The following is a 1,114,350-nucleotide window of genomic DNA, read 5'->3' as shown; positions in this document are numbered from 1 at the left end:
GTGCAGGACTGTGTGTGCTCTCCATTTATGAGCGTGCTGTGTCTGTGCAGGGCCGTGTGCGGTCCATTGGTGAGTGTGCTGTGTCTGTGCAGGGCTGTGTGCGGTCCATTGGTGAGTGTGCTGTGTCTGTGCAGGGCTGTGTGCTCTCCATCTGTGAGCGTTCTGTGCCTGTGCAGGGCTGTGTGCTTTCCATTTATGAGCGTGCTGTGTCTGTGCAGGACTGTGTGCTCTCCATCTATGAGCGTGCTGTGTCTGTGCAGGACTGTGTGCTCTTCATGTGTGAGCGTGCTGTGTCTGTGCAGGACTGTGTGTCCTGTCCATCTGTGAGTGTGCTGCATCTGTGCAGGACTGGGTGCTTTCCATCTGTGAGCATGCAGTGTCTGTGCAGCACTGTGTGTTTTCCATATGTGAGTGTGCTGGTCTGTGCAGGGCTGTGTGTGCTGTCCATCGGTGAGTGTGCTGTGTCTGTGCAGGGCTGTGTGCTCTCCATCTGTGAGTGTACTGTGTCTATGCAGGACTGTGTGCTCTCCATATGTGAGCGTGCTGTGTCTTTGAAGGACTGTGTGTGCTCTGTCAATCTGTGAGTGTGCTGTGTCTATGCAGGACTGTGTGTGCTCTCCATCTGTGAGCGTGCTGTGTCTATGCAGGACTGTGTGTGCTGTCCACCGGTGAGCGTGCTTTGTCTATGCAGGACTGTGTGCTCTCCATGTGTGAGCGTGCTGTGTCTGTGCAGGACTGTGTGTGTGCACTCCATCTGTGAGCATGCTGTGTCTATGCAGGACTGTGTGTGCTCTGTCAATCTGTGAGTGTGCTGTGTCTTTGCAGGACTGTGTGTGCTCTGTCAATCTGTGAGTGTGCTGTGTCTATGCAGGACTGTGTGTGCTCTCCATCTGTGAGCGTGCTGTGTCTATGCAGGACTGAGTGTGCTGTCCACCGGTGAGCGTGCTGTGTCTATGCAGGACTGTGTGCTCTCCATGTGTGAGCGTGCTGTGTCTTTGCAGGACTGTGTGTGCACTCCATCTGTAAGCATGCTGTGTCTATGCAGGACTGTGTGTGCTGTCCACCAGTGAGCATGCTGTGTCTATGCAGGACTGTGTGCTCTCCATGTGTGAGCGTACTGTGTCTTTGCAGGACTGTGTGTGCTTTGTCAATCTGTGAGTGTGCTGTCTGTGCAGGGCTGTGTGCTCTCCATCTGTGAGTGTGCAGTGTCTGTGCAGTGCTGTGTGTTTCCCATATGTGAGTGTGCTGGTCTGTGCAGGGCTGTGTGTGCTGTCCATTAGTGAGCGTGCTGTATCTGTGCAGGACTGTGTGTGCTGTCCATCGGTGAGCGTGCTGTGTCTATGCAGGACTGTGTGCTCTCAATCTATGAGTGCGCTGTGTCTGTGCAGGGCTGTTTGTGCTCTGTCAATCTGTGAGCGTGCTGTCTGTGCAGGGCTGTGTGCTCTCCAACTGTGAGTGTGCTGTGTCTGTGCAGGACTGTGTGCTGCCCATCAGAGAGCGTGCTGTGTCTGTGCAGGGCTGTGTGCTCTCCAACTGTGAGTGTGCTGGGTCTGTGCAGGACTGTGTGCTGTCCATCAGAGAGCGTACTGTGTCTGTGCAGGACTGTGTGTGCTGTCCATCTGCGAGGATGCTGTGTCTGTGCAGGACTGTGTGTGCTCTCCATTTATGAGTGTGCTGTGTCTGTGCAGGGCTGTGTGTGCTCTCCATCTATGAGTGTGCTGTGTCTGTGCAGGGCTGTGTGCGGTCCATTGGTGAGTGTGCTGTGTCTGTGCAGGGCTGTGTGCTCTCCATCTGTGAGCGTTCTGTGCCTGTGCAGGGCTGTGTGCTTTCCATTTATGAGCGTGCTGTGTCTGTGCAGGACTGTGTGCTCTCCATCTATGAGCGTGCTGTGTCTGTGCAGGACTGTGTGCTCTTCATGTGTGAGCGTGCTGTGTCTGTGCAGGACTGTGTGTCCTGTCCATCTGTGAGTGTGCTGCATCTGTGCAGGACTGGGTGCTTTCCATCTGTGAGCATGCAGTGTCTGTGCAGCACTGTGTGTTTTCCATATGTGAGTGTGCTGGTCTGTGCAGGGCTGTGTGTGCTGTCCATCGGTGAGTGTGCTGTGTCTATGCAGGACTGTGTGCTCTCCATCTATGAGTGCACTGTGTCTTTGCAGGACTGTGTGTGCTCTGTCAATCTGTGAGTGTGCTGTCTGTGCAGGGCTGTGTGCTCTCCATCTGTGAGTGTGCAGTGTCTGTGCAGCGCTGTGTGTTTCCCATATGTGAGTGTGCTGGTCTGTGCAGGGCTGTGTGTGCTGTCCATTAGTGAGCGTGCTGTATCTGTGCAGGACTGTGTGTGCTGTCCATCGGTGAGCGTGCTGTGTCTATGCAGGACTGTGTGCTCTCAATCTATGATTGCGCTGTGTCTGTGCAGGGCTGTTTGTGCTCTGTCAATCTGTGAGTGTGCTGTCTGTGCAGGGCTGTGTGCTCTCCAACTGTGAGTGTGCTGTGTCTGTGCAGGACTGTGTGCTGTCCATCAGAGAGCGTGCTGTGTCTGTGCAGGGCTGTGTGCTCTCCAATCTGTGAGTGTGCTGGGTCTGTGCAGGACTGTGTGCTGTCCATCAGAGAGCGTACTGTGTCTGTGCAGGACTGTGTGTGCTGTCCATCTGCGAGGGTGCTGTGTCTGTGCAGGACTGTGTGTGCTCTCCATTTATGAGCGTGCTATGTCTGTGCAGGGCTGTGTGTGCTCTCCATCTATGAGTGTGCTGTGTCTGTGCAGGGCTGTGTGCGGTCCATTGGTGAGTGTGCTGTGTCTGTGCAGGGCTGTGTGCTCTCCATCTGTGAGCGTTCTGTGCCTGTGCAGGGCTGTGTGCTTTCCATTTATGAGCGTGCTATGTCTGTGCAGGACTGTGTGCTCTCCATCTATGAGCGTGCTGTGTCTGTGCAGGACTGTGTGCTCTTCATGTGTGAGCGTGCTGTGTCTGTGCAGGACTGTGTGTCCTGTCCATCTGTGAGTGTGCTGCGTCTGTGCAGGACTGGGTGCTTTCCATCTGTGAGCATGCAGTGTCTGTGCAGCACTGTGTGTTTTCCATCGGTGAGTGTGCTGTGTCTATGCAGGACTGTGTGCTCTCCATCTATGAGTGCACTGTGTCTTTGCAGGACTGTGTGTGTTCTGTCAATCTGTGAGTGTGCTGTCTGTGCAGGGCTGTGTGCTCTCCATCTGTGAGCGTTCTGTGCCTGTGCAGGGCTGTGTGCTTTCCATTTATGAGCGTGCTATGTCTGTGCAGGACTGTGTGCTCTCCATCTATGAGCGTGCTGTGTCTGTGCAGGACTGTGTGCTCTTCATGTGTGAGCGTGCTGTGTCTGTGCAGGGCTGTGTGTGCGGTCCATTGGTGAGTGTGCTGTGTCTGTGCAGGGCTGTGTGCTCTCCATCTGTGAGTGTGCTGTGTCTGTGTGCTCTCCATCTATGGGTGTGCTGTGTCTGTGCAGGACTGTGTGTGCTCTGTCCATCTGTGAGTGTGCTGGTCTGTGCAGGGCTGTGTGTGCTGTCCATCTATGAGTGCACTGTGTCTTTGCAGGACTGTGTGTGCTCTGTCCATCTGTGAGTGTGCTGGTCTGTGCAGGACTGTATGTGTTTTCCATTTATGAGCGGGCTGTGTCTGTGCAGGACTGTGTGCTCTCCATCTATCAGCGTGCTGTGTCTGTGCAGGACTGTGTGCTCTTCATGTGTGAGCGTGCTGTGTCTGTGCAGGACTGTGTGTCCTGTCCATCTGTGAGTGTGCTGCGTCTGTGCAGGACTGGGTGCTTTCCATCTGTGAGCATGCAGTGTCTGTGCAGCACTGTGTGCTCTCCATCTGTGAGTGTGCTGTGTCTGTGCAGGACTGCGTGCTGTCCATCAGAGAGCGTGCTGTGTCTTGATTTGATTACAGTAGAGTTACTAGTAATGCAATGCTTTTGATACACTGTACATATACTTTGTATTGACTTTTTAGTAGAATGTCAAGAAGATTACTTTACAGATTACTTTTCTAACACTGTGCATTTCCTGTAAACAGGTAAGTAAAAGTGTTTTGGTTATTTTAGTTACAGTTTAAAGGGTTTCTTAGGTTTTCCAACTCCACACTTACAAACTTTTCATAGAAAAACAGTCAATGGTATCCTACGGAGGAAAAGAGTGTTATTGGTTTTGAGGTAAGTACTTTGTTATTGGAGTTGGTATTCTGGGTTAGTCTCAGGGATCACCAGAGTCAGTGATGCACTCTTGTTACACCCTCAGCGGCACTAGGGCGGCCGGGTGCAGAGTGCTGAGGCCCAATGTAATCCAATGGGGAATAGGTGGCCTCCGGTTGGTGGCTGCTGATGAATAATCTACTGGGTTGTGGGAGCAAAGCTCCTGGACTTAAGCTCAGTGTTGGACCCGGCCTCATGGCGTGGCCCTCGCTGATCCCCACAACCCCAGAACGACGGACGGAACTGATTCCCGTCCACCCACAGTCTTAGAGGGCCAGTAGGCACGCCACGCACCCTGCGCACAGTTCTCAATCCTCGAACTGGGGGGTACGGGGGCTGGCGATGGTACTTGCTGTCCTACTCACTTCTGTTCAAGATGATCGTGAGGGTAGCGTCGATGGTCCAGCCGGACCAGAGGGTTCTTCAAGCCGCGACGAGGTCAGCAGGGCTTGGTCAGGAGTACTCCGTAGTACTCGTAGGCAGGTAGAGCCGCGACAGCGTCCGCAGGGCTCAGGATGGTAGCAAGAGTCTCTCGTTCTCAAGAGGGGGGCCGCGACGAGGTCAGCAGGGCTCCGATGGTTCAGGTCTTACTCTTCGAGAGGGAGCCGCAACAGCGTCAGCAGGGCTCGGTGGTTCAGTTCCGTAGCTTCGAGGATGAGCCGCGACGACGTCACCAGGGCTCAGTGGGTCAGAGTCTGTTCTCCTCAAGGTCAGCCGTGATCAGATCAGCAGGGCTTTCTTGTCCAAGATACAACTGCCGGCTAGATGGGAGGCAGGCTGTCTTATAGTCCAGGAGCCCTTTGATGTCCGGACTCTCAGAGGCAGGAGGCCGGAGGTCAGAGGGCCAGGCGTCCGATTGTCTGGGCGGCTGGGTCTTTGATGCTTTTGGACCATGCGTCCAGGAGATCCCAGACGCTAATCAAGGTCTGGAGCCAGCTCGCTAGGAGGCAAGGGGTGCGATCGAAACCAGCCCCCAGGGATGGTTCAGAGGTGTGAAGGAGGCCAGTTCCTCGGAAGGGGGCCGGAGGCGTGATGGAAGCCTTGGTTTCGGGTACTTGGTGAGTCGTTCAGCCCCGGGCGGGTCTGGGCGCGCCGGACGCGCACGCCTCGCTGCAGCCAGGAGCGGCCAGAGGCTGCGGAAAGGGAAGAAGGCGGCCAGCTGGCAGGAGTGGCCAAACATGGAGTCTGATGGTCACATGCACGGGTGCAAGCACGCGGTCTTGAGGTAGTCTCAGGTCCGGTGTAGGAGTCTCATGTATAGTTCTGGGTGGACGGGAATCAGTTCCGTCTGTCGTTCTGGGGTTGTGGGGATCAGCGAGGGCCACGCCACGAGGCCGGGTCCAACACTCAGGGCAAATGGGGGTTTAAGAACAGCACAAAAGATGCTCCCTCAGTGGCACTGGGGCGGCCGGGTGCAGAGTGCTGTTTTGGCGTAGGGTGCCCTGTAACTTTCAATGGGCAGTCACAGGATTGCAGACACACTGCAGGCTTGGAGATGAAGGTCTTCTGCGTGCGACCACCACTTGGAGACGTAAGTTGGGATGTTGAGGTTTGTTAGGCACCGTTCGTTGGGCCACCCAAGGCCGTGGGGTGACGGGGGTAGGGGTGCCTTTTAGGGTCGCATGTTCTTACCAGCTCCTGGTCGCAGTTGGGGGGGACCTTCAGGTTTGAGGCTGCAGGCGTCGGCTGGAGTCTTGAGGCAGGTCAGGGGTCACCAGATCTCGGGTCAGGATCGCCGGGAGACCTCCTCTTGTGGTTAGGCCACTTGAACTCGGGCAGTGGGCGTCGGGTGCAGAGTGGTTTAAACCTGCGGATCCTTGCGGGGCTGGAGTCTGTTGCTGAACAAATCTGGTGTTCACAGGAGACAGAGTGTTTGGGATGCAAGGCAGGCAGGTCCTCTGGGTTTCTCGAGGTTGCTGGCTGCAGGACACACCGGGATTTCGCTGGAGCAGGTTTGAGGTGGGGACAGGCTGGTAGGGCTGGGGCCAAGCCAGTGGTCATCCTCCCCTTGTTAGCTTTGGCACGGCTGTTCGGTCTTTCTTCTTCTTTTCTTTTTCTAGTTTCTTGTCTAAGGAAGCAAGGTTCAGGTGTGCCCCTAAATACTAGATTTAGGGGTTTTACAGTAAGGTAAAAGGTTGGGACCAATGGGTCCCTTCCATGGTGTGGGTACACCCCCTATTATGCCACCCTCCAATGGGACGGGGGCTTATACCTCTCCCCCGTTGGCTAGGTCCCCCCATTTGCAAGATGGCGGTGATTGAGAGTTGTGCTTCACCTCGCCTCCCCCACCTGAGGGGTGAAATTGGCAGAGGTGGGTACACCTCTCTTCCTCACTTGTTTTTCCTGACAGTTCTCCTGCCCTAAGTGGGGGTCAGAACCAGTGGGGACCAGTTACTGAAAGCAGCAAGTGGCCTGGGGAAGCTCACAAAGGCAACAGGCCTTTGAAGCTTCCCCTTCGTGGACCCTACCCATTCTGGGGGGGAGGCTTAGCACCTCATCCCAGGATGTGCATCGTCTCAGGCCCCCGAGAGTAGCAGGCTCTTCATCCAGGGGTCCAGAAACATGTCTGGTGGTGGCAGCTGAAAGCAGCCACTCAGCCTGGACACTACTGTTAGGTCATTGTTCAGGGGGCATCTCTAAGATACCCTCTGTGTGCATTTTTCATTAAATCCCACACTGGCATCAGTGTGGGTTTAATGTGCTGAGTAGTTTGATACCAAACTTCTCAGTTTTCAGTGTAGCCATTATGGTGCTGTGGAGTTCGTAATGACAAACTCCCAGCACAATATACTCTTAATTGCAGCAATGCACTTACAATGTCTAAGAATGGACTTAAACACTGTAGGGGTAAAGGGCTCATGCACCTGTACCCTCATCACTGGTATAGTGCACCAAGCTAGAGGGGTGAATTATCTATGCCAGGGCAGTTGGTTGTAAGCATAGCACACAGGAATGTGTGCCATGCCGACTTTTCACTTTGTTCTCGACCAAGACACGCAACAACACAGAGGGTGAGGGTGATGAAGAAAGCACCACAGAGTGAGAGGATGGGGGAGAAAGCACCACAGAGGGTGAGGGTGGGGAATAAACCAACACAGAAGGCGAGGGTGATGAAGAAAGCAACACCCGAGGGAAGTGGTGGGATAGAGGAAGAAAGCAATACAGAGGGAATAGGGTGGAAAGGAGGCAACACAGAGGATAAGGGCGAGGAACAAAGCAACACAGAGGGAGTGGGTGGGGAAGAAATCAACAGAGAGGGAGAGGGTGGGAAGGATGGCAATACAGAGGGTGGGGGTGGGGAAAAAAGCAACACAAAGGGTGGTGGTGGGGAAGAAAGCAATACAGAGGGTGAGGGTGGAGTAGAAACCTACAGAAAGGGTGATGGTGGGGAAGAAAGAAACACTGAGAGAAAGGGTGGGGAAGAAAGCAACACAGAGGATGAGGGTGGGGAAGAAAGCACCACAGAGGGAGAGGGTGGGGAAGAAAGCAACACAAAGGGTGATGGCGGGGAAGAAAGCAACACTGAGAGAAAGGGTGGGGAAGAAAGCAACATAGAGGATAAGGGTGAGAAAGGAAGCACCACAGAGTTAGAGGATGGGGAAGAAAGCACCACAGAGGGTATGTGTGGGGAAGAAACCAAAACAGAAGGCGAGGGTGATGAAGAAAGCAACACGGAGGGAAGGGGTGGGACAGAGGAAGAAAGCAATACAGAGGGAGGGGGTGTGGAAGAAAGCATAACAGAAGATGAGGGTGAGGAACAAAGCAACACAGAGGGAGAGGGTGGGGAAGAAAGCAATACAGAGGGTGGTGGTGGGGAAGAAAGCAACACAAAGGGTGATGGTGGGGAAATAAGCAACACAGAGGGAGAGGGTGGGGAAGAAAGCAACACAGAGGATGAGGGTGGGGAAGAAAGCAACACAAAGGGTGATGGTGGGAAGAAAGCAATACAGAGGGTGAGGGTGGGGTAGAAAGCAACACAAAGGGTAATGGTGGGGAAAAAAGCAAAACTGATGATGAGGGTGGGGAAGAATGCACCACAGAATGAGCGGGTGGGGAAGAAAGCAACACTGACAGAAAGGGTGGGGAAGACAGCAACACCTAGGATTAGGGTGGGGAAGAAAGCAATACAGAGGGAGAGGGTGGGGAAGAAAGCACCACAGAGGATGAGGGTGGGGAAGAAAGCACCACAGAAGGCGAGGGTGAGGAAAAAAGCAACACCAAGGGAAGGGGTGGGAAAGAGGAAGAAAGAAATATAGAGAGAGGGGGTGGGGAAGAAAGCAGCACAGAGGATGAGGGTGAGGAATAAAGCCAAACAAAGGGAGAGGGTGGGGAAGAAAGCAACACAGAGGGTGAGGGTGGGAAAGAAAGCAACAATGAGGGAGAGGGTGGGAAAGAAAGCAAGACAGAGGGTGGGGATCTGGAAGAAAGCAATACAGAGGGTGAGTGTGGGGTAGAAAGCAACACAAAGGGTGATGGTGGGGAAGAAGCAACACAGAGGATGAGGGTGGAGAAGAAAGCACCACAGAGTGAGAGGGTGGGGAAGAAAGCAATACAGAGGGAGAGGGTGGGGAAGAAAGCACCACAGAGGATGATGGTGGGGAAGAAAGCACCACAGAGTGAGAGGGTAGGGAAGAAAGCAATACAGAGGAGGAGGGTGGGGAAGAAAGCAATACAGAGGGAGAGGGTGGGGAAGAAAGCAATACTGAGAGAAGGTGTGGGGAAGAAAGCAACACAGAGGATTAGGGTGAGGAAGAAAGCACCACAGAGGATGAGGGTGGGGAAGAAAGCACCACAGAGTGAGAGGGTGTGGAAGAAAGCAATACAGAGGATGAGGGTGGGGAAGAAAGCAACACAAAGGGTGATGTGGGGAAGAAAGCAACACTGAGAGAAAGGTTGGGGAAGAAAGCAACACAGATCATGAGGGTGGGAAAGAAAGTACCACAGAATGAGAGGGTGGGATAGAAAGCAATACAGAGGGAGAGGGTGTGGAAGAAAGCAACACAGAGGATGAGGAAGAAAGCACCACAGAGTGAGAGGGTGGGGAAGAAAGCAACACAGAGGGAGAGGGTGGGGAAGACAGCAACACAGAGGATGAGGGTGGGGAAGAAAGCAACACAGAGGGAGAGGGTGGGGAAGAAAGCAATACAGGGGATGAGGGTGGGGAAGAAAGCAGCACAGAGGGAGAGGTTGGGGAAGAAAGCAACACAGAGGGAGAGGGTAGGAAAGAAAGTGTTGGACCTGGCCTCGTGGCGTGGTTCCCCCCTGTTCCTCAGTGTCCCGCTAGCCCCGCTCTGCGCCCCGAAACCCCTGGTCGTCCCGTTCCCTGTCCGCCCCGCTCCCTACACAACCCTACCAACGGACGACCATCCCTGCATGCTCCTCCCGCTAGCGTGCACCCTGAACCTGCATCATCCCACAGGGCCACCGGCCGCCATTACCCTTCCCGAGGTCCCTGACCCCATAGCTTTGCCCGACACTGGTCCCAGCGAAACTTAGGCTGCAGACGCACCATGCCCGGCTGGGGGTAGAGGGCTTCCTGAGTGAGATAGGACCAAAGAGTTTCCATTGCACCTCCGGCCTCCCCTGGGGGGCTGGTTTCGCTCACACCTCTGGCCTCCCCCCGTGGGCTGGTTTCGATCGCACCTCTGGCCTCCCCGAGAGCTGGCTCCAGACCCTGCTGGGCGTCTGGGAATCCCCGGACGCATGTTCAAGAGGATCAAAGGGCCAGCCGACGGAACTCCCCGACGACCAGCCCCGGGGCATGAGATCTCCGCCTGCAAGGGTCCGGACCTCAAAGGGCTACTGCACTATATCAAGGGGCGCCCAAGAACTAGTGGGCAGTTGTATCCTGGACAAGAGAGCCCCGCTGATCTGATCACGGCTCAACCCCTTGAGGAGAAGACTGAACTTGAGAACTCATCGAGCCCTGCTGACGCTGTCGCGGCTCATTCTCGTGAAGACGGAACTGGAACCTTGGAGCCCTGCTGACCTTGTCGCTGCTCATCCTTGAAACTTGAAGGACATCCGCTGAACACCCTGAGCCCTGCTGACGTTGTCGCGGCTCATCAAGAAGTGACAGACACTCTGTTCACTCCGGATCGAGCCCTGCTGACCTCGTTGTGGCTCGAGGAGAACCTTGGTCCGGGTGGACCATCGATGCTACCAACACGACCTGAAGCGAGAGGAGTGAGTACAGTAGCTGGTACGACCACCATTGCCTGTATCCCCCGGCTCGAGGATTGAGAGCTGTGCGCAGGGTACGCTTCGTACTGGCCTGATACTGAGACTGTCCCGCTTTCTTGCTCCCCATAACCGAGACTTTACGATTCCCTCGATCGCTTGTAAATACGTGTTCATTTTGCATAAAGCTCTACTGTTGATAAAGAACTTGCTTACTGAAATCCACGGTGTGGTGTCTGTTCATAAGGGTGGTGTGAGCTCAGTGTGTACGATCTTATACCCGGCGTCCTCCCCGGCGAGGACTTCACGTTAAGATTCAGCAGTATTCCTGGGAGAGGTGGATCACGGGAAGGTCAGGAGAATACATTCTGACCCCCCCGGGATCGCCCTTCTAATAGAAAGCAACACAGAGGATGATGGTTGTTAGATTTGGGGGTCACTGGTTGGCGCAGGTAAGGACTTGTGACAAGCAGGGACCCTCTCCTCTAGTCAGGATAAGGGGATTAACCTCTTAAAATAACCCCTGCTCACCCTCTGGTAGCTTGGCGCGAGCAGACAAGACTTATTCTGAGAGGCGTTATGAGTTAAACATTTGTAACCACACACAGTAATCAAGTGACAACACTACAAAGGGACACTACACAGGTTTTTATATAAAAAATAGTAGCTTTTTATCTAAGACTTAGCACAAGTCCAAGATAACGACAAAAATAATCCACAATACTGTTAGCAATGCAGTTCTTGTTTAAAATGCGTAGTTGAAAGTTCTGTGCACTTCACACTGTCTGTGCGACTCTTCTGGTGAGGAAACGTGCTTAGAAAGAGTCAAACAGGTGCAGCGGACGCTCTGGCCCGGTGCGCACACAAATGCAGTGCGAGTCTAACAGTACCTTAGATAGGCGTGTCCGACACTGACGATGCGCTGTAGAATTGAAGGCGCAGCGGACGCTCCGGCCCGGTGTGCACACAAATGCAGTGCGAGTCTCACAGTACCTTAGATAGTTGTGTCCGACACTGACGATGCGCTGTAGAATTGAAGGCGAACCAGAAGCGTTGTTGGCCCCTCTTTGGTGCGAGCCCCGGCTCGTTGCAGGCGTCTGTGCGAGGCGTAGAGCGGGGGCCATGGGGAGCGAGGCGGACGGTCCTGGCTTTAAGGCGTTCACGTTACAATGCGGCGTGCAAGCGGTGCCTTTAAGAGCGGGGTGCCTTTCAATCCCGGACAGCGCGGTGCGAGGCGGACGGTATGCTGCAGGCGTGCGAGCCGTACTCAGCCCTGCCGTGCGCTCGTAACTTCAATGCCAGCGGCAGGGGCCACGGTGAGCAGTGCAGCTCGAAGGGGGTGGGTGAAGCGATATGCGGTGCGGGGCCCTTCTCGTACGGTGCAAGCTACGGCTCGTGGGGGAGCAGGCTCGCTTTGTTTGGGGCGGACACCTGGCACTGGGTTTCACAGCAGTCAAGTCTTCGAGGCGCACACGGATCGCGGTTCCAGCGTTACGGGGAAATCAGCATTTTCCAGCATTTATTTTTAAGGCAGTGGAAGTCCACTAATCCTGGGAATTCGTTCAGGGGGCAAGCTCACATACAAGCCCTTGGAGATCTTAAAAGCACAAGTTGAGCAAAAGTATTTTCAAGTCTTTTTCCTCTCCTTCAGTAGCAAGGCAACCACTGCAGGCCAATCCCCCAGGTCAGGGACAGTACTCCTCCTTACAGCTTTCCCAGTTCCTTCTCATCGGGCAGAGGTTCTTCTTGTTTCAGCAGGATCTGATTTCTTGGACTCAGGGTCCCAATACTTTTACCACAATTCTTTTGTTCTTTCAGACCAGGGGGCCTTTGCTTAGTTGAGTCCAGTTCTTGAGTACTTTGTTTATATGACTCTGGCCTCTCTTTTCAGTGTGCAGGGCAGAGAAATCAGACGCTCCACAGGAGGTGGAGGCAGCATTGTGGTGGCAGAGCACAGCCCTATTCAGAGTCCAGGTGCCCCACCCATCTGGATGTAATCTTCCTGTTCACCACCTGACTGCCCTAGCCTGTCTACTGGAATTCCCCAGCCCTGTCACTCACAGAAACCAGACAGCAGATACACATCCTAGCAAAGGCGGGCTGAAAAGGTTAGGCAAGTAAATACCTACTTTCTAAAAGTGGTATTTGCAAACATAGAATATTAAAATAAACTTTACTAAAAGATGCACTTTATTATTCTGAGTTCAGGCATACTAAGCTCGAATTTCTCCCATGTTCTCTGAGTCTGCTAGGATTATAAACATGTAATAATCTAGCAGCCCATTCTGGTCTATGGAGAACAGGTAACCTTGCAATAGTGAAAAACGAAAATGGCTGTAATGCACTATTAGGACATGCCACACACATCAGGGTTTGTCCTACCATATGCTTACAATGCACCTTGCCCTTGGGCCTACCATAGGGGTGACTAACATGAAGTTAAGGGAAGGTTTAGGGACTGGCAAGTGGGTGCACTTGCCCAGTCAGCATGACAGTACCAAACTGCAAGCAGGTTCTGCAATGGCAGACCTTAGACACATTTTACCAGGCTGCTTCTGTGGGTGGCACAACCAGCGCTGCAAGCCCACCAGCAGCATTTGGATTTACAAGCCCTGGCACTCCTGTGCACTTTACTGGGGTCTGATAGTAAACCAAATAAGCCAATCATGGAATCCAATCAACATATACATTTTACCCCATTGTAGTCATGGGGGGCATTAATACTTCTAAGTGAATGTTTAAGAACTATTAGTTAATTGGAATATTGGGAGCTGCATTGAAAACAATTGAGTGCTCCGGGCTTATAATGGCTGGTATAAGCCCGGAGCTCCAAAATTCTAATGCTTCTGTGTTCACAGCTCTGGCTGTGAACAAAGGCTTCAGGGAGCCTGAGGGAATGTCAATCCACTAACGCTCCTTAAAGCCTTTGTTTAATTTGTTAGAACATTCTGACCTTTAGTGGCAGAATGTTCTAATAACCTTATAGCCATTCATAGCTGGGCTATACTGGCTATTAAAGTTCCGCTGCCTTGTTAAAGTCCCTCGCCTTCGGCTCGGGCCTTTAACGCTGCAGCGGGTCTTTAATATCCGGTATAGCCCGCTACGGCGGGCTATAAGGCTAAATTACTTTTAATAAATGCCTCTCAATGGTGTGATATATTCCAATGTGCTTCTGCATCTTAAAGAAATATACTTTTCTTAAATTCAGAAAGTCTGAATAATACTTTTATATTATGTTTGTTGCATGGTTTATATGCTAATTACTTTCAGGACTCAGCTCATGTAAGGCTCTAAGGGCCCGATGTAGGTAAAAGCGATTTTCCGATTTCAAAATACCGAGGCGGTCCGAATCGGTATTCTGAAATCGGAAAACGAGATGTAGGGAAAAATAAGCGAATGAATACCGATTCGGTCGGCATCGGTAATGAGAATCGGTACGTACCGAATCGGCACGGACCGAATCGGGAAGTACCGAATCGGCTAACAACGAATCGGAAATTACCGAATCGGCTAACACCGATTCGGATAGTCCTGATTCGGCTAACACCGAATCGGTAAAAGCCGATTCGGTAAAATCCGATTCGGCAATCATAGAATCGTAGCCATGAAAACACACCCATGGCGAAAAAGCCCATAGGAATGCATTGAAGAAACCGAATCGGTAAAATACGAATCGGATAATACCGAATCGGATTTTACCGATTCGGTAATATCCGAATCGGTAAAAGCCGATTCGGCAAAAGCCGATTCAGCCAATGAGGTGGCTCCCCCTCCCCCACCCAAACAGGGAGTGGCAACCCTGGCAGGTGCAGCTAATTAAGAAGTTTCTGGAGAGCCAGCCTGAGCTCAACACTCACAGTTAGCAGCAGTGGGAGTAGGAGGTTGTGAACTGTAGTGAAGAACATGGCAGACCAGAGCGAGAGCCAGAAGTCCTCCCAGAAGAGGAAGCCGAAGTTCACCACCACCGAGCTTCAGGTGTTGGTCGAGGAGGTGGTGAGGGTGCACCGCCAGCTGTTTGGAAAGCTGTCCCTCAATGTGCCAGACAGCACCAAGAGGAGGATCTGGGCCGAAATCGCCCAAAAGGTGAATGCTGCGGGTGTCACCCCCAGGTCCGTGGAAGAACTCAAGAAGAGATTCTACGACATCCGCAGCCTCACAAAGAGGAAGATGGCTGAGATACAGAGGCAGGCTGGAGGCACTGGAGGAGGCAGGAACCCGGCGCCACCCCTCACCGAGCTGGAGGAACTGGTCTCCAGCACCATTGAGAGGGAGAGTGTCAGTGGAATTGGGACCCTGGACAGCTCTGCGAGAGCTACAGCTACAGGTAAGAAGCATACGCATCATGACACACCCTACCAGACACCTCCCCATTAGACACAATGCATAGGCAAACCCCAGCACAGTACTGTCACCAACATACAAGAGACAATCATCATGGTACATGTAGTCAGCAGAAGTTAGCAAAATATGGCAGTACAGAATCACAAGACAGGAAACAGTGTGACACAGTGTAAGGAGATGCAAGGACATGTGGAATGCTTTAATTGTACTGACTGTAATACATCGGCACTCAGTTTACAAATGCTTCTTTGTACCTAGGGGCACCATCAGGCGGACCAACATTGTCATCAGAGGGAGCAGCACCGTCTGACACTGCACTCGCAGGGCCGAGCACCAGCCAGGCTGCCCAGGAGGAGGAGGAGGACGGAAACACCCTAGGGCTAGGTATGGAGGGAGACCTGGTGATAGACTTCGACGCACTGCACTCCCCACAAATGGCCAGCACACCCTCCTTGCAGTTCTCCCCAGAGAACTCCCCTACAAGGGACACCATTCCACCTACACCAGCTCCTGCCACAACCATGGCTTTGCCACCTGTACAACCTGTCCTGGGAGCAGGGGCTCAGGGACCGGCCAGCACCACACCCCCACCAGTGGCACCCCAGCCCACTCAGCAGGCCGGCAGCAGCAGTGCCCGGCGCCGTGCCATCACCACCACTGCTGCACCAGCACGGGAGGGCAGTGTATTCCTGGGCCTCGAGGGAAAGATGGTGAAGATACAGAGGCAGCAGGCAAAATCCACGATGGCCTGCCAACGCCAGCTCCTGCAGCACAACCTGCAGATGGGAGAAATGGTAAAGGGATTTCAGGCCTTCGTGGAATCGAACAAGGAGGTGGCAGCAGGGTTAGGCAGGCTAACCACTGCCATAACCCAGTTGTGTAGCAGAATGGAGGAGCAGGAGCTGGTGCGCAGGCGGGATGCCCGTGTACAGAACCGCTGCATGAGCCGCCTTGCTGCGGCGACGGCACAACTGTGCCAGCGCAGCGCAAACATGGAATCTAGCCTGAGTCAGAATACGGCAGAGCTCACAAGGGGGATGGCCCGGATCACCACTGCTATGGAGGCCATGATTATTTCGAACACAGCCTCCAATCCTGCCCTGGACCTGGGTGATGCTGGGGACAGCAGCAGCCGCAGCAGCCCGGCCAGCGCTGCGTCTGAGCCACGTAGGAGCACCAGGCGCTCCGCAGATGCTGCTGGTCATTCAGAGGGGGCTGAGGGACACCCCAGTGGGTCTAGCAAGCGGGCAAAGAAATAGCCTTGCAAGGGCGGGTGAGGCAACCTGAACCTTGGACTTTAGTTTTTTTTCCTATACACCATTTTTTGTTGCACATCAGTGCTGTAACTGTGTTGCAACAGTATTAAAATTTGTTTTTTCCCAACCACCATTTAGCTGTCTTTGCATCTGTACTCACTCAGAAATAGTTCTCAGTAATCTCCTCACGTCTGTATCTGCCATCACTTGGCGTACACACCCCAGCTGGCTGTGTCAGTGGCACAGCTTCGTCGTCGTCATGGTCCTCGTAGTCAGACAACTCCACCTCAGTGCCCTTCTTCACCGCAAGGTTGTGTAACATTGCACATACAGCTATGATCTTGCAGCAGGTGATGGGGGTATACTGCCTTGCACCTCCACTCTTGTGCAGGCATCTGAATCTACTTTTCCAGATGCCAAAGGTCCGTTCGACAACATTCCTTGTGCGTATGTGGGCCCGGTTATACCTCCTTTGGCTGGGTGTGGAGGGGTTGAGGTAGGGGGTGAGTATGAATGAGCGGAGGGCATATGCACTGTCGCCTGGAAGAGAAAGGGGTTCCATTACACACATGCATACATGTATTACACCTAGCTACTATGTGTTATGGGTGTCTGATGATGTGTCTCACCTAGGAGGTATCCTTCACCAAATTCGCCAGCCATCAGCCGTGCATAGATGCCGCTCTGTTGGAAAATATAGGAGTCATGGGTACTCCCTGGAAATTTTGCTACCAGGTCTGTGATGGTGCACTTCGCATTGCAGATCACCTGCACGTTGATGGTGTGTGTAGACTTCCGATTGCGGTATATGTATTCGGTGTCCGCTGGTGGGCAAATCGGAATGTGCGTGCCATCTATGCAACCAATGATTTGGGGAAATTGTGCCATCTGGTAGAAGTCAGCTTTAGTTTGTAGCAGTTCTGCGTGGGTTGCAGGGAAAGAGATGTATTGGTCCATCTTGTGTATCATGGCGTCAAGGAATGTGTGGAAGAACCTTGACAGGCTGCTCTGGCTCACCCCTCCTGCTGCTGCAACTCCACTTTGATAGCTGCCAGACGCTAGCAGGTGTAGGCTGCATAGCACCTGGATGTGCGCAGGGATGGTGTGTGCCCTTGGGGTGTGGTGGTCCAAGAATGGTTTGAGATCTGAGGTTCCGTGACGATTTGAACCCGTGTTTTCAATATTGTCGGAAATACATAATATTGGTATCAGGGAACCGCAAATGATCCATTTAGCATATCCTGGTGTTTTCGCTACGCTACGAGCAAGAGTACTCCTGTAACCAACACATTTCTGATCTACCCATGGCATCCATCTTAGATCATGGCAGCCATTTTGTGTTTCTTGCCCTCACATACGCAATAACCTCTGATCACTTCATTTCGATTAAGGACACGTAGCCTTAGCCGGAGATTCACCTCTCTAGTGACACGTGCACCTTAGACCAGAACACGCTGTAGCTGCATGACTCGACAAAGGCTGCCTCCTCTGCCCGAGGCCAGCCCTGCTGAACTGGTTCTCGTGTCCGTTGGCCTGATCACGATTAGGCGGCCGAAGCTGGTAGCCTTGCCCATTTACAACCCACAAACATCTCTTATCCTGCTTTTCTATCTTCTGCACCTGGCTCTGCTCCTTTCCTTCTGGGCCTTTATTGGGGGGAGGTAACGAAATTTACGATGAGGCGGTCCGGGTCCTGAATGAAAAGTTGACATGAGATTATGATGGAAAAGTGGGAACCTCTCATTCGTAATGTTGTATCATCAGATATTGTCGACGATTCCTGTGCAACGCCAAATATTTATTGTTTAGGACACAAAGGTTTGGGAATGTAGTAACATGTGAAGAATTTGCCCGAAGCCCAATTTTCAGTATATAAGGAGCAACCCTCTTTGTACAAATCGAACAGGCTCCTAGATACTGCCCATGCGTAGTTTCTGTGACTTCTGTGTCCCTGCAGTAATAAACCTTTGGTCTTTGACGCCACCATCGAGAAGCCCGTGTTTCTGTTTATTTGTGCACCAAGACAGGTGGAACTCCGGGGTCTTCGGGTGTTGTTCCCTTACACCTCTGGACGGAACCAAAAAGTCCAGAACTCCAATTGGCGCCCAACGTAGGGCGACGTCATTCGGTACCGGTCCAAAAGCCTGAAGAGTTCGAGAAGCTTCGTGTGAAGATTCCTGAGGGAGGCGCCCCACTTCATCGATCCCGGCATATCGCAAAAGTGGCCCGAAGTTCTCTTCCACGAGGGTTCCCGTTCAGGACGGCTCCAGTGGTCCGTTGCCTTGACCGTCGCCCTGTCTTGGACCCGAGGTGCAGTCCTTAGTACGGCGAAACGTGACGGGTTTCTCATTTGTGACGTCTTCAGTGCCTCAGTTAAGTATTTAGTGGTTGCTAGCTGGTTACTTCGTGAGGGTTGTTAAAATCCTTTTTGGTTCTTGGTTTGGTTTGGTTTCGTAAGATTATCACTGGTTGTTCTGGTTACGATAATCTATTTGGTTTAGTTTGGGTATCGATACATCAGTTCGTTTTTGGTAGGCCTAAGTTCTTGGTTCAGGTGCACATATCTGTTTTTTGTTTGTACTGTGTTCCGGATTGCAAAATGGTAAGTCGGAGAAACTGTATGTTGTCTTGTTTTGGTTGCAACAGTGATTCACGATTGGAGGACTCATGTCTGGTTCCTCCGATTGGGACTCCTCTATATGATCTTTACTGTAAGCATGGTGTGGGTCCTATATCGTATAATGAGGTTTGGGTCCGCTACACTGAAAAGGATGGTGTCCTTAGTTGGCCACTACATGGTAGTTTTGAACCCGAAATCCTTGATAATTTAGAAGCGAAATTGTTTAGGAAGAAAGCCCGGCCGGCAATGTTTGATTCTTTCCGTTACTGGCGAAAAGAATCTAAACAGAGAGAAATTAAAAGGTTGAAGAAAGAACAGAAAGAGCAAGAAGAGTTGACTTTAGAACAAGCGGCTAAACAGCTGCAAGTTAACGAGTCTGAGAAGGCCATAGAGGTGGCCATTAGAGAGCATAACTTAGCGATTGACAAGTGCTATCCTGCCTTGCCATCGAAAACAACTAAGATACTGGAGGACCCCGAAAACGATCCTCTGTTGTCTTACTTGTTACGGTCACCTCCACCGTATGCACAAGGTGCTACGGCTCCACCTGTACCAAATGTTCAATTGCCGGTTGCTGGACAACCTGGTATTCCTGCTCCTGCCCCTCAGAATCAAGCTCCTGTACCTCCTGTGGTCAATGTGAATGTTCCTACGGCACCTCCTCTTCCTGGGTTGCCGACTTCTTTACCTATACCTGTGTCGCTTACACCTACTGTTCCACAAACTATCTTCCTCGATACTCCTACTGTTCCGCTATCTATTCCAACTGCTACTGTGTTCTCTGCATCTGCCAGTATGTTGACTCCGCTCTCTGTTCGTCGAAGAATCACTGATTCTGTCTCTAACATTCTGTCTCCTCTCTATAAAACTTTAATTAAGACTCCTACTTCTGACTCTGTACAAAGACGTAGTCAGCTTCCAAGTACTGAGGAACGGGGAATATTAGATTCCACGGCTCTCAGATGGGTTTCGAAAAGTAGGAGATATAGCACGAGAGATGTACTAGATACATTTATGCAGTGGAATGAACCAACGCAACAATATGCTTTTGACGAGATGTGCTCTCTTTTACGTGAGGAACTAGAAGAAGATGACTCTGAATCAAATTTAGAAGACTTAATTAGGGTTCAGAAAGAGTTTGCTGCAGGAATGATAGTAGGTCAAAATATAAAAGAAGCGATGCAACTGATTTTAAGTTATAGAAATGATCCATCACTTCGTTCACCAAGAGACTTAGAGAAAAGTAAGACGAAGCTGAATCGCCAATATCCAATGAGGGAGGTTCCTCCAATTTGGCGTGATGCTGTGCAAGCTGATTTGGCGAATGGTATTGCAGCCGCTCCGGCCCAATTCCAAAGAGTGTGGATACACATTCCGTGGAAGCGAGCTGAAGTATTAGCAGTGAAGCAGGCCTTGCCAGATCCGCGTAAGAATCCTGCTGGGTATTATAAGGAATTAGCACAAACAGTTGAGGCCTGTGTAATGAATCTGGCGGACATCGACATGTTATTTGGGAATGTAGTTCCACAACCAATTTGGGCTAAAATACGTAAAGAGAATCATCCAGTTGCCCTAGGTGGTGATTGGGCAGCTATCATTGCAGCGGATGGTCAGCAAATAGGTGGTTCCAAACCCGAACCTCTAATTGCTAATCTTCCAGGTAGGATAATTGACTTAATGAAGACTCTGATGCCCGCATTGCGTGTTAATTGGGACAAGTTGTCCGCATGCAGGCAGAAGAAAGACGAAAGTGTCTCCGACTTTTTCACGAGGTTCGAAGAGACTTTTGTAGATCATAGTGGTCAGGATATGAGCACAGAAGGAGGACAGAGACTGTTTGTCGATAAATTCGTACATAATTTGTCACCTGAGTTATGCAATAAATTAAAGGATTCCGAGAGTGCGTGGGCTGTCTCTACAACTGCGCAAATACTTGCAACTGCACAGTATTATGAAAATAGGGATAAAGAGGAGAAAGAGAAATCAGATAAGAAAACGAAAGATTTAAAGACTAAAGTTCTCTTGCAACAGGCGTATCCGCCTCGCATGAATCAGACTAATACGCAGCAAGGATCATATCAAAGGACAGATTATAGTTCACCGAGACCTCAATATCAGTGGAACCAGTGTGCGTACTGTAAGAAAGAGGGTCATTACAAGAATGAGTGTCCAGTTTTAGCGCAAAATAATGCAGCAGCAGCTCAGAGAGGTCGTGGTGGTTTTGTGCAAAATTCTAGAGGTCGAGGACGAGGTGCTATGCCTCCACAGACGAACGACCGCCCTTCCAATCACTTTGATCAACGAAATGGACAGTCTGCTCAGCAAAATAGATCTCAACAGTATCATGTTGAAGACTATTGTGAAGTGGATGAGGGATTTCAGCAAAATGGGTACTAGGACAGCCATGGACAGAGAGAGGGAGTAGTATCAGTTCCAGTGGATCAGAGTGGGCCTTATGTCGCAGTAGCAACATCAGGTGTAGTCGAACCGTTTCTGTTGGATACTGGTGCAGCAAAAAGTTCTATCATTCATGCGAAACTCCCTGGCGCACCTTTGTCCGGCTCAACAAATGTTTCTGTAGGTTTTTCAGGCGCCCCTGTTTACGACCCCATATCTGGTCCTTTGTCTATTTCTGTTGGACCGTGTCAATTGAAAGCACCTCTGATTTTGACGACAGGTTGTAATGAAAATCTGCTTGGTTTAGACTTGTTAAAACGACTATATTTATTTATTTATTTATTTATTTATTTAGCATACTTATAGAGCGCAAACCTGTCACCCAGAGGGCATCCTGGCGCTATATGCGACACTGTACTGTTCTCCGGAAGGAGTACAGCTTACATTGGGTAAAAGAATCACCTCTCCGAAGTATTTGTCAATGGATGCACTCCCGCCAGAGCTGCGTTCACTCCCTGATACTCTTTGGGCGACTGGTCCTAACGATGTAGGCCTTTTAGAAATACCACCATATGTAGTCACTTTGAAAGCAAATGTAAAATTTCCACGAATTCCTCAATACAAAATATCTAGTGAAGGTGAACGTGCACTTTTATTGATTGTACAAGATTTGATTAAGAAGGGTGTGGTTGAAGAAACTAGAGGAAATGTCTGTAACAGTCCTGTATTACCGATTTTGAAACGAACTGATCCTACAAAGCCTCCAGTGTATAGGTTTGTCATTGACCTCAGAGAAGTTAATAAGATTGTGGTCCCGCAGTTTCCTGTAGTTCCAGATATTACTGCCTTGTTAACATTGATTCCTGCTACAGCCACATGGTTTTCAGTCATCGACTTGAAGAATGCCTTTTTCAGCATTCCGATAGCTGAAGAAAGCAGAGATATTTTCGGTTTCTGTCTAGGAGGTCGAAGCTTCAGGTTCAAACGCGCTCCACAAGGCTATTGTGAGAGTCCATCCATATACAGTCAGGCATTAAAAAGTCAGTTAGATTCTTTTGTACTTCCTCAAGGTTCTGCTCTAGTGCAGTATGTAGACGATCTTCTAGTGGCTGCCGATGACAAGGAAACTTGCAAAGCAGCTACGATTTTGTTATTGCATCATTTGTCTAATTTGAATCATAAGGTATCACCTTCGAAAATGCAATACTGCTGCCAAGAAGTGACCTACCTAGGTCATCTCTTGTCAAAGGAGGGAAGGAAGTTGACCCCAGAGAGAATAAAAGCAATTACGCAGATGAGTGTTCCTCGCACACAGAGAGAAGTGCGTGCCTTTTTAGGTATTACCTCTTACTGTAGGCAGTGGATCCTAAATTTTTCTCTTTTAGCAAAACCGTTGGTAGCTTTGACTGGGAAAAATGTTCCGAGTCCGGTGCCATGGTCTGATGAATGTCAGGAGAGTTTTTCTGAGTTACGAAAAGCATTGTGGGCACACCTGATTACAGCAAGCCATTCACGCTCTATGTTCACGAGAGAGAAGGTTGTGCGTTGAGTGTTCTGACACAGAAATTTGGTGATAAACAACGCCCTTGCGCGTATTTTTCATCAACATTAGATCCGGTAGCCAGAGCGTTACCTAGTTGTTTGAGAGCTACAGCAGCAGCTGCGGCTTCCATTCGACAATCTGCTGGTTTGGTGATGAACAACATGCTAGTGGTCATGGTTCCTCATGCTGTGGATACACTCATGAACAGAACTAAGACACAATACCTTACCAGTGCGAGATTATCTGGCTACGAGCTGACACTGCTAGCAAGTCATATTCAGATCAAAAGATGCAATGTATTGAATCCAGCAACATTGTTGCCGACTAATCAAGAGTCGAGTGATTCCGAGCCCCATGATTGCTGTTTTAGAACCGAGGAAGAGACAAAAGGACGAATTGATTTAAAAGACACCCCATTGTCAGATCCAGATGGCACGTTGTATGTTGATGGGTCATGCTTGAAATTGGAGAATGGTGATGTGACTACTGCCTATGCGGTAACGACTTTGAGAACGATTGTGGAGACTGCAAGAGTGAGTCAGAATTCTGCCCAAGCTGCAGAATTAATAGCTCTAACAAGAGCGTGTGTCTTAGCTAAGGGAAAGAGAGTGAATGTGTTTACAGATAGTCAGTACGCATTTGGCGTGGCCCATAGTTTTGGCCGTTTGTGGAGAGAAAGAGGTTTCATTACGTCCCATGGGACTAAGATTCAACATGGTCAGCTAGTTAACGACTTGTTGGAATCTCTAACCTTGCCGACTGAAGTTGCGATCGTGAAGTGCAGTGCTCATAGAGCAATCACGGATGATGTTGGTCGTGGGAATGCTTTTGCTGATGAGACCGCTAAACAGACAGCTAGAGACATGATGAGTAGAATGTATGTTGCTACGTCTGCAAGATGGATTTCCGAGTCTGGAATGTGTGAGGATACAGTGGAAAGTGTGAAAGAGATTCAGAAAGAGGCAACTGAGGAGGAAAAACGTGTATGGAGAGAAAGTACGGGCAAGTTGGATTCGAGTGGGTGTTGGATTGATTTGTCAGAACAACAGCGTTGGATGTTGCCTGATGCGTATGTGCTTGCAGTGGTGACAATGGCGCATGGAGTAGCGCATATAAGTTCTAAAGGAATCTGTAAGATGTTGGCTCCGGTCTGGAAGAATGATGGGATCAGTAAATGTGCAGAGAGAGTAGTGAAAAATTGTATGGTATGCCTGATGCATAATCCTGGCAAGGGAACTCCAACTCCTGCTGGTCACTTCGCTCCACCTTCCTGCCCCTTTGAAGTGATTCAGTTAGATTTCATACACATGGATCGCTGTAATAATTTAAAATACGTTCTGGTGGTAGTCTGTGCTTTTTCCAGATGGATCGAAGCATATCCACTAAAGGACAATACTGCCCTATCAACTGCCAAAATTCTTCTCAAAGAATATTTCCCTAGGTATGGAATGCCACGGATTGTATGGTCAGATAACGGAAGTGAGTTTATAGGGAAAGTTATGCAGAGTGTGTGTGCCGGTTTGGGCATCAAACAGAAGTTTCATAGTGCAAACCATCCCCAGTCTGCTGGTTTAGTTGAGGGTTACAATGGCACCCTCAAACTAAAACTAGCTAAAATACAGGCATCCACGGGTTTATCCTGGCCAGACGCACTACCCTTGGCTTTGTTATCAACGAGAGCAACTGTACATTCTAGAGTAGGGCTTAGTCCCTACGAAATTGTTTTTGGCCGCCCGGCAAATGTTTGGGGTGTGCCTAGGCCAAAGGAGTTCTGTTCTCTGGAATATCCTATGTTGATCGATTACCTTTACGACTTGACTGCTAAATTGAGTCTTATTCACCAACAGGTTTTCGATGCATTGCCAAAGTCACCGGAGAGTCCAGGGCATCAGCTGAAACCCGGCGACCACGTTGTGGTCAGAAATTTCGCGAGGACGAAGAACCTTCAACCAAGATTCGTTGGCCCCTTCCAAGTGTTGCTTGCGACAAGAACCGCTGTTCGTGTAGCTGGTCGCAAGCACTGGGTACATGCGTCCCATGTCAAACGTGTGCCTCTACCACTTCCTTACGACGACTGGGTGAAGAAGGGAATTGGTGCCTCCGAATTTGAACAAACGCCAAAGTTCATCCCTTTCAGTGATGCCGAATTGATTACCGACACTCCGAACTCTGACTCTCCTCCTGAAAAGACTCCTTTGAACTCTGAACATTTGTCCTCTGCATCAGAAAAAACTCTGTCATCTGCGAACCTGAACACTGCAACAGCTACTAGTGATACGTTATTTGCCGATCAAACAGTTCCTGCAAAGCAAAGATACAACCTACGACCTCGTAATATGGACAAATAAAGCAGGCAACTGCCTTTTGTGATATTTTGAAATTTTGAACTTTTGCCTTCAGCCAGGAAGTTTGCTATTGTTTTATTGTTTTTAAAATTGCCTTGCCGTCTGGGTAGCCGTAGGGTCGTGGCTGTGTGCCTAGTTGAATCTGCGGGGGTCTGACATAAGGTCGATCTTTCTGTTGGTTCTGGGAACTCCCAGGGCTAATAGAGGCATTTTCATCTACGTACACATCATCAGTGGTCGCGAGCGGATTGTAGAAGATGGAGCTTCCTGCGCTGCAACGAGAAAATTTAATTTATGTTCGCAGAAACAGACTTTACAGAATTCTTCACAGCAAATGCTTTTTGATACAATGTGCCATTACATTTTTGATTGTTTTGATAACGTTGGTGGGTGGGATCGTCTTTGGTATGAGTTTGATTTTTGTACTAGTAACTACAGTACCTCCCCTTGATCCTGCTACTTCTACTGTTTCTTCCATACACTCTTTTCACTCGTTTCCTGAACATGAGCAAGCTCGACGCTCTGAATTCATCAATAACACTTTTGTACAGCTCTTGCACCAACACCAACTAGTAGTTAACACTACAGACTGCTGGGTGTGTGGCTTGATACCCCACACTATGGATAAAGGCATTCCCTATCTGGTTTTGCCTTTCAGCTATAATGGATCATTTCAGGCCTTTCAAACCATCTTTGCTTATGCCCTTGAAACCTATCCTCCGCGTCCACCACGTTCCACTAAATATAACTCTGCCAACAAAGCTTTAGTCCAGGGAATTATTGACATGATCAAGGACGTCAATAATACTCCATCCTACCCTAGAGACGAATTGCGAGTATATTTGAGTTGGAATTCTTCAGAGTATCGCCTTAGTTTGGGAGAAAGCAAGCGTAAAAGCTCAACTCCAATCTGGGTCGTACCTCACCGGGGTCAGGTCTGTTTGCAAGGAAATGGGAGAAATCCGAGAGCTCAGCTAGGGAGGAGTGAGTGCGTAGAGACTTACGTGTTTCCGTCTAACTCTTCCCCTGCTTTTCTTACTGCTAGGGGTACCTACTTCATCTGTCGAGACAGGGCATATACATGGTTGCCTGCTGACTTTTCAGGATCATGTTATATTGCTCGATTATTGCCTCCAACATACACTGCTTCATCTGACTACCACAAGACCAGAGTAGCAAGAGGTGTCTTCAGCAAGGAAGATACCGCTGGTCAGGAAGCTGGAGACTTCTTCAAAGGTTTCCTTCCATTCTGGGGGCCTATGGCCAATAGTAGAAGCATACGTCAGCTAAAACGGGTAGTTGAATCTACTATTACCGAAACTGTTGGTGCCCTTAGCAATTTGACAGCTGAGCTTCAGGCGGATAGACTCATGACGTTGCAGAACCGTATGGTTCTAGACGTAATACTTGCAGATCGAGGTGGGGTATGCAGAATGATCCAATCGAGCTGCTGTGTCTTTATTCCCAATAACGCTCCAACAGTCTATGAGGCGATCTCTAAGCTACACAAGATTTCCGACTCTATACACGTAGACAAGGGAAACTGGTCCTTCAAGGAGTGGTTTTGGACTCTGATCTCAGCGTGGGGATGGAAGGTTCTGATGGTCATTGGTGTCATCTTAGTATTCCTATTCTCATGCTGCCTGATTATCCAGTGTGGTCCAGCTCTGTGTAGTCTTTGTGCTGCAACCTGTTTCAGAAAACCACCTGCGTTTGGAGAAAAGGCGCGAGAAAGGATGATGATACAACAGCATGTCACTGACCTGATGAGCATAGAATTAGACTCTGACATAGACTGAGTAATTGCCTATGTAAGGGCAAAAGGAGGGTCTGAGGTTCCGTGACGATTTGAACCCGTGTTTTCAATATTGTCGGAAATACATAATATTGGTATCAGGGAACCGCAAATTATCCATTTAGCATATCCTGGTGTTTTCGCTACGCTACGAGCAAGAGTACTCCTGTAACCAACACATTTCTGATCTACCCATGGCATCCATCTTAGATCATGGCAGCCATTTTGTGTTTCTTGCCCTCACATACGCAATAACCTCTGATCACTTCATTTCGATTAAGGACACGTAGCCTTAGCCGGAGATTCACCTCTCTAGTGACACGTGCACCTTAGACCAGAACACGCTGTAGCTGCATGACTCGACAAAGGCTGCCTCCTCTGCCCGAGGCCAGCCCTGCTGAACTGGTTCTCGTGTCCGTTGGCCTGATCACGATTAGGCGGCCGAAGCTGGTAGCCTTGCCCATTTACAACCCACAAACATCTCTTATCCTGCTTTTCTATCTTCTGCACCTGGCTCTGCTCCTTTCCTTCTGGGCCTTTATTGGGGGGAGGTAACGAAATTTACGATGAGGCGGTCCGGGTCCTGAATGAAAAGTTGACATGAGATTATGATGGAAAAGTGGGAACCTCTCATTCGTAATGTTGTATCATCAGATATTGTCGACGATTCCTGTGCAACGCCAAATATTTATTGTTTAGGACACAAAGGTTTGGGAATGTAGTAACATGTGAAGAATTTGCCCGAAGCCCAATTTTCAGTATATAAGGAGCAACCCTCTTTGTACAAATCGAACAGGCTCCTAGATACTGCCCATGCGTAGTTTCTGTGACTTCTGTGTCCCTGCAGTAATAAACCTTTGGTCTTTGACGCCACCATCGAGAAGCCCGTGTTTCTGTTTATTTGTGCACCAAGACAGGTGGAACTCCGGGGTCTTCGGGTGTTGTTCCCTGACACCTCTGGACGGAACCAAAAAGTCCAGAACTCCAGATCCCTGATGAGCTCAAGTATGGTGTCAGAGTCCAGCCTGTATCTCTGTAGTATCTCTGCCTCTGTGAGCATGAACAGGGTTATCCTCTGTCTGTAGACCTGTTCATTTCTTAGCCATTCCCTCTGTCCTTCCTGCTGTAGCCGTAGCCGCCTCGCAATGACATAAAAAGCTGCCATCCTGCAAGTTGCAATGCATTTTGGGACTGTGTTGGACAGGCCACATGAAGGGCCGCTCTCCCCCGGCCCAACCAGGCCTGAGCCCAGTCCCGCAAGTACCACACACCACCATTGCACGTCCTCCGTCCCCTCAGGGACCCCTGCCCTCGAGCCTGCCGACCTCGTGGGTCCGATCCACTGCCGGCCCACGCGCCCAGCCTGGGGCGCCATCTTGGACACTCCACCACGAGGCCGCCTGGCCCCCGATCGACCTCAACCCTGGGCCTGGCCCGGCCTCAGACATTCCGGCACCACCCTCCACCCAGGAGGTGAGCTGGCTACTTGGCAAGTCAATGGGAGAAAGAGGTGCCGATGGCTCTCCCCCACCAAGTGCCGCTCGCCCATCGCCTCCCCGGGCGCTGGCTCCACCCCCCTGCTGGGTGTCTGGACTCCCCCATCCCGGACCTCCCGACCTCCAAGTGCGAGGGTCCGGACATCAAAGCACGCCAGCCCTATAACTGGGGCAGCTCCAGAGCAGGAGGGCAGTTGTATCTTGGAGTCGAGAGACGTAAAGAGGAACTCATCCTGGACGGACTACTGGCGCTGCCATAGCTCTGTCCTGTGCACCATCGTCCTGCCTGTTGGCGCTGCCACAGCCGTCGTAACCTTCATCCTTCATCGTCGTCGGGATCTGCTGGCGTGGCCGCGGACCGTTGTAACCGTCATCTTCTACCGGGACCTGCAGGCTCCGCCGCGGACCGTCGTCCTTCCTTCATCCATCTCGGGACCTGCTTGGCTCCTCCACGGCCCGATCATCTAGAACGCCGAGCTCGAGGATTGAGAGCTATTTTGTACTCATTGGTAACTAAGACTGTCCCGCTACCCCTTTCCTAAACCAGAGACTAGAACCGAGGGGACCCCTGAGTCCAGACCTCCTTGTATCCATCATCGTAACCTAAGAATTGCATATAAAGTCTCGTTAACCTTCAACCTTGTGTGGTGTCCGTCTGTGGGGGGGAAGTTACTTATCTGTACAGTCGTTGGAGACGGCTCTCCCTGGAGACCTCTCCCCGTAACCTCGGCCGACCCTCCCGGTCCGTCTAACATTGGTGGCCAGCGGCGCGATCCGAATCACCGCATAAACGTACAGAGAGTAGCTCACCCCACGACGAAGTCACAATGACCACGAAAGAGAGCGGATCAACCGAGAAATTCCAAATGGAGAAATTGGAGGAGTACAACCATCGTGAACTTAAACAATTCTGCATCGAACTGGGTATCGCTACCACCGGACTGAGTACCAAGGACGATTTTAAGCATGCCCTAGAATCTTGGGCAGAAACCGGGGCTGCCGGAACCCCTGATCAAAGCACCGTAGAAAAAACGACCACGGCCCCGGAAGGGCAAAGAACGGGTCTCTCGCAAGACGAGATCCAGGAAAGAGAAAGGACCCGACTACACGAACTAGAAATGGCCCGACTTAAAATGGACGTTGAACTTAAGTTGGCCGAACAAAAAATCAACTTAGAGCACCTGCGTCTCCGAGAAGAAAGAGAGGAGAAACAGAGACAAAGGGAGCTCGAGGAAAAGAAACTAGCGTACGAACACGAACGAAACCTAGCCGAGATCAACCTACGCAAGCAGGATAAAGAAGCAGGGGTGCCCGAGCGACCCCCCACCTCAGGGGCCACAGACAAAAAGGTACACATCCCCAAGGATGTTGTCCGAGAATACTTCAGAGAGGACGACATCCAGCAATGGTTTAAAGCCTATGAAATCGCTATGACTGCACACCGGATCGATAGAAGCGACTGGGGAGCCGGTCTCTGGGGAAGATTCCTCAATGAGGGCCGCGACACCCTACTACAGCTCCCGGACCACCAGATGACCTCCTACGACCATATGAAAGCGGCCCTCCTCACCCGCTATGGTCTCACACCCGAGATGTACCGTCAGAGGTTCCGAGACTGCACCCGCATCCCGGGTACAACTTGGGTGGACTATGTAACATACTTTAGCCGAGCCTTCGAGGGCTGGATCCGAGGAAGCAACGTCACGACCTACGAGCAACTATTTAACCTGATGGTATGGGAGCATCTGTCGAACAATTGCTTCATTGAACTCCGCCAACACCTCCTCGACAGCAAGTTAACGGATCCCCGGCAGCTCGCAGCCGAAGCTGACCGGTGGGAGATCACCAGAGTGGGCCGGAATGGGTCCTACGAACAGAACCGGAACAACAATGGTCAGCACCGACCCAGAGGAGGAGGAGGGGGCCAAGGGCGAGGAAGAGACAACGCCCCGGTCGCCCCCGCTACCAACACCACCCCCCCGGCCAACCGGGGCAGCACCCCAGCGCGACCGGGGTACAGAGCCAATGTCACGTGTCACCGATGTCAACGAGTCGGCCACTATGCGAACGACCCAAACTGCCCGCAGTACCAGAGCCCAAGACCCCGCCAAGTGGCCGCTGCAGCCCTAGGGGAAGAACAGATCTCCGAGGAACAGGAAGAGTACGAACAAGAGCATCAAGAGTGGGAGCCAGCCGCCATGACTCTAGCCTGCTTAGGGGGGAAAGACATGGTCCCGCGGGTCCCCCTACCCGCTAACACCCAGAAGTACAGCCAATGGGTGAGCCTCAATGGACACCAGGCCGAAGCCCTTCGTGACACCGGGGCCAGTGTAACAGCCGTCCGCTGTCACCTGGTGGCCCCAGAACAGTATCTACCGAACATTCTCTGCCCTGTACGATCAGCCGATAACTCGGAGAGCCTGTGTCGGATGGCCTGCGTCCCCTTCGAATGGGGGGGGGTCTCCGGCATGTTGAAAGTGACGGTCCGAGACGATGCCCCCGTAGACTGCCTCCTGGGCAATGACCTGGAAAGCTCTCCGTGGGCCGCCGTGGAGCGAAAGGAACACCTGGGGATGTTGGGCGTCCCAGACTGGGCGTGCGTCACCACCCGTTCCATGGCCGCCCGTGCCAACCACCAGCCAGAAGAACCCGAATGGCCGGCGCCACCGCCTCCGGTCGCCCCGGCCGAAAACACCGACCGTAACATTCCCGCCGAACCAGCTCAACCTACCGACCTCGCTAACCTCGACCAGTGGCCTCAAGAAGGGGGGCCCACGCAAGAACAATTTCGCAAAGAACAGAAGACCTGTCCCTCCCTCGAGGGACTCCGCCAGCAAGCGCTCGCCCAAAGCGCAGGGGATACCCCCGGAACTCATTGGGTCTACTGGGACAATGATCTGCTGTACAGCGAGCAAAGAATCGCCGAGCTGGGGAGCAACCGAGTACTAGTGGTACCCCTCCGTTTCAGAGACTTCCTGTTAAACCTGGCCCACGATGTCCCCCTGGCAGGACATCTGGGACAAGATAAAACCTACAGTCGCCTAGTGACCCACTTCTTCTGGCCCAAAATGAGAAACGATGTGCACCAGCATTGCCGATCTTGCCCCACGTGCCAAGCCAGTGGGAAGAGCGGCCGCAAACTAAAGGCTCCCCTGCAACCTTTTCCCGTGGTCACTACCCCGTTTGAGAGAGTCGGAATAGACATTGTGGGGCCCTTGGACCCACGCACAAAACAAGGCCATCGATTCATCCTGGTGCTAGTGGACCACGCCACCCGCTACCCTGAGGCTGTTCCTCTGCGAACTGTGACAGCCCCGGTGGTCGGCCGGGCCCTGATGGGGATCTTCTCCCGTGTGGGCTTCCCCCGAGAAGTCGTCAGCGACAGAGGCACGAACTTTATTTCCAAATACATGAAGTCCCTCTGGCAACAGTGCGGGGTCACCTACAGATTCACAACCCCCTATCACCCTCAAGGGAACGGACTCGTTGAGCGGTTCAACCGCACGCTAAAGGGAATGATCGGGGGGTTGGAAGAGCCCCTCCGTCGCCAGTGGGATGTGCTGCTGCCGTGCCTCCTCTTCGCGTATCGAGAAGTCCCCCAGAAATCCCTGGGCTTCAGCCCATTTGAACTGCTATATGGACACCCAGTGCGAGGGCCGCTCAGTCTCGTCAAAGAAGGCTGGGAGATGCCTCCGCTAAAGAACCCTCCAGATGTCTTCCGGTACCTCCTCACCCTCCGCAACCAGACCCGGCGGTTCAGAGAACTAGCGAAGGCCAACCTAGAGGCCAGTCAAGAGGACATGAAAAAATGGTATGACCAGAATGCCTCATCCATTGAATTCGAACCTGGCCAACAGGTATGGGTGATGTCCCCCACTGAGCCATGCGCCCTGCAAGACAAATGGACGGGGCCCTTCAAAGTAATAGAGCGCAAGGGTCCTGCCACTTATCTCATCGACATGGAATCCTCCCGGAACCCTCTCCGGGTCCTCCACGCTAACAGACTAAAGCCCCACTTTGTGCGAACAGAGCTCAGCCTCCTGATGGCCACAGACACTGGGGTTGAAGAAGACTCCGAGCCTCTCCCTGACCTCCTACGGACTCAAGAGCAAGACGGCTCCGTGGATGGGGTCCGGCTCTCAGAGGCCCTCACCAGAGAACAACGCCAGGAGTGTCAAGCCCTCCTATCACAGTTCGCCAGCCTGTTCTCCCTCACCCCGGGTGTCACTTCCTGGTGTGTGCACGATGTGGATACCGGGGACAGCCCCCCTATCCGCCACCGGGCCTACCGCGTGCCAGACCGAGTACGGGCCTGCATCCAGGAAGAAATAGCCAAGATGCTCACGATCGGGGTCATCGAGCCCTCAGACAGTCCCTGGGCCAGCCCTGTCGTACTGGTCCCCAAGGCAGCGGCCCCCGGCACCACCCCAGAACTCCGGTTCTGCGTCGACTACCGGGGCTTGAATGCGGTCACCAGAACAGACGCGCATCCCATCCCCCGGGCAGATGAACTAGTCGACCGAATGGGAGCTGCCCGCTACCTCAGCATCTTCGACCTGACAGCCGGCTATTGGCAGATCGGCCTCACACCCCGGGCGCAAGAACGTTCTGCCTTCTCCACCCCCGATGGCCATTACCATTTCACGGTCATGCCCTTCGGCATGAAGAATGCCCCAGCAACATTCCAACGGCTCGTCAATCAGGTCCTGGCGGGGCTCGAAGGATTCAGCGCCGCCTACCTAGACGACATCGCTGTATACAGCCACCATTGGACCGAGCACCTCCACCACCTCCGAGCAGTGCTGCAAGCCCTTCAGCGAGCTGGCCTCACGATCAAGGCCAGCAAGTGTCAAATTGGGCAAGGGTCTGTAACCTACCTCGGACACCAGGTGGGAAGCGGCCTAGTGGCCCCGCTACAGCTGAAAATTGCCGCCATCCAGGCCTGGCAGCCCCCCATCACCCAAACCGAGGTACGAGCCTTCCTGGGCCTCACGGGCTACTACCGAAGGTTCGTAAAAGACTATGGTACCATAGTGGGGCCCCTCACAGAACTCACGTCAAAGAACCAGCCCAAGAAAGTCACCTGGACCCCAGAGTGTCAAACTGCATTTGAACAATTAAAGGCCGCCATGTGTTCCGCCCCTGTGCTCCAGGCCCCAGACTACAGCCGGGAGTTCGTCGTCCAGACGGACGCCTCCGACCAGGGCATTGGGGCAGTCCTGTCTCAAGTGAACACCGAAGGCCTTGATCAACCGGTGGCCTTCATCAGCCGGAGACTCCTACCACGGGAGCAACGCTGGAGCACCATAGAGAGGGAAGCCTTCGCTGTGGTATGGGCCCTCAAGAAGCTCCGGCCCTACCTTTTCGGCACCCACTTTCGGGTGCAGACCGACCACCGACCCCTGCAATGGCTGATGCATATGCGGGGGGAGAACCCAAAGTTGCTACGCTGGTCCATCTCCTTGCAAGGTATGGACTTCACAGTCGAACACCGGCCTGGGCCAGATCACGCCAACGCGGATGGCCTGTCCCGGTTTTTCCGCCTCGACGAGGAGAGTCCCCAAGAGGATGGGTAACTCTCCCCGCCTTCAGCTGGGGGGGACGCATGTTGGACAGGCCACATGAAGGGCCGCTCTCCCCCGGCCCAACCAGGCCTGAGCCCAGTCCCGCAAGTACCACACACCACCATTGCACGTCCTCCGTCCCCTCAGGGACCCCTGCCCTCGAGCCTGCCGACCTCGTGGGTCCGATCCACTGCCGGCCCACGCGCCCAGCCTGGGGCGCCATCTTGGACACTCCACCACGAGGCCGCCTGGCCCCCGATCGACCTCAACCCTGGGCCTGGCCCGGCCTCAGACATTCCGGCACCACCCTCCACCCAGGAGGTGAGCGGGCTACTTGGCAAGTCAATGGGAGAAAGAGGTGCCGATGGCTCTCCCCCACCAAGTGCCGCTCGCCCATCGCCTCCCCGGGCGCTGGCTCCACCCCCCTGCTGGGTGTCTGGACTCCCCCATCCCGGACCTCCCGACCTCCAAGTGCGAGGGTCCGGACATCAAAGCACGCCAGCCCTATAACTGGGGCAGCTCCAGAGCAGGAGGGCAGTTGTATCTTGGAGTCGAGAGACGTAAAGAGGAACTCATCCTGGACGGACTACTGGCGCTGCCATAGCTCTGTCCTGTGCACCATCGTCCTGCCTGTTGGCGCTGCCACAGCCGTCGTAACCTTCATCCTTCATCGTCGTCGGGATCTGCTGGCGTGGCCGCGGACCGTTGTAACCGTCATCTTCTACCGGGACCTGCAGGCTCCGCCGCGGACCGTCGTCCTTCCTTCATCCATCTCGGGACCTGCTTGGCTCCTCCACGGCCCGATCATCTAGAACGCCGAGCTCGAGGATTGAGAGCTATTTTGTACTCATTGGTAACTAAGACTGTCCCGCTACCCCTTTCCTAAACCAGAGACTAGAACCGAGGGGACCCCTGAGTCCAGACCTCCTTGTATCCATCATCGTAACCTAAGAATTGCATATAAAGTCTCGTTAACCTTCAACCTTGTGTGGTGTCCGTCTGTGGGGGGGAAGTTACTTATCTGTACAGTCGTTGGAGACGGCTCTCCCTGGAGACCTCTCCCCGTAACCTCGGCCGACCCTCCCGGTCCGTCTAACAGACTGTTTATATGGGTTGGAGTTGGTTACCACCTGATTGGAATCCATGGTAAATACCGAGTGAATTCTACCGATTTTGAGCCGATTTCGGTGTTTCTGTGCCTCCCTACATCTCCCCATCTGTCGGAATCGGGGAATTTCCCGATCGGCGATGCATACGAATCGGTATGTTTTCCGATTCGGCTCATGTCCGAATCGGTCTATCTACCGATTCGGTACATGGACCGAATCGGTCCATGTACCGATTCGGTGTCACTACCGATTCGGTACATGGACCGAATCGGTAATTTTCTGATTCGGTGTCACTACCGATTCGGTACATGGACCGAATCGGTAATTTTCCGATTCGGTGTCACTACCGATTCGGTACATGGACCGAATCGGTAATTTTCCGATTCGGTGTCACTACCGATTCGGTACATGGACCGATTCGGTGTTTGCATCCGATTCGGTGTTTTACCGATTCGTTACATATCCGATTTTCGGTATGTACGTATCGGATTCTTTCCCATTCGGTACTCATTCCGAATCGGAATTCACTCCGATTATGTATGTTTTTTGTTCCCTACATCTCGATGGCTGTTTACCGATCGGTAAGGGCCAAAAATCGGTATTTTCGGCCGTTACCGATCGGTAACGGCCTACCTACAGTGGGCCCTTAGAGCCAAGCTTGGCCATTTGCTTGGCTGTCACTGTTAATGTGTCGGCTCGCCCACCTCTAGGCTGTGCTGACACAAATGAGCTATTCATTAAAGGCCTCATTAGCTGGAATCAAGTGAAGCAGCTAGAGAGCGGTGAGGGTCTCCCTTTCTTTTATTTCCCTAATCAGGAGTCTCTTTTGTAGCAAGAGGCTTTTCTGAAGGCCCCAGGACTGATTCAAATCTTGGCAAAAAGCTCAAAATCGGGCAGTGTAGATACAGACAGTGTGTAATCCGTCTGGGTGGCAACTCTAAAGTGAAGAGCATAAAGGAACAGCCTGCTCTTCCTGGTCGGCAGAAGCCACCTAGCTTAATTATTTGTACTAATGCACCTTAAATATAGGATTATCCCTCTGCCAGTGGCTAGAACAGGTGTTAAACACTGGAAGTTAGGAGTAGGTCTGTACCGTCCTTTATCGCCCCTTGATCGTTCAATTGTCTTCAAAAGAGTGCTCATCATTCCAATGTTCTAATATAACATTACATCCCTCTGCAAGTGGCTATACCAGGTGTTAAACATTGGAAGGTAAGCGCATGTCTGTACCAACCTTTATAGGCCCTCGACCGCTCTATTGTCTTCAATGGAGCTCTCAATATTCCAGTGTTCAAATCTATTATATTAGGTATTTATACACTCGACCTGAAGGTATGGGGCGCTTTTCATGAGCACCAGCTACATTACATGATTTCACATTCAATTTTTAGGCACTGGCAGATAAAGTAATTTGCCCAGAATCACAGGATGTTGAGTTGACGCCAAGACTTGAACCAAGTTCCAAAGTCGGCAGCTCTGGCCGTGAGGCTGCATCCCCTAATATAATGTAGGAGCAGGGTTGATTTGGCCTATAAAGACCACCTGCCTCGTCACTGTTTTCAATGGAGCTCTCAACATTCTAGTGTTCTAATACAGCACTACAGCTCTCTGACATGAGCTCTCAACATTCCAGTGTTCTAAAAAAGCATTACAGCCCTCTCCACGGAGCTCTCAACATTCCAGTGTTCTAATATAGCATTATGGACCTCTGCCAGGAGCTCTCAACATTCCAGTGTTCTAATATAGCATTATGGCCCTCTGCCAGAAGGTCTCAACATTCCAGTGTTCTAATATAGCATTACAGCCCTCTGCCTGGAGCTCTCAACATTCCAGTGTTCTTATATAGCATTATGGCCCTCTGTCAGGAGCTCTCAACATTCCAGTGTTCTAATATAGCATAATGGACCTAGCTGTCATCATTCCAGTGTTGTAATGTAGCATTACAGCCCTCTGCCAGGAGCTTTGTACATTCCAGTGTTTTAATATAGCGTTACAGACCTCTGCTAGGAGCTCTCATCATTCCAGTGTTCTAATATAGCATTATGGCCCGAGCTCTCATCATTCCTGTGTCCTAACATAGCATTACAGCCCTCTGCAGGAGCTCTCAACATTCCAGTGTTCTAATGTAGCATTACCCCCTGCTAGTGGCTATACCAGGCATTAAACATCAGAATTTAGGAGCAAGTCTGTACCAGTCTCTGACTTGAATCGAGCTCTCAGCAGCTCAAACTGCTTTTATATACATCTCTGTGAGTCCACTCTGTGTCCTGGTGTATGATACATCTGTGTGCGTACAATATGTGTCACATGTGTATGATGCATCTGTGAGCGACCACTATGTGTCCCATGTATATGATGCATCTGTGTGTGTCCACTGTGTGCCCTGTGTGTGATGCATCTGTGTGTGTCCACTGTGTGCCCCATTGTTAGTCCTGACATCATTGGCTTGAGTCTCTCCTCCATTTTTTCTGTTTGCCTCCCCTGTTTTACGATGTTTTGCTGGTATATGCTTTGGACGCGGTGCCACTGCTGATCAGTGCCACAGCGCAAGTGCTCCCTATGTTAAATTGATGTATCTTAAAGACCCTCCTTTTCCCGCAGATATAATTTTATCAGACAGCTGAAACCCTTGGAGAAGCAGGTTAGCGCTGGGATGCTCTTTGAGTTACTACGCGCTTTATAAAACCATTAAATAAAATAATAAATAAATAAATAAATCTATTGTATCCATGTTTGGCTTATTTGGTTTACTGTCAGTCCCTAGTCTAGTGCACCAGGAGTGCCGGGGCTTGTAAATACAAATGCCGCTCGTGGGCTTGCAGCACGTGTTGTGCCACCCACAGGAGCGGCCTCGTAAAAGAATGTCTACGGGTCGGTCATTGCGAGACCCACATGCAGCCTAGTGCTGTCACGCAGGCTGCGCAAGTATACCTACTTGCCAGCCCCTCAAACCTTCCCTTGACTTCATGTTAGTCACCCCTACGGTAGGCCCACTGATGTAAATAATTAATTTACTCTCTTAATTTCTATGCAGGTAAGTACTTAATCAATAATAACTCAATCGGAAAGAAGGAAAACAGAGTCCGTGGTGTAAGAGTTTCTAAGGGTTTTATTCCTCATAAAGGAATCAGGATATCATGTTCTGACCACCACACAGGATGTCAGAAGGGATAGATGAGCGCGCCGTCGTTTATTGACAATACATAGCTTATATACTTGATTTACATCATAATGTTCAATGTAAGAGGCGTAACAGCTGAGAGAAGACAAGATAACAGTATACACGTGGTGCTAGTACATCATCAAGAGGCGTAAACTAGGCGTGAACTAGGGTGTGTGCTAGAAAACGTCACTGATAGGTGACGCAAGTGGGTGGCACCAAGGGGTGGTGCTAACAGAATGTTGCAATGTCAGCAGAAATCGGAAGCTTGGATGCGCGCGCAGCTGCATGACGTGTGATAGACGGGGTGCAGGGGACTTGACATTTACACTGACGGAAAGAGACAGAAGTCTGGCATGTCAGATCAACTTGTGCTTCTATCATATCCGATATCTGATGTTTAGGAACTAAGCTATCTGGGCAGAAAGGTCTCTAGAGCAGAAGCTATTCTATACTTGCTGTGAGTGCGTGTATAAGCGCCTGAGTGTCTGTATGAGGAGCGTGGGGGCATGGGGCCTTCCATGGAAGCATGGCAACAGAGGCTATGAATTACTTGCATAAAGACAGGTCGGCCCTTTAGCCCTGTAGCTGAGGAAGGATGTTTACTGAAGCTAGCAGGCTGGAATGTATCTTCGGGGAGGAAAACAGATAACTCGAAGGTTATAGTCAATCTTGGCAGGCAGCAGGCTGAGCTGAGCACGGAGGGCCGCGCTAGAAGTAAGTCAGAGTTCACGGGTACGGGGGCTGCTTGGGCAGAGGCCCTCGCAGTCAGAAGCCAGAAAAGAGGCTCGGTGGCAGAGATTCAGGGCCTACTTTCAGCCAGGCTGAAAAACGTAGGAGTACACTTCAAAAAGACGTTGGCATAGCATACTTAGGAACGGACCATCAAACCCATTCATGGTAGGTCTGAAAGAGGACAAGTTAACGTTGGACGCAAATGTATTTGCGTCTTCATAGCTGGTACAGGAGGGAAGTTACATGCACTTTTAACTCGTACATGGAGTCGGTGGGGTACTCGCTAGGGAACACAACATGACCATAAAATTTATATTACCTCATTCCCTCCTTGTTCCCTACGGACCCTTCATGATATGTCGATCCTCATAAATCGATCGGTTTGTTCTTGTAACATTATATGTTCGTCTTTCTTTCTTTGACTGTTTGAAAGACAACTGGAATGCTCAATGCAGGATGTGGCACACAGTCCACATATCGCTGGCCCACACTGCAGGCACAGGCAACAACTGAATACTATAACAAGACCAATGCCTAGGAACGATAAGATCTTCCATCCCCAAGCTGTCAACGTAGTCCAGAACCAACCGGACCAAGTCCAGGTGCCTGGATTCTGATGTATCTGATTTGCAATTTTATGTAAACGGGTGATAGCTTGATAGACAGATGGTGCGTTTTGTGGAATGAAAACACAGCAACTTGACCCGATGACCTTACAAGCTCCACCTCTATCTGCCAAGATGACGTCAATCACAAGACGATTTTGAAGGACAACAGTCCGTATAGCAGACTGCTCCTCTGTTAAGTTACCTAGAGCGGAGGCAGTTTCGTTCACTACTGCTTCGAGTGTTCTCGTTAATCTGCGTATTAATTTACTGTTTTGGACAGGTCCTAGGAAGAAAAAGAATCCTTTATTGAAATCAGTGTACTGTTCCCATGCCGTTTCTGTGTAGTCGACAAGGGGAATATCTCTTTTGGGTCTATTCGGTGCTAGATTCGTATTTCTATGGTAATCAGGAGGAGCTAGGAAAACAGGTGGCAGAAGGAAGGCAATGTAACAGGTACCATCCCAATCTGGAGGCAAACGTATGTATGCGGTATGACCACAAACAAAATAGGAATGACTGGTAGCTTTAAAAGACGATTTACCATGGTCACTGAACTCGACCACAGTAGTGCATTTACTATGACCTACGTGTACTGAACCTTTCTTGCTAACACATAATTCACCTGTGACTGGTAGTACTAACATATGGGGCAGAACTGGAGCAGTTTCAGATTCAACAGTGAGGATCATAAGGCTAATTGTGTAATTACCTAATCCATATACTTCATTTTCTAGATCAGTTCCTATTCGAGTGGGAAGTCCCTCTTTATCCGGATAACAGACGTTGAGCAGGACTAAGTTCAAATTTCCCCAAACCCAGCCCCCATCGAAAACAGCAATATCAGGATCTAAAGAATTAATTATTTTAAACCATGCTCCACAGGAGCCATTGTGAGTGAATGGGTACGGAAAGAGAGGCAGAGCTCCCTTGTAATTCTGGTAGGGAGGGAGTCGGCCACATATCCAACAGTCTGTAGCATTATTTGTCTGATGGGAATGGTGTAACATACTAATAAATGTATTGTTGCGCAGCGCAAGTCTGTAAGATAGTTCATGTGCGGGAAGTTCACTAAAAGTGTGTTCAGCAGAGACATTGTAAGCAGATTGTTCACGCCTGAAAATAGGCCAGTACATAGGAAGCAGAATGCTGGCAATAATAATTAGAATACTCAGAATAAACATTATTATTAGTGTCACTATGCAGTGACTACGAAGTGATTTGCAATATGTTCTTCTCTTTTCCTCTCTCTCTCTAACTCGATCTAGGGGATACATGTCAGAAACTATTTAACCGATTCACCTAAGGGAGGACTTAAACAATTAAACTGTCTGACTTGCTAGATCGAAGCTTCATTCGGTAAAGTTCTTGAGGAGTCTTTTCTCTTTTAGGCACAGTAACGTCTTGTGCTTCAACACAGTCTTTGGTGGGGGTGGACGAGTCAGAGTCCTGTTTCAGTCCGTTTTTTAGTTCATTGCATAGTTTGATGTGACTCGTGTGGACCCACCCCTTTCTCCCCTCGATTTTCACGGCGGTCCTAGTGGTAAGCAGAACGGTCTTTGGAGACTTCCAGCGGGGCTCCAGCGGACTTTTCCGGTCGAAATTCCGGACGACTACCAGGTCACCTGGGCGGACCTCATGCGCCTTTACATCGGTGTTGTCAGGGAAGGCTGCGGCAACCTGTGAACGACATGATTGGAGTGCAGACATCAAGGAGGCAAGGTAATCTGTCAACATGTTACAATCAATATCAGTGATCTTTTTCGGAACGGGCGTCCCCCACATATTCGGCGGTCTGCCAAAGACCACTTCGTACGGGGATAGCCCTGATCTCGAGTGGGCAACCATCCTCATGTAGAATAGTGCCACGGGCAGGGCGACTATCCAGTCGACCCCTTTTTCCTGACAGATCTTGGCAAGACGGATTTTTAGTGTCTGATTATGCCTTTCTACAAGGCCAGCTGCTTCGGGATGTCGGACACAGTGGAACCTCCACTGATATCCTAGCAAGAGGGAAACTTGTTTCATCAACTCGGACGAGAACGGCTGTCCGTTATCTGAGTACACGACACGGGGCAAACCGTACCGTGGGAAGAATTCACGAACCAACTGTCTGGCAGTGGTCGGAGCAGTGTAGTCTGGGACTGGGTATGCTTCGGTCCAGCGGGACAGAGCACAAACAATTACAAGGACATACTTAAATCCTCTACAGCTATTCATCTGGATATAATCCATCTGGAGGACTTCAAAAGGGTGATCGGGAGGATGAAATCCACCTTGCTCAACAGGGACGCTTTTACCTGGATTGAACTGACAACAGATCATGCAAGTACGCACTTTCTGTTTTGCTGCTGCTCGTAAGTGTTTGTTGTACCAGAGATTCTGTAAACTGTCTAACATGGCTTTCTCTCCAAGATGGGCAGGACTATGTGCTGTATTTATCATGACTTGAACCATTGAGTCGGGGAGAAACCATATAGATTTTCCCTTCGTCACCCAACCTTGATCTGTCTGAATCCCTCCTAGTTCAGTCCATTTCTTTATCTCCTCTGGAGTAGCATGTGTCTGGATATCAATTACATCTAGGGTGGGATCTCTAACTGCCATACACTGGGTCTGGACTATTGTCTTTGTCACATCAGTAGTCTGGGTGTGAGTCAGTGCTGTATGTTTTGCTGTCTGGTCTGCCAGGTCGTTACCCTGGGAAACGGAATCTGTGACTTTGGTATGTGCCTTACATTTCATGACTGATATGCCCGAGGGCAAATGTATTGCTTCTAACAGTGCTTGAATAAGGGGGCCATGTTGTATCTTGGCCCCATGGGAAGTCAGAAAACCTCGTTCTTGCCAGAGGACTCCGAAGTCGTGTACAACTCCGAAGGCATAGCGGGAATCTGTGTATATGTTAACATTTCTGTTCTTGGCTAGAATACAGGCTCGAGTCAGAGCGATGAGCTCTGCTGCTTGAGCAGACAGGGTGTCAATACGATGTGTTTCTTTAATTTCAGTTTCAGTGGTCACGGCGTACGCGGCCACTAATTCTCCTGTACTTGTTCTCATGCATGAACCGTCCACATAAAGTGTCAGGTCTGGATTTGTCAATGGGACATCTGTTAAGTCTCGTCTAGGCTTAGTTACTGCATTAATTATTTCTATACAATCATGCGGAGCTGGATCTGTCATAACTGTAGGTAACAGTGTTGCGGGGTTCAGGATGCTGCAACGTCTGATTTCTATGTGTGGCTGGAATAGTGTTAATTCATAACCTGTCAGTCGTGCTATAGTTAAGTGTTGAGTCTGGGTTCTGTTTAACAAAACCTCTACAGAATGTGGTACTTGAACTGTTAACTGATGACCTAAAACAATTGAATCACTTTGTCTTATTGCTAACGCTGTTGCTGCTACTGACTTTAAGCACGCAGGGAGTGCTTGAGCTACTGAATCCAATGTACTAGAAAAATAAGCACAAGGCTTATGTGAACCTGCTTGGTCTTGAGTGAGGACAGACAACGCTGTGCCATCACGTTCTGTAACAAAAAGTGTAAACGGTTTGCTGTAACATGGTGTCGCTAAAACTGGTGCTTGGCATAAAACTTTCTTTAATTCTTCAAAAGCTTGTGTGTGTTCCTGAGTCCAAGGGAGGACAGTCGAAGTCGCTGCCTCCTGTGTCGTTAACTGGATGAGTGGTTTAGCTAGAAATGCATACTGGGGAATCCATTGTCTGCAGTACGAGGTGAGGCCTATGAAGGCCCGCACTTCCTTTTGTGTCTTGGGTTGCGGCATGTTCACAATTAACTGAATGCGATCGGGAGTGAGCTGTCTCCCCACTTTGGACAGCAAGTGACCCAAGTACACAACTTGCTGAACACAGAATTGTAGCTTCGAAGGAGACACCTTGTGTCCCTTGTCGGCCAGGAAATGTAAAACTGTCAGTGATGCTTTTTCACATTCGGGCTCACTTCGTGCGGTGATCAGCAGATCATCGACGTATTGTAGTAAAGCGGTGTTAACTGGCATTTCAATACAATCTAGTTGTCTTTTCAGTGCTTGACTATAGATGCTGGGGCTTTCTGTGAATCCTTGAGGTGCGCGCGAAAATTTGAAACTGCGTCCATTTAAACAGAATCCGAAGAGATATTGGCTCTCTGGATCAATAGGCACGCTGAAGAAGGCGTTCTTGAGATCAATTACAGTAAAGAACGTTGCTTCTGAATCAATAGCAGTCAAGAGAGATGATATATCGGGGACCACAGGATACTGTGGGATAATGCATTTATTCAATTCTCGGAGATCAATCACCAGCCGATATACTGGCGGTGCATTGGGATCAGTACGTTTAAGAATCGGAATGATGGGTGAGTTACAGATATTGGAGTCGGTCTCGACGACCACTCCTTGGGCAATGAGCTCTTCAATGATTTTCAGTAAAGCCGCTACAGCATCGGGTGGTAACTTGTATTGTCTGATTCTGGGTAATACAACACCTGCCTTGAGGGTAACGCGGTATGGTGTAATGTGCATACATCCTACATCAGTTGGGCCTTTTGCCCACAAGTAATCAGGTACATTTTTCAATCTGACGTCAAACTCACGAAGGACGTAATGACCCTTGAAATCCCGCAGAAAGAGTCTAACCCCCTCCGGGGAGCAGCATATTATAGCCCCTAGAGCCTTCAGTGTTTTAATTCCTAACAGATTTTCCGGACATGATTTTGTTAGTAACAGGTCTGTAACACGTGATAATGGACCCACAGCCAGGGGAACTGGTTCTGAGACTTCATTTACAATAGGTTGTCCTGAAAAACCAAGGGAAACATTTTGTGAGCCTGAGAGGGGTGCCCCTGGAACTTCGTCATGACTTATTGTAGTGCGACTTGCCCCTGTGTCAATTAAAAACTTTCTATCTTTCCCCAATACTTGACTGTGTACATAAGGACCTTCTTGATCTACAGGAATCTCGATAAGAGGCAAGCCACCTTCCCTCTCTAGGCTGTTTCATGTATATCGGGAATATTCGGGGTAAGCAGACTGGGCATACTGGTACATCTGTTGTGAGACTTGCTGAGTTGCAGCAATGGGCTGTGGCTGTGGTACTGCTACGGTCTGTGCTGTCTGTGCGGATGCATGCATGGGCTGTGTATTCTGTGTAGACTGATGCTGGTTATGGTCTTGTCTAGGCGGATGCGGTCTCTCTTTAGTTTTACCTGTCGCTATGTTATGTTTCAGAACTGCACATTCGTGTACGTAGTGACCTGGCTGCTTGCAATAATTGCATGTCCCTTTAACAGGAGCTGCGGCGTGACTTGTCTGGGTCGTACCTTTCCTGTGACTGTCGGATGGAACCGTCTGGGCTACTAACATTTTCATTTTCGTGTCTTTCATACGTTTCTGTTCCTGATCTTGTTCTTCCCTAATTCTATTCTGGTGATATTGTAACATTTGTAACATCTGGGATGGCGTATTTGCTTGCCATGTACTCTCGACTTTATACACTCTATTTTTAACTAACGGTAGGGAATTCTCGACTAACTTTGATACGAAAAGATGTGGGTACGACTCGCTACTTGGCTGGAGGCCACTATTGATAATAAAACATTTCTCGAATCTTGAATAAAAGTCGCTAGTATCTTCATCATGTTTCTGTTTACAGGACGAGATTGCATCCCAATCCTCCTTTCTAGTTGTCAATAATCTGGGCAGGACCTGTACTATTAAACCTGGTAATGCTTTAGTTTTGTCCCCAAGGCCTAACCCTGGAACCCGTTTCTTTTCTTCGTCTTCTATTTCTGCCCAGGCAATCTTTGCGTCTCCCACCTCCCAGTCCTTTTCCTTTAATTTCTCGAATATACCCGTAGGCAATAATACTTTCAACATTTTCATGATATCATCATATGTGTAGTCCCCCATCAGTAACATGTCTTTGAGCTCTCTATGAAAACCTGCAGGGTCTTTATCATGGCACGGTACTAATTTCTTCATTTCTAACAGTTCTAACTTAGTCAGAGGCGTGTGTACATACACGCGTTTCAAAATTTTATCCTCACCCATAACAGGGTGCACTTCTCGCAAGGGGTTCTGACTTTCAATACCACCCCCGCACTGCATATGGTACATTTTCCTTTCTGGAGGTGGCGCGGGAACATATTCAGGACTTACAAAAGTATCATATCTGCGTCGTTGTTCTAGAATTATTTGAACTAATTTAGTGCTTAGGCCCCTCCATCTATCCATCAGTAGTGCTTCTAGTGTCTCATGTAAGGGACCTGGATCGGAATAATGTTTTCTGTATTTGATGAGAAGGTGCTGAATCATATATATACCTGCTAATTTCTGTTCGTCGGGGGAGAGGTTCAGAAATGTCTGTGCTACCGTGTCATCATTATATATGTTTGCATTTTCGGCCCATGATACCGCTGATCGGGCTAGTTCTTGTTCATCCATAGAATTGAGTACATGGTACCCAACTCGATCTCGAAGCCGTTTATCAGTTTCCTGGAACTGATGTTCAGCAGAATTCGGATTCGTTAAGGCAGAGAAGAAAACTCTCTTGCTTTCTGGACGGATACCCTTCCTAAGATAAGTTCCCTTACCTACATATGCTATAGTGCTTGTAGTCGGTTCTGGTTCTTCAGATTCTTCTTCCTCCTCGGAGGGAGTCTTTTCTTTCTCTTTCTCGTGTACTGCTATCACTGCTTTCTTAATCTTTTTATACATGGCCTCTATGCAATTTTGTCTGTCATGTTTTCCATCGGCTATATTTTGACCCCACTTGTTCAATGCATCTAATTCACTCTGCTCTGTTCCGGGCCTGTCTCGTTCTCTTATTAGACAATTTATGAAAAATCGTAGTATCAGTGCTTGCATGGTAACTTTCTGTTTCTCCAGGGCATCCTTAATACTGTCGGGGTCCTTTCCCGTTTGAACGAACTCATATATTCTATCTAGGTGCTCCTTCATTCCTGCATAACATAACAAACTATCAGTAGCAGATCTTAACCGTAAAGACGCTAATACCATTAAGTCGTCCTGTCCAGGTTCTGGATCGTATCTACAAACTGACATATTTTCTTTTAGTGCATCAAGACGGGACGAATTAGAAGAACGGGGGGATCTGTGCGTAAAAGGACTCTGCAGACCTCTGAGATTTAATCTGTGAGTCGGTGGCGGGGTCTGCAGACCCGCGGTCGCACCTTCTGAAGCGGAAGCTTGGGCATTATCTCTGTGTGTAGTCAGTATCTGAATTTGTCTTTTAGTAGGATCTGATTGAAGTGGTTTCGGCAGATCAGTTTTAGGTGAGGGAAGTGGCGGGGCTGGCGGAACGGAACTAGTCTTTTTCGGTGTCGGCTGAGAGTGATCTTGGGGGGCAGTACCACCCCCGGCCCTGTCAGTAGGCAGGGCACGAACAGGCAGATTGGTGTAAGCTGGCGCTACATCTTCGAGATATGAATTTAGGAATATGTCTTTAGTAGTCTTATGCATTACTTTAGTTGGAACTAATGGTGACGGCAAATTTTTCGGTATTTCTGAAATGGCGTCAGGGGTACCATCGGCCAAAAGATACATGTTGTTCACTTTGCCATTTAGGATACGATCTATTTGTTCTACTTTTACTCGAATTCCCTCAGTAACTAATTCGTTTTCTTGGGCCTTTTCTGATTCTTTAAGCCTGTCTTCTCTACGGAGTGCTCTATCAGCACGCTTACGTGATTCCTTACGCCAAAATTCTATGGCGTCTTTCTGAGATTGTCTAGCTTTCTTTTTCCGTAATATTTCTTCTACCTTTATGATGCACTCGGCATCCCATGTTCCGTTAACTGGCCATCGGTATCTTTCCTCTAGGTGCTTGGTATAATCTGTCCATAACTCTAGATACAAGATGGCGTCTATGCCATGCTTATTATACATGAAATTACCTGGAGTGTCCCTAGGGGGGATTGGAATCTCTTCCTCTAACATCCCTTTCCTAGTTCCTATCTGCTTTAATTTGTTAAAAAACGGCATTGTGCCTACTTGATACTGAAATGCTTGATCCTTAATACTTAATTTCGCCTGTAACTATTTAAACAAAAAAACACAATAATACACAAGAACAATCACATTCATACCACGACATTAATCACATGAAACATTTAAAGACATAGCTAACTTCCCCCCTACTCTGAATGTACCGCTCAACGATACAGATACACTGCTGTAACAGTGCAGAAATTCGGAATACTTTATATACTGCTAAACAGTACAGATACACTGCCTAAAAACAGTGCAGACCGGACTTGCGTACCCAAACCCGTCTAGATACGACCCAGCAATGGTACTCACCGGGAAGCACGGAAAACAGAAGGCCTCGGAAACTCGACTGGACTCGACTCGGAACTTCGGAAAACTTCGGAAAACTTCGGAAAACTTCGGAAAACTTCGGAAAACTGGTGGGCCTCTTCACACCTCGGACCTTGCTTCCTTCGGCTGGGCTCTGGTCGGGATCCTCCGCACTCCTCACCGCCTCGTCTGGGCACTGATCGCAGTCTTCGTCACCTCCGTGTGTCAGAGGGGGATGCAGGAAATCCTGCCAGTACACGTGTTGTCCGTCTAACTGATGGCAGGGGACACGGATTGCAACGCACCTTCCGGCGCGTGAGGTGGGGGAGGGGTCCCTATTCGGGCGCCAAAATGATGTAAATAATTAATTTACTCTCTTAATTTCTATGCAGGTAAGTACTTAATCAATAATAACTCAATCGGAAAGAAGGAAAACAGAGTCCGTGGTGTAAGAGTTTCTAAGGGTTTTATTCCTCATAAAGGAATCAGGATATCATGTTCTGACCACCACACAGGATGTCAGAAGGGATAGATGAGCGCGCCGTCGTTTATTGACAATACATAGCTTATATACTTGATTTACATCATAATGTTCAATGTAAGAGGCGTAACAGCTGAGAGAAGACAAGATAACAGTATACACGTGGTGCTAGTACATCATCAAGAGGCGTAAACTAGGCGTGAACTAGGGTGTGTGCTAGAAAACGTCACTGATAGGTGACGCAAGTGGGTGGCACCAAGGGGTGGTGCTAACAGAATGTTGCAATGTCAGCAGAAATCGGAAGCTTGGATGCGCGCGCAGCTGCATGACGTGTGATAGACGGGGTGCAGGGGACTTGACATTTACACTGACGGAAAGAGACAGAAGTCTGGCATGTCAGATCAACTTGTGCTTCTATCATATCCGATATCTGATGTTTAGGAACTAAGCTATCTGGGCAGAAAGGTCTCTAGAGCAGAAGCTATTCTATACTTGCTGTGAGTGCGTGTATAAGCGCCTGAGTGTCTGTATGAGGAGCGTGGGGGCATGGGGCCTTCCATGGAAGCATGGCAACAGAGGCTATGAATTACTTGCATAAAGACAGGTCGGCCCTTTAGCCCTGTAGCTGAGGAAGGATGTTTACTGAAGCTAGCAGGCTGGAATGTATCTTCGGGGAGGAAAACAGATAACTCGAAGGTTATAGTCAATCTTGGCAGGCAGCAGGCTGAGCTGAGCACGGAGGGCCGCGCTAGAAGTAAGTCAGAGTTCACGGGTACGGGGGCTGCTTGGGCAGAGGCCCTCGCAGTCAGAAGCCAGAAAAGAGGCTCGGTGGCAGAGATTCAGGGCCTACTTTCAGCCAGGCTGAAAAACGTAGGAGTACACTTCAAAAAGACGTTGGCATAGCATACTTAGGAACGGACCATCAAACCCATTCATGGTAGGTCTGAAAGAGGACAAGTTAACGTTGGACGCAAATGTATTTGCGTCTTCATAGCTGGTACAGGAGGGAAGTTACATGCACTTTTAACTCGTACATGGAGTCGGTGGGGTACTCGCTAGGGAACACAACATGACCATAAAATTTATATTACCTCACCACGGGCAGGGTGCATTGTAAGTATAAGGTAGGACACGCCTGACCAAGTTGGCATGTCCTAATAGTGAATTACAGCCATCTTCGTTCTTCACTATTGCGAGGTAGCCTGCTCTCCAGTAGTTAGAATGGGCCGCCGGGATTATTAATACTATGATCCTAGTTGGCTCGGGGAGCATGGTGCAATGTCGAGTTTGGTATCCCTGAACTCGGGGTTTAATTACGCATCCGTTGGTGTGGATGGTTTTTGGACTCTGGGTACGAAAATAGCACTTTTAGAAAGTGTCTATTTTCTTGTCCAACCATATCTGGTTTCTGCTGGTCTTGCGTGTGTGTGACAGGAGCTGGGTGGCTCCAAGAGGTCTGGATGAGTCAGTGTGGGATGAGTGGGACATTTGCGTTGAGAGTAGGGGGAAAGTAGTTGCTGATAGCCTGTCCTGCCTGATACAATGCTGGCTCCACCTCCTGCCAAGCGGCTGATGGCTCTGTGCCTGCCATGGACGATCCTAGCCCCACCTCCTGCCAGGAGGCCGATAGCTCTGCTCCTGCCAGTGTCAATGCTGGCTCCACCTCCTGCTGGGCGTCTGAGGACCCAGCCCTGCTCAGTGAATAGGCCAGGTGCTTCTGCCTGGCTCCACCCACAACAGACCCAGGATGTTGGGAAATTCCCCTGCATGGACAAAGGGATCAAAGCCGAAAAGGGGTATAAGAGAAGGACCCCTGAACCAAGAATTCAGATCACTTCTGACAAGGAACCCTGTAACCAAGGACAAGAGGCCTGCTGATCTGAGGACTTGCCTACCCCTTCTGCCAGTGTGCTGTTTGCTGGGGGGAATCCTGCAGTGCTTCTTTATTTTTGCCAAGGAACCAGGAGAAAGGAACTGTGTGTGTACTCTCACGCTTACTAAGAAAATCTCCAAGGACTGGAAGAGTGCCAGTCTCCTGCTGAAGTCACAGGGCTAAAGGACTTCATCTGCTAAAAGTGCTATTTGCTGGAACCTGTGAATCCAGCACCTCTGAAAGAGCCGGCAACCTCGACGCCGACGGACGTCACCGAATCCAGCTCGACATAGTGGGTAACGGCCCCAGTGTCCCGCTTCCTCGACGACCGGCCGCCGGGCCCGACCGACGCCAGCAGCAACGCCAGTGAGTGGGAGTACGGCTCCAGCTCCAAGGGACCTCGTGTCCGCACCGCTGCTGATCGCATCAACTGTGTGCCCTCTCGACGCCGTGAGCGCTGCTCACTCTGTGCAACCGCATCATCGACGACGACGCCTGCTGAGGCCTGATCGACACCGAAGACGCGACGCCGGATTGCTCGACGCCGCTGATCATCGTGTGCTTCATTTTCCTAAAGGTACTGTGTTGTTGGGGGTCCGTGTGACTCCGGGCTCGACGTAGCGCTCCTCGCGGTCGACGCCGATCCTTTGGATTAACTTTGCCTCGACATCGTGTAGCCCCCGTGTGGGTTACCCTGTTGCCAAGAACTGTGTTTCCAAGAAGAAGATTTGCTTTGATACTAAAGACTTTTGTGCTAAAGAAGAAACTACCTTTGAACTATCCTTTTTCCTTCCCAGAGTATTTATTAAGATTGTGTACATTTTTGTCGTTATTTGGTCTTGTGCTAAGCCTTATACAAAAATACTTATTTTTATAATACTACTGTGTCGTGTTCATTTGTAGTGTATTCACTTTATTACTGTATGTGGTCATAAATGCTTAACACACAGCCTCTGAGATAAGCCTGTCTGCTCTGCCAAGCTACCAAGGGGGTGAGCAGGGGTTATCAAAGGGTGTGATCCCCTTGCCCTGACTAGAAAAGGTGTGTCCCTATTTGTCAGAATTGTATACCTCTGCCAACTAGAGACAGCCGGTTCTAACATTGGATACAGCGGTGAGGATTTGGACCTTGCACTTATGACTCATGTGCAGTGATTAGTGTGCGCTACATAGTGAAAGCAGACCATAGCGCAGTCACAATCTAATTGGGAAGGATCCTATTTTTGGTTCTCCGCTTTTCTGAAACTTGATTTCTTGAACACTGCCAGTTTTGACCATGAGTGACACCGGAGTCACTACCCCTGTTGTTGAAGTGGAGGAATTCGACAGAGCAAAGATAAACGACTACGGCTTGAAGAAACTAAAATCCTTCTGCAAGCAGTTTAAAGTTCCCACCAAGGGCCTCTCGTTGAAGGAGGAATATCTCAAAGCTCTGGAGGCTTGGTTGGAGTCCAGAGATCCCACTGATCCGGTGGTGGTACCGCCAGTGGAAGGGGATGAGGAGGCGCCAGCGAATGGGCCTGAGTCCTCTCCCGGGAGCAGTGTTTCCTCCAAAGGTCTTTCCCCTGAAGAACGAGAAGAAAGGGCGAAGGAGCGAGCATACAACATGGAAATGGCAAGGCTAAAGATAAATGGGCAGTTGGAGTTAGAAAATGCAAGAGGGAGAAGAGAAGCTGATTTGGAGATCAAAAAGATAGAGTTTGAAAGAGAGAAGTTAGCTTTGGAGCGTGAAACCAAGTTGAGGGAGTTGGACATCCAAGCTAAGCAGTTAGAATTGAGTCCCTCTGGTGGCAGCATTCCATCTGGGCCTGCAGAAAGTAAGTTTTACTTTCCCAAAGATGTGATAAAAGATTATCATAGGAACGAAGATATTGGTCAGTGGTTTAAAGCATATTGTTGGACAGGCCACGTGAAGGGCTTGCTTCCTCCCCGCATGACAGGGCCCGAGCCCGGCCCTCCAGGTGTTACCCACAGAACCAACCCGCACCCCGTCTCATACGGGACTCCTGCCCCCGGACATCTCTGCATCATGGGGCCGAATCACTACCGGCCCCCTCGCCCGGCCCGGCCGCCATCTTGGACACTGCACCACGAGGCCGCGTGGCCTCAGATCGACCCTAACCCTGGGCCTGGCCAGGGCCCGACATCCCGGCACCACCATCCACCCAGGAGGTGAGCGGCCCACTTGGCAGGTCAATGGGAGAAAGAAGTGTCGATGGCTCTCCCCCACCAGGTGCCGATCGCCCCCAGCTCCCCCGGACGCTGGCTCCACCCCCCTGCTGGGTGTCTGGACTCCCTCATCCCGGACCTCCCGACCTCCAAGTGCGAGGGTCCGGACATCAAAGGACGCCAGACCTATAACTGGGGCAGCTCCAGAGCAGGAAGGCAGTTGTATCCTGGAGTCGAGAGACACCGTGACGAACTCATCCTTGACGGACTGCTGGCGCTGCCGTAGCCCTGCCTTGTGAACTGCTGTCCTACCTGCTGGCGCTGCCGCAAACCTTCTGAACCCTTCATCTCCACCGGGACCTGCTGGCGCCGCCGCGGACCGTCGCTACCTACGATCATCTCGGGACCTGCTGGCTCCGCCGCGGCCCGTCCATCTAAGAACGCCGAGCTCGAGGATTGTGAGCTATCCATCTGATCATCGCATCTACCAGATTGGTAACAAGACTGTCCCGCTACCCATTTCCGCCCAAGAGACTAGAATCGAGGGGACCCCTGAGTCCAGACCTCCTTGTACCATTCTACCATACTTAAAGATTGCTTATAAAGAACGTTAAACCTTATCCTTGTGTGGTGTACGTCTGTGGGGGGAAAGTTATTCGTCTGTACGATCGCTGGAGACGGCTCTCCCCGGAGACCTCTCCTCCTGTCCTCGGCCGACCCTCCCGGTCCGTCTAACATTGGTGGCCAGCGGCACGATCCGAATCAACGCGTAATCGTACAGAGAGTAGCTCACCCCACGACTCAACCACAATGACAACCAAAGAGAGCGGATCCACCGAGAAATTCCAGATGGAGAAATTGGGAGAATACAGCCATCGTGAGTTGAAACAATTCTGCATTGAACTAGGCATTGCTACCACCGAGTACGAAAGACGATTTCAAACACGCCATTGAGTCATGGGCAGAAACCGGGGCCGCCAGACCCCCGGACCAAAATGTTGCAACATCGGAGAGGAGCACCACGGCTCCCGAGGAGCAAAGAACGGGTCTCTCGCAGGAAGAGATCCAAGAGAGAGAAAAAAACAGACTACATGAGTTAGAAATGGCCCGGCTCAAAATGGACGGTGAACTCAAATTAGCAGAACAAAAACTGAACCTAGAACATCTGCGGCTCCGAGAAGAACGAGAAGAAAAACAGAGACAAAGAGAACTCGAAGAAAAGAGACTAGCGTATGAACATGAGCGCAAGCTAGCGGAAATAGACTTACGAAAGCAGAACAAAGAACTGGGGGTGCACGAGCAACCGCGCACTCCCCGAGCGACAGAAAAGAAAGTACACATCCCCAAGGATGTCGTTCGAGAGTATTTCCGAGATGACGACATACAACAGTGGTTCAAGGCCTACGAGATCGCCATGACCTCCCACAGGATCGATCGAAGTGACTGGGGAGCCGGTCTATGGGGGAGGTTCGTCAATGAGGGCCGCGATGCCCTGTTACAGCTCCCAGACCATCTGATGACCTCTTACGACCACATGAAGGCTGCTCTCCTCACCCGATATGGGCTCACACCCGAAATGTACCGCCAGAGGTTCCGAGACTGCACCCGGATCCCGGGTACAACTTGGGTGGAGTATGTAAACTATTTCAGCCGAGCCTTCGAGGGGTAGATCAAGGGGAGCCAAGTAACAACCTACGAACAACTTTTTAATCTCATGGTATGGGAGCACCTCTCCAACAACTGCTTCATCGAGCTCAGGCAGCACCTCCTCGACAGCAAATTGACAGATCCACGGCAGCTCGCCGCCGAGGCTGACCGGTGGGAGATTACTCGAGTAAGCCGGAATGGGCCGCACGAACAGAGCCGGAACTACCAAGGTCAGCACCGTCCCCGAGGAGGAGGAGGAGGCCAGGGACGAGGAAAAGACACCGCCCCGGCCGCTTCCGCTGCCAGCACCCCGCCCCCGGCCAACCGGGGCAACCCCCCGGTGCGCCCGGGTTACAGAGCCAATGTCACGTGTCACCGATGCCAGCGAGTCGGCCACTACGCAAATGACCCGAACTGTCCTCAGAATCAGACTCCGAGACCCCGCCAGATGGCTGCCGCCGCCCTGGGGGAAGAGCAAATTTCCGAAGAGCAAGAGGAAGGCGAGCAAGAACAACAGGAGTGGGAGCCGGCCGCCATGGTTCTAGCGTGCCTAGGGGGAAGAGACATGGTCCCGCGGGCTCCCCTACCCGCCAACACCAGAAAATATAGTCAGTGGGTGAACATTAATGGGCGCAGGGCCGAAGCCCTACGTGACACAGGGGCCAGTGTGACAGCCGTCCGCTGTCACCTGGTGACCCCAGAACAGATCCTGCCGAACATTCTCTGCCCTGTCCGTTCAGCCGACAATTCCGAGAGTCTGTGTCGGATGGCCTGCGTCCCCTTCGAATGGGGAGGAGTCTCCGGCATGTTGAAGGTGACGGTCCGAGATGATGCCCCCGTGGACTGTCTCCTGGGGAACGATCTTGAGAGTTCCCCGTGGGCCGCCGTAGAGAGAAGAGAGCACCTGGGGATGTTGGGCCTCCCGGACTGGGCGTGCGTAACCACCCGGTCTATGGCTGCCCGTACCATCCCCCGACCCGAAGAACCTGAATGGCCAGCACCTCCTCCCCCGGTCGCTCCAGTAGAAGACACCGACCGTGCCAACCCCCCAGGGCAAACCCCCGCAGGGCTCGCTCAGATCCAGGACCTTCCCGACCTGGCTCAGTGGCGTCAGGAGGGGGGGCCCACCCAGGAACAGTTCCGACAAGAGCAGAAGACCTGTCCCTCCCTCGAGGGACTCCGCCAGCAAGCCCTCGCCCAGAGCGCAGGGGACACCACCGGAAACCATTGGATCTATTGGGACAACGACCTGCTGTACAGCGAACAGAGAATCGCGGAGTTAGGGGCCAGTCGAGTGCTAGTGGTGCCCCTCCGCTTTAGAGACTTCTTGCTAAACTTGGCCCACGATGTCCCCCTGGCTGGTCACCTGGGTCAAGACAAAACCTACAGTCGCCTGGTGACCCACTTCTTCTGGCCCAAGATGAGAAACGACGTCCTCAACCACTGCCGGTCCTGCCCCACGTGCCAGGCCAGCGGGAAGAGCGGCCGCAAACTTAAAGCACCTCTGCAACCCTTCCCAGTTGTCACCACCCCGTTCGAGAGGGTGGGAATAGACATTGTGGGGCCCCTGGACCCCCGTACAGCACAAGGACATCGGTTCATCCTGGTACTGGTGGACCACGCCACCCGCTACCCCGAGGCTGTTCCCCTGCGAACTGTGACAGCCCCGGTGGTCGGCCGAGCCTTGATGGGGATCTTCTCCCGGGTGGGCTTCCCCCGAGAAGTCGTCAGCGACCGAGGCACAAACTTTATTTCAAAATATATGAAATCCCTCTGGCAACAGTGTGGGGTCACCTACCGATTCACGACCCCTTATCACCCTCAAGGAAACGGACTAGTCGAGCGGTTTAACCGCACGCTAAAAGGGATGATTGGGGGGTTGGAAGAGCCCCTCCGTCGCCAGTGGGATGTGCTACTGCCGTGCCTCCTCTTTGCATATCGAGAAGTCCCCCAAAAGTCCCTTGGCTTCAGCCCGTTCGAACTCTTATACGGACACCCTGTGCGAGGGCCCCTCAGCCTAGTCAAAGAAGGTTGGGAGATGCCCCCTCTGAAGACCCCTCCAGATGTCTTCAAGTACCTCCTGGCCCTACGCAATCAGACCAGACGATTCAGAGAAATGGCGAAAACGAATCTGGAGGCCAGTCAGGAGGACATGAAGAAGTGGTACGATCAAAATGCCTTCTCCATCGAGTTCGAACCTGGCCAACAAGTGTGGGTGATGTCCCCCACCGAACCGTGCGCCTTACAGGACAAGTGGACGGGGCCCTTCAAAGTGGTCGAGCGCAAGAGCCCCGTCGCCTATCTCATCGATATGGAATCTTCTCGGAACCCCCTCCGGGTCCTCCACGCCAATAGACTAAAACCCCACTTTGTGCGCTCAGAGCTCAGCCTCCTGATGGCTACCGACAGCGGAGCCGAAGAAGACTCCGAGCCCCTCCCTGATCTCCTAAGGACCCGGGAGAAAGACGGTTCCGTGGACGGGGTCCGACTCTCGGAGGCCCTCACCCCGGAACAGCGCCAAGGCTGCCGGGACCTCCTGCTGCAGTTTGCAACTCTGTTTTCCCTCACTCCAGGGGTCACCCCCTGGTGCTTGCACGACGTGGACACTGGGGACAGTCCCCCTATCTGACATCGGGCCTACCGCGTACCAGATCGGGTACGGGCCTGCATCCAAGAGGAGGTGTCCAAGATGCTCACGCTCGGGGTCATCGAGCCCTCAGACAGCCCCTGGGCCAGCCCAGTGGTACTGGTCCCCAAAGCTGCCGCCCCCGGCACCACTCCAGAGCTCCGATTCTGCGTCGACTACCGGGGCTTGAACGCTGTCACCAGAACCGACGCTCATCCCATCCCCCGAGCAGATGAACTAATCGACCGCATGGGAGCTGCCCGCTACCTCAGTATCTTCGACCTGACAGCGGGCTACTGGCAGATCGGTCTCACACCCAGGGCCCAAGAACGATCCGCCTTTTCCACCCCTGATGGCCACTGCCACTTCAAGGTCATGCCATTCGGCATGAAGAATGCCCCTGCTACTTTTCAGCGACTAGTGAACCAGGTCTTGGCGGGACTCGAGGAATTCAGCGCCGCCTACCTGGACGATATCGCTGTGTACAGCCGCCACTGGTCCGACCACCTCCACCACCTCAGAGGTCCTGCAGGCCCTCCAACGGGCCGGCCTCACGATCAAGGCCAGCAAATGCCAAATAGGTCAGGGGTCCGTGACCTATCTCGGACACCAAGTGGGAAGCGGTCTGGTGGCCCCTCTTCAAATCAAGATCGCTGCCATCCAGTCCTGGCAGCCCCGCATCACACAGACCGAGGTCCGCGCCTTCTTGGGCCTCACCGGCTACTACCGGCGGTTCGTGAGGGACTATGGCAGCATTGTGGGGCCCCTCACGGAACTCACATCCAAAAATCACCCAAAGAAGGTCAACTGGACCCCAGACTGCCAAATGGCCTTCGAGAAGCTGAAGGCCACCATGTGCTCTGCCCCTGTGCTCCAGGCCCCCGACTACAGTCGGGAATTCATCGTCCAAACGGATGCCTCCGACCATGGCATTGGGGCAGTACTTTCCCAGTTGAACCCCGAAGGACTTGACCAACCAGTGGCCTTCATCAGCAGACGCCTTCTGGCCCGAGAACAACGCTGGAGCACCATCGAGAGGGAGGCCTTCGCAGTGGTGTGGGCCCTCAAAAAGCTCCGGCCTTATCTCTTTGGTACCCACTTCCGGGTACAGACAGATCATCGGCCCCTGCAGTGGCTAATGCAGATGGGGGGGGGGGAAACCCAAAACTATTGCGTTGGTCCATCTTCCTGCAGGGAATGGACTTCACTGTGGAACATCGACCTGGGCAAGACCACGCCAACGCAGATGGCCTGTCACGCTTTTTCCGCCTCGACGAGGAGAGTCCCCAAGAGGATGGGTGACTCTCCCCGCCTTCAGCTGGGGGGGACGCATGTTGGACAGGCCACGTGAAGGGCTTGCTTCCTCCCCGCATGACAGGGCCCGAGCCCGGCCCTCCAGGTGTTACCCACAGAACCAACCCGCACCCCGTCTCATACGGGACTCCTGCCCCCGGACATCTCTGCATCATGGAGCCGAATCACTACCGGCCCCCTCGCCCGGCCCGGCCGCCATCTTGGACACTGCACCACGAGGCCGCGTGGCCTCAGATCGACCCTAACCCTGGGCCTGGCCAGGGCCCGACATCCCGGCACCACCATCCACCCAGGAGGTGAGCGGCCCACTTGGCAGGTCAATGGGAGAAAGAAGTGTCGATGGCTCTCCCCCACCAGGTGCCGATCGCCCCCAGCTCCCCCGGACGCTGGCTCCACCCCCCTGCTGGGTGTCTGGACTCCCTCATCCCGGACCTCCCGACCTCCAAGTGCGAGGGTCCGGACATCAAAGGACGCCAGACCTATAACTGGGGCAGCTCCAGAGCAGGAAGGCAGTTGTATCCTGGAGTCGAGAGACACCGTGACGAACTCATCCTTGACGGACTGCTGGCGCTGCCGTAGCCCTGCCTTGTGAACTGCTGTCCTACCTGCTGGCGCTGCCGCAAACCTTCTGAACCCTTCATCTTCACCGGGACCTGCTGGCGCCGCCGCGGACCGTCGCTACCTACGATCATCTCGGGACCTGCTGGCTCCGCCGCGGCCCGTCCATCTAAGAACGTCGAGCTCGAGGATTGTGAGCTATCCATCTTATCATCGCATCTACCAGATTGGTAACAAGACTGTCCCGCTACCCCCTTTCCGCCCAAGAGACTAGAATCGAGGGGACCCCTGAGTCCAGACCTCCTTGTACCATTCTACCGTACTTAAAGATTGCTTATAAAGAACGTTAAACCTTATCCTTGTGTGGTGTACGTCTGTGGGGGGGAAGTTATTCGTCTGTACGATCGCTGGAGACGGCTCTCCCCGGAGACCTCTCCTCCTGTCCTCGGCCGACCCTCCCGGTCCGTCTAACACATATGAGTTAGCATTGTTGGCCCACCAGGTCCCTGAGAAGAATTGGGGAGCGGGGTTGTGGGGTCGCTTTGTGAATGAGGGGAGAGATACCCTGTTAGACATGCCTGTTGCGGATAGGATGTCGTATGCTCATATGAAAGATGCTTTAATGTTGCGGTATGGCCTAACCCCCGAGAAGTACAGACAAGCTTTTAGAGAATGTAAGAAGTTGCCTGGTACGACGTGGGTTGAATATGTGTCTTATTTTTGCAGAGCCATGGATGGTTGGGTGAAGGGCAGCAAAGTGGAAAGTTATGAAGCTCTTTATGATTTGTTTGCTTGGGAGCATTTGTCTAATAACTGTTTTCCAGAGCTGCGCCAGCACCTGATTGATAGCAAGATATCTAACCCTAGAAAACTTGCTGAGGAGGCGGACCGCAGGGTCAGTACCAGGGTCCACAAGGGTCCAGTGGGATACTCAGCCAAAGGTGGGCAGGGTCCCCAGCAGAAGAGTGGGGGGGACAAGGGTAAACAGAAGGAGTCTCAGAAAGGGCCCCAAAGTAATCCCCAAGGGAACCAAGGGAAAGGTTCCCAGCCTCCCCCTGGGAAGAAGCCAGGGGCCCGACGGGTAAACCTGTTCATAGGGGCCCCCTAACCTGCTACGGTTGTGGGCAGGTGGGACACCGGTTTTATGACCCCCAGTGTCCCAAAAAGGATTTGAATGCACCGCCGCGTGCACCCCCCCCGTCAGTTGGCGAGTATAGCCTTGGGAGGGGAGGAGATGGTTGTCCATGGTGGGAGGGGTCCCGCAGAAATGTCCCTGGTCTCGCTAGGAGACATGCAAATGGTCCCTCCACCCCCTCTGCCTAGTAACACTAGTAAATATAGGCAGTGGGTGACCATTAATGGCCATAGAGTGGAAGCTCTCAGAGACACCGGAGCGAGTGTGACAGCTGTCAAGTGTCACTTGGTGTCCAGAGAGCAGGTGGTTCCCCACGCATTCTACCCCGTGATAGCTGCCGACAACTCCCAGAAAGAGTACGAGGTAGCTCAGGTTTCCTTTGAATGGGGGGGGAGTTTCAGGTACTCTTCAGGTTGCTGTGAGGCCCGCCATGCCTGTCGATTGTCTCCTGGGCAATGATTTAGAAGACTCCCCTTGGGCTAAGGTGGAGAGAGAGGCGCACTTGAAAATGTTGGGCGTGCCAGAGTGGGTGTGTGCAACCACTCGATCGATGACAGCGAGTAAGGGTGTTGATGGGGTCCCGGAGCCTGAAAGTACGGCCCAGGACCCAGCTGTGAAGAGAAGAGGCAGGAGGCGCGGGAAACCGGCCCCCGTAGTTCCCGTGGTCCAGGAGGAGGTAGACCCCGAGGGGGATGCCCTGGAGCCCACAGGGGAACAAATTGCCGAACTGGGAGACCTGCCCGAGCTGACCCATTGGCAGCAGGATGGTGGTCCCTCCAGGGAGGAATTCTGTGCCGAACAGAAGGTGTGCCCTTCTCTTGTGGGCATGAGGCAGCAGGCCTCAGCCCAATCCTCAGGTGATCAGTCAGGGTCACATTTTGTGTACTGGGAGAACGACCTCCTGTATAGCGAGCCTAAGGCTGCTGAGCCTGGGTCAGCCCGTGTGCTGGTGGTACCCCAGCGCTTCAGAGCCTTCCTACTGGGTTTGGCTCATGACGTTCCGTTAGCTGGACATCTGGGGCAGGACAAGACCTATGACAGGCTTGTCACCCATTTTTATTGGCCTCAGATGCGAAGGGATGTAGACATCCATTGCAAGACTTGTCGCACTTGCCAGGCAAGTGGGAAAAGCGGAAGGAAGCAGAAGGCTCCCCTCCAACCTTTTCCAGTGGTCAGTACCCCCTTTGACCGGGTGGGTATTGACATTGTTGGGCCCCTGGACCCCAAGACAGCCCTGGGCAACAGGTTCATCCTGGTCTTGGTGGACCATGCCACACGGTACCCGGAAGCCATCCCTCTCCGAACAGTGACGGCCACCGTGGTGGGACGGGCACTGATGGGTGTTTTCTCCCGGATGGGGTTCCCCAGAGAGGTGGTGTCAGACCGAGGCACCAACTTCATTTCGAACTATATGAAGTCTCTGTGGAAGGAGTGTGGGGTAACCTACAAGTTCACCACTCCTTACCACCCTCAAGGAAATGGGCTGGTTGAGAGATTCAACCGAACCCTGAAAGGCATGATCATGGGTCTTGAAGAACCAATGAGGCGGAAATGGGACGTCCTCTTGCCATGCCTATTGTTTGCTTACCGAGAGGTGCCACAGAAGTCTCTAGGGTTCAGCCCCTTTGAGCTCTTATACGGTCACCCGGTAAGAGGGCCTTTGAGTCTGGTCAAGGAAGGCTGGGAGCAATCTCCCAGGAAACCTCCCCAGGATGTATACAGCTACATGCTGGCCTTTCGGAACCAGACTCGGCGCTTCAGAGAACTTGCTCAGGCAAATCTGGAGGCCAGCCAGGAGGAGATGAAGCGTTGGTACGACCGGAATGCCACTCTGGTAGAGCTTCAGCCTGGTCAGGAAGTGTGGGTCATGTCCCCTGTGGAACCTTGTGCGCTCAAGGACAGGTGGACTGGACCGTTTAAGGTTGTGGAGAAGAAGAGCGATGTCACCTACTTGGTGGACTTGAAATCTCCCAGGAACCCCTTGCGGGTCCTGCATGTCAACCGTTTGAAGCCCCACTTAGAGAGGTCCGAAGTGGGCATGCTCCTAGCTACAGATGCTGGAATGGAGGAGGAGAGTGAGCCTCTTCCTGACCTCCTGTGTGCTAAAGAGCAAGACGGGTCAGTGGATGGTGTGGTCCTCTCTGACACACTGACCCTTGAGCAGAAACAGGATTGTCGCCACCTGTTGGGACAATTCCCGGATCTGTTTTCCTTGGTTCCGGGTGTCACTCATTGGTGTGTCCATGACGTTGACACCGGAGACAGCCCTCCTGTGAAGCACAAGGCTTACAGGGTGACTGACAAGGTCCGAGCATACATTAAGGAGGAGGTCTCCAAAATGTTTGCGTTAGGGGTGGTTGGGTCCTCTAGCAGTCCTTGGGCCAGCCCAGTGGTCTTGGTCCCGAAGGCTGCAGCGCCTGGTGCTTCACCAGAACTCCGGCTCTGCGTGGATTACCGAGGACTCAATTCGGTCACGAAGACTGACGCGCACCCCATCCCCAGAGCTGATGAGCTCATCGATCGGTTGGGGGCTGCCCGGTACCTCAGTACGTTTGATCTAACGTCTGGGTACTGGCAGATCGCCTTGACTGATGAGGCAAAGGAGAGGTCTGCATTCTCCACACCAGATGGGCTATACCAGTTCCGGGTAATGCCCTTTGGGATGAAGAATGCCCCTGCCACCTTCCAGAGGTTGGTCAACCAGGTCTTGGCTGGACTGGAGGATTTCAGTGCCGCCTACCTGGACGACATCGCAGTGTTCAGCGCCAGCTGGGAGGAACACTTGCGCCACCTCCAGGAAGTGTTGTTGGCCCTGCGCGGAGCAGGCCTCACAATCAAAGCCAGTAAGTGCCAGATTGGGCAGGGCTCGGTGGTGTACTTGGGGCACCAAGTAGGGAGCGGCAAGGTTGCCCCCCTGCAACCCAAGATTGATACCATCCTGGCTTGGGCGCCGCCCAAAACCCAAACACAGGTGAGAGCCTTCTTAGGACTCACGGGTTACTACAGGAGGTTTGTCAAGGATTACGGTAACATTGTGCACCCCTTGACTTCGCTGACTTCCAGGAAGCAGCCACGAAACGTGATCTGGACTGATGCCTGTCAAACGGCCTTCGAAACCCTGTAAACTGCAATGTGCACAGCACCTATACTCCAGGCACCCGACTTCTCGAAAGAATTTATTGTCCAGACGGACGCTTCAGAGCATGGCGTGGGGGCTGTTCTAGCTCAGGTGAATGAAGAGGGCCGAGACTTGCCTGTAGCCTTCATCAGTAGGAGGTTACTTCCCAGGGAAAGGAGGTGGAGTGCGATAGAGAGAGAAGCATTTGCTGTGGTCTGGGCGCTGAAGAAGCTAAGACCCTACCTGTTTGGGACTCACTTCCGGGTTCAGACAGACCACAGGCCCCTCAGATGGTTGATGCAGATGAGGGGTGAGAATCCAAAACTGTTGAGGTGGTCCATTTCCCTACAGGGGATGGACTTTACGGTGGAACACCGCCCTGGTACAGATCACGCCAATGCTGATGGTCTGTCCAGATTTTTCCGCCTTAGTGATGAGGACTCCCTAGGTGTTAGACTGGGACCTGGAGGGTCGGCCGAGGACAAGGGGAGAGGCCTCCGGGGAGGGCCGTCTCCAGCGATCGTACAGACAAGTAACTCCCCCCCCCCCACAGATGGACACCACACAAGGATAAGGTTAACGCTATTTATATGCAGTTCTTGAAGCAAAGTATCACGGTACAGTGAGATCGGGACACAAGGGTCCTCTCAATTCTAGTCTCTGGAAGGGAAAGGGGGTAGAGGGACAGTCTTGGTACCGATCTGGTACTGAGGTGGTATGATGGATAGCTCACAATCCTCGAGCTCGGAGTTCTGGAAGGTCGGGCCGCGGCAGCGCCAGCAGGCTCGGATGACAAGTCTCACTTGAGGAGGGCCGCGGCAGCGCCAGCAGGTCCCGGCGATGATGTAGGTTGCAGAGGGCCGCCGCAGCGCCAGCAGGTCCCGAGGACGATGTCGGTTGCAGAGGGCCGCGGCAGCGCCAGCAGGTCCCGAGGACGATGTAGGTTGCAGAGGGCCACGGCAGCGCCAGCAGGTCCCGAGGACGATGTAGGTTGCAGAGGGCCGCGGCAGCGCCAGCATGTCCCGACGAGGAGGAAGGTTACAGAGGGCCGCGGCAGCGCCAGCAGGTCCCGACGAGGAGGAAGGTTGCAGAGTGCCGCGGCAGCGCCAGCAGGCAGGACGATGGTTCACAAGACAGGGCTGCGGCAGCGCCAGCAGTCCGTCAAGGATGAGTTCTTCTAGGTGTCTCTCGACTCCAGGATACAACTGCCTTCCTGCTCTGGAGTTGCCCCAGTTATAGGTCTGGCCTCCTTTGATGTCCGGACCCTCGCTCTTGGAGGTCAGGAGGTCCGGGATGAGGGAGTCCAGACACCCAGCAGGGGGGTGGAGCCAGCGCTCGGGAAGGCTGGGGGCGATCGGCACCTGGCGGGGGAGAGCCATCGACACTCCTCTCTCCCATTGACCTGCGAAGTGGTCCGTTCACCTCCTGGGTGGATGGTGATGCCGGGATGTTGGGCCTGGCCAGGCCCAGGGTTGGGGTCGAGCTGAGGCCACGCGGCCTCGTGGTGCAGTGTCCAAGATGGCGGCTGGGCCGGGCAATGGTGCTGACGGTGGCCCGGGCCAGTGATACAGAGATGTCCGGGAGCAGGCATCCCGTAGGGGACGGGTTGCGGGTTGCTTCTGTGGGTCGTCAGGGTTGTTCTTCTGGTGGCACCGGGAGAGCCAGTGTCCGGGCTCTGTCATGCGGGGAGGGAGCGAGCCCTTCACAAGGCCTGTCCAACATGCGTACCCCCCAGCTGAAGGTGGGGAGAGTCACCCATCCTCTTGGGGACTCTCCTCGTCGAGGCGGAAAAAGCGTGACAGGCCGTCCGCGTTGGCGTGGTCCTGGCCTGGACGAGGCTCCACAGTGAAATCCATCCCCTGCAGGGAGATGGACCATCGCAACAGTTTGGGATTCTCCCCCCGCATCTGCATCAGCCACTGCAGGGGTCGGTGGTCTGTCTGTACCCTGAAATGGGTACCGAAGAGGTAGGGCCGGAGCTTCTTGAGGGCCCACACTACTGCAAAGGCCTCTCGTTCGATGGTGCTCCAGCGCTGCTCTCGGGCCAGCAGGCGTCGGCTGATGAAGGCCACTGGCTGGTCGACTCCCTCGGGGTTTAGTTGGGAGAGGACTGCCCCAATGCCATGGTCTGAGGCGTCCGTCTGGACGATGAACTCACGGCTGTAGTCGGGGGCCTGGAGCACAGGGGCGGTGCACATGGCGGCCTTCAGCTTCTCGAAGGCCGCTTGACAGTCCGGGGTCCAGTTGACTGTTTTGGGGTGTTTCTTGGATGTGAGTTCCGTGAGGGGCCCCACAATGCTGCCATAGTCCTTCACAAACCGCCTGTAGTATCCGGTGAGCCCCAAGAAGGCTCGGACCTCGGTTTGGGTGACGGGTGGCTGCCAGGACTGGATGGCAGCGATCTTGAGCTGGAGCGGGGCCACCAGACTGCTCCCCACTTGGTGCCCGAGGTAGATCACGGACCCCTGGCCAATTTGGCACTTGCTGGCCTTGATGGTAAGGCCGGCCTGTTGGAGGGCGTGCAGGACTTCTCGGAGGTGGTGAAGGTGGTCTGTCCAGTGGCGGCTGTACACATCGATATCGTCCAGGTAGGCGGCGCTGAATTCTTCGAGGCCCGCCAATACCTGGTTCACAAGTCGTTGGAAAGTGGCGGGAGCGTTTTTCATGCCGAATGGCATCACTTTGAAATGGTAGTGACCATCTGGGGTAGAGAAGGCGGATCATTCTTGGGCTCTGGGGGTGAGGCCGATCTGCCAGTAGCCCGCTGTCAGATCAAAGATGCTCAGGTAGCGGGCAGCCCCCATGCGGTCAACCAGTTCATCTGCTCGGGGAATGGGGTGAGCGTCGGTTCGGGTGACAGCGTTCAGGCCCCGATAGTCGACGCAGAATCGGAGCTCGGGGGTGGTGCCCGGGGCAGCAGCTTTGGGGACCAGTACGACTGGGCTGGCCCAGGGGCTGTCGGATGGCTCGATGACTCCGAGTGTGAGCATTTTGGAGACTTCGTCTTGGATGCAGGCGCGCACCCGATCTGGCACTCGGTACGCCCGGTGTCGGATAGGGGGACTGTCCCCAGTGTCCACGTCGTGAAGGCACCAGGGGGTGACCCCAGGGTGAGGGAGAACAGGTTTGCAAATTGCAGCAGGAGAGCCCGACAGTCTTGGTGTTGCTCCGGGGTCAGGGCATCGGAGAGCCGGACCCCGTCCACCGAGCCATCTTTCTCACGGGTCCTCAGTAGGTCAGGGAGAGGCTCGGAGTCTTCCTCTGCCCCACTATCTGTGGCCATCAGTAGGCTGAGCTCCGAGCGTACGAAGTGTGGTTTGAGTCTGTTGGCGTGAAGGACCCGGAGGGGGTTCCGGGGGGACTCCATGTCGATTAGATAGGTGACAGGGCCCTTGCGCTCGACCACCTTGAAGGGTCCTGTCCATTTGTCCTGCAAGGCACAAGGCTCGATGGGAGACATCACCCATACTTGTTGACCAGGCTCGAACTCGATGGAGGAGGCATGTTGATCGTACCATTTCTTCATGTCCTCCTGACTGGCCTCGAGATTGGCTTTAGCGAGTTCCCTGAATCGCCGTGTCTGGTTGCGGAGGGTCAGGAGGTACTTATACATGTCTGGAGGGGTCTTCTGGGGGGCCATTTCCCATTCTTCTTTAACCAGGCTGAGGGGCCCCCGGACAGGGTGTCCGTACAGGAGCTCGAAGGGGCTGAAACCGAGGGATATCTGGGGGACTTCTCGGTAGGCGAAGAGGATGCACGGGAGCAGCACGTCCGAATGGCGACGTAGGGGTTCCTCCAGCCCCATGATCATCCCCTTGAGAGTGCGGTTAAACCGTTCGACCAGTCCGTTTCCTTGCGGGTGATAGGGGGTTGTGAACCGGTACGTAACCCCGCACTGCTGCCAGAGAGATTTCATATATTTGGAGATAAAGTTCGTGCCTCTGTCGCTGACGACTTCCCGGGGGAATCCTACTCGAGAGAAGATCCCCATTAGGGCTCGGCCTACCACTGGTGCTGTTACGGTCCGAAGAGGAATGGCCTCGGGATAGCGGGCGGCGTGGTCCACCAGGACCAGGATGAATCGATGCCCTTGTGCTGTTCGGGGGTCCAGGGGCCCCACAATGTCTATTCCCACCCGTTCGAACGGGGTGGTGACGACGGGGAATGGTTGCAAGGGTGCTTTGATTTTTCGGCAGCTCTTCCCGCTGGCCTGGCAGGTGGGGCAGGCCCGGCAGTGGTTGGAGACGTCATTTCGCATTTTGGGCCAGTAAAAGTGGGTTACCAGGCGGTTATATGTTTTGTCTTGCCCCAAGTGCCCAGCAAGGGGGACATCGTGTGCCAAGTTCAAAAGGGAGTCTCTGAAGCGGAGGGGCACCACCAGCACCCGACTGGCCCCCAACTCTGCAATTCTTTGCTCGCTGTATAGTAGGTCATTGTCCCAATAGATCCAGTGGGCCCCTGCGGTGTCTCCCGCGCTCTGGACGAGTGCTTGCTGTCGGAGTCCCTCAAGGGAGGGACAGGTCTTCTGCTCCTGCCGGAATTGTTCCTGGGTGGGTCCACCCTCTTGACGCCACTGAGCCAGTTCTGGAAGATCTTGGAGTTGAGTGGGCCCTTCTTGGGTTTGCTCTGGGGGATCAGTACTGAGGGTGTCTTCCTCTGGGGTGATCGGGGGAGGAGGTGCTGGCCATTCGGGTTCATCGGGTCTGGGGATGGCGCGGGCGGCCATGGACCGGGTTGTTACGCATGCCCAGTCCGGGAGGCCCAACATCCCCAGGTGCTCTCTTCTCTCAACGGCCGCCCACGGGGAACTCTCGAGGTCGTTTCCTGGGAGGCAGTCCACTGGGGCATCATCGCGGACAGTCACTTTTAGCATACCGGACACTCCTCCCCATTCGAAGGGGACACAGGCCATCCGACACAGGCTCTCTGAATTGTCGGCTGTTCGGACGGGGCAAAGAACGTTTGGCAGGATTTGTTCCGGGGTCACCAGGTGACAGCGGACTGCGTCACACTGGCCCCGGTGTCGCGCAGGGCTTCGGCCTTGCGCCCATTTATGTTCACCCACTGGCTGTATTTTCTGGTGTTGGCGGGTAGGGGGGCCCGCGGGATCATGTCTCTTTCCCCCAGGCAAGCCAGGATCATTGCAGCAGGTTCCCACTCGGGCTGTTCCTGCTCGTACTCTTCATACTCTTGCTCCTCTCCTAGGGCGGCGGCAGCAACCTGGCGGGGCACGGGAGTCTGGTTCTTCGGGCAGCTCGGGTCGCTGGCATAGTGGCCGATTCGCTGGCACCGGTGGCAAGTAACATTGGCTCAGAACCCTGGGCGCATCGGGGGGTTGCCCCGACCGGCCAGGGGCGGGGTGTTGCTGGCGGGAGCAGCCGGGACGGCATCTCTGCCCCGGCCCTGGCCTCCTCCTCCTCCTCCTCCTCCTCGGGGGCGATGGGGACCTTGGTTGGTTCTGTTTTGTTCACTCGGCCCACTCCGGGCCACTTGCGTGCTTTCCCATCGGTCAGCTTCAGCGGCGAGCTGCCGAGGTTCAGTCAATTTACTGTCGAGGAGGTGCTGCCTGAGCTCGACAAAGCAATTGTTGGAGAGGTGCTCCCACACAATGAGGTTAAAGAGTTGCTCGTAGGTGGTTACGTGGCTGCCCTTAATCCACCCCTCGAAGGCTCGGCTGAAATAGTTCACATACTCCACCCAAGTTGTACCCGGCATCCGTTTGCAGTCGCGGAACTTCTGGCGGTACATCTCGGGCGTGAGTCCGTATCGAGTGAGGAGGGCGGCCTTCATGTGGTCATAGGAGGTCATCTGATGGTCCGGGAGCTGTAACAGGGCATCGCGGCCTTCATTGATGAACCTCCCCATAGCCCGGCTCCCCAGTCACTTCGATCAATCCGGTGGGAGGTCATGGCGATCTCGTAGGCCTTGAACCACTGCTGTATGTCGTCGTTCCGATAATATTCTCTGACGACATCCTTGGGGATGTGGACCTTTGGTTCGGTAGCGCCCGGGGTGTGCGGGCGTTCGGGCACCCCTAGATCTTTGTTCTGTTTCCGCATTTCTATTTCTGCTAGCTTGCACTCGTGTTCGTATGCCAGTTTTTTCTCTTCGAGTTCTCTCTGCCTTTGTTTCTCTTCCCGCTCCTCTCGGAGCCGTAAGTGTTCTAAGTTTATCTTTTGTTCCGCCAGTTTCAGCTCTCCGTCCAACCGGAGCCGTGCCAACTCTGATTCATGGAGTCTGCTTTTCTCTTGTTCTTGGATCTCTTCCAGGGAGAGACCCGCTCTCCTTTCTTCCGTCGGAGTGGTGTTTGTTTCTGGTGCCTCGAGGTTTTGGTTCCGGGGTACGGCTGCACCCGTTTCTGCCCAAGATTCTAGGGCGTGTTTGAAGTCCTCTTTCGTGCTCAGCCTGGTGGTAGCAATGCCTAGTTCCATGCAAAATTGCTTTAGCTCTCGATGGTTGTACTCTTCTAGTTTCTCCATCTGGAATTTCTCTGTGGATCCGCTCTCTTTTGTTGTCATTGTGGTTGAGTCGTGGGGTGAGTTACTCTCTGTACGATTACGCGTCGGTTCGGATCCCGCCGCTGGCCACCAATGTTAGACTGGGACCTGGAGGGTCGGCCGAGGACAAGGGGAGAGGCCTCCAGGGAGGGCCGTCTCCAGCGATCGTAGAGACAAGTAACTTCCCCCCCACAGATGGACACCACACAAGGATAAGGTTAACGCTTTTTATATGCAGTTCTTGAAGCAAAGTATCACGGTACAGTGAGATCGGGACACGAGGGTCCTCTCAATTCTAGTCTCTGGAAGGGAAAGGGGGTAGCGGGACAGTCTTGGTACCGATCTGGTACTGAGGTGGTATGATGGATAGCTCACAATCCTTGAGCTCGGAGTTCTGGAAGGTCGGGCCGCGGCAGCGCCAGCAGGCTCGGATGACAAGTCTCACTTGAGGAGGGCCGCGGCAGCGCCAGCAGGTCCCGGCGATGATGTAGGTTGCAGAGGGCCGCGGCAGCGCCAGCAGGTCCTGAGGACGATGTCGGTTGCAGAGGGCCGCGGCAGCGCCAGCAGGTCCCGAGGACGATGTAGGTTGCAGAGGGCCGCGGCAGCGCCAGCAGGTCCTGAGGACGATGTAGGTTGCAGAGGGCCGCGGCAGCGCCAGCAGGTCCCGACGAGGAGGAAGGTTACAGAGGGCCGCGGCAGCGCCAGCAGGTCCCGACGAGGAGGAAGGTTGCAGAGTGCCGCGGCAGCGCCAGCAGGCAGGACGATGGTTCACAAGGCAGGGCTGCGGCAGCGCCAGCAGTCCGTCAAGGATGAGTTCTTCTAGGTGTCTCTCGACTCCAGGATACAACTGCCTTCCTGCTCTGGAGCTGCCCCAGTTATAGGTCTGGCCTCCTTTGATGTCCGGACCCTCGCTCTTGGAGGTCGGGAGGTCCGGGATGAGGGAGTCCAGACACCCAGCAGGGGGGTGGAGCCAGCGCCCGGGGAGGCTGGGGGCGATCGGCACCTGGCGGGGGAGAGCCATCGACACTCCTCTCTCCCATTGACCTGCGAAGTGGTCCGTTCACCTCCTGGGTGGATGGTGGTGCCGGGATGTCGGGGCCTGGCCAGGCCCAGGGTTGGGGTCGAGCTGAGGCCACGCGGCCTCGTGGTGCAGTGTCCAAGATGGCGGCTGGGCCGGGCAATGGTGCTGACGGTGGCCCGGGCCAGTGATACAGAGATGTCCGGGAGCAGGCGTCCCGTAGGGGACGGGTTGCGGGTTGCTTCTGTGGGTCGTCGGGGTTGTTCTTCTGGTGGCACCGGGAGAGCCGGTGTCCGGGCTCTGTCATGCGGGGAGGGAGCGAGCCCTTCACAAGGCCTGTCCAACACTAGGTCAAGGGTAGTTCTCCCCACATTTCAGCTGGAGGGGACACGTGTTAGACCTGACATCATTGGCTTGAGTCTCTCCTCCATTTTTTCTGTTTGCCTCCCCTGTTTTACGATGTTTTGCTGGTATATGCTTTGGGTGCGGTGCCACTGCTGATCAGTGCCACAGCGCAAGTGCTCCCTATGTTAAATTGATGTATCTATTGTATCCATGTTTGGCTTATTTGGTTTACTGTCAGTCCCTAGTCTAGTACACCAGGAGTGCCGGGGCTTGTAAATACAAATGCCGCTCGTGGGCTTGCAGCACGTGTTGTGCCACCCACAGGAGCGGCCTCGTAAAAGAATGTCTATGGGTCGGTCATTGCGAGACCCACGTGCAGCCTAGTGCTGTCACGCAGGCTGCGCAAGTATACCTACTTGCCAGCCCCTCAAACCTTCCCTTGACTTCATGTTAGTCACCCCTACGGTAGGCCCACGGGCAGGGTGCATTGTAAGTATAAGGTAGGACACGCCTGACCAAGTTGGCATGTCCTAATAGTGAATTACAGCCATCTTCGTTCTTCACTATTGCGAGGTAGCCTGCTTTCCAGTAGTTAGAATGGGCCGCCGGGATTATTAATACTATGATCCTAGTTGGCTCGGGGAGCATGGTGCAATGTCGAGTTTGGTATCCCTGAACTCGGGGTTTAATTACGCATCCGTTGGTGTGGATGGTTTTTGGACTCTGGGTTTCGAAAATAGCACTTTTAGAAAGTGTCTATTTTCTTGTCCAACCATATCTGGTTTCTGCTGGTCTTGCGTGTGTGTGACAGGAGCTGGGTGGCTCCAAGAGGTCTGGATGAGTCAGTGTGGGATGAGTGGGACATTTGCGTTGAGAGTAGGGGGAAAGTAGTTGCTGATAGCCTGTCCTGCCTGATACAATGCTGGCTCCACCTCCTGCCAAGCGGCTGATGGCTCTGTGCCTGCCATGGACGATCCTAGCCCCACCTCTTGCCAGGAGGCCGATAGCTCTGCTCCTGCCAGTGTCAATGCTGGCTCCACCTCCTGCTAAGCGTCTGAGGACCCAGCCCTGCTCAGTGAATAGGCCAGGTGCTTCTGCCTGGCTCCACCCACAACAGACCCAGGATGTTGGGAAATTCCCCTGCATGGACAAAGGGATCAAAGCCGAAAAGGGGTATAAGAGAAGGACCCCTGAACCAAGAATTCAGATCACTTCTGACAAGGAACCCTGTAACCAAGGACAAGAGGCCTGCTGATCTGAGGACTTGCCTACCCCTTCTGCCAGTGTGCTGTTTGCTGGGGGGAATCCTGCAGTGCTTCTTTATTTTTGCCAAGGAACCAGGAGAGAGGAACTGTGTGTGTACTCTCACGCTTTCTAAGAAAATCTCCAAGGACTGGAAGAGTGCCAGTCTCCTGCTGAAGTCACAGGGCTAAAGGACTTCATCTGCTAAAAGTGCTATTTGCTGGAACCTGTGAATCCAGCACCTCTGAAAGAGCCGGCAACCTCGACGCCGACGGACGTCGCCGAATCCAGCTCGACATAGTGGGTAACGGCCCCAGTGTCCCGCTTCCTCGACGACCGGCCGCCGGGCCCGACCGACGCCAGCAGCAACGCCAGTGAGTGGGAGTACGGCTCCAGCTCCAAGGGACCTCGTGTCCGCACCGCTGCTGATCGCATCAACTGTGTGCCCTCTCGACGCCGTGAGCGCTGCTCACTCTGTGCAACCGCATCATCGACGACGACGCCTGCTGAGGCCTGATCGACACCGAAGACGCGACGCCGGATTGCTTGACGCCGCTGATCATCGTGTGCTTCATTTTCCTAAAGGTACTGTGTTGTTGGGTGTCCGTGTGACTCCGGGCTCGACGTAGCGCTCCTCGCGGTCGACGCCGATCCTTTGGATTAACTTTGCCTCGACGTTGTGTAGCCCCCGTGTGGGTTACCCTGTTGCCAAGAACTGTGTTTCCAAGAAGAAGATTTGCTTTGATACTAAAGACTTTTGTGCTAAAGAAGAAACTACCTTTGAACTATCCTTTTTCCCTTCCCAGAGTATTTATTAAGATTGTGTACATTTTTGTCGTTATTTGGTCTTGTGCTAAGCCTTATATAAAAATACTTATTTTTATAATACTACTGTGTCAAGTCCATTTGTAGTGTATTCCATTTGTAGTGTATTCACTTTATTACTGTATGTGGTCATAAATGCTTAACACACAGCCTCTGAGATAAGCCTGTCTGCTCTGCCAAGCTACCAAGGGGGTGAGCAGGGGTTATCAAAGGGTGTGATCCCCTTGCCCTGACTAGAAAAGGTGTGTCCCTATTTGTCAGAAGTGTATACCTCTGCCAACTAGAGACAGCCGGTTCTAACACCCATGTATATGATGCATCTGTGCGCATCAACTATGTGCCCCGTGTGTACGATGCATCTGTGTGCGTCCACTGTGTGTCAAGTGTGTATGATGCATCTGTGTGCGTCCATTATGTTTCCTGTGTGTACGATGCATCTGTGTGCGTCCACTTTGTACCCTGTGTGTATGATGCATATGTGCGTGTCCACTATGTGCCCAATGTGTATGATGCATCTGTGAACGTCCACTATGTGTCCCGTGTCTACAATGCATCTCTGTGTGTTCACTATGTGCCCCGTGTTTACGCGGCATCTGTGTGTGTCCACTATGTGTCTTGTGTGTACGATACATCTGTGTGCGTCCACTATGTGCCCGTGTGTATGATGCATATGTGTGCTTCCAATATGGTCGCCATGTTTATGATGCATCTGTGTGTGTCCACTATGTGTCTTGTGTGTACGATACATCTGTGCACGTTCACAATGTGCCCCATGTGTGTGATACATCTGTGTGGGTCCACTTTGTGTCCCATGTGTATGATGCTTCCTTGTGCGTCCACTATGTGCCCCGTGTGTGTGATGCATCTGTGTGTGTCCACTATGTGCCCAACATGTGTGATGCATCTGTGGGCGTCCTCTATGTTCCCCATGTGTATGATGCATCTGTGTGCATCCACTCTGTGCTCCCATGTGTATGATGCATCTGTGTGTGTCCACTATGTGCCCCATGTGTGTGATGCATCTGTGCGCGTCCACTATGTGCCCCGTGTGTGTGATGCATCTGTTTCTTGTTGGGTTATCAGGTGTTGCTACATCCCTCGGCATTTTGCCTTTCTGTGACAGCCTCATTTCAGCTGTTGTTTTCCTGTCCATTTAATATCCCAACCAACTCACAAGATATTTGTTTTGGGACGTTTTCTCCGCTATGATGTACTATAGGTAATCGTGTAGACCGACATTATTCATGCTCTTCTTTAATCAGGTGGAGTTGCTTACCCTACCTATAGGCCTTCACGCGTAACTTAGAGATTATCAATTGCAAGACTTGGATGTGAGCCCCATTGCAACTCCTCAATGCGGTGTTTGACATCCTCATGTTTGGGATCTTCCCATTAGCCATCATCCGTTCGTGGTCTAGATACAGACGGCTCGCATCTTAGTTATAATAAAATTCCTGTGATTCATTAGCCTTTGGATGCGTTTGACCTACCCAATATTCAGTGCCCTGAAGAAGTCCTGTACTAGGACGAAACGGGTCGGCTGTACTGTGTGGAGAGTCATACAAATGTTTTTTAATCCACTGGAAATGGATGTGTGGTGCACCTGTGCACCTGAGCTACGATCGACCAGCCACGCACTCGCCACCGTACCACGCATCCGCAGAGCCACCGCCGGAGGAAGATCCTTCTCCTACCTGGCAGCCAAGACTTGGAACTCCCTCCCCACCCACCTTCGGCGAACCCAAGACCATCTCTCCTTCAGGAAGCAGCTCAAGACCTGGCTGTTCGAGCAGTAACATACCCCTCTCCCCCAGCGCCTTGAGACCCTCCCGGGTGAGTAGCGCGCTTTACAAATGCAGTGATTGATTGATTGATTGATTGATTGAACTATTAGGTTCCCAAGGGAACTAGCAATGTGACGGTGGGTGCAAATCAGTGTGCACACAGACCCAGTAAGTACAGAGAGAACAAGACGGGCATAGGGATAGCAGGTTAGGTGCTGGTAGCAAGAAGGTTCCACTGTCAGGTTCTCCTGTTTATGCATCTGGGCGGGTTCTATATGTGCCCCATGTGTATGATGCATCTGTGTGCATTCACTATGTGCCCCATGGGTATGATGCATCTGTGTGCGTCCTCTTTGTGCCCGTGTGTATGATGCATCTGTGCATGTCCACTATGTGCCCCGTGTGTGCGATGCCTCTGTGCATGTCCACTATGTGCCCCATGTGTGTGATGCATCTGTGCGCGTCCACTATGTGTCCGTTTGTGTGATGCATCTGTGTGCGTCCACTGTGTGCCCTGTGTGTATGATGCATCTGTGTGTCCACTGTGTGCCCTGTGTGTGTGATGCATCTGTGTGTCCACTGTGTGCCCTGTGTGTATGATGGATCTGTGTGAGTCCACTGTGTGCCCTGTGTGTGTGATGCATCTGTGTGCGTCCACTATGTGCCTTGTGTGTGTGATGCATCTGTGTGTGTCCACTATGTGCCCTGTGTGTGTGATGCATCTGTGTGGGTCCACTGTGTGCCCCGTGTGTGTGATGCATCTGTGTGCTTCTACTATGTGCCCCATGTGTGATGCATCTGTGTGCGTCCTTTATGTGCCCTGTGTGTGTGATGCATCTGTGTGCATCCACTATGTGTGCTGTGTGTGTGATGCATCTGTGCGCGTCCACTATGTGTCCGTTTGTGTGATGCATCTGTGTGCGTCCACTGTGTGCCCTGTGTGTATGATGCATCTGTGTGTCCACTGTGTGCCCTGTGTTTGTGATGCATCTGTGTGTGTCCACTGTGTGCCCTGTGTGTGTGATGCATCTGTGTGAGTCCACTGTGTGCCCCGTGTGTGTGATGCATCTGTGTGAGTCCACTGTGTGCCCCATGTGTGTGATGCATCTGTGTGAGTCCACTGTGTGCCCTGTGTGTGTGATGCATCTGTGTTTCCACTGTGTGCCCCATGTGTGTGATACATCTGTGTGGGTCCACTTTGTGTCCCATGTGTATGATGCATCTGTGTGCATCCACTCTGTGCTCCCATGTGTATGATGCATCTGTGTGTGTCCACTATGTGCCCCATGTGTGTGATGCATCTGTGCGCGTCCACTATGTGCCCCGTGTGTGTGATGCATCTGTTTCTTGTCGGGTTATCAGGTGTTGCTACATCCCTCGGCATTTTGCCTGCCTGTGACAGCCTCATTTCAGCTGTTGTTTTTCTGTCCATTTAATATCCCAACCAACTCACAAGATATTTGTTTTGGGACGTTTTCTGCGCTATGATGTACTATAGGTAATCGTGTAGACCGACATTTTTCATGCTCATCTTTAATCAGGTGGAGTTGCTTACCCTACCTATAGGCCTTCACGCGTAACTTAGAGATTATCAATTGCAAGACTTGGATGTGAGCCCCATTGCAACTCCTCAATGCGGTGTTTGACATCCTCATGTTTGGGATCTTCCCATTAGCCATCATCCGTTCGTGGTCTAGATACAGACGGCTCGCATCTTAGTTATAATAAAATTCCTGTGATTCATTAGCCTTTGGATGCGTTTGACCTACCCAATATTCAGTGCCCTGAAGAAGTCCTGTACTAGGACGAAACGGGTCGGCTTTACTGTGTGGAGAGTCATACAAATGTTTTTTAATCCACTGGAAATGGAATAAAAAAGAAAGAAATTGAAGAATGTCTCTATTTGATATGGACTTTATAACTATTCTTCTTTTTGATTGAATGTTGATGTGTGGTGCACCTGTGCACCTGAGCTACGATCGACCAGCCACGCACTCGCCACCGTACCACGCATCATCAGAGCCACCGCCGGAGGAAGATCCTTCTCGTACCTGGCAGCCAAGACTTGGAACTCCCTCCCCACCCACCTTCGGCGAACCCAAGACCATCTCTCCTTCAGGAAGCAGCTCAAGACCTGGCTGTTCGAGCAGTAACATACCCCTCTCCCCCAGCGCCTTGAGACCCTCCCGGGTGAGTAGCGCGCTTTACAAATGCAGTGATTGATTGATTGATTGATTGATTGAACTATTAGGTTCCCAAGGGAACTAGCAATGTGACGGTGGGTGCAAATCAGTGTGCACACAGACCCAGTAAGTACAGAGAGAACAAGACGGGCATAGGGATAGCAGGTTAGGTGCTGGTAGCAAGAAGGTTCCACTGTCAGGTTCTCCTGTTTATGCATCTGGGCGGGTTCTATATGTGCCCCATGTGTATGATGCATCTGTGTGCATTCACTATGTGCCCCATGGGTATGATGCATCTGTGTGCGTCCTTTGTGTGCCCGTGTGTATGATGCATATGTGTGCTTCCAATATGGTCGCCATGTTTATGATGCATCTGTGTGTGTCCACTATGTGTCTTGTGTGTACGATACATCTGTGCACGTTCACAATGTGCCCCATGTGTGTGATACATCTGTGTGGGTCCACTTTGTGTCCCATGTGTATGATGCTTCCTTGTGCGTCCACTATGTGCCCCGTGTGTGTGATGCATCTGTGTGTGTCCACTATGTGCCCAACATGTGTGATGCATCTGTGGGCGTCCTCTATGTTCCCCATGTGTATGATGCATCTGTGTGCATCCACTCTGTGCTCCCATGTGTATGATGCATCTGTGTGTGTCCACTATGTGCCCCATGTGTGTGATGCATCTGTGCGCGTCCACTATGTGCCCCGTGTGTGTGATGCATCTGTTTCTTGTTGGGTTATCAGGTGTTGCTACATCCCTCGGCATTTTGCCTTTCTGTGACAGCCTCATTTCAGCTGTTGTTTTCCTGTCCATTTAATATCCCAACCAACTCACAAGATATTTGTTTTGGGACGTTTTCTCCGCTATGATGTACTATAGGTAATCGTGTAGACCGACATTATTCATGCTCTTCTTTAATCAGGTGGAGTTGCTTACCCTACCTATAGGCCTTCACGCGTAACTTAGAGATTATCAATTGCAAGACTTGGATGTGAGCCCCATTGCAACTCCTCAATGCGGTGTTTGACATCCTCATGTTTGGGATCTTCCCATTAGCCATCATCCGTTCGTGGTCTAGATACAGACGGCTCGCATCTTAGTTATAATAAAATTCCTGTGATTCATTAGCCTTTGGATGCGTTTGACCTACCCAATATTCAGTGCCCTGAAGAAGTCCTGTACTAGGACGAAACGGGTCGGCTGTACTGTGTGGAGAGTCATACAAATGTTTTTTAATCCACTGGAAATGGAATAAAAAAGAAAGAAATTGAAGAATGTCTCTATTTGATATGGACTTTATAACTATTCTTCTTTTTGATTGAATGTTGATGTGTGGTGCACCTGTGCACCTGAGCTTCGATCGACCAGCCACGCACTCGCCACCGTACCACGCATCCGCAGAGCCACCGCCGGAGGAAGATCCTTCTCCTACCTGGCAGCCAAGACTTGGAACTCCCTCCCCACCCACCTTCGGCGAACCCAAGACCATCTCTCCTTCAGGAAGCAGCTCAAGACCTGGCTGTTCGAGCAGTAACATACCCCTCTCCCCCAGCGCCTTGAGACCCTCCCGGGTGAGTAGCGCGCTTTACAAATGCAGTGATTGATTGATTGATTGATTGATTGAACTATTAGGTTCCCAAGGGAACTAGCAATGTGACGGTGGGTGCAAATCAGTGTGCACACAGACCCAGTAAGTACAGAGAGAACAAGACGGGCATAGGGATAGCAGGTTAGGTGCTGGTAGCAAGAAGGTTCCACTGTCAGGTTCTCCTGTTTATGCATCTGGGCGGGTTCTATATGTGCCCCATGTGTATGATGCATCTGTGTTCATTCACTATGTGCCCCATGGGTATGATGCATCTGTGTGCGTCCTCTTTGTGCCCGTGTGTATGATGCATCTGTGCATGTCCACTATGTGCCCCGTGTGTGCGATGCCTCTGTGCATGTCCACTATGTGCCCCATGTGTGTGATGCATCTGTGCGCGTCCACTATGTGTCTGTTTGTGTGATGCATCTGTGTGCGTCCACTGTGTGCCCTGTGTGTATGATGCATCTGTGTGTCCACTGTGTGCCCTGTGTGTGTGATGCATCTGTGTTTCCACTGTGTGCCCCATGTGTGTGATACATCTGTGTGGGTCCACTTTGTGTCCCATGTGTATGATGCATCTGTGTGTTAACTATGTGCCCAACATGTGTGATGCATCTGTGGGCGTCCTCTATGTTCCCCATGTGTATGATGCATCTGTGTGCATCCACTCTGTGCTCCCATGTGTATGATGCATCTGTGTGTGTCCACTATGTGCCCCATGTGTGTGATGCATCTGTGCGCGTCCACTATGTGCCCCGTGTGTGTGATGCATCTGTTTCTTGTTGGGTTATCAGGTGTTGCTACATCCCTCGGCATTTTGCCTTTCTGTGACAGCCTCATTTCAGCTGTTGTTTTCCTGTCCATTTAATATCCCAACCAACTCACAAGATATTTGTTTTGGGACGTTTTCTCCGCTATGATGTACTATAGGTAATCGTGTAGACCGACATTATTCATGCTCTTCTTTAATCAGGTGGAGTTGCTTACCCTACCTATAGGCCTTCACGCGTAACTTAGAGATTATCAATTGCAAGACTTGGATGTGAGCCCCATTGCAACTCCTCAATGCGGTGTTTGACATCCTCATGTTTGGGATCTTCCCATTAGCCATCATCCGTTCGTGGTCTAGATACAGACGGCTCGCATCTTAGTTATAATAAAATTCCTGTGATTCATTAGCCTTTGGATGCGTTTGACCTACCCAATATTCAGTGCCCTGAAGAAGTCCTGTACTAGGACGAAACGGGTCGGCTGTACTGTGTGGAGAGTCATACAAATGTTTTTTAATCCACTGGAAATGGATGTGTGGTGCACCTGTGCACCTGAGCTACGATCGACCAGCCACGCACTCGCCACCGTACCACGCATCCGCAGAGCCACCGCCGGAGGAAGATCCTTCTCCTACCTGGCAGCCAAGACTTGGAACTCCCTCCCCACCCACCTTCGGCGAACCCAAGACCATCTCTCCTTCAGGAAGCAGCTCAAGACCTGGCTGTTCGAGCAGTAACATACCCCTCTCCCCCAGCGCCTTGAGACCCTCCCGGGTGAGTAGCGCGCTTTACAAATGCAGTGATTGATTGATTGATTGATTGATTGAACTATTAGGTTCCCAAGGGAACTAGCAATGTGACGGTGGGTGCAAATCAGTGTGCACACAGACCCAGTAAGTACAGAGAGAACAAGACGGGCATAGGGATAGCAGGTTAGGTGCTGGTAGCAAGAAGGTTCCACTGTCAGGTTCTCCTGTTTATGCATCTGGGCGGGTTCTATATGTGCCCCATGTGTATGATGCATCTGTGTGCATTCACTATGTGCCCCATGGGTATGATGCATCTGTGTGCGTCCTCTTTGTTCCCGTGTGTATGATGCATCTGTGCATGTCCACTATGTGCCCCGTGTGTGCGATGCCTCTGTGCATGTCCACTATGTGCCCCATGTGTGTGATGCATCTGTGCGCGTCCACTATGTGTCCGTTTGTGTGATGCATCTGTGTGCGTCCACTGTGTGCCCTGTGTGTATGATGCATCTGTGTGTCCACTGTGTGCCCTGTGTGTGTGATGCATCTGTGTGTCCACTGTGTGCCCTGTGTGTATGATGGATCTGTGTGAGTCCACTGTGTGCCCTGTGTGTGTGATGCATCTGTGTGCGTCCACTATGTGCCTTGTGTGTGTGATGCATCTGTGTGTGTCCACTATGTGCCCTGTGTGTGTGATGCATCTGTGTGGGTCCACTGTGTGCCCCGTGTGTGTGATGCATCTGTGTGCTTCTACTATGTGCCCCATGTGTGATGCATCTGTGTGCGTCCTTTATGTGCCCTGTGTGTGTGATGCATCTGTGTGCATCCACTATGTGTGCTGTGTGTGTGATGCATCTGTGCGCGTCCACTATGTGTCCGTTTGTGTGATGCATCTGTGTGCGTCCACTGTGTGCCCTGTGTGTATGATGCATCTGTGTGTCCACTGTGTGCCCTGTGTTTGTGATGCATCTGTGTGTGTCCACTGTGTGCCCTGTGTGTGTGATGCATCTGTGTGAGTCCACTGTGTGCCCCGTGTGTGTGATGCATCTGTGTGAGTCCACTGTGTGCCCCATGTGTGTGATGCATCTGTGTGAGTCCACTGTGTGCCCTGTGTGTGTGATGCATCTGTGTTTCCACTGTGTGCCCCATGTGTGTGATACATCTGTGTGGGTCCACTTTGTGTCCCATGTGTATGATGCATCTGTGTGTTAACTATGTGCCCAACATGTGTGATGCATCTGTGGGCGTCCTCTATGTTCCCCATGTGTATGATGCATCTGTGTGCATCCACTCTGTGCTCCCATGTGTATGATGCATCTGTGTGTGTCCACTATGTGCCCCATGTGTGTGATGCATCTGTGCGCGTCCACTATGTGCCCCGTGTGTGTGATGCATCTGTTTCTTGTCGGGTTATCAGGTGTTGCTACATCCCTCGGCATTTTGCCTGCCTGTGACAGCCTCATTTCAGCTGTTGTTTTTCTGTCCATTTAATATCCCAACCAACTCACAAGATATTTGTTTTGGGACGTTTTCTCCGCTATGATGTACTATAGGTAATCGTGTAGACCGACATTTTTCATGCTCATCTTTAATCAGGTGGAGTTGCTTACCCTACCTATAGGCCTTCACGCGTAACTTAGAGATTATCAATTGCAAGACTTGGATGTGAGCCCCATTGCAACTCCTCAATGCGGTGTTTGACATCCTCATGTTTGGGATCTTCCCATTAGCCATCATCCGTTCGTGGTCTAGATACAGACGGCTCGCATCTTAGTTATAATAAAATTCCTGTGATTCATTAGCCTTTGGATGCGTTTGACCTACCCAATATTCAGTGCCCTGAAGAAGTCCTGTACTAGGACGAAACGGGTCGGCTTTACTGTGTGGAGAGTCATACAAATGTTTTTTAATCCACTGGAAATGGAATAAAAAAGAAAGAAATTGAAGAATGTCTCTATTTGATATGGACTTTATAACTATTCTTCTTTTTGATTGAATGTTGATGTGTGGTGCACCTGTGCACCTGAGCTACGATCGACCAGCCACGCACTCGCCACCGTACCACGCATCATCAGAGCCACCGCCGGAGGAAGATCCTTCTCGTACCTGGCAGCCAAGACTTGGAACTCCCTCCCCACCCACCTTCGGCGAACCCAAGACCATCTCTCCTTCAGGAAGCAGCTCAAGACCTGGCTGTTCGAGCAGTAACATACCCCTCTCCCCCAGCGCCTTGAGACCCTCCCGGGTGAGTAGCGCGCTTTACAAATGCAGTGATTGATTGATTGATTGATTGATTGAACTATTAGGTTCCCAAGGGAACTAGCAATGTGACGGTGGGTGCAAATCAGTGTGCACACAGACCCAGTAAGTACAGAGAGAACAAGACGGGCATAGGGATAGCAGGTTAGGTGCTGGTAGCAAGAAGGTTCCACTGTCAGGTTCTCCTGTTTATGCATCTGGGCGGGTTCTATATGTGCCCCATGTGTATGATGCATCTGTGTGCATTCACTATGTGCCCCATGGGTATGATGCATCTGTGTGCGTCCTTTGTGTGCCCGTGTGTATGATGCATATGTGTGCTTCCAATATGGTCGCTGTTGGACTTGGCCCGCAGGGCAGGTTCACCCCTAGACTTTTTGCCTTATTTGTGACCCTGTGTCAGTGATTTTTGGGTCTCTGCGCACTTTTCCCTGGGCCCCAGAGTGAAAGTGCGCGCATGTAGTATGGCTGGCCTGCCCTCCCATAGGAATGCATGGGGAATGTGTGTGTCCCTGGTAGTTCCTGATGCGTGGGGAGTACAGGCTCGAGTTTGGTATGCCTGAACTCGTGAGAGTGAATGCTGCAAGATGGTGTCTGCGGCATGTGTGTGTCTAGTTGGGAAGTGCTACTTCTGGACATTGAGATATGTGTACAGTGAGGGTGCTGGAGCGTGATTGGCTGGAGCTGGCTGGCATGCCAGGCTCCAGGAAGTCTGGATGGGTCTGCCCGGTGGTGAGTGGGAGATTAGCATGAGTGATGTGTGGGAGGAGTGTACCTGTGTCCTGGATGGGCTGGGTTTTCCCCACACAATGCTGGCTCCGCCCCCCTGTGGTGTGTCTAATGACCCTAGCCTCCCCAGTGAAAGGAATGGGTGGTTGGGCCATCAAGAGTGCTCCAGAACCAGCTGCGACTGGTTTTCCCCCCACCCTGCACATTGTAACAAAGGATTTGTTGGTATAAGAAGGGGCTGTGTCCCCACTGAAAATGTTCTTTCCTGATCCTACTTGAGGGGGCTGCTGCTGCTGGGGCCAGGAGGAACCGCCACTTGGACTGCCTCCCTGCCTGGAGGGCCAGTGAGCTGGCCCCTGGCCCAGCCTTGCCCCCCTGCCTGCCAAGGAGGACTTTTGCACCTAAGAGCGCTTTATTTCTTCCTTAAAGCGCTGGGAGCGTTGTATTTCCCCCTAAGCGCTTGGAAGCGCTTTATTTTGTCTGGAAGCGCTGGGATTGTTGCTAGCGCTAGGAGCGCTGTGGATTCCCCTTCTAGCGCTTAAGAGCGCTTTATTTTGCCTGTTGGCGCTGAGGAACGCTTTACTTTTGGAAGCCGGTGCCCACCCGGCATTTGCCCGTGTTTTTACCGCTGCTGCCCGGAGTTTGCCTCGAGGGCCCGCCTCCCGACCGAGGGCCGCGCTGCCATTGGCGGCCCCCAGTCACAGGAAGTCAGGCAGGCTGTAGCGGGACAACCGGAAGTCCCGCCCTCGCCGCAGTAGCGTGAGACGAGGGAAGGAAACTGCCTGCCGGGAGAGCCCCGGAGGTGTTGCTGATCTCCAGGGAGGTCGGGAGACCCAGCGAGGGGCAGCGCGAGAAGAAGAAGCCGGCACCTGTCCCCCCCGAGGCTCCAAGAAAGTGAGCAGAGCCCCGGGGAGAGGGGAAGCGCCGGCGGAGGAGAGCCCGCCGAAGAAGCCTGCAAGCTGGTGAGTGGGGGGGGGCCGGTGACCCTTACTGAAGAGGAGGGCGTCGGGGCACATTTCCGGTGCCCGCCCCTCCCCTCCAGCACAAGGGCATTCCTGACCGAGCCCTGAGAGGCTCGTGGGCCGTTTTACTTCACTCAGAGCGGCCCCGGGTGACAGCGGGCCGCAGCGAGAGAGAGCCTGTTTGTTCCTCAAGAGCCCCGAGAGGCTCAGGGTGCACCATTGCCTTGGGAGTCCCCAGGAGGGGGACTCCCGCTTACAGCGCCCCCACTGTTCCAGAGCCCAGAGAGGCTCCTGGGGGCCATTTGTTCTTTGAGCCCAGAGAGGCTCCTGGGGGCCATTTGTTCTTTGAGCCCAGAGAGGCTCCTGGGGGCCATTTGTTCTTTGAGCCAGAGAGGCTCTGAGGGTGCCATTCCCCCGTGAGGGTCCCCAACAGCCCAGTGAGGCTGCACCTTTTTGATTTTGAGCCCTGAGAGGCTCGAGGTGGCAGATTGCTTTGTGAGCCCAGAGAGGCTCATTGCCCATTTGTTCTGAGAGTCCAGTTAGGCTCCGCAGTGCCACAGTGGTGGTTCTTGAGCCCAGAGAGGCTCCAACGTTGCCCTAACTTTCCCTGAACCAGTTGCCCAGCACTTTGTGGGCAACTGCCACGTTTAGGCCCCCTGACTTTGGGACACAGGGCGTCCTAGCCCTAGAGAGGCCAGTTGGCCTAGGGACTGTCACAGGTGGTGACTTATCTGAGTTTTGCGCAACTGTGTGTTTTTGCTTACACCTCTGAATGGGTAGATTATTCATCATGTGTTCTCTTGTGCTTTGTCCTTTTACACCGCTGAATGTATTGTGATGCATCATGTGTTTCCTTCCTTAGACCCCTACAGGTATAGCAATACTTAGGTGGTTTTCTTCTTGCTAGTACAGGTGGTGCTAGCAGAGCCCAGGTTCCCTAGTGTAATCTCCTAAGATAGTGAGGGTTGCATAGGTGGTGCTCACCTGGTACCAGTAGTGACTGGTTGTATGTTATTTTTGTGCTACAGTGATAATTCTATGATCTAAAAAGTGCTATTTCTAAAAGTGTCATTTCTAAAAGTGCATACCCTTGACAGTGGTCCAGGTGGCCCTGTCCTGTACATTATCCCCTGTAAATTCTGCCCGTGCCTCTGGCAAAATGTAAAGTGTGTGTTTTATCTAATGTATGTTTATTGGAATACAAAGGCTATTTTTATATAACCTTGTGTGGAGTGTTTCTTTGTGGTGGGCCTTGGGTGTTGTTGCTGGGGTGCATGCGCAAATACTTAACTTACATCGCCTCCAAGTTTAGCCTTGACTGCTCGCGCCACGTTACCTAGAGGGCGAGTAGGGGTTGCCTTGGTGTGTGACTCCCTTGCCCTGACACTTAGAACTGGCGATCCCTGACTGACCTCGACGCGAGTCTTGGCCGGCCAGGGTCCCGGGTCTAACATTGGCGGCAAGCGGTGAGGATAAGGATTTGTGTTTGCGTTGTACCACAGTAGCAACTGGCCACTACAAAGCTCTGCATTTTAGATGACCACATTGTTGGGGATTATTGTGTTTTGGTGAAGTTCCATTATTGCTTCTCCTGAAGAGTGTCATTTGATAATTGTGTTCAGTACATTTGTCCCCCGCCCTGCTTCCAGAGTTTGGTACCTGTGTCACATGTGGTCAGGTTGAGAAGTCAGGGGTAGTAGAAACTGCCTTACCGATCCGAGGGGAGGGTGTGTGTGGATGAATGGTGTGTTTCCCTGGACGCATGAGTGAGTTCTTTTTTTTTAGGAGAGTGGAAGTTTTGGAATTGTGTACTTCTACTTCAGATTGCTAGTTCCCTTGTGTTGCACGTGTCTGTGAGCATCCTGTCAAGATGGAATCTCCTTTTAACCTGTGTAGCCTGTTTAAGTACAGTATGCATGAGTTGGTACGGTTATGTAAGGAGAGAGACATCCCAGTGAGTGAGTCAGACACCCAGTCCAAGCTTAGGGATAACATGATCCTGTGGCAGAAGAGTGACTGGGAGCGTGAGCACAGTGAGAGGGAGAGGGCCCGGACCGCACACCATGAGGGTGGTGGGTCTGAGGAGAGCCCTGAAGAGTCTGATGTGGAGAGTGAGGTTGACAGTGGCTGGGCGCCAGCAGAGAGCGAGGACCCCATAGATAGGGAGTCCCTTGCTGGGTCCAGTGTCAGATGTAGCACCCCATCCCTTTCCCTGTCCCCAGAGGAGTGGGTGGATAGGAGAGAAGAGAGGGAGCACCAGCTGGCCATGGAGAAGCTCAGGTTAGAGCATGCCAGAGAGATGGCGCAGCTGGGTGTGAATGAGCGGACTGCAGAGGCTGAGAGGGCCTTGGCCAGGGAGAAGATAGCCCTAGAGTGTAGGTTATCCCCTGACCGCAGTCTTAATTTTCTGGATCCCCCAGGGAGGGTTGAGTCCAGTGGTGGCAGCTATTTGAATCTCAGTGCAGGAAATCCCACTCCCAGTTCCCAGAGTCTGGTACCTGTTTCCCCAGAGGAGGAGTATAGGTTGAGATTCAGGGGCAGTAGGAAACTGTCTCACCAGTCTTGGGGGGAGTTTGTGGATGAATGTCAAGGTGCACTGGCTGAATGGTTAGAGGTTCACATGGAATCTGAGTTTGACAAACTATTTGATCTGGTTCTAAGAGAGCAGGTGCTTAGTAGTTGTTTGCCAGAGTTGCGCCTACACCTGTTGGAATGTGGGTTGACTGATCCGGACACCCTTGCAGAAGAAGCAGAGCGCTGGGAGAGTGCCAGAGGTTCTGTAGAGTCATTGGAGAGTGAGTCCAACAATAGTGGTACAGGTAGCTTCCAGCCCAGCGTGGTGGAAGAGGCTCAGTGTAGCCCAGCTAGGTCCCAGTATAGTGAGAGGGGTGGAGGGGCTGACTACCTGGCTCAGTGGAGCAGGAGTCAGTGGGAGGCTGAGAGTCCCCAGAGGCCCGAAGCCCTATCTCAGAACCTGGGTGGTTTCTTGAGGGAACACCAGGTTGGCGACCTAGGCTGTCCTGTTAGTACACTTGAGGAGGATCTCCTAGTGTCTAGGGAACCTGGAGTGTCTGTAACCAGAACTCCAGGGGTTCCAGTAGCCGGCAGTGTCGCTCCAGTTGGGAGGGCACAGAAGTCCGAAGCGAGGAGTGATGGGGGGACGAGTTTCCCAGTGGATGCACCAGTGGACCAGAGACTAGCCAGTTGGGCTAGATCTTCTTGGGGGGACCCGGGTGGCGCCACTTCTGTGCTGGGGGATCTTTGCGCACTGTCAGGTGGACAGGAGGCGGGAGATCTGCGCCAGGCAGACAGTCACACGACACATGGGTCATGTGTCAGCCTCAGGGGGATTGTGTGTGAATCCCCAGAAGTCCCGGAGTGCCAGGCAATTGTTCCACCAAAGGTTTTAGACCGGCGGGTGGATGGCCAGGTTCAGGATCAGCCTGACCTGAAGGGTAGGACGACTGTAACCAGTGTCCTGACCGGTTCTTCTTCCAGAGGAACTTCTCCAGTTGGGAGAGGGCAGACCTCTGGAAGGGGGTGCAGAGGGTGGGAGAGCCCACCTCTGACCCCGGTGCAACCTGAGGGGTTAAACCCTGGGTTGGAATGGCGTGCTAGGTGTACCCCTCGCCGGAGGAGGAGGAACCCTGGAAGAAGAGGTAAGGGGAGGAGAGCCTTCCCTGAGACTCCTGGTCCGCCTGAGGTTGTAGACCAAAGGCTGGTGAACCAGTGGCAGTCCAGTCCTGTCTTGCAGACAGGGAGAGTGGAGAATGGGTACTATGTGCCAGGGGTTACTACCCCCCGCTCTGCGAATTGGCAAGGACCGGTGGCACCTGGGTGGCCCAGGGCCTGGTCCGGGCCGCGGACAGCTGAGGAGTACCAGTGGGGTAGCCCAGTTGGTCCTTACAGTAGTTTTAGAAGGAACCCTAGGGGTTCACCGTGGCATAGAACAGGAGGGTGTCCCGGCAGTGGCGGGCCTGCGTCCGTGTTCTATCGCCCCAAGCAGGGAAGTCCATCACGGTGGTGATTGTTCTCCCCTGCGTTTTGGCTGGAAGGGGGTTGTGTTGGACTTGGCCCGCAGGGCAGGTTCACCCCTAGACTTTTTGCCTTATTTGTGACCCTGTGTCAGTGATTTTTGGGTCTCTGCGCACTTTTCCCTGGGCCCCAGAGTGAAAGTGCGCGCATGTAGTATGGCTGGCCTGCCCTCCCATAGGAATGCATGGGGAATGTGTGTGTCCCTGGTAGTTCCTGATGCGTGGGGAGTACAGGCTCGAGTTTGGTATGCCTGAACTCGTGAGAGTGAATGCTGCAAGATGGTGTCTGCGGCATGTGTGTGTCTAGTTGGGAAGTGCTACTTCTGGACATTGAGATATGTGTACAGTGAGGGTGCTGGAGCGTGATTGGCTGGAGCTGGCTGGCATGCCAGGCTCCAGGAAGTCTGGATGGGTCTGCCCGGTGGTGAGTGGGAGATTAGCATGAGTGATGTGTGGGAGGAGTGTACCTGTGTCCTGGATGGGCTGGGTTTTCCCCACACAATGCTGGCTCCGCCCCCCTGTGGTGTGTCTAATGACCCTAGCCTCCCCAGTGAAAGGAATGGGTGGTTGGGCCATCAAGAGTGCTCCAGAACCAGCTGCGACTGGTTTTCCCCCCACCCTGCACATTGTAACAAAGGATTTGTTGGTATAAGAAGGGGCTGTGTCCCCACTGAAAATGTTCTTTCCTGATCCTACTTGAGGGGGCTGCTGCTGCTGGGGCCAGGAGGAACCGCCACTTGGACTGCCTCCCTGCCTGGAGGGCCAGTGAGCTGGCCCCTGGCCCAGCCTTGCCCCCCTGCCTGCCAAGGAGGACTTTTGCACCTAAGAGCGCTTTATTTCTTCCTTAAAGCGCTGGGAGCGTTGTATTTCCCCCTAAGCGCTTGGAAGCGCTTTATTTTGTCTGGAAGCGCTGGGATTGTTGCTAGCGCTAGGAGCGCTGTGGATTCCCCTTCTAGCGCTTAAGAGCGCTTTATTTTGCCTGTTGGCGCTGAGGAACGCTTTACTTTTGGAAGCCGGTGCCCACCCGGCATTTGCCCGTGTTTTTACCGCTGCTGCCCGGAGTTTGCCTCGAGGGCCCGCCTCCCGACCGAGGGCCGCGCTGCCATTGGCGGCCCCCAGTCACAGGAAGTCAGGCAGGCTGTAGCGGGACAACCGGAAGTCCCGCCCTCGCCGCAGTAGCGTGAGACGAGGGAAGGAAACTGCCTGCCGGGAGAGCCCCGGAGGTGTTGCTGATCTCCAGGGAGGTCGGGAGACCCAGCGAGGGGCAGCGCGAGAAGAAGAAGCCGGCACCTGTCCCCCCCGAGGCTCCAAGAAAGTGAGCAGAGCCCCGGGGAGAGGGGAAGCGCCGGCGGAGGAGAGCCCGCCGAAGAAGCCTGCAAGCTGGTGAGTGGGGGGGGGCCGGTGACCCTTACTGAAGAGGAGGGCGTCGGGGCACATTTCCGGTGCCCGCCCCTCCCCTCCAGCACAAGGGCATTCCTGACCGAGCCCTGAGAGGCTCGTGGGCCGTTTTACTTCACTCAGAGCGGCCCCGGGTGACAGCGGGCCGCAGCGAGAGAGAGCCTGTTTGTTCCTCAAGAGCCCCGAGAGGCTCAGGGTGCACCATTGCCTTGGGAGTCCCCAGGAGGGGGACTCCCGCTTACAGCGCCCCCACTGTTCCAGAGCCCAGAGAGGCTCCTGGGGGCCATTTGTTCTTTGAGCCCAGAGAGGCTCCTGGGGGCCATTTGTTCTTTGAGCCCAGAGAGGCTCCTGGGGGCCATTTGTTCTTTGAGCCAGAGAGGCTCTGAGGGTGCCATTCCCCCGTGAGGGTCCCCAACAGCCCAGTGAGGCTGCACCTTTTTGATTTTGAGCCCTGAGAGGCTCGAGGTGGCAGATTGCTTTGTGAGCCCAGAGAGGCTCATTGCCCATTTGTTCTGAGAGTCCAGTTAGGCTCCGCAGTGCCACAGTGGTGGTTCTTGAGCCCAGAGAGGCTCCAACGTTGCCCTAACTTTCCCTGAACCAGTTGCCCAGCACTTTGTGGGCAACTGCCACGTTTAGGCCCCCTGACTTTGGGACACAGGGCGTCCTAGCCCTAGAGAGGCCAGTTGGCCTAGGGACTGTCACAGGTGGTGACTTATCTGAGTTTTGCGCAACTGTGTGTTTTTGCTTACACCTCTGAATGGGTAGATTATTCATCATGTGTTCTCTTGTGCTTTGTCCTTTTACACCGCTGAATGTATTGTGATGCATCATGTGTTTCCTTCCTTAGACCCCTACAGGTATAGCAATACTTAGGTGGTTTTCTTCTTGCTAGTACAGGTGGTGCTAGCAGAGCCCAGGTTCCCTAGTGTAATCTCCTAAGATAGTGAGGGTTGCATAGGTGGTGCTCACCTGGTACCAGTAGTGACTGGTTGTATGTTATTTTTGTGCTACAGTGATAATTCTATGATCTAAAAAGTGCTATTTCTAAAAGTGTCATTTCTAAAAGTGCATACCCTTGACAGTGGTCCAGGTGGCCCTGTCCTGTACATTATCCCCTGTAAATTCTGCCCGTGCCTCTGGCAAAATGTAAAGTGTGTGTTTTATCTAATGTATGTTTATTGGAATACAAAGGCTATTTTTATATAACCTTGTGTGGAGTGTTTCTTTGTGGTGGGCCTTGGGTGTTGTTGCTGGGGTGCATGCGCAAATACTTAACTTACATCGCCTCCAAGTTTAGCCTTGACTGCTCGCGCCACGTTACCTAGAGGGCGAGTAGGGGTTGCCTTGGTGTGTGACTCCCTTGCCCTGACACTTAGAACTGGCGATCCCTGACTGACCTCGACGCGAGTCTTGGCCGGCCAGGGTCCCGGGTCTAACAGTCGCCATGTTTATGATGCATCTGTGTGTGTCCACTATGTGTCTTGTGTGTACGATACATCTGTGCACGTTCACAATGTGCCCCATGTGTGTGATACATCTGTGTGGGTCCACTTTGTGTCCCATGTGTATGATGCTTCCTTGTGCGTCCACTATGTGCCCCGTGTGTGTGATGCATCTGTGTGTGTCCACTATGTGCCCAACATGTGTGATGCATCTGTGGGCGTCCTCTATGTTCCCCATGTGTATGATGCATCTGTGTGCATCCACTCTGTGCTCCCATGTGTATGATGCATCTGTGTGTGTCCACTATGTGCCCCATGTGTGTGATGCATCTGTGCGCGTCCACTATGTGCCCCGTGTGTGTGATGCATCTGTTTCTTGTTGGGTTATCAGGTGTTGCTACATCCCTCGGCATTTTGCCTTTCTGTGACAGCCTCATTTCAGCTGTTGTTTTCCTGTCCATTTAATATCCCAACCAACTCACAAGATATTTGTTTTGGGACGTTTTCTCCGCTATGATGTACTATAGGTAATCGTGTAGACCGACATTATTCATGCTCTTCTTTAATCAGGTGGAGTTGCTTACCCTACCTATAGGCCTTCACGCGTAACTTAGAGATTATCAATTGCAAGACTTGGATGTGAGCCCCATTGCAACTCCTCAATGCGGTGTTTGACATCCTCATGTTTGGGATCTTCCCATTAGCCATCATCCGTTCGTGGTCTAGATACAGACGGCTCGCATCTTAGTTATAATAAAATTCCTGTGATTCATTAGCCTTTGGATGCGTTTGACCTACCCAATATTCAGTGCCCTGAAGAAGTCCTGTACTAGGACGAAACGGGTCGGCTGTACTGTGTGGAGAGTCATACAAATGTTTTTTAATCCACTGGAAATGGAATAAAAAAGAAAGAAATTGAAGAATGTCTCTATTTGATATGGACTTTATAACTATTCTTCTTTTTGATTGAATGTTGATGTGTGGTGCACCTGTGCACCTGAGCTTCGATCGACCAGCCACGCACTCGCCACCGTACCACGCATCCGCAGAGCCACCGCCGGAGGAAGATCCTTCTCCTACCTGGCAGCCAAGACTTGGAACTCCCTCCCCACCCACCTTCGGCGAACCCAAGACCATCTCTCCTTCAGGAAGCAGCTCAAGACCTGGCTGTTCGAGCAGTAACATACCCCTCTCCCCCAGCGCCTTGAGACCCTCCCGGGTGAGTAGCGCGCTTTACAAATGCAGTGATTGATTGATTGATTGATTGATTGAACTATTAGGTTCCCAAGGGAACTAGCAATGTGACGGTGGGTGCAAATCAGTGTGCACACAGACCCAGTAAGTACAGAGAGAACAAGACGGGCATAGGGATAGCAGGTTAGGTGCTGGTAGCAAGAAGGTTCCACTGTCAGGTTCTCCTGTTTATGCATCTGGGCGGGTTCTATATGTGCCCCATGTGTATGATGCATCTGTGTTCATTCACTATGTGCCCCATGGGTATGATGCATCTGTGTGCGTCCTCTTTGTGCCCGTGTGTATGATGCATCTGTGCATGTCCACTATGTGCCCCGTGTGTGCGATGCCTCTGTGCATGTCCACTATGTGCCCCATGTGTGTGATGCATCTGTGCGCGTCCACTATGTGTCCGTTTGTGTGATGCATCTGTGTGCGTCCACTGTGTGCCCTGTGTGTATGATGCATCTGTGTGTCCACTGTGTGCCCTGTGTGTGTGATGCATCTGTGTGTCCACTGTGTGCCCTGTGTGTATGATGGATCTGTGTGAGTCCACTGTGTGCCCTGTGTGTGTGATGCATCTGTGTGCGTCCACTATGTGCCTTGTGTGTGTGATGCATCTGTGTGTGTCCACTATGTGCCCTGTGTGTGTGATGCATCTGTGTGGGTCCACTGTGTGCCCCGTGTGTGTGATGCATCTGTGTGCTTCTACTATGTGCCCCATGTGTGATGCATCTGTGTGCGTCCTTTATGTGCCCTGTGTGTGTGATGCATCTGTGTGCATCCACTATGTGTGCTGTGTGTGTGATGCATCTGTGCGCGTCCACTATGTGTCCGTTTGTGTGATGCATCTGTGTGCGTCCACTGTGTGCCCTGTGTGTATGATGCATCTGTGTGTCCACTGTGTGCCCTGTGTTTGTGATGCATCTGTGTGTGTCCACTGTGTGCCCTGTGTGTGTGATGCATCTGTGTGAGTCCACTGTGTGCCCCGTGTGTGTGATGCATCTGTGTGAGTCCACTGTGTGCCCCATGTGTGTGATGCATCTGTGTGAGTCCACTGTGTGCCCCGTGTGTGTGATGCATCTGTGTGAGTCCACTGTGTGCCCCATGTGTGTGATACATCTGTGTGGGTCCACTTTGTGTCCCATGTGTATGATGCATCTGTGTGTTAACTATGTGCCCAACATGTGTGATGCATCTGTGGGCGTCCTCTATGTTCCCCATGTGTATGATGCATCTGTGTGCATCCACTCTGTGCTCCCATGTGTATGATGCATCTGTGTGTGTCCACTATGTGCCCCATGTGTGTGATGCATCTGTGCGCGTCCACTATGTGCCCCGTGTGTGTGATGCATCTGTTTCTTGTCGGGTTATCAGGTGTTGCTACATCCCTCGGCATTTTGCCTGCCTGTGACAGCCTCATTTCAGCTGTTGTTTTTCTGTCCATTTAATATCCCAACCAACTCACAAGATATTTGTTTTGGGACGTTTTCTCCGCTATGATGTACTATAGGTAATCGTGTAGACCGACATTTTTCATGCTCATCTTTAATCAGGTGGAGTTGCTTACCCTACCTATAGGCCTTCACGCGTAACTTAGAGATTATCAATTGCAAGACTTGGATGTGAGCCCCATTGCAACTCCTCAATGCGGTGTTTGACATCCTCATGTTTGGGATCTTCCCATTAGCCATCATCCGTTCGTGGTCTAGATACAGACGGCTCGCATCTTATTTATAATAAAATTCCTGTGATTCATTAGCCTTTGGATGCGTTTGACCTACCCAATATTCAGTGCCCTGAAGAAGTCCTGTACTAGGACGAAACGGGTCGGCTTTACTGTGTGGAGAGTCATACAAATGTTTTTTAATCCACTGGAAATGGAATAAAAAAGAAAGAAATTGAAGAATGTCTCTATTTGATATGGACTTTATAACTATTCTTCTTTTTGATTGAATGTTGATGTGTGGTGCACCTGTGCACCTGAGCTACGATCGACCAGCCACGCACTCGCCACCGTACCACGCATCATCAGAGCCACCGCCGGAGGAAGATCCTTCTCGTACCTGGCAGCCAAGACTTGGAACTCCCTCCCCACCCACCTTCGGCGAACCCAAGACCATCTCTCCTTCAGGAAGCAGCTCAAGACCTGGCTGTTCGAGCAGTAACATACCCCTCTCCCCCAGCGCCTTGAGACCCTCCCGGGTGAGTAGCGCGCTTTACAAATGCAGTGATTGATTGATTGATTGATTGATTGAACTATTAGGTTCCCAAGGGAACTAGCAATGTGACGGTGGGTGCAAATCAGTGTGCACACAGACCCAGTAAGTACAGAGAGAACAAGACGGGCATAGGGATAGCAGGTTAGGTGCTGGTAGCAAGAAGGTTCCACTGTCAGGTTCTCCTGTTTATGCATCTGGGCGGGTTCTATATGTGCCCCATGTGTATGATGCATCTGTGTGCATTCACTATGTGCCCCATGGGTATGATGCATCTGTGTGCGTCCTTTGTGTGCCCGTGTGTATGATGCATATGTGTGCTTCCAATATGGTCGCCATGTTTATGATGCATCTGTGTGTGTCCACTATGTGTCTTGTGTGTACGATACATCTGTGCACGTTCACAATGTGCCCCATGTGTGTGATACATCTGTGTGGGTCCACTTTGTGTCCCATGTGTATGATGCTTCCTTGTGCGTCCACTATGTGCCCCGTGTGTGTGATGCATCTGTGTGTGTCCACTATGTGCCCAACATGTGTGATGCATCTGTGGGCGTCCTCTATGTTCCCCATGTGTATGATGCATCTGTGTGCATCCACTCTGTGCTCCCATGTGTATGATGCATCTGTGTGTGTCCACTATGTGCCCCATGTGTGTGATGCATCTGTGCGCGTCCACTATGTGCCCCGTGTGTGTGATGCATCTGTTTCTTGTTGGGTTATCAGGTGTTGCTACATCCCTCGGCATTTTGCCTTTCTGTGACAGCCTCATTTCAGCTGTTGTTTTCCTGTCCATTTAATATCCCAACCAACTCACAAGATATTTGTTTTGGGACGTTTTCTCCGCTATGATGTACTATAGGTAATCGTGTAGACCGACATTATTCATGCTCTTCTTTAATCAGGTGGAGTTGCTTACCCTACCTATAGGCCTTCACGCGTAACTTAGAGATTATCAATTGCAAGACTTGGATGTGAGCCCCATTGCAACTCCTCAATGCGGTGTTTGACATCCTCATGTTTGGGATCTTCCCATTAGCCATCATCCGTTCGTGGTCTAGATACAGACGGCTCGCATCTTAGTTATAATAAAATTCCTGTGATTCATTAGCCTTTGGATGCGTTTGACCTACCCAATATTCAGTGCCCTGAAGAAGTCCTGTACTAGGACGAAACGGGTCGGCTGTACTGTGTGGAGAGTCATACAAATGTTTTTTAATCCACTGGAAATGGAATAAAAAAGAAAGAAATTGAAGAATGTCTCTATTTGATATGGACTTTATAACTATTCTTCTTTTTGATTGAATGTTGATGTGTGGTGCACCTGTGCACCTGAGCTTCGATCGACCAGCCACGCACTCGCCACCGTACCACGCATCCGCAGAGCCACCGCCGGAGGAAGATCCTTCTCCTACCTGGCAGCCAAGACTTGGAACTCCCTCCCCACCCACCTTCGGCGAACCCAAGACCATCTCTCCTTCAGGAAGCAGCTCAAGACCTGGCTGTTCGAGCAGTAACATACCCCTCTCCCCCAGCGCCTTGAGACCCTCCCGGGTGAGTAGCGCGCTTTACAAATGCAGTGATTGATTGATTGATTGATTGATTGAACTATTAGGTTCCCAAGGGAACTAGCAATGTGACGGTGGGTGCAAATCAGTGTGCACACAGACCCAGTAAGTACAGAGAGAACAAGACGGGCATAGGGATAGCAGGTTAGGTGCTGGTAGCAAGAAGGTTCCACTGTCAGGTTCTCCTGTTTATGCATCTGGGCGGGTTCTATATGTGCCCCATGTGTATGATGCATCTGTGTTCATTCACTATGTGCCCCATGGGTATGATGCATCTGTGTGCGTCCTCTTTGTGCCCGTGTGTATGATGCATCTGTGCATGTCCACTATGTGCCCCGTGTGTGCGATGCCTCTGTGCATGTCCACTATGTGCCCCATGTGTGTGATGCATCTGTGCGCGTCCACTATGTGTCCGTTTGTGTGATGCATCTGTGTGCGTCCACTGTGTGCCCTGTGTGTATGATGCATCTGTGTGTCCACTGTGTGCCCTGTGTGTGTGATGCATCTGTGTGTCCACTGTGTGCCCTGTGTGTATGATGGATCTGTGTGAGTCCACTGTGTGCCCTGTGTGTGTGATGCATCTGTGTGCGTCCACTATGTGCCTTGTGTGTGTGATGCATCTGTGTGTGTCCACTATGTGCCCTGTGTGTGTGATGCATCTGTGTGGGTCCACTGTGTGCCCCGTGTGTGTGATGCATCTGTGTGCTTCTACTATGTGCCCCATGTGTGATGCATCTGTGTGCGTCCTTTATGTGCCCTGTGTGTGTGATGCATCTGTGTGCATCCACTATGTGTGCTGTGTGTGTGATGCATCTGTGCGCGTCCACTATGTGTCCGTTTGTGTGATGCATCTGTGTGCGTCCACTGTGTGCCCTGTGTGTATGATGCATCTGTGTGTCCACTGTGTGCCCTGTGTTTGTGATGCATCTGTGTGTGTCCACTGTGTGCCCTGTGTGTGTGATGCATCTGTGTGAGTCCACTGTGTGCCCCATGTGTGTGATGCATCTGTGTGAGTCCACTGTGTGCCCCGTGTGTGTGATGCATCTGTGTGAGTCCACTGTGTGCCCCATGTGTGTGATGCATCTGTGTGAGTCCACTGTGTGCCCCGTGTGTGTGATGCATCTGTGTGAGTCCACTGTGTGCCCCGTGTGTGTGATGTATCTGTGAGTGCACTGTGTGCCCCTTGTGTGTGATGCATCTGTGTGAGTCCACTGTGTGCCCCGTGTGTGTGATGCATCTGTGTGTCAACTGTGTGCCCTTGGTGTACATGATGCATCTGTGCGTTCACTGTGTGCCTTGTGTGTGATGCATCTGTGTGCGTCCACTGTATGCCCATGTGTGTGATGCATCTGTGTGTCCACTGTGTGCCCTGTGTTTATGATGCATCTGTGTGTGTCCACTGTGTGACCTGTGTGTGTGATGCATCTGTGTGAGTCCACTGTGTGCCCCGTGTGTGTGATGCATCTGTGTGAGTCCACTGTGTGCCCCATGTGTGTGATGCATCTGTGTGAGTCCACTGTGTGCCCCATGTGTGTGATGCATCTGTGTGAGTCCACTGTGTGCCCCGTGTGTGTGATGTATCTGTGAGTCCACTGTGTGCCCCTTGTGTGTGATGCATCTGTGTGAGTCTAGTGTGTGCCCCGTGTGTGTGATGCATCTGTGTGTCCACTGTGTGCCTGTGTGTGTGATGCATCTGTGTGTCCACTGTGTGCCCGTGTGTGTGATGCATCTGTGTGTCCACTGTGTGCCCTGTGTGTATGAAGCATCTGTGTGCGTCCACTGTGTGCCTGTGTGTGTGATGCATCTGTGTGTCCACTGTGTGCCCTGTGTGTGTGATGCATCTGTGTGTCCACTGTGTGCCCCATGTGTGTGATACATCTGTGTGGGTCCACTTTGTGTCCCATGTGTATGATGCATCTCTGTGTGTCCACTATGTGCCCAACATGTGTGATGCATCTGTGGGTGTCCTCTATGTTCCCCATGTGTATGATGCATCTGTGTGCATCCACTCTGTGCTCCCATGTGTATGATGCATCTGTGTGTGTCCACTATGTGCCCCATGTGTGTGATGCATCTGTGCGCATCCACTATGTGCCCCGTGTGTGTGATGCATCTGTTTCTTGTCGGGTTATCAGGTGTTGCTACATCCCTCGGCATTTTGCCTGCCTGTGACAGCCTCATTTCAGCTGTTGTTTTTCTGTCCATTTAATATCCCAACCAACTCACAAGATATTTGTTTTGGGACGTTTTCTCCGCTATGATGTACTATAGGTAATCGTGTAGACCGACATTATTCATGCTCATCTTTAATCAGGTAGAGTTGCTTACCCTACCTATAGGCCTTCACGCGTAACTTAGAGATTATCAATTGCAAGACTTGGATGTGAGCCCCATTGCAACTCCTCAATGCGGTGTTTGACATCCTCATGTTTGGGATCTTCCCATTAGCCATCATCCGTTCGTGGTCTAGATACAGACGGCTCGCATCTTAGTTATAATAAAATTCCTGTGATTCATTAGCCTTTGGATGCGTTTGACCTACCCAATATTCAGTGCCCTGAAGAAGTCCTGTACTAGGACGAAACGGGTCGGCTTTACTGTGTGGAGAGTCATACAAATGTTTTTTAATCCACTGGAAATGGAATAAAAAAGAAAGAAATTGAAGAATGTCTCTATTTGATATGGACTTTATAACTATTCTTCTTTTTGATTGAATGTTGATGTGTGGTGCACCTGTGCACCTGAGCTACGATCGACCAGCCACGCACTCGCCACCGTACCACGCATCATCAGAGCCACCGCCGGAGGAAGATCCTTCTCGTACCTGGCAGCCAAGACTTGGAACTCCCTCCCCACCCACCTTCGGCGAACCCAAGACCATCTCTCCTTCAGGAAGCAGCTCAAGACCTGGCTGTTCGAGCAGTAACATACCCCTCTCCCCCAGCGCCTTGAGACCCTCCCGGGTGAGTAGCGCGCTTTACAAATGCAGTGATTGATTGATTGATTGATTGATTGAACTATTAGGTTCCCAAGGGAACTAGCAATGTGACGGTGGGTGCAAATCAGTGTGCACACAGACCCAGTAAGTACAGAGAGAACAAGACGGGCATAGGGATAGCAGGTTAGGTGCTGGTAGCAAGAAGGTTCCTGTTGGACAGGCCACATGAAGGGCCGCTCTCCCCCGGCCCAAACCGGCCCGAGCCCGGTCACCCAGGTACCACACACCACCATTGCACGTCCTCCGTCCCCTCAGGGACCCCTGCCTTCGAACATATCGACCTCGTGGACCCGATCCACTGCTGGCCCGCGCGCCCATCCTGGGCGCCATCTTGGACACTCCACCACGAGGCCGCCTGGCCCCCGATCGACCTCAACCCTGGGCCTGGCCAGGCCTCAGACATCCCGGCACCACCATCCACCCAGGAGGTGAGCGGGCTACTTGGCAAGTCAATGGGAGAAAGAGGTGTCGATGGCTCTCCCCGCCAAGTGCCGCTCGCCCATCGCCTCCCCGGGCGCTGGCCCCACCCCCTGCTGGGTGTCTGGACTCCCCCATCCCGGACCTCCCGACCTCCAAGTGCGAGGGTCCGGACATCAAAGAACACCAGCCCTATAACTGGGGCAGCTCCAGAGCAGGAAGGCAGTTGTATCTTGGAGTCGAGAGACGTAAAGAAGAACTCATCCTTGACGGACTACTGGCGCTGCCATAGCTCTGCCTTGTGCACCTTCACCCTGCCTGCTGGTGCTGGCGCAACCTTCGTAACCTTCGTATCCTTCATCGTCGTCGGGACCTGCTGGCGTGGCCGCGGACCGTTTGCAACCATCATCTTCATCGGGACCTGCTGGCTCCGCCGCGGACCGTCGCTTCCTTCGTCCATCTCGGGACCTGCTGGCTCCGCCGCGGCCCGATCATCTAGAACGCCGAGCTCGAGGATTGAGAGCTATTTCCATCTTTTGGTAACCAAGACTGTCCCGCTACCCTTTCCCCAAACCAGAGACCAGAATCGAGGGGACCCCTGAGTCCAGACCTCCTTGTACCATCTTATCGTACTTTAAGAATCACCTATAAAGTCTCGTTGAACCTTACCCTTGTGTGGTGTCCGTCTGTGGGGGGGAAGTTACTTGTCTGTACGGTCACTGGAGTCGGCTCTCCCTGGAGACCGCTCCCCTTATCCTCGGCCGACCCTCCCGGTCCGTCTAACATTGGTGGCCAGCGGCGCGATCCGAATCACCGCATAATCGTACAGACAGTAGCTCACCCCACGACGAAATCAAGATGACAACTAAAGAAAGCGGATCCACCGAGAAATTCCAGATGGAGAAATTGGACGAGTACAACCATCGTGAACTAAAACAATTCTGCATCGAACTAGGTATCGCTACCACCGGACTAAGTACCAAAGACGATTTCAAGCATGCCCTAGAGTCTTGGGCAGAGACCGGGGTCGCCGGAACCCCCGATCGAAGCATCGCAGCAAAAACCACCATGGCTCCTGAAGAGCAAAGAACGGGTCTCTCGCAAGACGAGATCCAGGAACGAGAAAGAACCCGACTACACGAGCTAGAAATGGCTCGGCTCAAAATGGACGTTGAACTTAAGTTGGCCGAACAGAAAATAAACTTAGAGCACCTGCGTCTCCGAGAAGAAAGAGAGGAGAAACAGAGACAAAGGGAGCTCGAGGAAAAGAAACTGGCATATGAACACGAGCGACGACTAGCTGAGATTGATTTACGCAAGCAGAATAAAGAAATAGGGGTGTTCGAGCAACCCCACACCCCCGGGACAACGGAGAAAAAGGTACACATCCCCAAGGATGTCGTTCGAGAGTACTTCCGAGAGGACGACATCCAGCAATGGTTTAAAGCCTACGAAATCGCTATGACTGCACACCGGATCGATAGAAACGACTGGGGAGCCGGCCTATGGGGGAGATTCCTCAATGAGGGCCGCGACACCCTGCTACAGCTCCCGGACCACCAGATGACCTCCTATGACCATATGAAAGCTGCCCTCCTCACCCGCTATGGCCTCACACCCGAAATGTACCGTCAGAGGTTCTGAGACTGCACCCGCATCCCGGGTACAACTTGGGTGGACTATGTAACCTACTTTAGCCGAGCCTTCGAGGGCTGGATCAAAGGAAGCAAGGTTACAACCTACGAACAACTGTTCAATCTCATGGTATGGGAGCACCTATCGAACAATTGCTTTATTGAACTCCGCCAGCACCTCCTCAACAGCAAGTTAACCGATCCCCGGCAGCTCGCAGCCGAAGCTGACCGATGGGAAATCACCAGAGTGGGCCGGAATGGGTCCTACGAACAGAACCGGAACAACAATGGTCAGCACCGTCCCCGAGGAGGAGGAGGAGGCCAAGGACGCGGAAGAGACAACGCTCCGGTCGCCCCCGCGGTCAGCACCACCCCCCCGGCCAACCGGGGCAGCACCCCGGCGCGACCGGGATACCGAGCCAATGTTACCTGCCATCGATGCCAACGAGTCGGCCACTATGCCAACGATCCAAATTGCCCACAGTATCAGAGCCCAAGACCCCGCCAGGTGGCTGCTGCTGCCCTGGGGGAAGAACAGATCTCCGAGGAGCAAGAAGAATATGAGCAAGAGCATCAGGAATGGGAGCCAGCCGCCATGGCTCTAGCCTGCTTAGGGGGGAAAGACATGGTCCCGCGGGTCCCCCTACCCGCTAACACCCAGAAGTACAGCCAATGGGTGAGCATCAATGGACGCCGGGCTGAAGCCCTTCGTGACACTGGGGCCAGTGTAACAGCCGTCCGCTGTCACCTGGTGACCCCGGAACAGTATCTACCGAACATTCTCTGCCCTGTACGTTCAGCCGATAACTCAGAAAGTCTGTGTCGGATGGCCTGCGTCCCTTTCGAATGGGGGGGGGTCTCCGGCATGTTGAAAGTCACGGTCCGAGACGATGCCCCCGTAGACTGCCTCCTGGGGAATGACCTTGAAAGCTCCCCGTGGGCCGCCGTAGAACGAAGAGAACACCTGGGGATGTTAGGCGTCCCGGACTGGGCGTGCGTCACCACCCGGTCCATGGCCGCCCGTGCCAGCCCCCGCCCAGAGGAACCCGAATGGCCGGCGCCACCGCCTCCGGTCGCCCCAGCCGAAACCACCGACCGTGACGTCCCCCCAGAACAAGCTCAACCTCCAGACCTCACTAACCTCGACCAGTGGCCTCAAGAGGGGGGGCCCACGCAAGAACAATTTCGCCAAGAACAGAAGACCTGTCCCTCCCTCGAGGGACTCCGCCAGCAAGCGCTCGCCCAAGGCGCAGGGGATACCTCCGGCACTCACTGGGTCTACTGGGACAATGACCTGCTGTACAGTGAGCAAAGAATCGCGGAGCTGGGGGCCGGCCGAGTACTGGTGGTGCCCCTCCGTTTTAGAGACTTTCTGCTAAACCTGGCCCACGATGTCCCCCTGGCGGGACACCTGGGTCAAGATAAAACCTACAGTCGTCTGGTGACCCACTTCTTCTGGCCAAAAATGAGGAACGATGTACACCAGCATTGCCGATCTTGCCCCACGTGCCAAGCCAGTGGAAAGAGCGGCCGCAAACTAAAAGCCCCCCTGCAACCTTTTCCCGTGGTCACCACCCCGTTCGAGAGGGTCGGGATAGACATCGTGGGGCCCCTGGACCCGCGCACAAAACAAGGTCATCGGTTCATCCTGGTGCTAGTGGACCACGCCACCCGCTACCCCGAGGCTGTTCCCCTGCGAACTGTGACAGCCCCGGTAGTCGGCCGGGCTCTAATGGGGATCTTCTCCCGTGTGGGCTTCCCCCGAGAAGTCGTCAGCGACAGAGGCACGAACGTTATCTCTAAATATATGAAGTCCCTCTGGCAACAGTGCGGGGTTACCTACCGATTTACGACCCCCTATCACCCTCAAGGAAACGGACTCGTTGAGCGGTTCAACCGCACGCTCAAAGGGATGATCGGGGGGTTGGAAGAACCCCTCCGTCGCCAGTGGGATGTACTGCTGCCGTGCCTCCTCTTCGCATATCGAGAGGTTCCCCAGAAGTCCCTGGGCTTCAGCCCGTTTGAACTGCTATATGGACATCCAGTGCGGGGGCCGCTCAGCCTAGTCAAAGAGGGCTGGGAGATGCCCCCTCTAAAGAACCCACCAGATGTCTTCCGGTACCTCCTAACACTCCGCAACCAGACCCGGCGGTTCAGAGAGCTGGCAAAAGCCAACCTAGAGGCCAGTCAAGAGGACATGAAAAAGTGGTATGACCGGAATGCCTCCTCCATCGAATTTGAACCTGGGCAACAGGTATGGGTGATGTCCCCCACCGAACCCTGCGCCCTGCAAGACAAGTGGACGGGGCCCTTCAAAGTAGTCGAGCGCAAGGGTCCTGCCACCTATCTCATCGACATGGAATCTTCCCGGAACCCCCTCCGGGTCCTCCACGCTAACAGACTGAAACCCCACTTTGTGCGCTCCGAACTCGGCCTCCTGATGGCCACCGACAATGGGGTTGAAGAAGACTCCGAGCCCCTCCCTGACCTCCTACGGACTCAGGAGAAAGACGGCTCCGTGGATGGGGTCCGACTCTCGGAGGCCCTCACCCGAGAGCAACACCAGGAGTGTCGAGTCCTCCTGTCACAGTTCGCCAACCTGTTCTCCCTCACCCCAGGGGTCACTTCCTGGTGTGTGCACGATGTGGACACGGGGGACAGCCCCCCTATCCGCCACCGGGCCTACCGCGTGCCAGATCGGGTACGGGCCTGCATCCAGGAAGAGGTAGCCAAAATGCTCACACTCGGGGTCATCGAGCCCTCAGACAGCCCCTGGGCCAGTCCTGTAGTACTGGTCCCCAAAGCGGCCGCCCCTGGCACCCCACCGGAACTCCGGTTCTGCGTCGACTACCGGGGCTTGAATGCGGTCACCAGAACAGACGCACATCCCATCCCCCGGGCGGATGAACTAATCGACCGCATGGGAGCTGCCCGCTACCTCAGCATCTTCGACCTGACGGCGGGCTACTGGCAAATCGGCCTCACACCCCGGGCCCAAGAACGTTCTGCCTTTTCCACCCCCGATGGGCATTACCATTTCAAGGTCATGCCCTTCGGCATGAAAAATGCCCCAGCAACATTTCAGCGACTCGTCAATCAGGTCCTGGCGGGGCTCGAAGGGTTCAGTGCCGCCTACCTAGACGACATCGCTGTATACAGCCACCATTGGTCCGAGCACCTCCACCACCTCCGAGCAGTGCTACAAGCCCTTCAGCGAGCTGGCCTCATGATCAAGGCCAGCAAATGTCAAATTGGGCAAGGATCTGTGACCTACCTCGGGCACCAGGTGGGAAGCGGCCTGGTGGCCCCTCTGCAGCTCAAAATTGCCGCCATCCAGTCCTGGCAGCCACCCATCACCCAGACCGAGGTACGAGCCTTCCTGGGCCTCACGGGCTATTACCGAAGGTTCGTGAAAGACTATGGTACTATCGTGGGGCCCCTCACAGAACTCACGTCAAAAAACCAACCCAAAAAAGTCAACTGGAACCCGGAGTGCCAAACAGCATTCGAACAATTGAAAGCCGCCATGTGTTCCGCCCCGGTGCTCCAGGCCCCCGACTACAACCGGGAGTTCGTCGTCCAAACGGATGCCTCCGACCATGGCATTGGGGCAGTCCTGTCTCAAGTGAACACCGAAGGCCTTGATCAGCCAGTGGCCTTCATCAGCAGGCGCCTCCTACCACGGGAACAACGCTGGAGCACCATAGAGAGGGAGGCCTTTGCTGTGGTATGGGCCCTCAAGAAGCTCCGGCCCTACCTCTTTGGCACACACTTTCGGGTGCAGACCGATCACCGACCCCTGCAGTGGCTGATGCAGATGCGGGGGGAAAACCCGAAGTTACTACGTTGGTCCATCTCCCTACAAGGGATGGACTTCACAGTTGAACACCGGCCTGGGCCGGATCACGCCAACGCAGATGGCCTGTCCCGGTTCTTCCGCCTCGACGAGGAGAGTCCCCAAGAGGATGGGTAACTCTCCCCGCCTTCAGCTGGGGGGGACGCATGTTGGACAGGCCACATGAAGGGCCGCTCTCCCCCGGCCCAAACCGGCCCGAGCCCGGTCACCCAGGTACCACACACCACCATTGCACGTCCTCCGTCCCCTCAGGGACCCCTGCCTTCGAACATATCGACCTCGTGGACCCGATCCACTGCTGGCCCGCGCGCCCATCCTGGGCGCCATCTTGGACACTCCACCACGAGGCCGCCTGGCCCCCGATCGACCTCAACCCTGGGCCTGGCCAGGCCTCAGACATCCCGGCACCACCATCCACCCAGGAGGTGAGCGGGCTACTTGGCAAGTCAATGGGAGAAAGAGGTGTCGATGGCTCTCCCCGCCAAGTGCCGCTCGCCCATCGCCTCCCCGGGCGCTGGCCCCACCCCCTGCTGGGTGTCTGGACTCCCCCATCCCGGACCTCCCGACCTCCAAGTGCGAGGGTCCGGACATCAAAGAACACCAGCCCTATAACTGGGGCAGCTCCAGAGCAGGAAGGCAGTTGTATCTTGGAGTCGAGAGACGTAAAGAAGAACTCATCCTTGACGGACTACTGGCGCTGCCATAGCTCTGCCTTGTGCACCTTCACCCTGCCTGCTGGTGCTGCCGCAACCTTCGTAACCTTCGTATCCTTCATCGTCGTCGGGACCTGCTGGCGTGGCCGCGGACCGTTTGCAACCATCATCTTCATCGGGACCTGCTGGCTCCGCCGCGGACCGTCGCTTCCTTCGTCCATCTCGGGACCTGCTGGCTCCGCCGCGGCCCGATCATCTAGAACGCCGAGCTCGAGGATTGAGAGCTATTTCCATCTTTTGGTAACCAAGACTGTCCCGCTACCCTTTCCCCAAACCAGAGACCAGAATCGAGGGGACCCCTGAGTCCAGACCTCCTTGTACCATCTTATCGTACTTTAAGAATCGCCTATAAAGTCTCGTTGAACCTTACCCTTGTGTGGTGTCCGTCTGTGGGGGGGAAGTTACTTGTCTGTACGGTCACTGGAGTCGGCTCTCCCTGGAGACCGCTCCCCTTATCCTCGGCCGACCCTCCCGGTCCGTCTAACAGTTCCACTGTCAGGTTCTCCTGTTTATGCATCTGGGCGGGTTCTATATGTGCCCCATGTGTATGATGCATCTGTGTGCATTCACTATGTGCCCCATGGGTATGATGCATCTGTGTGCGTCCTTTGTGTGCCCGTGTGTATGATGCATCTGTGCATGTCCACTATGTGCCCCGTGTGTGCGATGCCTCTGTGCATGTCCACTATGTGCCCCATGTGTGTGATGCATCTGTGCGCGTCCACTATGTGTCCATTTGTGTGATGCATCTGTGTGAGTCTACTGTGTGCCCCGTGTGTGTGATGCATCTGTGTGTCCACTGTGTGCCCGTGTGTGTGATGCATCTGTGTGTCCACTGTGTGCCCGTGTGTGTGATGCATCTGTGTGTCCACTGTGTGCCCTGTGTGTATGAAGCATCTGTGTGCGTCCACTGTGTGCCTGTGTGTGTGATGCATCTGTGTGTCCACTGTGTGCCCTGTGTGTGTGATGCATCTGTGTTTCCACTGTGTGCCCCATGTGTGTGATACATCTGTGTGGGTCCACTTTGTGTCCCATGTGTATGATGCATCTGTGTGTTAACTATGTGCCCAACATGTGTGATGCATCTGTGGGCGTCCTCTATGTTCCCCATGTGTATGATGCATCTGTGTGCATCCACTCTGTGCTCCCATGTGTATGATGCATCTGTGTGTGTCCACTATGTGCCCCATGTGTGTGATGCATCTGTGCGCGTCCACTATGTGCCCCGTGTGTGTGATGCATCTGTTTCTTGTCGGGTTATCAGGTGTTGCTACATCCCTCGGCATTTTGCCTGCCTGTGACAGCCTCATTTCAGCTGTTGTTTTTCTGTCCATTTAATATCCCAACCAACTCACAAGATATTTGTTTTGGGACGTTTTCTCCGCTATGATGTACTATAGGTAATCGTGTAGACCGACATTATTCATGCTCATCTTTAATCAGGTGGAGTTGCTTACCCTACCTATAGGCCTTCACGCGTAACTTAGAGATTATCAATTGCAAGACTTGGATGTGAGCCCCATTGCAACTCCTCAATGCGGTGTTTGACATCCTCATGTTTGGGATCTTCCCATTAGCCATCTTCCGTTCGTGGTCTAGATACAGACGGCTCGCATCTTAGTTAAAATAAAATTCCTGTGATTCATTAGCCTTTGGATGCGTTTGACCTACCCAATATTCAGTGCCCTGAAGAAGTCCTGTACTAGGACGAAACGGGTCGGCTTTACTGTGTGGAGAGTCATACAAATGTTTTTTAATCCACTGGAAATGGAATAAAAAAGAAAGAAATTGAAGAATGTCTCTATTTGATATGGACTTTATAACTATTCTTCTTTTTGATTGAATGTTGATGTGTGGTGCACCTGTGCACCTGAGCTACGATCGACCAGCCACGCACTCGCCACCGTACCACGCATCCGCAGAGCCACCGCCGGAGGAAGATCCTTCTCGTACCTGGCAGCCAAGACTTGGAACTCCTTCCCCACCCACCTTCGGCGAACCCAAGACCATCTCTCCTTCAGGAAGCAGCTCAAGACCTGGCTGTTCGAGCAGTAACATACCCCTCTCCCCCAGCGCCTTGAGACCCTCCCGGGTGAGTAGCGCGCTTTACAAATGCAGTGATTGATTGAAGTCACAGGGCTAAAGGACTTCATCTGCTAAAAGTGCTATTTGCTGGAACCTGTGAATCCAGCACCTCTGAAAGAGCCGGCAACCTCGACGCAGACGGACGTCGCCGAATCCAGCTCGACATAGTGGGTAACGGCCCCAGTGTCCCGCTTCCTCGACGACCGGCCTCCGGGCACGACCGACGCCAGCAGCAACGCCAGTGAGTGGGAGTACGGCTCCAGCTCCAAGGGACCTCGTGTCCGCACCGCTGCTGATCGCATCAACTGTGTGCCCTCTCGGCGCCGTGAGCGCTGCTCACTCTGTGCAACCGCATCATCGACGACGACGCCTGCTGAGGCCTGATCGACACCGAAGACGCGACGCCGGATTGCTCGACGCCGCTGATCATCGTGTGCTTCATTTTCCTAAAGGTACTGTGTTGTTGGGGGTCCGTGTGACTCCGGGCTCGACGTAGCGCTCCTCGCGGTCGACGCCGATCCTTTGGATTAACTTTGCCTCGACGTTGTGTAGCCCCCGTGTGGGTTACCCTGTTGCCAAGAACTGTGTTTCCAAGAAGAAGATTTGCTTTGATACTAAAGACTTTTGTGCTAAAGAAGAAACTACCTTTGAACTATCCTTTTTCCCTTCCCAGAGTATTTATTAAGATTGTGTACATTTTTGTCGTTATTTGGTCTTGTGCTAAGCCTTATATAAAAATACTTATTTTTATAATACTACTGTGTCAAGTCCATTTGTAGTGTATTCCATTTGTAGTGTATTCACTTTATTACTGTATGTGGTCATAAATGCTTAACACACAGCCTCTGAGATAAGCCTGTCTGCTCTGCCAAGCTACCAAGGGGGTGAGCAGGGGTTATCAAAGGGTGTGATCCCCTTGCCCTGACTAGAAAAGGTGTGTCCCTATTTGTCAGAAGTGTATACCTCTGCCAACTAGAGACAGCCGGTTCTAACACCCATGTATATGATGCATCTGTGCGCATCAACTATGTGCCCCGTGTGTACGATGCATCTGTGTGCGTCCACTGTGTGTCAAGTGTGTATGATGCATCTGTGTGAGTCCATTATGTTTCCTGTGTGTACGATGCATCTGTGTGCGTCCACTTTGTACCCTGTGTGTATGATGCATATGTGCGTGTCCACTATGTGCCCAATGTGTATGATGCATCTGTGAACGTCCACTATGTGTCCCGTGTCTACAATGCATCTCTGTGTGTTCACTATGTGCCCCGTGTTTACGCGGCATCTGTGTGTGTCCACTATGTGTCTTGTGTGTACGATACATCTGTGTGCGTCCACTATGTGCCCGTGTGTATGATGCATATGTGTGCTTCCAATATGGTCGCCATGTTTATGATGCATCTGTGTGTGTCCACTATGTGTCTTGTGTGTACGATACATCTGTGCACGTTCACAATGTGCCCCATGTGTGTGATACATCTGTGTGGGTCCACTTTGTGTCCCATGTGTATGATGCTTCTGTGTGCGTCCACTGTGTGCCCCGTGTGTGTGATGCATCTGTGTGTCCACTGTGTGCCCTGTGTGTGTGGTGCATCTGTGTGCGTGCACTGTGTGCCCGTGTGTGTGTGATGCATCTGTGTGAGTCCACTGTGTGCCCCCTGTGTCTGATGCATATGCGTGTCCACTGTGTGCCCTGTGTGTATGATGCATCTGTGTGTCCACTGTGTGCCTTGTGTGTGATGCATCTGTGTGCTTCCACTGTGTGCCTGTGTGTGTGATGCATCTGTGTGTCCACTGTATGCCTTGTGTTTGATGCATATGTGTGTCCACTGTGTGCCCTGTGTGTGTGATGCATCTGTGTGTCCACCGTGTGCCCTGTGTGTGTGATGCATCTGTGTGTCCACTGTGTGCCCATGTGTATGATGCATCTGTGTGTCCACTGTGTGCCCGTGTGTGTGATGCATCTGTGTGTCCACTGTGTGCCCGTGTGTGTGATGCATCTGTGTGTCCACTGTGTGCCCTGTGTGTGTGATGCATCTGTGTGTCCACTGTGTGCCCTGTGTGTGTGATGCATCTGTGTGTCCACTGTGTGCCCGTGTGTATGATGCACCTGTGTGTCCACCGTGTGCCTTGTGTGTGATGCATCTGTGTGTGTCCACTGTGTGCCCGTGTGTGTTATGCATCTGTGTGTCCACTGTATGCCTTGTGTGTGTGATCCATCTGTGTGTCCACTGTGTGCCCTGTGTGTGTGATGCATCTGTGTGTCCACCGTGTGCCCTGTGTGTGTGATGCATCTGTGTGTCCACTGTGTGCCCGTGTGTATGATGCATCTGTGTGTCCACTGTGTGCCTTGTGTGTGATGCATCTGTGTGCGTCCACTGGGTGCCCCTGTGTGTGAAGCATCTGTGTGTCCACTGTGTGCCTTGTGTGTGATGCATCTGTGTGTCCACTGTGTGCCCTGTGTGTGTGTGTGTGATGCATCTGTGTGTCCACTGTGTGCCCTGTGTGTGTGATGCATCTGTGTGTCCACTGTGTGCCCCGTGTGTGTGATGCATCTGTGTGTCCACTGTGTGCCCTGTGTGTGTGTGATGCATCTGTGCGTCCACTGTGTGCCCGTGTGTGTGATGCATCTGTGTGTCCACTGTGTGCCCTGTGTGTGAGATGCATATGTGTGTCCACTGTGTGCCCTGTGTGTTAGACGGGACCTGGAGGGTCGGCCGAGGACAAGGGGAGAGGTCTCCGGGGAGAGCCGTCTCCAGCGATCGTACAGACAAGTAACTTCTCCCCCACAGAATAGGCACCACACAAGGATAAGATTTAACGTTCTTTATAAGTAATCTCGAAGTATGGTAGAATGGTACAAGGAGGTCTGGACTCAGGGGTCCCCTCGATTCTAGTCTCTTGGATGGGAAAGGGGTAGCGGGACAGTCTTACTACCAATCGGGTAGTCACGATGAGATGATGGGTAGCTCACAATCCTCGAGCTCGGCGTTCTTGGAGGACGGGTTGCGGCAGCGCCAGCAGATCCCGGGGTGGTCGGAGGTGGCAACGGTCCGCGGCAGCGCCAGCAGGTCCCGACGAAGATGGTAGTCACAACGGGTCGCGGCAGCGCCAGCAGGTCCCCACGAAGATGGTAGTTACAACGGGTCGCGGCAGCGCCAGCAGGTCCCAACGAAGATGGTAGATTGCAGAAGGCTGCGGCAGCGCCAGTGGCAGGACGACAGTTTCACAAGGCAGGGCTGCGGCAGCGCCAGCAGTCCGTCAAGGATGAGTTCTTCTCGGGTCTCTCGACTCCAGGATACAACTGCCTTCCTGCTCTGGAGCTGCCCCAGTTATAGGTCTGGCGCCCTTTGATGTCCGGACCCTCGCACTTGGAGGTCGGGAGGTCCGGGATGAGGGAGTCCAGACACCCAGCAGGGGGGTGGAGCCAGCGCCCGGGGGAGCTGGGGCGATCGGCACCTTGCGGGGGAGAGCCATCGACACTTCTTTCTCCCATTGACCTGCCAAGTGGTCCGTTCACCTCCTGGGTGGATGGTGGTGCCGGGCTGTCGGACCTGGCCAGGCCCAGGGTTGGGGTCGAGCTGAGGCCATGCGGCCTCGTGGTGCAGTGTCTAAGATGGCGGCCGGGCCGGGCAATGGAGATGTCCGGGAGCAGGGGTCCCGTAGGGGAAGGGTTGCTTGTCGCATCGGTGGGTAGCACCTGGAGAGCCGGTGCCCGGGCCCTGTCGTGCGGGGAGGGAGCGAGCCCTTCATGTGGCCTGTCCAACATGCGTCCCCCCCAGCTGAAGGCGGGGAGAGTCACCCATCTTCTTGGGGACTTTCCTCGTCGAGGCGGAAAAAGCGTGACAGGCCATCCGCGTTGGCGTGATCCTGGCCAGGGCGGTGCTCCACAGTGAAGTCCATCCCCTGCAGGGAGATGGACCATCGCAACAGCTTGGGATTCTCCCCCCGCATCTGCATTAACCAATGCAGGGGGCGATGATCTGTTTGCACCCGAAAGTGGGTACCGAAGAGGTAGGGCCGGAGCTTCTTGAGGGCCCACACTACTGCGAAGGCCTCCCTCTCGATGGTGCTCCAGCGCTGTTCCCGGTCCAGTAGGCGTCTGCTGATGAAGGCTACTGGTTGGTCGACTCCCTCGGGATTCAGTTGGGAGAGGACGGCCCCAATGCCATGGTCGGAGGCATCAGTCTGGACAATGAACTCTCGGCTGTAGTCGGGAGCTTGGAGCACAGGGGCGGTGCACATGGCGGCCTTCAGCTTCTCGAAGGCCGCTTGACAGTCAGGAGTCCAGTTGACTCTTTTTGGTTGGTTCTTGGATGTAAGTGTCGTGAGGGGCCCCACAATGCTGCCATAGTCCTTCACAAACCGCCGGTAGTAGCCGGTGAGCCCCAAGAAGGCTCGGACCTCGGTTTGGGTGATGGGTGGTTGCCAGGACTGTATGGCAGCGATCTTGAGCTGGAGGGGGGCCACCAGACCGCTCCCCACTTGGTGTCCGAGGTAGGTCACGGACCCCTGGCCAATCTGGCATTTGCTGGCCTTGATTGTGAGGCCGGGCTGTTGGAGGGCCTGCAGGACCTCTCGGAGGTGGTTGAGGTGGTCTGACCAGTGGCGGCTGTATACTGCGATATCGTCCAGGTAGGCGGCGCTGAAGTCTTCGAGGCCCGCCAATACCTGGTTCACCAGTCGCTGGAAAGTGGCGGGAGCATTTTTCATGCCGAATGGCATCACTTTGAATTGGTAGTGGCCATCCGGGGTGGAGAAAGCGGATCGTTCTTGGGCCCTGGGGGTGAGGCCGATCTGCCAGTACCCCGCTGTCAGGTCGAAGATGCTGAGGTAGCGGGCAGCCCCCATGCGGTCGATCAGCTCATCTGCTCGGGGAATGGGGTGAGCGTCGGTTCGGGTGACAGCGTTCAGACCCCGGTAGTCAACACAGAATCGGAGCTCAGGGGTGGTGCCGGGGGTAGCAGCTTTGGGGACCAGTACGACTGGGCTGGCCCAAGGGCTGTCCGAGGGTTCGATGACTCCGAGGGTGAGCATCTTGGAGACTTCGGCTTGGATGCAGGCACGTACCCGATCTGGCACGCGGTACGCCTGATGTCTGATGGGGGGACTGTCCTCCGTGTCCATGTCGTGTAGGCACCAGGGAGTGACCCCTTGGGTGAGGAAAAAGAGAGCTGCAAACTGCAGCAGGAGCGCCCGGCAGTCTTGGCGCTGCTCTGAGGTCAGGGCATCTGACAGCCGGACCCCGTCTACCGAACCATCCTTTTCACGTGTCTTCAGTAGGTCAGGGAGGGGCTCAGAGTCTTCTTCTGTCCCACTGTCAGTAGCCATCAACAGGCTGAGCTCCGAGCGCACAAAGTGAGGCTTGAGTCTGTTAGCGTGGAGGACCCGGAGGGGGTTCCGGGAAGATTCCATGTCGATGAGATAGGTGACGGGGCTCTTGCGCTCGACCACCTTGAATGGCCCATCCACTTATCTTGCAGGGCACAAGGTTCGGTGGGGGACATCACCCACACTTGCTGGCCAGGTACGAACTCTATGGAGGAGGCGTTCTGATCGTACCATTTCTTCATGTCCTCCTGACTGGCTTCAAGATTGGCTTTGGCGATTTCTCGGAACCGCCTGGTCTGATTGCGGAGGGTCAGGAGGTACTTGTAGACGTCTGGAGGGGTCTTCAGGGGGGCCATCTCCCAACCTTCCTTGACTAGGCTGAGGGGCCCTCGGACAGGGTGCCCGTACAAGAGTTCGAAGGGGCTGAAGCCGAGGGACTTCTGAGGGACTTCTCGGTAGGCGAAGAGGAGGCACGGGAGAAGCACATCCCACTGGCGGCGGAGGGGCTCTTCTAACCCCATAATCAGTCCCTTGAGTGTACGGTTGAACCGCTCAACCAGTCCGTTCCCCTGGGGGTGATAGGGGGTTGTGAATCGGTAGGTGACCCCGCACTGCTGCCAGAGGGATTTCATGTATTTCGAAATGAAGTTCGTGCCTCTGTCACTGACGACTTCCCGGGGGAAGCCCACTCGGGAGAAAATCCCCATTAAGGCTCGGCCGACCACCGGTGCGGTTACAGTTCGAAGGGGGATGGCCTCGGGATAGCGGGTGGCATGGTCCACCAGTACCAGGATAAAACGATGTCCTTGTGCTGTTCGGGGGTCCAGGGGCCCCACAATGTCTATTCCCACTTTTTCGAACGGGGTGGTAACCACGGGAAAGGGCTGCAGGGGTGCTTTGAGTTTGCGGCCACTCTTCCCGCTGGCCTGACAAGTGGGACAAGACCGGCAGTGGTTGAGCACGTCGTTTCTCATTTTGGGCCAGTAAAAGTGGGTCACCAGGCGGTGGTAGGTTTTGTCCTGACCCAAGTGTCCGGCCAGGGGGACATCGTGGGCCAAGTTCAGCAGGAAGTCTCTAAAACGGAGGGGCACCACTAACACTCGACTGGCCCCCAACTCGGCGATTCTCTGTTCACTGTACAATAGATCATTGTCCCAATAGATCCAGTGGGCCCCGGCGGTATCTCCCGCGCTCTGGGCGAGGGCTTGCTGTTGTAGTCCCTCGAGGGAGGGACATGTCTTCTGTTCCTGACGGAATTGCTCCTGTGTGGGTCCCCCTTCCTGACGCCACTGGGCCAGATCTGGGAGATCCTGGGGCTGAACAAGTTCTTCTGGGGTTGGTTCTGGGGGGTCGACGGTGTCGGCGTCCCCCACGGGAGCGATCGGGGGAGGAGGTGCTGGCCATTCTGGTTCTTCTGGTCGGGGGATGCTGCGGGCCGCCATGGATCGGGTGGTTACGCACGCCCAGTCCGGAAGGCCCAACATCCCCAGGTGTTCATTTCTTTCTACGGCGGCCCAAGGGGAACTCTCAAGATCGTTCCCCATGAGACAGTCCACGGGGGCATCATCGTGGACCGTCACTTTCAGCATGCCGGATACTCCTCCCCACTCGAAGGGGATGCAGGCCATCCGACACATGCTCTCTGAATTGTCGGCTGACCGGACGGGGCAGAGAATGTTCGGTATTATTTGTTCGGGGGTCACCAGGTGACAGCGGACGGCCGTCACACTGGCCCCGGTGTCACGTAGGGCTTCGGCCTTGCGCCCATTGATGCTCACCCACGGACTATACTTTCTGGTGTTGGCGGGTAGGGGAGCCCGCGGGACTATGTCTCTCCCCCCCAGGCACGCCAGGACCATGGCGGCCGGCTTCCACTCTTGTTGCTCGTGTTCGTACTCTTCCTGGTCCTCGGAGATCTGCTCTTCTCCGAGGGCGGCGGCTGCTACCTGGCGGGGCCTCGGAGTCTGGTTCTGTGGACAGTTCGGGTCATTGGCGTAGTGACCGACTCGCTGGCATCGGTGACACGTGACATTGGCTCTGAACCCCGGGCGCATCGGGGGGTTGGCCCTGTTGGCCGGGGGCGGGGTGCTGGTGGCAGGAGTGGCCGGGACGGTGTCTTTTCCCTGGCCTCCTCCTCCTCCTCGGGGGCGGTGATGGCCTTGGTTGTTCCGGTTCTGCTCGTTCGGGCCACCCCGGCCCACTCGGGTGCTCTCCCATCGGTCAGCCTCGGCGGCGAGCTGCCGTGGATCAGTCATTTTACTGTCGATGAGGTGCTGCCTGAGCTCGACAAAGCAGTTATTGGAGAGGTGCTCCCACACAACAAGGTTAAAAAGCTGCTCGTAGGTCGTTACGTTGCTCCCCTTGATCCACCCCTCGAGGGCTCGGCTGAAATAGTTCACATATTCCACCCAAGTGGTACCCGGGATTCGGGTGCATTCGCGGAACCTCTGGCGGTACATTTCGGTGTCAGCCCATATCGAGTGAGGAGGGCGGCCTTCATGTGATCATAGGACGTCATTTGGTGATCCGGGAGCTGTAACAGGGCATCACGGCCTTCGTTGACGAACCTCCCCCATAGACCGGCTCCCCAGTCACTTCGATCGATCCGGTGGGAGGACATGGCGATCTCATAGGCCTTGAACCACTGCTGTATGTCGTCGTTTCGGTAGAACTCTCGGACGACGTCTTTGGGAATGTGGACCTTTGCCTCTGAAGTCCCTGGGGTGCGCGGTCGCTCGGGCACCCCCAGGTCCTTGCCCTGCTTACGTAGTTCTATTTTGGCTAGTTTGCGCTCGTGTTGATATGCCAGTCTTTTTTCTTCAAGCTCTCTTTGTCTTTGTTTTTCCTCTCGCTCTTCTCGGAGCCGTAAGTGTTCTAGGTTCAGTTTTTGTTCCGCTAGTTTTAGTTCTCCATCCATTTTGAGCCGTGCCAACTCTAACTCATGTAGTCTGGTTTTCTCTCGCTCTTTGATCTCTTCCCGGGAGAGACCTGCCCTTCTTTCCTCGGGAGGAGCGGGGTCAGTTTCCGGGGCTTCGCTGTGTTGGTCCCGGGGACCAGCGGGGTTTACCTCCGCCCATGCTTCTAGGGCGTGTTTAAAGTCATCTTTGGTGCTCAGACCGGTGGTAGCAATGCCCAGTTCTATACAAAATTGTTTTAATTCTCGATGGTTGTACTCCTCCAGCTTGTCCATTTGGAATTTCTCTGTAGACCCGCTCTCTTGGGCCGGCATTGTGGTTTAGTCGTGGGGTGAGTTGCTTTCTGTACGATTACGCGTTGGTTCGGATCGCGCCGCTGGCCACCAATGTTAGACGGGACCTGGAGGGTCGGCCGAGGACAAGGGGAGAGGTCTCCGGGGAGAGCCGTCTCCAGCGATCGTACAGACAAGTAACTTCCCCCCCACAGAATAGGCACCACACAAGGATAAGATTTAACGTTCTTTATAAGTAATCTCGAAGTACGGTAGAATGGTACAAGGAGGTCTGGACTCAGGGGTCCCCTCGATTCTAGTCTCTTGGATGGGAAAGGGGTAGCGGGACAGTCTTACTACCAATCGGGTAGTCACGATGAGAGGATGGGTAGCTCACAATCCTCGAGCTCGGCGTTCTTGGAGGACGGGTTGCGGCAGCGCCAGCAGATCCCGGGGTGGTCGGAGGTGGCAACAGTCCGCGGCAGCGCCAGCAGGTCCCGACGAAGATGGTAGTCACAACGGGTCGCGGCAGCGCCAGCAGGTCCCCACGAAGATGGTAGTTACAACGGGTCGCGGCAGCGCCAGCAGGTCCCAACGAAGATGGTAGATTGCAGAAGGCCGCAGCAGCGCCAGTGGCAGGACGACAGTTTCACAAGGCAGGGCTGCGGCAGCGCCAGCAGTCCGTCAAGGATGAGTTCTTCTCGGGTCCTCGACTCCAGGATACAACTGCCTTCCTGCTCTGGAGCTGCCCCAGTTATAGGTCTGGCGCCCTTTGATGTCCGGACCCTCACACTTGGAGGTCGGTAGGTCCGGGATGAGGGAGTCCAGACACCCAGCAGGGGGGTGGAGCCAGCGCCCGGGGGAGCTGGGGCGATCGGCACCTGGCGGGTGTTGGACAGGCCACATGACGGGCCGCTCTCCCCCGGCTCGACCAAGCCCGAGCCAGTCATACAAGCACCACACACCACCATTGCACGTCCTACGTCCCCTCAGGGACACCTGCCCTCAAGCATGATAACCTCGTGGGTCCGATCCACGGCCGACCCACGCGCCCAGCCCGGGCCGCCATCTTGGACACTTCGCCACGAGGCCGCCTGGCCCCCGATCGACCTCAACCCTGGGCCTAGCCCGGCCTCAGACATTCCGGCACCACCCTCCACCCAGGAGGCGAGCGAGCTACTTGGCCAGTCAATGGGAGAAAGAGGTGTCGATGGTTCTCCCCCGGCCAGTGCCGCTCGCCCATCGCCTCCCCGGGCGCTGGCTCCACCCCCCTGCTGGGTGTCTGGACTCCCTCATCCCGGACCTCCCGACCTCCAAGTGCGAGGGTCCGGACATCAAAGCACGCCAGCCCTATAACTGGGGCAGCTCCAGAACAGGAAGGCAGTTGTATCTTGGAGTCGAGAGACGAAAGAAGAACTCATCCTGGACGGACTACTGGCGCTGCCGTAGCTCTGTCCTGTGCACCATCATCCTGCCTGTTGGCGCTGCCACAGCCGTCGTAACCTTCATCCTTCACCGTCGTCCGGATCTGCTGGCGAGGCCGCGGACCGTTGTAACTGTCATCTGCATCGGGACCTGCTTGGCTTCTCCACGGCCCGTCGACCATCCTTCATCCATATCGGGATCTGCTTGGCTTCTCCACGGCCCGCCGACCAACCTTCATCCATCTCGGGACCTGCTTGGCTCCTCCACGGCCCGATCAGCAACCACGCCGAGCTCGAGGATTGAGAGCTATTGAACTCATTGGTAACTAAGACTGTCCCGCTACCCTTTTCCTCAACCAGAGATCAGAACCGAGGGGACCCCTGAGTCCAGACCTCCTTGTATTATATCAACGTAACCTAAGAAGTGCATATAAAGTCTCGTTAACCTTCAATCTTGTGTGGTGTCCGTCTGTGGGGGGGAAGTTACTTATCTGTACAGTCGTTGGAGACGGCTCTCCCTGGAGACCTCTCCCCGTAATCTCGGCCGACCCTCCCGGTCCGTCTAACATTGGTGGCCAGCGGCGCGATCCGAATCACCGCATAACGTACAGAGAGTAGCTCACCCCACAACGAACAACAATGTCGACTAAAGAGAGCGGATCAACTGAGAAGTTCCAAATGGAAAAGCTAGAGGAATACAGCCATCGTGAACTAAAGCAGTTCTGCATCGAACTAGGTATCGCTACCACCGGACTAAGTACCAAGGACGATTTTAAGCATGCCCTAGAATCTTGGGCAGAGACCGGGGATGTCGAAGCCCCGGAGCAAAGCACCGCGAAAAAGACCAACACGGCCCCTGAAGAGCAAAGAACGGGTCTCTCGCAAGACGAGATCCAAGAAAGAGAAAAAGCCCGACTACACGAACTTGAAATGGCCCGACTCAAGATGGACATAGAACTCAAATTGGCCGAGCAAAAAATAAACTTAGAGCACCTTCGCCTCCGAGAAGAAAGAGAGGAGAAACAGAGGCAAAGGGAGCTCGAGGAAAAAAGACTAACGTACGAGCACGAGCGGAACCTAGCCGAGATCAACCTGCGCAAACAGAATAAAGAATTAGGGGTGCCCGACAGACCGTCCACCCCCGGGACCACGGACAAAAAAGTGCACATCCCCAAGGATGTGGTCCGAGAATATTTTCGAGAAGACGACATCCAGCAATGGTTTAAGGCATATGAAATCGCGATGACTGCGCACCGGATCGATAGAGCCGACTGGGGAGCCGGCCTATGGGGCAAATTCCTCAATGAGGGCCGCGATACTCTGTTACAGCTCCCAGACCACCAGATGACCTCCTACGACCATATGAAAGCGGCCCTCCTCACTCGCTATGGCCTCACGCCCGAGATGTACCGTCAGAGGTTCCGAGACTGCACACGCATTCCAGGTACAACTTGGGTGGACTATGTAACGTACTTCAGCCGAGCCTTCGAAGGCTGGATCAGAGGGAACAACGTCACGACCTACGAGCAGTTGTTCAATCTGATGGTATGGGAGCATCTGTCCAACAACTGCTTCATTGAACTACGCCAACACCTCCTCGACAGCAAGTTAACCGATCCCCGGCAGCTCGCAGCCGAAGCTGACCGGTGGGAGATCACCCGAGTGGGCCGGAATGGGTCCTACGAGCAGAACAGGAACAACAATGGTCACCACCGATCCAGAGGAGGAGGAGGGGGCCAAGGACGAGGAAGAGACAACACTCCGGCCGCCCCCACTACCAGCACCACCCCCCCGGCCAACCGGGGCAGCACCCCGGCGCGACCGGGATACAGAGCCAATGTTACATGTCACCGATGCCAACGAGTAGGCCACTATGCAAATGACCCAAGCTGCCCGCAGTATCCGAGCCCAAGACCCCGCCAGGTGGCCGCCGCGGCACTAGGGGAAGAACAGATCTCCGAGGAACCAGAAACAGACGAGCAAGAGTATCAAGGGTGGGAGCCAGCCGCCATGACTCTCGCGTGCTTAGGGGGAAGAGACATGGTCCCGCGGGTCCCCCTACCCGCTAACACCCAGAAGTACAGCCAATGGGTGAGCATCAATGGACAACGGGCCGAAGCCCTTCGAGACACCGGGGCCAGTGTGACAGCCGTCCGCTGTCATCTGGTGACCCCAGAACAATATCTACCGAACATTCTCTGCCCTGTACGATCAGCCGACAACTCGGAGAGTCTGTGTCGGATGGCCTGCGTCCCCTTTGAGTGGGGAGGGGTCTCCGGCATGTTGAAAGTAACGGTCCGAGACGACGCCCCCGTGGACTGCCTCCTCGGAAATGACCTGGAAAGCTCCCCGTGGGCAGCCGTGGAGCGAAAAGAACACTTGGGGATGTTGGGCGTCCCAGACTGGGCGTGCGTCACCACCCGGTCTATGGCCGCCCGTGCCAACCATCACCCGGAAGAACCAGAATGGCCGGCGCCTCCGCCTCCGGTCGCCCCCGCCGAGACCCCCGACCAGGGCATCCCCCTCGAACCTGCTCAACCTTCCGACCTTGCTAATCTCGACCAGTGGGCTCAAGAAGGGGGGCCCACACAAGAACAATTTCGTCAGGAGCAGAAGACCTGTCCCTCCCTTGAGGGACTCCGACAACAAGCGCTCGCCCAAAGCGCAGGGGATACCTCCGGAACTCATTGGGTCTACTGGGACAATGACCTACTGTACAGCGAGCAACGAATCGCCGAGCTGGGGGCCAACCGAGTACTAGTGGTGCCACTCCGCTTTAGAGACTTCCTGCTAAATCTGGCCCACGATGTCCCCCTGGCAGGGCACCTGGGACAAGATAAAACCTACAGCCGCCTAGTGACCCACTTCTTCTGGCCAAAAATGAGAAACGATGTGCACCAGCATTGCCGATCTTGCCCCACGTGCCAAGCCAGTGGGAAGAGCGGCCGCAAATTAAAGGCCCCCCTGCACCCCTTTCCCGTAGTCACGACCCCATTTGAGAGGGTCGGAATAGACATTGTGGGACCCCTAGACCCACGTACAAGACAAGGCCATCGCTTCATCCTAGTACTAGTGGACCACGCCACCCGCTACCCTGAGGCTATTCCTCTCCGGACCGTCACAGCCCCAGTGGTCGGCAGGGCCCTGATGGGGATCTTCTCCCGTGTGGGGTTCCCCCGAGAAGTCGTCAGTGACAGAGGCACGAACTTTATTTCCAAATACATGAAGTCCCTCTGGCAACAGTGTGGGGTCACCTACCGCTTCACGACCCCCTATCACCCCCAAGGAAACGGACTTGTTGAGCGGTTCAATCGCACTCTAAAAGGGATGATCGGGGGATTGGAAGAACCCCTCCGTCGCCAGTGGGACGTGCTGCTGCCGTGCCTCCTCTTCGCCTACCGGGAGGTCCCACAGAAGTCCCTAGGCTTCAGCCCATTCGAGCTGCTCTATGGGCACCCAGTACGGGGGCCACTCAGCCTGATCAAAGAAGGCTGGGAGTTGCCTCCGGCCAAGAGTCCTCCAGATGTCTTCCGGTACCTCCTCACCCTCCGCAACCAGTCCCAGCGGTTCAGAGACCTAGCGAAAGCCAACCTAGAGGCCAGTCAAGAGGACATGAAGAGATGGTATGACCAGAACGCCTCATCTATTGAATTCGAGCCGGGGCAACAGGTCTGGGTAATGTCCCCCACAGAACCGTGCGCTCTCCAAGACAAATGGACGGGACCCTTCAAAGTAATCGAGCGCAAGGGACCCGCCACCTATCTGATCGATATGGAGTCCGCCCGGAATCCGCTCCGAGTCCTCCACACCAACAGACTGAAACCCCACTTTGCACGAACAGAACTCAGCCTCTTGATGGCCACAGACAACGGGGTTGAGGACGACTCCGAGCCTCTCCCTGACCTCTTGCGGACCCAGGAGCAAGACGGCTCCGTGGATGGGGTCCGACTCTCGGAGACCCTCTCCCAGGAACAACGCCAAGAGTGCCAAGCCCTCCTATCACGGTTTGCCAGCCTGTTCTCCCTCACCCCAGGTGTCACTTCCTGGTGTGTGCACGATGTGGACACCGGAGACAGCCCTCCTATCCGCCACCGGGCCTACCGCGTACCTGATCGGGTACGGGCCTGCATCCAGGCGGAAGTAACTAAGATGCTCACGCTCGGGGTCATCGAGCCCTCCGACAGTCCATGGGCCAGCCCGGTCGTACTGGTCCCCAAAGCAGCCGCCCCCGGAACCACACCCGAACTCCGGTTCTGTGTCGACTACCGGGGCCTGAATGAAGTCACCAGAACGGACGCACACCCCATCCCCCGGGCAGATGAACTGGTCGACCGAATGGGCGCTGCCCGCTACCTCAGCATCTTCGATCTAACGGCAGGATATTGGCAGATCGGCCTCACACCCCGAGCACAAGAACGTTCTGCCTTCTCCACCCCCGATGGCCACTATCACTTCACGGTCATGCCCTTCGGCCTGAAAAATGCCCCAGCGACGTTCCAACGGCTCGTCAATCAGGTCCTGGCGGGGCTCGAAGAGTTCAGCGCCGCCTACCTGGACGACATCGCTGTGTACAGCCACCACTGGACCGAGCACCTCCACCACCTCCAAGCAGTGTTGCAAGCCCTTCAGCGAGCTGGCCTCACGATCAAGGCCAGCAAATGTCAAATTGGACAAGGGTCAGTGACCTACCTCGGACACCAAGTGGGAAGCGGTCTAGTGGCCCCTCTTCAACTGAAAATTGCCGCCATCCAGAACTGGCAACCCCCTAACACTCAAACTGAGGTGCGAGCCTTCCTGGGCCTCACGGGCTACTACCGAAGGTTCGTGAAAGACTATGGTACCATCGTGGGGCCGCTCACCGAACTCACGTCGAAAAATCAGCCCAAGAAGGTGAACTGGACCCCAGAGTGTCAAGCGGCCTTCGAACAGCTAAAGGCCGCCATGTGTTCCGCTCCTGTACTCCAGGCCCCAGACTACAGCCGGGAGTTCGTCGTCCAGACGGATGCCTCCGACCAGGGCATTGGGGCGGTCCTGTCCCAGGTGAACACCGAAGGCCTTGATCAACCGGTGGCCTTCATCAGCCGGAGACTCCTACCACGGGAGCAACGCTGGAGCACCATAGAGAGGGAAGCCTTCGCTGTGGTATGGGCCCTCAAGAAGCTCCGACCCTACCTTTTTGGCACCCACTTCCGGGTGCAGACTGACCACCGACCCCTGCAGTGGTTGATGCATATGCGGGGGGAAAACCCAAAACTGCTACGCTGGTCCATCTCCTTGCAAGGTATGGACTTTACCGTTGAACACCGGCCTGGGTCTGACCACGCCAACGCGGATGGCCTGTCCCGGTTTTTCCGCCTCGACGAAGAGAGTCCCCAAGAGGATGGGTAACTCTCCCCGCCTTCAGCTGGGGGGGACGCATGTTGGACAGGCCACATGACGGGCCGCTCTCCCCCGGCTCGACCAAGCCCGAGCCAGTCATACAAGCACCACACACCACCATTGCACGTCCTACGTCCCCTCAGGGACACCTGCCCTCAAGCATGATAACCTCGTGGGTCCGATCCACGGCCGACCCACGCGCCCAGCCCGGGCCGCCATCTTGGACACTTCGCCACGAGGCCGCCTGGCCCCCGATCGACCTCAACCCTGGGCCTAGCCCGGCCTCAGACATTCCGGCACCACCCTCCACCCAGGAGGCGAGCGAGCTACTTGGCCAGTCAATGGGAGAAAGAGGTGTCGATGGTTCTCCCCCGGCCAGTGCCGCTCGCCCATCGCCTCCCCGGGCGCTGGCTCCACCCCCCTGCTGGGTGTCTGGACTCCCTCATCCCGGACCTCCCGACCTCCAAGTGCGAGGGTCCGGACATCAAAGCACGCCAGCCCTATAACTGGGGCAGCTCCAGAACAGGAAGGCAGTTGTATCTTGGAGTCGAGAGACGAAAGAAGAACTCATCCTGGACGGACTACTGGCGCTGCCGTAGCTCTGTCCTGTGCACCATCATCCTGCCTGTTGGCGCTGCCACAGCCGTCGTAACCTTCATCCTTCACCGTCGTCCGGATCTGCTGGCGAGGCCGCGGACCGTTGTAACTGTCATCTGCATCGGGACCTGCTTGGCTTCTCCACGGCCCGTCGACCATCCTTCATCCATATCGGGATCTGCTTGGCTTCTCCACGGCCCGCCGACCAACCTTCATCCATCTCGGGACCTGCTTGGCTCCTCCACGGCCCGATCAGCAACCACGCCGAGCTCGAGGATTGAGAGCTATTGAACTCATTGGTAACTAAGACTGTCCCGCTACCCTTTTCCTCAACCAGAGATCAGAACCGAGGGGACCCCTGAGTCCAGACCTCCTTGTATTATATCAACGTAACCTAAGAAGTGCATATAAAGTCTCGTTAACCTTCAATCTTGTGTGGTGTCCGTCTGTGGGGGGGAAGTTACTTATCTGTACAGTCGTTGGAGACGGCTCTCCCTGGAGACCTCTCCCCGTAATCTCGGCCGACCCTCCCGGTCCGTCTAACATCGGGGGAGAGCCATCGACACTTCTTTCTCCCATTGACCTGCCAAGTGGTCCGTTCACCTCCTGGGTGGATGGTGGTGCCGGGCTGTCGGGGCCTGGCCAGGCCCAGGGTTGGGGTCGAGCTGAGGCCATGCGGCCTCGTGGTGCAGTGTCTAAGATGGCGGCCGGGCCGGGCAATGGAGATGTCCGGGAGCAGGGGTCCCGTAGGGGACGGGTTGCGAGTTGCATCGGTGGGTAGCACCTGGAGAGCCGGTGCCCGGGCCCTGTCGTGCGGGGAGGGAGCAAGCCCTTCATGTGGCCTGTCCAACACTGTGTGTGTGAGGCATCTGTGTGTCCACTGTGTGCCCGTGTGTGTGATGCATCTGTGCGTCCACTGTGTGCCCTGTGTGTGTGATGCATCTGTGTGTCCACTGTGTGCCCTGTGTGTGTGATGCATCTGTGTGTCCACTGTGTGCCCGTGTGTGTGATGCATCTGTGTGGGTCCACTGTGTTCCCAGTGTGTGTGATGCATCTGTGTGCTTCTACTATGTGCCCCATGTGTGATGCATCTGTGTGCGTCCTCTATGTGCCCTGTGTGTGTGATGCATCTGCGTGCATCCACTATGTGTCCTGTGTGTGTGATGCATCTGTGTGCATCCACTATGTGTCCTGTGTGTGTGATGCCTCTGTGTGAGTCCACTGTGTGCCCATTGTGTGTGATTCACCTGTGTGCGTCCACTGTACCCCTTGTGTGTGATGCATCTGTGTGCGGCCTCTATGTGCCCTGTGTGTATGATGCATCTGTGTGTGTTCGCTATGTGCCCTGTGTGTGATGCATCTGTGTGCATCCACTATGAGTCCTGTGTGTGATGCATCTGTGTGTGTCCACTGTGTGCCCCTTGTGTGTGATGCATCTGTGAGTCCACTGTGTGCCCTGTGTGTATGATGCATCTGTGAGTCCACTGTGTGCCGTGTGTGTGATGCATCTGTGTGTGTCCACTGTGTGCCCTGTGTGTGTGATGCATCTGTGTGTGTCCACTGTGTGCCCTGTGTGTGATGCATCTGTGAGTCCACTGTGCGCCCTATGTGTATGATGCATCTGTGAGTCCACTGTGTGCTGTGTGTGTGCTGCATCTGTGTTTGTCCAATGTGTGCCCCGTGTGTGTGATGCATCTGTGTGCGTCCACTGTGTGCCCTGTGTGTGTGATGCATCTGTGTGTGTTCATTGTGTTCCCGTGTGTGTGATGCATCTGTGTGTCCACTGTGTGCCCCGTGTGTGTGATGCATCTGTGTGAGCCCACTGTGTTCCCCGTGTGTGTAATGCATCTGTGTGCGTCCACTGTGTGCCCGTGTGTGTGATGCATCTGTGTGAGTCCACTATGTTTCCCGTGTGTGTGATGCATCTGTGTGAGTCCACTATGTGCCCCGTGTGTGTGATGTATCTGTGAGTGCACTGTGTGCCCCTTGTAAGTGATGCATCTGTGTGAGTCCACTGTGTGCCCCGTGTGTGTGATGCATCTGTGTGTCCACTGTGTGCCTTGTGTGTGATGCATCTGTGTGCGTCCACTGTGTGCCCCTGTGTGTGATGCATCTGTGTGTCCACCGTGTGCCCGTGTGTGTGATGCATCTGTGCGTTTACTGTGTGCCTTGTGTGTGATGCATCTGTGTGCGTCCACTGTGTGCCCATGTGTGTGATGCATCTGTGTGTCCACTGTGTGCCCTGTGTTTGTGATGCATCTGTGTGTGTCCACTGTGTGCCCTGTGTGTGTGATGCATCTGTGTGAATCCACTGTGTGCCCCGTGTGTGTGATGCATCTGTGTGAGTCCACTGTGTGCCCCATGTGTGTGATGCATCTGTGTGAGTCCACTGTGTGCCCCGTGTGTGTGATGCATCTGTGTGAGTCCACTGTGTGCCCCGTGTGTGTGATGTATCTGTGAGTGCACTGTGTGCCCCTTGTGTGTGATGCATCTGTGTGTCCACTGTGTGCCTTGTGTGTGATGCATCTGTGTGCGTCCACTGTGTGCCCGTGTGTGTGATGCATCTGTGTGTCCACCGTGTGCCCGTGTGTGTGATGCATCTGTGTGTCCACTGTGTGCCCTGTGTGTATGATGCATCTGTGCGCTCACTGTGTGCCCTGTGTGTGATGCATCTGTGTGCGTCCACTGTGTGCCCATGTGTGTGATGCATCTGTGTGTCCACTGTGTGCCCTGTGTTTGTGATGCATCTGTGTGTGTCCACTGTGTGTCCTGTGTGTGTGATGCATCTGTGTGAGTCCACTGTGTGCCCCGTGTGTGTGATGCATCTGTGTGAGTCCACTGTGTGCCCCATGTGTGTGATGCATCTGTGTGAGTCCACTGTGTGCCCCGTGTGTGTGATGCATCTGTGTGAGTCCACTGTGTGCCCCGTGTGTGTGATGTATCTGGGAGTCCACTGTGTGCCCCTTGTGTGTGATGCATCTGTGTGAGTCTACTGTGTGCTCCGTGTGTGTGATGCATCTGTGTGTCCACTGTGTGCCCGTGTGTGTGATGCATCTGTGTGTCCACTGTGTGCCCGTGTGTGTGATGCATCTGTGTGTCCACTGTGTGCCCTGTGTGTATGATGCATCTGTGTGCGTCCACTGTGTGCCTGTGTGTGTGATGCATCTGTGTGTCCACTGTGCGCCCTGTGTGTGTGATGCATCTGTGTGTCCACTGTGTGCCCTGTGTGTGTGATGCATTTGTGTGTCCACTGTGTGCCCTGTGTGTGTGATGCATCTGTGTGCGTCCACTGTGTGCCCCGTGTGTGTGATGCATCTGTGTGAGTCCACTGTGTGCCCTGTGTGTGTGATGCATCTGTGTGCGTCCACTGTGTGCCTGTGTGTGGGATGTATCTGTGAGTCCCCTGTGTGCCCTGTGTGTGCGATGCATCTGTGTGTCCACTGTGTGCCCGTGTGTGTGATGCATCTGTGTGTCCACCGTGTGCCCTGTGTGTGTGATGCATCTGTGTGCGTCCACTGTGTGCCCTGTGTGTGTGGTGCTTCTGTATGCGTGCACTGTGTGCCCGTGTGTGTGTGATGCATCTGTGTGAGTCCACTGTGTGCCCCGTGTGTCTGATGCATATGTGTGTCCATGTGTGCCCTGTGTGTAAGATGCATCTGTGTGTCCACTGTGTGCCTTCTGTGTGATGCATCTGTGTGCGTCCACTGTGTGCCCGTGTGTGTGATGCATCTGTGTGTCCACTGTATGCCTTGTGTTTGATGCATCTGTGTGTCCACTGTGTGCCCTGTGTGTGTGATGCATCTGTGTGTCCACCGTGTGCCCTGTGTGTGTGATGCATCTGTGTGTCCACCGTGTGCCCATGTGTATGATGCATCTGTGTGTCCACTGTCTGCCCGTGTGTGTGATGCATCTGTGTGTCCACTGTGTGCCCGTGTGTGTGCTGCATCTGTGTGTCCACTGTGTGCCCTGTGTGTGTGATGCATCTGTGTGTCCACTGTGTGCCCTGTGTGTGTGGTGCATCTGTGTGCGTGCACTGTGTGCCCATGTGTGTGTGATGCATCTGTGTGAGTCCACTGTGTGCCCCGTGTGTCTGATGCACATGTGTGTCCACTGTGTGCCCTGTGTGTATGATGCATCTGTGTGTCCACTGTGTGCCTTGTGTGTGATGCATCTGTGTGCGTCCACTGTGTGCCCGTGTGTGTGATGCATCTGTGTGTCCACTGTATGCCTTGTGTTTGATGCATCTGTGTGTCCACTGTGTGCCCTGTGTGTGTGATGCATCTGTGTGTCCACCGTGTGCCCTGTGTGTGTGATGCATCTGTGTGTCCACTGTGTGCCCATGTGTATGATGCATCTGTGTGTCCACTGTGTGCCCGTGTGTGTGATGCATCTGTGTGTCCACTGTGTGCCCGTGTGTGTGATGCATCTGTGTGTCCACTGTGTGCCCTGTGTGTGTGTGATGCATCTGTGTGTCCACTGTGTGCCCTGTGTGTGTGATGCATCTGTGTGTCCACTGTGTGCCCGTGTGTATGATGCATCTGTGTGTCCACTGTGTGCCTTGTGTGTGATGCATCTGTGTGTGTCCACTGTGTGCCCGTGTGTGTGATGCATCTGTGTGTGTGTCCACTGTATGCCTTGTGTGTGTGATGCATCTGTGTGTACACTGTGTGCCCTGTATGTGTGATGCATCTGTGTGTCCACCGTGTGCCCTGTGTGTGTGATGCATCTGTGTGTCCACTGTGTGCCCGTGTGTATGATGCATCTGTGTGTCCACTGTGTGCCTTGTGTGTGATGCATCTGTGTGCGTCCACTGGGTGCCCCTGTGTGTGATGCATCTGTGTGTCCACTGTGTGCCTTGTGTGTGATGCATCTGTGTGTCCACTGTGTGCCCTGTGTGTGTGTGTGATGCATATGTGTGTCCACTGTGTGCCCTGTGTGTGTGATGCATCTGTGTGTCCACTGTGTGCCCCGTGTGTGTGATGCATCTGTGTGTCCACTGTGTGCCCTGTGTGTGTGTGATGCATCTGTGCCTCCACTGTGTGCCCGTGTGTGTGATGCATCTGTGTGTCCACTGTGTGCCCTGTGTGTGAGATGCATCTGTGTGTCCACTGTGTGCCCTGTGTGTGTGAGGCATCTGTGTGTCCACTGTGTGCCCGTGTGTGTGATGCATCTGTACGTCCACTGTGTGCCCTGTGTGTGTGAGGCATCTGTGTGTCCACTGTGTGCCCGTGTGTGTGATGCATCTGTGCGTCCACTGTGTGCCCTGTGTGTGTGATGCATCTGTGTATCCACTGTGTACCCTGTGTGTGTGATGCATCTGTGTGTCCACTGTGTGCCCGTGTGTGTGATGCATCTGTGTGTCCACTGTGTGCCCTGTGTGTGTGATGCATCTGTGTGCGTCCACTGTGTGCCCTGTGTGTGTGATGCATCTGTGCGTCCACTGTGTGCCCCATGTGTGTGAGGCATCTGTGTGGGTCCACTGTGTTCCCCGTGTGTGTGATGCATCTGTGTGCTTCTACTATGTGCCCCATGTGTGATGCATCTGTGTGCGTCCTCTATGTGCCCTGTGTGTGTGATGCATCTGCGTGCATCCACTATGTGTCCTGTGTGTGTGATGCATCTGTGTGCATCCACTATGTGTCCTGTGTGTGTGATGCCTCTGTGTGAGTCCACTGTGTGCCCATTGTGTGTGATTCACCTGTGTGCGTCCACTGTACCCCTTGTGTGTGATGCATCTGTGTGCGGCCTCTATGTGCCCTGTGTGTATGATGCATCTGTGTGTGTTCGCTATGTGCCCTGTGTGTGATGCATCTGTGTGCATCCACTATGAGTCCTGTGTGTGATGCATCTGTGTGTGTCCACTGTGTGCCCGTGTGTGTGATGCATCTGTGAGTCCACTGTGTGCCCTGTGTGTATGATGCATCTGTGAGTCCACCGTGTGCCGTGTGTGTGATGCATCTGTGTGTGTCCACTGTGTGCCCTGTGTGTGTGATGCATCTGTGTGTGTCCACTGTGTGCCCTGTGTGTGATGCATCTGTGAGTCCACTGTGCGCCCTATGTGTATGATGCATCTGTGAGTCCACTGTGTGCTGTGTGTGTGCTGCATCTGTGTTTGTCCAATGTGTGCCCCGTGTGTGTGATGCATCTGTGTGCGTCCACTGTGTGCCCTGTGTGTGTGATGCATCTGTGTGTGTTCATTGTGTTCCCGTGTGTGTGATGCATCTGTGTGTCCACTGTGTGCCCCGTGTGTGTGATGCATCTGTGTGAGCCCACTGTGTTCCCCGTGTGTTTAATGCATCTGTGTGCGTCCACTGTGTGCCCGTGTGTGTGATGCATCTGTGTGAGTCCACTATGTTTCCCGTGTGTGTGATGCATCTGTGTGAGTCCACTATGTGCCCCGTGTGTGTGATGTATCTGTGAGTGCACTGTGTGCCCCTTGTAAGTGATGCATCTGTGTGAGTCCACTGTGTGCCCCGTGTGTGTGATGCATCTGTGTGTCCACTGTGTGCCTTGTGTGTGATGCATCTGTGTGCGTCCACTGTGTGCCCGTGTGTGTGATGCATCTGTGTGTCCACCGTGTGCCCGTGTGTGTGATGCATCTGTGCGTTTACTGTGTGCCTTGTGTGTGATGCATCTGTGTGCGTCCACTGTGTGCCCATGTGTGTGATGCATCTGTGTGTCCACTGTGTGCCCTGTGTTTGTGATGCATCTGTGTGTGTCCACTGTGTGCCCTGTGTGTGTGATGCATCTGTGTGAATCCACTGTGTGCCCCGTGTGTGTGATGCATCTGTGTGAGTCCACTGTGTGCCCCATGTGTGTGATGCATCTGTGTGAGTCCACTGTGTGCCCCGTGTGTGTGATGCATCTGTGTGAGTCCACTGTGTGCCCCGTGTGTGTGATGTATCTGTGAGTGCACTGTGTGCCCCTTGTGTGTGATGCATCTGTGTGTCCACTGTGTGCCTTGTGTGTGATGCATCTGTGTGCGTCCACTGTGTGCCCGTGTGTGTGATGCATCTGTGTGTCCACCGTGTGCCCGTGTGTGTGATGCATCTGTGTGTCCACTGTGTGCCCTGTGTGTATGATGCATCTGTGCGCTCACTGTGTGCCTTGTGTGTGATGCATCTGTGTGCGTCCACTGTGTGCCCATGTGTGTGATGCATCTGTGTGTCCACTGTGTGCCCTGTGTGTATGATGCATCTGTGTGTTCACTGTGTGCCTTGTGTGTGATGCATCTGTGTGCGTCCACTGTGTGCCCATGTGTGTGATGCATCTGTGTGTCCACTGTGTGCCCTGTGTGTGTGATGCATCTGTGTGAGTCCACTGTGTGCCCCGTGTGTGTGATGCATCTGTGTGAGTCCACTGTGTGCCCCGTGTGTGTGATGCATCTGTGTGAGTCCACTGTGTGCCCCGTGTGTGTGATGCATCTGTGTGAGTCCACTGTGTGCCCCGTGTGTGTGATGTATCAGTGAGTCCACTGTGTGCCCCTTGTGTGTGATGCATCTGTGTGAGTCTACTGTGTGCCCCGTGTGTGTGATGCATCTGTGTGTCCACTGTGTGCCCGTGTGTGTGATGCATCTGTGTGTCCACTGTGTGCCCTGTGTGTATGATGCATCTGTGTGCGTCCACTGTGTGCCCGTGTGTGTGATGCATCTGTGTGTCCACTGTGTGCCCTGTGTGTGTGATGCATCTGTGTGTCCACTGTGTGCCCTGTGTGTGTGATGCATTTGTGTGTCCACTGTGTGCCCTGTGTGTGTGATGCATCTGTGTGCATCCACTGTGTGCCCCGTGTGTGTAATGCATCTGTGTGAGTCCACTGTGTGCCCTGTGTGTGTGTGATGCATCTGTGTGCGTCCACTGTGTGCCTGTGTGTGTGATGTATCTGTGAGTCCCCTGTGTGCCCTGTGTGTGTGATGCATCTGTGTGTCCACTGTGTGCCCGTGTGTGTGATGCATCTGTGTGTCCACCGTGTGCCCTGTGTGTGTGGTGCATCTGTATGCGTGCACTGTGTGCCCGTGTGTGTGTGATGCATCTGTGTGAGTCCACTGTGTGCCCCGTGTGTCTGATGCATATGTGTGTCCATGTGTGCCCTGTGTGTAAGATGCATCTGTGTGTCCACTGTGTGCCTTCTGTGTGATGCATCTGTGTGCGTCCACTGTGTGCCCGTGTGTGTGATGCATCTGTGTGTCCACTGTATGCCTTGTGTTTGATGCATCTGTGTGTCCACTGTGTGCCCTGTGTGTGTGATGCATCTGTGTGTCCACCGTGTGCCCTGTGTGTGTGATGCATCTGTGTGTCCACCGTGTGCCCATGTGTATGATGCATCTGTGTGTCCACTGTCTGCCCGTGTGTGTGATGCATCTGTGTGTCCACTGTGTGCCTGTGTGTGTGATGCATCTGTGTGTCCACTGTGTGCCCTGTGTGTGTGATGCATCTGTGTGTCCACTGTGTGCCCTGTGTGTGTGGTGCATCTGTGTGCCTGCACTGTGTGCCCGTGTGTGTGTGATGCATCTGTGTGAGTCCACTGTGTGCCCCGTGTGTCTGATGCACATGTGTGTCCACTGTGTGCCCTGTGTGTATGATGCATCTGTGTGTCCACTGTGTGCCTTGTGTGTGATGCATCTGTGTGCGTCCACTGTGTGCCCGTGTGTGTGATGCATCTGTGTGTCCACTGTATGCCTTGTGTTTGATGCATCTGTGTGTCCACTGTGTGCCCTGTGTGTGTGATGCATCTGTGTGTCCACTGTGTGCCCATGTGTGTGATGCATCTGTGTGTCCACTGTGTGCCCGTGTGTGTGATGCATCTGTGTGTCCACTGTGTGCCCTGTGTGTGTGTGATGCATCTGTGTGTCCACTGTGTGCCCTGTGTGTGTGATGCATCTGTGTGTCCACTGTGTGCCCGTGTGTATGATGCATCTGTGTGTCCACTGTGTGCCTTGTGTGTGATGCATCTGTGTGTGTCCACTGTGTGCCCGTGTGTGTGATGCATCTGTGTGTGTGTCCACTGTATGCCTTGTGTGTGTGATGCATCTGTGTGTACACTGTGTGCCCCGTGTGTGTGATGCATCTGTGTGTCCACTGTGTGCCCTGTGTGTGTGTGATGCATCTGTGCCTCCACTGTGTGCCCGTGTGTGTGATGCATCTGTGTGTCCACTGTGTGCCCTGTGTGTGAGATGCATCTGTGTGTCCACTGTGTGCCCGTGTGTATGATGCATCTGTGTGTCCACTGTGTGCCTTGTGTGTGATGCATCTGTGTGCGTCCACTGGGTGCCCCTGTGTGTGATGCATCTGTGTGTCCACTGTGTGCCTTGTGTGTGATGCATCTGTGTGTCCACTGTGTGCCCTGTGTGTGTGTGTGATGCATATGTGTGTCCACTGTGTGCCCTGTGTTTGTGATGCATCTGTGTGTCCACTGTGTGCCCCGTGTGTGTGATGCATCTGTGTGTCCACTGTGTGCCCTGTGTGTGTGTGATGCATCTGTGCCTCCACTGTGTGCCCGTGTGTGTGATGCATCTGTGTGTCCACTGTGTGCCCTGTGTGTGAGATGCATCTGTGTGTCCACTGTGTGCCCTGTGTGTGTGAGGCATCTGTGTGTCCACTGTGTGCCCGTGTGTGTGATGCATCTGTGTGTCCACTGTGTGCCCTGTGTGTGTGATGCATCTGTGTGTCCACTGTGTGCCTTGTGTGTGTGATTCATCTGTGTGTCCACTGTGTGCCCTGTGTGTGAGATGCATCTGTGTGTCCACTGTGTGCCCTGTGTGTGTGAGGCATCTGTGTGTCCACTGTGTGCCCGTGTGTGTGATGCATCTGTGCGTCCACTGTGTGCCCTGTGTGTGTGATGCATCTGTGTATCCACTGTGTACCCTGTGTGTGTGATGCATCTGTGTGTCCACTGTGTGCCCATGTGTGTGATGCATCTGTGTGTCCACTGTGTGCCCTGTGTGTGTGATGCATCTGTGTGCGTCCACTGTGTGCCCTGTGTGTGTGATGCATCTGTGCGTCCACTGTGTGCCCCGTGTGTGTGAGGCATCTGTGTGTCCACTGTGTGCCCGTGTGTGTGATGCATCTGTGCGTCCACTGTGTGCCCTGTGTGTGTGATGCATCTGTGTGTCCACTGTGTGCCCTGTGTGTGTGATGCATTTGTGTGTCCACTGTGTGCCCTGTGTGTGAGATGCATCTGTGTGTCCACTGTGTGCCCTGTGTGTGTGAGGCATCTGTGTGTCCACTGTGTGCCCGTGTGTGTGATGCATCTGTGCGTCCACTGTGTGCCCTGTGTGTGTGATGCATCTGTGTGTCCACTCTATGCCCTCTGTGTGTGATGCATCTGTGTGTCCACTGTGTGCCCGTGTGTGTGATGCATCTGTGTGTCCACTGTGTGCCCTGTGTGTGTGATGCATCTGTGTGCGTCCACTGTGTGCCCTGTGTGTGTGATGAATCTGTGCGTCCACTGTGTGCCCCGTGTGTGATGCATCTGTGTGTCCACTGTGTGCCCCGTGTGTGTGATGCATCTGTGTGCGTCCACTGTGTGCCCATGTGTGCGATGCATCTGTGTGTGTCCACTATGTGCCCATGTGTGTGATGCATCTGTGTGTCCACTATGTGCCCATGTGTTATGCATCTGTGAGTCCACTGTGTGCCCATGTGTGTGATGCATCTGTGTGCGTCCACTGTGTGCCCATGTGTGTGATGCATCTGTGCGTCCACTGTGTGCCCCGTGTGTGTGATGCATCTGTGTGTCCACTGTGTGCCCCGTGTGTGTGATGCATCTGTGTGCATCCACCGTGTGCCCGTGTGTGTGATGCATCTGTGTGTCCACTGTGTGCCTGTGTGTGTGATGCATCTGTGTGTCCACTGTGTGCCCTGTGTGTGTGATGCATCTGTGTGTCCACTGTGTGCCCTGTGTGTGTGGTGCATCTGTGTGCCTGCACTGTGTGCCCGTGTGTGTGTGATGCATCTGTGTGAGTCCACTGTGTGCCCCGTGTGTCTGATGCACATGTGTGTCCACTGTGTGCCCTGTGTGTATGATGCATCTGTGTGTCCACTGTGTGCCTTGTGTGTGATGCATCTGTGTGCGTCCACTGTGTGCCCGTGTGTGTGATGCATCTGTGTGTCCACTGTATGCCTTGTGTTTGATGCATCTGTGTGTCCACTGTGTGCCCTGTGTGTGTGATGCATCTGTGTGTCCACCGTGTGCCCTGTGTGTGTGATGCATCTGTGTGTCCACTGTGTGCCCATGTGTATGATGCATCTGTGTGTCCACTGTGTGCCCATGTGTGTGATGCATCTGTGTGTCCACTGTGTGCCCGTGTGTGTGATGCATCTGTGTGTCCACTGTGTGCCCTGTGTGTGTGTGATGCATCTGTGTGTCCACTGTGTGCCCTGTGTGTGTGATGCATCTGTGTGTCCACTGTGTGCCCGTGTGTATGATGCATCTGTGTGTCCACTGTGTGCCTTGTGTGTGATGCATCTGTGTGTGTCCACTGTGTGCCCGTGTGTGTGATGCATCTGTGTGTGTGTCCACTGTATGCCTTGTGTGTGTGATGCATCTGTGTGTACACTGTGTGCCCCGTGTGTGTGATGCATCTGTGTGTCCACTGTGTGCCCTGTGTGTGTGTGATGCATCTGTGCCTCCACTGTGTGCCCGTGTGTGTGATGCATCTGTGTGTCCACTGTGTGCCCTGTGTGTGAGATGCATCTGTGTGTCCACTGTGTGCCCGTGTGTATGATGCATCTGTGTGTCCACTGTGTGCCTTGTGTGTGATGCATCTGTGTGCGTCCACTGGGTGCCCCTGTGTGTGATGCATCTGTGTGTCCACTGTGTGCCTTGTGTGTGATGCATCTGTGTGTCCACTGTGTGCCCTGTGTGTGTGTGTGATGCATATGTGTGTCCACTGTGTGCCCTGTGTGTGTGATGCATCTGTGTGTCCACTGTGTGCCCCGTGTGTGTGATGCATCTGTGTGTCCACTGTGTGCCCTGTGTGTGTGTGATGCATCTGTGCCTCCACTGTGTGCCCGTGTGTGTGATGCATCTGTGTGTCCACTGTGTGCCCTGTGTGTGAGATGCATCTGTGTGTCCACTGTGTGCCCTGTGTGTGTGAGGCATCTGTGTGTCCACTGTGTGCCCGTGTGTGTGATGCATCTGTGTGTCCACTGTGTGCCCTGTGTGTGTGATGCATCTGTGTGTCCACTGTGTGCCTTGTGTGTGTGATTCATCTGTGTGTCCACTGTGTGCCCTGTGAGTGAGATGCATCTGTGTGTCCACTGTGTGCCCTGTGTGTGTGAGGCATCTGTGTGTCCACTGTGTGCCCGTGTGTGTGATGCATCTGTGCGTCCACTGTGTGCCCTGTGTGTGTGATGCATCTGTGTATCCACTGTGTACCCTGTGTGTGTGATGCATCTGTGTGTCCACTGTGTGCCCGTGTGTGTGATGCATCTGTGTGTCCACTGTGTGCCCTGTGTGTGTGATGCATCTGTGTGCGTCCACTGTGTGCCCTGTGTGTGTGATGCATCTGTGCGTCCACTGTGTGCCCCGTGTGTGTGAGGCATCTGTGTGTCCACTGTGTGCCCGTGTGTGTGATGCATCTGTGCGTCCACTGTGTGCCCTGTGTGTGTGATGCATCTGTGTGTCCACTGTGTGCCCTGTGTGTGTGATGCATTTGTGTGTCCACTGTGTGCCCTGTGTGTGAGATGCATCTGTGTGTCCACTGTGTGCCCTGTGTGTGTGAGGCATCTGTGTGTCCACTGTGTGCCCGTGTGTGTGATGCATCTGTGCGTCCACTGTGTGCCCTGTGTGTGTGATGCATCTGTGTGTCCACTCTGTGCCCTCTGTGTGTGATGCATCTGTGTGTCCACTGTGTGCCCGTGTGTGTGATGCATCTGTGTGTCCACTGTGTGCCCTGTGTGTGTGATGCATCTGTGTGCGTCCACTGTGTGCCCTGTGTGTGTGATGAATCTGTGCGTCCACTGTGTGCCCCGTGTGTGATGCATCTGTGTGTCCACTGTGTGCCCCGTGTGTGTGATGCATCTGTGTGCGTCCACTGTGTGCCCATGTGTGCGATGCATCTGTGTGTGTCCACTATGTGCCCATGTGTGTGATGCATCTGTGTGTCCACTATGTGCCCATGTGTTATGCATCTGTGAGTCCACTGTGTGCCCATGTGTGTGATGCATCTGTGTGCGTCCACTGTGTGCCCATGTGTGTGATGCATCTGTGCGTCCACTGTGTGCCCCGTGTGTGTGATGCATCTGTGTGTCCACTGTGTGCCCCGTGTGTGTGATGCATCTGTGTGCGTCCACCGTGTGCCCGTGTGTGTGATGCATCTGTGTGTCCACTGTGTGCCCTGTGTGTATGATGCATCTGTGCGTTCACTGTGTGCCTTGTGTGTGAAGCATCTGTGTGCGTCCACTGTGTGCCCATGTGTGTGATGCATCTGTGTGTCCACTGTGTGCCCTGTGTTTGTGATGCATCTGTGTGTGTCCACTGTGTGTCCTGTGTGTGTGATGCATCTGTGTGAGTCCACTGTGTGCCCCGTGTGTGTGATGCATCTGTGTGAGTCCACTGTGTGCCCCATGTGTTTGATGCATCTGTGTGAGTCTACTGTGTGCCCCGTGTGTGTGATGCATCTGTGTGAGTCCACTGTGTGCCCCGTGTGTGTGATGTATCTGGGAGTCCACTGTGTGCCCCTTGTGTGTGATGCATCTGTGTGAGTCTACTGTGTGCCCCGTGTGTGTGATGCATCTGTGTGTCCACTGTGTGCCCGTGTGTGTGATGCATCTGTGTGTCCACTGTGTGCCCGTGTGTGTGATGCATCTGTGTGTACACTGTGTGCCCTGTGTGTATGATGCATCTGTGTGCGTCCACTGTGTGCCCTGTGTGTGATGCATCTGTGTGTCCACTGTGCGCCCTGTGTGTGTGATGCATCTGTGTGTCCACTGTGTGCCCTGTGTGTGTGATGCATTTGTGCGTCCACTGTGTGCCTGTGTGTGTGATGTATCTGTGAGTCCCCTGTGTGCCCTGTGTGTGTGATGCATCTGTGTGTCCACTGTGTGCCCGTGTGTGTGATGCATCTGTGTGTCTACCGTGTGCCCTGTGTGTGTGGTGCATCTGTATGCGTGCACTGTGTGCCTGTGTGTGTGTGATGCATCTGTGTGAGTCCACTGTGTGCCCCGTGTGTCTGATGCATATGTGTGTCCACTGTGTGCCTTGTGTGTGATGCATCTGTGTGCGTCCACTGTGTGCCCGTGTGTGTGATGCATCTGTGTGTCCACTGTATGCCTTGTGTTTGATGCATCTGTGTGTCCACTGTGTGCCCTGTGTGTGCGATGCATCTGTGTGTCCACCGTGTGCCCTGTGTGTGTGATGCATCTGTGTGTCCACTGTGTGCCCATGTGTAGGATGCATCTGTGTGTCCACTGTGTGCCCGTGTGTGTGATGCATCTGTGTGTCCACTGTGTGCCCGTGTGTGTGATGCATCTGTGTGTCCACTGTGTGCCCTGTGTGTGTGGTGCATCTGTGTGCGTGCACTGTGTGCCCGTGTGTGTGTGATGCATCTGTGTAAGTCCACTGTGTGCCCCGTGTGTGTGATGTATCTGGGAGTCCACTGTGTGCCCCTTGTGTGTGATGCATCTGTGTGAGTCTACTGTTTGCCCCGTGTGTGTGATGCATCTGTGTGTCCACTGTGTGCCCGTGTGTGTGATGCATCTGTGTGTCCACTGTGTGCCTGTGTGTGTGATGCATCTGTGTGTCCACTGTGTGCCCTGTGTGTATGATGCATCTGTGTGCGTCCACTGTGTGCCCTTGTGTGTGATGCATCTGTGTGTCCACTGTGCGCCCTGTGTGTGTGATGCATCTGTGTGTCCACTGTGTGCCCTGTGTGTGTGATGCATTTGTGCGTCCACTGTGTGCCTGTGTGTGTGATTGTTAGACGGACCGGGAGGGTCGGCCGAGTATAAGGGGAGAGGTCTCCAGGGAGAGCCGTCTCCAGCGATCGTACAGACAAGTAACTTCCCCCCCCACAGAAGGACACCACACAAGGATAAGGTTAAACGATACTTTATCAGCAATTCTTCGAGTACGGTCAAATGATACAAGGAGGTCTGGACTCAGGGGTCCCCTCGGTTCGGGTCTCTGGTGGGGAAAAGGGGTAGCGGGACAGTCTTGTTACCAATTGGGTGGATGGATAGCTCTCAATCCTCGAGCTCGGCGTTCTAGATGATCGGGCCGCGGCGGAGCCAGCAGGTCCCGAGATGGTTGAAGGTAGCGACGGTCCGCGGCGGAGCCAGCAGGTCCCGATGAAGATGGTGGTACAAACGGTCCGCGGCCACGCCAGCAGGTCCCGACGACAATGAATGTTTACGAAGGTTGCGGCAGCGCCAACAGGCAGGACGATAGTTCCCAAGGTAGGGCTACGGCAGCGCCAGTAGTCCGTCAAGGATGAGTTCTTCTCTGCGTCTCTCGACTCCAGGATACAACTGCCTTCCTGCTCTGGAGCTGCCTCAGTTATAGGGCTGTTGCCCTTTGATGTCCGGACCCTCGCACTTGGAGGTCGGGGGGTCCAGGATGAGGGAGTCCAGACACCCAGCAGGGGGGTGGAGCCAGCGCCCGGGGAGGCTGGGGGCGAGCGGTACCTGGCGGGGGAGAGCCATCGACACCTCTTTCTCCCATTGACCTGCCAAGTAGTCCGCTCACCTCCTGGGTGGATGGTGGTGCCGGGATGTCTGAGGCCTGGCCAGGCCCAGGGTTAGGGTCGATCAGAGGCCACGCGGCCTCGTGGTGCAGGGTTCAAGATGGCGCCCAGGTCGGGCGCGCGGGCCAGTAGGGGATCGGGCCCAAGAGGTCGAGATGTTCAGAGGCAGGGGTCCCGGAGGGGACGGAAAACGTGGAGTGGTGGTGTGTAACACTTGAGGGACCGGGCTCGGGCTCGGCCGGCAGAGGGGGAGCGGGCCCTTCATGTGGCCTGTCCAACATGCGTCCCCCCCAGCTGAAGGCGGGGAGAGTCACCCACCCTCTTGGGGACTCTCCTCGTCGAGGCGGAAAAAGCGTGACAGGCCATCCGCGTTGGCGTGGTCTTGTCCAGGTCGATGTTCCACAGTGAAGTCCATCCCTTGTAGGGAGATGGACCAACGTAGTAGTTTTGGGTTCTCCCCCCGCATCTGCATCAGCCACTGCAGGGGTCGATGATCGGTCTGTACCCGAAAGTGTGTGCCAAAGAGATAGGGCCGGAGCTTTTTGAGGGCCCATACCACGGCGAAGGCCTCCCTCTCGATGGTGCTCCAGCGTTGTTCTCGAGGCAGGAGTCGCCTGCTGATGAAGGCCACTGGCTGATCAAGGCCTTCGGGGTTCAATTGAGACAGGACCGCCCCAATGCCGTGGTCGGAGGCATCCGTCTGGACGACGAATTCCCGGCTGTAGTCGGGGGCCTGGAGCACAGGGGCGGAGCACATGGCGGCCTTCAGTTGTTCGAAGGCTGTTTGACAATCTGGGGTCCAGTTGACCTTCTTTGGTTGATTTCTGGACGTGAGTTCTGTGAGGGGCCCCACTATGCTACCATAGTCCTTCACGAACCGTCGGTAATAGCCCGTGAGTCCCAGAAAGGCGTGTACCTCGGTCTGGGTGATGGGGGGCTGCCAGGACTGGATGGCGGCGATCTTGAGCTGCAGAGGGGCCACCAGGCCGCTTCCCACCTGGTGTCCGAGGTAGGTCACGGACCCCTGACCAATCTGGCATTTGCTGGCCTTGATCGTGAGGCCAGCTCGCTGAAGGGCCTGTAGCACCTCTCGGAGGTGGTGGAGGTGGTCGGACCAGTGGTGGCTGTATACAGCGATGTCGTCTAGGTAGGCGGCACTGAATCCTTCGAGTCCGGCCAAGACCTGATTAACGAGTCGCTGAAACGTTGCTGGGGCATTCTTCATGCCGAAGGGCATGACCTTGAAATGATAATGGCCGTCAGGAGTGGAAAACGCAGATCGTTCTTGGGCCCGGGGTGTGAGGCCGATCTGCCAGTAGCCCGCCGTCAGGTCGAAAATGCTGAGGTAGCGGGCAGCTCCCATGCGGTCGATTAGTTCATCTGCCCGGGGGATGGGATGTGCGTCTGTTCTGGTGACCGCATTCAAGCCCCGGTAGTCGACGCAGAACCGGAGTTCCGGGGTGGTGCCGGGGGTGGCTGCTTTGGGGACCAGTACTACTGGGCTGGCCCAGGGGCTGTCTGAGGGCTCAATGACCCCGAGCGTGAGCATCTTGGTTACTTCTTCTTGGATGCAGGCCCGTACCCGATCTGGTACGCGGTAGGCCCGGTGGCGGATAGGGGGGCTGTCCCCCGTGTCCACGTCGTGCACACACCAGGAGGTGACACCTGGGGTGAGGGAGAACAGGCTGGCGAACTGCAGCAGAAGGTCTCGACATTCTTGGCGTTGTTCCAGGGTGAGGGCCTCCGAGAGCCGGACCCCGTCCACGGAGCCGTCTTTCTCCCGAGTCCGTAGGAGGTCAGGGAGGGGCTCGGAGTCTTCTTCGGCTCCATTGTCTGTGGCCATCAGGAGGCTGAGTTCTGAACGCACGAAATGGGGTTTCAGTCTATTAGCGTGGAGGACCCGGAGGGGGTTCCGTGAAGATTCCATGTCGATGAGATAGGTGACAGGGCCCTTGCGCTCGACTACTTTGAAGGGCCCCGTCCACTTGTCTTGCAGGGCGCATGGTTCGGTGGGGGACATTACCCATACTTGTTGGCCGGGTTCAAATTCGATGGAGGAGGCATTTTGGTCATACCACTTTTTCATGTCCTCTTGACTGGCCTCCAAGTTTGCTTTCGCTATCTCCCTGAACCGTCGGGTCTGGTTGCGGAGGGTTAGGAGGTATTTGAAGACATCTGGAGGGTTCTTTAGAGGGGGCATTTCCCAGCCTTCCTTGACTAGGCTGAGCGGCCCCCGCACGGGGTGTCCATACAACAGTTCAAACGGGCTGAAGCCGAGGGACTTCTGGGGGACTTCTCGATATGCGAAGAGGAGGCACGGCAGTAGCACATCCCACTGGCGACGGAGGGGCTCTTCCAACCCCCCAATCATCCCTTTGAGCGTGCGGTTGAACCGCTCAACGAGTCCGTTTCCTTGAGGGTGATAGGGGGTCGTGAATCGGTAGGTGACCCCACACTGTTGCCAGAGGGACTTCATATATTTTGAAATAAAGTTCGTGCCTCTGTCGCTGACGACTTCTCGGGGGAAGCCCACACGGGAGAAGATCCCCATCAGGGCCCGGCCGACTACCGGGGCTGTCACAGTTCGCAGGGGAACAGCCTCGGGGTAGCGGGTGGCGTGGTCCACCAGTACCAGGATGAACCGATGTCCTTGTGCTGTACGGGGGTCCAGGGGCCCCACAATGTCTATCCCGACCCTCTCGAACGGGGTGGTGACCACTGGAAATGGTTGCAGGGGGGCTTTTAGTTTGCGGCCGCTCTTTCCACTGGCTTGGCACGTGGGGCAAGATCGGCAATGCTGGAGTATGTCATTCCTCATTTTAGGCCAGAAGAAGTGGGTCACTAGGCGGCTGTAAGTTTTATCCTGACCCAGGTGCCCAGCCAGGGGGACATCGTGGGCCAGATTTAGCAAGAAGTCTCTAAAACGGAGGGGCACCACTAGCACTCGACTGGTCCCTAACTCCGCGATCCTTTGTTCACTGTATAGCAGATCATTGTCCCAATAGACCCAATGTGTTCCGGAGGTATCCCCTGCGCTCTGGGCGAGGGCTTGTTGGCGGAGTCCCTCGAGGGAGGGACAGGTCTTCTGCTCTTGGCGAAACTGCTCCTGTGTGGGCCCCCCCTCTTGATGCCACTGGTCGAGGCCAGAGAGGTCCGGAGGTTGAGCTGGTTCTGGGGGGACGGCACGGTTGGCGTCTTCTCCTGGAGCGACCGGGGGAGGAGGCGCCGGCCATTCAGGTTCCTCGGGTCGGAGATTGGCACGGGCGGCCATGGACCGGGTGGTGACGCACGCCCAGTCCGGGATGCCTAACATCCCCAGGTGTTCTCTTCGTTCTACGGCTGCCCACGGAGAGCTTTCAAGGTCATTCCCCAGGAGGCAGTCTACGGGAGCATCATCTCGGACCGTCACCTTCAACATGCCGGAGACTCCTCCCCATTCGAAAGGGACGCAGGCCATCCGACACAGACTCTCCGAGTTATCGGCTGAACGGACAGGGCAGAGAATATTCGGTAGGAACTGTTCTGGGGTCACCAGGTGACAGCGGACGGCTGTTACACTGGCCCCGGTGTCACGGAGGGCTTCGGCCCGGCGTCCATTGATGCTCACCCATTGACTGTACTTCCGGGTGTTAGCGGGTAGGGGGACCCGCGGGACCATGTCTTTCCCCCCTAAACAGGCTAGAGCCATGGCGGCTGGCTCCCATTCTTGATGTTCTTGCTCATATTCTTCTTGTTCCTCGGAGATCTGTTCTTCCCCCAGGGCAGCAGCAGCCACCTGGCGGGGTCTCGGGCTCTGGTTCTGTGGGCAATTTGGGTCGTTTGCGTAGTGGCCGACTCGCTGGCATCGGTGACACGTGACATTGGCCCTATATCCCGGTCGTGCCGGGGTGCTGCCCCGGTTGGCCGGAGGAGTGGTGCTGGCAGCGGGGGCGGCCGGAGTGCTGTCTCTTCCTCTTCCTTGGCCCCCTCCTCCTCCTCCTCGGGGACGGTGCTGACCGTGGTGGTTTCGGTTCTGTTCATAGGACCCATTTCGGCCCACTCTGGTGATTTCCCACCGGTCAGCTTCGGCTGCGAGCTGCCGTGGATCAGTCAATTTGCTGTCGAGGAGGTGCTGCCGGAGCTCGATGAAGCAATTGTTTGACAGATGCTCCCACACCATGAGATTGAAGAGCTGTTCGTAAGTTGTGACATTGCTTCCTTTGATCCAACCCTCGAAGGCTCTGCTGAAATAGTTAAAGTACTCCACCCAAGTTGTACCCGGGATGCGGGTGCAGTCTCTGAACCTCTGGCGGTACATCTCGGGTGTGAGCCCATAGCGGGTGAGGAGGGCCGCTTTCATGTGGTCATAGGAGGTCATCAGATGGTCCGGGAGCTGTAGCAGGGCATCGCGGCCCTCATTGAGGAATCTCCCCCATAGACCGGCTCCCCAGTCGCTTCGATCGATCCGGTGGGAGGTCATAGCTATTTCGTAGGCCTTGAACCATTGTTGGATGTCGTCCTCTCGGAAGTATTCTCGAACGACATCCTTGGGGATGTGTACCTTCTTATCTGTTGCTCCCGGGGTGCGGGGTTGCTCGGTCGCCCCTGTTTCCTTGTTCTGCTTGCGTAAGTCTATCTCAGCTAATTTGCGCTCATGTTCATATGCCAGTCTTTTTTCCTCGAGCTCTCTTTGTCTCTGTTTTTCCTCTCTTTCTTCTCGGAGCCTCAGATGTTCTAAGTTCAGTTTCTGTTCGGCCAACTTGAGTTCACCATCCATTTTGAGCCGGGCCATTTCTAGTTCATGTAGTCTTGTTCTTTCTCGTTCCTGGATCTCGTCTTGCGAGAGGCCCGTTCTTCGCTCCTCGGGAGCCGCGGTGTCTTTTTCTACTGCTGCGATATTTTGGTCCGGGGGTCTGACGGCCCCGGTTTCTGCCCAGGACTCCAGGGCCTGCTTGAAATCATCTTTGGTACTTAGACCGGTGGTAGCGATACCTAATTCGATGCAGAATTGTTTTAATTCACGATGGCTGTATTCTTCCAATTTCTCCATCTGAAATTTCTCGGTGGATCCGCTTTCTTTGGTTGTCATCGTGATTTCGTCGTGGGGTGAGCTACTCTCTGTACGATTATGCGGTGATTCGGATCGCGCCGCTGGCCACCAATGTTAGACGGACCGGGAGGGTCGGCCGAGTATAAGGGGAGAGGTCTCCAGGGAGAGCCGTCTCCAGCGATCGTACAGACAAGTAACTTCCCCCCCCACAGACGGACACCACACAAGGATAAGGTTAAACGATACTTTATCAGCAATTCTTCGAGTACGGTCAAATGATACAAGGAGGTCTGGACTCAGGGGTCCCCTCGGTTCGGGTCTCTGGTGGGGAAAAGGGGTAGCGGGACAGTCTTGTTACCAATTGGGTGGATGGATAGCTCTCAATCCTCGAGCTCGGCGTTCTAGATGATCGGGCCGCGGCGGAGCCAGCAGGTCCCGAGATGGTTGAAGGTAGCGACGGTCCGCGGCGGAGCCAGCAGGTCCCGATGAAGATGGTGGTACAAACGGTCCGCGGCCACGCCAGCAGGTCCCGACGACGATGAAGGTTTACGAAGGTTGCGGCAGCGCCAACAGGCAGGACGATAGTTCCCAAGGTAGGGCTACGGCAGCGCCAGTAGTCCGTCAAGGATGAGTTCTTCTCTGCGTCTCTCGACTCCAGGATACAACTGCCTTCCTGCTCTGGAGCTGCCTCAGTTATAGGGCTGTTGCCCTTTGATGTCCGGACCCTCGCACTTGGAGGTCGGGGGGTCCAGGATGAGGGAGTCCAGACACCCAGCAGGGGGGTGGAGCCAGCGCCCGGGGAGGCTGGGGGCGAGCGGTACCTGGCGGGGGAGAGCCATCGACACCTCTTTCTCCCATTGACCTGCCAAGTAGTCCGCTCACCTCCTGGGTGGATGGTGGTGCCGGGATGTCTGAGGCCTGGCCAGGCCCAGGGTTAGGGTCGATCAGAGGCCACGCGGCCTCGTGGTGCAGGGTTCAAGATGGCGCCCAGGTCGGGCGCGCGGGCCAGTAGGGGATCGGGCCCAAGAGGTCGAGATGTTCAGAGGCAGGGGTCCCGGAGGGGACGGAAAACGTGGAGTGGTGGTGTGTAACACTTGAGGGACCGGGCTCGGGCTCGGCCGGCAGAGGGGGAGCGGGCCCTTCATGTGGCCTGTCCAACAGTGATGTATCTGTGAGTCCCCTGTGTGCCCTGTGTGTGTGATGCATCTGTGTGTCCACTGTGTGCCCGTGTGTGTGATGCATCTGTGTGTCCACCGTGTGCCCTGTGTGTGTGGTGCATCTGTATGCGTGCACTGTGTGCCTGTGTGTGTGTGATGCATCTGTGTGAGTCCACTGTGTGCCCCGTGTGTCTGATGCATATGTGTGTCCATGTGTGCCCTGTGTGTAAGACGCATCTGTGTGTCCACTGTGTGCCTTCTGTGTGATGCATCTGTGTGCGTCCACTGTGTGCCCGTGTGTGTGATGCATCTGTGTGTCCACTGTATGCCTTGTGTTTGATGCATCTGTGTGTCCACTGTGTGCCCTGTGTGTGTGATGCATCTGTGTGTCCACCGTGTGCCCTGTGTGTGTGATGCATCTGTGTGTCCACTGTGTGCCCATGTGTATGATGCATCTGTGTGTCCACTGTGTGCCCGTGTGTGTGATGCATCTGTGTGTCCACTGTGTGCCCGTGTGTGTGATGCATCTGTGTGTCCACTGTGTGCCCTGGGTGTGTGGTGCATCTGTGTGCGTGCACTGTGTGCCCGTGTGTGTGTGATGCATCTGTGTAAGTCCACTGTGTGCCCCGTGTGTCTGATGCACATGTGTGTCCACTGTGTGCCCTGTGTGTATGATGCATCTGTGTGTCCACTGTTTGCCTTGTGTGTGGTGCATCTGTGTGCGTCCACTGTGTGCCCGTGTGTGTGATGCATCTGTGTGTCCACTGTATGCCTTGTGTTTGATGCATCTGTGTGTCCACTGTGTGCCCTGTGTGTGTGATGCATCTGTGTGTCCACTGTGTGCCCTGTGTGTGTGATGCATCTGTGTGTCCACTGTGTGCCCATGTGTATGATGCATCTGTGTGTCCACTGTGTGCCCGTGTGTGTGATGCATCTGTGTGTCCACTGTGTGCCCGTGTGTGTGATGCATCTGTGTGTCCACTGTGTGCCCTGTGTGTGTGTGATGCATCTGTGTGTCCACTGTGTGCCCTGTGTGTGTGATGCATCTGTGTGTCCACTGTGTGCCCATGTGTATGATGCATCTGTGTGTCCACTGTGTGCCTTGTGTGTGATGCATCTGTGTGTGTCCACTGTGTGCCCGTGTGTGTGATGCATCTGTGTGTGTGTCCACTGTATGCCTTGTGTGTGTGATGCATCTGTGTGTACACTGTGTGCCCTGTATGTGTGATGCATCTGTGTGTCCACCGTGTGCCCTGTGTGTGTGATGCATCTGTGTGTCCACTGTGTGCCCGTGTGTATGATGCATCTGTGTGTCCACTGTGTGCCTTGTGTGTGATGCATCTGTGTGCGTCCACTGGGTGCCCCTGTGTGTGATGCATCTGTGTGTCCACTGTGTGCCTTGTGTGTGATGCATCTGTGTGTCCACTTTGTGCCCTGTGTGTGTGTGTGATGCATATGTGTGTCCACTGTGTGCCCTGTGTGTGTGATGCATCTGTGTGTCCACTGTGTGCCCCGTGTGTGTGATGCATCTGTGTGTCCACTGTGTGCCCTGTGTGTGTGTGATGCATCTGTGCGTCCACTGTGTGCCCGTGTGTGTGATGCATCTGTGTGTCCACTGTGTGCCCTGTGTGTGAGATGCATCTGTGTGTCCCCTGTGTGCCCTGTGTGTGTGAGGCATCTGTGTGTCCACTGTGTGATGCATCTGTGTGTCCACTGTGTGCCTTGTGTTTGTGATGCATCTGTGTGTCCACTGTGTGCCCTGTGTGTGAGATGCATCTGTGTGTCCACTGTGTGCCCTGTGTGTGTGAGGCATCTGTGTGTCTACTGTGTGCCCGGGTGTGTGATGCATCTGTGCGTCCACTGTGTGCCCTGTGTGTGTGATGCATCTTGTTGGACAGGCCACATGGAAGGCCGCTCTCCCCCAGCCCGACCCGGCTTCAGCCCGGTCCCGCAGGAACCACACACCACTCTTGCACGGCCTCCGTCCCCTCAGGGACCCCTGCCCTCGAGTATGTCAACCTCGTGGGCCCGATCCACTGCCAGTCTACGCGCCCATCCCGGGGCGCCATCTTGGACACTCCACCACGTGGCCGCCTGGCCTCCGGCCGACCTCAACCCTGGGCCTGGCCAGGCCTCAGACATCCCGGCACCACCCTCCACCCAGGAGGTGAGCGGGCTACTTGGCAAGTCAATGGGAGAAAGAGGTGTCGATGGCTCTCCCCCGCCCAGTGCCGCTCACCCATCGCCTCCCCGGGCACTGGCTCCACCTCCCTGCTGTGTGTCTGGACTCCCTCATCCCGGACCTCCCGACCTCCAAGTGCGAGGGTCCGGACATCAAAGCACACCAGCCCTATAACTGGGGCCGCTCCAGAGCAGGAAGGCAGTTGTATCTTGGAGTCGAGAGACGTAAAGAGGAACTCATCCTGGACGGACTACTGGCGTTGCCGTAACCCTGTCTTGTGCACCATCGTCCTGCCTGTTGGCGCTGCCACAGCCTTCGTAATCTTCATCACCTTCATCGTCGTCGGGACCTGCTGGCGTGGCCGCGGACCGTTGTAATCACCACCTTCACCGGGACCTGCAGGCTCCGCCGCGGACCGTCGTTTTCCTTCGTCCATCTCGGGACCTGCCTGGCTCCGCCGCGGCCCGATCATCTAGAACGCCGAGCTCGAGGATTGAGAGCTATTTTCCACTCATTGGTAACAAAGACTGTCCCGCTACCCCTTTCCTAAACCAGAGACTAGAACCGAGGGGACCCCTGAGTCCAGACCTCCTTGTATCCATCATCGTAACCTAAGAATTGCATATAAAGTCTCGTTAACCTTCAAACTTGTGTGGTGTCCGTCTGTGGGGGGGAAGTTACTTGTCTGTACAGTCGTTGGAGACGGCTCTCCCTGGAGACCTCTCCCCGTAACCTCGGCCGACCCTCCCGGTCCGTCTAACACATCTGTGTATCCACTGTGTGCCCTGTGTGTGTGATGCATCTGTGTGTCCACTGTGTGCCCGTGTGTGTGATGCATCTCTGTGTCCACTGTGTGCCCTGTGTGTGTGATGCATCTGTGTGCGTTCACTGTGTGCCTTGTGTGTGTGATGCATCTGTGCGTCCACTGTGTGCCCCGTGTGTGTGAGGCATCTGTGTGTCCACTGTGTGCCCGTGTGTGTGATGCATCTGTGCGTCCACTGTGTGCCCTGTGTGTGTGATTGTTGGACAGGCCACATGAAGGGCTCGCTCCCTCCCCGCACGACCAGGCCCGAGCCCGGTTCCCCAAGTGTTACCCGCCACCACTACCCGTTTTCCGTCCCCTCTGGGACCCCTGCCTCCGAACATCTCGACCTCGCGGGCCCGATCTCCTACCGGCCTGCTCGCCCGACCTGGGCGCCATCTTGGACACAGCACCACGAGGCCGCGTGGCCTCCGATCGACCCTAACCCTGGGCCTGGCCAGGCCCCGACATCCCGGCACCACCATCCACCCAGGAGGTGAGCGGACTACTTGGCAGGTCAATGGGAGAAAGAGGTGTCGATGGCTATCCCCCGCCAAGGGCCGATCAACCCCAGCTCCCCCAGGCGCTGGCTCCACCCCCCTGCTGGGTGTCTGGACTCCCACATCCCGGACCTTCCGACCCCCAAGTGCGAGGGTCCGGACATCAGAGGGCGCCAGACCTATAACTGGGGCAGCTCCAGAGCAGGAGGGCAGTTGTATCCTGGAGTCGAGAGACGCAGTGAAGAACTCATCCTTGACGGACTACTGGCGCTGCCGTAGCCCTGCCTTGCGAACTACCGTCCTGCCTGCTGGCGCTGCCGCAACTTTCTGAAACCTTCATCGTCGTCGGGACCTGCTGGCGTGGCCGCGGACCGTTTGTAACCACTACCTTCATCGGGACCAGCTGGCTCCGCCGCGGACCGTCGCCTTCAACCATCTCGGGACCTGCTGGCTCGGCCGCGGCCCGAACATCTAGAACGCCGAGCTCGAGGATTGAGAGCTATTTCATCTAACCAATTGGTAACAAGACTGTCCCGCTACCCCCTTACCCAACCAAGAGACTAGAATAGAGGGGACCCTTGAGTCCAGACCTCCTTGTACCATTCCACCGTACTTAAAGAATCGCTTATAAAGTAACGTTGAACCTTATCCTTGTGTGGTGTACGTCTGTGGGGGGAAAGTTACTTGTCTGTACGATCGCTGGAGACGGCTCTCCCCGGAGACCTCTCCCTCTATCCTCGGCCGACCCTCCAGGTCCGTCTAACATTGGTGGCCAGCGGCGCGATCCGAATCACCGCATAATCGTACAGAGAGTAGCTCACCCCACGACGAAATCACCATGACAACCAAAGAAAGCGGATCCACCGAGAAATTCCAGATGGAGAAACTGGAAGAATATAGCCATCGTGAGTTGAAACAATTCTGCATTGAACTAGGTATCGCTACCACCGGTCTAAGTACTAAAGACGATTTCAAGCACGCCCTTGAGTCCTGGGCAGAAACCGGGGCCGTCAGACCCCCGGACCAAAATGTCGCAGCAGCAGAGAAAAACTCCACGGCTCCCGAGGAACAAAGAACGGGTCTCTCGCAAGATGAGATCCAAGAACGAGAAAAAACCCGACTACATGAACTAGAAATGGCCCGGCTCAAAATGGATGGTGAACTCAAGTTAGCCGAACAGAAACTAAACCTAGAACATCTGCGGCTCCGAGAAGAACGGGAAGAGAAGCAGAGACAAAGAGAGCTCGAGGAAAAGAGACTGGCGTATGAACATGAGCGCAAATTAGCTGAGATAGACTTACGCAAGCAGAACCAAGAATTAGGGGTGCCCGAGCAACCTCGCACCCCAGGGGCAACAGAGAAAAAGGTACACATCCCCAAGGATGTCGTTCGAGAATATTTTCGAGAGGACGACATCCAGCAATGGTTCAAGGCCTACGAGATCGCGATGACCTCCCACCGGATCGATCGAAGCGACTGGGGAGCCGGACTATGGGGGAGGTTCCTCAATGAGGGCCGCGATGCCCTGCTACAGCTCCCAGACCATCTGATGACATCCTATGACCACATGAAAGCTGCCCTCCTCACCCGCTATGGGCTCACACCCGAAATGTACCGCCAGAGGTTCCGAGACTGCACCCGGATCCCGGGTACAACGTGGGTGGAATACGTGAACTATTTCAGCCGAGCCTTCGAGGGTTGGATCAAGGGAAGCAACGTAACGACCTACGAACAACTCTTCAATCTCATGGTATGGGAGCATCTGTCAAACAACTGCTTCATCGAGCTCAGGCAGCACCTCCTCGACAGCAAATTGACTGATCCACGGCAGCTCGCCGCCGAGGCTGACCGGTGGGAAATCACCCGAGTGGGCCGGAATGGGTCCTATGAGCAGAACCGGAACCACCACGGTCAGCACCGTCCCCGAGGAGGAGGAGGGGGCCAAGGACGAGGAAAGGACAACACTCCGGCTGCCCCCGCTCCCAGCACCCCACCCCCGGCCAACCGGGGCAACACCCCGGCGCGGCCGGGATACAGAGCCAATGTCACGTGTCACCGATGCCAGCGAGTCGGCCACTACGCAAACGACCCAAATTGTCCACAGAGCCAGACTCCGAGGCCCCGCCAGATGGCTGCCGCTGCCCTGGGGGAAGAACAAATCTCTGAGGAACATGAAGAATATGAGCAAGAACACCAAGAATGGGAGCCAGCCGCCATGGCTCTAGCATGCTTAGGGGGAAGAGACATGGTCCCGCGGGTCCCCCTGCCCGCCAACACCCGGAAGTACAGTCAATGGGTGAGCATTAATGGAAGCCGGGCCGAAGCCCTACGTGACACCGTGGCCAGTGTAACAGCCGTCCGCTGTCACCTGGTAACCCCAGAACAGATCCTGCCGAACATTCTCTGCCCTGTCCGTTCAGCCGACAATTCGGAGAGTCTATGTCGGATGGCTTGCGTCCCCTTCGAGTGGGGAGGAGTCTCCGGCATGTTGAAAGTAACGGTCCGAGATGACGCCCCCGTAGACTGTCTCCTGGGGAATGACCTTGAAAGCTCCCCGTGGGCCGCCGTAGAAAGGAGAGAGCACCTGGGGATGTTGGGCATCCCGGACTGGGCGTGCGTCACCACCCGGTCCATGGCCGCCCGTGCCATCCTCCGACCCGAAGAACCTGAGTGGCCGGCACCTCCTCCCCCGGTTGCTCCAGTAGAAGACGCCGACCGTGCCGTCCCCCCAGAACAAACTCCCGAGGGGCCCGTTCAGCCTCAGGACCTTTCCGGCCTGGATCAGTGGCATCAGGAGGGGGGGCCCACCCAGGAACAGTTTCGCCAAGAACAGAAGACCTGTCCCTCCCTCGAGGGACTCCGCCAACAAGCCCTCGCTCAGAGCGCAGGGGATACTTCCGGGACACATTGGGTCTATTGGGACAATGACCTGTTGTACAGCGAACAGAGAATCGCGGAGTTAGGGGCCAGTCGAGTGCTAGTGGTGCCCCTCCGCTTTAGAGACTTCTTGCTGAACCTGGCCCACGATGTCCCCCTGGCTGGCCACCTGGGTCAAGATAAAACCTACAGTCGCCTGGTGACCCACTTTTTCTGGCCTAAAATGAGGAACGATGTACTCCAGCACTGCCGGTCTTGCCCCACGTGCCAAGCCAGTGGGAAGAGCGGCCGCAAGCTGAAAGCCCCCCTGCAACCATTTCCAGTGATCACCACCCCGTTCGAGAGGGTGGGGATAGACATTGTGGGGCCCCTCGACCCCCGTACAGCACAAGGACATCGGTTCATCCTGGTACTGGTGGACCACGCCACCCGCTACCCTGAGGCTGTTCCCCTGCGAACTGTGACAGCTCCGGTAGTCGGCCGGGCCCTGATGGGGATCTTCTCCCGTGTGGGCTTCCCCCGAGAAGTCGTCAGTGACCGGGGCACAAACTTTATTTCAAAATACATGAAGTCCCTCTGGCAACAGTGTGGGGTCACCTACCGATTCACGACCCCCTATCACCCTCAAGGAAACGGACTCGTTGAGCGGTTCAACCGCACGCTCAAAGGGATGATTGGGGGGTTGGAAGAGCCCCTCCGTCGCCAATGGGATGTGCTACTACCGTGCCTTCTCTTTGCCTACCGAGAAGTCCCCCAGAAGTCCCTCGGCTTCAGCCCGTTTGAACTCTTGTATGGACACCCGGTACGAGGGCCGCTCAGCCTAGTCAAAGAAGGCTGGGAAATGCCCCCTCTGAAGAACCCTCCCGATGTTTTCAAGTACCTCCTAACTCTCCGCAACCAGACCCGACGATTCAGAGAGATGGCAAAGGCAAACTTGGAGGCCAGTCAGGAGGACATGAAAAGGTGGTACGACCAAAATGCCTCCTCCATCGAATTTGAACCCGGCCAACAAGTATGGGTAATGTCCCCCACCGAACCATGCGCCCTGCAAGACAAATGGACGGGGCCCTTCAAAGTGATCGAGCGCAAGGGCCCTGTCACCTATCTCATCGATATGGAATCTTCACGGAACCCTCTCCGGGTTCTCCACGCTAATAGACTGAAACCCCATTTTGTGCGCTCAGAACTCAGCCTCCTGATGGCAACAGACAATGGAGCTGAGGAGGACTCCGAACCCCTCCCTGACCTCCTACGGACTCGGGAGAAGGACGGCTCCGTGGATGGGGTCCGACTCTCGGAGGCCCTCACCCTGGAACAACGCCAGGGATGCCAAGACCTCCTGCTACAGTTCGCCAGCCTGTTCTCCCTCACCCCAGGGGTCACCCCCTGGTGCGTACACGACGTGGACACTGGGGACAGTCCCCCTATCCGCCACCGGGCCTACCGCGTACCAGATCGGGTACGGGCCTGTATCCAAGAGGAGGTGGCCCGGATGCTCACGCTCGGGGTCATCGAGCCCTCCGACAGCCCCTGGGCCAGCCCAGTAGTACTGGTCCCCAAAGCGGCCGCCCCCGGCGCCACCCCAGAACTCCGGTTCTGCGTCGACTACCGGGGCTTGAATGCGGTCACCAGAACAGACGCACATCCCATTCCCCGGGCAGATGAACTAATCGACCGCATGGGAGCTGCCCGCTACCTCAGTATCTTCGACCTGACGGCGGGCTACTGGCAGATCGGCCTCACACCCCGGGCCCAAGAACGATCTGCCTTTTCCACTCCTGATGGACACTATCACTTCAAGGTCATGCCATTCTGCATGAAGAATGCCCCAGCAACGTTTCAGCGGCTAGTTAATCAGGTCCTGACGGGGCTTGAAGAATTCAGCGCTGCCTACCTGGACGATATCGCTGTATACAGCCACCACTGGTCCGACCACCTCCACCACCTCCGGGAGGTGCTACAGGCCCTTCAACGAGCCGGCCTCACGATCAAGGCCAGCAAATGCCAAATTGGCCAGGGGTCCGTGACCTATCTCGGACACCAGGTGGGAAGCGGTCTGGTGGCCCCTCTGCAACTCAAGATCGCTGCCATCCAATCTTGGCAGCCCCCCATCACCCAGACCGAGGTACGCGCCTTTTTGGGACTCACAGGCTACTACCGGCGGTTCGTGAGAGACTATGGCAGTATTGTGGGGCCCCTCACGGAACTCACATCCAAAAACCACCCAAAGAAGGTCAACTGGACCCCAGACTGTCAAGCGGCCTTCGAGAAGCTGAAGGCCGCCATGTGCTCCGCCCCGGTACTCCAGGCCCCCGACTACAGTCGGGAATTTATCGTCCAGACGGATGCCTCCGACCATGGCATTGGGGCAGTCCTTTCCCAGTTGAACACCGAAGGACTTGACCAGCCAGTGGCTTTTATCAGCCGGCGACTCCTGGCCCGAGAACAACGCTGGAGCACCATCGAGAGGGAGGCCTTCGCCGTGGTATGGGCCCTCAAAAAGCTCCGGCCCTACCTCTTCGGCACCCACTTCCGGGTACAGACCGATCATCGGCCCCTGCAGTGGCTAATGCAGATGTGGGGGGAAAACCCGAAACTACTACGTTGGTCCATCTCCCTGCAGGGGATGGACTTCACTGTGGAACATCGACCTGGGCAAGACCACGCCAACGCAGATGGCCTGTCACGCTTTTTCCGCCTCGACGAGGAGAGTCCCCAAGAGGATGGATGACTCTCCCCGCCTTCAGCTGGGGGGGACGCATGTTGGATAGGCCACATGAAGGGCTCGCTCCCTCCCCGCACGACCAGGCCCGAGCCCGGTTCCCCAAGTGTTACCCGCCACCACTACCCGTTTTCCGTCCCCTCTGGGACCCCTGCCTCCGAACATCTCGACCTCGCGGGCCCGATCTCCTACCGGCCTGCTCGCCCGACCTGGGCGCCATCTTGGACACAGCACCACGAGGCCGCGTGGCCTCCGATCGACCCTAACCCTGGGCCTGGCCAGGCCCCGACATCCCGGCACCACCATCCACCCAGGAGGTGAGCGGACTACTTGGCAGGTCAATGGGAGAAAGAGGTGTCGATGGCTATCCCCCGCCAAGGGCCGATCAACCCCAGCTCCCCCAGGCGCTGGCTCCACCCCCCTGCTGGGTGTCTGGACTCCCACATCCCGGACCTTCCGACCCCCAAGTGCGAGGGTCCGGACATCAGAGGGCGCCAGACCTATAACTGGGGCAGCTCCAGAGCAGGAGGGCAGTTGTATCCTAGAGTCGAGAGACGCAGTGAAGAACTCATCCTTGACGGACTACTGGCGCTGCCGTAGCCCTGCCTTGCGAACTACCGTCCTGCCTGCTGGCGCTGCCGCAACTTTCTGAAACCTTCATCGTCGTCGGGACCTGCTGGCGTGGCCGCGGACCGTTTGTAACCACTACCTTCATCGGGACCAGCTGGCTCCGCCGCGGACCGTCGCCTTCAACCATCTCGGGACCTGCTGGCTCGGCCGCGGCTCGAACATCTAGAACGCCGAGCTCGAGGATTGAGAGCTATTTCATCTAACCAATTGGTAACAAGACTGTCCCGCTACCCCCTTACCCAACCAAGAGACTAGAATAGAGGGGCGCAAATGACGCATATAAGACACCGCAAACACACCCGTGCGTTAGACATCCTGCGAGTACGAGGAAAATACGTCTTTGGACCGGACAATAGGAAAACTTAGGTAAGCACTGCAGAGCATAGATTTTAACTCATAGCGCCGTTTAGACGGCACCTTATGACCCTCCAGAGCTCGAGACATCAGTCTTGATGAGGATGCTATTTTCCATTTCCTTTCCAGAGCAACTAAAGTAACGGCACTCTAATTTGTGCAAAGACGAGCTCTGCTTCACGTCGTTTGAACGCTCTGCAGCCAACAATCTGGATTTTATAAAAAGAAAAGCGCTAGACTTCCAAACAAGGTAAAATCCGTCACACCTTCTAGATTTCTTTTAAAAATTCGACAACGTAAAAGCGCATATGACTAAATCCATGCCTTTGTTAACTTCTCTGCAGCTAATTAACGGTCTGAAGTGCAGCAACTTAGCAGCGTTTGACGTCCATTAACACAAAGAGTGGATTTCCATGACTCAAGTCCCAGTCATAGTGACATTTAGGTTAGTAATATAGGGACCGCACTAATAATCAATATATTTCTAACCACACTAAACACGAGAGAGTAAGGGTTTGTTCTTCCTTTTTTTTTTGTGGTCCTTGCAGTTTTAATACCCAACCCACAATAAACAAGCCTTGGCACTAACAATTAGAAGACAACTATATCGGATAAAATAGGTAAGTTTTTGCCTATCATTCACCATAGAAATTTTCCCCTTTTTCTTGAGATCACAAAATAATGATAAGCTTCTGTTCCTAATTTTATACAGGAAGTACTACTTAAATAAATCCAGAAGTCAAAACTTTCAACTTGACAGGAATCCTTTTTTCCCAGAATAAGAGGTACATAGTCTGAAATCTGTCATGTTAAAAAATGTCTCAAATGTGAACAAGTTTCAAAACAGTTAAATTATACCTATTTATTGATATCATCCCAGATTTAGTATATATAAAAAAAAATTTTTTCTTTATTTGAACATAAACTGTGGATAGGATAATGAATCTTTTTCTCAAAAACCTTCTCTAATATTAATACTAGAGTTCTCAGGCCAATTTAACCCGAGGGAAACTCACTAGGTATGGGCTTTGTGTCACACATGAGAGTCGTGGATAGTTGTTCCTACTGCTCGGTTCAGGTCCAACCACAAGAGAATCTAATGAATTATAATATGCAAATGAATTATGTCTTTTTTGATTATACATAGGGCAATATAAACTGAGAAGAATGTAAAACGTATTAGGATAAATAAAACAATGTATGTCATTTATCGTTACAGATTTTCAACCATGCAGGGGCCATAAAACTTTTGTTTGTGTTTGAGTATTCTGCAAGACAGGTCCTGAGGAAGGCGGTCCACACTGCCGAAACGCGTCGACCTTGCGTACTAATTTGCATTTCCATCTGCGATCCCTCAGACGCAGAATCTAGAATGAATGTAGTATGTATGTTAAATAAGGGATGTATGTACATGTGAGAGTGTTGATTGTCTTGTATATCGTTTTCCCCTGCAGTAAATAGTTTTTTTACTGATGAGATTAGAAAATGTTGTGTTTTATACTATGTGTTCTTTTGATAAAGTATATTAACTGATGTGACAAAACGACAAATGAGAAATAATTTTTGTACTAAGAAATATAACTAAAAAAGAAAAAAATAATAAAATGAGAAAGTTATAAAAAATCCTTTTTTGTTGTCTGCCCTTATGTATGAAAATAATAGAATCAAAGTATTGGATATATACCACTAAAGCTTTAGAGGTCAAGGGGGAACATATTCTGTTAGTGTTTTGCTTTTCCCCTCTTTCCCTGACCTTAAAGTAACAAATAGAGGGGGTCCCAATCTCATGTTAATAGAATAGAGGGGACCCCTGAGTCCAGACCTCCTTGTACCATTCCACCGTACTTAAAGAATCGCTTATAAAGTAACGTTGAACCTTATCCTTGTGTGGTGTACGTCTGTGGGGGGGAAGTTACTTGTCTGTACGATCGCTGGAGACGGCTCTCCCCGGAGACCTCTCCCTCTATCCTCGGCCGACCCTCCAGGTCCGTCTAACAGTGATGCATCTGTGTGTCCACTGTGTGCCCTGTGTGTGTGATGCATCTGTGTGTCCACTGTGTGCGCTGTGTGTGAGATGCATCTGTGTGTCCACTGTGTGCCCTGTGTGTGTGAGGCATCTGTGTGTCCACTGTGTGCCCGTGTGTGTGATGCATCTGTGCGTCCACTGTGTGCCCTGTGTGTGTGATGCATCTGTGTGTCCACTGTGTGCCCTGTGTGTGTGATGCATCTGTGTGTCCACTGTGTGCCCGTGTGTGTGATGCATCTGTGTGTCCACTGTGTGCCCTGTGTGTGTGATGCATCTGTGTGCGTCCACTGTGTGCCCTGTGTGTGTGATGCATCTGTGCGTCCACTGTGTGCCCCGTGTGTGTGATGCATCTGTGTGTCCACTGTGTGCCCCGTGTGTGTGATGCATCTGTGTGCGTCCACTGTGTGCCCATGTGTGTGATGCATCTGTGTGTGTCCACTATGTGCCCATGTGTGTGATGCATCTGTGTGTCCACTATGTGCCCATGTGTGATGCATCTGTGAGTCCACTGTGTGCCCATGTGTGTGATGCATCTGTGTGCGTCCACTGTGTGCCCATGTGTGTGATGCATCTGTGCGTCCACTGTGTGCCCCGTGTGTGTGATGCATCTGTGTGTCCACTGTGTGCCCCGTGTGTGTGATGCATCTGTGTGCGTCCACTGTGTGCCCATGTGTGTGATGCATCTGTGTGTGTCCACTATGTGCCCATGTGTGATGCATCTGTGAGTCCACTGTGTGCCCATGTGTGTGATGCATCTGTGTGCGTCCACTGTGTGCCCTGTGTGTCATGCAGCGCCCGTGCCCTGGCAGCACAGGGTCAGGGGCGCCTGCACACAGAGCAGTGCCAGGCTGGCTGGCTGCCCGCTCCGCGCCCTCCTCCGCCCTGCCAGTCTGCGCAGCATATGCAGGGGGACGGCACGTTAAATGGAGGCACCGGCTGGAGATGCGCGTTGCTAGGCAACACCAGCCAGCCATTTCACGGGTTACTGTGGTTCGGGGGGGTGGGGGGGGGGGGGGTTCTCTGGGTGGTGACTGCCCCCTCCCTTTCCTCAGCACAGACACGGTGGGGGTCTGGGGGGGGGGGATGCAAGGGGTCTGGGTCCCATGCATGCAGGGGGTGTGTGAGCCGGAGACACCGGGCACATCTGACATGATGCCCTGGACGTGAGCCTGTATCAGTAGAGGGGCTGTCTCGTGTCTCCCCATATCCAAGGAGCACGTGTCACCAGCATCCGCTGCTTTACTGTGAGTGGGAGGGGGGGGCTTGCAGCTGCCAAAGGATCTCACCATTGGAGGGCGCCCGAGCACAACCCAGCCTCAAAGGGGCCTTGTTGGCAGGGAGACTGGAACAAGTAAACAGGAGCTGAGAAAACCCAGTGAGCAGCAGGAGATGGAGGGGGCGAGCAAGAACACCTGATGGCACCACTCACTTTCGAATTACAGAAGATTATAGGGGGGAAAAATCCCCTGTTCAGCTCTGAAGTTGGGCCACACATGGGGTGCCAAGAGGTGTGTTGGCAAGAATGTAATGCCCTAGGCATATGCACTGAAAAGGTGACCAATCAGAGCCTCTCACAGGTCTGTGAAGATATGCAATGGGACAGTGCTTGCGGACTCACCAATAAAATTCTATCACAGGTGTGCGAAGGCTGCAATGGGACAGTGCTGGGTGGGCCGACCAATCAGAGCCTCTCACAGGTCTATAAAGATATGCTAGGTGGACTGAGCAATCTGAGCCTCTCACGTCTGTGAGAGCTGCTAGTGGTCAGCGTTAGGCGGACTGGCCTTTCAGAGCCACTAGTTGGGCTGTAAGTACTGCAATGGATCAGAGCTTGGTGGACTGACCAATCAGAGCCTCTCACTGGTCTATAAGGACTGCAATTGACCAGGGCTGGGTGAACTGACTAATTAAGACGTCTCACTGGTCTGTAAGGAATGCAATGGGCCACAGCTGGGTGGACTGACCAATCAAAGCCACTCACTTGTCTATACGGACCGCAGTGGGCTAGGGCTGGGTGGACTGACCAATTAACATGCCTCACTGGTGTGTAAGGACTGCAATAGGCCACCGCTGGGTGGACTGACCAATCATATCCTCTCACTGGTCCATAAGTACTGCAATGGGCCAGGGCTGGGTGGACTGACCGATCAAAGCCACTCACTGGTCTATAAGGACCGCAATGGGCCAGGGCTGGGTGGACTGACCAATCAGAGCCTCTCACAGGTCTGTAAGGGCTGCTAGTGGTCAGCGTTAGGCGGACTGGCCAATCAGAGCCCCTAATTGGGCTGTAAGTACTGTAATGGATCAGGGCTTGGTGGACTGACCAATCAGAGCCTCTCACTGGTCTATAAGGACTTCAATGGGCCAAGGCTGGGTGGACTGACCAATTAGCGTGTCTCACTGGTCTGTAAGGACTGCAATGGGCCGCCACGGCTGGTTGAACTGACCAATCAAAGCCTCTCACTGGTCTATAAGGACTGCAATAGACCAGGGCTGGGTGGAATGACCAATCAAATCCTCTCACTGGTGTAGAAGTACTGCAATGGGCCACAGCTGGGTGGACTGACCAATCAAAGCCACTCACTGGTCTATAAGGACTGTAATGGGGCAGGGCTGGGTGGACTGACCAATCAAAGCCACTCACTGGTCTATACGGACTGCAGTGGGCTAGGGCTGGGTGGAATGACTAATTAACATGCCTCACTGGTCTGTAAGGACTGCCATAGGCCACTGCTGGGTGGACTGACCAATCATAGCCTCTCACTGGTCTATAAGTACTGCAATGGGCCAGGGCTGGGTGGACTGACCGATCAAAGCCACTCACTGGTCTATAAGCACCGCAATGGGCCAGGGCTGGGTGGACTGACCATTTAACGCGTCGCACTGGTCTGTAAGGACTGAAATGGACCACGGCTGCTTGGACTGACGAATCAAATCCTCTCACTGGTCTAGAAGTACTGCAATGGGCCAGGGATGGGTGGACTGACCAATCAAAGCCACTCACTGGTCTATAAGGACTGCAATGGGTCAGGGCTGGGTGGACTGACCAATCAAAGCCACTCACTTATCTATAAGGACTTCAATGGGCCAAGGCTGGGTGGACTGACCAATTAGCGTGTCTCACTGGTCTGTAAGGACTGCAATGGGCCGCCACGGCTGGTTGAACTGACCAATCAAAGCCTCTCACTTATCTATAAGGACTTCAATGGGCCAAGGCTGGGTGGACTGACCAATTAGCGTGTCTCACTGGTCTTTAAGGACTGCAATGGACCAGGGCTGGGTGGAATGACCAATCAAAGCCTCTAGGTGGTCAGTAAGGACCGCAATGGGCCAGGGCTGGGAGGGCTGACCAATCAAAGCCTCTCACTGGTCTGTAAGGACTGCAATGGACCAGGGCTGGGTGGAATGACCAATCAAAGCCTCTAGGTGGTCAGTAAGGACCGCAATGGGCCAGGGCTGGGAGGGCTGACCAATCAAAGCCACTCACTGGTCTATAAGGACTGCAATGGGCCACGGCTGGGAGGGCTGACCAATCAATGCCACTCACTGGTCTATAAGGACTGCAATGGACCACGGCTGGGAGGGCTGACCAATCAAAACCACTCACTGGTCTATAAGGACTGCAATGGGCCACGGCTGGGAGGGCTGACCAATCAAAGCCTCTCAATTGTTTGGAATGATATCAATGGGCCACAGCTGGGTGGACTGGCCAATCAAAGCCACTCACTGGTCTATAAGGACTGCAATGGGCCAGGGCTGGGTGGAATGACCAATCAAAGCCTCTAGGTGGTCAGTAAGAACCGCAATGGGCCAGGGCTGGAAGGGCTGACCAATCAAAGCCTCTCACTTGTTTGGAATGACTGCAATGGGCCACAGCTTGGTGGACTGACCAATCAAAGCCACTCACTGGTCTATATGGACCGCAGTGGGCTAGGGCTTTGCTGGATTGACCAATTAACATGCCTTACTGGTCTGTAAGGACTGCAATAGGCCACGGCTGGGTGGACTGACCAATCATAGCCTCTCACTGGTCCATAAGTACTGCAATGGGCCTGGGCTGGGTGGACTGGCCAATCAAAGCCATTCACTGGTCTATAAGGACCTCAATGGCCAGGGCCGCATGGACTGACCGACCAAAGCCACTCACTGGTCTATAAGGACCGCAATGGGCCAGGGCTGGGTGGACTGACCAATCAAAGCCATTCACTGTTCTATAAGGACCGCAATGGCCAGGGCTGCATGGACTGACCGACCAAAGCCACTCACTGGTCTATAAGGACCGCAATGGGCCAGGGCTGGGTGGACTGACCATTTAACACGTCTCACTGGTCTGTAAGGACTGAAATGGGCCACGGCTGGTTGGACTGACCAATCAAAGCCTCTCACTGACCTGGAAGGACTGCAATGGGCCAGGGCTGGTTGAACTGACCAATCAAATCCTCTCACTGGTGTAGAAGTACTGCAATGGGCCAGGGATGGGTGGACTGACCAATCAAAGCCACTCACTGGTCTATAAGGACTGCAATGGGTCAGGGCTGGGTGGACTGACCAATCAAAGCCACTCACTGGTCTATAAGGACCACAATGGGCCAAGGCTGGGTGGACTGACCAATTAACGTGTCTCACTGGTCTGTAAGGAATGCAATGGGCCACGGCTGGTTGGACTGACCAATCAAAGCCTCTCACTGGTCTATGAGGACTGCAATGGGCCAGGGATGGGGCTGGGGGGAGTGGCTTTGATAACCAATCAAAGCCACTCACTGGTCTGTATGGACTAAATAGACCAGGAATGGGTCGATTGACCAATCAAAGCCTCTCACTGGTCTGAATAGACTGCGATAGACCACGGCTTGTTGGATTGACCAATTAACGCCTCTCACTGATCTGTAAGGACTACAATGGTCCAGGGCTGGGTGGACTGACCAATTAAAGCCTGTCGCTGGTCTAGAAGTACTGCAATGGTCCAGGGCTGGGTGGACTGACCAATCAAAGCCTCTCACTGGTCTGGAAGGAATGAAATGGGCACGGGCTGGTTGGAGTAACCAATTAACATCTCTAACTAGCCCGGCCCACTGAAATGGGCCGGGCTGGTTGGACTGACCAATCAAAGCCTCTCACTGGTCTTTAAGTACTGCAATGGGCCAGGGCTTTGTGGACTGACCAATCAAACCCTCTCACCGGTCTATAAGTACTGCAATGGGCCAGGGCTGGGTGGACTGACCAATCAAAGCCACTCACTGGTCTAAACAAACCGCAATGGCCAGGGCTGGGTGGACTGACCAATCAAAGCCACTCACTGGTCTATAAGGACCGCAATGGGCCAGGGCTGGGTGGACTGACCAATCAAAGCCTCTCACTGGTCTATAAGGACTGCAATGAATGAAAGACATTTCTAGGCCGCATGGCTACCCGGGGGCATCCCAGCACTAACAATCAGGGTGACTTCAAGTTTGAGTGGATTTAAGGAAACAGAAAGGTCATTAGCTGCTTGTGAAAGGTCAGAAAATTCGGTTCAAGGCAAATCCAGAAGGGTAGGCGATTACATAATTTAGCAGCATTATACGCGAAGCGGCGCCCTCCGCTTCGTGATTTCCTTATCTTAGGTACTACTGCCAGCTGTTTGTTTTCTGATCTTAAAGACCTAAGGGTGAGTAGTCGCGCTTTAACAAACTCCTGATTGATTGATTGATTGAAGGGAGCGATAAGGCTGAAAGATAGATCTAATGATCGGTGGGCCTTTGCCTGAGATGGCTTTGTGTATAATACACATAGCCTTGAATTGGATTCTTTCCTGAATCGGTAGTCAATTGAGCGATGTGAGCGCAGGTTTAGCTGAAAAACATTTGGAAGTATTTGTAAGCAGACGTGCTGTGCAGTTTTGCACGATCTGCAACTTTTTGATGGTGGTAAGTGGAGCTTCCAGGTATAGAGCATTTTCATAGTCCCGGCGTGACAAAATCAATGCCTGGACCAGCACTTTTCTAGCAGAAAAAGGAAGCAAGGGGAGAATCTTTCCTAGCATTCCTAGGATCCCATAACAGCAAGCTGCCACCCTGCATGCTTGCTCCTTAAAATCAAGATTGTGATCCAACCAAACCCCAAGACTATTAATTTGATCTTTTGCGGAAGGAGGTGGGCCCATACAGCTAGTCCTAAAAGAGTCTATTCTCAGTGTTGTATGATTACCAAGGAGCATCAGCTCTGTCTTAGCTCCATTAAGTTTTAAACATGAGCTAGCTATCCAGCTAGATTACCTGGATTTTACCTCTTTGTTAGATCTAGCATCTTTGGCGTAGGTCTCCATACCTCCACTCCCCTAGACATCCCACGTGCATGACCCACTCTCAGGTTGAATGCCGCCATGTCCCCACCAGTAGCCCCGTGCAAAACCCTCCCTAAGGTAACCCAGGCCTCGGCCCTCACTGATCCCCCAGCACCCCGGGGAAATAACAGAGACCTCAGCCTAGATCCCCGGATCCCTGAAGCCTAGGCCTAGAGCAGAACGAGAATGCCCAGTTCAGTAACCCCCTTTCCCTAGGGCCCCTGACTCCATATCCCCCCACGGAGGACCCCAAACCAAGGGACACTTGGGCACCAAACACACCATGCCAGGCTGTTTCCCCCGTCTGAGGGTAGCGAGCCTCTCCCAAGTGAGAGGGGTGGAGGAGTTTCGATCACACCTCCTGCCTCCCCCCAGAAATGGCCCCACTCCCCGCCGGCCATCTGGGAACCCTGCGGCAAGACTTCAAAGGATGGAGGTGCCAGCCGTCAGGAAACCCCTGGGGAGACCTCCGGACTTCAAAGAGAAAAAGTACTATATCTGGCGGTTTCTCCGGCTGGAGAGGGTTGTCGTTTCCCTGGACCCGGAGAGCCATGCTGACGCTGTCGCGGCTCGTCCGACTTGGACTTGAAGTACGCTTCGCCCCTCTGGAACCGGAGCGCCCTGCTGACACTGTCGCGGCTCGTCCGACTTGGACTCGAAGTACGCTTCGCCCCTCTGGACCCGGAAAGCACTGCTGATGTTGTCGCGGCTCGTTCGACTTGGACTCGAAGTATGCTTCGCCCCCGGGACCCGGAGAGCCCTGCTGACGCTGTCGCAGCTAGACTCAACGCCTGGTACGCAATGCACCGGCAGCCCAAGAGAGTCATCGCAGTTCAAGGAGTGCGAGCCGTACACCTGGTACGCCCCGCACTCGTAGCAGCACCGTACCCCGGGGCTCAAGGATTGAGAGCCGTACGCTCGGTACGCACCACACCTACAGCCCAAGAGAGTCATCCCAGCTCAAGGAGTGCGAGCAGTACACCTGGTACGCTCCGCACTCGTAGCAGCACCGTACCCCGCAGCTCGAGTATTGAGACCCGTACGCCCCCGCTGACCAGCAGTCCCCCCTGCAACTCGAGGATTGAGAGTCAACAGCTAGGTACGCTATGTACCCACCTCCGTAAACTCACCACAGCCCGAACGCTGGGCACCTCGAGCCAGTGAACCGGGGACTGCCTACCTATTGGAACTGTGAAAGCCAGGTACACCCCTAGGAACTATTCCCCGATTGAACTGTCCCTTGGTCCCCACGCCCCTGAGTATGCCCATACCCCCCAATTGAGCATATGGTGTATTCCTGGACTTTGCGAATCTGATGATACTCAATATATAAAGAACCTTTTATTCATCTAACCAGCTGGTGTGCTGTTCCTTTGTAGTGTGACGAAACCTTACTATGCACGACCATAGATGCATGAGCTTCCCACCTGAGGGTCAGACTAAGCGCTCGGCAACGTTCCTGGAGGAGGAGGGTCCCTGTGCGATTAGAAATACTTACTGTAGGAGAGTAGGGTCTGCAATCCTATGGTCACCCCAGATTTTTGCTTTTTGCTTCACTGGTTTACGACTTTCCCTGGCTTTGGGCCTGCTAATCAAACCCACAGCCTAGCTGCTCTCTCTCTAAATTGACATCCATGTACTTTAGGTGCATTTACCAATTGGTATTGGGTCACTCTTGTAAGTCCTTGTACAGTGTACCATAGGTACCCAGGGCATAAGTGAACCCAAGGCCTACCAGGTGCTGCAGCATGTATTATGCCTCCCCTGGCTGGCCTTCCAAATCTGACACAACTGGCTGATCAATCAGCTGGGGCAAGGTGGTGTAATCACCCTTTGCTTTAGATATAGTATACCTATATCTAAACCTAAAATGGACACATATACTCCTATAAGTCACTCCTATGGCAGGCCTTAACAATCCTGGTGGCAGAGTGCTTGGAATTATGTGAGATAGTGCTCTGGCATGAGCTGAGCCTGTCTGCAGCTTTCGGAACCAAGTCCTTTAGCTGTTTCCATGATAACGCTATACCATATACTCTTAAGTGCATTATAACTTCGCGGTTATTGCTAACTTTGGCATAGCATTATAAAAACATGTTGAGTAAGGTGTCATACGAATTGGAAAACTACCCCCTCGCCAGTTCTGGTGACGGGGGTAGCATTCCACCCTTTTAAAGGGACACAACATGTATGTAACTGTGAACCCCGGTTAAAGTTAACTCGAGCCTCAGCATCACAAAATGGAGGCTGCCACCACAGACACAAGTCTGACCTCCTGCTGCTGGGAGTCCTTCCAGCGAGGGAGGCTTGGACAAAGGGTTTCCTGCCTTGGGAGGTGCTAGCACCACCCCAGACAGGATTTTGTTTATTAGGTAGGACAGGGCTGAAAGGAATGAGACATGCCTGGGGCACACCAGGTGTCCCTGTGCATACTCCGGTCTAAACCAGTTCCTGGGGCACTCCAGCCCCAGAGCTGGTGCAAGACTGGACAAAGGATAGGGGGTGTAACCACCCCCCTTCCTGGTCCCACCCATAGGAGGGACCTAGTCATAGTGCAGCCCCCTTTAGGAGAATAAAGGTAGGAGCTGATCCCATTCCAAATCAGATTATCCTGATTTGAAACTCTACAAGAAGAAACTCTGGACTTCGACGTTCTGCTCCACAGAAGACTAAAGAAATCTCCCTTGTGGCCAAGGAGTGACCACCCTGCACAAGCAGGCACCATCAAGCGTTCCAGCGGTTCACTTTGTCGTCTTCCCGAGTGGATCCAGACTTCAGAGCCCGACAAGACCCGGACTTCCAGACCTCTCCGACCTCTACCTACATCTGCAGCACAGCTGAGATCCGTGGGTGCGACGAGACACGTGGGACCGACCATCTTGGAGAAACTGCACTTCGCTTCCAGCACGACTTCAGAGGCATCCTCGACGATGTCCTTTGGGGATTGAGAAGCCCCAGCCCCAAGCAGCTCCTGCACAGAAGATCAGCCCTCCAGCATCCACAAGATCTGCATGGGGCCCTTTTGCTTGATTGCTGCTCGACGCGTTGTCTGGTCACTTGCCGGCTGGCTAGTGGCCTCCTAGACTACGATCCTTGAAATCCACACCGCTGGTCTGGTTGCTCCAGACTGGCCCCTGCTTCCCTGCAAAAGAGAAGCACCCTGGACCCTCCTGGTCCGCACCAGATGCCTTTTCCACTCACCGCGTGGGTTGCCTTTGCCAAGGCCTGTTGACACCGAATTCAGATCCAACATGCCGACAGCGAGAGCCTGCATGGGACAGCTCGTGCCTCCATCCTGGTTGTCAAAGACATCACCTGGTCCACGTGGCTGCAGAGTCAAGCGTCCACTCTTCACCTGATCGCGACAACAGCATCTGGTTCCTTCCTGGTTCCACTACAGTCACTGGCTAGTGACTGTGAACATTGTCCCCTCCGCTTTCAGGTCTTCATCTTCCTTGATCCACCTTTGGATCACTCCGGACATCTTCCATCTGGCCGCCTGCAGTATCTTTTCTTCCAGGCTCCATAGACTTCAACGCGGAAACCCAACACACTTTGACACCTATGCACCCGCAGCCCGTGGGTGAGGTAACAAGAGAATTTCGGTGCTCAAGGGTAGATTAACTCTCCAAGTGTCCAGATTTCCAGTCGTTTTAGTCCTAGCTTGTCGGAACTGTCTAATACTTACCTTTTCGTAATTTGTACTGTCCATTGACTTTGTTACGCATCTCGCGTGTGAGTTCACACTCTGCACACGCGTCCCGTGGGCCTCCTATTACTTAACTCAGGTCAGGATAGTGTAGTCCCAGCGATCCTACAGCCTCTGGACAGCTCCATTCCTTCTATCGATTTCCTTAACACCATTTACTTAGTATATGGTTTGTCGTGCCCCTAGGGCACCATTGTAATTTGTGCAACTTAACGTATTTTTCTTAAGAGTCTTGTCATGTGCTTAGCCCTCTGACCTCATAAAGAGTTCAGAGGTGTATGTTAGTTAATAAATATCTTGTTTATTTTCATAACTACCTGTGTGGTGTCCTTTCATTTGGTATTCAAGGGGTTATATGTGGTAAAACAGCTGGCTTCACATGCCAAAAGAGTTTAGCCTAGGACTGCTTTGTCCATGCTACCATTAGGATAGCTGGTCTATAAGGCTGACTAACAACCATCACCATAAGGGTTGTTTGGACTGATACAAGGTGATCACTAGAATTAGTGAGCATCATATATCAGGCCAACTTCTCACACTTACCTCTGCCGCCCAGAGACCTCCAATTCCTACACTCTTTCTCTGAGATACACTGAAGAGGGTTCCCAAAAGAGACACCTGTAAGGAGGAAGAAAATGCACACAGGCAAACGTAGACAAGCCTCACATCAGGCGGTCAGGCGCCACCCGAGAGGGACACAGGATGCACACCAGGCGCCCTCAATTAACACTCGTTATTCACTTAATTGATCACTTAACTAGAGTACTTAAACCCTCCGGTTTACCACCATTCTCCATCGACGGGGAGAACGAGAGGACGCCTTTGGGAAGCGCTGAAGTCAGACAGTAAGAGTGTGTTTGGCAAGGTGTGAATGTGAGAATGGAAGGGTGGAACACCCTCTGGGAATTAGAATGTATGGATACCAAACAACCATTAACTTCATTTTCAGTAGATAGTATGTATTGGCATTTCTCTGACCACTACCTTTGACCCACTGTACCTCTCATTTCCAGAAAGTCAAAGTAGGTCCTTCCACCCTCTGCCTCCCATGGAGCAAGTAGGATAGTATTTAGGGTAAGAGTTGGTATATTACCATTTCTTTTATTTGGCTGAAAGATGACACGTTCACATGTCACGTGTCTCATAAAGACCACACTACACGCGCAATAGCTGTGACACCATATGAATGGTACACCGTACCAGTTGTATACATACTTACACGTTTTGGTCGGTATGTCTCTTTTTGTTTCCTTTTCATTCCCTATTAACTATTGTACGGGCACCCTGTCCGGGGTCCCTTAAGCTTGGTCAAAGAAGGATGGGAGGTGACTGCCCAAAATGCTCCCCCCGATGTGTACCGGTACCTCCTGACCCTCCGAAACCAGACTCGGCGGTTCCGGGAATTTGCCAAAAACAACCTCGAGGCCAGCCAAGAAGAAATGAAACACTGGTATGATCAAAACGCCTCTTCCATTGAGTTCGAGCCGGGCCAACAGGTCTGGGTCATGTCCCCGGTCGAACCATGTGCCCTCCAGGACAAATGGACCGGGCCCTTCAAAGTGGTGGAACGCAAGGGCCCCGTCACCTACCTAGTGGACATGGAGTCCCCTAAGAACCCCCTCCGGGTCCTCCACGCCAACAGACTCAAGCCTCACTTTATCCGATCAGAACTTAGCCGCCTAATGGCTACCGACAGCGGGGCAGAAGATGTCTCAGAGCCCCTACCAGACCTCCTGAATGCCCTCGAAAAAGACGGCTCCATAGAGAGGGTCAACCTCTCTTCCACCTTAACCCCAGAACAACGCCGAGATTGCCAAAAGCTATTGGGACAATTTGCCGATCTATTCTCTCTTACCCCCGGGGTCACCCCATGGTGCCTCCACGATGTCGACACCGGGGATAGCCCGCCGGTGCGACACCGGGCCTACAGAGTTCCTGATCGAGTGCGAGCCTGCATCCAGTCAGAAGTGTCCAATATGCTGGCTCTGGGGGTGGGCGAGCCCTCAGACAGTCCATGGGCCAGTACGGTTGACCTGGTCCCCAAGGCCGCCGCCCCGGGCTTCGCCCCCGAACTCAGGTTTTGTGTGGACTACCGGGGCCTGAACGCCGTCACCCGAACAGACGCTCACCCCATCCCCCGGGCTGATGAACTGATCGACCACCTGGGGGCGGCCCGTTACCTGAGCACCTTCCACCTGAACGCGGGCTACTGGCAGATAGGCCTCACTCCAGGCACCCAGGAGCGATCCGCTTTCTCCACCCCCGATGGCCACTACCACTTCAGGGTAGTGCCCTTCGGAATGAAAAATGCCCCCGCCACGTTCCAGAGACTGGTGAATAAGGTGCTGACGGGGCTTGAGGAGTTCAGCGCCGCCTACCTGGACGATATCGCGGTGTACAGCCTCCACTGGGCTGAGCACCTCCAACACCTCTGGGAGGTCTTGGCCGCCCTCCGCCTGGCCGGATTAACCATAAAGGCCAGCAAATGTCAGATCGGCCAAGGTTCCATGACCTACCTGGGGCACCAAGTGGGAAGCGGCCAGGTGGCCCCCCTCCAACCCAAGATCGACGCCATCATGGCCTGGGAGCCCCCGATCACCCAGACAGAGGTCCGCGCCTTCCTGGGGCTCACTGGGTATTATCGGCGCTTCATAAAAGACTATGGCAGTATTGTGGGCCCCCTCACGGAACTCACTTCCAAAAGACAACCACAGAAGGTGCACTGGACACCCGAGTGTCAGGCCGCCTTTGAGACTCTCAAGACAGCGATGTGCACCGCCCCGTGCTCAGTGCCCCCGATTACAGCCGGGAATTCATAGTGTAAACGGATGCCTCCGATCACGGCGTCGGGGCGGTTCTCTCACAAGTCAACACCGAGGGAATCGATCAGCCAGTGGCCTTCATTAGCGGACGCCTGCTGGCCCGAGAGCAGCGCTGGAGCACCATTGAGCGGGAGGCGTTCGCCGTGGTGTGGGCCCTCAAGAAGCTCCGGCCCTATCTCTTTGGCACCCACTTCCGGGTACAAACTGACCACCGACCTCTGCGGTGGCTGATGCAGATGCGAGGAGAGAATCCGAAGTTGCTGCGTTGGTCCATCTCCCTACAAGGGATGGACTTCACTGTGGAACATCGCCCAGGCAACGACCACGCCAACTCAGACGGCCTGTCCCGCTTCTTCTGCCTCGGCGAGGAGAATACCCAAGAAGATGGGTGTTGGACCCGGCCTCGTGTCGTGGTCCCACTCCACCCGCATGGTGGGTCCCGGACTACCTCGAACCCTGTTCCCCGGCCGAGAGCAGCACCATCCACGCTCCACGAGAGCCGCCCCTCCGGGCAGCCCCCAGCTCTCCCCCGTTGGAACTCGACAACCTCTCCTCAACACCCTCGGCTGGTCCGAACCCTATCCCGGACCACCATCTGTTGGACAGGCCTTGTGAAGGGCTCGCTTCCTCCCCGCATGACAGAGCCCGGACACCGGCTCTCCCGGTGCCACCAGAAGAACAACCCCGACGACCCACAGAAGCAACCCGCAACCCGTCCCCTACGGGACGCCTGCTCCCGGACATCTCTGTATCACTGGCCCGGGCCACCGTCAGCACCATTGCCCGGCCCAGCCGCCATCTTGGACACTGCACCACGAGGCCGCGTGGCCTCAGCTCGACCCCAACCCTGGGCCTGGCCAGGCCCCGACATCCCGGCACCACCATCCACCCAGGAGGTGAACGGACCACTTCGCAGGTCAATGGGAGAGAGGAGTGTCGATGGCTCTCCCCCGCCAGGTGCCGATCACCCCCAGCCTCCCCGGGCGCTGGCTCCACCCCACTGCTGGGTGTCTGGACTCCCTCATCCCGGACCTCCCGACCTCCAAGAGCGAGGGTCCGGACATCAAAGGAGGCCAGACCTATAACTGGGGCAGCTCCAGAGCAGGAAGGCAGTTGTATCCTGGAGTCGAGAGACACCTAGAAGAACTCATCCTTGACGGACTGCTGGCGCAGCCGCAGCCCTGCCTTGTGAACCATCGTCCTGCCTGCTGGCGCTGCCGCGGCACTCTGCAACCTTCCTCCTCGTCGGGACCTGCTGGCCCTGCCGCGGCCCTCTGTAACCTTCCTCCTCGTCGGGACCTGCTGGCGCTGCCGCGGCCCTCTGCAACCTACATCGTCCTCGGGACCTGCTGGCGCTGCCACGGCCCTCTGCAACCTACATCGTCCTCGGGACCTGCTGGCGCTGCCGCGGCCCTCTGCAACCGACATCGTCCTCGGGACCTGCTGGCGCTGCCGCGGCCCTCTGCAACCTACATCATCGCCGGGACCTGCTGGCGCTGCCGCGGCCCTCCTCAAGTGAGACTTGTCATCCGAGCCTGCTGGCGCTGCCGCGGCCCGACCTTCCAGAACTCCGAGCTCGAGGATTGTGAGCTATCCATCATACCACCTCAGTACCAGATCGGTACCAAGACTGTCCCGCTACCCCCTTTCCCTTCCAGAGACTAGAATTGAGCGGACCCTCGTGTCCCGATCTCACTGTACCGTGATACTTTGCTTCAAGAACTGCATATAAAAAGCTTTAACCTTATCCTTGTGTGGTGTCCATCTGTGGGGGGGAAGTTACTTGTCTGTACGATCGCTGGAGACGGCCCTCCCCGGAGGCCTCTCCCCTTGTCCTCGGCCGACCCTCCAGGTCCCAGTCTAACATTGGTGGCCAGCGGCGCGATCCGAACCGACGCGTAATCGTACAGAGAGTAACTCACCCCACGACTCAACCACAATGACAACAAAAGAGAGCGGATCCACAGAGAAATTCCAGATGGAGAAACTAGAAGAGTACAACCATCGAGAGCTAAAGCAATTTTGCATGGAACTAGGCATTGCTACCACCGGGCTGAGCACGAAAGAGGACTTCAAACACGCCCTAGAAACTTGGGCAGAAACGGGTGCAGCCGTACCCCGGAACCAAAACCTCGAGGCACCAGAAACAAACACCACTCCGACGGAAGAAAGGAGAGCGGGTCTCTCCCTGGAAGAGATCCAAGAACGAGAGAAAAGCAGACTCCATGAATCAGAGTTGGCACGGCTCCAGTTGGACGGAGAGCTGAAACTGGCGGAACAAAAGATAAACTTAGAACACTTACGGCTCCGAGAGGAGCGGGAAGAGAAACAAAGGCAGAGAGAGCTCGAAGAGAAAAAACTGGCATACGAACACGAGAGCAAGCTAGCAGAAATAGAAATGCGGAAACAGAACAAAGATCTAGGGGTGCCCGAACGCCCGCACACCCCGGGCGCTACCGAACCAAAGGTCCACATCCCCAAGGATGTTGTCAGAGAATATTATCGGAACGACGACATACAGCAGTGGTTTAAGGCCTACGAGATCGCCATGACCTCCCACCGGATTGATCGAAGTGACTGGGGAGCCGGGCTATGGGGGAGGTTCGTCAATGAAGGCCGCGATGCCCTGCTACAGCTCCCGGACCATCAGATGACCTCCTATGACCACATGAAGGCCGCCCTCCTCACTCGATACGGACTCACGCCCGAGATGTACCGCCAGAGGTTCCGCGACTGCAAACGGATCCCGGGTACAACTTGGGTAGAGTATGTGAACTATTTCAGCCGAGCCTTCGAGGGGTGGATTAAGGGCAACCACGTAACCACCTACAAGCAACTCTTTAACCTCATTGTGTGGGAGCACGTCTCCAACAATTGCTTCGTCGAGCTCAGGCAGCACCTCCTCGACAGTAAATTGACTGAACCTCGGCAGCTCGCCGCTGAAGCTGACCGATGGGAAAGCACGCGAGTGGCCCGGAGTGGGCCGAGTGAACAAAACAGAACCAACCAAGGTCCCCATCGCCCCCGAGGAGGAGGAGGAGGCCAGGGCCGGGGCAGAGATGCCGTCCCGGCAGCTCCCGCCAGCAACACCCCGCCCCCGGCCGGTCGGGGCAACCCCCCGATGCGCCCAGGGTTTCGAGCCAACGTTACTTGCCACCGGTGCCAGCGAATCGGCCACTATGCCAGCGACCCGAGCTGCCCGAAGAACCAGACTCCCGTGCCCCGCCAGGTCGCTGCCGCTGCCCTAGGAGAGGAGCAAACCTCCGAAGAGTATGAAGAGTACGAGCAGGAACAGCCCGAGTGGGAACCTGCCGCAATGATCCTGGCTTGCCTGGGGGAAAGAGACATGATCCCGCGGGCCCCCCTACCCGCCAACACCAGAAAATACAGCCAGTGGGTGAACATAAATGGGCGCAAGGCCGAAGCCCTGCGCGACACCGGGGCCAGTGTGACGGCAGTCCGCTGTCACCTGGTGACCCCGGAACAAATCCTGCCAAACGTTCTTTGCCCCGTCCGAACAGCCGACAATTCAGAGAGCCTGTGTCGGATGGCCTGCGTCCCCTTCGAATGGGGAGGAGTGTCCGGTATGCTAAAATTGACTGTCCGCGATGATGCCCCAGTGGACTGCCTCCTGGGAAACGACCTCGAGAGTTCCCCGTGGGCGGCCGTTGAGAGAAGAGAGCACCTGGGGATGTTGGGCCTCCCGGACTGGGCATGCGTAACAACCCGGTCCATGGCCGCCCGCGCCATCCCCAGACCCGAAGAACCCGAATGGCCAGCACCTCCTCCCTCGATCACCCCAGAGGAAGACACCCTCAGTACTGATCCCCTGAATCAGAACTGGCTCAGTGGCGTCAAGAGGGTGGACCCACCCAGGAACAATTCCGGCAGGAGCAGAAGACCTGTCCCTCCCTTGAGGGACTCCGACAGCAAGCACTCGCCCAGAGCGCGGGAGACACCGCAAGGGCCCACTGGATCTATTGGGACAATGACCTACTATACAGCGAGCAAAGAATTGCAGAGTTGGGGGCCAGTCGGGTGCTGGTGGTGCCCCTCCGCTTCAGAGACTTCCTTTTGAACTTGGCACACGATGTCCCCCTTGCTGGGCACTTGGGGCAAGACAAAACGTATAACCGTCTGGTAACCCACTTTTACTGGCCCAAAATGCGAAATGACGTCTCCAACCACTGCCGGGCCTGCCCCACCTGCCAGGCCAGCGGGAAGAGCGGCCGAAAAATCAAAGCACCCTTGCAACCATTCCCCGTCGTCACCACCCCGTTCAAACGGGTGGGAATAGACATTGTGGGGCCCCTGGACCCCCGAACAGCACAAGGGCATCGATTCATCCTGGTCCTGGTGGACCACGCCACCCGCTATCCCGAGGCCATTCCTCTTCGGACCGTAACAGCAGCAGTGGTAGGCCGAGCCCTAATGGGGATCTTCTCTCGAGTAGGATTCCCCCGGGAAGTCGTCAGCGACAGAGGCACAAACTTTATCTCCAAATATATGAAATCTCTCTGGCAGCAGTGCGGGGTTACGTACCGGTTCACAACCCCCTATCACCCGCAAGGAAACGGACTGGTCGAACGGTTTAACCGCACTCTCAAGGGGATGATCATGGGGCTGGAGGAACCCCTACGTCGCCAGTGGGACGTGCTGCTCCCGTGCCTCCTCTTCGCCTACCGAGAAGTCCCCCAGAAATCCCTCGGTTTCAGCCCCTTCGAGCTCCTGTACGGACACCCTGTCCGGGGGCCCCTCAGCTTGGTTAAAGAAGAATGGGAAATGGCCCCCCAGAAGACCCCTCCGGACGTGTATAAGTACCTCCTGACCCTCCGCAACCAGACACGGCGATTCAGGGAACTCGCTAAAGCCAATCTCGAGGCCAGTCAGGAGGACATGAAGAAATGGTACGATCAACATGCCTCCTCCATCGAGTTCGAGCCTGGTCAACAAGTATGGGTGATGTCTCCCATCGAGCCTTGTGCCTTGCAGGACAAATGGACAGGACCCTTCAAGGTGGTCGAGCGCAAGGGCCCTGTCACCTATCTAATCGACATGGAGTCCCCCCGGAACCCCCTCCGGGTCCTTCACGCCAACAGACTCAAACCACACTTCGTACGCTCGGAGCTCAGCCTACTGATGCCCACAGATAGTGGGGCAGAGGAAGACTCCGAGCCCCTCCCTGACCTACTGAGGACCCGTGAGAAAGATGGCTCGGTGGACGGGGTCCGGCTCTCCGATGCCCTGACCCCGGAGCAGCGCCAAGACTGTCGGGCTCTCCTGCTGCAATTTGCAAACCTGTTCTCCCTCACCCCCGGGGTCACCCCCTGGTGCCTTCACGACGTGGACACTGGGGACAGTCCCCCTATCCGACACCGGGCGTACCGAGTGCCAGATCGGGTGCGCGCCTGCATCCAAGACGAAGTCTCCAAAATGCTCACACTCTGAGTCATCGAGCCATCCGACAGCCCCTGGGCCAGCCCAGTCGTACTGGTCCCCAAGGCTGCTGCCCCGGGCACCACCCCCGAGCTCCGATTCTGCGTCGACTATCGGGGCCTGAACGCTGTCACCCGAACCGATGCTCACCCCATTCCTTGAGCAGATGAACTGGTTGACCGCATGGGGGCTGCCCGCTACCTGAGCATCTTTGATCTGACAGCGGGCTACTGGCAGATCGGCCTCACCCCCAGAGCCCAAGAACGATCCGCCTTCTCTACCCCGGATGGTCACTACCATTTCAAAGTGATGCCATTCGGCATGAAAAATGCTCCCGCCACTTTCCAACGACTTGTGAACCAGGTATTGGCGGGCCTCGAAGAATTCAGCGCCGCCTACCTGGACGATATCGCTGTGTACAGCCGCCACTGGACAGACCACCTTCACCACCTCCGAGAAGTCCTGCACGCCCTCCAACAGGCCGGCCTTACCATCAAGGCCAGCAAGTGCCAAATTGGCCAGGGGTCCGTGACCTACCTCGGGCACCAAGTGGGGAGCGGTCTGGTGGCCCCTCTCCAGCTCAAGATCGCTGCCATCCAGTCCTGGCAGCCACCCGTCACCCAAACCGAGGTCCGAGCCTTCTTGGGGCTCACCGGATACTACAGGCGGTTTGTGAAGGACTATGGCAGCTTTGTGGGGCCCCTCACGGTACTCACATCCAAGAAACACCCCAAAACAGTCAACTGGACCCCGGACTGTCAAGCGGCCTTCGAGAAGCTGAAGGCCGCCATGTGCACCGCCCCTGTGCTCCAGGCCCCCGACTACAGCCGTGAGTTCATCGTCCAGACGGACGCCTCAGACCATGGCATTGGGGCAGTCCTCTCCCAACTAAACCCCGAGGGAGTCGACCAGCCAGTGGCCTTCATCAGCCGACGCCTGCTGGCCCGAGAGCAGCGCTGGAGCACCATAGAACGAGAGGCCTTTGCAGTAGTGTGGGCCCTCAAGAAGCTCCGGCCCTACCTCTTCGGTACCCATTTCAGGTTACAGACAGACCCCTGCAGTGGCTGATGCAGATGCGGGGGGAGAATCCCAAACTGTTGCGATGGTCCATCTCCCTGCAGGGGATGGATTTCACTGTGGAGCATCGTCCAGGCCAGGACCACGCCAACGCGGACGGCCTGTCACGCTTTTTCCGCCTCGACGAGGAGAGTTCCCAAGAGGATGGGTGACTCTCCCCGCCTTCAGCTGGGGGGGACGCATGTTGGACAGGCCTTGTGAAGGGCTCGCTCCCTCCCTGCATGACAGAGCCCGGACACCGGCTCTCCCGGTGCCACCAGAAGAACAACCCCGACGACCCACAGAAGCAACCCGCAACCCGTCCCCCTACGGGACGGGACGCCTGCTCCCGGACATCTCTGTATCACTGGCCCGGGCCACCGTCAGCACCATTGCCCGGCCCAGCCGCCATCTTGGACACTGCACCACGAGGCCGCGTGGCCTCAGCTCGACCCCAACCCTGGGCCTGGCCAGGCCCCGACATCCCAGGAGGTGAACGGACCACTTCGCAGGTCAATGGGAGAGAGGAGTGTCGATGGCTCTCCCCCGCCAGGTGCCGATCGCCCCCAGCCTCCCCGGGCGCTGGCTCCACCCCCCTGCTGGGTGTCTGGACTCCCTCATCCCGGACCTCCCGACCTCCAAGAGCGAGGGTCCGGACATCAAAGGAGGCCAGACCTATAACTGGGGCAGCTCCAGAGCAGGAAGGCAGTTGTATCCTGGAGTCGAGAGACACCTAGAAGAACTCATCCTTGACGGACTGCTGGCGCTGCCGCAGCCCTGCCTTGTGAACCATCGTCCTGCCTGCTGGCGCTGCCGCGGCACTCTGCAACCTTCCTCCTCGTCGGGACCTGCTGGCGCTGCCGCGGCCCTCTGTAACCTTCCTCCTCGTCGGGACCTGCTGGCGCTGCCGCGGCCCTCTGCAACCTACATCGTCCTCGGGACCTGCTGGCGCTGCCGCGGCCCTCTGCAACCTACATCGTCCTCGGGACCTGCTGGCGCTGCCGCGGCCCTCTGCAACCGACATCGTCCTCGGGACCTGCTGGCGCTGCCGCGGCCCTCCGCAACCTACATCATCGCCGGGACCTGCTGGCGCTGCCGCGGCCCTCCTCAAGTGAGACTTGTCATCCGAGCCTGCTGGTGCTGCCGCGGCCCGACCTTCCAGAACTCCGAGCTCGAGGATTGTGAGCTATCCATCATACCACCTCAGTACCAGATCGGTACCAAGACTGTCCCGCTACCCCCTTTCCCTTCCAGAGACTAGAATTGAGAGGACCCTCGTGTCCCGATCTCACTGTACCGTGATACTTTGCTTCAAGAAATGTGGCGCAGAATATGGGCAACAGATGAATGCCACCTGACAAGAGCAATCATCGAGGACTGTATGAAACTAGACTGCATGAACAAGATAAAGTGGCTAAGTTACGTAAAATCCTTCCTTGCGGATATCGGTCTCTCGAGGTTCTTTGAAGAACCTCAGTCAGTAACAGACATACCAAAGAAAGATTTAAAAAAGCTATGCCTGTCCCATCTAACTCAACTGCGATTGATGTCCGAAATAGGAAAGCCATCAGTCCAACACTGCCTTATGATACAACTGATTCCATCTATTCAACCGTATCTGCAGTATGACCTGACGCAATTTGAAAAGTTTCTTCTCACCCGCTTCAGGTTTAATCTCTTTCACATTATGGTTTCATTTCCGTCACAGAACATATGGACACCCAATACGACACCGTGCCCTGTGACTCTATTTCATCTCAGTCCACGATACATGTTCTCTTCTTTTGCAGATTTTACACGCCACTTCGCAAAAGGTGGATTATTCCAATTTTAAAAGTCATGAAGATCCGCAGATGCCGCCCAGCGTACCTGGTGCTGCAGTTTCTGGAAAACACCTTAGCAACGAAATCTGTCGTACACTACTTAAAACTGTGCCTCAGGCATCGCACGAACTTATGAAAACCATATAGCTGCATTAAATACAGACTTTAGAGACAGTATAGTGCTCTCTGTGAGAGACTAATTTTTATATTTCTTGAACCTAATGTTATTAATAACTTTCCTTCTTTTTTATTGTGTATATTTGTACTTTTATGGCTTTCACCACGAAAACCGAATAAAGTTCTTTTGAATTTGAATTTGAACTGCATATAAAAAGCGTTAACCTTATCCTTGTGTGGTGTCCATCTGTGGGGGGGAAGTTACTTGTCTGTACGATTGCTGGAGACGGCCCTCCCCGGAGGCCTCTCCCCTTGTCCTCGGCCGACCCTCCAGGTCCCAGTCTAACACCATCTCAGGCCCAGACTCCATCTTGGGCCCTCCACGACCAGGCCTCGTGGCCTCGGCCCGACCCCAGCCGCAGACCCAGCGAAGCCCCGACATCGAGGCACCACGATCCGACCAGGGGGTAAAGAGACGACTTGACAGATCAATGGGGGAAAGAGTTTCGATGGTCCTCCAACCGTCCCCCGACGCCTGGTTTCGATCGCCCCCAGCCTCCCTGGGCGCTGGCTCCACCCCCCTGCTGGGTGTCTGGACACGCACATCCCGGCCCCTCTGACCTCCAAGTGCGAGGGTCCGGACATCAAACGACGCCAGACCTATAACTGGGGCAGCTCCGGAGCAGGTCGGCAGTTGTATCCTGGAGTCGAGAGACACCGAGACGAACTCATCCGCGTGGAACCTGTAACCATCTCTGGAGCCCTGCTGGCGCTGCCGCGGCCCATCTTCGTGAAACCATCTCTGGAGCCCTGCTGGCGCTGCCGCGGCCCATCTTCGTGAAACCATCCTTGGAGCCCTGCTGGCGCTGCCGCGGCCCACCTTCGTGAAATCATCTCTGGAGCCCTGCTGGCGCTGCCGCGGCCCATACCGAAGAACCCCCCGGCTCAAGGAGTGAGAGCTGAGCGCAGGGTATTCCTGTACCAGGCTGGTACCAAGACTGTCCCGCTACCCCCTTCCTTCAGAGACTAAGTTTGAGAGGATCCCTGGATCCCGTTATCCCTGTATCGTACGATAACCTGCCTAAAAAGTACTGATAAAAACATTAAGAACCTATCTTTGTGTAGTGTCCATCTGTAGGGGGGTGATTGCTCATCTGTACTTCCCAGTATAAGAATTGGCTTGGTAGTTTGGTTTGCCCTGTTCCCATCATGCACTGGGACAGGAACAGACTAATTTGCATGTAGCCAGGTTCTGAGCTGGGATGGTGCAGTGAGCTAAAAAACGGTGATGGATCAAGCCCTGATCTCTTGACTGGGTAGGAGTATTCTGCATCATTCAGAAACTCTGTCCATCACCACCCCCTTTTCCAAAATCGATTTTGTCCACACTAAGTGTGGGAGGGTATACTCAGACGTGAGTCCTTGCTCATTTCACCATCAGGATTCAAGCAAGCCGGGCCGACGACGGCTGAAATGCCAGAAACCGGTCCCCGGAAGCTTGTTTCCTTCCCAGTATAAGAATTGGCTTGGTAGTTTGGTTTGCCCTGTTCCCATCATGCACTGGGACAGGAACAGACTAATTTGCATGTAGCCAGGTTCTGAGCAGGGATGGTGCAGTGAGCTAAAAAACGGTGATGGATCCAGCCCTGATCTCTTGACTGGCTAGGAGTATTCTGCATCATTCAGAAACTCTGTCCATCACCACCCCCTTTTCCAAAATCGATTTTGTCCACACTAAGTGTGGGAGGGTATACTCAGACGTGAGTCCCTTGCTCATTGCACCATCAGGATTCAAGCAAGCCGGGCCGACGACGGCTGAAATGCCAGAAACCGGTCCCCGGAAGCTTGTTTCCTTCCCAGTATAAGAATTGGCTTGGTAGTTTGGTTTGCCCTGTTCCCATCATGCACTGGGACAGGAACAGACTAATTTGCATGTAGCCAGGTTCTGAGCTGGGATGGTGCAGTGAGCTAAAAAACGGTGATGGATCAAGCCCTGATCTCTTGACTGGGTAGGAGTATTCTGCATCATTCAGAAACTCTGTCCATCACCACCCCCTTTTCCAAAATCGATTTTGTCCACACTAAGTGTGGGAGGGTATACTCAGACGTGAGTCCCTTGCTCATTGCACCATCAGATTTCAAGCAAGCCGGGCCGACGACGGCTGAAATGCCAGAAACCGGTCCCCGGAAGCTTGTTTCCTTCCCAGTATAAGAATTGGCTTGGTAGTTTGGTTTGCCCTGTTCCCATCATGCACTGGGACAGGAACAGACTAATTTGCATGTAGCCAGGTTCCTAGCTGGGATGGTGCAGTGAGCTAAAAAACGGTGATGGATCAAGCCCTGATCTCTTGACTGGGTAGGAGTATTCTGCATCATTCAGAAACTCTGACCATCACCACCCCCTTTTCCAAAATCGATTTTGTCCACACTAAGTGTGGGAGGGTATACTCAGACGTGAGTCCCTTGCTCATTGCACCATCAGGATTCAAGCAAGCCGGGCCGACGACGGCTAAAATGCCAGAAACCGGTCCCAGGAAGCTTGTTTCCTTCCCAGTATAAGAATTGGCTTGGTAGTTTGGTTTGCCCTGTTCCCATCATGCACTGGGACAGGAACAGACTAATTTGCATGTTGCCAGGTTCTGAGCTGGGATGGTGCAGTGAGCTAAACAACGGTGATGGATCATGCCCTGATCTCTTGACTGGCTAGGAGTATTCTGCATCATTCAGAAACTCTGTCCATCACCACCCCCTTTTCCAAAATCGATTTTGTCCACACTAAGTGTGGGAGGGTATACTCAGACGTGAGTCCCTTGCTCATTGGACCATCAGGATTCAAGCAAGCCGGCCGACGACGGCTGAAATGCCAGAAACCGGTCCCCGGAAGCTTGTTTCCTTCCCAGTATAAGAATTGGCTTGGTAGTTTGGTTTGCCCTGTTCCCATCATGCACTGGGACAGGAACAGACTAATTTGCATGTAGCCAGGTTCTGAGCTGGGATGGTGCAGTGAGCTAAAAAACGGTGATGGATCAAGCCCTGATCTCTTGACTGGGTAGGAGTATTCTGCATCATTCAGAAACTCTGTCCATCACCACCTCCTTTTCCAAAATCGATTCTAGGAGAGGAACCTCGCCAGGAGGCCTCTCACCCTTGCTCGGCCAGCCCTAAGATCCCCTTTCCAACATTAGTGGCAGGCGGCGGGATCCGAGCCGACGCAGATCGTACAGAGAGTAACTCGCCCCACTACGAACAGAAGCACACGGCAACCAGGACGACTAAAGAAACCGGACCAACCGCAGAGTTCCAGATGGAACGACTAGAAGATTATAGCCACAAAGAATTGAAGCAATTCTGCAAAGACTTGGGTATCGCTACCACAGGACTAAGCACCAAAGACGATCTCAAGCAGGCTCTGCAGACCTGGGTGGAGACAGGAGCGTCGCCACCCCAAAACGAAGACATCGCAGTCACGATCTGCACCCCGAGAACACCGCAACCCCAGCGGAGGAGAGAAACACGGACGTCTCCCACGAGAATGCCCGAGAACGAGAAAGGATCCGGCTCCACGAATTAGACCTGGCTAGACTCCGCTTAGATGGGGAACTGCAACTGGCTGAAAAAAAGATAGCCCTTGAGCAACTACGACTACAGGGAGACCTGGAAGAGAAAAGAAGACAGAGAGAGTTGGAGGAGAAGAAGCTCGCGTACGAGCACGAGCGTGGTTTAAAAGAACTGGAGATTAAGGCGAAAAACGGGGACACTGGCGTCTCCGGTGCCGGAGCCCCCCTCCCTCTACCGACACCAAGGTCCACATCCCCAAAGACGTCGTCCGAGAGTACTATAAAAACGACGACATCCAGCAATGGTTTACGGCCTACGAGGTAGCCATGACCTCACACCGAGTACCACAAAAAGACTGGGGTGCCGGGTTGTGGGGGAGGTTCGTCAATGAGGGGAGAGATGCCCTGCTACAGCTCCCCGATGCCGAGATGACCTCCTACGAACACATGAAAGCCGCCCTCCTCACTCGCTATGGGCTCACCCCCGAGATGTACCAGCAGCGATTCCGAGACTGCAAGAGGATCCCCGGTACCACCTGGGTGGAATATGTGAACTTCTATAGTAGAGCCTTAGAGGGGTGGATCAAGGGCAGCCAAATCACCACCTACGAACAGTTGTTCAACCTCATTGCATGGGAACACCTCTCCAACAACTGTTTCATCAAACTCAGGCAGCATCTCCTCGACAGTAAACTGACCGAGCCACGTAAACTCGCCATCGAAGCTGATCGATGGGAGAGCACCCGGGTCCCCCGGAACTGGATGGGAGACCAAGGCCGAGCTCACCAGCGATCCCACCATCAGCGAGGCGGAGGAGGAGGAGGCCAGGGCCGGGGCAGGGACACCACCACGGTGCCCCCCACCAACACTTCCCCTCCCCTGGCCGGAAGAGGAGCCCCCCCTGCACGGCCGGGGCCCCGCTCGAACATTATCTGCCACAAATGCCAGCGACCCGGTCATTACGCCAATGACCCCAACTGTCCCAGAAACCAACCATCCAACCCCACAGGTCCGCAAAACCGCCAGATCGCAGGGGGAAGAAGAAGCAGAAGACTATGAACAAAACCAGACCGAGTGGGAGCCCGCAGCCATGTCCCTGGTTTGTCTGGGCGAAAGAGACATGGTCCCCCGGGCCCCGATCCCGGCCAACACCCAGAAGTACAGCCAGTGGGTCACCATTAATGGACAACGGGCCGAAGCCCTCCGCGACACGGGAGCCAGCGTGAAGGCCATCCGTTGCCACCTGGTGACCCCGGATCAAATTTTGCCCCATGTACTGTGCCCAGTACGGTCCGCGGATAATTCCGAGAGCCTGTGCCAGATGGCACGCGTCCCCTTTGAGTGGGGAGTTGTGTCAGGCATGCTGAGAGTGACTGTCCGAGACGATGCCCCCGTAGACTGCCTCCTCAGGAACGACCTCGAGAGCTCCCCCTGGGCTGACGTCGAGCGGAGGGAGCACCTGGGGATGCTTGGTCTCCCTGAATGGGTCTGTGCGACAACCCGATCCATGGCCGCCCGAGCCATCACCTCCACTGAAGAACCAGAGTGGCCCGAGCCTCCACCGCCGGTCGTCGCCGAAAACACTGACCCTGAACCCGGTCCACTGGGGCCCAACGGTGAAGAAGTTGCCCCGCTCAGCGACCTCCCGGAACTGGCCCAGTGGCATCAAGAGGATGGCCCCACTCGACAACATTTCCGTCAAGAACAAAAAACGTGTCCCTCCCTCGAGGGGCTCCGACAGCAAGCCGCAGCCCAGAGCACAGGGGATGCCTCGGGGGCCCACTGGGTCTATTGGGACAATGAGCTCCTTTACAGCGAGCAGAAGATTGCCGAGCTGGGGGCCAGCCGGGTGCTGGTAGTCCCCCTCCGATTCAGAGACTTCCTCTTGAACCTGGCACATGATGTGCCCCTCGCCGGGCACCTGGGGCAGGACAAAACTTACAGCCGCTTGGTGACCCACTTCTACTGGCCCAAGATGAGGAACGATGTGATCAACCACTGCCGAACTTGCCCCACCTGCCAAGCCAGCGGGAAGAGCGGCGGAAAACTAAAAGTCCCCCTGCAACCTTTTCCAGTCGTCAACACTCCCTTCGAGCGGGTGAGAATCGACATTGTGGGGCCCCTGGAGCCCCAGACATCACAAGGCCACCGGTTCATCCTCGTCCTGGTGGACCATGCCACCCGCTATCCCGAAGCCATACCTCTCCGGACCGTGACAGCTCCCGTGGTGGACCGGGCCCTGATGGGGATCTTCTCCCGGGTGGGCTTCCCCCGAGAAGTCGCCAGTGATCGGGGCACGAACTTCATCTCCCGATACATGAAGTCCCTATGGCAGCAATGCGGGGTCACGTACAAATTTACGACCCCCTACCACCCCCAAGGGAACGGACTGGTGGAACGCTTCAATCGCACCCTCAAGGGGATGATCATGGGCCTAGAAGGGCCCTTACAACGCCAATGGAACGTGTTGCTGCCCTGCCTCCTCTTCGCCTATCGGGAGGTCCCCCAGAAGTCCCTGGGATTCAGCCCCTTCGAACTATTGTACAGGCACCCTGTCCGGGGTCCCTTAAGCTTGGTCAAAGAAGGATGGGAGGTGACCGCCCAAAATGCTCCCCCCGATGTGTACCGGTACCTCCTGACCCTCCGGAACCAGACTCGGCGGTTCCGGGAACTTGCCAAGGCCAACCTCGAAGCCAGTCAAGAAGACATGAAACGTTGGTATGATCAAAACGCCTCGTCCATTGAGTTCGAGCCGGGACAACAGGTCTGGGTCATGTCCCCGGTTGAACCATGTGCCCTCCAGGACAAATGGACCGGGCCCTTCAAGGTGGTGGAGCGCAAGAGCCCCATCACCTACCTGGTGGACATGGAGTCTCCCAGGAACCCCCTCCGGGTCCTCCATGCCAACTGACTCAAGCCTCACTTTGTCCGCTCAGAACTTAGCCTCCTGATGGCTACCGACAGCGGGGCTGAAGAGGACTCCGAGCCCCTACCAGATCTCCTGAATACCCTAAAAAAAGACGGCTCCGTGGAAGGAGTCAACCTCTCTTCCACCCTGACCCCATAACAACGCCGAGATTGCCAAGAACTATTGAGACAATTTGCCGATCTATTCTCTCTGACCCCCGGGGTCACCCCATGGTGCCTCCACGATGTCGACACAGGAGATAGCCGCCTGTGCGACACCGGGCCTACTGAGTTCCCGATCAAGTGCGAGCCTGCATCCAGTCAGAAGTGCCCAATATGCTGGCTCTTGGGGTGGTCGAGCCCTCCGACAGTCCATGGGCCAGTCCTGTTGTCCTGGTCCCCAAGGCTGCCGCCCCTGGAGTCGCCCCCGAACTCAGGTTTTGTGTGGACTTCCGGGGTCTGAACGCCGTCACCCGAACAGACGCTCACCCCATCCCCCGGGCTGATGAACTGATCGACCGCCTGGGGGCGGCCCGGTACCTAAGCACCTTCGACCTAACCGCGGGCTACTGGCAAATCGGGCTCACCCCGGGCGCCCAGGAGAGATCCGCTTTCTCCATCCCGATGGCCATTACCACTTCAGGGTAATGCCCTTCGGAATGAAAAATGCCCCCGCCACGTTCCAGAGGCTGGTGAATAAGGTGCTGGCGGGGCTCGAGGAGTTCAGCGCCGCCTACCTGGATGATATCGCGGTATACAGCCTTAACTGGGCTGAACACCTCCAACACCTCCGGGAGGTCTTAGCCCGCCTCCGACTAGCCGGACTAACAATAAAAGCCAGCAAGTGCCAGATCGGCCAAAGTTCCGTGACCTACCTGGGGCATCAAGTGGGAAGTGGCCAGGTGGCCCCCCTCCAACCCAAGATCGACGCCATCATGGCCTGGGAGCCCCCGATCACCCAGACAGAGGTCCGAGCCTTCCTGGGGCTCACTGGGTATTACTGGCACTTCATATAAGACTATGGCAGTATTGTGGGGCCCCTCACGGAACTCACCTCCAAGAGACAACCCCCGAAGGTACACTGGACACCCGAGTGTCAGACCGCCTTTGAGACCGTCAAGACAGCGATGTGCACCGCCCCGTGCTCCAAGCCCCCGATTACAGCGGGGAATTCATAGTGCAAACAGATGCCTCCGATCACGGCGTCGGGGCAGTTCTCTCACAAATCAACACCGAAGGAATTGATCAGCCGGTGGCCTTCATTAGCCGACGCCTGCTGGCCCGAGAACAGCGCTGGAGCACCATTGAGCGGGAGGCCTTCGCCGTGGTGTGGGCCCTCAAGAAACTCCGGCCCTATCTCTTCGGCACCCACTTCCGGGTACAAACTGACCACCGACCTCTGCGGTGGCTGATGCAGATGCGAGGGGAGAATCCGAAGCTGTTGCGTTGGTCCATCTCCCTGCAAGGGATGGACTTCACTGTGGAGCATCGCCCAGGCAACGACCACGCCAACGCAGACGGCCTGTACCGCTTCTTCCGCCTCGGCGAGGAGAATACCCAAGAGGATGGGTGACTCTCCCTGCCTTCAGCTGGGGTGGACGTGTGTTGGACCCGGCCTCGTGGCGTGGTCCCACTCCACCCGCATGGCGGGTCCCAGACTACCTCGACCCCTGTTCCCCGGCCGAGAGCAGCACCATCCACCCTCCACGAGAGCCGCCCCTCCGGGCAGCCCCCAGCTCTCCCCCGTTGGAACTCGACAACCTCTCCTCAACACCCTCGGCTGGTCCGAACCCTATCCCGGACCACCATCTCAGGCCCAGACTCCATCTTGGGCCCTCCACGACCAGGGTACAAACTGACCACCGACCTCTGCAGTGGCTGATGCAGATGCGAGGGGAGAATCCGAAGCTGTTGCGTTGGTCCATCTCCCTGCAAGGGATGGACTTCACTGTGGAGCATCGCCCAGGCAATGACCAGGGCAACGCAGACGGCCTGTACCGCTTCTTCTGCCTCGGCGAGGAGAATACCCAAGAGGATGGGTGACTCTCCCTGCCTTCAGCTGGGGGGGACGTGTGTTGGACCCGGCCTCGTGGCGTGGTCCCACTCCACCCGCATGGCGGGTCCCAGACTACCTCGACCCCTGTTCCCCGGCCGAGAGCAGCACCATCCACCCTCCACGAGTGCCGCCCCTCCGGGCAGCCCCCAGCTCTCCCCCGTTGGAACTCGACAACCTCTCCTCAACACCCTCGGCTGGTCCGAACCCTATCCCGGACCACCATCTCAGGCCCAGACTCCATCTTGGGCCCTCCACGACCAGGCCTTGTGGCCTCGGCCCGACCCCAGCCGCAGACCCAGAGAAGCCCCGACATCGAGGCACCACGATCCGATCCGACCAGGGGGTAAAGAGACCACTTGACGGATCAATGGGGGAAAGAGTTTCGATGGTCCTCCAACCGTCCCCCGACGCCTGGTTTCGATCGCCCCCAGCCTCCCTGGGCGCTGGCTCCACCCCCCTGCTGGGTGTCTGGACACGCACAACCCGGCCCCTCCGACCTCCAAGTGCAAGGGTCCGGACATCAAAGGACGCCAGACCTATAACTGGGGCAGCTCCGGAGCAGGTCGGCAGTTGTATCCTGGAGTCGAGAGACACCGAGACGAACTCATCCGTGTGGAACCTGTAACCACCTTGGAGCCCTGCTGGCGCTGCAGCGGCCCATCTTTGTGAAACCATCTCTGGAGCCCTGCTGGCGCTGCCGCGGCCCATCTTCGTGAAACCATCTCTGGAGCCCTGCTGGCGCTGCTGCGGCCCATCTTCGTGAAACCATCTCTGGAGCCCTGCTGGCACTGCCGCGGCCCATCTTCGTAAAACCATCTCTGGAGCCCTGCTGGCGCTGCCGCGGCCCATCTTCGTGAACCCATCTCCGGAGCCCTGCTGGCGCTGCCTCGGCCCATCTTACACGAGAGCCGCCCCTCCGGGCCGCCACCAGCTCTCCCCCGTTGGAACTCGGCAAACCCTCCTCAACACCCTCGGCTGGTCCGAACCCTATCCCGGACCACCATCTCAAACCCAGAGTCCATCTTGGACCCTCCACGACCAGGCCTTGTGGCCTCAGCCTGACCCCAGCCGCAGACCCAGCGAAGCCCCGACATCGAGGCACCACGATCCGACCAGGGGGTAACGAGGCCACTTGACGGATCAATGGGGGAAAGAGTTTCGATGGTCCTCCAACCGTCCCCCGACGCCTGGTTTCGATCACCCCCAGCCTACCTGGGCGCTGGCTCCACCCCCCTGCTGGGTGTCTGGACACGCACATCCCGGCCCCTCCGACATCAAAGGACGCCAGACCTATAACTGGGGCAGCTCCGGAGCAGGTCGGCAGTTGTATCCTGGAGTCGAGAGACACCGAGACGAACTCATCCGTGTGGAACCTGTAACCACCTTGGAGCCCTGCTGGCGCTGCAGCGGCCCATCTTTGTGAAACCATCTTTGGAGCCCTGCTGGCGCTGCCGCGGCCCATCTTCGTGAACCCATCTCTGGAGCCCTGCTGGCGCTGCCGCGGCCCATACCGAAGAACCCCCCAGCTCGAGGATTGAGAGCTGAGCGCAGGGTATCCCTGTACCAGGCTGGTACCTAGACTGTCCCGCTACCCCCTTCCCTCAGAACCTAATCTTGAACGGATCCCTGGCTCCAGTTATCCCTGTATCATCACGATAACCTGCCTTGATTATTGATAAAAACATTGAGAACCTATCTTTGTGTGGTGTCCATCTGTAGAGGGGTGATTGCTCGTCTGTACGATCCTAGGGGAGGAACCTCGCCAGAAGGCCTCTCGACCTCGCTCGGCCAGCCCTAAGATCCCCTTTCCAACACTGCCCTTTGATGCTCACTTTCCCTCCGTGTCCCTTCGAGTCAAACCGACATTCTCTGTGCCTCTTGAATGACTTTGTGTTTGTGCTGCACTAAATAGGCCCTGCTGGAATGTGTCACTGTTACCGGGCAGTGGTTGCCTGTCAGATGTCAATATGCTTAGCTTTTCCCACCCTGGACTCAGAGGTCACGCGATTGAAACTGAGCTCCGGTGGACGCTTCTGTTGGGAGGCCGGGAGCTGAGCGTAGTGACTTGGGTTGTGGCGCGGGGGCCAGCACTGAACCAGTATTGCATCGGGCTGGTCTGCAACGTCCCTGCGCCATGCAGTGGGAATAGATACTGTCATCACGCCCCGCCACTTTCAAATGTCACCAGCCGCGACTGGTAGCAAATGTTAATAGAATAACAATTTCATTCTCAAGCATAGATGTTATTTTCTACCATACTTGTTAGACGGACATGGAGGGTCGGCCGAGGATAGAGGGAGAGGTCTCCGGGGAGAGCCGTCTCCAGCGATCGTACAGACAAGTAACTTCCCCCCCACAGACGTACACCACACAAGGATAAGGTTCAACGTTACTTTATAAGCGATTCTTTAAGTACGGTGGAATGGTACAAGGAGGTCTGGACTCAGGGGTCCCCTCTATTCTAGTCTCTTGGTTGGGTAAGGGGGTAGCGGGACAGTCTTGTTACCAATTGGTTAGATGAAATAGCTCTCAATCCTCGAGCTCGGCGTTCTAGATGTTCGGGCCGCGGCCGAGCCAGCAGGTCCCGAGATGTTTGAAGGCGACGGTCCGCGGCCACGCCAGCAGGTCCCGACGACGATGAAGGTTTCAGAAAGTTGCGGCAGCGCCAGCAGGCAGGACGGTAGTTCGCAAGGCAGGGCTACGGCAGCGCCAGTAGTCCGTCAAGGATGAGTTCTTCACTGCGTCTCTCGACTCCAGGATACAACTGCCCTCCTGCTCTGGAGCTGCCCCAGTTATAGGTCTGGCGCCCTCTGATGTCCGGACCCTCGCACTTGGGGGTCGGAAGGTCCGGGATGTGGGAGTCCAGACACCCAGCAGGGGGGTGGAGCCAGCGCCTGGGGGAGCTGGGGTTGATCGGCCCTTGGCGGGGGATAGCCATCGACACCTCTTTCTCCCATTGACCTGCCAAGTAGTCCGCTCACCTCCTGGGTGGATGGTGGTGCCGGGATGTCGGGGCCTGGCCAGGCCCAGGGTTAGGGTCGATCGGAGGCCACGCGGCCTCGTGGTGCTGTGTCCAAGATGGCGCCCAGGTCGGGCGAGCAGGCCGGTAGGAGATCGGGCCCACGAGGTCGAGATGTTCGGAGGCAGGGGTCCCAGAGGGGACGGAAAACGGGTAGTGGTGGCGGGTAACACTTGGGGAACCGGGCTCGGGCCTGGTCGTGCGGGGAGGGAGCGAGCCCTTCATGTGGCCTGTCCAACATGCGTCCCCCCCAGCTGAAGGCGGGGAGAGTCATCCATCCTCTTGGGGACTCTCCTCGTCGAGGCGGAAAAAGCGTGACAGGCCATCTGCGTTGGCGTGGTCTTGCCCAGGTCGATGTTCCACAGTGAAGTCCATCCCCTGCAGGGAGATGGACCAACGTAGTAGTTTCGGGTTTTCCCCCCGCATCTGCATTAGCCACTGCAGGGGCCGATGATCGGTCTGTACCCGGAAGTGGGTGCCGAAGAGGTAGGGCCGGAGCTTTTTGAGGGCCCATACCACGGCGAAGGCCTCCCTCTCGATGGTGCTCCAGCGTTGTTCTCGGGCCAGGAGTCGCCGGCTGATAAAAGCCACTGGCTGGTCAAGTCCTTCGGTGTTCAACTGGGAAAGGACTGCCCCAATGCCATGGTCGGAGGCATCCGTCTGGACGATAAATTCCCGACTGTAGTCGGGGGCCTGGAGTACCGGGGCGGAGCACATGGCGGCCTTCAGCTTCTCGAAAGCCGCTTGACAGTCTGGGGTCCAGTTGACCTACTTTGGGTGGTTTTTGGATGTGAGTTCCGTGAGGGGCCCCACAATACTGCCATAGTCTCTCACGAACCGCCGGTAGTAGCCTGTGAGTCCCAAAAGGGCGCGTACCTCGGTCTGGGTGATGGGGGGCTGCCAAGATTGGATGGCAGCGATCTTGAGTTGCAGAGGGGCCACCAGACCGCTTCCCACCTGGTGTCCGAGATAGGTCACGGACCCCTGGCCAATTTGGCATTTGCTGGCCTTGATCGTGAGGCCGGCTCGTTGAAGGGCCTGTAGCACCTCCCGGAGGTGGTGGAGGTGGTCGGACCAGTGGTGGCTGTATACAGCGATATCGTCCAGGTAGGCGGCGCTGAATTCTTCAAGCCCCGTCAGGACCTGATTAACTAGCCGCTGAAACGTTGCTGGGGCATTCTTCATGCCGAATGGCATGACCTTGAAGTGATAGTGTCCATCAGGAGTGGAAAAGGCAGATCGTTCTTGGGCCCGGGGTGTGAGGCCGATCTGCCAGTAGCCCGCCGTCAGGTCGAAGATACTGAGGTAGCGGGCAGCTCCCATGCGGTCGATTAGTTCATCTGCCCGGGGAATGGGATGTGCGTCTGTTCTGGTGACCGCATTCAAGCCCCGGTAGTTGACGCAGAACCGGAGTTCTGGGGTGGCGCCGGGGGCGGCCGCTTTGGGGACCAGTACTACTGGGCTGGCCCAGGGGCTGTCGGAGGGCTCGATGACCCCGAGCGTGAGCATCCGGGCCACCTCCTCTTGGATACAGGCCCGTACCCGATCTGGTACGCGGTAGGCCCGGTGGCGGATAGGGGGACTGTCCCCAGTGTCCACGTCGTGTACGCACCAGGGGGTGACCCATGGGGTGAGGGAGAACAGGCTGGCGAACTGTAGCAGGAGGTCTTGGCATCCCTGGCGTTGTTCCAGGGTGAGGGCCTCCGAGAGTCGGACCCCATCCACGGAGCCGTCCTTCTCCCGAGTCCGTAGGAGGTCAGGGAGGGGTTCGGAGTCCTCCTCGGCTCCATTGTCTGTTGCCATCAGGAGGCTGAGTTCTGAGCGCACAAAATTGGGTTTCAGTCTATTAGCGTGGAGAACCCGGAGAGGGTTCCGTGAAGATTCCATATCGATGAGATAGGTGACAGGGCCCTTGCGCTCGATCACTTTGAAGGGCCCCGTCCATTTGTCTTGCAGGGCGCATGGTTCGGTGGGGGACATTACCCATACTTGTTGGCCGGGTTCAAATTCGATGGAGGAGGCATTTTGGTCGTACCACCTTTTCATGTCCTCCTGACTGGCCTCCAAGTTTGCCTTTGCCATCTCTCTGAATCGTCGGGTCTGGTTGCGGAGAGTTAGGAGGTACTTGAAAACATCGGGAGGGTTCTTCAGAGGGGGCATTTCCCAGCCTTCTTTGACTAGGCTGAGCGGCCCTCGTACCGGGTGTCCATACAAGAGTTCAAACGGGCTGAAGCCGAGGGACTTCTGGGGGACTTCTCGGTAGGCAAAGAGAAGGCACGGTAGTAGCACATCCCATTGGCGACGGAGGGGCTCTTCCAACCCCCCAATCATCCCTTTGAGCGTGCGGTTGAACCGCTCAACGAGTCTGTTTCCTTGAGGGTGATAGGGGGTCGTGAATCGGTAGGTGACCCCACACTGTTGCCAGAGGGACTTCATGTATTTTGAAATAAAGTTTGTGCCCCGGTCACTGACGACTTCTCGGGGGAAGCCCACACGGGAGAAGATCCCCATCAGGGCCCGGCCGACTACCGGAGCTGTCACAGTTCGCAGGGGAACAGCCTCAGGGTAGCGGGTGGCGTGGTCCACCAGTACCAGGATGAACCGATGTCCTTGTGCTGTACGGGGGTCGAGGGGCCCCACAATGTCTATCCCCACCCTCTCGAACGGGGTGGTGATCACTGGAAATGGTTGCAGGGGGGCTTTCAGCTTGCGGCCGCTCTTCCCACTGGCTTGGCACGTGGGGCAAGACCGGCAGTGCTGGAGTACATCGATCCTCATTTTAGGCCAGAAAAAGTGGGTCACCAGGCGACTGTAGGTTTTATCTTGACCCAGGTGGCCAGCCAGGGGGACATCGTGGGCCAGGTTCAGCAAGAAGTCTCTAAAGCGGAGGGGCACCACTAGCACTCGACTGGCCCCTAACTCCGCGATTCTCTGTTCGCTGTACAACAGGTCATTGTCCCAATAGACCCAATGTGTCCCGGAAGTATCCCCTGCGCTCTGAGCGAGGGCTTGTTGGCGGAGTCCCTCGAGGGAGGGACAGGTCTTCTGTTCTTGGCGAAACTGTTCCTGGGTGGGCCCCCCCTCCTGATGCCACTGATCCAGGCCGGAAAGGTCCTGAGGCTGAACGGGCCCCTCGGGAGTTTGTTCTGGGGGGACGGCACGGTCGGCGTCTTCAACTGGAGCAACCGGGGGAGGAGGTGCCGGCCACTCAGGTTCTTCGGGTCGGAGGATGGCACGAGCGGCCATGGACCGGGTGGTGACGCACGCCCAGTCCGGGATGCCCAACATCCCCAGGTGCTCTCTCCTTTCTACGGCGGCCCACGGGGAGCTTTCAAGGTCATTCCCCAGGAGACAGTCTACGGGGGCTTCATCTCGGACCGTTACTTTCAACATGCCGGAGACTCCTCCCCACTCGAAGGGGACGCAAGCCATCCGACATAGACTCTCCGAATTGTCGGCTGAACGGACAGGGCAGAGAATGTTCGGCAGGATCTGTTCTGGGGTTACCAGGTGACAGCGGACGGCTGTTACACTGGCCCCGGTGTCACGTAGGGCTTCGGCCGGGCGTCCATTAATGCTCACCCATTGACTGTACTTCCGGGTGTTGGCGGGCAGGGGGACCCGCGGGACCATGTCTCTTCCCCCTAAGCATGCTAGAGCCATGGCGGCTGGCTCCCATTCTTGGTGTTCTTGCTCATATTCTTCATGTTCCTCGGAGATTTGTTCTTCCCCCAGGGCGGCGGCAGCCATCTGGCGGGGCCTCGGAGTCTGGCTCTGTGGACAATTTGGGTCGTTTGCGTAGTGGCCGACTCGCTGGCATCGGTGACACGTGACATTGGCTCTGTATCCCGGCCGCGCCGGGGTGTTGCCCCGGTTGGCCGGGGGTGGGGTGCTGGTAGCGGGGGCGGCCGGAGTGTTGTCCTTTCCTCGTCCTTGGCCCCCTCCTCCTCCTCGGGGACGGTGCTGACCGTGGTGGTTCCGGTTCTGCTCATAGGACCCATTCCGGCCCACTCGGGTGATTTCCCACCGGTCAGCCTCGGCGGCGAGCTGCCGTGGATCAGTCAATTTGCTGTCGAGGAGGTGCTGCCTGAGCTCGATGAAGCAGTTGTTTGACAGATGCTCCCATACCATGAGATTGAAGAGTTGTTCGTAGGTCGTTACGTTGCTTCCCTTGATCCAACCCTCGAAGGCTCGGCTGAAATAGTTCACGTATTCCACCCACGTTGTACCCGGGATCCGGGTGCAGTCTCGGAACCTCTGGCGGTACATTTCGGGTGTGAGCCCATAGCGGGTGAGGAGGGCAGCTTTCATGTGGTCATAGGATGTCATCAGATGGTCTGGGAGCTGTAGCAGGGCATCGCGGCCCTCATTGAGGAACCTCCCCCATAGTCCGGCTCCCCAGTCGCTTCGATCGATCCGGTGGGAGGTCATCGCGATCTCGTAGGCCTTGAACCATTGCTGGATGTCGTCCTCTCGAAAATATTCTCGAACGACATCCTTGGGGATGTGTACCTTTTTCTCTGTTGCCCCTGGGGTGCGAGGTTGCTCGGGCACCCCTAATTCTTGGTTCTGCTTGCGTAAGTCTATCTCAGCTAGTTTGCGCTCATGTTCATACGCCAGTCTCTTTTCCTCGAGCTCTCTTTGTCTCTGCTTCTCTTCCCGTTCTTCTCGGAGCCGCAGATGTTCTAGGTTTAGTTTCTGTTCGGCTAACTTGAGTTCACCATCCATTTTGAGCCGGGCCATTTCTAGTTCATGTAGTCGGGTTTTTTCTCGTTCTTGGATCTCATCTTGCGAGAGACCCGTTCTTTGTTCCTCAGAAGCCGTGGAGTTTTTCTCTGCTGCTGCGACATTTTGGTCCGGGGGTCTGACGGCCCCGGTTTCTGCCCAGGACTCAAGGGCGCGCTTGAAATCGTCTTTAGTACTTAGACCGGTGGTAGCGATACCTAGTTCAATGCAGAATTGTTTCAACTCACGATGGCTATATTCTTCCAGTTTCTCCATCTGGAATTTCTCGGTGGATCCGCTTTCTTTGGTTGTCATGGTGATTTCGTCGTGGGGTGAGCTACTCTCTGTACGATTATGCGGTGATTCGGATCGCGCCGCTGGCCACCAATGTTAGACGGACCTGGAGGGTCGGCCGAGGATAGAGGGAGAGGTCTCCGGGGAGAGCCGTCTCCAGCGATCGTACAGACAAGTAACTTCCCCCCCACAGACGTACACCACACAAGGATAAGGTTCAACGTTACTTTATAAGCGATTCTTTAAGTACGGTGGAATGGTACAAGGAGGTCTGTACTCAGGGGTCCCCTCTATTCTAGTCTCTTGGTTGGGTAAGGGGGTAGCGGGACAGTCTTGTTACCAATTGGTTAGATGAAATAGCTCTCAATCCTCGAGCTCGGCGTTCTAGATGTTCGGGCCGCGGCCGAGCCAGCAGGTCCCGAGATGTTTGAAGGCGACGGTCCGCGGCGGAGCCAGCTGGTCCCGATGAAGGTAGTGGTTACAAACGGTCCGCGGCCATGCCAGCAGGTCCCGACGACGATGAAGGTTTCAGAAAGTTGCGGCAGCGCCAGCAGGCAGGACGGTAGTTCGCAAGGCAGGGCTACGGCAGCGCCAGCAGTCCGTCAAGGATGAGTTCTTCACTGCGTCTCTCGACTCCAGGATACAACTGCCCTCCTGCTCTGGAGCTGCCCCAGTTATAGGTCTGGCGCCCTCTGATATCCGGACCCTCGCACTTGGGGGTCGGAAGGTCCGGGATGTGGGAGTCCAGACACCCAGCAGGGGGGTGGAGCCAGCGCCTGGGGGAGCTGGGGTTGATCGGCCCTTGGCGGGGGATAGCCATCGACACCTCTTTCTCCCATTGACCTGCCAAGTAGTCCGCTCACCTCCTGGGTGGATGGTGGTGCCGGGATGTCGGGGCCTGGCCAGGCCCAGGGTTAGGGTCGATCGGAGGCCACGCGGCCTCGTGGTGCTGTGTCCAAGATGGCGCCCAGGTCGGGCGAGCAGGCCGGTAGGAGATCGGGCCCACGAGGTCGAGATGTTCGGAGGCAGGGGTCCCAGAGGGGACGGAAAACGGGTAGTGGTGGCGGGTAACACTTGGGGAACCGGGCTCGGGCCTGGTCGTGCGGGGAGGGAGCGAGCCCTTCATGTGGCCTGTCCAACAATACTTAACTTGCTAAACCTACTTACCTTACCTAAAGTATCATCCATGCCCATCCACCATACCAACAATACATAACCCAATCATAAGTACCTTACTACACCTTCCATACCTAGCCACCAAACCTAAACTGTGATACCTAACCTAGTCTAAGTATTTAAAGTACCTTAGGAAACTTAACATACCTATCTGTAGGAAAGTGGATTATTTTGTGGTGTGGTAATAATGTCAGAATCTCTATAAGGTCTAGTTAGGTTCTTTAACAAAAAAAAGCCATAGAAAACTGTGGCACAGAGCAGTCAGGCTGAGTCAATGGAACATGTGTAAAGCATTTAGGAGCACCAAAGCAACACACAAGTAAAAAAACACGCCACAAGATAAATCAAACTTCGATTTATTAAACATAGAGTGAATTGTTATCTTAAATTAAACACTAAAATGACAAAAGTCTACTGAAGGGATCTGGAAATATGATTTTTAAAGGGTAAGTACATTTTATCTTCCATTAAATCTTTGTAATCGGGGTCATGGTTCCTGAGCCGATGGTCTAGTACGACTACCAATCCTCTCCTGGACTGGCCACCAGGGGTCAGGAGCCAGTCACAGAGACCCCTAAGGTCCAGAGAGACAGTTACCTGTTGGGTCCAGCAGCCTCAGGGTCTCGCAGACGTTTCTCCTGGATCGCGGTTCCAACAAAGAAGGGGTTCTGATGCTGAGGAGGCCGAGGATGCTGAGAAGATGCAGAGGATGCTGGACCTGTGAAAGAGATGTTCATTGGGCCGCCCTGGGCTCCACAAACTTCAAAGGGTAATTGCCTGCCTCAGGACTCTATCTCCCAGAATGCCGCAGTGGAGTCCAGTGCCGGACCAGTTGCCACTGTCACCTGGTCTATGGTTACAGGGGTTTTCAACGGCTGCTCACAGGTGAGTGTCTCTTCCTTGCATATTGGGAAGGGCAGGACCCGGTCTCCCACCAGGCAATGTGGCGTCCAGTTGATAGGTTAGGGTAGGATAGGATATATGTTTATAGAGCGCTCGATTTCCGTGGCGTCTTGGCGCTAGTGTATTGTTAGGACTAGAAGCATGTGCAGCCTCACCTCACTACAAGTACCAGAATGCATTGTCATAGAGAGGGATTGTGTGCTGTCCCATACTGCTTAGGGGCTAACCATGTGACATGAGGGGAGGTTCATAAGCCTCTCCATGAAAGATGGCGTGCTTGGTTTTCCAAGCTGAACCCTCGATTGCTAGCCGTCATCCTCTCCTTGTCTGGAAATCCTGAAATACCTGTATACTGAAGCAGAGAATCCCGTATTTCCCGTGTCTGTGCCTCCGCCTTTGGAACGGCGCTATCTGCAATATCGGAGTTTCTCCCACGCTACCCAAACAAACAACCCAAGACATTTTTTTCTTCAATAAAACTTTATTGTACTCTGCAGCGCTGTTGCTGCCACATTGCCCCCAGTGATAATACAACCGCATGGATTACGAGAGTATTGGAGCCTCCCTATTTTGAAGCCATAACTCCTTGTTTCCTGAAAACGCGAAGACGCGTTTATTTCTTTCTCACAAAAGCGCTCCTGCCTCTTTCAGTGAAACGCGAGGACACGTTTATTTTGTTGCTTCCCTGAGGCGCTCATGTCTCTGTCTTGTTAGACGCAGGACGCGTCTTTTTTCTTTGCTCCTCATTTCATGAACATTAAGCGTTTCCCCCTTCTTTCTTGTTGAAACTATTGGGAAATAAAGACAGCATTTCAGTTCCTGACTTCTCAGCCTTCACTTGAGGAATCAAGGATTGAGTACATTATTCTTTGCACCCCTCACGCAGGGATTGAACTATTATACTGTCTTCCTCCTTGTTCTTTTATTTTGGAGACCACAAATCTACTGAGGAACACCTTCTGAAACCTTCTGAGTCACCAGGTCAGGTGAGTGTAGGATAGCACACAACCAGGGGCATGAAGTAAGTTTAAACTGTACACTGTTGCACATTATCTTACTATTGCTATATTGTGTTTGTTTATCTTTCCTTACTGAAGTGAGAGTAGCTGATATGGAACCTTCCTTGAGTTACTACACTAATCCTTTGGCGGACCTTTGATTTTGGTCTCTTCCTTTTCGTGAGATATTTACCTTCTCTATGGTATTCCTTTGAGACACTGAGAGGGTGATATCTTTAGGAAAGGAAGTGATAATATCTTTGCTCCTGAGGAGATTGGATTTCTGCCTGGAGATACTTCCACGCCTGACAGAAAACCAAGCCCACATTTCTTAAACACTCCTCCCGAGCGAAAGTCAGTCATGGACGAAAACACCCTGATGGGAGAGTCCGTAGAGAGCACGCTAAGAGAGTTAGCGACAGCAGTAGTGAATTTACAGACCAAATTAAAATTGGTCAAGAGTGAAAACCAACGACTCATGTCAGAGAACACTGTGTTAAGAACAGAGAGTAAAATGTCAGATGCACACCCTAAATACAAGCGTAGCTATATACACCCTGCTCACTTCCAGGTTCCTACTGTTAGTGCATCTCCTGAATCCTCCCAGATTCCTTCTTCCCCTGGTCCCTCCCAAACTCCTTCTACCCCTGTCAACGTTACAGTCATTACACCACCACAGACACCTCTTGCCATGCCGGAAAGGTTCAATGGAGATAGTCATAAATACAGTGTATTTATGAATCAATGTCATTTAATCTTTCTCCGTAAAGCCACCTCATTTCCTGACGATTCGGCCAAAATAGCTTTCATTATATTGTATTTGAGCGGTAACGCAGCCTCATGGGCTGTGCCCTTAGTAGAAAATGATGACCCTGTATTGTTCAACTTGGGTTTATTCAAAGAACGGATGCGAAGTTTATTTGCGAGACACTCATACATGCAGGCAAGTGACAACGAGTTGTTAAACTTAAAACAAGGATCTAAAGACTTGTTGACGTACATCACTAAGTTCAACAGGCTGGTTACTGAAACCCAATGGCCTGAGGAAAAACGAACCTCGCTGTTTTACAGGGGACTCAAAGACGACCTCAAAGACATTCTATCACAAATCGTAGATCCCCGGAAGAATGCTCAGCGTTTATGGATTTAGTAGTTAAATTGGATCATCGCTTAACAGAGCGTAAAGGAGAAAAGTCTAAAGGGGAGTACCCTAAACTCTTTTTCACCCGAGGTGAGAAAAGAGAACCCCGAGACACCAGTGAACCTATGCAAATAGGTGGAATATGTGGCCCTTTATAAACTGAAGAGAAGGAGAGACGTAGAAAGCTCAACCTTTGTCTCTACTGCGGAAAAGGAGGCCATTTTGCAAAGGAATGTCCTGTTAAACCAAAAGTTCCAGTAAAAGACACACAGGGTAGGAATGTGCGAACCATGCCGTCGGGAAACTGAGTGACTTGGGGAGTAGCGAGGTCGCTCTTCCAAGTCCCTCCGTCTTACAGACCTCACATTATCTGGGGAATACATGGGCCCCTATACCAAAACCCTTCTCAATCAATATAGTGTTCTTGTTACCTTCTCAACTGAGACATACCATGGCTATCCTTTTAGATTCTGGTGCCACAGGAAATTTTCTGGATATAACCTTGGCTAAAGCATTGGGTCTTGATTTATACCTAAGAAACATCCTGAAAAAGTCAGAGCGGTGGATGGGTCCGAGCTCTCTTCGGGCATGATATTGTACCACACCCCTGATATCATTCTGATGTGTGATAACGGCCATTCTGAAACCGTGTTCTTCGACCTCATAGACATGCCCACTTTCGGGGCCATTTTGGGGGTTCCCTAGCTCCAAAAACACAATCCCTTAATCGACTGGGTGGCTAGAACCATCACCTTACGTTCCCCTCACTGTTTGACCCATTGTTACAGGGACATAACACATTGGCATACGCCAGTATATTGTGCCTTAACCACGATTGATGGCGCCTCCTTACCGGAGGAGTACCAAAGGTTCTCTGCTGTATTTGACGAGGTAAAGGCAGTCGCCTTACCTCCCCACAGGACCTATGACTGTAGGATTGATTTGGTTCCTTTTGCTGATTTACCAGTGAGTCGCATATATGCGCTCACCGAGACCGAAACCAAGTATCTACATGACTATCTACAGGACATGCTAAAAAAGGGGTTTATCAGACATTCCACCTCACCTGTCTCTTCCCCTATCTTCTTTATTCCTAAACGGGAAGGAGGGCTTAGAGCCTGTTTGGACTACCGCGCCCTTAACAAGGTGACGGTAAAAAACAAGAACCCTCTTCCACTCATCTCTACCCTATTGGATCAGGTGAGGAAGGCCACCATATTTACCAAACTGGACTTAAGAGGGGCCTACCACCTGATCCGTATCAGGGATGGGGATGAGTGGAAGACGGCTTTTAGGACAAAATTCGGCCTGTATGAGTACTGCATAATGCCTTTTGGCTTATACAACGCTCCCGCAGCGTTTCAATTTTTTATTAATGAAATACTGAGGGAGTACTTGGATATGTTCGTCATCGTCTACATGTTATGTTATGTTATGTTATTAACTTTTATTCGGCGCACAGCTGCCCCAGCGAAGGGGCGTCCTGGCGCCAGATCAAGTACCACAACACAACAGGTCAGAGCTGAAAAGAAAGGAATCAATTAGCAGAGGCAAACAGGTGGGTTTTAATAGCGCGTCTAAAAAGAGTCAGGCTATTTAGGGAACGAATATGTACAGGAAGAGAATTCCATAGTCCAACCGCCAGAACACGAAAAGAGCGTCCTCCCATCCTACTCAGTCTGAACCTAGGCTTAATCGCCAGATGGTGAGATTCAGACCTGAGAGACCGCGTGGGGACATAAGGAGAGATAAGGCCCGCGAGGGCAGGAGGAGAGGAAAGCTTCAAGATCTTAAATGTCAGACAGAGAGCCTTAAATTTGATTCTCTGTCTGACCGGAAGCCAGTGAAGGGAGGTCAGGACAGTAGAGACAGAACACCGTCTCGGAAGGCCAACAATGGCCCGAGCAGCAGCGTTCTGCACCCTCTGAAGCCTAGTAGCCTCAGCCTGATTAACTCCTAGCAGCAAAGCACTCCCGTAGTCGAGCCGGGAAAGGATAGAGGCCTGAACCACCAGTTGCCGAGTGGGAGGGTCGAAGAATTTGAGGACAGGTCTCAGTCCTCGCAGAATACCAAAGCAGGTAGCTGCTGTCTTCTTTGTGTGGCTGGTATAAGAGAGGTTAGGATCCAGCCAAACCCCCAGATTTTTAACTTCGGCCGCTGGGATGGGGGACACCCCCAATTCGGGAGGCCACCACTGATCTCCCCATAGTTCCGCCTGCTTCCCTAAAATCAGGACTTTGGTTTTCTTAGCATTAAGCTGTAAGCAGTTACTGCGCATCCAGTTTGCCACAGCTATAAGTCTTGCGCGGAATCTGGGCGCAGTCACCTCAGGGTCCCCACTGAGTGTCACCGCCAGCTGCGTGTCGTCGGCGTACGATGTCATGGTAAGGCCACACTGCCTGACGACAGCAGCCAGCGGTTTCACATACAGGTTGAACAGTGTGGGGCTCAAAGCAGAGCCCTGAGGGACTCCCAGAGACTCCAGAGAGTGGAAAGAGGACTGGCCAGGTGGAATGGCTACTTTGAAAAACCGGTCCGAAAGGAAAGAGCGGAACCATTGAAGAGCCTTCCCCTCAAAACCCACTTCCTCCAAGCGCCGCAACAAAATGTCATGAGACACCGTGTCGAACGCGGCGCTCAGGTCTAACAATAGGAGCGCCGCTGTCTGCCCCGCGTCCAGCACAGAACGCAAATGCTCGGTCATAAAGAGCAAAGCTGTTTCAGTGCTGTGTTGTGCGCGAAACCCATTTTGACTCTCGTCAAGGATATTATTACGAGAGAGGTGGGCAGACAAGATGGAGTTCACGTGTGCCTCAGTGACCTTGACGGTCCAAGGCAGGAGGGAGATGGGCCGGTAGTTCTCGGGGAGCAAGGGGTCTAAGTTGGGTTTCTTCAAAATAGGGCTGACTACAGCTTGCTTCCAGGAGGAAGGAACCACGCCCTCACTGAGAAAGAGATTGATCAAGTCCAGTATGGGCTCACGACAGAGGAGCGGGAGAAGAGTAAAGAACTCCGGCTTCAGCGGGTCTAAGGGAGAGCCAGATTTAATTTTGCGGCTCAGAGTGTCAAATGCCTCATTAGACATGGCAGGCAAGTAAGGCAGAGTTTCGGAAACTGAAGCCTTCACATCACTAGGAGCATCCCCGGGAGTAGATGGTATAAATCCTCGGTAGATTGCCTGCACCTTCTCCACGAAAAAGGATGCCAAACTTTCGCAGTGAGAGTCCGTGCAGATTTCTAGCGAGGTGGCCCGTTTCCGCATCAGGTCTTTGAGTACCTTGAAGATTAATTTGGAAGGGTTAGGGATGTTGGAAAATTCAGCTGCATAATAAGCAGACCGGGTTTGGCAGATAGCTCTGTGGTAGATCTTAAGCTGGGCAAAGTACAGCGATTTTAACGTGGGGTCAAAGGATTTCCTCCAGGCCCTCTCAGCTTGCCGGCAGGTTCTCTTGAGCTCGACATAGACGACATACTGATCTACTCGCAGAATGAAGCTGACCACGTGGAACATGTAAGAACTATACTAAGTAAACTGCAAGAACATCATCTTTTTGCTAAGTTAGATAAATGTATCTTCCATACACGTAGTGTAGCGTTCTTAGGATTTATCATCTCGCCCGCTGGTATTCACATGGATCCAGCCAAGGTATCTGCCATTGTAGAGTGGACCAGTCCTACCACTGTCAAAGAAGTCCAGTCATTTCTGGGGTTCGCAAATTTTTATAGGAGATTTATCAGCCATTTCTCAGACCTCATTTCTCCTATAACACAACTATTAAAGAAGGGCGTCGAATTCAGGTGGGATACCACAGCTGAGAAAGCCTTTCATGCCCTAAAAAACAGTTTCCCTTCTGCTCCTGTAGTCATAGTATTTCTTTCTTCCAAAAGCGCTCATGTCTCTTTCAATAAAATGCGACGACGCGTTTATTTCTTTCTCACAAAAGCGCTCAATCCTCTTTCAGTGAAACGCGAGGACACGTTTATTTTGTTGCTTCCCTGAGGCGCTCATGTCTCTGTCTTGTTAGACGCAGGACGCGTCTTTTTTCTTTGCTCCTCATTTCATGAACATTAAACGCTAGGTCGCGTTGCTCCTTTGGTCTAGCCGTCTCAAAACGCGAGGAAGCGTTTCCCCCTTTCTTATTTGTTGAAACTATTGGGAATTAAAGAGAGCATTTCAGTTCCTGACTACTCAGCCTTCACTTGAGGAATCAAGGATTGAGTACATTATTCTTTGCACCCCTCACGCAGGGATTGAACTATTATACTGTCTTCCTCCTTGTTCTTTTATTTTGGAGACCACAAATATACTGAGGGACACCTTCTGAAACCTTCTGAGTTACCAGGTCAGGTGAGTGTAGGATAGCACACAACCAGGGGCATGAAGTAAGTTTAAACTGTACACTGTTGCACATTATCTTACTATTGCTGTATTGTTTGTTTATCTTTCCTTACTGAAGTGAGAGTAGCTGATCTGGAATCTTCCCTGAGTTACTACACTATTCCTTTGGCGGACCTTTGATTTTGGTCTCTTCCTTTTCGTGAGATATTTACCTTCTCTATGGTATTCCTTTGAGACACTGTAAGGGTGATATCTTTAGGAAAGGGAGTGATAATGTCTTCGCTCCTGAGAAGATTGTATTTTTGTCCGGAGATACTTCCACGCCCGACATGTATGTAGAAAGGAAATACGGCCGGTGTTTCCGGAGGACTATGTGGAAGTGAAGAGCCATGTTTTCAAGTCCTTCCTAAAGAGCTGCCGATTAGACATAAATTTCATAGCCATAGGCATTTTGTTCCATATCTTTGCCGCACAGTTCGTTATAGTTCTGCCACCCCATCTTGCCCGTCTTATCTTAGTAGTCTTAATAAGGCTCAAATTAGCAGATCTGAGGGCAAGTGAGGGGGCATAAGGTCAGAACATTCTTAGGCACCACCACCACAAAGTGCTTTGTGCACCAGGCATAAGGGCTTGAATTCCATCCGCTGCTGGATAGGAAGCCACTGTAGTGACTTGAATCCTGCCGAGGTTGGTTGTCCTTTGGGTATGTTTAGGAGTAACCTTGCTGCAGCATTCTGTAAGTACTGCAGTTTTCTCATATGGAACTTATCAATGCCCAAAAAAGGGCATTGCAATAGTCCAGTTTAGACAAGGAAGAGTACCACCACCACTGTCTTTTGCAATTCTTGTGAGATAAAAGGGAAGATTTTTCTCAAGGTTTTTAGTAAGAAGATGCAGTAGGACGTGGGACTGTTTACCTGGGCTGAAAAATTCAGTTGGACATCGAAGAAGACCCCGAGGTTCCGGACCTTGAGGATAGGACACGGGCATTCCCTGGCCTCCACCGGCCACCAGGAGTCATTCCACAGGTGCCGGCCAGGGCCAAACTCTATCACCTCCGTTTTGTCAGTGTTAATTTTCAGGAAGCTATGGTTTATCCAGGTCATGATCTCAGTGAGACAAGCATGAAACTTGGCAGATGTGGACTCAGGCTGGTGGTTAATAGAGATAACAAGCTGGGAGTCATCCGCATATGAGACCAGGGCAAATCCATGCCTCCTGATCAGTCTGGCCAACGGAGTGACGTAGATGTTAAACATTGTCGGGGATAAGGCCGATCCCTGTGGGACCCCACATAGAAGATGGAAACTATCCGATTGCAGACCATCCCAGTGCAGCCTCTGCTCCCTAGCCCCCAAAAAGAAAGAGAGGAGGGCCAGGGCAGTACCATCGACCCCCACATCCTTCAGCCGCTGCACTAACATCGTATGATTCACGGTGTCAAATGCAGCCAACACATCTAGGAGTACGAGGACCGCCCTGCTCCCCGTCCTCTATTCTGCGGATCGCTTCGGTTGCAGTGATCAGGGCTGATTCGGTAGAGTGACAAGACCGATAACCATGCTGTGTGGAGTCCAGTAGATTATTAGCATCTAGATAGTCTGTCAATACCTTATTTACTGATTTCTCCACTATTTTTGCTACTATCGGAGGGCCAGCAATTGGGCGATAGTTCTTTGGTTCGGTAGGGTCCAGGGTAGGCTTTTTAAAAATTGGCCTGATAGATACTTTTTTTCAGATTGCTGGGTGGTTACCCGATTCCAGAACTTAGTTTACAAGAGGGGTGAGCTTTCCACAGATCTTCCCAGCGGCCAAGTGCATAATGGCAGGAGGGCAAGGGTCTATGGGTGAGCCGGATTTTATAAAGAGGAGGAGTTTTAGTACCTCATCATTAGTGATTGTCTGAAAGCAGGATAGTCTGCAGTGGGTTAATCGAACCTCACCAGGCAGTTGACAATGCTTATCCTGAGTCTCCTGGGTGCTCAAAAGATCATTATAGATTACTTGCACCTTATTCTGAAAGTATGTGGCCAGTTTATTACACATGGCTTGGTTGGGTTTAAAAACTTTGTCCTGCTGCGGTTTAGTCAAAAGTTTGACAGATTTAAAAAGTTCCTTTGTGGAATTACCAGATTCTTCTAACTTAGTTGTAAAAATTACTTTTTTTGCGGCAGGAATTGCTTCCTTATACTGCTGGATAGCTAGATTATGGGTTATTTTCTTTTCAGTGCTATAGTCTTGTTTCCAAAGACGCTCAGCTCTCCTACAGTAGCCAGCCATTAAACTGGGAGGCTGCTTCGTTATTATCCTTCGCTAGCGCAGTGGGGAGGCGACCAAGGGCCAGCTCTAGGTCGTTGCCTAGAATTTTATTCCAACGTCGCATTTTTACCTTAGATGGCTTAATTTGAGTGCAGTGGTTAGGCTGCATGACCTTAATGTTAAAATGGACAGCTTTATGGTCTGTCCATGGGAGGGTTAATATTTTAGTCAGGTTAATATCAGAATTATTAGTAAAAATGCCATCCAGAGTATGGCCCACCAGATTGGTGGGTTCAGTTATTAGATTGGTTTAAGCTTAATGCTGCTAGGTTATCAAGCAGTCTGACAGTGTCCGAATTGTTTGATAATTCTAGATGATAGTTAAAATCACCCAGAATTCTGAGGGAGTGGGAGTCTGTATAGGACTCCAAAAGCGTCAAAAGTGCTTGGGAGAAACCGCTCTGGGCCCTGGTGGACGGTATATGAGTAACCTCTGAAAGGTCGAGAGATTATTTAATTTTATACAGAAGTGCAGCGCCTCCGCTGGTAGAACTGAGATTGCTTCCATCTGCACCTTTAGGTGATCTCGGTAAATAATGGCTTCATCCCCCTTCCCTTTGAGCTCTCACAAGTACAGGCTTCCTTCACATTTTGTGTCCCTGGTGCTGAATAGGGGGCTAGCCACCTAGCCCTTGAAGTCATTTCTTCTGTCCTGACACAAGAGGATCCTTTTCCACAAGGGGTATCTGCATTGAGAGCTCTCTTTGCGAGTCCCTCTGGTGCAGACCAGTTGGCGCTGCCTCTCCTTGCTGTGACAATGGAGCAGCCGGGCAGTCTTCTTTCAATTCTGGGCACTAGTGGAGTTCTTTTCCACGAGCGGGCACACAAGCTCAGTCTGCTTTGCCAGTTCCTTGAGTTCAGTAAGTGCAATCCTTCCTTGGTGCAGCCCCTCTTTGTTGGGTCCACAGAACAGCAGGGCCACCCTTCTGTCTTTTCAGCAGTGATCTCAGGACTGTGGGTCAGCGATGCCACTTTTATGCCATCTTCTTGTTTGTGGGAGGGGATGACTCATTAGCCATTGAGGCAATAGTTCTCACAAGGCTACCTTTCCCACTCTAATCACTTCATGAGGGTTTGGCACCTAATAATTCCTGGATACCCCTCTGAGGTACCGTGTTTTTAGGAACCCAGTGGTGCCAGGGGAAAACACCCGAAGACCTCTTGAGTTCTTCCTGTTCTGGACCACAGAAACACAGAGTCTTCTAGGTGATGTCAAGGATCTAGTTTTATTGGATGCAACCAAGTAACAAGCGTCCTAGAAGTACAACAGCACGGGTCGTAAATTCTCAGGAGACTGTTCGTTTTTACAGAACCAGCCTTGTCCTTTTATACAAAAATATTAGCTGCGGGCAAGAATTCTTTACTTTACAGTATGGTCATATACATATTTCCAAAACAATGAAAATAGCGAAGTCATGATGGCAAACCCACATTTCGTATGTCCAGTTCGTGATGGATTACCCAGCCAGGCCCAGAACTCCCATCAGATATCCATGAAACCCCAATAAAATCGGGCACCTCCTCATTGTAAAACTAGCCATAAAGAAGAAACAGGGACAGGTGTGTGTATGATAAGCGTGGTTTGTATGCAGTGAATGGTTTATGACATGTTGTGCCTTGATGTTAATCTGGCTCGGCCAGTGGGTTGGGGACTGCCCGAACAGGTTTTGGCTGGAGGCAGTGGAGGCAGCTCGCCCAGGTCAGAGAGGAGTCAGCAAAGGTGGACGTGTCCTTTCAGCTCGAATTCGGCCTGGGTCAATTGACTATGTAAGGGCAATCCACAAGATGGATGCCGCTCACAAAATGGAACCCGGGGGTTCAACACAGGAAGTGCGATTTAGGGGTGTTCGCGTCACTCAATCGTGACGCAAATGCACAGGCATAATGTCCAAGTCATTACCGGTCTGCCGATACCAAATTCGTCATGGTTGGATGATATTTTGTGACACGAGTGTCGGACCTCGATACCATATCATAGCAGGGTCCATAATTTTCAGAACCACAGACCCTCCTTTTGCCATTATATAGGCAATAACTCATGCTAATCTGAGTCCAAATCTGTATTCATGAAATCACGGAGATGCTGCTGTAGCATCATCCTGTTTCTCAGTTCGTCCCTGGACACAGGCTTCCTTACACATGATGTAGCACAGAGGCCACATATTGCAGGAGCGCACTGTACACACAGGCAGAACAAGAACAGAATGGCTAAGATCACTCCAATGAATATCAGAATTTTCCATCCCCAGGCAGATATCAGTTCCCAGAACCACCTCAGCAAGGACCAGTTCCCTTTTTCCACGTGAATCGAATCAGAGATCTTGTGCAGTTTGGAGATGGCCTGGTACACTGTCGGAGCATTATCAGGGATGAAAATACAGCAACTGGATTGGATCACTCTACATACCCCACTACGGTCTGCAAGTATGACATCTAGGGCAACCCTATTTTGAAGAGTCATAAGGCGGTCCGACTGGAGCTCTGCAGTCAGGTTGCTAAGGGCACCAGCCGTTTCAATCACGGCGGATTCAACTACCCTCGTCAGTTGGCGAATGTTCCTGCTGTTCACCATAGGCCCCCAAAACGGCAGAAAACCTTTTGTGAAATCTCCAAACTCCTGTTCCGCAGTGTCGTCTTTACTCACGACACCCCTAACTGTCCTTGTCCGGTGGTAATCTGCCTCGGCCGTGTAGGTGGGTGGCAGCAGAAACGAGATGAAACATGTGCCCGAGAAGTCAGGGGGCAACCATGTATACGCTCTATCGTGGCAGACGAAGTAGGTGCCTTTAGCTGCTAGGAATGAGGGGGGGGTCTGAGACGAGAAAACGTAAGTCTCAGTGCAGACACTCTTCCCCAACTGAGCTCCAGGGTTTTTGACATTTCCCTGCAGACATAGGTGACCTTGGTGGGGTACTATCCAGATTGGGGAGGATTTCTTTGATTTCTGACTCTCAGCCAAGGAAATTCCATATTGGGTTATATTCCATCTGCTGTAAGGCGTCAATTCATCTCTGGGAATCGTTTTATACGTGTTGACATCCCTACTCATGTTTCTAATTCCTGCCACTAGTGCCTTGTTGCTTGAGTTTTTCCTTGGGACATATGGTTCGAGGGCAAACAGGAACTTTGCTCGAAATGCCCACAGAGAACCATGGTAGCCAAATGGCAGGACAAAATATGGGATACCCTTATCTGTTGTGTGTGGCATAAGTCCACATACCCAACAATTCGTGGTGTTCACTACAGACTGGTGCTGGTGTAGGAGCTGAACAAATGAGTTATTTGCAAATTCTAATCTTCTGGCAGACTCATGTTTGGGTAGAGGGTGAAAGGAGTGTGGGGAAACAGTAGGAGGAGGTGTGGGCTGAGTGTTGTGTACGAATGGAACTCGAAAAATAAATAGAGCATAGCCAATCAAAAACATCATTATGCTACACAACATTAAAATGCATACTATTAAAAATTGTTTTCTTGCCATCACAGTTCATATTTTCCTTTCAAAGTTCGTAGATCTGGCAGGTCTCTCCATCCTTGGAAACTCCATCCTCTAAGTTGCTGCCCGCGGTGGGAGATTGATTCTGCCAAGGAGTGCTTCTGTTCAGTCCAGGGTAATTCCCTTAGACCAACCAGAACTGTCGACCTAACCGTCTCCAGCTGCACTCCCTGGACTGTGGCAACCGCGACCCTAGCAGCAGAACCGGATGGCGGTTCGAAAATCAAAAATGAGCAAGTTTCCTGGATGAGAGAGCTGCACAATCAAAAATAGTTCTTGGGGGGGAAAGGAAAACTTTATTAGTTCGTTTTTCTTGGCCTCAGATTATACTGTTGTTTTCCTGGTGTGGTGTGGTCTTCAAACAGGATTTCAGGTTCTGTAGTGTCCAACTGCATTGACGGTGGCACAAATCCTTGCAGAATATTGTCACTCTCCTTCTCTGTAGCAATTCCTTTCAAACGTGCATCACTGAAAGGTAAGAAGCGAGGGACAGTCTCGGTCTCTGAGTCAGCAATTCCCTCCTGGGCCCACCGGTCATAAGGGAGGGGTAACGGGACCCTTTTACAATGGGTGCCGTGCACCCAGTTCTTCTTGCCGTGGACACGTACTGCAGAGCGGGTAGCCAGCAACACCTGAAAGGGTCCGGACCAGCGAGGCTGCTCGTTCTTTGTTCGTTGAAAGTTTCACACCAGGACCCAGGCGTCAGGTTCAATTGCGTGGCCTGGATCATCAGACGCTGGCGCAGAGGAACTGTGGACCTGTTGGTGTAAAACACGCAATTTAGTTGTCAATTCGTGCAAATAGTCAAGCAGTACAGGGTGCTCTATCTCGCTGAGCTTCTTGGGCCTTGGTACTCCGCATATGTTGGCCGGGCGGCCAAACACGATTTCATGGGGGCTAAGTCCCAGTCTAGAATGGACAGTCATCCTGGTAGATAGGAGTGCCAAAGGCAGGGCGTCAGGCCATTTAAGACCTGTGCTGGCTTGAATCTTGTCTAATTTCAGTTTTAGAGTGCCATTGTAGCATTCTACTAATCCAGCTGATTTGGGGTGATTTGCGGCGCGAAACTTTTGGTGTATGCCTAGACTCTCACACACTCTCTTCATCACTCATCCCACGAATTCACTCCCATTATCACTCCAGACCATTCTAGGCATACCAAACCTGGGGAAGAATTCCTTGACAAGGGCTTTAGCTGTGGACAAGGCAGTATTGTCCTTAAGGGGGTACGCTTCCACCCACCTGGAGAAGGAACAAACAACAACAAGTACGTATTTCAGATTGTTGCACCTCTCCATGTGGATGAAGTCTAGCTGCAAAACCTCGAACGGATACGTTGGAGGCGCGAAATGACCAGCTGGAGTTGGGGTTCCCCTACCGGGATTGTACTTCAGACACACCATACAGTTCTTGACTACATTCTCTGCACATTTTGAGATGCCACTATTCTGCCATACTGGAGGCAACAACTTACAGATCCCTTTTACACTGATGTGAGCCATTCCATGAGCCATTGTCACCACTGCAAGCACATATGCATCGGGTAACAACCATCTCTGATGCTCTGACAATTCGACCCAACAACCATTCGCATCCAATCTTCCCTTGCTTTCTCTCCATTCATTCACCTCTTTCTCAGTGGCCTCGGATTGTATAGACTTCGCACTCTCAATTGTGTCTTCACACATACCCACATCACAAATCCATCTCGCGGGACCTGCAACATACATTCGACTCATCACGTTCCTTGCAGTCTCTTTCGCAACTTCGTCTGCAAATGCATTCCCACGACCAACATCATCTTGAATCTTTTTGTGTGCACTGCACTTTACAATCGCAACTTGTAGTGGCAATGTCAGTGACTCGAGAAGCTCATTTACTAGCTGACCATGTTGGATATTTGCGCCATGCGATGTCAAGAACCCACGTTCACGCCACAATCGCCCAAAACTGTGAGCCACGCCAAAGGCGTATTGGCTGTCTGTGTACACGTTCACTCGTTTTCCTTTTGCCAACACACATGCTCTTGTAAGTGCAATTAACTCAGCTGCTTGTGCAGAATTGTGTGGGATACGTGCAGTTTCTACAATCGTGTGCAACGTTGTCACAGCATATGCTGCAGTTGTATCACCATTTGGCAACTTGAAACATGAACCATCAACCCATAAAGCATCATTACATTCAGGAAGGGGAGTGTCCTGTAAGTCTATTCTCCCTTTTGTCTCTTCTTCTGTCCTAAAATAGCAATCATGTATTTCGACCTCATCTGTCTCTGCTGGAATGGGCAATAACGTGGCTGGGTTGAGTGTATCACACCTCTTTATGTGTATGTGACTAGCTAACAGTGTCAGCTCATGACTTGACAGTCGAGCACTAGTTAAGTGCTGTGTCCTTGTTCTGTTTAGCAAAATGTCTACTGCATGTGGGACCATAACGACTAGTGTGTTATTCATTACTAACCCAGCAGACTGTCGAATACAGACAGCTGCTGCAGCAGTGGCCCTCAAGCAACTTGGTAATGCCTTAGCTACGGGATCTAGAGTTGCTGAGAAGTAGGCGCATGGACGCTGTTTGTCCCCAAAACATTGTGTCAGGACTGATAATGCGCAACCTTCCTTCTCATGCACATATAATGTAAAAGGCTTACTGTAGTCGGGGGTACCCAACACAGGAGCCGAACACAACCCACCACGCAACTCGTGAAAGCTTCTCTGACAATCTTCAGACCATGGAATGGGTTTTGATGTATCCTTGCAAGTTAATGCCACCAAAGGTTTTGCCAACAATGAGAAATTTGGTATCCATTGCCTGCAATATGATGTAATGCCCAAGAACTCACGCACTTCTCTCTGTGTCCTTGGGACACCCAATTTTACAATTGCCTGTATTCTCTCTGGGGTCAGTCTCCTTTCCTCCTTCGATAAGATGTGACCTAAGTAGGTCACTTCTTGTCGACAAAATTGCAATTTTGAAAGAGAGACTTTGTGCTTCATGTCACATAAATGACGCAACAATGACAATGTGGCTTGCTTGCAAATCTCTTCAGTATCCGCAGCGACTAGCAAATCGTCTACATACTGAATAAGAGTCGCACCATTGGGCAGGACAATCGTGCCAAGTTGTGATTTCAGAGCTTGACTGAATATAGATGGACTTTCACAGTAGCCCTGAGGAGCGCTTTTGAAGCGGAAGCTTCGGCCTCCTAAATTGAAGCCAAAAATATCTCTGCTCTCCTCGGCAATCGGGATACTGAAGAAAGCATTCTTCAGGTCAATCACCGAGAACCAAGTGGCTGAAGCTGGAACCATTGTTAATAGCACAGTGATATCGGGAACAACTGGAAACTGTGGCACAACAATCTTGTTCACTTCTCTAAGATCAATCACGAATCTATAGACAGGTGGCTGTGAAGGATCAGTACGCTTTAAAACGGGCAAAACAGGACTGTTACAAACGTTGCCTGTTGTCTCTTCAATGACATCTTTCTCAATCAGGTCGTAAATGATAGCTAACAACTCTTTTTCACCTTCGCTAGAGATCTTGTATTGGGGAATACGTGGCAACCTAACATTGGCTTTCAATGTTATGACATATGGCGCTATTTCCAGAAGACCCACATCATTAGAACCAGTAGCCCAAAGTACATCCGGAAGACAAGACAATTCTGTTGGAATATTCTCTCTTGACAAACACATTGATGAAACCACTTTCTTACCTAGGGTAAGTTGTACTCCCGAAGAAGAACAGTACAGAGTCGCATATAATCTCTTTAACAGATCCAATCCCAACAAGTTTTCACCACAACCTGTTGTAAGAATGAGGGGTGCTTCTAATTCACATGGCCCAACAGAAAGTGACATAGGACTAGAAATCGGGTTCCTAACCGGGGCGCCAGAAAAACCTACTGAAACATTCATTTCGCCAGACAAAGGTGCGCCAGGAAGTTTTGAGTGCATAATAGAACTTTTTGTAGCACCAGTATCCAGCAGAAAGGGTTCTGACACGCCTGATGTAATCACCTCAACATAAGGTCCATTCTGATCTACTGGAACTGAAACAACTCCCTCTCTTTGTCCATGGCTGTCCTAGCAATTATTACCCTCATTATCGTTTTCTGCATAGTAGTCAATAGCATAGTACTGAGCTGTCCTAGAAGACGCATTATTCTGTTGATCAAAGCTGTTCATGGAATTTTGAGGCGGAAAAGAAGTAGCATTCTGGGGGAAATTTCCACGACCCCTACCCCTAGGAGCCTGTTGAACACCTCGCCCTCTTGCTCCAGAAACACCATTCAAACGTCGCGATAAAGCTGGACAACTATTCTTGAAATGACCCTCTTCCTTACAATACGCACACTGATTCGGACCATAGTGTAAACGCTGCTGAGAAGACTCATTTCTTTGCGAGTTTCTCGAATACTGCTGTGGTTGCTGATAATCTTGCTGATTATTATTACGAGGTGGATAAGCTTGCTGGAGAAGGACTTTAGTTTTCAAATCTTTAGTCTTTTTATCTGCCTTATCTAGCTGATCTTTGCGTTTATTTTCATAGTACTGGGCTGTGGCTAAAATCTGCGCGGACGTGGAAACAGCCCAAGCACTCTCTGAATCTTTCAATTTATTACACAGTATTGGAAGCAGATTATGTACAAACTTGTCAACAAACAATCTTTGGCCACCCTCAGTAGCCATATCCTGACCACTATGATCGACGAAAGTCTCTTCAAATCTCGTGAAAAAGTCAGACACATTCTCATCTTTCTTCTGCTTGCACGCAGACAACTTGTCCCAATTCACACGCAATTCAGGCATTAGAGTCTTCATATACGCGATAATCCTACCAGGAAGTTCAGCTACTAAAGGCTCAGGCTTAGAGCCACCAACTTGTCTAGCATCAGCAGTAGCAATATTTGCCCAAGTATCACCTAATTCCTGGTCATGATCTGCATGACGAATCTTTCCCCATAAAGGCTGTGGAACAACATTTCCAAACAACATGTCTATATCTGCTAGATTCATGATACATGAACTGGCAGTCTGTGATAACTCCTTATAATACCCTGCAGGATTCTTGCGAGGATCAGGCAATGTCTGTTCTAGAGCTAGAACTTCGGATCTTTTCCATGGAACGTGTACCAATACACGCTGGAAATGCGGCGGAATGGCTGGATTCGCATTTGCATCACATTCCCTCCAAACTGGAGGAACCTCTCTCATGGGATACTGTCAAGCCTTTTTCCTACCTGGATACAATGACCTAGAATTGTTCCCCTTACTCCTGTAAGATAACAACAGATCTATTGCTCGTTCAACATTGGCACCTACAATCATGCCTTCATAGAACTAGAAACGCATACGGAATAATTCCTTAATGTTGCGTTCTGGATCATTTGTCTTCAAATCTTCGCAGAGATACACACACATCTCTTCGAATACATATCTCTGTGTGGGTGCTTCCCACTGACGGAAAACTTCCATAACAGACTCAACATCATACTTTACAGTATCAGTAACCCATTTACGTGCTAACTCGTTCAGCACTTCTCTTTCCTGATAATCAGGCAGTCGACTTCGTAACTGTCTACGTCCTGTATTAGGGGTCGTCTTAGGCGACCCAAAGAAAGGTGAGAAAAGACCAGTGACAGTGTTTGTCACTCTGTTGAACAGAAGGAGAAGCAGATGGAAAGGCAGAAACGTCAGAAAAGCCAGGCTGATGGAAAGCAGAAGTCGAGGCAATAGCAGAAGAAGTATCAGGAGACATTGTTGGAGCAGTAGGCAAAGTCGTAGGAAAAGCAGATGGAGTATGTAGCAAAGGCGGCGGCCCTTGAGAGGGCTACGCCGGAGGAGTAGAAACCAGCTGAAGAGGAGCTGGTGCTTGTGTAAGAACTGGAGTTCGTGCACCGGGGCGTGGTATAACAAAGCGTCGCGGGGGCGCAGTAGCATCCTGTGCATAGGGGGGTGGTGAACTCAATAAGTGGGACATTAGAGGATCGCTATCAATTTTCTCCGTTGATCCGTGTCCTCTACGTGGCAACACTGGGTAGCATTTATCTACTGCTAACTTCTTGCTTCTAAGCATTTGTTCATTCTCTTGCTCTTCCTCATTATCCCTGTATGAAACGGCAGCTTGTACCATTGACATACCTCTTTTATTTTTCTTTGCTAATTTCATTTCTTTCTGTTTGGCTTCTTTGCGCCATAAGCGAAAATAGTCAAACATCGCCGGCCGGGCTTTCTTCTTGAACAGTTTGACCTCGAGATTATATAAGATTTCTGTGTCAAAGCTACCATATTGGGGCCATTTTAAAACACCATCTTTTCTGGTGAATTTTATCCACACGTCATTATATGTGATGGGGCCTACTCCGTGCTTTATATAAAACTCATATATTGGAGTTCCAATCGGAGGAACCGGACACGAATCCTCTAATCGGGAGTCCTTACTACAACCAAGACAAAACAAGTTTCCAAGTCTGCTAAGACCAGGCATCTTCGCTCACTAGTCTAGCTTCAAACTTCAAAGGATTATGGAATACGATATTCTCGTGAATACACGAGTCCCTCGGCTTTGGTGCTTGCAAGTTCCAAATCAAAGCGTATCACAAGGATACCAAAACTAAGAACAAAACTAAGGACTGGGAGACGCTCCACTTATACTTAACTGAAGTATCGATGATCGATGACGTCACTAGAAGACTCGTCTATCGTTTCGCTCTACCAAGTATCGATGGGTCCAAAACAGGGCGATAGTCAGGGCAGCAGTCGTTCGTAGCCGTCGGGACGCGGGAAACCTCGCAGCAAAGACCTTCGGAACCACGTCGACATACAAGGGTCGCTGAAGTGGCTGGCCGTCCTCTGGAATTTTCACACAAAGCTCCTCACGAACATCTGGCTTGGACCGACACCGCTTGATACCGCCCCGAGTTGGGCGCCAAACTGAGGTACCGGGTTTTTAGGAACCCGGTGGTGCCAGGGGAAAACACCCGAAGACCTCTTGAGTTCTTCCTGTTCTGGACCACAGAAACACAGAGTCTTCTAGGTGATGTCAAGGATCGAGTTTTTTTGGCTGCAACCAAGTAACAAGCGTCCTAGAAGTACAACAGCACGGGTCGTATATTCTCCGGAGACTGTTCGTTTTTACAGAACCAGCCTTGTCCTTTTATACAAAAATATTAGCTGCGGGCAAGAATTCTTTACTTTACAGTATGGTCATATACATATTTCCAAAACAATGAAAAAAGCGAAGTCATGATGGCAAACCCACATTTCGTATGTCCAGTTCGTGATGGATTACCCAGCCAGGCCCAGAACTCCCATCAGATATCGATGAAACCCCAAGAAAATCGGGCACCTCCTCATTGTAAAACTAGCCATAAAGAAGAAACAGGGACAGGTGTGTGTATGATAAGCGTGGTTTGTATGCAGTGAATGGTTTATGACATGATGTGCCTTGATGTTAATCTCGCTCGGCCAGTGGGTTGGGGACTGCCAGAACAGGTTTTGGCTGGAGGCAGTGGAGGCAGCTCGCCCAGGTCAGAGAGGAGTCAGCAAAGGTGGACGTGTCCTTTCAGCTCGAATTCGGCCTGGGTCAATTGACTATGTAAGGGCAATCCACAAGATGGATGCCGCTCACAAAATGGAACCCGAGGGTTCAACACAGGAAGTGCGATTTAGGGGTGTTCGCGTCACTCAATCGTGACGCAAATGCACAGGCATAATGTCCAAGTCATTACCGGTCTGCCAATACCAAATTCGTCATGGTTGGATGATATTTTGTGACACGAGTGTCGGACCTCGATACCATATCATAGCAGGGTCCATAATTTTCAGAACCACACCTCTCTATCCTCAACCGAGATGACGTGAGCTTTCTTCCTCTGTGAAGGGTCCTGGGCACAGCCCTTTAGTGTACCCAGCATAATGAGCCACTACTCCTGAAAAAATAGGTCTGTATTCTCGATGCCAGCCAATCTGCCTACACGAAGGAGCAAGCAGCTCCATCCCCTTGTTATGTCAGAGTGGCCCATCTTGTCCTCCCTTTGTCTTTCAACAGGTCATTCTGGGATTTGTACTCCCGATTCACTTCACTTGAGCTATCTGGGCTAAAGGTCTAGATAATATTGGTTTGTACAAGAAAAATCAGGGCTTATCAAGGTGTCCTGGTGCGGTACTGTGTGACCTGGAGGCTCTAAGGAAGACTAGGAATACCAAGGAAGCCTGGGGATAGAGTTACGGTCTGTGGGGAAAGTGATGGACTAGGGCTATGCAACCAAGTGCATGGGATGTGGTCAAGGCTACTGAAATTATGTGGCAGGAGATGACCAAATTGTCTAAAATGGAGGACTGAATTATGCAGGTAGAAAGGGAAAACTGTATGGGGTATTGTAGCATATTTTGAAACAGCATTAGTTTATTATTTTGTACAGTGCTTAATTTGTAAAAAGAAGTGCAGGTGCTGAAAATTTTGCCAAGGAGGCCACCGCAAACGTCTTCCTCCGGTGAGCCACACTTTCAACACTCTCACTGCCTCAGCCCCTTTCTTCTAACCTTGATCTGTTGTCTGTCCCCAAAGTCTTTTCTCGAACAGTCTATCCTCTCACCTCTCCAATTGTTTTCTATCACCTTTGTCATACCCTGTATTTCTGATTTGCCCCCTATTCATTTTAGCCCTGCCCTTTTTTCTCTTCACTTTTATCCATGCTCTGCTCTCTCGCCCCTTGTACTTGGCTCTTTACTATCACTCTCTAGCAGTGATTAGCTGTGTCTCCATTTTATCATATTTCTGCTTTTTTTCCTCTGTCCGGGCCTCCAGATCCTTTCATTCCATCTTCTCTTCTAAATGCTCTCTTCTTCACATCACGGATGCTTTCTCTTTGTATCTGATTTGCTCTCCTCCTTTTCTTCTACTTTGCTCCGTTTTATCTCTATCCTCTCTTGTTTCTTCTCCTCTTTACACTTGCTGTCTCTCATCTCTAACACTGCTGCTGCCTGTGACCCGTCGTCGGCCTGTACATGTCCCTGCTATTTTGAACTCATTGTTTTCCTGTTGTCATTCGTAAAGAAGCGGAAGATGTTTTACTTTCTTACCTACAATGAGTGCAAAAACAAAATGTACACCAAATGAAAATGCCTTTTTTGCAAATATTAATCAGTGTTGTATGACTGGGTTTATTGCGGAACAGGCGGCTGCTTGAGCACAGCAGGTCATGTCACTGCTAGTGCTGCCTGAAATTAGTAGGTCCAGGGATGGCGACGGCATTGGCATCCACTGCTCAGCTTGCTGCGATCCTGCCTGCTACAGCACAGGCATTATCCCCAGCAATAATGCTACCAATGCCGGTAAGTATGGCTGTGGTGCCTACTGGACTCACTCACGCTCAGCAATTACCATGTTGTAGTGCAGCGCACAGATTCTACGGGTGACGCCATGGCGCACAAAAGTTGAGTTGGGCCACAGCCTCATCGAGCACATGGAGGATAGCAGCAATACAGGGCTGCCTGGCTACGCAACAAGTGAAAATTCCACAGTTAATTTCATTTATTCTTTGTCAAGAGCCCTCACTCCCAAGTTCCAAATGCGCTCTCGCAGCTTCCTTGCCTGTCATGAGCCAGCCCCCACCTTCATTAATTCAATGGGAGGTTTAGGCTCAGGGAGCGGGAGGGTGCAGCAGACTCGGGGAATAGAATGCAAGCCAGTTTGTCGATGACTTCTTGGATTTGCGATCGGCGTGATGACATCATTATCGTGGTTATACACAATCATGCCTGCCTGGTCAGGCGTATGCCGGCCTGCCTATGAGCATTTACCAGCCAGTCACCATGCAATGTACGTTATTCTTTTTATTTTTAATTGAACAATTAATAATGAGATCACCACCTGCAGGGTCAGAAATTGTAGCACCTGCTCAAATTAAGCACAGATTATTTTTTTCTGCATTCTAACACTGTCTGAACAAAGGTTTTCCCTCAGTAGTACCAGTAAGCACCAATCACAACAGTGGGGTCTTCCACTTCGCAGCAGGCATGTTGGAAGTAACTTTTGATCCATTTGACGTTGAAACAATGTGCTTGAATCTGCAGATTACGCAGGAGATGATGGAATATGTGGTAAAGAAATCCATCACGACGCTGCGGCCATAATTCCAGGAAGACTGAAAATGCCACCCGTCGAGTCTAATATATATCAGAGTGCTGCAGCACGTGACGTACGTCCTGTAGACGGAGGTAAGTTGATGGTGAAGGAGTGGAGGTACCCCGGCGGTGGGCCCGGCCGCCCGGACCCGAGCCGGAGCCGGGAGCGGACACCGCCGCACCGTCCGGAGTCAGAACCGCCTCTGCCTCCCTCACGCGCGGTTGAGCTCCTTCGGGGGCTGGACGGTGTGAACCGGCGCACGGCCTGACCAATCAGGATCAGCGGGGAGTAACGCTCGCCCAATGGGAAGCTCGCGTGGGCGGGGTCGGCTGAAGTTTTTCACCTTGCCTCGGGACGTTGGAGGGAGCGCTGCTCTCTGTCTGTCTCGAGCCGCCGCAGGTGTGGGACGTCCCGTGCGCGCGCCGGAGCCAACGGTCGCCGCTCGCGCCCTGACGCCAGCATGAGCTCGCCGTGCCCGCGCTGCCAGGCCACCGTCTACTTCGGTGAGTGGAGGGGGCGGGTGCCCCACGAGCCTAGTGGGGGCCGTCACCTGAGGTGAGGGCGCGGGGCACCGGGGCCCCCAGGAGCGGGGACCGGGGGGTCGCCGGTTCAATTGCCGCTAGTTTTACGCTGAGGGGGGGCGTCACCTGAGGTGCCCCGCCCTGGGCCCTCCCACCCGAGGGCCGCAGGAGTGGAGGGGGCGCTGTGGAGGGTGGCTGATAGGCGCGTGGCGCTTCGGTCACACCTGCCTTGTATAGCGCTTGAATCACACCTGCCCTGTATAGCGCTTGAATCACACCTGCCCTGTATAGCGCTTGAATCACACCTGCTCTGTATAGCGCTTGAATCACACCTGCCCTGTATAGCGCTTTGATCCTGCCTGCCCTGTATAGCGCTTTGATCCTGCCTGCCCTGTATAGCACTTCATTCATACCCTCTCTGTATAGCGCCTCGTTCACACCTGCCCTGTATAGCGCTTCAATCATACCCTCTCTGTATAGCGCTTCTTTCCTGCCTGCCCTGTATAGCGCCTCCCGCAGTCTCGCGCGATGAGACGTCCGTGGGCGCTGCTTTGATCTTTTGGGCACTAGTTTTGACTAAACACGTTCAATGTCTTATCCGATAAGATTTTTTTGTTTGTTTGGGGTCAAATAATGTGTTCCATTTAACTCTACGTTTCTAAATTGGTGTCTGATGTTTCTTGTGGTGTTCCTGTTTGTGTGCTTGATGGGTATTTACGACCAGCCTGGCTGATCTGTGCCAGGCACAGAGGGTTAATGAAGCACGTGTCCGTGTAGTGACTCTTTGTAGCTCCCCATGCCAGCTACCGCGGTGCCAGCCTGCTAGAGATCCATGTGTGGCCCGACCCAAGATGTAATGAGGCCTGACCCCCCCCCCCCCCCCCCCCCCACCTCAAGACTCCGACTTGAGCAAGAAGGGGCTGGGGCCGGCGGAGCCTTCCATGGCAGGAGAGGCTGCGGAACCATGCAAGGCAAACGCATGCACTGACAGCAGCTTACACCAACACTCCAGAACCAGAACAAGCCATGTTGAAGAGTCCGAAGCTTACACCCGCACAACACTCCAGAAGAGTCCGAAGGAAAGGCTGTCAGGAGCCTGCTCCGGGCACTGCACACACACAAGGAGAGAAGCAGGAACCCGAGCAGACTGCGCCGACCAGTGCTGAGCCTCGGGCTGACTCCAAGTACTGGCACAGATGGGGTTCTGCATCCCTATATCTCGATGAGCGCCCATCACTACCACCCACCTGCAAAGTCAGTGTCTTTTGCCTATATTTTCTCCTAAGTCATAAATGCCATGCCTGCGCTCCCTCGTCAGTCAGTCTGTCCCACGAGTGTCACTCCCTTCTCTAGTACAATGTTTCTACAGCTTCCACTCCACAACCCCCATAGGGTGGACTATGAAGATACCTGACTGTCTCCACCCCAGCCACACGATGAGCACACGCCTGACCTCCCATCCACCACGCATTCCGTTCTACCACCTAACATGACAACGGAAGAGTGGAACAGTCATACTCCAGCTACTTACCGTCCTCGTCCATGCTGGCTGTGAGTCTGAGGCAGTGTACAGTGGCAGCCGGTGCACTGTGTAAGAGCAGCATAGGATAACGGCAGAGCGAGAGCTCTAAGCGCCTTAATGTAAGCAAGAAGTATGGGCCGTCCATGACTGCTTAGAAAGACGGGCATCATTTGGGTGCATGGCAAATGTTGGTCCTGGCCCTCACTGCAGGGTTACCCTGCATTTCTGCCTTCCTTTGCTGGACCCATTTTAGTTGGCTTTTAGGACTCTCTGCACTTGTTCATACTAACCAATAGTACAGTAGGTACAGTGCTTGTGCTATTGCCCTAAAAAATTAGGACATTGCTCCATCAGCTGCCTTTTTTTTTTTCTTCCTCATTCTGCCAACTCTTGCTGATGTTACTCTTATCGTATTTGCAGAGGCGAGGAGAAGACCTTTTCCACGCAAGAATACGGCTGTTTCCATCCCTTCTCAGATAGACCTGAAACAGAGGGAGCCAGGCCTGACAGCAGGTTTGGCTTAATCATTGACCTACTGTAGCGCTGACTCCACTCCTCCATCATCTATCAAGGGGCCTTACACAAAAAATAAAAAACAAGTTCTTAAATATGCGCTTAGGCAACATACCCATAGCACATCACCTAGAACCATGGAAAAGGCCTGATCCGTCTAACGCATGTCGCCTTTGTCAATCTGCAAAGGAGGACCTTATACATATTATATGCATCTGTAAAGCTCTTGTGGATGTAAGGCGGTCAATGCTCAGGCCCTTATGGAACCAGAAGGGTGTAAGATCATGTAGGCAAGCAGTAATGCTTTGCTTCAACCCCAACGAGACCCAGTTAAACTGTAGAACAGTTAAATATTTTGAAATAGTGGCTAAAAATGTAAATGAAATAGTACAAGGATGCGAAAAACCAACCGTACTGGGAGAAAGGTAGCCTTTCCAAACAACCCTAAAAAAAAAAAAAAAAATTTTTAAAGGCTGCTAAGCGAAAATTAATCATATCCTATTTAATTAATCAAACAATAAACTTATACAATACAATAATCATATCAGGGGAACAGAGATCCTGCAAAAGCCCTATAACTACAAGAACTACAACCTATAATAGCAGTGATCAATAGGAAGACACACTAACTGATTATAGACTCTTTGAGATTTTATTAATGTCCACTATCTTTTTGTCTGGAAAAGTTTTACATAGTCAAAAGACTTTTTAATTTCTATTTTAATTTTTGTGTGAAAAATTGTGAGTTTTTATTAACTGTGCAATATTCAAATTCACTCCTCCATCATTATCCACACTCTCCCGACTTTTAGGGTCAGGCCATACTTGTGAGACCGTCGGAGAAGCAAGGGGGACTTCCGGATTTCCAAAGTTTACAAATCTCCCGTCTCGCAAGGAGTATAGTATAGTAAACCAATTTAGAACTATCAATATTTATTTGAGCTGGACCATCTTAATAGAGCCCAAAGAATATAAGTTTAGGGCTTACCTTGATTTGTTTACCTGTTACCTCAGCAAGGAAATTACACGTCTCCGTCCAATAACATGCTATCCTCAGACACGTCATAAACATGTGGACGTAATCTGCCAATGAGAGCATACATCTTGGGCATACATACTGATTTCCCGTAGCTTTTGACAGCTTGGCTGGAAACCGATAAACTCTATAGGTAGTGAAAAGATGGTTATGCGTCTGAGCAGCAGGTTTCACCACAGCTCGTAAGATCGAGAGTGAGTAGAGCCAAATTTGCTTAGGATTTCCACCCTCCAGTTCTTCTGCCCAAAGCTTGTTGCTATCCCAGATACAGTCCTCATCTGCCTCTACCAAGACCCAATACCACATGGAGACTTCCTTTTTCAGGGAAACTACTCTCAACGTCTGGTCAAGCCAGGAGTCCTCTTTCTCCTCTACCCAGGACTGTGTAGCCCACCAGGAACTGACTTGGTAATATATAAACTTAATTACCCTGTAGTGCAATTACTCAACACTTCCCAGCATGCTGGATTAGATGCTGTTTTGAGATCTCCCTAGGTAAGTAACCCGCAGATTTTAGTGGCACACTAAGCTGGTCTCGGGGGTTCTTGGTGAATCCCGGATCTGGGCCCAGGACGAATAGTAAGGTACTCCTAGGTTTTTCCCGAAGTACATCCTGGTTCTTAAGGCCCCCTTCAAGATCTTTAGTACCCCTTCGCTGCTAGGCCTTTTCCCCTCCTGTGCTAAGCCCTTTTTTGGCGATTTGGGGTAGTGCGCGCTTAGGCCCTTGTAACTTTTTCACCACATAAGGTATCCACGCCAAATTTGCGTCTTTTTCTTCCAACATCATGTGTATTCTAAAGGCGCCCAGGGTTTGTGGATTCCCTTGGAGGGGTCCCAGAAATTAACCAAAATATAGTGAAATTTTTGTTTTTTTTAGAAAAAAGGGAAAAACGGGCTGCAAATGAAAACCTCTGGGGTTTTCCCTGAAATTGTTTTCAAAAAAGGGTTTCTGGGGCTGAAATCTCCATTTTCTCAGCTTTTAGGGAATTACAGTCTTTTGTCAGAGAACCGACATTTTTCACACAGTTTTGGCATTTTTCTGGGACATAGCCTATTTTTGCTATTTTTAGAGCTTTCCACCTCCTTCCAGTTAATGGTAGAAATGAGTTTGAAAGCAATAATGGATCATAGAAAGCTGTACAGTTTCGAAAAGTAGACAAAATTCTGAATTCAGAAAGGGGTCATTTGTCTAAATCCATGAAGGTTTCTTTATAGAAACTAACAGTTAAATATTGGAATAATTGAAAATTTGTTGAAAAAAACAGCATTTTGTCTCAACGTTTTCACCTATAACTTTTTCTAATTTGACAGCTCTTGGAAAGCAATATACCGTTACATCCGTTAGACCTTCCTGGTTGTGGGGATATATAGGACTTGTAGTTTCACCAAGAACCAGACGAACCCAGATCCAAAAACTGAGCAGCAACTTGCAATGGTATTTTTTCATTTACTGGGTATAGAGCATTTTGTCTTGGAAAGTGTATACATGGAAAAATCTGTATGAAGGACACCTATGTATTTTTGAATTGGGTACACATTATAGAGTTCAGAAACAGTATATAATTGCACATTTTCAAAATTGGGAATACTCATACTAGCATGAGATTTATTGGTCATTTTTCAAAATTTTTTTTTTTTACACAATGTCTTTCATTGAAAGGGAGAAATGCATGAAAGCTCAATTGGTAATAGTTGATTTACAAATCTGAATTACCCCAAGTCTCCCGATAAAAACGGTACCTCACTTGTGTGGGTCGGCCTTGTGCCTGCGACAGGAAACTGCGCAAAATGCAACTTGGTCACACCTAAATTTTGCAGTTACAAATTGACCCTTTTTTGGCAAAGTGCCTACCTGTAGTTTTTGCACCCTAGCTCTGCCGGCACCTAGGGAAACCTAGCAAACCTATACATTTTTGAAAAGTAGGCACCCAGGGAAATTCAGGATGGGGTGACTCGTCTGCCTACCCCCAGGTTTTGTTACCCAGAATCCCTTGCAAAGCTAAGATTTTGACAAAAAAACACATTTCTGTGGTGGAAAGTTCTGGAATCTGCGTGGATCAACAAATTTCCACCCACCCAGCGTTCCCCCAGGTCTCCCGAAAAAAAGGGTACCTCACTTGCGTGGGTAGGCATAGTGGCTGCAACATGAAACAGCGCAAAACGCAACATGGTCGCACCTCAATTTCCCAGTGAAATTTTGCGCTTTTTGGACAAAGAGACTACCTTTTTGTTTTTGCGCCCTAGCTCTGCCAGCACCTAGGGAAACCTAGCAAACCTATACATTCTTGAAAACTAGACACCCAGGGGAATTCAGGATGGGGTGACTCGTCTGCCTACCCCCAGGTTTTGTTACCCAGAATCCCTTGCAAAGCTAAGATTTTGACCAAAAAAAACACATTTTCCTGACATTTCTGTGGTGGAAAGTTCTGGAATCTGCGTGGATCAACAAATTTCCACCCACCCAGCGTTCCCCCAGGTCTCCCGAAAAAAATGGTACCTCACTTACCACCAGCTTTTGCAAGAGGGGTTACCTGGGTTTTTGGCCCCGTGCGAGACGGCCATCTAGGGAAACCTACCAAACCCACACATTTCTGAAAAGTAGACACCCGGGGGCTTCCAAGGAGGTATGTCTTGCATGCATCCTCTAACGTTCCTTTACTCAGAATCCCTTGCAAACCTCAATTTTTGCTGAAAAAATCAGTGTTTTCACACTTTTTTTGTGTGGGAAAGCGTGGCGTCGCTGGGCTCGCACAAATTTCCTCCGACCCAGCGTTCCCCCAGGTCTCCCAATAAAAATGGTACCTCACTTGCGTGGGTAGGCATAGTGGCTGCCACAGGAAACGGTCCGAATCGTACGGTGGAGAATTAAGTTTTCAATTTGAGAGCGTGTGCTTCAAGGAAATTGTGACAGACAATTTCAAGTTTGCAGGAGATTGTGGATAAAAATCAACAATAGAATTCACCAGAAAGACATGACCATATACTTCCATGGTTTAACAATAATATCTAAATTTAGTAAGTTATTTATAGCTATAATGTACACCGTAACAGTTACTCAAAAGTCAAACATTCAAGCACGGCTAACTATTCCTCAAAGACACACGCATACAGGTTGGATTTGGCACGAGGGCGAGTGATGGTTCAGTACATAAAATATTATTAACAAGATATTTCAAAAAATGAAATGCTCTGTCAATAAATAAATGCATAAAAACCGAACCAGTGACTCGCAACTCGTGAGCTGTAAAGCCACGACAAGGCACCAACCGTTTTACAGGCCATTCACGCACCTTTCATACCTGATACAAACCAGACCATTGACACCATCCCGAAGGAACAGCAACACATTACAACAATCACAATAAGGGACAAGGTACACCCTACTTCAGAATGAGATAAAAGACAAACATTACTGCACAGCCATCTAATCCGCAAGCACACACACATTCTGGTTGGATTTGGCATGAGGGTGAGTGATGATTCAGTACATACAATTGTATTCACAAGTAATTTCAAAAAAATGAAATACACTGCGTATAATTGAAAGTATGATAAACTTAACCACTGACTCACAGCTCGTGAGCTGTGAAGCCACGTCAAGGCACCAACCTCTTTACAGGCCATTCATATACCTTTCGTACGTGTGACACATACAAAACATTCACACCGCCAGCCGCGGACCCATCACATTTCAACACTCAAACCAGCAGACCGCGCCATTCAAGGACCCATCACTTTCACACGCCCACATTTCTGACACTGCAACTACACAAAATGATGGACTGCGTGGAGTGTCACTCAACTAGCAGTGTGTGTAGTGACCAAAAGAAAGTAACTACTCACACACCGCCAGTCGAGCGCCAGTCCACCGACACCACCATCCAAGCACCAGACCATGCACACCGCCAGCCAAGCACTACTCAGCGCACACCGACAGCCAAGCACCACTCCACGCACACCGCAAGCCAAGCACCACTCCACACACACCACCAGCCAAGCGCCACCCCACACACACCACCAGCCAAGCGCCACTCCACGCACACAATCCAGCCAAGCGCCAATCCACACACACCTCCAGCCAAGCACCACTCCGTGCACGGACAGCCAAGAACCACTCCACGCACACCATCCAGAAAAGCGCCACTCCACGCACACCGCAAGCCAAGCACCACTCCACATACACCGCCAGCCAAGCACCACTCCATGCACATACAGCCAAGCGCCACTCCACACACACCACCAGCCAAGCGCCACTCCACACACACCACCAGCCAAGCGCCACTCCACACACACCGCCAGCCAAGGTCCACTCCGTGCACAGACAGCCAAGTACCTCTCCACACACACCATCCAGCCAAGCCCCACTCCACACACACCGCCAGCCAAGCTCCAGCCCAGGCATACCACCAGCCAAGCACCAATCCCAACAACCCACCAGGCAAGCACAAGACCAGGCACACCGCCAACCAAACAGACCACGCACACCGCCAGCCAAGCACCAAGTCCACAGACACCGCCAGCCAAGCACCAGTCCACAGACACCGCCAGCCAAGCGCCAAACCATGCACACCGTCAGACAATGGACACTACACGCAAACCAACATCATACTTTAGTTTTTTTAAAACACAAATAAAAAAGCGAAACAAATTGCAAATTGATACAAATCTACTAACACAACAACTAAATCTAAATACACTACACAAATGCCAACTTTGAAACGGAACAATCAGTTTTAAAGAATAGAGACCAGCCTGTTCACTTTACCACTCATGGATGCTCCCAAAACTTCTTTTGTGTGTGATACATTCTAAAACAAGCAGGCACACACAGCCCAGGGTTAGGACAGTTGGGGCAGTACATACGAACCTCCTTCCGCAAACCTCTTCGCCAACAGACTCTACATCTCCGACTGGGAAAGTCTTTTGAGGTTGTAGGAGGAATTTGATCAGGAATGTGGCAATCTTTCAATCTGGCAACATCCTCCAGCACTCCAACTCTAGGAACACTTGCCTGTTCCACTAAAACAAGGCTGCCTACTACAGACTCCTGAAACTTCACAAAAGTCATCTTTGACTGAGGACAAGATTGCTGGAACACAACAAAAGCATTAAAGGTTGCCAAGTGGAAAAGATGGATAGCCAACTTCTTGTACCAAATGTAAGACTTACGAAGAGCAGCATACGGTTCCAACCTCTGATCTACTCTGTCAACACCACCCATGTCCATAATGCACACAGGTTTGTGCACTTCTGCAACCTGACCCCAAATAGTCAACGCTTCAGTGCTTTCATCATGTATGGAAGTCAACATGTAGACATCTCTCCTGTCTGAAAACTTCACAGCTAAAAGCTCCTCACAACGCAATGCACTGCACTGTCCTCGAGCAGGCTTTTTACAAACAAGTTCTTTTGGAAAACCTTTACGGTTACAGCGGATTGTACCACAAGCAACAGTGTCCACTTTGGCCAATTCCCGGAACAACCGCACACCAGTGTAGAAGTTATCTACATATAAATGATGGCCTTTGTTAAAAAATCCTCTACCAAGTTCCCACACAATTTTCTCCGTCACTCCAAAAGTGGACGGACAACCAGGGGGGGTTAATCCTGGATTCCTTACCGGTGTACACCCTGAAATTAGAGACATATCCAGTCTCACTGTCACACAGCATATAAAGCTTAATTCCATAGCGTGCCCTCTTACTAGGAATGTATTGCCTAAATACCAAGCGGCCCTTGAACAACCCCAAGACTCATCCACTGCAATTTCTCTCCCAGGATAAAAGATCTCAGAAAATTGATCAACAAAATGATCAAGGACAGGCCGAATCTTGAAAAGACGGTCATAATCAGGGTGATCTCGTGGCAAAGCATCACCATTGTCAACAAAATGCATCATCCGAAGCAGAAGCAAATACCTATCGCGACTCATGACTGCCGGAAATATAGCTGTTGCCACCAAGGGACTAGTAGACCAATATGAAGCAAATGATGGTTTCCTAAGCAAGCCCATCAAAAAAGTTAAACCTAAAAACTTTTTCATCTCTTCCAAATTTGTGAGAGTCCACCGGTTAGCTCGAGCAGGGGGCTTAAGGAATTTGAATTTAAAATTTCTTATAGAGCGCACGTATACCTGCGGTTTCTTGGCGCTATTACTAACAGGATCCTAAGTTAAAGAGCTGGGGGAACAGGAAGGTTATTATTCGAAAGATTTCGTGAATAGATAGGTCTTGAGTTGTTTACGGAATTGTGGGTAGAGGGTGATGGTGCGGAGTTCAAGGGGAAGGGAGTTCCAGAGGGTAGGGGCGAGGGTGGCAAATTTGGAGCCTCCCCACTTCTTTCTCCGGTAGCGTGGGATGGTGAGGAGGGACTGGGAAGACGAACGAAGTTCCCTGGTGGGAACATAGGAGACGATCTCAGAAGAGATGAACGCAGGTGCCAGTCCGTGTCGGCCCGGAAAGTAATGGATGCAAGCTTGAATTGAATTCTGGCTCGCACAGGGAGCCAGTGTAGCGATTTCAGAAGTGGGGTAGAGTGGTGGAATTTGGGGAGTTTGAAGGCCAGGCGGGCCGCCTGGTTTTGAATCTGTTGTAGGCGACGCAAACTGTATGCGGGGATGCCGGCATACAGGGCGTTGCCATAGTCCAGGCGGGATACCACCATGGCCAAGATGATGAGCTTTAGAGCAGAAAAAGTGAAGAAACGAGACACCCTGCGAATAGTGCGCAGTGAAAGAAAAGAAGATACCACAGAGCTAACCTGGGAGTGAAGGGTGAGTTGAGAGTTAAGTTTTATGCCAAGTGTTTTAACTGAGGAAGAGGGAACAGGAGAGGGGCCAAAAGAAGGGGGCCAGAAGAGAGGGGACCAGGGGCTGGATGAACCACCCGTCAATACCAGCTCGGTCTTGTCGGGGTTGAGTTTAAGGTGATTGTGGTTCATCCAGTCCCTGATGTGAAGCATAACAGATTGAAAGTTAAGAACAGAGGAAGGAGAAGATAGATTGAAGACAAGCTGGAGGTCGTCCGCATAATTAAATACGCCGACCTCCATCTGTTGAAGAGAGAAGATTAGAGGGGCGATATACAGATTGATCAAGAGGGGAGAGAGAGAAGAACCTTGGGGAACCCCGCACTGAACTTTCCGGACGTCCGCTGTGAAGTCGCCCAGGCGAACAGCCTGGGTGCGGTCGCTCAGGAAGGAGGACAACCAGACCAGGGCAGTCCCCCCGATCCCCGCCGCCCTGATACGGGAAAGTAAGATGGTGTGATCCACCGTATCGAAGGCGGCTGAGAGATCGAGGAGCACAAGGGCCTGGTACTGATTAGTGTCCATGCCCTCCCTGAGGGTGTCCAAGACCGACAGAACAACGGACTCCGTAGAGTGTGCGGGCGGAAACCGGCTTGACGGGGGGCAAGAGCACCATAATTCTCCACAAAGAAGCTCAGAGCGCAGGTGACGTGGCACTCGAGCACCTTGGCCAAGAATGGTAGGAGGGAGATAGGACGGAAATTGGCAGGGACAGAAGGATCTGCCCCGGGTTTTTTTAGGATGGGCACAATTACCGCAGATTTCAAGGGTTTAGGAACAAGGCCTTGGGCAAGAGAGCTGTTAAGAAGGTGAAGGGGAGGGTCAGGGCAGGAAACAAAGATATGGCGGAGAAGGATGGCACTGTTCTCCCTCAAAAACTGTTCTGCATACAAATTAGTCTGCTCTACGATCTCTGCCAAAAACACATCATCCATAAACAACTTGACAAAATCAATTGGCAAAAAGTTTTCAGTGTTCACCCTACACCCTGGAACGCCAGTAAATACAGGCAATGCCGGCTGCACCATGCCTGGGGCAACCCAGAGGTCAGAACTTTCATCGACAAGTCTCCCAGCCTCAGGCTGCCGCCCAGCTGCCTCTTGTCCCACTACACCAACTGGAAGTCTAGGAGCCCCAGGCTGCCGCCCAGCTGCCTCCCGCCGCACTACACCAACGTGAAGTCTAGCAGCCCCACGCTGCACCACAGATGCCTCTTGCCGCACTATCGGCACATCAATGTCCTCCTCTACCACAGGCGCTTCATCCACACCAAAAATAGCTTCATCAGCACTCAGGCTATCTTCATCATCAGACGATGCCATGCGCAGAGAAAACTCACTACCAGAATCTTCACCTCCCATCTCTGCCTCAGAATCAGAGTCACTCTCAGCACCATGGTCAGAGGAATAATCAAAAAGCATTCCAATAACTTGCTGAGCGGTAATCCGGCGGCTAGCCATTATCCTTACAAATAAAGGAGTCTGCACAAACAACTCAACAACACCAACACTGTGCAAAGTAAGTTAAAAAAATGGAAGCCTTTATCACAAATATCTATATTTAGAAAAAATATACAATTCACTTACAAGAGACCACTATACTCACCAGCACCTACTCTGCAAAGAGGCAACGATATCCCACTAGAAAGAAGAAAAAAAAACTTACATCTACAGAAGGACACCTCCAAAAACAAATGCAAAACATGTTTTACAATCACAACAAACAGAAACCAAACATACTCGTATTACTACACACTTTGCAAAAAAAAAAAACAATTACATTACAATTGAACAAAAAAGAGGTCTCTTACCAAACACATGCAACTACAGAAACAGCAGAACCACCAGTAACGGAACCGCACACTGCAACACTCTAAAGAGAAAAAAAACAATACACATTAGAAGAAACAAAAACACACATTACAAGTGTAGTTCCTATTTTCACAATAGGCCCTGCGCATTGGAATAACATAAACAGTAGTATGGACGTAGAAGTGCGGATCTTCCAGGTCTCCACTGACTATGCTAAACTTAATTGGGTTTGTTACCAACTAGCTCAGAGGTCACTGGAAACTTTCTTGACTGAATAGGAAGTGATCAGCTTCCCTGGTACAGACCAGAAGGGATTCAGTTTTCCAACAACCGCATAAACATGACAACTTTGCTCCTTAGAATAAGAGTCAATCTCTAGAGTCGTGTGAAACAATAGACCGTTATTTTACTCAGCCAGTTGTGCAGATTACTTTCACCAAGATGCAGAGAAATAGAGAGACGGGCGTTTTCAATAAAAAGGTATTATTTATTGAACAGTCTTTCTTCTCGTGCAAGAGAAATGAATTGCCACAATTGCAAGACTAGTTATAAAAAGTGCGTACAGTAAAATGAGGATTGCGAAATAATACTGTAAAAGCATTGATATGGTTTCTTAGCCATACAATGGTTTAAAATGAATAAAATATATACATTCATATATACATTTGACTAACGTACTCAACTGGTGCTTCTAACTACACCTACCCCAGTGTACCTGACCTAAGCCTAATACTTGGGAGGGAGTAAGTAAGTAGCAGTTTTAGTTAAGTTGGTTTTGCCAAGGTTTGCTTCAAGAATTCTCTCTAAGGGTTTAGTCAACACCATACCTCTGGAATAGAATGTTGGAGGTCTTGTATCTCCTTCCAGGACTCGATATCCCAGTCACTCGCAAGAGTAGGCTGGAAACGCCGGAGCTGGATTTTCTTGGCAGCGTCTCTCTCAGCGCGTCGAGGAGGAGGAGGGGCAGCGTCCGTGGGCAGCTTGTATCTGCTCGGCTCTGCAAGGGACAGCTGTTCTGCTCCTATGTTCACCACACCATCGCTATCATCGATGTCATTGAGGCAGCGTTTGCTTAAGGCAACGTTGGTAATATTTATACCTGAAAGGTGCCTTGTTTGATGTAATGTTTTGGACATAAGACGTCAATAAAGATGTCACTAGGAAGTGATCGTCTCTCAGTGCTCATTAGAGTTCTATTACTAATCAAAACATAGCAAGCGGGGCTTTCCCAGGTTGCTGAGTTTTTATCTTGTTGAAGAACTCGGAGTGTAATCTAGGAATCTTAGATAGTGGCTTCTGCTGTGTCATTTGCTCTAATGAGCTGCAGAGGAAGAGATTCTGAAATGTGGCTCTGATCGTGTTAGGCCAGAGACGAGTTTCTGAAATATCACTCTTGATCGTTTATGCCATTATAAGGGAATAAATGGATTATAGCCGTATAGGGGCATAAGGTCACAGTATTGATCGGGGTCCTAGATTAGAACGCGACACCCACTCCACGAATTTATGTCCATCACTTTACTAAAAACTATAGCAAAAGATGCATGTGTAACATTACCTACCCCAAAATACATATTTGCATTTGAAATGGCATATTTGAAATACATGGATGTACTGTACGTCTTTAAGCATAGAAATCATTCAAAATTATAGCATATGCAATCGGTGAACAATTTTGCAAAAAATTACACATGAAATATCTCTTAATACAGAAAAGAAAGGCGAGATAATTTCATCACATATAAATGCAATTGCTGTAACATGTGCTAGAGGCTGATGTAAAGTTATTATGTCTCTAGAATTACCTAAAAATAGAAGCTTCTGTTCTTTATGAATAGGTCTACTTTAAGCAAAGAATTTTTGTGCCAGAAAAAGGTAAATATTTTTTTAAAGTGTTCAATTCAAAAAAATTCTTGTTGAACGGGGGAATAGAGTTCCAACGCTTTTCAGCAGTTTTTGTTGATCAAAACTGAAGGCCGTATTCAGAGTTCATGGGAACGCTGTGTGTCGGAATGCTTTTCAAAAATTATTGTTTCTGTTCGGGGGAGAACATCATATCAGACAGGCTCTCAAAAAATTGGTCTACAAAATCAGGTGACAGTTCGACCAAGTTCGATAGTGCTGTAACTTGGCAGGTGTGAGAGTGATTGCTATCATCGGTGTCTGGATCAGCAATGCTCACAGAAGGTCGTACCTGGGTGATGTTGCTTTTTATTTCTCACTCCACTGTCACCACCTAGTCGTAGCACAGGAGTCTCAACGAATGCCGTCATCAGGATTGGTAGCTGCTGGGGACAACACAATACGTGAGCCGTTATAGGACTTAGCAAAGTATCGATATCCATTGGTACTGCTGATGGAAGTGCTAGACAGATGTCCAACACGCACTCATCTCCGCATAGCATACATCGAAGCACAGGTAAGATGCAGGTCTGCCATATCGGTCTGAATGAAAGAAACCAGGTCATGTTCAGATCTCTCAGCCTGGCCAATCCAAGGACTCTAGTTATTCGGTCCCGGTAGCGTATTGCTAGGATCGTTTCTTCCATCCTTGTCGGAGTCATGTCTGAGTTTTGGCTTGCCATATCGGAGCAGGAGGGTCAAAAATAAAATGCCTGCTACAAGTCCCAAAATCAGGGGTATGCCGCCAAAGACTGAATGGACAAAATTAGGAATGATTCCTAGAATTGCTTTGAATGGTGTTAACAGTCCCGTAAAAATCGTCTTAAATATGCCTGGGATGCCTGTGGCACTAGACATGTTAAGGAGTTGGCTAAGCATTTCTGTGAAATGCACGGGGTAATTTGTTGATAAAAGGTCATGAATCCCTGATGTTGTCCTTGCAACTAGGAGATCATATTTCTCTTTTGATGACGTGATGGGCACTGTTGTCTGCAAAAGCACAGACTTCATTCTGCTTAAAGTATCAATTCGTATAGAAAAGAAATTCAAACTAGGCCATATGGGAGTCTGTGTCTCCAGGGCCGTTTGGAAACAATGCTTGCATACAGCATTTGACCATGGAAGTTACGGTTACGAGATATGCTTTCCCTGGCTAAAGGCCAGCACAGCTGTGATCCGTTCTTAGAATGTAACTCCCATTCGAGAGCTGCTTAAAGAAAGGCTCCATCTGCGTTGCAGGTGTGACATGTTGGTGGCATGAAAGGTTGTTAGAATTTCCTTCACAGGCTCCGTGTAAATTAATACCCTGGCAAAAAAAGTATACTGCTTAGTGAATGTTTACAGTTTTCACCACTTAGAAATACATTTTTGTTGCTGTCACTATAGCATGTGTGTGTGTATGGTAATTTACATGTTGACTTAATGTATCCTTTACCCAATCGTTCATACTGGCCAGTTTTTAAATCGGAAAGTTGTTATCGGAATTGTGATAATCCCGTGTATTATCCATTCAATGACAGGACTTTCTGACATTGTCAAAGGTAATCTCTCAAATTTTTCGATGCTCAGGATTGTATAGTCTGCTCCTTTCTGTGCCAAGCTGATTTGTTTATCAGTAAGGTTAAAGATGGAAAACAATGACGTTGTGTTGATTAAACGCCAAGGCACATAGCCTGACCGAAGATTTTGCAGGGTCCAGCCTAACTGTACAATAGAACGCAATTGTGACTGGCCATGCTGTAACATTAGCAAGTCTTTGTCTATTATATCTATGGCAGATGATACAATACTGTCCAGTGAATATATTCTGGAAGACAGTCATTAACCCATTGTCCACAACAGAAAGTGATTTTTCCAAATGAATACGATCAATTTCTCGTATTTTTTCAGCTGTTTCAATTTGTGTGACTTTCCAAGCCTCGTTGTATGCCGCATAGATACTGGCCGCTATGAAGCGTTTTCGACGCTGTTTGCGTGGTCCCAGAATGAAATCGCGCAAATCAGCACCATCTTTAAGTAAAGATAAGTGTTGCTTAATTTCAGCCAGTGTGGATGATTCTAGCCATTCAAGGCACAGCTTCCCTACACTGTATGTTGTTACTATCCCTGGATGTCGCCTCTGGGAGTATCTAGGGTCTGGTCTGGACATTTTTAACCCCTGTGTTTTAATCAGGAATCTATCTTGACAGTTGTTTGTGTCAGTAGGCCAGATTAACCACTTTTTCCAATCGGGATGTGTTCTGTTTAGATGTAAAAATTTTAATACGTCTATTTCAATATCTGTTGTTGCATTATCAGGTATTGGCTTTGGAATAGACGGTTTGTTAAGGTCTTTGATCTTAGCTAGGCCAAGACAGGTTGTTTGGTGAATTGTTTCATTTAAAAACATTATTTGTTCTGGGATCATGCAGGTTCGAAATAGTGCTTCTATGCCTTGTACCTGCCAATCTTTTGTACCGCAGATTGTTTTTGTTTCAATGTTATTTTTCCAATAATCAAAACCAAATGTCGTCATTTTTTCATAAAATGCTTCTGAATATATCAATTTAGTATTTGTCAGCATAGTTTTCAACCCTGTTTTATCTAACAGTTTATAATAAAACGTTTCTGCATCACTGGTGTTAAACCTGAGAAGTACTGACATTTCTCATAGAATGTTTTAGAACTTCTTTTAGGTGGAGTAGCACAATGTTCCTATTGGTTATACTAAAACATTTCTAGGTTGTGCAGATTTATGCAAGTAATGATCACCATAATGCGTGTAGCAGAACATCTGTTCATAACTAGACGAACCTTGCAAATAATCATGTTCTGTGAATCTTGCTGACATTACTAAATCAGACATCATATTATTAATACTTTCAAAGTCCCAATCATCAGAGAATGTACTAGGTTTTACAAAGTCACTTAAGGAAACCTTGAATTGATGAGGATATTTCAGGATTTCGACCAGACCATAGATCTCATAGTCAGTTTTGTCCCATACTACCCCGCTGGGTATTGGAATGGCTGTGACATTTACTGTTGACAGTTCTCTTTTCTTTACGTGGGTTGATCTGTGTGGTTTGAGGACTAAGTTGATGTTCTGACTTGCTGTGTCCATTGAATTGTAATAAACTTTCATAAAATTAAAACTAAAATTAGGCATAGTAGGAGTATAAATACCCCTGAAATAATCCAATGCTCAATTAATGGTGCATCCAGATATACTTCTTTGATTTGATGAAAGAGTTCTGTTGCTTTTTCTTTAAAAGTCTTTTTTATTTCTGGCATCACTTCGGGGTTGCTTTGATCCTCAGAAAAGTTATCGAAGTTGATGAAGTAGCCAGAGGCAGTTCTGTCAATTGTTGGGATTGTTCTTTCAATTTGTCTTTCGGTAGCACATTCTGATGCCACATCATTGTAGACTGGTGTTTCTTGACTAACTGTTTCAATCTGTGTTTCAAGAGGCACGAGTTCCATGGCATTATTGCGTAGCCCCTCTCTGTGCACTGCAGGCTGATCGAATGTGATTAGTCTTTCAGTTTGAACCTCTTGAATTGTTGCAAGTTTGGGTATTCTGTTGTTTCTCGGGAGTCCACTGGGCCTACTGTTGATTATAGGCCACATGCTTGTGGTTTTACCAGGTCGATTGATACAACTCTGTTCTCCTTTTTACCAGCAAGGGGCGGTAGTACTACTGATCTTGTTCCGTTGATTGCTAAGACAGGTACTGCTTTTCTGTAAGAAGGCCCAAATTCCTTCTTCACCGCTATTTTTTCTCTGACTAGATCCCCAATCTTTGGAATCCAGATAGGCCTTGCTGGGGCTGGTGGTGCCTCGTCAGTGGTAGTTGGCTGTTGCTTTAACTTTATGTTGCTTAAGGATTTTCTTGTTTCATTCAAGTCCTGTAAAACAGCCAAACGGTCTTTGATGTCAAAGTCTGTTTTCTTATCTTTTACCACTGATACCAGACTATCTAAGTCCTGAATGTGCATTCTATTTCCGAACAATAGTTCATATGGGCTGAAACCTTTTAGAGAATTTCTTGGCAAGTTGTTTAGGCTTAACTGGACACTTATTAAATGTTAGACCCACCCATCACCCGAACCTAATACCTTCGCTGTTATAGATTGCTTTATGTCCCGGTTTTTTCTTTCCACCACACTGTTCCCTTCGTGGTATGACGGACAAGAATACCGCAAGCCAACGCCCATGCTGGCCAAGGCCTGCTTATAAGCTCGAGAGCTAAAAGCAGGACCCTGGTCAGAATGGAACATGACAATTGCGTATGTGCCGATAAAGACTCGCAGATCTTTTATAACCGCTCTGGCGTCAGCCGAGCGCTGGGGCCACATTGTGTTTAGCCTTAATGATATACTATGGGACGCGTTTCTCTTGTTTGATTGCGCGGATAGATCGCCTTATGCTTTCTATTAGGGTTTCTGACACTACACTGGCCGGTTCTCCACTGCAATCTCTGTTGCAGTCTTCAGTTTTTTGCAAATTCATGAATACCTACACTCCTTTCCGGCCACCAGTACTCTGATTGCAATTCTCTCACAGTCCCTGATTGTTTGGTGTCTGAGACCCAACCCCATATGTGCCTCCTGTAATAGGAAACCTCGCCTGTTCATGTTTGGAATTACCCTATCCCCCACTCCAGGGATTCGAGCAAAAGGAACGGAGTTTGCATCGATTACGTATGCATAATTGAGTGGATAGTTCACGGGTAGTGCTGCACAGTCGCCTTTTACGGACGTTTTTACTGCCAGCATGGTTTCCCCGTCTATGTATTTTTCTGAACGCTTTTGTGGCTACGGAAGCCGGTTTAGTGGCCTCCGCTGTGGCTGTATTAGCCAATGAATTCCCTGCAACGTGAACGCCATCACGTTGATGACTGTGCGTGAATCACGTGAGTCTTTTGTAGTTCTTTCTGTAAAAGAGCTACCTGTTTCCAAAGCATTTTATGCTTTATTGTGGCACCTGTGTCATCTTTGTAATCATTTTCAATCCAGCTCTGTAACTTGTTATTGTAAGAGTTGACGCAAAAATGCGAATCACACACGATTAGTGTCGGGAATTCACGTTCTGCATTTTCAAGCGCCATCTTTAAACCTCTGATTTCAGCTCTCTGAGCCGAACAGTTTCTAACTGATTCAGTTTTTGTTATTTTCGGTATGAATTTACTGCACAGCCAGCGACCTTTAACAATCGCGCAGGCTGCATCGTAGGATTTGCTCTCTACGTTGAAATGCTGTACAAATCTATCTGTATAGATTATACAGGAGTATTGTTGGAGAGGCAGAAGTTCGATTGGCAGAGGATATTCTTCTTCATAAGTCAATTCATTCAGTTTTTCGAATTGCGGGGCGAAATAGTATTTCACATCTTCCGCTCCAAGAGAATCTATACACTGTATCCATTTCGGATCCAGTGACACTGTAAGCAGGTTTACTGGGCTGAATAGCGCCTCGAAGGCGGATTCCGCTGTGAGGATGTTGATCCTTCTACCATGTGCTAGTTCTCGTTCATTTGCTAATGCAGTTTCTACTGCTTTCACAGTATTTTCTGTTGGACTGAATGTTTTTTCCGCTTGTGTGTACAAGTGAGATTTAATTGAAATTGGTACCTTTTCTCCCTCTTAGAGGTCAGGTACGTGAATCTGCATCTTCCTGGTATGATTCGGATTACAATATCGCGTGTGTTGTCACGTGTATCTAATTTTGTTTTTGCTAACATGTCTGTTTGCAGTGATCTCAACATTTCTGTGTGTTTTTGAGTCCAAGTGATTGGTTTAAAATCAGCTTTAATTAGTTCGTAGAGAGGTTTAACCCTCTCCGCATAATTTAGAATGTAAGTTCTTCCTAAATTCAGGAAGCCTAGAATCGATTGTAAGTTCTTCAGCGTTTTCGGAGCTTGGAGCACAGCGCACTTCTCTAAGAAGTTGTCTGCTAGGCTTTTCCCTTCACTTGATAATTCGTATCCTAAAAATAATAATGTCAGGTGGGCAATTCGAGACTTTTTAAAGTTGAATTTGTAACCCTCTGCTGCGAACCCAAGTATAATGGTGTTCACTCCTTTTCAAGTGAGTCTCCAAGTCGTCGTCTGAGATAGATATCATCTACATAAGATAATGCCTCATCATCAAATATTTGTAGTAACTCTTTTACTCTGGCTGAAAATAGTCCTGGGCTATTCTTGAATCCCTGTGGGAGCCTCCAGAAATTTTTCTGTGACCCCATTACTGAGAAAGCGGTCAAGTATCTGCTTTCTGGTGCAATGTTTTTTTTTTTTTTTGGTTTTTTTTTTTAATTTGTTTTTATTGTTGCACCAAAATAGAGTATTTGACAATAGTATATCTCGTTGGTGTGGCGTCAACATTCGGCCATACCCGACCATTATCGCAACCTTTTTCCTTTTTTATATTGTAACACAACTTCTAACTTTAAGGTTCACAGATTGGAAATTTAGAAGCATTCATGAAGAAAAATTACTGTATCAATATTTGTAGTATAGCGGTCAAGGCTTTGAGTCCCACAATTCGCATATCTATCGTCCATGCCAGGAGGGCACGGGACTCTCTGATCTTCCCTTCCGCTATGTATCCCCATCCCGTTCGCCACCTCTACTCCGAGTCCTCATCCTCCTCTGAACTATCGACATCCTCCTCCTCAGGTAGCGGTTCACAAAGCTCCCCCCTATAAGTGTTCCAAGGCAACCATATTTTATTCCATTTACGTGGGTTGGCTCTTTGCTGATATACCGCCCGCTCCACCACCATGAGCATGTCCATGTTTCTGCACCATTGCGCCAGAGTTGGTGCCATTGACGCCCTCAATCTCTGCGCTATGTCCCGCTTCGCTAACATCATTCCAATAGTTACCCACTGCCGCCCATGTGGAGTCAGATTATTCGGGCCCCATATATTCAGCAGACACAGTCTAGGGTCAGGCGTGATGGGGAGCTGCAGGGCTTGGGCAATAGTGCGTGTTACGCGCCTCCAGTACTCCACCATGCTGGGACAGGACCATAAGGTATGAAACAGTGTGCCTTCCTCCTCGCAGTTCCTCAAGCAATAGGGGTGGTCTGCCCTCTGGATTTTATGTAGGGTGGTGCGTGTGTAATGTACCCGGTGTAGTATTTTGAATTGTACCAGTCGGAACCTCGCCGAGACTCCAGCCTCTCTAGGCGATGCCATGGCAGCATTCCAGTTTGCCTCATCCATCTCCCCTATTTCGTCTTTCCATTTGCCCTTCAGTTTTTGTAATGGGTCAGGCAGGTTATTCACCAACTTACGATATGTTAGGGAAGTAGCGCTGGCTTCCATGTAATCTGTAAGTAGCCGGTCTTCTAAAGGAGCCGACTTTGGGACCCTAGTGCCCGGTTCAATTGCAGCCATTAATGCATGTCTAATTTGTATGTATCGGTACGTCTCAGTAACACCCAGGTCTTACTGCTCTCTCAAGGTCTCGAATGGAATCACCCCTTCTCTTGTCCACATATCACCCACCGTGGAGATCCCAATGTTGTCCCACTGCGTGAAGCCCTTGCTGCGTCTCAGATTGCCCAGGGATTTGGAGTCCCATAAGGGTGTAAGCTGTGTGATCACACCTCCCCACTTCAATCGTGCCTGAGCTTTGTGCCATAGTGTTACTGTGTGCTTAGTTGGGCCGACCAGTTTCGCCGCCAGACCTTTGTTGTAAAGCGGGGCCAGAAGGGTGTTAGTGCCTAGTTGTCGCCTATCGGCTAGATACGCCGGGTCGTTCTGTGGTGCATGTACCCATTGGTTAATCACCTTGAGGTGTGCCGCCCAATAGTATAGTTCTAAGTTTGGGAACGCAATCCCACCACTGTACCAGTCTCTAACCATTTTCACCTGTGCGATCCTGGCCGGCCTGCTTCCCCACAATAGGCCTGACAGCTGTTCTGATATCCGTCTAAAGAAGGACAGTGGGACCATTGCCGGTGTATTTTCCAAGACATAGAGGAAACGGGGCAGCGCCATCATCTTGAAAAGTGCCGCCCTGCCCAATAACGTTAATGGGAGGGTCTTCCAGTGTCGGACATCCGCCTTCAATCTATCGAGCAGTGGTTTTAGATTCAACTCTTGAAATGTCTCGTGGTCTCGCGTGATTTGGATCCCTAGGTATCTGAAGGAGACGGCTTCTAGTATTAGAGGGCGGTCCCCGCTCAGGTGTGGCGGTGTCCCATGTAGCATGTAGAGCACCGATTTCGCCCAATTGATTCTATAGCCTGAGGCTACACCGTGTCGCTCGCACAGCGCTAACAAGACTGGAATTCCCTCCGCCGGGTCTGTGAGATATATTAACATATCGTCAGCGTATAGGGATATTTTGTCTTCCCAGTCGCCCCCCCAGTTAATGCCCCGCAGTAGTTGGGTGGTCCTAATGACAGTGGCCAGAGGCTCCAACGTTAGGGCGAACAGTAACGGTGAGAGCAGGCAGCCCTGTCTCGTGCCCCTCGCTAACAAAATTTCTCTCGAGATGTGGCCATTTGCCGTCACTCGTGCCACAGGGTCCTTGTATAGCAGCCTGATCCAGACTATGAATTTCGGGCCGAAGCCCATATGCGGAAGGACTGCAAAAAGATATTGCCATTCTACAAAATCAAACGCCATTTTGGCCTCTAGCGAGAGGATTGCTGCCGATTCTGTCAACAAAGGGGCTTGTGCCATCACACCATGCAGTCGTCTGAGATTCATTGCCGTGCTCCTATGTGGCATGAACCCCGATTGGCCTGGATGTATTTGGTGTGTGAGGTGGGGCATCAACCTGTTGGCCAGTAGTTTCGCTAGTATTTTACTTTCGGCATTAAGGAGGGAAATTGGCCGGTAGGAGCCGCATTCCTCAGGTGATTTGCGAGGTTTCGGGATCGCTACACTGGTAGCCATACGTTGGTCAGGCGGCAGACGTCCCTTTTCCAGACTGTCCATGAACATGCTGAGTAGGGGCGCAGCAAGCGTCTCTGACAGGGTTTTGTACCACTCAATAGGTATCCCATTGGGCCCCAAGGCTTTCCCTGAGTGCAACGCTGCGATGGCCAACTGTAGCTCTTCAGCTGTTATATCTGCCTCCAGTTCTTCCACCTGGTCCTGCGATAGGGTGGGGGTGGGTGCACCCATAAGAGCTGTCTCCGCCATGCCCCGCGTAACGTCTATTTCAGGGGCATACACTGCCTGATAGTGATCAGCCAGCAACTCAACTATCCGTGAAGGGCGGGATTGCAACTCCCCCGCAGAGTCTTTCAGCTGTAGGATAGACCTCTGCCCCTCTCGTTTCTTCTCCAGCCAGGCTAGGAGTTTGCTGGCCTTGTCCCCCACATCATACACCCTATGCGCCGTGGCCGTTATATTGTCAGTCACTCTTCGGCAAACAAGATCGGTATGACTCTGCTGACACAGCTGGAGCGTGTGCAGCGTGTCCATCGTTGGATTGGCCATATGATCCTCGTTGGCCTTAGCAAGATTGTCCTCAAGGGCCTTCAGCTCCTGTTTCTGGGTGTGCTTATATCTCGATATACTGGAGATGGCTTGTCCTCGGAGGACCGTTTTGTAGGCCTCCCACAGGACAGAAGGGGATGACGCTGAACCTTCGTTCTCCGTGAGGTAGCACTGAGTTGCTTTTTTAAGTGCTTTAGCCACTTGGGGTACCTTAAGGTATCCCGGGTACATCGGGTAGACGCGTCTTCGCGAACGTTCTGGGTTGGAGAGAGTCAGTGTCAGTGGGGAATGATCCGAGACACCCCTCGGTCTAATCTGCACGTCATCGACAGTAAGGTGCCCGCTTCCTAACGCTAGGAAATAGTCGATTCTCGAGAGACTGTCATGGACCGCTGAGTGGTATGTGTACTGTTGGGCTGTCGGATGGAGGCTTCTCCAAAGGTCTATCAAACCCTGCGCTTCTAGGAAGTCATGCAGTCTAGAGGGCCCTGGAGTTTGAGCTCGTACCGGGAATCTGTCTAGGGTAGTGTGTAGTACCGCGTTAAAATCCCCCTCCTACTATGAGATCCCCCTCCGGGAGTTCCAACAGAAATTTCCCCAGTTCTGGGAGAGCAACCGAATGCAGCGCCGGCGGAATATACACCGAAACCACATTCAGCGGTCTCCCTTCCCACTGTCCAAGAGCCGCTGCGAAGCGTCCCTGTGTATCCAATTTTGTGGATTGCAGTATGTATCTGGAGGATCTATGCATTAGGATCCCCGTGCCACGGGACCCCCTGGTAAATTCTGAGTGAGCAATCATATGGTAGCCTTTCCTGTCTAGGGCATGTATAGCAGTGCCTGTTAGGTGTGTTTCCTGTAGCATGACCAGAGCCGGATTGAGTCTTTTTATACTTTGTAGTACTAAGCCTCGTTTGACTTTGTCCCCCAGGCCCCTCACATTCCAGGACAGAAGTTGCAGAGGTGTACCTGTTCCCATCCCAGGTTCCCCCCTCCCTATGTCATCTCGTGTGTCGTGTGTCATCGTGTCTGTGGGTAAAAGTACCTATGCGCCACCGTAAAGGCGGTCTAACAACTTGCCTGTAGCTCGCTATGATTTGTACGTGTGCCTCGCGAATCCAATCTTGACCTGTGGAACATCCTGAAAAATGCAAACCCCCCCAACCCCCAACTCCCCCCCTCCCTGCCCCCCTGCTAAATGGACTCAGAACTGCCCGCCCCCCCAACTCAGCAGAGTGCCTGACCCAAACCCAAAAACACAGAACTTGCTCGCTGGGGTGAAGGACTCTCCGGAGTCGGCGGCCTCTCGTTACTTCCACGGAGGACCTCCGCCCGGTGTCCTTGGCAGCACGCCCGTACAGAGTTGCATTTGGTCCGCTATTTTAAGCATGGGAAGTCATTGTTCCTCATTATCGTCATGTTCCTGAGCCTCGCTCAGGAACGCCTCGCTCAGGAACGAATGCAGATTAGCTTCTCCTCCGGAACCCTGGGAGCTTGGACGCAGGCCAGTAGCGCGGTGTTTGTTCTGTCTGTTGGAGCGGCGAGGGAGGCGCTGGTGCAATGTTTTGACAAAAGAAACCATTTGATATGTCTAATGTCGTTTTATATTTTTTCCTAACTATGTTATTCATTAGTGCAGCACTATGCGAATTTTGTACTGCAAATGTTTTGCAACATGCATTAAGGTGTCTGTAATCCAAAACTAGACGATATGAATTGTCTGGCTTGGAGACAGGAAACAAAGGATTGTTCATTTGCAGGGCTCGACAAATCCACTCGACCGCTCGCATTTGCGAGGTAAATTTTGTGAGGTCGAGCTATTTTTAGGTCCTACTCGCCCTTTCTGGCGAGTAGGAAAACATACTAACTTTTGTCCTCCGTCTTTGAAAACGGAGCAAATGTGACAAGATAACAAGATTTAAAGGCCTTTTTATTGCTCACAAAGCAAATGAGCAATAAAGATGCCTTTAAATCTTGTTAGTTGGTCACATTTGCTCCGCTTTCAGAGACGGAGGTCAAGTAGGTTACTGTTGGGTCGAGGAGATTTTTCAAGGGACTAGACCTGCAGGACTAGTACCATTTTTACGATTTGTCGAGCCCTGATTTGAGAGGTGCATGTTTCAATCACCCCCTGGTATTCAAGTTGATCTAAAATCTCCCTGACTTGTTTTTTAGCTTCTTGCATAATGGGATACTGCCTTTGTGCAGTTGGTTGTTTTTTTTTTTAACTGGATTTTGTGAGGAGGAGAATCCTCATCCCATCCTACATGATTTTTATATAATGCTGGTGCCTGGGCTACTGCCCATTTCCTTGCATAAGTATATTTTTTGTGAATCGGAATGTGATTCGAGAAGACAGGCATAATCATTTCTTCGCCACGAGGGCACTCCCTGACAAAATCTGGGGGCCAATCTTTTTCAGCTAACAGAATGTCATAGCCTTTTGAGAGTTTATCCCAAAATAGACCCCTTATTTTCCTAGTCTTATCACCCTCTATACGCAGTGTTATTTCGTATATCTTATGGGGCTCGCTAACTCTGGTGTCGGCAGTTTCTACTTGAATGTATTTATTTGTGTCCACTGTCTCCAGATGACTCATCAGGATCTTGCGAGCTATGGTGATTTCTGCTGCACTGTCTAGCATAGTCTGTGCCCACTCCCCGTTTTTCAACTGTGTCCTCAGTATTCTCTGCATGTTCGATTACTCTAATACTGGCTACCTTCTTTCTTGGAAATTGAGATTTTTTACTCTGAGCAGGTTCCTTGTCTTTGGACTTGGTGTGCTCCCCTGGGTCTGACCGTCCTCTTCTTTCCGATTTCTGCGAAAAAGATCGAGAGGGACGTGTATCAATACTTTGATATCTATCAGGCTCCTTCAAATTATCCCTATTTCTAAGGTTATATCTTTTCTCAGAGGGCTCCCTCTGGGGAGACTGGTGTTCTCGAGTCGGAGTTCTTTCCCTCCGTCGAGGAGACCTTCCTCTGGACTGGAAAACTTTTTCTTTGGGAGTGGATTGTTTATTTCCATCCCAGCTCTTTATAGGAGTGTTTGAATTATTTTTAATAAATAGTTTTTCAGTATTTTCGAGCAGTTGGGGCTTTACTGGTTTTCCACCCAAGCTGTCTCTACCTAGTTCTTCATAGCATTTTTCTATGATTCTGGCAAGCTCAATTGGTTGATCTGTTATATCTGTTTCTTTCAATTTCTGGCGTATCGCCACATATGCTGCTTCTCCTTTTATATTGGCTAGTAATATAGCCGAGACCTGCTTGAAGTCTTTCAGTAATTTCATACCAAGAGTTAAAGCCGGTTCTGGACCGTATTCATTCGGAATCTGTTATGTTACGTGAATTTGTACTGCGCACAGCTGCCCCAGCTAAGGGGCGTCCTGGCGCATGGCAAGGTAACACGCAAGAGCCACAGGAAACACAACAGCTAAAGAAAAGGAACCAAGTTAAAATAAGAAGGTTTTAATAGCCTTACGGAAGGAGGAAAGATCCTCCAACAGCCGAATCTCCACCGGGAGGGTTTTCCACAGTTCGGCTGCTTTGACCCGGAAGGAACGACCACCAACACGGCACAACTTACATCGAGGGGTGATAGTAAGAGCTTGGCCCAAAGATCTCAAAGGCCGAGTGGGGACGTACCAGGACAGGAGGTCCGTAAGAATTTGAGGAGCCGTACCCTTTAGAATCTTAAAGGCCAGGCACAGTACCTTGAATTGAATTCTGGCCCTGACTGGCAGCCAGTGCAATGCTTTCAAAGTACTGGAAACTGGGCAGGATCTAGGAAGACCAACGATTGCTCTAGCGGCAGCATTCTGCACGCGTTGGAGGCAGTTGACTTCAGCCAAGTTAGCCCCCACCAGGAGAGAGCTGGCATAATCCAGGCGCGATATAACAGTCGCCTGTATTACCAACTGCCGGGTGCGGGGTTCGAAGAACTTCAGGACTGGTCGCAGAGCCCGGAGGATTCCAAAACAGAAAGACGTTTTCTTTGTGTGCCCCACAAAACTGAGAGTGGGATCCATCCACACTCCCAGGTTTTTTAATTCCGTCACCGGAAGAGGGGCCGACCCAAGCTCCGAAGGCCACCACCTGTCCCCCCAGAGATCCGCCCTTCTACCGACAATCATGATCTCGGTCTTCTTCGCGTTGAGCTGGAGACAGTTGGCCTTCATCCAGCTTGCCACTGCCCTAAGTCCACTCTGAAACCTGGGGGCATCCTGGTCCGCATCCCCGCTGATCGTAACCGCTAGCTGGGTGTCATCGGCATATGACACCATGGTCATGCCCCACTGCCTGACCATCTCAGCCAGCGGTCTCACGTATAGATTGAACAACGTGGGACTCAGCGAGGATCCCTGCGGCACTCCCTGTTTCAGAGGATGGAACTTGGACTGGAACGGTGGCACCGCAACGCTGAAGAAGCGACCATCGAAAAAGGACCGGAACCACTGGAGGGCGGGCCCACCCACCCCAATCTCCTCCAGGCGATGCAACAGGATGGGATGAGAGACAGTATCAAAGGCGGCGCTTAGATCTAGTAATACAAGCGCCGCCGTCGGTCCTGCATCCATCACTGTGCGAAGGTGTTCAGCCATGGTGAGAAGGGCGGTCTCCGTGCTGTGACCAGCACGGAACCCGTTCTGGGTGGGGTCTAAGATGTTAGCTCGAGTGAGATGGTCGGAAAGAACCTTGTTCACATGGGCCTCCACGACTTTAGTCGGCCAGGGGAGCAGGGAAATAGGCCGATAATTTTCCGGTTCCAGGGAGGGTTTCTTCAAAATAGGAGAAACCACAGCCCGCTTCCAACTGGCTGGAACCGTACCCGAAACCAGCGAGATGTTAATCAGGGAGAGTACCGAGGTACGACCCACAAACAGCTGGTCTCTAAAAAGGGCTAGCTTAAGCGGATCAGCGGGCGACCCGGATTTCACCTGCTGAGCCAAGATGTCAAATCCCTCAGATGTCAACGGGGGCAACACATGAAGCAGAGAATCTCCATAGATGTTACATAGAGTACCTGCCGGTGGCCTAGTGACAGGGAATGTTAAGTAGATGTTCTGAACTTTTTCTAAGAAGTACAGGGCAAGAGCCTCACAATGCGCCGTGGAGCTCGTTGTTATAGCCGAGGCCCGCTTTGCCACAAGGTCCTTCACCACTTTGAAGATGGTTTTTGATGGATTTGGGCTATTGCCGAACTCCGCAGCGTAAAAAGCTGCCCGGGCCCGGCATATAGCACGATGGTAAATTTTTAACGGCAGCGGGGTAAACAACCTTCTTCCCGCTGTCGTACATCTTCCGCCACTCCCTCTCTGCTCGCCTACAACTGCCCTTGAGTGCGCGTAAAGCACTGTCATACCAAGGGCTTGACTCCCTGGAGCTGATTTTCCTAGCCAAGATGGGAATCAGGGAATCAAGTGCCTTAGTAACCCAAGAGCAGAATCGATCGTAACCTGCATCTACGTCCTCCAAAGGTCCCAGCGGCTCTGCCGCGAGGACTCGATGAAGGTCCTCAAGTCTCAATTTACTCCAGTGCCGTGTGGAGACCATCCTTACGGGAGCAGAAGAAGAAATTCCCAGCAAGGGGACATAGATGGCCACCGAAGAATGGTCCGTCCAGCCTAGCGGAGTAACGGCCGTAACTGTGGCCTCTGTCAAGTTCGTAAAAAACGGATCTAACGTATGGCCGCCTACGTGTGTGGGGTGCAGCACTATTTGTTGGAGTTGAAGAGCCTCCAGATCGGCTAGAAAACTGCACACCGTAGGGATATTCTGATTCTCAAAGTGCAAATTGAGGTCCCCTAAGATAGAAAAGTTAGCACACCCCAACGCCAGAGAACTTATAGCGTCAGGAAAGGCAGCCCTAAATGCCACATCGCTTCCCGGAGGGCGATAGACTACCATCCCTGAAAGGGAGAACTGAGGGTTAACCAAGATTTTAAAGACCGCACTCTCGCAGCCTGCGATGTTAAGGGCAGACCAACAGCAAGAGAGACTAGATCTCACTGCGAGAGCGATGCCCCCTCCAAGTCAATCGATTCAGGGTGAAAACCGAAAAATCAGAGGGGAATGCCAGATTAAGAATGGCCGTGTCGTCATCCTTCAGCCAAGTTTCCGTAATAGCCACAATGTCAGGGGCCTCATCTCGTATCAGGTCCCTAACGGCTTGGTGGTGTTGAACTAGAGACCTCGCGTAAAGGCTGAGGATGCGCAGAGCATGAGCCTGACGGCTGCTGCACGGAGCGACCGGTGGAGCCTCCTGACAGATCTTAACCGGAGAGTCCACCGCCCACTGGCCACAGGCGCACTGATAAGGGCCACTAAGCGGGTGTATAGGTGCATGTATACATCTCGGGACAGAGCATCCTAAGACCCGCAGCGTGGCGGCAGAATATACAATCATAGCGCAATCCCGTGTAGCCGAACCTGAGGATGTAGAAATACCTAAAGGCCGCCGCGCCCAGCGCGTACTTGTCGCGGACGGGCAGGACTCAGGCACGACTCCGGCTAAGCGACGGCGTCCCACTGCGCGATCCCGCTTGCTCGGGAGAGGACGACTTTAAGTAGGCGAGGCGATTAGCATACCGAGCGTAGAGACGCTCCAAGATGGCACCCGTGGAAGATCTGGACAGCCCAAGGCAAGATGGCGCCCACTGAACCAACCCCCGGGACCCGCCAAACGGCGGTGCGTTTTCACTTTTATATGCAGGTGAGAGAGCAGGAGGATATTCCCAAGCAAAGCGCCTAAAAACAGGGGAAAACGAAAATCAAAATAACACAGATGTAAAACGGGCAGTTAAAATAGACAGCGCAGCAGTAGCGCGACCTGCAACAAAGCCAGTACCTTGACCAGGCTACTGGTGTCGAGTCCGCCTTAAGTAGGCGAGGCGATTAGCATACTGAGCGTAGAGACGCTCAAAGATGGCGCCCGTAGAAGATCTGGACAGCCCAAGGCAAGATGGCGCCCACTGAACCAACCCCGGGACCTGGACCCGCCAAACGGCGGTGCGTTTTTCACTTTTATATGCAGGTGAGAGGGCAGGAGGATATTCCCAAGCAAAGCGCCTAAAAACAGGGGAATCTGTTTTAGCACTTCTGGTATTACCGCCATTGACGGAACACCATGTGTTTTTGTGTAAATGGAAGCACACAGTCCTCCACGTGTGGTGCGACCCCCCATTGTAAGGCAGATGGTCAAGATTCTGTGTTTCTCAATAGGGGTAGTATTCGGAAATACTGCCTCTATTTGAGTAATTTTCTGCGCTAACCAGAAAGGAATTTGTTCCCGTTTTATGGGTGTTTTACCAAGACATGACTGTATGTTCTGTGGTGTAATTTTATTTGTGTTCCCCTGATGAGGGGTCAGCTGTGGTATGTTAACAGCTGTTTGGACTGTAGGAGTCCGCATTACATATTGGACTAATTGCCTATGTATTTTAATTAATGTTTGTAGCTGTGCTAAAAGTTTTTCTCTAGACATTTTTGCAATGTCCGGATGCGGTGTGTAGCTGGCTAGAACCGGCCACGTTGCTCCTGGTCTACCTAGTGGACCGAGCCTGGTAATATGATCATTGTGTTTTAGGGCGCCTTTAAACCAGAGCAGGTGCTCTTGGTATTTTAATGGTATTTCAATCTCCTCGAAAGGAGCGTACTCTTCCGGTGGATCCCCTACTATATAGTAGTGGAACTCGTGTTTGCCGCTGCAAATTTGATCCAAGAATAGAATACCTCTGTCTGCCGATATTCGTGTGCCTCTATCACGAAGACGACTGTGCCACCTTGTGTGGTTAGTCCATTTTCTATAAGTTTTGACGTTCTAGATTTTCTTAAATGTGCCGGGATGATTATTGCACCCGGTTCAGTAGTCCCTGTACCATCGGGACCCTGCTGAGTCGCATTTACTGCGGCATCATCGTCTTACATTTTATTGTCAGGCAGGTTTTGCAGAGCAGGTCTCCAAGGAGACAATGATTCCGTGCACAATATTTTGGAACACTGTATCCTTCAACGTTGAATAAACCAGAGCTTTACATAGGCATCTCTTCCTACTAAGTTCGGGCGGATTTTAACCTTTCACCCACTCCAGACGTCTATTGGAGTATTTACGGTAGAAAGGGGTCTGTGTGAAAAATGCATGACTGAGTTACTCTAACGTCTTGCGTTAGTTTTATCGCCTTACCAAACGTTGGGCGCCATGTGGTGTAGTTCCTATTTTCCCAATAGGCCCTGCGCATTGGAATAACATAAACAGTAGTATGGACGTAGAAGTGCGGATCTTCCAGGTCTCCACTGACTATGCTAAACTTAATTGGGTTTGTTACCAACTAGCTCAGAGGTCACTGGAAACTTTCTTGACTGAATAGGAAGTGATCAGCTTCCCTGGTACAGACAAGAAAGGATTCAGTTTTCCAACAACCGCATAAACATGACAACTTTGCTCCTTAGAATAAGAGTCAATCTCTAGAGTCGTGTGAAACAATAGACAGTTATTTTACTCAGCCAGTTGTGCAGATTACTTTCACCAAGATGCAGAGAAATAGAGAGACAGGCGTTTTCAATAAAAAGGTATTATTTATTGAACAGTCTTTCTTCTCGTGCAAGAGAAATGAATTGCCACAATTGCAAGACTAGTTATAAAAAGTGCGTACAGTAAAATGAGGATTGCGAAATAATACTGTAAAAGCATTGATATGGTTTCTTAGCCATACAATGGTTTAAAATGAATAAAATATATACATTTGACTAACGTACTCAACTGGTGCTTCTAACTACGCCTACCCCAGTGTACCTGACCTAAGCCTAATACTTGGGAGGGAGTAAGTAAGTAGCAGTTTTAGTTAAGTTGGTTTTGCCAAGGTTTGCTTCAAGAATTCTCTCTAAGGGTTTAGTCAACACCATACCTCTGGAATAGAATGTTGGAGGTCTTGTATCTCCTTCCAGGACTCGATATCCCAGTCACTCGCAAGAGTAGGCTGGGAACGCCGGAGCTGGATTTTCTCGGCAGGAAGTCTCTCTCAGCGCGTCGAGGAGGAGGAGGGGCAGCGTCCGTGGGCAGCTTGTATCTGCTGGGCTCTGCAGGGGACAGCTGTTCTGCTCCTATGTTCACCACACCATCGCTATCATCGATGTCATTGAGGCAGCGTTTACTTAAGGCAACGTTGGTAATATTTATACCTGAAAGGTGCCTTGTGTGACGTAAGTTTTTGGACATAACACGTCAATAAAGATGTCACTAGGAAGTGATCGTCTCTCAGTGCTCATTAGAGTTCTATTACTAATCAAAACAAAGCAAGCGGGGCTTTCCCAGGTTGCTGAGTTTTTATCTTGTTGAAGAACTCGGAGTGTAATCTAGGAATCTTAATTGGTGGCTTCTGCTGTGTCATTTGCTCTAATGAGCTGCAGAGGAAGCTGCAGCGGAAGAGATTCTGAAATGTGGCTCTGATCGTGTTAGGCCAGAGACGAGTTTCTGAAATATCACTCTTGATCGTTTATGCCATTATAGGGGCATAAATGGATTATAGCCGTATAGGGGCATAAGGTCACAGTATTGATCGAGGTCCTGGATTAGAACGCGACACAACAGGCTATGTCACAGGGTATGTCACAAATGGGGTGTCTGTCCCCAAGGGGGGAAGATTATAAATCATTTCCGTCATCAGCACAGCCCAACCAATGCTGATGACGGAACCGCTCCGTCATCAGCATCGAAGGGGTTAAAAAAAACTTTGGGTCTTCATATTTAAATAGAAAATGGCTCTGCCCTTGACTCGCATCTTTTAACATTGCCCCAAAAAGTAATCCCAGGGGCGACCGATCGACTTTGTTGATAAGCATACGAACGTTCTTAAAATGAAATGCATGGCAGTATGCCAGGAGATCTGGAAGAGTCAACCCAGCCTCCAGCCTCCTCAACTTTTTCCAGGATATCCCGGACTCCTTCAGGGACCAGATGAAACTGCCTATCTTTCCCTGGAGCTTAGCTAAATCTTTATAAAAGGCTAAAAGAATGGAGTTATAGAGAAAAGTGATCTTCGGAAAGACTATCATCTTAATAAGATTGACACAGCTATAAATATTTAAGGGTAAATTAGCCCACCTGGCCAATAGGCTCCCCACGTCTTGACTGACTTTTTCCAGTTAGTCTGGGCACATCTCCTAGCTTCTGTGTTATTTGGATACCCAAATACCTCATTTGGACTTTTGCCCCCAAACTCTGCTTGGCCTGTTTCCATTCCATGATTTCAGTTTTTCCACTATTCACCTTACAGCCCGAAATCTTACCAAAGCTTTGCGCCTTGGCCATTAAGTTGGAAATTGCCGCCTCTGGGTTAATAGTATGAAGACTGAGATTGTCACCACCAAGCCTGCAGATTTAAAGGGGGAGATGGTGGAATCCGCTCTAATCAGGGATGCAAACTGCTCTATATATAGAGATTAAACAAAAGCGGAGACACCCCTGTCTTGTGCCTCTAGTGATGTCGAGCCACTCAGCTTCCCATTCACCAGCACCCTTGCTCTGGGCAGATAATACAGATTTTGAACCACCCTCAATGTGTTCTGCGGAGATCTAAAGCACTTTAAGGCATCCCAAAGATAGGCCCAGTGTACTTGGTCAAAAGCCTTTGCAGCATCTACAGCTACTACTGATCCAGGTAAATTCTGGGCTTCCGCCTAATCTATAACCCCTAACCTCCGAAAAGTATGCTCTTTAAGCTTCCTCCCAGGGATAAAACCTCTCTGGTCTTGATGAATAACTCCCTTGATGACCTGGGAAACCCTAGAGGCTACTATCCCTGAAAAGATTTTGTAGTCGGAATTCAAAAGTGAAATTGGCCTATGAGTCTACTTCCAATGGTTCTTTATTTGTTTTCAAAATTGGCGTACGTGGCCTCAGCCCATGACGGTCGAACTAATTCGCCTTCTATTTATATTAACCCCTTCGATGCTTATGACGGAACGGTTCCGTCATCAGCGTCGGTTGGGCTGTGCTGATGACGGAAACGTTCCGTCACGACCACGCCCGTTTTTAGAACTTTCAGCACAGCGCAAAAATTCGCGCCGCGCTGAAGGTGTTAAATCAAATAGGACTTTCAAGTCTGGAGCTATATTATCCAGTAGTTGAGAGTAAATCTCGCCAGGAAGGCCTCGCTGCCTTCTCCCCTGCCATCTTCCAAATTTGTATCGTGATCTCTTCTTCCGTAATCTCGGCCTCTAATAGCCTCTTTTGCTAGTTAGTTAATCACAGGAGCTCTGTCTTATCTAACCAGGCCTCTATGCTCTCTTTCCTGGGAGAGATATCTTCTCTATACAAAGTACTCATATCTCCGAGCCTCGGCACATCTTTCCAAATTATTGTTCAACAATGCTCCTGATTCTGCATCTCTCAAATTTTAAATTAAGTTCCTCTATTTTTGCTTTCCAAGCAAGATGCAAGCTACACTTCCCTCCATATGAGAAATGTTGTAACTTTCTTACGTTCCACCTGTCTAATAGTCTTTTATCCAATTGCCTTTGATATTCTGCTTGTAAGAATTCTAATTCTTTAATGAGGGCAGGAACTCTACCAGTGCCCTCCAGTGATGCCTTCTGAAGATCACATTCCTTACGCTTGATCTGTGATTCGGTCCTCATCTTCCTGTTTCAGGGTATGCCTCTTACCCACCATAATCGAACTAAGTATTCCCCTTAAATATGCTTTAAATACATCCCACACAGTTAGAATTTTCGCTCAACATCTATTAGCTTGATAAAAAGAACAAAGCTGTATCCACAATATTTGATACCACCCCCTCATCTAATAGGATGGTCCTATCCAAGGTCCACCTTTTCACACCAGATTTTCGATGGTGATTTTGGAACAGAAAAACTGCTGAATGATCTGAGAGAATGGCAGGAACATGTTTAACCTCTTCCACATCGACTAATAATTCCTGGTCTACCAAAAAATATTCAATGCGGGAATGGTGCCCATACTTTTTACTATAAAAAGTGAACCCCCCACCCCCCCTTACTACGCTAAACATCAACCAAGTTGAGCTCCAGCATCATATTTTTCAAGATTTCAGATCTTCTAGGGGGACTAACGTATTTAGCTTTTGAGGTTCTGTCTAGATCCTTATTTTGAACAATATTAAAGTCTCCGCCTAATATTAATGGGGCAGTGGCTTCCAGAAGGCACAATTCCAGTTTCATGAAGGCTTCTGGAGAGTCAATATTTGGACAGATGGCACATACTACTGAAATCCCCTGTATCATCAGGTTAGCCACCAACCATCTCCCTGAGAGGTCCCATTCGTATTTTGCCAGCCTTATACAGGAATTATTTCTAATAATTAAGGCGTCGCCTCTGGTGCAGCCTCTCTGGTCCAAACAGACAATTTCCTGGGCCCACCCCAATTTATTAAAGGATGACCTACACTGCTTCCGTCCCAAGTTAGTCTCTTGAAGCAAGATAATAATCGCCTCACTATTCTTAAGATATTCAATCACCCAAGCCCACTTCTTCCTAGACCTCAAACCATTAACATTCCAAGATAACAGCTGGACAGAATTCGATTTACTCCTCTTCAAAATTCCACCCTACACTCCCATGAACCTTTTTCGATGTCTTATCATAATGGAGACTCCTTGCCTGATGCCATCATAAAGTAACTGATCTATGGTCATGTTAACATATGGCAAAACTAGGACATATATTTCTTTTTTTCCCCATGTGCTCCAACCACCCTGTGCTCCCCCACCCACCTCGGGGAAGCCCCTTTCCTATCCCTGGGTGATAGAATCCGCCCTTCACGACCCCCCAGGTGGAGATAGGAAATCCAAATTATAAACGCAAAGAAAAAAAAGAAAGAGAAACCCAACTATGTATTTAAGATTATATTGCTGCATTTTAAGTGACTTCAACTCAACATAGCACAGACAGAACCCTCCAGGCTTCTGCTGTTCTGATCCCTCCATTTGGGCCAAAAAAGTGTCCACCTCTTCCGGGTTACTAATATTGTGCATTTTATTGCCCCACATTATCTTCGGCGTCGCAGGGAACTTCAACCAGACCTGGGTGTCCTTACTCCGGAAGTCACTCATCCTAGAGCCCAGCTCCCATTACCTCTGTGCGGTTCTCTTGCCAATATCTTATCAAACTTGATAACTAAAGTTATGTTATGTTAAGGGGAGTTTTATAAAAGCGCTCAGCTACTCGGGCAGAGTGTCCCGGCGCTAACAGACCAAAGAGGCAGAAACCACGAGACAGTTGAGGTTATTGTCTAAACAGCCATGTTTTAAGTTCCTTCCTAAAGGAGAGAAGGCTATCAGACTCCCGAAGAGACAAAGGCAGTTTGTTCCAGAGTTGGGGTGCCAACAGTTTAAACGAGCGTCCCCCAATACGGGCTTGCTTGATTGCAGGCACAGTAGCCAGTGCTAACAAAGCAGATCGAAGAGATCTGGAAGGAAAGTAGAAGCCAATTATTTTCCGTAGATAGAGCGCGACAGTGCCATGGAGGGCTTTAAACGCCATGGTAAGGGTCTTAAAAAAGATGCGTTTGCGTACAGGCAGCCAGTGAAATGTTATAAGAAGAGCAGAAGATTTGGACCTGCGACTGAGGCCTAAGATCGCTCGTGCGGCCGAATTTTGAACAGTTTGAAGACGTGAAAGAAGATACTCTGGAAGGCCCAGGTATAACACGTTGGCATAGTCAAGCCGTGAGCCAATCAAGGCCTGAACCGTAATCCTCCTATGGGCAAAAGATAGGAAGGGGAGACATTTCCTCAGAGTTTTTAAAAGACCAAAACACTGCCCCACTAGACCCAGGATCTGAGATTTAAGAGTCAGCCCATTGTCTACTTTTACTCCCAGATTTTTTGCCACAGACGTGTCAGCGGAGGAATGGAACATATCCGCTGGCCACCATGACTTCCAGTGGGAGTCCGGGAGACAGCCAAAAAAAGAGAACCTCTGATTTATCAGAGTTGCATTTTAAATGATTCAATTGGAACCAAGAAAAGAAGGCCCCTAGACGGCCCTTGATGTTCTCGCCATTGAAGACCGCATTCTCTTCACACGTGAAAAGAAGCTGCATGTCGTCGGCATACAATACAATCTGGGCTCCAAAAATCCCAAAATTTCAGTGAACATTCCTTCAAGGCGCGCCCCGGGACTAACTCCTTGCCAGCATACATGAGAACATTTATCAAAATTTTCCTGGGTGTTTTCCTATAGGGATTTAACCTGTATGGATCTCTACAGCCTCTTTGAATCTGTTTATCAAAGTCAATATCCGGCCTGTCCTGGAATAAACCTTCGCTCAAAAGTTTGCATATGAAGCTTTTTGTCATTCTTTTCAGAGCCTTCTGGGAAGTCTCAAATTATTATGCCTGGTCTGTATTTCCAGCCTCTCCATATCCTCCTGTAGCTGCTTATTTTGTGCTTGAGGTTCAGCAATATCTGTTGCATTCACAGATAAAGCTACTGACAGGGATTTTACCTTACCTTTCAGGACTGTAGTACGTAGAGCAATTCCATCTAATTTTTCTTCAAGTATCCCACACTTTCCCTGAATGCCTCTCGTTGCCCTCAGAAATCTCCAACTTCGTTAGAAGGTCTTGCCTCAAATTGAGAAAAAATTTCTCAAACTGATTCCCCAGGAAAGACTCCGCTTGGCGCAAATGACCAATCTCAAAAGTGCAATTTTTGTCTTGTCTGCCTCGAACTTTGATCCAGCTCCCCCCCCCCCCCGCCCCTCCCCTCCATCATGTGCATTTAAACCCTCTTGGTGGTTTCAGGCTTCACCTACCACGTCTACCAGTAGGGAAAAACGATTTTCAAGCAACAATGGCTCCGCCGGAGGGGCGGGGGCGAGGGGGGGAGGGGGGGTGCTGGGTTACATTATTCCCCCTCCCCTGTGCAGCAGCAGTAACATGCTCCATGATTTTAAAGTATGCCCTGAGGGAAGGGGATGGTTTTGGGGGTAAACAAACTTCTTTAGGCCTGCGTCTCTTAGGTTTCCCTGCCCCCTTTAGTAATGTAATGTAAGGGTATATTTATATAGCGCTACTATCACTCCAAGGAGCATTTTGACGCAAATACAGAAACCAGAGATGGAGCACACCTCTGTTACAGGAGATAACGCTATGGTCCCTCGCAACGTCTGGTCTTTTACTTTCCCGCTTACTCCTTTCTTCTTTGGCGCTGGACGCAGAGAGTACCTATTCCTTGAATGTGGGGTTTGTAACTCTATCAGAGGGGGTATTATTAATTTTTAGCCCTCTCCCTAGTGGCCTGCCTAGCGTCTCCTCCAACACACTCGGCCCCAAGCTTTTCATTCACTGAACTCATAGGGAGAAGTGATACCTGTATGGGGGAGATTGTTTTCTATCAACCCCTGCTGTACCTTGTACCCACTCCTCCTTGCCTCTTAGACCGCTGGGCAGCTTTACGCTCCATGACGCCTCGAATGCAAGACGTCGGAGCCTCCAGCCCACTGATGTTCCCCTTGGAGCAGCCGTCCTGTGCTGACTCTGCCATATCCAGTCCAGAACCCGGCAAATGCCTCCGCCACAAGGCAGCAGCCCAACACCAGACCCCCGCTGGACGTCTACGTCAAAGTCCGCTGCCATACGTGTTCCTCGGGGGCCCACCGGGTAGGATCGTTATTTTCACAGCAATGCAATGCAGTGCCTATTGCGGATTTGCAGCTTTTCCGCCTCAATCGTTTTCAATTAGCTATTTTCTCATTCTTCCACCTGGGAGAACCCTTCGATCGGCGTCAGCCTGCCGCCATGTTCCCTCTTGGAATACACTTTCCCACACAACTCTGACAGCACATCAGATGTCCATCTCAGGCAGCTTTACAAACACTGCCTTTATATGAAGCAATGGTGTTCGATATTTTTATTGCCATTAAACACTTTGGAAAACAAAATGATTACTCTGCCCATCTCTGAGCAATACCAGGGATGTCATTCAGCAGTCACAGTGCTCTGAAGCATCGGGAATCAATGCATGCAACAAGACCCCACTATGAGTGCAGAAAAAGCCCTGACCAAGTCTCAGATGGAATAAACTGGGGAAGATTCAATATGTCTCATCCCAAGAATAAAATGAATAATCTAGGAGTATCCAAAAATATAATCGAAGAGTTGTCTCACCATCCGAAAGGACATAAGGGCACAAGACTGATCCTTTCCTAGTCACTGCGGAGTCATGTCATGGATGTTGCATATGAAGCACCTCCTAGAGTGGTTGCCATAAAAGGGCTCCCAAGGCAGCTGGTGTTTTTTGCATCTCGATCGTGTTGAAGAGTCTACACAATTCCTTGAAGACATTGGTGCAAAGACTGCTCCAGAAATGCTGCAGTTGCCCAATATCTCAAATATCAAAAGTTGGAATGCTGAATGTTAGAACTGGCTATTTCAGGTAGGCTAAGGCTGACGTCAAAGCCAGGCAGAAACCACCATTCTAGTCAGGGCAAGGAAGTCACACGCCAAGATAACCCCTGCTCACCCCCTTGGTAGCTTGGCACAAGCAGTAAGGCGAAACGCGGAGGCAATGTGTAAAGCATTTTCGCCAGCGCACAACAGCAACAACATACTAGGCACACCACAAAAGAGACTCCACACAAGGTTATTATAAAAATAACTTTTGTATTATAAAACCACATCAGATAAAATCACACAATATACATGGTGCCAACTGGCACGGGCAATATTCACATGGGATTATTCACAAGACAGGGCCACATGGGCCACTGTCATAATCAGATATAGCACTTTTAGAATAAGGAATAATAAATATAAAAATGGTAATCAAAAAGATCACAACCAGTATCCACTGGTAACAGGAACCAGGACCTTACTAGGACCTCCTGTACTAAAAAGGAAAGAAGAACACCTAAGTATCACACAGCATTTAGGGGTCTAAGAAAGAATACATTACTCATGATGCAATAAACCTACATTCAGAGGAGTAATAAAGAGAACACATGATGCCTAAAGCATTCAGAGGTGTTAAGAATAAGGCACATGATGCAATAAAATACATTCAGGGGTGCAGCGCAAGAAGACACATGATGACTAAGCATTCAGAGGTGCAGCGCATGGAAAGAAAGACACATAATGCATAAACCTACACATTCAGAGGTGCCAGAACAGAAGTAAATAGCGCAAACAAAACACACAGTAAGCAATTACTATTAAAACCATAGAAATCACATTGCGCATGACTTACATAAGCCACCACCTGTGGCAGTCCCTAGGCCAACTGGCCTTGTGGGGCAAAGATGCCCTGAGTCCAAAGTCAGGGTGCGCTGCCATGCAGCGCCAGTTTCAAAATACAAAAAGCCTAAACGTGGCAGCTGCCCACTAAGTGCTGGGCAGCTGGGATCAAAAAGCTGTGGCAGGGCTCTCAGTAGCCCCTAGAACAAATCAAAGCCACACAGGCTCTACAGCAAAACATGCCCCCAAAGCGTTGGAGCTCTCAGGCTCTGGCCCTCACACTCGGTGGCAGGAGGGGGCCGGCACCGACAATGTGCCCGACGCCCCCTCTATCTAATGTGACCCTCCCTGGAGCCAAACCGGCTCTTAAACAAATTAGGGCCCCTCTGAGCCTTTCTGGGCTCACACATGTTGGGGCGACCCACTGCCAGCTGGGGCCGCCCTAGAAGCCTTCGTGGCTTCCCACGAACAAGGAGCGCGAGCTCGCGCTTCGGGAGCGGCGGACACCGACAACGTGTCCCGGCGCCCCTCCTCTCTTCTGCCCCACTCACCGGTTGCCGGCGAGCGGGGGCTCACCGCACTCGAGGCTCTCCCTCCATTCGGGGAGCCTCGCGCTGGCCTTCCTCTCCCTCGCCGGGGCTCCCTCGACACCCGGGAGCCCCCAGCAACGGCCACGCGACCTCTCCTCTTTCCGGGCCCGGCGGTGATCACGGCAATCCTCAAAACACGCCCGGGAGCCAGTCAATAACAGCGCGGCTCCCGGGACCAGCTCCTGGAAGATGCTGAGCGGTCAGCCAATCAGGGCGCGGCCTCGGCGATGACGCGGCGGTGCTGGGCCAATCCCAGCGCGGCGTTACTGGAGGGGCTCGTCTCGCTGGGCCAATAGGAGCGCGGCGGCTTCGATCTTCGCTACCGCAGCTCCTGGTCACGAACAGCAACCTGAGAGGGTGTTCCTGGCCCCGGGCCACGGCAATCACGGCGTGGGCAGCCGAAGAGTAAATAAAGTCAAACTACACGAGGTGGGCACTCGCAATTTAATTAAACATGCGGGCCACATACAGAAGCGCCTCCAGGCGCCAGGGGGCCAGGTGGAAGCGCTCTTAAGCGCTATAATCCAAATACAGCGCGTTCCAAGCGCTACTGCAATATGAAGCGCTCTTAAGCGCTAGAGACAACATCCAGCACTCCCCCAGCGCAACAAGGACCAAGAAGGTTTTAAAAATAAAGCGCTCTCAGCAGCAAAGTCCTCCAGGCACTTCCAGGCTATAATAAGCCTTGGCAAAAGCAAGCAAAAGTCCGCAGCAGTCTGCAGTAGGGGACCACAGGCAAAGGGTCCCCCAGGGAAAGTCCATCAGGTGTCCAGGAGCTGGGCAAGGCCCAGGGATTCCCCTGGGCCTAAGCAGCAGCATGCCCCTGGCAGATTCAAGTTAGAAACAAGAACATTTTGGAAGGGGACACAGCCCCTTCTTATACTCAGGAAAGTCTTTGAAGTCCTTTGAAGCAGGCAGTGTGAGAACCAGCCAGAACTGGTTACAGGGAAGTCCCTTCAGTATCAGGGACAGAGGTGACAGTGGCCCAGCGGGAGGTGGAGCCAGCTTTGTAGTTAGGCAGGCACAGCCCTTCACTATCAGGTGCCATCTCCTCCCACTTCCCTGGCAGCAGATGCTGCCTTTTATCCATGGGCTGACTTCAGACAACCTCCTGGGCTCTCTAGCCCCTGTCATCCTCAAACCAGACAGTCAATCCACAAGCAGGCCCAGGCACTCTGGGCCAGGCTCACCAGCCAATCACACGCCAGCACCAACTTACACAAATATGCCAACTTCCAAAAGTAGCACTTCTGGACTAGACACAGTCATGCCGCATATATCATTTTGCAGCATTCATTCTCACGAGTTCATACATACCAAACTCGCCCCTGCACTCCCCACACATCAGGAACTACCATGGGCATACATATTCCCCATTCATTCCTATGGGAGGGCAGGTCACTCGCCACTCATTCACAGAGAGCTCAAGCACTTTACACTGTACCACAGTGAAAAAGTGCGCAGAGGCCTAAAATCCCCAACACCAGGTTCCATAAACAGGCTAGGAAAAAGCAAAAAGTATAGGGGTGAACCTGCCCAACGGGCCGGGTCCAACACTGAACAATAAACATCCCAATTAATCTGAAACATTGGATAAAATTTGATAAATAAAATCACACCAAAATGACTAAAAGCCAATAAGGAGAGTTGCCGATATTTTCAAGTAGAAATAGCGCCAAGAAGCACAAAGGACCAATAGTCCATGGTCACAGAACAGGACCAAGGCACAATTTTAACGCTAATTGCGATGGGGAGCGTGTGGAATTCACCAGCTAGGTTTGTCCTGGGCAATGGGCAAAAGATGTTACCTTCCGTCTTAGTCTTTTATTCCTAGTCCACCACAGTAGCACATGTATAAAGCCCCCAGGATCTCATGGGAGGCAGACACCAACAGCATAGCCCAGTCTAGTTGCCACTGGTCAGCTAGGTAGTTCCAGGAAAGGCCTCTTATAGCTTGTTGTATCCGTGTAGTTTGAACATAGGCTCCAAGGGCCAGAAGCCTGTTCTTATTTCTTTGTCCTGTGTATAATAGAGGGCTAGTCCAGTCTTTAAAGCCTCTTTTCAGGTTCTTACAGCAGGATCAGTTCTCTTCTGATTGGCCACAGGTCCAGTGTTCTGATGTGGGTGTGCAAACTAGTTTGTGGGAGCAAACAAGCAAGATGACCACACTTGTGAGGCTCCTGCTGTCCGGGATAATAATCTTGCATAATCCTGTACTAGCGGAGGCTGCTCCTGCCTAAAATGCCTCGTTGAGACAGTCTGCTATATGCTGAAGTTGTGAGGGGAGAGCGAAACTGTGCTCCCACGGTGTAGACAGGAGACCTGTCTGGGCCTGGTGTGGCCTACCTATGGGGAGTAGCAGGCTTGACAACATGGCAGTCTGATCGTGGCGGTGCAGCAAGAAAGAAGGAAGGAAGGCACCCGAACGAGCTGATTCAGATTATGGCACAGTCCTGAGGCCCTGCAGACTACTCGCTCACCTTTTGCCTGCCAAGGCACTGCAGAATTCTGAGACCAGGCCGCCGCACTGCCTGTAACTGTGAAACCAGAACTGCCCAGGACTGGGGTGCCCGCATGCTAGATCGGGCTGCTGTAGAGTGAGATCCGAGCGTCTTTCCAGCGGGACTTAAGAACCCCCCCGGCTGAGTGATACCACTGCCGTGCCCTGTTGCGGGGGCCGGCGCTGAGCCCTAACAAAACCGACCCTTTCCAGAGATATGGGGTAGGGGGGAGGAGCCGAAGGCAGGGATACTACTACTTGCACCCATGATCCTGCATGCGAGCATAGTATCATCATGGCAACAGGACCCCCACCCCACAACATAAGCATGCATCCCGCAAATAACACACTAGACACCAGAGTTAGAAACTGCTGCAGGTTTATTACATACAACGTTATGTAATCATAGTGGGTTATTTTACGGGCGATCCAAGGGCAGGCCGCATTCTTGCCACCTGCCCGCCTGATGAGCCAGGCAGCACCGTGGCAAACCACCATGTGCTGCCCCTTATGGTAAAGATTATACTCACGCCCCTTGCGGGGCGTAGCTAGGCAAACCCCCGGTTGCACAGGCCCACAACCGCCCGAAGGACTAAAGTGACGCCGACATGTGTTCCCGGAACCTCCCATGAGGCCCCAGGTCTTGGGCTCTGGCACCCCTATGTGCCCGCTGAGGTACAGTGCTGCACCTCTCTGCTTCCGGATCGCCCTGTAAATCCGCCTGCAACGAAAATTAAAACGTTCAAACTGTCCCCCTCAAGCTGACACACGGGGTGAGAGGTCGGAAGGGAAAATGCGTGTCCCCGCTGGCGAGGTCACCACGATGCGTCCGGTGTGGCAAAGAGGCAGAGAAGATGGCGAGGGGGGCTTAAGTACCCCTCGCCCTGCCTGCCTGCTGCACCAGACGTGACCACACAGCTCCTCCGCGCCCCCCTCGGGACTCCTCCTGCCCGGGGGAGGAGAGGGTGCTAGAGAGAGGCGGTGGGAAGCCCTCTGTGTCTAAGGGACCGCCCTCCTGATGGCCACTGCCTGGCCTCGGGCAGCCGCAATCCCCACCAAAGCTGACGACTCCCAAAACGGACCCTCAGAGATCCTCTGTGATTAGTGCCACCTGGCCGTAAGGACAAAGGAATGGACCTTTAGCTACTTTGGCTTGTGACAGGCTAGGCCTATTTGAAGTTAATCAGCACAAAGGCCACCCTACAAATTGCACACCTCCACACACCAAAGCCCTTTGTCTCAAATCACGCCTCATTAAAGGGGATGTCCAGTTGCTAATTACTGCCTTGTAGCATTGGGAAAGCAAAATGCAGATTATACCCTAGGAACTTCAGACGGGGGATTAAGTACATTTCTAGAAGTCAGCCTTCACTATAAAATTGAGGAAATATTAAAAATGTGTTTAATTATTATACTAGCTAGTACAATTGCAGAGAAACAGTATAAGTATTTCATGTTGCATCCTAGTCTTTTTCTATGCAACAGCCAGCCTTGCTCAGGTGAAAATTTATGGACATTTGTAGTGTAACGTCATGTGTAACCTTAAGATTTTATATGTTCTACTTTTAAATATCATTCACTCTGCACAATAACTTGCAATAAGGGGTGACTTAAATATTTTTTTAAGGAAGGTGTAGGGCTGCCAAAAGGAGATTATTCTGACAGTCAGGCTAAAAATGACAGGCCTGCAGTCCTGTTACTGTACAGATGGTACAATAGGGGCTGCAGTCCACTAGTGACCTTTAACTTACATGCTTGGCTACACTTTGTACCGTATAATCGTGACTTCTAGGGAAGTTAAATATGCCAATCAGAAGTATCACAATTTTACCTGAAAGGAGGAGCAGAAGCGCTGTGTCCCTGGTTAGCAGAGTTAAAACGCATAGGGTCCAATAAAAGGCCAAACATCCAGGCTAACTAGGGAGAAAGCGGACTTCCTACCCTGCCAGTCAGCCTTACCTGTAGTGTTGCATATCCGTTGACTTAATGGAGGTAAATGCCCTAAACACGTAATTGAGTTATTGGGTCTCTGTTCAAAATGGGTCGAGGTTTAAGCGGTTTCATAAACTATTGTCCATTTCATAGATGAAGTGCTGTTGCATGAAGGGAGTTTTCAAGTTTTCCATGGGTGGCAGTAAACCACAATTCATGTCTGGAAGAGGTTCCTGGCCCACAATCGGATTTCCCTTCGAGGATGGTGCTGAGATGGTTTACATGGCCGTTGGTGAAGTGGTGGTGTAAGAAGTAGTTCAGGGAAGTGGTCTGGAGGTACTGCTGTGCCTTCCCATGCGGAGTTCAGTCCCGGTGAGAGCCTTTGACCTTGGCCAATGTGGCATGGATGGCAATGGAGCCTGAGGAGAATTGATCTCCTGCAGTGAGAGAGGCTATCGGGAGATCACAAGCGATCTACAAACCATCTGTAACTTTAGAAGCTGATGAACTCCGTCAGGAGAAGGAAGGGACGTAGCAGGTTCTCTGAATGTAGGATGATGCAAGTATTTTATGTCCGTTCTATGAAGTGATGGTTGAGTGGCGCTGCAGTAAATGGTTCAACGGTAAAAAGGTCCATCTGCAGGAATCAAGGCAGGGATGGCGCACAGCTCCTGTCTCGGGAAGGCAGTGAGTGGAAGGGGCTGCTGTGGAGTAGCTGCAGGAGGGTACAGCCTGTGGATGACCTGAGCGAGCAGGATGCGTGCAGGAGAGAGGCGAAGGCAGGGATGGCGCACGGCTCCTGCCACAGACACGCAGTGAGTGGAAGGGGCTGCAGGAGGGTAGAGACTGCGGATGACCTAAGCGAGCAGGGTCCGTGCAGGAGAGTGGTGAAGGCCTGGGTGGAGCACAGCTCCTGCCACAGAAGGGCAGAGAGTGAAAGTGGCAGGAGGCTAGAGCCTGTGGCTGACCTAAGCGAGCAGGGTGCGTGCAGGATATTGGTGAAGGCAGGGATAACGCACGGCTCCTGCCACAGACACGCAGTGAGTGGAAGGGGCTGCAGGTGGGTAGAGCATGTGGCTGATCTAAGTGAGCAGGGAGTGCACAGGAGAGTAGTGAAGCCATGGGCTGAGTACAGCTCCTGCCACAGGAAGGCAGTGAGTGGAAGAGGCTGCTGTGGAGTAGCTGCAGGAGGGTACAGCCCGTGCTTGACCTAAGTGAGCAGGGAGTGCACAGGAGAGTAATGAAGGCAGCGATGGTGCACGGCTCCTGCCACAGGAGGACAGCGAGTGGAGGAGGCTGCTGTGGAGTAGCTGCAGGAGGGTAAAGCCTGTGAATGACCTGAGCGAGCAGGAGTGTGGTGAAGGCAGGGATGGCGCACGGCTCCTGTCATAGGATGGCAGGGAGTGGAAGAGGCTGCAGGAGGGTAGAGCATGTGGCTGATCTAATTCATTTGTTTTACACTCTCCCCTGAGGCGGAAAGCCGGGTGCTTATTGCAAACCTTTGTGCTGTGATTGCGCGCTACTGAATACAAATAGCGTTCTTCTTTTAACAACTGTATATATTTTAAACAGCTTTTAAGATTACAGCCCTCACCTCGGCGTGAGATTAGCGTCGCCCCGAGGTTGTACACAGGTTCTTCTGGTCCACAGCGCTTATTTCTCACGCGCTGACACAGCACTCCACCCACCTCAGCAGCCATCTTGAGCGAGGTAAGGGTGGCGGTGTAGTGGTTGGACCCCTCCTGCTCTTCTCCCCCTTTACCATGTATAAAGGTACCAAACCAACCCGTCCGTGCAGCGGGCGGGCGCGCCGAAGGCGCGCCAAAGGCGAGCCCGTCTGCGCCCGTCCACGCCGGGACCGGGCCCAGGGCCATGACCCCTGGCTTACCGTTAATCACTCATAACCTCGCTTATCCGCGCACAACCCTACTAGAACTCAGACCTTCGTTGGACCGAAGCTGCCCAAGAATAGATTTTTTCCACGACTCCGCATGATCCTAGTTCGCCCTGTCCACACTGTAAAAGTTTTATTCCTTTACTTACCCCTCTCGCCCACCTCGGAGTACTATCAAAGATGAATCTTTTTCAATGGCACTTATCAATGCCCGCTCACTATGTAAACATAGCCAGGAAGTAGCTGACCTCATTACAGACAATAAACTCAATATTCTCTTTGTTACTGAAACTTGGACAGACGAGTCGTCTGAACCAGATATGGTTACCGCTGTACCTACTGGCTATAAAGCCTATCGGCAGGATAGAGTAAGGAAAAAAGGAGGTGGCTTAGCCATTATAGCCAGGGACTGCCTCACTGTTAGAACCTCCCCCATCCCATCTACCTCCTGTGAAGCACTGCAGTTCGGAATAAAACTCAGCCCCCTTTTCAATTTTAAGGGAATACTGATTTATCGCCCCCCTGGGACTAAGACTAGTTTCCTTGCTAACATCAGAACAATGTTGGAAACTCTAGGCACAGATAATACGCTCACAGTTCTAGGTGATTTAAACTTTCACCTAGATCATGCTGACAACGTTGAAACATCCTCTCTTATATCGGAGATGGAAATACTGGGGTTAAAACAATTAGTCGCCTCTGCCACGCACTTAGCAGGCCACACTTTAGACAGCATATTTTCAAATGTAGACGGTCTTCACATAACGGACATTTTACCAATGCCGTGGACCGACCACTATGCCATATTCGGAGAAATCACAATCAAGACTCTTCAAATTAAGACACATACCACATCCAACCTAAGTTCTTTCAAAGATTGGAAGAACTTAAACCAGATAGAGCTGAAAACACAGCTGGACAATACCTGTCTGTTGGACAGGCCACGTGAAGGGCTTGCTTCCTCCCCGCATGACAGGGCCCCGAGCCCGGCCCTCCAGGTGTTACCCACAGAACCAACCCGCACCCCGTCTCATACGGGACTCCTGCCCCCGGACATCTCTGCATCATGGGGCCAAATCACTACCGGCCCCCTCGCCGGCCCGGCCGCCATCTTGGACACTGCACCACGAGGCCGCGTGGCCTCAGATCGACCCTAACCCTGGGCCTGGCCAGGGCCCGACATCCCGGCACCACCATCCACCCAGGAGGTGAGCGGCCCACTTGGCAGGTCAATGGGAGAAAGAAGTGTCGATGGCTCTCCCCCGCCAGGTGCCGATCGCCCCCAGCTCCCCCGGGCGCTGGCTCCACCCCCCTGCTGGGTGTCTGGACTCCCTCATCCCGGACCTCCCGACCTCCAAGTGCGAGGTCCGGACATCAAAGGACGCCAGACCTATAACTGGGGCAGCTCCAGAGCAGGAAGGCAGTTGTATCCTGGAGTCGAGAGACACCGTGACGAACTCATCCTTGACGGACTACTGGCGCTGCCGTAGCCCTGCCTTGTGAACTGCTGTCCTACCTGCTGGCGCTGCCGCAAACCTTCTGAACCCTTCATCTTCACCGGGACCTGCTGGCGCCGCCGCGGACCGTCGCTACCTACGATCAACTCGGGACCTGCTGGCTCCGCCGCGGCCCGTCCATCTAAGAACGCCGAGCTCGAGGATTGTGAGCTAACCATCTTATCATCGCATCTACCAGATTGGTAACAAGACTGTCCCGCTACCCCCCTTTCCGCCCAAGAGACTAGAATCGAGGGGACCCCTGAGTCCAGACCTCCTTGTACCATTCTACCGTACTTAAAGATTGCCTATAAAGAATGTTAAACCTTATCCTTGTGTGGTGTACGTCTGTGGGGGGGCGGGGGGGGAGTTATTTGTCTGTACGATCGCTGGAGACGGCTCTCCCCGGAGACCTCTCCTCTTGTCCTCGGCCGACCCTCCCGGTCCGTCTAACACTGTCCCACGGTGTCCACTGATCCCAATGAGGCAACACTACAATTTCAGAGCTGGCTTGCGAATGCAACTGCACATGCAGTACCCATTAAATTTATGTCCAGGAACAGATCTAAACCGACTGCTCCATGGTACTCTGAGGATCTAAGACGGCAAAAACAAAGTTGCAGGAACCTGGAAAGGCGTTGGAGAAAAACTTACAACCTTGCTAGCAAGAAAGTTTATAAAGAATCTTTGGCACTTTACAAATCTATGATCATAAACGCAAAAAAATTATTCTACACAAATCAAATTGATCAAGCCAAAAACTCTAGCAAGCGTCTATTCGAAATCACCAAAACGCTGGCAGGGAACGTCCCTGACCTTACTCCCCCCTCCGTCACAAGCTTTATGTGACAACTTGGCAAAAAAATTTTTCACCAAGGTGGACGATATTTATCAAGCCTTTGCCTCCAAACCCCCCACGTTTAACACAGCCCCACATCCCCCTTATCAAACCACTGTCTTGACCAGTTTCCATACACTTACAGGCGAGCAAATAAAGACCATCGTCTCAACTATCAAAACAGGCTCCGCTCTTGACCCTTGCCCTTTCTCAGTCCTAACTCCAGTCATGGAGTCCATTATACCAGTATTGACACAAGTCTGTAACTCTATTCTGTCTTCAGGGAACTACCCGAATTCTTTAAAAAACACCTTACTGAAACCCCTATTAAAAAAACCCGGACTAGACAAAAATGAACTGAAAAATTATAGGCCAATTGCGAGCCTACCTTTCTTAGCCAAAGTGGCTGAAAAGGCCATGAACACTCAACTTTCTGACTATATTGAGAAACACCGATTGCAGGATGACTCACAATTCGGCTTTCGGAGATATCATTGGACCGAAACTGCCCTAATTAAGGCAGCTGATGATGTCCGGGCTATCCGGGATCAAGGTGGGACTGCAATTTTAGTACTGCTGGATTTATCAGCCGCTTTCGACACGGTCGACCATAACATCTTGGTCGATCGTGTCGGAAAGCTAGGCATATGTCATTCTGCCAGACATTTGCTTGCTTCCTTTCTTGCTAACCAAACTCAAGCGGTCACTCTTGGACCGTTCCAATCTGCTCAACTCTCCCTGCCATGCGGGGTCCCCCAAGGCTCATCCCTCAGTCCGACACTATTTAATATCTATGTGTCGGACCTTGCCAATGTCATCAGAGCATACGGGATGAGCTTAACATCTTATGCGGACGATACGAAGTTGGTATTGGCCATCAAGGGTGATGGAGGACAAGTTATTATTATTATTATTAAGGGGCATTTATAGAGCGCCTGGTTACGCTAAAAGCGTGTCCCCGCGCTGACTGAAGCACTCTGGAGGAGTAGTAGGGGAGGGAGCCCAATTATTTTGTAAAGAGGTGAGTTTTTAGTTTCCTCCGGAAACTAGATTCGGAGGGGTCCAGACGGAGATTAAGAGGTAAAGCATTCCAGCTTTTAGCCGCCAGGTATCGGAAGGATCTTCCTCCCATACGGGCCTTTTTCACCCTAGGGACCTTAAGTAAACCTCCCTGCGAGGAGCGCAGAGCGCGAGATGGTACATACCGGGTGACTAGGTTCTGGAGTGGTGCTGGCGACTTCTTAGCGAGGATACGATGGCAGGTACAGAGGGATTTAAATTCAACTCTGCTCCTCACTGGCAGCCAGTGGAGTGACTGGAGGGCAGCTTTGGAGTCCGATCTTTTTGGGAGTTTTAAAATGAGGCGAGCTGCAGCGTTCTGTAGCACCTGAAGTCGATTTATTGCTTTACAGGTAGCTCCCATATAGGGTAGGTTACCAAAGTCCATGCGTGAAGTGACTAGGGCGTGCACCAGCGTTCTGCGGGCGGCCGTGGGGAGGAGAGCTAGGACCTTCCGCAGAATCTTTAAAATGCTGAAGCAGATGCCCGTCACCCTGTTTATCTGTGGTCCGAAAGACAGGTCAGCATCGAGCCAGACCCCGAGATTTCTGACTTCCTGCCGTGGTGTGGGGGCCTCACCTAGACATGGTGGCCACCATGCCGACGTCCAGACAGATGGGTTCCCTCCCACCACGAGCACCTTGGTCTTGTTATTTAATTTCAGGCAATTTGTGGACATCCAGGTTGCTAGATCTTGCATGCAAGCCCTGAAACTGTCCATGGCAAGGCCGGGTGCACGCGAGAGGGAGACAACCAGCTGTGTGTCGTCGGCATAGGATACAATTTGTAATCCGTGCCCCACAGCGATCGGAGCCACTGGGGAGACATAAAGATTGAAAAGGGTTGGGCTCAGGGACGATCCCTGCGGAACGCCCTGACCCAGTCCTATGTCTCGGGAGTAGTGGTCACCTTGACGGACCTGGAAACTTCTCCCAGTTAGGAAGGATTGGATCCATTGGAGTGCTGCTCCAGATATACCTCCATTATTCAGACACTGTAGCAAGGTGGAATGAGCTACAGTGTCGAATGCCGCACTCGGGTCCAATAGGATAAGGGCCATAGTATGACCCTCATCCACCCCCTGCCGTAGGGATTCCACAGCCATCAGTAGTGCCGATTCCGTAGAATGGCGGGGGCGGAAGCCGAATTGGGTGTCGTGCAGTAAGGCAGCTTTGTCTACGAAATCCATAAGTTGGAGATTGACCGTTTTTTCGGCCACCTTGGCCAGATAAGGTAAGAGAGAGATGGGCCGCAGATTGTCTAATTTATCAAAGCTGATAGTGGGTTTTTTCCTGAGAGGAAGGACCACCGCTTTTTTCCATTCTTTAGGCACTGTCTTTGTATTAATAGACACGTCTAGTAGATGCCTAATGTAGGGCTCCAAGACCCCCAGGCTATCCCTTAGACGTTTAGGTGTGGTAGGGTCCCGTGGAGAACCTGACTTCACAGATCTGCAGATTTTTAGGAGAGCTTCTGGGGGTGGGGTGACAAAATTGGTCAGACTAGGTGAGTTTCCCCGTTCCCTTGGGCTTTCCACAAACTCTATCCCATTCGTGGGTTGAGTTGCACATAACTTCAAAAATGGTCTGCTCGAAATAGGAGAATGGATGGCCACAAATTGCCTCAAGCTTAACTCAGAATAAACGGGGTAGTTATTTTTGGACCTCTTCTCCCAGTATGGCCTTCATGCTGGTGGCCAGCAGCTTTTGGTATACCTCCCATTCCTACATCCAAAGTTAGGAATTTGGGAATCATTTTCGACGAAGGTCTCAGCTTTATGGACCATGCAAATGAAGTGGCAACAACGGCTCATTACAAACTGAAAATGATTAGAAAGATCCGCCCTTTTCTTCCGGAGGAATTAATCAAAACACTGGTCAGCTCTCTAGTTCTGTCTTCACTAGACTACTGTAACGGTCTATTTCTCAATGCTCAGGTCAGGGTCCTAAAAAAGTTAGTCAATACAGAATGCGGCTGCACGCCTGCTTTCTGGAACGTCAAAGTTCGAATCCATATCAGACACGATAAGGCAGTATCATTGGCTCACGATCCAAAATAGAATAAAGTTTAAGTCCTTGTGCATAGTTTACAAGGCACTTAACAACCAAGGAATGCACTCTTTTAAGGACCAATTGAAACCTTATATACCCTGCAGACAGCTTCGCTCCTCTACTCTGCATCAATTAGTAATCCCACGAGCAAAGACAGTGTCTTGGGGTGACCGTCGCTTTTTAGTGGCTGCTCCCAAACTTTGGAACACGTTACCCCAAAACATTAGAATGAGCACTTCACTTTACCAATTCCGAAAACTTTTAAACTTTGTTCAATCAATGAGATCTATGGGAGGAGTTGGAAACAGATGAACTGTCCGCGCCGAGACGCCTAAGGGTATTCGCCGCGCTCTACAAGTGTCAAATAATAAATAAATAAAATAAATGAGCAGGGAGTGGAAGAGGCTGCAGGAGGGTAGAGCATATGGCTGATCTAAGTGAGCAGGGAGTGCACAGGAGAGTATTGAAGGCATGGGTGGAGTACAGCTCCTGCCACAGGAAGGCAGTGAGTGGAAGAGGCTGCTGTGGAGCAGCTGCAGGAGGGTATAGCCTGTGAATGACCTGAGCGAGCAGGGGGTGCGCAGGAGAGTAATGAAGGCAGCGATGGCGCACGGCTCCTGCCACAGGAGGCTGCTGTGGAGTAGCTGCAGGAGGGTAGAGCCTGTGGAAGACCTGAGCGAGCAGGGTGCGTGCAGGAGAGTGTTGAAGGCAGCGATGGTGCACGGCTCCTGTCACAGGAAGGCAGTGAGTGGAAGGGGCTGCTGTGGAGTAGCTGCAGGAGGGTAGAACCTGTGGATGACCTGAGCGAGCAGGGTGCGTGCAGGAGAGTGGTGAAGGCCTGGATGGAGCACAGCTCCTGTCTCAGGAAGGCAGTGAGTGGAAGGGGCTGCTGTGGAGTAGCTGCAGGAGGGTAGAGCCTGTGGATGACCTAAGCGAGCAGTGTGCGTGCACGAGAGTGGTGAAGGCCTGGATGGAGCATGGCTCCAGCTGCAGTAGGGCACTGATGCTCTAACTCCATGTCAGACTTAGCCCACAGTCCAGATCCGTGGTGGTCGGAGGGCGCCTTCCCAGGAGACGAGGCTCACAGCAGACCTTTTACCTGGCAGCGTCCGCCACGGACTCTGGAAACACATGTGCCATGTGAGTGCACTTGTGTACTGTGATCGCTCTTAACCAGCATTGATCTGTGATGCTAGATGATGTGGCTCATTCGGAACTCCAAGAACCCTCAGCCCACTTCTGCCGGCACCGGACGGGTGCCACCCAACCTGCGGTCCCTCTTTCTATGCCCACCGTCCAAGGTGTAGGTGCAGACTGTAGGAGGGTGGATATCTGACTATGGTTACCCCCAACTTTTTGCCTGGTGTTTTGCTGGTTTTTCGACTTAGTTGACCTGGGACCCTGCTATTCAGTGCCCCAGGCCTACTGCTCTCTCTGTAAAATGGATTCCATGTACCTTAGGTACATATCGAATTGGATACTGAGTCACCTTATCAGTTCCTGTACAGTGTACCTTAGGTACCCAGGGCATAGGTGTACCCAGGGCCTACCAGGGGCTGCAGTATGTATTATGCCACCCCTGGCTGGCCATCCAAATCTGACACAACTGGCTGCACGACAGCTGGGGCAAGGTGGTGTAATCACCCTTTGCTTTAGATATAGTATTCCTATATCTAACCCTAAAATGGACACATGTATTCCTATCAGTCACTCCTATGGCAGGCCTTATCAATCCTGGAGGCAGAGTGCTTGGAATTATGTGAGATGGTGCTCTGGCATGAGCTGAGCCCGTTTGCAGCTTGCGGAACCAAGTCCTAATAGCTGTTCCATGATAACGCGTACCATATACTCTTAAGTGCATTATAATCCTCGCGGTTATTTGCCAACTTTGGTATCGCTTTATCAAAACATGTCGAGTAAGGTGTCATACGAATTGGAATACTAACCCCTCGCCAATTCTGGCGACGGGTTAGCATTCCACCCTTCTAGAGGGATACGACATGTATGTAACTGTGAACCCCGGTTAAAGTTAACTCAAGCCTCAGCATCACAAAATGGATGCTGCCACCACAGACACGAGTCTGACCTCCTGCTGCTGGGAGTCCTTCCAGCGAGGAGAGCTTGGACAAAGGGTTTCCTGTCCGGGGCGGTGCTAGCACCATCCCAGACAGGGTTTTGTGTATCCCAGGTAGGCAGGGCTGAGAGGAAGGTGACTGCAAGTGGCACCCCGGTGCTCACTGTGCATATGCCGGCTCAAACCAGTTCCAGGGGCACACCAGCCCCTGAGCTGGGGAGAGACCGGACAAAGGAGAGGGGTGTAACCACCCCCCTCCTGGTCCCACCCGTGGGCAGGACCTAGTCGCGTTCCAGCCCCTTTTCTTAGGATAAAGGTAGGAGCAGGCCCCCTTCCCAAATTAGATAATTCTGAATCTTGACTACTTTCCACGAAAGAACTCTTGAACCTTTCTGAAGACTCTCCCTTGTGGCTAAGGAGTAGCCACCCTGCACCAGCGGGCACCATCTAAGCGCATGCGGTTTGCTGCAAGTCCATCCTCCGGATCAAGACTGCCCAGCTCCACGAGACCCGGATTCCCTGGCACCTCTGACCTCTACCTACATCATCAGCCCAGCTGAGATCGTGGGTGTGACGAGACCTGAAGGGACCGGCCATCTTCAAAACTGCACAACGCTTATCCAGCCCGACTGCAGAGGGATCCTCGAGTGAGTGCTTTGAGGTTTGAGAAGCCCTAACCCTGAGCAGCTCCAGCACCGAAGTCCAGCCCCCCAGCATCCACGAGATCTGCGTGGGGCCCTTTTGCTCTTTGCTGCTCACCGCGTTGTCTGGCCACTTGCCAGCTGGCTTGTAGCCCTCCTGACGACGAACCACGACGGTTGCATCGCTGGTCTGGTTGCTCCAGACTGGCCCTAGCTCCCCTCCAACAGAGAAGCACCCCGGACCCTCCTAGTCCACTCCAGACGCCATCTTGAGTCCACCGCGTGGGCTTGCCTTTGCCAAGGTTTGTTGCCCCAATCCTGGGTCCAGCATCGCCGACAGCAGACTTCGTGGGACAGCTCGCACCTCCATCCTGGTCGCCGACAACGCCTCCTAGTCCGAGAGACTGCAGAGCCCAGCGTCGCCCACTCACCTGGTCGAGGTGACTTCATCCGGTGCCATCCTGGTGCCCACCTAATCACTGGCTAGTGATTAAGAACTGAGTCCCCTCTGCTTTCAGGTCGTCTCCATCACCGATCCAGGCTTGGATCACATAGAACTTCCTCACTGGTCGCCTGCCAGCAACTTCTTCTTTCAGGCTCCATAGACTGTAACGAGGATTCCCGACGTCTTTTGAACCCTATGCAGCCGGCGCCCCTGGGCTAGGTAACCTGAGCATTTCGGTGCTCCAACGCAGGTTCACCATCTAAGTGTCCAGATCCTTTTTCGTTTTCAGCCTAACTAGTCGGATTCGTCCGATAACTGTAACTTTACGAGATACTAGTATCCATAGACTTTGTCCCGCATCCCGGGTGAGAGTGCACACTCTGTACCCGATCTCCCTAGGCCTCCTGCTCCTAACCTGAAGGTTCAGTAGTGTAGTCCTAGCGATCCTGAAGCCTCTGGATCTTGTTACTTACCTGCTAGTATTTCGCATTCCACTTTTAGTGTATATGGTTTTTCGTGCCCCTCGGGCATTTTTGTAAATTTTGCGACTTAAAGTATTTTCTTAAGAGTTTTGTATTGTGCTTAGCTCCCTGACTCATAAAGAGTTCAGGGTAGACTTGTTATAAATAAATATCCTTTTATTTTCATAACAACATGTGTGGTGTCCTTTCACTTGGTGTTCAAGGGGTATATGTGATGGTATAACAGCTGGCTTAACACGCCCTCTAGAGTTTAGCCTAAAGACTGCTCTTGTCCATGCTACTAGGATAGCTGGTCTATAAGGTTGACTTACAACCAATCATCAATAAGGGTCGTTTGGAATGATACACAGTGATCACTAGAATAGTGAGCACTGCATATCAGGCCAACTTCTCACAGAGACCGCATGGACACGGCTAGAACAAGGAGACCCAGGGTATTCAGGGGTGAAGGCTGCTGTGTGCAGTGACTGACATCACCCTATATTCTGTGGCGGCTTGTGGAAATGGCACAACCCGGAGTCACAACAGGTCACTTCACTATCATGCACATAGATTGGTGCGTGGGATGTGCATACGCTGCTGCAGTCTATCCAGCTGTTACCTGCACAATACCTCTGCACCTATTGTGTATGTGCACCTTACTTGGAGTGGGCTTTGTGTCCGATCTTGGTTTACCATGGCCTGGCCGTCTAGGCATTTCTTGTGCTTCATCTTATTTGATGCCTTCCTTCTTCCTGTGATCGTCAGTATGCTGCAAACTCCACTCTTTTCATTGGATGGTTTGTTTCCTTCCACTATTTACATTCCGTAACTTAGGAACGCACGGTGTGTTCTCTCTGTCTCCAGTCTGCTTCGCCCCCCCTCAGACCCCTGCTCTCCTCCAGCTTCTCTGCCTTTATTCTTAACCCTTTGTACACCGCGTCACGAACACATGACCCATCACCTACAAGACCTCCACTGGCTCCCTGTAGAGAAGAGCGTCACCTCCAAACGCCTCACGCACACATCCCTCAAGAACATCGGATCCTAATACCTCAACGAGAGAGTATCCTTCCACTTACCCAAGAGGAACCTCCCCTACGCCGACCTCGCCCTGGCAGAGGTCCCCCCGCATCTGTAGAAACCGAACAGGAGGGAGAGCCTTCTCCCACATCGCAGCCAAGACCTGGAAGGAGCTCCCTGTGAACATCAGGTGCTCACCAACCCCTGCACACCTTCAGGAAGGACCTCAAGACCTGGCACTCGCCCTGGCAGAGGTCCCCCGCATACGCAGAAACAGAACAGGCGGGAAAGCCTTCTCCCACATCGCAGCCAAGACCTGGAAGGAGCTCCCTGTGAACATCAGCCTGCACTCCCGAACATACCCGGGGTGTTGACTGCTTCTCTAACTCAATGTCTCGATTTGATCCTACCCCCATAATGTATCCGGATATTACAATTGTTTGTTCTTCCATATGCTGTATCCACCTGTCCCTATCCCTTTGACTCCCCCACCCCCCTATATCCTTGTATCCCACCTGTTATTCTGTAAAGCGCTCTTATACCCTTGACTGACCCCCCCTTTCCTCCGTACCTCCTGCCCTTGCCTTGCTGCCACGTCCTTGCCATTTGCACCATCTGTATTTTTAGAATTTTTCTACCTCATGATCTGACCTGGATCTGTACTCCTTGAAGTGCTCCATTATTTCCCCGGGACATGCCGGGCTGATCTTCCATGCAAGCGAGCTGAATGTCCCTTGCAGCATTGTTGGTGCCGTGTTATGGTGTGCTGGAGCTGTGCCCGGCCTCCTCTTGCTTTCTTTGGTTCGTCTAAGAGGTGAGCTCGGAGGCTCCGCATGTCTGCAGTGTCTGCCTGTCATCACCTCACACGTGACAAGGTCACAGCCTCCCTGGACCGCAGCCATGCAGCCTAAAAATACTATAAGTGCTTCACTACTCTCCATATTGTCCACAAGAAAGGCTTGTGAATTTCCACGGTTTATGGATGAAATCTGTTCTCAAACAGAACTGGGTTCATTAAACACGCATAGTAAAATCGGTTTTTACAATTTTAGTTTTGAATGAGTTCTTGCAATTGTGGAAAAATGCAGCTTCCCTTCAGTTGAAGGAGAATGGTCTTTGTAGTAAAGTTTTTTTCCTTAAGGCGGAAGTGACAGAACACATTTTACATCTATTTATTTATCAACATGCGCAGCACATTTTGTTTTGCATTGGCTCAGAATTACTTGCACTCTAAATACAGTACCAAAATGCTGTTTTTTCAGATGAAAAGCACGTGCCTGCTCAGACGATGCGCCTCGAGTGAAAACCAATCCAGGAAGCCCTGGCTGCTGGTTAGTAACAGCCTACAACCAATCGAATGGTCTGAGAGCAGCACTCGTTGTGATTAGTTGAACAAGTTGTATCTACACCAACACCTTTGTGCTCTGATGTTCTCCGTGCAGATCTCTGCTGCAAGTACTGTCCAAGCACCTGTCCTTTCAGTGCCATAGGCTATGTGTCTGCACTGGTTATGCACGGTGTAGATTTCTAAGGAATAAGTAACGGCTGCAAAATGGTTCCCAGGAAAACCTAATTTATTTTAGGTGAAATATTCAGTCTTCTATCGCTTTGTGTTCGAAAAGCCATTGGAATACTTGAGGGAAACTATATTTTATATCTTTATATAATGACATCCAACTCTATTTTTAACTCGAGTATCTGATGCGTGCAGAGATGTTGTGTGCCAGCGTCTATGATCCTACACGATGGTGGACTGCGGAATCTGATGAATGCAGAGATGTTGTGTGCCAGCGTCTATGATCCTACACAATGGTGGACTGCGGAATCTGATCGGTGCAGAGATGTTGTGTGCCAGCGTCTATGATCCTACACGATGGTGGACTGCGGAATCTGATCGGTGCAGAGATGTTGGGTGCCAGCGTCTATGATCCTCCACAATGGTGGACTGCGGAATCTGATGAGTGCAGAGATGTTGTGTGCCAGCGTCTATGATCCTCCACAATGGTGGACTGCGGAATATGTTCGGTGCAGAGATGTTGTGTGCCAGCGTCTATGATCCTACACGATGGTGGACTGCGGAATCTGATCGGTGCAGAGATGTTGGGTGCCAGCGTCTATGATCCTCCACAATGGTGGACTGCGGAATCTGATGAGTGCAGAGATGTTGTGTGCCAGCGTCTATGATCCTACACGATGGTGGACTGCGGAATCTGATCGGTGCAGAGATGTTGGGTGCCAGCGTCTATGATCCTACACGATGGTGGACTGCGGAATCTGATGAATGCAGAGATATTGTGTGCCAGCGTCTATCATCCTACACAATGGTGGACTGCGGAATGCGTGTTGATCAGCATAAGTTTGGGAGTGCGAACTGTTGGCGCCGGTGAAGCTGGCCTATGAGCTCCTAGGTGTTTGCTGTGCGGTTAAGATTTGTGATGTGGACCTAAATGTGGGCATGAGGGAGTGACTTGTGTGGCCCAGGGTCTGAATGACTTTCCTGAGCCACGGGAAGCCCATCCAAGTGGGCCAGCCTTGATATGGCGCGTTCAGGGAAAACTGTTTGTTCTCGCTTAGTGAGAGCACTTTCAAATCCCGCTCCAAGCGAGAGCGAACAAAGTCTGCTCCCAGCTGACAGGAGCTTTAAAAATGCTCCCGGTCAACTGGGAGTTGACTTCAAACATGTTTTGAAACACATCTGAATATTGCTCCCACTCACAGGCAGCAGTGTGGACTCCTTATGGATGTCAGGAACTGCCGGGGGCCTAGAAGCTCCCCCTGTTGTCTTCCACTGAGGATATAGAGGTTGGGTATCAGTGCACTTACCCTTAGTTACCCGGACCCTGAGGGCAGGGCCGGCGCTAGGCATGGGCAGCGTGGGCGGCTGCACAGGGCCTCGCACTCGGCCCACCAGCATGGGACCACGCACTGGTGATGTGTCCTGTTGTTTCCCTGGCGATCTATTACAAAGAAAGGTGTCTCCTGCAATTAAGGTCCATTGGAGGGGGCCCCCTCCCTGGGCCTCTCATGGATGGTGTCCGGAGGCATAGGGGAGGGAGAGGGAGACGCTCCCTCAATTGCAAGGAGACCATTCACAGACACTGTGGGGGGGCCCATTGTCCAGCATTTTGGCTCCCCCACAGTTTTAACTTTTAGACCACAATCAATTCTCACACCTATCGGACTGAAGGTGTGAGAAATGCTTGTGGAGTAAAAGTTAAAACTGTGGGGGCGCCAAAATGCTGGACAATGGGGCCCCCACAGCGTCTGTGAATGGTATCCTTGCAAGGGGCCACTTATCTAAATTAGAGGGGGCCTCGCACAGTCCCTTTTAGCCCAGGGCCTCGCAAATCCTAGAACCGTCCCTGCCTGAGGGAATGGATCCCTGGAGCTAATATCAGTTCAGGGAGGGGGGGCTGAATGGCCCCTACTAATTTACAAAAGTTACTGAGCCTCTGGGGACAGTGTTCCCTGGGCCAAAGGTGCTGGGCCCAAGGTGACGGGTCAGAAACATATTCCCTCATGACCTAATTAATTCCACAAATTACAGACTATATACTTTCAACAAAAGCCTGCTACACACGGTGACATGTATTTTTTCACATTTATGATTTTTATTTCTTTTTTTTAAAAAAATCTTATTTTTTTGCAATATTTCTTTAGGTTCATAACGATCACTTTACAAAAGAGACATATAATCGAAATTTGCCTAGCTTACGTAACGGTAAGTTTCAATTCTATTAAGGACACGGAGGCGAGGATTATGCTATATCTTCCTTCGCTTTATTAACATAAAGACTCCACAGCAGCTTAGGAAAAGATATATAATAGTAACCACATGCTTTAAAACATAAAGCATTGACGGAACGTTCAACAAATCAAAACAACAACTCCCAAGAGTCTCTTTGTATAATAATAGTCCATAGTCCTTCCACTCTGTCCATCACCGCTATAAATCCGGCCTTCTCATCCTCTTCCTCCTCTTTCTTCGCGCAGATCACGCCTGAGCCTCATTGATCCTGTTTAGCACCCTCGTTGCCTGTCGAAAAAGAAACAGCATCAGCGAGAGGGTCCAGGAATGCGACAATAAGGCGAGGAGCATTCAGTGACTAATACAGTACCGACAATGTAAAGGAAAACGCTTTACTTACTGCCATACGGGTGGGTAGAGACACCACTGTAGCCTGGGTGGGATAATCCTCGCCTCCGTGTCCTTAATAGAATTGAAACTTACCGTTACGTAAGCTAGGCAAATTTCGATTCTATGTCAGGACCGGAGGCTTCAGATTATGCTAGTTCAAAGCTTACTTACCACCAACTGGGCCAAATCCACCACCGGCTTGAAATAAAACCTCTTAAAGGTGGAATCCGAGGACCAATCCGCCGCTCGCATTAGGTCCTCCAAGCGCGCACCCACTGAGAATGCCTTGGAGGCCATGGCCCCCCTGGCGGAGTGTGCTCCAAAAAGAGAAGTATTGATGCCCGCTTCTTGCATGACCCATCACACCCACCGAGCAATAGTGGGAGAGGAGACAGCTTGGTGTGGCTTTCGCAGGGCATTCAACAACTGGCGCTCGCCCGGAGGGCGCAAATCCAAGGTCAGATCCTCATATGCCTTGAGGCATTGCACGACACACAACTTAGGAGTGTCAAGAAAAGCTGGATACGAAATGGACCGCGACGACGTTTTAGTGCGTCGGCCCACGGTAAAAGTAACCCCATCCGGGGAAAAATGCGTGCAGAGACATCCAGCGCGCGCACATCAGAGACGCGTCTACAAGAAACCAAACATAACAACATGGCCAACTTCGCCGACAGTTCTTTGAGAGACAGATCGGAATTAGCCGGCCAGGACAAGAACAAGTTCAGAACCAAATTGACGTCCCAAAGGACAGAGTACCTGGGTTCAGGAGGCAACGCGAGGAGAATAGCCCGCAGAAGCCGGCAAACAAAAGGATGTTCCCCTACTGGGTGGCCATCGATGTTATTATGGCCCGCCGAAATCGCCGATCGAATAGCATTGATCGTTCTATAGGCCAAGCCCTTGTCGGCTAGGTGAGCCAGGAAATTCAGCACGGGAACGAGGCCTGCGACCAAGGGATCCAAATCCCTTCGTAGACACCTACGCATCCACTTAAGCCAAGCGGATCTGTAGCGCTTCGTCGTACTATCGGCCCATGCTTTGGAGAGCAAGTGCTCAGCAGACCCCAAAAGGCCTGGGAGCGACCAGCGTCTCCTGAGAGCCTCCACGCCACGAGGCGAAGAGAGCTCTGCGTGATGAGAGGATGCGGTTCCCGATCCGGATTTGTCAGGAGCAGAGGAAACAGGGGGAGTAGGATTGGAAAATCCCAAGAGAGTTCCAGAAGAACCGGAAACCACACTTGAGACCTCCAGAGCGGTGTAACCAACACCAACTCCGCTCCCTGGCGGCCTATTTGGGCCGCCGCCCCCATGATCATGGAGAACGGGGGAAACGGAAAGGGATGTTACCCGACTCCAATCCTGCAGAAAGGCGTCCGTGGCCTCCGCCAGAGGGTCCGGCCTCCAGCTGAAAAAACGCGGCAGCTGGTGGTCGAGACGGGACGCAAACAGGTCCACTGAAAAAGGACCCCAGAGAGTTTGTAGCCACCGGAAGACCTCCGGATCCAGTTTCCACTGGCTGGCGTCCCTGAGGTGTCTGGAGTGCCAATCCGCTACTTGGTTGGACTGACCCGGTAGATATTCCGCCGTCACCGCAATGTGGCGTGACAGGCAATAGTCCCAGAAGTCCTTCGCCAGATCCGCCAAGGCGCGGGAACGAGGACCCCCTAGATGGTTCACATAACGAACCGCCGAAATATTGTCCATCCGCAACAGGACACAGGCCTTGACCGAATCCTTGGTCCAACAACGAACTGCGAAGGAGCCCGCCAGGAGCTCCAAACAATTGATATGCAACCGTTGTTCTTCTGAAGACCAGGCGCCGCCGGTGGAAAAATCCCCGCACCGGGCGCCCCAGCCCGACCTGCTGGCGTCTGACTCTATGATCAGGTCCGGGGCCGAACCGAAGATCGCCCGACCATTCCATGCCTCCATGTGGACAGCCACCAGGACATCTCCTCCTTCACTTCGTCCGTGAGGGGGACCCACTGATCGTAACTCATCCCACGACGCAGGTGCTGCGCCTTCAAGCGTTGGAGAGCCCTGTAATGCAGTGGGCCCGGGAAAATCGCCTGGATGGAGGACGAGAGAAGTCCTACCACCTTGGTGATATGGCGCAGGGACGTGCGATCCCTCGCGATCGTCTGCCGAAGCAGGTGTCGTATTTTTGCGACCTTCCGACCCGGCAGGCTCAAGACCGCCTGCACCGAGTCCACCACGAAACCTAAGAAGACGATCTTCTGAGTGGGAACCAAAACCGACTTGGAGCCGTTGATCACGAACCCCAGTCTCTGGAGCAGACGGACAGCTTGTCGCAGCTGGCCCGCCAACACCTCCGGGCACTGCCCCATGAGGAGGATGTCGTCTAAGTACACTAACATACGGACCCCCTGACTTCTGAGAAACTCCACTACCGGGCAGAGAACCTTTGTGAAGCACCATGGGGCCGACGACAGACCGAACGGCAGTGCGGTGAACTCGAACACCCTGCCGTCCCATAGGAATTGAAGGAAACGACGATGAGGGGGATGGATGGGGACGACCAAGTAGGCATCCTTGAGATCCAGTCTCACCATCCAATCCCGAGGGAGGAGTACGTCTCGAAGGAGGTGGATACCCTCCATTTTGAAATGTCGATAGACCAACCACCCATTGAAATCCTTGAGATTGATCACAGGTCTCTTGCCCCCATCTGTCTTGTCCACCAAAAACACGTTGCTGAGGAACCCGTGTGGGTGGCGCGTTGATAGACGGATGGCCCCTTTGCGTAGCAAGTCCGAGACCTCCCCGTCTATCAACCGCGCGTCGGACTCCGAAAAGACCATTGGGCGCGGGGGCACCGCTTGCGTGGGCTGGTCGTAAAATTCTATGTGGAACGCACGTACAGTTTGCAAGACCCAAGCGTCAGCAGTGAGCAATCCCACTCCTCGTAACAGGTTGCCAGCCGCCCCCCAATCGGAACTTGATCCAAACAAAGGACACTTACCGGGGGCATTTCCTTGTCCGGAGTTCTTCCTGAACCCTCTGCCGCCGAAGCGCTGCCCTCTGGTGGGGTAGAAGTTGTTAAAGTTCGCAGAGGTCTGGTATTGGCCTCTTCCGGAGCCTTGTCCTTTATTGTTGGTCTGCTGGCCACGGCCAATCGCGCGGCCCCTACCGCGACCGGCCCCTCCGGAGAAACGTTGGTGAAACACCCTCTTAATGCTGGACTGGGCCTTATCCAGCGACGTGAACGTGTTCACGAACTTGCCCAGCTCCCTGATGAAGGGTTCGCCAAAGAGGCCTCCCTGGGCCACAGCACCCGCCTCCGACGAGGCCAGGTCTCCCAACTTCGGGTCCAATTTAATCAGGAGCGAACGCCGCCTCTCCGTAGATAGGGCGCAGTTGGCGTTGCCCAAGAACACTATCACCCTCTGGGCCCAATTCGAAAGCACCTCCGGAGAAATGACGGTGCCATTCGCCTTAGCCTCCTCCGCCATATCGAGGATCTTCGTGGCGGGCCCAACCGCATCCAGCAATTTATCCTGGCAGGCCCGCCAGGACCGATCGATGCCTTTCCTGGGGTCCTTCATAAATTTCGCCAGGAAGGTGGCCATCTTGGCATCCAACTCCGGGGTCATGGCCACCTTGCCTTCCAAAGTCGGCCTAGGGCACTCCCCACGCAGGCAACCTCTCGCCTCCTTTTCCAGGGGCTTGCGCAGCCTGCCCGCTACAAATTTTGCCACAGTCTCTCCCGGTGTCCAAGCCGCGGAGCGGGGATGGACGATCTCGTCCGGGTCCAGCATGCCCGACTCATCTCGTGGCATCTCCTTGGCAGAGGACGCCGGAAGCCAAGATCGGGTCGACTCCCCGTCGTCATCGGTATCCGGCGAGTCGTACACCGGAGAAGCGGGGGCCGTCGACGCGTCCCCCGAAGCACCAGGGTCCACCAAGGGAGCAGGGGGCACCGCCGTTGCCTTCGCCAGGAAGGCGTCCCGAAGACGCTCAAACGCGCCCTTGTCCACTCCTTGGGCCTCCGATGACGGCCCCTCCTTACAAGGCCTCTTCGTGGCGGGTGGCAACCCGCCGGACGTCCCCGGGAGATCGGGGGACGGAGGCACATGCGCTGATGCCAGCTTCGCGCACTCTTCCACGATGCGGGCGGAAAGGCGGTCCTCCATGGGGCCTACCACCTCCGTCACGCAGCGGTAAATCGAATTGTCCACCGCCTGGTAAAATTCGTCGTCCTGCAGATAGGAGTAGGGTTCCTCCTCGTATTCCCCTTCCATCCTGGATCACAAGGGCAAATCCGGGGCACCCTGTAGGGCGGCAGTCGAGATAGATCTCAGATATGGGCAGGCCAACTGGCTGCGATGACGTTTTTGGCCAACCGACGTGGCAGGTGGGCTGCACCAACCCCCAAGCGCGCAGACCCTCCTCGCCGGGACAGGGTCTCCGCACCCCTCAAGCGCGCTAAGCCACACTTCAATCAAAGAGGTGCACAAAGTTCACCCGAAGGTGTTTCACGCGGTCAGAGCCGCAATACAGACCCCCACGGGGCGTCAGGAGCAGGGAGGTACAGACCCGGAGCACCAGGTGTCAGAGGGGTACGCGAGGGTTGGCTCCCGCGCAGGCAGACTCCACGGCGCGGCTCCTGGCACTGCGGAGGCGCGCCGAAGGGTCGGCGAGACGTCGGGGCGCCCCCTGGCGGCTTACTTACGCACCGCACACAAGTGGGAAAGAAAGATCGCGTAGGAACGAAAGAGCGTTCCCGCGACCGGGGACTCTGTAAGGGAATAAACCATGTAGTGAGTCCCCCAACGATCGTACACACAATACAATCAGCAAACACCGAAAGGAAAAAACATGAAAAGCACTTATCTGGCTGCGGGAGCAGCGAAGAAAGAGGAGGAAGAGGATGAGAAGGCCGGATTTATAGCGGTGATGGACAGAGTGGAAGGACTATGGACTATTATTATACAAAGAGACTCTTGGGAGTTGTTGTTTTGATTTGTTGAACGTTCCGTCAATGCTTTATGTTTTAAAGCATGTGGTTACTATTATATATCTTTTCCTAAGCTGCTGTGGAGTTTTTATGTTAATAAAGCGAAGGAAGATATAGCATAATCTGAAGCCTCCGGTCCTGACATAGAATTCATCATGTGAACAATAAAAGTACAAATACCATACAGAGAACAAAAACCTAATGCACTCACGCCATTATCTCATGCATACTCTCTCATACATTCTACATTCATTCTTTATTCTGTGTCTGAGGGGTCACAAGTTGTTATGTGATCTACTACGCAAGGTCTACGCGTTTCGGTGGGATGAGACCACCTTCCTCAGGACCTTTTGCAGAACAGACTATCTTTCCCAAGAAAATTATAAGCTCTGTATAGGTATCCTGGTAGCAAATATTAGAACAGGTCGTGACTTCGATACTGACTGCGTTTAGTCAGCCGGTATCAGCATATATCCGCTTATATACGGGGCAACATTCCACAATAGCTTATAATCCGTTGATTATTTTTTCCGTTATGTAGGAGTTGCGGTGAGCTGCCAACCTTCACTATTAAATGCGATACGTATGAGTTTCTTATACGTTACAGCAACAGCTCATCAAAAAAGATCCTTTCATATGCTTTGAATGACTTCTTTATTTTCTTGTTTTATCGGAAGCATCTCCCTGATTTTTCTTTTTATAGCTCCGTTATCGAGAGACGTAGACGCCAACGGACCTCGGCTCGTAATCCCGTACGCAAGCCTGTAACGTATAAGAAACTCACAGCTGATATATGCTGATACCAGCTGACTAAACGCAGTCAGTATCGAAGTCACGACCTGTTCTAATATTGGCTACCAGGATACCTATACAGAGCTTATAATTTTCTTGGCAAAGATCGTCTGTTCTGCAAAAGGTCCTGAGGAAGGTGGTCTCATCCCACCGAAACGCATCGACCTTGCGTAGTAGATCACATAACAACTTGTGACCCCCTCAGACACAGAACAAAGAATGAATGTAGAATTTATGAGAGAGTATGCATGAGATAATGGCGTGAGTGCATTAGGTTTTTGTTCTCTGTATGGTATTTGTACTTTTATTGTTCACATGATGAATTATGTCTCTTTTGTAAAGTGATCGTTATGAACTTAAAGAAATATTGCAAAAAAATAAGAATTTAAAAAAAAAGAAATAAAAATCATAAATGTGAAAAACTACATGTTGTCACCTTGTGTAGCAGGCTTTTGTTGAAAGTATATAGTCTAATTTGTGGAATTAATTATGTCATGAGGGAATATCTTTCTGGTATGTAATTGTGTTCCTCTCTTTCCCTGACCTTGAAAGTACATTTAGAGGGGGTCCCATATCTATGTACACCCAAGGTGATGGGTCACCAGGGCCAGAAACAGCCCAGAGATGGGGTTGTTTGCCTCCCTTCCGAGTTGGCTGCCTTTGGTGGGTTGGACACAGGGTCTTGGCACAGGCCAGGCCCTGTGGATATCCCCACTCTGCACACGTTTGAAAGCTCTGGGCGGGATTGAGCTGCATTCACAGGTGTCTGGGCGCAGGGCCTGGCCACAGACTAGGCCCTGCGGCCAACCATGTGAAGCGCCCATTGGATTCTATGTCCGGACCGGAGGCTTCGGATTATCTTTTCCTTTCTTCGCTCTTTTATTTTACAAAATTCACAGCAGCCCAGAAAAGCTCAACAAATGCTTACATATATCGAAAACAAGGTAAAAAGCGTTTAAACCGTAAAAAAACACAGATTTGCAATGTCCAACAAACTACGTTCATTCCATATGAATAGAGTACAATCCTAGTCCTTCAACAGTGTCCATAACATGTAGATAGGTCCTCCAATTTGAGTCCTGCTCCTCTTTTTTCGCTTCTTTGCAGCCAGTTAAGTGCTCTTTTTTCCTGATCTCTGGTTGTGTATTATTTCAATGTTAATTTGCCTTGCTAGCAAGTATTGTGCTAAGGTAGGGCTCTGCAGGGTGTTATTTGCTGTTTTGATGTGTATTTTGCCCCCTCGGAGTCCCTTTTAATCGCGGGAACGCTCAGTCGTTCCTCACGCGATTGTCCTATGTATTGTGGACCGTGGGGCCACTAGGGGGTGCTGCGGAGTCTCGTTGGCCCTCAGCGCGGATTTCCTCACATAGAGGAGCCGCGCTGAGGAGCAAGTGGCGTCGGAGCCTTGAACCCCCGCCGCCTCACCTGAACTCCCAGTTTTCTGCTGGGGAAATTTTGGTCTACATGAGCCCCCTCGCAGACATCGCACGCCAGCACAACCTCCACATCATCTCCTACGCCGACGACACCCAGCTGATCCTCTCCCTTACCAACGACCCCGCCACCGCCAGAGCCAACCTTCACGAAGGGATGAAAGAGGTAGCCAAATGGATGAAGAACAGCCGCCTGAAACTGAACTCGGACAAGACGGAAGTCCTCATCCTGGGATCCTCACCCTCTGCCTGGGACGACTCCTGGTGGCCCCCCGCCCTAGGCAGCGCATCCAAACCAACAGACCACGCACACAACCTGGGCTTCATCCTGGACTCCTCCCTCTCCAAGACCAGACAAGTCAACGCCGTCTCCTCGTCGTGCTTCAATATCCTGCGCATGCTACGTAAGATCTTCCGGTGGATCCCCACCGAGACCAGGAAGGCGGTCACCCAGGCCCTCGTCACCAGCCGTCTGGACTACGACAACACCCTCTACGCCGGAACCACCGCCAAACTCCAGAAGAGACTCCAGCGGATCCAGAACGCCTCAGCACGATTCATCCTGGACATCCCCCGTCGCAGCCACATCTCCGGACACCTGAGAGATCTGCATTGGCTCCCGGTCAACAAGAGAATCACCTTCCGTCTCCTCACCCACGCACACAAAGCCCTACACAGCCAAGGCCCAGGATACCTCAACAGCCGCCTCAACTTCTACGCTCCCAAACGCCAGCTTCGTTCGACCAGCCACGCCCTCGCCGCCGTCCCCCGCATCCGCAGAGCCACCACAGGGGGACGGTCCTTCTCCTACCTCGCCGCCAAGACATGGAACTCCCTCCCCACCCACCTCCGCCTGACCCAGGACCACCTCGCCTTCAGGAAGCAACTCAAGACCTGGTTGTTTGAGCAGTAGCGGATCCCCCCCCACCAGCGCCTTGAGACCCTCTGGGTAAGTAGTGCGCTATATAAATACGATGATTGATTGATTGATTGATTGGTCAGCACATTGCGGTTTACTGTGTTGGGCCTAGCAAGGGTTAGGGCCGGAGTTCAGGAGCCCTTGGCGGGTCATATAGTCCGCACGCTGGGAGGCGACTAAGGCCCGGCCCTTTGGAGGGTCTGCGCGCTGGGAAGGGGGTGCTGCCTTCATTCCGGTTTCCAACCGGACCTCATTGTTGTAGGGCCTCCGGCCCTCACCCATCTTGTCTGGTTTAGCCAGTCTACCTCAGCCCTTGGTGGAGTTTGCGTTATTTACATTGCTGTGGTCAGGCCTGTAGTTTGCACGCTGAAACACATGGAGCACGAAGGGTTTTATGAGGAGGAGGAGGAGGAGTACCAGTACCTCAGTGACGAAGAATTCTACAATGCGCTGGACAGCGCAGTCTACCAGTGTCACTAAGATCGTGGGCCCTATGGAGGACCGCCTGTACGCCCACATTGTAGAGGAATGCGCGAAGCTGGCGCAAGGTCACTCAGTGTCGTCGGATACCGACCCAACTCCTGTGGGGGAGGAGCCCCCTGCCCGAAGAAGGCCTGCAGGGAGGGGGGTCTCTGCGGGGGTGCAGGGTGTGGACAGGGACGCCTTTGAACGCCTACGTAATGCGTTTTTGGCCAAGGCGACGTCTATGACCCCTGCGCCACATTCAGGCCCGGAATCCTAAGTGTTGGCTCCCTCTTCACCTGGAGGGGTGTCACAAGTGGACACTGACGCCGACGAGGACTCGGTGCGTTCGTGGAGACCGTCCACCTCGGCCGCCGCTTTGCCTCAGGATACTTCGGGGATGCTGGACCCAGATGAGATCATCCATCCTCGGCCTAGACTCCCGGAGACAAGGTGGCGAGTTTTGTGGCAGGGCGTCTCCGCAAGCCTCTTTAAAAGGAAGCGAGGAGTTGTCTGCGGGGGGAATGTCCCTGACCTACATTGGAGGGCAAGGTGGCTATGACACCGGAGCTAGATTCTAAGCTTGCCACGTTCCTGGCGAAGTTTTAAAAGATCCCCGCAAGGGCATTGATCGTTCCTGTCAGGATAAGCTGCTAGACGCTATAGGGTCCATCACTAAGATTTTAGACATGACAGAAGAGGCGAAGGTGTCTGGAGCCACAATTTCGCCAGACGTCCTATCGAATTGGGCGCAGAAGGTGGTCATCTTCCTGGGGAACGCCAACTGCGCCCTCTCGACCGAACGACAAAGGTCACTCCTGATTAAACTGGACCCGACGTTGGGAGACTTGGCCTCCTCTGAGGCCGGAGCGGTAGCCCAAGGGGGACTCTTTGGAGACCCCTTTATTAAAGAATTAGGCAAGTTGGTGTCAACATTTACCCCCTTGGATAAGGCACGGTCCAGTATTAAGAGGGTCTTCCAGCAACGTTTCTCTTGTGGGGCCGGTCGCGGTAGGGGCCTCGCGACCGGCCGAGGCGGTCAGAACTTTAACAAGGGTCAAGGCTCCGGGCGAGGACAGTACAACACCTCAGCCAACTATAACAACTTCTACCCCACCAGGGGTCAGCGCTTCAGAGGCCAGTAAGGCTTCAAGAACAATTCCGGCAACACCAATTCCGGCGGTAAGTGTTATTCCTGCAGAACATGTGCGCATCGGCCGACTAGCGGCCTTTGTAGGGGCTTGGGCAGCGGTTACGGCAGACGCGTGGGTCTTGCAAACGATCCACCGCTTCCACATCGAGTTTTACGATATCCCTTTTCAATCCAAGCCCCCACGGCCTATCGTGTTTTCAGAGGCGGATGCACTACTGATCGACGGAGAGATCTCGGAGCTGATTCGCAAAAGGGCCATCTGTCGATCAGTTCAGCATCCTGCAGGTTTCCTCAGCAATATTTTCCTAGTGGAAAAAACGGACGGTGGCAAACGACCGGTGATCAACCTCAAGGAATTCAATGGGTGGTTGGTTTACCAGCACTTCAAGATGGAGGGTATTCATCTTCTTCGGGACGTCCTTCTCCCGAACGATTAGATGGTGCGCCTAGATCTCAAAGACGCATACTTGGTAGTGCCCATCCGTCCTCCTCACCGTAGTTTCCTCCAATTCATTTGGAGGGGTCAGGTCTTCGAGTTCACGGCCCTTCCGTTCGGACTTTCCTCTGCCCCTTGGTGCTTCACCAAGCTGCTCGATCCGGCGGTGGAATTCCTACGGAGTCTGGGTGTTCAGATGATTGTCTACCTGGACGACATCCTTTTGATGGCCCAGTGTCCAGAGCAGCTGGGCCTTCAGCTTCATCAGACGGTTTCCCTGCTCCAAGGGCTGGGCTTCGTCATCAACGGAGACAAGTCTGTCCTCTCTCCCTCCCAGAGGGTAGTTTTTCTGGGATTCAAAGTAGACTCACTCCAAGCCTCCTTGAGCCTTCTGTCCCGGAAGATGTCCAGGATCAAACATATTCTACGTCAGACGATTGTCAAATCCCACACTTCCCTCCGTCAGATTGCCAGGTTGGTAGGACTTCTCTCCTCGTCCATCCAGGCAATCTTTCCGGGACCCCTCCACTATCGAGCTCTCCAGTTTCTCAAGGCGCATCACCTCAGAAGAGGTATGGCTTACGATCAGTTGGTTCCCCTATCTGCGGAAGTCAAGGACGAGATGTCTTGGTGGCTCACTCACATGGAAGCCTGGAACGAGTATGCGATCTTTGGGTCCGTCTCGGATCTGGTAATAGAATCCGACGCCAGCAGGTCTGGTTGGGGTGCCTGCTGCGTGGAGTTCTCCACAGGCGGCGCCTGGTCATCAGAGGAGCAAATTTTACACATCAACTGTTTGGAGTTACTGGCGGGGTCTTTCGCAGTGCACTGCTGGACCAGGGACTCCGTACACTCGTGCGTTCTCCTGCGGATGGACGATGTCTTGGCGGTTCGATACGTCAACCACCTGGCCGGTCCTCCATCCCGAGCTCTAGCGAATTTGGCGAAGGAGTTTTGGGACTACTGTCTGGCTCATCCTGTCTCTGTGACAGCAGAGTACCTACCGGGCAGAGCCAACCAAGTGGCAGATTGGCACTCCAGACATCTACGAGATTCCAGCCAGTGGAAGCTGGACGTTGGAGTGTTCTAGTGGTTGAACAGCCTCTGGCGTCCTTTTTCAGTGGACCTGTTTGCATACCGCTTGGATCATCAGCTTCCTCCGGTTCTTCAGCTGGAGGCCGGACCCTCTAGCGGAGGCCACAGACCTTCCTACTGGATTGGAGTCGGGAAAGAGCATATGCCTTCCCTCCTTTTGCGATGGTGGTAAGGACGGCGGCCCAACTGCTCTGTCAGAAGGCAGAGCTGGCGGTGGTCACGCCGGTTTGGAGGTCTCAAGTTTGGTTTCCGGTTCTTCTGGAACTTTCTTGGGATTTTCCAAACCTACCCCCCCGATTTAGTCGCCTTCTTCTCAATCCGGACGAGGAGTCGCATCCCCTCATAATTCAGGGGTCTCTTCAACGCATGGCGACTTTCCGGCGACGCTGGTCGCTCCTGGGCCTTTAGGGATCAGCTGAAGACTTTATGTCCAAGGCCTGGGCCGTCAGTACCGTGAAGCGCTACCGTTCCGGCTGGACTAGGTGGGTGCGTTGGTTTCTTCGACTGGACTTGGATCCCATGTTCGTGGGTGTCGTTCCCGACTTTCTAGCCGAGTTGGCTTTGGAAGGGCTAGCCTATCGCACCATTAACGCGGTACGCTTGGTAATTTCGGCTGCTCGTTACCCAGTTGAGGGGTCTCCGGTTGGTGAACACCCCTTTGTCTGTAGACTCCTACGGGGTATACGTCTTTCATTGCCCCCGGAACCACGTTACTCGGTCCTGTGGGACGTTAATGTCGTTTTGAATTTGTTTCTGTGTTTGCAGCCTAATAAATATCTGTCCTTGAAGGAGTTGTCGGCTAAGCTGGCCATGCTTTTGTGTTTGGTGTCTTGCCGCAGGGTGTCTGATGTTCGGGCCCTGGATGTCTCTGCAAGAGTTTTCTCCCCGGACGGGGTCACATTTAGTATAGGACATCGCACAAAATCTGCGTCGATCGATTTCTTACCCAGCATTTGCAGACACTCCCAAGCTCTGTGTTGTTCAGTGCCTAAAGGCGTACGAAGATATGATCTTGGAAATTCGCCCTATGGGCGAACGTCAATTACTCATTGCTTTACGAAAGCCACATAAGGCTGTTTCTTCACCCACCATTGCTAGATGGGTGAGATGGGTCATGCAAGAAGCAGGTATTGACACTAGTCTGTTTGAAGCACACTCAGCCAGGGGAGGTATGGCGTCCAAGGCGTTCGCTCTAGGAGTGTGCTTGAAGAACTTTATGCGTGCTGCCGATTGGTCTTCGGATTCCACTTTTGAAAGGTTTTATTTCAAACCAGTGAGGACATTGCACATTTGGTGGTAAATAAGCTTTGAACTAGCATAATCCGAAGCCTCCGGTCCTGACATAGAATCGAAATTTGCCTAGATTAGTAACGGTCCGTTTCAATCCTATTAAGGATGCGGAGGCGAGGATTATCCTGCCTGAATTCCTTCGGAAGTTTTTCCCACCCGTACTGCAGTAAGTAACTGATTATTGATGTCTCTTATTGTTGACCTTAATTAACGGTGATGCAGAATTTCGTGCTCTCAGCTGGTGGTGGTGGTTTACATTTTATCAATATATGTAAGCTTTTACTAAGCTAGACAAATTTTGATTCATATAGGGTAATTAAATATTACTTTATGTAAAAACCCTAGAGTTTCACTGAAGAAACTAAGTTACAGGGACGTTCTAGTTGGAAAATAGAATTAAAAAAAAACACACGAAAAAGGGCAATTTAAAAAAATAGCTCATTAATTTCAATTCAGAGCCAAATTTGACTTTTGTCTACTCGCCTTCCTGGTCTGGATGGCAGTTTCTACTTTAAATTTTCAGAGACCATCTGTTTGAGGGCTACAGTTTTCCCATCTGACTTATAAAACTGATATCCACAAGCCAGTCTGGCAACCTCTTTCTCAAACTTTGAGGTCAGTTTAAATGTTATGCAAAATCCATACTCCTTCAGCCCCTATATGGGCCCACTTGCCTTCTCCTTCACACACTGGACCGAATATCATATGCCACGTTTACACAAATGACCGTATCTGACACTTTCCCTACTTGGGCATGGTATTCGCTGCTAACGGTCTGTGGACCGCTCATGTCTCATGTAGTAGAGGTAAATTTCCTAAAGCCATTAATTGCGTTCTCTCCTTACCCCAACCAAAAAGGGCAGAGGTAGAATTACCTATCATTAAAATCTTTAAATTACAGTGTTTCCCGGTGGCAACCTATGGGGCTGAGGTTTGGGGCTACTCAGGTTGCATGGGCATCCAAACCGAGGAGAACCGATTTTGTAGGAAACTGTTAGGTGCCCCAATTACTGCATCTAAATATATTTGTCACGGGGAGCTGAATTTAACACATATAGAGGATTTTATAAGAGCCCGGCCGGCCATCTTTTGGCTCAAAGTATGGCAGAATCCTGTGGCAACTTTAACACAAAGTATAATCTGTGACTGCCTTAGTTGTGATAAGGGGCTGGAAATGTAGGAAGGTGGATATCTGACTATGGTTGCCCCCAACTTTTTTTGCCTGGTGTTTTGCTGGTTTTTCGACTTAGTTGACCTGGGACCCTGCTATTCAGGACCCCAGGCCCACTGCTCTCTCTGTAAAATGGATTCCATGTACCTTAGGTACATATCTAATTGGATACTGGGTCACCTTATCGGCCCCTGTACAGCATACCTTAGGTATCCAGGGCATAGGTGTACCCAGGGGCTGCAGTATGTATTATGCCACGCCTGGCTGGCCATCCAAATCTGACACAACTGGCTGCACGACAGCTGGGGCAAGGTGGTGTAATCACCCTTTGCTTTAGATATAGTATTCCTATGTTATGTTAACAAAAGTTTGTATAGCGCACTGACACCGGTTGGTTTCCTGGCGCTGTGAAGACAGAGTGTGGTCAGAGATGGGAGCTTATGGGTTAGTGGTATGCTTGTAGAAAGAGCCATGTCTTTAGGAGTTTCCTGAATGACAAGAGGTCAGGACATAGCCTGATCTCGAGGGGAAGGGAGTTCCATAGGTGGGGTGCCAGGGTGCCAAATCTGCAACCACCAGACCGTTTGCGTTTGAAAGAGGGCGTTTGTAGAAGACAGTGGTGAGCAGAGTGAAGACTTCGAGGCGGAGAGTACTTTATGATCAGTTTAGAAATGAATTTGGGGCTTTTGCCGTAGAGTGCTTTAAACATCATGCAGCTGACTTTGAAAATGCATCGCTGGGTAACAGGGAGCCAGTGGAGTGATTTCAAAAGGGGGGTTGCTGGGTGCCATCTAGGCTGGCTTAAGATCAGTCTAGCTGCCTGGTTCTGCACCATCTGCAGACGTTTTAGGAGAAACTGAGGAAGACCCAGGTAGATTGAGTTGGCATAGTCTAAGTGGGAGATCACAGTGGCGATCACCACCTGTATCAAGGCTTTGTGGGTCAGAAGGCGACAAACCTTCCGAATTTTCCTTAGTTGAAAGAGGCATTTGGAAACTACCTGGCCAGCTTGCGTTTTAAGCGAGAGGTCACTGTTTAAGGTGATGCCGAGCGTTTTTGCCGATGGTGAGGGGGACGGGGCGGGGCCCATGTCTGGTGGCCAATAGTGTGGGCCCCAGTATTTAACACTGTCCCCGGTCAGGACCAGCTCTGTTTTTTCCCAGGGTTCAGTTTTAGATGATTCTGGTTCATCCAAGCTTGGATGAACCTCATTGTAGACTGGAAAAAAGCAATGGACGTGTCTGAATTGTCGATTGTGAATAGGAGCTGTAGGTCGTCCGCATAGTTTAGTACCGTGACCTGTTTCTTCCTAAGGGCCTTGATTAAAGGGGAGATGTAAAGGTTGAACAGGTGTGGTGATAGGGACGAGCCCTGAGGTACGCCGCAGGTGATAGCTTGTTTAGTGCCCACTAAGTTACCCAGTCGGACCGCTTGAGAGCGGTTCGACAAGAAGGACTTTAGCCAAGCCGCTGCCGAGCCCTGGATGCCAGCCTGTGTGACACGGTCGATCAGGATGGTATGGTCGACCGTGTCAAAGGTGGCTGACAAGTCCAGGAGCACTAAGGCCTGCGGGGTGCGGTTATCTGCACAGTCCCTGAGGGTGTCCATAACTGCCACTACCACAGCCTCAGTTGAATGCGCAGGGCGGAAGCCCGCTTGATGGATGTCTAGGCAGTTAGATGTTTTGATGAAGTTAGACAGGCAGTTGGCAACATGCGCCTCTAAAACCTTCGCCAGGAAGGGGAGGAGGGAGATGGGTCGGTAGTTAAGGTTACAGGTGGGGTCTGCGCCCGGCTTTTTCAGAAGAGGTATTACTGTTGCCTCTTTGAAGGCACGTGGGACTAGTCCAGTGGTCAATGAGCTATTCAAGAGAGAGCAGGGAGGTGCCGGAATCTAACCCTAAACTGGACACATATATTCCTATCAGTCACTCCTATGGCAGGCCTTCTCAATCCTGAAGGCAGAGTGCTTGGAATTGTGTGAGATGGTGCTCTGGCATGAGCTGAGCCCGTTTGCAGCTTGCGGAACCAAGTCCTAATAGCTGTTCCATGATAACGCGTACCATATACTCTTAAGTGCCTTATAATCCTTGCGGTTATTTGCCAACTTTGGTATCGCTTTATCAAAACATGTCGAGTAAGGTGTCATACGAATTGGAATACTAACCCCTCGCCAATTCTGGCGACGGGGTTAGCATTCCACCCTTCTAGAGGGACACGACATGTATGTAACTATGAACCCTGGTTAAAGTTAACTCGAGCCTCAGCATCACAAAATGGATGCTGCCACCACAGACACAAGTCTGACCTCCTGCTACTGGGACTCCTTCCAGCGAGGAGAGCTCGGACAAAGGGTTTCCTGTCAGGGGCGGTGCTAGCACCATCCCAGACAGGGTTCCCAAATTAGATAATTCTGAATCTTGACTAATTTCCACGAAAGGAACTCTTGATACCTTCTGGAGACTCTCCCTTGTGGCTAAGGAGTAGCCACCCTGCACCCGCAGGCACCATCTAAGCATCGCGGTTTGCTGTAAGTCCATTCTCCGGATCAAGACTGCCCAGCTCGACGAGACCCGGATTCCCTGGCATCTCTGACCTCTACCTGCATCATCAGCCCAGCTGAGATTCGTGGGTGTGACAAGACCTGAGGGACCGGCCATCTTCAAAACTGCACGACGCTTAACCAGCACGACCGCCGAGGGATCCTCGAGTGAGTGCTTTGGGGTTTGAGAAGCCCTAACCCTGAGCAGCTCCAGCACCCAAGTCCAGCCCCCCAGCATCCACGAGATCTGCGTGGGGCTCTTCTGCTCTTTGCTGCTCACCGCGTTGTCCGGCCACTTGCCTGCTGGCTAGTGGCCCTCCTGACGACGTACCACGACGATTACACCGCTTGTCTGGTTGCTCCAGACTGGCCCTTGCTCCCCTCCAAAAGAGGAGCACCCCGGATGCTCCTGGTCCACTCCAGACGCCATCTTGACTCCACCGCGTGGGCTTGCCTTTGCCAAGTCTTGTTGCTCCAATCCTGGTTTCAGCATCGCTGACAGCAGACGCCTTCGTGGGACAGCTCGCACCTCCAGCCTGGTCGCCGACAACGCCTTCTGGTCCGAGGGACAGCAGAGTCCAGCGTCGCCTACTCACCTGGTCGAGGTGACTTCATCCGGTGCCATCCTGGTGCCCACACAATCACTGGTTAGTGATTAAGAACTGAGTCCCCTCTGCTTTCAGGTCATCTCCATCACCGATCCAGGCTTGGATCACACTGAACATCTTCACTGGTCGCCTGCCAGCAACTTCTTCTTTCAGGCTCCATAGACTACAACGAGGATTCCCGACGTCTTTTGAACCCTATGCAGCCACGGCCCCTGTGCTAGGTAACCTGAGCATTTCGGTGCTCCAACGTAGGTTCACTATCTAAGTGTCCAGATCCTTTTTCCTTTTCAGTCTACCTAGTCGGATTCGTCCGGAAACAGTAACTTTACAAATACTAGCCTCCATAGACTTTGTCCCGCGTGAGAGTGCAAACTCTGCACCCGATCTCCCTAGGCCTCCTGCTCCTAACCTTAGGGTTCAGTAGTGTAGTCCTAGCGATCCTGAAGCCTCTGGATCTTGTTACTTACCTGCTAGTATTTCGCATTCCACTTTTAGTGTATATGGTTTTTCGTGCCCCTCGGGCATTTTTGTAAATTTTGCGACTCAAAGTATTTTCTTAAGAGTTTTGTATTGTGCTTAGCTCCCTGACTCCTAAAGAGTTCAGGGTAGACTTGTTATAAATAAATATCCTTTATTTTCATAACAACTTGTGTGGTGTTCTTTCACTTGGTGTTCAAGGGGTATATGTGATGGTAAAACAGCTGGCTTAACACGCCCTCTAGAGTTTAGCCTAAAGACTGCTCTTGTCCATGCTACTAGGATAGCTGGTCTATAAGGTTGACTTACATCCAATCATCAATAAGGGTCGTTTGGTATGATACACAGTGATCACTAGAATAGTGAGCACTATATATCAGGCCAACTTCTCACAGGAAATACCATGGCTTTCGGGTGTGCGAGAAAGCCTATTGAGTGTAAATCTTGAACATCTCTTCTTAAAGTAACCTGGCCGGTATGAAAAAAAAATTCACTACAGTGGATGTTGTATAAAAAGTATAACACGCTAAGGAATGCAGAAGAAATGCCCAAACAGTCAGTGGGAAGGTATAGGTCGACGGAAAATATTTCCTCTATCTCACCCCAAGGATACATTTTGAAGAACATCAGCTGCTGGGAGAGACGTTTATTGTTTAGGTTAAGAGCAGATACTATGACATATATGCTTTGTTTTCCATTGGGGTACACTATCAAACTTGAGCAAACGATGTACCCATGTGACATGCATAGTAAACAAACTATGGTACCTTTCTTATTCTTTTGTAATTTTTAACAAATGTACACTAAATTGTTTTTAATCCCGTTTAAAAAAAAAAAAAAAAAATCTTTTTATTCAGAATATAGGCTCTCATAAAAATGACATCATACATATCAGTTAATGGCAGGCAGACATACATGCGGCACATAAATACATACATATCAATATGAACATCTTGAATCCACAGAAACGGACCGAGATCCAAGTTGAGCCTCAGGGCTGCAATAAGACAACCAGAGTATCCCACACTTCCCCTCTATACCTCCTCCACGCCCCCCCATATCTTTTCCCATTTCCTAGGGCATCCCCTGTTCTTGTAAATCACTCTTTCCGCCCTTTGACACCAGTCCAGGTCATGTTCCCACTCTTCCACATTCGGCAGTAGGTCACTACCCCATAATCGGGCTATATTCCTCTTGGCGACCATGCTCGCCAGCGCCAGCCAGATCTTGTCCCATTTCGGCCAGGTGACGTCATTCGTCACTCCTAGGATATGCCATCTGGCCTCCATCAGAACCTCCGCCTCAATCACTTCGGACATTATGACCACTAGGTTAGACCAGTATGCCCGGATTCTGGCACAATCCCATAAAACGTGGAAAAAGGAGCCTTCCTCTCCACACCTTCGCAGACAAAACCTAGAGTCAGCATACCAAATACGAAATTGTGTAGTGCGGGGAGTGTAGGAGCGGTGTAGGATGCGCAACTGGACCAATCTAAACCTTGCTCGGATTGCTACTTCCCTAGGGCTCTGCAATGCCTCTTGCCAGTTATCCTCCTCTAACAACCCCACATCAGACTCCCACTTTTCTCGGGTCGGTTCCATGGGATCAGGGATGTTATTAATGAGCTTCTTGTATGTGAGGGAGATGGCCTTATCTATCATCGGGTCCAGCAGCAATCTGTCTTATAGCGGGGCATATTCTGGCAGCTGATTCCCCCCCCCCCCTAGAGATGTCGCAGGATGGCATGTCGGACTTGTTGGTAATGTAGAAACCCCCCCCCACCCCCCTTCTGAAATTCCTCCTGCAAGGCAGAGAACTCTAGCACGTCTCCTGTTTTCCAGAGGTCTCCTAGCACATGAATTCCAATCAGGCTCCATCTGCCCAGGCCCTTCAGTTTCAACACCTCTGGAAGGTAGTCCCCCACCCACAGCGAGCGGAGTGTGTGCCGAGAGTTTCGTCTCCCTGCCCAGCAATTTGGATGCCTTTTTCCAAGCTCCTACCACGGCAGCCGTCTGGGGCTGTGGGGGCAATCTACGCCTACCCTTACGATAGAGTGCGTCCAAGTATGTACCACTCCCCAGAACCATGCGGTCCACTCTGTATGCTGGCTCTTCCATCGGGGTGAACACCCACCCATTAACATTCGCCAGCTGAGCCGCCCTATAGTAGAGTCAGATATCCGGGACAGCCAGCCCCCCCCGAACACCCCTCTCTGAAGCTTCCTCAGTGCGATTCTAGGGCATCCACCTCCCCAAAGCAATGCACGGATCTCCGAATCTATTACCCGGAAAATCCTCTCTGGGACTGCGAAGGGGGCACTCTGCAATACATAAAGGAGACTGGGAGGGCCATCATCTTAAGGAGGACAGCTCTTCCCATCAGGGAGAGCGGGAGAGTCCTCCGGTGCGCCACGTCAGCATGCAGGCATTCTATCGGAGTCTGTATATTCAAACGTGTGAACTCTGTCTCCGATGTTGTAATCCAGATACCCAGATTTCTGATAGATACATCTGCCAGTGGATTCTTCACCTTGTGAATATCCCCCTGTGTCAGCACGCCAGCATGGACTACGTCATAGGAGCACGGCATAGCGCGCGACTCCGACTGACGTCACCGACCCCTTATTAGGCCTACGTCGGCGTGATGATATCCGTTCCCTTTTTTATGCGTCGTCTACACTAACGGTTTCTTGGGATCTTCTATTGTGTGGATAGTAACTTTGTTACTATTGTGAACTTTAATTCTGTATCTGTTGGAGTGCTGTCTTCCGTCGAAGAATCCGTCGAAAAAGACTGGGTTTAAGCCATGCGACTCGTGTGCCAGGATGATGTCCAATACCGATCCACAAGGTGACTGTTTGTGGTGTCAGGGCTCTGATCACGATCTCAAGGGTTGTCGTTCCTGTACGAAGATGAATCCAAAGGCTCTTCGATAACCGGAGGCGAAACTCCTTCTTGCCAAAATTAAGGGTAAGGAGGCCAAGAGGACTTCGAGGTCAAGATCAAGACGTTTGAAGTTCAAGTCAAAGACGAGGTCGAGGTCTCGATCGGAGTCTGCTTCGAAGTCGGCTTCGGGTTCCTCAAAGAAGAAACATAAGAGGAAGAAGGACAGTTCGAGACCCCATTCTGGGAGAGAGTCGGACTCTAAAAAAAAAAAAGTCATCATCTCAAAGACATCATAAGGACATGATATCTCCTCTCCAGCTTGTAAGCCTGAAGGTGAGGCCTCGCCTTTACAGTCTCGGGAGCTGACTCCGAATCCGGAATCGAATCAGTCTCCGGATCTGTACCAGTCTTCGGGGCATGAAGAAGAGGAAGTTGAAGCTCCTCAGGTTTCACCAACCCGAGGAACAAGAGGAGTCTAATCCGGTACAGCCTCCTCAGGAGCAACCGCTGGGCTAGTACCCTCAGTTTCCTGGTCCAGGTCAGGACCCTTCCCACTTTCTAAACACCATGTATGGCGTATATGCGAGGGCAATGTACCCCTCTGGTGCACCGGCTAGTCCCATGGGTCCATTGTCTTTTAATCTGGGCGTGCCTCAAGCATATGCTTCGGCGCCTTTCTTGCCGTTTATGCCGGCGCCGATTCCACCGTGGCATTGCTCGGCTCCACCGAGGTCATCGACTCAGTACACGGCGTCGCCGGCGCCGGAGCGACCTCTGGATCAAGATTGAGGTTCGACGCCGGTTCCAGCTTCTCATTCTAAGGCGGCTCCAGCTACTCGTTCGACGCTGGCCCCGACTCAGTCGTAGTAGTTACCGGATCCGACGACATCGGTTCGGATGGAGTGGTCGAGGCGTAGAGCGCAGCGCCTTATGGAGGAGCGAAATTATGAGGAACCTGAGGAAGAAGGCGAACTTCAGGATCAGGAGGATTACTTCGAAGAGTTGCAGGATGCAAGTGGTTTGGACCTATCTCCCGAATGGGAGTTACCTGCTATGTCTGATGCACCTTCAAAGGATGTGGCTCCTTACCATGTGGTAATTAAGAAAGCTGCTGAACTCTTAAATTTGACTTTACCATCTTTGGAGTTCAAGTCTAACATCCTTACAGAGGTTCTCTATTCTCCGTCCTCTGTGGTTGAGCCAACCCTACCGTTTACTGAGGCCCTTACTGAACCTATTTTGGAAGTCTGGAAGAGGCCTTTTACTGCTCCTGCTGTGTTGCTAGGCGCTATAGGGTGGCACCTGGAGATTCTGAATTCTTGTCTATTCATCCTCTGCAAGAGAGTTTGGTGTTTCAAGCGGCTTGTTCAAAGCAATCGGCTGGTGCTTTTTTCCAGGTTCCTGGAGATAAAGACTCTAAAAAGCAAGATCAAAATGCGAAAAAGGTGTTTTCGTCAAGTAGTATGACCCTTAAAATCCACAAATGCTACTTGTCTGCTAGGCAGATATGTTCATGCTTTGATGGACACAGTGAAGCAGCTATCCTCTACGCTTCCTGAGGAGGATAGGAAAAACTTTAGTGAAGTGATATCTGACACGCAGGCTGCAGCTCGGCAGGTCATACAAAGTGGTATGGACACAGTGGTTTCAGTGGCTAGGATCATGGGGTCTTCAATTGCCACTAGAAGAGCTGCTTGGTTAAAGACTTCCGAGTTTTCAACTGATGTCCAGGCTGCTCTGATGGATTTGCCTTTTGATGGCACAGGCATTTTCGGAAAGAAAGCTGATGCTGCCTTGGAAAGGTTTAAAGATAGCAGAGCGACAGCAATATCTCTAGGTCTGCAGACTAGAGGCTCTTTCACCAAGAAGTACAAGGGTTTTGGAAAGTCTACTTTTCGTTCCTATAAGCAGAACCAGCAGCAGCAACGACATCCTTTGTACAAGTCCTACAAGGGTAGACAAAGGGGTCGTCCTCGTGGACTTCAAGCCTCCTCCTCCTCCTCCACTTCCTCCTCTAATACCCACCCCCCCACCTACAACAGCAAAGCAGCCCTAGATCCGCCATTCCGGATCATGTGGGTCCTGTAGGGGGGGCGGCTTACTTATTTTCTAGGGGATTGGGAATCTGTTACATCAGATCTTTGGGTTCTCAATCTCGTAGAGAATGGGTATGGTCTTCCCTTTCGGGAATTCACTCCCAATTACCCTCCTTGCCAGGGTTTTTGCTCTGAGGACCACCTGTTGCTTCTCCAGGGAGAAGTACAGGTACTGTTCAGAAAGGGTGCGATAGACGTGGTTCCAGAGCAGGAAAGGGGTCAGGGGTGCTACTCCTGGTATTTCCTGATTCCCAAGAAGGATAGTAGACTTCGTCCAATCCTGGATCTCAGGATATTGAACCTTTACCTGAAGCAGGAGACGTTCAAGATGCTCACCCTTGCACAGGTTCTTCAGGCGCTGCTGGTTGAGGACTGGATGGTGTCAATCAACTTGCAGGATGCGTATTTTCACATCCCAATCCTGAAGTCGCACAGGAAGTATCTCCGTTTTACGGTGGGCTCGCAACACTACCAGTTTGCAGTCCTTCCGTTTGGTCTTACTACTGCGCCTTGAGTCTTCACCAAGGTGATGGCTGTGGTGGCTGCACATCTCAGAAGGTCAGGGATTCCGGTATTCCCTTATCTGGACGACTGGCTGATCAAAGCAGAGTCTCCAGAGATAGTGCTCCATAATTTGCAAGAGACAACTCAGTTGTTACACAGGTTGGGTTTTTCGATAAATGTACCCAAATCTAACCTGGTGCCCTCCCAGCGCAACCTGTTCATAGGTGTGGTACTGGATAAAACTGTGTTGTGCATTTCCTCCTCCTCAAAGGATTCACGACATACAGGAGTTGATTCCTTTATTATTCAATGGCGCGGTCGTTCCAGTCCTGAAGGTCCTTCGCCTGCTCGGTCTGATGGCTTCCTGCATTCTGTTGGTTAACAATGCACGTTGGCACATGAGGGCACTCCAGTGGTGCCTACGCAGGCAGTGGTATCAATACTACTACATTATCAGGATATTGCTGACCTTACCGGAAATGATTCTCCTGACATTTTTTGTCTGACAGAGACCTGGCTTCAAGAAACAGATACAGCTTTTCTCAATCTGGCCTTTCCACCGGAGTACTCGTTCCATACGCTCAATCGCTCCTCTAGAGGTGGTGGTATAGCCCTCGCTGTTAAATCATGCTACCCTTGCGATTGGAGAGTTCAAAAAATTGCGGGTTGCGAAAGTGCCTTGTTTAAGGTCTCTATCACACCCCATTTTACCTTTACAGGTTTGCTAATTTATCGTCCCCCGGGCAGCGACGTGGCAGTTAGGGAGGCCTTCCCTGATGCCATTAGTTCGCTGGCAGTAGGCTGTGCCAATTTTTCTATCCTAGGAGACTTGAATCTCCACTTTGACACCTTGGCTCTGCCTGCAGTGAGCGGCATCGTGGCTGATCTTGAGGCTCTTCAACTGCTTCAATTGGTCTCGGATCCCACCCATGTAGGTGGACACATTTTGGACCCCTTCTTTTCAAACCTAGCAGAGGTAAGTGTTGTCTCCCCTCTCCCCATGTCCTGGACGGACCACTCCTTGGTGACAATTCAGTGTCCATTGCCTGAGTCTCCTTTTAAGTCCACGACACGCGTTTTTCTCAGACGTCGCTGGAATAAATTAAAATTGGAAGACTTCCATCGTCTTCTTTCTGAGGACCCTTGGGGCCCGGTGGAGAATGTGGAATCTGGTTATGACCGTTTTTGCGAATGGGTTACCAGAGCCCTTGACTCTCTTATTCCAATGACCTCGAGAGTGCGGATCGCGGGACCCCAGTCCTTGGTACGATGGTTCTCTGCGTGCGTTGAAAAGCTCTTGTAGACGCGCAGAGAGAGATTGGCGGAAAACCTATGACATCAGTAAAAAAGCCATGTATTTGGCCACCGTCAAATCTTATCGCGCTGTTTGCAGAGCTCGGGCAGCATTTTATGCCCTCGAATTTCCTAACGGCACGAACCCAACAAAAACCATCTTTAAAGCTCTCAAGGACCTAGTGGCTAAAAAGGCCTCTGCGGACGCCATTGGTTCCAACGCACATTGCGAAACGCTGGCGGCCTTTTTTCTGGAGAAGGTTCATACCATCTATAGAGCCTTTCCTATGGCTACGCCCACTGGCGAAAGACTGCATAGCCTTCCTAGGCAGGTTGTTTTAGGCTCTCTCCCCCGCCTCACACCGGAAACTTTTAAGACACTGGCCCATCAAGTTAAGTCGGGGTCTCCGGTAGATCTGTTAAAGCCAGCAGTGTTTAGAGATCTGGCACCCTCTAATCTTCTGCCAGTTTACGATCTGATTAACATCTCGCTAACTTCTGGTCAGGTGCCACTGAAGTGGAAACAGGCAGTAGTAATGCCCATACTAATGAAGCCATCTCTCGATACCAGCAAACTGGAGAATTATCGGCCGATATCGCTCCTCCCGTGGCCGGCTAAAGTCGCGGAGGCGCATGTTAACATCGCCCTCACAGACCATCTTTCGCGCAATAACATCCTGGATGATACGCAGAATGGATTCCGAGCTGGCCACAGCACGGAGACAGCCCTCCTATTTATGGTGGAGCATCTTCGGGCAGTGCTTGATGCGGGTCAAACGGCGGCGCTTGTTTTATTAGATCTGAGCGCGCCGCCTTTGACACCGTCTCGCACGGGATCCTTCAGCAGCGCCTTGAGGAAGCGGGCGTGGGTGGCGTCGCTCTTCAGTGGTTCCGCTCGTTCCTGGCTGACCGTTCTTTCTGCGTGGCTGTTCCGCCCCATCAGTCCAAATCACATCCCCTGACTCTTGGGGTCCCGCAGGGATCCTCGTTGAGTCCCACGTTGTTCAATCTATACGTTAGGCCGCTGGCTAAGGTCGTAAAGAAGTGGGGTATGACCATGGCGTCATACGCTGACGACACTCAGCTAGCGGTCACGATCAGCGGGGATTCTGGGGTGGAGGCCCCAAGATTCCGGGATGGACTACGGGCGGTGGCCAGTTGGATGACGTCCAACTGTCTCCAACTCAACGCTAAAAAGACAGAAATGATGGTCTTCGGCAAACGAGCGGAACTTTGGGGCGATGCATGGTGGCCCTCAGAGCTGGGTCCCACCCCCACCCCTACTCCGGTTTCGGAGATAAAAAAACTTAGGGGTGTGGCTGGACCCCACCCATAGCTTTGTATGCCACACCAAACGTATTGCGGCCTGCTGCTTTGGCATCCTGCGCAACTTGAGACCTGCACTTAAATTCTTTGATGCCTCAACCAGACAGCTCGTGGTACAGGCGACGGTGTTGTCTCGGCTCGACTATGCCAGCTCCCTTTTTATAGGGATAAATCAGGCCGAACTCACCCGTCTCCAACGTGTGCAAAATGCTGCTGCCAGAGCAGTTGTAGGTTTACCCAGGTTTTTTTCTGTCTCTAACACCTTGCGCTCCCTTCATTGGTTACCAATTAGGCAGAGGATCCATTTCAAAGTGCTTTGTATGTCCTACAAGATTCTTAAAGGTTCCCCTGCCCAGATTCTTCAGAACCGTCTGTCTCCTTACATTCCAGGTCGCTCTCTACGTTCATCAGACCGCGAATTGGCAGTAGTTCCACGTTTTAAACGTAGTCGGGCTGGAGGACGCTCTTTTCGTGTACATGCAGCCGCCCTGTGGAATGCTCTACCATTTGAAATTCGGACCCTTGCTGATCTGCTCTCATTTCGCAAGGCTGTTAAGACCTTTCTGTTCCCTTAGTCTCTTCCCTTTTATCTAGTTGTGTTATGTGGCCTCCTTGTCAGGCGCCGGGACGCTCCTTTGCTGGAGCAGCTGTGCGCGTAATAAATGCTCGTAACATAACATAACATAACGGAGATCTCAGGGAGTCTGTGAGGATCTCCAGAGAAATTGCAGCGGATCTTACTTGGTGGGGAGTGGAAGGCAACCTATCTCGAGGGAAGCCCTTTCATCTGCGTCCAGCTGTGGCCACAGTGATAACAGATGCATCCACTCTAGGGTGGAGTGCTCATCTGGGGGATCTGGTGGTCAAGGGTCTTTGGTCTCCAGAGAAAAGGTTGCTTCACATCAACCTTCTGGAATTGCGGGCGATACGTTTGGCTCTCAAGGCCTTCCTTCCTTCCCTTCGCTGTTGGTCAGTTCAAGTCCTGACTGACAACACCACTGCGATGTGGTATGTCAACAAACCGGGAGGAGTAAGGTCACAGTGTCTCTGTAGAGAGGCTCTGCGTCTCTGGTCCTGGGTTCAGGACCATCAGATTTGTCTGATGGCAAATCATCTGGCCGGAGTTCTGAACGTTCGTGCAGACAGTCTCAGTCTGCAGTTCTCAGCCGACCACGAGTGGAGGCTCCATCCGGAGGTAGTTCGTCTCGTCTTTCGGAAGTGGGGAACTCCTCAGGTGGACCTGTTCGCCACTCTCGCGAATGCTCACTGCCGGTCATTCTGCAGTCTCCAGTATCCGATGCAGGGAGCTTTGGGGGATGCGTTTCAGTTGAGTTGGGACTCGCGTTTCCTCCCATACCCTTGATTCCTCGGATTCTGAGGAAGATTCGCCAAGACCGGGCACAAGTTATTTTGATTGCCCCGGATTGGCCAAGAAGGGGTTGGTCCACAGATGTTCTCCACCTCTCCTCGTGCCCTCTGCTCAGTCTCCCTCACAGGGCAGATCTCTTCTCCCAGATGGAGGGGCAGGTTATACACCCCCACCTCCAGACCTTACACCTTCATGCCTGGAGATTGAACGGGGCAACCTGAATTCCTTTTCTCTCCCACCTGATGTGGTGGATGTCATTTTGTCTGCTAGGCGTGACTCCACCAAGTCCATCTATTCATATAGGCGGTCTAAATTTGTATACTGGTGAGGAGAGAATTCTGTTGATCCTTTGAGCGCCCTGTTGTCAGAAATACTTCAATTTGCTCTTTCATTGGCGCAGCAGGGCTTTGCTGTAGCTACAGTAAAAGGTTATTTATCAGTTTTATCAGCTTTTATCTGTTTACCGGATCAACCATCTTTGTTTAAATCTCCCATTTATTTATTTATTTATTTATTTATTTATTTAGAGATTTATAGAGCGCCTGGTGACCCGGAGGCATCCCCGCGCTATAAAGTCAAAAGTCAGAAACGAGCAGAAGGAAGCAAAAAGGACCTATTTAGGAAAAAGAAAGGTTTTAAGCTGCTTGCGAAAGCGCAAATGGCAAGATTCCAGCCGCAGGCCACGGGGAAGCGAATTCCAGCGTGCGGCTGCCCTCACAGAAAAGCGACGGCCTCCCGTGCGTGCCTTCCTAAACTTGGGGACGGTTGCCAGTCGCTCACTATCCGAGCGCAGAGATCTCGAGGCTTTGTACGGGGTGACCAGACCCGCTAAAATCGGAGGGCCTTGCCCATTCAGAAGCTTATGGGAGATACACATAGCCTTAAAATTGATCCTCTCTCGCACAGGAAGCCAGTGGAGGGTTTTAAGCGCTGGTCTAGCAGAGGCTCGAGAAGAAAGTCCCATCAACATCCTGGCTGCCGCGTTTTGTGTTCGTTGAAGTTTGCCAAGAGTGTCTTCAGGGGCCCCTAAGTAAATCACATTGCTGTAGTCCAGTCGTGAAAGTACCAATCCTTGGACTAGGAGCTTCCTGGACAGAGGGGGAAGCAGAGGGAGAATCTTACGGACAGAGCGTAAAAGTCCAAAACAAGTTCCTGCTGTTTTTTTTGCCTGGATTTTCATGGATAAGTCCTGTTCGAGCCAGACCCCCAGGTTCTTGATTTCTGTTTTGGGAGCGGGAACCTCACCCATAGTATCGGGCCAGACAGATGGTGGAATCGCTGTCCATTTTTTCCCCAGCAGCATAATTTCTGTCTTAGACCCGTTAAGTTTGAGTGAGGAATCGCACATCCAAGGATGAATTTCCTGAAGGCAGTGTAGCAGATTATCTGAGCATTGGTCAAGATGTGAGAGAGAGACGACCAGTTGCGTGTCGTCCGCATAACTCACAATCTTGATACCAAAGGGGGCAACCACATCTTCCAGAGGGGCCATGTATGCATTAAAAAGGGTGGGACTAAGTGAGGAGCCTTGGGGCACCCCACTTAGAAGGGGAAGATGGTCAGAACGAGAGTTGCCATCCCAGACCTGGAACGTGCGGCCCGACAAGAATGACTCTATCCAGGCTAAGGCAGTGCCCCCGAGCCCCGCCCTGGCCAGCCGATGGATCCGTACACGGTGATTCACCGTGTCGCAGGCTGCACTTAGGTCCAGGAGGATCACTGCCACTGATCCCCCTGAATCCAAAATGCACCTAGCCTCCTCGACCTAGATTCCTGGTAGTGAGCACGGGGCGTCGATCGCCATGCCGTGTGCTCGTTGTCTTAATCTCACTCGGATTCAATCAGTGGCGGGGGTGCGTATTCCTCGCCGTTGTTCATTTTTTTTCTTTACTGGTGGAATTAACTGTGAATTAATTTCTGATTTCTGTCGCATCATTTCTTTTCAACCTTTTGGGTCTAGTAGCAGTTTTTTGATCACTTCACAAAGATTAACTATTTGTGAACACGGAATTGCTATATATTTCTCATACGAGAAGTTTGTTGATAACTGTTTGATTCAATGTGTTATTTGTATAGTTGTTGTAAATATGTATAAATGTTTTGTATTTGTATATAGGTGTATATAAAGTGTTCTTCTTGCCTATGAAAAAGATAAATCTTACTAAAAATAATGAACAAAAGGGTTAAATAAAATTACCCATACAAACAAAGAAACGTCGATTTTTGTTTGTTGTCTCATAAACTTAAGGCGAGACTAAATAAGTAGGAGGGCTAGCATTTCTGTTCTGTTCACTGTCAAAGGCCATGTGGGCATCTAGTGACACGAGAGCCGCCAACACCCCTGGACGAGTGGACATCGACTGGAGTACCCCAAACAGCTGCTGCAGATTGAGCCTGGTATTCCTGTGGGGCATGAAGCCCGACTGATCTGGATGGATCAGGGATTGGATTACCGCTCCCAGTCGAGTGGCCAGAACCTTGCCAAGGACCTTGGTTTCAAATTTAAGGAGGGAGATGGGTCTATAGGAGCTACATAGGTCCTGTGGTTTGCCTGATTTATGTATTACGACTATCGTTGCTGACCTCAGGTCACTCTTGTAGGAGGGTGGATACCTGACTATGGTTGCCCTCAACTTTTTGCCTGGTGTTTTGCTGGTTTTCCGACTTAGTTGACCTGGGACCCTGCTATTCAGGGCCCCAGGCCCACTGCTCTCTCTGTAAAATGGATTCCATGTACCTTAGGTACATATCTAATTGGATACTGAGTCACCTTATCAGTCCCTGTACAGTGTACCTTAGGTACCCAGGGCATAGGTGTACCCAGGGCCTACCAGGGGCTGCAGCATGTATTATGCCACCCCTGGCTGGCCATCCAAATCTGAAACAACTGGCTGCACGACAGCTGGGGCAAGGTGGTGTAATCACCCTTTGCTTTAGGTATAGTATTCCTATATCTAACCCTAAAATGGACACATGTATTCCTATCAGTCACTCCTATGGCAGGCCTTATCAATCCTGAAGGCAGAGTGCTTGGAATTATGTGAGATGGTGCTCTGGCATGAGCTGAGCCCGTTTGCAGTTTGCGGAACCAAGTCCTAATAGCTGTTCCATGATAACGCGTACCATATACTCTTAAGTGCATTATAATCCTCGCGGTTATTTGCCATCTTTGGTATCGCTTTATCAAAACATGTCGAGTAAGGTGTCATACGAATTGGAATACTAACCCCTCGCCAATTCTGGCGATGGGGTTAGCATTCCACCCTTCTAGAGGGACACGACATGTACGTAACTGTGAACCCCGGTTAAAGTTAACTCAAGCCTAAGCATCACAAAATGGATGCTGCCACCACAGACCCAAGTCTGACCTCCTGCTGCTGGGAGTCCTTCCAGCGAGGAGAGGTTGGACAAAGGGTTTCCTGTCCGGGGCGGTGCTAGCACCATCCCAGACAGGGTTTTGTGTATCCCAGGTAGGCAGGGCTGAGAGGAAGGTGACTGCAAGTGGCACCCCGGTGCTCACTGTGCATATGCCGGCTTGAACCAGTTCCAGGGGCACACCAGCCCCTGAGCTGGGGAAAGTCCGGAGAAGGGAGAGGGGTGTAACCACCCCCCTCCTGGTCCCACCCATGGGCAGGACCTAGTCACGTGCCAGCCCCTTTTTTTAGAAAAAAGGTAGGAGCGGGCCCCCTTCCCAAATTAGATAATTCTGAATCTTGATGACTTTCCACGAAAGAACTCTTGAACCTTTCTGAAGACTCTCCCTTGTGGCTAAGGAGTAGCCACCCTGCACCAGCGGGCACCATCTAAGCGCATGCGGTTTGCTGTAAGTCCATCCTCCGGATCAAGACTGCCCAGCTCGACGAGACCCGGATTCCCTGGCACCTCTGACCTCTACCTTCATCATCAGCCCAGCTGAGATTCGTGAGTGTGACGAGACCTCGAGGGACCGGCTATCTTCAAGACTGCACGACGCTTATCCAGCACGACCGCCGAGGGATCCTCGAGTGAGTGCTTTGGGGTTTGAGAAGCCCTAACCCTGAGCAGCTCCAGCACCCAAGTCCAGCCCCCCAGCATCCACGAGATCTGCGTGGGGCCCTTCTGCTCTTTGCTGCTCACCGTGTTGTCCGGCCACTTGCCTGCTGGCTTGTAGCCCTCCTGACGATGAACCACAACACTTCCATCGCTGGTCTGGTTGCTCCAGACTGGCCCTAGCTCCCCTCCAACAGAGGAGCACCCCGGACCCTCCTGGTCCACTCCAGACGCCATTTTGAGTCTACCGCGTGGGCTTGACTTTGCCAAGGTTTGTTTCCCCAATCCTGGGTCCAGCATCGCCGACAGCAGACTTCGTGGGACAGCTCGCACCTCCATCCTGGTCGCCGACAACGCCTCCTGGTCCGAGAGACTGCAGAGCCCAGCGTCGCCTGGTCGAGGTGACTTCATCCGGTGCCATCCTGGTGCCCACCTAATCACTGGCTAGTGATTAAGAACTGAGTCCCCTCTGCTTTCAGGTCGTCTCCATCTTCGATCTAGGCTTGGATCACTCCGGACTTCATCACTGGTCACCTGCCAGCAACAACTTCTTTCAGGCTCCATAGACTGTAACGAGGATTCCCGACTTCTTTTGAACCCTATGCAGCCGCAGCCCCTGGGCTAGGTAACCTGAGCATTTCGGTGCTCCAACGTAGGTTCACTATCTAACCGTCCAGATCCTTTTTCGTTTTTAGCCTAACTAGTCGGATTCGTTTGAGAACTGTAACTTTACGAAATCTAGCATCCATAGACTTTGTCCCGCATCCCGCGTGAGAGTGCACACTCTGCACCCGATCTCCCTAGGCCTCCTGCTCCTAACCTGAAGTTCAGTAGTGTAGTCCTAGCGATCCTAAAGCCTCTGGATCTTGTTACTTACCTGCTAGTATTTCGCATTCCACTTTTGTAGTATATGTTTTTTTGTGCCCCTCGGGCATTTGTGTAAATTGTGCAACTTAAAGTATTTTCTTGAGAGTTTTGTTGTGTGCTTAGCTCCCTGACTCATAAAGAGTTCAGGGTAGACTTGTTATAAATAAATATCCTTTTATTTTGATAACAACTTGTGTGGTGTCCTTTCACCTGGTGTTCAAGGGGTATATGTGATGGTATAACAGCTGGCTTAACATGCCCTCTAGAGTTTAGCCTAAAGACTGCTCTTGTCCATGCTACTAGGATAGCTGGTCTATAAGGTTGACTTACAACCAATCATCAATAAGGGTCGTTTGGAATGATACACAGTGATCACTAGAATAGTGAGCCCTACATATCAGGCCAACTTCTCACATTTATGAGCAGCGGTTGGGATTTGAGCTTGCTGCTGTTTTACCACACGTATCCTAAGAATATCATTTCAAAGATCACATAAGTACCAAGGTACATATAACTTAGCTTAGAAAACTCTGAGTTCTACTGAACCAGCTGTTGTAGTGTAACGGGGCCTAGCACACCCTGACTACAACTCTAGCAAGGGATTAGTAGGCAAACAAATAGTGTAGGTAAGTGCACCACTTACACCTCACTAGAAAAGCATGTCAGACAAAGGAGGAAACTCTGAGGCCCCCCGTGTGTCAGTTGACCCTCCACAGGTCATATCAAGATGTGCAGCTCTTAGCTTCCAGGAGATGAGACAAGTGTGTACCTGCAGGAAGCTAAAACAGGGTTCTAACCCTACCATCCCATTCCTGATTGGTCTCTTAGAGACTTATGATGCCTGGAGGGCTTCTAATACAGTCCCTCCTAATCCAGATGGGAGCATGCCCCCCTTAGAGGGAACCCTTGGGGACCCTGACCTCAACCTCAATGGAACAGTTAGTGAAGGAGAGGAAGAGGATCAGGAGTTGTCAGGGGATGAGGCAGACAAGGGTCAGTAGAAGTCAGTAGACTCACCAGGACCAACTTAAGCTGGCATGAAAATGGACTTGGGGACCCCCAGGCCCACTCTCAGGCAGGCTTAACATTGGGAATGGACGAGTTAGGTCTCTATCCAGAGGCACTAACAGATCCATTCGAACCAATGGCTCTCAGACCTCTTCTCACAGAGGGATGACATCCCCTCAGAGGAGAGAGCATGAGGCCAAGATGAGGGAAGTAAATCTGAGGATTGAAAGGGAAGAACTTGCCCTGGCCAAAGAGACTTGCCTTTGCTAGAGAGCAGAAATTGAGTGGGGCAGACCCCACTGGTGGCAGCATTTTACCTAGAGAAAAGGACAGGAGTTTAGACACTAGACACCTGAGTAAGATAGTGCCCCCCTTTAAACAAGGGGATGACATCCACAAATGGATGACTGCTTTGGAGAGGGCCTGCACTGTCCAGTGCGTCCCCCAGAGTCAGTGGGCAGCTATCTTGTGGCTCTCCTTTGAAGGCAAAGGTAGAGATAAGTTCCTCACTACTAGAGCTGAGGATGCTACCAATGACCAAATCCTGAAGAATACACTGATTGATGGGTTTGGCTTAACAACTGAGCAGTACAGGTTGCTGTTCAGGGACACCCAGAAAACTCAGTCTCAGGATTGGTCTGACTTTGTGGATTGTGCCACTAAGGCTTTGGAAGGCTGGCTACTGGGAAGTAAGGTTACTGATTTCAAAGGATTGTACAATCTAATTATGAGAGAGCAAGTCTTAAATAATTGTCAGAACCAGTTATTACACCAGCACCTGGTAGACTCTGATCTGACCTCTCCACAAGAATTGGGTAAGAGGGCAGACAAATGGGTCAGAACAAGGGTTAGGCCTAAGAACCAGGGTGGCTGACTAAAAGAAAGAATCAACCAAGCCTCAAGAGCAGGGTGGGAATAAATCTTCTGATCAAACCCCAGGGCCCCAAAAATCTCCTGAAAAAGGGTGGGTCCCAAAATCCTTCCAATTCCCAAAAGAAACCTTATTGTCATACCTGCAAACAGGTAGGCCATTACAAAACTGACAGCAGTTGCCCAAAGGCCAACAACAATAAGGAGAACATACCCCCAAATAAAACTTCCCAGCCTCCTGTTACTACTAGTAGTAATCCCCCAGGTTGTGGGAGTGCCCCCAAGAATCTGGGTGCATTTTCTTTGGGAGTTCCTGGGGACTCTGGCCTAACCAGGTCCCCTGACTTAGATACTCTTGTCTGTGAGACTGGCATGGGGTTTGCAAACTTGACATCTTGTCCCAACACTTTGGGCAAGTACAGACAGGAGCCCCTCATCAATGGTTCAAAAGTTGAGGCCTACAGAGACACAGGGGCTAGCATCACCATGGTGACTGAGAGCCTAGTCCCCTCAAGGCAACTTATAACCGGAGCCACATACCAGGTGATGAACATTGATAGAGTGCAGAGAGATCATCCCATAGCAGTGGTAAATCTCAGCTGGGGAGGTGTCACTGGCCATAAGAGAGTGGCAGTGTCACCAAACTTGCCTGTAGATTGCCTACTGGGGAATGATTTAGAGATCTCAGCCTGGGCTGAGGTAGAGCAAGAAACCCATTTTAAAATGGTAAACCTCCATGGTAAGGTTAGTGGGGCAGTGATAGCCACAGCCCCAGTCCAAGATGTCCTCCCTGAACAGGTCAGGAGGGCTGTGCCAGTCACAGCCCAATCTCAGACAGATTCCTTCCCTGAACAGGTTGGCAAGGCTGTGATGGTCACAGCCCATACCCAAACTGAGTCCCTTCCTGAAAAGGTTGGTGGAGTTGTGATGGCCACAGCTCAAACTCAGACAGATAATAGTGTTGTGAAGCCTGAAACTATGGATCACTCCACTCAGACAGAGAGCATTGAGGAGGAAGAGAAATCTCACTCTCACCAGACTTTAGGAAAGGATCAGCCTCCTCAGGGAACTGATCTGACCCCTTGTGAATAAACTGCCCCAGAGGTAGTCAGGCCTAGCCTGGCAGAGCCTCTGATGTCAGTGGACCCTTCCAAGGTGGGACCCAGTCTGGAGCAGGTAACCTGCCCCTCTCTACCCTGCCTCAATCAGCCCAGGGCTGTAAAGGCCAGGGAGGCCAGTGGTGGACCCCAAAGGGCCCCCTGTCCAAAAGAACTCCCCAATCAGCAGATTAAGGGCACTGAAGCTAGTAATCCTAGCCCAGTGAAAATAAAACAAACGTGTAGGAAATGGGACCCCCGGCCGGCCAGGGCTTGCGCCACAGCCAGTCAGAGACCGCCACTCCTATGTCAAGACAACCCCTGCTCACCCTCTAGGTAACGCGGCGCGAGCAGTCAGGCCTATCTCGGAGGTCATGTGTAAAGCATTTGCGCACGCACCCACCAACAACATCCAGGGCCTCCCACAAAAGGAACTCCACACAAAGTATATATGAAAATAGTCTTTGTATTAAGAAGGACACATAGGAACACCCACTTTACAAGGTGCCAGAGGCACGGGCAGGGTTTACAAGGGAAAAGGTACAGGGCAGGGCCAAGGGACCCCTGCCAGGGGTATGCACATGATGGAACTGGCATTAGAACACATATCAACTGGGAGCTTCCTAGAACTAGTACTAGAACACATAACAACCAGGAGCTTCATGGAACTAGCAGTAGAACTCACTCTAACCAGGGACAACATACATGGGACCTCGGATGTTCAGGGGGGGGGGAGGAAGGACAAGGTACATAACACAACAGAGGCCCCATCAGCAGGGCAACACGTAGTAACTCTCCGAATCACATTAATGTTAGCTAATAGCGTTCCACAGGCCAGCTGGCCTTTCTGGGGCTAGGACACCCAATGTCACGATGTTCGGGGTAGGCTGCAGGTAGCCAGGGACAAACCTACACGTGGCAGCTGCCCACAAAGTGCTGGGCAGCTGAGGGGCATCGTGGGAGCCTCGCAGGCTCGGGGGAATAATGGTGCTATGAAGGAGCCTCTGGGACTCCAGAACAAAGATGCTGGGCGGAGCCTCGCCGGCTCGAGAGGACATGGGGCAATGCTGGAGCCTCTCGGGCTCGGGAAGCACGATGTGGGCTGGGGCCGAGCCTCGCAGGCTCGGCGGGACAAGGACCACGGGTGGAGCCTCTTCGGTCTCAGGATCAAGTGTTGGGCAGGCGGGATCCCCCCTCGGGGGACCCGGCATCACCGGGGCCCCCACGGGCCTCTGAGCTCCCGGACACTCGCGCTGGAGGGAAGGGGCGGGCACCGGCAATGTTCCCCGACGCCCCGCTTCTCCTTCCTGCAGCACTCACCGGTCGGGGGACGCGCCGGTCTCTCCTCGCTCTCCTGGGCTCCCTCTCGCTCCTGGGGGCCCCGGGGGGGGGGAAGCGGCAGTTCTCCTGGGAGGAAGCAGGGGCGCGGAGTAGGCTCCCGCCGCTCCCTGCCTTCTCTGGCTCTCTCTCGTCGCCTCGCCAGCTCCTCGGGCCGCCGACCAATCTCAGCGCGGCCCGGGGAGTCGTCAGCAGCACATCCCGGGTCAGCAGCCAATCCCAGCGCGGCCCGGGGATGACATCACACGGGGTCCCGGGCTGGCGGCGGTGACTCGGGGGAAATGACGAGGGCCAGGCTCCCTCGAAGAGTATGGCAATCACGGGGATAAGCGAGGTGATCACTCGCTGGGGCTCGGGAATCTCCGCAGCACAGGGTAGGCACCGGCTTGGGGAGTATAGCGTTCCCAGCGCTCGTAACATGGATAAAGCGCTCCAAGCACTAGAGGGCAGGAACCAGCGCTCCCAGGCGCTAGGTAGGTCGAACAGCGCTCCCAAGCGCTGTGGGTCAGAAGAAAGCGCTCCCAAGCGCTCCCAAGCGCTCCCAAGCGCTAGATGAAAAAAATAGCAAAGTCCATAAGGAGTCCAGGACCTTTGGTGGAGCACAGCAGCTCCTAGAAGGAAAAGGCCATCAGAAGTCCAGGAGTAGGGCAGGGCCCAGGGAGGCAAGCCAACCCTGAGCCCAAGCAGCAGCAGCCCCTGGTAGATTCAAGTTGGGAACAAGAACCTTTTCAGAGTGACACAGCACCCTTTTTATACACAACATCCTTTGTCTAAAAGGGCAGGCAGGGAGAGAACCAGCTGGATCTGGTTATGGGGGATTCTTTTCACTGGCAAGGCTAGGGACATCAGACGCACCCCAGGGGGTGGAGCCAGCATTGTGTGGGGAAAACCCAGCCTCATTAAGGACACTCAAACCAGACAGTCAATCCACAAGCAGACCCAGGCTCACTCCTCCCCTCACATCAGCATGCTAAACCCTCCATTCACCACCGGGGCAGACCCTCCCAGATTCTGGGAGCCAGGCTCACCAGCCAGGCTCAGCCAATCACACGCCAGGCACACATTCCACTAATATGCCAACTTCTAAAAGTGGGACTTCTACACTAGACACACTCATGCCGCATATACCATTGCGCAGCATTCAATCTCACGAGTTCATACATACCAGACTTGACCCTGCACACCCTACGCATCGGGAACTACCAGGGACACATACATTACCCATGCATTCCTATGGAAGGGCAGGTCTCTCTCTCTTCACACGCACTCAGAGGGGGAATCACCATCCTGTGGTAAATAAAAAACTAGTTATTTACGCCGTTCGGACTTTCTATAATTACCCAAGAAAATGGTAATGCATAAAAATGAGGAGCAGAGTCCGTGGTCTTCGAGTTGAAAGGGTTTTATTCCAGAACTCGGGAGAGCTCCTTCACCAAGCGGGTTCAGGAGTAGTCTACTTTGCTTGAAACATATCAGCACTTTTATACAATACGAGTACAATCAGAAAGAAGGAGTTTCCCTTAGACTTGATTCAATCATTTCATGATGTAATCATACAGAAGACATAGCATACTTGTTCTCGTTTAAAGAATAACCTGAATAGCATTTACACATAGACAAACATATTGCATCGGGGTGATTGAGGTAACAAGTTACAGGGTTGCTAGTATCTGAGGACAGAGAATCGAGGCATTGTCACAGGGTCATTTCTCTCGGAAAGGTAGAGAGGACGAGGCATTGTGCGTTCTTTGCTTCGTACACAAGGGCGGGGATGTCTCTCAATGGTATGTGTGTGCAGCGGGGAAGAGGGAGAATGGGCTGTAGTAAACCATTCTTCTTCGTGGCTGTCTCGTGTGCTTGATTAGGTCTCCCCTTGGTTGTTAACCCAACTCGTGGCTGTCCTCATAAACTAGGAAATCATTGACGAGCGAGAGCTGCTCGTTCGGTGACAGGGTTAGGGAGGGGGTTTTCCGAGTCAACCATCCGACTGACTCTGTTCTGGTCTAAAGGAAAATATCGAACGGAACGGAAACCCATAGGATACATGATGGCTGGTCATTATTCTTTGCATGTGCCAGTACTATGAGAAAGAGAGCAGGCAAGAGTGGGTATAACGGGATTTGTGCTTGAAGTAGGAGAACCGGCTTGCCTGATCGATGTTGGGGTGGATAGGGTGCATGATGGGACACCAGGCGGAAAAGAGTTTTTTTTAGTCAAATTCCACATTCCCTCCTTGTCCCATAGAAACCCTATTACAGAACTTATTAATCAATTTCTATATTCATCAGGTCATATACTTGCTCCTGTAACATGATCATTTCATTTTTCTTTCCTCTGTTTCGTGGACGAGGAGTACAGGAAGTGGCAAACAGTCCACAAAGGGCGGGGCCACACTGGACACAGAGGCAACAGGTGAAGATAGTGGCGAAAATGAGGCCCAGGACTGTTAGTGCCTTCCACCCCCAGGTAGACAGGAGATCCCACAACCAGCCGGTCAGGGACCATGTGCCGGTGTCCATATCCAAATTGTCGGATAGAACATGAAGGCGGGAGATGGCAGAATAAACTGATGGGGCGTTGTCTGGAATAAATACACAACAACTGGACCCTATTACCTTACACACACCACCACGGTCGGCTAACGACATCTAAAACTATACGGTGCTGCAGTGTCATGAGCCTGTCTGCAGCTACCTCAGCTGTAATGTTATTTAAGGCGCCAGTTGTTTCATCTATGGCGGCCTGAACTACACGGGTTAGTTGCCGGATGTGGCGACTATTTGCCATAGGTCCCCAGAAAGGGAGAAAACCTTTAAAGAAGTCTCCAGCTTCTTGTCCTGTAGTATCTTCTGCATCTATGACCCCCCTTCGTTGTCTTCTAACTTGGGTCAGAGGGTCAATCAGGTGGTAATTGGCAGGGGCTGTGTAAGTTGGTGGTAAAAGGAATGCGATGTAGCACTTTCCAGACCAGCCTTGGGGCAACCAGGTGCGTGCATGGGGTCCACAAATGAAATGGGTGTTTGGGGCAGTTACTATGGTTGGAAAATCGGGAGCAGGCAGTCTGTATGTCCTGTCACACTCGCTGTTCCCCATTACTTCCCCTTTTCCTTTCCCCCTTATGCAAAACCGGCCGTTTTGCGGTACTACCCAACCTCCTTGATCTGTCCGTCTTTGATCGACGGAAAACATTTCCCTGAAGGAAGCAATGTCACGGAACTGAGAGTAACTGATATTTTCGTGATCTTCGGCCCTCCCCCAGGTGACAGTGAGATCCACCATTTTAGAAACAGCCTTTACTATTTTGGTCTTTACTTCGTTCCAATTACTCTCGTTTTTCAATTTGGTCGGGGGAATGTTTCTGACTGAGGCAGAGAATATCATGGCTAAGGCATAGGGGGATCCTGAATAACCAAACGGGAGGGAGAAAAAGGGCATTCCCTTATGTACGGAATGTGGCATCAAGCCACAAACCCAACAGTTTGTCTTGTTGACTATGAGCTGGTGTTTATGGAAGGTGGAAATGAATGTATTATTTATAAATTCCTTTCTTCTGTCCTCGAGGTGTGGGGGAAGATCAACATGGGAATGCATAGTGGTATTCTTTACAAACGTGGAAGGATGTGGAGGGAAAACTGTACATAAGATCCATCCTAGACAGGCTGCTACACAGCAAACAAGCAACATTGTAAATAGAAAGATCGAGAACCTGCTATGCAGTAATTTTACATAATTAGTCTTTTTCCATTGACGCACTGCGTCATTTCTCCTCATAATGTCCATGAATTTAATATCAAGATGTCTCTGGACACGAGATCAAAACGTCTCCCAGCAGCCGCTTCACCAAGAGCTTGTTCCTGGGCTTAATTAGCCACCGGTGCGTTATGATCAGGTGAAGTGTCTTTAGTCTGTTTTTGGTGAGATCGCGGCCGCGATCGGTATTCCTGTCGAGGAGTGAGTTCTGGAATTGGTGAAATTATATCCGGGGCGTTTGTAGCTGTTGAACAAGGCACAGTGTCTGTGGGTGTAGGTCCAAAAAATTTCTGACAGTGGCTAGCGTGGAGCCATCCTTTGCGTCCTTCTACTTTGACGGCTGTCCTCGTGATCAGGAGGACCAGCTTAGGAGCTGTCCATCTCTTCTCCAGGGGGCTGGTACGATCGAAATTCCGCACCAATATCCAGTCGCCGGGCCTGATTGTGTGTTCTCCAGGTGTGGTGTGGTCTGGAAATGTTGCCGTAACCTGTGAACGACAAGATTGGAGTGCAGACATCAAGGATGCCAGGTAATCTGTCAACATATTAGAATCAGTCAGTCAGTTTTCTAGGCGAAGGGACACCCCAGATTTAGGAGGTCTCCCAAATGTTACTTCGAAAGGGGACAGTCCCGTCCGGGAATGTGCCACCATTCGCATATAAAAGAGAGCGACCGGGAGGGCAGTGACCCAGTCTATCCCTTTTTCTGCACATACTTTGGCTAGTTTTGTTTTCAAGGTCTGGTTGTGCCTTTCTACCAGGCCAGCTGCTTGAGGGTGTTGGACACAATGGAATCTCCAGGAATATCCCAATAAAAGAGAAACAGCCTCCATTAATTTGGAGGAGAAAGGCTGTCCATTGTCTGAGTAGACGACCCTTGGTAACCCATACCTGGGGAAGAATTCTCTCACTAATTGCTTAGCGGTTGTCTGGGCACCATAGTCTGAGACGGGGTATGCTTCAGTCCATTGTGTCAGTGTACACACTACCACTAGCACATATTTGTACCCTCTGCATCTGTCCATCTGGATATAATCCATTTGGAGGACTTTGAAAGGGTGATCAGGAGGCTGGAATCCACCTTGTTCTACTGGTACACCTTTACCAGGATTGAATTGGCAACATATCATGCAAGTTTTTTCTTTTTGTTTGGCTGCAGCTCTCAGATGTTTGTTAAACCAGATATTCCGTAAACTGTCCAGCATACCTTTTTCGCATAGGTGGGCGGGGCTATGGACCGTGTCAATTATGACTTGTACCATGGAATCAGGGAGAAACCACACGGTTCTGTCTTTGGTCATCCAACCCTGATCGGTCTGGACCCCTCCTTGTTCAGTCCATTTCTTTATTTCCTCTGCGGTGGCATGTGTCTGAATGTCTAGCACATCTTTCAAGGGGTCCCTCACTACCATAGTGACAGTCTGTGTGAGTAACTGAGTGTCTGATGTGTTCACTGGATTCTGGGCTGTCTGTTTAGCAGTCTGGTCTGCTAAGTCATTTCCTTTAGATATGGTGTCTGTAGCTTTGGTATGTGCTTTACATTTCAGAATAGCTATGGCTGTAGGTAGGTGTATGGCATCTAGTAGGGCTTGAATCAGGGGACCATGTTGTATTTTGGCCCCATGTGAGGTAAGGAAACCTCTTTCTCGCCATAACACTCCAAAATTATGAACTACACCGAATGCATATTGGGAATCTGTATAGATGTTCACTCTCAATCGTTTTGCCCATATGCAGGCCTGTGTCAGAGCGATGAGCTCTGCTGCTTGGGCTGACAGGATGTCAATTCTTTGTGTCTCTATAACTTTACAGTCTGTTGTTACTGCATAGGCTGCTACTAACTCTCCAGCGCTTGTCCTCATGCACGATCCATCCACATAAAGTGTTACATCAGGATCTAGAAGTGCAACATCTGTTAGGTCTTGTCTTGGTTTTGTCACTACGTCTATCATCTCTTCACAGTCATGTTGTGTCATGTCATCTGAGCTTGAGGGCAAAAGGGTAGCAGGATTCAATACATTGCATCGTCTGATCTCTGTGTGGCTGGAAGAGCGTTAGTTCGTATCCTGTCAGTCTTGCTACAGTCAGGTGTTGGGTCTGTGTTCTTTTCAGAAGGACTTTCACAGCATGTGGCACTTGTACTATCAGGGGATGTCCTAACACTATTGAATCACTTTGTCTTATGGCCAGGGCTGTAGCCGCAACAGATTTCAGGCATGCAGGCAAAGCTTGCGCTACGGGGTCCAATGTGCTAGAGAAATAAGCACAGGGTCTGTTTCTTCCTGCTTGGTCTTGTGTGAGGACGGATAGTGTTGTTCCGTCACGTTCTGTCACAAACAGGGTAAAAGGCTTGCTATAGTTCGGGGTTGCCAGAACTGGTGCTTGACACAGGGCTAGTTTCAGAGCTTCAAATGCTTGGGAGTGTTCTGATGTCCAAGGGAGAGTTGTATGAGTGGCTGCTTCCACTGTGGTTAACTGTATGAGTGGCTTGACTATGTGGGCATACTGAGGGATCCATTGTCTGCAATATGAAGTGAGACCAATGAATGCGCAAACTTCTTTCTGTGACTTTGGCTGTGGAATTGTCGAAATCAGTTGGATTCGTTCTTGTGTTAGTTGCCTACCCTCTTTCGACAGCAAATGTCCTAAGTAAGCCACTTGCTGTGCGCAGAACTGTAATTTTGAGGGAGACACCTTGTGACCTTTGTCTGTCAGGAAATGTAGGACTGTGAGAGATGCTTTTTCACATTCTGGTTCTGTCCTAGCTGTGACGAGGATGTCATCTACGTACTGTATCAATGCTGTGTTGGCAGGCATATTGATACTGTCAAGTTGTCTTTTTAGTGCTTGGCTGTAGATGCTTGGACTTTCTGTAAAGCCTTGGGGAGCTCTAGTGAACCTGAAGCTTCGTCCTTTTAAACTGAATCCGAATAGATATTGACTGTCGGGATGTATAGGAATGCTAAAAAACGCATTCTTCAAGTCGATGACTGTGAAAAATGCAGCTTCGGGATCTGTGGCAGTCAATAATGAAGAAATATCTGGGACCACCGGATATTGTGGGATTACACATTTGTTCAGTTCTCGGAGATCAACCACCAGTCGGTAGACCGGGGGTGCCCGAGGGCCAGTCCTTTTGAGGACTGGAAGAACTGGAGAATTACAAACATTTGAATCGGTCTCTATCACCACACCATGCTCTATGAGTTCTTGGATTATTTTTAGTAAGGCTTGATCAGCCTCGGTTGGAATCTTATATTGTTGTATACGGGGTAGGACTACACCCTCCTTGAGCGTGACTTGATGTGGGGTGATGTCCATGTATCCGACATCAGTCGAGCTTTTTGCCCACAAATGTTGTGGGATGTCTTTCAGTCTGGGGTCGAATTCTTTGACTGTGAAATGTCCTTTGAAATCTCGTAGGAACAATTTTACTCCTTCCGGTGAACAGCATATCACTGCCCCTAGTTCTTTAAGTGTTTTAATTCCTAGTAAATTCTCTGGGCACGTTTCCGTAAGGACTAGATCAGTAGTACGTGTCAGAGGACCCACTCCTAAAGAGACTTGTTCAGATACTTTGTTTATGATCGGTTTTCCTGAAAAGCCCAGAGATATATTATGTGAGCCAGAGAGAGGAAACTCTGGGACTTCCTTATGACTTATGGTAGTCCTACTTGCCCCCGTGTCGATGAGGAATTTTCTGTCTTGTCCCAGTAAGTGAGCTTGTACATATGGACCTTTCTGATCTACTGGAACTGGGATAAGGGGCAAGTCACTTTCTCTCTCAAGGCTGTCTCATACATATGGCTCAAAATCGGGGTAATCTGACTGTACGCTCTGGTACATGTGCGTGGCAGCAACAGGAGTCTGAACCTGTGGCGGTGTAAGGGTTTGGGCCTGCTGAGTGTTACCTGTTCTAGGAGTGTGAGGGCGTTCTTTCGTCTTTCCTGTCGCTATGTTATGTTTCAGAACTGGACATTCCTTCACAAAATGGTCCTGCTGCTTGCAGTAGTTGCAAGTACCTTTATTGGTCCCCACATTACCTTTGGGGCCCGTATTTACTGGTGCCGTCTGTGCAACCAGTACCTTCATTTTTGTGTCTCTCACTCTTTTCTTTTCCTGTTCCTCCCTTATTCTGTTGTGGTGGTACTGTAACATCTGTAACATTTGTGAAGGGCTATTTGCTTGCCAGGTACTTTCAATTTTCAACACTCTATTTCTGATGCGGGGTAAGGCGTTGTCCACCAATTTGGACACAAAAAGATGAGGATATGCCTCGCTGCTATGTGCGAGTCCACTATTTATAGAGAAACATTTCTCTAATCTGGTGTAGTAATCACCCGTGTCCTCATCTGGCTTTTGTTTACAGGCAGAAATGGCATCCCAATCTTCCTTTTTTGTTGTCAGTAACAGAGACTAGACCTGTATGAGGAGACTTGGCAGTTCTCTTACGCGTTCACTTAGACCTTCACCTGGTTTTCTGTCGGTCTCTTCTTGTTCTAGGGCAGTCCACATGATCTTTTTACCGCCCACCTCCCAATCCTTTTCCTTCAATTTGTCAAATATCCCTGTAGGTAGAATTACTTTAAGGAGTATTATTATATCTGGATACGTAAAACTACCCATTTGGAGGATATCTTTCAGCTCTCTATGAAATCCTCCGGGATCCTTTTCGTGAGAGGGCACCATCTTTTTCATTTCCAATATCTCTAGTTTGGTGAGGGGAGTATACACATGTATTCGTTGCAGTGTACCATCTGGCTTGGGTATGGGGTGGACTTCTCGTAAGGGATATTGGCCTATACTGTAAGGTTCATGATCCGATGAAGCTAAAGTAAGTTGCAGGAAACGGAGGCGCAGGTCCAGAATGGTGTTAATCAAGTCAAGAAATACTTTATTCGGTTCGAATTTTCAAAACCATAAAAGTACAAACATATATAAAAAGTGGTCCAGGAATCAAGGTACATCATTTTAAAAAAGAAGTTACAATTAGTAATGCAGCAAAATTTAAAAACGTTACAGAATAGAAAACCAGATTCAGTTTTGCAATACACAAAATGGTTGGTACATGTTCTACGCCCAATTGATCTTTTTGCCCAGTCTCATCGCAATAGTTAAAAACTTGGCCACATTATAAATTTCCCAGATATTAGTTAGCATCTGGAGATATAATACCGCTGGTTTAACCTGCCTGAAACCTTTCCCCTTCAGCAGGGGGATAATGAATTTTTTCCTAATAGTTTTAAAGTGGGTACAAAAAAACAGGAAATGGGCAGTGTCCATAATTGAATAACCGTCACAATTACATATACTCAGTTCCGAGTCCCTGGTCCAGCCAGGGCGACCACAGATTAACAAGTGAACCTTGTTCAAGCGGAACTTGGTAAGAAGGTACCTGTGACTTGGGTTATTTACAGCTTTCAAGTAAAGTTCCGGTTCGTGATCTGAGGAAACAATCAGTGGATGCGACCTAACAGAAGGTTTTTTCAACTCCTTGCTTTCTCTGTCCATTCCACTATGTAGCAAAAAGGTATTCTTTGCCCACTTCAGATCAGCCTTTACGAGGGCAGAGGGGTTGTGGAACAGCTCTGGCCTGCCCAGCTTAACACAGGATTGTTCAACATATTTTAGCCAGGGAATCTTGTTCCAATGGTCTAATTTAAGGCAATCCTTCAAGATTTCGTGATTGACATCAAGCTCTGGGTTGAGCCACACAGATATCCATTTCAGGAGGGGAGCCATAGCAATTTGATCCTCCAGGAAATCCACCCCGCATTCCTGATGTACAATGAAGTTTGCTGTGGATTTTGGTAGAGAGAGAATGGACTTCAAAAAGTTGTCTTCAATCACTTGGAGAGATTTAGCGGGCATGAAACCCCACAGGTCCGCGCCATACATGGCAATAGCTATGCATTTAGCGGCGTACACTTTTAGGACAGCCTCTATGGGCTTCACCCCAATTTTGCGTGAGAAACCAAGGACTGCAGATACGGAGCGTGCCAAGACCTTTTTTTTCTCCAAAATTTGGGGAAGCCAAGTGGAGCGATCATCAAACACTACACCCAGATAGGGGAATCTAGAAACTCTGGATAATTTGTGGCCATTACAGTGTAGAGACAAGGCATATTTTTTGGCCTTAACATGGGATCCAACCACCATTACATGGGATTTCAAGGTAACCAGGCCACCTCTAGCCCGCCCTCTCAATGAATTGACAGCTGGGAGGAAGAAGGTGGTGTATCCATCCAATGTAAGCAGATTTTCAGTCACCCACGTTTCCTGCATAGCGATAATGTCCATAGTGCCTATGAGGTCTCTCCAATGGGGGTCATCGATTTTGTTCTTGAGGCCCGCTATGTTCCATGTGGCCATTGCGATCACCTGCCTGCCTCCTTTGTTCCCGTCAATTGCAGACAAATCTGTCCCCCCCCTCCATGACCTGTTCTATGGTGAACGTTCGCTCAGCACTTGGATCAGGATTTGAGTCTTGTGGGGGGTGACTACTCTGTGGGGTGGTGTGTAGGGCGGATTGTGTAGCAAAGTAACCCAATGTTTGTCAATCTACCCAGTCCATAAAGGACGGGTGATCGTAATGATTGAACGTTGGGACATTAAAATAATTTTCCTGCCCGATTACGTGATGATAATCCTGATATGGATGTTTATTTTGGGGGCCAGCGAAAAAACCACCCTGAAAAGGTCCAGCTCTTCTTCTCCTGACCACGGTCCACCCATCCTCACCCCCCTCCTCCCAGCCACGTGATTGAGCCTCCCAGGGGGGATTATGCCTCTGTCTATGGATGGAATCCTGAGGGCCCTTTAACCAACTCCATCTTTTGTCGGGTTGGTTCCCTTGAACATAAAAATAGGAGAGAGGCCTGGCCGTGACCGTGCTCGCCTGATGGCGCGGTATACCAGTACAGATGTAATTTACTACCTGTGGGTGCTCAAAGGTGACTACCACGCAGTCACCTTGTAGGTTTTTCCTATTTCCTCCCACCCAGGGAGTTCTCTCTACCATTAGGATGTTACTAGGCATGCCAGGCGGTAATGGAAAGTTTTTAGACAGCCAGTGGCACGCCTTATTTTTTAGGGTTTGGTAGGACTCCGTTTCAGTTGGCCCAAGTTCAGTGACCCCCGTCAGGATTACTACGTAGGGGCATGCATCCGGGGGAAGGTGGATGTTTCTCCGTGATTCTCTCTTTTCCTTTGGGGTTTGATCCAATTTAGGGGTCGGAGGTGTGGGTTCTTTAAACTTAACCTGAGAGGTAACCTTGGGTTTAGCAGGGTTAGAAACTAGTTTTATGTCAGGGGTTTTTGAAGAAGTGCCCCCAGTGATGATGGAATTGGTGGGATTAGTGGGCGTATTTTTTTTAAGAGAAGGGGTATTTTTATTAGCCGAGGGAGGCTTATTCATGGCCTTTTTTACGGGGAGTATCTTGTTATCCAGGCTGAAACTAGGAGCGCTTATATCTTTATGAATGTTTTTTAAGATGGTTTCTAAGCAACGCAACCTGGCTTCAATTGGTTCAAGCAGGATTTTCAACATTTGAAAGATGTTATTATTTACCATGTTTAAGCTGTTCCTATCCTCCTCACTTCTAACATGATTATCTACTTCACCACCTAGATCCAAGATTTCCTCTAGACTACTATCTATGACTGTGTCATCTGGTAAACTTAGCGGTAGACCCACATTAGTTTGTTTGGCTCCATCGATGTCAGCGGTATTAGCCACCAGAACACTATCAGAGTTTGGGGGCACCAAATCTGAGGTAGTCTGATTTAAGTTCTGAGTGTTCAATGCTTTCTGTCGCTTACGTGTGACAGGTTTAGACTTTTTTTTAGGAATTGCTCCCTCTTTCAAGCCCCTTTCCAATGCATTTTCTACGGAAACATCCACAGACTCGTTTAATGAACCACTCTCTGCTAACAAAGCAAGATTAGGTGTAGCCTCCAAACCTTCTTGCGAACTAATAACATCATGAGCCCCCTCGTTGTGTACAATAGCTGAGGTGTTTAAGTTTGTGACTGCATGTGGCGTACAGGCTTGTGCTATGAGGCCTAAAGAGGATCTCCTGGCCAATGCCAAATCTTGAGACACCCTTCTGTCCATTAATATAATCCCCTCATCTATTAAGGCATGGGTCCGAACGATAAAATCATCGAGGGTACCTGTCAGTTTTTTGGCTCCAGCAGCTGCCATGCTTCTAGTCTCTCGACAGTTCATTACAGGCCAAAAATAATACAATTACAGTGCAAGGCAGCCGGGGTTACGTGTAAGCAGTAGAAGATTAGTCTCTAATGTTGGTCCCAGTGATAATAACAAAATTAACAGTGAGCAAACTTACAAATATGTAGAGGATCCGTTGGTCCGACGAATGGCAAACAAATGACAAAGGGGATGGCCCAGGCCAGGCTCCTCAGGCCTCTGAGGGCCACAGAGGGCCCGCCCTTTGCCCGGGCTTAGCCCCGGGCGTCCCGCACGCGTCCCGCGTAGCGGATGTCAGCAGTTGCTAATGAGGAGAAGAGGCGGTTAGGGGCGGGGCTACCCGGGAGAGCGTCCAGGTGCAGGGGATGGCTGTGCAGGGGATGGCTACACAGGGACTCCTGGGAAATGGAGTCCCTGTCCCTCACCTGGTGCTCGCAGCCCGGGCTGAGTGTTCTCTCCTTCCTTTCTCCCAGTGAGGCACACGGTGCGCCGCCGAAGCTCTTCGCCTCAGCGAGGCAGTCCTGTCCAGCAATGCGGGCGAAGCGGGACCCGCGCAGCGGGTTCCGCGAGGTGTGAGGCAAAGGGTCAGCCCAGCAGCAGGAACGTTGTAGGCAAAAAGGTCAGCCCAGCAGCAGGTACGTTGCAGGGATAGTCCACAAGGGTCCCTGGTCAGCAGCAGTTTAATTGGCGTTAATTGGTGTTAATCAATTCCGGTCCCCGAGACCTCCATCTATCTGTCACTATTTCCTGTAACAATTTGTATAGCTTGTCTGGTCGGTGGGAGTTATTCTCGTATAAGGTAGCCAGGTGTTGGGGGCGTGGCCAAGCAGCATGGCCGACAGGACGTGAGCTCTGCCAGCTCCCGTCCTGCGGACCCGAAAATCCTGTGGATAATCCTGCCCAGGCTCCGGTGTGCCATCCTGAGCGACCGGACACACTACGGAAGGTGCGGGGACCAGTCTGGCCGAATCTCGGCTGGCAGACATAACGGAGTGGCCGCGGAGCAGCCCCGGTGATTGGGGAGCGGCCGCCTCACCAACGCGAGCCCGTGGTCTGGGCCTGGTCGGCCGGGAGTGGCCATAGCCTGAAGTGCTTCGGTGGGCCGGCGGGGGACTTGAAGTGATTGTCCCGGGCCTGGACGCTGACCCGGGGGGCGGAGCCGTGAGCGGAGGAGCAGCGGACGGTGCCGGCCCGAGAGACGTCCCTGGAGAAAGCTTAGCCCGGGTGCAGATGACCGCGAGCACCAGCTGGCGGACAAGGGGGTCGGAACCCGTGGGGACGCCTCGGCGTGCGCTTGCCTGACTGTGCGGCTGCCGGCCTGGACGAGGGTCTACCACCCTACGGAGCGGGGGACCGCCTAGAGAGCTGAGGACCGGAGCGTGCCCCTCCCCCACCGGGGCCGCCATCTTGGGGTCGGTCGTCGGACCGTGGACACCGGAGTGACCGGCGGCGCCCGCAGGCCCAGGTCCCAGAAGTCGCAGCTGCGTGGCCGTGAGGTGAGAGCGGGCTGGGGGCTCAGAGGAGCACAGACAGGCGGAGTGACCGGCGCAGTCACGAACGCTGAGCCCCTGCCGGACTACACGAGGTCGGCACAGTTCCCCCGGGCCTTTCTGCATCCTGGAGCACAGGGGGGGAGGGGCACTAGACCCCCCCACTGATCACCGGCGGGGGCCCTGAGCCGCTGAGGACCCCATTGGTCGAGGGGCGCAGATTGGACTCCAGATTGCGGAGCCGGGATGGGGCACCTGGGGGACCCCCCCCCCTTCCTAACTGCTAGCGGGGAGATCAGGGCGCACAAACTGCTCAGCCCATTCTAGCCGGAGGTGGAGAGTGGAGTGACCTCCTCCCTGTGGAGCCCGGCTGGACGAGGGGACACAGCGCCGCACTCACTGGGGGCCACAGGGTACCTTGACGAGACCGCGCCACCCAGCTGGCGTGGTGTGGTTCCCGGATTTCTCCTTGCTGGGGCACAACGCTTCCCGACGGTGCCTGCACTCTCTGGGCCTTGCCTGTAACAGGAGTATTGGGGGAGTGTGGAAGCCGGACTGACCGTGCAAGGCTGGGTGCTTGAGCGCGACTCCGCACGGAACTCTTCACGGACTGGGTGGAGGCGAGATTGGGCTTGCTGCTGCTTTGAAGCCCCCCTGCGCTGAGATCAACCCGAAGATGCGTAAGGACAGGGCGTCCTGATCGTCACAGGCTAACACGATCACCCAGTATACCACGCAGAGACTGCAGCCCCAACGGATTACACGCCAATCTGGCCAGGATGAGGATCCTGGGGGCTCCGGTGAGCCCACCCGTGCGGAACTCCTAAAGGCTATCCAGGGCTCCCACACGGCGCTGGAGAGGCAAATAGAAACAGTCTCCATCGACGTCAATCTCCTGCGGACGGACCTCCGCAAGGTGGCGGACAAAGTCACGGAGGCGGAGGCCAATATCGGGCAGCTGCAGGGGGAGGTAGCCTCTCTCCGGAAGACGGTCACACACCTTACGGCGACGACTGGTGCCTTAGAACGGAGAGCTGAGGACGCGGAAGGGAGGGCGCGTCGCAGCAACATTAGAGTCTTAGGGGTGCCGGAGAGGATGGAGGCGGGAGATCCTGAACGTTTCCTGGAAACATGGATTAGAGCGGAACTGTGCCCGCAGGGTCTCTCGGCAGTGTTTGTCATCGAAAGGGCTCACCGGGCTCTGGTTCCCCCGCCGCAGCCGGGGGCCCCGCCGCGAGCTCTGATCGCCAAGATATTGAATTATCGGGATCGGGACTGCATCCTGCGAGCGGCGAGGGAAAAACCGGACCTAACCATTGAAAATAGCCGGATTTCAATATACCCAGACTATACCCACCAGGTTCAGGAGATGAGGAAATCCTTTTTGGGGGTTAAACAGAAGCTCCGGGCGATGCAGTTGCAATATATGCTGCTGTACCCCGCCAAACTCAAGGTGCTGGCACAGGGCAAGGCACACTTCTTTGAATCCCCGGAGGAGGTGTGGGAATGGTTGGAGGTCAGGGGAGACGGGGTTCCACCGGGAGCCCGTGGTGGATCCAAGGAGACATGGGGGAGCCGACCCCAGCGACAGCGGAGGCCCCGAGGCGGACGGAGACGACGCTCTACATCGGAACACGCTGAGGAACCTCGAATCACGGTTGGGGCTGATGGAGGAATGCTCCTGGAACCCTTGCTACAGGGGGCCGGGGCGGAGTCTCAAAACCCGCCGGAACCTACGGAAATCCTGGTCCCAGACACGATACCAGCTGCGGTGCCGGACATGACACCATCGGACCTGGTGATTCAGGAAACTGGGGGAGCTGGGGCCCTGGAGGTGAATGGCCCGCCCTGAGGTGATGTAGGAGCCGTATATACTTTATCTCTGGATGGCTGCTGTGGCTCCCGGGGTGGAGAGGAGTATGGGTGGACACTGGTTTGACATTGTTCCAGGAGCCACCAGACATTGCATTTAGGGGGGGGAGAGGGGGGCCGGTGGACTTACGGTGTGGGAATTGATTAATGTTCGAGAGTCGGGGGTACAACTGTTGGAATTGGTCCTGTATGGTCGACTACAGTTGGTCCGGAGCCGGGAGAATTCAATACATGCATCGGGTCATGCGGGGAGCTGGGGGGGGGGGGTGTATGCAGTTCATAGTTGTGTGAGTGTGTGATGGGTTGTGAGGGGTGTGTGGGGAGGCTGTGCACGTCCTGGCACCAGCGGGGGAAGGGCGGGTTGACAGGTTGGGTTGTTGTCGTTATCCTGCTCGTGGGCGGGGGAGGGGGGAGATGTTCTGCTGATGTTGCAATGTTGGGGGGGTGGGAGGAGGGGGGGGAACTGTTTAAAAATGTTGGTATAGGCATCATGTGTATCACTGTTCAGGCCCCTAGGAGGCGGTATTTTGGCAGCAGACTGCATGGCCCGGCTGGGCACTTACAGGACACATGGGGTACAAATTTTTAACGTGGAATGTGCGTGGGTTGGGCACTTGTACCAAACGATATAGGGTCCTATCCTTCCTTCGGCGGCATGGCATATCGATTGCATGTTTGCAAGAGACGCATCTGGATGAGGAGGGGGCGCAAAAGCTTGCTAAAAAATGGAGGGGTCAGGTCTTCCATTCTTCCTTCTCGACGTATGCGCGTGGGGTCTTGATCTGGGTAGCGCCCGGAGTCCCTCTCGCGGTACGGTATGCGGAGGCGGACACTGAGGGTCGGTACCTGCTGCTGAGGGTGCTGTTGAATGGCAGGGACCTTACGCTACTTAATACATATGCGCCTAACGTAGATGACGCGACCTTCTACCCACGAATGCAAGACGTCTTAGTGTCGGACGTGGACAGCCCTCTCCTGTGGTTCGGGGACTTCAACTGCGTCTTGGACCCGGTCCTGGATAGGCATCCTCCCCGAGCGGGGACGAAGCCTCGCATGACGGCGAGACTGCGCGAGGTCATGGCAAACTTGGGAGCGGTAGATGTGTGGCGCCAGAGTCACCCGTCACAGAAATTGTACACTTGTTACACCCCTACACACGACACCCATAGCAGGCTAGATAGGGTCCTCGCCGCAAATATGGATGCGTCGTACGCCCTACAGGTCACCCACCTGGCCCGCTTCCTGTCTGACCACTCCCCGGTGTTGTGCGCTATGCAGGACGTGGACCAGCCTTGCCACCCCCGTACATGGCGGATGCCCGCGGACCTCCTACAGGACCCGTTGGGCAGAGATCATGTGCAGACTGCACTCACTACTTACGTAGACCTGAATTGGGAGGGAGAAGGCGTGTCCCTGTCGATGAAATGGGAGGCTCTGAAGGCAGTGGTACGGGGAGAGTGCATGGCTCTCACCTACGGAGTCCGCCGACAGCTGACCCGCGAATTGCGAGAGGCCGAAGACTCCCTGCGGACTCGGCAGGCATCACCGAACCCTGGGGACCCAGAACTAGCCCTGGAGCGGGAAGCCCAGGCGCAAGTGCATGATATACTTACGCGCCTCGACAGATACACGCTGGGTCAATTTAGACAGCGCCTCCACAGGGAGGGGGACAAATCCGGCCGGTTATTGGCCTGGATTCTGAAGAAGGAAGCGACCCCGGTTCAGATAGCGGCCCTGAGGGGCCCTGATGGAGTCATGGTCCATTCGGAGTCAAGTATATTGCGGGTCCTCAAAACACACCTGCAGCAGGTGTATACGGCTGATCCGCTGGTCACGGAGGCATCCTATCAGTCTTACATCCGAGGAGTGACTCTCCCGGCCCTTCCGAGAGAGGCCGCGGAGGAATTAGATGGGGCCTTGACACTCCACGAGGTGCGGGTGGCGATGACAGGCTTACCGACGGCGAAATCCCCGGGGGGAGACGGGTTTCCCTCAGAGTTTTACCACGCATTCGGGGATGTCCTTGGCCCCCTCCTCCTCCAGGTCTTTCATGCGGCGCTGGAGGAGGGCGCTCTTCCACCCACAATGTACCAGGGTGAGATCTGCATGCTTCTAAAGCCGGGAGGTGATGGATATGACCCTGCGGCGTACCGCCCTATCACAATGATTAACACGGATGTCAAGATCCTGACCAAACTCTTAGCCACTCGGTTGGCGCCGTACATGGTCCAATTGGTTCACCAGGACCAGTGTGGGTTCATCCCCGGACGCAACACCGCGATGAATCTACGGCGATTGACCCATATTATGCATGAGGTGCGCGGTAGGGAGGACCCCCAGGTCCTGGTTTCAATAGACTTGGCCAAGGCATTTGACACGGTTAGCTGGGGGTACCTATCGGAGGTGCTTCAACGGGTGGGACTGGGGCCCGTGTTTCGCAAGTGGATCCAGATACTGTATCGGGCGCCTCGAGCCAGAGTCAAACTTGGGGCCGCACGCTCGGAGGACTGGGCGTTGGGGAGAGGCACCCGCCAGGGATGCCCCCTCTCGCCACTCCTGTTCGCCCTGGCAATTGAGCCATTGGCGGTGGAAGTCCGCACCACGATGGCCCAATGGGGAATCAAGGTGGGGAGTAATGTCCATACCGTGTCCTTGTATGCGGACGATGCTCTATTTTATTTAACATCTCCGCAGGAAGCGCTACCGGTTTTGCTTCAGATACTGGACCGTTTTGGCGCGGCATCGGGCCTGCGTATCAATGCAGGGAAGTCCCTGGTCTTCCCCCTAGCGGGATGTGATGTGGACGCACGCGGGGACTTGCCACGCCTGGGGCTGCGATGGGAACTGGAGGCCTTCCGCTATCTGGGGATACAGGTGGCGTCGTCGGACGAACAATTGCTGGCCCGCAATGCGGACAGGGTGGTGCGGTCCCTACAACAGTCGGTGGCATTCTGGAACACGTTGCCTCTCTCCCTGATGGGACGACTGGCAGTGGCGAAAATGGTGATGCTGCCGCGAGTGCTATATGTGTTGCAGAATTCACTGTGCCCACTTCCCCCGCGGTTGTTCCGCACTCTCAATACGCTCCTTACGTCCTTACTCTGGGCGGGCAGGCGTAGTAGGGTTGCTTTACACACGGTTGTCCGGAGCTGGGAGGAGGGGGGGTTGGAGGCGCCGAGATTCGACCTCTATTACTATGCGGCTCAGCTGTTGCCAGCGGCCAGGTGGTTCGCGGATGCGGACACCTGGGAACTACGGCTCCTCGCGGGGAGCGCGGATGAAAGAACAGTACAGATGGCCCTGATGCGAGGCAGGGGAGCGGACGCGACACTGCCGTATATAGTGCGCCACACCGCAGCCATTTGGCAACGTGTGGTGGAAAAAGTCCTACAGAGGGCCCCCTTCCACAGGGAATTGCCGATATGGATTATGGCCCCAGTGGTGGACATGGAGGTACACATGCCATTCCATGAATGGAGAGCGGGTGGGTGTGAGCTGCTGGCGGATCTCTACCCGGACGACACGTTTCTATCTATCGAACGGGCGACTGAGACGTTCGGTCTTGGTGAGGGCCAATTTCTACAGTACAGGGGCCTCCATGCGCTGGCTCGAGACACTTGGCCGCAGTTCCCGGATGCGCCCGCTGTGTCCCATACCCTCAATGTCATCCTTTCCTGTGGTAGGGGCAGGAAGCTGATAACCCTATTGTACTCGGCCATGCGGCTGGACTCCACCCCGCCGGTGCCCCCGGCGTGGGCGGCTTGGGAGGCTGACCTGGGAACTGTGCTGGACCCGGCACAGCGCAAGCGCATCGGTACCCTCACCCGAAAGGTGTCGTGCAATGCACGGTTCAAACTGACACACTTTAACTTTTTACACCGAACTTATGTGACTCCGGTTACCTTGAAGCGTATTGCCCCGGACAAGCGCGATGACTGCCCTAGGTGTGGCGCGTCAGGTGCGTCATTCCTTCATCTGGCGTGGGAGTGCCCGCGGGTTCGCACCTTCTGGCAATCAGTAGTGGCACACATTCATAAGGTTACTGACCTCCGGATGGAGCTGACCCCCCTTCACTGCTTGTTAGCCTTAGTCCCCAAGCCCAGGAAGTGTAATCTGTCCTACAAGATGTTGCAACTGCTTTTAGTACTGGCAAGGAGGAGGGTGGCCATCACATGGATGGGACAGAGGGCCCCGGAGATGTCACGGTGGCTTAGAGATGTGGGGGAATGGACCCTGGCGGAGGAAACCTTTATGCAAACAGTGCGTAGAGATGAGAAGCTGCAGGACGACCTGCTTGCGTGGAGAATGATGCGGGAGGTGGGAGAGGCAGCAGAGGACTCGGATGGAACAAGTGCGGAGTTGTTCACCCCCGGGGACACAGGGTCTGAGGATGAGGGTGGTGGGGAGGGTGAGGATGGGCAGTGAGTCAGGGGAGTGTCTGACCGCACACGCACATGTAGGATACACCTGAGAGGAATTGTGTCTTGGTATCTGCAAGTTTCATGCCTAATGTACGTAATGATCGCTGCTTTTTCTGCCGATAGGAGTGCCATAATGAGGTGAACGACCTGTGTACGCATGTTTTCGTCATGAATGCCGAAGTTTTGGGGGGGGGGCTCCATTGGGGAGTTGGGGGGTAATCTGTATAAAAGAAAAAAAATAACAGCGGATTAGAATATCCTGCCGCGCAGTTACATGGCTAGGTCCAAGACCTGGCTTCCTTGTTACCACCTATCGCCGCCCGGCCTTCGGGTTGTGGGCTGAAGGGCCGTGTACACAGCAGTATGTTATTGGCCATAATGTCGTTGATTTTTTGTAACTGTCGGCGCAACTGTTATATACTATCATTGTCTGCGACAAAAATAAAGTTTAAAAAAAAAAAAAAAAAAAAAAAAGGTAGCCAGGTGTTGGACCATATAAATACCTGCTAGTCGTTGTTCTGCTCGGGGGAGAGCCAAAAACATTTGCTCTACTATATCTGGGCCGTATACCCGGTGCTGTGATATCCAATGGGTGGCAGACCAGGCCAATTCTTTTTCTTGTTGGGTAAGGGGAGGCTCATTGTCCATCCATTCATCTAGGGCTCTTTCCGTGGACTGGAAAAGATCTTCCGAAGAAGGATCTAATCTTTTAATTTTCTGCGACACTCGTGGGGTTCGCCACTTGGGGCCAGGACAATGTCGCGCTACACCCAGGAAATTCATTCTATCTAGTGTCGGACCCTCATCTTCCTCTGAGTCGTCCTCTTGTGTGATTTTCTCAGAGTGAATAGTGACAATTTTCTTAACCAGTTTTTTAGTTATTTTGTCGATCTGATGTCCCAGATCGTGTGCTCCTCTGTGCACCTGGTCACTAAGGTCTATTAACTCAGAGTCTACGCTTCCATTACCCGGGTCTAGTTCCCGGATCAGGCAATTTATGATGAACCGCAGGAGCAGTCCTCTGATGGGAACTTTTCTGTTTTTCATGACCTGGACCAGAGTATCCGGACCTTCACCTGTCCGTATGAATTCATAAACTCTATCCAAATGCTTCGTTATATCAGGGACCTTTTGGAGTTGATCCACGGCTAGTCTTAATCAATTCAATTCAAATCTTTTATTCGTTTAACCATTTTGTTAAACATAAAAAGTACATCACATATAGACATTGCATCATAAAATCACAGTTACTATTAATACACCTAAAAATATAAAAGTTAGAGAGATACATTGTCCAAGAAAGTACAAATTTAAAATATTTACAACGATAATACAGATGTCCATGTATTCAAAAGAAATTCGGTTACAACGTTTTACGAATGGTTATACATGATTTCAGGAAGAGAGCTAGGCTCTTTGCCACATACTGTGAATCAAGATGTTGCAGAGCTAAAAAGGCCGGGCGACAGGTCCTCAACCCCATTTGACGCAGCAATGGTAAAACCCAGCGCTTGCGTGTTTCTGCGTAGTAATGACAAAACAGTACTACATGCATAGTTGATTGGGAGGAGACCTTGTCGCAAGGACATTTATCAAGGTCACAGGACCAATTTAGGATTCTAGGAAAGGTAACTAATCTAAAAAAGAGGTTAAAGCGTAACCTAGTTAATAGATATTTTTCATAGTTGGAAACATGGTACGATAAATATGGCTGAGTTCCTAGAGACACCTAAACCATCAAAATATTTACATTTGATTGCTTGGATATTTCATTACACAAACGAAGTTCCCTTAGGTGGGTAAGACAATGATGCTTCAAGGTTTTTCTACTCATCTCAGTGATGGATGAAGGCTCGATGGTGTACTGTAAGAGGTCAAGATCCTTCAGGAATTTGACTACGTAGTTCAACCATGGGATGTTTTTCCAGGCCGACATCTCAAGACATTCTAAGATAAGTGCACGGGTAAGATGACATTGTGGCTTTGTCCATATGCGATGCCATAGGAGCACTGGTTGGCATTTTATGTAGTCTGTTAAGTAATCGATTCCAAGTTCTATGTGGCAGCCATATGTGGGGGCGCTCCGTGGAAGGGCCAAAAGGTACCTTAAAAAGCCATTCTGAATTTTTTGCAGTTCGTCAGTGTTTGCATATCCCCATACCCCGGCTCCGTATGTAGCAATGCTCAAGCATTTAGCTTGATGGATTTTAAGCAGTACTGAGGGAGATGGCTTACCCATTTTTCTGGAAAAAGACACGAGGGCAGAAGTTGCTCGTTGATAGAGCAATCTCCTGGTGACCATCGCCCTTTTCCAGGTCAGCTTGTCATCTACTAGGATGCCCAGGTAGGGGTATTCCCTAACTCGTTCCAGTTTTGATTGCTCGATACAAAGATGTTTAGAGCTTTTTATCTTGGGCCCAGATTGCATGACAAAGGTCTTGGTCTTATTGACCTTTAGCCCAAGTGAGAGCATGAAATTGCAATATTTATCAAGCTGCTTCTGGAGTTGTACTAAGGACCTAGCGAGGAGTACGGAGTCATCAGCGTAAAGAAGTGCTGGAATTGGGCGACTGTTGATAGTGGGTAGATCCTGGCACCCCTCTAGCATGGCTACTTCCAGGCCATTAGTGTATAAGTTAAATAGGAGGGGGGCAAGGACACAACCCTGCCTTACTCCGCGGTTTACTGGAAAAGAGGGCGTTAACTCCCCAGCCGTACCAAATCTTACGCGGGCCGAGGCGTTAGTATAAAGCTCGCGCAAGAATCTGATAAGGGGTGGGTCAACGCTCAACTTGTCCAAGATGGACCACAGCATGGCATGGCTTACACAATCGAACGCCGCACTAAGGTCGACGTAGACCATAAATAAATTGCCCCCTTTTACTCCAACATACTTCCCAATTAGAAGTGAAAGGTTTAGAGCCTGTTCAACAGTGCCCAACCCCTCCCGGAATCCGTACTGCAGGTCTGTTATGATGTTCTTTTCTGCCGCCCAGTCCTGTAGGCGATCCAGGATTAGGCGACCCGCAACCTTACCCAACGAGTCCAGGAGGGAGATAGGCCTGTAGCAGGTAGGGTTATTTCTCTCGCCTTTTTTAAAAATTGGGAGCAGTATGGAGGAGGACCAAGAGTCCAGTAGACCGTCTTTTAACGCTGCAGCAATTAGTTGGGTTATTAGTGGGGACCATAAATCTATATTTAGAAGAAAAATATCTAATGGTGCACCATCGGGACCAGGGGCCTTTCCACATTTAGAAGTTGATAGTGCTCTTTTAACCTCTCCAAGGGAGAAGTTCAAGTCAATTGGGTACACCCCTTTATCGAGGGTCCCAAGCACTGGGTTGGAAGTTACAGCACGATCCGTTGGGGTGTCGCTAAAGATTTTGGAAAAGTGTGCCACCCACTCGTCTGAGGATACGGCGACATCCAGGTGCTGATGCGAATTACCCTCACTTAGGAAGGGAGATTTTACTATTTTCCAAAATAGGGAGGTGTCGTTACTGGTACAACTCTCGTGTAGTTGAGCCCAGAGGTCATTTTTATGGTCTCTCTTACAGCTTAGTTGGGCCTGCTTGTAATTAGATCTTAACAGGGCTATTTTTGTTTGGTCTCTTATTGGATTGTGAAGCTCCTTTTTTAGGGCATTTAAAGCTTTTCGACAAGCCGTATTAAACCAGCCAGGTTCAGTGTGACAGCCTGATTTTCGGGTGCGTGAAAGAACCTTCTGTATAACTTTCAGAATTTCTCCAAAACTAGAAATGATATCCGATGGGGAGGATGACTCGTTCAAACATATGTTTATCCAGGGTAAAGCTTTAGAGATCACTGAACCAGATGTTTCTAGTGGGTCTATCCTTGACCATTTCACTGAATAGCCGTTAGTTTTTGCCATGGACAGTGATTTTTGAGTTAGTAAGCTATTTTTTATAAGGTTAGACGCCCTCGTAGGCAGCTTTAGCTCTATTGTAGTGGGAAAATGATCACCTGAAATTTCTGTTCCTGTATTAAACTTAATAACAGTACCCTTTAAAGAACTTGAACAAAGTATAAAATCTATGGTACTAAAACAACCCCTGCCGTGAAAAGTAGACCTGAATTCCACAGGAGGGTCGGTGAGTTCATTGGCATATATCAATTCCAGTGACATTAAAGTAACATTAAGAGAGTCACCCACTAAGGAGTGCGTAAAATGTGACAAAGGGCATTCATTTTCATCTAGGAGGCCACAATCAGAATTCTTATAACGAGAACACAACTGTACATTGAAATCCCCTCCCCAGATTACATTCCAAGTGGCTGATGCATACTTTGCGCTTTGTTCGTCTATACAGTGTGAAATTTCAGAGACTATTCTTATGCACTCTGTCGGTGGGAGATTATTATAAAAATTAATCAAACTATATGTTGTACCATTTTTAAAAATGATCAATAAAATTTGGTAACAGGGAGTGTTGCACAGAAGGGAAATATTCCTTACTTCTAACTTGTTGGATATATATACAACAAGACCCCCCCTTGGGTCTGCCATGTGTAGAAGGACTAGCGGAAGAGTGGAACGTTAAATACCCTTGAATGTGGAGTGGATCGGTGGTCCAAGTCTCTTGAAAACACATTATTTCATGGGAGGTGACAAAAGCCAACCATGATGCCGATAGCATTCTGGGTCGCAGACCAGCCACGTTCCAGAATAACATGGGCAGGGTGGGAATCAGTGTTTGGCCAATCATAGATGATGGACCAGTCATAGATGATGACCCTCCATTTTGAGACAGGTTTCGTCGTATTGCTGGGAGGTCAAGATTAGGAGATGGCAACAAACTTTCTTGATTATTATCACTCAGGTTGATAGGGTGGAGCTGACAACCGGCGTGATTAGAAATGTGAATATCCAGTGGATCAATCGACGTGTCCATTATTACAGAGGGCATTATTGTAATTGGCAAATGAATCGGTGCGAATGTCGGTACAGAAGAGTCAATTTGTGTGGGAGGGGAAGGGCCCGGGGTGGTGGAGTGCCCACCAGGCAGATCAGTTACTATTGGTGGTCAGTCCACCATTTCCAGGCAGTCATACCTATTGTACGTGGGGACGCCACTCCAATCCGACAGGGGCATGGGGTTTCTACCTCCTTGACCCTGCCAGTTTGACCGATCCGAATTTCTAAGCCTAGTCCCCACCTGAGTCCAATTCCACTCCAAGGATGGAGCAGGATAGTGGGCTGGAGGGTAGAAGAAAGCTAGCCTTTTAGTTCCTATGCCATCGGAAGATGTTTGCTCATCCCTTGGACAAATGTGCTCTGCAGTTTGGGGATCTTCGAAAGTTATTATAATGCAGTCGCCTTGGATGGTTTTTTGCTCCTTCCCTATCCAGGGGACTCTATGAACTGAAATAATGTTGTTATTAGAGAATGGAGGAAATGGTCGATTTATCGTTAACCAATGGAGTACCTTATTTTTTAATGACCATCCGGGTTCCTCAGAGTTGATATGCAACGCTGGAACCCCGGTCATGATAACTACATATGGTGTTGCTTCTGGAGGGAGGTGAACAGGACGGAAAGAATTGTGTCTTATATTATAAGCCGCGTTCTTAATGGCTGGTGGATTAGTTGGGTAGCGTGTCTTTGGTACGGTGGATTTGTTAGTCGGTTGGGCTGGCGGCCCGGGCAGAGAGGGAATAATAGCTTTTTTATTTACAGCATGATTAACTGGTGTTTGCTGTGATGTACTTGCAATTGTATGGGCAGGAGTGTGAGTAGAAGAGTGATGAGCTACCGCTGTGGTAGTTACCACTTTGGGAATTTGTCGAGTTTGTTGAGGTAGAGGGGCTCCTGAGTTCGTCAAGTTTGGTTTAGGCTGTTGGGATACAAGGACAGCAGGGGTAGAAGACGTAGATTTCTTAGATTTTATATCAGATGATAAAGTTGCTAGTAGCTTTTCAATCTTAGATAACGCCAGTTTAACAGGTTTAAGATGACTTTTAATTATTGCCTCGAATGAAGCTAGGATATGGGGGTCTAGCTCCGGGAGAACCCGCCCATTACCTATATTACCGTTTGAAACAGTAATAAGATGGTCGGAAGGAGGATTAATTATTTCCGACGTTATTAAGGTGGTAGACTGTTGGCGGATTTCAGATTGGATTAGGGGTTGAGCTAATGTAGGAGAATCATCGTTCAATTGAAACGGGGAGGGCTGTTGTGAATCATTATTGATTAGTATAGGGTTATTGGGATCTTTCTTACCCTGTCTCTTTTTCGGTATAGCACCTTCTCGCTGTCCCCTAACCGTGGGGGATTGAGGGATCTCCTCCGTGTTGGAAAAAAGGATGGGAGTTCTCTCAATCGAACGAGAGGGATGGGGTGAAGGGAGTTGGGATACTTGCGTGATAGACAGATCTATGGATACTGATAGATCCACTATTCCTGGAACTGACGGGGTCTCATGATGTAAATCAGGGAGTGGGAGACGTTGCGGGGTTACAGCAGCAGCCAGTAGGCCTAATGACGAACGCCTTGCTGCTGCTAAATCTTGAGAGACCCTTCTCTCTAACAAAAGAACACCCTGGTTAATGGCGTCATTGGCCTTTGCAATGAATTGGTCTATTGGACCTACAATCTGCGCAGCATGCGCGGCTTTGCTGTTTCTTGTTACTCTGGGGGACATGTTGGTGAAATACACAGTAAAGAATTACAGAGCAGAAATAATGAAAGCAGTCCAACAGAAAGACGTAAAAATACTAATGAAGTAAGTTGCGAAATTTTCTTTTTTTGGGCACTCTACGACGTTGTTAATAGGGTGGCCCAGTCCAGTCTTACCAGGCTGTAACGGGCTAGAACGGGCCCGCCCTTGGCCCGGGCTTCGCCCGGCGTCCCGCTCGCGTCCCGCGAGACGGGGGTGACGCGCTATTTCTGCGCCTCCTGGCGCGCAGATGGCGCGGCCTGCGCCGCTTTTACTGCTGGGGATTGTAGTTGTAGAGATCCCCCCTCGCACCGCACTCCACTCGGCTGCGTGACTCAGAGTATCAGGAGAGTCGGGCAGCGGGAGGCGGGAGGACAGGCAGCCAAGGGTTGATGGGCTCTGGAAGTTACAACAGCTCAAGGCAGGTAGGCGGCGAGATTTTCCACTTCTGGACAGCTTCCCCTAGTCTTAATCTCTCTGATATCGTGGTCATTGGGCCACTACCGGGTTCGGGGTCGTAAGGACACTCAAGAGGCGGGACATCGTCTTTATCCTCAGCCCCGTTCCTGGATACTCATAAATCAGAGGTGGAACCATCGGCTACTAGTTCAGGAGCACGTGTGGACGGGCGTGTACTAGGCATGTTAACATAAGCGGGAGGTGGTTCGGACAGATAGGCAGGGAGGAAATTTTCGGGAGCAGTGGGAATTACTTTCACTGGGGACTGTCATGCACGCACCTGTTATGTCTCGGAAGTGCCCTGGATCCACGCTGCTATTCACCCTGCTTTCCCCTCGTCACCCTCCGGGTGCCAGGAAGTAACACTAACACCCAAAAAGAAACTATGATAAACACAGGGGAACAAAACAAGGGTAGGAGGGGGAGGAAAAGACAGACACTCCACAGTCTTCGTCCACGCTGGGGTATATGGTGTCTTCTGTATGACACTGCAAGAATATATAAGAAACAATCATGAGAAGAAACCCCTCCCTGTGTCTTCCCTGTAATGATATGTACTGTGTGTCTTAATGTACCTTAGGGACAGTGTAATGCCCCAACGAATCCAAAGGAATACAAATGAAACGACAGGAACTCTAGAGGAAGCTGGAACGGACTGTGTACGAAATGTCTGTACCTTTAAATCACAACAACACTTATTACATGTCTGTTTTCCCCACATTAACCAAATCAAACTACTTAGCGGAAAGTGCACAAACACTCACCCTGCACACCTTCAAGGTGCGCCTCAATATATACGAATTACCCTCCACAGAGGGGTCTGACAACACACGTTGCTATGAGCATGAAACATAAAAGTAAACCTCCAAATCCTTGAGGCAACAACCCGGAATCCACGTAAAGATACCACCGCACACCGCGGTAAACAGAATTCAAAGGGATAAGGCAAAACAAAGAAACTCTTCCAGAAGCAAGCCGCTACACGGAAGAACGAAGGCACCTACGAGTACTTGCACGCCAACCTTCTCCTAGCTCCTCGGACGCCGAAGTGAACCCGGAACGGGAATGACACACTCTAACTGAACGCGAAGCACTTCCTGTAGGTCGGGGCGGGCTTATCACTCGAATACTACTCAGTAGCGCATGCGTGGTGCTAACGCATGCGCACATGTGTCTCTGACGCTTCTTGCCAATCATGCCAACCAATAATAACCTGTCTGAACAGCGGAACGTACTCTAACCTGCCTTGCCGATCGTACTGCAGGCATGACAGAACACCCCTCCCACAACGCCCCCCACTGGTTTGGGCTTGTGGGGGTACCGCCTATGAAAAGCACGTTGCAATCGGGGCGCATGGACGTGAGACGCTGGTTCCCAAGATCTTTCCTCCACACCAAACCCCTTCCAGTGTATCAAATACTGAAGACGGCTCCTCACTCTCCTGGAGTCCAGAACAGCACCCACTTCATATTCCACATCAGAATCTACCGTCACTGAAAGAGGTGTAAGAGGAAGGCGGGTACCAGGCAATACCTGTTTCAATAATGAGACGTGGAAGACAGGATGTATTTTCATCGAAGGGGGCAGATTCAATTTGATGGCTACTGGATTCACAATTTTGAGTACAGAAAAGGGGCCAATATACTTGGGCTTTAATTTGCAGGTTCCCTTCAATGCCAAGTATTTGGTGGACAACCACACCTTGTCGTTTTGATGGTACACGGGTCCTGTATGTCTATGTGCATCAGCAGACTTCTTATACTCTGTCTTGGCCTTGTCAAGGTTGGTATGTATGTTAGCATGAACCACCTGTAAATGCGCTACTAACTCTTGAACGGCCGGAATGGCACAAGGCCTCAATGGGGGGAAAGGCAGCACCTTAGGATGAAACCCATATGAAGCATAAAGGGGTGTATATAAGGTGGAAAAGTGATGGCTGTTATAGGACAGTTCTGCCAACCAGATCAGTTCATCCCACTCTTTTTGTTCTTGTAACAGTTGACATCGCAAGAATTGCTCAAGACATTGATTGACACGTTCGGTTTGTCCATCAGTCTGTGGATGGTGACTAGACGATAGACGCACTTCGATTTGTAATGTCTTACATAGCTGTTTCCAGAAGTTGGAGATAAACTGGGACCCCCTGTCAGTAACCAAGACAGATGGAAGACCATGGAGACGTGCAATTTGTTGCAGAAACACCCCCGCCAACCCTGCAGAGGTAGGTAAACCTGGAAGCGGGATGAAGTGAGCTGCCTTGGTGAACATGTCCACTACTACTAATAAAGTAGTATTGCCCCTGTGTGTTCTAGGCAATTCCACAATGAAGTCCATGGATACCGATTGCCAGGGTGCTGTGGGTGTAGGAAGGGGCAATAACAAACCCACCGCCCCTTCATGGGAGGACTTGCTCTGTGCACAGACATGACAAGTTTGCACGAACTGTTGTACGTCTTTAGCCATATGGGACCACCAACAATGTCTTTTGATTAATTCTAAGGTCCGTTTATATCCGGGATGTCCCTCCACCCCATGATTATGACACCATTCCATGACCTGTTGCTGTAATGATGCTGTGGGGATAAACAACCCTCCCTGTATGTACAGGAGATCGTCTGTGACAATGGCCTGGTGTTGCTGTGCTAGGGCTCTAGCAGTAGATTCACTCTGTGCATGCTTAACCTGCGCTAAGAAGTCTTCTTCATTATGCAACACTCCAATTAATCTATTGGGAGCAATAATACAGGGAGGCGTCTCCACTGGCGAGACCGGATCGAACCCCAGACGGGATAAGGCGTCCGCCTTCCCATTCTGCCTCCCTGCTCTGAAATGGATCTTAAAATCGTACTCATTAAAGAACTGAGTCCATCTCAACTGACGCATGGATAGAGCTCTGGCAGATTTAAGGTACTGGAGATTACGATGGTCAGACAGGACAGTGACTGTGTGATTCGTTCCAAGGAGATATTGTCTCCATTCTTCCAATACCTTTTTTATGGCCAAGAGTTCCCTCTCACCAACAGCATAGTTCACCTCCGCAGGTGTCAATTTGTGGGAATAATAGGCCACCGGATGTAATTCACCAGAGGAAGCATCGACCTGAGAAAGTATCCCTCCCACAGCCACTTGGGACGCATCAACCTCAACGATATAGGGACTGGAAGGATCGGGGTGTTTCAGAATAGGAGCCTGTGTAAAGGAAGTCTTAAGGAGGTGAAAGGCCTTATCTGCAGTCTCCGACCATTGAAACGGTACCCCTTTCCTCAACAATCTCGTGATAGGAGCCACTAAATCTGAAAACTGGTGAATAAAACGTCTGTAAAAATTAGCAAACCCAATGAATTGCTGGATTTCCTTCACGGTTTTGGGAGGGGGCCAATCCAGAACAGCTCTGACTTTATTCGGGTCCATACGCAAACCTGTAGAGGACACTATGAATCCTAAGAAGGCCACTTGATGGCGATGAAAGAAACACTTGTCCAATTTACAAAACAGATCGTTCTCTTGTAATAGCTGAAGAACCGACTTCACATGCTCCACGTGTTCCTCTAGCGACTTTGAATAGATCAGTAGATCGTCAATATAAGCTATGACGTGCTTGTCAAGATACTCCTTCAGCACCTCATTGATGAAGTATTGAAATGCTGAAGGAGCATTGCACAAGCCAAAGGGCATCACTAAATATTCATACAGCCCGTATTTAGTACAGAAGGCTGTCTTCCACTCATCGCCCTCTCTTACCCGGACCAGGTGATAGGCTCCCCGCAGGTCTAATTTCGTAAACCATACAGCATCCCTCACCTGGTCGAGCAGAGAGGAGATGAGCGGTAAAGGATATTTGTTTTTTATGGTGATGTCATTCAATGAGCGGTAGTCAATACAACAACGTAAACCCCCCTCCCGTTTAGGAATAAAAAATAAAGCAGAAGAGGCAGGGGATCTGGAGGGTCGTATAAACCCAAGTTCTAACATGTTGTCAAGATACTCTCTCAAGTACAGATTTTCTTTCTCCGTAAGGGAGTACACCCTGCTGGTGGGTATGCGTGCGCCAGGTTGGAGGTCAATTCGGCAATCATACGCCCTGTGAGGTGGTAAGCAGGTTGCCTGTTTCTGATCAAAAACGGTATGAAACCTTTGATACTCCGGGGGTAGTGTGACATCTGGTTGTTCTTCCTGAGTTGCGATCATAAGGGACTCTGACACCACGGGTACAGTTTTTTGTACGGGCGTGGCACAGAGTTTTTCAGACGACGAATGTTTATGAACAATATCAAAAGGAGGTGATTGTTCGTCTTGTATCGGGAATGTAATACTAGTGGTCTTCCAATTTATGTGAGGGTTGTGAAGACGCAACCATGGAAGGCCTAGGACCACAGGGAACTGGGGGGATTCTATCAAATCAAACGTTAAACGTTCTTTATGTGTGGAATTGATACACATTTCTAAGGGGATGCTGGCATGTGTGATGGGCCCAGATCTTAAAGGACTCCCATCTATGGTATACACTTCCTCGGGGGTCTCTTTGAGTTCAGTAGGAATGTTATTGGCAATGGTCCAACTATAGTCCATGAAATTGCCTGAGGCCCCAGAATCAATCATTATCGACTGTGTTATTGACTGTGTCAACCAGGTTAGGATGGCTGTGACAAAAAAATGTCTTTTATTGTTCACCAATGAGGAGACCATTTGAACCAATGGACCCTGCGGTACGGTCTCTATTACCTTAGGGTCTTCTAGTTTTCCGATTTGCGGTAGGATTTAGGTTTGACAGGACATTCACGTACGAAATGTCCTGCTTTTCCGCAATATAAACATAGTCGATTTACTCTCCGCCTTTGTCTTTCTGCCTCACTTAAGGGACCTTTTAGACTCCCTATCTGCATGGGTTCTGGTTCTTCTACCTTAGTATCAGTTTCTGTTTTCTTTTCTTTATGACTGTATCTAGTGTATTTGTATCTTCCTCTATCTCTCCTTCTTTCGCCCAATCTGTGATCTAATTTAACCACAAGATCTATTAACTCAGGACATGTTGAGGGAGGATCAACTACATGAGCCAATTCATCTTTGAGGTCCTCTCGTAACCCTTTATAGAAAAGAGCACTTCTCTTATTCTCAGGCCAATCTGCCTCTACCACTAATCTGTTGAAGGTGGTAATGTAGGTGACCAAATCTTTAGACCCTTGTTTCAGATGTAGAAGCTCTGTATCTGCAGCATGAGTAAAGGTGTGTTTGTCGAACATTTTTCGCAGTGCTTGTCTGAACGCTTCATAATCCAATAACATAGGGTCATCCTTTTCTATTAAAGGGATGGTCCAATTAGCTGCTGACCCTCCAAGATATGACAGTACAAAAGCCACCTTAGCTTGGTCAGTGGGAAAACAGGCAGCTTTACATAAAAAGTGTAACTGACATTGTGTCAGAAAAGCAGCGCATTTGGAAGGTTCCCCGTAAAACCTTTCAGGTGGAGCTAAAGGAATAGACTGGGGGGTGACAACCTGCACTACTGGGGTTGCATTGCTGGTCCCGGCTCTATCTCCGTCGTGAGTGCTCAAGGCAGCCAACCTATCTGAGATGTTTTGGGTTTCCCTCTGGAGATTACCCACCATGCTAGCAACGTCCTGCAGCGTAAGTTCCATGACACCTAGGAGACACTGTACATAAAGGCTTCGCGTTCTGTCATGCACGCACCTGTTATGTCTCGGAAGTGCCCTGGATCCACGCTGCTATTCACCCTGCTTTCCCCTCGTCACCCTCCGGGTGCCAGGAAGTAACACTAACACCCAAAAAGTAACTAAGAGGAACACAGGGGAACAAAACAAGGGTAGGAGGGGGAGGAAAAGACAGACACTCCACAGTCTTCGTCCACGCTGGGGTATATGGTGTCTTCTGTATGACACTGCAAGAATATATAAGAAACAATCATGAGAAGAAACCCCTCCCTGTGTCTTCCCTGTAATGATATGTACTGTGTGTCTTAATGTACCTTAGGGACAGTGTAATGCCCCAACGAATCCAAAGGAATACAAATGAAACGACAGGAACTCTAGAGGAAGCTGGAACGGACTGTGTACGAAATGTCTGTACCTTTAAATCACAACAACACTTATTACATGTCTGTTTTCCCCACATTAACCAAATCAAACTACTTAGCGGAAAGTGCACAAACACTCACCCTGCACACCTTCAAGGTGCGCCTCAATATATACGAATTACCCTCCACAGAGGGGTCTGACAACACACGTTGCTATGAGCATGAAACATAAAAGTAAACCTCCAAATCCTTGAGGCAACAACCCGGAATCAACGTAAAGATACCACCGCACACCGCGGTAAACAGAATTCAAGGGATAAGGCAAAACAAAGAAACTCTTCCAGAAGCAAGCCGCTACACGGAAGAACGAAGGCACCTACGAGTACTTGCATGCCAACCTTCTCCTAGCTCCTCGGACGCCGAAGTGAACCCGGAACGGGAATGACACACTCTAACTGAACGCGAAGCACTTCCTGTAGGTCGGGGCGGGCTTATCACTCGAATACTACTCAGTAGCGCATGCGTGGTGCTAACGCATGCGCACATGTGTCTCTGACGCTTCTTGCCAATCATGCCAACCAATAATAACCTGTCTGAACAGCGGAACGTACTCTAACCTGCCTTGCCGATCGTACTGCAGGCATGACAGGGACTTGGGGTGTTCTTCTACAATTTCTTCAGACAAAACGGGATAAATACCAGTAACAAGAGCATTTCTCTCTCTCTCTCTACCTGTTCAGCTAGTACTTTCTCACCTTCTTCCTGTAATTGCTTTTCTTTAGCCTGTTCTGACTTTCTCTTACTTTTCTCGACTTTCCCTAGTTCTTTCTCGGCCCTCCTATGAGCTTCCTTACGCCATAACTCAATGGCCTCTGTCTGTGAGGGCCTCGCCTTTCTTTTCCATAACTCTTCCTCCACTCTCATAATGCATTCTATAGCCCATGTACCTGTGGCAGGCCACCTATACGCCATCTCTAATTTCTCGGTATAGTCTACCCAAAGGTCTAAAAATAATATGGCACTCAATCCATGTTTGTTGTACATGAAATATCCAGGTGTATCTCTAGGCGGAACTTTAACAGATTCTTTTTGGTGCCTATAGTACGTAATTTGGAAAACAGAGGCATCCTTAAACTCAACAAATTACGTTTTAAAAGACTTGGAATACACAAAAACAAAACGAACACTTTATACACTAGAATATAGTGCAACCGTACCGGTTTCACGAATGAAACACGTCTTTACCGTTTTCCAAAAATGGAACCCGTCTTTATACTATCTCAGTGGTATTCACTAAGAAGCAAAACTTGAAGACCTGGTCATCGGACTCTTGACGCTTGCGCAGGAATTCGGGGCTCCAAAGACCTCAGACTCGGCGTTCTCACTGGTCAGGCTCTGGATTTGGACGCTCCGCAATCTTCTTCACCGCCTCGTGTGGATGATCAGTCGTAGTCTGCCTCCTCCTCGTCTCGAGGGAGTTAGCGGGAACACCCCGCTGTTGTGCACTTGAAGTCTGTCGAAAGTATGGAAGGGACAAGGACCCGACTTACATCTCCGGCGCGTAGGGAAGAGGGAGCGTTCCTGTTCAGCCGCCAATTAATGTGGTAAATAAAAAACTAGTTATTTACGCCGTTCGGAATTTCTATAATTACCCAAGAAAATGGTAATGCATAAAAATGAGGAGCAGAGTCCGTGGTCTTCGAGTTGAAAGGGTTTTATTCCAGAACTCGAGTTAAGGGAGAGCTCCTTCACCAAGCGGGTTCAGGAGTAGTCTACTTTGCTTGAAACATATCAGCACTTTTATACAATAAGAGTACAATCAGAAAGAAGGAGTTTCCCTTAGACTTGATTACATCATTTCATGATGTAATCATACAGAAGACATAGCATTCTTGTTCTTGTTTAAAGAATAACCTGAATAGCATTTACACATAGAGAAACCTATTGCATCGGGGTGATTGAGGTAACCAGTTACAGGGTTGCTAGTATCTGAGGACAGAGAATCGAGGCATTGTCACAGGGTCATTTCTTTCGGAAAGGTAGAGAGGACGAGGCATTGTGCGTTCTTTGCTTCGTACACAAGGGCAGGGATGTCTCTCAATGGTATGTGTGTGCAGCGGGGAAGAGGGAGAATGGGCTGTAGTAAACCATTCTTCTTCGTGGCTGTCTCGTGTGCTTGATTAGGTCTCCCCATGGTTGTTAACCCAACCCGTGGCTGTCCTCGCAAACTAGGAAATCATTGACGAGCAAGAGCTGCTCGTTCGGTGACAGGGTTAGGGAGGGGGTTTTCTGAGTCAACCATCCGACTGACTCTGTTCTGGTATAAAGGAAAATATCGAATGGAACGGAAACCCATAGGATACATGATGGCTGGTCATTATTCTTTGCATGTGCCAGTACTATGAGAAAGAAAGCAGGCAAGAGGGGGTATAAAGGGATTTGTTCTTGAAGTAGGAGAACCGGCTTGCCTGATCGATGTCAGGGTGGATAGGGTGCGTGATGGGACACCAGGCGGAAAAGGGAGTTTTTTTTGTCAAATTCCACAATCCCCAGGTTACATATAACAACAAAAACTTCAGGGGTAAACGTGCCAGAAGGGCCAAGTCCAACAAAACTCCTGAGGGATCCTCCTTAAAATTAGCTAGGGACCTCCCACAGATGGACACTGTTGGGCACAGCCAAACCTGGGGCCTAAAAACCCCAAACCTGACCTGTCCCTCCAGTAAGCCAAACAGAGGGACTCAGCCTCCAGCTTTAGGTAGCCAGAGGTTGACCCTGAGAGCTCACAGCAACTCAGTCCTGGAAAGAGAGGCACATATGGTGGATAGTGATTGGAGGAAGTTGAGCCCAACATTAGTGGAGTCTGACTTCAGTACTCCATTCCCACACCAGCCTCTTACTTTGCCAAAACACACCACAGGTAGAGATTCCCTATGGTGGAGACCCTCAGATACCCTTAGGGTGAGGGATTGCTTAGTGGACCATGAGATAGGGGGTAACCATGCCAGTGCATATACCACCTCATATGGCCTCTCAGGCAATATAGGCTTACCTGGTCAAGGATAGCCTTATCTCCTTTCGTTTGGGGGGGGGGGGGGTTTATATAGGAGGGTGGATACCTGACTATGGTTGCCCCCAACTTTTTTCCTGGTGTTTTGCTGGTTTTTCGACTTAGTTGACCTGGGACCCTGCTATTCAGGGCCCCAGGCCCACTGCTCTCTCTGTAAAATGGATTCCATGTACCTTAGGTACATATCTAATTGGATACTGAGTCACCTTATCAGTCCCTGTACAGTGTACCTTAGGTATCCAGGGCATAGGTGTACCCAGGGCCTACCAGGGGCTGCAGCATGTATTATGCCACCCCTGGCTGGCCATCCAAATCTGACACAACTGGCTGCATGACCGTTGGGGCAAGGTGGTGTAATCACCCTTTGCTTTAGGTATAGTATTCCTATATCTAACCCTAAAATGGACACATGTATTCCTATCAGTCACTCCTATGGCAGGCCTTATCAATCCTTAAGGCAGAGTGCTTGGAATTATGTGAGATGGTGCTCTGGCATGAGCTGAGCCCGTTTGCAGCTTGCGGAACCAAGTCCTAATAGCTGTTCCATGATAACGCGTACCATATACTCTTAAGTGCATTATAATCCTCGCGGTTATTTGCCATCTTTGGTATCGCTTTATCAAAACATGTCGAGTAAGGTGTCATACGAATTGGAATACTAACCCCTCGCCAATTCTGGCGACGGGGTTGGCATTCCAACCTTCTAGAGGGATACGACATGTATGTAACTGTGAACCCCGGTTAAAGTTAACTCGAGCCTCAGCATCACAAAATGGATGCTGCCACCACAGACCCAAGTCTGACCTCCTGCTGCTGGGAGTCCTTCCAGCGAGGAGAGCTTGGACAAAGGGTTTCCTGTCAGGGGCGGTGCTAGCACCATCCCAGACAGGGTTTTGTGTATCCCAGGTAGGCAGGGCTGAGAGGAAGGTGACTGCAAGTGGCACCCCAGTGCTCACTGTGCATATGCCGGCTTGAACCAGTTCCAGGGGCACACCAGCCCCTGAGCTGGGGAAAGTGTGGTAAATATTTGATTTACCGTCCTAATTTCTATGCAGGTAAGTACTTAATCAATAATAACTCAATCGGAAAGAAAGAGGCAGAGTCCGTGGTGTTAGAGTTCTTAGGGGTTTTATTCCTTAAAAAGGAATGGTCAAGACTGGATATCGGGTTCCTGACACCACTGGGGTGCAGGAAGGGATAGAGCAATATTTTATTGACAATACATAGCTTATATACTTAAGTTACATTATAGAAACCAATACAGTAGGCGTAACAGCTGAGAGAAACAAGATAACAGCATCCACGTGGTAGTGATACGTAATTAGAAGGCGTGAACTAGGCGTGAACATAGAGGTGTGTGCTAGAAACGTCACTGGTAGGTGTCACAAGTGGGTGGCAACAAAGCAGAATCTTGTAATGTCAGCAGAAATCTGAGGCCCGGATGCGTGCGCAGCTGCATGACGTGTGATTTACGTGAAACTGGAGGGTGCAGGGGACTTGACATTTACACTGACGGAAAGAGACAGAAGTCTGGCATGTCAGATCAACTCGTACTTCTATCATATCTGATATCTGATGTTTGGGAACCATATTATCTAAACGGAAAAGGTCTCTGGGGCAGAAGCTATTCTATACTGACTGTGAGTGCGTGTATAAGCGCCTAAGTGTCTACATGAGAATGCGAGGGGCATGGGCCTACCATGGTAACAGAGGCTATGAATTACTTGCACGGAGACAGTGAGGCCGGGCCCTTTGCTCTGCAGCTGGGGGGATGTTTACTTAAACTAGTAGGCAGGAATGCATTTTCGAGGAGCGGAACAGATAATTCGAAGGTTGAATACAGTCTTGGCAGGCAGCAGGCTGAGCTAAGCGCCGTGAGCCGCACAGGGAGTAAGGCAGAGGTCACGGGTACAGAGACAGCCTGGGCTGAGGCTTTCGGAGTCGGACAGCAGGAAAAAAGGCTCGATGGCAGAATTCAGGGCCTACTTCGCCAGAGCTGAAAAACGTGTAAAGTACACCACAAAAAGACGTTGGCATAGCATACTTAGAAACGGAATATTCAACCCATTCAGGGTGGGTCTGAAAGAGGACATGTTAACGTTGGACGCAAATGTATTTGCGTCTTCATAGCTGGCACAGGAGGGAAGTTACATGCACTTTAAGCTGGTACATGGAGACGGTGGGGTACCCGTTAGGGAACATTACTTGACCATAAAATGTATATTTCCTCAAAAGTCCGGACAAGGGTGTAACCACCCCCCTCCTGGTCCCACCCATGGGCAGGACCTAGTCGCGTGCCAGACCCTTTTTTTAGAATAAAGGTAGGAGCGGGCCCCCTTCCCAAATTAGATAATTCTGAATCTTGATGACTTTCCACGAAAGAACTCTTGAACCTTTCTGAAGACTCTCCCTTGTGGCTAAGGAGTAGCCACCCTGCACCAGCGGTCACCATCTAGGCGCATGCGGTTTGCTGTAAGTCCATCCTCCGGATCAAGACTGCCCAGCTCGACGAGACCCGGATTCCCTTGCACCTCTGACCTCTACCTAAATCAGCCCAGCTGAGATTCGTGGGTGTGACGAGACCTCGAGGGCCTGGAGATCTTCAAAACTGCACGACGCTTATCCAGCACGACCGCCGAGGGATCCTCGAGTGAGTGCTTTGGGGTTTGAGAAGCCCCAACCCTGAGCAGCTCCAGCACTGAAGTCCAGCCCCCCAGCATCCACGAGATCTGCGTGGGGCCCTTCTGCTCTTTGCTGCTCACCGCGTTGTCCGGCCACTTGCCTGCTGGCTTGTAGTCCTCCTGACGACGAACCACGACACTTCCATCGCTGGTCTGGTTGCTCCAGACTGGCCCTAGCTCCCCTCCAACAGAAGAGCACGCCGGACCCTCCTGGTCCACTCCAGACGCCTTTTTGAGTCCACCGCGTGGGCTTGACTTTGCCAAGGTTTGTTGCCCCAATCCTGGGTCCAGCATCGCTGACAGCAGACACCTTCGTGGGACAGCTCGCACCTCCATCCTGGTCGCCGACAACGCCTCCTGGTCCGAGAGACTGCAGAGCCCAGCGTCGCCCACTCACCTGGTCGAGGTGACTTCATCCGGTGCCATCCTGGTGCCCACCTAATTACTGGCTAGTGATTAAGAACGGAGTCCCCTCTGCTTTCAGGTCGTCTCTATCTTCGATCCAGGCTTGGATCACTTCGGACTTCATCACTGGTCGCCTGCCAGCAACTTCTTCTTTCAGGCTCCATAGACTGTAACGAGGATTCCCGACGTCTTTTGAACCCTATGCAGCCGCAGCCCCTGGGCTAGGTAACCTGAGCATTTCGGTGCTCCAACGTAGGTTCACTAAGTGTCCAGATCCTTTTTCGTTTTCAGCCTAACTAGTCTGATTCGCCCGATAACTGTAACTTTACGAAATCTAGCATCCATAGACTTTGTCCCGTATCCCGCGTGAGAGTGCACACTCTGCACCCGATCTCCCTAGGCCTCCTGCTCCTAACCTGAAGGTTCAGTAGTGTAGTCCTAGCGATCCCAACGCCTCTGGATCTTGTTACTTACCTGCTAGTATTTCGCATTCCACTTTTGTAGTATATGGTTTTTCGTGCCCCTCGGGCATTTGTGTAAATTGTGCGACTTAAAGTATTTTCTTAAGAGTTTTGTTGTGTGCTTAGCTCCCTGACTCATAAAGAGATCAGGGTAGACTTGTTATAAATAAATATCCTTTTATTTTGATAACAACTTGTGTGGTGTCCTTTCACTTGGTGTTCAAGGGGTATATGTGATGGTTTAACAGCTGGCTTAACACGCCTTCTAGAGTTTAGCCTAAAGACTGCTCTTGTCCATGCTACTAGGATAGCTGGTCTATAAGGTTGACTTACAACCAATCATCAATAAGGGTCGTTTGGAATGATACACAGTGATCACTAGAATAGTGAGCACTACATATCAGGCCAACTTCTCACACCTCGGGAGCAACCCGTCCTCCCCGGCGGCGTTAAACATGTGTAGCATGTGAGGGGCAATCCGTCCCAATACACACCGAAACGCCTCCGCGGGGAACCGGTTAGGGCCCGGAGCCTCCCTGCTTGTAAATTACTCATGGCCGCCTCTACCTCTCCCACTGTAATATCAGAATCTAAGAGGTCCTTATCCTCTGGCGTTAATATTGAGAGGGGGATATCCCTTAAGAAGGCGGTGCACTCCCACTTCTCGGTATGTGGACGGTAGACGGACTGCTAGTATTGTGCAAACATCTCGGCTATTCCCGTCCCGGTTACTCTTGTGGCCCCGTCGACCTGCCTAATGCCTGGGACCCAACTACGCTCCCTGTCTCTTCTCGAGCCAGGCTATCGTCCTATTCGCTTTGTCCCCCAGATCATAGATCCGGCGCTGCGTTGCAAGAGCGTGCGATCGAGCCTGGTCAGTCACATCCCTCAATTCTTTTTCTTTAAGGCGTAGCATGCGTCTAATGTTAATCTCCTGATCCTGGGTCCCCCCACCCCCTATCACTCTCCAGGGCCTGAATCTCCGTTTCCAAATCAACGACCTGGGCCTGCTTCTCCTTCCTTCTCTTCCCAGTCTCAGCCTGTACAAAATCCCTCGCCACGGTTTTGAATGCCTCCCAAATGATACCAGGGGACCTAACCGAGCCCACATTCTCATCAAAGTAGAGATCCACCCGGTCTCGGAACCGTTCCTGGAATTCCTCGCCTTTAAACAGAAAAGCATCTAAACGAGGAGGCGTGGACCAATCTCGCTTGGGACCTCTCATCTGCCCTTCCATCGGGGAGTGGTCCGATATCCCTCTGGCTTTATGACAACTATTATGAAAGAGCCCCATATGTCCCACCTGCGTGAGGAGGTAATCAATTCTGGACCCTGATCCATGTGCTGCTATGTGCGTGTATTGTCGAAGGTGGGGGTTGTGCGCCCTCCAGAGGTCTGCTAAACCCAGTGCATGGACCAACTCCCCAAGCTGGCGTCCCACCCCCCGATCAGGCGGGGCCCCCGACCTGTCCACCTCCCGCACCATCACATCGTTCATATCACCTCCCAATACCAGGATTCCATCTGGCAGCTCCAGGAGCAATTTCCCTAGGTCCGGAAATGTGGTGCCGTGCAACCTGGGCGGGATGTATACTGAACAGAGATTGACAGTGGAACCCTCCCACCGTCCGGGGAGTGCTACATAACGCCCCAGGGGGTCAAGCCACCTGCGGTTGATCTCTAGGGCCAGTGAGTTCTTCGCCAGGATCCCAACCCCTCTGGAGCCTGTGGTAAAGCCCGCGTGTGCCTGCAGTGTATATCCAAACCTATTGAGCGCCTGATAATGATTACCCAGCAGATGCGTCTCTTGGAGGAAGACTATATCCGGGGCATGCCTACGGAGGTACTGAGGGACCATGGTGCGTTTTTTATTTTGTTCTGTAGACCATTGACATTCCAAGATAAAATGTTACCCTTCTGTGTCGCCGATGTACGTGTCATAATGTATGAATAAAAAACAGGAGGAACACATTCGCCCTACCCTACTACTGCCAACGCCCTTATGACTGTCAGCCTGACTTCTAGAGCCCTACACACAGGTCTGCAAAAAGCAAAGCACAAAGATTACACAACCAAGTGCTCCTCCCAAACTCTCCAGTCCCCCCCCCCCCACCCTGCTTATCGGGTCAATGTGACCCAATGAACCCCAACCAGCAGAGCGCCTGTCGCCCCTACAACGAAAATTCTGGGGATGTGAGCGAAGACCAGACCGGCCGCCCGGGGACAGCAACCAGCCCCACAGTCACTGTATCAGCCCCTGCAGCACCCTAATCTAGGAGAGTGCAAACAATCTTTAGGAGCACACCAAACCATAGGCATGTACGCAGCCGACCGCCCCCCCACCCTCTTTCCATCCAGTGCCCAAGCCCACCCTAGGAGTCCGTATAGGAGCAAATGTCATGCCCATCAGCCAGTCTGAATAGGTATGTCCCTGTGGAGCAAGTACACAACAGCGGAGCGTCCTACATTATGTGATTTCCCACTCGAATCTCCATTCTGTGGCTCTCCTGCCCACCTCAGCCCAGTTCATGCAAGGCAGACAGGCTGCGAGCCCTTGCGCCCCCAGTCCCTCGAGTCTCATCCTGGTTCCTTCTTCCCCTCTCCGCCGATCCCGTGGAGGAGGCCGGGGACCGCTCCGCCACTGCTCTCCAGCTATCTCCCTGCCGCGGACTGTCTCGATGTTGTGCCTGCTCCTCCAGCCGGGTGAAGACTTCCTCCGGCAATGTGAAGAAGTATGATTTCCCACTCAGAAGAATCTTGAGGCACGCAGGGAAGAACATCATGTACTTGATGCCATGGGTTTGAAGCTCCCTTTTTAACTGCATCAAACGACCTGCGCTCCCGTTGGACCTTGATAGTGAAGTCAGGGAAGAACCAGATGGTAGCATTTTCGATCCGTAGGTCCCCATGCTGTCTAGCGGCCTGCAAGATGGCGTCCCAGTCCCTAAAGTTCAGGATCCTTGCAATGATCGTCCTAGGAGGGGCACCGGGGCGAGGAAGGGGGATCGGGGCTCTGTGCGCTCGTTCAACAACGAAGAACTTGGAGAGTCTCTTGGGCTTTAGGGGATTCAGGATGAGATCCTCCAGGAATAGATCTACACTTGGCCCCTCCATTTTCTCCGGGACCTCCACCACGCACACGTTTTTTCTCCGCGCCCTTCCTCCTTGGTCCTCCAGGCGTGCCTCTGTTGCTGAGTAAGTCGCTGGACCTGGCCCTGTAGCTCTTTAGTGGTCTGCTGTAGATCCGCAATCGCCAGCGCGTTCTGGGTGGCCTTCTCGGATGTTTTGTTAAGGTCAGCTCGTTGGAGGGCCATTTCTATCAATACAGCGTCTATTTTGGCTTCCAACGTTGCCCCCAGTGACTGAATCGCCTGCATGATGGCGGCCAGGGACGGCTCCGTAGCCCCGGAGGCTCCAGGGTGACACGCCTCTGCTGCGCCCTATAGTTGGCCATAGTATTCGTCTGCGTGTTGGTAGATTTCTTGGGGCGCATTGTGATCCCTGTGGTGGTCCTCGTCACAGGCTCTCTCCGCAGCTCCTATGCCTCCCCGGGCGGCCAAAACAATGCCCGGTGGTGTACTAGGTTCCCGCCACGGGGGCCAGGTCAGGTCACGCACCGCCGCTGCAATTTCACCAAGAACGCCAGGCCCCAGACTCTCCCGCACACTCCTTTACTGCTGCACGTGGCACTTCACCTCATATGCATTTGCCCACCATCACCGGCCCTCTTCCTCTCTTTCTCACCGGGGTCAGCAGGGAGTCAAAGCGATGATCTTCCGGCCGATCTTCAGGCAGTGACCGGGCAGCCCAGTTCTGTGATCTGTAAATATGGGCCCACTGTAATGGTCTCCGCCCGGGAGCGCTGCCGCCACCAATCCCAGTCATGAACCTGGGTGCCCAGAGCAGCACCTATGTCAGCTCCGAGGATCAGGGCCTGGCCCCTCCGTGGGGCAGATAGCAGCCGGGCGGGCCCCTGTGTCCTCTGGCGTCTGAATTCCACTTAACCAGGAGGGTGGGCGCCGGCGCGCTCCTCTCCCAGTCGGCCCGCGCGGCAACTGGAGGCCACTGCTTTCGGCCGCAGTTAGGCCCCACAGGCCTCTAATCCGCCGGTTGACGCCACTCAGCCGCCCGGCAAGCGACGGAGAAGCTGAGCGTACCACCCGACTACGGAGCTTCATGTGAGTCGGGGGACGCTAACGGGTGAGTGCTGCCGCAGGATGTATGGTCGGATTTTCGGGGCATTCAGTGCGTCCCCGGACGCGCTCCGGCGTTTCACGGCCATCCCGATCGCCGCCAGGCCACGCCCCCCAATCCCGTTTTTTAAGGAAGCTTTGATTATTGACCATAAAACGGCTTATTCCAAAATTCTTACACTAGAATATGATGTTCTGGTCATCAGAGTATGCTTTTTCTTGAAAGCAGAAAGAAAAACCATTCCCAACAGGTATCAGTTAAAGGTAGTTAAGTGATGTATGCATTCAGCTGCTTGCATTCACCGCCAGCCGCCCTAATCGCTTGAGCCCTCATTGCCGCCGGCCACCGTAATTTATTCAGGTGCTGCCACGCTATTAATGCCCACAGCAACAGCATACCAGTGCAGACGCTGCTACCTCTGCCAGGGTATCCAGAATCCACGCAATTGGTCTTGCGTGTACAACACTGCTCGTAACTCGACAACCCTGTCCTGATGACGATCCCTAATCAAGGGGATCGAAACGCCGTCGACATCGCAGCGCAATTTCATGGCGCATTTTAACGTTTTTGGCTCCTTTAAAATTGTTTTTTCCATGTTTTAAGTGACTGATACTTAATCCTGCGGAGCCTTCACTGTATTTTTTTCATTGTCATTTTGCGCCGTTCACGCTGTACACGTTCAGCACTTGCCACTTCACCTTTCACAAATTGTATATATCACCATTCACCAAGTGCCCTCGGGTTGTCACATGATTCCTTCTGTACAGTGCTGTTTTAACTGTATTTCCATGTGAAACATCCTTCTTAGAAATTGGTGATTAACAAGCTTTTAAAACCATATGAGCCTCCTTGTTTCTTGTTAATGTAATGCTGAATGCATACATCACTTAACTGCCTTTAACTGATACCTGTTGGGAATTGTTTTTCTTTCCACTCCACACCCATCCCAACGTGGTCTATGGGTTTACACCTGTTATTCTTATACACACATTTTCTTGAAAGCAGCACTCGGGGCACGCTCTACCATGTACAATGAATGAAGGTTGAATCATAGTATTTACTGCTTTAAAATATGGTCCCCAGTGAACGATAATTATTTTGTGTGCAATGCACATGCCATCCTTTCTCATCTCAAATTGTATTTTTATGTATTCTAAAGATTTTAAAAAGTATTGTCAATTGCTGAATTGGACTTGTGCTTTTATGGATTCGACAAATGGATCCGAATAAAGATTTATTGAACTGAATGAAGTATCTGAAAAATAAATCAACCACATATATTAAAACAGTTGCGCAAGTTCTAGCTTTATACATTCCTAGATGTTAAGTGCTACATCAAACTCTCAGATAGAGCTCCTTCGGATCTCTCCTACAAACAGTAATGTTCACATCCAAGCCTCGTTTAGAGCGCGCTCTATAGTAAATTCCCACTGCTGCACGCTGCAAACCCCTGGAATCTGTTTTACACAAAACCCTAAATATTCAAGCACACCAACTTCAAAGCAAACAAACCTGATACCAGCTTAGGCTCAAACGAGGCCTAGAAATCTTTAAAACAGATAGCTATTTTAGATAAGTGGTTCATGCTTTTGTACTATAAAATTAATCTATGGAAACTGACTATTGTGAGGATTTTTCAAAAACACACTGAGCTTCTCTGAAACAGTGTTGTGCTCCATATCAAGAAAGTATGATCTCTCTATTCCAGGGAATGCCAAACTGGCTCTCCCGAGCCAAGATGCATCTAGAAGCTGAGTTGCATTGTTCACAGAGCACGTCCATTCAGCGCATTCTTGCTACCTGAAATCAAAATGTCCAGAAAGTCAGTGATGCAATGCTTGTCTCGGAGTGCTCCTAGGGTGTGAAGCTCAATCTATCCACACATCAGGTCTGTGTACGTTTACAGTTAGTTCAAGAAAGAACTCTAACATCTGCTGTTCCAACAGCTCCTTTCTCAAGGATTGAACACTTGTATAAGAATTAAACATTCAAATAGTTGTGGTTGTACGATTTTAACTCATGGATATTGAGTTGTATTGGGTCCTGCATATATTTAGATTTCGCTTATTAACTGTTAACTACCCTCGATTACCAATAATTTGTCTACCTTCCGTTTTCTCCTATTCCAATTTAAGACTAAATGTCATCTTGAGAGCCAAGATGGCAGCTGACAGAGAAGTTGTTTCTACAGCTAGATAGCAGCCTAGCTGGTGAGCTAGGGAGTATGATACTCGTAATCTATTAATGCCTCCCAAGTCTTCCTGTAGGTAATTGTGAGAAGTTTGCCTGATACAAAGTGCTCACTAGAATAGTGAACATTATATATCAGTCGAAACAACCCTTATGGTGATTGGTTGTAAGTCAACCTTATAGACCAGCTATCCTAGTAGCGTGGATACGAGCAGTCTAAGGCTAAAGACTCAAGAGGGCGTGTTAAGCCAGCTGTTATACCACATATACCCCTTGAACACCAAGTGAAAGGACACCACACAAGTGTTATGAAAATAAACAGTGTATTTATTTAGATCACAACAGCCCTGTACTCTTTATGAGGACAGGGTACTAAGCACACAACAAAACTCTTATGAAAATACTTTAAGTTGCACTATTTACACAAATGCCCGAGGGGCACGGAAAACCATATACTCTAAAAGTGGAATGCGAAATTACTAGCAGGTAAGTACTGTACTAATAGGCTTTGGAATCGCTAGGACTTGACTACTGAACCTTCAGATTACTAATAGGAGGCCTAGGGGACTCGGGTGCAGAGTGTGCACTCTCACGCGTGATGCGGGACAAAGTCTATGGGAGCTAGTAAAAGCAAAGTTAGTGTTCTCGGGCGAACCCGACCTGGTAGGAAGAAAACGACAGTGGATCCTGACCCTTGGATAGTGAGGCTATGCTCGGGCACCGAAATGCCGAAGTTACCTAGCCCAGGGGCTGCAGCTGCATAGGTCTCAAAAGACGTCGGTAATCCTCGTTGGCGAACCAGGAGCCTGAAGAAAAGAAGTTGCTGGCAGGCGACCAGTGAAGATAGTTCGAGTGATCCAAGCCTGGATCGAAGATGGATGACACCTGAAAGCAGAGGGGACCAAGTTCGTGACTACTAGCCAGTAGTCAGGTGGCACCAGGAGGGCACCGGATGGTAGTCACCTCGACTAGGTGAGTGGGCGACGCTGTGCTCTGCAGATCTCACGGACCAGGAGGCGTTGTCGGCGACCAGGATGGAGGAGCGAGCTGTCCCACGATGGATGATGCTGTCGACGTCGCTGGACCCAGGATTGGGGCAACAAGTCTTGGCAAATTCAAGCCCACGCGGTGGACTCAAAATGGCATCTGGAGTGGACCAGGAGGGTCCGGGGTGCTCCTCTTTTGGAAGGGAGCAAGGACCAGTCTGGAGCAACCAGACCAGCAGCAGTGATGTCGTCGGGCGTCGTTAAGAAGGCCACAAGCCAGCGGGCTAGTAGCCAAACAACTCGGTGAGCAGCAAAAAGCAGAAGGGCCCCACGCAGATCGTGGAGATGCTGGGAGGCTGAACTTCGGTGCTGGAGCTGCTCAGGGTCGGGGCTTCTCGGACCCCAAAGCACTCACCAGAGGATTCCTCAGCGGTCGTGCTGGAAAGAAGTCGTGCAGTCTTGAAGATGGCCGGTCCCTCGAGGTCTCGTCGTACCCACGGTTCTCAGCTTAGCTGTAGAGGTGGGTAGAGGTCAGAGGTGCCAGGGAAGCCGGTTCTCGTCGAGCTGGGCAGTCGGATTCCGGAGGAAGGACTTGCAGCAGACCGCAGAGTTCTTGAGATGGTGCCTGCGGATGCAGGGTGACTACTCCTTAGTCACAAGGGAGAATCTTGAAGAAGAAATCTTGAAGTCCTTTCGTAGAAAGTCGTGTCTTGATTCCAAAGATGATCTAATTTGGAAGGGTCCCCGCTCCTGCCTTTATCCTAAAGAAAGGGGTGGGTACGCGACTAGGTCCTGCCCTAGGGGTGGGACCAGGAAGGGGGGTGGTTACACCCATCTCCCATGCCGGACTTTCCCCAGGCCAGGGGCTGGTGTGCCCCTGGAACTGGTTCTAGCCGGCAGATGCGTAGTGAGCACCGGGGTGCCACTCAGCAGTCACCTTCCTGTAAAGCCCTGCCTACCCAGGATACACAAAACCCTGTCTGGGATGGTGCTAGCACCGCCCCTGACAGGAAACCCTTTGTCCAGGCTCCCCTCGCTGGAAGGACTCCCAGCTGCAGGGGGTCAGACTCGTGTCTGTGGTGGCAGCATCCATTTTGTGGAGCTGAGGCTTCGTTTAACTTTAACCGGGGTTCACAGTTACATACATGTCGTGTCCCTCTAGAAGGGTGGAATGCTAACCCCGTCGCCAGAATTGGCGAGGGGTTAGTATTCCAATTCGTATGACACCTTACTCGACATGTTTTGATAAAGCAATACCAGAGATAGCATATAACCGCGAGGATTATAATGCACTTAAGAGTATATGGTATGCGTTATCAGGGAACAGCTATTAGGACTTGGTTCCGCAAGCTGCAAACGGGCTCGGCTCATGCCAGAGCACCGTTTCACACGATTCCATGCACTCTGCCTTCAGGATTGTTAAGGCCTGCCATAGGAGTGACTGATAGGAATCTGTCTGTCCATTTTTAGGGTTAGATATAGGTATACTATATCTAAAGCAAAGGGTGATTACACCACCTTGCCCCAGCTGTCGTGCAGCCAGTTGTGTCAGATTTAGATGGCCATCCAGGGGTGGCATAATACATGCTTCAGCCCCTGGGTACACCTATGCCCTGAGTTACAGGGTCTGATAAGGTGGCCCAGTTCCAATTGGAAATGTACCTAAGGTACATGGAATCCATTTTAGAGAGAGAGCAGTGGGCCTGGGGTCCTGAATAGCAGGGCCCCAGGTCAACTAAGTCAGAAAACCAGCAAAACACCAGGAAAAAAGTTGGGGGTAACTATAGTCAGGTATCTACCTTCCTACAGTAATAGCAAGCTAAATATCCTGTTTAAAGGCAGTGGTAATTTTTGCACCTCTGAGGCCCAAGCTCTTTTGAACCAGAGCACTAACTGACCATGACTAAATTAGAAGGAGAAAAAAAGAGAAAAGCCAAGCTAGAGATATTTGCCCTTTTATGGTGGGTGATTGGGGGGGCCCTACAGGGGCGCATGAGAAGTGACTGGGATAGAGGTCCCTGTAAACGTTGTAAGTGTAATGCCTCTGCGGAAACTAATGGCAGATGGACAACTCTCAAGGGGCAGCTATTTTGTTTAATATAGTTTAACATAAAATGAGCTACAGAAAGCTGGGACGAAGAGGGCATATCACCCAAACTGGCCTAAAGGAGGAGGTGTTGGGGCAGGGAATGGAGGCAGGGGAGTTAGAGACCAGGGAGGGAATGGGCCAGGCTATGGGGCGAAACAAGATAAAGACTGAGCGGGCACAAGAGACTTTCTTAATGAAATTATGTATATTACATATATAAAGGAGTAATCAAACAGGTACAGACTTTAAAAAAATCTACGTGCCCACTTGCTATAACAAGCCAGATTCCATGGCGAGAGCGGAGGGTATCGTGCTGCACAGGGAGGAGACGGCGGGACTGAGGAAATTCCCCATTGCACAGCTTTGGGACAAAACCCTGAAATCCTTCCAGCAGGCGAGCCTAGATCAGGGGATCACCTGAGTGGCACCCATCTCTAAGCCAGACCTAGGCAACGGCAGAGACAGAACACTCCATGCCCCCACAGACGCCCCACCGGCCCAACCTGGTGGAAGACACAACTCGCACCTGTAAGACGAGGCGCTGTTGCAGAGACCTGACATGACAGCTGCCCAGAACCCCCACCGCCATGACACCGACCGGTGCCCATCGGACCCCTCCAAACCGCTCCTTCCCCTTCCCCCCCCCCCCCCCACCCCCCCCACCATGGAGGAGACCCACCGCACAAGTGACCTTGACCACCACGCGTCCTTGCCCCGGAATTGGAAGTTTACCTCTACGGACGCACATTGAAACTCTTCCTGACACACCAACCATTTACCCTCACCTTTCCTTTTTAAGGCATCTTCCTTTCCTTGTTCTCTCTCTTTTGGTTGAGTTTGGGTGTCAAAATAGTTCCCCCTTTGACAAGTTCGTTATGAAAGTGTGAATATAATATTAGTTATAAATAACTGTCTAATCAGGATCATTTCACACTGCAACTTCACGTTGGGGGAGACACCACAAGCTAACTAATAGATGAGATCAGGGGAAAGCGCACAAATGAGAGAACACGTCGCTCACATCACATCTCACCCCCATATCTCAAACCACAGTGCACAAGACACCATACGACATCACGTTTGCAGGTACAGAAAGTCACCATCTCTTTCTATATCCTCCATTGATCCTGTCAAAGCAATGCGATGTGTGTTCAACAACCTACCATGTATTACCACTGTATTGCATAGTCGTTCTGATGATGTGCAGATTAGGTCTATCATTTCCTCTTGTTCAATAACTAAGTGTGTAGTGGACTTAAATGCTGGAGAACTAATAAAATATATTCAAACAAAAAAACAATCCAGATTCCACCAAGGTGAGCTTTTTTTCAGCCATTCAGACACAGGGGCCGAGCTAGCAAAGAACAGGTGTTCTGCTCATTCAGAAATTGAGTGAGCAATAAAGATGCATGTAAATCTTGTTACACTTGCTGTACATTCAAAGATAGAGGTCAGATTTCAGTCGGTCGTCTTACTTTATTCTTGAGATTGGGGTTTACTTGTGTCTGACTGCAAAGTGAGAAGGTTTGTTAAAGTGAACAGTCTAAGAATCTTTGTGAATGAAAGGCTGTAGAAGGTTTGTTTTTGCTTACACCATTTAAATAGCTTGAAAATGAACAGTATACATATTTCAAAACGTAGCAATTCAGAGAGTACATTGTTTCCATCACACATGTGGATTACAAAAAAACAATTTAATAGGATCAAAACAAACCAAACACTTCACTAGGTGATGTCTATATGATAAATATTTGCAGAAAGATATAGGCAAGTCCAAACACGCTTTTTCAAAGGAAACATGGTCCTAACTAGAACTACCTACTGCCGACCGCTGGTAGGTGATATCTACTTATCACAGAGCGAAGGAACTATAGTTATATAAATATAATGTACAAAAAGCTAGCATTGGCCAGACTAAAAGGTCTGGCACTGACTTTCGTGCTTGGCAATTCTAATTTTGTTCTCTCATGGTTTTTGCAAAACTGTATTGTTGGGAAAGCTGCCAGACACTAGTCAATCTAAAAAAAGAAAGAAAAAAAATGACTAAGGGCAAAAATATTTTCTGGCCTCAAAAAACCCTTGCATTAGCATGATGATCCCTGGCACTGAAGGGAACTACTTTGTGTGGATTTGCTCTTTGTGAAAAGGAAGAGCGCAGTAACTCGCAGTGAAATCAGCCATTGGATGACGTGGGCTGGCCCATTCCCCTATCGTGCAGTTGTGGGTGGACGAAAAATGTTAAAGACCTAGGAGACTAATGGATGAGGTCCGGCTGAGCACCTTATAACATACTTCATTATAAACCTCTTTTTAGTAAAAGGTCTTGGCTAACACACAACCTAGAAAAGCCAATTGGTCTGACACTCGCTGCCAGCCTGTTTCCTTTGCTAATCGTTTCATTGTAAATCTTTGTTGGAAAAATAGAGGCTTGCAAAACCAGATAGTTGTACAGAGTGTTGCATAGACTCAGGCCACAGGCAGCAAATGTTAGAGAAGTGAACACAGTCACAGATGTCCTGGCCTTGAGCTATTGTATTATGGCCTAAAAAGCAAATGCTTAATCTGTCTAGAGCATCTAGTCTTCCAGACTACTTCTGAAGTTTCCCAGACTATTTGTGAATTAAAAAAAATAAAAGCCCCAAGCAATCTGCACAGTCCCTGGTGGGAAATCAAAGATTTGGACTTGGGTTGCCACAGCTTGAGCCATGTGCTAACACATGCTCTTCCGCTTGTGAGACTCTATTGTTTACAAAAAAGGGTATGGAGCTCGCCCTATAATTACCATTCGTCAGCAGCATTACCACTCTTCTTTACTGCCTTCATATTTGGTAGCATGTTCCATGCGTCACTTCCTGCATCACTTCCGTTCTCTCTTTGGTGCATGGACGAATTGCAAATTGATTTGTTAGTGTCCGTCCACTGCTTGCGCTATGTATGAGGTGCTGTTTCTTCCCGTTATAAAACGCAAACTTGACCCGTCCATGTGGTATTAGAACGCTTTACATGAGCACATGTTAAGTTACACATGGCCACATTTTTGTGTGTATGTGTGTGTGTGTGTGTGTCTGTATAGCTTACATGACCCGAGGGGTATCGGACAGCTTTACAGCTGCATACATGTATAGAAACGTAAACATTAGAATACAGTGACTAGCATCTAGAGTACTGGAGGTCACATAGATCGCTGTTTTTGACCAGATGCATAGAGATGACGCTTGAGGAGGAATTCTTTTAGTTGTATCTGGAAGTACGTGAAGGAGGGATTAGTCTTGATGTGGGTAAAAGAGTTCCAGATTTTTTTGAGCATTCCCTGAGAGACCAGGAAAGGGCTTTTTGTTTGTCTTTTTGGAGGGATTAAGAGAAGTGAATTGGAGCTTCTTAGGTTTCTTGATTGTCCCGCTTTTGTGAGTTTGGCTGCGAGGTGGTCCGGTTTCCCTGTGTGTAAGGCTTTATGGGTGAGACAGGCAGTTTTGAAAGCACAGCGTGCTTCGATGGATAGCCATTTTAGTTCCTGTAATGCAGGGGTGATGTGGTTGTATTTCTTGGTGCCTGTTGCCATTCTTGCTTCTGCGTTTTCGGTGATTCTCATGGGGGCTATGTGTGTTTTAGCAGTCCCAGTTAGTGTGGCGTTTTCATTGTCCAGTCTGAGGAGAACTAAAGATTGGTTGTGATTTTTAGGTCATTGGGGGGTATGAAAGGTTTGATTTTGTTGAGGAGTTTTAGGTTGTAGAGGGCCCCTTTTGCTGTGGAGTTTATCTGGGTGCTCATGTTGAGACTTGAATGTAGAGAGATCACTAGAGATTTACCTGAGATTGCTGGAGTAAGTTTGCAGTTTAGAGAGTCAAGGTAGTTTATTCATTGATTTGAGAGGGTTGTTCGTGATTGGAGAAAACAAGGATTTCGTTTTTTTCTTGGTTGAGTTCTAGACAATTTTCTACTTTTGATACTGTGGAGTTGAGTCGGAGGATGTCATTGAGGGGAGATATCTCGAGGTACAGCTGGGTGTCGTCAGCATAGAGGTGGTAGGCGAGGTTTGCTTGTTTTAGAATGGTGGTGAGCGGTTCCATGTAAATGTTGTAGAGTGTGGGGGAGAGGATTGAGCCTTGGGGGACAACTCAAGTTGAGGGGGAGGTGTCGGACATCTAGAGTTTGATTTTTATGACTTGGGAGCGGTTATGTAGAAATGAGGAAAACCATTTTAGGACATTGCCATCTGCTCTGATACGCTTTTGTAGGGCATCTAAGAGCAACTTGTGGTCTGTGTCAAAAGCAGCTGATAGGTCATGCAGGACAAGTAGGCAGCATCTGTTAGTCAAGGGAGTTGTGAATGACATTATGCTCAGAATAGAGGTTTCTGTGCTGCATCCCATTCTGAACCTGGATTGGTGTGAGTCAAGTAGGTTGTTAGGTGCCAGGTGTTAGTTCAGTTGGGCAAGAACACATTTCTCCAGGATTTTAGCTAGGAAAGGAAGGTTGGTGATGGGCCTGACGTTTTTGAGGTCATTCGGGTAAGCATCTGTTTTTTTTAGAAGGGGGGTGACTTGGGCTTGTTTGAGGCAGTCTGGTATCAGTCCGTTGTTTAGGGAGCTGTTGATGATCTTTGTCCACAGTGGGGTTAGGGTGAGGTTGGGGTTCTTAGCCAGGGAGGCGGGTAGAGGGTCTGCACAGTGATTGGAGGGTTTGGAGTTGGCAATCACATTGGAAATGTCCTCTTCGGATAGAGATTTGAAATCCTTCCAACAGTTGGGGGAAGATGGGCGTCTAGGGTGTAGGCTTATTTTGTTGTTTGACAGAAGAGGTGTCTCATCTTAGGTGAGCATGTCGTGACCTGGGGTTGGGTTGGGTATAGTTATGGGTGAGGATTTGTTGTGTTGGGGTTGATACAAAAGGGGGTGGTGATGGACTGAGCATCTGAACCAATCAAACACTCACACCCAGTCAACAGATCTGGGATTAATCCAACACCGTCTTTTAGCCCACTCTGCCACCCCAGTTCAGACATGGCCATATGCAAATCAGTCTGACCCTGTGCCTCATGGGAACAGTCCAGCCCGAACTGCCAAGCCATGCCTTCCCTGGACCGGAAACAAGCTTCCGAAGACCGGTTCCTGGCATTTCAGCAGTCTTCAGCCAGGCTTGCTTGAATCCAGTGGCAAAGTGAGCAAGGGACTCACGTCTGAGCATACCCTGCCAACTTATGGCGAACAAAGTGGTACAAAAGGGGGTGGTGATGGACGGAGCATCTGAATCAATCAAACGCTCACCCCCAGTCAACAGATCTGGGTTTAATCCATCACCGTTCTTTAGCCCACTCTGCCACCCTAGTTCAGACATGGCCATATGTTGGGGCTGAGGGTGCTGGTCTAGAGAGAGCCCAATGTTGGTGATTTTGTCGTTGAAGAATTTGGTCAGGTTGTTAGACCGAATTTTGGGGGCGGGCGGGGGGGGGTTTGCTTTGGTGGGCTTGGAGGTCTGTTTCTGGATGATAATGTGCACTACTTTGGAGTGGGTTTTGGCTTTCTGTTGTGCTCCGGAAGAAGCAGGCTTTTTCTTTGATTGTGTTTTTTGAAATTGCTGTGTTCTTTTCTGAGCTGGAGGAGGTTGGTTGTGGATGGGTTTCCTCTCCAGAGTGGTCAGCAGCTCTAACTTTTCTTCTTTCGGAGTTGAGGTCTTTGTTGAACCAGGCTCTAGAGGGGATGTCTCTGACTCTTTTCAGTTTCAGGGGGGGCTAGTTGGTCAAGAGCAGTTGTACAGTGTAGTGAGCTTGACTGTGTGGAGGTTGTCTGTGGAGGGTGGGAGAAGTGAAGTTCTAGTTTCTTTGAGGACAGGGATGGCATGCCCCGCGAGTGCCCCTACCTGTTTTTTAAGAAGTTGTGCAACAATACGGATTTCACTCCCCGTTTTTGCCTTTTGTGTTTTGGGGGTAGAATTCCGGTAGCTTGTACTTCATAGATATTGTACACGGGAGACTCCTTGCTTTGTCCTCTTCACTCTGATGCACACCACTCCATGCTGCTCTAATCGAATCCGCTCTACTACACTCTACTAAACTCCGCTCTAGTCGACTCGCAATTGCATTTGATCTTATTTTGTGATCATTTTGCCTATTTAAGAAATAAATGAGTGCAATGAAATGCCATGTTCAAAATCTACTGACCAAAAGAAATAAGTATGTTTCTCCAGTATTAGGGGTGTCTTTCATAGATTCACATGCTTGAATATTCCCCGTCGTCGAAGTGGGAGTCCCACGGTAAATAAAATAGCAATAATGCTAATATATATATATATGTAATATCATAATACATAATAAAACAGATAAAATATGTCCTGAAAAACCTCAACAAAGGTTCCTATATAGGAATGCATTAGAGAGAAAAAACTCATTTGCAACATATCAGTATCATTATGTTAGTCCAAACTGCAGCCAATCAGGCTCAAGCACCCTCTAGAACCTTCTCCTCAGAAGCTCAAGCCCTCAGATTTTCTACCGCACGTCGTGTGAAGGGAGTCTCCCTGAGCTCTGCTCAGTTTTCTTCATATCTACTCTTCTACTCAGTGTTTTCTCAAGATGTCAAGTAAGAAGTCTTTATTTAGACCTTGCTCTTCCTGTGGGAAACTGCGTTTATTTGAGAAGGACCCCCACCAAAAGTGTATCTACTGCTTATATCCAGAACACAAGGTGGCTGACTGTAAGTTCTGTAGAACTTTCCCTCCTAAAACCCTCCGAGACAGGGAGGGTCGTCTTCTGTTATGGCTGAAGCGCCTTCAAGATAAGGACGCAGTTTTATCAGACGCAGAAAGTTTCCAGTCAGGTCCTTCTTCTGTGGCTTCCAAGCGTGGCAGTGTTCAGGAGTTACCATCTCCTTTTCTAAAGAAGAAAAAGCTGGCCTTGACTGTAGCTCCAGTAAAACCTACTGCTACTATGACTGCTGTGTCTACGCCCACGAGACCTGGCTCTCAGGCGTCTTTTCCAGCCTCTATAAGTGTTGTCACACTTATGACAGCACGGTCGTCGACGGGCTCGTCGACGACCGTTCCATCGACGAGATTGGCTACTGTGGCTTCGTCGACGACTACTGTCACAACGACGTCGGCGGCGAGGTTATCGTCGACGGCTTTCACGACTACGAAAGCCTCTACCTCTTCAGTCTCGTCGACGATCCCTATTATATCGTCGACGAAGAAGCCAACGTCGACGAAGAAGTCATCGTCGACGATTCCGTCGACGTCGAAGCTCCCGTCGACGGCTGAGCTCCCGTCGACGGCGAAGACTCCGTCGACGAAGACCCCGTCGACGGCGAAGACCCCGTCGACGATCCCGTCGACGTCTAAGACACCGTCGACGTCGAGGACCACGTCGACCAGCTCGTCGACGGCCGCTTCATCGACGACCGCTTCATCGATGGCGAAGTTTTCATCCAAGGATTCGACGACGATCCCGTTGACGATAACCACGTCGACGGTAGTATCAAAGCCTTCAATGTCGACTAATACATCAACGTCTCCGACGACTGTTTCAAAATCATCGTCGTCAACGTTACCATTACCGTCAGGATCACAGCCACAGGACGCTAGATCCACTTCAGGTTCACTGTCCTTCGCCAACATGCCCTTAGTGCCCTTGGACACTTCAGTCCCTGCAGTTGTTACGGAGTCTTCTGTCAGCAATGTGGAGGATTCTGCTCTCCACCTGCCAACTCCTACTCTACAGCCACCTTCTCCTTTATTCGTATCGGACCATGAAACGGAATCCGTTCCGGACGAAACTGTTTATGGAGATGCTCAGAGTCCATCGGATTTGATAATCAAATGTCAGGACACTAGTTCTGAAGAGAAAGAGGATGAGGCTGTAGACCAGCACGAGGAACAATATGTGCAGGTTCCTATGGCGACTTTTCCAATATCGCTCTTTTCCAACCTCCAACATATGTTGGATGATTACAGTAGACGATTTCCGCCTACCCCCCAGGGTACTCCGGGACATGTTACCTCTGACGCCGCAATATCTTTTCAGCCTCAGCAAACTCCTCCTAGGCAGGCTGCTCCATCAGAAGATCCGCGTACAGCTATCCCCACTAATTCACAACAAGATGTGAATGATGAGTCGGAGCCGGAAAGAGAGGAAGGGGAGGTTAATCAGGATACAGATGATGAACAAGATCCATATATGGCGGAATTCGATGACTATCGAATACAGACACCCTCGCCACAACAGGGCGATTCCAGTGATTCACCTCCGGTTGACATCGCTAGCTTCCATAAATTGATGGATAAAGCTGCAGACCGCTTCAAATTGCCTAGAGTACAACGAGAGGAAGACTGTTTCCTTTATGATTTTAAGAACCAGCCTTATAAGCAAGTCCATACCATACCAATCATCGAGTTTGTTTGGAAGGAGGGATTGAAAATCATGCAGGCTCCAAACTCCTTGCCTGCTCAAATACCTCGATTGGAAAAGAAATATAAGGCCCCAACGGGCTCGCCTGCATGTTTACTCTCTCATCCTAAGCCAGACTCCATAGTGATTCAGGCAGCGCAACGCCGTGCGCGCAACCCGGCAACTCCTATCACTTCCCCTCCTGATAGAGAGGGTCGACGTTTGGATGCAATTGGGAAAAAGTTTTTGTCCATGGCGTCTACTTCAGCCCGTGCCGCTAACGCTCTGGCCATTTTAGGTCGTTTCGACCGTCAAATGTGGTCCGACATTTCCGCGCTGATTGCGCAGCTTCCGGAAACATCCAGGGCGGAAGCGCACCAGATCCTTCAGGATGGGCAAAGAGCTTCGGAAGAAATGATTGACTGTGCTGTGGACGTCACGGGTACGGCCTTCCGTATTCTAGCCAGTGCTGCGGCGCTCCGACGCCAGGGTTGGCAGAAATCCACGTCTTTCCGGCAAGAGGTCCAGTCAAAAATACTTGACATGCCGTATGACGGAGAATCTTTGTTTGGTTCTCACATCGATGAATCCTTAGAGGCCATAAAGAAAGGTACCGACACGGCAAAGTCGCTTGGGTCCTTACAGTTTAAGAAGCAGCCTTTTCGTGGGGCGCGTGGACGGGGCACCTCGTCCAATTTTTCACGAGGAGGACAATCGCAGTACCGCCAGTGCAATCAGGGAAACAAGCGTTACTCAAATCAGCAACCTTCTCGTCAGCAACACTCCAAGTCCTATAGAGGAAAGTCTAATTATAGAGGATCCAACAACAACAACAAACGTCAATGATTTTCGAGTTCAGCAGAATGTTGGAGGGCGAATCTCGCAGTTTTACTCCCAGTGGTCTCAAATAACATCAGACCAATGGGTTTTGGACATTGTGCGCAAGGGTCACGCCTTGGAGTTCAGAGATTCCTCCACATTCTCCGCCTTCGGGCCCGCCACCTCCCCATCTAGAGGAACTGCAACATCAAGTTCTTCTTTTGTTAACAAAGGGTGCAGTCGAAGTGGTTCCTGTATCTCAGCGAGGGAAAGGTTTCTATTCAAGGTTTTTCCTCATTCTAAAGAAGACTGGGGAGTGGCGTCCCATTATGGACTTAAGAGCTCTCAATCTATTCCTCAAACAACAATCTTTCCGCATGTTGACGTTATCGGAAGTCTTGCGACTTCTCTGCAGCGGAGATTTCTTAACGACAATAGACCTGCAAGACGCCTATTTTCATGTGCCAATCATCCTTCGACATCGGCAATACTTGAGGTTCAAGGTGGGTCACGTTCACTATCAGTTCAAAGTCCTACCTTTTGGCCTCAGATCAGCTCCTCGTGTTTTCACGAAGGTTCTGGCTCCAGTCATGGCTCATCTGCGTCTTCAGGGAGTTCAGATATTTCCTTACCTGGACGATTGTCTTCTAAAATCCCAATCCTCGCTACAGTTGGCTCACGACACACGTTTGTGCCAAAACCTCTTCAAGTCTCTAGGGTTGACCATCAATGTGGAAAAGTCACACTTCACACCTCTGCGGAAAAGGAACTTCCTCTGAGCAATCCTAGACACAGACGTGTCAAAAGCGTTCGTCTCCATCGAACGGCGACAGAAGATAGTTCGTCTGGTCTCAATCATCAGGTCAAAGCAGTCAGTTTCTGTGCGAATGTTAAAGTCGTTTCTGGGGATGGCATCATCTTGTATCGCACTGACCCCAAATTGCAGGTTACGTACCCGTCCTGTACAGGAGGAATTGGACCTGCAATGGCGACAAGTGTCAGGGTCGTTCAACGACCAGGTGACAAGTCACACCCCGCATGAAGACCAGTCTGCTCTGGTGGGAACAACAAGCCAATCTGAACGAAGGGGTTTCTTTCCTTGCCCAGCCTCCGGATCTGACATTGACCACGGATGCGTCCATAGAAGGATGGGGTGCTCATCTCCTGGACCTTTCCATCAAGGGAAAATGGACGACGATTCAGGGAACCTGGCATATCAACCGACTGGAGTTGATGGCAATCTTCCTGGCGCTCAAAGCATTCTTGCCCGTGGTGCAGGGGGAATCAGTGCTGGTTCAAACAGACAACACCACCAGCATGCACTACATGAACAAAAAGGGCGGCACAAGATCTCAGCCTCTGTCTCGTCTAGCTCAAAGAATTTGGGAATGGGCACTTCGTCACAACATTTCTTTGACGGCAGTCCATCTGCCGGGGGCATCCAACATACTGGCAGATTCCCTGAGCAGGTCTGCGTCGTCCACTCACGAATGGGAGTTGCATCAACCAACTCTAGACCTGGTGTTCCACCGATGAGGTCATCCCAGGATAGACCTCTTTGCAACCCCAGTGAATCGGAAGTGCCAGACTTTCGCAAGTTGGCATCCTCATCCAGAATCCAGCAGCAATGCCCTACTCATGGATTGGAGCGGACTGTTTGCTTATGCGTTTCCACCGATCCCGTTGGTGCCAAGAACATTGTGGAAGATGCGCAGGCAACCCTGCCGCTTGATTCTAATCGCCCCACGTTGGCCTAGGCAGGCTTGGTTTTCGGAACTCCTTCTAATGTCACAATGCAAGCCCATTCATCTGCATCCACGTTCGGACCTCCTGACGATGGACGACGGTCAAATTTGTCATCCAGACCCATCGACGCTTCAATTGTCGGTATGGAACCTGAGTACGTTGAATTTGCCTCCTTAAGTATGCCCCAAGAATGTAGAGACATTCTAGCGTCTGCTAGAGCTCCATCAACCATCAAAACATAGAAGTTCAAGTGGAAGCGTTTCTGTCATTGGTGCGCTGCATCCAATGTTCATCCAATTGATTCCACTCCGGAGCAACTTTTGCCTTTCTTTCTGAGCCTCGCTCAGTCTGGTCTCTCGCATGCCACCTTGAGAGTTTTTCTGGCAGCTATTTCACGCTACCGCCATGATGGCTCGACGTCTCTCTGTTCATCCAGAATCATCCGACAGTTCTTTAAAGGTCTTTTCAGGAAGTTTCCTCCGTTAAGGCGCCCTCCTCCGGCATGGCACCTCAACGTAGTATTGTCACAACTTATGAAGCCTCCATTTGAGCCGATTCACCGAGCACACATCAAGTTTCTTACCTGGAAGGTTGCTTTACTTTTGGCTTTAACATCGTCTCGTCGTGTAAGTGACCTTCACGCTTTTACCATCAAGCCTCTGTATTTACAGTTTAAGCCCGATGGAGTGTCACTTCGTACCAATCCTACGTTTCTGCCGAAAGTACCTACTGACTTCCATTTGAACGAACCTGTCTTCTTAAAGACTTTTTTCCCGGATCCTAAATCTCCAGCAGAACAACGACTACATTCTTTAGACATCAAGCGTTGTCTAAAATTCTACATTTCAAGAACAACCCCTTTCCGTAAATCCGATCAGCTATTTATAGCATATGGACAGCTGCGGAAGGGGCATTCAGTGACTAAACAAACAGTTGCAAGATGGCTCTCTTCAGCCATATCCTTTTGTCACCAGCAAGCTGGCAGGCCTTTACCGAGTCCAGTGAAGGCACATTCAACAAGAGCGATGGCATCATCCACCGCGTTGTTTGCGGGAGTGCCTCTACACCAGATTTGTCGGGCAGCAACATGGTCCAGCAGGCACACCTTTACCAGACATTATTGTTTGGAGGCCATCAACGAAGCGGATACCGCAGTGGGGCCAGCAATGCTTCGTCATCTTTTCAAATAAGGTGAGCCTCTGTTCCCTCCTCCATTTCTTTGAGATTGCCTATGCTTTTAAGCTATATGTTGTTCTTTTCAAGTGTTAAGAATTATTGCAATCTCAGCTTCTGAGGAGGTTACTGCTATCTATTCTATTCAAGCATGTGAATCTATGAAAGACACCCCTAATACTGGAGAAGAACAATTGTTATTTACCTGTAAACAGGTGGTTCTCCAGTATTGGTGTCTTTCATAGATTCACATGCGACCCTCCCTCCTCCCCTCAGAGGCTCTTTTCTCCTCATACGCTCTTATTACTTGTGCTACGAAAATCTGAGGGCTTGAGCTTCTGAGGAGAAGGTTCTAGAGGGTGCTTGAGCTTGATTGGCTGCAGTTTGGACTAACATACTGATACTGATATGTTGCAAATGAGTTTTTTCTCTCTAATGCATTCCTATGTAGGAACCTTTGTTGAGGTTTTTCAGGACATATTTTATCTGTTTTATTATGTATTATGATATTACATATATATATATTAGCATTATTGCTATTTTATTTACCGTGGGACTCCCACCTCGACGACGGGGAATATTCGAGCATGTGAATCTTTGAAAGACACCAATACTGGAGAACCACCTGTTTACAGGTAAGTAACAATTGTTCTTCACGACGACGACTAACAACTGCTTATTATTTTTTTTACATTCATTAAAAAACGATTGTTGTATTTTTTTAATACATTAGTGTGTAGAGACCCATTTTTTGCTTATATATTTTCATGCTCATAAAGCACTCCGCAAGATCGGAGAGGAAGCTTTTCTGTGGATTCCAGGAATCGAATGTGGGACGAGAAGAGATCTGCAGCCTCCTTTGAAAGGTTCACCCCCTCCAGAGGAGCAGTCGTGGTTATCACTGCTCTGATACCCGCTTCTGAGACCCCAGTAAACACTGGGATGGCGGGGTAAAGTGGCTCCTGGAGGATCCTGGTAAAGGCCCCCTCCCGAGTTACATGTGCGAGGGACACCGCACCTTCCCCAGCTCTGGAGCTAAGGTTTTGATGCATGTAAAGTGAACATTTAACCACCAGCAACGTTGTCCCGCTGCAGTGAATTGAATGCACCACTAAATGTGGAGATGGTCTCATGGCCACAGACCATGTTGTCGCTCACTGAGCAGTGCCAGTGACTGAATGAGGCTGCCCCACGCTGCATCCTGTGGCGGGCTGAGGAAAGGCACCAACGGAGGAAGGGGGCTGGCTGAAAGACCCCTCTGTCGGTTAGGATTGTTAAAGGTATGCCATATGAATCGAGAAGAGGGAGGGTCTTGGGAAGTTCTACCTACAATCATGTACTTGAGATGAGGTGTATAACTGAAGTCTGGTGATTCCCTCGAAAAATAAACACATGGTACAATTAGAAATGCATGCCCTGACGCACACACGCAATATGAAGTTTTAAATATTCGAACGTGGCAGCAGATATTTGTGTGTGCTGTATTTATACATTTAACGTCTGTAGAGTGATAAAATAACTAATACAAAAGACATTAGAAAGATTAATGATGGTCGAAAATTACAAAACGATCTTAAAATCAAAATAATAAATTACATGCTTAGAAAACCTGCATTTTGTAAAAGTAAGTTTTGCATAAAATGTCTTTGAAACACGTAATTCGATGGATGGAAGCCCTCTATATGTGTGCACATGGTGCGGCACGCACCGCCCACGCTGTGAGAGCATCCCTTAGCGGCTGGAGTGGTCGTGAGGGGGGAGTAAAGTCGCCCTTCTGGACCGACCCTTAAGGGGCACTCCATTTCATGCTTTTTGGGGGGTGGGATTCCAATTATTGAGCTGTTTGGGTTCCATCTGAATTATTCCCACCGTCACGGCTTCCTGATATTTCCCCCACTCTCGTTTTTAGGTCTCGCCTATGCAACGTGCATACGCTGCAAAGGCAAAAAGACCTTTTGAGATCGCCATGGCTTTTCAGCCAAACACGTGCACGCGTTCCATTGCCTTCAATGGCAACACTTGCAGGTGTGGCTATTCACTTGCGGGAGCGTGCGGCACCATCTGGTCGCAATTATCGCTCCCGCAAGTGAATCCCTCCCACTGCCGCATGAGCGCTTGTTTATTAAAACTTTGCTCTAGTGCTGTGTCATTGTACATTGGAGTCTGCGCTGCGTAGCTGCCTAAAACTAATTCTTGGCGAGTCCAAAGTACTAATAAGTTCATTCTTCCATTCATTACCCCGAAACTGCCTCAGTCTTAATTGAAAACATGATTTTTCGCACATTTTTCTTAAAGGTGGCCTGGGCCAAAAGGCAAAAGTACCTCGTCTGTCTAATCCGTCGAGTCCAAGGCGAGCAGCCTGTCTTCCTTTAGTCAAGAGGTGTGTGGTCGTGGGACCCTACCTGCTCTGTGGATGAGGCGAGTGTGTGCTCCGAACACTGGAGGTCTGTGGTCACAGCTTCATTGAAGCCTTCCCTCCACCTGCCACCCAGGACTAGTCTGCCACCCTTCCCTGCAGTCAGCTGTATGCCATGCACCCATTGGGCTATCAGTGGTTCATCCGGCCGCAGTGCTGCTCTGGTGACCCGATGCATGGATTGGTTCACCTTAAATCCCCGCTCTCCATACACATTGTTAATGTCCCCTTTCAGGGTCTCACGTGGCCTTGGTAGTAAAGGCACTACAGCGCCTTAGCGCTGTTTTTACTATCACGCCCCACAACGTAGAGCTTTTTGGTTGCTTTATTAACCCCTTCGCTGCTAGGCCTTTTCCCCTCCTGTGCTGAGCCCTTTTTTGGCTATTTGGGGTAGTGCGCGCTTAGGCCCCTATAACTTTTTGACCACATAAGGTATCCACGCCAAATTTGCGTCCTTTTCTTCCAACATCATGTGGATTCCAAAGGCGCCCAGGGTTTGTGGATTCCCTTGGAGGGGTCCCAGAAATTAACCAAAATATAGTGATTTTTTTTGTTTTTTTTTCAGAAAAATGGGAAAAACGGGCTGCAAATGAAAGCCTCTGGGTTTTTCCCTGAAAATGGTATCAAAAAAGGGTTTGTGGGGCTAAAATCTCCGTTTTCTCAGCTTTCAGTGAATGACAGTCTTTTGTCAGGGAACCAACATTTTTCACAGTTTTGGCATTTTTCTGGGACATAGCCTATTTTTGCTATTTTTAGAGCTTTCCACCTCCTTCCAGTTAATGGTGGAAAAGAGTTTGAAAGCAATAATGGATCCTAGAATGCTGTACATTTTCGAAAAGTAAACAAAATTCTGAATTCAGAAAGGGGTCATTTGTCTAAATCCATGAAGGATTCTTTATCGAAACTAACAGTTAAATCTTGGAATAATAGAAAATTTGTTGAAAAAAACAGCCTTTTGTCTCAACGTTTTCACCTATAACTTTTTCTAAACTTGACAGCTCTTGGAAAGCAATATACTGTTACATCCGTTAGACCATCCTGGTTGTGGGGACATATAGGACTTGTAGTTTCACCAAGAACCCGACGAACCCAGATCCAAAAACTGAGCAGCAACTTGCAATGGTTTTTTTTCTTTTACTGGGTATAGAGCACTTTGTCTTTGAAAATGTATACATGGAAAAATCTGTATGAAAGACACCTATGTATTTCTGAATTGGGTACAAAATATAGAGTTCAGAAACAGTATATAATTGCACATTTTCAAAATTGGGAATACCCATACTAGCTTGAGAATTATTGGTCATTTTTCAAAAACATTTTTTTTTTACACAATGTCTGTCATTGAAAGGGAGAAATGCTAGAAAGCTCAATTGGTAATAACAGTTGATTTACAAATCTGAATTACCCGAAGTCTCCCGATAAAAACGGTACCTCACTTGTGTGGGTCGGCCTTGTGCCTGCGATAGGAAACGGCGCAAAATGCAACGTGGTCACACCTCAATTTTGCAGTTACAAATTGACCCTTTTATGGCAAAGTGCCTACCTGTAGTTTTTGCACCCTAGCTCTGCCGGCACCTAGGGAAACCTAGCAAACCTATACATTTTTGGAAAGTAGACACCCAGGGGAATTCAGGATGGGGTGACTCGACTGCCTACCACCAGGCTTTGTTACCCAGAATCCCTTGCAAAGTTTAGAATTTGACAAAGAAAACACATTTTCCTCACATTTCTGTAGTGTAAAGTTCTGGAATCTGCGTGGATCAACAAATTTCCACCCACCCAGCGTTCCCCCAGGTCTCCCGAGAAAAATGGTACCTCACTTGCGTGGGTAGGCATAGTGGCTGCGACACGAAACAGCTCAAAATGCAACGTGGTTGCACTTCAATTTCCCAGTGAAATCTTGTGCTTTTTGGACAAAGAGACTACATTTTGTTTTTGAACCCTAGCTCTGCTGACACCTAGGGAAACCTAGCAAACCTGTATATTTTTGAAAAGTAGACACCCAGGGGAATTCAGGATGGGGTGACTCGTCTGCCTACCCCCAGGTTTTGTTACCCAGAATCCCTTGCAAAGCTAAAAATTTGACCAAAAAAACACATTTTCCTCACATTTCTGTGGTGGAAAGGTCTGGAATCTGCGTGGATCAACAAATTTCCACCCACCCAGCGTTCCCCCAGGTCCCCCGAAAAAAATGGTACCTCACTTGCGTTGTTAGGCATAGTGGCAGCGACATGAAACAGCGCAAAAGGCAACGTGGTCACAACTCAATTTTTCAGTGAAATTGTGCCCTTTTTGGGCAAAGAGACTACCTTTTGTTTTTGAACCCTAGCTCTGCTGACACCTAGGGAAACCTAGCAAACCTGTATATTTTTGAAAAGTAGACACCCAGGGGAATTCAGGATGGGGTGACTCGTCTGCCTACCCCCAGGTTTTGTTACCCAGAATCCCTTGCAAAGCTTAGAAATTGGAAAAAAACGCATTTTCCTCACATTTCTGTGGTGGAAAGTTCCGGAATCTGCGTGGATCAACAAATTTCCACCCACCCAGCATTCCCCCGGGTCTCCCGAAAAAAATGCTACCTCACTTGCCTGGTTCTGAATAGTGCCTGCGACAGGAACAGCACAAAACGCAACATGGTCACAACTCAATTTTGCAGTGAAATTGTGCCCTTTTTGGGCAAAGAGACTACCTTTTGTTTTTGAACCCTAGCTCTGCCGGCACCTAGGGAACCTAGCAAACCTATATATTTTTGAAAAGTAGACACCCAGGGGAATTCAGGATGGGGTGACTCGACTGCTTACCCCCAGGTTCTCTTACCCAGAATCCCCTGCAAAGCTAAGAAATTGGAAAAATAAACGCATTTTCCTCACATTTCTGTGGTGGAAAGTTCCGGAATCTGCGTGGATCAACAAATTTCCACCCACCCAGCGTTCCCCCGGGTCTCCCGATAAAAATGGTACCTCACTTGCGTGGTTAGGCATAGTGGCTGCAACAGGAAAAGGTCCAAATCGTACGGTGGAGACATTACAATAACCAATAGCAAGATTACCTTCGTTTTTGGGGGGGGGGGGGGCTGAGTTTTTGGACCGGGGCTCGGCGGGCATCTTTGGAAACTACCAAACCAAAACAGTTCTGAAAACTAGACACCCGGGGGAGCCCAGGGAGGTATGGCATGCGTGGGTCCCCGAACGTTTTCCTACCCAGAACACCTTGCAAACCTTAAAATTACACATTTCCTCCCACCCAGCGTTCCCCCAGGTCACCCGATAAAAATGGTACCTCACTAGCGTGGGCAGGCATAGTGGGTACAACAGGAAACAGTCCAAATTGTACAGTGGCGAATTAAGTTTTCAATTTGAGAGCGTGTGATTCAAGGAAATTGTGACAGACAATTTCAAGTTTGCAGGAGATTGTGGAAAAAAATCAACAATAAAATTCACCAGAAAGACATGACCATATACTTCCATGGTTTAACAATAAAATCTAAATTTAGTAAGTTATTTATAGCTATAATGTACACCGTAACAGTTACTCAAAAGTCAAACATTCAAGCACGGCTAACTATTCCTCAAAGACACACACATACAGGTTGGATTTGGCACAAGGGCGAGTGATGGTTCAGTACATAAAATTTTATTAACAAGATATTTCAAAAAATGAAATGCTCTGTCAATAAATAAATGCATAAAAACCGAACCAGTGACTCCCAACTCATGAGCTGTAAAGCCACGACAATGCACCAACCGTTTTACAGGCCCTTCACGCACCTTTCATACCTGTTACACACCAGACCATTGACACCATCCGGAAGGAAAAGCAACACATTACAACATTCACAAAAAGGGACAAGGTAAACCCTACTTCTAAAAGGGAAAACAAAAACAAATATTACTGGACAGCCATCTAAACCGCAAACACACACACATACTGGTTGGATTTGGCACGAGGATGAGTGATGATTCAGTACATACAATTTTATTTGCAAGTAATTTCACAAAAATGAAATACACTGCGTATAATTGAAAGTATGATAAACTGAACCACTGACTCACAGCTCGTGAGCTGTAAAGCCACGTCAAGGCACCAACCTCTTTACAGGCCATTCATACACCTTTCGTACGTGTGACACATACAAAACATTCACACCGCCAGCCGCGGACCCATCACATTACAACACTTACACCAGCAGACCGCGCCATTCAAGGGCCCATCACTTTCACACGCCCATATATCTGCCACAGCAACTACACAAAATGATGGACTGCGTAGAGTGTCACTCAACTAGCAGTGTATGTAGTGACCAACAGAAAGTTTGTACTCACACACCGCCAGACGAGCGCAGACCACCCACATCACCATCCAAGCACCAGACCATGCACACCGCCAGCCAAATATCACTCCAAGCACACCGCAAGCCAAGCGCCACTCCACGCACACCGCCAGCCAAGCACCACTCCGTGCACAGACAGCCAAGTATCGCTCCACGCACACCATCCAGCCATGCACCACTCCACACACACCGCCAGCCAAGCAGCACTCCGTGCACAGACAGCCATGCACCACTCCACACACACCACCAGCCAAGCACCACTGCACACACACCACCAGCCAAGCACCACTGCACACACACCACGAGCCAAGCACCACTCCACACACACCACCAGCCAAGCACCACTGCACACACACCACCAGCCAAGCACCAGTCCATGCACACCGCCAGCCAAGCGCCACTCCGTGCACAGACAGCCAAGTACCACTCCACGCTCACCATCCAGCCAAGCGCCACTCCACACACACCACCAGCCAAGCACCACTGCACACACACCACCAGCCAAGCACCACTGCACACACACCACCAGCCAACCACCAGTGCACACACACCACCAGCCAAACACCAATCCTTGCACTCCACCAGCCAAGCACCATCCACTCACACTGCCAGCCAAGCACCTAACCATGCACACCGCCTGCCAAACAAAAATCCACACACACACCACCCGCAAAACACCAAACCATGCACTCTGCCAGGGAGGCACCAATCCACACACACCTCCAGCCAAGCGCCAGTCCACGCACACCGCCATCCAAGTCCCAGCCTGCACACACCACAATGACATTTAGAATTGTTCTTTTAAAAAAAACACTAAACAAATGGAAATACCTACAAATCAGCTTACACAAATTCTAAAACTAAACACATTGCACTAAAGACAAACCTTGAAACAAACCAAATTTTTAAACAGAATACAGACCAGGCAACTCACTTTACAGCTCATTAAAACTCCCAAAACTTCTTTTTCGTGTGGTATGATTTAAAACAAGCAGACAGACACAATCCAGGCTTAGAAGGACAGTCAGGGCAGTACATACGAGACTCCTTCCGCACGCCTCTGCGCCAACAGACTCTGCATCTTCTAGTCGGAAAGTCTTTTGCGCTAGTGGGAGGAATGAATTCAGCAAAGTGGCGATCTTTCAATCTCGCCACATCCTCCACCACTCCAAATCTAGGAACACTTGCCTGCTCCACTAGTACAAGGCTGCCTATTACAGACTCCTGAAACTTAACAAAAGGCATCTTCGACTCAGGATAAGACTTCTTGAACACAACAAAAGCATTGAAGGATGCCAAATGGAAAAGATGAATAGCCAACTTCTTGTACCAAACGTAAGCCTTTTGAACAGCATCATAAGGTTCCAACCTCTGATCTACTCTGTCAACACCACCCATGTACTTATTGTAATCTACAATGCACACAGGTTTGCGCACTTCAGCAACCTGACCCCAAACAGGCTGAGGTACAGTACTTTCGTCATGGATAGTAGTCAGCATGTACACATCTCTCTTGTCTGAAAACTTCACAGCCAGAAGCTCCCCACATCGCAATGCAGTAGACTGTCCCCGCACAAGCTTTTTGCAAACAAGTTCCTTTGGAAAACCTTTCCGGTTACTGCGCATTGTGCCACAAGCAACTGTGCCCACTTTGGCCAACTCCTTGAACAACCGCACACCAGTGTAGAAGTTATCTACATACAAATGGTGGCCTTTGTTAAATAATCCTCTACCTAGTTCCCACACAATTTTCTCAGTCACTCCAAAAGTGGAAGGACAACCAGGAGGGTTAATGCTGGACTCCTTACCAGTGTACACCCTGAAATTGTAGACATATCCAGTCTCACTGTCACACAACATATACAGTTTGATTCCATAGCGTGCCCTCTTACTAGGAATATACTGCCTAAAAACCAAGCGGCCCTTGAACAATAGCAAAGACTTATCCACTGCAATTTCTTTTCCAGGAGCAAAGATCTCAGAAAAACGATCAACAAAGTGATCAAGGACAGGCCGAATTTTAAACAGACGGTCACAATCAGGGTGATCGCGTGCCAAGGCTAAACCATTATCAACAAAATGCAACATCCGAAGAAGAAGCAAAAACCGATCACGAGTCATAACTGCTGGAAATATAGCTGTTGTCATCAAGGGACTAGTGGACCAATATGAAGACATTGATGGCTTCCTTAGCAAGCCCATCAAAAAAGTTAATCCCAAAAACTTCTTCATCTCTTCAACATTTGTGGGAGTCCACAGGGTAGATCTAGAATGGGGCTTAAGACTGGCACTGTTGTCCCTCAAAAACTGTTCTGCATACAAATTGGTTTGCTCCACAATGTCTTGCAAAACACATCGTCCATAAACAACTGAAAAAAATTTATTGGCTGAAAATTCTCAGTATTCACTCTACACCCAGGAACACCAGTGAACTCTGGCAATGCCGGCTGCACCATGCCAGGGGGAACCCAGAGGCCATCAACATCAACGGGGGGAGCAGCCAACCCAGCCTGCAGACCAGAAGCCACTTGTTGCTATACACGTACTGGAAGCCTAACAGCCACAGATACTTCTGGCTGCACATCATCAACAGAAAACATAGCATCCCCAGAAGGCTCTTGCTGCACTACACCACCGGGAAACAGAGCAGGTCCAGATGCATCTTTCCGCTCTACAACAATGGGAAGCCTAACAGCTCCAGATGCCTCTTTGCGCACCACAGCTATGTGAAGCCTTTTGGGCGCAGGCTGCAGCCCACCTGCCTCAAGCCGAGGTAAAAAGAAAGGAATCCTTGCAGCCCTAGGAAGCAGCACAGATGCCTCTTGGCCCACTACCGGCGCACCAATGTCCTCCGCTACCATAGGCACTTCATCAGCACTAGAAGAAGATTCATCATCCGATGATGAAGAATTCAGGCAAAGAGAAAACTCACTGCCTGAATCTTCTCCACCAACCTCCAGCTCCAAATCGGAGTCAGTCTCTGAACCATGGTCAGAGGCAGACTCAAAAAGCAAACTAAGAACCTGCTGAGCAGTAATCCTGCGACTAGCCATTATCCTTACAAAGCAAGAAGACAGCACACACAAGTGAACAACAACCTACACTGTGCAAAGTAAGAAGTAAACAAGGTAAGGCTTTCACACAAAGATCAATACAATCCAAAACAATTTCACTCTTACCAAATACAGCTACACTCACCAGCACCTACTCTGCTGAGACACAGCAAAAAGAAATGATATCCCACTAGAAAGAAAAGAAAAAAAAACAGATTAGAAATCAAAGTGCACATCAAACACTAATGCTGAAGAAAAAAAAAACACAGAGCCACACAAACTGCTATAAGTACAACCTTTTTCAAAAAGACAAACATCAAGGGAAAGTAGTACAAAATACATTCACTTACCAAGCACAAGCAACTACACAAGCTGCAAAACCAGCAGTAACAGACCCGCAAAATACAACAATCCAAACAGCAAAAGCCTGGAACAAGACAAAAATAGAGAAGATAAAAAAAATGACAACCACATTTCACAAACAATATAACAATTGAAAGAAACACACAAATTTGCACCCCAAATTTACATTCTCACAGAGGGGCCATCAAATAGGGCAAAGACCAATTGGGATTAGATGAGGTTTAACATCAAGACACTGGTTAATTTTTTGAATTTATTTTACTGCCTAACCCCTTTGGTGCCAGTCGGTCTTTTGCTCCTACCAGTACCCCCATCACACGGGGGGAGTAAGGACATTCACACACCTTTCGTACGTGTGACACATACAAAACATTCACACCACCAGCCGCGGACCCATCACATTACAACACTCACACCAGCAGACAGCGCCATTCAAGGGCCCATCACTTTCACACGCCCATATATCTTCCACAGCAACTACACAAAATGATGGACTGAGTAGAGTGTCACTCAACTAGCAGTGTGTGTAGTGACCAACAGAAAGTAGGTACTCACACACCTCCAGCCAAGCGCCAGTCCACCCACACCACCATCCAAGCGACAGACCAAGCACACCGCCAGCCAAACACCACTCAGCGCACACCGACAGCCAAGAACCACTCCACACACACCGCCAGCCAAGTACGACTCCGTGCACAGACAGCCAAGTACCACTCCACGCACACCATCCAGCCAAGTACCACTCCACACACACCATCCAGCCATGCGCCACTCCACACACACCGCCAGCCAAGCACCACACCGCAAGCCAAGCACCACTCCACGCACACCGCAAGCCAAGCACCACTCCACGCACACCATCCAGCCAAGTGCCACTCCACGCACACCGCCAGCCAAGCACCACTCCGTGCACAGACAGCCAAGTACTACTCCACGCACACCATCCAGCCATGCGCCACTCCACACACACCGCCAGCCATGCGCCACTCTACACACACCGCCAGCCAAGCAGTACTCCACGCACACCGCCAGCCAAGCGCCACTCCACGCACATCATAAGCCAAGCGCCACTCCACGCACACCGCAAGCCAAGCACCACTCCACGCACACCGCAAACCAAGCACCACTCCACGCACACCGCCAGCCAAGCACCACTCCGTGCACAGACAGCCAAGTACTACTCCACGCACACCATCCAGCCATGCGCCACTCCACACACACACCATCCAACCATGCGCCACTCCACACACACCGCCAGCCAAGCCGTACTCCACGCACACCGCAAGCCAAGCGCCACTCCACGCACACCGCAAGCCAAGCGCCACTCCACGCACACCACAAGCCAAGTGCCACTCCACGCACACCACAAGCCAAGCGCCACTCCACGCACACCGCAAGCCAAGCACCACTCCACGCACACCACCAACCAAGCACCACTCCGTGCACAGACAGCCAAGTACTACTCCACGCACACCATCCAGCCATGCGCCACTCCACACACACCGCCAGCCAAGCAGTACTCCACGCACACCGCAAGCCAAGCGCCACTCCACGCACACCGCAAGCCAAGCACCACTCCACACACACCGCCAGACAAGCAGCACTCCGTGCACAGACAGCCAGCCAAGCAGCACTCCGTGCACAGACAGCCAAGAACCACTCCACGCACACCATCCAGCCAAACACCACTCCACACACACCGCCAGCCAAGCACCACTCCGTGCACAGACAGCCAAGTACCACTCCACGCACACCACCAGCCAAGCGCCACTCCACGCACACCGCAAGCGCCACTCCACGCACACCGCAAGCCAAGCGCCACTCCACGCACACCGCAAGCAAAGCACCACTCCGTGCACAGACAGCCAAGTTCCACTCCACGCACACCATCCAGCCATGCGCAACTCCACACACACCGCCAGCTAAGCAGCACTCCGTGCACAGACAGCCAAGTTCCACTCCACGCACACCATCCAGCCAAGCGCCACTCCACACACACCGCCAGCCAAACACCACTCCACACACACCACCAGCCAAGCACCACTCCATGCACAGACAGCCAAGTACCACTCCACGCACACCATCCAGCCAAGCGCCACTCCACACACACGGCCAGCCAAGCACCACTCCACGCACACCGCAAGCCAAGCGCCACTCCACACACACCGCAAGCCAAGCGCCACTCCACACACACCGCAAGCCAAGCACCACTCCACACACACTGCAAGCCAAGCACCACTCCACGCACACCGCAAGCCAAGCACCACTCCACGCACACCATCCAGCCAAGCGCCACTCCACACACACCGCCAGCCAAGCACCACTCCATGCACAGACAGCCAGCCATGCTCCACTCCACACACACCGCCAGCAAAGCAGTACTCTACGCACACCGCAAGCCAAGAGCCACTCCACGCACACCGCAAGCCAAGCGCCACTCCACGCACACCGCAAGCCAAGCGCCACTCCACGCACACCGCAAGCCAAGCGCCACTCCACGCACACCGCAAGCCAAGCGCCACTCCACGCACACCACAAGCCAAGCCACTCCACGCACACCACAAGCCAAGCGCCACTCCACGCACACCGCAAGCCAAGCACCACTCCACGCACACCGCAAACGAAGCACCACTCCACGCACACCGCCAGCCAAGCACCACTCCGTGCACAGACAGCCAAGTTCCACTCCACGCACACCATCCAGCCAAGCGCCACTCCACACACACCGCCAGCCAAACACCACTCCACGCACACCGCCAGCCAAGCACCACTCCGTGCACAGACAGCCAAGTACTACTCCACGCACACCATCCAGCCATGCGCCACTCCACACACACCGGCAGCCAAGCAGTACTCCATGCACAGACAGCCAAGTACCACTCCATGCACACCATCCAGCCATGCGCCACTCCACACACACCGCCAGCCAAGCACCACACCGCAAGCCAAGCACCACTCCACGCACACCGCCAGCCAAGCACCACTCCACACACACCGCCAGCCAAGCACCACACCACAAGCCAAGCGCCACTCCACGCACACCGCAAGCCAAGCACCACTCCACGCACACCGCAAACGAAGCACCACTCCACGCACACCGCCAGCCAAGCACCACTCCGTGCACAGACAGCCAAGTACCACTCCGCACACACCATCCAGCCATGCGCAACTCCACACACACCGCCAGCTAAGCAGCACTCCGTGCACAGACAGCCAAGTTCCACTCCACGCACACCATCCAGCCAAGCGCCACTCCACACACACCGCCAGCCAAACACCACTCCACGCACACCGCCAGCCAAGCACCACTCCGTGCACAGACAGCCAAGTACTACTCCACGCACACCATCCAGCCATGCGCCACTCCACACACACCGGCAGCCAAGCAGTACTCCATGCACAGACAGCCAAGTACCACTCCATGCACACCATCCAGCCATGCGCCACTCCACACACACCGCCAGCCAAGCACCACACCGCAAGCCAAGCACCACTCCACGCACACCGCAAGCCAAGCACCACTCCACGCACACCATCCAGCCATGCGCCACTCCACACACACCGCCAGCCATGCGCCACTCTACACACACCGCCAGCCAAGCAGTACTCCACGCACACCGCCAGCCAAGCGCCACTCCACGCACATCATAAGCCAAGCGCCACTCCACACACACCGCAAGCCAAGCACCACTCCACGCACACCGCAAACCAAGCACCACTCCACGCACACCGCCAGCCAAGCACCACTCCGTGCACAGACAGCCAAGTACTACTCCACGCACACCATCCAGCCATGCGCCACTCCACACACACACCATCCAACCATGCGCCACTCCACACACACCGCCAGCCAAGCCGTACTCCACGCACACCGCAAGCCAAGCGCCACTCCACGCACACCGCAAGCCAAGCGCCACTCCACGCACACCACAAGCCAAGTGCCACTCCACGCACACCACAAGCCAAGCGCCACTCCACGCACACCGCAAGCCAAGCACCACTCCACGCACACCACCAACCAAGCACCACTCCGTGCACAGACAGCCAAGTACTACTCCACGCACACCATCCAGCCATGCGCCACTCCACACACACCGCCAGCCAAGCAGTACTCCACGCACACCGCAAGCCAAGCGCCACTCCACGCACACCGCAAGCCAAGCACCACTCCACACACACCGCCAGACAAGCAGCACTCCGTGCACAGACAGCCAGCCAAGCAGCACTCCGTGCACAGACAGCCAAGAACCACTCCACGCACACCATCCAGCCAAACACCACTCCACACACACCGCCAGCCAAGCACCACTCCGTGCACAGACAGCCAAGTACCACTCCACGCACACCACCAGCCAAGCGCCACTCCACGCACACCGCAAGCGCCACTCCACGCACACCGCAAGCCAAGCGCCACTCCACGCACACCGCAAGCAAAGCACCACTCCGTGCACAGACAGCCAAGTTCCACTCCACGCACACCATCCAGCCATGCGCAACTCCACACACACCGCCAGCTAAGCAGCACTCCGTGCACAGACAGCCAAGTTCCACTCCACGCACACCATCCAGCCAAGCGCCACTCCACACACACCGCCAGCCAAACACCACTCCACACACACCACCAGCCAAGCACCACTCCATGCACAGACAGCCAAGTACCACTCCACGCACACCATCCAGCCAAGCGCCACTCCACACACACGGCCAGCCAAGCACCACTCCACGCACACCGCAAGCCAAGCGCCACTCCACACACACCGCAAGCCAAGCGCCACTCCACACACACCGCAAGCCAAGCACCACTCCACACACACCGCAAGCCAAGCACCACTCCACGCACACCGCAAGCCAAGCACCACTCCACGCACACCATCCAGCCAAGCGCCACTCCACACACACCGCCAGCCAAGCACCACTCCATGCACAGACAGCCAGCCATGCTCCACTCCACACACACCGCCAGCAAAGCAGTACTCTACGCACACCGCAAGCCAAGAGCCACTCCACGCACACCGCAAGCCAAGCGCCACTCCACGCACACCGCAAGCCAAGCGCCACTCCACGCACACCGCAAGCCAAGCGCCACTCCACGCACACCGCAAGCCAAGCGCCACTCCACGCACACCGCAAGCCAAGCGCCACTCCACGCACACCACAAGCCAAGCCACTCCACGCACACCACAAGCCAAGCGCCACTCCACGCACACCGCAAACGAAGCACCACTCCACGCACACCGCCAGCCAAGCACCACTCCGTGCACAGACAGCCAAGTTCCACTCCACGCACACCATCCAGCCAAGCGCCACTCCACACACACCGCCAGCCAAACACCACTCCACGCACACCGCCAGCCAAGCACCACTCCGTGCACAGACAGCCAAGTACTACTCCACGCACACCATCCAGCCATGCGCCACTCCACACACACCGGCAGCCAAGCAGTACTCCATGCACAGACAGCCAAGTACCACTCCATGCACACCATCCAGCCATGCGCCACTCCACACACACCGCCAGCCAAGCACCACACCGCAAGCCAAGCACCACTCCACGCACACCGCCAGCCAAGCACCACTCCACACACACCGCCAGCCAAGCACCACACCACAAGCCAAGCGCCACTCCACGCACACCGCAAGCCAAGCACCACTCCACGCACACCGCAAACGAAGCACCACTCCACGCACACCGCCAGCCAAGCACCACTCCGTGCACAGACAGCCAAGTACCACTCCGCACACACCATCCAGCCATGCGCAACTCCACACACACCGCCAGCTAAGCAGCACTCCGTGCACAGACAGCCAAGTTCCACTCCACGCACACCATCCAGCCAAGCGCCACTCCACACACACCGCCAGCCAAACACCACTCCACGCACACCGCCAGCCAAGCACCACTCCGTGCACAGACAGCCAAGTACTACTCCACGCACACCATCCAGCCATGCGCCACTCCACACACACCGGCAGCCAAGCAGTACTCCATGCACAGACAGCCAAGTACCACTCCATGCACACCATCCAGCCATGCGCCACTCCACACACACCGCCAGCCAAGCACCACACCGCAAGCCAAACACCACTCCACGCACACCGCCAGCCAAGCACCACTCCGTGCACAGACAGCCAAGTACTACTCCACGCACACCATCCAGCCATGCGCCACTCCACACACACCGGCAGCCAAGCAGTACTCCATGCACAGACAGCCAAGTACCACTCCACGCACACCATCCAGCCAAGCGCCACTCCACACACACCGCCAGCCAAGCACCACACCGCAAGCCAAGCACCACTCCACGCACACCGCCAGCCAAGCACCACTCCACACACACCGCCAGAGAGCAGCACTCCGTGCACAGACAGACAGCCAGCCAAGCAGCACTCCGTGCACAGACAGCCAAGAACCACTCCACGCACACCATCCAGCCAAACACCACTCCACGCACACCACCAGCCAAGCGCCACTCCACGCACACCGCAAGCCAAGCGCCACTCCACGCACACCGCAAGCCAAGCACCACTCCACGCACACCGCCAGCCAAGCGCCACTACACACACACCGCCAGGCAAACACCACTCCGATTTGCCCCAAGGGGGGGCAGAAATTCAAAAACATAATTACTTGCCACCAGGAAGAGACCCTTGCCCAAGGGGTCACTTCCAAAACATATCCATTGCCCCAAAACAGATCCCTGGTGCCAGTGGGGAATTTCTGCCCCCACTTGGGGGCAAAACAACTAAAAAAACGGGTCGCTTCTAAAAACAAACATTGCCAAAACAAATAATCCCTGGTGCCAGTGGTTTATTTCTGCCCCCCCCTGGGGGCAAAACGGCCGAAATAACGGGCCGATTTGCCCCCAGGGGGGGCAGAAAATCGTCAAGAAAATGGCTGCCCACCTGGAAGCGACCCTTGCCCAAGGGGTCGCTTCCGAAAAGCTACATTTTCAATCCCTGGTGCTAGTGGGGGCATTTCCGCCGCACGATCGCGACGCTGTGCGCGATCGTGAGGCAGAAATGCCCTGCAAAGAGACTTCAGGGGAAAGGAAAATCTCTTTCCTCTCCCCTGATGCCTCTTTGCGGCCCCAAACCCCCGCCGGAGTCCAGAAATCCTACCTTCTTCCACGGCGCTCAGGAAGCAAATGGCTTCCCGAGCGCAGGGAATCCCTGATGATGTCAGCGCGCGCTGTGCGCGCTGACGTCATCAGGGATTCCCATGGGGGGGGGCAGGGGCGGCAGCGGAAGCTCTTCTGCTGCCGCCCCCAGCAAAACAACGAAGATCAGAGAACCTCGGGGGGAGCGCCAGCGCTTCCCCCGAGGGTGGGGCTCATGACGAGCTGGGCTCGTCATCAGCACACGACCACTGTGCACCATGACGAGCCCAGCTCGTCATCAGCATCGAAAGGGTTAATTGGTTTTTGAAGATTTCTCCGGCCGAGAAACACCCGTCTCAGGTTGTGGCATCAACCGCATCGTCGTCATGCGTCCGTATTAGTGTGACATCAAAGCCGCCATCAAAAATCACACAATGTTTTTATTTTCACAATGACCTGCCTGGCCTTTAAATCGGCCTTTCTTCCATACTTGAAGTCCTTTGTTTTTGCTCCTAAATGTCACTGCACATCCGATTAAAATAAATTGTGTGGACCGAAAGGCTTGAGACTTTAAAGGGACATTTATTCCGGGTTCTCTTTGTTCAGCTAACTAGGAAGTTATCATTGCTTACCTGTCCCCCCAAAAAATCACAGCTCGGTCTGCAATTGCCTCTATCATGCCCTTGAAAATTAAAGTGGCCCTCACGCACGAGTGCCAGTCCCGTGGCAATGGTTTAAATCAACGAGTTCTGAAACTGGGCATATGCAATTCAGTTTTTGGGAATATGTGCCTTTGGCATAATATAATACATTTTTATACTGCTTCATGCCAGAATACTGTTTCTAAGCACTACAAATTGAAATTGTTATTGGTCGATGTAGGAAGGTGGATACCTGATTGGGGTTACCCAAGATTTTTTGCCTAGTGTTTAGCTGGTTTTCGACTTAGCCTGGGGTCCTTATTAGCAGGATCCTAGGCCAACTATCTGCTCTCTCTGTAAAATGGACTCCATGTACCTTAGGTACATCTCCAATTGGATACTGGATCACCTTATGAGCCCCTGTACAGTGTACTATAGGTACCCAGGGCTTGGGTGCATCCAAGGCCTACCAGGGGCTGCAGCATATCTTTTGCCACCCCATGGCTGGCCATTCAAATTGACACAACTGGCTGATCACTCAGCTGGGGCAAGGTGGTGTACTCACCCCTTACTTAGATATAGTATACCTATATCTAACCTTATATCTAGACACATATACACCTATAAGACACTCCTATGGCAGGCTTTAACAATCCTGGAGGCAGAGTGCTTGGTTTTATGTGAGATGGTGCTCTAGCATGAGCTAAGCCTGTCTGCAGCTTTCGGAACCATGCCCTTTAGCTGTTCTGGGATATTGCCATACCATATACTCTTAAGTGCATTATAATCCTCGCGGTTACATGCTAACTATGGTTGGGCTTTATCAAAACATGTTGAGTAAGGTGTAATACGATTTGGAGTACTACCCCCTCGCCAGTCCTGGCGACGGGGGTAGCATTCCACCCTTCTAGAGGGAGAAGACATGTTGTTCCTACCATTCCCGGTTAAAGTTAACCGGAGCCCAGCTTCACAAAATGGACGCTGCTGCCACAGTCACAAGTCTGACCTCCTGCTGCTGGGAGTCCTTCCAGCGAGGGAGGCTTGGACAATAGGTTTCCTGCTTTTGGAGGTGCTAGCACCACCTCAGACAGGACTTAGTGTATTGGGACAGGGAGGGTTGAAAGGATTGAGACACTGCCTGGGGCACACAAGGTGTCCCATGGATAGGCCAGTTCAAACCGGTGCTGGGGCACTCCAGCCCAAGCGCAAAACTGGACAAAGGGAAAGGGGTGTAACCACCCCCTTCCCTGGTCCCACCCATAGGAGGGACCTAGCAGGTAATCCAGCCCCTAAGATTGGTATATAGGTAGGAGCTGAGTCACCGGACTTTAGATTATCCTGACTGAAACTCTGAAACAAAACTCTGGACCTTCATCACTCTACTTTGGAAGAAGATGACTGAAAATCCTCCCTTGTGGTCAAGGAGTGACCACCCTGCACAAGTAGGCACCATCCAGCGATCGACGACTGGCTTTGCCGCCGCCTCCCGCTGGAGCCCGAGCCCAGAGCCTGACAAGAACTGCATTCCCAGACATCCAACAGCCCGATCCAAAGTCCCTGCAAAGCTGAGACCCTTGGAGGCGACGAGAGACGTGGGACCGGCCATCTTGAGAAGTCTGCGACCTGCTAACTGTGCAGCCCCGAGGCCTCCTCGAAGCTGTGCATTGGGGATTGAGAAGCCCCAGCCCCGAGCAGCATTTGCACCGAAGATCAGCCCTGCACACTTCACGAGTTCAGCGTGGGGCCCTTTTGCATTTTCCTGCTTGACGCGTCTGCCCGGTCACTTGCCCGTTGGCTAGAGGCTATCTTGGCGACGATACTTTGATTTTCCACCGCTGGTCTGGTTGGTCCAGACTGGCCCCTGCTTCCCTCAAAAGAAGCAGCCCCTCAGACCTTTCTGGTCTGAGTAAGAAGCCTACATCGTATCATGTGTGGGTTGCCTTTGCCAAGGCTTGTTGCCTCCAATCTTGAAGCCGACACCGCCAACAGCGAGAGCCTTCATGGGACAGTCCGTGCCTGACTCCTGGTCGTCGTCGATGACTCCTGGTCCACGTGGCTGCAGAGACCAGCTTCCCATCAGCACCTGATCGCATCCCGATATCGCCTGGTTCCATCCTGGTCACTGGCTAGTGACCCAGACTCTGTCCCCCCCTGCTTTCAGGTCTTCTACATCTTCGATCCACCCTTGGATCCACCCGGACTCTTCTCGCCTGGTCGCCTGCAGTATCTTTTCTCCAAGGCTCCATATATCTCCAAGACGAAACCCGACACACTTTTGGACCTATGCACCCGCTTCCTGTGGGTTAGGTAACGCTAGTACTACGGTACTCCTGAAGAGGTTTACACCCTTAGTGTCCTATTTTCAAGTGTTTAAGTTCTAGTCCAGTCGGAAGACTCCCAAACCTTTAACTTATTAACTTTTACGCATCCATTGACTTCTATGTGTAAACGTGTGTGCCTTTAGACACTGCACACGCATCCTGTTAGCCTCCTGCTCTCTGACCATTGTTAGAACCGTGTAGCCCCAGCGATTCCCAAGGCCCTAGGCCTTACCATTGTTTGTGACGTGGTACTTATACCACTTTCTTAGTATATGGTTTAGCGGGCCACCCGGCCTATCCATAGTTGTGCAACTTTTGTATATTCTAATAAGTTACTTGTTTTGCGCATGTGCTTATAAAGAGTTATGGGGATTTGTTTAGAAATAAATACATATATATTTTGAATATATATCCTGTGTGGTGTCCTTTCATTTGGTATTAAAGGGATTGCATATGGTAAAACAGCTGGCTTCACATGCCCTCTTGAGTTTAGCCTAAGACTGCTTTGTCCATGCTACCTCTAGGATAGCTGGTCTATAAGGTTGACTTTACAACCATCACCATAAGGGTTGTTTGGACTGGTGCAAGGTGCTCACTAGAATAGTGAACATCATATACCAGGCCAACTTCTCACATTGGTGGCAGCGGTGGGATTTGATCTTGCTGTTGTTTTACCGATTGTAATATTTGCAATATCATTTGAAAGATCATACAGGTACCTATAGGTACATATAAAACAAGTTTAGAATACTTAAGTTCTACTGAACGTACTTGTTGTAGAGCAAAGGGCCTAGCATACCCTGACTACAACTCCTAGAGATGTTGAGTAGGAAAACACTCAGTGTAGGTAAGTGCATCACTTTCACCTCACTAGAGCAATGTCTAGCACAGGAGAGCCCAGTGGACTCCAACCTGTGGAGAGTAACCCTCCCAAGGTACCATCCAGATTTGCTATCCTCAATTTCAATGAATTGAGGCACTTGTGTAGAACAAGAAAGCTGAAACCAGGGTCTAACCGTACACTTCAGCACCTCCTCGAGCTCTTAGATGAGTCTGAAGCTCTAAAGTCCTCTGGTGCAAACCCTACTGGGAATGCAGGTGAGGGCCTACCCTCTTCAGAAGATGCCACTGATCCCCTTGTTGTCGAGGAAGAAGATGATGAGGATGAGGTTGGGGAAGATTCAGATGAGGAGGATGGTAGCCAGGTCCAGGTCAGGAGACTTAGCCAGGCTAACTTAAGCCAACTTGGGGCTGAGAATGTAATAACTCCAGTCAGGCCCATAAGCAGGCTTAACTAGAGGTATAGGAGGGAGAGGTCTCACTCAGGTGACTCCCATCACTCCAATGCTTCTAGGGGTTCTCAGAGGGGAATGACATCTTCTCAGAGGAGAGAACACCAGGCTAGAATGAGGGAAGTCAATCTCAGAATTGAGAGAGAAGAACTTGCCCTAGCCAAGGAGAAACTTGCTTTTGACAGAGAAAGGAAGTTAGGTGGGCAAGAGTCCACTGGTAGAAGCAATATCCCTAAGGATAAAGACAGGTCCTATTCCAATAGACACCTGAGTAAGATTGTGCCCCCCTACAAAGATGGGGATGACCTCCACAAGTGGATAACTGCTTTGGAGACGGCCTGCAATGTACAGCAGGTACCCCAAAGTCAGTGGGCAGCAATCTAGAAATTAAATTATTTATAAAGCGCACATTCACCGAGCGGTTTCTTGGCGCTAAATCTAATCTTGTGGCTCTCCTTTTCAGAAAAAGGTAGAGATAAGCTCCTCACAGTTAGTGATGGGGATGCTGATAACTACACAGTCCTGAAGAGTGCTCTGATTTGATGGGTTTGGCTTAACCACTGAACAGTACAGGTTGATGTTCAGTGATACCCAGAAGACAGACTCAGGACTGGACTGATTTTGTAGATTGTGCTACTAAGACTCTGGAGGGCTGGTTATTGGGCAGAAAAGTACAGGACTATACAGGATTGTATAATATGATTAGGAGGGAGCAGATCCTTAGTAATTGTCAAAACCAGCTTCTACACCAGCACCTGGTGGACTCAGATCTGACCTCTCCACAAGAATTGGGTAAGAGGACAGAAAAATGGGTCAGAACCAGGATTAGGCCTAAAAATCAGGGTGGTGACCAGAAGAAAGATTCTACCAAGCCTCAAGAGAAAGGTGGGGATTAATCTACAGAGAAGACTTCCCCAGGGCCCCAAAACTCCAATGGTGGGGGTGGGTCCCAAAACACTTCCTCTAACCCTAAGAAACCTTATTGCCATGCCTGTAAACAGCCTGGCCACTGGAAGACTGACAGCAGTTGCCCAAGGGCCAACAATAAGGAAAACATTCCCCGAAGTAATACTCCCACACCTCCTGTTACTATTAGTAGTAATCCTCCAGGTGGTGGTGGTGGCCCCAAGAATTTGGCTGGGTATACTTTGGGAGTTCAGATGGACTCTGGCCTAACCAGGTCCCCTAACTTAGCTACTCTTGTCTGTGAAAATGGCATGGGGTTTGCCAACTTCACTGCTTGTCCCAACACTTTGAGCAAGTACAGACAGGAGCCCCACATCAATGGCCAGAAAGTTGAAGCCTACAGAGATACAGGGGCTAGCATCACTATGGTGACTGACAGTCTAGTTCCCGCAGGACAACTTTTACCTGGGTTCACCTGTCAGGTGATCAACATTGATGGAGTGCAGAAAGATCATCCCATGGCAGTAGTAAATCTCAGCTGTGGAGATGTCACTGGCCCCAAGAGAGTGGCAGTGTCTACAAACTTGCCTGTTTGTCTACTGGGGAATGATCTAGAGATCTCAGCCTGGGCTGAGGTAGAACAAGAAACCCATTCCAAAATGGTAGGCCTTCCAAAAGAGGTTATTGGGGCTGTGATAGCCCCAGCCCAAGCAGAATTCTTTCCTAAAGAGGTTGGCAGGGCTGTGATGGCCACAGCCCACACCCAAACTGAGTTCCTTCCTGAAAAGTTGGTAGGGCTGTGATGGTCACAGTCCAAACTCAAACAGATTTTAGTGTTGTGAAGCCTGAAACTATGGATCACTCCACTCAGAGAGCATTGAGGAGGAAGGAAAGTCTCCCTCCCACCAGACATTAGGTGAGAGTCAGCCTCCTCAGGGAACCGACCCTACCCCTTGTGGATGAACTGCCCCAGAGGTAGTCAGGCCTAGCCTAGCAGAGCCTCTGATATCAGTGGACCCTTCCAAGGTGGGACCCAGTCTGGAGCAGGTAACATGCCCCTCTCTACCCTGCCTCAGCCAGCCGAGGGCTGTAGAGGTCAGGGAGGCCAGTGGTGGACCCCAAAGGGCCCCCTGTCCACAGAAACCAACCCTTTAGCAGATTAGGGGCACCAAAGCTAGCAGCCCTAGCAAGGTGAAAATTTCAAAAACTCCTGATGGATCTCCCTTACACTTAGTTAGGAACCTCCCCCAGATGGATTCTGTTGGGCACAGCCAAACCTATGACCCAAAGGCCCCAAACCTGACCTTTCCCTCTAGTAAACCAACAAAAGGGACCCAGCCTCCAGCTTTAGGTAGCCAGAGGTTGACCCTGAGAGCATAGTGTAACTCAGTCAAGGAAAGAAAGGCTTATATGGTGGAAAGTGAGTGGAGGAAGCTGAGCCTTACATTAGAGGAGCCTCACTTCAGTACTCCATCTCCATACCAGCCTTTTACTTTGCCAACACACACCACAGGTAGAGATTCCCTATGGTGGAGACCCTATGATACCCTTAGGCTAAGGGATTGCTTAGTGGACCATGAGATAGGGGGTAACCATGCTAGTGCAGGTACTTCCTTATATGGCCACGTAGGCATTATAGGCTTACCTGGTCAAGGATAGCCTTATCTCCTTTCGTTTGGGGGTGGGGGGTTTGTGTAGGAAGGTGGATACCGGACTATGGTTACCCTAGATTTTTTGCCTAGTGTTTAGCTGGTTTTCGACTTAGCCTGGGGTCCTGATTAGCAGGATCCTAGGCCAACTATCTGCTCTCTGTAAAATAGACTCCATGTACCTTAGGTGCATCTCCAATTGGATACTGGATCACCTTATGAGCCCCTGTACAGTGTACTATAGGTACCCTGGGCATAGGTGCATCCAAGGCCTACCAGGGGCTGCAGCATATCTTTTGCCACCCCTGGCTGGTCATTCAAATTGACACAACTGGCTGATCACTCAGCTGGGGCAAGGTGGTGTACTCACCCCTTGCTTAGATATAGTATACCTATATTTAACCTTATATCTGAAAGAGACACGTTAGTGATAGATTCCTTACCTTAGAATATCCCCAGGCGTCAGACTGGATCTGGAAATTTTTGCGTAGCAATACCCCTGCGTGTCGGTAGGCGTCGTCTGCGGCTCCGCGTCCGTCGTCGGCGTCGTTAGCGCCGGAATGACGTCGTCGGAGTACTTAGACGCCGCCGATGCGCGCTGACGTCAGTTCTTCTTTTTTCCGCGCCAGCTAGCGCAGATCTGGAGAAGCTCTACCCCTAGTCATTTTTTGACTAAACTCTTGATCTTTTTGATCATTCTTTTTCTTTGAGTCTTCGACTCTATCGGTGCCGGTAGGGATGCCTGGGTTCAAACCCTACTCGAAGTGCGACCGACTGATGTCCGTCATGGACCCCCATGGCTGGTGCCTGAAGGCCTCGATCGCGACGACCGCACCTGCTCCGACTGCCGGGCCCTGACGTCGAAGGCTAGGCGGGAGCGGTCCCGCAAGCGGCTCGAGCTCCTGTGTCGCGTTCTAATCTAGGACCCTGATCGATACTGTGACCTTATGCCCATATTCGGCTATAAATCCATTTATTCCCTATATTGGCATAACCGTTCAAGTGCAATATTCAGAAACTCGTCTCTGGCCTCACACGAACAGACCCACATTTCAGAATAGCTTTCTCTGCCACTTCCTTTGCAACCAATTAGTGCAATGACATAGCAGAAGTTACTATCTGAGATTCCTAGATTAACACTCCGAGTTCTTCAACAAGATAAAAACTCAGCAACCTGGAAATCCCCACTTGCTGTGTTTTGATTAGTAATAGAACTCTAATGAGCACTGATAGACGATCACTTCCTAGTGACATCTTTATTGACGTCTTATGTCCAAAAACGTACGTCAAACAAGGCACCTTTCAGGTATAAATATTACCAACGTTGCCTTAAGCAAACGCTGCTGTCTCGTTGCTGTTTCGCTGATGCTGATAGCTGACTCGCTGCTGCTGAAGTAGCTGTCATGCTGATGATACCATAGCTGCTATCGCTACTGCTATCGCTGCTAACTAGCGAACGATGGTGTGGTGAACTTAGGAGCTGAACAGACGTCCCCCTGCAAGAGCCCAGCAGATGCAAGCTGCCCGCGGACGCTGCCCCTCCTCCTCCTCGACGCGCTGAGAAGAGATGCTGTCTTTCTCCTGCAGAGAAATCCAGCTCCGGCGTTTCTAGTCTACCCTTGCGGGTGACTGGGATATCGACCCCCTGAAGGAGATACCAGACCTCCATCATTCTATTCCAGAGGTATGGTGTTGACTAAACCCTTAGAGAGAATTCTTGAAGCAAACCTTGGCAAAACCAACTTAAACTAAAGCTACTTACTTACTCCCCTCCCAAGTATTAGGCTTAGGTCAGGTACACTGGGGTAGGCGTAGTTAGAAGCACCAGTTGAGTATTTTAGCCTAATGTATATATGAATGTATATATAGTTTATTCATTTTAACCATTGTGTGGCTAAGAAACCATATCAATGCTTTTACAGTATTATTTCGCAATACTCATCTTACTGTACGTACTTTTTATAATAACAAGTCTTGCAATTGTGGCAATTCATTTCTCTTGTACGAGAAGAAAGACTGTTCAATAAATGTTACCCTTTATTGACAAACGCCCGTCTCTCAATTCTCTACATATTGTGAAAGTAAACTGCACAACCACTGACTGAGTGAAATACATGTCTATTGTTTCACACGACCCTAGAGATTGACTCTTGATCTGAGGAGCAAAGTTGTCATGTTGCACGGTTGTTGGAAAACTGAATCCCTTCTTGGCTGTGCCAGGGAAGCTGATCACTTCCTATTTCAGTCAAAGGTTCCAGTGACCTCTGAGCTAGTTGGTAACAACCCCAATTAAGTTTAACATAGTCAGTGGAGGCCTGGAAGATCCGCACTTCTACGTCGATACTACTGTTTATGTTATTCCAATGCGCAGAGCCTATTGGGAAAATAGGAACTACACTACATGGCGCCCAAACGTTTGGTAAGGCGATAAACTAACGCAAGACGTTAGAGTAACTCAGTCGTGCATATTTCACACAGACCCCTTTCTCCCGTAAATACTCCAATAGACGTCTGGAGTGGGTGAAAGGTTAAAATCCGCCCGAACTCAGTAGGAAGAGATTCCTATGTAAAGCTCTGGTTTATTCAACGTTGAAGGATACAGTGTTTTCAAAATATTGTGCACCTAATCTTTGTCTCCTTGGAGACCTACTCTGCAAAGCCTGCATTTATAAAATGTCAGTAGAAAACAACGGAACTGATGCTGCAGTAGATGCGACTCAGCAGGGTCCCGATGGGACTACTGAACCGGATGCAATAATCATCCCGGTACATTTAAGAAAGTCTATAACTTTAAAACTTATAGAAAACGGACTGACACCACAAGGTGGTACAGTGATTTTCGTGATAGAGGCACACGAATATCGGCAAAGAGAGGTATTCTATTCATGGATAAACTTTCCAGCGGCAAACGCTAGAACAAAAGAGTTTCACTATTACAAAATAGAGAAACCTCCGGATGAGTACGCTCCTTTTGAGGAGACGGAAATCCCACTAAAATTCCAAGAGCACCTGCTCTGGTTTAATGGCGCCCTAAAACATAATGATCATATTACCAGGCTCGGTCCACTAGGTAGACCAGGAGCAACGTGGCCGGTTCTAGCCAGCTACACACCACATCCGGACATTGCAAAAATGTCAAAGGAAGAGCTGTTAGTACAGCTAAAAACATTAATAAAAATACATAGGCAATTAGTCCAATATGTAATGCGGACTGCAACAGTCCAACCAGCTGTTAATGTACCACAGCTGCCCCCTCATCAGGGGAACACTAATAAAATCACACCACAGAACATACAGTCATGTCTTGGTGAAACACCCAAAACGGGAACAAATTCCTTTCTGGTTAGCACAGAAAATCACTCAAATAGAGGCAGTATTTCCGGATACTACCCCTATCGAGAAACACAGAATCTTAACCATCTGCCTTCCTATGGGAATCGCACCACACGTGGAGGACTGTGACACTTGGGGTACAGTCTTTGCTTCCATTTACACAAAAACACATGGTGTTCCGTCTATGGCGGTAATACCAGATGTACTACGACCGATTCAAAATGAATACGGTCCAGAACCTGCTTTAACTCTTGGTATGAAATTACTGAAAGACTTCAAGTAGGTCTCGGCTATATTATTAGCCAATATAAAGGGAGAAGCAGCATCTGTGGCAATCCGCCAGAAGTTGAAGGAAACAGATCTAACAGATCAGCCAATAGAGCTTGCCAAAATCATAGAAAAGTGCTATGAAGAATTAGGTAGAGACAGCTTGGGTGGGAAACCAGTAAAGCCCCAACTGCCTGAAAATCCTGAAAAATAATTTATTAAAAATAATTTAAACACTCCTAAAAAGAGCTGGGATGGAAATAAACAATCCACTCCCAAGGAAAAAGTTTTCCAGTCCAGAGGAAGGTCTCCTCGACGGAGGGAAAGAACTCCGACTCGAGAACACCAGTCTCCCCAGAGGGAGCCCTCTGAGAAAAGATACAACCTTAGAAATAGGGATAATTTGAAAAAACCTGATAGATATCAAAGTATTGATACACGTCCCTCTCTATCTTTTTCGCTGAAATCAGAAAGAAGAGGACGGTCAGACCCAGGAGAGCACACCAAGTCCAAAGACAAGGAACCTGCTCAGAGTAAAAAAATCTCAAGTTCCAAAAAAGAAGGTAGCCAGTATAAGAGTAATCAACCATGCCGAGAATACTGAGGACACAGTTGAAAAACGGGGAGTGGGCACAGACAATGTTAGACAGTGCAGCAGAAATCAGTATAGCCCGCAAGATCTTGATGAGTCATCTGGAGACAGTGGACACGAATGAATACATTCAGGTTGCAACTGCCGACACCAGACTTAGCGAGCCCCATAAGATATACGAAATAACATTGCGTATAGAGGGTGATAAGACTAGGAAAATAAAGGGTCTATTTTGGGATAAACTCTCAAAAGGCTATGATATTCTGTTAGCTGAAAAAGATTGGCCCCCAGAGTTTGTCAGGGAGTGCCCTCGTGGCGAAGAAATGATTATGCCTGCCTTCTCGAATCACATTCCGATTCACAAAAAATATACTTATGCAAGGAAATGGGCAGTAGCCCAGGCACCGGCATTATATAAAAATCATGTAGGATGGGATGAGGACTCGCCTCCTCACAAAATCCAATTAAAAAGTGAACCAACTGCCCAACTGCAGTATCCCATTAAGCAAGAAGCTAAAAAACAAGTCAGGGAGATCTTAGATCAACTTGAATACCAGGGGGTAATTGAAACATGCACCTCTCAAATGAACAATCCTTTGTTTCCTGTCTCCAAGCCAGACAATTCATATCGTCTAGTTTTGGACTACAGACACCTTAATGCATGTTGCAAAACATTTGCAGTACAAAACTCGCATAGTGCTGCACTAATGAACAACATAGTTAGGAAAAAATATAAAACGACATTAGACATATCTAATGGTTTCTTTTGTCAAAACATTGCACCAGAAAGCAGATACTTGACCGCTTTCTCAGCATTTGGGTCGCAGAAAAATTTCTGTTGACTCCCACAGGGGTTCAAGAACAGCCCAGGACTATTCTCAGCTAGGGTAACAGAGTTACTACAAATATATGATGATGAGGCATTATCTTACGTAGATGATATCTATCTCACAGACGACGACTTGGATACTCACTTGAAAAGAGTGAACACCATTATACTTGGGTTCGCAGCAGAGGGTTACAAATTCAACTTTAAAAAGTCTCGAATTGCCCATCTGACAGTACTATTCTTAGGGTACGAATTATCAAGTGAAGGAAAAAGCCTAGCGGACAACTTCTTAGAGAAGTGTGCTGTACTCCAAGCTCCAAAAACACTGAAGAATTTACAATCCATACTAGGTTTTCTGAATTTCGGAAGAACATACATTCTAAATTACGCAGAGAGGGTTAAACCTCTCTACGAACTAATTAAACCTGATTTTAAACAAATCAATTGGACTCAAAAACACACAGAAATTTTGAGATCACTGCAAACAGACATGTTAGCAAAAACAAAATTAGATACACGTGACAACACACGCGATCTTGTAATCCGAGTCATCCCAGGAAGATGCGGATTCACGTACCTGACCTCTAATGAGGGTGAAAAGGTACCAATTTCAATTAAATCTCACTTGTACACACAAGTAGAAAAAACATTCAGTCACACAGAAAGAACTGTGAAAGCAGTGCAAATTGCATTAGCGAATGAATGAGAACTAGCACATGGCAAAAGGATTAATATCCTCACAGCGGAATCCGCCTTCGAGGCGCTTTTCAGCCCAGTAAACCTGCCTACAGTGTCACTGGATCCGAAATGGATACAGTGTGTAGATTCTCTAGGAGCGGAAGACGTGAAATACTATTTCGCCCCGCAATTCGAAGAACTGAATGATTTAGAATATGAAGAAGAATATCCTCTGCCAATCGAACTTCTGCCTCTCCCACATTACGCCTGTATAATCTATACAGATAGATTTGTATAGCATTTCAACGTAGAGAGCAAATCCTACGATGCAGCGTGTGCGATTATTAAAGGTCGTTGGCTGTGCAGTAAATTCAGACCGAAAGTAACAAAAACTGAATCAGTAAAGTACTGTTCGGCTCAGAGAGCTGAAATCAGATGTTTAAAGATGGCGCTTGAAAATGCAGAACGTGAATTCCCGACACTAATCGTGTGCGATTCTCATTTTTGTGTCAACTCTAAAAATAATAAACTGCAGAGTTGGATTGAAAACGATTACAAAGATGACACAGGTGCCACAATAAAGCATAAATTGCTCTGGAAACAGGTAGTTCTTTTACAGAAAGAACTACAAAAGACTCACGTGATACACGCACAGAGTCTTCAACGTGATGGCGTTCACGTTGGAGGGAATTCATTGGCTAATACAGCCACAGCGGAAGCAACTAAACCGGCTTCCATAGCCACAAAAAAGCGTGCAGAAAAATACATAGACGGGGAAACCATGCTGGCAGCAAAAACGACCGTAAAAGGCGACTGTGCAGCACTACCCGTGAACTATCCACTCAATTATGCATACGTAATTGATGCAAACTCCGTTCCTTTTGCTCGAATCCCTGGAGTGGGGGATAGGGTAATTCCAAACAGGGACCGGAGGGGCTTCCTATTACAGGAAGCACATAGGTGGTTGGGTCTGAGACACCAAACAATCAGGGACTCTCTGAGAGAATTGGAATCAGAGTACTGGTGGCTGGAAATGAGTGAAGGCATTCATGAGTTTGCAAAAACTGTGAAGACTGCAACAGAGATCGCAGTGGAGAACCGGCCAGTGTAGTGTCAGAAGCCCTAATAGAAAGCATTAGGCAATCTAGCCGCGCTATCAAAAAAGAGAAACTCGTCCCATTGTACATCGTTAAGGCTAAACACACTTAAAAAATGTGGCCTCCAGAGCTCGGCTGACCCCAGAACGGTTATAAGAAAGATCTGCGAGTCTTTATCGGCACATACGCAATTACCACGTTCCATTCTGACCAGGGTCCTGCTTTCAGCTCTCGAGCTTATAAGGAGGCCATGGCCAGCATGGGAATTGGGTTGCGGTATTCTTGTCCGTCGCACCCCGAAGGGAATAGTGTGGTAGAAAGAAAAAACCGAGACATAAAGCGATCTATAACAGCGAAGGTATTAGGTTCAGGCGCTGGGTGGGTCAAACATCTAATAAGTGTCCAAACCAGTCTTAACAATTTGTCAAGAATTTCTCTAAAAGGTTTCAGCCCATACGAACTATTGTTCGGAATTAGAATGAGAATTCAGGACTTAGATAGTCAGGTATCAGTGGTACAAGATAATAAAACAGACTTTGACATCAAAGATCGTTTGGCTGTTTTACAGGAACTGAATGAAACAAGAAAATCCTTAAGCAACATAAAGTTAAAGCAACAGCCATCTACCACTGACTAGGCACCACAAGCAACAGCCCCAGCAAGGCCTGTCTGGATTCCAAAGATTGGGGATCTAGTCAGAGAAAAAATCGCGGTGAAGAAGGAATTTGGGCCTTCTTACAGAAAAGCAGTACCTGTCTTGGCAGTCACCGGAACAAGATCAGTAGTACTACTGCCCCTTGCTGGTAAAAAGGAGAACAGAGTTGTATCTATCGACCTGGTAAAACCACAAGCATGTGGCCTATAATCAACAGTAGGCCCAGTGGACTCCCAAGAAACAACAGAATACCCAAACTTGCAACAATCCAAGAGGTTCAAACTGAAAGACTAATCACATTCGATAAGCCTGCAGTGCACAGAGAGGGGCTACGCAATAATGCCATGGAACTCGTGCCTCTTGAATCACAGATTGAAACAGTTCGTCAAGAAACACCAGTCTACAATTAAGTGGCATCAGAATGTGCTACCGAAAGACAGATTGAAAGAACAATCCCAACAATTGACAGAACTGCCTCTGGTTATTTCATCGACTTCGACAACTTTTCCGAGGATTAAAGTAACCCCGAAGTGATGCCAGAAATAAAAAAGACTTTTAAAGAAAAAGCAACAGAACTCTTTCAACAAATCAAAGAAGTATATCTGGATGCCCCATTGATTGAGCATTGGATTATCTCAGGGGTATTTATACTCCTACTATGCCTAATTTTAGTTTTAATTTTAGGAAGGTTTATTACAATTGAATGGACACAGCAAGTCAGAACATCAACTTAGTCCTCAAACCACACAGATCATCCCACGTGAAGAAAAGAGAACTGTCAACAGTAAATGTCACAGCCATTCCAATACCCGGTGGGGTAGTATGGGAGAAAACTGACTATCAGATCTATGGTCCGGTCGAAATCCTGAAGTATCCTCATCAACTGAAGGTTTCCTTAAGTGACTTTGTAAAACCTAGTACATTCTCTGATGATTGGGACTTTAACAGTATTAATGACATGATGTCTGATTTAGTAATGTCAGCTAGATTCACAGAACATTATTATTTACAAGGTTCGTCTAGTTATGAACAGTTGTTCTGTTATACACATTATGGCGATCATTATTTGCATAAATCTGCACAGCCTAGAAATGTTTTTAAGTATAATCAATGGGAACATTGTGCTACACCACCTAAAAGCAGTTCTAAAACATTCTTTGAGAAATTCAAATACTTCTCAGGGTTTAACACCAGTGATGCAGAAACGTTTTATTACAAACTGTTAGATAAAACAGGAATGAAAACAATGCTGACAAACACTAAATTAATATATTCAGAAGCATTTTATGAAAAAATGATGACATTTGGTTTTGATTATTGGAAAAATAACATTGAAACAAAAACCATTTGGGGTACAAAAGATTGGCAGGTACAAGGCCTAGAAGCATTATTCAGAACCTGCATGATACCAGAACAAATGATGTTTTTAAATGACACAATTCACCAAACATCTTGTCTTGGCCTAGCTAAGATCAAAGACCTTAACAAACCGTCTATTCCAAAGCCAATACCTGATAATGCAACAACAGATATTGAGATAGACGTAACTAAAATTTTACATTTTAACAGAACACATCCTGATTGGAAAAAGTGGTTAATCTGGCCTACTGACACAAACAACTGTCAAGATAGATTCCTGAATAAAACACAGGGGTTAAAAATGACCAGACAAGACCCTAGATACTCCCAGAGACAACATCCAGGGATAGTAACAACATACAGTGTAGGGAAACTCTGCCTCGAATGGCTAGGATCATCCACACTGGCTGAAATTAAGCAACACTTGTCTTTACTTAAAGATGGTGCTGATTTGCGCGATTTTATTATGGGACCACGCAAACAGCGTCAAAAGCGTTTCATAGCGACCAGTATCTATGCTGCGCACAACGAGGCTTGGAAAGTCACACAAATTGAAACAGCAGAAAAAATACGAGAAATTGATCGTATTAATTTGGAAAAATCACTTTCTGTAGTGGACAATGGGTTAATGACTCTGTCCTCCAGAATATATTCGTTGGACAATATTGGATCTTCTGCCTTTGACATAATAGACAGAGACTTGCTAATGTTACAGCATGGCCAATCTCAATTACGTTCTATTGTACAATTAGGCTGGACGCTGCAAAATCTTCGTTCAGGCTATGTGCCTTGGCGTTTAATCAACACAACGTCATTGTTTTCCATTTTTAACCTTACTGATCAACAAATCAGCTTGGCACAGAAAGGAGCAGACTATACAATCCTGAGCATCGAAAAACTTGGAAGATTACCATTGACAATGTCAAAGTCCTGTCATTGAATGGATAATACACGGAATTATCACTGTTCCGATAACTTTCCGATTTAAAAAGTGCCTTGAATACATACCTACTGGCCAGTATGAACGATTGGGTAAAGGATATGTTAAATCAGCATGGAAATTACCATACACACATTCATGCTATAGTGACAGCGACAAAAATGTATTTCTTAGTGGTGAAAACTGTTAACGGTCACTAAGCGGTATACTTTTGTGTCAGGGTATTAATTTACACGGAGCCTGTGAAGGTAATTCTAACAACCTTTCATGCCACCAGCTTGTCAAACCTGCAACTCAGATAGAGCCCTTCTTTATGCAACTCGCAAATGGGAGTTACATTCTAAGAACGGATCACAGATGTTGTGGCCTTGTTCCAGGGAAAAGTTATCTCGTAAGCGTAACTTCCATGGTCAAATGCTGTATGCAAGCATTGTTCCCGAGCGGGCCTGGAGACATAGAGACTCCCATCTGGCCTCGTCTGAATCTCTATTTTATACGAATTGATACTTTAAGCAAAATGAAGTCTGTGCTTTTGCAGACAACAGTGCCTATAACGTCATCAAAAGAGACGTATGATCTCCTAGTTGCAAGGACAGCTACGGAGGTTCATGACCTTTTATCAACATATTGCCCCGTGCATTTCGTAGAAATGTTGAGCCAACTCCTTAACATGTCTAGTGCCACAGGCATCCCAGGGATATTTAAGACTATTTTTACGGGGCTGCTAACACCATTTCATTTCACAATTTGCGATTTTGCTCTCCCCTGAGGCGGAAGCCGGGGGAATCTTTCTTTACCTTGCAGAACTACCTTTATTACACACCCTCGCTAATTTTTCAGGAAATATTTTAAAAATTGTAACATATTTTAAAAAGGCGCTATCTTAACTTTACAATACCTCGTGGGTGTGAGTAATTCACCAGAGGTCGCCGTTCAGCTGCCAGGCAGAGCGCGCTGCTAGAAGGCGCCCTGACCTCACCTGACCCTCCCGAGGCGCCATCTTGGTGAGGGAAGGTCAGCGCTGTAGTCGATAGAACCCTCCCGCCCTCCCAGGATACTTAAGGAAGGACCGGGTTGGGAAGGTAATTTGCGATTTTGCTCTTCCCTGAGGCGGAAGCCGGGGGAATCTTTCTTTACCTTGCAGAACTACCTTTATTACACACCCTCGCTAATTTTTCAGGAAATATTTTAAAAATTGTAACATATTTTAAAAAGGCGCTATCTTAACTTTACAATACCTCGTGGGTGTGAGTAATTCACCAGAGGTCGCCGTTCAGCTGCCAGGCAGAGCGCGCTGCTAGAAGGCGCCCTGACCTCACCTGACCCTCCCGAGGCGCCATCTTGGTGAGGGAAGGTCAGCGCTGTAGTCGATAGAACCCTCCCGCCCTCCCAGGATACTTAAGGAAGGACCGGGTTGGGAAGGTAATTTGCGATTTTGCTCTCCCCTGAGGCGGAAGCCGGGGGAATCTTTCTTTACCTTGCAGAACTACCTTTATTACACACCCTCGCTAATTTTTCAGGAAATATTTTAAAAATTGTAACATATTTTAAAAAGGCGCTATCTTAACTTTACAATACCTCGTGGGTGTGAGTAATTCACCAGAGGTCGCCGTTCAGCTGCCAGGCAGAGCGCGCTGCTAGAAGGCGCCCTGACCTCACCTGACCCTCCCGAGGCACCATCTTGGTGAGGGAAGGTCAGCGCTGTAGTCGATAGAACCCTCCCGCCCTCCCAGGATACTTAAGGAAGGACCGGGTTGGGAAGGTAATTTGCGATTTTGCTCTCCCCTGAGGCGGAAGCCGGGGAAATCTTTCTTTACCTTGCAGAACTACCTTTATTACACACCCTCGCTAATTTTTCAGGAAATATTTTAAAAATTGTAACATATTTTAAAAAGGCGCTATCTTAACTTTACAATACCTCGTGGGTGTGAGTAATTCACCAGAGGTCGCCGTTCAGCTGCCAGGCAGAGCGCGCTGCTAGAAGGCGCCCTGACCTCACCTGACCCTCCCGAGGCGCCATCTTGGTGAGGGAAGGTCAGCGCTGTAGTCGATAGAACCCTCCCACCCTCCTCCGCCCAATAATGAATAAAAACATAGCACCATCCCGGCCGCGCAGCGGGCGGGCGCAGCGGGCGCGCCGACGGCGCGCCGAAGGCGCGCCTAAGGCAAGCCCGTCTGCGCCGGTCCGCGCCGGGACCGGGCCGAGGGCCACGACCCCTGGCCCGATTCTGACAGGTGCAAGCTTGGTCTATTCCAAGGACGTTCTCCTTAACCTTAGAACACTAAGGAACTATGACTGTGCCATATTTAACCTTGGCAAAATGCAGACAGAAACCCAACTGTGTTGCCCTCACTGCCTTTTTACAACCCTGCCGCAAGGGATAAAGAATCCCTCAAAGCGAATAGCAACATCTTCCTTAGCCCTTATTAACGCACGGTCTCTATGCAAACATAGCCAAGAAATTGCTGACTTAATCACAGACTCTAAGCTAGATATACTCTTCATCACGGAGACATGGACAGATGAATCTTCTGGCCCGGACCTGGTCGCTGCTACTCCTATAGGCTATAAAGCACATAGACAAGACAGATCACAACAGAACGACAAACCTAGACAGAGAGGCGGAGGGATCGCCATTATAGCTAGAGAAAACATGGAGGTAACAGTGACTCAAATACAAGATACCTCGTGCGAGACCATGATGTTTTCTATTAAACTTAGCCAACAATTTAACTTTAAAGGGCTTCTCATATACAGGCCCCCAGGAGCTAGAACGGACTTTTTAACAAGTATCAGTACACAGTTGGAATCTCTAGCTTTAGAAGAATCGATCACAGTACTAGGTGATCTGAATTTTCACCTAGACGATAACAACAACAAAGACACTCAAGCTCTCATTGCTGATATGGAAGTCTTGGGGTTACATCAACTGGTTACCTCCCCCACACACCAAGCGGGACATATTTTGGACGCCATCTTCTCAAGTGCCCAAGGGCTTCAAGTGAATGACATTCGCCCACTACCTTGGACAGACCACTATGCAGTTTTTTTGCACATTGGCTATGAACAAAACACCGATCACTGACATCCCCCCTCGCCAGCCTACAACCTTTAAAGCCTGGCACAACGTTAATCAACAGGATCTAAAAACCTATCTGGATGATTCTCGCCCATCAATCTCCACCAATCCCAACCTGGCTATACAACAACTCAATGACTGGTTGGGGCATGCCATGAACTCATTAGCCCCCACTAAGAAAATATCCACAAATAGGATTACCCCCACCGCACCATGGTACTCGGACGAACTAAAAACACAAAAATTACAGAACAGATATTGGGAAAGACAATGGAGAAAATCCTATGATCCTACAAGCAAAATTAAATATAAGGAGGCTCTGGCAACATACAAAGCCATGATCACAAAGGCTAAAAAAGAGTACTATATGCTTCAAATTGAGCAGGCGAAGAACTCGAGCAAAAAATTGTATGATATAACTAAAGTGCTCTCGGGTAATACTCCAGACTTGACCCCACCCCAAACCCAAGACATGTGTGACGCCATAGCCGACTTCTTTTTTAAGAAGGTGGATGATATTTATCAACCATTTCTGGCAAATATCCCACACTCGAACGAAACCGATATTACTCAGGAAAACTTAACACCAATAGAGACTCCATCTCTTTCAGAGTTTCAACCACTGACAGAAGACCAAGTACTACAAATTGTATCGACAATCAAAGCAGGATCTAAGCTAGATCCTTGCCCACTATCGGCTCTTTTACCGGTGATGGAGTCAATCATACCAGTCCTGACACAAGTTTGTAACTCCATCCTGCTTTCTGGGACATATCCCCTTAGTCTAAAAACCACACTGCTCAAACCTCTGCTGAAAAAACCAGGAGCTGACAAGTCAGAACTAAAAAATTACCGACCCATTGCAAGTCTTCCATTCATAACCAAAGTGGTGGAAAAGGCCATGAACCAACAATTAACTGAGTATATAGAAACCCACAAGAAGCTAGATGATACTCAGTATGGATTTAGGAAATACCATGGGACTGAAACTGCCCTTATTAAAGCAACCGAAGACATACGAACAATAAGAGACCAAGGCGGAACAGCGGTGTTGGTACTGCTGGATCTCTCAGCAGCATTCGACACGGTCGACCATGGTACTCTGGTCAGCCGTGTTGGAAAAATAGGCATCTCCTCCACGGCAAGATCTCTCCTCGCCTCCTTTCTCTCGGAGAGAACGCAGGCTGTCTCTTTGGGCCCCTATCAATCTTCCAAATCGTCACAACCGTGTGGGGTACCTCAAGGCTCATCCCTGAGTCCGACACTCTTTAACATATATGTGTCGGACCTGGCCAATGTCATCAAGGCACACGGGATGAGCCTTACCTCCTACGCGGACGACACACAATTAGTGTTGGCTATAAGGGGTGATGGCGAGGAAGTAGCTAAAACATTCCAGAGGGGACTGACAGAACTGGGAGACTGGATGGCAGCAAATTGCCTAAAACTAAACTCGGATAAAACCGAAGTTATGATCTTTGGGCAACTCTCACCAGAATGGCCTACCTCGTGGTGGCCCCAAACCTTTGGCGCCCCCCCTAATCCAGTGACCAAAGTAAGGAACTTAGGAATAATTTTTGACAATCATCTGAATTTTATGGACCATGCCAGCAGAGTGGCATCAGTTGCCCACCATAAACTGCGCATGATCCGAAAGATAAGTCCCTATCTTCCTACTACTGCCATCAAAACTCTGGTGAGCTCATTAGTTCTGACATCCTTAGACTATTGCAATGGGCTCTTTATTAACGCCCAAGCAAGAGTCTTAAAAAAACTGCAGACTATACAGAACGCAGCAGCACGTCTCATTCTGGGAATTCCAAAATTTGCTCCTTTATCCAATGCCATTCCCAAACTACACTGGTTGACGATTCAGAACAGAGCCAGATTCAAATCCCAATGCATTGTATACAAAGTCCTAAACAAACAGGGTCCACAGTTCCTCAAAGACCACCTACGACCGTACCAACCCACACGCCAACTGCGCTCTACCAACAGTAACCAACTTATGGTACCTCGAACCAAAACTGTGATGTGGGGAGACCGACGGTTTGTAGTGGCGGCTTCTAAACTTTGGAATACCTTACCCCAGGACATTAGGGCATGTCCTACGCTACTCCAATTTCGCAAGAAATTAAAAACTTGGCTGTTCAATAAATAAACTCTACATGACTCTAGGTATAGAATAATCATCAGAGCAAGGCAGTTTCAACCAGCCGGCAAATTATTTAGCGCCAAGACACCCCAGGGTATATGCTGCGCTTTACAAATGCCAATAAATAAATAAATAAATAAATAAAATAAATAAATTTCAAGCAATTCTGGGAATCGTTCCAAATTTTGTCCACTCTGTTTTTGGCGGCATACCCCTATTTTTGGGACTTGTAGCAGGGATTTTATTTTTGACCCTCCTGCTTCGTTATGGCAAGCCACAGCTCAGACATGACTCCTATGGGAATGGAAGAGACAATCCTAGCAATCCGCTACCGGGACAGAATAACTAGAGTCCTTGGATTGGCCAGGCTGAGAGATCTAAACATGACCTGGTTCCTTTCATTCAGACCGATATGGCAAAATTGCATCTTACCTGTACTACGATGTATGCTATGCGGAGATGAGTGCGTGTTGGACATCTGTCTTTCACTTCCATCAGCAGTACCAATGGATGTCGATACTTTCCTAAGTCCGATAACGGCTCACGCATTGTGTTGTCCCCAGCGGCTACCAATCCTGATGACGGCATTCGTTGAGACTCCTGTGCTACGACTAGGTGGTAACAGTGGAGCGAGTGACAAAAGCAACATCACCCAGGTACGACCTTCTGTGAGCATTGCTGATCCCGACTTTGATGACGGCAATCATTCTCACACCTGCCAAGTTACAGCACTATCGAATTTGGTCGAACTGTCACCTGATTTTGTAGACCAATTCTTTGAGAGCCTGTCTGATATGATGTTCTCACCCGAACAGAAACAATAACTTTAGAGAAGCATTCCGACACACAGCGTTCCCATGAACTCTGAATTCGGCCTTCCGTTTTGAACAACAAAAACGGCTAAAAGCGTTGGAACTCTAATTTCCCCGTTCAAGTAATAATTCTTTTGAATTGAACACTTTTTAATATTCACCCTTTTTGGCACGAAAAAATTCTTTCCTTAAAGTAAAACTATTCATAGAGAATAGAAGCTTCAACTTCTATTTCTAAACACATCTAGAGACATAATAACTTTACACCAGCCTCTAGCACATTTTATTGCAATGCATTTATATGTGATGAAATTATCTCGCCCTTCTTCTGTTTAAGAGATATTTCATGTGTAATTCTTTTTGCATAATCTTTCATTGATTTCATATGCTATAATTTTTGAATGATTTCTATGCTTCTAAATCGTACAGTACCTAAATTTTCATGTATTACAAATACGCCTATTTCAAATGCATATATGTATTTTGGGGTGGGCAATGTTACACATGCATCTTATTGCTCTAGTTTTAGTAATTTGATGGACATGAATTTGTGGAGTGGGTGTCGCGTTCTAATCTAGGACCCTGATCGATACTGTGACCTTACGCCCCTATTCGGCTATAAATCCATTTATTCCCTATATTGGCATAACCGTTCAAGTGCAATATTCAGAAACTCGTCTCTGGCCTCACACGAACAGAGCCACATTCAGAATAGCTTTCTCTGCCACTTCCTTTGCAACCAATTAGTGCAATGACATAGCAGAAGTTACTATCTGAGATTCCTAGATTAACACTCCGAGTTCTTCAACAAGATAAAAACTCAGCAACCTGGAAATCCCCGCTTGCTGTGTTTTGATTAGTAATAGAACTCTAATGAGCACTGATAGACGATCACTTCCTAGTGACATCTTTATTGACGTCTTATGTCCAAAAACTTACGTCACACAAGGCACCTTTCAGGTATAAATATTACCAACGTTGCCTTAAGCAAACGCTGCTGTCTCGTTGCTGTTTCGCTGATGCTGATAGCTGACTCGCTGCTGCTGAAGTAGCTGTCATACTGATGATACCATAGCTGCTATCGCTACTGCTATCGCTGCTAACTAGCGAATGATGGTGTGGTGAACTTAGGAGCTGAACAGACGTCCCCCTGCAAGAGCCCAGCAGATGCAAGCTGCCCGCGGACGCTGCCCCTCCTCCTCCTCGACGCGCTGAGAAGAGACGCTGTCTTTCTCCTGCAGAGAAATCATGCTCCGTCGTTTCTAGTCTACCCTTGCGGGTGACTGGGATATCGACCCCCTGAAGGAGATACCAAACCTCCATCATTCTATTCCAGAGGTATGGTGTTGACTAAACCCTTAGAGAGAATTCTTAAAGCAAACCTTGGCAAAACCAACTTAAACTAAAGCTACTTACTTACTCCCCTCCCAAGTATTAGGCTTAGGTCAGGTACACTGGAGTAGGCGTAGTTAGAAGCACCAGTTGAGTATTTTAGCCTAATGTATATATGAATGTATATATATTTTATTCATTTTAACCATTGTGTGGCTAAAACTAGATCAATGCTTTTACAGTATTATTTCGCAATACTCATCTTACTGTACGTACTTTTTATAATAACAAGTCTTGCAATTGTGGCAATTCATTTCTCTTGTACGAGAAGAAAGACTGTTCAATAAATGTTACCCTTTATTGACAAATGCCCGTCTCTCTATTCTCTACATATTGTGAAAGTAAACTGCACAACCACTGACTGAGTAAAATAACTGTCTATTGTTTCACACGACCCTAGAGATTGACTCTTGATCTGAGGAGCAAAGTTGTCATATTGCACGGTTGTTGGAAAACTGAATCCCTTCTTGGCTGTGCCAGGGAAGCTGATCACTTCCTATTTCAGTCAAGAAAGTTTCCAGTGACCTCTGAGCTAGTTGGTAACAACCCCAATTAAGTTTAACATAGTCAGTGGAGGCCTGGAAGATCCGCACTTCTACGTCGATACTACTGTTTGTTATTCCAATGCGCAGGGCCTATTGGGAAAATAGGAACTACACTACACCGGCAGTCGGCCCCGCGCCACTCCAGGTCCCGGTCCCACGGGAGGTCGAGGGACAGGTCGCGAGGTCGGAGTCATCGCAGCTCCTGGAGTGGACACCGGTCGTCGGGCTCCAAGTCCTCAGGTAAGAGGCTTGAGAGGTCGGAGAGACGTCATCGTTCCTCCGACCCACCCCGACGCTCGCACAATGCGGCCGGGGGCTCGGGCGACACCGCCCACGCGGCTCCGCGGGAGTCGCAAGCATCGGCGCCTGCCCCACACCTTCGGGTCCCTGGGCACGGCACGTCGCGACGCCGCAGGAGATCGAGCGGTACCTCATGGCCATGAGGTCCCTCCCTCCTCAGTCTGGTTCTGTGGCGCCTTCGGGCCCAATGGTCCCGACTGGAGGCCCTAGCGGGTCGGGTGCTTCGGCCCCGACGCCGCCGGGTGCTTCGGCCCGACGCCGCCGGCGACTTTGGTCCCAGCGCCGCAGGACCTCACTGGATCCGCTTCCGGATCCGGGTCGTCGCCGGTCGACCTCACCGGCGCCGGCCCCGGCCCCATGGGTGTCGCCCCCGGCGCCCGCTGTGGATGCCATCCCCAATGTTTCCTACGGTCTGACTCTGGCGCCGGAATGGCGCGCCTGGGCGCCGCTTCCGACTGCCTATGGAGATTTTTATTTCCACGAGGAGGCCCCGTCTACTAATCCTGTTTTACAGGTAACGGGTGACGAGGAGGATTGGGAGGGGTCTGAGGACCCTCTGGCACTCGAGTGCCAGTCTCAACAGGACTGGACATATGAGCTTGGGGAGGCCAGTGGTCTTGACACATCGCCAGACACTGGATTTACCTCCTCTCTGACTGTGGCTTCGGAGGAGGGGGTCTACATATAGTGTAGTGTTGACGAAGGCAGCCAAGGCCTTACACCTTGAGCTCCCCGTCGCGGCCGCGAGGACTAACCTCCTCACTGAGGTCCTCAAACCGCAGTCAAGCTCCAGCGAGCCTCTGCTGCCGTTCAATGAGGCCGACGCTGTCATCACACCCCACCTGCGGGACATCATCAACACCTCCTTCGACACCGCTACCTTCCCGGAGAGCTGGAAGCACGCCGAACTCAGCGCCCTACTCAAGAAGCCATCGGCCGACCCCCACCGACCTCAAGAACTACCGCCCCATCTCGCTGCTCCCGTTTCCTGCAAAAGTCATCGAGAAGACAGTCCACAAGCAGCTGTCCGCCTTCCTCGAGATGAACGGATCCCTCGCAGTCTGGCTTCCGGGCCAACCACAGCACCGAGACCGCCCTGATCGCAGCCACCGATGACATCCGAGCGCTGCTCGACAACGGATAAACAGCGGCCCTCATCCTCCTCGACCTCTCCGCGGCCTTCGACACTGTCTGCCACCATACCCTAGTACAACGCCTCAGCAACGTCGGAGTCCAGGAGAAGGCACTGGAGTGGATCATCTCCTTCCTCGCCGGAAGGACACAGAGTCCGCCTCCCGCCGTTCAGATCTGAAGCCACCGAAGTCATCTGCGGCGTTCCTCAAGGCTCCTCGCTCAGTCCAACCCTCTTCAACGTCTACATGAGCCCCCTCGCAGACATCGCACGCCAGCACAACCTCAACATCATCTCCTACGCCGACGACACCCAGCTGATCCTCTCCCTCACCAACGACCCCGCCACCGCCAGAGCCAATCTTCACGAAGGGATGAAAGAGGTAGCCGAATGGATGAAGAACAGCCGCCTGAAACTGAACTCGGACAAGACGGAAGTCCTCATCCTGGGATCCTCACCCGCCGCTTGGGACGACTCCTGGTGGCCCCCCGCCCTAGGCAGCGCACCCAAACCAACAGACCACGCACGCAACCTAGGCTTCATCCTGGACTCCTCCCTCTCCATGACCAGACAAGTCAACGCCGTCTCCTCGTCGTGCTTCAACATCCTGCGCATGCTACGTAAGATCTTCCGGTGGATCCCCACCGAGACCAGGAAGACGGTCACCCAGGCCCTCGTCACCAGCCGTCTGGACTACGGCAACTCCCTCTACGCCGGAACCACCGCCAAACTCCAGAAGAGACTCCAGCGGATCCAGAACGCCTCAGCACGACTCATCCTGGACATCCCCCGTCGCAGCCACATTTCCGGACACCTGAGAGACCTGCACTGGCTCCCGGTCAACAAGAGAATCACCTTACGTCTCCTCACCCACGCACACAAAGCCCTACACAACCATGGCCCCGGATACCTCAACAGCCGCCTCAACTTCTACGCTCCCAAAAGCCAGCTTCGATCGACCAGCCACGCCCTCGCCGCCGTCCCCCGCATCCGAAGAGCCACCACAGGGGGATGGTCCTTCTCCTACCTCGCCGCCAAGACATGGAACTCCCTCCCCACCCACCTCCGCCTGAACCAGGACCACCTCGCCTTCAGGAAGCAACTCAAGACCTGGCTGTTCGAGCAGTAGTGGAACCCCCTCCCCAGCGCCTTGAGACCCTCTGGGTGAGTAGTGCGCTATATAAATGCTATGATTGATTGATTGATTGATTGATTGAATGAGACCTTATGTGACGTTCTTGTGGGCACTTGGTCCAAGCCCGCCACAGGCCCGCCTGTGGATAGGAACGTGGCCAGACGCTACCGGCCCCGGGCAACCCATGCCTTTTGTCCACCCATCCCACCCCCGAGAGCCTGGTCATCCAGGCCTCCAATTGCCAGACCGCATTCCCGTCGGCCCCGCCCAACCGGGAATCCAAGAGTACGAACAGTTTGGGAAGAAGGTGTTCTCGTCTGTGGGTGTACTTGTATAGCGCACTGTGACTCCAAGGAGTATCCTGGCGCTGAAGACCGCTGGGGAACCCGTCCTGGTTTTCCCTGTGAGATGGTCCCTTTCCAGGTATCTCCAAGGTGAAACCAGGCATCCCCGGCGTCTGTGGGGGGCCGTTGTAGAGATGAGGCAAGCTTCATGCCCAGAGTTGCCGAGTGTCTTCCTTGGTTAGAGTAGGCACCGAGGCGAGAATTATCGAGTCCGTTTGACCCTGGTCCATGACCCTGCCGTGTCGGGGATTGAACCCTGGTCCCGGGCCGTTCTCTGCTTACGGGTCTGCCGCCTCTAACCAGTGAGCCACACCACTCTGTAAGCTTAGGGCTGCGGTCTGTAAATACCGCCTGTCTCTTGGGCCGCTACACCCACACTCTGTGGGACACTGTTGCGGATGTCCTGCCACAATGCCCGGAGGAGGTCCGGGCTAAACTCGCCTAAACCCTTGCGGAGGGCCGAGATGCAGCACGTTATTCCATCCGTGTGGGCTGAATACAACGGACTTACTGGGCAGGGCAATGGCAACGACGGTGGCGGTTCGACGCCACGCTTGGTTGAGGTCCGCCAACTTCTCGGCCGATGTCCAGGCCACCCTTCTGGACATGCAGTTCGATGGCCGTCGCATCTTCGGCGAGAAGGCAGACCATGCGCTGGAACGTTTTAAGGACTCCAGGGCTACGGCCAAGTCCTTGGGCCTCACGGCCCCACGCCAGCACACGGGTGCCTTTCGCTCCTTTCTTGGCCACAGAAGGGGCGCCCCCACACGTGCTGCCAGCCATGTGCCGCAAAATTTTCAACAGCGCGGTGGCGGCCGTGGAAACCGCCGTGGCGGCGGCCGGGGACAACGGCGAGGCCAGTCCACACCTCCCTCCACAGCACCCGCCTCAAAACCTTCCTAGTCCGAGTTTTCAGGCCCATGTGACACCTGTGGGATGCAGGGTTTGCCATCACCTCTCCCACTGGCGCACTATCACGTTGGACAGGTGGGTGCTGCAGATCGTCCGAAGGGGCTACTCCCTCACCTTCGAGGCTACCCCTCCATCCATGCCACCGCAATGCCACCGCGTGTCGGGGGATCACTTGCAACTTCTGCAAGAGGAAGTCACGGCCCTCTTGGCCTAGGGGCCATCGAGCGTGTTCCTGGGCCAGAAGTAGGGTGTGGATGTTACTCCCACTACTTTCTGGTACCCAAGAAGGGCAAAGGGGGCCTACGCCCTTCTTGGACCTGCGGAACTTCAACGGCTTCCTCCGGAAGGAGAAGTTCAAGATGCTGACTTTGGCTCAGGTCCTAGCTGCCCTGGACCCGGAAGACTGGCTGGTAGTGTTGGACTTGCAGGGCGCTTATTTCCACATCCCCGTCCTGCCGGCCCACCGGCGTTATCTGCGGTTCACGGTAGGCCAAGAGCACTTTCAGTTTACCGTGCTCCCCTTCGGCCTTACCAGTGCCCCACGGGTGTTCACGAAGGTGATGGCGGTGGTCACAGCTCATCTGCGCAGGTTAGGGGTGTCAGTCGTCCCCTACCTAGACTGGTTCTTGAAGGCGGGCTCGCCCCAGACAGTCGTCGGTCACTTCCGGACTACGACCGACCTCCTGCATTTGCTGGGGTTCTCCATCAATGTGCCGAAGTCGCACCTGTGTCCCTCTCAGAAGCTCCTCTTCATCGGAGCGGTTCTCGACTCGGCGCAGTTTCGGGTTTAGCCTCCCGAACAGCGGGTTCGGGATATACAGGCTCTGATTTTCATCTTTCAGCCGTTATCCCGAGTCTCGGTCAGGTTGACGCTGCGGCTTCTGGGGCTGATGGCCTCCTGCATCCTTCTGGTGCATCACCCCAGGTGGCGGAAGCGGGTTCTGCAGTGGGACCTGAAGTTTCAGTGGGCCCAGCATCAGGGCAACCTGTCCGATCATGTCTTGATCTTGAGGGCACTGCGAGACAACTGCAGTGGTGGCTCATGGACCGCGACTGGGTCAGTGGCAGATCCCTCTCCCTACCCCCCCCCCCACCCCCCCGGAGCACGTGGTTGTGACGGACGCGTCCCTCCAGGGCTGGGGAGGCCACATGGGAGAGGCAGAGATCAGAGGCCTCTGGTCTCCGGCGGAGTCCCGGCTCCATATCAACCTTTTGGAGCTGCGGGCGATTCGACTAGCACTGAAGGCATTCCTCCCCTCTGTCCGGCAGAGTGTAGTGCAGGTGTTCACGGACAACATCACCGCCATGTGGTACTGCAACAAACAAGGCGTGGTGGGGTCGTGGACCCTATGCCAGGAGGCTCAGCGCCTCTGGCAGTGGCTGGAACATCAGGGCGTGACCCTGGTGGTTCAACACCTGGCAGGCTCTGTGAATGCCAGGGCGGACAAACTCAGCCGTCGGTGCATGATGGATCACGAATGGCGTCTGAACCCGGACGTGGCGCAAGGCCTCTTTCAGCAATTGGGAGAGCCTTGGTTAGATCTATTCGCCACAGAAGAGAACGCGCAATGTCATCAGTTCTGCGCGTTGGAATTTCCAAGGCGGCACTCGCTCAGCGACGCTTTTCGTCGCGAGTGGAGTTGCGGTCTGTTGGACGTCTTTCCACCTATACCACTTCTGCCCAGAGTGCTGAAGATCAGGCGCGACCGGGCCCAGGTTATCCTGGTGGCTCCGGACTGGGCACGAAGATACTGGTATCCCGAGCTACTCAGCATGTCAGTCGATCCCCCGATTCGTCTGCCTCTTCGGGAGGACCTTCTGTCGCAGCAGCAGGGGACGGTCCTGCACCCGAGCCTGTCCAGTCTCCACCTACAAGCTTGGAGAGTGAGCGGCGGCAGTTGAGGCCATTTGACTTGCCTCCCGAAGTCTGTGATATCATTCTGGCAGCCAGGCGTCCCTCCACAAAGTCTGTATACGCCTGCTGGTGGAACAGATTTGTGGCATGGTGCACAGCAAAGGCTGTGGACCCTCTCTCTGCACCCCTTTCTGAAGTTCTACTCTTCCTTCTTTCCCTTGCCCAGCAGGGCTCTGCTCTGGGCACTCTTAAGGGGTACCTTTCTGCTCTTTCCGCCTTCTTACGGCTACCTGATCAGCCTTCCTTATTCAAGTCCCCCATTGTAAATAGATTTCTGAAGGGCATCACAGACATGTTCCCTTCGTGATGCCCTAGTGGGACTTGTGTGTGTGTGTGTGTGTGTGTGTGTGTGTAGGCATTTATATAGCGCACTGCTACCCGTAGGCGTCCTGGCGCTTCGACCGCCGCGAAACCCTTCCTGGCTTCCCTGAGAGATGGTCCCTTAATGGGTATCTCCAGGGTGAGACCAGGCATCCCCGGCGGTCTGGGGGGCCGTTAGTGAAGATGAGGCAAGCTAATGCCCAGAGTTGCCGAGTGTAATCGCTGATCAGAGTGGGCACCGAGGCGAGAGAATTATCGAGTCCGCTGACCCTGGTCCAGAAACCTGCCGCGCCAGGAATCGAACCCTGGTCCCGGGCCGTCCTCTGCTCTCGGGTCTGCCGCCTCTAACCAGTGAGCCACACTACTTGACTTGAATCTTGTACTCACTTATCTAATGTGTGCTCCCTTTGAGCCGCTCCATAACTGTCCTCTCCGTCTTCTTACCCTGAAGACTGCTTTCCTGGTTGCCATCACCTCTGCCAGGAGAGTGAGTGAGCTCCGGGCTTTTTCTTCTACTCCACCTTTCCTCTCTGTTCATCCGGACAAGGTTGTGTTACGGACAAGACCTTCCTTTCTGCCCAAGGTTGTCACGGCCTTCCACATCGGGCAGTCCATTACCTTGCCCACCTTCTTTCCACCTCCGCATCCCTCGAAAGAGGAAGAGAGGCTCCACCGTCTGGACCCAAAACGTGCGCTCTCTTATTACCTAGATCGCACACGCCAGTTCCGGGTGGATGACCAACTCTTTGTTGGTACGTGGGCGCGAAGAAGGGAAAGGCGGTACACAAGAGGACCATTTCGCGGTGGATCATCTTGTGTATCCAGGCATGTTACTCCATGGCCAAAAAGGAGCCCCCTGCTGGATTGCGGGCTCATTCCACTCGAGCCACGGCAACAACAACTGCCTTGGGCCGAGGAGTCCCCTTACAGGACATTTGCCAGGCAGCTACGTGGGCCTCGCTGCACACGTTCGCAAGACACTACTGCCTGGACAGTCAAGTCCGGAGGGATGGCTTCTTTGGTCGTTCCGTCCTCCAGGACTTTCTGGTGTGATTATTGGTTCGCAGACCCACCACCGGGGTTGGTATTGCTGGGGTATCTATTCTAAGGTAAGGAATCTATCACGAACGTGTCTCTTTCAGATGCACAAGTTACTACTTGTGTAACAATATATCTGTAAGAGACATTAGTTAGTGATAGATTCCTTACCGACCCACCCATCCTCCCCGTTCTGCGAACCGATATCTAGGGTTAAGGTCATCCCCTTCCAGGGCCCTAGTTTCATGGCACCAGTGTTGGTTCTATCATGGCTCTGCGTATGTGGCGCGGAAAAGCTGTGTATCAGAACTGACGTCAGCGCGCATGGGCGGCGTCTAAGTACTCCGACGTCATTCCGGCGCTAACGACGCCGACGGACGCGGAGCCGCAGACAACGCCTACCGACGCGCAGGGGTATTGCTATGCAAAAATTTCCGGATCCAGTCTGACGCCTGGGGATATTCTAAGGTAAGGAATCTATCACTAACTAATGTCTCTTAGAGATATATCGTTTACACAAGTAGTAACTTGTGCATCTAGACACATATACACCTATAAATCACTCCTATGGCAGGCCTTAACAATCCTGGAGGCAGAGTGCTTGGTTTTATGTGAGATGGTGCTCTAGCATGAGCTGAGCCTGTCTGCAGCTTTCAGAACCATGTCCTTTAGCTGTTCTGGGATATTGCCATACCATATACTCTTAAGTGCATTATAATCCTCGCGGTTACATGCTAACTATGGTTTGGCTTTATCAAAACATGTCGAGTAAGGTGTCATACGATTTGGAATAATACCCCCTCGCCAGTCCTGGCGACCGGGGTAGCATTCCACTCTTCTAGAGGGAGAAGACCTGTTCTATGTAGTGTTACTCGATTGACCCATCTTAGAAAGACGTAACGCTGATTCAGCCTTGGCAGGGTTCCACTGCATGACTGGCAGTGCACCGCATGTTTCAGCTGCAAGCGTTTAACTCACTGAGCAATCTTTCCAGCATTGTTAATAGCACACGACAAAAGTGTGGGCCTTCCATAACTTAAGTAAAGAAGTCTTGTGCTTTTCACATTTTAATCCTGGTGCTGCCAGAGATGTAAGAACATTTGCGAGACCCACTGGCTTTTAAATTTGGTAACCCAGTGATGATAGTGGTGGTGGTGGTGGATGCCACTTATCTATCCTCAGTGAGCTGCAGGTGGTTCTGTGAACAAATCTTTCAGGATTAGTATAGCACGGCTGCATCACCAGTGAGGGTCTCGAGGCGCTGTGGGGTCATGCTGCGGGATCACGTTGTCTGTTCTTATTGGTTGAACATTCATGTCTTAAGGTCCTTCCTGGACTGTTGTAGCGATGCTGAGGCTCTGAGGTGCAGGGGGAGGGTGTTCCAGGTCTTTGCTGCCAGGTGGGAGAAGGAGCGGCCTCGGCGGTTAACCCGGCGGATGTGCAGAGCATTGCTTAGGGGTTCATAATATCCAACCTGATCTAGTGACATCGAGCCAATGAGAAGTTGTGAAATCAACTTATTTACTGGCTTATTTAATTGATTTGCTCCTGTTCTGAGTTTTGCAATAGGATTTAATGCCCAGAGGAGGTCCCTTTATGGCCTGCTTCTGATGTGAAACAGACGCTTGGTATCATGGGAAATAGTGCAGAGTACTGAAACCCTCTTGTGTTGTGGGTACATCACTTTAATAGAGCAAGAAATCGAGTGGAGGCGGTGAAATCCGACTGACTGGATTCCAACTTGTGGAGACAGTCACCTTGTAAGATGGAGTTCTACTGATGGAACAAGTGACTTCAGGAGAACAAAATATCAGATCTATCCAGACAAGAATCTCTTGGATAGCATTCAGCACTACAGTGTCTGCGACTCAGAGGTTCCTCTTATCATTCGGGTTTGAAAGTCACTCTTCACATGGACACAACTGGAGGGATGGAGTAAACTGCAAAATATGTCGGTGTCTGTGGTTCTATAACCTCTTCACTATTGAAGGGTGCGAGAAGTGGAGAAGACTAGTGTTGTCTGGGTACCCTGACATCAATTTTAGTACATTTCCTATAAGTTTGCTTATTGTTTTTACCGATTTGCCTCAGGAGGCGTGTACGTTGGAAGCTAGTTCAGTATGGCTGACTGATAAAATTCTCATTCTCCTGAAGTGCTTCCGACCTCTTCAAATGTTTTAGGTATGTGGTCACAAAGAAAATGGCTGGTTGTGACTGTGACTTCGGGCCACTCCCACAAAGGTCTGCATTCGCAGTTTAAGATGGCTCATTTTCTGAGCTTCTGCAAAACCAAGTTTGGACAAGTGGTGAGGCCTCCGATGCACCACGGCTACTGACTGGTGTTGACTGATTCCATAGAGAGGTGAACCCCTGCCACGTGCATCCCCTACCTGTCACCGTGGAGGTAGCACACACTAGGTCCTGGCTTGAAGTGCCTTTGGAGGACGTGTGGATGAGCTGATTACATTTTGGGTTGGTCTCCCATAACTTTTTTTGTAGTTTTAATTCTTTGTATCACGATGTTCTATTGTCAGTTGCAATTTTCTTATGTCTATTTTAGTTGCTCTATCAAAGGGCAACATGTGTGCAGTAGATACAGTGGTGTCAGGAGGTTGGAATGTTTTCGGGTCACTGTCCTAGTTCTGTGTGTAGGTGTTCCCTGCAATTCAGTTGGGGGGGGTAACAGACGGTTAGGACAACACGTGTGTTGGCAGCCACAAAAAGTGTTTGCCTCATCACTGCTGTGGTCTTCACCACGCACCGCTGACATCTCTTGCCTTCTTTGAAGCTGGCAATTTCAGGTCTTTAACACTATCAATGCTACAGCAATTCATCCTCCACGCTGATGATCTATAAATCCCATTGTTCATGACGAGCTGAGCTCGTCATGAGCATGGAAGGGGTTAAACCATCCTTTTAGTCCAGAGCTTAGCATCTTTGGATTCCTGTAGATAAGGCTCTCAGACTTTCGGACATGTTTCAAGGTCACTCATAAATGTTCTGGGGGAGTTTTCCTGGTCATTATTGGGTCGAACTGCGTCTAATCCTTTCTTCTAATACAGGAGCTCTAGCAGCCAAACGTATTCAAAGGAAGGGCTGTTAGTGATGCGAAATGTATGACGTTTCACAGAGTAAATGCAATCTACAGAGTCCAGTCTAGGCCCGATCCCTGGATGTTCCTTGCAAGCGAAGCCCACCAGCTTATGTCACCCACACTACATGGATTCACATCTTGGTATGAAGTGTCCGTGGGATTCAGCAAAGCGCAAACAATCGGATCCCCAAAAAGAAAAGCTGGCTTCTGTGGGAAACCCTCGCCTCATCATTGGTAGCCTGATTTAAGCAGCAATGCTTTCTACTGAAGAATGCACACAGTACTTGTGCAACAGGAAACAAATACAGCATGACCACAAATAAAACAAGCATTGGCATAGCCAACAGGTTTCACTTTTGGGACCTTTATAAGGGTTTAGCCATGCAAAGGTTGATGTTATTGCACCAAGGATATTGTACTGGATAAACAAACACTTATAAGGTCCCAAAGATGAGACCTATTGGCTATGCCAATGCTTGTTGTGCACGGTGTGTGGAGTTTCACTAACTGGGCTCTAAACTTTGTGCTGTGTGGCCTGGACAATGGCTTCTTGTCAGTGTGGCTGGCCTTGATTGAATCGGACAGCGCCAAGATGCTTTCACAGCCTGTGAAGAGCACAACCTCTTGCCTCGCTGCTCTGAACTCATTCATTCAAGGGAACGCTTGGCGTATGTTTCCTCATGCAATGGTTAATGAGGTGGAAATATAAATTGGAGGCTTTTGTGTTCGTTTTGAAACCAGCCTCCAATTCTGCTTGCGTCTCAGTCTGAGCTGTTTTGCTTCTGTTTACCTAAAGGGTACTTTATAAATACTTTGCTTACCTTTAAAAATGTGAATACTAGGCTTGTCATGTGGGCTCATTCATGTCTAATTTGTTTACATTTTTCTTATTTAGGTCCGGGCTAGAGAGCGCATGCGTGGTCTTTTCGACACGTTCTCTCACAGCGGGCTTCCAGCCCACCCCTAGCTTACGCTTAGATGGCTCCAGCGTCTCTCATTTCCTTTGTTCTGGTTTGTCGAGGCATGCGTGTCATGTCCTCATTTGTGTTTGGCCCTCCCCTAGAGCATGGACCGAGTACTTGTGCCATTCCACTGCTCCTGTTCTTGGAGCTACTTTTTTTGGTTTCAGCATCTCCTTCGGAGTGCTTGTGTGTTCACCTCTGTCCCAGAGGTGAACACACACCTCTGGGACAGAGGTGTGTCCCTTCCGCCCTAGATTGTGATGTATCTGTAAACATTTCAGTTTTTATTAACTTTTTTATAAATATATATAGTGCATGCTTGCCGCGATGACTGAAATCATAAATGGACTTGTCACCCCCGTGCCCCTCTACACCAGCTCTTCCCCGCCATGAAATCTTCCAATCATGTCTATTTTTAGCCTCACTCTTTCATCCCATCACTTTTACTACGTTTTTTGTATGCACAGTAACCAGCCCAGTGAAGTTGCTCCAATGTTCACACAAGTTGTAGAATTCAGCAAAAGTCTGCGATCGTTTCAAAGGTTTGTATGTGTACCGCTCAAACTAACTTTGAAGTTCAAAACACACTGAGGCTTGAAGAATGCTGCATGCGCTGCTCTCTGCTTTTCATGAGTGACACCAGCTGTTCTGGTGGGACTCCGTGGGATGTGGGACCCTTATGATGTGTGCAAAGCAACCCTTCGTTCCACATCTGTGCCAAGGCACTATCGTGGAAGCATCTCGAGCCTTGGCGAGGAGGCTTCCCATCTTTCTTCGACCTGTAAGATAACGCACTGCTAGGGATCCCGTTAAAGAGAACCGCCATGAACAGGCCGCTGGGAACCAACCGGCTGCACTGCTGGTTCAATCCCCAGGAAATGGCTGCAGGTGGTAACATGTCTTCCAAACCAAATGCAAGGAACGCCGCTCCACGAGAGGGGAAAGGGCAAGATGGACGTACACCAAACATGTATCTGAGGACCGTGTTAAATATACTGATTAACCTATGAAGAAATAAATAATTAATTATACAAATACATGCATAAAATAATAATTTGAAGGGCACATTTTTCTTTCTTCTGAGGCCATTGCTGCCACAGCAGATTCCTGGAGTTCCAGATACCAGGAATGCCTGCTCCTTAAAACAGTGTATGTCGTCATCTGCGGCCTCCTAATGAATAAACTGCACGAATACCGTAGAGGCTGGCCGGCCTCAGTGGATGCTGCCGGGCAGCCTTCGGCTGCCCAGGCAGGAAATCGGCCATCAGCCGATGAGGCCTGTGGTTGAGGCCGCCCCAGTCTGCACCGCAAGGGCACAATATCAGACTGTTGTTGAAGCCTTTGCATATATCTAATCCGCTTGACGCGAGGCACATCGACTCTCCTTGTCAGGCAGAATGGCAAGGGCTGCTCTAGCTGCTGCTGACACATAAATAGTGTACTGTTTTTATTTTGATTCTGGAGCATTTCTCTCTTAGTGTGTACAACCCACCTATCGGTGGCGGTGCGCCCAATAGGGCGCTGGGGTGTTGACCCACAAGCCGCGTTTGCTGACTATTGAGGCATTTAGCAGACCGGCTGAGGCTCCGCTCCCTCAGCGGCTGTGTCTGAAGGGGGTGGGCGGGGCAGCCAGCAGGTTAACTTCCGGCGTCATGCTGAGTGAGTCTGACATGTCATTGTCAGATTCGGGGGTGGCGTGGAGCGCACAGCAGGCAGCAGTGCGCTTGTTGGGTTTGGGTAGGAGAGTTTTTCCGACCAGCCCAGTCATGCGCACTAGTGTTTGCTGTGGCTGGCGACTGTGCATTAGGAGAGCGAGGGTTGATCAATGCCGCAGCCCTCTGTCTCCGAATGAGCGGCGAGTATCCCTGCTAAGCCAATCCTTGGCACTGCTGGAGCAACGTCTGTATTGGCTGAGAGGGGTTGCCACACTCACGCCAGTGGCCTCTCGCAGTCCCCCAACGAGGGATGGGACCCTGGGCTGCCATTGGCTGAGGGAGGCTGGTACTGATTGAGCCCGCGCGCAGTGAAGAAAGTAGCGGTGCGCGGGCTGTGCTGCTGCTGCTGGAGCAAGCCGCTGCTCCGCTTGCAATGTTCCGCTTCTCCCGGGCTCTGGAGCCGTCCGGGCTGGGGCAGTTCCAGCAGGTGAGGCTGCACTGGAGCTAGGGTGACCAACCGTACGTAAATTTCACGGACAGTCCGTAATTTCGGCCGCCTGTCCGTTGTCCGTGAAGGAATCTTTAACGGACGCCATTTGTCCGTAATTTTAACCCCAGGCACCGGTTGCCCCACCCTAAAGCCGGCACAGCTTGCACCCACCTCCCTTCTTCACTCCAATGCTGCACCAAAGCTCCTCTGATACTCAGCAGCATTGGAGAGGCACAGCGGGATGGCAACCCTCACACCTCCAGCCCTTGATGACCTGTTAAGAGGTGCTTCGAAGGTGACTAAGAGGGAGGGGCTGCAGGTTCAGGAGCAGCGACATCTATTCACATGCAAACAGCCCTGAATGCATCATGTCTCTGCTATTTAAAGGGGGGCTCACACATTCCATTTCTACCCAGGGCCCCAAGCATCCAGACCCGGCCAGATTACACCCCTGATTACACCGAGGCAGCACGTGGTTCTCTTTACAGAGCGTAATTACTGTCACTTAATTGTAAGCAAACCTCGGTTCTTCAAACATGCAGTCTATAGTGTAAGAAAATAAAGAAATGGCACAATCGCACCCACACTCATTAACAAAGTATGGAGGACAATCAGTTCTCTTAGAGTATCTCCTGTAAGTACTGTACATCACAGTGGGGGGTGGCATTTTGGACAGAGAGCCTGTCTTCTCGTTGTCTTGTGCAGGAGGGGGCGAGGATCCCAAGATGATACTTGAATACTGCATGCCCACCCCTGTTCCCACCCTGGTGGATCCTGTTCCCCCTCCTATGATGGCTCCTGCCCCCCCCCCCCCCCGTGATGGCTCCAGTCCCCCCATGTGGTGGCTCCTGCCCCCCCGCCACTGATGGTTCCTGACCCCCCCCCCGTGATGACTCCTGCCCCCCCTCCCCCCGCCTGTGAAGGCTCCTGTCCCCCTCCTGTGGTGGATCCTGCCTCTGCCCTGAGTGGCTTCTGTCCCAGTCCTGGAACGGCCCCTGTAGCGAGGGTGAAGTTCTTGATGGGCCTCTTCTCAAAAGGGCTCAGCTCAAAATTAATATGGAAAGGTCGGCGAGTAAGTAAGTGAAGGGATGGGTGAATGGCTGGATGAATTAATGAAAGGGTGAATGGATGGATGAATGAAAGATTGAATAAATGGATAATGAGAGAGGATGGATGGATTGATGAGTGAGGGGAAGGATGGAGAGAAAATGTAAATAGCTGGATGTATGGGTGGTAGGGTAGCTAGTTGATGGATGAGGGGAAAGATGGATGAGGGGAAGGATGATGGATGAGGAGAAGGATGATGGATGAAGAGAAGGATGGATGAATGGATGGGTGAGGGGAAGGATGGATGATGGATGAAAGGAAGGATAGATGAGGGGAAGGATGGATGGATGAGAAGGATGGATGGATGGATGGATGGATGGATGGGAAGGATAAATGGATGGGATGGATGGGTGAGGGGAAGGGTGGATGCTGGATGAAAGGAAGGATAGATAAGGGGAAGGATGGATGGATGAGGGGGGAAGGATGGATGGATGAGGGGATGGATGGATGGATGAATGAGGGGGAAAGATAAATGGATGGATGGATGGGTGAGGGGAAGGATGGATGCTGGATGAAAGGAAGGAAAGATGAGGGGAAGGATGGATGGATGAGGGGAAGGAAGGAAGGATGGATGGATGAGGGGAAGGATGGATGGATGAGGGGAAGGAAGGATGGATGAGGGGACGGAAGGAAGGAAGGATGGATGGATGGGTGAGGGGATGGATGGATGGGTGAGGGGATGGATGGATGGGTGAGGGGATGGAAGGATGGATGGATGGATGGGTTGGTGGATGCATGGATGGATGATGAGGGGGTGGGTGAAAGGATGGATGATGAGGGGAAGGGTGGATGGATGGATGGATGATGAGAGGGTGGGTGAAAGGATGGATGGATGATGAGGGGGAAGGATGGATGGATGATGAGGGGAAGGCTGGATGGATGATGAGTGGGTGGGTAGAAGGATGGATGGATGGATGGATGGATGATGAGGGAAAAGGATGGATGAATGATAAGGGAAAAGGATGGATGGATGATGAGGGGAAGGATGGATGGATGGATGATGAGGGGAAAGATGGATGGGTGAAAGGATGGGTGGATGGAGAGTCGGTGGGTGAAAGGCTGGATGATGAGTGGGTGGGTGAAAGGATGGATGGATGGATAATGAATGGGTGGGTGAAAGGATGGATCAGTGGATTGGATGGTGGGTGGGTGAAAGGGTGGGTGGGTGGGTGGGTGGATGGATGATGGGTGGGTGGATGGATGATGGGTGGGTAGGTTGATGAGTGAAATGATGGATGGATTGATAAGTGCAAGGGTGAATGAATGGACGTATGAGTGAAAGGGTGGATGTAAGGATGGATGAGTGAGTGAAAGGGAGGGTAGATGGACAAAAGGATGAATAGATGTGTGAAGGGGTGAAATGATAGATGGATGAGTGATAGGGTCAATGGATGGATTCATGAGTGGATGTGTAGATTGAGGGATGGGTGGGTGGATGGATGGAAGGAAGGAAGGCTAAGTGAAAGGGTCGATGGAGAGAGAAAGGGAGGATGGATGGATGACTAAAATAGTGGATGGGTGGAAGGATAGGTAAGTGAAAGGATGGCTGGATTGGTGAAAGGGTAAATGGCTGAATGGATGAGTGGGATGAAGAGTGGATGGATAAGTGTACAGATGGATAGGGTGAAAGGATGGATGGATTGATAATGGAGGATGAGTGAAAGGATGGATGAGGGGGATGGATGAAGGGATGGATGAGTGAAATGATAGATGGAAGGATACATGATGAATAGGTTTGCAAACGGTTGAATATGTTTGGAAATGGCTGGGCTTACTTATATACTATTGCGCGACCTCCGATGTGTCTGTAAAACGTACCTATTGTCCTGAAGTTTTGTCCTGAAGTTTTGTCCTGAATTTTGACCTCCTGTCCTGAATTTGTGTCCTGAATTTTGACCCTTTGTCCTGAATTTTTACACTCACCGTCCTGAATTTGCACCAATGCCAGTTGGTCACCCTAACTGGAGCACCTGAGAAGTAGCCCAGTCGGTCATTATTTGAAGAAGGTTAGACCCAGGCTAGTCGCCAATGACCAGTCCAGCACACAAGTCACAACTCCTTTGACGAGGTTTGATGTGCAGCTTTAGGAGCTCTACAATCCCAGCCTTAGTATTGCAGCTGTTCAAAATCTTGAAGGCTGCCAATGAGCACGTAAGTAGTGCTAATTATTGACTAATCGAATCTTGTTTGAAATGATTGCCATGGGGTGAGTATGTGTCTTCTGTTCCACAGCACAGGATACCCACTTACATTTCGCATGAGCGCTACTATCTGACAGTTCAAGCCCTGCGGACACCCTTTTCCTAGTGCATTCTTCGTCGTCCTTGTGTGTTCGTTCCTTCGACTCCTTTAAGCGGGATAGGAACATATAGGGGGCGAGCGGAGTCCGGGGAAACTTTATGTGCAGAGGCGGAACAGAGCTGGTGTGGGCAGGTGAAGGTGGTGCACACGTGTGCCGATGTCGGGGTCTATGAGAAACTCTGTCCCTCTTTACTCTCATGCTCCCTCAGAAGGAGGGCCTAGGTAACCTAAGTGAGGGGGTCATCAAAGATAAGAAGAGGAAGGAGGCCCTGTAGTGGCGATGGGACAGTGAAGCAGTGGCGGCAGGGTGCCTAGACGACATACAGGGCCCTGCAGTATGGCTATTATTTTATGCCTCCCCATTTTTGAATGTCGCCAGCCGCCACTGCCACCTATGTATCCGCGATCATTCAGTGTTGTATGTACATAGATTGTATAGCACCAGCAGACTTTACATTCACTTATTTTTACTTGCACAGCGTTGTGCCGTCTGGGTTCTCCATCTCGCTTTTAAATTGATCTGTGTGTGACTGCAATTTCTTTACCCTATTTTATCAAATTAAAATTAAATTGTCAAATTTAGAAATGGAACCAATAGTTTGATAGTCAAAATTACTCGCTTCAAGGAAGTAGAGGTTCACACTTCTCCATTTAGGGGCCTCTGTTTTGCTTTATTACTAGACTGCCCAGGTGCCAGGGTTCCTTGGTTGCCCACTTGTCTTCTACATGCCCGCTGTTCTGGCATGAGCTGTGCCTGCCCTTTGGCTCTATCCAGGTGCGACAGAGGCCTCAGGGAGCTACAGATTGGAAGCCAACGACACTTGCTTTGCAGGAGACAGTGGAGAGGACTGGAGTGGGTGGGGTGAGGGTGTTAATTATTGAGGGCCATCAAGGGGGCTCGTCGGTTATTTTGGGATCTCCTCTGCATGGAACAGGCAGAGATGAATCAATTCCTGCAGTCTAGAGGGAGAGGTTGTGGCTTTAACCCACTTTGAAACTGGGAAACCAGGCTTGAGTCCTAGCGTCAGCTCAACATCCTGTGATCCTGGGCAAATTACTTCATCTACACGGGCCCAAAAAATGTATCTGACTGATTGTCATTTTATCTGTTGCTAAAATAAAGCGCTCCAATGATTGGGCCACTTCGTGCTATGTAAAACAACGTATGTGAGGAAAATGACACCATTTTGCAAGTGTTGTAAAAAATTAAGTGAATATCTAAAAATCCTAGGCTGAGTGTAAAAGGCAGTCTAGGTCTGTGCCATTGCTGCAAATGTTTGACAATATTCAGCTCCATGATCCTAACCGAGCAGTGTGTTGCGGAATGTGGCCCACTTTTGTTTGCCCTCCAGGACCTAATTGTGGCTCCACTCCAACCCTGCTGCCAGGCGTGCTTCGTTTCAGAGGCCACCGCACTTTAGCCCTGGCTGGCTCTCTTTATAGTGGACCTGTTCCAGGATGCTCGGCTGCGGAGGTTGGAGAAGGGGGAAGTGCAGTTTGTAGACCCTGGACAATCTTTGTGGTTCCTGCTGACACCATCCTGACTGTTAACAGCAGAGAGTCTTTACCCTAAAGCCGTATGTATGGCCAGTCCCAGGCCTTTCAGATCACCGCTGTCTTCCTTGGCTTGGGCCCGGAGCTTGCTGTTTAGCTGCATTCGGAAATAAATCAGCCATTCAGGCTTGTGCTTGCTCTGCTGCCTGGCAAACCGGCAGCAGATCTCACCAGCAAACCTCGAGCTTACCCAAGCATGGGCATCTTATTATCCCTTCGCAGGACGGTTTGTGCACCCCCTCACCGCCATTCCCCCCTCCCTGTAGATCTATTAGTCGTTTACTTTGGGAGTGTGGAACAAGAGTATCTGACTCAAGTTTTGGGGGTTTCCATAAAACCCTCTTCTAAATCTGGTAGCAAGGAATAAAGAAAAAACACTTGACACGACCCCCAACAACGAAGGACCTTCACAGGGATGAGCACACAGCACCACCCCACTATGTAATGGATCGATGACATCTTATTGCAGCTTTACCTATCATTAGCCATATACTTCTGGTAAAATGGTAACTATGAAGCTCTCAACAAATTAACATTTCCCAGGCACTCAAGTCTGGGCGTTGCGGTCATGTGAGAAGTTGGCCCGATATGCAACGTTCGCTATTCTAGCGACCGCTATGTATCGTTCCAACGACCCTTATGGTGTTTGGTTGTAAGTCAACCTATAGACCAGCTATCCTAGTAGCGTGGATACGAGCAGTCTAAGGCTAAAGACTCGAGAGGGCGCGTTAAGCCAGCTGTTTACCACACATGTACCCCTTGAACACCCAGTGAAAGGACACCACACAAGTGTTATGAAAATAAACAGTATATTTATTAAGAATCACAACAGCCCTGCACTCTTTATGAGGACAGGGTACTAAGCACACACCAAATCTCTTTAGCAAATACTTCAAGTGCACAGTTTAAAACAAGTGTCCGGGGACACGGAAAGGTTAAGGCAAGTCGGAAGCGAGGGACTCGGGACCCTAGAGTAAGGAGGCTATGCAGGCACCGAAGTGCCGAGTTACCTAGCCACGAGGGCTGCGGCTGCAAGTCTTACAGGCGTCGGGGTCTTCGCTGACGAGCCAGGAGCCGGAAGAAAAGGAGTTGCTGGCCGGCGACCAGTGATGAATAGTTCGTAGAGATCCAAGCCTGGATCGGAGATTGATGAAACCTGAAAGCAGAGGGGACCAAGTTCGTACTACTAGCCAGTAGTCAGAGGGTACCAGGAAGGCACCGGTTGGCCGTCTTGAGTGGACCAGGAGGGTCCGGGGTGCTTCTCGACAAGATGGAAGCAAGGGCCAGTCTGGAGCAACCAGATCGGCAGTGTTGATTTTCGGATGTCGTCACAGAAGGACACAAGCCAGCGGCTAGTGACCAGACAACGTGCTGAGCAGCGAGCAGAAGGGCCCCACGCAGATCGTGGAGATGCTGGGAGACTGCACTTCGGTGCTGGAGCGGCTCAGGGTCGGGGCTTCTCGGACCCCTGAGCACTCACCAGAGAGTTACCTCGATGGTCGTGCTGGTTTTTAAGAGCGTGCAGGTTCTGATGATGGCCGGTCCCTCGAGGTCTCGTCGCACCCACAGATCACAGCTGAGCTGATGACGTGGGTAGAGGTCAGAGGTGCCAGGGAAGCCGGTTCTCGTCGAGCTGGGCCGTCGGATTCCTTGAGGAAGGACTTACAGCAACCCGCAGAGTTCTTAGATGGTGCCCGCTGATGCAGGGTGACTACTCCTTAGCCACAAGGGAGAAATCTTGAGAAGAGTCTCGAATGTCCTTTCGTAGAAAGTAGTTCTTGATTCAAAGATGATCTAATTTGGAAGGGTCCCCGCTCCGGCCTTTATCCTAAAGAAAGGGGTGGGTACATGACTAGGTCCTGCCCTAAGGGTGGGACCAGGAAGGGGGGTAGTTACACCCCTCTCCCCTGCCGGACTTTCCCCAGGCCAGGGCTGTCGCCCCTGGAACTGGTTCTAACCGGCAGATGCGTAGTGAGCACCGGGGTGCCACTCCGCAGTCACCTTCTCGCAAAAGCCCTACCTACCCAGAATACACAAACCCTGTCTGGGACGGTGCGAACACCGCCCTCGACAGGAAACCCTTTGTCCAAGCGCTCCTCGCTGGAAGGACTCCCAGCAGCAGGAGGTCAGACTCGTGTCTGTGGTGGCAGCATCCATTTTGTGGAGCTGAGGCTTTAGTTAACTTTAACCGGGGTTCACAGTTACGTACATGTCGTGTCCCTCTAGAAGGGCGGAATGCTAACCTCGTCGCCAGAGTTGGTGAGAGGGCAGCATCCCGATTCGTATGACACCTTACTCGACATGTCTTGATAACGCGACACCGAAGTTACCGATATGGTACGCGTTATCATGGAACAGCCATTGGGTCTTGATTCCGCAAGCTGCAACCGGGCTCGGCTCGGGCCAGAGCTTAGTTCACACGAGCCCATGCACTCTGCCTTTAGGATTGTCAAGGCCTGCCATAGGAGTGACTGATAGGAACTCGGGTGTCCATTGGAGGGTTAGATATAGGGCTACTATATCTAAAGCAAAGGGTGATTACACGACTTCGCCCCAGCTGTCATGCAGCCAGTTGTGTCAAATTTAGGAGGCCAGCCAGGGGTGGCATAATACATGCTGCAGCCCCTGGCGGCCCTGGGTACACCTATGCCCTGAGTTACAGGGTCTGATAAGGTGGCCCAATACCAATTGGTAAATGCACCTAGGGTACATCTCGTAATTTAGAAAGAGAACAGCCAGGCTGTGGGTCTGATTGGCAGGCCCACAGCCAGAGAAAGTCGTAAACCAGTGAGACAAAAGCAAAAAATCTGGGTGATCATAGGATTGCAGACCCTACTCTCCTACATGACCCCCCCCCAAACGTCGGAACAACTAGCTAACCTTGACCAGGTGAGTCTTCTTGTTCTAAGTGGAAATATCTGGAGAGCCCATCGGCATTGCCATGATCAGTACCAGGTCTATGTTCCACTGTGAAGTCCATCCCCTGTAGGGAAATGGACCACCTAAGCAGTTTGGGGTTTTCACCCTTCATCTGATTTAGCCACAAGAGGGGCTTATGGTCGGTCTGAATCTTGAAGTGAGTGCCAAACAAGTATGGCCTCCGCTTCTTCAGGGCCCAAACCACAGCAAAGGCCTCCCTCTCAATAGCTGACCAATTCTTCTCTCTAGGGGTCAGCCGTCTGCTTATAAAAGCAATGGGCTGGTCTTGACCATCAAAATTCAGTTGAGAAAGAACAGCTCCCACACCCAACTCAGAAGCATCTGTTTGGACAATGAATGGTTTGGAGTAGTCCGGACTCTTGAGGATAGGCGCCGTGCACATGGCCTGCTTTAGGTCATCGAATGCTTTTTGACAGCTCGCTGTCCACTGAACCTTTTTTGGCATTTTCTTACTTGTCAGTTCATTTAATGGTGTCACGATGGAACCATAGTTCCTGACAAACTTCCTGTAGTAACCAGTCAGGCCCAAGAAAGCTCGAACCTGAGTCTGGGTGGTTGGAGGAGCCCAGTCCCTGATTGACTGTATCTTGCTCTCCAGTGGCTGAACCTGACCTCCACCTACAAGGTGGCCCAGGTATACAACCTGTGTCTGCCCTATCTGGCACTTGGTGGCCTTGATAGTGAGACCTGCTGCTTGCAGTGCCTCTAACGTCTTCCGCAGGTGGACCAGGTGATCCTCCCAGGTGGAGCTAAAGACAGCAATATCGTCAAGATACGCCGCACAGAAGTCATCCAGCCCAGTAAGGACGTGATTCACCAACCGTTGGAAGGTGGCAGGTGCATTTTTCAGACCAAAGGGCATCACCACGAACTGATAATGCCCACCAGGGGTTGAAAACGCGGTTTTAGGCTTGGCGTCCTCAGCTAACGTGATTTGCCAATACCCAGCTGTCAGGTCAAACGTACTTAAGTAGTTGGCCGAAGCCAATCTATCGATAAGCTCGTCTGCCCTTGGTATTGGGTGGGCGTCAGTCTTAGTGACTGCATTGAGACCCCTGTAGTCTACGCAAAACCTCATCTCTCTCTTACCACCCTGGGTGTGAGGTTTCGGCACTAGAACTACGGGACTAGCCCAAGGGCTATCCGAGGGTTCAATGACTCCCAGCTCCAACATTTTCTGCACTTCACTTTTGATGCAGTCTCTAACGTGATCAGGCTGCCTGTAGATTTTACTCTTTACGGGCAAGCTGTCACCAGTGTCGACCTCATGGGTGCACCAATCGGTCTGACTGGGTGTCAGAGAGAACAGATGTCGGAACGACTGAAGAACCTGTTTACAGTCGCTCTGTTGATGTTCGGAGAGGCTGCCACAAAAGACAACACCATCTACCGAGCCATCGTCAGGATTCTGAGAGAGCAGGTCGGGGAGAGGGTCACTCTCCTCTTCCTGTCCCTCATCTAGGGCCATGAGCAAACTCATGTCCTTCCTGTCGACATATGCTTTTAGCCTGTTGACATGAAGCACCCTGTGGGGGCTCCAGGGAGTTCCCAGGTCGACCAGGTAGGTGACCTCTCCCTTTTTCTCCAGGATGGTGTGGGGCCCGGACCATTTGTCCTTGAGTGCTGCTGGGGCCACTGGCTCCAACACCCACACCTTCTGTCCGGGCTGGTAAACAGTCAGGACAGCCTTTTGGTCATGCCAAGCTTTTTGGAGTTCTTGGCTGGCCTTAAGGTTTTCGGATGCCTTCTCCATGTATTCAGCCATCCGCGAGCGGAGGCCGAGCACATAGTCCACTATGTTGGTTGCAGGCTTTTTGAGAGGTCTCTCCCATCCTTCCTTCACCAAACACAGGGGTCCTCTTACAGGATGCCCGTACAAAAGTTCAAAAGGGCTGTAGCCAACCCTCTTCTGTGGGACTTCTCTGTAGGCGAACAAGAGGCAGGGGATCAGGACGTCCCATCTACGCCGAAGCTTTTCCGGTAGTCCATGAATCATCCCTTTTAGGGTCCTGTTGAATCTCTCAACAAGCCCATTGCATTGTGGATGATAGGGTGTAGTGAACTTGTAGTTGACACCACATTCCTTCCACATAGCAGTTAAGTAGCTCGACATGAAGTTTGCACCTCTGTCGGAGACGACCTCCTTAGGGAAGCCCACTCTGGAGAATACTCCAACTAGGGCTCCTGCCACAACAGGTGCTGTAGTGGTCCTAAGGGGAATAGCTTCAGGATACCTGGTGGCATGATCCACTACCACCAGTATAAACTTGTGCCCTGATGCTGTCGGTGGTTCCATGGGACCGACGATGTCGATCCCCACCCGTTCAAAGGGCACCCCCACCACAGGCATTGGTATAAGGGGGGCCTTTGTCGTGCCACCTGACTTACCACTGGCTTGGCAAGTGACACAGGAGCGGCAAAACTCCTTGGTATCTTCGTTCATGTGAGGCCAGTGAAAGTGCGAGACAAGCCTGTCCCACGTTTTCGTCTGGCCTAAGTGACCTGCTAAGGGAATCTCGTGGGCCAAGGTAAGTAGGAAACCACGCTGAGACAAGGGGACGACCAGCCTCCTGGTCATGCCAGGCTTGGGGTCTCTTGACTCAGTGTACAGGAGTCCATCTTCCCAGTATACCTTGTGGGTACCTGTGGCGTTCCCAGCAGCCTCAGCAGCAGCCTGCTGTCTGAGGGGTTCAAGAGAAGGGCAGTCTAACTGGTCCTTCCCCAGATCTTCCCTTGAGGGTCCCCCTGAGCCCAAGAATTCAACTTGATCAAGTTCGAACTCCCTCGGCTCAGTTTCCCTCAATTCCTGTAGGTCAGCCTCCTCTGAGACTTGATCCTCGACCTGGGGCAAGGGGGAAGGCGCAGCCTTAACCCTACTGCTCTTTTTCTTGGGAGGTGTCTGGTCCGTTGTTCCAGGATCCAGCACCTGTTCAGTGGGGCATTTCCTGACCTGTGACCTAGTCACAGCGAACACATGTGCTGGCAAACCTAACATTTCCATGTGAGTCCGGTGCTCCACTTCTGACCATTGTGACGACTCCAAATCATTGCCCAACAAACAATCCACTGGGAGGTCTGGACTAACTACAACCTTCTTTTGGCCAGTTACCCCTCCCCAGGAGAAAGCTACAATTGCCATACTGTGATTGGTAGTGACATTGCTTGCATTGGTCACCAGGAATTCTGTACCTGGCATGATCTGTCCAGGGTCCACAAAGTTAGGCGTCACCATGGTGACGCTGGCACAAGTGTCCCTATAGGCCTGAGCCATCTTTCCATTTATGAAAGGCGTCTGTCTGTATTTGCCCAAAGTATTGGGGCTTACGTCAGGGGACACGTCCACGTCCCCTGTACTGACAAGGACAGCCTGAGTGAGTGTGCCAACTAAGTTGTCACGCCCCTCAGAACCCAGGGTTAACCCTACTAAACCCTTGGGAGGCGCACTACCACTGCTGACTGTACTAGGGGGCACAGGTGCCTTAGGGGCTGCAGTGGCAGGAGTCTGCCCTCCTCCTTTCTTGGTGCACTCACTAAACCAGTGAGATTTACTTTTACAGTACTGGCACCATCGTTTGGATTGGCCTTCTTTCTTCTTTTGGGGAGCCTGACCCCCACCCTCTTTGGGTTGTTGGGGACCTGTCGAAGACTTCTGGTCATTTTGTTCCCCCTTAGAATCTTTACCCTTCTGGTCTGCTTTCTTCTGACCACCTTGATTCTGGCCCTGGTTCTGTTTAACTCTCGTACGAACCCATTTGTCTGCCTTCTGCCCCAATTCTTGGGGAGAGGTCAGATCCGAGTCGACAAGATGCTGATGCAACAACTGGTTCTGACAATTGTTTAAAATTTGTTCTCTCATCATCAAATTGTACAATCCTTTGTAATCAGTAACCTTACTGCCCAGCAACCAGCCCTCAAAAGCCTTAGTGGCACAATCGACAAAATCAGACCAGTCTTGAGTCTGCGTTTTCTGGGTATCCCTGAACAGCACCCTGTACTGCTCAGTGGTTAGGCCGAACCCTTCAACGAGTGTATTCTTCAAGACTTGGTAATTGTTAGCGTCCTCTACCCTTGTGGTGAGAAGCTTGTCTCTTCCTTTACCTTCAAAGGAGAGCCACAAGATAGCTGCCCACTGACTCTGGGGAACACCTTGCACAGTGCAGGCCCTCTCCAAAGCAGTAATCCATTTGTGGATGTCGTCCCCTTGTTTAAAGGGGGGCACTATCTTCCTAAGGTGTTTCGTATCGAAACTCTTTTCCCTATTACTAGGTACATTGCTGCCACCAGTGGGGACTGCCCCACTTAACTGTTGCTCTCTAGCAAAAGCAAGCTTTTCTTTGGCCAGGGCAAGTTCTTCCCTTTCGATCCTCAGATTAGCTGCCCTTTCCTTAGCTTCGTACACTCTCCTCTGAGGGGACGTCATCCCTCTTTGAGAAGAGTTGCGAGAGCCATTGGTTCGAACGGATCTGTTAGAGCCTCTTGATAGAGACCTAACTCGTCCATTCCCAATGTTAAGCGCACCTGACAGTAGCGCCGGGGGTCCCCCAGTACCACTATCATGTCTGCTTAAGTTGGACCGTGTCAGTCTGACGACTTCTACCTGTCCCTTATCTGCCTCGTCCCCAGAGAGATCCTCATCCTCATCCTCCTCGCCATCTTCGTTCTCAGTTGCGAGGTGAATGAGGTCAGGATCGTCCCGGGTTCCCTCGAGGGGAGGCATGCCTCCTTCTGGATTAGAAGGGCTAAGAAGCTTCTCAGCCTTTCTGGCATCATAAGTCTCTAGGAGACCAATCAGAAAGGAGGTGGTGGGGTTAGCCCCTTGCTTAATCTTCCTAGAGGTACATACTTGTCGTAACTCATGGAAGTTAAGCGCAGTATATCTTGACGGGATGACCTGTGGAGGGTCAACTGACACAAGGGGAGACTCAGAGTTTCCTCCTTTGTCCGACATACTGTTTCTAGTGTGGTGTAAGTGATGCACCTACCTACACTATGTGTTTACCTACTTTTCCCTTGCTAAGAGCTGTAGCCAAGGTGTGCTAAGCCTTGAGGAGCTACAACAGCTGGTTCAGTAGAACTCAGAGTATTCTAAGCTTTAGTTATATGTACTAACAGTACTTGTGTGATCTTTCAACAAGATATTCTTAGGATACGTGTGGTAAAACAACAGCAAGCTCAAATCCCAACCGCTGCTCACCAATGTGAGAAGTTGGCCCGATATGCAACGTTCGCTATTCTAGCGACCGCTATGTATCGTTCCAACGACCCTTATGGTGTTTGGTTGTAAGTCAACCTATAGACCAGCTATCCTAGTAGCGTGGATACGAGCAGTCTAAGGCTAAAGACTCGAGAGGGCGCGTTAAGCCAGCTGTTTACCACACATGTACCCCTTGAACACCCAGTGAAAGGACACCACACAAGTGTTATGAAAATAAACAGTATATTTATTAAGAATCACAACAGCCCTGCACTCTTTATGAGGACAGGGTACTAAGCACACACCAAATCTCTTTAGCAAATACTTCAAGTGCACAGTTTAAAACAAGTGTCCGGGGACACGGAAAGGTTAAGGCAAGTCGGAAGCGAGGGACTCGGGACCCTAGAGTAAGGAGGCTATGCAGGCACCGAAGTGCCGAGTTACCTAGCCACGAGGGCTGCGGCTGCAAGTCTTACAGGCGTCGGGGTCTTCGCTGACGAGCCAGGAGCCGGAAGAAAAGGAGTTGCTGGCCGGCGACCAGTGATGAATAGTTCGTAGAGATCCAAGCCTGGATCGGAGATTGATGAAACCTGAAAGCAGAGGGGACCAAGTTCGTACTACTAGCCAGTAGTCAGAGGGTACCAGGAAGGCACCGGTTGGCCGTCTTGAGTGGACCAGGAGGGTCCGGGGTGCTTCTCGACAAGATGGAAGCAAGGGCCAGTCTGGAGCAACCAGATCGGCAGTGTTGATTTTCGGATGTCGTCACAGAAGGACACAAGCCAGCGGCTAGTGACCAGACAACGTGCTGAGCAGCGAGCAGAAGGGCCCCACGCAGATCGTGGAGATGCTGGGAGACTGCACTTCGGTGCTGGAGCGGCTCCGGGTCGGGGCTTCTCGGACCCCAGAGCACTCACCAGAGAGTTACCTCGATGGTCGTGCTGGTTTTTAAGAGCGTGCAGGTTCTGATGATGGCCGGTCCCTCGAGGTCTCGTCGCACCCACAGATCACAGCTGAGCTGATGACGTGGGTAGAGGTCAGAGGTGCCAGGGAAGCCGGTTCTCGTCGAGCTGGGCCGTCGGATTCCTTGAGGAAGGACTTACAGCAACCCGCAGAGTTCTTAGATGGTGCCCGCTGATGCAGGGTGACTACTCCTTAGCCACAAGGGAGAAATCTTGAGAAGAGTCTCGAATGTCCTTTCGTAGAAAGTAGTTCTTGATTCAAAGATGATCTAATTTGGAAGGGTCCCCGCTCCGGCCTTTATCCTAAAGAAAGGGGTGGGTACATGACTAGGTCCTGCCCTAAGGGTGGGACCAGGAAGGGGGGTAGTTACACCCCTCTCCCCTGCCGGACTTTCCCCAGGCCAGGGCTGTCGCCCCTGGAACTGGTTCTAACCGGCAGATGCGTAGTGAGCACCGGGGTGCCACTCCGCAGTCACCTTCTCGCAAAAGCCCTACCTACCCAGAATACACAAACCCTGTCTGGGACGGTGCGAACACCGCCCTCGACAGGAAACCCTTTGTCCAAGCGCTCCTCGCTGGAAGGACTCCCAGCAGCAGGAGGTCAGACTCGTGTCTGTGGTGGCAGCATCCATTTTGTGGAGCTGAGGCTTTAGTTAACTTTAACCGGGGTTCACAGTTACGTACATGTCGTGTCCCTCTAGAAGGGCGGAATGCTAACCTCGTCGCCAGAGTTGGTGAGAGGGCAGCATCCCGATTCGTATGACACCTTACTCGACATGTCTTGATAACGCGACACCGAAGTTACCGATATGGTACGCGTTATCATGGAACAGCCATTGGGTCTTGATTCCGCAAGCTGCAACCGGGCTCGGCTCGGACCAGAGCTTAGTTCACACGAGCCCATGCACTCTGCCTTTAGGATTGTCAAGGCCTGCCATAGGAGTGACTGATAGGAACTCGGGTGTCCATTGGAGGGTTAGATATAGGGCTACTATATCTAAAGCAAAGGGTGATTACACGACTTCGCCCCAGCTGTCATGCAGCCAGTTGTGTCAAATTTAGGAGGCCAGCCAGGGGTGGCATAATACATGCTGCAGCCCCTGGCGGCCCTGGGTACACCTATGCCCTGAGTTACAGGGTCTGATAAGGTGGCCCAATACCAATTGGTAAATGCACCTAGGGTACATCTCGTAATTTAGAAAGAGAACAGCCAGGCTGTGGGTCTGATTGGCAGGCCCACAGCCAGAGAAAGTCGTAAACCAGTGAGACAAAAGCAAAAAATCTGGGTGATCATAGGATTGCAGACCCTACTCTCCTACAGGTCAGTCTTGCATTATTGTTCTTATTAGCAACCTGTAATGCGCACAGCTACCCCAAAGGGTTTCCTGGCGCTGAGCAGTCCTAGATTTGCTATTTCACAAAGAAGGTTCAGAATAGCCAAGTTTTCAGCATCCTACAGAAGGTGAAAAATGATTTACAGTTCCATAAGTTCTCTGGTAGAGAGTTCCAGACCTTAGGACCCAGATAGGTGGAGGAATGGCCCTTCATCAGGGTTAAGCAAAACCTGAGGACACCAAACAGTGCCTGGATCAAGGATCTTAGTGGCCGAGTGGGCAGATCAGGAGATACTAGTTCCTGTATGTAGCATGGTCCAAGGCCAAATTTAGTCTTGAGCATATAGGGCAGTGCTTTGAATTCAGTGCGTTTAGCCACCTTAGGCAATTAAGTTCTTATCTAGGTAAGTGATAAAGCAGTCTAGCAGCGGCATTCTGAACAATTTGTAGGCGCTCTATAGATGACTTATAAGCGCCTAGGTACAGCACTTTTCCATAGTCCAGGCGAGAAATAACCAATGCCTGAATAACGGTCTGCAGAGCCGAGAAGGATATAAGCCATAGAATCTTTTTCAACCATTATGCAAGTGGCCATTACCTTTATCTGCGGCTTCATAAAGTTCTTATCAAGAAAGCCCAGGTTGTTTACTTTAGATACAGGGTGGGAGGGGTCCCTCGCAATTCAGGCCAGTGTTTGGTTCCCTAAACGGAGCAGTCATTACCTAGAACAAGGAGCTCTGTCTTATCACTATTAAGCTTGTGAAACCAAGCCGCAATTTTCGTCATCCCCAGATGCAGTAAAGATGGGTCATGTCTTTGTGCCGAAGACCGGGAGAAGATGGTCGGAGTATCATCAGAGTATCATCGGCAAATGCAAACCGGGTGAGTCCACTACTCTCCAAGTCTGCCAAAGGACGAACATAGATGTTGAACTGCAAGGGGCTTAGAATGGATCCCGGCGGGACACCTGAAGTCCAGGTTTGTGTTTGGGACCTCACGTTGGATGAAATAACTTGAAACATGCGATCCTGTAAAAGGAGCTAATCCACCGAAGGACTGAATCTGTCATGACTAATGACTCAAGCCTATAAACCAGGATGGAGTGGGGCACTATAAAAAGCTGCGCTCAGGGCAATAAAATGAGTGTGGCAGTGCCTCCTGCATCCAGTTATTGTCTCAGGTCTTCAGGCAAAAGGGCAGACTCGACTTGGAAGGATGGAGAGGATGAGCATCCACAGATGACATTTGTGCGTTGACATGTTTTTCCAGCACTTTGAATCCTGATTGTCCATCGAACATCCGCCCCGTTTCCTTGCTATCTTACTTTCTCAAAATAGCCTTTTTTTTAAAAAAAAAAAAAGAGGAAGGACTAGAGCATGCTTTCATCTCAGAGGTACCACCCTCTCTTTCAGAGATGCATTTAGAACCTCCATGATGGTCATCAGGTCAGACGGGTCCAGCAAACCAAGCTTGTCTAGGGGAAGAGGGTCCAGTGCGTAGCCTGATTTAATTGAATGCAAGGTATCTACAAAGGCTGACGGTCCAGAGGAGGCCATTCACTTAAGTTAGCAGAGCATTCTATTTTGGATGCCAGGTGATTGGGCATTACTTTCGCCAATAGACTCAACCTGCATTTTTTCAGGCGCTGTGCAAAGGAGGGCGAAGAAAGTCACAAGCAGTGTTTAGTAGAATAATGCTTTTTTGTTCTAACAAAGCAAGCAGCTAACCAGATGGTGCTAATGTTTGCTATTTGAACTAATTATGGTTTTGGAGTTGTCTGACCGCTGGGGTTATATGCATTGCTCAGCAATTTGAGACAACAAAGTGCTGACTCCTGCATCGCTTGGTCTGTGACACTGACATTATTGCAATAGCTTCTGTGTTGTTTTTAATTGAAAGTCTAGTTTGAGCTATGATGGGATACAAATACGAAGGTTCCTTTTTTAATTTTTTTCGGGCAAACTGGTTTAATGTTGTGGAAACGTGTAATATTTTGTATTGGCATAAGCAAGTCATTTTGGCTGTGGCTTCCATTTTGTTTCCTTCGTCCTCTGCTGTTTGTCTTATCACCCTGCTTGTGCCCTCCATTTTAGTTGACCTCTTTTGACATGGCTCAGCAATGTATGTGCTGGGGGGTTTGTAGCTGCCGGTGCACCTGGTCTTGATCGTTTACTGCTGCCTTGGGGAGGGACGCCGAAGCAGCTGCCACTGTCCTGTCAAACACCTTTGCAAGCGCCGTGGATATCCTTGCGCCGGCCAAACAATACTATTCTACCAGGAAACGGCCCTCTGCCCCCTGGTTCTCAGACTCCCTTAGATTGCTCAGACAGGGGTGCAGGAAACAAGAAAGACTCTGGAGATCACATTCTGACCCTATTGAGAGAAAGATAAACATAAATCTTTGCTTAAGGGATGTAAATCTGCGGTGTTGGCAGAAAAGAAAGCTTACTTTGCTAAGCTGACTGCCTCACTTAGCTCCCCTAGGGAATTGTTTAAAATTGTGGACTCCCTGTCCCTCCTCCAGTCACCCGATCCCATAGTAGCTACTGATCAGATTTCTACCTTTTTTCACACCAAGATCATGGACATCTACACAGCTCTGGAAGCCCTCAATCTTGACCAAGAGGCCCCCCCCCCCTTGCCGGTCACTCACCTCCAGGAAGTACAGGCCCATACATCCGGTAATATCCTCTCCAAGTTCCCCCTTCTCACTCTGGATCAACTCAATGTGCTCCTTGACAAGCTTAAATCCAGATCCCCTCTGGATCCCTGCCCTTTGAGAATAGTCAAGGAATGTAGGGACGTAATGCTGCCCCCTTTGTTGGAGGTTATGAATCTGGCTATTTCCGAAGGTGTTTACCCCTCATCCTGGAAAATGGCCATAGTCAAGCCCCTTCTAAATAAGGCGACCTTAGATCCGGGGATTTTTAAGAACTTCCGCCCCATTTCCCTTCTACCTGCCCCCGCTAAGATGCTTGAGGCCCACCTCAACTGCCATCTGAGTATCTTCCTGGATAGTTCCAGTTTTTTGGATCCCTCCCAGCAGGGTTTTCGGAGGGCGCATAGTACCGAGTCGGCCCTCACAGTGGTCGTCAATAACATCCGCACTAAGGTCGACAGTGGCCAGACCACCTTGCTGGTACTGCTCGACCTAACTGACGCATTTGACACCCTGTCCCCCTCCATTCTGGCTACCCGCCTCAGTAAGCTGGGAGTCGATGGACCTGCGCTCAGCCTTTTGATATCTTTCCTCGATCAGCAGGTGCAAAGGGTCAAACTTGGCGACTTCCTCTCCCCCGTCAAGCCTGTGCAATGTGGGGTCCCCCAGGGCTCATCCTTGAGCCCCACGCTCTTGAACATCTACGTGACCCCACTCGCCAGGCTTGTGAGGTCATTTGGGCTGGAACTTCTTTCCTATGCCGACAATACTCAGATCATGGTCTCCCTTTCAGTCAGTTGATGCTACGGCAGGAACTGTATGGAGGCTGTCACAGGCTGGATGGTTAGGAATTTCCTCAAGCTGAATGGGGAGAAATCTGAGGTACTTATCTTCGGAAGCAGGCAGGATATCTGGTCATTGGACTGGTGGCCCTCTGCTCTCGGTGCCTGCCCCATGCCCTCATCATCGGCCCGCCCTCTGAGTGTTATCCTGGACACGACCCTTTCTTTTGACAAACAAGGCAACAGGACGGTGTCAACCTGCTGCGGAGCCTTAAGGATCTTGAGAAAGATCACCCACTACCTTTCTTTCGAAGCCCGGAAACAAGTGCCGGTGGCTCTTATATCATCCAGGCTGGACTACTGCAATGCGCTGTATCTAGGCTCTAATAAAGGTTTGATCCAGCGCTTGCAGGTAGTGCAGAACGCAGCCGCCCGGTTTGTTGCAGATGCCCCTAAGTTTTCCTCGGGCTCCTCCATTAGGAAGGATCTGCATTGGCTCCCCATGCAGGCCAGGATCAACTTCAAAGTCCTTTGTCTCAAGCACTGTGCCTTGCATGGAACGGGACCTGAAGACATCCAGTCCCTTGTGTCTTACTATGCTCCTGGGAGGACTCTCCGCTCTACCAATAAAAAACTGCTTGCTGTCCCCCGAGTCTCTAAGGCCAGATGGGGAGGAATAGCTTTCTGCTCCCTTGCACCCAAATTGTGGAATTCGCTTCCAGATGACCTCAAGGGACTTGCCTCTCTTGCGCTCTTTCGCAAAGCACTTAAGACCTGGCTCTTCCTGAAAGCCTACGTATGGCCTATCCACTCTTCCCCCAGCACAAACTTCTGCACCATCTTCTAGCGCCTTGATGCCTTTGGGCTTAGTTGCGCTATATAAATACCCCAATTCACTCATTCATTCAGCATTCTTGCTCCCCCCCCTCCCTATTTGCTGACCAAGTGGTCATCCATCTGCCCTTGTTTGCTGAGAGCTGTGTTTAAACTTGCTCTTTCCATTTCTGTCCCAATGCTTACATTGCAATAAAACTGTATATAAGGACAATGGTTTGTGAGTTCAGTGTACCTCCTCCCACAATACTTGAGTGTTCTGTGGACGTGGTCCCACTCATGAGTGATTAATAAACTTGTTTTACTTCAGCTCCAGTGTCGATCTCTTTTGTTAGTCTTTGGACCCGTGAACAAGAGGGTGACCCTGCACCAGTGTGCTTACTTTTGGGTACATTTCTTTTATTGAAGGTGTGTGCATTATTATATGTGCAGTTACCTGAATGTGAAAAACCAACACAATATTTAGCTATTTTCATTCAGGTTTTTGACCCTGCCCTCTCTGCAGTCAGGAACAGTTTTCATACTTTTTAGTCAGTATGACCTGTGATACTACCTATGATGGTGTGACGGTGAAACATGGTCTAGAATGCTCAGTAGCGTGACTAAAGCTTGTATACGAAACAACATGATTTCCTTAGAGATTTCTGTGCAGAGTACCTCACGTGTCTTTTTAATCCATTGCTGAAGCGGGGCCTGACGCGCTGCTTTAAAAAAAACATGAATGTTGAAAAAAAAGTTCAGCGAGCCGTGCAGAAGAGAAGGCAGGTGTGCGACCGCATGCAAACATGCACAGATAGTGTACATGCCGGACGAGGAACAGGGAGGGGCGGTGACCTACTGTAACACCTAGTACAAGGCAGTATTTGATTAAAATACATTTCTAGCTTCCTCCTTGCGGGTGGGGGGAGTAGGGAGAAGGAGGCAGGCCATGAGGGGGAACGAAGAGTAGCTGTTCAGAATACAAACCAGCTGTCGGGGGTGGGAGATGTTCTGGGAATGGCACAGGAGATTAAATGAACTAGGAGCAGCAGCTAGGTCAGAGTGAAAGACTAAGTAGTACACTGAAGGAAAATATATGGCCCATGGTGAAAGGATTCATGTAGCAGGGGTAGTCTCCAGGGTGGAACAAAAGGAAGGACTACTAAGTGTATTCACCAATAAAAAGCCAGTATTTCTAAAGATTCAGAATCGGTATTTTTAAAGGGCAGTATGAGGAACCAATGAAAAAGATGGGCTTTTTTTAAATTCCATATCAAAGATACAACATGTCTCTTTGAGACAACAAATGTGCTGCCAAGGCGAGACCTAAATAGCAGTGTAGAGTGGAACTACAAAGGAAGTGCTCAGAACTGCCCATGCTTGTTGTTTTAAAGTTGCTGCTTTGATGCATTAGAAAATGCAAATAGACCAACGACCTTCCTCTTTAAGAGGAGAGTAGTGTAGGGCCAGACTGACCCCTATGATTTTATTTTTTTTAGACCGCTTGCTAGTGAATTGTGCCCTTTGCAAACATTTTCAATTAGAAGAAAAACAAAATCCAAAATTGGCTGCTTTTTTGTTCAGTGTAATATGGACAGGCCGGCTCTTGACGACGAAGGAGGTACTGTGCAAACGGAATGATGCTGGATTCAACCGTTTGTGTTCTTTCTTTATCAACAGCTGAAAAGGTGAGCTCCCTTGGAAAGAACTGGCACCGCTTCTGTCTGAAATGTGAGAGATGTAACAAGACTTTGTCTGCTGGGAGCCACGCTGAGGTAAGAGGCCTGGACATCCCTGCCTAGGTCATCTGTTTGCAGTTTATAGGTTTGCTATTAGTTTTTGAATTTAGGATGTCTCTCTATTTATTAATTTAATGTGAAAGTCTAGCAATGCGATTCATTTATTCAAGGAAGAACAATTCTATTTCAAGTTGTCCTCTTATCCAAATCAACCTTCAATCTTTTTTTCCAGGTCAACACACTTAGAAGCATAATAGCAAATGTTGAAAAACAAAAATGAAAGTTTCCAGTTCTTTCAATGTGTGATGGAGAAGTGCACAGTCATCAAAATAACTTTATAATTTTATTTGCCCCAGTATTGGAACTTTTATAGATTCCCATGCTTTGTATCATTCCCCCGTCGTCAGAATGGGAGCCCCGGTAAATAAAAAATACCATAGCAGTAAGTACAAAAGAGAACTAGGCCTATGCCTCATCTCATTTTGTAGCTTATCCACCTCTTTTTGTAAAAGAGACCAAAAATTCTGCAACAACCAATCAGAATAGCCTCACCCCATAGAACCTTACTGAGAGAGCCTCAGATTTTCTACCGCACGTTGTGCAAGGGAGTCTCCACTGAGCTCTAAGATTTCTTTTCAGATTGGATTCTTTTCCATTTCTTCAACTTTAATATGTCTGACAAGGAGGAGAAGGTGTTATTCAGAGCTTGTGCTACTTGCTCTAAGAAGAGGCTGTTTGTGGAGGACAAGCATGAGGACTGTATCTACTGCTTGTACCCGGACCACTAGGTCACAGATTGTAAAATCTGCAGAACATTCTCTACAAAGACCTTGAGAGACAGGGAAGGCTGCTTGTTGACTTGGCTCCGGAAAATGAAGTCGCGTAAGGAGGTTTTGTCATCTGACAGTGAGTATTCTTCCTCAGCTGTGTCCTCCAGAAGATTCAAGAAGAGGGGTAGGTCATCCCCTTCAACATCTACTGAGCCCCCTGTGAAAGCCTTACAAAAGACGTCTGAAAGGGCTAGTCCCATAAAATCTCCTCACTGACTGACTGACTGACTGACTGAAGTACTTATAAAGCGCTCGAATGCCGTGGCGTCTTGGCGCTAAAATGACTAAGAGAGCGGTGAGAGCAGATCTTAAAGCGAAGAAAAGAGCCAGGTTTTCAGTGCCTTTCTAAAACCTAATTTAGACTTTTGTGAGCCCAATGCAGGGGGCAGAGAGTTCCGAGGTGTAAAGGAGAGGCTGGGACAGACTGAGGAGACACAGACAGCTAAGAAGGTGAAGAAAAGTTTATCTGTTACTTCTCCATCATATAAAAAGGAGAATGGAGGTAAAAAAACCTTCTACTGTCCCTCAGGACGGAAGATCTGACAAGAAACCACGTCCGTCGATCACGAAAACAGCTGGTACGTCGACGACTACTTTCAGAAAGGACAGCTTTGTCGACGGGCCCGTCGAAGGCGGCGGCATTGATATCTTCGTCGACGTTTAAGGTACCTGTTTCCTGCTCGTCGACGATGGTGTTTACATCTTCGACGATAATGACGACGAAGATAGTGTTGACGACTAGGACAACGTCGACGACAGCAGCCATGATGATTCTGACGACTAGCTCGTCGACGATCAACCTGCCGTTGACAAAATCCATCTCTCTGTCGACGGTCCCGTAAACTATTCCATCTACGACAATTTTACCGGCGTTTCCGTCGACGACAACGTCGTCGACAATTCAAAGGGTCCCCATATCTATAAGAAGGCAACAAATTACCCCAGAGATGACATCTCCTTGGCGTGTAACACCTTTGCCTGTCACTTTGCTTCTTGATGAGGAGTCTTATGACGATGAGGATGGTCCTTATGGAGATGCTTATAGCCCATCTGAACTACAAGTAAAATTTCAGGATTCTGATTCTGATGAGTGCTATACTGAAGTGCGCCAGTTTGTTCAGCAAGAAAGGCCTCCACAAAAATCACGTCAGGATATGGTGGCAATGCCGTCCTCTCTTATAACGGACTTACAATTGATGTTACAAGACTACAAAAAGAGGTATCCGTCGCAATCTGCGGAACAGCAAGAGCGTCCTCCTTCTCCATCCATTCCTACTACTCCTGCAGTGGCAGTGACGCCTCTGCTTTCTCGAGTTCCAGAACCAGAACCCAGAGAGCTATCAGGAGGTTGTGACTGTTCAGGACGATGATGTCTCATCTGATGGAGATCTTCAGGTTTATCCTTCTCATGACCCAGATAGAGGTTAGGACGCTGATGTCAACCAGGATCCTGATTCACCAGTGCCGGATACCGCAACTCCCCTCCAGCTTACATTGGAGGTTTCCATAATCTTATGGAAATAAAGAGATTTGGCCTTACTATTACGACGGTGCAATCATACTGTTTCCTTTACGACTTCAAGGAACCTTACAGAAAGTCCATTCGTTCAATACCAATAATTGAACATGTATGGTCGGAAGGTACTAAAGTGATGCAGAATCCGGAAACAGTCATCCCTGTTCTTCTCCGGCTGGAGAAGAAATATAAAGCACCAGAAGGCAGTCTCACTTGCCTGACTGGTCAGCCGAAGCCGGACCGTCATTTCCTAGGTGGGGCAAAGCAAGTCCAAGAATCCTTCGATACCATTTACAACACCGCCAGACAAGGAAGGAAGATGTCTGGACAATGTGGGAAAAAGGTTTTCTACTATGGCCAGCCTTCTAATGCTCTTGCTATCTTGTGGTGGGATTTATCCCAGTTTGTAGACCAACTTCCGGATGGAACGAAGGAGGAAGCCAGGAAGATACTGGTGGAAGGGGAGCGTTCCTCTTCAGAGGTGATAGATTGTGCTATGGACATAGCAACAACAGCTTTCCGTGCATTGGCGGGTTCGGCAGTTTTAAGGCGTCAGGGCTGGCTACGGGCAACCTGGATTCGCCAGGAAGTTCAAAATAAGATCTTGGACTTACCTTTACGACGGAGAGATGCTTTTTGGAAAGCATGTAGATGATGCCCTTCAAGGCATCAAGAAGGACACAGACACGGCAAGGTCCTTGGGGACATTGAATTACCGCAAAGTTCCTTTCAGAGGTGCGAGAGGAAGAGGTTTTTCCTCGTACAGAGGTGGCAATCAACAGCGCTACTCTTCGTACTCACAGTCCTCTCAATCTTACTAGCCACAATACTCACAGCGCCAAGGTCAGTCGGCGTCTTTCTCTTGTCAGCCACCAAGAGGGCGTCAAGGGCGAGACCATTCTAAGCGACAATAGCGGCTTCATGGCTCTGTCTACTGTTCCTACCCCCAATAACATCAGTGGGGGGCAGGATTTCCCATTGTCTACGTAGCTGGAAGGTCATTACATCAGACCGGTGGGTTCTGAATATCATTCCGGGTGGTCACACTTTTGAGTTTCAACAGCTTCCTCCTATTAGACCTCCAGGCACCAACGAGTCGAAACATCTAGGACTTCTATGTCTCGAAGCCCACCAACTTTTCAAGGGGCCAATAGAACCTGTACCTCACTCCCAGAGGGGGAAGGGTTTTTATTCCAGGTTCTTCCTGGTTCGCAAGACAAAGGAAAAGTGGTGTCCAATATTAGATCTAAGGGAGCTCAACACCTATCTCATAAAGCTATCTTTCAGGATGGTCACCCTTCAGGATATTCTACGTCTACTGAATCCAGGGGACTACATGGCGACTCTAGATTTAGAGGATGCATACTTCCATGTGCCGATCCACCCAGCTCACAGGCAATACCTTCGCTTCACAGTAGGCAAGAGACACTTTCAGTTCAGAGTGCTTCCTTTTGGTCTCCGGTCCGCACCAAGGATATTTACAAAAGTACTGGCTCCGGTGGCGGCGTTTCTCAGAAAACAATCTCTAGAGGTCTTTCCCTACCTAGACGATTGGCTGATAAAAGCTTCATCTTTCCAGGCGGCTTCCAGGGCGGTCACAAGCTGCATTCAACTTTTCAACCGACTGGGCCTTCAACTCAACAAGGAGAAATCGATCCTTCTTCCATCCAGGTCAGCAAGGTTTCTAGGCTCTATCCTGGACACAAATCGCTGCAAGGCCTTTCCATCGGAGGAACGTCGGAACAAACTTATTCTGTCAGCTCGTCTCTTGCAAAAGAGGAAGTCGCTGTCGGTCCGTCTCTATAAGTCCCTGCTTGGATCAATATCATCCTGCATACCATTGATTCCGCACTGCAGGCTTCAAATGCGTCCGCTACAAGAGCAACGGGACAAGCAATGGTACCAGGCGGGAGGCTCGTTCGACAAGATCACGGTGACATCAGCAATGAAAAAAGCAAGCAGCTGGTGGTTGGTAAAAGACAACATCTGTAAAGGTTTAACCTTCACGCTTCCCCCATCCCCCATGGTTCTAACCATGGACGCCTCACTAGAAGGCTGGGGAGCCGTACTACAAGAGTTGGTGAGCGGTCGTTGGGAACTCGGGCCTATTTGCTTGGCCCTACAGGCTTTTCTTCCGAGTATTCAGAATCGCACAGTGCTGGTTCGCACGGACAACACACCGGCCATGCACTATATAAACAAACTGGGCGGGACAAGGTCCCGGGCTCTTTCAAAGGAAGCTCAGGAAACTTGGAGCTGGGCGATTCTCCACAACATTGCTCCTACGGCATAGCACCTCGCAGGTTCGCACAATTCAACAGCGGATGCGTTGAGTCGTCAAAGATCGATCAGTCGCCAAAGATCGATCAGTCACGAGTGGGAATTAGACCAGACCATTCTCGAGGAGGTCTTTTCAGTTTGGGGAACCCCGACCATAGACCTGTTTGCAACTCCAGAAAACTCCAAATGCTGGTTCTGCGCAAGCAGGGATCACCAACGGGGGTCCTTGGGGAATGCACTTTTGATAGCTTGGTACGGCGCATTTGTCTACGCCTTTCCTCCAATTCCATTAATTCTGAGGCTGATCAGGAAACTCATGTTATGTTATGTTATGTTATGTTATTTATACTTTTGTATAGCGCAACGGTTACTCAAGAAGAGTGTCCCGGCGCTTTGGGTAAGGAGAACTAATTCACAATAACATAACACATTAAAAACAACAGAAAGCACATAAGACAGAAGAGGGGACTGCTAACAGGACTATTGAGAGAACAACCAGGTCTTAAGACCTCTCCTGAACTCAAACAGACTTGAAGCCCCCCTAAGAGGGAGCGGAAGCGAATTCCACATCTGTGGAGCCAGCAGGCTGAAGGCGATTTTAATTGCACCAGCATGGCCCCGACAGTTCTGGTACACGGAACTCCTCCTGCTTTCTCAAGACCAACCGATTCACCTGCAGCCTATTCCGTCTGTTGACAATGTCTCAGGGTCAAGTACTCCATCCAGATCTGAGGTCACTCCAATTGACAGCATGGCTCCTGAGTACAGAGAATTCCAGAATTTGAACCTCACAGAAGAGTGTAAAGATATTCTGTCTCCGGCCCGAGCTCCGAGTACAAATAAGACTTATCGGGCGAAATGGAAGAGCTTCTGTCTCTGGTGTCAGAGGCAGAATGTTCATCCATACACTTCAGCTCCGCATCAGCTTTTTTCTTATATTCTTTCTCTGGCTAAGTCAGGTTTGGCTCATTCTTCTGTCAAGGTACATCTAGCAGCCATCTCTAGATTCAGGCGGACGTCTTCAGGTCCTTCACTTTGGTCCGCTAGGATTATTAAACAATTCCTGAAGGGCCTGTTCAGAGTTTTTCCACCAGTCTGGCAGCTTAATTTGGTTTTGGCTCATCTGATGAAAGCTCCGTTTGAGCCCATTCACAGAGCTGATCTGAAATTTGTATCATGGAAACTGGCTCTCCTGTTAGCCTTAACATCGGCCAGGAGGATTAGTGAGCTCCAAGCGCTCACGATTGTGGAACCTTTTCTTCAGTTCAAAAAGGATGTTCTGATTCTGAGGACAAATTCAAAATTCTTCCCGAAGGTCCCATCCGAATTCCATTTGAATGAGCCTGTGATTTTGAAATCTTTTTTACCACGACCTACTACACCAGCGGAGAGGTCTTTTCATTCTTTGGATGTTCAGAGGTGTATGAAATTTTATCTGGAATGAACAAGACCATTCAGGAATTCTACTCAACTTTTTGTCTCGTATAGTGCCCCGCGGAAGGGATTTCCGCTTTCAAAGCACAGTATTTCACGTTGGATCTTGAATACAATTCAGTATTGCCATCAGGAAGCGGGCAAACCGCTTGAAAGACGAGTTTGTGCTCATTCAACGAGATCTGTTGCGTCATCAGTGGCTCTATTCTCAGGAGTTCCTATCAAGGACATCTGTAGAGCAGCTACGTAGAGCAGTATCCACACCTTCCCGAAGCACTACTGCTTGGATTCTTCCATGAAGGAGGATGCAGCGGTGGGTCAAGCAGTCCTGAAATTTTTTTCAATGAGAGTTGAGCTTTCCCTACAATCCCTCCTTCCTGTATTGCACATTTTGTGTCTTTTTTTTTTTTGTATTCTTCTCTGTGGTAACATTTTTATGAGTTGTTTTCTATGAGGATATCTATGTTGACATGTAAGGATAAACAAGGGGAATCCTACTGATAGTGACTTGGAGGGGTGTTGCCCAACAGGGTGTGGGAACACTCAGTGTTTTTTAAAATACCCCTCACACACCAAAAGGCCCCTTGGTGTCATGATTCATCATAGGGGTCCAGAAAAGGGGGTGGTGATGAACACCCCCTTTTCTGAATCCTCATAGGGGTCTTCGCACCCCTCTAACGGGATAACGCATCTAAGTTTGTGGAGTAAGAATCCTACCTCTGTACTCTACCTCCCCACTTTGTTAATTTCTTGACATGTAAGGATATTCATGTAACAGAATGTGCTTTTATGACTTACTGCTAGCTACTCTGGTTCGAGGCATGTGGGTTGCTGAATTCATATCTGTGCATAGATCGCCGCCTAGTGTTGGGTCCGGATGATCGCACATTGTTGTCCTGGAAGAGTCTTCGAAGTATCACGAGATAGGTGGCTCCTCCCCTGGACTACAGTGCGCATGGGCATCGACTCCATCCCCAGATTGTTTTTTTACGCCATTGGGTTCGGATGCATATTGGTTCACTCAAGTTCGGAATCGATATAAAACTTTCTTTTGGCCAAAAGGCCTTTAGTTTACCATCGGTATTGTCTTGCGATCGATGCCCAGTTCTGTTCCAGCTCAGTTCCCGAGCCGGACATCCAGAGGAGCCGCATGCTTTTCGGCGCTGAAGGCCCGGTCGACGCCAGAGGCCTTATCGACGATTCATCATGGAACGAAGCCCGTTCAAAAGATGTCCCGTGTGCAACTCGAAATATCCTCACATCGATGTCCACCCGGTGTGCAACAAGTGCCTGTCGCCGGATCACGATGAAGCCAGCTGTATGACTTGTTCCCGCTTCCGATCCAAGAAGACGATTCGACTATGCCACGCTGCGCGCAAGGAAGCCCAGCAGACGGCACCTGAACCAGTGAACATCTTCGATGCCGAAGATGATGATGGAGCAGAGCGGGAGGTTCGAGAGAACCTGTTGGTTCCCGCATCGGAGGTTGACCCCAGCTACGACGCTGATATTGAGATGCTCGATGCGGAAGACGTCGTCGACTCGGTAGGAGACGACGATGGGGCCTTTGGGGCCATGGAAGATAGCTCAAGCGAGGAGCTAGGCCCACAAACTGATACTGGGGCCAAGACACTTCATAAGGCTCAGGTCGAGGGATCGCCACATGGCCTTACCCAAGATCTTCCACTGAGTTCTACAGCCCCGCCTTTGGGCTCGGCTTCGGACATTTCTAAGGAGCCGCAAGTTGCAAAATCGAAACCGAAAGAGAAAGCTACGGTGTCTACGCAACCCAAAGCACTTGAGGCAAAATCGAAACCAAAAGTGCGTATTGCTTTGGTCGGCTCTAAGTCCTCGGAACTGTCGGCACCGACTAAGCATAGAAGTGTTATCGACCCAAAGAGGCCGCTAAAGGGCGTCGAGCCAAAGTCTGGCACAAAGGTCAAAGACGTCGACCTGAAAAAATCTGCGCCAAAGACAGTTGAAACTGACAAAGGACTCTGTGCTCAGAAGGTTCTCGAACCTACGCGTCGACCGGACAAGGCTAAAGGTGGTACAACCCTCGAGTCCACGCCTGGCGGTGCCTCGAAGGATTTCGTCGAGTCAACGCAGCCGTCCGCCTCCTTTTCGAAGCAGGTGGCGGAATCACTGAAGCGCATTCAGGACAAGGCTTCGGCTGTCGGACCAAAGGATCCTTCACCATCAAAGCCTGCCGAGAAGCCTCAAAAGAAGTCGGTGCCCATCCACTTCACGCTGCCGCCAAAAGTGGTACCGAAGGCCTTCGTCCCTAAGATGGTTTTCGAGGCACCCAAGAAGGTGTCCACGGGGCCGAAGCCCACAACTGTGGTCCCGGCCACAAAGCATCGACAACCCTCGCTTGAAGAGCAGCAGGAACAGTTTATCGATGCCGATACAGGCAGACTTTCTATTTATAAACGAAAGATCGTCCCGGAACAGCCAATGGAGTCGTATAGAATCCCAATAAAAAAGAAGGATTCTACTACAACACCTGTTCTTGTAGAACCTTTATCTCCACGTGGCCAAAATGTCTCGCCCACTTATTCGGATGTAGAAACAGAGGAAGGTGACAATGAGGAATACAACTATCCTGTGGACACTGATCCAGAAGATAATAATGAACCCTGGGCAGATGCTGCTGACCCAGGGGATCCACACACTGCCCCAGACACTCATGTGTATACTGTAAAAACATCGCCTACTGAGGATTTGGCGGCGTTTAATGCACTTATTGAAAGGGCAGCCAAGAATCATGACGTCCAGCTCCCTGCTGACCCTATTGAAGTGGACTTTCTGTTCGACACCTTTTCCACCTCAGAGAGGACTGTCAAGACTCTGCCTATGCTGAAGGGTGTATTGAAACATGCTGGGGAGATATTTAAGGAGCCTACAAGGATCAGGGTGATAAACCCCAGGATTAAGAAAAAGTACAAACCGGCGCCTGGGGACCCTACCTACATTAAGGGACAGTTGCCGTTGGACTCTCTGGTTGTTTCTAATGCCCGGAAGAGGGCTAATTCACAAACAACGGGTGATGCTCCTCCCCCTGATAAAGAATCTAAGGTGCTAGAGGCATCAGGGAAAAGGGTGGCAGCTCAAGCGGCCAATATCTGGCGCATTTCAAACACTCAGGCACTCTTAGCCAGGTATGACGGGGCCCATTACGACACACTGGAGACCCTGTTACAGCACCTGCCAGATGAATATAAGGAGGCATCTGAGCTGCTCATACAGGAAGGGAAGCTCATATCCAATGCTTCTATCAAATGTGCACTGGACGCAGCAGACACCGCGGCCAGAGCATTTAACACTAGTGTCATGTTGAGGCGACATGCCTGGCTCAGAATCTCCGGGTTCAAGCCAGAGATACAGACCACCATTCTAAATCAGCCGGTAAACCCTGATCATCTGTTTGGCCCAGAGGTGGACACCACCTTGGAGAAAATCAAGAAAGACACTGAGACTGCAAAGTCTATGGGGCTCTCCAGTCGCAGCAGTTCAGGGGTGGTTCTTTTCGTCGCTCAGGCAATAGAGGGGTTTCCAGAGGCCAGCTGTCCCAGCAAACGCAATACAATAAAGGTGGCGCGCAAACCACATACACCAAACAAAGTAGAGGTGGCTATCGTGGAAACAGCGCCAAGGGCAGAGGTCGTGGAAACAGCTCCAGGTCCTCCGCCACTAACAAACAGTGATGCCTTGTCACTGCCCCCGGACCATACAACACAGGTCGGGGGGGAGACTCCAACATTTCCTGCCAGTCTGGAAGTCCTTCACCACAGACAGGTTGGTCACAAAGCTTATCCAGTACGGTAATTGTCTGGAGTTAACATCCACTTCACCCAACATACCCCCAAGACACCGTCCTATGTCCACAGAGTATTTGCACTTATTGCAGCAGGAGGTACTCGTCATGCTGCAAAAAGGAGCAATCGAGCTCGTGCCTGTGGAAGAAAGAGGCACAGGAGTTTACTCACTGTACTTCTTGATCCCATAAAAGGACGGGTCCCTCAGACCCATACTGGACCTCAGACCCCTCAATCAGTACATTCTTTCAGAACACTTTCACATGCTAACACTGCAGCAGGTTCTACCGCTGCTCAGTCAGGGAGATTTCCTCGCAACGTTAGATCTGAAGGATGCATACTTTCATATTCCGCTACACCCGTCACACAGAGAATACCTCAGATTCACCATTCAAAATCAGCATTACCAATTCAGGGTCCTCCCTTTCGGAGTAACAACGGCACCCAGGGTTTTTACAAAGTGCCTGGCAACAGTGGCGGCACACCTACGGAGACCAAACATTCACGTCTACCCTTATCTGGACGACTGGCTTATCCAGGCAAAGTCGGCCCAGCAGTGTGCCGCCCACATGTCCCACACCATTCGCCTTCTTCACGATCTGGGATTCTCACTGAATTACATGAAGTCCCACCTGCAACCCGCCCACATACGACAGTATCTGGGTGCGACGATAGACACTCTGGCAGCCAAAGCACAGCCAAATTCAGTGAGGATCAGCAGCATTCAATCGGTGATACAGAAATTCAGACCTCAACACTTGCTTCAGGCACGAGTGTTCATGCAGTTGATAGGCATGATGGCCTCCTGCATCTTCATAGTCCCGCACGCGAGACTACATATGCGTCTGCTTCAGGAGTGCTTAGCACGTCAGTGGAATCAGGCTCAGGGACAGTTGAAAGACCTAGTTTTGGTAACCGGTCGTGCATACAACTCTCTGCATTGGTGGAATCCACAAAACCCTTGCAAGGGACGACCGTTCCAGGAGCCTGTGCCACAGATCATTCTGATGACGGACGCATCTCTCCAGGGTTGGGGAGCTCATGTACTCCACTACACTGTGCAGGGACTATGGACAACGCAGCAAAAGAAGATGCACATCAACCTTCTAGAGCTGATGGCTATCTTCATGGCGATGAAAGCATTCAAGGTACATCTGTGCAACAAGGTTGTGTTGATCCGGACGGACAACATGACGGCCATGTACTACATACAAAAGCAGGGAGGAACACACTCTCCGCATTTATCTCATCTGGCTCGGAGCATGTGGAAGTGGGCCATTCAGAGGAACATCTTCCTCATGGAGGAACACTCCCAGGCAAGGACAATCAGATGGCGGACCTGCTCAGTAGGTACAGCCACCAAATGCACGAGTGGGAGATACATCCATCAGTACTCCACCCGTACTTCCAGCGGTGGGGTCATCCAGAGATAGACCTGTTCGCCACAAAGGAAAACGCCAAATGCCGAAGCTTTGCCGCCAGGTTCCCACACCCACAGTCGCAGGGCAATGCGATATGGATGAACTGGTCAGGCATCTTTGCGTACGCTTTTCTCCCAGCACCTCTAATACCGCTGGTGGCACGCAAGCTGAAGCAACACTCGATGACTTTTATCCAGGTTGCTCCGACGTGGGCACGCCAACCATGGTACACCACGTTTCTGGAATTATCCGTGGTACCGCATCAAAGGCTGCACCTCACACCCAGGCTTTTGACGCAGAGCCATGGCGACATTCAGCACCCAGATCCGCAACAGCTCAACCTGGCGATCTGGCTCCTGAGGTCTTAGAATTTGGCTACCTCAATTTGCCTCCAGACTGTATGGATATCATTCGGGAGGCAAGGAAGCCCACCACTAGAGCATGCTATGCGGCGAAATGGAAGCGGTTTGTCATTTACTGTGCAGAGCACAACATCAACCCGCTGGACGCCTCCACTCACAACATCATTTGTTATCTGTTACAACTATACAAATGCAATCTGGCCTATGCTTCCATTCGCATACATTTGTCCGCAATAGCAGCTTACTTGCAGAACAGGCAGCATCTCTCGGTTTTCAGAGTGCCAGCCATTAAAGCCTTTTTGGAAGGACTCAAACGAGTCATTCCTCCACGGACCCCGCCAGCTCCTGAATGGAACCTGAATGTGGTCCTCACCAGACTGATGGGTCCACCTTTTGAGCCTCTACATTCCTGCGAGATTCAGTTCTTGACGTGGAAAGTAGCTTTCCTGATAGCAATCACTTCACTGCAACACGTTAGTGAACTCCAGGCAATAACTATCCAGGAGCCATTCATACAAATTCACTCCAACAGGGTAGTGCTTCGCACCAACCCAAAATTTCTTCCTAAGGTGGTTTCGCAGTTCCATATCAATCAGACTATTGAACTGCCCATGTTCTTCCAGAATCCTGAGTCAGTGGCGGAGAGGATGCTCCACACACTAGACGTCAAAAGAGCCTTAATGTACTACATTGATAGGACCAAGGACTTTCGAAAAACGAAACAACTGTTTGTTGCCTTTTCGCCACAACACAAAGGCAACACCATTTCCAAAGCAGGTATAGCCAGGTGGATCGTTAAGTGCATTCATATTTGCTATGAAAAAGCCATGCGCACTTTAACGGTCCCCCCATGAGCCCACTCCACCCGCAAGTTGGGGGCCTCCATGGCTTTCCTTGGAAATATTCCTTTAGAAGACATATGTAGAGCAGCCACATGGTCTACCACACACACATTTACCAAACACTACTGTGTAGATGTGCACTCCAAACAGCAAGCAGCTGTAGGGCAGGCTGTTCTAAAAACACTTTTTCAAACTGCTGCAGCTGACACAGGCGGCCGCCGCTAATGGAGGGGCTGCTATGTATTCTATGCACAGATATGAATTCAGCAGCCCACATGCCTCCAACCGAATATGCTACTTACCAGTATGCATCTGTTCTTGGCATGTAGGGCTGCTGACATTCATATCGCCCGCCCTCCTCCCCGGCGCCTGTAGCACTCGGAATCATTCTCAGGCATGGTCATCACTTACTGTATTACACTCCATCTCTGCCACAATGGCGAAAAACAATCTGAAGATGGAGAGGATGCCCATGCGCACTGTAGTCCAGGGGAGGAGCCACCTAGCTCGTGATACTTCGAAGACTCCTCCAGGACAACAATGTGCAACCATCCGGACCCAACACTAGGTGGCGATCTATGCACAGATATGAATGTCAGCAGCCCTACATGCCAAGAACAGATGCATACTGGTAAGTAGCATATTCCTACTTACCTGTAACTTTGGTTCCCCAGTATTGGTAACTTTCATAGATTCCCATGCGCCCACCCACCTCCCCGAGGAAAGCTCAACCTACAACAGATATGGCGACTGACACACAATGGCTACGAAAATCTGAGGCTCTGAGGTTCCTTCCGGAGGGTTCTAAGGAGTGAGGCACTTCTGATTGGCTGATGCCTAGGTTTGGTCTCTTTTACAAAAAGAGGGTGATATGCTACAAAAGGGAATGAGGCCTAGGCCTTTTTCTTTCTCTTTTGTACCTACTGCTATGGTATTTTTGTTAATGAGACTCCCATTCCGACGACGGGGAATGATACAAAAGCATGGGAATCTATGAAAGTTACTAATACTGGGGAACCAAAGTTACAGGTAAGTAAATTGTTTTCATCCTGATGATGATGATGATGTCCATCAAGACAGAGAAGATGGAGAAGTTCGGGATGATGATGATGATGGTCATACGGCAGAGTGGGACGGCTATCAAATTCAGACCCCCTTCTTGCCTCCTGTAGTACCAGGGCAGGGGTGTGGAATTTATTAAAATATCTACTTGTCTATGGGGCAAGGTGCTTCATAAATCTACTTGTCCTCTAACAAAATCCACTTGTCCCTTTGGTGCCATGTGGTTCGGCGACAAATTATGGCAGCAATCTCATTATGTAAGAGCTTATATAGCCTCTTTGATTATGCCTTGAATGCTGGCAATCCCTTTATGTTGCCATGTTTCTGCAGGTCTACATACTGGGGCTGAAGGTAGTGGTAAGCCATGGTTCCAGGGTTGGAATGCCCTTTAAGTCTGTGCAAATCTACTAACTTGCATTTTTTAAGGGTTTTCAACAACTCTACTCTAATCTTTTCCAATACTAAGAAATTTTGGAAATTTACTCCTGACAATTGCAGACGTAAACCTTCTTCCAGAGTTAGGAAAAAAGTGGTTGTTGGGAAAATGACCTTGCAAACACTCTGGTTTTCTCAAGAGCAAACCTACACATGCATATTTGCTCATGATAAACTGCAATTCACAAATATTTTCCAGGAGTACATGTAGGAGAGTAGGGTCTGCAATCCTATGGTCACCCCCGATTTTTGCTTCTTGCTTCACTGGTTTACGACTTTCCCTGGCTGTGGGCCTGCTAATCAGACCCACAGCCTAGCTGTTCTCTCTCTAAATTAACAACCATGTACCTTAGGTGCATTTACCAATTGGTACTGGGCCACCTTATCAGTCCCTGTACAGTATACCTTAGGTATCCAGGGCATAGGTGTACCCAGGGCCTACCAGGGGCTGAAGCATGTATTGTGCCACCACTGGCTGGCCATCTAAACAGACACAACTGGCTGCATGACAGCTGGGGCAAGGTGGTGTAATCACCCTTTGCTTTAGATATAGTATCCCTATATCTAACCCTAAAATGGACACGTGTATTCCTATCAATCAATCCTGAAGGCAGAGTGCTTGGAATTATGTGAGATGGTGCTCTGGCATGAGCTGAGCCCGTTTGCAGCTTGAGGAACCAAGTCCTAATAGCTGTTCCATGATAACGCTATACCATATACTCTTAAGTGCATTATGAACCTCGCGGTCAAATGGTAACTTTGGTATAGCATTATCAAAACATGTCGAGTAAGGTGTCATACGAATTGGAATACTACCCCCTCGCCAATTCTGGCGACGGGGGTAGCATTCCACCCTTCTAGAGGGACACGACATGTATGTAACTGTGAACCCTGGTTAAAGTTAACTCAAGCCTCAGCGTCACAAAATGGATGCTGCCACCACATACACAAGTCTGACCTCCTGCTGCTGGGAGTCCTTCCAGCGAGGGAGGCTCTGACAAAGGGTTTCCTGCCTTGGGAGGTGCTAGCACCACCCCAGACAGGATTTTGTGTATTAGGTAGGCCAGGGCTGAAAGGAATGAGACATGCCTGGGGCACACAAGGTGTCCCTGTTCATATGCCGGTCTAAACCAGTTCCTGGGGCACTCCAGCCCCAGAGCTGGCGCAAGAGCGGACAAAGGAAAGGGGGTGTAACCACCCCCCTTCCTGGTCCCACCCAGAGGAGGGACCTAGTCGTAGTGCAGCCCCCTTTAGGAGAATAAAGGTAGGAGCGGGTCCCATTCCAAATTAGATTATCCTGAACAACTTTACAAGAAGAAACTCTAGACTTCGACGTTCTGCTCCCCAGAAGACTGAAGAATCTCCCTTGTGGGCAAGGACTGTCCACCCTGCAACTGCAGGCACCATCAAGCGTCCAGCGGCTTCACTTTGTCGTCTTCCCTCGAGGATCCAGACTTCAGAGCCCAACGAGACCCGGATTCCCAGACCTCTCCGACCTCTACCTACATCTGCAGCTCAGCTGAGATCCGTGGGTGCGACGAGACACGTGGGACCGGCCATCTTGAAAGAAGCAGGACTTCGCTCCAGCACGACTCCTGAGGTATCCTCATCCAAGTGCTTTGGGGACTGAGAAGCCCCGACCCCGAGCAGCTCCTGCACCGAAGACCAGCCCTCCAGCATCCACGAGATCTGCGTGGGGCCCTTCTGCTTGCCTGCTGCTCGACGCGTTGTCTGGTCACTTGCCGGCTGGCTTGTGGCCTCCTAGACGACGAACTCCGACAACTTTGCTGCTGGTCTGGTTGCTCCAGACTGGCCCTTGCTCCCTTCCAAAATAGGAGCACCCCGGACCCTCCTGGTCCACTCCAGACGCCGTTTCCACTCACTGCGTGGGTTGCCTTTGCCAAGGCCTGTTGAACCCGAATCCGGAGACGACACCGCCGACAGCGAGAGCCTGCGTGGGACAGCTCGTGCCTCCATCCTGGTCGTCGAAGACACCGCCTGGTCCACGTGGCTGCAGAGACAAGCGTCCACCTTCACCTGATCGCGACAACGACATCTGGTTCCACTCAAGTCACTGGCTAGTGACTTTGAACATTGTCCCCTCTGCTTTCAGGTTCCTCTCTTCACCAATCCACCCTTGGATTGCACTGGACACCTTCCTCATGATCGCCTGCAGCATCTTTCCTCAAGGCTCCATAGACTTCGACGCGGAAACCCGACACGACTTCGCACCTATGCACCCGCAGCCTGTGGGTGAGGTAACACGAGCATTTCGGTGCTCAAGGGTAGCTTGACTCTCCTAGTGTCCAGTTCCATTGTCGTTTTAGTCCTATCTAGTCAGGAACGTCCGTACTCACCTTTTCTTTAAACTGTACTGTCCATAGACGTTTGTACGCATCTCGCGTGTGAGTTCACACTCTGCACACGCGCTCCGTGGGCCTCCTATTACCTACCTCAAGTTAGTGTAGCGTGGTCCCAGCGATCCTACAGCCTCTGGACAGCTCCATTCCTTTACTTGACTTTCACATTCCACTTACTTAGTATATGGTATGTCGTGCCCCTAGGGCACCATTGTAAATCGTGCAACTTAAACGTATTTTTCCTAAGAGTTTGTCATGTGCTTAGCCCTCTGACCTCATAAAGAGTTCAGAGGTGTATGTTAGTTAATAAATAACTGTTTATTTTCATAACAACCTGTGTGGTGTCCTTTTCATTTGGTATTCAAAGGTTATATGTGGTAAAACAGCTGGCTTCACATGCCATTCAGAGTTTAGCCTAAAGACTGCTTTTGTCCACGCTACTAGGATAGCTGGTCTATAAGGTTGACTTTACAACCAATCACCATAAGGGTTGTTTGGACTGATGCAAGGTGATCACTAGAACTAGTGAGCATCATATATCAGGCCAACTTCTTACAGTACGATTCTTGCCCTACCTATAAATTCTTGTAAATTCACGGAAACCATATAACTGGACTTATACCAACCTATACCAAGGGTGCACTTTGAGACGTTCTTTAATAATAGGGCCCCTAATTTGGTCTGGCGTTAACCACAACCTTTTGTTTTTTTATTAAAATTCTCTCTCCCTCTCTCTGTATCGGCTGGCTTCACTGTTAGTGATTGCATTAAGCTCTTTCACACAGAGTATATTGGCACACAAAGTAGTTTTGTTTAGTGGCAGTAACTAATGTGGCAGTGTGTGCTTTTTTTAGATCAATTTTTTTGTGCTTTTGCCAATGTTTGTTTTAATGGTGAGGGCTCGGTAGCTCTCACATCAAGAAGGATTTACAAAACCCATGCCAAAACAAGTCCCGTATTGGCAAAATTAAAAAGCTGACACTACTTTCAGACTTACTGGCTTTGCCAATGTTTGTTTATTTTTATGTTTCTCATAATCTTATTGAAAATGGTTACACTGATTTTCCAATATGAATATTTTTGCGAAATACTAGCATGCATCAACACATTTTACTAAATGATACTGCAAAGAAACGGTACCTGAAATTTTACAGTAGTTTAGCAAAATGTATTTTTTTCCTACTTTCATTTTTTTAGGAACATTTTATTTTCAAAGCAAAGAATCCTTATTCTTGCTTTGAAGCTTCTGCAAATATTTGCATCTAATCAGAGAGCATTCTGGAGTATTCTGCATAGCCTCATATTGCTAAACTTTGAAACCGTGAGTACACATTTTTATACTGTAACCACTGTCAGACGTGCAGTCAGAACTTACATTTACTTAGAGCGCTCAGCCTAATACAAGTTTGAACAGCATTAGCATGGGCACACAAATAATAACTTGACTTCAGGCTGTGCCCTTCCCTGGCCCTTAATGTACTACTGCAAACTGGCAGCCAAAGAGTTTGTGCTGCAGGGGGTTGGCCCTACTTGTCCCAAGGACAAAATGCACATTAAAACTTGTTGCCCTTGACCCCAAACAATATGTCCTGGGCGTCGGGCTATAGGAATTCCACATCCCTGCAGGGGATTCACCTCCCGTGGACATTGCGAGCTTCCATCAGCTCATGGATGGGGCGGCTTAACGCTTCAAGTTACTTAGAGTCCAAAGAGAGGCGGACTGTTTTCTTACGACTTCAAACATCAGCCTCTTAAGCAGATCCATACTGTCCCCATCATTGATTTCATCCGGAGTGAGGGGGTCAAGTTGATGGCGACGCCAAATTCTATCCCGGCGCAACTACCTCGCTTAGAGAAAAAGTACAATGCACCACAGGGCTCTCCAGCTTGCCTGATTGCACAGCCCAAGCCTGATTCTGTGGTTACTCAGGTGGCTCAATGTCGCTCCAAGAACCCAGCTTCTACCATCACAGCTCCTCCTGATCGGGATCGTCTCCGTTAGACGCCATTGGGCGCAAGTTCTCTACAATGGCCTCTACTACGATGAGAGCAGCAAATTCTTTGGCCATATTAGGGTGCTACGACAGTCAGATGTGGTCTGACATGTCTGCTTTTGTGGCCCTCATCCCGGAATCCTCCAAGGCGGAGGCTTTAAAGATCCTTCAAGAGGGAGAGAGAAAGTCGGAGGAAATCATTGACTGTGCAGTAGACATCGCTTGCACGGGTTTCAGTCAGCTCGCAGGAGCAGCTGTTTTGCGACGCCAGGGATGGCTTTGTTCGACCTCGTTTCGCCAAGAAGTTCAGGCGAAGATCCTGAATATCCCTTACGACGGCGAATCCCTTTTTGAAGCACATTTTGATGAGGCACTCCAAACAATAAAAAAGGACACTGACACTGCTTGTTCTTTGGGCAATTTACAATTCAGGAAGCAGCCCTTTCGGGGAGCGAGCGGACGTGGCACCTCCTCCACTTTTCGCTGTGGTTCCTCTCAATACCGCTCCTACAAGCAAGGCTCTCAGCGTTAATCCTCCCAACAACAACAATCTTCCCGTCAGCAATCTTCGAAATCCTATCGAGGGAAGTCCTCATATAGAGGCTCTCCCTCCCAAAAACAATGACTTGCTTTCACCAAAAAAGGTTGGATGTCGAATCTCCATGTTCTCCTCTCAATGGTCCTTAATCACCTCAGACCGTTGGATGCTGGACATTGTAGCGAAGGGCCATGCTCTAAAGTTCGTCAAATTACCTCCTCCCACACCTCCATCCGGGCCATTTCCAACCCACCTCAAAGAACTTTTCAAACAAATTCGAATAATGATCCAAAAAGGTGCCATCGAGGTGGTTCCCAAGTCTCAAAGAGGGATGGGATCTATTCCCGTTTTTTCCTAATCCTCAAGAAACTGGAGACTGGCTTCCGATACTGGATTTTACGTGCACTAAACAAGTATATCAAGTGCCAATCCTTCCACATGCTGACGTTCTTGGAGATCTTGCGTCTTCTCTTCAAAGACTACTACATGACCACAATCGACCTTCAGGACGCCTATTTTCACGTGCTGATGTTTCCAAGACATCTGAAGTATCTGCGATTCCGAGTGGGACACAGAGATTTTCAGTTCCGGATGTTGCCTTTCGGCCTCCACTCCGCCCCTTGGGCCTTCACAAAAGTTTTGTCTCCAGTAGTGACTTGTCTGCGCCTGTAGGGCGTCCAAATTTTTCCATACCTAGACGATTGCCTCATAAAGTCACAATCTTGCAGCCAGCTGTCTCTGGATACACAACTCTTGTCAGGAGGTCTTTCGCTCCCTCTGTTTCTCCATCAATACCGAGAAGTCGCAGGTCGACCCAGCTCTCTGTAGAGAATTTCTAGGCGCCACTCTATATCTCTAGCCAAAGCTTTCGTGTCTCAGGAGCGCCAATTGAAGATTCTTCGCCTGGTGGCTCTTATCTGTTCAAAACAGTCCGTTTCAGTCTGCATCTTAAAGTCCTTTCTGGGGATGGCGTCATCATGCATCCCTCTGATCCCAAACTGCAGGCTAAAGACTCGCCCTGTCCAAGAGGAGTTCGACAGTCAATGGCGTCAGGTCACCGGCTCTTTCAACGACCTGATCTGGGTAACCACTCGCATGAAGGCAGCTCTCGAGTGGTGGGCGCAAAAGTCCAACATTGCACAAGGGACTTCATTCCTCTCCACCGCTCCAGAATTCGTTCTGACCACGGACGCCTCGTTGGACGACTGGGGCGCGCACCTTGTAGGTCTATCGGTAAAGGGCAAGTGGACCCCGCCTCAGCGCTCTTGGCATATCAACAGGCTGGAGTTAATGGCCATTTTTCTGGTTCTCAAATCCTTCCATCGTATGATTCCAGGAGAATCGGTACTGATTCAAACGGACAACATAACCAGCATGCACTATGTCAACAAACCGGGTGGAACCAAATCTCCTCTCCTGCCTCTGCTGCCTCAGATGATCTGGAATTGGGCTCTCAATCACCAGATTTCCCTGACCGCTGTACACCTACCAGGCATCTCCAACATACTAGCGGATTCCCTCAGCAGATCAACATCTTCGACCCACAAGTGGGAGTTACATCAGCCAACGCTCTAATCAGTTTTTCAACGGTGGGGTCGACCGCCATTTGATCTCTTTGCGACTCCGGAGAACCGGAAAAGCCAGTTGGCATCCCCACCTCGGATCGTGCGGGAATGTCCTTTTGATGAACTGGTGTGGTCTATTCGCCTACGCTTTTCCTCCGTTTCCGTTAGTGCCTTGTGTGTTGTTGAAAATGCGGATTCAACCTTGCCACATTCTCCTGATCGCTCCCAGATGGCCTCGGCAAGCGTGGTTCTCGGAGCTGCTCCTCCTCTCGCAGTGCAAGCCCATCCTGCTGCATCCTCGAACAGACCATTCTAACAATGCACAAGGGTCGGATTTGTCATCCGGACCCCTCCTCTCTGAAATTATCGGCATGGAACCTGAACACCTTGAATTTGCCCATTTGAGTATTTCACTAGAATGCAGAGACATTCTTGCTCAAGCTCGAGCTCCCTCTACAATTAAAACTTACAAGCTCAAGTGGAAAAGATTCTGTCATTGGTGCGCTGTTAACAATATCCATCCCCTCCATTCCACACCGGCTCAGCTGCTGCCGTTCTTCCTTCAACTGGTCAGTCTGGTCTTTTTCTTGGTGGCACTTTCTTGTTTCCGTCACAACGGCTCCAACTCGCTCTGCTCTTCCAGAGTTATCTGCCAATTCTTCAAAGGATTGTTCAGAAAATTCCCGCCTATTAGGCGTCCTCCTCCTACTTGGCCCCTCAATGTTGTTTTGGCACAATTAATGAAGGCACCATTCGAACTGATCCACAAAGTGGATTTAAAGTTTCCCACCTGAAAGGTAGCCCTTCTACTGTCTTTAACCTCCTCATGTAGAGTCAGTGATATCCATGCCTTCACCATCAAGCCTCCTTTCCTCCAATTCAAATCAGACTGTGTAATGCTTCGCATCAACCCAGCATTTCTGCCTAAAGTGGCCACTGATTTTCACATTAATGAACCTATTTTCTTAAAAACCTTCTTTCCTAATCCTCAATCCCCGGCAGAACAGCGTCTACATTCCTTGGACATTAAGAGATGCCTTAAATTTTATATCTCCAGGACAGCACCTTTTCGTAGGTCCGATCAACTGTTCATTGCCTACGGCTGCATGTGCAAGGGACGTCTTGTTACCAAGCCGACAATAGCTCGTTGGATTTCTTCAGCAATCGCCTTCTGCCATCAGAAAGCAGACAGGCCTCTTCAATCCACAGCGAGGGCTCATTCCACCAGGGCGATGTCCTCTTCTGCTGCCCTCTTCGCTGGTGTACCGCTCCATCAGATTTGCCGAGCAGCCCCGTGGTCCAGCAGGCACACTTTCCCAAAACACTACTGCCTGAAGGCCATCAATGAAGCTGATACAGCAGTGGGACAGGCAGTGCTTCACAATCTTTTTAACTAAAGTGAACCTCTGTCTTCCCTCTACTTTTCTTTATGGTTTTCATGTAGCCGTTGTGATTACTTCTATTGCTTGCTATGTCTCATGAGCATTGCATGCCTATGCATGCATGGCGTCAGCTGCACTCCGGCTACTACTGCTCACTATTCTATTCAAGTATGTGAATCTATGAAAGACACCCCAATACTGGAGAAGAACAATTGTTACTTACCTGTAAACCGGTGGTTCTCCAGTATTGGTGTCTTTCATAGATTCACATGCGACCCACCCACCTCCCCTCAGAGGCGCGTTTCTCCTCAGACTCTGTGGTCACTCCTGGCTACGAAAATCTGAGGCACTGAGCTCTGAGGAGAGGGTTCTGGAGGGGTGCGTGTGCCTGATTGGCCGTAGTTTGGACTAACATAATGACAAGGATATGCTACATGTAGTTCTCTTCCAGGGGATCCTCATCAAAGTCATAAGCACTGAATATTCCCGCCCATGTGCGGGACCCTGGAAACAATATAAAAATATATATGTAAAAACACATATATCCAACACTACATATATGTACGTGCATGTATTATTTTTCTCACACCAATGCAGCCCCAAAGAAGAGGCTAAACCAATGTAAAACCTTGTACATGTACTGCAATTATGAAGGAAACAAAGAACACATTAAATCAAATAACCTTTGAATTTTGTGTTTTAATGAGTAAAACCACTCATCATTCCTGAAAATTGCTCATAAAAGACATTGTTTGCCTCAAGCTGCATTGAAAAGCAATAACATAGAAAATGAAAGCATTTTCAACCAAAAGACTGGCACTGTGCCATTAAGGCAGACCTGAGCTCCAGGCTTCCCATCATGCCTCAGGGGTGACAGGTTGTGAGAAGTTGGCCTGATATGTAGTGCTCACTATTCTAGTGATCACGGTGTATCATTCCAAACGACCCTTATTGATGATTGGTTGTAAGTCAACCTTATAGACCAGCTATCCTAGTAGCATGGACAAGAGCAGTCTTTAGGCTAAACTCTAGAGGGCGTGTTAAGCCAGCTGTTATACCATCACATATACCCCTTGAACACCAAGTGAAAGGACAGCACACAATTTATGAAAATAAAAGGATATTTATTTATAACAAGTCTACCCTGATCTCTTTATGAGTCAGGGAGCTAAGCACACAACAAAACTCTTAAGAAAATACTTTAAGTTGCACAATTTACACAAATGCCCGAGGGGCACGAAAAACCATATGCTATAAAAGTGGAATGCGAAATACTAGCAGGTAAGGAACAAGATCCAGAGGCTTTAGGATCGCTAGGACTACGCTACTGAACCTTCAGGTTAGGAGCAGGAGGCCTAGGGGGATCGGGTGCGGAGTGTGCACTCTCACGCGGGATGCGGGACAAAGGTTATGGATGCTAGATTTCATAAAGTTAGTGTTATTGGACGAATCGGACTAGATAGGCTGAAAACGAAAAAGGATTTGGACACTTCGATAGTGAACCTACGTTGGGGCACCGAAATGCTCAAGTTACCTAGCCCAGGAGCTGCGGCTGCATAGGGTTCAAAAGACGTCGGGAATCCTCGTTACAGTCTATGGAGCCTGAAAGAAGAAGTTGCTGGCAGGCGACCAGTGATGATGTCTGGAGTGATCCAAGCCTGGATCTAAGATGGAGACGACCTGAAAGCAGAGGGGACTCGGTTCTTAATCATTAGCCAGTGATTAGGTGGGCACCAGGATGGCACCGGATGAAGTCACCTCGACCAGGTGAGTGGGCGACGCTGGGCTCTGCAGTCTCTCGGACCAGGAGGCGTTGTCGGCGACCAGGATGGAGGTGCGAGCTGTCCCACGAAGGTGTCTGCTGTCGGCGATGCTGGACGCAGGATTTGGGCAACAAACCTTGGCAAAGTCAAGCCCACGCGGTGGACTCAAGATGGCGTCTGGAGTGGACCAGGAGGGTCCGGGGTGCTCCTCTCTTGGAAGTGGAAGGGAGCAAGGGCCAGTCTGGAGCAACCAGACCAGCGATGTAATTGTTGTGGTTCGTCGTCAGGAGGGCCACAAGCCAGCAGGCAAGTAGCCGGACAACGCGGTGAGCAGCAAAGAGCAGAAGGGCCCCACGCAGATCTCGTGGATGCTGGGGGGCTGGACTTCGGTGCTGGAGTTGCTCAGGGTTAGGGCTTCTCAAACCCCAAAGCACTCACTCGAGGATCCCTCGGCGGCCGTGCTGGATAAGCGTCGTGCAGTTTTGAAGATGGCTGGTCCCTTCAGGTCTCGTCACACCCACGAATCTCAGCTGGGCTGATGATGTAGGTAGAGGTCAGAGTTGCCAGGGAATCCGGGTCTCGTCGAGCTGGGTAGTCTTGATCCGGAGGATGGACTTGCAGCAAACCGCATGCGCTTAGATGGTGCCCGCTGGTGCAGGGTGGCTACTCCTTAGCCACAAGGGAGAGTCTTCAGAAAGGTTCATGAGTTCTTTCGTGGAAAGTCATCAAGATTCAGAATTATCTAATTTGGGAAGGGGGCCCGCTCCTACCATTATAGTAAAGAAAGGGGCAGGCACGTGACTAGGTCCTGCCCATGGGTGGGACCAGGAGGGGGATGGTTACACCCCTCTCCCTTGTCCGGACTTTCCCCAGCTCAGGGGCTGGTGTGCCCCTGGAACTGGTTCAAACCGGCAGATGCATAGTGAGCACCGGGGTGCCACTTGCAGTCACCTTCCATTCAGCCCTGCCTACCTGGGATACACAAAACCCTGTCTGGGATAGTGCTAGCACCGCCCCTGACAGGAAACCCTTTGTCCAAGCTCTCCTCGCTGGAAGGACTCCCAGCAGCAGGAGGTCAGACTTGTGTCTGTGGTGGCAGCATCCATTTTGTGGAGCTGAGGCTTCAGTTAACTTTAACCGGGGTTCACAGTTACATACATGTCGTGTCCCTCTAGAAGGGTGGAATGCTAACCCCGTCGCCAGAATTGGCGAGGGGTTAGTATTCCAATTCGTATGACACCTTACTCGACATGTTTTGATAAAGCGATACCAAAGATAGCAAATAACCGCGAGGATTATAATGCACTTAGGAGTATATGGTATGCGTTATCATGGAATACCTATTAGGACTTGGTTCCGCAAGCTGCAGACGGGCTCAGCTCATGCCAGAGCACCATCTCACATAATTCCAAGCACTCTGCCTTCGGGATTGTTAAGGCCTGCCATAGGAGTGACTGATAGGAATACATGTGTCCATTTTAGGGTTCGATATAGGAATACTATATCTAAAGCAAAGGGTGATTACACCACCTTGCCCCAGCTGTCGTGCAGCCCGTTGTGTCAGATTTGGATGGCCAGCCAGGGGTGGCATAATACATGCTGCAGCCCCTGGTAGGCCCTGGGTACACCTATGCCCTGGATACCTAAGGTATACTGTACAGGGACTGATCAGGTGGCCCAGTACCAATTGGTAAATGCACCTAAGGTACATGTGAGTCAATTTAGAGAGAGAACAGCTAGGCTGTGGGTCTGATTAGCAGGCCCACAGCCAGGGAAAGTCGTAAACCAGTGAAGCAAAAAGCAAAAATCTGGGGTGATCATAGGATTGCAGACCCTACTCTCCTACACAGGTCAGTTGTTCATTTCGGCTCCTTCTGTCGGGACCCTGGTTAACAGCTCCCACTTTTTTTTTTTTTTTACTTTCTGTCAGAAATATTTGGTGTTTTCTTCAATTTTTGGATTTCACTCGACTGGTTTTTACCCTAGAGAGATGGTTCTACCTATTTTGGGCTCAAAAAAGGATAGTTTTTTGTCAAAATGCCTAAGGCTCTCTTTGACACCTGCCCTGCCTGTGGGCATAAGATGGCTTAGTCGGATACACATCCAGTGTGTATTCGCTGTCTACCTGACTCTCATGAGGTAGCTACTTGTGTCCACTGCCAGTCCTTGTCATCCAGAACTATCAAGGACAGAGAAAGAAGCCGGATTTATGGACTTTCTGAGAGAGGTAGGTCTCCAAAGAGACTTAAGAAGCGGTCGACGTCGAAAAAAGTCCCGACCTGCTCTCCTTCGGCGTCTGGATCGGCGCGAGGTCTCCAACGACGAAGAAGGTGAGGTCTTCAGCGTCGAAAGACAAGAATTCTCCACTGCCGTCAACCGGGCGATGTGCAGCGTCGAGAGAGAGGTCACCGTTGAAGCCGGGCGGCTCAACGTCGAGACCTCCGTCGTCTAAGACTCAGGGAGAGTCTTCGACGTCGAAGCCTCCATCGCCGCCTAGTCCTCGGCGATCGGCGTCGAGGGAGCCTCCGTCCATGTCTGGTCATAGACGCTCGACGTCGAGGCATGCTCAGTCGTCGCCAGGTCATCGGTGATCGACGTCGAAGCAGCATTCGTCAACGCCAGGTCATCGGAGATCGTCGTCGAAGCATCCTCCGTCGTCGCCAGGTCATGGGCGATCGACGTCGAGAAAATCTCCGTCGAAGATCCATTCGACGTCGAGGCACTCATCGTCCTCAAAGGACCCTCCGTCGGCGTCACACCGCTCGATGTCGTAGGACACTCGCCGTCGAGAGGAGCAAAATTTGACGGTGGAAAAACCTTCATGGACTTCACCTCTTCCGAAGTAGACGTCGAGGCACAGAACTCCAGTGGTTCAGCATCAACCAGTGGCGCAGCGGTCTCGGAGGTCTTCTGGATCCACTTCAGCTGCAGAGGATGCCCAGGGCTCGCAAGTGAGTGTCAGTCACCCTGCCAAGCGGAAGCGGTCTCCAGAGCAGAGAGATCCTCGCAGTTGCTCCAGATCTGCGGCTGTCTCTGGTTCAGACTCTGGCCCGGATTTGATTATTTATAAGTCGGCCAGCGAGGAATCCAGGCATTCGCAAAGGGATGCAACGCCGCCTTCTCACTCCCCAGTGCAAGATTCAGTACCAAAGTCGCCTACTATCAGGCTTTCACCGAGATGGAATAGGCCACTTCATCACTGGGCTAAAGACAAAGAAACAGCTTATCGGATGCAGCAACCGCTCTCTAGGCCTAGAGAACGGTCACGCTCTCCGGTGACACAAAGAGGAAGATCACGCTCTCCAGTTCGCCAGAGAGAAAGATCACGCTCTCCAGTTCGCCAGAGAGAAAGATCACGCTCTCCAGTTCGCCAAAGAGAAAGATCACGCTCTCCAGTTCAACAGGGAGGAAGATCACGATCCCCAGTTCGGCAGAGGGAAAGGTCACGCTCCAGGGTGTGAACCAGCAGGCGTAGGTCAAGATCAAGGAGCACAAGGAGAGAGCGAAGAACTCCTTCTACTTCTTCTTCCTCTACCCGCTCTCACAGAAACTACCCTCCTACCCTAACAGACTCTCCTTCAACGAGGGTATCACCGATTGATGATATCTTCACGTTTCAGGACATTCTTGGTAGGGGTGCTCTTAAACTGGGAGTTACCTTAAAAGCTCCGCAGGTCAAGACCTCAATTTTTGAAACGCTGCAACATAGGTCTGCGCCCAAACCTCTTCTGCCTTTGGTTCCGGGGATTATAGAGCCTGTTATGGACATCTTCTTAACCCTAGCGACGGCCAAGGCAGCTCCGGCGAGGATCCTGAAAAAGTTCAAATTTCCAGAGGACGATCCGCTATTCCTCAGAGCTGATCCTCCACCGTACTCAGTGATTATTGCAGCGGCGAAGAAGTCCAGTGCAGTCGCCTCATCCTCCACTGTTCCTCCGGATAAGGACAGTAAGATACAAGACCCGTGGGGAAGACGGGTCTGCAATACATCAGCGCCTTTTCTCAAAGTCTCCAATGCGGAAGCCCTTTTGGGGCTGTATGACCGATCCCTGTGGGATTCTCTGCAGCGTTTTGTGGAAAAACTGCCGGCAGAGGATCGTAAGGATTTTGAGGAAATCCTCCTGGAAGGTAGTCAAGTCTACAACCAGGTGATAAGCGCTGCAGCGGATGGGGCTACCCTAGCAGCTCATGGATATGCTCATGGGGTAACGGCGAGGAGGTCCTCATGGTTGCGACTTACGGCTTTGAAACCAGAAGCCCAAGCACGTATATTGAACGTACCTTTTTCAGGCGCATCGTTGTTCGGCACAAGTGCGGATGAAGAGATGCAGCGCATGAAGGCAGAGCTGGAGACCCTCAAGGCGGTGGGTCTTGAGAAGAAGGAGTTCAAGAGAAAATTTTGCTCCTTTAACAAGGGCTCAGCAAAGCAGCGGGTTCAAGCCCCGAACTGGCAAAAGAGCCATGATCATTAGGGACAGCAAAAGTCCCAGTACAAAGGGAAGCATAATTACAAGGGAGGAAATAATCAATGCCAAGGTAACAACACCGCCAAGACTCAATCCAAACAATGAGTTGTTTCTTCCCCCAGCACCGTGGACCACTCCAGTGGGGGGAAGCCTGGCAAATCATTTGAAAGAGTGGCAAAGCATCACAAAAGACAGATGGGTGTTGTCTACGCTTCAGAATGGGTACTGTCTTCGTTTCAATCATCTGCCTCCACCGGTTCCCCCGATGTCAACATCGAATCATCAGCTGCACCTGCTGCAAAGGGAAGTCGCCACTCTACTCAAAGTCAGCTATCGAGAGAGTACCAGTTGCTCAGAGGGGAAAAGGGGTGTACTCCCGTTATTTTCTAGTCAAGAAAAAAGGGCAAAAGGCAGAATACAGACCCATTCTGGACTTGCGAACGCTGAATCTGCACGTCAAAGGAGAGATTTCGCATGTTGGCGCTTCACCAAATATATCCATATCTCAGGAAGGGGGATTGGATGCGTTCGCTGGATCTTCAAGATGCTTATTTTCATGTTCCAATACACCCCAGTCACAGAAGATTTCTTCGGTTCAGGGTGCGGACCTCCCACTATCAGTTCAAAGTCCTACAGTTTGGGTTGAAGTCGTCTCCTCTGGTGTTCACGGAGTGTGTGGCAGTGGTGGCAGCTGCTCTTCGACGCAGAGGGGTCTTCGTTTACCCATACTTGGAGAAAGGTCCTTCCCCAGTCAGCGTAAGGAAGCAATTCCAGACTTGTATACAGCTCTGCCAGAGTCTAGGGCTCCATGTCAACTTCGGAAAGTCAGTCATTCAGCCCACTCAGAGGATCCATTTTCTTGGAGCTATGCTAGACTCCGAAGCAGGAAAAGTGTTTCCTTCGGAGGAGAGACAATCATCAATCGCCCAGAAGTGTCAGCTGATTCTTCGTGACAGGGTTCAGAAAGTCCGCAGGATTGCCTCCCTGCTAGGGTCGATGGCCTCTTGCATCTTTCTGGTCCCGAATGCCCCGAATGCCAGACTTCGAATGCGTCCTCTTCAGCAGGATCTGGAGGACAAATGGGACCAACAATCGGCTCGCTGGGACGATCACATCATCTCAGAAGCAGCTCGAGCTTCTAGTCCATGGTGGACTAAAGCTCTGTGTATGCTGGTGGGAGTCCTGTTCCATCAATCTCCTCCTGTGCAAACGCTGATCACGGACGCCTCCCTTCTGGGCTGGGGAGCGCACATGGGACCACTGCAGGTGCAAGGTCAGTGGTCACACAAGGAAAGTACTTACCATATTAACATGCTGGAGCTGAGAGCAGTGCATCTAGCTCTCAAAGCATTCCTCCCCTCAATCCAAGAGGCATCTGTGTTAGTACAGACAGACAACACCACCACAATGTACTACTTAAACAAGCAGGGGGAAACGCGCTCCCGGACGTTGTCATTGGAAGCGCAGAGGATTTGGCATTGGCTTCTGGTTCGCAGGTTGTCTGTCACGGCGGTTCACCTTCCAGGAGAACAAAGCGTGAGGGCAGACGCTCTAAGCCGTCATTTCGACGACAAAGAAGATTGGGTTCTTCACAACGAGGTGGTAGAGGAGCTTTTTCAATCCCGGGGTCGTCCCAACATAGACCTGTTCGCGGACGATCAAAACGCCAAATGCCGAAGCTTCGCCTCCAGGTTCCACCCGCCAGGCTCGAGAGGGAATGCTCTTTTGATCGACTGGTCAAACTAATTTGTGTAAGCCTTTCCACCTCTCCCGTTGATTCCCAAGGTGGTGAGCAAACTAACACACTTGTGCACGACAATGATTCTGATTGCTCCAGATTGGCCGAGGCAGTGGTGGTACACGGACCTGCTTCACCTATCAGTGACTCCTCACAAGAGGCTACCATGCAGGCCGGACCTGTTGTCCAAGATTAACGGGAGGATATACCATCCCAACCTTCCGTCACTGAGCTTGACAGCATGGCCCCTGAGGTCCTCCAATACGACCATTTAGGTTTGCCAGAGGACTGCATGTTCATTCTGAAAGAGGCAAGGCGTCCTTCCACCAGACATTCGTATGCATGCAAGTGGAAGAGATTCTATATGTGGTGTATTCAGAATAATCATGATCCAATCAAATGTCAAGAAGAAGCAGTTCTTCCTTATTTGTTGTATCTGGCGAAAGCAGGTTTAAAATGTAATTCCATCAAGGTGCACCTAGCGGCCATAACGGCTTATAGGCGGTCACCTTCTCAAACCTCTTTCTTCCAGTTAACATCTGTCAAGGACTTCCTGCAGGGGTTGAAAAAAGTATACCCTCCAGTGCGTCCTCCTTCTCCACCCTGGGAGTTGAACCTGGTGCTATCAAAGTTAATGGGTCCTCCTTTTGACCCCATTCACAAAGCTGCTTTACAACATCTTTCATGGAAAGCGGCTTTTTTGGTGGCTATCGCGTCAGCTCGCAGAGTGAGCAAGATTCAAGCCGTCTGTGCATCAGAGCCCTATACGGTGTTCCATTTGAATAGGGTGGTGCTGCGGACGCATCCATCTTTTCTGCCTAAAGTGGTGTCAGATTTTCATGTAAATCAAACCATCTCTCTGCCCACTTTTTGTCCTAATCCCTCTACTCCAGCTGAGAGGGCTCTGCATTATTTAGACCTGAGAAGGGTGTTAAAATTCTGTATTGACAGGTCTAAAGTGATACGTCTTTCTGATCATCTTTTCGTAAATTATGGATCGATCAGGTCAGGCCATGCTGCCTCCAAACGTTCCATTTCTAGGTGGATCATTTCTTGTATCAAGCTTACTTATCAGCTAGCACAAAAACCCCTGGGGTTTTCTCCCAAAGCGCATTCCACCAGGGGAAGGGCTGCGACTGCGGCTTTTCTCAATTATGTGCCCATGTCTGAGATTTATAAGGCGGCGACCTGGCGGTCCGTCCATACATTTACCAGACATTATTGTCTTGATTCTGACACGAGAGCAGATACCCAAGTAGGCCAAGTCTTTTGCTTTCATTTTTCTGTTATTGCTTTTCAATGCAGCTTGAGGCTAACAATGTCTTTTTATGAGCAATGTTCAGGAGTTATGAGTGGTTTTACTCATTAAAACACAAAATTCAAAGGATATTTGATTTAATGTGTTCTTCGTTTCCTTTATAATTGCAGGACATGTACATGGTTTTACATTGTGTTAGCCTCTTTTTGGAGCTGCAATGGTGTGAGAAACATAATATATGTACGTACATATATGTGGAGTTGGATATGTGTTTTTACATATATATATTTTTATATTGTTTCCGGGGTCCCGGACATGGGCGGGAATATTCAGTGCTTATGACTTTGATGAGGATCCCCTGGAAGAGAACTAGGACTACAGGTAAGTAACTTATCCTTTTTTTCTATTGGCATGTATTCCTATGTAGGAATTAGGATTTGGTATTGGCAACTACTTTTAGTGTCTCATTTATGTATTATGTTTTACAAGCATATAATTTTTTTGTATTTATTGCTATTTTATGTACCGTGGGACTCCCACTCAGACGACTGGGAATATTCAAGCATGTGAATCTATGAAAGACACCAATACTGGAGAACCACAGATTACAGGTAAGTAACACTTGTTCTTTCTTTCTATCTGGTTGAGATGCTCAAATTGATCAGCTTCAGATTCAAGGCTTTTGGGCTCCTGGTTCTGAAGGTACAGGCAAACCACATCCGCTGCCTAGATTTGAGAACGCTGCATATAGCTCTCAAGGCCTTTCTTCTGTCCTTCAAGACCGTCTCACTCGTTGTTCAGACAGACAATACAACAAGCATGCATTATCCGAACCAGCCCAAACCCTGTGTGCTGCCAACTCCTGCTATGCTTGGACCCACCCAGCCCACATTGCTTTTTCCCTTTTCTTTAGTTTTTTGTTCCGATACCTCGGTATCCTTCCTGCAAGCTTCCACTTCATGGTACTGCAGTACCGTGCAAGATTCCTCTTTGAAGCTTGTACGCTTTGTGCTCCCAATGGAGTTCGAGTTGTGGCTCCTACAGGAGTACTGTGGTACCTCATAGGCCTCATAGGATGGCTGCGCTGAGTCCCGTGAGTGTAGTGCAGCCCCCGCAACCTGTAAAAACAATCCTCCTCTGCAGCTACCTGGGCGGGCAGGGTGATCCTTCCCTGCCCCCTTCTTTTTAAAACAAATCTTGAAACACACAAAACGTAATGCGAGGAATGCTTGCAATTTGTCTTACCACTGGCAATTGCTGGGTAGCATCCCAGCCCCTCGTTCTTTTGTTCACCATGCCAGCCCATGTCCCAGAATGTTTGCTATAACATTTTCTTGAGCTGTTGCTACTGGACATGGTCTATCCCAGGTACTACTTACCAAAAGACTGGCAAAAGACTCGCTCAGCCAATGGGATTCAGATATTTTTAAACCGGTTTTATTTGCGGTACATAACAGTTGAGAGATTACCAATTTTTCCAAGAGATTAACACTTAAGACTTTCCTAGCACCTTTGTAAATGCTATTTTCTTAAAATACTGATTGGATTCACATCCAGTACCGAAAAGCACGCTTTCTGAGTAAAGTTATAACTTTGTCCCAGATTTGGTGTAATTCCATTCAGCCATTTTCAACTGTATCAGAGCACAGATCAATCAATCGCAGATTTATGGAGACACCGCTGCTCTGAGAGCTTCTCTTGACCGGGGGTGAATGTCCATTTCTTTGTGTAGCACTTTCCACATTGGACAATCCATCACTTTTTGCTCCTTCATCCTCCGAAAGAGGAGACTTTTTGGTTTGAGTTTACCTCACACACCCTCCCCTGGGAGGTACTGCTGGGACATCTGTCCCAAGGCTCGGGATCTGCAGTTTGAGTAATCCATCGGAGTCACAAGTCACTTCCTTTGGTAATGCTCGTTCTGGTGAACGCTTCACTGCCTCCAGCGCCCTGTTCTGTGGGGTGACCACTTTTTAGCATCTAAAAAATAAGTCCAAGTTAGAATTTAGAACTTTGGTGCCAAAAATCGTTCATTTTCTGCGTTTGAGGGCGTGGAAAGGAAAAGACAAACTGACGTCTGCATGCCAGGGAGCACTTAAGCGATTGCACTTGGTCTCTTCTGGGGTGGTGTGGAGTCTGCGTGGAGCCACAGCGCCGCCTGCTGGCATGCGGGAGCACTGCGTGGAAAAAAGATTTCCAGATTCAGATTATTCTAAAATGAGCAAAGTGCTATTCGATGTTTACCAGAAGGAGTGTTACAGAAAGTAATTCCCTTGTTCTTAAAGGGTTCGAGCTTCAGGCCCTGGCCTTCCTGTGGAACTTATGTTTCAGCAATATCTCTAAGCAAACTTGCTCTAAAGCGTGGATTTGACCACACGCAATCGGTCTCCAGACTTCTCCCGTTCATGTTTACCCGATTAGTCTATTATCCTGTCCTCTCCTACCCGGGCTACCACTTTTTTCCACCTTTAAATATATTTGAGACCCAAAAACAAGATAATTCATGCCGTGGAAGCAAATCCGTCAACGCGTTCACGCTGCCCTGCTGCATCGCCACCTCCACCCTGGCCTGTGAGCTCCACCCCTGGCCTGTGAGCTCCACCCCTGGCCTGTGCTCTCTTCCCTCTGATACCCGAGATCATCGTGTAGAGTCTGGTCCAGGGCTCTCCTGCTAACAAAGACCATTCCTGATTCCACTTAAACACAACACCCAGGGTAGCGCATAGTAGTTTAACACGCATTAAATAGAAATGAACTAGCACGCATTCGAAAATGAAGCAAGGCAATTGCTGTTTTAATGGACCAGATATTGGTTCTTCATCGGGTGGAGAATGTATGGCTGAAATCCGGCAATTACAGTTGTACAATGTTTCTCAATACAATTGAACAAACCTGGCAGAACTGAAACCAGACACCAAAACATTTTTTACAAGGCTTTGAGGTGTAAAAGAGGGTTGGAACCCCAATTGTTTTCCTTCTGGTACCACACACCGGTAATCCAAGCGTATTGGAGCTTCTTGTGAGATGTTTTCATCAGCTAGCCAGGCTCTACACGCTTTTACTGCTGTGCCTTCTAGCATTGTGGACATGGGCCGTGAGATCATACTCCCTCGCTTCATACTTCCACAACAAGATCACGGACATACACAGCAGCTTCGACAACCAACCAACGCACACCATGACCGAACAACCACCCCCCACCACCACCCTCCACGCCTGGACCCCGATCAGCACCGAAGACACCATCCGCACGATGAACTCCATCCACTCCGGATCACCGACCGACCCCTGCCCTCACCACGTCTTCAACAAGGCCGACGCTGTCATCGCACCCCACCTGCGAGACATCATCAACACATCCTTCGACACCACCATCTTCCCTGAGAGCTGGAAACACGCCGAACTCAGCGCTCTACTCAAGAAACCAACAGCGGACCCCACCGACCTCAAGAATTACCGCCCCATCTCGCTCCTCCCGTTTCCAGCCAAAGTCATCGAGAAGACCGTCAACAAGCAGATGGCCGCCTTCCTCGAGACGAACGGATCCCTCGACCCCTCACAGTCCGGATTCCGAGCCAACCACAGCACCGAGACCGCCCTCATCGCCGCCACCGATGACATCCGAGCCCTGATGGACAAGGGAGAAACAGCGGCCCTCATCCTCCTAGACCTCTCCGCGGCATTCGACACGGTCTGCCACCGCACCCTAGTACGGCGCCTCAGCAACATCGGAATCCAGGACAAGGCGCTGGAATGGATCATCTCCTTCCTCGACGGAAGAACACAGAGAGTCCGCCTACCACCGTACAAGTCAGAGGCCTCCGAAGTCATCTGCGGCGTCCCCCAAGGATCATCTCTGAGCCCCACCCTCTTCAACGTCTACATGAGCCCCCTCGCGGCCATCGTACGCAAACACAACCTCAGCATAATCTCCTACGCCGACGACACCCAGCTGATCCTCTCCCTGACCAACGACCCCGCCGCCGCCAGAGCCAACCTGCACGAAGGGATGAAAGAGGTAGCCGAGTGGATGACGACCAGCCGCCTGAAACTGAACTCGGACAAGACGGAGGTCCTCATCCTGGGCTCCTCACCCTCCGCCTGGGACGACTCCTGGTGGCCTCCCGCCCTGGGCACCGCACCCAAACCGACAGACCATGCACGCAACCTGGGCTTCATCCTGGACTCCTCCCTCTCCATGACCAGGCAAGTCAACAACGTCTCCTCGGCGTGCTTCAACATCCTACGCATGCTACGGAAGATCTTCTGGTGGATCCCCACCGAGACCAGGAAGACCGTCACCCAGGCCCTCGTCACCAGCCGACTGGACTACGGCAACGCCCTCTACGCCGGTACCACCGCCAAGCTCCAGAAGAGACTCCAGCGGATCCAGAACGCCTCAGCCAGACTCATCCTCGACATCCCACGAACCAGCCACATCTCCGGACATCTGAGAGACCTTCACTGGCTCCCCGTCAACAAAAGAATCACCTTCCGCCTCCTCACCCACGCACACAAAGCCCTACACGACCAAGGCCCGAGCTACCTCAACAGCCGAGTCAACTTCTACGCTCCCAAACGCCACCTCCGATCAGCCAACCACGCCCTCGCCGCCGTCCCCCGCATCCGAAGAGCGACTACAGGAGGAAGGTCCTTCTCCTACTTTGCCGCCAAGACCTGGAACTCCCTCCCAACCGACCTGCGCCTGACCCAAGACCACCTCTCCTTCAGGAAGAAGCTGAAGACCTGGCTGTTCGAGCAGTAGCGGCACCCCCCCCCCCCCCCCCAGCGCCTTGAGACCCTATGGGTATGTAGCGCGCTTTATAAGTGTCACTGATTGATTGATCATGCTGGCCCTCCCAGACGATTCATGATGGACAGAATGCAGCGAAATATTGATTCAAGCTGGCCTTGGAATCCCTGATTGCATGGGCCATGGTATTTGCACCAGTGTAGTGCTTAGATGGCACACTTACATGTGAGCAACTGAATTTCCTGGAGGTATCCGGCGTCCGTCATAAACATGCCCTTTGTCATGGACATGACGCTAGGCTGTTCTAGGAGAATGGTAATAGTTGTCGTCACCTGCTCGGTGTTGGAACTATTCACAGAGTGTTGTACCGCAGCACGATCCCTGTAAATGGTGCCTGTCTGCCAGTTCCTGCAGCAATGTCCACTCCAATCTTAACCCCCAATGTGAACGACCGCAGAGACTGGCAGTTTACACCATTCACACCAGCAGGGGCAGCAGCCTCCCCTGCTGCAGCCCCCACCAAGCTGCTTGGAGTTGCCCCTTCCTGCCCACAGCCAGCTGGTAAGAAGCAGAATCTGGTTTGTTCAAAGGGGCAATGCTTTGCCTTTTATACTGTTGTGGTAAATTTAAATTACCTATACTTAATTTATGTGGTAAAGTTCAATAAGAATAACTCAGTCAAAAATAAGAGGCAGAATCCGTGATATTTGAGGTTTTAAAAGGGGTTTTATTCCTTAAAAAGGAATTGGTTCGAACCAGGGATTATATTCCATCACCACGAAGGTTCAGGAAGGGAATCCCAATACTTTATTGACAGGATATCATATATATAGTCAATGCATTACATTAATGACAGATGCAGAAGGCGTAACAGCTGAGAGAAACGAGATAAGAAACATGTGCGTAACAGAAGGCGTGCATGAGGGCGTACACTGAGGTGTGTGCTAGACAACGTCACATAAAACTTATCACAGGTGGGTGGATCCTTAGAGGAATCCTGCAGTGTCAGCAGAAATATGTGGCAGGGATGCGCGCGCAGCAGTATGACGTGTAATTGACGTGGAACTGGAGGGTGAAGGGGACTTGACATTTAGCCCTACATGAGGAGACAGAAGTCTGGGATGTCAGAACAACCTAATCCCAAATCGTATCTAATATCTTGTGTTTAAGGAACTGTATTATCTGGAAGGAAAGGTCTCTCGGGCACAGGCTATTCTATACTGACTGCTAGTGCGTGTATAAGCGTCTACGTGTCTACATGAGATGCGAGGGGGCATGGGCCTACCATGGTAACAGGAGCTATGAATTACTTGCACGGAGACAGAAAGGCCGGGCCCTTTGCTCTGCAGCTGGGAAGGATGTTTTCCTAAACTACTAGACAGGAATGTATTTTCGAGGAGCGGAGCAGATCACTTGAAGGTTGAATACAGTCTTGGCAGGCAAGCAGGTCGAGCCAGGCACTGCTCGCCGCGCAGGGAGTAAGTCAAGGGTCAGGAAGCGGCAGACTGCAGCTTTCAGAGACAGAAGGCAGAAAGAGCTCGATGGCAAAAATCAGGGCCTAACTCGCCAGAGCTAGAAATACATGAAAGTGCACCATGTAAAGACGTTGGCAAGGCACACTTAGGAACGGAATATCTGACCCATTCATGGTGGATCTGAAAGAGGACATGTTAACGTTGGACGCAAATGTATTTGCGTCTTCATAGCTGGAAGTGGAGGGAACATACATGTACTTGAAGCACGTACATGGAGCCGGTGGGGTCTAAGATAGGGGACACAACTGACCAAGAAAATTCATATTACCTCATTCCCTCCTTGTCCCCTACGGACCCTTCATGATATATCGATCCTCATAAATCTATCAATCTGTTCACGTAACATAATTTGCTCTTCTTTCTTCTTATGGCGTTTTGAATGAGAACTCGAATGGGGAATACATGATGTGGCGCACAAGCCGCAAATCGCTGGCCCACATTGCAGACATAGGCAGCAACTGAATACTATGAGAAGGGCAATACCTAGGAAGGATAAGACCTTCCATCCCCAGGCTGTCAACGTGGTCCAGAACCAACCGGACCAAGTTCAGGTGCCTGGATTCTGGTGTATCAAACTTGCAATCTTGTGAAGACGAGTTATGGCTCTATATACTGATGGCGCGTTTTCTGGAATGAAAACACAGCAGCTCGATCCGATGACTCTACAGGCTCCGCCCCTATCGGCCAGTATGACGTCAAGGACGAGACGATTTTGAAGAACAACAATCCGCATCGCAGACTGCTCCTCCGTTAAGTTGCCTAGGGCAGAAGTAGTTTCATTCACTACAGCTTCGAGGGTTCTGGTTAACTTGCGTATCAGTTTACTATTAAAGACAGCACCTAAGTAGGGAAAGAAACCTTTATTGAAGTCTGTGTATTGCTCCCATGCCGTTTCAGTGTAGTCGACAATCGGGAGATCTCTCTGGGGCCTATTGTGTACTAGATGGGTATTCCTATGATAATCAGGAGGGGCTAGGAAAACAGGTGGCAGAAGGAATGCAATGTAGCAGGTGCCGTCCCAATCTAGAGGTAAGCGTATATATGCGGTATGACCACAAATGAAGTAGGAATGACGTGATGCTTTAAACGCAGACTTGCCCTTATCACTGAATTCGATCACAGTAGTACATTTACTATGACCCAGGTGTATTGAACCATTCTTTCTGATACATAATTCACCTTTGACTGGTAATACTGACATAGCAGGCTGGTTCGGATTCGGACTCAACATTCAGAATCATGAGGTGAAGTGTAAAGTTACCTAATCCATATACTTCATTTTCTAGATCAGTCCCTGTCCTTTTTGGCAGACCCTCCTTGTCAGGGTAACATACTTTATGCAGAACTGTGTTCAGGTTTCCCCATACCCAGTTGCCCTGGTAAACTACGGAATTGGAATCCAGAGAGTTCATTAATCTAAACCATGCACCACAGGAACCATTGTGTGTGAACGGGTACGGAAAGAGGGGCAGAACTCCCTTGTATTTCTGGTAGGGAGGGAGTCGGCCACATATCCAACAATTTGTAGCGTTGCTGGTCTGATGGGAGTGATGTAACATACTAATGAATGTATTGTTGCGCAGCGCAAGTCTGTAGGACAACTCATGCGGGGGTAATTCACTAAAAGAGTGTTCGGCAGTAATATTGAAAGTAGAATGTGCACGCTTGAAAATAGGGTAGTATATGTGCAACAGTATACTTGCAGCAATAATCAAAAGACTTAGAAAAAACATAATCAGTAATGTCACTATGCAGTGACTACTAAATGATTTACAATATTCACGTTTCTTGAGCTGTTTCTGTCTTATCTCTCTCTCTATTTCGGTCTAGGGGATACATGTCAGAAACTAATTTAACCGATTCACCTAGGGGAGGACTTAAACAATTAAACTGTCTGACTTGCTAGACCTCAATTTCAGTTTGTATTCCTGGGAAGAAGTTTTCTCGACCAGGGGGAGTTTTGAGTCAGTCTGTGGAGGAGGGCAGGGCTGAGAGTTCAAATCTGAAGACAGTCCATGAAATTTTTTGATATGACTCGAGTGAAGCCAGCCCTTGCGGCCCTCGACTTTCACTGCAGTCCTTGTTGTTAAAAGTACTAATTTCGGCATCTGCCAACGGGGCTCCAGCGGACTCCTCCTGTCGAAATTTCTGATGAACACGTAATCGCCTGGAACCACTTCATGGGGCTTCACCTCGGTGTTGTCGGGAAAGGCTGCAGCTACCTGTGAACGACAAGATTGTAGTGCAGACATCAAGGAGGCAAGGTAATCTGTCAGCATATTACAATCAACATCGGTAATTTTTCGAGGCAAAGGCGTCCCCCACATATTTGGTGGCCTACCAAAGACCACCTCGTACGGGGATAGCCCTGTTCGAGAATGTGCTATCATTCTCATGTAAAAGAGCGCAACTGGTAAAGCTACTATCCAGTCGACGCCTTTCTCTCTGCAGATTTTAGCAAGTCGAATTTTCAGAGTCTGATTATGACGCTCCACGAGACCTGCTGCCTCGGGATGTCGGACACAGTGGAATTTCCACTGATAGCCTAACAGGAGTGTAACTTGTTTCACAAGCTCGGATGAGAATGGCTGACCGTTATCTGAGTATACGATACGGGGCAAACCATACCGTGGGAAAAATTCACGAACCAGCTGCTTGGCAGTGGTCGGAGCAGTGTAATCTGGGACTGGATATGCTTCTGTCCATCGGGAAAGTGCACATACGACTACGAGGACATATTTGAATCCTCGACAACGTTCCATCTGGATATAATCCATCTGGAGGACTTCAAAAGGGTGATCGGGAGGATGAAATCCACCTTGCTCTACGGGAATGCCTTTACCTGGGTTGAACTGACAACAAATCATGCAAGTACGCACTTTCTGTTTGGCTGCTGCTCGTAAGTGTTTATTGAACCAGATGTTTTGATTACTGTCTAACATGGCTTTTTCTCCTAGATGCGCTGGACTATGTACTGTGTTAATGATAACTTGAACCTTAGAGTCGGGGAGAAACCATGTGGCTTTTCCCTTCGTCATCCATCCCTGATCTGTTTGGATCCCTCCTAGTTCAGTCCATTTCTTAATTTCGTCTGGTGTAGCATGTGTCTGTATGTCAATTACATCTAGGGCGGGATCCCTAACTGTCATGCAATGTGTCTGTGTCTGGACTATTGTCTTTGTCAAGTCAGTTGCGTGAGTGTGATTCTGAGCTGTATGCTTAGCTGTTCGGTCTGCCAGGTCGTTACCCTGGGAAATGATATCGGTGACTTTTGTATGTGCCTTGCACTTCATGATAGATATAGCAGTAGGCAGATGTATTGCATCTAACAGAGCTTGAATGAGGGGGCCGTGTTGAATGTTGGCACCGTGAGAAGTCAAATAACCTCTCTCTCGCCAGAGGACTCCGAAGTCGTGTACAACTCCGAATGCATAACGTGAATCTGTATATATGTTAACTCTCTTATTTTTGGCTTGAATACAGGCTTGTGTCAGAGCGATGAGCTCTGCTGCTTGAGCTGACAGGGTGTCAATACAATTTGTTTCTATAACTTCGGTGTCTGTCGTGACTGCGTAGGCGGCCACTAACTCTCCTGTACTTGTTCTCATGCATGAACCATCCACATAAAGTGTCAGGTCTGGGTCTGATAATGGAGTGTCTGTCAAGTCTTGTCTGGGTTTCGTCGTAATAGTAATGACTTCAATACAATCATGTGCCAATGGGTCTGTTCCACTTAATGGCAAAAGTGTAGCAGGATTCAATGTGTTACAGCGTCTGATTTCTATGTGTGGCTGAAACAATGTCAATTCATAACCTGTCAGTCGTGCTATAGTCAAGTGCTGGGTCTGTGTTCGGTTTAAAAGAACTTCCACGGAGTGTGGAACTTGCACTGTCAATTGATGTCCTAACACTATGGAATCGCTTTGTCTGATTGCTAGAGCTGTCGCTGCTACTGATTTCAAGCATGCAGGCAGAGCCTGGGCTACTGGATCTAATGTGCTAGAAAAGTAAGCACACGGTTTGTGTGAACCTGCTTGTTCCTGAGTGAGTACTGACAAGGCAGTACCTTCACGTTCTGTGACAAAAAGTGTAAAAGGCTTACTGTAACATGGTGTTGCTAAAACAGGTGCTTGACATAAGGCTTTCTTTAAGTCTTCAAAAGCTTGTGTATGTTCCTGAGTCCAAGGGAGGACAGTCGATGTCGCTGCCTCCTGGGTTGTCAACTGTATGAGTGGCTTTGCTAGAAATGCGTACTGGGGAATCCATTGTCTACAGTATGAAGTGAGGCCTATGAAGGCCTGCACCTCCTTTTGTGTCTTGGGTCGTGACATATTTACAATTAACTGGATGCGGTCAGGTGTGAGCTGTCTCCCCCCTTTGGACAGCAGGTGCCCAAGGTACACAACTTGCTGAACACAGAATTGCAGCTTCGAAGGGGACACCTTGTGCCCCTTGTCGGCCAGAAAATGCAAAACCGTCAGTGATGCTCGTTCACATTCAGGTTCGCTTCGGGCGGTGATCAGCAGATCATCGACATACTGAAGCAGGGCAGTGTTATCAGGCATGTGAATACTGTCAAGTTGTCTTTTCAGTGCTTGGCTATAGATGCTGGGGCTTTCTGTGAATCCTTGAGGTGCGCGTGCAAATTTGAAGCTTCATCCATTTAAACAGAATCCGAAAAGGTATTGGCTTTCCGGGTCAATTGGGACACTAAAGAAGGCGTTCTTGAGGTCAATTACAGTAAAGAACGTTGCTTCTGAATCAATAGCTGTCAATAATGAAGAGATATCTGGAACCACGGGATACTGTGGTACAATGCATTTATTCAATTCGCGCAAATCAATAACTAATCGATAAACTGGAGGTGCATTGGGATCGGTGCGTTTAAGAATTGGAATGATAGGGGAATTACATACATTGGAGTCGGTTTCCACGACCACTCCTTGTGCAATGAGCTCGTCAATGATTTGCAGTAAAGCCACTACACCATCTGGGGGTAACTTGTATTGTCGAATTCGTGGTAAGACCACTCCTGGCTTGAGTGTGACTCGATATGGTGTAATGTGCATACAACCTACATCAGTGGGGCCTTGTGCCCATAAATGTGCAGAGACATTCTGTAACCGGTGATCCATATCTCTCAATACATAGTGACCCTTAAAGTCACGTAAAAATAGTCGTACTCCTTCCGGAGAACAGCATATTACAGCTCCTAGAGCTTTCAGTGTCTTTATACCTAACAAGTTTTCTGGGCATGATTTCGTGAGCAATAAGTCTGTAGTACGTGTCAATGGACCAACTGCAAGAGGAAGTGGTTGCGACACTTCGTTAACAATAGGCTTTCCTGAAAATCCAAGGGAAACATTCTGTGAGCCTGAGAGGGGTGCCCCTGGAACCTCGTCGTGACTTATAGTTGTTCTGCTTGCCCCTGTATCAATTAGAAACTTTCTGTCTTTCCCTAATACTTGACTATGTACATAAGGACCCTCTTGATCTACAGGAACCTCAATAAGAGGCAAGCCAACCTCCCTCTCTAGGCGGTTTCATGTGTAACGTTGATAATCGGGGTAGTCATTTTGTGCATACTGGTACATCTGTTGTCGTGTTTTGTGTTGCGGCAATGGGCTGTGGCTGTGGCACTGCTACGGTCTGTACTGTGTTGTGAAGCCTGCATAGGCTGTACATTCTGGGGTGCTTGTTGTTGGATTTGATCTTGTCTAGGTGGACGCGGTCTCTCTTTGGTTTTACCCGTAGAGATATTGTGTTTCAAAACTGCACAATCGTTTATGTAATGACCTGGCTGTTTACAATAGTTGCATGTCCCTTTAACTGGAGCTGCTGAATTATTGGACTGTGTCATACCGTTTTTCTGACCGTCAGCTGGAACTGACTGAGCGACTAACATTTTCATTTTCGTGTCTTTCATACGTCTTTGTTCGTGCTCTTGTTCTTCTCTAATTCTGTTCTGGTGGTACTGTAACATTTGTAACATTTGCGAAGGGGTATTAGCTTGCCATGTGCTCTCGACTTTCAGAACACGATTCTTAACTTGGGGCAGAGAATTCTCGACTAATTTTGTTACAAAAAGATGTGGATATGAGTCGCTACTTGCTTTCAGGCCACTATTAATACCAAAACATTTCTCAAATCGGGAATAAAAATCACTAGTGTCTTCATCGGGTTTCTGTTTACAGGCTGAGATTGCACCCCAGTCTTCCTTTTTCGTCGCTAATAATCGTGGCAATACTTGTACTAACAATCCTGGTAATGCTTTAGTTTTGTCCCCGAGCCCTAGGCCTGGAGTTCGAGTGTTTTCTTCGTTCTCTAATTCAGCCCAAACAATCTTTTGCTCTCCCACCTCCCATTCTTTTTCTTTCAGTTTCTCGTAAATACCGGCAGGCAATAATACTTTCAATATTTTCATGATATCGGGATAGGTGTAATCACCCATGAGTAACATGTCTTTTATTTCACGGTGAAAACCCGCTGGATCTTTGTCATGGCTGGGCACTAATTTCTTCATTTCCAATAGTTCTATTTTAGTTATGGGCGTGTACACAAACACGCGTCTAAAAGTATTATCATCATTCCTAACTGGGTGCACTTCTCGCAAGGGATTCTGTCTGTCCATGTAGTACGTTTTTCTTTCAACGGATGGAGCCAGATCAAACTGTGAACACAGGAAGGCACTATATCTGTGCCGATGTTCTAGAATTATTTTAATTAAGTCGGTACCTAGGCCTCTCCATTTATTCATGAGTAGTTCTATTAATATATCTGGTAGGGGACCTGGATCAGAGTGTTGGCTTTTATATAATATAAGGAGGTGTTGTATCATGTACATACCAGCTAGACGCTGTTCATCTGGAGAAAGATTTAAAAACGTTTGCGCTAACGCGTCATCACTATATTTATCAGAACTGTCAGCCCATTGTACTGCTGACCTGGCTAATTCTTGTTCATCCATGGAATCGAGTACATGGTACCCCATTCGTTCTTGAAGTATTTTATCAGTAGCCTGAAATAGGTGTTCTGGCGTTTTCGGATTGGACATAGCAGCTTGAAAAAGTCTCTTACTTTCTGGACGTACCGGACGTGTTGAATTATTAAAGGGTCTTCCCTTACCTACATATGCTATCATTTCTCTAGCTGGTAATTGCAATGTTCCTGTTGTCGTTTCTGGTCGTTCCTCCTCCTCTGAGGATTCATTTTTGTCTGTATCTATTTCTCTTTCAGGCTGTCTTCTTTCATGAATTTGTTCTACTGCTTTTCGGATCCTTCGGTACATATTTTCTATACAACTCTGTTTATCATGTTTTCCGTCTGCTATATTCTGACCCCATTTGTTAAGTGCTTTCATTTCTTCCTGGTCTACACCAGGCCTATCTTGGTTTCTTATTAGGCAGTTTATGAAGAAACGTAATATCATTCTTTGAGTGTCAACTTTCTGGTATGCCATGGCCTCGCCAATACTTTCAGGACCTTGCCCTGTTTGGACAAAATGATATATTCTGTCTAGATGTTCAATCATTCCTGGCAGTAACATTAAATAGTTTGCAACTCGTCGTAGACGTACTGATGATAGCATCATTCTGTCGTCTTTACCGGGTACTGGATCATATCTACAGTCTGTGAGAGGCTCTTTAAGTATGTCATAACTCGCTGTTTGAGGTGTACGTTGTTGTGCTAAATCCCTATAAGTCAATCGATGTGCTGGTGGTGGCGTTTGAAAACCTCCTGTCGCACCTCCTGAGGTGCCAGGTCCAAAAGGATTTGTTGGGTGTATAGTAGGGAGAATAGGTGCAGGAAGGAGTGGAGGAACAGGCGGAAGGTGTGGGACGGGAGGAGGAGTAGGTTGTTGCAGAGGTGGGGGTAGATTATCTCGGGGAGTGCCGTCAGCAGGTGGTGTGCGTGGCGGCGGAATATTAACATATTCGGGGGCTACATCGTCTAAATAGGAAGAAAGGAAAATGTCCTTTGCGGTCTTGTGGTGCAATTTAGTCGGAAGCAATGGAGGTGGCAGCTCTTTTGGTACTTCCGGGGTGGCCTTAGGTAAACCCTCGGCCAGAAGAGGATACATACCATTCATAAGAGTGTTTCGTTGTCGGTCTACTTGTTCTGCTTTTACTCGTATACCTTCCGCAACTAATACGTTTTCTCGGGCTTTGTCTGAATCCTCCCTACTTTTCTCTTCTTTTCTGAGCGCTTTCTCTGTGCGTCTATGCGATTCTTTACGCCATAATTCAATGGCATCTTTCTGTGACTGTCTGGCTTTCTTTTTCCATAATGCTTCTTCTACTCTCATGATGCAATCTGCATCCCATGTCCCAGCAGCGGGCCATCTCTGATTCTCTGCTAAATCTTTGGTGTAATCCACCCACAAATCGAGATATAATACGGCATCTAGGCCATGTTTATGGTACATAAAGTACCCTGGAGTGTCCCTAGGTGGAATAGGAACAGCTTCCTCGAGTATCCCTTTTCTAGTTTTTATCTGTCTTAGTTTGGAGAACAACGGCATGTTTCAGCCGTACTGCTTGATACTTGATACTTACTTGGACTTGGACACAATTAATACAATATACACATTAATGTAGATCGAACAATCACTCATACCACGACATTTAAAACCACATTAAAACAATTTAAAACGAACAATAACAATTAGAATAAAACGAACTACCTGCATACTCGATATACTGCTAAACAGTACAGATACACCGCTAAAACAGTGCAGACCGGATATACTGCTAAACAGTACAGATACACCGCTAAAACAGTGCAGACCGGATATACTGCTAAACAGTACAGATACACCGCTAAAACAGTGCGGACCGGGTCTGTGTACCCAAACCCGTCTTGACCGGCACAAATTAATGCGCTCGTCTAGATGCGTCCCCAGCAACGGTACTCACTGGGAAGCACGAAACAGAAGGCCTCGGAAACTCTGGACTGGACCGGACTGGACTCGACTCGTGACGTAGATACTTCGGGACTTCTGAACCTGGTGGGCCTCTGAATACCTCAGACTTTGCTCTCTCAGCTAGGCTCTGGTCGGGATCCTCCGCACTCCTCACCGCCTCGTCTGGGTGTCGATCGCAGCCTCAGTCACCTCCGTTGGCCTGAGGGAGGTACAGGAAATCCTGCGGGTACGCGTTGGTGTCCGTCACGGCTGTGGCAGGGGACCGGGCCTGCAACGCACCGCCGGCGCGTAAGGTGGGGGAGGGGTCCCTGTTCGGGCGCCAATTATGTGGTAAATTTAAATTACCTATACTTAATTTATGCGGTAAAGTTCAATAAGAATAACTCAGTCAAAAATAAGAGGCAGAATCTGTGATATTTGAGGTTTTAAAAGGGGTTTTATTCCTTAAAAAGGAATTGGTTCGAACCAGGGATTATATTCCATCACCACGAAGGTTCAGGAAGGGAATCACAATACTTTATTGACAGGATATCATATATATATAGTCAATGCATTACATTAATTACAGATGCAGAAGGCGTAACAGCTGAGAGAAACGATATAAGAAACATGTGCGTAACAGAAGGCGTGCATGAGGGCGTACACGGAGGTGTGTGCTAGACAACGTCACATAAAACGTATCACAGGTGGGTGGATCCTTGGAGGAATCCTGCAGTGTCAGAAATATGTGGCAGGGATGCGCGCGCAGCAGTATTACGTGTAATTGACGTGGAACTGGAGGGTGAAGGGGACTTGACATTTAGCCCTACATGAGGAGACAGAAGTCTGGGATGTCAGAACAACCTAATCCCAAATCGTATCTAATATCTTGTGTTTAAGGAACTGTATTATCTGGAAGGAAAGGTCTCTCGGGCAGAGGCTATTCTATACTGACTGCTAGTGCGTGTATAAGCGTCTACGTGTCTACATGAGATGCGAGGGGGCATGGGCCTACCATGGTAACAGGAGCTATGAATTACTTGCACGGAGACAGAAAGGCCGGGCCCTTTGCTCTGCAGCTGGGAAGGATGTTTTCCTAAACTACTAGACAGGAATGTATTTTCGAGGAGCGGAGCAGATAACTTGAAGGTTGAATACAGTCTTGGCAGGCAAGCAGGTCAAGCCAGGCACCGCTCGCCGCGCAGGGAGTAAGTCAAGGGTCAGGAAGCGGCAGACTGCAGCTTTCAGAGACAGAAGGCAGAAAGAGCTCGATGGCAAAAATCAGGGCCTAACTCGCCAGAGCTAGAAATACATGAAAGTGCACCATGTAAAGACGTTGGCAAGGCACACTTAGGAACGGAATATCTGACCCATTCATGGTGGATCTGAAAGAGGACATGTTAACGTTGGACGCAAATGTATTTGCGTCTTCATAGCTGGAAGTGGAGGGAACATACATGTACTTGAAGCACGTACATGGAGCCGGTGGGGTCTAAGATAGGGGACACAACTGACCAAGAAAATTCATATTACCTCACTGTCCCGCCACATATTACCACCACACTAGAACAGAATATGGTAGACCATTCCTCCATTTCAATGCAGGAAGCCTGGTTCCTTAAGGTGAAACCTGATCTCGAATGAGTTCCAGACTCAGATGTTAGAATTGTGAGTTTCTAGTTGGCACAGGTAGGTACTCTTAATAGGGGCCATCTCCTCTAGTCGGGGTAATGGGGTACATTCCTAAAATAACCCCTGCTCACCCCCTTGGTAACTTGACACAAGAAGACAGCTTACCTCAGAGGCAGTGTGTAAAGCATTTGTGAACCATACAGTAATCAAGTGTCAACACTACAAATGGACACCACACAGGTTGCACATTTATAAAAGTAAGTATTTTTTATATAGAGTAACCAAAAGACCATAAATGACAAAAATAATCCACAAAACTGTTAGAAATCTAGGGTCCTTGTTAAAAAGGCTTAAATCAAAGTTCTATGCGAGTCGGTAGCCCTGTTCGGCTACAGCGTTGCTGAAATAAGAGTCCAACAAATCCAGCGGACCGCGTCGGTCCGGGCTCACTCAAGTGTCGACAGACTCGGTCAGAGTACCTTTACTTGATGCGGCAGGCACAGGCGTGAGAGCCGGTTCCGGCAATGGTCGCGGTACAGAAAAAAAAGCATTGCAGGACGCGGTGTCCCTTGATGCAGTGCAGGCAACGGCCCATGGGCGGAGTCAGTGGGTCTGAGGTGTAAGTTGCAGGGCGAGACGGTGCTTTAATGCGGTGCTTGCAGTGCGGCGACAGAACCGGATTGTGGGAGCTGGTGTCTTATCAGTCCCGACAGCGGTACGAGTCGGGCGGTGTGTTGCGTAGTGTGCGAGTGGTGCCCAACTCCGATGCCTTCACAGTACTCTAAGTCAGCAACAGTGATCGTGTCAGTTCGATTTGCTGTAGTGAGGCGTTGCACGTCACGGTGTCCAAAAGTCGCGGTGCAGGCAACGGCTCGGTAACGGCGTCAGGACGGAGTCTGTGAGCTCAGAGCTTGCGTTGTTCGATGCAGACGTTGCTCGATGCGGTGCCTACACGACACCGGGCCGGTCGTGAGAGTCGGTCACAGCTCCCTGCCTCTGTAGCCACTGAAACAGCTTTCCCAGCAGTAATCCACAAAGGTTGGTGAAATCTACTGGTCCTGAGACTTCGGTCAGGGGGGCAAGCTTTTTTCAAAGCCCTTGGAGATCCTTCACAAGTTGAAATAAAGCACACAAGGTTCCTTTCTCCTTCCTTTGGCAGTCAGGCAACTACTGCAGGCCAATCTCCCAAGCAGCACTTCAGCTGAGGGACAGTCTCTCCTCAGTTTCTTCAGGTTCCTCTCCTCAGCAGAGGTTTCTTTTTGTTGTCCAAAAGTGTCTAATTTCTTGGGATCAGGGTCCCAATATTTATACCCCAAAATCCTTTGTCCTCTGTGGGCAGTGGGGTCTTTGGCTAGTCCAAGCCAGTTCTGGAGCACTCTGTTTACAGGACTCCTTCTTTCCTTTCACAGTGCAGGGCAGAAACATCAGACGCCCCACAGGAGATGGAGCCAGCATTATGGAGGGAAAGCACAGCCCTGGAGCACTTTGTTGACATGATGTGCAGGGCAGAGACATCAGACGCACCACAGCGGGTTAAGCCAGCACTGGGGGGGGGGGGGGGGGGGGGGCAAGCCCTGTCCTACTCAGGTCCAAGGTGCAACTCCTCCCTCCCATGTAAATGCAGGTCTCTCTATTCACCACGGTTGTATGACTTAATCACTACTGCTTGAACTACGACTGCCTGAACCACGACCTCCTAAATCACAAAAGCTTATACATCGATCTTTTCATTACAACTACTTTTTTTAGTGCGACTTTCTTTACAACGAAAATCCTTAATTTATTCTTTATTTGTGGGGGGTAAACCCCCCACACCCCACAAAGCTCCCTTAATAACGTTTTTATCGAAGTCTAAGTGTTTATACGTTATTTTAAATACCAATTTTTAATTAACTCATTTTTTAAATAATACTCCAAATAATATTTATATGTTTTTAAAATTACATTCATTTTAAGTTTGGACCTACCTTTGTCATGTTCTATGCTCGTACAACCTATTACGCCAACCAGGGTGCATTCTAAACAATGCCAATTTCATTTTTTTTTCTTAAACTATTGCGCTAGACAAATGTTTATGATTGGGCAGACATGAGTGACGTTTTACTCCAACAGCCCAATCGTAGTTAGCGTAAAGGGATGGTAGGCGGAAGACATCGTTGACAAGTGACGTGGGCGTCAAGTCGTGGTTTCGGCCGTCGTGGTTCCGTCCGTCGATGTTGTGCAGTCTTCGTTGTTCGGGTGAGTCGTTACTCGAACATCGTGGTTTAGGATGTTTCCCATTTACCACTGGGCTGACTCATTCTGTCTCCTGGAATCCCCCAGCCCTGTCACTCAAAAACTCCAGTCAAGGAATACACAACCTACCAGAGGCAGGCCGAGATAGCTACACAAGAAAATAACCTACTTTCTAAAAGTGGTATTTTATCATTCTGTGTTCAGGCATACTAACCTCGAATTTCTACCATGTTCCATGAGACAGTTAAGTTTGTAAGATGTATTAGACTAACTGCCCATTCTAGCTTATGGAGAACAGATAGCCTTCCAATAGTGAAAAAACGAAAATGGATGTAATTCATTATTAGGACATGCCACACACACCAGGGCATATCCTACCTTATACTTACAATGCACCCTGCCCTTGGACCTGCCATAGGGGTGTCTGATATGAAGAAAAGGGAAGGTTTAGGGACTGGCAAGCGGGTGCACTTGCCCAGTCAGCATGGCAGTACCAGACTGCACACAGGCTCTGCAATGGCAGGCCTTAGACACATTTTACAAGGCTGCTTCTGTGGATGGCACAACCGGTGCTGCAAGCCCACCAGCAGCATTTGGATTTACAAGCCCTCGGCACATCAGTGCACTATATTAGAGTCTGACAAGTAAACGAAACAAGCCAATCATGGCATCACTAATCCATTCATCAATTTACAATAGGGAGAGCATATGCACTTTAGCCCCTATCAGCAGTGGTAAATTGCCCAGAGTCATAAAACAGCCAACAGGTCATAAAAAAATAGCGGAGGAAGGCAAAAAGTTCAGGGATGACCCTGCAAAAAGGTTCAAGTCCAACATGAGGGATGGCAGGGAGGATGGGGGCCTTAGGCCTATTCTGGACCTCTGATAGTTAAACACTTCTTGGTGTTAACAAAAGTGGTGGTGGTGATCACAGCTCATCTTCAAAGCTGAATGATACATGTATTTCCAAATGCCAATGACGAGCTGCTCAAAGTGGGCTTGCTGCAGTCAGTCTGAGACCAACTCGACGAGAATGCAGCCACCGCCTTAAATTGCTTGAGATTTTCATCAGCTAGCCGAAGTCTATTGTGAGTTCCATACAGAGTATTTCCTTCATAGATATCCTGGAAACAGTAGCATTTGTGGCCTTTCAACCATTGCAACGAGTCAAGGGTCATTCAAGTATTTGACCCCTAGGTTTTGCGCTCAATCCTGCATCTTAGTGAAGGTGGTTCTGAGGCATCTAGGCCTCTTTACCTTGTGCTTCCTCCTCATTCTCTGCACCAAAAAGCTCATGCAGGCCTTAAAGTGGAACCTCCGGTTTTAGTGGACTCCACATCAGGGCGACTATTCCAATGTAATGAAAATCTCACAGGAGAGAGCTCGGGATCTGCAGTGGTGGCAGTTGGATGTCTGCCTGATGTGTGGCATGTCGCTCTCCTCTTCAGCCAGACTTCACTCTTGCGACAGATGCATCAATGTTGGGTGAGAGTGGGTATCTGGGAGAGGTAGCGATCGGATGCCTCTGGTTGAGTGATTGCCCCATATGTCTGATGGAACTTTGTGCAATCCGGCTGCCCGTACAATCCTTTCTACCAACTTTAAGAGAAGACTAGTGCAGGTGTTCATGGACAAAATGACTGCCATGTGGTACTGTAACAATCCGGGCAGGGTGTGGTCCTCGATCCTTTTCCAGGCGTTGCACCTTTGGAGGTGGTGGATCAGCAACAGATCTCCCTGGTTACTGATCACCTGGGGTGATCCCCGAACGCCATGGCTGAAGAGCTGACCAGGCATCAGCTGGCAGACCAGGAATCATATCTCTATGTGGTAGCACATAGCATCTTCCTTTGAACAATGGGGTAATACACTGGTTAGATCTGTTGGTCAGGGAAATGTGCAGGGTCTTAAGTTGCATATTGCAGTCCCTCCAGGATACTCACTGAGGAAATTCATTCGGACTACAATGGTACACTTGTCTCCTGGATTTGTCATCGCCATTACCTAGTCTTCCTTGAGTTCTGAGGAAATTCATGTCAATAGTCCTGGCCTGGACCAGGAAAAGCGTGTCCAGAGAGAGCCTGTGCATTAGCCCTCTTATCCAGTCAACTCTTCAGGAAAACCTCCACTTTCAGTAACAGGAGTGGGTTCTTCACCCAAATCTCCACTCCCTACACTGTTCTGTGTAGAGACTGAGCGACGACATTTGAGCTCTTTCAAATAGCCACCGAGGTAGAGGATGTCCTCTTTGTAGCTAGATGTCCATCAACAAAATCCATTTATGCTGAATCTTTAGGGATTCGTGAGGGATCTGTCCTCTTGATCATTTGAAGCCCAGGCTTTCTGATGCAGCGTTTGTTTGGTCATGAAGTCCTTTGAGTGGACACAATCGAATGTTAATGTCAGCCCTCTGCGCTGGTTGTATTTGCCTTCTCTTTTCTGATCTGTTGTGGTGTTTTTAAAAAAAATGTTATGCCTAACTGGAATGTTTACTCTGAAATCCTTTTTCATGCCACAATCAGACCGCAGTTTGGTACTCACATTCCGTATTTGTGGTACACAATTAGAGTCTATGCATAGTTGCTTACAGCTTTTAAGAATTCAAGCAATCCCTCATCAGTCGCTTCTGTGCACCTGATGAGAAGTAAAGGAATAATTGAGCTTCTCCAGTATTGGGCTGTATTTCATAGATTCACATGCCTGAATCATTCCCAGTCGTCAGCGTGGGAGTCCCACGGTAAATGAAGCAATAATTATGCAGATAATAACCAAAAACCCTTGGTAGCATAAAACCAGGAAGTAAAGTAGCCCAAAGCTACAAGAAAAAAACTTGCACACCTATGACTATCCTAGTCATTATATACAGTCCAAACTGCAGCCAATCAGGCGACAGCACCCACCAGAATGTTCTCCCCAGAGGCTCAGGCTGTCTGATTTTCTACTGCACGTTGTGTGAAGGGAGTCTCCCTGAGCTCTGCTAAGTACATCACTTTCTTTCTGGATTTCACCTTCTTTTCGGGATGTCATCTGCTAAAAAAATCTCTTTAGACTTTGTGAATCTTGTCAGAAGCTTTGGCTTTTTTCAGAAGATCCCCACAAAAAGTGCATCTACTGCCTTTATCCAGATCATGAGGTGAGAGATTGTAAGATTTGCAGAAGACCCTCAGAGATAGAGAAGGACGCCTACTTCTGTGGCTACAGAAGATTAAAGATCAGGATAACCTTTTATCTGAGGTAGCAATGTTGGCCTCAGGTTCATCTGTGTCCTCCAGGAAGAGGATGGCTGAGGAAGATTTATCTTCTCCTGGGGATAAAGTGTTAAGAAAAGTTCAACCTTCTAAGGGTTCTAGCTTGTCTTCTTCAAAAAAGGCTTCTCCAACTTTAAAATCAGCTCCTACTTCATCCCCCAAAATGACTTGAAAGTCTCTGGCGTCAAAACGGCTTCCGGAAAGAGATTTTCCTCAGACGAAAACCCCGTTGTTGACTGCTCCGTTGACGATTATCATAGTCGACGCTACTTCAACTTCGACAGTTTCCTTCTCGTCGCCGAGACCCAAGATGATCATGTCGTCCGCTTAATCTCCGTCGACGCTGGTCTCTGTTGCAGTTAGACCCATCTCGTCGACAAAGGAAATGACATCTATCGTCGACGCTACGACGACGAAGGTCAAGACGATCCTGTCGACGGTTGCATCGTCGACTAACACTGCCTCGTCAGCAGCCACATCATCGACAAAAACTGCCTCGTCGATGGCTACCTCGTCGACGGTGACTGACTTGTCGTCGATGGCCACACCGTTGACTAAGATACCAAATCGTCGAAGACATCGTCAACGAAGATTGCCTCTTCGTGGAAGACCTTGTCGACGAAGATTGCCCGTCGACTAAGACAACTGCCTCGTCAGCGGTCACCTTCCTAACACCATCTCCATCGACGACTTCACCATCGACTGCAAAATCGCCGACGCCTCTTCTGTCAACTTGCACAGATTTGCAAGTTTGGTCCGCCACACCATCTACTGCCTCCTTTGCCCCGCCGGCTACAACAGCTTCTTTAATGGAAAGACGTGACTCTTCATTGGAAGCTCTCTACCCACCGAAGTTCCCTGAACAATTGCTGGATTCTAGGAACAATCAGATGTAGACGACAGATTCCGCACTGCTAGGAGTCCGTCAGAATTACTTATTAAATATCAAGATGAAGATCAGGTGTAAAAACCATTCCCTAAGCCTATAGATCAAGCTCCTGCCACAGTGCCCACAGCACAGATGCCTTTTAGCCCTGCTCAATAACTTGCAATACATGTTGGACGACTACTACCGCCGTTTCCCTCCATCTGAATCGGCAGAGTCTCTCCCATTGACACCCATTCCTCAGGCCTCTATAATCTTCTTTAAGATCTCCAAGACCACGTTCTTCAGAACCATCTCACCATTCCCATGATGCTAACACCACGGATGAGGACAGAGGAGGGAGAGGTGGGTGACCAATCTGTTGGGTCGGAGTGGGATGAATACCAAATTCAAACTCCATCACCATCTGCTCCAGCTACTGCTGACTTTCCTCCAGTAGACATCAGAGGTTTCCATCTCCTGATGGAGAGGGCTACAAAGAGATTTCTAATACCAATGGAGACAAAGAAGGACGATTGCTTTCTTTATGATTTTAAAGATCCACTGCGAAGCCAAGTAAAGACCATCCCCATCATAGATTTCATCTGGAAGGAAGGGTTAAAGATCAAGGCAACACCTAATTCTCTCCCTGCAGTCTTGCATCGGTTGGACAAAAAGTATAAGGCACCGGGCAACTCACCTGCATGCCTCATAGGACAGCCTAAAGCTGATTCGGTCGTCGCCCAAGCAGCACAGACGGGCCAAGAACTCCTCTTCACCTATAACTGCTCCACCAGACCGAGATGGCAGACGGCTGGATTCCATTGGGAAGAAAGTCTCCACTATGGCAGCAACAACTGTCCGTGCCGCAAACTCTCGCACTATAAGGGAGATATAACCGGCAGATGTGGTCCGACATCTCCCCCTACGTTGAAATGCTACCAGAACCTGCAAAATCCGAGGCAAGGGAAATCTTACAGGAAGGAGAGTGTACTTCTGCGGAAATGATCGATGCAGCAGTGGATGTGGCGTCTACAGGATTCATGCAGCTAGCGGGTGCAGCTGTGCTAAGAAGGCAGGGTTGGCTTAAATCTACATCCTTTCGCCAGGAAGTCCAGGCAAAAATAATCGACATGCCATTTGATGGCGAGCTTCTCTTTGGCCAACATGTTGACGAGCCCTTCAGGCTATCAAGAAGGACACGGAAACCGCAAGATTTCTGGGTAGCCTTCAGTTTCGTAAGTCGTTCTTGTTAGAAATGGGATTTCTGGTTTGCTAAGGCTTGCACCAAAGCCAGGCAGAAACCACCACTCTAGTCAGGGCAAGGAAGTCACCTGCCAAAGATAACCCCTTGGTAGCTTGACACGAGCAGTCCGGCTTATCCCGGAGTGAGGTGTTGCTGGGTGCGCACGCAAACGCTTTACAACACCCAAAGCCCACCACAAAGGAAACTCCACACAAGGTTATATATAAAAATAGCCTTTGTATTATACCAAACACATTAAATAATAAACACACAATTTACACTGTGCTAACTGGCATGGGCAGGATTTACAGGGGATTATATACACGGGACAGGGCTACCTGGACCACTGTCCGGAATAAGTACTTGGTAGAACTAGGACTTTGTAGAAATAGGACATAGAATAATTGTTGCACAAAATAGCAAATGTAGCACACAACCAGTAACCACTGGCAAAAGGTGCGTACACCATACGCAATCCTAACCACCTTAGGCATATATCACGCAGGGCCCCATGAACTCACTAGCATAACTATACTAGGTAACACAACCTCCTAAGCATAAAAATACATTTAGAGGTATAGGCAAAAGGCATTGCACGTGATGCGGAAATTAGGTAGGTCATCACATTTGCGCAGAAAATCACAGAACTGACCCCAGGCCAACCTGGCCTCTCAGGGGCCCCCAGGCCCAATGTCCAGAATGTCTGGGCTGGCTGCGCAGGCATCCAAAGAAGAATGTGCAAGGCCTAAACGTAGCAGCTGCCCACTAAGTGCTGGGCAGCTGTGGGAGTCCCGTTGGAGTCCCGCTCAGGGGACCCTTGATGCAAAAGGTCTCTGGAGCCTCGTGGGCTCTGGAACTAAAATGCGGCCCCCAACGTTGGACTGAGATTGAAGAGGGAGCGGCCCGCTGCCTTCCGGGGCCGCTTCACTAGCAGAAGAAATGCCCCCGACGCTGGAGCCTTTCTGGCTCGAAATGACAAAATGCGCCTGTCGTTGGTGGGGCCCCGTGGGCTCTAAATAAATGCCCCCTTTAGCAGAGAAGCGACACGCCGAGACGCCCGCCCTCACCGGCTGTTGGGAAGCGGCGTCTCCGCTGGGCTTCACCGCTCCTTTCCTGCGGCGGTTCTGTGGTGCGGCGGGGCTTGGTAGAGCCTCCCGGACTCCGTGGGGCTCTCTGTCTCTTGGTTTCCGCCGCGGGTCCCAGGCGGCGCAGCCTCACCTCGGGGGAAGCTCCCCCCGGCTCGAGGTGCAGGCTGGTGAGGCAGCCAATCCTAGCGCGGCCCTCCAGGCGAGCCTCCAGGCTCAGGGTCGCCTAATCAATGGCAGCGCGGCTCCCCGGGTGACGTCAGTGGCCCGGGCCGATGGCGGTGAATTTCTCTGGCAAAATACGGGGTAGGCACCCGTTACAATACCAAGTCCCTGGCGGGGTGGGCACCCGCTAGGGCTATTAAACAGTGGCATGCGGTCCCTGGTGGGGTGGGCACCCGCTAAGGATGTGGAAAAACGGCAAATAAGCGGGGTGGGCACCCGCGCCGTAAATCAACGAAAGGGGGGATCCCCACGCCAGGGAATCCCTCGAGATGGGGATCTCCGCACCAGTGGTGCAACTCGCTATTTTGGAGGGGGAGGGCAGCACTCGCCAGGCGCTGGCAGGCCACAGAAGTCCCAAAAGTCCAGGGACAAAGTCTAAAAAGTAATGAAGGCAGGCGGGGGGCAAAGGCTGGGCCCAGGGGCCAGCTCCTAGGGCCCTCCAGGCAGGGAGACAGCACCCAGTGGCGGTCCTCCTGGCGCCCAGCAGCAGCAGCACGCCCCCCTCAAGTTAGGATAAGGAAGAGAGAACATTTTTATGGGGTCACAGCCCCTCTTTTATACACATTAGTCCTTTGTCTGGCAGCACATGGTTAGGGAAAAACCAGATGCAACTGGTTTTGGAGCACTCCGTTGTGCTCAGCCCCTCTCCCCATTCACAGGACATGCTAGGGACATCAGACGCACCACAGGGAGCGGAGACAGCATTGTATAGGGAAAGCCCAGCCCTATTCAGGTCCCAGGTGCAGCTCTCCCTCACATCAACATGCAGATCTCTCCATTCACCACTGGGGCAGACCCATCCTGACTCCTGGAGCCAGGCACACCAGCCAGCTCTAGCCAAGCACAAGCCAGTCATTTCACATTTATTACACAGACATGCCAACTTCTAGAAGTGGCACTTCCACACTAGACAAATGAACGCCGCACACATCATCGCGCAGCATTCACTCTCACGAGTTCGCACATACCAAACTCGACCCTGCACTCCCCTTGCATCAGGAACTACCATGGACACATACATTCCCCATGCATTCCTACGGGAGGGCGGGCCAACCTCCCCACACGCACACACTTTACACTGGGAGACAGTGGTAAAGTGCGCAGAAGCCAAAAATCACTAACACCAGGTCACATCTAAAAGCAAAATGTTTAGGGGCGAACCTGCCAGAGTGCCAAGTCCAACAGTCCTTTTGAGGTGCTAAAGGACGTGGATCCTTCTCCAATAGAGGGGGCTTCAATCAGCATAAATCATACCAAACCTCTCAAAGTAATCAGAGATACCAACCCTACAAGCAACAGTCATACGAATAGTGAGGTAACTCCTACTCGCAATCAAGAAGGAAGCCCTCCTACCGTAGACGAGATTCCACCAAGAAACGAGACACGCCACCTGCCACCATCTCTGCCCTCCCCCCTGTCAAGGGTTGGAGGAAAAATATCCCAATTCTACTCGAACTGGTCCGGAATTACTACAGGCAAGTGGGTCCTGGATATAGTAGCTAGGGCCACAATTTGGAATTTATCAAGATCCCTCCAAACTCTCCTGCCAAGGGCCCACCTCCTGCTCATCTCAAAGAGCAGTTTACCCAAATAAATTTGATGATTCGGAATGGAGCGATCGAAAAGGTCCCTCATTTGCCAATAGGAACGGGATTTTACTAGAGGTTTTTCCTCATACGGAAAAAGTCGGGGGGAATGGCACCCCATTTTTGACCTGCGCGCCCTCTACAAATACCTGAAGAGGCTGTCCTTCCGGATGTTAACACTTCAAGAAATCCTCCAGCTTCTTTCGGTAGGATATCAAATGGCCACCCTCAACCTTCAAGACGCTTATTTTCATGTGCTGATCTTCCCCAGACACAGAAAATTCTTACGGTTCAGAGTGGCTGGTAGGGACTTTCAGTTCAGAGTCCTTCCCTTTGGACTTCGGTCAGCACCCCGTGTTTTCACAAAAGTTCTATTTCCAGTGGGCGCACACCTTCGCTTAGAGGGCATTCAAATCTTCCCATACTTGGACGACTGCCTTATCAAGGCGAATTCTCTTGCAAGGGCAAGCACACACGTTCAAAGATGTCTATCGCTGTTCCAATCTCTGGGTCTCTCCATCAACTTCGACAAATCTCATCTGATTCCGTTGCAAAGAAAGACCTTCTTGGGAGCCACGCTGGACACCCAACTCACTCAGGCTTTCGTCTCAAGAGAGAACACAAGATCTGCAAGCTAGCTCGCCTATTGCAAGAAAGAGTACGTTTCAGTGCGACTATTCAAATCTTTCTTGGGGATGATTTTATCCTGCATCCCTCTGATAACCAACTGCTGTCTCAGAATAAGGCCTTTACAAGAAGAACTCAACCTCCAATGGTTGCAGGTTTCATGGTCGTTCGACGTCATTCTCATAACTCCTCGGATGCGAGAAGCTTTTCTCTGGTGGACTCGGATGGAAAATTTTCAAGAAGGATGTGCATTCCTGGCGAAAGTACAAAATTGCACCATCACCACGGACGCTTCCCTCGAAGGATGGGGTGGGGGCACACCTTCAGGGAATGACGGTCAACGGAAAGTGAAATGTACAACAAAGGAAGTGGCACATCAACCTCCTGGAGTTGCGAGCCATTTCCTTGGCCTTGAAGTCCTTTCGAATGGCCATTCAAGGAGCTTCAGTACTAATTCGGACAGACAACACTAAGAGTATGCATTACCTAAACAAACAGGGTGGTACGAAGTCAGCCCTGCTCTCTCAACAAGCCCAGGAGATCTGGGACTCGGCATTGCGTCACAAGATCAACATTTCAGCTGTCCATGTTCCAGGGGTCTCCAATGCCCTAGCGGATTCCCTCAGCAGTTTTACAGTATACAATCACGAATGGGAGATGCATCAACCAACATTTGAATGAGTCTTCCAGGAGTGGGGCCATCCCGATCTGGACCTGTTTGCGACCAGCCAGAACAGCAAATGCCCACACTTTGCAAGCTGACTTCCCCACACAGACTCATGCGGGAATGCGCTTTCAATGAACTGGTCACAGATGTATGCCTACACCTTTCCTCCAGTTCTGTTGGTTCCCAGAGTCATCCGCAAGATGAAGAAACAGCCTTGTCGCCTCATTCTCATTGCTCCCAGATGGCCTCGCCAATACTGGTTCACCTAACTTCTCCTTCTTTCGGAGTGCGATCCCACTCAATTTTCACCAATACCGAACCTTCTGTCCATCCAGAAGGGTCTGATCTGTCACCCGGACCCAGCATCCTTGAGATTCGCAGCCTGGCTCCTCAACACCTTGAATTCGCACACCTAGATATTCCTGCGGACTGTCAAGAAGTTTTAGCTAATGTTCGAGCACCTGCCACGCTCAAGACATACAAACTCAAATGGAAAAGATTTTGCACTTAGTGTCAATCTGCCAATTTGCATCCAATTCATGCGAAACCAGAACATATCTTACCGTTCTTTCTTCAATTGGCAAAATCTGATTTATCTCATTCCACGTTGAAAGTGTTCTTGGCAGCTATTTCAAGGTTCCGACAGGATGGTTCCAACTCTCTCTACTCTACTAGTTATTCAGCAATTCTTCAAAGAATTATTTAGAATGTTTCCCCCTATTCGGCATCCACCTCCATCCTGGCACATCTAAATGTGGTGCTTGAGCAACTCATGAGGCACCCCTTTGAACCTATCCATAAAATGGATTTAAAGTTCCTTTCTTGGAAGTATCTTTGCTTTTGGCGCTGACATCAGCAAGGAGGGCCAGCGACATTCAAGCATTCACGACTAAGCCACCTTTTCTACAGTTAACCTCAAATTCAGTGGTACTTCGTACCAATTCCAGCTTCATGCCTAAGGTACCTAGGGATTTTCACCTTAATGCCGATAATTTTGAAAACTTTCTTTCCAAATCCTCAAACATCGGCTGAAGGAGCCTTGCATTCCCTTGACATCAGGAGATGTCTCAAGTTCTATCTTCAGTGAAGTGCAACAATTCGGAAATCAGATCAACTGTTTGTAGCATATGGAAGATTACGTCATGGTTACTCTGTATCCAAACAGACCGTAGCTCGTTGGATATAGGAGACGATTCGTCTGTGTAATCTGCAGGCGGGAAGACCTTTATACACAATGCACATTCTACAAGAGCGATTTCCTCATCTCCCGCGCTCTTTGCTGGTGTGCCTCTTCTTCAGATCTGCAGAGCGGCAACTTGGTCCAGCAGACACACTTTTACCAAACATTACTGTTTGGAGGCTTCAAGTGATGGAGATAAGTCAGGGGGACGAGCTGTTCGCCGCAATCTTTTTAAATATGGTGATCCTCTGTTTTCCTTCCTCCACTATGCTCTTTCTTAGACACTTATATATGTACTTTTTCTTTCAATATCTTAAATTGTTCTGTATATGTTAAGCACAATGATATTTATGCAGAAGTATGGCAGTGTTGATGTTTCATTGCATAAGTATGTTTTAGGTATTTTTATGTATATGTATAAATATATGCATCTCACGAGCACTATGTTACTGTACTGCTATCTTCTCTGATTCAGGCATGTGAGTCTATGAAAGACACCCCAATAGTGGAGAAGAACAATAGTTACTTGCCTGTAATCTGTGGTTCTCCAGTATTGGTGTCTTTCATAGATTCACATGCAACCCGCCCACCTCCCCTCAGAGGCTGATTATGCTCTTATACCTTTAGTTCACTCCTGTGCGAGAAAATCTGAGAGCCTGAGCCTCAGGGGAGAACATTCTGGTGGGTTATGTCGCCTGATTGGCTGCAGTTTGAACTGTATATAATGACTAGGATAGTCATAGGTGTGGAAGTTTTTTCCTTGTAGCTTTGGGCTTCTTTACTTCCTGGTTTTATGCTACCAAGGTTTTGTGGTTATTATGTGCTTAATTATTGCTTTTTTATGTACTGTGGGACTCACCCTCCAATGAAGGGGAATGATTCAGGCATGTAAATCTATGAAAGACACCAATACTGGAGAACCACAGATTACAGGAAAGTAACTATTGTTCTTGGTGCACTTGTGACACCTGTGTGGATTCCACCCCATCACTTCTGTACGGCGGTGTTGACTCCGCTCCATCTCTTCTGTACGGCATCACTTCTGTATGGCGGTGTTGACTCCGCTCCATCACTTCTGTACGGCGGTGTTGACTCCGCTCCATCACTTCTGTACGGCGGTGTTGACTCCGCTCCACCACTTCTGTACGGCAGTCTGGACTCCGCTCCATCACTTCTGTACGGCGGTGTTGACTCCGCTCCATCACTTCTGTATGGCAGTCTGGACTCCGCTCCATCACTTCTGTACGGCATCACTTCTGTATGGCGGTGTTGACTCCGCTCCATCACTTCTGTACGGCGGTGTTGACTCCGCTCCATCACTTCTGTACGGCGGTGTTGACTCCGCTCCATCACTTCTGTACGGCGGTGTTGACTCCGCTTCATCACTTCTGTACGGCGGTGTTGACTCCGCTCCATCACTTCTGTACGGCGGTGTTGACTCCGCTCCATCACTTCTGTACGGCAGTCTGGACTCCGCTCCATCACTTCTGTACGGGAGTCTGGACTCCGCTCCATCACTTCTGTACGGCAGTCTGGACTCCGCTCCATCACTTCTGTACGGCAGTCTGGACTCCGCTCCTCCATCACTTCTGTACGGCAGTCTGGACTCCGCTCCATCACTTCTGTACGGCAGTCTGGACTCTGCTCCATCACTTCTGTACGGCAGTCTGGACTCTGCTCCATCACTTCTGTACGGCGGTGTTGACTCCGCTCCATCACTTCTGTATGGCGGTGTTGACTCTGCTCCATCACTTCTGTACGGCGGTGTTGACTCCGCTCCATCACTTCTGTACGGCGGTGGTGACTCCGCTCCATCACTTCTGTACGGCGGTGGTGACTCCGCTCCATCACTTCTGTACGGCAGTCTGGACTCCGCTCCTCCATCACTTCTGTACGGCGGTGTTGACTCCGCTCCATCACTTCTGTACGGCGGTGTTGACTCCGCTCCATCACTTCTGTACGGCGGTGTTGACTCCGCTCCATCACTTCTGTTCGGCGATGTTGACTCTGCTCCATCACTTCTGTACGGCAGTCTGGACTCCGCTCCATCACTTCTGTACGGCAATCTGGACTCCGCTCCTCCATCACTTCTGTACGGCAGTCTGGACTCCGCTCCTCCATCACTTCTGTACGGCAGTCTGGACTCCGCTCCTCCATCACTTCTGTACGGCAGTCTGGACTCCGCTCCTCCATCACTTCTGTACGGCAGTCTGGACTCCGCTCCATCACTTCTGTATGGCGGTGTTGACTCCGCTCCATCACTTTTGTACGGCGGTGTTGACTCCGCTCCATCACTTCTGTTCGGCGATGTTGACTCTGCTCCATCACTTCTGTACGGCAGTCTGGACTCCGCTCCTCCATCACTTCTGTACGGCAGTCTGGACTCCGCTCCATCACTTCTGTATGGCGGTGTTGACTCCGCTCCATCACTTTTGTACGGCGGTGTTGACTCCGCTCCATCACTTCTGTTCGGCGATGTTGACTCCGCTCCATCACTTCTGTACGGCGGTGTTGACTCCGCTCCATCACTTCTGTACGGCGGTGTTGACTCCGCTCCATCACTTCTGTACGGCGGTGTTGACTCCGCTCCATCACTTCTGTACGGCGGTGTTGACTCCGCTCCATCACTTCTGTTCGGCGATGTTGACTCTGCTCCATCACTTCTGTACGGCAGTCTGGACTCCGCTCCATCACTTCTGTACGGCAATCTGGACTCCGCTCCTCCATCACTTCTGTACGGCAGTCTGGACTCCGCTCCTCCATCACTTCTGTACGGCAGTCTGGACTCCGCTCCTCCATCACTTCTGTACGGCAGTCTGGACTCCGCTCCTCCATCACTTCTGTACGGCAGTCTGGACTCCGCTCCATCACTTCTGTATGGCGGTGTTGACTCCGCTCCATCACTTTTGTACGGCGGTGTTGACTCCGCTCCATCACTTCTGTTCGGCGATGTTGACTCTGCTCCATCACTTCTGTACGGCAGTCTGGACTCCGCTCCATCACTTCTGTATGGCGGTGTTGACTCCGCTCCATCACTTTTGTACGGCGGTGTTGACTCCGCTCCATCACTTCTGTTCGGCGATGTTGACTCCGCTCCATCACTTCTGTATGGCGGTGTTGACTCCGCTCCATCACTTTTGTACGGCGGTGTTGACTCCGCTCCATCACTTTTGTACGGCGGTGTTGACTCCGCTCCATCACTTTTGTACGGCGGTGTTGACTCCGCTCCATCACTTCTGTACGGCGGTGTTGACTCCGCTCCATCACTTCTGTACGGCAGTCTGGACTCCGCTCCTCCATCACTTCTGTACGGCAGTCTGGACTCCGCTCCTCCATCACTTGTGTACGGCAGTCTGGACTCTGCTCCATCACTTCTGTACGGCGGTGTTGACTCCGCTCCATCACTTCTGTACGGCGGTGTTGACTCCGCTCCATCACTTCTGTACGGCGGTGTTGACTCCGCTCCATCACTTCTGTACGGCAGTCTGGACTCCGCTCCATCACTTCTGTACGGGAGTCTGGACTCCGCTCCATCACTTCTGTACGGCAGTCTGGACTCCGCTCCTCCATCACTTCTGTACGGCAGTCTGGACTCCGCTCCATCACTTCTGTACGGCAGTCTGGACTCCGCTCCTCCATCACTTCTGTACGGCAGTCTGGACTCCGCTCCTCCATCACTTCTGTACGGCAGTCTGGACTCTGCTCCATCACTTCTGTACGGCGGTGTTAACTCCGCTCCATCACTTCTGTACGGCGGTGTTGACTCCGCTCCATCACTTCTGTACGACGGTGTTGACTCCGCTCCATCACTTCTGTACGGCAGTCTGGACTCCGCTCTGTAGGAGAGTAGGGTCTGCAATCCTATGATCACCCAGATTTTTTGCTTTTGTTTCACTGGTTTACGACTTTCTCTGGCTGTGGGCCTGCCAATCAGACCCACAGCCTGGCTGTTCTCTTTCTAAATTACGATATGTACCCTAGGTGCATTTACCAATTGGTACTGGGCCACCTTATCAGACCCTGTAACTCAGGGCATAGGTGTACCCAGGGCCGCCAGGGGCTGCTGCATGTATTATGCCACCCCTGGCTGGCCTCCTAAATTTGACACAACTGGCTGCATGACAGCTGGGGCGAAGTCGTGTAATCACCCTTTGCTTTAGGTATAGTAGCTCTATATCTAACCATACAATGGACACCCGAGTTCCTATCAGTCACTCCTATGGCAGGCCTTGACAATCCTGAAGGCAGAGTGCGTGGGCTCGTGTGAGCTGGGTTCTGGCCCGAGCCGAGCCCGGTTGCAGCTTGCGGAATCAAGACCCAATGGCTGTTCCATGATAACGCGTACCACATCGGTAACTTCGGTGTCGCGTTATCAAGGCATGTCGAGTAAGGTGTCATACGAATCGGGATGCTGCCCTCTCACCAATTCTGGCGACGAGGTTAGCATTCCGCCCTTCTAGAGGGACACGACATGTACGTAACTGTGAACCCCGGTTAAAGTTAACTAAAGCCTCAGCTCCACAAAATGGATGCTGCCACCACAGACACGAGTCTGACCTCCTGCTGCTGGGAGTCCTTCCAGCAAGGAGCGCTTGGACAAAGGGTTTCCTGTCGAGGGCGGGGTTCGCACCGTCCCAGACGGGGTTTGTGTATTCTGGGTAGGTAGGGCTTTTGCGAGAAGGTGACTGCGGAGTGGCACCCCGGTGCTCACTACGCATCTGCCGGTCAGAAACAGTTCCAGGGGCGCCAGCCCTGGCCTGGGGAAAGTCCGGCAGGGGAGAGGGGTGTAACTACCCCCCTTCCTGGTCCCACCCTTAGGGCAGGACCTAGTCATGTACCCACCCCTTTCTTTAGAATAAAGGCCGGAGCGGGGACCCTTCCAAATTAGATCATCTTTGAATCAAGAACTACTTTCTACGAAAGGACATTCGAGACTCTTCTCAAGATTTCTCCCTTGTGACTAAGGAGTAGTCACCCTGCATCAGCGGGCACCATCTAAGAACTCTGCGGTTTGCTGCAAGTCCTTCCTCAAGGATCCGACGGCCCAGCTCGACGAGAACCGGTTTCCCTGGCACCTCCGACCTCTACCCACGTCATCAGCTCAGCTGTGATCTGTGGGTGCGACGAGACCTCGAGGGACCAGCCATCATCAAAACCTGCACGCTTTCTTAACCAGCACGACCATCGAAGCAATTCTCTGGTGAGTGCTCTGGGGTCCGAGAAGCCCCGACCCTGAGCAGCTCCAGCACCGAAATGCAGTCTCCCAGCATCTCCACGATCTGCGTGGGGCCCTTCTGCTCGCTGCTCAGCACGTTGTCTGGTCATTAGCCGCTGGCTTGTGCCCTTCCTTGACGACATCCGACAACCAACACTGCTGGTCTGGTTGCTCCAGACCGGCCCTTGCTCCCTTTTTCGAGAGGAGCACCCCGGACCCTCCTGGTCCATCCAAGACGCCATCTTAGGCCCACCACGTGGCCCGAGATCTGCCAAGGCTTGTTGCCCCAATCCTGGGCCCAGCGACGCCGACAGCATCGTTCTTCGTGGGACAGCTCGCACCTCCATCCTGGTCGCCGATAACGCCTCCTGGTCCGTGAGACTGCAGAGCCTAGCGTCGCCCACTCACCTGGTCGAGGTGACGGCCAACCGGTGCCCTCCTGGCACCCTCTGACTACTGGCTAGTAGTACGAACTTGGTCCCCTCTGCTTTCAGGTATCATCGATCTCTGATCCAGGCTTGGATCTCTACGAACTATTCATCACTGGTCGCCGGCCAGCAACTCCTTTTTCTTCCGGCTCCTGGCTCGTCAGCGAAGACCCCCGACGCCTCTAAGACTTGTGCAGCCGCAGCCCTCGTGGCTAGGTAACTTCGGCATTTCGGTGCCTGCATAGCCTCTTTACTCTAGGGTCCCGAGTCCCTCGCTTCCGACTTGCCTTATCGGGTCCGCCCAAGACCACTAAACTTTCCGTGTCCTCGGACACTTGTTTTAATTGTGCACTTGAAGTATTTTCCTAAGAGATTTGGTTTGTGCTTAGTACCCTGTCCTCATAAAGAGTACAGGGCTGTTGTGATTCTTAATAAATAAACTGTTTATTTTCATAACACTTGTGTGGTGTCCTTTCACTTGGTGTTCAAGGGGTATGTGATGGTATAACAGCTGGCTTAACACGCCCTCTCGAGTCTTTAGCCTTAGACTGCTCGTATCCACGCTACTAGGATAGCTGGTCTATAGGTTGACTTACAACCAATCACCATAAGGGTCGTTTGGAACGATACATAGCGGTCGCTAGAATAGCGAACGCTGCATATCGGGCCAACTTCTCACATTGGTGAGCAGCGGTTGGGATTTGAGCTTGCTGTTGTTTTACCACACGTATCCTAAGAATATCTTGTTGAAAGATCACATAAGTACTGTTAGTACATATAACTAAGCTTAGAATACTCTGAGTTCTACTGAACCAGCTGTTGTAGCTCCTCAAGGCTTAGCACACCTTGGCTGCAACTCTTAGCAAGGGATCAGTAGGTAAACACATAGTGTAGGTAGGTGCATCACTTACATCACACTAGAAACAGTATGTCGGACAAAGGAGGAAACTCTGAGTCTCCCCTTGTGTCAGTTGACCCTCCACAGGTCATCCCTTCAAGATATACTGTGCTGAGCTTCAAGGAGTTAAGACAGGTGTGTCACTCCAGGAAGATCAAGCAGGGGTCTAACCCCACAACGTCCTTTCTGATTGGTCTCTTGGAGACTTATGATGCCAGAAAAGCTGAGACCCGTCTTAGCTCTTCTAATCCAGAAGGAGACATGCCTCCCCTCGAGGGAACCAGAGACGATCCTGACCTCATCCACCTCTCAACTGAGACTGAAGATGTAGAGGATGATGAGAATGAGGATCCCTCTGGGGATGAGGCAGATAACGGACAGGTAGAAGTCGTCAGACTAAGCAGGTCCAACTTAAGCAAACATGACAGTGGTACTGGGGGACCCCCGGGGCCGCTATCCGGTCAGCTTAATATTGGGAATGGACGAGCCAGAGCTCTGTCAAGAGACTCTGGCAGATCCCTTCAAACCAATGGCTCTCACAACTCTTCTCAAAGAGGGATGACGTCCCCTCAGAGGAGAGTGTATGAAGCTAAAGAAAGGTCAGCTAATCTGAGGATTGAAAGGGAAGAACTTGCCCTGGCCAAAGAGAGGCTTGCCTTTGCTAGAGAGCAACAGTTAAGTGGGGCAGTCCCCACTGGTGGCAGCATTGTACCTAGCAATAGGGAAAGGAGTTTTGATACGAAACACCTTGGTAAGATAGTGCCCCCCTTTAAACAAGGGGACGACATCCACAAATGGATTACTGCTTTGGAGAGAGCCTGCACTGTGCAGGGTGTTCCCCAGAGTCAGTGGGCAGCTATCTTGTGGCTCTCCTTTGAAGGTAAAGGTAGAGACAAGCTCCTCACCACAAGGGTAGAGGATGCTAATAATTACCACGTCTTGAAGAGTACACTGGTTGAAGGGTTTGGCCTAACCACGGAGCAGTACAGGGTGCTGTTCCGGGATACCCAGAAAACGCAGTCTCAAGATTGGTCTGACTTTGTCGATTGTGCCACTAAGGCTTTTGAAGGCTGGTTGCTGGGCAGTAAGGTTACTGATTACGAAGGATTGTATAATTTGATGATGAGAGAACAAATTTTAAACAATTGTCAGAACCAGTTGTTGCATCAGCATCTTGTCGACTCGGATCTGACCTCTCCCCAAGAATTGGGAAAGAAGGCAGACAGATGGGTTCGAACGAGAGTTAAACAGAACCAGGGCCAGAATCAAGGTGGTCAGAAGAAAGCAGACCAGAAGGGTAAAGATTCTAAGGGGGAACAAAATGACCAGAAGTCTTCGACAGGTCCCCAACAACCCAAAGAGGGTGGGGGTCAGGCTCCCCAAAAGAAGAAAGAAGGCCAATCTAAAAGATGGTGCCAATACTGCAAAAGTAAATCTCACTGGTTTAGTGAGTGCACCAAGAAAGGAGGGCAGACTCCTGCCACTGCAGCCCCTAAGGCACCTGTGCCCCCTAGTACAGCCAGCAGTGGTAGTGCACCTCCCAAGGGTTTAGTAGGGTTAACCCTGGGTTCTGAGGGGCGTGACAACTTAGTTGGCACACTCACTCAGGCTGTCCTTGTCAGTACAGGGGATGTGGATATGTCCCCTGACGTAAGCCCCAATACTTTGGGCAAATACAGACAGACACCTTTCATAAACGGAAAAATGGCTCAGGCCTATAGGGACACTTGTGCCAGTGTCACCATGGTGACACCTAACTTTGTGGACCCTGGACAGATCATGCCAGGTACAGAATTCCTGGTGACCAATGCAAGCAATGTCACTACCAATCACAGTATGGCAATTGTAGCTTTCTCCTGGGGAGGGGTAACTGGCCAAAAGAAGGTTGTAGTTAGTTCAGACCTCCCAGTGGATTGTTTGTTGGGCAATGATTTGGAGTCATCACAATGGTCAGAAGTGGAGCACCGGACTCACATGGAAATGTTAGGCTTGCCAGCACATGTGTTCGCTGTGACCAGGTCATAGGTCAGGAAATGCCCCACTGAACAGGTGCTGGATCCTGGAACAACGGACCAGACACCTCCCAAGAAAAAGAGCGGTAGGGTTAAGGCTGCGCCTTCCCCCTTGCCCCAGGTCGTGGATCAAGTCTCAGAGGAGGCTGACCTACAGGAATTGAGGGAAACTGAGCCTAGAGAGTTCGAACTTGATCAAGTTGAATTCCTGGGTTCAGGGGGACCCTCAAGGGAAGACCTGGGGAAGGACCAGTTAGACTGCCCTTCTCTTGAACCCCTCAGACAGCAGGCTGCTACTGAGGCTGCTGGGAACGCCACAGGTACCCACAAGGTATACTGGGAAGATGGACTCCTGTACACTGAGTCAAGAGACCCCAAGCCTGGCATGACCAGGAGGCTGGTTGTACCCTTGTCTCAGCGAGGTTTCCTACTTACCTTGGCCCACGAGATTCCCTTAGCAGGTCACTTAGGCCAGACAAAGACGTGGGACAGGCTTGTCTCACACTTTCACTGGCCTCATATGAACGAAGATACCAAGGAGTTTTGCCGCTCCTGTGTCACTTGCCAAGCCAGTGGTAAGTCAGGTGGCACGACAAAGGCCCCCCTTATACCAATGCCAGTGGTGGGGGTGCCCTTTGAACGGGTGGGGATCGACATCGTCGGTCCCATGGAACCACCAACAGCATCAGGGCACAAATTTATACTGGTGGTAGTGGATCATGCCACCAGGTATCCTGAAGCTATTCCCCTTAGGACCACTACAGCGCCTGTTGTGGCAAGAGCCCTAGTTGGAGTGTTCTCCAGAGTGGGCTTCCCTAAGGAGGTCGTCTCCGACAGGGGTGCAAACTTTATGTCGAGCTACTTAACTGCTATGTGGAAGGAATGTGGTGTCAACTACAAGTTCACTACACCCTATCATCCACAATGCAATGGGCTTGTTGAGAGATTCAACAGGACCCTAAAAGGGATGATTCATGGACTACCTGAAAAGCTTCGGCGTAGATGGGACGTCCTGATCCCCTGCCTTTTATTCGCTTACAGAGAAGTCCCACAGAAGGGGGTTGGCTACAGCCCTTTTGAACTTTTGTACGGGCATCCTGTGAGAGGACCCCTGTGTTTGGTGAAGGAAGGATGGGAGAGACCTCTCAAAAAGCCTGCAGCCAACATAGTGGACTATGTGCTTGGCCTCCGCTCGCGGATGGCTGAATACATGGAGAAGGCATCTGAAAACCTTAAGGCCAGCCAAGAACTCCAAAAAGCTTGGCATGACCAAAAGGCTGTCTTGACTGTTTACCAGCCCGGACAGAAGGTGTGGGTGTTGGAGCCAGTGGCCCCAGCAGCACTCAAGGACAAATGGTCCGGGCCCTACACCATCCTGGAGAAAAAGGGAGAGGTCACCTACCTGGTCGACCTGGGAACTCCCCGGAGCCCCCATAGGGTGCTTCATGTCAACAGGCTCAAGGCATATGTCGACAGGAAGGACATGAGTTTGCTCATGGCCCTAGATGAGGGACAGGAAGAGGAGAGTGACCCTCTCCCCGACCTGCTCACTCAGAATCCTGACGATGGATCGGTCGATGGTGTTGTCTTTTGTGGCAGCCTCTCCGAACATCAACAGAAAGACTGTAAACAGGTTCTTCAGTCTTTCAGACATATGTTCTCTCTAACACCCAGTCAGACCGATTGGTGCACCCATGAGGTTGACACTGGTGACAGCTTGCCCGTCAAGAGTAAAATCTACCGGCAGCCTGATCACGTTAGAGACTGCATCAAGAGTGAAGTGCAGAAAATGTTGGAGCTGGGAGTCATTGAACCCTTGGATAGCCCTTGGGCTAGTCCCGTAGTTCTAGTGCCGAAACCTCACACCCAGGGCGGTAAGAAAGAGATGAGGTTCTGCGTAGACTACAGGGGTCTCAATGCAGTCACTAAGACTGACGCCCACCCAATACCAAGGGCAGACGAGCTTATCGATAGATTGGCTTCGGCCAACTACCTAAGTACGTTTGACCTGACAGCTGGGTATTGGCAAATCAGGTTAGCTGAGGACGCCAAGCCTAAGACCGCATTTTCTACCCCTGGTGGGCATTATCAGTTCGTGGTGATGCCCTTTGGTCTGAAAAATGCACCTGCCACCTTCCAAAGGTTGGTGAATCAAGTCCTTACTGGGCTGGATGACTTCTGTGCGGCGTATCTAGACGATATTGCTGTCTTTAGCTCCACCTGGGAGGATCACCTGGTCCACCTGCGGAAAGCGTTAGAGGCTCTGCAAGCAGCAGGCCTCACTATCAAGGCCACCAAGTGCCAGATAGGGCAGACACAGGTTGTATACCTGGGCCACCTTGTAGGTGGAGGCCAGGTTCAGCCACTGGAGAGCAAAATACAGTCAATCAGGGACTGGGCTCCTCCAACCACCCAGACTCAGGTTCGAGCTTTCTTGGGCCTGACTGGATACTACCGGAAGTTTGTCAGGAACTATGGTTCCATCGTGACACCATTAAACGAACTGACAAGCAAGAAAATGCCAAAAAAGGTTCAGTGGACAGCGAGCTGTCAAAAAGCATTCAATGACCTAAAGCAGGCCATGTGCACGGCGCCTATCCTTAAGAGTCCGGACTACTCCAAACCATTCATTGTCCAAACAGATGCTTCTGAGTTGGGTGTGGGAGCTGTTCTTTCTCAACTGAATTTTGATGATCAAGACCAGCCCATTGCTTTTATAAGCAGAAGGCTGACCCCTAGAGAGAAGAATTGGTCAGCTATTGAGAGGGAGGCCTTTGCTGTGGTTTGGGCCCTGAAGAAGCTGAGGCCATACTTGTTTGGCACTCACTTCAAGATTCAGACCGACCATAAGCCCCTCTTATGGCTAAATCAGATGAAGGGTGAAAACCCCAAACTGCTTAGGTGGTCCATTTCCCTACAGGGGATGGACTTTACAGTGGAACATAGACCTGGTACTGATCATGGCAATGCCGATGGGCTCTCCAGATATTTCCACTTAGAACAAGAAGACTCACCTGGTCAAGGTTAGCTTATTGTTCCGACGTTTGGGGGGGGGTCATGTAGGAGAGTAGGGTCTGCAATCCTATGATCACCCAGATTTTTTGCTTTTGTTTCACTGGCTTACGACTTTCTCTGGCTGTGGGCCTGCCAATCAGACCCACAGCCTGGCTGTTCTCTTTCTAAATTACGATATGTACCCTAGGTGCATTTACCAATTGGTACTGGGCCACCTTATCAGACCCTGTAACTCAGGGCATAGGTGTACCCAGGGCCGCCAGGGGCTGCAGCATGTATTATGCCACCCCTGGCTGGCCTCCTAAATTTGACACAACTGGCTGCATGACAGCTGGGGCGAAGTCGTGTAATCACCCTTTGCTTTAGGTATAGTAGCTCTATATCTAACCATACAATGGACACCCGAGTTCCTATCAGTCACTCCTATGGCAGGCCTTGACAATCCTGAAGGCAGAGTGCGTGGGCTCGTGTGAGCTGGGTTCTGGCCCGAGCCGAGCCCGGTTGCAGCTTGCGGAATCAAGACCCAATGGCTGTTCCATGATAACGCGTACCACATCGGTAACTTCGGTGTCGCGTTATCAAGGCATGTCGAGTAAGGTGTCATACGAATCGGGATGCTGCCCTCTCACCAATTCTGGCGACGAGGTTAGCATTCCGCCCTTCTAGAGGGACACGACATGTACGTAACTGTGAACCCCGGTTAAAGTTAACTAAAACCTCAGCTCCACAAAATGGATGCTGCCACCACAGACACGAGTCTGACCTCCTGCTGCTGGGAGTCCTTCCAGCAAGGAGCGCTTGGACAAAGGGTTTCCTGTCGAGGGCGGTGTTCGCACCGTCCCAGACAGGGTTTGTGTATTCTGGGTAGGTAGGGCTTTTGCGAGAAGGTGACTGCGGAGTGGCACCCCGGTGCTCACTACGCATCTGCCGGTCAGAACCAGTTCCAGGGGCGCCAGCCCTGGCCTGGGGAAAGTCCGGCAGGGGAGAGGGGTGTAACTACCCCCCTTCCTGGTCCCACCCTTAGGGCAGGACCTAGTCATGTACCCACCCCTTTCTTTAGAATAAAGGCCGGAGCGGGGACCCTTCCAAATTAGATCATCTTTGAATCAAGAACTATTTTCTACGAAAGGACATTCGAGACTCTTCTCAAGATTTCTCCCTTGTGACTAAGGAGTAGTCACCCTGCATCAGCGGGCACCATCTAAGAACTCTGCGGTTTGCTGCAAGTCCTTCCTCAACGATCCGACGGCCCAGCTCGACGAGAACCGGCTTCCCTGGCACCTCCGACCTCTACCCACGTCATCAGCTCAGCTGTGATCTGTGGGTGCGACGAGACCTCGGGGGACCGGCCATCATCAAAACCTGCACGCTTTCTTAACCAGCACGACCATCGAAGCAATTCTCTGGTGAGTGCTCTGGGGTCCGAGAAGCCCCGACCCTGAGCAGCTCCAGCACCGAAGTGCAGTCTCCCAGCATCTCCACGATCTGCGTGGGGCCCTTCTGCTCGCTGCTCAGCACGTTGTCTGGTCACTAGCCGCTGGCTTGTGCCCTTCCTTGACGACATCCGACAACCAACACTGCTGGTCTGGTTGCTGCAGACCGGCCCTTGCTCCCTTTTTCGAGAGGAGCACCCCGGACCCTCCTGGTCCATCCAAGACGCCATCTTAGGCCCACCACGTGGCCCGAGATCTGCCAAGGCTTGTTGCCCCAATCCTGGGCCCAGCGACGCCGACAGCATCGTTCTTCGTGGGACAGCTCGCACCTCCATCCTGGTCGCCGATAACGCCTCCTGGTCCGTGAGACTGCAGAGCCTAGCGTCGCCCACTCACCTGGTCGAGGTGACGGCCAACCGGTGCCCTCCTGGCACCCTCTGACTACTGGCTAGTAGTACGAACTTGGTCCCCTCTGCTTTCAGGTATCATCGATCTCTGATCCTGGCTTGGATCTCTACGAACTATTCATCACTGGTCGCTGGCCAGCAACTCCTTTTCTTCCGGCTCCTGGCTCGTCCCCGACGCCTGTAAGACTTGTGCAGCCGCAGCCCTCGTGGCTAGGTAACTTCGGCATTTCGGTGCCTGCATAGTCTCTTTACTCTAGGGTCCCGAGTCCCTCGCTTCCGACTTGCCTTATCGGGTCTGCCCGAGACCACTAAACTTTCCGTGTCCTCGGACACTTGTTTTAATTGTGCACTTGAAGTATTTTCCTAAGAGATTTGGTTTGTGCTTAGTACCCTGTCCTCATAAAGAGTACAGGGCTGTTGTGATTCTTAATAAATATACTGTTTATTTTCATAACACTTGTGTGGTGTCCTTTCACTTGGTGTTCAAGGGGTATGTGATGGTATAACAGCTGGCTTAACACGCCCTCTCGAGTCTTTAGCCTTAGACTGCTCGTATCCACGCTACTAGGATAGCTGGTCTATAGGTTGACTTACAACCAATCACCATAAGGGTCGTTTGGAACGATACATAGCGGTCGCTAGAATAGCGAACGCTGCATATCGGGCCAACTTCTCACACGCTCCATCACTTCTGTACGGGAGTCTGGACTCCGCTCCATCACTTCTGTATGGCAGTCTGGACTCCGCTCCTCCATCACTTCTGTACGGCAGTCTGGACTCCGCTCCTCCATCACTTCTGTACGGCAGTCTGGACTCCGCTCCATCACTTCTGTATGGCGGTGTTGACTCCGCTCCATCACTTCTGTACGGCGGTGTTGACTCCGCTCCATCACTTCTGTACGGCGGTGTTGACTCCGCTCCATCACTTCTGTATGGCGGTGTTGACTCCGCTCCATCACTTCTGTACGGCGGTGTTGACTCCGCTTCATCACTTCTGTACGGCGGTGTTGACTCCGCTCCATCACTTCTGTACAGCGGTGTTGACTCCACTCCATCTTTTCTGTACGGCGGTGTTGACTCCGCTCCATCACTTCTGTACGGCGGTGTTGACTCCGCTCCATCACTTCTGTACGGCGGTGTTGACTCCGCTCCATCACTTCTGTACGGCGGTGTTGACTCCGCTCCATCACTTCTGTACGGCAGTCTGGACTCCGCTCCTCCATCACTTCTGTACGGCAGTCTGGACTCCGCTCCTCCATCACTTCTGTACGGCAGTCTGGACTCCGCTCCTCCATCACTTCTGTACGGCAGTCTGGACTCCGCTCCTCCATCACTTCTGTACGGCAGTCTGGACTCCGCTCCTCCATCACTTCTGTACGGCAGTCTGGACTGTGCTCCATCACTTCTGTACGGCGGTGTTGACTCCGCTCCATCACTTCTGTACGGCGGTGTTGACTCCGCTCCATCACTTCTGTACGGCGGTGTTGACTCGGCTCCATCACTTCTGTACGGCGGTGTTGACTCCGCTCCATCACTTCTGTACGGCGGTGGTGACTCCGCTCCATCACTTCTGTACGGCGGTGGTGACTCCGCTCCATCACTTCTGTACGGCTGTCTGGACTCCGCTCCTCCATCACTTCTGTACAGCGGTGTTGACTCCGCTCCATCACTTGTGTACGGCGGTGTTGACTCCGCTCCATCACTTCTGTACGGCAGTCTGGACTCCGCTCCTCCATCACTTCTGTACGGCAGTCTGGACTCTGCTCCATCACTTCTGTACGGCGGTGTTGACTCCGCTCCATCACTTCTGTACGGCGGTGTTGACTCCGCTCCATCACTTCTGTATGGCAGTCTGGACTCCGCTCCATCACTTCTGTACGGCAGTCTGGACTCCGCTCCATCACTTCTGTACGGGAGTCTGGACTCCGCTCCATCACTTCTGTACGGCAGTCTGGACTCCGCTCCTCCATCACTTCTGTACGGCAGTCTGGACTCCGCTCCATCACTTCTGTATGGCGGTGTTGACTCGCTCCATCACTTCTGTACGGCGGTGTTGACTCCGCTCCATCACTTCTGTACGGCGGTGTTGACTCCGCTCTATCACTTCTGTACGGGAGTCTGGACTCCGCTCCATCACTTCTGTACGGCAGTCTGGACTCCGCTCCTCCATCACTTCTGTACGGCAGTCTGGACTCCGCTCCATCACTTCTGTACGGCGGTGTTGACTCCGCTCCATCACTTCTGTACGGCGGTGTTGACTCCGCTCCATCACTTCTGTATGGCGGTGTTGACTCCGCTCCATCACTTCTGTACGGCAGTCTGGACTCTGCTCCATCACTTCTGTACGGCGGTGTTGACTCCGCTCCATCACTTCTGTACGGCAGTCTGGACTCCGCTCCATCACTTCTGTATGGCAGTCTGGACTCCGCTCCATCACTTCTGTACGGCGGTGTTGACTCCGCTCCATCTTTTCTGTACGGCGGTGTTGACTCCGCTCCATCACTTCTGTACGGCAGTCTGGACTCCGCTCCATCACTTCTGTACGGCAGTCTGGACTCCGCTCCATCACTTCTGTACGGCAGTCTTGACTCCGCTCCATCACTTCTGTACGGCATCACTTCTGTACGGCGGTGTTGACTCCGCTCCATCACTTCTGTACGGCGGTGTTGACTCCGCTCCATCACTTCTGTACGGCAGTCTGGACTCCGCTCCATCACTTCTGTATGGCAGTCTGGACTCCGCTCCATCACTTCTGTATGGCAGTCTGGACTCCGCTCCATCACTTCTGTACGGCAGTGTTGACTCCGCTCCATCACTTCTGTACGGCAGTCTGGACTCCGCTCCATCACTTCTGTACGGCAGTCTGGACTCCGCTCCATCACTTCTGTACGGCAGTCTGGACTCCGCTCATTCACTTCTGTACGGCGGTGTTGACTCCGCTCCATCACTTCTGTACGGCGGTGTTGACTCCGCTCCATCACTTCTGTACGGCAGTCTGGACTCCGCTCCATCACTTCTGTACGGCAGTCTGGACTCCGCTCCATCACTTCTGTACGGCAGTCTGGACTCCGCTCCATCACTTCTGTATGGCAGTCTGGACTCCGCTCCATCACTTCTGTACGGCAGTCTGGACTCCGCTCCATCACTTCTGTACGGGAGTCTGGACTCCGCTCCATCACTTCTGTACGGCAGTCTGGACTCCGCTCCTCCATCACTTCTGTACGGCAGTCTGGACTCCGCTCCTCCATCACTTCTGTACGGCAGTCTGGACTCCGCTCCATCACTTCTGTACGGCAGTCTGGACTCCGCTCCTCCATCACTTCTGTACGGCAGTCTGGACTCCGCTCCTCCATCACTTCTGTACGGCAGTCTGGACTCTGCTCCATCACTTCTGTACGGCGGTGTTGACTCCGCTCCATCACTTCTGTACGACGGTGTTGACTCCGCTCCATCACTTCTGTACGGCAGTCTGGACTCCGCTCCATCACTTCTGTACGGGAGTCTGGACTCCGCTCCATCACTTCTGTACGGCAGTCTGGACTCCGCTCCTCCATCACTTCTGTACGGCAGTCTGGACTCCGCTCCATCACTTCTGTATGGCGGTGTTGACTCGCTCCATCACTTCTGTACGGCGGTGTTGACTCCGCTCCATCACTTCTGTACGGCGGTGTTGACTCCGCTCTATCACTTCTGTACGGGAGTCTGGACTCCGCTCCATCACTTCTGTACGGCAGTCTGGACTCCGCTCCTCCATCACTTCTGTACGGCAGTCTGGACTCCGCTCCATCACTTCTGTACGGCGGTGTTGACTCCGCTCCATCACTTCTGTACGGCGGTGTTGACTCCGCTCCATCACTTCTGTATGGCGGTGTTGACTCCGCTCCATCACTTCTGTACGGCAGTCTGGACTCTGCTCCATCACTTCTGTACGGCGGTGTTGACTCCGCTCCATCACTTCTGTACGGCAGTCTGGACTCCGCTCCATCACTTCTGTACGGCAGTCTGGACTCCGCTCCATCACTTCTGTACGGCAGTCTGGACTCCGCTCATTCACTTCTGTACGGCGGTGTTGACTCCGCTCCATCACTTCTGTACGGCGGTGTTGACTCCGCTCCATCACTTCTGTATGGCGGTGTTGACTCCGCTCCATCACTTCTGTACGGCGGTGTTGACTCCGCTCCATCACTTCTGTACGGCGGTGTTGACTCCGCTTCATCACTTCTGTACGGCGGTGTTGACTCCGCTCCATCTTTTCTGTACGGCGGTGTTGACTCCGCTCCATCACTTCTGTACGGCAGTCTGGACTCCGCTCCATCACTTCTGTACGGCAGTCTGGACTCCGCTCCATCACTTCTGTACGGCAGTCTTGACTCCGCTCCATCACTTCTGTACGGCATCACTTCTGTACGGCGGTGTTGACTCCGCTCCATCACTTCTGTACGGCGGTGTTGACTCCGCTCCATCACTTCTGTACGGCAGTCTGGACTCCGCTCCATCACTTCTGTATGGCAGTCTGGACTCCGCTCCATCACTTCTGTATGGCAGTCTGGACTCCGCTCCATCACTTCTGTACGGCAGTGTTGACTCCGCTCCATCACTTCTGTACGGCAGTCTGGACTCCGCTCCATCACTTCTGTACGGCAGTCTGGACTCCGCTCCATCACTTCTGTACGGCAGTCTGGACTCCGCTCATTCACTTCTGTACGGCGGTGTTGACTCCGCTCCATCACTTCTGTACGGCGGTGTTGACTCCGCTCCATCACTTCTGTATGGCGGTGTTGACTCCGCTCCATCACTTCTGTACGGCGGTGTTGACTCCGCTGCATCACTTCTGTACGGCGGTGTTGACTCCGCTCCATCTTTTCTGTACGGCGGTGTTGACTCCGCTCCATCACTTCTGTACGGCGGTGTTGACTCCGCTCCATCACTTCTGTACGGCGGTGTTGACTCCGCTCCATCACTTCTGTACGGCAGTCTGGACTCCGCTCCATCACTTCTGTACGGCAGTCTGGACTCCGCTCCATCACTTCTGTACGGCAGTCTGGACTCCGCTCCATCACTTCTGTATGGCAGTCTGGACTCCGCTCCATCACTTCTGTACGGCAGTCTGGGCTCCGCTCCATCACTTCTGTACGGCGGTGTTGACTCCGCTCCATCACTTCTGTACGGCGGTGTTGACTCCGCTCCATCACTTCTGTACGGCAGTCTGGACTCCGCTCCATCACTTCTGTATGGCAGTCTGGACTCCGCTCCATCACTTCTGTATGGCAGTCTGGACTCCGCTCCATCACTTCTGTACGGCAGTGTTGACTCCGCTCCATCACTTCTGTACGGCAGTCTGGACTCCGCTCCATCACTTCTGTACGACGGTGTTGACTCCGCTCCATCACTTCTGTACGGCAGTCTGGACTCCGCTCCATCACTTCTGTACGGGAGTCTGGACTCCGCTCCATCACTTCTGTACGGCAGTCTGGACTCCGCTCCTCCATCACTTCTGTACGGCAGTCTGGACTCCGCTCCATCACTTCTGTATGGCGGTGTTGAATCGCTCCATCACTTCTGTACGGCGGTGTTGACTCCGCTCCATCACTTCTGTACGGCGGTGTTGACTCCGCTCCATCACTTCTGTACAGCGGTGTTGACTCCGCTCCATCTTTTCTGTACGGCGGTGTTGACTCCGCTCTATCACTTCTGTACGGGAGTCTGGACTCCGCTCCATCACTTCTGTATGGCAGTCTGGACTCCGCTCCTCCATCACTTCTGTACGGCAGTCTGGACTCCGCTCCATCACTTCTGTATGGCGGTGTTGACTCCGCTCCATCACTTCTGTACGGCGGTGTTGACTCCGCTCCATCACTTCTGTACGGCGGTGTTGACTCCGCTCCATCACTTCTGTATGGTGGTGTTGACTCCGCTCCATCACTTCTGTATGGCGGTGTTGACTCCGCTCCATCACTTCTGTACGGCGGTGTTGACTCCGCTTCATCACTTCTGTACGGCGGTGTTGACTCCGCTCCATCACTTCTGTACGGCAGTCTGGACTCCGCTCCATCACTTCTGTACGGCAGTCTGGACTCCGCTCCTCCATCACTTCTGTACGGCAGTCTGGACTCCGCTCCTCCATCACTTCTGTACGCCAGTCTGGACTCTGCTCCATCACTTCTGTACGGCGGTGTTGACTCCGCTCCATCACTTCTGTACGGCAGTCTGGACTCCGCTCCATCACTTCTGTACGGCAGTCTGGACTCCGCTCCATCACTTCTGTACGGCAGTCTGGACTCCGCTCCATCACTTCTGTACGGCAGTCTGGACTCCGCTCATTCACTTCTGTACGGCGGTGTTGACTCCGCTCCATCACTTCTGTACGGCGGTGTTGACTCCGCTCCATCACTTCTGTATGGCGGTGTTGACTCCGCTCCATCACTTCTGTATGGCGGTGTTGACTCCGCTCCATCACTTCTGTACGGCGGTGTTGACTCCGCTTCATCACTTCTGTACGGCGGTGTTGACTCCGCTCCATCTTTTCTGTACGGCGGTGTTGACTCCGCTCCATCACTTCTGTACGGCGGTGTTGACTCCGCTCCATCACTTCTGTACGGCGGTGTTGACTCCGCTCCATCACTTCTGTACGGCAGTCTGGACTCCGCTCCATCACTTCTGTACGGCAGTCTGGACTCCGCTCCATCACTTCTGTACGGCAGTCTTGACTCCGCTCCATCACTTCTGTACGGCATCACTTCTGTACGGCGGTGTTGACTCCGCTCCATCACTTCTGTACGGCGGTGTTGACTCCGCTCCATCACTTCTGTACGGCAGTCTGGACTCCGCTCCATCACTTCTGTATGGCAGTCTGGACTCCGCTCCATCACTTCTGTATGGCAGTCTGGACTCCGCTCCATCACTTCTGTACGGCAGTGTTGACTCCGCTCCATCACTTCTGTACGGCAGTCTGGACTCCGCTCCATCACTTCTGTACGGCGGTGTTGACTCCGCTCCATCACTTCTGTACGGCGGTGTTGACTCCGCTCCATCACTTCTGTATGGCGGTGTTGACTCCGCTCCATCACTTCTGTACGGCGGTGTTGACTCCGCTCCATCACTTCTGTACGGCGGTGTTGACTCCGCTTCATCACTTCTGTACGGCGGTGTTGACTCCGCTCCATCACTTCTGTACGGCGGTGTTGACTCCGCTCCATCACTTCTGTACGGCGGTGTTGACTCCACTCCATCACTTCTGTACGGCAGTCTGGACTCCGCTCCATCACTTCTGTACGGCAGTCTGGACTCCGCTCCTCCATCACTTCTGTACGGCAGTCTGGACTCCGCTCCTCCATCACTTCTGTACGGCATTCTGGACTCTGCTCCATCACTTCTGTACGGCGGTGTTGACTCCGCTCCATCACTTCTGTACGGCGGTGTTGACTCTGCTCCATCACTTCTGTACGGCAGTCTGGACTCCGCTCCATCACTTCTGTACGGGAGTCTGGACTCCGCTCCATCACTTCTGTACGGCAGTCTGGACTCTGCTCCATCACTTCTGTACGGCGGTGTTGACTCCGCTCCATCACTTCTGTACGGCAGTCTGGACTCCGCTCCATCACTTCTGTACAGCAGTCTGGACTCTGCTCCATCACTTCTGTACGGCAGTCTGGACTCCGCTCCATCACTTCTGTACGGCACTCTGGACTCCGCTCATTCACTTCTGTACGGCGGTGTTGACTCCGCTCCATCACTTCTGTACGGCGGTGTTGACTCCGCTCCATCACTTCTGTATGGCGGTGTTGACTCCGCTCCATCACTTCTGTATGGCGGTGTTGACTCCGCTCCATCACTTCTGTACGGCGGTGTTGACTCCGCTCCATCACTTCTGTATGGCAGTCTGGACTCCGCTCCATCACTTCTGTATGGCAGTCTGGACTCCGCTCCATCACTTCTGTACGGCAGTCTGGACTCCGCTCATTCACTTCTGTACGGCGGTGTTGACTCCGCTCCATCACTTCTGTACGGCAGTCTGGACTCCGCTCCATCACTTCTGTACGGCAGTCTGGACTCCGCTCCATCACTTCTGTACGGCATCACTTCTGTACGGCGGTGTTGACTCCGCTCCATCACTTCTGTACGGCGGTGTTGACTCCGCTCCATCACTTCTGTACGGCAGTCTGGACTCCGCTCCATCACTTCTGTATGGCAGTCTGGACTCCGCTCCATCACTTCTGTATGGCAGTCTGGACTCCGCTCCATCACTTCTGTACGGCAGTGTTGACTCCGCTCCATCACTTCAGTACGGCAGTCTGGACTCCGCTCCATCACTTCTGTACGGCGGTGTTGACTCCGCTTCATCACTTCTGTACGGCGGTGTTGACTCCGCTCCATCACTTCTGTACACCGGTGTTGACTCCGCTCCATCTTTTCTGTACGGCGGTGTTGACTCCGCTCCATCACTTCTGTACGGCGGTGTTGACTCCGCTCCATCACTTCTGTACGGCGGTGTTGACTCCGCTCCATCACTTCTGTACGGCGGTGTTGACTCCGCTCCATCACTTCTGTACGGCAGTCTGGACTCCGCTCCATCACTTCAGTACGGCAGTCTGGACTCCGCTCCTCCATCACTTCTGTACGGCAGTCTGGACTCTGCTCCATCACTTCTGTACGGCGGTGTTGACTCCGCTCCATCACTTCTGTACGGCGGTGTTGACTCCGCTCCATCACTTCTGTACGGCAGTCTGGACTCCGCTCCATCACTTCTGTACGGCAGTCTGGACTCCGCTCCATCACTTCTGTACGGCAGTCTGGACTCCGCTCATTCACTTCTGTACGGCGGTGTTGACTCCGCTCCATCACTTCTGTACGGCGGTGTTGACTCCGCTCCATCACTTCTGTATGGCGGTGTTGACTCTGCTCCATCACTTCTGTACGGCGGTGTTGACTCCGCTTCATCACTTCTGTACGGCGGTGTTGACTCCGCTCCATCTTTTCTGTACGGCGGTGTTGACTCCGCTCCATCACTTCTGTACGGCGGTGTTGACTCCGCTCCATCACTTCTGTACGGCGGTGTTGACTCCGCTCCATCACTTCTGTACGGCAGTCTGGACTCCGCTCCATCACTTCTGTACGGCAGTCTGGACTCCGCTCCATCACTTCTGTACGGCATCACTTCTGTACGGCGGTGTTGACTCCGCTCCATCACTTCTATACGGCGGTGTTGACTCCGCTCCATCACTTCTGTATGGCAGTCTGGACTCCGCTCCATCACTTCTGTATGGCAGTCTGGACTCCGCTCCATCACTTCTGTATGGCAGTCTGGACTCCGCTCCATCACTTCTGTACGGCAGTGTTGACTCCGCTCCATCACTTCTGTACGGCAGTCTGGACTCCGCTCCATCTCTTCTGTACGGCGGTGTTGACTCTGCTCCATCACTTCTGTACGGCGGTGTTGACTCTGCTCCATCACTTCTGTACGGCGGTGTTGACTCCGCTCCATCACTTCTGTACGGCGGTGTTGACTCCGCTCCATCACTTCTGTACGGCGGTGTTGCCCTAGAGCCGAACACAGTCAGCTTGCAGTGCAAGGGAGAGAGTCCTGGGAAAGCTTTCCGGATTCAGCCAGGCTCCGGGGTTATTCTGGAAATGAGGTATCTGTGGTTCTAGTATCCACCAGAAAGAGCCTTAATGAAGGAAAGTACCTGTCAGTTATATTTTCAGATCGATACAGACCATATCCAATCAGAGGCGGCAGTAGAGGCAGGATTGTTACTGAAATACTTTGTATAGTGCCGAAGGGATTGAATGAAAGGCTAGACTTCACTCTCTATAAAAAGGGAAAACCGCAGACGCTGGTCATGGACAGGCCATATCATATGATGAGTGAAGGGTTATGGCACAAAAGGGAGTAAAGTTATCTCGTAAGTAACCGGATGCATAATATTAAAGTTGAGAATCATTTATATTATAAGAGATTTGCGTTCTGAATTGATTCTGACTATTCTTAGAGTCCTCCCTCGCAAGATTTGATTTTTGTGGACGCATGAAATCGGAGTCCGCTTTTTTCCTTACCCCTGTATGTTCTATTTTTGTCGTTTGTTTTGTATGCAGTTAAGGTGTGCGTTTGTTTCTCACCTGTTATGGAAAGTAGGTTTTAAATATCAGTCAATAACGTTTGTGGTGGAGCTCAATTAATGAGTAATAAAAGGTCAATTAATGGTTTGTAAAGCCAGCAGAGAGGCTGGGTGCTATCCTGTATGGTGAATCTGCTTTTTTGTCTTTACAGCATGATGGAAAGCCTTATTGCCACAAACCCTGCTATGCTGCGCTCTTCGGTCCTAAAGGTAAGACAGACTAATTCAACTAAGATAATTCCTGTCCAACTTGTACTTCCTTTTTCAAGAGATCCGGGTTGCCATGTCCAAATATACGGTGCAAAAATAATATCCAATTTCACCATTGTAGAAGGATGAGCACTGAACAAAAGCTTGGTGCAAGAGAAAGGTGCCTTTACTTTTTGTGTTTGAAATTAGTTGAAACCGTGGGCGGTTTTCCTTAGAAATGTTCTAGATTCACTTTAATAATTCATGCATCTGAGGATCGAGGAACAGTGCAGGATTAGTTACACAATTACTTAACTTATGTCCTTGCCTCTTCCCATCTACTTAGTGGGTGGGTGTCCTATAGCTTCTTTTCATAATTTGCCCTGTCTCATTCAGGCCCTACTTGAGCTCAACATACACCGTCGTCTCCTAAGATTCCAGTCCCTGGTACTGGGAGTTTTTGTATGGACTGTACTTGCACGTCCGCCATCTACTAGTTCTTCAGCGCTGGTACTTCTGTTTCAATGGCCAGCCATACAAAATATAAATCGATGTATATCCTAGCACTCTTGTCTCTGCCATACTGTTGGGAATCTCACTTGGAATTGGTGGATGTGGTAGCTAATAAATAACACATTTTCTTTTAAGTGTACAATGTTTGGACTGAATGAGTAACTATAAATCCAGGCAACTAGTTTTTTTCTAGTATGTTTCCTTAGTATGTTGGTATTCCATGGGCAAAATAAATGAAATCGGAACAAGGTTTCTAGTTGCAAATATTTTATTTATTTGAAGGTAATAAAGCGTGCAGCTACCCCCAATGGGGGTGTCCCGGCGCTACGGACAAGGTGCAGTAAGAGTATCTGAATAAGGTTTCTAGTTGCAAATATTTTATTTATTTGAAGCCTATAAAGCGGCAGCTATCCCCAATGGGGGTGTCCCGGCGCTACAGACAAGGTGCAGTAAGAGTATCTGAATAAGGTTTCTAGTTGCAAATATTTTATTTATTTGAAGCTTATAAAGCGGCAGCTATCCCCAATGGGGGTGTCCCGGCGCTACGGACAAGGTGCAGTAAGAGTATCTAGCGAAGCTACAAGTTGGAGAATAACCAGGTTTTTAAGTTGCACTTGAACAAGCATTCAGATTCAGTCCTACGAAGGGAGAGTGGCAGGCTGTTCCAAGATTTAGCAGAAATAACAGCAAAAGCTGTACCCCCCCATTCTGGAGCGGCGAAAACTGGGAGGGCGAAGCAGAAAGAAGATTAAATCTAAGTGCTCGATTTGACTGGGCAAGCTTGAGCCTGGATCTGAGATATGCAGGCCCTTGACCTTTTAGCACCCTGAAAGCCAGGACCAAGGATTTGAACTGGATGCGGCTCCTCACAGGCAGCCAGTGTAGCTTCTGCAGATGAGGGGCTATTGAGTGAAGGTAAGGGATGTTACATATCCGCCTTGCTGCAGCATTCCTTACCTTACATCAGAATACAGCCCAGGCAACAGATTTGATCCAGAATTTTTTTGTGAATAGGTACCTTGCATGCCAGTAGGTGGTATTGTTTGGCTACATGGGGCGCCGTCCACGCTGGAAATGAGTTTCACAGTACCTATGTAGGCTCCACCCCTGCTTGTTCACATCAGTGCTATTGCCGCACCATGCACACAAAGGCCTTCAATGAGCGTTACCTCACGGCTTGACAAATGACGCAGCAATGTTCTTGATCTTGCTCGAGAGTAAGGTTTAGAGATGGATTGCTGTTAGATATGGGATTTCTGGCTAGCTGAGACTTGCGCCACAGCGAGGCAGAAACCAGCACTCTAGTCAGAATAAGGGAGTTACACTTCTAAAATAAGCCCTGCTCAACCCCTTGGTAGCTTGGCACGAGCAACTAGGCTTATCTTCGAGGCAGTGTGTGAAGCATTTGCACATAACCTACACTAAAACAGTTTCTCTTCCAGGGGATCCTCATCAATAGTCATAAGCATTAGAATATTCCCACCCATGCGCGGGACCCCGGAAACATTATATTATGTGATATATATATATATATATATATATATATATATATATATATATATATATATATAATTGCAGCCTACTAAACACCAAAGCTGAATCATGCTGTAATGAATTTCCACCATACATGAATAGTATGCATTAGAGACATGAGAAAACAACACTTAAGTTTGTTTTGGAACTGTTTTAATGCTCCGAAAGCAGTAGAAATTCCTATAAAACACTGAAAGCATAGGAAGGTCCCAGGCTGCATTGCAAATACACAGTCTAAAAAGACTGAAAAGCTAACCTGTAGCTACATGCAATAAAACTGCCACCGTGCCTTTAAGGCACTCTTAACCCCAGCTTCCCATCATGCCTCAGGGGTGACAGTTAGGTCAGTTGTTCTTTCAGGCTTCTTCAGGAAGAAAACGTTTTCAAGGAGGTATGCTAGAAATTGGAGAGTGGATGGCCTCTAATTGTCTAAAGTTAAACTCCGAGAAAACGGAGGTGGTCATCTTTGGACCTCTCTCGCCAGGATGGTCCCCGGCCTGGTGGCCTGCATCTTTTGGAGTTCCGCCTAAGCCAGTTTCCAAGGTGAGGAATTTGGGAGTGACATTTGATGATGGCCTTAATTTTATGGCCCATGCCAAGAAAACAGAAGCTACAGCTTGTCATAAACTAAAATTGATAAGGAAAATTATTCCTTTTCTACCTGACACAGCGGGGAAAACCTTGGTGGTTGCCTTAGTTCTATCTTCCCTGGATTACTGTAAAGGCCTATTTGCAAATGTACAGATTTGGGTGACTAATAAAATGCAGACCATTCAGAACGCGGTGGCCAGACTTCTCTCTGGAACGCCCAGATTCAAATCAGTCTCAGATACGATAAGGAACTACCACTGGCTGCCGATTCGTAACCGAATCAAGTTCAATACTTTGTCTAGTTTATAAAGCACTACATAATCAAGGCCCGCAGTTTCTCAGGGACCAGCTAATTCCATATACTCCCTCTAGACAACTTTGTTTCTTCACCTTGAAGCAACTAGTGGTGCCACGGACAAAATCTGTTACTTGGCGTGATCGTCGATCTTTGGTTTCGGCCCCCTGTGAGAAGTTGGCCCGATATGCAACGTTCGCTATTCTAGCGACCGCTATGTATCGTTCCAACGACCCTTATGGTGTTTGGTTGTAAGTCAACCTATAGACCAGCTATCCTAGTAGCGTGGATACGAGCAGTCTAAGGCTAAAGACTCGAGAGGGCGCGTTAAGCCAGCTGTTTACCACACCTGTACCCCTTGAACACCCAATGAAAGGACACCACACAAGTGTTATGAAAATAAACAGTATATTTATTAAGAATCACAACAGCCCTGTACTCTTTATGAGGACAGGGTACTAAGCACAAACCAAATCTCTTTAGCAAATACTTCAAGTGCACAGTTTAAAACCAGTGTCCGGGGACACGGAAAGGTTTAAGGCAAGTCGGAAGCGAGGGACTCGGGACCCTAGAGTAAGGAGGCTATGCAGGCACCGAAGTGCCGAGTTACCTAGCCACGAGGGCTGCGGCTGCAAGTCTTACAGGCGTCGGGGTCTTCGCTGACGAGCCAGGAGCCGGAAGAAAAGGAGTTGCTGGCCGGCGACCAGTGATGAATAGTTCGTAGAGATCCAAGCCTGGATCGGAGATTGATGAAACCTGAAAGCAGAGGGGACCAAGTTCGTACTACTAGCCAGTAGTCAGAGGGTACCAGGAAGGCACCGGTTGGCCGTCACCTCGACCAGGTGAGTGGGCGACGCTAGGCTCTGCAGTCTCACGGACCAGGAGGCGTTGTCGGCGACCACGGTGGAGGTGCGAGCTGTCCCACGACGGATGTCGCTGTCGGCGTCTTGAGTGGACCAGGAGGGTCCGGGGTGCTTCTCGAAAAGATGGAAGCAAGGGCCAGTCTGGAGCAACCAGACCGGCAGTGTTGATTTTCGGATGTCGTCACAGAAGGACACAAGCCAGCGGCTAGTGACCAGACAACGTGCTGAGCAGCGAGCAGAAGGGCCCCACGCAGATCGTGGAGATGCTGGGAGACTGCACTTCGGTGCTGGAGCGGCTCAGGGTCGGGGCTTCTCGGACCCCAGAGCACTCACCAGAGAGTTACCTCGATGGTCGTGCTGGTTTTTAAGAGCGTGCAGGTTCTGATGATGGCCGGTCCCTCGAGGTCTCGTCGCACCCACAGATCACAGCTGAGCTGATGACGTGGGTAGAGGTCAGAGGTGCCAGGGAAGCCGGTTCTCGTCGAGCTGGGCCGTCGGATTCCTTGAGGAAGGACTTACAGCAAACCGCAGAGTTCTTAGATGGTGCCCGCTGATGCAGGGTGACTACTCCTTAGCCACAAGGGAGAAATCTTGAGAAGAGTCTTGAAGTCCTTTCGTAGAAAGTATTCTTGATTCAAAGATGATCTAATTTGGAAGGGTCCCCGCTCCGACCTTTATCCTAAAGAAAGGGGTGGGTACATGACTAGGTCCTGCCCTAAGGGTGGGACCAGGAAGGGGGGTAGTTACACCCCTCTCCCCTGCCGGACTTTCCCCAGGCCAGGGCTGTCGCCCCTGGAACTGGTTCTAACCGGCAGATGCGTAGTGAGCACCGGGGTGCCACTCCGCAGTCACCTTCTCGCAAAAGCCCTACCTACCCAGAATACACAAACCCTGTCTGGGACGGTGCGAACACCGCCCTTGACAGGAAACCCTTTGTCCAAGTGCTCCTCGCTGGAAGGACTCCCAGCAGCAGGAGGTCAGACTCGTGTCTGTGGTGGCAGCATCCATTTTGTGGAGCTGAGGCTTTAGTTAACTTTAACCGGGGTTCACAGTTACGTACATGTCGTGTCCCTCTAGAAGGGCGGAATGCTAACCTCGTCGCCAGAGTTGGTGAGAGGGCAGCATCCCGATTCGTATGACACCTTACTCGACATGTCTTGATAACGCGACACCGAAGTTACCGATACGGTACGCGTTATCATGGAACAGCCATTGGGTCTTGATTCCGCAAGCTGCAACCGGGCTCGGCTCGGGCCAGAGCTTAGTTCACACGAGCCCATGCACTCTGCCTTCAGGATTGTCAAGGCCTGCCATAGGAGTGACTGATAGGAACTCGGGTGTCCATTGGAGGGTTAGATATAGGGCTACTATATCTAAAGCAAAGGGTGATTACACGACTTCGCCCCAGCTGTCATGCAGCCAGTTGTGTCAAATTTAGGAGGCCAGCCAGGGGTGGCATAATACATGCTGCAGCCCCTGGCGGCCCTGGGTACACCTATGCCCTGAGTTACAGGGTCTGATAAGGTGGCCCAGTACCAATTGGTAAATGCACCTAGGGTACATCTCGTAATTTAGAAAGAGAACAGCCAGGCTGTGGGTCTGATTGGCAGGCCCACAGCCAGAGAAAGTCGTAAACCAGTGAAACAAAAGCAAAAAATCTGGGTGATCATAGGATTGCAGACCCTACTCTCCTACATGACCCCCCCCCCCAAACGTCGGAACAACTAGCTAACCTTGACCAGGTGAGTCTTCTTGTTCTAAGTGGAAATATCTGGAGAGCCCATCGGCATTGCCATGATCAGTACCAGGTCTATGTTCCACTGTGAAGTCCATCCCCTGTAGGGAAATGGACCACCTAAGCAGTTTGGGGTTTTCACCCTTCATCTGATTTAGCCACAAGAGGGGCTTATGGTCGGTCTGAATCTTGAAGTGAGTGCCAAACAAGTATGGCCTCAGCTTCTTCAGGGCCCAAACCACAGCAAAGGCCTCCCTCTCAATAGCTGACCAATTCTTCTCTCTAGGGGTCAGCCGTCTGCTTATAAAAGCAATGGGCTGGTCTTGACCATCTAAATTCAGTTGAGAAAGAACAGCTCCCACACCCAACTCAGAAGCATCTGTTTGGACAATGAATGGTTTGGAGTAGTCCGGACTCTTGAGGATAGGCGCCGTGCACATGGCCTGCTTTAGGTCATCGAATGCTTTTTGACAGCTCGCTGTCCACTGAACCTTTTTTGGCATTTTCTTACTTGTCAGTTCATTTAATGGTGTCACGATGGAACCATAGTTCCTGACAAACTTCCTGTAGTAACCAGTCAGGCCCAAGAAAGCTCGAACCTGAGTCTGGGTGGTTGGAGGAGCCCAGTCCCTGATTGACTGTATCTTGCTCTCCAGTGGCTGAACCTGACCTCCACCTACAAGGTGGCCCAGGTATACAACCTGTGTCTGCCCTATCTGGCACTTGGTGGCCTTGATAGTGAGGCCTGCTGCTTGCAGAGCCTCTAACGCTTTCCGCAGGTGGACCAGGTGATCCTCCCAGGTGGAGCTAAAGACAGCAATATCGTCTAGATACGCCGCACAGAAGTCATCCAGCCCAGTAAGGACTTGATTCACCAACCTTTGGAAGGTGGCAGGTGCATTTTTCAGACCAAAGGGCATCACCACGAACTGATAATGCCCACCAGGGGTTGAAAACGCGGTTTTAGGCTTGGCGTCCTCAGCTAACCTGATTTGCCAATACCCAGCTGTCAGGTCAAACGTACTTAAGTAGTTGGCCGAAGCCAATCTATCGATAAGCTCGTCTGCCCTTGGTATTGGGTGGGCGTCAGTCTTAGTGACTGCATTGAGACCCCTGTAGTCTACGCAAAACCTCATCTCTCTCTTACCACCCTGGGTGTGAGGTTTCGGCACTAGAACTACGGGACTAGCCCAAGGGCTATCCGAGGGTTCAATGACTCCCAGCTCCAACATTTTCTGCACTTCACTTTTGATGCAGTCTCTAACGTGATCAGGCTGCCTGTAGATTTTACTCTTTACGGGCAAGCTGTCACCAGTGTCGACCTCATGGGTGCACCAATCGGTCTGACTGGGTGTCAGAGAAAACAGATGTCGGAACGACTGAAGAACCTGTTTACAGTCGCTCTGTTGATGTTCGGAGAGGCTGCCACAAAAGACAACACCATCTACCGAGCCATCGTCAGGATTCTGAGAGAGCAGGTCGGGGAGAGGGTCACTCTCCTCTTCCTGTCCCTCATCTAGGGCCATGAGCAAACTCATGTCCTTCCTGTCGACATATGCTTTTAGCCTGTTGACATGAAGCACCCTGTGGGGGCTCCGGGGAGTTCCCAGGTCGACCAGGTAGGTGACCTCTCCCTTTTTCTCCAGGATGGTGTGGGGCCCGGACCATTTGTCCTTGAGTGCTGCTGGGGCCACTGGCTCCAACACCCACACCTTCTGTCCGGGCTGGTAAACAGTCAAGACAGCCTTTTGGTCATGCCAAGCTTTTTGGAGTTCTTGGCTGGCCTTAAGGTTTTCGGATGCCTTCTCCATGTATTCAGCCATCCGCGAGCGGAGGCCGAGCACATAGTCCACTATGTTGGTTGCAGGCTTTTTGAGAGGTCTCTCCCATCCTTCCTTCACCAAACACAGGGGTCCTCTTACAGGATGCCCGTACAAAAGTTCAAAAGGGCTGTAGCCAACCCCCTTCTGTGGGACTTCTCTGTAGGCGAACAAGAGGCAGGGGATCAGGACGTCCCATCTACGCCGAAGCTTTTCCGGTAGTCCATGAATCATCCCTTTTAGGGTCCTGTTGAATCTCTCAACAAGCCCATTGCATTGTGGATGATAGGGTGTAGTGAACTTGTAGTTGACACCACATTCCTTCCACATAGCAGTTAAGTAGCTCGACATAAAGTTTGCACCTCTGTCGGAGACGACCTCCTTAGGGAAGCCCACTCTGGAGAATACTCCAACTAGGGCTCTTGCCACAACAGGTGCTGTAGTGGTCCTAAGGGGAATAGCTTCAGGATACCTGGTGGCATGATCCACTACCACCAGTATAAACTTGTGCCCTGATGCTGTCGGTGGTTCCATGGGACCGACAATGTCGATCCCCACCCGTTCAAAGGGCACCCCCACCACAGGCATTGGTATAAGGGGGGCCTTTGTCGTGCCACCTGACTTACCACTGGCTTGGCAAGTGACACAGGAGCGGCAAAACTCCTTGGTATCTTCGTTTATGTGAGGCCAGTGAAAGTGCGAGACAAGCCTGTCCCACGTTTTCGTCTGGCCTAAGTGACCTGCTAAGGGAATCTCGTGGGCCAAGGTAAGTAGGAAACCACGCTGAGACAAGGGGACGACCAGCCTCCTGGTCATGCCAGGCTTGGGGTCTCTTGACTCAGTGTATAGGAGTCCATCTTCCCAGTATACCTTGTGGGTACCTGTGGCGTTCCCAGCAGCCTCAGCAGCAGCCTGCTGTCTGAGGGGTTCAAGAGAAGGGCAGTCTAACTGGTCCTTCCCCAGATCTTCCCTTGAGGGTCCCCCTGAGCCCAAGAATTCAACTTGATCAAGTTCGAACTCTCTCGGCTCAGTTTCCCTCAATTCCTGTAGGTCAGCCTCCTCTGAGACTTGATCCTCGACCTGGGGCAAGGGGGAAGGCGCAGCCTTAACCCTACTGCTCTTTTTCTTGGGAGGTGTCTGGTCCGTTGTTCCAGGATCCAGCACCTGTTCAGTGGGGCATTTCCTGACCTGTGACCTAGTCACAGCGAACACATGTGCTGGCAAACCTAACATTTCCATGTGAGTCCGGTGCTCCACTTCTGACCATTGTGACGACTCCAAATCATTGCCCAACAAACAATCCACTGGGAGGTCTGGACTAACTACAACCTTCTTTTGGCCAGTTACCCCTCCCCAGGAGAAAGCTACAATTGCCATACTGTGATTGGTAGTGACATTGCTTGCATTGGTCACCAGGAATTCTGTACCTGGCATGATCTGTCCAGGGTCCACAAAGTTAGGCGTCACCATGGTGACGCTGGCACAAGTGTCCCTATAGGCCTGAGCCATCTTTCCATTTATGAAAGGCGTCTGTCTGTATTTGCCCAAAGTATTGGGGCTTACGTCAGGGGACACGTCCACGTCCCCTGTACTGACAAGGACAGCCTGAGTGAGTGTGCCAACTAAGTTGTCACGCCCCTCAGAACCCAGGGTTAACCCTACTAAACCCTTGGGAGGCGCACTACCACTGCTGACTGTACTAGGGGGCACAGGTGCCTTAGGGGCTGCAGTGGCAGGAGTCTGCCCTCCTCCTTTCTTGGTGCACTCACTAAACCAGTGAGATTTACTTTTACAGTACTGGCACCATCGTTTGGATTGGCCTTCTTTCTTCTTTTGGGGAGCCTGACCCCCACCCTCTTTGGGTTGTTGGGGACCTGTCGAAGACTTCTGGTCATTTTGTTCCCCCTTTGAATCTTTACCCTTCTGGTCTGCTTTCTTCTGACCACCTTGATTCTGGCCCTGGTTCTGTTTAACTCTCGTACGAACCCATTTGTCTGCCTTCTGCCCCAATTCTTGGGGAGAGGTCAGATCCGAGTCGACAAGATGCTGATGCAACAACTGGTTCTGACAATTGTTTAAAATTTGTTCTCTCATCATCAAATTGTACAATCCTTTGTAATCAGTAACCTTACTGCCCAGCAACCAGCCCTCAAAAGCCTTAGTGGCACAATCGACAAAATCAGACCAGTCTTGAGTCTGCGTTTTCTGGGTATCCCTGAACAGCACCCTGTACTGCTCAGTGGTTAGGCCGAACCCTTCAACGAGTGTATTCTTCAAGACTTGGTAATTGTTAGCGTCCTCTACCCTTGTGGTGAGAAGCTTGTCTCTTCCTTTACCTTCAAAGGAGAGCCACAAGATAGCTGCCCACTGACTCTGGGGAACACCTTGCACAGTGCAGGCCCTCTCCAAAGCAGTAATCCATTTGTGGATGTCGTCCCCTTGTTTAAAGGGGGGCACTATCTTCCCAAGGTGTTTCGTATCGAAACTCTTTTCCCTATTACTAGGTACATTGCTGCCACCAGTGGGGACTGCCCCACTTAACTGTTGCTCCCTAGCAAAAGCAAGCTTTTCTTTGGCCAGGGCAAGTTCTTCCCTTTCGATCCTCAGATTAGCTGCCCTTTCCTTAGCTTCGTACACTCTCCTCTGAGGGGACGTCATCCCTCTTTGAGAAGAGTTGCGAGAGCCATTGGTTCGAACGGATCTGTTAGAGCCTCTTGATAGAGACCTAACTCGTCCATTCCCAATGTTAAGCGCACCTGACAGTAGCGCCGGGGGTCCCCCAGTACCACTATCATGTCTGCTTAAGTTGGACCGTGTCAGTCTGACGACTTCTACCTGTCCCTTATCTGCCTCGTCCCCAGAGAGATCCTCATCCTCATCCTCCTCGCCATCTTCGTTCTCAGTTGCGAGGTGAATGAGGTCAGGATCGTCCCGGGTTCCCTCGAGGGGAGGCATGCCTCCTTCTGGATTAGAAGGGCTAAGAAGCTTCTCAGCCTTTCTGGCATCATAAGTCTCTAGGAGACCAATCAGAAAGGAGGTGGTGGGGTTAGCCCCTTGCTTAATCTTCCTAGAGGTACATACTTGTCGTAACTCATGGAAGTTAAGCGCAGTATATCTTGACGGGATGACCTGTGGAGGGTCAACTGACACAAGGGGAGACTCAGAGTTTCCTCCTTTGTCCGACATACTGTTTCTAGTGTGGTGTAAGTGATGCACCTACCTACACTATGTGTTTACCTACTTTTCCCTTGCTAAGAGCTGTAGCCAAGGTGTGCTAAGCCTTGAGGAGCTACAACAGCTGGTTCAGTAGAACTCCGAGTATTCTAAGCTTTAGTTATATGTACTAACAGTACTTGTGTGATCTTTCAACAAGATATTCTTAGGATACGTGTGGTAAAACAACAGCAAGCTCAAATCCCAACCGCTGCTCACCAATGTGAGAAGTTGGCCCGATATGCAACGTTCGCTATTCTAGCGACCGCTATGTATCGTTCCAACGACCCTTATGGTGTTTGGTTGTAAGTCAACCTATAGACCAGCTATCCTAGTAGCGTGGATACGAGCAGTCTAAGGCTAAAGACTCGAGAGGGCGCGTTAAGCCAGCTGTTTACCACACCTGTACCCCTTGAACACCCAGTGAAAGGACACCACACAAGTGTTATGAAAATAAACAGTATATTTATTAAGAATCACAACAGCCCTGTACTCTTTATGAGGACAGGGTACTAAGCACAAACCAAATCTCTTTAGCAAATACTTCAAGTGCACAGTTTAAAACCAGTGTCCGGGGACACGGAAAGGTTTAAGGCAAGTCGGAAGCGAGGGACTCGGGACCCTAGAGTAAGGAGGCTATGCAGGCACCGAAGTGCCGAGTTACCTAGCCACGAGGGCTGCGGCTGCAAGTCTTACAGGCGTCGGGGTCTTCGCTGACGAGCCAGGAGCCGGAAGAAAAGGAGTTGCTGGCCGGCGACCAGTGATGAATAGTTCGTAGAGATCCAAGCCTGGATCGGAGATTGATGAAACCTGAAAGCAGAGGGGACCAAGTTCGTACTACTAGCCAGTAGTCAGAGGGTACCAGGAAGGCACCGGTTGGCCGTCACCTCGACCAGGTGAGTGGGCGACGCTAGGCTCTGCAGTCTCACGGACCAGGAGGCGTTGTCGGCGACCACGGTGGAGGTGCGAGCTGTCCCACGACGGATGTCGCTGTCGGCGTCTTGAGTGGACCAGGAGGGTCCGGGGTGCTTCTCGAAAAGATGGAAGCAAGGGCCAGTCTGGAGCAACCAGACCGGCAGTGTTGATTTTCGGATGTCGTCACAGAAGGACACAAGCCAGTGGCTAGTGACCAGACAACGTGCTGAGCAGCGAGCAGAAGGGCCCCACGCAGATCGTGGAGATGCTGGGAGACTGCACTTCGGTGCTGGAGCGGCTCAGGGTTGGGGCTTCTCGGACCCCAGAGCACTCACCAGAGAGTTACCTCGATGGTCGTGCTGGTTTTTAAGAGCGTGCAGGTTCTGATGATGGCCGGTCCCTCGAGGTCTCGTCGCACCCACAGATCACAGCTGAGCTGATGACGTGGGTAGAGGTCAGAGGTGCCAGGGAAGCCGGTTCTCGTCGAGCTGGGCCGTCGGATTCCTTGAGGAAGGACTTACAGCAAACCGCAGAGTTCTTAGATGGTGCCCGCTGATGCAGGGTGACTACTCCTTAGCCACAAGGGAGAAATCTTGAGAAGAGTCTTGAAGTCCTTTCGTAGAAAGTATTCTTGATTCAAAGATGATCTAATTTGGAAGGGTCCCCGCTCCGACCTTTATCCTAAAGAAAGGGGTGGGTACATGACTAGGTCCTGCCCTAAGGGTGGGACCAGGAAGGGGGGTAGTTACACCCCTCTCCCCTGCCGGACTTTCCCCAGGCCAGGGCTGTCGCCCCTGGAACTGGTTCTAACCGGCAGATGCGTAGTGAGCACCGGGGTGCCACTCCGCAGTCACCTTCTCGCAAAAGCCCTACCTACCCAGAATACACAAACCCTGTCTGGGACGGTGCGAACACCGCCCTTGACAGGAAACCCTTGGTCCAAGTGCTCCTCGCTGGAAGGACTCCCAGCAGCAGGAGGTCAGACTCGTGTCTGTGGTGGCAGCATCCATTTTGTGGAGCTGAGGCTTTAGTTAACTTTAACCGGGGTTCACAGTTACGTACATGTCGTGTCCCTCTAGAAGGGCGGAATGCTAACCTCGTCGCCAGAGTTGGTGAGAGGGCAGCATCCCGATTCGTATGACACCTTACTCGACATGTCTTGATAACGCGACACTGAAGTTACCGATACGGTACGCGTTATCATGGAACAGCCATTGGGTCTTGATTCCGCAAGCTGCAACCGGGCTCGGCTCGGGCCAGAGCTTAGTTCACACGAGCCCATGCACTCTGCCTTCAGGATTGTCAAGGCCTGCCATAGGAGTGACTGATAGGAACTCGGGTGTCCATTGGAGGGTTAGATATAGGGCTACTATATCTAAAGCAAAGGGTGATTACACGACTTCGCCCCAGCTGTCATGCAGCCAGTTGTGTCAAATTTAGGAGGCCAGCCAGGGGTGGCATAATACATGCTGCAGCCCCTGGCGGCCCTGGGTACACCTATGCCCTGAGTTACAGGGTCTGATAAGGTGGCCCAGTACCAATTGGTAAATGCACCTAGGGTACATCTCGTAATTTAGAAAGAGAACAGCCAGGCTGTGGGTCTGATTGGCAGGCCCACAGCCAGAGAAAGTCGTAAACCAGTGAAACAAAAGCAAAAAATCTGGGTGATCATAGGATTGCAGACCCTACTCTCCTACACCCCCAAGTTGTGGAATACTCTTCCACAACCTATCAGGACCAGCCCCTCACTCCTGCTCTTCCGGAAGCGGTTAAAGACCTGGCTTTTTAACCAATAAATTTACAGTGTTACTCTTCGAAGATGGCAGTTAATCTAGCGCCGAGACGCCTACGGGTATTTGTTTGCGCTTAATAAATAGCAATAATAAATAAATAAATAAATAAATAAATCCTGGTGACACAGCTCCACTCATTTCTGATTTCTGTCCGAAATCCACTTCATTTTCTCAACTTTCTTGGCTTACTTTGACGTTTTACATCTTGTCAAGTTAGAATCTGTCTTTTATTGACAGTTTTTTTGGCATTTGGCAAAAACGACCTTTGACGGCGGGCTCGCCGTCAAAGAGATTCAGGTACGTTGTCGACGTCGAGAATTCAAGACTCAAGGGTGCCAAATACCCCTCCGCTGTCGTCGCGTAGACCCTCGACGTCGAGATTGGCTGCTCCGCCGTCGTCCCAGAGACGTTCGGCGTCGAGAGGGATGCATGTTCCGTCGTCGTCTGCACATCGCCGTTCAACGTCGAGGCACCCCCGATCTTCACCAGCCTCTCGCCGGCATTGCTCTCCGTCGAGGCATTCGCCGTCAAAAGACCACTCGACGTCGAGACGACAAGAGTCGCGGAAGCATGCAGGATCGACGTCGAGACCTGCTTTAGAGAGATCCAGAGAAGGATCAGTGATTCTGGTGACGGAGTCAGCGTCCCGCCACTCCTCCTCGCATTTATCCAGGCGAGCTTTCTCAAGGTCAGCCTCTCCAGAGACCAGAAACTCTGCACGCAAGTTGCCTTTGCGACGGATGGAGCCTTCTCCTACTGAGGTGCGGTTGTCCCCGAGCTGGAATCTGCCATTGCATCACTGGCGAGATTCAGGGGCTACAAGGCAGATGCTGGAGTACGCCAGTACTATGCACAGGTCTCTTCAAAGACTGGTTGAAGAAGCGGATAGACTCAGCCCCCCCGGGCACAGGGTCCAAGCTGAGAGATCACCTGTGAGGAGGCCTTCTAGATCTCGTTCCCCCAGAACGGAACATCGCTCGAGATCAAGGGATAGGAGACGCAGTGCTCATCGCAGGAGTAGAAGAACACCTTCTACTTCTTTTTCCTCCTCAACCCACTCTTCAAAGAGGGACTACTCCCCCACGCTTTCGGATAGCCCTATCTCTAGGGTCTCGCCGATTGATGACATTAACACTTACCATGATGTCCTGCAGAGGGGAGCTCAGAAGCTCAACATTGAAATGTCTGTCCCCCAGGTCACCACGACGTTGATTTTTGAGACTTCACCAGACGCCTGGGTCTCGTCCCTTGCTTCCATTGGCTCCAGGAATTGTACCTCTGACCTGGTCTTCGTTAAGACTGATCCTCCTGCAGACTCGGTGATAGGAGCAGCAGCACGTAAGGCACATGCAGTCACTACTACCTCTTCAGTTCCTCCAGATAAGGACAGCAGATCCCAGGACTCGTGGGGTTGAAAGGTCTGCAACTCTGCCGCATCTACTCTGAAGGTCTCCAGTGCAGCAGCACTTTAAGGCAGATATGATAGAGCCTTATGGGATTCCATGGAGTGCTTAAAGTCCAAACTGCCAAAAGATCCGAAAGACTTTGAAGAGACACTGATGGAAGGCTGTCTGGTGGCTAACCAGATGATTAGCACGGCGGCGGACGGCTCAGTGCTTTCGGCGCATTCGTATGCGCCAGAAGGTCGGCTTGGTTGCGCTTGACAGGCCTCAAACCTAATGCACAACAACGCATCTAGAACCTTCCATTCTCTGGTTCCTCTCTCTTCGGCTACCACACTGACGATGAGATGAGTAGAATGAAAACCGAGCTGGACACTCTCAAAGCGGTCGGCTTGGAAAAGAAAAAAGAGTTCAAGCACAGATACAAATCCAACCAGCGCAAGGGGGCTCAACAGAGGGTTCAACACCCTCAGTGGTCCCAAAACAAGAATCAGGGCAAGTCCCAGTTTCGAGGAGGAACATTTAAGAGGTAGAAGTGGCCACCAGCAGCAGTCCTCTACCACGATGAGAGGAGGAAAGTCATGAAAGTGGCTTCCTCTGCTACCGTTGCCCACTCCAGTGGGAGGAATTGCATCTCAACATTTATCAGAGTGGGCCAGCATCACAGAAGATCGCTGGGTGCTGAATATACTACGCAATGGATATGCGCTACGTTTCTGTGTACTTCCAAAGGACATTCCACCAAAGAAGTCTCGTCCTCATCAGTTACAACTGCTTCGAAAAGAGGTGAGAGCTCTTCTTCAAAAGCAGGCTATAGAAGAGGTTCCGCCCTATCAAAGAGGAAAAGGAGTTTACTCCAGATATTTTCTTGTCCCCAAAAAAGATCAGGAGGGCAAGTTTCGACCAATCCTTGACCTTCGACTTCTGAACAAAGTCCTAATCAGGGAGAGGTTTCGCATGTTGGCCCTTCACCAAATATGTCCACATCTGCAAGTAGGGGATTCGATGTGTTCGGTGGACCTCCAAGATGCTTACTTCCACATTTCCGTCGCAAAACGTCATCGGAAGTACCTGCAGTTTGTGGTCAGCCACAAGCATTATCAGTTCAAGGTCCTGCCCTTTGGACTGAAGTCCGCTCTGCGAGGCTTCACCAAATGCATGGCAGTGGTGGCGGCCTTTCTTCACAGAAAAGGTCTCTTTGTCTAGCCATGCTTGGACGACTGGCTGCTGAAAGGTCCATCCCCACTGCAAGTGAGGCACGACTTCCAGTTTTGTCTGCAACAGCTGCACGACCTTGGTCTGCATGTCAACATGGAAAAGTCAGTGCAACAGCCCACCCAGTCCATCCACTACCTCGGCTCTGTTCTGGACACATGCGTGGGAAGAGCGTATCCTTCGGAGGAGAGACTGTCTTCAATGAGACAGAGGTGCAGGCTTATGCTCCAGGTGCAGAATCGGACAGTCCGGCAGGTGGCATCCCTGCTAGGATCGATGGCGTCCTGCATCTTTCTTATTCCCAACGCCAGGCTGAGGCTGCGTCCTTTGCAACAGACTCTGGAGGACCAGTGGGATCAGTCGACAGGTCGCTGGGAGGATCAGATCTCTCTCTCCCAGGCGGCGAGATCCTCCCTTTCATGGTGTACTCAGCAGCAGAATCTGAAGGTGGGAGTCCTTTTTCACCAGCCACTAACAAAGCAATCGGTGGTGACAGACACGTCTCTGCAAGGCCGGAGGGTACACATGGGGTGCCTTTAGATTCAGGGACGGTGGTTGGCAAAAGAACAGTCCTACCACATCAACATGCTGGAGCTACGAGCAGTCCATCTGGCTCTAAAAGCTTTCCTGATGGCAATAGAGTCCGATTCAGTCCTGGTCCAGACCGACAACATGACGACCATGTTCTACCTGAACAAGCAGGGTGGAACTCGGTCGCATCCTCTCTCACTGGAGTCGCAGGCGATCTGGCACTGGCTGCTCGCCGGAAACTTCCGGTCGTGGCGTTGCATCTTCCAGGAGAGCTAAATGTCAAGGCAGACTCACTCAGCAGGCACTTCGACGATCAGCCAGACTGGGTGCTGCACGACGAGGTGGTGGCGGACCTTTTCCATCGTTGGGGTCGTCCGAAAATAGATCTATTCGCGGACGATGAAAACACAAAATGCCACGCCTTCGCGTCCAGATTCCACCGTCCAGGGACAAGAGGGAATGCTCTTTTGATGGACTGGTCAGAGACATTTGCCTACGCCTTTCCTCCTCTGCCCTGATCACGAAGGTGGTGTCCAAGCTACTCAGATCCAGCATGACCATGATTCTGATAGCTCCCGACTGGCCACGGCAGTGGTGGTACCCGGACCTTCTACATCTGTCGGTACTTCCACACAGGAGACTACCTTGCAGGCCGGACCTGCTGACCAAGATGGGAGGGAGGGTTCTTCATCCCAACCTTCCCTCACTGAACTTGACATCATGGCTCCCGAGTGTAGGAGAGTAGGGTCTGCAATCCTATGATCACCCAGATTTTTTGCTTTTGTTTCACTGGTTTACGACTTTCTCTGGCTGTGGGCCTGCCAATCAGACCCACAGCCTGGCTGTTCTCTTTCTAAATTACGATATGTACCCTAGGTGCATTTACCAATTGGTACTGGGCCACCTTATCAGACCCTGTAACTCAGGGCATAGGTGTACCCAGGGCCGCCAGGGGCTGCAGCATGTATTATGCCACCCCTGGCTGGCCTCCTAAATTTGACACAACTGGCTGCATGACAGCTGGGGCGAAGTCGTGTAATCACCCTTTGCTTTAGATATAGTAGCTCTATATCTAACCATACAATGGACACCCGAGTCCCTATCAGTCACTCCTATGGCAGGCCTTGACAATCCTGAAGGCAGAGTGCATGGGCTCGCGTGAACTGTGTTCTGGCCCGAGCCGAGCCGGTTGCAGCTTGCGGAGAAAAGACCCAATGGCTGTTCCATGATAACGCGTGCCACATCGGTAACTTCGGTGTCGCGTTATCAAGACATGTCGAGTAAGGTGTCATACGAATCGGGATGCTGCCCTCTCACCAACTCTGGCGACGAGGTTAGCATTCCGCCCTTCTAGAGGGACACGACATGTACGTAACTGTGAACCCCGGTTAAAGTTAACGAAAGCCTCAGCTCCACAAAATGGATGCTGCCACCACAGACACGAGTCTGACCTCCTGCTGCTGGGAGTCCTTCCAGCGAGGAGCGCTTGGACAAAGGGTTTCCTGTCGAGGGCGGTGTTCGCACCGTCCCAGACAGGGTTTGTGTATTCTGGGTAGGTAGGGCTTTTGCGAGAAGGTGACTGCGGAGTGGCACCCCGGTGCTCACTACGCATCTGCCGGTTAGAACCAGTTCCAGGGGCGACAGCCCTGGCCTGGGGAAAGTCCGGCAGGGGAGAGGGGTGTAACTACCCCCCTTCCTGGTCCCACCCTTAGGGCAGGACCTAGTCATGTACCCACCCCTTTCTTTAGGATAAAGGCCGGAGCGGGGACCCTTCCAAATTAGATCATCTTTGAATCAAGAATACTTTCTACGAAAGGACTTCAAGACTCTTCTCAAGATTTCTCCCTTGTGGCTAAGGAGTAGTCACCCTGCATCAGCGGGCACCATCTAAGAACTCTGCGGTTTGCTGTAAGTCCTTCCTCCAGGAATCCGACGGCCCAGCTCGACGAGAACCGGCTTCCCTGGCACCTCTGACCTCTACCCCTGTCATCAGCTCAGCTGTGATCTGTGGGTGCGACGAGACCTCGAGGGACCGGCCATCATCAGAACCTGCACGCTCTTAAAAACCAGCACGACCATCGAGGTAACTCTCTGGTGAGTGCTCTGGGGTCCGAGAAGCCCCGACCCTGAGCCGCTCCAGCTCCGAAGTGCAGTGCCCCAGCATCTCCACGATCTGCGTGGGGCCCTTCTGCTCGCTGCTCAGCACGTTGTCTGGTCACTAGCCGCTGGCTTGTGTCCTTCTGTGACGACATCCGAGAATCATCACTGCCGGTCTGGTTGCTCCAGACTGGCCCTTGCTTCCATCTTTTCGAGAAGCACCCCGGACCCTCCTGGTCCACTCAAGACGCCGACAGCGTCATCCGTCGTGGGACAGCTCGCACCTCCACCGTGGTCGCCGACAACGCCTCCTGGTCCGTGAGACTGCAGAGCCTAGCGTCGCCCACTCACCTGGTCGAGGTGACGGCCAACTGGTGCCTTCCTGGTACCCTCTGACTACTGGCTAGTAGTACGAACTTGGTCCCCTCTGCTTTCAGGTTTCATCAATCTCCGATCCAGGCTTGGATCTCTACGAACTATTCATCACTGGTCGCCGGCCAGCAACTCCTTTTCTTCCGGCTCCTGGCTCGTCAGCGAAGACCCCGACGCCTGTAAGACTTGTGCAGCCGCAGCCCTCGTGGCTAGGTAACTCGGCATTTCAGTGCCTGCATAGCCTCCTTACTCTAGGGTCCCGAGTCCCTCGCTTCCGACTTGCCTTAACCTTTCCGTGTCCTCGGACACTTGTTTTAATTGTGCACTTAAAGTATTTGCTAAAGAGATTTGGTTTGTGCTTAGTACCCTGTCCTCATAAAGAGTACAGGGCTGTTGTGATTCTTAATAAATATACTGTTTATTTTCATAACACTTGTGTGGTGTCCTTTCACTGGGTGTTCAAGGGGTACATGTGTGGTAAACAGCTGGCTTAACGCGCCCTCTCGAGTCTTTAGCCTTAGACTGCTCGTATCCACGCTACTAGGATAGCTGGTCTATAGGTTGACTTACAACCAAACACCATAAGGGTCGTTGGAACGATACATAGCGGTCGCTAGAATAGCGAAAGTTGCATATCGGGCCAACTTCTCACATTGGTGAGCAGCGGTTGGGATTTGAGCTTGCTGTTGTTTTACCACACGTATCCTAAGAATATCTTGTTGAAAGATCGCACAAGTACTGTTAGTACATATAACTAAAAGCTTAGAATACTCTGAGTTCTACTGAACCAGCTGTTGTAGCTCCTCAAGGCTTAGCACACCTTGGCTACAACTCTTAGCAAGGGATCAGTAGGAAAACACATAGTGTAGGTAGGTGCATCACTTACACCACACTAGAAACAGTATGTCGGGCCAAGGAGGAAACTCTGAGTCTCCCCTTGTGTCAGTTGACCCTCCACAGGTCATCCCTTCAGGATATACTGTGCTGAGCTTCAAGGAGTTAAGACGACTGTGTCACTCCCGGAAGATTCAGCAGGGGTCTAACCCCACAACGTCCTTTCTGATTGGTCTCTTGGAGACTTATGATGCCAGGAGAGCTGAGAAACTTCGTAGCTCTTCTAATCCAGAAGGAGACATGCCTCCCCTCGAGGGAACCCGAGATGATCCTGACCTCATCCACCTCGTAACTGAGAACGAAGAGGGAGAGGAGGACGAGGATGAGGATCTCTCTGGGGACGAGGCAGATAAGGGACAGGTAGAAGTCGTCAGACTAACCCGGTCCAACTTAAGCAGACACGATAGTGGTACTGGGGGAACCCCGGCGCTACTGTCGGTTCCGCTTAACCTGGGGAATGGACGAGCCCGATCTCTGTCAAGAGACTCTGGCAGATCCCTTCATACCAACGGCTCTCACAACTCTTCTCAAAGAGGGATGACGTCCCCTCAGAGGAGAGTGTACGAAGCGAAAGAAAGGGCAGCTAATCTAAGGATCGAAAGGGAAGAACTTGCCCTGGCCAAGGAAAAGCTTGCTTTCGCTAGAGAGCAACAGTTAAGTGGGGCAATCCCCACTGGTGGCAGCAATGTACCTAGTAATAGGGAAAAGAGTTTCGATACGAAACACCTTGGGAAGATAGTGCCCCCCTTTAAACAAGGGGACGACATCCACAAATGGATTACTGCTTTGGAGAGGGCCTGCACTGTGCAAGGCGTTCCCCAGAGTCAGTGGGCAGCTATCTTGTGGCTCTCCTTTGAAGGAAAAGGAAGAGACAAGCTCCTCACCACAAGGGTAGAGGACGCTAATAATTACCAAGTCTTGAAGAATACACTCGTTGAAGGGTTCGGCCTAACCACTGAGCAGTACAGGGTGCTGTTCAGGGATACCCAGAAAACGCAGGCTCAAGACTGGTCTGATTTTGTCGATTGTGCCACTAAGGCTTTTGAGGGCTGGTTGCTGGGCAGTAAGGTTACTGATTACGCAGGATTGTATAATTTGATGATGAGAGAACAAATTTTAAACAATTGTCAGAACCAGTTGTTGCATCAGCATCTTGTCGACTCGGATCTGACCTCTCCCCAAGAATTGGGAAAGAAGGCAGACAGATGGGTTCGTACGAGAGTTAAACAGAACCAGGGCCAGAATCAAGGTGGTCAGAAGAAAGCAGACCAAAAGGGTAAAGATTCTAAGGGGGAACAAAATGACCAGAAGTCTTCGACAGGTCCCCAACAACCCAAAGAGGGTGGGGGTCAGGCTCCCCAAAAGAAGAAAGAAGGCCAATCCAAAAGATGGTGCCAGTACTGTAAAAGTAAATCTCACTGGTTTAGTGAGTGCACCAAGAAAGGAGGAGGGCAGACTCCTGCCACTGCAGCCCCTAAGGCACCTGTGCCCCCTAGTACAGTCAGCAGTGGTAGTGCACCTCCCAAGGGTTTAGTAGGGTTAACCCTGGGTTCTGAGGGGCGTGACAACTTAGTTGGCACACTCACTCAGGCTGTCCTTGTCAGTACAGGGGACGCGGACGTGTCCCCTGACATAAGTCCCAATACGCTGGGCAAATACCGACAGACGCCTTTCATAAATGGAAAGATGGCTCAGGCCTATAGGGACACTTGTGCCAGCGTCACCATGGTGACGCCTAACTTTGTGGACCCTGGACAGATCATGCCAGGTACAGAATTCCTGGTGACCAATGCAAGCAATGTCACTACCAATCACAGTATGGCAATTGTAGCTTTCTCCTGGGGAGGGGTAACTGGCCAAAAGAAGGTTGTAGTTAGTCCAGACCTCCCAGTGGATTGTTTGTTGGGCAATGATTTGGAGTCGTCACAATGGTCAGAAGTGGAGCACCGGACTCACATGGAAATGTTAGGTTTGCCAGCACATGTGTTCGCTGTGACTAGGTCACAGGTCAGGAAATGCCCCACTGAACAGGTGCTGGATCCTGGAACAATGGACCAGACACCTCCCAAGAAAAAGAGCAGTAGGGTTAAGGCTGCGCCTTCCCCCTTGCCCCAGGTCGAGGATCAAGTCTCGGAGGAGGCTGACCTACAGGAATTGAGGGAAACTGAGCCTAGGGAGTTCGAACTTGATCAAGTTGAATTCTTGGGCTCAGGGGGCCCCTCAAGGGAAGACCTGGGGAAGGACCAGTTAGACTGCCCTTCTCTTGAACCCCTCAGACAGCAGGCTGCTGCTGAGGCTGCTGGGAACGCCACAGGTACCCACAAGGTATACTGGGAAGATGGACTCCTGTACACTGAGTCAAGAGACCCCAAGCCTGGCATGACCAGGAGGCTGGTCGTCCCCTTGTCTCAGCGTGGTTTCCTACTTACCTTGGCCCACGAGATTCCCTTAGCAGGTCACTTAGGCCAGACGAAAACGTGGGACAGGCTTGTCTCGCACTTTCACTGGCCTCACATGAACGAAGATACCAAGGAGTTTTGCCGCTCCTGTGTCACTTGCCAAGCCAGTGGTAAGTCAGGTGGCACGACAAAGGCCCCCCTTATACCAATGCCTGTGGTGGGGGTGCCCTTTGAACGGGTGGGGATCGACATCGTCGGTCCCATGGAACCACCAACAGCATCAGGGCACAAGTTTATACTGGTGGTAGTGGATCATGCCACCAGGTACCCTGAAGCTATTCCCCTTAGGACCACTACAGCACCTGTTGTGGCAAGAGCCCTGGTTGGAGTATTCTCCAGAGTGGGCTTCCCTAAGGAGGTCGTCTCCGACAGAGGTGCAAACTTTATGTCGAGCTACTTAACTGCTATGTGGAAGGAATGTGGTGTCAACTACAAGTTCACTACACCCTATCATCCACAATGCAATGGGCTTGTTGAGAGATTCAACAGGACCCTAAAAGGGATGATTCATGGACTACCGGAAAAGCTTCGGCGTAGATGGGACGTCCTGATCCCCTGCCTCTTGTTCGCCTACAGAGAAGTCCCACAGAAGGGGGTTGGCTACAGCCCTTTTGAACTTTTGTACGGGCATCCTGTAAGAGGACCCCTGTGTTTGGTGAAGGAAGGATGGGAGAGACCTCTCAAAAAGCCGGCAACCAACATAGTGGACTATGTGCTCGGCCTCCGCTCGCGGATGGCTGAATACATGGAGAAGGCATCCGAAAACCTTAAGGCCAGCCAAGAACTCCAAAAAGCTTGGCATGACCAAAAGGCTGTCTTGACTGTTTACCAGCCCGGACAGAAGGTGTGGGTGTTGGAGCCAGTGGCCCCAGCAGCACTCAAGGACAAATGGTCCGGGCCCCACACCATCCTGGAGAAGAAGGGAGAGGTCACCTACCTGGTCGACCTGGGAACTCCCCGGAGCCCCCACAGGGTGCTTCATGTCAACAGGCTAAAAGCATATGTCGACAGGAAGGACATGAGTTTGCTCATGGCCCTAGATGAGGGACAGGAAGAGGAGAGTGACCCTCTCCCCGACCTGCTCACTCAGAATCCTGACGATGGCTCGGTAGATGGTGTTGTCTTTTGTGGCAGCCTCTCCGAACATCAACAGAGCGACTGTAAACAGGTTCTTCAGTCGTTCCGACATCTGTTTTCCCTGACACCCAGTCAGACCGATTGGTGCACCCATGAGGTCGACACTGGCGACAGCTTGCCCGTAAAGAGTAAAATCTACAGGCAGCCTGATCACGTTAGAGACTGCATCAAAAGTGAAGTGCAGAAAATGTTGGAGCTGGGAGTCATTGAACCCTCGGATAGCCCTTGGGCTAGTCCCGTAGTTCTAGTGCCGAAACCTCACACCCAGGGTGGTAAGAGAGAGATGAGGTTCTGCGTAGACTACAGGGGTCTCAATGCAGTCACTAAGACTGACGCCCACCCAATACCAAGGGCAGACGAGCTTATTGATAGGCTGGCTTCGGCTAACTACTTAAGTACGTTTGACCTGACAGCTGGGTATTGGCAAATCAGGTTAGCTGAGGACGCCAAGCCTAAAACAGCATTTTCAACCCCTGGTGGGCATTATCAGTTCGTGGTGATGCCCTTTGGTCTGAAAAATGCACCTGCCACCTTCCAACGGTTGGTGAATCACGTCCTTACTGGGCTGGATGACTTCTGTGCGGCGTATCTTGACGATATTGCTGTCTTTAGCTCCACCTGGGAGGATCACCTGGTCCACCTGCGGAAGACATTGGAGGCGCTGCAAGCAGCAGGCCTCACTATCAAGGCCACCAAGTGCCAGATAGGGCAGACACAGGTTGTATACCTGGGCCACCTTGTAGGTGGAGGTCAGGTTCAGCCACTGGAGAGCAAGATACAGTCAATCAGGGACTGGGCTCCTCCAACCACCCCGACTCAGGTTCGAGCTTTCTTGGGCCTGACTGGTTACTATAGGAAGTTTGTCAGGAACTATGGTTCCATCGTGACACCATTAAATGAACTGACAAGTAAGAAAATGCCAAAAAAGGTTCAGTGGACAGCGAGCTGTCAAAAAGCATTCGATGACCTAAAGCAGGCCATGTGCACGGCGCCTATCCTCAAGAGTCCGGACTACTCCAAACCATTCATTGTCCAAACAGATGCTTCTGAGTTGGGTGTGGGAGCTGTTCTTTCTCAACTGAATTTTGATGGTCAAGACCAGCCCATTGCTTTTATAAGCAGAAGGCTGACCCCTAGAGAGAAGAATTGGTCAGCTATCGAGAGGGAGGCCTTTGCTGTGGTTTGGGCCCTGAAGAAGCTGAGGCCATACTTGTTTGGCACTCACTTCAAGATTCAGACCGACCATAAGCCCCTCTTGTGGCTAAATCAGATGAAGGGTGAAAACCCCAAACTGCTTAGGTGGTCCATTTCCCTACAGGGGATGGACTTTACAGTGGAACATAGACCTGGTACTGATCATGGCAATGCCGATGGGCTCTCCAGATATTTCCACTTAGAACAAGAAGACTCACCTGGTCAAGGTTAGCTAGTTGTTCCGACGTTTGGGGGGGGGTCATGTAGGAGAGTAGGGTCTGCAATCCTATGATCACCCAGATTTTTTGCTTTTGTTTCACTGGTTTACGACTTTCTCTGGCTGTGGGCCTGCCAATCAGACCCACAGCCTGGCTGTTCTCTTTCTAAATTACGATATGTACCCTAGGTGCATTTACCAATTGGTACTGGGCCACCTTATCAGACCCTGTAACTCAGGGCATAGGTGTACCCAGGGCCGCCAGGGGCTGCAGCATGTATTATGCCACCCCTGGCTGGCCTCCTAAATTTGACACAACTGGCTGCATGACAGCTGGGGCGAAGTCGTGTAATCACCCTTTGCTTTAGATATAGTAGCTCTATATCTAACCATACAATGGACACCCGAGTCCCTATCAGTCACTCCTATGGCAGGCCTTGACAATCCTGAAGGCAGAGTGCATGGGCTCGCGTGAACTGTGTTCTGGCCCGAGCCGAGCCGGTTGCAGCTTGCGGAGAAAAGACCCAATGGCTGTTCCATGATAACGCGTGCCACATCGGTAACTTCGGTGTCGCGTTATCAAGACATGTCGAGTAAGGTGTCATACGAATCGGGATGCTGCCCTCTCACCAACTCTGGCGACGAGGTTAGCATTCCGCCCTTCTAGAGGGACACGACATGTACGTAACTGTGAACCCTGGTTAAAGTTAACGAAAGCCTCAGCTCCACAAAATGGATGCTGCCACCACAGACACGAGTCTGACCTCCTGCTGCTGGGAGTCCTTCCAGCGAGGAGCGCTTGGACAAAGGGTTTCCTGTCGAGGGCGGTGTTCGCACCGTCCCAGACAGGGTTTGTGTATTCTGGGTAGGTAGGGCTTTTGCGAGAAGGTGACTGCGGAGTGGCACCCCGGTGCTCACTACGCATCTGCCGGTTAGAACCAGTTCCAGGGGCGACAGCCCTGGCCTGGGGAAAGTCCGGCAGGGGAGAGGGGTGTAACTACCCCCCTTCCTGGTCCCACCCTTAGGGCAGGACCTAGTCATGTACCCACCCCTTTCTTTAGGATAAAGGCCGGAGCGGGGACCCTTCCAAATTAGATCATCTTTGAATCAAGAATACTTTCTACGAAAGGACTTCAAGACTCTTCTCAAGATTTCTCCCTTGTGGCTAAGGAGTAGTCACCCTGCATCAGCGGGCACCATCTAAGAACTCTGCGGTTTGCTGTAAGTCCTTCCTCCAGGAATCCGACGGCCCAGCTCGACGAGAACCGGCTTCCCTGGCACCTCTGACCTCTACCCCTGTCATCAGCTCAGCTGTGATCTGTGGGTGCGACGAGACCTCGAGGGACCGGCCATCATCAGAACCTGCACGCTCTTAAAAACCAGCACGACCATCGAGGTAACTCTCTGGTGAGTGCTCTGGGGTCCGAGAAGCCCCGACCCTGAGCCGCTCCAGCTCCGAAGTGCAGTCCCCCAGCATCTCCACGATCTGCGTGGGGCCCTTCTGCTCGCTGCTCAGCACGTTGTCTGGTCACTAGCCGCTGGCTTGTGTCCTTCTGTGACGACATCCGAGAATCATCACTGCCGGTCTGGTTGCTCCAGACTGGCCCTTGCTTCCATCTTTTCGAGAAGCACCCCGGACCCTCCTGGTCCACTCAAGACGCCGACAGCGTCATCCGTCGTGGGACAGCTCGCACCTCCACCGTGGTCGCCGACAACGCCTCCTGGTCCGTGAGACTGCAGAGCCTAGCGTCGCCCACTCACCTGGTCGAGGTGACGGCCAACTGGTGCCTTCCTGGTACCCTCTGACTACTGGCTAGTAGTACGAACTTGGTCCCCTCTGCTTTCAGGTTTCATCAATCTCCGATCCAGGCTTGGATCTCTACGAACTATTCATCACTGGTCGCCGGCCAGCAACTCCTTTTCTTCCGGCTCCTGGCTCGTCAGCGAAGACCCCGACGCCTGTAAGACTTGTGCAGCCGCAGCCCTCGTGGCTAGGTAACTCGGCATTTCAGTGCCTGCATAGCCTCCTTACTCTAGGGTCCCGAGTCCCTCGCTTCCGACTTGCCTTAACCTTTCTGTGTCCTCGGACACTTGTTTTAATTGTGCACTTAAAGTATTTGCTAAAGAGATTTGGTTTGTGCTTAGTACCCTGTCCTCATAAAGAGTACAGGGCTGTTGTGATTCTTAATAAATATACTGTTTATTTTCATAACACTTGTGTGGTGTCCTTTCACTGGGTGTTCAAGGGGTACATGTGTGGTAAACAGCTGGCTTAACGCGCCCTCTCGAGTCTTTAGCCTTAGACTGCTCGTATCCACGCTACTAGGATAGCTGGTCTATAGGTTGACTTACAACCAAACACCATAAGGGTCGTTGGAACGATACATAGCGGTCGCTAGAATAGCGAACGTTGCATATCGGGCCAACTTCTCACACCGAGGTCCTGCAATACGGACATTTAAATCTGCCTCCTGATTGTATGCATATTCTTAAAAGAAGCGAAAAGACCCTCCACAAGAGCGTCATATACGTTTAAGTGGAAGAGGTTTTTTCTTTGGTGTAGGGAACTTCACTTTGATCCTACGAAGGGGCAGGAGGATGTTATCCTCCCTTACCTTCTGTATCTAGCAAGATATGGTCTTAAGTATGCTTCTATCAGGGTGCATTTATCTGCCATTACGTCATACAGGAAGTCGCCTAGTCAGCCCTCCTTTTTCCAAATGGAGGTGGTCAAGGACTTCTTACAGGGGTTAAAGAAAGTGTATCCCCCTGTTCGAAACACTTCTCCGTGGGAGTTGAGCTTTGTGTTATCAAAGTTGATGGGCTATCCTTTTGAGCCAATCCACAGAGCTTCCTTGCAGCATTTATCTTGGAAGGCCGCTTTTCTAGTAGCGATTACATCCGCGCGCAGAGTAAGCGAGATCCAAGCACTGTGTACCAATGAGCCTTACACTGTTTTCCACCATAACAGACTAGTCTTAAGGGCACATCCTTCTTTTCTCCCTAAGGTGGTGTCTGATTTTCACATTAATCAGTCCATTTCCCTGCCATCTTTCTTCCGTGATCCGGCGACCCCAGCTGAGCGGTCGCTTCATTCCTTGGACCTCAAGAGGGTACTTAAGTTCTACTTGCAAAGTACAGAAGAAATAAGGAAGACAGATCAATTGTTTGTAAATTATGGTGCTATGAGAACAGGCTTCCCAGCCGCTAAGAGATCCATTTCGAGATGGATTGTTTCATGCATTACCTTAGCTTACCAGCTGGCGAAGAGGCCCTTACCTTTACCTCACAAGGCTCATTCCACCAGGGGGAAAGCGGCCACTGTTGCATTCTTGCATGACGCCCCTATGTCAGAAATTTGCAAGGCCACAACCTGGAAATCAGTTCATACTTTTACGAGGCACTACTGCCTAGAGTCTGATTCCAGGGCTGATGCTCAAGTAGGCCAGGCCTCCTTGAGGAATCTGTTCGGATAGTGTTTCCTCTAATCTAATTTGGTTTTTACTAAGCTTACTGATTGTTTTCTGTGTGTTCCTTTGCCCGCAGGGATGAGGAGAGGCTCGCTATTCTATTCTAATGCTTATGACTATTGATGAGGATCCCCTGGAAGAGAAGGATTAGTTACTTACCTGTAATCCTCGTTCTCTTTCAGGGGTATCCTCATCAAAGTCATAAGCAACCCTCCTGCCTCCCCGGTCAAAGGACTTTTTTAAGTTGGAGATATTGTTAACCTGATTGTTTCATGTTTTTTTCAGTCTCCGCAAAGAACTGACGTAACTGTCACCCCTGAGGCATGATGGGAAGCTGGTGGTCAGGAGTGCCTTAAAGGCACGGTGGCCTCATGGTTCTTGTAGTCCCTTACCCTTAATAACGAAACGTGTTGGGATGGACCTTGACTTAAAGTGGACTGCTTCACGGTTTTGCTGCTGTTTCTTTGAATAAACCAAGTGGGCAGATACTTACCAGTGGTGTCGTTATCTTCTACAGCAGGCAACTGTGACTTTGTGTGTGTGTGTGTGTATGTATATATATATATATATATATATATATATATATATATCGGACGGGCTCAGCAACATGCATAAATAAAGCCCTTTGTTGTTTGGCACCAAACCTGGGTTCAACTCTTCGTTCTTTTGAAAACCGATTGAAATACTAATTGGCGGGCTCCTCATCAATAGTCATAAGCATTATAATATTACCGCCCATGCACGGGACCCCGGAAACACTACATTATATGTGCCCAACATATATATATATGCAATAGCAGCCAAATAACATCAAAGCTGAAATATGCTGTGCAGTATTTCCACCATACATGAATAATATGCATTAGAAACATGAGAAACAACACCATAGATTGTTTAGAAACTGTTTTAATGCTTAGAAATCAGTAGAAATTCCTAAAACTCACTGAAAGCATAGAAAGCTCCCAGGCTGCATTGCAAATACACAGTCTAAAAAGACTGAAAAGTTAACCTGTAGCTGTATGCAATACAAAAAACTGACACCGTGCCTATAAGGCACTCATGACCCCCAGTATCCCATCATGCCTCAGGGGTGACAGTTAGGTCAGTTCTTTCCGGCTCCTTCAGGAAGGATCCTGGTTACACAGCTCCACTAATTTCTGTTTTCTGACAGAAAATTACTTCATTTATAAAACTTTTTTTTTTTTTAAAACCTTTATTGACATTTAAACCAAATAAAAGTATGGGCCTACTACCCCCGGGGCCGGCCGCTAAGCAGTTAGATTAACAGAGAGCAATTTTAAACACATGCAGCACCTCGGGGAGCAGAATCTCAATGCTAGCGTACTCTTGGCCACTGAACGGCACAATTAGAAAAACAGGATATAAAAGGTTTTCATTTTATAATATAAGATGGAAGGATCAGGTGCCGAACAATTTCCCAGCAGCGAAAATGGCAGGCAGAATAGTAAACGTGTCAACAGTAAACAGTAATCGATCAAATCAATTGCGCTGAAACAGGAGGTTCAGGATGTGAAGGGATATTACGGTCAATTCGCGCCTGCAGTCACCTGCCCTAACCCTAAGACCCAGAAAACACCACGAAAATTGAGGCACAGATGAAAAAGCAGGGATTGATACCAAAGGAAACCCACTGCACTGACCCAGAAAAAGAAAAAGACAAAGAAAGATAAAAGAAGAGAAAAAAAGGCCTTAGAAACAAAATAAAAACGAAAAATCCCCTCCCCCAACCCTGCACCCCTGCAGATGACTACGGCCGTCCCCCCCCCCAGCAGTGTGCCTGTCGCCCGAGAACCAAACCCGAAATATAGAAGAGAAAATAGAGAAAGAAAGGAAACCCCACCCAACGGGGAAGTGGAGGAGGGCGATAGTCTATGTGCTCCCGGTCTCTCCCCCCCGCCCAATCAAAGGGGCCCCCCCTAAGGCAACACAAATAAAGTTGTCCACCATACAAAAATACCCCGGGGGAACCACAAACCCCCCGCCCCGGAATCCGTCCATTAATGAAGCAGTCCCGTTACCAATAGATCCATCGTAAACGATTCAACCCACAATCTCAGCCTTGGCCCCGTCTAACAAAGTTGCCGGGTCCCTCGGATAAGAAAAGCCACATCCCCGGAAAGTCAAATTTCACACAGGAGCAGCCGGAGCTTGAGTCAGCAATTGGGAGAGGAATAGCAGGTCCCAACGCACACAGCTTGCACCAACGATGTCCCTCCCCGACCCCAAGCATCGTTCCATCCGCCATGTTGGGAGACCGATTGGGGAGGGGGTGCGACTCGTTCCGACACAGATCAAAGTGTGGGCCAACAGTGTCTAGGATGGGGGAAGCAGTGAAATGCTCCGATAACTGTAGGACCGATGTTTCCGAGAACGTAAGAGAGTCACCAATCTCAGCACACACGATGAATTCCGTTTCTTCGGGGGCAGGCACAGCTTCCTGCACCGGGTCCAAACACACCAGCAGGGCTTCCAACAGGGGGCAAGTCGGCTGCCGGGTCTCAAAGATCAAGTCACGGCTCGTTCCCGGTCCTATGATCCCATCTGTTGCCGACAGCCAATGATTGACCTGGGCCCTCACCATCGCGTGAAGCGCCGCAACTTCCGCCATTACCATCCGCAAGAAAGGGCCACATTGAGTCCGTTCTGCCAGGTTCCATACGGCCGCAGGCATAACGATCCCCACGGAGAGGCCCCTTCTCCGGGGCAGGATACGCCGGAGCAGAAACAGGCCGTGAGGGACGGGCCAGCAACATACAGCAACACGCGGCGGGACCCTCACCCCGGGGCACCAGCGTTGCTCGTGCCGGGCCTCCGGGCCGGGGCCCCCCGCGACGCAGCACAGCGCACCACCCGTGGCCTCACCTCAGGTACAGCACTAGGCAGCAGATGGTTGCAAAGTAGTTCAGAGAAATTTTCGAAAGTTCCAAGGACCGGACCCAACCACCCTCGGCAGTCAGTTGTTCACTTTGGACCCGGGTAGACCAGCAATCGAGACCCCGGCTTCCAGTCTGGGTTAGGCCTCAAAACATTTTCGATGTTACTTCACATCAGAACATCAGAAAAATTCCGTGATCACACCATCGGGATGCAGACTAGTTCACCCACACAAATCCGGGGCGGGAGATCAGGATATTCGACAGGATAAGCGAGCGTAGGACGGGGGTCAGCGGAGCCGGGAGACTATGCGGCCATCTTGGTTGGTGTCGTAGCTCCCCCCCCTATAACACCTGTAGGAAGGTGGATACCTGACTATGGTTGCCCCCAACTTTTTTTCCTGTTTTTTTGCTGGTTTTCCGACTTAGTTGACCTGGGGCCCTGCCAATCAGGACCCCAGGCCTACTGCTCTCTCTAAAATGGATTCCATGTACCTTAGGTACATTTCCAATTGGTACTGGGCCACCTTATCAGACCCTGTAACTCAGGGCATAGGTGTACCCAGGGCCTACCGGGGGCTGAAGCATGTATTATGCCACCCCTGGATGGCCATCTAAATCTGACACAACTGGCTGCACGACAGCTGGGGCAAGGTGGTGTAATCACCCTTTGCTATAGATATAGTATACCTATATCTAACCCTAAAAATGGACACACTGATTCCTATCAGTCACTCCTATGGCAGGCCTTGACAATCCTGAAGGCAGAGTGCTTGGAATCGTGTGAGATGGTGCTCTGGCATGAGCTGAGCCCGTCTGCAGCTTGCGGAACCAAGTCCTAATAGCTGTTCCATGATAACGCATACCATATACTCTTAAGTGCACTATAATCCTCGCGGTTAAATGCTATCTTTGGTATTGCTTTATCAAAACATGTCGAGTAAGGTGTCATACGAATTGGAATACTAACCCCTCGCCAATTCTGGCGACGGGGTTAGCATTCCACCCTTCTAGAGGGACACGACATGTATGTAACTGTGAACCCCGGTTAAAGTTAACTCAAGCCTCAAGCCTCAGCTCCACAAAATGGATGATCCCACCACAGACACGAGTCTGACCTCCTGCTGCTGGGAGTCCTTCCAGCGAGGAGAGCTTGGACAAAGGGTTTCCTGTCGGGGGCGGTGCTAGCACCATCCCAGACAGGGTTTTGTGTATCCTGGGTAGGCAGGGCTTTACAGGAAGGTGACTGCAAGTGGCACCCCGGTGCTCACTACGCATCTGCCGGCTAGAACCAGTTCCAGGGGCACACCAGCCCCTGGCCTGGGGAAAGTCCGGCATGGGAGAGGGGTGTAACCACCCCCCTTCCTGGTCCCACCCCTAGGGCAGGACCTAGTCGCGTACCCACCCCTTTCTTTAGGATGAAGGCAGGAACGGGGACCCTTCCAAATTAGATCATCTTTGAATCAAGAAACTACTTTCTACGAAAGGAACTCTCGACTCTTCTCAAGATTTCTCCCGTGTGGCTAAGGAGTAGTCACCCTGCATCCGCAGGCACCATCTAAGAACTCTGCGGTTTGCTGCACGTCCTTCCTCAGGAATCCGACCGACCAGCACGACGAGACCCGGCTTCCCTGGCACCTCTGACCTCTACCTACCTCTACAGCTAAGCTGAGAACCGTAGGTGCGACGAGACCTCGAGGGACCGGCCATCATCCGAACTGCACGACTTCTATCCAGCACGACCACCGAGGGATCCTCTGGTGAGTGCTTTGGGGTCCGAGAAGCCCCGACCCTGAGCAGCAACACCCCGGACCCTCCTGGTCCACCCCACACGCCATTTTAGGTCCACCGCGTGGGCTTGAATTTGCCAAGACTTGTTGCCCCAATCCTGGGTCCAGCGACGTCGACAGCATCAACCATCGTGGGACAGCTCGCACCTCCATCCTGGTCGCCGACAACGCCTCCTGGTCCGTGAGACTGCAGAGCCCAGCGTCGGCCACTCACCTGGTCGAGGTGACTTCGCCCGGTGCCATCCTGGTGCCCACACAATCACTGGCTAGTGATTAAGAACTTGGTCCCCTCTGCTTTCAGGTGTCATCCATCTTCGATCCAGGCTTGGATCCCTCGAACAGCCTTCACTGGTCGCCTGCCAGCAACTTCTCTCTTCAGGCTCCTGGTTCGTCAACGAGGATTCCCGACGTCTTTTCAGACCTATGCAGCTGCAGCCCCTGGGCTAGGTAACTTCGGCATTTCGGTGCCCCAGCATAGCCTCACTATCCAAGGGTCCAGATCCACTTTCGTTTTCGATCTACCTAGTCGGGTTCGCCCGAGAACACTAACTTTGCCTTTACTAGCTCCCATAGACTTTGTCCCGCATCCCGCGTGAGAATGCACACTCTGCACCCGAGTCCCCTAGGCCTCCTACTAGTAATCTGAAGGTTCAGTAACGTAGTCCTAGCGATTCCAAAGCCTATTAGTACAGTACTTACCTTCTAGTAATTTCGCATTCCACTTCCAGAGTATATGGTATTTCGTGCCCCTCGGGCATTTGTGTAAATTGTGCAACTTAAAGTATTTTCGTAAGAGTTTTGTTGTGTGCTTAGTACCCTGTCCTCATAAAGAGTACAGGGCTGTAGTGATCTAAATAAATACACTGTTTATTTTCATAACACTTGTGTGGTGTCCTTTCACTTGGTGTTCAAGGGGTATATGTGATGGTATAACAGCTGGCTTAACACGCCCTCTAGAGTTTAGCCCGAAGACTGCTCGTATCCATGCTACTAGGATAGCTGGTCTATAAGGTTGACTTACAACCAATCACCATAAGGGTTGTTTGGACTGATACAAAGTGCTCACTAGAATAGTGAACATTATATATCAGGCCAACTTCTCACAACACCTTTTTAACTTACTTTGACATTTAACATCTAGTCAAGTAAGAAACTGTCTTTTTAAGTCAGTTTAGTGAACATTTTCAGCTGAAAATGCCTTCACTTTTTGACAAATGTCCTTGTGGCAACAAGAAGGCAAAATCAGATGACCACGACGTTTGTATCCTGTGTCTGCCTGAGGAACATGATCCAGGCACCTGTCCTCATTGCGAGCACCTGTCAGGAAGAACTCTCGGACAGGGAGAGGATTCGCATTTATGGCCTGGCTCATAGGTCATCCAGAGGAAGGTCTCCGGTGAAGAAGGGCTCCAAGAAGACTAGAACATCTTCAAAAGAGAAGTCTTCACACCCTTCAGCTTCAGCGTCGGGCTCGGCGCTGAGGAAAGAACCACCGGTGGGTCATTTATCTTCAAAACAGTCGACGGCGGGCTCGCCGTCGAAAAGAAGACCAGGTACGTCGACGACGTCGAAGAATCCGGCACCGTCAACCGGGCGACGATCGGCGTAGAGAAATGTGACTCCGCCGCCGTCAACCAGGCGACGGTCGGCTTCAAGATCCAAGGCCCCTCCTCCGTCGTCAACCCGCCTACGATCGGCGTCGAGGGTGGTCACTCCTCCGCCGTCGTCATCCAGGCGACGACCGGCATCTAAGTGTGACCCCCTCCGCCGTCATCTAAGAAACGACGTTCGGCGTCGAGGACCAAGACCCCTCCGCCGTCGCCGACCAAACATCGATCGGCGTCGAGGAGGCAGTCTCCGTCGACGTCTCATCGACGCTCGGAGTCTAGGGTGGCCAATACCCCTCCGCTGTCGTCGCACAGACATTCGACGTCGCGAGAGAGGGCTCCGTCAACGGCTAGTCATAGTCGTTCGTCATAGAGGGAGAGGGCTCAGTCGACGGCTGGTCATCGCCGTTCGACGTCGAGGGAGGCTCCGCTGTCAACGGCTCATCGCCGTTCGGCGTCAAGAGACCGTAGATCCTCGCATCGCTTACCGTCGAACCATTCGACGTCGAGATTGATGGCCCCACCGACTCCACAGAGGCATTTGAGGTCGAGAGGAAGACACTCTACGCCAGAACGCTCGACGTCGAGACATTCAGGCAGAGCTCGATCGTCGTCGAGGAACTCTGTGATCATGGTTATGGAGTCAGCTTCTCGTCATTCCACTTCTCGTCGTCTGGCACTTCAACGGCATCCTCGAGATCCAGAAGTCCTGTCCGCAGATCTCCTGTGCATCAGCCAGATCTGTCAGCGGCAGAGGTCAGACTATCACCGAGATGGTGCAAGTCATTGGATCATTGGCGAGACTCAGGGGCAGCCAAACGCATGCGCGAATATGTCAGTCCGCAACACAGATCTCCTCTCCAGAGGCTAGTAGAGGAAGTGGACAGGCGCAATCCTCCCAGGCGCCAAGCAGACAAATCGCCTGTGAGAAGGCCAACCAGATCCCACTCTCCCAGAGCTCGATCTCCCAGAAGAGAAGATCCGGTCAGATCTCGTTCACTCAGAAGAGAAGATCAGATCTCGTTCTCCTAGAAGAGAAGAGCACCCAAGAAGATCATGTGAGAGGAGACGCAGTGCTCACCGTAGACGACGAAGAACTCGTCTACTTCATCTACCTCTTCTACCGCATCCTCCAAGAGGGGTTACTCTCCCACGCTTGTGGATAGTCCTATTTCTAGATCCTCTCCAGTGGATGACATTGGCACTTATCTAGATGTCCTACAAAGAGGAGCTCAGAAGCTGAACATTGAAATGTCTGTCCCCCAGGTGTCTACGACAGTAATTTTCGAAACTTTACATCAAAAATCTGCCTCTCGTCCACTGCTGCCTTTAGTCCCGGGGATTATGGATCCTGTCAAGGATGTTTTCCTAACTCCAGCAACCATCAAAGCGGTGCCGGCCTGCATACAAAAAAAATACAAACCAGCTTTCTCCGACCCAGTTTTTGTAATATCTGACCCTCCAGCAGACTCTGTAATAGTGGTAGCGGCAAGGAAGACTCATGCTGTTGCTGCTTCCTCTTCAGTGCCACCAGATAAGGACAGCAAATCACAGGACTCGTGGGGTCGCAAGGTTTGCAATTCAGCTGCCTCCACGCTGAAGGTCTCCAAGATAGCTGAGCTGAGCTATCACCCACCACTATGTACAATATTGGTACATATAGGCAGCAAGAGAGGTAATTACTCGACTTGCCTTGGAATGGTTTTATCACTCTAAGCCATCTGGCACTCAGCCACCAAAACGCCATCCTCACAATGTCACCTAAAAATGACTTTGATAACTTGTAAAAGGGACCTGACATGGTGGTTTCAACCAAAAAACTACCCCTCCCATAATGCATCCTAATTGCCAAATGGGCAGGAGGGTATAAATAGTAAAAAGAAAAAATGGACTTGTAACTACCGTGAGCAAGAACAGTAATCTGTTTGAAACGCGTAGGTGAGGAAGTTTTTTCCTTGATGGATTAAAAAGCTTAACCAAATCCTAGAAGAGTGCGGTGACTTATTTCAAATTGCTTTGTAAAAGTCTAAACGAGTCTTGTCCTTGACTCGGCACCGGCACCAGCTGAATGGTCGCTCCTTCTCCAGCAAGGGACATTTGCTTCTACATATATATATATATATATATATATATATATATATATATATATATATATATATATAATATATATTTATGTGTGGGGCACATATAATATAGTGTTTCCGGGGTCCCGCGCATGGGCGGGAATATTCTAATGCGTATGACTTTGATGAGGATACCCCTGGAAGAGACCTAGGATTACAGGTAAGTAACTAATCCGTACTTACTAATCCGTACTTACTAGAGAAGGATACTAAACCAGTTTTAGAAAAATATCCAATATTTATATACTTAAGACAAGACCAAATACGATAAAAATCCACAATACTATACTTTAAAATCTTCATTTATCAAAATTAAATAGTTCCTTGATGTTGATCGCTCCCCAGGGCTATCATGGCGTTGTGAACAACAAATCCTAAAACAGTTCTGACTGACTGCTGGGTCGCAGGCCAACTACGGTGTCGGGAAGACCCACAAGCGCATTACCACTGATCAGCAGTGCGAAAAGCGTACAGAAACGTTATACTAGCAAAAACAGAGTCCAAACCGAAAGGGAGAAAGCAAAAACGCGGGGGAAACACGCCAAAAGATGCCAAGTCTAACAATCGCATTGCTACTCCAAGTGCCAATGTCGCAGTTGAGGTAATTGGAAAATCGGTAAGTCCCATCAATGCAAGAAGCCGAAGAGATCTTCAACTTCACCACGTACGTCTAAGTCATCTGATGAAACGAGGGAGCATTGGCACTAGAGACCTCGCTCTGTGGTGGAGCCTGCACGTGGGCCGTCTCTGCGCCATCCAGAGCCTCCAGGAGCTGGAGCGACCTCGCCCAATTACTCATTTCATGAGACCATGCACCTCATATGAGTGTTGCTTCCTAGCTGGATTGTCTTTGTGGCCTGCAGATTTGGGAGGGGCCCCTACTGGTCTTCTGCCAATGAGTTTGCCCTTTGCACCAGTAGGGCCTCTTGGATCCGTTGATGGATCGAGAGTGATGCCGGTCGAGCCACTCAAATTTCCCCGGCGCCTGCTCCATTGCAGATGCCATCCCCATTGTCCTCTTATATTCCGACACTGATCCAGACTGGTGGTGTCCGGCGCTGACTGTAGGGAGGGAGAAAAACACACCTCATGATGGAGACCGTGCGTTATTCACATGAAAAGCCTGAATTGAGGGATGTATGGGTGGGCCTGCGGACCCTTATAGATACCAGTTAGAAGAGACGGAGGACAACTGGTACGAGTATCTGACGGATGCCATTGCACTGGACACCTCCTTAGACAATGGCCTGGTCTCTTTCCCCTAATGTGCCTCTGGAGGAAGGTGCCTCTTTTGCAGTGGTGGTGCAAAGGCAGCTGAGGTCCTGGACCTTACGCTGCCCTCTGTGGCAGTCAAGAATCTCTCGAAGTTCTTCCACCAGGAGTTGCCTCCATAGAACTATTACTCCCCTTTAATGAAGCCTTTACGGATATCCTATTCTGGGCCTGATCGAACTTTTGCACAGGGGCTCTATCGCATGAGGCAATGGCCATCACCATGGCCCTCCCAGAGGATACCAGATTCCTCACTCAGAACCCTACCGCGGAGTGCTTTTTGGTCCAGGCACCTACCTCCACAGTTCACCCCGGTGCATTCCCTTCCACTCCACTGGACAGGGAATCCAAAAGGCTGGGTATCTTTGGGTAGAGTATGTTCTCTTCTGCCAGCCTGCTACTGCAGTCTGTGAACCCAATGTTCCTCTTGGTCTGATATTACACCGTCTGGGAATCTGTTGCGCGAGTGCTGTACATGTTGAACACCTGCAGTGTTTTGTGCAAGGTCTGACTGAAGGCCACAAGGCCTTCAGCCAGGCCCTGTGGCCTTTCCACTGCCTGTGGCGGTGGGCCATGCACGGTTGGTGTCTGCCACTTCAGGAGGGTTGGGTAAAGCCATCAATCCCTCGCTGTGAACAGCTCAATTAGTTTAGGACATTAGGAGCACAATATACATGGAAGGGGATCTAGGTTTAATCCCCAATACAGTTAAAAACAAAGTGTGGATACAGAAGGCAAGACTAAAGCATTTGAAGTAAGAATGACAGGCCAGGATCTCAGTGTAAAGATTTACTCAAATATTTAAGTATAGAAATGCATGAGCTTGTAAAAACACACAAGTCAATGAAGAATCCAGCAGAGAACTCAGTAAATTTCTAATGTAAATCTGGCATCGATCCGCCTTCTAGGAATGGGGAAAGGTCTTCTAACTTGGAGAACCCACGCTCTTATATAGTGTTTTACAAAGCTTCACACATTTACTGCATCGGCACATGGCTCACGTGTTCTTAACCGATGGGAGACAAGCTGGTGAAAAAGAGTTGGGCCAGGGTTCGTTAAAGGGTTCTCTCACTATTCTCCTACATGGACTGCGCATCGGTTCTCTGCAGGTGGAATGTTCCATGGAATGTTATTCAGTCTGGGGCAGTCTCTGTCCTAGGGTAAGTGCACTCTGGCCACCTCCTGAAGATCAGTCTCTCGTCTAGGAAAGTCTACCAATCCTTTATTATGAGTGAATATAAAGCAGCGGCTTGGGTCGCATTAGACTGCAGCCTCACTGTGAAAGTGGACAAGGCCTAAGTTCTTACTTTAGCTAGTGCCAAAATAATTGACACTTTACCTATCTGCTCTCACAAAGAGGATTGAAAGGGGTGCAGGTCGGTGTAGGAGAGTAGGGTCTGCTTCCTATGGTCAACCCCACTTTTTGCTTTGCTTTACTGGTTTTCGACTTAGATATGGCTGTGGGCCTGCTAATCAGACCCACAGCACAGATGCACTCTCTCAAAATTTACACCATGTACTCTAGGTACATCCACAATGTGGAATTGGTTCACCTTGTCAGCCCCTGTAGCAGTGTACCCTAGGTAATCCGGGCATAGGTGTAACCAAGGCCTACAAGGGCTGCAGCATGTATTATGCCACCCCTGGCTGGCCACTCAAATAGACACAACTAGCTGATCACTCAGCTGGGGCAAGGTCGTGTAATCACCCCTTGCTTAGGTATAGTATTCCTATACCGACTTATATATAGACACAGTCACCTGTAAGTCACTCCTATGGCAGGCCTTAACAATCCTGGAGGCAGAGTGCTTGGTTATGTGTGAGATGGTGCTCTAGCATGAGCCGAGCCTGTCTGCAGATTTCGGAACCATGTCCTGATAGCTGTTCTATGATATCGCCATACCATATAATCTTAATCCTTGCGGTTAATGCGAACTTTAGTTTGGCTTTATCCAAACATGTTGTGTAAGGTGTCATACGCTTTGGAATACTACCCCCTCGCCAATTCTGGCGACGGGGGTAGCATTCCACCCTTTTAGCGGGAGAACTGTTGTTGCTGCCTATCCCGGTTAAATTAAACCAGAGCCCCAGCATCACAAAATGGACGCTGCTGCCACCGACACAAGTCTGACCTCCTGCTGCTGGGAGGCCGTCCGGTCACTGAGGTTTGGACAATAGGTTTCCTGCAGGGGGAGGTGCGAGCACCACCCCAGACAGGACTTTGGGTATTGGGACAGGGAGTGCTGAATAGAATGAGACGCTGCCTGTGGCACACTAGGTGCTCCTTGCATACCCCAGTTCAAACCGGTTGCTGGGGCACTCCAGCCCCAGCTCTGGTGCAAAACTGGACAAAGGAGAGTGGGTGTAACCACCTCCCTTCCTGGTCCCACCCACAGGAGGGACCTGGTCAGTAATCCAGCCCCTTTTAGTTGTATAAAGGTAGGAGCTGAGTCCTGAGACTTTAGATTTTGATCCTGACTGAAAACTTGAAACGAAACTCTGGACCTTCGACATTCTGCTGAAGCTGAAGACTGAATAATCTCCCTTGTGGCCAAGGAGTGACCACCCTGAGCAACCAGGCACCATCCAGCAAATCCACGGCTTGCTTTGTCGACGTTCCCGCCGGAACCCGAGCACAACAAGACCCAGACTTCCAGACCTCTCTGACCCTCTCCACGACTGCAGCATAGCGAGATCCGTGGAGGCGACGAGACACGTGGGACCGGCCCCCACACTCCACGAGTTCTGCGTGTGGCCCTTCTGCTTTTGTTCTGCTCGACGCGTTGTCCGGTTGTTGGCCCGTTGGCTAGTAGCTTCTGTGACGACAATCCTTTTGAACCACGTCGCTGGTCTGGTTGCTACAGACTGGCCCTTGCTTCCCTGCAAAGGTGAGGCACCCCAGCCCTTGCTGCGTGGGTTGCCTTTGCCAAGGCTTGTTGACTCCAATCCGAAAGTCGACTCCTCCATCTGCGAGAACCTTCGTGGGACAGCTCGTCTCCAGCAGCGGGTCGTCGTCGTCGTCGACGCCTCCTGGTCCACGTGGCTGCCAAGACCAGCTTCAAGACAGCACCTGATTGCTCCTCTGCGTCGTCTGGTTCCTTCCTGGTTCCACCCGGTCACTGGCTAGTGACCCAGACTCTGTCCCCCCTGCTTTAAAGTCCTCGATCCACCCTTGGATCCACCCGGACATCTTCCTCCTGGTCGCCTGCAGTATCTTTCTTCAGGTCTCCATAGGATCCAAGGACGAAACCAGACACATCTTCACACCTATGCACCCGCCGTCCGTGGGTGAGGCAACGCGAGTACTTCGGTGCTCCCAAGAGTATTGACTATCCAAGTGTCTAGGTCCTTAGTTGTTTCCTCCTAGCTAAACCGGAAGTGTCCTAAATCCTCCTAAATCTAACTTCTAAGTTCCCATTGACTTTGCTTTGACTCACTCGTGTGTGTGTGTGTAAAGACACTGCACGCGCCGCCTGTGGGCCTACTACTCCTAAACGATTGTTAAGACAGTGTAGCCCCAGCGATGCCCTAGGCCTTTCCTTTTCCCATGACTTGGTACTTATACCACTTTCTTAATATATGGTTTGCTTCGCCCCTAGGGCCTAACCGTAAATTTTGCAACTTAACGTATAATAACGGAGTGTCTTGTTATGTGCTTTGGCCTCTGACCTCATAAAGAGTTCAGAGGTGTGTTAGAAATAAATACATATATATTTTATATATATCCTGTGTGGTGTCCTTTCATTTGATATTCAAGGGGTTACATATGGTAAAACAGCTGGCTTTACACGCCCTCGAGTCTTTTAGCTTAAGCTAAACTAGGATAGCTCGTCTATAAGGTCTATAAGGTTGACTTACAACCATCACCATAAGGGTTGTTTGGACTGGTGCAAGCTGAACACTAGAATAGCGAACACCATATACCAGGCCAACTTCTCACAGTCGGTATAACTCGCTTTAAAAGAAATTAGTAATTGTAAATGTGTCATTTGTTTTAAAGATACATGTTTAAAACACAAGTTTAAAAAAATTTACAGAGTAAAACATAGTTTACATATAGATATTATTAGATGGCTATAAAGGTGAATACATAATATATACAAATACATTACGTACATGTTTAAGCTTAGCAGGATGGAAAAGTACTCCTGATTTGGTGACTCTATGTACTCACCGGTGATGCAATGAACCACAACATACTTGTATCGGGCTCCAGCCTCAGTTTGTGGGACTGTAGGGAAACGCCAGGAAGTGATGTCACTTACGCCCTTGAGCCTATACTTTTAAAGGTCTGAAGCAGGATAGCGCTGTGAGAAAGTGTCATCTTTCCTGCATTGGTATGCATTGATATTGGTATGCCCCCACTTTTTTCTGAACTGCTGATGTGCTGTGACTGTGTGCCCTGGGCTCCTGCTAACCAGGTACCAAGTGCCTGTCTCCCTTCCATAAAACTGTATTGAACCTAAAACCCAATTGGCATCTCTGGCCACCTATCAGCCCCTAGTAAATGGTACCCAGGGCCTGGTGACCAGACAAGACCCCTAAGGGCCGCAGCACGTATTGTGCCACCTTTAGGGGCCCTGTACCCTGAAACCCACACACTGCTTTTGCAGGCTGAGTATCTAAGTGCAGAACTAAACAGAGTCAACATGGCACACATCCGTGTGTGCCATGCTCACAGAACGCACTACCCTGGCATACTTCAGTCACCCCTCTAGCTGGGTGCCCTATGCCCCTACAGTACCCAGAGCCATTCCTGGGCACTGTAAGTGAAGTGATGCCATTAAGAGTATATGGGGCTGGGAGGTTGTCATTACGAACTCCGCAGCACCCTAATGGCTACAATGAAGACTGACAAGTCTGGAACCAAACTTCTCAGCACATTAAACCTGCACTGATGCCAGTGTGGGATTCAATGTAAAATGCACCAGAGGACCTCTTTGAGATGCCGCCTGAAAACCTAACCTACAATCCATGTCTGGTCTGAGTGGCTGCAGAGGCTGCCACACAGCAGACATGTTGCAGGACCCCTGGGTGGAGAGCCCCCTGCTCTCCTGGACCTGCAACAATGCACTTGCCCCAGAATTGGAACTTTCATAGATTGCCATGCTTTTTATAATTCCCCGTTGTCAGCCTGGGAGCCTCAGTAAACCATAAATACCATAGCAGTATGTACAAAAGAGAAAGTAAGGCCTAGGCCTCATCTCATTTTGTAGCCTGTCTACCTCTTTGTGTAAAAGACACCAAAGTTTGCAACAACCAATCAGATCGGCCTCACCCCATAGACCCCTTAGGAGCGAGCCTCAGAGCCTCAGATTTTCTTTTTTTATTTTAATTCAAATCTTTTTTATTAAGAGAAGCAGAGTTTTACAAAAGCAAAAACAGAAACCAAATAAACAAGGAGATACGCGGAGTTACAATGATGAGAAAATGCAACCTGAGTTACACAGCTTGAGGGAAGAGCATCAAGACCATTTAAACAAGGGATTCTCTATTGGTAAAACAATGAGCATTATACGTAATTACATGCAAATCTTAATCAAAAAGGATGGTTGCAATAGGAGATGACTTGAGAAAAGGAGGAAAGAAAGAAAAGCGAGAGATAAGAAGAGATATGGAAAAAGAGGAGAGAAAGAAAGACGGGACTGAACTGAGAACGGAAACAGAAGCTAACATAGACTCATATTAGGTAATCTGAATCGTAACAGTGGAGTAACAGAGCTTATGTTGTGCCCATATGGTTGACAGCAACGAGTTATTCATCAGGGGATATGACTACTGTTCAAGTCTAAGGCGGTTCATAGCAAAGTTCCAGAGAGTTAAATGAACTCCAGAGTTTGGTGTGCGACTTTCGCCACGGTGAGGAGTGGAGTGCATCATTATCCGCGCTCCTTAAAGAGGTCAACCACTCTTGCCATTTCTTAAAAGAAACATTCATTTGCTTAAGATGACTTTACACGCAACCGTAAGCATGAGATCCATTAGGTGTCAGTCATGTTCACTTACTAACCTTGTGTCTATTGCCCGCAGCATGACATCTACGAATTCCCTCCTAGGTTGGTAAAGGAAGGTTCTTTGAATGTAGTTATTAATCTTGTCCCAAATGGTTTGGAGCAACGGACAATGAAAGAACATGTGAGCCAAGTCCCCCACATGAGATTTGCAATTCCAGCATAAGGAGCGGTCAAGGAGTTTAAGCTTAGAGTTATTCCAGTGACCAATATGTTGTATTTATCAACATGAATTTAGTTTGAGAGAGTATTGGTGATATTTTATTGGAAAAAGGTGTAAGGTGTATCTTATCCCAATCGAATGATATGTTAGAGGAGTTATACTCATTTTCCCAAGCGAGTTCGCACTTCCTATGTGTTTTCTGAGGGTTAGGGGAGAGGATTTTATAAATCTTAGACACCATGTGACCCATTCACATGAGATGAGATAATTTGTTACAAATTGTAGGATCGTCCAGAGAGATGACTCTCGTAGAGATAAAGGATTTAAGACGTAAGAACTTATAAAAGTCAAGAGGTTGGAGATCGAATCGGGAGTGTAAGGTGGCGAAAGGCAAAGGCGAAGACCCCTCGTAAAGATCTTTAACTAAGTTCAACCCCTTCTTAGACCAGTGTTCCCAATAGAGGTGTTAGCCCTCTTCCTTTATGGCCGGGTTGAACAAAGAGGTTAAATTGGATCTGCTTATTTTGATTTTAACTTTAAAATGTCTCTCTAGGTTTAGGAGGGCCCTTTTAGTGTTAAGAAATATGTATTTGGAGTGAGGAAATGCTGCCATATCCATTGTCATTAAAGTTGGTAGTGGTAAGTTGTGAATGATAGCATTTTTGACATGAACCCGATCAGGAGTGTACTCTAATTGAGGCTGGAACCAATTTACACCTTGCTTACAAAAATTTGCCGTCTGGTAGCACCTGAAGTAGTTTGATAGACCTATGCCTCCCTTATCTTTCGGTAGTTGGAGCTTCTTCAGGGTGATTCTTGATTTCTTGCCCTGCCACAAAAAAGTATTGAAGAGCTTATATATTTTGGTGAGGAAGTCATCAGATTGTAGCATAGGCTACATACTTACAAGATAATTGACCAGTGGTGTGATCATCATTTTCAGAGTTTCCGCTCTGCCCCACCACGACAAATTTCGGTGACCAACTGTCCAAAAGGGAAGATATCTTTTTATGAAGGGTATGTTCATTAATTTTGAGGGTGCTAATTAGATCTTTTTAAATTCTATCCCTAAATATTTAAAGCTTGTGGTTTGCCAGAATAAGCCAGAGTTACCTATAATGCTTCTGTCACTTATATTATTGAGGAGCTTCACCTCCGTTTTATCCTCGTTACGCTTATAGCCTGACACTACGGCAAAGTCTGCAATAGAGGACGACAGGGCCGGAATCACGAACTCTGCATCCTTGGATACTACTAAGACGTCGTCAGCATAGGCCGAAATTTTGACTGTATATTCATCAAAGCAAATACCTTTAATGTGGTCATTATTTCGAAGATGACAGAGGAAGGGCTCAATGGCAAGTAGAAAGATGCAATCCAGCATACTCAGTCTTGCATCTCCCTGTTTAGGGACTTGGGCCTTTCCATCAATTGCCAGAAGTCACACTTTCGCCCGTCTCAGCGGCGAGATTTTCTAGGAGCCTCACTAGATTCTCAGCTGGCAATGGTTTTTGTCTCCCAGGAAAGACAAGACCGCATGCTCCAGATGGTACGATCCCTGCAATCAAAACTGTACGTTTCAGTCCGGATGTTGGAATCATTCCTCGGCATGGCTTCCTCCGCCATACAGTTGATTCCCCACTGCAGGCTACATATGAGGGTCGTCCAAGAGGAGTTAGACAAGCAGTGGAAACAGATTTCAGGATAATTCAACAACAGGATCCTTCTCACGTCCCGCATTCAGGAGGCTCTGGAGTGGTGGGCTCACCCTCCGAACATTTTCAAAGGTCGGTCTTTTCAAGACGCTGCTCTGACTCTGACACTTACAACCGATGCGTCCCTGGAGGGCTGGGGAGCGCATCTTGAAGGACTGTCAGTACAAGGGAAGTGGACTGTGATCCAACGCACTTGGCATATAACCCGCCTAGAGCTTCTGGCGATCTTCCTTGCCCTAAAGTCTTTTCCATGGATTGTTCAAGGCCAATCTCTGCTGGTGAGGACAGACAACAACACCAGCATGTATTACCTGAACAAGCAGGGCGGCACAAGGTCCCTTTTGCTTTCCCAACAAGCACAGGAGATATGGAAATGGGCGATTCGTCATCAAATTCATCTCACAGCCATCCATGTGCCGGGTGTTTCCAATGTTCTGGCGGATTCGCTCAGCAGGTCTCTCTCGGACAACCACGAGTGGGTACTCAATCAACCAACTCTCGAGTTCATTTTCCGCCAGTGGGGCCAGCCGCAGATGGATCTCTTTGCGACTATCACCAACAGAAAATGCCAACGCTTTGCAAGTCTTCATTCCCACTGAGTGTCGAGCGGAAATGCATTTTCGATGCTCACCCGAAGGGATTCCAGGACTGACTTCCCCTCCTGAATTGCTGCCAAAGTCCTATTCCTGGAGCACCTGAGGAGCAGAGTCCGCGCCCACCCGCCTCCCGCCGCCGGCCCCTTGTGTCATCTGTGGGCTTGATAGCAGAGCGGAGCGCGGTGCTGGGGACGCCTAAAAAACTACAGTTCCCATCATTCCCGGCGACGCTGGTCGCGTCATTCGAGCGCCAGGAGGCGCTTAAATTGGGTGTCACCCCGGTCGAGTGGGGTTCCTGTCAGTAAGCTGAATTGCTGCCAAAGTCCTATTCCTGGAGCACCTGAGGAGCAGAGTCCGCGCCCACCCGCCTCCCGCCGCCGGCCCCTTGTGTCATCTGTGGGCTTGATAGCAGAGCGGAGCGCGGTGCTGGGGACGCCTAAAAAACTACAGTTCCCATCATTCCCGGCGACGCTGGTCGCGTCATTCGAGCGCCAGGAGGCGCTTAAATTGGGTGTCACCCCGGTCGAGTGGGGTTCCTGTCAGTAAGCTGAATTGCTGCCAAAGTCCTATTCCTGGAGCACCTGAGGAGCAGAGTCCGCGCCCACCCGCCTCCCGCCGCCGGCCCCTTGTGTCATCTGTGGGCTTGATAGCAGAGCGGAGCGCGGTGCTGGGGACGCCTAAAAAACTACAGTTCCCATCATTCCCGGCGACGCTGGTCGCGTCATTCGAGCGCCAGGAGGCGCTTAAATTGGGTGTCACCCCGGTCGAGTGGGGTTCCTGTCAGTAAGCTGAATTTCTGCCAAAGTCCTATTCCTGGAGCACCTGAGGAGCAGAGTCCGCGCCCACCCGCCTCCCGCCGCCGGCCCCTTGTGTCATCTGTGGGCTTGATAGCAGAGCGGAGCGCGGTGCTGGGGACGCCTAAAAAATTACAGTTCCCATCATTCCCGGCGACGCTGGTCGCGTCATTCGAGCGCCAGGAGGCGCTTAAATTGGGTGTCACCCCCGTCTCGCGGGACGCGAGCGGGACGCCGGGCGAAGCCCGGGCCAAGGGCGGGCCCGTTTTAGCCCGTTCTAGACTGTGAGAGACTGGACTGGGCCACCCCTCTTACCCCTATCCTCTAAATCTAACTGTGGTAAGGCAAAACACTCCTATATTTACAGTATAATCGGACTACTACTGTTATATATATCTCCAGGGCTTCACTGTTAATAATTGTGTGATCACTATGTCAAAGCAAAAAACGCCTGTCACCCCGGCTAATACAATGGACAATTATCTGGTCCAAGTAGTGACAAAAATCAATAATAATCGGAGGTCCTCTCTGGGTATTGTGGATTCGCCACCTTGTGCTCAAATTAATCAATCAGGGGTATTTCAGTCTGTCACTGATGATTTTATTGTCACCGACCCTATTGAGGACCCTAATGAGCGCTCTACAATTAATGTATCCATGGCCTCTACTGACCAACAACCTGACCCCTTTGCAGATTTAATTAATTTAGAAGAACAAGACAAATCTGTTACAATTGAGGAGTTAGTCATAGAGACCAATACCCCTCCCACACCGGTCCCTGCTCCAAGAGCCAAAAAAGGGATTACTAAGGCACCACCTAGAAGAGGTGGCCTACGCTCTTGTAAGAACAAACCTGCAACCCCACCCAGACGAACAAAGAAAAGGGCGGAAGACAGGATAAGGGAGGAAGAGTATGAAAATGTAGAAGGGGAGGACACCCTCCTAAATAAGCTTATGGGTATAATAGAGTCCAAACTATTAGGATTAATGAAACCCCTCATATCAAAAGTAGACCAACTAGCTAATAAGGTCAACAAGCTAGAGACCCTCCTAAGGAAAACTAATGAGGGGGTGGGGGAAATTTCAAGTCTAGTAGTAACTAAATTCGAACAAATGGAGACTGCAGGGAAATCAGTCGGGGTGAACATGAATGCCGGCTTACAAGTTCCATCTGAGCAAATCCAACAAGCCGGCTCTATGCACGATAATACCCCTGACATGGCCCTAATTTCAGATGCAGCACAACCAGTTGGCAATACTACCTCCGAGATCCTAAACCCAGAAACTGCCCCAGTTGAACTAATTGTTGAAGCATCGCCCCTGATTTTAGTACTCGCAAACACACCTTTGCTGAAAACTGGACAGATCGAGTCTCCAGATTCCTTAAGAAACAAGGCTCTCCAGTGGCTTAGTAGCAATATGCACATAACTCCCTGGGGCAAGGAAAAACTATCTGACGATCTGCTTACAGCAAGAAGGGTTAGGTGGATAGGCACTAAGGCGAAGAAATTCCAAGGGGATTGTGTGGTCTTGAATTTCAAGGGCCCTGAAGTATTGCCTGACGTCCTACGGAACATCCTCCCTCCACAACGTAGGACAGCTGAAATAGTTCCACTGACACTGGATTTCTTCTATAGCAGAAGAGGTCTAGTAGCTAAACCTAGCATACTGAGAACAAAGTGGACAGTTGTGGGTAATAGAAGGGCCAGGTCCAATCCAGTATGCGAGTGGGGGCTAAATTTGGACAACCAATACTCCGTGTTAACTGACCTAAACGAGTGTGATTGACTCGCATGTGCCTCTCCCGTCCCTCTAGATATGCAGTTGGACCAAGGATATGTTAAGACTTCCATGTTAGATGAACCTCCATTAGATAATTCCTTTCTGGTCTCTAATGTATTCTGTACTTCCGTCCCAGAGGAAGTAAATAGAGTTCAGATGGTTCAGGGAAGAACATTAGAGGTAATTGAGAAGTCACCAACATTGAGTGGTAATGTAACACTAGGAATAGATCCTGTAGAAACATTAAATATCCCCGATATTGATCAGACATACCTCCAAAAGGCCAAACCGCAATTATCTATTATTTCTTGGAATATAGCTGGAATTATAAATAAGCTAAATATTACAGACTGGGTCGACTTTATCAACCATTACGACATTGTCATGTTCCAAGAAACTTGGTCGCTCATACCAATTTTCAGGCTAGGGTATTTGAACTTTAACGTCCCGGCTATAAGAAATCGAGTGGGACGTCCCTCTGGGGGCCTGCTAATTTGGGTACGCCAAACTTTGAATTGTTCGGTTAAACAAAGGTCTATACCCTCTAACGACATTTTGGCACTTGACATTAGCTGGCAAAATGGTCAGCAACTAGCCCTGTTTAATCTTTATTCCAGGGGAGTTGCCAGGGGCAAACCATCAGAGACCCTAACGTCCCTTGAGAATCATATTGAATTGCTATCAGTGCCAACCCATATAATAATAGGCGGGGATTTTAATACTACCTTTGAACCTTTGGGTGAGGAGGATAAGATCCTGGCCGAAGATGAGGATACCAAGTGGAGAATTCCCCAACTAGATATCCCAGCAATTAGGAAATGGAGCACAGTAGCAATCCAACTGAAAAGTTTTTGTCTTTCTAGAGGACTTAGAGCAGCCAATGGTCGGGCACTGTCAGATTCTATGGGGAAAAATACTTTTGATAATGGCCGATCGGCCAGTAGGATAGATTATATACTCCTGGATGTAAGGGCTTGGGATAAATTGGTAGATATGGAAGTGAAGGATAAAATTGAAAGTGATCACAATCCCTTGTGCCTGACACTACATCCCTACCATGAAAAACCCGAGCATCCTAGTGGGGATCACATGGTTACGCAGGACCTTGTAAGTTCAAATAACTCCCGACACTTGAAGTGGAGTATGCTCCTAGAAGACATTGCCAAAATAGAGACTTTAAAGGAAGTAGTGGTGGGCGAAGTCGCTAAGATTAAGTCCCATTATGGAATGACTGATTTTACCGACTATATGATGGTTGCCCATGAGATACTTTTTTCCAAAATCCAAAGTTTTTTTCTTAAAAGAATAGACCCAAATAAAAAGAAGAAAGCCCAAGAAACTAGAGGGTGGTATGACAAGAGCTGTAGGGCAGCACGAGATAATCTTAGCAGGGAACTAAGATCAGGAAGGGCAGAAACAGTAAGGCTGGCGAGAAACCAGTACAGACAGGTTCAAAAATTAGCTAAGAAGCGTTGGGATGAGGATTGTTGGCGAGAACTTAAGGAGGCGTGTGCCTCCAAGGACTCTAACCGCTTCTGGGCTTCAGTAAAATGGGCAAAGGGTGGCATAGCACTCCAGCCTACGAATAATGTCGCAAAAAGCAGCTGGATAGAATACTTCCAACCACAGTATGCTCGTAACCCCATGTTTAATAATGTTAGTCCTCCTCCGCAAGTTTACTACAAATCACCTATATTTGTTGAAAGGGATGTGAGTATTGTACTGGACTGTGTAGCAGGGGGCAAAGCCCCAGGCATGGATGGAATTCCGGCTGATATTTTCTTATCGGACCGGAAGTCCTGGTGTAGCTACTTCACAATGCTGGCTAATGCGGTGGCTATGGGAGGGAAAGTGCCTGCTTCTTGGAAGGGAGCTGAAATAATTCCCATATATAAGAAAGGTGACCGATCCCTGGCTAAAAACTACAGACCCATTAGTTTGATCGATACAGCACAAAAGCTAATGGGCCGATTAGTTCAAAATAAATTGCAGCAATGGATCGACGAAAATAACATCTTGTCATCTTACCAAGCTCGGTTTCGGCCCCTAACTAGTAGCGTCGATCAAGTCCTCCATTTTTTAACCATCTATTGGAGAAACGTCACTTTAAAAAAGGGGACATTGTATGCAGTTTTTGTAGATCTAAAAGCCGCTTTTGACTTGGTCCCCAGGGAAAAACTCTGGCAGACCTTGGCGGACGCAGGCCTAAGCCAGGAATTGCTCACACTCCTTGTTCACTTACACGAAAACAATTTTGCAAGGATACGATGGGGCAAACAAGGAGATGTAACTGATCCCTTTTCGGTAGAACGTGGGGTGAGACAAGGGTGTGTCCTAGCGCCAACCCTCTTCTCTATCTATATAAATGGTATCGTTGAACATCTAGAGAAGATTGCTAGTGACGCCCCAGTAATAGCTGGCTCTCGTGTACCAGTCCTCATGTTTGCGGATGATACACTTTTACTTTCCCGCACCCCCAGTGGGCTACAAAAAGTGGTTGATGCCTTTGGTGTATATTGTGATGAGAGGGGCCTGGAATTGAACACTACTAAAACAAAATTCATGTGCCTCAATCAGCAGTCCACTTTTAAGGGTGTAATAAAATACAAAAGTACACCCCTAGAAAGAGTGAACTCTTTTTCATACCTAGGTATCACTCTGCAAGAAAACATGAGCTGGAAACAACACATAACCACAACCCTACTAAAGTTTAGACAGCTAGCAGGCGCTATTTCCTTAAAACACCGCACCTCACTGACAAAGCCTGTAAACTGTGTGATGGAAATTTATTCCATGAAAGTCCTGGGGGCTTGTTTATATGGTTCTGAACTATGGGGGTTCTCAAACTTGAGAGAATTGGGCCGAGCTGAAAACAGGTTTTTACGAGGGATCGTAATGGTCCCCCAAAGCACACCAACAATCCCGTTAAAATTGGACCTGGGAAGAAAATCTGTTGAGGACATAGCGAGGCTTCGGCCCCTCCTATATTGGAGACGAGTTATGGTGACCCCAGAATTAGGCCACTATGCAGCAGCATTGATGGATATCATCAAATTCGACCGTTTCCATAGTATTCCATGGTTAAGGGAGTTGCGGGGACTCCTTACAAAATTGAAATTGGACTATCTATGGGACAACAAAGATGTGGCCTGCTTCCCTACGAAGGAAAAGTTAAAAGATCTATATTGGGAAATGGTATATTTTACAATGTTTAGTGACAGTACAAGCTCAAATTTAACATCTCGCTTCCTAAATACAAAAATGTACCCTTCTTGCGAACCTTTTTGGGACTTAATTGAAAAACCATACGATAGAAAACTTTATTTTCAATTTCGCATTGGTACACTTCCATTGAATGCGTTTAAGAAACATTGGTCCCCGGCATGGGATGAACATTGTCACCATTGTAATGAAGAAACTGAACACATCTCTCATTTCCTGTTTTGTTGTCCACTGTACTTGTCCCCCAGACGTAAATGGTTAAAACCGGTGTGCTCAAAGTTGGGAACCCGAAGCCAATCTGAAGCCCTTAGGTTACTTGAAACAGACTGTTCAACATTGCTTGTGGTTGGTGTAGCAAAATTTCTGGCTTGGTCGTGGCTAATTCGTACCCGATCATTAACGGCTATTGCAACATAATGAAATTACGTATATCTTCAATTTTGCATTTTGCGACATGGATTATTGTCTTTTAACCTATAGAAACTTTACTTTTTAAAGTGTAATAATGTGTTGTAATATCGATGTATTTTTTACTATGTATTATTCGACATTTAATGTTTAATATGTATTTTTAGAAGTATTTTTACATGTAGTATTTATTGTATTAGGGTTAGGTGAATGCTTTTATGACAAATGTTGAATAAAGCTTTATAAATTGAAATTGAAATTGCATTTTCGATCAGCTGGTTGAACGCATTCAGCTTCGCTTTCCTTCCGCTTCCTCTAATTCCGCGCTTATTGCACAGGATGAGGCTTCAACCCTGCCATATCATCCTGATCGCGTCAAGTGGCCGTGGCGCCCACCTGCTCTTGTTCTCCCAGAACGAGCCAATTCCGCTTCATCCTCTGCCTCACCTCCTCACGATGCTGCAGGGGCAGATTTGCCATCCGGATCCAGCATACCTCCAGCTCCATGCCTGGAACCTGAACACCATGAATTGGCGCGTCTGACCAACGCTGACTGTAGAGGTGTTAGCGCACGCCCGTGCTCCTTCCACCATTAAAACCTATCAGTTGAAGTGGAAGCGTTTCTGTGTCTGGTGCCACACCGAAGCCTTGGATCCGATGACCGCCAAACCAGAACAGATCCTGCCTTTCTTCCTATCCCTTGCAAAGTCAGGACTTTCCCACTCCACTCTGAAGGTATTTCTGGCAGCTCTCTCCCGCTTCCGTCATGATGGTTCCACCTCACTGTATTCATCTAGAATCATTCAACAGTTTTTCAAAGGCCTCTTCCGTATGTTTCCACCCATCCGTCGTCCTCCGCCTGCTTGGCGCTTAAACCTGGTTTTGTCTCAGCTCCTCCTACCTCGTTTGAACCCATCCATTCAGCAAGCTTAAAATTCCACACGTGGAAAATTGCCCTATTGCTCGCCTTGACGTCATCTAGGCGTGTCAGTGACATTCAGGCATTCACAATTCAGCCTCCTTTTCTCTAGTTCTCAAAAGAGGCTGTTACTCTACGTACTAATCATAAATTTATTCCGAAAGTCCCCAGTGATTTTCATCTCAATGAACCAGTCATTTTAAAAACTTTCTTTCCTGATCCACAAACTCCTGCGGAACGTTCATTACATTCCCTGGATTTGAAACGTTGTCTCAAGTTTTACATTCAGCGCACTGCATCCTTCAGGAAATCTGATCAACTGTTAGTGGCCTATGGCCTGATCTGCAAAGGACAACCTGTTACCAAACAAACTATTACTAGGTGGATTTCTTCTGCCATTACCTTTTGTCATCAACGGGCTGGCAAGTTTCTTCCAGCTCCAGTACGTGCTCATTCAACTAGAACTGTGTCAGCTTCTACTGCCCTCTTTGCGGGGGTACCTCTGCGACACATTTGCAGAGCTGCTACGTGGTCGAGTAGCCATACTTTTACGAAGCACTACTGTCTTCAGTCAACAGACGCCGCAGATGCAGCAGTAGGACAAGCGGTGCTGCGGAATCTTTTCCATTAAAGGTGAGCCTCTGTTGCTACCCGCCTCCAATCATTAAGGTTTTTTTCTTTAATATGTTATGTTTCTTATATACTTGAACTTACTGTTACCTTTATGACTTGTATGATGATTACTGCTTTCTACTCTTATTAAAGCATGTGAATGTATGAAAGACACCCCTAATACTGGAGAAGAACATAAGTTACTTACCTGTAAACTGTGGTTCTCCAGTATTGGTGTCTTTCATAGATTCACATGTGACCCTCCCATCCTCCCCTCAGAGGCTCTCTTCTCCTCAGGCACTTTTAGTTACTCTGTGCTACGAAAATCTGAGGTGTTGGGCTTCTGAGGAGAAGGTTCTAGAGGGAGCTACAGCCTGATTGGCTGGAATTTGGACAAAAACATAATGACACTGATATGTTACTAAGTTGAGTTTCTCCCTTTGGCTTTCTATGGGCCTATTCTGTTCTATGGTACTTTTGAGTTTTCTGGATATTTTACTGTATTTTATATATGTATATGTATTTATATAATTATGATAATTTTACTTATATATGCATATATTACTGCTATTTTATGTACCGTGGGACTCCCACTTCGACGACTGGGAATATTCAAGCATGTGAATCTATGAAAGACACCATTACAGTAGAACCACAGTTTACAGGTAAGTAACTTATGTTCTTCTATCCCTCCTTCCTATAATTGCACATTTTGTATCGCATAAGCTTACTACGTCTATTGTTACAAGATATATATGCTTACATAATGATTTCTATGTGAAAATTTTGTAATATGCTGTGATCAAAATGTGCATGGTTATTTTTTACTGCTAGCTGCTAGATACAAAGCATGGGAATCTATGAAAGTTCCAATACTGGGGCAAGAAAACAAGTTACTTACCTGTAACTTTGGTTCCCCAGTATTGGTAACTTTCATAGATTCCCATGCCTCCTCCCGTGGGAAAGCTTAGCCTTCAGCAAAAGTGGTTACTGTTACACAACGGCTGCGAGATTCTGAGGCTCTGAGGCTCTGTCCTGATGGTCCTATGGGGTGAGGCTGATCTGATTGGTTGTTGCAAACTTTGGTCTCTTTTACACAGAGGTAGATAGGCTACAAAATGAGATGAGGCCTAGGCCTTACTTTCTTTTTTGTACATACTGTTATGGTATTTATTGATTACCTAGGCTCCCAGGCTGATGACGGGGAATGATATAAAGCATGGGAATCTATGAAAGTTACCAATACTGGGGAACCAAAGTTACAGGTAATTAACTTGTTTTCATCCTAGGCAAGGTGCTAGGTCTCCTCCCCCAGGATGGGCAGGTGAAAGCTTCAAAGGCATGCCAAGTCTGTAAACTTTTCCAGACCATTTGCTGTACTCGGCAACTGGCCCCCACCAGTTCTAACCCTCACTCTGGCGGGAAACCCTACGTCAGGAAGGGGGGTGTGCCAGCCTGTGCCAACCCCACCCCTCAGGTGGGAGAGGAGAGTTGAAGCACAACCCCGGGCTCCGGCCATCTTGAAGATGGGGAGCCCTGCCAAATCACAGCTAGGCTACTGCCCCCCTCCCACAGGAGAGGAGCAGGTTAGGGGGTGTACCTGCCCTTGCCCTACCTGTAACACCCCTAAATGTAGTATTTAGGGGCACCCTGAACCTTCCTTCCTAAGATCCCAAAAAGAAGAAAAAAGATCAAGAAGAAGACCACCCTGACGTGGCCCCAGCCCCACCGGCCTGTCGATCCTGGAACCTGCTCCTGCCTATTCCCGGCGACTCCTGCGGACAGCAACCTTGGGACACCCGGAGGACCTGCCTGCCTTGACCCTCTTAAACACTGGGACTCCCATAAGCAGAGGCTCTGCTTCAACAACCCTACTCCTGGTGCCAGCCAGGAAGCACAAGACCAACCCACTCAGGATAGTGCCACCTAGCCCTGGAGCGGGATAGCGCCACCTAGCCCTGGAGCGGGATAGCGCCACCTAGCCCTGGAGCGGGATAGCGCCACCTAGCCCTGGAGCGGGATAGCGCCACCTAGCCCTGGAGCGGGATAGCGCCACCTAGCCCTGGAGCGGGATAGCGCCACCTAGCCCTGGAGCGGGATAGCGCCACCTAGCCCTGGAGCGAGATAGCGCCACCTAGCCCTGGAGCGGGATAGCGCCACCTAGCCCTGGAGCGGGATAGCGCCACCTAGCCCTGGAGCGGGATAGCGCCACCTAGCCCTGGAGCGGGATAGCGCCACCTAGCCCTAGAGCGGGATAGCGCCACCTAGAGCGGGATAGCTCCACCTAGCCCTGGAGCGCCACCAAGCTCTGGAGCTTCCACAGCGCTGGATGAATTGGAGTCCAGTCTCTTGCCTGGGAGAGGTTCATGGGAGGAATCAGTGGGTCCCAAGAGATAGAGCATTAAAATAAGTAAGCGAGGAGAGAACTGTTCAGGTATCCTGCACATGGGCAGAGACTACATTTCTATGGATTATTTGGACACCTGTCATGGAGGCGTCTCTCTCCTCCTTTGTACCTTCGATTCAAAGTGACTTTCAGGGTGATGAGTGAAGAGGGTGATGTATACAAAGCATTGCTGGCCCAATAGGCGTCTGAACACGAACCAAGGATGCCAGCAACCGCTGAGGCTTTCTGGAAGATTCTGCACTTTAAACTCTGTACATTTACTCATATGACTGATACCAGGGCTGATTTCGAGCTTCGACAGAGCGGTCCATTAACGAACAGGATACTACTTCCGCCTCTAGACTTGAATGGGGAGTCTATCTGGGCGTGCAGGGGTGCATAGCTTCATACAGAATATAAGCTTGAAAGTAGAAGTGTAATCCTTGGTGTAATTTTTAGTCAAATGATCCTTTTAGTGACTGATTTAGTTTAATATGCTTTGTTAATGAATGTGTTTTGCAAGAAATAATTATCAGAAACAGAAATGTATGCAATTAAAACGTCTTCCAAGATCCAGTAATTTCATTGAGATATTCTTTTTTTGAATAAGAAAATCTCGACTATGGTGACTTAAGGGTTCAGGTAACTTTACTCCTTTTAGAATGGGACTTCAAGGAGTGTCTTGGGTAGATGAGTGTTTTCATGAACTCCAAGCACGCCCGCTCTTGGGTTCAGGGACTAATCCGTGGACCTGGCTGATACCATGGCCTCCATGCTCCTGTGTAACTGCACTTAGATGTTTTGTCAAGTGTAGACTTGCATATTTAGTATGAACCAAAATGGATCACATTAACAAGTAACGTCAATACTATCCGTTCTGTTTAGGAGTGAATATTGGTGGAGTTGGTTCTTACATCTATGACACGCCACCCTCAACTCCACAAAGCCCATCATCTTTGAGCCCCGTCTTTGCACCATGTTCGTTCTCAAGATCTGAAAATACTTCATTAAAGCAAGCTTCTAAAGGTGAGAACGATATGCAATGTGAGAAAATATGTGCCATCATGGATAACGTGTTGTAAAGTTCTGTATGTACATAGTATTTCTATAGTGCAAGCGTAGCCCAAAGGCAGCGGAGAGTTGTACATGAGTTACTGTTGGACACAAGCGATCTTCTTCTAAATTTCCGTGGGACAGGGAAGTATAGTTCTCCAGTAATTAACTTTTTAAATATTCATTTCGAATAGGTAATACTGACCATATCTGAAAGAGACTGTTAGTTATAGATTCCTTACCTTAGAATTTCCCCCAGGCGTCAGACTGGATCCGGAGAATTTTTCTCCAAGCAGTATCCCTGCATGTCGGTAGGTGGCGTCTGTCGACTCCATGGTCCCCGGGATTATGTTGCATTGTCTACTTAGATGCCGCCCCTGCGTGCTGACATCAGTTCTTTTTTTCCACGCCAGCAGAGCGCAGATCTGAAGAGATCTTACCCCTTGTTAGACCTGGCACCATTGGCGTGGGTCTCACTTCCATTTTTGCTGTTGCCTCATGTATTTTTGCTGGTGTTAGATGCTTTGGGCACTGTGCTAGTGCCACAGTGCAAGTGCTCCCTATTGTAAATTGATGTATGAATCAGTGGTTCCATGTTTGGCTATTTGGTTTACTTGTCAGACCCTAGTCTAGTGCACGGAGTGTGCCCAGGGCGTGTAAATCCAAATGCTGCTGGTGGGCTTGCAGCACTGGTTGTGCCACCCACAGAAGCAGCCTTGTAAAATGTGTTTAAGGTCTGCCATTGCAGAGCCTGTGTGCAGTATGGTACTGTCATGCTGACCGGACACGTTGACCCACTTACCAGTCCCTAAACCTTCCCTTTTCTTCATATCAGTCACCCCTATGGTAGGCCCAAGGGCAGTGTGCATTGTAAGCATAAGGTAGGACAAGCCCTGATGTGTGTGGCATGTCCTAATAGTAAATTACAGCCGTTTTAGTGTTTCACTATTGCAAGTCTACCTGTTCTCCATAAGCCAGAATGGGCTGTTAGAATTGTTACATTTTATAATCCTAACGGGTTCAGAGAACGTGGTAGAAATTTGAGTTTAGTATGCCTGAACTCAGAATAATAAAATACATCTTTTAGTGAAGTTTGTTTTAATATTCTGTGTTTGCAAATACCACTTTTAGAAAGTAGGTATTTGATTGTCTAACCATTCAAACCTGCCTCTGCTAGGTTGTGTATTCTTAGGTCTGGTTTTGTGAGTGACAGGGCTGGGGATTTCCAAGAGACAGGCTGAGTCACCCAGTGGTGAATAGAGAGATCTGCATCTAGATGGGAGGGAGGAGTGCACCTGAACTCTGAATAGGGCTGTGCCTGCCTTCCACAATGCTGGCTCCACCCCCAGGGGAGAGGCTGATGTCTCTGCCCTGCACACTGAAAGAAGAGAAGGAGTCCTGTAAACAAAGTGCTCCAGGACTGTACTTGCCTTCCACAATGCTGGCTCCACCTCCTGTGGGGCGTCTGATGTACCTGCCCTGCGAAAGGAAAGGAGAAGTCTGGTAAACAGTGTCGAACCCTGCCAACTGACTCATTTTTTACAGCATGGCCATGTCAACACTTGTACATAGTTGCTTATCTTATCCCAGGTCCTACACATCCGACTTCAGTCTTTCCCAGTCTTCTGGCGATGAACCAACAGCAGAGCCTACACGCGGAGCCCAGGCTGCTCCACTTATCAACAAGGCTCCTGAGTACAGTGAGTTCCTACGTTTGACCATTTCCAGGGAATGTAGAGAAATCTTAGCCATGGCCAGGTCGGACAGTACTAACAAAACTTACCGCCTCAAGTAGGAACGTTTCTGCATCTGGTGCCATCAAGCAGGAATACATCTGCTTTCCTCCTCTCCAGAGCAAGTCTTACCATACCTTTAACATCTGGTGCAATCAGGTTTGGGGCATAGATCAATCAAGGTTCACTTAGCAGCCATTTCCCGTTATAGTAGATCACTGCCCTCTCTGCCATTATGGTCTTCTAGAATAATCCGAGTTCCTTAAAGAACATTTTCGTGTTTTTCCTCCTATAAGGCCTCCGCCTCCATTGTGACAGTTGAAAACTGTTCTTTTGTATTTGACACCTCCCTTCGAACCAATTCAAAAAGCGGAGATCAAGTTCGTGTCATGGAAGTTGGCTTTACTTCTTGCCTTAACCTCACTCAGAAGGGTCAGCGAAATTCAGGCTTTTGTTATACAGGAACAGTTTTTGCAATTGAAAGCTGACAGTTCTCTGCACGAATCCAAAATTCATTTCCGAGGTTTTATCTGATTTCCATCTTAATGAGACTGTGGTGCTAAATACCTTCTTCTCAAATCTCTTGACAGCTGCAGATGGGGCTCTTCACTTGCTAGATGTCAGGTGTTGCCTTAAACTTTATCTGCAAAAGATGCAAGCTTTTCACAAGACTTCTCAACTGTTTGTCGCATACTGTGCTCTAAGGAAAGGTTTCCTGCTCTACAAAGTATTTCTAGGTCGATTTCAAGTGCCATACAATACTGCTATCACAAAGCAGGCAGCCCGTTGTATTAAAGAGTTTGAGCCAATTCCATGTAGGCTGTAGCTGCGTCTACAGCTTTATTTGCGGGAGTGTCACTTCTGGAAATTTGTTGTGCAGCAACGTGGAAGAATAGACACATTTACAAGACACTGCTGCTTGAATTCAGCAGTTCTAAACTACACTGCAGTGGGCCAAGCAGTACTCTCACATCTTTTTCATTAAGGTGAGCCACCCATGTCTACCCTCCTTCCACCATTGCTGTATGACCTTTCCATAGTGAGATGCTTTTTTTCTGTTTAATGCTTAAAGGAATCCATTTATTAATTATTGTTCCTATTATTACTGTTTCATACTTGCTATGTATGGATTGCGTGTTTTATTGATAAACATAGGTATATGTATTAAGACGTTCAAAACTAATGAAAATATGCTGCCAAACTGCTGGCTAATCTGATTCAGTAGGAAAAGAAAACAGATGAGAAGCCGGGACAGATAAATATTTTTAGTTCTAATTATTACATTAATTAATCCTTGACACAGCTCGAATATTTCGAGATCTTTCTTTTATTGGATCTCTCAGATATTCAGATTTCATCCAGAATAAAATAATTATCGTGATGCATTAAACATAGAACATACAATTTTGCTACATACAAAGATTCAACAAAGTAGGACAAGACATTACAAACTCACAGTAAAACCAAATCTCATCCTTCTAGAGAACTCCTGTCTTCCACTAATCTATTTGTGGGAGGTTGTGCATAAAATGCCTGTACAATCGCTCTGAATTATATCGTCTCTGGGGTCAGTGTGTTTTTACATGCAAAATCTATAGATCTTAACAAGAGACGGTGTGTACATTAAACAATCCAGGCCTTCCGGAGACTTCAGAGGTAGGCTGTCCACGCGTTTCGGCCTTTAGATTCTAGACTTCTTCAGGACATAATGAAAGAAGAAACACACCAGAATCCCAAACTTGCAACGGGTCTCGCGCAATAATCCAAATCCACAGCTATAGTGAGGTCGTAAAGAATTCCAAAGCCGATCTGATACAAAACAATCATAGTATTGCAGCATGTCCGATATATCTAATTCCACCCTAAGTTGTGGAGAAGCCTTGCAATGCCCGTGGTGTACCGACTCAGCCGTGGTCCAAAACAGTGGATGTGGGTGGGGCTCTGACGTGCACAAAGTGCAAGCCCCTAAGGGTATAAAGCTCCCCTCCTTCTACAGCCATCCCTGATTCACTGGCGGTCTGCGCTCTCGACAAGAGAGTCCGGTAATAATAAATGGGGTGCAACAAGGCACCTCCGGTTTCTTGGGGTCCTACACACTTGTGTGCGTCCAGACTGGAGCTAAAGTATCGTGCATGAGTAAGACATCCCAGCTCTACTATACAATGCCATTGCGTTCCACAGCGCTAGCCCGAAAAAGTTGAACATTAGTGTCCATAGTTAATAATCTGTATCTGTTATTCTCCAGTGATGCTTACATAAAACTTAAAGGAGGGAATATTGTGATCTGTTTCAAACGCCTTACCAGACTATTTGCCTCGGTGCATTAGCAATTCCATTTTCAAGAAAGTGTTCAGATTTCCTTTTGCTGATATACATCAAAATCTTAGGATTTTTTCAGGAATTATTTTCAGCTTAATTACTTTTTTGTTCTTTACCACGACTAATTGTACCTTATTTTGCTTTAATACAGCAACATCATACATGAAAACCTTTTCAGGAGAAACGTCCCTCTGCCCTGGCTGTGGGAAAGCAGTCTTCTTTGGTAGGTAGTGCTTTAACAGTCATAGCAAAATGTTTAGCAAAATGTTTCTACTGAAATATTTTAAGTACTTTTTAATTTCTGGTCCGACCCTGCAGCTGTCTGTTAAACTTGAGGAAACCAATTATGTAAAAATATATACTGGGCTTTTGCCTGAACCCAGAGGACTATTGCTATTGGCTGTTTAGTGTAATATTCTGCATTTACCTAAGTGTTTGCATTGAAGTGTAAGAGCGGCTATGTTACATCTGAAAAATACCTGTGCTACTTTAATTTAGTCATCTCATGCATATGCATTATTTACCCAACCTTATACTCCTTATGGTAATACACCCATTCTTTGAACTTGCAGGCTGGTGACTTATAAGAAATAACTTCTGTTGCCAAACAATGACTGACTCACTGAAAAAAAAAATCTTGGTACTGGCATGTCATGTGGGAAAGCAGTTTTTGTGGATGATCCACGCAGTGACTTGTGTGTACTGCTTTCACCAACAGTATAGACCCAAGGAATGAGATATATGCTTTTTAAATTTTTTTAAATTTTTTTGTTTATTGGACATTTTGTAAAATCAAAAGAAAACCACGTGCCATACAAGACAAATCCATACGTACAGCCTTTAAGCTCCCTTTAAAATGTGTGGACTTGTATCTGCAAAAGGAAGAGGGGAAAAAAGGGAAGAAAGAAAAGGGAGAGGTATAGGAGGGGAGGGGGAGTTTGAGAAAAGGGAGAGGCAAAAAGGGACAGCAACCCTATCAATGGGAAGAACCTAGTACAGCAGCAAACGTTTGCGTATTTGCCAGCTAAGCATTACGTCAGTTATGATTTTAGCAGAGAAAATTGACATTAGGTGTAACAGCCAATTGGTGGATCAAGTGGATTGCTACACAGAAGTGAGGGCAATAATACCAGTAGGTTGCATCATGACAGCGTGGTCATCAGGTGCAACATGAGCAAGCTCCTAGTGGAACCCTATGATTCGCTTGTATCAACATCTAATGAATTTTGAGATCTAATCCAGTCTTGAAAGGGACCCCAAATATCCTGGGGTCTATAGTCAACCGGCATCAGCTCCCAGAATGTATTAAGATATTCTTGGCAGTATGTCACATCAGTAACTCAAGATTTGGTCTTTGGAACGCCTGCCCTTCCCCAGGTCATGGCCTACTCGTCTCTTCGCCAGCAACAGTAATATCGCAAGCAGGCGTCTAGACTCAGCAGTGGTGTCTTTCGTGTACTCCAAAATACCCAGGAGTGGTGATGGCTCCATCCTCGACTCTAATATCCCGTTAATTGAGGCAAAACATTTTACCCAGTATTGTGCTATCTTAGGAAAATGCCAAGCCATGTGGAGAAAGGAGGCCTGGGGTGAGCCACATCTTCAGCACCTATCATCTTCGCTTAGCCCCATCCAAAAAAGCTGTGCTGGCGTTCGGTAATACCTATGTAAGAATTTGAAGTGAATTAATCGAAGTTTGTAGTTCGGAGACAGCATCTCCAGCTGACTACAGCAGAACTTCCACTGTTCCTCAGTAAAGGGCGTGGGTTACTCTTCGTTCCACCCTCCAAAAGACTTGGGACAAATGATTGGGAAGGGGAGTTGCATAGTTATATAATATTGTAATTGGCTAACTCTGGGGTTTATATTTTCTCCAGTATTAGGGGTGTCTTTCATAGATTCACATGCTTGAATATTCACCGTCGTCAAAGTGGGAGTCCCACGGTACATCAAATAGCAGTAATATATGCATATATAAGTAAAATTATCATAATTATATAAATACATATACATATATATAACATACAGTAAAATATCCAGAAAACTCAAAAGTACCATAGAACAGAATAGGCCCATAGAAAGCCAAAGGGAGAAACTCAACTTAGTAACATATCAATGTCATTATGTTTTGGTCCAAATTCCAGCCAATCAGGCTGTAGCTCCCTCTAGAACCTTCTCCTCAGAAGCCCAAGACCTAAGATTTTCCACCGCACATCGTGTGAAGGGAGTCTGCCTGAGCTCTGCTCAGTTTTTCAACTTATTTAGCTGTATTTTCATCTCTCAATGTCTTCTTCAAGGAAATCTTTGTTCAGATCTTGTCCATCCTGTGGAAAACTGCGTCTCTTTCATGAAGATCCACACAGTAAATGTATTTACTGTCTCTACCCAGACCATGAAGTGAAGACCTGTAAGTACTGTCGTACTTTTCCACCTAAAACTTTAAGGGACAGAGAGGCCCGTCTCCTTCTGTGGCTTCAGAAGTTGAAGACTACGGACGCTGTGGTCTCGGAGGATGAGAGTGTCTCTTCTTTTCACTCAAAGACCTCTCAAAAACGTGGGTCGGAGACTGAATTACCTTCTCCTTTTCTGAAGAAAAAGAGACTTGTTGATGTTTCTAAGGTTGTCTCCCTACAGGATTTACCTCCACATGCGCCTACGAGACCTGGATTTCTGGTGTCTTTGTCCAAAGCCATGCCTTCATCCTCTAAAATGGGCACTGGCTCGTCGACGACGAAATCCGTGGATGCTGTCTCCACGTCGACGACGACATGCTCTGTCCTCGAACTACGTCGACGACGTCCACCTCGTCGACGACATCACATGAGGTGAGGCCCATTACCTCTGTTTTGAAGATCTCGTCGACGGCTGCTAAATCCACCTCGTCGACTAAGAAACATCAGTCGACGCGCCTTTCGTCGGCGCACTACTCGTCGTCGACCAAGACTACAACATCGTCGACGGGTCGTTGCCCGTCGACGGGACCTGCTTCGTCGACGGCTGCCACTTTGTTGACGGTCCACCCTTGGTCGACGGGACCATCTTCGTCGACTAGCAAGTCCATTGCCTCGACGACTGCGACGGCGAAGAAATCTTCGTCGACGAAGCCTAAGTCACATCCGTCGACGGAATCCTTGCCTGTGGACACAGTGCAGATGCCTCTACCGGCTGTTGACTCTTCCATCGCCACGTCGATGGACTCGTTGACGCTGCACCATTCTTTAGCCACAGCTACCACCTTCACAGTGGTTACTGCTTCTACGCTCAGACGTGTACCTCTAATTCAACTGAGTCCAATTAAGAGTGGTTCTGCTCTTCCTGACAAATTGTTTCAGTCAGCGGAGGAGGACTCCAATGATGATTCAGAGCACGATAATGCCTTCGGTCAAGCGACTAGTCCATCCGAGCTGCACATCAAGTGCCAGGATTATGATGAGGAGGAGGAAGAGTACGTCGAAGATGGGACAGAACTTTTTCCAGTAGATAGGTCCGAAGCACTTATGTCAGACCAAACGACACAGATACCACTGTCTTTGGTAAGGAATCTGCAACAATTGCTGGATGATTATAACCGCAGATTTCCTCCATCTTTGCCTGTTTCTCAAGTCCCGCAACCTCCTCCGCATACACAAGCCTCTGCACCAGTTCCGTCACAGTCACCGGTGCATGCTCTGCCTGATATGGACAATGACGATCCTAACCCTCAAAATACGGATCCAAATGATGATGATGACCATGCCCTTCAAGAGTGGGATGATTACAGGGCTCACACGCCTTCCACTCCACCAACGTCGCCATTGGCTTCGCCTCCTGTGGACATTGCCAGCTTCCACAATTTGATGGTCCGCGCTGCTAAGAGGTTTCATCTCACTTTGGACGTCCAACAGACTGACCGTAGAGAAAACAATTTTAAAGACCTACCTCAAAGGCAAGCTCACACTATCCCTATAATTGACCACATTTGGGATGAAGGTCTCAAATTAATGGAGCGACCGAATTAGATTCCAGCTGTCCTGCCAAGACTCGATAAATATAAAGCACCAGCAGATTCTCCAACATGTTTGGTGTCTCAACCTAAAGCGGACTCCGTCATTACTCAGGCGGCTCAAAAGAGGTCTCGCAATCCTTCCACGCCTCTTACTTCTCCTCCAGATCATAAAGGCCGAAAGCTGGATTCCATAGGGAAAAAATTTACTACCATGGCAGCCACCACTGTAAGGGCAGCTAATTCCTTGGCTATTCTTGGAGGGTATGACCGCCACATGTGGTCCAAGATTGCAGCATTGCTTCCACAACTTGCAAATGCTATTCGCGCAGAGGCACAAACCATCATTCAGGAGGGTGAAAAAAATCTCCTCAGAGATCATTGACTGCGCCATTGATATCTCCTCTACGAGGTTTAGACAGTTGGCGGGAGCTGCTGTGTTAAGGCGTCAAGGCTGGTTAAAATCTACAGCATTTCGCCCTGAAGTCCAAGCTAAAGTCCTCGATCTACCTTACGATGGGGAATCGCTTTTCAGAAAGCATGTCGACGAGGTCCTCGAATCAATCAAAAAAGACACGGATACTGCCAAGGCGTTGGGGTCTCTCCAATATAAGAAACGCCCTTTTCGAGGAGCACGTGGTAGAGGCGGCAACTATTCCACTTTTCGTGGATCAAACCAATATCGCTCCTACAATGACAACCGGCAAAGACAAACTTACCAGTCCCAGAGTCGTCAGACCTCCTCCAGACCATACCAAAGAAAAACTACCTCTAGAGGTGGTTCAAATGCAAAGAAACAGTGACGGTCCCAGCGTTATTTTTCAACCGACTGTAAAAATTATAGGTCGAATCTAAAATTACATCTTGAATTGGTCCAACATTACTTCCGATCAGTGGGTCCTAGATCTGATTTCAAAGGGACACACCTTGGAATTCACAAAATTTCCTCCACCTCGCCCTCCTACTGGCCCGCCTCCTCCCCATTTCAAAGACCTTTTGACTCAAGTCAAATTAATGATCAGGAAGGGTGCTATCTAGGTAGTACCACAAGGCCAGCAGGGCAAAGGATTTTACTCCCGCTTTTTTTTCTAGTCAAGAAAAAATCGGGGGAATGGCGCCCAATTTTGGATCTACGAGCTTTAAACAAATTCATCACATCCAAAACTTTTCAAATGTTGACACTGCTCCAGACACATTACCTCAATCTCGGAGAGTTCTTCTCCACGATCGACCTCCAGGACACATATTTTCATGTCCCGATCCACCCCAGGCACAGAAAATATCTTCGTTTTACAGTCGGACACCTACACTTCCAATTCAGAGTCCTGCCGTTCGGCCTCCGTTCAGCACCGAGGGTCTTTACCAAGATCATGGCCCCGGTAGCTGCTTTTCTGCGCCTACAAGGTATCCAGTTTTATCCATACCTGGAGGATTGTCTCATAAAGGCTCCGAACCTCTAACTGGCAATCCAGCATACTCAGTCTTGCATCTCCCTGTTTCGGGACTTGGGCCTTTCCATCAATTGCCAGAAGTCACACTTTCGCCCGTCTCAGCGGCGAGATTTTCTAGGAGCCTCACTCGATTCTCAGCTGGCAATGGTTTTTGTCTCCCAGGAAAGACGAGACCGCATGCTCCAGATGGTACGATCCCTTCAGTGAAAACTGTACGTTTCAGTCCGGATGTTGAAATCATTCCTCGGCATGGCTTCCTCTGCCATACAGTTGATTCCCCACTGCAGGCTACATATGAGGGTCGTCCAAGAGGAGTTAGACAAGCAGTGGAAACAGATTTCAGGATCATTCAACGACAGGATCCTTCTCACGTCCCGCATTCAGGAGGCTCTGGAGTGGTGGGCTCACCCTCCGAACATTTCCACAGGTCGGTCTTTTCAAGACGCTGCTCCGACTCTGACACTTACAACCGATGCGTCCCTGGAGGGCTGGGGAGCGCATCTCGAAGGACTGTCAGTACAAGGGAAGTGGACTGCGATCCAACGCACTTGGCATATAAACCGCCTAGAGCTTCTGGCGATCTTCCTTGCCCTGAAGTCTTTTCAACGGATTGTTCAAGGCCAATCTCTGCTGGTGAGGACAAACAACACCACCAGCATGCATTACCTGAACAAGCAGAGCAGCACAAGGTCCCTTTCGCTTTCCCAACAAGCACAGGAGATATGGAAATGGGCGATTCGTCATCAAATTCATCTCACAGCCATCCATGTGCCGGGTGTTTCCAATGTTCTGGCGGATTCGCTCCGCAGGTCTCTCTCGGACAACCACGAGTGGGAACTCAATCAACCAACTCTCGAGTTCATTTTCCGCCAGTGGGGCCAGCCGCAGATGGATCTCTTTGCGACTATCACCAACAGAAAATGCCAACGCTTTGCAAGTCTTCGTTCCCACAGAGAGTCGAGCGGAAATGCATTTTCGATCAGCTGGTTGAACGCATTCAGCTACGCCTTCCCTCCGCTTCCTCTAATTCCGCGCTTATTGCACAGGCTGAGGCTTCAACCCTGCCATATCATCCTGATCGCACCCAAGTGGCCGCAGCGCCCATGGTTCTCGGACCTGCTCTTGTTCTCCCAGAACGAGCCAATTCCGCTTCATCCTCTGCCTCACCTCCTCACGATGCTGCAGAGCCAGATTTGCCATCCGCATCCAGCATACCTCCAACTCCATGCCTGGAACCTGAACACCATGAATTTGCGCGTCTGACCATCGATGCTGACTGTAGAGAGGTGTTAGCGCACGCCCGTGCTCCTTCCACCATTAAAACCTATCAGTTGAAGTGGAAGCGTTTTTGTGTCTGGTGCCACACCAAAGCCTTGGATCCGATGACCGCCAAACCAGAATAATCCTGCCTTTCTTCCTATCCCTTGCAAAGTCAGGACTTTCCCACTCCACTCTGAAGGTATTTCTGGAAGCTTTCTCTCGCTTCCGTCATGATGATTCTACCTCACTGTATTCATCTAGAATCATTCAACAGTTTTTCAAAGGCCTCTTCCGTATTTTTCCACTCATCCGTCCTCCTCTGCCTGCTTGGTGCTTAAACCTGGTTTTGTCTCAGCTCCTCCTACCTCGTTTGAACCCATCCATTCAGCAAGCTTAAAATTCCTCACGTTGAAAATTGCCCTATTGCTTGCCTTGATGTCATCTAGACGTGTCCGTGACATTCAGGCATTCACAATTCAGCCTCCTTTTCTCCAGTTCTCAAAAGAGGCTGTTACTCTACGTACTAATCTTAAATTTATTCCGTAAGTCCCCAGTGATTTTCATCTCAATGAACCAGTCATTTTAAAAACTTTCTTTCCTGATCCACAAACTCCTGCGGAACGTTCATTACATTCCCTGGATTTGAAACTTTGTCTCAAGTTTTACATTCAGCGCACTGCATCCTTCAGGAAATCTGATCAACTGTGTGAGAAGGTGGCCTGATATGCAGTGCTCACTATTCTAGTGAACACTATGTATCAGTCCAGCAACCCTTATTGATGATTGGTTGTAAGTCAACCTTATAGACCAGCTATCCTAGTAGCGTGGATACGAGCAGTCTTAGGCTAAAGACTCGAGAGGGCGTGTTAAGCCAGCTGTTATACCACACATATACCCCTTGAACACCAAGTGAAAGGACACCACACAAATGTTATGAAAATAAACAATATATTTATTAAGAATCACAACAGCCCTGTATTCTTTATGAGGACAGGGTACTAAGCACAAAACAAAACTCTTACGAAAATACTTAAGTTAGCACAGTATATACAAATGCCCGAGGGGCACGGAAAACCATATACTCTGAAAGTGGAATGCGAAATTACTAGCAGGTAAGTACAGTACTAATAGGCTTTAAAATCGCTAGATCTTGACTATAGAATCTTCAGATTACTTCTAGGAGACCCAGGGGACTCGGGTGCAGAGTGTGCACTCTCACGCGGGATGCGGGACAAAGTCTATGGTAGCTAGATTTCAGGGTTAGTGTTCTCGGGCGAACCCGACCTGGTAGGAGGAAAACGAAAGTGGATTCTGACCCTTGGATAGTGAGGCTATGCTGGGGCACCGAAATGCCGAAGTTACCTAGCCCAGTGGCTGCAGCTGCATATGTCTCAAAAGACGTCGGGAATCCTCGTAGACGGACCAGGAGCCTGGAAGAAAGATGCTGGCAGGCGACCAGTGAAGAGAGTTCGAAGTGATCCAAGCCTGGATCTTGAAAATGGACGATACCTGAAAGCAGAGGGGACCAAGTTCGAGACTACTAGCCAGTAGTCAGGTGGCACCAGGAGGGCACCGGATGGTAGTCACCTCGACTAGGTGAGTGGGTGACGCTGTGCTCTGCAGATCTCACGGACCAGGAGGCGTTGTCGGCGACCAGGATGGAGGAGCGAGCTGTCCCACGATGGATGAAGCTGTCGGCGTCGCTGGACCCAGGATTGGGCAACAAAGCCTTGGCAAATTCAAGCCCATGCGGTGGACTCAAAATGGCGTCTGGAGTGGACCAGGAGGGTCCGGGGTGCTTCTCTGTTGCAAGGAAGCAAGGGCCAGTCTGGAGCAACCAGACCAGTAGCAGTGATGTCGTCGGGCGTCGTGAAGAAGGCCACAAGCCAGCCGGCTAGTAGCCACACAGCGCGGTGAGCAGGCAAAAGCAGAAGGGCCCCACGCAGATCGTGGAGATGCTGGAGGGCTGATCTTCGGTGCTGGAGCTGCTCAGGGTCGGGGCTTCTCGGACCCCAAAGCACTCACCAGTGGAGCACACGGTGGGCTTGTTGCAAAGAAGTCGTGCAGTCTTGGCGATCGTCGGTCCCTCGAGGTCTCGTCGCACTCACAGTTCTCAGCTTGGCTGTAGAGGTGAGTAGAGGTCAGAGGTGCCAGGGAAGCCGGGTCTCGTCGAGCTGGGCAGTCGGATTCCGGAGGAAGGACTTGCAGCAGACCGCAGTGTTCTTAGGATGGTGCCTGCGGATGCAGGGTGACTACTCCTTAGCCACAAGGGAGAATCTTGAAGAAGAAATCTTGATGTCCTTTCGCAGAAAGTCGTGTCTTGATTCCAAAGATGATCTAATTTGAACAGGGGGCCCGCTCCTAACTTTATACTAAGAAAAGGGGCTGACCCGGTGACTAGGTCCTGCCTATGTGTGGGACTAGGAGGGGGGTGGTTACACCCCTCTCCCATGCCGGACTTACCCCAGGCCAGGGGCTGGTGTGCCCCTGGAACTGGTTCTGACCGGCCTATGCGTAGTGAGCACCGGGGTGCCACTCAGCAGTCACCTTCCTGTAAAGCCCTGCCTACCCAGGATACACAAAATCCTGTCTGGGATGGTGCTAGCACCGCCCCGGACAGGAAACTCTTTGTCCAAGCTCTCCTCGCTGGAAGGACTCCCAGCAGCAGGAGGTCAGACTCGTGTCTGTGGTGGCAGCGTCCATTTTGTGGAGCTGAGGCTTTGCTTAACTTTAACCGGGGTTCACAGTTACATACATGTCGTGTCCCTCTAGAAGGGTGGAATGCTAACCCCGTCGCCAGAATTGGCGAGGGGTTAGTATTCCAATTCGTATGACACCTTACTCGACATGTTTTGATAAAGCAATACCAAAGATAGCATTTAAACGCGAGGATTATAATGCACTTAAGAGTATATGGTATGCGATATCATGGAACAGCTATTAGGACTTGGTTCCGCAAGCTGCAGACAGGCTCAGCTCATGCCAGAGCACCATCTCACACGATTCCAAGCACTCTGCCTTCAGGATTGTTAAGGCCTGCCATAGGAGTGACTGATAGGAATCTGTGTGTCCATTTTAGGGTTAGATATAGGTATACTATATCTACAGCAAAGGGTGATTACACGACTTTGCCCCAGCTGTCATGCAGCCAGTTGTGTCAAATTTAGGAGGCCAGCCAGGGGTGGCATAATACATGCTTCAGCCCCTGGTAGGCCCTGGGTACACCTGTGCCCTGAGTTACAGGGTCTGATAAGGGGGCCCAGTACCAATTGGTAAATGCACCTAGGGTACATGTGTAATTTAGAGAGAGAACAGCCAGGCTGTGGGTCTGATTGGCAGGCCCACAGCCAGAGAAAGTCGTAAACCAGTGAAACAAAAGCAAAAAATCTGGGTGATCATAGGATTGCAGACCCTACTCTCCTACAAACTGTTCGTGGCCTATGGCCCGATCTGCAAAGGACAACCTGTTACCAAACAAACTATTACTAGGTGGATTTCTTCTGCCATTACCTTTTGTCATCAACGGGCTGGCAAGCCTCTTCCAGCTCCAGTACGTGCTCATTCAACTAGATCTGTGTCAGCTTCTACTGCCCTCTTTGCGGGGGTACCTCTGCGACACATTTGCAGAGCTGCTACGTGGTCGAGCAGCCATACTTTTACGAAGCACTACTGTCTGCAGTCAACAGACGCCGCAGATGCAGCAGTAGGACAAGCGGTGCTGCGGAATCTTTTCTATTAAAGGTGAGCCTCTGTTGCTACCCGCCTCCAGTCATAAAGGTTTTTTCTCTTTAATATGTTATGTTTCTTATATACTTGAACTTACTGTTACCTTTATGACTTTTATGATGATTACTGCTTTCTACTATTCAAGCATGTGAATGTATGAAAGACACCCCTAATACTGGAGAAGAACATAAGTTACTTACCTGTAAACTGTGGTTCTCCAGTATTGGTGTCTTTCATAGATTCACATGTGACCCTCCCATCCTCCCCTCAGAGGCTCTCTTCTCCTCAGGCTACGAAAATCTGAGGTGTTGGGCTTCTGAGGAGAAGGTTCTAGAGGGAGCTACAGCCTGATTAGCTGGAATTTGGACCAAAACATAATGACACATATGTTACTAAGTTGAGTTTCTCCCTTTGGCTTTTTATGGGCCTATTCTGTTCTATGGTACTTTTGAGTTTTCTGGATATTTTACCGTATTTTATATATGTATATGTATTTATATAATTATGATAATTTTACTTATATATGCATATATTACTGCTATTTTATGTACCGTGGGACTCCCACTTCGACGACGGGGAATATTGAAGCATGTGACTCTATGAAAGACACCAATACTGGAGAACCACAATTTACAGGTAAGTAACTTATGTTCTTAGTATCTGTTCTAGGGCTGTTAAAGTTGGTCAAGGGGCAGGGAAGGAGCTATAAAATTTGTGATAGCTGGCCCTGATCCGATAATATAGGAATAGGTCAGTGAAGTGCACTGTGTTGTCTCCCACCGCCTCCGGAGGGGAGATAAATGTATCCCCTAGATAAAGATCAGCAAAGGTCCTCCAGCCTAGCCTGTCAGCGCGCACAATCTCGCCACAGTCGGCCATTGCAGGTATCTGGGGGTTACATGCGAGAGGGGCAGCGGGTGCATAGAACAGCTCCTGTTTTACCCTCAATCGCAGACCGTCCCAGGCCCACTGGAGCGTCTCAGTAGTATCGATTTAATTTCTGGGTCTTTTAAATTTAGAGAAGACTGCAACATTTGGTGGAGCAGGTGCTGTTCTGTCCAGTTCGATAGCTATATGCTGCTGAAATGGGGTAGGGAATATCCAATGATTTCGGATATGGGCTTGTGCGGAGTAAGCCTATAAGGGAATATCCGGTGCTCCCATCCCCTGTGACTCAAAGGTAGAGTAAGAAGCTCCCAAGAGATATGCGCTTGTTTCCCAGCCCATACCAGTTGAATCATCACAGATCTCAAGGTTTTAAAAAACGCTTGTGTAAGGGGTATTGGGAGGTTGACAAAAATATATAAAAATTTTGGCAGCACGATCATCTTTGCAATGGCTATTCTTCCCGCTAAGGATAGAGGCAGCTGTGACCAGGTTTTAATTTTCCCCTCTAAGCAGCTGACCCTGCGCCCAAGATTCATCTCCCAAAGCTGCTGCATGTCATGACTTAACCAGATCCCCAAGAATTTTACTGGACAGTCAGCCCATTTGAGTGGATATTCCATTGTAAATGGGGTGGTTCAGTCCGTCATAGGGAACCTCGTGTATTTGGACCAGTTAATCTGAATCGCGCACAGACCGCCAAATCTGGTTCTTTCGCGAAGTATGGTAGGAAGTGTTTTCTACCTGATTGCTAATATAGAGCGTGATGTCATCCGCATATAGTGAGATTAACCGGTCTCCTGTGTAAAACCCCACTCCGCTATTAGCATGATGTTATCGTATCCGGGCAGCCAAGGGTTCCATGGCTGTAACAAAGAGGAGTGGGGATCGAGGACACTCTTGCCTCGTGCCCCTAATGATAGAAAAACTCCAATGGCAGACCGTTGACATGCAGCCTGGCAGTGGAGCTGGCAAATAGAGCCCTGATCTTAGGTTTAAATGCCGGGCTGAATCCTAGTCTGCTGAAGATGATGAATAAGTAAGGCCATTCTAGGGAATCATAGGCTTTAGTTGCGTCTAGCAACACCGCTGTGGCAGGAGTCTTGGGATTTAAATAATGAAGTCGGGCAAATATGGTTCTCAGGTTGATGCTGTTGATATGCCTCGGATAAAACCAGGCCTGTCCGGCCTTGTTATCAGTGGAAGTAGTGGCTTTAGTCTTTGGGCAACTAGTTTAGCGTAACATTTATTGTCAATATTAATAAGAGATAGCGAATGGTTAGTCATGGCTAGTGATATCTTTGTCAGGCTTTACCAATGTTAAAATTACTGCTTCGCACATCGTGGGTGGGAGACCACTCATTTCGAGAGACTCTTGATATACTTCCAATAATTGTGGGGCTAGTAATGCGGTATAGATTTTATGGAAGGAAGTGATCAGGCCATCTTTGTCATTAGGGAGGCTATTAATGACCTTAATTATATCTACTACCGTGTAAGGTTCATCTAGATATTCTCTATGTTCTCTACTTAGCCATAATAGTTTAAGTGATACTAGATATGTATGCAGCTCCTCTTTCATGTCTGGGATAGTAGAGGAAAATAAAGTAAAATAGAACACTGTTAGGTGACTGAGTTTCTTTTGCGGTCCACTTATTGTGTCACCATTCTCATCCCTTAATTCTGTGATGGCAGAATTTTTTGGAGGTCTGAGCATGACTGCCAGTGGTTTACCAGGACGGTCCCCCTCCCCGTATCTTCTGGCCATACTATATTTCCCCAGGAACTTCACTTGCTCCAGTATTGGAACTTTCATAGATTCCCATGCTTTGTATCATTCCCCGTCGTCGGAATGGGAGCCTCGGTAGTACAAAAACCATAGAAACAAAAGAGAAAAACAGGCCTAGGCCTCATCTCATTTTGTATCCTATCACTCTCTTTGTGTAAAAGAGACCAAACTTTTGCCAGGACCAATCAGAACAGCCTCACCTCCTAGAACCTTCCTGAGAGAACTTAGAGCCTCAGATTTTTCTACCGCACGTTGTGCTAGGGAGTCTCCACTGAGCTCTGCTCAGTTTCTTTCCTACAATCTTTGGATTTTGGATTACTTCTTCAATTTCTTCAACTGCTATCAAGACGACTGTACCGTCGACGATCGTCCCGTCGACGACCAAGACTTCGTCGACGAAGACGACCATACCGTCGACGACTGCTGCTCCGTCGACGAGACCGTTGACGGGCCAAAAGATGCCTTTTCCACTCAAGAGGATGAAAATTACGCCGGAAATGACGTCTCCACGACGAGTGTCGTCGAATCTTCCGAATCTTTATGGAGACGCCTACAGTCCCTCAGACTTGCATGTTAAACTGCAGGACACTGACACTGAAGAATATTTCGAGCATGCAGGAGAGCAGCAGTTGCACTATATCTCACAAGAGCAACGTCTCACTGGTTTAGGACAGGACATGGTGGCCATGCCCGCCACTCTGCTCTCTGATCTTCAGCTGATGTTGCAGGACTATAAGAACAGGTTTCCTTCGGAACCTTCAACGCAGTCTGCGCTACCTCCGCCACAGGGGTTGCCACAAGCGCAGTCTGTTACTGCTCCTCCTCCTTCGCAGGTGGTTCAACTCTTCCCACCTCAGGTTATACCTCTGGTCCGATCTCGAACACCGGATCCAGAACTAGCCAGTCCTGTCCAGCAGGATACCTCTTCGGACGATGAGGCTGTTCAAGTGGAACCCTTGACTGATCCATTGCAGGACCCAGATCTGGATCAGGGTGACAGTGGGCTACAAGACCCAGCCGCCACTGGTCGTGATACGTCTATATCCCCTCCTGTGGACATAGGGGGGTTCCATCACCTAATGGAGACGGCTGCAAAGAGGTTTGAACTGCCGATTACGAGAGAGGAGTCTGAGTGCTTCCTCTATGACTTCAAGGAGCAATACAGGAAGTCTGTCAAATCCAATCCGATAATCGAACATGTGTGGGAAGAAGGCATGAAGATCATGCAGAATCCAGCCACTGTTATTCCGGTGCTTCCCAGACTGGAAAAAAAGTATAAGGCTCCGGAAGGCAGTCCAGCTTGTCTTCTTGGACAGCCGAAGCCTGATTCTGTGATCTCTCAAGCCTCCCAAAGCAAGTCAAAAAATCCAACGACCCCTTTGACTACGCCTCCGGACAAGGAGGGTAGACGTCTGGATAACGTGGGGAAGAGGTTTTCTTCCATGGCCAGCTTGTTGATTAGAGCAGCGAATTCTCTCGCCATTCTAGGCAGATACGACCGCCAGATGTGGTGTGACATGGCACCGTTTGTGGAACAATTACCAGACGCATCAAGAGAGGAGGCCAAGAGCGTGATGATGGAGGGAGAAAAATCCTCCTCCGAAGTTATCGACTGCGCAATGTGTAGGAGAGTAGGGTCTGCAATCCTATGATCACCCAGATTTTTTGCTTTTGTTTCACTGGTTTACGACTTTCTCTGGCTGTGGGCCTGCTAATCAGACCCACAGCCGGGCTGTTCTCTTTCTAAATTACGATATGTACCCTAGGTGCATTTACCAATTGGTACTGGGCCACCTGATCAGACCCTGTAACTCAGGGCATAGGTGTACCCAGGGCCGCCAGGGGCTGCATCATGTATTATGCCACCCCTGGCTGGCCTCCTAAATTTGACACAACTGGCTGCATGACAGCTGGGGCAAAGTCGTGTAATCACCCTTTGCTTTAGGTATAGTAGCTCTATATCTAACCATACAATGGGCACCCGAGTTCCTATCAGTCACTCCTATGGCAGGCCTTGACAATCCTGAAGGCAGAGTGCGTGGGCTCGTGTGAACTAGGTTCTGGCCCGAGCCGAGCCCGGTTGCAGCTTGCGGAATCAAGACCCAATGGCTGTTCCATGATAACGCGTACCACATCGGTAACTTCGGGGTCGCGTTATCAAGGCATGTCGAGTAAGGTGTCATACGAATCGGGATGCTGCCCTCTCACCAATTCTGGCGACGAGGTTAGCATTCCGCCCTTCTAGAGGGACACGACATGTACGTAACTGTGAACCCCGGTTAAAGTTAACTAAAGCCTCAGCTCCACAAAATGGATGCTGCCACCACAGACACGAGTCTGACCTCCTGCTGCTGGGAGTCCTTCCAGCGAGGAGCGCTTGGACAAAGGGTTTCCTGTCGAGGGCGGTGTTCGCACCGTCCCAGACAGGGTTTGTGTATTCTGGGTAGGTAGGGCTTTTGCGAGAAGGTGACTGCGGAGTGGCACCCCGGTGCTCACTACGCATCTGCCGGTCAGAACCAGTTCCAGGGGCGCTAGCCCTGGCCTGGGGAAAGTCCGGCAGGGGAGAGGGGTGTAACTACCCCCCTTCCTGGTCCCACCCTTAGGGCAGGACCTAGTCATGTACCCACCCCTTTCTTTAGGATAAAGGCCGGAGCGGGGACCCTTCCAAATTAGATCATCTTTGAATCAAGAACTACTTTCTACGAAAGGACATTCAAGACTCTTCTCAAGATTTCTCCCTTGTGACTAAGGAGTAGTCACCCTGCATCAGCGGGCACCATCTAAGAACTCTGCGGTTTGCTGCAAGTCCTTCCTCAAGGATCCGACGGCCCAGCTCGACGAGAACCGGCTTCCCTGGCACCTCAGACCTCTACCCACGTCATCAGCTCAGCTGTGATCTGTGGGTGCGACGAGACCTCGAGGGACCGGCCATCATCAAAACCTGCACGCTTTCTTAACCAGCACGACCATCGAAGCCATTCTCTGGTGAGTGCTCTGGGGTCCGAGAAGCCCCGACCCTGAGCCGCTCCAGCACCGAAGTGCAGTCTCCCAGCATCTCCACGATCTGCGTGGGGCCCTTCTGCTCGCTGCTCAGCACGTTGTCTGGTCACTAGCCGCTGGCTTGTGCCCCTCCTTGACGACACCCGACAACGCTGCTGGTCTGGTTGCTCCAGACCGGCCCTTGCTCCCTTTTCCGAGAGGAGCACCCCGGACCCTCCTGGTCCATTCAAGACGCCATCTTAGGCCTACCACGTGGCCCTGAGATCTGCCAAGGCTTGCTGCCCCAATCCTGGGCCCAGCGACGCCGACAGCATCATCCTTCGTGGGACAGCTCGCACCTCCATCCTGGTCGCCGACAACGCCTCCTGGTCCGTGAGACTGCAGAGCCTAGCGTCGCCCACTCACCTGGTCGAGGTGACGGCCAACCGGTGCCCTCCTGGTACCCTCTGACTACTGGCTAGTAGTACGAACTTGGTCCCCTCTGCTTTCAGGTGTCATCGATCTCTGATCCAGGCTTGGATCTTTACGAACTATTCATCACTGGTCGCCGGCCAGCAACTCCTTTTCTTCCGGCTCCTGGCTCGTCAGCGAAGACCCCCGACGCCTGTAAGTCTTGTGCAGCCGCAGCCCTCGTGGCTAGGTAACTTCGGCATTTCGGTGCCTGCATAGCCTCCTTACTCTAGGGTCCTGAGTCCCTCGCTTCCGACTTGCCTTATCGGGTCCGCCCGAGACCACTAAACTTTCCGTGTCCTCGGACACTTGTTTTAATTGTGCACTTGAAGTATTTTCCTAAGAGATTTGGTTTGTGCTTAGTACCCTGTCCTCATAAAGAGTACAGGGCTGTTGTGAATCTTAATAAATATCCTGTTTATTTTCATAACACTTGTGTGGTGTCCTTTCACTTGGTGTTCAAGGGGTACATGTGTGGTAAACAGCTGGCTTAACACGCCCTCTCGAGTCTTTAGCCTTAGACTGCTCGTATCCACGCTACTAGGATAGCTGGTCTATAGGTTGACTTACAACCAATCATCATAAGGGTCGTTTGGAACGATACATAGCGGTCGCTAGAATAGCGAACGCTGCATATCGGGCCAACTTCTCACACAATGGATATTGCTTCCGCTGCTTTTCGGGCCTTAGCGGGGTCAGCAGTGCTGCGTCGCCAGGGCTGGTTGAGAGCCACCTGGTTTCGTCAAGAGGTCCAAAATAAGATCCTGGACCTCCCATTTGATGGAGAGATGCTTTTCGGTAAGCATGTTGATGATGCCCTGCAGAATATAAAGAAAGATACAGACACGGCGAAGTCACTGGGATCTCTCAACTACCGCAAGGTCCCGTTTAAGGGCGTTCGTGGCAGGGTTTTCTCTTCGTATAGAGGCAACTCATGTAGGAGAGTAGGGTCTGCAATCCTATGATCACCCAGATTTTTTGCTTTTGTTTCACTGGTTTACGACTTTCTCTGGCTGTGGGCCTGCCAATCAGACCCACAGCCTGGCTGTTCTCTTTCTAAATTACGACATGTACCCTAGGTGCATTTACCAATTGGTACTGGGCCACCTTATCAGACCCTGTAACTCAGGGCATAGGTGTACCCAGGGCTGCCAGGGGCTGCAGCATGTATTATGCCACCCCTGGCTGGCCTCTTAAATTTGACACAACTGGCTGCATGACAGCTGGGGCAAAGTCGTGTAATCATGCTTTGCTGTAGGTGTAGTATACCTATACCTAACCCTAAAATGGACACACAGATTCCTATCAGTCACTCCTATGGCAGGCCTTGACAATCCTGAAGGCAGAGTGCTTGGAATCGTGTGAGATGGTGCTCTGGCATGAGCTGAGCCTGTCTGCAGCTTGCGGAACCAAGTCCTAATAGCTGTTCCATGATATCGCATACCATATACTCTTAAGTGCATTATAATCCTCGCGGTTAAATGCTAACTTTGGTATTGCTTTATCAAAACATGTCGAGTAAGGTGTCATACGAATTGGAATACTAACCCCTCGCCAATTCTGGCGACGGGGTTAGCATTCCACCCTTCTAGAGGGACACGACATGTATGTAACTGTGAACCCCGGTTAAAGTTAACTGAAGCCTCAGCTCCACAAAATGGATGCTGCCACCACAGACACGAGTCTGACCCCCTGCAGCTGGGAGTCCTTCCAGCAAGGGGAGCCTGGACAAAGGGTTTCCTGTCAGGGGCGGTGCTAGCACCGTCCCAGACATGGTTTTGTGTATCCTGGGTAGGCAGGGCTTTACAGGAAGGTGACTGCTGAGTGGCACCCCGGTGCTCACTACGCATAGGCCGGTCTGAACCAGTTCCAGGGGCACACCAGCCCCTGGCCTGGGGAAGTCCGGCATGGCAGAGGGGTGTAACCACCCCCCACCTAGTCCCACCCATAGGCAGGACCTAGTCACCGGGTCAGCCCCCTTTTTTAGTATAAAGATGGGAGCGGGCCCCCTGTTCAAATTAGATCATCTTTGGAATCAAGACACGACTTTCTTCGAAAGGACTTCAAGATTTCTCCCTCAAGATTCTCCCTTGTGGCTAAGGAGTAGTCACCCTGCATCAAGCGGGCACCATCCTAAAGAACACTGCGGTCTGCTGCAAGTCCTTCATCACGAATCCGACGACCCAGCTCGACGAGACCCGGCTTCCCTGGCACCTCTGACCTCTACTCACCTCTACAGCAAAGCTCAGAACCGTGAGTGCGACGAGACCTCGAGGGACCGACGATCGCCAAGACTGCACGACATCTTTACTGCAAGCCCACCGTGTCCTCCACGGGTGAGTGCTTTGGGGTCCGAGAAGCCCCAACCCTGCGCAGCTCCAGCACCCAAGATCAGCCTCCCTGCATCTCCACGATCGGCGTGGGGCCCTTCTGCTGTTTGCTGTGCACCGCGTTGTTTGGCTACTAGCCGGCTGGCTTGTGGCCTTCTGAACGACGCCCGACGACATCACTGCTGCTGGTCTGGTTGCTCCAGACTGGCCCTTGCTTCCTTCTTGAAGAGAGGCACCCCGGACCCTCCTGGTCCACTCCAGACGCCATTTTAGGTCCACCGTGTGGGCTTGAATTTGCCAAGGTTTTGTTGCCCAATCCTGGGTCCAGCGACGCCGACAGCTTCTATCTTCGTGGGACAGCTCGATCCTCCTTCCTGGTCGCCGACAACGCCTCCTGGTCCGTGAGATCTCCGAGCCCAGCGTCACCCACACGCCTTGTCGAGGTGGCTACCATCCGGTGCCCTCCTGGTGCCCACTGACTACTGGCTAGTAGTCTCGAACTTGGTCCCCTCTGCTTTCAGGTGTCATCTTCCATCGATCCAGGCTTGGATCACTTCGAACTCTCTTCACTGGTCGCCTGCCAGCAACTTCTTTCTTCCAGGCTCCTGGTCCGTCAACGAGGATTCCCGACGTCTTTTGAGTCCTATGCAGCTGCAGCCCCTGGGCTAGGTAACTTCGGCATTTCGGTGCCCCAGCATAGCCTCACTATCCAAGGGTCAGAATCTACTTTCGTTTTCTCCCTACCAGGTCGGGTTCGCCCGAGAACACTAACTTTGCAATTCCTAGCTACCATAGACTTTGTCCCGCATCTCGCGTGAGAGTGCACACACTGCACCTGAGTCCCCTAGGCCTCCTATAAGTAATCTGAAGGTTCTATAGTTAAGTCCTAGCGATTCCTAAGCCTATTAGTACTGTACTTACCTGCTAGTAATTTCGCATTCCACTTTTCTAGTATATGGTTTTCCGTGCCCCTCGGGCATTTGTATATACTGTGCTAACCTAAGTATTTTTGTAAGAGTTTTGGTTTGTGCTTAGTACCCTGTCCTCATAAAGAGTACAGGGCTGTTGTGATCGTTAATAAATAACTGTTTATTTTCATAACACTTGTGTGGTGTCCTTTCACTTGGTGTTCAAGGGATATATGTGGTATAACAGCTGGCTTAACACGCCCTCTCGAGTCTTTAGCCTTAGACTGCTCGTATCCACGCTACTACGATAGCTGGTTTATAAGGTTGACTTACAACCAATCATCAATAAGGGTTGTTGGACTGATACATAGTGTTCACTAGAATAGTGACCACTGCATATCAGGCCACCTTCTCACAACTCCCAACAGAGATATTCTTCGCAATCGTCCCAGTCTTTTAAGACCCAGTACTCCAATCAACAGCAGGGACAATCGGCGTCTTACTCTCGCCAAACACCGTGTGGGCGTCCGAACCGTCAAGGCTGTGACGGCGCCAAAAGGCAATAGCGGCCTCCTAGCTCTACCTGCTGTTCCTTCCCTCCCAGTCACATCGGTGGGGGGCAGGATATCTTTTTGTCTGAACAGCTGGAGGAGTATAACATCGGACTAGTGGGTCCTGAATATTGTACAGAGTGGCCATACGTTGGAATTCCAAGATCTTCCTCCAACGAGAGCTCCGGGCGCCATCCGCACAAAACATCTGGGACTGCTCCATCTAGAAACCCATCAATTGTTCCTCAAGGGGGCAATAGAACCGGTACCTCTCTCTCAGAGGGGCAGAGGTTTTTATTCCAGGTTCTTCCTGGTGCGGAAGACGACAGACTTGGCGCCCCATTCTAGACCTACGAGAGCTCAACACTTCTCTTCCAGGGGATCCTCATCAATAGTCATAAGCATTAGAATATTCCCGCCCATGCGCGGGACCCCGGAAACAATATATTATATGTGCCCCACATATACATATACATATATATATAAATATATATATATATAAAAATAAGCAATTGCAGCCAAATAAAACAGTAGAGCTGGAATATGCTGTGAAGAATTTCCACCATACATGTGTATTAGCATTAGAAACATGGGAAACAACACCAATGCTTGTTTAGAAACTGTTTTAATGCTTAGCAAGCAGTAGAAATTCTTATAACACACTGTAAGCATATACAGCTCCCAGGCTGCATTGCAAATACCCAGTCTAAAAAGACTGAAAAGCTAACCCTGTAGCTGCATGTACCAAAACTGACGCTGTGCCTTTAAGGCACCTCTGCCCCTAGCTTCCCATCATGCCTCAGGGGTTACAGTCAGGTCAGTTGTTCTTTCCGGCTCCTTCAGGAAGGACCCTGGATACACAGCTCCACATTTTTTCTGCCTTTTTCAGTCAGAAAATCTTCAAAAGAACAATTTTTTGATTTACTTTGACTTTTAACATCAGGGTCAAGTAAATAACTGCTTAGCAGTCGAATTTTTGTGAGGTTTTCCTGTCAGGATGCCCTCATTGTTTGATGATTGCCCTTCTTGTGGCCACAAGAAGGCAAAAACGGAATCTCATGAGGTCTGTATTTTATGCTTGCCAGAAGATCATGATCCAAAAGACTGTTCTCATTGTCAAAACCTGTCTGACAGAACTTTAAAAGACAGAGAGGAACAGGCTCTATGGTCTGGCCCAGAGATCCATGAGGGGAAGATCTACAGAGAGGAAGAGTTCAAAGAGACCCAGAACTCCCTCCAAAGGCAAGTCAGAGCGTCCATCAACCTCAGCGCCGGGCTCGGCGCTGAAAAAACGACATCTGATGGACAATTCGAAAGAAAAAGCTCCGTCGACGGCGGGACTGGCGTCGACGAGGAAATCGTCGTCGAAAAGAAAATCACCGACAACGAAGAAAGCTCTGCCGTCAACTAGGCGACGATCAGCGTCGAGAGAAGCCACGAGATCTCCGTCGGCGAGGAGATCGGCGTCGAGACGTAAGTCAACTCCGCCGCCGTCAACCAGCCGACGGTCGGCGTCGAGAGACAGAATACACTCGCCGTCGTCTCAACGTCGACAGGCTTCGAAGAGTGTGACACCTCCGCCGACGTCTCCACGGAGGCGCTCGGCGTCGAGGAGCAAAAGCCCCCTCGGACGATCGTCGTCGAGGAAGGGATCATCGTCGAAGGCGTGTCGGCGCTCGACGTCGAGGATGTCCGATCCTCCGCCGTCGCCACATGCCAGGTCGACATCAAGGGCTTCGTCGACGACAGGACGTCGAATGCCATCTCCGTCGCCGACAGACCAACGTCGGTCGTCGTCGAGACCTCCGTCGACGGCAGGGCAACGCCGTTCGACGTCGAGACCTCCGTCGAAGGCAGGGCGACGCCGTTCGACGTCGAGGGAGAAGACTCAGTCATCGGCTCGACATCATAGGTCGACGTCGAGAGAGCACAGGTCGTCATCGAGGCGTTCGACGTCGAAGATTATCACTCCGTCGACGCCGCAGAGGCGTTCAACGTCAAGGGAAAGACTTTTAAGACGTCTGCCAACACCAGTGAGACGAAAATCTCCTTCAGTGCCTTCGACTATTTTGGTGACTCAATCGGCTTCTCACCATTCCTCCTCAAGTGCCTCTAGCTCATCGAGGTCCTCTTCCAGGAGTAGAAGTCCGTTGCCCCAGCGAAAGATAACACTCTCGCCAAGATGGTATGCTCCGTTGAGCAACTGGAAGGATTCTGGAGCGACGGAGAGGCTGCAAAGATATGTAAGCCCACTCCACAGGTCACCTCTTCAGAGACTGATAGAAGAGACAGACAGACAGAGTCCTATCAGGCACCGATCACGCTCTCGGGAGAGGAGAGCGGAAAGGTCGCATACCCCCAGGGTCTCCCGATCGCCACGGAGAGAGCATCCCAGGTCTCGAACACCGAGAAGGGAGGTACGAACTGAGAGGTCGAGATCTCCACGAAGGGAGCATCGGAGAGAATCACGTTCTCCTCGAAGGGAAGACCAACCGAGAAGATCGCCAGTGAGGAAGGAAAAATCTCACCACAGGAGAAGGAGAACACCATCATCCTCCTCCTCATCTTCTTCGAGATCTTCTAAAGGGGATTACTCCCCAACGCTGGCAGACAGCCCTCGCTCCAGAGCTTCCCCGCTTGACGACGTCAACACATATCTGGACGTTCTACAAAGGGGCGCTCAAAAACTTCAAATAGAAATGGCTGTTCCAGAAGTTTCCACTACTGTGATTTTTGAGACCCTTCGTCACAAATCATATTCACGGCCTTTGCTCCCATTGGTTCCAGGGATAATGGACCCAATCAAGGAGGTTTTCCTCACGCCAGCAGCGATCAGGGCAGTACCGGCACGTATCCAGAAAAAGTATAGGCCGGCCGACTCGGATCCAATCTTTGTTAAAGGGGAGCCTGCAGCGGACTCAGATATCGTAGCCTCAGCTAGGAAGAATCACGCAGTCGCTCCTTCTTCTTCAGTTCCTCCTGACAAGGACAGCAAGACCCAAGATTCTTGGGGACGCAGAGTGTGCAGCACAGCAGCTTCATCCCTGAAAGTCTCTAGTGCCTCAGCACTTCTCGGCAGGTACGATAGAGCTCTGTGGGACTCCATGGAACGATTCAAAGAGAAATTGCCCAAGGAGGACCAGAAGGACTTTGAGGAAACAGTGACGGAGGGCTGTTTGGTGGCAAACCAAATGATCAGTTCATCCGCAGATAACGCCCTACTAGCAGGACATGCCTACTCACATGGGGTATGCGCGAGAAGATCTTCTTGGTTGCGTTTAACTGGTCTCAAACCAGATGCCCAGCAACGCATCCTCAATCTGCCCTTCTCAGGATCTTCACTCTTTGGAGAACATGCCGATCAGGAAATGACCCGCATGAAAACCGAATTGGACACGGTGAAGGCGGTTGGTCTGGAAAAGAAGAAAGAGCCGTTCAAGCGACGTTTCAAGACCAACAAGAACCGGGGAGGCCAACAGAGGGTTCAAACCCCTCAATGGTCTCAGAACAAGCCACAAGGGAAGACACAATACAGAGGAGGAAAATCGGGTAGAGGCAGAGGCGGACATCATCAGTCCTCTGCCACGCCTAGAGGAGGCAAAGCCTGAGCAGTGGCTTCCTCTGGCGCCGTTACCCACTCCAGTGGGAGGAAGTGCTTCGCAACACCTGGCAGAGTGGGTCAGCATCACAAAAGATCAGTGGGTGCTGAATATACTGCGCAATGGATATGCGCTACGTTTCCGGAAGAGACCACAACCGATTCCTCCAAGAAAGACTCGCTCGTACCATCTAAACCTCCTCAAAAGGGAGGTGAGCGTCCTCTTAAAGAAAAACGCAATCGAAGAGGTACCCCCACCCCAAAGGGGGAGAGGAGTGTACTCTAGGTATTTTCTAGTCCCCAAAAGAGACCAAGAGGACAAGTTCAGACCGATTTTAGATCTTCGGACCCTCAACAAGGTGGTGGTCAAAGAGAAGTTTCGCATGCTGGCACTTCATCAGATATGTCCTCATCTACAAAGTGGAGATTGGATGTGTTCGGTGGATTTACAGGACGCGTACTTCCACATTCCTATAACACCAGGTCATCGGAAGTACTTGAGGTTTCTGGTAGGGAACAAGCATTACCAGTACAAAGTACTTCCGTTCGGTCTAAAATCCGCACCAAGGGTGTTCACCAAGTGCATGGCAGTGGTAGCGGCATGTCTACACAAAAAAGGTCTTTTTGTGTACCCATATCTAGACGACTGGCTCCTGAAGAGTCCGTCCCCTCATCAAGCCACCAAAGACTGTCGTCTGTGTCTTCAACAACTACACAGGCTTGGGCTCCACGTGAACACAGAAAAGTCAGTCCTGCATCCCACACAAACCATCCACTATCTGGGAGCAGTTCTAGACACAAATTTAGGAAGAGCGTTTCCTTCGCAGGAGAGACTATCTTCCATGGGGCAGAAATGCAGAAAGTTACTTCAGTTTCCTCGTCCAAAGGTGCGAGAAGTAGCGTCTCTACTGGGCTCCATGGCGTCCTGCATCTTCCTAATTCCAAACGCCAGGTTGAGGATGCGTCCTCTACAAGAGTCTGTGGAAGATCAGTGGGACCAAGCGACAGGAGATTGGGAGGATCGAATCATCCTATCTCAAGCAGCACTGACCTCAATACAGTGGTGGACTCGCCCTCGGAATGTCTTGCAGGGAGTCCCTTTTCAGCAGCCTCTTCCTTCGATGTCTGTGGTAACGGACGCATCTCTGGAAGGTTGGGGTGCTCACATGGGTCATCTTCAGATTCAGGGTCGCTGGTCGACCAACTTCCAGACATACCACATCAACATGCTGGAACTTCGAGCAGTTCATCTGGCGCTCAAAGCGTTCCTTCCAGCAATCACAACGGACAAAATCTTGGTTCAGACGGACAACACTACAACTATGTTCTATCTGAACAAGCAGGGAGGAACCCGGTCTCGCCCTCTGTCTCAGGAGGCCCAGACAATATGGCACTGGCTTCTGGCTCGGGGACTGTCGGTGGTGGCAGTACACCTTCCTGGCGAGCTAAACACAAAGGCGGACGCACTCAGCAGGCACTTCGAAGATCAGCCAGACTGGGTGCTAAACGACGAAGTAGTCGAAGAACTCTTCCGTTGCTGGGGCCGTCCAGACATAGATTTATTCGCGGACGACGAAAACGCCAAATGCCACGCCTTCGCGTCCAGGTTCCACCGACCAGGGACACAAGGGAACGCTCTCCTGCTGGAGTGGACAGGAATGTTCGCCTATGCGTTTCCTCCTCTGGCACTGATTCCGAAGGTGGTGGCCAAGCTCATCAGATCGAGCATGGACATGATCCTAGTTGCTCCGGATTGGCCGCGACAATGGTGGTATCCAGACCTATTACATCTGTCGCTGTGTCCACACAGACGTCTGCCATGCAGGCCGGACCTGTTGAGCAAAATGAACGGGAGGATCCTGCATCCCAACCTCCCGTCACTGAACCTGACTGCATGGCTCCTGAGGTCTTGCAATACGGACACTTAAATCTGCCTCCAGAATGTATGCATATTTTAAGAGAGGCAAAGAGGCCTTCCACAAGGGCGTCTTATGCGTTCAAGTGGAAGAGATTTTCCATTTGGTGTAAGGACCATGGCTTTGATCCCACCAAAGGACAAGAAGAGGTAGTCCTCCCATACCTCCTTTACTTAGCGACATCAGGGTTGAAATACGCTTCTGTCAGGGTTCACCTATCTGCCATAGTAGCGTACAGAAAATCACCTACACAAACGTCGTTTTTTCAGGTCCCAGTGGTTAAGGATTTCCTTCAGGGATTGAAGAAGGTCTATCCCCCTGTGAGAAATCCTTCTCCTCCCTGGGAGTTGAACCTGGTTCTCTCCAGGCTGATGTCTGCACCATTTGAACCTATACACAAGGCCTCCTTGCAGCATCTCACTTGGAAGGCGGCCTTCTTGGTGGCAATAACCTCTGCTCGCAGGGTTAGCGAGATTCAAGCACTCTGCACCAAGGAACCTTACACTGTGTTTCACCACAACAGAGTGGTAATGAGGGCTCACCCTTCTTTCCTTCCAAAAGTGGTATCGGATTTTCATATAAACCAAACGATTACCCTTCCTTCGTTCTTTCCTAACCCATCGACCCCAGCTGAGAGGTCGTTGCACTCGTTAGATCTTAAACGGGTGCTAAAGTTTTACCTAGAAAGAACGAAGGGCACCAGAAAGACAGACCAACTCTTTGTCAATTATGGTTCAATGAGGACCGGGTTTGCAGCAGCCAAAAGGTCCATCTCCAGATGGATTGTCTCATGTATCAAACTAGCATACCAGCTGGCTGGCAAACCTTTGTTACAATCACCCAAAGCTCATTCCACTAGAGGGAAGGCAGCCACAACAGCATTTTTACATGACATTCCCATGTCAGAAATTTGCAAGGCTGCGACATGGAAATCAGTCCATACCTTTACAAGGCATTATTGCCTAGAGTCTGATTCCAGAGCGGATTCTCAAGTAGGGCAAGCCTCCTTGAGAAACCTATTTGGGTAGAATAAGGCCTACTTTTGGGCCTACGAATGTGAATGTTACCTGTTGATTCCTTTGCCCGCGGGGATGAGGTGAGGCTCGCTACTCTATTCTAATGCTTATGACTATTGATGAGGATCCCCTGGAAGAGAAGGATTAGTTACTTACCTGTAATCCTAGTTCTCTTCCAGGGGTATCCTCATCAAAGTCATAAGCAACCCTCCCGCCTCCCCGGGCAAAGGACTTTGTTTATTAAGTAGGAGATGTTTTAACCTGTTATTACCAAGGTTTTGTTTTCAGTCTCCGAAAAGAACAACTGACCTAACTGTAACCCCTGAGGCATGATGGGAAGCTAGGGGCAGAGGTGCCTTAAAGGCACAGCGTCAGTTTTGGTACATGCAGCTACAGGGTTAGCTTTTCAGTCTTTTTAGACTGGGTATTTGCAATGCAGCCTGGGAGCTGTATATGCTTACAGTGTGTTATAAGAATTTCTACTGCTTGCTAAGCATTAAAACAGTTTCTAAACAAGCATTGGTGTTGTTTCTCATGTTTCTAATGCTAATACACATGTATGGTGGAAATTCTTCACAGCATATTCCAGCTCTACTGTTTTATTTGGCTGCAATTGCTTATTTTTATATATATATATTTATATATATATGTATATGTATATGTGGGGCACATATAATATATTGTTTCCGGGGTCCCGCGCATGGGCGATAATATTCTAATGCTTATGACTTTGATGAGGATACCCCTGGAAGAGAACTAGGATTACAGGTAAGTAACTAATCCTTATCTCATCAAACTCTCGTTCAGGATGGTCACTCTCCAGGAAATTCTTCCTCTTTTGAACCCAGGCGACTACTTGGCTTCCCTGGACTTAGAAGATGCGTATTTCCACATTCCGATACACCCAGCTCACAGACAATATCTGCGGTTCAGAGTGGGCAAGAGCCATTTCCAATTCAAGGGGTGCTTCCGTTTGGCCTTCCGCCCGCACCTCGGGTGTTCACCAAGATGTTGGCACCAGTGGCAGCTTTTCTAAGAACACATTCCCTGGAGGTGTTCCCTTACTTGGACGACTGGCTAGTCAAGGCTCCATCTTTCGAGGAAACCTCTCAGGCTGTTTCGACTTGCATTCAGTTTTTCAGTCATCTAGGCCTTCAATTGAACAAACGCAAGTCAGTTCTGCAACCCTTCAAAACCACACGATTTCTGGGGGCCGTTTTGGACACCACACAGTGCACGGCTCGTCCTTCGGAGGACCGTCAACGAAAGTTGATCGTATCAGCTCGCCAACTGTTCCACAAGAAATGCCTGTCAGTCCGTCAATACAAATCCCTTCTAGGGTCGATGTCATCCTGCATACCATTAATACCGCATTGCAGGCTGCGAATGCGCCCTCTGCAGGAGGAACTAGACAAACAATGGCCCCAAGCAGACGGATCATTCAATGACAAGGTGTTGGTGACGTCAGCAATGAGAAAGGCATGCGAATGGTGGCTGGTAGAAGGTAATATCGCACAAGGTCTGACGTTCAGAATTTCACCATCCCCCCTCATCATAACCACGGATGCCTCTTTGGAAGGCTGGGGAGTGGTGCTCCGAAAACTTAGTCAGCGGTCACTGGAGCCCAGATCAGCGCCAGTGCCATATCAATCTTTTGGAGCGGACGGCCATTCGGTTGGCTTTGCAGGCTTTCCTTCCCAAAGTTCGCAATCATTCAGTGCTGGTCCAGACGGACAATACGACGGCCATGCACTACGTCAACAAGCAAGGGGGAACGAGGTCGCAAACTCTGTCCACAGAAGCTCAGAGAATCTGGGAGTTCGAGGCATGTGGGCTGCTGAATTCATATCTGTGCATAGATCACCGCCTAGTGTTGGGTCCAGATGATGGCACATTGTTGTCCTGGAAGAGTCTTTGAAGTATCGCGAGATAGGTGGGTCCTCCCCTGGACTACAGTGCGCATGGGCATAGACTCCATCCTCAGATTGTTTTTTTTCTGCCATTGGGTTCGGATGTCTTTGGGTTCCCTCTAGTCGGAATCGATAAACTTTCTTAAGACCAAAAGGTCTTTAGTTTCTTCGTCGGTATAGTCTTGCGTTCGTTCCTAGTTCTTCCAGCTAGATTCTGAGCCGGATTCAATACACCCGCGTGCTTTTGGCGCGGAGGGACCAGTCGACGCCTCAGACCCTATCGACTGTTCATCATGGACCGAAGTCCATTCAAGAGATATCCCGTCTGCAACTCGAAGTATCCCCACATCGACGTCCACCCGGTGTGCAACAAGTGTCTGTCGCCGGACCATGATGAAGCCAGTTGCATGGCTTGTTCCTGCTTCAGGTCCAAGAAGACGCTTAAGCATTGACGCGCTGCGCGCCAGGAGGCCCAGCACGCTGCACCGGAGCCTGCGGACATTTTCGATGCCGGGGATGTCGAGGAAGAAGCTACCAGGGACATCGGTGACAACCTGTCAAACCTCGTGTCGGACGTCGACTACGACTACGACGCGGATGCCGAAATGTTCGAAGCTGAAGAAGTCGTCGATGAGGTAGGAGACGACTACGGGGCCTTCGGGGCCATGGAGGATAGCTCGGACGAAAAGCTACCTCAAACTGACACTGGGGCCGTACCAATTCATAAGGCTCAGGTTGAGGGATCGCCACTAGGCCTTACCCAAGATCTTACGATGGGTTCTACAGCCTCGCCTTCGGGCTCGACCACGGACCTTGCTATTGAGCCGTACCCTGGTAAATCGAAACCGAAATGAAACCTACGGTCTCGACACAAACAGCGCAGGTGCCTGCCTCGAAACCGAAAGTGCGCGTTGCTTTGGTCGGAGCCCTCGGCGCCGAAGAAGCAGAAGGGTGTTGTTGAGCCGAAGGCTCAAGTCAAGGGCGTCGAGACGAAGTCTGCCGCGCCGGAAACTAAAGTCAAGGTGGTCGAGCCGAATACGTCGGCGCCGAAGGCGGTCGACACCACCAAAGACCTCGGTGACCCGAAGAAAGGACTCGGTGACCCGCAGCTTCTTGAGACTCCGCGTCAACAGGACAAGGCTAGGAGCGGCGCACCCAGAGAGTCCACTCCTAGTGGGGCCTCGAAGGATCCCGTCGACTCGGCGCGCCCGTCCGCCGCTTTCACCAAGAAGGTGACGGACTCCCTACAGCGCATCAGGGAGAAGGCCTCGACGGTCGGACCAAAAGATCCTCCACCTCCGAAGCGGGTCGAGAAACCTCACAAGGCGTCAACGCCCATTCTCTTTACGTTGCCGCCGAAGATGGCGCCGAAGGCTTTCACCCCTAAAGAGGTCGCCAGCGTCCCCGAGAAGGTGTCCTCGGTGCCGAAGCCGTTGACGGTGGTCCCCACCCTGAAGCATCGACAAACTTCAGTAGACGAGCAACAAGAACAATTTTTTGATGCCGAAACGGGCAAGCTTTCCCTCCACAAGCGGAAAATTGCCCCGGAACAACCAATGGAGTCCTACAAAATTCCTCTGAAGAGAAAGAAGGACTCTGCTTCCACTCCTGTCCTGGTGGAACCACTTTCTCCACAGACTTATGAGGTCTCGCCCACTTACTCTGATGTAGACGCTGGGGAGGGCGATGAGGAGGATGAGTACAGCTATCCTGTCTATACAGACCCTGATGATACCAATGAACCCTGGGCTGCTGGTGCTGACCCAGGTGATCCTCATTCTGGACAAGACACTCAACTCTACTCCTTGAAGACGTCTCCTACAGAAGATTCTGCAGCATTCAATGCCCTCATTGAATTGGCAGCTAAAAATCACAACGTCCAGCTCCATGCTGACCCTATTGACGTTGATTTTCCTTTTTGATACCTTTTCAGTCTCGGAGAGGACTGTCAAGACTCTACCTATGTTAAAAGGTGTCTTAAAACATGCTGGAGAGATCTTTAAAGAGCCTACCAGGGCAAGGGTGATAAACCCTAGGATTGACAAAAAGTATAAGCCAGTGCCTACTGATCCTACCTACATTAAAGGACAGTTGCCTCTGGACTCTCTTGTCGTCTCGAATGCCCGGAAGAGGGCTAATTCTCAGACAACGGGTGATGCTCCTCCCCCAGACAAGGAATCTAAGGTCTTTGAGGCATCAGGGAAAAGGGTGGCAGCACAAGCGGCCAACATCTGGCGCATTTCCAATACACAAGCGCTTCTAGCAAGGTATGACAGGGCACACTATGACACACTGGAGACCCTGTTGCAGCACCTGCCTGATGAATACAAGGAGGCAGCTGAGATGCTTATTCAAGAAGGGAAGCTGATCTCTAATGCTTCAATTAAGTTTGCACTGGACGCGGCTGACACCGCAGCCAGGGCCGTCAACACTAGTGTCATGCTGAGACGACATGCCTGGCTGAGAATCTCGGGATTTAAGCCAGAGATACAAACCACCATCCTTAATCAAACAGTGAATCCAGATCGCCTGTTTGGCCCAGAGGTTGACACCACCTTGGAAAAGATTAAGAAGGACACTGAAACTGCTAAGTCTATGGGTGCCTTACAGTCCCAGCAGTTTAGGGGTGGGTCTTTTCGTCGCTCAAGCACTAGAGGCGTTTCCAGAGGCCAGCTCTCCCAAACCACGCAGTACTACAAAGGCAACACGCAGTCCACATACACCAACAAAAGTCGAGGTGGATATCGTGGTAACAGCGCCAAGGGCAGGGGTCGTGGAAACATCAACTCCAGATCCTCTGCCACCAACAAACAGTGACGCCTTGTCACTGCCCCCCGACCACGCAACACCGGTCGGGGGAGACTTCAGCAGTTCCTGCTGGTCTGGAGAACCATCACCACAGACAGGTGGGTCAGAAAACTTATACAATACAGTTATTGTCTGGAGTTAACATCCACTCCACCCAACATACCCCCAAGACACCGTCCTATGTCTGCCGAGCATTTGCACTTATTGCAGCAGGAGGTCCTCGTCATGCTGCAAAAAGGGGCGATAGAGCTCGTGCCTGTGCAGGAAAGAGGCACAGGGGTCTACTCCCTGTACTTCTTAATACCAAAAAAGGAAGGGTCCCTCAGGCCCATACTGGACCTCAGGCCCCTCAACCAGTACATCCTGTCGGAGCACTTCCATATGCTGACCCTGCAGCAAGTGCTCCCGTTGCTCAGTCAGGGGGATTTTCTTGCAACCTTAGACCTAAAGGATGCGTATTTTCACATTCCACTGCACCCGTCACACAGAAAATACCTCCGGTTCACCATCCAAAACCAACACTAGCAGTTCAAGGTTTTGCCTTTCGGAGTCACCATGGCACCCAGGGTGTTCACAAAGTGCCTGGTGACAGTGGCGGCGCACCTAAGGAGACGGAACATTCACGTCTACCCTTATCTGGACGACTGGCTCATCCAGGCGAAGTCAGCCCAGCAGTGTGCCGGTCACGTGTCACACACCATTCACCTCCTTCACGACCTGGGATTCTCACTGAATTACCCAAAGTCCCACCTCCAGCCCGCCCACATACAACAGTATCTGGGTGCGACGATCAACACTCTGGCAGCCACAGCGCAGCTGAATTCAGTGAGGGTCAGCAGCATTTAATCGCCGATAAGAGGTTCGAGGCATGTGGGCTGCTGAATTCATATCTGTGCATAGATCGCCGCCTAGTGGTGGGTCCGGATGATTGCACATTGTTGTCCTGGAAGAGTCTTCGAAGTATCACGAGATAGGTGGCTCCTCCCCTGAACTACAGTGCGCATGGGCATCGACTCCATCCTCAGATTGTTTTTTTCCGCCATTGGGTTCGGATGTCTTTAATTCCCTCTTGTCAGAATCGATAGAAAACTTTCTTAAGACCAAACAGTCTTTAGTCTATACGTCGGTATTGTCTTGCGTTCGGCTTCACTTCTTCTAGCTCGGCTCCGAGCCGGTTTCTGTACTTCCGCGTGCTCTCGGCGCGGAAGGCCTAGTCGACCTCCTGACTTATCGACCATCCATCATGGAACGAAGTCCATTCAAAAGATGTCCGGTCTGTACCTCGAAGTACCCACACATCGACGTCCACCCGGTGTGCAACAAGTGTCTGTCGCCGGACCACGATGAGGCCAAGTGTATGGCCTGCTCACGATTTAGGTCCAAGAAGACACTCAAGCTCCGAAGAGCTGCGCGCCTGGAGGCCCAGCAATCTGTCCGGCGCCTACGATTATTTTCGATGCTGGGGATGTCTAGGAAGAATATATCCAGGACGTTTCGGAATCAAACCCCGCTTCGGACGTCGAAGAAGACTACAACGCTGATGCTGAGGTGTTCGAAAGCGAAGAAGTCAACGAGGAGGTAGGAGACGACGACGGTGCCCTCGGGGCCATGGAGGATAGCTCGGACGAGGAGCTCCCTCAAACAGACTCTGGGGCCGTGCCTATCTATAAGGCCCAGGTCGAGGGATCGCCTTCGGGCCTTACCCAAGACCTTGATATGGGTTCCACGGCCCCGCCTTCGGGCCGGCCACGGACATTGTTACTGAGCCACTCCCGGTCAAAACGAAACCGAAACCGAAACCTATGGTCTCGACGCCAGATACTGCGCAGGTGCAAGTATCGAAACCGAAAGTGCGCATCGCATTGGTCGGATCGAAAACTTCTGAGGCCTCGGCCCCGAAGATGGCGGTCGAGCCGAAAGGGCAAGTCAAGGGCGCCGAGACAAAGTCTGCCGCGCCGAAGACTAAGGCGAAGGTGGTCGATACAGGGTCGACGCCGGCCAGGGCCTTGTCGACCCGAAGAAGCGGCCCGATGACCCGAAGGTCCTCTCTGCCCCGCGTCCACACGATAAAGCCAAGGGTGCTGCGCCCGAGAGTCGACTCCAAAGTGGCCTCAAAGGAATCCGCTGAACCGGCGCGTCCATCCACCGCATTCACCAAGAAGGTCACGGACTCCCTGCAAAGCATCAGGGACGGCACCGCGGCAGCCGAGCCAAAGGACCCTCCACCTGCGAAGCCTGTGGAGAAACCGGTTAAGGCGTCCACGCCGATCCTCTTTACCTTGCCGCCTAAGACTGCGCCGAAGAGTTTCGCTCCTAAGCCAGGGGCCGGCGTGCCCGAGAAGGTCTCCTCGGCGCCGAAGGCGTCGTCGGTGGTCCACGGCCCGCGACCTCGACACCCTTCGGAGGATGAGCGTCATGAACACTTCATCGACGCCGAAACGAGCAGGCTTTCCCTTCTGAAGCGGAAAATCACCCCAGAACCTCAACTGGAGTCTTACAAGATCCCTCTCAAGAAGAAGGACTCTGCTTGCTCTCCAGTCTTGGTGGAACCCCTTTCACCACAGACTCATGATGTGTCTCCCACTTACTCAGATGTGGACGCTGGTGAGGGAGATGATGAGGATGAATACAGTTATCCAGTCTATACAGACCCTGAGGATACAAATGAGCCCTGGGCAGCTGGTGGTGACCCTGGGGATCCTCATTCGGGACAAGACCCTCCACTCTTTTCTGCTAAGACTTCACCTGCTGAAGACTCAGCAGCCCGTTCAATGAGGGCATTGAAAGCAGCAAACAATCACAATGTCCAGCTGCATGCTGTCCCTGTGGATGTGGATTTCCTCTTTGACACTTTTTCAGTATCGGAAAAGACTGAAAACTCTGCCTATGCTAAAAGGTGTTTTAAAGCATGCTGCTGAGGTCTTTAAGGAACCTACCAGGGCGCGGGTGATGAACCCTAGGATTGACAAGAAATACAAGGCGGCACCTACTGATCCTACCTACATTAAAGGACAGTTGCCTCTGGACTCCCTTGTCGTCTCGAATGCCCGGAAGAGGGCCAATTCTCAGACTACGGGTGATGCTCCTCCCCCAGACAAAGAATCCAAGGTCTTTGAGGCTTCGGGGAAGAGAGTAGCAGCACAGGAGGCCAACATATGGCGCATCTCTAACACACAGGCGCTCCTAGCGCGTTATGACAGGGCGCACTACGATACACTAGAGACCCTGTTGCAACATCTGCCTGATCAATACAAAGAAGGGGCTGAGATGCTAATTCAAGAGGGGAAGCTAATCTCCAACGCTTCCATTAAGTGCGCTCTGGACGCAGCCGATACCACTGCCAGAGCTATTAACACCAGTGTTATGCTTCGGAGACATGCCTGGCTGAGAATCTCTGGATTTAAGCCAGACATCCAAACCACCATCCTGAACCAAACGGTTAACCCAGATCACCTGTTTGGACCAGAGGTTGACACCACCCTAGAAAAAATGAAAAAGGACACTGACACTGTAAAATCCATGGGTGCCTTGCAGTCCCAGCAGTTTCGGGGTGGGTCCTTCCGTCGCTCCAACACTAGAGGCGTCTCAAGGGGTCAGCTTTCCCAATCCACGCAATACTACAAGGGCAACACCCAGACTACTTATGCCAACAAGAGTCAAAGTGGATATCGCGGCAACAGCGCCAAGGGCAGCGGACGTGGCAACAACAGCTCCAGGTCCTCTACCGCCAGCAAACAGTGACGCCTTGTCACTGCCCCCCGACCATACAACACCGGTCGGGGAGAGACTCCAGCAGTTCCTGCCCGTCTGGAAGACCATCACCGCGGACAGGTGAGTCAGAAAACTTATCCAATACGGTTATTGTCTGGAGTTAACGTCCACTCCACCAAACATGCCCCCAAAACACCGTCCTATGTCGGACGAGCACTTGCAATTATTGCAGCAGGAGGTCGCAGTCATGCTGCAAAAAGGGGCAATAGAGCTCGTGCCTGTGCAAGAGAGGCACAGGGGTCTACTCCCTGTACTTCCTGATACCAAAGACGGACGGGTCCCTCAGACCCATCCTGGACCTCAGGCCACTCAACTTCTACATCCTGTCGGAGCACTTCCATATACTGACCCTGCAGCAAGTGCTCCCGTTGCTCAGGCAGGGGGATTTTCTCGCAACTTTAGACTTAAAGGATGCGTACTTTCACATTCCACTGCACCCTTCACACAGGAAATACCTCTGGTTCACCATCCAAAACCAGCACTACCAATTCAAGGTTTTGCCTTTCGGTGTCACCACGGCACCCAGGGTGTTCACAAAGTGCCTGGCGACAGTGGCGACACATCTCAGGAGACGAAACATCCACGTCTACTCCTATCTGGACGACTGGCTTATCCAAGCGAAGTCAGCCCAGCATTGTGCCGCCCACATGTCCCACACCATTCACCTCCTGCACGATCTGGGATTCTCACTGAATTACCCAAAATCCCACCTTCAGCCCGCCCACATACGACAGTATCTGGGTGCGACCATAAACACTCTGGCGGCCACAGCACAGCCGAATTCAGTGAGAGTCAGCAGCATTCAATCGCTGATCCAAAAATTCAGGCCTCAACACTCACTTCCAGCAAGAGTGTTCATGCAGTTGATAGGCATGATGGCCTCCTGCATTTCCATAGTCCCGCACGCGAGACTACATATGCGCCCGCTTCAGGAGTGCTTAGCACGTCAGTGGACTCGGGCTCATGGGCAGTTGAAAGACCTAGTGTTGGTGAGCGGTCGGGCATACAACTCTCTGCATTGGTGGAATCCACGAAACCTTTGCAAGGGCCGACCGTTCCAAGAGCCTGTGCCACAGATTATCCTGACGACGGACGCTTCCCTCCAGGGTTGGGGAGCGCATGTACTTCATTACACTGTGCAGGGCCTATGGACGCAACAGCAAAGGAAGATGCACATCAATGTTCTGGAACTGATGGCGCTCTTCATGGCACTGAAAGCCTTCAAAGTACATCTGTGCAACAAGGTTGTGTTGATCCGGACGGACAACATGACGGCAATGTACTACATTCAAAAACAGGGAGGGACATACTCTCCGCAGTTATCTCATCTGGCTCAGACCATGTGGAAGTGGGCCATTCAGAGGAACATCTTCCTCATGGCAGAGCACCTCCCGGGCAAAGACAATCAGATGGCGGACCTGCTCAGCAGGCACAGCCACCAAATACACGAGTGGGAGATACATCCATCAGTTCTTCAACCGTACTTCCGAAGGTGGGGTCATCCAGAGATCGACCTCTTCGCCACAAGGGAGAACGCAAAATGCCAAAGCTTCGCCGCCAGGTTCCCACACCCACAGTGGCAGGGCAATGCGATATGGATGAACTGGTCAGGCAAATTTGCGTACGCTTTTCCCCCAGCACCTCTGATACCGCTGGTGGCACGCAAGCTCAGGCAGCACTCGATGACTCTCATCCTGGTCGCTCCAACGTGGGCTCGCCAACCATGGTACACCACGTTTCTGGAACTGTCCGTGGTACCGCATCAGAGGCTACGTCTCACACCCAGCCTTCTGACGCAGAGCCATGGCGACATTCAGCATCCAGATCCGCAACAGCTCAACCTGGCGATCTGGCTCCTGAGGTCTTAGAGTTTGGCTACCTGCACTTGCCTTCCGACTGTATGGACATCATTCGGGAGGCAAGGAAGCCCACCACTAGAGCATGCTATGCGGCGAAATGGAAGCGGTTTGTAATTTATCGTGCAGACCACAACATTAACCCGCTAGATGCTTCTATTCAGAATATCATCTGTTACCTTTTCCATCTGTACAAATGTAATCTGGCATATGCTTCCATTCGCATTCATCTATCTGCAATGGCCGCTTATCTCCAGAATAGGCAGCACCTCTCCCTCTTCAGGGTGCCTGCCATTAAGGCTTTTCTGGAAGGACTCGAAGGAGTCATTCCTCCGCGGACTCCACCAGCTCCGGAGTGGAACCTCAATGTGGTCCTCACCAGGCTGATGGGTCCTCCCTTTGAACCACTGCATTCCTGCGAGATTCAATTCTTGACGTGGAAAGTGGCTTTCCTCATAGCAATTACATCGCTACGGAGGGTTAGTGGATTACAAGCCCTTACTATCCAAGAGCCATTCATTCAAATTCACTCCAACAGGGTAGTGCTACGCACCAACCCTATATTTCTTCCCAAGGTTGTGTCTCAATTCCATATCAACCAGACTATTGAGTTACCTGTTTTCTTTCATAATCCCGAGTCATTGGCGGAGCGGATGCTCCACACCCTTGACGTCAAAAGGGCCCTAATGTATTACATCGATAGGACCAAGGATTTCAGGAAAACTAAGCAACTCTTTGTCGCCTTTGCACCACACCACAAAGGTAACCCTATTTCCAAGGCTGGTATTGCTCGGTGGATCGTTAAATGTATCCAGATCTGCTATCTGAAAGCAAAACGTACCCTTGCCATTCCACCAAGAGCCCACTCCACCAGAAAGTTGGGGGCCTCTATGGCATTCCTTGGAAACATTCCTTTGGAAGACATATGTAGAGCAGCCACATGGTCTACCACACACACATTTACAAAGCATTATTGTGTTGATGTGCACTCCAAACAGCAGGCAGCTGTAGGGCAGGCTAATCTCAAAACACTTTTCCAAACTGCTGCAGCTGGCACGGGCGGCCGCCGCTAATGGAGGGACTGCTATGTATTCTATGCACCGATATGAATTCAGCAGCCCACATGCCTCGAACCGAATATGCTACTTACCAGTATGCATCTGTTCTTGGCATGTAGGGCTGCAGAGATTCATATCGCCCGCCCTCCTCCTCGGCGCCTGTAGCAGCTGCAGAATTCACATATACTTCTAGCATGGTCATCATTCACTGACTTTCACTCCATCTTGGCCACAATGGCTAAAAACAATCTGAGGATGGAGTCGATGCCCATGCGCACTGTAGTCCAGGGGAGGAGCCACCTATCTCGTGATACTTCGAAGACTCTTCCAGGACAACAATGTGCAATCATCCGGACCCAACACTAGGCGGCGATCTATGCACAGATATGAATGTCAGCAGCCCTACATGCCAAGAACAGATGCATACTGGTAAGTAGCATATTCTTCAAACCCCAACACTCTCTTCCAGCGAGAGTGTTCATGCAGTTGATAGGCATGATGGCCTCCTGCATCTCCATAGTTCCGCACGCGAGACTACATATGCGTCCGCTTCAGGAGTGCCTAGCACGTCCGTGGACTCAGGCTCACTGGCAGTTGAAAGACCTAGTGTTGGTGAGCGGTCGGGCATCCAACTCTCTGCATTGGTGGAATCCACGAAACCTTTGCAAGGGACGACCGTTCCAAGAGCCTGTGCCACAGATCATCCTGACAACGGACGCTTCTCTCCAGGGATGGGGAGCTCATGTACTCCATTACACTGTGCAGGGACTATGGACGCAACAGCAAAGGAAGATGCACATCAATGTTCTGGAACTGATGGCAATCTTCATGGCACTAAAGGCTTTCAAAGTACATCTGTGCAGCAAGGTCATGTTGATCCGGACGGACAACATGACAGCCATGTACTACATTCAGAAACAGGGAGGTACCCATTCTCCGCAGCTGTCTCATCTGGCACAGAGCATGTGGAATTGGGCCATTCAGAGGAACATCTTCCTCATGGCAGAACACCTCCCGGGCAAGGACAATCAGATGGCGGACCTGCTCAGCAGGTACAGCCACCAAATGCACAAGTGGGAGTTGCATCCATCAGTACTCCACCCGTACTTCCAAATGTGGGGTCATCCAGAGATAGACCTGTTCGCCACAAGGGAGAACGCAAAATGCCAAAGCTTCGCCGCCAGGTTTCCACACCCACAGTCGCACGGCAATGCAATATGGATGAACTGGTCAGGCAGATTTGCGTACTCTTTACCCCCAGCACCTCTGATACCGCTGGTGGCACGCAAACTCAGGCAGCACTCGATGACTCTCATCCTGGTTGCTCCAACGTGGGCTCGCCAACCATGGTACACCACGTTTCTAGAACTGTCCGTGGTACCGCATCAAAGGCTACGCCTCACACCCAGCCTTCTGACGCAGAGCCATGGCGACATTCAGCATCCAGATCCGCAACAGCTCAACCTGGCGATCTGGCTCCTGAGGTCTTAGAGTTTGGCTACCTAAACTTGCCTCCTGACTGCATGGACATCATCCGGGAGGCGAGTAAGCCCACCACAAGAGCATGCTATGCGGCGAAGTGGAAGCGGTTTGTCATTTACTGTGCAGACCACAACATTAACCCACTAGATGCATCTATTCAGAACATCATTTGTTTTCTTTTCCATCTGTACAAATGTAATTTGGCCTATGCTTCCATTCGCATACATTTATCTGCAATGGCTGCTTATCTCCAGGAAGCTTGTTTCCTTTCCAGGAAATTAATTGGCTTGGTAGTTTGGTCTGCCCTGTTCCCATGACGCACTGGGCCAGGGACAGACTAATTTGCATGTAGCCAGGTTCTGAGCTGGGATGGTGCAGTCAGCTAAAAAACGGTGATGGATCAAGCCCTGATCTGTTGACTGTACGAGTATTCTGCTTAATTCAGATGCTCTGTCCATCACCACCCCCCTCTTTCTGAATCGTTTTGTCCACCACAAGCGTGGAAGGGTATGCTCAGACATGAGTCCCTTGCTCACTGCACCATCAGGATTCAAGCAAGCCGGGCCGAAGACGGCTGTAATGCCAGAAACCGGTCCCCGGAAGCTTTTTTCCTTTCCAGTAAAAGAATTGGCTTGGTAGTTTGGTCTGCCCTGTTCCCATGATGCACTGGGCCAGGGACAGACTGATTTGCATGTAGCCAGGTTCTGAGCTGGGATGGTGCAGTGAGTGTAGGAGAGTAGGGTCTGCAATCCTATGATCACCCCAGATTTTTGCTTTTTGCTTCACTGGTTTACAACTTTCCCTGGCTGTGGGCCTGCTAATCGGACCCACAGCCTAGCTGTTCTCTCTCTAAATTGACTCACATGTACCTTAGGTGCATTTACCAATTGGTACTGGGCCACCTTATCAGTCCCTGTACAGTATACCTTAGGTATCCAGGGCATAGGTGTACCCAGGGCCTACCAGGGGCTGCAGCATGTATTATGCCACCCCTGGCTGGCCATCTAAATCTGACACAACTGGCTGCACGACAGCTGGGGCAAGGTGGTGTAAACACCCTTTGCTTTAGAAATAGTATTCCTATATCTAACCCTAAAATGGACACATGTATTCCTTTCAGTCACTCCTATGGCAGGCCTTAACAATCCTGAAGGCAGAGTGCTTGAAATTATGTGAGATGGTGCTCTGGCATGAGCTGAGCCCGTCTGCAGCTTGCGGAACCAAGTCCTAATAGCTGTTCTATGATAACGCGTACCATATACTCTTAAGTGCATTATAATCCTCGCGGTTATTTGCTATCTTTGGTATCGCTTCATCAAAACATGTCGAGTAAGGTGTCATACGAATTGGAATACTAACCCCTCGCCAATTCCGGCGACTGGGTTAGCATTCCACCCTTCTAGAGGGACACGACATGTATGCAACTGTGAACCCCGGTTAAAGTTAACTCGAGCCTCCGCATCACAAAATGGATGCTGCCACCACAGACACAAGTCTGACCTCCTGCTGCTGGGAGTCCTAGCGTGGAGAGCTTGGACAAAAGGTTTCCTGTCAGGGGTGGTGCTAGCACCATCCCAGACAGGGTTTTGTGTATCCCAGGTAGGCAGGGCTGAATGGAAGGTGACTGCAAGTGGCACCCCGGTGCTCGCTATGCATCTGCCGGTTTGAACCAGTTCCAGGGGCACACCAGCCCCTGAGCTGGGGAAAGTCCGGACAAGGGAGAGGGGTGTAACCACCCCCCTCCTGGTCCCACCCATGGGCAGGACCTAGTCGCGTGCCTGCCCCTTTTTTCTGAATAAAGGTAGGAGCAGGCCCCCTTCCCAAATTAGATAATTCTGAATCTTGATGACTTTCCACGAAAGAACTCTTGAACCTTTCTGAAGACTCTCCCTTGTGGCTAAGGAGTAGCCACCCTGCATCAGCGGGCACCATCTAAGCGCTTGCGGTTTGCTGCACGTCCATCCTCCGGATCAAGACTGCCCAGCTCGACGAGACCCGGATTCACTGGCATCTCTGACCTCTACCTACATCATCAGCCCAGCTGAGATTCGTGGGTGTGACGAGACCTGAAGGGACCTGCCATCTTCAAAACTTCATGACGCTTATCCAGCACGACCGCCGAGAGATCCTCGAGTGAGTGCTTTGGGGTTTGAGAAGCCCGAACCCTGAGCAGCTCCAGCACCGAAGTCCAGCCCCCAGCATCCACGAGATCTGCGTGGGGCCCTTCTGCTCTTTGCTGCTCACCGCGTTGTCCGGTCACTTGCCTGCTGGCTAGTGGCCCTCCTGACGACGAACCACAACGATTGCACCGCTGGTCTGGTTGCTCCAGACTGGCCCTTGCTCCCTTCCAAGAGAGGAGCACCCCTGACCCTCCTGGTCCACTCCAGACGCCATCTTGAGTCCACTGCGTGGGCTTGACTTTGCCAAGGTTTGTTGCCCCAATCCTGGGTCCAGCATCGCCGACAGCAGACACCTTTGTGGGACAGCTCGCACCTCCATCCTGGTCGCCGACAACGCCTCCTCGTCCGAGAGACTGCAGAGCCCAGCGTCGCCCACTCACCTGGTCGAGGTGACTTCATCCGGTGCCATCCTGGTGCCCACCTAATCACTGGCTAGTGATTAAGAACTGAGTCCCCTCTGCTTTCAGGTCGTCTCCATCTTAGATCCAGGCTTGGATCACTCCGGACATCATCACTGGTCGCCTGCCAGCAACTTCTTCTTTCAGGCTCCATAGACTGTAACGAGGATTCCCGACGTCTTTTGAACCCTATGCAGCCGCAGCCCCTGGGCTAGGTAACTTGAGCATTTCCGTGCTCCACCATAGGTTCACTATCTAAGTGTCCAGATCCTTTTTCGTTTTCAGCCTAGCTAGTCGGATTCGTCCGGAACACTAACTTTACGAAAACTAGCCTCCATAGACTTTGTCCCGCATCCCGCGTGAGAGTGCACACTCTGCACCCGATCCCCCTAGGCCTCCTGCTCCTAACCTGAAGGTTCAGTAGGGTAGTCCTAGCGATCCTAAAGCCTCTGGATCTTGTTACTTACCTGCTAGTATTTCGCATTCCACTTTTGTAGTATATGGTTTTTCGTGCCCCTCGGGCATTTGTGTAAATTGTGCGACTTAAAGTATTTTCTTAAGAGTTTTGTTGTGTGCTTAGCTCCCTGACTCATAAAGAGATCAGGGTAGACTTGTTATAAATAAAAATCCTTTTATTTTGATAACAACGTGTGTGGTGTCCTTTCACTTGGTGTTCAAGGGGTATATGTGATGGTATAACAGCTGGCTTAACACGCCCTCTAGAGTTTAGCCTAAAGACTGCTCTTGTCCATGCTACTAGGATAGCTGGTCTATAAGGTTGACTTACAACCAATCATCAATAAGGGTCGTTTGGAATGATACACAGTGATCACTAGAATAGTGAGCACTACATATCAGGCCAACTTCTCACATTGAGCTAAAAAACGGTGATGGATCAAGCCCTGATCTGTTGACTGGGTACGAGTATTCTGCTTAATTCAGATGCTCTGTCCATCACCACCCCTCTTTCTATCTCCAAAACAGGCAGCACCTCTCACGTTTCAGGGTGCCTGCTATTAAAGCCTTTCTAGAAGGGCTCAAGCGAGTAATTCCTCTGCGGACTCCGCCAGCTCCGGAGTGGAATCTCAATGTGGCCCTCACCAGGCTGATGGTGAGCTCCAGGCACTAACTATCCAAGAGCCATTTATTCAAATTCATTCCAACAGGGTGGTGCTTCGCACTAACCCTAAATTCCTTCCCAAAGTAGTATCTCAATTCCATATTAACCAAACTATTGAATTACCTGTGTTCTTCCAAAATCTTGAGTCATTGGCGGAGAGAATGCTCCACACCCTTGAAGCCAAAAGGGCCCTGATGTATTACATTGATAGGACCAAGGATTTTAGGAAAACTAAACAACTCTTTGTTGCCTTTGCGCCACAACACAAAGGTAACCCCATTTCCAAAGCCGGTATAGCTAGGTGGATAGTTAAATGTATTCAGATCTGCTATCTGCAAGCCAAACGTACTCTCACCATTCCACCACGGGCCCACTCCACCAGAAAGTTGGGGGCCTCCATGGCTTTCCTTGGAAATGTCTCTTTGGAAGACATATTTAGAGCAGCCACATGGTCTACCACACACACATTTACAAAGCATTATTGTGTTGATGTGCACTCCAAACAGCAGGCAACTGTAGGGCAGGCTGTTCTAAAAACACTTTTCCAAACTGCTGCCGCTGGCACGGGCGGCCGCCGCTAATGGAGGGACTGCTATGTATTCTATGCACAGATATGAATTCAGCAGCCCACATGCCTCGAACCGAATATGCTACTTACCAGTATGCATCTGTTCTTGGCATGTAGGGCTGCTGACATTCATATCGCCCGCCCTTCTCCCCGGCGCCTGTAGCAGCTGCATTATTCACACATACTTCTAGCATGGTCGTCATTCACTTAGTTTCACTCCATCTTGGTCACAATGGCTGAAATGGCTGAAAACAATCTGAGGATGGAGTTGATGCCCATGCGCACTGTAGTCCAGGGGAGGAGCCACCTATCTCGTGATACTTCGAAGACTCTTCCTGGACAACAATGTGCAATCATCCGGACCCAACACTAGGCGGCGATCTATGCACAGATATGAATGTCAGCAGCCCTACATGCCAAGAACAGATGCATACTGGTAAGTAGCATATTCGTTATGCAATCCTTCACAACATCAGTCTGAGAGCCGAACACCTGGCAGGCTCGCTCAATGTCAGGGCGGACGCCCTGAGTCGACAGACGGAGGTGACGCACAAATGGGAACTGAATCAGTCCATTGTGGAGAGAGTCTTTTCGCTTTGGGGGACACCTACCATCGACCTTTTTGCCTCGCCAGTGAACGCCAAATGCCGGTTTTACACAAGCAAGGTTCACCACCAGGGGTCCCTGGGGAACGCCCTTTCGATAGCCTTGTACAGCGCATTCTTTTACGCTTTTCCTCCAATTCCCCTCATTCCTCGAGTACTCAAGGAAATGAATGTGGAACCGTGCAAGATGATTCTCATTGCACCAGCGTGGCCCGGCAATTTTGGTACACGGAGCTCCTGCGGCTCTCCCAAGCTCCTCCATTTTGTTTACAATCAATTCCGTCCCCGTTATCCAGGAATCAGGGACGGGTTTACATCTGGATCCGAAATCGCTCCACTTGACAGCGTGGCTCCTGAACACAGAGCATTCCGCCATCTGAATCTTTCCCAGGAATGTCGAGATGTCTTGTCACAGGCTCGAGCACCGAGCACAAATAAAACTTACAAGGCAAAATGGAGAAGGTTCTGCCTATGGTGTCAAAGACAGGGTCTCCATCCTTACAAATCTCTGCCTCACCAACTCTTGCCATATATACTATCATTCCTTGTAGCCCTTGCTGTTGCTGTTCTGACTCGCCTTGAGCGTACCACGGACCCTTTTCGATTTTCGTAGACCCCTGACAGCTCGCACGGACCCGCCCACCTGTCTCCCGCGGCCCGCCAGCTCTGATTCCAGCTAGAGCGGGGCCGCCGAGAGGAGACCGGCGAGGGGCGAACTTCATCTCCCAGAAGCCCTTGCTGGGGTCCGTGTCACCGGGGAGCGCCAGGCGGCGCATAAAAAGCGCATCAGACCCGTCTCGCGGGACGCCGGGCGAAGCCCGGGCAAAGGGCGGGCCCGTTTAAGCCCGTTCAAGACCAGGTAAGACTGGTCTGGGCCATGTTATGTGAAATGGTTATTCTAATCGTACTGTCTAACTCCATTGTGTAATCAGCTCCACCCTACTGTCTCCCACACTGTTTGATAACGACAACCTCACTTTATACGAGGTTTTTTCCTATCTCTTCCGTTGTGAAATGTCTTCCACAAGAGGTTCAAGAAGTAAAACTGCGCAGAATTTAGCCCAAATAACAGGCCCTATAGACTTATTCATCACCAGAACTAATGAGGTGATTAATCAAAGCATATCTCTGTTGGAGCGGAGGGTATCGCAAGAGTTGGAAATAGCAAGGAGGTCCTCTTTAGGGCCTCTAGCTTCCGCCCAAACTCCAACACAGTCAAGGCCAACTACCTCTCTTGCAAGCCAAAATGAAACCGTGGCAGAGATCTTTACCGTCCCTGTTACGGTTGATATATCTGCCTCGCAGCTGTCGCTTGATTCACTCTTATCCGATGACTTAGAAAAAACACCAGATCTATCTCAATGTCAAAATCACGCCGTGTCATCGGAAATAAAGGATAAAGGGAAGAGGGAAGGCGCAATAGCTAAACAGAAAAAAGACAAAGGGGAATAAATCTAACCCTATTCAACCAATACTCTCAGCAAACTCTCAGGCCCCGGATGTAAATCACTTCGCACAGTGTTCACAAAATGACAACAACATCCCTGTGATTAATATTCAGGAAATTCCGAATAGCATGCGAATAGCCGGGGGTACCTGTGATACATGTGCCTCTAATGCCCATCTATTAAACAGTATGGGGGAGCTTTTTAAACGCTATCTGCAACCAGTTGAAAAAAGCTTAATGCATATTGAAAAATAGTTAGCGAAGCTAAATACATTACCTTTTAACCAGAAAACCTTGGCTCCTGCGTTCTCAGGGGCGGCCAAATCTAAAGCCCCGGGTATTCCTCCTAAATTAGCCCAAACTGTTTCTAAAATCCCAGTTACAGAACCTATAAAACTTGCAGACGTACAAACGGGGCGGAAAACTGCACAAGACACTGCCGACTCTACTGCTGGACTAGCAAAGGAAAAGTCCAACACTATCCAAGACATCTCCAAGTCCACTCCAGGCATAACCAAGGACTCTGCGGGGTTAGCCAAGCAAAATCCTATTTTACATCCTTCTTCTAAAGTTCCAGCTACACAACCTAAGGGAGAAGAGAACAAGAAGGGATCAAGGTTCAGGCGGCCTTTTCATCTTCCTTCCGAGGCGACGCCCTGTACAGTTATTCTTACGGGGGTACCTGAGCTGATGGAAAATACGGATGAACCTCCGTGGTCTCTTCGCAATAAGGTCCTTCAGTGGTTAGGTACAAATAGACCTCTCCAATCTCCATATACTAGTAGAATTACATCAGTCCGAAGAGTAGTATGGATTGGGGATTCTAGAAAAAACATACAGGGTGACTACATTATAGTCAGCTGTGGTGATTCCGCCACGGTAGATTATGTTTGCTCCTGGCCTGATCTGGAAAAAAAGGGGGGGATTGATGCCTATCGTCTCTCCTTCTACCCTCCAACGAACTCCTACAACAACGCAGATTTCCAATACTGGGAGGAGGGCGCAGATTGGTCTTGGAACCAAGTTGGTCACTGGAATGGAAATAGACATAGATCGAGAGACTGGGAACCAAGGCCTTGGCGGCCAAGGAGAAACCAGTACAACTTGGATGGATGGAGGGGCATCCCCCTGAGAAATAGGTATGATTCACTGGATATGGTTGATTGACCATCAGGGTACACATTAAGGGTGAATAAGGAGTGTAGTACCTTGTCCACTACTTCAATCGTAGGCAATAAACCTGAGTTGTCTATTTCAAAACAGCCCTTTAACAGTTCAACCCTGACTACTACGAACTTTGATCCTCTCTGCACATCACTCATTGAACTATCTGTTACTTCAACACAAGAAAAAATAAACAAAGGTCCGTTAGACCCGACCGGGCACAACGAAGTTAATAGTGTGAGCCCACAACACTCTGAAATAGTACTGTCACCAACATCGAGGAAAGCTAATTTGGCCTTAACCTCATGGAACGTCGCGGGCCTTCACAAGAAAGTGAATGATCAGTTATTTCTATCCTTTGTAAGGAAATACGACATCGTTTGCCTTCAAGAGTGTTGGGATCAGGAGTCGCCACACATAGAGGGCTATACCACCATATTTACACCATCTACGCTGGGTAATCGAGGCAGGGGATCTGGTGGGCTTTGTACTTGCGTCTCTAACCTGGTGAAAGTTACAGTGAAGAAAATAGTAGGGGAAGGGGCAAATGATAGTGTGCAGAACCCTGCAAGGCCTTTCTGTTGTTGGCGAGGGGATGAATCTCCTTCTAATAAACTTTTATGAATACATTGGGAAAGAAGAACAAAAGCTACCATAGAGGACCTTACTAACATTCTAAATTTGGGATCAGGAAAGGCGGATTGCATCCTTATCATGGGCGATTTCAATTGCCATTTATGTCCCCACAGTGGTGCGGACATTTGTGGCATAACTGATCTAAAGGGCGAACCGACCACTCACTTTGTCCACTCCACTTTTGGTACCATGTTAAATCACCTCATGCATGAATGGGACCTAGGATTTGAGAATGAACTTTGCGAGCCTGTGGTTGATTTTCAAACAACTTTCCATGGGCATGGGTCTGGGACCATTATTGATGTCATGCTGATATCGAACAATAGACAGGGACATGTTCAGGGCTTTGATATTGAAAATCTAGCAATTAGTGATCATTTCCCAATTAGTATCAGTTTGCATAAAGCCTGGCATGATGGTCATGCCTTGAGCCTTCCCGATAAATTATACTCTATTTCACTTTCCAAAAGAAATGGTTACGCTGTGAAGTGGGCGAAAGTCGACTCTAGTAACTTTCTAAAAGAAGTAATCACAAAAGATCAGGAGCACTTTATGATGTGCTTGGAACAAGATCCTTCTCCGGAGAAGGTTAAGCTGGCCTACAGTAAGATAGCGGTTACCATAAAGGAAAAACTGATTAGGAAATGCAAAGAGAGGGAAACGACTAAACTGAACCGTTGGTTCAACTCTGCCTGCACTAAAGCTCACACTTCTTTATTGCAGGCTGTAAAGACTCTTCCGAGGGATGTTAAACTAGTTAGAGAAGCGAGGTCAGCGTACAAACAGGCCCTAACTAATAGGAAAAACGATCTCAAACAGCATGCATGGGAAGCACTAATTAGAGCTAGCGCCCTTCGTGATAACATTTCCTTCTGGAGAGAAGTTAATGCCCCATTCTTTGTAGAAAGCAGGACTGACTCTCTCGAAATCGCGATACCCAAGGACGATTGGGTCAATTATTTCACGGGCCTATATAAAAAAGATGATTTATTGGAGATTAATCACTGTGAAATCCCTGCAAACAATTCTATCGACCCACACCCTGAGGCAACTTGCCATTTAGACAAGTTTCCTTTGAATATAGTTTTTACGTCTCCAGAAGTCGAGCAGGCTATTTGTGAAAGCGGAAATTTAAAAGCCCCGGGCCCAGATGGTATTCCCATCGACATATTTAAAGACAGTTTGGACCTCTGGGCTCCGCTTCTCACAAATGTTCTGAATGCCTACAGCCAAGTAGGTTTTCCTGTTACGTGGCAAGAAGCCATTGTAATTCCAATCTTTAAAAAAGGTGATAGACAGGATCCTAAATGCTATAGGCCCATCTCCCTGCTCGACTCTCTGATAAAAGTAGCAGGGAGAGTATTATTGACTAGATTACAAACCTGGGCTAATGAAGAGAGGGTTCTTTCAAAATTTCAGTATGGTTTCAAGAGCGGTCTGGGCACAGTCGAGCAGGGCCTGAACCTGGCCCTAATAACCAGCAAATACACGATGGCTAAAAAAGGCAATTTGTTTATGACATTTGTCGATCTAAGCTCGGCTTTTGATTGCCTAGATCACAAACTGCTATGGTCAACCCTAACGAAGTTAGGTCTAGATCCCCGCCATTTTTAATTTTATTAAGGAACTATATAGAGGTGCAGGAGCAATGGTTCGCTACGGCAGAAATGGTGAATGCACCAGGAAATTCCCTATAGATAAGGGGGTTAGGCAAGGATGTATCCTTGCACCCTTTCTTTTTAATCTTTATATTAACGAAGTGGCAGACTTTTTAACCAATTTAGAAGTTGATTACCCCAAAATAAATGGCTCGTCGGTTCCAATACTTTTATATGCCGATGATGCCGCAGTAATATCGCGAACCCAGATGGGCCTTAAAAAGGCACTAACTGGTTTCTCAACTTTTATGGGGTCTAGAGGTTTGAAGATCAACGTAGGTAAAACTTTTACCATGTGCTGTACCTCTAAAAAAAATCTAAGATAGGCTGCAGAACCTTTGTTAATCAGTCCAAGATAAGCTTAACTAAAACTTTTTCATATTTAGGCATTACATTCAATAACAATTTGCCAAACGCCTGGGTGGGAAACCCATTGACACTTTGATTAAAATCTATGCAGCTAAATGCGTATCGACTGCAACCTATGGCGCTGGCATATGGGGGACGGCCGATTGCTCACAAATCCAACTAACAGAAAATGCCTTTCTCAGATATTTGTTAGCCGTTCCAAGATCTGTTTCCACCACCATCTGTCATAAAGAATTAAATCGTGTGCACATTACAGATCTGATAAAGGTCACACAAGTTATGTTGTGGCATAAGATTTGGTCCTCAGATGAGACGGGCTTCAGCAGGGACGTGATCCAGGACTGCATGAAACAATCAGCGGCCAAGAAGATTATTTGGCTGCAATACGTTAAAAACTTTATGAACTCCATTGGGCACCCCGAATTCTTCACAACCCCGAGTACATGTTCTTTAATTTCGAAAAAACTCTTAAAAGATTCTTGTCTCGAACTGTTGGAAGATAGAAGGTGGCACCTGGATGGTAACAAGTCAACAATCATTTCCCATCGCCGCATTTTATATGGTCCAGGCCTACATCCGTATCTGGCTCCGGAAATCCCCAGTTATACAAGAATGCTTTTAACTAGGATGAGAACCGATTGCTTTTTTAGGATGGTAACATTCCCTACTCCAAATGACTGGTCGGTGTTATTGATAAAATGTCCATGTGATGACGTTTCGACTCAGTCAAACATCCATAGCATTTTTTTCTGTAAATATTATGAGTGGGGGAGAAAGATTTTTGTTACCACTATTAAGGCTGTGGGGTTTGCGTCAATGCAGACCTGCTCTAATTAGACTGTATATGTTACCCGATGAACTTACTGTGAATACAGCTGCTAATTATCTGAAATATGTGGTTAGAACAAGAGGCTCCATGATTTAATGTAAAAGTTGGAATTTATATACGTGTAGCTAATACCATACTTAATTAACTGAGTTCCTCTGATTGCCTTTTTATAAGGTGTTTATAAATGTTTTTAATATTTTTTAATGTTTTCTTCTGCTGTAATATAGATAGATTCAACTGTACTATGGTATGCATTCTTAATGTGCTTTTATGGTCTTTTAATAATACCGAATAAAGCTATCTTGACTTGACTATAATTAGCTAGGTCTGGGTTGGCACATTCGTCTGTGAAGGTCCATCTTGCAGCCATTTCAAGGTTTTGGCGTACTTCTTCAGGCCCTTCCTTATGGTCCTCTCGGATCATTAAGCAGTTCTTGATGGGTTTGTTCCGGATGTACCCTCCAGTTCCTCCTCCTCCACCAGTTTGGCAACTCAATCTTGTCCTGGCTCAACTCAGGAAACCTCCGTTTGAGCCTGTGCACAAGGCAGACTTGAAGTTCCTCCCTTGGAAACTTGCCCTCCTCTTAGCTCTTACTTCAGCGAGGAGAGTTAGTGAGCTTCAAGCCCTCTCCATAGTGCATCCATTCCTTCAATTCAAAAAGGATGTTCTTGTTCTTCGCACCAATACGAAGTTCATTCCAAAGGTGCCGTCTGACTTCCACTTGAATGAACCTGTGATTTTGAAGTCTTTCTTTCCACGCCCTTCTACACCTGCGGAACGCACTTTACATACTTTGGACGTTCAGAGATGCTTGAAATTCTACTTAGAGCGAACACCTCCCTTTCGGAAATCATCCCAGTTGTTTGTGTCCTACAGCGCACCACGGAAGGGATTTCCTTTGGCAAAGAGTGGCATTTCCCGCTGGATCTCCAGTACTATTCAATTTTGCCATCAGGAGGCGGGCAAGCCATTGAACAGTACAGTTCGTGCCCATTCTACAAGGTCTGTGGCGTCGTCTGTGGCTCTTTTCTCTGGAGTCGCCATTAAGGATATATGCAGGGCAGCAACGTGGAGCAGTACTCATACCTTCACGAAACATTACTGCCTAGAGTCTGCAGGACGAGACTACGCGGCTGTTGGTCAAGCAGTTCTGCGGAATCTTTTTCATTGAGAGGTGAGCTTTCCCTACAATCTCTCCATCCTGGTGAGCACATTTTGCTTCTTTTTTCTTACTTTACTATAAGTATTACTGTATGGTTAGGTGATGCCATGTTTTTGCTAAATGTGTCTTGGTGATTTACTGCTAGCTACTCTGATACAAAGCATGGGAATCTATGAAAGTTCCAATACTGGGGCAAGAAAACAAGTTACTTACTGATGTAAATATATAATTTACCGTCTTAATTTCTATGCAGGTAAGTACTTAATCAATAATAACTCAAATCGGAAAGAAAAAAACAGAGTCCGTGGTGTTAGAGTTTTTAGGGGTTTTATTCCTTAAAAAGGAATGGTCAGGACCAGTATATCATGTTCTTCCCACCACAGGGGTGGAAGAAGGGATAGAGCGCGCTCCATTTTATTGACAGTACATAGCTTATATACTTAATTCATGTCATAGAAAACAGTATAGTAGGCGTAACAGCTGAGAGAAGACAAGATAACAGTATCCACGTGTTACTAGTACGTAATCAGAAGGCGTGGACTAGGCGTGAACTGGAGGTGTGTGCTAGAAACGTCACAGGTAGGTGTCACAAAAGGGGTGGCACTAACAGAAATGTTGCAATGTCAGCAGAAATCGGAAGCTTGGATGCGCGCGCAGCTGCATGACGTGTGATTGACGTGAAACTGGAGGGTGCAGGGGACTTGACATTTACACTGACGGAAAGAGACAGAAGTCTGGCATGTCAGATCAACTTGTACTTCTATCATATCTGATATCTGATGTTTGGGAACCATATTATCTGAACGGAAAGGTCTCTGGAGCAGAAGCTACTCTATACTGACTATGGATGCGTGTGTAAGCCCCTGAGTGTCTGCATGAGAAGCGTGGGGCATGGGGCCTTCCATGGGAGCATGGTAACAGTCTATGAATTACTTGCACGGAGACAGGTCGGCCCTCTGCTCTGCAGATGAGGGGGATGTTTACTGAAGCTAGTAGGCAGGAATGTATTTTCGAGGAGCGGAACAGATAACTCGAAGGTTATAGTCAGTCTTGGCAGGCAGCAGGCTGAGCTGAGCGCGGTGGGCCGCGCTGGGAGTAAGTCAGAGTTCACGGGTACAGAGGCAGCCTGGGCTGAGGTTTTCAGAGTCAGAAGCCAGAAAAATGGCTCGATGGCAGAAATTCAGGGCCTACTTTGCCAGAGCAGGAAAAACGTGTAAAGTACATTACAAAAAGACGTTGGCATAGCATACTTAGGAACGGACTAATTAACCCATTCAAGGTGGGTCTGAAAGAGGACATGTTAACGTTGGACGCAAATGTATTTGCGTCTTCATAGCTGGCACAGGAGGGAAGTTACATGCACTTTACGCTGGTACATGGAGACGGTGGGGTACGCGCTAGGGAACACAATTTGACCATAAAATTTATATTTCCTCATTCCCTCCTTGTTCCCTACGGACCCTTCATGATATATTGATCCTCATGAATCGATCAGTTTGTTCTTGTAACATCATTTGTTCTTCTTTCTTTCCTTTGCGTTTTGAAAGAAAACTGGAATGTTCAATACATGAAGTGGCACACAGTCCACAAATCGCTGGCCCGCACTGCAGGCACAGGCAGCAACTGAGAACTAGGACTAGGCCAATGCCTAGGAAGGATAGGATCTTCCATCCCCAAGCGGTTAACGTTGTCCAGAACCAACCGGACCAAGTCCAGGTGCCTGGATTCTGATGTATCTGATTTGCAATTTTATGAAGACGTGTAATAGCTTGATATACAGATGGTGCGTTTTGTGGAATGAAAACACAGCAACTTGACCCGATGACCTTACAGGCTCCGCCTCTATCTGCCAAGATGACGTCAATAACAAGACGATTCTGAAGGACAACAACCCGCATGGCGGACTGCTCTTTGGTTAAGTTACCTAGGGCGGAGGCAGTTTCATTCACTACTGCTTCAAGTGTTCTAGTTAATCTACGTATTAGTTTACTATTTTGGACAGGGCCTAAAAAGAAAAAGAATCCTTTATTAAAATCGGTGTACTGTTCCCATGCCGTTTCTGTGTAGTCGACAAGTGGGATATCTCTTCTGAGTCTATTCTTTACTAGATTTGCATTTCGGTGGTAATCAGGAGGAGCTAGAAAAACAGGTGGCAGAAGGAATGCAATATAACAGGTACCATCCCAATCTGGAGGTAAGCGTATGTATGCAGTATGACCACAAACAAAATAGGAATGACGGATAGCTTTAAAGGACGATTTACCATGATCACTGAATTCGACCACAGTAGTACATTTACTATGACCTAAGTGTATTGAACCTTTCTTCCTGATACATAATTCACCAGTGACTGGTAATACTGACATAACAGGTAGAACTGGTGCGGCTTCGGATTCAACAGTGAGAATCATAAGGCTAATTGTGTAATTACCTAATCCATATACTTCATTTTCTAGATCAGTTCCGATTCTAGTGGGGAGTCCCTCCTTATCAGGGTAACAGACGTCGAGCAGGACCAAGTTCAGGTTTCCCCAAACCCAGCCCCCGTCGAAAACAGCAATATCAGGGTCTAAGGAATTAATTATTTTAAACCATGCACCACAGGAACCATTGTGAGTGAATGGGTACGGAAAGAGGGGCAGAGCTCCCTTGTAATTCTGGTAGGGAGGGAGTCGGCCACATATCCAGCAGTCTGTAGCATTGTTAGTCTGATGGGAATGATGTAGCATACTAATGAATGTGTTGTTGCGCAGCGCAAGTCTGTAGGACAGTTCATGTGGAGGTAACTCACTAAAAGTGTGTTCAGCAGAGACATTGTAAGCAGATTGTTCACGCTTGAAAATAGGGTAGTAGATAGGGAGAAGTATACTGGCAACTATTATCAGAAGACTTAGAAAAAACATTATTAACAATGTCACTATACAGTGACTACGCAGTGATTTGCAGTATGTACGTTTCTTGAATTCTCTCTCTCTCTCTCTATCTCGATCTAGGGGATACATGTCAGAAACTATTTAACCGATTCACCTAGGGGAGGACTTAAACAATTAAACTGTCTGACTTGCTAGATCGGAACTTAAGTCTGTATTCCTCTTGGGGAGTTTTCTCTCGTTCGGAAGTTTTAAAGTCACTGGGCTCGATACAGTCTTTGGAAGGGGTGGATGAGCCTGGGTCGGATTTCAGTTCATTACACAGTTTAACATGGCTCATGTGGACCCACCCCTTCCTGCCCTCCACCTTCACCGCTGTCCTTGTAGTAAGTAGAACGGTCTTCGGCGATTTCCAGCGGGGCTCCAACGGACTTTTCCGGTCGAAGTTCCTTATGAGGATTAGATCACCTGGACGGACATCATGTGGCTTTACATCAGTGTTGTCAGGGAAGGCTGCAGCAACCTGTGAACGACATGATTGGAGTGCAGACATCAAGGAGGCAAGGTAATCTGTCAACATATTACAATCAACATCAGTAATTTTCTTCGGAATGGGCGTCCCCCACATATTCGGTGGTCTACCAAAGACCACTTCGTACGGGGATAGTCCTGATCTCGAGTGGGCAACCATCCTCATGTAGAACAGTGCCACTGGTAGGGCGACTATCCAGTCGACCCCTTTCTCTTTACATATTTTTGCAAGACGGGTCTTTAATGTCTGGTTATGCCTTTCTACAAAGCCTGCGGCTTCGGGATGTCGGACACAATGGAATTTCCACTGGTATCCTAGCAATAAAGAAACTTCTTTCATTAATTCGGATGAGAATGGCTGACCGTTATCTGAATACACGACACGAGGCAAGCCGTATCGTGGGAAGAATTCACGAACCAACTGCTTGGCAGTGGTCGGAGCAGTGTAATCTGGGACTGGGTATGCTTCGGTCCAACGGGACAGAGCACAAACTATTACGAGGACATATTTGAATCCTCGACAACGGTCCATCTGGATATAATCCATCTGGAGGACTTCAAAAGGGTGATCGGGAGGATGAAATCCACCTTGCTCTACAGGAACGCTTTTACCTGGATTGAACTGACAACAGATCATGCAAGTACGCACTTTCTGTTTTGCTGCTGCTCGTAAGTGTTTATTGCTCCAAAGATTTTGTAAACTATCTAACATCGCTTTTTCTCCTAGGTGTGCTGGACTATGTGCTGTATTAACCATGACTTGAACCATAGAATCAGGGAGAAACCATGTAGATTTTCCCTTCGTCACCCAACCTTGTTCTGTTTGAATCCCTCCTAGTTCAATCCATTTCTTTATTTCTTCTGGGGTAGCATGTGCCTGAATATCGATTACATCTAGTGTGGGATCCCTGACTGTCATGCAATTTGTCGGTCCTATTGTCTTTGTCACATCCGTTGTCTGAGTGTGAGTCAGTGCTGTATGTTTTGCTGTCTGGTCTGCCAGGTCGTTACCCTGGGAAACAGAATCTGTAACTTTAGTATGTGCTTTACACTTCATGACGGATATGCCTGAAGGCAGATGTATTGCTTCTAACAGTGCTTGAATGAGGGGACCATGTTGGATCTTGGCACCATGAGAGGTCAGAAAACCTCGTTCTTGCCATAACATGCCGAAGTCGTGTACAACTCCGAACGCATAACGGGAATCAGTGTATATGTTGACATTTCTGTTCTTGGCTAGAATACAGGCTCGGGTCAGAGCAATAAGCTCTGCCGCTTGAGCAGACAGTGTGTCAATACGATGTGTTTCTTTAACTTCAGTTTCAGTAGTCACTGCATATGCGGCCACTAATTCTCCTGTACTTGTTCGCATACATGAACCATCCACATAAAGTGTCAGGTCTGGATTTGTCAGTGGAACATCTGTTAAGTCTCGTCGGGGCTTTGTTACTGCATTAATGATTTCTATACAATCATGCGGGGCTGGATCTGTCATAATTGTAGGTAAGTGTTGCGGGGTTCAGAATGCTGCAGCGTCTGATTTCCATGTGTGGCTGGAATAGCGTCAATTCGTAACCTGTCAGTCGTGCTATGGTCAAGTGTTGAGTCTGGGTTCTGTTTAACAGAACCTCTACAGAATGTGGAACTTGTACTGTTAACTGATGTCCTAAAACAATTGAATCGCTCTGTCTTATTGCTAACGCTGTTGCTGCTACTGACTTTAAGCATGCAGGGAGTGCCTGGGCTACTGAGTCCAATGTACTTGAAAAATAAGCGCAAGGCTTATGTGAACCTGCTTGATCTTGAGTGAGGACAGATAATGCTGTACCATCACGTTCTGTAACCAAAAGTGTAAACGGTTTGCTGTAACATGGTGTTGCTAAAACTGGTGCTTGACATAATGCTTTCTTTAGTTCCTCAAAGGCTTGTGTATGTTCCTGAGTCCAAGGGAGGACAGTCGACGTCGCTGCCTCCTGTGTCGTTAACTGGATGAGTGGTTTAGCTAGAAATGCATATTGAGGAATCCATTGTCTGCAGTACGAGGTGAGGCCTATGAAGGCCCGCACTTCCTTTTGTGTCTGGGGTCGTGGCATATTTACAATTAACTGAATGCGATCGGGAGTGAGCTGTCTCCCCACTTTGGACAGCAAGTGACCCAAGTACACAACTTGCTGAACACAGAATTGTAACTTCGAAGGGGACACCTTGTGTCCCTTGTCTGCCAGGAAATGTAAAACTGTCAGTGATGCTTGTTCACATTCGGGCTCACTTCGTGCGGTGATCAGCAGATCATCGACGTATTGCAGTAAAGCGGTGTTAACTGGCATTTGAATACAATCTAGTTGTCTTTTCAGCGCTTGACTATAGATGCTGGGGCTTTCTGTGAATCCTTGAGGTGCGCGGGAAAATTTGAAACTTCGTCCATTTAAACTGAATCCGAAGAGATATTGGCTCTCTGGATCAATAGGTACACTAAAGAAGGCGTTCTTGAGATCAATTACAGTAAAGAACGTTGCTTCTGAATCAATAGCAGTCAATAAGGAAGAGATATCGGGGACCACAGGGTACTGTGGTACAATACATTTATTCAGCTCTCTTAGATCAATCCCCAGCCGATATACTGGCGGTGCATTGGGATCAGTACGTTTAAGAATTGGAATGATGGGTGAATTACAGATATTGGAGTCGGTCTCTACGACCACTCCTTGGGCAATGAGCTCTTCAATGATTTCCAGTAAAGCCACTACAGCATCGGGTGGTAACTTGTATTGTCTGATTCGTGGTAGAACAACTCCTGTCTTGAGTGTAACACGGTATGGTGTGATATGCATACAGCCTACATCAGTTGGGCCTTTTGCCCACAAGTGATCTGGTACATTTTTCAATCTGACATCGAATTCTCGTAAGACATAATGACCCTTGAAATCCCGCAGAAAGAGTCGAACCCCCTCCGGGGAACAACAGATTAACGCTCCTAAAGCCTTCAATGTTTTAATTCCTAACAGATTTTCTGGGCATGAGTTCGTAAGTAACAAGTCTGTAACTCGTGATAATGGACCCACAGCCAAGGGTACTGGTTCCGATACTTCATTTACAATGGGCTGTCCTGAAAAACCAAGGGAAACATTCTGTGAGCCTGAGAGGGGTGCCCCTGGGACTTCATTATGGCTGATTGTGGTGCGGCTTGCCCCTGTGTCAATTAAAAACTTTCTGTCTTTTCCCAATACTTGACTGTGTACATAAGGACCTTCTTGATCTACAGGAATTTCAATAAGAGGCAAGCCAAATTCCCTCTCTAGGCTGTTTCATGTGTATCGTTGATACTCTGGATAAGCAGATTGGGCATACTGGTACATCTGTTGGGAAACTTGTTGAGTCGAAGCGGTGGGCTGTGGTACCGCTACTGTCTGTGCTGTATGCGATGAAGCATGCGTAGGCTGTGTATTCTGCATGGGCTGTGCATTCTGTGAAGTCTGTTGCTGAACCTGATCTTGTCTAGGTGGATGCGGTCTCTCTTTAGTTTTACCTGTCGCTATGTTATGTTTCAGAACTGGACATTCATGTACGTAGTGGCCTGGCTGCTTGCAATAATTGCACGTCCCTTTAACAGGACCTGCGGAATGATTTGTCTGATTCGTACCCTTTCTGTTTCCGTCGGTATGTACCGACTGGGCTACTAACATTTTCATTTTCGTGTCTTTCATACGTTTCTGTTCCTGATCTTGTTCTTCTCTAATTCTATTCTGATGGTATTGTAACATTTGTAACATCTGGGATGGCGTATTTGCTTGCCATGTACTCTCAACCTTGTATACACGATTTTTGACTGCTAACAGGGAATTTTCAACTAACTTTGATACAAAAAGATGCGGGTACGATTCGCTACTTGGTTTAAGACCACTATTAATATTAAAACATTTCTCGAATCTTGAATAAAAGTCACTAGTATCTTCGTCGGGTTTCTGTTTACATGCTGAGATTGCATCCCAGTCTTCTTTTCTAGTTGCCAGTAATCTTGGCAGAACCTGTACTATTAAACCTGGTAATGCTTTAGTTTTGTCCCCGAGGCCTACCCCTGGGACACGTTTATTCTCTTCGTCTTCTATTTCTGCCCATGCAATCTTTTTCTCTCCCACCTCCCATTCTTTTTCCTTTAGTTTCTCGTAGATGCCCGTGGGCAGCAGTACCTTTAACATTTTCATGATATCATCATATGTGTAATCCCCCATCAGTAACATGTCTTTAAGCTCTCTGTGGAAACCTGCAGGGTCTTTATCATGGCTCGGGACTAGTTTCTTCATTTCTAACAGTTCTAACTTAGTCAGTGGCGTGTGTACATACACACGTTTCAAGAGATGATCCTCACCCATAACTGGGTGTACTTCTCGTAAGGGGTTCTGACTTTCAATGCCACTCAGGCATTGCATGTGATATGTTTTCCTTTCTGGGGGCGGAGCGGGAACCTATTCAGAGTTTATAAAGGTGTTATATCTATGTCGCTGTTCTAGAATTATTTGTATTAACTTGGTACTTAAACCTCTCCATCTATCCATGAGTAGTGCTTCTAATGTTTCATGTAAGGGACCTGGATCAGAATGTTGGTTTCTGTATTTCGTTAGGAGGTGCTGAATCATGTATATACCTGCTAGTTTCTGTTCGTCTGGGGAGAGGTTCAGAAATGTCTGTGCTAGTGTATCATCATTATACATATCCGGATTTTCAGCCCATAATATGGCTGACCGGGCTAATTCCTGTTCATCCATTGAATTTAGTATGTGGTACCCCACTCGGTCTCGGAGTCTTTTATCAGTCTCCTGGAACTGGTGTTCAGAAGAATTCGGGTTGGTTAAGGCAGAGAGAAAAACTCTCTTGCTTTCCGGACGGATACCTTTCCTAAGGTAAGTTCCCTTACCTACATACGCTATAGTATCTGTAGTCTTTTCTGGTTCTTCAAACTCTTCTTCCTCCTCGGAGGAAGCCTTTTCCTTCTCTTTTTGGTGTATTTCTATCACTGTTTTTCTAATTTTCTTGTACATACTGGCTATGCAAGTGCCTTTATCGTGTTTTCCTTCAGATATATTTTGACCCCACTTGTTTAGTGCATCTAACTCGCTCTGATCTGTCCCAGGCCTGTCTCGTTCTCTTATTAGGCAATTTATGAAAAAACGTAGTATCTGTGCTTGAACGTCAACTTTCTGACGGTCCATGGCATCCTGAATACTGTCAGGGTCTTTCCCCGTCTGAATAAACTCGTATATTCTATCTAGGCGCTCCTTCATACCTGCATAGCATAGCAGGAAATCAGTAGCAGATCTTAACCGTAGTGATGCCATCATCATTATATTGTCTTTACCGGGTACTGGATCATATCTGCAAACTGAAAGGTTTTCCTTGAATATATCAAGGCTGGGAGACTTGAACGTAAAAGGACTCCGAAAGTCCCTGAGCTGTAACCTGCGTGTCAATGGCGGGGTGTGTAGACCCCCTTCCGCACCCCCTGAGGCGGAAGCTTGGGCATTATCTCTCGGCGGAGTCTGTACCTGAACTTGAATTTTTCTTTTAGTAGGATCAGGTAGAAGTGGTTTCGGTAGATCAACTTTAAGTGCGGGAAGTGGTGGAGGTGGTGGAACAGCAGGTTTCTGTTGTGGTACTGGCGGAATATGATCTTGGGGCGGGTTACCACCCCCGTCCCTGTCGTTAGGCAGGGCGCGGACAGGGAGATTGGTGTAAGCGGGTGCTACATCCTCTAGATAGGAATTCAGGAATATGTCTTTAGTAGTCTTATGCATTACTTTAGTTGGAACTAATGGTGGCGGCAGATTTTTCGGTATTTCTGAAATGGCCTCAGGCGAACCCTCGGCCGCGAGATACATACCGTTTACGAGGTTATTTCGTGTGCGGTCTACTTGCTCTGTTTTTACTCGGATCCCCTCGGTAACTAACTCGTTTTCTTGGGCCTTGTCTGATTCTTTAAGTCTGTCTTCTCTACGTAGTGCTTTTTCAGCACGCTTATGCGATTCCTTACGCCAAAACTCTATGGCGTCTTTCTGGGATTGTCTGGCTTTCTTTTTCCATAGTACTTCCTCCACCTTCATGATGCACTCGGCATCCCATGTTCCGTTAACAGGCCATCTGTGTCTTTCGTCTAGGTGCTTAGTATAGTCGGCCCATAACTCTAGAAATAATATGGCATCTATGCCATGCTTGTGGTACATGAAGTTTCCTGGAGTGTCCCTAGGGGGGATAGGAATTGCTTCCTCTAGTATCCCTTTCCTAGTTCCTATCTGCTTTAATTTGTCGAAAAACGGCATCTTGTTTACTTAATACTGAATGCTTAACCCTAACTACTTAATACTTATAGCTAGTTATACAAGAACACAGTAATGCACATTAAAAACAGTCACATTCATACCACGACATTAATCACATGAAAAGACATTTGAGACATAAATCACTACCCTATATAACGGATGTACTGCTAAACAGTACAGATACACTGCCTAAAAACAGTGCAGACCGGACTTGTGTACCCAAACCCGTCTTGATACGTCCCAGCAATGGTACTCACCGGGAAGCACGGAAACAGAAGGCCTCGGAAAACTCGACTGGACTGGACTCGGCTCGACTTCGGAAAACTTCGGAAAACTGGTGGGCCTCTTGACACCTTGGACCTTGCTTCTTTCGGCTAGGCTCTGGTCGGGATCCTCCGCACTCCTCACCGCCTCGTCTGGGTACTGATCGCAGTCTTCGTCACCTCCGTGGGCCAGAGGGAGATGCAGGAAATCCTGCCGGTACGCGTAGTTTCCTTCTAACTGATGGCAGGGGACAGAGCTTGCAACGCACCAACCGGCGCGTGAGGTGGGGGAGGGGTCCCTGTTCGGGCGCCAAAATGATGTAAATATATAATTTACCGTCTTAATTTCTATGCAGGTAAGTACTTAATCAATAATAACTCAAATCGGAAAGAAAAAAACAGAGTCCGTGGTGTTAGAGTTTTTAGGGGTTTTATTCCTTAAAAAGGAATGGTCAGGACCAGTATATCATGTTCTTCCCACCACAGGGGTGGAAGAAGGGATAGAGCGCGCTCCATTTTATTGACAGTACATAGCTTATATACTTAATTCATGTCATAGAAAACAGTATAGTAGGCGTAACAGCTGAGAGAAGACAAGATAACAGTATCCACGTGTTACTAGTACGTAATCAGAAGGCGTGGACTAGGCGTGAACTGGAGGTGTGTGCTAGAAACGTCACAGGTAGGTGTCACAAAAGGGGTGGCACTAACAGAAATGTTGCAATGTCAGCAGAAATCGGAAGCTTGGATGCGCGCGCAGCTGCATGACGTGTGATTGACGTGAAACTGGAGGGTGCAGGGGACTTGACATTTACACTGACGGAAAGAGACAGAAGTCTGGCATGTCAGATCAACTTGTACTTCTATCATATCTGATATCTGATGTTTGGGAACCATATTATCTGAACGGAAAGGTCTCTGGAGCAGAAGTTACTCTATACTGACTATGGATGCGTGTGTAAGCGCCTGAGTGTCTGCATGAGAAGCGTGGGGCATGGGGCCTTCCATGGGAGCATGGTAACAGAGTCTATGAATTACGGAGACAGGTCGGCCCTCTGCTCTGCAGATGAGGGGGATGTTTACTGAAGCTAGTAGGCAGGAATGTATTTTCGAGGAGCGGAACAGATAACTCGAAGGTTATAGTCAGTCTTGGCAGGCAGCAGGCTGAGCTGAGCGCGGTGGGCCGCGCTGGAAGTAAGTCAGAGTTCACGGGTACAGAGGCAGCCTGGGCTGAGGTTTTCAGAGTCAGAAGCCAGAAAAATGGCTCGATGGCAGAAATTCAGGGCCTACTTTGCCAGAGCAGGAAAAACGTGTAAAGTACATTACAAAAAGACGTTGGCATAGCATACTTAGGAACGGACTAATTAACCCATTCAAGGTGGGTCTGAAAGAGGACATGTTAACGTTGGACGCAAATGTATTTGCGTCTTCATAGCTGGCACAGGAGGGAAGTTACATGCACTTTAAGCTGGTACATGGAGACGGTGGGGTACGCGCTAGGGAACACAATTTGACCATAAAATTTATATTTCCTCATTACCTGTAGCTTTAGTTCCCCAGTATTGGTAACTTTCATAGATTCCCATGCGCCCACCCGCCTCCCCTGGGAAAGCTCAGTCTTCTCACATGAGATAGTGGCGGTTTGCACAACGGCTACGAAAATCTGAGGCTCTGAGCTCTCTCAGGAAGGTTCTAGGAGGTGAGGCTGTTCTGATTGGTCCTGGCAAAAGTTTGGTCTCTTTTACACAAAGAGAGTGATAGGTTTTTTGTACTACCGAGGCTCCCATTCCGACGACTGGGAATGATACAAAGCATGGGAATCTATGAAAGTTACCAATACTGGGGAACCAAAGTTACAGGTAAGTAACTTGTTTTCTTCCTGATTCGCTTCTTCAACGTATTCTGAAAGGAGCGCTCTAAGCAATGCCAAGTGTTCCCCCTCTCCCATGTTAAAAAAGTTGGTCTCTCGATCTATAATTTGTGTCTCCAGTGTCTAGAGTCTCCGTCTAATTGACTTCAATTCACCCGCTTGTTTAGCAATACAGCATCCCCTTATGACTACCTTCTAGGCCTCCCACAGTGTACCCGCCGACTCCACCGAACCCTTGTTTTCAGCAAAGTAGTCGCTGATGACCTTCCTGATTTCCTCACGGAAGGCAGAGTCAAGCAGGGCCGGGGGAGGGAGCCTCCATTCAAAAGGGGTTCTGTCTAGGGCCGGGACTTCTAGCTGCAATAAACGGGAGGTGATCAGAGAGGGTGCACGGCAAAAGACACACCTCTGAGGTCAACATGGCAATGTCCTGGGAAACCCTTAGTAGTCCAACCTGGACCATGCATTATGTTGTGAGGTGATACAGGATCCCACTGCACTATCTGGGTTATGGCTTCTCTATATAGCTGCAACCTGTGTTATGGGAAGCACTGTTCACTGACTCACTACACGTGATAGTTTTTTCTTTCGTCTTCGTACATTAATAGTCAAATTTCAACATATAAAATCTATCCCAAAACAAATTCATACGAATCTTCTATCCGCAGTATCAAAAATCAGACTGCAGATGTGACCATCATACAGAACAAACAAAGCAAAGTGTGAAAATAACATATGAATAACTCTCATCAAACCAATGGGTGTACTTCTTTTCTTCAGAATTGCTTTTATTCTTCTTAATTATCAGAAGAAGTGCCAATCAAAATTCTACAATCAACTTTCCATCATTACACAAGTGAAGTCATATCCCAATGCATTTCGGTATGCACCTTCATCAGGGGAATGTACTACAAATAACAAAAAATTCATCAAATCATAACCACAAGGTATATTACAATTTACAATCACAATTATGTTTGATTAAAGTATTACACAGAAACAAAAGATCTCATGATATTTAAAACACACTCTGTGCGTGATTGAACCTCATGCTCTCAAAAGTCCATCAAATATTCTTCATTAACCTTATAATCCAAATAAAAAACCGAATGAGCAACCCCATGTGACCTACACCTCTTGCTAGGTGCCTGCATGCAAACACAAACCATCAAAATAAACATAATCTGCCTTGTGTCTAAGAATACCATGTCCATGTCCGCTTACCTTCATAAACTACAATAGATGCGGCATTAATCAAAGTTCATATGCTTCTTTTCTGTAACAACATGTAAACCAAACACTGAACTTGCTGCTAAGGTAGGAGAATTGTTATAGCAAGATATATCTCAGCACGACTCCACTTACTTATATATATCTCTCTCCTGCTCCCCCTCTCAACACGATACTACTTATACGCTGTTAATAGGTCTGTGCAATGAAGGTGAAAAACCTTCTCAACACGAAGCCACTTTATCGCTGTGAATCTGTGAAACGAAAGAGGAAAACCTCCTCAGTCTCCTCGTGTTTAACATACAGAAAGCCACAATTACTTTGTTAAACGGAGATTCTTTCCTACCTCGCTCGAACTTGGTAACAGCTTCTACACCCGTGTCTTGCTCTCCCGCTCTATCATTTGACCAGCTCGTTTACACGGAGCTGGTATATGGCGTCTAACGTCAACGTTAATAGACATAGAAAACGGACCCTAACCCGCGCCTACCTATCCAAGATGGCGGGCGCAAATATGCCGGTAAATCACTAGAAGTGATCAAGAACTCAAAATAGATAGTGTTTGCCCACCTATAAAGAGGAAAATACCTAATTATACAAAAAGAGTGCGACTACCACTAAATTATGCGTTAAATTATTTTTTTTTAAAAAACACAAAAGTGCTACTAACGTGATACACAAGATTATTTAATGAGATTTTGGGAGCACGAATATCACTAACACTTACATGCTATGAAACATAAATACAATACCAATGCCATTAATATCAGTTTAACCAGAATCTCTCATAGAAAACACATCATTTCAATCTTATCATTAAGACCATAGGGGGTCAGTGTCCTAAGGGACTTTATCCAGTAGGTTTCCCTTTGTGCTAGCAATCTAGTTGTATCAACATGTGATTTTTCCACCAATCTCTCTAGCACAGTGAATTTGAGTTGAGGAATTGTATGCCCTCTTTCATGCCAGTGTACAGCCAAACAAGATTTCATATTCATAGTGCGAATCATACTCTTATGTTCGGTCATACGAACTTTCACCTTTCTTGTAGTGCGTCCGACATATACAAGTCCACATGGACATTTTATTGCATAGATTAAAAAACTTGAATTGCAGTCTGATGTGTGTCTCAAGGTTATGTGTTTACCTGTCTGGGGATGGGCAAAGGAATTACCCACTAGTACATTGCCACAATGGCCACAGTTTTGACATTTCATCATTCCTTTCTTGCCCAAATCTGTATTCTCATGTCTACGACCTTTTAGTATCTCTTTAATATTTCTTGATCTGGAATGAGCAAATAGAGGTTTGTCTAAGAATACCTGTTGAAAATCTGGTTCCTGCTCAATAATTTCCCATCTTTTCTTTATGCATTTTTTAATAGCCGCTGCGGCTGTAGAGAATTTGAGAACAAACACCTCCCTCTTGTTTTCACTCTTTGCTCTTTTTTCTAACAGAGATTGTCTGGGCATGACTTTTACTCTGTTCTCAGCTTGGTCTAGAACTGTATCAGGGTACCCCCTCACTTTATATTCTTTTCGCATTCTCTCAATAGTCTCAAAACCTTTTGCTTCATCTGAACATATTCTCCTAGCTCTGATGAATTGTGACAATGGTAGATGTCTTTTTAATGAATCTGCATGAAAACTATCAAAATGTAAAGCATTGTTTCTGTCTGTTTCCTTTTTAAATACACTCGTTACCAGTGTATTCCTGTCTACTGGTAACGAGTGTATTTAAAAAGGAAACAGACAGAAACAATGCTTTACATTTTGATAGTTTTCATGCAGATTCATTAAAAAGACATCTACCATTGTCACAATTCATCAGAGCTAGGAGAATATGTTCAGATGAAGCAAAAGGTTTTGAGACTATTGAGAGAATGCGAAAAGAATATAAAGTGAGGGGGTACCCTGATACAGTTCTAGACCAAGCTGAGAACAGAGTAAAAGTCATGCCCAGACAATCTCTGTTAGAAAAAAGAGCAAAGAGTGAAAACAAGAGGGAGGTGTTTGTTCTCAAATTCTCTACAGCCGCAGCGGCTATTAAAAAATGCATAAAGAAAAGATGGGAAATTATTGAGCAGGAACCAGATTTTCAACAGGTATTCTTAGACAAACCTCTATTTGCTCATTCCAGATCAAGAAATATTAAAGAGATACTAAAAGGTCGTAGACATGAGAATACAGATTTGGGCAAGAAAGGAATGATGAAATGTCAAAACTGTGGCCATTGTGGCAATGTACTAGTGGGTAATTCCTTTGCCCATCCCCAGACAGGTAAACACATAACCTTGAGACACACATCAGACTGCAATTCAAGTTTTTTAATCTATGCAATAAAATGTCCATGTGGACTTGTATATGTCGGACGCACTACAAGAAAGGTGAAAGTTCGTATGACCGAACATAAGAGTATGATTCGCACTATGAATATGAAATCTTGTTTGGCTGTACACTGGCATGAAAGAGGGCATACAATTCCTCAACTCAAATTCACTGTGCTAGAGAGATTGGTGGAAAAATCACATGTTGATACAACTAGATTGCTAGCACAAAGGGAAACCTACTGGATAAAGTCCCTTAGGACACTGACCCCCTATGGTCTTAATGATAAGATTGAAATGATGTGTTTTCTATGAGAGATTCTGGTTAAACTGATATTAATGGCATTGGTATTGTATTTATGTTTCATAGCATGTAAGTGTTAGTGATATTCGTGCTCCCAAAATCTCATTAAATAATCTTGTGTATCACGTTAGTAGCACTTTTGTGTTTTTTAAAAAAAAAATTTTAACGCATAATTTAGTGGTAGTCACACTCTTTTTGTATAATTAGGTATTTTCCTCTTTATAGGTGGGCAAACACTATCTATTTTGAGTTCTTGATCACTTCTAGTGATTTACCGGCATATTTGCGCCCGCCATCTTGGATAGGTAGGCGCGGGTTAGGGTCCGTTTTCTATGTCTATTAACGTTGACGTTAGACGCCATATACCAGCTCCGTGTAAACGAGCTGGTCAAATGATAGAGCGGGAGAGCAAGACACGGGTGTAGAAGCTGTTACCAAGTTCGAGCGAGGTAGGAAAGAATCTCCGTTTAACAAAGTAATTGTGGCTTTCTGTATGTTAAACACGAGGAGACTGAGGAGGTTTTCCTCTTTCGTTTCACAGATTCACAGCGATAAAGTGGCTTCGTGTTGAGAAGGTTTTTCACCTTCATTGCACAGACCTATTAACAGCGTATAAGTAGCATTGTGTTGAGAGGGGGAGCAGGAGAGAGATATATATAAGTAAGTGGAGTCGTGCTGAGATATATCTTGCTATAACAATTCTCCTACCTTAGCAGCAAGTTCAGTGTTTGGTTTACATGTTACAGAAAAGAAGCATATGAACTTTGATTAATGCCGCATCTATTGTAGTTTATGAAGGTAAGCGGACATGGACATGGTATTCTTAGACACAAGGCAGATTATGTTTATTTTGATGGTTTGGGTTTGCATGCAGGCACCTAGCAAGAGGTGTAGGTCACATGGGGTTGCTCATTCGGTTTTTTATTTGGATTATAAGGTTAATGAAGAATATTTGATGGACTTTTGAGAGCATGAGGTTCAATCACGCACAGAGTGTGTTTTAAATATCATGAGATCTTTTGTTTCTGTGTAATACTTTAATCAAACATAATTGTGATTGTAAATTGTAATATACCTTGTGGTTATGATTTGATGAATTTTTTGTTATTTGTAGTACATTCCCCTGATGAAGGTGCATACCGAAATGCATTGGGATATGACTTCACTTGTGTAATGATGGAAAGTTGATTGAAGAATTTTGATTGGCACTTCTTCTAATAATTAAGAAGAATAAAAGCAATTCTGAAGAAAAGAAGTACACCCATTGGTTTGATGAGAGTTATTCATATGTTATTTTCACACTTTGCTTTGTTTGTTCTGTATGATGGTCACATCTGCAGTCTGATTTTTGATACTGCGGATAGAAGATTCGTATGAATTTGTTTTGGGATAGATTTTATATGTTGAAATTTGACTATTAATGTACGAAGACGAAAGAAAAAACTATCACGTGTAGTGAGTCAGTGAACAGTGCTTCCCATAACACAGGTTGCTGTGAATTATGTTCATTTTGTACTAACTTGACTGGGGCTAGTCAAGATATGGGTAAGCACCGGTTTTAAATAATGAAAAAAGGACACAAACTTGTTTAAATAAGGAGTGCATATTACATATTATTGTTTGCATGTTCTCTATATAGCTACCAGGTAATTAGTTTATATAGGACAGTTAAGAGGTTCACTTGCGCAGGGATGCAATTTCCATGCCGCCCTCCTTCTATCTAGGGTGTCATTTAGTATGTAATTGAAGTCGCCCCCCCCCCCCAATACCAGTTTTACAGCCCAGACCAGAAATTAATGCCACACATTATGGCAAAATTCTGGTTTGTCAATGTTTGGGCCATATATAGCAGCAACCTCCATCTCTATCCCACATAATGAACCTATAAGGATGACAAATCGCCCCTCGGAGTCGAGGTGTGTATACGTAGATTTCAATTCCAATCCTCTGCGCGTTATTATAGCTACACCCCTTGCGAAGTTTGAATATCCAGTGGCGTACATCTCTCATCAATATCTATGATGCTGCTTAGGGTTAGATGTGTTGGGTAGGTGTCTCCTGCAGGAAATAGCAATCGATTTTGTGTCGTATCAAATATGCCTGAGTGAGCTTAGCCTGTCTATGGTCATTTAAACCTCTGATGTTTCATGTTAAGAACCTTAGGGTGGGCATATTTGGATGTTGCTATATATCCAATATACATTGTGTAAGCACCCGGAAGTACCCTGGCAAATTAATTTAAGATAAGCCGACTCCCTCTGTGTATGAGTTTGAAAAATCCATCTTCCGTTGTTCCTAACAGGCTGTCCACCTCCGTCAAGAAGCTGACATACTGCATGACCCATGAACAACAATCTGCCGTACTACAACCCTAACCCCAAACACCCCACCCACACCCCAAACTGCAAACAGCCTCCCAACATAGGCTAAGAAAACAGGTGTGGGAGATCTCCCTAGGGGCAATGTGTCCCCAGCATACACCCTGGTCGACGACCAGGTGGCTGAAAGTATTGATTAGAACAATTAATGTTACCAATTACCTTGTTTGTTACTGGGGGTCGAACAGCGGATTGACCATATAACTAACAGTGCTTAGAACAGAATATCCAGACTATCCTCCTTCCTCCTTACCACCACACTCCTTAGTTCGATCCTTGTAGACCTGCATAAATGTCCATCATAATCGCTGAGAGTTGCTTCTGACTGTCCAGAAGTTTTCAACTGGCGTTTATTCCCAGTAACCGGCTTGGCGTACTTCAGCGCTGATTTGGCATTTGTGAATAGGTGGTGGCTGCCCTCAAGTGGGACTTCAAGCTTAGCAGGGTACAGAAGGGCATGTGCGATTCCTGCCTGCTGATGGATCCTCCTAGCTGAGATAAATTCTCTCCTCGTAGTCTGGACCGGCGGGGTGAAATCAGGGAAAAAGGAGATTTGGTTATCCTGTTGAGTTATCTGGCCTATCTCTCTTGCAGCACGAAGGATACCATCTCTATCCCGCTAGATAAGCAGGCGGGCCAGGATAGGTCTGAACATGTGGAGAGAGATGACCCAAAAATGTCACACAGTAGGCTTTCAACAAAGTCCTCAACCTTGCCCATGGCCGAGGACTCCGGTAGGCCCGTTATACGAATATCATATCGGTGGGACCGAGCCTCCAGGTCTTCATTTTTTGCCTTAATAACCTCCAGGACTCTTTCCATACTAAGCAATTGTTCTCTGGATTCGGTTTGGAAATCATGGGCATAAGAAACTCGATTTTCCAATTTATCAATGTGCAGTTCATGATTATATACTTGATTTTTGACCTGGTCTAGCCTTTCAGTTAGCTTGTCTATTTTGTTAGCAATTGTTTTGAGGCTAGACTTCACTTCCAAGAGAATAGATAGCAGATCGTTGCCTCCCTCAGCGGCCCCATCTGTGTTTTGTTTTGGGGCCTTGTTCAGTCAGAGTGTCTAGTCAACAGTTTATTTTCGAACTGCAGCTTGGTCTGCTTAGTGTCAGTTTTCCCAATGTTCTGAAGTTGTATGGCCAAATTGTTGTCCTGGCTGTTAGGCGCTTAGTTTTGAGATTTCCCCGCACCTTCACTCCCTACTATTCAGCAGCTATGCAGCGGTGAACAATAAATCAAGTCTTCTATCATGTGCCGGTCTAGAGGTCAGCGGGGTAGGTCCGCCGATGTCTTAATGCCTCCCCTGCCGCTGGGTATGCAGTTGTTCGTTGGCTCATAAGTAAGCAGCAGGGTGGTCACAATGGGCAATCTGAGGCCCAGCTAGTTTCCCCACGTTTTAGTGAGTGTAGGTCAAGGGGGTATCTCCCTAGGTTCAAATCTTGCAGGGGTTGTAGTTCAGTATGTTATGTTATACAGTTTATTAAGCGCACAGCTGCCCCAGCAAAGGGGCGTCCCGGCGCTAGTCCCAAGTGAAGAAACATAGCTGAGGTAGAAAAAAAAGACGGGGAAGACGCTATTTCTCCGGAAATAGATACGTTTTAATGGCTTTTCTGAATTGCAGTACATCATTTATCTCCCGAATTTGAGCAGGAAGTGAGTTCCAAAGCTTAGCCGGCAGAAACTGAAAGGAACGACCTCCTGCTCTACTGCGCTTAAACCGAGGTACAACCAACAGATTTTGTCCTGCCGACCGCAAAGGCCGCGTGGCAATGTACAGTTTAAGCAGTGGGCTCAGCAGTTTAGGAGTGGATAGGCTAATGATTTTAAAAGCGATACACAAAGTTTTAAACTGTATCCGCTGAGCCACAGGAAGCCAATGAAGTTTCCGGATAGTGGCCGATGTTGGACTGAAACGACGCAAGCCCATTAATGCTCTAGCAGCAGAGTTTTGATACGTTGAAGGCGGGTAATTTCCGCCTTATTAACACCAATAAGTAGAGAGTTGGCACAATCCAGCCTTGAAAGTACCGTCGACTGAACAATTAGTTGTCTGGTGGCAGGGTCGAAGAATTTCAAAACTGGCTTAAGGCTGCGTAAAATGCCAAAACACGTGGCAGCAACCTTTTTCGTATGGGCAGAGAAACTGAGCTCTGAATCTAGCCAGACTCCTAAATTCTTCACTTCATTCTTCGGTATCGGGCTGTCCCCAGAGTGGATGGCCACCAGTGGTCGCCCCACAGGCCCACATTCCTACCGACCAACAGCACTTCCGTCTTAGCAGCATTCAATTGGAGACAGTTAGCTGTCATCCAATTAGCAACTTCTGCCAGACCTGCTTTGAATCTATTGTTGTCCATGGTAAAGCCTTCCGTTGGGGCAACCACTAGCTGGGTGTCGTCAGCGTAGGAAACTATGTTAAGACCCCATGTTTTAGCGACTGCAGCCAGTGGTTGAACAAAAAGCTGAGCCCCGGGGAACACCCTGCTCAATCAAACGCGCCCTAGAAAGGAAGGGAGGAGTAGAGGCACGGAAAGTTCTGCCGGTCAGAAAAGAACGAAACCAAGCAAGAGCCATATCCGTGATCCCAGCATCTTCAAGACGGTGGAGAAGGATCTGGTGAGAGACAGTGTCAAAAGCGGCACTGAGATCCAGCAGGACCAGTGCCGCCATTTGACCACTGTCCATAATGGAACAAAGGTGCTCAGTCACAGCCAGGAGCGCTGTCTCTGTGCTGTGACCGGACTGAAACCCATGTTGGGTGTCATCCGAAATGTCACCTGCACTCAGAACGCTGGTAGGAACTGAGTTCACATGAGACTCTGCAATCTTCGCCGCCCAAGGTAATAAAGATATGGGCCTGAAGTTTTCTGGTTTTAGTAGGTCTAAAGTGTTTTTTTTTTTTAGAATAGGTGACACCCAGGCCTGCTTCCACCTGGCTGGGACAGTAACCGTAGCAAATGAATTATTAACAAGGTTAAGTAGGGGAGGCAAGCAGTGAAGGGAAAGCTCTCGGAATTGGTCTGGTTTTAAAGGGTCTGCTGGGGAACCAGATTTAATCTGTCTAGTAAGCTTATCGAATTCTTCTCTAGATAGTTAGGGAATAGTTGACATCTTAGAAATTAAACCCGGTGGTGGACCAGGAACAGGGTTATCTAGTGGCACCGGGACAAAGGCTTGATAAATGCCCCGAATTTTGTCCACATAAAAGGTAGCCAGTTCTTCTCATAGGATAGCCGAGGTCGCATTATCTGATTTTTTTTTTTTATATTAAGCTCATTAAGAATTTTAAAGATAACTTTGGCAGGGTTAGTACTGGCTTTTATTTCAGAGGCATAGAATTCTGCTCGCACCCTACAGATAGCTTTGATAAGCCTTTAGCTCCTTCATATAGCTAATCTTTTTCTGTAGAGAGTAGTCCTTTCTCCAATCCCGCTCGTGTCTTTTGCAATGAGTCTTTAGGACGGCCAAGGTATCATTATACCAGGGATTAGTATCCTTTGTACGTCCTTTAACACATCTTTCTGGAATTAGAGTATCCAGCGCCCTGGTAAGCCAGGCACAAAATGAATCGTAGCCTGCCTCCATGTCCGAGAGAGTCCAAAGGATCACGCTCCAGCAGAGCTTGAAACTCCTCCAGCCGGAATTTGCGCCAAGGTCTTTTGATCATAGCCCTTTGACTTTTGCATGCAGTAGTGATAGCGACACATACGGACAACTCCACTAAAAAATGGTCTGTCCACGTTAACGGTTTAGGAGTGGCAGTTCTATAAAGTTCTATATTAGTAAAAATGGGGTCCAGCACATGGCCTCCTATATGTTTAGGGCTTTTAACAAGTTGGAGAAGCTGGAAAGCCGCCAAGTCAGAAATAAGAGTACGCACACTCAGATCCTGGTCAGAATGAAAATGAAAATGAAGGTCACCCAATATATTAAAGTTGGCTGACCCCACCGCATAAGCTTCCACCACTTCCAAAAGAGATGTATTAAAACTTTGCATGGGTCCAAGGGGCCTATATATTAAAAGTCCAGCGAAGGTAAAATGAGTATTAACAGAGATGCTGAAGTGTGCACATTCACCCCCTTTCAAATCGATTTTCTCAAATATGCAGGTATAGCTAGATCTAGCGATTACTGGAATGCCGCCCCCTCTAGTAGTTCTGTTCACCAGCATAATCGAGTATCTAGGGGGTAGCGCTAGATTAGGAATGGTTGTAAGATCATCCCTCATCCAAGTTTCGGTCAGAAAAAGAATATCCGGGGCTTCGTCAACTAAAAGGTCAAAGACCTCAGCATAATGCTTCGGTAGTGACCTAACATTCAGCTGTAATATTTTCAACCATTGCTGGGCAGTAGAATTAACATAGGCGCCTATCGTAGTAGGAGCCAAAAGAGTAAATTTGGAACAAGGACAGGTTGCCGGACCACACAACGGATCGAGCGGACCCAGACATCCTGTAACCTTAGCAGGACGTAGACCTAGCAGCTCCTCTTTAGAGTAGACTATATTACCTGGTGGGTTAGGTCCAGCATCTCTGGCGGGAGGCGGTTGACTGGCGCAGACGGGCTTGCCTTTGGCGCGCCCGCCCACTGCGCGGAAGATGTCCAATACACATTTATAGGACGTGAGGAGGGCGGGAGAAAGTAAAACTAGTCCGCAGCTCTCAATGACACCCCCCCCCCCAAGATGGCGGCTTACCCCTGTCAAATCCGGCGTCCGCACCTGATCGGCTGCGCTCGGATCAAGGACGAGCTGAAGTGGGGCAAGACGAAAGGAACCGCACCAGTAAAGGTACAAATTACAAATGCGCTGAACAGTCAGTAAGTTTTAAAACAGACACAATATATGTAAATTTATAAACAGGCTAAAAACGTGCAAAGTGCAAGCGTGCAAAGTTCTTTTTTTAAAAGACGAGAATAGTCCCTCAGTCTCCCGGCTTCCGCCTCAGGAGTAGCTACACAAAGCTAACATTGGATCTGGGCAATCACTTGCACAGCAGCTTTATTACCTCAAAGTCCATTGATCTTGTGGCAATCCCCCCGGCCGGCGTTGGAGGGCCCTGGATTCCTGCGCAATGGCACCCACTAGCAGCGGCTCCTGCCCTATAACAGGCTCTTCAGATGGATACATCTGCCTGTGGATTCCTCACCTTATGAATATCCCCTGCGCCAGCTTTCGGCTGAGAATTTTCCTAGCTCTCCGCACTGACTAGGTTGTCACAATGCCATTAATCCGCACGACGCCACTGGAGCCATAAGAGGACCACGTAGGCGTGATGTCAGTTCCCTTTTTTCCGCGCTGTCGACGCTAACGTTTTTTTCTGGGACTATCCAATTCTTTCATCTGAATTCTTTGGTATTTCAATTGTATCTTTCTCTTTTGACATGTCTGCCCAGAAGTAGTCTGGCTTTAAGCCTGTAAGGAATGTGGAGGACATATGTCTATTACTGACCTGCATGAAGACTGTTTGTCGTCTGACCACGACGTCGAGGGCTGTTCTTCCTGCAGGAAGATGAACCCGAAGGCTCTGAAGGAACGTGAGGCTAAGCTGTATATGGGCAAGGCAAGGCAAGTAAAAAGAGGTCGAAAAAGTTCAAAGTCTAAGTCCTCGACTTCTCATGACTCCAATAGAAGACATAAGAAAAAGAGACCTGCTTCTCGGCGCCGATCGTCGAAGGCTGTGTAGTCTAGGTCGCCTTCTCGTGCTCCTCGACGTCTAGTTAAGCACTGTATCTCTCCTTCTCCTTCAGTGTCTCCTCGGGCGACTCCCGTCCATACCCTATCACAGGAAGGGGCTCGGGAGCGTTTACCGGCGGGTAGGTTCTCGCCGGCTTCAGAGGGAGTGTCGAATCCGGCTGATGCTGAGGTTCCTTCAGCTCCTGCGGATCCAGCTCCAGCGGCTTAGTTTCCATAGGTGCATCGTTTGGATCTCGAACCGGCTCATCTTCCACAGTTTCACTTCAAGGGGGATTCCTTCAGGTTCAGATCTATCGCATTTTCCTAATGCATTGTATGGCGTTTTTGCCAGGGCCTCATCCCCCTCTGGTGCACCTGCGCGTCCCATGGGTCCTTTGGCATACAATTTGGGTGTTCCTCAACAGTATCCACAGGCCCCCTTTGTGCCCTTTATGCCAGTGATGCCGTCCTGGCACTTCCGGCTCCGAGGAGGTCGACGCCGTATGGGCAATCCCCGGCTCCATCCCGAGAAGCTTCTCTGATTCGATAGCACCGGTTACTACAGTGGATCCTTCTTCTACGCTCTCGGAGCCATCGACTCCACGTGTGGCACCGCCGATGCCGCAGCCAAAGATGCTCTCCAGGAGAGAGGCGCAGAGGTTGTTGGAGGAGGATCAGTACCAGGATGAGAGGGAGGAAGGAGAGGTGAATGACACAGAGGATGTGTTTGAAGACTTGTGTGAGGCAAGTGGACTTGACGTTTCTCCTGAGTGGGACTTTTTCTCTGAGGGCTTCCCCCTCAAAGGATGTTGCTCCATACTGTAGGAGAGTAGGGTCTGCAATCCTATGATCACCCAGATTTTTTGCTTTTGTTTCACTGGTTTACGACTTTCTCTGGCTGTGGGCCTGCTAATCAGACCCACAGCCTGGCTGTTCTCTTTCTAAATTACGATATGTACCCTAGGTGCATTTACCAATTGGTACTGGGCCACCTTATCAGACCCCGTAACGCAGGGCATAGGTGTACCCAGGGCCGCCAGGGGCTGAAGCATGTATTATGCCACCCCTGGCTGGCCTCCTAAATTTGACACAACTGGCTGCACGACAGCTGGGGCGAAGAACGTGTAACCACCCTTCGCTTTAGGTATAGTAGCTCTATATCTAACCATACAATGGACACCCGAGTTCCTATCAGTCACTCCTATGGCAGGCCTTAACAATCCTGAAGGCAGAGTGCGTGGGCTCGTGTGAGCTAGGTTCAGGCCCGAGCCGAGCCCGGTTGCAGCTTGCGGAATCAAGACCCAATAGCTGTTCCATGATAACGCGTACCATATCGGTAACTCCGGTGTCGCGTTATCAAGGCATGTCGAGTAAGGTGTCATACGAATCGGGGTGCTGCCCTCTCACCAATTCTGGCGATGAGGTTAGCATCCCACCCTTCTAGAGGGACACGACATGTACGTAACTGTGAACCCCGGTTAAAGTTAACTGAAGCCTCAGCTCCACAAAATGGATGCTGCCACCACAGACACGAGTCTGACCTCCTGCTGCTGGGAGTCCTTCCAGCGAGGAGCACTTGGACAAAGGGTTTCCTGTCGAGGGCGCTGTTCGCACCGTCCCAGACAGGGTTTGTGTATTCTGGGTAGGTAGGGCTTTGGCGAGAAGGTGACTGCGGAGTGGCACCCCGGTGCTCACTACGCATCTGCCGGTTAGAACCAGTTCCAGGGGCGACAGCCCTGGCCTGGGGAAAGTCCGGCAGGGGAGAGGGGCGTAACTACCCCCCTTCCTGGTCCCACCCTTAGGGCAGGACCTAGTCATGTACCCACCCCTTTCTTTAGAATAAAGACCGGAGCGGGGACCCTTCCAAATTAGATCATCTTTGACTCAAGAACTACTTTCTACGAAAGGACATTCAAGACTCTTCTCAAGATTTCTCCCTTGTGGCTAAGGAGTAGTCACCCTGCATCAGCGGGCACCAACTAAGAACTCTGCGGTTTGCTGTTAGTCCTTCCTCAAGGAATCCGACGGCCCAGCTCACGAGAACCGGCTTCCCTGGCACCTCTGACCTCTACCCACGTCATCAGCTCAGCTGTGATCTGTGGGTGCGACGAGACCTCGAGGGACCGGCCATCATCAGAACCTGCACGCTCTTAAAACCAGCACGACCATCGAGGTAACTCTCTGGTGAGTGCTCTGGGGTCCGAGAAGCCCCGACCCTGAGCCGCTCCAGCACCGAAGTGCAGTCTCCCAGCATCTCCACGATCTGCGTGGGGCCCTTCTGCTCGCTGCTCAGCACGTTGTCTGGTCACTGGCCGCTGGCTTGTGCCCTTCTGTGACGACACCCGAGAATCATCACTGCTGGTCTGGTTGCTCCAGACTGGCCCTTGCTTCCATCTTTGCGAGAAGCACCCCGGACCCTCCTGGTCCACTCAAGACGCCATCTTAGGCCCACCACGTGGCCCTGAGATCTGCCAAGGCTTGTTGCCCATCCTGGGCCCAGCGACGCCGACAGCATCATCCTTCGTGGGACAGCTCGCACCTCCACCGTGGTCGCCGACAACGCCTCCTGGTCCGTGAGACTGCAGAGCCTAGCGTCGCCCACTCACCTGGTCGAGGTGACGGCCAACCGGTGCCTTCCTGGTACCTTCTGACTACTGGCTAGTAGTACGAACTTGGTCCCCTCTGCTTTCAGGTTTCATCAATCTCCGATCCAGGCTTGGATCACTACGAACTATTCAGCACTGGTCGCCGGCCAGCAACTTCTTTTCTTCCGGCTCCTGGCTGGTCAGCGAAGACCCCGACGCCTGTAAGACTTGTGCAGCCGCAGCCCTCGTGGCTAGGTAACTCGGCATTTCGGTGCCTGCATAGCCTCCTTACTCTAGGGTCCTGAGTCCCTCGCTTCCGACTTGCCTTATCGGGTCCGCCCGAGACCTTAATCTTTCCGTGTCCTCGGACACTTGTTTTAATTGTGCACTTGAAGTATTTGCTAAAGAGATTTGGTTTGTGCTTAGTACCCTGTCCTCATAAAGAGTACAGGGCTGTTGTGATTCTTAATAAATATACGGTTTATTTTCATAACACTTGTGTGGTGTCCTTTCACTGGGTGTTCAAGGGGTACATGTGTGGTAAACAGCTGGCTTAACGCGCCCTCTCGAGTCTTTAGCCTTAGACTGCTCGTATCCACGCTACTAGGATAGCTGGTCTATAGGTTGACTTACAACCAAACACCATAAGGGTCGTGGGAACGATACATAGCGGTCGCTAGAATAGCGAACGTTGCATATCGGGCCAACTTCTCACATTGGTGAGCAGCGGTTGGGATTTGAGCTTGCTGTTGTTTTACCACACGTATCCTAAGAATATCTTGTTGAAAGATCGCACAAGTACGGTTAGTACATATAACTAAAAGCTTAGAATACTCTGAGTTCTACTGAACCAGCTGTTGTAGCTCCTCAAGGCTTAGCACACCTTGGCTACAACTCTTAGCAAGGGTACAGTAGGTAAACACGTAGTGTAGGTAGGTGCATCACTTACACCACACTAGAAACAGTATGTCGGACAAAGGAGGAAACTCGGAGTCTCCCCTTGTGTCAGTTGACCCTCCACAGGTCATCCCTTCAGGATATACTGTGCTGAGCTTCAAGGAGTTAAGACGACTGTGTCACTCCAGGAAGATTCAGCAGGGGTCTAACCCCACAACGTCCTTTCTGATTGGTCTCTTGGAGACTTATGATGCCAGAAGAGCTGAGAAACTTCGTAGCTCTTCTAAACCAGAAGGAGACATGCCTCCCCTCGAGGGAACCCGAGACGATCCTGACCTCATCCACCTCGCAACTGAGAACGAAGATGTGGAGGAGGATGAGGATGAGGATCTCTCTGGGGATGAGGCAGATAAGGGACAGGTAGAAGTCGTCAGACTAAGCAGGTCCAACTTAAGCAAACATGATAGCGGTACTGGGGGACCCCTGGGGCCACTATCAGGTCAGCTTAACATTGGGAATGGACGAGCCCGATCTCTGTCAAGAGACTCTGGCTGATCCCTTCGAACCAATGGCTCTCACAACTCTTCTCAGAGAGGGATGACGTCCCCTCAGAGGAGAGTGTACGAAGCTAAGGAAAGGGCAGCCAATCTAAGGATTGAAAGGGAAGAACTTGCCCTGGCCAAAGAAAGGCTTGCCTTTGCTAGAGAGCAACAGTTAAGTGGGGCCGTCCCCACTGGTGGCAGCAATGTACCTAGTAATAGGGAAAAGAGTTTCGATACGAAACACCTTGGTAAGATAGTGCCCCCCTTTAAACAAGGGGACGACATCCACAAATGGATTACTGCTTTGGAGAGGGCCTGCACTGTGCAGGGTGTTCCCCAGAGTCAGTGGGCAGCTATCTTGTGGCTCTCCTTTGAAGGAAAAGGAAGAGACAAGCTCCTCACCACAAGGGTGGAGGATGCTAACAATTACCAAATCTTGAAAAATACACTCGTTGAAGGGTTCGGCCTAACCACTGAGCAGTACAGGGTGCTGTTCAGGGATACCCAGAAAACGCAGTCTCAAGATTGGTCTGATTTTGTCGATTGTGCCACTAAGGCTTTTGAGGGCTGGTTGCTGGGCAGTAAGGTTACTGATTATCAAGGATTGTATAATTTGATGATGAGAGAACAAATTTTAAACAATTGTCAGAACCAGTTGTTGCATCAGCATCTTGTCGACTCGGATCTGACCTCTCCCCAAGAATTGGGAAAGAAGGCAGACAGATGGGTTCGTACAAGAGTTAAACAGAACCAGGGCCAGAATCAAGGTGGTCAGAAGAAAGCAGACCAGAAGGGTAAAGATTCTAAAGGGGAACAAAATGACCAGAAGTCTTCGACAGGTCCCCAACAACCCAAAGAGGGTGGGGGTCAGGCTCCCCAAAAGAAGAAAGAAGGCCAATCCAAAAGATGGTGCCAGTACTGTAAAAGTAAATCTCACTGGTTTAGTGAGTGCACCAAGAAAGGAGGAGGGCAGACTCCTGCCGCTGCAGCCCCTAAGGCACCTGTGCCCCCTAGTACAGTCAGCAGTGGTAGTGCGCCTCCCAAGGGTTTAGTAGGGTTAACCCTGGGTTCTGAGGGGCGTGACAACTTAGTTGGCACACTCACTCAGGCTGTCCTTGTCAGTACAGGGGACGCGGACGTATCCCCTGACGTAAGCCCCAATACTTTGGGCAAATACCGACAGACGCCTTTCATAAATGGAAAGATGGCTCAGGCCTATAGGGACACTTGTGCCAGCGTCACCATGGTGACGCCTAACTTTGTGGACCCTGGACAGATCATGCCAGGTACAGAATTCCTGGTGACCAATGCAAGCAATGTCACTACCAATCACAGTATGGCAATTGTAGCTTTCTCCTGGGGAGGGGTAACTGGCCAAAAGAAGGTTGTAGTTAGTCAAGACCTCCCAGTGGATTGTTTGTTGGGCAATGATTTGGAGTCGTCACAATGGTCAGAAGTGGAGCACCGTACTCACATGGAAATGTTAGGTTTGCCAGCACATGTGTTCGCTGTGACTAGGTCACAGGTCAGGAAATGCCCCACTGAACAGGTGCTGGATCCTGGAACAACGGACCAGACACCTCCCAAGAAAAAGAGCGGTAGGGTTAAGGCTGCGCCTTCCCCCTTGCCCCAGGTCGTGGATCAAGTCTCAGAGGAGGCTGACCTACAGGAATTGAGGGAAACTGAGCCTAGGGAATTCGAACTTGATCAAGTTGAATTCTTGGGTTCGGGGGGACCCTCAAGGGAAGACCTGGGGAAGGACCAGTTAGACTGCCCTTCTCTTGAACCCCTCAGACAGCAGGCTGCTGCTGAGGCTGCTGGGAACGCCACAGGTACCCACAAGGTATACTGGGAAGATGGACTCCTGTACACTGAGTCAAGAGACCCCAAGCCTGGCATGACCAGGAGGCTGGTTGTACCCTTGTCTCAGCGTGGTTTCCTACTTACCTTGGCCCACGAGATTCCCTTAGCAGGTCACTTAGGCCAGACGAAAACGTGGGACAGGCTTGTCTCACACTTTCACTGGCCTCACATGAACGAAGATACCAAGGAGTTTTGCCGCTCCTGTGTCACTTGCCAAGCCAGTGGTAAGTCAGGTGGCACGACAAAGGCCCCCCTTATACCAATGCCTGTGGTGGGGGTGCCCTTTGAACGGGTGGGGATCGACATCGTCGGTCCCATGGAACCACCTACAGCATCAGGACACAAGTTTATACTGGTGGTAGTGGATCATGCCACCAGGTATCCTGAAGCTATTCCCCTTAGGACCACTACAGCACCTGTTGTGGCAAGAGCCCTAGTTGGAGTGTTCTCCAGAGTGGGCTTCCCTAAGGAGGTCGTCTCCGACAGAGGTGCAAACTTTATGTCGAGCTACTTAACTGCTATGTGGAAGGAATGTGGTGTTAACTACAAGTTCACTACGCCCTATCATCCACAATGCAATGGGCTTGTTGAGAGATTCAACAGGACCCTAAAAGGGATGATTCATGGACTACCGGAAAAGCTTCGGCGTAGATGGGACGTCCTGATCCCCTGCCTCTTGTTCGCCTACAGAGAAGTCCCGCAGAAGGGGGTTGGCTACAGCCCTTTTGAACTTTTGTATGGGCATCCTGTAAGGGGACCCCTGTGTTTGGTGAAGGAAGGATGGGAGAGACCTCTCAAAAAGCCTGCAGCCAACATAGTGGACTATGTGCTTGGCCTCCGCTCGCGGATGGCTGAATACATGGAAAAGGCATCTGAAAACCTTAAGGCCAGCCAAGAACTCCAAAAAGCTTGGCATGACCAAAAGGCTGTCTTGACTGTTTACCAGCCCGGACAGAAGGTGTGGGTGTTGGAGCCAGTGGCCCCAGCAGCACTCAAGGACAAATGGTCCGGGCCCTACACCATCCTGGAGAAAAAGGGAGAGGTCACCTACCTGGTCGACCTGGGAACTCCCCGGAGCCCCCACAGGGTGCTTCATGTCAACAGGCTAAAAGCATATGTCGACAGGAAGGACATGAGTTTGCTCATGGCCCTAGACGAGGGACAGGAAGAGGAGAGTGACCCTCTCCCCGACCTGCTCACTCAGAATCCTGACGATGGCTCGGTAGATGGTGTTGTCTTTTGTGGCAGCCTCTCCGAACATCAACAGAGCGACTGTAAACAGGTTCTTCAGTCGTTCAGACATATGTTTTCTCTAACACCCAGTCAGACCGATTGGTGCACCCATGAGGTTGACACTGGTGACAGCTTGCCCGTCAAGAGTAAAATCTACAGGCAGCCTGATCACGTTAGAGACTGCATCAAGAGTGAAGTGCAGAAAATGTTGGAGCTGGGAGTCATTGAACCCTCGGATAGCCCTTGGGCTAGTCCCGTAGTTCTAGTGCCGAAACCTCACACCCAGGGTGGTAAGAGAGAGATGAGGTTTTGCGTAGACTACCGGGGTCTCAATGCAGTCACTAAGACTGACGCCCACCCAATACCAAGGGCAGACGAGCTTATCGATAGATTGGCTTCGGCCAACTACTTAAGTACGTTTGACCTGACAGCTGGGTATTGGCAAATCAGGTTAGCTGAGGACGCCAAGCCTAAAACCGCATTTTCAACCCCTGGTGGGCATTATCAGTTCGTGGTGATGCCCTTTGGTCTGAAAAATGCACCTGCCACCTTCCAACGGTTGGTGAATCAAGTCCTTACTGGGCTGGATGACTTCTGTGCGGCGTATCTTGACGATATTGCTGTCTTTAGCTCCACCTGGGAGGATCACCTGGTCCACCTGCGGAAGACGTTAGAGGCACTGCAAGCAGCAGGTCTCACTATCAAGGCCACCAAGTGCCAGATAGGGCAGACACAGGTTGTATACCTGGGCCACCTTGTAGGTGGAGGTCAGGTTCAGCCACCGGAGAGCAAGATACAGTCAATCAGGGACTGGGCTCCTCCAACCACCCAGACTCAGGTTCGAGCTTTCTTGGGCCTGACTGGTTACTATAGGAAGTTTGTCAGGAACTATGGTTCCATTGTGACACCATTAAACGAACTGACAAGTAAGAAAATGCCAAAAAAGGTTCAGTGGACAGCGAGCTGTCAAAAAGCATTCGATGACCTAAAGCAGGCCATGTGCACGGCGCCTATCCTCAAGAGTCCGGACTACTCCAAACCATTCATTGTCCAAACAGATGCTTCTGAGTTGGGTGTGGGAGCTGTTCTTTCTCAACTGAATTTTGATGGTCAAGACCAGCCCATTGCTTTTATAAGCAGAAGGCTGACCCCTAGAGAGAAGAATTGGTCAGCTATTGAGAGGGAGGCCTTTGCTGTGGTTTGGGCCCTGAAGAAGCTGAGGCCATACTTGTTTGGCACTCACTTCAAGATTCAGACCGACCATAAGCCCCTCTTGTGGCTAAATCAGATGAAGGGTGAAAACCCCAAACTGCTTAGGTGGTCCATTTCCCTACAGGGGATGGACTTTACAGTGGAACATAGACCTGGTACTGATCATGGCAATGCCGATGGGCTCTCCAGATATTTCCACTTAGAACAAGAAGACTCACCTGGTCAAGGTTAGCTTATTGTTCCGACGTTTGGGGGGGGGGTCATGTAGGAGAGTAGGGTCTGCAATCCTATGATCACCCAGATTTTTTGCTTTTGTTTCACTGGTTTACGACTTTCTCTGGCTGTGGGCCTGCTAATCAGACCCACAGCCTGGCTGTTCTCTTTCTAAATTACGATATGTACCCTAGGTGCATTTACCAATTGGTACTGGGCCACCTTATCAGACCCCGTAACGCAGGGCATAGGTGTACCCAGGGCCGCCAGGGGCTGAAGCATGTATTATGCCACCCCTGGCTGGCCTCCTAAATTTGACACAACTGGCTGCACGACAGCTGGGGCGAAGAACGTGTAACCACCCTTCGCTTTAGGTATAGTAGCTCTATATCTAACCATACAATGGACACCCGAGTTCCTATCAGTCACTCCTATGGCAGGCCTTAACAATCCTGAAGGCAGAGTGCGTGGGCTCGTGTGAGCTAGGTTCAGGCCCGAGCCGAGCCCGGTTGCAGCTTGCGGAATCAAGACCCAATAGCTGTTCCATGATAACGCGTACCATATCGGTAACTCCGGTGTCGCGTTATCAAGGCATGTCGAGTAAGGTGTCATACGAATCGGGGTGCTACCCTCTCACCAATTCTGGCGATGAGGTTAGCATCCCACCCTTCTAGAGGGACACGACATGTACGTAACTGTGAACCCCGGTTAAAGTTAACTGAAGCCTCAGCTCCACAAAATGGATGCTGCCACCACAGACACAAGTCTGACCTCCTGCTGCTGGGAGTCCTTCCAGCGAGGAGCACTTGGACAAAGGGTTTCCTGTCGAGGGCGCTGTTCGCACCGTCCCAGACAGGGTTTGTGTATTCTGGGTAGGTAGGGCTTTGGCGAGAAGGTGACTGCGGAGTGGCACCCCGGTGCTCACTACGCATCTGCCGGTTAGAACCAGTTCCAGGGGCGACAGCCCTGGCCTGGGGAAAGTCCGGCAGGGGAGAGGGGCGTAACTACCCCCTTCCTGGTCCCACCCTTAGGGCAGGACCTAGTCATGTACCCACCCCTTTCTTTAGAATAAAGACCGGAGCGGGGACCCTTCCAAATTAGATCATCTTTGACTCAAGAACTACTTTCTACGAAAGGACATTCAAGACTCTTCTCAAGATTTCTCCCTTGTGGCTAAGGAGTAGTCACCCTGCATCAGCGGGCACCAACTAAGAACTCTGCGGTTTGCTGTAAGTCCTTCCTCAAGGAATCCGACGGCCCAGCTCGACGAGAACCGGCTTCCCTGGCACCTCTGACCTCTACCCACGTCATCAGCTCAGCTGTGATCTGTGGGTGCGACGAGACCTCGAGGGACCGGCCATCATCAGAACCTGCACGCTCTTAAAACCAGCACGACCATCGAGGTAACTCTCTGGTGAGTGCTCTGGGGTCCGAGAAGCCCCGACCCTGAGCCGCTCCAGCACCGAAGTGCAGTCTCCCAGCATCTCCACGATCTGCGTGGGGCCCTTCTGCTCGCTGCTCAGCACGTTGTCTGGTCACTGGCCGCTGGCTTGTGCCCTTCTGTGACGACACCCGAGAATCATCACTGCTGGTCTGGTTGCTCCAGACTGGCCCTTGCTTCCATCTTTGCGAGAAGCACCCCGGACCCTCCTGGTCCACTCAAGACGCCATCTTAGGCCCACCACGTGGCCCTGAGATCTGCCAAGGCTTGTTGCCCATCCTGGGCCCAGCGACGCCGACAGCATCATCCTTCGTGGGACAGCTCGCACCTCCACCGTGGTCGCCGACAACGCCTCCTGGTCCGTGTGACTGCAGAGCCTAGCGTCGCCCACTCACCTGGTCGAGGTGACGGCCAACCGGTGCCCTCCTGGTACCTTCTGACTACTGGCTAGTAGTACGAACTTGGTCCCCTCTGCTTTCAAGTTTCATCAATCTCCGATCCAGGCTTGGATCACTACGAACTATTCAGCACTGGTCGCCGGCCAGCAACTTCTTTTCTTCCGGCTCCTGGCTCGTCAGCGAAGACCCCGACGCCTGTAAGACTTGTGCAGCCGCAGCCCTCGTGGCTAGGTAACTCGGCATTTCGGTGCCTGCATAGCCTCCTTACTCTAGGGTCCTGAGTCCCTCGCTTCCGACTTGCCTTATCGGGTCCGCCCGAGACCTTAATCTTTCCGTGTCCTCGGACACTTGTTTTAATTGTGCACTTGAAGTATTTGCTAAAGAGATTTGGTTTGTGCTTAGTACCCTGTCCTCATAAAGAGTACAGGGCTGTTGTGATTCTTAATAAATATACTGTTTATTTTCATAACACTTGTGTGGTGTCCTTTCACTGGGTGTTCAAGGGGTACATGTGTGGTAAACAGCTGGCTTAACGCGCCCTCTCGAGTCTTTAGCCTTAGACTGCTCGTATCCACGCTACTAGGATAGCTGGTCTATAGGTTGACTTACAACCAAACACCATAAGGGTCGTGGGAACGATACATAGCGGTCGCTAGAATAGCGAACGTTGCATATCGGGCCAACTTCTCACACATACTATTCTGTGATCAGGAAGGTGGCGGATCTTTTGGATTTACAGCTTCCTATGGCTGAGCATAAGCCTAATCTTCTTACGGAGGTGCTTCATTCGCCTTCTTCAGTGGTTGAACCAATCTTACCATTTAATGATGCTCTGGCTTAGCCAATACTTGATGTTTGGCGCAACCATCTATCTGCTCCTGCAGTTTAAAGATCAGTGTCCAGAAGGTATAGGCCTGCTCCTGGGGATACAGTTTTCCTTTCGTCTCACCCCTCACCTGAGTTTGGTGGTACAGGCTTCTTTTTCGAAGCAGTCTACAGGGTCTTTTCCGCAAGCTCCCGCCGACAGGGTTTCAAAGAAGCTGGAACAGTTTGCAAAAAAGGTATTTTCTTCAGCTAGCATTGCTCTGAAATCTACCAAAGCCACTTGTCTCTTGGCTAGATGTATTCATGCCTTAATGGACTCTGCCAAACGGCTTCTTCCTAAGTTGTCTGAGGAAGACCAGGTAAATCTGAGCGAGGTGTTTGCGGACTCTCAGGCTGCCTCTCGCCAAGTCATCCAGTCTGGCTTGGACACTTCAGGGGTAATCAGCGACGCCGCAGCAGTTCCACTCCTTCAAGGAGGGTATCCTGCATATTTCTCCCAGCCTCCTATGGCATGCCCTGTGGCCCCAATTATCCACATGGACCCAAGTTTGGTTACTGCTGGTTGATCTGTCCTAAGCACCGTCTGAACCTCTAAAACCACTCTTGGCGTAAACCACCGTCTAACTCAGTGGAGAACTTCAGGAAGATGTCCCTGCTGGAGAAGGTGAACGTGTCCGGTGGAACCCAAAGGTGGATTCAAGTTCAGAAGTACCTGCAAGCAGAGGGGAACAGACTATGCTACTCAAGAGTGATCAGAAGGCACAGAAAACGAATGCCCACCGATGTTGGGTGTTGCAGGAGAGTTGTCTATGACCTTGGAGCTGCAGCTGTGTGTGCCAGGCGACGCTGTGGATGACAAGGAGCCGTTCACGAGCTGTCCCACGTCGGATGTTGACAGATGAGGGGTCGGGGTCTGCCAGGAGCACCAACAAGCCTTGTCAATCGCAACCAATGTGGGAAGTGAAAAAAGTGCAGCGTTGGGACCAGCAAGGTCCAAGTGACTCGCCACAAGAAGGGGAGTCTGAGTAGGCCCCGAGCAATCAGGGGAGCTAGCTGGAATCAAAGAAGACCCTAGAGAGGACCCACAGGCCGGTGGCACTGGACTTGCAAGAGGACATTGAGCAGCTTCACCAAGATGCAGGCCCACAGTGCAAGTGATGTGGAGAGGGCGAAGATCTTGGTCACAGGAGATGCTTGCGAGTGGGCCTACTTGGAGCCCGAAGATCTGAGGAAGAGAGCCAACAATCCTTCAAAACTACAAGTTGATGCGGTGCATAGTTGTCGGTTCCTGCATTTCTGATGAGGGATACTGGCTTCAAACTCTGTGAAGACATTGCAGACCTCGAGGGAGTTGTAGAACCACCACCTGTTTTCCTGAGCCTTTTGGAGACTGTGGGAACCAAGGAGCAGCAGACCAGTTAGCTTGGTTGTGGTGCCTGCAGATACAGGGAAGTGACTGCTTCACTTCAAGGGGGATTCCTTCAGGTATCTTGGATGTCCACAGGCATTGGAAGGCTCTTGTATGGAGCACAGGCTCAGACGTTGCAGACTTGCAGGACTAGACAAGGATGAGCAGGAGAATGCCCAGTTGCAGTCTCAGTGCCCAGTGCAAAAGTCAAGAGTGCCCAGATGGTCGAAGAACTGGTATCTTGATCTGAATCTGGTCCCATGACTAATCTAGGAACCCACCCACAGGTAAGCCCTTAAGTACTCTAAGGGAAGGGTTGGGATGATTCAGTGGTCCCTCCCAGGGAAGGGGCTGGACAGTGGGGAGGATACTCCCCTGTCCTTTGTCCAGTTTTGCGCCAGAGCGGGAGCCAATGGCTCCAAGTACTGGTTTGAACTGGACTATGCAAGGAGGGCACCAACTGTGGCCTGCAAGCAGTCTCAGCGGCGCAGGCATGCGCCCTACCCTGCCCAAATACACTAAATCCTTTCTGGGAGGTGGTCACACCTTCCTGTGACAGGATATCTATTGTTCTGCATTCCCCTGCTCTAGCTTGACTCAGCGGCAGGAGGGCAGAAACATGTCTCTGGCTTGCAGCAGGCCTAGCTTGCTGTCAGGTTCAGGAAGACTGGTACCAGGAGCACTGAGGGCTTCCCAGAGGAGCTTTATAGTGCATGACATCATACTCGCACACCGTTTACGGTGAGGGGGTATGATTCCAACATGTTTGATACCAAACATGACTGGGTTCCTTACAGCCGGTTTAGAGATAGTCATCGCCTAATGACGCATGGCTACTCTATGTATCATAATGGCTTATGCACTTACAAACCGGGAGAGTGGACTCCGAAGGTTGTTGGGGTGTCTTACTCATGCAGGGGCACCATCACACTTGGAACCTAGCACCCTGCCTTCAGGATTTAAAGGCCTGCTTTAGGGGTGACTTATAGGTTCTAAGTGCAGTGACCTCAGATATAGGGAAACCGGTATCTGTTGCAAGTAGTGCTAGCACCAGCTTACACAGGCTGCAATGGCTGGCCTGTAGTCAGTTTGAATGGTCTGTCATGGGAGACTCCTGTGGACCTATGCCCTGGGTACCTCGCTATCATATACTAGGGATGTATAAGGGTACACCAGTAGCCAATCTGGTATGTACCCAATTACTCACCATAACCAATTTAGGGGAGAAAGCACAGAGACTGGGATCCTGATTAGCAGGATCCCAGTCAGACTAGTCAGGAACAGCATATCACCAGGCAGAAGGATCCTGCCTTCCTACAGTTGCCTTCCCTCTTGTGCCACCAGAAGTGCTTGCCTGGCTGTATTAATTAGACAGTGCTGCATAGGTCCTTACCCACAACTGCCTTCGGTTGAATTTACAACCAACTTCCTAACAGATTTCCTGCATTCTGCACCTCCTTCCTTTGAGCCCTTGCTCCTGTTCAACAAAGCCCTGACTAACACTGATGTACACTTGGGCTTACTCTTGCCCACCAGTGAACAGGCAGGTGGTTAGACACCACAGACTGCTACATGGTGACTGTGTTGATTTTGTCTTGTCCTTGTTGTACTGTTCTCACACTTTCTCTCAGATGACTGCTGATGCTGTGGTTTGTACAGCTTGAAGACTGTCAGTGACTAATAGTACGCACACATAAGCTACTGTACATGATGATAGCACAGCCCACACTGTATGAAGTTGTGTTGCCAGTTGCCCAGAAAACTCCACCTTATGGGCACAGCAGGCCTCTTTGTAAGGTTATCTGTATGCATAAAGTTAGTTGCTGCTGTTGAGATTGACACAGCTGGATTTTCACTAGAAGTATTTAATTGGCAAGAAACTCAAACATGATCAGACATCAATGACAGAACAGTCACCAATTGATCCCCAGACCAACAATTAGAATAAAAAATACAGCTAGCACGCAATGCGTGTGACATCAAATGCAAAAAGAACAATTGATGGATGGAATGCTGAACAATGCAAATGCTCTCCCTCAGTACAGAGACCTGGGCCAAAATCCATTGTTTGCTCACCACGAAACCAGTTAGAACCCAGTCATATGCAACCGAAACCAATCCTAGTATGCTTATTTCTGGTCCAGGGAGGACCTGGCCTAGCAGTTCGGGCTGGACTGTTTCCATAAGGAACAGGGTCAAGATTGATTTACATATGGCTGGGTCCAAACTGGGGTGACGCGGTGAGCAAAAAAATGTGAATTTAGGCACAGATCTCTGTACAGGTGTGTGTGTGTGTGTGTTTGATGTTGTTCAGCATTCGGTCTATCTGTTGCCTTTTTTTGCTGTAACATTATCACAACACTTAACAAATGAATATTAATTCCCTATTGTGTATATTAAATGAATTAATGAAATGCCTTTCGACCTTATCAATGAGGTCAGGTTAATATGTATGGTTCTGTATGATTAAGATTCCTTCCCTATTTTACATATAAAAATGAGCTGACCCTTTATGATACTCCACTCTGCAAGCCGGTCATTTCTCTACTTCTAGTTCTTTAGTGAGTCTGAATTGTATTCTTCAAAAAGAAAGGTCTTTGCAACCCAGTTGAATGTGAATATTGTGTGAGTACAATGTGATTATCTTCCAAAGTATAGAGTTTGAATGCTTATTAAATGAAGTAAAATACATATGAATGAGAAGGTTCTGGGTATGCTTTACTGTCCCCTCAAAGAAATTAAACATCTCTGTTTGGAGGGAAATGCTGTAGCATTTTCTTGATGTCCTCTCTTCTGATCTCATGAAATGCGTTCTTTGCACTAATTATTTGTACATTTTATTTCAGCTGAAAAGGTGATGTCTCTAGGAAGGAACTGGCATCGCCCGTGTCTGCGATGCCAAAGATGTAAAAAGACACTTATATCAGGGAGCCATGCAGAAGTAAGTGACTATTGACCAGAGGGCATATATGTGGAAGCTATATTGGAACTGTTAAGGAGGGAAAGTAAGTCATACTCTATTCCTGGCAGGACATGGTCCTGGATTGCTTTAAGCAGGATCAGGCGATGGCCAAGTCCTTGGGCCTCTCAGTGGCCATACGTCCCTTTTGCCCCTTTCGTGGTCACGGAAGGGGCTTTCACCTGCACCAGTCGTATCCCAGCCACAAGACCATGCAAGTTCAGCAGCCTCTGTGCGGCTCCTTACGACCCCATGGGTCAGGCGGCCAGAGGTCTGGTCTGTCCACTCCTCCTCTTGTAGAACATTGAAACCTTCTCAGGGGTCTCACTGATGCACCTGGTCCTTTTAAACCAACAAAGAGATTGGCACAGAAGCTGTAATATAAAATATATATTTTAATAACCTCAGATGAGGGAGACTGTGTGGGAGGCATTCTAAGGAGTACAGAAAACATTGGGCCCGATTCACAGAATGAACTTAAGACTCAATCCTAAACTTACTACTATTTTGGTATTCACAGAATTCACTTACTACTTTTGGCATTCACATAATGTACTTACTACTTTTGGTATTCACAGAAGTTAGGATTTTGTCTTAAGTCTGTCTTAAGTTTGTCTTAAGTCTGTCTTAAGTCTGTCTTAAGACTAACTTAAGACAAAATCCTAACTTCTGTGAATACCAAAAGTAGTAAGTGCATTCTGTGAATACCAAAAGTAGTAAGTGCATTCTGTGAATACCAAAATAGTAGTAAGTTTAGGATTGAGTCTTAAGTTCATTCTGTGAATCGGGCCCATAGACCTTATATATGCTTAGGTTACATTAGTCAGCATAAAACCAAGGGGAGTTCCTGGCACATGTAAGCATGCAAAATGACTAATATGGGTATACAAGATGTGCTTGCTCAACAAAGTGGGAGGAGAGTTACTTCTCCATACCGGAGCAAGAATATCCTGGCAGTTCTAAACTAGGAGCATGTGCATTCTACTAGCTAGGCCTCTGAGCATGTGCAAGGCTCTGAAGAGGGAAACAGCACATGGTGAGCACCTGGCTACCTAAAATGGCTTCCAAGTACAAAATGGCTTTCAGCTCATGCTAACAAATCCCTGCAATCTTCAACACTCCTGCAGCCTCCAAACCTTCCTAGTCTAAGATCATTGGCAGCCAGTTGGTGGCAGGATCAGCCATCACCTCCACTACTGTCTAATCACCCCATTGGACAGGTGGCCCCGCCCCTTCTGGACCATCCCACTCTCCTTGCCTCCAATTTATGACCTGCTGAAGGAAAACCATCTGAATTTGCTTCAGGGGAAAGTCGGGACTCTCTTGGCCAAGGGAGCCATAGAGAGGGTTCTTGCGTCAAAAGTAGGCTGTGGTTGTTATATCTGCTACTTTCTGGTCTTGAAAAAAGACCAGGGCCTTCGTCCTATCCCAGATCTGTGAGCCCTCAGCTTCTTCCACAAAGAGGAAAAGTTCAAAACGTTCACTCTGGCTCAGATCCTGTCAGCCCTAGTCCCTTTATCTCAACGGCGGGCTGTTGAAGGCGAGCTCACCCCAGATGATCCCTTTCATCGGAGCGGTTCTGGACACGGTGCAGTTTCGGGCCTATCTTCCAGAGTGCCATGTCAAAGATATTCAGGCTGATAGGGATGTTTCAGGCTCTGTCCTGGATTTCACTGAGACTGAGGCTGCTGGGCCTCACCACCTCCTGCTGGTGACACATGCCAGATGGCACATACAGGCTCTGCAGTGGAACCTGAGGTTTCCAGTGGGTGCAGCATCAGGGAAATCTCTCTACGACATGGTCCAGATCATGGTCCAGATCTCGGAGGGAACATCATAGGACCTGCAGGGGTGGCTGACCAAGTGCGACTGGGTCAGAGGCAGACCCCTGTCCCTCCCCAACCAGATCACACAGACAGATGCGTCACTCCTGGGATGGGGGTGGACATTTGGGTGAGATGGAGATCAAAGCACTCTGGTCTCCGGCAGAACCCGGATTCCACATCTCCTTAATGAATCTCCGAGCGATTTGCTTGGCATTGAAAGTTTTCTTTTCCTTCCATAAAGGGGAAAGCTGGTTCAGGTGTTCATAGACAACACAACCGCAACATGTTAATGCAACAAACCAGGCTGGTGGGTTTGTGGACCCTTTGTCAAGAGGCACTGCGTCTATGGACATGGCTGGAACAACAGGGCATATCCCTGAAGGCTCAGTAACTGGCAGGTTCCCTGAAAGCTTGGTAAGGCCTCTTCTGTCTGGCCAAATGAGTGCTGGCCTTGCCAACTGGGGTCTACCCTTATTCCCAAACAATATGTTAAGAACCTTGGTATGAAAATTGACCAAGCTCTCGCGATGAGAGCACATTCTGGTCACCACCGGATTGTTATCAAAACATGCATCTTCTGTGCAGAATTCCTTACCTTCCTACATCGACCAGAAGAACGCTAGTACAAGCCCTAGTAAAAAGCAGGTTAGATTATGGCAATGCTCTTTTGGCAGCAGGAAATGAGACACTGGTAACCAATTTACAGATAGTCCAAAACACTGCAGCCAGGCTAGTTTTCAATCTTTTTCCTGCCACCTCTTCGGCCCTGTTGCTAAAGGAGCTGCACTGGCTGACTGGAAAAAAGGTGCTTTTTCAAGATCTGCTCTCATTTACAATGTTCTCAGAGGCAAAGCACCCAGATATCTTCAACAAAAAATTAAACCGTACATACCTAGAAGTTTAAGACCGCGTGAACAAGCCCTATTATGTGCCCCCCGCATTCATTTAATGGGATGCGGGGGAAGAGCTTTCTCCTACCTTCTTGCCTGTTTTTGGCACAAGCTTCCATTATACGTCCGAACTTGTACGAATTTTTACAAATTCAGGAAGTTGCTAAAAGCCCCCCTATTTTAAATCACTTTATTCCGCTTTGGAATGATACATGCTAAAATGGTACAGCGCCAAGATGCCCACGGGTGAGTTGTGCGCTATATTAAATTTAAATAACATAAAGCCAGGGCAGACAAACTCCGCCATGAATGCCTACCGGATTACGTATGGAGTCTCCAACCGGTGTTGGTACAAGGTCTCTTTCAAAAGTGGGGAGAGCCTGGGTTAGATCTGTTCGCCTCCGGCGTGAACAGTTTTGTGAGTTGGATTTTCTAGGGCTTCACTCGCTCAGTGACTCTTTTTGTCGCGAGTGGAGCTCGGACCTCCTGTGTGCCTTTCCGCCAAAGCAACTCCTGTCCAGAGTACTCAAAAAGGTCAGGAGCGATCAGCGATGGAGTCTGGTGTCCCAAGGTTCTCTAAATCGGCATCGATCCTCCAATCAGGCTGCCCCTTTGGGAGGATCTTCTGTCGCAGCAGCAAGAGAGGGTGCTCCACCTGAACAGGTCTACTCTATGCCTTCTTGCATGGAGATTAAGAGGCTGCAGTTGACAGCATTCAACCTTTTTCCTGAAGTCTGTAATGTTTTGGCAGTTAGGCGTCACTCTGCCAAGACAGTGTACGCCTGCCGGTGGCAAGAAATTTGTAAAATACTGAACAGAAAGATCAATTGATGTTTTTTCTGCTTCCCTCTCTCAAGTCCTTCTCTTTATGTAAACCCTTGCCCTGGGTCTGCTCTGGGCACTCTTAAAGGGTATCTTTGGCCTTGTCTGCCTTCTTGAGGCTGCCAGAACAACCCTCTTTATTAAAGTCCTCAATTCATATATAGATTTCTTAGGAGGCTTGTACATATGTTCCCACCTGCCCTATTCATCATACCTTAGTAGGTCCTTAATTTGGTTCTCACCTTCCTGATGTGAGCTCAGTTTGAACCTCTACACAACTGCCCCCTCTGACTGATTACAATCAAAACATCCTTTTTAGTGTCAAAAACGTCTGCCAGTAGGGTGAGTGCATTACAGGCTCTGTCATCCAAGCTTCCTCACCGGACTATCTTACCTGATACGTTGGTGCTTCGCACTACCCTTCGTTCTTACCAAAAGTGGTAACCTCATTCTATGTGGGGAAATCGTTGGTCAATTTCTATGCTCCTCCACACCCCTTTAAAGAAGAGCAGCAACTCCACCGTCTGGACTCAAAAAAGCATTGTCATTCTACCTTGACCGCACTAAAGTGTTCGGGTGGACGACCAACTCTTCGTGGGGTAAGTTGGATCATAGAAAGGTTGTGCGGTGCATAAGAGTACTATCTTGCGATAGGTCGTCCTCTGCATCAAAATTTGCTGTGCTGTGGATAAAAAGCAGCCTCTTGAAGGCTTAAGGGCTCCTTCCACCAGAGCTAAGGCTGCTACCCGGGCATTGCAAAGAGGAGGTCCAAAGGGACGGCCTTTTTGGCTGCTCTGTCCTGCAATACTGCCTGCTCTAACAGCAGTCCCTGGTATAGCTTGGATATCTATTCAAAGGTAAAGAATCTGCAGCTAGATTACTTTTTCAGATGGATAAGTTGCTTCCCTTCGGTAACGCCTTATTTGGTAGAGACATGATCCATCTGCAGATTCCTTACCGTCTCACCCAGCCTCCCAGCACTGTGAACAGGCTTTTAGTCAGGGCTGATTCCTTTCAGGGCCCTAGTTGTTCTAAACACACCACTAACAGTGCAGTTAATGACTGCACGTGAAAAGGAACTGATGTCAGTGCACTGATGTGGTGCCTATTTAGGTAACTCAGACATCGCTTCCAGCGCCGATGGTGTCACGTAGAGCCGAACACCACCACCTACCGGTGCTCAAGGGTATTTCTCGAGCAAAAGTCTTCTGGATCCAAACTTACATCTGGGATACTCAAAGGTATAAAGAATCTGCAGCTAGATCATGTCTCTACTAGATAAGGCGATACCGAAGGAAAGTAACTTGTCCTTTGGTGCTATTGCTAGTGAGGAGAGTTCCCGGGGGTTTCATGTAGAGGTTGAAGAGGATAGGTGACGTGGTGGATTCCTGGGAGAGTCCATGTTTGATGTCTAGCTTCTGGGACTTGGAGGTGGCTGTGTTGATTAAATGCTGTGGGAATGATAGAGGAGAACTATGAAGAGCAAAATCTTCATAGGAAACTGCTTTGGGGATGTTTCAGTGAGGTCTGACAGGGGGTTGAAGGATGACCATTTTGGGGTGTTAAGCAGAGTGGTGGGAAGGAGAGAAAAGGGCGCCAAGCTGACATATTTTATATTCTTTCTGAAGAGGATGATAACATTGTATTTGTCTGTTGAATGTGCCATTGGTAGTCTGCGGTTTATGAAATGCTTCACTTCATTGAAGATGTTGCTGCTTCCGTTTCCGCTTCACTGATGGTGTAGAATTTGCCCTGGGCGGATGTCATGGCATGGTCTTTGTGTAGCACCAAAGGGTTTTAGTGGATTGAAGACAGCCGATCTAACAGGGTACCTATTCTTCTATTTCCGTTAATGTTTGTGGATGGTGTGTTTGATCGAAGGATCATTAGAGTACCATGGTGCTTATTATTGCAGTTTGTTTTATGTTGATGCAGGTTGTGTGATTTACCTGACTTGAGGTGAAGTTGGTGAGGAACGTATTGATTTTGGACTTTGGGGCAGGGCTGCAGGATGAGAAAAGTCTAAGCTGCCTCTTGTAAATGGAAATTATGTTGATGGATGTACAGTTTTGTTGCCTTTTTGGTTGACCTTGATATGCTAGTTTGACTTGTAGCATAATGATGAGGTCGTGAGCTGGTGAGTCCAGCCCAAGAGTATTGGTGGATTGCATTGGGTGATTAGTGAAGCTGAGGATGTGGCCTTTCAAGGTTCGAGGCATGTGGGCTGCTGAATTCATATCTGTGCATAGATCGCCGCCTAGTGTTGGGTCCGGATGATTGCACATTGTTGTCCTGGAAGAGTCTTCGAAGTATCACGAGATAGGTGGCTCCTCCCCTGGACTACAGTGCGCATGGGCATCGCCTCCATCCCCAGATTGTTTTTTTCCGCCATTGGGTTCGGATGTGTTTAGGTTCCCTCTGTCGGAACCGATAGTTGTTCGACTTTCTACTCGAGACCAAAAGGTCTTTAGGCTGAGCGTCGGTATAGTTGCGTTCGGGTTTCTTGTCTGACTCTCAGCTCCGAACTCTTCCTACCCTTCCGCGTGCTTTCGGCGCGGACGGGCCTACACTACACTTCTGCTATGGAGCGGACACCGTTTAAGAAGTGCCCGGTGTGTAACTCCAAATATTCACACCTCGACGTGCACCCCGTGTGCAATACATGCTTGTCACCGGACCATAACGAAGACAGCTGCATGGCGTGTTCGAAATTCCGGTGCAAGAAGACTCTGAAGATTCGTCGGGCCAATAGGCTCCAGGCTAAGTTCTCGGCTACCGCGGCGCCCCCACCAGACTACATATTCCAAGAATCTGTTGAAGGCGAAGACGACGTACAAGGTTCGGAATCTAGTCCCGCGTCCGAAGGGGAGACCTACGACGCGGGTGATGAAGGCTTTGACGAAGTCGCCGACGAGGTAGGGGACGACGATCGGGCTTTTGCCACTGTAGGGGATAGCTCGGAGGAGGAGCATCCCCAACCACACTCAGGGGTCAATCCCCTTCATACGGCCCAGGTCGAGGGATCGCCTTCGGGCCTTACCCAAGATCTACTTATAAGTCCTACGTCCCCGCCTCCGGGCCCGGTCACGGACATTTATGAGACGCCACTCCCGTTGAAGAAAACGAAAGTGAAGCCGTCTGGTCACGCACCCTCGGATGCGAAACCGAAAGTGAAAGTTGCGCTGGGGCAGAAGGTTCTGGAGGCGTCAACTTCCAAAAAATTCAAGATGGCCGACTTGAAGAGCCACGCCAAGATGGCCGACCCGATGCCCTCGGGGTCGGCGCCGAAGGCAAAGTCGACCGACGCGGCTGCGTCGGCGCCGAAAGGGGTCGTGGACCCGAAGACGGCTCCAAAGAAGCGTCAGGGCGACGACGCGCACAGGGCCATTGGGCACAGGGCGCGTGGGGTGTCGGCCCCGAAGAAGGTGCCTGCCGTCGATCCGACTCTCGACGCGGGAAGATCGCTCGAGCCGGTCAAGCCCTCTCCGGCCTTCACGAAGAAGGTGGCGGAATCCCTGCAGCGGATACGGAAGGACAGTATGGTTCCCGATCAGGACACTGTGGCGCCTAAGCTCACGCCGAAGCCTGCGAAGGCGCAGACGCCTATCCGTTCCACCCAAGTCGGCGCCGAAGGCCTTCGCGCCGAAACAGGGCGGCCCCTCGAAGGAGGTATTGACACCGAAAGCTGCCTTGGTGGTGTCAAAGCTTCGGCTCCAGCCGCTTGCTGAAGAGGAACGTCGTGAGGTAATCATCGACGCCAACACCGGGAAACTGTCTCTCCTCAAGAGGAAAATCACCACGGAGCCGGTGTTGGAACATTTTCGGATCCCTCTCAAAAATAAGAGGGACTCTGCGGAATCTCCGGCTCTGGTTGAACCTATGTCTCCACAAGCCCTGGGACACTCGCCAACGCATTCCGCTGCAGGCGATGCGGACGAGGAAGACGCCGAGTACAACTATCCGGCGTACTCTGATCCGGAGGAGGAGCACGAACCTTGGTCGGCCGGAGGCGACCCAGAGGACCCGCAGTCGGGCCAGGACGCGCAACTTTTTGCAGCCAAGACGTCGCCGACGGAGGACTCGGCGGCCTTCAACGCTCTGATCGAAAGAGCTGCGGCTAACCACGACGTCGAGCTACACTCGGACCCCGTGGATGTGGACTTCCTATTTGACACTTTCTCAGTGGCTGAAAAGTCGGTCAAAACGCTGCCAATGCTTAAAGGGGTGCTTAAACACGCAACGGAGGTCTTCAAGGAGCCCACCCGGGCGCGTGTCGTCTACCCTCGCATTGCCAGGAAATATAAGGCAGCGCCCTCGGATCCAACATACATCAAGGGACACTTGCCTTTGGACTCGTTGGTTGTTTCCAACGCTCGGAAGAGGGCGAACTCGCAGACCACTGGTGACGCTCCTCCCCCAGACAAAGAGTCCAAGATCTTTGAGGCCTCAGGCAAAAGAATTGCTGCACAGGCAGCTAACATTTGGAGAATATCTAACACACAGGCCCTACTTGCACGCTATGATAGGGCTCATTATGACACCTTAGAATCACTACTGCAACACTTGCCTGACCAGTACAAGGAGGCAGGAGAAATGCTGATTCAGGAAGGAAAGCTCATTACGAATGCATCCATAAAATGTGCTCTGGATGTGGCAGATACAGCCTCCAGGGCGATCAATACCAATGTGTTGCTTAGACGGCACGCCTGGCTTAGAATTTCAGGGTTCAAACCCGACATTCAAACTACAATACTGAATCAAACAGTTAATCCTGACCACCTGTTTGGCCCTGAGGTGGATGCGACACTGGAAAAGATGAAAAAAGACCCGGAAACTGCCAAGTCTATGGGGGCCCTCCAAAATCAGCAGTTTCGGGGTGGTTCCTTTCGCCGCTCCAATTCCAGAGGCACCTCAAGGGGTCAGGCATCGCAGTCCACACAGTATTACAAAAGTAACACCCAAACCTCGTACAACAACAAGGGTAGAGGTGGCTATAGAGGCAATAACGTCAAGGGCAGGGGACGTGGAAACAACAGCTCCAGGTCCACCACCGCCAACAAGCAGTGACGTCTTGTCACTGCCCCCCGACCATACAACACCGGTCGGGGGGAGACTCCAGCAGTTCCTGCCAGCGTGGAAATCCATCACCACGGACAGGTGGGTCAAGTCTCTTATCCAGTACGGTTACTGTCTGGAACTTACTTCCATTCCACCAAACATACCCCCAAGGAGCCGTCCTATGTCCGGCGAGCACTTGACCTTGTTGCAGCAAGAAGTTCTAGTCATGCTGCAAAAAGGGGCGATAGAGCTCGTTCCATTGCAAGAGCGGGGAACAGGGGTTTACTCCCTGTATTTTCTGATCCCCAAAAAGGACGGATCCTCAGGCCCATCCTGGACCTCAGGCCCCTAAACTGGTACATTCTCTCGGAGCACTTCCATATGCTCACGTTACAGCAAGTGCTCCCCCTGCTTCAGCAGGGGGACTTCCTGGCTACGCTGGATCTGAAAGATGCATATTTTCATATCCCCCTGCATCCTTCCCACAGGAAGTATCTCAGATTCACGATTCAAGACCAGCATTACCAGTTCAGGGTTCTGCCGTTCGGGGTCACCACTGCGCCAAGGGTATTTACAAAGTGCCTAGCGACTGTGGCGGCGCATCTCCGTCGCCAGAACGTCCACGTCTACCCCTACCTGGACGACTGGCTCATTCAAGCAAAGACAGAGCGACAGTGCGTCGACCATGTGTCACGCACCATTCATCTCCTGCACGATCTGGGATTCTCTCTGAACTACCCAAAGTCCCATCTCCAGCCCGCCCACGTGCGACAGTATCTGGGCGCGACAATCAACACTCTGGCAGCCACTGCGCAGCCAAATTCAGTGAGAATCGCCAGTATCCAGGCGCTGATCCAGCGGTTCAGACCTCAGCACTCGCTTCCAGCGAAGGTGTTCATGCAGTTGATAGGCATGATGGCCTCCTGCATCTCCATTGTCCCGCACGTGAGACTACATATGCGTCCGCTTCAGGAGTGCCTTGCACGTCAGTGGACTCAGGCTCATGGGCAACTGACAGACCTAGTGTTGGTGAGCGGTCGGGCATACAACTCTCTGCATTGGTGAAATCCACAAAACCTTTGCAAGGGCCGACCATTCCAAGAGCCTGTGTCACAGATTATCCTGACAACGGACGCCTCTCTCCAGGGATGGGGAGCGCATGTACTCCAGTACACAGTGCAGGGACTCTGGACACTACAGCAAAGGAAGATGCACATCAATGTGTTGGAACTGATGGCAATCTTCATGGCCTTAAAGGCGTTCAAAGTACATCTGTGCAACAAAGTCGTGTTGATCCGGACGGACAACATGACGGCCATGTACTACATTCAGAAGCAGGGAGGCACACACTCTCCGCAGCTGTCTCATCTGGCTCAGAGCATGTGGAAGTGGGCCATTCAGAGGAACATCTTCCTCATGGCAGAGCATCTCCCGGGCAAGGACAATCAGATGGCGGATCTGCTCAGCAGGCACAGCCATCAAATGCACGAGTGGGAGATACATCCATCAGTACTCCAACCGTACTTCCAAAAGTGGGGTCATCCAGAGATAGACCTGTTCGCCACAAAGGAGAACGCAAAATGCCAAAGCTTCGCCGCCAGGTTCCCACACCCGCAATCACAGGGCAATGCGATGTGGATGAACTGGTCAGGCAGATTTGCGTACGCTTTTCCCCCAGCACCTCTGATACCGCTGGTGGCACGCAAGCTCAGGCAGCACTCGATGACTCTCATCCTGGTTGCTCCTACGTGGGCTCGCCAACCATGGTACACCACGTTTCTGGAACTCTCCGTGGTACCGCATCAAAGGCTTCATCTCACTCCCAGCCTTCTGACGCAGAGCCATGGCGACATTCAGCACCCAGATCCGCAACAGCTCAACCTGGCGATCTGGCTCCTGAAGTCCTAGAGTTTGGCTACCTCAATCTTCCTCCCGATTGCATGGACATCATTCGGGAGGCAAGGAAGCCCACTACTAGAGCTTGTTATGCGGCTAAATGGAAGAGGTTTGTCATCTACTGTGTTAACCACGATATTGACCCGCTAGATGCTTCCATTCAAAACATCATTTGTTACCTGTTCCATCTTTATCAATGCAATCTGGCGTACTCTTCCATCCGCATTCACCTGTCTGCTATGGCAGCATACCTCCAGAATAGGCAGCACCTGTCACTCTTTAAGGTCCCTGCTATCAAGGCCTTTCTGGAAGGACTCAAAAGAGTCATTCCACCAAGGACCCCACCGGCTCCAGAATGGAACCTCAATGTGGTTCTTACAAGGCTGATGGGTCCTCCCTTCGAGCCACTGCACTCTTGTGAGCTTCAGTTTCTGACTTGGAAGGTTGCGTTCTTAGTAGCAATTACATCCCTACGGAGGGTTAGCGAGCTGCAGGTGCTCACCATCCAAGAACCTTTCTTCCAGGTACATGCTAACAGGGTTGTGCTCCGTACGAACCCTAAATTCTTACCCAAGGTTGTATCTCAATTCCATATAAACCAGACAATTGAGTTGCCGGTGTTTTTCCAAAACCCGGAGACGCTGGCGGAGCGGATGCTCCACACCCTTGATGTTAAGAGAGCCTTGATGTACTATGTAGACAGGACGAAAGATTTTCGCAAAACCAAGCAGCTTTTTGTTGCTTTTGCCACACACCACAAGGGAAACGCTATCTCCAAAGCTGGGATCGCTAGGTGGATAGTGAAATGCATTCAGATCTGTTACGCTAAAGCTAAGCGCACTCTCACTATCCCACCAAGGGCCCACTCCACCAGGAAGTTGGGGGCCTCTATGGCTTTCCTAGGTAACATTCCCTTAGAAGATATCTGTAGAGCAGCCACATGGTCTACCACACATACTTTCACTAAACACTACTGTGTAGACGTGCATTCCAAACAGCAGGCAGCTGTTGGTCAGGCTGTTCTCAAAACACTTTTTCAGACTGCTGCAGCTGGCACGGGCGGCCGCCGCTAATGGGGGGACTGCTATGTATTCTATGCACAGATATGAATTCAGCAGCCCACATGCCTCGAACTGCAAATGCTACTTACCAGTATGCATCTGTTCTTGGCATGTAGGGCTGCTGACATTCATATCGCCCACCCTCCTCCCCGGCGCCTGTAGCAGCTGCAGTATTCATTCATATGTATATTTATATGCTCATAGCATGGTCATCACTCACATACTTCACTCCATCTCTGCCAATGGCTAAAAACAATCTGGGGATGGAGGCGATGCCCATGCGCACTGTAGTCCAGGGGAGGAGCCACCTATCTCGTGATACTTCGAAGACTCTTCCAGGACAACAATGTGCAATCATCCGGACCCAACACTAGGCGGCGATCTATGCACAGATATGAATGTCAGCAGCCCTACATGCCAAGAACAGATGCATACTGGTAAGTAGCATTTGCATTTTGGGTGACAAAGCTGAATGTGTCATTGAGGATAAGGAGAGTCTGAGGTATTTTCGTACTTGAATTGCCTGAAAGGCTGAAGTCACTGAGACTGATGGTTTAGGCATGCTAGATGGATGAAGTTACCGAGTGGTCTGATAATTTATTTATGAAGTTTTCGTTTTCTCTATGAAGAGGCCAGTTTTTTTGAAAATTTGGAATGATGTAGACTTGATTTCAGTAAGTGAAATGTGAGCATCTCCATGGAATTGAATGTAGCTTCTTTGCATGTCTATGAATGCTGAAGGGTGATGGCGAGTTATTTCGTGTGTGTGTAGTAGGCATACTGAATGCTATGATCTTTGGGAACTAGGTTGGCATGGGTGTGTCAAGATGTGGTGTTGAGCTGTGTTTCTTGGTGAAGTTTGGATTTGGAATGATGTCAAGCACTTCAGGGGGTTGCATTGATGAGATGGAGTTGGGGTGTATATTCGGTATTATGGGAAAGTGACAATTTGCCTATACATCAAGCCGGCTCTGAGTTGGTGTTGGTTTCAGTATAATCCTGGAGAGGAATTGTGTGTAAGGTGCAGGGAGATGGACACAATGTCAAAGTAACATCCAGGTATTTGCTGAGGTGGTAAAGGAGGTAGGGATGTTCACCTAGATCGTCCCAGGCTCAAACAAGTGTTCCCTTTGCCCTCTGTTTGCTGAAGGCATCATTGGGTGGTAATGGGAGGGTGATAAAAATGTTGATTGGTCCGTAGGTGGGATGGAGAAGGTGCTCGGGGATTGAAGAAGTATCAGTGATACATGACTAGCTGGCAGTTATGTTTGGGGTAACACTGCACTCTTTTTTTCAAAGGCCTTGTTGAGGGGAGGTGGAAATCACTGGGTTTCAAGGAACATTGGTGGAGGTCATGTAAGAAACCTGCGGTGGTTGCTGGAACACGATCTATCAATCACTGATGCTCATTCATGTATCTGCAAGTATATGCATATTAAAATGGACTCCAATTTATCTTCACAGCATGATGGGGTGCCATACTGCCATGTTCCTTGCTATGGATACTTGTTTGGACCTAAAGGTTGGTGATACATTCTTGTGATTTCTTTGATTCAACATATAAGGGACCAATTTTGCAATTAACAAAGTACAACATATTTGTAATTTCGACCAAAAGAGTTAAGTCCATGTTACTGTAGGGTATAGACCGATATGGACGTGATACCTTGTCTAGATTGCCTAAATCATGAGACCAACTTCTTGCATCTCGTGGTTTTTGTTATTGTAATAGGTGAAAAGTAGTTAAACTCTGTGGAATTGCAATATTGAAAAACAAAGGTTATAGCTTTGTTTTAATTTGGAGCACTTTATTTATTCTTTCTATACAAACCTAAACTACACAAATATTACAAATTCTAAAGTTATAGACCTTACACTTATAATTTACACACCACCTTGAAATTACTTTAATTGTATTTATTCTTTAGCTACAAGGCAAACTTAACTACAAAAAAATTAAAAATTCTATACTTCTACCGTTAATGTATAACTTACGCAACAGCTCAAATTATATTAACTCGTGCACCACTGTACAGTGTGTTTAACTTTGTAGCCACACTACATTAACTATAATCCGTACCTTCCCCATGTACTGCTTATACTAGTTTCTATTACCTTACTCATACCATCTAAAATAATATATAGTTACAATTATGACATAGCAAATCACATAATTTGTGATAACACTGCATAGTAGACTACTGTGCAATGAGGTGCACCAGTTCAAATAATTGAAGGTGTTGCATAACATAAATTAAACATATAACTTTGGAACTGATCATTTTTGTGTAGTTTAAGGTTGGTTTGTAAAGCATACATTTGATAATTTAAAGGTGGTGTGTAAATTATAAATGCAAGGTATTTATGTATCACTTTAGAATGTTTAAACATTGTGTAGTTTAGGTTTGGCTTGTATAGAAAGACTCAATAGTGTTCCGAACTATAAACTTTAATCTTTGTTTTCTTTTCTTTACATTTTAACGTTTTTGTTTTTATTTTGAATGTAAATGTATTTTAAAACATATAGTTGTCTTCTAGTGGCGTGTTGTAGGGCATACAGTAGAATGGAGGACAGTGTTGTACACTGCAATCTGAGTGTAATGTATAGTGCAGTGGTACAGTGGAGTTATGTACTGTCTAATCGCATACAGTGAAGTGCTGTAGAATGGAGTGGCAGACAGTAAAGTATGGTATAGTGCAGTTGCGTACAGTGGATTGGCGTAGTGAGATAAATATTAGTGGTGTACTGTGGAATAAGATACAGTGGAATAGCTTTGAGTGAAGTGTTTACACTGGAGTTCCGTACAGTGGTATAGCGTTCATTGGAGTAATGTAGATGGTAATTGCATAAACTGGAGTGGCGTAGAACAGAGTGGGTAGAGCGGGACAGGATAGAGTTTAATGGTGTAGACTAAAGTATTGTAGAGTGGAGAGGTATATAGTGAACTGGCGTAGAGTAGAATGGAGTGCAGTAGACTGGAGTGGCATAAAGTGGAATAGAGTAGTTTGGTGTACAGTAGAGTTGGCATACAGTGGAATACTATACAGAGGATTGTCCTAAACTAGAGTTTGGTATAGTGTACATGTGTACAATCTAATAATGTAGCGTGGAGTGGCATAGAGTGGAATTGCAGATAGTGGAGTGGCATACAGTAGGATAGCAGAGAGTGGAGTGTTGTGCAGCTTAATGGGTGGAATGTCAAACAGTGGAGTAGTAGACACTGAAGTGGGACACAGTGGAGTAGTATACACTGAAGTGGTGTTTGATCGGTCAGCCTTAGGGTGGCTTTCTCCCAAAACCTTTGTTTGCTGACCTCCTTTTTGCTGTAATCTATTTGTTGGCCTTGATACTCTGAGCACTTTACTGCTGAGAAGTCCTAAATTGCATGTTCTTCCTCCCTAAACATCGTAACATTGGTTTATCTACATTTGGGAGATTTAATGTATCTAAAGCAGCTAGTAGGGTGCACTCCCAGGGCCTGAAAATTAAATGCTCTTGATGGCTCAGCGTGTTATGGTACTTGAACCTTCAAGGGTTTTAATTGTCTTAATGTTTCAAATATTATTTTAAATATCTACAATTGTACGACCTGATATATTTGATGCCGTTAATGCACAACAACTGTGACAAATGTCTTTTTAAGTTAATTTCTGTTTGTCACTGAACAGTGATCTTTTTGAGACAAAAGAGAGCAAAAGAAAGGGTGTATATGAAAGAGTATTTGGATTTAATATTTGTTACAAGGGGACATGATAGATATACAACGTTGTAAGAGAACATACAAATAAATCGATCTACAAAAATCTCTATACAACAATTGCAGAAGCTTTTCTACCTATTTACAATCTAATTTATTATCCGGTAGAAAAAGCAATCGTCGACGTTTCGGTCTCTATTCTTGCGTTTCCGAGACCATCCTCCGGACATAAAAAATCATATCTTGGGAGACCCTAAAAATAACAAAGATGCATTAAAAAAAATGGCTCAGCAGCACTGATTGTGTCACCTACACAAGTAGACCTTTACACATGTCTTGGGCCTGCCACTGCAGGTCCTATGTTTGCAGTTTTACTGCCATGTTGACTCTGCTTTTATAATCCCCTGCCAAGCCTCAAACTCTCCTTTTATTACACGTCACCCCTTAGTTAGACCCTAGGTTGCCCTTAGGGCAGGGTGCTCTGTAAGTAAAAAGTTGGACATGTACTTTTAACCACATCCGCGCTAGTTGAATTCCCCTCATATGCTGACATTCCATAAATCCCATTATTCTTGACGAGCCCAGCTCGTCATCAGTGTGCGAGGAGGCTACACCATGACGAGCCCAGCTCGTCGTGAGCCTGGAAGGGGTTAAGTTCTGCTTGTTCTGGTAGTGAAAAACACCCCAATTCGTTTCTCACTTACATGTAGGAGAGTAGGGTCTGCAATCCTATGATCACCCAGATTTTTTGCTTTTGTTTCACTGGTTTACGACTTTCTCTGGCTGTGGGCCTGCCAATCAGACCCACAGCCTGGCTGTTCTCTCTCTAAATTACAACATGTACCCTAGGTGCATTTACCAATTGGTACTGGGCCACCTTATCAGACCCTGTAACTCAGGGCATAGGTGTACCCAGGGCTGCCAGGGGCTGCAGCATGTATTATGCCACCCCTGGCTGGCCTCCTAAATTTGACACAACTGGCTGCATGACAGCTGGGGCAAAGTCGTGTAATCACCCTTTGCTGTAGGTGTAGTATACCTATACCTAACCCTAAAATGGACACACAGATTCCTATCAGTCACTCCTATGGCAGGCCTTGACAATCCTGAAGGCAGAGTGCTTGTAATCGGGTGAGATGGTGCTCTGGCATGAGCTGAGCCTGTCTGCAGCTTGCGGAACCAAGTCCTAATAGCTGTTCCATGATATCGCATACCATATACTCTTAAGTGCATTATAATCCTCGCGGTTAAATGCTAACTTTGGTATTGCTTTATCAAAACATGTCGAGTAAGGTGTCATACGAATTGGAATACTAACCCCTCGCCAATTCTGGCGACGGGGTTAGCATTCCACCCTTCTAGAGGGACACGACATGTATGTAACTGTGAACCCCGGTTAAAGTTAAACGAAGCCTCAGCTCCACAAAATGGATGCTGCCACCACAGACACGAGTCTGACCCCCTGTAGCTGGGAGTCCTTCCAGTGAGGGGAGCCTGGACAAAGGGTTTCCTGTCAGGGGCGGTGCTAGCACCGTCCCAGACATGGTTTTGTGTATCCTGGGTAGGCAGGGCTTTACAGGAAGGTGACTGCTGAGTGGCACCCCGGTGCTCACTACGCATAGGCCGGTCAGAACCAGTTCCAGGGGCACACCAGCCCCTGGCCTGGGGAAAGTCCGGCATGGCAGAGGGGTGTAACCACCCCCCTCCTAGTCCCACCCATAGGCAGGACCTAGTCACCGGGTCAGCCCCCTTTTTTAGTATAAAGATGGGAGCGGGCCCCCTGTTCAAATTACATCATCTTTGGAATCAAGACCCGACTTTCTACGAAAGGCATCAAGATTTCCTTCTTCAAGATTCTCCCTTGTGGCTAAGGAGTAGTCACCCTGCATCAAGCGGGCACCATCCTAAGAACACTGCGGTCTGCTGCAAGTCCTTCCTCCGGAATCCGACTGCCCAGCTCGACGAGACCCGGCTTCCCTGGCACCTCTGACCTCTACTCACCTCTACAGCAAAGCTGAGAACTGTGAGTGCGACGAGACCTCGAGGGACCGACGATCGCCAAGACTGTAACAAGCCCACCGTGTGCTCCACTGGTGAGTGCTTTGGGGTCCGAGAAGCCCCAACCCTGAGCAGCTCCAGCACCGAAGATCAGCCCTCCAGCATCTCCACGATCTGCGTGGGGCCCTTCTGCTTTTGCGTGCTCACCGCGCTGTGTGGCTACTAGCCGGCTGGCTTGTGGCCTTCTACACGACGCCCGACGACATCACTGCTGCTGGTCTGGTTGCTCCAGACTGGCCCTTGCTTCCTTCTTCTAGAGAGGCACCCCGGACCCTCCTGGTCCACTCCAGACGCCATTTTGAGTCCACCGCGTGGGCTTGAATTTGCCAAGGCTTTGTTGCCCAATCCTGTGTCCAGCGACGCCCACAGCTTCAATCTTCGTGGGACAGCTCGCTCCTCCATCCTGGTCGCCGACAACGCCTCCTGGTCCGTGAGATCTGCGAGCACAGCGTCACCCACTCACCTAATCGAGGTGACTACCATCCGGTGCCCTCCTGGTGCCACCTGACTACTGGCTAGTAGTCTCGAACTTGGTCCCCTCTGCTTTCAGGTGTCATCTTCCTTCGATCCAGGCTTGGATCCATCGAACTTTCTTCACTGGTCGCCTGCCAGCAACTTCTTTCTTCCAGGCTCCTGGTCCGTCTACGAGGATTCCCGACGTCTTTTGAGACCTATGCAGCTGCAGCCCCTGGGCTAGGTAACTTCGGCATTTCGGTGCCCCAGCATAGCCTCACTATCCAAGGGTCAGAATCCACTTTCGTTTTCCTCCTACCAGGTCGGGTTCGCCCGAGAACACTAACTTTGTCATTACTAGCTACCATAGACTTTGTCCCGCATCATGCGTGAGAGTGCACACTCTGCACACGAGTCCCCTGGGTCTCCTAGAAGTAATCTGAAGATTCTATAGTCAAGATCTAGCGATTCCAAAGCCTATTAGTACTGTACTTACCTGCTAGTAATTTCGCATTCCACTTTCAGAGTATATTGTTTTTCCGTACCCCTCGGGCATTTGTATATACTGTGCTAACTTAAGTATTTTCGTAAGAGTTTTGTTTTGTGCTTAGTACCCTGTCCTCATAAAGAGTACAGGGCTGTTGTGATTCTTAATAAATATCTTGTTTATTTTCATAACACTTGTGTGGTGTCCTTTCACTTGGTATTCAAGGGGTATATGTGTGGTGTAACAGCTGGCTCAACACGCCCTCTCGAGTCTTTAGCCTTAGACTGCTCGTATCCACGCTACTAGGATAGCTGGTCTATAAGGTTGACTTACAACCAATCATCAATAAGGGTTGCTGGACTGATACATAGTGTTCACTAGAATAGTGAGCACTGCATATCAGGCCACCTTCTCACACTACAGAGCCCTACTACTCTCATAGGTTAACATTGGGAATTCCTTATTGCTTTTAAGCTGTAATGCCTGATAGTTCTATCATGTTTTATATCTTTGGAATGATAATGATAAATCTCTTTACTGGTAAAGTTGGATTTAACATTACTATTTTAGAAATACCACTTTTTGAAAGTGGCATGTGTCTGCTCTTAAAGCTTTGTGCCTGCAGCATGTCTCCAGTACATGTCTGGGTGGGTGACTGCCTGACCTTGTGCATTCCCTCTAGACCGCAACACAAATGAATATCTTAAGCATCCATCTGCCTTCTGACCGGATGGGAGAGAGGAGACTTGCACCTGAATAGGCAGTGTCATTTGATTGCTTCTTGTAGGGAGTCTGGAGCTAGGGCTAGGAAGAAAGACCTCTCTGCACTTCAAAGACTCTTCTTTGAAGTCAGCGCCACTTCAAAGGCACAACTGGGTATAAGTACTGGGTCTCTGATCCCACCAAATGAGACCCGTCTGGTGCTGTAAAGAAACCATTAGGACTGCTGTGCTAGTACAAGGACTGTCACTCTGCTGTACTGCTGCTCTTGAACTGCTTTCTCTGCTGTGCTGTTGTCTGCTTCCCTCTGACCCTTTTGAGGATGGCCTGGACTCCACTTGTACCCAGGGTGATCTCCAATGGCTTTGTTGGCTTGCCTTCTGTTTTTGAGACTCTGGGTTATCAAAGTCTCACCATCTACTCATGTGCCTTGTCCATAGGTAGTGGACCCAGGTGCTTAAACCATTAGAACCCCCACACCTCTCATGTCTGCGTGTAGCAAAACTGACACATCGTCACTGTTGAGGGGGCAGAATTTGCACTTCTCCAGTATTAGGGTGTCTTTCATAGATTCACATGCTTGAATAGTTCCCCGTCGTCGGAGTGGGAGTCCCACGGTAAATAAAATAGAAATAATATGCATATATAATATATATATGTAACCACATAAAACCTGAAATATGGATCAGAAAAGGGCATAACCTACCTACACATATTTCTACATAGGAATGCATGGGAAAGGAAAAAAAATTTTCAGTCTATCCCTGTCATTATGTTGGTCCAAACTGCAGCCAATCAGGCGACAGCAACCCTCTAGAACCTTCTCCTCAGAGCTCAGCACCTCAGATTTTCTACCGCACGTCGTGTGTAAGGGAGTCTCCCTGAGCTCTGCTCAGTTTTCTCTCTTCTTCAGGTGTTTCCTGGTTCAACAAACATGTCTCCAAGTAAGAAGTCTCTTTTCAGAGCTTGTTCATCCTGTGGAGAGCTGAGACTTTTTTTTTCTGAGGACCCACACAGTAAGTGTATTTACTGTCTTTACCCGGACCATGAGGTGAGGAGCTGTAAGTTTTGTAGAACTTTCTCCACAAAGACTTTAAAGGACAGGGAAGGCCGTTTACTCATCTGGCTTCAAAGACTAAAGTATAAAGATAATGTACTTTCTGATGCTGAAAGTCTTGTTTCTGGCCATTCCCAAGCAGCCTCCAAGCGTGGTAGTGTGCAGGAGTTGCCTTCTCCATATTTAAAGAAAAGCAGAATGTCTCTTTCCTTGGCCCCTGCGGTGTCTTCACTACTTCCTACCACTTCTGGGCCCACGAGATCTGGCTCTCAGGCTCCTGCTGCATCTTCCTCAAGTTTTTCTGTGAGGAAAACTGATTTTTAGTCGACGACGGTGTTGTCTACAGCTCCGTCGACGAAATTTGCTGTCTCTGGTTCGAAATCGACGATGACGGTCACAACGACGCTTGCATCTGGATCGTCTACGGCCCTTTCGTCGACGTCATCGTCGACGATGAAGGTAACTCTCAGTTCAAAGACTGTCGTCGATTTATCCCTATTTAATCTTCGCCGACTAAGAAACCTTCGCCGTCCATTGACGTCGACGAAGGGTGTGAAGACGTTTGTTTCGTCGACGCCTTCGACGACAAGTGTTCTGTCGACGAGTGTTCTGTCGATGACTGTCCCGTCGACGGTTATTCAGTCGACGAAGAAGATGAAAACGAAGGTTCCGTCGACATATACGTCGACGCAGGTTACATCGCCTGCACCATTGCCGTCCACGACGTCACCGTCGACGACAGCCTCGTCGACTAAGTCTCCGTCGACGACTGTTTCGTCGAAGACCGCAAAGACCGTAGCATTGTCTATGTCTCCAACAGCACCGTCGACGGAAGGATTACCATCGACGAAGGAGTCTAAAACTGTAGAAAAGGCAGTACCGTCTACTTTTGCCTCGCTACCTTTGCTGCCACTGTCTTCCAGCAAGTCAGATAAGGTTACAACCTTTCCTGAAAGTAGTGTGGCACTACCACCCTCTCCTTTGTTTGCAACAGACTCAGATCAGGAGTCTGAATAGGACGTGCATGAACTGTGGAATAGGACTGTGGCTTGAAGTCCATCAGACTTAATTATAAAGTGTCAGGAGTTCAGTAATGATGAGGAGGAGCAGTATAGCCAACATGATGAGGTTCAGACTCAAATGCCGGCTGCGATGTTGCCTTTTTTCGCTGATTTCAAACCTCCAATCTATGTTGGACGACTATAATCTGTTTGAATGGTTGGCTCTTGAAATCATAGAGGAAACAATCTTCCTCTCTTTGCACTCGTGGCAGCTTAAAACGCTGAGCCGCTCTATCCATCAATTGATAGAAGCTTGCAATATCCACCGGCGGAGAATTCCCCGGCTTCACTTGAGATGGGGATGGTGTCTGTGCCCGATATTCGTCCCACTGCGCCATCTGATCATCACCATCCACATCCGTAACCTCTCCATCCTCTCGCTCCGGAGGGTTCTCCTAGTCCTCATCAGGATACACAGTAGCGTGTACTTGAATTAATGTGTGTCTCTGAATGGTAGCAGGCGGTGGAGGTACTGAAGGAACAGCTGGCAGTTCTGTGATAGGGGTCAAGACTGATGGAACTGTAGCTACATGTGTTGATGGAGGGAAACGCCGATTCATACTGTTCCAATTATAGATTTCATCTGGGCAGAAGGAGTGAAACTCATGAAGACTCCAAATTCTTTGCTGGCCCAATTGCTACGGTTGGAAAAGAAGTAGAAGGCGCCGGTCCGATCTCCAGCATGCCTCATTGGCCAGCCGAAGCCAGATTCGGTTGTTACACAGGCAGCTCAGAGGGGATCCCGGAATCCTGCATCTACTATTACAGCTCCTCCGGACCGGGAGGGCCGTCTCCTGGATGCTATAGGGCGCAAGTTTTCATCGATGTCTTCCACTACTGTGAGGGTGGCTACTGCTATGGCCTTCTTGGGTCGTTATGACCGTCAAGTTTGGGCAGAAATGTCCGCCTATGTGGCATTGCTTCCGGATGCTTCCAAGGCGGAAGCTTTACAGCCTCTTAAGAAAGGAGAAAGAACATCTGAATAATTGATTGATTGTGCTGTAGATGTGGCCTGCACTAGATTTTGGCAGCTCGCTGGAGCGGCTGTCTTACGTAGGCAAGGTTGGTTGCGCTCGACCTCCTTCCGTCAGGAAGTTCAAGCAAAAAGTCTTGATATGCCATATGATGGCGAATCACTCTTTGGAGCACACATTTGTAGGAAGGTACCTCCTGACTATGGTTGCCCCCAACTTTTTGCCCTGTGTTTTAGCTGGTTTTGGACATAATCGACCTGGGATCCTGCCAATCAGGACCCCAGGCCTACTGCTCGCTCTGTAAAATGGGTTCCAGGTACCCTAGGTACATTTCCAATTGGTACTGGGCCACCTTATCAGACCCTGTAACTCAGGGCATAGGTGTACCCAGGGCCTGAAGCATGTATTATGCCACCCCTGGCTGGCCTCCTAAATTTGACACAACTGGCTGCATGACAGCTGGGGCAAAGTCGTGTAATCACCCTTTGCTGTAGATATAGTATACCTATATCTAACCCTAAAAATGGACACACAGATTCCTATCAGTCACTCCTATGGCAGGCCTTGACAATCCTGAAGGCAGAGTGCTTGGAATCGTGTGAGATGGTGCTCTGGCATGAGCTGAGCCTGTCTGCAGCTTGCGGAACCAAGTCCTAATAGCTGTTCCATGATAACGCATACCATATACTCTTAAGTGCATTATAATCCTCGCGGTTAAATGCTATCTCTGGTATTGCTTTATCAAAACATGTCGAGTAAGGTGTCATACGAATTGGAATACTAACCCCTCGCCAATTCTGGCGACGGGGTTAGCATTCCACCCTTCTAGAGGGACACAACATGTATGTGACTGTGAACCCCGGTTAAAGTTAAGCGAAGCCTCAGCTCCACAAAATGGACGCTGCCACCACACACACAAGTCTGACCCCCTGCAGCTGGGAGTCCTTCCAGCGAGGGGAGCCTGGACAAAGGGTTTCCTGTCAGGGGCGGTGCTAGCACCATCCCAGACAGGGTTTTGTGTATCCTGGGTAGGCAGGGCTTTACAGGAAGGTGACTGCTGAGTGGCACCCCGGTGCTCACTACGCATAGGCCGGTCAGAACCAGTTCCAGGGGCACACCAGCCCCTGGCCTGGGGAAAGTCCGGCATGGGAGAGGGGTGTAACCACCCCCCTCCTAGTCCCACCCATAGGCAGGACCAAGTCACCGGATCAGCCCCTTTTCTTAGTATAAAGATAGGAGCGGGCCCCCTGTTCAAATTAGATCATCTTTGGAATCAAGACACGACTTTCTGCGAAAGGAAATCAAGATTTCTTCTTCAAGATTCTCCCTTGTGGCTAAGGAGTAGTCACCCTGCATCCGCAGGCACCATCCTAGAACACTGCGGTCTTCTGCAAGTCCTTCCTCCGGAATCCGACTGCCCAGCTCGACGAGACCCGGCTTCCCTGGCACCTCTGACCTCTACTCACCTCTACAGCCAAGCTGAGAACCGTGAGTGCGACGAGACCTCGAGGGACCGACGATCGCCAAGACTGCACGACTTCTTTGCAACGAGCCCACCGTGTGCTCCACTGGTGAGTGCTTTGGGGTCCGAGAAGCCCCCACCCTGAGCAGCTCCAGCACCGAAGATCAGCCCTCCAGCATCTCCATGATCTGCGTGGGGCCATTCTGCTTTTGCCTGCTCACCGCGTTGTGTGGCTACTAGCCGGCTGGCTTGTGGCCTTCTTCACGACGCCCGACGACATCACTGCTGCTGGTCTGGTTGCTCCAGACTGGCCCTTGCTTCCTTCCACGAGAGAAGCACCCCGGACCCTCCTGGTCCACTCCAGGCGCCATTTTGAGTCCACCGCGTGGGCTTGAATTTGCCAAGGCTTTGTTGCCCAATCCTGGGTCCAGCGGCGCCGACAGCTTCATCCATCGTGGGACAGCTCGCTCCTCCATCCTGGTCGCCGACAACGCCTCCTGGTCCGTGAGATCTGCAGAGCACAGCGTCACTCACTCACCTAGTCGAGGTGACTACCATCCGGTGCCCTCCTGGTGCCACCTGACTACTGGCTAGTAGTCACGAACTTGGTCCCCTCTGCTTTCAGGTGTCATCTCTCTTCAAGATCCAGGCTTGGATCACTTCGAACTCTCTTCACTGGTCGCCTGCCAGCATCTTTCTTCCAGGCTCCTGGTCCGTCTACGAGGATTCCCGACGTCTTTTGAGACCTATGCAGCTGCAGCCCCTGGGCTAGGTAACTTCGGCATTTCGGTGCCCCAGCATAGCCTCACTATCCAAGGGTCCGAATCCACTTTCGTTTTCCTCCTACCAGGTCGGGTTCGCCCGAGAACACTAACTTTCTGAAATCTAGCTACCATAGACTTTGTCCCGCATCACGCGTGAGAGTGCACACTCTGCACCCGAGTCCCCTAGGCCTCCTAGAAGTAATCTGAAGATTCTATAGTCAAGACCTAGCGATTCCAAAGCCTATTAGTACTGTACTTACCTGCTAGTAATTTCGCATTCCACTTTCAGAGTATATGGTTCTCCGTGCCCCTCGGGCATTTGTATATACTGTGCTAACTTAAGTATTTTCGTAAGAGTTTTGTTTTGTGCTTAGTACCCTGTCCTCATAAAGAGTACAGGGCTGTTGTGATTTAATAAATACACTGTTTATTTTCATAACACTTGTGTGGTGTCCTTTCACTGGGTGTTCAAGGGGTACATGTGTGGTATAACAGCTGGCTTAACACGCCCTCTTGAGTCTTTAGCCTTAGACTGCTCGTATCCACGCTACTAGGATAGCTGGTCTATAAGGTTGACTTACAACCAATCATCAATAAGGGTTGTTTGGACTGATACAAAGTGTTCACTAGAATAGTGAACATTATATATCAAGCCAACTTCTCACATTGGTGAGCAGCGGTTGGGATTTGAGCTTGCTGTTGTTTTACCACACGTATCCTAAGAATATCTTGTTGAAAGATCACATAAGTACTTTTAGGTACATATAACTTAGCTTAGAATACTCTGAGTTCTACTGAACCAGCTGTTGCAGCTCCTCAAGGCTTAGCACACCTTGGCTGAAACTCTTAGCAAGGGATCAGTAGGCAAACACATAGTGTAGGTAGGTGCATCACTTACACCACACTAGAATCAGCATGTCAGACAAAGGAGGAAACTCTGAGTCTCCCCTTGTGTCAGTGGACCCTCCACAGGTCCCCACTTCCAGATATGCTGCTCTTAGCTTCCAGGAGATGAGACAAGTGTGTACCTCCAGGAAGCTAAAACAGGGGTCTAACCCCACAATCCCATTTCTGATTGGTCTCTTAGAGACTTATGATGCCAGGAGGGCTGGTAACCCAGACCCTTCTAATCCAGATGGGAGTATGCCATCCTTACAGGGTCCCTTTGATAACCATGACCATCCCCTCCAGGAGGCAGATGATGCTGAGGATGAGGATGAGGATGAGTTGTCAGGGGATGAGGCAGACAAGGGACAGGTAGAAGTCAGCAGACTAACCAGGTCCAACTTAAGCAGGCATGAGAATGGTACTAGGGGAACCCTGGGACCCCTCTCAAGCCAGCTTAACATTGGGAGTGGACGAGTTAGGTCTCTTATCAAGAGGCTCTAACAGATCCATTCAAACAAATGGCTCTCAGAACTCTGCTCTGAGGAGGATAACCTCCCCTCAGAGGAGAATCTATGAAGCTAAAGAGAGGGAAGTCAAACTGAGGATTGAAAGGGAAGAACTTGCCCTGGCCAAAGAGAGACTTGCCTTTGCTAGAGAGCAAGAATTATGTGGGCTAGAGCCCACTGGTGGCAGCAATATACCTAGCAATAGGGAAAGGAGTTTTGATACAAAGTGTAGGAGAGTAGGGTCTGCAATCCTATGATCACCCAGATTTTTTGCTTTTGTTTCACTGGTTTACGACTTTCTCTGGCTGTGGGCCTGCTAATCAGACCCACAGCCTGGCTGTTCTCTTTCTAAATTACGATATGTACCCTAGGTGCATTTACCAATTGGTACTGGGCCACCTTATCAGACCCTGTAACTCAGGGCATAGGTGTACCCAGGGCCGCCAGGGGCTGCAGCATGTATTATGCCACCCCTGGCTGGCCTCCTAAATTTGACACAACTGGCTGCATGACAGCTGGGGCAAAGTCGTGTAATCACCCTTTGCTTTAGGTATAGTAGCTCTATATCTAACCATACAATGGACACCCGAGTTCCTATCAGTCACTCCTATGGCAGGTCTTGACAATCCTGAAGGCAGAGTGCGTGGGCTCGTGTGAACTAGGTTCTGGCCCGAGCCGAGCCCGGTTGCAGCTTGCGGAATCAAGACCCAATGGCTGTTCCATGATAACGCGTACCACATCGGTAACTTCGGTGTCGCGTTATCAAGGCATGTCGAGTAAGGTGTCATACGAATCGGGATGCTGCCCTCTCACCAATTCTGGAGACGAGGTTAGCATTCCGCCCTTCTAGAGGGACACGACATGTACGTAACTGTGAACCCCGGTTAAAGTTAACGAAAGCCTCAGCTCCACAAAATGGATGCTGCCACCACAGACACGAGTCTGACCTCCTGCTGCTGGGAGTCCTTCCAGCGAGGAGCGCTTGGACAAAGGGTTTCCTGTCGAGGGCGGTGTTCGCACCGTCCCAGACAGGGTTTGTGTATGCTGGGTAGGTAGGGCTTTTGCGAGAAGGTGACTGCGGAGTGGCACCCCGGTGCTCACTACGCATCTGCCGGTCAGAACCAGTTCCAGGGGCGCCAGCCCTGGCCTGGGGAAAGTCCGGCAGGGGAGAGGGGTGTAACTACCCCCCTTCCTGGTCCCACCCTTAGGGCAGGACCTAGTCATGTACCCACCCCTTTCTTTAGGATAAAGGTCGGAGCGGGGACCCTTCCAAATTAGATCATCTTTGAATCAAGAACTACTTTCTACGAAAGGACATTCGAGACTCTTCTCAAGATTTCTCCCTTGTGACTAAGGAGTAGTCACCCTGCATCAGCGGGCACCATCTAAGAACTCTGCGGTTTGCTGCAAGTCCTTCCTCAAGGATCCGACGGCCCAGCTCGACGAGAACCGGCTTCCCTGGCACCTCTGACCTCTACCCACGTCATCAGCTCAGCTGTGATCTGTGGGTGCGACGAGACCTCGAGGGGCCGGCCATCATCCAAACCTGCATGCTTTCTTAACCAGCACGACCATCGAAGCAATTCTCTGGTGAGTGCTCTGGGGTCCGAGAAGCCCCGACCCTGAGCCGCTCCAGCACCGAAGTGCAGTCTCCCAGCATCTCCACGATCTGCGTGGGGCCCTTCTGCTCGCTGCTCAGCACGTTGTCTGGTCACTAGCCGCTGGCTTGTGCCCTTCCTTGACGACACCCGACAAACAACGCTGCTGGTCTGGTTGCTCCAGACCGGCCCTTGCTCCCTTTTCCGAGAGGAGCACCCCGGACCCTCCTGGTCCATTCAAGACGCCATCTTAGGCCTACCACGTGGCCCTGAGATCTGCCAAGGCTTGTTGCCCCAATCCTGGGCCCAGCGACGCCGACAGCATCATCCTTCGTGGGACAGCTCGCACCTCCATCCTGGTCGCCGACAACGCCTCCTGGTCCGTGAGACTGCAGAGCCTAGCGTCGCCCACTCACCTGGTCGAGGTGACGGCCAACCGGTGCCCTCCTGGTACCCTCTGACTACTGGCTAGTAGTACGAACTTGGTCCCCTCTGCTTTCAGGTGTCATCGATCTCTGATCCAGGCTTGGATCTCTACGAACTATTCATCACTGGTCGCCGGCCAGCAACTCCTTTTCTTCCGGCTCCTGGCTCGTCAGCGAAGACCCCCGACGCCTGTAAGACTTGTGCAGCCGCAGCCCTCGTGGCTAGGTAACTTCGGCATTTCGGTGCCTGCATAGCCTCCTTACTCTAGGGTCCTGAGTCCCTCGCTTCCGACTTGCCTTATCGGGTCCGCCCGAGACCACTAAACTTTCCGTGTCCTCGGACACTTGTTTTAATTGTGCACTTGAAGTATTTTCCTAAGAGATTTGGTTTGTGCTTAGTACCCTGTCCTCATAAAGAGTACAGGGCTGTTGTGAATCTTTTTTTTTTTTTTTTTTTTTTTTAAACCTTTATTTTTGGTGCAGACAATGAGAGCATATAACAGTTGCGTCAACAGTCACAGGAGAACAACCACATTATGTCATAGTACATTTTTCTGCATACACGGCCCATCAGCCCACAACCCGAGGGCCGGGCGACGGTATCTGGTAGCATAGAAGCCAGGTCCTGAACCTAGCCCTGCGACTGCACTGCAGGATATTCTGATCTGCTTTTTCTTTCGAGTATCTTCAATACAGTTTACCCCCCAACTCCCCAAAGGCACCCCCCCCCCCCAAAACTTCGGCATTCATGGCTAAAACATGTGTACCCAGGTCGTCCACCTCATTATGGCACTCCTATAGGCAGGCATAGCAGTGGTCGGTGCGTACATTAGGAATGACTCCTTGAGATACAAGACATAAGATTTCCCAGTTGTAACTTACATGTGTGCGTGCGATCAGACACTCCCCCAACTCACCAGTTTCCCCCTCCCTCTCTACCGCCCTCCCCGTCCTCATCCTCAGACTCCGTATCCCCAGGGGTGAACAACTCCGCACTCGTGCCATCCGAATCTTCGGCCGCCTCACCCAGCACTCGCATCATTCTCCACGCAAGCAGGTCGTCCTGCAGTTTCACATCCCTACGCACAGTCTGCATAAAGGTTTCCTCTGCCAGGGACCATTCCCCCACATCTCTAAGCCAGTGTGACATCTCCGGGGCCCTCTGCCCCATCCACGTGATGGCCACCCTCCTCCTCGCCAGTACTAGAAGTAGCTGTAACATCTTGTAGGGCAGATTACATTTCCTGGGCTTGGGGACTAAGGCTAACAAGCAGTGAAGGGGGGTCAGTTCCATCTGGAGTGCAGTAATTCTGCAAATGTGCGCCACCACCGACTGCCAGAAGGCGTAAACCAGTGGGCAGTCCCATGCTAGGTGAAGAAAGGAGGCCCCCGGCGCGCCACATCTTGGGCAGTTATCGCGCTTGTCCGGGGCTATACGCTTCAAAGTAACCGGAGTCGCATACGTTCGGTGTAAGAAGTTAAAGTGTGTCAATTTGAACCGTGCGTTGCACGACACCTTCCGGGTGAGTGTACCAATGCGTTTGCGTTGTGTCGGGTCTAAGGCGACCCCCAGGTCAGCCTCCCTGGCCGCCCATGTCGGGGGGACCGGTGGCGTGGAGTCCTGCCGCATGGCTGAGTACAATAGTGTTACCAGCCTCCTGCCCCTACCACAGGATAGGATAATATTGAGGGTATGGGACACAGGGGGCGCATCAGGGAATTGCGGCCAAGTGTCACGTGCCATTGCATGTAGGCCCCTGTAGTGTAGGAACTGTCCCTCCCCGAGTCCGAACGTCTCCGTCGCCCGTTCGAAAGACAGGAACGTATCGTCTGGGTAGAGATCTGCCAACAGCTCGCACCCACCCGCTCTCCAGTCATGGAAAGGCATGTGTACCTCCATGTCCACCACCGGGGCCATGATCCATATCGGCAGCTCTCTGTGAAAGGGGGCCCTCCGTAGGATTTTTTCCACAACACGCTGCCAAATGGCTGCGGTGTGGCGCACTACATATGGCAGCGTCGCATCCGCGCCCCTGCCGCGCATCAGGGCCATCTGTACCGCTCTCTCATCTGCACTACCCGCAAGGAGCCGAAGTTCCCAGGTGTCCGCATCCGCGAACCACCTGGCAGCTGGCAACAGCTGAGCTGCATAGTAGTAGAGGTCGAATCTCGGCGCCTCCAACCCCCCCTCCTCCCAGCTGCGGACCACCGTGTGCAAGGCAACTCTACTACGCCTGCCCGCCCAGAGTAAAGACGTAAGGAGAGTATTAAGAGTGCGGAACATCCGCGGGGGAAGTGGGCACAGCGAATTCTGCAACACGTACAGTACCCGCGGCAGCATCACCATTTTCGCCACTGCCAGACGTCCCATCAGGGAGAGAGGCAACGTGTTCCAGAATGCCACTGATTGTTGTAGGGAGTGCACTACCCTGTCCGCATTGCGGGCCAGCAATTGTTCATCCGACGACGCCACCTGTATCCCCAGATAGCGGAAGGCCTCCAGTTCCCACCGCAGACCCAGGTGTGGCAAGTCCCCGCGCGCGTCCACATTGTAACCCGCTAGGGGGAAGATCAGGGACTTCCCTGCATTGATACGCAGGCCCGAAGCTGCGCCAAAACGGTCCAGCAGCTGTAGTAAAGCTGGTAACGCGTCCTGCGGAGACGTTAAATAAAACAGAGCGTCGTCCGCATACAAGGACACCGTGTGGATGTTACTCCCCACTTTGATCCCCCATTGGTCCATCGTGGTGCGGACCTCCACCGCCAATGGCTCAATCGCCAGGGCGAACAGGAGCGGCGAGAGGGGGCATCCCTGACGGGTGCCTCTCTCCAACGCCCAGTCCTACGAGCGCGCGGCCCCAAGTCTGACTCTGGCCCGAGGCGCCCTATACAGTATCTGGATCCATTTGCGAAACACTGGCCCCAATCCCACTTGCTGAAGGACCTCTGATAGGTATCCCCAGCTAACCGTGTCAAATGCCTTGGCCAAGTCTATCGAAACCAGGACCTGGGGATCCTCTCTGCCGCGTACCTCATGCATAATATGGGTTAATCGTCGCAGATTCATCGCGGTGTTGCGCCCGGGGATAAACCCACACTGGTCCTGGTGGACCAACTGGGCCATGTGCGGTGCCAATCGAGTGGCTAAGAGTTTAGTTAGGACCTTGACATCCGTATTAATCATTGTGATAGGGCGGTACGCCGCGGGGTCACAACCATCACCGCCCGGCTTTAGGATCATGCAGATCTCGCCTTGGTACATCGTGGGCGGGAGAGCTCCATCCTCCAGCGCTGTAAGAAAGACCTGGAGGAGGAGGGGGCCGAGGATGTCTCCGAATGCGTGGTAGAACTCGGAGGGAAACCCATCTCCTCCTGGGGATTTCGCCGTCGGTAGGCTGGCCATAGCCACCCGCACTTTGCGGAGGGTCAAAGCCCCATCTAATTCTTCCGCTGCTTCGCTCGGGAGGGCCACTCCACGGATGTAAGATTGATCGGATGCTTCGGTGACCAGCGGATCCGCCGTATACACCTGCTGCAGGTGGGATTTGAGAATCCGCAATATACCGGACTCCGAATGCACCATGTTCCCGTCAGGGCCCCTCAGGGCCAGTATCCGAACCGGTGCCGATTCTTTCCTCAATATCCAGGCCAACAATCGGCCAGATTTGTCCCCTTCCCTGTGGAGTCGCTGTCTAAATTGACCCAGCGTGTATCTGTCGAGGCGCGTAAGGATATCATGGACTTTCTCCTGGGCTTCCCGCTCCAGGGCCAGTTCCGGTTCCCCAGGATCTGGTGAGGCCTGGCGAGTCCGCAGGGTGTCTTCAGCCTCCCTCAGTTCACGGGTCAGCTGTCGGCGGACCCCATAAGTAAGAGCCATGCATTCCCCTCGCACCACCGCCTTCAGTGCGTCCCACCTCGTTGACAGAGGCACGTCGTCCCCCCCCCAGTTGAGGTCTACGTAGTTAGTGAGTGTAGTCTGCACATGATCTCTACCCAATGGGTCCTGCAGTAAGTCCGCAGGCATCCGCCATGTACGGGGGCGGCTGGGCTGGTCGATGTCCTGTGTAGCGCACAACACCGGGGAGTGATCAGACAGGAAGCGGGCCAGATGGGTGACCTTTAGAGAATACGACGCGTCTATATTCGCGGCGAGGACCCTATCTAGTCTGCTATGGGTGTCGTGTGTAGGAGTGTAGCAGGTGTACATTTTCTGCGACGGGTGGCTCTGACGCCACACATCTACCGCTCCCAAGTTCGTCATGACCTCGCGCAGTCTTGCCGTCATGCGAGGTTTCGTCCCCGCACGGGGAGGATGTCTGTCTAGGACCGGGTCCAAGACACAATTAAAGTCCCCGAACCACAGAAGAGGGCTGTCCACGTCCGACACTAAGACGTCTTGCATTTGTGGGTAGAAGGTCGCATCGTCTACATTGGGTGCGTAAGTATTAAGGAGTGTAAGGTCCCTGCCATCCAACTTCACTCTCAGCAGCAGGTATCTGCCCTCGATGTCTGCCTCTGCATACTGTACTGCAAGGGGGACCCCTGGTGCCACCCAAATCAAGACCCCACGCGCATATGTCGAAAAGGAAGAGTGAAAGACCTGACCCCGCCATTTTTTAGCCAGCTTTTGCGCCCCCTCCCCATTCAGATGTGTTTCTTGTAAACACGCAATCGAGATGGCATGCCTCCGGAGGAAGGACAGGACCCTATAACGCTTGGTACAAGTGCCCAGCCCACGCACATTCCACGTTAAGAACTTGTATCCCATTTTTCCAGTAAGCGCCCCATCGGGCCATGTAGTCTGCCGCCAAAATACCGCCTCCTAGGGGCCTGAACAGTGATACACATGATGCCTATACCAACAATAATAAACAGTACCCCCCCATCCACCCCCCCCCTCAACGTTGCAACATTTGCAGAACACTTCCCCCTCCCCCCACCCACGAGCAGGATAAAGACAACAACCCAACCTGTCAACCCACCCTTCCCCCGCTGGTGCCAGGACATGCACAGCCTCCCCACACACCCCTCACAACCCATCACACACCCACACAACAACAAACTGCATACCCCCCCCCCACCCCCCCCAGCTCCCCGCAAGACCCAATGCTCACATGATGTACGCCTGGCTCCGGCCCTGCCGTAGTCGACCATGCAGGATCAAAGCCGACAATAACGCCCCCGCCTCCCAAAAAATAATCAGTACCCACATTGCAAATCTACTGGCCTCCGTTTCTCCCCATTATGTAAAGTCTGGTGGCTCCGGATACAATGTCTCACCAGTGTCCACTCATACCCCTCTCCACCCCGAGAGCCGCCGCCGCCATCCAATGACAAAGTACATAGGGCTTCTACATCACCTCAGGGTGGGCCATTCACCTCCAGGGCCCCAGCTCCCCCAGTCTCCTGAATCACCAGGTCCGACGGTGCCATGTCCCTCACCGCAGCTGGTATTGTGTCCGGGACCAGGAGTTCCGCAAGTTCCAGCGGATTTTGAGACTCCGCCTCGGCCCCCTGCAGCAGGGGTTCCAGGAGCATTCCGCCATCCGGTCCCACCGTGATTCTAGGTTCTTCCGTGTGCTCCGACGTGGAGCGTCGTCTCCGTCCTCCTCGAGGCCTCCGCTGCCGCTGGGGACGGCTCCCCCAAGTCTCCTTGGACCCACCACGGGCCTCCGGTGGAACCCCATCTCCCCTGACCTCCAGCCATTCCCAAACTTCCTCCGGCGATTCAAAGAAGTGCGCCTTACCCTGAGCCAGCACCTTAAGTTTGGCGGGATATAGCAACATATATTGTAACTCCATCGCCCGGAGCTTCTGCTTAACCCCCAGAAAGGATTTCCTCATCTCCTGAACCTGGTGGGTATAGTCTGGGTATATTGAAATCCGGCTATTTTCAATGGCCAGGTCCGGGTTCTCCCTTGCTGCTCGCAGGATGCAGTCCCGATCCCGATAATTCAATATCTTGGCAATCAGAGCTCGCGGCGGGGCCCCCGGTTGTGGCGGGGGAACCAGGGCTCGGTGAGCTCTCTCGATAACAAACACTTCCGAGAGACCCTGTGGGCACAACTTCGCCCTGATCCATGCTTCCAGGAAGCGTTCAGGGTCTCCAGCCTCCAGCCTCTCCGGAACTCCCAGGACTCTAATGTTGCTGCGACGCGCCCTCCCTTCTGCGTCCTCAGCTCTCCGTTCCAGGGCACCAGTCGTCGCCGTAAGTTGTGTGACCGTCTTCCGGAGAGAGGCCACCTCCCCCTGTAGCTGCTCGATGTTAGCCTCCGCGTCTGTGACTTTGTCCGCTACCTTACGGAGGTCCGTTCGCAGGAGATTGACGTCGATGGAGACTGTTTCAATTTGCCTCTCCAGCGCTGAGTGGGAGCCCTTAATAGCCTTTAGGAGTTCCGCACGGGAGGGCTCACCGGAGTCCCCGGGTTCCTCATCCTGGCCCGATTGGCGTGTAATCCTCTGGGGCGGCAGCCTTTGCGTGGTGTACTGGGTGATCGTATTGGCCTGCGACGAGCGGGACGCCCTGTCCTTACGCATCCTCAGGATGATCCTGATGCGGGGTTGGCCCGCCTGTAGAGTAGCAACAAGTCCACCTCCGCCTCCACCCAGCCGGTGGCAAATTCCGCAGTGGGTCGCGCTCGAGCCCTCACCCTTGTGTAGTCAGCTGCGCGACCTCACTCTCCCAACACTCCCGTCACAGGCAGGTCGCAGGGACCGCAGGCACCGTCAGGAAGCTTCTTGCACCGGCAAGGGTGTTTCCGGCAACTACACCCCACCAGCGGGGCGGCACGATCACGACGTGGGTCCCTGTGGCCCCCAGCGGGGGCGGCTCCGCGCCCCTGCGTCCAGTCGAGCCCCACAGGAAGCAGGCCCTTCTATACTCCGCCCCCGGCCCGTGCGGGTGGCTCAGTTCTCATGCCCGGATCACTCAGCCAGTGGACAGGTAGGAGGGGGGCCCCCCAAGGCGCTCTGCTGCGGTGCTGCAATCAGGAGTCCAGCCTGCGCCCGATATGACCTCCAGCGGTCCGGGGCTTCCACCAAGAGTCAATGTGGTGCCCCCTCCTCCCCGCACTCCAGGAGGCAGGAAAGCCCGGAGGAACCAGGCCGGCCCCACACAGAGCGTCAGGGGCTTAATGTTGGTGCTTGCCCCGTCTGCGCCGCTCGCCTGTGCCCTTCTGGGCCCCCAGCCCGCTCCTATCCCACTGGCACACAGTTCCGCCGGGACCCCGATCAGCAGTCTCAGCCGGTCACTCGCCGCCTCCCCAGCCCGACGGCCGACCTCAAGATGGCGGCCTGGTGGGGGGAGGGGCACGCACTGGTCCTCGGCTCTCTCTTCGCCCCTCCGGTCCAGGAGAACCGATCGTGCCCCAGGTGGGCAGCTGCACAGCCAGGCAAGCACACTTCAGGGCTCCCACACGGGTCCGGGGCCCCCTAACCTGTGCTTTGGAGTCGCGGCCTGTCCCTCCGGGGGTGAGTCCTCTCCCGGGGCGTCCCTCGGTCCAGCGCCTCTCAGCATGCCCTCGCACACGGCGTCGTCCCCCGGGTCAAGGTCCAGACCCGGGACAAGCTCTATGATCGCTCTGCAGGTCTTCCGCCGTGCGTCAGGATGCGGCCACCCCTGACCGACCAGGCCCCATCCGCGGCCTCGCGTAGGCTCGGCGGCCGCACCGGAGCACCGGAGTTGCTCCGCGGTCACTGCGTCGCCCCCGCCGGCCGGAAATCGGCATATGCGTTCCCCGCAGCTTCAGGGATTCCTCCGGACTGTCAGGGCCATTCACCGGAGCCTGGGCAGGATCACACACAGGATTTTACGGGTCCGCAGGACGGGAGCTGGCAGAGCTCACGTCCTGTCGGCCATGCTGCTTGGCCACGCCCCCCGGCTGTTGTGAATCTTAATAAATATCCTGTTTATTTTCATAACACTTGTGTGGTGTCCTTTCACTGGGTGTTCAAGGGATACATGTGTGGTAAACAGCTGGCTTAACACGCCCTCTCGAGTCTTTAGCCTTAGACTGCTCGTATCCACGCTACTAGGATAGCTGGTCTATAGGTTGACTTACAACCAATCATCATAAGGGTCGTTTGGAACGATACATAGCGGTCGCTAGAATAGCGAACGCTGCATATCGGGCCAACTTCTCACATTGGTGAGCAGCGGTTGGGATTTGAGCTTGCTGTTGTTTTACCACACGTATCCTAAGAATATCTTGTTGAAAGATCACATAAGTACTGTTAGTACATATAACTAAGCTTAGAATACTCTGAGTTCTACTGAACCAGCTGTTGCAGTTCCGCAAGGCCTAGCACACCTTGGCTGCAACTCTTAGCAAGGGATCAGTAGGTAAACACATAGTGTAGGTAGGTGCATCACTTACACCACACTAGAAACAGTATGTCGGACAAAGGAGGAAACTCGGAGTCTCCCCTTGTGTCAGTTGACCCTCCACAGGTCATCCCTTCAAGATATACTGTGCTGAGCTTCAAGGAGTTAAGACAAGTGTGTCACTCCAGGAAGATCAAGCAGGGGTCTAACCCCACAACGTCCTTTCTGATTGGTCTCTTGGAGACTTATGATGCCAGAAAAGCTGAGACCCTTCTTAGCTCTTCTAATCCAGAAGGAGACATGCCTCCCCTTGAGGGAACCAGAGGCGATCCTGACCTCATCCACCTCTCAACTGAGACTGAAGATGTAGAGGATGATGAGAATGAGGATCCCTCTGGGGATGAGGCAGATAAGGGACAGGTAGAAGTCGTTAGACTAAGCAGGTCCAACTTAAGCAAACATGACAGTGGTACTGGGGGACCCCCGGGGCCACTATCAGGTCAGCTTAACATTGGGAATGGACGAGCCAGATCTCTGTCAAGAGACTCTGGCAGATCCCTTCAAACCAATGGCTCTCACAACTCTTCTCAAAGAGGGATGACGTCCCCTCAGAGGAGAGTGTACGAAGCTAAAGAAAGGGCAGCTAATCTGAGGATTGAAAGGGAAGAACTTGCCCTGGCCAAAGAAAGGCTTGCCTTTGCTAGAGAGCAACAGTTAAGTGGGGTAGTCCCCACTGGTGGCAGCATTGTACCTAGCAATAGGGAAAGGAGTTTTGATACGAAACACCTTGGTAAGATAGTGCCCCCCTTTAAACAAGGGGACGACATCCACAAATGGATTACTGCTTTGGAGAGGGCCTGCACTGTGCAAGGTGTTCCCCCCAAGTCAGTGGGCAGCTATCTTGTGGCTCTCCTTTGAAGGAAAAGGTAGAGACAAGCTCCTCACTACAAGAGTGGAGGATGCTAATGATTACCAAGTCTTGAAAAATGCACTGGTTGAAGGGTTTGGCCTAACCACTGAGCAGTACAGGGTGCTGTTCAGGGATACCCAGAAAACTCGGTCTCAAGATTGGTCTGACTTTGTAGATTGTGCCACTAAGGCTTTTGAGGGCTGGTTGCTGGGCAGTAAGGTTACTGATTACAAAGGATTGTATAATTTGATGATGAGAGAACACATTTTAAACAATTGTCAGAACCAGTTGTTGCATCAGCATCTTGTCGACTCGGATCTGACCTCTCCCCAAGAATTGGGAAAGAAGGCAGACAGATGGGTTCGAACGAGAGTTAAACAGAACCAGGGCCAGAATCAAGGTGGTCAGAAGAAAGCAGACCAGAAGGGTAAAGATTCTAAGGGGGAACAAAATGACCAGAAGTCTTCGACAGGTCCCCAACAACCCAAAGAGGGTGGGGGTCAGGCTCCCCAAAAGAAGAAAGAAGGCCAATCCAAAAGGTGGTGCCAGTACTGCAAAAGTAAATCTCACTGGTTTAGTGAGTGCACCAAGAAAGGAGGAGGGCAGACTCCTGCCACTGCAGCCCCTAAGGCACCTGTGCCCCCTAGTACAGCCAGCAGTGGTAGTGCACCTCCCAAGGGTTTAGTAGGGTTAACCCTGGGTTCTGAGGGGCGTGACAACTTAGTTGGTACACTCACTCAGGCTGTCCTTGTCAGTACAGGGGATGTGGATATGTCCCCTGACGTAAGTCCCAATACTCTGGGCAAATACAGACGGACGCCTTTCATAAATGGAAAAATGGCTCAGGCCTATAGGGACACTTGTGCCAGTGTCACCATGGTGACACCTAACTTTGTGGACCCTGGACAGATCATGCCAGGTACAGAATTCCTGGTGACCAATGCAAGCAATGTCACTACCAATCACAGTATGGCAATTGTAGCTTTCTCCTGGGGAGGGGTAACTGGCCAAAAGAAGGTTGTAGTTAGTTCAGACCTCCCAGTGGATTGTTTGTTGGGCAATGATTTGGAGTCATCACAATGGTCAGAAGTGGAGCACCGGACTCACATGGAAATGTTAGGCTTGCCAGCACATGTGTTCGCTGTGACCAGGTCACAGGTCAGGAAATGCCCCACTGAACAGGTGCTGGATCCTGGAACAACGGACCAGACACCTCCCAAGAAAAAGAGCAGTAGGGTTAAGGCTGCGCCTTCCCCCTTGCCCCAGGTCGTGGATCAAGTCTCAGAGGAGGCTGACCTACAGGAATTGAGGGAAACTGAGCCTAGGGAGTTCGAACTTGATCAAGTTGAATTCTTGGGTTCAGGGGGACCCTCAAGGGAAGACCTGGGGAAGGACCAGTTAGACTGCCCTTCTCTTGAACCCCTCAGACAGCAGGCTGCTGCTGAGGCTGCTGGGAACGCCACAGGTACCCACAAGGTATACTGGGAAGATGGACTCCTGTACACTGAGTCAAGAGACCCCAAGCCTGGCATGACCAGGAGGCTGGTTGTACCCTTGTCTCAGCGAGGTTTCCTACTTACCTTGGCCCACGAGATTCCCTTAGCAGGTCACTTAGGCCAGACGAAGACGTGGGACAGGCTTGTCTCGCACTTTCACTGGCCTCATATGAACGAAGATACAAAGGAGTTTTGCCGCTCCTGTGTCACTTGCCAAGCCAGTGGTAAGTCAGGTGGCACGACAAAGGCCCCCCTTATACCAATGCCTGTGGTGGGGGTGCCCTTTGAACGGGTGGGGATTGACATCGTCGGTCCCATGGAACCACCAACAGCATCAGGGCACAAGTTTATACTGGTGGTAGTGGATCATGCCACCAGGTATCCTGAAGCTATTCCCCTTAGGACCACTACAGCACCTGTTGTGGCAAGAGCCCTAGTTGGAGTATTCTCCAGAGTGGGCTTTCCTAAGGAGGTCGTCTCCGACAGAGGTGCAAACTTTGTCGAGCTACTTAACTGCTATGTGGAAGGAATGTGGTGTCAACTACAAGTTCACTACACCCTATCATCCACAATGCAATGGGCTTGTTGAGAGATTCAACAGGACCCTAAAAGGGATGATTCATGGACTACCCGAAAAGCTTCGGCGTAGATGGGACGTCCTGATCCCCTGCCTTTTATTCGCTTACAGAGAAGTCCCACAGAAGGGGGTTGGCTACAGCCCTTTTGAGCTTTTGTACGGACATCCTGTAAGAGGACCCCTGTGTTTGGTGAAGGAAGGATGGGAGAGACCTCTCAAAAAGCCTGCAGCCAACATAGTGGACTATGTGCTTGGCCTCCGCTCGCGGATGGCTGAATACATGGAGAAGGCATCTGAAAACCTTAAGGCCAGCCAAGAACTCCAAAAAGCTTGGCATGACCAAAAGGCTGTCTTGACTGTTTACCAGCCCGGACAGAAGGTGTGGGTGTTGGAGCCAGTGGCCCCAGCAGCACTCAAGGACAAATGGTCCGGGCCCTACACCATCCTGGAGAAAAAGGGAGAGGTCACCTACCTGGTCGACCTGGGAACTCCCCGGAGCCCCCACAGGGTGCTTCATGTCAACAGGCTCAAGGCATATGTCGACAGGAAGGACATGAGTTTGCTCATGGCCCTAGATGAGGGACAGGAGGAGGAGAGTGACCCTCTCCCCGACCTGCTCACTCAGAATCCTGACGATGGATCGGTAGATGGTGTTGTCTTTTGTGGCAGCCTCTCCGAACATCAACAGAAAGACTGTAAACAGGTTCTTCAGTCTTTCAGACATATGTTCTCTCTAACACCCAGTCAGACCAATTGGTGCACCCATGAGGTTGACACTGGTGACAGCTTGCCCGTCAAGAGTAAAATCTACCGGCAGCCTGATCACGTTAGAGACTGCATCAAGAGTGAAGTGCAGAAAATGTTGGAGCTGGGAGTCATTGAACCCTCGGATAGCCCTTGGGCTAGTCCCGTAGTTCTAGTGCCGAAACCTCACACCCCGGGCGGTAAGAAAGAGATGAGGTTCTGCGTAGACTACAGGGGTCTCAATGCAGTCACTAAGACTGACCCACCCGATACCAAGGGCAGACGAGCTTATCGATAGATTGGCTTCGGCCAACTACTTAAGTACGTTTGACCTGACAGCTGGGTATTGGCAAATCAGGTTAGCTGAGGACGCCAAGCCTAAGACCGCATTTTCTACCCCTGGTGGGCATTATCAGTTCGTGGTGATGCCCTTTGGTCTGAAAAATGCACCTGCCACCTTCCAAAGGTTGGTGAATCAAGTCCTTACTGGGCTGGATGACTTCTGCGCGGCATATCTAGACCATATTGCTGTCTTTAGCTCCACCTGGGAGGATCACCTGGTCCACCTGCGGAAGACGTTAGAGGCACTGCAAGCAGCAGGTCTCACTATCAAGGCCACCAAGTGCCAGATAGGGCAGACACAGGTTGTATACCTGGGCCACCTTGTAGGTGGAGGCCAGGTTTAGCCACTGGAGAGCAAAATACAGTCAATCAGGGACTGGGCTCCTCCAACCACCCAGACTCAGGTTCGAGCTTTCTTGGGCCTGACTGGATACTACCGAAAGTTTGTCAGGAACTATGGTTCCATCGTGACACCATTAAATGAACTGACAAGTAAGAAAATGCCAAAAAAGGTTCAGTGGACAGCGAGCTGTCAAAAAGCATTCGATGACCTAAAGCAGGCCATGTGCACGGCGCCTATCCTTAAGAGTCCAGACTACTCCAAACCATTCATTGTCCAAACAGACGCTTCTGAGTTGGGTGTGGGAGCTGTTCTTTCTCAACTGAATTTTGATGGTCAAGACCAGCCCATTGCTTTTATAAGCAGAAGGCTGACCCCTAGAGAGAAGAATTGGTCAGCTATTGAGAGGGAGGCCTTTGCTGTGGTTTGGGCCCTGAAGAAGCTGAGGCCATACTTGTTTGGCACTCACTTCAAGATTCAGACCGACCATAAGCCCCTCTTGTGGCTAAATCAGATGAAGGGTGAAAACCCCAAACTGCTTAGGTGGTCCATTTCCCTACAGGGGATGGACTTTACAGTGGAACATAGACCTGGTACTGATCATGGCAATGCCGATGGGCTCTCCAGATATTTCCACTTAGAACAAGAAGACTCACCTGGTCAAGGTTAGCTTATTGTTCCGACGTTTGGGGGGGGGTCATGTAGGAGAGTAGGGTCTGCAATCCTATGATCACCCAGATTTTTTGCTTTTGTTTCACTGGTTTACGACTTTCTCTGGCTGTGGGCCTGCTAATCAGACCCACAGCCTGGCTGTTCTCTTTCTAAATTACGATATGTACCCTAGGTGCATTTACCAATTGGTACTGGGCCACCTTATCAGACCCTGTAACTCAGGGCATAGGTGTACCCAGGGCCGCCAGGGGCTGCAGCATGTATTATGCCACCCCTGGCTGGCCTCCTAAATTTGACACAACTGGCTGCATGACAGCTGGGGCAAAGTTGTGTAATCACCCTTTGCTTTAGGTATAGTAGCTCTATATCTAACCATACAATGGACCCCCGAGTTCCTATCAGTCACTCCTATGGCAGGCCTTGACAATCCTGAAGGCAGAGTGCGTGGGCTCGTGTGAACTAGGTTCTGGCCCGAGCCGAGCCCGGTTGCAGCTTGCGGAATCAAGACCCAATGGCTGTTCCATGATAACGCGTACCACATCGGTAACTTCGGTGTCGCGTTATCAAGGCATGTCGAGTAAGGTGTCATACGAATCGGGATGCTGCCCTCTCACCAATTCTGGCGACGAGGTTAGCATTCCGCCCTTCTAGAGGGACACGACATGTACGTAACTGTGAACCCCGGTTAAAGTTAACTAAAGCCTCAGCTCCACAAAATGGATGCTGCCACCACAGACACGAGTCTGACCTCCTGCTGCTGGGAGTCCTTCCAGCGAGGAGCGCTTGGACAAAGGGTTTCCTGTCGAGGGCGGTGTTCGCACCGTCCCAGACAGGGTTTGTGTATTCTGGGTAGGTAGGGCTTTTGCGAGAAGGTGACTGCGGAGTGGCACCCCGGTGCTCACTACGCATCTGCCGGTCAGAACCAGTTCCAGGGGCGCCAGCCCTGGCCTGGGGAAAGTCCGGCAGGGGAGAGGGGTGTAACTACCCCCCTTCCTGGTCCCACCCTTAGGGCAGGACCTAGTCATGTACCCACCCCTTTCTTTAGGATAAAGGTCGGAGCGGGGACCCTTCCAAATTAGATCATCTTTGAATCAAGAACTACTTTCTACGAAAGGACATTCGAGACTCTTCTCAAGATTTCTCCCTTGTGACTAAGGAGTAGTCACCCTGCATCAGCGGGCACCATCTAAGAACTCTGCGGTTTGCTGCAAGTCCTTCCTCAAGGATCCGACGGCCCAGCTCGACGAGAACCGGCTTCCCTGGCACCTCTGACCTCTACCCACGTCATCAGCTCAGCTGTGATCTGTGGGTGCGACGAGACCTCGAGGGACCGGCCATCATCCAAACCTGCATGCTTTCTTAACCAGCACGACCATCGAAGCAATTCTCTGGTGAGTGCTCTGGGGTCCGAGAAGCCCCGACCCTGAGCCGCTCCAGCACCGAAGTGCAGTCTCCCAGCATCTCCACGATCTGCGTGGGGCCCTTCTGCTCGCTGCTCAGCACGTTGTCTGGTCACTAGCCGCTGGCTTGTGCCCTTCCTTGACGACACCCGACAAACAACGCTGCTGGTCTGGTTGCTCCAGACCGGCCCTTGCTCCCTTTTCCGAGAGGAGCACCCCGGACCCTCCTGGTCCATTCAAGACGCCATCTTAGGCCTACCACGTGGCCCTGAGATCTGCCAAGGCTTGTTGCCCCAATCCTGGGCCCAGCGACGCCGACAGCATCATCCTTCGTGGGACAGCTCGCACCTCCATCCTGGTCGCCGACAACGCCTCCTGGTCCGTGAGACTGCAGAGCCTAGCGTCGCCCACTCACCTGGTCGAGGTGACGGCCAACCGGTGCCCTCCTGGTACCCTCTGACTACTGGCTAGTAGTACGAACTTGGTCCCCTCTGCTTTCAGGTGTCATCGATCTCTGATCCAGGCTTGGATCTCTACGAACTATTCATCACTGGTCGCCGGCCAGCAACTCCTTTTCTTCCGGCTCCTGGCTCGTCAGCGAAGACCCCCGACGCCTGTAAGACTTGTGCAGCCGCAGCCCTCGTGGCTAGGTAACTTCGGCATTTCGGTGCCTGCATAGCCTCCTTACTCTAGGGTCCTGAGTCCCTCGCTTCCGACTTGCCTTATCGGGTCCGCCCGAGACCACTAAACTTTCCGTGTCCTCGGACACTTGTTTTAATTGTGCACTTGAAGTATTTTCCTAAGAGATTTGGTTTGTGCTTAGTACCCTGTCCTCATAAAGAGTACAGGGCTGTTGTGAATCTTAATAAATATCCTGTTTATTTTCATAACACTTGTGTGGTGTCCTTTCACTGGGTGTTCAAGGGATACATGTGTGGTAAACAGCTGGCTTAACACGCCCTCTCGAGTCTTTAGCCTTAGACTGCTCGTATCCACTCTACTAGGATAGCTGGTCTATAGGTTGACTTACAACCAATCATCATAAGGGTCGTTTGGAACGATACATAGCGGTCGCTAGAATAGCGAACGCTGCATATCGGGCCAACTTCTCACACAAAGCACCTGAATAAGATAGTGCCCCCCTTTAAACAAGGGGATGACATCCACAAATGGATTACTGCTTTGGAGAGGGCCTGCACTGTGCAGGGTGTTCCCCAGAGTCAGTGGGCAGCTATCTTGTGGCTCTCCTTTGAGGGTAAAGGTAGAGATAAGCTCCTCACTACTAGAGTGGAGGATGCTAACAATTACCAAGTCCTGAAGAATACACTGGTTGATGGGTTTGGTTTAACCACTGAGCAGTACAGGATGCTGTTCAGAGACACCCAGAAAACTCAGTCTCAGGATTGGACTGACTTTGTTGATTGTGCCACTAAGGCTTTTGAAGGCTGGCTACTGGGTAGTAAGGTTACTGATTTTAAAGGATTGTACAATCTAATTATGAGGGAGCAAATCTTAAGTAATTGTCAGAACCAGTTATTACACCAGCACCTGGTAGACTCTGATCTGACCTCTCCACAGGAATTGGGTAAGAGGGCAGACAAATGGGTCAGAACCAGGGTCAGGCCTAAGAACCAGGGTGGTGACCAGAAGAAGGAATCAACCAAGCCTCAAGAGAAGGGTGGGGATAAATCCACAGAGAAGACTTCCCAAGGGCCCCAAAACTCCAACAAGGGTGGTGGGTCCCAGAACACTCCTTCAGAACAGAAGAAACCTTATTGCCATACCTGTAAACAGGTGGGCCATTACAAAAGTGATGCCAGTTGCCCTAAAAATAGCAATAAGGAAAACATACCCCCAGGTAATACTCCCAGACCTCCTGTTACCACTGGTGGTAATCCCCCAGGTGGTGGGAGTGCCCCCAAGAATGTGGTGGGCATTACTTTGGGAAACCAGGTGGACTATGGCCTAGCCAGGTCCCCTGAAACAACTCTTGTCTGTGAGACTGGCTTGGGGTTTGCCAACTTCACTACTGGTTCCCACATTTTGGGAAAGTATAGACAGGAGCCCCTTGTCAATGGTCAGAAAGTTGAGGCATACAGAGACACAGGGGCCAGCATCACCATGGTGATTGACCATCTGGTCCCCTCTGCTCAACTGACCCCTGGTTTCACTTATCAGGTGACAGACGTTCATGGAGTGAAAAGAAGGCATCCCATGGCAGTAATTGAGCTCAGCTGGGGTAATGTCACAGGGCCCATGAGAGTGGCAGTGACAGACACTCTACCTGTAGATTGCTTACTGGGGAATGACCTGGAAATCTCCGCATGGGCTGAGGTGGAGCAAGAAACTCACTCCAGAATGATAGGCCTACCCAGAAAGGTTAGTGGGGCAGTAATAACTACAGCCCCAGTCCAAGCACCATTCCTCCCTGAAAAGGTTGGAAGAGCAGTGGTAGCCACTGCCCAGGCTCAGTCAGACTTTCCTGAACAGGATAGGAGGGCTGTGACAGTCACAACCCAAACACAAACTGAGTGCCCTCCTGAAAAGGTTGGCAAGGCTGTAATGGTCTCAGCCTCCACTCAAACAGATAGTGTTGTGAAGCCTGAAACAATGGATCACTCCACTCAGACAGAGAGCATTGAGGAGGAAGAGAAATCTCCCTCCCACCAGACTCTAGGAAAGGATCAGCCTCCTCAGGGAACTGATCTGACCCCTTGTGAAGGAACTGCCCCAGAGGTAGTCAGGCCTAGCCTGGCAGAGCCCCTGATGTCAGTGGACCCTTCCAAGGTGGGACCCAGTCTGGAGCAGGTAACCTGCCCCTCTCTACCCTGCCTCAGTCAGCCCAGGGCTGAAGAGGTCAGGGAGGCCAGTGGTGGACCCCAAGGGACCCCCTGTCCAACAGAACTCCTTAACCTAGCCAAGTGAAAATAAATCAGACTCCTGAGGGATCCCCCTTAAAAGTAGTTAGGGACCTCCCACAGCTGGACACTGTTGGGCACAGCCAAACATGGGGCCTAAAAACCCCAAACCTGACCTGCCCCACCAGTAAGCCAAACAGAGGGACTCAGCCTCCAGCTTTAGGTAGCCAGAGGCTGACCCTGAGAGCACAGTGCATCTCAGCTAAGGAAAGAAAGGGGCACATGATGGATGGTGATTGGAGGAAGTTGAGCCCAAAGGTAGAGGAGCCTCACTTCAGTACTCCATCCCAGCATCAGCCTTCTTCTTTCCCAAGACACACCAAAGACAGAGATTCCCTATGGTGGAGACCCTCAGATACCCTTAGGGTGAGGGGTTGCTTAGTGGACCATGACACAGGGGGAAACCAAGCCAGAGCTGGTCCTTCCTTATATGGCCACTTAGGTAATAGAGGCTTACCTGGACAAGGATAGCCTTATCTCCTTTCGTTTGGGGGGGGGGGGGGTTGTGTGGGAAGGTACCTCCTGACTATGGTTGCCCCCAACTTTTTGCCCTGTGTTTTAGCTGGTTTTGGACATAGTCGACCTGGGATCCTGCCAATCAGGACCCCAGGCCTACTGCTCTCTCTGTAAAATGGATTCCAGGTACCCTAGGTACATTTCCAATTGGTACTGGGCCACCTTATCAGACCCTGTAACTCAGGGCATAGGTGTACCCAGGGCCTACCAGGGGCTGAAGCATGTATTATGCCACCCCTGGCTGGCCTCCTAAATTTGACACAACTGGCTGCATGACAGCTGGGGCAGAGTCGTGTAATCACCCTTTGCTCTAGATATAGTATACCTATATCTAACCCTAAAAATGGACACACAGATTCCTATCAGTCACTCCTATGGCAGGCCTTGACAATCCTGAAGGCAGAGTGCTTGGAATCGTGTGAGATGGTGCTCTGGCATGAGCTGAGCCTGTCTGCAGCTTGCGGAACCAAGTCCTAATAGCTGTTCCATGATAACGCATACCATATACTCTTAAGTGCATTATAATCCTCGCGGTTAAATGCTATCTCTGGTATTGCTTTATCAAAACATGTCGAGTAAGGTGTCATACGAATTGGAATACTAACCCCTCGCCAATTCTGGCGACGGGGTTAGCATTCCACCCTTCTAGAGGGACACGACATGTATGTGACTGTGAACCCCGGTTAAAGTTAAGCGAAGCCTCAGCTCCACAAAATGGACGCTGCCACCACAGACACAAGTCTGACCCCCTGCAGCTGGGAGTCCTTCCAGCGAGGGGAGCCTGGACAAAGGGTTTCCTGTCAGGGGCGGTGCTAGCACCATCCCAGACAGGGTTTTGTGTATCCTGGGTAGGCAGGGCTTTACAGGAAGGTGACTGCTGAGTGGCACCCCGGTGCTCACTACGCATAGGCCGGTCAGAACCAGTTCCAGGGGCACACCAGCCCCTGGCCTGGGGAAAGTCCGGCATGGGAGAGGGGTGTAACCACCCCCCTCCTAGTCCCACCCATAGGCAGGACCTAGTCACCGGGTCAGCCCCTTTTCTTAGTATAAAGATAGGAGCGGGCCCCCTGTTCAAATTAGATCATCTTTGGAATCAAGACACGACTTTCTGCGAAAGGACATCAAGATTTCTTCTTCAAGATTCTCCCTTGTGGCTAAGGAGTAGTCACCCTGCATCCGCAGGCACCATCCTAAGAACACTGCGGTCTGCTGCAAGTCCTTCCTCCGGAATCCGACTGCCCAGCTCGACGAGACCCGGCTTCCCTGGCACCTCTGACCTCTACTCACCTCTACAGCCAAGCTGAGAACCGTGAGTGCGACGAGACCTCGAGGGACCGACGATCGCCAAGACTGCACGACTTCTTTGCAACAAGCCCACCGTGTGCTCCACTGGTGAGTGCTTTGGGGTCCGAGAAGCCCCCACCCTGAGCAGCTCCAGCACCGAAGATCAGCCCTCCAGCATCTCCACGATCTGCGTGGGGCCCTTCTGCTTTTGCCTGCTCACCGCGTTGTGTGGCTACTAGCCGGCTGGCTTGTGGCCTTCTTCACGACGCCCGACGACATCACTGCTGCTGGTCTGGTTGCTCCAGACTGGCCCTTGCTTCCTTCCACGAGAGAAGCACCCCGGACCCTCCTGGTCCACTCCAGACGCCATTTTGAGTCCACCGCGTGGGCTTGAATTTGCCAAGGCTTTGTTGCCCAATCCTGGGTCCAGCGACGCCGACAGCTTCATCCATCGTGGGACAGCTCGCTCCTCCATCCTGGTCGCCGACAACGCCTCCTGGTCCGTGAGATCTGCAGAGCACAGCGTCACTCACTCACCTAGTCGAGGTGACTACCATCCGGTGCCCTCCTGGTGCCACCTGACTACTGGCTAGTAGTCACGAACTTGGTCCCCTCTGCTTTCAGGTGTCATCTCTCTTCAAGATCCAGGCTTGGATCACTTCGAACTCTCTTCACTGGTCGCCTGCCAGCATCTTTCTTCCAGGCTCCTGGTCCGTCTACGAGGATTCCCGACGTCTTTTGAGACCTATGCAGCTGCAGCCCCTGGGCTAGGTAACTTCGGCATTTCGGTGCCCCAGCATAGCCTCACTATCCAAGGGTCCGAATCCACTTTCGTTTTCCTCCTACCAGGTCGGGTTCGCCCGAGAACACTAACTTTCTGAAATCTAGCTACCATAGACTTTGTCCCGCATCACGCGTGAGAGTGCACACTCTGCACCCGAGTCCCCTAGGCCTCCTAGAAGTAATCTGAAGATTCTATAGTTAAGACCTAGCGATTCCAAAGCCTATTAGTACTGTACTTACCTGCTAGTAATTTCGCATTCCACTTTCAGAGTATATGGTTCTCCGTGCCCCTCGGGCATTTGTATATACTGTGCTAACTTAAGTATTTTCGTAAGAGTTTTGTTTTGTGCTTAGTACCCTGTCCTCATAGAGTACAGGGCTGTTGTGATTTAATAAATACACTGTTTATTTTCATAACACTTGTGTGGTGTCCTTTCACTGGGTGTTCAAGGGGTACATGTGTGGTATAACAGCTGGCTTAACACGCCCTCTTGAGTCTTTAGCCTTAGACTGCTCGTATCCACGCTACTAGGATAGCTGGTCTATAAGGTTGACTTGCAACCAATCATCAATAAGGGTTGTTTGGACTGATACAAAGTGTTCTCTAGAATAGTGAACATTATATATCAGGCCAACTTCTCACAACATTGACGAAGCGTTACAATCTATTAAAAAGGACACTGACACTGCACGTGCCTTAGGAAATCTTCAGTTTAAGAAACAGCCCTTTCGGGGTGCTCGAGGACGAGGCACCAATTTCAATTTTCGAGGAGGAAGCAATCAGTACCGCTCCTATAACTTAGGCAATCAGCGTTTCTCCGGTAACCGTCAGCAGTCTTCTCGTCAGCAACCAGCCAAGACATATCGAGGGAAGTCCTCTTACAGAGGATCTTCAAATAAACGACAATGACTTGCCTTTAACCCAACAAATTGGAGGTCGAATCTCTCTGTTTGGTTCTCAATGATCCTCCATCACTACAGACCGTTGGGTGCTAGACATCGTGGAAAAGGGCCATGCTTTGGAATTCGTCGAAATCCCTCCTCCAACTCCACCTTCCGGGCCGCCTCCTCCACACCTCAAGGAACTTTTCCAACAAGTTCACCTCCTGCTTCAGAAGGGTGCAGTAGAGGTAGTGCCAAGGTCTCAAAGAGGAAAGTGATTTTATTCCCGTTTTTTCCTGATCGTCAAGAAGGACGGAGAATGGAGACCAATTTTGGACCTGAGAGCGCTAAATCAATATCTCAAGACTCAATCCTTCCGTATGCTAACGCTTACAGAAATCTTGCGTTTGCTCTCAGTCGGAGATTTCATGGCTACTATCGACCTCCGAGACGCCTACTTCCATGTCCCAATACTCCTAAGTCATCGAAAGTTCCTACGTTTTCAGATGGGGCAACATTTCCAGTTCAGAGTGTTGCCATTTGGCCTCCGTTCCGCCCCTCGAGTCTTTACCATGATATTGGCTCCTGTCATGGCCTATCTACGCCTCTAAGGTGTCCAGATATTCCCATATCTCGACGATTGCCTCCTGAAGTCGCAGTCATGCTCACAACTGCTGTGCCATACCTCCCTTTGTCAGGTGGGTGCTTCACTCCTTGGGTCTGTCTCTCAACCTGGAAAAGTCCCAGCTACTCCCTGCAATTTGCAAGGATTTCCTAGGTGCCACATTAGATACCTCGCTGGCAAAGGCATTTGTGTCCCTGGAACGTCAACAAAGGATCCTGCGCCTAGCGTTTCTTCTACTGTCAAAACAGTACGTTTCAGTTCGACTGCTGAAGTCATTTCTAGGGATGGCATCATCGTGCATCGCTCTCATCCCACATTGCAAACTACGGGCGCGTCCTATTCAAGAAGAATTAGACGGTCAGTGGCGTCAAGTCACCGGATCCTTCAACGATCTAATCTGTGTCACGACTCGCATGAAAGCGGCGTTCAAATGGTGGACACAGCCATTACATCTTGCAGCAGGGATGTCATTCCTATCACTCACGCCAGATCTTACACTCACAACAGACACATCTCTGGAGGGATGGGGGCACACCTCCAAGACCTGTCCATAAAAGGAAAATGGACTTTACATCAAAAGACCTGGCACATCAACAAATTGGAACTCATGGCTATTTTTCTAGAGCTCAAGTCGTTTCTACCCGTGATGCAAGGAGAGTCTGTCCTTATACAGACAGACAACACAACCTGCATGCACTACATAAACAAGCTGGGTGGAACAAAATCTCCGGTACTGTCTCGACTGGCGCAAGCAATTTGGGACTGGTCACTCAAGCACCAGATCACGATCACCGCAGTTCATCTCCCAGGCTTGTCCAACATCTTGGCGGATTCCCTAAGCAGGTCCCGATCATCAACCCATGAGTGGGAGCTTCATCAACCAACACTCGAAATGATCTTTTGTCGCTGGGGTCGCCCGGCACTGGATCTCTTTGCCACGCCGGAGAACCGGAAATGCCCAGATTACGCAAGTTGGCATCCCCACAAAGGGTCACAGGGCAATGCCCTTTTGATGAACTGGTCAAATCTCTTTGCTTACGCCTTTCCACTGCTCCCTCTAGTACCTCGGGTGCTCTGGAAGATAGAGAGAACCCTGCCACGTCCTTCTCATTGCTCCCAGGTGGCCACGACAAGCATGGTTCTCGGAGTTGCTTCTTCTGTCCCAGTGCGAGCCCATCCTTCTACATCCTCGGATGGATCTTTTTTCCACGGACAGGGGTCTAATTTATCATCCGGACCCCTCTTCTCTGAGCTTATCAGACTGGAACCTGAACACTGCGAATTTGCACATCTAGCCATTCCTCAATGCCGAGACGTCCTTGCTCAGGCCAGATCTCCTTCAACTATAAAGACTTACAAGTTGAAATGGAAACTATTCTGCCATTGGTGTGCTGCTGCCGGTATTCATTCCATACGTGCAACGCCGACACAGCTTCTTCCTTTCTTCTTACAGTTGGCTCAGTCAGGATTGTCTCATGCCACTTTTCTGGAGGCAATGTCACGCTTCCCCCAAGATGGCTCCTTCTCACTTTGTTCCTCTAGGATAATACGTCAATTTTTCAAAGGCTGTTTCGTAAATTTCCACCAATTCGGCGCCCTCCTCCTGCTTGGTGCCTTAACATTGTCTTAACACAATTAATGAAGACTCCATTTGAGCCAATACATAGAGCTGACCGCCAGTATCTCACCTGGAAGGTTGCTCTTCTTCTTGCATTAACGTCTTCTCGTCGAGTAAGTGACATTCATGCATTTACAATCAATCCACCATTTCTTCAGTTTTAATCCGATGGTGTGGTGCTTCGCACTAACCCTACTTTTCTACCTAAAGTACCTTCAGATTTCCACATCAATTAACCTGTTATTCTGAAGACTTTCTTTGCTAACCCACAGTCTCCTGCGGAACAACGCTTGCACTCCTTGGACATTAAACGGTGCTTCAGCAGAACGGCTCAGTTCCGCAAATCCGACCAACTTTTTGTGGCTTATGGACGTTTTTACAAGGGGCGTCCAGTAACCAAACCTACTATAGCCCGTTGGGTGTCTTCGGCGATTGCTTTCTGCCATCAAAAGGTGGGTAAGCCTCTGCATTCTTCTGTGAGGGCTCATTCAACCAGATCAATGGCGTCCTCTACTGCTTTATTTGCCGGTGTCCCGCTGCATCAAATTTGCAGAGCAGCCACGTGGTCCAGCAGGCACACGTTCACAAGACATTACTGCCTGGGTGCCATGAATGACACAGATACTGCAGTAGGACAAGCTGTGCTTCACAATCTATTTCAATAAGGTGAGCCTCTGTTCTACCCTCCTCCTTTTAGTTTCCAAGTATTTATTGACTGTTTACTGTATATATGTAATCCTTACATATGATTTCAGTCTTTTATATGCTTTGTAACTTTGGAAACTTTTTTCTTTGGTGCTGACTGCTATCTATTCTATATTCAAGCATGTGAATCTATGAAAGACACCCTAATACTGGAGAAGAACAATTGTTACTTACCTGTAAACAGGTGGTTCTCCAGTATTGGTGTCTTTCATAGATTCACATGCGACCCTCCCTCCTCCCCTCAGAGGCTCTCTTCTCCTCATAGACTCTTGAGTCACTCTTGTGCTACGCAAATCTGAGGTGCTGAGCTCTGAGGAGAAGGTTCTAGAGGGTTGCTGTCGCCTGATTGGCTGCAGTTTGGACCAACATAATGACAGGAATAGACTGCAAATGTTTTTTTCCTTTCCCATGCATTCCTATGTAGAAATAAGTGTAGGCAGGTTATGCCCTATTCTGATCCATATTTCAGGTTTTATGTTACACACATATATATATATATATATATATATATATATATATATATATATATATATATATATATATTTTTTACGCCAAGGTTCCTTTCATTGCCGACAGGAACGAAGAGACACATGGGGGTACTGTAGGAGGAGGCTTTATTACATGAGCAAGGGCATGATGCGTTTCGGCTGATTGCCTTTTTCAAATGCCGACTCTCACCCCCATACTGCCGTTAGTCCATCAAAATGCTCCCAGTCGCTCCGCCTTTAATAGTTCACCTGATTGGTCAGTTCGTATCGCGTACAAACCCGCAGTTCTTGTGGAGAACCACAGGTCCCAGCATGCACTGCCACTGCATGCAAGGTAGGTGATACTTCCAACGATGGTGTTATCCATGTGTTCGAGGCATGTGGGCTGCTGAATTCATATCTGTGCATAGATCGCCGCCTAGTGTTGGGTCCGGATGATTGCACATTGTTGTCCTGGAAGAGTCTTCGAAGTATCACGAGATAGGTGGCTCCTCCCCTGGACTACAGTGCGCATGGGCATCGCCTCCATCCCCAGATTGTTTTTTTTCCGCCATTGGGTTCGGATGTGTTTCGGTTCCCTCTGTCGGAATCGATAGTTTATTAACTTTTCTAACTCGAGACCAAAAGGTCTTTAGGCTTGGCGTCGGTATCGTTTCGTTCGGGTTTTTGTCTGTTTCTCAGCTCCGAACTCTTGCTACCCATCCGCGTGCTCTCGGCGCGGACGGGCCTACTCGACGCTCCAGACATGGAACGAACTCCGTTCAAAAGGTGCCCGGTGTGCACCTCCAAGTATTCACACCTCGATGTGCACCCCGTGTGCAACAAATTTTTGTCACCGGACCATGATGAGGCCAGGTGTATGGCCTGCTCGAAGTTCCGGTGTAAGAAGACTCTCAAGATTTGTCGGGCCGCTAGACTCCAGGCCCAGTTATCGGCACCCCCGGCGCCCCCGCCGGACAACATCTTCGAGGAATTTGTTGAAGACGACGATGTCCTACAGGTTTCGGACTCTAGCCCCGCATCCGAGGAGGATGCCTACGACGCGGGAGACGAGGAGTTTGACGAAGCCGGCGACGAGGTAGGGGACGACGATGGGGCCATTGCCACCGTGGGGGATAGCTCGGAGGAAGAGCATCCCCAAACTGACTCAGGGGTCAACCCCCTTCATGCGGCCCAGGTCAAGGGATCGCCTTCGGGCCTTACCCAAGACCTCGTTACTAGTCCAGCAGCCCCGCCTCCGGGCCCGGCCACGGACATTTCTGATGCACCACTCCCGTTAACGAAAACGAAAGTGAAGCCATTGGGATCCACACCTCCGGTCTCAAAACCGAAAGTGAAAGCTGCACTGGTGGGACAGAAGGCTCTGGAGGCATCGATTTCTAAGAGATTCAAAATGGCCGACTTGAAGAGCCGCGCCAAGATGGCCGACCCGAGGGCCTCGGGGTCGACGCCGAAGGCGAAGTCGACCGACGCGGCCGCGTCGGCGCCGAAGAGGGTCAAGGTCGATGACCTGAAGAAAGCTTCGAAGAAGCGTCAAGGCGATTCCACAGCTCTGGCTTCGCCGGCTCCGGCCGCCGGGGACAAGGAACGCGATGTGTCGGCTCCAAAGACTGTGCCTCTCGCCGACCCGACTCCTGACTCGGGGAGATCGCTCGAGCCCACTTCAAGGAGCCCACTCGGGCGCGTGTCATCAATCCTCGCATTGACAAAAAATATAAGGCAGCGCCCTCGGATCCAACATACATCAAGGGACATTTGCCACTGGACTCTTTGGTTGTATCCAACGCACGCAAGAGGGCGAACTCACAGACCACTGGTGACGCTCCTCCCCCAGACAAAGAGTCGAAAATATTTGAGGCCTCAGGGAAACGGATTGCTGCGCAGGCAGCTAATATTTGGCGAATCTCAAACACGCAGGCCCTACTTGCACGCTACGATAGGGCTCATTACGACACCCTAGAAACACTGCTGCAGCACTTGCCTGACCAGTACAAGGAGGCAGGGGAAATGTTAATTCAGGAGGGGAAGCTGATCACAAACGCTTCCATCAAATGTGCGCTGGACGTGGCTGATACAGCCTCCAGGGCAATCAACACTAGTGTGTTGCTAAGAAGACATGCATGGCTTAGGATATCAGGTTTCAAACCGGATATACAGACGACCATCCTGAACCAAACCGTTAATCCTGACCACCTGTTCGGCCCCGAGGTGGATGCGACACTGGAAAAAATGAAGAAAGACACAGACACTGCTAAGTCTATGGGGGCCCTCCAGTCTCAGCAGTTTCGGGGTGGTTCCTTTCGCCGCTCCAATACCAGAGGCACCTCAAGGGGTCAGGCATCGCAATCCACACAGTATTATAAAAGCAATACCCAAACCTCATACACCAACAAGGGTAGAGGTGGCTACAGAGGCAACAACATCAAAGGCAGGGGACGTGGAAACAACAGCTCCAGGTCCACCACCGCCAACAAGCAGTGACGTCTTGTCACTGCCCCCCGACCACACAACACCGGGCGGGGGGAGACTCCAGCCGTTCCTGCCCGCGTGGAAATCCATCACCACGGACATGTGGGTCAAGTCTCTTATCCAGTATGGTTACTGTCTGGAACTTACTTCCACTCCACCAAACATGCCTCCAAGAAGCCGTCCTATGTCCGGCGAGCACTTGCACTTGTTGCAGCAGGAAGTTCAAGTCATGCTGCAAAAAGGGGCAATAGAGCTCGTCCCACTGCAAGAAAGGGGAACAGGGGTTTACTCCCTGTATTTTCTGATCCCCAAAAAGGACGGATCCCTCAGGCCCATCCTGGACCTCAGGCCCCTCAACTGGTACATTCTCTCGGAGCACTTCCATATGCTCACGTTACAGCAGGTACTCCCTCTGCTTCAACAGGGGGACTTCCTGGCTACGTTGGATCTAAAGGATGCATACTTTCATATCCCCCTGCATCCTTCCCACAGGAAGTATCTCAGATTCACGATTCAAAACCAGCACTACCAGTTCAGGGTTCTGCCGTTCGGGGTCACCACAGCGCCAAGAGTCTTTACAAAGTGCCTGGCGACTGTGGCGGCGCATCTACGACGCCAAAACGTCCACGTCTATCCTTATCTGGACGACTGGCTCATTCAGGCAAAAACAGAACAGCAGTGCGCCGACCACGTGTCCCGCACCATTCATCTCCTGCACAATCTGGGATTCTCTCTGAACTACCCAAAATCCCATCTCCAGCCCGCCCATGTACGGCAGTATCTGGGCGCAACGATAAACAATCTGGCAGCCACTGCGCAGCCAAATTCAGTGAGAATCGCCAGTATCCAAACGCTGATCCAACGATTCAGGCCTCAACACTCGCTTCCAGCGGAAGTGTTCATGCAGTTGATAGGCATGATGGCCTCCTGCATCTCCATTGTCCCGCACGCGAGACTACATATGCGTCCGCTTCAGGAGTGCCTAGCACGTCAGTGGACTCGGGCTCATGGGCAACCAACAGACCTAGTGTTGGTGAGCGGTCGGGCGTACAACTCTCTGCATTGGTGGAATCCACAGAACCTTTGCAAGGGCCGACCGTTCCAAGAGCCTGTGCCACAGATTATCCTGACAACGGACGCCTCTCTCCAGGGATGGGGAGCTCATGTACTCCACTACACAGTGCAGGGACTATGGACACTACAGCAAAGAAAGATGCACATCAATGTATTGGAACTGATGGCAATCTTCTTGGCCTTGAAGGCATTCAAAGTACACCTGTGCAACAAGGTCGTGTTGATCCGGACGGACAACATGACAGCCATGTACTACATTCAGAAACAGGGAGGCACACACTCTCCGCAGCTGTCTCATCTGGCTCAGAGCATGTGGAAGTGGGCCATTCAGAGGAACATCTTCCTCATGGCAGAGCATCTCCCAGGCCAAGACAACCAGATGGCGGACCTGCTCAGCAGGCACAGCCATCAAATGCACGAGTGGGAGATACATCCATCAGTACTCCAACCGTACTTCCAAAAGTGGGGTCATCCAGAGATAGACCTGTTCGCCACAAAGGAGAACGCAAAATGCCAAAGCTTCGCCGCCAGGTTCCCACACCCGCAATCACAGGGCAATGCGATGTGGATGAACTGGTCAGGCAGATTTGCGTACGCTTTTCCCCCAGCACCTCTGATACCGCTGGTGGCACGCAAGCTCAGGCAGCACTCGATGACTCTCATCCTGGTTGCTCCAACGTGGGCTCGCCAACCATGGTACACCACGTTTCTGGAACTGTCCGTGGTACCGCATCAAAGGCTTCATCTCACTCCCAGCCTTCTGACGCAGAGCCATGGCGACATTCAGCACCCAGATCCGCAACAGCTCAACCTGGCGATCTGGCTCCTGAGGTCCTAGAGTTTGGCTACCTCAATCTTCCCCCCGATTGCATGGACATCATTCGGGAGGCAAGGAAGCCCACTACTAGAGCTTGTTATGCGGCTAAATGGAAGTGGTTCGTCGTTTACTGTGTCAACCACGATATTGACCCGCTAGATGCTTCCATTCAGAACATCATTTGTTACCTGTTCCACCTGTACCAATGTAACTTGGCGTATTCTTCCATACGCATTCACTTGTCTGCAATGGCAGCATACCTCCAGAATAGGCAACACCTATCACTTTTTAAGGTCCCTGCTATTAAGGCTTTTCTGGAAGGACTCAAAAGGGTCATTCCACCACGGACACCACCAGCTCCTGAATGGAACCTCAATGTGGTTCTTACTAGGCTGATGGGTCCTCCCTTTGAGCCACTGCACTCTTGTGAGCTTCAGTTTCTGACTTGGAAGGTCGCTTTCTTAGTAGCAATTACATCGCTACGGAGGGTTAGCGAATTGCAGGCGCTCACCATCCAAGAACCTTTCTTCCAAGTACACGCTAACAGGGTGGTGCTCCGCACTAACCCCAAATTCTTACCCAAGGTTGTATCTCAATTCCATATAAACCAGACAATTGAGTTGCCAGTGTTTTTTCAAAACCCAGAGTCGCTGGCGGAGCGGATGCTCCACACCCTTGACGTGAAAAGAGCCTTAATGTACTACATGGACAGGACCAAAGATTTTCGTAAGACCAAGCAACTTTTTGTTGCTTTTGCCTCACACCACAAGGGAAACGCTATCTCCAAGGCTGGGATCGCTAGGTGGATTGTAAAATGCATTCAGATCTGTTACGCTAAGGCCAAGCGCACTCTCACAATTCCACCAAGAGCCCACTCCACCAGGAAGCTGGGGGCCTCTATGGCTTTCTTAGGTAATATTCCCTTAGAAGATATCTGTAGAGCAGCCACATGGTCTACCACACATACTTTCACTAAACATTACTGTGTAGACGTGCATTCCAAACAGCAAGCAGCTGTTGGTCAGGCTGTTCTCAGGACACTTTTTCAGACTGCTGCAGCTGGCACGGGCGGCCGCCAATAATGGGAGGACTGCTATGTATTCTATGCACAGATATGAATTCAGCAGCCCACATGCCTCGAACTGCAAATGCTACTTACCAGTATGCATCTGTTCTTGGCATGTAGGGCTGCTGACATTCATATCGCCCACCCTCCTCCCCGGCGCCTGTAGCAGCTGCAGTCTTCATACATATATATATATTCATATATCTGCTCGCAGCATAGGCATCACTCACATGCTTCACTCCATCTCTGCCAATGGCTAAAAACAATCTGGGGATGGAGGCGATGCCCATGCGCACTGTAGTCCAGGGGAGGAGCCACCTATCTTGTGATACTTCGAAGACTCTTCCAGGACAACAATGTGCAATCATCCGGACCCAACACTAGGCGGCGATCTATGCACAGATATGAATGTCAGCAACCCTACATGCCAAGAACAGATGCATACTGGTAAGTAGCATTTGCAACATCAGGCTTGTGAGGAGCGCTGTGTGGAACTGTAGCAGACTGGGCAATTGGAACAAAGTACTCCTCCCGGGTCCCCACAACGCCTCAACCACACAAGTCCGCTCCTAATGGTGGCCTGGAAAGCTCTAATCCGGTAATAGAGCCCCCTTCGCGAAGTCACGAACTGTCTGCAGCGGCCAAGTTTCAAGGGCGGGTGTGGTGGGTATAGAGCTGATCACTAACGTGAGGAAGAAGGGTTTGCCGAAGCTGTCCAGAATGCTCTATCCTCTTTGCTGAGGCGGGTCTCTTCAATGCGCGCTCCAGACTGGCCCGCAATAGTGTTACGCCAAGGTTCCTTTCATTGCCGACAGGAACGAAGAGACATATGGGGGTACTGTAGGAGGAGGCTTTATTACATGAGCAAGGGCATGACCCGTTTCGGCTGATTGCCTTTTTCAAATGCCGACTCTCACCCCCATACTGCCGTTAGTCCATCAAAATGCTCCCAGTCGCTCCGCCTTTAATAGTTCACCTGATTGGTCAGTTCGTATCGCGTACAAACCCGCAGTTCTTGTGGAGAACCACAGGTCCCAGCATGCACTGCCACTGCATGCAAGGTAGGTGATACTTCCAACGATGGTGTGATCCATGTACATCAGGCTTGTGAGGAGCGCTGTGTGGAACTGTAGCAGACGGGGCAATTGGAACAAAGTACTCCTCCCGGGTCCCCACAACGCCTCAACCACACAAGTCCGCTCCTAATGTTGGCCTAGAAAGCTCTAATCCGGTAATAGAGCCCCCTTCGCGAAGTCACGAACTGTCTGCAGCGGCCAAGTTTCAATTATATATGCATATTATTGCTATTTTATTTATCGTGGGACTCCCACTCCGACGACGGGGAATATTCAAGCATGTGAATCTATGAAAGACACCAATACTGGAGAACCACCTGTTTTCAGGTAAGTAACAATTGTTCATCACACTCTCAGCAAGTTCATAGTATTAAAGAAAAGTCGCTTTGGAACCAACACTATGTCTCTGCTGCAGTTAAGGAAGTTCTCTTCCAGGGGATACTCATTAATAGTCATAAGCACTGAATAATCTTCGCCCGTGAGCGGGAACCCGGAACCTATAACAATATACATATATATGTGTAAATATACAATAGTAATACATAGTACTAAACCAAAAAATACACATATACATGTATAAACCCATAATATGCAGCCCAATATAATGTATAGGCTAATAAGGCCTTATTACACACTTTCTGCAGTCTGAAAATACTCCATACATCAATGCAAGAAACAGGCTAGAGCCTAGAAATGCATTTCATAACATAAATACCCTTTATTTTCATCAAATAATCTGTTGTATAAGGCAATTAGCTTAACAAGGCTGCATATGAATAAATGTCTGTGTACAGAAAATCAGACTGGCACCTTCCCTTTAAGGCCCCAGAGAATCTGATCACTTTGCCTTTAAGGCCTCCAGGAGCAACCCTGCTCCCATCATGCACCACAGGTGGCAGTTAGGTCAGTTCTTTTCTCCGGCTTGTTCTGTGAGGAACCTGGAACTTGAGCTGGGCTAAATTTGACTTTTTTTCAGTCAAAATCTGTTTTTTTCCTGTCTTTTTTGACAAGATTTAGTTCTAGTGGTGGTTTGCTTTTTTTCTGACTAAACTGTTGGAGTTTTTTAGTCAGTGATGCCACCTTTATTTTATAAATGCCCTTCCCGTGGGAAGAAAATGTCAAAATCTGATCCACACGCTGTTTGTGTGGTTTGTCTTCCTTCTCATAAGGTTGAAGATTGCTATCACTGCCTTAACCTTTCCAGCAGGACTTTGAGGGAAAGGGAGAAAATGCGGCTTCTAGGTCGTTTGGAGAGAGAAGGAAAGGGGCCTAAAAGCTTAATTTCATTTGGAGGGCCCTCTTCTCGTGTAAATCGTCGAAGATCTGCGTCTCCTGAAGCTTCAGCCAAGAAAAAGCGTCTTCAGGAAGCGTCGACGTCGAAAGAGGTTCGTTCAGCGTCAAGATCTCCTAAAGCTCCATCGGCGTCGAGGACATGACCGGTGAGGCAGAAGTCGACGCCGATGCAGTTGCCGTCGAAGAGTCTCTCGACGTCAAGACATCTGGTGTCTGTTGCGGTGAGGACGACGTTAGGGGTACGAAGTTCGACGTCGAAGGAAAACCTTCACTCGACGTCGAGAGAGAGGCAGTACTCTACGTCGAAGGAGATGCAGCACTTAACGTCGAAGGAAGGTCAACAGTCTAGGTAAAAACGACGGTCGAAGGAGAGACGACGGTCGATGTCGAAGGAGAGACGACGGTCGACGTCGAAGGAAAGACGAAAGATGTTAGAGAAAAGTGACGTCGACAAAGAAAGTGAGATCGGCGTCGAAGGATGTTGCGACGTCCAGACATGAAAAAAAGAGGAGATTGGAGTCTCCATCGAGACATAGTTCGAAGTCTACTCATGCTTCAGGCTTGAGGCATGAAGAGAGAGTATCAGTGGCTAAGTCTCCCCCACCTGCTGAAAGGTCGGCATCGAGACACTCGAGATCAGCCTCTCGGACCTCCCATAGGTCTTTGTCTAGGTCTGAAGTGATTCCACTGCCTTTGGGGGCCTCTACACCTCAAGACCAGCTGGAAAAAGTTGTGCACCAGGATTCTTCGGTGGTGGCTCACTCTGGTTCGACTTCAAGGCAGTCGGTGTCGGAGGAAAGGCAATTAGTTCCCAGAGAACAAACTCCATCTGGCTCACCACGGTCTGAGCGGAGTAGCTCTTCAAAGTCTTTCAAATCTTCACTGGGAATTTAGATTGTGCAAATTTCGCCGGAGGGCTCTCCTGAGCGTGCAGCACAGCCGATTAACATGTCACCGAGATGGTTGGAAAGCCTACAACACTGGAAGATGCAACCGACCGCTAATCTAACTAGTATGAGAGTTGCTGATCCTCAAAAGGTTGTGGTTCCTAGGAGATCACGTTCTAGGTCTCCGGTAAGAGGCAGATCTCGCTCTAGAGAACGCAGATGGCAGCAGTCTGTTACTCCTGAAAGGCGAAATAGGTCTCCTACATCATCTTCTTCATCGTCATCTCCAAGTAGAAGTTCGTATAGAGACTATTCTCCTACGATATCGTCTAGTCCCCCTTCGAGGGTATCCCCAGTGGATGACTTAGGCACCTTTAACGATGTGATATGTCGTGGAGCAAACAAGTTCAACATTGTGATGGCAGTTCCCCAAGTGACATCTTCGGTCATTTTTGAGACTTTGCATCACAAGACTTCTGCTAGACCTCTTCTGCCTTTGGTTCCTGTTTTGTTGGAGCCTGCTATGAAAACTTTCTTGACTCCAGCCACAGTGGGCTCAGGCCCTTCTAGAATTGCGAAGAAATATAAGGCTCCTGACCAAGATCCTTTATTTTTACGTTCTGATCCGCCTCCAGACTCCCTTATAGTGGCGGCAGCCAGGAAGGCGCATTCTGCAACTTCTGTTTCCTCTGCTCCACCTTGTGAGAAGTTGGACTGATATGTAGTGCTCACTATTCTAGTGATCACTGTGTATCATTCCAAACAACCCTTATTGATGATTGGTTGTAAGTCAACCTTATAGACCAGCTATCCTAGTAGCATGGACAAGAGCAGTCTTTAGGCTAAACTCTAGAGGGCGTGTTAAACCAGCTGTTATACCATCACATATACCCCTTGAACACCAAGTGAAAGGACACCACACAAGTTGTTATGAAAATAAAAGGATATTTATTTATAACAAGTCTACCCTGATCTCTTTATGAGTCAGGGAGCTAAGCACACAACAAAACTCTTAAGAAAATACTTTAAGTTGCACAATTTACACAAATGCCCGAGGGGCACGAAAAACCATATACTACAAAAGTGGAATGCGAAATACTAGCAGGTAAGTAACAAGATCCAGAGGCTTTAGGATCGCTAGGACTACACTACTGAACCTTCAGGTTAGGAGCAGGAGGCCTAGGGGGATTAGGTGCAGAGTGTGCACTCTCACGCGGGATGCGGGACAAAGTCTATGGATGCTAGATTTCGTAAAGTTAGTGTTATCGGACGAATCCGACTAGATAGGCTGAAAACGAAAAAGGATCTGGACACTTAGATGGTGAACCTACGTTGGAGCACCGAAATGCTCAAGTTACCTAGCCCAGGGGCTGTGGCTGCATAGGGTTCAAAAGACGTCTGGAATCCTTGTTACAGTCTATGGAGCCTGAAAGAAGTTGTTGCTGGCAGGCGACCAGTGATGATGTCAGGAGTGATCCAAGCCTGGATCGAAGATGGAGACGACCTGAAAGCAGAGGGGACTCAGTTCTTAATCACTAGCCAGTGATTAGGTTGGCACTGGATGAAGTCACCTCGACCAAGTGAGTGGGCGACGCTGGGCTCTGCAGTCTCTCGGACCAGGAGGCGTTGTCAGCGACCAGGATGGAGGTGCGAGCTGTCCCACGAAGGTGTCTGCTGTTGGCGATGCTGGACCCAGGATTGGGGCAACGGACCTTGGCAAAGGCAAGCCCACGCGGTGGAGTCAAGATGGCGTCTGGAGTGGACCAGGAGGGTCCGGGGTGCTCCTCTTTTGGAAGGGAGCAAGGGCCAGTCTGGAGCAACCCGACCAGCGGTGCAATCTTCGTGGTTCGTCGTCAGGAGGGCCACTAGCCAGCAGGCAAGTGACCGGACAACGCGGTGAGCAGCAAAGAGCAGAAGGGCCCCTCGCAGATCTCGTGGATGCTGGGGGGCTGGACTTCGGTGCTGGAGCTGCTCAGGGTTGGGGCTTCTCAAACCCCAAAGCACTCACTCGAGGATCCCTCGGCGGTCATGCTGGATAAGCGTCGTGCAGTTTTGAAGATGGCCGGTCCCTTCAGGTCTCGTCACACCCACGAATCTCAGCTGGGCTGATGATGCAGGTAGAGGTCAGAGATGCCATGGAATCCGGGTCTCGTCGAGCTGGGCAGTCTTGATCCGGAGGATGGACGTGCAGCAAACCGCAAGCGCTTAGATGGTGCCCGCTGATGCAGGGTGGCTACTCCTTAGCCACAAGGGAGAGTCTTCAGAAATGTTCAAGAGTTCTTTCGTGGAAAGTAGTCAAGATTCAGAATTATCTAATTTGGGAAGGGGGCCCGCTTCTACCTTTATACTAAAGAAAGGGGCTGGCACGCGACTAGGTCCTGTCCATAGGTGGGACCAGGAAGGGGGGTGGTTACACCCCTCTCCCTTGTCCGGACTTTCCCCAGCTCAGGGGCTGGTGTGCCCCTGGAACTGGTTCAAACCGGCAGATGCATAGTGAGCACCAGGGTGCCACTTGCAGTCACCTTCCATTCAGCCCTGCCTACCTGGGATACACAAAACCCTGTCTGGGATGGTGCTAGCACCGCCCCTGACAGGAAACCCTTTGTCCAAGCTCTCCTCGCTGGAAGGACTCCCAGCAGCAGGAGGTCAGACTTGTGTCTGTGGTAGCAGCATCCATTTTGTGATGCTGAGGCTCGAGTTAACTTTAACCGGGGTTCACAGTTACATACATGTCGTGTCCCTCTAGAAGGGTGGAATGCTAACCCCGTCGCCAGAATTGGCGAGGGGTTAGTATTCCAATTCGTAAGACCCCTTACTCGACATGTTTTGATAAAGCGATACCAGAGATAGCAAATAACCGCAAGGATTATAATGCACTTAAGAGTATATGGTACGCGTTATCATGGAACAGCTATTAGGACTTGGTTCCGCAAGCTGCAGACGGGCTCAGTTCATGCCAGAGCACCATCTCACATAATTCCAAGCACTCTGCCTTCAGGATTGTTAAGGCCTGCCATAGGAGTGATTGATAGGAATACATGTGTCCATTTTACGGTTAGATATAGGAATACTATATCTAAAGCAAAGGGTGATTACACCACCTTGCCCCAGCTGTCGTGCAGCCAGTTGTGCCAGATTTGGATGGCCAGCCAAGGGTGGCATAATACATGCTGCAGCCCCTGGTAGGCCCTGGGTACACCTATGCCCTGGATACCTAAGGTATACTGTACAGGGACTGATAAGGTGGCCCAGTACCAATTGGTAAATGCACCTAAGGTACATGTGAGTCAATTTAGAGAGAGAACAGCTAGGCTGTGAGTCGGATTAGCAGGCCCACAGCCAGGGAAAGTCGTAAACCAGTCAAGCAAAAAGCAAAAATCTGGGGTGATCATAGGATTGCAGACCCTACTCTCCTACACACCTGAGAAGGACAGTAAGAGCATGGATTCCTTAGATCAGAGGATGTGTAACACTGCTGGTTCGGTGATGAGTGGCCAGTGCAGCAGCCTTACTGGGCCGTTATGATCGCTTTTTGTGGGACTCTGTGGCTTGGTTTGCAGACAAGCTTCCAAAAGAAGATCAAAAGGATTTCCTGGAAATTGTAGGCGAAGGAGGTTTGGTTGCTAATCAAAGTATTAGTGCAGCTGCCGACTCTGCGGATCTTGCAGTGCATGGCTATGCGCATGGGATTTGTTCTAGGCGTTCAGCTTGGCTGCGTCTTACTGGACTAAAACCTGAAGCCCAGAGGAAAATGGTCAACTTGCCGTTCAATGGGTCTACATTGTTTGGGTCTCATGCAGACGACAAAATGGCAAAAATGAAGGTGGAGTTGGATACTCTAAAGGCTGTTGGCCTAGAGAAGAAAGGAGAGTTTAAATGTCGATGAACTTTTCGTCCCTACGACAAGAGGCCTTTTCAACAAAAGAATCAACAAACAAGTTGGTCCTCGCAGAACCAGGGTCAGAACCAACAGAGATCGCAGTTCCAACAGCGTCGCCCTGGACGAGGTAGAGGAGGAAAGAGACAGCAGTTCGCTGCTGCCAAACAACCTCAAAAACAATGAAGGGAGTCTTCCTCCTCAGCCGTGGACCACTCCGGTAGGAGGAAGCATTGTGTCATTCTTAAACGGGTGGAAGCAACTGACAAAGGACAAATGGGTGATTAGAACGGTTCAAAACAAAGTGGTGGTGTGGCACACCAAAGGGTTTAGTTTGTAATCCGGTGGTACTACGTAATCAGCTTTTACTTCGCTTTTTTGGGCGCCTCAAGAATGTTTCTCTCCCGGCCGGTGAGAGAAAAGATTGGAAACAATATCAAAGGGGGCGTAGGAACATCCCACGCTGAATCTTGGGGAGCGCCAATGGGCCTTGGCCTCTGAATTTTCAGACGTTACTCCAAGTTTGAAGTTGAATATGTTTTTATTCACATTATATCAACATTGCAGTATATTCAAATATCATATATTCAATTGTAGATTGGTTATTGGAATCGTTATAATCCTTTAGAAATCCCGTAGTTAATCCCTATGCATTTCGGGACAAGAAGTCCCTTCATCAGGGGATCTGGTGAGGAGATAAACATCGTATTAGGGCGGACACTAGGGTAAAGCTCATATATCACCCGTGAAATTAAAGAAACAGAAAAGTGAAATGCGTCGCGTAAACCCAATCTGGTTACTAGTTATAGGATCCATTCTGTGTCGAGGTGATCTTAGCATGCAGGTGATTTAAAAAAATATGGGCGTCCAAAAATCTAGCGTCAAGAGAAACGGCATAAAAATAATAATAAGAGTCTGGCAGGAATCTTTGCGAAAGTGCTCCAGTGATCGAGAACGTAAACACACTGTTACACGCGAGAGTAAAGATCGAGTGTATGAATCGACCCGCAGTCAGGATAGTTATAGTGAATAAACAAGAGTGCTCGAGTTATAGTGAATAAATAAGAGTGCTCGAGGCGCAACCAGTTCTAACGGACTCAAAGGTCCGGTGTAAAGTGCCTGTTGGAACTCACCAAAAGGTCGGGCGTGCAGTTAGTAATCCGGCGTTTCCGCGTTCTGTGAAGCTGAATGGCGTGTTATGGCAGTTAATAAAGTAAAAGACGGACTGCGTGATTAGGGGAGTACGTGAAACGAAAAGTGGACTAAAAAACGGACTGCGTGATTAGGGGAGTACGTGAAACAAAAAGTGGACTAAAGTGGAAGAATTATGGGTCATGTTTAGCAGTAAACTCCCTCGTTAGATGTTTACATAGTCCCTTGTTTGTGTCAAGTATCTCAGCCTTCTCCTATGGTCCGTTTTCTTACTTGTTACTGTTTCACCCATAATTCTTCCACTTTAGTCCACTTTTTGTTTCACGTACTCCCCTAATCACGCAGTCCGTTTTTTAGTCCACTTTTCGTTTCACGTACTCCCCTAATCACGCAGTCCGTCTTTTACTTTATTAACTGCCATAACACGCCATTCAGCTTCACAGAACGCGGAAACGCCGGATTACTAACTGCACGCCCGACCTTTTGGTGAGTTCCAACAGGCACTTTACACCGGACCTTTGAGTCCGTTAGAACTGGTTGCGCCTCGAGCACTCTTATTTATTCACTATAACTCGAGCACTCTTGTTTATTCACTATAACTATCCTGACTGCGGGTCGATTCATACACTCGATCTTTACTCTCGCGTGTAACAGTGTGTTTACGTTCTCGATCACTGGAGCACTTTCGCAAAGATTCCTGCCAGACTCTTATTATTATTTTTATGCCGTTTCTCTTGACGCTAGATTTTTGGACGCCCATATTTTTTTAAATCACCTGCATGCTAAGATCACCTCGACACAGAATGGATCCTATAACTAGTAACCAGATTGGGTTTACGCGACGCATTTCACTTTTCTGTTTCTTTAATTTCACGGGTGATATATGAGCTTTACCCTAGTGTCCGCCCTAATACGATGTTTATCTCCTCACCAGATCCCCTGATGAAGGGACTTCTTGTCCCGAAATGCATAGGGATTAACTACGGGATTTCTAAAGGATTATAACGATTCCAATAACCAATCTACAATTGAATATATGATATTTGAATATACTGCAATGTTGATATAATGTGAATAAAAACATATTCAACTTCAAACTTGGAGTAACGTCTGAAAATTCAGAGGCCAAGGCCCATTGGCGCTCCCCAAGATTCAGCGTGGGATGTTCCTACGCCCCCTTTGATATTGATTAGAACGGTTACCATCTCTGTTTCAAAAAGCCACCTCCTCTCGTTCCTCCAAAGAAAATGTTACATTGGAATTTGAAGCTTTTATAAAAAGAAGCAAGTATACTCCTAGGAAAGAAAGCCATAGAGAATGTTCCTCCTTGGCAGATAAATCAAGGCTTGTATTCACGGTTTTTCCTAGTGAGGAAGAAGGGTCCAAACGCGGAATTCAGGCCTATTCTGGACCTAAGGCTTTTTAACAAGTACATTCGGAAAGAGAAATTTCGGATGCTAGCGCTTCATCAGATCTTCCCCCAGTTACATCGGGGGACTGGATGTGCTCCATCGACACGAAAGATGCCTATTTTCATGTTCCCATTTCCAAGAAACATCTCAAATTTCTCAGGTTTCAAGTGTCCGCTCATCACTACCAGTATGCAGTGCTTCCATTCGGCCTAAAGTCAGCACCGGGAACATTTTCCAAATGTATGGCGGTAGTTGCGGCCTTTCTTAGAAGGAAAAGGATTTTCATATATCCTTACTTGGACGACTGGCTTCTGAAGAGTTCGTCCCCATCTCTCTTGGAGGAGCATCTGTCGATATGCCTCCACCTCATGCGCAGGCTGGGTCTTCAAGTCCACTTCCAGACAGCGGATCCATTATCTGGGGGCCCTGCTGGACACAAAAAGAGAAAACGTGTGTCCTTCAGAGGAGAGGTGGTTATCGATCAAGTCCAAATGTCCTCTTCTTCTTCAGACCAATTAGCCGACAGTTCGGCAAGTGTCCTCTCTCCTGGGGTCCATGGCCTCTTGCATTTTCCTTGTTCCAAACGCAAGATTGCACATGCGTCCTCTGCAGCAGTGCCTAGAAGATCAGTGGAAGCAGAGGACGGGATGCTGGGAAGATCGGATTTGTCTCCACTGTAGGAGAGTAGGGTCTGCAATCCTATGATCACCCCAGATTTTTGCTTTTGTTTCACTGGTTTACGACTTCCCTGGCTGTGGGCCTGCTAATCAGACCCACAGCCTAGCTGTTCTCTCACTAAATTGACACGTGTACCTTAGGTGCATTTATCAATTGGTACTGGGCCACCTTATCATACCCTGTAACTCAGTACCCAGGGCCTACCAGGGGCTGCAGCATGTATTATGCCACCCCTGGCTGGCCATCTAAATCCGACACAACTGGCTGCACGACAGCTGGGGCAAAGTGGTGTAATCACCCTTTGCTGTAGATATAGTATACCTATATCTAACCCTAAAATAGACACATGTATTCCTATCAGTCACTCCTATGGCAGGCCTTAACAATCCTGAAGGCAGAGTGCTTGGAATTATGTGAGGTGGTGCTCTGGCATGAGCTGAGTCCATCTGCAGCTTGCGGAACCAAGTCCTAATAGCTGTTCTATGATAACGCGTACCATATACTCTTAAGTGCATTATAATCCTCGCGGTTATTTGCTATCTTTGGTACCGCTTTATCAAAACATGTCGAGTAAGGTGTCATACGAATTGGAATACTAACCCCTCGCCAATTCTGGCGACGGGGTTAGCATTCCACCCTTCTAGAGGGACACGACATGTATGTAACTGTGAACCCCAGTTAAAGTTAACTCGGGCCCCAGCATCACAAAATGGATGCTGCCACCAAAGACACAAGTCTGACCCCCTGCAGCTGGGAGTCCTTCCAGCGAGGGGAGCTTGGACAAAGGATTTCCTGTCAGGGGCGATGCTAGCACCATCCCAGACAGGGTTTTGTGTATCCTAGGTAGGCAGGGCTGAATAGGAAGGTGACTGCAAGTGGCACCCCGGTGCTCACTGTGCATCTGCCAGTTTGAACCAGTTCCAGGGGCACACCAGCCCCTGAGCTGGGGAAAGTCCGGCATGGGAGAGGGGTGTAACCACCCCCCTTCCTGGTCCCACTCATGGGCAAGACCTAGTCCCGTACCAGCCCCTTTCTTTAGAATAAAGGTGGGAGCGGGGACCCTTCCAAATTAGATCATCTTTGAATCCTGAAACTACTTTCTGCGAAAGGAACTCAAGACTTCTTCCTAAGATTTCTCCCTTGTGACTAAGGAGTAGTCACCCTGCAGCAGCAGGCACCAACTAAGTATCTGCGGTTTGCTAAGACGTCCTTCCTCCAGGAACCAGACCGACCAGCCTGACGAGACCCGGACTCCCTGCCCTCTCTGACCTCTACCTGCCTCTACAGCACAGCTGAGAACCGTGGGTGCGATGAGACCAGTGGACCCGGCGGCCATCAGAACCAGCACGACACTGACCCAGCACGACCGCCGTGGGACCCTCGAGTGGGTGCATTGGGGTAAGAGAAGCCCCAACCCCAAGCAGCACGAGCACCGAAGACTAGCCCCCCAGCATCCACCAGATCTGCGTGGGGCCCTTTTGCTTCTGTGTCGCTTGCCATGTTGTCCGGTCACTTGCCCGTTGGCTAGTGACCCTCTCGACGACGCCCTACGTTTTCTTCACCGCTGGTCTAGCTCCTCTAGACTGGCCCTAGGCTCCTCCTGAAGGAGACCTTCCTCGGACCCTCCTGGTCCACCCAAGACTCCATTTTGTGTCGCCACGTGGGCTTGCCGTAGCCAAGGCTTGTTGCCTCCTTCACCGGATCCAGCATCGCCAGCAGCAGACATCCGACGTGGGACAGCTCGCAGACCTCCAGCCTGGTCGACATCAGCGCCCCTGGTCCGTGCAGCAGCAGAATCCAGTGTCAACATCTTCGCCTGGCTGAGTGACCTCGTCCGGTGCCATCCTGGTGCCCACCTAATCACTGGCTAGTGATTCAGAAATTGGTCCCCTCTGCTTACAGGTACTCTTCTTCAGCTGATCCAGTCCTTGGATCAGCCCGGAACATCTTCACTGGTCGCCTGCCAGCAACTTCCACTTCAGGCTCCTGGTTAGTCAACGAGGATTCCCGACGACACTTGAACACTATGCAGCCGCAGCCCCTGGGCTAGGTAAACCGAGTACCCCGGTGCTCCAGCGTAGACCAACTCTCTAAGTGTCTAGATCCACTCTCGTTTTTGACCTACCTAGTCGGGTTCGCCTGAGAACACTAACTTTTGCATTTACTAGTATCCATAGACTTTGTCCCGCATTACGCGTGAGAGTTCCCACTCTGCACACGGCGTTCCTAGACCTCCTGCTTCTAATCTAAGGGTTCAGCATTGTAGGCCTAGCGATTCCAAAGTCTCTGAGAGTAGTACTTACCTGCTAGTAATTTCGCATTCCACTTTTGTAGTATATGGTTTTCCGTGCCCCTCGGGCATTTGCGTAACTTGTGCGACTTGCAGTATTTCTTTAAGAGTTTTGTATTGTGCTTAGCGCCCTGTCCTCATAAAGAGTCCAGGGCTGTTGTGTTATAAATAAATATCCTTTTATTTTCATAACAACTTGTGTGGTGTCCTTTCACTTGGTGTTCAAGGGGTATATGTGATGGTATAACAGCTGGCTTAACACGCCCTCTAGAGTTTAGCCTAAAGACCGCTCTTGTCCATGCTACTAGGATAGCTGGTCTATAAGGTTGACTTGCAACCAATTATCAATAAGGGTCGTTTGGACTGATACATAGTGATCACTAGAATAGTGAGCACTGCATATCCGGTCAACTTCTCACATTGGTGAGCAGCGGTTGGGATTTGAGCTTGCTGTTGTTTTACCACACGTATCCTAAGAATATCATTTGAAAGATCACGTAAGTACAAAGGTACATACTGAACCAGCTGTTGTAGTTCAACAGGGCCTAGCACACCCTGACTACAGCTCTTAGCAAGGGATCCGTAGGCAAACAAATAGTGTAGGTAAGTGCACCACTTACACCTCACTAGAAAAGCATGTCAGACAAAGTAGGGAACTCAGAGGCCCCCCTTGTGTCAGTGGACCCTCCACAGGTCACTTCAAGATATGCAGCTCTTAGCTTCCAGGAGATGAGACAGATATGTACCTCCAGGAAGCTAAAACAGGGTTCTAACCCTACAATCCCATTCCTGATTGGTCTCTTAGAGACTTATGATGCCAGGAGGGCTTCTAATACAGGCCCTTTTAATCCAGATGGGAACATGCCCCCCTTAGAGGGAACCCTTGGGGACCCTGACCTCCAACTCAATGGCACAGGTAGTGATGAGGAGGAAGAGGATCAGGAAGTGTCAGGGGACGAGGCAGACAAAGGTCAGGTAGAAGTCAGTAGACTCACCAGGACCAACTTAAGCAGGCATGAGAATGGATTTGGGGGACCCCCAGGGCCACTTTCAGGCAGGCTTAACATTGGGAATGGACGAGTTGGGTCTCTATCCAGAGACTCTAACAGATCCATTCGAACCAATGGCTCTCAAACCTCTTCTCACAGAGGGATGACATCCCCTCAGATAAGAGAGCATGAAGCTAACATGAGGGAAGTCAATCTGAGGATTGAAAGGGAAGAACTTGCCCTGGCCAAAGAGAGACTTGCCTTTGCTAGAGAGCAGAAATTGAGTGGGGCAGACCCCACTGGTGGCAGCATTTTACCTAGAGAAAAGGACAGGAGTTTAGACACTAGACACCTGAGTAAGATAGTGCCCCCCTTTAAACAAGGGGATGATATCCACAAATGGATAACTGCTTTGGAGAGGGACTGCACTGTCCAGTGCGTCCCCCAGAGTCAGTGGGCAGCTGTCTTGTGGCTCTCCTTTGAAGGCAAAGGTAGAGATAAGCTCCTCACTACTAGAGCTGAGGATGCTAACAATTACCAAGTCCTGAAAAACACACTGATAGATGGGTTTGGCCTAACCACTGAGCAGTACAGGTTGCTGTTCAGGGACACCCAGAAAATTCAGTCTCAGGATTGGTCTGACTTTGTGGATTGTGCCACTAAGGCTTTGGAGGGCTGGTTGCTGGGCAGTAAGGTTACTGATTACACAGGATTGTACAATCAGATCATGAGGAAACAGATTTTAAATAATTGTCAGAACCAGTTGTTGCATCAGCACCTTGTTGACTCAGATCTGACCTCTCCCCAAGCATTGGGAAAGAAGGCAGACAGATGGGTCAGAACAAGGGTCAAGCAGAACCAGGGCCAGAACCAGGGTGGTCAGAAGAAAGCAGACCAAAAGGGTAACAATAAGAATGAGCAAAATGACCAGAAGTCTTCGACAGGCCCCCAACAAACCAAAGAGGGTGGGGGTCTGGCTTTACAGCAGAAAAAGAAGACCCAAGAAGGCCAGTCTAAAAGGTGGTGCCAATACTGTAAAAGTAAAACTCACTGGTTTAGTGAGTGCATCAAGAAAGGAAGGCAAACTCCTACCACTGCAGCCCCTAAGGCACCTGTGCCCCTTAGTACAGCCAGCAGTAGTAGTGCACCACCCAAGGGATTAGTTGGGTTAACCTTGGGATCTGAGGGGTATGACAACTTAGTTGGCACACTCACTCAGGCTGTCCTTGTCTGTACAGGGGATGTGGATATATCCCCTGATGCAAGTCCCAATACTTTGGGCAAATACAGACAGACACCTTTAATAAATGGAAAGATGGCTCAGGCCTATAGGGACACTTGTGCCAGTGTCACAATGGTGACACCTAACTTTGTGGACCCTGGACAGATCATACTAGGTACAGACTACCTAGTGACCAATGCCAGCAATGTCACTACCCACCATAGTATGGCAATTGTTGATTTCTCCTGGGGAGGGGTAAGTGGCCAAAAGAAAGTTGTGGTTAGTTCAGACCTCCCAGTTGAATGTTTGTTGGGCAATGATTTGGAGTCATCACTATGGTCAGAAGTGGAGCAGAGGACTCACATGGAAATGTTAGGCTTGCCAGCACATGTGCTTGCTGTGACTAGGTCACAGGCCAGAAGATGCCCCACTGAACAGGTGCTGGATCCTGGAACAATGGACCAGACACCTTCCAAGAAGAAGAGCAGTAGGGTTAAGGCATTGCCTTCCCCCTTGCCCCAGGTTGTGGATCAAGTCTCAGAGGAGGCAGACCTCAAAGAGCTGAGGGAAACTGAGCCTAAAGATCTTGAACCTGATCAGGTTGAGTTTCTGGGTTCAGGGGGACCCTCCAGAGAAGACCTGGGGAAGGCACAGTTAGACTGCCCTTCTCTTGAAACCCTCAGACAGCAGGCTGCTGCTGAGGCTGCAGGGAACGCCACAGGTACCCACAAGGTATACTGGGATGATGGACTCCTGTACTCTGAAGCAAGAGACCCCAAACCTGGTGCAACCAGGAGGCTGGTCATCCCCTTGTCACAGAGAGGTTTCCTTCTTACCTTGGCCCATGAGATTCCACTTGCAGGACACTTAGGCCAGAATAAGACTTGGGACAGACTTTACTCACACTTTCACTGGCCTCACATGAATGAAGATACCAGGGAGTTTTGTCGCTCCTGTGTCACTTGCCAAGCCAGTGGTAAGTCAGGTGGCACAACAAAGGCCCTCCTTATCCCACTACCTGTGGTGGGGGTACCCTTTGAAAGAGCGGGGATTGACATTGTTGGTCCAATGGAACCCCAGACAGCATTAGGGCACACGTTTATACTGGTGGTGGTGGACCATGCCACCAGGTATCCTGAAGCTATTCCCCTTAGGACCACTACAGCACCTGTTGTGGCAAGAGCCCTAGTTGGAGTGTTCTCCAGAGTGGGCTTCCCTAAGGAGGTTGTCTCTGACAGGTGCAAACTTCATGTCAGGATATCTGACTGCTATGTGGAAGGAATGTGGTGTCAACTACAAATTCACTACACCCTATCATCCACAATGCAATGGGCTTGTTGAAAGGTTCAACAGGACCCTAAAAGGGATGATTCATGGACTACCTGAAAAGCTCAGGCGTAGATGGGATGTCCTGATACCCTGCCTTTTGTTTGCTTATAGAGAAGTCCCACAGAAGGGGGTTGGCTACAGCCCTTTTGAACTTTTGTATGGACATCCTGTAAGAGGGCCCCTGTGTTTGGTGAAGGAAGGATGGGAGAGACCTCTCAAAAAGCCTGCAACCAACATAGTGGACTATGTACTTGGTCTCCGCTCCAGGATGGCTGAGTATATGGAAAAGGCTTCTAAAAACCTTGAGGGAAGCCAAGAACTCCAAAAAGCTTGGCATGACCAAAAGGCTGTCCTGACTGTGTACAAGCCTGGACAGAAGCTGTGGGTGTTGGAGCCAATGGCCCCAGCAGCACTCAAAGACAAATGGTCTGGGCCCCACACAATCATTGAGCAAAAGGGAGAGGTCACCTACCTGGTGGACCTTGGAACTCCCAGGAGCCACCTCATGGTGCTCCATGTGAATAGGCTCAAGGCATATGTCGACAGGAAGGACATGAGCTTCCTCATGGCCACAGATGAGGGACAGGAGGAGGAGAGTGACCCTCTCCCAGACCTGCTCACTCAGAACCCTGATGATGGGTCAGTGGATGGTGTTGTCTTTTGTGGCAGCCTCTCTGAACATCAGCAAAAGGATTGCAAACAAGTTCTTCAATCCTTTAGACATGTGTTCTCTCTGACACCCAGTCAAACCAATTGGTGTACCCATGAGGTTGACACTGGTGACAGTCTGCCAGTTAAGAGCAAAATCTACAGACAGCCTGATCATGTCAGAGACTGCATTAAAACAGAAGTGCAGAAAATGTTGGAGCTGGGAGTCATTGAGCCCTCAGATAGCCCTTGGGCTAGCCCAGTAGTTCTAGTGCCAAAGCCTCACACCCAGGGTGGTAAGAAAGAGATGAGGTTTTGTGTAGACTACAGAGGTCTCAATGCAGTCACTAAGACTGATGCCCACCCAATACCAAGGGCAGATGAGCTTATAGATAGATTGGCTTCTGCCAACTACTTAAGTACATTTGACCTGACAGCTGGGTATTGGCAAATCAGGTTAGCTGAGGAAGCCAAGCCCAAGACAGCATTTTCTACCCCTGGTGGGCATTATCAATTTGTGGTAATGCCCTTTGGTTTGAAAAATGCACCTGCCACCTTCCAAAGGCTGGTGAATCAAGTTCTCACTGGGCTGGATGACTTCTGTGCAGCATATCTTGATGATATAGCTGTCTTTAGTTCCACCTGGGCGGATCACCTGGTCCACCTGAGGAAAGTGTTAGAGGCACTGCAAGCAGCTGGTCTCACTATCAAGGCCACCAAGTGCCAGATAGGGCAGACACAGGTTGTATACCTGGGCCACCTTGTAGGTGAAGGCCAGGTTCAGCCACTGGAGAGCAAGATGCAATCCATCAAGGACTGGGCTCCTCCAACCACCCAGACTCAGGTTCGAGCTTTCTTGGGCCTGACTGGTTATTACAGGAAATTTGTCAGAAATTATGGATCAATTGTGACTCCACTTAATGTCCTGACAAGTAAAAAGATGCCAAAGAAAGTTCAGGGGACAGCAGGCTGTCAAAAAGCATTAGATGACCTAAAGCAGGCCATGTGCACAGCACCTATCCTAAAGAGTCCAGACTACTCCAAACCATTCATTGTCCAAACAAGATGCTTCTGAGTTGGGTGTGGGAGCTGTTCTATCTCAGCTGAATTTTGATGGTCATGACCAGCCCATTGCTTTTATTAGCAGAAGGCTGACCCCCACAGAGAAAAATTGGTCAGCTATTGAGAAGGAGGTCTTTGCTGTGGTTTGGGCCCTGAAGAAACTGAGGCCATACTTGTTTGGCACTCATTTCAAGATTCAGACCGACCATAAGCCCCTCTTGTGGCTAAATCAGATGAAGGGTGAAAACCCCAAACTGCTTAGGTGGTCCATTTCCCTACAGGGGATGGATTTTACAGTGGAGCATAGACCTGGCACTGATCATGGCAATGCAGATGGGCTCTCCAGGTATTTCCACTTAGAGCAAGAAGACTCACCTGGTCAAGGTTAGTTTATTGTCCCAAAGTTTGGGGGGGGGGGGGTCATGTAGGAGAGTAGGGTCTGCAATCCTATGATCACCCCAGATTTTTGCTTTCTGCTTCACTGGTTTACGACTTCCCTGGCTGTGGGCCTGCAAATCAGACCCACAGCCTAGCTGTTCTCTCACTAAATTGACACGTGTACCTTAGGTGCATTTACCAATTGGTACTGGGCCACCTTATCAGACCCTGTAACTCGGGGCATAGGTGTACCCAGGGCCTACCAGGGGCTGCAGCATGTATTATGCCACCCCTGGCTGGCCATCTAAATCTGACACAACTGGCTGCACGACAGCTGGGGCAAAGTGGTGTAATCACCCTTTGCTGTAGATATAGTATACCTATATCTAACCCTAAAATAGACACATGTATTCCTATCAGTCACTCCTATGGCAGGCCTTAACAATCCTGAAGGCAGAGTGCTTGGAATTATGTGAGGTGGTGCTCTGGCATGAGCTTAGCCCGTCTGCAGCTTGCGGAACCAAGTCCTAATAGCTGTTCTATGATAACGCGTACCATATACTCTTAAGTGCATTATAATCCTCGCGGTTATTTGCTATCTTTGGTATCGCTTTATCAAAACAGGTCGAGTAAGGTGTCATACGAATTGGAATACTAACCCCTCACCAATTCTGGCGACGGGGTTAGCATTCCACCCTTCTAGAGGGACACGACATGTATGTAACTGTGAACCCCGGTTAAAGTTAACTCGAGCCTCAGCATCACAAAATGGATGCTGCCACCACAGACACAAGTCTGACCCCCTGCAGCTGGGAGTGCTTCCAGCGAGGGGAGCTTGGACAAAGGGTTTCCAGTCAGGGGCGGTGCTAGCACCATCCCAGACAGGGTTTTGTGTATCCTAGGTAGGCAGGGCTGAATAGGAAGGTGACTGCAAGTGGCACCCCGGTGCTCATTGCATCTGCCAGTTTGAACCAGTTCCAGGGGCACACCAGCCCCTGAGCTGGGGAAAGTCCGGCATGGGAGAGGTGTGTAACCACCCCCCTTCCTGGTCCCACCCATGGGCAGGACCTAGTCCCGTACCAGCCCCTTTCTTTAGAATAAAGGTGGGAGCGGGAACCCTTCCAAATTAGATCATCTTTGAATCCTGAAACTACTTTCTGCGAAAGGAACTCAAGACTTCTTCCTAAGATTTCTCCCTTGTGACTAAGGAGTAGTCACCCTGCAGCAGCAGGCACCAACTAAGTATCTACGGTTTGCTAAGACGTCCTTCCTCCAGGAACCAGACCGACCAGCCCGACGAGACCCGGACTCCCTGCCCTCTCTGACCTCTACCTGCCTCTACAGCACAGCTGAGAACCGTGGGTGCGACGAGACCGGTGGACCTGGCGACCATCAAACCAGCACGACACTGACCCAGCACGACCTCCGAGGGACCCTCGAGTGGGTGCATTGGGGTAAGAGAAGCCCCAACCCCAAGCAGCACGAGCACCGAAGACCAGCCCCCCAGCATCCACCAGATCTGCGTGGGGCCCTTTTGCTTCTGTGTCGCTTGCCACGTTGTCCGGTCACTTGCCCGTTGGCTAGTGACCCTCTTGACGACGTCCTACGTTTTCTTCACCGCTGGTCTAGCTCCTCTAGACTGGCCCTAGGCTCCTCCTGAAGGAGACCTTCCTCGGACCCTCCTGGTCCACCCAAGACGCCATTTTGTGTCGCCACGTGGGCTTGCCGTAGCCAAGGCTTGTTGCCTCCTTCACCGGATCCAGCATCGCCAGCAGCAGACATCCGACGTGGGACAGCTTGCAGACCTCCAGCCTGGTCGACATCAGCGCCCCTGGTCCGTGCAGCAGCAGAATCCAGTGTCCCCTCTTCGCCTGGCTGAGTGACCTCGTCCGGTGCCATCCTGGTGCCCACCTAATCACTGGCTAGTGATTCAGAACTTGGTCCCCTCTGCTTACAGGTACTCTTCTTCAGCTGATCCAGTCCTTGGATCAGCCCGGAACATCTTCACTGGTCGCCTGCCAGCAACTTCCACTTCAGGCTCCTGGTTCGTCAACGAGGATTCCCGACGACACTTGAACCCTATGCAGCCGCAGCCCCTGGGCTAGGTAAACCGAGTACCCCGGTGCTCCAGCGTAGACCAACTCTCTAAGTGTCTAGATCCACTCTCGTTTTTGACCTACCTAGTCGGGTTCGCCCGAGAACACTAACTTTTGCATTTACTAGTATCCATAGACTTTGTCCCGCATTACGCGTGAGAGTTCCCACTCTGCACACGGCGTTCCTAGACCTCCTGCTTCTAATCTAAGGGTTCAGCATTGTAGGCCTAGTGATTTCAAAGTCTCTCAGAGTAGTACTTACCTGCTAGTAATTTCGCATTCCACTTTTGTAGTATATGGTTTTCCGTGCCCCTCGGGCATTTGCGTAACTTGTGCGACTTGCAGTATTTCTTTAAGAGTTTTGTATTGTGCTTAGCGCCCTGTCCTCATAAAGAGTCCAGGGATGTTGTGTTATAAATAAATATCCTTTTATTTTCATAACAACTTGTGTGGTGTCCTTTCACTTGGTGTTCAAGGGGTATATGTGATGGTATAACAGCTGGCTTAACACGCCCTCTAGAGTTTAGCCTAAAGACTGCTCTTGTCCATGCTACTAGGATAGCTGGTCTATAAGGTTGACTTACAACCAATCATCAATAAGGGTCGTTTGGACTGATACATAGTGATCACTAGAATAGTGAGCACTGCATATCAGGCCAACGTCTCACATCCACCAGTCTGCAAAAGATTCCATCAGGTGGTGGATGAAGAGAACACACTTGATGAGAGGAGTGCCTTTTCATCAGGACCCTCCGACGCAGACTCTGATCACGGACGCCTCACTCCAAGGCTGGGGTGCTCATATGGGCCCTCTGCAGGTACAAGGGCTATGGTCAGATTTCGAGAAAGGATATCACATCAACCTGCTCGAACTCAGGGCTGTCCATCTTGCTCTAAAGTCTCTGGCTCCATCTCTACAAACTCTGTCCCTCTTGGTGCAGACAGACAATACATCAACAATGTATTATCTAAACAAGCAGGGGGGTACCAGATCCAGGACTCTGTCCCTAGAAGCCCAGACCATCTGGAATTGGTTGCTAGCAAGAGACTTGTCAATAACAGCTGTCCACCTACCAGGGTCTCTCAATTCGCAGGCAGACGATCTCAGCAGAGACTTCGTCGAAGCTCACGATTGGGTGCTCAACGAAGAAGTCGTACACAGTATTTTCCAGTCATGGTAACACCAGATATCGATCTGTTCGCAGACGCGACAAACACAAAATGCCCCGTCTTCGCGTCCAGATTTCCCCAGAAAGGGTCGCAAGGGAATGCCATTTTTATAGACTGGTATCAGAACTTACTGTACGCTTTTCCACCAAGTCATGTCAGAATTTTATATAGCGTACTACATACCCAGAGGGTCTCAAGGCGCTTGAGGAAGGGGGGGAGGTTTACTTATCGAATATCCAGGTTTTAAGCTGTTTTCTGAAGGCTAGGTGGTTTTGAGTAAGGCGGAGGTGGATGGGAAGGGAATTCCAGGTTTTGTCCGCTAAGTAGGAGAAGGATCTTCCCCCCCATGGTGGCTTTGTGGATGCGCGGAACAGCAGCGAGGGCTTGGTTGGACGAACGCAGCTGGCGGGTGGGGGTGTAAAAGGAAAGGCGCGTGTTGAGACAATGAGGTCCAAGTTCGTATAGGGCTTTGTGTGCGTGGGTGAGGAGGCGGAACGTTATCCTCTTGTTGACGGGGAGCAAGTGAAGGTCTTTCAGGTGAACGGAAATGTGGTCTGTGCGGGGGATTTCTAGTATGAGTCTGGCTGAAGCATTTTGGATGCGTTGTTGTTTTTCTGCAGTTTTGCGGTGGTACCGGCGTAAAGGGTGTTTCCGTAGTCCAGACGGCTTGTAACCAGTGCGTAGGTGACCGTTTTTCTTGTTTCGGTGGGGATCCAGCGAAATGTTTTTTTGAGCATGCGTAGGATGTTGAAGCATGATCAAGAGACGGGGTTGACTTGTCTGGTCATCGAGAGTGAGGAGTCCAGGATGATGCCCAGGTTCCGTGCGTGGGAGCTTTTCCTAGGGCCGTTGGCCACCAAGAGTCGTCTCAGGCGGAAGGGGATGCACCTAAGATGAGGACTTCCGTTTTGTCCGAGTTCAGTTTCAGACGGCTGTGCTTCATCCACTCGGCAACTTCTTTCATCCCTTCATGTAGGTTGGTTTTGGCGGTGATTGGGTCTTTGGTGAGTGAGAGGATCAGCTGAGTGTCATCAGCGTAGGAGATGATGTTGAGGTTTTGTTGACGTGCAATGGCTGCGAGGGGGCTCATGTAGACGTTGAAGAGGGTGGGGCTGAGTGATGATACTTGCGGGACGCCGCAGATAACTTTGGTGGCCTCTGACTTAAAAGTGGGGAGGCGGACTATCTTAGTTCTTCCTGCGAGGAACGAGATGATCCATTCCAATGCTTTTCCTTGAATTCTGATGTTTCTGAGGCGTTGTATCAGGGTGCTATGACAGACTGTGTCGAAGGCTGCAGAGAGGTCAAGGAGGATGAGGGCGACTGTGTCTCCGTTGTCCAGTAGTGTTCGAATGTCATCTGTTGCTGCGATGAGGGCGGTTTCGGTGCTGTGTTTGGCTCGGAAGCCGGACTGTGAGGAGTCGAGGGATTTGTTGGTTTCGAGGAAGGCGGCGAGCTGATTGTTGACGGCTTTCTCGATGACTTTGGCCGGGAATGGGAGGAGCGAGATGGGGCAGTAGTTTTTGAGTTCGGTGGGGTCAGCTGTGGGTTTCTTCAGAAGGGCGCTGAGTTTGGCGTGTTTCCAGCTTTCTGGGAATGTGGCGGAGTTGAGGGAACAGTTGATGACGTCTCGGAGATGGGGTGCGATAATGGAGTCTGCTTTGTTGAAGATGTGATGGGGGCATGCATCTGTAGGGGATCCAGAGTGGATGGAGTTCATCAGGCGAATGGTGTCTTCTGTGGAGATTGGGTTCCAGTCGAGAAGGTTATTCGGAGGAGGTACAGGTTCGGAGGTGAGTGGGGTGGACTGGTTTACGGGTTGGTTGTCAAAGCTGTTATGAATGTCAGCGATTTTGTCATGGAAGAATGAGGCGAGGGAGTCGCAGAGGACTTGAGAGGGGGTGATGTCGTTGGAGCTGGCGGTGGGGTTGATGAATTCTTTGATGATGTTGAAAAGTTCCTTGCTGTTGTGGGCGTTGTTGTCTAGTCTGTCTTTGAGTGCTAATTTCTTGGCTGTTCAGATTAGTTGGTGGTGTTTGCGGGTGGCGTTTTTGAAGGCGGCTTGGGTGATAGTGTTTGGGTCTTTTTTCCAAGTTTTCTCAATGAGGCGACAGAACTTCTTGGATTTCTTAAGGTCATCGTTGTACCAGGGGGCGTTCTTGCTTCCTTGCTTGATTTGATGTTTTTTCAAGGGTGCTAGTTTGTCGGCGGTTTGGGTTAACCATTGTGTGAGGTTGATGGCGGCTTGGTTAGGGTTCATTGAATAGGCAGGGGGTTTTTGAAGAAGCGATGTGGAGATCTGGTCGATGGTGATTTTGTTCCAATTTCTTCGCAGAGTTGGTTGAGGGTGATTGTGGATTGTGGTCTTATTGTAAATGAAGTGGATGCAACTGTGGTCCGTCCAGTGGAGGGGTGTGGTGTGAGTGAAGGAGATATGCTTGCTGGAGGTGAAGATAGGGTCGAGTGTGTGTCCTGCGTAGTGTGTCTGGGTGTTAACAAGTTGTTTGAGTCAGAGATTGGCGAGATTGTCCAGAAGGGTGGTAGTGTTACTGTCGTTGCTCTTTTCCAGATGGTAATTGAGGTCTCCCAGTAGAATGTATTCTTCAAAGGGGAGGGCGTGTGGGGTGATGAAGTCAGTGATGTCTTCGCTGAATTTAGTACGGGGTCCTGGTGGCCTGTAGAGGAGGGTGCCTCTGAGTGTGGTCTTGGGGTCATGTGGATCTGGAAGTGAAGGTGTTCGGCGATAGCGAGGTTGTCTTCAGAGCTGGATGAGACGCGTATGGTGTTCTTGTGGACGATGGCGATGCCTCCTCCTGTTTGGTTGGTGCGTCCTTACGGATCTTGTAGCCGTCCGGGATGGCTATGGTGATGTCTGGAGCTGATGAGGCATTCATCCAGGTTTCTGTTAGGAAGGCGATGTCCGGAGAAATGGTGTCGAGTAGATTCCAAAGGTCGATGGCATGTTGATAACACCGTTGATACCGACAGTAAACAACCGAATGTACAAGACCAACTCCAGGATGATTCTGATTGCTCCCGAGTGGCCTCGCCAGTGGTGGTTCCCAGATCTCCTTCAGTTGTCGGAAGTGCCACACAGGAGGTTGTCATGTCGCCCGGATCTTCTGTCCAAGCAGAAGGGGCGAGTGTTTCATCCCAATCTGTCTTCTTTACGCCTGGCAGCATGGCTCCTGAAGTCATCCAATATGGACACTTGCAGCTGAATCCGGATTGTATGCACATTCTAAAGGAGGCAAAAAGACCTTCTACAAGGAAATCCTATGGATTCAAGTGGAAACGTTTTTTCCTGTGGTGTCAAAATAATGATCTTGACCAGATTCATGGTCAGGAAAAGGTGATTTTACCTTATCTGTTATACCTCTCAAGATCTGGCCTGCAGTTTAATTCCATTAAAGTCTATCTTGCTGCAATATCAGCCTACAGAAAATCGCCCGCTCAGATATCCTTTTTTAGGATGCCTGTGGTATTTTCTGGAGGTTTTACGGAAGGTGTATCCACCAGTCAGGTCTCCTTCTCCACCTTGGGAGCTTAATGTGGTGTTAACCAAGTTAATGGGTGCTCCTTTTGAACCTATACATAAAGCTTATTTGCAACACTTGACTTGGAAGGTAGCGTTCCTTGTAGCTATTTCTTCTGCTCGTAGAGTTAGCGAGATTCAGGCTCTATGTTGTAAAGAACCGTTCACTGTCTTCCATGCAAATAGGGTGGTCCTCAGGATGCATCCTACTTTCCTGCCCAAGATAGTGTCAGATTTTCATATTAACCAAACCATAACATTGCCTACTTTTTCCCCAAAGCCTTCTAGTTCTGCTGAAAGGGCTCTGCATTCTTTGGATTTGAAGAGTCTTAAAGTTTTACTTAGACAGGACAAAAGCTTTAAGAAAGACAGACCGTTTATTTATCAATTATGGTCCTACTAACACTGGTTTGGCAGCATCCAGGAGATCCATCTCTAGATGGATTGTGTCATGTATTCTTCTGGCTTATCAGCTAACACATAGGTCTTTATCAGGAAGACCTAAAGCCCATTCTACGAGAGGAAAAGCTTCTACCACAGCTCTTCTTAAGAATGTGTCTGTCTGAGATATGTAAAGCAGCGACGTGGCGTTCAGTGCACACGTTTACACGCCATTATTGTCTTGATTCAGACACACAGGCTGATGCGCAAGTTGGTCAAGCATCGCTCAGAAATGTATTTGCTAGTTCTAGCTGAACTCTGTGTTAAATTTGTTGCTATGCTCTTTTCTGTTCACCCGCGTCTTGTGGGTATTTGCTTGCTACTCTATTCACAGTGCTTAGGACTATTAATGAGTATCCCCTGGAAGAGAAGGATTAGTTACTCACCTGTAATCCTAGTTCTCTTTCAGGGGTATACTCATTAAGTCATAAGCACCCTCCCGCCTCCCCGGTCGAGCAGTAGCATTGAGGTTTTTTCATTATGTATTATGAAGTTTTTTAAGTGCAGGTTCCTGCTAAAGGTTACTGTACCGTACAAAAGAACTGACCTAACTGCCACCTGTGGTGCATGATGGGAGCAGGGTTGCTCCTGGAGGCCTTAAAGGCAAAGTGCTCAGATTCTCTGGGGCCTTAAAGACAAGGTGCCAGTCTGATTTTCTGTACACAGACATTTATTCATATGCAGCCTTGTTAGGCTAATTGCCTTTTACAACAGATTATTTGATGAAAATAAAGGGTATTTATGTTATGAAATGCATTTCTAGGCTCTAGCCTGTTTATTGCATTGATGTATGGAGTATTTTCATACTGCAGAAAGTGTGTAATAAGGCCTTATTAGCCTATACATTATGTTGGGCTGCATATTATGGGTTTATACATGTATGTGTATTTTTTGGTTAGTACTATGTACTAAATATTGTATATTTACACATATATATGTATATTGTTATATGTTCTGGGTTCCCGCTCACGGGCGGAGATTATTCAGTGCTTATGACTTTAATGAGTATACCCCTGAAAGAGAACTAGGATGACAGGTAAGTAACTAATCCATCAACACATCCCTTCAATTACTTGGAGAAACCCTGTGCATCGTCTACGGAGCCAACGCCACTCGGCACATCGTCTTCAGAACTGGCGTATCGCCACCTCTTAGTGAAGTAAACCAATACTTTACCTTGACTGCGAAATAGTTTCACTCATCGCTCTGCTGCATCTCGCCATTGCGACCTGGATTAAAGTGCTTTGTTCAGCGGCCCTTGCGTGGCTACTGTCTCTGGCCTGCGCTCTATTGTGGTTGAAAGCTCAAGACGGACCCTGCACCAGAGCAAAGTGTATTCTGTTTATATAGTTTTATTGTTATTGTAAAGTTTTATTGGGGGGAACACAAGGCCTTTTAAAGAAAATAAGCACACATAACGGGCTGAAGCAGGGGTGCCTTCTGGCCCCTTTACTCTTTTCTATTTACATCAATGATCTGCCGAGAAGTGTAGGACAGAGTAAAGGGGATCCTCCTCAAGTAGGTAACCCAAAACTGAGTTGTCTGTTGTATGCAGACGCTGCAATAATAATGGACTTAACACCAATTGGTTTGCAAAGACGATTGACCGAGTTAGTTAGGTACACAGAAGAGTATTTTTTATAAATAAATATTTCAAAGAGTAAAGTTATGATTTTTAGTTACCAAGGTTGTGAGGTTAGAAAACATTTGAATTGGTTTCTGGGAAAAGAAAAACTGGAAGTAGTAAACCTTTTATCCATATTTAGGAAAAATATTTACTAACAGGTGTTCAGCTAACAGACACATGGATCATTGCAAAGGTAAAGCGATTTCACAAGCCTCTGCAATTAATCGCCTGTACATGCAATGTGGAAAAAAACATTTCTCACACATTAATTCAGTTTATAAAATAAAGATCCCACCGACTTTGAATTATGATAGCGAAACAATAGATGCGCATGAGAGGGCCAAATTTGAAAAAGTGGAAGGAAAGATCTGGCGCCAAATATGTAATCTGAATCATGCTGCGCCGATCGCGGCACTTAGGCTCGAATTTGGACTTCTCTCTACAGTGTGCTATCAATGGCTGCCTGTTTAAGGTGGTGTAATGCTCTGATAAACGGTTCCGACAATTTACTAAGGGTAGCATTGCACAGGGGTATATTTGTAAACATGTTGGAGAAAAGTGCTATCTTTAGAAATTATTTAAAAGCATTAAGCATGTTTGGTTTAGATATGGACGGGGCAGCGGCTTTATGTAAAACAGCCTTAAAGAAGATAATTAAGAAGCCAATATGTGGTTTCTCGTGAAAGATCTGAAACTATGCTCATTGAATAGAAGGTTGGATTGTATTGTTGGGAGCACCTTGTTAAAAATCCCCAACCTTATGGAACCTGAAACACGGAGTACGTAGGGTGATGATGTTATTAAGAATGAATTTATTACCTCTAAGAATTTTAACAGGTTCCTGGGAGGATATTCCCAAAAATGAAAGATATTGTCCTCTATGTAACTGCGGTATACAAGATCTGAATCATGTTTTGTTTGTGTGCCCTGCACTCCAGTCAATACGACGTAGATATTTAAGAATTGTTTTTTTAAAGCATAATATCTCTACAGCAGAACAGGCCCGTAATTGTCTTCTGTCCCCCCCCCCCCCCCATCGGAACCGATGTGTTCTAAAATGTTTTTGCTTCTTCAAAGAATTTTTTAATATTTATTAAGAGCGTAAAAAGTTATGGTGATTTGAGTGTATATAGTTCTTCTATGTTAGACCATTTACACTGCTGCTAGGGAGGCTTGGAAATAATCTTCCAAAAAGTTGCACAGAGCACTTGACTTTGAGATATTTTTGCTGCTAGTTATTCATTGGTAAAGTGTGTTCCGTAGAGGACGTTTAGAGCATTAACACTTTATAAAAACTTCTTGCTGCTAGTATTAATTGGGATCATTTCTCTAAAAGAAGCTTTTTAATCTTTGTGAGTTGTTTGATATATATACTTTCGGATTACAACCGCATTTTAATTCTTCTGTGTACCTCACTTAATCGGGTTTCCCGATACTTCATAGCGTGCTCCAACTTAAAAAAAGTATGTTTCTCCAGTATTAGGGGTGTCTTTCATAGATTTACATGCTTAAATATTCCCCGTCGTCGAAGTCGGAGTCCCACGGTACATAGAATAGCAGTCATATATACATGAAAATTACCATAATTACATATATACATACATATAATGCAGTAAAATATCTAAAGTTTAAAAGTACCATAAAACAGAAAAGGCCCATAGAAAGCCTAAGGGAGAACTCACTTTAGTAACATATCAGTGTTGTGAGAAGTTGGCCTGATATATAGTGCTCACTATTCTAGTGATCACTTTGTATCATTCCAAACAACCCTTATTGATGATTGGTTGTAAGTCAACCTTATAGACCAGCTATCCTAGTAGCATGGACAAGAGCATTCTGTAGGCTAAACTCTAGAGGGCGTGTTAAGGTAGCTGTTATAACATCACATATACCCCTTGAACACCAAGTGAAAGGACACCACACAAGTTGTTATGAAAAACAAAGGATATTTATTTATAACAAGTCTACCCTGATCTCTTTATGAGTCAGGGAGCTAAGCACACAACAAAACTCTTACGAAAATACTTTAAGTTGCACAATTTACACAAATGCCCGAGGGGCAGGAAAAACCATATACACTAAAAGTGGAATGCGAAATACTAGCAGGTAAGTGACAAGATCTAGAGGCTTCAGGGTCGCTAGGACTACACTACTGAACCTTCAGGTTAGGAGCAGGAGGCCTAGGGAGATCGGGTGCAGAGTGTGCACTCTCACGCGGGATGCAGGACAAAGTCTATGGATGCTAGTATTCGTAAAGTTAGTGTTATCGGACGAATCCGACTAGATAGGCTGAAAACGAAAAAGGATCTGGACACTTAGATAGTGAACCTACGTTGGAGCACCGAAATGCTCAAGTTGCCTAGCCATGGGGCTGCGGCTGCATAGGGTTCAAAAGACGTCGGGAATCCTCGTTCCAGTCTATGGAGCCTGAAAGGAGGAGTTGCTGGCAGGCGACCAGTGATTGTCAGGAGTGATCCAAGCCTGGATCTAAGATGGAGACGACCTGAAAGCAGAGGGGACTCGGTTCTTAATCATTAGCCAGTGATTAGGTGGGCACCAGGATGGCACCGGATGAAGTCACCTCGACCAGGGGAGTGGGCGACGCTGGACTCTGCTGTCCCTCGGACCAGGAGGCGTTGTCGGCGACCAGGATGGAGGTACGAGCTGTCCCACGAAGGTGTCTGCTGTCGGCGATGCTGGACCCAGGATTGGGGCAACAAACCTTGGCAAAGTCAAGCCCACGCGGTGGAGTCAAGATTACGTCTGGAGTGGACCAGGAGGGTCCGGGGTGCTCCTCTCTTGGAAGGGAGCAAGGGCCAGTCTGGAGCAACCAGACCAGTGGTGTAATCATCGTGGTTCGTCGTCAGGAGGGCCACTAGCCAGCAGGCAAGTGACCGGACAACGCGGTGAGCAGCAAAGAGCAGAAGGGCCCCACGCAGATCTCGTGGATGCTGGGGGGCTGGACTTCGGTGCTGGAGCTGCTCAGGGTAAGGGCTTCTCAAACCCCAAAGCACTCACTCGAGGATCCCTCGGCGGTTGTGCTGGATAAGCGTCGTGCAGTCTTGAAGATGTCCGGTCCCTTCAGGTCTCGTCACACCCACAAATCTCAGCTGCGCAGAGATGCCAGGGAATCCGGGTCTCGTCGAGCTGGGCAGTCTTGATCCGGAGGATGGATGTGCAGCAAACCGCAAGCGCTTAGATGGTGCCCGCTGGTGCAGGGTGGCTACTCCTTAGCCACAAGGGAGAGTCTTCAGAAATGTTCAAGAGTCCTTTCGTGGAAAGTAGTCAAGATTCAGAATTATCTAATTTGGGAAGGGGGCCTGCTCCTACCTTTATTCAAGAAAAAGGGGCAGGCATGCAACTAGGTCCTGCCTATGGGTGGGACCAGGAGGGGGGTGGTTACACCCCTCTCCCTTGTCCGGACTTTCCTCAGCTCAGGGGCTGGTGTGCCCCTGGAACTGGTTCAAACCGGCAGATGCATAGTGAGCACCGGGGTGCCACTTGCAGTCACCTTCCTCTCAGCCCTGCCTACCTGGGATACACAAAACCCTGTCTGGGATGGTGCTAGCACCGCCCCTGACAGGAAACCCTTTGTCCAAGCTCTCCTCGCTGGAAGGACTCCCAGCAGCAGGGGGTCAGACAGTTACATACATGTCGTGTCCCTCTAGAAGGGTGGAATGCTAACCCCGTCGCCAGAATTGGCGAGGGGTTAGTATTCCAATTCGTATGACACCTTACTCGACATGTTTTGATAAAGCGATACCAAAGTTGGCAAATAACCGCAAGGATTATAATGCACTTAAGAGTATATGGTACGCGTTATCATGGAACAGCTATTAGGACTTGGTTCCGCAAGCTGCAGACGGGCTCAGCTCATGCCAGAGCACCATCTCACATAATTCCAAGCACTCTGCCTTCAGGATTGATAAGGCCTGCCATAGGAGTGACTGATAGGAATACATATGTCCATTTTAGGTTTAGTTATAGGGATACTATATCTAAAGCAAAGGGTGATTACACCACCTTGCCCCAGCTGTCGTGCAGCCAGTTGTGTCAGATTTGGATGGCCAGCCAGGGGTGGCATAATACATGCTGCAGCCCCTGGTAGGTCCTGGGTACACCTATGCCCTGGGTACCTAAGGTGCACTGTACAGGGACTGATAAGGTGACTCAGTATCCAATTAGATATGTACCTAAGGTACATGGAATCCGTTTTACAGAGAGAGCAGTAGGCCTGGGGCCCTGAATAGCAGGGTCCCAGGTCAACTAAGTCGGAAAACCAGCAAAACACCAGGCAAAAAGTTGGGGGTAACCATAGTCAGATATCCACCTTCCTACAAGTGTCATAATGTATTGGTCCACATTCTAGCCAATCTGGCTGTAGCTCCCTCTAGAACCTTCTCCTCAGAAGCCAAAGTCCTCAGATTTTCTACCGCACGTCGTGTGAAGGGAGTATCCCTGAGCTCAGCTCAGTTTTTTTTCCTTCTTACATAGCTGTTTTTCTTCTCAGGTGTCTTCCTCAAGGAAATCTTTGTTCAAACCATGTCCATCATGTGGAAAATTGCGTCTTTCATGAAGATCCACACAGTAAATGTATTTACTGTCTCTACCCGGACCATGAAGTGAAGAACTGTAAGTACTGCCGTACTTTTCCACTTAAAACTTTAAGGGACACAGAGGCCCGTCTCCTTCTGTCGCTACAGAGGTTGAAGACAACTGACACTGTGGTCTCGGAGAATGAGAGTGTCTCTTCTTTCCAGTCAAAGTCCTCTCAGAAGTGTGGGTCTGAGACAGAGATGCCTTCTCCTTTTCTCAAGAAAAGTAGACTTGTGGTAATCTCTAAGGATCTCTCCCCGCAGGATTTACCTCCAATTACGCCTACGGGACCTGGCTCTCTGGCGTCACTGTCCAAAGCCATGCCATCATCCTCAAAAACGGGCATTGGCTCCTCGACGGGCTCGTCGACGCGTCCGGCAACGACATAGACTACAAAATCCGTGGATGCTGTCTCCACGTAGACGACGACATGTTCAATGTCTTCGAGGACTACGTCGACGACGTCCACTTCGTCGAAGATGACCCATGAGGTGAGACCCATTACCTCTATCTTAAAGATCTGGTCGACGACTATCAAATCAACACCGTCGACTAAGAAGCCACAGTCAACGCGTCATTCGTCAACGCACTCCTCATAGTCGACGGGCCGCCGTCCGTCGACGGGACCCTCACCATCGACGACAGCTTCGTCGACTACTGCCTCACCGTCGACGATGACTTCGTCGATGGTTGCCACCCCGTTGACGGCTCAAACTTCGTCGACGGGACCATCTTCGTTGACGAGCAAGGCTCTACCCTCGTCGACAGCGAAAAACTCTTCGCCGACGAAGACTAAATCACATCTGTCTACAGTTACGGATTCTTTGTCCGTGGACACAGCGCAGACGCCTCAACCTGCCTTTGGATCTTCCACCACCACGTCGACGTGCTCGTCGACGTTGCACCATCCTTTGGCCACGGCTACCACCTTCACAGTGGTCACTGCTTCCACGCTTAAACGGGTGCCTCTTATACAGTTTAGTCCTATAAAGAGTGGTTCTACTCTTCCTGACCAATTGTTTCAGTCTGCGGAGGAGGTTTCCAGTGATGGTTCAGAGGTGGAGAATGTCTTTAGACAAGCGTCTAGCCCATCCGAGCTACACATCAAGAGCCAAGATTATGAAGGGGAGGAGGAAGAGAACGTCGAAGATGGGGCAGATCTATTTCCTGTAGACATTTCATAGGCACCTATGGCGGAACAAACGACACAGATACCACTGTCTTTGGTAATGAATCTGCAGCACATGCTGGACGAGTATAATCGCAGATTCCCACCGTCTAGGCCTGTTTCTCCAGTGCCGCAACCTCCTCCACAGCCTCAAATTCCTGCACCAGTTCCACCCAGGTCACCAGTGCGTACCCAGCAGGATACGGATAATGAGGATCAAGACCCTCACAACACAGATCAGAATGATGATGATAACGGCCTTCAAGAGTGGGATGATTACAGGGCTCAAACACGTTCAACCCCACCAACGTCGCCATTAGCTTCTCCTCCTGTGGATATTGGCAGTTTTCATAACTTGATGGTCCGCGCTGCTATGAGGTTTCACCTCACTTTAGAAGTTCAACAGACTGATTGTTTTCTTTACGATTTCAAAGACTTACCTCAAAGGCAAGCTCAAACTATTCCGATAATCGACCATAATTGGAAAGAAGGTCTCAGATTGATGGAGCGACCAAATTCGATCCCGGCTGTCTTACAAGGCTTGATAAAAAAAGTATAAAGCGCCAGCAGATTCTCCGGCATGCCTAGTGTCACAGCCTAAGGCGGATTCCGTCATTACTCAGGCAGCTCAAAAAAGGTCCCACAATCCTGCCACACCTCTCACATTTCCCCCCTGATCAGGAAGGCCGAAAGCTGGACTCCATAGGGAAAAAGTTTACCACCATGGCAGTCCCGACCATAAGGGCAGCTAATTCCTTGGCTATTCTTGGGCAGTATGACCGCAAAATGTGGTCCGAAATTGCAGCATTAATTCCACAATTACCGGATGCCATCCATGCGGAAGCACTAGCCATCATTCAGGAGGGAGAAAAGATCTCTTCCGAGATCATTGACTGCGCCCTTGATATCTCCTCTATGGGGTTCAGGCAATTGGCTGGGGCTGCTGTTTTGAGGCGTCAAGGCTGGTTAAAATAGACCGCATTTCGCCCGGAAGTTCAGGCTGGAGTACTCGATCTACCATATGACGGTGATTCGCTCTTCGGCAAACATGTCGATGTCCTCAAATCAATAAAAAAGGATACAGATACGGCCAAGGCTTTAGGAACCCTCCAATATAGAAAACTGACATTTCGAGGAGCACGTGGTAAAGGCGGAAATTCTTCAACTTTTTGTGGATCAAACCAATATCGCTCCTACAATGACAACCGTCAAAGGAATACTTACCAGTCCCAAAATCGACAGACCTCCTCCAGACCATACCAGAGGAAAACCACATACAGAGGTGGTTCAAATGAAAAGAAACCGTGACAGTCCCAACGTCAATCTTCCATCGGCTGTAAAAATTGGAGGATGAATCTCCAACTACATCTTGAATTGGTCCAACATCACCTCCGATCAATGGGTCCTAGACGTGATTTCAAAAGGACATACCCTGGAGTTTACAAAATGTCCTCCCAATCGCCCTCCTACTGGTCCAACCCCTCCCCATTTTGAAGAATATTGGCTCAAGTCAAATTAATGATCAGGAAAGGTGCTATCGAGGTGGTACCGCAAGGCCAGCAGGGCAAGGGGTTTTACTCCCGCTTTTTTTTAGTCAAGAAGAAGTCGGGAGAATGGCGCCCCGTTTTTGACTTACGGGCCCTGAACAAATTCATTGCGTCAAAAACATTTCAAATGTTGACCTTGCTTCAAATTTTAAATTATCTTAATCCCGGAGAGTTCTTCTCCACGATCGACCTCCAGGACACATACTTTCACGTGCCGATTCACCCCAGGCACAGAAAGTATCTCCGTTTTACAGTCGGACACCTACACTTTCAATTCAGAGTTCTGCCGTTTGGCCTACGCTCAGCACCGGGGGTCTTTACCAAGATCATGGCCCCGGTAGCTGCTTTTCTGCGCCTACAAGGCATTCAATTTTATCCATACCTGGACGACTGTCTTATAAAGGCCCCGAACCTCCAGCATGCAAATCAGCACACTCAGGTTTGCAGCTCTTTTTCAAAACCTGGGCCTTTTCATCAATTGCCAGAAGTCACACTTTCGCCCGTCACAGCGGCGATATTTTCTAGGAGCCTCACTAGATTCTCGGCTGTAGGAGAGTAGGGTCTGCAATCCTATGATCACCCAGATTTTTTGCTTTTGTTTCACTGGTTTACGACTTTCTCTGGCTGTGGGCCTGCTAATCAGACCCACAGCCTAGCTGTTCTCTCACTAAATTACAACGTGTACCTTAGGTGCATTTACCAATTGGTGCTGCGCCACCTTATCAGACCCTGTAACTCAGGGCATAGGTGTACCCAGGGCCTACCAGGGGCTGAAGCATGTATTATGCCACCCCTGGATGGCCATCTAAATCTGACACAACTGGCTGCACGACAGCTGGGGCAAGGTGGTGTAATCACCCTTTGCTTTAGATATAGTATACCTATATCTAACCCTAAAAATGGACACACAGATTCCTATCAGTCACTCCTATGGCAGGCCTTGACAATCCTGAAGGCAGAGTGCTTGTAATCGTGTGAGATGGTGCTCTGGCATGAGCTGAGCCCGTCTGCAGCTTGCGGAACCAAGTCCTAATAGCTGTTCCATGATAACGCATACCATATACTCTTAAGTGCATTATAATCCTCGCGGTTATTTGCTATCTTTGGTACCGCTTTATCAAAACATGTCGAGTAAGGTGTCATACGAATTGGAATACTAACCCCTCGCCAATTCTGGCGACGGGGTTAGCATTCCACCCTTCTAGAGGGACACGACATGTATGTAACTGTGAACCCCGGTTAAAGTTAACTGAAGCCTCAGCTCCACAAAATGGATGCTGCCACCACAGACACGAGTCTGACCCCCTGCAGCTGGGAGTCCTTCCAGCGAGGAGAGCTTGGACAAAGGGTTTCCTGTCAGGGGCGGTGCTAGTACCCTCCCAGACAGGGTTTTGTGTATCCTGGGTAGGCAGGGCTTTACAGGAAGGTGACTGCAAGTGGCACCCCGGTGCTCACTACGCATCTGCCGGCTAGAACCAGTTCCAGGGGCACACCAGCCCCTGGCCTGGGGAAAGTCCGGCATGGGAGAGGGGTGTAACCACCCCCCTTCCTGGTCCCACCCCTGGGGCAGGACCTAGTCGCGTACCTACCCCTTTCTTTAGGATAAAGGCAGGAGCGGGGACCCTTCCAAATTAGATCATCTTTGAATCAAGAAACTACTTTCTATGAAAGGAACTCTCGACTCTTCTCAAGATTTCTCCCGTGTGGCTAAGGAGTAGTCACCCTGCATCCGCAGGCACCATCTAAGAACTCTGCGGTTTGCTGCACGTCCTTCCTCAGGAATCCGACCGACCAGCACGACGAGACCCGGCTTCCCTGGCACCTCTGACCTCTACCTACCTCTACAGCTAAGCTGAGAACCGTAGGTGCGACGAGACCTCGAGGGACCGGCCATCATCAGAACTGCACGACTTCTATCCAGCACGACCGCCGAGGGATCCTCTGGTGAGTGCTTTGGGGTCCGAGAAGCCCCGACCCTGAGCAGCTCCAGCACCGAAGTCCAGCCCCCCAGCATCTCCACGATCTGCGTGGGGCCCTTCTGCTTTTTGCTGCTCACCGCGTTGTCTGGCTACTAGCCCGTTGGCTTGTGGCCTTCTCGACGACGATCAACGACGACAACACTGCTGGTCTGGTTGCTCCAGACTGGCCCTTGCTCCCTTCCAAAAGAGGAGCACCCCGGACCCTCCTGGTCCACTCCAGACGCCATTTTAGATCCACCGCGTGGGCTTGAATTTGCCAAGACTTGTTGCCCCAATCCTGGGTCCAGCGACGTCGACAGCATCAACCATCGTGGGACAGCTCGCACCTCCATCCTGGTCGCCGACAACGCCTCCTGGTCCGTGAGACTGCAGAGCCCAGCGTCGCCCACTCACCTAGTCGAGGTGACTACCATCCGGTGCCCTCCTGGTGCCACCTGACTACTGGCTGGTAGTCACGAACTTGGTCCCCTCTGCTTTCAGGTGTCATCCATCTTCGATCCAGGCTTGGATCACTCGAACAATCTTCACTGGTCGCCTGCCAGCAACTTCTCTCTTCAGGCTCCTGGTTCGTCTACGAGGATTCCCGACGTCTTTTCAGACCTATGCAGCGGCAGCCCCTGGGCTAGGTAACTTCGGCATTTCGGTGCCCCAGCATAGCCTCACTATCCAAGGGTCCAGATCCACTTTCGTTTTCGATCTACCTAGTCGGGTTCGCCCGAGAACACTAACTTTGCTTTTACTAGCCTCCATAGACTTTGTCCCGCATCCCGCGTGAGAGTGCACACTCTGCACCCGAGTCCCCTAGGCCTCCTACTAGTAATCTGAAGGTTCAGTAACGTAGTCCTAGCGATTCCAAAGCCTATTAGTCAAGTACTTACCTGCTAGTAATTTTGCATTCCACTTTCATAGTATATGGTTTTTCGTGCCCCTCGGGCATTTGTGTAAATTGTGCAACTTAAAGTATTTTCGTAAGAGTTTTGTTGTGTGCTTAATACCCTGTCCTCATAAAGAGTACAGGGCTGTAGTGATCTAAATAAATACACTGTTTATTTTCATAACACTTGTGTGGTGTCCTTTCACTTGGTATTCAAGGGGTATATGTGATGGTATAACAGCTGGCTTAACACGCCCTCTAGAGTTTAGCCCGAAGACTGCTTGTATCCACGCTACTAGGATAGCTGGTCTAGAAGGTTGACTTACAACCAATCACCATAAGGGTTGTTTGGACTGATACAAAGTGCTCACTAGAATAGTGAACATTATATATCAGGCCAACTTCTCACATCGGCTGGCAAAGGTTTTCGTCTCCCAGGAAAGACAGGATCGCATGCTCAAGATGGTACGATTCCTGCAGTCAAAGCTGTACGTTTCAGTCCGGATGTTGAAATCATTTCTGGGTATGGCTTCCTCGTGCATACAGTTGATCCCCTACTGCAGGCTACATATGAGGGTCGTACAAGAGGAACTAGACAAGCAGTGGAAGCAGATTTCAGGGTCATTCAACAACTGGATCCTTCTCACGCCCCGCATTCAGGTGGCACTGGAGTGGTGGGCTCGCCCTCCGAACTTATCCATGGGTCGGTCTTTTCAAGACGCAACTCCGACTCTGACGCTCACAACCGATGCGTCCCTTGATGGTTGGGGAGCCCATCTCGAAGGAATGTCAGTAAAAGGGAAGTGGACTGCAATCCAGCGCACTTGGCATATAAACCGCCTAGAGTTTCTTGCGATCTTCCTTGCCCTGAAATCTTTCCAGAGGATAGTGCAGGCCCAATCTCTGCTGGTGAGGATAGACAACACCACCAGCATGCACTACCTAAACAAGCAGGGCGGCACAAGGTCCCTTCTGCTTTCCCGACAAGCACAGTAGATATGGAACTGGGCGATTCATCATCAAGTTCATCTTACAGCCATCCATGTGCCGGGTGTTTCCAATGTTCTGGCGGACTCACTCAGCAGGTCTCTCTCGGACAATCACGAGTGGGAACTCAACCAACCAACTCTCGAGTTAATTTTCTGTCAGTGGGGCTAGCCGCAGATGGATCTCTTTGCGACTGCCGCCAACAGGAAATTTCAACGCTTTGCAAGTCGTCATCCCCACAGAGAGTCGAGCGGGAATGAATTTTCGATCACCTGGTCGAACAAATTCATCTACACTTTCCCTCCGCTTCCTCTAATTCCGCGCTTATTGCACAGGATGAGGCTTCAACCCTGCCATATCATTCTGATCGCACCCAAGTGGCCGCGGCGCCCATGGTTCTCGGACCTGCTCTTTTTCTCCCAGAACGAGCCAATTCCGCTTCATCCTCTGCCTCACCTCCTCACGATGCAGCAGGGGCAGATTTGCCGTCCGGATCAGCATACCTCCAGCTCCATGCCTGGAACCTGAACACCATGAATTTGCGCGTCTAACCATCGACGCAGATTTCAGAGAAGTGTTGGCGCACGCTCGCGCTCCATCCACCATTAAAACCTATCAACTGAAGTGGAAGCGTTTCTGTGTCTGGTGCCACACCAAAGCCTTGGATCCAATGACTCCAAACCGGAACAGATCCTGCCTTTCTTCCTATCCCTTGCAAAGTCAGGACTTTCTCACTCCACTATTAAGGTGTTTCTGGCAGCTCTTTCCCGCTTCTGTCATGATGGCTCCACATCACTGTATTCCTCTCGAATCATCCAACAGTTTTTCAAAGGCCTCTTCCGGATGCTTCCACCCATTCGTCGCCCTCAACCTGCTTGGCGCCTAAATCTGTTTTTTTTCTCCGCTCCTCCTACCTCCTTTCGAGACCATCCACTCAGCAGGCTTAAAATTCCTCATGTGGAAAGTTGCTCTATTGCTCGCCTTGACATCATCTAGGCGGGTCAGCGACATCCAGGCATTCACAATTCAGCCTCCTTTTCTCCAGTTCTCCAATGAGGCTGTTACGCTACGTACTAATCCAAGATTTATCCCGAAAGTTCCAAGTGATTTCCATCTCAATGAACCTGTCATTCTAAAGACTTTCTTTCCTGATTCACAAACTCCTGCTGAACGTTCATTGCATTCATTAGAAGTGAAACGCTGTCTCAAGTTTTACATTCAGCGTACTACACCATTCAGGAAATCGGACCAACTATTCGTGGCCTATGGCCCGATCTGCAAAGGACAACCTGTTACCAAACAGACTATTACTAGGTGGATTTCTTCTACCATTACTTTTTGTCATCAACGGGCTGGCAAGCCCCTTCCTGCTCCAGTACGAGCTCATTCAACTAGAGCTGTGTGAACTTCTACTGCCCTCTTTGCGGGGGTACCTCTACAGCACATTTGCAGAGCTGCTACGTGGTCGAGCAGCCAAACTTTTACGAAGCACTATTGCTTGCAATCAACTGACTCCGCAGATGCGGCAATGGGACAAGCGGTGCTGCGGAATCTTTTCCAATAAGGTGAGCCTCTGTTGCTACCCGCCTCCAGTCATAAAGGTATTTTCTCTTAAATTTTGATATATTACACCCCTAATATTAGAGAAGAACATAAGTTACTTACCTGTAAACTGTGGTTCTCCAGTATTGGTGTCTTTCATAGATTCACATGCGACCCTCCCTTCCTCCCCTCAGAGGCTCCTTTCTCCTCAGGCACTTTTGGTTACTTTGTGCAACGAAAATCTGAGGACGTGGGCTTCTGAGGAGAAGGTTCTAGAGGGAGCTACAGCCTGATTGGCTAGAATGTGGACCAATACATAATGACACTGATATGTTACTAAAGTGAGTTCTCCCTTAGGCTTTCTATGGGCCTATTCTGTTCTATGGTACTTTTAAACTTTAGATGTTTTACTGCATTATATGTATGTATATATGTATTTATGGTAATTTTCATGTATATATGTATATATTACTGCTATTCTATGTACCGTGGGACTCCCACTTAGATGACGGGGAAAATTCAAGCATGTGAATCTATGAAAGACACCAATACTGGAGAACCACAGTTTACAGGTAAGTAACTTATGTTCTTATGTTGTAAGACCATCCGCATTGAAATGAAGTTGTCCACTGTAGAGCACAGCCTAGGGAAGAGAAAAATAGTCCTTGTAGGAGAGAAGGGTCTGCAATCATATGGTCACCCCAGATTTTTGCTTTTTGCTTCACTGGTCTACGACTTTCCCTGGCTGTGGGCCTGCTAATCAGACCCACAGCTTAGCTGTTCTCTCTCTAAATTGACATACATGTACTTTAGGTGCATTTACCAATTGGTATTAGGTCACTCTTGTAAGTCCTTGTACAGTGTACCATAGGTACCCAGGGCATAAGTGTACCCAAGGCCTACCAGGCGCTGCAGCATGTATTATGCCACCCCTGGCTGGCCATCTAAACAGACACAACTGGCTGGTAACACAGCTGGGGAAAGTTGGTGTAATCACCCTTTGCTGTAGATATAGTATACCTATATCTAACCCCAAAATGGACACATATACTCCTATAAGCCACTCCTATGGCAGGCCTTATCAATACTGAAGACAGAGTGCTTGGAATTTTGTGAGATGGTGCTCTAGCATGAGATGAGCTGAGCCTGTCTGCAGCTTTCGGAACCATGTCCTTATAGCTGTTCCATGATAACGCTATACCATATACTCTTAAGTGCATTATAATCCTCGCGGTTATTGCTAACTTTGGCATAGCATTATCGAAACATGTTGTGTAAGGTGTCATACGCTTTGGAATACTACCCCCTCGCCAGTTCTGGGGACGGGGGTAGCATTCCACCCTTCTAGAGGGATAAGACATGTATGTAACTAGAACCCTGGTTAAAGTTAACCCGAGCTTCAGCATCACAAAATGGATGCTGCTGCCACAAACACAAGTCTGACCTCATGCTGCTAGGAGTCCTTCCAGCAACGGAGGCATGGACAAAGGATTTCCTGCCTGGGGAGGTGCTAGCACCACCCCAGACAGGACTTTGTGTATCCAGATAGTCAGGGCTGAAAGGAATGAGACATGCCTGGGGCACACAAGGTGTCCCTGTGCATACCCCGGTTCAAACCAGTTGCTGGGGCACTCCAGTCCCAGCTCTGGTGCGAAACCGGACAAAGGATAGGGGGTGTAACCACCCCCATTCCCGGTCCCACCCATGGGAGGGACCTAGCCCCTAGTACAGCCCCCTTTAGCAGAATAAAGGTAGGAGTTGGTCCCATTCCAAATTAGATTATCCTGAACAACTCTACAAAGAAGAAACTCTGGACTTCGACGTTCTGCTCCACAGAAGACTGAAGAAATCTCCCTTGTGGCCAAGGAGTGACCACCCTGCATCTGCAGGCACCATCAAGCGTCCTAGCGGTTCACTTTGTCGTCCTTCCTGGTGGAACCAGACTTCAGAGCCCGACGCGACCTGGACTTCCAGACCTCTCCGACCTCTACTCACATATGCAGCACAGCTGAGATCCGTGGGTGCGACGAGACACGTGGGACCGGCCATCTTGAAGAAACTGCACTTCGCTTCCAGCACGCCCTCTGAGGCACCCTCGAGAAAGTGCTTTGGGGATTGAGAAGCCCCAGCACCGAGCAGCTCCTGCACCGAAGACCAGCCCTCCAGCCTCCACGAGATCTGCGTGGGGCCCTTCTGCCTGGTTGCTGCTCGACGCATTGTCTGTTCACTTGCCGGCTGGCTTGTGGCCTCCTAGACAACGAACTTTGAACACTACACTGCTGGTCTGGTTGCTCCAGACTGGCCCTTGCTTCCTTCCAAAAGAGAAGTACCTCGGATCCTCCTGGTCCACGCCAGACGCCATCTTCACTCACCGCGTGGGTTGTCTTTGCCAAGGCCTGTTGTCTCCAATCTCGGACACTGCCGACACCGAGAGCCTGCGCGGGACAGCTCGTGCCTCCATCCTGGTTGTCAAAGACACCTCCTGGTTCACCTGGCTGCAGAATGAAGCGTCACCTCTTCACCTGACCGCGACAACATCATCTGGTTCCTTCCTGGTTCCACTCCGGTCACATGCGTCCCGTGGGCCTCCTGCTCCTTACCTAAGGTTAGGGTAGTGTAGCCCCAGAGATTCTACAGCCTCTGGGCATCCTCATTTCTTCTATCGTTCTACTTAGCCCATTGTAATTTGTGCGACTTTATTTTTCTGAAGAGTATCGTTATGTACTTAGCCCTCTGATCTCATAAAGAGTTCAGAGGTGTTTGTTAGTAATAAATATATTGTTTATTTTTATAACAACCTGTTTGGTGTTCTTTCATCTGGTATTCAAGGGGTTATATGTGGTAAAACAGCTGGCTTACATGCCAAAAGAGTTTAGCCTAAGACTGCTCTGTCCATGCTACCATTAGGATAGCTGGTCTATAAGGTCAACTTACAACCAATCACCACAAGGGTTGTTTGGACTGATACAAGGTGATCACTAGAACTAGTGAGCATCATATATCAGGCCAACTTCTCACAGTCCTCTTTTAATTGTATGTTTTTTTTAGCATAAAATCGAACTTGATTTTTTTTTTTATTGTCATATGTATGGAATGGTGTTTTAATCCTGTATTTCATGTGGAATTCTTCGGAATTTTAAATCATAATAAATATTGAATTATATTCTGTTTATACAGCTAACATAGTACAGCCTATTTAGATCGACATAAAACAAGTTCATAAACAAAAAAGGCTTCCCAGGCAAACAGTCAATATGTCTTGATTGTAGGTGTAATCAATTCTTTATTGAAAATCAATTCTCCTCTTGGTTTTTTAAAAATCACCACACAATTGCTTTGCCAACGCGTCTCATCCCTCTTGGGACATCTTCAGGGCTTATTATAGCGTTGTTTCTGTGGTTAAGTATGGCTGCCAGCCAACCTTGGCAGCAACGTTGGTAAACCATGTAAATTAATGTAAAACTTGATGTCACTATCGTGTCAAAGTGGTTCTCTTAAGTCGCCAAAATCCGTCCATCTATATTGAAATGATTTCGAAAGTGATCATTTGTCATTTCATTTCAGCGGTTCTAAAGAAGAGACCGAATCAATATTGTGGGCTCGCAAATTATGAAAGAGTGATACAGTTGATCCCCGTTGATCGTGGCAAATTCGTACAGTGGGTAGATTGCCCTCCAGTTTAAAATATTCAGGTTCGAGGCATGTGGGCTGCTGAATTCATATCTGTGCATAGATCGCCGCCTAGTGTTGGGTCCGGATGATTGCACATTGTTGTCCTGGAAGAGTCTTCGAAGTATCACGAGATAGGTGGCTCCTCCCCTGGACTACAGTGCGCATGGGCATCGACTCCATCCTCAGATTGTTTTTTTCCGCCATTGGGTTCGGATGTCTTTGAATTCCCTCTTGTCGGAATCGATAGAAAACTTTCGTAAAGACCAAAAGGTCTTTAGTCTAATACGTTGGTATAGTCTTGCGTTCGGGCTTAGTTCTTCCAGCTCGGTGCCGAGCCGGATTATCTACATCCGCGTGCTCTCGGCGCGGAAGGCCCAGTCGACGCTCCAGACCTATCGACCGTCCATCATGGACCGATCTCCATTCAAGAGATGTCCCGTCTGCAACTCGAAGTATCCCCACCTCGACGTCCACCCGGTGTGCAACAAGTGTCTGTCGCCGGACCACGATGAAGCCAAGTGTATGGCTTGCTCACGCTTCAGTTCCAAGAAGACGCTTAAGCTTCGACGAGCTGCGCGCCAGGAGGCCCAGCATGCTGCACCGGCGCCTGTGGACATCTTCGATGCAGGGGATGTCGAGGACGAATCTATCCAGGACATTACTGAGTCGAACCCTGCGTCGGACGTTGTGAGAAGTTGGCCTGATATGTAGTGTTTCCAATTCTGGAACCACTGGGTATCAGTCCAAACAAACCCCAAAGATGTCTGGTTGTAAGTCAACCTTGTTAGACAAGCTATCCTAGTGGTAGCATGGACTAAGCAGCCTTAAAGGCTTAACTTAAGAGGTCGTGCTAAGCGAGCTGTTTTACCACATACAATCCTGTAATCAAATGAAAGGACACCACACAAGTATATATTATAAAAATATATGTATTTATTTCTAAATTACTCCCCAGTACTCTTTATGAGGAAAGGGGCACAAGCGTTAAATCAAAAGCACTGTTACACATATAAAGTTGCACAATTATGGATGAGGGCGGGTGGCCACTCAGACCATATATTAAAAAAGTGGTATAAGTAACACTGATCGAACAATGGTTAGGCCTAGGGCCTAGAGATTCGCTGGGAGCAGTCAGGACTAGCAATGATGAAGTCGGGAGTAGCCCACAGGAGACGGGTGCAGCACGGAAAGTGCGGCGCGCACCAATGCACTGTCAATGGTGCGTAAAAGTCAGTTAAAGTGAATTAAAAGATACTTCCGCTGAACCTAGGAACACAAAACTTTAGACACAGACCCTAGAGGTGTGTACCAGTGTATAGACACCGGTGTTGCAATGTTACCTCACCCACAGGCCGTGGGTGCACAGGGTCGAAGTGGCGTCGGGTTCTGACACGCAGGTTCTTGGTGCTTGAAGCTGTTGCAGCTGCAGGCGCTGTGAAGCAGAAGTGTCCGGTGCGATCCAAGGGTGGATCGAAGTAGAAAAGTACCTGAAAGCAGAGGGGACAGAGTCTGGGTCACTCAGCAGTGACCAGGGTGGAACCAGGACGGAACCAGGCAATGTCGGGCGCAATCAGGCGGTTGTCGATAGGCTTCTCTCCGCTGTCACGTGGGCTCTGGGGCATCTGCGACGTCCAGGAGCAGGTCACGATCTGTCCCACGTAGGCTCTCGCCGTCAGCACCGTCGGCTTCAAGATTGCAGCAAACAGCACTTGGCAAAAGCAATCCACGCGGAACCGGGAGATTGCTTATCACTCGGACCAGGAGGGTCAGAGTGGGGGCTCCTTTTCACAGGAGCTGGTGCAGATCTGGAGCAACCAGAAAAGCGAGTCGTATTTCAAGTTTCGTCCGCACAGGGGCCACAAGCCAGCTGGCAAGTGACCGGGCCAACGCGTCGAGCGCACACAAGCAGAAGGGTCCCACGCAGCACTCGTCGAGTGGGGAGGGGTGAGCTTTGGTGCAAGTGGAGCTCGGGGCTGGGGCTTCTCAAACCCCGGTGCACAGCTTCGAGGGTCACTCGTGGCTGCACGGTCAGCGTCTCGTGGCCTTTTCAAGATGGCGTGCCCCACGCTTCCGGTCGCCTCCACGGGTCTCAGCTCTGCAGGGACTGTGGATCGGGCAGGTAGAAGGCAGGCAAGCTTGATCTCGTCGATCTCTGTCGCTCGAGTTCCGGCGGGAACTGCAACAAAGCAAGGGTCGAGGGCTGGATGGTGCCTGTTTGCACCATATGTAGGAGAGTAGGGTCTGCTATCCTATGGTCACCCCAAATTTTTGCTTTTTGCTTCACTGGTTTCTGACTTAATGTGGCTGTGGGCCTGCTAATCAGACCCACAGCCTGCTGTTCTCTCTCTAAATTACTGCCAATGCACTCTAGGTGCATCACGAATTGGAACTGGTTCACCTTATGAGCCCCTGTAATAGTGCACCCTAGGTGCCCAGGGCATAGGTGTATCCAAGGCCTACCAGGGGCTGCAGCACGCATTGTGCCACCCCTGGCCTGGCCTCCATATTTGACACAACTGGCTGATCACTCAGCTGGGGTAAGTCGGTGTAACCACCTCTTACTTAGGTACAGTATGTCTGTGCCTAACCCTAAACTGGACACATATGTTCCTATCAGCCACTCCTATGGAAGGCCTCATCAATCCTGGAGGCAGAGTGCTTGGAAATATGTGAGATGGTGCTCTGGCATGAGCTGAGCCTGTCTGCAGCTGTCGGGAACAACTCCCTAAGCTGTTCCGGGATATTGCCATACCATATACTCTTAAGTGCATTATAATCCTCGCGGTTAAATGCTATCTTTGGTTTGGCTTTATCAAAACATGTCGAGTAAGGTGTCATACGAATTGGAATACTATCCCCTCGCCAATTCTGGCGACGGGGATAGCATTCCACCCTTCTAGAGGGACACGACATGTGTGTAGCCTTAACCCCGGTTAAAGTTAAACAGAGCCTCAGCTTCACAAAATGGACGCTGCCACCACAGACACAAGTCTGGCCTCCTGCTGCTGACCGAAACTCGGCAGATGGTGGCCTGGACAAAGGGTTTCCTGCCTTGGGAGGTGCGAGCACCACCCCAGACAGGATTTTGTGTATTGGGTAGGACAGGGCTGAATAGAATCAGACATGCCCGGGGCACACAAGGTGTCCCCGTGCATAGGCCAGTCCAAACCGGTTCTGGGGCCTTCCAGCCCCAGTCCTGGCGCGGAGCTGGACAAAGGAAAGGGGGTGTAACCGCCCCCCTTCCTGGTTCCTCCCAGAGGAGGGACCTAGTAGGTGATCCACCCCCAGTTTGGGAATAAGAGGGGGAGCAGTGCCATTGCACAGCAGATCATCCCGAAATCAACTTTAAACAAGAAGAAGACTGGACTTCGACATTCTGCTGCACAGAAGACTGAAGAGAATCTCCCTTGTGGCCTAGGAGTGGCCACCCTGTGAACACAGGTACCAACCAGCAACTCGACGTCTGCTTTGCCGCCGCCTCCCGCCGGAGACCGAGCCCAGAGCCCGACAAGAACCAGACTCCCAGACCTCTCAGAGCCCGATCCACAGTCCCTGCGAAGAAGGGACCCGTGGAGGCACCGAGTGACGTGGGACCGGACCTCTTGAAAGACACTCGAAAAGCTGACTGCGCAGCTTCTGAGGCATCCTCGACGTTGTGCTTTGGGGATTGAGAACCCCCACCACCGAGCAGCCCTTGCACCGAAGATCAGCCCTCCAGCATCTCCACGATCTGCGTGGGGCCCTTTTGCACTGTGCCACTCGACGCGCCATCCCGGCCACTAGCCACGCGGCCAGCGGCCATCTTGGCGACGAACCCGAAGATTTAAACAGCAGGTCTGGTTGCTCCAGACCTACCCAAGCTCCTGTGAAAAGGAGCACCCGCTCTGACCTTGCTGGTCCGAGTGAACAGCATCTTTCAACTTCTGCGTGGCTTGCATTTGCCAAGGCCTGTTTGCTCCGATCAGGTCGCCGACACCGCCAACAGCGAGAAGCCTACGTGGGACAGCTCGTGACCGACTCCTGGACGTCCTCGACCCCGGGTATCCACGTGGCTGCAGAAAGAAGCTACCCGACAACGCCTGCTTGCACCCGACATCGCCTGGTTCCAATCTGGTTCCACGGTAGTCACTGGCTAGTGACTTTGAACACTGTCCCCTCTGCTTTCAGGTCTTCACATCTTCAGATCCACCCTTGGATCCACCGGAACTCTTCTCATCGAGCCGCCTGCAGCATCTTCAGCTCCAAGCACCATCGACCAGCGTGACGAAACCCGACACAACTTCGACCCTGTGCACCCGCTTCCTGTGGGTGAGGTAACTCAGCTCCGCCGGTGCTCCTGCACTGGTACACATCCCAAGGGCCTGTGTTTTAAGTTTCAGCTCCGTAGGTCACTCGGAAGGTTCCTAACTTTCTAACTTTGTGCTTTTTACGCACCATAGACTTTGTATTGAGAAGTGCGTGCACTTTGAACACTGCACCCGAGTCCCGTGGGCCTTTCCCGACTTAGTCATTGCCGGTCTCGAATAGCTCCAGCGATTCCCAAGGCCCTAGGCCTCTTCACTTTCCTCCTGGTATCTCTTATACCACTTTCTTAGTATATGGTTTAGGTGGCCCCTAGGGCTCATCCATATTGTGCAACTTTTGTGTATTTTAAACTGTCTTGTGATTTAACGCTTGTGCTTCTGTGCTCATAAAGAGTCCAGGGGATTTTAATAGTTAATAAATCAATATATATTTTCAATATATATCTGTGTGGTGTCCCTTTCATTTGGTATTCAAGGGGGTTGTGTATGGTATAACAGCTGGCTTCACATGCCTTCCAGAGTTTAGCCTAAGACTGCTTTGTCCACGTTACCACTAGGATAACTGGTCTACAAGGTTGAATTACAACCATCATCATAAGGGTTGCTTGGCATGGTACAAAGTGATCACTAGAATTAGTGAGCATTATATACCAGGCCAACTTCTCACATTGGTGAGCAGCGGATTGGGATCTGAGCTTGCTGTTGTTTTACCATTACAATCTTTGAGATTATCATTTGAAAGATCATACAGGTACCTGCTAGGTACATATAAAACAAGACTAGTATACTTAAGTTCTACTGAACTTAGTTGTTGTAGAGCAAAGGGAGTAGCACACCCTAGCTACAACTACTAGATAGGTTTAGTAGGTAAACACCAGTGTAGGTAGATTGCAACACATCCACCCACACTAGAGCAATGTCTGGAACAGAGGGGTCCAGTGGACTTACTCCTGTTGAGAGTGACCCTCCAAGGGCACCATCCCAGTTTGCTATTTTTCCCTTTAAGGAATTAAGACAGCTTTGTGTCTTAAGGGGTCTGAAGACAGGGCCTTCCCCTACTACAGACCACCTAAGAGAGCTCTTGGATCAGTCTGAGGCTCTAAAGACCTCTAAAGCAAACCCCACAGGGGATGCTGAAGGAGGCCATCCTTCAGAGGATGACACTGTAGACACCCCTGCCCCTATCATCCTGGTAGATGAGGAAGCCTCCACCACTGGAGCTCCTCAGGTAGATGTAGAGGAAGAAGAATAGGAGGAGGAGGTGGAAAGCAGTGAGTCAGATGATGACAGAGATAGTCAGGTGCTGGTCAGTAGACTGAACCAGGCTAACTTAAGTCAACTTGGGAATGAATCAGGTAACAACCCATTCAGACCCCCAGGTGGACTTAACCAGGAGCCTAGGAGGAGAAGGATTCACTCAGGTGACTCTGACAACTCCTATGCTTCTAGGGGTTCTCATGGTCACTCCAGAAGGAGAATGACTAGCCCTCAGAGAAGGGAACATGAGACCAAATTGAGAGAATCTCAAATTAGAGAGGCTGAATTGAGAGTCCAGAGACAAGAGTTAGAGATTGCCCTGGCCCAAGAGAAACTTGCTAGAGCAAGACAGCCTAGAGAGAGTGGGGTAATAGAACCCACTGGTGGCAGCAATATCCACAAGGATAAAGACAGGTCTTTTGATAATAGAAACCTGAGTAAGATTGTGCCCCCCTACAAAGCTGGGGATGATATCCATAAATGGATTACTGCAATGGAGAGAGCCTGCAGAGTACAGCAGATCCCTCAGGAGCAGTGGGCAGCAATCTTGTGGCTCTCCTTTGAAGGTAGAGGCCGAGACAGACTCCTCACAGTTAGTGATGGGGATTCTAGAAACTACCTGGTCCTGAAGAGTGCTCTGATTGATGGGTTAGGCTTAACCACTGAACAGTACAGGTTAATGTTCAGAGATACCCAGAAGACACAGACTCAGGACTGGTCTGAATTTGTTGAGTGTGCCACTAAGGCTCTGGAGGGATGGTTGCTGGGAAGCAAGGTTACAGACTATGAAGGATTGTATAATTTGCTGATGAGAGAACACATTTTAAATAATTGTCAGAACCAGCAGTTGCATCAACATTTGGTTGACTCAGATTTGACCTCTCCCCAAGAATTGGGAAAGAGGGCGGATAAATGGGTAAGAACCAGAGTTAAGCAAAAGAACCAGAACCAGAACCAGGGTGGTGACCAGAAGAAAACAGACCAGAAGGGTGGGGAGCAGAAAGCTAAAGACCAGAAGTCTTCAACAGGGCCCCAAACTGAGACAGAGGGTGGGTCCCAAACTTCCAAGAAGAAGAAGAAAGAAGGTCAGAAGAAACCCTGGTGTAAAACTTGTAAGAACACCTCTCACTGGACAAGTGAGTGTAAAAAGGGTGGAGCCCCCAGCACTGCAGCCCCTAAGGCACCTGCACCCACTAGTACAGTTAGCAGTGCTGGTCCTCAAGCCAAGGGATTAGTGGGAATCACTTTGGGAACTGAAGGAGATTCTGACCTAGTCAGAACTCTTACACAGGCTGTTCTGGTTTGTGAAGGGGACATAGATTTGACCCCTGATATAAGTCCCAGTAACCTGGGCAAATACAGACAGACACCTTTGATTAACAACAAAGTGGCTCAAGCTTACAGGGACACATGTGCCAGTGTCACTATGGTGACACCTAACTTTGTGGACCCTGGACAATACATGCCAGGCGATGATTACCTGGTGACCAATGCCAGCAATGTCACTACTACACATAGTGTGGCACTTGTTAACTTTTCCTGGGGAGGGGTAACTGGCCTAAAGAAAGTTGTGGTTAGTGCTGATCTCCCAGTAGAATGTTTGTTGGGCAATGACCTGGAGAACTCTCTATGGTCAGAAGTTGAGTACAGGACTCATGCAGAGATGTTAGGGATATCATCACATGTCCTTGCTGTGACCAGGTCACAGGCCAAAAAGTGCCTCTCTGAACCTCAGGTCTTGGATCCTGGAACAATGGACCAAGTACCTCCCAAGAAGAAGAACAGGAGGGTTAAGGCTGCGCCTTCCCAACTGCCTACAAGTGAGGATCAGACTTCACAGGAAACTGATCTTGAGACCCCTGAAGGAACTGTCCCTGAAGAACTTGAACCTGATCAGGTTGTTTCTGGGGACAGGGGGACCTTCTAGGGCAGACTTGGGGCAGGCTCAGTTAACCTGTCCTTCTCTTGAACCCCTCAGACAGCAGGCTGCTGCTGAGGCTGCTGGGAATGCTCAAGGTGCCCATAAAGTATATTGGGACGATGGACTCCTTTATTCAGAGGCTAGAGACCCCAAGCCTGGTGCTACCAGGAGGTTGGTTATACCTCTGCAATTTAGGGGCTTCCTACTCACCTTGGCCCATGATATTCCTTTAGCAGGACACCTAGGCCAGAACAAGACTTGGGACAGGCTTGTCCCTCACTTTCACTGGCCTCACATGTCTGAAGACACCAAGGAGTTTTGTCGCTCCTGTGAAACCTGCCAAGCCAGTGGTAAAGCAGGTGGAACAACAAAGGCCCCCCTGATACCACTACCTGTGGTGGGGGTTCCCTTTGAGAGAGTGGGGATTGATATTGTTGGTCCAATGGATCCCCCTACAGCATCTGGGCACAGATTCATACTGGTGGTAGTGGATCATGCCACCAGGTACCCAGAGGCAATTCCCCTTAGGACCACAACAGCTCCTGTTGTGGCCAGGGCCTTACTTGGAGTTTTCTCCAGAGTGGGGTTTCCTAAGGAGGTAATATCAGATAGAGGTACCAACTTCATGTCTGGATATTTGACAGCTATGTGGAAGGAATGTGGTGTAAACTAAAAGTTCACCACTCCTTATCATCCACAATGCAATGGGCTTGTTGAGAGATTTAACAAGACCCTAAAGGGCATGATTAAAGGATTACCTGAAAAGCTCAGGCGAAGATGGGACATCCTTCTGCCCTGCCTTTTGTTCGCTTACAGAGAGGTCCCTCAAAAGGGGGTTGGCTTCAGCCCCTTTGAATTGTTGTTTGGGCACCCTGTAAGAGGACCCCTGTGTCTTGTGAAGGAAGGATGGGAGTTACCTCTCAAAAAGCCTAAACAGGACATAGTGGACTATGTACTTGGTCTCCGCTCCAGGATGGCAGAGTACATGGAAAAGGCATCCAAAAACCTTGAGGCTAGCCAAGAATTACAAAAAGCTTGGCATGACCAAAAGGCTGTCCTTGTTGAATTTCAGCCTGGACAGAAGGTATGGGTGTTGGAGCCAGTGGCCCCAGCAGCACTCCAAGACAAATGGTCTGGACCCCATACAATTCTGGAAAAGAAGGGAGAGGTTACCTACTTGGTGGACCTAGGAACTCCCAGGAGCCCCCACAGGGTGCTCCATGTGAACAGATTGAAGGCATATGTCAGCAGGGCAGACATGGGCTTGCTCATGGCTACAGATGAGGGACAGGAGGAAGAGAGTGACCCTCTCCCAGACCTGCTCACTCAGAACCCTGAGGATGGCTCAGTTGATGGTGTGGCCTTAGGTGGCAGCCTCACTGAACATCAGCAACATGACTGCAGACAAGTTCTACAGGCATACAGGCATATGTTCTCCTTGACACCCAGTCAGACTAACTGGTGTACACATGTGGTGGACACTGGTGACAGTCTTCCTGTAAAGAGCAAAATTTACAGGCAACCTGACCACGTCAGGGACTGTATAAAGACTGAGGTGCAAAAGATGCTGGAATTAGGTGTCATTGAGCCTTCAGAGAGCCCCTGGGCTAGCCCAGTGGTTCTGGTCCCCAAACCTCACACCAAAGATGGCAAGAGAGAGATGAGGTTCTGTGTGGATTACAGAGGACTCAATGCTGTCACCAGGACAGATGCACACCCTATTCCAAGGGCAGATGAGCTCATTGACAAGTTGGCTTCTGCCAAATATTTGAGCACATTTGACTTGACAGCTGGCTACTGGCAAATCAGGTTAGCTGAGGAGTCTAAAGCCAAGACAGCATTTTCTACCCCTAGTGGGCATTATCAGTTTGTGGTGATGCCCTTTGGTTTGAAAAATGCACCTGCCACCTTCCAAAGGTTGGTGAATCAAGTCCTCACTGGGTTGGATGACTTTTGTGCAGCTTATCTGGACGATATTGCTGTCTTTAGCTCCACCTGGGAGGATCACCTGGTCCACCTGAAGGAAGTGCTTGAGGCTCTGCAGAAGGCAGGCCTCACTATCAAGGCAACAAAGTGCCAGATAGGGCAGAGCAAGGTTGTATACCTGGGCCACCTTGTAGGTGGAGGCCAAGTTCAACCACTGGAGAGTAAGATCCAGACCATCAAGGACTGGTCCCCTCCAACTACCCAGACTCAGGTCAGAGCTTTCTTGGGCCTGACTGGGTACTACAGGAAGTTTGTTAAGAACTATGGGTCCATTGTGACTCCTCTTAATGATCTGACATCCAAGAAGATGCCCAAAAAGGTTCAGTGGACAGAAATCTGTCAAAAGGCATTTGATGACCTGAAGAAGGCCATGTGCTCGGCACCTATCCTGAAGAGTCCTGACTACTCAAGAGAGTTCATTGTCCAAACAGATGCTTCTGAGTTGGGAGTGGGAGCAGTGCTTTCACAGCTTAATGTAGATGGCCAGGACCAGCCCATTGCTTTCATTAGCAGAAGGCTGACCCCCAGAGAGAAACGTTGGTCAGCTATAGAGAGGGAGGCCTTTGCTGTGGTGTGGGCCCTGAAGAAGTTGAGACCATACTTATTTGGCACTCACTTCAAGATTCAGACCGACCATAAGCCCCTCCTATGGCTTAATCAGATGAAGGGTGAAAACCCCAAACTACTCAGGTGGTCCATTTCCCTACAGGGGATGGACTTTACAGTGGAGCACCGCCCAGGGACTGACCATGGCAACGCAGATGGTCTCTCCAGGTACTTCCACTTAGAACATGAAGACACAACTGGTCAAGGTTAGTCTAATGTCCCTGCGTTTGGGGGGGGGGTTATGTAGGAGAGTAGGGTCTGCTATCCTATGGTCACCCCAAATTTTTGCTTTTTGCTTCACTGGTTTCTGACTTAATGTGGCTGTGGGCCTGCTAATCAGACCCACAGCCTGCTGTTCTCTCTCTAAATTACTGCCAATGCACTCTAGGTGCATCACGAATTGGAACTGGTTCACCTTATGAGCCCCTGTAATAGTGCACCCTAGGTGCCCAGGGCATAGGTGTATCCAAGGCCTACCAGGGGCTGCAGCACGCATTGTGCCACCCCTGGCCTGGCCTCCATATTTGACACAACTGGCTGATCACTCAGCTGGGGTAAGTCGGTGTAACCACCTCTTACTTAGGTACAGTATGTCTGTGCCTAACCCTAAACTGGACACATATGTTCCTATCAGCCACTCCTATGGAAGGCCTCATCAATCCTGGAGGCAGAGTGCTTGGAAATATGTGAGATGGTGCTCTGGCATGAGCTGAGCCTGTCTGCAGCTGTCGGGAACAACTCCCTAAGCTGTTCCGGGATATTGCCATACCATATACTCTTAAGTGCATTATAATCCTCGCAGTTAAATGCTATCTTTGGTTTGGCTTTATCAAAACATGTCGAGTAAGGTGTCATACGAATTGGAATACTATCCCCTCGCCAATTCTGGCGACGGGGATAGCATTCCACCCTTCTAGAGGGACACGACATGTGTGTAGCCTTAACCCCGGTTAAAGTTAAACAGAGCCTCAGCTTCACAAAATGGACGCTGCCACCACAGACACAAGTCTGGCCTCCTGCTGCTGACCGAAACTCGGCAGATGGTGGCCTGGACAAAGGGTTTCCTGCCTTGGGAGGTGCGAGCACCACCCCAGACAGGATTTTGTGTATTGGGTAGGACAGGGCTGAATAGAATCAGACATGCCCGGGGCACACAAGGTGTCCCCGTGCATAGGCCAGTCCAAACCGGTTCTGGGGCCTTCCAGCCCCAGTCCTGGCGCGGAGCTGGACAAAGGAAAGGGGGTGTAACCGCCCCCCTTCCTGGTTCCTCCCAGAGGAGGGACCTAGTAGGTGATCCACCCCCAGTTTGGGAATAAGAGGGGGAGCAGTGCCATTACACAGCAGATCATCCCGAAATCAACTTTAAACAAGAAGAAGACTGGACTTCGACATTCTGCTGCACAGAAGACTGAAGAGAATCTCCCTTGTGGCCTAGGAGTGGCCACCCTGTGAACACGGGTACCAACCAGCAACTCGACGTCTGCTTTGCCGCCGCCTCCCGCCGGAGACCGAGCCCAGAGCCCGACAAGAACCAGACTCCCAGACCTCTCAGAGCCCGATCCACAGTCCCTGCGAAGAAGGGACCCGTGGAGGCACCGAGTGACGTGGGACCGGACCTCTTGAAAGACACTCGAAAAGCTGACTGCGCAGCTTCTGAGGCATCCTCGACGTTGTGCTTTGGGGATTGAGAACCCCCACCACCGAGCAGCCCTTGCACCGAAGATCAGCCCTCCAGCATCTCCACGATCTGCGTGGGGCCCTTTTGCACTGTGCCACTCGACGCGCCATCCCGGCCACTAGCCACGCGGCCAGCGGCCATCTTGGCGACGAACCCGAAGATTTAAACAGCAGGTCTGGTTGCTCCAGACCTACCCAAGCTCCTGTGAAAAGGAGCACCCGCTCTGACCTTGCTGGTCCGAATGAACAGCATCTTTCAACTTCTGCGTGGCTTGCATTTGCCAAGGCCTGTTTGCTCCGATCAGGTCGCCGACACCGCCAACAGCGAGAAGCCTACGTGGGACAGCTCGTGACCGACTCCTGGACGTCCTCGACCCCGGGTATCCACGTGGCTGCAGAAAGAAGCTACCCGACAACGCCTGTTTGCACCCGACATCGCCTGGTTCCAATCTGGTTCCACGGTAGTCACTGGCTAGTGACTTTGAACACTGTCCCCTCTGCTTTCAGGTCTTCACATCTTCAGATCCACCCTTGGATCCACCGGAACTCTTCTCATCGAGCCGCCTGCAGCATCTTCAGCTCCAAGCACCATCGACCAGCGTGACGAAACCCGACACAACTTCGACCCTGTGCACCCGCTTCCTGTGGGTGAGGTAACTCAGCTCCGCCGGTGCTCCTGCACTGGTACACATCCCAAGGGCCTGTGTTTTAAGTTTCAGCTCCGTAGGTCACTCGGAAGGTTCCTAACTTTCTAACTTTGTGCTTTTTACGCACCATAGACTTTGTATTGAGAAGTGCGTGCACTTTGAACACTGCACCCGAGTCCCGTGGGCCTTTCCCGACTTAGTCATTGCCGGTCTCGAATAGCTCCAGCGATTCCCAAGGCCCTAGGCCTCTTCACTTTCCTCCTGGTATCTCTTATACCACTTTCTTAGTATATGGTTTAGGTGGCCCCTAGGGCTCATCCATATTGTGCAACTTTTGTGTATTTTAAACTGTCTTGTGATTTAACGCTTGTGCTTCTGTGCTCATAAAGAGTCCAGGGGATTTTAATAGTTAATAAATCAATATATATTTTCAATATATATCTGTGTGGTGTCCCTTTCATTTGGTATTCAAGGGGGTTGTGTATGGTATAACAGCTGGCTTCACATGCCTTCCAGAGTTTAGCCTAAGACTGCTTTGTCCACGTTACCACTAGGATAACTGGTCTACAAGGTTGAATTACAACCATCATCATAAGGGTTGCTTGGCATGGTACAAAGTGATCACTAGAATTAGTGAGCATTATATACCAGGCCAACTTCTCACAGACGTCAACTACGACTACGATGCGGATGCAGAGATGTTCGAGGCCGAAGAAGTCGTCGACGAGGTAGGAGACGACGACGGGGCCCTTGGGGCCATGGAGGATAGCTCGGACGAGGAGCTTCCTCAAACTGACTCTGGGGCCGTGCCAATTCATAAGGCTCAGGTCGAGGCATCGCCTTCGGGCCTTATCCAAGATCTTACCATGGGTGCTACGGCCCCGCCCTCGGGCTCGGCCACGAACATTGCTGTTGAGCCACACCCTGGCAAAACGAAACCGAAAGTGAAACCTACGGTCTGGACTCCAGACACTGCGCAGGTGCCATCCTCGAAACCGAAAGTGCGCATCGCTTTGGTCGGCTCCGAGGCCTCGGAGCCCTCGGCGCCGAAGAAGCCGAAGGTTGCTGTCGAGCTGAAGGCTCACGTCAAGGGCGTTGAGACGAAGTCTGCCGCGCCGAAGACTGAAGTGAAGGTGGTCGAGCCGAGCGCGTCGACGCCGAAGACGGTCGAAACCGGCAAAGACCTCGGCGACCCGAAGAAGGCTATCGGCGACCCGAAGAAGGCTATCGGCGACCCGAAGAAGGCTATCGGCGACCCGAAGAAGGCTATCGGCGACCCGAAGAAGGCTATCGGCGACCCGAAGAAGGCTATCGGCGACCCGAAGAAGGCTGTCGGCGACCCGAAGAAGGCTGTCGGCGACCCGAAGAAGGCTGTCGGCGACCCGAAGAAAGCTCTCGGTGACCCGAAGAAACTGCTGGATGACCCGAAGGTTCCGCGTCACCAGGCAAAGGCCAAAGGCAGCACACCCCGAGAGTTGACTCCAGGTGAGGCCTCGAGGGATTCCATTGAACAGACGCGCCCATCCGCAGAGTTCACCAAGAAGGTGACGGACTCCCTGCAGTGCATCAGGGACGGGACTGCTTCGGTCGGTCCGAGGGATCCTCCGCCTACGAAGCCGGTGGAGAAACCGCATAAGGCGTCCACGCCCATCCTTTTCACGTTGCCGCCAAAGACGGCACCGAAGGCTTTCGCTCCGAAAGGCGGTCGCCAGCGTGCCCGAGAAGGTCTCCTCGGCGCCGAAGTCGGCGATGGTCCCCGCCCCACAACCTCGACGACCTTCAGTGGACGAGCATCAGGAACACTTCATCGATGCCGAAACGGGCAGGCTTTCCCTCCACAAGCAGAAAATTGCCCCGGAACGCCCAATGGAGTCCTACAAGATCCCTCTCAAGAAAAAGGACTCTGCTTCCACTCCCGTCTTGGTGGAACAGCTTTCCCCACAGACTCATAACGTTTCGCCCACTTACTCTGATGTGGACGCTGGTGAGGGAGATGATGAGGATGAGTACAGTTATCCTGTCTATACACACCCTGAGGGTACCAACGAACCTTGGGCCGCTGGAACTGACCCAGGTGATCCTCAAGCAGGACAAGACCCTCAAATATTTTCTACAAAAACGTCCCCTACAGAAGACTCTGCAGCTTTCAATGCCCTCATTGAGCGGGCAGCTAACAATCACAACGTCCTGCTCCATGCTGACCCTGTGGATGTCGACTTCCTTTTTGATACCTTCTCAGTCTCAGAAAAAACTGTTAAGACTCTGCCTATGCTGAAAGGTGTTCTAAAACATGCTGGCGAGATCTTTAAAGAACCTACCAGGGCGGGGTGATAAACCCTAGGATTGAGAAGAAATACAAGTCAGCGCCTACTGATCCTACCTACATCAAAGGACAGTTGCCTCTGGACTCCCTTGTCGTCTCGAATGCACGGAAGAGGGCTAATTCTCAGACTACGGGTGATGCTCCTCCCCCAGACAAAGAATCCAAGGTCATTGAGGCATCGGGGAAGAGGGTAGCGGCACAGGCAGCCATCATCTGGCGCATTTCAAAAGCACAAGCGCTTCTGGCGAGGTATGACAGGGCACACTACGACACACTGGAGACCCTGTTGCAGCACCTGCCTGATGAATACAAGGAGGCGGCTGAGATGCTGATTCAGGAAGGGAAGCTGATCTCTAACGCTTCAATGAAGTGCGCTCTGAACGCGGCTGATACCGCTGCCAGGGCTATAAACACTAGTGTTATGCTACGGCGACATGCCTGGCTGAGAATCTCTGGATTTAAGCTGGAAATCCAAACCACCATCCTTAATCTAACACTCAACCCAGATCACCTGTTTGGCCCGGAGGTTGACACCACCCTAGAAAAAATTAAAAAGGACACGGAAACTGCGAAATCCATGGGTGCCTTACAGTCCCAGCAGTTTCGGGGTGGGTCTTTTCGTCGCTCAAGCACTAGAGGCGTTTCCAGATGCCAGCTCTCCCAGTCCACGCAGTACTACAAGGGCAACACTCAGTTCACTTACACCAACAAGAGTCGAGGTGGATATCGTGGTAACAGCGCCAAGGGCAGAGGTCGTGGAAACAACAGCTCCAGATCCTCTGCCACCAACAAACAGTGACGCCTTGTCACTGCCCCCCGACCACACAACACCGGTCGGGGGGAGACTCCAGCAGTTCCTGCCGGTCTGGAAGTCCATCACCACAGACAGGTGGGTCAGGAAACTTGTACAATACGGTTATTGTCTGGAGTTAACGTCCACTCCACCCAACATACCCCCATGACACCGTCCTATGTCGGCTGAGCATTTGCACTTATTGCAGCAGGAGGTCACCGTTATGCTGCAAAAAGGAGCGATCAAGCTTGTGCCTATGCGAGAAAGAGGCACAGGGGTCTACTCCCTGTACTTCTTAATACCAAAAAAGGACGGGTCCCTCAGGCCCATCCTGGACCTCAGGCCACTCAACCATTCCATCCTGTCGGAGCACTTCCATATGCTGACCCTGCAGAAAGTGCTCCCGTTGCTCAGTCAGGGGGATTTTCTCACAACTTTAGATCTAAAGGATGCGTACTTTCACATTCCACTGCACCCTTCACACAGGAAGTACCTCCGGTTCACCATACAAAACCAGCACTACCAGTTCAAGGTTTTGTCTTTCGGTGTCGCCACGGCACCCAGGGTGTTCACAAAGTGCCTGGCGACAGTGGCGGCGCACCTCAGGAGACGGAACATCCACGTCTACCCTTACCTGGACGACTGGCTCATCCAGGCAAAGTCAGCCCAGCAGTGTGCCGCCCACATGTCCCACACCATTCACCTCCTGCACGATCTGGGATTCTCACTGAATTACCCAAAATCCCACCTTCACCCGCCCACATACGGCAGTATCTGGGTGCGACGATAAACACTCTGGCGGCCACAGCACAGCCGAATTCAGTGAAAGTCAGCAGCATTCATTTGCTGATACAAAAATTCAGACCTCAACACTCGCTTCCAGCAAGAGTGTTCATGCAGTTGATAGGCATGATGGCCTCCTGCATCTCCATAGTCCCGCACGCGAGACTACATAGGCGCCCGCTTCAGGAGTGCTTAGCACGTCAGTGGACTCAGGCTCACGGGCAGTTGAAAGACCTAGTGTTGGTGAGCGGTCGGGCATACAACTCTCTGCATTGGTGGAATCCACGAAACCTTTGCAAGGGACGACCGTTCCAGGAGCCTGTGCCACAGATCATCCTGACAACGGACGCTTCTCTCCAGGGATGGGGAGCTCATGTACTCCATTACACGGTGCAGGGACTATGGGCGCAACAGCAACGGAAGATGCACATCAATGTTCTCGAACTGATGGCGATCTTCATGGCACTCAAAGCCTTCAAAGTACATCTGTGCAACAAGGTCGTGTTGATCCGGACGGACAGCATGACGGCCATGTACTACATTCAGAAGCAGGGAGGAACACACTCTCCGCAGCTGTCTCATCTGGCTCAGAGCATGTGGAAGTGGGCCATTCAGAGGAACATCTTCCTCATGGCGGAACACCTCCCGGGCAAGGACAATCAGATGGCGGACCTGCTCAGCAGGCACAGCCACCAAATGCACGAGTGGGAGATACGTCCATCTGTACTCCAACCGTACTTCCAAAGGTGGGGTCATCCAGAGATAGACCTGTTCGCCACAAGGGAGAACGCAATATGCCAAAGCTTCGCCGCCAGGTTCCCACACCCACAGTCTCAGGGCAATGCGATATGGATGAACTGGTCAGGCAAATTTGCGTACGCTTTTCCCCCACCACCTCTGATACCGCTGGTGGCACGCAAGCTCAGGCAGCACTCGATGACTCATCCTAGTTGCTCCAACGTGGGCTCGCCAACCATGGTACACCACGTTTCTAGAACTGTCCGTGGTACCGCATTAGAGGCTACGTCTCACACCCAGCCTTCTGACGCAGAGCCATGGCGACATTCAGCATCCAGATCCGCAACAGCTCAACCTGGCGATCTGGCTCCTGAGGTCTTAGAGTTTGGCTACCTGCACTTGCCTTCCGACTGTATGGACATCATCCGGGAGGCAAGAAAGCCCACCACTAGAGCATGCTATGCGGCAAAAGGGAAGCGGTTTGTCATTTATTGTGCAGACCACAACATTAACCCGCTAGATGCAGCTATTCAGAATATTATTTGTTACCTTTTCCATCTGAACAAATGTAATCTGGCCTATGCTTCCATTTGCATACATCTATCCGCAATGGCCGCTTATCTCCAGAACAGGCAGCACCTCTCACTTTTCAGAGTGCCTGCCATTAAGGCCTTTCTAGAAGGACTCAAACGAGTCATTCCTCCGGGGACTCCACCAGCTCCGGAGTGGAACCTCAATGTGGTCCTCACCCGGCTGATGGGTCCTCCCTTTGAACCACTGCATTCCTGCGAGATTCAATTCTTGACGTGGAAAGTGGCTTTCCTCATAGCGATTACATCGCTGCGGCGCGTTAGTGAACTACAAGCACTAACTATCCAAGAGCCATTTATTCAAATTCATTCTAACAGGGTGGTGCTTCGCACTAACCCTAAATTCCTTCCTAAGGTTGTGTCTCAATTCCATATTAACCAAACTATTGAATTGCCTGTTTTCTTCCAAAATCTTGAGTCATTGGCGGAGAGAATGCTCCACACCCTTGACGTCAAGAGGGTCCTGATGTATTACATCGATAGGACCAAGGATTTTAGGAAAACGAAACAACTCTTTGTTGCCTTTGCGCCACACCACAAAGGTAACCCCATTTCCAAGGCTGGTATAGCTAGGTGGATCGTTAAATGTATTCAGATCTGCTATCTAAAAGCCAAGCGTACTCTCACCATTCCACCACGGGCCCACTCCACCAGAAAGTTGGGGGCCTCCATGGCATTCCTTGGAAATATTCTTTTGGAAGACCTATGTAGAGCAGCCACATGGTCTACCACACACACACACATTTACAAAGCATTATTGTGTTGATGTGCACTCCAAACAGCAGGCAGCTGTAGGGCAGGCTGTTCTAAAAACACTTTTCCAAACTGCTGCAGCTGGCACGGGCGGCCGCCGTTAATGGGGGGAATGCTATGTATTCTATGCACAGATATGAATTCAGCAGCCCACATGCCTCGAACCGAATATGCTACTTACCGGTATGCATCTGTTCTTGGCATGTAGGGCTGCTGACATTCATATCGCCCGCCCTCCTCCCCGGCGCCTGTAGCAGCTGCAGAATTCACATATACTTCTAGCATGGTCATCATTCACTGAGTTCCACTCCATCTTGGCCACAATGGCTAAAATCAATCTGAGGATGGAGTCGATACCCATGCGTATTGTAGTCTAGGGGAGGAGCCACCTATCTCGTGATACTTCGAAGACTCTTCCAGGACAACAATGTGCAATCATCCGGACCCAACACTAGGCGGCGATCTATGCACAGATATGAATGTCAGCAGCCCTACATGCCAAGAACAGATGCATACTGGTAAGTAGCATATTCGTTCTCTCTCAGGTTTCAATAATGCAATGTTGCCTCCTTAGTACGCCGGTAATCCACCTGTGTACTCCAGTATTGGAGCTGTCATAGATTCACTTGCCTGAATCATTCCCTGTCGTCGAGATGGGAGTCTCGGTACATAAAAAAGCAATGCTCGGTAGTATAGCAAACTGAAAAGAGGCCTAGGCCCATTTCCCTTTTGCAACCCATAACCCTTGTTATGTAAAAGAGACCAAACTTTTCCCTGAACCAATCGGAGCTCCTCACCCTCTAGAGCCCTCCTGAGAGAACCTTTTGCTCCTCAGATTTTCTACCGCACGTTGTGCTAGGGAGTCTCATTTGAGCTCTGCTCAAACTCTTCAGTTCTACTCAATTTAGATTGAATCTGAGGATTTTTCCTTATCCAAATTTAATTATTTGAAGTACTTCATACTATTTCTCCTTCTGCCATGGCTGACCAGGTGAAAAAATGATTATTTAGAGCTTGTGCCACCTTCTCTAAGAAAAGGCTCTATACAGACGACCCTCATAAAGACTACATCTACTGCCTTTATCCAGACCATCAGGCAGAGGATTGCAAGGTATGTCGTACCTTTTCCAATAAAACTTTGAGGGATCGTGAAGGAAGGCTTTTACTATGGCGTAAAAAGATTAAAGCTAGGAAGAAAGTCATATCTAGTGACAGTGAGGAGGAGTCGTCTTCTTCCAGGAGATCTCAGAAAAGGAGCCGATCTCCTCAGGCTCATACCTCAGGTGAGAAACCTGTGAAGGACCTTAAAAAGACCACCCCGTGTCTTCTGGGCGCAGTCCCTCAATCTCCTTTAGGCAAAGAAAAGGAGAAGGGTCATGCTTTGGGGGTAAAACATGCCAAGAAAACTTGTTCAGAGCCAACAAAATCTCCCCCCAAAGGTCAAGATTACGGTCAAAAAGCCATCCTCCACACCTTCTGTGGAAAAAGTAGAAAGATCTGCGTAGTCGAAGGGAGCGTTGACAAAGAAAACAAAGTCGTTGATGAAACCTGAGGTAAAAGCTACTCCAAAAGCGTGATCACCGTCGACAGTACCACCGTCAACAACCGTTTTGACGCAGAGACCTGCGACGACTAAGGCATCGACGATAACTACGGCTACCACCACGTTGCCGACAGGATCGTTTACGACGGCAGTGACCACAGAATCGTTGACAGCAACGACGACAGGGGTAACGTAGATGGTAGCGTAAACGACGATGATGTAGTCTGTTTCGACGGCAATCTCGTCGACGGGTTCGTCGACGTGGGAAAAAACACCAGAAAAGGTTTTTGGCCTGGAAGAGGACAATTACACCAGAAATTACATCTCCAAGTAAGGTGTCGCCTCTGGTACCATCTCACCTTCTGGAGGAAGAAGATTCGGAAGGAGACTAAGATGATGGTCCTTTTGGTTATGCTAGTAGCCAGTCGCAGTTGCAGGTGAAGTACCAAGAGGAGGGATCACAGGACGAATATGAAGAATTTCAATGTTGTCCCCAGCAACAATACCGCCAGGAGTATCAAGAGGAGATGACGAGTGTGCCATCTTCTTTGTTAAAACATCTGCAGTGCATGCTAGAGGATTAGAAGAGGAGATATCCTGTACCTCAGGCCTCTAAGGAAGTTCATTTGGCTACGCCACAACCCCGCTCTGTACCAAGTACATCTATAAGAAACAGGTTTGTATTAGATTCCTTACTTTAGAATATCCCCAGGCGTCCGACTGGATCCGGAAACTTTTGCGTAGCAGTACCCTTGCGCGTCGGTTCTGCGGCTCCAAGTCCTTCGTCTGCATCGTTGGCGCTGGGATGACGTCGCTGGAGTACTTAGACGCCGCCCTCGCGCGCTGAAGTCAGTTCCTATTTTTTCCGCGTCAGCAAGCGCCGATCCGGAAAAAGTGGTACCTGTAGTAAATTTTTGACTAAACTTTTTCGATCATTTTTTATCTTTCTTCAAAGTCGAACGACTCCCAACGGTGCTGGTAGGGATGCCCGGGTTCAAGCCCTGCGTCGACTGCAACAGACTGATGTTGGTTACCGACCCCCATCGCTGGTGTCTTCATTGCCTGGGGCCCAACCACGATGACAAGTCGTGCCCCGAATGCCGGGCCTTGACGTCGAAGGCTAGGCTTGAGTGGTCTCTCAAGCGCCTCGAGCTCCGGCAGTCGGCTCCGCGCCGTTTGAGGTCCCGGTCCGGAAGGAGGTCGAGGGACCTGTCGCGGGACCGGAGTCATCAGGGCTCGGAGGATCGTCACCACTCCTCGAGCTAAGTCCCTCTGGTAACAGGCACAAGAAGTCGAAGAAGGGACATTGCTCTTCCGTCTCCACCCCCCGACGCTCGCGCGACGTTGCCAGGGGTTTGGGCGACACCCTGGGCAGAACGCAACGCTGGAGGAGATAGACGCCTTCCTCACGGCCAGGAGGTCGCTCACTCATCCGTCTGGTTCCGCGGCACCTTTGGGCCAAGCAGCCACGACTGGGAGCCCAAGCGGGACGGGTGCTTCGGCCCTGGCGCCATCGGGTGCTTCGGCGACTTCGGTCCCGGCGCCGCAGGGCCCAGCTGGATCCGGTTCCGGATCGTCGCTGGTCGACCGAATGACCGCGCTGGCCCCTAGGGTGTCTCCTCCGGCACTGTCCATGGACGTCGTCGTCCCGGGTCCCTTAGCGCCCCCCCCTCACCCCCCCTTGACCCGGTTCAGTCGCCAGAGCGGCGTCACTCAACGCCGCTTCCGACGCCGATGGGAGATTTTTTCTTCTATGAGCCGGCTCCATCATTTGACCCTGAGTACCAGGAGATGGGTGGTGAGGCGGATTGGGAAGGGTCTGAGGACCCTCTGGCATGTGAGTACCAGTCTTATCAGGACTGGGCAGGTGAGCTAGGGGATGCCAGTGGTTTGGACACTTCACCAGACACTTTTTTTCTCTCCTCCTACCGTGGCTACGGAGGAGAGGGCTGCCTAAAGTGTGGTGTTGACGCGGGCAGCCAAAGCCTTATCCCTTGAACTCTCAGTCGCGGCTGTGAGGACTAACCTCCTCACTGAGGTCCTTAAACCGCAAGCTCTTCGGAGCCTCTGTTGCCGTTTTAATGAGGCCTTGTCTGACGTTCTTCTGGGCACCTGGTCCAGGCCCGCTACAGGTCCCCCTGTAGATAGGAACGTGGCCAAACGCCACCACCTGGCTCCGGGCGAACCTTGCTTCCTGTCCACCCACCCCACTCCCGAGAGCCTGGTCATACATGCCTCTAACTCCCAGACCGCATTCCAGACGGCTCCCCCTGACCAGGAATCCAAGAGGTACGAACAGTATGGCAAAAAGATGTTCTCCTCCCTGAGTTTGGGGTTGCGGTCTATTAACACTGCGTGCCTCCTGGGCCGTTATACCCACTCTCTGTGGGACACTGTCCCGGACGTGCTGACACAATGTCCCGAGGAGGCCCGGAATAAACTCGCCAAGGCCCTTGTGGAGGGTCGACATGCGCACAGTAGTCCATCCGATGTGGACTGGATACAACAGACTCGCTGGGTAGAGCGATGGCAACAACGGTGGCTATTAGTCGCCACGCCTGGCTGATGTCTGCCAACTTTTCGGCTGATGTCAAAACACTGTCATGGACATGCCGCTGAGCGCTTTAAGGACTCCAGGGCTACGACCAAGTCCTTGGGCCTGTCGTCCCCGCGCCAGTAATTTGCTGCCTTTCGCCACTTTCGTGGCCAAGGAAGGGGCGCCCCACACGTCCTGCCAGCCACGAGCCACAGACTAACATCCAGCGCGGTGGAGGACATGGTAACCGCCGTGTCGGTGCTCTGGGACAACGGTGACGCCAGTCCACATCTACCCCTGCAGCATCTGCCTCAAATCCCTCCTAGTCTGAGCTTTCAGGACCGCGTGACGCCAGTGGGGGGCAGGGTCTCCATCACCTGCACTGGCGCAACATCACATCAGACAGGTGGGTGCTGCAGATCGTCCAAAGGGGCTACTCTCTCCACTTCGAGACGACCCATCCAGCCATGCCACCGCAGTACCACCGGGTGTCGGGGGATCACTTGAATCTTCTGCAAGAGGAAGTTGCGGCCCTCTTGGCCAAGTGGCCCATTGAGCGCGTTCCTGGGCCAGAAGTAGAGTGTTTTGTTATTCCCACTACTTTCTGGTTCCCAAGACGGGCAAAGTGGGCCTACGCCCTATCTTGGACCTGCGGAACGTCAACGGCTTCCTCCGAAAGGAGAGGTTCAAGATGCTGACACTGGCTCAGGTCTTAGCTGCCCTGGACCTGAGAGACTGGATGGTAGCGTTGGACTTGCAAGATGCTTATTTCCACATCCCCGTCCTGCCGGCCCACCGGCGCTACCTGCGGTTCACAGTAGGCCACGAGCACTTGCAGTTTACCGTGCTCCCCTTCGGCCTTACCAGTGCCCCACGGGTGTTCACAAAAGTGATGGCGGTGGTCGCAGCTCATCTGCACAGGTTAGGGGTTTCAGTCTTCCCCCTACCTCGACGACTGATTGTTGAACACAGGCTCGCCCCAGACAGTTGTCTGCCACCTCCAGACTATGGCCGACCTCCTGTACCTGCTGGGGTTCTCCATCAATGTGCCGAAGTCGCACCTGTGTCCCTCTCAAAAGCTCCTCTTCATCGGAGCGGTTCTAGACTCGGTGCAGTTTCGGGTTTATCCTCCCGAACAGCGGGTTCGTGATATTCAGCTCTGATTCCAATCTTTCGGCCTTTATCCCGAGTCTCAGTCAGGTTGACGCTGCGGCTTCTGGGTGCTGATGGCCTCCTGCATCCTTCTGGTGCATCACGCCAGGTGGCGGATGCGGGCTCTGCAGTGGGACCTGAAGTTTCAGTGGGCCCAGCATCAGGGCAACTTGTCCGACCATGTCTTGATCTCGGAGGGCACTGCAAGACAGTTGCAGTGGTGGCTCATGGACCGCGATTGGGTCAGCGGCAGATCCCTACCCTAACCGGAGCACGTAGTTATGATGGACGCGTCCCTCTAGTGCTGAGGAGGCCACATGGGAGTGGCGGAGATCAGAGGCCTCTGGTGTCCGGCGGAGTCCCGGCTCCATATCAACCTTCTCGAGCTGCGGGCGATCCGGCTTGCACTGAAGGCATTCCTCCCCTCTGTCTGGGTGAGTGTAGTGCAGGTGTTCACAGACAACACTACCGCGATGTGGTACTGCAACAAACAGGGCAGGGTGGAGTCGTGGACCCTATGCCTGGAGGCTCTGCGCCTCTGGCAGTGGCTGGAACATCAGGGCGTGACCCTTGGTGTTTAACACCTGGCAGGTTCCCTGAACGCCAGGGCGGATGAACTCTGCCGTCGGTGCATGATGGATCACGAATGTCGTCTGAACTCGGACGTGGCGCAAGGCCTCTTTCAGCAGTGGGGAGAGCCTTGGTTAGATCTATTCGCCACAGAAGAGAACACGCAGTGTCATCAGTTCTGCGCGCTGGAATTTCCAAGGCTGCACTCGCTCGGAGCCGCTTTTCGTGGCGAGTGGAGTTGCGGTCTGTTGTACGTCTTTCCGCCTATACCACTTCTGCCCAGAGTGCTGAAGAAGATCAGGCGCGACTGGGCCCATGTTATCCTTGTGGCTCCAGACTTCGCACGGAGGTTCTGGTATCCCGAGCTACTCAGCATGTCTGTCGATCCCCGGATTAGTCTGCCCTTTCAGGAGAACCTTCTGTCACAGCAGCAGGGGACGGTCCTCCACCCGAACCTGTCCAGTCTCCACTTACATGCGTGGAGATTGAGCGGCAGCAGTTGAAGCCATTTGACTTGTCTCCTGAAGTCTGTAATGTCATTCTGGCAGCCAGGCGTCCCTCCACAAAATCGGTATACGCCTGCAGGTGGAACAAATTTGTGGCATGGTGCACAGCAAAGGCTGTGGATCCCCTTTCTGTCCCTCTTTCAGAGGTTCTCCTCTTTCTTCTTTCTCTTGCCCAGCAGGGCTCTCCTCTGGACACTCTGAAGGGCTACCTCTCGGCCATTTCCGCCTTCTTAAGGCTACCTGATCAGCCCTCTTTGTTCAAGTAACCGGTTGTAAATAGGTTTTTGAAGGGCATCACTCATGTTTCCTCCAGTTCCTTTCGTGATGCCTCAGTGGGACTTGAACCTTGTTCTAACTTTTCTGATGTGCGCTCCCTTTGAGCCACTTCATAACTATCCTCTTCGCCTCCTTACTCTGAATACCGCTTTCCAGGTTGCCATCACCTCTGCCAGGAGAGTGAGTGAGCTCCAGGCCCTTTCATCTAAGCCTCCCTTCCTTTCAGTCCATCCGGAACAAAGTTGTGTTGCGGACGCGATCCTCTTTTCTGCCCAAGGTAGTCACAGCCTTCCACATCGGGCAGTCCATCACCTTGTCCACCTTCTTTCCGCCTCCGCATCCTTCGAAAGAGGAAAAGAGGCTCCACCGTCTGGACCCAAAACGTGCACACTCATTCTATTTGGATTGCACACGCCAGTTCCGGGTGGATGCCCTAATCTTTGTAGGTTACGTGGGCGCTAAGAAGGGACGGGCAGTGCACAAACTAACCATTTCTTGAAGGGTCGTCTTGTGCATCAAGGCTTGATACTCTTCGGCTCGAAAGGAGCCTTCTGTGGGGCTTCGTGCCCATTCCACACGGGCCACGGCGGCTACTACTGCCCTGGGCCGGGGAGTCATCTTGCAGGACATCTGTCAGGCGGCTACGTGGGCCTCGCTGCACACGTTTGCAAGACACTACTGCCTGGACAGCCAAGTCCAGAGAGATGGCTTTTTCGGCCGTTAAGTTCTCAAGGACTTTCTGGTGTGATCATTGGTTCGCAGACCCACCACCGGGGTTGGTATTGCTGGGGTATTTATTCTAAGTTGAGGAATCTTAAACTAACCTGTTTCTTTCAGATGCACAAGTTACTTACCTTCGGTAATGATACATCTGTAAGAAACAGTAGTTAGTATTAGATTCCTTACCCCCCCACCCATCCTCCCCGTTCTGCGAACCGATATCGAGGGATAAGGTCATCCCCTTTCAGGGCCCTAGTTTCATGGCACCAGTGTTGGTTTTTATCATGGCTCTGCGTTTCTGGCGCGGAAAAGCTGTGTATAAGAACTGACGTCAGCGCGCGAGGGCGGCTAAGTACTCCGGCGACGTCATCCCGGAGCCGACGACGGACGCGGAGCCGCAGACGACGCCTACCGATGCGCAAGGGTACTGCTACACAAAAGTTTCCGGATCCAATCTGACGCCTGGGGATATTCTAAGGTATGGAATCTAATACTAACTACTGTTTCTAACAGATATATCGTTACCGGACATAAGTAACTTGTGCACCAGTTTGTAGGCAGGAAATCTTTCCAGAGCATCTTCTTAGATCTACACCACCGAGATCTCAACAAGAACCAGGGACCACAGATGATGACCAGGAGGAAGGTGAGATCACAGACCCTATCAGAGAGTGGGACGATTATCTCATTCCGTCGCCTTCTTCTCCTTCACCGAAACCTGTTGATTCTCCACCGGAGGACATCAGAGGTTTTCATAACCTGATGGATAGAGCCACAACATGATTTGTTCTTACCATGGCAGAGGATAAAGCTGAATGTTTCTTGTATGACTTCAAGGAACCCTATCGTAGGACAGTTCGGTCCTTACCGATTGTCAGTCATCTTTGGGAGGAAGGCCTGAAAGTCATGGAAACACCAGCTACAGTGACCCAGTGCTCGCCAGACTGGACAAAAAAATATAAAGCGCCTTCAGATGCTACAGCTTGTCTTTTAGGTCATCCCAAGCCGGACTCAGTTATTACCCAAGCAGCTCAACAAAAGTCAAGAAATCTGTCTGCTCCTATTACGGCGCATCTGGATAGAGAGGATATGAGATTAGACAATGCGTGTAAGAGATTTTCCTCTGTCTTCCCTGTTACTAAGAGCTGCAAATGCCCTGGCCATTCTGGGGAGGTACGATAGGCAAATGTGGTGCGACCTTTCACCTTACATAGACCGCTTACCAAAGGCGGAGAGGCAAGAAGCCAGAAAAATTCAGCAAGAGGGGGGGAGAGGACTTCGGCCAAAGTCATAGAGTGCGCTATGGACATAGCGACCACAGCATTCAGATCAATAGGAGGAGCAGCGGTACTACGCAGATGAGGATGGTTAAGGGAAACCGCGTTTAGACCAGAGGTCCAAAATAAGATCTTGGACCTTCCTTTCAACGGTGAGGATTTGTTTGACAAGCATGTAGACTCTGCAGGGTATCAAAAAAGGTACGGATACAGCGAAGTCATTGGGAATTCTACAATACAGGAAAGTTCCTTTTCGAGGCTCTAAGGGTAGAAGCCAGTCCTCTTACAGAGGAAGATACCAACACGGACGATATTCCTCTTACTCTACCTCCTCTCAGCCCTACCGTCAGCAGTATACACAGCTCCAGTGAGGAGGCTACACAAAATCTACTCAGAGGTAAAGGAGGTCGTCAGGGGAAAGACCACACCCGACGACAATGACAACCTTCAAATTCCGGCTACACCGACTCACATGTTCCCCCTGGGTGGAAAGATTGCTCATTATTTTCGAAATTGGCGACAGATCACTACGGACCAATGGGTCCTCAACATTATTCAATTCGGCCACACTCTAGAACTTCTCCAGATGCCCCCTCGTTTACCGCCGGTGCATCAGGAGGTCAAACATTTACATTAAATGCGAAAGGAGATTCAGACAATGCTCCGGAAGGGAGCAATAGAACCAGCGCTAAACTCCCAGAGGGGAAGTGGGTTTTACTCCCGATTTTATTTTTTTCCTAGTCAAGAAAAACATTCTTCAATGGCGACCTCTGATCCCTAAACGCCTATCTCAAGAAGCAATCTTTCAGAATGGTTTCTCATCAAGACATCCTTCTACTATTAGACCCAGGAGACCATATGACCACATTAGACATATAGGATGCGTACTTTCACATCCCCATCCATCCTTCACACAGGCAGTACCTTCGGTTCATGGTAGCCGGAAAACATTACCAATTCAAGATACTGCCTTTCGGCCTGAAATCAACCCCAATAATTTTTACGAAATGCCTGGCTCCAGTGGCTGCTGTTCTAAGGAAACAAACACCAAGTATTCCCTTACCTTGACTTCTGGTTAGTTAAGGCACCATCAGCAGCATTAGCCCGATCATCAACAGTGGCTTGCGTGGAGTTGTTTGCCAGGTTAGGTCTGACTTTAAACAAGGAAAAATCATCCTTTCAACCAACAAAGAACATCACTTTTTTGGGGGCAATACTGGATACAGAGAGGAACAAGGCGTTCCCCTCCAAAGAAAGACAGCTGAAAATTATACCTCTCTTCCAAGACTTAACAAAAAGAAGCGGTCTTTCAGTACGCAAGTTCAAGTCATTGCTGGGAACAATGTCATCTTGCATCCCCCTCGTACCTTCATGCAGGTTAAGAATGCGTCCGTTGCAAGAGCAACTAGGTCTACAATGGCTTCAAGCGGAGGGATCCTTCGAGGATTTAGTCCAAGTAACGGCGGTCATGGATCAAGCGGCGACATGGTGGACCTGAAAACGGAATGTCTCGCAGGGTCTTAAATTCCTTACAGTACCAGCCCCATTGATAGTGACTACAGATGCGTCCCTAGAAGGATGGGGAGCTTTCCTTCAAATCAGTGGCCACTGGAAGTTTCACGAGCGATAACTGAACATCAACTTACTAGAACTCAGAGCAGTCTGCTTGGCATTGCTAGCTTTCCTACCAAGGATAAGAGGGTCATCTGTGTAGATAACGGGCAACACAACTGCAATGCACTACTTAAACAAGCAGGGAGGAACAAGATCACTCTACCTGTCTCAGGAAGCCCAGAGGATATGGGAATGGGCACTGACACGGGATATCCACTACAGGAGAACATCTCCCAGGGGACCAAAATGTCAAGGCAGACACTCTCAGCAGGATTAAAGTCCGCCTGCCACAAGTGTGAGTTAGACCAAGGGGTCCTGGACAGCATTTTTTTAAAGGTGGGGAGAACCGACAGTAGACCTCTTTGCAACAGCGGAGAACCAGAAATGCAGGTTTTTCGCAAGCTGGCTTCCCCAACGGGGATCTTGGGGGAATACGTTTTTGCCTACGCTTTTCAGCCAATTCCCCTGCTGCCGTGAGTGCTTGTGAAGAACAAGAAGGAACCGTGCAGACTGGTCCTAATAGCCCCATGGTGGCCCAGACAACACTGGTTCACGGAGCTTCTGCTACTATCGGAGGTCAATCTGATTCGCCTCCAGCCAATACCATCGTTTCTGACGATGCCCCAGGGACAAGTGCTCCATCCGGACCCGAAATTCTTGCGCTTAGCGACCTATCTAGTGAGCAATCAAGTTTCAACATCTGAACATCTCAGAGGAATGTAAAAACATATTCTGAACACGGTACATTACTCTTTGGTGGCAGATCTGAAGGCCCCTACCTGGCAATCCCACAAATTAGAGCTACAAGTGGAATTAATGCATATGCTGGCACAAAGTGTCGTGACAATCAATAAAAAGGTGGACTTGATTAATTCCAAAATTGACCAGTGGACTACCATGGAAAATGGCCAGGGGGCTACAGCAAGCTCAGCAAAAACGTTCAGTGAAGCAATAGTTGAAAAACTAACCACACTCCTGATTTGCTAACAACTTTACTAAAAACTTTAATGAATCAATGCAGGGAAGTATGGACAAACAATATACAAAATAGGAAAAACTCTGAAAATGAGGAACCGCCCCCTGCAGTAATAATTGCCTCAATGAAACCAGAAGCAACAATTGGCACAGCTGCTCCAAACAGCGTCATGCTCCTGGGCAAAAGTGCAAAAAACACAGTTGATGGACAGAATGTAGAACAATGTCATACATTCACCCCAGTACAAGGATCTGGGCCTAAATCCATCGTGTTTTTGCACTCCACACCACCCTGGGTTAGACACTGTCTATATGCAAATCAGCTCTAACCCTGTGCCTCATGTGAACAGTCCAGTCCGAACTACCAAGCCATGTCTTTCCCAGACCGGAATCAAGCATCCAAGGACTGGTTTCTGGCTATCAGCCTTCTTCAGCCTGGATAGCTTGACTCCAGTGGTGTGGAGAGCCTGGGACTCACGTCTGAGTATACCCAGCACACTCGGGGTGAAAATTGCAAAAAACACAGTTGATGGACAGAATGTAGAACAATGTCATACATTCAGCCCAGTACAAGGATCTGGGCCTAAATCCATCGTTTTTTTGCACTCCACACCATCCTGGGTTAGACACTGGCTATATGCAAATCAGCTCTGACTCTGTGCCTCATGGGAACAGTCCAGGGAAGACATGGCTTGGCAGTTCGGGCTGGACTGTTCCCATGGGGCACAGGGTCAGAGCTGATTTGCATATAGCCATGTCTGAACTGGGGTGGCAGAGTGGGCTAAAGAACGGTGATGGATTAAACCCAGATCTTTTGACTGGGTGTGAACGTTTGATTGATTCGGCTGTTCCGTCCATCACCACCCCCTTTTGTACCGCTTTTGGCCGCCATAAGTGTGGCAGGGTATGCTCAGACGTGAGTCCCTTGCTCACTTTGCCACTGGATTCAAGCAAGCCGGGCTGAAGACGGCTGGAATGCCAGAAACTGGTCCTCGGAAGCTTGTTTCCGGTCCAGGGAAGACAGGGCTTGGCAGTTCGGGCTGGACTGTTCCCATGGGGCACAGGGTCAGACTGATTTGCATATGGCCATGTCTGAACTGGGGTGGCAGAGTGGGCTAAAGAACGGTGATGGATCAAACCCAGATCTCTTGACTGGGTGTGAGTGTTTGATTGATTCGGATGCTCCGTCCATCACCACCCCCTTTTGTACCGCCTGGGCAAAAGTGGCAGCCCCGCAACAAGCACAGATGATGGGCAACAAAGAAGGGCAATAGGCCAAAAATCAATATTAGGGCAGCTTTCCAGACTGTAAAAGAAAAAACTACAGTAATCACTGAAAACAAATCAAAGGAATAGCGGGATGATATTCACACAAAGTGTGATAGGACAAATCCAAACCAAGTCTGTAACCTGCCTGATACGAGCACAGACCGCACCGACAAGGGCCCATCGATCTTTCCCACCTTCCAAACGAGAAATAGCACTATGGATGAGGCGGCCCAGGCGAAAAACTGCCAGGAAGCCTCCATCCTATATAATCAGAATATGAAAAATACAGAAGGCCCACACAAGGCGAATTCTATGTATGTCAATACCTGTACTGCTCCTAATTCTCAGGCACAATCCTATTCCGGGCTGGGGAACACCAACTATACAAATGCGTCTAAAGGAATTGAAAGTTGGCAGCAAAGGCACCATCTGAGACTAGCAGAAGCATGGTAACACGAACCGCTGCACTGAGGTCTTTGGAAATGCACCCGTACGTTAGAGACGTCGCCACCGGCATTAGAGCAAAATTCTTGCACACCACAGGTACACCCACTACTAATGGAAATAATGCAAAAGGCCAAAGGACAGTAACTTCAAGAACATTGACCGCATGGAAGATGACACCGGTTGATCAAAGGGCTCAAACGCTCAAGCAACCACTCCGCACTAAACCAGATGGAAAAACACAAGCTGCGCCTTGCTGGAACAATAGCCAGATGGGGATAGCTGATAAAACAAACTCGCAGGACGGGTAGAGATACGAGATTGAGGAAAAAGATATGGGAAAGGAATCCTTGGCTAACTCCCAGTTTACGGTAATCTTCACCCACAAATTCGAGACTAAAGGCCCGGGTGACATCCTAAACCGCTCCAATATTCTAGATCTCCTGTCGAGCATACCATCACTGGCCTATTTACCATCAGCTCAACTAGCATCTGTGCACTTCAAAAACTTCACCTGAATAAGTCAACCCTAACAAATGGGCTAGCAGGTTAGACACTCAAAACAACATGGCAGAAAAAGACCTGCTCAAGATTGGGGCTCCGTGTAGAAAACTGCTGAATGGAAAAATACCCCCAAATACGATCACAGAGGTTGCATAAACAAGTAGTTCAAAACCACAGAAAAGTATACTAAGGGGTACAAACCTGACCCCGAAAACAAACTTGCGATATTAAAATCCAGCTTCACAAGGGCGTTGGAACTAGACATTGCACGGAGGTAAGAGCATCTCATGAATAAAGAATATCGGAGCACTGGGCCTGGATCTCAACAGCACTGTATACCAATTGGAGGGAAAATTCCTAGCACAAGAAAACATTTGATCTTGCCCAGATCCCAACAATATTGGATGCCAGGGAAAGCCCAAACAAATAACTTTGAAGGTATAAAGGAGCTGAGAACAGGAACCAAGATCAGAATAATAAGTTGGAACATGGCTGGGCCCAAATGGACCACAGCTAATAAAGAAACCATGAAATTCCTTACAACAGGAGATAATTTATGCTTGCAGGAAACTTGGATAACACCAAGCTCTATTAAAGATTTCCATGGGACCCACACATTGGCCTACAAGAAACACATCTTTGGAAGACCAATTGGCAGGGTCTCAATTTTCATAACATTAAACCTGCACGTACAAGTACAGGAGCTGGAACAAGATCACCACCGACCAGCTCATCACATTACTGAGCCAGAACCCTCCCACCCGATCAACGGACACCAACCAAGCATCCAACATCCTCACACATTGGATCACCAACTGCACTGACGACCTCGCACCCCTGAAAAACCATCCCAGCAGGCCCAGAAGCAAGAAAGCCCCCTGGTTCAACGACGACCTCAAGAACTCAAAGAAGAACTGCCGCACCCTCGAGAGCCTGGTGAAAAAAACAGACTACAGACAACATGACGGCCCTCGAGCACGCCACCCGCAAACACCACCAGCTGATCACACCACCAAGAAGTCCGCATTCAAGGATCGACTAGACCACGCACACAACAGCAAGGAACTCTTCAACATCGTCAAAGAGCTCTTCAACCCCAGCGCCGGAAACAACATCACTCCCTCACAAGACCTCTGCGACTCACTCGCCTCGTTCTTCCACAGCAAGATCGCAGACATACACAACAGCTTCAGCGAACAGACCACGCACCCAACCACAGAACCAACGCCCCCCACCACCACCCTCGGCACCTGGACCCCGGTCAGCACCGAAGACCCCATCCGCACGATGAACACCATTCACTCCGGATCACCAACCGACCCATGCCCCCACCACGTCTTCAACAAGGCCGACTCCGTCATCGCACCCCAAATCTGGGACATCATCAACTGCTCCTTCAACACCGCCACCTTCCCGGAGAGCTGGAAGCATGCCGAACTCAGCGCCCTCCTGAAGAAACCATCAGCAGACCCCACCGACCTCAAGAACTACCGCCCCATCTCACTCCTCCCGTTTCCTGCCAAAGTCATCGAGAAGACCGTCAACAAACAGCTTGCCGCCTTCCTCGAGACGAACGGATCCCTCGACCACTCAGTCCGGCTTCCGAGCCAACCGCAGCACGGAGACCGCCCTCATCGAAGCCACTGACGACATCCGAGCCCTGCTCGACAACGGGGAAACAGCGGCCCTCATCCTCCTGGACCTCTCCGCAGCGTTCGATACTGTCTGCCACCGCACCCTAGTACAACGCCTCAGCAACATCGGAATCCAAGAGAAGGCACTGGGTGGATCATCTCGTTCCTCGCCGGAAGAACCCAGAGAGTCCGCCTCCCCCCGTTCAGAGCTGAGGCCACTGAAGTCATCTGCGGCGTACCACAAGGATCATCACTCAGCTCCACCCTCTTCAACGTCTACATGAGCCCCCTCGCAGCCATCGCACGCCAACACAACCTCAACATCATCTCCTACGCAGATGACACCCAGCTGATCCTCTCCCTCACAAACCACCCCGCCACCGCCAGAACCAACCTACACGAAGGGATGAAAGACGTAGCCGAGTGGATGAGGAACAGCCGCCTGAAACTGAACTCAGACAAGACGGAAGTCCTCATCCTTGGATCATCACCCTCTGCCTGGGACGATTCCTGGTGACCCCCTGCCCTGGGCAGCACACCCAAACCAACGGACCACGCACGCAACCTTGGCTTCATCCTGGACTCCTCCCTCTCGATGACCAGACAAGTCAACGCCATCTCATCATCATGTTTCAACATCCTACGCATGCTCTGAAAGATCTTCCGATGGATCCCCACCGAAACCAGGAAGATGGTCACCCAGGCACTCGTCACCAGCCGACTGGACTACGGAAACACCCTCTACACCGGAACCACAGCCAAACTGCAGAAAAGACTCCCAACGCATCCAGAACGCCTCCGCACGACTCATCCTGGACATCCCCCGACACAGCCACATCTCCGGACACCTGAGAGACCTGCACTGGCTCCCCGTCACGATGAGAATCACGTTCCGTCTTCTCACCCACGCACACAAGGCCCTCCATGACTCGGGCCCCAGGTACCTCAACAAACGCCTGACCTTCTACACTCTCACCCGCCAGCTACAATCGACCAGCCGCGCCCTCGCCGCCGTTCCACGCATTCGAAGAGCCACCATGGGAGGAAGATCCTTCTCCTACCTGGCAGCCAAGACTTGGAACTCCCTCCCCATCCACCTTCATCTCACCCAGGACCACCTCTCTTCAGGAAGCAACTCAAGACCTGGCTGTTCGAGGAGTAGCGGACCCCTCTCCTCCAAGCGCCTTGAGACCTTCCGGGTGAGTAGCGCGCTATACAAATTTCCTGATAGATTGATTACTCGCCTGACGTTCAGATCCTGAATGTAAAAGGAATAGGATTAGAGGGCACTCCGATCACAATAGCAGTAATCATTCTGTTAATTTAAACAAGAAGGTAAAAACCGCAAACATCAGGATGATCACTAGATTGATTAGAGAACATCTGTAGGAGCACCCAGGGCATGAATGTATTTTTGCCAGGGACTTTAATATGAGAGACTTGTGCTGCCCGTAATAAAGTCCAGGGGAGAGTGGGCGAAACCTCATGGAAGCCTGCATTAATACATTTAACCTGGGGTACGCGAACCAAATAGCGTAGACAAATGGGAAACTACAAGCCACATTCAAAAACCTCTCCAGAGAGAGAGAGAGAAAATATTAATAAATATTTGAGCAGCAAGAGAGAAAGTTAGTGCTTCCTTTGAGGTAAATTCCCTAGCAGAGCCTCTCCTTAGAGCTCAGTTTTGTTTGTATATGGGAGCTCCTCAGCTTGAATTAAAACACTCCAGACATAGCTACCCAGAATTATGACTGATTGGAGAAAGTTAATTCAGAGGCTAATAACCACCTCCCTCTCGATCACTCTAATGCGAACAAGTCCCAGACCTCCAGGATGCTAGACACCTGGAGATGTCTACAGAAGGTTGCATCCCATTCTGTTCATTCTAGTCCATAATATATAAGGCAGTAGTGGAATGCTTGAATTACGCGTACTGACTCTGGAACCCTACTGAAACTTGAAACCCTGCAGTCTCCTTCAGCAGATCTTAACATTAAATGAAGTGCTGCTGGAGCTGGTAATTTCTTCCTGGGAGAAACATTTAGTTCTTTGTATTTTACAGGCAGACTGTACAACCTCACACGCACACAAACGTTTTGTCGGTACACCCTTCCTCAGACAGCTTAGTGGTTCAGACCTAGTCAGTAAAGCTGGGCCCTCAACTCTTTTCCCACCTCTCATCCTTAAGGTTGGTCCAAATAGCTTGAATCCATGAGCTGAAAGGTTTTCTCTACCCATTTTCCTGCATATATTCTGAAGTGGAGGGCTGAATTCAGCTGACACAGCAGGATCCCTGGCTGCTGATGTCACACTCTACAGGCATGCCTATAGGCCTTTTGGAAGATTTTCCCACTGCGCTAATAGATATATTTTTTGAAGGAGAGCGTAGACTGCTCTGTGTAGTGGTTTGCAAATAGCTGTGCCGCATAATGGTGACTGGGCCTGGATTCTCCAGCCAAAGAGTTCCACAAACAGTATTTTCATTTTCAGTGCTTTTCCACAGGGATGGCCCTCAAAGCAACAATAGCCTTCTAAGTTGGTCCAGACCTACCAGTCCTTGTAGACCTCTGATCTGTTGTCGCTCCGCCTCCAGTTTTTGATAAGGTACAAGGTCTAATTTCATGACCATTTGGGAGACCATCGCAATGGATCGCTGAGTGCACCAGCTTATGTGCAATGCGATGCTCTTCCATTTCTATGCAAACCAGGATTCCCCCCCCCCCCCCCCCCACCACCACCACCACCAACCTACCTCTACTCCTATCTTCTACATGGAAGTACTCTCTTGAGCGTTCAATCTTTTGAGGTGCAGGTTTTCGCCTTGTTACATAAGAGTTCCTCTCCGCACGCCTTATTTTGGGTGTGAAACAATGCAATGCATTAACTCAGCTTGTCAGACAGCCCCTCATGTAGGCAATGTCATCAAATCCTGAGCAGACGGAGCCTCGACTGGACATCTCTCTCATCTCCTGCCGGCACTCGAGAGCTATTGCTACGGGAAAATTCCGGGTCCATTCTGATGATAGGACATTAATAAGGTGTGGTATCTCAATGGATGCTATACTACTGATCAGAAATATTCTTACCAAAGGTATTTTATTTTTGTTCTCTTTAGCTATTACTTTGTAATTCTGTTTCTATTATCACCTGTGATCTTCTCGCATGTTTTCCTGCTGTCACCTCACTGATGGTTCTCATTCTTCCTCTCATACTTGTTCTCCTGGTGCCTTCGCTCTCTTCTTATCCTCCTTCATCTTGTGCTGCAGTCTCTTACCCCCTGCTGCGTTAGCAGCAGAATCAGCAGTGATGTGAAAGGAGTTTCCAGGCTTTGTGCCTCTTTCAGGGGGACCTTATGGAGTGAGTGGATGTATTTAAGGATGTTTTTAGCAATTTGTATAAGGTATCATCAGATGCTGAACTCTTTCAGGTGTGAATATTGGGGATGTTGGATGCTATGTTTACGACCCAAATGCGAACCACCCTGAAGTAAACCAACACTTGTGAATTCAGTGATCATCTGAGGCTGCAAAGGACCTTGGTGAGTATTATACAGATGTACAGTACCAAGATCTGTAGACCCAGGGAAATTGGTGCTATATAGATTTTCTCACTGCAGTCTTCAATCTGTGAGGACATTTGGCATTGTAATGTGTAATAAAATATATGCAATCCACTGTCACTGTAATGCCCCACTAATAGTCAGTCTTCTTATGTTATTAATGTATCTATCAACTATTGCTTTCAAACTATGCTAGCCAGCACAATTTCCCCCTCCCTTGTATGTTGTCGACAATTCTGATCCAGGTGTCACCAAGTGTCCCCGCCCAGTGCCAGATTTCTTTTGATGTAACTGGCCTCAAGGAAGGGCTTCCGCTAATACTTGAACTTTTTGCAACTTTTGTGCTTGTTGGCTGAACCACAACGTTTTTGTTCTTTGTATGGAGAATTACTATCTCAAGAGTTTCTCCCCTTTATGTACAGGTTTTAAGTATTAATTTTGATAGCATGACTCTCCTAGGTAGGTCTGCTATGATAGGACACTTTCTTCTTAGTTCCATGACCCTGCTCTGCACGTTTACCTTGGACTCATAGGCAGGGCACAGTACCTACAGCCTTCTGGAACTGTGCAAGTTCATGAGGTAAATCCTCCAAGTGCAAACATTTGTGTATCTTGTAAATCCAAAGTCTACACACTGCTACTACACTGAAATCCATATATTTGGAATAGTTTCCACTATAATACGTATATTACATATATCTGAAAGACCATTAGTTATGTATTCTTTACCTTAAAATTACCCTCGGGTGTCAGACTGGATCCGGAGAATTTTTCTTTAGCAGTACATCGGTGCGCTGGTAGGTGGCATTGGTCGACTCCGCATTTGTCGTTGGCGTCGTGATCACCTGAATGACGTTGCGTTATCTACTTAGACGCCTCCCCTGCACGCTGACGTCCGCTTTCTTTTTCCGCGTCAGCCAATGCAGATCCGGAGAGAGCGGTACCCTTAGTCTTTTTTGACTAATATTTTCGACTATTTGTCAACTTCTATGTTCAAGTTGTTTGACTCCTGGTGCAAGGGATGTCGCATCGACGGACCGGCTTCAAACTTGTTGCTCCTGTCACAAGTTGTCGGTCACAGACCCACATCCCGTGTGCCTCTGGGGTTTGGAGCGCGACCACGACCCGAAGTCGTGCTCAGACTGCCAGGCCATGAACCTGAAGTCTGTGGGAGCGGTCCCGAAAGCTTCTCAAGGCCGGCAGTCAGCTTGGTGCCGCTCATGGTCCCAGTCGAGAGGGAGATCGCCGGACCAGTCTCAGAGTCGCCACCATCACTCCTCTTCGAAGTTTCGGGTAAGTCGAAGCACATGGAGAAGGCGAAGAAGCACCATCGCTCTTCGCCTTCTCCCAGTCTGTCGGCCGACACAGGTTGCGGAAGGTAGTTATCAGGCTCGCCTGCAGAACCTGTTGGGTCGGCCCTGAGCTTCCCTCCCTTCTTGGGAGCCGGGGCGACCCATGGCCAACTTTGTAGCTTTTATGAAGCCCTGCAATCCATCTTTGGGCAGGGCCGACTCCACCGGCGGGCCTTCTGGGCCTGTGGACTCTGCTGGGGGTTCTATGCCTTCTCTACTGGCGGCTCCGCCGCTGCAGCGCCCCCGGGATTCAAGGGCTGGATCTGGATCAGCACCAGTCGACCTTAAAACACCTCCTATAGCGCAGAGTCCATTGGCAAGACCTCTGCCTCCTCTAACGCAGTTTGTGTACCCAGTCAGCATTGCCCCTGGCCTCGACATGGACACTGAGCCAGACGGCCGTCAACCGACGCCGGTACTGGTGCTGACCAGTACTTTTGTGTCTCTGTTCTATCCTGGCGTTCCTTATCGCCCTAAGTGGCAGCCAGAGGAGGGTGAGGACTGGGTGCGGTATAATGACCCCCTAGCAGGCTAGCTAGAAATGGAGAGCGGAACTGGGTGAGGCCATTGGTCTGGATACATCCCCAGACCTTTGCATTCTTTCCACCCCTACCGTGGCTACGGAGGAGGGAGCCTCCTATGCTGTAGTGCTGGAAAAGGCAGCTGAGACCTTGGGCTTTGAGCTACCTACAGTGGCAGTCAGGACTAACCTCCTCACTGAGGTACTTCAACCAGCAGCAGCCTCTTTGGAGCCTCTGCTGCCGTTCAATGAGGCCCTCTCAGACATCCTTCTGGGCACCTGGCCCAAGCCCAGCACAAGGGCTCCTGTAAATGGAATGATTGCCAGACGCCACCGCCCAGTCCCAGGCGACCCCACTTTCCTCTCCCAACACCAGAGAGCTTGGTAGTCCAAGCCTGAATGTTCAAAGGCGCGTTCGCTTTTGCTCTCCCAGATGGGGAATTCAAGAAGCTGGATCATTTTGGAAAGATGTTTTCTTCCGCCAGCTTAAGACTGCGATCGGTAAACACTGCATGTCTCTTTGGCCATAAAGCCCATTCTGTGGGGGACACGTTGTGCAAGTGCTGCCACAGTGCCCGGAGGAGGCCCAGTCCGTGCTGCCGCATGCAGTTTCTGAGGGTAGAAATGCAGCGTAGTTCGCCATACGATGTGGGCTGGACACCCCCGACTTGCTAGACAGGACAATTCCAACATAGATAGCCCTGCGACGCTGCGCCTGGCTGAGCTCTACTGGCTTTTTGGGTGATGTCCAATCGACTATTTTGGACATGCCCTTTGATGGCAGTCACTTGTTTAGTAACAAAGCGGAAAATATCCTTGGTCCTCGCTACCACCTCTCGCCCCAAGCAGAAGGTCTGCTTTGTCGAGGCTCTCGCTGTGGATGTTAAAGTCTCCCATAGCATAAAATTGCTAGAGGAGATCACTTGTGGGGCTATCAACTCCATTAGTAGGAGAGAAAAATTGTCTAGGAGTCCTGGGCGCGACAGACCAATGCCCCTTTCCAGTTGTGCTGGGGTGAGAGATCTAATCTGAATATATTGATCTCAATCTGTTCATTCAAGCGTTGTTCTAGTTTAGAGATTGTTGCCCTGTCATTATAGATGACGGTGATCCGTCCAACTTTGGACTGCCTGTCTAGTCTGAGGATACTTTACCCTTCTGGTAGGGCAATGGCAATTGCTGGGGTGCTGGCTGGTTTTAGTCAAGTCTCAGTGATAAAGCAGACATTGGGGGAGTTGGAATCAAATAGGTCCCATATCGCGATTGCGTGCTTTGGGAGGGATCTCACATGTCCCAGAAAGCCTTTCTGGTTTAGCCATGAGGAGGAGGCTTGTTGTAGGGGTTCCGGGACGGGTCTCCACTTTATTTTTTCCCCCTTAGGGCCTGGGTTGGACCTGGGGTTAGGGGGATATGGTTCAGGCTGTGCTAGAGCTAAGTATGTGCTCTGGTATCTGCAGTGTGGGCATGAAAAGAACCCTTCAAGGTATTGGAGGTGGCGTGTACTATTTTTGTGGCAATGGTGGGGGGGGGGGGTAGTGATTATCTCCAATAAGCAAAAGCTCTGTCTTGGAGTAGACCAGTTGGCTGTGTGTACTGTAGGAAGGTGGATATCTGACTATGGTTGCCCCCAACTTTTTGCCTGGTGTTTAGCTGGTTTTTCGACTTAGTTGACCCGGGGCCCTGCTATTCAGGACCCCAGGCCCACTGCTCTCTCTGTAAATGGATTCCATGTACTATAGGTACATATATAATTGGATACTGAGTCACCTTATCAGCCCCTGTACTGTGCACCTTCGGTACCCAGGGCATAGGTGCACCCAGGGCCTACCAGGGGCTGCAGCATGTATTATGCCACCCCTGGCTGGCCATCCAAATCTGACACAACTGGCTGACCAATCAGCTGGGGCAAGGTGGTGTAAACACCCTTTACTGTAGATATAGTATCTCTATATCTAACCCTAAAATGGACACATATACTCCTATAAGTCACTCCTATGGCAGGCCTTAACAACCCTGGAGGCAGAGTGCTTGGAATTATGTGAGATAGTGCTCTGGGATGAGCTGAGCCTGTCTACAGCTTTCGGAATCAAGTCCTTTAGCTGTTTCCATGATAACGCTATACCATATACTCTTAAGTGCATTATAACCTTGCGGTTATTGCTAACCTTGGCATAGCATTATCAAAACGTGTCGAGTAAGGGGTCAAACGAATTGGAATACTACCCCCTCGCCAATTCTGGCGACGGGGGTAGCATTCCACCCTTTTAGAAGGGCACGACATGTATGTAACTGTGAACCCCGTTTAAAGTTAACCTGAGCCTCCGCATCACAAAATGGATGCTGCCACCACAGACACAAGTCTGACCTCCTGCTGCTGGGAGTCCTTCCAGCGAGGAGGGCCTGGACAAAGGGTTTCCTGCCTTGGGAGGTGCTAGCACCACCCCAGACAGGATTTTGTGTATTGGGTAGGACAGGGCTGAAAGGAATGAGACATGCCTGGGGCACACAAGGTGTCCCTGTGCATACACCGGTCTAAACCAGTTCCTGGGGCTCTCCAACCCCAGCTCTGGCACAAGACCGGACAAAGGATAGGGGGTGTAACCACCCCCCTTCCTGGTCCCACCCATAGTAGGGACCTAGTCATAGTACAGCCCCCTTTAGCAGGATAAAGGTAGGAGCTGGTACAATTCCGAGTTAGATTAATCCTGAACTGAAACTCTAAAAGAAGAAACTCTGGACTTCGACTTTCTACCAAGAAGGCTGAAGAAATCTCCCTTGTGGGCAAGGAGTGTCCACCCTGCACAAGCAGGCACCATCAGCGTCCAGCTGCTTCCCTTTGTCGTCTTCCCTCGAGGATCCAGACTTCAGAGCCCCACGAGACCCGGATTCTTAGACCTCTCCGACCTCTACCTACATCTGCAGCACAGCTGAGATCCGTGGGTGCGATGAGACACGTGGGACCGGCCATCTTGGAAGAAGCAGCACTTCGCTCCAGCAGAACTTCTGAGGTAACCTCGACCAAGTGCTTTGGGGACTGAGAAGCCCCGACCCCGAGCAGCTCCTGCACCGAAGACTAGCCGTCCAGCATCCACGAGATCTGCGTGGGGCCCTTCTGCCTGTTTGCTGCTTGACGCGTTGTCTGGTCACTTGCCGGCTGGCTAGTGACCTCCTAGACGACGAACCGTGAAATCCAATCTGCTGGTCTGGTTGCTCCAGACTGGTCCCTGCTTCCCTGCAAAGGAGAAGCACCCCGGACCCTCCTGGTCCACTCCAGACGCCGTTTCCACTCACCGTGTGGGTTGCCTTTGCCAAGGCATGTTGACTCCGAATCCGGATCCGACACCGCCGACAGCGAGAGCCTGCGTGGGACAGCTCGTGGCTCCATCCTGGTCGTCGAAGACACCACCTGGTCCACGTGGCTGCAGAGACAAGCGTCCACTCTTCACCTGATCGCAACGACGACTCCTGGTTCCACTCCAGTCACTGGCTAGTGACTTTGAACATTGTCCCCTCTGCTTTCAGGTTCTTCTTTTCACTGATCCACCCTTGGATCACACCGGACATCTTCCTCCTGGTCGCCTGCAGCATCTTTTCTTCCAGGCTCCATTGACTTCAATGCCGGAACCCGACACGACTTCGCACCTATGCACCCGCAGCCTGTGGGTGAGGTCACAAGAGCATCTCGGTGCTCAAGGGTAGATTGACTCTCCTAGTGTCCAGTTCCACAGTCGACTTTAGTCCTAACTAGTCAGGATTGTCCGTACTCGCCTTTTACTTGAACTGTACTGTCCATAGACGACGTTACGCATCTCGTGTGCGAGTTCACACTCTGCACACGCGTTCCGTGGGCCTCCTATCACTTACCTAAGGTTAGGGTAGTGTAGTCCCAGCGATCCTACAGCCTCTGGACAGCTCCATTCCTTCTATCGACTTTCACATTCCACTTACTTAGTATATGGTTTGTTGTGCCCCTAGGGCAACCTTGTAACTGTGCAACTTAAACGTATTTTTTTTAAGAGTCTTGTCATGTACTTAGCCCTCTGATCTCATAAAGAGTTCAGAGGTGTTTGTTAGTTAATAAATATCTTGTTTATTTTCAGAACTACCTGTGTGGTGTCCTTTCATTTGGTATTCAAGGGGTTATATGTGGTAAAACAGCTGGCTTCTCATGCCAAAAGAGTTTAGCCTAAGACTGCTTTGTCCATGCTACCATTAGGATAGCTGGTCTATAAGGTTGACTTACAACCAATCACCATAAGGGTTGTTTGGACTGATACAAGGTGATCACTAGAACTAGTGAGCATCATATATTAGGCCAACTGCTCACATGTACCATGGTCTGGGCGTAATTTGGCAGGGTTCAAGGCAGCGGTGTAGCGCAGACAGGCTTGTCTTTGGCGTGCGCCAATGGCGCGTCCGCTGCACGCTCAGGTGACCATCTGTTTTTATTATTATTAAGGGTAGCTTATAAAGCGCTTGGTTATGCAGAAGCGTGTCCCCGCGCTACAACTGAAAACTCTGTGCGAGGCTGGAGACCAAAGATCAGTTATCTGGAGAACAGGTATGTTTTTAGGTTTTTGCGGAAGCTGGATTCGGATGGATCAAGACGGAGCTGGAGAGGGAGGGTATTCCAGCTTTTCGCTGCCAGATGGCGGAAGGAGCTCCCGCCCATACGGGCCCTTTTGACCCTAGGAACCTGAAGTAGGCCCCCATATGAGGAGCGCAGATCGCGTGCAGGTGTGTACCTTGTCACTAAGTTCTGGAGTGGGACAGGTGATTTCTTAGCCAGGATGCGGTGACATGTGCAGAGGGCTTTAAATTCCACTCTGCTTTTTACTGGCAACCAGTGAAGGGTTTTGAGAGCGGCTTTGGTGTCTGATCGTTTAGGGATTTTTAGGATGAGACGGGCTGCCGCGTTTTGTATTACCTGAAGGCGATTCATAGCCTTGCAGGTGGTACCCAGGTAAAGTAGGTTGCCGTAGTCTAGGCGTGATGTCACAAGGGCGTGTACCAGTGTTTTCCGTGCTGACATAGGAAGGAGGTCAAGGACCTTCCTCATGGTTTTTAGGACGCCAAAACAGATACCTGCAACTCTGTCTATTTGGGGTCCAAAAGATAGGTCAGCGTCTAGCCATACGCCAAGGTTTTTGACTCCCTGGCGGGGTATGGGGGCTTCACCCAGGCATGGAGGCCACCACGCCGATGACCAAACAGATGGGTCCCTCCCCACAACGAGCACCTCTGTCTTGTTGCCATTTAATTTAAGGCAGTTGGTGGACATCGAGGTTGCAAGTTCTTGCATGCAATCCCTGAAACTGTCCATCGCAAGACCGGGTGCACGCGATAAGGAGATAGCCAGCTGCGTGTCATCGGCGTATGACACGATGCTCAATCCGTGACTCACGGCAATTGAGGCCACTGGAGAGACATAGAGATTAAACAAAGTTGGGCTCAGGGACGAACCCTGGGGAACGCCCTGTCCCAAACCTATGTCTCTCGAGTAGTGGTCGCCCTGGCGAACCTGGTTGAAGTAAGGCGAAAGGCTAAAAGTACCTCCCTCCACTGAAACAGGATATCCTGCGGTGGACCGGGGAGAATGGCTCGGGAGAGTGCTTTATCATTATTAAGAGTAACACACAAGTTTTTAAGAAATGCCGCAAATTTATAATAAACTATTTAAAATAGGCAAAGTGTCTGCAGTTTTAGTCGTGTCCCCGGTAGTATTCACCGTGAGTTAGCTGAGGATATCCGGTTCGATTACAGGAAAACATTTGCAACACAGCCTCCTGTCCCAGTAAGTGTGTCGGTTACTACTGTTCCGCCTGCTAGTCACATGGCCCCACAATTACCTCAGCCAATGTTGGAAGTGCAGGATGTTCCACCGGTTGCGCCTTCCGTCCAGGATGATAACTTGGAAGACGACTGAGGCAACATCACGATTCCGGATCCAGATGCGGAGTGGGATGACTGTTAATCCAGATCCAGCTTCTCCATCTCTGGCACCTGTTGATTCTCCCACTGTAGATATAGGGGGTTTCCATAACTTAATGGAGAACCGCCAAACAGCTCGACCTGCCCATGACCAAAGTGGAATCTGAGTGCTTTCTTTGACTTTAACTCCATGCGCGCTAGCGGAATTCCGCTCCTGCTCTGAGTTTTTCTAAATCGCACTTTGCGTGACGAGCTGGGCTCGTCATCAGCGTGCGAGGAGGCTACGCCATGACGAGCCCAGCTCGTCATCAGCGTCGAAGGGGTTAAGGAACCTTATAAGAGATCGGTCCGTTCAATCCCAATTGTGGGCCATGTCTGGGATGAATGCTTAAAGGTGATGCAAAATCCAGCCACGGTTATTCCAGTTCTACCTTGCCTGGAGAAAAAATATAAGGCTCCAGTGGATAGCTCATCCTGTTTGACCAGCCAGCCTAAACTGGACTCTGTCATCTTGCAGGCCGCCCAGAGGGAATCTAGAAATCCATCAGCTCTCCTTACCACTCCTCCAGATAATGAGGGCAGGGGTTTGGATAATGTTGGCAAAAGATATTCATCTATGTCCAGCTTGCTGGTCCGAGCAGCGAATTCTTTAGCTATACTTTGATGATATGATCTATGCCCCTACCTCTATCAGTTGCTGGAAGAAGGAAAGAAAGAAGCAAAAAAGATTCTCCAGAAGGGCTAAATAACATCGGCGGGAATCATTGATTGTGCAATGGATATTGCAACAACTGCTTTTCGCTTGTTGGCTGGAGTGACTGTCCTTCGTCGACAGGGCTGGTTGCTGGTTACTTGGTTACCTCTGGAAGTCCAAAATAAAAACTTGGATCAGCCTTTTGATTGGGAAGCGCTTTTTGGTAAACCTATAGATGATGCGCTCCAAGATCTTAAGAAGGATACAGATACCGCAAAATCCTCAGGGACTCTGCAGTAACGCAAGTTCCCATTCTCAAGGAGCGAGGGGAAGAGGTACTCTACATACAGGGGCGGTTATCAATGACAGAGTTACTCCTCGTATGGTTCCCAGTCACAGCCTACAAGCCGAACTATAATCAGCGGCAGAATAAATCTTCTTTCTCTCGATCAGTGGAAGACCAGGTCTCCAGGGCAGAGACCACTCTAAGCACCAATAGCGGCTTGCTGGCTCTGACTACTGCCCCTTCTCCTCCTGTGTCATCAGTGGGAGGCAGAATTATTATTTCCTCCACAACTGGCAGCAAATAAAACCGGACCGTTTGGTATTGAACATCATTCATTACAGCCATACCCTGGAGTTTGTCCAACCACCATCATCCAAGCCCCCTCGCACCACTGTATCAAAACATCTCCATCTTCTATGGTTAGAGGTCCATCAAATGCTCCACAAAGGAGCTATAGAACTGGTCCCTATCTCTCAAAGGGGTTTTACTCCCTGTTCTTCCGGGTCAGGTAAAAGTTAGAAAGGTGGCGCCCTATCCTAGATCTGAGGGAGCTCAATGTAGGAAGGTGGATATCTGACTATGGTTGCCCCCAACTTTTTGCCTGGTGTTTTGCTGGTTTTTCGACTTAGTTGACCTGGGACCCTGCTATTCTGGATCCCAGGCCCACTGCTCTCTCTGTAAAATGGATTCCATGTACCTTAGGTGCATTTACCGATTGGTACTGGGCCACCTTATCAGTCACTGTACAGTGTACCTTAGGTACCCAGGGCCTAGGTGTACCCAGGGCCTACCAGGGGCTGAAGCATGTATTATGCCACCCCTGGCTGGCCATCCAAATCTGCCGCAACTGGCTGCACGACAGCTGGGGCAAGGTGGTGTAATCGCCCTTTGCTTTAGATATAGTATCTCTATATCTAACCCTAAAATGGACACAGATATTCCTATCAGTCACTCCTATGGCAGGCCTTAACAATCCTGAAGGCAGAGTGCTTGGAATTATGTGAGATGGTGCTCTGGCATGAGCTGAGCCCGTTTGCAGCTTGCGGAACCAAGTCCTAATAGCTGTTCCATGATAACACGTACCATGTACTCTTAAGTGCATTATAATCCTCGCGGTTATTTGCTAAATTTGGTATCGCTTTATCAAAACATGTCAAGTAAGGTGTCCTACGAATTGGAATACTAACCCCTCGCCAACTCTGGCGACTGGGTTAGCATTCCACCCTTCTAGATGGACACGACATGTAGGTAACTGTGTACCCCGGTTAAAGTTAACTCGAGCCTCAGCATCACAAAATGGATGCTGCCACCACAGACACAAGTCTGGCCTCCTGCTGCTGGGAGTCCTTCCAGCGAGGAGGGCTCTGACAAAGGGTTTCCTGTCAGGGGCGGTGCCAGCACCATCCCAGACAGGATTTTGTGTATCCCAGGTAGGCAGGGCTGAGAGGAAGTTGACTGCAAGTGGCACCCCGGTGCTCACTGTGCATATGCCGGCTCAAACCAGTTCCAGGGGCACCCCAGCCCCTGAGCTGGGGAGAGACCGGACAAAGGAGAGGGGTGTAACCACCCCCCTCCTGGTCCCACCCATGGGCAGGACCTAGTCGCGTGCCAGCCCCTTTTCTTAGGATAAAGGTAGGAGCGGGCCCCCTTCCCAAATTAGATAATCTTGAATCTTGAACTACTTTCCACAAAAGGAACTCTTGACATTCTCTGAAGACTCTCCCTTGTGGCTAAGGAGTAGCCACCCTGCACCAACAGGCACCACCTAAATGGTTGCGGTTTGCTTGCCGTCCATCCTCCGGATCAAGACTGACCAGCTCGACGAGACCCGGATTCCCTGCCATCTCTGACCTCTACCTGCCTCATCAGCCCAGCTGAGATTCGTAGGTGCGACAATGTAGGAGAGTAGGGTCTGCAATCCTATGATCACCCAGATTTTTTGCTTTTGTTTCACTGGTTTACGACTTTCTCTGGCTGTGGGCCTGCTAATCAGACCCACAGCCTAGCTGTTCTCTCACTAAATTACAACATGTACCTTAGGTGCATTTACCAATTGGTACTGGGCCACCTTATCAGACCCTGTAACTCAGGGCATGGGTGTACCCAGGGCCTACCAGGGGCTGAAGCATGTATTATGCCACCCCTGGATGGCCATCTAAATCTGACACAACTGGCTGCACGACAGCTGGGGCAAGGTGGTGTAATCACCCTTTGCTTTAGATATAGTATACCTATATCTAACCCTAAAAATGGACACATAGATTCCTATCAGTCACTCCTATGGCAGGCCTTGACAATCCTGAAGGCAGAGTGCTTGGAATCGTGTGGGATGGTGCTCTGGCATGAGCTGAGCCTGTTTGCAGCTTGCGGAACCAAGTCCTAATAGCTGTTCCATGATAACGCATACCATATACTCTTAAGTGCATTATAATCCTCGCGGTTAAATGCTATCTTTGGTATCGCTTTATCAAAACATGTCGAGTAAGGTGTCATACGAATTGGAATACTAACCCCTCGCCAATTCTGGCGACGGGGTTAGCATTCCACCCTTCTAGAGGGACACGACATGTATGTAACTGTGAACCCCGGTTAAAGTTAACTCAAGCCTCAGCTCCACAAAATGGATGCTGCCACCACAGACACGAGTCTGACCTCCTGCTGCTGGGAGTCCTTCCAGCGAGGAGAGCTTGGACAAAGGGTTTCCTGTCAGGGGCGGTGCTAGCACCATCCCAGACAGGGTTTTGTGTATCCTGGGTAGGCAGGGCTTTACAGGAAGGTGACTGCAGAGTGGCACCCCGGTGCTCACTACGCATCTGCCGGCTAGAACCAGTTCCAGGGGCACCCCAGCCCCTGACCTGGGGAAAGTCCGGCATGGGAGAGGGGTGTAACCACCCCCCTTCCTGGTCCCACCCCTAGGGCAGGACCTAGTCGCGTACCCACCCCTTTCTTTAGGATAAAGGCAGGAGCGGGACCCTTCCAAATTAGATTATCTTTGAATCAAGAAACTACTTTCTACGAAAGGAACTCTCGACTTCTTCTCAAGATTTCTTCCTTGTGGCTGAGTAGTCACCCTGAATCCGCAGGCAACACCCAAGAACTCTGCGGTTTGCTGCACGTCCTTCCTCAGGAATCCGACCGACCAGTACGACGAGACCCGGCTTCCCTGGCACCTCTGACCTCTACCTACCTCTACAGCTAAGCTGAGAACCGTAGGTGCGACGAGACCTCGAGGGACCGGCCATCATCAGAACTGCACGACTTCTATCCAGCACGACCGCCGAGGGATCCTCTGGTGAGTGCTTTGGGGTCCGAGAAGCCCCGACCCTGAGCAGCTCCAGCACCGAAGTCCAGCCTTCCAGCATCTCCACGATCTGCGTGGGGCCCTTCTGCTTTCTGCTGCTCACTGCGTTGTTTGGCTACTAGCCCGCTGGCTTGTGGCCTTCTGAACGACGCCCGACGACATCACTGCTGCTGGTCTGGTTGCTCCAGACTGGCTCTTGCTCCCTTCCAAAAGAGGAGCACCCCGGACCCTCCTGGTCCACTCCAGACGCCATTTTAGGTCCACCGCGGGGGCTTGAATTTGCCAAGACTTGTTGCCCCAATCCTGGGTCCAGCGACGTCGACAGCATCAACCATCGTGGGACAGCTCGCACCTCCATCCTGGTCGCCTACAACGCCTCCTGGTCCGTGAGACTGCAGAGCCCAGCGTCGCCCACTCACCTAGTCGAGGTGACTACCATCCAGGTGCCCTCCTGGTGCCACCTGACTACTGGCTAGTAGTCACGAACTTGGTCCCCTCTGCTTTCAGGTGTCATCCATCTTCGATCCAGGCTTGGATCACTTCGAACAATCTTCACTGGTCGCCTGCCAGCAACTTCTTTCTTCAGGCTCCTGGTTCGTCAACGAGGATTCCCGACGTCTTTTGAGACCTATGCAGCTGCAGCCCCTGGGCTAGGTAACTTCGGCATTTCGGTGCCCCAGCATAGCCTCACTATCCAAGGGTCAGGATCCACTGTCGTTTTCGATCTACCTAGTCGGGCTCACCCGAGAACACTAACTTTGCCTTTACTAGCTCCCATAGACTTTGTCCCGCATCCCGCGTGAGAGTGCACACTCTGCACCCGAGTCCCCTAGGCCTCCTACTAGTAATCTGAAGGTTCAGTAACGTAGTCCTAGCGATTCCAAAGCCTATTAGTACAGTACTTACCTGCTAGTAATTTCGCATTCCACTTTCAGAGTATATGGTTTTTCGTGCCATTGGGCATTTGTGTAAATTGTGCAACTTAAAGTATTTTCGTAAGAGTTTTGTTGTGTGCTTAGTACCCTGTCCTCATAAAGAGTACAGGGCTGTTGTGATCTAAATAAATACACTGTTTATTTTCATAACACTTGTGTGGTGTCCATTTGTGGTATTGGGTTCTCCAGGCCTACATACTCCGCAGAATACCCACTACACCGAAAGAACTGTTGGCACGGAAACTGAAAAATGCAAAAGACAAGTTTATTAAGACCCCATGGGGTGGTGGTACATTCCTACAGCACCCTTCGGCAATGCAAGAAGTATCACCCCGAACATCGGTGCGAGTCCTTCTTTTATACAGTTTTCAAACATAAGAAAGGTAGGCAGGACATGGTTACAGAGTTTTAGGTACATATATGGTCATTTTTGGAACCCAGCCAACTCATGGGAGGGGTTACAACTCCACTGGTCAGTTTGGCGGAACATTCCTAAGGGGTGACTGGTCAGTCGGAACTTCGCATGTACAGGCTTGACCGTTACTAAAAATAGCCTGTTGCTGGGCAAACTCGAGTGGTCAGTGGCACGGACAAAGGACTAAAGGGCACGCTGGGCACGAGGCGGCTCATTCTCTAAAACGGCCGCCGTAACATACACAATGGCGTTTTCGAGTAAGGCCAAGTTAAGCGAAATAACGTGTAGCAAAGCTAAGCGCTAACCCAGCCATCGTCAAATTACGACAGACGACCCTTTTAGCGTTTAGCTGAAGCTACCTCATAGTGAACATAGTCAGGATACTCATCTTCTATATCGATCGACATAATCTGAGCCACTTCTTTATGAAGCATCAATTCATTTTGGGTAAGAGCTCGTCTAGATGGAATACAAGCTGATAAACACATAGAACATAATGTAGGGCCACATTGTATACATAAACATAAGAAGAATAATATCCCAACTATGATACATAAGATTGTCAGCAGCTTCCAGCCCCACATACTAAGCATTGACCAGAACCACCCCGAAAAGGTCCATGTACCATTGTCCGGATGTATCTCTGCAGCAATTTTATGTAATTTAGATATGGCATCATATACAGATGGTGGATTGTCTGGAACGTAAACACTGCAGCTACTTCCAATAATTCTACATGCCCCCCCCTCGATCGGCTAGAACTACATCTAGAACCATCCGGTTCTGAAGCGTTACAATTCTAGATATTTGAAGCTCTTCAGTTCTATTCCCCAATGCAAAAGCAGTATCATTAGCTACAGCCTCAACAACACGGGTCAGTCGTCGTATTTTTAGACTGTTCAGAGCAGCTCCCACAAAGGAAAACAAACCCAAATTAAAATCTACATATTGTTGCAGTGCAGTATCAGTCTGATCAATATCTTCAAGGACTACAGCCCTTTTAACCCTGTTTAGCACAAAATCATGATATAGAACATAATCAATATGGTACATTGGTGGGGCGATGAATACAGGGGGCAATACAAAAGAGATATAACATGTACCTAACCATCCTAACGGGAGACGATGATAACCTTTATTGCCACAGATAAAATATGTATTTCGGGATGCCACAAACGATATGCCATTCGGACTGTCAAATGTAAGTGTGGTGTTACATTCACTTTTTCCAACCGGGATTGTACCTTTATTACGTATACAGAGATCAGCCTTAGTATCTATGACATTAATAACATGAGAGCTGGACATGTTGATGTTCCGTTGATTGCTGTAAATTCGGGGTGCAGACACGTTGTCAGGGCGGTACTCTTCCCATTCGAATCGAGTACCCTCAGCTTGTGGATAGCCGTCCTGATCATGATAACATATCTTGTTTAAACGGAAAAGCACCCCCCCCTTTTGTTGGCCATCGCAGAGTGAACAGAAGAGTATACCAGGCATTGCAAGAACCATTGTGAGAAAACGGGAGTGGGATAAGCGGTGTGCCTCCTTTCTTCTGATGCCCAGGCAACATCCCACATACCCAACAGTTAGAAGTGTTAGTCATATTGTGAGTATGATGCAAAATTTGAATGAAGCTATTGTTCAAGTAAGTTTGTCGATGCCGTTCTTCATGATAGGGTAAGGTGAAATGAAAATGTTCAGATGGGGCCGGGGTAGTTGGCAGCAAATGTTCTCGTACAGGTACCACAAGTTCTACTACCCAGGCTATCACAGCTATCACCACAATTGTCAATACAAACAATACAGCACCAAGAAGTCTTTTGTCTCGTGATGCAGAAGACGCCATAGTCCAAAAGAGTTCACAATTTCTCAAATATACAACTAAAAAAATAAAAATGTGAGTGCTGAGTTCCGAGGTAGCCGTTGTTTTCTTCTCCGGGTCAAGACGGGTGTCGCTACTCTTGGCAGAACTGATCCCCCCCCTTTGAGATTCCCGGCTTCCGTTTCACAAACCCCAAAGCGGTAACTCAACCAGTCTCGCACCAAAAAAAAATCTTCCTCCTATCGTGGCCGCAGATTATATCGTTGTTGTCCAGAAACAGTGTGGTCCGGGAAGGCTCCCTCAGATTCGGCCGACGTCACAGCTGGGCTCTTTTCCTCGTCCAAGATGTCTCTGTAATCAGACAGCACGGTGGGATTCCCCAGATCCGGAGAGACACGGCGGCAGTGAGTTGAATGCACCCACCGCTTCCTGTTGGTCACTCGCACAGCCGTTCGAGTTGCAAGCAGGACTTGCTCGGGGCCACGCCACCTCGGTTCCAAGCTGTTCGCTCTCTCAAACGACTTGACCATCACAAAATCGCCAGGACGAAGATTGTGAGCCTCTCCAATGGAATTGTCAGGGAGCGCTTCTCGAACCTGTTGGTGAATAGAAAGTAAATCATTTGTTTATTGTGCCAAATAATCGTTCATCATTATACAAGGCACATCATGTATCAATCGCGGCTTAGGAACTCCCCATATATTAATTGGTCTTCCAAACACCACTTCATAAGGTGTGAGACCAGTTCGAGAGTGGGGCACTGACCTAATAGAGAGTAACGCTAACGGCAAAGCATCTGGCCACTTCAAAGACGTAGATGCCACAATCTTAGGCAACTTTAGTTTCAAAGTGGCATTGTACCATTCGACAAGACCTGCTGACTGAGGGTGGAACACAGCGTGAAACTTTTGCTGAATCCCCAATCCCTTCAGCACATATTCCACAATTTTCCCAACAAAATGAGGACCATTATCGCTCCACAAAAATTTGCAAGCTCCATATCGAGGGAAGTACTCTTTGAGCAAAACCTTAGCCGTTGTCAAAGCCGTATTATCCTTCGTGGGGAAGGCCTCAACCCATTTGCAGAAAGCACATACCACCACTAAGACATACTTAAGGTTATTGCAACGCTCAAGCTGGATGTAATCCATTTGAAGTACCTCGAATGGTGCAGAAGGTGGAACGAACCCTCCTTTCGGAGTATGCGTCCCTTTTGCAGGATTGTGCTGCAAACATATCAAACAGGTCTGCACTACTCTCTTGGCAGTGCTGGCAATCTCAGGATGCTCCCAAACTCGTGTTAACAATCAGTAATCGCAAGAGCTCCAACATGTGCCAACCCATGTGTCATCTGGACCATCGCTTGCAAGTAAGCTGCAGGCAATTTCCATCGTTCCATATCCTTGCTCCTCCAACAACCCTCATCATCCAGCACCACCTCTGCTGCCCATGTTACAAGCTCTGCTTCAGTCGCTGATTTCTGGATATCTAATATTTCTACTCTAGCGTCATGCCATCGCTCGGCCTGCGACTTCACTACATACATGGGGGAGTCATTTCGTGACATAGCTGTTTGTCTTGCTATACTGTCTGCAAAGGCATTGACTTGTCCCACTTTGTCGGTGATCTTTTTATGTGCACTACATTTGATTATCGCCACTTTCTTCGGACAAAGCAACGCGTTTAGGAGATCACGCACTAATTCTCCGTGCATAATGTGTACTCCATGCGAAGTCAAAAACCCACGCTCTCTCCAGAGTAGGCCGAAGTCATGCGCTACTCCAAAGGCGTACCGGCTGTCTGTGTAGATGTTCACACATAAGCCAGCACTCAGTTCGCAGGCTCTTGTCAAAGCTATCAGCTCCGCTGCTTGGGCTGATTTCTGGGGTATTCGTGCTGTTTCTACCACCGTCTTAAGTGTCGTGATCGCATATGCTGCAGAAGTTGTGCCATCTGGCAGCCTCAAACACGATCCATCAACCCACAGTTCCCCATCCACATCTGGAAGTGGCATATCCTGTAAGTCGACACGACCCTTTGTTTGTTCCTCGGTCAGAAAAACACAATCATGGTGCTTTTCCTCCTGGCCCTCATCAACCGGATATGGCAATAAAGTGGCAGGGTTCAGGGTAGCGCATCTTTTCAGTGTGATATGTGGCGCCAAAAGTGTAAGCTCATATCCTGTTAAACGTGCGCTCGTGAGATACTGTGTTTTCGTTTGATTTAACAGGGCATCTACTGCATGGGGAACTAGCACCAACAGTTTGTGCGATAATACTATTCCCTCACTCTGCCGTATAGCTACTGCTGTTGCTGCAACCGCTCGGAAACACCCAGGTAACCCTCGCGCTACAGGATCAAGAATGGCTGAAAAGTATGCACATGGCCTCTGCTTATCCCTGTGTGTCTGCACTAACACTGATAACGCACACCCATCTTTCTCGTGTACGTACAACGTAAAAATCTTTGTGTAATCTGGTGTACCTAACACGGGTGCAGAGCAAAGGGCTTGTCTCAATTGGTCAAAAGCATTCTGACATTCATCTGTCCATTCAAGGGGCATGGGTGTAGTTTTGGACAAGAACGCTAACAAAGGTTTGATAATATGCGAAAACCCCATAATCCACTGCCTACAAAAGGACGTTAATCCTATGAAAGCGCGTACATCTCTCTGAGTGCGGGGGACTGGTGTATCTAAAATCGCTTGAATTCGATCAGATGTTAATGCACGCCCCTCCTTAGACAAAAGATGACCGAGGTAGGTCACCTTGGGTCTACAGTATTGTAGCTTTTTCTTAGAGACTTTATGATTATTCTGGGCCAAAAAGGAAAGCAAGGCAAGTGTACTTTCCTCTCATTGTGCATAAGTGTCTGCAGCCAACAGGAGATCATCAACATATTGTATAAGTCAAGCTGTCTTTTTAAAGCCTGGCTATAAATGCTAGGACTCTCTGTGTAACCTTGAGGAACACGACAAAATCTATACGATTTATTATTTAACGTGAAGCCAAATAGGTATCTGCTGTCAGGATGAATGGGAATGGAAAAGAACGCATTCTTAAGGTCAATAACAGAAAAGGTTGTTGCAGTCGGTGGAACCAAAGTAAGCAGTGTCGTGATATCAGACACCACCAGGTATTGGGGAATGACAATTTTGTTAATTTCTCTCAAATCAATAATAAATCGATAGACTTTGTCGTCAGTGTCTTTTTTAAGAATCGGAAGGATAGGGCTGTTACAGACATTGTAAGGAACTTCCTCCACTACTCCTGCAATGATCAAATCCTGAACGATGTGCGTCAGGGCAATTTCACCTTCCCTAGATATCTTGTACTGCGGTACACGTGGCAAAAGTACTCCCTCCTTGACAGTAATTCGAATAGGCGGGATAAGCATCTGACCCACATCCGTATCTGAGGTCGCCCATAACGTGTGTGGGAGAGAGGCTGATGCTTCAATTTCCTTCATAGTACAAAATCTGCCTGAATCTGGATAATTGTCATTCAAAATAACGCGCACTCCTTCAGGAGCGCAGCGTATCGTTGCTCGAAAATATTTGAGCAAATCAATGCCCATAATGTTATCTGGAGTGTGGGGCGACAACAAAAATGGACAAAAACTAAAAAAATTGTCAATACAAAATGCAAGAGGTTGTGATAATGGGCTTGGAGAGGGTGTGCCATCGAACCCTATACATGTTATCGTTTTGCCAGACAGGGGAGCCCTTGGAACCAAGTTTTTAGACAAAGCACTACGAGTAGCTCCTGTGTCAACTAAAAACTGATCAGTTGAACCCAAAATGCCCGCTGATACATATGGACCTCTTTGATCTCCTGGCACTTCGACCGATTCCACACCCCATCCTACGCAATCCTATGCATGCACATAATCCTGATGCTCCACATTCTCACCCCCGATATCTGATACTGATTCCGTCTATCAAAGGTGTTTCGTTCATCCTGACCACGACCCCTCGCTTCAAACCTACCACGATCACTTCCGCCACCTCTCGCTCCCGAATAACTATTCCTCGACCTTCCACCTCCTCGACCACGCTGACTACGTTGCTCACGAAGCACCGGACAATCGTCAGCCCAATGTCCAAATTCTTTACAATATGCGCATTGGTCCTCAGCAATGTCGGTACAACCGTACGACGCATTACCGCCTCCTCGCCTGCCTCTATCATTCCCTCTAGATTGCGCACCGCGAACCTGCGCCAACATCACCTTCGTCTTCAATTCCTTCGCTTTCTTATCAACACTTTCTTTAGCCTCTATTTCCTGCCGCTCGTAATACTGCGCCATAGTTAACAAAGACGCAGGGGTCGCTGTGGTCCAGGAACTTTCACTTGTTTTCAATATTTTTGCAATCTCCGGTAGGAGATTAGCCACATACTTATCTACAAACAGATGCCTACCCGGATCATCTGTTAACGATTGCCCACTGTAATCATGAAACGCTTCTTCAAACCGTGTGAAAAAGTCAGAAACTGATTCATCTATTTTCTGTTTGCACGATGCTAGCATGGTCCAATCAATCTTTTTAGGGGGAACAAGCGTTTTTAATTTATCCAAAATAGCTGTTGGAAGATCTAAAATCAGCCGACATGGTTTGCATGCAGGCTCCCTGTCTAAATCAGCCTGGCCTATATCCCTCCAAGTTGCCCCAAGCATTGCTTGATCATCAAACTTACGAATCGCTCTCCACATATCAGGGAGAAGAATTAATCCAAAGAAAAGGTCTATATCAACAAGAGTCATAACACAAGAGGAAATGCCCCCCTCCACCCCTTCATAAAAAGCTTCCGGATTTTTACGGGGGTCAGGTAAAGCATTTTTCAATGCCATAACATCCGCTCTGTTCCAAGGCGTATACACCCAATTATATATAAAATACCCTTTCGCATTTGCGGACGTTTTATCATCGTCTGTACCTTGCCCTTTAGGAGGAACATACAAAGGTGCAGCTTCACGCATAGGCATAACATGCACTTTAGAATTCTTATCTGCTCCAAAGATGGAACACTCTTTGGTAAATCCCGTCGGCCCTGGCAAGGACTCCTCCGCAGCCTTTTGTGCTTCCCGCAATCTGGACGCCTCATCCCGTAGCTGGACCAATCGTTGGAAAAAGGTATCCGCATCTGAAATATAAAACAAACCTTTACGCATTTGTTCATGATAGACTGATACTTCCTTAGGTTCTAAGTCCTCTGAATTCTTACGAAACCGCTCAACAACTTCATCAGCAAAAGTACCTAAGAAACACATCTGTTCTTGTTCCGACCACATTTTCCTTTCAGCATTAAGTTCTCACAAAGTAATTCTATTCAAATTCAATTTTCTAGCAAACCCTCGTAAATCCGAAGCTCTCTGCGCAGTTAACCTCGTACTCTTCTTATCCTGACCTTCATCACCGGGATCCTCGGACAGGGCCGTAGTCTGAACATACGGAGGCGGAGATCGATCTAATAACGAAAAATCATCAATTTCATTATTAAGGACAGGATAAAGCGGACGTCGAATAGGAAATTGACCGGTCGTTTGCAAATTACGTTCCCGTGCCTCCCTCTCTTTCTTCTCCTGCGCCTCCTTTTCCTCCAGCTGTAAAGTTTTATCTCGAGCAGCCCTGCGCTGCTCTTTGTCCGCCATGGCAATCTCACGCTTCATACGTTCACGCACTGCTTTCTCCCACATTCGCACACAATCAAACATATCCTGTCTAGACCTGCGCTGAAACAAACATTGCTCCACAAACTGAACCTTTCGTAAATCAAACGACCCATGTTGTGGCCATTGCAACTCTGGATCAGATCTAGTATATTTATGCCATAATTTACTGTACAGTATAGGGGGAAGGCCAAATTTAACATACATATCACGATTAGGTGTTCCCTCTGGGGGAGCCGGCTGAGATTCGTTTAACCTATATGTACCATTTCCAAGACAGCACATCCCTCGGAGTGTGCTTAAAACAGGCATGTTCAAAAAGTACCACGAAAACTTGATACCATAAAAATGGCACTTACAATACTTCACACAAATGTGCCGCTCAAAAGTACGAACAAAGTTAGAGAAACATCTCTACATGCCTGCCTATGTGAAGTGCACTACACATATGTATTCAAATTCACAAAGTCAAAATGTTAGCAAACTCAAATCATAGTCATATTCATAGAACTTCAGTAAGCGTCCGCAGACTACCTTACCGATCACAAATCTTACCCAAATCTCAAATATCCAGATTCCAACTGCCAAGGTCTTTAATCGAATCAGCCAAACGGGCACTGTACAGCAACACAGACGAACAGGATCTCAGTCGGAGACCGGCGCCACCTGGAAGGTCAGATCAGAAGGAAGGGAAGAAAACACCGTGGGTGCCAAGACTCGGGTCACTTAGTGGCAGCGTACGCGTCCATGGCGAGTTTCCAATCCTTCGTCACGACCTCTCCTTCGGGCATCTGAGTCGACGATGAGTCCCTTCGTGGTCGCCAATTTGTGGTATTGGGTTCTTCAGGCCTACATACTCCGCAGAATACCCACTACACCGAAAGAACTGTTGGCACGGAAACTGAAAAATGCAAAAGACAAGTTTATTAAGACCCCATGGGGTGGTGGTACATTCCTACAGCACCCTTCGGCAATGCAAGAAGTATCACCCCAAACATCGGTGCGAGTCCTTCTTTTATACAGTTTTCAAACATAAGAAAGGTAGGCGGTACATGGTTACAGAGTTACAAAACAGGAGAAAATGGTTTTTAGAAGTCAGAGAATGGGCGCACTGCCAGTATGGAAGCACTAGACAAGAATAATAGGAAATGGTGCAACTGGGTGAGTGGACAACCATGTAACCACTCAATGGAGAAGTCAGCGAACTGTCCTAATCCAAAAGTAAGTAAAAAGACATACCCTATGCACACACTTAGTGGGTATAATAGGTCACTGTGTGGCCATTTATAAAATAACAAATCAGAGCAGAGAAACAACAATGAAGTACAAAGTAATATACGATTGATGAAAATAAATGGACATATGATGACAACAGCATCGTGGTCTCCTTGTTTAATGTATCACAGCTTGAAAACAACCAGCCGACACATGTTTCATCGCATCACGCGAATCTTCAGGGCTGGAAATGATACAGAGAAATAGGCTTTTCTTGGGAGAATATACAAGTATACACGGTAAATAACATTGTCTACACCACTTAGGACCAGCTTTAGAGACAAGCATCAAGTCAAACGACTTCATGCATGGATCTACCCTCTTGAGAAGGTATGTGGAAGACATCGTTAGGTGTAGTGCATCCAAGAATAAGATATTTGAAACCAATAGTGCACTCATGTCATCATTCACTATATGATGATATTATGTATCCACCAAACGGTTGGTGGACGACTCATGCACATTAGAACCCCAACAGATTGTGTTCAGCCTATGTGCGGTGATCTGTGACTCTATGCGAGAACAGTTATTTAGTGAGGTGCTATATTTTGTTCGAAAGTGGTATAAAGAACATGCGTGCAAAAAAGTGCACCGTGAATGGATAATAACATTCCAACACATACCTCTAAATGGTTGTGCTTGGACCAGGAGGTCTGGTTATAAGGTAAATAAAAGAACATAAAAAGGCATAGAAAGGGGAAACAAAGAGGGGAGGGATAAAAGAGAAACAAAGGCAAAAAAGTCAAAACTAAGCAAGTGATTCTATACAGACTTCAAGTCTGACCTCACCTATTATATTTTAAAGATCGGAGCCCTAAGGGCTAATTATAGTGCACAGTTAGAAGCAAAATAAGAAACTGGAATAGGCTTACCGCTCTTCCGGTGATACTTCTGACCCGAATGGGCCCAAGACCATGATAAGTTCCAGTATTCAAATGGTATTACTTGACTGGACAAAAAATAAGAAAAGGGTTCAACCGTAAAAGAGTTGGTCTAATATAGTTAACTTAAATCAAAGATCTACTATTCCAAGAAATGTGCCCCACAAGGGGCCCATCTATTTATAATGGATAGATGAAACATTAACTTATGAAATCTAGCGTGGCATGGTATCAGCCCTCTACCTAATTCAGGAGCTAATACATAAAAATTACTTGTTCAATGCAAAACATACCAGTTATTTTTACCGGTTGTGAGTAGATTACTGTTTTGAAATTAATGTATGCCAGACAGATTTTAGCGGCATCTGGATAAGATTCATGTATACATTTGAATGGAGTATGTTACAATAGTAACCATTATGGATAAACGAGTTCTGTATTTTCAAATTTCTACCTCACTCCATTAACAACACACCAAAAAGCACCAAAACAAACTCCTATGGAGACTGTGCCCTAGCTCGACGAACAACAAGTGCGTTCCGTAATGCGCTCTTTAAGTCACCCGGGAAATAGTTTGGCAGTTAAGTGGTACCGATATATTCAGTATCTGAAATTAAATTAAAAAAGGATAGTATAGTGATAGCAGACTTCATCGTGGCATGTAGTATGCATTCCACAGTTTAAAGCGGATGATGTCCGCTGCTTACCCGAAATGTTCATTGAAGCTGATAGAGGTCGCTCTATGGCCTCGTGGGGGTTGGTGTCTGTAAGAGAAACCATGAGAGGAAAGTTACGCTCTGTTACGGATTAGGTTGAAAGGTCTAGCCCACTCTTGGATCAACTTATTACGCTAACCTGATGACGTCTCGTTATCTTCGTCTCTCCCGGGTCTCTGTGTTCCTGGTGCGGACATGTGACCCGGAAGTGGCTCCTGCTTTTAAGGCGTTCAGCCCCCTTGGTGACGTACTCGCTGTCTGAGAGGGAATTTAAAGAGGCAGTAGATAGAAGTGGATGCCGAGTTAGAGAAGTGCTCTTCTTATCTCTATTCGAGAAAAGTGAATCGATATACAGTAACGTGTGGCTAGAAAATAAAAATAATGTGCACCTGATCTAAATTAGCTAAACGTTATATCTGTGGACAGTGGCATATGAACTATAATGCGGAACAAAACTTTTTTTCTTATTCTCCATTGTGAAGACGTGCTCATATATCAAAGTGACATCGCTAGTAGGCAATGTATGATAGAAAATTGCGAAGTGATGCCGCAAATGCCGCGCATGCAGAATTATTCGACCAACAAATTTATAGGACAAGTGTTAACGATATCTTCCCAACCTCTCTTACAATTCTAAGAGTATTGTTCGTTAGTAATATGGTTAAACACATGGCAACATGAACCGTAAATAATCACTCATTCCATAATTTGAATGGTAATATGTATAACACGTATATACATCCAAGTCTCAATTTAAGGAGTAATATTTAAATGAACCTGATGTTCCGTAGATATCTCCATGAACAACATCATAATCACTCTACATAAGTCACTATATACAATTCATCATATAGTTACATCTTTGTTTACGTAAAATGATATCTGTCTGAAGTTACTGTAATTACCCAAAGATTCAGTCCCCTAAGAAAAATTGAAGTTCGGAATCGAAGTTTAAACCTAGGCCAACTGCGTACATTCTCATAATCCACATGGCCTCTGTATGTCTGTTTCAGTTCTCTATTTCCTCCTCTGACCCCCAAGTTGACTACATCTATGCCAAAGAAGGAAACAGATTTCTCATTCTCAGTGTTTTGGCACCCTGCCACATGTAAGGCTACAGGATACCTGGGATCTTGTTTTAAAATTGCTCTAATCTGCTCTGAAATTCTGTCCTTAAGTGCACGTATCGTGCTCCCTACGTACTGTTTGCCACATTTACATTCAATGATGTATATAACGTATTTGGTGAGACAGTTGATGTTAGTATTGATCAGAAAACATTCACCTTTAGGGTTATAGAATTGTTTTGTGTTGTGTTTAGCCCTTCTGCACATGGCACAAAAGCCACATTTGTAGAAACCCTTACTTCGTGTGGAAAGCCAGTCCGTTGCATTCAGGCCATGTGGTACTGTGGGACTTAATCTGTTCTTAAGAGAATTGCCTCTCCTAAAACAGATCTGAGGTCTATCTGTGACAAAAGGAAGTAGGGATTTCTCAGTTTTCAATATTTCCCAATGCGTACTCATGCTCTTCCTCAGAGTATGGTGAAAGGAATTATATTCTGTAATTAACCTGATTGTACTGTCTGCGGATTGAGTTTGCCTTTTGGGCTGCAGAATATCCAATCTTTTGATTTTCCTCATAAAGAGTACAGGGCTGTTGTGATCTAAATAAATACACTGGTTCGAGGCATGTGGGCTGCTGAATTCATATCTGTGCATAGATCGCCGCCTAGTGTTGGGTCCGGATGATTGCACATTGTTGTCCTGGAAGAGTCTTCGAAGTATCACGAGATAGGTGGCTCCTCCCCTGGACTACAGTGCGCATGGACATCGCCTCCATCCCCAGATTGTTTTTTCCGCCATTGGGTTCGGATGTGTTTCGGTTCCCTCTGTCGGAACCGATAGTTGTTTAACTTTCTACTCGAGACCAAAAGGTCTTTAGGCTGAGCGTCGGTATAGTTGCGTTCGGGTTTCTTGTCTGACTCTCAGCTCCGAACTCTTGCTGCCCTTCCGCGTGCGTTCGGCGCGGACGGGCCTACACTAAACTTCTGCTATGGAGCGAACACCGTTTAAGAAGTGCCCGGTGTGTAACTCCAAATATTCACACCTCGACGTGCACCCCGTGTGCAATACATGCTTGTCACCGGACCATAACGAAGACAGCTGCATGGCGTGTTCGAAATTCCGGTGCAAGAAGACTCTGAAGATTCGTCGGGCCAATAGGCTCCAGGCTAAGTTATCGGCTACTGCGGCGCCCCCACCAGACGACCTATTCCAAGAATCTGTTGAAGACGAAGACGACGTACAAGGTTCGGAATCTAGTCCCGCGTCCGCAGGGGAGACCTACGACGCGGGTGATGAGGACTTTGACGAAGTCGCCGACGAGGTAGGGGACGACGATCGGGCTTTTGCCACTGTAGGGGATAGCTCGGAGGAGGAGCATCCCCAACCAGACTCAGGGGTCAATCCCCTTCATACGGCCCAGGTCGAGGGATCGCCTTCGGGCCTTACCCAAGATCTACTTATGAGTCCTACGTCCCCGCCTCCGGGCCCGGTCACGGACATTTATGAGACGCCACTCCCGTTGAAGAAAACGAAAGTGAAGCCGTCTGGTCACGCACCCTCGGATGCGAAACCGAAAGTGAAAGTTACGCTGGTGCAGAAGGTTCTGGAGGCGTCAACTTCCAAAAAATTCAAGATGGCCGACTTGAAGAGCCACGCCAAGATGGCCGACCCGAAACCCTCGGGGTCGGCGCCGAAGACGAAGTCGACCGACGCGGCTGCGTCGGCGCCGAAAGGGGTCGTGGACCCGAAGACGGCTCCAAAGAAGCGTCAGGGCGACGACGCGCATAGGGCCATTGGGGACAAGGCGCGTGGGGCGTCGGCCCCGAAGAAGGTGCCTCCCGCCGATCCGGCTCTCGACGCAGAGAGATCGCTCGAGCCGGTCAAGCCCTCTCCGGCCTTAACGAAGAAGGTAGCGGAATCCCTGCAGCGGATACGAAAGGACAGTATGGTTCCCGCTCAGGACACGGTAGCGCCTAAGCTCACGCCGAAGCCTGCGAAGGAACAAACGCCTATCCGTTTTACCCTGCCACCCAAGTCGGCGCCGAAGGCCTTCGCGCCGAAACAGGGCGGACCCTCAAAGGAGGTATTGACACCGAAAGCTGCCTTGATGGTGTCGAAGCTTCGGCTCCAGCCGCTTGCTGAAGAGGAACGTCGTGAGGTAATCATCGACGCCAACACCGGAAAGCTGTCTCTCCTCAAGAGAAAAATCACTACGGAGCCGGTGTTGGAACATTTTCGGATCCCTCTCAAAAATAAGAGGGACTCTGCGGAATCTTCGGCTCTGGTAGAACCTATCTCTCCACAAGCCCTGGGACACTCGCCAACGCATTCCGCTGCAGGCGATGCGGACGAGGAAGACGCCGAGTACACCTATCCGGCGTACTCGGATCCGGAGGAGGAGCACGAACCTTGGTCGGCCGGAGGCGACCCAGAGGACCCGCAGTCGGGCCAGGACGCGCAACTTTTTGCGGCCAAAACGTCACCGACGGAGGATTCGGCGGCCTTCAACGCTCTGATCGAGAGAGCTGCGGCTAACCACGACGTCGAGCTGCACTCGGACCCCGTGGATGTGGACTTCTTATTTGACACTTTCTCAGTAGCTGAAAAGTCGGTCAAAACGCTGCCGATGCTTAAAGGTGTGCTTAAACACGCAACGGAGGTCTTCAAGGAGCCCACCCGGGCGCGTGTAGTCAACCCTCGCATTGACAGGAAATATAAGGCAGCGCCCTCGGATCCAACATATATCAAGGGACACTTGCCATTGGACTCGTTGGTTGTTTCCAACGCTCGGAAGAGGGCGAACTCGCAGACCACTGGTGACGCTCCTCCCCCAGACAAAGAGTCCAAGATCTTTGAGGCCTCAGGCAAACGGATTGCTGCACAGGCAGCTAATATTTAGAGAATATCCAACACACAAGCCCTACTTGCACGCTATGATAGGGCTCATTATAGCAGGCTACTTTCTTCACTCCTGAGGCGGAAAGCCGGGAGCATTTGTGTGTCACTGCTTGTTCTATGTTTTAAAAACTATTGCTGTACATTTTAACTTTGTTTTTGTATTTCGGCGGACTTATCCGCATTTTACCGCTCTAACAGTGTTATTGCACATTATCTGCACTGCGCCTCTATTTCTCTGAATCTGCCCGCCATCCCCGACTTTCCCTCTCTCTTACTGTCTCTCCCTCGCTGCAGCCGATTGAACGCTGTGACAGGGATAGGGACTGGGAGGGCAGCAGCCATCTTGGGAGTAGCCCAGGGTCGGCGCTGTAGTTCTTTTGTAACTCGCTCGCCTGACTGTATATAAACAACACTTACACTCAGCGCGAGGCACTAGCAGGCTACTTTCTTCACTCCTGAGGCGGAAAGCCGGGAGCATTTGTGTGTCAATGCTTGTTCTATGTTTTAAAAACTATTGCTGTACATTTTAACTTTGTTTTTGTATTTCGGCGGACTTATCCGCATTTTACCGCTCTAACAGTGTTATTGCACATTATCTGCACTGCGCCTCTATTTCTCTGAATCTGCCCGCCATCCCCGACTTTCCCTCTCTCTTACTGTCTCTCCCTCGCTGCAGCCGATTGAACGCTGTGACAGGGATAGGGACTGGGAGGGCAGCAGCCATCTTGGGAGTAGCCCAGGGTCGGCGCTGTAGTTCTTTTGTAACTCGCTCGCCTGACTGTATATAAGGTGCCCCCCCCCCCCCCCCCCCCCCCCCCCGGCCGAGCAGCGGGCGCGCCGCTGGCGCGCCGAAGGCGCGCCTAAGGCAAGCCCGTCTGCGCCCGTCCGCGCCGGGACGGGCCCAGGGCCCTGGCCATCCGCTGTCCGCATCGCCTACTCCTCTGAAAACTTGCTGAGTGTTCGCGGGTCTGCCTGCTGTCTACCCCTGGCAACCCAAGGGATGCTGAAGTCATCAGGTATTTCTCTCCCCTCAACCAGCACTCTTCCATCTGCGTCCCCCCAGTGTCACCAAATCTTATCTCCGAAGCCTACTCCTACCACTACTCGACACCTTAACATTGCCTACCTGAACACGAGGTCACTCCCCAAACATCACCTGGACATTTTCCTTTTTCTTACTGATCATAAACCGGACATCTTTTTCCTAACGGAAACGTGGCTCAACACCGGCTCATCCCCTGATGTTCTAGCTGCCTTACCCGACAATTATTACATCCTCCAGGCAGACCGTGCAACAGGGAAAGCAGGTGGGGGAGTCGCCGCGATTATTAATAAGGATCTTACCTTCTTTAAGATGGCACCGCTTGATTTTACCGAAGTTGAAAACCTGGTCGTTAAGCTAGAATCCAGCTCAGGACCTCTTGTATGCATATTGCTATACAGACCCCCCCAAAACATGCCGTCTTTTCCTTTTTCCTTATGTGATCAATTGTCCTCCTTGGTCACTGACTACTCCAATATACTGCTCATTGGCGACTTTAATTACTGGCTCAATTGTACGAAGGGAGGCCCTGCAGCCACGGAGCTCATGGAGCTTCTTGCTGGACTCAATTTTCTGCCTCATATCAATGACGCGACCCATGTTGGAGGGCACACTTTGGACCAAGTCTGGAGCACTCACGTTGACATCTCTCCCCCCACTGTTTCGCCGTGCATCTGGTCAGATCATTTTCTGATCCAGTTCAACATCTCCATTTCTGATCCCTCAACTAAGGCAGTCACTGAACAGGGACTAATCAGGAAATGGGGTACTTTAGACACCCCTGCTTTCTTGGAAAGTCTAATTGAGTCGCAACCAGCCCAAAACTTGAACCTCAATTCTGCCGAGTCAGATGTCTTTAACTGGCTCAAGGCTGCTAGCGACACCCACGCCCCATTGACTAAATGCAACACCATTCGGCATTCCAAATCCCATAAATGGTTCTCACCGGATCTGAGGGAAAAAAAGCTCTTTGTTCGGCAAAAAGAGCGTGCATGGAGGAGAACCTATAATTCCCCTGACAGGGCCAGCTACCTGACTGCCCGCGCAGACTATATGAAAGCTATCCTGTCTGCCAAATCGAAGTTCTTCTGCAATTTAATTGAGCAATCAAACAATAGCCCTAAGGAGATCTTTTCCATTGTTAAAAAACTCTCGAACCCCGGCAGAACTGAGAGTAAACCCGCTGCCAGTCAAGAATTCTGTAACACCTTGAATCAATATTTCCTGGATAAAATTGCCTTAATCAAATCCAGCATTCCTGCCATTGTCCCGGACTTGCCTGTCCTGGCCCATCCACCTAACCATCCAGTTTTGGACTGCTTTCCTCTTTTGGACACTACTACCCTTGCATCCCTTTTAAATAGGGTAAAATCAGGCTCCCCACATGATTGCTGCCCCCCTCACATACTAAAGACGGTTTTTACCGCTGCCCCCACTCCGGCTTTGAGTCTTCTCAACACCTCCCTGCTCCAAGGGATTGTACCGGAATCGTTTAAGGATGCAGTCCTACTGCCTCTCCTGAAAAAGCCAGGAGCTGATCCCAATACCCTTTCGAATTACAGACCCGTCTCCCTGCTTCCGTATTTGGCCAAGGTACTGGAAGCGCACGTCACCTCCCACCTCTCACTATTCATTGAACAGTCAGGTGTGTTACATCCGTCACAGGCCGGTTTTCGACCAGCCCATTCAACCGAGTCAGTTATCGTAGCGGTCTTGGACTCCCTACGCCTCAGTGCTGACTTGGGAATACCTCAAGCGCTGGTCCTGTTAGATTTGTCGGCCGCGTTTGACACGGTCGACCATAACATCCTCCTCGACCGTGTCAGATTGGTGGGCATCTGCGGCCGTGCCCTAGACTGGCTCAGATCATTTCTTTGCGACCGCACCCAAGCGGTCGGACTCCCCCCTTTCTCATCCCACAAACTCCACACTACCTGTGGAGTTCCCCAGGGCTCTTCCCTCTCACCGTTATTGTTCAACATTTACATGCTTCCTCTGCTTCAGTCCCTTCATTCATTTAAAGTTACTACCTTTAACTACGCAGATGATCTGCAGCTCACTTTCACAATTGATAACTCCCCTGATTCAATCCACCAATTTCAATTTCAAAACACCATGCTCCACATTTGCCGGTGGATGGATGTGAATCAACTCAAGCTGAATCCGGGAAAAACGGAACTGGTCCTGTTCGGCGATAGTCACCGTTTCTGGGGCCCCCAATACTGGCCATCTAATCTGGGGTCCCCACCTGTGCCGTCTAGATCAGTCAAAAGCCTGGGGGTAGTTATCGATGACGAGCTTTCCTTAAAACCTCAGGTCAATTCCGTTGTGTCCACCTGCTTCTTTCAATTACGGAAAATAAAGATCAGTCGGATGCTCACTCGATCTGCTCTGACGCAGGTTGTAAGAGCATTGGTGTTGTCTCACTTAGACTACGCCAATGCCATCTATCTTGGTCTGCCTGTCACCCTCAGCAAACGTCTACAGTTGGCACAAAACCAGGCAGCGAGACTGATTTATCACCATCCTCGATGGCAGTCCGCCAGACCGCTTCTGAGGCAGCTCCATTGGCTTCCGATTCAACACCGCGTCAGTTTCAAATCGGCCTGCATGATTTTCAAACCCCTTCACAACTCTGGCCCACAGTTCATTCAAAAACTTCTTCTTAGGTACACCCCCTCTCGCAACCTTCGCTCTGCATCCCAAATCTTCCTGACTGTCCCTCGCTACAAGCTGCTGCGCAAGGGAGGCCGTAGGTTTGCCACCCTCGCTCCCAAGCTATGGAACTCTCTCCCCCTGGAGCTTCGCTCTTGCACTGCCCTTCTTCCATTTAGGAAGCTTTTAAAAACATGGCTGTTCACCCAGGTCGCGGCCTAGTGCTTATGGCCTCTTGTAAGTTAGTTCCCCTGCTGGTCAGCGCCATGAAACCTTTGGGTGTGCGAGCGCTTTATAAAACTTTGATAAGATAAGATTATGACACCTTAGAATCAATACTGCAACACTTGCCTGACCAGTACAAGGAGGCAGGGGAAATGCCGATTCAGGAAGGAAAGCTCATTACGAATGCATCCATAAAATGTGCACTGGATGTGGCAGAATCAGCCTCCAGGGCGATCAATACCAATGTGTTGCTTAGACGGCATGCCTGGCTTAGAATTTCAGGGTTCAAACCCGACATCCAAACTACAATACTGAATCAAACAGTTAATCCTGACCACCTGTTTGGCCCTGAGGTGGATGCGACACTGGAAAAAATGAAAAAAGATACGGAAACTGCCAAGTCTATGGGGGCCCTACAAAGTCAGCAGTTTCGGAGTGGTTCCTTTCGCCGCTCCACTTCCAGAGGCACCTCAAGGGGTCAGGCATCGCAGTCCACACAGTATTACAAAAGTAACACCCAAACCTCGTACAACAACAAGGGTAGAGGTGGTTACAGAGGCAATAACGTCAAGGGCAGGGGACGTGGAAACAACAGCTCCAGGTCCACCACCGCCAACAAGCAGTGACGTCTTGTCACTGCCCCCCGACCATACAACACCGGTCGGGGGGAGACTCCAGCAGTTCCTGCCAGCGTGGAAATCCATCACCACGGACAGGTGGGTCAAGTCTCTTATCCAGTACGGTTACTGTCTGGAACTTACTTCCATTCCACCAAACATACCCCCAAGGAGCCGTCCTATGTCCGGCGAGCACTTGACCTTGTTGCAGCAAGAAGTTCTAGTCATGCTGCAAAAAGGGGCGATAGAGCTCGTTCCATTGCAAGAGCGGGGAACAGGGGTTTACTCCCTGTATTTTCTGATCCCCAAAAAGGACGGATCCCTCAGGCCCATCCTGGACCTCAGGCCCCTAAACTGGTACATTCTCTCGGAGCACTTCCATATGCTCACGTTACAGCAAGTGCTTCCCCTGCTTCAGCAGGGGGGACTTCCTGGCTACGCTGGATCTGAAAGATGCATATTTTCATATCCCCCTGCATCCTTCCCACAGGAAGTATCTCAGATTCACGATTCTAGACCAGCATTACCAGTTCAGGGTTCTGCCGTTCGGGGTCACCACGGCGCCAAGGGTATTTACAAAGTGCCTAGCGACTGTGGCGGCGCATCTCTGTCGCCAGAACGTCCACGTCTACCCCTACCTGGACGACTGGCTCATTCAGGCAAAGACAGAACGACAGTGCGTCGACCATGTGTCACGCACCATTCATCTCCTGCACGATCTGGGATTCTCTCTGAACTACCCAAAGTCCCATCTCCAGCCCGCCCACGTGCGACAGTATCTGGGCGCGACAATCAACACTCTGGCAGCCACTGCGCAGCCAAATTCAGTGAGAATCGCCAGTATCCAGGCGCTGATCCAGCGGTTCAGACCTCAGCACTCGCTTCCAGCGAAGGTGTTCATGCAGTTGATAGGCATGATGGCCTCCTGCATCTCCATTGTCCCGCACGCGAGACTACATAGGCGTCCGCTTCAGGAGTGCCTAGCACGTCAGTGGACTCAGGCTCATGGGCAACTGACAGACCTAGTGTTGGTGAGCGGTCGGGCATACAACTCTCTGCATTGGTGGAATCCACAAAACCTTTGCAAAGGCCGACCATTCCAAGAGCCTGTGCCACAGATTATCCTGACAACGGACGCCTCTCTCCAGGGATGGGGAGCGCATGTACTCCAGTACACGGTGCAGGGACTCTGGACACTACAGCAAAGGAAGATGCACATCAATGTGTTGGAACTGATGGCAATCTTCATGGCCTTGAAGGCGTTCAAAGTACATCTGTGCAACAAAGTCGTGTTGATCCGGACGGACAACATGACGGCCATGTACTACATTCAGAAGCAGGGAGGCACACTCTCCGCAGCTGTCTCATCTGGCTCAGAGCATGTGGAAGTGGGCCATTCAGAGGAACATCTTCCTCATGGCAGAGCATCTCCCGGGCAAGGACAATCAGATGGCGGATCTGCTCAGCAGGCACAGCCATCAAATGCACGAGTGGGAGATACATCCATCAGTACTCCAACCGTACTTCCAAAAGTGGGGTCATCCAGAGATAGACCTGTTCGCCACAAAGGAGAACGCAAAATGCCAAAGCTTCGCCGCCAGGTTCCCACACCCGCAATCACAGGGCAATGCGATGTGGATGAACTGGTCAGGCAGATTTGCGTACGCTTTTCCCCCAGCACCTCTGATACCGCTGGTGGCACGCAAGCTCAGGCAGCACTCGATGACGCTCATCCTGGTTGCTCCAACGTGGGCTCGCCAACCATGGTACACCACGTTTCTGGAACTCTCCGTGGTACCGCATCAAAGGCTTCATCTCACTCCCAGCCTTCTGACGCAGAGCCGTGGCGACATTCAGCACCCAGATCCGCAACAGCTCAACCTGGCGATCTGGCTCCTGAAGTCCTAGAGTTTGGCTACCTCAATCTTCCTCCCGATTGCATGGACATCATTCGGGAGGCAAGGAAGCCCACTAAGAGAGCTTGTTATGCGGCTAAATGGAAGAGGTTTGTTATCTACTGTGTTAACCACGATATTGACCCGCTAGATGCTTCCATTCAAAACATCATTTGTTACCTGTTCCATCTGTATCAATGCAATCTGGCGTACTCTTCCATCCGCATTCACCTGTCTGCTATGGCAGCATACCTCCAGAATAGGCAACACCTGTCACTCTTTAAGGTCCCTGTTATCAAGGCCTTTCTGGAAGGACTCAAAAGAGTCATTCCACCAAGGACCCCACCAGCTCCAGAATGGAACCTCAATGTGGTTCTTACAAGGCTGATGGGTCCTCCCTTCGAGCCACTGCACTCTTGTGAGCTTCAGTTTCTGACTTGGAAGGTTGCGTTCTTAGTAGCAATTACATCGCTACGGAGGGTTAGCGAGCTGCAGGCGCTCACCATCCAAGAACCTTTCTTCCAGGTGCATGCTAACAGGGTTGTGCTTCGTACTAACCCTAAATTCTTACCCAAGGTTGTATCTCAATTCCATATAAACCAGACAATTGAGTTGCCGGTGTTTTTCCAAAACCCAGAGACGCTGGCGGAGCGGATGCTCCACACCCTTGATGTTAAGAGAGCCTTGATGTACTATGTAGACAGGACGAAAGATTTTCGCAAAACCAAGCAGCTTTTTGTTGCTTTTGCCACACACCACAAGGGAAACGCTATCTCCAAAGCTGGGATCACTAGGTGGATAGTGAAATGCATTCAGATCTGTTACGCTAAAGCTAAGCGCACTCTCACTATCCCACCAAGGGCCCACTCCACCAGGAAGTTGGGGGCCTCTATGGCCTTCCTAGGTAACATTCCCTTAGAAGATATCTGTAGAGCAGCCACATGGTCTACCACACATACTTTCACTAAACACTACTGTGTAGACGTGCATTCCAAACAGCAGGCAGCTGTTGGTCAGGCTGTTCTCAAAACACTTTTTCAGACTGCTGCAGCTGGCACGGGCGGCCGCCGCTAATGGAGGGACTGCTATGTATTCTATGCACAGATATGAATTCAGCAGCCCACATGCCTCGAACTGCAAATCTACTTACCAGTATGCATCTGTTCTTGGCATGTAGGGCTGCTGACATTCATATCGCCCACCCTCCTCCCCGGCGCCTGTAGCAGCTGCAGTATTCATTCATATGTATATATGTATATGCTCATAGCATGGTCATCACTCACATACTTCACTCCATCTCTGCCAATGGCTAAAAACAATCTGGGGATGGAGGCGATGCCCATGCGCACTGTAGTCCAGGGGAGGAGCCACCTATCTCGTGATACTTCGAAGACTCTTCCAGGACAACAATGTGCAATCATCCGGACCCAACACTAGGCGGCGATCTATGCACAGATATGAATGTCAGCAGCCCTACATGCCAAGAACAGATGCATACTGGTAAGTAGCATTTGCATTTATTTTCATAACACTTGTGTGGTGTCCATTTGTGGTATTGGGTTCTCCAGGCCTACATACTCCGCAGAATACCCACTACACCGAAAGAACTGTTGGCACGGAAACTGAAAAATGCAAAAGACAAGTTTATTAAGACCCCATGGGGTGGTGGTACATTCCTACAGCACCCTTCGGCAATGCAAGAAGTATCACCCCGAACATCGGTGCGAGTCCTTCTTTTATACAGTTTTCAAACATAAGAAAGGTAGGCAGTACATGGTTACAGAGTTTTAGGTACATATATGGTCATTTTTGGAACCCAGCCAACTCATGGGAGGGGTTACAACTCCACTGGTCCGTTTAGCGGAACATTCCTAAGGGGTGACTGGTCAGTCGGAACTGCGCATGTACAGGCTTGACCGTTACTAAAAATAGCCTGTTGCTGGGCAAACTCGAGTGGTCAGTGGCACGGACAAAGGACTAAAGGGCACGCTGGGCACGAGGCGGCTCATTCTCTAAAATGGCCGCCGTAACATACAAAATGGTGTTTTCGAGTAAGGCCAAGATAAGGAGAATAACATGTAGCAAAGCTAAGCGCTAACCCAGCCATCGTCAAATTACGACACTTTCACTTGGTGTTCAAGGGGTATATGTGATGGTATAACAGCTGGCTTAACACGCCCTCTAGAGTTTAGCCCGAAGACTGCTCGTATCCATGCTACTAGGATAGCTGGTCTATAAGGTTGACTTACAACCAATCATCAATAAGGGTTGTTTGGACTGATACAAAGTGCTCACTAGAATAGTGAACATTATATATCAGGCCAACTTCTCACAGACGAGACGTGAGGGACCGGCTATCCTCAAGACCTGCACGACCGCCGAGGGATCCTCGAGTGAGTGCACACGGGTTTGAGAAGCCCCAACCCTGAGCAGCTCCAGCACCGAAGTCCAGCCCTCCAGAATCCACGAGATCTGCGTGGGGCCCTTCTGCTTCTTTGCTGCTTGCCACGTTGTCCGGTCACTTGCCCGTTGGCCAGTGGCTCTCCTGACGACGTACCACGACATTTCCACTGCTGGTCTAGGTCCTCTAGACTGGCCCAGGTCCTCTAGACTGGCCCTTGCGCCTTGTCCAACAAGAAGCGCCCTGGACCCTCCTGGTCCACTCCAGATGCCATCTTGACTCCACCGCGTGGGCTGGCCTTTGCCAAGGCTTGTTGCTCCAATTCCGGATCCAGCATCGCCGACAGCAGCAACCATCGTGGGACAGCTCGCACCTCCAGCCTGGTCGCCGACAACGCCTCCTGGCCCGTGTGACTGCAGAGTCCAGCGTCAACCCACTCACCTGATCGCGGTGACTTCATCCGGTGCCATCCTGGTGCCCACACAATCACTGGCTAGTGATTGAGAACTGAGTCCCCTCTGCTTTCAGGTCGTCTTCATCACCGATCCAGCCTTGGATCACACCGAACATCTTCACTGGTCGCCTGCCAGCAACATCTTCTTTCAGGCTCCATAGACTACAACGAGGATCTCCAACAGCATTTGAACCCTATGCAGCCGCAGCCACTGGGCTAGGTAACCCAAGCATTTCGGTGCTCCAACGTAGGTTCACTATCCTAGTGTCCAGATCCTTTTTCGTTTTTAGTCTACCTAGTCGGATTCGTCTGGAAACAGTAACTTTAGAATTACTAGCATCCATAGACTTTGTCCTGCATCCCGCGTAAGAGTTCACACTCTGCACCCGAGTTCCCTAGGCCTCCTGCTCCTAACCTTAGGGTTCAGTAAGGTAGTCCTAGCGGTCCTGAAGCCTCTGGATCGTGTTACTTACCTGCTAGTATTTCGCATTCCACTTTTAGAGTATATGGTTTTTCGTGCCCCTCGGGCATTTGTGTTAATTGTGCAACTTGTAGTATTTTCTTAAGAGTTTTGTATTGTGCTTAGCTCCCTGACTCATAAAGAGTTCAGGGTAGACTTGTTAATAATAAATATACTTTATTTTTATAACCGCTTGTGTGGTGTCCTTTCACTTGGTGTTCAAGGGGTATATGTGATGGTAAACAGCTGGCTTAACACGCCCTCTAGAGTTTAGCCTAAAGACTGCTTTTGTCCACGCTACTAGGATAGCTGGTCTATAAGGCTGACTTACAACCAATCATCAATAAGGGTTGTTTGGAATGATACACAGTGATCACTAGAATAGTGAGCACTATATATCAGGCCAACTTCTCACACTCAACACCTATCTCCTCAAACAATCCTTTTGGATGGTTTCTCTACTAGACATCCTTCGACTTCTCAACTCGGGGGATTTCATGGCCACTTTGGGACTAGAGGACGCTTATTTTCACGTACCCATACACCCAGCTCACTGGACGTTTCTGTGCTTCACAGTAGCCAAGAGACATTTTTAATTCAAGGTTCTTCCCTTTTCTGCGAAAACAAAAGCTTCAGGTTTTCCCTTACCTAAACGACTGGTTGCTAAAAGCTCCTACCAAACAGGTAGCAAAGGAATCAGTCATAACATGTACACGTCTGTTTGCCAATCTTGGCCTAACACTCAACGAACAGAAGTCTTCTCTCCGTCTGTCAAGGACAGCCAGATTTCTGGTAGTCATTCTAAACACTTCTGTAAACACGAACACACTCAAAATTCCTTTCAACCAACTGCAATGGATTCACTTCACAAACCACATACTGTGAGCCAGAGAGTCAAATTGGTGCAAAACATAATTAAAAAAAATATAGCTTTTAATTTATCGTAGATTGCAATACATACAAAGCTAATTCTCAAATTTCAAAACAATTCAATAACGGGTATAAATACCAATGTATTTTTTAGATTAAAAAACATTTTTATAATCAAAAACCTTACACAAAAGAGAATAAAAAGTGGGACAACAAAGCTGCACGAAACATTAATTTCAGATCAAGGATTAATCATGGTAATTCGACATATGAATAAATACAGTACATATGCACATGGTTTAGACGGAAAAATGTGTTTGATATCAGTACAACCAGTGTAACATTTGTCATTTATCCGTGATCAATTCCAATAAAACTGACATCGACACGTTTCGGTGGGTCCACTGAAAATAACTCCCTACCTTCTTCAGGAAAAACAGATTCTTCCTACTGTGTGTTAAGAGATTCTAATACAGAAATATAAAAACACAAATATACATACATTTTAAAATTTGAACTGACTTGGTACAATAGCTCACATAAACACACAATACCTCCAACCATACTCTCAGTAACCATGCTCACTGGTATTTCCCACGCTGCAAACCAATCACTCTTTATACTTTTACTTACATACACTCTTGACCAAACTGACCTCCACTCATAGGAAGGTCCACCCACTGCCAAAATATTTAATTCAAGAGCAGGTAAGTACCATACTCTGCGACAGTAATATCACCACTATGGGCCTAAACTCCGTCCCATCCAAACAGTCTGTCTGACTAAACAAACAAAAGAGGGCACATTTACCTCAAAATACACATGCCTCCAGGTGCTGGTAGGTTTGTTTTGAAAAATGTCATAAAGTAGGGCACAACGCCACTCACGGCTGCAAAAGACAATTAAATGGATTCAAGCCCCCAATAGCAGGTACTTACCTGCTCTTGAATTAAATATTTTGGCAGTGGGTGGACCTTCCTAAGAGTGGAGGTCAGTTTGGTCAAGAGTGTATGTAAGCAGAAGTATAAAAAGGGATTGGTTTGCAACGTGGGAAATACCAGTGAGCATGGTTACTGAGAGTATGGTAGGAGGTTTTGTGTGTTTGTGAGCTATTGAACCAAGTCAGTTCACCTTTTAATATGTATGTATATTTCTGTTTTTATATTTCTGTATTAGAATCTCTTAACACACAGTGGGAAGAATCCGTTTTTCCTGAAGAAGGTGGGGATTTATTTTCAGTGATATCAAACAGAAATGTTTCCTTTTAAACCGTGTGCATATGTACTGTATTTATTCATATGCCGAATTACAGTGATTATTCCTTGATCTGAAATTGTTTCGTGCTGCTTTCTTATCCCACTTTCTATTCTCTTTTGTGTTTGGTTTTTGATTATAAAAATGTTTTTAATCTAAAAAATACATTGGTATTTTATACCTGTTATTGAATGGTTTTTAAATTTGGGAATTAGCTGTGTATGTATTGCAATCTACAATAAATTGAAAGCTATATGTTCGAGGCATGTGGGCTGCTGAATTCATATCTGTGCATAGATCGCCGCCTACTGTTGGGTCCGGATGATCGCACATTGTTGTCCTGGAAGTGTCTTCGAAGTATCACAAGATAGGTGGCTCCTCCCCTGGACTACTGTGCGCATGGGCATCGACTCCATCCCCAGATTGTTTTTTTCCGCCATTGGGTTCGGATGCATATTGGTTCACTCAAGTTCGGAATCGATATAACTTTCTTTTGGCCAAAAGGCCTTTAGTTTATCGTCGTTATTGTCTTGCGATCGGTGCCCATCTCTGTTCCAGCTCAGTTCCCGAGCCAGACATCCAGAGGAGCCGCGTGGCTTTTCGGCACTGAAGGCCCGGTCGACGCCAGAGGCCTTCTCGACGAACCATCATGGAACGGAGCCCATTCAAAAGATGTCCAGTGTGCAATTCGAAATATCCTCACATCGACGTCCACCCGGTGTGCAACGAGTGCCTGTCGCCGGATCACGATGAAGCCAGCTGTATGGCTTGTTCCCGTTTCCGATCCAAGAAGACGATTCGACTTAGACGCGCAGCGCGCAAGGAAGCCCAGCAGACAGCACCTGACCCGGTGAACATCTTCGATGCTGAGGATGAGGGAGCAGAGCGGGAGGTTCGAGAGAACCTGTCTGATCCCGCATCGGAGATCGACTCCAGCTACGATGCGGATGTTGAGATGCTCGATGCTGAAGACGTCGTCGACGAGGTAGGAGACAACGATGGGGCCTTTGGGGCCATGGAAGATAGCTCAGGCGAGGAACTAGGCCCGCAAACTGATACTGGGGCCAAGACACTTCATAAGGCTCAGGTCGAGGGATCGCCACATGGCCTTAACCAAGATCATCCACTGGGTTCTACAACCCCGCCTTCGGGCCCGGCTTCGGACACTTCTAAAGAGCCGCAAGGTGCCATATGGAAACCGAAAGAGAAAGCTTCGGTGTCTACGCAACCCAAAGCACTACAGGCGAAATCGAAACCGAAAGTGTGTATTGCTTTGGTCGGCTCGAAGTCCTCTGAACTATCGGCACCGACGAAGCATAAAGGTGTTATCGACCCGAAGAGGCCGTTAAAGGGCGTCGAGCCAAAGACTGGCACACCAAAAGCACCGGTCAAGGACGTTGACCCGAAAAAATCGGCGCCGAAGACAGTCAGCACCGACAAAGGACTCGGAGCTCAGAAGGTTCTTGGACAAGGCTAAAAGTGGTAAAGGCCTCGAGTCCACGCCTGGCGGTGGCTCGAAGGATTCCGTCGAGTCAACGCAGCCGTTAGCTTCCTTCTCGAAGCAGGTAGCGGACTCGCTGAAGCGCATTAAGGAAAAGGCTTCGGCTGTCGGACCAAAGGATACTCCACCTCAAAAGCATGTCAGTAAACCTCAAATGGCGTCGGCGCCCATCCACTTCACACTGCCGCCAACAGTGGTACCGAAGGCCTTCGTCCCTAAGATGGCCGTCGAAGCGCCCAAGAAGGTGTCAACGGAGCCGTAGCCCACAACTGTGGTGCCGGCCACAAAGCATCGACAACCCTCGCTTGAAGAGCAACAGGAACAATTCATCGATGCCGACACAGGCAGACTTTCTACTTATAAACGAAAGATCGCCCCGGAACAGCCTATGTGGAGTCGTATAGAACCCCATTGAAAAAGAAGAAGGATTCTACTACAACACCAGTTCTTGTAGAACCTATATCTCCACGTGGCCAAGATGTCTTGCCCACTTATTCGGATGTGGAAACAGGAGAAGGTGACGATGAGGAGTACAACTATCCTGTGGACACTGATCCAGAAGATCATAATGAACCCTGGGCAGATGCTGCTGACCCAGGGGATCCACACACTGCCCCAGACAATCATGTGTATGCTGTAAAGACATTGCCTACTGAGGATTCAGTGGCGTTTAATGCACTTATTGAAAGGGCAGCCAAAAATCATGATGTCCAGCTCCATGCTGACCCTATTGAAGTGGATTTTTTGTTTGACACCTTTTCCACCTCAGAGAGAACTGTCAAGACTCTGCTTATGCTGAAGGGTATCTTGAAACATGCTGGGGAGATATTTAAGGAGCCTACAAGGGCCAGGGTGGTTAACCCCAGAATTGAAAAAAAGTACAAACCGGCACCTGGGGACCCTACCTACATTAAGGGGCAGTTGCCGTTGGACTCTCTGGTTGTTTCTAATGCCCGGAAGAGGGCTAACTTTCAAACAACGGGTGATGCTCCTCCCTCTGATAAAGAATCTAAGGTGCTAGAGGCATCGGGGAAAAGGGTGGCAGCTCAAGCGGCCAATATCTGGCGCATTTCAAACACTCAGGCACCCTTAGCCAGGTATGACAGGGCCCGTCACGACACTCTGGAGACCCTGTTACAACACCTGCCAGATGACTATAAGGAGGCAGCAGAGATGCTCATACAGGAAGGGAAGCTCATCTCAAATGCTTCTATCAAATGTGCACTGGACGCAGCAAACACCGCGGCCAGAGCCGTTAACACTAGTGTCATGTTGAGGCGACATGCCTGGCTCAGAATCTCCGGATTCAAGCCAGAGATACAGACCACCATTCTAAATAAGCCAGTAAACCCTGATCATTTATTTGGCCCAGAGGTGGACACCACCTTGGAGAAAATCAAGAAGGACACAGACTGCAAAGTCTATGGGGGCTCTCCAGTCGCAGCAGTTCAGGGGTGGTTCTTTTCGTCGCTCAAGCAATAGAGGTGTTTCCAGAGGCCAGCTGTCCCAGCAAACACAGTACAATAAAGGTGGCGCGCAAACCACATACACCAAAGTAGAGGTGGCTATCGTGGAAACAGCGCCAAGGGCAGAGGTCGTGGAAACAACAGCTCCAGATCCTCTGCCACTAACAAACAGTGACGCCTTGTCACTGTCCCCCGACCATACAACACCGGTCGGGGGGGAGACTCCAACAGTTTCTGCCGGTCTGGAAGTCCATCACCACAGACAGGTGGGTCACAAAACTTATCCAGTACGGTTATTGTCTGGAGTTAACATCCACTCCACCCAACATACCCCCAAGACACCGTCCTATGTCCATAGAGCATTTGCACTTATTGCAGCAGGAGGTACTCGTCATGCTGCAAAAAGGTGCAATCGAGCTCGTGCCTGTGGAAGAAAGAGGCACAGGAGTGTACTCGCTGTACTTCTTGATCCCAAAAAAGGACGGGTCCCTCAGACCCATTCTGGACCTCAGACCCCTCAATCAGTACATTCCATCAGAACACTTTCACATGCTAACATTGCAGCAGGTTCTACCGTTGCTCAGTCAGGGAGATTTCCTCGCAACATTAGATCTGAAGGATGCATACTTTCATATTCCGCTACACCCGTCACACAGAAAATACCTCAGATTCACCAATCAAAATCCGCATTACCAATTCAAGGTCCTCCCTTTCGGAGTAACGACGGCACCAAGGGTGTTTACAAAGTGCATGGCGACAGTGGCTGCACACCTACGGAGACGGAACATTCACGTCTACCCTTATCTGGACGACTGGCTTATCCAGGCAAAGTCGGCCCAGCAGTGTGCCGCCCACATGTCCCACACCATTCACCTTCTTCACGATCTGGGATTCTCACTGAATTACACGAAGTCCCACCTTCAACCCGCCCACATACGGCAGTATCTGGGCGCGACAATAGACACTTTGGCAGCCAAAGCACAGCCAAATTCAGTGAGGATCAACAGCATTCAATCGCTGATAAAGAAATTCAGACCTCGACACTCGCTTCAGGCACGAGTGTTCATGCAGTTGATAGGCATGATGGCCTCCTGCATCTTCATAGTCCTGCACGCGAGACTACATATGCGTCTGCTTCAGGAGTGCTTAGCACGTCAGTGGAATCAGGCTCACGGACAGTTGAAAGACCTAGTGTTGGTAACCGGTCGTGCATACAACTCTCTGCATTGGTGGAATCCACAAAACCTTTGCAAGGGACGACCGTTCCAGGAGCCTGTGCCACAGATCATTCTGACGACGGACGCATCTCTCCAGGGTTGGGGAGCTCATGTACTCCACTACACTGTGCAGGGACTATGGACAACGCAGCAAAAGAAGATGCACATCAACCTTCTAGAGCTGATGGCTATCTTCATGACGATGAAGGCATTCAAGGTACATCAGTGCAACAAGGTCGTGTTGATCCGGACGGACAACATGACAGCCATGTACTACATTCAGAAACAGGGAGGAACACACTCTCCACAGTTGTCTCATCTTGCTCAGAGCATGTGGAAGTAGGCCATTCCGAAGAACATCTTCCTCATGGCGGAACACCTCCCAGGCAAGGACAATCAGATGGCGGACCTGCTCAGCAGGTACAGCCACCAAATGCACGAGTGGGAGATACATCCATCAGTACTCCACCCGTACTTCCAAATGTGGGGTCATCCAGAGATAGACCTGTTCGCCTCAAGGGAGAACGCAAAATGCCAAAGCTTCGCCGCCAGGTTTCCACACCCACAGTCGCAGGACAATGCGATATGGATGAACTGGTCAGGCAGATTTGCGTACGCTTTTCCCCCGCACCTCTGATACCGCTGGTGGCACGCAAACTCAGGCAGCACTCGATGACTCTCATCCTGGTTGCTCCAACGTGGGCCCGCCAACCATGGTACACCACGTTTCTAGAACTGTCCGTGGTACCGCATTAAAGGCTACGCCTCACACCCAGCCTTCTGACGCAGAGCCATGGCGACATTCAGCATCCAGATCCGCAACAGCTCAACCTGGCGATCTGGCTCCTGAGGTCTTAGAGTTTGGCTACCTAAACTTGCCTCCTGACTGCATGGACATCATCCGGGAGGCGAGGAAGCCCACCACAAGAGCATGCTATGCGGCGAAGTGGAAGCGGTTTGTCATTTACTGTGCAGACCACAACATTAACCCGCTAGATGCATCTATTCAGAACATCATTTGTTATCTTTTCCATCTGTACAAATGTAATTTGGCCTATGCTTCCATTCGCATACATCTGTCTGCGATGGCTGCTTATCTCCAAAACAGGCAGCACCTCTCACTTTTCAGGGTGCCTGCTATTAAAGCCTTTCTATAAGGGCTCAAGCGAGATATTCCTCCGCGGACTCCGCCAGCTCTGGAGTGGAACCTCAATGTGGTCCTCACCAGGCTGATGGGTCCCCCTTTTGAACCGCTGCATTCCTGCGAGATTCAATTCTTGACATGGAAAGTGGCTTTCCTTATAGCGATTACATCGCTGCGACGAGTTAGTGAGCTCCAGGCACTAACTATCCAAGAGCCATTTATTCAAATTCATTCTAACAAGGTGGTGCTTCGCACTAACCCTAAATTCCTTCCTAAAGTAGTATCTCAATTCCATATTAACCAAACTATTGAATTACCTGTGTTCTTCCAAAATCCTGAGTCATTGGCGGAGAGAATGCTCCACTCCCTTGACGCCAAAAGGGCCCTGATGTATTACATTGATAGGACCAAGGATTTTAGGAAAACTAAACAACTCTTTGTTGCCTTTGCGCCACAACACAAAGGTAACCCCATTTTCAAAGCTGGTATAGCTAGGTGGATAGTTAAATGTATTCAGATCTGCTATCTGAAAGCCAAACGTACTCTCACCATTCCACCATGGGCCCACTCCACCAGAAAGTTGGGGGCCTCCATGGCTTTCCTTGGAAATATCCCTTTGGAAGACATATGTAGAGCAGCCACATGGTCTACCACACACACATTTACAAAGCATTATTGTGTTGATGTGCACTCCAAACAGCAGGCAGCTGTAGGGCAGGCTGTTCTAAAAACACTTTTACTCCAGTATTGGAACTTTCATAGATTCCCATTGCTTGTATCATTCCCCGTCGTCGGAATGGGAGCCTCGGTAATAATATATATATATATATATATATATATACCTAGGTAAATACACCCTAATAGGTGTAAAAAAGGTAAAAAATTAGGCCTAGGCCTCATTATCTTTTGTAGCCTATTGGTGTCATTATGTAAAAAGACCCAAAGTCCCCTTAGCAACCAATCAGATCAGCCTCACCCTGTAGAACCTTCCTGAGAAAGCTCAGAGCCTCAGATTTTCTACCGCTTCGTTGGTGACAGGGAGTCTCCTTAGAGCTCTGCTCTAAATTCAACTTGAGGTACTGTTTAAACAGTTTTTCTTTAAGGATTTCTTTCAGCTTTGTCATGGCTGATAAGGAAAAGAAGAGCCTTTTCAGGTCTTGTGCCACTTGTGGCAAAAAACGACTTTATACAGAGGATCAACATCAGGACTGTATTTACTGTCTATACCCAGACCATTAGGTTGATAAGTGTAGTATATGCAGGAGAATGTCTGTTAAAACCCTCCGTGATCGTGAAGGACGGCTGCTTCTGTGGCTCAGGAAGTTGGAAAGGAGGGATGAAGTAGTTTCTGGTGATGAGGAAGATGCCAGATCAACATCTTCAAAGACTTCATTGAAGAGGGGCGGATCGTCTGTGGACACTTCAACTGAACCCCCCTTAAAGGCTGTGCGTGGGACCTCTGATAGGTCTGGCAAGCCAGGGCCTATCGAATCTCCTCACGTGAGTGTAAAGGAGAGGGAAAGGCAGGCACTGCAGGTGCAAAAGGCTAAACTGGATGAGAGCTCGGCTGGGCCTTCCCACCAGGTTAAAGTAGCCAAGTCCGTCAAAAAAACCGACTGAAGAGGCCTCTACAGGGGTCAAGAAGGACTCTAAAGCATCTGAGGTGATTTTTTCTCCTCAGTCGTCGACGAGCCATCCAGTGACGACGAGGACGACGACGAGAGCGTCGACGAGGACCTCGATGTCGATTCCGTCGACGAAGACTGGATCGACAACGGCGTCGTCGACGATGACCACGTCAACGGTTACCACCACGTCGACGAAGACCATCCCGTCGACGATGACTATTCCGTCGACGGTGGCAATCTCGATGACGACGATCCCGTCGACGAGGACGACGAGCCCGTCGACGACGACAGCTCCGTCGACGAGCCCGTCGACGATGGACCCGTCGACGACGACAGCTCCGTCGACGACCCCGTCGACGATGGACCCGTCGACGATGATGGTTCCGTCGACGATGCCGTCGACGGTGAAGGGACTCTCGTCGACGGACCCGTCGACGACGATTCAGAATAAGGAAACGGGGGATTTGTTTTCAACGCCGTTGACGACAGGAGCGCCAGAAAACAGCAGAAGGAGGAGGATACCCCAGATATGACTTCTCCAAGGAAAGTACCATCACTACCTCCACCCCTTTTGTTGGATGAAGATGACTACTCAGAAGAGGAGAATGAGATGTATGGGGATGCTTACAGTCCATCTCAATTGAATCTGAAATACCATGATTCGGATTTGGATGAGGAATATTATTACCAAAAGGAACAGCGGCCAGAAAGACAGGTTGCATACCAAGATACCCAACCACAGCAGGGCATGGTAACAATGCCTATGAGTCTTTTGACAGACTTAAGGGCAATGCTGGAGGAGTATAGGAGCAAAGAGGGTCGCAACCTGTGGAAGGTCAAGCACAGGTTCAACCGCAGGTGGTGGCAGCACAGTCAGTACGGCCTGCACAGGAAGAACATGAGAGGGAATATCCTCGGCAAGTCCAAGTGGATACCTCGGATGAAGATGAAACGGGGCAGATCCAAGATCAAGACCAGGAGAGTGAATGGAACCAATATATAGCTCCGGATCCGGCTTCACCAGTGCCAGACCCAGTCGACTCGCCTCCGGCTGATGTAGGAGGTTTCTTCAGCTTGATGGAAAGAGCCACAGCGCGCTTTAAGTTAGCGATGCCTACAACATCTACGTATTGTTTCCTGTACGATTTTAAAGAGGCATACCGTAAGGCTGTGCGCTCGATTCCCATTGTAGAGCACATATGGGAGGAAGGGAAGAAAGTGATGCAGACCCCAGCGATGGTCATTCCAACTCTTCCGCGCTTGGAGAAAAAATATAAAGCTCCTGATGACAGTCCCGCCTGTTTGATTGGACAACCTAGACCTGACTCGGTCATATCGCAAGCGGCACAGAAGAAATCGCGGAATCCTTCGGCCACCCTCACGACTCCGCCAGATAAGGAGGGTAGAAGGTTGGACAACGCTGGGAAGCGTTTTTCGTCGATGGCTAGCTTGTTGGTCAGAGCGGCGAATGCCTTGGCGATCCTAGCAAGGTACGACCGCCAGATGTGGAGTGATGTGGCACACTATGTGAATCTGCTAGCGGATGACCAGAGAGCGGAAGCACAGAAACTTCTGGAAGAGAGCAACGTTCCTCTTCGGAAATGATTGACTGCGCGATGGACATCGCCACCATCTCTTTCCGTGCCCTAGGCAGCGCAGCGGTTCTTCGGCGACAAGGGTGGCTGAGAGCTACATACTTCCGGCCAGAGGTCCAGAATAGGATTTTGGATTTGCCCTTTGACGGGGACATGTTGTTTGGGAAACATGTCGATGAGACCCTACAGGGTATAAAGAAGGACACAGAGACAGCAAGGGCTCTGGGGAACCTGCAATATAGGAAGACACCGTTCCGTGGAGCACGAGGAAGAGGTTTCTCTTCACCTAGAGGAGGTTATCAGCAACAGCGATATTCACAGCAGTCGCAGTCTTACAGGCCCCAGTACGGCAATCAATACTATCAGCGGCAGTCGCAATCCCAGTCTTTCTCTCGCCAAAACGCTCGTGGACGACAGGGGCGTCAGGGCAAGGACGCTGGCAAGCGTCAATAGCGGCCTCCTGACTCTGCCAACTGTTCCTCCGCTTCTGGGATCTCCAGTGGGCGGCAGGATATCACAACATCTGAGCAGCTGGGAAGAGATTACATCGGATCAGTGGGTATTAAACATCATCCGAAATGGGCATACTCTAGAATTCCAGGAATTTCCACCTACAAGAGCTCCCCACGCCACTACTTCGAAACATCTGAACCTTCTTCAAGAGGAAGCTCAACAAATGCTTCAAAAAGGGGCGATCCAGCGTGTTCCCCTATCACAAAGGGGAGAAGGTTTCTATTCAAGATTTTTTCTGATCCGCAAAACAAAACAAAAGTGGCGTCCTATCCTGGACTTGAGGGAGCTCAACACCTATCTCACGAAACTGTCGTTTCGGATGATTTCTCTCCAGGACATATTGCGCCTCTTGAACCCAGGCGACTACATGGCAACATTAGACCTGGAAGATGCCTATTTCCATATCCCGATCCATCCAGCTCACAGACGTTTCCTTCGCTTTACAGTAGGCAAGAGTCACTTCCAGTTCATGGTGCTCCCATTTGGATTAAAGTCCGCTCCTCGGATATTCACAAAGGTGCTGGCACCGGTAGCGGCATTTCTGAGGAGACAGTCGCTGGAAGTATTCCCGTACTTAGACGACTGGCTGCTGAAGGCCCCAAGCTTACAAGAGGCATCGAAGGCAGTGAGCACATGCTTGAACCTCTTTATTCATCTGGGTTTACAACTCAACAAGGAAAAATCAGTTCTTCAGCCGGCAGGTACGGTGAAGTTCTTGGGAGCGATACTCGATACTCAGGAGTGCAAAGCCTTCCCATCGGAAGAGAGACAGATGAAACTCATATCGTCAGCCACTCGTTTCCAAAAGAGAAGTTGGATGACAGTCAGGATGTACAAATCTCTTCTAGGGTCGATTTCATCCTGTATTCAATTGATTCCGCATTGCAGACTGCGAATGCGCCCCCTGCAGGAGGAACTGGACCTTCAGTGGAGACAAGTGGAAGGTTCGTTCGACGACAGGGTGACGATAACCCAGCGGATGAAACGGTCGGTTTCATGGTGGATGAAAAGATCTCACCTCACTGTGGGACTCAGTTTCAAGGCTGCACGGGCTCCTCAGGTCATTACCACGGACGCTTCTCTTCAAGGTTGGGGAGCGGTCATGCAAGACCTCCAGGTCAGTGGTCACTGGACTCCGGAAGAACGTCGTCTACATATCAACGTTCTGGAGCTAAGAGCTATTCGACTGGCAATGTTGGCTTTCCTCCCAAGGATTACAGATTCAGCGATCCTGGTGCGGACGGACAACACCACCGCAATGCATTACGTCAACAAGCAGGGAGGCACAAGATCGCCACTGCTTTCACAGGAAGCCCAAATACTGTGGGAATGGGCTATAGCGCAGAACATCACGCTCGTAGCAGAACACCTTCCAGGAGTATGCAACACGAAGGCGGATACGCTAAGCCGCCTGAGAGCAGTCTCGCACGAGTGGGAATTGGAGGACGCAGTGATCAAGGACATCTTCTTCCGTTGGGGGACCCCAGCGGTCGACCTGTTTGCAACACCGGGGAACAAGAAATGCCGGTGTTACGCAAGCAGGGAACACCATCGAGGGTCACTGGGGAATGCCGTTTCGATGTCCTGGTCAGGCGCGTTTGTTTACGCCTTTCCGCCATTTCCCCTAATTCCTCGAGTCCTCAAGAAAGTCAAGATGGACAGGTGCAGGATGATACTAATAGCGCCTGCCTGGGCTCGCCAGTTTTGGTACACGGAGTTGCTTCTTCTATAAGAGACACAACCCATTCATCTGCAACCCAAACTGACACTTCTGTCAATGTACAACGGCCAGGTTCTTCACCCGAACCCGAGCTCGCTTCAGTTGGCGGCTTGGCTCCTGAATACAGAGAGTTTAAGGATTTAAACATCCCAGAAGAATGCAGGACCATCTTGACACAGGCACGAGCCCCTAGCACTAATAAGACATATAGAGCGAAATGGAAGAGGTTCCATTTGTGGTGTCAGAGGGAAAATGTACATCCTTTCTCGTCAGCTCCACATCAACTCTTACCATATATTCTTTCGTTGGCGCGAGCAGGTCTGGCTCATGCTTCAATCAAGGTCCACTTGGCAGCTATTTCCAGGTATAGGAGAACAAGATCGGGCCCCTCTCTATTGTCAGCGAGAGTAATCAAACAATTCCTGAAAGGACTGTTTGTAGTTTTCCCGCCAGTTAGGCCCCCACCTCCGGTGTGGCACTTGAATGTGGTCCTGGCTCAGCTGATGAGACCGCCATTTGAGCCAGTACATAAAGCGGACCTGAAGTTCCTATCATGGAAAGTGGCGCTTCTTTTGGCACTCACCTCTGCAAGGAGAGTAGGAGAGCTTCAGGCTTTAACCATCAAAGAACCCTTCTTACAGTTCAAGAATGATACAGTGATTCTGCGGATGAACCCCAAGTTCATTCCGAAGGTACCGACAGACTTTCATCTTAACGAGCCAGTGGTTTTAAAATCCTTTTTTCCTCGACCTTCAACCCAGGCTGAGAGGACACTTCATTCTCTGGACGTTCAGAGGTGTTTGAAATTCTATCTACAACGCACAGCTGGATTTCGAAAAACACCCCAACTGTTTGTGGCTTTCGGAGCCCCAAGGAAAGGATTTCCTTTGTCAAAACAAGGGATATCTAGATGGATAACTAGTGCGATCCGGTTCTGCCACCAGGCGGCAGGCAAACCTTTACAAGGACAGGTGAAGGCACATTCCACGAGATCGATCTCAGCATCAACGGCGCTGTTTGCTGGAGTATCCATAAAGGACATTTGCAGAGCAGCCACCTGGAGCAGTACGCACTCTTTCACGAGGCATTACTGCCTGGAGGCGGCTGCAAAGGAGGATTCGGCTGTAGGACAGGCAGTCCTGAGAAATCTCTTCCAATAAGAGGTGAGCTTTCCTCTCTTCCCTCCTCCTGTTTTTCCAAACATTTCGTTTATTATGCTTTTTTACTGCTTTATGGTTGTTATAATCTGTGATGTCATTAGTTTATAATGATTCTGTACTGTGCACGAAATGTTTGAGGTATGCTAACTGCTATCTACTCTGATACAAGCAATGGGAATCTATGAAAGTTCCAATACTGGAGTAAGAAACAAGTTACTTACCTGTAACTTTAGTTCTCCAGTATTGGTAACTTTCATAGATTCCCATGCGCCCACCCGCCTCCCCTGGGAAAGCTCACTTTAGGGCTAGGTGAGTATGTGGCAAAGCAACGGCTACGAAAATCTGAGGCTCTGAGCTTTCTCAGGAAGGTTCTACAGGGTGAGGCTGATCTGATTGGTTGCTAAGGGGACTTTGGGTCTTTTTACATAATGACACCAATAGGCTACAAAAGATAATGAGGCCTAGGCCTAATTTTTTACCTTTTTTACACCTATTAGGGTGTATTTACCTAGGTGTGTATATATATATATATATATATATATATATATATATATATATATATATATATATATATATATATATTATTACCGAGGCTCCCATTCCGACGACAGGGAATGATACAAGCAATGGGAATCTATGAAAGTTACCAATACTGGAGAACTAAAGTTACAGGTAAGTAACTTGTTTCTTCCAAACTGCTGCAGCTGGCACGGGCGGCCGCCGCTAATGGAGGGACTGCTATGTATTCTATGCACAGATATGAATTCAGCAGCCCACATGCCTCGAACCGAATATGCTACTTACCAGTATGCATCTGTTCTTGGCATGAAGGGCTGCTGACATTCATATCACCCGCCCTCCTCCCTGGCGCCTGTGGCAGGTGCAGAATTCACACATACTTCTAGCATGGTCGTCATTCACTTAGTTTCACTCCATCTTGGTCACAATGGCTGAAAACAATCTGGGGATGGAGTCGATGCCCATGCTCACTGTAGTCCAGGGGAGGAGCCACCGATCTCGTGATACTTCGAAGACTCTTCCAGGACAACAATGTGCAATCATCCGGACCCAACACTAGGCGGCGATCTATGCACAGATATGAATGTCAGCAGCCCTACATGCCAAGAACAGATGCATACTGGTAAGTAGCATATTCGATTCTATGCACAGATATGAATTCAGTAGCCCACATGCCTCGAACCGAATATGCTACTTACCAGTATGCATCTGTTCTTGGCATGTAGGGCTGCTGACATTCATATCACCCGCCCTCCTCCCCGGCGCCTGTAGCGGCTGCAGCACTCCTAATTACTCTTAGCATGGTCATCACTCACGGTGTTACACTCCATCTTAGCCGCAATGGCTAAAAACAATCTGGGGATGGAGTCGATGCCCATGCGCACTGTATTCCAGGGGAGGAGCCACCTATCTTGTGATACTTCGAAGACTCTGTAGGAAGGTGGATACCTGACTATGGTTACCCCCAACTTTTTGCCTGGTGTTTTGCTGGTTTTTTGACTTAGTTGACCTGGGACCCTGCTATTCAGGGCCCCAGGCCTACTGCTCTCTCTGTAAAATGGATTCCATGTACCTTAGGTACATATCTAATTGGATACTGAGTCACCTTATCAGTCCCTGTACAGTGCACCTTAGGTATCCAGGGCATAGGTGTACCCAGGGCCTACCAGGGGCCGCAGCATGTATTATGCCACCCCTGGCTGGCCATCCAAATCTGACACAACTGGCTGCACGAGAGCTGGGGCAAGGTGGTGTAAACACCCTTTGCTTTAGATATAGTATTCCTATATCTAACCCTAAAATCGACACATGTATTCCTATCAGTCACTCCTATGGCAGGCCTTAACAATCATGAAGGCAGAGTGCTTGGAATTATGTGAGATGGTGCTCTGGCATGAGCTGAGCCCGTCTGCAGCTTGCGGAACCAAGTCCTGATAGCTGTTCTATGATAACGCGTACCATATACTCCTAAGTGCATTATAATCCTCGCGGTTATTTGCTATCTTTGGTATCGCTTTATCAAAACATGTCGAGTAAGGTGTCATACGAATTGGAATACTAACCCCTCGCCAATTCTGGCGACGGGGTTAGCATTCCACCCTTCTAGAGGGACACGACATGTATGTAGCTGTGAACCCCGGTTAAAGCTAACTCGAGCCTCAGCATCACAAAATGGATGCTGCCACCACAGACACAAGTCTGACCTGCTGCTGGGAGTCGTTCCAGCGAGGAGAGCTTGGACAAAGGGTTTCCTGTCAGGGGCGGTGCTAGCACCATCCCAGACAGGGTTTTGTGTATCCCAGGTAGGCAGGGCTGAGAGGACGGTGACGGCAAGTGGCACCCCGGTGCTCACTATGCATCTGCCGGTTTGAACCAGTTCCAGGGGCACACCTGCCCCTGAGCTGGGGAAAGTCCGGACAAGGGAGAGGGGTGTAACCACCCCCCTCCTGGTCCCACCCATGGGCAGGACCTAGTCGTGTGCCTGCCCCTTTTTTTAGAATAAAGGTAGGAGCAGGCCCCCTTCCCAAATTGGATAATTCTGAATCTTGATGACTTTCCACGAAATAACTCTTGAACCTTTCTGAAGACTCCCTTGTGGCTAAGGAGTAGCCACCCTGCACCAGCGGGCACCATCTAAGCGCATGCGGTTTGCTGCACGTCCATCCTCCGGATCAAGACTGCCCAGCTCGACGAGACCCGGATTCCCTGGCACCTCTGACCTCTATCTACATCAGCCCAGCTGAGATTCGTGGGTGTAACGAGACCTTGAGGTACCGGCGATCTTCAGAACTGCACGACGCTTATCCAGCACGACCGTCGGGGGATCCTCGAGTGAGTGCTTTGGGGTTTGAGAAGCCCTGACCCTGAGCAACTCCAGCACCGAAGTCCAGCCTCCCAGCATCCACGAGATCTGCGTGGGGCCCTTCTGCTCTTTGCTGCTCACCGCGTTGTCCGGCTACTTGCTTGCTGGCTTGTGGCCCTCCTGACGACTAACCACGACACTTCCATCGCTGGTCTGGTTGCTCCAGACTGGCCCTTGCTCCCCTCCAACAGAGGAGCACCCTGGACCCTCCTGGTCCACTCCAGACGCCATTTTGAGTCCACCCCGTGGGCTTGCATTTGCCAAGAGTTGTTGCCCAATCCTGGGTCCAGCATCGCCGACAGCAGATACCTTCGTGGGACAGTTCGCGCCTCCATCCTGGTCGCCGACAACGCCTCCTGGTCCGAGAGACTGCAGAGTCCAGCGTCGCCCACTCACCTGGTCGAGGTGACTTCATCCGGTGCCATCCTGGTGCCCATCTGATCACTGGCTAGTGATTAAGAACTGAGTCCCCTCTGCTTTCAGGTCGTCTCCATCTTCGATCCAGGCTTGGATCACATCTAACTTCATCACTGGTTGCCTGCCAGCAACTTCTTCTTTCAGGCTTCATAGACTGTAACGAGGATTCCCGACGTCTTTTGAACCCTATGCAGCCGCAGCCCCTGGGCTAGGTAACTTGAGTACTTCGGTGCTCCAACGTAGGTTCACTATCTAAGTGTCCAGATCCTTTTTCGTTTTCAGCCTATCTAGTCGGATTCGTCCGATAACACTAATTTTACGAAATCTAGCATCCATAGACTTTCTCCCGCGTGAGAGTGCAAACTCTGCACCCGATCTCCCTAGGCCTCCTGCTCCTAACCTGAAGGTTCAGTAGTGTAGTCCTAGCGATCCTAAAGCCTCTGGATCGAGTTACTTACCTGCTAGTATTTCGCATTCCACTTTTGTAGTATATGGTTTTTGTGCCCCTCGGGCATTTGTGTAAATTGTGCAACTTAAAGTATTTTCATAAGAGTTTTGTTATGTGCTTAGCTCCCTGACTCAGGGCTGTTGTGTTATAAATAAATATCCTGTTGTGTTATAAATAAATATCCTTTTATTTTCATAACAACTTGTGTGGTGTCCTTTCACTTGGTGTTCAAGGGGTATATGTGATGGTATAACAGCTGTCTTAACACGCCCGCTAGAGTTTAGCCTAAAGACTGCTCTTGTCCATGCTACTAGGATAGCTGGTCTATAAGGTTGACTTACAACCAATCATCAATAAGGGTCGTTTGGAATGATACACAGTGATCACTAGAATAGTGAGCACTACATATCAGGCCAACTTCTCACAGACTCTTCCAGGACAACAATGTGCGATCATCCAGACCCAACACTAGGCGGCGATCTATGCACCGATATGAATGTCAGCGGCCCTACATGCCAAGAACAGATGCATACTGGTAAGTAGCATATTCGTTTTTAAATTATGTTTTGCACTGATTTGACTCTGAGTCACAGTATGTGGTTTGTGAAGTGAATCCATTGCGGTTGAAAGGAATTTTGAGTGTGTTCGTGTGATATCATATATCTTGCTCCCAAGGGGATTTTTTTATGACTTTGGTCAGTTGGTACCCTACTCCTTTGGTGTTATATGGTCCCTCTCTCTTTTCTTGAAAACAAGGCTTTCCCGACCATAGAGAGGCAAGAGAAGCAAATTTCCATGGCTTCCCGATTGTTAAAAGGTCACTTTCAGTACGCTTCTACAAGTCCCTGCTGGGTTCCATCCCTCATGCATAACCTGATTCCTCACTGCAGATTACAAATGCATCCACTCCAGGAAAAGTTAGACTTACAGTGGCGCCAAGTCGACGGATACTTCAACTAGATCTTACTGAGGCGATGAGAGACGATGCATCATGGTGGATGGCCAAAGAATACATTTCTCAGGGTCTCTTTCAGGCTAGCCCTGGCTCCACTCAGAATTACTACGGATGCCTCTCTCGGAGGCTGGGGAGTAGTGTTACAAGACCTTCATGTAAGCGGCCGGTGGCAGCCTCAGCATCGTCTGTTGCATATCAATCTGCTGGAGCTCAGAGCGATTAGCCTAGCCTTGCAAGCCTTTCTTCCACGAATACAACAGTCCTTATACGTACGGACAACACGACAGCCATGCATTAGATAAACAAAGGAGGCACCAGATCTCGACTGTTGTCGCAAGAAGCCCAAACAATCTAGGAGTGGGCAATTCAGCAAGAGAGCGAAACATCTTCCAGGTGTCCTCAACAAAGCAGCGGACACACTCAGCAGACTAAAGTCGGTCAGCCACGAGTGAGAACTGGACAAGTTCACTCTATAGAAGGCTTTTCACAGGTGGGGCACACCTTCCATAGATCTCTTTGCCACTCCAGAGAACAAGAAATGCCAGTTATATGCAAGCAGGATTCACCATCCGGGATCGTTTGGGAATGCGCTTTTGATGGCCTGGTCAGGCACATTTTATTATGCTTTTCCCCCCATTCCTCTGATCCCCAGACTTCTCAGGAAGCTCAAAGCAGAACTGTGGAGGATGATTATGATTGCTCCTGCGTGACCCAGACCGTCGTGGTTCACAACATTTCGCCTTATCTCCTTGGACCTTCCTCTTCCTTTGGAGCTGATTCCTTTGCTGCTGACTATGTCCCGGGGCCAAGTCTGGCATCCGGATCCTCAGTCTCTACAGCTCTCGCATGGTTCCTGAGCAGCAAGAATTTCTTGGTCTGAATCTCTCAGCAGAACGTAAAGAAGTGCTTTCTCAGGCAAGAGCCCCAAGTACGAATAAAACTTACAGATTGAAGTGGAAGCGTTTCTGTATTTGGTGCCAACATAACGGCCTCCATCCTTTTAAATCTGAGCCGCATGAAGTTCTTCCATACATTCTATCATTAGCAAAAGTGGGACTGGCTCACTCTTCTATCAAGGTGCATCTGGAGGCAATTTCTCGCTTCAGACTCATGTCTTCAGGCCCTTGCCTCTGGTCGGCAAGTATCAATAAACAGTTTCTTAAGGGACTTTTCTGAGTTTTCCCTCCAGTCAAGCCTCCTCCTCATTGGCCTCTGAACTTGGTTCTGGCCCAGTTTATGAAGCCTCCTTTCGAATCTATTCACAAGGCAGAGTTGAAATTACTCTCCTGGAAGGTAGTGCTTCTTCTAGCCTTGACGTCTGCTAGGAGTGTGGGAGAAATGCAAGCTCTCACTATTCAGGAACCCTTTCTACAGTTAAAAAAAGGAACAGTGATTCTACGTACTAACCCAAAATGCATACTTAATGTTCCTTCGGACTTTCATTTGAATGAGCCAGTAATTCTTAAGACTTTATTCCCTCAACCGGCTACTCCGGCAGAGAAAGCACTTCACTCTCTGGACATTCAGAGGTTCTTAAAGTTCTATCTTTAACGGACTACGACTTCAGAAAGTCTTCTCAATTGTTTGTGTCTTTTAGTGAGCCTCGTAAGGGTGTTCCCCTTTCCAAGCAAAGGGATCGCTTGTTGCATTACCAATGCTATCCAGTATTGTCAAGGGCAGCGAGCACGCCCTTGGAAGGTCGAGTCCGTGCTCTTTCCTCGAGGGCAATTTCTTCTACAGCCCTCTTTGCTGGTGTTCCTATCCAGGAGATCTGCTGTGCAGCGACCTGGAGCAGTACACATACTTTTACAAGGCATTACTGCCTGTATTCTGCGACCCAGAGTGACACAGCAGTCAGCCAAGTAGTCCTGAGGAACCTCTTTCAGTAGTGGTGAGCTTTCCCTTTCATCTCTCCTTCCATGTTACTGTTTTATCAGCTCTGGCACATTTTTGAATCTCATGTGTTTGTTTTCTGAAGTTTCTAAGTATGTTATGGACCATTGAAAATGTTATGATGTATTTACTATGGCTTTGTTCCTAGTTTGATATTGGTCATTTTTCCAATAAATGTGCGGATAACTGCTAGCTACTCTTATACAAGCATGGGAATCTATGAAAGTTCCAATACTGGCGCAAGAAAACAAGTTACTTTTCTGTAACTTTGGTTCTCCAGTATTGGAAACGTTCATAGATTCCCATGCGACCCACCTGCCTTCCCTGGGAAAGCTCAGCCTCTTCTATCTTCAGTGGTTTGGTTACAAAACGGCTACGAAAATCTGAGGTTCTGAGCTTCTCTCAGGATGGTTCTAGGGGGTGAGGCTATTCTGATTGGTTGTTCATTTCTTTGGTCTTTTTTACAAAAAGAGGTGGATATGTTGCAAAACAGGAGTGGGCCTAGGCCTAGGTTCTCTTTTAGTAATGGTTTCTATTGCTATTTTATGTCTACCGGGGACGCCGATTCAGACGACTGGGAATGATACAGGCATGGGAATCTAGGAAAGTTTCCAATACTGGAGAACCAAAGTTACAGGTAAGTAACTGGTTTTCTTCTGGGGTGGAGCGGCCACATGGGTGGGAGGCGGAAATTAGAGGCCTCTCCGCCATGTAGTATTGCAACAAACTGGATTGGGTATCGTCGTAGACCGCCTGTCAGGAGGCCCCTAGTCTCTGGAAGCGACTGGAACATCAGGGCATGTCCTTGGTGGTTCAACACCTGGCAGGTTCCCTGAACTCCAGGGCGGACCAACTCAGCCGCTGGTGCTTGATGGGTCACGAATGGCGTCTTCACTCCGAGGTGGTGCAAGGTCTCTTTCAACAGTGGGGAGAATTTTGGTTAGATCTATTCCCGGCACAGAGAATGCGCAATGTTAGCAGTTCTGCACTTTGGCATTTCCAAGGTTTCGCTCTCTAGGCGACGCTTTTCATCGTGAGAGGAGTTGCGTTCTTCTATATGCCTTTCCGACTATTCCACTTCTACCCAGCGTGTTGAAAAAGATCAAGCGCGACCGGGCCCAAATATTTATTTTGGCTCCGGACTGGGCACAAAGAGTCCGGTATACGGAGCATTTGAGCATGGCAATCTATCCCCTGTCAGACTGCCCCTTCAGGAGGATCTTTTGTCGCAGCAGCAGGTGACTGTCCCCCACCCGAACCTGTCCATCCTCCACCTACTTGTGAGGAGATTGAGCAGCGACAATTGAAAGCTTTCAACCATCCTCCCAAAGTCTGTAACGTTATCTTGGCAGCCAGGCGGCCCTCCACCAAAACTGTAGACGCCTGTCGATCGAACAAAGTTGTGGCTTGGTGCACAGCAAAGTCTTTGGATCCCCTGTATGCCCCTCTTTCAGAGGTTATCTTCTTCATTCTTTCTGTGGCCCAGCAGGGCTTTGCTCTGGCCACTCTTAAAGGCAATCTTTTGGCCATTTCGGCCTTTCTTAGTCTTCCTAATTAGCCTTCTCTTTTCAAGTCCCATAATGTAAATCGTTTCCCTAAGGGCATTACTCACCTTTTTCCTCATCCTTTTCGTAATACCCCAGTGGGACTTGAACGTTGTTCTGACTTACCTTTTGTGCGTTCCCTTCGAGCTGCTACATATTTGTCCTCTCAGACTCTTGACCTTAAAGACTGTTTTTCTGGTTGCCGTTACCTCTGCTCACAGGGTGATTGAGCTTCAGGCTTTCTTCTAAGCCTCCTTTCCATGCTGTTCATCCGGGCAAGGTTGTTCGAACTCTACCTTCTTTTCTCCCAAAGTGGTTACTTCTTTCCCCATAGGACAGACCATCCCACTTCCCACCTTCTTCCTGCATCGTTCTAAAGAGGAGGACAGGCTCCACCGTCTGGATCCAAAACATGTGCTTTCATTTTATCTGGACCGCACAAAACAATTCCGGGTCGATGATCAGCTCTTTGGCTATTTATAAGCCAAGAGAGGTTGGGCCGTGCAAAAACGAACCATCTCTCAATGGATTAAATGCATTAAAATTTGTTTTCCCTTGGGCGGGGGGGGGAAAGGAACCTCCAGTAGGGTTGCGTGCCCATTCCAACAGGGCGACGGAAGCCACTACTTCTTTGGGACTTGGAGTCCCCCTTCATGACATCTGCCAAGAATCCACATGGGCTTCGTTGAACACGTTCACTAAACATTACTGCCTGGACAGCCAAGTCCGGAGAGACTGCTTCTTTGGCAGCTCCGTTCTTCAGGACTTCCTGGTGTGAACTAGGTTCGCAGACCCACCTCCGGGTTGGTTTTGCTCGGGTATCTATTCTAAGATAAGGAATCCATAACTAATAGTATCTTCCAGATGAACAAGTTACTTACCTTCGGTAACAATATATTTGTAAGAGACCTATATTAGTTATGGATTCCTTACTGCCCCACCCATCCTCTGTGTTCTGCTAACTGACTTCTAGAGTAAGGGACCCCCTTTCAGGGCCCTAGTTTTATGCAGCAGTGGTCAGTGTTTTGCTTGGCTCTGCGCTTCTGCCGTGGAATGTCGTGTAAAGAACTGACATCTACACGCAAGGACGGTGACTAAGTAGATATACACAGACTGTAATTATGAATATTTTCACTGTATATACCTATCACACCATAAATGTTTAATTAATTTTGGTATTGAATTGTGAAATTTATAACTCGCTCAGTTACCCAGGGGCATCCCGGCGCTGGACACAGCGAAGGAAAAAGACTCAAACTCAGCCACTACACCGGAAACAGATGGGTCTTGAGGAGTTTCCTAAAGTGCAGGATGTTAGGCTCTGAGCGTATCTTAAGGGGCAGGGAGTTCCACAGTGCCGCTACTTGCACAGAGAAACGCCGGCCACCCGAACGAGCTCTTTTAACTCTGGCTGACTGGTATCATTGTTTATATTGTATGTAAATTAACACTCCCAGGCATAAACTACAACGGTAACACAATAGAGTGAAAAAACAAACTACTAGGGTTTCAAAAAATATACATTTTTAATTCAATTAAAAAGACAATTAATAACAATCGGTGCAATGATCAAAGTTAATAAAAAAGTCCTAGACTAATACATATAGATTCACAAAACAATTATTTTTTTTAAAAATATAAAAATCAAAGGAGGTTAGATGGTATCCGGTCGACGCGTTTCAACATAAAATTATGTCTTCATCAGGACATTTACCATCCAATTTCTAGAGATAGATTCACGTGCTGGGTGCACACTCTTCTCTATTTTTCTAGCTGTATTGTGCTGTGTCAACAGACTCCAAACTGGGTATTTACTTAACAGTTATCTTGGAGGTATATTATTGCTTTCATTTAGGGCATTCATACCCTGAGTGTCTAAGTTTCAAACGAATAATTTTAACCACTAAGAGGATTTCTTCAAACCTTCTCCCTCTGGGGTCCTTTATATCAATCAGGGGACACGACTTTAAAATGTTATGTTGATTAAAATCCGAGATTAACCCGAGCCGATTATATCCGGTAGTTAAGTTCAAAAGGTCTGATCAGCGAGGGCGTGGGATATTCTACTGCCGTACTCACAGAATCCTATTTTTTATTTTTTATTTGCGCGCTGTTCCCAGGCATGGCCGTTTACCAATCGTGATCCAGTCTTAAGTATACGGCGGTGAGGTGCTGATACTCCTATATTCTATATATATTAACAAGCGCTCGTCACTCCTGGATGCTTGCACGAAGGTACGAATGGTGCCGGAACCTGCCGGTCGGTCAGGTATTCAAGGAAGAGCAGCTCGGGTTAATCTCGGATTTTAATCAACATAACATTTTAAAGTCGTGTCCCCTGATTGATATAAAGGACCCCAGAGGGAGAAGGTTTGAAGAAATCCTCTTAGTGGTTAAAATTATTCGTTTGAAACTTAGACACTCAGGGTATGAATGCCCTAAATGAAAGCAATAATATACCTCCAAGATAACTGTTAAGTAAATACCCAGTTTGGAGTCTGTTGACACAGCACAATACAGCTAGAAAAATAGAGAAGAGTGTGCACCCAGCACGTGAATCTATCTCTAGAAATTGGATGGTAAATGTCCTGATAAAGACATAATTTTATGTTGAAACGCGTCGACCGGATACCATCTAACCTCCTTTGATTTTTATATTTTTTTAAAAAAAAATTGTTTTGTGAATCTATATGTATTAGTCTAGGACTTTTTTATTAACTTTGATCATTGCACCGATTGTTATTAATTGTCTTTTTAATTGAATTAAAAATGTATATTTTTTGAAACCCTAGTAGTTTGTTTGTTCACTCTATTGTGTTACCGTTGTAGTTTATGCCTGGGAGTGTTAATTTACATACATTGTTTACCCTGTCCCAGGATACGTATCTGTACCAGGGGGTCCTTGTTGTTAACATATCATTGTTTATATTCTCATTCTGTTGTATAATGTTATTGCAATCAGTATAATTCCATGTGACTAGTGTAATCTTGACTATATGTACCATATGGCTCATACTTATATCTAGATGGTAAAATAATTATGAATGAGATTCAAATTACACATCTGGACCTAGTAGTCTAAATACGAGGCCCCTTAGTAGTACCATCTGTGGTAATGCTATATGACCGAAAGAGCTCTTAAGCACCAGTCTACCAAACTATGTTGCCTATACGTAATTAGGACACAGCATTAGTAACGTGTTTACAATGCTGTATATTCGGACCGGCCTTATGCTATTCAAGTAGTTCTCACACTTAGTACCATTACTCGAAATACCGCGCAATAAACACTATAAGATGGCTGCCGGACTCTCCATACACACTGCTGCTTATTTATTTATTTTGAGAGTTTTATAGAGCGTGGACAAGACCCTTGAGGGTATCGGAGCGCTTTACAGTACAAGGGGATAATCAAGACATACAAAAGCGATATGACCATGAAGTATACATAACATCATAGAGCAACAAAGGGCAGGGCAGTAAGGATATGTGAGAAAAAGAATAAAAATAAGAATAAAAAAAATTTAAAAATCAATGAGCCCACAAAAAGAAAAACAATAGGATGCACCGGAGCAAGCTGAAGAGACATGGTGGCAGCAAATAGAGTGATTATGGTGAATAGATTGATACCATGTCAGGAATCCAAGGGCTGAGTTTAAGTGAATTTTGCCATGAGAATGCCTTTTACTTCCAATTTGAAGGATGCAGTGGAGGGGTTCAGTCTTGTTTCGGGTGGAAGGGCATTCCAAATCCCGGGCGCTATTCGCTTGTATGTTTTTTTCTTGTTGAATCTTTGGGGTTTCAGTAGGAGGTTTTCCGCACTTCTAGTGGATCTTATACCACCGGAAATTGTGAGTTTCTGTGAGCGATAGCTGGGAGCATTGTGATGTATGGCCTTATGCGTCATGCATGCTACTTTCAGGTGAATTCTGGCTTCAAATGGCAGCCAGTTTAGAGATTTAAGGTCAGGAGTGATGTGGGCCCTTCTTTTTGAGCCATTGATGAGTCTCGCTGCCGCTTTGGTAGAGGCTCCTAGGGGAGCTGTAGTAGCTTTGGGGAGACCGCATAATGAGACACTTCCATAGTGCAGCCGCGGTAGAACTAGAGCTTGAACCGCCATCTTGAAGTCATTTGCCGGAAGGAAGGGTTTCAGCTTCCTCAGTGTGTTAATCTGAAAGTTTGCTCCCTTTGTTGCATTACTAATGTGTTTCTGCATGTTGAGGTTGCAATCTAGTGTTATACCCAATGATTTCACAGAATCCACAATGGTTGGTTGAACTTTGAGTGCTGTAAGGTGTTTAATCCAGTCGTGAATTATGGGGACTTTGGCAGGTGGGGCAATTAGGAGGAATTCAGTTTTTAGGGCATTCCGTTTGAGGTGATTCTCTGCCAGCCATGTTTGGGTGGTCTTAAGAGTAGTGTTAAGCAAATTATTGTCTTCAAGAGTGTTGATCTTAAGGTAGAGTTGAGTATCATTGGCGTACATGTGAAATTGCACGTTGAACGCTTGTAGGAGATGGGTGAGGGTTTCCATGAATAAGTTAAAGTGTTGGGGAGAGCGAGGACCCTTGTGGTACTCCTAGCGTAACGGGAACGGTCGATCTCGCAGACACAGCGAATGCCGCTGCCGAGCGATCACGAGAAGCCGACGATTGTGTAAGATAATACTACAAAGTTAGTGCTCTGTGACAGCTCTGGGAGACTTCCACCTATGTTTTCTATCCAGTACCCTTACCAACCTCTCCTTTGTTATAGGTGGATCGTTTGTTGTGTTATCCAACGCTAGAAGGTAACTCGATTCCTCCGTTTTTTGACCAGGCAGGACTTGACACTGTGAGTCTGCCTTTCATATCCCTGTTTTGCCCCAGTATTGGACTTTCATAGATTCCCATGCTTTGTATCATTCCCCGTCGTCGGAATGGGAGCCTCGATAACATAAAAATACCATAGCAGTAGGTACAAAAGAGAAAGAAAGGCCTAGGCCTCATCTCGTTTTGTAGCCTATCCGCCTCTTTTTGTAAAAGAGACCAAAAATTTATAACAACCAGTCGGGATACATTTTGGATTTGTTCGTAAAATCAGAGACTCCTTTTTGAACTGTAAGAAAGGTTCAACAATCGTGAGAGCATTTAGCTCTCCAACCATCCTAGCTGTTATCGCTAGACTGAAAAGCAACTTTCCATGACACAAACTTCAGGTCCGCTTTATGGATTGGTTCAAAAGGAGCCCTCATGAGATGGGCAAGGACCAGGTTGAGCTGCCAAATCGGAGGAGGAGGTCTCACCGGAGGGAAAGCTCTGAATAAACCCTCCAGGAATTGTTTGATCACCCTCGCGGACCAGAGATAAGGACCAGAGGTTGTTTGCCTGAACCTAGAGATTGCTGCCAGATGCACCTTAATGGAGGAGTGTTGAAGACCTGATTTTGCCAAAGACAATATGTACGGTAAGATTTTTCCCTTTGGCACCATGCACAAAAAGTTTCCATTTTGCTCGATAAGTCCTGTTTGTACTAGGAGCCCGAGCTTGAGCTAAAATGTCCTTGCAATCTTGAGGAATATCTAACGCATTGAACTCCCGGTGTTCAGGAGCCAAGCTGTCAATTGCAAAGAGCTAGGGTCCGGATGCATCACTTGGCCCTGGGACATCGTTAGCAGGGTAGGAATGGGGCGAAGGAGAACCTGTTAACCCCGAGACAGAAGGAGGAGCTCTGTGTACCAAAACTGGCGGGGCCAAGCCGGGGCTATTAAAATCAAGGTGCAGGGTTCCGTCTTGAGTTTCCTCAGTAACCTTGGTATCAAAGGAATCTGTGGAAAGGCGTAAAGAAATGCGCCTGACCAGGCTATCGAAAGTGCATTCCCCAATGACCCTCGATGGAGATACCTGCTTGCGTAGAGTTGACATTTCTCGTTCTCTGGGGTCGTGAACAGGTCTATAAGACTAGAGCCCCAACGAGAGAATATCCTTTCGACAGTCCTCTGATCCAATTCCCATTCGTGGGTGACCGACCTTAGGCGGCTCAATGAATCCACCTCTAAATTGAGGGAACCTGGAAGATGTTCTGCAGAGAGACAAATCTGATGATAAATAGCCCATTCCCAGATCTCTTAAGCCTCCTTTGAAAGAAGCTTGGATTTTGTTCCGCCCTGCTTGTTCACATAATGCATGGCCATCGTGTTGTCTGTACGCACTAGAACCGTAGAACCCCGAATCTTTGGAAGGAAAGCCTGTAGAGCCAGACTAATTGCTCGCAGTTCCAGTAAATTGATGTGAAAGGTGCGGAGATCTGGAGACCAGTGATCGCTCACTTGAAGATTCTGTAATGTCGCTCCCCAGCCTTCCAGAGAGGCGTCTGTGGTTAGAACTAACGGAGAGGGAGTAACCGTGAAGGAGAGACCTTCCTCGATATTGCTTCCTATAGTCCACCAACTAACTGCTTTCTTAATGATAGGAAGGACCCCTCTGCTTGACGCCATTGCATGTCCAGTTGTTCCTGCAGGGGACGCATGTGAAGCCTGCAGTGCGGAATCAATGCAATGCAAGATGACATCGACCCTAGAAGGGACTTGTACTGACGGACTGAAAGAATTTGTTTCTTTTGAAATCGGTTGGCAGCAAGAATCAGTTTTTTTTTTCTCCTCTGAAGGAAAAACTCTGCAATGAGCAGTATCCAGAATAGCACCCAGAAATCTTGCTGACCTGGACGGAAGAACCGACTTGCTTCTGTTCAGACCCAGACCTAGATGACTGAATAGTTGAATACAATCCTCGACTGCTTTTAAAGCTTCCCCAGAAGAAGGGGCTTTATCAGCCAGTCGTCCATGTAGGGACACCTGCAGAGACTGCCTTCTGAGAAAAGCTACCACTGGTGCCAATACCTTTGTAAATATCCGTGGTCCTAATCTTAGTCCGAAAGGTAGGACTTTGAACTGAAAGTGGCTCTTGGCTACTGTACAGCGAAGATACCTCCTGTGGGCCGGATGAATGGGAGCATGAAAATATGCGTCGTCTAGATCTAGAGTTCAATCAATCAAACCATTTATAGATCGCGCTACTCACCAGTGAGGGTCTCAAGGCGCTGAATGAGGGGGGGTTCTGCTACTGCTAGAACAGCCAGGTTTTGAGGTGTTTCCTGAAGGTTAGATGCTCCTGGATCAGTTGTAGGTGTGAGGGGAGGGAGCTCCATGTTTTGGCTGCCAGGTAGAACGATATTCCTCCGGTGGTGGTACTGCGAATCCGTGGGACGGTGGTGAGGGCTAGGCTGGCAGAGCGGAGTTGGCAGGTGGGAGTGGAGAACGAGAGGCGGTTGTTGAGGTATTTGGGGCCCATGTCGTGGAGCGCTTTGTGTGCGTGGGTGAGGAGCCTGAACGTGATCCTCTTGCTGACAGGGAGCCAGTGCAGGTTTCTCAGGTGGACGGATATGTGGCTGTGGCAAGGGATGTTGAGGATGAGTGATGCGGAGGCGTTCTGTATGCGTTGAAGTAGTTTCTGAAGTTTGGCAGTGGTTCCTGCGTATAGAGCGTTTCCGTAGTCCAGTTGGCTGGTGACGAAGGCCTGGGTGACGGTCTTTCTGGTTTCGGTGGGGATCCATCTGAACATTTTCCGGAGCATGCGCAGGGTGTTGAAGCAAGAGGACGAGACGGTGTTGACTTGCTTGGTCATCGTGAGGGAGGAGTCCAGGATTAATCCCAGGTTGCGAGCGTGGTCCGAGGGTGTCGGCGCGGAGCCCAGTGCTGTGGGCCACCAGGAGTCGTCCGAGGCGGATGGGGATTGTCCGAGGATGAGGACCTTCGTTTTGTCTGAGTGCAGCTTCAGGTGACTGAGCTTCATCCATTCTGTGACGTCTTTCATTCCTTCCTGGAAGTTGGTTTTGGCGGTGGCTGGGTCTTTGGTGAGGGAGAGTGTCAGCTGGGTGTCGTCGGCGTAAGAGATGATGTTGATGTGTTTGCGTGCGATGGCGGCGAGGGAACTCATGTAGATATTGAAGAGTGTTTGGCTGAGCGAGGAGCCTTGGGGTACGCCGCAGATGATCTCGGTGGCCACTGAGCGGGAGGGAGGCGGACTTGTCGAGGAGGACCATCTCAATATCGCTCCTACAATCAGAGAAACCAACGTTACTCTTCCAATCAGCAGCAATCAAATCGACAGCAGTCCTCAAAGCCTTATAGGGGAAAGTCATCCTATCGGGGATCCACCCGCCAAACGCCAATGACTTTTGTCATCCCCAAAGTGTTGGAGGTCGAATCTCTCTGTTTTATTCTCAGTGGTCCTCCATCACCTCGGACCGCTGGGTTTTGGACATTGTGATGGAAGGTCATACCTTAGAGTTCATCAAGATTCCTCCTCATACCCCACCGTCTGGACCGCCTCCTCCCCATCTCGAGGAGCTTTACCATCAAGTCAGTCTTATTGTTCAGAAAGGTGCAGTCAAAGTGGTTCCAGTGTCTCAGAGAGGAGAGGGTTTTTACTCTTGTTTCTTCCTCATACTCAAGAAGACTGGAGATTGGCGTCTGATTCTGGATTTGAGGGCTCTCAACAGATACCTAAAGAGTCGATCTTTCCGCATGCTGACACTACTGGAGATCCTGCGTCTTCTGGCCAGTGGGGATTTCATGACAAGCATAGACCTTCAAGACGCATACTTTCATGTCCCAATTCTCCAACAGCATCGCAAGTACCTGCGCTTCAAGGTGGGGCAGACACATTATCAGTTCAAGGTGTTGCCTTTCGGACTCCGCTCCGCCCCTCGTGTGTTCACGAAGGTGTTGGCTCCTGTGGTGGCTCACCTACGCCTCCTAGGCGTCCAAATTTTTCCATACTTGGACGATTGCCTCCTCAAGTCTCAATTACGCCATCAACTGAGCTAAGACACTCGTCTTTGTCAAAATGTCTTTCAATCCCTCGGCTTGGCCATCAATGTCGACAAGTCACAGTTTGCACCAGCGCAAACCAGGACTTTCTTGGGAGCGATCTTAGACACTATGCTTTCAAAGGCGTTCGTTTCATACGAACGACAACAGAAAATCCTCCGCCTAGTGTCTCTCATTCGATCAAGGTAGTCAGTTTCTGTCCGGACGTTAAAATCATTTCAGGGGATGGCATCATCTTGTATTGCACTGATCCCACATTGCAGACTGCGAACCCGTCCCATTCAAGAGGAACTGGACGTTCAGTGGCGTAAGGTCTCCGGATCTTTCGACGACCAAGTGGCCGTTACAGCTCGCATGAGAAAGGGCCTGTGCTGGTGGGCACAGTCGAACAACCTGGCGACTGGAACATCCTTCCTTGTCAACGCGCCAGATCTCACGCTCACAACGGACGCCTCTCTGGACGGCTGGGGTGCTCATCTTCAGTGTCTTTCCATCAAGGGCAAATGGTCTCAACCCAAACGCTCTTGGCATATCAACAGGCTAGAGTTTATGGCGATCTTTCTGGGACTCAAGTCGTTTCTTCCTGTAATTCAAGGAGAGTCAGTGCTTATTCAAACGGACAATACCACCAGCATGCACTATGTGAACAAGCAGGGAGGGACCAAGTCTCAACGCTGGTCTCGACTGGCTCAGTCGATTTGGGATTGGGCTCTCCGTCATCAGATGGCGGTGCACCTGCCGGGCGTTTCAAACATCCTGACAGACTCCCTCAGCAGGTCCACATCGACGACACACGAATGGGAGCTGCATCAGCCGACTCTGGATCTTGTGTTTCATCGATGGGGTCGCCAATCTCTAGACCTCTTTTCGACACCAGAGAATCGGAAATGCCCGTCTTACGCAAGTTGGCATCCCCACCCCGGATCTTGTGGGAATGCCCTTTTGATCGATTGGTGCGATCTATTCGCTTACGCCTTTCCGCCGATCCCGTTAGTACCACGAGTGCTGTGGAAGATTCGGAGGCAGCCCTGCCACATTCTATTGATCGCCCCTCGATGGCCCAGACAGGCGTGGTTCTCGGAGTTGCTCCTTCTGTCCCAGTGCGAGCCCATTCCTCTTCGGCCTCGTCCAGACTTACTGACGATGGACAGGGGCCAGGTTTGCCATCCGGATCCATCCACTCTACAATTGTCGGCATGGAACCTGAGCACCTTGAGTTCGCTAACTTAAATATCTCGCAAAACTGCAGAGAGATCCTCGCTCATGCTAGGGCTCCGTCTACCATCAAAACTTACAAACTCAAGTGGAAGAGATTTTGTCATTGTGCATGGCAGCAAATGTCCATCCAATCCATTCTACTCCGGAGCAGCTTCTTCCGTTCTTTTTGAGTCTCGCTCAATCTGGACTGTCGCATGCTACTTTGAGAGTTTTCCTAGCTGCAATCTCTCGCTTCCAGCAGGATGGCTCCTCCTCCCTCTGCTCATCCAGAATTATCCACCAGTTTTTCAAAGGGCTTTTCCGGAAATTCCCACCTATTCGGCACCCTCCTCCACCGTGGCATCTCAATGTTGTTCTGTCACAACTTATGAACTCACCATTTGAGCCCATCCATAGGGCGGACATTAAGTTCCTCACCTGGAAGGTTGCTCTTCTTCTTGCTCTCACCTCATCTCGTCGTCTGAGTGACCTCCACGCCATTACAATCAAACTGCCTTATCTTCAATTTAAACCTGACTGCGTGGTGCTTCGCACCAACCCATCTTTCCTACCCAAGGTGCCTACGGACTTTCATCTAAATGAACCTGTGTTCTTGAAAACTTTCTTCAATGAGACAAAGTCTCCGGCTGAGCAGCGATTGCATTCCTTGGACATCAAACGGTGCCTTAAATTCTACATTAGCAGAACTGCCTCCTTCCGCAGGTCCGACCAACTATTCATTGCTTATGGACGACTGCATCAGGGGCATCCAGTTACCAAACCAACGATTGCCTGTTGGATTTCTACGGCCATTGCCTTCTGCCATCAACAGGCTGGCAAGCCTTTGCAGTCTTCAGTGAGGGCTCATTCTACGAGGGCTATGTCTTCATCCACCGTCCTGTTTGCTGGTGTGCCACTTCATCAGATCTGCCGTGCAGCGACATGGTCCAGCAGGCACACCTTCACCAAGCATTACTGCTTGGACGCCATCAAGGAGGCGGATACCGCAGTGGGACAGGCAGTACTTCGTCATCTTTTCAAATAAGGTGAGCCTCTGTTCCCTCCTCCATTATATATATGTTTTCAAAGATTGCTATTTCAGTTTCCATGACTGTATTACTCCTGTTTTCGTGCATTTCCATGCTGTGCTTAGCAATCTTATTGGAGGTTACTGCTCTCTATTCTATTCAAGCATGTGAAACTATGAAAGACACCCCTAATACTGGAGAAGAACAATTGTTACTTAACCTGTAAACAGGTGGTTCTCCAGTATTGGTGTCTTTCATAGATTCACATGCGACCCACCCTCCTCCCCTCAGAGGCTCTCTTCTCCTCATGCACTCCTGGTCACTTTGGTGCTATGAAAATCTGAGGGCTTGAGCTTCTGAGGAGAAGGTTCTAGAAGGTGCTGGCGCCTGATTGGTTGTGGTTTGGACTAACATAATGACAAGGATATGTTACAAGTGTTTTCTTTCTCTATCATGCATTCCTATGGAGGAATTGTTTTAGCGGTTCAGTTATGTATTTACTTCTAGTTTTTCTTATGTTATGTTCTCACATATATATATATATACTAGTAGCCCGTCCCGACGTTGTCCGGGAGCAATCATGGCTCAGGGCCCCGCCTGCCCTGACATTGTGTAATCTGCCCACGTCACTGCTCACATCACTTTTTCCTCCCTGTAATGCCCCGTTTACCCTTTTTCGTCCTGTAATGGCCCCTTTGCTCCCCGCTCCACTTTGTACGCTTTTGTCACCTGCACCATGGGACAACACCTAGCCATGGTACCCCACACAAAGTTATGCCGCATCGGAGGGCGTTCCTTCAAACTACTGGGGGCCAAGTTATGGAACTCCCTTCCTCTCCACATCCGATGCATCGACAATACTCTAGCTTTCCGCAGAGCGACCAAAACCCATCTCTTTCCCTCCCTGTAGGTCCCGTCTTTCTTTTCAGGTGGTTGTGTTATGGTTCTAGCGCCGGGACGCCCCGTTGCTGGGGCAGCTGTTTGCGCTTTACAAAACAGATAACATTAACACACGTTTCTTTTTCCTCCTGTTAACCTGCCCACGTCACTGCCCCCGTCACTTTTTCCTCCCTGTAATGCCCCGTTTCACTTTTTCATCCTGTAATGGCCCGTTTGCTCCCCGCTCCACTTTGTACGCTTTTGTCACCTGCACACGTTTATTTTTCCTCGTGTTAACCTGCCCACGTTACTTTTTCCTGCACACGTTTGTTTTTCCTCCGGTACCTGTGGCTCGCTCACCGTTCCTCCCCGCCGCCGCTCCTCCCTCACGTTTGCTTTGCTGACTGGTAACTTGGCGCCCTACCTCATCTGCCGCTGACCGCTACTCCCCGCCGCCGCTCCTCACTGTCTGACCGCCGATCCTCACCGCCTGTCTGCCGGTCATGTCCGCTGCTCCCCTGATCTCCGCCGCTCCTCGTCACTGCTCCTCCCCGGGCTGATCTCCGCCGCTCCTCCCCGCGCTGTTCTCCGCCGCTCCTCGCGTGTACGCCGCTCCTGATGTCAGCACGCACATCGCGGCCGACGCTACTTTGAAGGGACTACTTTTTTTTGTAACATATTTTTTAATAACTTATTTATTTTTAATTTTCAATAGCCTATGTCCATCTGCAAACCCTGAGGATTACAACAATGTATCGGGTGTGTGGATTGGCGCTGTGGTTCCCGAGTTTACCCGCCTCAAAGCCTCAAAGTTCTTCCTTTATAATAGTAGTATAGATACAACAACAACGGATCGTGTTTGGGAGGAAGTAACAAATAGGGGAGAACATCAAAAAAGAAAGACCGGGTTAATGGGAAGACAACGGGGGAGCGAAGGGTGTCCGGGCAATCACACCGAGGCGTCTGAGAAGCACATGGAGAAGGAAGGGGGGTGGGCAGCAGGGGCTGGGGCAGCGAACTGACAAAGGAGTGGGCGAGAGGTTCTGAATAAGCTAGCAGACAATGAAGGGTGGCTGGGAAGGGCTGGGGCAGCAAACTGCAAGGGAGGGTGGGCAGGAGGGGCTGCGGCTGCAAGCTGGCAATAGATGTTTGGGGTGCAAAATGACAAATGTTTTTATTCTTTTAGTGACCGGTAATTTTGCCTATAATAGGTAATCATATACTCGTGTGTAAACATGGCCGTAGTTGGTTTCTTTCGACCCCCTCAGTATGGGACTTCACCGTGCAGCAGTTTGGGTATATTTGGGAGGCCTGGTATGGCAAAGCATCAAAGTAAGGAGACGAACAGGTGGCGTGTTGTGCAGTATGTGTGTGTGGTGCCACGTGTTGTTGTCAAAGGCCACACCTGTCTCTAGCCAGAAGAAGCACGGAGGCGAGTGCCGAGGTAAGTAAGAGGCTGATACCAACACTGGGCTGGGGCTTCGAAGCAGTAAGGCCTAGCCTCCGTAACTTTCAAAACAAAATAACTGCCAGTACTGCCACTCTATTTAAGGTAATCTCAAAGGAACGTATTGACAACTAAACAATATGTGCCTTAGACCTTTTGTTCAGTGTGAAATAAATCAATTTCATTTATTTTTCTTTTTTTCACATAGCAAAAACAATTTTTTCTTTTTGTTTATCTTTAAGTAATCTGAAAGATTTTCATTTGCACCATAGAATATCCTAGAAAAACATTCACTCTGCTTCTCTCACTCTTCTAATCCATCCCAACATTCACAGCCACACTATCTACAACAATTATTACAAAAACAACATTACAATATATACATATCATACAAAAGATTCAACTTTAACTGCCATGGAGTCGTTTTTTAGTAATTCTCATAATTCATGACATTTATAATTAATCCTAAAGCTGTATGGAAAACAGGTCTACGCGTTTCGAACTCTCTGGCTTATGGGAGGTCTCTTCAGGACCAAAAAAGCTTATTATTCATGAGCTCAATTGGTCTAAGAGAAGGAATGTCTTCTAGGGCTGTCATTCAATTACCGATGGAGGGGAGTGGTTTAAATCAGCAAACATTTGTTAGGATGATTTACTGTGTGTCCAAATGAAGCGGGACAGTCCTGGAGGAGAGGAATGACTACAACGTGTCAGAATCGTAGCTAAAGGTACTGACAGGACGAAGAGAGCACACTGCACCATAATTGAAGCATGAGAAACTGGCACTGGCAAATTGATTTATTTCAGACTGAACAAAAGGTCTATTTCACATATTGTTTAGTTGTCAATACGTTCCTTTGAAATTACCTTAAATAGAGTGGCAGTACTGGCAGTTGTTTTGTTTTGAGAGGTAAGTAAAACTTTTACGTTTTAAGTTTCAACTTAATCTTTTGAGTTACTTTGTATAAACGGACTGACCAGAGTCTTGTACACTTTTAATTTTTTTTGTAAATATTATGAAATTCAGATAAAGACGCTTTTAAAACCAGTTATTGCATTTGATGGCTTCTGTCAGAGAAAACCTGTTTTGCATTTTCTACATATGCTTCTGAATGAATTGTTTAGTTATTATGTCAGCAATTTTCTGACGTCGGCCTTCCGAAAACGTAATTCATTCAATGTCTGACATCTTGTCCTCTTTTTATTCTGTAACCCATTACGTATTTGTATGCTTTTATATTGTCATTTTGTATGTGCTGATTTTAAAACTTTTACGTTTTAAGTTTCAACTTAATCTTTTGAGTTACTTTGTATAAACGGACTGACCCGAGCCTCGTTGTACTGATCGTGGGGTGCTTTAGGTTAACTTGGCCACGCCTGGTCTGCGTTTAACACCCCCCCCCCCCCCTCCCCTATACCTTCCGACCGAACACCTTTTAAGAAGCTCTTATCCTGTCCTCCTTCCCTAATGTCATCCACCCTTTCTGCAATTCGTCGCCCACGCCTCTGCAGTGTCTTCCCGAAATCCAGCGCTTGGAAAGAGAATGTAAACGCACGGATGGTTGGCGCTATAAAAACCGAACAAAATAGCATGCAGAAAGCCGGCGTCCCGCCGGCAGGAAGTCCTTCCAGGGGAGAGCCATCAAGTGTGTGGTGCGGGGGTACCGTAGCCCAGAGGTGTGGGGTCCCACCCCCTGCCTAGCCAGAGAAGGGGAGCTTGAGTGCCTTGGTGCCCAATATTGCAGACTTAAGAAGGAGCACGTGGCCCTATGGACAAAGCTGGCGGTCAGAGCCACTTAACTGCTGCAGCTGGAGAAATTTGCGAGGTTTGTTGCGGACCCGGGGCGGAGAGCGTGTGCTTGTCTCCGCTTATGTGCGGTCTGTATACTGCAGGGAAGGAAAGCACCTCGCACAGATGAAAGTGAAAGCGTTGCTTCTGCCAGAGGGCGTTTATTGCTGGCGATAATCTGTTGAACACAACCCGCGCTGTTCTACGCCGCTCCTGATGTCAGCACGCACATCGCGGCCGGCGCTACTTTGAAGGGACTACTTTTTTTTGTAACTTATATTTTTTAGTAACGGATTTATTTTTCATTTATATAGCCTATGTCCATCTGCAAACCCTGAGGATTACAACGATGTATCGGGTGTGTGGATTGGCGCTGTGGTTCCCGAGTTTACCTTGCCAAAAGGTGTGTGTTCTCTCTTTATAATAGTAGTATGTGTGTGTGTATATATATATATATATATATATATATATATATATATATATATATATATATATATATATATATATATATATATATTTAGCATTTATTGCTATTTTATGTACCATGGGACTCCCACTTCGATGACGGAGAATATTCAAGCATGTGAATCTATGAAAGACACCAATACTGGAAAACCACCTGTTTACAGGTAACAATTGTTTTATCACCTGCCACCGCTGCTGCCGCATTCCCACATAAACATTGGAGGAAGAATCTCAAAATTTTACTCAAAATGTTCCTCAATAACGTCAGACAAGTGGGTCTTGGACATTGTAGCCAAGGGCCATGCCCTCGAATTAGAAAAATTTCCTCCAAACGTTCCCCCAAAGGGCCCACCTTCAGCTCATCTCAAGTACTTGTTTTCCCAGATCAATTTGTTGTTAAAAAAAGGAGCAATTGAAAAGGTCCCTCGGGTTCAGAGAGCAACAGGATTCTATTCCAGATTCTTTCCAATAAGGTAGAAATCCGGGGAATGGCGTCCAATTCTAGACCTTCGTGCCCTCAACAAGTACTTGAAAAAACTATCATTTCGGATGCTATCATTCCAAGAAATACTGCATCTTCTTTCGGCGGGAGAGTACATGGCGACCTTGGACCTTCAAGATGAGTATTTCCACATTCCCATTTATCCCATCACAGGAAGTTCCTGCGTTTCAGAGTGGCTGGCAGGGATTTTCAATTCAAAGTCCTTCCCTTTGGACTACGTTCAGCACCCATAGTGTTTACGAAGGTCCTAACCCCAGTAGCAGCACACCTCCAGCTGGAGGGAATACAAATGGTTCCCTACTTGGACAATTGCATTATCAAGGCGAGTTCTTACGCAAACAAAGACAACCATGTCCAACGGTGTCTGTCTCTCTTCCAGTCACTGGGTCTCTCCATCAATCTCAGCAAGTCACAACTGGAACTGTCCCAAAGACAAGCTTTCTTAGGAGCAACCTTGGACACACAACTGGTCCGAGCTTTCGTATCGGACGAGAGGCAAAGAAAAATACAAGACATGGCCCGGATTTTACTATCAAAAAGGTCAGTTTCAGTCCGACAGTTAGTCTTTTCTGGGAATGGTTTCTTCTTGCATTCCCTTGATACCGAATTGTCGCCTCAGGATGAGGCCTCTTCAGGAAGAACTCAACCTACAATAACTGCAGGTCTCCGGCTCATTCGAAGATCTCATTCGAGTCACCCCTCGCATCCGAGACGCTCTTCTCTGGTGGATTCAGGAGAGAAATTTACAGAAGGGTTACACGTTCCTTCAAGACGCGCCAAACTTCACAATCACCACAGACTCATCCCTCGAGGGTTGGGGAGCACATCTTCAAGGGCTGACGGTCAGTGGGAGATGGAGCCCTCAACAGAAGGTCGCGCACATCAATCTATTGGAGCTAAGAGCCATTTTCCTAGCCCTCAAGTCTTTTCGCGCAAAGGGGCCACGGACAATACTACAAGCATGCATTATTTGAACAAACAGGGAGGAACTTGGTCGGTTCGTCTATCTCAAGAAGCCCAGGAGATATGGGCATGGGAAATACGACACAGAATCAATCTTTTGGCTGTTCATGTACTGGGAATTGCAAACGTTCTTGCGGACACCCTCCGCAGATCAACGGGGTCCACTCACGAATGGGAACTTCATCAACCAACGGTGGATCGGATTTTCCAGCAGTGGGGTCATCTCGATCTAGACCTCTTTGCGACCAAGAAGAACAGCAAATGTCTGTTCTTTGCAAGCTGGCATCCCCACAAAGACTCTCAGGGGAATGCGTTTTCAATCAATTGGTCTCAAATATATGCCTACGCCTTTCCTCCGATACCGTTTGTTCCCAAAGTCCTCCGGAAGATGAAGAAAGCTGTGACGCCTGATTTTCATCGCCCCCAGATGGCCTCGCCAGTACTAGGTTACCGAGCTCCTTCTCCTCTCAGAGTGCGATCCAATACAGTTTCAACCAGTACCGAATCTCCTCTCCATTCAGAATGCTCAGATTTACCATCCAGACCCGGCTTTTCTGAAATTAGCGGCTTGGGGACTGAGTACCTTAAATTCGCCCATCTGAATCTCTCTGCCGATTGTAAGGCTGTACTAGCCAATGCAAGAGCACCTGCTACGATAAAAACGTACAGACTCAAATGGAAAAGGTTATGTATCTGGTGTCAATCAGCTGGGATTCATCCTTTTCAAGCAACGCCGGATCATATATTGCCTTTTTTCTTACACCTGGCAAGTCAGGTTTATCTCACACAACACTAAAGGTTTTATTAGCAGCCATTTTGAGGTACCGTCAAGATGGGTCCACCTCTCTTTACTCTTCAAAATTAATACAGCAGTTCTTTAAAGGACTTTTCAGAATGTTTTCTCCGGTGCGTCATCCACCTCCATCATGGCATCTCAATATAGTGTTAGCACAGCTTATGCGCCATCCTTTTGAACCAATTCACAAAGTGGAAATACAATTCCTAACTTGGAAAGTGGCTATTTTGTTGGCTTTGACTTCATCTAGAAGAGTCATTGATGTCCAGGCTTCCACTGTCCATTCACCTTTTCTTACAGTACAAGTCTAATTCAGTAGTGCTCCTCACAAACCCAAAATTTCTGCCAAAGGTGCGGAAAGAGCATTGCATACACTTGACATCAGGAGATGTTTAAAGTTCTATTTACAAAGGACGTCTGCAATGCGCAAATTTGATCAATTGTTCATTGCTTATGGAAAGATACGACAAGGACATGCAGGGTCTAAACAAACCATAGCTAGATGGATCTCTGCTGCTATTGACTTTTGCCATATAGAAGCATGAAGACCTTTACAGAATCTTTGAAAGACACCCCAATACTGGAGAAGAACAATAGTTACTTACCTGTAATCTGTGGTTCTCCAGTATTGGTGTCTTTCATAGATTCACATGCAACCCGCCCACCTCCCCTCAGAGGCTCATAGGCTAGGTTGGTTTTTACCTTCACTCCTGTGCGAGAAAATCTGAGAGCCTGAGCCTCTGGAGAGGACTTTCTGGTGGGTGCTGTCGCCTGATTGGCTGCAGTTTGGGCTATACAAAATGACTCGGATAGTCATGAGTGTGGAAGTTTTTCTTGTATCTTGGGCTACTTTTACTTCCTGGTTGGTTGTTACCAATTTTACTAAGGATATTATTGCTTTTTTATGTACCGTGGGACTCCCACTCCGACGACTGGGAATGATTCAGGCATGTGAATCTATGAAAGACACCAATACTGGAGAACCACAGATTACAGGTAAGTAACTATTGTTCATCCCCCAGCGTGCGGTAGCTTTTCCTAATCAACGCAGATGGACTCTATAGCGTCTATACTCACTTTCGGTTTCAATGAGAATAGCTAGGTTTCAAGTTTAGCAAGTTTCTCTTTCTTAAGAAAGTGTCCCCCCCCCCACACCAGGTTATACTTGACCTTCATTCCCTTTACCACATGACCTGACAGGAGCTGGAACGCCTTAGTGTACCGGCAGCGCGGTAAGCGCCAACTTTTTTGCCTTTTGCCTTCCTTGTTCTTATACTGCAAGATACCTTTTAGTACCTTCTACCGTACTCTTAGGTACATTTCAAAGCCGGATGGTTTGCTCATTCTTAACGCCTGGCATTGTTTTCCGTTACTTGTCCCACTTTACGTTACTGATAATATGAAGACTATGGGGAGTTGCTATCGCACTTTTGGTCAACTTGGGGTTATTAGCTTCCTTCTACACAATTATTTCCTACACTAGGTACTATTTACCTTGGATTCCTTCACCATAGGTCCTTTTTTTAGTTAGCTGGACTTTCTGTGACTGGCAGCGCGGTAAGCACGTCTTTTGGATTTATTTTGGCAACATAGACCACTTAACCTAACATGATACCAAGTGGTTGTATATTAAGGTCCAACACTTGTGACAGTTTAGGATCATAGATATCTTACTTTATGGATACCCCATTGCCGTAGTCCAGTTGTTTGTATCATTACAGTTCATTACTTCTGAACTACATGGAGGCAAGTCGGAACACTACCTATACTGGCTACATGGTAAGCGCACTCCTAGGTTATATTTCACGTGTTTGTGTCTCCTTTCTCTTGACGAAACTCATTTTAGTCGGGATGCATAGGCGTTGTTTCATTTTCCTTCCTTTACTTTTGTCCTCAGACACTAGAATTAACTTGGTGTTGCAATCCGTCCTTATTGATTAGCCCAGCCGGGTTGGAATTATCACCAGTAAGCGCCTTTCTTTCTGTCCCTTTACTCTTTGAACTATGCTCTTATGATTCTTCAACCCCCTTTTTTCCCGCCGTTACTCCTCTGTTTGTTTAGACTACAAAGACCGTTTTGTTCAGTGTTCAGGTAGACCGCTTGAATTTTTCCAGTGTTTAGGTTACAAAGCTAACAACGTGCATGATTTTGTTTCACCTATATGTAACCTAAAAATTTCCCTTTGTAAATACGATGGGAGCACAATGTTTACCACCCATACTTGTATAGGCACTACTATGATTGTCACTTTTAAGGGTCTGTGTTTTTGAATCAAGACTGGACTTGTGTCAGTCATACAAACTTGGACTGTCACCTCACAGTGTCTCGGCGATTAGGGTTTCCACTGACAGTCGTAAGTCACGAAATGGAATAGAGATTTCCATTCACCTCATTTGACTGTTTCTAGACACTTGTTATGTATATCCCTTGCATCATTCCCAGCCCTGAAGAAGTTGCATAACTATTTCCACATGCTACAAAATATGTCAGCTGGTTTCTGTTTTGGCTTAATGAGACCTGAATTAAAGACGGCGCAACATCCAACCTATATGTTGATGCATTTTTACAGATACATTGTTAACTTTGTAGTGATTATACATACTGTTGATTTACTTTGAAATGTGCCTAGGTTAGGTTCCAATTTAGTAAGTGTGAGGGCCTGTCCCCACACAACATTGAGGGGTTATAGGGCTCATCCCCTCCCCTAGTAGCACTTTCTAACATTGAGGTACATACGTAGATATGTCACACCAGCAAGGGCGACTAGTATGCCCTTTACTAAATACCCTTCAATAGAGGTATGTGGGACATAAAGTCAGGGGCCAGCTTAAAATAACTGCGGCAGGCACAGCGATCGCAGAAGGGCTAGGATAGCTCAGCACATCAGAAAATTGTGGATATGTCACTCACCAACTAACACCATACACTAGGAGGCACACAGCACCAATCCTCGGCCAATTGGGATGAACATAGTAAACACAACAAAATGATGAATGTGGTGCTGAAACTTTTCACCCACTCACCCCCAGTCACAGATCTGGAATGGCGTGGCGAGCAAAATAATGATGGACTAAACTCAGATCTGTTACTGGGGGTGAATGTTTTTGACAATGTTCAATATTCAGTTCATCTTTGTGTAGCATTTTCACCCTAAGTGGGAAGTGTTTGCCCAGATGTGGGTCCTTTGCTCTCTATGCTACCGGTTTCAAGCTAGCCTGGCTGAGGTGTGGTACACCGAAACTGGTCCTAGGATTCTTGTTTTCCGGTCCAGAGAGAACCTGTCCTGGCAGTTTGGACTTGACGATTTCCTTGTGGAGCAGGGTCTAGGCTGATTTGCATATGGCTGGGTCCAAACTGGAATGGCGTTGCGAGCAAAATAATGATGGATTAAACCCAGATCTGTAACGGGTGTGAAAGTTTGACAATGTTTAACATTCCGTCCATCTTTTTGTGTTGGGTTAATAGTTTGCAGCCTGTAAGAAAAGGTACAATGGCCAATTTCTTCATATTTTTATATAAAAGGGGAGTATATATTTAAGGCAAAGTGACTGGAAAAGAGCCATTCGACTGGTTAAATATTTTTCAAACCCTTTTTAGAAAAGCGAAAGATGAAGGAATAGGACAGTGTAGCCCTATAGGCTGCCATTTATGTAAATATGAAAATAGCGTCTGTGCCTTTTAGGGATCAGAGACTACCAGTATCCCATCCCCATCCTGTCCAGAAGGTGTCAGTTGCTTCAAATGTTTTTAACACAGGATCTTGGAGCACCCAGCTCAGCCTTCATGGCTTTTTGTTGTTTTTTCCCTCAAAAATCTCACTATGAGAATACGTACCAATATAGAGTTTAAAAAATATATCTCACTAGGGAACATATGACAACTATTTTACTTGGTGGATCTCATGTTTCAGTGTTCTTCTGTCTTTTTATGACAATTTCTTTTTTTCCCCTTGGTCAAAAAAAAATCTTTATTTGACAAGTGTCCTGCCTGTGGAAGCAATAAGCCAAGTCAGACCTTCATGATGTCTGCATCATCTGACTTCCTGAGATTCTCAATCAATCATAAATCTTTATTTCGGCCTGTAGGGCCATAAAGGTACAAGTAAAAAATACAACCTATTACATACAACTTGCTGATAATATCCTTTAGGCTACGTGAGGCCAGATAGTACTTTGATAAAAAATAAATTTCCTGTCTGTTTTTTTTAGTTGACGAGATCAACTCCCCTTCTCACTAGCCTTAAGATGGTTGTACAGTATACACACAATATGGGCCATTACATTAGCAGCAGGATAGAGATTGATAAAGTGCATGTGCATAAAGGGTGGGGTAGCTTTAGCAAAAAATATTCTGTACTCCGATGTGATCTCATTAGGAGATACAGCAAAGCCTTTGAACAGCAAGGTGTCAATTAAGATCATTAAAAAGGCAATTTCAATAAAATGCTTTAGTAATATCTAGACAAAAGTGTAAACAGAAAAATAATCCAAAATGATTAAGTTGAACCACCAACTTGACTTACATTTCCTGAGAGGAAAAGTGCACGTGTAAAGCTTCAGCTGCTTTAAAGTTATTGCTTAGAATTAGAGATGAGAGTTCTCCATTTTTGCCATGATTAATTTGTGCAAAATTACTTTGATGTAGACGTTTCAACTGGTTGCAAAGGTTTTCAGGGACTCCCATATCCAGTAAAATTACCTTAAGTTCATCCCTGGGGACCAGATTAAATGTGCATTTAAGGTCCACAAAAATTAAATAGAGGTTGCCACCCTCTATGGTCTAGAATAAAAGTTGCAGCCTGAAAATGTGATTGGTTTTGGAAATCTTGGCTTTAAACCCAGTTTGGAGGGGGGAGGGGGGGGGGGGGGGTAAGAACATTGTGCTCCTCCATCCAGGTCTGCACTCGCCCAAAGACTGCACATGCATATATTTTCTGGCTTACATCTGAGGCTAATTGGCCGATAGTTGTTAGGGATGAGCGGGGAGCCATTTTTAAAAATTTGATCTTTTCAGATCCAAGCCCGGGTGATAGGAATTGGCATGCCCTGTAGGATCGCATTAAACAAGTACCACAAATAGGGGGCTCAGAACGGAAGAGTTCCCCAGGGATCTTGTCTCGCCCTGACGCCTTGGCTAAAATGAGATTCTTATTCCTGACAGTTGCTACACTGCAAAAAGTTTTCCAGGGTCACCCTGAGGGAAAGGGAGATTTGCATCCATAGTACAGAGGAGCGACGCAGGAGCATTCAGAAGGTGGGATCTCAAAGGAGCGAGGAAAGCCTCCATTCTCTCCAGGGCTCTCCCACCTATCTCTGAAGACTCGAGCCATGGAAGTTGCAAAAAACCGCCCACATCAAAAACGACATTGTTCCAAGTCGATGTTGAGGGCATTCACATTGAGACAAGATTCATTCAGTTCCAACATGATCACTGTCGAGTTCTGTGTCGATGAGGAGACTACGTTTGACGTTGAGACATAGGTAGACTTCGGAGGATACCACAACGTCAAGGTGCAAGAGAAGTTAGATGTCGAGGAGTCTGTGGACTTTCAGACATAGGTGAAAATCAACATTAAAGTATCGATGAGACAATCCAGGCCTGTGGAAAAGGTCAGAAGATCAAGATCTCTACCCTCTAACTTCTGACTCTGAATACTCCAGGGCATATTCTTCATCTTCGCTTGTACTGCTGCCAGACTCTCCTATGCCTACTCCGCCACCTCCACTGGTGCCTCTTCCTCCTCCTTTGCCAGCGTCCACTCCCCTGAGACCTCTACTTTATCCTTGAATATCACATTCCAGGTCTCTTCATTGCTCAAGACATTCCAGACATAGCCTTAGGTCCAGACGTTCCTCATCATGACCATCATCTGGACGCAATAAACTCCCCTGTGACCTCTTATTTTCTTACTGGATTTGACCTCTAAATTCAGACAAGGGCACAAATAGGATCATTTTATTTTCTCATTTTCTTTTTATTTAAGTTATTTTTCATTTAGTACTTCTTTTCATATCATTATTTTCAGCTTAAAAATGTAATACAAAAATACATAATTATCATCAAAAATTCATAGTACAACATTCATTATTCATATTCTAATACATTTATAACCAGTTAAAGAACTGACACAAACAATCCACACACTCACTCATACCCATTTACAACTCATTCTATCTGTGCAAGTCAGCACGTTTCAGTTGGTTCTTGTCTATTGTCCCATACAAAGCCACTACAAACAATAGGATTTTACAAAGACTTGGTCAACGTGTTTCGGTGGCAAACCGCAACGATAAGAGCCACCTTCATCAGAACCCGCCAGATATGTGAATACTTGTTCTCTACACCATGGATTTTCTCTTGTTTAATCTTCAAGACAAGATATTGGACATCTGAAAATCTAAGAAATGCCTCCGAATTCTAATCATTCAACAATGCCAGGGGGCTTCCTACCTCCAAGTTCTTTCCATGGGAGTTTGTCTTCAATTCTGCTTGGGTTTAGCCAGCGTGGATTATTGTAAGGCTCCACTTAGGGATGGTACAGCCTACATGTAGGGAATAATAAGATCTTAAAAGTGTTAGCTAATCCTCAAATACAAAGTTTTCACAATCCATCGATCTCCATTTAGACCGCGTAGTCTCAGTACTTTCCAAAAGTCACTATTTTATTCGGCATCTCGGTCCTACCAAATCGCGCAACCTTGTTCACGTCTCCACGAGTAAAAATCATCTGGACGCAGACATCGCCATCATGCATACACATCTAGAACACATTCAAGACTTCATTCTACCTATTCATCCAGCGCTGGGAGATATTTACCAACACTGTCTGATTAGCCCTAACCAAGAGTCTCGCCAATGGATAACATTACCCCTCAAGAGGTGCTTGCTCGAGGTGCATCAAAATTTTACGTTCTAGTGCTGTCCATCTTCATCAGTGGATTTTGAGACATTTCACCACTGGGCAGTGCCAGACCCCTCCTATCACTGGTTCCAGTTCTATTGGAGCCAGTCATGAAGCAGTTTCTTACACCAGGTTAAACCAAATCGGCTCCGTCAAGGCTATAGAAAAAAGTATAAGACTCCAGAGTAGGACCTGCTATTTCTCTTCCCAGACCCTTTCCCCGATTATGTGGTAATCCTTGCAGCAAAGAAACTGCCTTCAACTACTCCTTTTTCTACAGTCCCACCAGACAAAGCGAGTAAGAAGTTAAACTCCGAGCCGTGCTAAGTTTGTGGTACAGCTGCCACCACCCTAAAAGCAGCAAGTGCGTCCGCCCTGCTGGGCCGATATGACCGGGCCTTGTGGGACTCCTTACAAATTTTTGCAGATGAGCTCCCAAGAGATTGACGAGAGGACTTTCTTGAGGTTTGTCCCGAAGAAGGCACTCTTGGCTTCGTATTACAGCCCTAAAACAAAAATCCCAACAGCATCTTAATCTTCCCTTCTCGGGGTCCACCTTATTTGGCAGTCATAGTGATGTTGAGATGGCTTGCATAAAGTTTGATGGAGACATGAAGGTGGTAGGTCTTGAGAAACAAAAAATAACATAAACACACCTACAATATAAGTCTTATCTATATTTCTACCAGCAGAGGGTTAAAACCCTTCAATGGTACTAAGGTCAGCACCATCAAACACCTTTTCAGCAACATCGTAGTCACCCCTGAGGAAGAGCTAGCCACCAGCCTGCTCAAGCTGAATAGCCTCCAGCAGGCTCAAAGCAATGAATCCGTCTCCCCCTCTTCCGTTAGCCACTCTGGAAGGGGAAGCATCTCATTTCATGCGGTGCAATCCATCACAAAAGACTCTAGTGTTTTGAATGTTGTACAGAAAGGATATTGTCTCCGGTTTACCAGCCCTCCGCCAAATATCCAACCAAAACCATCCAATGGACATCTGCAGATGCTGCACTCAGAAGTGCAAAAGCAAGCAGTGGAGATAGTTCCTCCCAAACAACTAGGCACTGGGATTTACTTTTGTTATTTTTGGTTAAAAAAAGAAAGGCTCCAAAAACGAATTCATACGTATTCTAGTTCTGATGCTAGCTAGCAAATTAATTTGGATATAAGTTCTGAATACTTGTGCTGCATCAGATTTATCCCCAAATACACCAAGGGGATTGGCTTTCTTCGATAAACCTCAAGGATGCGTACTTTCATGCTCCAATAGCCAGGAAACACTGAAAATTCTTGGTTTGTCATAGGTCACGATCACTGCCAGTACAAATTGATTCCATTCTGCCTCAGAGTGGTCTAGTGGTTAAACGCAGATCCACATAAGATGACGGTATGGCGGAAGCGCAGCGGACGAGCGCAGCGGGAACGCCGACTTCGCGCCGAAGTCGAGCCTAAGTCCAGCCCGTCTGCGACCGGCCGTGACCTGCAGCCTTACACCCTGCCCAAACATTTATGTATTCGTCAGCGGAGCTATGTACTCTGCAACATGTAGTCCCTCTACCGCCCTACGCCATCAGGAGGGCCCAGGAGTGCGGTATTTCTACCACTCCTTGCACGGTAACTCCCTCTCTGCCCGGACTTGTTCCTACCCCCGCACCCCGTAACTCCCCCTCTTCTAAACCCGACACCCGTGCCCTAACTATCCTCTACCTCAATACGCGTTCCATGGTGAAACACCAATTAGAAATCCACGCCTACTCGATGACACCAATGTAGATATCCTTTTCCTGTCTGAGACTTGGCTGACAGATGATTCTGTACCTGATATCCTGGCCGCTACTCCCAACGGTTACTATATTTTACAAGTTAACCGCCCTGGGGGACAAGTTGGTGGTGGAGTTGCAGCCATTATTCGTAAAGAACAAGTCTTTTCCATCTTAGACTGCAATCCCATTCCTAACACTCAAACTCTTGTCATCCAACTTCGTTCCACCAGGACCTCCCTTATTTGTGTTCTCATGTACAGACCCCCTATCTACATGCCATCCTTCCCACAATTAGTTGGGGACCTTGTCTCCCAGCTTCTCATTAATCATGCCAAAATCATCAGCTTGGGCGATTTTAATTATTGGCCTACCGACCCTCAAGAAAGCCGACTATCTGAGCAGTTCTCAGAAACTCTAACTAGTATGAACTGTCAGCAATTGATTTCAACTCCTACCCACTGCAAGGGCCATATACTAGATCAGGTCTGGACGGCTAACCTAGACATCTCGCCTCCACTGATCACCCCCTGTACTTTGTCCGACCACTATTTCATCTCTTTTTCTGTTGACCTTCCTAGCTTTCACCGCCCTCCGCTCCCTGCCAACATCACAGCTCGCAATTGGAAGAATGTCAATCTGACTGAACTTCATTCCCTCCTGGCAGCCTCAGTCCCACCAACTTCTGGATCAGTTTCCTACCAAGCTTCTACTCTTGAGCACTGGTTGATGGCAGCCTCCGACTCTGTAGCTCCCCTAAAAACCATAAAAGCGTTGCGTCCCCACGACGCCCAGCGATGGTTTACCGACCAGCTAAAACTCGACAAACTGGCCCTCCGCCAAGCCGAACGTCGCTGGCGCCATAAGTATGACCCCTTACTTGAGACAGAATTCACGACTCTACTCAATAAATATAAATCTTCCATACTAGAGGCAAAAACATCCTACTTCTCCCGCAAAATCTTGAAGTCTGCCTCAAAAGCCAAAGACATCTTCTCGATCGTCAATGAGCTTTCCCTTCCTGACCGCATCACCCTCCCCCCCATGCCCACCCAGGCCTTGTGTGACGAGCTCAATGCTTTCTTCCAGGACAAAATCTCCACAATTAAAAACAATATCTCTCCACCCTCCCCCTCCCAATCATTCTCCCTCCGCTCTGAAAATTCCCAGCAATTCTATACTTTTCCTCCCATTTCCATCACTGAATTCCACAGTCTTCTTCACAAAGTCAGCTCCGGGTCTCCCAAGGACTGCTGCCCCCCACACATTCTTAAAGAAATCTTTCTGACCTGCCCTGATCCTGCCTTGGCTCTTCTCAAAACCTCCTTAGCCACAGGAGTTGTCCCAGACTCCTTCAAGCAGGCCGTGGTGTTACCCATTCTGAAAAAGCCCAACGCAGACCTACTTGTGCTGAGCAACTACAGACCCATCTCCCTTCTCCCTTTCTTGGGAAAGATCTTAGAAACCTATGTAACTAGGTGTCTGAGCACTTTCATGGAGACTTCTTCTTTCTTGGACCCCCAACAGGCTGGTTTCCGCCCCCTCCATTCCACAGAGATGGTGATTGCGGCAGTCATGGACACTCTTAGAACAGGAGCTGATAACAACACTCCTCAAGCCCTTGTACTGTTGGACCTGTCGGCGGCTTTTGACACAGTCGATCACACCATACTGATCGACCGGGTCACCAACGCCGGCATCCAGGGCGTTGCCCTCGACTGGGTTCGATCTTTTCTGCAAGGCCGCTCCCAGGCAGTCCACCTCTACACTTTTTCTGCTCCTTTTTTCCCCCCTCTCTTGCGGTGTCCCCCAGGGTTCGGCTCTGTCCCCTCTTCTTTTTAATTTATACATGCAACCACTCATGGTCTCTCTTCGTCACTCCCCTGCCACTATATATAATTATGCAGACGATCTGCAATTGATTTTTCCTTTGGACACCTCACCTTCTTCCCGCACTAATTTCCAAACCACAATGTTATACATCTCCGACTGGATGGCTCACAGCCAGCTCAAGTTGAATCCGTCTAAGACGGAACTTGTTCTGGTGGGTGGTCCTACCAACCCTTGGGATGATAATTACTGGCCCCCTTCTCTTGGCATCCCCCCTCGCCCGGTCAGCTCTGTGAAAAGCCTGGGAGTGGTCATCTCTGAGGATCTATCTATGAAATCGCAGATCTCGGCTGTAACATCATCCTGCTTCTTTCAGCTGCGCAGGATCCGTAAGATCTGCCGATTTCTAACCAGAGAGGCACTCATACTAGTCATACTGGCTTTGGTCATCTCCAGGGTTGACTTCGCAAACATCCTATATGTGGGGATTCCTGCCTATCGGCTCCAAAGACTCCAGTTAATTCAGAACCAGGCCGCTCGCTTGGTGTTCCATCAACCCAAACACCAAGTCAAGTCAAGTCAGCAAATTTATATAGCGCGCTACATACCCAGAGGGTCTCAAGGCGCTTGAAGAAGGATGGGGAATTACTTGTCAAATATCCACGTTTTAAGTTGCTTTCTGAATGCTAGGTGGTTCTGAGTAAGGCGAAGGTGAGTGGGAAGTGAGTTCCAGGTTTTAGCTGCCAGGTAGGAGAAGGATCTACCTCCCATGGTGGCCTTGTTGATTCGAGGTACAGTGGCAAGGGCTTGGTTGGAGGATCGTAGCTGGCGAGGGGGGGTGTAGAAGGACAGTCGTGTGTTGAGGCATTCAGGTCCGGTTTCGTAGAGTGCTTTGTGTGCGTGGGTAAGGTTCCAGTTTCTATGCAGAGTGGGTTGAGGGTGGTTGTTGGATGTGGGCTTGTTGTAGGTAAAGTGAACGCAGCTGAGGTCAGTCCAAAGGAGAGCTGTGGTGTGGCTGAAGGAGACATGTTTGCTGGAAGTGAAGATGGGGTCGAGTGTGTGACCTGCGATGTGGGTGGGGGTAGTGACAAGTTGTTTAAGTCAGAGGTTGGCGAGGTTGTCCAAAAGGGTGGTGGTGTTGCGGTCGTTGTTCTTTTCAAGGTGAAAGTTGAGGTCTCCCAAAAGGATGTAATCCTCGGAGGGGAGCGCGTGTGGAGTGGTGAAGTCCGTGAAGTCTTCACTAAATTGCGCGCGGGGTCCTGGTGGTCTGTAAAGGAGGGTGCCTCTGAGTGTGGTCTTGGGGTCGATATGGATCTGGAAGTGAAGGTGTTCAGTGTTGGCGAGATTGGCGTCTGAGCTGGTTGAGATGCGGATGGAGTTCTTATGGCGATAGCGATACCTCCTCCTGTGTGGCCGGTTCGGTCCTTACGGATGATTTTATATCCTTCCGGGATGGCAATGGTGATGTCTGGGGCTGAGGAGGCGTTCATCCATGTTTCTGTTAGGAATGCGACGTCCGGGGAGATGGTGTCTAGTTGATTCCAGAGGTCGATGGCATGCCTGTGGATCGAGCGGGTGTTGAGAAGGATGCATTTTAGGTGGTTGGGGTCTCCAGCATGTCTCCCCCCTTTTGAGGAGCCTCCACTGGCTCCCAGTGGCCAAACGGTGTTCCTTCAAACTCGGATGCACCATATTCAAATCCCTTCATAACCGTGCACCTGTGTTCATCTCCTCCAAGTTAAAGCGATATCTCCCAACCCGCAATCTCCGTTCCTCTGCTGACAATCTTCTATGCATTCCATCTAACCGCCGCAAAAAACACGGCGGACTGCGCTTTTCCTTTCTAGGCCCTTCTTTTTGGAACTCTCTCCCTTCCTCCTTCCGTCACTGCCCCTCTAATGAGTTGTTCCGAAAAACATTAAAAACGTATCTTTTCAAAGCGGCCTTTGAGTAAAACCTCCTGCCCTGGTCCGATATGTCTGTTATGAGCGCCAAGAAACCGTTTCTGTGTACGTGCGCGGTATAAGCTTTTTAACATAACATAACATAAATCAACCCCCAGAAATTTCTTAATGTGCATGGCAGTAGTAGCTGCACATCTCAAAAAACTGATGAGTAGTCTATCCATATTTAGAGGACTGACTGATCAATGTGTCAACACCGCAAGTAGCTCAACTTCATTATTATTTGAGAAGCAATCTTGTCCAACGATTGGTACTGCATGTCAGTCACAAGTCAGTCTCTACTCCAGTCCAGTCTCTGCATTACCTAGGTGCCCACATCAACACCATGCAATCTAAAGTGCATCTTTCGGAGGAGAGACTATCGATCCATCTGAAGTGTCACTCATGAAAGTCTCTCATCCCATCCCACAACGAGCAGTATCATCTCTCCTCATCTCGATGGCTTTGTGCAGTTTTCTACCTCTGAACACACGTCTCCACATGAGATCACGACAAGAATGTCTCAAGAATCAATGGCATCAATACTCAGGCAATTGGGAGTACCAGATCGCAATTGCTTCCAAATCAACAGTGGTGGGGCTCTCCGTCAAACCTACTTCAAGGGATGCCATTTCACCAGGAGATTCCCTCTCAGACAATAATTACAGATGTCTCTGTTAGGTTGGGGAGCGCATATGGATCATCTTCAAATCTAGGAAACGTGGTTTCCGAGAGAAGTGAGCTATGAGCGGTTCAGCTAGTGCTGAAGGGGTTTCTCCCGTCCTTCAAGACAAAATCTCTGCTCTTTCAGACAGATATGACCACCATGTACTGTTTAAAGAATCAAGGGGGAACAAAGTCCAGGCCATTGTCTCACAAAGCCCAGACAATATGAAATTGGTTGGTAACCAGAACCTGCAAATCTCTGCAACTCCTCTTCTGGGTGCTCAAAATATTCAGACCATATGCTTAAGCACAGCTCAACTCGAAAGCCACAAGTGGGTCCTTCACGACAGCGTTATATAAAGTATTTTTTGATCAAGTATATTTTATTGACAGTTGCTTTGAAGTAAAACAGTTCAGCAAACAGATAGACATAGCCCTAGTGCAATGCCGCCCCAAAATACACTACAATTATCAGAAAGCTGTTTTCCGGGGCAAAGTACCTTGAGTTCGCACAAGAGGGCTTGAGTCCCGCATGGTGTTCAAACTGTCTTTCAAAAAAAAAAAAACTCACCCCGCCTCCCAAGAGACCTGCCTAACCCCAACTACCCTGTCCGAAGAACTGACCCCTACCCTCCCTCCCCCTTCTGTCCGATGTGTATAGCTATGTGTGTGTGTGGCGTACAAGTGTGTCCTCCACTGAATCTTCACGTCTCATCTCCTGGCGACTTATGGAATTCATCGACTAGCCTAAGGACTTTAAGATATTTTGGGCAGGTGAGCTCTCGGAATTCTCGGGACAATAGGGAGATCAAGGGTGCCCATGTTTCTTTAAAGATGTCCGAGGTCTGTGTGAGGGACGCCTGTATCCGCTCCATACCCAGTGTATACCACAGTCGATGGAGCCACCCCGTGTGAGTAGGTTTCCTAGGGGAACCCCAAAGAGAAAGAATATGTTGCGATGCTGCTCCTATTGCCAGTCCCATCTGGCGACCTCGAATGGATTTAAGTGGGAAAGTGAGCTTGTTGGGCAAGCCTAAGATCGCATATGCAGGGAAGCGGGGGGATCTCCGTTTCGAAGCATTCATCCACATCCCTAAGGACCTCCACCCAGTATTCCAGCACCATCGGGCAGTACCATAGCAGGTGGAGCATGGTCCCTACGTGTCCACAGTCCCTCCAACACAAGGTGTCCCGGCGAGGGTTGCTTTTGTGTAGACGCTCCGGCGTCAAGTGCCAGTAATAGGCCACCTTAACTGCCGCCTCGCGGCTGGCTACATTACGGGCCGTATGATGCGCCCGGTAATATACGTCCTGCCATTCCTTGTGTGAGAGCTCCCGACCCAGTTCCCTCTCCCATCGCTGCTGTCCCGCGGATTTAGTCGGTGGTTGGGGAGGGGTTAATATCTTGTACAGTTCTGTGATCGCCCTTTTATCCGAGGTTTTGGCAAGAAGCAATTTCTCGTAAGGTTTGAGGGCACGGCCTACGTGTGACATGATGTCCTTCCTAGTGAGCCAGTGCCTCAGCTGGAAATATTGATATTTTTGTGGTTTATTGATTGAGTACCCATCCTGTATGTCCCTTAGTGACATAAAGCCTTGTGTGTCGAATAGGTGACCTGCGGAGTTGCATTCCGTCAGTTTCCACTGCGGGAAGGAGCCATGGACCATTCCCGGAGGAAATGCCGGGTTTTCGAATAGTGGCGTCATCGGAGAGGGGAAGGACGTGAGGTCTTTTGTCACCGCTACCGCATCCCAGACCTGTAGAAGTGTTTTGGTGATGGGTGATTTTTTAATGTATGCTGGTCTGTCCGTTCGAGCCAGAAATGGAATCTTCCAAAGCGGCATCCCAGCCATGGCCCTGTCTTGGAATAGCCAGCGCATCTCTGACATTGGCCTGGACCACTCCAGAAAATAACGCATCTGTATAGCCTGAAAGTACCTCCGCAGGTCGGGGATCCCCAATCCTCCCTCTGTGGGAACGCGTGTGAGCAGATCCCGCCGCATCCTAGGGTGTTTGCTTGCCCATACATATTGCTGTATGGTGTCCTGCAGTTTCTTGATCATGCCTATCAGTGGGGTGATTGATATGGTTTGAAACAGATATAATACCTTTGGCAGCAGGGACATCTTGACTGCAGCTACCCGACCTAGCCACGAGAGCGGTTGTTGTTTCCAACGCCTGATATCCTCTTGGATGTTTGCAAGCAATTTAGTATAGTTTAGCTCCACTGTTTGAGCCGTACTGGGCATTAGTTCGATCCCCAAGTATGGGAGCGCAGTCCGCGTGGTTAGCCCACTCGAGTTGAGCAAGCCCCTGTTGGCCTGGTGGACGTTGCACCCCAGGGGGAGAACGACCGATTTGCTAATATTCATTTTAAAGCCCAACACCTCACCGAATCGTTCCATCTCTTCCAGGAACGCCGGTATTGAGACCTTGGGGTCGTCAACAGCTACCAAGACATCGTCCGCGTATAAGCTGATCTTGTGTTCCTCGCCCCAAAAGTAATACCCTTGATGGCCCGATTGTCCCTTACGCGTTGGGCGAAAGGTTCTATATAGAGGGCGAACAGTAAGGGTGAGAGCGGGCAGCCCTGCCTCGTGCCGCGGCCTATGGCAAATGGTTTGGAGCTAGTACCGTTTACTTTAACCCTTGCTTGAGGGGCGGTGTAGCAACTTGCCACCCATGCCCTGAACCTCTCGTCCATTCCAAATCTCTCCAGCGTTCGGTCGAGGTGGATCCAATCAACCCTGTCGAACGCTTTTTCAGCGTCGACCGATAGAAGGGCTGCGTCCGAGGCGTTAAAACACGCTTTATCAATCAGGTGCAACAGGCGTTTGGTGTTATCCGCGCTTTGGCGGGTGGGGACAAAGCCCGCCTAGTCCGGCTCTATTATGCCGGGAAGACACGGGCCCAGTCTTGCTGCTAGGATCCCAGTGAAAAGTTTCAGGTCTATGTTTAGGAGGGAAATCGGCTGGTAAGCCGCGCAATTGGTCTTGTCCTTGCCTGGGTTGGGTAAAACGATAACGGCTGCCTCCAGCATCTCTGGAGGGATCGATCCCGGCCCCTGGAAGGAGTTGAACAGCTTTGTTAGTACCGGGGCCAAGAGGGGGCAGAAGGACTTATAGAAGCCCGCCGAGAATCCATCTTGGCCGGGCGCCTTTAGTGGTTTGAGGCGTGCGATAACGGAGATCACCTCGTCCAAGCGGATAGGAGCATCCAACGCTAGGGCGTTTGCCTCGTTGAGGGCCGTCACGTTGGCTCCTTCCAGGTATGCACCTCCCGCGTCCGCAGCCGCGGTGGGGTCAGCCGCGTAGAGTGTAGCATAGAATGTCTTAAATACCTCGCCTATCAGGTCGTCTTCCCGGAGCTCTCGGCCCCCGTCCTCGCATATGAGTGGGATTTTGGCCCGGACGGTTTTCGCCATGAGCTTATTGGCGAGTAAACGACCCGTCCTGTCTCCCCCTACATAATACATATGTTTAAGGCGCAGTGCGGCTTATTCTGCCCGGTCAAGATCCAGGCTCGCCAGCTGAGCCCTGGCCGCTTTTAGCTTTCGCCATATTCCAGAGGCCCCGGTGCGACTATGCGCTTGTTCCAACTCCAGCACCTGTGCCGATAACTCCTGTCGGCGTTCCTTGTTTTCTACTGCTGAGATTGCAATCCACTCCCCCCTAATAACCGCTTTGAGCGCTCCCCAGACCGCTGTTTGTGCCACCTCCCCCGTGTCATTCTGGGTTAAGTAGTCCTTGATGCTTTTGGCTAATTTGCTCGGTGACTCCTTTGCGGGAGAGTAAGGTTTCGCGAAGGCGCCAATTGCCCCTGTGCGCCCGTAGACGTGGTACCTGCATACGCAGCACCACTGCATCGTGGTCCGATAGGGCGGCTGGGGCAACCTCTATATCCCGCGCCATGGGGGCCAAGTCAGTGGAGCTGAGGAAATGGTCGAGTCTAGCATATGTGTGGTGTACATGAGTAGAAGGTATACCCCGGTGCCGTCTGGTGAGCCTCCCTCCAGGTGTCGAGGAACCCCTGGTCGGTGAGCCAACGCTTCCCCCTCAGTAAAGAGCGCCCCTGAATCGCCAAACCTTCGACCTGACCTGTCCCTGTCGTTATCCATGACCAAATTGATGTCCCCGCCAATCAATATGTGCCGTGAGCCAGTGCTTAGAACGTCTGAGAGTGCCCCAGTAAGAAACGCCTCCTGTTTTGTGTTAGGCGCATAGGTGGACCCTACTGTGAATGATAAGCTCCCAATGTAAATCGTGTGAGCTAGCAGCCTGCCCCTAACCTCCGCTACCTTGTCCCCCCCCCTGCCTTTGAAGTGTTTAGCAAATAGTAGGGCCACTCCTACTTTTTTCTCCATGGTGGAGGAGTAGATCTGAGTCGGAAATGCTCTGGACCCCATGCGATGCCAATCTTTAGCCAATAAATGTGTCTCCTGTAGGAGGCACACCGCCGCCCCAGAGTGTTCTAAATATGAGAGCACCGCTCTCCTCTTGATGGGGTTGTTTAGCCCTTTAACATTGAGGGTGAGAATCTGGAGATCCTCCTCAGCCATGATAGTGTTGGTAATTATCTGCGCTCCGCCAGCATTCCAGTGGATGGACACCCCACCCGATCTCTGTGTCTGCGCTAACGGAGCACTCCCGGACAGAACCCCAGAACATTCCCCCCCATCCCACCTCCTCCCTCCATTCCCTTACCCCCCTGGTCCAAACCTGAAACCCCAACTGTTGAACATTGTCCCAGGCCTTTAAAATGTCTGTCCAGGCCTGTGGTGAACGAGTATACGTGTGGGTGTGTGGCAGTGGCGGCCCAAGACCCCCCGCCCCGACCTTGTCGCCACAACTTAGCTGTGTGTGGCCATCGCTGCAGTCTCAGGAGTCGGCGCCAGTGTCCTTGGAGACCTCATGAATCGCGACAGCTTGTTCTTGCGCCATTGTCTCTGGGTTCGGCTTGAGGCTTTTCTTAGAGGGCCGGCCCCGTCTCACCTTTTGCCAGCCGTCGCCAGTCGCCCGTGGGGATCTGGAGGAAGCCCCGGAGGGCCGCCCCTCGCCGTCGTCCTCCGTCGATCCTCCTCGTGTTGAATGCCCAGCAAGGCGCAGGTGTCACGTAAGGATCGCAGCTGGTGCAGGGCCCCGTTCCATCTGAAGATCAGTCGAAACGGATGCCCCCAAGAGTAGGGGACCCCCTCGTTGCGAAGAAAGGCGATAGCTACCTTGAACGACCTCCGCTTTTGTAGGGTGATGGCCGATAGGTCTTGGAACAGTTCCACTGCATGGCCTTGGAAGCGAAGAGGTTGCTTGAGGCGTGCCGCCTTTAGTATGCGTTCCTTAAGATGGTAGTCCAGCAGGAAAGCCAAGATGTCTGGCGGGGGACGAGCGGGGCCCACCCGGTGGGCTCTATCAATACGGATCCCAAACTCTTTGTCTACGTCCAGCACTGTCCTGAACAGGGTTTGTAGGTATCCTGCTATGTCGTCTCCTTCTGCCTTGGATGGCACGTTTCTGACCCGGATGTTGTTTCGCCTTGAGCGGTTTTCCAGGTCCTCTGTGTGAGATTGAAGGTCCATTTGTTGCTCGTTGAGCCGAATGATTTCCTGCCGCAAGAGCTCTATCTCTTCGCCTCTGGCTTGTCCCGTGAGCTCATTCGCGGCCACCCTCTCCCCGAGGTCGTCGACATCTCGTCTGAGTTCTTTGTATTCCCCTGCCATTTCTTGCCTGAAGGTTTGGATGTCCTCTTTAAGAGAGGTGAAGAGGGCCTCCATGAACGCTTTGGTCGCCGGGGCCTCCCCTTCTGCGTGGTCTTTTCCTTTAGGAGGGGGCGCTTGAGCTGGTTTGTCCGGGCTTTTATCAACCTTAGGAGTCCCTTTGTACAGCATCTCTGAAATGGTGCGGTTCCCTTTGCGGCTGGAGGATGCCATCCCTCTCCCCTCTGCTGATCTGGATTCCCAGTCGAGTCTCCTTCCTTGAAGGGACCGCTGTCAGTCCGCGATAGACGCGTATGGGGGGGATGGGGGTGTTGTGCGTCCGGAGGGCGTTGTGACTCCGCGAGGGCCGTAGGCCGCTAGGCCCAGGATCTAGGAATGTGTCTCGAGGTCGGCCCCAGGGCACGTCGAACAATCGTGGGCGCCCCCCGATGTCTCTCTTGTTTGCTGCGGTGGCAACAGCCCTTGTCTTCCTCTTCACCTTTGCACGTGGATCTGGTGATCAATGTGGGCACGCGAAGCGCATGTACTGTTGGGGCCGCCTGCTCCGTTTCCGTCAGCGGCCCAGGATTCCCGCCAGGCACGTTTAGCACCCCCTGACCTCTCCCATCCGTCCCGAAGTTGACTCCCTCTCACCTCCGTATCTATGGGTCCACTGCTTTCGATGTGCTGCCAGGCCTCATGGGGCCTTCGCGCGAGCTGAGGCAACACCACTTTGGGCCTTGTAGTGTCTCTTAGTGTTGTTGGGCTCTGGGGACTTGTGCGTCCACTCCCCAGAGCCACCCCCTCCGGTCCGCTGTGCCGCCTCCACACTCGGCAGAGCAGCCTCTGTCAGCCGCACCCTGGCGGTTGGGCCCAAGCCGGGGCCTTGCTTGAATTCGGGGCTGGCCCTGTGGGTGCCCTACGTTGTGGACCGCTCCCTCGGGGCCCGTTGTCGACGTCGCCTTCCCTGGACCGCTGCTCCCTTTGTGGGATCCTCCGTTGCAGAGTCGTGCAGACTTCGTAGGGCTCAGTGCGGGGCTCCCACGCTCCTAGTCCCGTCAAGGCCCCTGGCCGCCCAGCCAGCTTTCGCCGCACCTCCGGCGACTAGGCACAAGCCGGGGCCTCGCGTGATCCGGGGCGCTGGCCCCAGGGGCACCTTGTGTCGTCGGCCGCTCCCTCTGGGTCCGCTGTCCGCTTCGGGCAGGCACCGCCTCCTGACCGCTGCGCCCGCCGAGGGAACCTCCGGTATAGCAGCGCCGACCCCTGGGCGCCGCGAGAGGCTTGTATGCTCCTTTCTTCGCTGGAGCCGGGATCGCGGTTTTTGTGCCTTCGGACCGCTGTGGCTGGTGCCTGCACTCCGCAACCTCTCCCTCCGCCGCCGGGTCTCGCTGAGGGCCCTGGATGCCCAGTTATTGTCCCGCTTGCTTGCTGCTTTCAATAGCGGGGGCTCGGTATGGAATAGGTCCGCTTATAATCCTGGTCGGGGATCGGGAACGGGGAGCCCTCTTGAGACACGTCCTACCGAGCTGCCATCTTGGCCACGCCCCTATACAAAGTATTTTTAGCATGTAGAGGCACTCCCCCACATAGTTTAATCCCCATCGCAGAAACACATTGCCAGACTTCGCCTAGGAGTACTTCGAAACAGGGACACTGGGGGAATTCCCTTTGGCTCAACTGATCCAGCAAATTTCTCTACGCTTTTCCTCCGATCACTTTATTCCATCAGTTCCCTTCAAACTGTCTCATTCGAGGGTTAGAATTATCTTATCTGATAGAGACTAGTAGCGGCAGATACCTTAACGTAGAATTATCTCCAAGCGTGAAACTTTTTGCCACAGCATCACTGTGCGTCGGGGGGACCGCACCACGTGACTCCGCCCTGACATTGTCCGTGTGTGTGACGTCAGCGAGGATGCATAAGTCTCACCCCGGCGTGCCTACGTCATTTTTTTTTCTCTTTTTCTCTTGCAACGTGGATCCGGATTGTGTCCTGTCCTGTTTTCAGTCCTTCCCTTTTTCACGCTTTAGCGTTACGGGAACAGTGTGCGAATGCCTTCGGGCTTCAAGACGAGAACCTCCTGTGCACGTCCCATGTCGTCGACGGACCCTCGCTCGATTTGCAGGTGTTGCCTGGGCGAGCACCACGACTTGATGGATTGCGAAGCCTGTCAGCACCTTAAACCTAAGTCACGGTGGGGGCGCCGGATGAAATTGCTGTTGGTCTGCTTGTCCAGGTCTGTGTCGTCCCAGCGTCCGTCTCCTACCTCTGAAGCAAGGAGCCGCCAATTCCGTCTGCAGCATCGTCCCTCGCCACGGCCCCAAGGGCGTTGTTTGCCAGCTGGTAGCTCTTTCAGCTTGTCTCTGAGGCCTTGTCCTCCTTAAGCGGTGGGCGCCTGCTCCCATAGAGACATGCGCCCTGCCTGTCGCCTTCCTACCCGCAGTTTCCCGACGTTGGGGCGACTAAGACCCAAATGATAGCCTACGCGGTGGCTCTTCAGGCTTCGTTGGCCCCTCCTCCACCTCCTGAGACGGACACGGATCCCTTGCCTAGTGCAGGGACTTCTGCGGAGTCGGCGGCGGCTCAGACGCCGAAGGTTTTGGCTTCAGGTTGTAGGAGGGTGGTGTCGAGGTGTATTCCTCCGGGGCTCCCCTCTTCGGCGCCTGGCGTCCCTGCCTCGCTGCAAACCCCCACAAGGCTCCCTGTGGTGTTGCAGGAGATCGCCTGGACTCCGGGCTTGCCCCCGAGCCCCCTCGGTCCTCTGCGCAGGCTGCTGCCTCACCAGAGGCCGGGCCGGGCTGTTTTGGCACCGGGAGTCTTCCTCCCTGGCTTCGGTGGAGTCATGGGTGGAGGCTGGGCCTTGAGGTGCCTCTCTGTCCTCGACGTGGGCGGCTGCCCGATCTGAGGCAGAGCTGGCACCTTTACCGGCGCCAACCCCGCCCAATTCTCCTGTGGAGCATGTGGTGGCAGAGGTCAACCCGGCGCTGCATATACCCACTCTGGCACCGATCGACGTTGATCAGGCGCCGGTGGCGGACTCCACAGAGTCATGTCAGGTTCTTTATTCGTCTCCTGAGGTTCCTTTCTCTCTGGAAGTCTGTCATGTGTTGGTGGCTTCCTCCCCGGAGACAGGGTGCCGCATTGTTGCCTTTTCACCGGCATCTTCCAGGGAGGGCTCCTCGCCGTCCCCGTGGCCTAAATCCTCGAACCCTTATTTCCGTGGCTCGTGGCTGGCTTTTCCACCTGCCTCTGCCTTCCCTAGAGCCCCTCTGGTTCCCCGTTCATCTGTGGATCCCCCACTATTCCGGGGTTGGCCACGTCCCCTTGGGCGTGGGGACGGACGGCTCAGTCTGCAGCTGTCGCCCACTGATGGATTACTTTCTCCTCTGCAATGCCCTACTGAGGCCAGTGTTGCTTTTGTTTGGGCCCTTTCCACAGCCGCTGGTATTCTGCGGATGGGTGAACCTGTCACTACATTTCCTACGGATAACCTTTTGGAAGTTCTTCACCAGGGCCCTGGTGGACGGGAGCTGTTCCTTTCTTTTGAAGCGTCGCTCCATAATTCTCTTCAGGGGGCCTTGGGGGCCCCCTGCCAATGGTGATCCGGTGCCTCAGCTGCTCTTGCATCGCCACCGTCCGGCTCCGCTCGACCTTGTCTGCCTTTCCTTCCACCCTTCTACTCAAAACTCTTTCGCGGACTGCCTTTCCGTCCTGGCCTGTGGTGGTGTTTCCTCCGTCTCGGGAAGCCGGGTGGCTGGATTCATGGGGGCGTAACGTCTTCGCTTTTTCCAGTGCTGCCTTGCGGGCGATCAACACTGTGTGTGTCTTGGCTAGGGCTACTTCGAGCCTGTGGAACTCTGTGGACTCCCTTTTTTCTCATGTCTCCCATGAGGGTGCCCGCGCTGATCTGCGGGGCCATGTGTTGGATGATAGGGAGTTGGCCATCTTTATTCTTCGTGAGACCTTGGATGTTGCCTATGGTCTCGGCCGTACTATGGCCACTTCTGTGGCTCTCCATCGCCATGCTTGGCTGCGGGATGCTGTCTTTCCTGAAAATATTAGGGAGCGTCTGGTTGACCTGCCCTTTGTCTGGGTCCTTCTATTTAACACTCATGCGGACTCCGCCATTCAACGTCTCCTTGCAGGGCTCCGTCCTCCTCTTCAGTAGGCTGGTTTCTTGATCCTCCATTCTGGAATCTGGTGTTTGGAGTGACCTTTACACTTTCTGTGAGGTTTACTATGCCCTCTGGGTCCCTTGATTGCCCCCCTCTCTTTGGTTGGCTGGTTCAGCCAGTTCTTGGCAAGTGTGTATTTGGCTGATTACTAAGCCGTCTGTGGTCTCTGCTGCAGGTCTTATGTTCTTGTTCTCCGATGCTGGACTTTTTCCGTAAGAGTGGTTCCCATACTTGATAGGAATGAGTCATACCCTAAGTGGGGTACTTGTAGCTATTGTATAGCTCTGTCTTCCGCTGGGAGGGTGTTGACTCCCCCTTGCGGGTTCCTCGTCTTCCTGGTGTAATTGTATTCCGCTGGTGTGGGATGTTGGTCTTTACCTCGGTACTGCTTGCGCTGCTCCAGTTCTGTTTTTCTAGTTATCTGATGCATCGATAGACTGGCTTGGTATGCCATCTAAGACATTGTGCTGTGTTGTTTTTCACCCTTCTGTCCGCCATTTCGGCCTGGCCCTCTGTCTGGTGTTCCAGTGGGGTTAATTCCTGCCTTAGCAGCGTGTTCAGTCTTACTTGTTTCTCCTCTTATCTTCCGGCTGCTCCCACTTCTTTCGTGGGTTGGCTTCTCCCCGGGGCGGTCCCCTGCTAGGGGTCGTCTTGGATTTCCCGGGCTTTTGCCCTGGTTTTGAGCACAACGTGGTCTGAGTGATTGAATTAGTGGTGCTTTTCCGCGGCCAGCTGCGTCCGTCTGCTCAGCTGGGCTATGACCGGGGGCCTTGACGTAGGCCCTGGTGCTCCTGTCTTTTGTGTTCCAGACACCTTTCGAGACTACGTCTCACTTCTCATGCCTGCCTTATTGACTGATACAAAAGGGGGTGGTGATGGACGGAGCATCTGAACATTCACACCCAGTCAACAGATCTGGTTTTAATCCATCACCGTTCTGAGGTTCTGTAAATTGCGAATTCGTTCGTGCTCAGCCTCCATTTTGTAGCCATTTTGTGTTGCCCTCACTCAGGCAGCACGGCGAGCTATGTTTTTGTTGTTTCTGCCTTCACGTGTCAAGTGATTTCTTCGCCCTTGTTTACTAACGAGTGTCAGGGTCTGGCCGAGTACACTAATTCCTGTCTGAGCTGATTAATCCCCGTCCGGACTATTTGTTGGTTCGCACCATTCTTTCCTGTAGGTTCTTATCTGCTGTCCTTCGCTACACGTCTCATGCATTCTCCTGTTTCACGACTGTCCTTCTAGAGCATACGACTGTTTCTCTACTCGTAAACTGAATTGTGTGGATTCGTTTGTAATTTACTTAAGGGGTCGAGTGATGAACAAAACCACGGGAACTTGGGTTACTTAAGACTTAAAGCATTGTCTATAACATTTGACTATGCCTCATTCCTTGTGTGTTTGTATTTTGCATTGTATTGTATCGTAGATAAGCCTGTGCGCCACGGAGTTAAGTGGCTGTCTCTTTTGACGAAGAGTCCGTGTCTCTGTATTTGACAAGGCAGGTGAATTCCGGGGATTTTAAGCGTACCCTGCGCCGCCGAGCCTAAAGGCTACGGTTCTCCAACTGGCGCCCAAAGTGGGGCGACTTCAGCGGTAGCAGTTGAGCCCGAGGGTCGTGAGGAGCCCCGCGAGAAAATTCCGGAGGAAGCACACCACGTGATCGACCCCTGTATGTCGAAAGTGGACCGAAGGTCTTTTACAGCGCGACTACTCTCTTCTGACGGCTGCTGACGACTGCTGCCCTGACTGTCGCCCTGCCTTGGACCCTTTGATGACGTTTGGTAAAGCGAGACGATAGACGGACCTTCGCTGGTGTAGGACGATTCTTAGTTAAGTATTTGGTGAGTCGCTCCCACAAACTTTGTTTTGTTTTTGTTTTTTATTCAGTTGTTGCAATACCTGAAGCCAAGGGGTGAGTATGTTTTTGCAGTTTTATTAATTCATACCCCTTGTTGTTTGTGAGCAGTCTAGAGAAATAACGATGCCTGGACTGAGTAAGTTTAAAATAATTTGTTGCTTAAGTCTTACTAGGGATTCCCAGTTAGAGGATTCATGTCCGATTCCTCCAGTTGGAACTCCCACTTATGAGCTCTATTCGAAACATGGTATTGGTCCCATTACCTTTAATGAGGCATGGGTCTGATACACGAAAAATAGTGGAGTTTTAAGATGGCCCCAAAATGGTAGTTTTAACCCCGCCATATTATATCATTTGGAAGCGATTCTATTTAGAAGGAAAGCCCGGCCGGCAATGTTTGACTCTTTCCGCCTTTGGCTTAAGGAAGCCAAACAGAAAGAAATTAAGCAAGCAAAAAAAATAAGAAAGCACAAGACATGTGAATTATACAGGCTGCGCAACAGTTTAAAAATAATGAAGTAGCTGGTGCGAATGAGATACTGGAAAGACAACATCGCATGGCAATAGATAGATGCTATCCGGTGTTGCCTACTTCTCCTTCAGATAAAATTAAGGAATTGGAAGAAGATTCCCTAATGTCTTGTTTATTGAATTCACCTCCGCCCTATGCCCAAACTCCTAATGTACCTCTATTACCCCCTCCTGTTGCTCAACAAGTGGTCGCTCCATTTCCGGTTGTTCAGCAACTGGCTCAACCTACTAATGCTCCTTTGCCTGCCTCTGCTCCGCCTTCACAGTCTGTAATTCAGCCCCCACCTTCTCTACAATCTCCTGCTCCTGTTTCTCAGTCGGCTACGTTTTAGTCTCTGTTGCCTTCTGTATCTGTAATGCCTCCTATTCTCTTAAGGGATTCTCCTACCTCACAGAGGAGAATAGCAGATGCTGTCTCGAACTTCTTTTCTTCTCTTCTTGGGTCTTTGAATTTGTCTCCAGCTTTCTCTAGACGACAATCTCGTTGTCAACTTCCTCTTACGGACGAGAAAGTAGTTTTGGGATCTCTTGCTCGTAAATGGATTGAGAAGGGACTAGAATATATTACAGAGGACATTATGTGTTCTTTTCATCAGTGGGTGGAGCCCACTCAGATATGTTTTTAACTGCACTGACTAAAGGTGGCAGATTAGGAGGTGAGGATGCTGACATGGTATCAGATAGACTAGATGGCCGCATCAACGACACCTTAGATGAAATAGCCCCTCTCTGTCAGAAAAAACTCAGCAGTAGACCCCAGAAATCCGCCCCCTGGTTTAGTGATGAGCTTCGCTTAGCGAAATCACAGTGCAAGAAGTTAGAAAGACAGTGGCGGGTGGCATACCTAGACCTAGCTAAAGAGCGATATTTAGACAAACGCAGAGATTACCATAATTCCATCAGACGGGCTAAAGCAACTTACTTCTCAGGCAGGATAGGAGAAGCCAAGAACTCAACCAAAGAGCTATTTAAAATTTATAAGGAGATCTCTTTTTGCGGCTCATCTGTTGACCCATCACTGGTCTCGGAAGAATCTTGCAACCGTATCGCTGCTTTCTTTTCTGACAAAGTGGCTACCATTTATTCTACTTTCACGGGGGGGGAAGGGAATTGAGTTTAGAGAAAATACACTGGAGGTTGATGGTGTTAGTAGGTTGGACCATTCCTTTACTCCATCCCCCGACAGGCTTAAGCAGATATGCCGTACCATTAAGTCAGGGTCTCCTCGTGATCCGGCGTCACCTAAACTTCTTGCAGAAAGTATCGAGACTCTTGAACCCTATATTAGGGAGGTTCTCGATACATCTTTTAAATCCAACACTGTGCCTAAAACTTGGAAACAGGCGGTAGTCCTCCCTCTCCAAAAAAAAACGAATCTCAGTTGGGACCGGATGGATAATCTGCGTCCCATTTCACTCCTTCCCTATCTGGCCAAGGTGGCTGAAAAGGTAGCGAACCTCCAGCTTATGGCATTTGTTGAGCAAGCCAATCTACTTCATCCTACTCAATTTGGCTTCCGGTCCCGCCATTCCACGGAATCTGCGCTGCTGATGGCCACTGAGACCATCAGGCAAGGAGTAGATGAGGGTCAAACTGTGGCCCTCATTCTACTAGACCTAAGCGCAGCGTTTGACACTGTAGCTCACTACACTCTGCTACAGTGTCTAAACAAAGGGGGTGTCACAGGGCCAGCGCTGAGATGGATTCAATCTTTCCTCACTGACCGGGGTTTTCAGGTTAGACAGGGTGAACACTACTCCCGGTTGTTCAATCTTGATCAGGGGGTGCCTCAGGGCTCGGCCCTGAGTCCCACCCTGTTTAACCTTTATGCTTCCCCGGTGGCCACCATTGTTGAAGGCTATGGAATCCAACTAGTGTCATATGCCGATGACACACAACTGGCCATCTCACTGTCACGTGCACCGGATGTTGCGGCGGTCAGCTTCAGTGCCTGCATGCAGGAGCTTGCATCCTGGATGTCTGACAACTGCCTGAGGCTGAATGGGTCTAAAACTGAGGTGCTCGTGGTAGGAGGTGGTCCGAATGTGTGGTCATCGGCATGGTGGCCGGCCTGCCTGCCTGGGCTCTACCCCAGTGCCTTGTCAACAGGCTAAAAATCTTGGAGTAACGTTTCACTCCGCCCTTACATTTGCTCCCCAGGTAGACCGGGTAGCCGGGATGTGCTTTGGTATACTCAAGAGTCTACGATAGATACTGGATCTACTTCCGGTCGGTGCCAGACAGACTCTGGTGCACGCCTTGGTTACATCAAGATTGGATTATTCCAATCTTCTCCATCTGGGAATAACAGCAAAAAGCCTCAACCGCCTCCAGGTACTGCAAAATGCCACAGCCCGGCTGGTGCTAAGGCTTACAAGAAGAACTGCCTCTAGAGTCGCTCTGAAAACCCTCCATTGGCTACCGGTAAGGGAGAGGATAACTTTTAAAGCACTATGCGTATGTCATCGTATCATCAATGGCAAGGCACCCAATCCTTTACTATCCCTCATCACTCCCTATAGCCCAGGACGCAGGCTTAGATCCTCTGGCACCGGGTTACTCGCAGTCCCCAAAATTCATAAAACCCGAATGGGTGGCAGATCCTTTAGGCTACTGGCGGCGAAGAGCTGGAACACGCTTCCGAGGGAGCTACGTCTCGAACCTTCCGAAGCAAAATTCCGTAGAGCTCTAAAAACACATCTTTTTTGCTCAGTTTTGCTGTAGCCTCCCTGTCGTGTCTCTTCACTCTCTCTCTTAGCGCGGGGACACGCCGGTGTGCGTAATGCCATGCGCTTTATAAAACTCCAAAATAAATAAATAAATAACGTTGTGTCAAACTCTTATTAAAGGATGAGAAGATATGGAGCTAGATTCAGTTCCTTTGGAGCTACTGAAGTTACAAGCTGATTTTGATAAAGGTTTTATTATAGGACCGCAAGTGGCAGACGCGGTGAATAAACTTGTTGCGTTTCGGGCCATGTTTCTGTCCCTGACTCTTTCTGAGACTTATTCTGTTAAAGGACAGGGTATTAAGAATTATCAGATGTGTGAAGTTCCTCCCGTATGGAGAGAAGAGGTAGTTGGTCCACCACAGATACCTGCTCCTTTCCAGCGTATATGGGTCCACGAACCCTGGAAAAGGTCTGAAGTATTGGCCCTTAAACAGACTCTTCCGGACCCTCGTAAAAATCCTGCCGGGTATTATGGAGAATTGTCTCAAACAGTTGAGGCTTGTATTATGAATTTGGCTGATATTGATATGTTATTTGGAAATGATGTTCCGCAAGCATTATGGGCATGAATTTGTAGAGAAAATCATGTTGCTGAATTAGGTGGTGATTGGGCCGCTATTAGAGCCGCCGATGCAGGTCAAGTGGGTGGTGCGAAACCCGATGATCTGATTACTGCCTTACCTGGCAGAATAATTGAATTGATGAAGACAATGATGCCTGCGGTGCGAGTAAATTGGGATAAGCTGGCCGCATGCAAGCAGAAGAAAGACGAAAGTTTCGGATTTCTTCACTCGTTCGGAAGAGGCGTTTATTGACCATAGTGGTCAGGATCTGAGTGTAAAGGGTGGTCAGCGATTGTTTGTGGATACGTTTGTATAGAATTTGCTTCCCGAATTATCGAATAAATTAAAGAGTTCCGAAAGTGCATGGGCTGTTTCTTCCCCTGCTAAGATATTGGCTACTGCACAGTATTGTGAGAATAGAGATAAGGAGGAGAAAGAGAAACAAGAGAAGAAAAATAAAGATCTGAAAATGAAGGTTCTTTTGCAGCAGGCTTATCCTCCACGTCCTGCACAGTCTGTTTCTCAACCTCCACAGTTTCAGAAGGTGTTCCAGAAGCCTGAGTCTTTTGTACCGCGATCTTTGGTAGGTCCTAATCAATGTGCGTACTGTAAGGAAGAAGGACATTTTAAGAATAGTTGTCCGGTTTTATTGCAGCGTAATAATGGGATATCTGCTCCACGAGGTCGTAGTAATTTTCAGTCCGAATCAAGAGGTAGAGGACGAGGTGTGTCCTCTCAGGAGCAGCGTTCTTTCCCTCCATCTGCTACAAATTTCTTTGATCAGCAGAGAGTCCAGTCTGCGCAGTATTACAATGATGATTATCGTGTTGAAGATAGGATTGAAGATTTCCATACTGAATAGGACACCCAAGGACGAAGTAAGGGAGTTGTGTCGATTCCAGTAGATCAAAAAGGACCGTATGTTACTGTCAATGCTATGGGTGTTTCAGAGCAGTTTCTTTAGGATACTGGTGCGATGGGAAGTTCTATTTTTCATTCTAAACTCCCTGGGGCACCTTTGTCTGGCTTAATAAATACTTCTGTAGGATTTTCCGGTGCCTCGGTTCGTAATCCAGTTTCTTGTCCCTTGCCTGTTTCTATTGGTCCCTATGAATTAGATGCTTCTCTTATTCTTAACTGGCTGTGGTGAGAATTTGTTGGGTTTGGATTTATTGAAAAGGTTACATGCAACATTGTATTCTCCTTCTGGCGTGCATCTTACGCTAGGGAAAAAATTTACATCTCCTATGTATTTATCCTGAGATCAGTTTCCACCTGAGTTGCTCTCTCTTCCTGAAAGTCTTTGGGCTATGGGTCCAAATGATGTGGGTCGTCTTGCGATCCCGCCGTATGTTGTCACAATTAAAGAAAACGTTAGAATGCCACGCATTCCCCGGTACCGTATTTCTAGCGATGGTGAGAGAGCGCTTCTGGCTATTGTTGATGACTTTATTCAGAAGGGCGTGGTCGAAGAAACAAGAGGCAATGTTTGTAATAGTCTTGTTCTCCCAATTCTTAAGAGAACTGATCCTTCACAGCCCCCTGTTTATCGATTTGTTATTGACCTTGGTGAAGTCAATAAAAATGTTGTGCCACCGTTTCCTGTTCCAGACATTACAGCCTTATTGACGATGATTCCAGTTTCGGCAGCTTGGTTTTTAATGATAGACCTCAAAAATGCTTTCTTTAGCATTCCTAAGAAAGTAGGGATATTTTTGGTTTCTCTCTAGGTGGCCGAAGTTTTCGATTCAAAAGAGCACCTCAAGGTTATTGTGAAAGTCCCTCCATCTATAGCAAGGCTCTTAAACACAACTTTGATGTTTTTTCCTTGCCTCCAGGTGCTACGCTCATTCAGTATGTGGATGATTTGTTGGTGGCTGCTGATACGGAAGACGTGTGTAAGAGTGTGACTGTTGCATTGTTGCATCATTTGTCGGCCCTAAATCATAAGGTTTCGACCTCTAAGTTGCAATATGCCCGCCAAGAGGTTACCTATTTAGGTCATCTATTGTCGAAGGAGGGACGGCGATTGACCGCCGAACGTATTCAGACTATTTCTCAGATGTCTGTACCTACTACGCAGAGAGAAGTGCGTGCCTTTTTGGGTATCCCTTCCTACTGTAGAAAATGGATTCCTAACTTTTCACTTTTGGCTAAACCATTGCTGGCACTTACATTGAAAGATACGCCCCATCCGCTCCCTTGGACGGATGAACGTCGGAAAAGTTTTGTTGACCTACGTACTGCTCTGTGTTCTGCCCCGGTGTTGGGTACCCCAGATTATAGTAAGTCCTTTACACTGTACGTTCGCGAGAGAGAGGGTTGTGCATTTTCAGTCTTGACACAGCAATTTGGAGATAAGCAAAGGCCATGCGCCTATTTCTCCGCTACATTTGACCCAGTAGCTAAAGCTTTGCCCAGTTGTCTCAGAGCTACAGCAACTGCGGTGATTTCTAGCAGACAGTCTGCTGGATTAGTGTTAGATAACACACTCATTGTTATGGTTCCACATGCAGTGGATACCCTGTTGAATAGAACGAGAACGCAGCACCTCACGAGTGCTCGTTTGTCTGGATACAAGCTGACACTTTTAGCGAGTCATGTGCATATCAAAAGATGTAATACATTAAATCCAGCCACACTGTTTCCACTCCCAGATGAGAAAGACGTTCAGGAAAAACATGATTCTTTTCTTCGTACGGAAGAAGAAACAAACGGCAGGATTGATTTGAAGGACACTCCGCTCAAGGACCCGGATGGAATCCTATGGGTGGATGATTCTTGTTTCAAGCTTCCAAATGGGGAAACTACTTCTGCCTATGCTGTCCCTACATTATGTACAATTGTCGAAACGGTACGTGTCGGACATAATTCAGCCCAAGCAGCTGAATTAATAGCCTTGACTAGAGCATGTGTGTTGTCGAAGGGAAAGAGAGTGAATGTGTACACTGATAGTCAGTATGCTTTTGGCATTGCACATAGTTTTGGAAGATTATGGAGGGAGAGAGGATTCTTTACCTCTCACTGGACAAAGATTCAGCATGGCCAGTTGGTGACTTCTTGAGTCAGGTTCAGGTTTTAATGTCTTTATTTCGATGATAAAATCATAAAAGACAAATTTGACAAAACATTCATAAACAATTCAAAAATCTCCACATTATACAAAGTCTTATTAAAAAAACGGTGTCAGTGTATTAGCAAATATACAATAGGCCTAAAATCCACAGTTAAAAAGTTATTAAACCATTGTAGAAACAAGACATTAAATATGACTAATCATGAAAGTGGGTTTGACATGTGCAAGAAAAACACTTTGCACATTGCACATTGTGATCATGAAGAAGTTAGATTCCTTCTAGCTCTGATTGCCCATGCCCAACCTAAATACTTGGCCAAACATATCACAGTAAAATCAGAGGTGTTTGTTTTTAAAGCCCATATTGCGTCCGAGGATTTTTTACATGTCAAGCGTTTGAAGATGGGTTTTAACCATTTGGAACGGGGTTCTCTATATTGAGGACAGGCGAACAGAAAATGGCCCTCAGTTTCCTTACATCCAGGGCAACAACTGCAAAGATTTGAGGAGTTTTTGTCCCATGATGAGGTAAAGGCTCGAAAGGTCCATGAAACCCCATAACTCTGCCCCATAAAGTGTGGCAGCATTAATTTTAACATCATATATTTGTAGGGCGGGGAAGACCCTTTTCGTGATGGATTGCTTTTGCTCACGCAAGAGACATCCAGTCAGTTGGGCAAGTTTTAGCTGTTGGGTCTCTATTTGTGCTTTCCAGAACAGTCGGCAATCCAGAGTGACCCCCAGGTACGTCATCGTGTCGACTTGTTCCAGGTTAACCCTGTTTAGTTGTACACTACTACGTATTGGTTTTTTCCTGGAAAAAACCATTAACTTAGTTTTTCCCACATTTATCTGGAGGTCATTTTTATTACAATATTCCTCAAAGTGATTTAAAGCCCGCTGTAAACCTCCCCTGGTCTTTGATAGGAGGAGGGTGTCGTCAGCAAAGATCAACATTAGGAATTTAGTCCCCGCCAGGGATGGTGCATCAGTGTTGGTGGACCCAAAGAATTTGACTACCTGGTCAATAAAGAGTAAGAAGAGGGTGGGGGCAAGAACGCACCCCTGGCGGACTCCTCGTGAGACCGGAAACGAGTCCGTGAATTGCCCTTGTGCCCCCCATCTTACCCTAGCAAAGTTGTCTTCATGTAGTCTAATGATCATCTCAACCAATTCCCCCGGCATTCCTAAGTCCCTTAGTACCTGCCATAATTTTCCCCTCGGCACCAAATCAAAGGCTGATTTCAAATCTATGAAGGCAGCAAAGATGGTGCCACCGCCAAGTATGACGATCTTCCAAAAGATCATGCAGAACCGCAGGACCTGGTCAATGGTACTTGTACCAGATCTAAAGCCCGCCTGTAAAGGGGACAGTATTCCTTCGAGTTCCATCCACCCATGGACCCTCGCCAGGATCATACGAGCAAAAACTTTTTGAAAGCAGTCAATTAAGCTGATCGGGCGATAGTTCCCTGGGTTTGATCTATCTCCCTTTTTATGTATAGGGAGGATCTCCGCCCCCTTCCATGTCTTGGGGATACGGGCACCTCTCGCTATGGCGTTAGCTATGCTTGTTAAATAAGGTACCCAAAGGCCTATGTTTGCTTTAAATAGGTCTGCTGGGATTTGATCCAACCCAGGAGCTTTCCCCCTCTTTGTTAAGCCTAGTGCGATCTCCGTTTCCGTTTCTGTAAAAGACATAATCACATTGCCAGGGGGTATTGCATGTAGCAAGTTCGATGTGGACATAGGGTCAACAACCTCTGGGCAAAATTGGGAGGAATAATGATTTATCCAGACTTCCGGGGATACGTGGTTAGATGGAGTACGGAAATCACCATCCTTTCCACATTTAACAATATCCCAGAATTTAGTCTGGTTATTAGATTTACTGGCGTCCAGAAGGTCCGCCCAAAAATCATCTTCCCATTCCCTCTTTGCTTCCCATTGAACTCTTTTGTACCTTTGCCTGGCCACCTTTACGGCACTCAGGTCTCTAGATTTGACTTTCTCTATTAGATAACTATGGGCCTCTCTACACTCTCTGTTGTACCATTTTGCTCTTGGGGCATTCAAATGCCCGGTGTTTGACTTACACGGTTTTGAGAGAAGGTTTTTAAGCTCAGAGAAACATTTATCATGTATGCCCATAATCTTATCTAATTCGCCATGGCCCCTCTCAACAACAACAGACCTCATGTTATTTAAAGCATTCTTCACCACATTTTCTATGTTGGCCTGTATCACTACATCGTTTGATATGGTTGACCATTTCAGTCTCCTCCGGTCATTTGATATGGTTACAACCCCTTGCCCCCTAGGATCTGGTTCCGCTAAACTTGTCAGATCATGCATTTTGAATTTCAGGGACAGTGGGTTGTGGTCACTTTCCGGACGCATAACAATTTCCATATCAACAATTAGGCTCCAATATTCCATTTTTATGAAGATGTAATCAATACGACTCTTTCTCACACCATTATCAAAGGTGGGGTTGGCTCCAATGTCCGATTTGGTGCGACCGTTTACGGCCCTTAATCCCCAAGTGAGGCAAAAAGCAGTCCAATTCAGAGCAGCCTCCGTTGCTTTAACTGGTATTTTGTTAGAAAGTTCTGGGATTTTCCATGTTGCATCTTCTGCAAACCCCCAATTATCCTCCGGCAGGTACAGTGGCTCAATTGTACAGTTAATGTCACCTGCTAACATAATAAATGTGCCTTTATTCCAGCCCGCTAGTAGTGTATCTAGGGCGCCTATCAGCTTGGGGCATCGTCCACCAGGGAGGCCTCTAGAGTATATGTTGATAATAAGCATATCCTGCCCCCCTGCTTTACTCAACCTTATAGCCAGTATATCGGGGTTATCCACATACAATTCGGAAACTGAGAAACACCAGGCCTGTTTTACCCATATGGTTAGTCCCCCTGATGCCCGCCCTTTAGTGCCTTTTATTGCTGGTTTAAAAAAGTTTATGAATCCAACCATATAAAACGGAGCTGTGGCCCAAGTTTCTTGCAGAAGCACAACCTCATGTTTACCTATGAACTCCAACCAGTCCTCAGAAGCCAAACGGGTCTTGGCTCCGGCAACATTCCAAGACACCATGTGTGATATTAGTGTATCTGTTTCTGCAAGGTTGTTGCTGACAATGGAGGGGGAAAGGGGACTCGGTGAGCAAGCACTTATTAATCTGATTTCTTCTGCATTAAAAATGGAGGCCTCTTCCCCAACTAGCCCCCCCTGTGTTCTAGTTTTGTTATGGAACAAAGACTGTTGCTCCATTATTAATTCCGAGGTAGGGATGTATGGGTTGTGCACTCCTTCCCCATTCGCTATAACTAGATTTGGTGACTGGGTCGGTGCACGTAGTCAGTCAACCCATTCTAGGTCTGACAGTGCCTCGAAGTGGTTAAAGAGAGGGGGGTAGTGTGGGGGGTAGGGAGTTGTGGGCTCTCGGGGCCTCCCCCCTCTAGATTTCCAATGATTGAAGCCCATTGGATTATTATGGTACATGTGGGGGTAGAAGTAACCAAGGTGCAAGGTCTGAACATCACCAAGACGGGCAAATCTAGCTTTCCTTTGGATTCTATCCACCACCCAGGGGTCTTTAAATGAAATCAAAATACAGTCCCCTTCCAGGTCTTTTTCACCCTTGCCTACCCATTCAACTCTCCTTACATAGAGGATTTCAGTGGGGGATGACGGAGGGAGTGGACGATGTTTGTTTAGCCAGAATATGACCTTATTCCGCAGGTCCCCTTGAGACTCTTTGATGCCCTCTCTTAGAGGGGCCACCCCAGTTAGGACGATGGTGTATTGTGACGCTTCAGGGGGTAGGTTAACTCTGGGGGGGTGTCGTGTGTTTCTATTATCTGTCCTCTGATTCCTATCTGGATGGGGGGTTTTCTTCTCCTTACCCATTATTGTTGTTTGCACTGAGGTATTATTTAATTCATTTAATGTACCATTTGCTGGATGTGGTTTCGCCTGCGCGTTATTGGCAGCCAATGGGCGTTTAGCCTTTGGCATTTCTTTAGTAGGGGCTCTGCTGACAGTAGTCTATGTGCCAACTGTTGATTTTGCCCCTGTTAGTGGCTTATTATTATTATGGGTAGTTGATGTCCCTGGGGGGATAGTTGTAGTTGTCCCCCCTTTTTGGTTAGCACCCCCTGTGGAATTAGAGCCCCCTGTCTTGATACTAGAAGTTGTTAGTTTTTGCAAAAGGTCCATATTGATATTGACCGCTGCTTCTAAGACATCTATTTTAGCGGACATTATCCTGGTTCTTTCTAAGACCGGAAGCAATAAGGTTTTAAACATTGCTTCCATCTTGGCCAACAAGACATCGTCACTGCTGAAACATGTTGGACAGGGGTTAGAAGACCCAGAGTGGGCTAATGATGGACAGTACACTATTGGGGGTTCTTGGTTGGTCTGGGAGTGGGAGGAGCTCATCCTATTGACATGATCTATTTTGGGTTGTTTTTGTACCTTTTCTCCCTGTGGGCTTGAGACGTGTTTTCTTTTCCGAGAAATATGGTTAGTGGTATCTTGTTGCAAAACGGGCGTACTGGGTAAGGTAGGAACATTTGATTGTGAGGTACCAGACGTGCTACTCTCGTCGTCCACAATATTTTGGCTATCAGCTTCTAAGCTGGTCCGGTTATTATCAGAGTTCAGTTCCATATTTTCATTGGCCGTGGGTATTGTGGCTCCATCACCATCTACATGGACTATCACTTCAGTCTCTGTGGTAGAAATACAGTTAAACGCTGCATTGGTTAAAGGGCTTTTAACACGGGCCATGGCACCTATAGAAGAGCGTTTCCCAGTGACTAAATCCAGGGACAATCTGTGTTCAACCAGTTCTATTTCTTTTTCTAATATTCCTGTAGCTCTGGTGATAAAGGCATCAAGAGGGCCTGAGACAACACCCTTTGAAGTTTGTATATGCACTAAGCGCTGTTTACCTGATCTTAAAGCCATAATTAGTAGCTGATGTTAATGCCTCAAGATATAACTAAATGAGGTATAAGGTATAACAGGATGTAATTTGAACCAGGACTCTAGGCCCAACCCAACCTCGTCCGACCCCGGACGGCCACAGACGGTCCCGCCCTTGTCCCGGGCTTCTCCCGGCGCCCTCCCGCGCAGCGGGATTGTTACCTCTACTTTATAGTTTTGCTAAGGACCCCAAGGGGGCGGGGCCGGCAGGGAGAGGAGCCCAGCTGGTAACGGGCGCGCGGGGACTCCTGGTCCGTGGAGTCCTCCGCTCTACCCTCGCTGCCCTGCCGGTCTGATGAAGCCCCTTGGAGATGGACTGCCGCTGTGTATCCGCGAAGCGGGACCCGCGAAGCGGGTCCGGCGAGGAGGGGCGCACACAGCAGGCAGATTTGGAGGTAGCGTGTGAAAATGCCCAGCGATGTCCAGAGGACTTCTTGAGTCACTTACTTTACCTACACAGATAGCGATTAAAAACAGTGCACATAAGAAAGTTACAGATGATGTTGGTCGTGGAAATGCATTTGCAGATGAGGTAGCAAAAACTACAGCTAGAGATACTACTAGCCGAATGTATGTGGCTGGTCCTGCGAATTCGGTTAGGGAAATTGGAATGTGTGAAGACACGATTGAGAGTGTGAAAACGATTCAGGGAGAGGCTACTGAGAAGGAATTGAGTACGTGGAAAGAAAGTACAGGAATGTTAGATTCGAAGAAATCCGAAACTTTCGTCTTTCTTCTGCTTGCATGGGAGTTGTCGGAACATCAGCGATGGTCATTACCGGACGCTTACGTGTTGCCGGTTGTGACTATGGCCCATGGTCCAGCTCACATTAGTGCGAAAGGCATATGTAAGCTTTTGGCTCCTGTGTGGCAGAATGAAGGAATTCCAAAATGTGCTGAGAATGTGGTTAAGCATTGCATTGTTTGTTTAATGCATAATCCAGGAAAGGGTACCCCAACTCCGGCAGGCCATTTTGCTCCCCATCATATCCTTTTGAGGTGTTGCAGATCGATTACATTCATATGGATCGATGCAACAACCTCAAGTATGTTCTGGTGGTGGTGGTATGTGCCTTTTACCGTTGGATAGAGGCCTACTCCTTGAAAGATAATACTGATTTGTCCACTGCTAAGGTGCTACTTAAAGAGTTTTTTCCCAGATTTGGTTTGCCGCGCATTGTCTGGAGTGACAAGAAGTGAATTTGTGGGTAAAATTATGCAGAAAGTGTGTTCTGGTCTTGGTATCAGACAGAAGTTCCATGCGGCAAACCATCCACAGTCAGCGGGTTTGGTTGAGGGCTACAATGGTACACTCCAGCTTAAACTAGCTAAGATTCAAGCTAGCACAGGTCTTGCCTGGTCTGATGCCTTGCCCCTAGCTCTTTTGTCAACCAGAACTACTGTGCACTCTCGTATGGGACTTAGCCCATATGAAGTGTTATTCGGACGCCCAGCTAATGTTTGGGGTGTCCCTTGTCCCAGGAAATATTCGGATATACCATATCCCTTGTTAATTGACTACTTGCATGACTTGACTGCTAAATTGAGTGTTATTCGCCAACAGGTGCTAAGTGCTTTGCCAGAGGCTTCCACAGACCCAGGTCACACCGTCTTGCCCGTCTTGCTACTGGGTCTGCGTCAAGAATTTTCAGCGGACTAAGAACTTGGAGCCTCGCTGGTCAACGCCTAGACAAGTTCTGCTTGTCACTCTCACAGCTGTGAAAGTGGTCGGCAAGAAAAAATGGGTTCATGGCATGCACTGTAAGAAAGTGCCTCTGTCATTACCCTTTGATCAGTGGATCCGCAGTGGCATAAGAGAATCAGAGTCTGAGCGATTACTTGTTTTGTGCCCTTCAGTGACGCTCAAATTTATGGAACCCAGTCTGAGAAAGTAGATGACGACATTCTTCAAGCTGCTGTTCCTGCGTATCTTCGAATAGACACTACCAATCCAGAAACGTTATTTAAGGATCAGACTGTGCTGAGCAAAACGCGCTACAATCTGAGGTCGAAAGTTGGCCAGAAGAATTGAACACTTTGACATTTTCTTTTTTTTTTTTCCTTTTTACTCAGACATTTCTTTTTGATCTTTCTGCCCCCATTGTTTCTTATGTGATATTTTGTATTAGATGTGCCATCCGTCTCCGTCGCAGAGTCACGGTAGGAGACTCAGACTGTAACCTCGTTTTGTTCTTTTAGTAAGTGGCTAGTGCCTCAGGATATACAGAAGTGATTAGCTGAGTGATTGAGAAAGATTGCTAAAATTATTTTTAGATAAAGATGGATGGTACAATAATTGTAGGTAGGGAAAATAGGAAGCATGAAATGAGATCGAAGTATTGTAAATTATTACGTAGTTGTTTTGGCGTAATTTTGTGTGTTTTCATGTTTTCGTGTATTTTATTAGCTTGCACAGGTTGGATCGTACATGTTTTGCAGCAGAAAAATGTTGTTAATTCTACGACTTCTTTGTCTACTCATCTTTCTGTCCTTTCACTTAAAATGCATACTCTACCTCCGCATGAGCAGATAAGGAGAGCCGAATATATGAACAATACAATCGTCCAGCTGTTACACCAGCATCAGTTGGCTATTAATATGACTGATTGTTGGGTGTGCGGACTTATGCCACACAATACACATAAGGGAATGCCATATCTGGTTCTTCCCTTTTCATATGAGGGTTCAGCTTGGGCCTACCTGGCTGTGTTTTCAGCCGCATACCACAACAGACTTAGAAGTTCCGTTAAAACTTTTGGGAATGGATTGGATTTTAGCCACAGCTCTTTGATTAAGGGTATAGTGGTGATGGCTAAGATCGTAGAGAAGAACAAGATTCCATTAGATGAGAAGAGAGCTTATGAGGGATGGAATTTTACAAATTATGTTTCTAGACTTGGCGACAAAACTAGACAGGGTTGGTCTTCTCCAGTATGGACCGTGTCCCATCAAGGTAATTTTTGTCTCCAAGTTAATAGCAAAAAGACTGACCGCAAACGGAAGTCTGTATACTTACATTTTCTCGTCTCCTGCCTTCCCTCCATTGGTTCCGTCTCAAGGAACATATTTCGTTTGTAATGACAGAGCTTATACGTGGCTCTCTTCTAACTTGTTATGTAGCCTTTCTCCTTCCCCCTACATATATGGCTCGGGCAGACCATCACAGAATTGGATATAGTCGAGGTATATTTGATGCCAAAGACACGACAGAACAAGAGGGAGGAGACTTTCTTAAAGGATTCCTTCCCTTTTGGGGTCCAATGGCCAACAGCAGACACATCAGACAATTGGTTTGTGTGGTTGAGACCACCATCAATGTTACTGCAGGTGCGCTAAGTAATATTACGGCAGAGCTTCAGGCTGACCGTCTTATGACGTTACAGAATAGAATTGCATTAGATGTGATCTTAGCAGACCCAGTAGGTGTTTGTAGATTGATCGGATCTAGTTGCTGCATTTATATTTCAGATGATGCTCGGACAATATACCAGGCCATTTACAGATTGCATACCGTTTCCGAGTCGATTCATCAGGACGAAGGAAATTGGTCTTTTATGGGATGGTTTGGGGGAATATTGTCATCTTGGGGATGGAAGATCCTAACGTTCCTTGGAGCAATTTTGGCCATCATATTCTCTTGTTGTTTGTGTATTCAATGTGGTCCTGCAGTTTGTGGTCTACTGGCTACTCTGTGTTCCACAGTCCGTAACTCCAAAGACAGATAATATTAGGATGATGGTGCAGCAACAGCTTGAGGATTTTATGAACATTGATGTTGATTCCGACTCAGATTAGCATGAGTTGGTTTGTCTTTGCCTGAGTAATGGCAAAAGGAGGGTCTGAGGTTCTGTAAATTGCGAATTTGTTCGTGCTCAGCCTCCATTTTGTAGCCACCGCCATTTTGTGTTGCCCTCACTCAGCACGGCGAGCACAATGTTTTTGTCGTTTCTGCATTTACATGTCAAGTGGTTTCTTCGCCCTTGTTTACTAACGAGTGTCAGGGTCTGGCCGAGTACACTAATTCCTGTCTGAGCTGATTAATCCCCGTCCGGACTATTTGTTGGTTCGCACCATTCTTTCCTGTAGGTTATCTTATCTGCTGTCCTTCGCTAGACGTCTCATGCATTCTCCTGTTTCACCACTGTCCTTCTAGAGCATTAGACTGTGTTTTCTCTACTTGTAAACTGAATTGTGCGGATTCGTTTGTAATTTAGTTAAGGGGTTGAGTGATAAACATAACCACGGCAACTTGGGTTACTTAAGACTTAAAGCATTGTCTATAACATTTGCCTATGCCTCATGCTCTTGTGTTTGTATTTTGCATTGTATTGTATCGTATATAAGCCTGTGCGCCACGGAGTTAAATGGCAGTCTCTTTTGAACCTCGTTATATCAATGGCTTCGAAGACCACTGTACCAGCTGCAGCTAATAAATACAATCTTCTACGCCAGACGAAGAGTCTGAGCGCATTCACTGCCTGCAACCCGTTGTGACAGCAGACCCCCGGTTACGGCCCACAGCCCTGATTCAGTCAGGCCTTGCCAGTACTACCCGCTGCTCAGACGGAAGAATCATTCAGCCTTGGATGATCGAGTCTATAACCAGGATTTCAACCACGTCTTCCTGCCAGAGCTTAAGTCACTGTTCTCATCGACAACCCCGTCCTGATGAGGATCCCGACCAACGGGGATCGAAACGCCGTCGACTAGACAGCTTGAATTTCACGACGCATTTCACGTCTTGTGCTCCCATACTAATAATTGTGTTTCAAGTAATGGTTACTTGTCTCTGTTGGGGCCATTATCTGATGTTTATATCTTGATTAATGCGTCGCCTTTGCTGTTGTTTTTAAACACTTGCACACTCACTTGTCACTGATTGTATATAGCACCTGCACCAAGTGTCACCGGGTTGTCACAAGATCCACTCTGTACAGTGCTGCTTTAACTGTATTGACCCTTGAAAGTTTTTTTCCTATCACTTATGAAAATAAGACTACCCTCTCTGAAAATCCCTTGACTCCTTGGTTTTCCTTTCTTTGTAATGCATATTGCATACATTTTCAAAATTGTCTCCGCATAATACCTGTTGGGAACTGTTTTTACTCACATGATACACCCATCCCAACGTGGTTTATGGGTTCTCTCCTGTTGTTTTCATACATCTGTATTTGACAAGGCAGGTGAATTCCGGGGATTTCAGGCGTACCGTGAGCCGCCGAGCCTAAAGGCTACAGTCCTCCAGTTCTTTTGCCCACTCTGCCACCCCAGTTCAGACATGGCCATATGTAAATCCGTCTGACCCTGTGCCTCATGGGAACAGTCCAGCCTGAACTGCCAAGCCATGCCTTCCCTGGACTGGAAGCAAGCTTCCTCGGACCGTTTTCTGGCATTTCAGCCAGGCTTGCTTCAATCCAGTGGCAAAGTGAACAAGGGACTCACGTCTGAGCATACCCTGCCAACTTATGGCAAACAAAGCGGTACAAAAGGGGGTGGTGATGGACGGAGCATCTTATAGCCTTATTGACTGAGGCGTTGTTTCTGTCTTGTATGTTGATTTCAGACAGGTTCAGCTGTCCCCTTCACTGTGGGTGTGTTCCGGTAGGGGGTCTTGCCTCCTTTTCTACCTCTTCTCCCTGGAGACTTGGGGTGTTTCTTCTTCTTCTGTACTCCTCTGCCGTTGTCTGTTCCTCTGGGGCTTCCGGCAGGAGTTCCTGGTGCCTTGACTGCACTTGGGGTGTACTGCCCTCCCTTTGCCTCGTCCTTACTTCCTTCGGCTTAGTGGGGGCTGGGCCGCCCCTCTTGTCAACATAACACATCCCCTGTTGGGCCCTGTGTTCTTCCAAGTTGGTGAGGTTCTCTTCTGCTTGTGGGGGGACTAGGTTATTCTCCCTGTCCCTATGACTCGTCCCCTGTTCGGGCCCTGTGTTCTTCAAGCTGGGAAGGTCCTCTCGCAGACCCTCCTCCCCTTTGGGTATGGCTAGGGTATCTATTCTACGTTAAGGAATCTGCGGCTAGTAGTCTCTATCAGATGTACGAGTTACTTACCTTTGGTAACGATGTATCAGGTAGAGACGATTCTCGCCGCTCTTCCTCCCTGTTCTGCGAGGACCCTTAGTTTGGCCTTCTGCACTTGCTTGCCTCCGGGTGGTTGTCTTCTGCGAGTGCCTTTTCTTCCTTCCTCCCTAGGGGGATGCTTGTCTCGTGAAATTCCTTCCCTGCTGGTGATTTCATGGGTACTTCTGCATCCCTGCACCCTGGTCTTCCAGTGTGGGTTCTGCTCGTGCCCATCTTCCTTTCATTGCTTACGCTTTTGGACTTCTCTGCAGTCCTGTGGTTGAGGTCTCGTGGGTGGGTCTCGCCCCTTTTCTCTTTTCAGGAGATGTCTCTCCCTACTGGTGTTGCCTGGGGGTAAATTGTCCTTACTCTTCCTTTCTGGCCTTGGTGCCCTTCTGTTTTGGGCTGTGGTTGCAGACCTCTTCGTCTGCTGTGCTCTGCTCTTTCCTTCCATGAAGTTGGTGCCATAAGTGTCTGGCCCTCTTCTGGATGGTGCTGTTCCTCACCATTCGTGTCTTCCCTTTCTGTTTAGCTGTTTTTTTTGGCACACTGTTCCCGTATTCTCACAGTTTTTGTTCGTGATGACTCCTCGTTGTGGCGCGCAAAAGTTCTCAGAAGAAAACTGATGTAGGCGTCCCGGGGTGGGACTTGTGTATCCTCGCTGACGTCACGTACGCGGACGACATCAGGACGAGTCACGTGGTGCCGTCCCCCGGCGCGCAGGGTTGTTGCAGCAAGAAGTTTTCTGAATCCAGTCTCACGCCTGGGGATAATTCTACGTTAAGGAATCTGCTGCTAGAATCGTCTCTACCAGATATATCGTTACCAAAGGTAAGTAACTCGTACGACGGTGCAGGAGAGGTCCCGGCAATGGTGGTTCATAGACCTTCTCCACATGTCTGAGCGTCCACATCTGAAGCTGCCATGCAGACGTTCCTTTTCACGGAGGTCAGATAGTTCATCCTAACCTCTCCTCTTTGAATTTGGCAGCATGGCTCGTGAGCTAGCACAATATGGGCATTTGAACCTTCCACAAGAATACATGAACATTCTCAAGGAGGCTGAGTGACCTTTAACACGATCAACTTATTCATTTAAATAGAAGATTCTGTATCTGGTGTTCGAACAATAACTTTTATTCAACAAGATGTCAAGAAGCGATTCTTCCATATTTACTTAATCTGGCCTAATCAGTCTTACAGTTCTCTACAAAAGTTCATTTATAGGCAATTACTGTCTAAAGAAGATGTCCTTCATAAACCCCTTTTTGTCAAAATTCCTGTTATCCAGGATTTCTTAGAGGGTTTGAAAAAGGTTTTCCTCTCCCATATGGCATCCATCCCCTCCCTGGGATTTATTATAGTCCTTTCAAACCTCATACAAGCCTTTTTTTGTAGCCTATTCATAACTCCTCTTTGCAACATCTCCCTTGGAAACCTACTTTCCTTGTAGCTATCATGTATGCTCATAGGATTATGGAAATTCAGGTGTTATGTTCTCATGAACCATACACAGTGTTCCATTCTAGTAAGGTGGTCATGAGGGCTCATCCGAAAGTTACTCCGGACTTTCACATTAATCAAACCATTTCTTTGCCTACGCACCCCTCTACACCCACTGAAAGGACTCCCCATTATCTCAATGACAGGCAAGTCTCAAAATATTTTCAGGACAAAACATAAGATATCTGCAAATTGGACCAATTGTTTGTAAACGATTGGCCTGGCCATACAGGTTTAGTCACGTGCAAAGCATCTCTATCCAGATTGTGTTTTGCGTTCTGTTATGCTATCAGAAGGTGAATAAGGTTCTATCTGGCAGACCTAAAGCTCGATCCACTAGAGGGAAAGTGGATACAGCTGCTTTATTGAGAAATGTACCAATTGCTGAAATCTGTAAAGCGGCTATATGGAGATCTGTTCACACTTTTACCAGACACTTGTTTGGATTCCGATAGTAGAAGAGATGCTCAAGTAGAACAGGCCTCCCTTACAAATTGATGCTAAATAGTCTCTTTCCTTTCTACTGTAATTTTGTAGAAATGGTCATGTGTAGGAAAGTAGGATCTGCTTTCATGGTTACCCCCACTGTTTGCTGGTGTCAGTATGTTTGTTTGACTAGTCTGACTTGGATCCTGCTAATCAGGACCCCAGTCACTGTGCTTCCTCAATAAATTTGACATGGTAAGTACTTGGGTACCTCCACAATTGACTTCTGGTGTCCCCTTAGAAGTCCCTCGTATATGGTATTAAGGTACCCAGGGCATAGGTACACCAGGGGTCTCCCATGGCCTGCAGCGTGTATTGTTCCACCCATCAGAGACTTCAGGCTTGCCATTGCAGCCTTGGTAAGATGGTGCCAGCACCACTTACTACCGATATACATTTTTCTTGTGTCTGAGGTCATTACACTTAAAACCTTTAGGTAACCCCTAAAGCAGGCCTTTCAATTCTAAAGGCAGGGTTCTGGGTTAAAAATGTGTTGGTTATTGAGGATTCGTTTGGTCGTCTGTTCTGGCTCTGGTTCCTGGAGCTGGGTTGCAGTTTTGACTGTTTGTGCATGTATGTATATATGTATGTATATATGTATATGTATATATGTATATGTATATATGTATATGTATATATGTATATGTATATATGTATGTATATATGTATATGTATATATGTGTATATGTATGTGTATATGTGTATATGTATGTATATATGTATGTATATATGTATGTATATATGTATGTATATGAATGTATATGTATATGAATGTATATATGTATATGAATGTATATATGTATATGTATGTGTGTATGTATGTGTATATGTATGTGTATATGTATGTATGTATGTATATGTGTATATATATATATATATATATGTGTATATACATGTGTTTATATGTATGTGTGTATGTGTGTGTGTGTATGTATGGGTGTGTGTGTGTGTGTATGTGTATATGTGTGTATGTGTATGTAGGAGTATGTGTATATATGTATGCATATATGTATGTGTAACACCAGTAGCAAAAGACGAGGCGAACCCAGGAACTGGTGTTTTTAATTTATTTAGTGCCCAACACCAGCTGCTGAACGGAATTACACCAAATTTGGCAAAAAGTTAGGGCTTGGTTCAAAAAGAGCCCTTTTTGTTAAATGGTGTAAATATGTTCAGTAGTTTTTCAATTATTAATAGAAAAAGATATATATATATATATATATATATATATATATATATATATATATATATATATATATATATATATATATATATATATATATATATATATATATATATATATATATATATATATATATATATATATATATATATATATATATATATATATATATATATATATATATATATATATATATATATATATATATATATATATATATATATATATATATATATATATATATATATATATATATATATATATATATATCTCCTAACCACATATCTCATTGTGAGATCTGATTTGGCTGTCAGCACTTCATCCAAGAAGTGTTGGCAGCCATCCTGGGACCAATATACATGAGAGCACCTCATTAAAAAGCATTGTAGTAAATAGGTTTAAAGCCTTTAGTTACATTATAAATTATTTGTTGATGGTACCATACTCATTTTAGGAATTGTGGTGTGTTCTAAGATGATGTTACCATGTTTAAAAGCCTTCTGCTGGGATATCATGAATCATGTTTGAGAGAAATATTTTCTCATGCTTTTCCCACAGAGGTTTGGAAGGTGATCTAGAAGCTAAACTGAGAGCATGTTTTCTCTAAATTCACATTATCTTTCTCAGTCATGTGAGAATGAAGTCTGACATTCTCAGTAAAACATGTGCATCCAACAAGGGCAGAGACTGTCAGTTGATTCCTTTGTGTTCTACTGCAGCTTCCCAGAGTGTTCTAAAGAACAACTAGAGCGCTAACAGTCCTACTTATTACAAAGGTATAGCACACCTGAAGCCATCTTGATTTGAAAAAACTGATAACACTTAAAAGATTTAATTTAAAAAGGAACACGAGGGGGTTCATTTTGCCATAGAAATTATGGTTAGTGCTGAAGAAAGAAAAATTAGGGCACATTTTGAGTGACTTCTCAAATCCTCTTGTATTTCATTAAAAAATTCTGACATGCAGACTGAAACATGCACTTTTAATACCTGCAGCAAACTTCCATGGTGAGCAGTAGCTTTACTACAGTGATCTAATGAGCAACTAGAGTGCTAACATTTAGAATTTATGGCAATTGTGTGACATATCTGAATACCTTCTTGATGGAATCCAAGCAAAGAACTGAAAGCATTTCCTACTGAGGAGACTGCAGTAAGTGAGGAAATTAGGAAATTTCATAACCAATAAAACTCCCAAGATGGCCACCAGAGACAAAAGAGCCCAAATGGAGCACAAATCTCACCTAGATGTAGCCCACATGTAGCCCAATGACAGAAGTGTGCAAAACACTTTTTTTTTTGTTTTTGAAGTTTTGTATAGTGCAGACTTGTCAGTTATTGGAGTGCTTTACATGAGCGTTGGTTACATCACACAAGAACAAATTCATTTTGGTTGTAGGCATGGGGAGATTAAGTGATTTGACCAGAATCACAGAATGTCGAACTGAAGCAGAAACTCCAACCTGGTTCCCCAGTTTCAAAGTCTGCAGCTCTGGACGTAACACCACATCCTCTCCCCTAAGTGCAACATTTAATCAAGTGGTCAACTGGATAAAGAAACATAAAGATAACAAATAATTTAAAAGTGCTTTGTTGCTATTTGAAAACTCAGAAAATATGTCCTCATTTTAGTTTTTTAGAACACTAGCCATAATTTTGATACAAATAAGACCCTCTCATATATGTAATTTCTAAAGGAAATACTCTAGGTATTACAGTTTTGATTACATCAAGATGACGTCAGGAGTTCTACACTTTTGTAATCTAGAATGTTAGGATACTATTGAGAGGCAGAGGCCAGAGGCACAGACTCTGAAAATTGAAGGCATCTAGGTGGGTGCAGAGGCAACAATTTGATCACACTGGGCAGGCAGGAAGGGCAGTGGCAGCACAACAGACTATGGAGGGCTGGGGGCAAGGAGGCAGGGCAGCAGCAGCAAGCTGACCATGGAGGTCCGGCAGGATGGGCACTAGAACCAAGACACACCATGGAGAGCAACAGTGAGACTAGTATGGCATATACACACAGACCATGGAGGGAAGGTGAAAGGGGGTATGGGGAAGCTAGCTGACTACACCGGGAAGGTGGGAGGGGCCGTGGCAGCACAGAAGACCATGCATGGCAAGCAGGAGGGTTAGTGGCAGCACAATTGGCTATGATGGGCAAGAAGGAGGGTGCAGGGGCATGCACAAAGGACCATGGATGATAGAAGGGAAGGTCGGGACCCGGGCACAAACAGGAGAGTTCAGGGAAAGGGGCCTCACAACAGACCACGCGGGGCAGGCAGGAGGAAAGGGATAGGGGCAAAGAATGTGTACAGGCAGGGTGGAGGTGGCAGGGAGAGGTTACAGTCATTAGACAATGCTAGGCAGGTGGGAGGGGAGTGGCAGCTCAACAGAACACTCTAGTAGATACGAGTGGCAGGTCCATGGAACATGGTGGGCGAAAAGGATAGAGCAGGGGCATGCACACAGACATCGGAGGTCAGGTGGGGAAGGACAATAGGGGGAGCAAGCTAAGCACAGAGGCTAAGCAGGAGGTCAATGATGGGGCATAGAATTGGGCAATGGATAGCAGGAAGAGTGGACTGGTACATCATGCTAAATGGAGGGCAGTAGCAGCACATCAGGCCATGCATGGCAGGAGGGAGGAGGCTAGTCCATGGATTCAGACAACAGAGGGTAGGGAGGAGGTGGATGGGGCAGCAAACTAACTGTTCAGAGAAGGCGGGAAGGCCAGTGCAGAACAAGGGCCAGACAGGGCTGTAATAAGTGAGCAGGGACATGGACTTGGACAATGGATGGCTAGGAGGAGGAAAGGTAGGAGCAGCAAACTTGGGTGGGGGCAGCACAATGCCAGGCCCTGCTTCCAACCTCCCACCATCCATTGTGATATGCATCATACTTACCGTAAAAAAAAACTAGAACTTTTCCACAAAAAAAGATTACAGGGACGGTATAGTTAGACTCAGATTTCACTCATACACAACAAGTGAAATTGAGCAGTTATAGTTACATGAGCTAACTAGAACGTACTCCCCCACAATGTACTGCTAATGACCTCAGACATTACATCATTCATGACATGGTCAGTTACATCACTCATGACATCTCAAATGAGCTGTGAATGGAACTATAATCGCTAGAACTTTATTTAGGGATAGTGTGTGTATAATAACACCCCTTTTTAGGGCGAGCGAAGCGAAAAGCCCTTTTACTAGTGTTTCAAAAATGGACCTGGAAATTCCGCACAGCTCGTTTTTATTTTCTTTCGTGTAAGAACCATTATAATATGCAACGTGCCCAGATTAATATGGCCGATAGCCTTTCACTATAAAGTAATGTGTAGTCCACTGTTTGTTGATGATTGCATTCTTAAGTATGTTTATTATGAATAAGTCATGTTGACAAACATACAGGTATGGCGGCCACGGGCAAGATATGCTGAAATGACATTGTGTGCATATTAACACTGGTTTTCTTTTTTTTTATTGTATCAATTCCTGAATTCTCACATCGTGACCAGGCCAATATGGCCAACAGCTTTTTGGATTAAAGTAATATATAGTCCTTTGGTAATGTTGGCAACTAGAGGCATTTGCATATTTAAATAAGGATGCTACAATGACATCTTGTATCGTTCTCAAGGTTCGGGCGAGCCGAAACGTGTGGATCATGTCTTTTACAGATTAAATACTTCCAAACTACAACCTGAGTGCTGATGCCTTCCTTGTCAGAGTGAGAGGAGATTACATACATATATATATAAAATTCACTGAAACAAACCACAAGTTTCAGGGACATTATAGTTAGAAATGAGCATTTAAAAAACCTCAGAAATTCACTGAAAAAAACACAGGTTTCATGGTCGTCATAGTTAGTTGGATATTTCACTCGTACAAAACGAGAAATTCGCCTGTTGTAGTTAGTTGTGCTAACTATAACTTGCGCCCCCGCAATGCATTGCTGATGACGACACATATTGGAGTGGTGGAGTGGACACATGTGGAGTGGTGTGGCTCACCAGTTAGAGGCGGCAGACCCGGGAGCAGAAGTCGGCCGGGACCAGGGTTCAATTCCCGACGCGGCAGGGTCGTGGACTTGGGTCAGCGGACTCGATAATTCTCGCTTCGGTGCCTACTCTAATCTGGGGGTCTCACTCGGCAACTCTGGGCATCAGCTTGCCTAATCTCCACAACGGCCCCCCCCCCAACGCCGGGGATGCCTGGCTCCACCCTGGGAACTCCCAGCAGGGACCATCCCACAGGGAAAGCCAGGACGGGTTCCCCAGCGTTGCACAGCGCCAGGAAACCTCAGGGTAGCAACGCGCTTTACAAGTGCAAACATAATAATAATTACATCACTCATGACATGGTCAGTGACATCACTGATGACATCCACGTGATCATCTGATGCACCTCCTCAAACCTTAAATTACAGACTACCATTCTTGAAACCATAGACACACCAATACTAGTACAGCTACAATATTCATTGCACTATGCATGTAGACATCTAATCAGCTATATAGCATTGATACAGTCTTTTAAATACTTAGTACCTATGCAGTCTAGGAATCCTTCTGTCTGTCCCTTGCACTTGTCCATTCACCCATCCAGCACTATGTACATATCCAATCACTCAGCCAGTACCTAATCACTTATAAATTTAGCATGCACTCTCTTTGCAGTACTGAAATTACTCCAGTTCTTAGTCCTATACTTACGGAATGGCCTAGCCACTAACCCAAGTACAATGTTTTGTCCACAATGCATGCAGATCTCTAACAAGCTACATACTATAAATACGCTCTTCTAAATACACAGTTAATACCTATGCAGTGTTGGAATCCTTCGGTCTCTGCCATGTATTTCTCCAATCACCCATCCAGCACTATCTTCATATCCTATCACTCCGCCAATACCTAAGCACTTCTAAATTCAACATGTACACTCTTTGCAGCACTGAAATTATTCTAGTTACTAGTCCTGTACCTAAGGAATGGCCAAGCCAGAAAAACTAGTACAGCTACAATATTCTGTACACTATGCATGCAGACCTCTAATCAGCTTCATAGCATTGATAGTCTTTTAAATACTCATTACCTATGCAGTCTAGGAATCCTTCTGTCTGTCCGATGCACTTCTCCATTCAACCATCTGGCATTATCTACGTATTCGATCACTCTGCCAATCCCTAAGCACTAATACGTTTAGCAGGCACTCTTTGCAGCACTGAAATTAGTCCAGTTATTAGTCCTATACTTAAGGAATGGCATAGCCACTAATAGAAGTGCAGGTACCATATTTTGGACACTATGCATGCAGACCTCTAACCAGCTACATACTTATTGATACGCTCTTCTAAATACCCAGTTAGTATCTATGCAGTCTAGGAATCCTCCTGTCTGTCCCATGCATTTCTCCAATCACCCATCCAGCACTATCTACTTATCCTATTACTCCACCAATACATAAGCACTTACAAATTCACCATACACTCTAATACACATGCAATTCCTCCCTGAGCACTATCCTTAAAGTAAATGTCAACATTAAATGTACTGAAATTGGGCAATCAAATATCACAAAACCGATACAGCCATATAACAATCTACTTAACAAAAATGTACTTAGTATGTCAGTTCAATAGAAATATCATGCTTCAAATGATCAGTCCTTTGTTCTGTCAAAGATATAGAACATCCAATTTATTCTTGTGCAAACGATCCAACAGTACAGTCCTTCAATGAATTCTTCCAAATTGTCAAAAGATCCAAATAATTAAGCTAAATTCAGATTCATCCTCTTTGCAAAAAAGCAGCCAACACGTGTTTCGTCATGCACCGATCTGTGCCTTAATGTCTTCCTCAGGGCTTATAGGCTTTGATTCTAAAGCTCCCGGTATTAAACTTCTCGAAATCCTATACACACTGACCACTGTATTATTACGTCATCAATTCAAATTTTAACAAAGTATTGTACTGCTCGTTGGCAACTATAAATTATCCACATCCATCCCGCGAAAACTTTCCAGGAGTGACAGACACGTCGGAAATGGTCTCGTACTCGTGAATTACAACCTGCGGGGGGAAAAAATATATATATATATATATATATATATATATATATATATATATATATATATTAAATTTAAATTTGAATTTGAAACTAAACCATTCACTGGATGAACTCATCAGTGATGTCATTTGAGGTGTCTTCAGTGATGTCACTGAACATGTCATGAATGATGTAATATGTGACATCAACAGTGCATTGCGGGCGCGCGAGTTATTCTATGGTTTTGCACGAGTGAAATGTCTAGCTAACTAGAACACCTCTGAAACCTATGTTTTTTTCTGTGAATATATATATATAGATATCCCGTTTTTTAAATGCAATCTGAAGAAATTGGTCACTGTAGCCTTTTTTTTAGGCTGCAACTAATTCATGTCTTAAGTGTTTCTCCAGGCCTTCCTGAAGAAAGGCTAACATCTACACTTAAGAAGACATTGAGTAGTGCTCCAAGAACTCCGCATGTGGGTGGGACTAGTCGGTGCTAATGACTTCAGTGGATATTACCCTGAGAGAGAACTGGGATTACAGATAAGAAACTATACCTTCTTTGATGTACTCAAAGCAATAAGAAGAAGAGGATAAACTATTTTTGGCCAAAGTCGTTCAGATGCGCCTAAGTGTTTCCCTTCAACTTCAGAAAAGTCTCCTGGGATTAAGGTCCCTCATAAAGATCTTCCCACAAAGAGCACCAAATTAATCATGTGACTGCTACTGGCTACCTTTTCCGGTGCTGAGCTCTGTTTTTGACATTTGGGCAAGTTTGCAGTTAATATTTAATGTTTTTTCTTTAAAAGATATCAAAGCCAAACCTGCATTCATGTTTTTACCACATATTGTGACTTGCCCAGGGCTTGCTGAAGGGACCTGAAAAATAATTTTAAAAGTAGCTTTTTTTTCATGGAAAGTGGTGTGGAAAGATTTTTCTTTGATTTATGCTGTTTCTACCTCCTTGCACTTTGTGGTGGAAACTAGAAAACCAAGCTTACTTCAGCATGGAATTATTTGTGTAGACTGTTCAAGGGTTAATTTTTTTGCAATGAAGGTCAGTGTCTGGAATTCTTAAAGGTAAGTTGGCAATGAGAGCAGTCCGCCTGCTGCAGGCCACAGTTTTATATTATATTTTGCTTTAAAGGGTTTCAACAGTGGTGATTCAGCCACAAGTATTAAAGACTTAATTTGACCATTTGGATGTATTTTTAAAACCCAAAAATGAAATGTTGGCTCTTATTAGCATGTTTTTATATTATTTTTTTCTTTCATGAAAACATGGTTTCCCAAATGGCATATGGTCCTGCGTGTTAACGGAGAATTAGGATTACAAGTAAGTAACCTTCTATCTACACTCAATAGAAGAGCAATACAGTCAAAAAAGGGGTGCAAAGCCAATAGGATTGTCTTTAAAAATATATTTATAAAATGTTTCTATGTTGATTGCAGAATTTGTATGTTTGCGCGCTTTGGTGAGTGGATGAATAGAAGAGCTACTGAATGGATAAACCGGTATGTGACTAAGTGGATGGTCACAAGACTATAGATGAATGGGTGAGTGCATTGATGGATGTATAGGTGAGCTAAGTGAGTCTCATGAGATGGATCAGTTACACACATTCATCTAACTTATTTTCACCATCTCCCACTCACAAATGCATGCACTTTCCAATCAGTTAAGCACTTCTGATATAAATAAGCAGGCCTATGGGCTTTATCTGTTCTTTTTTCTTGGTGAACTGTGAAGGGCAGTGTGATTATGCCAGAATGGGATTTGCTTTGTCTGATGTACACAGGGATGGTGCAGTACTTGCATACTACCAAACAGTTGTAGAAGCCGTTTTCGGTGCTGCATTAAGTGTCAGGGATAACCACAGGTTGATAATGGGATGGAGCCTACTGGTCCAAAGTTAAAAGTAGTGTCCGCCCACCAGCGCAGTCGTGCTGGTTTGATTCCTAAGTGATCCAAGGTTAAAATAAAAAGTATGTGCCCGTGAGTTTACACGCTGTCTAGATCAAGCTCTTGATGCCTAGATATTAATGTTTGTTTCTTGTCTTATCCCAGGCCTTTGGTCCTCTGGGGAGTCAGTACATTGGAGATGGTCGCTCGGTCTGTGGACTCTGAAGGAGCTGATGCACTTACCCTCTTTTACAGTATTACGAAGCCTTGCTGCTCAGGACTGCATCTTTATCACGTGTCTCGCCTCCCGAAGACTTTGGCAAAATCTTCCTTGGTTGTGGAAGGCTAACTGCTCTATAGTGATGTTGCCTTCATTTTGAATCACGTTTGTGTCATTATTTTAGAAAATCTTTGAGGATGTGAAAGACGAAAGCTATGACTTAATACAGAGAACATGACCCATGAGAGCCACCAAGATGCAGTTTTGTGACTATTGGTGCTGATCGTCAAACAGTGGACATGTCCTCTCTGAACCAGCACTTTACAAAGCGTGGACGATTCTGCTGTGATTGACCATATTGAAGATTTTATATTGTTCTAATTAAGTTGATTTACAAGGGATGAAGTAGTTGTTTTGTACTTCTGCATTGATGCAATTACATAGTAAAGTGGAAAGGAAAAGGAGAAAGCTGACTCCCAGTTAGAGCCTGCATGACACACCCCAGTTGTCGGTTTTTAAATGTTCACTTTGTCAAGTGTCACTTATTGAAAACAGTATTAGATTTAACAGTAGTCTTAAATGTACCTAGTCGCCAGTCCGTATTCTGGTGTATGCAAGTGCACTGAAGCAGAAATAAACTGACCATCTGCAATAAGGCTCATTGATTAGGTTAGAAACGTATGCACCTGATTTTTGAGAATTTCGTGTGTGCCATGCTTTTAAACTGCTGAATGAATTCAATTCCGAGTGCAAGAAAATTAATCTGGCATTACAAAGCTACCTTCTCCAGGATACTTTGCTAAAGTGTTGTACTTGTTCAGACCACAATCTTCGTTTGAAATGGAGATCTTGTTTGGTCTAATCTTATAGAAGTAATGACACTTTTATGATTATTTAAACACACTTGTGAAATTCAACTCTTTGTGAAGACTCATTGCTCCAAGTAATTGTGCTAGAGTTGAGCCTTCTCCGTCTTGTACACGTGACAGAATTCTAGTCTGCCATTGAGAACCATTTATTCTGGATGTTTCCTTTACACTTACGTTTTATTTCATAGAACTGTATTTTTATAAGTTGTTTTGGTGTTTTCACACATTGTAATAAAGTTTCTTGAGCACACTCTTAGTGGATGGGCAATCTGTCAAACCTCTCCTTTTTGAAACTGCCCATTTAATTACTATGTGCATCACTGATTGTACCTCAATCTCTATGTTCAGCAGTATTTCCAATACTGGTAAGAAAACTATCAAAGCCATTAACTATCCTTTTCGAGACGGACATTGTAGTGAAGCACCTCCTGTGGCTATATATCTTAGTCTTCTATGGAACATCAAAGGCACAAGAGAGGCAAAACCACAACATAACGTATTTAAAGCTCACGTTCTCCCGAAGGTAATTTTGGCACTGAATAACAGATGTTTATTGTTACCCAAGTCAATGGTAGCCTTTTATTTTTCAGAGGTCGATAAAATGAGTGAGTGGACCTGCTAGGAGTTGAACCTGTGACCATGAGGTCAAACACAGGCACCTATAGTAGACACATTAGTCCACTAAGCCCCCAAGCCCGGCAGTACATTTCATAAGTAGGAATTTTCATCCCTTTAAAATATTTGTACTTGAAAGTCTACCACGCCCTCTGCTCTATACTCTTAGGATGTCTGCCATGAGACCAGCTTACCAGATTACACAGCAGATATTAGGAAGCAAGTGCACGGTAAGTCCCTGTTCTTGCCACAGGATTGAGAGCTGTTTCTCCATCATTAATTCTTTCATAGACTCGCATGCTTGCATCTTCCCGTTCGTCAAAGTTGGAGTCCCACTTGAATTCTAGTAAGAAGTATAAAGGAAAGCATAGCTTAACAAAACAAACTAAAAACAGTGACACTCTTAAGCAATGCACATCATTTGAGAAGAGCCAAACTCCAAGCAACCAGGAAGCAGCTAAGGAAGCATCCTTTCTCAAAGGCCACCATGTCTTAAATTTAATGCAAATCTCCACTTTCAACCAGTGGAGATCGCACAAATTATTATTAGTATTGATTATTTAATTTCAGAATCACGGATGTGCCTATGTAAAAAGGCATTAACAAAGGAAATCCCTCTTTCAAACTTTCTCTGTTATACAAAATAATGAAACTGTCTTTTGTAACTTTTTTTAAATCAACTGTATGTAAAGCAGGCTTTTTATACCAGGGTTACTCTAATTCAAAATCTAGGTGACTCCGCATTTTCCCTCTGTGGCCTGCAGTCTGGAATAGCCATGTGCTATTTACGCAGCTGTTGCACTGGCCAGCAGGCGTCAACATCTCACGCCTTTCGCAGGAGGAAAAAAAAAATAATTCTGTATTTGTAATTCCCTGACAAAGTGTAATCTCCTTTGGTCGTGTCAGACAGCTTCTTCTCAGTGAGACAGTTTAAACACAGCTGTTAGAAAGCTTTTGTTTTTCTCTGGTGCTGAAAGTAAGCACGTCAGTCTATTTAAAAGCTGAGGCATTTCAAGGCAGTAAAAATCTATCGTTCTATTGTGTTGTTTAGTTCAGCAACAACCAATTTACTCAGATGATGTGAATGCCTTTTAATATCGAATACAATGTATCTAAGGAAAATGCTGTAACATTTTGCATTTTAGTCTAATTATCGCAAAGCACACAATTTCGTTTTTTCCCTTCCTTTCAATGAGGCCTATTTTATTCCTATTGAATGTGAATTCTGATTTTATCTGTAGCATTGTGGCAATTTGCATAGATCTATAATTTCTTACTTTGCCAATTTTAATGATAGCGTAGAGCTATATAGCATATGTTACATAATTCTTTTCTGGATTTTTTATTTAATATGTAATTATTTAAATGACTTTTTGTATAACAGAATGATGACAAAAAAAACACATTGAGCTTAATCCAGACATTTTCAGAAGGGGGTCATACACTCAGAACACACCATACAGCGCGCTTAAAGCTAGACATTCTTACACAAGGAGCGCAATCGCTACTTACTCACACAAGTACCACCGGTGTCAAACCACATAGACATTTAAACACACATTTAACCCACAAATCAACACTTAGGACAGAAACAAAAGACAGCACACAGAATGTACTTAAACCAGGCCTTCTGTAAATATTAATTGAGTCATATTTACAAGAAGAGCTGTGAAAGTTGATATTCCCACATCTCAGATAGAAGTGAGGACAATACAAGAAACTTTGGTGGCTACAGAGGAAGCTTATGGCCCTACCGGCTAAACTGGTCACATAATTAATTATAACTTAAATGTAAAAACAATTTCTAATTTGGTGACAACCGCGAATAATTCGAGTAAAAGCATTCCATCGCAACAATATATCGTCAGTCAAACCATTAGCACGGAACCCCTCAATGCTGATGGCCCTGTACAATACACTCTGCTGTCATGGAATGTTGCAGGTCTAAAAAGTAAAAGGTCATCGTTGGACTGGCTAACTTTCCTGGATAGAAAGGACATAATCCTTCTTCAGGAAACCTGGCAGGAAGTCCCAGAACCTATACAAGGATACTTACATTTCTTTATCCCGGCTACACCGAGTTTAAGGGGAAGGCCAAAGGGAGGCCTGGTGACATGGGTAAAACAGAACACTGGGCATTCTGCTCTTCAATTGCCTACTAATAGTCTTGATATTCTGTTAGTCAAATTACAGCGATCCCACTGTAAGGATCTTTATGTTTTTAACATTTACTCAAGGGGGTTACCAGGTGGCAAATCCACTGAGGTAGTTGACCAATTGGATTTTCTTTTAAAACAATATTGTTTGAACGCCAACGTTATTGTAGGCGGTGATTTTAATTGTTGTTTTGAGCCCCTAGATAACCACGATATAGATCTCACGATAGAAGAGGACTACATCTGGGAAATCCCTCAGTTGTCTCTAATACCTATTAAAAAGTGGACAGAGGCCGCATTACAACTAAAAGTTCTATGTATGGAGCATGGTTTACGGGCCACCAATGGAAGAACGAGTTCTGATAAACAGGGTGCCCCTACTTTTAATAATGGCATATCACAAAGCCGTATTGACTACATCCTCACCAATAAGGAGAACTGGTCCAGTATCGTTGACATGTGGATAGAGTCAAGGGCTGAAAGTGATCACGACCCATTAATTCTCTCATTTAAATTGTTTGATTTATTGAAAAACAATGAACTGAGGGATAACGTTCAAGTAACTCTTTCAAATAATAATAGACGTATTAGATGGTCCAACTGTGCAACTAATGAGGAAAGTATAACAGCGATGAGGGATTTAACAACCCAGGCTATCACAGAATTAAGGAGAAACTCCATTATGGAGACTCCGGAATTTGATGCTAGTACGATCCATGATGTCTTTTTTAACAAATTGAAATTCTTCTTTGTCAAAAAAGCTGCTAAAAACAGTGTAGGGCAATGAGAAAGGAGGATCAATGGTATGATAAATCCTGTAGGGCTGCCTACAGGGCCCTGTCTGACGTAGTAAAAACAAAAGACATAATTAAGATAAGGGAAGCCCGACTCATGTATAAAAGAACACAAACCAGGGCTAAGGGGGAATGGGAGGGAGGGTACTGGAGAGACCTATTAAGTGCAAGTAAAGAACGATCTATGACCTCCTTCTGGAACATCGTCAAATGGGGAAGGGGGGCCAAAAGAGGTGAACCCACAAACCATGTGTCTCCAGACGCATGAGTTTCCCATTATGCGTCCCAATTCGCTCCTGAGGATGGAGAGGAAGAAGGGTGCGAAGTACTTATAAATACAATTGTGAGTGCTAGCTACCTATCTTTTACCAAAGCTGATGTCCTAAAAATCCTGAATAACATCCCAAAAGGGAGGGCGCCAGGCTTGGATTCTGTCCCTGCAGATCTGTTTATGCATGACAAAGATCTTTGGGCTTCCTACATCCAGTTGCTAGCCAATGGTATTGCGAAGGGCTCGCCTATCCCGGAAACTTGGAAAGGCGCCGAGATTATCCCAATCTTTAAAAAGGGGGCATGCTCGGATCCAGGTAATTATAAGCCTATCAGCCTTATCGCATGCATACAAAAAGTATTGGCAAGGCTTGTCCTGCAGCGAATCCATGGTTGGATAGAATTCCAGGACATATTGTCACCCTTACAGGCAGGGTTCCGTAGTCACACTAGTACCATTGATCAAGTTTTTAGATTTGTTTTATTATATTGGCGTGCTTTGTTGATTTAAAATCAGCATTTGACCTGGTTCCTCGTGCTAAGTTGTGGACTGCGCTACAAGAACAGGGCATCCCAAACGAAATTTTGTCCTTACCAATTAGATTACACGAGAAAAATTTTGCGCAAGTTCGATGGAACCAGCAGGGTAGCGTAACTGATAAATTCCCCATAGCAAGGGGAGTACGCCAAGGATGTGTGCTAGCCCCAACCCTTTTTTCGCTATACATCAACAGGGTGATCAGGTACTTTGAACAACAGCTGACCGATGCACCTAAGTTGGCCGGGAAACTGATCCCCCTGTTGATGTTTGCGGATGATACCCTACTAATATCAAAGAACCAACAGGGACTCCAGAAGGCCATTGGTGTCTTCGAAGTGTTCTGTGCAGACCATGGTCTTGTTATTAATACAACTAAAACAAAATTCATGGTTCTGCACAAACGGAAACACATCAGAGGGAAGGTTATCATGGACGGGGTGCAACTAGAACAGACGCAAGTTTTTAATTACTTGGGCATCACCCTGTCATACAAATTAGATTGGAAAGAGCACACTAACCAGCTGGTTACGAAACCGGCACAACTGGCAGGAGCACTTACCAAGGAATTATTCTCCTCACATACTAGACCTATTACTTGGGTTTTAAAGATTTATAATGCAAAAGTTGGAGCAGCGGTCCTCTATGGGGCTGAACTCTGGGGGACCAGTAACCTTAGAAAATTTACGCTAGCCCAAATAAATTTCTTCGTAACATTACTAGCCTACCAATATCAACTCCTCTAATACCTCTCCACTATGATTTGGGACTTCATAGCTTTGAGGACATAGCCAAATGCAGATCTGTGGCCTACTGGAAGAGACTATGGGTCACCCCAGAACTCTCCCAGTACGCCCAGGGTTTCCTCGAGGTCAGAGCTTTGGATAAAGCTCATAAAATTTAATGGATGAGAGAGGTAAAAACAATCTATATGGCGATGGGTTTAATCTTTATTATGGGAGGACCCTGTAAGGAATGTCTTCCCCCCCCTAAGAAAGTATTACGAGATCTCTATTGGAGCATGGTTGAGGTTAAGTGTTTTGGATGTCGTATTCAACAATCTTTCACCACAGACTTCCTGGAACTCAAACATGCACCGGCCCTAGAACTTTACTGGGATTGGATTACTGTCCCAGGGAACCGGAAGAGGTATCATCAATTGAGGGTGGCGACACTACCATTAAATGCCGTAACTGCAAAATGGCATGAGAACCAAACTTTGGGGTGTCCTTTCTGTCCTGACCAAAAGGAAAATATTGGGCATGTGTTGTCTGCTTGCTCAGAATATAACGCACCCAGGCGATCATGGCTAAAACTGATTTGCGCCCAGTTGGGCCTTAAAACTGCTAGTGAGGCGGTTAGGATTTTACGAAATGATACCTCCCAGCCTGTTATAGCCATGTCGAAATTTCTTCACTGGATGTGGATAATTCGGGCTTGCAAAATGAGTTTGGAATAACCCAGGGCCAGTTGCTACATGCTGCTATCTGATTTTGCACACTGTATTAAGCAACTGATATAATTTGCAAATGATGAATTTCGTTTTTTAATCACTATTTACAAAATTATTAAATATGTTTTATTAAAAGGTTAAAAAAACAGTTAAGACCTAGTCTGATAATTTTAGATAAAACTGAAATGATGTTTCATGGATCTTGTATTTTGCTGGGTGTGGGGGGTCAATTTTGTAAATTTCTTTTTATGATTGAAAAATATCGAATAAAGACTATTTTGAATACAAGAAGAGCTTCTCAAAAGTAGTCCAAATAAATGCACCAAACAGCCCAAAGACTGTTCCATTTTCAAGAAGCCAAAATACACCAAATTTGCCCGTTTTGGCTGGAAGAACACTCAAAAACAAAATGCTCTGCATATCACCACTTATGGAAGTGCACAGATTACGATCCTTTTAATGTACATATTTAATTCCATGGGGTACTTAGTCATCAAGGAAGAAATACGTTTTTTATACCTAAACCTATTTAGGTAGCCCCTCTAGGGGAGCCGGCTGATTCTGTTCTAATTCCAATATGGTACCTCCAAGAAAGCAACACATTCTTCAATGTGCGCTTGAAACAGGCATGCCAAGAATATTGCAGCATTTACAATATTCTACAGCAGTGGTACAATATGTGCCGTTACGAATGATTCAAAAGTTAGAGAATTACCTGCCTACATAAATTGCAATTTACATATTTCCACAATTCTCGATAATCACATTATTGGACAATACAAGTCAAACACATGTCGCAGACCTTTCCAAGCACAAATCTCCAACCTCTCGCTGCCAAGTTCTGAATGACCTAACGTTGTTTTTAGAATACTCCTGCCAAAAAGGTTCTCAGTCAGGAGCGGTAAACATTTGGAGGATCAAATCAGGAAGACCAGAAATATACTGGACTGCAGAGACAGAGAAACTCTGTGCGCAGGGTACCTCCTTAGTAGATTCCTTGTCCTGTCCTCCTCAGTAGATTCCGGTCTTCTGTCAAGACAACTCCCTTGGATAGCCGTTTTTTTGATGATGCCCACGTCTGGCGCCATTTCAAGAATTAAAAACCTTCTAAGGGGTTCACTGATACACCTGGTCCTTTTTTTTACCAACAAAGCAGAAATTGGCACAGAAGCTGTAATATAAAAATAATTCATTTTTTAACCTCAGATGACGGAGACTGCGTCATGTGGTATCCTCAGGCCACTGTAGGAGGCAGTCTAAGGAGTACAGAGAACAGGGGCCTTATATATGCATAGGTTACATTAGTCCGCATAAAACCAAGGGGATGTCCTAGCACATACCAGCATGCAAATTGACTAATATGGGTATACAAAATTTGCTTCTGCAAAAAAGTGGGAGGAGACATTTCTCCTTGCATCCGCAAAAATCGCCTGACCGTTCTATACTAGGAGCAGGTGCATTCTGACAGCTAGGCATTTCTGAGGATGTGCAAAGCTCTGGAAGAAAGAGAAAGCACATGGCAGCCATCTTAGCCATGTGCTTGCCAAGTACAAAATGGCTTTCAGCTTATGCTAACAGCGATTTTTGCAATCTTTAACACCTCAAACATAGATGTTTTAGGATTAGAAGTTACTAAAGCTATATCGTCGGCGTAAGCCAACACTTTAGTTTCCCAGTGATGGGAAACAATGGGGCTGATATTTATATTAGCCTCCAGTTAGCATAGGAAAGGATCTATATAAAGTGCGAACAGAAGTGGCGAGCTCAGGCATCCTTGCCGGGTACCTCTCTTTATTTTAAATAAATCTGAGTACTCCATTTAAATACAGTCTTGCAGTGGGCTTGAAATAGAGCATTTTAAATGCCTGTATGAATCCCTGGCCTATTTCAACCCTTGACAAGGTCTCCCATAAGAAAAGCCAGGAGACCCTTTTCGGCATCAAGTAGGATAAATGCTGTTGGATCCCTAGAACTGTTGGCGGCATCAAAGGGTGAGATAACTCTTCTGATATGATCTGTAGTGCCGCGTCCTGGGATGAATCCATGTTGTCTTGGTGAGACTGCTTTGTGAATTACCCCAGCTAAGCAAACAGCTACGATTTTAGAGTAAATCTTGCTATCTGCGTTTATCAGGGTTATGGGGTGATAGGAGCCAGGTTGTAACGTTTTATGTTTTTTCGGGAAGACTATTATTTTTGCTTGAGACCACGATTCAGGTGGTTTTCCTATATACATACATAAATAGTTGTTGCATACCATCTTTCAACTCGGTCGACGACTTCCTATAAAATTCTAATGGTATGCTATCTAGGCCAGTAGCTTTGCCACTTGGGAGACTATTAATGCATAGTAGACTGTCCACCCACCTGGGGGGATTCCTCAAGTTGGTGCTGATCTTCTTGAGATTGTTCTGCTGGAATTCGATTAAGATATATTGTGATATCCTCCAAGTGGCCAGAAGTGGTCACATGATATAGATCTTGGTAATATAAATTAAACACCTTCCAAATTTCCTCTGGATCTGTAATTTGAGCTTGTATGCGATCATTGATAGCTGCAATTGTGTTCAGTGCAGCTTTGCCCTAGTTGCTAGGTGACGTCCGACCTGCTCACTAGACTCATAAGCTTCCCCCCCCTCCATGCAGCTTATCTGTCTGCGGCCCTTTTGGCTATTATCTCCATAATAAACAATTTGGCTACCATTACTTTTGCAAGTGCGTCTGCAGGATCGCCCCCATCATGGAGTACTGTGATCAAGTCTTCTGTAGCAGCCAAACGGCTCTGCATATCATTTAGCAGTCAACATTTTTCTTTGTTTAGGGATAACAAAAAGCTAAATGTCTCTCCCTGTATCGCTGCTTTCAGTGTATCCCACACTACCTCTATTCCTGTACTCCCTAAATTCTCTTTAAGAAATTGGGAAATCCACAGGCTCATGTGTTCGCAATATTCATTATTTAAAAGTAAGGATTGTTCGAAACTCCAATTGGTTATTCCTCTATTTTCAGACACTGCCCCTCTAAGTTCAACTAGTAAGGGATTGTGATCTGCCACTATGAGAGGGGCCTTCTCCATTCAGCAGGAGTGAATAATAGTATGGGATTCAAATATAAAATCTAATCTTGCAAGCTTGTTGTGTGGAAAGGAATAAAATGTGTGTCCAGGATCTAAGGGGTGTCGTGAATGCCAGATGTCAGTGAGTGCCTGTTCTCGACAATGTCCTCAAAGCTCTAAATACCTTTGGTTTCCGACTGCTATAAATCCAATTTTTATCGAGGGTTATATTCTTATTGGCGGGCAAATTTATATTAAAATCTCCACAGATGATTATGGGTAGTGGCCATGCGGCCAATTCATTGTTCATATGATCAAAGCCTGCAGGATTATCTAAGGTACTTCCATAAATAGTGCATACAGTGAGTCTGTATCAGTATCTGTAAGCTGCGGAAATAATAGATTTACCACTCTTTACTACAGACAATCAAATATACTAAATGAGGGACTCCATTCTGCTTCAGTGTCCTCTGAGCCTCTACTTCCTTTCAGTGAAGCTTTTACAGAGCCAATTTTAGATATTTGGTGGAAGCCAATGTCGGCTTCAGCTGTTTCAAGGTAAATACCCAAAAGATATAAGCCGGTTTCAGGAGATCCTCTCTTTTTATCCTCTCATTCTTCAACGGAAAGACTGACTGTTTAATGGCACTAAAAGGTATCATGAAATCATCGATATACAAATGCACTCCAACAGAAAACTTGATCATTGATTTTATTCCAAGTTGTTTGTGATACTAAAAACAGTACGTTTTCAAAAAAGCATTATTCTATATGTCCTAGTCTAATGACAAAACATTTTCAAAGAATATATGTTTGACTTTTGTCTGTTCTGATAACTCTGAACAGACAAAAGTCAAACATTATCCAAAACCTAAGTAGGCAAAAATTTAACAAGTTTCCACACAAGATATTTACAAATCAAGGTATTTCCCACTCTTGTTTCAGCTAACACTGTTTTAACGGCGATACATTCTTCTTTAGGGCTGAAATAACAAAAACATATTCTTGGTCATTATTACAAGCACTCTGGTGGAGTTGTCTGGCTATTTAGACTGTGCACCTCATAGCCAAAATTGGAATAGCAGTCTCCTTGATTACTTGAAAGGACTCAGAAGAGGGGTATTAATCACTGAGAATTCTCTATTTAGGGCCTGATTACGATGTGGTTAGGAAAGAATTCTTACCCAGGGCCCGAATACGATGCAGTTAGGAAGGCCTCCTAACAGCATTTGCTCCTTTCGGATAGGGAATGTGTCTTCCCGACCGGGGGTCAAATTACGATGCAGTTAGGAGCATAGGCTCCCATTGAAATCAATGGGAGTCCAACCAAATCCTATCTGGAAGCATCCGGATGTATCATTGTCGGTCGGACACACCTGATCCGAGCCGGTCGGAAACCATTTCCAAACCGATGAGATCGGAAAGATTTCCTTACCCCATCGTAATCTGGCCCTTAATATCTCGACTTTGTTGGGCACCAGTTTAGTGGGTAGAGCTTGAGCTGGGCCTTTTAGAATCTGCACCCACCAATTTGTGTTTGGATCTATTAGTTTATCTAAAAATGGTCTTTTGGTTATTGATCTGTCATTTGTATGCCCAGACGTGGGTCCCTTGCTCAGTTTGCCACTGGATTCAAGCTAGCCTGGCTGAAGAGGGGTGTTGTCCTGGAACCATGTCCAAGATGCTTGTTTCTGGTCCAGGGAAGACATGGCTTGGCAGTTTGGGCTGGACTGTTCGCATGAGGCAAAGGGTCATGATTTGCATATAGCCGGATCTGAACTGAGGTGGTGAAGTGAGCTAAAGAACGATGGATTTAACTCAGATCTGTGACTGGGGTGAGTCTGAAGTTTCAGCGCTCCGTTCATATCTCCTTGTGTTTGGTTTGATGATTATAGGTCCCCGGGGGAGCTCTTAATAAGGAATTAGCAATCGCTCAGACCGGTGCGACGTTGCAGATTGAGGGTTGACCCAACGGCACTGGGACCTGGGTAGTCAATGTTACATGTAAGGGGGTCCCAGTTGAAACAAATCCTAGCGTACAAAAAAAGGAAAAATTTCAAGGAAAAATACAATCTTTACAACTCTATTTTTTGAGTGATGTTTTTAATTCACATCCTCAATTGCAGATCAGTTACATATACATTCAATAATGATAAACTTATTCTTAATGCCCAAAGGAAGGGGGCATGGGAAAGGAGGACAGGTGAGGGGGTTAAAGTAGTGAGGGTGGTGTGGATATAGAAAAGTTTCAAAAGAAATCACAAGCTACCAAGCATAAAGCACTTTGCTTTGGATTAATTAGCAGTGTGCTGCCAAGCATAAAGCACTTTGTGTTCATCAGTAGTGTGCTACTAACCTTAACGCACATTGTGTTAATTAGTAGTGTGCTACCAAGCATAAAGCACTTTGCTTTGGGTTAATTATTAGTGTGCTACCAAGCATAAAGCACATTGTGGTAATTAGTAGTGTGCTACCAAGCATAAACCACTTTGGTTTGGGTTAATTAATAGAGTGCTACCAACCATAAAGCACATTGTGTTCATTAGTAGTGTGCTACCAACCATAAAGCACATTGTGTTCATTAGTAGTGTGCTACTAACCATGAAGCACATTGTGTTCATTAGTAGTGTGCTACTAACCATGAAGCACATTGTGTTAATTAGTAGTGTGCTACCAACCATAAAGCGCATTGTGTTATTAGTAGTGCGGTACCAACCATTAAGCACATTGCGTTCATTAGCAGTGTGCTACCAACCATAAAGCACTTTGCTTTAGGTTAATTAGTAGTGTGCTACCAAGCATAAAGCATGTTGTGTTAATTAGTAGTGTGCTACCAAGCATAACACACTTTGCTTTAGGTTAATTAGTAGTGTGCTACCAAGCATAAAGCACTTTGCTTTGGGTTAGTTAGTAGTGTGCTACCAAGCATAAAGCATGTTGTGTTAATTAGTAGTGTGCTACCAAGCATAAATCACTTTGCTTTGGGTTAATTAATAGAGTGCTACAAACCATAAAGCACATTGTGTTAATTAGTAGTGTGCTACCAACCATAAAGCACATTGTGTTCATTAGTAGTGTGCTACTAACCATAAAGCACATTGTGTTAATTAGTAGTGTGATACCAAGCATAAAGCACATTGTGTTAATTAGCAGTGTGCTACCAAGCATAAAGCACTTTCTCCAAATAACAATGTCTCACAGGAGGCATGGGTAAAATTCTTTAGCTCACAATATACTCTTAATACCTTGGCCACAGATGATGATAGTTTCACCATGACGTTTTCTGAAGACAGCCTCTTCACTCATAAAGAGATTATGTCTGCCATTTGCACAGTAAAGCGAGGGCGAGCTCCTGGGTCAGATGGCGTACCCGCTGACATCTTTTTAAATGATAGGGAACGCTGGTGCAAATATATTTTTTTGCTTATCAATTCTATTTCTCAGGGAGCCGACGTCCCTGATTCATGGAGAGGTGCAGTGATCATCCCCGTGTACAAAAAGGGGGACCGTGCTCAGCCATGTAACTACAGGCCTATTAGCCTGTTCAAAAAATTGTCGGTCGTGTGGTGGTTAATAGGCTCCTGGATTGGGCAGAGGATTATAACATCCTATCTCCTTTCCAAGCAGGTTTTAGAAGGGCAACTAGTACGGTTGATCAATTGTTCCGCTTCCAATTGCTACAGTGGAAGACCGTGGTGCTAGGGGGGGGCAGCCTGTATGCGGCATTCGTCGATTTGCAGGCTGCCTTCGACCTGGTTCCACGGGCCAAACTGTGGCAAGTCTTGCACAGTTTGGGGGTCCCGAATGAATTGCTAACAATGATATTGCGCCTCCACGAGTCTAACTTTGCTAAAATCCAGTGGGGTGGCCACGGGAAGGTCACAGCTGATTTCCGTGTTGAGCGAGGAGTCAGACAAGGGTGTTCAATGGCTCCTACCTTGTTTACATTGTTCATAAATGGTGTTGTCTCCCGTTTGGTACCCTCGACAGTTGATGCTCCTTCTCTCTCAGGCCTAAAAATCCCCATACTAATGTTTGCGGATGACACGCTAATTTTATCAAAAACCCCTAGTGGCCTGCAGCGTGCTCTGTTGATTTTTGAGAATTTTTGTGGGGAACACGGACTCGAGGTGAATACCACCAAAACTAAACGTATGATTTTTAAGCCGCATTGCAGTTTCAAGTCCAAAATTATGATGAGCGGTCGGCCTCTAGAGTTAGTCAACTCATTTACATATTTGGGTATCCAAATTCCTGATAACAATAGGTGGAGCCAGCACTTAAATATTGCTACATTGCGGCATAAGCAAATAGCGGGCGCCATCAATTCAGAGCACAGGAAATCCCTAACTAAACATGTTAAACCAGCCCTATTAGTCTATGAAGCAAAGGCTATTGGGTCTGCACTTTATGGCGCAGAAATGTGGAGCTTTGAAAATCTTAATTCTTTGCAAGACTCAGAAAACAAATTCTTACGGGCACTGACTGGTACACCTAAAAGCACTCCGCTGTTACCTCTCCGATAGGATCTCGGCAGGAAACAAATCAAGGATCTAGCCAGATTACGCCCGATCTTGTACTGGCGTAGACTCTGGACTACTCCCGAGCTCTCACATTATGCCGCAGGTTTTTTGGACGTCATCAAGGCTGACGGCTTCCACAAAATAAGCTGGCTTAATTCATTGAAAGCTATATTATTTGAGCTTGGGTTGAGTTCTTTATGGCTGGACCCTGCTGGCGCATTATTTCCCTCCAAGCTTGTCTTAAAAAATATCTTTTGGGAAAATGCTGCTAATAAAAATGAAATGAAGTATAATGGTAGTCATGAGGTAGATCCAAGTAGAGATTTATTAAGTAGTTACAGGATCAAGGATGTTGGTTACAGGATCAATTCAAGAAGGTACAAAGATAATCCAAGCTGTTACATGGCCCCACCAGGAGCTGATCTTCATAGCTCACCCACTCATTCCAACTGTCACTCCTCCAGTCCACCAGGCATACCCACATTCCACGCTGACATCATGCACTCCAAGGTTCCATACACACAGACACATGCAAACTTGCTAAGCTGCTGTAAACGTAGTTAGAACATATCCTCTTTCCTTAAGGAGACAAAGAGAACAAATAAATAAATAGTTACAACGAATTATAAAGAAAAGAGCAGAAAGCCAAAGATAAAGAGAGGCAGAACAAGTACATACTAGAACCAAGATGTAAGTGAATGGATGCTAACAGGATGCTACCAAAAAGACGTAGCGAGACACACCACCCCTTCCCTAGGGAACATCATAAAAATAAAGAGAAAGTTAGAAAGTAATAAGAAAATAACGTGTGCAGATCTAAGCTAAACACACCATAAAACGGGTACAGGTGAGTACAAAGTAATGTAGACACAAAGTTTACATAGGTAGGGTGAAAACAGCGAAAAGGATGTGCGCACAACCAACACTGCAGACTAGTTCAAGAGTATAGAGACCAGCTCTTAAATACAAGCACCCTACGACAAAATAAAACAACAACCATATAAACTTAGAGCGTCAGCAATACCAAGATGGTCTAAAGAGAAAGCAACTCACACAAAATTTGTACCACGTAACATACAATTGAAGTGTGAATAACCACAAAATAAATGTTGCATAAATAATTATAAACACACAGTCTTACCGAAATGCTGTATAAATCACAATAAATATTACAGACTTACTGGAGTGCTGTATAAATAATTCTAAATGTAATATGTGAGAAGTTGGCCTGGTATATAATGCTCACTAATTCTAGTGATCACTTTGTACCATGCCAAGCAACCCTTATGATGATGGTTGTAATTCAACCTTGTAGACCAGTTATCCTAGTGGTAACGTGGACAAAGCAGTCTTAGGCTAAACTCTGAAAGGCATGTGAAGCCAGCTGTATTACCATACACAACCCCCTTGAATACCACATGAAAGGACACCACACAGATATATATTGAAAATATATATTGATTTATTAACTATAAAATCCCCTGGACTCTTTATGAGCACAGAAGCACAAGCGTTAAATCACAAGACAGTTTAAAATACACAAAAGTTGCACAATATGGATGAGCCCTAGGGGCCACCTAAACCATATACTAAGAAAGTGGTATAAGAGATACCAATAGGAAAGGGAACAGGCCTAGGGCCTTGGGAATCGCTGGAGCTATTCGGGACTAGCAGTGACTAAGTCGGGAAAGGCCCGCGGGACTCGGGTGCAGTGTTCAAAGTGCACGCACTTTCCAATGCAAAGTCTATGGTGCGTAAAAAGTACGAAGTTAGAAAGTTAGGAACCTTCCGAGTGACCTACGGAGCTAAAACTTAAGACACAGGCCCTTGAAATGTGTACCAGTGCAGGAGCACCGGCGGAGCTGAGTTACCTCACCAACAGGAAGTGGGTGCACAGGGTCGAAGTAGTGTCGGGTTTCGTCACGCTGGCCGATGGTGCTTGGAGCTGAAGATGCTGCAGGCGGCTCGATGTGAAGAGTTCCGGTGGATCCAAGGGTGGATCTGAAGATGTGAAGACCTGAAAGCAGAGGGGACAGTGTTCAAAGTCACTAGCCAGTGACTACCGTGGAACCAGATTGGAACCAGGCGATGTCGGGTGCAAACAGGCGTTGTCGGGTAGCTTCTTTCTGCAGCCACGTGGACACCCGGGGTCGAGGACGTCCAGGAGTCGGTCACGAGCTGTCCCACGCAGGCTTCTCGCTGTTGGCGGTGTCGGCGACCTGATCGGAGCAAACAGGCCTTGGCAATTGCAAGCCACGCAGAAGTTGAAAGATGCTTATCACTCGGACCAGCAAGGTCAGAGCGGGTGCTCCTTTTTACAGGAGCTTGGGTAGGTCTTGAACAACCAGACCTGCTGTGTAAATCGTCGGTTTCGTCGCCAAGATGGCCGCTGACCACGTGGCTAGTGGCCGGGATGGCGCGTTGAGTGGCACAATGCAAAAGGGCCCCACGCAGATCGTGGAGATGCTGGAGGGCTGATCTTCGGTGCAAGGGCTGCTCGGTGGTGGGGGTTCTCAGTCCCCAAAGCACAACGTCGAGGATGCCTCAGAAGCTGCACAGTCAGCTTTTCGAGTGTCTTCCAAGAGGTCCGGTCCCACGTCACTCAGTGCCTCCACGGGTCCCTTCTTTGCAGGGACTGTGGATCGGGCTCTGAGAGGTCTGGGAGTCTGGTTCTTGTCGGGCTCTGGGCTCCGGCTCCGGCGGAAGGCGGCGGCAAAGCAGACGTCGAGTTGCTGGTTGGTACCTGTGTTCACAGGGTGGCCACTCCTAGGCCACAAGGGAGATTCTCTTCAGTCTTCTGTGCAGCAGAATGTCGAAGTCCAGTCGTCTTCTTAGTTTCAAGTTGATTCAGGATGATCTGCCGTGCAATGGCACTGCTCCCACTCTTATTCCCAATCTGAGGGGTGGATCACCTACTAGGTCCCTCCTCTGGGAGGAACCAGGAAGGGGGGCGGTTACACCCCCTTTCCTTTGTCCAGTTCCGCGCCAAGCCTGGGTCTGGAAAGTCCCAGGACCGGTTTGGACTGGCCTATGCACGGGACACCTTGTGTGCCCCGGGCATGTCTGATTCTATTCAGCCCTGTCCTACCCAATACACAAAACCCTGTCTGGGGTGGTGCTCGCACCTCCCAAGGCAGGAAACCCTTTGTCCAGGCCACCATCTGCCGAGTTTCGATCAGCAGCAGGAGGCCAGACTCGTGTCTGTGGTGGCAGCATCCATTTTGTGATGCTGAGGCTCTGTTTAACTTTAACCGGGGTTAAGGCTACACACATGTCGTGTCCCTCTAGAAGGGTGGAATGCTATCCCCCTCGCCAGAACTGGCGAGGGGATAGTATTCCAATTCGTATGACACCTTACTCGACATGTTTTGATAAAGCCAAACCAAAGATAGCATTTAACCGCGAGGATTATAATGCACTTAAGAGTATATGGTATGGCAATATCCCGGAATAGCTTAGGGAGTGGTTCCCGGCAGCTGCAGACAGGCTCAGCTCATGCTAGAGCACCATCTCACATAATTCCAAGCACTCTGCCTCCAGGATTGATGAGGCCTTCCATAGGAGTGGCTGATAGGAACATATGTGTCCAGTTTAAGGTCAGATATAGGGATACTATACCTAAGTAAGAGGTGATTACACCAACTTACCGATCAGCCAGTTGTGTCAAATATGGAGGCCAGGCCAGGGGTGGCACAATACATGCTGCAGCCCCTGGTAGGCCTTGGCTACACCTATGCCCTGCGTACCTATGGTACACTGTTACAGGGGCCTATAAGGTGAACCAATTCCAATTGTGTTATGCACCTAAGGTACATGGAGTCCATTTTAAGGAGAGAGCAATCAGCCTGGGGCCCTGAATAGCAGGATCCCAGGCCAACTAAGTCAAAAACCAGCTAAACACCAGGCAAAAAGTTTGGGGGTAACCATAGTCAGATATCCACCTTCCTACATAGTATAGCAGTCTTACTGGATTGCTGCATGAATCACATGCATATTACAGTCTTACAGAATAGCTGCACAAATTACAGACTTACTGAAATGCTGTATAAATAATAAAGTATAGCAGTCTTACAGAATAGCTGCACAAATTACAGACTTACTGAAATGCTGTATAAATAATAAAGTATAGCAGTCTTACAGAATAGCTGCACAAATTACAGACTTACTGAAATGCTGTATAAATAATAAAGTATAGCAGTCTTACAGAATAGCTGCACAAATTACAGACTTACTGAAATGCTGTATAAATAATAAAGTATAGCAGTCTTACAGAATAGCTGCACAAATTACAGACTTACTGAAATGCTGTATAAATAATAAAGTATAGCAGTCTTACAGAATAGCTGCACAAATTACAGACTTACTGAAATGCTGTATAAATAATAAAGTATAGCAGTCTTACTAAATTGCTGCATGAATCACTTTACGTATAACAGACATATAGATTGCTGCTTAAATCATTTTAAAATATAACAATCCTACTCAAATAGCTGTATTTCACTATAAATAAATCAGCAGTTGTTTAAATAGATGGAAAAAACATAAAAAATATAACAGTGCCAGAAGCACTTAAATCACTATAAAACATAGCTGTCTTACTTAAATTGCAACATGACTTATCACAAACAGCACAGTCTTATTAAAATTTATGCCTATTAAAATTGCTGCCTGTTAAAATATAACAGTGCTACTGAAATTGCTGCCATATCATTAAAATATATATCAGTTTTACCTAAATTACTGTATATATTATCACAAGAAGAACAGTCCTATTTAAAATAAGGAGTTCCAGGAAACATTAAAAATAAACATTGAAGGAACAATATAAGTTGAACACCAACTTAATCCAGTAGATGGCAGTTTGACCTTATTTAGTACATCGAAAAACTGTATGTGATAAATAGACTTGTCGTTAAAATGTGCATATAAGCTTGAGTTTGATGCCGCCGAACAATTCATAAGCGCTCCATAAAGAATAAAAAGTTGATGTGCACATATTTCATTAAGTACCTGTGGGACGTCCGTGTTAAACTTGCTTTTGTCAAGAGAAACAAACCTTTTCTTGTCAACCATCGGTACTAGAGCAGCATGAATGTCAGTTTAGGAAGAAAACACAGTTGGCAAATTTTAAGGGAGCACATTGGAAAACTTCTCACAAAGAGTGTCAGAAGGCTCCAGCCAGATGATGGCGTCACGCACCAGAGACGCACGCTGGGTGGCTAACTGCAAACGTCAATCAGCAGCCACGTAAATCGTGAAGGGAAAGAGACGTCATGAAAGGCTGAAGAAACTCCTATTGTCAAGGTGAGAAGCGCGAGCTCTTCAAAATATGCAAGCAATGCCCAACTGTCAAAATTACTGGCCTCGAAGTAAAAAAAGTGAAAATATCGACTTTGTCCATCAAATAAATTTCACTTTGCTGACAAAGTGTCTCGAAGACCATAACAAATGTGAATGCGCTTCGACGAAAATATGTGAAAAAGCTCACTCAAATTGCCAATACTCTTGAAATACGATGTTATTTCAGTACTTGCCATAAAGTTCCAGAAACTCTTGCCAACATGTCCACTTTAACCCCTCAGTGGAAGGCAATAACTTATGAATTAGATATATACTGCAAACATTTTTAGTTGTAGCGCTGAATTTCTTGTGTAATTGAAGGCTTTACAGGCAAAACATCAATTCTTGCGCTGTCCGGTAATGGACACTGTAATTCACTGAGAATCCACAAATGAAAACAGGGCGTTTCCAAACACAGTGCTCATGAAGACTGCAAATGTCTCTTTTAAACTTGTTGAACAGTTTGGCTTTAAGGAGCACAACTGTTGTAAAATCCACAACCTCTTCTACTTCTTTTAAGAGAATGATTATAAGGAGTTTAAATTGCCCAACAGGTTAATGCATGTAAGGAGTAAGAAACACTTAGGCAGGCTGTCCTGATGGTAGCGGACACTGGTGGGGCAAGATGGGCGTTCTTCTCCTATTTTAAATGTAATTTTCTTTAAGTGGCTTACTTATGTAGTTTCTTATGTAGATCCTTATTCAGTATATAAATAGTCTCATACCTCAGGTAGCCAGCAAGCAGGGTTTCTTCGCCAGATCGTCGCCAATGAAATGAAGTATAATGGTAGTCATGAGGTAGATCCAAGTAGAGATTTATTAAGTAGTTACAGGATCAAGGATGTTGGTTACAGGATCAATTCAAGAAGGTACAAAGATAATCCAAGCTGTTACATGGCCCCACCAGGAGCTGATCTTCATAGCTCACCACCTCATTCCAACTGTCACTCCTCCAGTCCACCAGGCATACCAACATTCCACGCTGACATCATGCACTCCAAGGTTCCATACACACAGACACATGCAAACTTGCTAAGCTGCTGTAAACGTAGTTACAACAAAAATCTTGAGCACTCATAGCATTGGGTCCATGTCTATGTACTTCCTTGAGGCTAAAATGTATCCAGCCTTGGAATTATATTGGGATATCATCTCAAAGCCAGGTGACAGGAAGCTCCTATTTCAACTCAGAGCTGGTGCACTCCCTATAACAAAATTGACTGCTAAATGGGGCTCAGGAGGAAGTAACATCTGCCCAGCTTGTGGGACGGGGAAGGAGTCATTGGGCCACTTTCTGTTTTCTTGTAAGGTTTACACCGTGCCAAGACGTGTCTGGTTAGCACCTATGTGCAGGAACCTCGGGACAACATTTAGTTCAGTAGCTATGCGAATCATATGTACGAGCCCAGTTACCTGGATTATGATAGCTACAGCAAAATATCTCGGTTGGGCGTGGGCCATCAGACAGAGACTGCTAGTTAAATAACTATTCTCTGTCTGAAAAAATGGTCCCATTGAATTTGATATTACTGCTTTTTATCTATAAATGACTTTGCATTAAGACAGAGACTGCTAGTTAGATAACTATTCTCTGTCTGTAATATTTGCTTTCTGTATTTGTATTACTGTTTCTAGATTACCGGCGTTCCACATCTTGAAAAACTTTTTACTAAATGTATTAATCCTTTTTTAACTATTTATCAATTATTGTAACGGAAAAATATTTTTAATTGAATGTATCTTTATATATATCTAATAGTGCTGTGTCAATGTGTTTGACTGAAAAATGTAATCTACTTTTAAAATTTCTGTGTGTACCATGCTTTTATGAGTAATAACTCGAATAAAGCACTTTTTGACTTGATAAAGCACTTTGCTTTGGGTTAATTAGCAGTGTGCTACTAACCATACAGCACATTTTTTTAATTAGTAGTGTGCTACCAAGCATGAAGCACTTTGCTTTTGGGTTAATTAGTAGTGTGCTACCAACCATAAAGCACATTGTGTTAATTAGCTGTGTGCTACCAAGCATAAAGCACTTTGTGTTCATCAGCAGTGTGCTATTAACCTTAAAGCAGATTGTGTTAATTAGTAGTGTGCTACCAAGTATAAAGCACTTTGCTTTGAGTTAATTAGTAGTGTGCTACTAAGCATAAAGCACCTTGCTTTGGGTTAATTATTAGTGTGCTACCAAGCATAAAGCACGTTGTGTTAATTAGCATTGTGCTACCAAGCATAAAGCACTTTGCTTTGGGTTAATTAATAGAGTGCTACCAACCATAAAGCACATTGTGTTAGGTAGTATTGTGCTACCAACCATAAATCACATTGTGTTAATTAGTAGTGTGCTACCAAGCATAACACACTTTGCTGTGGGTTAATTAGTAGTGTGCTACCAAGCATAAAGCACTTTACTTTGGGTTAATTAGTAGTGTGCTACCAAGCATAAAGCACATTGTGTTAATTAGTAGTGTGCTACCAAGCATAAAGCACTTTGCTTTGGGTTAATTAATAGGGTGCTACCAACCATAAAGCACATTGTGTTAATTAGTAGTGTGCTACCAACCATAAAGCACATTGTGTTAGTAGTGTGCTACCAACCATAAAGCACATTGTGTTAATTAGTAGTGTGCTACCAAGCATAAAGCACTTTGCTTTGGGTTAATTAGTAGTGTGCTACCAAGCATAAAGCGCTTTGCTTTGGGTTAATTAGTAGTGTGCTACCAAGCATAAAGCATGTTGTGTTAATTAGTAGTGTGCTACCAAGCATAAATCACTTTGCTTTGGGTTAATTAATAGAGTACTACAAACCATAAAGCACATTGTGTTAATTAGTAGTGTGCTACCAACCATAAAGCACATTGTGTTCATTAGTGGTGTGCTACTAACCATAAAGCACATTGTGTTAATTAGTAGTGTGCTACCAACCATTAAAGCATATTGGGTTAATTAGTAGTGTGCTACCAAGCATGAAGCACTTTACTTTGGGTTAATTAGTAGTGTGCTACCAGGCATAAAGCTTTTTGCTTTGGGTTAATTAGTAGTGCGCTACTAACCATAAAGCACATTGTGTTAATTAGTAGTGTGCTACTAACCATAAAGCACATTGTGTTAATTAGTAGTGTGCTACCAAGCATAAGGCACATTGTGTCAATTAGCAGTGTGCTACCAAGCATAAAGCACTTTGCTTTGGGTTAATTAGCAGTGTGCTACTAACAATACAGCACATTTTGTTAATTAGTGGTGTGCTACCAAGCATAAAGCACTTTGCTTTGGGCTAATTAGTAGTGTGCTACCAACCATAAAGCACATTTTGTTAATTAGCAGTGTGCTACCAAGCATAAATCACTTTGTGTTCATCAGTAGTGTGCTACTAACCTTAAAGCACATTGTGTTAATTAGTAGTGTGCTACCAAGCATAAAGCACTTTGCTTTGGGTTAATTAGCATTGTGCTACCAAGCATAAAGCACGTTGTGTTAATTAGCATTGTGCTACCAAGCATAAAGCACTTTGCTTTGGGTTAATTAATGGAGTGCTACCAACCATAAAGCACATTGTGTTAGGTAGTATTGTGCTACCAACCATAAATCACATTGTGTTAATTAGAAGTGTGCTACCAAGCATAAAGCAATTTGCTGTGGGTTAATTAGTAGTGTGCTACCAAGCATAAAGCACTTTGCTTTGGGTTAATTAGTAGTGTGCTACCAAGCATAAAGCACATTGTGTTAATTAGTAGTGTGCTACCAAGCATAAACCACTTTGGTTTGGGTTAATTAATAGAGTGCTACCAACCATAAAGCACATTGTGTTACTTAGTAGTGTACAACCAACCATAAAGCACATTGTGTTCATTAGTAGTGTGCTACTAACCATAAAGCACATTGTGTTAATTAGTAGTGTGCTACCAAGCATAAAGCACTTTGCTTTGGGTTAATTAATAGGGTGCTACCAACCATAAAGCACGTTGTGTTAATTAGTAGTGTGCTACCAACCATAAAGCACATTGTGTTAGTAGTAGTGCGCTACCAACCATTAAGCACATTGCGTTCATTAGTAGTGTGCTACCAACCATAAAGCACATTGTGTTAATTTGTAGTGTGCTACCAAGCATAAAGCACTTTGCTTTGGGTTAATTAGTAGTGTGCTACCAAACATAAAGCACTTTGCTTTGGGTTAATTAGTAGTGTGCTACCAAGCATAAAGCATGTTGTGTTAATTAGTAGTGTGCTACCAAGCATAAATCACTTTGCTTTGGGTTAATTAATAGAGTGCTACAAACCATAAAGCACATTGTGTTAATTAGTAGTGTGCTACCAGCCATAAAGCACATTGTGTTAATTAGTAGTGTGCTACCAAGCATAAAGCACTTTGCTTTGGGTTAATTAGTAGTGTGCTACCAAGCATAAAGCACTTTGCTTTGGGTTAATTAGTAGTGTGCTACCAAGCATAAAGTACTTTGCTTTGGGTTAATTAGTAGTGTGCTACCAAGCATAAAGCACGTTGTGTTAATTAGTAGTGTGCTACCAAGCATAAAGCACTTTGCTTTGGGTTAATTAATAGAGTGCTACCCACCATAAAGCACACTGTGTTAATTAGTAGTGTGCTACCAACCATAAAGCACATTGTGTTAATTAGCAGTGTGCTACCAAGCATAAAGCACTTTGCTTTGGGTAATTAGTAGTGTGATACCAAGCATAAAGTACTTTGCTGTGGGTTAATTAGTAGTGTGCTACCAAGCATAAAGCACTTTGCTTTGGGTTAATTAGTAGTGTGCTACTAAGCTTAAAGCACTTTGCTTTGGGTTAATTAGTAGTGTGCTGCCAAGCATAAAGCACGTTGTGTTAATTAGTAGTGTGCTACCAGGCATAAACCACTTTGGTTTGGGTTATTTAATAGAGTGCTACCAACCATAAAGCACATTGTGTTCATTAGTAGTGTGCTACTAACCATAAAGCACATTGTGTTAATTAGTAGTGTGCTACCAAGCATAAAGCACTTTGCTGTGGGTTAATTAATAGAGTGCTACCAACCATAAAACACATTGTGTTAATTAGTAGTGAGCTACCAACCATAAAGCACATTGTGTTATTAGTAGTGTGCTACCAACCATTAAGCACATTGCGTTCATTAGTAGTGTGCTACCAACCATAAAGCACACTGTGTTAATTAGTAGTGTGCTACCACGCATAAAGCACTTTGCTTTGGGTTAATTAGTAGTGTGCTACCAAGCATAAAGCACTTTGCTTTGGTTAATTAGTAGTGTGCTACCAAGCATAAAGCATGTTGTGTTAATTAGCAGTGTGCTACCAGGCATAAAGCACTTTGCTTTGCGTTAAATAATAGAGTGCTACCAACCATAAAGCACATTGTGTTAATTAGCAGTGTGCTACCAACCATAAAGCACATTGTGTTCAATAGTAGTGTGCTACTAACCATAAAGAACATTGTGTTAATTAGTAGTGTGCTACCAAGCATAAAGCACTTTGCTTTGGGTTAATTAGTAGTGTCCTACCAACCATAAAGCACAATGTGTTAATTAGTAGTGTGCCACCAACCATAAAGCACATTGTGTTAATTAGTAGTGTGCCACCAACCATAAAGAACATTGTGTTAATTAGTAGTGTGCTACCAAGCATAAAGCACATTGTGTCAATTAGTAGTTTGCTACCAACCATAAAGCACATTGTGGTAATTAGTAGTGTGCTACCAAGCATAAAGCACATTGTGTTAATTAGCAGTGTGCTACCAAGCATAAACCACTTTGCTTTTGGGTAATTAGTAGTGTGCTACCAGCAACAAAGCACATTGTGTTAATTAGCAGTTTGCTACCAAGCATAAAGCACTTTGCTTTGGGTTAATTAGTAGTGTGCTACTAACCATACAGCACATTGTGTTAATTAGTAGTGTGCTACCAAGCATAAAGCACTTTGCGTTGGGTTAATTAGTAATGTGCTACCAACCATAACGCACATTGTGTTAATTAGCAGTGTGCTACCAAGAATAAAGCACTTTGTTTCATTAGTAGTGTGCTACCAAGCACACAGCACTTTGCTTTGGGTTAATTAGTAGTATGCTACCAAGCATAAAGCACTTTGCTTTGTGTTAATTAGTAGTGTGCTACCAAGCATAAAGCACTTTGCTGTGGGTTAATTAGTAGTGTGCTACCAAGCATAAAGCACTTTGGTTTGGGTTAATTAGTAGTGTGCTACCAAGAATAAAGCACATTGTGGTAATTAGTAGTGTGCTACCAAGCATAAACCACTTTGGTTTGGGTTAATTAATAGAGTGCTACCAACCATAAAGCACATTGTGCTAATTAGTAGTGTACTACCAACCATAAAGCACATTGTGTTCATTAGTAGTGTGCTACTAACCATAAAGCACATTGTGTTAATTAGTAGTGTGCTACCAAGCATAAAGCACTTTGCTTTGGGTTATTTAATAGGGTGCTACCAACCATAAAGCACATTGTGTTAATTAGTAGTGTGCTACCAACCATAAAGCACATTGTGTTATCAGTAGTGCGCTACCAACCATTAAGCACATTGCGTTCATTAGTAGTGTGCTACCAACTATAAAGCACATTGTGTTAATTAGTAGTGTGCAACCAAGCATAAAGCACTTTGCTTTGGGTTAATTAGTAGTGTGCTACCAAGCATAAAGCACTTTGCTTTGGGTTAATTAGTAGTGTGCTACCAAGCATAAAGCATGTTGTGTTAATTAGTAGTGTACTACCAAGCATAAAGCACTTTGCTTTGGGTTAATTAATAGAGTGCTACAAAGCTCGAGCTGCGTGTGGAGTGTTGTACTGTGCTTGTGGACGCTCTGGGGGCAAGAACTGCAGCGGAGCCCTCTAATTTGACTATCCTGCGACCTGGGAGCATATCGGCTCGGTCACCTCGGCAGGGGGAGAGCCTGAACTGCCATCTGCCTTGGGAGCGGGACTGCGAGGTCCAGAAGTGCTAGCGCCGTCCACCGCGCGCACCTGGTTCCTCTTCTCGCCCTCTTCTCCCTCCGACCTGCCTGGAAACCTTTAAAACTCCTCGCGGCCCCCGCTGGCGCGGGAGCCGCTCGAGCTGCGTGTGGAGTGTTGTTCTGTGCTTGTGGACGCTCTGGGGGCAAGAACTGCAGCGGAGCCCTCTAATTTGACTATCCTGCGACCTGGGAGCATATCGGCTCGGTCACCTCGGCAGGGGGAGAGCCTGAACTGCCATCTGCCTTGGGAGCGGGACTGCGAGGTCCAGAAGTGCTAGCGCCGTCCACCGCGCGCACCTGGTTTCTCTTCCCGCCCCCTTCTCCCTCCGACCTGCCTGGAAACCTTTAAAACTCCTCGCGGCCCCCGCTGGCGCGGGTGCCGCTCGAGCTGCGTGTGGAGTGTTGTACTGTGCTTGTGGACGCTCTGGGGGCAAGAACTGCAGCTGGGCCCTCTAATTTGACTATCCTGCGACCTGGGAGCATATCGGCTCGGTCACCTCGGCAGGGGGAGAGCCTGAACTGCCATCTGCCTTGGGAGCGGGACTGCGAGGTCCAGAAGTGCTAGCGCCGTCCACCGCGCGCACCTGGTTCCTCTTCCCGCCCCCTTCTCTCCTCCTCTATTTTAACCACGCCTTGAACGCGTACGCGGGACGCGCGCGGACGACGAAGCGGGCGAAGACCGGGCCAAGAGCGGGCCCGTTTGTGCCCGTTCGTGACCGGCAGTGACCGGACCGGGCTACCCCCCTAAATCTTCCTGCTGCCTGATTTCCTGTGGATCATGGTCGGTCGCGAAACAAGGAGCAAATCTCTGCTGGCTGGAGGATCTCAATCTGCCGCAGGAGGTATGGAGAAGTTTCTTATTAGGGCTAATAACATTATTGACAAAGAAATTGTCACACTGGAGAAACGACTGTCCAAGGAACTAATGTCTCTTAAACGTTCTAGTATGGGCCCTTTAGCTAATGCTAAAACTCCTGAAAGACCTACTGACTGCTTGCCTGTGGTGGATGCCCAACTTTTACTTCCCGATTCTGCCCCCGCTAAGTGTAGATTCTGTTGTTATATCTAATCCCTCCATCATCGTAGCTGATTCTAGCCATGTCTCTGATTGTGCAAATGTTTCCTTTACCTCTGTAAATGATGGAAATTCTACCCTCCTTACAACTCAGGGGGGGAAAGAAGGGGCTATTAAGAAATGGAAGAGACAATATAACAGTAAGGGTAAAAATACCGGGAGGGCATCTAAAACAGCTAGAATAGATGGAGCATCTGTATTGTTGAATTCCAACGGTGAAGGGAGCCCACCCAGTAACGATATTTCTATGGATAGAATAGCAACCCTACTAAAATCGATTATTTTTCCACTAGAGGCCAAACTAGATAGGCTTGATTTCAGAATATCTAATATAGAGAAATCAACTGCTATACTTTTAGCTAACTCCTCCAAGCCTAATAGTTCTGGTCTCCCTCCTAGCATGCCTACTCCCCAAATTATTCCTCCAACTACTGTACCCCAAATTCCTGTTTCAACGACCGTAAGCACCCAACCTGTTCCCCAAGTTTCTAACTCGGTTAGCCTAGTTGCCCCACAGAATATTCAAGGCCCCCCCCCAGGTTTGCATATCCCACCCGCACTTATGTCTATCGATACCCAAGGGCCTCCACCCGAAGATCTCAAAACACCAAGAACTAGACGGCCTGACCTCCCACCGGAGGCCAACCGGTTTATGGTAATTCTGGCAGGAGCACCTCCATTAGATAGGGGTGAAACTGAAACCTTTAACTCCCTTAAAAACCAAGTTATAAAATGGCTTAATTGGAACCGACCCTTACCGGCACACCTGCACAATGAAGTTATCATGGTGAGGAGGGTTCCATGGATTGGTAAAACTCCTAAATCCATTAAGGGAGATTGTATCACTGTCAGTTTTAGAGACCCACGTACAGTGTCTTTCATATGTGCGGGTGTTAATAGGTCATTAGATTCTACTATCCAGACTCTCCCTGTCTCCTTTTTCTTCCCACCACCTATTAACCCCATGTACTATGATGGAAGCAATGAGTGGACTAGGGTTGAACGTAGGGGAAGGCCTTTTCGCCCAAGACACACCAGATTGCCCCCATTTCAGACCCCGCAGAACACCTTCTGGGATTATAATCGATATAGTTGTCTTGATGGGCTTGAAGGAGTCGACTGACTACCCAGTGTTTACACCACTGTTCCCCCTCTACCCAACGAGACTAATTCTGTTGATAGCGGGGTTACTGTGGAGTATTACACCTTACCAGTAACGGTTGGCAAAATAACTTCTGATCTATCCGATCTGATCCCCTTAACTCTCGATAAACCAACTGAAGTCCACCTTTCACCACCTGATGAGGCTATTGCTGATAGGGGATGTACAATGATTTCTCCCTTAGAAGAGATATCTACCTCAAGTGATCAAGGGTATTCCATGGTGAGCTGGAATATAGCTGGCTGGCGTCAGAGAGCTTCGGCTCTAGGGTGGAGGGAACTTATTCTTGGGTTTGATATTTTATGTTTACAGGAAACATGGTCCACTATAGACATTCATTTTGATGGTTTTGTTTCTTATAATTGTGTTGCCCAGGAATCTGTTATGGGGAGGGCAAAAGGGGGCCTGCTTGTTCTTATATCAGTTGATCTCCCGATAACTGTAGGCTCATATTCTACTGTTGGCACACATTCACAAATTCTGGAATTACAAGCCAAAAAGGGTAGGAACACTTTACTGATCAATCATTACAATAACACATTTGATCCTACCAACACCCTGGTTGTGGACGAACTGGAAGCCTTCTTAAATAAAATCTGTAATAAATCCCACACATCTTACGACATCATATGGGGAGGGGACTTCAACATCAGAACGTGCCCGCACTCTCTAACCCCAGTTTGTGGGTTTGATGGGGATTCGGGGGAGAATCTAGCACATTTTCAACACTCCCCATATGGGACTTCCCTTAATGGTCTTCTGTTAAAATTTGATTTAGTTATTCACCAACCAGCTCTTGATAAAATGGGCAATATTGTTCCAACGTTCAAAGGGAGGGATACTGAGTCGGTTATTGACCATTTGTTGATTTCAACCCTTTTGGTGCCATTCTGTACAGTGCCAATCATTAAGGACTATTGTCTGAGCGATCATAATGCCCTAACTATGTCTATTCTTATCTGGGGCCCCAGAATTACGCCTACAGGCAGGGTTGTTGACAATATTGTTCCAAGTAGGCCTAATGGAACCCGGATAAAGTGGTGTACGGAAAAATCAGAAAAACTACATAGTACAGTTGTGGTAGGTGGTTCCAAACAGATATTTCGCTGTCTGGAAGTCAATGCCCCCCCTATGGGTATTATAGCGGATTTTGAGGATCTTGGCACTATTATTAATAGAATTTTTACTAACAATAAGATCAATTCAAGACGGGATAAGGTTGGCTGGTTTGACCAAGCCTGTACAACAGCGTTAAAAACTCTTAAGCAAGCACTGTCCAATCTCCCAAGAGACAGGGAAGTGATTAAAACCTTGAGATCCAATTATAACATAGAACTTAAACGCAGGAAAAACGAACTCCGGGAACAAGCCTGGGATAATTTGGATTGTGCTGCAGCTCTCCGGGACTGTAAATTGTTTTGGAGTACTATTAATGCCCCATTCCTCCAGAAAGAAGATTTCCCAGTACTTACCGCATTAGTAAGCGAAGATAGCTGGGTCCGATATTTTTCAGGAATTTTTGACCCCCCCGAGGAGTCTTATGATAAAATCTGTATGAATCCCCAGCTGACCCCGCAGCCTTTGGGAATCACCATCCGAGAAGTAGTTACGGCAATTAATTCTAGTAAAGGAGGTAAAGCCCCAGGACCCGACGGGGTCCCGATAGATCTATACAAACATGATCTGGCCCTTTGGAGCCCCTTATTGACCCAGGTCTTTAATGCTGCCACTGATTTCTCCACCCCGGCAACCTGGAGTGAATCCGTTATTATCCCGATTTATAAGAAGGGAGATAGAGGGGAGGCCAAAAACTACCGTCCCATCTCCCTTTTAGATTCCTCCCTTAAAATCATGAGCCGGGTACTACTGCTACGCCTGGAGGAGTGGGCGACCGATAATAATATCCTGGCACAATCCCAATATGCCTTTAGAAAGGGTTTGGGGACCATTGACCAGTGCATCAACCTCAACCTTTTAATAGGTAAATATACTAAGGTCAAATCCGGCTCCTTATTCCTTTGTTTTGCAGACCTCTCTAGTGCCTTCGACCTGGTGAATCATTCCCTGCTGTGGACAACCCTTCTTGATATGGGAGCACCCTCAGCTATTATCCATTTCTTAGCTAGGTTATATTCCAACCTTTCCACACAGATTCGATATGGACCAGCAGGAGAGTGTACGAGAAAGATTATGGTAAAATCAGGCATTAGGCAGGGGTGCGTATTGGCCCCCTTGCTTTTTTCCCTTTTTATTAATTCTATGGAACAAGAATTAAAACAGGTCCAAGCAGATGCACCACAAGCAGGTGGCCTACCAATTCCAGTTTTGTTATATGCGGACGACACTGTTTTATTATCTAGAACCCCAATCGGCCTCCAGCGGCTAATGAACTGTTTTTATGATTTTATTCAGGGCAAGAAACTCAAAATTAACAACTCTAAAACATCCATAATGGTCTGTGGCAAAAAGGTGAATCACCCTAAGTCTTTCTATTTTAAAGATAACAGAATTGAGGTTGTAGATAACTTCTGTTATCTGGGCATTACTTTTAACAGTCGGGGCTCATGGACACCTGAACAAACTAACATAAAAGCCAGGATGGGGAAGGCTTCACTAGGTGTCTTCCGTTTTGCCAATAAACTGGGCAGCCGACGGATTCCAGCAATGTTAAATATTTATAGACATAGATGTTTATCAATAGCGCTTTATGGTTCAGGGGTATGGGGGTACGGGTCTAATAAAGACTTGCAAATTCTGGAAAATTTGTTTCTGAAACGGTTACTTTGTTTACCTTCATCGGCATCTAACTACCTGGTCCACGAGGAACTAAGGTTGGACCATATAGCCGATTTAATTGAATTGAGACCTCTCCTGGTATGGAGGTCTATTTGGCTGAAGGACGAAACAAGTTTCACAAAGAGCATTATCAAAGATTGTTTGTTTTTGGATAATTTCAAGAATATACCATGGATAAAGTATGTGACCACTACTTTTAAAGAACTCTTTGATTTGGATGTACGTAAAGATCCCGAGATTGTAACTTCTTTATCCAAAAAGGAGGTGAAAGAAGAATTTATGAGGGTAAAATTCGATAAACGGAAAGCAGATACAAGTAACTACTCAACCCATGCTTTCTATTCCTCCAATGCAAACGAGGGTCCTGGTTTGCCTATCTATCTTAAAATAATCTACAGGCAATCTCACCAATTCGTCCTATCCAGATTTAGACTTGGTATTGTCCACAATCTTGTGGCCTTTCCAAAGATGAAAAATTATCCAACATCTGCTTGTCCATGTGATGGACTAACCAAACAAAGTACCCTTCATTTTATGTTAATCTGCCCCCTTTATAAAGCCCTACGTATTGTTTATCTGAAACCGTTATTTAAAAAATATTCTGTGTCTTCTACTTCAAATGCCATGAAATTGTTATTTTCGCTTGCTAGCCCGGATCTGTGTTTTTTTATCGCAACCTTCATCCTGAAATCTGTTGCTGCAAGGAAAAGTATGGTTTTTTAGCTATTTTTTCGTTTTTTTATTGCTTGACTCCTGTATGCCCTGAAAACAACCCATGATGATATGTACTTTCCCTGTGTAATGTTACATGTACGATTTTATTTGTGTACTTTTATGACGTTTTTTTAAACTGTCGAATAAAGTTTATAAACTGAACTGAAACTGAGTGCTACAAACCATAAAGCACATTGTGTTAATTAGTAGTGTGCTACCAACCATAAAGCACATTGTGTTCATTAGTAGTGTGCTACTAACCATAAAGCACATTGTGTTAATTAGTAGTGTGCTACCAAGCATAAAGCACTTTGCTTTGGGTGCATTAGTAGTGTCCTACCAACCATAAAGCACAGTGTGTTAATTAGTGTGCTACCAACCGTAAAGCACATTGTGTTAATTAGTAGTGTGCTACCAAGCATAAAGCACATTGTGTTAATTAGTAGTGTGCTACCAACCATAAAGCACATTGTGTTAATTAGTAGTGTGCTACCAACCATAAAGCACATTGTGTTAATTAGCAGTGTGCTACCAAGCATAAACCACTTTGCTTTGGGTTAATTAGTAGTGTGCTACCAACCATAAAGCACATTGTGTTAATTAGCAGTGTGCTACCAAGCATAAAGCACTTTCCTTTGGGTTAATTAGTAGTGTGCTACTAACCATACAACACATTTTGTTAATTAGTAGTGTGCTACCAAGCATAAAGCACTTTGCTTTGGGTTAATTAGTAGTGTTCTATCAACCATAAAGCACATTGTGTTAATTAGCAGTGTGCTACCAAGCATACAGCACTTTGTGTTCATTAGTAGTGTGCTACTAACCTTAAAGCACATTGTGTTAATTAGTAGTGTGCTACCAAGCATAAAGCACTTTGCTTTGGGTTAATTAGTAGTGTGCTACTAAGCATAAAGCACTTTGCTTTGGGTTAAATATTAGTGTGCTACCAAGCATAAAGCACGTTGTGTTAATTAGCATTGTGCTACCAAGCATAAAGCACTTTGCTTTGGGTTAATTAATAGAGTGCTACCAACCATAAAGCACATTGTGTTATAGTATTGTGCTACCAACCATAAATAACCCGATGTTATCTTTGTAAAAAATGCCATGTTAACACTTAGATGTACTGACAGGGAAGGGGTTGAGCTACAGAAGGACAGTGTTAGGAAACATCTACTTCTTAAAACCTGTTCACAGATGGAACCCTACTTATCATGGCCCATGACCGGCTATGAACGCTTTCTGTTAACAAGGTTCCGCTTTGACCTATTCCACCTTTTACTGGCGGTACCAAGCGGGGCTCATCGGGGCGAGGTGTTGCCAGCTTGCGGCTGCGGGGGGAAGTCTCCGCAAGACCTGGCACACTTTTTATTCATTTGCCCTTACTACACTTTACCCCGGAAACTATATCTTAAACCGTGCCACAAAAAACTGAACTTTATTATCTCCAACTACTGAAATGTGATTGCACTTTATTTGTTTGTAATTTTTTTAAATCAGCTATCACTTTCAGGAAAAGTATGGATGGATACTTATGCTGCTAATGCCTTGGGCATTTTTATTCTTTATATTGAAATTATTTATGTATTTATTGTATTTTAAAATAATGCTCATGCTCATGTTGCCCGCTGCTTTTTCTCTCATATTGTTTATTGGATTCTTCACCTGTCAAATGAATTATCTGGATTGTTTTTAATTGTTTGTTGATGAAATGTACTTTCATGATTGTAATGCTTACAATCGAATAAAGTTTTTTGAATTGAATTGAATTGTGTTAATTAGTAGTGTGCTACCAACCATAAAACACATTGTGTTCATTAGTAGTGTGCCACCAACCATAAAGCACATTGTGGTAGTTAGTAGTGTGCTACCACGCATAAAGCACTTTGCTTTGGGTTAATTAGTAGTGTGCTACCAAGCATAAAACACTTTGCTCTGGGTTAATTAGTAGTGTTCTACCAATCATAAAACACTTTGCTCTGGGTTAATTAGTAGTATGCTACCAACCATAAAGCACATTGTGTTAATTAGCAGTGCGCTACCAAGCATAAACCACTTTGCTTTGGGTTAATTAGTAGTGTGCTACTAACCATACAGCACATTGTGTTAATTAGTAGTGTGCTACCAAGCATAAAGCACTTTGATTTAGGTTAATTAGTAGTGTGCTCCCAACCATAAAGCACACTGTGTTATTTAGCAGTGTGCTACCAAGCATAAATCACTTTGCTTTGAGTTAATTAGCAGTGTGCTACTAACCATAAAGCACATTGTGTTAATTAACAGTGTGATACCAAGCATAAAGCACTTTACTTTGGGTTATTTAGTAGTTTGCTGCCAAGCATCAACCACTTTGCTTTGGGTTAATTACCAGTGTGCTACTAACCATAAAGCACATTGTGTTAATTAGAAGTGTGCTACCAAGCATGAAGCACTTTACTTTGGGTTAATTAGTAGTGTGATACCAAGCATGAAGCACTTTACTTTGGGTTAATTAGTAGTGTGCTACCAAGCATAAAACACTATGCTTTGGGTTAATTAGTAGTGTGCTACCAACCATAAAGCACATTGTGTTCATTAGTAGTGTGCTACTAACCATAAAGCACATTGTGTTAATTAGTAGTGTGCTACCAAGCATAAAGCACTTTGCTTTGGGTTAATTAGTAGTGTCCTACCAACCATAAAGCGCATTGTGTTAATTAGTGTGCTACCAACCGTAAAGCACATTGTGTTAATTAGTAGTGTGCGACCAAGCATAAAGCACATTGTGTTAATTAGTAGTGTGCTACCAACCATAAAGCATGAAGCATATTGTGTTAATTAGTAGTGTGCTACCAAGCATAAAGCACGTTGTGTTAATTAGTAGTGTGATACCAAGCATAAAGCATGTTGTGTTAATTAGTAGTGTGCGACCAAGCATAAAGCACATTGTGTTAATTAGTAGTGTGCTACCAAGCATAAAGCACACTATGTTAATTAGCAGTGTGCTACCAAGCATAAAACTCTTTGCTTTGGGTTAATTATCAGTTTACTACTAACCATAAAGCACATTATGTTAATTAGCAGTGTGCTACCAAGCATAAAGCACTTTGCTTTGGGTTAATTAGTAGTGTGCTACCAAGCATAAAGCACTTTGCTTTGGGTTAATTAGTGGTGTGCTACCAACCATAAAGCACATTGTGTTAATTAGCAGTGTGCTACCAAGCATAAAGCGCTTTGCTTTAGATTAATTAGCAGTGTGTACTAACCATAAAGCACATTGTGTTAATTAGCAGTGTGCTACCAAGCATAAAGCACTTTGCTTTAGGTTAATTAGTAGTGTGCTACCAAACATAAAGCACATTGTGTTATTAGTAGTATACTACCAAGCATAAAGCACTTTGCTTTGGGTTAATTAGTAGTGTGCTACCAACCATAAAGCGCATTGTGTTAATTAGCAGTGAAAACACTTTGCTCTGGGTTAATTAGTAGTGTTCTACCAATCATAAAACACTTTGCTCTGGGTTAATTAGTAGTATGCTACCAACCATAAAGCACATTGTGTTAATTAGCAGTGCGCTACCAAGCATAAACCACTTTGCTTTGGGTTAATTAGTAGTGTGCTACTAACCATACAGCACATTGTGTTAATTAGTAGTGTGCTACCAAGCATAAAGCACTTTGATTTAGGTTAATTAGTAGTGTGCTCCCAACCATAAAGCACACTGTGTTATTTAGCAGTGTGCTACCAAGCATAAATCACTTTGCTTTGAGTTAATTAGCAGTGTGCTACTAACCATAAAGCACATTGTGTTAATTAACAGTGTGATACCAAGCATAAAGCACTTTACTTTGGGTTATTTAGTAGTTTGCTGCCAAGCATCAACCACTTTGCTTTGGGTTAATTAGCAGTGTGCTACTAACCATAAAGCACATTGTGTTAATTAGAAGTGTGCTACCAAGCATGAAGCACTTTACTTTGGGTTAATTAGTAGTGTGATACCAAGCATGAAGCACTTTACTTTGGGTTAATTAGTAGTGTGCTACCAAGCATAAAACACTATGCTTTGGGTTAATTAGTAGTGTGCTACCAACCATAAAGCACATTGTGTTCATTAGTAGTGTGCTACTAACCATAAAGCACATTGTGTTAATTAGTAGTGTGCTACCAAGCATAAAGCACTTTGCTTTGGGTTAATTAGTAGTGTCCTACCAACCATAAAGCACATTGTGTTAATTAGTGTGCTACCAACCGTAAAGCACATTGTGTTAATTAGTAGTGTGCGACCAAGCATAAAGCACATTGTGTTAATTAGTAGTGTGCTACCAACCATAAAGCATGAAGCATATTGTGTTAATTAGTAGTGTGCTACCAAGCATAAAGCACGTTGTGTTAATTAGTAGTGTGATACCAAGCATAAAGCATGTTGTGTTAATTAGTAGTGTGCGACCAAGCATAAAGCACATTGTGTTAATTAGTAGTGTGCTACCAAGCATAAAGCACACTATGTTAATTAGCAGTGTGCTACCAAGCATAAAACTCTTTGCTTTGGGTTAATTATCAGTTTACTACTAACCATAAAGCACATTATGTTAATTAGCAGTGTGCTACCAAGCATAAAGCACTTTGCTTTGGGTTAATTAGTAGTGTGCTACCAAGCATAAAGCACTTTGCTTTGGGTTAATTAGTGGTGTGCTACCAACCATAAAGCACATTGTGTTAATTAGCAGTGTGCTACCAAGCATAAAGCGCTTTGCTTTAGATTAATTAGCAGTGTGTACTAACCATAAAGCACATTGTGTTAATTAGCAGTGTGCTACCAAGCATAAAGCACTTTGCTTTAGGTTAATTAGTAGTGTGCTACCAAACATAAAGCACATTGTGTTAATTAGTAGTATACTACCAAGCATAAAGCACTTTGCTTTGGGTTAATTAGTAGTGTGCTACCAACCATAAAGCGCATTGTGTTAATTAGCAGTGTGCTACTAAGCATAACATACTTTGCTTGGGGTTAATTAGTAGTGTGCTACCAAGCATAACGCACATTGTGTCAATTAGCAGTGTGCTACCAAGCATAAAACACTTTGCTTTGGGTTAATTAGTAGTGTGCTACCAAGCATAAAGCACATTCTGTTAATTAGCAGTGTGCTACCAAGCAGAACGCACTTTGCTTTGGGTTAATTAGTAGTGTGCTACCAAGCATAAAGCACATTGTGTTAATTAGTAGTGTGCTACCAAGCATAAAGCACATTGTGTTAATTAGTAGTGTGCTACCAAGCATAAAGCACGCTGTGTTAAATATTAGTGTGCTACTAACCAAAAAGCACATTGTGTTAATTAGCAGTGTGCTAACAAGCATAAAGCACATTGCTTTGGGTTAATCAGTAGTGTGCTACCAAGCATAAAGTACTTTGCTTTGGGTTAATTAGTAGTGTGCTACTAACCATAAAGCACATTGTGTTAATTAGTCGTGTGCTACTAAGCATAAAGCACTTTGCTTTGGGTTAATTATTAGTGTGCTACCAAGCATAGAGCACATTGTGTTAATTAGCATTGTGCTACCAAGCATAAAGTACTTTGCTTTGGGTTAATTAATAGAGTGCTACCAACCATAAAGCACATTGTGTTAGGTAGTATTGTGCTACCAACCATAAATCACATTGTGTTAATTAGTAGTGTGCTACCAACCATAAAACACATTGTGTTCATTAGTAGTGTGCTACCAACCATAAAGCACATGGTGGTAATTAGTAGTGTTCTACCAAGCATAAAGCACTTTGCTTTGGGTTAATTAGTAGAGTACTGCCAAGCATAAAACACTTTGCTCTGGGTTAATTAGTAGTGTGCTACCAATCATAAAACACTTTGCTCTGGGTTAATTAGCAGTGTGCTATCAAGCATAAAGCACATTGTGTTAGTTAGTAGTGTGCCACCAAGCATAAAGCACTTTGCCTTGGGTTAATTAGTAGTGTGCTACCAGCCATGAAGCACATTGTGTTAATTAGTAGTGTGCTACCAACCATGAAGCACATTGTGTTAATTAGTAGTATGCTACCAACCATGAAGCACATTGTGTTAATTAGTAGTATGCTACCAACCATAAAGCACATTGTGTTAATTAGCAGTGCGCTACCAAGCATAAACCACTTTGCTTTGGGTTAATTAGTAGTGTGCTACTAACCATACAGCACATTGTGTTAATTAGTAGTGTGCTACCAAGCATAAAGCACTTTGATTTGGGTTAATTAGTAGTGTGCTACTAACCATAAAGAACATTGTGTTAATTAGCAGTGTGCTACCAAGCATAAAGCACTTTCCTTTGGGTTAATCCGTAGTGTGCTACCAAGCATAAAGCACTTTGCTTTTGGTTAATTAGTAGTGTGCTACTAACCATTAAGCACATTGTGTTAATTAGTCGTGTGCTACCAAGCATAAAGCACTTTGCTGTGTGTTAATTAGTCGTGTGCTACCAAGCATAAAGCATTTTGCTTTGGGTTAATTAGTCGTGTGCTACCAAGCATGAAACACATTGTGTTAATTAGTAGTGTGCTACCAAGCATAAAGCATGTTGTGTTAATTAGTAGTGTGATACCAAGCATAAAGCACGTTGTGTTAATTAGTAGTGTGCTACTAACCATATAGCACATTGTGTTAATTAGTCATGTGCTACCAAGCATAAAGCACTTTGCTTTGGGTTAATTAGTCGTGTGCTACCAAGCATGAAGCACATTGTGTTAATTAGTAGTGTGCTACCAAGCATAAAGCACGTTGTGTTAATTAGTCGTGTGCTACTAAGCATAAAGCACTTTGCTTTGGGTTAATTATTAGTGTGCTACCAAGCATAGAGCACATTGTGTTAATTAGCATTGTGCTACCAAGCATAAAGCACTTTGCTTTGGGTTAATTAATAGAGTGCTACCAACCATAAAGCACATTGTGTTAGGTAGTATTGTGCTACCAACCATAAATCACATTGTGGTAATTAGTAGTGTGCTACCAACCATAAAACACATTGTGTTCATTAGTAGTGTGCTACCAACCATAAAGCACTTTGTGGTAATTAGTAGTGTGCTACCAAGCATAAAGCACTTTGCTTTGGGTTAATTAGTAGTGTGCTACCAAGCATAAAACACTTTGCTCTGGGTTAATTAGTAGTGTGCTACCAATCATAAAGCACTTTGCTTTGGGTTAATTAGCAGTGTGCTATCAAGCATAAAGCACATTGTGTTAGTTAGTAGTGTGCTACCAAGCATAAAGCACTTTGCTTTGGGTTAATTACTAGTGTGCTACCAACCATGAAGCACATTGTGTTAATTAGTAGTGTGCTACCAACCATGAAGCACATTGTGTTAATTAGTAGTATGCTACCAACCATAAAGCACATTGTGTTAATTAGCAGTGCGCTACCAAGCATAAACCACTTTGCTTTGGGTTAATTAGTCGTGTGCTACCAAGCATGAAGCACATTGTGTTAATTAGTAGTGTGCTACCAAGCATAAAGCACGTTGTGTTAATTAGTCGTGTGCTACTAAGCATAAAGCACTTTGCTTTGGGTTAATTATTAGTGTGCTACCAAGCATAGAGCACATTGTGTTAATTAGCATTGTGCTACCAAGCATAAAGCACTTTGCTTTGGGTTAATTAATAGAGTGCTACCAACCATAAAGCACATTGTGTTAGGTAGTATTGTGCTACCAACCATAAATCACATGGTGGTAATTAGTAGTGTGCTACTAACCATAAAGCACATTGTGTTAATTAGCAGTGTGCTAACAAGCATAAAGCACATTGCTTTGGGTTAATCAGTAGTGTGCTACCATGCATAAAGTACTTTGCTTTGGGTTAATTAGTTGTGTGCTACCAAGCATAAAGCACTTTGCTTTGGGTAAATTAGTAGTGTGCTACTAACCATAAAGCACATTGTGTTAATTAGTCATGTGCTACCAAGCATAAAGCACTTTGCTTTGGGTTGATTAGTCGTGTGCTACCAAGCATAAAGCACTTTGCTTTGGGTTAATTAGTGTGCTACCAAGCATAAAGCCCATTGTGTTAATCAGTAGGGTGCTACCAAGCATAAAGCACATTGTGTTAATTAGTAGTGTGCTACCAAGCATAAAACACGTTGTGTTAATTAGTAGTGTGCTACTAACCATAAAGCACATTGTGTTAATTAGCAGGGTTTTACCAAGCATTAAGCACTTTCCTTTGGGTTAATCTGTAGTGTGCTACCAAGCATAAATCACTTTGCTTTCCGTTAATTAGTAGTGTCCTACTAACCATAAAGCAAATTGTGTTAATTAGTTGTGTGCTACCAAGCATAAAGCACTTTGCCTTAGGTTAATTAGTAGTGTGCTACCAACCATAAAGCATTTTGCTTTGGGTTAATTAGTCGTGTGCTACCAAGCATGAAGCACATTGTGTTCATTTGTAGTGTGCTACCAAGCATAAAGCACGTTGTGTTAATTAGTAGTGTGATACCAAGCATAAAGCACGTTGTGTTAATTAGTAGTGTGCTACTAACCATAAAGCACATTGTGTTAGTTAGCAGTGTGCTACCAAGCATAAAGCACTTTGCTTTGGGTTAATTAGTAGCGTGCTACTAACCATAAAGCACATTGTGTTAATTAGCAGTGTGCTACCAAGCATAAAGCACTTTCCTTTGGGTTAATCCGTAGTGTGCTACCAAGCATAAAGCACTTTGCTTTTGGTTAATTAGTAGTGTGCTACTAACCATTAAGCACATTGTGTTAATTAGTCGTGTGCTACCAAGCATAAAGCACTTTGCTGTGTGTTAATTAGTCGTGTGCTACCAAGCATAAAGCATTTTGCTTTGGGTTAATTAGTCGTGTGCTACCAAGCATGAAGCACATTGTGTTAATTAGTAGTGTGCTACCAAGCATAAAGCACGTTGTGTTAATTAGTAGTGTGATACCAAGCATAAAGCACGTTGTGTTAATTAGTAGTGTGCTACTAACCATATAGCACATTGTGTTAATTAGTCGTGTGCTACCAAGCATAAAGCACTTTGCTTTGGGTTAATTAGTCGTGTGCTACCAAGCATGAAGCACATTGTGTTAATTAGTAGTGTGCTACCAAGCATAAAGCACGTTGTGTTAATTAGTCGTGTGCTACTAAGCATAAAGCACTTTGCTTTGGGTTAATTATTAGTGTGCTACCAAGCATAGAGCACATTGTGTTAATTAGCATTGTGCTACCAAGCATAAAGCACTTTGCTTTGGGTTAATTAATAGAGTGCTACCAACCATAAAGCACATTGTGTTAGGTAGTATTGTGCTACCAACCATAAATCACATTGTGGTAATTAGTAGTGTGCTACCAACCATAAAACACATTGTGTTCATTAGTAGTGTGCTACCAACCATAAAGCACTTTGTGGTAATTAGTAGTGTGCTACCAAGCATAAAGCACTTTGCTTTGGGTTAATTAGTAGTGTGCTACCAAGCATAAAACACTTTGCTCTGGGTTAATTAGTAGTGTGCTACCAATCATAAAGCACTTTGCTTTGGGTTAATTAGCAGTGTGCTACCAAGCATGAAGCACATTGTGTTAATTAGTAGTGTGCTACCAAGCATAAAGCACGTTGTGTTAATTAGTCGTGTGCTACTAAGCATAAAGCACTTTGCTTTGGGTTAATTATTAGTGTGCTACCAAGCATAGAGCACATTGTGTTAATTAGCATTGTGCTACCAAGCATAAAGCACTTTGCTTTGGGTTAATTAATAGAGTGCTACCAACCATAAAGCACATTGTGTTAGGTAGTATTGTGCTACCAACCATAAATCACATTGTGGTAATTAGTAGTGTGCTACCAACCATAAAACACATTGTGTTCATTAGTAGTGTGCTACCAACCATAAAGCACTTTGTGGTAATTAGTAGTGTGCTACCAAGCATAAAGCACTTTGCTTTGGGTTAATTAGTAGTGTGCTACCAAGCATAAAACACTTTGCTCTGGGTTAATTAGTAGTGTGCTACCAATCATAAAGCACTTTGCTTTGGGTTAATTAGCAGTGTGCTATCAAGCATAAAGCACATTGTGTTAGTTAGTAGTGTGCTACCAAGCATAAAGCACTTTGCTTTGGGTTAATTAGTAGTGTGCTACCAACCATGAAGCACATTGTGTTAATTAGTAGTGTGCTACCAACCATGAAGCACATTGTGTTAATTAGTAGTATGCTACCAACCATAAAGCACATTGTGTTGATTAGCAGTGCGCTACCAAGCATAAACCACTTTGCTTTGGGTTAATTAGTAGAGTGCTCCCAACCATAAAGCACACTGTGTTAATTAGCAGTGTGCTACCAAGCATAAAGCACTTTGCTTCGAGTTAATTAGCAGTGTGCTACTAACCATAAAGCACATTGTGTTAATTAACAGTGTGATACCAAGCATAAAGCACTTTAATTTGGGTTAATTAGTAGTGTGCTACCAAGCATAAAACACTTTGCTTTGGGTTAATTAGTAGTGTGCTACCAAGCATAAAGCACACTATCTTAATTAGCAGTGTGCTACCAAGCATAAAGCACTTTGCTTTGGGTTAATTAGTAGTGTGCTACCAAGCATAAAGCACTTTGCTTTGGGTTAATTAGTGGTGTGCTACTAACCATAAAGCACATTGTGTTAATTAGAAGTGTGCTACCAAGCATGAATCACTTTACTTTGGGTTAATTAGTAGTGTGCTACCAAGCATAAAACACTTTGCTTTGGGTTAATTAGTAGTGTGCTACCAAGCATAAAGCACACTATCTTAATTAGCAGTGTGCTACCAAGCATAAAGCACTTTGCTTTGGGTTAATTAGTAGTGTGCTACCAAGCATAAAGCACTTTGCTTTGGGTTAATTAGTGGTGTGCTACCAACCATAAAGCACATTGTGTTAATTAGCAGTGTACCACCAAGCATAAAGCGCTTTGCTTTAGATTAATTAGCAGTGTGTACTAACCATAAAGCACATTGTGTGAATTAGTAGTATACTACCAAGCATAAAGCACTTTGCTTTGGGTTAATTAGTAGTGTGCTACCAACCATAAAGCACATTGTGTTAATTAGCAGTGTGCTACTAAGCATAACATACTTTGCTTGGGGTTAATTAGTAGTGTGCTACCAAGCATAGCGCACATTGTGTTAATTAGCAGTGTGCTACCAAGCATAAAGCACTTTGCTTGGGTCAATTAGTAGTGTGCTACCAAGCATAAAGCACATTGTGTTAATTAGCAGTGTGCTACCAAGCATAAAACACTTTGCTTTGGGTTAATTAGTAGTGTGCTACCAAGCATAAAGCACATTGTGTTAATTAGCAGTGTGCTACCAAGCAGAACGTACTTTGCTTTGGGTTAATTAGTAGTGTGCTACCAAGCATAAAGCACATTGTGTTAATTAGCAGTGTGCTACCAAGCATAAAGCACTCTGATTTGGGTTAATTAGTAGTGTGCTACCAAGCATAAAGCACATTGTGTTAAGTAGTAGTGTGCTACCAAACATAAAGCACATTGTGTTAATTAGTAGTGTGCTACCAAGCATAAAGCACATTGTGTTAATTAGTAGTGTGCTACCAAGCATAAAGCACATTGTGTTAATTATTAGTGTGCTACTAACCATAAAGCACATTGTGTTATTTAGCAGTGTGCTAACAATCATAAAGCACAATGCTTTGGGTTAATCAGTAGTGTGCTACCAAGCATAAAGTACTTTGCTTTGGGTTAATTAGTCGTGTGCTACCAAGCATAAAGCACTTTGCTTTGGGTAAATTAGTAGTGTGCTACTAACCATAAAGCACATTGTGTTAATTAGTCGTGTGCTACCAAGCATAAAGCACTTTGCTTTGGGTTGATTAGTCGTGTGCTACCAAGCATAAAGCACTTTGCTTTGGGTTAATTAGTGTGCTACCAAGCATAAAGCCCATTGTGTTAATTAGTAGGGTGCTACCAAGCATAAAGCACATTGTGTTAATTAGTAGTGTGCTACCAAGCATAAAACACGTTGTGTTAATTAGTAGTGTGCTACTAACCATAAAGCACATTGTGTTAATTAGCAGGGTTTTACCAAGCATAAAGCACTTTCCTTTGGGTTAATCCGTAGTGTGCTACCAAGCATAAAGCACTTTGCTTTCGGTTAATTAGTAGTGTCCTCTAACCATAAAGCACATTGGGTTAATTAGTCGTGTGCTACCAAGCATAAAGCACTTTGCTTTGGGTTAATTAGTAGTGTGCTACTAACCATAAAGCACATTGGGTTAATTAGTCGTGTGCTACCAAGCATAAAGCACTTTGCTTTGTGTTAATTAGTCATGTGCTACCAAGCATAAAGCATTTTGCTTTGGGTTAATTAGTCGTGTGCTACCAAGCATGAAGCACATTGTGTTAATTAGTAGTGTGCTACCAAGTATAAAGCACGTTGTGTTAATTAGTAGTGTGATACCAAGCATAAAGCACGTAGTGTTAATTAGTAGTGTGATACTAACCATAAAGCACATTGTGTTAGTTAGCAGTGTGCTACCAAGCATAAAGCACTTTGCTTTGGGTTAATTAGTAGTGTGCTACTAACCATAAAGCACATTGTGTTAATTAGCAGTGTGCTGCCAAGCATAAAGCACTTTCCTTTGGGTTAATCCGTAGTGTGCTACGAAGCATAAAGCACTTTGCTTTTGGTTAATTAGTAGTGTGCTACTAACCATAAAGCACATTGTGTTAATTAGTCGTGTGCTACCAAGCATAAAGCACTTTGCTTTGTGTTAATTAGTCGTGTGCTACCAAGCATAAAGCATTTTGCTTTGGGTTAATTAGTCCTGTGCTACCAAGCATAAAGCACGTTGTGTTAATTAGTAGTGTGATACCAAGCATAAAGCACGTTGTGTTAATTAGTAGTGTGATACCAAGCATAAAGCACATTGTGTTAGTTAGTAGTGTGCTACTAACCATAATGCACATTGGGTTAATTAGTCGTGTGCTACCAAGCATAAAGCACTTTGCTTTGTGTTAATTAGTCATGTGCTACCAAGCATAAAGCATTTTGCTTTGTGTTAATTAGTAGTGTGCTACCAAGCATAAAGCACGTTGTGTTAATTAGTAGTGTGCTACCAAGCATAAAGCACGTTGTGTTAATTAGTAGTGTGATACCAAGCATAAAGCACGTTGTGTTAATTAGTAGTGTGATACCAAGCATAAAGCACGTTGTGTTAATTAGTAGTGTGATACCAAGCATAAAGCACGTTGTGTTAATTAGTAGTGTGATACCAAGCATAAAGCACATTGTGTTAGTTAGTAGTGTGCTACTAACCATAATGCACATTGGGTTAATTAGTCGTGTGCTACCAAGCATAAAGCATTTTGCTTTGTGTTAATTAGTAGTGTGCTACCAAGCATAAAGCACGTTGTGTTAATTAGTAGTGTGCTACCAAGCATAAAGCACGTTGTGTTAATTAGTAGTGTGATACCAAGCATAAAGCACGTTGTGTTAATTAGTAGTGTGATACCAAGCATAAAGCACGTTGTGTTAATTAGCAGTGTGCTACCAAGCATAGAGCACTTCAACACATCATCAGGTGCAATTCCAATACATTATATACAGTGTGTTAGTGGTGTACATTTCCAGATTTGTAAAAACTTCGAATCCTGTGTTGGTGCCTGGAAACCTTTCTTTTGTGCGTTAGAAATATAGTCCTCATGTAGATCTCCCTTCCCATTTCTAGCCTGCTCGTGGCTCACTACCCCGCTTATCAAGAGTATATTTCAAGCCATATCCTAAGTTTATTTTTTCTAGTACCAACAAAGGAGCATGCTAGTGTGTGTGTGGTCTAACCAGGCAGTCTAAGCAGTCAAACTAAGCTTTATTCAATGGGTATAGTAAAATAATCATAACAATCAAGGCACAGAATATAAAAACAGTAAAACATATTTTGTTTGTTAGAAATTACTTTCAAAAGCAAAAAGCATAATAAATTTGCGAGAATGCAAACGTGGCTTGAATACATTAATTCATCATAAAATAGCAGGTGTGCAAAGGTTTCCACTGATAAATCACTGACTTTAGGTGAGAAGACTTAATATAACATGTCAAAAGAGTGGGTAATGACTGCAAAAACAAACACGCTGGACGACGTTGTGAAAATGTATACTCACACAGACAAGGTAATAACATACTCTTCCCCGGGACCTTATTTCATTTAGAGAATAGCGCAGTATGCATGGTGCATTGATCCCAAAGATGACCGCAGGACATTTAATCAGAGTCTTGGACCAGTCCTTAGTATTAGGAAAAGTTGCCCCAGTTGGGCATTTGTTTTAGAGTTATTTTATTATCATGCTATGGGAAATATGTTTTCGATAATTGAAGTGGAACTTTGCAAATTCAAATTGTTATGTGGGTTCCCTGGTAGATTGGTGATTAGCCATACACTGCACATTGTCAAGTATTGAGTAGGACGGGCCATGTATTGTGACCTATGGCAAACAATATGCGCTGTGGCTATCCCAATAACTGTACTTAGGAAGGTTTTGAATATGACTATATTATAAGATTTGTATTGCAAACATTTTAAATGCCAATAAAGATATTTTAATATTAGGAAAAGTTATCAATCGATTAAATGTATTAAACCTAACTAGGCAAACTTTGGGGGCTGTTCAAGGGACTGCTTCCCTGCACGTTCTAATGTCCTAATCATCTCCCCATACCAAGTGTTGCCCGCTGAGAGGTTTGGACGGGACGACAGCTTAGAAATTGGGGCTTCCGGACTTTATGACCCAGAACTCTTCACTCTTTGTACTCCCTGTCTGTAACCTAACAACCCAGTAATCTGCCAGAGGCAGGGCCTGTTGCTCATAATTATACAAGGCCACGTAAAGTTGAAGTTGGGTCTGTGCAAAGCCTATGCCAAGGAAAGGCCCATCAGAGACTAAACAGGCTGGGTAGGACGACTGTTCTCAATCCTTCTTTCATTATTTTGCTTCAAATATATTCACACCTTATGAATGAGTGCATCCCGTCATGAAAACAAACACACAATGACAAGGACATACTTCATTCCATTGCTCCAAGACAACTCTATGAAGTCAAGCTGCAGTCTCATGGATGGTCCTTCTGCCTTTCCAATTTTTCCCCAACTAACCACTGTTTTCCTGCCTGGATTTTGCTGCTGAAAAATTAAGCATCTTTGGCAAAGGCTCTCTGCGACTACCATAAACTTTGGATTGTACCAATTCTGTCTGAATAGTCTCATCATTGCATCCCTACCAACACATGTGTCTCCATGAAACATTCTTGCCATTTGAGAGAGTAGGCAGACTGGCATAACTGGTCTGCCATCGGTGTGTACCCATACATCATTGTCTCCTCTTCTTTCACAACCTGATTTCATCCAGATTTCCTTTTCATTTGTCTCAACTTCATCCTGCAACTATCTAACCTCATCCTATGTCTTTAGAGGTGAGAAAAACATAAGTTGGCAGCTGATTTAATTTTTTCAATTTTTCTGTTTAGTGCCATGTTATTTCTTGCACAATATTAAGCAATTTGGTAAGCATATATGTTACCTGCCGCCACATAGTCATTTCCTGACTGGTGAGCAGCACACTTGACCACAGCTATTTCCTTTGGCAATTGTATTTCTTTCAACAATTCCTTTATATCATTTTTACAATTTCTAATAAGAGATCCTGAAGAAGTCAGAAATCTTCTCTGCATCCAGAGCTGGCCGAAGTCGTGCACAACCCCGAAACATATTGACTATCCAAAAATATGGTTATTCTCCAATTTTTTCCCATTTTGCATGCCTTTGTTAAGGCCACCAATTTGGTTACTTGTGTAGACTTGACTCCCGGTAAACAGGATGATTCAATGACCCCCAACACTTTATATACAGCGTACGCTGCACGGAGTCCTCCTCCCACTGTTCCCATGCATGAGCCATCTACAAATAGTTCATGATCTGTCTCTTTCAGCGGCTCTTCTTTTATATCGGGACGGGGCTTGGTACACGTCTCAGTCACATCCAAAAAAAAATCATGATCAACTTCATCTTCCACTTCTTCACAGCATTTGGTCCAGCAATAATGTGGCAGGATTCATCATTGTTCATCTTATTACTGTCACATTTTCTTTTCGCAGAATCACTCTTTCATACTTAGTCATCCGACTAGGGGTTCTTCTTAAAATAATCTCGACTGAATGTGGGACATAAACTTCGACTGGATGTCCCATCACGATCGATTCACTTTGTTCCAGACTCATACAAGTAGCAGGTACTGCTTTTAAGCTGCCAGGTAAAGTTGAAGCCACAGTATCCAAAGTAGCAGATAAATAACCTACTGGGATTCGGCTTAATCCATGCCTTCGAATCAACACTGAAAGTGCACAACTTTCTCTCTCACAACAAAACAGTGCAAATTATTTTGCATAATCATGCATGCCTAAGGCATGGGCCTTACACAGACAATATCGTAACTTCACAAACTCTTCCACACACTCACCATCCCAGACGATCAGGTCCTTCACTCTTTTCCAGGTTAACAGGATCAATGATTTTGACAGTAGGGAAAACCCAACTATCCACTGTCTACAGTACCCAACTACTCTGAGAAACATTCTCATTTTCCTTTGTCTGAGGTAGTTGCATTTGCTCGATTATCTTTATTCTCTCTGGGGTAACGTTTCTAACGCCTCTTTCTGTTTTGTGGCCTACATATTTGACTTCTTGCTGACAAAACAGCAATTTCTCTGGAGACACCTTGTGTCTTTCTTTGGCCAAATGGTTCAGTAATGCAATTGTGTAAGTAACACAATCTTCTCGTGATTTTGATGCCACTGGTAGGTCGTCAATGTACTGTACCAGGACTGAATTTCTGGGCATGACCACTTTCTCTAGACACTTTTTCAGGATTTGATTAAAAATCGAGGGGCTCTCTGTATACCCTTGAGGAACTCGGCACTCACAAAAACATGATTTTCAAACCTAAATGTGAATAAATATTGGCTGGCTGGGTGCAAAGGAATAGAGAAAAAGGCTTGGCATAGATCAATTATTGTAAACCAGCCTGCATTCCAGGGTATCTGATAAACAATCACTGCTGGATTTGGCAGTACGGGGCAACAAGGCACTACAATTTTGTTAATCTTTCTTTAATCCTGCACTATCCTGTATTTTCTGCTAGGCTTTTTAAGTCCCTTTATGGGCGAGTTACAAAGACTACCCATTATTTCTTTTGGAATGCCTTGTTTGATCATTCAACCAATTTCTGGAGCAACTCCTGGTTTCACTTCCGGACTAATTTTGTACTGTTGAGTGTTTGTATAAACTGCACTTTTTTTCACTGTTACTTTCACTGGATCAACATTTGACATCAGCCCAATATACTTTCCTGTAAAATCCCACACTTCTGGGCTTACTGTTCTCAACTCTTCTGGTAATTAATTTTCAGTCATCAATGAATACACCTCATCTACTTCAGTACCCTGCTTAGCACACATCATTTTGTATATAACGTCTTCATCAGGGGTCTGGAAAGCAAAACCATCCGGTGTGCAGTAGAACATGCAATTCATTTTGCACAATAAATCTCTCCCTAGCAGATTTACTGATGCATATCTTAAAAATTTCCAATATGTACTTCCATTGGTTTTGTAATTGGGGTTCTAATCTGTTGATTCAACACTCCTACAACTTGGATAGATTCTCCCGCTAGGGGTAGGTTTGAGATGTCTGCTGTTCTCAAAGTAGACCTGGTGGCACCAGTATCCAATAGAAAAATGATATCACTACCTTCCACTTTCCTATCAATAAATGGACCTGACTGATCTACCGGCATGGATGCACCAAGTATGCACTCTTCCTCCCCACCAGGCACCGCCATTGCGCATAGTCCATCTCGGAAGCATAGTTGTGTAAATAATATTGTGTAACCGCAGGATTTTTCTAACCACTTTCTCCGTGAAATCCGGCATTAGCACTGTGTTTTGAGGGTTCACAAAGTTGGGCATAGGAGCTGGTGGCACCTGATATTGTAGTTTCCGGCTAATTCTGGACAACATAAAACAAAGACACTAACTCTTTTGTTAAACATAAATCAATAATCAATACTGATCACCAAAGTAGTCAATAATAACCATAGCTCGGCTACCAGAAATTTTATCTAGCGGCGTACCAACAACAGATACTCCAATAGCATATACTCACCTGGGCTCATAAACACACACAATCGAGTAAACCACTGGAGTCAAAGTTTTTGATTTTCCACAATTCAAGATTAGTTATTTCTTACTCTTAACCAACCTTTCACTGATCAAAAAGTTCTTTCCTCTGGTCGATGGACCATTAGTTGAACTAGTTGATGGTGAAGATTAACAGTAACTCTATTGTATTCATTTAAAGTAAATAACCACAGACTCGGAAATGTTTTAAATCTTTATCTAAATTTCAAACGCATGTGAACCATCTCAAATACACAGTGCATTAACCATCATTCTTAGGATAGAAAATTCAATTAAATCATCAAACAAATATAAAACAGACTTACCGAATGAACGCTGTCTAAGGAAAAGAGAGGATAGAGAGAAAAGAACATCTACAAATAACACAAAATTATAGTTACCAAGAATTGTGTTAAGACTAACCCCCTGGCCAAAGGGCTGGTAAGGGTCCCCCAGGAAAGAACGGGCGATAAAGACTTCAGGACAGGATAGTTGACCTCTCTAATACCGATGGTTTTGCCGCACCCCTCTCTGACAGTCTCTTCCTCCTGGAGATTCTTCTGCGATCTTCTTATCTAACCCACTTAAATTTGGATAGAAGGTTCTGCATTTGGCTTCTTTATCAGCATCTCATAGCCTCTCTCCCAGCATCAGCATCCTGTTGCTACACAGTCAGCATCCTGTTGCTACACAGACAGCATCCTGAGCTCTGTAGCATTCAGCAATTCTTCATCTCTTGTGCTAACTAACTAAAGCTATCTCAATTATACCTTTAGTGCTTCATGTTCCACCCACTAAAGTTTCAATATCGAAAAATACTAAATCTAATTGGTCAGGCAAGGGGGAAGATCATCACACCATGCTTACATATCATCTAATTCAGTTAAACCATTGTTCACAAACCCATCCCCTTAATTTTTATTCATAATGTTTATTTCCCACCCACATTCACATTTCATTTGCGACATTTGTTAATAGTCCAATATGTAAGTTCACTCTGTTGAACTTTTCACCATCCATTCCCAGGCTAGGACACTTTGCGACCTTGGCTTTTGTTCAAACTCTGAGTCATCATTCCGGGTTCACTTTCAGTAGACATGCCCAGTCGTCACATGACTCAGTTTACTTCAGTTATACATGAGAGGCCCAAATGCGCACTAGTGATTAAGTCAGAAAGACAAATGTTACTTTAAAAAATAAACGGTTTCACTGTATACCATCCATCTCTCCTGTATCCCCCTTTACTTATTAATACTTTCCCCATATTGGCATTTAGTAAAATATCTTGTTTTGTTATAGCTAAGCAGATGCCATCCACGCAAGTCTTCAAGACTCCATTTTAGTCCCTTCTGCTCACGTGCAAGAATTTCCCTCCAAGCGTTAACTCGTCATATTGCGTAGATGCAGTTGACGTATGGGCAGGAAAGATTTCTCAGTTTAAAGCGGTTTTAGTCCTTTGTTTATGTTATTCATATTAGTAAACACATAAGCAAGCTTCACTACCCCGTGTATTTGTGTGGGGTGTATTAGCTATTAATGAAACATTAAATAACATGTTAGTGAGTTAAACAAGCGGATTGCTTACAAGCAAGTCTCTTTTCTACGAGTCCTTGCTCCATCAGCAGCATGGTGAAATACAGGCCTACATAAGACAACTTAAATGTTAAGTCAGTGGTACACATTCAATATGCGTGTGCACATTTGAACACAAATGAATATAAATTTCCAACACATTAAGTTTCACATTACATATATGTGAGAAGTTGGCTTAGTATATGGTGCACACTTATGTAAGCTGGCACCCTGCACTAATCCAGACAACCCTTATGGTGATTTTAGTGGTCTTAGACACCAAGCTCTCTAAGTGGTAGCTGTGGAGAGCAGCCTTTAGGTTTAGTCCAGAAGGAATGTAAATCAGCTTGTGTTACCAGAACATAATCTTATTGATAAAGATTAAGTGAAAAAGAACCACATAGTGTATTTTTAAAAATACGTATTTATTATAAGACACTCAGTAACACATACAGATATCTACTCGCTGGAGATATACACAATACACACAATACTTTACAATAGAATCAGGTAAGTAGTGTGAGAAAGTGCCCTCTTTGTGCATGGTTGCCCCTACTTTTTGCTGAATTACTGATGTGCTTTGACTGAGTGTGCCCTGGGCTCCTGCTAATCAGGTACCCAGGGCCGATGTTCTTCCTATAAAACTGCATTGAAGCCTAAACCCAATTGGCATCTCTGGCCACAGGTCAGAACCTGGTAAATGGTACCACAGGTACCCAGGCCACTGTGACCAGAGAAGGCCTCTAAGGTCTACACCACTTGTTTTACCACACTTGGAGTTCCTGTACACTTACACACACACAGGGCCTTTGCAGGCTGCATGTTTTGGTGCATAAAGAAGTGAAGAGTCAACATGGCACACATATCTGTGTGCCATGCCTACAACCCACTGCCCTGGCATAGATCAGTCAACCCTCTAGCTGGGTGCACTATACGACTGGTGAGAGTACAGGTGCATGAGCTCTGTACCTCTATAGTGTCTAAGTTCATTCTTAGACATTGTAAGTGCAGTGCTGTCATTAGGAGTATATGGTGCCTGATGCCAGTGTGGGATTTAATGAAAAATTTACCCAGTGGGCATCTTAGAGATGCCCCCAGAAAAATAACCCACCACTAGTGTCCAGGCTGAGTGGCTGCCTTCAGCTGCCACCACCAGACATGTTTCTGGACCCCTGGGTCGAGAGACTGCTGCTCTCTGGCACCTGAAACAATACACATCCTGGGATAAGGTGCCACGCCTCCTCCCCTAGGATAGGCAGGGTTCATGAAGGGTAAGCTTCAAAGGCTTGCCGTCTTTGTGAGCTTCCCAAGGCCACTTGTTGCTTTCAGCAACTGGTCCCTAATGGTTCCGACCCCCACTTTGAGCGGGAGAACTGGCTGGAAAATCAAGTGAGGAAGAGAAGTAGGCCCACCCCGGCCAACTCCAACCCTCAGGTGGGGAAGGCGAGGTGAAGCACAACTCCGAGTCCCCGCCATCTTGCAGATGGGGGGATTCAGCCAACTAGAGACAGGCTCATGCCCCCCTCCCACTGGAGGGTGGCTTAAAAGTGGGTGCACCCACCCCAGGGAAAGGCCCCATTGATCTCTGCCTTTTACCTACCTGTAACACCCCTAAATCTAGTATTTAGGGGCACCCCTGAGCCTTTCTTCCTCAGACAGCAAGAAACTAAAAGAAGAAGAAGGACCAAACAGCTGTGCAGAAGCTAGCAAGAAGAAGATGCCCAATGACTTTGGCTCCTGCCCTAATGAACATGCTCCTGTGAAATCCCAGTGTGTCCTGCAGCCAGCAACCTTGAAAATCCTGGAGGACCTGCCTGCCTTCACCCGCAAAGACTTTGTCTCCCTTGAACACCAGATTTGTTCATCTGTAACCTCTGGCTCCCACCAAACATCGCAAATCTGCCCAACTCTGCTCCCACCGTCCACGGCGCAAGCTCGAGTGGGCAAACACCACAAGGAGTTCCCCCCGCAAACCTGACACAAGATCCGGTGACCACTGACCTGCCTCCAGCCGACACCTGCAGCCTAAATCCAGAAGGTCCCCCCAACCATGACCAAGAGCTGGTAAGAAGGCACCCCTGCACCAGACGCCCCATGGCTTTGGGTGCCCAAACCAATCCCTAACTTCCCAACTTACCTCTCGAAGTGGTGGTAACACCCAGAAGACCTTTGTTCCCAAGCCTGCAGTGCCTTTGCAAACCGGAGGTTGCCCATTGAAACCAATGACGTCGGAACAGCACCTTGCACCCGGCCGCCCTAGTGCCGCTGAGGGTGCACCTTTGGTGCTACATTGTTTCCCCATTTGCCCCGAGCTAAAGTCCAGGATCTTTGCTCCCACAACCATGTGGCCTGCTTGCCAGGAGCCACCAACTGAAGGCCCCCTATCCCCCAATAAATAACATTGGGCCACAGCACTCTGCACCCGGCTACCCTAGTGCCGCTGAGGGTGTAACTAGAGTGCATCCTTGACCCTTGAGGTCCCCTGAGTCTACTCCAAGATCCGCAACTCCAACTACCAAATACCTCAAAACTGATAACACTATTTTCCTCCATAGGATAACATTGACTGTTTTTCTGTGAAAAGTTTTTAAGTGTGGAGTTTGAAAACCTTAAGAAATTCTTTGAAATTGCACTAACAAAAACGATTTTACTTACCTGTTTGCAGGAAATGTCCCAGAGTAGTATCAAGGTATACTACTCTGAGTAAAAAATTAATCTCAAAAGTAACTTATCTGTAATTTCACTGAAAAGCCTATTAAAGTCTATGTACTGTATTTACAACGTGTTGTATTTCTCTGAAACTGTAAGTCAAAACAAAGTGCATATACAATTTAAATGTAAACTGTTCACAAACTGCATTACTACTGTAAAGTATTTATTGCTTGCCTGTGCCAGGCTTGCTTGGTTCTAGAAAATAACTAAAAGACTATTTTCATACAAAAACAATTGGTCTGAAGTTCAGTCTTTGAGTGTTTGAATTCATTTGCTGACTAAGTGTGTACAACAAATGCTTAACACTGTCCTCTAATACGGCCTTACTGCTTGACCACACTACCACAAATAGAGAGGTAGGTGCTATCTAATTTTACCTCTGCCTACCTCTGCCGGCTCTGTATATACAGAGCCAGCTTCCAACAAGTAGAACAGATACACAGTGGTCACCAGGGGGAGACCAAACCATATACTAATATAGTGGAATGCGAACCACGACTCAGGTCAAGACTATACCCAGAAGAAGCAGAAGTGCCGGGGACCTAAGGAACCACCCGAAGTAAGTAGCTAGGAAACTCACGGAGGCAGTGTGCAGAGTGGGAACAAGACCGCGGGCTCAATACAAGTCAATGGGTAAGTCATGGTTGCAATTTTAAAGAAGGACCCTTCCCAGAGGACCCTGAAGACACCCCATGGAAGACAAAAGGTGGAAGAGCCACCCCACTCGTGGATACCCTAGGAACCAGGATACCGACACCAGGGTAGCCAGGTGCAAAGGCGTGAAATGGTGTCAGAAACCGCTGTCTAACTCAATGTAGGATTTTAGTAAGATGCCGCTGCTGGAGAAGATGAAAGTGTTCGGTGGAACCCAAAGGTGGATTCAAGATGAGAAGTACCTCCAAGTAGAGGGGACAATCTATATGTCATTTGGGAGTGACCTGGAGGCCTGGAAGAAGAACGCCCACAGAAGTTGAGTGTTGCAGGAGAGCTGACCATGACCTTGGAGCTGCAGCTGTGCGGACCAGGCAATGCTGTGGAAGACCAGGAGCTGTTCATAAGCTGTCCCACGTGGAAAGAAAAGAAGGTGCAGTGTCAGGCCCAGCAAGGTCCAGGTAGCTCACCACAAGCAGGGGAGTCAAAGCAGGCCCCAAGCAATCAGGGGAGCCTGCCCAAATCAAGAAGACCCACAAGAAAACCCACAGCCCAGAGGCACTGAAGTCGCAAGAAGACCTCCAGCAGCTCACCAAAGAAGCATGCCCATGATACAAGTGATGTGGTGAGGACAATGATCTTGGTCTCAGGAGTTGTCTGAGGTGAGTTCTACTTGGAGCCTGAAGATCGTGGAAGAATGAAGGCAACACGCCATTGCAACAGCAAGTCAACTCTGTGCCTAGGGACTCAGTTCCTGCAGCTCCGATGAAGGATACTGGCCTTAAACTTAGTGAGAGGACAGGGCAGGCCTCGAGGGATGTGAAGAACTACCACCTGTGATGCTGAGCCTTTTAGAGTCATGGGAGCCCAGGATCAGCTGACTGGTCAGCTTAGTTGCGGTGTCTGCAGATGCAGGGAAGTGACTGCTTCACTACAAGAGAGATTCCTTCAGGTGTCTTGGATGTCCACAGGCCTTGGAAGGTTCTTGTATGGAGCACAGGCATGGATGTTGCAGCAGACGAGCAGTGCGGCGAGACCAAGAGCAGCAGAAGTCTTCGTCAATTCAGTCTTAATGCCCAGAGCAAAGTCCATCGAATTCCAGAGTGCCCAGACGGTCGAAGAAGAAGTGGTATCTTCAAATTAATCTTGTCCCACAACAATTCTAGAGACCCACCCTCAGGTAAGCCCTTAAGTACCCTAAGGAAAGGGTTGGGACAATTGGGGGGAGGGGTCGTACAGTGGGAAGGATACTCCCATGTCCTTGGTCCAGTTTCACGCCAGAGAGGGAGCCAATGGCTCCCTGAGCTGCTTTGAACTGGACTATGCAAGGAGGGCACCAAATGTGCCCTTCAAGCAGACTGAGTGGCGCAGGCAAGCGTTCCCACCCGGCCCCAATATACTATACCCTGTCTGGGAGGTGGTCACATCTCCCTGTGACAGGATACCTACTGTTTTTTAAAAATTGGCTCAGCAGCAGGAGGGCAGAATCGTATCTTAGGTTGGCAGCAGCCACGTTGTGCTGTCCAGGTCTAGAAGACTGGTACAGGGAGCACTGAGGGCCTCCCGGAGGAGCTTTACAGTGCATGGAATCACCATGTAGGGATAGGATTCCAACATGTTTGGTACCAAACATGCCAGGGTTCATCACAGCCAGTTTAGAGATGGTCATCGCGTAATGACGCATGACCACTCTATGTATCGTAATGGCTGATGCACTTACAACCCGGTAGAATGGACACCAAAGGTTGTAGGGGTGTCCTGCACATGCAGGCGCACCCTCACACTTAAAACGTATAAGTCACCCTTAAAGCAAGCCTTTCAATCCTGAAGGCAGGGTGTTTGGTTTAAAGTGCAGTACCCTTAGCTATAGATAAACCTATATCTATTGTTAGTGGTGCTAGCACCAGCGCACACAGGCTGCAATAGCAGGCCTGTAGTTAGAGTTTGAGTGATCTCCCATGGGTGGCATTATACATGCTTCAGCCCATGGGGACCCCTGGGGTACCTATGCCCTGGGTACCTCGGTACCATATACTAGGGACTTTAAAGGGTACACCAATATCCAATTTGGGAAGTACCAGAGTACTTACCATAACCAATTTAGGGGAGAAAGCACAGACTGGGGTTCTGGTTAGCAGGATCCCAGTAAGACTAGTCAGAAATAGCATAGCAGCAGGCAAAACGTTGGGGTATCCATAAAAGCAGATCCTACGTTCCTTCAATGTAACAGTTAATAAGCCTATAAAATAATCAACTGTAAGGATGGCAAGAACTACATTTAAATCAAATATATGAAATATTAATGCACACATTACACACATTTCAAATAAAATCACATTCTACATAGGTAAAGATTGTTTCTAATCAGTTTTCAAATCAATAAATGTTGCTTAAATAAAGTATAGCTCACATTAAGAAAATTGCATTTCATCTCCATGGTGAGTACATTGTCTACTTAATGAGGATGCTTTATTTATCACCCTGAGTTATTATAAAAAACAGGAATATGAATACATTCTATAACCCTACAGTGAAGGCACTCTTTAATAATGTCAAGTGCAACAATTAAATTAGTTTAATTTATACATGATACATGTTCTAAATGCACTTGCATACCGTGTATCTCAGTTAGGTATCTGTGACATGTTTGTGACATATAATGCCAACCTTTGCGCTGTACCAAGCGATTATCAGGAAAAAGACCCTGACTGCAACACCTGTGACAGCAAGCATGTTACATGTGGGTGAAGGGACTGAGCGGGCCCGATTGCATTCAACCTAGTAGCTATGGACATCTGGAGAGGGACCCAAATGCCTGTATTTGTGCAGGACGTCCTTACCAATGCGAGGTAAGTGCCTGCCCTGAGGGTTAGTAGAGCCTTCCATACTATGGTTGAGAGGAAGTACCTTAAGACTGAGGAGATACTTCCTGGCTTCCTGGGACCAAGGATGCAGGTTTCGTAGCCAGTGGAGTGGGCATAGAGTATCTGCTTCCCAGAGTTGAGATTGAGCTAAATGACAAAGCGGCCATGATTGATGCAGGGGAAAGGGAAAAGCAGAGTGGCTGATTGTGTGTTGGGTAATGATATGATTGTCCCCGCCTTGGCTCCAGGATCAGCACTCTTTATGGCTTCGACATTGTCATCAGTGTTGAACAAACCATAGGCTGCACATCAGAATTGGAGTGGGGCTGGGATCATTCCTGATTTGCCGGGCCAGGAGAATGTCATTTGAAGGAAAGGACAGACTCTGGGAAAGCAATGGCTGTGTAGGTCATCACTCCTGCTCCAGAGGGAGGGGTGGATGAAGTACCTCAAGCAGACCAATTGCTGGAGTATGGGACACTTCAAGAGCTGCAGGGGTTGCTAGCTGCTGGAGAGCCTACCCAGGAAGATTTCCACAAGAGACAGGAGGCGTGCAGTATACGTTTGTGCCTTCAGAATGAAACCAATTAACAGATCAGCAAAGGAGTGCTCAAGAAACACCCTGTTGGCTTTAGAGTGAGCTGGTAATACCTGATCCAGGAATTAGCAAGAGGCTACTGTTTGCATTAGTGCACAGGAACTTTCTGTTGTCACTGGCCCATGAAGTGCCCTTAGCTGGGCAGTCAGGGATTACAAAAATACAGAACAGTTTGGACCCTTTCTTCTAATTCCCTTGGGTGCGCAGAAAGACAGGGCGGTTCTGTAGAACCTGTCCTGCTTGCCAGAATAGTAGGAAGAGGGGAGGAAGGACTAAAGCACAGTGCCATTTGAGAGGTTGGGGATATACATATTTTGGTCTATTTGACCCCCCTCTGAGTCAGGCAACAAGTATATCTTGCCACCAGGTACCTGGAAACTGTACCTCAGTGGAGCATGAGTACATGGGTGGTTGAGAGAGCCCTCCTGAATTTCCAAAGACCGTAATTGCTGACCAGGGACTCAACTTTATCCCATCTTATATGAGAGAGATATGGGAGCAATCTGGTGTATATACGGATTCTACATAGCATACCACCCACCTATGTCATTGGCCTCAGAAATTTGATGGTGCAATACATGAGTCAGGCAGAGGAAAACTTTGAGGCCAGCCAGGAGCTGATGAAGGGATGGTATGACCAAAATGCTATGTTGACTGGATATTAGGAAGTGCAGGAGATGTTTGTGCTAAAGCTCATTTGTTTCGGGGCTTTGAAAGACAAATACAAATTGTGTGGCCATACAGTGTAGTTGAGAAGATTTCTGAGGCAAACTATTTGGTAGAACAGGTGTCACGAGGGAACCCAAGAGAGTAGTCTATGTCAGCAGATATTAATCAGTAGGCAGTATGTGTATGGTATAGGCATGTGGTGGGTGCATGTGTGTGTGCCTGTGAGCGGTACAATACATGAAAGATTTAGTACAGTGCGTGTATGCTGTATACATATGCTGGGTGTCTGTGTGCCCGTGAAAGGTACAATACATGGCTGATTCTGGTGAATAATGAGGATCACCCACACAGATATGTATTGCTGCATTTCTGTAAGGTGGCTGGGAAATATTGGAGAAGAGAGACCCACGCTCTCCTGGCACACTTCAACTCTGAACTCTAGTCAGATCCCCAGCATAACCTTCAAAGACTTGGACTCTAAATCGCTTTTGGTGTCTGGAAATCGACTATTAGAAGGGGAGATTCAAACCACAAAAATTGTCAACTATCAAGCAGCCAGTCGGGTTGCGTGAAGAGGTGAAGATCTGTAAGACTTCTGCCTGTGTACATGACTGGGGGCCAAGGTCTGCTAGACTCAAAGCTGGTTGAGTAGACATCACCCAGGAAATCCAAGATCACTTGCCCCCGGACACCAGTTCCTGCCTGCTTGCCACCCCAGTGTATTCTGTGAGGAAGAAGAGAGAGCTGTAGGTAGTGAGATCCAATGGAGACTCTTGTTTGGTGGACTCCATAGCGAGGTGTGAGGAGAAGACAGCTGCAGCATCGATCAGAGCGTTGATGTGCAGGAAAAAGTCGGTGACCCTTGAATGCCAGGAGGGACTGTGAAGGGCTGTGTTGAATAGGTATGAAGAGAGAAATCAACAACCTCGTATGTCAGGAGAGTACACATAAAAGCATGTATGCTCACTGGTGGTGCCTGCCATCTCCACACTTTGAATAAAAGCCAAGTCAGATGTATTAACCCCAGTCCCATCTCCTGAGCATTTCACTTTAGTTAACCACCTTCATCCCAAGGTAAGCTGTAAAAGGTTATTGTGACACTGGCTAATAAGTGGCCAAATCTAAATGGTTAGATTTGTTTTTCTCAGAACTGCTCACCTTCAAACTATTTTTTATTGAAACCGGACATTCTGTTAGCTTTCCTATCCTATAGATTCCTCTTTAACAACTGAAGAGCTGCTCACGCCTGGTTCCAATCCTTTCTGGCTGGTCAGAGTTCAGTGGTTACCATTCCACCACGTAAACTGGACAGTTAATAATTGCCATCTGGAAAGCATTAAAGGTCACCTCCGTTCCTTTTTTTTGGTCTTTGCTACAGACTGCTTTAGGTGTCTGTTGGAGACCTAGGGTCAGATGTAGATAATCAGCATTTACCGATTCTAAAGTACCAAATTATAACGATTCAGTATTTTAGAATCGGTAAATGCTATGTAGGTATCCAATCGGTAAATTTTACTGAATCTGTAAAATTCGGTAAATACCGAATCAGTATTTACCGATTCGGTATTCCCCATTCATTCCTATGGACCTTAATGCCCATAGGAATGAATGGGAATTACCGAATCGGTAAATACCGATTCGGTAAAAGGGGGGAACATTGAAGGGTGGCAGGGTGTCACTTTGACACCCTGTTGTACCCCTGATTTGTGTAAGGGTGCACATGTGGCACACATACATGCCCTAAGGGCATGTCTGCCACATGGCACTGTTTTTTGGATAAATTTGCATTTTTTAGGGTTTTCGAAATTTACCACCAACTTGTAGTTGGTGGTAAATAACAAATCCTAAAATGGGAAAATCACTCATTTGAGTGATCCCTACATATCAGGATATGGTAATTTACCGAATCGGTATTTAAGAATTCGGTAATTTACTGATTCCTTAAATTACCAATTCAGTAAATTACCCAATCCTCAATTTAGGCCCCTACATATGAAAAGCCTAATTGCGGTCGGTAACGGCCGAAATTCGGTAATTTCGGCCGTTACCGACCGGAATTAGGCTTCCTACATCTGGCCCCTAGTGTTTCAAATCATACCGTACTTACAATGGGGTTTAGGCCAATCCTTTACTTATGACTAGATGGTTTTGTTGTCTGTCTCCACTCCCTTTCTTCATTCAGTGGCACTAAACAGTTCCCATGCTTCTTGTTGGCTTGCCCTCAAATTCGCTTAACCCCACCTGCCCCCAAAATGCACTCATAGCTCCCATTCTTATTTATTTATGCACCTCAAATTCTGAGTAAACTAAACGAAAGGTGTGCGACCAGGCAGGCACTTTTAATGTCTCTGAAGGGAGGCCTTTGGTTCAGAAGTCAGGCTCGCTCCAGCAATGTCACACCTGTCTGGCTGCCCCAAAGCGAACCCATCATGGCAGCGGCCTGCCCCAATGGCAAATAATAATCAGAGGTACATATGTATGAATCAGGAGTGGCACCCACATACCATCAGGGGCCAGCCAGCCCAACACGCACCCAGCCTTTAGTGTAGTGAGTGAAAAACAAAGTTTATTTAAAAATAAATGAAGAAGGAATCAAAACGATATTCTTTAAATGCTGACAAATAGCCTGGCCTCCTCGCAGGAGGGGGGAAATAATTAAGGGTCACTTCAGCCTAGATTGGATTGCAACCGCTGCATTATATCAAAGTGTCGGCTCACAAGGACACGCGCATTGTGCTGCTCCTACTTCATTAGGTACGCAGGTCGTTCCGCACAGGTGGAGATAGCACAACCCGGAACCTATTTCATTAGGAGCAATCCACCACAAGATCCATTTCCAGAAAGAGGCCATAACGCAGATAACATGAGTTTTTTTGTTTCGCAAAATGCTCTTTTGTTTCATGATCACGATGTGTATCCTCTCCAGGACTCTCTGTGACTATTCACGCCCCCAAAGAGCTTAACCTCCGCAGCACGCCTTCCTTTCTCTACCTTTCTTATTTGGGTTGGACAATTTAACACTTATTTTGCTGTTCAGCTATTGAAATGATGAAACTCGCAAAAAGTAAGTTACTACTATAAATGCTATACTGATGCTTCTCTTTCAACACCGAAGGCCAGGGACGAATGAACGGAGCTTCACGCAGGGGCAGCTCTAGGCTCATGGCGGCCCTGGGCAGGGAGCGTAGGTAGTGGGCCCCGGAAGAAAGGGTCCAGGCGGGGGCCCGGAAGAGGGGGGGAGGTGTCAGGGTGTTTGGAAGTGGAACAGGCCGCCTAATCCCTGCCAGGGACCGCCACGCAAATATGTATCCATCCTAAGAGGATTATTATATAAAGGATATATATTGGCATGGCGGCCCCTGGGGTTTGGTGGCCCTGTGCAGGTGCAGAACTTGGACATGCTTAAGGCCGCCCCTCCTTCACGTCTGTGCTGCGCTACATCACATGTGCAGTTCAGTTATGTGCTGAACCGCTTCTCCCGTGAGGATTTCCGTTAAACAGCCAGTGGCACTGGATTCATTTGTACTTTCCTACTAAATATACACGCAGGCCCAAAAAGGGGAGGCAAAGCATGCTTTTATGGGAGCTTTGCTTCTCCCATTGTCTGAGGAGGAGAAGCCAGGCTGTAAAGAAGTTCAAAGGTGGGTTGTAAGTGAAATAAGTATTTATTGTAGAATAGGATCCCATCCACAGGATAAACAGTCACCAGTAGCAAGGTCCAAGCTCAACTGCCTGGATACTCTACATTCAACAATCACAGAATCTGTACAGAGCATTTCAATGCATGTGGCAACCTGGCAACAGGCTGCATCGGCAGGATGCCACACATCTCCCTTCTTATAACAGATAACAATAAACAGAAAAACATTATTTTGCAAAATCATTAAAACGAGAAGGTACACGTGTAATCCTTGAAGATTTCCTCGCGATGACAGGACCAACCACAGCCCGATGAGATGAGGTACCTGTAGGTGAAGAACTTGACACAGGAGACTTAGAATTGTCAACAAAGTCTTTCTTGATCACCACAACCCTGTTCAAGTTCCAAATGCGATGATCAGTTGTTTTGATAGCATTACCTAAAACCTTGATAACTTGAATAGGTTTCAAAAATGAAGCAGAAAACATCTTGTTCTTCTTACATGGATTTTTTATGAGAACCCAATCACCCACATGCACCACCGTGTGTTTTACAGAATTTCTCAAATCAGGAATCCTTTTCCTAGCTTGTAGCTTTCTTTCCTGACCTACCTTCCACTCCTCATTTCCATTTGAAACTTTCAGATGTAAATCATTTACCCAAGGCGGAGTAACTAAAGTGTTGGAACACCTACACCTGAAGAGCTCAAAGGGTGTTTTGCCTGTAGTGGCATGTGGTGATAACCTGTAAAGCTTAACCTATTTAAAAACATCTGATCTCCAATCTGAACCTGCAGATTTAGACATTCTAATTGTCTCCTTGAGCACACGGTTAAATCTCTCCATGGTACCATTCGTCTCTGGGTGGTACAGAGAAGATTTTTTATGTTTTATACCATGTTTAGACAAGAATAATTCCATCTCCCTAGAGACAAGTTGACTCCCATTGTCCATCAAAATGATGTTGGGAATACCCTCCCTAGCAAAAAGTTTTTCCAAATAAACTATTACATGCTTAGATTCTATGCCACGAGTGATGGCAATCTCTGGCCAGTTAGAAAATAAATCTATCAAAACTAGAACATACCATTCAGACCCCGCTGAGTATATAGGCCCAAGAATATCCAGGCCAACTTCTTCCCAAGGCCTGTTTGGAAGTGTTCTGATAATCATGGGCTGAATTTTGGGTTTCGCTACCTTCTCACTCAAAGCACACTCCATGCAGTCCCTAACTTTCCTATCAACTTTCAAATCCATGCTGGGCCACCAGTACGACATCCTTAAGTTCTCCTTTGTCTTTGAAATGCCCATATGCCCACTATGGGCCAGTGAAATGAGCTCACTCCTAATAGATATCGGAGGAACCAACCTAGTACCTCTGACAAGTAAAGCATCATGTTCAGATAATTGGTCTTTAACATGCCAAAATTTCTCCAAAATGTCACCATCTTTTGGCTTGACCTTCCATCCAACCTTGATCAATTTCAAAATTTCCATAAGAGCCAAGTCTTCCTGTGAAGCTTCCAACCATTTACACTTATCAATGACACTCTCACCAACTGCACAAACCATTTCATCTTCACTTTCCAAGTCATCCTCCAGATCTAAATCTTCCTGAGAGACAAGACGAGATAAAGCATCAGCTACCTTATTCTCAACACCTGGTAGATACTTGACCTCAAAGTTATAATCCTGTAATCCTACAACCCATCTTGTAATTCTACTGGAAACAGCATCAATGCCTTTTGGTTTTTAAGATCTCACATAACGGTTTGTGATCAGTTCTCACTTCAAAAGTACTTCCCCACAAGAAGTTTTTTAATTTCTTCACAGCCCAATAGACCGCTAACGCTTCGCGTTCTACCACAGAATATCTTAGTTCTGGACCCCTCAAACTTCTCAACAAAAACAAAATGACTACCTCGCTCCCTTCAATCTTCTGTGTTAAACCTGCCCCTAACCCTTTTAAGCTTGCATCTGTTATTAGAATAGATCTCCTCTCAGGGTCAAAACTATTCAATCTGGGGGCATTGTTCAATTTTCCTTTTAGGACGATGAATTCTTTTTCACATTCGTCACTCCATACAAACTCAGATCCTTTCTTCAACACACAAAGAAGCAAAACCACATATAAACTTGTTATAGTACTCCGCCATACCTAGAAAGCTAATCAATTCTTCCTTGTTCTTTGGAGAAGACATCTTCATCATAGTATTAATCAAGCCAGCTTTCGGTGAAATACCATCTTTCGAGATCGTGTGGCCAAGATAATCTATGGAGTTTTTTTTGAATTTACATTTTTCTAATTTTACTGTTAGACCAGATTCACACAAACGTTGCAAAACACCAACCAGTCTTAGATCATGCTCCTCATCACAACTTCCAAAAACCAGGATATCATCCTGATACACTCTCACACCTTTTAAACCCTTTAAGACACCTTCCAAGGCTCTTTGAAAAACTGAAGCAGCTGACACCAGCCCAAACGGAAGTCTCACAAAGCGAAAAGTGCCAAATGGTGTTACAAACGCAGTCAGATCCTTGGAGTTTTTATCAAGTCTTATTTGGTGAAAGGCGGATCTTAAATCCACCGTACTAAAGACCTTTGCCCCCTTTAATAACATTAACATGTCTGCAATCTTAGGTAAAGGGTAGTGATCTACCACCACACTTTTATTCAACTCCCCTAGGTCTATGCATAAACGAAGAGAGCCATCCGATTTCTTGGCGGCTACAATTGGAGCGACCCATTGGGTTGCTTCAACCTCCTCTATGATACCCTCCTTGACCAATCTTTCCAATTCTGCTTTAACTTGATCTCTAACAGTAATGGGGACACTACGTACTTTACAACAAATAGGTACAGCATCCTTCTTCAACTTAATTTGATGATCATAGTTCTTCAAAGAACCCAACTTTTCAGTAAAAACATTAGGAAAACTCTTTCTTAACTTATCTGAAAAGGACTCATCACAATTTTGATTTATATTGACAGAATTGGTGTTAACAAAAGGTAAATCCTTTAAGATGATGGGGGAGAGGAATTTGGATCTAACATTACTCCTAAATCTTTTTGATCAAACCAACTCAAAATATTGTCTTCTTTTTGTGAAATATAAATTTTTGAGTTAGTGAGTCTCTCTTTGTAATTAATGTTTCCTAGGAAGTACCCTAAAAGCTCCATAGGTTTCCTACCATATGCAAGTGGTTTTATATCCGGATGAAACATCTTAATGTTACCTTGTAAATACTTGAGATAAAATTCTTTTGCCACAATGGTGATTTTGGGACCTGAGTCAAATAATACCTTAATGGGATGACCATTAACAAAAATTTCATCAATAGGACAATTCTTTGGTTGGGGACCGAAAACTACTTGGACCAAAACTTGGCCACAATCAACATTTTCATCATAATCACTTGTCTCATCAAAATCATAATAAATCTCATTAACCTTGCCTTTGTACTCCCTCCCCTTGCAAGCAACAGTGAAATTTCCCTTTCTTTTGCACTTGCCACAAGTGGCTTTCCATCCAGGACATTTCCTGTCATTTGCAAAATGTCCCATTTTGCCACATCTAAAGCATTTCACTTGCGCAAAATCAAATTTCTTATCTGGTTTACCATTGAGAGGTTTGTTTGTGGTTACATCTCTCATACTACTTCTCTGGCTAGCATTCTCTTTAGTTATATTCGAGGTCTTGACAAGATTAACAGTACTATTGTTCTTACTTTCACCATTCTTTTTTATGACTTCTACACATTTAATAGAATGTTCAATCCTTTTTGCTATAGTAATCACATCATCTAAATCAGGCTCATCTTTTTGCCATAATTCCTCTCTAACACGTTCAATGCTACAACCCAGCATGAACTGATCCCTTATTCTCTCATCAATAGAGGCAGCAAACTTGCAAGATGATGCTAATTTTCTTAGCGCAGTTATATAATTCTCTATGCTTTCTTCTTCAAGTTGTAATCTGCGACCAAAATGATATCTCTCTAAGATAGTAGATACTTTCGGAAGGTAATGTTTATCTAGCATTGCTATACAAATTTCATACTCGTTAAGATTCCTATCTTGTATTTCTGGCAGGTGATCAAACACCTCCTGGCCCTCTGTCCCTAAACAGTATAATAACAAAGCTGTTTTCCTTTCTGCACTTAAGTTGGCCCCACAAACTTTTGCATATCTTTCAAAGACTTTACACCACTTTTTCCATCTAATGGGAGGATCCCCAGGAGTTTGTAAGAAGAACGGAGGAGCTGTGACATTCTGCATTATGTGCACTGAGCCAACTCTACATAAAAATATGTCAATGTAAAGGTTATGTTAACATTAAGAATCCTTTTTTAAGACCAATAAAAATGAATTGCTACTGTAATTTCTACACTTGGAGATAAAACATAAGATTATGAACACATTTAAAAGAATAAAATGGTGAAAAGATTAAAATAGTATTTTGAGAGAGAAAAAAAAACAGTCTGAGTGTCTCTTTTCCTTTCTTTTTCAAATAAAATAAATCACAGTCTCAGTGTCTCTTTTCCTTTCTTTTTTTTTATTTTTATTTTTTATTTTTTTTGTCTTCATCTTGCGATTACTGTATGATTACGGAGTATCAGGTGTCTGCCTCTTTTTTCTTTTCCGACACTGCCCCTCGATCTCTCTTGCCTGGGGAGTTTTATCTTCCTCTTGTTGGTTTGGAGGAGTTTCCTTTACTCGTTACATACCAATGCTTCTGATTTGGAACGAGGGGAGCTAGCCAACTTGACTACTCGACAAGTACCGTACTTGTCCACCAGAAGATGTATCGCTTTAATCATAGGACTTATGTTTGGTTCTTATTTGGGGTTTAAGAAACTTTCAAAACTATCCCAGAGCTTAAATCTCTTACTTACATTTCCTAACTTATCAAGTTTGTTGATTCTTATTGCCGAATTCAGCCATTCTGCATGAGTTGGGCAAGAGGAACCTATCCATTTGATACAAATTTCCCTCCTTGCAAGAACTATTAATACAAAGAGAAGATTTTCTTGTTCCTTAGTGAGTCCCCCCTCATTTCCTGGATCTGCAATCCCAAAGAGAGTAAGAATTATACTCACAATTATTTGTTTGGACAGGATAGTGCTCAGGGTCTTACCCACTTGGTCCCAAAATTCTTTCAGTCGGGGGCAGCTTCTAAACATGTGGATGTCGTCTGTTTTTTCTTCTCCACACTTAGGGCATTTCTTTATTCCAGCATTTTTGAATTTGGAGAGTTTTTTTGGTGTCCAATACGCCCGATGAATTGTATATAAATGGTTCCTTTTCAAGGCCGCGGATTTCAAGGTTGACCAGCATTTAGCCACGGATTTTTCCCAAATTAAGTCTAAATCTGTTGTTAAAATGTCTTTCCCCCATATTTGCGTTTCTATGTTAAGGTTAATGTCATTGGCCGTTATCAGAGCCCAGTACCACTTTGCTACTTCTTTTGGTAGTCGTGTTGTTTTGACCATGTCTTTTTCCAGATTATCATTACCATATACACTGGGGAGAGTTTTGGACCAACTTAAAATTTGGTAGTATTTAAATTTGGATAATGTGTTGTTTGTCAACTCTTGAAGTTCTGACCAAGTTTTCAGGTTCGGACCATTTAGTATTTGTCCCCAATACTTTATGTTAGCTCTTTTTAGTGAAGATGCAAGAATATCTTTTAGGCATTCTGGGGTTCCGGGGGAGTCCCAAATAGGGGCCCATTTACTGTAGTACGATATTTTCAGGATACCTCTGATTTGTGCCCACATCTTTGCTGCATCTCTTAATGTCTTAAGTTTTATTTTTTTAAAGTACTTGGGGTGTCCATACTTAAACAGTACATGATCATCTGATTTTGTAATTACTTGCAATTAGGTTGGGTAGTTGTCATGGCTTTTTAGTAGTACTTTGATATTCTTGAATTGGAAGGCTCTGCAGTATTCTACCAAGTCTGGGCTGGCCAACCCTCCATCTTTCTTACACCTCCTAATCTTTTTCCAAGCAATCCTCGTGCCTTTTGCTGCCCATATGAAACTTGTAATGTCTCTCTGTGCTCGGGCTAGTTCCGCTTTTCCAAACTCCATTGGTATTGCATTAAATAGGAAAGTGAACTTTGGTAAGACGGTCATCTTGATTATATTTGACCTCCCAATCAAGCTCAATGGTAAAGAGGCCCATGACTCGAGCAGTTTTCTTACATCTCCGGCTACCTTATTCAGATTTCGTTTTGTAGTCTTCTCTATATCGTGATTTACTAGGATTCCTAGGTATCTGATTTCGTTTTTTATGTAGTTGCTTTGAAAGGTAGTGTTCCATGTCATGATCTCTGTTTTCGATTGATTCACCAGATATCCTGAAACTTTCCCAAATGTATCTAAAGTTTTCTCGATTGTATCTTTGGCTTTTGGGTAATCATCTGTAAAAATCATTAAGTCATCCGCGTAAAGTGCGATTTTCTTCTCCCATATGCCATATTTGAATGGAGTGATTTTTTTGTTGTTTCTTAGCTTATTCGCTAGCGGTTCAATGTATAAATTGAATAGTAGAGGGGAAAGTGGACAACCCTGCCTCGTTCCTCTACTTATCTTTATGTTTTCTGTTAAACTGCCATTTATTAGAACCTTAGATCTTGGATCCTTATATATTTGATTTACCATATGGATAAAGTGTGACCCTAAGTTGTTTTTGACCATAACTTTCTCAAGAAAGGTCCAATTGACCCTATCGAAAGCCTTTGCGGCATCGACCGTGAGTATAGTAAGAGGAGTTTTCTCGTTTGTTGCAATATCTATTGCAGTTAGTAGCTCTTGTGTTACTTCATGTAGATTTCTCCCTTTTATAAATCCTTTTTGATCTTGGTGCAGCAGTTTTGATAGTACTTTCCCTAGTCGAGCTGCCATTATTTTTGTAAATATCTTGTATTCTGCATTCAGCAATGATATTGGACGGTATGACTCACATTTAACAGGGTTCTTTCCGGATTTCAAGATGATTGTAATTATGGCATCGTTCCAGGAGTCTGGTATAGGTTTCTGCTGTGTAAGAATTAAATTAATTAGTTTGGTTATATGAGGAAGTATGGGATCTTTCAGTTTCATGTATAGTTCGTTTGGTAAGGCATCTGGCCCTGCTGCTTTTCCTTTTTTCAAACTTTTAATGGCATCTGCCACTTCATCTTCTAGGACTTCTTTGTCTAGAGCTTCTCTTTCGTTTTCTGTAAGTTTTAGGAACGCTACATCTTCCAGGTAAGAGTTGATCTTTTGATCTGAAGGATTTATATCTTCCGTATATAGCTCTTTAAAGAATTTCCAGAATTCTTGCCTGATGATGTTTTCATCAGAGTTAGGAATAGTTTGATCATCCGGAATTATGCTTTTCACTTTGTTTTTAGCTAGATCTGTTTTGTGCTTCCATGCCAGCCATTTTCCACAACCTTCACCAAACTCATGTTTTGCTAGTTTGCTGGAATCCCATTTTTTCTTTAGTCTCTCTTCCAGAATGTGATCGATTTTATCTTTTTGCATCTGTTTTTTTTTAAGAAGATCTTGTTTCCTTACCTCCTCTTGTTCTATGGATATAGCGATATCTAAGGAGTTAATGTCTTTTTCCAAATCTGAGATCTCTTGTTTTAATTGCTTGTTTTTACGAGCCCCTCGACTCAGAAGTTTACCCCTTATAACAGCTTTAAAGGTATCCCAAGTTATTTGTTCTGTGGTACCTGATGCATTTAATTCAAAGAAGTTTTTTGTTTCAATTTCCAGCTCCCTTATTACCTGTTCGTCTTCCAGCAAAGCTCTCTCAACTGTGAATCTTCTTTCAGATATTCTTTCTGTAATTTGTAATTCTAGTTGTACTGCCGAATGATCTGACAAGTGAGCTGGTAGGTGTGATACTCTTTTAACTATCTTTGATAATTCGTTACTGATCAGAAAGAAGTCAATCCTAGATTTGTGTCCCAGTTTTTTTTTGTGTAAGCTGAACGTCTGCGATTTTTCTCCTTTATTTTTCCAGATGTCTACCAGGTCAAGATCCCTTCTATAGATCCCAATCCATTGTCTCATTTTTTTCAGATTGGTCAGTCTGCCTGGTGGTGATCTGTCTAATTTTAAATCCATCACTAGGTTGAAATCGCCTCCCAGTATTATGGGAGAGGTGGCTAGTAGCAACTGCGAATATAATTTTCGCAACGGGTCAGCATCATCCAAGTTGGGACCATAGTAGCCTGCGATAGTGATGGGAGAATTTCCTATTTTAACGCTAGCTGTGGCCCATCTACCTTTGCTATCCACTTCTGAGGCGGTTACAGTTGCTTTTAAGGATTTCTTAAAGATTATCGCGATTCCCTTGATATTGCATTGTTGTGTAGTGCAGATAAGAGTATCTACCCACCGTAAGTTCTTAATTATTTGGTCCCATTCTTCTTTTAACAAATGAGTTTCTTGTAGTATTATTATCTCACTTTTTTCAGTTCTGATATATTCCAGGATTTTATTCCTCCTACTTTTTGTCCTCAAACCGTTCACATTCCAGGATAGAATTTTTACGTCTCTACTTGCGCTCCCCATTTATTTTATTCACATGTTGCAATTTCTTATGATATATCACTCCCATTTGGTTTAATGTCCTGAGTTTTCGCAGATGAGGAATTTTTTGTTTTTTTTCCCCTATTTTGCTCCCCACCCTTTTCCGTGTAATTTTATGCTTTCTAGTTTGTGCCTTAAAGTTACCCTCCCCGGGGAAGCCTCCATCTTCTTCTCCTTCAGTTATCTTCATAACCCTTTTGGCTTCCCGTTCCCACCCCGTGATTCTTATCTATGTACAATTAAAAAAATGAGTTAAATTGGTTGGTTTAGAGCTCCTTCATATTTTTTTTTTATATATACCTTACACTTGAGTGAGATATGGATTATATGTATTTCTTCTTTTGCTTTTTTTTTGTTTTTTTTTTTTTGTATATCTTCTATATCTGAGGTTGTATTAGGTTGTATATGAGGTTGTATAAGGTTGTTTAACTCAGGGGTTCCTCTGAGCGTACTTGATCTCTGATTTGCTCTATCAAGTTTTTCACCTCTTCTGGCTCTCTTAGATTACGCATTTCATTCCTCCACATAATGCGTAATGATGGTGGAAATTTCATCTGCACCGTGGCACCTAATTCCTGCAGTTCTGACATTAAGTTTCCCAGTTCCCATTGTCTAGTCTGAGAGGCTTTTGACATATCAGATCTGATTTTAAAGTTCCAACTATCTTTGTTGTAAGTTCCTTTTCTCAGTGCCTCTCCCAAGATCCTGTCTTTCAACATGTATGTTTTGAAATTGACTAAGATCTTCCTGGGTGTTTTTCTCTCTTTGTTCTTTCCGTAAGGATCTCTATGTACTCTCTGTATGTCTTCTTCCAGTACCCCTTTATCTGCCCATGGGAAATGTTCTACCAGAAGTGCCACTACAAATGCTTTAATATCCTTGTCCTCTTGATTCTCCGGCACATTTAGTATCCTAATGTTATTTTTCCTTGCTTGATTTTCCAAGGATTCCAGTTTTTCATTCATGGTTTAGTTTTCTGATCTTAAGGAGTTAATTTCCTTCCTGTTTTTTTCCACCCTTTTGTCTAGGGCCGCAACTTCATTCTCCACTGCCGTAACTCTGTCTCCTAGTGCGTTTAACTTGCTATCCAATTTCTCGCAAACCTCCTGTATTTTGTTTTGCTTTGCTTCTGAAATGGAGAATTTCTCTTTCATTTCTATCCATATTTTTTCAAGAAGTTCGTCTGTGTGGGTTTTTGTGGTATCCTTATTGTTTCCTACAGATCTTGCATTGTCTTCTTCTTTGTCTTCAGTTTCTTCAGTTATATGTGCTGTCGTAAATAAAATTTACCTGGACATTTTTCTATACATTAATATCAATAAGGATAGCTCATAAAATGAGAGGCAGAGTCCGTGGTGTCCGAGTTCAAAAGGGCTTTATTGCAATGGCTTTATTGCAATGGCTCTATTGCAATGGCTCGAGCCAGGGGAGAATCGGGTTCCATCACCACTAAGGTTCAGGAAGGGATATCTAATGTTTTATTAACATCACACATTATATATAGTAAAACCACATAATTGCAATGAATACAGTAGGCGGAACACTCCAGGCGGAGCAAATGAAAAGAGAGAGAGATAAGACCACATGGCGTGAAAGAAGGCGTGTAAATAGGCGTACACGTGGGTGTTCACTCGATGAGTCATATGAGTGTCACAGGTGGGTGGATGCATAGAGAGGTCTGCAGGGTCAGCAGAAACCTTTACCCTACATGTGCGCGTAACTGGCCTTGACGTGAAAATGAGGTGTAACTGGGAAGAGCTGGGGGTTGACTTTAGCACTAGTAGAGGAGTCTGGAGTCTGAGATGTCAGAGCGACCTGTACCTTTGGCATATCTGATATCTTGTGTTTGGAGGATGTATTGTCTGAAGTAAAGGTCTCTCGAACAGAGGCCGTTCATCATTAAATGCTAGTATGTCATATATTTCTACGTGCATCGTGCAGGGGGCCATGGGCCTACTATGGCAACGGGTTCAGTAAATCACTTATATGGAGACAGGAAGGCTAGGCCCTATGCTCTGCAGGTGGAAAATGTTTACCTATTTCACTAGACTGGAATGTGTTTTTTTTGCGGAGGCAGAGCAGATAACTGTAGGCAAAATATCGTCTTGGCAGGCAGGCAGGCCAGGCCGGGCACCTCTCGGCTGGGCAGGGAGTGAGGGAGAGGTCAGGGATGCATACCTAAACTGCAGTTTTCAGAGACAGAAGAGGCTCAGAGCCTGAATTCAGGGCCTGGCTCGACTGGGCCACAAAACGTGTGCTTCTCGATGTTTAAACGTATACCATGTAAATGCATTGGCAACGTAGGCCTCAGTGCAGAATTAACGTGGAATTCATGGAGGGCCTAATAACAGACATGTTAACGGTGGACGCAAATGTATAGGCGTCTTCATTTCGGCCATGGAGGGAAAGTGCATGGAATACATGCATATATACTACACGTTGGGGTACACGTAGGGGACACATAGGCCATATAAAATTCCATTTTCCTCATTCCCTACTTGTCCCCTACGTTCCCTTCAGGATATATCTATTTTCATGAGACCATCTATTTGTTCATATAACATCATTTGCTCGTCCCTTTTCATTCGGGAACGGGAACGTGAACGTGGACGGGGAATACAGGCAGTGGCACACAAGCCGAAAATCGCTGGGCCACATTGCAGACAGAGACAGCAACTGAATACTATGAGCAGTATTATTCCTAGGAATGACAATACTTTCCATCCCCAGGCTGATATCACACTCCAGAGCCAACCGGACCAAGTCCAGGTGCCTGGATTCTGGTGTATCTGGTGAGCTATCTTATGGAGCCTTGTTATTGCTGCATACACTGATGGTGCGTTATTAGGAATAAACACACAACAACTGGAGCCGATCACTCTACAAGCTCCGCCCCTATCGGCCAGGATGACGTCAAGAACAAGGCGGTTCTGAAGAACAACAAGTCTCATAGCAGACTGCTCTTCTGTTAAGTTTCCTAAGGCAAAAGTAGTCTCATTCACTACAGCTTCAAGAGTTCTTGTTAATTTGCGTATTAATTTACTGTTTTGGACAGGACCCACAAAAAAAAAGAATCCTTTATTGAAATCTGTATATTGTTCCCATGTTGTCTCAGTCTGATCGACAATTGGGGACTCGATCTCCCTCTTCTGTCTTACATGCACTAGTTGGGAATCTCGATGATAATTGGACGGGGCTAGAAAAACAGGTGGCAGTAGGAACGCAATATAACACGTTCCACCCCAGTCCAATGGCAGACGTACATAAGCTGTCTGACCACAAATGAAATAGGAATGGCGGGAAGCTTTGAAAGTAGACTTTCCTTTATCACTGAATTCGACCACAGTATTACAGTCACTGTGTCCTAGGTGCACTGAACCATTTTTCCTAACGCATAATTCACCTTTCACTGGTAAGACTGTTATAAACGGTGAACCTGTGTTGGTCTCGGACTGGACATTCAGAATCATGAGGTTGAGGGAAAAATTACCTAATTCGTACACTTCATTTTCTAGATCGGTCCCTTTCCTTTGGGGAAGACCGTCTTTGTCTGGGAAACATGCCTTATTCATAACTGTATTCAGGTCTCCCCATATCCAATCGCCCTGAGATACTGTGGACTTACTGTCTAGTGATGACATTAAAGCAAACCATGCTCCGCACCAACCATTGTGTGAGAACGGATAAGGAAAGAGGGGCAGAGCTCCCTTCATTTTCTGGTAGGGTGGGAGTCGGCCACATACCCAGCAATTAGTTACATTGCTAGTCTGGTGGGAATGGTGTAACATACGAATAAAAGTGTTGTTGCGCAGTGCTAGTCGATATGACAATTCATGGGGTGGCAGATCACTGAATGTGTGTTCTACAGTGTCATTAAAGGAAGAATGTATATGTGAACCAAGAGGAGGAAAGAAAACATGTAGCGTCAAGCTTATACATATAATCGATATACTTAGAAAAAACATAATGATCAGAGTAACTATGCATCGACTGCGTAAGGATTTGCAGTATTTCTCTTTCATATCTTTCTGTCTATCTCTCTGACTATTTGGGTCTACGATCTTTTTCATATCAGGAACCTGTCTAACCGCTTCACCCGAGGGGGACTTAAACAATTAAACGCTGTCTGACTTACTAGACCGTAATCGCTGTTTATACTCCTGTTGCGGAGTCTTTTCTAGCAAAGGGAGTTTAATGTCAGTGTCGGAACAGTTCTCAAATTCCTTCATGGAACAGTCCTCATATTTCTTTATCGCGCCAAGTCTATGGAATCTTTTAACGTGGTGGGCATGGATCCAGCCCTTACGTCCTTCCACTTTGATAGCCGTCCTCGTGGTTAGTAACACCAACTTTGGCGACTTCCAACGGGGCTCCAGAGGGCTTGACCGGTCGAAATTTCTCACCAGGACTAGGTCTCCAGGGACAATGACGTGGTCCTTAACCTGGGTGTTGTCTGGGAAAGCGGCGGCAACCTGTGAACGACAAGAGAGTAGTGCAGACATCAAGGAAGCCAGGTAATCTGTCAGCATATTACTGTCAACATCGGTGATCTTGCGCGGCATAGGCGTACCCCACATATTCGGCGGTCTTCCAAAGACCACTTCGTACGGGGATAGTCCGGTTCTGGAATGGGCTACCATACGCATGTAAAAGAGGGCAACCGGCAAGGCTACCATCCAATCTACGCCTTTTTCTGCACAAACCTTCGCTAGCCGTGTTTTCAGAGTCTGATTGTGTCGCTCTACGAGGCCTGCTGCCTCGGGGTGTCGTACGCAATGGAATTTCCACTGATATCCTAACAGGAGAGACACTTGTTTCATGAGTTCAGAAGAGAATGGCTGTCCATTATCTGAGTACACGACACGGGGTAAGCCGTATCGCGGAAAGAATTCACGAACCAACTGCTTGGCAGTGGTTACAGCGGTGTAATCTGGGACTGGGTACGCTTCTGCCCATCTAGATAGGGCACATACAACTACAAGGACATACTTGAATCCTCGACATCTGTCCATCTGAATATAATCCATCTGGAGGACTTCAAAAGGGTGGTCAGGAGGATGAAATCCACCTTGTTCCATGGGAATGCCTTTGCCTGGATTGAACTGACAACAGATCATGCAGGTACGCACTTTCTGTTTCGCTGCTGCACGTAAATGCTTGTTGAACCATATGTTCTGTATACTGTCTAACATGGCGTTTTCTCCTAAGTGTGCTGGACTATGTGCTGTATTAATGATAACCTGAACCATGGAGTCGGGGAGAAACCATGTGCCTTTGCCTTTTGTCATCCATCCCTGATCTGTCTGAACCCCTCCTTGTTCAGTCCATTTCTTGATTTCGTCTGAAGTGGCATGTGTCTGTATGTCGAGTACATCTTGTGAGGGATCCCTGACTGTCATGCAAGTTGTCAGTGATGGTACTTCAGTCTTTGTCGTGTCATCTGGGATGTCGGTTTGAGTCTGAGCTGTAAGTTTGGCTGTTCGATCTGCCAGGTCGTTACCCTGGGAAATAGTATCTGTGACCTTAGTATGTGCCTTGCATTTCATGATTGCTATTGCTGTGGGCAAGTGTATCGCATCTAACAGAGCTTGTATGAGGGGACCGTGCTGTATTTTGGCACCATGGGAGGTCAGAAAACCTCTCTCTTGCCAGAGGACTCCAAAGTCGTGTACGACTCCGAAGGCATACTGTGAATCTGTGTATATGTTTACTTTCAGGTTCTTGGCTCGTATACAGGCTTGGGTCAGAGCGATGAGCTCTACTGCTTGAGCAGACAAGGTGTCAATTCGTCGTGTTTCTATGACTTCAGTATCAGTGGTCACTGCATATGCGGCCACTAACTCTCCTGTGCTTGTTCTCATACATGAACCATCCACATATAGTGTCAGGTCTGGGTCGGGTAATGCAATGTCTGTCAAGTCTTGTCTGGGCTTCTTCACTGTGTTAATCACTTCCACACAGTCATGTGGTGCAGGGTCTGATGTACTTGAGGGCAAAAGTGTAGCTGGGTTAAGGATGTTACAACGTCTGATCTCTATGTGTGGCTGGAACAATGTCAGTTCATACCCTGTCAGTCTTGCTATAGTCAGGTGCTGTGTCTGTGTCCAATTCAAGAGAACTTCCACTGAGTGTGGAACATGTACTGTCAGGGGATGTCCTAACACTATGGAATCGCTTTGTCTGATTGCTAGAGCTGTTGCTGCAACTGATTTCAGGCACGCAGGCAGAGCCTGGGCCACGGGATCCAATGTACTAGAAAAGTAAGCACAAGGCTTGTGTTTTCCTGCCTGATCTTGTGTGAGAACAGATAATGCTGTGCCATCGCGTTCAGTAACAAAAAGTGTAAAAGGTTTGCTGTAACATGGAGTCGCTAAAACTGGTGCTTGACATAGAGCTTTCTTCAGCTCATCAAATGCAAGTGTATGTTCCTGAGTCCAGGGGAGGACAGTCGAAGTCGCTGCCTCCTGTGTTGTCAACTGTATGAGTGGTTTGGCTAGAAATGCATACTGAGGAATCCATTGTCTGCAATAAGAAGTGAGGCCAATGAAGGCCCGTACTTCCTTTTGTGTCCTGGGCTGTGGAAGATGTGCAATTAACTGAATGCGGTCTGGTGTCAGCTGTCTACCCCTCTTGGACAGCAAGTGACCTAGGTATACAACTTGCTGGACACAGAATTGTAGCTTTGAAGGGGACACCCTCAACACATAATGACCTTTGAAATCACGTAAAAACAATCTCACTCTTTCCGGAGAACAACATATTACTGCTCCTAGTGCTTTCAACGTTTTAATACCAAGCAGATTTTCAGGACATGCTTTCGTAAGTAACAAGTCCGTAGTACGAGACAATGGACCAACTCCTAGGGAAACTGGCTTTGACACTTCGTTAACAATAGGCTTTCCTGAAAATCCCAGGGAAATATTCTGTGAGCCTGAGAGGGGTGCCCCTGGAACTTCGTCGTGACTGATGGTAGTTCTGCTCGCCCCTGTATCAATCAGAAATTTTCTGTCCTTTCCTAATACATGACTATGCACATAGGGACCCTCTTGATCTACAGGAACCTCAATAAGGGGCAAGCCAACCTCCCTCTCTAGGCTGTTTCATGAGTACTGTTGATAATCAGGGTAATCTGACTGAGCATACTGGTACATTTGTTGTGTGACATGTTGTGTGGCAGCAATGGGTTGGGGTACGGCTACTGTCTGTTGCGCGTTCTGTGGAGTTTGCGTGTTCTGCGGAACATGTTCCTGTCTAGGAGGACGCGGTCTTTCTTTCATCTTGCCTGTAGCTATATTATGTTTCAGGACAGTACATTCATTTATATAGTGACCTGGCTGTTTACAGTAGTTGCAGTTCCCTTTGACAGGTGCCGTGCTCTTTCTCTGACCATCGGCTGGAACTGATTGAGCTACTAGTACTTTCATTTTCGTGCCTTTCATGCGTCTCTTTTCGTGTTCTTGTTCTTCTCTAATTCTGTTCTGGTGGTACTGTAACATTTGTAACATTTGTAACATTTGGGAAGGACTATTAGCTTGCCAGGTACTTTCAACCTTCAGTACTCTATTTTTGATCTGGGGTGAGGAATTTTCTACTAATTTGGTCACAAAAAGATGTGGGTACGATTCACTACTTGTCTTCAGGCCACTATTAATAAGAAAACATTTCTCAAATCTGGAATAAAAATCACTAGTGTCTTCATCTTGTTTCTGTTTACAGGCTGAAATGGCATCCCAATCTTCCCTTTTAGTAGTCAATAATCTTGGCAAGACCTGTATCAATAGCTCGGGTAATTCTTTAGCTTTTTCCGAAAGACCAATACCTGGGGCTCTTTTTTTATCTTCGTCTTCTAATTCTGCCCAATTAATCTTTTTCTCTCCCACCTCCCATTCTTTTTCTTTGAGTTTTTCATAAATACCTGCTGGTAACAGTACTTTCAACATTTTAATAATATCGGCATATGTATACTCCCCCATACGGAGCATGTCTTTTAATTCACGGTGAAACCCTGCTGGGTCTTTATCATGGCGGGCAGTAACTTTTTCATTTCCAATAATTCCATTTTTGTTAAGGGTGTATAAACAAATACTCGTTGAAGCGCACCCGCGTCAGTTCTAACGGGATGAACCTCTCGTAAAGGATTCTGTCTATCTATGTAAAAGGTTTTTCTTTCTCGGTGTGGAACAGGGACAAAATGCGGAGTCAGAAAAGTCATGTACTTATGTCGTTGTTCTAGTATGACTTTAATTAATTCGGTACCTAGACCTCTCCATCTTGCTAGGAGTAAATCTTCCAATAATTTATGCAAAGGCCCTGGATCAGAATGCTGGCTTTCATACAGTGTAATGAGGTGCTGAACCATGTACATACCAGCTAAACGCTGTTCTTCCGGAGGAAGACTTAAAAAAGTTTGCGCTACTATGTCATCCTTATATATGTTAGAATTACCAGCCCATTGAACTGCTGACCGGGCTAGTTCTTGTTCATGCATAGTACTAAGTTCACTACTCCCTACTCGTTTTTTCAATGTTTGGTCAGTGGCTTGGAATATGTGTTCGAGAGAATATTGTTCTGGTATTGGAGAGAGAGAACGTTTATTGTAATCTAGACGTATGGGTCTGTCAAACGGTCTTGCCCTACCTACGTAATTTATTTTGCTTGGGTTCTCAGCTACTAAATCATCGTCCTCTGAGACTTCATCGTCTTCTTTCTCAGCTTCTTTCTCTGCTTGTTCTTTCTCGTGTATATCAAGAATTTCTTTACGAATTTTCCTGTACATGCTTTCTACACTACTCTGTTTATCATGTTTACCCATAGCTATATTGTCACTCCAATTCATCATACCTTTAGTTACTTCTTTGTCTGGCTGGTCTCGTTCCCTGATCAAACAATTAATCAAAAACTGTAAGAGCATACGTTGAAGCTCCACTTTTCTATGTGCCATGGCCTTGTGAATACTGTCTGGTCCCTCCCCCGTTCTTATGAAGTGGTAGATTTTGTCTAAGTGTTCTTTCATATCTGGTAAAATAAGCAAATAATCTGCAACACGTCTTAAACGTATTGAGTATATAAGCATTGAACCCTCTCCTGGTACTGGATCATATATACAATCGGTAAGGTACTGTCTAAGGGATTGGTATGTAGCTGCTTTAGGCGTGTGTTGTAGTACTAACTCTCGTAGTGATGATCGTATTAACGGAGGTGGTGTGGAGGGACCCCCTCCCACTGCTCCTAGACTGGAATCGCCATGGCTTGAATCAGGTTTTACTGCCAACGCTGTCGCTGGTAATGCGGGTTGAACTTGTGTTACGGGTGGTTGCGTTTCAAAAGGATTGGTAGGGACGGTAGCAGGAAGAACAGTAGGAGGAGTAGTTAGGTTGACAGGAACAACAGGGTTTGGAGGAGGTACATTTACATTTACATATGCTGGAGCAGCGTCATCCAAATAGGAGGAAAAGAAAATGTCCGCTGCAGTCTGTTTATGACTACGGAGTTTAGTCGGGATCAGTGGTGGCGGCAAGTTACTGGGTTCTTCCGGGGTCCCTTTAGGTAGACCCTCGGCGAGGAGGGGGTACATGCCTTTAATAAGGGCATTTCTTTGTCTGTCTAATTGTTCTGCTTTAACCCGTTCACCTTCTTCTAGTAGTTCTTTTTCCTTGGCTCTTTCTGATGCTTCTCTACTTCTCTCTGCTTTCTGGATTTCTTTCTCTGTTCTTCTATGCGCTTCTTTACGCCACAATTCTATGGCATCTTTCTGGGATTGTCTGGCTTTTCTTTTCCACAGTGCTTCTTCTACTCTCATGATGCAATCAGCATCCCATGTCCCTGAGACAGGCCATCTATATTTCTCTTCCAGATCCTTGGTATAATCTACCCATAAATCTAAGTACAGTATGGCATCTAAGCCATGCTTGTGGTACATAAAGTAGCCCTGGGCGGAGTTGGCGGAGTGGGGCTTCGCGGAGCTACGCGAAGTGGGCGAGAAACTACGCCCACCTCCGCACTCCGCGTAGCCCCACTCCGCAAAACCACTGGCCGCCAGCCCCGCCACCCGCCTCCCTCCCGCCCTCCCTAAATACTTTCAAATAAAGGAATGAAATAATTTAAAAAGCACTTACCTTGCCGCCGCTGCCCGCCGCGTCCCCGGGGCTCGCTATCTTCCGTCTTCTTTAGTAATGCGCATGCGCGGGCGGCCGCGCATGCGCATTTTCTCGTGAAAATGCGCATGCGCGGCGCCCGAGCATGCGCATTACTGAAGAAGACGGAAGACGGAGGATAACGAGCCCCGGGGACGCGGCGGGCAGCGGCGGCAAGGTAAGTGCTTTTTAAATTATTGCATTCCTTTATTTGAAAGTATTTAGGGAGGGCGGGAGGGAGGCGGGTGGCGGCCAGCTACGCTCCATCTGCGGAGCGTGCGTAGTGCCGCCTGGCTCCGCCAGCTCCGCAAAATGCGGAGTAGGAGGCACTACGCACACTCCGTGCACGGAGCGTAGCTGGCCGCCCACCCCTAACATAAAGTGTCCAGGAGTGTCCCTTGGCGGGACGGGAACTGCCTCTTCGAGTATCCCTTTCCTAGTCCCTATCTGACGTAATTTCGAAAACAGTGGCATGTTTGTACTAGTTTGAACGAAAACACAATAAGCACAATAATAGACTGCAAACACTCACTCATACCACGACATTAAAACATTACAGATACTACCTGGTACATAGAATAACACAATTCTGAAATAATCGGAAATACAATACTATACTGGATGCACTGCTAGAACAGTACAGTCATACCGGTCTCATAAAGACACACGTCATACCGCATCGACCGAAATGGACACGTCTATACCGGATCTGTGTACCCAGACCCGTCTTGACCGGGCTCAAATAAATGAACCCGTCTATATGCGTTCCCAACAATGGTACTCACCGGGAAGCAAAACTGAAGGCCTCGGAAACTCGATACTGGACTGGACTGCTATGGCTTCTGGTACTGCTGCTTCTGCTGCGCATGCGCCTCGGAACAGGTGGGCCTCGGGATACCTCGGACCTTGCTCTCTCGGTTTGGGCTCTGGTCGGGATGGTCCGCAATCCTCACCGCCTCGTGTGGATGCCTCGTCGCAGTCTCCGTCTCCTCCGTGGGCCTGAGGGAGTTAGCAGGAAAACCCGCGGATGTGCACAGAAATGGGTCCGTCACGGCTGTAGAAGGGGTCAGGGGGCTGCGCTTACATCGCCGGCGCGTGGAGAAGGGGACTTGTCCCTGTTCGGGCGCCAGAATGTCGTAAATAAAATTTACCTGGACATTTTTCTATACATTAATATCAATAAGGATAGCTCATAAAATGAGAGGCAGAGTCCGTGGTGTCCGAGTTCAAAAGGGCTTTATTGCAATGGCTTTATTGCAATGGCTCTATTGCAATGGCTCGAGCCAGGGGAGAATCGGGTTCCATCACCACTAAGGTTCAGGAAGGGATATCTAATGTTTTATTAACATCACACATTATATATAGTAAAACCACATAATTGCAATGAATACAGTAGGCGGAACACTCCAGGCGGAGCAAGTGAAAAGAGAGAGAGATAAGACCACACGGCGTGAAAGAAGGCGTGTAAATAGGCGTACACGTGGGTGTTCACTCGATGAGTCATATGAGTGTCACAGGTGGGTGGATGCATAGAGAGGTCTGCAGGGTCAGCAGAAACCTTTACACTACATGTGCGCGTAACTGGCCATGACGTGAAAATGACGTGTAACTGGGGAGAGCTGGGGGTTGACTTTAGCACTAGTAGAGGAGTCTGGAGTCTGAGATGTCAGAGCGACCTGTACCTTTGGCATATCTGATATCTTGTGTTTGGAGGATGTATTGTCTGAAGTAAAGGTCTCTCGAACAGAGGCCGTTCATCATTAAATGCTAGTATGTGCATATATTTCTACGTGCATCGTGCAGGGGGCCATGGGCCTACTATGGCAACGGGTTCAGTAAATCACTTATATGGAGACAGGAAGGCTAGGCCCTATGCTCTGCAGGCGGAAAATGTTTACCTATTTCACTAGACTGGAATGTGTTTTTTTTGCGGAGGCAGAGCAGATAACTGTAGGCAAAATACCGTCTTGGCAGGCAGGCAGGCCAGGCCGGGCACCTCTCGGCTGGGCAGGGAGTGAGGGAGAGGTCAGGGATGCATACCTAAACTGCAGTTTTCAGAGACAGAAGGGGCTCGGAGCCTGAATTCAGGGTCTGGCTCGACTGGGCCACAAAAACGTGTGCTTCTCGATGTTTAAACGTGTACCATGTAAATGCATTGGCAACGTAGGCCTCAGTGCAGAATTAACGTTGAATTCATGGAGGGCCTAATAACAGACATGTTAACGGTGGACGCAAATGTATAGGCGTCTTCATTTCGGCCATAGAGGGAAAGTGCATGGAATACATGCATATATACTACACGTTGGGGTACACGTAGGGGACACATAGGCCATATAAAATTCCATTTTCCTCAGTGCTGCTGCTGCAGCAGAGGTCTCGGTACCCCTCTCCGCCATATGAACTTCAGTTCCCTCTTCTGTTCTGCTTCCTCTGATTTTCCAGATTTCTTCCAAACTCTTATTTTCTACCAAGCTCTTTTTCTTGTTTCTAGGTTTTCTTCCTTTTTTTACACTACCTGAGCTAGTTTTTCCGGCTCGAAGTGAGACCGTCCGTGGATTCTCCTTCAGAGTTTCCAGAGCAAGTTGTGTTTGTGAGGAGACTAAAGGCTCTGAGTTCAGCCCTTGTTGCTGAATTTTGAAATAAGACCTTAGAGATGGAGTAACTTTTATTTTTATTTTAGATCTCTGTGTAGACTCCAAATTGTTTTCCTCCTTCTCTAAAGTGTCTTTGAGGTAACCTTTGGACGTGGTTTTTTGTTTTTTCCTGCTCACTCTCGGAGTGATGCCTTTAGGGAATTGCTCCTGGCTCAAAAATGTTCTATTGCGCAGACTATAGAAGGATTTCACTGTGTTGATCTGAGTTTCTGGTTGCTGGGATTCTGATACTTTTGTAGATTTAGACTCTCCTTGATTTTTTTTGAAAATCTCTCTGACTCTTGAGGTACCTCCTCCTCTTTTTCCTCCTGTGTTGATTCTATGAGTTTACTCATATGTTGATTGGTTGTGAATTTTTTTTCCTTTGTACTGAAAAAATGACAAGGCTGACAGTGCTTGTAGGGCTGACAAAGCTGAAAAGACTGACTGTTAGTAATGCTAGAGTTATAGCATATGTCGATTTGCTGAGCTATGTGAAACAGATTATCTGATGTCCAAACACTCTCTGATTCATGGATATTTTTGGTTTCTGTTTCGTCGTTCTTCTGTGAAATAACAAGTTGTTGTCCTTTTGATTTTGTGCTTTTACACTCTTTTTTCCATTCCAGCACGTTCTTGTATGCTCTTTTCTGCCCCGTTATGCTCAGTGAGGTACCCCTGAGCCCACTTGTTATGGCTGATTTTGTGACTGGGACTGGGACTGGGGCAGGGGCAGACTTCACCTCGTTGACATGCTTGTGTAACAGCGACCGCTGTTCCCTGGCTCTACCGCTCGTGCCCCGGAACTGATACCTTAGTCTTCCGGAGGCACGGCGGCAGCGCGACTTTGCTTTCCCTGCAGCGCTCCACTTGTTGAAACGCTCCCCAGCCTCAATGCGGGTTCCGAGATTCTGCTCCGCCTTACCCGATTTATGGCTCCCGTCTGCTCCGCTGGAAGACCCCTGGAACCCCTGCTCAGAGGCTGCACCTCCCGTCTCTGGGTCTCCACGCGTAGGATAATGATCTTCACTCGCCACCCCGCAGACAGACGAGAAGGGGAAAGACCTGAGAAAAAACACCATTCCGGGGCATGCTCCGCAAGAGGTAGGAGGTAGGAGGTGGGAGAAAGTATATCATCCTGTTACGACAGAATGCTAGGTTTTTGTTACCCTCCGTGCATCCTTTTCTCTATCGTCCGTTTTGCTGGAGCTTTTTTCCAACCGCTACTGTGTGGTGAATCACGGGTGCTCCGGGAGCTCTCCGGCTGAGCTTCCTACTCAGCCGCCATCTTCCCCGATCGCCCTCTTTTCCTTTCTTTTAAAAATAAAATAAATCACCCAGTTCGATACCTGTTGCTGCGCGATATTTCTGTGAAGAGAAACACTTCGGAGTGAAAGTTGACAAAAATCGTGACGAATCTGCTGCTGTGTGAAAGAAAATAATATTAATTGTCATGAATATGCTGTTTTGAAGAAGAAAATGGCCGCCACGTCATCGTAAATGCGCCATAACGCTCCTGCGTGATGACAATTACCCAGAAGAGATGTCGGAGAAGAAGAACTGCGGCGTCCGTGGGTGAGCGAACGTTGCGCTCGAGCAGCATGCACGGTAAGCCTTTCAAAAGATGCCGCTGCCGATGCTAGGGCTGATGCTGATTTGTTTGGTTTTTATTGTATACAGGCAGGTTGGGAGCGCTTGAAATGTCAAAACTGAGGGAATGAGCACAATTGAGCGCTGCGCTTGCAATGATGAATACGAGCAAGAGAATGCCACGTAGAGAAAAACAGTCAAACAGTGCTGTGCACACTGCCAAATGGTGATGCGCAGGGAAAGAGTGAAGAAATTATCATGAGAAACAAAGCGCTTTTCCCATAACTCGACCAACACGCAATCAGCCCAAAACTGCTCTTTGTGTATATATAAAAAAACTTTCCTGGAAATTGGACACAATATCTCTCCAAAAAAAAATGGTTCAAAGGAAATAAAAGTTCCTTAATCCATGAAGGGTTGAAAGTTTCAAAAAGCTTGAAGGTAATAATTTGAAAGTTTAAAATGACAGTACCTTTCATAAATTTCAAAATAAGGTAATAGGAGGTATCCTTGTTGAGATCCTTTCTTCTTTTCTTCACAAATCCCGTCCCGTCGCCAATGTAAAGAAGTTCAAAGGTGGATTGTAAGTGAAATAAGTATTTATTGTAGAATAGGATCCCATCCACAGGATAAACAGTCACCAGTAGCAAGGTCCAAGCTCAACTGCCTGGATACTCTAAACTCAACAATCACAGAATCTGTACAGAGCATTCCAATGCATGTGGCAACCTGGCAACAGGCTGCATTGGCAGGATGCCACACAGGCCATACAATGGGGTCTGTGGTAGCTCTGTCTTGGTGCTATGGGTGGGATGCATGCTTTAAAGAACGATAGATTTAGGTACAAGGGAGCTACCAGCCATGATCGACAATCGAGCTTTGCACACACAGCTCCCAGATGAGTTATCACTTGAGACTCGAAGGCCCTCTGTGCTGACGCCAGCAGCAGCAGAGCTGGAGATTGAGCTAATTGATCAAAATTTAAAGGGTGGATTGGAGGCTGCTACAATTGATGGAGCCTATGGAGGTTCTTCACTGACTTACCCTGTAACTTGGGCAGAAACTATGGACTTAGGTATGGAGAGTGGTGGGGTTAGATCAGCAGGTGAATCATCTACTTCTGCCGAGATCGGCATCACTACTGGTTCAGCTTCTGTGGAAAGATTCTACTCTGTCGATGAAGATACACAATCACAGTCACAGTCATATCCATCTGAGGGCTTTAGTTCTGATGTATCCACGGGGGCTGACTCAGTCAGCAGCTCCCCCGCTAGGAAAACCTCACAGAAAAAGCGCCTCTCTAAAAGGAAACCTTCCACTGCAAGTAGCACTACTGATCCTACTAAAAAACTAGCGTGGGATTACTCTACCACTACTTTTTCGTTTGTGGAGCAAGACAGTCCTGCTACGCTGATTGGGGAATTTGGTCCCACTCAATCCTCGCAGCCTCCCGTTACGCTAGATCTTCTCTTCAACACCCTGAAATTAATGCAATCTGAGGCTAGAGGGGAGAGCAGGAGGGCAAGACAGGAATCAAGGAAGATACAGAATAAACTCAGAACTATAAGTAAGAGGCAAGATGAGATGGTTGAGAGAGTTGTACATGTTGAGGAAAGGACTAGTAAAGTGGAAGACGACCTGAGAGACTTGAAAACATATAAGGAAGAGCATCAAAAGGTGGCTGAGGACGTTAATTGGAAGCTGGAAGATTTTGAGAACAGGCAGCGTCGCAACAACATCAGGCTGCTAGGCGTGGAGGAAGGTCTTGAAGGGGAGGACCCCAGATTGTTTGTGGTGAATTTGCTAAAAGGGGCTTTTCCGGAGCTATCTAGTTGGCAGTGGGAAACTGAAATTCAAAGGGCCCATCGCTTTCCATTCTTTCTCAAAAGGGGGCAGCCTCACACTGGTGCTCAGGCTAGTCGACCAAGGGCTTTGCTAATATTTGTTGGGAACTTTCTTCTCAGGCAGCTGATCTTGGACAAGGCAAAGCCAGAGTCAAGACGTACCTTTAATAATGTTTCGTTTTTTGCAAGACCAGATTTTTGTCACGCCACTGTCGAACGTAGATGGAGGCTGAGACAATTGATACCACTTATCCAGGCTTTGGGTTCTGAAGCTTATTTGCTATACCCGGCAAAATTGAAAATTGTGACCAAGGGCCAATTCAAATTTTTCTATTCAGAGATTAAGGCGAGGGCATACATGGTGGAAGTTTTGGGATATAAGGAGAACAAATAGTGGACTTAATTTTTGTATATGCCTGACTTGGTGGCTGGCGGTGGGGAGGAGTAGCGGCTGCTGCTTCCTTGGCGCCCACATATAGGTCATTTGTGACCTATTTGCCTGTAGGGGGGGAGGGGGGAGGGGATGTCTGGGGGGGGTGAGGGAGGCGGGTGGGACGAGGGGGAAGTGGGGGGGGAAAAAATGGCACACAGCATACACAGCATACACAGTGAATTACAGTTTGAGGCAGCTGCAGCTTTTGTTCAAATGGAGGAAAAAAGATGCGGCGGGGTTTGTTAAGAGTTGGAATCCGAAGTTGGTGCTAATATTTGATGTTTTCTGATGACTTGTCGTATTTTGTCATTTAATGTCTGCGGCCTTAATGATCTTCAAAAAAGGCTGCGAGTTTCCGCTTTTTGCAAATCAATGTCTCCTGACCTTATTTGTCTACAGGAAACTCATGTGGAGGGTGGAAAAAGTTTTCTGCTAGAACAGGCTGGCTTTAAAGTCTTAGCTTACACTAAACAAGCCTCCAAAACTCGTGGGGTAGCGATTCTTGGGAGAGGAGTAGATTGCACAGTATTTAGGAGCAAAGAGGATACCTGGGGTAGATGGGCAATTATAGAAATAGGGTTTAGAGGTGCTAGGTTCACACTAGTTTCAGTCTATGGTTCAACTTGTGATGACCCAGATATATTTCAATTCTTGGATCATGAGCTCTCAACCTGGGTGGAGCCAATTGTTTGTTGCGGAGATTTTAATATCAGCCGGCCAGCAAATATGGAGCTACAATTGAGCGAGTCCTATATGGGGAGGAAGAAAAAGGTGCACAGGGCGATAGTAGATATGGCACGCCACAATGCTCTCTCAGATGTTTGGGCTAACTTACACCCACAGATAGATGGTGATACATTCTTTTCTGCTCCTCACAATATAACAGTAAGGCTGGACTATTTTTTAATCTCCAATACGTTGTTATCTAACACGCAGATTAAGAAGTTACCCCGGCTGGTCTCGGACCATAACCCACTGTTATTAACATTAAGTATAATTGGGTTAGGTAGGAAACCATATAGTTGGACATTTGAGCGTGCTTTGTTACTTGACGAGGGATATTGTACTCACATGGAAAAATGGATTAGCGAGTTTTGGCTCAATAATTTGGGGAGCACTAGTAGTGCTTACATTTGGGATGCTTTTAAAGCAGGCGTCAGGGGAGAGACAATTAGTTTTTCAGCACATAGACGGAAAAAAGAAAGAGAAATGTTTGATCAGCAAGTTAACTCCCTTTTGGATGCTGAGGCTGAGCTAAGCAGGTTTATCATGAGGGGGCTCCCACTGGATCAACAACTGTTGGAAATTACGGTCTTAAAAGCGGAGATTGCGGAAAGAATCACTAATAAGGCAGTAGTTAGTTATTTAGCAAAGAAGGAGCAGGCCTGTGAGCTTAGCGAGCGGGTTGGGCACATTCTTGCTGTTAGATCTAGACAAAAAGCCAACGCAGGGGACATTAAAAGTATAGTTGATGATTCAGGCAATTTGATCTCTGACTCTGTCGGTATAAGGAATGAATTTTGGAAATTTTATACTGGTCTATATGACAGAGAGGTCGAGGTTGATATAGATAAAATCAGGGAATATTTAGGAGACATTCAACTTGGGAAATTAGACATGGAGGAAAATAGTATACTTGATGCCCCTATAACGCTAGAGGAAATGTCTCTTGCTTTATCAGATCTCCCATCCTCTAAGGCTGCAGGCCCTGATATGATACCAATCGAATTTTATAAAACCTTTATATCAGTTTTTAGAGTAGAGCTACTGGACACACTTATTCAAGCCCAGAGAGATATTTCAATTCCTAAATCATGGGGCGAGACTGAAATTATAGTCATCTTGAAAAAAGGTAAACCCGCCACAAACCCGGGGTCATATAGACCTATAGCCTTAATGAATACTGATGTTAAGCTCTATTCGAAAATTCTGGCTACAAGGCTGTCGGCTGTTATAGAAAAATTAGTTGCACCAGTCCAACATGGATTTATCCCGGGGAAAGGGACTACAGAACATGTCAGAACGGTGATTACCTGTTTTGACGCCATGGAGGTTTCTGGCGGCCCGGTCTCGGCTTTATTTTTAGATGCCGAGAAGGCTTTCGATAGGGTTGACTGGGAATATTTGTGGGTCTTAATGAGAACTATGGGGTTTGGTGACAATTTTATAAAAGCAATTCAGGTGCTCTATAGGGACCCAACAGCTAGAATTAAAATCAATCGGGAATTAACAGCAGCAGTGCAGATTAAGAGAGGAACAAGGCAAGGCTGTCCCAGCTCTCCTCTTTTGTTTGCACTGTATATGGATCCATATTTACGCAATCTTGATTTTAATCCAGGTATTCCTCCCATGTGCGTAAACGAGTTAGTACTTAAAGTACTGGCATATGCTGACGATGTCGCGATAATTACTCCTGATCCTGATTTGGCAATAGGTGCTATAGAACAAGAAGCTTTAAATTTTGGCAATATCTCTGGTTATAAGCTCAATAGTGCCAAAACACAGATTATTAAAAATACAGCAACCCAATGTGTTGACACACGTGTAGTCCCTGCAGCAGTCTACCTTGGGGTTGAAATTTCCTCCAACTTAGGAACGATAGTTGAACAGAACATCTCGCCTTTACTAAAGAAAGTTAATTCAGACTTGCTGAGGATAAATAATCTTAGGCTTACGCTAGTGGGTCGCACTAATATTATTAAAATGCTCATTCTTCCTAAATTTCTTTATTTTTTTCGTACAATCCCTCTTTTTTTTGATTCTATTTGGTTTAACAAGTTAGAGTCGATTCTTAACAGATTCATTTGGTCATATGGAAAGACAAGACGGGCATATAAGTACATGACTCTGCAAAGGGAAAGGGGAGGCTGGGGGGTTCCCGATTTCAGGTTCTATTACTGGGCATCGGTATTACAATATATTCAAGGTTTAATCGGTGCAAACGAAGGGGATCCGAAAGTCAAAGCTACCTCAACTATGATCTATTCAATTGTTCTGGGTAAAGATTCCGCAAATGCCTTTCTAAACTGTACAGATTCATCGTATTATAAACGTACACGATTTAAGACTGTGGCCGCAGCCTATAATGTATGGTCTGCTGTTGCAAAAAATCTCGGACTAGGGAGATTTAATAGGTATACTAATCTATATATGAATAAGTCTTTACCACCTTTGATTTTTGCGGATACCATTATGGCAGATTGGAACAGCAAAGGTATTAAAAATATAGGAGATATGTTAAACCCAGATGGTAACATACTTCAATTTTCAGATCTGATGGCTAAATTTAATATAGCAAGGCATAGCTTCTTCAAGTATCTACAGACTAGGAGTTTCCTCTCTAAGAAAAAAGGTGGGGCAGGTGGATTTAATACAAATAACATCATGGAAGCAATAGCGCAAAGTGGGGTCTGCTCCATTAGGTATTTCTATGCCCAGTTGGCTGATACGAAGAAGGACGATACTGACAGATTCGGTAATAAATGGGAGGGGAAATTAGGGACTTCGAGCGAGTCTTTCTTGAAGTCTTTGGAGTTAGGAAGCTCAGTATTCTATTCTGCCCCATTACAATCGCAGCACTACAAAACGCTGTATCAACTTTACCATACTCCAGATCGCATAGCACAGTGGGGCGCAACTACAGGGATTAATTGTTGGCGTTGTAACGCTGCTGCTGCAGATAGTATACATATTTTTGCGACTTGTCCCAAATTAAGGCCCCTATTAAAGGGCATTGAGGTTTTTTTGGCCCATACACTTGCCCTAAATGTGAATTTAACGCCGACAGTAATTATGTTGGGAGTTCGGGACTGTGAAGGTGAACATAGCGAATTTATATTTGTAGCGATGGCAGTTTTCAGGTTGCTGATCGCTAGAGTCTGGCTGGACCCCCTTCCCCCGGGATTACAGCAGTGGATTGCTTTACTATTAGGGACTTTTAACCTTGAAAAAGGTATATTCAGGAAAAAAGGTAAAAGGATTAAAAGATGGGGAAGGAAAATCTGGGAACCGGTACATAGATGGAAGGAAAGGTTAAATGTCAATGTAGCTTGATGTATTATTAATGTGATTATTGGTCTTTTTTCCACCTTTTTTTTTTTTTTTTTTCTCTTTATGACTTGAAGTGTATGTTTAGTATTATGTTGTTTTTCTCGTTAGTAATTTCTGATTTATTTGATTTATCATATGCATTTGTTGTCTTCCGTACTATGTATTCTGTGTTATGTGTGCCAAAAAAACCCTTTTTGTTTTATAATAAAAATATTTAAAAAAAAAAAAAAAAGATTTAGGTACAATGCATCCCGGTTGCTCTGTCAAGAGCCTGGGGGTCTTGATCAGCAGTGAGCTATCAATGAAAGCACAAATCAGCGCAGTGGTTTCTTCTTGTTTTTACCATCTTCAAAGATTTAGGAAGATCAGTAGGTTCTTGACCACCGAGGCCTTAAAGCTGGTTGTGCTAGCCCTAGTGATCTCACGCATCGATTATGCCAACTCACTATATGCCGGTATCCCGGCTTATCAACGGCGTTGCTTACAGCTAGTGCAAAATCAGTTGGCAAGGCTGATTGTCCGTCAACCTTTGCGACATCATATCACACCCCTCATGAAAAACCTACACTGGATTCCGGTGGCCAATCGTTGCGCCTTCAAGTTAGGATGTACCATCTTTAAACCCTTGGCCGGGATAGGGCCACATTTTATCTCCTCTAGGATCTAGCACTATACTCCTCCCCGCAATCTGCGGTCATCCAATTCTAATCTCCTGATCACCCCTTCATTTAAATGTAAAAAACATGGATGGCTCAGATTTGCCCTTTTAGCCCTGCAATTTTGGAACTCGGTACCCACGAGCGTGAGGCTGGCAACCCCTTATGAACACTTCGGAAAACTGTTAAAGACCTTCCTATTTTCTCATTCATATCAGTAAGCCAACTATGCTGTGAGTGCCGCTCCTCCTCTGACCTCAGCGCCATGAAACTGCCTGATGTACGTGCGCTCTACAAGCTTATTTTACATATCTTAACATAACAATACATTACATGTCTTCATTTATCATTGTGTAATCTGCCATTTCAAACATATTCAGTAAGGTCTGGCTTTTTAGTCAACAGTACAAAGAAAAGTTGAACTATATGTCTGTAATGGCCTGAAAATTCTGCCAATAATCAGGACAAGCAAGCTTATCCCTCTTGAGACCCAAAAGATACAACACTCCACAATACTTACCCAAGAAAGTAACACCAATACTAGGTATAATTCTATTGCTCTTGCCGCGAGGCTCACACACGACAACAACAACAGAATATCACAAGGTATCACAAAGTATCACAAACCTCCTGGTGACATTCGCTGTGCGGGAGGATATTTATCGCTCCTCTCCGGTTACAGAATACTCACCCGGATAGGACTACATAATCCAACGCATGCCTCTCCTTACAAGGCTGGGGGTGAAAGAATTAGAATTTTGCTCCTTGCTGGGAGCCAGCCAAACTTCTGTATCAATAATTACCCATTGGAAGGGAACTTACCCATCCTTCCATAAGTATTTGGTCAAAAAGGGGCCCGTCCTCCCTCCACAAGGAGTACAGACAAATAATCATAGACCCTGTGATTTCTTTTATTACATGAAGTAAGATAATTCACGGTAGGCCTTCTTCACACTAGCACCTAAGCAATTGCTAAATCCAATCAGTAGAACATATATAGAACTTATATGTATATAAATGTATTGGATCTGAAAATAAGAAAAGATGGTTAGGCAAGTAGGAATATAAGAATTAGCGGAACACCTCACCAACTGTTTGCACATCCCATTTCCACTTTGCCTGAGGGAAGTCCGTTTCTCCAGCTGAATCAGTACTATTTGCTCCATCGTCACAGCCACACGTCTGCACTGCGATGAACTTCCGGTGATGGGAACCCAGACACCCCCTTTAGTACCAGTGGAGACGTAAGACGAGGCTCCTGTGAGCCACGCCCCGTTTTCCCATCATATTCTATACCACTCCATACCAAGGCCACAGCTTCGGCTGGCCAGGCATCTGTTATGACTTCGGAGCAGATCGAGGACATTCCTCTGACAAGAACCGGTTTCTACCAGCATACGAAGTGCAGAAAACAATTGAAAAGCATATCATGGCTTCTCACCTAGAAAGGTTCAGAAGATGGCGACAGCTTAGAAAACGGAGTTGCTTAAGCATAGTTCACTATTCCCGTAAATGAGCAAAATTAGTATGTCTCTGGTCTAACAACAGCCTATTCGTGTAAGCATATGCCACCTTTGTGCTTCCTTTGTGCGGGCATTCATCTGCACTGCTGATTGAGCAATAACCTCTGTATGCTTTGCAGCCCAATGTAAACCGAATGTATGCACTGCTTGAGGGCTTCTGTACAAAAAATAAGTAGTTCCCTTTAACCCGGATAGGAGTAATATTTCTCTTTGTGGAGAATGCTGGGTGGAATGCTTGATGAGAGGCACCCAGCATATTAGGAAGTCAGAGAACAGGGTCCTTTTGCATCTCACTGTTCAGTGGACAGCAGGGCTGGTAAGGGAAGTTGGAGGATGCTGGGGCACAGAGGAGAAAGGTGGTCCCTCACCAAAATGGAAGCTCTTCATTTAGTGTTATTTCAGTATTTACAGTCGTCGTCGTGTAGCGAGGCGGTGCAGAGTGCGGGCCCACAGGTCACGGTGCGAACAGCGGCTCTGTGATGGCGTCAGCAGGCGTCGTCGGTGGGACCAGGCTCGCAGTGTGGCGTGGTGGCATTGCCCTCTGAGGTGCCAAAGCTTCGGAGTGAAGCAAGGCAGGGCAGAGTGCGGTGCGGCGGAGCCCTTAGCGGTGCCTTCAGGACATGGGTTCGGCAGGGTCATCGGGCGGGGTTCTTCGGTGGCAGCACAAAACACACAATCCCCAGTGCTGCGGGTCGAAGAACCTGAAGTCTTTGCTGTTCCGGAGACTTCATAAACAGGGGGCAAGCTCCACCTCAAGCCCTAGGAGAGTCTCACCAATTCGGTTGCAGAAAGTCCAGTACAGGCCTTTCACTGCCCAGACAGAGGCAGCCAGCAAAGCACGCAGCAAAGCGGTCGGTCCTTTCAGCAGTGTCTCCGGCTCTCCTTCTGTGTAGTCTTCTTGATCCAGATGAGCTCTAAAGTTCAGGGGTCTGGGACCCAGCATTTGTACACAAAAATCCTTTGATCTGCCAGGCAGAGGGTGTCTGTGTCCGGCCAGAACCAGTTGGGCCTTCTCTGGCGTGAATTCCTGGCAGGGGGTGGAGACTGCTTTGTCAGAGGCAGACCAGGCCCTTTCAGGTGCAAGGCAATCTCCTCCCTCTTTCCCCGTCGTAACCCAGGTCTATTTAGCCCTTTCCTGACCTACCTAGAGTATCAGGAGCCACCCTGCTCCCTAGCCATCTGTCGCCCAAAAACCAGACAGGCAATTCACATTCCTGCAGAGGCACGCGGGATGACCAAGCAAAATAATACCCACTTTCTAAAAGTGGCCTTTATGAACTCAGATTGAAAAGGGCACCCTCGCTAAAGGCTGCTTCTTTTGACGCTGAATTCAGGCCTACCAAACTTCCTTCACTTATACCTTTCCCGGGCTACGTACTTGGGTGGCACAATCCCTGTCAACCGTCAGCTGTAACACCATTTGCACCTATTCCCTGCCTCCTCCTGTTACCTGTTCCCACCTGTGACCCATCGCCTGGTTCCTATTGTGCTTATGCCTTGAATTCACAGACCTATCCTCTCTTATGGACATCTTTTCCCACCAAGCAATGCCAACTCCAGTGTTCCCATCTATAATTTACCTCTGCTGTTTCCCATCCTAGCTACATTCTATTTACATTTCTCCCAACATCAAGCAATAATGCAGGAGAAGGGCTTGAGGGAAAAGGCAAGCAACAACACCGGGGGAGTGGGAAAGACAGGGCAAACAACAACACAAGAGATGGCTCAAGCAATGGAATGGAAGGAACCGGGCAAGAAATGACAGGACAAGAAATGACCCGGAAGGGGGCAGGAGTAAGCAAGAACATAGGGGGGGGCTAGGAACACAGAGTGGTAAGGGGGTGGCCTGGACACACATGCACTCTTATGTGCTGCAACTAAAAGAAAAAGAAGCTCTAAAAGCACAAGCTGTGGAGGACACCCAGCAAGAAAGCAGTGTGTGGACCATGCTCCAGGGAAGACCAAACAAACAAAGAGGAAGAGAAGCCAGCACATGCTAACTAAAAAGAATCACAGAAACAGTGATAATGAAGCCAACCAACAGTGAGCAGCTGGCAGGCTCCAAGCCCCTTGTAAGCAATGGGCCATATGTATCAACTCATTTCCCATAGACCCAGAATGGGCAAAACCCTTTGATACATCTGGCCCAATTTGTCTTACAAGAGACAGGGCATGCGATGTCTCAGGCAAGGCCTAAAAATATGTCTATATCTCCAAGACAACATCAATGCTAACCATCTCCTGCACAACTACCAGTTTGGCTTTGGATAAATACTGCTACTTCACACATCACAGGCGATGATTTCTCGAACATAAATGACGATGACCCTTGACAGGCATTACTGGACCACACAGCCGACAATTCCACCCTCATATGCACCCTGGAGTCGCAAATGTGATACAATGTCAAAGTCCTTCACAGGTTCTCTTCCTTCCTTTCCAACCAAATACCCGTTTGCTCATCTGGACACAATCAGGTCACAAATATCCCTATCATCAGTGGCCCACAGCTCCATACGGTCTCTTGTTTTTTTTTTGTTTTTTTTGAAAACCTTCATTCAAAAAAGAAGGAGATACATGTGCAGGCCCACAACCATCATGGCCGGCCGCAAAGACAGTCAATGAAAACAGGAGAAACTGAATCCAATCAATAAACAGGATATATCAAAGTACATCAGATGTGGTTGTGGGGCTCGCAAACAGGATATGAGGTTTTCATTTTTAAATTTTTAGAAAAAGAGTAGGGACTGCAAAAAAAGGACATCACACCTTAAAGGATAGAAGTACAAAGGAGACGATTGGGACGTACCCAATTACAGTCGGAGATAGGCTATGACTAAAGCAACTATGCAATCTGGGCAGCCACGGCGATAGTACTGGACAATAAACCACATTACAATAATCCACATTTCTAAAAATCACCCCAGAGAGCCTACCTCCCAAGAACAGAAAAACAGAGGCTTATCGAAAAGCCGGAAAAAGAAAGAAAGGTGCAAGACCAAGAGACAGCCAACCCTACTAAAGAGGAAAGAACCCTCCCAAATCCAGAAAAGAGCGATAGGGACCATAGAACAAAACAAACTAAAATAACAAACCCCCCCCACACCCGCCACCCTGCACCCCTGTAATGGCTACGGCCTAACCCACTAACAGCGTGCCTGTCGCCCCGGAACTGCCCCACAGAAGGGAAAATATAAGAAGAAGTGGAGGAGGAGAAAAACAAACAAGCCCCCGGACACCTGGTACCCCCCGCCGGCGGTGACCCCCCCTAGCACGATCATCATCAAGCAAAGCTAAACAGTCAGCAATATCACGGGGAGGACAGTCACCAGGAAAACCCCGCCCCCATCCTACCCCTGGCCCGGTGAGGAATTTGGTGCAGTCCCGGCAAAAGTAAACGGAGCAACCCCAGGGAAATAGAAGTCAACCCTGCAAGCCTCACGAGGAGATCTATCACCAAAGTCATAGCAGTTGCAAACGAAGGGAGTGTCTCAGATGGTCCAATGCAGTGGCGAGGAACAAGAAAACCTCAAAGTCAAAGTCAGCCCTGACCAGTGTGAATCCGTTCCGGAGCACATCCCGACCAAGCCACATCCGACCAGAGGCAGTCAAAGCGTCCATGGCAGACCAAGGCATTGAAGATGGAGCAAAGTCCGGTCACAAAATGGCGGCATCCTTTATGCAGACGGGCCGGAACAAAGGAAAATGGCGATCCCCTTCGACGGGACCCTGAGACTCGGCAATGAAGAACAGGACATCCAGCGATGATACACCATCGGATAGGAGACGTAGAGGGAAGACCATGTACTGTAGCAGATGAAGGAAAAGTGAGGCCAACTCTCAAAGGAGCAAAGTCGGGCTGCCGCTCGGGCCCCTTAAGATGGCGGGTCAAATCGCTCGACTGGACAGCAGACTTCTGTGCAGGCGCTGCAGCGTCCGTGGCCGGTCGCGAGCAGACATCATCCAGTTTTGCCGCCAGGGAGACACATGCGCCGATGAATTGCGAGCGGAGCGCCCCGATCGCCGCCATTACGAATCTCAATGAGTGTGCGCCACCCACCCCCTCTATCCCGGGGTCCAGAGGACGGAGGGGGACACAATCTCCAGCCCACATCGCCGGGCTCCGGGCACACATTTGGCGATCGCAACAACAAGGGCGCCCCGAACTGGCACACTCAGCACAGACACCGGCCGTGGGTGCAGCCCGTCAGCCCCCGGACCGGGAAACGAGGGTCAGGCACACAACCCAGAGCCACGGTGCAGGAGGATTGCATCACGTTACAGTGTCTCTACTCCGGCACCATCCGTCAACGAGGACAAGAGACTCAAAAGCGGAAAGAATTATTCAAAACTGGAAGACCGGCCACAATCTCGGTCCCGCAGCCGATGTTGATCAGGTCCCTCTCGGGTGTTTCAAAAATCGAGGTCCCGGCGGCAGCCCGGGAGTAGGCCAAAAATGGGACACGACATAACTTCGTCGCTGAATTGGGTAGGAAATCCGGGAAAGCACCGTTAGCATCAGGCAACCTTCATACATCCAGGCACAGGGCGTAAGTAGAGGATAGACAGCAGGATAGACGGGCCGCCGGCGGAGGTCGGCGGAGCCGGGAGCTTATGCGGCCATCTTGGTTCGCAGCGTAGCTCCTCCCCCCATACGGTCTCTTGTTGTTTTCAATCTTTACATACAGCAGCTTTATGCTCTACTCACAGATAACAGAAACCAGATTCACCCATGTGAAGTGGTGTGGCTCACTGGTTAGAGGCGGCAGACCCGAGAGCAGAGGACGGCCCGGGACCAGGGTTCGATTCCTGGCGCGGCAGGTTTCTGGACCAGGGTCAGCGGACTTGATAATTCTCTGGCCTCGGTGCCCACTCTAATCAGCGATCACACTTGGCAACTCTGGGCATTAGCTTGCCTCATCTTCACTAACGGCCCCACCAGACTGCTGGGGATGCCTGGTCTCACCCTGGAGATACCCATTAAGGGACCATCTCTCAGGGAAGCCAGGAAGGGTTTTGCAGCGGTCGAAGCGCCTTGGGACCCTAGTGCGCTATATAAATGCCAATACAGTTACATTTACATTTACACCCATAGGCTGATGAGACACAACTTTACTTGAAAGTCTTCTCTGCTTTAAGTCATCCACTGCTTGAAACTTTGAGTGTGCATCATATTAGACCTGGATGCCTAGCTCCTACCACAAGCTCAGCCCGACCAAGACAGAATTCCTTTTATTTGCCAGGAATGCTAAACAAAATACAGTAATGTAAATGTAAATTGATACTTGTATAGCGCACTACTCACCCGCAAGGGTCTCAAGGCGCTTGTACGAATACCGCTGTGGAGCCCATCCTGGCTTTCCCTGTGAGGCGTCCACTCCTGGGCACCCCCAGGGTAAAGCCAGGCATCCTTAGCGTTGTGGAGATTAAGCAAGCTATTGCCCAGAGTTGCAGAGTGGGACTCCATGATTGAATAGGCACCGAGGCGAGAATTATCAGGTCTGTGGAATTTTGAGCCCAAGACCCGCCGAGGCGGGAATTGAACCCTGGTCCCAGGCTAGACCTCTGCATCAGGGTCTGCCGCTCTAGCCATTGAGCCACACTTCTCCACACAGTACAGACCTGGCTCAATGAGAAAACCCTGGATGGCTATGATCTCCCAAATTTCACAGAATGCCAAGTCACTTGGAATTGCCCTAGACGCCAACCGCATCTTCAAGGAACACATTGCCATAAAATCAGACTCGTACCATCTCTCTCTTCTATTGAAAGTCAAACCTTGCAAACTGCTCTTACAGTAAAAAAAAACTGTGTAACTGTGCAGTATATTTTAAATGTTTGATCTAGAGTAGTACAAACTGATGATTTAAAATGTACCACAGTAGCTGGGGTTGGCTTTGCTAATAAAAATACATTTCTACCCAAACTAATCCCTTATAGTATTAGGTTCTGAGATATGCATGATGCACCTTCTTAGCAGCAGGCACATTACCCCCTGCACTACTGGTGAGTCAACTTGCCCGAGACAAATCTATCTCTCCCCAGAAAGAACCCACGTTCTCTTTAACTTAACTATGGAGCTGGGCAAATACCTTTGCTGCTCGGCCTGTAGACTGTAGCTGCAGTCTGTGGAGAGGGCTGACTAGGACCCATCTGTAATGTAAAGTCCTATTCAAGGGCTGAAAAAGATTCATGGCCAGGCAAATGGGAACGTTTATTGTGCTTTATTTGCTCGGGTCGGGGTGGAATCGGCAGCATGGGGGAGAAATTACTGTCCCCCAACAATAGCCGTAGCAAGTCATTAGATAATATTTAAGCCTGCCAGCAGCGCAAAACAATTATATATTCTTACAGACTCTCAGGGCTGACTTTCTCTACCTAAATAGTAGGTCGCCATACTCGGACTAGCGATTCTCAATGAAGGATGATAAAAAAAAGCAAGCGGCAAGAAGACAATATTTGTTCCTGGATGCATACTATTCCCACATTGGTTTAAAATGTAACATGCCAAATCAGAATGGTTACAATTAATAATAACACAATCTACAGGTAAACTCTTCTTAGCATACCCAACCCACCCCCTCTCCTTACCATCAAAATACTGTTCTGATCCCTTATGTTAAAGCTGGCATGTTTAGTTATCTAATGGCATACCTCGTTTTTTTCTATTGAGCAGATGACTCACTCATATCTGTGCACAAGGGTGAAACGTTCCTAAGAATAACTACATATGGGCAAGCAACAGGTGGCAAGTTAATAGTGGCACACAACCTTTTCCCTAAGGGCCTAGCTGTAATAGTTGTAACTCCTCCCCCCCACCCCCCACTCCCTTACAAGCATTCCCAGTCTGATTGCTACTGCTACTGCTCAGTACATTCTCTGCCCTTGCCTGGGAAACTCTGTGTACTTTTTTTTGCAGGGGCAGACAAGGCCTCTGTATGAAAAAAAGCCTCTACTGAACCCCCCTCACGAGCTAGACCAGAATAAGGGGAACAAGTGGGGCAAGAGAAACAGGAAGATCAAGAGAAGCAGGAAGGATTTATTAAATGCATCCCTACATGCCTGTGGTCCTTACTTTAGGGTAGATATTTTAGCAAATTCTTTTGAAAGCGCACGTTGGCACTCAAATATAGGTCTAATAGAAGGGGAACATCGTTTACGACGCGTTTTTTACACCGCAGTGCCTTTACCCCGCAGCTATTACAACGCAAGTCGTTACTACGACTTGCGCTGGATGGCGCTGTGGGATAAGGAATCTTGCACTTTTATATTCCAACACCTTCCCTACTGTTACGGGGACTGGTGTTGGAATATAAAATTATAAGATTCCTAAATCAACGCCCTCCAACGCAAGTCGTTGTAACGACTTGCGTTGTAAGACTTGCGTGGTAAAGGCATGCATTGTTACAACGTACATTCCTAATAGAAGTCTTATGCAGAGACTTCACACCAGCAAATAACACATCCCAGTCCTTATCCATTTCCCTGTTAGATTCTCCAGCAGACCTACATGAAATACTTGAAGTTGATTGGTTGGCGGTCATGCACTGTAGATTCAAAGCAGCACTTGAGATTCCTCCATCCCCATTTTTCGCTTTCTATTTGCTGCTGGCTTGCTGACTGCCTTACCGCCGGTAGTCGGAATGCTAACTGAGGTCCAAGCTACTGCTAGAGTATTCTCATGCTGGATATCATGCTGGGTACTTACATGCTGAGTAGGTGGGCTGCTAGTTTTTAAGTTTCCAGACTGTGAGGGGGCACTCTAGTTTACCGACCACCAGGTCATGCAGGTAAATTCCTGGGCACACTGGAGGATATAGTTGTCCCACGGGCTTTGAGATACTCCAGATAACTTCTCCTGGGGGATTTTAATATCCATGTGGATAATCTAGACCTCCCTGACACGGCCCGCTTAAACGAAGCTCTTGCTATGGCCCAGCTTAAACAATGGGTTACGGCTCCCACCCACTCAGGAGGACACGTCCTTGACTTGGTCTGTACCAACTTTGACATTAACTTAACCCACCCCGAAATAGTGACCTGGTCTGACCACATGCTGATTAGTTTTACCTGGACCCTGACCCGCCCGACCAAGTTAAACTACCCAGCTGCTCACAAACAAAAAAATTAATGTAGAGATTATGTCGGAACATCTAGACACCTCCCACCCAACTCTTCCTCTTGAAATTGAGTCAGCCGTTAGTTCATTCAATTCATGGATTGAATGTGGTACTGCTGCCTCAATAAAAACAGGTCGGGTTTGCAGACTGCGCTCTACCCCTTCCAAACCTTGGTTCTCCCACACCCTCCGTGATCTTAAATCAGGTTGCAAAAAACTTGAAAGGTTATGGAGACAAGCCTATCTCACCGAGGCTAAAAAGAACCTGAGGATGGCGCAAAAGAAATTTTATGCAGCGATTAGATCTGCAAAAAGCCAATACTACGAAGGGCGTATAACTAAGGCCAATAACAATAGCAGGGAAATCTTTGCTATTGTGAAAAGCTTTACTTCACCCTGTGCTGCCCAACCTGTACTTACCTCCTCGGAGAAATGGTGCGAATAACTCTCCGTGTTCTTTGTCGATAAAATCACCAAAATACAGGACGATTTAATCACTGTATGTAATAGCTTTCCACCCTCACTGGTCATTCCGTCCCCTGTGATGCCTGTTCCTATGGAACGGTTCGACCAGTTCACTCCAGTAGAAAAAACAGACATTGTTAGCATCCTCGCTGCCCTACAATCAGGATCCCCCTCTGACCCCTGTCCTGCCAGAGTGTTTGCGCGTCTTGCAGATACAGTTGGCAATGAGGTAACTCATATCATTAACTGCTCTTTCCTCACTGCTACTGTTCCGGCCTGCTGGAAGCAAGCTAAATTGCTCCCTCTCATAAAAAAAATGGCCTAGATCCCGCTGTCCCCGCTAACTTCCGGCCCATATCACTGCTGCCGGCTCTAGCAAAAATATGCGAAAAGGTCGCTTTCACACAGCTGGACAAATTTGTAGAAAATTCCCTGGCACTTCATCCAGCGCAATCAGGCTTCAGAGCAGCCTTCAGTACGGAGACGGCGCTGGTGGAAATATCTGAGGCCATCCGGGAGTGCCTGGACGGAGGTGGCAGAGCGGCTCTGATTTTATTAGACCTCTCTGCCGCCTTCGATACTGTCCCTCACTCCCTCCTCCTCACCAGACTAGCGGCCATAGGCATTACAGGCTCCGCCCTTGACTGGCTGACGTCTTTTCTAGACAATAGATCTCAGCAAGTCTGGATGCCGCCCTTTGCCTCCTCTCCCAAGAAACTTGCAACTGGTGTACCTCAGGGCTCTACCCTCAGCCCCCTGCTTTTTAATATATATCTGACCCCGCTCATCTATCTCGTCGAACAGCTGGGAGCAAAAATAATGGCCTACGCCGACGACACTCAACTTCTGTTCACATGGCCTAAAAACAACCTGGATACGTCTGGAGCCCAATCCTGCCTATCATCTGTCTTTCGATGGCTTGCCCTCGCCCAACTAAAATGTAACGGAAGCAAATCCGAAATCCTGCTATATGGCTCTTTCCCAGACAACTTTGGCGACTCTCTTTGGCCTGCCGATCTACCCTGCCCCAAATCCATTGGAGGCCCCGCAAAAAACCTTGGAGTCTGGTTTAACGATAACCTCAGATTCGAGGATCACTTAAAAAAACTCACGGGGATCTGCTTTTCCACACTTAAAACATTACGCAGGTTCTTCCCGCTCCTCCCGAGAGAGGCCAAGGAGACTGTCATCCGCGCCCTTATACTATCCAGATTGGATTACGCGAATGGCCTCTTCTGTGGCCTACCAGCCTACCTGATCCACCGTCTCCAAGTTATCCAAAATGCCGCTGTACGGCTCTTGTTTAACATTCCAAAAAGTTCAAGTGTTCGTCAACCTCTCCGCACCCTTCACTGGCTCCCAGTTGCTCATAGGATTTCATTTAAAATCCTTGTCCTCACTTATCGAGCTGTCCACCAAGCTGGTCCAGTCTATCTGAGGAAAAGATTTTCCTTATATGTTCCCAATCGTCCTCTCAGATCATCTAATCTCTACTAAATGACTGTCCCAAAATTTAAATATAGCAGGCTCGGTGGCCAATCCATCTCTGTCAGAGCTGCGAGAGCCTGGAACACCCTTCCTCTTCATCTGAGAACAGCCCCATCCATTACTGTGTTTAAAAAGGGACTGAAGACCCATCTCTTTAACATCACTGTATAGGGTCTCCCCCTTTTCTTTTCACCGGATTCACTCTGCTCTGCCTCTCACCCTCCCCGCGCCAGGATACTATTTTCTTAGTAACAGAGCGCGCCACAAAAGTCTCTATAATAATAATAATAATAAAATAATAATAACAGCCGGCATCTGAGTGACATCAGGATAGCATGAATCTGAGAAGTTCATTGGAGTAAAATGGGCCGAAGGATATTTTACTAAGTCCAGTGACAATCATCTCTCAGCCATGTCCATTTAGTAATTACTCCCATTGCTTGGACACAAAATGTGTCCAACTTGGTCGCCTGTGGCTCCAGGGCCCAGATTTACTGAATCATCATGCAGTGCTGCAGCCGCACATTCTATGCTAGGCTACGTGAGAGGGTGATAGAGCATGAGTGCCATATTAACTATGACACTCTCCTCCCCTCTCCCTAGCGCTGGTGCAGAAATGTGTTGCCGTGTGCAAGGGTGTCTATGTGAGACTAGCATGGGTTTTGTTCTGGAAGGCTACCCCTTCCAGTACAAATTACTATGCCTAGACTAACCTTAAAACCTTTCCTATCTTGCATGTGTGCTGTTGTACAGTGCAGCACACATGCAAGCTGGAAAAGAAAGGAGAAATGAAAGCATTTCTCTCTCTCATAACGTCTGGTTGAAGTGGATGCTATTTTCTGGTGCTACACATTGTCTACCTTTTTAAGTAAATAAGGCTTAGCGTCAGATAACATGGGTGGTTGCATGGGAACGCCCATGCACCACCCATGGTACGCCCCTTTGGAGCTAAGTAATGCAAAGCAGCGCTTGTAGTGTAGTTCCTATATTCCCAATAGGCTCTGCACATTGGAATAACATAAACGATAGAGTAGACGTAGGACTGAGGTCGACTAGGTCTCTATTGAATATGTTAGACTTAATTATGAATGCCAGCTAGCTCAGAGGTCAATAGAAACTTTCTCGAGTAAACAAGAAGGTGTTTAGCTTTCCTGAATAGACAAGGAGGGATTAGTTTCTGACAACCGCATAAACATGACAACTTTGCTCCCTCCAGAATAAGGAGTGTATCTCCAGAGTTGTGTGAAAACAATAGACAGCTATTTTACTCAGTCAATCGTGCATGCTTCGTTTCACCAGAAATAGAGAGACGGGCGTTTTCAATAAAAGGGTTATTTATTGAGTATTCTTCTTTCTCATGCAAGAGAAATGAATTGCCACAATTGCAATACTTAAAGTAAAGTAAAGTGCGTACAGTAAAAGTAGTATTAGGAAATAATACTGTAAAAGCATGTATATGGTTTCTAAGCCATAAGTTACTTAAAATGGATAAAATGCAAACAATGATAAAATAATGACTAAACGTACTCAACTGGTGTTTCTAAGATACGCCTACCCCAGTGTACCTAACCTAAGCCTAGTACGTGGGAAGGAGTAGATGAGTTACAGTTTTTGCCAAGAATCTGAATCAAGAATTCTCTATGGGTCTATTCAGCTCCGTACCTTGGTTATAGAATGAAGGAGGTCTTGTATCTCTTTCTCAGGACTCGATCTCCCAGCAACCCGCAAGGATGACCGGAAAACACTGGAGCTGGATTTCTCGGCAGGAGAAAAGACAGCGTCTCTCTCAGTGCATCAGCAGGGAGGATCGGCTTCCTTCGGCATTCGCATCAGCAGGGCGTCGGGCAAGTAGATAGCCGATCTGCTCCAAACCACTGTGTGTTGCTTAAGGCAGATGTTGGTATATTTATACCTGGAAGGTGCCGAGTTTGACGTAAGGTTGGACAAAAGACATCACTAAGAACTGGCAGTTCTTTCAGGACTCTCAGGAGTTCTAGGACAAATCAAAACAGAAGCAGGGGGAATTCCCGGGCTGCTGGAGGCTTGGTTTGTTTAAGAACGCGTTGTGCTTTCTAGAAGTCTATGGGAGTAGCCTTGCCGTATTTGGACTGCATTGGCTATGACTTAATATGGATATGATTCTTATGCCTTTATAAGGATATGATTTGTTATAACCACATAAGGGCATAAATCGGGAATGTCTTAATTAGGGTCCTAGATACATTCACAACACGCTATTCGCAGCTTTGCGCTTCTTTCGAGTCCCTATGAAAACCATCCACAGTCTGGTCTTCTGTAATTGTACATAGAGACACTATTTAGCATATCATGCGGGCGCATCTTTCACATCTTTATACTGAAATGTCCTTTTATTATGTATTGGTCACCTCGATATCTCCTCAAATCTAATTTTCCTTTGCCAAGTCTTAAATCAAAATGTATGCTCGTAGTGCCAATTACCATGAAGCACATATTCCGAGTAACGAGCCACTTCCAAAAACCAAGCGTAAACTCAACCAAATTGGTAGACTCACCTTTACTAACTGCCATATTGTCTGTAAAAGATCTTACCGACCGGCAACGTCCCTCTTACCAATGCCGCATCCCACTGGCGTTATTTGGATATCGATGTGACCAATACATAATAAAAGGGCATTTCAGTATAAAGATGTTAAAGATGCGCCCCGCATGATATTCTAAATAGTGTCTATATGTACAATTACAGAAGACCAGACTGTGGATGGTTTTCATAGGGACGCGTGATCGATTGACACGTTTGACCCAATGAGGAGGGTTGTGCGTATGCTGTAACTTCGCAACCCCCAGGTAATTATGTTTTAAATGATCTAAGTGCCACCATAACGTTTTTTTACTACTCACTATGCCTGGGATGCAGGCATAGGATGATTTTTATAACTGGCTCAAGTTTGTTATATGTCATTATCTACCATTACAGGTGTTGTATGTAAACTCAAAATGAAAGAATGAGAAGATGAACCCCTGTTATCCCTGATGAAGTTGCGTAAAAATACAGCAAAAAAACATGTTGGCATTGGCAATGAAGTATTAGACATGGTTTAATAGGAACCATTTTTAATTTGGAGAGCTTCCAGCCCAGAATAAAAGCTGAGTGGCCAGCAAGCCCTGCAAATTTATTATTATTTTTTTTAATTTAAAAAAAAAAAATTCCACAGTTGGATCAAGTTGACAACACCAAACAAATTATACAAATGATATCATTTACATAGCTCTTAACACTTTACAACTTATAGCAACAAAGATTGTCACATCTCTAAATGTTCATTAATTGCCCCCCAAATCAACATACCTAATCGCTGTTTTCTAATCCCCTTTAAAGCATAAAGACTCCATTCTAATTCATATAAGTTATATAATTTAGCTCTCCAAAATTCAAATGCTGGGGCCTCTGGCTGTAACCATTCTGTTGCAATACACAAGCGTGCTGCAGTCATTGCTACAAATAAAAAATATTTATATCTACATAAAACAGTATCATTTCCTACAATTTGTCCCCCACCTAGTAGCATAAGAGCCGGAGAGATCTTTACCGGAGTGTGAATAATCATTGTAAGAAAAGTTTCTATACTAGTCAAAAATTGAGTCAGCTTACTGCAACTAAAAAATATATGTATGCTATCAGCCCTCTCGCTACCGCAGCAAAAACATTTACCATCATATTGTGAGCCCCATTTTGCCATCCGTTCTGGCGTATAATATAATCCAAACAAAGTTTTATAAACTTGCACTTTTAAATTAGCTGAAAGAAACACGTCTTTCCACATCAAAATTATATCTTCTATTGCCAGATCTGGTTCCCCTAACTAATTCTGCCAATAAGTACTATGTTTCTGTAAATCATCAGGTCTATCATCCATCATAATCTGATATAACGTACCAATTTTTTTCCGGGTTCGAATTGCCTCCACTAACATATTAGAAACTGGTTGAATATGCTTTCTAATACAAAAGTCTCGTATTTGAAGATATTTAAAAAAGGAAGAATGAGGTAGCTTGTATCTTGAAACCAAGTTTTCATAAGTAAATATAATCCCATTAGATTCAAACAAATCCCCAATTTGCGTTATCCCCTTATATGGGGTTTAAAAACTTGGCTTTTGTAGTTTTTTTTCTTCTCCAGTCTATCCCTTGGCGCCGGGGAACCCACTGCGGGTAGCTGTGCGCCTTATAAATTTAAACAAATAAATAAATAAATATGACCAGTCTTTAGCAACTCTATCCCAGAACACGGAAGCGAGTAGTTTATACACACTGAATGGTGTGTAATATGTAATTTTCCCTAATTTAATCAGTCTGAATACCTTTCTCCAGACTTTAAAGGCTGATTTCAAGACTTTAAAGCGAGTGCGTTTATAGTGATTTCCTTCCAGTTCCTTCATTAAACACCCCCTAGCTTGATCCCCTAACAATAAAAAAAAATATGGATGGTGCTTCAGCTGGTTCTTCCACCTGCTCCCCGGTTAACAGAAGTCCTAATCTTTGCAGGAAGCACACATAGTAATAAAACAGAAAATCATGGATCCCTTGACCTCCTCTTTCAACCGACAGTGTCATCCATTTCATCGCCCGCCTGGGTTTTCCCGGGGGCCCACACAAATTTAGCAGTTAAAGTCTGAAGCTGTTGTATATAGTTTATAGGAATCTCCAGGCGAATACTCCTAAAAAAATATAATACTTTAGCCAGAATACTCATTTTAATAATATTTCCTCTTCCAATTATTGACAACTGAAGACGTCCCCATCTATCTAGGGATTGTTTTCTTTGTTGAATAGTAATATCCCAATTGGTATCAACTATCCCTTTCATTTGTGTCTTTATTTTGATACCTAAATATGTAACTTCAGACGTTACCCTGGGGTCGTTAAATTGAATATTATCTGTGCATAAGACTGAGTTTTTAAAGAGTTTAGTTTGTATCCAGAGGCTAAACCAAAATCGTAGGCCAATAGCTCAATTTCACCTAAGGCCTCCACCGGATTCACTGTTGTAACAGCAATATCATCCGCATATGCGAAAACTGAGTAGGCTATATTTTGCACAGTAAATGGTTTGATATGTGGAGTATTAGACAAACTATTTAAAAAAGGATTAATAAATAATACAAAAAGAAGCGGGGAGCAAGGACATCCTTGCCTGGTCCCCCGTGTAATTTTTATCATTTCCGATTTTGTACCCATAGCTGCTATTCTTGCATTTGGAGCAGTGTATAACACCTGAATTGCAGTCAAATTTTTTTTCCAAATCCCGCTCTCTTCATAACCTCCCATAAATAGTACCACTCTACGCGATCAAACGCCTTCTCAGCGTCTAAAAATATTAATGCTAATTCATGTTTTTATGCCTGTGCAATATCAAATAAGGATATAACCTTATTAGTATGTGTCACAGTGCCTATATTAGGGATAAACCCGTGCTGATTTAAGGAGACTAGCGATGTGATAACTTTAGATATACGATTCGAAAGCATTTTAGAATAAATTTTACTATCACAGTTAAGTAAAGAAATTGGACGATATGAACCTGGCAACTCTGGGGGCTTCCCCTTTTTAATGAAAACCATAATAGAGGCATTGTCCCATGATTTTGGTGCCTTTCCAGTTTGTGCCGCTCTAAAAGTCTCAAGCATAACATGTTTTAATGGTTGAAAAATAAGTTTATGTACTTCGCTAGGAATGTAATCTGGTCCTGCCGCCTTCCTATTTGCCAAGCTTTTTATTGCCACTTCCAATTCCTCCATAGAAAACGGACTATCTAAAAATTCCTTATCACTATCGGTTAATTTTGTGAAATTTCCACCCTCCAATAAGACGTCTGTACTCAGAGCAGCCTGATGAGTATATAGTTCTGTATAAAATTGGAGTAAAATATCAAGTATTTTTTCTGGGTCATCCTGAATATTACCATTCTGATCTTGTAACTTGCATTTTTAGTCGTAGCGCTAGAGACCTACCAATAGCTTCACCATATTCATGAGCATGTCGTTTATTCACAAGATATTTCCGAGCTATCTCTTTACTCCACACCCCAGTTATCTTTGACCGGCATCGTGCCACTATATCTTCAGACTTTTCGATGTTTGCGAAGTTATCTCTCTTTTGAATTTCCTTTATCAAATTTTCTGAATTTCTGCTTGTATCTTATTTTGATAGTAAAGCCCGTAGCTCAAAGCCTCACCTCTAAAACAGGCTTTAAATGTCTCCCATACGATATCTATACTAGCAGAATAAAGATTAATACTAATAAAGTCCGCTATCCATTTCGACATATGGGTTCTAAACTGCTCATCAAGGCACAATTTCCGATCAAACGTAAAGCCTCTAGACTGATTTATCACCTTTAAATGAGGAATTTCTATTACAATTGGTGAGTGATCAGATGATATCCTGAGAAATAATTGTACCTTACCCCCACTCAATAAAGACATAGGTACAAAAAAATAATCAAGATGGGCAAATTTCTTGTGGGGAAACGAATAGAAAGTATACCCTGGGAGTATTGGGTATATGTTACTCCAGGTGTCCACTAAACCGTGATCTATTACCTAACTATACAAAGCTTTGAACACTCGTGGTTTACGTCCCTTATAATTCTCAAACCCACCCGCTAATTCCCCTGTTCTTAAATTAATATTCAGATCCCCACACACTATCAGAGGTGAGGTCCAATTTGCTAATTCAATATTTAACCACTTCAAAACTTCCGCTTCATCCAAGTTTGACCCATGAATTGAACAAATGGTGAATTGTGCCCCCCCAATGTTTAACTCCAAAATTGCCCATCTACCCCATTTATCAGTTAAGGTACGTCCTATAGTGCAATATCGTGGTTTAGCTAAAATCATTGTCGTAATTTGACGATGGCTGGGTTAGCGCTTAGCTTTGCTACACGTTATTTCCCTTAACTTGGCCTTATTCGAAAAACGCCATTTTGTATGCTACGGCGGCCATTTCAGGGAATGAGCGGCCTCGTGGTCAGCATGCCCTTTAGTCCTTTGTCCGTGCCACTGACCACTCGAGTTTGCCCAGCAACAGGCTATTTTTAGTAACGGTCAAGCCTGTACATGCGCAGTTCTGACTGACCAGTCACCCCTTAGGAATGTTCCGCCAAACTGACCAGTGGTGTTTTAACCCCTCCCATGAGTTGGCTGTGCACCAAAAATGACCATATATGTACCTAAACTCTGTAACCATGTACCGCCTACCTTTTTATTGTCTGTAAATTATATAAAAGAAGGACTCGCACCAACGTTCGTGTGATACTTCTTGCATTGCCGAAGGGTGCTGTAGGAATGTACCACCACCCCATGGGGTCTTAATAAACTTGTCTTTTGTACTTTTCAGTTTCCGTGCCAACAGTTCTTTTGGTGTAAGTGGGTATTTCTGCGGAGCATGTAGGCCTTGGGAACCCAATACCACAAATTGGCGACCACGAAGGGACTCATTGGCGACTCGGATGCCCGAAGGAGAGGTCGTGACAAAGGATTGGAAACTCGCCATGGACGCGTACGCTGCCATTGAGTGACCCGAGTCTGGCACCCACAGTGTTTTCTTCCTTTCCTTTTGATCTGACCTTCCAGGTGGCGCCGGTCTCCGACTGAGATCCTGATTGTCTGCGTTGCTGTACAGTGCCCGTTTGGCCGATTCGATCAAAGACCTTGGCAGTTGGAATCTGGATATTTGAGATTTGGGTAAGATTTGTGATCGGTAAGGTAGTCTACGGACGCTTACTGAAGTTCTATGATTGTGACTATGATTTGAGTTAGCTAACATTTTGACTGTGTGAACTTTGAAAATATATGTGTAGTGCACTTCACATAGGCAGGCATGTAGAGATGTTTCTCTAACTTTGTTCGTACTTTGAGCGGCACACTTGTGTGAATTACTGTAAGTGCCATTTTTACGGTATCACGCTTTCGTGGTACTTTTTGAACATGCCTGTTTTAAGCACACTCCGAGGGATGTGCTGTCTTGGAAATGGTACCACATATAGGCTAAATGAATCTCAGCCGGCTCCCCCAGAGGGAACACCTAATCGTGAGATGTATGTGAAATTCGGCCTTCCCCCTATACTGTACAGTAAATTATGACATAAATACACTAGAACCGATCCCGAGTTGCAATGGCCACTACATGGGTCGTTTGATTTGCGATAGGTTCAGTTTGTGGAGCAATGTTTGTTTCAGCGCAGGTCTAGACAGGATATGTTTGATTGTGTGCGAATGTGGGAGAAAGCGGTGCGTGAACGTATGAAGCGTGAGGTTGCCTTGGCGGACAAAGAGCAGCGCAAGGCTGCTCGAGATAAAGCTTTACAGCTTGAGGAGAAGGAGGCGCAGGAGAAGAAAGAGAGGGAGGCACGGGAACGTAATTTGCAAACGACCGGTCAATTTCCTATTCGACGTCCGCTTTATCCTGTCCTTAATAATGAAATTGATGATTTTTCGTTATTAGATCGATCTCCGCCTCCGTACGTTCAGCCTACGGCCCCGACTGAGGATTCTGGTGACGAAGATCGAGATAAGTCGGGTAACAGGTTAAATGCTGAGAGATCAGCGGAATTGCGTAGTTTTGCTAGGAAGCTGAATTTGAATCATATAACTGTGTCAGAAGTTGTAACTGCAAGGGATAAGTGGTCGGAACGAGAATTGATGTGCTTTTTGAATACTTTTGCAGATGAAGTTATTACTCGATTCCGTAAATATTCAGAGGACTTAGAACCCAAGGATATGTCAGTCCATCATGAGAATATGCGTAAAGGTGTATTTGTTCTTGCAGATGCAGATGGGTTTTTCACGTGACTGCTCCAGCTACGGGATGAGGCGTCCAGATTGCGGGAAGCACGAAAAGCAGACAAAGAGTCCATGCCGGGGTCGACGGAGCAGTCCAAACAGCGTTCTATCCTGGGTTCAGATAAGAATTCTAAAGTGCATGTTATGCCTATGCGTGAAGCTGCACCTTTCTACGTTCCCCCTAAAGGGGACGGTACAGATGAAGATAAAATGTCGGCAAATTCAAAGGGGTATTTTATATATAATTGGGTGTATACGCCTTGGAATAGAGCAGATGTTATGGCATTGAAAAACGCTTTACCTGATCTCCGTAAGAATCCGGCCGCATTCTATGAAGGGGTGGAGGGGGCCATCTCCTCTTGTGTTATGACTCTTGTTGATATAGATCTTTTCTTTGGATTAATTCTTCCGCCCGATATGTGGAGGTCGATTCGTAAGACTAATGATCAAACGATGTTTGGGGCAACTTGGAAGGAGATAAGCCAGGCTGACCTAGACAGGGAACCTGCATGCAAACCATGTGATTTAATTTTAGACCTCCCAGCGGCTATTTTGAACAAACTAAAAACGCTTGTTCCTCCTAAAAAGATCGATTGGACTATGTTAGCTTCGTGTAAACAGAAGCCAGACGAATCGGTATCTGATTTCTTTACATGTTTCGAAGAAGCGTTTCACGACTACAGTGGTCAATCATTAACAGATGATACGGGTAGGTATCTGTTTGTTGATAAGTATGTGGCTGATCTCCTACCGGAGATTGCGAAACGGTTAAAAACAAGTGTAAGTTCCTGGACCACGGCGACCCCTGCGTCTTTGTTAACTATGGCTCAGTATTACGAGCGACAGGAATTAGAGGCTAAAGAAAGTGTTGATAAGAAAACGAAGGAATTGAAAACGAAGGTGATGTTGGCACAGGTTCGTGGTGCGCAATCTAGAGGGAATGATAGAGGCAGGCGAGGAGGGGGTAATGTGTCGTACGGTCGTACCGACATTGCTGAGGACCAATGTGCATATTGTAAAGAGTTTGGGCATTGGGCTGAGGATTGTCCGGTGCTTCGTGAGCAACGCAGCCAGCGTGGTCGAGGAAGTGGAAGGTCGAGGAATAGTTATTCAGGAGCGAGAGATGGCGGAAGTGATCGTGGTAGGTTTGAAGCGAGGGGTCGTGGTCAGGATGAACGAAATACCTTTGATAGACGGAACCAATATCAGATATCGGAGGGTGAGAATGTTGAGCATCAGGATTATGTGCATGCATAGGATTGCGTAGGATGGGGTACGGAATCAGTTGAAGTGCCAGTAGATCAAAGAGGTCCATATGTATCAGCGGGCATTTTGGGTTCTACTGATCAGTTTTTAGTTGACACAGGAGCTACTCGTAGTGCTTTGTCTAAAAACTTGGTTCCAAGGGCTCCCCTGTCTGGCGAAACGATAACATGTATAGGGTTTGATGGCACACCCTCTCCTAGCCCATTATCACAACCTCTTGCACTTTGTATTGACACATTTTTCAGTTTTTGCCCATTTTTGTTGTCACCTCACACTCCAGATAACATTATGGGCATTGATTTGCTTAAATACTTTCGAGCAACGATACGCTGTGCTCCTGAAGGAGTGCGGGTTATTTTGAACGACAATTACCCAGATTCAGACAGATTTTGTACAATGAAGGAAATTGAAGCATTAGCCTCTCTCCCACACACGTTATGGGCGACATCAGATACGGATGTGGGACAGATGCTTATTCCACCTATTCGAATTACTGTCAAGGAGGGAGTACTTTTGCCACGTGTACCACAGTACAAGATCTCTAGGGAAGGTGAAATTGCTCTAACGCACATCGTTCAGGATTTGATTATTGCAGGAGTAGTGGAGGAAGTTCCTTACAATGTCTGTAACAGCCCTATTCTTCCGATTCTTAAGAAAGACACTGATGACAAAGTCTATCGATTTATTATTGATTTGAGAGAAATTAACAAAATTGGCATTCCCCAATACCCGGTGGTGTCTGATATCACGACTTTGCTTACTTTGGTCCCCCCAACTGCGACGACCTTTTCTGTTATTGACCTTAAGAACGCGTTCTTTTCCATTCCTATTCATCCCGACAGCAGATACCTATTTGGCTTCACGTTAAATAATAAATCGTATAGATTTTGTCGTGTTCCCCAAGGTTACACAGAGAGTCCCAGCATCTATAGCCAGGCTTTAAAACGACAGCTTGACTCTTTTGAATTGCAATCCGGAGTAGCACTTATACTGTATGTTGATGATCTCCTGTTGGCTGCAGACACCTATGCACAATGTGAGGAGAGTACACTTGCTTTGCTTTCCTTTTTGGTTCAGAACAATCATAAAGTCTCTAAGAAAAAGTTACAATACTGTAGACCCAAGGTGACCTACCTCGGTCATCTTTTGTCTAAGGAGGGGCGTGCATGAACATCAGATCGAATTCAAGCGATTTTAGATACACCAGTCCCCCGCACTCAGAGAGATGTATGCACCTTCATAGGACTAACGTCCTTTTGTAGACAGTGGATCATGGGGTTTTCGCACATTATTAAACCTTTGTTAGCGTTATTGTCCAAAACTACACCAATGCCCCTTGAATGGACAGATGAATGTCAGAATGCTTTTGAACAATTGAGACAGGCCCTTTGCTCTGCACCCGTGTTAGGTACACCAGACTACACAAAGTTCTTCACGTTGTACGTGCATGAGAAAGATGGGTGCGCGTTATCAGTGTTAGTGCAGGCACACGGGGATAAACAGAGGCCATGTGCGTATTTCTCAGCCATTCTTGATCCTGTAGCGCGAGGGTTACCTGGGTGTTTCCGAGCAGTCGCAGCGACAGCAGTAGCTATACGGCAAAGTGAGGGAATAGTTTTGTCACACAAATTGTTGGTGTTAGTTCCCCATGCAGTAGATGCCCTGTTAAATCAAACGAAGACACAGTGCCTCACGAGCGCACGTTTAACAGGATATGAGCTCACACTCCTGGCACCACATATCACACTGAAAAGATGCGCTACCCTGAACCCTGCCACTTTATTGCCATATCCGGTTGAAGAGGGTCAGGAGGAAAAACACCATGATTGTGTTTTCCTGACCGAGGAACAAACAAAGGGTCGTGTCGACTTACAGGATATGCCACTTCCAGATGTGGATGGGGAACTGTGGGTTGATGGATCGTGTTTGAGGCTGCCAGATGGCACAACTTCTGCGGCATATGCGATCACGACACTTAAGACGGTGGTAGAAACAGCACGAATACCCCAGAAATCAGCCCAAGCAGCGGAGCTGATAGCTTTGACAAGAGCCTGCGAATTGAGTGCTGGCTTATGTGTGAACATCTACACAGATAGCCGGTACGCCTTCGGAGTAGCGCATGACTTCGGCCTACTCTGGAGAGAGCGTGGGTTTTTGACTTCTCATGGAGTACACATTATGCACGGAGAATTAGTGCGTGATCTCCTAAACGCGTTACTTTGTCCAAAGAAAGTAGCGATAATCAAATGCAGTGCACACAAAAAGGTCACTGACAAAGTGGGACAAGGCAATGCCTTTGCAGACAGTATAGCAAGACAAACAGCTATGTCACGAAACGACTCCCCCATGTATGTAGTGAAGTCGCAGGCCGAGCGATGGCATGATGCTAGAGCAGAGATACTAGACATTCAAAAATCAGCGACTGAAGCAGAACTTGCATCCTGGGCAGCAGAGGGAGTACTGGATGATGAGGGTTGTTGGAGGAGTAAAGATATGGAACGATGGAGATTGCCTGCAGCTTACTTGCAAGCAATGGTCCAGATGACACATGGGTTGGCACATGTTGGAGCTCTTGCAATCACTCGACTGTTAACACGAGTTTGGGAGCATCCTGAGATTGCCAATACTGCTAAGAGAGTAGTGCAGACTTGTTTGATATGTTTACAGCACAATCCTGCAAAAGGGACGCATACTCCGAAAGGAGGGTTCGTTCCACCTTCCGCACCATTCGAGGTACTACAAATGGACTACATTCAGCTTGAGCGTTGCAATAACCTTAAGTATGTCTTAGTGGTGGTGTGTACCTTTAGCAAATGGGTTGAGGCTTTCCCCACGAAGGATAATACAGCTTTGACAACAGCTAAGGTTCTGCTCAAAGAGTACCTCCCTCGATTTGGAGTTTGCAAATTTTTGTGGAGCGATAATGGTCCTCATTTTGTTGGGAAAATTGTGGAATATGTGCTAAAGGGATTGGGGATCCAGCAAAAGTTCCATGCTGTGTTCCATCCTCAGTCAGCAGGTCTTGTCGAGTGGTACAATGCCACGTTGAAATTAAAACTGGCTAAGTTTGTGGCGTCCACGTCTTTGAAATGGCCGGACACTTTGCCGCTAGCATTACTCTCTATTAGATCAGTGCCCCACTCTCGAACTGGCCTCACACCTTATGAAGTGGTGTTTGGAAGGCCTATGAATATATGGGGAGTTCCTAAGCCGCGATTGTTACATGATGTGCCTTGTATAATGATGAACGATTATTTGGCACGATTAACAAATGATTTACTTTCTATTCACCAACAGGTTCGAGAAGCGCTCCCTGACAATTCCATTGGAGAGGCTCACAATCTTCGTCCTGGCGACTTTGTGATGGTCAAATCATTTGAGAGAGCGAACAGCTTGGAACCGAGGTGGCGTGGCCCCGAGCAAGTCTTGCTTGCGACTCGAACGGCTGTACGAGTGACCAACAGGAAGCGGTGGGTGCATTCAACTCACTGCCGTTGCGTCTCTCCGGACCTGGTGAATCCTACTGTGCTGTCCGACTACAGAGATATCTTGGACGAGGAAAAGAGCCCAGCTGTGACGTCGGCCGAATCGGAGGGAGCCTTCCCGGACTACACCGTTTCTGGACAACAGCGTTATAATTTGCGGCCAAGATAGAAAGAAGATATTTTTTTGTGCGAGACTGGTTGGTTACCGCTCTGGGGTTTGTGAAACGGAAGCCGGGAATCTCAAGGGGGGGGGATCAGTTCTGCCAAGAGTAGCGACACCCGTCTTGACCCCGGAGAAGAAAACAACGGCTACCTCGGAGCTCAGCACTCTCATTTTTATTTTTTAGTTGTATATTTGAGACATTGTGAACTCTTTTGAACTATGGCGTCTTCTGCAGCACGAGACAAAAGAATTCTTGGTGCTATACTGTTTGTATTGACAATTGTGGTAATAGCAGTGATAGCCTGGGTAGTAGAACTTGTGGTGCCTGTACGAGAACATTTGCTGCCGACTACCCCGGCTCCATCTGAACATTTTCATTTCACCGTACCCTATCATGAAGAACGGCACCAACAGACTTATTTGAACAATAGCTTCATTCAAATCTGGCATCATACTCACAATATGACGAACACTTCTAACTGTTGGGTGTGTGGTATGTTGCCTGGGCATCAGAAGAAAGGGGGCACACCACTCATCCCACTCCCGTTTTCCCATAATGGTTCCTGCAATGCTTGGTATACTCTTCTATTCACTTTGCGCTGGCCAACAAAAGGGGGGGTGCTTTTCCGTTTAAACAAGATATGCTATCTTGATCGGGATGGCTATCCACAAGCTGAGGGTACTCGATTCGAATGGGAAGAGTACCGCCCCGACAATGTGTCTGCACCCCGAATCTACAGTAATCAACGGAACATTAATATGTCCAGCTCTCATGTCATTAATGTTATAGACACTAAGGCTGATCTTTGCATACGAAATAAAGGTACAATCCCGGTTGGAAAAAGTGAATGTAACACCACACTTACATTTGACAGTCCGAATGGCATATCATTTGTGGCATCCCGAAATACGTACTTCATCTGTGGTAATAAAGGTTATCATCAACTCCCGTTAGGATGGTTAGGTACATGTTATATCTCTTTTGTATTACCCCCTGTATTCATTGCCCCACCTATGTACCATAATGACTATGTACTGTACCATGATTTTGTGTTAAATAGAGTTAAACGTGCTGTAGTCCTGGAAGACATTGACCAGACCGATACTGCACGACAACAATATGTAGATTTTAATTTGGGTTTGTTTTCCTTTGTGGGAGCTGCTCTGAACAGTCGAAAGATACGACAACTGACCCGTGTTGTTGAGGCTGTAGCTAATGATACTGCTTTTGCATTGGGGAATATAACTGAAGAGCTTCAAATATATAGAATTGTCACGCTTCAGAACCGGATGGTTCTAGATGTCGTTCTAGCTGATCGAGGGGGGGCATGTAGAATTATGGGAAGTAGCTGTTGTGTTTACGTTCCTGACAACTCACCATCTGTATATGATGCAATATCAAAACTGCATAAAATTGCTGCTGAAATACATCCGGACAATGGTACATGGACCTTTTCGGGGTGGTTCTGGTCTATGCTTAGTACATGGGGCTGGAAGCTACTGACAATCTTATGTATCATAGTGGGGATCTTATTCTTCTTGTGTTTATGTATACAATGTGGCCCTGCATTATGTTCCATGTGTTTATCGGCTTGTATTCCATCTAGACGAGCTCTTGCCCAAAATGACTTGATGCTTCGTAAAGAAGTGGCTCAAATTATGTCAATTGATATCGAAGATGAGTATCCCGACTATGTCCACTATGAGGTAGCTTCAGCTAAACGCTAAAAGGGTCGTCTGTCATAATTTGACGATGGCTGGGTTAGCGCTTAGCTTTGCTACACGTTATTTCCCTTAACTTGGCCTTATTCGAAAAACGCCATTTTGCATGCTACGGCGGCCATTTCAGGGAATGAGCGGCCTCGTGGTCAACATGCCCTTTAGTCCTTTGTCCGTGCCACTGACCACTCGAGTTTGCCCAGCAACAGGCTATTTTTAGTAACAGTCAAGCCTGTACATGCGCAGTTCCGACTGACCAGTCACCCCTTAGGAATGTTCCGCCAAACTGACCAGTGGTGTTGTAACCCCTCCCATGAGTTGGCTGTGCACCAAAAATGACCATATATGTACCTAAACTCTGTAACCATGTACCGCCTACCTGTTTATTGTCTGTAAATTATATAAAAGAAGGACTCGCACCAACGTTCGGTGTGATACTTCTTGCATTGCCGAAGGGTGCTGTAGGAATGTACCACCACCCCATGGGGTCTTAATAAACTTGTCTTTTGTACTTTTCAGTTTCCGTGCCAACAGTTCTTTTGGTGTAAGTGGGTATTTCTGCGGAGCATGTAGGCCTTGGGAACCCAATACCACATCATTACCCCACGAGTCATAGTCATTTGCTGAGAAGCTGATATAAGTGTGTAACCTAAATCTGCAACAAGAAGTCTGTTATTCCAGGATAGATGTGTCTCCTGAAGACATAAAATGTCCGGTTGAATATATCTAATTTCAGATGCTATTCTCTTCCTTTTAGTTATATCATTAAAACCTGATACGTTTAAAGAACAAATTTTAATGTTTCGTGACATCAAAAAATATCCAAGCACTCCAGCTTACTATAGAGGTGTGTAATACACTTCTCCAATGCACTTGCCTGCTACCCAATCTATAAGCGTGTCTTTTCTTTTTAGTGTTGTCACTTGTCTCCAACGTGGTTTTTCCCCCTTTACCCCCTTTAAGCCCTGCAATTTTAATGGTGAGAATTACACTTATTATTTCTCACTGGGGTTCTTTTGGTATATGTATATACACAATAGTAAGTGTTGTTTGTCTTTTCTTACTATTACACGAGTGATCACCACTGTCTGTGGTTCTCGAGAAGGAGAACAAGCACTGGTTCTTCTTGTCTTGTCTTTTCTTTTCCTTTTTCTCATTTTCTCTTTCACTAAAAGAGAGGGAGCTACCAATGATGATAAGTGGGTACACTGGAAATTGTTAGCCAGTAACCCCGTAGGCTGTTCTACCGTGAGGTACTTTCAATCTTCTCCCACACATTTTTTTCATCGAATGAAAGGTGGGGAGTGTGGATGGTAGTTGACATTTTGTGTTTTCTGTGAAAAAGCTACACTGTGACATATATGAGTATTTGGACTGCACACATATAAGGGAACTGAGAAGGCTATTGAAAACCCTGATTTCTGTCACGATTAATGGTAATAAGTGTTTTGAGGGTGAGGCCTTGTTTTGTTTATCGTGTTCTGAGTGGGGGGCGGCCTCTCCCTTTTTTCCCCTTTGGCTCCTAATATGTTGACATACGTCTGAGTTACCCAGTGTTCAGTCTTTTCAGGTGAGGGGGTAATGCCCAGAGTATTTTTAATGAAATCAAAGATGTTCTCCAGGACTTTTGAAGCATGGAGCAGTGGAAGAGCATTTGTGCAAGGTCCCCCTTTTGTCCACCACAGTTCTATCAGTTAGGGTCTTCTCTTAGTTTGATAGTGTTTCAGGGGCCCAAAAGGTTCCACGAAAGCATACATGTAGTCTGGGACCGCATTGGTGATACTTTGTTCATGAAAGGAGATTTGTAGATGGCATTTCCTTCAAAGTTTATGTTGGTTTTGCATAATTATGACTCCCATTTATGTTCTTTTTGCAAGTGTAGCTGAGGTTGATTTTGGTGAGAGTATTTTGTAGACCTTAGAAACCATGTGGCCAGATTTACGTAATTTGTAAATAAGAATGGGTGAAGTTGGGTCCTTTTTCAATTATGGGTACTTATATAACTGCACCTTTAGTTTTAGAAACTTGTAGATGTCTAGCTTGTCTTGTTAGAAACGTTCTTGGAAGTTGGCGAAGAGGAGTGGATTGGTGTTGGCATATAGGTGTTTGACCAGGTTAACTCCTTTCTTTGACCAGTCAGTCCACCGGGCTGGTTTTCCATCAATCTGAAAATTTGGGTTGTGCCAGAGGGAGGCAAGATTGGAATTACCTATTCCTATTTTGGAGTAACAGTCCAGTCTTAATACATCATTTTTAGTGTTATTTATGATGTATTTAGAATGAGATGGGTGAAAGTTTTTTATCGTTAAGTATGTAGGAATAGGTTTACCTTCTATTAAAGGCTTTTGCAAATGAACCCATGCTGGAGTGTAGTCTTCCTCATTAATGATCCATTTAAAGCCTTGATAAAACAAGAAAGCAGTTTGGTACTTCCTAAAATTAGGACCTCTACCTTACATCCTGCCCAGACGAGCGGTGCCTGGCTCGGCCTGGCCTGCCTGCCAAGGCAGTATTTTGCCTACAGTTATCTGCTCAGCTTCCGCGAAAACACATTCCAGTCTAGTGAAATAAGTAAACATATTCCCGGCTGCAGAGCAAAGGGCCCTGCCTTCCTGTCTCCATGCGAGTGATTTACTGCCCCCGTTACCATGGTAGACCCATGGCCCCCGTACTTTGCATGAAGATCCATATGCACGCACTAGCATTCAGTGATGAACGGCCTCTGCCCGAGAGACCTTTTACTTCAGACACTACATCCTCTAAACACAAGATACCAGATATGCTATAGGTGCAGGTCATTCTGACATCCCAGACATTAGTCTCCTCTACTAGTGCTAAAGTCAAAGCCCCCAGCTCTCCCCAGTTACACGTCATGCTCAGTTGCGCGCGCATGTATGCCAAAGGTTTCTGCTGATTCTGCAAACTTTCTCTAAGTATCCACCCACTTGTGACGTTTCTCTGACATGTCAAGTGCACGCCCACGTGTACGCCTTCTTACACGCCTCCTGTTACGCACATGTGTTCTTATCTCTCTCTTTTCACCTGTTACGCCTACTGTATTCATTTCAATTACATGCTTTTACTATATATAATGTGTGATGTTAATAAAATGTTGAATGTCCCTTCCTGAACCTTAGTGGTGATGGAACCCGATGTCCCATGCCTCGAGGCATTTCATTAAAGCCCGTATGACTCAGATACCACGGACTCTGCCTCTCATTTGATTGAGCTATCCTTATTGTCATTTAATGTATAGAAAAATAGTCCGGTAATTTTATTTACCACATAATCTGGCGCCCGAACAGGGACCCCCCCCTTCCCCACTCGTCGGCGATGTAACACAGGCCCCTGACCCCTTCTACAGCCGTGACGGATCCAGTGCACACCTGCGGGTTTTCCTGCTATCTCCCTCAGGCCCACGGAGGAGACGGAGACTGCGGTCCGGCATCCAGACGAGGCGGTGAGGAATGCGGAGGATCCCGACCAGAGCCCCAAGCCGAGAGAGCAAGGTCCGAGGTATCCAGAGGCCCACCTGTTCCGAAGCGCATGCGTAGGAGAAATCGTAGCTGACGCAGTCCAGTCCAGTCCAGTTTCCGAGGCCTTCAGTTTCTGCTTCCCGGTGAGTACCGTTGTTGGGAACGCATCTAGACGGGTTCATTAATTTGTGCCCGGTCAAGACGGGTCTGGGTACACAGACCTGGTCCAGACGTGTTCACTTAGGTGGATACGGTATGACGTGTCTCTTTATGGGACCGGTATGTCTGTACTGTACTAGCAGTGCATCTAGTAATACAGTATTCTAGAGTTCGAGAATTTTCCGGAATTGTGTATTTCATGTCGTGGTATGAATGATTGTTTGCAATTCATTATTGTGTTCATTGTGTTCACGTTCAAGTCAGTTTAAATATGCCACTGTTCTCGAAATTACGTCAGATAGGAACCAGGAAAGGGATACTCGAAGAAGCAGTTCCCGTCCCGCCTAGGGACACTCCCGGACATTTTATGTACCAAAAGCATGGCTTAGATGCCATACTGTACTTAGATTTATGGGTGGACTATACGAAAGATCTGGAAGAAAAGTTTAGATGGCCTGTCTCAGGGACATGGGATGCTGAATGCATCATACGAGTAGAAGAAGCGTTATGGAAAAAGAAAGCCAGACAATCCCAGAAAGATGCCATAGAATTATGGCGTAAAGAAGCGCATAGAAGAACAGAGAAAGAAATCAGGAAAGCAGAGAGAAGTAGAGAGGAATCCGAAAAAGCTAGAGAAAGAGAGTTACTAGAAGAAGGAGAACGAGTCAGAATAGAACAACAAGACAGACAAAGAAATGCCCTTATTACAGGTCTGTATCCTGTTCTCGCCGAGGGCCTGCCCAAGGCGACCCCGGAAGTACCCCGTAACTTGCCACCTCCATTGGTCCCAACTAAACTTCATCATAAACAGACCGCAGCGGACATTTTCCTTTCTTCCTATTTAGATGATGTTGCTCCGGAATATACCAATGCACGCGTACCACCTGCTAATAATATACATCAGCCTATGCAGCCTGCTCAAGACTCGACTCCCCCACCCATTGTCACTTCCCCTATTGTCACTACTACTGCTACTGTCCCTCCTGCTACTGGTCCTACCAATCCTTTTTCTACACTTGCAACCCAGAGTCTGCCTACATTACCTACACCTACTTTACAAGCCATGACACCAGTAGTGACAACACAGCCAGTTGATAGTCACGCTTCCACTTCAGGAAGCACCGTAGGAGGTCTCCCTGTCACCCCGCCTCAAGTAAAACGACTAACACTTAGAGAAGCAGCATTACAACGCACACCCAAAGTTGCGACATTCGCAGCCCTTAAACAGTACCTTACTGATTGCAGATATGATCCAGTACCAGGCGAAGACCAGATGATGCTATACTCAATACGTTTACGACGAGTCACAAACTATCTGTCTATTCTACCAAATATGAGACAACATTTAGATAACATATATAATTTTATTAGAACAGAGGAGAGACCAGAATGCATTCACGAGGCCATGGCACACAACAAGGTGGAGACACAAAATATGATCTTACAGTTTTTGATAAATTGTTTGATAAGGGAACAAGATCGGCCAGGTACAAGCAAAGAAGAAATGGACGTCCTGATAAATTGGAGTAACAATATAGCTGATGGTAAACATAGTAAACAAGGTTGTATAGAATCCATGTACAGAAAGATCCGTAAAGAAATTGTAACAATACACGAAAAAGAAAAAGCAGCTAGGGAAGCCGAGAAAGAGGAGAATGAAACCACAGAGGACGACGATGATATAGATGATACAGAGGACAGAGATAGAATAGCATACGTAGGTAGAGCAAGACCTTTTGACAGACCCATACGCCCAGGAAGCAAGAAACGTTTTCTTTCTCCCATACCAGAACAATGTTCTCTTGAACATTTATTTCAGGCCACTGATAAAGTACTGAAACAACGAATAGGTTACAGTGAACTTAATACCATGCGTCAACAAGAACTAGCACGATCAGCAGTACAATGGGCTGGAAAAAACAGCGTATACAAAGACGATTCAGTAGCGCAAACATTTTTGAATCTTTCTCCAGCCGAACAACGACTAGCTGGTATGTACATGATCCAGCATCTCATTACACTATATGAGAGTCAGCATTCTGATCCAGGTCCCCTATATAATATATTGGAAGAATTACTCCTAAAAAGATGGAGAGGCCTAGGTACCGATTTAATTAATATCATTCTAGAACAACGCCACAAATACAGAACTTTCCTGACTCCACATTTCGTTCCTGTTCCACCCCCAGTAAGACAACCATTTTACATAGACAGACAGAATCCCTTACGAGAAGTTCATCCCGTCCGGACCACAGGAGGTGAGCTAGAACGAGTATTCGTATACACCCCCTTGACTAAAATGGAACTATTGGAAATGAAAAAATTAGTGCCCTGTCATGATAAAGATCCAGCCGAATTTCATTGTGAATTAAAAGACATGCTACTCATGGGGGATTATACGTATCCCGATATTCTTAAAATGTTAAAGGTATTGTTGCCCGCTGGCATTTACGAAAAACTTAAAGAAAAAGAATGGGAGGTGGGAGATACAAAGATTATTTGGACTGAATTAGAAACAGAAGAAAATGGACGAGTCCCAGGTACTGGTCTTGGGGACAAAGCTAAAGCATTACCAGGATTATTAGTATAGGTCTTCCCGAGGTTATTGGCAATAAAAAAGGAAGACTGGGATGCAATCTCAGCCTGCAAACAGAAACAAGACGAAGACACTAGTGATTTTTATTCCAGATTTGAGAAATGTTTCATTATTAATAGTGGCCTGAAAACAAGTAGTGAATCATACCCACATCTTTTTGTGACCAAATTAGTCGAGAATTCCTTACCACAAGTTAAAAATAGAGTACTGAAAGTCGAGAGTACATGGCAAGCAAATACCCCTTCTCAAATGTTACAAATGTTACAGTACCACCAGAACAGAATTAGAGAGGAACATGATCATGAACAGAGACGTATTAAAGACACGAAAATGAAAGTGCTAGTTGCTCAGTCTGTTCCAGCGGACGGTCAGAAAAAGGGTACAGCACCGCCAGGTCATTCTGCAGCTCCCGTTAAAGGGAATTGCAACTATTGTAAACAGCCAGGTCACTATATAAACGAATGTGCCGTTCTGAAATACAATATTGCTACAGGCAGGACGAAAGAAAGACCGCGTCCTCCTAGACAAGAACATGTTCCACAGCATATTCCACAGAACACGCAACCTCCACAGCATGCACAGCAAACAGTAGCTGTACCCCAACCCCAACCCATTGCGGCCACACAACATGTCACGCAACAAATGTACCAGTATGCACAGTCAGATTACCCCGATTATCAGCAGTACTCATGAAACAGCCTAGAGAGGGAGGTTGGCTTGCCTCTTATCGAGGTTCCTGTAGATCAAGAGGGTCCCTATGTACATAGTCAGGTATTAGGGAAAGACAGAAAATTTTTGATTGACACAGGGGCGAGCAGAACTACCATCAGTCATGACGAGGTTCCAGGGGCACCCCTCTCAGGCTCACAGAATGTTTCCCTTGGTTTTTCAGGAAAGCCTTTTGTTAACGAAGTGTCAAAGCCAGTTTCCCTAGAAGTTGGTCCATTGTCCCGTACTACGGACTTGTTACTTACGAAAGCATGTCCTGAAAATCAGCTTGGTATTAAAACGTTGAAAGCACTAGGAGCAGTAATATGTTGTTCTCCGGAAGGAGTGAGATTGTTTTTACGTGATTTCAAAGGTCATTATGTGTTGAGGGATTTTGATCCAAGATTGCAGAATGTACCACAGCATTTATGGGCACAAGGTCCAACTGATGTAGGTTGTATGTACATTACACCTTACCGTGTTACACTCAAGCAAGGAGTTGAACTACCCCGAATCCGACAATACAAATTGCCCCCCGAGGCTGTAGCAGCCTTACTAAAAATTATTGACGAACTGATTGCCCAATGAGTAGTTGTAGAAACTGACTCCAATGTATGTAATTCTCCAATCATTCCGATTCTTAAACGAACTGACCCAAATGCACCACCAGTCTACAGATTGGTGATCGACCTTCGAGAATTAAATAAATGCATCATTCCCCAGTACCCAGTAGTGCCAGACATTTCTACCTTATTGACTGCTATTGATTCCGAAGCAGCGTTCTTTACTGTAATCGATCTCAAGAACGCCTTCTTTAGTGTCCCCATTCATCCGGAAAGCCAGTATCTCTTCGGATTCTCTTTAAATGGCCGAAGCTTCAAATTTGCACGTGCACCTCAAGGGTTCACGGAAAGTCCTAGTATTTACAGCCAAGCCCTGAAACGACAACTAGACAGTATTCACATGCCTACTGACACTGCCCTGCTCCAATATGTTGATGACCTGTTAATAACAGCACGGACCGAACGTGACTGCGAGCGCGCGTCACTGACTGTCTTGTATTTCTTGGCCGAAAAGGGGCATAAAGTGTTCCCTTCGAAGCTACAATTCTGTGCCCAGCAAGTGGTATACCTTGGGCACTTGCTGTCCAAGTGGGGGAGACAGTTGACACCAGACCGCATCCAGTTAATTGCACATCTGCCACAACCCAAGACACAAAAGGAGGTACGGGCCTTTATTGGCCTCACTTCTTACTGCAGACAATGGATCCCTCAGTATGCATATCTAGCCAAACCCCTCATACAGTTGACAACACAGGAGGCAGCGACACTCGACTGTCCTCCCTTGGACTCAGGAACACACACAAGCTTTTGACTAATTAAAGAAAGCCCTATGTCAAGCACCTGTTTTAGCGACACCATGTTACAGCAAACCTTTTACACTTTTTGTTACTGAACGCGATGGCACAGCATTATCTGTGCTCACACAAGATCAAGCGGGAAAACACAAGCCTTGTGCTTATTTTTCTAGTACATTAGATCCAGTGGCCCAGGCCCTGCCTGCGTGTCTCAAATCAGTTGCAGCAACAGCTCTAGGAATTAGACAAAGCGACTCAATAGTGTTAGGACATCCCCTGACAGTACAGAGGAGAGACTTACAAATCCGCCGCCACCGCCGAGAGTCACACGAGAGCAGAGTAGCTCGCAGGATTCACCGCCGGCACCGCCAAGAGTCAAAGGGCACCGGACTCCGCGCCGCCACTCTGGGAGACTACAAATCCCGGCAGGCCTCGCGGCGGCGCGTGCAGAGTGACGCGGGTCGCGCCCTGAGAGCGCCAACAGGGGCTTAAAGGAAGGAGAACCCCGGCAGAGCGGGGGAGAGACTTACAAATCCGCCGCCACCGCCGAGAGTCACACGAGAGCAGAGTAGCTCGCAGGATTCACCGCCGGCACCGCCAAGAGTCAAAGGGCACCGGACTCCGCGCCGCCGCTCCGGGAGACTACAAATCCCGGCAGGCCTCGCGGCGGCGCGTGCAGAGTGACGCGGGTCGCGCCCTGAGAGCGCCAACAGGGGCTTAAAGGAAGGAGAAGCCCGGCAGAGCGGGGGAGAGACTTACAAATCCGCCGCCACCGCCGAGAGTCACACGAGAGCAGAGTAGCTCGCAGGATTCACCGCCGCCACCGCCAAGAGTCAAAGGGCACCGGACTCCGCGCCGCTGCTCCGGGAGACTACAAATCCCGGCAGGCCTCGCGGCGGCGCGTGCAGAGTGACGCGGGTCGCGCCCTGAGAGCGCCAACAGGGGCTTAAAGGAAGGAGAACCCCGGCAGAGCGGGGGAGAGACTTACAAATCCGCCGCCACCGCCGAGAGTCACACGAGAGAAGAGTAGCTCGCAGGATTCACCGCCGCCACCGCCAAGAGTCAAAGGGCACCGGACTCCGCGCCGCCGCTCCGGGAGACTACAAATCCCGGCAGGCCTCGCGGCGGCGCGTGCAGAGTGACGCGGGTCGCGCCCTGAGAGCGCCAACAGGGGCTTAAAGGAAGGAGAACCCCCGCGTCGCGGGACCCCCGGGGCGAAGCCCGGGCAAAGGGCGGGCCCTCTACGGCCCTCATCGGCAGGAGGAGGCAGGGGCAGGGCCAAAAACCCTGCATGAGGCTCACGAGGCATCCTACTATCCAAGTAAGACTGCATTGTGTATGATACATACTTCTCTGTGTGTTTGAGGAGTTCTTGCTCTACGTTATAACCTTCAGGATGTCTAAAAAGGGTTCTGCACCACCAGCTAATACAATGGAAAACTACATGGTGCAAACAGTGAAAAAAATTAACCTACAGAGGAGAGAATCCCTGGGACTGAGTCAGTCACCTGACTTACACTGTTTGACCCCTACTCTATCCCCCTCACCTGATGACATAGTTCCCCTGCAGACTCTTCCTGAAGCCTGTTCTAATTGCCCCACTACGCAGGATTCAGGCACCTCAAACGACAATATGCTGTCTGGACCTGAGGTTCTCATAGTGGAGCACGTAGACAACTTAGACAGTGATTTGGACCAGGAATATCGTGTTGATCCCTCAGAAGAAGACACTTCTATCTCTGAACAAACATCCCGCAAAGACATTGTAAAAACCAAAAACCCGCCGAAACGGGGAGGACTAAGATCAGGGACAAGGAGGAAGAGGGTTAACACTCCAAAAGCTAATTTGAAGGAAGTTGGAGAGGGAAGTGCTAAGCCTAATGTTAGCCATGATGAGGACTTGCTTGATAGAATTGTTGACTTAATAGAAAGTAAAATCAAATCCATTGTTAAACCTTTACTTACCAAAATAGATAAATTACAATCTGAGGTCAAAAAGCTAGGTGGGCAGCTGAATAAATTAACAGAGGGTGTAGATAATGTTACGATGTTGGTAACAAACTTGGACAATAATATTGGAGAAGTTGATGATCAGGAGGGGGAGAACACAGATGAAGTATTACATAACAATCCGCCATCTCAGTTTCCAGACTTAAAAGCTAATGGAACTAATAATAGTAGAGGGGACAGTCCTTTAACTGTTGAGATACCCCCTGCACAAGCTCAGCCAACTGACCCTCTACAATTTATAGTTGAAGCCTCACCTGTTGTTCTAGTACTGGCAAATGTACCGCCCTTAGAAGCCGGCACTGAAGAATCCCCTTCCTCTCTGTCTAATAAGGCATTGCAGTGGCTTACAACTAACATGAGATTAGCCCCAGGGGGGGGTCAACAGCTGGCTCAAGAGATTAAAACTGCTAAAAGGGTTTCGTGGCTAGGAAACCGCCCCAAAAAATTTAAGGGGGATTGTGTGGCAGTAAGTTTTTCACACTCTGGTGTGTTGCCAAACATCCTCATCAATTTACTCCCACCCCAACGCAGGCAGGGTTCTGTTGTACCATTAACCTTGAAGTTCTTTTATGGAGAGCAGCAGAACGTCACCTACCCTAAGACACCAGCCTTTGGATGGGATATTAACTGTGATGTAAATAATAGATGGGGCCGCGAACAGCACAGGAATATTGTAAACCAACCCGCTCCCCTAGTATTTCAGAATCCTTTTGCTCAACCCCTCTTATTGTCCAATCGATTTGCACCTCTATCCTTTTTGGACCATAATGACTGACTTTTGTCAGAACATCCTAATCAAGCAGAGAATATTGCGCCAGTACTCAGTATGCTTACTTGGAATATAGCGGGTATTAGGACTAAAGTAGGTAATGCAATATGGACTAATTTTATAACCAAGTATGACATCATTGCATTGCAGGAAACCTGGGACACAAATAATAGTTTCTCTCTTGATGGCTACAGTCACTTTTGTATTCCCTCTGTGGCTAGCTCAGCAGGAAGAGCGAAGGGAGGATTGCTAAGCCTCTTTAAACTAGACATCAAAGGTAGCCTTAAGAAATGTGACTCAGGATCTGAGCAATGTCTTATTGTTGAATTGTCTTGTGTGGAATCTCCCAACATATTGTTTATAAATTTTTACAATTCCAACGCAGTAGACTGTACATCATATAGTCTAGGTAGATTGGATTACTTTTTGTCAGTCTATAGTGAACATGTTAATGCATTTGAAATCATATTTTTGGGTGATTTTAATATACACCCTTGTTCACTTATGTGTGTTTGCGATGACTCAGAATCCCCTCCTAATTGTGCGCTTGTTCATCTTGAACATAACAAACAGGGGGGTTGTTTAGAGAACTTCCTAGCAAGATGGAACTTATACGAATCTAGCTGTGGGGAGGGGGGGGGGTTAGGGCCCCTACTTTTAAGGGAACAGACAATGGCTCAATTATTGATTACATTTTTATCACTGCATGTTTTTTACCTAAGGTTTTAATGTATAGAACTGTGGTCTCCGCTTTCAGTGATCATAACCCAGTCTCCCTGGACCTTGTAGCCTCTGAGCTTATAGGGCGTAATCATTGTCCTTGTTATGACAAACGAACGCTCAAAGTTAAGGACCAGGGACGTAGACTGAAATGGGATAGCATAATCCCAGAACCCTTCGTACAAGAGGTTCTTTCTGAGGCTGAGGAGGAGGTCGGAGTGTGTTTATCCAGTGTGTCCAATGATAGAGAGGTGATTCTTGCATTTAGTAGCATATGTAGTAAGATAAACTGCAGGCTTTCTGTGACTAGCAAACCTAAGTTGAAACCTATTAAAAGATGGTTTGATCACAGTTGCTCAAAAGCACATTCTGCATTGCTCAATGCTTTAAAAACCGTACCGAAAGACCGTGATCTCATCATTATTAGTAGAGCACTATACAAAAAGGCCATTGCTGAAAGGAAAAAACAGCTCAAAGATGAAGCCTGGACACAACTCACTGATCCAGCCATACTAAAAAACTGTGGAGAATTCTGGAGGATTGTCAACCAACCCCTACTCACTGGGGAGGATAATTCCCCCCTAGAAACTAACATCCCTGACGAGGGTTGGATCAAACACTTTAGTGACATCTATTCAGATCACATTAATGGCGAAATTAAGGAACAGGAGGTGAATATTATTCCAACGGGGAACCATTTGCACTTTGAAGTCAAAGAAGTATTATCTGCGATAAACTGTACCCTGAAAAAAAAGGCACCAGGACCAGATGGTGTTCCTGCAGATGCCTTTAAATGCTTCCCTAACTTTTGGTCAAGACTACTCTGCAGGGTCTTTAATGCCTTAAACCATGATAACATCCCCAAGTCATGGAAAACATCTATAATCATTCCTGTTTTTAAAAAAGGAAATAGGCAGGATCCTGCATGTTATAGACCAATTTCACTGATAGATTCTTCAGTCAAGATTTTAGGGAGAGTCATATTAGCAAAATTGAACGAATGGGCTACAGAGAATAGTATCTTGACTAACGTGCAATATGGGTTTAGACCTAAAAGAAGTACCCTGGCTCAATGCCTTAATCTCCACTTGCTGATCGAGAAATATACCAGGGCCAAGGATGGGTCCATGTACCTCAGTTTCATGGACCTCTCCTCTGCATTTGATATGGTCAACAGAACTAAGCTCTGGTTAAAATTACTTGACATGGGCCTGGACAGGACCATAGTTAATTTATTGGCTGACCTACACTCTGACCTTACTGCAAAAATTAGAGTTTCCTCGGATGGAAGGTGTACAGATGTCTTTGCTTCTGAAAAAGGAGTCAGACAGGGATGTATACTTGCACCACTGTTGTTCATGTTATATGTGAACGCTCTGGAGCCTGCTCTTAGGGGCGCTACCAGCGACATCCCGCGTGCAGGGGATCAGGGGATTCATGTTCTCCTTTACGCTGATGACGCGGTTCTTCTTGCGCGCACCGGGGTGGGGCTTCAACGACTCCTGGATGCCTTTGATTCTTTCATGGGCTCACTCGACCTGAAAATAAACGCTAAAAAATCTCAGGTTATGCTTATGGGCAGGGCCTCTAGGAGACCTTTTCATAAAATCTTTCTTTGTGGGCAGGAAAAGCTTGCACGCGTCTCCTCCTTTCCCTACCTGGGGATCACCTTTGATGAGAAAGGTAGCTGGGGTCCTCATGTTAATAGTAGAGCAACCATGTTGGCTAGGACATCTTCAGCCCTCCATGGGTTTTCTAAAAAACTTGGGGGTAGGCCAATTGCAGCTGTTAGCAAAATATATAAGGCCAAATGTATCTCAGTTGCATCATATGGTGGCTCCTTGTGGGGTTATAGGGGAGTGGAACCATACAGATAGTGGAAAACAAAATCTTTAGATCTGTTCTCGGTGTCCCTCAGTCAACCCCGTCCTACACCGTCCATATGGAATTAGGGGAAGGCTACATCTCAGACCTGATAAAAATAGCACCTCTAGTTGCTTGGCTGAGGATGTGGCTTAACACTGAAATTCCCCTAAATCATATCATAATGAGGGACTGTTTGTCCCTAGATAAAGTGCATAACATCAGGTGGTTGACGTATATTAAGGAAAGTTTCCTGAGGTTGGGGAGGCCTGAGCTTTATACTGTTATCGACTCTATAACATCTAAAGATATTGTTTACACCAAACTTGCAATGAAGGAGCTCCTATCCCTGGAGAGGGAAGAAATAGAGCTGAAAAAACCCAGTGTCAGGGCCAGTTTATTGTTGGCTATACCTAACGGACCTGATAGTTATCTTAACGTGGTGACTCATCCCTACCACAGGTTTATTTTAACTCGTTTCCGTTTTAACTTGATTCATTTTAATTTGGGCTTTTATCCTGTATGGAGTACCCCAGAAAAGGCACCACCCTGTTCCTGCGATCATTTCTCTGAGCAAAATACCATGCACTTTATAATGTTTTGTAGCCATTACAACGAAGCTCGGAGACTGTTCCTTGTACCTATACTTAAGGAAGCAGGATTCATTTTAGTTAGACCTGCTCTTATTTATTTACAACTGTTACAAACTCCCAGGATTATGTTTCACGTGGCTAGTTTCCTGGTGAGAGCTATTAGAAGCAGGAACATTAGATTAAAAAATGTGTCTACCTCCCTTTGTACTACAGACCTTGCACTTTAGTTAGTCTGTTTGTAACCGTCTTGGTTCAGTAACCTTAGAAAGCATTGTAACAGGGTTAGTAGTTGCTAGTATTGAATATTTCGCTGGGGACCTCCTTAGTATTTTTAAGCCTTTTTATGTCCTTTTTGCACATCAGCACTTTGCACTTTAGCACCTTGCACTTTATATTTCTCATGCTGATATAAATCGTTACATGATGTATGATGATTTTTAACTTGTTATATTTTAATTGTTTTTAATTGTTCTCAATGTATGTGCTGCTTGTATTAATGTATTATATATTTGCCATTGTCTTTGTATGATATTAAGTTATCCCAATAAAGTATTTTGACTGACTGACAGTACAAGTTCCACACTCCGTGGAAGTTCTTCTGAACCGAACCCAGACACAACACTTGACCATAGCAAGACAGACAGGATATGAATTGACATTGTTTCAGCCACACATAGAGATCAGACGTTGCAATACCTTAAACCCTGCCACATTGTTACCCTCAAGCACAATTGACCCGACACCACATGACTGCGTGGAAGTCATCAATACTGTAACGAAACCCAGACAAGACTTGACAGACATTGCATTACCCGACCCAGACCTGACACTTTATGTGGATGGTTCATGTATGAGAACAAACACAGGAGAATTAGTGGCCGCATATGCAGTGACCACTGAAACTGAAGTCATAGAAACACATCGTATTGACACATTGTCTGCCCAAGCAGCAGAGCTCATTGCTCTGACCCAAGCCTGCATCCGAGCCAAGAACCTAAAAGTAAACATATATACAGATTCACAATACGCATTCGGAGTTGTTCACGACTTCGGTATCCTCTGGCAAGAAAGAGGTTTTTTAACTTCTCATGGCGCCAAGATACAGCATGGTCCCCTTATTCAAGCCCTGTTAGAAGCAATACACTTACCTGCATCCATTGCTATCATGAAGTGCATAGCACATACGAAAGTTACTGACACCATTTCCCAGGGTAACGACCTGGCAGATCGAACAGCTAAATTCACAACTCAGACTCACACAGACATACCGACCGATCCGACAAAGACTGAAGTATCATCACAGACACATTGTATGACAGTGAAGGATCCCACTCTAGATGTACTCGACATACAGACACATGCCACTCCAGACGAAATCAAGAAATGGACTGAACAAGGAGGGATCCAGACAGATCAGGGATGGATGACGAAGGGAAAAGCCACATGGTTCCTCCCCGACTCTATGGTTCAAGTTATCATTAATACAGCACATAGTCCAGCACACTTAGGAGAAAAAGCCATGTTAGACAGCATTCAGAATCTCTGGTTCAACAAGCATTTACGTGCAGCAGCAAAACAGAAAGTGCGTACCTGCATGATCTGTTGTCAGTTCAATCCAGGCAAAGGCATTCCCGTGGAACAAGGTGGATTCCATCCTCCTGACCATCCTGAAATTTCACTGTGTACGACACCCCGAAGCAGCTGGTTTGGTCGAGCGACACAATCAGACTCTGAAAACACGATTAGCGAAGGTCTGTGCAGAAAAAGGTGTAGATTGGATAGTAGCCCTGCCAGTTGCCCTCTTTTATATGCGCATGGTAGCTCATTCCAGAACCGGACTATCTCCCTATAGGGTAGTCTTCGGCAGACCTCCCAATATGTGGGGTACGCCTATGCCTCGTAAAATCACGGATGTCGACAGTAACATGCTGACAGATTACCTAGCTTCCTTGATGTCTGCACTACTATCTTGTCGTTCACAGGTCGCGGCTGCCTTCCCGGACAACACCCAAGTAAAACCGCATTAAATCGTTCCAGGGGATCTCGTCTACGTCCGCAACTTCGATCGCACAAGCCCTCTGGAGCCCAGGTGGAAGCAGCCAAAGCTGGTGTTGATGACCACGAGGACCGCAGTGAAACTGGAAGGAAGAAAAGGGTGGCTCCATTCCAGCCACATAAAACGATTTCATGGACTGTGTCCAGAGACTGTAATCAAAGACTGCCCCATTTCAGACACTGACTCTAAACTCCCCCTGCTAGAAAAAACTCCGCAACAGGAGTACCGAGCTAAGCTGAGGTCTAGTAAGTCAGACAGCGTTTAATTGTTTAAGTCCCCCTCGGGTGAAGCGGTTAGACAGGTTTCTGACATGTATAAGATAGACCCAAGTAGTCAGAGAGATAGGCGAATCGAAAAGAGAGAACAATATTGCAAAAACTTGCATAGCAGATGCATCATAACGTTAATTTTCATGTTTATTCTGAGCATTTCGATTATATGTATAAGCTTCTTGTTATATGTTTTCTTTCCTCCTTTTGGTTCACATGTACATACTTTCTCTAATGACTCTGTAGAGCACGCTTTCAGCGACCTGCCTCCTCATGAGCTGTCCTATCGATTAGCGATGCGCAACAATACATTCATTCGTATGTTACACCATACTCACCAGACCAGCAATGCCACAAATTGCTGGGTATGTGGCCGACCTTATCAGAAATACACGGGAGCTCTGCCCCTCTTTCCCTACCCGTTTTCACATAATGGTTCATGTGGAGCATGGTTTGCTTTAATGTCCTCCTTAGACAGTAGGTCCACAGTTTCCCAAGGAAATTGGATATGGGGGAACCTGAATACAGTCATGAATAAAGCATGTTTCCCAGACGCAGACGGTCTTCCCCAAAGGAGAGGGACCGATCTAGAAAATGAAGTGTATGAATTAGGTAACTTTTCCCTCAATCTCATGATCCTGAACGTCCAGTCCGAGACTAATTCGAACTTGCCGTTTATAACAGTTTTACCAGTGAAAGGCGAATTATGCGTTAGAAAGAATGGTTCAATACATCTAGGACACAGTGATTGTAATACTGTAGTCGAATTCAGCGATAAAGGAAAGTCTACTTTCAAAGCCTCTCGCCATTCCTATTTCATTTGTGGTCAGACAGCTTATGTACATCTGCCCCCTGATTGGGATGGAACGTGTTACATTGCGTTCCTCTTGCCACCTGTTTTTCTAGCCCCACCTGATTATCATCGAAATTCACGCCTTGTACATGTAAGACATAGAAGGGAGATCAAGTCCCCAATTGTTGATCAGACTGAGACAACGTGGGAACAATATACAGATTTCAATAAAGGATTCTTTTTCTTTGTAGGTCCTGTCCAAAACAGTAAACTGATACGCAAATTAAGTAGAACACTGGAAGCGGTAGTGAACGAAACTACTTCTGCTTTAGGTAACCTGACTGAAGAGCAGTCTGCTATGAGACTTGTTGTTCTTCAAAATCGCCTTGTCCTTGACGTCATCCTGGCCGATAGGGGCGGGGCTTGTAGAGTGATCGGATCCAGTTGTTGCGTGTTTATTCCTAATAACGCGCCATCCGTGTATAAGGCCATAACACGGCTCCACGAAATTGCTCACCTGATACACCAGAATCCAGGCACCTGGACTTGGTCCGGTTGGCTCTGGAGTGTGATGTCCGCCTGGGGATGGAAATTGTTATCATTCCTAGGAATAATACTGCTTATTCTATTAAGTTGTTGTCTCTGTCTGCAATGTGGGCCAGCGATTTGCGGCTTGTGCGCCACAGCTTGTATTCCTCGTCCAAGTTCACGTTCCCGTTCCCGAATAAAGAAAGAAGAGCAAATGATGTTATATGAACAGATAGATGGTCTCATGAGAATAGACATATCCTAAAGGGTGAAGTAGGGGCCAAGGAGGGAATGAGGAAATAGAAATTTTTAGGTAACCTATGTGTCCCCCACTCGCACCCCATCCATACACACGTGCCCCATGTATGTCATGTAATTCCTTTTCCGTGCCTGCTAGAAAGACGCATATGCATTTGCGTCCAACGTTAACATGTCAGTTATACAGTTCTCCAAGAAAATCACGTTAACTAGGCTTCTAGGCCTATGGTGCCAACGTCTTTACATGGTACACTTTTGAATAAAGCACACGTTTTCTCCATGTTTTCTGGCCCAGCCGAGCCAGGCCCTTAATCGAGGCTCCGAGTCTTTTCTGTCTCTGAAAGCTGCAGTTTAGGTATGCATCCCTGACCTCTACCTTACATCCTGCCCAGACGAGCGGTGCCCGGCTCGGCCTGGCCTGCCTGCCAAGACAGTATTTTGCCTACAGTTATCTGCTCAGCTTCTGCAAAAACACATTCCAGTCTAGTGAAATAGGTAAACATATTCCTGGCTGCAGAGCAAAGGGCCCTGCCTTCCTGTCTCCATGCAAGTGATTTACTGCCCCCGTTACCATGGTAGACCCATGGCCCCCGTACTTTGCATGAAGATCCATATGCACGCACTAGCATTCAGTGATGAATGGCCTCTGCCCGAGAGACCTTTTACTTCAGACACTACATCCTCTAAACACAAGATACCAGATATGCTATAGGTGCAGGTCGTTCTGACATCCCAGACATTAGTCTCCTCTACTAGTGCTAAAGTCAAAGCCCCCAGCTCTCCCCAGTTACACGTCATGCTCAGTTGCGCGCGCATGTATGCCAAAGGTTTCTGCTGATTCTGCAAACTTTCTCTAAGTATCCACCCACTTGTGACGTTTCTCTGACATGTCAAGTGCACGCCCAAGTGTACGCCTTCTTACACGCCTCCTGTTACGCACATGTGTTCTTATCTCTCTCTTTTCACCTGTTACGCCTACTGTATTCATTTCAATTACATGCTTTTACTATATATAATGTGTGATGTTAATAAAATGTTGAATGTCCCTTCCTGAACCTTAGTGGTGATGGAACCCGATGTCCCATGCCTCGAGGCATTTCATTAAAGCCCGTATGACTCAGATACCACGGACTCTGCCTCTCATTTGATTGAGCTATCCTTATTGTCATTTAATGTATAGAAAAATAGTCCGGTAATTTTATTTACCACAATTGTCAGAGTTTCAGCTTTTCCCCACCACAAAAGGAATTTGGGTGACCAATCTCAAGTAATGTATTGATCTTTGTGAGCATGATCGATTTATTGTGTTTGGTGTTGGTCAGGTTACTAGAAAATTCTATCCCTAAATATTTAATATTAGGTTTCCATGCAAGGCCAGAGTCTCCTAATATTTCTTCATATCAGTGGTTATTCAGAAATGTAACCTCAGATGTGTCTATTTTGAGCAAGTTGCAAAAAACACAGTTGATGGACAGAATGTAGAACAATGTCGTACATTCACCCCAGTACAAGGATCTGGGCCTAAATCCATCGTTTTTTTGCACTCCACACCACCCTGGGTTAGACACTGGCTATATGCAAATCAGCTCCGACCCTGTGCCTCATGGGAACAGTCCAGTCCGAACTACCAAGCCATGTCTTTCCCAGACCGGAATCAGGCATCAAAGGACCGGTTTCTGGCTATCAGCCTTCATCAGCCTGGATAGCTTGACTCCAGTGGTGTGGAGAGCCTGGGACTCACGTCTGAGTATACCCAGCACACTCGGGGTGAAAATTGCAAAAAACACAGTTGATGGACAGAATGTAGAACAATGTCGTACATTCACCCCAGTACAAGGATCTGGGCCTGAATCCATCGTTTTTTTTGCACTCCACACCACCCTGGGTTAGACACTGGCTATATGCAAATCAGCTCTGACCCTGTGCCTCATGATGGTGCAGTGAGCTAAAAAACGGTGTTGGATTAAGCCCTGATCTCTTGACTGGGTGAGAGTATTCTGCTTAATTCAGAAACTCTGTCCATCACCACCCCCTGTTGTTTAATTATTTTGTCCACCATAAGCGTGGAAGGGTATACTCAGACGTGAGTCCCTTGCTCATTGCACCATCAGGATTCAAGCAAGCCGGGCCGACGACGGCTGAAATGCCAGAAACCGGTCCCCGGAAGCTTGTTTCCTTCCCAGTGAAAGAATTGGCTTGGTAGTTTGGTTTGCCCTGTTCCCATGATGCACTGGGCCAGGGACAGACTAATTTGCATATAGCCAGGTTCTGTAGCTGGGATGGTGCAGTGAGCTAAAAAACGGTGTTGGATCAAGCCCTGATCTCTTGACTGGGTGAGAGTGGTCTGCTTAATTCAGAAACTCTGTCCATCACCACCCCCTGTTGTTTAATTATTTTGAGCAAGTAGCACAAGACCAAGGAGAATTCTCTGACTGATGACAGTAAGGCAGTAATGGAAAAGGGAGCATCTTCAAGGACTATTAAGATGCCATCTTTATTTGCAGCTGTTTTTATACTAGTTTTTCCAAATGCAATACCAGTCGTTTCTGTATTTTCTCTCAGGTTGTGAAGGGATGACTCTAATGATAAGCGAAAGAGGGGCAGAATAGTGGGCATTCTTGGCCAGTCCCTTGCTCTAGTCAGAATTGGTTTGAAATACGGCCCCCACTGTAACCCTAGCAACTCGGTTGTAGTATAATGCCATTATCATTTAATACGTTGTTCTTTCAAATTAAATTTCCATAGGACTGAGGGGCATAATACCAAGGGCCATCATCACCGCATTAGCAGGACTTTTTCCCGTTAATGTGGCGATAATTTCATCGCCCTATTACCTAGCTGTCGCTAACACCAGTTAGCGACAGCTTGTAGGCGATAGCGTGCATTTAGGGGCCCACTTTGCATGTCAGCGATAATTATCGCTAATGACATGCAAAGTGGGCGTGCCAAGATGTTAGCCACTGAAAACAGTCGCTAACATCGAAATCCCCTATTACCAACTTTTGGACATATTTGCGCTAAGCGCGAATATCTCCAAAAGCTAACGCCTGCCCTGAGCAGTTCTTAGCCATGTTATCCAATGGTAGGTGGATAACATGGCTAAGAGCATTAGCTCGGTAATGCATGAATATCGCGGACTTTTCAGCGATATTCATGCATTTCGGCCGATTTTTATTGCTTAGGAGATAAACCTTGATAATAGCAAGGCTCCTAAGCGATAAAAATAGGCGAAGCACGGCGATAAAATTATTGCCGCTAACCAAGCATAGCGATAATAATTATCGCTTATGCTTGGTAATATGCCCCTGAGTTTTTATAGTATCAGTTTATCAAATGCCTTTTCCATGTCTAGTGTAATATCTACTGTGGGGGATGCAGAGAGTTTCGGCTTTCTAAATGACGTGGCAAAGTATTCTGGTATTGTCATTGGATAGTCCATTTTTTTAAGAATCCAATTTGTGAAGGGTGTATGAGTTTAGATATGTATTTTTTAAGTGTGACAGAGAGTATCATAGCATACATTTCACAACCTATGTTTAGTAATGAGATTGGCCTTTAGTTTTTTGGTAACATTGCATCTTTTCCTTCCTGGTGTACCTGGAACCTGGCCTGTACTAGAACAAGCATTTGAAATGCAATAGAATTTACGTGAGTTTAAGCGGTTGGCATTGTAAATAACTTTGGGCCATATGTAGGTAAATGGCATTTACCGAATCGCAAATACCGAATTTTACCGATTTGGTATTTACAATTCGGTAAATGCCATGTAAGTAATAATTCTTTAATTATTACCGAATCGGTAATATTCGGTAATTACCGAATCGGTAAATACCGATTTGGTAATTTTACCGATTTGTCAAGGGGGACAGGGTGTCACTTTGACACCCTGTTGCACCCCTGATTCTGGCTTGTGTGCAATGTGACACACATAAATGCCCTTAGGGCATGTATGTGTGCCACATGGCACAGGTGTACATGCACAGTTGTGCATGTACACAGAAATTTGTTATTTAACATGCCATTGTATTTCATGGTAAATAACGAATTTCTAAGGGCCTGTGGCACTGTTTCCAGTGCCACCTACATTCCAAATTTCCGATTCTCTACATTTACCAATTTGGTAATTTACCGATTCGGTAAATATATAGAATCGGTAATTTTCAGGCCCCCTACATCTGGAATTACAAATACCGGTCGGTAACGGCCGAAATCGGCCATTACCGACCGGTATTTTGCCACCTACATATGGCCCAATGTCTATTATTTTTGTTTTCAAAACGTAAATAAAAGGCATTGTCATTTACAATGCCAATACCTTAAACTTGCTTAAAAGCGAGGCCTATTGAAACTTGCAGAGGCCGCCGCACCCGCCCAAAGGGTGGGGGAGGCTCGAAGGCTGGCACCATAACCCTCGTGGTGCCACCAGCGGGAAAAAACTGGTTCTGGGCGCTTCGATGCGCACAGGAACCAGCGGAAACGGGGTGCGCACCAGCCACCCGACCGGAAGTGACCTGTTGACCTGGCGCCCCCCAAAGGGCGTCCAATGGTCAACCTGGCTTTGTTTGAACCCCCCAATCGGGGGGACTGACCTGAGGCCTGCATGGAGGGCTCAGTAGGATTTAAGCGACGCCGCCCTCCCAGCAGAAGCACATCGCATTCGAGGAGCTGGGAGAACGGCGCGACAGCAACAACGACTGAAGGAGGAGAGGCGACGCGGCGAAAGACGAAGCGGAAGATGGCGAGGCTCCGGTGGAAGATCCAGGTCATCATCGCCGAGGACGCCTTACGGAGCGCGGCGCGCCGTGCCAGCTCCCCCGAAGCAACAACAGGTAAAAACCGCGGCAAGCTCAGGGCCCGGGATAAGCACACGCAGTTAGCTGTGCCCCCAGCAGACGGCCTGACACAGACGCTAGAAACCAAGAAGCCACACACAAGTGCGCAGAGACTCACGACATGTCGGAAGGCCAGCCGGACGAGATGGCAGAGGTACTGATGAAGATTCGCGAGTTATCGGCCATCCACGGCGACGACTGGCTTCACCCTCACCTGGGCAAAGGGAAAGAGAACAGACCGGTGGAACAGGCGGACGAAGAACCAGGGCCTTCCGCACCCAAGAAGCTGAAAAACACGCCGATGAAGAGAACATCGAAGAGGAACCCTCCGAGGAAAGTGTGGCAGAAACCTCTTCCGCCGAGGCCAGAGGGCAGCGAACAAGGCGAGACGACCGGCAAAAAGAAAAAGGGTGAGCATATTAGCAACATCGTAAAAGAATGTCTAAAATCGCTGGCGCCGGGGCTACTTAATGGCACAGGGCAAGGGGTACCAGGGCCTAGGGAGCAGCGCACGGAGGAAGCGGCAGGTCTCACGTGGCATATGGTCGACCCGGGGTGGGCCCGTCAGACAAGAGTGCAAGAGCAGGTAAGCTTGTCCGCTCAGGGGGAACAAATTTCCCCACTACCCGGTTGGGGTTACGGCCCCGTTTCAGGTAGCCCACCTCCGAGTGGGGTAGTCAACGATCATTACATCAGGCCATCCCCCGGTCCGGCGTCCCTGACTACGAAAGCCACCGGCTTGGCATGTCTCATCCCCCTAGCGGTAAAGGAGAGGATATGGCGCAAGGAATTCATAGACATATTTTCGCTGCTTGAAATACAGCAAGAGGGACTTGATCTAACCACGTGCGACAGGAAGGAGGAGGACAGGAGAGAAAGGCGTGGGGCCAGAAAAGAGCGCAGCTTCGACAATTGGTTAGACGCTTTCAGAATTATGGCATGCATTATAGTGGAGAGGTTCCCCATTGCGCGGCCGACTTGTGGCTGTACGAGGCCAATATCCACCTAGCACAGAGGCAGTTCCCGGGGGATGCCTGGTTAGAATACGATAAAGGGTTTAGATTAAAAATGCAGAGGCACCCCGAAATGGAGTGGAATGAGGAGGATGTCTCGGGGTTCATCCACAAAATGCTCACAGCCAAAGATGTTAGGGCCTGGGCGGGAAAAGGCGACCAGCCCTTTCGGAGCTCATACCAAAAGGGGAAGAGTGGTTCTTATCAAAGGCGGTCGAACGGTAGATCGCACTCCCCAACCGCAAGTAAGGCGATTTGTTGGAGATACGAGGCGGGGGACTGCTCATGGGGCTCGTCTTGTAAGTTTCAACACGCATGCGCTAGCTGCGGGGGCAAGCACGCCACCGTTGCATGCAAAGGTTCCAAACACGAAGCAAAAAGGGAGAAGAGAGAAAAGAGCAAGAAGCGTTAGCCCCAACGCAGGGGAAAGGAGGGGACCGGCTGTTCTGCTTTACCGCCGCCGTGGGATGGGTAGGTTCTGACCCGCCTCAGCCTAGAGCTATCCAGGGGACTCCCCGCCGCTCAGGCTTCCCAGGGACAGTCGGTGGGGCCCGACCATCAAAGGGTTTAGGGCAAGAACCAATGCAGTAGCACTTGCTGCCTTGTAACACAGGTTGTATACTGAAGTTTCTTCAATTTGGGGGATACTTCACACTAATTGATGAGCAACCCTAGGTCCTGAAGAATCGCCATAACTGGCGTGAAACATGTCGACCACATCATAGGCGAGGGTTGAACGAAGCCGCATCACCCTTATTGTTATGCTTCGCTACCCCTCCCTTTACCAATTTTAATTAAGCAGTGAGCCATCCCATTAAAAATGTTCTAATGGACTCTTCTGACTTACTTTTAACTTTCACTCACGCTCACAATTGCACTTTCTAGGTCCCTCACACGCATGCACCCATTGGCTAGGAATAAAAGATCTCCACCAAAAGAGTAACACTACGTGTTACCCGGCAGGCATTGCACCGCCAGCTTGTCGTTGGAGCAGGAGGCCAATGATGACACGATACGGTTACTTGGACGGACGGCTATTGTTGTCCAACCTTCTAACTGTGTGAGGCATCCTTATTCCGTAAAGGGTTCACTTGATTCCCTGTTATACACTCTTGAGAGTGGCTGTTTTTCTCCCCTGGGGAACTTTGTACAATTGTTGTATATTGGACATTTGTAGGCGCCAGCTGGCCAGATCCCCCATTATTACACAACAGCTGCGCAGATTAACAAACAAATACCCGAACAAAGCCGAGGCCAGGTCACTGGTAGAGGGCTTCGAGCAAGGCTTTGTTATTCCATTCCAGGGCCCGCTCCCCTCGGCGGGGGCGAGCAACCTGAAGTCGGCAAGCCAACACCCCGAAGTGGTTAGCGCCAAGATAAAGAAAGAATTGAAACTGGGTAGAGTTGAGGGCCCTCTCCCAAAGGAATTGCAAGGAGGCATAGTCATCTCCCCGCTAGGCGTGGTCCCCAAGAAAGAACAAGGTCAATTCAGGCTGATACACCACCTTTCGTTTCCGGAAGGTTCCTCCGTGAACGACGGTATCGACCCCGAAGCTTGCTCAGTGGGCTATGCGTCAGTCGACGACGCAATCGAGCTGGTGAAGGCGACGGGCAGAGGAGCCCTCATGGCGAAAGCCGATATTGAATCTGCGTTCCGACTATTGCCGGTCCACCCTTCCAGTTTCCACTTACTGGGTTTCCAATGGGGCGAGGACGTGTTTATTGACAAAGCCATGCCCATGGGATGCGCGATATCATGCGCATATTTTGAGCAGTTTGCCACCTTCTTAGAATGGGCGCTGCATGACCGGCACCAGGAAGGTGGAAAACTGCACTACTTAGACGATTTCCTGTTCACAGGCCCGGCAGGTTCCTCAGTGTGCGCAAGCACATTGGCAGCCTTCGAGGAGCTAGCCAGGTCCCTAGGGGTCCCCCTCGCAAAAGGAAAAACTACAAGCCCGACCACAAGTCTCACGTTCCTGGGCATAGAATTGGACTCTATAGCAGGAACGGCCAGGCTGCCTCCAGGCAAAGTAAAGGAATTTCGCGAGGAAGTATCGAAGCTACGGGGTCGGAACAAGGCCACCCTGAGGGAGATCCAACGAGTGATAGGTAGACTCAACTTCGCGGCTCGGGTAATCCCGCCCGCCAGGGTATTTTCAAGGCGCCTAACAGGGCTAACGGCCGGCGTCACCCACAAGCACCACCACATCAGGCTGAGCGCAGGCGTGAAACAGGACCTGCAGGTGTGGGACGAGTTCCTACAAGATTTCAACGGGGTGCTGATTTGGAGAGCAGGTTGGGTAACGGCCGAACAGATAGCCCTTTACACAGACGCGGCCGGAAGCCTGGGCTTCGGCGCGGTCCTGGGAAACAGCTGGTGCGCCAGCCAGTGGCCAGACGAGTGGCATGCGCAGGGGCTCACCAGGAACATCACGTTTCTCGAGCTGTTCCCGATCATTGTGGCACTGACCATTTGGAGCGAGAAAATAAAAAACCTGAAACTCACGCTTTGGTCAGATAACATGGGAGTGGTGCAGGCCATTAACAGAGGCGCAGCGAGATGCCCGGACATGCTGAGGCTAATGCGACGGTTAATTAAATTACAGCTGGAAGGGAACCTGGAGCTGAAAGCACGCAACGTGCCAGGGGCAGAGAACTCAGCAGCAGACGCACTCTCACGGTCCCAAATGAAGCGTTTCAGAGAACTGGTGCCCGGGGCGGACAAGGAGATGACCCCCTTTCCATCGTCCCTTTGGGACCGGGGGGAGTAGACTTATCATGGCTAATAGGGCAATCACTTACCGCAGAAGCTAACAGGAGATACAGGACATACGCGGGCACAGTAATGAGAGTTGGGGGCCTAAAATCGCTGGAAGACAGGGCAAAGACTCGCACAGCAGTCGAGAAATTCGTGCAATGGGCATTCAAATCGAGAAAAACGAGATCGTGGGCCCAGGCGCATTTGTCCGCCATTGCCCATTTTGCCAGGCTTTACACAGGCGAGGATCCCACTACCTCGGCCTATCTAAAGACGGCCTTGAAAGGCTGGAGGAGGGTTGAAGGTAGAAAGAAGGACAACAGGCGTCCCATCGATTTTGCCAAACTGGGGCAGCTCCTTGGAGCCCTCACAGGCTTAATATCGGATAAATACGAGCTGCTGCTATTTAGGGCGGCTTTCACGACGGCGTTCTTCGGAGCATTCCGGGTAAGCGAATTGGTAGCCCCCAGCAAGTCGGGCCCAGCGCAGCAATGCCTGCAGGCAAGAGACATTAAACCAATGGAGAGGGCAGTGGAGTTAACGCTGAGACAGTCCAAAACGGACAGGGCAAGGAGGGGGACGACGATACGTCTCCATTGCATCCCAGAGTCGGGGCTCTGCGCGGTATGCTGGTTGTTCAGGTACATGGGGGCTCGACCAGCTGGTGAGGGCCCTCTCTTCATACATAAGGATGGGAGGAACCTGAGTAAGTTCCAGTTTACAGCCATAATGCGCCAAGGCCTTGGTAAAGCCGGGTATTGCGCGGCTTCGTTTGCCTCTCATTCTTTCAGGATCGGCGCAGCGACCTCGGCAGCGCAGCATGGCATGCCAGAGGACAGGATCCAGGCAGTGGGCAGATGGCGCTCCAGGGCGTACAAGTCGTACATACGCCCCCACCTCGTATAAAAAAAAAAAAAAAAAAAAAAAGGGGAAGAGAAAAGACAAAAAAAAAAAAAAAAAAGACAAAAGAGAGAGAAAGCCCCGAAGGGGGGGGGGGGAAGGAGAGGGAGTCGCCTTGGGATGCCGCACGGCAGGGAGACAACACACCCCCCTCCCTCTCTTAAATGCACACGGTGCGCAGTAAAGCCACCTAACAGAATGCTTTCTCTCGACAGGGGGACGCCCGCAGCTGGTCTGGGTGGTGGGGCACTCATTCGTGTCCCGGATGGAGTCTTGGTGGCGGCAGGGGGGCCGCAGCATAAACAGGCCCAAAGCGACGTACATCCGGTGGATAGGGCAGCCAGGTATGAGATGGGAGCAGCTACTACCGACGCTGGACGGCCTCATGGCAGATTCGGCCTGGTTGCCCGACGTCCTGATCATCCACCTCGGGGGCAATGACCTGACCCGGCTAGGGCGAAAAGCAGTCGGGCAAGCCATCCAACGGGATCTCACCAAGACAGCAGCGTGGCTGGGACCCACGACGGTGGTCTGGTCCGAAATGATCAGCAGGAAACATTGGAGAGGTGCCGATTCCAACAAGGCCGTCGACAACGCAAGAAGGAAGCTAAATGTGGCGATGCACAAGTTTTGCCTCGCCAATGGCCTGGAATCAGTTCGGCACGGCCTCATCCACCCGGGCCGCCCAGAACCCTATGGGCAAGACGGGTTGCACCTATCCGAAAAGGGGATGAAGGTGTTTTGGGATAACTTGTGGGGTGCAATGTCACTCGCAGGTTGCAACTAAAAAATAAAAAAAAATAAAAGAAGATATGGAGAAAGGTGGGAGCCACAAACCAGGTGCAGGGGGGGGAGCCGCAGTGAGACGTGGGCCTCCCTGCGGCGTGGCGGAAATCCTACACTGGTTGGCTAAGAAAACACACCGGCGGGCGGTGTGTAAGAGGATGGCCACTCACTTTTGAATGCCGCACGGCAGGGTGACGTGGCGGCATAAAGGAGGGGAGTAACAGGAGGAGACGGCACTCGCGGCCCAGACCCGGCCGGACGGCAGGGCGCAATTTGGTAGCGAGCTGGGGACCTAACTCCCGACTGGAAAGCTCCCCTCCGCAACACGCAGAAGGCGTGGGCAACCAACCACTGGAGCACCAATAGACTGGCAACAAACTGGTTTGTGTACAAGCCCCATTTTCGAACTAAGGAGGGCACAAAGAGACTGACACCTGCTATTAGAAGAGGGTGTCATAATGTGTAATATGCCAATTATGATTGATGAGTAATGTTCGCAAAATGGAAGATTGCTTGAAACCAGTTTGCGTTATTAATATGTCTTTGGTTATTAATAAACTGCGGCCAACAACGACCACTACTGATACCAGGCTTTGTTGGCTGACATTATTTCCCACCTTTGGCAGCAGCAGAATGCGGGGGCCGGTAAGTATGGAGGCTAGGGGTCTCCGCAGAATAGGCACATGCGAGGGTTATTGCAGAGGCCGCCGCACCCGCCCGAAGGGTGGGGGAGGCTCGAAGGCCGGCGCCATAACCCTCGTGGTGCCACCAGCGGGAAAAAACTGGTTCTGGGCGCTTCGATGCGCACAGGAACCAGCGGAAACGGGGTGCGCACCAGCCACCCGACCGGAAGTAACCTGTTGACCTGGTGCCCCCCAAAGGGCGTCCAATGGTCAACCTGGCTTTGTTTGAACCCCCCAATCGGGGGGACTCACCTGAGGCCTGCATGGAGGGCTCAGGAGGATTTAAGCGATGCCGCCCTCCCAGCAGAAGCACATCGCATTCGAGGAGCTGGGAGAACGGCGCGACAGCAACAACGACTGAAGCCCACCCACCCACACCTAAGGAACAGCAAAAGTCGCAGTGCTGGATAAGGGAAGGGGCGTTAGCGGAAATCCTACACTGGTTGGCTAAGAAAACACACCGGCGGGCGGTGTGTAAGAGGATGGCCACTCACTTTTGAATGCCGCACGGCAGGGTGACGTGGCGGCATAAAGGAGGGGAGTAACAGGAGGAGACGGCACTCGCGACCCAGACCCGGCCGGACGGCAGGGCGCAATTTGGTAGCGAGCTGGGGACCTAACTCCCGACTGGAAAGCTCCCCTCCGCAACACGCAGAAGGCGTGGGCAACCAACCACTGGAGCACCAATAGACTGGCAACAAACTGGTTTGTGTACAAGCCCCATTTTCGAACTAAGGAGGGCACAAAGAGACTGACACCTGCTATTAGAAGAGGGTGTCATAATGTGTAATATGCCAATTATGATTGATGAGTAATGTTCGCAAAATGGAAGATTGCTTGAAACCAGTTTGTGGTATTAATATGTCTTTGGTTATTAATAAACTGCGGCCAACAACGACCACTACTGATACCAGGCTTTGTTGGCTGACATTATTTCCCACCTTTGGCAGCAGCAGAATGCGGGGGCCGGTAAGTATGGAGGCTAGGGGTCTCCGCAGAATAGGCACATGCGAGGGTTATGTCCGCGGCGGCGCTTGAAGGACACCGCATTCGGTTTTCTATTTTTTTTTTACTTTAACACTGAGCGTGGTCTTCTACAAGTGGGCACCGCGCTCAGTGTTAAAGTAAAATAAAATATAGAAACCGAGCATGGTGTCCTTGATGAGGCGCTGTGCTTAGTTATACAGTTAAAAAACCAACAGGGCTCTGTGTCCCTGAATCGGGCGCCGCGTTCAGTATTACATTAAAATAAATGAATAAATAAACTGAGCATGGTGTACCTAAAGCGGGCGCCAAGCTCAGGATACAAATAAAAAGAAAAAATAGCAGCCGCCATTTTCCCCATAAGTGTCCATCAGCAAAATAGTGCTCACCCCCTAGATAAAGCCGACTATATACTGAGCCAAATAAAAGATCCAGTCATCATGGGCGGTCACAAATGGGGACAGGGCAGCATGGGAGTGGGTGGGAAAACTAGCACATGAGAATGAGGGAGAGAAAGAGAGAGCAGGATGGGGAAAGAGGAACAAACAACACAAAGCAATTGGGATGGGGGAGTTTGGTGAGGAAGAAAACGAAAAGAAGGGGCATGCAACACAGAGCCCAGGGAAGAATACATGGTGGGGGAGAGACACACGAGGGAAAGAGCAAGAAAACACATTCACCCTCATGGAGTGCTTCAGCAAACAAAAAAATAGCACTTTCCTAAAAGTAAGCAACAGAAGGACACAGGTCAACCAGACAAAAGAGGGCAAACAGGCTATGCCCAAGCAGACCCCCGTACTTTTACCGATTACCCAATCTGCGATTTTCCCACAAAATCAGTTACGTTGTGCGATGTCCACAAATTCCATTAGTGTCCACTAAAAAAAAAAAAGACATTGTCTGGAACGGCTTTCCCTTCTGTTTTTACTGTTGCCATTTTTTCACTATTGGATGTCTGTACAATGTATGCCACAACATTGTGCCTGTGAATGCCTTGGTGGACTGGAGCCAGCTGAAGAGAAGTTTTTTTTTATGTCAAGCCTGGGCATTATATGTACTGCTCTATGAGGCATGCTGTATTCAGGTTAGGACTTAAAGCTCTGCACACATTTTTCATTGGATTGTGTCATTGTCTACTTTAAACTGGCATTTCATTGCTCAATAGGCTTAGTGTTGTTACTCGGTAGGCTTTATTACAACCTCCTTTTCTCAAATAGCTTTGTCCTGCCTGCAACGCTCACTCCTAACGCCTTTTATAGCATGGGAGACAAACACATTTGCATTGTAATAGGTCCCATTTGCGAGAGTTTAACTTTTTATTTTTCTGTTTTAAAAACAACACATAAATAAAAGGCATTGTTATTTACCAAGCCAATAGCTCAAACTCCTGTAAATATGAGACCTGTTGCACTGCAGAATATCTTTGAAAAAGCAGGGTTGCCCATGCTTCTGCAAAGGACTACCATTTCTATAATTGGTTGCCTGCATAGGTCAGCTTGGTTATGCATGCAGGTATGTGTTTTGCCTGTCAGGTGAGATGTGAACTTCATCATCCTTTAGGAATACTCAAGACCTGTCTTTTCTTATCTGTGCTGCATATCTTGATATATGACTTATTAGGATATACTGTACAGG

The 1,114,350-nt window shown here is 49.2% G+C and overlaps 1 protein-coding gene across 2 annotated transcripts; it reads left to right on the top strand.

Annotated features, from left to right (window-relative positions):
* The first annotated feature begins 219,729 nt into the window (after positions 1 to 219,729).
* CRIP3 (cysteine rich protein 3) lies at positions 219,730 to 963,527 on the top strand. Of its 2 annotated transcripts, XM_086925848.1 has the most exons (9): positions 219,730 to 219,866; positions 454,847 to 454,941; positions 539,431 to 539,488; positions 596,907 to 597,047; positions 601,278 to 601,349; positions 692,242 to 692,336; positions 705,372 to 705,429; positions 830,460 to 830,570; positions 962,338 to 963,527. In XM_086925848.1, the coding sequence occupies exons 1-8, from the start codon at positions 219,824 to 219,826 to the stop codon at positions 830,534 to 830,536; spliced, it is 639 nt and encodes a 212-aa protein (XP_086781974.1). In that variant the 5' UTR covers positions 219,730 to 219,823; the 3' UTR covers positions 830,537 to 830,570; positions 962,338 to 963,527. The 2 variants fall into 2 exon arrangements, with proteins under 2 accessions (XP_086781974.1, XP_086781973.1); XM_086925847.1 differs by lacking the exon at positions 830,460 to 830,570 and having other exon boundaries at positions 962,338 to 963,504.
* The last annotated feature ends 150,823 nt before the right edge of the window (positions 963,528 to 1,114,350 follow it).

The sequence above is a fragment of the Lissotriton vulgaris genome, chromosome 6 (genome assembly GCF_964263255.1).
Source record: "Lissotriton vulgaris chromosome 6, aLisVul1.2, whole genome shotgun sequence".
NCBI lineage: Eukaryota > Metazoa > Chordata > Amphibia > Caudata > Salamandridae > Lissotriton > Lissotriton vulgaris.
The sequence above is the reverse complement of the archived record's forward strand: the minus strand, read 5'-3'. Positions and strand labels throughout refer to the sequence as shown.

Bases quoted from the DNA above. Each gene is read 5' to 3' on its own strand.
- CRIP3 (XM_086925847.1), top strand. From the start codon at position 219,824: ATGAGCTCGCCGTGCCCGCGCTGCCAGGCCACCGTCTACTTCG. The intron at 539,489-596,906 runs GTAAGACAGACT...CGTTCTGTTTAG, and splicing joins TGCGCTCTTCGGTCCTAAAG to GAGTGAATATTGGTGGAGTT. The intron at 705,430-962,337 runs GTTGGTGATACA...GTCTTATCCCAG, and splicing joins ATACTTGTTTGGACCTAAAG to GCCTTTGGTCCTCTGGGGAG.